At 41.7% G+C, this 1,009,650-nt stretch overlaps 5 protein-coding genes and 3 long non-coding RNA genes across 10 annotated transcripts; 5 read left to right on the top strand and 3 right to left on the bottom strand.

The window, feature by feature from the left end:
* The first annotated feature begins 34,239 nt into the window (after positions 1 to 34,239).
* On the top strand, positions 34,240 to 35,327 carry LOC127536172 (uncharacterized). The gene is made up of 3 exons (XR_007945162.1): positions 34,240 to 34,310; positions 34,392 to 34,464; positions 35,149 to 35,327. It is a non-coding gene; the product is annotated as an uncharacterized LOC127536172 (long non-coding RNA).
* Positions 35,328 to 160,164: 124,837 nt separating this feature from the next.
* Positions 160,165 to 161,439, top strand: LOC110969140 (uncharacterized). The gene is made up of 2 exons (XR_007945160.1): positions 160,165 to 160,238; positions 160,983 to 161,439. It is a non-coding gene; the product is annotated as an uncharacterized LOC110969140 (long non-coding RNA).
* A 192-nt stretch (positions 161,440 to 161,631) lies between these two features.
* On the bottom strand, positions 161,632 to 509,816 carry phkb (phosphorylase kinase, beta). 3 transcript variants are annotated; one of them, XM_051955811.1, is made up of 32 exons: positions 509,693 to 509,807; positions 504,415 to 504,508; positions 497,056 to 497,142; positions 441,366 to 441,504; positions 436,050 to 436,149; positions 421,881 to 421,988; positions 420,978 to 421,058; positions 411,367 to 411,482; positions 369,958 to 370,021; positions 351,417 to 351,512; positions 331,258 to 331,455; positions 326,913 to 326,970; positions 321,439 to 321,516; positions 313,160 to 313,318; positions 311,557 to 311,651; positions 227,180 to 227,235; positions 219,665 to 219,758; positions 202,257 to 202,340; positions 201,233 to 201,337; positions 196,454 to 196,536; positions 195,681 to 195,771; positions 190,479 to 190,537; positions 190,020 to 190,182; positions 184,950 to 185,031; positions 184,705 to 184,762; positions 171,189 to 171,279; positions 169,776 to 169,981; positions 166,702 to 166,836; positions 166,223 to 166,352; positions 164,825 to 164,932; positions 164,505 to 164,645; positions 161,632 to 163,595 (listed from the first exon to the last, which is right to left on the bottom strand). In XM_051955811.1, the coding sequence occupies exons 2-32, from the start codon at positions 504,455 to 504,457 to the stop codon at positions 163,458 to 163,460; spliced, it is 3,246 nt and encodes a 1,081-aa protein (XP_051811771.1). In that variant the 5' UTR covers positions 504,458 to 504,508; positions 509,693 to 509,807; the 3' UTR covers positions 161,632 to 163,457. The 3 variants fall into 3 exon arrangements, with proteins under 3 accessions (XP_051811771.1, XP_051811770.1, XP_051811772.1); XM_051955810.1 differs by lacking the exon at positions 504,415 to 504,508 and having other exon boundaries at positions 509,693 to 509,816; XM_051955812.1 differs by lacking the exons at positions 351,417 to 351,512; positions 369,958 to 370,021; positions 411,367 to 411,482; ... (5 more) ...; positions 504,415 to 504,508; positions 509,693 to 509,807 and adding an exon at positions 349,488 to 349,735.
* A 444-nt stretch (positions 509,817 to 510,260) lies between these two features.
* Positions 510,261 to 862,397, top strand: itfg1 (integrin alpha FG-GAP repeat containing 1). Its single transcript, XM_051955816.1, has 18 exons — positions 510,261 to 510,494; positions 512,365 to 512,449; positions 512,666 to 512,796; positions 514,081 to 514,138; positions 514,591 to 514,668; positions 514,804 to 514,904; positions 581,922 to 581,971; positions 608,065 to 608,143; positions 617,865 to 617,959; positions 656,748 to 656,899; positions 719,706 to 719,862; positions 720,883 to 720,991; positions 776,552 to 776,595; positions 794,912 to 794,990; positions 837,989 to 838,113; positions 847,161 to 847,243; positions 848,066 to 848,183; positions 861,364 to 862,397. Exons 1-18 carry the CDS (start codon positions 510,317 to 510,319, stop codon positions 861,421 to 861,423), a joined length of 1,782 nt encoding a protein of 593 aa, XP_051811776.1. The 5' UTR covers positions 510,261 to 510,316; the 3' UTR covers positions 861,424 to 862,397.
* LOC127536171 (uncharacterized) lies at positions 659,726 to 661,967 on the bottom strand. The gene is made up of 2 exons (XR_007945161.1): positions 661,115 to 661,967; positions 659,726 to 660,211 (listed from the first exon to the last, which is right to left on the bottom strand). It is a non-coding gene; the product is annotated as an uncharacterized LOC127536171 (long non-coding RNA).
* Positions 862,398 to 893,288: 30,891 nt separating the features above from the next.
* On the top strand, positions 893,289 to 927,627 carry LOC110970949 (neuropilin and tolloid-like protein 2). Its single transcript, XM_022221268.2, has 10 exons — positions 893,289 to 893,733; positions 899,931 to 899,987; positions 900,266 to 900,409; positions 914,686 to 914,934; positions 915,472 to 915,519; positions 916,044 to 916,171; positions 920,676 to 920,904; positions 923,574 to 923,687; positions 924,715 to 924,845; positions 925,723 to 927,627. Exons 1-10 carry the CDS (start codon positions 893,724 to 893,726, stop codon positions 926,488 to 926,490), a joined length of 1,878 nt encoding a protein of 625 aa, XP_022076960.1. The 5' UTR covers positions 893,289 to 893,723; the 3' UTR covers positions 926,491 to 927,627.
* A 31,948-nt stretch (positions 927,628 to 959,575) lies between these two features.
* Positions 959,576 to 999,828, bottom strand: fadd (Fas (tnfrsf6)-associated via death domain). Its single transcript, XM_051955823.1, has 2 exons — positions 999,411 to 999,828; positions 959,576 to 968,246 (listed from the first exon to the last, which is right to left on the bottom strand). Exons 1-2 carry the CDS (start codon positions 999,706 to 999,708, stop codon positions 967,969 to 967,971), a joined length of 576 nt encoding a protein of 191 aa, XP_051811783.1. The 5' UTR covers positions 999,709 to 999,828; the 3' UTR covers positions 959,576 to 967,968.
* A 155-nt stretch (positions 999,829 to 999,983) lies between these two features.
* LOC127536170 (putative nuclease HARBI1) lies at positions 999,984 to 1,006,261 on the top strand. Its single transcript, XM_051955822.1, has 3 exons — positions 999,984 to 1,004,024; positions 1,005,004 to 1,005,157; positions 1,006,088 to 1,006,261. Exon 1 carries the CDS (start codon positions 1,000,848 to 1,000,850, stop codon positions 1,001,910 to 1,001,912), a length of 1,065 nt encoding a protein of 354 aa, XP_051811782.1. The 5' UTR covers positions 999,984 to 1,000,847; the 3' UTR covers positions 1,001,913 to 1,004,024; positions 1,005,004 to 1,005,157; positions 1,006,088 to 1,006,261.
* Positions 1,006,262 to 1,009,650: the final 3,389 nt, after the last annotated feature.

Genomic DNA, 1,009,650 nt, shown 5'->3' with positions numbered 1-1,009,650 from the left:
TTACTGAGTGATGTCATAGCTGCAGAGACCCCATGCTGTTATCTCGCAATGATACAGAAATCTTTAAGAAATCCTTGAATCCAGAATAAGCTGCATCACTGCCATCATCTAATCAGTTGGTCTTTGTGTCATTTCTGACCTTTCCTGAAAATTTCATTGAAATCCATTAGTCTGTTTTTGATTGATATTGCTAACAGACAGACAGACAGACAGACAGACAGACAATCAGACTGACAAATGTACACCGATCATCACATAACGCTATCATGTTCCTTGGTGAGGTAATGATATTTTTGTACTGCAGCATTCAGCTATTATGCTCCTCACCTATGGAACAAGCTTATTATTTCAATGTAAGTTCCGGTTTTCAGGGTTCTTACAAGCTGTTATGCTCTGAAAATCAGTGAGCTGCTGCTGTTCCTGCCTACTTGAGGAAAAATGCACTGTCTATCTCTGTGACTGACAGATGTTAAAAAAGATGAATTATCCTGACCGTGATTCTTCAGAAAATGTTCACAAAAATTTCAAATAAAATCAATATTCTATTCAATGAAATTAAATATGTATTCCAAAATGTTTTAATCTCAAAGTTCTAGCAAACATAAAATACACTTCAACACTCATTAAATTTCAAAGTCATTGCTTTTGAAATTCTATTAGTAAAATTAAGTGAGAAATGACTAATGGAGAAGTTGATAAAGAACAGGTTGGCAGATCAGGCACTCGTCATGATAATCACTTATTAGATGCGAAAATACAGTCGATCCATATGAGTACATTTCCTGTATTGAATCGCAGCCTAAAGCCAACGTGTTTCCACTTTAAAGTCTTCATCAGGGTGTGTCACACCCGCATATTTGGTCACAGTCGATGCACAATGGAAACCTTTTTTTTATTGGTTTCACAACTCTCTCTCAGTCTCCACAAAATTTCTCACACATCTTCCTTGGGTTGTGGGATTGTTTCTTGTTGTGGCTGGGCTGCACGTAAACAACCGACAGCTAAGATGCAGTGAGAAGAAAAGATGCAAGATTCCCTGAATGCAAGGTTTTACCATTCTGTTAATCCACAATAATAACCAATGGTCCCTGAAGTACATCAGACCAAATTCAGCACTGCTTCATTTGCCAATGTACAACTGTCAGCAAAATGTTCTATCCTACTGCTGCAAATAACTTTCTGCTTGTACCAACATACCACAAACACAGTACAACAATGAATAAAGCCTGTGCCAAAACAAGAACAAGACAAGTGAGGACAAGGTATTTAACTAATATAGGGCTTAGCTTAATAAAAGGAAGAATTACACTACTTACAATAAGTTAGGGATATGGTAAGGTCCTCAGTGGATGTCATACATAAAGTGTTTGTTTCATTTCAGTTATTTTGGGGCTAGGGAGGCAATTGTATTAGGTTGCTAGACATACCTCATTTTGTGTTTTCCATGTAATGGTCTCACTGTGTACAGTGCGCCTTACATATTGGGGCCAATACCAAAAAACACAAAGACAATCCTTTTCAATGTGGCATCAATTTCAACATTTTGGGGTATAAAACGCTGGTATTGTCAGTAAGTCATTCCCAGTTCATCATTCAAGCAGCCATGAACACACAACATCACTTAATGGATGAGCAGCACCACCTGGCCATAGTGTGCCTTCAGGTCAGTAACAGGCAATCAGATGTTGCTCGTGAACTTGCTGTGTCTTAAAATGTCATCAGCAGACTTGCAGCAAGACATAGAACAACTGGCAGTGTTTTTGACAGACCCAGGAGTAGAGCCCCATGAGTGATGGACCGCAATGATGACCAATACCTAAGGACCTATGCACTCAGACACCATTATGCAACTGCCACACAGCTGTAGCCCTGTTTACGAGAAATGAGGGGTATCAGGGTTTTTAGACAAACCATTCACAACCGACTTCACCACTTTGGCTTGAATGCCAGACAACCGTTGCAGGTGACTCCACTGACACCAAGACACCGCCATGACTGTTTGCGGTGGGCACAAGACCATGTGACCTGGATGATGCAGCAGTGGTCTACCGTCCTGTTCACTGATGAGTGTTGGTTCACCTTGCACAGAAATGATGGTTGTCAGCATTGCTGGAGAAGGAAAGGTGAGCGATATGCCGAAGTCAACATGGTGGAGGAGGTGCAACAGTCTAGGCAGGCATCACCAGTCAGCACAAAACAGATCTGGTGATTGTAGAGGGCTCAGTCACTGCACATTTGTTCCTCAGAGACATCATAGAACCCATCATCATCCCCCAATTCGAACATCACGCCCCCATCTTTCTGTTCATGGACGATAAGTAGAATGCATTGCCTGAAAACAATATCATGAGGCTAGTTAGGAGCATGAGACATCGCTGTCAAGCTGTCATTGTGGCAAATGGTGGAAACACCTGTTACTGACTTTGTCAATTCTGGTTATTTGGGGCTATCTTTGTTTTCCCAGTCGTCACATTATCTAAATTGTTGGGGTAATAAATATTGCACTAATGAAAATGGTGCTTCTTCTCATTTATTAATAGCAATATCAAAGGGAACTGTTACTTATTTCATTAAAATTCGGACTAAAGAGGAAAAGCACTCATGTAAATAACAATATCCCTAATTTATTGTGAGTAGTGTATGTTTTTATGCCAATTGCTTGTAGTAAATGTGATTTTCTAAAAATTTCCATCCCATTAGAATGTGCTCTTTCCTATTTGCAGAAAAAATATTCAAGTGGACAGAATGTAAACACACTGTTTAAGCACTTAAAAGTAATACAATTAAATGTGACTTGGTAAAGCGACAAGTTGAACACACTTCTCTTGCCCATATTGTTAAAGCATGTGTGTAATCCTAGTTGTTGTGAATAGGTGGTACTGCAGTAGCCATTTCCCATTCCACGTCCCGGCAAACACCTGGATAGATGGTTGGAATACACCGACAGACACACTGCTGAAGTGTGCTGTCTGCTCCCTGCACACATATTCACACTCCACCGAGCATAATAAGGCCTCTCACCACTCTTGCCAGCTTTTCTGGCAGGACACAAAGGGCGGCTCGAATAAAGCATCACAATATTCTCATATTCTCTTATTCACAATATTCACTACACTGACCAAGTCATCTTAGATAGCATTTTCTTAAATTCAACAGTGATCAGAGCTGAAGTGTTAGAACAGGGACCATTTTGTAGGGATGCTTTGTCACGATGACTTTATAGAATCTTGCTTCAAGTCTCTGAATAGGACACAAACTCCTCCGTCAGTTTTCTTGTTCTCTCATAAAACACAAGGGGGTCCAGACAGTAAAATGAGTTGTACATTGCTTTATTTATGGGATCTCAACTTCAGTGCATTCATTTTGAAATATATAATGTACACTATATTAAAATGTCAAGTCAGGTTGAATTTAAGAAGTTTTTGTTAGCATTGTACAAACTATGCATGAGATATAGTTCTTTTCACACAAACAGCCCATGTAACTGAACAGAGATATTAGTTCTTGGGCAGCAGTATAATATATAAGCTTGCCTAAGTCTTGGATTTGAGTGTCTCAAATCTCTCTAAGAGATGTAATTGTTTGTCTTCATCTGTATCTATCCAATTACACTTTAACACTACATGCTAAATATGGACTCAAATCTTCCTGCACCTTGGAACACCAACTGTGACAGGAAAAGGACTGATCAAACCAGATTACCAATTCAGTATTTGTACCTGGATGATCCAGAACTGCCAGCCTGTAGCAAATGAGCCACTCACTGATTTGAAGGGACTGGCTCTTTGCATCCTATCATGGTATCAAGCATCATGTACATTTTGGGCAGGAGTACTGGGAGGCTGCTAATCAGTGATTACTTTTTTCCAAAGGACATACAGTACATAGCTGTCTTCCAACATCTACAGTCCCACCATCCCAATCCATATGCTGCTGAGGTCCTGGCAAAAGGGAGAGGCAGCGTTAAAAGCAGCCTTTTATGCTGGCAGTCAGGAACTAGAAGGTGCCAACTTCCAGTGCTGTGAAGGAGAGAACTGAAATGCAGAGGCCTCAAGAAAAGCCGCATGTGTGCATTTGTTTGAGTTTTGGGGTGGTATTGTTGGTTAATATGTATAGGTATTTGTATTATGTCTTAAAGTGGCAATTGGGTTTATTTTGGGGTTTTTATGGTGAGAAGAATAAGTCCTCCACCCCACCCTCCCACCCCCCACCCACTTTTGTGTGTTTGTAATCTAGCATATGTGTATATATACCCCTCCTTTTGTGTCATTCACTAGGTCAGGTTTGTTCAGTTCACACTTATGTTGATATTATTGTTTTGTTGACCTCAGTTTATGTAAAGGGAAGAATTAGAATTTTTGTTGATGCTTTTTCTTTGATGTATTTTAATCTTTTGCAGGCTTGCATACTCTATGCACAGCTACCTTTGGCAAAATAAAGCCTCAGAAAGTTTGAAAATTCCTCATGTTCCTGCTTAGCTGCTTGGTCCCTAACACTTGTCATCACTCAGATTAAAATGTTCCCACCCAGTTGATGTCTCCTGCATTTTTTTAATTCTCTTTAACTGACACTTTGTTCTGCTTGAAAACCATAAGTTCTGACATTCATGTGGATGTTTGACATGTATCACCCACCTAAACATTGCAGGTCAAGCAATCCCCCATGGCAACAGCAGTCCGTGATGCCAGTTACCACCCTCAGCAGGACAAGGCAGCCTGACACACCGTAAAAACTGTTCAGGAGCAGCCTGGGGAACATGAGAGAGTGAAGGTGTTCACCAGGGTTCCACGCTCCCCAGATCTAAATCTTATTTAGTATCTGTAAGATGTGTCTGGATAAGCCTGATCTAGGTAGGTCCCACCCTACAACCCACAGGACCTACAGAATTGCCTGCCACCATCCTGGTGCCACAGGACATCCCCAGAGGTCCTTTGTCCATGCCCCACTGGGTCAGAGGAGTTGTAGGAACATAATTAGGACCAACACAATATTAGGCGGGTGGTCATAATGTTTTGCTTAATCAGTGTATATCTCCACATTGAAGAAGTCTAATTAAAAGCTATAAATATAGCATAAGAATGTGCTGACAAGATGTAGTTTGCAATTTGCCTTAACCTTCATGCGGTATTCGTTTTGACTACCCTATAAAGGCCTTCCGGGTCATATATGGCCTGGTTTTGTATGACTCATATATGCCATGTAGATCCAAATTATCCACAAATTCAGCGTTTCACCTTTTATGTCAACATCCCTAGAACTGACTGAAACAAATTTTAACACTTTTTTAAAATTATATGACATCATTTACCTAATTTGCATAAAACTATACATATTTTGAGTGAAAAAATGACAATAATTACAAATTATGATTTCGGAGGTCCAATACAATATTATGTATTTTTAGTGAGGCCCATATGTTTTTTGTTTTTTTTTTCTTTCTTTTCTTTTTTTTGTCTGCATATCCGCTCACAAATGACACCAACCACCCATGGTGTCATTACTTAAGCTTCATGCAATTTTTTTCTTATTTGTGAGTGTGACCATCACCTGCCCTCATGGCAAATTAACCTATCATGTTTATTTCAAACTGTTTCCTACATTATGCCATTGAGGGCTGTGCACACCCAAGTGAAACATAAAATAAACAGGACAGACAGAAAAGTGAGGCATAGACAGTGTTCTGAGAGAAAAGGTGCATTCTATTTATTTGTGCTCTTTAATTCACACCTTGAAACCAGTTACAAATAAATCTAAGACCCTTCACAAACACCAGATACAACAGAATCCCAACAGGCTCAATCATGAAGATGTCAGGAGGCCACAGGAAGGATAGATGAAGCAGGGTGAGATCCACAGACACTAACCCAGCAGCCTCCACTGACTCAGTGACCGGAGGAACAAACTCTATTGAGTTTTGGTAGATGCCGGTGTGGTGGGTCTGGCATGCATGAAAACCTCCACCAAAAGGAGGGAACTGTCTCCTCCAGCCCAAGGAGGCCCACACCGCCCCCTGCAGGAGCTACCGAGCGGAGAGCCAGCCCAGGAACCCGAAGCGACCCCCCCACCCCCACCCCCACCCCCCACCCCGACACAGCCAGAGCCCCGAAGGCCCGCGCAGCAGAACGGGCCATAGCAGACCCCCACGGCGCCCCACCGGCCCACAGTCCCACCTCCCCCACGACCACCCGCCTCCGACCCCCCACCAGCCCCCAGTACGCCATTGTCTAGTTGCTGTTTCAAAACGACAATAAAAAGCAAAGCAAAAAGTGTGCTTATTAGTTGTTCCTCCATGTTGCTGGGAAAAAGAAATGCCACGGCAAATGAAGTTTGCTTTCTTCTGGTAAACAGGGATGCGTCACGTCCACTCCCTGTCTAATCAAAATCCTTTCCAATGCCCAAGCGTTAAAGTGGAATTAAGGAAGGGGAATAAACGTGCGGTCCATGTAAACCTTAATTCAGAATTAATATTTCCATGTAAACGCGAAGCACAAAACTTTAATTCTGAATGGGTTAATCCCGAATAAATAATTCCAAATTTAAAAACTTCATGTAAATGTGGCCAATATTAAGATTTACAGGCTGAGAGGCATTTTCTAATGTAACCGGTGTGGTTCCTGTCCTTGGTTTCCAGCGTTTTCTTCTCCATGGTTAATATGTTTCTCTCAGCATGACTCTCCATTCCAAAGGTCGTTTGCATTGTTAGTGGTGGCTACAGATGTTTTTAAATGTAAATTCTGAATAGTGTTACACCCCGGCACACCACAGCTTGTTGCACCATGCCACTGTGTTGACAGATGATGTGCTTATTTATGGCATGCTAAACCAATTGTCTAAAGCCCTTAGCAGGCTCTTCCTTTTTCAAAATGTCTCTGTCCCAGTTTGGTTGTAGAGTTGTCAGGGCTTGTCAGACCAGTCTGTTGTTTGTTTCCCAAAAGTAATACAACATATCTAGTTGCAGCTGGAAGTATAAGCGGTTGGGTTTTCTGGCGAGAGATGGAAATAGATTGTAAGATTTAGAGACCACACAAAGATGAAATCAATCCCCTGAGTCTTCTGTACTGGGAACAAGACTTGAGAGGAACAAGAGCAAATAGACCCCATTTAACAAGTTGACAGTATCTCAGAATTTGCAGACTGCATTGCAATGTACCCACACAGGATAACACAATAAAAATACTTTTTTTGATGGCTTTCAAAGCTCTTTGTCATTACAGTGAACATGGCTGAATCTGTGTGACCTACTGTGGTTTTACAGTAAACACAGAACCTCAGATTTATGTGCCAAACATTTTCAGTCTTTATCCACTAAGCATGGGCTGCACTGTAGCTCGATTGTGGAGTGGAGTTTCTATGTTCTTCCTGTGGGTTTTCACTGGATTGTCCAGTCCAAAAACATGCTGAGGTTAATTGGTCAATCTAAATTGACCGTAGGTGTGAATGTGAGTGTGCCTGTTTATCTCTGTGTGTAGCCTGTGATAGATTGGTGTCTATCCTAAGTCAGCTGCGAAAGAGTCCAGCCCCTTCGTGACACTACAGAGGAATAAGAAGTGTATAGATAATGGATGGATGGATTTGCTAAGAATGTGTTTATTTAATAGTCAATAACTATAAAATGCAGAGCCCAGATAGTTACTTCTATCTCATTTTCATCAAGCATGGTAAAGTTTTTACCTACCCCTTATTTAAGTAAGAGATAGGTAAAAACTTGTTGGTTTCTTCAACATCTACTTGTTGGTTTACATTAGATAGAATTCATCATTGTTTCCTTGTGGCAGCACCATGAAGTAATCAGTTTTGACTATTATTGGCACGTTGAAATTAAAATTTTTCCAAACACTATACATGCCATGAGCTTCTACCACCCTTGGGATTAGAATATAATCTGCATAGTAAAGATGGATGTTTTTCAGCCTATGGAAAAAAAGTAATCATCAAGCAATTGAAAATTTTAAATTGAAAGACAGATGACATGTGAGCTTCCCAGAAATAAAGCCAAACTATCTTGATTGGCCCCTGGAGGCTTGTATAGGTCATAAACACCACCCCACACATATAAGCAGATGGGGCATGAGCATGTCTGTATATAAAGATGGTTGAACTCTCCATGATTTCATCAATAGTTTTCCAAAAAGCAGTTTTGGTTTTTTGCCTGTATTTAATAGGTAAAGTGGAGACAGACAGGAAAGGAGGGAGAAGGCATGCAGCAAAGGCCCACGAGTAGGAATCAAACCCCGGCCGCTGCGTCGGGGAAGTCCCTCTACATGGGTCGCCCGCTAAACCCATGGAGCTATCCAGGTTTTAATGTGCAGTGTGGTGGCAATTGTTGTCACTGTCTTTGTAGCACCCAGTGACATTTGTCATAAAACTGTTTTTTTTTTAAAATCAGGCTGTAAACATGTTTATTTCTGATGTAAAGTTGGACTTTTTAACACAAGGGCCAATAAGGAATGACAAACTTTGCCTCAAATGGCCATTCATTGAACAGCAGTTTTTGGCACTTTCACGTTGGATTTATTTTTCAGCCCTGGAGGTTGTGATAAACTGGACTAAAGTTTGAAAATACATCTCAAGTATAATTTTCCAAAATATGGTTTATTTCCTATTAAATGATTCTAACCATATTGGCACTTACTCAATTTTTCGTTTTTCTAATCAATTTGTTTGACAACCTTTAAAAACTGGTTACCTTTAAATTTAAATGCAGCCTGATCAAGGTGCAGGGATCTCCAACACGGACAGTGTCAAATATTAATACTTTTATCCTGGTGTCATGTTTACGATATTTAAAAGATTTTATTTATTTGGCATTGTGCTTGCATCTCAGTCTACCACGTCATTCTAACCTGGTAAAACACAATATAAATGTGGTACAAAAATGGCTGTCTGATTTTTAATTTCTCATTTATTTGAAGTGATTACATTGATGTCACAGAAATGTATGTTGCATTGATTAAAAATAGCTTAATTGCAGGTTATATCCACACCCCACATTATGCTTTGGTGGCTGCACTGGCATCACTCATCACCACTTCTCAATACACTGTTCCACATGCTAACCCACAGTAAAGACTCCTTCCCTTCAAAGTTTGGGTGTAGTACTGCCCAAGAAAGTGTATGCATTCTGTTTCTAATCAGATATAGGGCCTATTTACTGAAAAGTCAAACACTTGAGTGAAGCCTTAAGAGGCCCATACTGCAACCTGGGGAATATGTCAACTTTTCACTTTGGCTTTGTTTGTCTATTTTGCCTGTCATGCCACACTGTTTTTTTCCAGCATGCACTCGAGAATGTACAACTTCAGCACCAGATGCTCCTCTTCTCTCCTCTCCTGTCCTGTCCTCACGGCCTGTATCTGGTCCTCATTTCAGACCTTGTAATTTTCCTGCTGCTTATATCTGCGGGACTTTTTGAGGTGAATTTCTGCCTGTTTATTTTTCCAGGACTATTTTTAGCCGTGTCAGCGGTTTCCACAGTGGCCGACTTGAATGTCACTCACATCTTGTCCTTTGTGGTTCTGTGTGATCTTCTTCCATATGGATAGAAATAGAGTATGGGTCAACCACATGGAGGATGTGTGTGTTTGTATAAGTGTAATAACCTTGAAATTACAATATAAAATAAGATCGAAATAGATGGAGGGACTTAGAAGAAGTGTAAAGGTCTCTATATGAAAGGATAGAATGCAAGTTTATTATTGCAATCAATCAATGCTTTATAAGCAGTTTAAAAGCAGAAGCCGTCTAGTGAGAATGCAGTCCATGCACTCCACAGCCACAACAAGAAAGAAGAACCTTATTATTTCCAAATATTGTGCAGCTCCTTATTTTGCCTCCAGAACAACTCTGACTCTTCAGCACATGGACATAGAACCTCTGGGATGTCCAGTCTTATCTGACATCACAATGTTGGCAGAAGATTCTTTAGGTCACTGTGGTTTACAGAGCATTGGCCTCATGGAACAAGCTTGTTCCAGAATAGGGATGCAGAGAGTTTCGAGGCTGGCTCAGTGTTTTGTGGTCTTTGTCGTGCTCCTCAATCCAGTCCTGATTAGTTTTGTTGGTGTGGAAGGACACATTATCCTGCTTGGAGGGTGTTTGATTCGCAATATATTTAGGTGGGTGGTACGTGTCGCATAAATACAAGGACCTAAGTTTTCTAAGCTGATCGTTACGTTATAAAAAAAATCATCTATGTTACTTATATGGCCAGTTAACAGCTTTAATGTCTTGGCTGATCAGTGTGTGTTTCCAGTGTTTGTCAGTGACACTGATAGCCTCAGGAGTGAGCATCTCTACTCCACTCCAGCCTTCTGGGGTCCCTCTCTCTACCCCTGCATCAATGCAATAACTTGAAATGATATAGCTTAGCTTGCTGATTATCTAGAATTCAGAAACAGCATCTGTGATTTCAGTCATCTAGCAGAGAATAGTTCAGCTTAGGTTATATAGCTCTACAGTGATTTCAACCAACAGCCTTTTGTAAAAGGATCATTGACATATTTGTCTCTTGTCAAATGGAAGATGACAATACTACAGAATCTTTTTTGTGTAAACTGAGAATCATAAAGTTGACTGTTCATTAAACTAACAGATATTCTTCATTTATAGCTTAACAACTGTAACTAGGCACAGCAGGCCTGAAAATGTTTAGATATCTCAGTGTCCATGGCTATAGTATGACTGTTTGGATCACCATATCTTTTTCACAACCTTTCCAAAGCTAAAATCACAATGACAGAAGAGTAAGGAATAGCTTAAAGTGTGTTTACCTGCTGTAATTTATTACATGAGCTGAGAAGCTGCCATGCAAGAAGGAATCCCTTTCTCTAGAAATTATATTTCTAATCAAAACTTAATAAGACAATAAGCCCAAACATATATCAAAAATGGCTAAATCAAGCTACATTTTAGACTGGTCTACCCAAAGTCCTATCTTAAACCCAGTCAGAAATTCTAAATTGTCAAGGGAGTGTCAAAGATAAATGAGAAGCTTGCTATAAGCTTTTGTATGCTCCTGATTTGTCATATTTCAAGATGGCCTATAAAAAAATCCATGAAAGAACCAAAATGCATGATTATTTTGTTGTAACAAAGACATATGGGGTTCATGTTCCCATCAATAACAAAAAAAAATCACAGTTTTATAAATAATTGGAAATTTAAGACACCATGATATATACTAATCAGGCATAACATTATGACCACCTGCCTAATATGTCACGGGAAATGATTAACCCAAGCAGAGAACACACAGACACGGCAGGATCAGGTGGAACAAACAAGTTCTATTTAAACCAAAAATGTATCAAATGACAGGAGGAACTAAAACAGGAATGGAAGAACTAACTAAGGGGGCTAGATAACTAAGTGGCTCAGGCCAGGGATAAACTAAGTGAGGGTAGAGAGAATAAACTAACTAAAACTCACTAATGGGCTAGGCGGGGGGCAGACAGGCTCCTGGAGACCAGTGGTGGAACTGGAGAATGATGGAGAGCGGCTGTGGCAGTCTGAAGCATGTCCAGGGGAGCTGGTCCACAGAGTGAGACTTGGGGCGGGGATCCAGAGAGGAGGGCCAGCGGGTAACTACAACAGAGCAAAGTACTGTAAGTGCACGAGAAACAACAGGAGCAAAGTGCAGAAGCCAAACTAACTGTTGGAAGCTGAAGCTACAATCTGGCAGGGTGTGGAGTGTGGAATCGGCTTTTGTTACAGAGGAAGAAATGACAGGTGTGCTGCACCACAGCTGCCTGGAGTTCTGCTGATGAGCCGACGACTGATTTGTTGCAGCCGCTGCAGAGAGCGGCACAGTGGACCAAGACAGAGAGACAGAACAGGGGACAGAGAGAGTGGCACAGAGAGAGGGAGAATGACGAGGTGGAATAGGAGAGAAACAGAAAAATGACAGGGAGAATAAGGGCAGGTCAGGTGGGGGCAGATGCAGGGATCAGGGAGGGGGCTCTGACATAATATTGCATTGCTTACAATGCTTAGGTAGGTGGTACATGTTTAAGTAACATCCACATGGATGGCAGGACCCAAGGTCTGCCTCCGCTGGCAGTGTGATGCCAGTGGAGGCAGTGTGATGGCACCACATCATACACGGCACCACGATAGAGCATCCTGTCAGCCTGGCCCTGCCTTGCCTTGATAGCTGTTCTGGGCTTCGGGGTCCTTCACACTTGCATGTGCATGTTTGTTCAGGTCCCACCAGCTCCTGTCGAGTTCCACTGTTGAGAAGTGATGGGACCTGCCAGAATGTGCTGAGACTCTCTCCAGAGTCTAAACTCACACTAAACCCTAGACATGTTTTAATACAACTGTAAGAAAAAGTCACGGTTATATGGTACATAGTGCTCACTTTAATGATCTGAAAAAGCAGCAATGTCACACATTCCATGTTAGTTAGAATGTATTTTTGCTTTATTATTTGAATGGATGCTTTTAACCGGCTTTTTTTTTATATATCACTGAACTCTCTCATTCATTTGCACCCTGGTTCTCAGGTTATGCATAATGTGATCATAATGACACAAAACATGCATTAGTTTAACATCAAAAGAATATTTAGAAAAAGGAAATGACAGCTTTAATCATCTCACTGCTTGCCACTGAGAAAAAAGATAAATGCATGTCCACATGCACTGTGTGTGTGTGTGTGTGTGTGTGTGTGTGTGTGTGTGTGTGTGTGTGTGTGTGTGTGTGTGTGTGTGTGTGTGTGTGTGTGTGTGTGTGTGTGTGTGTGTGGACGGGTAATTATAGGGGTTGTGGGGACCTAATGTTGTTACTGAAAAAAGTAAAAGTGCAAAAACGTTTCTTTAGGGTTAGGCATTGTTTTGGTCTGGGTTAAGGTTAGGGTAAGGGTTAGGGGTTGTGTGTGTGTGTGTGTGTGTGTGTGTGTGTTTGTGTGTGTGTGTGTGTGTGTGTGTGTGTGAGACTACCTGATTTGGGATTCCCCTACTTTCACTTTGAAGTCAAGGGGATAATTACATGAAAAGGGAGATGCCAGCAGTTGTCAGCCAGGTGCCATGAGTCGGGGGGAGAGCCAGAGAGACTGTTTCCTATCCCATCAGCACCTGGAATTTCTCTCTTTGATGACGTCAAGTGGGCCTGTGCCAGTGCAACCCGGTCTCACAAGGATTCGTGAAACTGTCACGTAAATTAATCTATGGTTACGTGCGCACCAACACGATTTCTCATGTTTTACGTGTTGCTCACAACGAAATTCAAGCCAATGTATTTCAAGCGGAGGACTTTTCATGCCACTCAGAACGTATTTCAAACGAATATTTTTAATGTAAAAGCGTTGTGAATCCAACGCTATATTTTGCATTACATCGTCCCATATATATAATGTGATGCCTTTATTTTTGCTGCAGGATTTGGGTATTTGAGATTTAAAAACGTTAGTGTTTGTTTGTTTGCAAACGGGTTTGATTTTGTTTTCATATCTGAATCTTAATCACACCTGAATAGAACGTTTAATTAATCAAATATTCCTTGTGTGTCATGTTTCTCCTCGGTCAGATTTAAGCGAGTTACGTAGGGCATTTAGAATCGGTATATTATATTTTTAATGTAAAAGCATTGCGAATCCAACACTATATTTTGCATTCGCAGGAGCCGGCAATTAGATGTGGCTTCGGGCCAAAATTTGTGTAAACTTTATTCGGCCGTTTGACTGACGGTGCGCTGGTATTTATTAAATAATTTTGATGAGTGGGTATGCGATGCCTATATAGCTCAGCATATTAAGCAGGTGATTCATGTACAAGAGCTGGTCTCGGACGCGGGTTCGATTCTGGTCTGCTTTATTATAATATTTGGGAAGTTTTTCATACACAAATGCAGATTTCTAAACGGACTGCTGTAAAACTTTTTAACATGATTGAAGATATCAAACTCATGGACAACTCCTAACCCATTGGACATTCATGCGGACAGACTCCTGTTTCAATTTAAAAAAACAAAACAAAACAAAACAAAACGTGCAACACTTCGGCACCTTTCTTCTTCGGTGGTGTCTGTGTAAAACAATGTCCAACATGCAAACAGCACACCTAGCGCCATGAAGCACAAAATGCAGGTGTAAATCAATGGGGTGCTGAACATAGTAATATTCATAGCGGAAATAATAGATAATAATAATAATAGGTAATAGAATATTCTGAAATTAAGCTCGACTGTAGACAGGTATTTTGCAAACACTGTAAACACACACACACACTAATATATGTTAGAGAAGCAGATAATGGCAGTAAAGTCAATTATTTTAATAATTTGAAGAGACAATATATGATTACGCTATATATACATATATAAACAAAATACTGACTAATGAACACATATTTCTATATAAAACTATATATATATATATATATATATATATATATATATAATATCATTTTCTGACATATCTTTTTTAATATATATGTATGAATTATATTGATTATTAGTGATTTATTACAGTGATTTATATAATAATTTTCTCTGATATATAACTTATCTATTACATATATATATATATATATATATATATATATATATATATATATATATGTGAATGATGTTGATACTCCATCTATGATTTATATGTATTCATTTTCTCTGATATATAACTTCTATCTATTGTTTTATATAAAAATATGTGTTCATTAGTCAGTATTTTGTTTATATATGTGTATATAGCGTAATCATATATTGTCTCTTCAAATTATTAAAATAATTGACTTTGCTGCCATTATCTGCTTCTCTAACATATATTAGTGTGTGTGTGTGTTTACAGTGTTTGCAAAATACCTGTCTACAGTCGAGCTTAATATCAGAATATTCTATTACTGTTAATCCCACTATGAATATTAAAATACATCGAACCATTTCTCCTGTATCATAGCTACATGTATGACGTTTGCAGCAAAAAAATAAAAAAACGCGTGAAAATCAGTTTAATATTCAGAGTTAAGATGGATTAAATGCGCTGTCAAACAGCGCTGAGTGGAGTGGGTGACCGGACCAAGATGGCGGCCCCACCGCTCGTCAGCTCCAATAGGCAGTAGCGCTCGATGCGGCGTCTACTCTTTATTATGTCTATGGTGCTGAATGCTCTGGGAGCAAGTCTGCCGTGAAAACACTCTTGAAGGGGTCAAGGGTCACTAAATCAAGGTTCAAAGGTTCAAAGGTTCACTTTATTGTCGTATCATTCCACATTTGCACATGAAACAATATGAAATTTGACCCTGGTCCCAGTTTCAGCCATCAAAAAAATATAAAAACACTCTCATAAAGACAATATAAGTATAAAGAGACACACTAATATATACAAATCTGCAACATAGATATATGTGCAGTGAACCAACAGTTTGTGCAATATTTAGTAGGTAAATGAATAAAGAGCCTAGTCCAGTAGTGCAGTGTGTGTATGAATGTGTGTATGCTTGTGTGTGTATGTGGGGATGTGTGCATGCATGTGTATTTGCGGGGGAGAGGTGGTGATGATATGAAAATAGAGTCTACAGAGACCTGTTCAGTAGCCCGACAGCTTCGGGGAAGAAGACTTCAAATGAAGGAGACATTTTGTGCAACAAGTATCATAAAAGTCATTCCCAGTGGAATTCAAGTCTGATATTGTGTGGGACTATTCAGAGCAGTCACATGAAGCACTGTATCTGTTTTCAAGGGTCTAGCCCCACGGGAACCCGCGTTTTTCAGCAGTGAGGCCTGCTAGCAGTGATGAAGCCTGAGGCCTTCAGACATGTAAAAAAAATTCATGCTCGGTCATTTTTGGGTCTAGTGACACCAAATCGTACACGCTCCTAGTAGACCACCTCCTGACCTTGCATTTTTTTTTTTAGAGAGTTTACTCAAAAGGGGCTCGATCATGGCCGGGTTTTCACTCGACCATTAACCCTTTAATGTCCAAATGCTTCAAAATGGGCTAAAAAGGTCAAAATCTCACACAATCCTAAACCAATTTGGACCAAACGGCACAGGTTCTATATACAGAGGCTAATGTGAATGCTCATGCACGTTTCAGACCTCCAGGGGCCCTGAAGAAGGAATGAGGGCCAAAAAAAACACGTTTTTTCATAAATGTCCCTCTTTTGCTCTCATTTCACTTCTGTTACACTCAGAGAGCTGAAACCTGGGATCTGGTACCTCTGAAACATCTAAAATCTAAATCCACTGGAACTGTTTTGCTAGCCCCTCCCAAACCGGAAGTAGCTCCAGGAACGACCTAGAGACTTGTGCTTCAAATCAATTGTTCACCAAGGTCACCTGAATCACCCCTAAAAGGTTCAGCTCATTTGATGCAAAAATGACTGATTTGTGGGGCTTCATAGTCCAAAAATGTGACATTTTGACCCTGCGCCAGGGGTCACAGGAAGGTCACAGAGACACCAAACCAGCACAGTTCAGCTCCAAATATAGCCTAGTATAACATACTAAAAGATCAGCCCCAGTGTCCCAGTAGAAAAATCTGACCAAGTGTTCATGTTGGAAAATCAGGTCTTGTCAGACTTTTAAACCCCGAGAGCCTTCTGCCAGTGGAATTAGACCCTCACCCTCATTTTTTACCCAAACGGGACGAAATCTTAACCACAAGTACTAGGGCCTCCGGTGAGTCGGTATGTACAATTTCAGCCTCCTAGGTCAACAGGGGGCCAGATGGTACCTAATATTTGACTGAGTAGGTGTGTTGTCCATTCTCCAAACTTCAACAATAAAACAATAGATAGAAGTTATATATCAGAGAAAATGAATACATATAAATCATAGATGGAGTATCAACATCATTCACATATATATATATATATATATATATATATATATATGTAATAGATAAGTTATATATCAGAGAAAATTATTACCGTATATAAATCACATATAGACTATCAATATAATTCATACATATATATTAAAAAAGATATGTCAGATAATGATATTATATATATATATATATATATATATATATATATATATATATATATATATATAGTTTTATATAGAAATATGTGTTCATTAGTCAGTATTTTGTTTATATATGTATATATAGCGTAATCATATATTGTCTCTTCAAATTATTAAAATAATTGACTTTACTGCCATTATCTGCTTCTCTAACATACACACGTGGACAAAATTGTTGGTACCCCTCAGTTAAAGAAGGAAAAACCCACAATTCTCACTGAAATCACTTGAAACTCACAAAAGTAACAATAAATAAAAATTTATTGAAAATTAAATAATCAAAAACAGCCATTACTTTTGAATTGTTGATTAACATAATTATTTAAAAAAACAAACTAATGAAACAGGCCTGGACAAAAATGATGGTACCTCTATAAAAGATTGAAAACTATTTGACCAGAGTGACATGATTAACTCAGGTGTGTCATTTAATTGACATCACAGGTGTTTCCAAACTCATAATCAGTCAGTCTGCCTATTTAAAGGGAGACAAGTAGTCACCCTGCTGTTTGGTGAAAAGGTGTGTACCACACTGAACATGGACAACAGAAAGCGAAGGAGAGAATTGTCCCAGGACATCCGAAAAAAAATGATAGACAAACATCTTAAAGGTAAAGGCTATAAGACCATCTCTAAACAGCTTGAAGTTCCTGTGACAACAGTGGCTCATATTATTCAGAAGTTCAAGACCCACGGGACAGTAGCCAACCTCCCTGGACGTGGCCGCAAGAGGAAAATTGATGACAAATTGAAGAGACGGATCGTTGGAATTGTATCCAAAGAGCCCAGAGCAACCTCCAAAGAAATTAAAGGTGAACTCCAAGGCCAAGGTACATCAGTGTCAGATCGCACCATTCGTCGTTGTTTGAGCCAAAGTGGACTTCATGGGAGACGACCAAGGAGGACACCACTGCTGAAAAAAAGTCATAAAAAAGCCAGACTGGAATTTGCAAAAATGCATGTTGACAAGCCACAAAGCTTCTGGGAGAATGTCCTTTGGACAGATGAGACCAAACTGGAGCTTTTTGGTAAGGCACATCAACTCTATGTTCATAGACTCAAAAACCAAGCATACGAAGAAAAGAACACTGTCCCTACGGTGAAACATGGAGGAGGCTCAGTAATGTTTTGGGGCTGCTTTGCTGCATCTGGCACAGGGTGTCTTGAAAGTGTGCAAGGTACGATGAAATCTGAAGACTATCAAGGCATTCTGGAGAGAAATGTGCTGCCTAGTGTCAGAAAGCTTGGTCTCAGTTGCAGGTCATGGGTCTTCCAACAGGACAACGATCCAAAACACACAGCCAAAAACACCCAAGAATGGCTGAGAGAAAAGTGTTGGACTATTCTAAAGTGGCCTTCTATGAGCCCAGATCTGAATCCCATTGAACATATGTGGAAGGAGCTGAAACATGCCATTTGGAGAAGACACCCATCAAACCTGAGACAACTGGAGCTGTTTGCTCATGAGGAGTGGGCCAAAATACCTGTTGACAGCTGCAGAACGCTCATTGACAAATACAGAAATCGTTTAATTGCAGTGATTGCCTCAAAAGGTTGTGCAACAAAATATTAAGTTATGGGTACCATCATTTTTGTCCAGCCCTATTTCATTAGTTTGTTTTTTAAAATAATTATGTTAATCAACAATTCAAAAGTGATGGCTGATTTTGATTATTTAATTTTCAATAAATTTTTATTTATTGTTACTTTTGTGAGTTTCAAGTGATTTCAGTGAGAATTGTGGGTTTTTCCTTCTTTAACTGAGGGGTACCAACAATTTTGTCCACGTGTGTATATTAGTGTGTGTGTGTGTGTTTACAGTGTTTGCAAAATACCTGTCTACAGTCGAGCTTAATTTCAGAATATTCTATTACCTATTATTATTATTATCTATTATTTCCGCTATGAATATTACTATGTTCAGCACCCCATTGATTTACACCTGCATTTTGTGCTTCATGGCGCTAGGTGTGCTGTTTGCATGTTGGACATTGTTTTACACAGACACCACCGAAGAAGAAAGGTGCCGAAGTGTTGCACGTTTTGTTTTGGTTTGTTTTTTTTAAATTGAAACAGGAGTCTGTCCGCATGAATGTCCAATGGGTTAGGAGTTGTCCATGAGTTTGATATCTTCAATCATGTTAAAAAGTTTTACAGCAGTCCGTTTAGAAATCTGCATTTGTGTATGAAAAACTTCCCAAATATTATAATAAAGCAGACCGGAATTGAACCCATGTCCAAGACCAGCTCTTGTACTTGAGTCACCTGCTTAACATGCTGATCTATATAGGCATCGCATACCAACTCATCAAAATTATTTAATAAATACCAGCGCACCGGCCCGTCGGTCAAACGGCCGAATAAAGTTTACACAAATTTTGGCCCGAAGCCACATCTAATTGCTGGCCCCTGCGAATGCAAAATATAGCGTTGGATTCGCAATGCTTTTACATTAAAAATATAATATACCGATTCAAAATGCCCTACGTAACTCGCTTAAATCTGACCGAGGAGAAACATGACACACGAGGAATATTTGATTAATTAAATGTTCTATTCAGGTGTGATTAAGATTCAGATATGAAAACAAAATCAAACCCGTTTGCAAACAAACAAACACTAATGTTTTTAAATCTCAAATACCCAAATCCTGCAGCAAAAATAAAGGCATCACATTATATATCTGGGACGATGTAATGCAAAATATAGCGTTGGATTCACAACGCTTTTACATTAAAAATATTCGTTTGAAATACGTTCTGAGTGGCATGAAAAGTCCTTCGCTTGAAATACATTGGTTTGAATTTCGTTGTGAGCAACACGTAAAACATGAGAAATCGTGTTGGTGCGCACGTAACCATAGATTAATTTACGTGACAGTTTCACGAATCCTTGTGAGACCGGGTTGGCCAGTGAAGGTGCTAGCTGCCCAGTATGTGTGTGTGTGTGTTTAATGATCCTCAGTGTTTGCTGCCAGGCAAAAATAAAAATAAAATCTGCTGCTCCTGTGGCATAAGGCCAGACTATTTTCATATTAAGCACATTGCTTTGAATTAACCCCTTAAGCTTCAGTGTACCGCCGGCGGTACACCTACTAATTTGCATAGGAATTTCAAGAATGTCCGACGGCTGCAAACACGATTATACAAACACTATACGCCGATGGAAAGCTTAGATTCTCATGAATCTCATAAACCACTTTCAGATGCGATAACTACAGCGGGTGAGAAAAACACATTTGTCCGACAAAAACGAATATTCATCCATCTGTTCTCTATACACGGCTTCAACGCACACAGCGCGACTCACATTTCCGGGTTCATTATTACACACAAAAAAAAGATTCCACAAAAAACGGCCATAATCCAACCTTTTACATCCAGATGACACAAGCCAGTAAACTATTTTGTCCAAAACATGTCCTGAAGTCGGTATAAAATCCCTGAATCGGTCATTTTCAAGGAAATGCACCTCGCAATGCCCGTCCAATATTCCCTGTATTTTTTGTAATTTTTTTTTATTTAAAAATAGAATATTAGCGATTTTTTGTACTGAAAACGGCTGGAATTGACTGAAGCTTAAAGGGTTAATTTTGAAATGTGTGTGAATTATCTGTCATACACTCTCAGACACGCACCCACATACATGTACCTTTCTTCAGCACTTTTTCTGAAGCAGTAGCCTTCGATGAAAATGACTTCTTCACACTACGTTTACATCAAAGACCATAAACTGATAGAAGACAGTAGTGATTTAACCATTTGCCCAGTTGCTCTTTTGTGTCTTCGAGGTCTTCACAGAGGAGAATGAATCTACGCTCAGCAATGCATTTCATGTTTGTGGTTTGAAATGAAATATGAAATATGGTAGGTGCAAAAAAGTATCAAAGAGAAAAACAGAATCAACACCTACAGAAAACAAAACTTCATCACAGCAGAAAATCCATGAATATGCCTCTTTTTGATTTATACCATATAAAAATGTTCATTGGTACTAATGATCCTATCATTAAAAAGGCCCCATGGGATTAAAACTAATAAGAATATATACCTGTCCTCTAAGTTTTTAAAGGCTCTGCTGCTCTTGTATTGATTCACCCAATTTCTATTACCCAGCTAATAAGGAATGTCAGTGAAGCTTATATTTCTCACACTCCCATCTGGCTGTACTGACTTATTGTCCCATCAAGCAATTTGTAACATTGTTTTGACAAGTGCCCAATAAATAAAGTTAATTAATGAAGGCATGAAGAGATGACAAGGTGGTTGGTGTGCAAACCTCATTTCAGAGTCAGGGAGGTCTCTTTTTGTTTTTAGCTGACAAAGTGTCTGTGTTGAACATGAAAAACCACAGAGGAAAGGGAATAGTTTGTTGTTTTATTGACAGAAAACAAATTTAATAAAACGTCATAAGTGTGTGCCGTCCATCCATGAAAAATGAACAACCAAAGCATAAACGGAGCACCTACAATCACAGGGAAACTAGTAAAACGTGAACGGAGCCCTCGCCCTTGTGACATTTATGTGCTTGTGTGTGTGTTTGATAAAGTACGCTTTATACTAGCTTAACTTCAGTACACCGCAGAGGGAGGAGCAATTCCAAAAAATAGTTTTAATCACTCCTGACAGACTGTTAAAATCCCATCCAATGAAAACCAAGTCTCTAACCTTCTTAAATTGTCAGTATGATATGTTTTTATGCAGATATTTTCTCCCTGGAAGCTGCAAGGTCCTGATAATAGTCTCCAAAATGCAGATTCAGGCTTCCAATGTGTCATATAAATAAGCCTAAGGAACCAATTCTGTCAACTTACAGAGTACTTTCTGTATCATTGTTTTTCATTAGAATTGGTTGCCGATTCAAACTCGTTTGGCTTTACACAACTTGCAATTGTGTAGCACAGAGTAGTGTTCGAGCACAGCTGGTGTTCTCAAGCTGCAGCAAGCAGGATGGAGGGTGATGAAAGAGATCTGCACATTACCAAGAAGCTGACAGTGCAGAGTAACATTTAAACTATTCTCAGCAAAAAGAGATTGTTTTCATGAGAAAAAAGCTTTAGATGTTATAACTTTTATACACAAAAGTGACTTTTTAGGTGTTTAATCGGTGTCAAGTGAGAGATTTTGAGATATTTCAGCATTAATTTCAAACATGTTTGAAATTAAGTTTGAAAAACGAAAAGTAGAGAAAGAAAAAAAGTTGCGTTTTTACCAATTTTAAGGTTGAAACAAAAAATGCCCTCTCTCTTCGGTGCGCCATTTAGAAGCTACCGTGGAACTAGAAATCATCTTCCATTAGCACCTAGTTGACTTGACTCGGCTCGACTCAGTTTAGGTTGTTTTCCATTACAATTGAGTACCACCTCATCACGGGTGGAGTCGACATAGCACAGCGGCCCAGAAGTCCTTTAATGTCATTTGTGTGTGACACAAACGCAACACAACAATGGAGGACATCAAGACAATGCTATAGCTGCTGCTCAGTCTATGGCTTTTTGTCAGATTCAAAGTAAAAGAAGAGAGTCATAGAAAGCTAAGAGCAGTGAATCGAAACACTGAGGAGACACACAGGAGCGTTTGGGAGGCAATACCGCAGTATCAAGCCAAGACAAGAGGATACAAACTAGACGACGTGCAAGGGTAAGCTAATGCTACTTCATTACAGTTATCGTATATCAGTCCCATGTGGCTGCAATTTATCACTATTAGGTATTAAAATATGTATGCTATGTACGTGTTTCAGATGGTTCTCTTGTTGCAAAATTATCGCTGCAATCCGTTGGTGTGGGTGTGACTGGAATGACTTTGATACACAACTGCTGAAGTCATGGTCTCGAATAATGCCGCGGCAGAGTCAAGGCCACTCTCCTTCGCGGTGCTCGCTATTCGGTGCCCATAAATGGTGCCCATTTGGCTTAACCACTTCCAGCAACTCCGGTTTTACCCACTCCGGCTGTTGTGGTCCTTGATGAACCGATTGAGCTTTTTCAGCTTCTCCTGACATTGATCATTGTCCTACTGTAATCCATGTGTGGCCATCTGCTCAGAGACCTCCTGATAAACTTTCTCATTGACAGTCGCGCCGTCTACCTCCCTCTGTATTCTTTGGTCCGCCACAAAATACAGAAAAGTCTTGACTTCTTCATTGGCCCACGGTACAGGTCTGGTTGCCATACTAAAATTTGAAGAGTAGAGACTTCTGTGAAGAGCAATGCGCACCATCGCTGTTGACAGTTTTTTTTTTTAAATGCCAGATTTGGTTTTTGTGAAGGAGTCGTTCTCGTGTGTCATCACGCCCTGTCCAATCAGTGACCTGCAGTCTGCAGACGTCACATTATCGGCTCGACTCAGCTTGCTTGGAACCCTGGCCCAGTAGGTACTAACGTAGTACCTGGTACCAGGTACTACATCCTAATGGAAAACCTCACAAACTGAGTAGAGTTGAGCCGAGGAGGTGTTAATGGAAAAGCGATATTAAACGGTGTTCGAGTACAGCCATTCTTCTTTTGTGTTCACCATCCAGACCAGCTCAAAACTGTTCTTCCTCAGTGACTTTCGGCACTTCCGGTGTTGCAACAAATTAAAACAACAGCTGTATTTTATATTTTAGGTTTACAAAGCTTGAGCAAAATCCAACACTGTAGTTTTTTTCATAAGTTAAATAATACATTTCTACATTTAGGTTTAAAAATTGAAAAAAAAAAAAAAACAATGCAGTTTATTGTTCTTTTTAGATTTTATTTTGAAACAGAGAAACCAAATAATGAACCATATATGGATTTTGCAGACTTGTCTAAAAAACAGGTTTTGAAAAGCACTGTACTTAACCATTAAATGGAATCGCCATTGAAGAACAATAGCATGATAACTCAGTGACATAGTGAGGTTGTATTTTACCTTACTAGTACCTTGTTTTACAGAATTATCCATGTTAACTTGAAAAAGAAGATTTGCATTCCTCTGGTTCTACATTGCTCAAACTTTATACTCCTCACTCCCCGCATGAGAGCTACCTCTTGAGCTTGTTCAGCAGTCATGGATAGGAAGCTCCAACTGTTGTGATGGACCGAGCCGAGAGATGACTGGGCGATGTTTTAATACGCTGTTTAATTCCGATTAGATACGGTCTAGTGGTGCCCTGGGGTCTCAGTGTGTATGTGGCAGGCTTCCCACTCACACACACACACACACACACACACACACACACACACACACACACACACACACACACACAAACACACACAGTTGCTGTACATCAGCTTCTTTTACAGACCCGATGCTCTGTTTATTGCAAGAAAATCTTTCTTCTTTCTTCTTGCAGAGATACTGTGATGAGGCAGTCAGTTAGCCATCAGCAAACAAGCCACTGCTGTCACAGGGCCCAAGTGTAAGTATGGTCAACAACAGCAACTGAGTTTTTACTGTAGGGACATTTTGGTCTTTGGAATTCCAGAGGAGATGACAAACTCAGATAAGAACAAACTCTCTTAGGATGGCGGTCTAGAACCCACATTAAACTGTCATTCTGGGCATTGGACAGGCCCAAAGCTCTCTCCTCCTTCCACAGAAAAACACCATAAATGCCATAATTGAATTATGGTGAGACATTTGACTCTGGCAAAACAACCCCCTTCCTGGAGACATGGGGAGACATGTATTTCTTTGTTCCTAACCTTTGCAGCAAAAAGGGACACCCAGACCTCCTGCAGAGAAATGGAGTTCTCTGCAAAACTTTGACACCTTGGAAGAACCATTTGAAAGACAATGACTCTCACTTTATGCTGTGAATGTGTTGTTTTAATCAACTCTCATCCAAACCTTCCTTCCCTCCCTCAGAATGCCATCTTAGCAGGATCTGATAAGACAGGTCGTAAAATTTTATGACTCTCCTTAAGAACTAGTGGGAGACTGGTACCAACGTTTAAACTGAAACAAAACATACTCAAAATTCATATTTCTGAGATGTATTTTGTGTTTTCAGGTTACCAAAGTTTCAGAAAGGACTTCATCTATAACATATTCAAAAATTGTGCTTTTATATAGAGTAGAACCATACGTATTAAATTTTGATGTTTAATCCAATTTCTTCCACAGTTCCACAGTGCCCCCTACTGACGGAGGATACGATGATTTCGGAATGAATTCCATTATTAACCTCTGAATTTATTTTCTATGTCACGGATTTTAGAGACAGGACCCGAGCAGAGAACCACACTACCAAGGCAGGGATAGATGAAAAGGAGTTTATTGTAGGGACAAGGGGTGGTGGTGAGGATGAGAGGTGCCTGGGTGCGTGTGGGAGGGGAAACACGGAATGAGTCCGGATCTGGGGCTCCGGAGCCAGGGATCGCTGTAGGTTCCGGAGGGGGACCAGAGTGCGGTGGCGGATGGGTGAATGGATCCCTGGCAGCCGGAGGCAGGCGGAGGATGAGGAGCCGGTGGAGGGGAGGACGTCGGAGCCGTAGGGACGCCAGACGCTGACGATCCGGGGAAGCAGAGGTGGTCGACGGGCCGGGAAGCGGCCGAGGGATCCGGAGCTTCGGGAGAAACGCAGAGGAGAGAAGCCGGAGGCAGGCGTGGAGCTGGTGGGGTCCAAGAGGGGAGTCGGGGCCGGAGGGTGGCAGGCGAATCCGGGAACGCAGGAGGGGAAGCCAAGGAGGGGATCCAGAAGGGAGGCTAGGTGCCGGATGGGTCCAAGAGTGGGAGTTGGGGTGAACACGGCAGGAGGAGATCCGGGGACACAGGAGAGGAAGCCGAATAGGAGATCCGGAGGGGGGAGACTCCGTGCCGGAAGGGTCACGGAGGGAAGTCGGAGAGAACACGGCAGGAGGGAATCCGGACAGCCGGTTCTAGGTAAGGCAGAAGAGAAAGGCACGTTAAATGCATTTCAAACACAGAGAGAATCAGGAAGGCTAGAGAGAAACTGACTGCAAAGTCGAGTTTGACAATCTGGCAGGGTGTGGAGGGAAGAGCCGGTCTTTATTGCAGCGGAGTAATCAGTGATACAAGGCACAGCTGTCCGGACGCCCGGGAGATGACTAATCGCTGAGTGGAGGCAGCCGTGTGGCTGCCCTCCACCCGGTGCAGTGCTGAGGAGAGAAGGAGAGAGAGAGAGAAGCAACGGAGGGAGAGGAGAGAGGGAGAGCAGAGCGAAAAGAGGGTGAGAAAGGGGGAGAGAAAGAGGGAGAGAAAGAGGGGAGACGGATGGGAAAAGGGGATTCGGGATGTCAGGTGGGACGGGGGGGGCTGACATTCTATTAAGAATGTAAAAGGTGAAGCTGTGTTATTCATTACCATATGTATGACATGTTCATATCTTCACTGTGGCATATAGTTTTAGTATATAGAGCACATTCACATATAGTTTTATTGAATTAAATAACTCACGTATAATCAGGAATATGGGTTCATTTTTGGTTGATGGGAGTATGGTGAGGAATAAACAGATCGCTTTTGCGCGTTTAATATCACATATTTTAATCCATTCTTGACCACTTCAATTTTTTCCCTCTCTGAAGACAAAGGAGTGATCAGGTTACTAGGGAAAATCACGCCAAAGTGTTCTATCCTCTCCTCCAGGCCTCACAAACTTTTAAAGGCCGGACAACGCCTCTCTCGCCCTCTTCCTTTTGTCACTCTCTGAGGTGCTCCGCGGCGGAGCATCTAAAATTTCTTCTCTAAGACACGTTCTTTTCTTTATCTTCTGAAGTTCCTTTGTTCCACAGTTTGGTCTCTGGTAACTAGTTATCCTTTCATTTTTGTAATTGAAGATAGACATTTTTGGTCACTTTCAACACAAGCCGAATTTATTCTTTCTATCCGTGATTTTTGACAAGAACTGATTAAGAACCAGTTTCCATTTTTCCTAATTTTTGTGGCTCCCATCAACATCCGCTCTTTTTACTCGGCTAACGCCTGTTAAATTAGAACCAGAGCCACCATTTTAATCAAGTGACTTTTTCCTCAACCCCGGACACTGGCTTCCTCAGCTGACACCAGAGATCTGCTGGCCCTGATCCATTTGGGCCAAACCGAGCTCCCATGGCAGGACGTCAATGCATTGCCATAAAGACGATACGACGCTCTGGAACCAGCAAGTCCAGGCTTGTTGTAAAGGCGTCACCGGTCCGCACATCCCAGCCAGGAGGAGACTCTGATTGACATTTCTACTGACAGTAAGAGACCAGCTGAGCCTTCTCTGATTCTGATTTGGGGTTGATGTCACTAAGCACTTGATTACCTAAATTCAGCCACTCCGTTTATTCTTTTACCAATCAGTCGTAGTCCAAATTATTGTTTCACTGAGTCAGGGCATCCGCTATCTGGCTTCTGTCACCATAATCCTCATCTCTTAATGTGCTGATTTGAATCTGATCTACACACCCACACCCACACACACAGTCCCACATACACACGCACACACAAACTCGTATTCACGTACGTACACACACGTCACATTTCTCACTGTACATAGCTCACTGTATTTTGGTAGAATAGTTAATAAATGTTTCCACTTAAAGGGACAGTTCGGGATTTTTGACATGAATCTGTATGGCATTCCCGTCAGCAGTGTTGTGCATTCACACAGACTTACCCCCGACAGCGTCCAGTGAGCAGAGATCCTGTCCGGTTTTGGTCCAGACGAAGATAGTCCGGCAAGTTTGCTGGGGTCACGAAAATAAAGCGTTTTTCTTCTCAAACCAATATGTGTTCGAAAGAGTGATATATTTGCATCACAAAACCGTTGTCCACGAAAAAGTCAGACCTCGTAAACGCTTGGCACGATTTTCTCTCCCTTCATATCACTTCGCGCTGCCCCCAGCTGGCAGCCGCGCAGGTTTCACTTTGTTTGCTCGTAAAGTTAACATCAACATGTCTGACTACGACAGCGACAATGAATATATTGACTTCAGCATTCAGCCAAGGGGATATCTTTATGAACCCGAATATACTGAAGCCGAAATTCACCAGATGGAGTTAGAATGGGCAGAGAGAGAGAGGGTGGACAGAGAAGTGGAACAAGTTGAAGTTGGAGCCACAGCTGGAGCCGTGAGACACCGGGTGACTGATAAATGGTGGTGTACTTGTTTCAAGTGCGAAATAATGCTGACAGAGGTGGAGTCCTATTGCTGCCACGAAAGGGATCTCATCATGCCACAGATGCAAGACCTTTCAATTGATGAGGAGGCCAGCTTGCCAGCTTCTGTCTGCATCACACATCATAATGACTTCCCTGCACTCCTGGATGAGGGTGTGTTGCAGACCTTTTTCCACATTCCTAAAATAAACTGCAAGAAGCGTCCCAGGCCAGCTGGACCCGACGGTCAGTTGTCTTCAGAGTAAGTGTTGCCTCCTCAGTTTTTTGGTTGAATTTTATAACTTTATACTGTACAAGTGATCAACTATGCAATAACTTATTTAATACTGTATGTAGTGTTATGAGTCCAGGTAAAGGCCTACTTGGTTCTCATAACTATATATATATATAAATAATTGTTACCTTACCAAGTATGCACTACAGTGCCTTGTGAAAGTATTCGGCCCCCTTGAACTTTTCAACCTTTCGCCACATTTCAGGCTTAAAACATAAAGATATAAAATTTTAATTTTTTGTCAAGAATCAACAACAAGTGGGACACAATCGTGAAGTGGAACGAAATTTATTGGATATTTGAAACTTTTTTAACAAATAAAAACCTGAAAAGTGGGGTGTGCAATATTATTCGGCCCCCTTTCATTAATACTTTGTAGCGCCATCTTTTGCTGCAATTATAGCTGCAAGTCGCTTGGGGTATGTCTCTATCAGTTTTGCACATCGAAAGACTGAAATTCTTGCCCATTCTTCCTTGCAAAACAGCTCGAGCTCAGTGAGGTTGGATGGAGAGCGTTTGTGGACAGCAGTCTTCAGCTCTGCCCACATATTCTCGATTGGATTCAGGTCTGGACTTTGACTTGGCCATTCTAACACCTGGATACGTTTATTTGTGAACCATTCCATTGTAGATTTGGCTTCATGTTTTGGATCATTGTCCTGTTGGAAGATAAATCTCCGTCCCAGTCTCAGGTCTTTTGCAGACTCCAACAGGTTTTCTTCCAGAATGCTCCTGTATTTGGCTCCATTCATCTTCCCATCAATTTGAACCATCTTCCCTGTCCCTGCTGAAGAAAAGCAGGCCCAAACCATGAGGCTGCCACCACCATGTTTGACAGTGGGGATGGTGTATTCAGGGTGATGAGCTGTGTTGCTTTTACGCCAAACATATAATTTTGCATTGTGGCCAAAAAGTTGGATTTTGGTTTCATCTGACCAGAGCACCTTCTTCCACATGTTTGGTGTGTCTCCCAGGTGGCTTGTGGCAAACTTCAAAACAGATTTTTTATGGATATCTTTGAGAAATGGCTTTCTTCTTGCCACTCTTCCATAAAGGCCAGATTTGTGCAGTGTACGACTGATTGTTGTCCTATGGACAGACTCTCCCACCTCAGCTGTAGATCTCTGCAATTCATCCAGAGTGATCATGGGCCTCTTGGCTGCATCTCTGATCAGTCTTCTCCTTGTTGGAGGTGAAAGTTTAGAGGGACGGCCGGGTCTTGGTAGATTTGCAGTGGTCTCATACTCCTTCCATTTCAATATGATTGCTTGCACAGTGCTCCTTGAGATGTTTAAAGCTTGGGAAATCTTTTTGTATCCAAATCCGGCTTTAAACTTCTCCACAACAGTATCTCGGATGTGCCTGGTGTATTCCTTGGTCTTCATGATGCTCTCTGCACTTTAAACAGAACCCTGAGACTATCACAGAGCAGGTGCATTTATACGGAGACTTGATTACACACAGGTGGATTCTATTTATCATCATCAGTCATTTAGGATAACATTGGATCATTCAGAGATCTTCACTGAACTTCTGGAGTGAATTTGCTGCACTGAAAGTAAAGGGGCCGAATAATATTGCACGCCCCACTTTTCAGGTTTTTATTTGTTAAAAAAGTATAAAATATCCAATAAATTTCGTTCCACTTCATGATTGTGTCCCACTTGTTGTTAATTCTTGACAAAAAATTACAATTTTATATCTTTATGTTTGAAGCCTGAAATGTGGCGAAAGGTTGAAAAGTTCAAGGGGCCGAATACTTTCACAAGGCACTGTAACTTGTGTTGTGTTGTTTGCCATTTCAGACAGTATAGGCTGGTTGCCTATCGCGTCGTAATAGAATGGGCCCTGAAAGGAGAGATGCTCGGTCCAGGCAATAGGAGAGTTCTTCCCTCTTGTGTGGTGGAGGCAATAAGAAAAACATATCCATCACCAAAATGGACAATATGCAGGATTCAAAGAGTCCAGAGGATGCACTGCAATTGTTTTAGATGTTCAAAACAGAAATGTTTTACTTTACACATTTTGTTACATTGACCACTTTTTATGGAAAATCATTTAAAATAATAACTTGTTTACTAAACTGAAAGAGAATTCTGTCCTGTTCAATAAAACTATGTTCACTAAGACATCAGATGAGACGGTTATTTTACACTTACACATAGTTGTACAAAAAGAAAATGATGGCGGATGGTGCAGAGTGCAGAGAAACTGCTCCAACATTTAACCGGCCTAGATCTAAACTGGAGATTTATAAGACCATTGACGGCAAGCTTATTGTGGAGGATGAGTTTCTTAACTTCCTCGTGGTTAAAATAAGAACTATGAGTCAGGATGAGCTTGTTTAACTTGCGTCTAATCACTTTGACTCGCAGTGGATAGACTCTTCAAGAAAGGCTTTGTTTCAATTGTGCCCAAACACAAAACAACGCTTCGTGACTCATAAAGGCAATCAGAAGGATGTGAATAATATCAAAGTTGCCTAAAAGTCCTAAACGAGTGTGGGGAAGACATACCACATTTTGTGTCCCATTTCCTGGATGAGTTGCCTCCAGTCGCGTTCAGCAGCCTGGACGTGTCAAATCTCCTTTCCAATATGGAGCGCCTACACAGTGAGGTCTGTGCACTCCAAGCTGATGTCAGCGAGGATTTGCGCTCTGTTACCTCCACCATAGAGCACAGAGTGGCTGCAGTGGAACGTCAAATGGTGGCCTGTAATTGAATTCATCTTGGTGTGGATTCTATGGAGGGGACCGCCATAGCTGGAGTGCGACCTGTGGTCGGTGAAGTTGGAGACAACAGCCCGCCGGAATCGACGTCGGGTGCGCTGGGAGCTACAGCACTTGCGAGGATACCGCTCCTGATAAGAGCTCAGAAGGTACTGTTCCAAACTCTCCCAAATGGAGCTTGGTTGTGAGACAAAACAGACGTGCTAGGGCTGACAGCAGTTCTTCCCAGAAAAAGCGGCGTAAAAAACAGCCTGAGCGAAAAAGGCCAAAGCCGATTTATGACACTGGTGTGCAAAGTAACATTAAAGCAGTGCGAACAAAGCTTGTCAATGTCTTTGCTACAAAGTTTCTTCCTGATCTTAATGCTGAGACTCTTGGTGAATATCTGAGAGAAAAACTTCACCGCGCTGTTCAGTGCGAGCGCATTATGACTGGAAATATGAGGTGTAGCTCTTTTAAAGTCAGCATTGAGTGCGAGGATGTCTCAGAGGTGTATAATCTGAGCTGTGGCCAGAGGGATGTCTAGTCCGGCGATACTATGAGCCAAGGAAGTTGGTCCATAAAGGGCCAGAAACGTCCACTCTGACGAGCGTTGCTTCAGGGCTTGCTGGAGCTGGATCCTTGTCATCTCATTAAACATGCACGTATTATCCTATAACTGTCAGGGACTGTGCGTTGGAAATACTGTAGCTGACAAAGCACGGCGGCACTCTGTAGATGAGTTGCTAAACAAATGTGATATTCTTTGCCTCCAGGAAACATTTCTGACCAAACAGGACTTGAGTAACTTAAACTGTATTAATGACAATTTCCATGGAGTTGGAGAATCACGGCAGACTTACAATGCAGAGGACACATAAGTGGGGGCGTGGGCTATCCTATGGCATAAGAAGTTGGATTCAGTGATAAACGTTGTTAGAACAGGAGCCGACTGGTGAAATTGCTGTGCAGTTAAGATGTGAAAATAAGAATTTTATCATACTTAATGTCTATATGCCTTATGAGAGTCTTTGAACGAAGAGGAATTTATGTTAAGGCTTGGTTTTATAAATTCCTTTATACTTGAGCATCAGTCTACATGCATCTTTGTGATGGGTGACTTCAACGCAGATATATCTGATGGACAGTCTTTATTTGCCAACATATGTTACAGTTTTGTGATGAAAATAAATTTCGTGCTATCAAGCCAGCTGTTGTTGCCATCAGATAGCTACACTTATATTAGTGAAGCGTGGCATACAACATCATGGTTAGATCATTGTATCTGCACTGCTGATGCACATGCTGTTGCAAAATCCATTGATATATTGTACCTGCACTCAGTCTTTGATCACATACCATTATCAATGATACTAGATGTCAAAAATCTTCCTGGATTAACACATATTAGTTAATCAAAATCCTAAAACTAAGGTGGAGTGGAGGAAACTCTCAAAGGTTGATGTTAAGATGTATTGTATGAGAACTGAGGCTGCACTGAGTAAAATATTTTTTCCTAAACATGCTGTTCAATGTACAAATATTAATTGCAGTGACAAATCACAACCGTAAGGATTTGTGTGCATTATATGAGGAGATTGTTGATGCTGTCTTTAGAGTAGTTGTCCATTCCTTACACCTAAGGGCTAAAACCATTAAGCCAGGTTGGAATATGTATGTAGCGGAACATCATGCAGAAGCTAAGCAAGCTCATAGAGCATGGGTGTTTGCTGGTAAACCCAGAGCTGGGCCTGTGTTAGAATATAAAAAGTTTACCAATGCAAGGTATAAATATGCCATTCGGTACATCACAAAGTGTGAACAAAATATGAGAGCGAACGTAATGGCTCAAAAATTGCAATCTAACAATGTATTTGGCTTCTGGAATGATGTCTGCTCACAGAGTAGAGTAAATATATTACTTCCCAGTTCCATAGAGGGCATCTCTGGGTCAGAGAATATGCTGAACTCTGGAGGCGGCACTACTCTGATATATTTAACTGTGTTCCAGGTGTAACCCGGTACAGAAAATGACCAATTTTCCTATTTTATTTGTTTAAATGTATTTGTCATTTTATTTTGAAAACATTATTTTGGAAAGAGGAAGTGTTGTCTGCTTGCTGTAGCTTCACTCTTCCTGTGTTTTGGTCACATTGGGTGATCTTGACCTTCTCATTTGTCAAGAATGATGTTAGTCCCGCCTCCCCTTGCTGTGGACCTCTGCATGCATAGATATATACAAACGCTAGATGTCTCGAGACGGAGTCGGCGGCGTCGTCACTTGGCGGCCATCTTAGGACAGGGGACTGCTCTGGCGCACTGTTACTGTAGTCAATGTAAGGTGGATGATTTCCTCACTTTAACACTCATAACTCGCTCAATTCTTGATTGATTTACAAACGGTTTAGTTTATTACAAACCTTATTAACGTGGCTATGATTCAGGCTCAATTCCGAAATCGCAGCTTTTCGTTTTGAAAAATGCGGCATAGTTGTGTGTCTTTTCTGCCTGGCTACTCACATTGAAGATGGTGTTACTCACAATCTGATTTTCAATTATTAGGTTTTCCTGAGACCAACGTTTTTGAGAAATATCTTTAGTGAATTACATTCTTTGTGGTTGTGGATGTATTTATTTGCTGGTTAAGAGACTCCGATTGAGACCTTAGACTTATTGTTTGTGTACATCTATGCCTGATTAGTTAGCCTGCAGCCGAAATGCATGTGGTAATGTAGGCACCAGGTTCATGAAAGAAAAGACAACATCTCTGGTTTGTTGTGCATTTATTTGTTTGAGCTTTGTTTTTATCTGTGCAATTAGAAAAGCTAATGTATAAAGAAGTGCAATGCTAAATAATAAAATTACATTTACATCCATTTATGCTGAAAAAGATGATATCTGTGTTCATTATTATATGAATTCAATGGTTTAATTATTCTTATGTAAGCAGTAAAACAAGTACATCTCTGACGTTTATAACAAACCAAGCTGTTCTAAAATCGGTTGAAATTGAGCAATCTACAGTGATTTTAAAATCCATGCTCCATTGACTTTAATGTTATGAGTGATCGAGCAGCCTGTCCCAAGATGGCCGCATGTGGCGACGTCGCTCCCCATAGGCTGACAGCGCTCATGAGCCATCTAGTGTTTGTATATATCTATGTCTGCATGCATTAGTTTAGTGGTGTTTTCCATGGTGTTTTCCACTCAGACAATGAGAGAGAGGAGCTGTCAGACGGTCCGAGCGCAAATCACGGGTCGTCTTGGTGAGTTTCCATCCTAGCAAGCGTTGTAAACAACTAATTTGTGCTGTTCAAATGATAACATAAAACATGTATTTTTGCTAGTGGATGGGAGCACAAACTGTGAGGCTGCGAGGCTGTTTCCCTGATCGTGTGCTTGCAGTAAAACCCCATCTTGGTGAGTTCTGAAACATGCTGCTGCAGCCGCCATGTTAGCTTCATTAGCAACACGCTAAAGCTAATCGCTGGGTAGACTTTTTATGTTTTAAGGCAACAAAAATGCAACTTTAGTTTAACTTTCGGTTCTGCCAATGGAGATTTAAGTTTATAGTAGTACTGCAATGTATTTTATTTTCATTTTGCACTATTTTCTGGTAAATGTGTTGGTTATTTTGATGTTGAATGTACTTTTTCTGTTCCAAATTGTGAAATGCTGATTGTGATGTTAAAGTGGTAGCTCAGAAAGGCTTTTTCTGCCATAAGGGATAAGTTCTAGCAATGTATCCCTAAAGAAAGATAAAAAAAATAATTGTATTTCATTTGTTGATTTACGCATAGATTAAAAATAGTTTAAAAATCAATAATTTCATTGGTTAAAAATATACACTAGTAATCATAAATTCATGGTTAAATACTTAACAGTGAAAGGATAAATTTGTTTATTTTTTAACATGAGTTAAAAAGTCAATTCATGTACAACAGAGATATTTTGAGTTAAAACATGCTGTATATTATATTGCTGAATGTTAGTCCATTAGTAATATAATTTGATTGAAGAAAACAAAAAGCATAGCTATGTAAAGAGATAGGATAATGGACACTATTAAGTTGTATACAATAATACTACCATTATTGTGTGCAGGCTAGGTATTATAGCTTGATTAAGAAAACTCCGGATTGGACGTTGGAACGCTGGATACCTGGATTCTTCTCTGGACAGAGATGGCGAGCCAAGCCCGAACTGAACCAACCTTTTGACCGAAGAACATCAGTCTTCTTTCACAACCTCCAGCCAAGTGGTAACAACACAGACTACCACAACACAGGAAAAGGAACTGAAACTGACATAATCACGACTACACGACTAAACAGGACGAAACAATACACTGAGCTCAGTAAAGACTTGTGGGTTTTATTTTATTTTTGAGATGCCGGCTTATTGTAAATTTTGTTAATTGTATATTTTTTCTGTTCTTATTTTCCTAAACATGATACTCATTCTTGCTCATTTCCTGCCTCCAGCCATTTCATTTCACTCAAACTTTAGTTTTCCCTGTACTCCTGCCCGAACCTAGCAATCGGTCTATAAACTTTTACTTTATTAACATCAGTCAGGGGTTACACAAGTGAGCCCTATAAATGGGTAAAGGTTGAGAACAATGAGACAGTGATTATCACCCCTTGTGAAGTACACAATGCTGTAGCTCACTTGTCTAACAATAAAGCTACTGGCTCTGATATATTACAGCAGAGCATCTAAAGTATGCTCGCCCAAAAGCTGCTGTACTCTTAGCACTATGTTTTACTGGATTTGTTTTACATGGCTTGCTACCATGACTCGCTACTGGCTGTCACTTTGGTGCCTGTCATTAAGGATAAGTTTGGCAAAGTTGGTAGCCTGGATAACTACAGGCCAATAGCTTTAGCAAGTGTTTTATCTAAAGTGCTTGAAAAGATACTGCTAGATAGAATGAGCAACTTCATAGATACAACAGACAATCAGTTTGGATTTAAATCCAAGCTGGGAACTGATCTCTATATTTATGGTCTAAAGGAAACTGCACATGCTTATCTAAGACAAAACTCATCTATTTTATTGGGGTTTATTGACGCGTCTAAGGCTTTTGATCGAGTAAACCATTGCAAACTTTTTAGTAAGTTACAACAAAGAAATGTGCCTGACAGCATCATTCGTATCTTAGTTTACTGGTACTCTAACCAGAAGATGAAGGTTAAATGGGGCAATACCATCTCGTCCTCCTTTGGTGTCAGTAATGGGGTCCGCCAGGGTGGAATATTATCTCCTGCCTTATTTAACCTGTATATGGATGAGCTGTCTTGTCAACTTAATCACTGTAATACAGGCTGTGTGATTGGTGGGACTCTGATCAATCATTTTATGTACGCCGATGACCTTGCTATTTTGTCTCCAAGCAGTGCTGGCTTCCAACAGCTCCTAAATGTCTGCTCTGAATATGGAGTCAAGCATGATATAAAGTATAATGCTGCTAAGAGTGCAGTTTTAATCTGCCGCTCTGAAGGGGACAAAGATTTGCTCTTTCCAGACTTTTATTTGTCTGACCAAAGGCTCAGTGTCTGCAGTAAAATTAAGTACCTGTGACACTTCATCACAGACCGGCTTTGTGATGATGATATCAATCGACAGTGTCGGCTATTATATGCTCAAGCCAATATCTTGGTTAGAAAATTTCACATGTGCACAGAGAATGTTAAAATACAGTTATTTAAGACCTACTGTTCACCTTTGTATACTGCCCCATTGTGGTGTAAATATAAGAAAGGCACAATTCAGAAATTAAAAGTTGCCTACAATGATGCTTTTCGAATCCTGCTGAAAAAGCCCAGGTCGAGCCGTGCCGGCCTGCTGTTTTGTCAGGCTCATGTAAACTCTTTCTTTGCTCTGATGAGAACACTGATGTACAGATTTTTAAGCAGACTGGATTACTGTAGGAACGCTCTTGTACAGAGTCTGGTCGATCCATGTCGTAGCGCTGTCCGTTATAATTCACTTCTGTGGAAGCATTGGTATCAGTGCCTTTTATAACTGTGTGTTTCTTTTTATTTGTTCTTTTGTATGGACCTTGAGTTTGATAGATAAATAAATAAATAACGTAAAAGTAAGAGACCACAAATAAGGCTTTTTCAGTCACAGACATCAACATCTTTATTACCAGTATGTTTTTTTTGGAAAACATGATGCATGTTCTGTCACCAAGTCATCCTTAGTGGAGTGGGAGCAATGTTGGCCAGTATGCTGACTGGAGAATGGATGTGGAACGCTATATCTCCAAGCCTGACATTCTTGTCAAGTCTCCGTTGAATGACCTGTTCCACCAATTCTTTCTGGAAATCCTGAGTTGTCGATTCATACAGCTTCCTTACAACCCACTGGTTTGATTGCTTGGAGTGAATAACGTACTTTTCTTTTCCTGGGAATGAGGAGAATGAGAATAATGAGGATAGTACATGTGCATTACTTTGGTATGAACTTGAATAATCTGTGATTTGTGTGGTTTGTGACTTGAGGAATGACGAGATAAATAAAGGAGTAACTCTAAAATACAAAGGTAAAATACTAAGATGAAAGTCATCAATTGGAAAAGGTCATAATTCTGAGGAATTACTGTATTCAGAATGTTTTATCACATTCACTGTATGTTAGTTGGACAGGGTAAGTACTCAACTAAAGTTGGCAAAGTACTTATTTGTCCAGTGAACATATGGCATGATAAAAGGTATAATATATATATATATATATATATATATATATATATATATACACACACACACACACAAAAGGTATAATACACCTTTTGTCATGCCATACGTTCACTGGATGAATCATATCTTTGTATCAGACTGAGTAGTCGTGCTGACGGCCAACATTGTGGTTGTGGTCAATTACACTCAGTTGGAGCCTTGCCTGCATGGAGACATATGTGAAGTGGTGCCTCTTCTCTGCGTACTTCAGCATAGAGCTGTGGAACACTTCAAGGTTCCCTAAAAGAAAACAAAGATTTTATTCACACATTTTGAACTTTATACGTCTACAAAACAGCCTCAAATTATTACTATTACTGTGATAACTCTTTTATTTTTAACAGTTTGCGGAAAAATGTACACTTTTACTAGTACATTTGCAAAATTACTTTTTGTTTTCTCAAAGGACAGGCAAAGCATAACATTGCTCATGTTGCTCTAAGACATGTTCAGATTTGCTTAGGAACAAATGTGATCAACCTACTGCTTATAAGTTTACCAAACTTACCTGTATGCTTGAATAAAGTCATTTGACTTAGGTCTCTCAAAAGATTTTTATCTAGTACAACACCCTTGAGAGCAATTCAGGCAGCACACCCCTTCTTCAGCCATTTCTTGCTTTTTTGTTGCTCATCGCTGAGGTCGTCGTGGTAACATCTGTATTCCTGCCCATCTTCTTCCCAGCGATGGATACTACACACATGATACAGGATAGAGGTCCACTGGCGTCTCAACTCCTATTTGAGGACATTTAGACACTGCTCACTATGAAAAAGCTTGGCAGCTTGTGTTAACTAGTTGTGTAACTAGTTGTGAATTGAAGATCTAAAAGACAGTGTGCTTTGGATGTGTTACCCAAAGGAAAAGAAAGTTCAAAAAGAGAACTCAAAAATGTTTCATTTACTTCTCCTAGACAACTTTGAGATCTGTGTGACACCAAACTGAGACTAAGGTTTATTTCTCCCGTGTCTCATTTTTTTCTCCTGAGCAATAAGATGCACTAAATCTCAGTTTAGTCTCCTTTACAGTTTCAGAAGAGATCCCAACAAGCTCTAATATAATTCTCAGAGTTTCTCAACTTTTGTGTCTCTCTGTGATCTCAGGCAGAGAAATCAGAGAGCTCTCTCTAAGAACTCCATCTATTCTCATCCCAGCTTCAGTTCATGCATCCCATACTAAGCTCAGAGAGAACAAATGAAGAGATCTCCACAAGCGCTCATTGAATTCTCAGACTCAGATCAACGTTTTGGTTGTTTTTAATCATCTATCATGTTGACTTTATTGTAATCCACATGATATTTTTTAAAATTAATTAATAAAGAGTCAGATTACTTTATTCATCCCAAAAGGGAAATTCATTTGTCTGTCAGCTCATCTGCTATTTGCTATAGAATTATAAAGCCTGATCGCTGTGGGTACAAAGATCTTCTATATCTTTCCGTCCTGCAGTCAAGAGAGAGGCCCATCATGATATTATGAGTGGATGATCCGTGTTGTTTAGAATGATAAATCCAGTCAAGTGGGAGGATAGGGTGACATGATTGAAGTCACCATATATTATTATAAGTGCCTCAAGATGTTTCGGGTGTATCCTGGCAACTTCTTATTTGTTGCAGCTTTTGTAAGGTGTGTGTGTGCATGATGGTGTATGCATAGGGTGGCATAGCTCAGTGGGTAGAGTGGCCATCTTGCACCCGGAAGGTTGGGGTTCGATCCCAGGTCTGTCATGCTCATGTTGAGGTGTGAGTGAGTCTCACATAGGAGCTCCAGCATTGCAATGCTCCATGGTAGCTATCATTGAGACATAAAACAGATTCTCTAATGTGCCTCAAATAGGTCTCACAGTCTGGTCTCATCTTGTTGCTCCTAAAGCATTTTAGGAGCAACAAGGGGAGACATAGGAACTATTTCTCATTGATGTCTCACTTATGTCTCAACTGTAATCTCACTCAGGTCTCAAGTATGTCTCTCTTATGTGTCAAACTGATCTCACCTTGTTGTCTCTTTAAGACATGATTGAGCAGTAAAATTTTCCTCTGGGTATGCATAGCCAAAAAATTCCATGAGCATCACCTTCTCATCGCCACCACATGAGCTGCACGACCACAGAAGTGATTGCCCAGAGACTGATCCAAGGCTGCAGGTCCCGGTTTTCTTTCTTCCTGGCTGCTGCAGTTGCCTTCTTCTTTACACCTATATAATGCATAAAGATAAAAATGAAAAAGCAAACCCTGATGATTAATTTTGCCAAACATCATTAACATGACTGTAAACTCTGAATTCTACAACAGCTTCACTGATTTCAGTTTCTATATGCAAAAGTTCAACCATGAAGATTACAAATAATGGAGCACAATGTATAATGGACAAGTAATGCTACCTTTAGCAACATGCCATGGGTCAAATTGATGCCTGAGCTCAAGATAGGACTCCCTCATGATCTTCTGTATTGATGGAGCCCGGTCAGTAGTAACAACATCAACACTAACTCCAGAGTCCAGCAGACGATCCAGGCCCCTGCGGAAACCTACAGACTCCATTGCAGGGGAACTGGTAGCCTCCGATACCTGCATTGTTCATTGTAGCAGAAAAGACATGTGTAGGGGTACTACGTTATGATTTATAGCTCTCGTTATCAATAATTGGGGCACCACCTTGCTTCAATTGCAAGAAAAAATTAATTAGTTACATTAAAACATCTTTTAATGTTAATAAAAATGTTTGATCAATCTCATATCAAAAAGTCTTGAATTCTCGGTTAAATTGACCACATTCTACACAAAGAAACTCTTAAGACTGTAGTTTGATCTAAAATGAGGTATTTATTAACTATTCTATGAAAATAATGACAAGTGAACTATACACAATGTAGATATGATGTGTGTGTGTGTGTGTGTGTGTGTGTGTGTGTGTGTGTGTGTGTGTGTGTGTGTGTGTGTGCGTGTGTGTGCGTGTGTGCAGGACTACATGTGTGTGTGCGCGTACATGTGTGGAATGTGGGAGTGTGAGTGTGGTGTGTGCGTGTGTGAGAGATGTGGAAGTGTGTGTGCGAGAGACGGAAATATGGTGAGGATTAGCCAGAGCTAACCTGACGAGGTAACCGGTAATTTGGATTAAGAATTAATCATTTGTAAACGAATAAACTGATTAAATGAATTAATTGACCAAGCTGTTAGTACATCACCCATAGAATGGAATCAGAGCAAACTCAGCTGGAGTTATTGAAGTGGAACCGTCTTGAGCTGGGACGATACGAGCCTGTAACGTTGTACCACGCCTCTGGATGTCTTTGGTTCCCGAAGGTGGTATGGTCTTCTGGCACCATTTTGTTGTCCTGCTGTTGGTTGATCGGTTCCGCCCAAATGGACCTGTTCCAACAGGTTTCCGGAGATCACAGCTGAATGCCGCTTGATTTAAAAATGATGGTTCTCAGGCTTTAGCCAAGAAAAACGGGTGTTGATGAAAAACTGCTAAGATTCAGAAAAATAAATGCTGGTTCTGAATCTGTTCTTCAGATTAAAACGAATAAAACTTGCTTAAAATTGCGCAAAATGTCTTCTTAAGTTACAAAAATATTAAGAGATAAATAGTTAAACTTTGGAACTTAGAACTTTAAAAGATAGGAAAAAACGCGCTTTTAGAAGAAAAATAAGGAGAGACCCAGACATGGGTCCCAGAGATAGCAGGAGATTTAACAAATATATTTATTAATATCTATCATATCTATCTATCCGCCAGTATCCCGAGAGCCCTCACTGAAGACACGAAGACCCTCATTGTTTCTCCCATTGTCAATAAAACATACTATTTCATTCATCAAAGCATAATGAGTTGTTATTCTTGAATATATATTTTGTGCATGTCTTAAAATGGTTATAGTGAGTCAACTCCTGCCTCATCAGAAGTGGCTGGACACTATCTGCTGAATGGACTGTTGTTACTCTGCTTTTCAATAACTCCCAGACTACGGGTAAGTGAATCAGAGAAATATAGACATTGTCTGGAAATACAATAATCCAGCTGGGCAAAAATTAACATCTTCAATCATCTTACATTTCTGTGTAAAAGTCGATTTTCCATGCTAACACGAATGTTGAAACATTCCCTCCAAAACCCCTAAAGTGTCTTTAATTGTCACCTTACGGCTCAAAATGTAAAACTGACATTTACATACATACTCCAATGAATTCATAATCAAACAAAGTACTGGAGGTGTGATTTTATTCCTTTTTTTACCGTGAAATCGCCGCTCTCAAGTCCCATAGAAGGAAATGACAGCGCTGCCTGTTTGGAAACTATTCAGGCTTACGATGAACCACTGTGACCGCCCCGCTGCCGAGAGCATGAGTGTCGCAACTCTTACTATCTCTCGGGCTCTGGGCGTGCTGCTTGTCTGTGCAACTCAAGGTGCGGATGGTGCGTCGGAATTTTCTATACTGCTGAAAATAACTGGGGTTACAACGGCTTACATGTGAAGAATTTGAATGTGGTGGAGACAAAATGACCCCTGACAAAAAGTGGGGGGGGCATGTCCCCACCGTCCCCCCCTAAACTGACGCCTATGCCCTTATCGTAAAAAGTATTATAAAATATTGTAATCTATTCTTTTAATCTATGTATTACAAGGTGATTTTTATGGGGGAAAAAAAACATAAAATCCCTCTTTGCTTTTGTATTTCCTATGTCACGCCCCCTCCTGATCCCGGGCTCTGGCTCGTCTAACTAATGACGAGCGGCTGTGCTTCCTGCACAGCCGGCGCTGATAAACAATCAGTGCTGCATAAAAGCCTGGCTCTCTCCACTACGCCTTGCTGGGCCATTGACTGTGATTCCCCGTCAGGATTACACCGCTGTCTGGACTTGTCAACCCCTGGATATTCCTCGCCTGCTCCGTCTTTCCCCCTCTCGCCCCGGAACCCTCATCTGCTTGTCTCCCTTTCTCCACTCCGGCGTCTGCCCGCTTCTCAGTCTCCGCCATATCCTCACCACCAGCTTCCTCAGCTCAGCTCAGCTCCCCACCTCGTCTTCCAACTCTCCCCGGACTTTGTGAGTCACCTTAGTTTTAGTTCAGTCACGCTGTGGCCGTGAGCCATCATCGTTAGTTTCAGTTCCCTGTTCTGTTTATTTTCTGTGGCCTCCTTCTGGAGTGCTTTTTTGTTTTATTTTCTGTAAATAAATTTATTAATTAATTCACCCCACCTGTCTGTCCGCCTGCTGCTTGGGTTCAAACTGCCCGTTTCTTAACACCCTAGGCCTTGACTTCATCAAAAGTCATCTGAAAGGAGCAAACGCCATGGTGCATTCAAGTGACATTTCTCATTCTTCAGAGGGAGGAAGACTTCTTTTCCACCATCAAGCAGGGCAATGCTCAAGAAAACTCCAAGCAGCTAGAGTCCTACCTGGCCTGCCCATCTGATACCATGAAATCTTTGATGATTTCATGAAATCCTGAAATCTTTCCCAGCAGTGTGCAATTTGTCACTAAAGCTCAACACCACCCCTGCCTGGCCTCAGCTGCTGGCGAGAGGCTTTTTGGGTTTAGCAGGACTGAATTTCAGACCCAAAAGGACTCGGCTTGATTCAAAGAACTTTGAGAACCAGCTTCTGCTGAGGCTTAATAAAAGATTTTTGGTAGTCTTTGGAGAGATAAGTGAATTTCTAACCAAAGAAAAAAGACTTTCACCTGAAGTTTCCATGTAAGGTTGTCATGACTTTGCTAGTTCTTTGATTATAAAGTGTTCAGTTTAGTCTTTATTATTGTCTGGAATTTGGCTTGCAGCAAAAACTAGACTGTGTCCTTTGATTTTTGTGTTTTTTCTCTGTGGCAGGTTGTTACCAAAGCAGGGAAAAACAATCCTATTGTGTGTGCCTAAAACCTGTTTCATTATGCAAAGTTATCAAAAAGGCATTGTGTATCACTAAAGTTAAAAATTAATTTTTACTTTTGTACTTAAGCACATTTTGAAACCTACACTTTTTTTACTTTTACTTGAGTAAAAGGAGTTGAATCAGTACTTCTACTTTTACCAGAGTCTTTTTTTTTTTTTTTTTTTTTTTACACAAGTACCTGTACTTCTTAAGTAAAAAATAGGAGTACTTTTTTGCCATCTCTGGTCACGCGATTCAGTATGTACGCATGCAGAACACACACCTACATTCAGCATGAGGTCGGGTAATGAACAGTCTTGGTGGAGGACTGTGCTCTCTGTGGCTGTTCTTATTGACGTGACAAGCCGGTGAGTGTGTGTGTGTGAACACCTGTGTGCCAGGAAATGAAATTAACGTTTTAAAGCCACTGACAGATATGTACAAAATGATTCATTCAATAGTAAAATTATCATTTTGTGCCGCAAATCTACCAACCACTTCATGTTAAACCAATATCTGGCTGCTGCTAATTTCCCCACCGTGGTGTGCCAGCTTGTGAAATGGGTTGGAAAATTAAATAATTACTTTCTAAATAAATATTGTCAATTACAGTGTTGAAACATGTTCTACAAGCTGGAAAAAATCAGTCTGTCGCAGGGCTACATATACAGACGAACAATCACACACACATTCACACCTACGGGCAATTTAGAGTTATCAATTAACCTCAGCATATTTTGGACTGTGGGAGGAAGCCGGAGTGCCCGGAGAAAACCCACGCATGCGCAGGGAGAACATACAAACTCCATGCAGACAGATCCCAGGCCCACCCCAGGATTTCCAACCGGAGATCTTCTTGCTGCAAGGCGAAAGTGCTAACCACTTCCCCAAAGTGCAGCGAGAGCACATCCTCCAAGGTGGAATAGAAAGTAGTATAGTACAATCACTATTCCTCTTCTGCAAGTTTTCCAAGTGGCCACTAGTGATATTGCAATTGGGGGGGGAAGAAACTGCAGCAAATAAACCATTTGTAGGCTTGGTTTACAGTCTTCTGCTCCCACTACACAACAACTTACAGAGTAACATTATGATTAAGGCCCCTTGTATTAAATATTTAAAACAAATATGAGATTTGACTGTTGTTTTGTGATGTATCAAATGCATGGATGTTGGACTGAGTAATTAAAATAAAGTAACAAATGTAAGTTGTTGTTTTTTTTAAGTGACTTGCCTAACATTCTTAGGACAATAAAAAATTAGAATTTAACATGTAAGAATGACTCACATTTTTATTGACTCAAGCAAAATTAGAACACCTTTTTAATTTTCCATCTATTTATTAATACTTATTCTTGCATGTGGGTAGAATAGAATGATTCAAGCAGGCTTGAAAGAAGCAGTAGGGAAAAGACAGAATCAGCTGAATGAGAAGTGAGGCCAGTGGCAGTAACCAGTGAAAGTCTGCCTCAGTGAGTCACTTCAGAGTTGATGGGATAATGAGGGATGGCCAAGACCAACAGACTTTCAGTTCAGTTTTTCCACTGTGCTACGAACACAACGTGACAACTAGCAGTGCTCATCTCTCCATCTGATGCACTGCCTGCAAGCGTCCCTCCTGTCTCCCCTCCCACTCCACATCCTTCTCCACCCCAAACGAATCACAGTCAACACATGACCCAGTGTCTATTGGCTCACCATCAGTGCAGGACCACTGGCTTGGCTGCGTGTACTGGGATTTCCCATAGTCAGCCCTGGTGTCCCCCTTACTCTGTACCTTACCCTCTTCCTGCAGGCCAATCAGGCCCGTTCAGTTCCTAGGATGACGTGTCAGAGCTCAGGTCTGTAGCAGTACTATCAGGGCAGAGCAAACTAGGTTTGCTGCTGACCATGATGTGTGTTTTTTTTTAACTTTTTTTTTTTTTTTTTACACACAAATTGATATGATTAACTGCAGAGGTCTGGCATCAACAAACTAACAGTAGACCTGACTTTCTACTTTTTATAATGTTCATCCTGTACACATTCTGCATGTATCTTATACTGTTCACACTGGGTATACTGTTCATGATACTTATATAATTAGCATGCTCATGCCATTCTGTTAATACCATTTATTCTGTTCATAGTGCAACATGCTTTGCATATGATACTGAACATAATGCACTGCACCTCTGCTTTGACATTTCTGATTAGCTGCTAAACTGCATTTTGTACTTATTTTGATAATTAAGTTGAGTCTAATTTAACACTCCTATTATCCTCATACTATCCTCATTACTAACACATTTTACCCTCAGGATCAATCTAATCCCAGAAAAGGGTTTACATAAAATTGTTGACCAAGTTTTTGTGCCAGGTACTTTGTTTATTTGTTGAATACATGAATAACCCCTTGATTATGAAACCTATCAGTGAGTTGAAATGTCCTCTAGTGCCAACAACAGGCCAAACTTTTAAATTAGGATTAATGTATCTTGAAAAGTTTTCACACATATCTTCTCAAATTTGCCTACAACATTAATAACTACAAGAGTATGGACCCTGCTGGTTTTGATGATGATATGACCTTTCCTGTAGCGCCACCATCAGGTCAAACTTTCAGTTTTAGAGTTAATATATCTTGTGTCACAGTCACAGCCAGACGCTGTGATTAGGTGGCAGTGCTCTCTCCTCCTCCGGCCCTGGATCTCTTTCTCTCCCTAGGTGTATGGCAGTGGCGGGTGGCAGGTATTGATGATTCCAATCACCTGATAGTGTGCAGGTGAGAATCGGTCCAATCAAGCTTGCTGGTGTTCCTTTAAAGAGTGATTTGACTCGTCATTTGGTGCTGGACTGTCTCCTAACTAATAGTGTTGTGCCCAGACCTGTTTGAGCCATCTCGTGTTCTAGACTTTGCTCTAATCCTGTTTTCTTTGTTCAGTGCTGACTCCTGCCTGCTTTCGTTGCTGTCTTCTTGGAGGTTGAAAAATCCACCTGGCCAAGGCTTCCTGGCTTCTGGTGGACTCTGGGATTCTCTGAGGAAGAAGAGGACTCTGGTGGCTGCCACACCACGAGGACACCATTTCACTGGGGCTGGTAACCACCGTCGCCGTCAACTTACCTGGACGCCTAGGATTCCATCTGCGGGTGTTCAAAACACCTGGGACCGGTGGTCAAGGGTTTCCAGAACCATATTTACAAGAGAGGCTGTAAGCTAAGTTTCCTGCTCTTGCTGCACCAGATAATAGAGTACTTTATTGATTGTCGGTTGTAGTTATTTGCTAAGGTTATCTGAAATTCTGGGAACAATGTTTGGGATTCTAGTAGTCAAAGACGTTAGTTTATGTGGTGCTTGGTTGTTTTCCTACCTTGGTGGTACCAGACGTGGGTTAACCGTTTACTCTGTTGTACTTAGTCTGCCTTTCCCGTTGGGGAGGTCTGGTTCAGTTACGCCTTTAGCGTATACCTGTTATTTCCAGTTTGAGTATTCCGTTTCCTGTTGTTTTGCTGAGTCCTTGTGCAATAAATCTTGTTAAATCAGTCACTTGTCTGCTTTCTCATTTCCCTGCTCCTGAGCCTCTGTTTCTGCCGTAACATCTTGAAAATCTTTCGTTCAAATCTTTTCTAATTTGAGGTGCACATTCATGACTCTCACAGAATAAATCATGTTGGTGGCCCCCTCTTACTGTCAAAAAACAAGCCTCTGTAGGCTTCCCAGTCAGCTATATCCAAGTCTTTCCAACTGTCCCCTGTGTATGTGTAAATTTGTAATCCCAAGTACAATATTTTCTGTATATGATGTGGTCTGAAGAGAAACTGCCTGTTAAGGTTTGACTTTTCTTTAAGGTCTGGGTCTGTGATGCACACCTCTCCTGAGCTCTTGGCCAATCCCACCCAAAGCAGGGCAAAATTGTTTTTTTTTTGTTTTTTTTTTAAGCATCTTACAACCTATGGCTTAGAGATGCTAAAAGAGCTCTAATAATGACTTGATGTCTTCTACATGGCTGATTGCATATCTAGTGGGGACTGAAACGATTTTGATAAAATTAAAAATCTACATTGCAGCTGAAATGGGAAAAGGGACCATATTATCTTTCCATTTTTGGAAGGAATTGTCTGCTGGTGGTTGAGGGTCAACACTCGCATTCTCATTAGATGAGAACGCCTCAAAATTGGGTCCTCCTCAACACAATCCTCTGTCTCAGACACATTGTCCTATATGTCACTTTCACTGTCAAAGAGCAGTTCCAGAACATTGACAGTAAACCTTTTCCCAGAGGACATTTTCTAGTGAGAAAGTGTGCAGACTGCAGTAAACGCAGAGCACAATGAGGAATGATTTGGATAGAGGACTTTCACAGGTGTGCTCTTCCCTTATTTTGCATGAACTACTAATATCCTTGTGGAAATACCCTGTCCTCCACAGCGTGGAAAATATCAGTTGTACTTCGGGACATCTGAGTGCAGTTGGTCACACATACCTTCATGTCCATAGTGTGGAAAAGTTTTCATAAGAATATTGTTTCCTCCTCCCCAATTTCTGGTTAGCACAAAAAAATATAAAATCACAGTCTGTCTACTCACTTCAACAAGAAGGTTGCTAAGAGTGTGTCCCACCAGACACACAGCCATGTTGAATACATAGTCATTATTCAAGGTCTTCATCTAGAACAATAGATCAATTGAAAATATTGCACTTGAGATGATAATTTTAGAGGGTAGGCATGTGTAGTTGGAAAGACTTGAATGTGATCAACTCGCAAGTCTACATTGGCCTCCTCATTTTGGCAGGAGTCAAGTTCTTTCCCACGTGCCCACACCACAAGAAGTATCAAAATTTCTAGTGGGAACAGTTGTTTTCCTTACCCCCGTTATAGATCAACTCAAAAGCATCAACTTTGCAGCAGCTTTTATTTTTTGAATGATAATTATTTAATGGGGTCACATTCACTCCAAGGACTGCAACAGAACATTTGGAAGTCTGTTTTTACACATTTCCACTGTAATCTGTTGCAGAGTGTCCAATGAGCAGCTGTCAGTGTTTAAAAATGCATCTAAAACCTAGCCTAGCCGCGCTAGACAACCCACGGCAACGAATTTAATTCTCTGCCAGGGTGGGTCTAGTTATGCCCTCCATAAGGCTCGAGGCTGGATTCTCCTAAAACTGGCCGGACCAATCACCGTGAAGTGTAGAGTCAGAAGGCGGGCGTAACGAAGTGACGACAGAGGCGTGACAATTCTGACAGAAACAACCAGCGCACAATAAACAGTTATCTTTTGACTCGGCTTTGGCCACAGCCCTTAAAGATTTGAAGCTAAAATTCAACTTGAAAGATAAACAAAGGACGGCACTTAAGTGTTTCATTGAGAAGAAAGACGTATTTGGACTTATGCCGACTGGATATGGCAAATCCTTAATATACCAGTTGGCTCCGCGGCTCCGCTGGTTGGGAAGCTAATGAGACTTAGCCACAATCCGCCAGTGCTCTCGGAACTATGCCAGCCTATTTGTTGTGTTGATTGGTTGTATACCTACCCAATTGCTGCAGAGGGATTTGATAGACAACCTTTTAGCCCGCCTCCCTCCCTGTCGAGCTTTCCTAGACCCTTGTGCCGTCAGAAACATGGGTATAGCATGGCTAGGCTATCTAAAACCTAGTTGCATTATACATGAAAATGTTTCTTATTGTTCAGAATGTTGACCCTTTTTTTTAACTGTGGGAGGGGAATTCAAGCACCCAGATGGGATGTATGCAGATTTGTGGAGTCTACACAGAAGTACCTATACCAATTTCCACCAGTGGGCCCCTGTGCCATCCAAACTTTGCATTTAGATTAACTGCAACTTTTCATATGCAAATGTTTTTATCTGTCTTTGTTGGGACGTGGTCTGATGTCCCACAGCTGCACTGAACTCAAATTGGATGTTGGCAATGCGGGTCAGTGCAACCACCTGCACAAAAACAAAAAAAAACAAAAAAAAAACATGACACTCAAACTATGGGAGAAAGCCAGAGTAGCCAGCGAAAACCCACGCATCACCGGGAGAACGTGCAAACTCCATGCAGAAAGACCCCAGGCCCAAGCCAGGAGGCAAACCAGGGATCTCCTAGCTGCAAGGCAACAGTACTAGTCACCAAGCTACTGTGCAGCCCATTAAACACACAAATTAAAGGAAATTGCAGAGAACCCATTCTCCACAATTCATATTGAAGTAGTTAACTTTGGACTAAAATGTATACTTTCACAATGGCCCTCTTCAAAGCATAACGTCAAATAAAAAAGTTAAAGCCAACAGTTGTTCTATTCTAAGTCCTCAGTGACCTGAAGTTGTGTCCAGACCACGTCAGAGGTGGTTACTGTATCATCCAGAGGAGAAGCTGTGTGAGCAGCTCAGGCTAGTGATCAGCAGCCATGACCTCTCTCCTCCCCTGGAGAGCAACAGACAGACATGGAGACAGATGGACGACCCAAAATTACAGCTCAGCAAACATTTTGAGGATAAACATCTCTTGTAAAAATACACAGAGCGACCAGGAGCAGAAAAAACAGCAGGTTCACCAACCAGGGCACGACACGGGAAAGGCAAGTCGACCCGCTGCATTTAGAGCTTGTCTTTCTAAGGATAATCTCATCCCCTGACATCTGTACATGGATCTCAATTTGTGGTTTCTCTGACAGACCGAGACTGGAAGGGCCACCCTTTGATGTATTTATAAATATGTATTGCTTGTTTGTAAAATGTGCCACAAAATACAAGGGAAGCAGGGAGCATAGAAGTTTGAACCACAGGGAGGTCATTTATTTCATGTTAAATAGTGTCTCATTGGCAAGACAAGCATAACTTAAGTCTGCAAGCTAAAGTGCTGCATTAGGCAAAAACCCAGAATGATTTGGGACCAGTTTGTCTGTGAAGCCTCTATGCTTCACCTGAGACAACTTCAGACTGAATTCCATTAAAAGTGAATACTTTACCAAAACTCAGAATAATACATTGAGGTGAATTAAGTCAAATGACCCCTCTGACTGTTCTATCTCAACCAGGGACCTTGTTGTACTTTGTCGGCACTGGCCCCCTCCAAGGGCCCCATTGTCTGGGGGCAGAAGCTGGAAACCCTCCCCTGTTTCTGGCCTCCATGGCCTGACAATGGGCAAAGACAAATCCCTGACACCCCGTCCTCCAAAGGGACAGCACTGTTGACTTTTCTATCTCCTCTCTTCTCATTGATGTGTGTGTATGTGTGTTTGTTGGCGGGTAAGCCAATTTGCTTTTTCAATCAAAAGAAAAACACAGAAGGAAATACAGCGAGTGTGAGAGGAAAGGACAAAAGATAGAGGGCCTCAATGATGAAGTGACCTGAAGAAAGGTGAGATCATTTCAAATGGGATTACAGCCCCAGCTCTATACACCAGCTTCATTGTCCCCAACCCTACAATATAGAGCAGGATATTGCTGCACTATGCAGTCTTTTCACCATGTGGTCTTAAGCCTGCTGAGCTTAGGTCTTTTTATGGTTGGACAGCACAGTGAGTTCTCTTTAAGTCAGTGATGAAGCAAAGTGAATTTTGCTGGTAGCAGAAAACACAGACTATTTTTTATAATAAATTGGCGTAAATCCCTGAAAAATAAATTGCAGTGCAACCATTTTTCATCACATGTAGCTCAGGGGATGGCAAAATTACTCAAGCAAATCATCAGAAGAGACAGAACACACCAGTCAACAAGTGTTCCTCATTTTTACCTCCTCGATGCAGGGAAACCCCCCTCCTCCTGTCTCTTCTTGCTTTTAATTAGTGGGCTGAGTCAATCCTGCAGGCTATAAATGTGAGCAGCTTGTTTTCATGTCGATGAGACAATGAGATGCAGTGTTTCAGTGTGTATGAATAAAACAGCACTAAAATGTCAGTCATCAGATGCTACATGATTGCTTTGTGTCACAGTGAAACTTTTCATTAGATTTCTTTTTCATATTTCATAGTCTATACTTTTGATTATAGGCAATACATTTTCTAAGCAATCTGAGTAATGTGTGATAGTCACAGATGCTTCATTTACAATGTGTAGCATCAGGTGGCATGTATGCCATCACACATTTGACAGGTGCAGTGACATCTGAAGTTTCCATGAAAAGCAAGTATGCTGATCAAGCTTGGCTTCAAAGGCTTCAAAACATGAGCCATAAATTGCTGACTTATGCAGGTTGGACGTTCACAAATTACCAACCTGAATCAAAGGCTTGTATTGCAAGAAAACAAAGCACCAACTGTTAGTTCACAAACCACATTGTTAACAATGAATACCTATATTTTCCATTCGGCTCTGTGTGGCTGAATCCAAATGGAGAGATCACTGTGCTGACTTTGTCATTTGGAGTTGCAAAGTAATTAAACTTTAGGTCTCACTGTTGGTTACGTGTCATGTAATGCAATGATTTTGCATTTTACATACTCCCAAAGTTTGTGTGCAGCAGGCAGTGTTCCCACATTTCAGCCACATTCACTGCAACTCTTTGATCATCAACTGAAAAATTCACTATTCAACAGCTTGCTGATACACAATATGCCAGTCAGACCAAATGGAGCCCAGCCAGAGAAAACACCTAGCAGTGCTCTCTGTAATAAACTACTGTCAGAACAAGCCTTTACCCAATTGCCAGAGATAAAGCCTTTGTGTAACATGATGGGGTTCAAAGGATGGCAGCAGATTCTGACAGCGCATGACTTCCTAAGGATATTAATGATGACAGAATTAAAAGGTTTAGGATAAATAACAGGTTGTGTGCTTGCCAAAAGGACTGTTTTCAAGAGAGAACAAAGACAGTTTATTGTCTGGTGATTTCTTTGTCAAAAGAAGTAAATGTTGAAACAAGGAACTCAAATCACACTAATGCTTCTCTTTATATCTAATCTGCCTGAGCAGTAATGCAACGTCAAGCAGGAATAAATGCTAAATAAACTCTTGCTGGGCCTCTGTTCATGTGGATAAAAGCTTCACATTTGTTGATGGTTTATATTAAATGCCAAATCTAGCAAATACAGTCTTAAAAGATCCAAGATATCCAAGATGCCGCCACGGACGGCCGCCACGGTGCTTTGGTGCGCTCTGTTTTGTCTTGTTTTGTGCGATAGTTTTATTTTTTGCCATGCAAACAGGAGGTCTTTCACCAGAGATGAACTCCTAAACATCAGGGCTACAACCCCAACAGATTTAATTCCCACATTCATGCCATCATCTGTGGATTTACGGGACATTCTGGTCAGAGGTGCGCTCACCCTTACCAACACTATTTGCTGGAGACGCCGGAGGAGGGGGAAACGAGCCAGGGTGCTAGTGCGTTCTTGCCGACGCGGACATCATACTCCACTGCCGGGAATTTTTCTCTCCAAGGTGCGCTCTGTGGGCAATAAAATGGACGAACTTCAATTACGTTTGGGTAAAAATAGAGACCTTTCATCCTCATCTGCCCTCTGCTTCATGGAGACCTGGCTGTGTGGGAATACACCGGACTCTGCGCTACAGCTGGAGGGGTTCCAACTTATCAGAGCGGACCGGCAAGCGGATCTCTCTGGCAAGAGAAAAGGCGTAGGTATTTGCTTTTACCACTAGCCTTACCTACATTGACCCTAACTCTGTTCTCTGCTTCTCTCGCTAGTTTCCGGTTCAGCCGGTCCAGTCCGCGCCTCGTCCAGGATCGCCATTGTCACTCCGTCTGTCATTAACTGTCGTTAACTCGTGGATACTCAGCTGAGAAGTTCCAGCCATCTGGTGTCCTCTCCACACACCTATGGTTGCCTTCCACCCTCAGCCACCCGGATCGCCGGCTGACTGCTAAACACCCCTCTGCACTGGAACCCAGTCCGAGCATCCTAGTTCATCTGTTGTTAAGTAACTGAGAAAAACCGATTGTTTGCCTGAGCCGAAAACTAGTACAGAGCAGCATGTAATGCCTGTTGATTTCTGTTAAAGTTAAAACCTATTTCCTATTCAAATTCTAACAGCCGGGAATCATAGAAAGAAACGAGCATTTTGTGTATTAGCACATTCTAAACCTTCTATGGTATTAGGTTACCCTTGGCTCACTACACACAACCCGCAAATAGATTGGCAACATGGGGAAGTCACCTCTTGGAGTCCGGTTTGTCACCAAAGTTGTCTTCTCTCAGCCCTCCCACCACCTAGCTCCACTACTTCGTCATCCCCAGAACCAATTAATTTGGAATCCATCCCTTCACAGTACCATGATTTAGCAACAGTTTTTAGCAAAGTCAAGGCCTCAGCTCTTCCACCACATCATCCTTATGATTGCGCAATTGAACTGGTAAAAGATGCAATATTACCTACCAGCCGATTGTATAGTTTGTCTAAACCTGAGTAAACAGCCATGGAAAACTATATTCGTGATTCTTTAGCAGCAGGGTTTATCAGACCATCTTCTTCCCCGGTGGGCGCTGGATTTTTCTTTGTCGAGAAGAGAGATGGGACTCCTCGACCATGTATTGACTTTCGGGGGCAAAACAACATCACGGTAAAGAACTCCTACCCACTGCCCCTCATGGACTCGGCTTTTACTCTGCTCCAAGGAACAACTGTTTTTACAAAGCTGGACCAAAGAAATGCATATCATCTGATTCGCATAAGAGAAGGTGACGAGTGGAAGACTGCTTTGTGACATTTCGAGTATCGAGTCATGCCATTTGGACTTACCAATGCTCCTGCAGCGTTTCAAAATGTCATAAATGATGTTCTCTGGGATATGATTAACCGCTTTGTCTTTGTATATTTAGACAACATCCTGATTTACTCTCGAAACCTGGAGGAACACGTCACTCACGTACGCAAGGCTCTAGAAAGACTCCTCCAGAACAAACTTTATGTTAAAGCTGAGAAATGTGAATTCCATGCCACTTCTGTCACTTTTCTTGGTTATGTCATTTCCCCAGGTCAGATTAAAATGGAACCAGGGAAGTTGTCAGCAGTCCAAGAATGGCCTGTTCCAGAGAACCGAAAACAGCTTCAGCGATTCCTCGGCTTTGCTAATTTCTACCGCAGGCTCATCCGAAATTACAGTAAAATTGCTGCCCCCCTTACTGCACTAACCTCCACCCTCCGGAAATTCCAGTGGACTCCTGAAGCCAACTGGCTTTTCAAGACCTAAAGCACCGGTTCACCACGGCACCGGTCCTCACCCAACCAGATTCCTCCCTCCAGTTTATCGTTGAAGTGGACGCATCAGATACGGGGGTGGGGGCAGTCCTATTGCAGCGTTCACCTGTTGATCAGAAACTTCATCCATGTGCTTTCTTTTCCAGACGTCTCTCAGTTGCAGAGAGAAACTATGACATTGGCAATAGAGAACTGCTCACCGTTAAATTGGCTCTTGAGGAATGGAGGCATTGGCTGGAACGCACTGAACAGCCTTTTATTGTGTGGACTGACCATAAAAACTTAGAATACGTGAGGTCAGCTAAGAGGCTGAACTCCCGCCAAGCACGCTGGAACTTGTTTTTTGAACGTTTTAATTTCTCCCTGTCTTATCGCCCTGGGTCTAGAAATGTAAAACCAGACGCCCTGTCACGTCAGTTCTCTGCGGCCGATGAAACTGGAGAGCCGGAGGCCATCCTGCCCAAGTCCTGTCTTCTGGTGGCACTAACATGGCCCATAGAGGCAACGGTCCATCAGGCTCAAGAGCAAGAACTGGATCCAGGTAACGGCCTTCCAGTTTGTTCCTCTTACTGTACGTTCCCAGGTTCTGCAATGGGGACATGCCTTGCGCATCGCCTGTCACCCAGGGACTCGCCCGACTATGGAGATCCTCCGCTCTAAATTTTGGTGGCCAACTATGGAGGCCGATACCAAGGAATTCGTCGCTGCATGCACCACTTGTGCAAGAAGCAAGACCTCAAATCAGGCGAGCCCGGGTCTGTTACAGCCCCTACCAATTCCCAGACACCCTTGGTCCCACATTGCAGTGGACTTTGTTACAGGTCTACCAATGTCGCAAGGTAACACTGTAATTCTAACTATAGTTGACCGTTTCTCGAAAGCCGCTCACTTTGTCCCTTTACCTAAACTTCCCACAGCCAAAGAAACAGCCGAAACACTAGTACAGAACGTTTTCCGCCTCCATGGGATCCCAAGTGACATAGTCTCCGATCGGGGTCCACAATTCACATCCGAGGTATGGAAAACATTCTGCAACGCCCTGGAAGCCCAGGTTAGTCTTTCATCGGGATTTCATCCTCAATCTAAAGGACAAACTGAGCGCACTAATCAGTCAGTGGAAGTTTATCTTTGTTGTGTGGTTGCTGATAACCCGACTTCCTGGTTTGAGAGACTTCCATTAATTAAATATGCTCACAACTCTATATCTAACGCCTCCTCTGGGTTGTCCCCATTTCAATATTCTGTAGGCTACCAACCACCCCTGTTTCCCTCTCAGGAGATGGACATAAACATTCCGTAGACATGTCCAGGCTCTGATTCGAAGGATGCAAGGCACCTGGAGGAAAGCATGACGGGCTCTGCTGAGAGCAGGCCAACGGATGGCAATACAGGCCAATCGCCATCGTAGGCCGAGTCCCATCTACCATCCAGGGCAGAAGGTCTGGCTCTGGGCAAAGGACATTCCCCTTCGTGTGGAGTCTAATAAACTAGTCCCTCATTTTATAGGACCTTTCGAAGTGGATCGGGTAATCAACCCGAGCTCTGTACGCCTCCACTTACCCTCTTCTCTCAGGATTCATCCTGCATTCCACGTCTCCCAGCTAAAACCTGTGGTTAGCAGTGCTCTGGCCCTCCCTGTCCGTCCCCCTCCTCCACCCAGGGTCTTCGATGGGTCACTGGCCTATACTGTTCATCGACTATTGGATGCCTATCGATGCAGTAGGGGCCTCCAATTCCTGGTTGATTGGGAGGGTTATGGCCCAGAGGAACGGAGCTGGGTTCCTCGGGGCAGAATTTTAGCTAGGACTCTGATTGCCGATTTCTTTCGGCGCCATCCGGGTCATCCGGTTCGGGCACCTGGGGTTGCCCGTAGGGGGAGAGGGTACTGTCAGGCCAGTGGCAGCTGGGCCTAGTTAGTGCCACTTTTTGCTCCATCTCTTCTCTACCTCTCTCCCTTCTCTAGGCTTGGCTCAGCAGGCAGGAGTGGCAACAGGTGCTCCTTATTGGTGATCATGATCAGTGGGTGAGGGAGCAGCTGGGAACAGCCCATCAGATCTTCGTCACTTCCTTCATAAGCAGACGCCACTCGCTACTCTGTGCTGGATCATAGCAACGCCTGTAATCATTCATCCGATTACTTTTACCACTAGCCTTACCTATGTTGATCCTAACTCTGTTCTCTGCTTCTCTCTCTAGTTTCCGGTTCAGCCGGTCCAGTCCGCGCCTCATCCAGGATCGCCATTGTCACTCCATCTGTCATTAACTCGTGGATACTCAGCTGAGAAGTTCCAGCCATCCGGCGTCCTCTCCACACACGTATGGTTGCCTTCCACCCTCAGCCACCCGGATCACCGGCCGACTGCTAAACGCCGATCCGCACTGGAACCCAGTCCGAGCATCCTAGTTCATCTGTTGTTAAGTAACTGAGAAAAACCGATTGTTTGCCTGAGCCGAAAACTAGTACAGAGCAGCATGTAATGCCTGTTGAGTTCTGTTAAAGTTAAAACCTCACCTTGATGAATTCTTCAATATTATGAAACAACCATTGTGCTTCGCATTTTGCTTTGTTAGTAATTCGTGGGTTTCATATGTAAGGGTAATCCTTTTGATGTAGAGATTTTGTGCTAATGAATTCGTTCTCCAAGCCGCTAGTCTGCGCTCCCTCCGTTTTGTTACCTTGTTAAGTTCTTTCTCGCCAAACTTCCGGTTTCGGTCCCCTGCTTGGGATTTGTAGTCCATTTGTGAAGAAATTAAATTTCATTTACATCTAACCTTTTGTCTGTTGTTTCCTGCGCCTGAGCTCCTCCAAAAACCCTGACACTACAAGCCATTGTCCCCCAACTCTACCAACGACCTGCGCCAAGCAAACCAGTTGAACATTGAACAAGTTCAACACAGTCCACCACTCCAGACGTGACCCCCCCCCCCCCCCCCCCCCCCCGAGACCCAGCTCACTATTCAGGAGGGAGACGTTAACAGGCTATTCAAGAGGCAGAACCCCCGCAAAGCAGCAGGACCTGACTCTGTCTCCCCCTCCACCCTGAAACACTGTGCTAAAACCCCTCGCCCCAAGAACAGCTTCTTCCCCTCTTCTGCATCGCTGATAAACAAGGCCCATGCCACTGCAAATCAGCTCTGCAGCTCTGTTGACTATATTAATTACTACTGCGCAGTAACTGTATATACCTGTAACTGTATATACCTTGTCTATTTTATCCATATTTCCTACATCTCTTTACTTACTATTTTATTTTATTTTATCTGTACTTGCACCAAGAGCACCAGAGAAAATTCCTTGTAAGTGTAAAAATCTACTTGGCAATAAAACCAATTCTGATTCTGATTCTGAAAAGACGACAAGACAGAGGTGCTAGAATCTGAAGCAGGAAACACTGTAACATTGGCAGATGAAAGGGAAGGATATGTGTGATATTTACTTTCAGTCTCCAGTAATCCAGGTTGATGTCCAGATTAAACTGAGCACATATTTTCCTCTTTGTTTTTGTCTTTCATCCCCACTAAGGACATTTTAAATGTATGTCTTTAGTACAGCCTGGAACACAAATACCCATACAAATGACAAGTCATTTAGGTTAACAGACAGGCATGTAAACACAGTCATATTAGCGTGCATGCACATACAGTCATGGGAAAAATTATTAGACCACCCTTGTTTTATTCAATTTCTTGTACCACTAAAGGTATATTGCCTAAAGAATATAATGAACATGGCAAAAATGCAGCTGATTACATTATATTTTATGTCCTATTTGACATGCTTATTCTTAATTGTATTTCCCAGGGTATATAAGACGCCATTTCATGTCATACGCTGCACTGCACATGCAAAGGCCTAGAGTGGTTGCCTGCTTACATTCAAGACATCGCACAACACAGAAGTTCTCAGCTCTTACATAATGTCTAAAACAAAAGAATTATGTGAAGCCACGAAGGCAGCCAGCTTGCCGCTGGAAATTGGCAAGAGTGAGAGACAGATAGCAAAAAAAAAAAAAAGATCTCCAAGACAGCCTTTCAATACACCAAGAGAAAACAAGCTGAACATGGTACTATTAAATTGCTAGCTGGTTGTAACAGGAAACATCTTTCTACCCCACGAGATGAATGTGCACTCATTCCTGTGTCAGGAATTGTTGTCAGACTTCCAGGCACCTGAAAAATGAGTGGACACTGTTGAGAAATATGACTTGTTAGACAAGTACAGTTGGAAACCGACTTCTTGAAGCTGGTCTGAAGTCACACAGGGCACAGAAGAAGCACTTCATCAAAAAAAGGCAGAGGAATGCAGACTTACTCTTTTCTGGAGATCGCAAGGATTTGACTATTAATGATTGGGCGAAGGTTCTCTTCAGTGATGAATCCAATTTTCAGTTGATGCCCACTCCAGCCAACTTACTGTTTGGGAGAAAGCCTGGAGAAGCATACAAACTAGACTGTCTTGCCCCTACAATGAAACATGGGGGTGGATCAGTGACGATCTGGGGTTGTTTCAGTATGGGTGGAACAGGGCAAATGCAATTTTGTGAAGGACAAATCAACCGGGTCATGTACAGGGTTACTCTTGAAAACAGTCTTCTTCCATCAGCTTGAAAACTCTTTCCTCCTTCAAGTGAATGGACTTTCCAATGAAACAATGCAACTTGCCACACATCAAGGTCAGTTAAAGCCAGAACATTGGAACCATGCCTTGGCCTGCTTAATCACCAGATCTAAATCGAACTGAAAATCTGTCGAAAATTATCAAACGCAAAATGAAGAACCACAAGTCCAAAACAAAAGGAGGGACCCAAGGCTGTGGGCCCCAAACAGGTCCTGCAGAGGCCCATGGCGACGGGAACCCTCGGGAGGCCAGCGGCTGACACGACAGGGACCTCTCTGGAGGCTGGGCTGGAGGCCGGACTGGGGACCGGCGACAGGACGCCTCTGGAGACTGGGCTGGACTTGATAGCTGGGTTGGGAGCTAGCTGGCTGTGAGCAAGCTAGCTCAGGACCAAGAAGAGCGTTACCAGACAGGGTTGGCAGATGGGTCAGGGAAGGATCCAACAGCTCAAAGACAAACTCAGGCAGAAGGTGAGTGAGCCGAGTATTCTGGGCAACCTCACGGCGTGCCAGCAACACATACACCTCTGCTAGCTCAAGGTCTGGCGCCTCTCTCCACAATCCATAAAAGTGGGCAAGTTTATAGAGTAGCTCATTGTACTCCTTATCCAGGACGGGGTCAAATGAGGATTCGGAAGGCTGAGGCCGACCGCTGTGGTATGTTGAATCCTTCAGCGCAAACCATTTTTGCCACTTTTGTCTAGCTGACAAAGAGACCTCACAGACAGTTTTCAGTTATGATGATCCACGAAAAACACTGTGCAATAAAGCACTGCATGGACCACATGGCAGATCCTACACTGCAGTCAACATTTGGAGTTAAGAAAACATGTTTACTCAATGATTTGCAGTACTTTCACGTTTCTGACAACTATGCGGTCGACATTATGCATGACATACAGTATCTATTAATCTCATGTTATTTTTTCATTTTATGTGATTGAAAGACAGGTATACAGATTTTTGCATTAGTTTCTTTCATTAATCAAGGCAGTTGTGTCTCTCCAAGCTGACAACAATAGGAGCCTCTTACTTGCAAAGGATGAGATGAAGCTGACAGGAATGACTGACAGCAACAGATACATTGGTGGCTTTGCAGACATTTCCTGCTTTCTGATCTGCACTCCTGTCCCCAAAGAACCTGCGTGTCAGCACAACCAAACACCAGTAACAGTAAATAATGACAAATGCAACCGCCTTGCACATGACCTCATACTTTGACAAGCCCCACCCATCCTGCAGTGGAGTGGTGGAGAGCATCAGAGTGGTGACACAGCTCTTGTAGTCATCTGTTACAATAGAGGCCTCTGATCCCACTGACCGCTTTCAACTGCTGCCAGGGCCACAGGAAGCCAGTCATCGTCTGTGTGTGTGTGTGTGTGTGTGTGTGTGTGTGTGTGTGTGGTTGTTTGTGTGTGTGTGTGTGTGTGTGTGTGTGTGTGTGTGTGTGTGTGTGTGTGTGTGTGTGTGTGTGTGTGTGTGGGTGGGTGGGTAATTATAGGGGTTGTGGGGACCTAATGTCCCCACAACCATAGGAAAAAGAAAATAAATGTCATTTGTGGGGACCTCATTTGGGTCCCCATGAGGGGAAACAGTGTTTTCTTGACCATGTTGTTGTTACTGAAAAAAGTAAAAGTGCAAAAACATTTCTTTAGGGTTAGGCATTGTTTTGGTCTGAGTTAAGGTTCGGGTTAGGGTAAGGGTTAGGGGTTAGATATGAATGGGAGTCAATGGTAGGTCCCCACAAGGATAGGAATACACAGTGTGTGTGTGTGTGTGTGTGTGTGTGTGTGTGTGTGTGTGTGTGTGTGTGTGGTGTGCGTGTGTGTGTGTGTACGTGCTTATACATACCGGTGGGGACTTTGACCTGACTATTTGCTATCTCGGTGGGGATCTAAAATGAGGTCCCCACGGGTGGAAACAGTGTTTTCTTGGCCATGTTGTTGTTACTAAAAAATGTAAAAGTGCAAAAACGTTTCTTTAGAGTGATACATTGTTTTGCTCTGGGTTAAGGTTAGGGTTAGGGTAAGGGTTAGATATGAATAGGAGTCAATGGTAAGTCCCCACGGGAATGGCAGACCAGACAGGTGTGTGTGTGTGTGTGTGTGTGTGTGTGTGTGTGTGTGTGTGTGTGTGTGTGTGTCCAGCAGGGAAGGGGTCTCTTGTCTCTCGATTTTCCGCCCTGATTGGACTGAATGAGTGGCCATTCTATTACTCAGCTGAATCTCTCCACCTCTCTTTTTCTTTGAATTCACAGTGTGGAGGCAAAATGACACAGTCTTACAGCTCGAGAGGTGAATAACATTAACAATGGAAGCTCTAATTTAACTTCTTAATACCTAAAGAAACCGGAAAATTTTGGAGGAGGTTAACGATTTTTAAACACAGCTGAAACAAGAAAAGCACTCAGAGAACACAGTACTCTGCCAAGGCTGCTCAGTCTTTCTATGATTTTGAAGGATAAGTCCCAATTAGTCTATAGCGGTCAATTTGTAGCAGGATCGCAATCCTGTCATCGTCAGCAGGCAGCTGACGTAATGACACAGAAATCTTTAACAAATCCGTGGATCCAGACTATAAGCCATTTCACTGCCAAAATTTGATCACTTGGTCCTTGTGTTCTTTCTGATCTTCTCTGAAAATTTCATCCAACTCCATTAGTCTGTTTTTGAGTAATGTTGTGAACAGACAAAGAAACAGACAAACAGACAAACAGATGGACAGACAAACCAATGCCAATAGTCACATAACTCTGCTGCGTTCCTTGGTGGAGTAAATATTCCTTCTTCACTTCAAAATTCATGAATTGCCCAACTTCAGAATATACAGTGCCTTGTGAAAGTATTCGGCCCCCTTGAACTTTTCAACCTTTCGCCACATTTCAGGCTTCAAACATAAAGATATAAAATTTTAATTTTTTGTCAAGAATCAACAACAAGTGGGACACAATCGTGAAGTGGAACGAAATTTATTGGATATTTGAAACTTTTTTAACAAATAAAAACCTGAAAAGTGGGGTGTGCAATATTATTCGGCCCCTTTACTTTCAGTGCAGCAAACTCACTCCAGAAGTTCAGTGAGGATCTCTGAATAATCCAATGTTGTCCTGAATGACTGATGATGATAAATAGAATCCACCTGTGTGTAATCAAGTCTCCGTATAAATGCACCTGCTCTGCGATAGTCTCAGGGTTCTGTTTAAAGTGCAGAGAGCATCATGAAGACCAAGGAACACACCAGGCAGGTCTGAGATACTGTTGTGGAGAAGTTTAAAGCCGGATTTGGATACAAAAAGATTTCCCAAGCTTTAAACATCTCAAGGAGCACTGTGCAAGCAATCATATTGAAATGGAAGGAGTATCAGACCACTGCAAATCTACCAAGACCCGGCCGTCCCTCTAAACTTTCACCTCGAACAAGGAGAAGACTAATCAGAGATGCAACCAAGAGGCCCATGATCACTCTGGATGAACTGCAGAGATCTACAGCTGAGGTGGGAGAGTCTGTCCATTAGGGATGGGGACCGAAATTCGGTTCCGAGTAGGAACCGAATTAAAAAATGGTGGGCACCGAGCATCGAAAAAAATATTTATTTTCGGTTCTGCTTTTCGGTTCTTGGGCGCATAATATTTCTTAGATCATCATCCGCTGTATTCCCTTACGTCGTGTCTGACCAGACCGCGTGAGGAGACCACGTCTATTACGTAATTACGTCACGCCGTCTAGAGGGAGACGCTTTGGCTATGCTAACCGGCTAGCCACTAACTATGGATCGTGGGTTTGGAAAACGCTCCAAAGTATGGCTGCACTTTGTAAAACAAAGCGACGAAAAAGGAAAGTGCAATATATGCAATGCGCTAATTAGCTGCAAGACAGGTTGCACGTCAAATTTGACAAAACATTTAAGACTGCATGGCATCGAGCTGAAAGACTGCACAGTGTTCGATAAACTGCGGGCATCACCCGACACAAGTGCTAGTGATACAAGCTTCGGAGCCACTAGCGCCTCTCAATCAACCCCAAAAGAGACACCGTTTACACTGGCGAAAAAGAGTCTGGCAAGAGAAAAAACAGAGGAGTGTCACCGTGCGGTTACAAAGTTTGTGGTGAAAGGACTACACCCCTTTTCAGTCGTCGAGTCTCCATCATTCAGGTAAGTTAAATAATATAAAGTCACCTGTCTATCTTAAACCTAAAACCTGCGACAACATACTTTATTTCATTTGGTGCTTTTATTTGGGTTTATTTGGGCTAATGTTTTGGTGCTGTGAGAACTGGGTGGTAGCTTTTGAAATGACTGCTCTCCCCGCGACCCAGCAATGGAAAACGCGGAGGAAGATGGGGAAAAAAAGAATAAGTGTAACGTCAACTATTAAACAAATGACTATTAAGAATTAAATCAAAACAAATCTACATCGTAGATAAGCACAAGAATGGAGTTTATATTAATTTAAATAATTCATTTATTACCGATTTTATCAAGAAACAATGTGTTTTAAGTTGTAAATGGAATAATGAAAGAAAGGTAAAATATTTATGATGGAAAACATATAGTAACAGTTATGTTTTTTAAATCTTTTTTTACAGGGAGATGACCAGGGCCCTGAATGCACAGTACACACCTCCCTCTAGAGATATTTTGGCAAATCATTTAATTCCAGCCTGGTACAAGGTGGAGAAGTCAAATATTATATCTGAGCTCATTGATCTAAAAAATATAGCCATAACAAGTGATGGCTGGACAAGCATTACCCAAGACCATTATCTTACAGTGACCGCACACTATGTCATCAGGGGAGAGATGAAACACAAAGTTCTCAAAACTAAAGCAGTCTATACATCACAAACAGGACCAGCGGTAGCTGAAGAAATTAGTGACATTTTGCAAGAATTCGGCATATTGAACAAAATCACAGCTGTTACCGTTGATAATGCAACGAACATGAATGTGGCAATAAAAAGGCTACAATTAATCAAGCTGGCCTGTTTTGCACATACACTTAATTTGGGAGCACAAAGTGTGTATTCTGTTGCATCCGTGGCCAAATGGACAGCCAAGATCCGGAGTGCTGTGGTCTGGATGAAGAGGTCTTCAATGGCCAAGATAGTGCTCAAAGAGAAACAGAAAATCCTCAGTAAGTAATTACCCCTCAGTTTGTTTTACAGAACAGAATAATATTTGATAAGTGTAAGACAATAATAAATGCATCTTGATTAAATATGACCATTACTAGTCATCACCGTTCAAAAATATGCATATTATACTTAGTATAATATGCAAATTTTAGGATGCAGATAACTAGTAAAGGCTATATTTAATTGTGTCATCTGGTGTGATTGTGATAGTAAATCGATTATTTGTTTGTAGATCTGCCTCAGCATGCCCTGATCCTTGATGTAAGGACCCGCTGGAACTCTCTCTACATGATGATGGTCAGATTCCTTGAGCAATTTCCTGCAATTCAAGCAGCCTGCCATGATCACCGTTTGAAGAAGCCAATGGAGAGGGACCGACTTGTTCGACTGACAGATGAAGACTTCCAAAAGGCCGAGCAATTCATAAATCTGATGAAAGTCTTGTATACATCCACACTCTGTGTTTCATCTGAATCAAGCCCTACATGCGGTCAAATCCTGCCAATTTTGAAGAAACTTGAAACACATTACACTGTGCAAGAGGAAGACACTGTCTTTACATCCACCCTCAAGCAGGCTGTCTGGGGAAACATGTCAAAGCGGTACCAAGATGATGACATCAGAGGTTTTCTTGAAGAGGCCACTGCTGTAGACCCACGTTTCAAACACACAGTGGAGGACATCGCTGTATGGGAGCGGATCAAGGAGAAGATGATGGCAGGAAAGTCAACTGAGGATGAACAGCCAACAGAGCAGCACTGTGGAGACGATGGTGTGGCACTGTCAGACTCAGGGCAGGGGGATGAAAGAGAGTGTGAGGAAGATGGAGAGCAATGTGAGGAAGAGGAGAACATGCCACCTCCTTGCAAGAAGGCTACAAAGTCTCCACTGGAGGAGCTTTTTGCTCATGAAGACAACCTGATAATTGAAATCCAGTCAATCAGAACCACATCCATCCAGCACCAAATTGAGACAGAGTTGAAGGTGTATCAGGAAATGCCACCACTGCTGATGTCTGATGACCCTGCTGCCTGGTGGTGGAGTAACAGAACCACGTACCCTTCTCTTTCAGAGGTGGCCTTTTCGTATTTGTGTGTTCAGGCATCTTCAACCCCCAGTGAGAGGGTTTTCTCCACCGCTGGAGATACCATCTGCGCAGAGAGATCACGTATACTACCAGAAAAGGCTGATATGCTGATTTTTCTTAATAAGAACTGTTGATTTTGATAAATTAACCACACACACACTTTTGTGTGTTTTTTGATTGTTTTTTGTTTTTGTTGTTGCAAACAGCAGTTATGCTCTGATTACATTTAGTATTTTACTCTCAGTGGCACCACGGGATGCACTTTATTTTTTATTTCTCAGGGACACTTTACTTTGATTATAAGCAGCTGTTATGCACTGATTCCTAATGCATTTACATGCATTTGACCCTCATTGCTGCTCAGACAGGTATTGACTTGTGTGCACTGTGCAGGATGTACAGTGCACATGGATGCACTTTACTTTTTTATTTCCCAGATTTCTGAGGGATCTTTTATTTTGAATTTAAGGCAGCTGCAATGTTCTGAATGCACTTGACTTTATATCTACTTGAATACTGATAAAATAATTTTCTAATAAGGTAAAGAAATAAAGTTACTTTGGTTAAATAAACATTTGGCCATTTATTTTTACTATTTTAGAATCGAAAAAAGGAATCGTTAGGAACCGGAATCGATAAGCAGAACCGAAATCAGAATCGGAATCGTAAAAATCCTAACGATACCCATCCCTACTGTCCATAGGACAAAAATCAGTCGTACACTGCACAAATCTGGCCTTTATGGAAGAGTGGCAAGAAGAAAGCCATTTCTCAAAGATATCCATAAAAGTCTCGTTTAAAGTTTGCCACAAGCCACCTGGGAGACACACCAAACATGTGGAAGAAGGTGCTCTGGTCAGATGAAACCAAAATTGAACTTTTTGGCCACAATGCAAAACGATATGTTTGGCGTAAAAGCAACACAGCTCATCACCCTGAACACACCATCCCCACTGTCAAACATGGTGGTGGCAGCCTCGTGGCCTGCTTTTCTTCAGCAGGGACAGGGAAGATGGTTCAAATTGATGGGAAGATGAATGGAGCCAAATACAGGAGCATTCTGGAAGAAAACCTGTTGGAGTCTGCAAAAGACCTGAGACTGGGACGGAGATTTATCTTCCAACAAGACAATGATCCAAAACATAAAGCCAAATCTACAATGGAATGGTTCACAAATAAACGTATCCAGGTGTTAGAATGGCCAAGTCAAAGTCCAGACCTGAATCCAATCCAGAATCTGTGGGCAGAGCTGAAGACTGCTGTTCACAAACGCTCTCCATCCAACCTCACTGAGCTCGAGCTGTTTTGCAAGGAAGAATGGGCAAGAATTTCAGTCTCTCGATGTGCAAAACTGATAGAGACATACCCCAAGCGACTTGCAGCTGTAATTGCAGCAAAATGTGGCGCTACAAAGTATTAATGTAAGGGGGCCGAATAATATTGCACGCCCCACTTTTCAGGTTTTTATTTGTTAAAAAGTTTCAAATATCCAATAAATTTCGTTCCACTTCACGATTGTGTCCCACTTGTTGTTGATTCTTGACAAAAAATTAAAATTTTATATCTTTATGTTTGAAGCCTGAAATGTGGCGAAAGGTTGAAAAGTTCAAGGGGGCCGAATACTTTCACAAGGCACTGTAAACACAGTAAGAGGAAAGTATAAACTTGAAATAACTGCTCGCCTCTTTACATGGAAAGAAAAAAAAAACAATAAAAACGGGATTTCAAATATTGAAGGCAAATATAGTACACTACATAAAGTTATTAGCCCAACATTGAGTCCTTATTTATGTATAAAAATATCTGTGAAGTATTTTAACATGTTGTTAGCAGACAGACTCACAGAGATGAACAAATCAGCACAGATGTGCAGATAACATGTACTAAATGTAAAAAACTGCAGTTTCTCAGATGTCTACTTGAGGCTGGCTTCAAAAATGAGTCAATCCCAATGCTGAAGTAGTCAGCTTCACTGCAGATAAACATGTTTACAACCTGTGTCTCTCTAGTTAATTCCTTTGTTCTTGACATTCATTCCATTTTCATTCATTCTCTATACACCGCTTTATCCGCACTCGGGTCGCGGGGGATACTAGAGCCTATCTCAGCTGACTCGGGCGAAGGCAGGGGACACCCTGGACAGGTCGTCAGTCCGTCGCAGGGCTACATATACAGACAGTCACTCTTGCATTCACACCTACAGGCAATTTAGAATAGTCAGTTAACCTCAGCTTGCTTTTGGACTGTGGGAGGAAGCCAGAGTGCCCAGAGAAAACCCAGGCATGCACAGGGAGAACATGCAAACTCCATGCAGAAAGATCCCAGGCCCAGGACCAGGCCGGGATTTGAACCAGGGATCTTCTTGTTGCAAGGTGTAAGTGCTAACCAGTAAACCACTGAGCAGTTGTTCTTGACAACTTTCTTAAATGTTTTATTTGGGGATTTGTATGGAGTCATAGGAGTGCCACAATAAAAGTATAAATCTGTGAAAAAATATGGAAATAAATGTGTAAATATAAAGAGAACTAAATAAATAAATAAATGTGTAAATGTGTAAATATAAAGAGAAGTAAAAAAATTAATCTGTTAAAAAGTAAGGAAATAAATGTGTAAATATAGAGGAATAAATAAAATAATAAATAAAGAAATATATAAATAAATAAAAGGAAAAATTTGTCTTTGCTTTTCCCTATTCTCTTTTCCTTTTTTTCCTCCATTTTGTCATTGTCTTTTCCGTTTTCCATTTGCTTTTTTCGTTTTGCATTTGCTTTTTCATTTTGTCATAGCTTCTTGTGTTTTGCATTTGCTTTTACTTTATGGACTGAGCTGTCAATCAAATGGCTCTGGGCGGGGCTTTCTGTCCAGAGTGGGTAGTCTTACCTGATCACAGGATTCCTGTCTGACACCAGCTCCAAGCATGGCTAAAGTCAAGTGATGTCCCCTGATGGCACCGCTCTAGTGGCAGCTAGTTACAGCAGCTCTCGCTTGTTGAGTAATCTTTTTCTGTTTACTTTCTTTCCTCTTGCTTTCTCTTGCTTTTTTCTTTTTCGGAAGTTGTAATCAGTGTCAGTTTGCTTAGATTTTTCTTGTGTTTTTGAATCTACTGTCCGCATCGGTGATAGCAGACCCAGCACGCAGCGGTGACCCCGTTGTTTACTCTCGAGACCAGCTGTTAGCCTTCCGTAGCATTGCGAGGCTAACTGGTGAGAGGCCTGATGTCCCCCATGAACTTAAGAGGGGGAGAAGGGGAAGCCGTGCAAGGACAGAATGTCGCAACAGGAGGAGACGGTACAAAACCGTCCTCCCCTCAGTCATCACCGGGAACGTAAGATCCATCAGCAACAAGATGGATGAACTTACGACGCTAACACGACACCAGCGTGAATAACGGCAGTGCAGCATCATGCTATTCACGGAGACCTGGCTAACGGAGGTAACAGTGGATTCTAACGCTGTGTTGAATGGCTTTCAGTTGCTGCGGGCAGACCGGACAAAGGAGAGCAGTAAGAGGAAAGGAGGGGGACTGGCTATGTTTGTTAATGATAGATGGTGTAACCCTGGGCACATCACTATCAAGGAAAAACTTTGCAGCAAGGACATTGAACTGTTAGCTCTTAGCATGAGACCATACTACCTGCCGAGGGAATTCTCGAATGTTATCACGATAGCTGCGTACGTTACTCCCTCTGCTAACGCAAATTCTGCTTGTGATGTCCTACACTACAAGTAAGCTGCAGGGAAGGCTACGGGTCCAGATGGCATCAGCTCCAGGCTCCTCAAGTCCTGCGCAGATCAGCTGAGCAGGATTTTGGAGCATATTTTCAACTTGAGCCTGAAGGTGGGGAGAGTACCACAGCTGTAGAAGACATCCTGCGTGGTACCGGTGCCAAAGATATCGCACCCCAAGGACCTCAACCACTTCAGGCCGGTGGCACTAACATCCCACCTGATGAAGACCCTGGAGAGGTTGGTCCTTTGTCATCTGCGACCCCTGGTGAGCTCATCATTGGACCCGCTGCAGTTCGCCTACCAACCCGGAATTGGGGTTGATGATGCAGTGACCTACCTCCTGCACAGATGCCTCTCTCACCTGGAGAAGACGAAGAGCACTGTGAGAATCATGTTTTATGATTTCTCCAGTGCCTTCAACACCATCAAGCCTGCACTTCTGGGGGACAAGCTGGAGCAGACAGGAGTGGACTCTCACCTCACAGTGTGGCTGCTGGATTACCTCACCAACCAGCCACAGCTTGTGAGGGCAGGGGACTGTGTCTCCGACACTGTGGTCTGCAGTACAGGGGCCCCACAGGGGACTGTCCTTGCCCCCTTTCTTTTCATCCTCTACACTGTAGACTTCTTCCATCACACCACAAACTCCCATCTTCAGAAGTTCTCTGATGACTCTGCCATTATCGGCCTCATCACGGACGGAGATGAGGAGGAGTACAGAGAACTTAACTGGGACTTTGTGGACTGGTGCCTGCTGAACTGCCTCCAGATCAATGCGGTGAAAACCAAGGAACTGGTGGTGGACTTTAGCAGGAACAGACACACTTCTCCTACACCAGTGAACATCCAGGGAACAGACATTGAGATTGTGGACTCTTACAGATACCTGGGTGTTCACTTAAACAAGAAACTGGACTGGACTGGACTACTAACACCAGCGCACTTTACAGGAAGGGTCAGAGCAGACTCCACCTGCTCAGAAAACTGAGGTCCTTCGGGGTGCAGGGAGCACTTTTGAAGACCTTTTATGATTCTGTGGTGGCATCAGCCATCATGTATGGAGTGGTCTGTTGGAGCAGCAGCATCACGGCTGCAGAGAGGAAGAGACTAAACAAACTGGTAAAGAAAGCCAGTTCTGTCCTGGGCTGCCCCCTTGACCCTGTGGAGGTGGTGGGAGACAGGAGGCTGATGACAAAGCTGTTGTCTATTATGGAGGACACCTCCCACCCCCTGCAGGAAACAGTAAGTTCACTGGGCAGCTCCTTCAGTGACAGACTGCTTCACCCGCGGTGTCTAAAGGAGAGGTACCGCAGGTCTTTCCTTCCTGCTGCAGTCAGACTTTACAATCAAGCCTGCTCCCAGGAGTTTCAGTTCACCCACTTACAAACTGTGCAATAAAAAATGTAAAATAATGATGCTGTGCAATTTCATAAAAATTTTGCTGTAAATACTGCTTTCTTTTCTTCTTCTGAAGAAAATATTTTTATTTATATATATGCACTGTGTGCATTGTGTGCTGCACTCTTTCTTTGATTCAAATGTTCTATTTGCTGCTGTACACTGTAAATTTCCCTGCTGTGGGATTAATAAAGGTTTAATCTATCTATCTATCTATCTATCTATCTATCTATCTATCTATCTATCTATCTATCTATCTATCCCAGGCCTTTCTGTCTTTCAGTGCTTGGAAAACTATATGATAGAGGAAACCTTTCCAAGGTCACTTTCAAATGAAGCTTTGCTGTTGATGCTGATATTGCCATGTCTGTCTTCATCTTATGTGTCTCATGTTCACTGTGAGGATCTTCTGAGGGAAGCCAACAGAAGGAAAACCTCATCTGGTTGTGAAGAAGGAGACTGAATGGATGATATCCTCAGTGAACAGCTTCCTGTTTAGCTTTCACTTACAGAAGGACAGACCCACTCTTCCAGCTGTTTATTTTCTGTTCTTAGAATTCACAAGTTTCATTTATCACCTTCAACTTCATCTCTGCTGTTGTAGCAGAAATACAATATAAAAAGTTCATGTTATTTATAGCAGATATGCAGCATTAAAACATCAACATATTCAGGTCAAGAGCTTCATTATTACCTTTATTGCACATTTAAAAACTACATTCTTTAGCAATTCTGAACTGTAAAGATGTGTAAACACATGAAATAAATGGATGAAATTAACAATGTCTTACTGACAGTGAAGTGTAAATCCTGAACAAGACAAGTTGTATTATGAAGAGGGGAGCTGAATCTGCAGCATTATTGTTATTACTGGAAGGATGAGGAGGATATCAGTGCTGCTCTTCCTCACATTGCTGAAGGAGAGAAGACTCTTCAGACAACCACAGCTGGATGTTCATGCTTTCTGTAGCTCTCAGTCCATTAGACTAGATCTTCCCAATGATGCAAACCAAGGCTGGAAGGAAAAGACACTAACAGTGAGGAAATGATCTACAAGGTTCTTTCATTTCAACTGCTGGAGCATTAAATGCAATTGTAACTGTAAATGTAACTGTAGTGTTCATCATTACTTTGATCATATTCTGGGAGTTTATTTTTCCAGTCTACACTGCAAGAATACGTACTACAATATGTGAATCAATCATTAATCAACATTAATGATCAGAGAGTAGATTTACTGGTTTATTCAGGTAAACTTCAGAGACTCAGCAGATATTCAGGACTGACAACATGGAACCTTAACCTTACTGTTTTAATCACATTTGGGTTTTCTAAATGTTACATTATTGTGAACCAGTGTCTCCACTGATACACTTAACTAAATTTACCACATTACACTAACACAACACACTTCAGCTGTTTACATGAAACTCAATTCAAACATCATTAGCTTAATGCTACGTTAGCTTTAATCAGGCTTCGACTGAGCAGCTAGCTCAGTTAGCATTGCTAACATTAAAGCTAATAGTACTGGATGCTAACTTTCTTCTCTGGTCAGCACACACACAAATAAACTCCATCGACATCTGGAGTGCACAGCACACATAGTTCGGTAAAGTTGGAAAGATACATATTCAGACTTTCGGCATCAATAACTCATGAGATATATATTGTAAAACATAAATAATGCGTCTTTCAAATCGTTGTAAGCAAGACAATGTGCTACAAGGTCAGTCTTATAAAAAGTCACTGAGACACTACACAAATATTCAATAACCTCACTCTTAGACACTGTAGTGTCACCAAGTTTACTCCATCCATCCATCTATCCATCCATCCGTCCATCCATCCATCCATCCATCCATCCATCCATCCATTTTCTTCCGCTTATCTGGGGCCGGGTCGCGGAGGCAGCAGGCGAAGCAGGTCGTTCCAGATGTCTCTCCCCCCAGCGACGCTTTCCAGCTCTTTCTGGGAGATCCCGAGGCATTCCCAGGCCAGACGAGATATATAATCCCTCCAGCGATTTTTGGGTCTACCCCGGGGTCTCCTCCCAGACGGACGTGCTCGGAAAACCTCCAAAGGAAGTATCCCTGGAGGCATCCGAATCAGTTGGCAAAACCACCTCAACTGGCTCCTTTCAATGCGAAGGAGCAGCAGCTCTACTCTGAGCTCCCTCCAGATGTCTGAACTCCTCACCCTATCTCTGAGGCTGAGTCCAGCCACCCTACGGAGGAAGCTCATTTCGGCCACTTGTATCCGCGATCTTGTTCTTTCGGTCACTACCCAAAGCTCATGACCATAGGTGAGGGTTGGAACATAGATGGACTGGTAAATTGAGAGCTTCGCTTTACGACTCAGCTCCCTCTTCACCACGACGGTTTGGTACAACGCCCGCATTACTGCTGATGCCGCACCAATCCGCCTGTCCATCGCTCGCTCCATTTTCCTATCACTCGTGAACAAGATCCCAAGATACTTAAACTCCTTTGCTTGGGGAAGAAACTCCCCCTCAACCCAGAGGGAGCAATCCACTGGTTTCCGGCAGAGAACCATGGCCTTGGACTTGGAGTTGCTGATCCGCATCCCTGCCGCTTCACACTCGGCGGCAAACCGCTCCAGTGCGTGCTGGAGGTCACTGTCTGAGGACTTCAACAAAACCACATCATCTGCAAAAAGCAGAGATGCGATCCTGAGGCCTCCAAACCGGAAATCCTCCGCACCATGACTGCGCCTTGAAATCCTGTCCATGAAGACCACAAACAGGATTGGAGACACAGGGCAGCCCTGGCGGAGTCCAACACCCACTGGAAACGTGTCTGACTTCGTGCCGAGTATGCGGACACAGCTCTCACTTTGGGACAACAGTCAGAGTTTTTCCCCCTGCAACATGTGAGTGGCATGTGAGTGAAAAAATACTAAAAAAAATAAAAGAATCAAAACACTATACACAAAGTAAAGCGGTCCATGGTGTTAAAGTGGTCAAGTGTTGCAGGAATAGAGTTCTTATTGCACAGATGAGCTGGGAGGGGGGAATGTCTGGATGGTGGGGCAATGGGTGGGGGGTGTAATGGCAGCAATAGCTCTGGGGAAGAAGCTGTTACAAAACGTAATTCTTAGCTATGCATTGGTACTTTTGCAGTATGTTACATTTCTTGATATGACATTCCTATGTGTTTGACTGCATCTTTATATATTGGACCACTCACTGTGTCTTGATAAAAAGTTCTAGCTTTACTTGTGTTACTTTCACAGGGTTAGATGGAATTTTAAGACAATGGGAAGAGTTAAGAAAGGAAGCACAGCTCATAGGAAAGACCTATGGGCAATGCCAGGTGGAATGGAAGCACTGGCCAGAACAATGAAGAGTACTAACATTGCAAACAAATATACAGGCTTTTCCTCAAAAATATGGTCTGAACTGTCTACAGCAGGATAATCAAAAAAAATTGTCACTGGCTGTGGATCATATGGACCAAAAATCGTAATGGAGTGAAGGATTTAGTTAAACAGGAATTGAATGAAGCTCAAGTAATGGAACAAAACAAAACAAAAAAAACAGTTTGTGAGTCTAAGGAACCATTAATGAGGCATACTCAAATTTCCCTTGGGATTAATAAAGTATCTGTCACGAACTGAGCTGGTGGACCCGAGCAGAAAGCCACACTACCAGGGCTGGCTGAATGCAAGTGGTTTATTGTTTGGGGCTGAAAATGGTGGCTAGGTGGGGGAAAACCAGGGTGTAGGAGCGGAGGGTTCCGGGCAGGAGTGGGGGTCCAGGCAGGAGTGGGGGTCCAGGCAGGAGTGGGGGGTCCAGGCAGGAGTGGGGGGTCCAGGCAGGAGTGGGGGGGTCCAGGCAGGGGAAACCGGTGAGGACTTGTCGGGAGAGCCGGAGGGGAAGGAGGATGGCGGGGGATCCCGGGCAGCTGAACTGAAGGAGGCAGGAGAAAACAAGGTCAGAAATTATGGCAGGAACTCAAAAACAGATCGTGTAGAGGGCTAGAGAGCAAACCGAACTGCGTGGTTCTTGTTTAATACTCTGGCAGGGAGTGGAAGGCTGAGCCGGTACTTATTGTGGAGGTGAGTCGTTAGCATGATGATTGTCAGCTGCCCGGGAGCCATGGAGATAGTTGATTGCCTGAGTGGAGTCAGTTGGAGAAGCTAGACTCCACTCAGGCACCGAGCTGTAGGGGAAAGACAGGGCAGAGGAGCAGATGGGAGATAGGCAGGCCAGGCAGGGCAGAGGAACAGATGAGAGACAGGCAGGGCAGAGGAGTGGATGGGAGACAGAGCAGGGCAGAGGAACAGGAGAGGGGGAGAGAAGCATGAGCGGGAGAAGGGGTATTTGGGGATGTCAGGTGGGAAGGACGGGGGTGAGGAGGGAGCCCTTACATCTATCAATCTACGTAAGGACAGTGGGACAAGGAACCTGTCACTCAGCATGATTCAAGTTGTCCAACAGAAATCAGACCAGAACATAGTTTTGTTCGGTCATTTGGACTTCTCTTTGCCACAGAAGAGCATGTACAGGAAGAAGAATCAGATATGATTCAAGATGTCCAACAGAAATCAGTTGAGGACACAGAAGAGCACGTACAGGAAGAAGAATCACATGGAAACATGGAAAAGACTGATGAAGAAGAAAAAGAACAGGTGCCATTACAGAGAGAAGGCCAACTTGAGCATAGAAAGACAGGGACAAACATCAGTGTAGAAAACTGCCAGTGGTGTCCAAAATGTTCAAGATTACAGTGAATAAAAATAATTGTCAAAAAACTGTTCCACTGACTCATTCACAAAAGTTGAGGCAACCCAGGACCATCCATCCATCCATTCTCTATACACCGCTTTATCCTCACTAGGATCGTGGGGCGTGCTGGAGCCTATCTCAGCTGACTCGGGCAAGGCAGGGGACACCCTGGACAGGTCGCTAGTCTGTGGCAGGGCTACATATATAGACAAACAATCACTCTCACATTCACACCAGCGGACAATTTAGAGTAGCCTCAGCAATTAATTAATTAAGCTCAGCATATTTTTGGACTGTGGGAGGAAGCCGGAGTGCCCGGAGAAAACCCACGGATGCACAGGGAGAACATGCAAATTCCATGCAGAAAGATCCCAGGCCCAGGCCAGGATTTGAACTGGGGATCTTCTTGCTGCAAGGCAAAAGTGCTAACCACTACTCCACTGTGCAGCCCTACCCAGGACCAATGTATAACAGTTTCCACAAGAAAAATCCCTGTTGTACACTTACCTTCAAGAGCCAGCACATGAAATGTCCTCAGTCAGAAAATTAATGGCCTATATTTAAACATCAGTGTACATTCCCTTCTTGCAGTGCAAAACACTTCTTTAGAAAAAATAGTAAGCCAGTGGGAGATACCCTGGTTAAGATATCCATGCTACAAAAATTAAAAAATGTCCCACAAAACAAGTGAAAGAAAATTCAGACCAGCAGCAAACCCAAGAAGAGGGAGAATTGTAAGAGCGTTGCGTGCCGGAGTGAGCAAACTATTCTACAGTAAACTTAAGAAAACACCTGTTGTGGAACTCATTTCAGGAAACATAACTGGAAGTCTGAACAAAAATGTATTAAAAGTTATCAGTTCAGAGGTTAGAAAAGGGAAAAGGATTCATGATGTTTTCATGGAGGTTTACCTCACTCAGAATATCATGAAGGAATGCAATAGTACATTTCACAAGATGTCAGGGTACATACACTACTTTCAAGTTGACCCTTTTGGTGTGCATATGTATACTGAAACAGGAATAGGGCAGGCAGGAGATTCAAGGATTTCAGAGAGCAAGGCTAGGTCGGGGAAACTGGGCAGCTGTGTTAGCAAACTAGGCAGAGGAGAAAACAGCAATCTCTTCAATAGAGAAGCTGAAGGATGGCTCAAGCAAACTGACTGTGAGAACAGCGTTTACAATCTGGCAGGGAGTAGACTGTGTGACCGGCTTTTATTGAGGTAATGAAGAACAGGTGTGCCTCACTGCAGCTGTCCGGAGATCTGTGGAAGAAACTGATTGTGAATGAGCGGCAGCTGTGGAGGACAGTTCCACCAAGTAACAGAGAGAGAGAGAGAAGAAGGAGGTCAGGTGAGGGCTGAGGCGGGGACAGAGGAGGGGGCCCTGACACTAAAGGCCCTGAAGGACTTGAAAAAGAAGAAAAGAACCTCACCGTGGAAAATACTGAAAAACTAAAGGACACACCTTTAGCTCAGGAGGAAGATGATGAAGACAGAAGAAATGCCCACACAATTGTTGATGGATCTCTATTCACATCTGAATTCAAGCAGGTCTTTGAGGACAGGCAGGCAGAACTTGAATAAGAGACCCCAAATTGTGAGAAAAACCCATTCCTCTGTCTGGCTACTGTGGATGTCCTTTTTGAAAAATACTTTGGCATTTTCCCTCTTGGGTCAGCTGTTGGGAAATTGGAAAAGGTACACATCTGACATGGAAGATGAAAACTTTGGCCCTAGCAAAACCCCCTCTCAGCACCATTTCCCCCCTTTCTCCTGGCGCCCCCCAGTTCGGCCTGTGAAGACCAGGAACGAATATCGAGCCATCCGGGTTCTGATCACTCCAGTCTGCCCTGCCTGCGCCCTTGCTCTCCAGCTCTTTGTCCCCGCTTCCCCTCCAGCCGCCAGGGATCCCAAGACCACCCGGCACCGCACTCTGCTTCCCCTCCTGGAAACACAACGGCCGCCGATCCCCAGCTGGAACGCTGCCCACCCGGCATCACTCCTCGCTTCCCCCCGACAAGACCCCGGCTCTCCACCCGCCAGATCCACTTCCCCCTCCCTACAATAAACCACTTCTTAACTGCATCTTTGCCTTGACCATGTGCTCTCTGCTCGGGTTCTTTTCCCGTTGTGTGACAAAGCCTGCCAACAGAGGTAATTTTAATTTTTTTTTAATTTTTTTGCAAATCGCTACTTAAAAAAACACATTAAAAAATTTAAATTGTTAGCCATTATCGTTCAAGCATCATTCAAAATGAACTTGCCACTTACCTGAGCTGTTGTGGGAAGCATTAATAAGCATTGGGGGAAGATGTATTCACACCCAATGTGTGTTCGACCCAGGACACAGGTGAGTCCATGTTAAAATACTAAAATTGCAATAATGCAAGAATTATTAATGAATTCAAAATTCAAAAATTCAAAATGAGGTGGCTTTGTTCAATGACAGTTTTCTGTATTAGGACAATATCGCCGGTGTCAGGATTCTGTATTTGTTGTCATTTTTTCCTTCTGTGTTCTGGTCTCTTTGTCTCCCTCTGTCTGTTGCTTTCTGCTTTTTCTGTTCTCGGTCACTGATTGCTGTCACCTGACACAATCAGTTCAGATTCATTTCACCTGTGTTCACCCTCTGTATTTAAGCCCGGCCATTGTGCTCAGTGGTTGCTGGCTTATTTGTCTTGGACTCACCTTGTTCCCGTCTCTGCTCCCTCCTTTCCCCTGGATTATCTGCTCACAGGATACTCTGTTTTTCCCCGGTTATAGAGTGCATTCTGGACTCAATGATTCTCATTTGGCCTTCAGTTAGTTTGTTTCTGCTTGTGAGTATTTTCCTCTGGTTTGTAGTTTGCTGTTGTTTAGTTAGAAGCCATCTCAGTCTTGTTTTCAGTTAGTTGTTTTATTTTAATAAACCTTTTTTCATAAAGTAAGGCCGACTGTCAATTGTGTCTGCATTTGGGTTCTCCATACTCCACAGCCCTGACAGCCGGAGGATTAAAATGCTATACTACGTGATGAGAATTTATTGTTCATATTCTTGTAAATTGATGTCCTTTGGACATGTACTAACAGAGGTTGTTGTGGCTCTTATCAGACATGCAGAAGCAAAGTAAAATTTCACCGTGCAGCACATTGAATTTCAGAGTTTGAGGCCTGATGATGAAATATTACATTCATGTGTTCAGCATTTGCTACAGTAAATAAAAATGCATTTCTTACTTACCTATTTACATCTTTTTTTCAGTTTCAAAGGATGATTTCTGTTCTTCCTGTGGAAGTGAGGACCTGCCCAAAACTACAGTTGATGCTGTTTGTGTGAGGCTACTTTAACATTTTCAAAACTGTATAGATTCACTATACTGTTATGCTAACTTACATACTGTTTGAATTTTACTGCTAGCTATATATGGAGTATGTTTAATGTCAGAGCCGTACATCATAGAGTAAATTATGAGTCAGTTTTCAATGTTAGCTTATACTTTGTCTGTGTCACATATCCTGTCATGCATGTATCCAAATGTGTGTTGTTTTCCTTGCTTTCCCACCCCTCCCACTTCTCCCATCCCTCCCCTTGCCCTCTTCTGTCCCTCTCAACCCGCCCGGCCAGCAGGCAGATGGGTCCCCCCTATATAGAGCCGGGTTCTGCTCGAGGTTTCTTCCCTGTTAAAAGGGTGTTTTCCTTGCCACTGTCGCCTTTGGGCTTGCTCTGGGGGTCAGGCATTTGGGTTCTGTAAAGCGTCTTGAGACGATTTGACTGTAATTGACGCTATATAAATAAAATTGAATTGAAAACAATTAGTGTGAATCATAGAATAACACTAAATAAATTAAATATTGTACTCTTTGCATTCCAGGTTTCAAAATGTTGACAATTTTCAATATGTTTAACGCATTTATCCCCATCTAGATTCAGTGTGGAATGTGTACAAGATGGTTTCACACTCTTTACCTTGGAATGACAACAGCCCAAATACCAAACAAAACTACCCCTTGGTATTGTGTGTTGTGCAAAAGCCACAGTTAAAGAGGCTGCACTCGAGTTAGGCTCTTTTCAGATATAAGAGGGTTTTGGTCTGGGATAAGGATCCAAACTGTTTCAGAAATGGTTCCAGAAAAAACTGTCCATAGTTTTGAATTTGTTTGTTGTGACATATCTCAAATATTCTTTTTTTTATTGTAACAGAGAAATGATCACCCACAATTTTAGGGACTTTTATTTTATTTGGGTTGTTTATTGCCATGTGAGGTTGTGTACAATATATAGTGTATGTGCTTGTGTGTGAAGTTTAAGGATATGAGTAAACTGCTTTGATGACACTTGTTGTATGTGGTAGTGATTTTCAACCACTGTGCTGCAGCACACTCGTGTGCCGTGAGAGATCGTCAGGTGTGCAATTATCCAATATCACTAAATTAACATTTTTTTATTATTATCTGCAAATATGTCATGTTGAGTGTCTGAGATGGAATATATAATCTCTCTGATAACACAATTGCCAGGTGTATTGATGACAGATTTTAAATCAAACCAAGAGTTTAAATATGACCAGTAGGAGCCAATTAATGGCTGCAGTAAACTTGGTGACACTATAGTGTCTAAGAGTGAAGTTATTGAATATTTGTGTAAGTGTCTCTCTTTGTTGTTGAAGCGGTTTTGCAATTTGCAGATGGTCCCTGTTCACTCGTTGCACAGCCGGCTGCACGTAGACAGCAATGTTATTTCTGCAAATTGAAAGACAGCAACTTTTGATAAACTGGTCTTGTAGCACATAGTCCACCTCACAACGATTTGAAAGAGGCATCGTTTATGTTTTGACAATGTATATCTCATGAGTTATTGATGCTGGAAGTCTGAATCTGTGAATATCTTTCCAACTTTACTGAACTGGCACATATATCTGATACTACAGGTGTTTATAAAGTGCATTAAAACCGTCACCATTAAGAAAATAAACATTAATTTATTAAGTAGTGGTTAGCACTTTTGCCTGGCAGCAAGAAGATCCCCGATTCAAATTCCGGCCTGGGATCTTTCTGCATGGAGTTTGCATGTTCTCCCTGTGCATGCGTGGGTTCTCTCTGGGCACTCCGGCTTTCTCCCACAGTCCAAAAATAAGCTGAGGTGAATTGATGATTCTAAATTGCCCCTAGGTGTGAATGTGAGTGTGATTGTATGTAGCCCTGCGACAGACTGGCGACCTGTCCTGGGTCTCCCCTGCCTTCGCCAGAGTCAGCTGGGATAGGCTCCAGCTCCCCCGCGACTCTAGTGAGGATAAAGTGGTGTATAGAGAATGGATGGATGCATATCAGAGTCTTTTCAGTGTCTGCTGGTAGAATCAGCCAAAGCACCACAGTGACATCAATTCACTTTAGCCGTGCTAGGAGCTGGCGTCAGGCAGGAATCCTGTGATCAGGTATGACTACCCACCCTGGACAGAAAGCCCCACCCAGAGCCATTTGATTGACAGCTCAGTCCATCAACTAAAAGCAAATGCAAAACAGAAAAGGCAATGACAAAATGAAAAAACAAAGACAAAACAGAAAAGGCAATGACAAAATGGAAAATGCAAATGCAAAACAGAAGACATTGACAAAATGGAAAAATAAATGGAAAAAAGAGAAGGGAAAGCAAAGACAAAATGTTCCTTTTTATTTATTTATTTATTCTTTTTATTCCTGTTTATATTTACGCACTTATTTCCATATTTTTAACAGATGTATTTATCTATTTCTCTTTATATTTATTCATTTCTTTATTTAATTATTTGTATTTGTATTTAGACATTTATTTCCTTATTTTTAACAGATTTATATTTTATTGTGGCACTCCTATGACTCCAAACATTGAGATTGGGAATGAGGAGGTGTCAGGCACTACAGGCAATGGCTGGAGTCACCATACTGACCTTTAAAACCACTGTTTTTTCAAAATGCGGAACATTTAATGTCAACGCTGCTTAGTAGTACTATGATTAAAATGGATGTGGCTTCTTAGCTCTTACATCAAATTTGGTAGAGATAAAGATGTTACTTAGACTTTAAATTACAGTTTTGATCAAGAGGAAGCTTTCTAAATGTCATTGTGGTTCAGTGATGGGTATAGATGACTTATTTAGACTTAGGGGCCGTTTACACAAGGACGCTTGCAGGTGAAAACGGCAAAATATTTCAACAAAACACCCTATCGTTTGAGGACGGCGTTTTGGGGGCTTGAAAACGCAAAAATTTGAAACCGGCCTCCAGAGTGGAAAAGTAGAAAACGCTCCGCCGTTACAGCAAAACGCAAAACTTTGCCGAGATCTGACCACGTCGCGCACGCGATTACGTCACATATGTGCTTTCGTTTGCCGGACAAGAACGTAAACAAAGATGTGTGATTATTTCCATCCTTCCTACCTTCAAGCAACTCTGGCAGCTCTATATACACTACAGGAGTCGTACCAACAAACGTACAGAATCTGTACAGATTCCATTCATGAACATTTACCGCGGCGGAGATCCGAAAAGGGAGATAGTAAGCATGCGCATAGACATGGCAGAGTTTTATCACAGCGCCACCCAGCTGCCTGGCATGCATATCCAATCGAATTCCACACACTCTAGAGTCACCGTATATACGCAGATTTCCTTCAAAACCGCTCGTCTAAACGTGAAATGACAAGACGCCACTTTTGCGTTTTCTGTTAGGATGGTCCTTGTGTAAACGGCCCCTTAGACTCTTAGACTTAGACACTTTCGGGTGTCTTTTCTCAGGTGGAAATAAAAAAAAACTTACAAATAAAATAGGGTCACACTTAGGAGTGCTACAACAAATTGAAATTCTGCTTTTTTGTATTATAGTATTTTTCAATTGCTAACACGCATTGGTCCAAACTGAAGTCACATGTTCAAAACTCTTAACAGCCTGTATTTCCATCATGTATCTCAGCTAACAGTAAATCTTGTCCCCAAAACTGTTTCTCACCAACAAAACACTTCATACATATCTCAAAATAAGCTCATTCAACCACAACACGAGCAAATAGTCTCACTTTGGAAACAAATGCTGTCAGTCTTAGGACACTGAACTGCAAAATACTAACAACAGAGAGCATGACATGAAATAAATTGTAATCTTTCAAGTTTGAATGATTTCTTTTTAGATAAATCAGTGTTTTTTATAAAATAAGATCTTTGCACTTTGAGTTTTCGAAATTATTGTAATATATTGCAACAAGAATGAATCAGGAATTACTTCAACAACATTGCTATTTTCTCTGTGCCTTTGCATCGGTACTTTGGGACTTTACAAAAAATAGAAAGTTTACTGTAAACAAAAAAATGCAGAATCTCAGAATTCAGGGGGCAGAATAGAAATCAAGAGATAAAAGTCAAAAACCAACAACATATTCATGTATACTGTATCATTCACAACCTGTTGTCTGCATTTGGCCACGTTTCCATCCACGACACATCTGATGTCTTCTCTTCTCTTGCACTGTGGGTAGAACCTTTTTGAGTGTCTCCTTCTATATGGTTTCTGATGAGGCCAAACACAGACCACCTGAATCGGTTTTCAGCTGACAACTACACTCAGCTGTGTTTAGAATTACATATTTTTTTAAATTTAGTTTTATTGTCAATATTTTGATATGATTTTCCATAGATTTCAATGTGGCTGCAGCAGAAATTCCTTAATGTATTTTCCCCAATGATTCTGTTTTTATTGTAGTTTTAACTGTTTTGAACACAGTGTGTTAGCATTTGAAAAATGTGCTGTAAAAGTCTAGTGTTTTGCAGGTGGTGAACTAGAAACTGAGAAAAGAGTTCATGAATTTTCAAGACAGTCTGGCTGCAGACCTCCACTCTCAGGACCCTTCCTTGCAGACCTACACTGTGAGGTCTCCTCCACTCTCAGGACCGGAAGTTTATTCGAAGCCTTTCAAAAATACAAGCGAGTATGCCGGAAGCACGTATTTAGCGTTTCCCGTGTGAAGTACGGAGACAACAAAGTGAGTAAAAGTCAAGTGACAACTTTTTGTTATACGAAGAAACAGAAACAGCCTTTATTCACTAGAACATTACGTTGCACACTATACATCGCCCTGTTAAGTTATATTAATTTGAAAGAATCGAGTTTTGGACTTTACGGTGTAGCGTTGTTATCATAGTTCGGCTAGCGCTAACCAGGTTGATTCACTCGGTTGATTAGCCTCTAAAGGCACTCTGTATTATTTAGATATATATGAGATTAGCTTGACATTAGAAGGCTTTCACTGTCATTTGCAAACAGCATTTGCACAAAAATTATTTTGTCCTGGGCATTTTGATCCATATAAGCAGTTGATAAGTAACGTTATCCATGATCACTCCAACGGTAACTGGTTTCCACTGTATAATAACTTGCTGAAGTCATCTTGTGCATGCGATAGTGCTCACTAAAATGTGCCATTGTCCTGCTAGAAGACCAAAACAACTGAGTCACCATATATATTTTTGTATAATTTTGTTTGACTTATTACGACATAATTTTTCTCTTGCAGATGCATATTTCAGTCCTAACAGCGGGCAGCATGCCCAAAATTAAATGCTGCAAGACATGCTGCAAACAATTCCACTGTCCACTGTGCCTAAACTTTAAACCTGCCAAACTGTCCAAGCTGCAGAGCCACTTGGAGACACACAAAAACGGTGGCATTTTATTTAAAGGTAAGCATAATGTACTTGTCTGTGTCTTTGTATTCTTAAGTATGAGACAATGCTACTGAAGGTTTTGGTTTGGCTGATAAAAGGGGAATGATCTACCCTAAACTGTTATAGAGAGTCATTTTCATAAAAGATAAAGTTAAGAATCAGATTCTCTGCCCTGCAAGTCAAAATTTACGTGAGTTATGTGAGCCAAATGATTATCAGAAAATGAAAAGTTAAGTGAAAAGTTGAAAACTTTAGAATGTTGCTGAAATGGGTGTGAGTGTACACCCGCACCCAAAAAGAGAGTATAAACAGTACTTATAGAGTGTACTTGTACATTGGTCCTTAACTAAGATGTTTTTTTTGCACGATTTTATTCTAGATAAAATTATATGCAGATGTGGACTGAACTGCAGGGATCAGGGACACTACCATTGTCCTGTGTGCAGTAAAACTGTTTTGAGAAGGACAGACATGACCAAACACTTGGAGGTTTGCCAGCGTGCCATGACTGCTGCCTCTCCAGAAAAGACCTCTCCTCCCACCCACAAAAATACAGCTGCAGAGTCCACCTCGGTCTTGATGCTGGATCTCTCCTCTTCCAGTTCACCTTCAGCCAGAGCAAACAAACCTCAACTGCCACACCTCTGGTCCACGCTCCTGCAAGCCAGCAGTCTCAACTCTCAAGATTGCAAGATACAGCTGCAGTGCCCTCCTTGGTTTTACTGCTGCCACAGAGAAAAGACGTTCAAGATTATCCCTGAAAAAGGATAAATGCCCTCATTGCAACCAGACAATCTACAAAAAAAACATGGTCAAACATATCCAGAGAAAACACAGTGGGAAAATCAAAGGACATAAACGTTAAGAATCACTTCATGAGTGTCTGTGTCGATGCCACCAATGGCATTTCTGCAGTGCAGAAAACAAGGCATGGGTTTTAGACTGAAGCAAAAACTGGATGACTGAGGTCAGTTTGCAGTCCTTTTTTCTCAGTCTTTATTAGTTGTTTTCAGTCAATCTTATGTCAAGTTTCCCATCCCAGGACATGGTTTCTAAACTGACTTTGTGACCTTTGCTTGTATTTAATGCAAAATAATACTTTTTAGGCTGAGGAGAGGAAGAAAATGTGCCACCAGGTGGAGACAACGGAACCAGCTCACCAGGTGGAGACAACTGAAGAAGAGGTAGGCCTCTCCAGTTCCATGTTGTTAAATTTTGTGAGATGATCTTTCATGCCTTGACAAAAAGCTGACACTTTTTTTTTCTTTAGACCAGTATGGTGGGCCAAGTTGTGGCCCACTGCAAACAAGCAGCGGAATGGGTGCAGGGGAACCCACAACTGTTTACAGCCAGGGTGGAGATGCCAGAAATTTTAAACATGGACAGCAGATCTATTGAGGAGGCTCAACAGCAACTGGCAAACTTGTTCGATGCCACCCAGGACATTGATGATGATGAGAAAGAATTCATTCTGGAGCCCTTCAAGTTTTTTTTTACAACATTGAGGATATGTTTGTCTTCTGTGAAGAGGTTATGGATAACAGCTACATGGCATACTGTGAATTCAAGACAAATAAAACGTTTGAAAGTTTGTTTTGTGTCTACTGTTTTCTCCTGTAACAGAGGTTATTGGCTCTCTGGGTCATGTAACTAGGTATTCAGTAATTCAGTGAATTGAATACACAAAACTTAATCAAAAAATTAATCAACCCTTACATCCTCCATTGGCAAATCCATGTGGTCTGACAGCACAAGGTAAGAACATAGCACAAACAATATTAAGTAATTATTAAATGAATTATGATGAGAAGAAGATGAATAATTGTAAACACATACTATATACCTATATAAAAGAATGGAGTAAATCAATGTGTAAATGGGTCAACAGTGCAGGAGGCTACATTTTCAATGATAAATAATAGTATGGTAACAAAGAACAGTCAGCAATAGGTTGGAGTGTAGAAGCATTATACCATCACACATTAGGGTGCATTCACACAGATGTATTGTTTCAAAACGAATATGTGGTGCAAACTAAACTAACAGCTGTCCTTTTAGCCAATTAAATCAAAATACTGTGGCGTAAAATAATGCAGTAATGAGAAATAATGTTTTAAGGGGATCATAACAATAGCTGTACTTCTAGTTTGCATTAATTATCAGCAGAAAAACTCGTTGGTCGTGCCGTTTTTGATTTTCTTGCATTTTATCCAGTTTAACTGGAAACATAGTATTTTTAAAATCTTAATCGAACATGAATACACATAAATAATATTTACATATTTAGACATAAAATAATGCCCACGGAAAACTAGAAAACATGTAGGCTTCTGGTATACTCGCTTTTAAATCATATTTACATTATATACATATAGTATATTCACGTGGGAAACGCTAAATACGTGCTTCCGGTACTCGCTTGTATTTTGAAAGGCTTCGAATAAACTTCCGGTCCTGAGAGTGGAGGAGACCTCACAGTGCAGGTCTGCAAGGAAGGGTCCTGAGAGTGGAGGTCTGCAGCCAGACCCCTCTCTGAATTTGGTGACTGTGGTCACTGAATGCATTTTGTGTGAAAGCAATGGAAATGATTCACAGTTTAGTCCACATGGACTGCTGTTTTGCAGACTGTGTTAAGAGTTTTGAACATGTGACTTCAGTTTCGACCAATGCGTGTTAGCAATCGAAAAAAACTGTAAAACTCATTGACAGTAAATTTTGCCTCTAGTGTTTAAAGATTCTAGGTGAAAAAGTTTTCAGTCAAAAGTGTATGTATGTGAAATTTTATGACATTACATTTGAGGCTTAATCTTTAATTTCACTCCTAAATGTAAGAAAGTGAAGAAGCTGAGCCCTCCCACTACTCTCTCATGAAGCAGCTTGTGTGATTTACAAGCTCAAGCTTCAAGTTTAGCACATATCTGCCAGCACAGTACATTTAACAGGACAAGCACTCTTTCTTTCAACTAAACTGTTGCCTGCAGCAGCCCTAATTAAATTACTGTATACATCAAGACATGCTGGGTCTTGATCGTGAACGTTTGGTTTTGTGTGTGTGTGTGTGTGTGTGTGTGTGTGTGTGTGTGTGTGTGTGTGTGTGGTGTGTATGTCTTTATACATACCGGTGGGGACTTTGGACCTGACTATTTGCTATATCGGTGGGGACTCGTCTCATGGTGGGGACCTAAAAATGAGGTCCCCACGGGTGGAAACAGTGTTTTCTTGGCCATGTTGTTGTTACTAAAAAATGTAAAAGTGTAAAAATGTTTCTTTAGGGTTACGCAGTGTGTGTGTGTGTGTGTGTGTGTGTGTGTGTTGTGTGTGTGTGTGTGTGTGTGTGTGTGTGTGGGCGGGTAATTATAGGGGTTAGGGGACCTAATGTCTCACAACCATGGGGAAAACCAAAAGAAATGTCATTTGTGGGGACCTCATTTGGGTCCCCATGAGGGAGCAGTGTTTTCTTGGCCATGGTTGTTGTTACTGAAAAAGTAAAAGTGCAAAAAAGCATTGTTTTGGTGTTGGTTAAGGTTAGGGTTAGGGTAAGGGTTAGGGGTTAGATATGAATGGGAGTCAATGGTAAGTCCCAACGGGGATATAAGAACAGACATGTGTGTGTGTGTGTGTGTGTGTGTGTGTGTGTGTGTGTGTGTGTGGTGTGTGTGTGTGTGTGTGTGTGTGTGTGTGTGTGTGTGTGTGTGTGCGTGCAGCACAGAGTTTAGACATTTTTTCAAATTAGTTTTTTCTGTAACCACGGATTAAATTAAAATATGCCAGATTTCCACCTAATGTCTCTTCAAATCCCTGTGACAATTATGACTCAATCATCACTTGGGTAATGACTGTTTACACTCTTTACGGCATGGTGTTTTAGCGATCAGTCTGTTCAGTATGAGTGTCAACACCCACACTCATATCCCTCAGCCCCAGGTCTTTGTCAGATTTTTGCTTTGGAGTGAAAGAAGTCCAGGTTTGCAAAGTTATTGGTCTGCAAGTAGGAATGGATATTTTATGTAAAACTGCTAAAGGTGGAGGGCCATTGGTGAGAGGTCACACGGATTGAGGGTGCTCTGGCAAGCGTATCCACACACACTCCCACACACACAGTCTGGTGCCAAATATTAAACTGTGCAATTTTCATTATCTCAGACACAGAAACACCACACATATATGCACTGACTCATGCTGTCACGGCCCCCTGCGCAGTCCCTGCATCTGCGCCCACTGGACCTCTTGTGAGCTCCTCTTTCCTTCCTCTGTCCCTCCTTTGTTGCTGTCTCTCTTTATTTCTGCCTGTCCCCGTTCTTCCTCTCCCTCCACTCTGCTCTCCTGTCCTGTCTTTCTCTCTCTCACCCCGCTGTGCCGCTCTCTGCAGTGGCTGCAACTAACCAGTCTTCAGCTCATCAGCTCATCAGCAGAACTCCAGGCAGCTGCAGTGCAGAACACCTGTAACATCTCCTCCATAAAAGCCAGTTCCACCACTCAACACCTTGCCAGGTACTTGCTTCAGCTTCTGCTTTTCCACTGCCCGGAGTTGCCCGGAGTTGCTCTGTCCTGCCTTGTCCTGCCGTCTATGCCATTCCTGCCTACCTGCAAGCCCTTTAGCACTCACCTCTGGAAGAGGCTATTCTGGTCCCGCCTACCTCAGCCCTGTCTTCACTGCCAGCCCGATCTCACGAGGATTTGTGAAACTGTCACGTAAGTTTTAGTTTCGGTTTCGTGCGCACCAACACGATTTCGTCATGTTTTTCGTGCCGCTCACCACGAAATGCGCACCAATGTATTTTAAACGGCGGACTTTTCGTGCCACTCAGAACGTATTTCAAAAGAATGTGTATATTATATTTTTAATGTAAAACCGTGGCGAATCCAACGCTATATTTTGCATGACATCGTTCCTAAACATAACCCTAACCATAATCCTAACCATAACCATAACCATAACCTACCATAAGCCGGTGGTACACTTACCAATTTGCATAGGAATTTCAAGAATGTCCGGCGGCCGGCGGCCACAAACGCGATCACACAAGCAGTATACGCCGATGGACAGCTTAGATCGTCATGAATCCGCCGGTATAAACCACTTTCAGATGTGATTAACCACAGCGAAAAACATTTCGTGGTGAGCGGCACGAAAAACGTGACGAAATCGTGTTGGTGCGCACGAAACCGAAACTAAAACTTACGTGACAGTTTCACGAATCCCCGTGAGACCGGGTTGTCACTGCGCAGGCTCCTGGACCGCCACTCTGCTCTCTATTGCTCACCTCCCCAGCAGTGAGCACCTCTGGACCACCAGTCTCCAGGAGCGTGTCCATAGCCTGTTAGTGAGTTTTAGTTAGTTCTCTTATCACACCTTAGTTTCCTGACTTAGTTTATTTAGAATAGTTAGTGTTTAGTCAGAATTCCCTCCTAGTTTCAATCTTTTACTTTGGTTACACTAATCTGTTAATAAAGCCTTTATTAAAACTTCACTGGTCTCTGCTGTGCCCGTACACTCTCAGCTTGGGTTCAAACTCTGCCTTTGACACGCGCACGTACAAAACCAGTTACTTGCTGTCAAACTGGACAACAGTCAATCAACAAAAATCAACTCAAACGAAAATCTAACCATTCTTATCTTGGATTACAAGTCAGAGTAGGTGCCAGAACTATGCAACAAAATGCAATATCACACTGTCAACACATTGAATGTATAGAATCACAATTTGATCAGTATATACACACATCAGAATGATAATGACTTACTTATTAAGTGGAAGATGTCGTGTGTGAAGCCTCTGTGGATCAAGCTTGCTCAGCAGATCTCAGGGATGCTTGATCGGATAAGGACCTGGGAAGTTTGAAGGTCAGGTCATTCATAGTGAGAGCTTAAACCCAAAAAGTCAGAAGGATCGTGAGGCCCCGCTTTCACGGTCTGTAGTCATACTGAAAATCAAGATCAAACAAGCTTTTGCCCTTCTGCTCCACGGGAGGTTTCTGTCCTCCCTGAGCTCGCCTTAGGACACCTGCATTACCGTCTGACAGGTGTACCGCCCCAGGCAAACTCCTCACCTGCCACTGTCCCTGGAGCGGGACATCCAGCCAATTTTATTATTGTGGACATTTGAGCCGCAATAATAAAACCACCTGCCTCATGTTTTAACATTCCCCTCATTATCACCAAACCAGAAGACCTCAGACTTGTTCTGATTCATCCCACAGATAAAGGATTGGATCAGAATTGTACAGAAAGCTTAAAACTCTGAGTTGTTGTGGCTGATTGGTTTAAATTACTGCTTAGCAAGTGTGGTTTTCGATCCCCTCCTTGATCTCTTGGTCAAGTTCCTGAAGTCATTTATGGGGTGTGGTGGGGCATGTCGTACTGCTGGTGAAGGCCACTACTTTTAAGGAGAATAATAGAATTGGACAAGTGTACTTGGTATGCAACAATGTTTAGGCAGATGGTTTGTTGGAATGTGTCATCCACATAAATGCCAGGACCAAAGTTTTACCAGCAAAACACTGCATAATTATATGATGAATGCCACCCATGTTAGAGGTTTCAATGTGTAGCTGTTTAATGTACACTTGAGTGAAATTTTCATTATACAGTATGTGGCGCACTGTATGGATGTATTGGTTGACTTTTATTGTTATTATTTGCAAATGCATTTTCATTATGGGTTTCTACAGTAATAACGTTTTGCACTCACTGGCCATTTTATTTGGTACACCTTACTAGTAAAAAGTTGGACCTCCTTTTGCCTTCAGAATTCCTGAAACTCTTTGTGGCATTCTTTCAACAAGGTGTTGGACACATTCCTCAGATTTTGGCCCATATTCATATGATAGCATCATGCCGTTGCTGCAAATTTATCAGATGCACATCCATGATGCAATTCTCCCATTCCACCACATCCCAAAGGTGCTCTATTGGATGGAGATCTGGTGACTGTGGACACCACTGGACTACAGTGAACTCACTATCATGTTCAAGAAACCACTTTGAGATGATTTGAGCTTTGTGACATGGTGCATTATCCTGCTGGAAGTAGCTATGAGAAGATGATTACACTGTGGTCATAAAGGGATGGACATGGATAGCAACAATACTCAGGTAGGTTGTGACATTTAAACAATGCTCATTTGGTACGATGGGGTCCAAAGTGTGCCAAGAAAATTATCTCCCACACTATTACACCACCACGACCAGCCTGAACTGTTGATACAAGGCAAGATGGATCCATGCTTTCATGTTGATGCCAAATTCTGACCATCTGAACATCACAGCTAAAATCGAGAATCAGACCAGGCAACGTTTGGTGTACCTAATAAAGTGCTTGGTGAGCGTATATGTATGCTGATCATCCAAACCGGTCTCACAAGGATTCGTGAAACTGTCACGTAAATTAATCTATGGTTTTGTGTGCACCAACACGATTTTCTCATGTTTTTCATGCTGTATACAACAAAATTCAAACCGATGTATTTCAAGCGAAGGATATTTCGTGCCACTCAGAACGTATTTCAACGGATGTGCTACAACCGGAAAAACTACTGCAACAACGGGTTTGATTTTATTTTCATATCTGAATTTTAATCACACCCAGTGGTGTAGTCTACGTGATACGCAGGTATACGCCATATACCCACTAGAAAAGGTCCTAAATTTCCATTTAACCACTTAAAAATGCGCAAACATATGTATCAGTATGTTTTTTGACATAACGTTCATTTTCCCGTTCATAACTTCGTCTTCTCTGTGTTAGGAAGCGGTGAAGCTGGATGGTTCAGGGGAAGGTGTCTGGCTGAGAACAGGACTCACTAAAGGCCGACTGCGGTCCGGATCCGGACCCAGACACCGTCTATACGGGTGTAAATTTGACAGGTCGCTTCTATTTTACCGGTGCAGCTTTCCAGTGTTTATCATTGGAAATGCACAGACCACGCTCAGAAACGCACAGACCAATTATGTATGAGTTCAGGCATCCCACGTGACGCTACTCAGCCAATGACGTCGCTGAATGGCATCGCCGCTCTGCTTCAAAAACCAGTTGAGAGATGAGCGACAAAGAGGACAGTAGTGATTGAAGTTCGGCACTTTTCAGAGAGCTTATGGCATGGCTTCCAAAGAAAAGCCGGCTCTTTCGGCTCCCAATTTATTATTGTTTGTAGCCTCATATTTAGCCTAACCAGGCAAATATGAATCATTTGTGTTTTGACAAACACTTTTTCATTCAGTGTTTTTATGAGAAGCCTTATAATTGACTCATTTTGTGCATTTGTTTTGTTACAAAACAGGCATTCTTACTTTTGTTTAATATTTCAATGAAAATTTTTTGAACAAAAACAAATGAACAAAACTCTGCACATGAACCCACAGAACCAGAACAGAAACAGAACCAAACTCAGTATTCAAAAAGTATAAATGTCCTCAGTATAGGTTGACATTCAGAAAATCAGAAGCCCGACTTGGATGGGCTGATACCATTTCTTCTTTCAGTAAATATCTGCCGTGTTTTTGAGAAGATTCTCTCAGATGGAAGAAGTTGTCTCTCCTCCATCACCTTCACCAGGTGGGGCAGACTGAGGCCTAGTCCTGCCTCCAGCTCAGTGGGTCGTCTGCTGGTTGGATGAGGGGTTCCTCTAGATATGATCCTCCATTACCACATCAGCTGTAGGATTTCTCCTTGCAGCATCTCCTGTAGCTCTTCCATCAAAGAGTCTCCACACAGCAGAAGTTTGAGGTTCCTCCTCCACTTTGTCCTCTAATGGTGGAGGTATCAGGCTGCTGCTGCTGCAGCTACTGCTGCTCTTATTCTCTGAAGTTTCTCATCAACAGCTCTGTTGTCACTGAAGGCAAGCTTCTTTAATCTAGGATCCAGCAACATGTTTTCTGCGAGGACAGTGTTAACTCCATACTCCACTAACCGTTAAGTACGGCGGCCCGCGGGCGGGCCGTTTTTTTTATCGGTATACGCTTTTTTAAAATAGAAGGACACTGCAACACGATTATACAAACACTATACACACATAGAAAGCTGAGATTCTCATGAATCCGCCGGTATAAACCACTTTCAGATGTGATTACCACAGCGGGTAATATAAACACATTTATCCAACAAACAACAAGTCAAGTAAACGTGCACAGCTCACCTGTCGACGCAGTTTGGACGCTCGTTTCTGTCATAAAAGAAGATAATCCACAAAAACCGGCCAAACCCAAGCTTAGCCATCCAGAGGAAACAATCCCAGTATAATACTTTGGCAAAACATGTCTCGAAATAGGTAAAAAATCCAGAAAACGATCGGCTCCGTGCGCGTGCACGCGGCGCGTGGTGGCGCTGTGCGTTTCATATTCACTGCATCTTTCTATTATAACTTTATCATACACGGTCCTATTTTCTTGTTCGCGATTCAAAATGGATACTGGAGGCTTCTCGACCGCTTCAAACCGAACTTCAACCAATCAGGTGACTCGTTTCCGCCTACTTCGGCGATTTAGCCAACCATGGCGAGTCTGACAGATATCGATTACATCACTTGATTGACTTGTTTTCTCAGCAAATCACGCCGGAGGAAACGTTAGATTGACAGGCTGGTAGCCAATGAGCTTGCTTGAATGGCTTGCCTATAAATCCCGCCTCTGCCAGCGGCTTTATATGATATTTCATTCGTGAGCTCCGGGCTCCACCTGCTGTTTCTCTGTATTCCTCTCAATCTGTGTGTGTGATCGACACTGAAGCCTATCTGAAGTGATTTTTTGAGTTCTTTATGAGTTTTTGGAATGAAAATGAAGTGGAAAATGAAGTGAAAAAGGAATTTATACCATTCTGTAGAGAGTGGTGCACAGTGTATAAAGAGTGTATCCAACATTGACAGGGGCGGAGCATATCAGTACAAATACATGTGTGAAACACTCATTTCTTGTAGTATTGCTCTGAAATTTTGCCTGAACTATGTAAGACCCCAGGCTTTTGCATATTGTGTTTTCAAGCTGTTGCAGTGCTGCACACTGATTTTCGGTGTTTTATTAGGGAAAAATGTAGGCGAGAAAAAAATTCATTACCTAATTCAGTGTGTTCCAACATACATAACTCTGTGGCCAGTAGCACCTAGAGTAATTCTGACTGCACTGGTGAAAATTCAGGTTGTCAGCTTTCAAATGAGACCCCAACCATGCATGTACTCCAAACAGTTCAAGAACAGCATTCAATTTACTTTCTGTAAATCTCAGTAGAAATTTCGGGCGGAAATTGACCAACCTATACGTTAGGAGTCAGCTCTTCAGATTCACTATAAAGCATTCGACTCTTAGAGTTGTATCTTTTGCACATTATATATCAGTGGAGGACAGACTGTGGTCACATGCTGAACATGTTGGCTCAACATACAGCTGTAAGGCAGCTTTCTCAACTATGAACATAATCAAAAACTAATTTTAATTCAGGCCATGATTCAAACACTGGCAGGACAAGCAGCAGCTCAGTTCTCTCCATTAAGCAGCAGAGATATAAGGGGATTGATAGAAGACAAGAAAACAATGTGAAAGTGTTCAATGTTTACATTTATGAGATTTAGGTATTGTTAAAGATGTATATAAGTTAATTCAGGTTGTTCACAGCCACTTTTTAAAAAATGTTCTACACTTTATTTAAGATATACAGTTACATAAAAAGTTAATTTATTAATAAATGTCAAAATGTTTTTGAACCGTACTGAATTCATTTGACGGTCAGTTTTTGATTACAGGCAGACTCTAGTGTAACTGCCAGGTTACATCAACATATATCACACTATTCAAGTTAGACAATATGAGCTCTGGACCTTTGCTTTAATACATTTTTCTTTGACAACCCAGTCAATGTGAAATACCTACATTTGTCCACAGAACAAAACGTAACAGTCTCACAATAAAGGTCTGAAAATTTGTAAAATGTTTACGTTTTTTTCTCCCTGTTATTTTTCTATTGGCCTGATGACGGGTCACGTGACTGCTTGCTGCGTGCCTTGCAGTGTTGAGAACATCAATCAAAGTGCACCAAAGTGCATAAAGTCAATAGAACAGGGTGTGCTGAATGCTCTGGGAGCAAGTCTGCAGTGAAAACACCTTTGAAGGGGTCAAGGGTCACTAAATCTGAAGACTTCAAATGAAGGAAGCATTTTGTGCAACATATCAAGTGTTCATAAAATTCATTCCCAGTGGAATTTCAAGTCTGATATTGTGTGGAGACTATTCAGAGCAGTCACATGAAGCACTGTATCTGTTTTCAAGGGTCTAGCCCCATGGGAACCCGCTTTTTTCAGCAGTGAGGCCTACTAGTAGTGATGAAGCCTGAGGCCTTCAAACAGGTAAAAAAAAAAAAACACTTAACCACTGTTTATGCTGTTTCATTCCTACAAGGGATGCTTCCACCCACTTTGTGAAACGATCAACCATAACTAACATATACCTGTACCCCTTTACCAGGATCTCAGCCCCATGTCTGTGAAGTCAATGGTAATGTCATGGAAAGGAGCAGGTGGGACAGGATATCCACCCATTGGACATCTGTATGGAGTCTTGGAATTATGGGCGTTGCAGGTCTCGCAGTCTGACACGTAGTCCTCCACCAGTGCAGTCATGTGTGGGTGCCACCAGCGCTTTTCAGTGTTCATTTGTGTGGTTTTTTTCTCGTCCTTCATGTGCAGGTCCATACGCTTGTTTCAGCAGTAGGTGGCAGAGCATTGCTGGAAGCTACCATGTCTCCCCATCATGGGACCTCCAAAGTCCATCTTTTTGACGTTGCTCCCTCCTTCTTCAGTAGGAATCTGAACATCCACCCACCTTCTTTCACTGCCACCAGTGGTGCCTGCACTGCAGCACTGTGACACCAGATATCGCTGTTCCTCATAAGATGGAGGTTGTTCTTGTAGGAGCAGGGAGTGGGTAGAATCTGACCAAACTGCACAGGTCTATATAGAGAGGCTAATGTGAACGCTCATGCACGTTTTCAGACCTCCAAGGAGCCCTGAAGAAGGAATGAGGGCCAAAAAAAACATGTTTTTTCATAAATGTCCCTCTTTTGCTCTCATTTCTCTCTGTAACACTCAGAGAGCTGAAACCTGGGATCTGGTACTCGGAACCGTCTAAAATCGAAATTCTTTCTTTCAGGCCCCTGCAGGTCTGAAAACGTGCAGAGCGAGCGATGTTAATTCAGCGACGTCATTGGCTGAGTAGCGTCACGTGAGATGCCTGAACTCGTACATAATTGGTCTGTGCGTTTCTGACCGTGACAGACCAATGATAAACACTGGAAAGCTGCACAGTAAAATAGAAACGACCTGTCAAATTTTACACCGTATAGATGGCGTCTGGGTCCGGATCCGGACCGCAGTCGGCCTTTAGTGAGTCCTGTTCTCAGCCAGGACACCTTCCCCCGCACCATCCAGCTTCACCGGCTTCCTAACACAGAGAAGACGATTTTTATGAACGGGAAAGTGAACGTTATGTCAAAAAACATACTGATACATATGTTTGGCATTTTAAGTTGGTTAAATGGAAATTTAGGACCTTTTCTAGTGGGTATATGGCGTATACCTGCGTATCACGTAGACTACACCACTGGGTGTGATTAAGATTCAGATTATGAAAATAAAATCAAACCCATTGTTGCAGTAGTTTTTCCGGTTGTAGCACATCCGTTTGAAAATACGTTCTGAGTGGCACGAATATCCTTCGCTGAAATACATCGGTTTGAATTTTGTTGTATACAGCACGAAAAACATGAGAAAATCGTGTTGGTGCGCACAAAACCATAGATTAATTTACGTGACACTTTCACAAATCCTTGTGAGACCAGGTTGGATCACCACACAAAGTACAGGTTTCTGACTCACCAAGAACCAGTTATTCTATTTTTACTAATCCTATTTGGGTACATAATTCAAACTAGTGTTGCATTTGTTGGTTCTGTCTTTTTTATTACTTTCTCCTGCTTTTTACTGTGCAGTCATAGGACTATCACTCAAACAGGTATTGGTTTATTCACACATAAAATTAGCTTTTATGTTATTGTTCTTTAAGTGTTTAAGTAATGGTTTAACTTTTGATTCAATGTGTTCATTCACTATGTACATAGAAATCCACGGGTATTGTCTTTCTGCTCTTTTGATGGTTTCTTGCTAATTGTGGGTCAAATTGTTATGTAACACACTTGCTGTTTTTAAAAACTGGACCAACATTGAAATGTATTTAAGAGCATGCTTATGTTTTAGAGGACTGTTCACCTGAACCAAAATAAACAGTCTTCTCACAATGGGTGAATTAGGTTAAATGATTCAAACTGACATTTAAAAAGTAGCTGTTTCACTGGGAGTTTGATCATTTTTGTACTTTTGTTCCATTGAGAAGCAGCGCAGTGGTGGTATGTGCACCGGCAGCTGTACAGCCTGAGTGTAAACATGGTTCTTTAATCAGTTATTCATAGCATTCCTGCCACCTCAAGGCAGCCTTTGTTAGCAACTGCTTTTGTAAACCAACTAAAGTGCCCATGGCAAAGAAACCGAGTCTATAATGAAGCTGTTATTAGAGCATGCACACAGCAGCTGCATTTTAATACACACTACAGAACCAATGGAGCAGCAGGCAATTCTCAGGGTGCACAGGACCAGGAAATGAAAGCACTTGAAACTTTCAGGAGTTTGAGATCCAAATGTGACTTGTTTTCTCACTCTTAGTAATTGCTACAGAGGGAACAAGCACTTGTCATTTATCACATTTTACTTCAGAGACCATCAATGTAGTTTCTTTGTGGAGGTCATATCAGCTTTAAATGTAGTGCACACACGCTCTCCCCAGAACTATATGTATTGAACATCCTAAGTTGACAAAATGATACCTAGATCCATTTTTTTAAAGATACTAAAAGAAGTAGATACTAAAGATTGCATTTGTCTGTGTGTACAATTGTGAAAATACACAATCTGCTCTTGCTTGCCCCTGTTAGTGACAGCACTCACACCTTAAGTTCTCACATGCCAAAGAAATGCACCTTAAAGGGATAGTATACATTTTACTTATTTAAAGTCTATGTTAGATCTCAGACATGAGTAGATTTCTAGCCAAAGACTCACAATTCTGTCAGCTGAAATAACAGTTCACACCAGCTATGGATAATTTGATAATTTGGTTAAAAATGGAAGTAAAGGTATATATTCCCTGAGAGACAGTCAGCTTTTTGCACCAGCTAAGTCTTCATGCTGAAACATTTGAGATAAAGATGCCACACAGTTCCCAGTGTTTTGCTTGTTTGTCCTTAGCATACATTAGGACTGGTAGTCAAGAACGCTTGGAATATTAACACAAGTCAAGTTTGAGCAGCTGAACATTTTTTAGAGTCAATTCACAACATAAGTAATCTCAGGGCACTTACAATATCCCAATGTAGAGAGAAACAAATCTAGTGAAAGCATTGAAGCAGGTGCTTCAGTTTTTAACAGCATGAAAGCTCTGGCCGAACAAGGCTCAGGAGGGTATTTATCTGCCTTGACCAGCTGGGTGCCTGTAGCGCAGAGTGATAGTACAATACAGTATGAAGAGCATTTAAATCACAAACCTGGAAAAATTGTCATGTTTTTGTCAGTAGTTAGCTACTAATATAGTACTGTTAAGCATTGTATAAGGCTACTTTACCATCAGAACCATGGATGTGTTAAGACAGCTGGTATAGCCACTCAGGGTTACTGCAAAGTTTTCCCATTTGTGAAACATTCCCTGTGGTCCAAGGGGACTAGTCTGTCTCTGTCCACAAAGCTGATGCAATCATCAATCCATCCATCCATTCTCTATACACCGTTTATCCTCACTAGGGTCGCGGGGGGGCTGGAGCCTATCCCAGCTGACTCGGGCGAAGGCAGGGGAGACCCTGGACAGGTCTTTCTGTCACAGGGCTACACCACCAGACAAACAATCACTCTCACATTCACACCTACTGGCAATTTAGAAAAATCGATTAACCTCAGCATATTTACCTCCGCCAAGGAGGTTATGTGACACCCAGCATTGTGTGTCTGTCTGTCTGTCTGTTTGTTAGCAAGATAAACTCAAAAACTCCTGCTCACATTTCAGATGAAATTGTTGAGGGAATGTAGACTATGGTAAGAGGAAGAGCTGATTTAATTTTGGTGGCAATCCGGAAAGGATCCTGGATTCTGGATCACTTTGAATTTTTTTAGTATGCTTTACTGTGGTCAAAATATGACAAAAACATCATAGGTTAGTATGTCGTCCAACAAATTGGAACAAGGTGTCCAGATAGCTTAACTGGTTAAGAAGGTGATTCGTAAACAGAACTGTGTCTGAGATGCAGGTTCAATTCCAGCTCATGATCCTTTACTCCATGGGTTTCCTGTTTTCCTCTCTGTGGGAATGTCAATATCCTTGGCGGAGGTCTGCGCTTTCTGAGTGCTTTTCTAAAGAGTAACTGAAGGCAAATTAAAAAGCAGTGATCCTCTGAGTCTGTTGACACCTTTTATCTGACGGTAGTAATAGTGAGCAGCTTTCAAGTGTATTATTGTTTCAAAGGAAGCAAGAAGACCGGTTTGATTTTTGAAAGTACATGGTCACTTTACTCAGTCAACCTCCAAGCAGAGAGATTCACTAATTGTGGCGCATTTACAGTTTCCTTTAGGAAACAAGGACAGGACTGCATCTGATACTACCAGTATTTAACCCTTTAAGCTTCAGTCAATTCCAGCCGTTTTCAGTACAAAAAATCACTAATATTCTATTTTTAAATTTAAAAAAATGACGAAAATACAGGGAATATTGGATGCACATCGCGAGGTGCATTTCCTTGAAAACGACCGATTCATGGATTTTATACCGACTTCAGGACATGTTTGGACAAAATAGTTTACTGGCTTGTGTTGTCTGGATGTAAAAGGTTGGATTATGGCCGTTTTTTGTGGAATCTTTTTTCTGTGTGTAATAATGAACCCGGAAATGTGAGTTGCGCTGTGTGCGTTGAAGCCGTGTATAGAGAACGGATGGTTTTTGTCGGACAAATGTGTTTTCTCACCCGCTGTGGTAATCACATCTGAAAGTGGTTTATACCGGCGGATTCATGAGAATCTAAGCTTTCCATCGGCGTATAGTGTTTGTATAATCGGGTTTGCAGCCGTCGGACATTCTTGAAATTCCTATGCAAATTAGTAGGTGTACGCCGGCGGTACACCTACTATGCACTGAAGCGTAAAGGGTTAAGAGCCAGAAGACGCAATTTCTCCTTTAAAAATGTAAAACTTTATTATAACAAAACATGTATTTTCCTGAAACCTTGTGTGTTATGGGTTACAGAGGGAGCTGGAGAACCCAGGTACAGAAAATGGCAGGTGTTTAATAGAAAAGGGGTTTATTGCAAATCAGAACTAAGGCAGGAAAACTGAACCAGGAATATCACAATTATCACCACCAGAGAAGGAAAAATAGGAGGTCAAACAATAATCACTACCAGGGCAGGAAAGCTAAACTCGAGGTAACAGACTAATCACAACTTGTGCAAGAATGCTAAACAAAACACTACACTGGGTTTGGGGATTTAGTAAAGAACTTAACTGTTTGAGGAATAGTGGCAGTAGGAAGAGGAGATGTGGAGGGCGGAGGTGGTGTGCAGCCAAAAGGCCGAGATTAGAGATAGGGCAGACGGAGGAGTCAAAAGCCAGATTTGCAGAAAGGAAAAAAACTGAGTCCAGTAGGGCCATTGCAGTCTGGAGCTCTCTAAGTCCATGGATCAGCAGTCTGTGGTCAAAACATGGGATGAATGAGGAGGAAGAAAGAGATAGGTTTGAAGAGAACAGGGGCTGGAGCAGGGATCATAACAATGTGTAATGGCAAAGAATAAATGCAGGAACTTATTTGGAATACATGCCCTGACACTGGTGTTATGGTTTACAATAATATTTTGTACGGTATAATGTCTTTATATTCTTGAGAGAACTGTTTCAGATCAATTATGTGAACATTACAAAGGAATAGCTTGTTTAAAGAGTTTCAGTCAGGCTTCAGAGTGCATCATAGCATAGAAACAGCTCTGGTGAAAGTCACTAATGACCTTCTCATAGCTTCAGACAATGGACATGCTGTTTTGTTGAATTAAGGTCCAACAAAACCAACTTGTTTTGTTGGACCTTAGTGTGGCATTTGACACTATCGACCACAAACTTTTATTACAGCAACTAGAACAATCTATTGGCATTAAAGGGACAGCATTGGACTAATTTAAATCCTACTTATCAGACTTATCTATGAAGCCAGATGAAACTAATCAGCTAGCCAGACTGCAAGATTGTCTTAAGCACATAAAGACCTGGATGACCTGTAATTTCCTATTGCTGAATTCAGACAAGACTGATGTCATTGTATTTGGCCCCAAATGTCTTAGAAACTAGCTTTCAAATCATATAGTTACTCTGGATGGCATTACACTGCCCTCCAGTACAACTGTGAGAAACCTCAGAGTTATTTTTGACCAGGACATGTCTTTTAACTCGCACATATAACAGGTCTGTAGGACATCTTTTTTTCATATTGTAAAAATCAGGAACATCCTGTCTCAGAATGATGCAGAAAAACTAGTCCATGCATTTATTAATTCCAGACTTGACTATTATAGTTCCTTAGGATGTCCCAATAGCTCTCTGAAAATCCTACAGTTGATACAAATGCTGCAGCAAGAGTACTGACAGGAGTTAGCAAGAGAGATCATCCATCCATTTTCTTCCGCTTATCCAGGGCCGGGTCGCAGAGGCAGCAGGCGAAGCAGGTCTTTCCAGACGTCCCTCAACCCCAGCAATGCTTTCCAGCTCTTCCTGGGGGATCCCGAGGCATTCCCAGGCCAGACGAGATATATAATCCCTCCAGCGAGTTCTGGGTCTCCTCCCAGACGGACGTGCTCGGAAAACCTCCAAAGGAAGTCTCCCTGGAGGCATCCGAATCAGATGGCCAAACCACCTCAATTGGCTCCTTTCAATGCAAAGGAGCAGCGTCTCTACTCCAAGCTCCCTCCGGATGTCTGAGCTCCTCACCCTATCTCTGAGGCTGAGTCCAGCCACCCTACGGAGGAAGCTCATTTCGGCCGCTTGTGTCTGCGATCTTGTTCTTTCGGTCACTACCCAAAGCTCATGACCATAGGTGAGGGTTGGGACGTAGATAGATTGGTAAATCGAGAGCTTCGCTTTACGGCTCAGCTCCCTCTTCACCACGGCGGTTCGGTACAACACCCGCATTACTGCTGATGCCGCACCAATCCGCCTGTCCATCTCTCGCTCCATTTTCCCATCACTCATGAACAAGATCCCGAGATACTCCTTCGCTTGGGGAAGAAACCCCCCAAACGCAGAGGGAGCAATCCACCAGTTACCGGCAGAGAACCATGGCCTCGGACTTGGAGGTGCTCATCCGCATCCCTGCCGCTTCACACTCGGCTGCAAACCGCTCCAGTGCGTGCTGGAGGTCACAGTCTGAGGACGCCAACAAAACCGCATCATTTGCAAAAAGCAGAGATGCGAAACCCTCCCCACCACGACTGCGCCTTGAGATCCTGTCCATGAAGACCACAAACAGGATTGGAGGCAAGGGGCAACCTTGGCGGAGTCCATCACCCACTGGAAACGTGTCTGATTTAGTGCCGAGTATGCAGACACAGCTCTCACTTTGGTCGTACAAGGACCGAACGGCTCGTAGCAACGAGCCCAGTACCCCATACTCCCGTAGTACCTCCCACAGTGCCCCTCGGGGGACACGTTCATAGGCCTTCTCCAGAGCCACAATACACATGTAGACTGGCAGGTCAAACTCCCATGACCCCGTCAACAGCTCCACAAGGGTAAAGAGCTGGTCCGCTGTTCCATGACTGGGACGGAATCCGCATTGCTCCTCCTGAGTCCAAGCGCTCCCCGGCTCCTGCACTAGAGGAAATCTGCACCCCTGCAACTCCTGAGCAAACTGTCGTCCCTCCGGCTTGAGGAGCGGCCCCGTGCCGCCTCACTCCCTCCGGCTTGAGGAGAGGCCCCGTGCCGCCTCACTCCCTCCGGCTTGAGGCGAGGCCCCATGCCGCCTCACTTCCGTCTTGGGTTCCTGTGGGGCCCGTTGCCCCGTCTTGGGTTCCTGTGGGGCCCAAAGCCCCCTCTGCGGTCTTAGAGGAGCTCAATGCTTCTCTCGCTGCAGCGCGAGAAAAGCTAAAGGCTGTTGATGCAGCGCTTAAGGAGCCAGAAGCTCCCCCTGCAGCACTTAAGGAGCCAGAAGCTCCCCCTGCAGTGTTAAAGAAGCTAAGAGCTTCTCCTGCAGCCTTGATGAGGCGAAACGCCTCCCCCAAGTCCTTGATGAGGCGAAACGCCTCCCCCGGCAGCCTTGAAGGGGCTTAACGCCCCCTCGGCAGTCTTGAGGAGACAGGACGCCTCCTCCGTGTCCTTGCAGAGGCGCTCCGCCTCCTCCGTGTCCTTGCAGAGGTGCTCCACCTCCTCCGTGTCCTTGCAGAGGCGCGCCGCCTCCCCGGCGTCCTCAGAGGAGCTTAACGCTCCCCTCATGGCCTTAGAGAAGCCACGAGCTTCCTTCGCAACGCCTCTGGAGTCAAAAGCTCCGTCTGCAGCCTTTCGGAGGCATTCCGCCTCCTCTGCTGCTCTAGGGAGGCGGCCCGCCTTCCTGGCAGCCTCAATTGGGCATTCCTCTTCCTCTGCATCTTTGCCAAGACATTCCGCCTCCCCCACGGCCTTGGTGAGGCGAAACACCTTTCCTGCAACCTTGAGTCAAACCGTCTCCCCCGAGCCCTTGAAGAGATGTAGCACCTCCTCGGCAGCTTCGAGGTGTCATAGCTCCTCCTCAGCTACCTTGAGGAGACATAGCGTCTCCCCCCTAGCCTTGAAGAGGCAAACTGCCTCCCTTGAACCTTTGAATAGACATGGTTCCTCCTCGGCAGCCTTGAGGGGACGTAGTGCCTCCCCCCAACACTTGTTGAGACTTTGTGCCACCTTAACATCGAGTGGTCCTCCTGCAGTGGCCACTTTAACACCCTGTGGTTCCCCTGCAGGAGTGGTCTCCCCTGTCCTGTCCCTTCAGTCCTTTTTTGTACCTCCAGCTCGGTCTGTCCCTGCAGTTCAGTCAGTTCTTCCCGCCCCTTCAGTCCCTCCAGTTCTGTCAGTCCCTCCACTTCTGTCAGTCCCTCCTGTCCTTCCAGTCCGGCTCCACCCCAGGAGGGGGTTCCGGCTCCACCCCAGGAGGGGCCGCCGGCTCCAGTTCCAGCTCCACCCCCGGAGGGGCCGCCGGCTCTGACTCAGCCCCTGGTGGGGTCTCCAGTTCTGACTCAGCCCCTGTTGGGGTCTCCAGCCCTGGTTCCAGTTCAGACCCTGAAGGGGTCCCGCTGTAGCTGGTTTCCAGTCCAGCTACCGGCCTGACCCCCAGAGAGGTTCCATCATGGCCGGTTCCCAGCCCGACCTCCGGAGGGGTCCCGTCGGGCCTGCTGTCGGTTCCCAGCCCGACTTCCGGAGGGGTCCCGTCGGGCCTGCTGTCGGTTCCCAGCCCGACCTCCTGAAGACCCCAACCAATTGAGCTTCTGCTCATTCAGCCCCTGGACGATCCCCTGATATTTTCCGGCCCGCCCGCCCGTCCCTCGGGCCGCCCTCCGGAGCAGTTCCGCCTGCCAAGTCCCTGCCGGTCCTGGAGTCACCAGCCGACACCCTGACCAGTCCTGTGTGCGCCAGGAGGTGCACCTTATGAAGGGGGTACTGTCACACCCCTCTGGTTCCAAGGAACTGGCTCATCAGGGTAATGACGAGCGGCTGTGTGGAGAGCACAGGTGGCAGAAATGACAATCAGTGCAGAATTTAAGCCTGACTCCCAGCTCAGTTCTCTGCTGGTTCATTGGATCATCTACCCTGCCCATGACGCACTCCTCCATATTCCGCAATCCATTCACCTTCGCCTGCACGCTGCTTCTCGGACTTCGTTTCCCCTGTTTGGACTTCTGGCTGGTTTTCCTGCCATCATCTCATTCCCTCACTGGACTCAGACACTGGACTCCATAAGCCACCCTTTCCGTTAGTTTATCTTTTGTTAGTTTTCACCTTGGTCATCTGGCTCGTCTTTGTTAATTTAGTTCTATTTTATTTATAGTTTTTACCCAGGCCGTATGATCCACCCTTTGTTAGTTAATTTAGTTAAGTTTCCTGAAGTCCTCCTTTTGAGTATTGTTGTTTCATTTTAATTTCATTAAATCCTTTTCCTTATTTACCCCTCTGCCTGTTGCCTCCTGCTTGGGTTCACACTCCCATTTCATGACAGCTAAGTATAAAACTATAGAAGTCTTAATGTATGTTTTTCAGACTGTCATGGTACACTGTAACTTCAAAGGTAAAATGCTTGGCCATGGCTTTTAGCGTTTATTTAGATGTCTTCTAGTATATGAAAAAGCAAACACAGACCAGTTAACCAGCTTAAACTTGATTTTCATTAGAGGGGGTGTTTACAGCTAATGGAAGTGGAGTTAATGGCAGAAATTTTGGACATTTACACACACCTATGAAGAAATTCATCCCTAATGAAATGCTGCAGGTTTGCTCAAGTCAGTTTGCTGGTGGAATGGGTTTTCAGTAAGATTTTTTTTTAAAAAAACAACATTTCATCAGCCAAAACAAACACCTAAAACACACAATTTCCTTTGAAATGTTGAAACATATTTGTTCTGAGTTATTTGTTTTATTCATGTATATATCTATGCTGTTAAATATAAACATCTACTTTATTATGCCACTGTAAGAGCATGCAGTGCAGCAGACTGAGGTGGTCCTGGTAGTGAGTCCATATTTGTTGCTGTCTATCCCCATCTTGTGTCCTTCTCTGGTATTGCAAAGATGAGAAAGCACAGTACATTTATCTGATACTTTATTGATCTATCAGATGTTTTGTTGACCTCAGGTCAAGCCATTTGGCACAACAGCATGTCCAACCCATAAGAGAATCATCTACATCTTGCATCCCAGCCATTTTGATGATGCTCTCATGTAGGATGAAGTACTGGATTGTGACAACAGAATACATTTCAAATCCAGTATCAAGAATATTAGATCTTGGATTTGACATCTTTCTTTTCTGCTGTTAAATTTGAAACAGCTTGACTGAGGTTCCCTACAGCGATCAGTAAAATGGTATCATACACAGCAATTTAAAATTTTGGAGTCACTTAGAAATGTCCTTATTTTTGAAGGAAGCGCTTTTTTTTTCTTTTTTTTTTTTTTTTTACCAATGAAGATAGCATTAAATTAATCAGAAATACAGTCTCGACATGGTTATTGTTGTAAGTGACTATTGAGGAATGATTTTCAATGAAATATCTATATGGGGCACAGAGGCCCATTTCCAGCAACCATCACTCCTGTGTTCTTATGGTGCATTGTGTTAGCTAATCATGTTGAAAGGCTAATTGATGATTAGACTTATGTTGGCACATGAAAAAATGTGAATTTCCATGGCAAATGTGAAATTGCCTGCATGACCCCAAACTTTTGAACGGTAGTGTATCCCATTTTAAGAATACAGTACAAAAGGAGTTATGCAGCAGGTTAAAAAAAAATGGATGAACTGACAGACAGAGATAAAGAAGATGTCCAAGAGGAGGAAAAGCAAAAGAGCTATGATCAGCTGATGGTGCTGGTCAAGCACCAACATGACACCATCAGATGTGAAGGTGTTTGCAGGATCCTGTCACTGTCCTGGTGGGTGCTGTAGAAAGCTGTCCTGCACCAATGCAAGACTGATTTATGGCATAGACTCTAAGGTCAGGGCAGGGTCCATTGTTTCAGCCTAACTCAAACTGTGTGCACACTGAAAAGGACTGTGCTTGCAGGGGACATCAGACTGGAAAATCTTGTAAAGTAACTTCATAACATGGAAATAGCTTGTTGTGTACTTGTTACTATTGAACTTTAACATAAGTGATCATGGTTTTAAATAGTTTCATTGCATTTTAAAATTCTGTCAAACAAGTCTGCATACATAAAACTGGAATCAATATTTGCTCCTGTTCTTGTGATGCACAAAGACTTTGACTTTATGTTGCCACATCTGACCCACTGTTTTCTCATTCTAAGCTCCTGAAGGCCTACTGTATGCCTGACCTGAGTGCACAACCCAGGAAAGTTAAGCTGCCTCTCTTAAAGCACCATAAACAGCAAACCCACAGAACAAAGCAAAGGTTAAGATATGTGTTTGCATTGTATGTGTCTGTTTATTGTTATAAAGTGAGAAGAAGAGGGAAAAGATCTTTAGTGTGTAAAACAGTGTGTGCTGTCAAACACGTCTGTTTTTTAAAATTGTGAGATTTACATGCATTATTCAGTTTTTGAGTTCGTGAGGAGCAGATAGGAGCAGCAGCCGCAGAAAACAATGGACAAGCAGATTAACACAGTCCTGGGATGGTCCCTACAAGGTGCAGAGAGACGTGGGCCAGAGCGATCTCCATCACAGCAGTGTCACCAGCCCAGAAGGCCTTTTCCACCGGAATATTGAAAAGTTGTTGCAGCTCGATGTTTTGCCCTTCCGAAATGAGAGAATGGCCTTCTGCTCTTGGGAGGACCAGGATGCCATCAGCCTCCTGGGAACCAAATCCCAGCGACTCAAAGTCATTATAATGCATCTTTTTAAATTACTGTTACTTTTTGCATTTGGGGGTAACTTTAAGGGATGCAACATGAACCCTGCCATGTGAACCCTGCACACTAGTAGGCGTGGCATGAATTTATTTTTTTTGGCATGAATATTAACAGAGTTAAGTAGTTGAATGTAGTGGCAAGTGCGTTTTAGTATTTAATTAAAGTTCGTTCAGGATGGACCCTCAATTGTACAGCGACATTCTACCTTACAAAACTCACGGCAAATACAAGGATGGACTGACAAAACCGCTAAAGACCGAAATTCCCAGAAAAGCGTTTAAGTATCTGGTTGAAGGTAAGTAGGCTATCATTAAGGACGAATGGCTAGCTTGTGAACTTGTGTAAGGACTTATGAGATCCTTTGTTAAAATGCTACGGTTTTAGTAAATAAATACATTAACATATGGAATTTTGTGTGAACACACCATATTTTTTTAACTAAGTAGGCTGTTGGTGGAGCCGTTTTTATTCAGAGAATGGGGGCAGGAAGGCAGGTGGTGAGCAAGACAGATGGACGAACGGAATATTTGTTTCGGTCCGTAACGTAGGGCAGTAAGTCCTTAGTGTCTGTTTCAGTAAAATTAATTATTACATTATAAGAAATCAGGAGTGTGCTGTGTATCAAGGCCAAAGCTCTAACTTTGTTAGTATGTGTGTGTGTGTGTGTGTGTGTTACATTTGAGGCTTAATCTTTAATTTCACTCCTAAATGTAAGAAAGTGAAGAAGCTGAGCCCTCCCACTACTCTCTCATGAAGCAGCTTGTGTGATTTACAAGCTCAAGCTTCAAGTTTAGCACATATCTGCCAGCACAGTACATTTAACAGGACAAGCACTCTTTCTTTCAACTAAACTGTTGCCTGCAGCAGCCCTAATTAAATTACTGTATACATCAAGACATGCTGGGTCTTGATCGTGAACATTTGGTTTTGTGTGTGTGTGTGTGTGTGTGTGTGTGTGTGTGTGTGTGTGTGTGTGTGTGTGTGTGTGCGCGCGTGTGTGTGCATGTGTAAAAGGAGAATCATTTTCCGTAAGCGGCTAAAACTTTCCAGCCCTACCTGTCTGTATTCACCAGAGCTTGGAGTTAGCACTTAGCTCTATCCACACCTCTGAACACAGCAGCACCCACTCCCCCACAAGCCACCACCAACACAGATGAGGACACCACCCCTCCCCCCATAACACCTCCCATGACAATCACAGCAGCTCAGGTCTGCGGAGAGCTGAAGAGGCTGCACCCCAACAAAGCAGCAGGACCTGATGGAGTATCCCCGAGACTACTGAAGGGGCTGGGACACCTCCACCAACGCATATATAAATCTGAGCTTAGGACAGGGGCGGGTTCCCCAGCTGTGGAAGACATCCTGCATCATTCCAGTCCCAAAGAAACCACATCCTGGTGAGCTGAACGACTTCAGACCGGTCGCCCTGACGTCCCACGTGATGAAGACCGTGGAACGGTTGCTGCTACACCACCTGAGGCCACAGACCCACCACGCCCTGGACCCTCTGCAGTTTGCTTACCGGGAGAAGACCGGAGTGGAGGACGCTATCACCTTTCTGCTCCACCGATCTCTCTCTCACCTGGATAGAGGCAATGGTGCTGTGAGGATTACATTTTTGGACTTCTCCAGTGCCTTTAATACAATCCAGCCACTGCTCCTCAGGGACAAACTGACAGATATGGGAGTGAGAACATATCTGGTGGCGTGGATTACTGACTACCTGACCAACAGACCTCAGTACGTGAGGCTGGGAGACAGCAGGTCCGACACTGTGGCCAGCAGCACAGGAGCACCGCAGGGAACTGTACTCTCTCCGGTCCTGTTCACCCTGTACACGTCCGACTTTCAGTCCAACACGGAGCTCTGCCATGTGCAGAAGTTCGCAGATGACACAGCCATCGTAGGGTGTATCAGGAGTGGACAGAAGGATGAGTACAGGAAACTGATCCAGGACTTCGTCAAATGGTGTGACTCCAACCACCTGCTACTCAACACCACCAAGACCAGGGAGATGGTGGTGGACTTTAGGAGACCCAGGCCGCATCTTGAACCGGTCATGATCAAAGGGGACTGTGTGGAAGTGGTCCACACCTACAAATACCTGGGAGTGCAGCTGGATGACAAACTGGACTGGTCTGCCAACACGGATGCTTTGTGTTGGAAGCAGAGATGGGGACTTGAGACTTGATGACTTGGACTAGAGTCAACTTGAGTCGCTGTTTTAATGACTTGTGACTTGACTTGAAAAAAAAAATACTTGCGACTTGACTTGGACTTGGAAGTTAAAGACTCGGGACTTGACTTGAGACATGATGACTTGAATGACTTGAGTGTTATTAATATTATTCACATCGTGTTTTCAGTTTGAATGACGTTGTTGATATGTAAAATGCTGGATAGTCGAACATAGGCTTTTAATTTGAAATCAGCTTGCCGTATCAATCAGCCCCTCGGGGGGGCCTCCATGGCAGCGCCCACTGCCGGATATCAACATGTCAGCCGTACCCAAGGTAATCACCTTCAGGTATCAGGATTTCTATCAAGACGGTAAACGACGAACAGCAATTTGCAAGACGTGCAACGTGAAAATCACAGACAGTCAGACGACAACGTCAGATTTCGTCCGACATTTGAAGACCCATTCGGCCCAGTAAGTGCTTGTCAATTTGTTATCAAGAGCCCGTTTACATTGTCTGGTTAGTTGGCATTTTAGCTAATGTTAGCTTAATATGACAGTAAGGAGTGGGGGGATTAGCCGCTGCCTTGGGTAAAGTGCACCATCACACAATCAATAATACTAAAAAAAAATGTTATTCTCTTCATAAGTGCTTGTCAATTTGTTATTAATATCAGAGCCCGTTGTGTGTGTGTGTGTGTGTGTGTGTGTGTGTGTGTGTGTGTGTGTGTGTGTGTGTGTGTGTGTGTGTGTGAGGGAGCGAGAGTGTGTGTGTGGGTATGTGTGAGTGAGTGAGTGAGTGAGTGTGTGGGTGTGTGTGAGTGAGTGGGTGTGTGTGAGTGAGTGAGTGAGTGAGTGAGAGAGAGAGTGAGAGACAGTGTGTGTGTGAGGGTGAGTATATGTGTGCATATGAAAGTGTGTGTGTGAGAGAGAGTGTGTGGTAGGGAGTGTGTGTGTGTGTGTGTGTGTGTGTGTGTGTGTGTGTGAGAGAGAGAGAGAGAGAGAGAGAGAGAGAGAGAGAGAGAGAGAGAGAGACAGTAGGACTTTAATGAAGTTTGATATTAGCTGTTATTTGTTTTCATTGTTTGTTTCAACGCAGTGTTCAAAAATAATTTCATTTTGCGGGTGTGTGTTATCACTAATTTACAATAAATAATTTTATGATGTTATTACTGTTGAGTTTGATTCTATGCGGTATTTTACTGAACATGAGTATTTACAAAGCAAATCCAAATTATCTTTTTAACATGTTGGGCACATTAGCCAGTGATGTTTACTGATAGTTACTTATATCTTGTCTTTTCACTTTATTAAGATCATATTCTGCAGGGGGCTGCACAGTGGAGTAGTGGTTAGGACTTTAGCCTTGCAACAAGAAGATCCCTAGTTCAAATCCCGGCCTGGGATCTTTCTGCATGGAGTTTGCATGTTCTCCCTGTGCATGCGTGGGTTTTCTCCGGGCACTCCGGCGTCCTCCCACAGTCCAAAAATATGCTGAGGTTAATTGCCCGTAGGTGTGAATGTAAGTGTGATTGTTTGTCTGTATATGTAGCCCTGTGACAGACTGGCGACCTGTCCAGGGTGTCCCCTGCCTTCGCCCGAGTCAGCTGGGATAGGCTCTAGCACCCCTGCGACCCTAGTGAGGATAAAGCTGTGTATAGAGGATGGATGGATATTCTGCAGGTAAAATTACAATAATGTGACTTGACCTATTACAGGACTTGACTTGACTTGACTTGCCCAAGAAAAAATACTTGGGACTTACTTGAGACTTGAAGGTTAAGACTTGAGACTTACTTGAGACTTGCACATGTGTGACTTGGTCCCATCTCTGGTAGGAAGGGACAGAGCCGCATGTACTTCTTCAGAAGGCTGGCATCCTTCAACATCTGCAAGAGGCTGCTACAGATCTTTTATCAGTCTGTAGTAGCGAGCGCCCTCATGTACGCAGTCAACCCGGTCTCACAAGGATTCGTGAAACTATCACGTAAATTAATCTATGGTTACGTGCGCACCAACACGATTTTCTCATGTTTTTCGTGTTGCTCACAACGAAATTCAAGCCAATGTATTTCAAGCGGAGGACTTTTCATGCCACTCAGAACGTATTTCAAACGAATATTTTTAATGTAAACGCGTTGCGAATCAAAGCGGAGGACTTTTCATACCACTCAGAACGTATTTCAAACGAATATTTTCAATGTAAAAGCGTTGCGAATCCAACGCTATATTTTGCATTACATCGTCCCATACATATAATGTGATGCCTTTATTTTTGCTGCAGGATTTGGGTATTTGAGATTAAAAAACGTTAGTGTTTGTTTGTTTGCAAACGGGTTGGATTTTGTTTTCATATCTGAGTCTTAATCACACCTGAATAGAACGTTTAATTAATCAAATATTCCTCGTGTGTCATGTTTCTCCTCGGTCTGATTTAAGCGAGTTACGTAGGGCATTTTGAATCGGTATATTATATTTTTAATGTAAAAGCATTGCGAATCCAACGCTATATTTTGCATTCGCAGGGGCCGGCAATTAGATGTGGCTTCGGGCCAAAATTTGTGTAAACATTATTCGGCGGTTTGACCGACGGGCCGGTGCGCTGGTATTTATTAAATAATTTTGATGAGTGGGTATCCGATGCCCGTATAGCTCAGCACGTTAAGCAGGTGACTCATGTACAAGAGCTGGTCTTGGACGCGGGTTCGATTCCGGTTTGCTTTATTATAATATTTTGGAAGTTTTTCATACACAAATGCAGATTTCTAAACGGACTGCTGTAAAACTTTTTAACATGATTGAAGATATCAAACTCATGGACAACTCCTAACCCATTGGACATTCATGCGGACAGACTCCTGTTTCAATTAAAAAAAAAAACAAAAAACAAAACGTGCAGCACTTCGGCACCTTTCTTCTTCGGTGGTGTTTGTGTAAAACAATGTCCAACATGCAAACAGCACACCTAGCGCCATGAAGCACAAAATGCAGGTGTAAATCAATGGGGTGCTGAACATAGTAATATTCATAGCGGAAATAATAGATAATAATAATAATGATAGGTAATAGAATATTCTGAAATTAAGCTCGACTGTAGACAGGTATTTTGCAAACACTGTGAACACACACACACACTAATATATGTTAGAGAAGCAGATAATGGCAGTAAAGTCAATTATTTTAATAATTTGAAGAGACAATATATGATTACGCTATATATACATATATAAACAAAATACTGACTAATGAACACATATTTCTATATAAAACTATATATATATATATATATATATATATATATATATATATATATAAATATCATTTTCTGACATATCTTTTTAATATATATGTATGAATTATATTGATAGTCTATATGTGATTTATATAATAATTTTCTCTGATATATAACTTCTGTCTATTGTTTTATATAAAAATATGTGTTCATTAGTCAGTATTTTGTTTATATATGTGTATATAGCGTAATCATATATTGTCTCTTCAAATTATTAAAATAATTGACTTTGCTGCCATTATCCGCTTCTCTAACATATATTAGTGTGTGTGTGTTTACAGTGTTTGCAAAATACCTGTCTACAGTCGAGCTTAATATCAGAATATTCTATTACTGTTAATCCCACTATGAACATTAAAATACGCCGAACCATTTGTCCTGTATCATAGCTACATGTATGACGTTTGCAGCAAAAAAATTAAAAAACGCGTGAAAATCAGTTTAATAGAGCAGGGGGCCAGATGGTACCTAATATTTGACTGAGTAGGTGTGCTCTCCATTCTCCAAACTTCAACATGGTACCATCTGGCCCCCTGTTGACCTAGGAGGCTGAAATTGTACATACCGACTCACCGAGGGCCCAAGTACTTGTGGTTAAGATTTCGTCCCGTTTGGGTAAAAAATTAGGGTGAGGGTCTAATTCCACTGGCAAGAAGGCTCTCAGGGTTTAAAAGTCTGACAAGACCTGATTTTCAAACATGAACACTTGGTCAGATTTTTCTACTGGGACCCTGGGGCTGATCTTTTAGTATGTTATACTAGGCTATATTTGGAGCTGAACTGTGCTGGTTTGGTGTCTCTGTGACCTTCCTGTGATCCCTGGCGCAGGCTCAAAGTTTGACATTTTTGGACTATGAAGCCCCACAAATCGGTAATTTTTGCATCAAATGAGCTGAAACTTTTAGGGGTGATTCAGGTGACCTTGGTAAACAATTGATTTGAAGCACAAGTCTCTAGGTCGTTCCTGGAGCTACTTCCGGTTTGGGAGGGGCTAGCAAAACAGTTCCAGTGGATTTAGATTTTAGATGTTTCAGAGGTACCAGATCCCAGGTTTCAGCTCTCTGAGTGTTACAGAAGAGAAATGAGAGCAAAAGAGGGACATTTATGAAAAAACGTGTTTTTTTTTTGCCCTCATTCCTTCTTCAGGGCTCCTGGAGGTCTGAAACGTGCATGAGCATTCACATTACTCTCTATATATAGAACCTGTGCAGTTTGGTCCAAATTGGTTTAGGATTGTGCGAGATTTTGACCTTTTTAGCCCATTTTGAAGCATTTGGACATTAAAGGGTTAACCGTAGAGTAAGAAACAGGGCCATGATCGAGCCCCTTTTGAGTAAACTCTCTGAAAAAAAATATGCCAGGTCAGGAGGTGGTCTACTAGGAGCGTGTACGATTTGGTGTCACTAGACCCAAAAATGACCGAGCAGGATTTTTTTTTTACATGTCTGAAGGCCTCAGGCTGCATCACTGCTAGCAGGCCTCACTGCTGAAAAACGCGGGTTCCCGTGGGGCTAGACCCTTGAAAACAGATACAGTGCTTCATGTGACTGCTCTGAATAGTCCCACACAATATCAGACTTGAATTCCACTGGGAATGACTTTTATGATACTTGTTGCACAAAATGTCTCCTTCATTTGAAGTCTTCTTCCGCGAAGCTGTCGGGCTACTGAACAGGTCTGTGTAGACTCTGTTTTCATATCATCACCACCTCTCCCCCGCAAATACACATGCATGCACGCATCCCCACATACACACACAAGCATACACACATTCATACACACACTGCACTACTGGACTAGGCTCTTTATTCATTTACCTACTAAATATTGCACAAACTGTTGGTTCACTGCACATATATCTATGTTGCAGATTTGTATATATTAGTGTGTCTCTTTATACTTATATTGTCTTTATGAGAGTGTTTTTATATTTTTTTGATGGCTGAAACTGGGACCAGGGTCAAATTTCATATTGTTTCATGTGCAAATGTGGAATGATACGACAATAAAGTGAACCCTTGAACCTTTGAACCTTGATTTAGTGACCCTTGACCCCTTCAAAAGTGTTTTCACTGCAGACTTGCTCCCAGAGCATTCAGCATCATAGACATAATAAAGAGTAGACGCCGCATCGAGCGCTACTGCCTATTGGGGCTGACGAGCGGTGGGGCCGCCATCTTGGTCCGGTCATCCGCTCCACTCAGCGCCGTTTGACAGCGCATTTAATCCATCTTAACTCTGAATATTAAACTGATTTTCACGCGTTTTTTAATTTTTTTGCTGCAAACGTCATACATGTAGCTATGATACAGGACAAATGGTTCGGCGTATTTTAATGTTCATAGTGGGATTAACAGTAATAGAATATTCTGATATTAAGCTCGACTGTAGACAGGTATTTTGCAAACACTGTAAACACACACACACTAATATATGTTAGAGAAGCGGATAATGGCAGCAAAGTCAATTATTTTAATAATTTGAAGAGACAATATATGATTACGCTATATACACATATATAAACAAAATACTGACTAATGAACACATATTTTTATATAAAACAATAGACAGAAGTTATATATCAGAGAAAATTATTATATAAATCACATATAGACTATCAATGTAATTCATACATATATATTAAAAAAGATATGTCAGAAAATGATATTTATATATATATATATATATAGTTTTATATAGAAATATGTGTTCATTAGTCAGTATTTTGTTTATATATGTATATATAGCGTAATCATATATTGTCTCTTCAAATTATTAAAATAATTGACTTTACTGCCATTATCTGCTTCTCTAACATATATTAGTGTGTGTGTGTGTGTTCACAGTGTTTGCAAAATACCTGTCTACAGTCGAGCTTAATTTCAGAATATTCTATTACCTATCATTATTATTATTATCTATTATTTCCGCTATGAATATTACTATGTTCAGCACCCCATTGATTTACACCTGCATTTTGTGCTTCATGGCGCTAGGTGTGCTGTTTGCATGTTGGACATTGTTTTACACAGACACCACCGAAGAAGAAAGGTGCCGAAGTGCTGCACGTTTTGTTTTTTGTTTTTTTTTTAAATTGAAACAGGAGTCTGTCCGCATGAATGTCCAATGGGTTAGGAGTTGTCCATGAGTTTGATATCTTCAATCATGTTAAAAAGTTTTACAGCAGTCCGTTTAGAAATCTGCATTTGTGTATGAAAAACTTCCAAAATATTATAATAAAGCAAACCGGAATCGAACCCGCGTCCAAGACCAGCTCTTGTACAGGAGTCACCTGCTTAACGTGCTGAGCTATACGGGCATCGGATACCCACGCATCAAAATTATTTAATAAATACCAGCGCACCGGCCCGTCGGTCAAACCGCCGAATAATGTTTACACAAATTTTGGCCCGAAGCCACATCTAATTGCCGGCCCCTGCGAATGCAAAATATAGCGTTGGATTCGCAATGCTTTTACATTAAAAATATAATATACCGATTCAAAATGCCCTACGTAACTCGCTTAAATCAGACCGAGGAGAAACATGACACACGAGGAATATTTGATTAATTAAACGTTCTATTCAGGTGTGATTAAGACTCAGATATGAAAACAAAATCCAACCCGTTTGCAAACAAACAAACACTAACGTTTTTTAATCTCAAATACCCAAATCCTGCAGCAAAAATAAAGGCATCACATTATATGTATGGGACGATGTAATGCAAAATATAGCGTTGGATTCGCAACGCTTTTACATTGAAAATATTCGTTTGAAATACGTTCTGAGTGGTATGAAAAGTCCTCCGCTTTGATTCGCAACGCGTTTACATTAAAAATATTCGTTTGAAATACGTTCTGAGTGGCATGAAAAGTCCTCCGCTTGAAATACATTGGTTTGAATTTCGTTGTGAGCAACACGAAAAACATGAGAAAATCGTGTTGGTGCGCACGTAACCATAGATTAATTTACGTGATAGTTTCACGAATCCTTGTGAGACCGGGTTGACGCAGTAGTGTGCTGGGGAAGCAGCTTGAAAAAGAAGGATGCTGCACGCCTGGACAAACTGGTGAGGAAGGCTGGCTCTGTTGTTGGCACAGAGCTGGACAGTCTAACATCAGTGGCAGAGCAACGGACATTGAACAGGCTCCTGTCCATCATAGACATTTCAAGGCATCCTCTGCACAGCAACATCTCCAGACAGAGGAGCAGCTTCAGTGACAGACTGCTGTCATTGTCCTGCTCCACAGACAGACTGAAGAGATCGTTCCTCCCCCACGCCACTCACTGGCAACACCAACCGGGGAGGGCGATAAAATGGACAAAATAACACAACAAAAACTCCGGACTCACTACACACTAACACCACGCACACACACGCACTTTAACACACACAAACACACACACACATCTACTTGCTGGACTAAAGTGTGAAAAACAGACTGCTGCAGACTGTAACACAGTCATTTTGCACAACTGCACTACTGCACTGTTGAACTGCCAGATGTTTATATTCTTATTATAGTCTTATATGTAATTTGCATGCTCTCATGTTTTTTTTTACCTTTCATGCTGCTGGAGCTGTGAATTTCTCTTTGGAGATTAATAAAGTATCTATCTATCTATCTATCTATCTATCTATCTATCTATCTATCTATCTATCTGTCTTTTTCCTTTTTAACGTCAAGCATAACTCATGGATTAATTGCACATTAAATGGTTATTATTGTCAATATTAGAAAACTCATATATATTATAGGGCTGGACCTGAATATCCGAATCTTTGGTCGGGACGATGGTATCCAGATATTAATTTTGAGTTCCGAACACCCCCCCCCCCCCGCTCCCCTCCCCTCCCCCGTCTGACGTTAAGGACCGAGGCGAATATTCGTTTGCTCTGTCATCCGTTTGGCATGTTATAAGATGAATCATTTTATCATTTATCCTGTAGGTGGTGCACTATATTATATCAAGGGACCTGGCAAAGAAATCAAAACAAAAGTGGTTTGTGGTGCAGAAGAAGCAAACACCATTTTTGTTGATTTTCACACCAGCCCAACAGGAGCCCACTGTGGCCAGAAATTAACAAGGGATGCTATTTGCAAATGCTTATTCTGGCCTGGCATGACCAGAGACATCGATAAATGGGTAAGAACAAGCAAGTTTATATTTGTATTTTGTAGTGTTTGGCCTAACAACCATATTCAGTTTGGCTTTGTGTTGGACATAGTGTTGGAAAAATTAATTCAACTTGTGTAGTTAATAGCTGTCTTGTGTTCTTTGCACAGGTGTCAGAATGTGCTGTGTGCCAATCGGCTCAGCAGATGCTTAAACAGGAGGTCCAGTATTCTCCCATAAAGGTATTATTTCATTTATTCGTTTTCTCATCTTTCAAGGCTTCTTTTTTTAGTGTGTTGTGACAGGTTACTCTCAACTGTGGGGGCATGGTTATTATTATTTATATTAGAGACTTAGAGATATTTTAGAGAGTTTTTGTTATGATCCCTGCTTCAGCCCCTGCCCTTCTTCCTCCTTCTCCTTTTTTCTCCCATGGTTCATCATCTGCTTATCTGTTTTGACCTGTTTGTCTCTTTGGCTCCCTCTGTCTGTCATTCCAAGCCTGCCTCCCCATTTTTGCGAGTACCCCTTCTGGTTAGTTTAGTTGTGTTAATTTGTATAGATTTCCTCCCTTTTGTGTATTGCGAACTTTTGTAGAGACCCCCATGTAACACTTTTACACCATATGGCTGAACTGTTTGGTGTCAAATTTAATTTCATCAATATTTTTTTTTCTTTAGGTTTCTCAACCCTTTGATCTAGTGGGTATGTACCTCATTGGGAAACTGACAACAACAAACAGCGGCAATGCATATGTGTGTATCATTATTTACTACTTTACAAAGTGGCCACAAGCCTATCCTCTAAAAACAAAAAGGGCGGAGGATGTCACAGACCAAATCCTCAAATTTGTTCATCAGTTTGAGGCACCCAAATGCATACTCACTGACCAGGGGGGTGAGTTTGTCAATGCGGTTTGCGCTGAACTTAATTGCTATATTGTTATTGTAATCTATTATAATAATCTGTCTTTAAAATAAAGTGCTTAACATGCAGTGTACTTATCTGACATTGTATATGCATCCAACGGATCAACAAGAATGTCTGTGCAAAACTGGGGATCAAGAGAAGTTTATGCGCTCCATACCACCCTCAGACCAATGGTCTGGTGAAACGTATGAACGGAACCATTCAGAAGTTAGGAAAGAACAGCAGTTGTCATTCACAAATTATATTGTTGTTAAAGAGATTTGAAGTATCTCAATTCTTTTTTTTCAGGACTCTTTGTAAACTTGTTGGGTCGAAACCTCAAATGTGGGATGAATATTTGGACGCAGTAATGTTTGGGCTGCGAACAAAGAAACAAACAACAACAAAATTCTCCCCATACTTTTTAATGTTTGGTCGTGAAGCCTGCTACCCAACAGAAATTCCAGAGGACTTTCAGGTTTGTGAAAATGCAGTATTATGTTTAATTCCATTATGAAGACTAATTTTACTTGTCTTTACGAAGTCTAAGAATTAATGTGTTTCCAGTCAATGTTTTCTTTTGTATTCTATTTGGACTGAAAGTGTGTAGCTTGAGGAATTCTGTCTAATTTACAGGTGGACAGCAGTGTGGAGGAAATTGCCGGAGAGGAGACCATATCGGAAGACATTAGGCGGCTTGACGAGGTCAGGGCCATCGTAATGGAGAATGTCTCCAAATCCCAAAATAGGACACAGCAGAAACTGCATTTGAAAGGCAGCAAAGTCAGCTTGGCAGTTGGTGACAAAGTTTGGCGGCAAAATATAAGGAACCAGCAATGTCAGGGTGGGACGCTTGAATCAAATTTTCTTGGCCCCTTCACCATCACATCAGTGGAAGGTAAAAGTGCTGATCTGCTTGGGGACAATGGGACAGTTGTTAAAAAAATAAACACTAACTACCGAAAGCATTTCAGGCAGCAAAGTGTGCGGATTCCACACAAGATTGTCGCCTCTGTCCCTGCCGCCTCCGTCTCTGCTGCCACTTCACCAGTCGGAATGTCACCGGCCGCCGTGCCACCGGCCGCCACACCACCGGCCGGCACACCTGTTGCCTCAGGAGGAACTGCTACATACACAGATGCAGAAATCCAAAAATGTATGTTTTATTTCATTTTTGCCTTTACAAACATAAAATAAACACATATAATGATGATAGTGGTCTTAATGTGTATTTGGATAGAGGTATGAATAGATATTTTATTGAGCGTTAAAATGTATTTCAATCAGTGTTCAGTCTTGTAACAGATTGATTAACTCGTACTTCTCAATTTTTCAGGTCGAGATGCAATGTGGACAGGGAAGCATTCCAGTGACCATGTGATTCTGAGCAAAATTGCAAATTACAAACTGTTTTGCTGGGACTTTGCAAGGATTGCTCCTGACCAAGAGCTTGAGTGAGGTAAAAAATCTTGACTTTTGCATTACTGACTCCAGCTGTATTAGAGCTTATTTGAATTGAAAGTACTGATCTAAGAATGTTTGTATATTTTGTGTATTTGGTGTTTCACTAGTTGCTCCAGCTCGGCACAACAGGGCAGTATTTTAATCAGTGCAATATATAAATCAGTGTTTTAAATGTAGTGTTTGGAAATGCACAAAATCTTAGATCTTTTTCTTCTTTGAAGGTGATCAATGACTACCTCACCTTAGTTGTACAACAGTACAACAACAAAAAAAAAACATGGATCAAGCTGATGTCATTGACAGCTACGAAATGACACGCATCTGGACAAAGACCACCTCAAAACTGAGAGTTTGTAGAGAACAGATTTTTCTATTTGCATAATGGTTTGATTACCATTGTTTAATTTTACTTTTGTATTATCCTGAAGTGTTTTTGTTTTGTATTGATTTTCAGATAGATCCAATGGATTTCAAAATTATTCTGGGAATTTTTAATGAACACCACCATTGGATGTTAACAGTAAAGCTTTGACTGTCACTTTGAAAAGCTATAAAATAGTCCCCACATTGTGACTGATATGAAAAGTTTATCGTCATGCTTTAGGAAATATTTTAAACAAATATTTATCCCTGTATGTATTGTCTCACTTGGTAGTAGTGGTAAAGTTGTAAAATTAATATTACCTTCCAAAATGCAAAGGTTATTGAACCATCCATCCATCCGTCCGTCCATTTTCTTCCGCTTATCTGGGGCCGGGTCGCGGAGGCAGCAGGCGAAGCAGGTCGTTCCAGACGTCTCTCCCCCCAGCGACGCTTTCCAGCTCTTTCTGGGAGATCCCGAGGCATTCCCAGGCCAGACGAGATATATAATCCCTCCAGCGATTTTTGGGTCTACCCCGGGGTCTCCTCCCAGACGGACGTGCTCGGAAAACCTCCAAAGGAAGTCTCCCTGGAGGCATCCGAATCAGATGGCCAAACCACCTCAACTGGCTCCTTTCAATGCGAAGGAGCAGCAGCTCTACTCTGAGCTCCCTCCAGATGTCTGAACTCCTCACCCTATCTCTGAGGCTGAGTCCAGCCACCCTACGGAGGAAGCTCATTTCGGCCGCTTGTATCCGCGATCTTGTTCTTTCGGCCACTACCCAAAGCTCATGACCATAGGTGAGGGTTGGAACGTAGATGGACTGGTACATCGAGAGCTTCGCTTTACGGCTCAGCTCCCTCTTCATCACGATGGTTCGGTACAGAGCCCGCATTACTGCTGACGCCGCACCAATCCGCCTGTCCATCTCTTGCTCCATTTTCCCATCACTCATGAACAAGATCCTGAGATACTTAAACTCCTTCGCTTGGGGAAGCAACTCCCACTTAACCCAGAGGGAGCAATCCACTGGTTTCCCGCAGAGAACCATGGCCTCGGACTTGAAGGTGCTGATCCGCATCCCTGCCCCTTCACACTCGGCGGCAAATCGCTCCAGTGCGTGCTGGAGGTCAAGGTCTGAGGACGCCAACAAAACCACAACATCTGCAAAAAGCAGAGATGCAATCCTGAGGCCCCCAAACCGGAAACCCTCCCCACCATGACTGCGCCTTGAAATCCTGTCCATGAAGACCACAAACAGGACTGGAGACAAGGGACAGCCCTGGTGGAGTCCAACACCCACTGGAAACGTGCCTGACGTCTTGTAGCAACAAGCCCGGTACCCCATACTCCCGCAGTGCCTCCCACAGAGCCCCTCAGGGGACACGGTCATAGGCATTCTCCAGATCCACAAAACACATGTAGACTGGCAGGTCAAACTCCCATGGCCCCCTCAGCAGCTCCACAAGGGTAAAGAGCTGGTCCGCTGTTCCACGACCGGGACGGAATCCGCATTGCTCCTCCTGAATCCGAGGTTCAACTGTCAGTCGGAACCTCCCTTCCAGCACCCTAGAGTAAACTTTCCCGGGGAGGCCGAGAAGTGTGATACACACACTCTCCGATCCCCCTTTTTGAAAATAGGGACCACCACCCCGGTCTGCCACTCCACAGGTACTGTACCCCATGCCCACACGACATTGTATAGACATGCCAACCAAGACAGTCCAACAATGTCCAGAGCCTTCAGCATCTCAGGGCGAATCTCGTCCACACCTGGTGCCTTGCCACCGAGGAGCTTCTTAACTACCTCGGCGACCTCTGCCATGGATATGGACGCAGATCCCCCCAAGTCTTCAGGCTCTGCCTCCTCCATAGAGGATGTGTTTACCGGGTTCAAGAGTTCGTCGAAGTGCTCTTTCCACTGCTCGAAGATATCCCCAGTGCAGGTCAACAGTTCTCCACCCCGACTGTACACAGCCTGAGCGAAGCCTTGCCTCCCCTTCCTGAGGCGTCGAATGGTTTGCCAGAACTTCCTCGAGGCCGACCAAAAGTCCTTCTCCATGGCCTCGCCGAACTCCTCCCACACCCGAGTTTTAGCTTCCACAACTGCCACAGCTGCCGCCCTTTTGGCCAGCCGGTACCTGTCAGCTGCTTCGGGAGACCCCCTAGCCAACCAGGCTCGAAAAGCCTCCTTTTTCAGCCTGACGGCCTCCCTCACCGCTGGTGTCCACCAGCGGGTCCTTGGATTGCCGCCACGACAGGCACCAGTGACCTTCAGACCACAGCTCCTAGCAACTGCTTCTGCAATGGAGGCTTTGAACATGGACCACTCAGAATCCATGTCCCCAACCTCCCCCAGGATGCAGGAGAAACTCTTCCGGAGGTGGGAGTTGAAAACCCTCGGGACAGGGTGAGACGTTCCCAGTTCACCCGCACTCCACGTTTGGGTTTACCAGGTCTATCCAGCAGTCTTCCCCGCCATCGGATCCAACTCACCATCAGGTGGTGATCAGTTGACAGCTCTGCACCTCTCTTCACCCGAGTGTCCAAAACATATGGCCGCAGGTCTGATGATACGACTATAAAGTCGATCATCGACCTTTGACCTAAGGTGCTCTGGTACCAAGTACACTTATGAGCAACCTTATGCTCGAACATGGTGTTTGTTATGGACAATCTATGACTAGCACAGAAGTCCAATAACAAAACACCACTCGGGTTCAGATCGGGGACCGTTCCTCCCAATCACTGCCCTCCAGGTTTCTCCATCGTTGCCCTCGTAAGCGTTGAAGTCTCCCAGGAGAACTATAGAATCCCTGTGTGGTACCCCTTCCAGGACACCATCCAGAGACTCCAAGAAAGCCGAATACTCTGAACTGCTGTTCAGCGCATAAGCACAGACAACAGTCAGAGTTTTCCCCCCTGCAACACAAAGTCGCAGAGAGGCGACCCTCTCGTTCTCCGGGTAGAACTCCAACAAAGCGGCGCTCAGCTTGTGAGTATCCCCGCACCCGCCCGGGGCCTCTCACTTTGGGCAACTCCGGAGTAGGAGAGAGTCCAACCCCTCTCCAGGATTCCAGAACCCTTGCTGTGCGTGGAGGTGAGCCCAACTATATCTAGCCGGTATCGCTCCACCTCCCGCACCAGCTCAGGTTCCTTCCCCACCAGTGAGGTAACGTTTCACGTCCCCAGAGCTAGTCTACGCCACCAGGGGGTGGCACGCCCAAGCGCCCGCTCCTGCCTACTGCCCGGTGGGCATAGCACCCGTTAGACTTTCCAGATCTGATACAAGGGTGCAAGGTACCAAATCAGCAGGAGAGCAGGAGACCGGGCGATACAGGATTTCTCCAAACAGACCTCCACTCCAGGATGAAAATAAAGCCGGTCTGAACCCCCACTCATTATCAGGACCAAATGGCTCCCAATACGTATTCTGACTGATTCCTGAACCATTGAAGGGGGAGCTCAGAACCTACCTGACAACTTCAAAGACATTCCACTTACTGACAAGGAACTCTGAACTCCAATCAGAACCAACAAAGACAATCATCTCACAATTCTGAATTAAACTCATTCTAAATATACCCATTTCATAGAACAAATGAACTTTCCAATAACTTCATGATCAATCTATATCTTGCCTTGTCTTTAATCCTGAGTTTTATTTGTATTAATATCAATGTCATAATTTTAACATGTCTGCCAGTCACATAAGATCATGTTTGGTATCATTTTAATCAGCTATCTATCAGTAATGCTCCTACATAAACCATGTTCCCCAAATTTCAATATTTTGGAAAGTTACAGAAACTCCCTGAAAATGTAACTCTGTGAGGGACCTCTGGACCCCAGCCCTCCCTGACGGAGGATGTACCAGACCCCTGCTGAGTTAATGATATGCAAAGGCCCACTTTAAAAGACCACATCTGAAAGCACCATTTTGAGTTCTCCTGAATTTTGAAGTCGACTTGCTATCTATCACTCTGAGGCTCCACTCTGTCCACCGTTGTTCCGACCCACATCAACCAAGGCCAACCGGACCATCCACCGAGGCATCATCATCATCATCATCATCATCATCACGGTACGCAAGTACCTTTCAGTCACTGGAACTTGGTGCAACTTTCTCAAATTATCTTTTCAAAGATAATATTTACAGGAAAACAAATTAGCCTACTATCAAACTGACGGCTGCTTTCAGGTGTGGTCTATTTATCCCTTTTCCCTCAGAACTTCATATTTCAAGTGTAATATTAATCCCAGTGTTATGCTGAAATATTGTGTTCTCTTCCTTCCCTTTTCCCATCATTCACATCTCACCATCTTATTCGTTTTGTGTTGTTGTTGTTCGTCTTAATGTGTTATTGTTGTTGTTATTGTTTAGCTTAGTTTAATAAATGTACATAAATATAAGTTCAGTGCCTCAATTGTTTTGTTGTTCACATTTTGGTGCCTAACTTGTATAGATTCCAGCTACCTCAATTTTATACCTAACCTATCAAGCTTAATAATTCCCCTTATTATCCCTGAAGCTCTTCTTGACAGCGCAACAAGAAGTGTTTCATAGGCTAATTATTATATTTGTCTAATCAAAATACTTCGCTGGTCGAATATCAGGTAGACTATATAATAATTCTGTGTAAAACCCTTAATCCCATTTGAGCAAACATTAACCCTACATTAATATTGGTGGACACAACACACTTCAGCTGTTTACATGAAACTCAACACAAACATCGTTAGCTTAATGCTATGTTAGCTTTAATCAGGCTATGACTGAGCAGCAAGCTCGGTTAGCATCACTAATTTACATTAAAGCTAATATTTACTGGATGCTAACTCAATTCTCTGGTCAATACACACATAAATGTGTTTTTCCTTGCCACTGTCGCCTTTGGGCTTGCTCTGGGGGTCAGGCATTTGGGTTCTGTAAAGCGTCTTGAGACGAGTTGACTGTAATTGACGCTATATAAATAAAATTGAATTGAATTGAATAAATAAACTCCACCAACATCTGGACTGCATGGCACACATTATATTTAACACTAAAGTTGCATATGAAGTGCATTAAAAGCGGTACCGATAAGAAAGTAAACATTTACTTACCGAACATTCAGTGTCTGCTGGTAGAATCAGCCGATGGTAGAAAACTGGTTAAAACAAGCCAACGGGCAGGAAAACTGTCTGTGGTGTCATAAACCAGGTGGTGTGAACCCATGAAGCAGGCACAGACAGCAGGTGAATTAATAAAGAATTGTTTAGTCAGAAAATAAAACAGGAGGGCACTCCATAAGGGAGGCACAGGGAATAAGCTGAATGGGGAAAACTAACCTGAACTGACCTAAGGGCGGACCAGACGGCCGAGGTGAAACGCTAAACATAAAAGCTAACCTAACTGGGAAGGTGACTCACAGAATGTCCAGGGAAGCTGGAGATGAGGTGGGGGGCAGAGTTGAGGGAGCCGGTGGAGGGGATGTAGGGAGGACTGAGGAAGCAGGCAAGGTAATCCAGAGTGACGGCTGAGTCCAGGTAGCGGCGTGTGTGTGGCGTTGAGCAGCGTGTGTCCAGCATGAAGCGTGTAGCAGGGGTGACGAGCAGACGAGGTAATCCAAAGATCCAGAGAGCGGTGTGCTCGCGGCGGAGTCCGGCGTGTAGGTTCCAGGGTGAAGGGAGGTGGATGGAGCAGGCGAGGAAGTCCAGGGGCTGACGGAGTCCAAAGGCGATGTGTGCATGACGGGGAGCTGTATGCAATGACCCAGCGTCGAGCTGAAGGAAGAGCCAGGCTTTTATGCTGCGCTGATTGTTCATTACGCTCAGCTGCGCTCTCCCACAGCCACTCCTGATGAGCTTGATGAGCCAAGCATGAGAGGGAAGGGCCATGACATGTGGAAAAGATTCCTAACCCTAACCCTCCGTAGGCCGGGCTGGAAACCGGCAGTGGCGGTGGGTCCCTCCGAGGGCCGAACTGGATCCAGAGCCGGAGGCCCCTCCGGGGGCAGGACTGGATCCGAAGGCCCCTCCGGGGGCGGAGCTGGAGCCAGGGGATCCTCCAGGGGCGGAGCTGGAGCCGGGGGGATCCTCCGGGGGCAGAGCTGGAGCCAGGGGATCCTCCGGGGGCAGAGCTGGAGCCGGGGGCAGGACTGGAACTAGGGGCCGAGCTGGAACCGGAGCCGGGGGCCCCTCCAGGGGCAGAACTGGAGCCGAAGGCCCCTCCGGGGGCAGAGCTGGAGCCAGGGGATCCCCCAGGGGCGGAGCTGGAGCCGGGGGGATCCTCCGGGCGCAGAGCTGGAGCCAGGGGATCCTCCGGGGGCAGAGCTGGAGCCGGGGGATCCTCCGGGGGCAGAGCTGAGGACAGGAATGAATTCAGGACTGGGGACCCCTTGGGGGGCAGGACAGAGGACAGGACTGGACACATGACAAGGGCCCTCTCAGGGAGCTGGACTGGGGACTGAACTAGACCCAGGACTGGGGACTGAACTGGACTTGGGATTGGGGACCCCTCAGGGGACAGGACAGGGGACTGAACAGGACATAAGACAGGGAACCCCTTGGGGAACAGGACTAGATTCGGGACAGGGGACCCTTTGGAGGTCCGGACTAGACCTGGGAATTCTACAGGGGAAGATACTGGGGACTGAACTAAACCTAGGACTGCAGACAGGACTGGACTTGGAATTGGGGATCCCTTGGGGAACAGGATAGGGGACTGGATTGGATAGGGGACTGGGAACAGGACTAGAGTTGGGTTTGGGGACAGGATTGGGCTCAAGACTGTGTTCTGGATTGGGGACGGAACTGGAGAGACCACCACTGCAGAGGGACCCATTGGGGTGGCCACTGCAGGGGTGCCACTTGGTGTAGGAGTGGCGTTAGTCCTTTTCAGGGCTGGAAGGGAGGAGCTTCGCTTTCTCAAGGCTGCCGAAGAGGAGCTATGCCCCCTCAAGGCTGCCGTGGAGGTGCTATACCTCTTCAAGGGTTCAGGGGAGGCGTTATGCCTCTTCAAGGCTCGGGCGGAGGCGCTACACCTCTTCAAGGCTGCCGAGGGGGAGTTATACCCCCTCAAGGCTGCCGAGAAGGTGCTACACCTCTTCAAGGGTTCAGGGGGGACATGACCACACCACACCACTTCCAGGGCTCAAGGGAGGCATTTCGCCTCAAAGCTGCAGAGGAGGCATTCCGCCTCATCAAGGCTGCAGTGGAGGCGTTTAGCGTCATCAAAGTTGGAGAGGAGGCGGGAAGTCTCTTTAAAGCTGCAAAGGAGGCGGGAAGCCTCATTAAAGCTGCAGAGGGGGCGTTTCGCCTCCTTAAGGCTGCAGAGGAGACATCTCGTCTCTTTAAGAACTCGGGGGAGGCATTATGCCTCAATAAGGACTCGGGGGAGGCGTTATGCCTCGTCAAGGACTCAGGGGAGGCGTTTTGCTTCTTTGAAGCTGCAGGAGAGGCGGGACGCCTCTTCAAAGCTGCAGGAGAGGCGGGAAACCTCTTCAAAGCTGCAGGAGAGGTGGGAAACCCCTTAAAAGCTGTAGGGGAAGCTCTTCGCTTCTTCAAGGCTGAAGGGGAAGCTCTTCGCTTCTTCAAGGCTGCAGGGGAAGCCTTTAGCTTCCTCAAGGTTGCAGGGGAAGCCTTTAGCTTCCTCAAGGCTGCAGGAGGAGCTTTTAGCTCCTTCAAAGCTGCAGGAGGAGCCCATAGCTCCTTCAACGCTGCGGGGGAAGCCTTCAGCTCCTTTAGAGCTGCAGGGGGAGCCTTCAGCTCCTTTAGAGCTGCAGGGGGAGCCTTTTGCTCCTTAAGCGCTACAGGGGGAGCCTTTTGCTCCTTAGGCACTGCAGGGGGAGCCTTTAGCTCCTCTGAGGCTGCAGGGGGGGCTGGAACCCAGCGTTGAAGTCCTCCTCTTCAATGCTGCAGGCCCCATAGGAACAGAAGACAGGGCGATGGGCCCCACAGGAACCGAAGACGGGTGATGGGCCCCACAGGATCCGAAGATGGGGCGGTGGGCCCCACAGGAACCGAAGACGGGGCAGTGGGCTCCCTCTAGGTCAAATAGGCCGTCTTGAGCCTCTCCAACCCCGAGATGGTGACGATAAGCGTTTCATGGGCGGAGGCGACAGCCTCGCATCCCCAAGTCGGGGTATAGCGGCGACCAGTCTCTCTGCGACTGCCGAGGCCGCTCTCAGAGCTTCAGGAACCGAGGGGGTGACACTAGGTCCTCCTATCACGAGAGCAGTAGTGGCGTCGCCCTGATCAGGGGTGGCCAAGCTGCAGGGCAGGTTTAAGGAGACCCCAGAAACACACACAGACTGAGCTTTTACCAGGCTTGAGGGGTGCTGTGAGGTTCGGCGCCCTCTGGAACCACGCCCCCGACGACCGGACTTTCTCACTGGGGGCTTCATGGTAGACAGGAGAGCGGGGTCAGGCTGATTGCCGTGTGGGGGACCAACTGGTTGAATGACAGTCATGGAGCAGGTCGGAGGCGGGGACTCGTAGTCCAGCCCGAGGGCTCTATCCAATAAAAATGAGCAAAGCTCGCTCGAGGTTATGCTGTCTCGAAAAATAGGGGGCATGCTCTGGGACGGGAGTCTCTGCATTTTTTAGATGGGGTCTTAACTGCCAATCGAGTTCCCCTAAAGGGAGACTCAAAAGCATAATCTGCCATGGTATGGTGAGTGAAGTTGAAAGTCGGCTAAAGGATCAGGGCGGGGTCTGAATGCCTGCTGGGTTCAATCTGCTGGCTGGGTCATTCTGTCGTGAACCAGGTGGTGCGAACCCATGAAGCAGGCACAGACAGCAGGTGAATTAATAAAGAATAATTTAATCAGAAAATAAAACAGGAGGGCACTCCATAAGGGAGGCACGGGGAATAAACTGAATGGGGAAAACTAATCTAAACTAAACTAAGGGCGGACCAGACGGCCGAGGTGAAACGCTAAACATAAAAGCTAACCTAACTGGGAAGGTGACTCACAAAATGTCCCGGGAAGCTGGAGATGAGGTGGGGGGCAGAGTTGAGGGAGCCGGTGGAGGGGATGTAGCGAGGACTGAGGAAGCAGGCAAGGTAATCCAGAGTGACGGCTGAGTCCAGGTAGCGGCGTGTGTGTGGCGATGAGCAGTGTGTGTCCAGCATGGTGTCTGTGTGTCCTCAAGGCTGTGTGTGTCCAGTACTGTGTCTTTGAAAATAAATCTATCAAATCCGCTATTTCCTCGCTCTTCCTGACCGACAGTCCAGAGGCCGTGAAGCCGCCGGCCACGGAGGGGGAGGCGGCCATCATGCGTGTAGCAGGGACGAGCAGACGAGGTAACCCAAAGATCCAGAGAGCGGTGTGCTCGCGGCGGAGTGTGGCATGTAGGTTCCAGGGTGAAGGGAGGTGGACGGAGCAGGCGAGGAAGTCCAGGGGCTGACGGAGTCCAAAGGCAATGTGTGCATGACGGGGAGCTGTATGCAATGACCCAGCGTCGAGCCGAAGGAAGAGCCAGGCTTTTATGCTGCGCTGATTGTTCATTACGCTCAGCTGTGCTCTCCCACAGCCGCTCCTGATGAGCTTGATGAGCCAAGCGTGAGAGGGAAGGGCCATGACATGTGTATAAATAAACCACCAGTGACCATATCAGAATTCATCCAATCCAGGAGAGCAGAGTCTAGGCTACATTCTCCAGACTAACTGTCAGTCATTCCAGACAAACTGTCAATCAAGTAACCACGCCCCCTTGCGTCACAAAACTTAATCAATAAAAAATCAATATTGATTTATTTTAAGATCGACCACTTGATCTCTCATTTTGACAATGAAAATTATCGATAAAAAAAGATTTATATATAGTCCATTCATCGTACTCTGTTTGGCCCAGATTCAGAAATAGTCAAATGTATGGTTTTCATCTAAAAATCATCTTTTACAAAAAAATAAACCCATGTAATTTGAGTTCATGGTCGTGGCATTAAAATTTTTACAGTATAGCATTAAAATGGCATTAAAAAGCATTAAATTTGACTGGTTGATATCTGCAGAAACCCTGTACAATGTTATTTATAGCAGATATGCAGCATTAAAAGACAAACACAAGAGCTTCATTATTTCCTTGCACATTTAAAAACTGCATTATTTAACAATTCTGAACTGTAAAGATGTGTAAACACATGTAATAAATGGATGGAATAAATAATGTGTTGCTGACAGTGAAGTGTAAAAACTGAACAGTCACAAGACAAGTTGTATTATGAAGAGAGGAGCTGAATCTGCAGCATTATTGTTGTTACTGGAAGCATGAGGAGAACATCAGTGCTGCTCTTCCTCACAGTGATGAAGGAGAGAAGACTCCAGACAACCACAGCTGGATGTTCATGTTCTCTGCAGGTCTCAGTCCATCAGACCAGATGTTCCCAACGATCCAGACCAAGGCTGGAAGGGAAAAGACACTAACAGTGAGGAAAAGCTCTACAAGGTTCTTTCAGTCCAACTGATGGAACTTTAAATATCAGAGTGAACACATCAGGATATGAATGGAATGCAATAGTGTTGTGTTTTGTCCTATTTTTTAATCTCATAGAAATGTTTGTTTTCCTGGTTGAGGCTAAAGAACATTTTACTGCCTTAGATGGACAATAAGTTTATTCTAATGTATCATTAGCATTAACATGAGCTTCACACAGTTATCTGACGGTACACTGTTGTATGAACAGAAGCTGTTAAAATAGACTCTGAAGCAAAGAACAAAGACATTAACTCAGAACTGAACTGTTCTTCATTCATTGAACTGAGAGATAAACATTCATCAGTAACAGAGTTATGTGGAGGAACGTTAACGTAGATTAATTTCTATCTGCTGATCATTAATGAACTGCACCTCGAGACAGCAGTTACTGATCCGTTATGATTGATCTATTATGATTGATCAGCTGTGACCTGCAGGACACTTAGCTACACCTAATAGATAACTAGTTTATAACACTGACTAACCTGGATTAGCCTCAGTGTGAACACAAAGTTAGGAAACATAAATTGAGATTTACAGAACAACTTTAAAACACGAAGTCAGAACATGTTTATATCAGAGGTTACAGTCTGATGTTAACTTACAGTAACTTCACTGCTTTACATGTGATATTGTCCAGATGTAGAGAAGAGTGCAACTAGTTACAAAGATGACTTTAACGCTTACCTGTAGTGTTTAGCTCCACTTTTGGAAGCTAACGTTGTTAGCAGCAGTGGCAGCAGCGTCCATAAACAACAGAAGCCGGTAAATGTGGGCGGGACAGAGAGTCCTCGGCTCTGATTCAGTCTGACCCAATGACGTATATATAGAGCTAGACCCATAGATATACAACAACAACAACAATATACAACAGCGGCGCCATGGCAAATCAGCGCTGACTTCCGGTAGTAGCAAGAAGCTGTGGCACGCTATTTGAATACACCAACTTCAAGGCCTGCTTGTCATGACTGATGGGACAATATGTGTTATGTTATGGCTTTTACGGTTAGCAGACAATAAAATCTCTGTCCTAGGCACGTTTTCACGGCAATCACAGCGTTGTTTAGCCCTCACAGACAAGAAAAAACAAAGCACAAGGCATGTTTCTATGGCAATCACACTCGTATAATAGCAAAACACAGAGCCTCCATTCCAATATCCTTCATATTTAGCCTCTTCACACGTTCTGCCATGGGCGTAACCACCATCTCAGAAGTGAGGGGGACAAATTTTCAGAGCGAATTATCATTCTCTTACATTTAATTGCACCGTGCTTAGTGGCTAAAGAACCACATAATCCCAAACAGCCACAGTACAATACCAGGGGACCAACTAGGCTAGTTCTTTAAACTATAAATTATAAAACTTTAAACTATAAAAAATAAAGTTTTAGTTGCCAAACTCTAGTTGAGTTGACAACAATGTCCCTTGAACGAGGACACCCTTCTACCCTGCACCCTTCTACTGGACGAGTAGCCAAAGGTGCCAAACACTGAACATGAAATGATCAGTACCACCTGGTTTCTCCAGGCAATAGATATCTTATTTTCAGGAAGTTATAATCTCTCCTTACCTGTAAAGACCCTACATCATTGTCCCTGCTGCTGGCCTCTGATCTATCTCCTCCCTGACTCTGCTCTTTCTGTTATGGCAATAAACATTTTTTTAAAATGTGGTAAGAAAAATTCTGAAATAGCATTAGGAAGAGTAAAAATTGCAGTAGAATTTAACCTCAAAATCACTTTAACCCATAGATACATATATTTTCTCAGCCACTTATATATTTTTTTCACCTCTGCAGACCCTGCATGGTCAACATTACTGCTGGCTGCCGCCTCTGGTCCATCTCCTGCCTGACTCTGCTCTTTGTTATGGAAATAATCATTAAAAAATCTGAAAATCAAAATTCTGAGATAGAATTAGAAAGAGAAGGAGTAAAAAAATAGTTGTAAATTTATACCATAGATAGCCTATTCTTTTTTCTCCTCCCTGACTCTCCTCTTTTGGGACCAAAAGACTTAAATACATGGAGAGCAATTGTGAGCACATCTTCTGCCCAGAAATGAAAGAGGACTGGGTTTATTCCAAGAATAAACTAATTTGCAGTAATGTAACAGAGGCAACAACATTTAAATTATTGTTAACTAACTTAACATATTGATATATTGCCACGTTTTACCTTGTCATCATTTAGCTAACAAGTCTAACATTGTTTGCATCCAACAAGGTAACACAACTTACACGGTTTGTTTGGAAAAAACTGTGTAAAGTTTTTTGCTTCTTGCTGGCTCTGGCTGGTTTGCTAAACATTACTCCAGACGCACGTTCAGCACTGCTCAGCACAGCAGCACGTCTCCTGTGGAACACCTCCGTTAGCATGCGCTGATGGTGCATTCAAAGACGGCTCGGGAAAACACGTTACTGGATGCTAATAACGGGTTTAGCTGTTGTAACGGCTGAAAAAAGTGCAGGGGACAGAGGGGACAGATGTGGAAAGTGCGGGGGACATGTCCCACGCGTACCCCGCGTCCGTTACGCCCATGCGTTCTGCCTCCATGAGGCTACAACAAACAGAGACCATCACACAATGATAATGATTGCTGAATGCTGATGCAGTGATTGTGTCAATAAAAAAATTTCATACTTTCTGCAGCATTAGTGTTTCAATTACATGGGCTCTAGAAAATATTTGAACCAATGCCAAATAAGAAAATTAGTGTTTTAAACAAATTTTCTCCAATTCAAATTATTCTGTTGGACTTTGAAAAGCAACACATGCAGTAGTAAAAAATTCCAAATTAAGTTTTAGTGTAAAGAGGGATGGAAAATTCACAGGCATGACAGCCTTGTACAGCCAGTACTGCAAATAGAGGTTGAAGTTGCAGTCAATCTGGAGATTTTTGAGTAGTTTGAGCCCAGCCATGACTTTCTAGATCAAATACTTCCAGAGATACAGCAAAAAAAAAGTGTTACAAACAGGCACTATATAACAAAGGAAACCATTAAAAGTATTTATTTATTTTTACAATGGAATACTGCTCCAACTTGTGACCAAAAAATATAAAATACACCACCTAGACAAAAGTTTGTTGCTAAATTGCATTACAATAGCTACACACGTGGACAAAATTGTTGGTACCCCTCAGTTAAAGAAGGAAAAACCCACAATTCTCACTGAAATCACTTGAAACTCACAAAAGTAACAATAAATAAAAATTTATTGAAAATTAAATAATCAAAAACAGCCATTACTTTTGAATTGTTGATTAACATAATTATTTAAAAAAACAAACTAATGAAACAGGCCTGGACAAAAATGATGGTACCTCTATAAAAGATTGAAAACTATTTGACCAGAGTGACATGATTAACTCAGGTGTGTCATTTAATTGACATCACAGGTGTTTCCAAACTCATAATCAGTCAGTCTGCCTATTTAAAGGGAGACAAGTAGTCACCCTGCTGTTTGGTGAAAAGGTGTGTACCACACTGAACATGGACAACAGAAAGCGAAGGAGGGAATTGTCCCAGGACATCCGAAAAAAAATTATAGACAAACATCTTAAAGGTAAAGGCTATAAGACCATCTCTAAACAGCTTGAAGTTCCTGTGACAACAGTGGCTCATATTATTCAGAAGTTCAAGACCCACGGGACAGTAGCCAACCTCCCTGGACGTGGCCGCAAGAGGAAAATTGATGACAAATTGAAGAGACGGATCGTTGGAATTGTATCCAAAGAGCCCAGAGCAACCTCCAAAGAAATTAAAGGTGAACTCCAAGGCCAAGGTACATCAGTGTCAGATTGCACCATTCGTCGTTGTTTGAGCCAAAGTGGACTTCATGGGAGACGACCAAGGAGGACACCACTGCTGAAAAAAACTCATAAAAAAGCCAGACTGGAATTTGCAAAAATGCATGTTGACAAGCCACAAAGCTTCTGGGAGAATGTCCTTTGGACAGATGAGACCAAACTGGAGCTTTTTGGTAAGGCACATCAACTCTATGTTCATAGACTCAAAAACCAAGCATACGAAGAAAAGAACACTGTCCCTACGGTGAAACATGGAGGAGGCTCAGTAATGTTTTGGGGCTGCTTTGCTGCATCTGGCACAGGGTGTCTTGAAAGTGTGCAAGGTACGATGAAATCTGAAGACTATCAAGGCATTCTGGAGAGAAATGTGCTGCCTAGTGTCAGAAAGCTTGGTCTCAGTCGCAGGTCATGGGTCTTCCAACAGGACAACGATCCAAAACACACAGCCAAAAACACCCAAGAATGGCTGAGAGAAAAGCGTTGGACTATTCTAAAGTGGCCTTCTATGAGCCCAGATCTGAATCCCATTGAACATATGTGGAAGGAGCTGAAACATGCCATTTGGAGAAGACACCCATCAAACCTGAGACAACTGGAGCTGTTTGCTCATGAGGAGTGGGCCAAAATACCTGTTGACAGCTGCAGAACGCTCATTGACAAATACAGAAATCGTTTAATTGCAGTGATTGCCTCAAAAGGTTGTGGAACAAAATATTAAGTTATGGGTACCATCATTTTTGTCCAGCCCTATTTCATTAGTTTGTTTTTTTAAATAATTATGTTAATCAACAATTCAAAAGTGATGGCTGATTTTGATTATTTAATTTTCAATAAATTTTTATTTATTGTTACTTTTGTGAGTTTCAAGTGATTTCAGTGAGAATTGTGGGTTTTTCCTTCTTTAACTGAGGGGTACCAACAATTTTGTCCACGTGTGTACACCACTTGTAGGTTCAGTTGCAAATATCCATGTTCCAATAAAATATTTACAGGGTATCAAGTGCACTTGACAGATAGAAATATGACAATATAAAAGTCTTCTCTGAGAAAATGTAGGAGTATTGTAGGAAATATATATTTCACAATAAAATTCCATGAACAATTTGCTATAAAATGCCAGCTTTGGGCAAAAACAAAATATTTCAGTTTGAAACTTATGAAGTAGCCTATTTTCCCAGAAATAGCGTGCCAAAATTGTTTCTAGAAAAGCAATTTGACGATATGAAATGCATGGCTTTTTAAAAATCTCACCAAAAGTGTACTTTTCTACATAATTTTCACAAAGTGAACAAATTACTAATTTTCAGTGCGTCAAAAGGCTTCAAAATATACATAAGTTTTTGCACAAAATACAGGAATTTATAGGCATTGCTGGAAATACTAAGGATATTGGGAAGTCACTGATTTCTAAATAGAACTGTTTTAGTAAAGGACTCCATGTCGATGTGCTGGTCGAATGCCACTGCTGCCTCGCTGGTTTGGGTTGTCCTCACAGCGATCTAAAACATTTGATGAAAGAATTAACATGGAAAAAGAAAAAAAAAAAAGGTAAATTCCCAAAAGATTTGTTTCTGTTTCACCAATACCTGAAAGAAAACATTATCACAATGAATGGCTGCAAATCACTATGAAAGTCAAAAACCGATCCTGAATCATTTTCATAGCCACACAAATTGACAAGAAAAGAAAAGTACTAAATTGAAATAATGAGCAACCATTAACAATTAAAGAACATAACCTTTTTCTCTGGTTTCCATAAATTGAGGGATGGTACAGCCCCTGGCCTGAGAAGCTTGTTTTGAGCATGTTTTGAGAGGATGAAGTCCTCCTCCCTGAAATGGTTGCTGCATACATAATTATGATCCATCTCCTCTTGGTCCCCACCGTTTCTCTACTGATTGCCTGTATCCATTGCTCTCTCAGTGTGCTGTCCTTGGACTGCTTGGGAAACCTGAAATGTGTGGCATATTATAATATATCCATAGACAATGATGCACTGTGACTGTCATTGAATACTGATAGTCACACCAGCTTACGCTGTACAGTTAGTGATTCAGCTAAACTGGGGCACTCAAGCCAAGGTCAGAAGGAGTTTCTGTTTGCAAACAAAGAAGCAGAGCAAATTTGAGGCAGAATGTCCCAAATAAAAGAGCCACTTACTTATGAAAGGATATATTACAGCCACGCACAAATCGATTGGTGCAGGAGATGGCAGCACACGATTTTACCATTGTCTGATATTATCCACATCCACCTGAAACCATAACAACAGAGACACTTAAATTAACAGGTTCATGATGATGATGATTGCAAGGTGAGTGTCAGCACGTTTCCTTTCACTTACCTTCCAGAGAAGGAATCACAAAACTGATGGCATTGAAGGAGCTAGCAGAAGTGGTAACTGGTAAGTGCTATGCAGTGATGTATGCACTTGTCAGTGTCAGATATGCCGTGCTGTTCACCTTCTCAAACAGATTTCTAGTTCATTAACACATATTTTCTGATGACAAAAATAGCCTTGTCACCCGTCACAGGTCAGAGTGAGACCACAGGCACAGGGGGAATGGCGAGCCATGAGCATGACAGCGAACTGGGCGCTGTCCTGAGGAGAGTCTGCTCAGCTGCAGTCACTGAAAAACCCTGCCAGTGCTGGTCTAGGGCCTCCTGGCCTGGTGTTCTCAACGTATTTCAAGCATTGTGCCTTGATTCCAACACAAAAGTTTACTGTACCTTGGTAAATCACGAAACACAAAGTCACATACCGTGCTGACGTTCCATTCTGAAACCACGTCTTGCCACTACCGGAAGTCGGCTCCTATTTGCCGTCTCTCAGCGGCCAGTGAGCGGTCTAGCTCTATATATACGTCATTGGTCTGACCACCCTTGCTGATGACAACTTCCGGTCTCAGAAAATGAAAAAAACGGACCTTTTTTCGTTTCCGTCTCTTACTGCTTTTATTTTTTTTATTGTAAATATAAAATGAAAATCAAAGCATTTTAAAAATTTTGTATATCCCTTTTTGATCATGAAAAGGAAAAACGCCTCGTATTTCTATTTTAGTTTTTGTATTTTAAAACGAAAATCAAATAACCACTCGTTTTTTGTTTTTCAATACCTGCTTTAGAATGGAAAATCCAATTACCAAAAGATACACGGACTTTATATCTCCTTATTTAAAATCGGACTCCCCTAAGAATGCAAGATATGGCATCAAAATATGCCTGGTATTTATGTATAAAGTGTTTAACATAAGTATAGTTCATAATCACAAGTTTTAAAAAATTTGTAATTTACAGTCTGTTAGAACAGAATAATAAGGGGCTAAATGTGTCAGGATTCTGCCCCTGTTACTGCCTTTTTGTTCCTTTTCCATTTTTTTCCCTCCTGTGTTGTCTGGTCTTTCTGTCTCCCTCTGTCTGCTGCTCCCTGCCTACTCTGCACCTGGCCTCTGATTGTTGTCAGCTGATGCAATCAAGCCAACTCATTTCACCTGGTCCCCTCCTCTGCATTTAAGCCCTGCCGTTTCTCTGAGTTGTTGCTGGCTCATTGTCTTGGACTCACTCTGTTTCAGTCTCTGTTTCTGCCTTACCCCTGGACTACACCTGCTTACTAGACAACTCTGCTTTCCCCCTGTTTATGGATTACACCTTTTGGATGTTGTAGTTTTTGGATTTGGACTTCAGTTTGTTTCCACCTTCAGTCATAGTTCCTGTGTGTGAGTATCTTTTCCTCAGCCCTGTTGTTTATCACTGTTTAGTTTGTTGTAGCCACGTCAGTCTCATTTTCAGTTAGTAGTTGTTTTGTTAAAATAGACTTTCCGGCTATCTGTTAATCATGTCTGCACCTGGGTTTACCACACCCCACAACCCTGACAAAATGATCAGTTATGGCAGATTAAGAACAGAGACTATTTCAAAACTAGGACTTTAACAGAAATATGCAGGTTGAGTTAACTGTGCAGATTGTATGATATGAAATAAAATCTGGAGTCAGATTTTGTAGGGTCACTTAAAATCTGACTCCCCTACTATTTTGGGAATGCAAGAAGTGACAACCTCCAAACTTTCTCAGCTACATCTGCACCTCTGCTGCTGTGTGAAGTATCAAGTATGCAGTCACAACAGGAGAGATGTTGTAGGGGGAGTCAGATTTTGTTGGGCCGCTTAACAAAATCTGACTCCCCCTGCAACTTCTCTCCTTTTGACTCTATAATAAATGTAATATAATATTGTGGGGGGTTGCTGTGGTGAGTGACTGTGTTTCGGCCTGTGAGCCGGTACGGGGTGGGTGAGATCCAGAGTGGTTGGTGGTTGTGACACTAAAGCCTGGGTGTGTTGAATTCAAAAGCTCTTATCATTTCCGCCTGAAGTTGCGGCTCCAGTGCTACAATATAATTTTGAGCAATGTGGACCTCCATGATTTCTGCGTGGTTTTGTCACTCTCAAAGACAATGAAATTGGAAAAGCACTCCAGTACAGCCGTTTTAGATGTGTTCATGAGCCAGACCAGCTTTAAACTGTTAATCAGCGACTTCCGGTGTTGCAACAAATTAAAACGGCCATATTTTGTATTTCGGGTTAAAAAGCAAGAGCAAAAATCCAACACTGTAGTTTTTCCATTAGTTAAGTTTCTAAATTTAGGTTTTAAGAACAAAACATGGTTTATTGGGGTTTTTTAGGTTTTTTTTTCTTTTCTTTTTTTTTTTTTGAAACTGAGAAACAAATGCGCGAACCATACACTGATTGGAAAACCACAAAGATGAGTAAAAGTTGTTTCAGGTTCAGGCACATTTTTCTGACCGTCCTGCATACAGTTGTCTTACTGAAGTGCTCTGCATGACATTATATAAAAAAACTTCCATTTGCAAAGAACCGCAGTGAAACGCACTATCTGCTGGGATGTGAGAGTAACTGGTTGGTAATGTAAGTGTAAGGACAGATTAGGTTGTTTATGTAGACTATGGACTTGAAACGGTACCGCTCAAAAAGATAATTGTCCAGAAATGCAAGAACATTTATCCGTGGTTGTCAGGCTGGCTGCTGACAGGCCTAGATGGTGCCTCTCTCTCCCTTCCAGGGCAGTGCAGCAGTGACAGGTGTATCTCATTAGCAGTCCTCAGCCAGAACTAGGAACAGGTGGAGACCGCCTAATCAAGCACTCACTGCCACAATATAACCAGACGCCTCACAACCCTCATGTGCCAGATTGTGACACATCGTGTAGGAGGCTAGGAGCCTGAGTCGTCATTAAGCCAGTCTGTCTGAACCAACATTCTGTACTAATCTTCGCTGTTCTCGTCTCTTCTAGTTTTGGTTCCACCTGCTCCTAGTGGAGTCCTCCACCTGCCATCTACACCGGATTCTGGTCTCCACTTCAGTGAGAAGGGAAATCTCTCCAAGCCATCTCAAACCCTTGGGTGTCTTCTCCACTCACCTGCCGTCTCTGCTAACCCTCCACCACCTGGCCCTGCACTCTGGCTTCCTCCACTGTGAACTGTCCTGAGCATCACTAATAGAATTTGAGTTAGTTTGTTGGCCGTAGATTCCAGTCTCGTGTAGAGAATCGTTCAGAGTATTTATTTGTAGTATTCCCTCGAACCTTGTAGTTGTAGTTAATTGGTTTGCTTTATAGTGCCAAAGTGTTACCTACCATGAGTAGGAGTAATTTGATGTTTTTGAGTATATTGCTGAGTTGATATGCTGTTGTAGTCACAATTTAATTTTTTTTATCATGATAAAGCTAACATGCTGAGACATGTTTGTCATCTTAGCTTTGTATGGTGGCAGGTTAACATTTCCAGATTACTGCAAAACCCAAATGGCATTGCTGGTATTTGGTCATTATTAAACTAAGACACTGCACAAATGGAAAAAGGGATTTTGACCTGAAGATGTCATTTGATGAAATTTTTATCCTGAGATGGTTTGAATATGTGTCTTCACTTTCACAGAAACAGTTTTGCTTAGCAAAGTTTATTTTATTTGATAAGGCAGTTTAATGTAGTTCTAATACGGAGGATGAAACTGAAGTACTCGTACATCAGAACAAGAGTGTTGGACCAGCTGACAAACTGTTCATGCATTTACCATATCCTGACTTTTAAACTCTGTGATGCTACACCTGCCCACAAGAAGCACCCACCTGAACTAAGTATCAAGTTTTTTTTTTTTTTTTTCCCCCCAGAAAGACCACCCACTACCATAACCAATGACTGCTGTACATTTGATAGTTTTATTATTGAAATTCAAGTAGTTCAAGTGCCATGAATAGCTTGAAATGGTACAAAGGTAAGTGGTGAACTACCAGAGGTTAAAGGTATGGTTTCCAAAACTGAAAAATAATGTACAACAGAATTATACCAAAAGGCCTTTTTTTTTAGGAACTGTCAGGGCTCCCTCTCCTCCCTGCTCTCTCCCTCTCCCTCAGCAGTTGCTGAGTGAAGCACTGCTCCACAGCTGTCACTGCTCAGCAATCAGCTCCCCACAAGATCTGGGCAGCTGCAAGTCATCTCCTGTGATTACACCTCGGCAATAAGAACCGGTCTCACCTTCCACACCCTGCCAGATCATAAACTGCTCTCGCAGTCAGTTCGCTTTCTCGCCTGCATTATTCCTGTGTTTACTACAGAGTATACTAATCCTGTTTTCCCGCTCCTAGTTCCTACCGATCCAGCTGCCCGGACTCCCTCTCTCCCATTCCGCCTGTCCTCCCTTGCTCTGTCCTGGATTCCCTCCCTGGTCCACCAGCAAGTGGACACCCAGCCAAGCCATCCTGACACCTCAGTTTACTCTGTGCTTCACCCCCTCTCCTGGAACCCAAGCCTCCTGTCAGCTCTCCGCCGCCAAGCTCCCCTCCTCCTGGAAATCCAACCAGCTGCTGATCCCCGGCACCGCCGCTCCCTCCCCGTTCTGTTAAACACCCATCCCTGGTTCTCCCGTCACCCCTTCACCTCCCTCACTCCTTGCCCCATCTGTCCTGCATATTAAACCCGTTTGAGTTCAGTTCCTGCCTCTGCTGTGTGCTCTCTGCCCGGGTTCTCCCGCGATCCTTAACAGGAACAAGAAATGGGTTAACAACTTAAAGCTGTTCTGCAGCAATTGAGGTTAATGAAGCCTTGAAAGCTGGTGCAACCAAATCCTACAGGTGCCCCAACTTATATTGGTTACTTAAAACCTGCTGACAGGAAGTGGTCTGGAAGACCCAGAGTCAGAAGACAAGTTTCTGAGAGTCAACAGCTTGTGATTGTTGGCTCACAGGACAACAGCTTAATAGTGGTTGTAGTAAGCACTTCTCAGTTTCAGCTGTGAAGAGAAGACTTGGAGTTGCAGGTATGACAGGGTGAGTTGCAGCAAGAAAGTCATCAAGACATCAGAATAAGAAGAGGCTTGCCTGGGCCACGAAACACCGCCAAAGGACTACTGAAGACTCGAAGGTATTATGGACTGATGAATCAAAATTTGAAATCTTTGGTTCATCACACAAGATTTTTGTCATAAGTGAAGGGATGGTTCTTCAGTGTGTGACAACTGTCAAACATGGAGGAGGAAGCGTATTGGTCTCGGGCTGTTTTGCTGGATCCAGGGTCGGTGACTTGTACGGTGATGCATCTAGTTGACCAACTAGATCTCCTACAGCAAGAGATCAAAAGAGATTTGTCATTTTCATTATGCAATTTCATACACAAGAACAAAATTTCATTTCTTGAGCAGTGGCTGCAGTGCAATAAATACTGCACATCATGAATAGACTCAAACTAATAGCCATTGATTAAGAAAAAACAAGTCACTGAAACAATCCAGTCTAAAGTGTGTGTGTGTGGGGATGGGGGACAGTCCATTTATAAGCCTCACAGCCTGAGGAAAGAAGCTCTTTAGCTTCCTGCTAGCTTTGCAGCTAATACTGCTGTATCTCCTCCCTACTGGCAAAAGGGAGAAGATGCGGTGTGGGTCCATGATGATGGAGGTAGCGCTGCTGGTATAGCTCCATCAGGCAGGGGAGTGGGGTGCCAATGATTTTCCTGACTATCAAAGACACATCTCGTGGATGCACTGGGACACATCCTCAGTGATGTATCCTGGGGTCAATGGGTGTTTCGGGTCTCGCAACATCATACATCCTCACCCAGGCAACCCAGCCGGGGTTGATCAAGTCCCGACTTGCGTCCCAGTAGCAAACCACGGATCAGCCCTCTTAAACCAAAGCCACCTTGTGGCCTTCTCTGCAGCTTTGTTTGTGGATTGGATTGCTCTCTTCTTGGCTGCCCCTGTAATGCCCAACCGACTGAGGACTTTGCAAAGGGAACACCCTGCAAAACCCCTACAGCCGACTTCTTTGGGCTCAAAGAAAGCTCTCCAGCCTCTCTCCCTGCACTCCTCAACCAGTTCCTGGTACTTAGAGCGTTTCCTCTCATTGGCTTCCTCAATACGCTCTTCCCAGGGCACTGTAAGTTCCAGTATGATCAGGTGTCTTGAAGCCTCGGAGGTAATGACCATATCTGGACGGAGACTTGTTGCTACAATGTGCTGGGGGAACTTCAGCTGCTTTCCCAGGTTGACTTGCAACTACCAGTCAGCGGCTGTGTGAAGGTGGCCTGTGGTCAAGTTGGCGCGCCTGGCGGGGTTTCTCTCCAGGTTTAATGAAACACACTGCCTTCTTTGGAGCATGATGGTGTTTGCATGCGCTGATGGCTGAGAGCTTACTCTCAGCCATCTGTGAGCCTTAAGCACCTGGTCATGGCACCAACGGTAGCGACCATCCGCCAGAGCCTTTGGGCAGCAACTGAGAAGATGTTCTAATGAGCCTCTTCCAGAGCAAAGAAGGCAGGAAGGTGTCTCGCTCTTCCCCCAGGTGTGAAGATTTGCTGGACTTGGCAGGGCGTCGTAGACAGCCTACACCAAGAAGCGGACCTGATGGACATCTGCCTGCAAGATATTTGACAAGGTAATCCTGCGCTGTAGTGCACTCTCCCATCTTGTCCACGCTCCCTGCTGCCGGAGTCCTGCCGCCCTGCTCAGCCGCTCTTCCTCCACGCCTGCTCGGACCTCTTCCTGGAGTAGTAGTAGTCTTCCCTTGCCACGAGCCTGACTGACCAGAGGCTTCAGGAAGTAGCCCAAGCCCGCTCTGCCTGTTGCCACGGTGCCCACCAGAGCCTTTTGTCTCAGGCGTAACTCTGCCAACTCCACTGCTTTCTCAGCCTTCCATTTCCGACCCATCCTCACCTCAATGCCCTCTGATGACACTTTTCTGTCCCTGGAGTCCCTTCACTGTAGGGCTTCCCTGGTGCGCACTACCTTGAATTCTTCTGTGAGGCCACTGAAGGGCAGCTGCAGGGTGTTACTCGTCCCATACAGTGCAGTGCTGGTGAGACTGCGTGGGAGGCCCAGCCACTTCCGAAGAAAGCCACTGATCTTCTTTTCTAGGGACTCAACTGTTGTCATTGGGACTGCATAGACCAACAGGGGCCACAGGACTCGGGGCAGGATGGCATGCTGGTAAATCCAAGCTTTAAATCTTCCAGGCAGACCGGACTTGTCAACTTTGGTGAGCCAAGCTCCAAGTTCTTTGTTGGATTTCAAGATTGCAGCAGAGTCTTTCAGGCTGGAGTCAAAGAACTTCCCCAAACTCTTGACAGGTTGTTGGGTGATGGTTGGAATGACCGCTCCTGAGATGGAAAAACGGAACTTGTCAATCACTTTGCCCCCTTTCAGCACCATTGACCTTGACTTGGAAGGCTTAAAACTCATCCTTGCCCAGGTGATGAGTCTCTTAAGTCCTTGTAGAATCCACCTGCTCCCTGGGACCGATGTTGTGATGGCAAGGTCATCCTTATAGGCCCTTATAGGGGGCTGTCGTACACCTGACTTAGTAAGGGACCCTCTGCACTCCACTTCGGCTGACTTGACCACCATGTTCATGGCAAGAGTGAAAAGAATAACAGAGATAGTACATCCTGTTATTATTCCTTTCCCAATGCGATGCCAGTCTGATATTTCTGACCCAGAAGTGACCCTCATCCTGAAATTATTGTAATAATCCCGGATCAGGTCCTTGATCTTACTGGGAACGTGATGGAGGTGTAGAGCAAGCTCGACCAGTTTGTGCGGTATGGACCCGTAGGCGTTGGCCAGGTCCAACCACAAGACAACTAGGTCACCTCTGTTTTCATGGGCCTCTCTGATGAGCTGTGTAACTACACCAGTGTGTTCCAAACAACCGGGAGCTCCAGGGATCCCTTCCTTCTGCACTGCAGGGTCAATGTAGTTGTTCTTCAGGAGAAACTGTCAGTCTTCGTGAGATGATGCTGAAGAACACCTTCCCTTTAACACACAGTAGTGAGATGGTCCGAAACTGATTGATGTTTTTTAAGTTCTCCTCTTTGGGGATCCACACTCCCTCAGCACACCTCCACTGGTCGGCAACTCTTCCCCTTCTCCAGATGACCAGTCTGTTGAGCCGCTTTTTGTCCTTCATGCTGCAGCACCCGAACCAGGTGGTAAAGCCATAGGTCAGGATGCTTTCAACAGTGCTCCTGTAGAAGTTGGTGAGGTGTGTGGTGGGGAGACCTGTTTTTCTGACTCTGCGGAGGGAGTGAAGCCACTGCTGAGCTTTTTTGAGGACTGCTGAGGTGTTAGTGGTTGTAGTTAGGTCATCATCAATGTGAACCCCCAAGTACTTCGCACTGCTGACCTTTTCAGTACAGTCCCGTTGATGAATAGTGGTGCATGTTCTTGTTTGCCAGCCCTCCTGAAATCGACAACAACCTCCCTGGTCTTGTCCACATTGAGAGAGTGGAGCAATAGGATGTGGTAGTTAGAATCAGTGGTGTGTGAGGGTGTGTAGTGGTAGTGGAGAATGCATAGTGCGTGTTGTCAGTGTAAAACAAAACCGAGTTCTACCAAGGACCGCATGGCTGGCTGGAGATGTGGAGTGGATAGGAGAGGCAGCAAACAGTGGCAAAGCAGAGCAGAGCCAGAGAGTGTCAGAGCAGCAGAGCGAGCTCTGGCTCAGTCAGCTGGCTTATATAGCCTGATGCACTCCCCAGCTAACCCACCCGTCACCTAAAAAAAGAATGAGCACTTCCTCGAAATCACTGCTTTCTTTCATCACTCCACGTATAGCCTCACCTTAGTGTCCTAACAAAATATATATCCAAAATATAAGAAAAATCTCACCACTGGTGTCCAAAACAGCCCCCTTTTCACCCTCATCCATCCTCAGCAACTGGATCCTTGAAGCTATTTAAGAGGAAAGATGAAGACAGACGGAGGTGGAACACAGCAGAGAGTCAAAAAACAACAACATACAAACCTAACTAATGCGACGGAGACAACGCGTCTGCCACCACATTGTCTCGCCCTTTGATGTGTCGGATATCCAACACAAGACCCAACACACCAGCCTCTGGTTGGGAGACTGGAAGGAACTAAGAAATGGCAGTGGGTTGTGATCTGTATAGACCATGACAGGCCCTGTGCTCACATAAACATTGAAGTGTTGCAAAGCCATAATCAGAGCTAGAGTTTCCTTTTCAATTACTGAATAGTTCAGCTGATGCTTGTTAAATTTCCTTGAAAAGAAACAAACTGGCTTGTCCACTCCCAAGTCATCAGACTGTAACAGTGCAGCACCTGCTCCGACATGACTTGCATCTACCTCTAGTTTAAAAGGTCTATCCCACTGTGGCGCAGTGAAAACAAGGGCATCAAAAATAAAGGCCTTCACAGCCTCAAAAGCCTTCTGACACTCGGGTGACCAGACATACTTAACTTTTGCCTTCAGCAGGTTTGTGAGAGGTGTAACAATAGTAGAAAAAATTCTACAGAAACACTGGTAATATCCAACCAGTGCCAAAAAATGCATCAGTGCTTTTTCAGGTGGAGGCGGAACATAGTTCACGATAGCTTGCACCTTTGCACGCACGAGACACACTCTGCCTTGTCCCACGATATGACCCAAGTACGTCACTGTGGCCTTTGCAAACTCACTCATGGCCAAATTGATAGTCAACTCTACATTAGCCAAGCGGTCAAACAACTGTTTAATGCGGACCAAATGTCCACCCTAGTCATCAGAATAGATGACAACATCATCCAAATACACCGAACAACCTTTCAAATCTCCAACCACCATGTTCATTAGGCGTTGAAAGGTAGCTGGTGCATTTCTCAAACCAAATGGCATCACAGTATACGAATACAAGCCAGTGGAAGTAACAAATGCAGCTATCTCTTGTGCTCTCTTTGCCAGTATCCCTTCAACAGGTCTAACTTACTCACAAACTTAGCTGACCCTACTTGGTCAATACAGTCCTCTGTGCGTGGAAGTGGAAAAGAGTCCGGCTTGGTCACATTGTTCACCTTCCGAAAGTCAGAACAAAACCTGGAGGTGTTATCACACTTTGGAACAAGAAGACAAAGCGATGCCCAACGAGAAGATGACGGTTTAGAAATACCATTCTTCTTCTTTTCCTTTCGGCTTTTCCCTTCAGGGGTCACCACAGCGAATCAATTTCCTTCATCTAACCCTGTCTTCTGCATTCTTTTCTTCTAGGCCTCCTGCCTGGCAGTGGGAAACTCAGCATCCTTCTACCTATTTCTAGCTTTAGACTAATCACTTTATCTGACACTCTTTTTACCTCCAGGACATTCCTAACAAACTCCTCCTTCAAGATAACTCCTACTCCATTTCTCTTCCTATCTACACCATGATAGAACAACTTGAACCCTGCTCCTTCTAGCTTTACTACCTTTTCACCTGGTCTCCTAGACACATAGTATGTCCACCTTCCTCCTCTGCATCATGTCAACCAGCTCTCTACCTTTTCGTGTCATAGTTCCAACATTCAAAGTCCCTACTCTCAGTCCTAGACTCTTGGTGTTCCTCTTCTGTCTCTTCCTATGAACACACCTTCCTCCGCTCCTTCTTCGACCAACAGTCATCCATTTTCCACCGGCACCCTGTAGGTTGACAGCACCGATGGTGATCGTTGTTAACCCGGGCCTCGACCGATCTGGTATGGAAGTCATACATTTGATTCGCATGTTTGATTTGGCCAAAGTTTTACGTTGGATGCCCTTCCTGCCACAACCCTCTGTATTTATCCGGGCTTGGGACCGGCACAATAAGACACTGGCTTGTGTCCCCTTGTGGCTACATTTGTCCCCTTGCGGCTTCATTGGTTTAGCAATACCATTACTGAGCATATACTTAACCTCAGCATCAAGGTATTTGTGCTTTTCTGGGTGAACACGATAAAACCTCTGCTTGATAGGTTTACTCTCCCCAACATCTATATCATGTTCCACCAAATGCGTGCGAGTAGTTACATCACCAAACAGATACGGATACTGTTTAATCAGGTCAACCAGCTGATTTTATTGGGACACATCTAAAAGACCCAATAAACTCTCCATATTCAGAAGACTCTCTGAGTTTTTCAGACTACCTGAAAATAAAGCTTCATCTGAGCCTGCAATGTCCTCCACACATTGCTCTGCCACAGCTTGAGGGGACACAGGTACTGATAAACAGCTGGATGTGTAGCAGATAACTGAATGTTCTGACCAGTTGCCAGACCTGCCCGAGAATAATATGGTTTCAACAGGTTCACCTGGCAAAGCTGAGCAGGTAACCTACGATCAGGAGTAACTATCACATAAATTTGCTCGGACACCTTCTTCACAACTGAATAGGGACCAGCAAACTTAGCTTGAAATGGCGAGGTAACAATAGGCAATAGTCCAAGTACCTGATCTCCTGGGAGAAACACACGATTCTCAACCTGACGATCAAAATGTTTTTTCATTTTAACCTGTGCAGCGCCAATTTGTTCCTGGCCACTTCCTGGGCCTTGTACAGTTTGTACTTAAATCCATTTACATAATCAATCAGGTTTTGTGGTGGTTCTTCCTCCTTCCAGTTATTCTGCAAAAGTGCCAAGGGATCCCGTACAGTATGACCGAACACAAGATCTTTAGGACTAAACTCTGTGCTCTCCTGGACAACCTTGCGTGAAGCTAACAACAACCAGGGTAGACCCTCTTTCCAGTCTCTGTTCATCTGAGTCCAGTATGCACGTAACATGGACTTAAGGGTTTGGTGAAAACTCTCCAAGGCACCTTTGCTCAGGGGCCATAACACCTGTATGTAGACTTGCTGTTGTCCTTAATGAGGCCCACCACCGTCATGTCATCTGCGAATTTCACGATGTGGTTGCTGCAGAATCTTAGCCTAGCCACGCTAGACAACCCACGGCAACAAATTTAATTCACTGCCAGGGTGGGTCTAGTTACCCTCGGTAAGCCTCGAGATTGGATGCTCCTAAAACTGGCCGACGAATCACCATGAAGTGTAGAGTCAGAAGGCGGGCGTAATTAAGTGATGACAGAGGCGCGATGATTCTGACAGAAACAACTGGAAACAACTAGCCTAGCCGTGCTAGACAACCCACGGCAATGAATTTAATTCTCTGCCAGGGTCAACAACAAAAATGACAGTCGTTGAGCTCCATTAGCACCGACTCTGAATAATCTTTCTGTTAGCATGTCTGTAATATACTTGAGCTTCACCCATTGACTGTGTAAATAAGGCTTTACCGAACTCCCGCATCCTCTGATTTCCGGCGTTCTAGGAACTATGTCACCCTATTCGTTGCGCTGATTGGTTCTATACCTACCCAATTGCTGCAGAGTGATTTGAAAGACAACCTTTTAGCCCGCCTCCCTCCCTGTCGAGAGTTCCTAGACCCTTGTGTCTTTAGACCTGGGTCTAGCGCAGCTAGGCTAGCAGAATCTGGCAGTGCAGTCGAAGGCGAGCAGGCTGAAGAGCAAAGGGCTCAGGACACAGCCCTGTGGAGAGCCTGTGCTCACTGTGATGGTCTTTAATGTGTGGCTGCCCACCCTGACTGTCTGCTGTCGCTGAGTCAAAAAGTTGTAGATCCAGTTACAGATGCCGTTGTCCACCTTTGCAACTGAAGCTTTTCCACTAGCTACTGTGGGATGATGGTGTTGAAGGCACTGCTGAAGTCTATGAACAGGAGCTTGGCGTAGGTGTTCTTCTGCTCAAGATGAGACAGTGTGAGGTGGAACATGGTAGAAATTGCATCTTCTGTGGATCTGTTTGTTCTGTAAGTGAATTGCAGTGGGTCCAAGTCAGCAGAGAGGCAATTTTTAATGTGCTGCATGACCAGGCGTTCAAAACATTTCATCACTATAGGCGTGAGGGCAACAGGTTGGAAATCAGAGAGGCCAACAGGGTTTGTTTTTTCGGGACAGGAATGATGGTGGCTCTTCTGAGGCAGATGGGCACCACAGCCTGTAGGAGCAAGATGTTGAATATGCCTGTGAAAACATCCTTAGGCTCCTCAGCGCAGTTTTTCAGAACACGTCCAAGGGATGCTGTCTGGCCCAGCAGCCTTGCGTGGGTTGACGCTAGCCAGGGCCCTCTGTACTCCAGCTGTGCTGAGTTGTAGTGTCTGCTCATACAGTGCTGGCAGCAGTGTCTGTGCCTGCGTGGTGTTTTTGGCCTCAAAACGCGCATAGAAGGTGTTCAGTGGATCTGGAAACGAGAGGACAGAATGACACATCTGCAGGGGGCAGGGTTTATAGTCAGTGATGGAGTGGAATCCCTGCCACAAGCGATATGAATCCTTTCGCTTCCATGAAATGTGTGTTCAGTGCTTGTGCATACTGCCTTTTTGCTGCTTTAATTGCCCAGGCCAGATTGCTTCTTGCGAGTGCATATGCTGTAGAGTCTCCAGCTCTGAATGCCTCGTCCCCTGCTCTGAGCAATAAGCGCACTTCCCTTGTCAGCCATGGCTTCTGATTAGCGTGCCTCTTGATGGTTCTGACCTCTGTTACATGTAGCTTATGACAGAATCTGTGTATTCCTGTAAATCTGTCTTCTCATTGCTTGTTGCTGCCAGCACCACACACCCAGTGTGTGGTGTTGAAAGATAATAACCCAAAACATAAGTCCAAGCTATGCTAGAATTACCTTAGGAAAAAAAAACAAGATTGTAAGCTTGAAAACATGGAGTGGCCAGCACAGTCTCCAGGCTTAAATGCCATGGAGCTGGTTTGGGATGAATTGGACAGAAGAGTGAAAGCAAAGCCACCTATCAGTGCCTCACATTTAAAGAACTTCTGCAACAGAGTTGGGAGGAACTTTCTGAAAAATATTTGATTTCCATTGTGGAGAGAATGCCACGAGTGTGTTCAACTGTTAGATCTGCCGAAGGTGGGTACTTTGATGAGTCAAAAATTTAGAATACAGTTTGGTTTCTAAATGTATTTCTTAAAACTTCATTTGTTTATTTTGTTCTATACTTTCATTTCAGAGTGCTATGAGACATTAACATACATAATTTCAAACTAAAAAATGGCCAAATTGGGGTGTTCTAAAACTTTTGACCAGTAGTGCAGATGACTACCACCTGTGGCACAGCTGTATAAATCCCCCTGTGTTCGGCTGCTTGCAGACTAAACATATTATTGTACCATTTTATCTACAGACATCTCAAAGCCAGATGAGACAAGGGAGACTATGGTGGATGTCCTGCTGTGTTATTGCAGGAAATGTGACAGAGATACAGAAATTTGAATGATGTGCTGGCTGATCAGAATTTAACACTGATCACTGATAGGCTACTGGTTCCCTTGGCAACGTACACAGAGAGCGCTACCATAACTGCACGGCTTCATCCGGTAGCATCATTAAACGCTGCGGTTCATATAGCCTATCTATTCCCTCAGCTGAGAGTCTGACACACATGATGCTACTTTCAGAGGAGATGATCAGTGATAAAGGCACTTTTGAAGACGATTTCAAGCTGAAACTATGAACAGAATGTGGTCCGGACCAGGTTTGGTCTGCAGCACAAGTTAGCATGGTGACCTACCCACTGAGCATTTTTCAGTCTAAAAGACATCTAAATGACGTCTAAATGTTCCTTAGACGTCTAGTCTAAAATCGGTCTATCAGAGGTCTAAAAGTGAAAGTTTTTTAGACGTCGAAATTTTAGACGTTTATCCGACGTTCATGCTTATACCGAATATAAACCCAGGTATACACTGACCCCTAAATTCCACATAACGCGAAACCGCCGCGCCACGCAGCGCCACTCAGCGCCGCGCAGCGCCGCACTCTTGAATTGTACTGCGCAGCACTTAGAACCCATTCTCTTCTATCAGACAATTTCCACTGCACACACTGCGGAGCGCCAGCGCCGCGTCTCTGAAGCGTGCGCCACGGCGCTGGAGATTCACTTCACGTCTATTTTCTGTGCCGCCGCTTCAAAACCTCATAAATTCACTGTCGTTGAGAAAGCACCAGACAGGAAGTTAAACTGGAACTTTCAAAATAAAACACAATGCACGACCTCAGAAACCGACTTGTTAAAATTACACGTATTGCATCTAAAATCATACATCAACCCACACCTAACATATCTGAACTTAATGATAAGGCAATAGCCCGTCTCGCCAGATCAATAATTTCGGACACTGAACACCCTCTTCATCACATGTTCCAGCTCCTCCCCTCTGGATGCAGATTTCGAGCACTAAGATGGCATTATGTCCGTTACAACAGAAGTTTTGTTCCATCAGCTATCGTCATCCTCAATAAGCCACCGCGCTGAACTTGAACTTTATTTTTGTGTGTCATATTGTGAATATTGTGAATTTTGTCTTTGTATGTATGTTATGATGTTGTGACATGACAGCTTGTGAAAACAAATTTCCTTCGGGACAATAAAGAGCTCTATCTATCTATCTATCTATCTATCTATTACACCTCCGGAGGCACGAGCATCTGGTCAACAGGGTCCCAGATACAACACGACGCCATGGGCGAAGAGAAATTACCATTTTTTATATAGAATAAACCATACAAAATTAACTATTGGATAAAGAAAAGCACTCATTTGAGATCAAAACATAAATCATGTACTCAACCATGCTAGAAGTACTATAAATCACAGAGCAATGTGGCTGGGTCAAGCAGAGCGACCTTGTAGAAGCGAAATGAGGTGTGGTTTATTTATTTTCTGTTTATATCATGTGTTTTATCACGTGATATCGCTATTCACACGAGAGCCTCTCTGAGGAGCAGCCCTCCCTATCCGGATTGCACGGCACTGCGCGGCGCTTGCAGTGTGCTTTGACTTTCGGAGCAAGACGGCGGCGCTTCGTTCCGTTGCGCGGCACGATCGCGTTATGTGGAAATTCGAGGTTAGACGTCTATTACACATCTAATCAACGTATATTTATAGACATTCAGACATTTAAATCCCGTACAGTAGACGTCTAAATTTAGATGTCTAAATTTTAGACGTTTATCTCATGTTCATGCTTATACCGAATATAAACCCAGGTATACACTTAAACGTCTATTAGCGGTCTAAATTTAGATGTCTAAAAAAACTTTAATTTTTAGACCTCTGGTATACCTATTTTAGACTTGACGTCTAATAGACGTGTATTAGACGTCTGTCAGACCAAAAAAAAAAGGTCAGTGGTTTCCTATCAATACTGTAATAAACTGACAATCATTAATGCATATTTTCTCAAAATTCTAACAAATGAATAAGAATTTGTCAATTTATAAAAAAAATCACAATAAAATTTAACTACCAAAAATGTACAGTAGACCAAAATCTCTCTCACAAAAAAAAGCCTAAATGAGAAATTACCTGCAATTCTTACCTTGATGTACTCTAAGGATGTCCCGACTATTTCGCCAATGTGTCTCTTTCTGGACCTTTCACAATACATTTTTAATCTAATGTTGTGCTTTTTCATAATTTAACACTAATCTACATTTGTCATCAGTAGACTGGAATTGCAATTACAGTACATTCATTCAGAATACAACCATTACAATCATGGACTTGGCATTATTTTTCTTTAATGTTACACAAATAGAACATAAATTTAAACACGGAACTTGAAAAAATTAGAACTATTCAAATAAAATGAAAATATTACACAGCATAAAAGTGGAAAAAATGTTTTAAAAAAAACTATAAATATAAACACTTTTAACAACCTTCTAACTGGTTTTATGAAATTTGCCTCGCAATGCAAAAACAAAAAAAATTCAAATTAAATTAATGTTTTTGCTTTATTGCTTCATGCGATACATAAGACCAGTGATGTTTCCGGTTGTTCAAACAAATCTGGAGAGTTGGGTTGCTCTTGGCCTACAAAAATAAAATTGCTTTACAAATCTGGCCTGTAGGTGATCCTCTTAATCATCAGGATTTTGTACAAAGCAAGGATAGCACATGCTAACATAAATAATGAACATTTGTAGAGAAAAGTTGAAGAAAAAGGAAAAACAAAAAGCTAAACGACTATGCAGAAACCATGAAAAAAGAATGAACAGCTCATTAATCTTTACCTCAAAGCTATACACACAATGGCTTCCATTTATGATAGGATGCAAAGTCAAACATTCCCTGACATCAGTCTACATAAAAACAGCAGCTTAACTTCACACATGCACAAAATTAAGCTCAACTCCATCCTTTATTCTCCTCTTTAATAATTTCCTGGTATTTGTAGTCATCGTCAGTTGGAGTTTGAGTTAAGTCTTCAGACCACTGTCATAAGCCAAAGATTCAGTCCGCTGTTCAAAGTGCAACAGGAGTTTATTTGATATTTTCATGTGCCAGGAGATTCAAGAGCTAAACATGCTAAAAATGGCTTCGCCATCCTGAGGAAGGCTTCGCCTATGGCGAAGTGGCGAATGGCTAGGACAAGGACAGTAGAGAAAGCAGGCCCTTTCTTACTTTCACGACAATACCATTGAAAGAAAAACAAACTACTGAACGCCAACTAAACAGTCGGTGCTGTTCGGCCCACACTGGCTAAGCTAGCAACTCGCTAGCCCTCATGCTAGCAACCGACCCTCGTCTCCATGCATGCAAATGCTAAACTGAAGCATGATTGTAAAAGGACCAAACATTGCAAAATTAAACATTTTTCTATAATATCTGCTTCAGCACCCACCTCCTAAGCGCTGAATGACGTCAAATTGACTTCTTCGACACTTTTTCCTTCCTCTCTGAAAACTTGTTGTCGTGGTTCCGCATGGACTGTTTTTATGTGTTTGGTACTTCCTGGTTCCGGTTTTCACGGTGTTGTGACAGTTACTTCATTAATGTCAGTAAATAAGTTAGCTCCCGTGTTCCACACTCCGCCTCTGACTCCGTTCTTCAGCACCACAAAATGATGGATAAAATTCTGTTGTTTATATTCGGTCTATGTCTAAACGTTGAAATGCAGTAGAGATTTAGACGTCTAAATCTCGGATATATTTAGACTATACTGTATATCGCTCAACAGCTATCATAATTCTATCAGTTCAGTATTTGAAGATCAGTTCAGCAACATACAGTTATTATTTTAAATAAAAACTTTAAAATAATGGATTAAATTCAGTTGTCTAGATTCGGTCTATATCTAGACGTTGAAATGCAGTAGAGATTTCAACGTCTAAATCTCGGCTAAATTTATACTATACTGAATATCACTCAACGGTTATCAGAATTATTTTAGTTCAGTATTTGGACATCAGTTATGCAACATGCAGTTATTGTTTTAAAGTAACAACTTTTGAATGATGGATTAAATTCAGTTGTCTAGATTCGGTCTATATCTAGACGTTGAAATGCGGTAGAGATTTAAACGTCTAAATCTCGGCTAAATTTACACTATACTGAATATCGCTCAACGGCTATCATAATTATATTAATTCAGTATTTGGAGATTAGCTATGCACCTTACAGTTGTTTTTTTTAAATACATAGTTGTAGAATAATTGATTAAACTGCAACGTCTAAATTCCATCTAAAAACAGACGGCATCTAGACGGTTGAAATTAGGTCTAAAAAAAATCTAGACATCTAATAGACGTCTATTGCTCAGTGAGTAGTCAGGTTAAAACAGAGACACCTTCGTGACACAGAAAATTCTGATTTTATACTCAACATACCTGGCTTAGTAGTATGCCTACACCTCTCAGCTGTTCTTGAAAAGTGCCCTGATATGTGTGCAGGGCTGCAGCTCTGACAGACACAAATGAGTTTACGGCTACATAGCACAACAAAACAACGTGTAGTAACAGGATGAGGATAAAAAGTTTGTAAATCGGGTGACACGTCAGCAGATAGGCTACCCGTTGCAACAAAGCATCAAACACAGGCCTAAATAAATAACTTCCTAAATGCGGGATAACAAGATATGGACGAGAACAGCTCAGAAATGACACTCATTTTAGGAACATCACGTAGGTACAGCCCGTACACATATTATTGCAGGTTGTAGAGAGGGTGCGCTCGATTTGCTTACCCAGCTGTCCAGGAATGATATTAATAGTATTAGAATTTATGGCCACATTATACCTATTTTGTGGCCACAAATTAGTATTTGGAGTGCACGTTGTACCTACTTCGTGCGAACGAAGTAGCATTTCGTGGGAATGAAGTAGCATTTCGTGGGAACGAAGTCGTATTTCGTGGGCACGTTATAGCTATATCGTGGCCACAATTTATTTATTTACCATGTCATGAGAGGGGCTCCGTACATTTCTGACCTTTCCTGAAAATTTCAACCAAATCTGTTAGTCCACTTTTGAGTAATGTTGAGCAGAGACAGAAAAGCAGACGGATAGACAAATGTACGCTGATCGTCACATAATTACGCCATGTTGCTTAGCAGAGTAATGACAGTTTTACCACTTACTTCAATCATTCATGTCATCTTGTTGTTTTTATTCACAAACATCTATATAATCTAATGAATCAGTTCAATCACTTGTAGGAGATCTACGTATTTAATTTGATTAATTGCACTCGTTTATCAGGGCACCACCCTAGATTCCTAGGGAAATAATTAACTTTAATAATAAAAAAATATATATTAATTCAAATTTTGATCAATCTCATATCTTAAAATCTTGAATTCTCGGTTAAATTGACCAAATTCTTGCACAATGAAACACTCAAAACTGTAATTTGGTCTAAAATGAAGCATTTATTGACTATCCTATTAAAATAATGACAAGTTAACTATATACAATGCAGATATGATGTGTGTGTGTGCGTGCGTGTATGTGTACATGTGTGTGTGCGTGCGTGCGGGTGTGTGTGTCTGTGGAGTGTGGTGTGTGTGGTGTGTGCACGTGTGTGAGAGATGTGGGAATGTGTGGCGAGTGGAGTGAGGTTTGTGTGTGTGTGTGTGTGTGTGTTCAAAGCATAGTATGGTGAGGAGAAGCCAGATCGCTACCCTGACGAGATAACGGTAATTTGGATTAAAATTAATGATTTGTAAAAGAATAAACGGTGGATTTAATTAATCTAGCAGTTAGTACATCAAACCCCTGATCAGGCAGAGAAGTCAGCTGGGTCTTACTGTAACAGAACCATCTGTCGGAGTTGACTCCTGGCTGGGACCTTGCTAGCCTTCAGCGGACGCTTCAAACGCACTGGACTTGCTGTTCTGTGCGTAAAATGAGGGCTCTCAGGCTTTAGCCAAGAAAAACGGATGTTTGATGAAGAACTGCCAAAATTGAGAAAAATAAATGCTGGTGTTTAATCAGTTCTCTGTCAAAAATCACGAATAAAAGAATAAATTCGGCATTGAACGTGAGCAAATATGTCTACTTAAGTTACAAAAATATTAGCAGATAAATAGTTAACAAACTTTGATGATGAGGGAATTTCAAAGATAGGAAAAAGCGCACTTTAGGTAAGAAAATAATGGGAATCTCCGTCATGGATTCCCCAGGGAGGAAAAAGGGAAGAGAGCGAGGGACCGGGCGTTGTCTGGCTTATATTAGGCCAAGGGGGTCATGGGAGGACCTCAAGGTGGAGGGAAGCTTTGGCGCGAACCTCTAGCAATTTGACTCTCTTGTTCTCACAGAGAGGCAGAGAAGAACAAATGTTCCAGAATGAATTAAAATATGATATTAAACGAACAAAAACGCCATCTGTCTATTCCTCCACCATACTTCAGTTGTGTGATAGAGCAACGTGTAGATTAATACATATGTTCATATTATGTGAATTATTTCATTCATACCTATACATTTATGTTTAGGACATTAAACTTATATATCACAGTGAAAATATGACAAGTCATGCATGTGGTAACAAGTAAATACAAATTTCACCTTTCAGCCTAAATAGAGAGTAAATTCAGAGGTTAATAATGGAATTCATTCCAAATCATAGTATCCTGTTGAAGAAATTATTAAACATCACATTTTAATAAATCCACTTCTGTGAACGATAGAAGTGAGATTTCGGATATGTTCAGAGGTGAACCACAGTCAGTAACTTTGGTAAACCTGAAAAAAACAAAATACGTATCAGAAATATTAATTTGGGCAAGTGTTCTTTTGTTCCAGCTCAGAAGGTGTCTCTCTCTGTGCTCCTCCAAGTCGTAAAGTTTTATGGCTTGTTATCTGATCCTATGGAATGTAGAGAGGTCTCCGGCTGAGGGTCTCCTAAAGCTGAAAAGGGATTTTAGCATAAAAGTTCATTAACAAGACATCCATAGCATATAATTGAGAATCCTTGTCCATCAGAAAGGTTCTTCCAGGTGTAGAAATGATTACAGGAGCTCCATCCTCAAGTGAAAGATCTGAATGTCCTTTTCCTGTGAATAAAACACATAGAAATACACTGTCCCCGGCTTTCCTCCAGGAATGGGGGAACGAAGTTCAGCATTGGAGAGAGAGTGCTTGTCTGAGTTTGATCGTAGGCCTTTAGAAAATTCTTACACACTTGATAAGCCATAGTTCATAATAAGTTAAAAGCCACAATTGATATAGTGTACAGCAGTAGTTTGCTCCCTGAGTTGAACTCTATCTTTAAGAGAGGAGTTCTCTGAAGGATTGCCTGCGTTTGAAAGGAGGTATCTTTTCTTGCATAAAAACATGACCCTTTATCTTACATTCCAAAGGGTATAACTAATTGGCAACAATATAAACCCTTTTGGAGATCCCTAAAGTTAACATCGAGAAACAAATTTCTTCTGGATTTGTCTTGGTGTAGAGGAGATTAGGAGGAGATTGTTGAAACAAGACAGGCAAGAGCTCCTCTCACCAGCAAGCAAGCTGATTTGAATATTCTGAATGTGAGGCAGAGCTCATTTATCTTCTCCTCTGGCTCTCGCCCACCACTCCACCTCTCACTGCCAGTCAGTTACTCAGTGGTGCAAGACAGCCTTAGTGGCGAGATGCAGATTGACAAGGGGTTATGGGCAACATGACTGGGCGTAACTGGTAGGTTCCGATACAATACACACACCACTCGGGGTGTAGCCATCACGCTCCATTTCTGCTGCAGTTTTAACCAGGAAACAAAAGATTTTCACTTCATGTTCAGCAATTAAATGTCTATTGTAATCCACCTAAAAACGGGTTAACTAATAGTCTTTATTGATTTTCAATCATAATTTGTTCATATTTCACATTTTTGGTAATAAACATTTTATTTTGAAAACCAGAAGTTTATTTTGTAAAGAAACCGGAAGTAGTGCTCCGTAACTCTCACTCTCACTTAACATCGCTAATGCGGACTGAGCATATGCTTCTGCTTTCTCCCGTGTGGGTGTAAAACGAGGGAAAAGGTATGCAAACCTAATTCTTTTTCACTGACACTTTAAAATGTATTTAGTTCATGCTGTAAACATATGCAAATGTCATTTTAGAATGTCCGAGAACCATCAAGGAAGCATGTAACTTGTCCTGGCTTCTGTGGTGGAAAAAACTCCGACCTTGGTAAGCTAGTTTTGGAAAGTTCCCCAGTGATTGTGTGTGTGGAAAACACCACGAGGTGTTTGAGGCTAAGCTAGCTGCCTTTACAGATATCTTTGCACATTTTATGTTAAATCTGAAGTGTGTAATTTCATATAAAAGCATGTATTTTATTATTTGCGAAGAGAATACATGAACATTTGGCATATTCAACTAAATAAGCATTTTGTATGACTTTAACATGGTGAAGTGCATGGTCGTTTTCTCTATGAGTTAAAGGTACAAATGTTAAAAAATAGAAAAGTTCATTTTAAGTAATCTAAAGTGGTTAAAAGCAGCAATGCTGTAATTTAAGTTAAGGTTTTTCATTTAAAACACTGTAATTCATGTATTTTCATTTCAAATGTAAATGCAATGTTAAAAAGAGATAGAAAATCTATATTTTTCACATGGAAAATGTGAGTCATACATATTACCTTAAAAAGCAATGTATCATTCCTAAGTTTGTGAGTACATACGAAAATGTTACATGATTGCACATTATTTTACATGATTTGCAGTTCATTGTAATTGCTAATAGTTAAAATGCTGTATTTTAACTGTGTGAAATTATTTTTGGGAAAATTATAATTGTTCTCATTCTGTCAACAATGGTAATTTATTTTCCTATTTGAAAAGAGAGTTTTCAAGGTTGTACAACGTCCATTGAAGTGTAGTTAACTTTTATTTCATATAGTATCCTAGACTATAAACCTGTTCTTTATACAGGTCAGGTCTTTTTGCGATGTCCGAAAGACTTTTGAAGATCCGATCCTCCAACAAGGTGGGCCAGAGATCCATTTGATGGTGAGCCTCCCATGACAAACTGTGAAGTCCACCACCACAGCTCTCGGCAATCGGATCCCGTGGTAGGATAGTGCCAATTTTGCTGAAGGCACCAACAAGATCTCAATCTGGATATTTACCCAATATCCATGACTTTTGACTATTCTCCCTGACTTTATGACTGAACTGATCTTGGATCAATAAAGAACATTTTCCGCAAGGAACTAATTGAAAAAGAAAAGGACTGTTTGAAAGAGACAATTTATTTATTTTTATTTTATTTTTGGGCCCAGGTTATGTGCACACCATTTCATGTTGTAAACTGTTGCCATATTTGTAAACCAAATATTTTCTAAAACAAAAGAAAAAAACTAAAGTTTACAATTTTCACAAATTTAAACCTGTGTCGCTCTGTTATTGCCTAGCTCACAGCTCACCGATTCTACGGACCTAGGCGTGTACATACTCTGAAGAGGGTTACATCTATATTTCATAGTCATGTATTTGTAGAATATAAGGAACAGGGGTGACTCTTATTTAGTCATTCGTGAATACAGTTTATAAAGCTGACAGAAAATTACACACAAGGAAATTTTACAGTTTCCACAACTTTATTCTCTGAAATTACAGTTTTGAGTTAAAAATACTTCTTTTGAAAGACAGAGGCAAACAACACACACACACGTTCAAACACGTTGTGACAAGGTCGGGCAGATTCATCACAGTGATGATATTCAGAGAGGCCCACTTAAAAATAAGTCAGACTGAGTCTTTTATCATTTCTACCTACCTTTGTAAGGATGGCAGCAATCTTTTCTGTTGCCCACATTCAGCAAAACACTACTTGGACGTCTGATGAACTGTAGTCATTGTCATGCAGCGGCCTGTTGTGCAAAACAGACCTCTCAAAAACTCTATTTTGTTGCCCGTACCATTCAGACAAACCTTTGCAATGGTTTACAGTGAACAGAACCTATTGTCATGCGGCACACTCTGCATGCATAGGGTGATAGAACACAGTGTTCTTTAAAGAGAAACTCAACACAGTACAACAAACATCTAATAGACATGTATACACGTCTATTAGATGTTTGAGTTTGAGCAGAACAATATACTGTACTGTGTAACCCCACCAAAAAACACATTGAATAACTGAATACTAAGTGCAGCAGTTGTCAACTCCTCTAATGCCAAAGACCCACGAACATGTATTCTGAAGAAGATTCCGACACTTTTTTCATGAAATAATTTCAGAAATAACTGCTTTCAATTTCAGGTGAAAAGGCTGTACATGTTTTAGGTCCTGGGGAGCTAAATATATCAATATGAAAAATTCTCGTGATACAATATGATCTTGTACTTTAAATTGCTATGTAACTGCTGGTGAGATACAAGATACAGCTTGAATGGTCACAGCTGAGCCTGGTTCATTTAGTAGTTCATAATAGCTCTGTACCTGAGACAGAACAGAGAACATTTATAACAGTATTCTAAACAACACCAAAAATAAGAGGAAGTAATTTGCTTTATTACAGAGAATTCCATAATACCTGTGTGTTAAGATATTCCTTTAGCTCTGGACTGGAGTCAGGCTAGAAGTTTCTCTCATGTTATGCTTATATGCTAAGCTAAGCTGAGGTAAGCCAACTCCAACCTATTACCAGATGTGTGATTTTTCCCTTATTTTCTTATTTTTTTTTATGAATAAACACTGATTAGTCACAATATTAAAATCACTGAGAGTTGATCACCTCATCACAATGCCATGTTCCTCTGGGAAACCTCAGGTTCTGGTGTTCATGTGGATGCTACTTGCCTCTAGATTATTTGCATCCCATTCCACAGGATGCACCAGAACAAGCCAATCAGGACCAATATGAAGTGGTTTTAATGTTACGGCTGATTGATTTACTTGCTAGCTGTTCCTAGCTGTCGCTCAGTATCATTTTGACTGGGAGACTTTGAACAAATGATGTACAGTATATTAATTTTTGAAATATAGTACAGATATACTAATAAACAACACTTAGATACAGTGTAAAAACAGCTAACTGGATATGTGGTGACATTAGCAAGTTATGAGACATTAAGGCAGGATAAATAACGTTAAAACTTAAGTTGATTTACCAGTAGGGTTGGGATTCTGGGCAGCAACAAAACACAGATACGTGAAGGACCTTGTGGAACTGAGAGTATCATTCCCAATGATTTTGTTTTTACATTGGTGTTTTAAGCTCCAGAGCAAACTGCAGACCTGCTAATCTATGTCGACTGGAGTGGGCAAAGTCCTGCTAAAGAAGGACCGGAGACATTAGCAGTTATCTTTAGAATACATGTGATAAATTCGCAGTAGTCTTCTGGGACCATTTGAAGACTACACTGCAGCTGGCTGGGATTAGGGGTCAAAGTGCTGTAAATCTAACTAACAGAGCACGGGTCATCCTTGCAGGGCTTGACGTCGCCCTGCAGCAGCAGGATCATTACAGCCTTGGTCAGGTAGCTGGAGGTGCCTCTCTTTCCCACCGGTGGTGTGTTGTAGAATGCCTCCATGTTGTCCTGGCACAGACACAGAGAGGGACAAATGATAACTCACTCAATAAGTAACCAATGAGTGTGCAAGGATGAACAAGCTGTTTGAGAATGATATGCCACATGCAGACCTGCCAACCTTGGCAAAATATTTTGAGTACCACTTTATCTCACACATGCACACGCACGCACACACACACATCTCATGTCGATAGGAATAAAAACTCTCGGTGCTTATTTCCCCGATATGACATCGTATTTTCAATGTGAAAGTAACGTTATTAACAGTACATATTTGCCAAAAGACACACACGTACACACACACAAACACATAGAGACACACCATTTTACCGTTTTAACCGCCAGCTGCTGCGGGTGGGGGCACGGGGAACGGGGAGAGAGGCAGAGGACAGGAGAGAGCGGGCCAACAAGGGTTCGGCAGACTCATTATTCTCTGCTACTCTATGATGATTGGTTGAAATTGCACCACTACACTGCTGCATCGTGTTGTCAGGCATGAGTATTGCACGTCCACATTTCTAACAGCACTCACAGATGTCTGCAGCTTTTTGAGTAGTTTAATGAGGCGGAGCGTACCAGCATATTTTGATGTCAAATTGCGTACCTGCAACGCAAAATGCGTACAGGTTGGCAGGTCTGCATATGCAAAAGCATTCCAACAGGATTAAATCTCATAAACCCAATAAGGCTCTAATGAACTGCACAATGGCAGTCCTAGCCTTATAACTACCACTTAATTAAAACAGCCCTTTAGTTAGATTATCTGAGTATAGCTGGAACAAAAGATCAAAGTTTTTCAGAACATCATTTTGACAAGGTGATGTTATAGTTTTGTGTCAGACAGTCAGGATCATGTTCAAAGGAGAAAATCATGTAATATCATTTAACCTAAAAGGTTGACCGGAGCCAATCTACCTGTTTCTCCATTCCTTCAAAGCGGCTGCGGTCTCTCTGGAAATCATTAAAGGCTTCCTTCACCAGTCCGTCCAGATCCACCTTGTCACTGAACTCAAGCTCTGGGTTTCTCTCTAGCACTATAGACACCACCATCAACAGCTGCTCACAAGGTGGAGAGAGGATGAGAAAAAAAAGTTAAGACCAACAAGGGAAGGATTGTAATCAGTGTAAAACAATGTCATTTTCATTAAAAAGAAAAAAATTGTCTGATTTAGATAAGATTCACTCAGTTTGATTCGATTCTGCTTGGTGCCTTCTGGTGGTGGTGTTCTGTTTACCTCTACTATGATTTGTCTGTACTCAGGCAGGACGATATTCTTCAGCGTGTCCTCTACCAGCAGGGAGAAGTTCATCTCATACATGGTCATGTCAGAGAGTGATGGTTGCTGCACAGAGATGGGAAGATTTAAAAAAACAAAACAAGTTTTAAGGGGGGCTGCACAATGGTTCAGTGGTTAGCACCGATCTTCTAAAGCTTGTTTTATGCTTGCCGCGTCCACGAGGTCCATGTGGCTCCGTGTGGATAAAATGCGTCATTTTAGCAGCCACACCCCCTCAAGCGGCCGTTCTCACGCTGAAAATTTTTTAGTTATGCACCTCCACATTTTTCTAACTATATGGACGGAGCTACATGGAAAAACATGGCAGAGGACCAGGACCTACTCGAAGCTGAAGTCTAGAAATACAATCACTTATACAATTTACTACACAGAGATCACCATGGTAACCGGGTTACAAACAATTCATGGTGTGAAATTAAAACTAACTGCTGAAATGCAACTATTCGGTAAAATGCCATGTTGTAAGTGGTGTAAATAATGGCAGACCTCTTCTACTTAGTTTAGTGCTAGAGTAGACTTGGTAGAAATGTGTTTGTGATACACTGCCACCTGCAGTTTGGGAGCAGACGCCGCACAGAGTATAAAGTCACACACTGTCTCACACCCGGCTCGGTCAGGCAGAAAGCATAACCCAGCCTTTGCTGTGAGGCTAGAATATCGGTTTGCATCCCCGCCTGAGCCTGGGATCTTTCTGTGTAGAGTTTGCATGTTCTTCCTGTGCATGCGTGGATTTTCTCCGAGTACTCCAGCCTCCTCCCACGGTCCAAATACACACTGAGGTTAATTAATGATTCTAAATTGTCCGTAGGTGTGAATGCAAGTGTGACTGTTTGTCTCTATGTGTAGCTCTGTAATTGACTGGTGACTTGTGCAGGGTGTCCCCTACCTTCACCCTAAGTCAGCTGGGATAGACTACATCAGCCCTGCGACCCTAATGAGGACTAAGTAGTGTGTAGAGAATGGATGGATGGGTGGTTGGAAGGTTTAAGGGACAGTTGAGAAACGTTATCTGTTTGTGCTTAATTTTTTTATTAGGCACTGTAGCACTGTTATATCTACTGTGCACAATTAAGTTAGGAAAAGTAAAATTAGATGATTAGTCAGTGTGATCGAAAAGAATAATGAAGTCATGTAAAAACACTGTGTGTGAAGAGATGTCACAGTCTGTACATGAAATCAAATACAAAATAAACAACTCTCCTCATATCATCTGTCTCACTTGGCCTTATTGTTTTCTACAGACCCTGGTAACATTTACCATTAACTAAAGACTCAGTACACCTTTAACTATGTGCCAGGGTATTTATCCTGCAGCAGTGTCAAATGGGTGAGTACCTGTGGGAGGTGATTCTCAGCCACCACGATACCATTGGGGGTCCTCTCCAGGATCTGCCACACACGATCATAAAAGCCCAGCGGGGTCCTGTTCAGAGAGCCGTCGACCTGACGCCTGTTCAGCCAAGACCTGAGGCAAAATGAGCAAGAAACCGCTGAAGCAATACTTAGTAACAAGCAAAATATAATGATGATAGCTGTTATACGAAAGGAAATTGTCTGTGAGTCAGTGTGTATTAGATTAGATGAGATAAGATAAAACTTCAATAATTACTGAGGGAAATTAGGTTGTGGCAGTGACCGATAATAAGATGTGGACATCGACAAGATAGAAGATAAAATAATTAAAACTGAAAAGATTGTACAAGAAGTAAATGCATCAAGATAAAGACATAGTGCCTTCAAAGGCAGATTTTATGAGTTGAACGGAGGGAGAAAGCATGAATTATGTTCTTGATAGTGTGTGTTTGACAGCATACCTGCCGGTGTGTTGTGGCTGCAGGACATCCAGCAGGAGCTGCTTGATGTCGCTGGGGGACAGTTGGTAGATGTCCTGTGGTGGCATGTCTCCTGCACGGATCTTTAGCTCATGTTTCATGGCCTGAACGATCCACCTGGAAATTCACATAACGTGTTAAAAAAACCACAGCGCTGTACCCTGCACTGCTCACACCATCATGAACAATTAGAGATCTACTTAAAATCAAATCATTTCAAAAATAACATTTTGAACCATAGTAGTTTACTGCAGTGGTCCTGTCCACAGTTTTACAGACATCTCTTTCATAATGGCAGTCTAAGGGGAAAATGCTTAATGGCCTGCAGAGGATTTTTTTGTTTGCAGTTCCACAGGGATGAACTGCCATCGGCAGACTGGTGGCATCATGTCCTCCTCTATAAGGATATCTATGAGGGATTGGCCTTTAAGCTCTTTGATTACTGTGAACAGCACAAGACGAGTGTTCTCTACACTTGCTCGCTAATAGCTTTTCAAAGACTAAGCGTATTCATGAACAATATACAAGCGAGACGAAAGCTTCATTCTTCTTCATCTCGCTTGTTTCCTACACCAATACAGATCATAAATGACTGAAAAAACACAAGGATAAAGTAAATGACCACAGCAAAGTGTTTTTTGGCCTGTCACATTAATGAAATAGAGAATAATGGTTAAAGGGGAACTTCGGTTTTTTTCAACCTGGGGTCTGTTTTCATATGTCATTTCATACATGTGAGTGATGGAGAAATGAATTTTCGACATAGCTCCAGTATTTAGCCAGGCAGGCAGCTTCGCAGCTCAGCTAGCAAAAAATATGGGGTAACTTGCCCCCCTGCGTCAAAGTCTGCCCTAATGTGCTTTTTTCCCCACACTGACTGGCTTGGATAGTCTCAATGAGTGTCCCACAACATACTAGAGATTAGAAGTGAACGAAAACCTCCACATTATTTGGCAATCGCTATTTGTTGTGGTCTGTATCCAAATCTCGGGACGCTAGAAAGCAATTCTCATTCCGAAATCGCGCGATAGCTGTTTCCCCCACCGGTGTTTTGGCACGAGCTATCGCGCGATTCTTGAACGAGATATGCTTTCTAGCGTCCCAAGATTTGGATACAGACCACAACAAATAGCGATCGCCAAGTAATGTGGAGGTTTTCGTTCACTTCTCATCTCTAGTATGTTGGTGTGAAATTAAAACTAAAACTAACTGCTGAAATGCAGCTATTCGGTAAAATGCCATGTTGTAAGTGGTGTAAACAATGGCAAACTTCTTCTACTCTAGTTTAGTGCTAGAGTAGACGAGGTAGAAATGTGTTGGCGATACACTGCCACCTGCAGTTTGGGAGCAGACACCGCAAAAAAGATTTTGAGCTGCAAAAAAAGTTGTAGAACAAAATGTGGAACTATTGCCTTACTTTACACAGAACTTCCTGCGATGTGACTATTTTGCATACACACATAACAGTGTTAATGCTAAAACAATATATAGTGTGCAAAAGTAATTCCAGCATGGTGTTTCAATTTTTCCAATGCCATTTTTAGACCAAACATGTATCTTTGATAAATACCATGCAGAGAACACCTATATCTCTAAAATCAGACTAAGTCTGTCATTTCAGGATGCTGAGGTGCTAATTCATGCTTTGTTTCCTCACGGTTGGACTATTGCAATGTCCTTTTATCAGGTCTGCCGATGAAGAGCCTTCATGGTCTGCAGATGGTCCAGAACGCAGCAGCTCGCGTTCTGACCAGAACAAGTAAATACGAGCATATTACTCCAGTGCTGGGCTCTCTGCATTGGCTACCGGTTCATGTTAGAGCAGACTTTAAGGTGCTGCTTCTAACGTATAAAATTGTTAATGGAATCGCCTCGTCTTATTTATTCAGCCTGCTGCATCTGTCCCCACTCGGGCTCTCCGTTCCCAGGGGACTGGACTTCTGAATATCCCGAAGGTCTGTAAAAAGACAGTGGGGGAACGGGCTTTTTCTTTCCGGGCACCTACATTGTGGAACAGTCTACTTGCTGAAATCAGGCAGACATCGTCCATTAATGTATTTAAAACTAAGCTGAAGACCCACCTCTTTTCTTTTATATATGAATCTTAAATTGTTTGTTTTACTGATGTGTTTTTTATTGTTGTGTTTTTATTTTTTATCTGTTTTTATTGCTTTTATCTGTTTTTATTATTTTTATTTCTGTGTACAGCACTTTGACAGAAAGCGCTTTATAAATAAAGTTGTTATCATTATTATTATTATTATTATTATTATTATTATTATCCATCCATCCATTCTCTATACACCGCTTCATCCTCACTAGGGTTGCAGGGGGGTGCTGGAGCCTATCCCAGCTGACTCAAGCGAAGGCAGGGGACACCCTGGACAGGTCGCCAGTCTGTCGCAGGGCTACATATACAGACGAACAATCACACTCACATTCACACCTACAGGCAATTTAGAATAATCAATTAACTTCAGCTGGAAGCCGGAGTGCCCGGAGAAAACCCAGGCATGCACAGGGAGAACATGCAAACTCCATGCAGAAAGATCCCAGGCCCACCCCAGGATTTGAACCAGGGATCTTCTTGCTGCAAGGCGAAAGTGCTAACCACTACTCCACTGTACAGTTCATTATTATTATTATTGTTGTTGTTGTTGTTGTTGTTGTTATTATTATTTTTATTATTATTGTTATTATTTTTTTTTTTATTATTATTATTAACTGTCTCAATCCAAGTAAAAGTGAATTACGGTGTGCTTCATTTAGAGCAAAAAACTATCCATCCATTCATCCATTATCTATACACCCCTTTATCCTCACTAGAGTCGCGGGGGGGCTGGAGCCTAAACCAAAAACTACTGAAAACATAAATATAATGACTATGTTTACTGCCATTATTTCCTGATATTTTATATTTTTGATGGACTCACATGCTTGTATTGACTAAAAATCACAGCATAGTAGACATATCACATGAGTCCATCTTGCTTGACTAAATACACAAGAACTGTCAACGGACCACTGCAACAATACTGAATCCAATTTTGTCTTACCCGACTCTGATCTTGAGCATGCCACTGAACAGCTCAGGGTTGTTGGAGATAATCCATCCGATGTGGATGACCAGTTCCTGCTGTAAAACAGCCTCCCTCTCCCCACCGTGAGGGGAGCACTTGCTGTAGATGATGCCCTGGATCACTCCTGGGGACAGTGGGTTAGAGATCACCTCCTCCTCATGGCCGAATAGGCCGAGGGTTACCTGGCAATCACAGGCGATAGTGCGTGTGTACACACCCACACACCCACATACACGCACACGCACACGCACACACACACACACACACACACACACACACACACACACACACACACACACACAGAGGAAAAGCAGCAGACATCACACCCACACACAGTTAGAAAGTTCTTTGCAGTACGACACGTGAGAGTGGCATGTGTTCTTCCTCTAAGGTGCAATTCTCACAAGTATCTTTGATCCATCAGTCTAAAATTGGCCTACTCTCTCAGTCACATGAAAGTGAGCAGGAAAAAACTACAGCTCTCAAGATTGCACTTTTGTATTTGTTTCTTCTGAAGTCTCATGAAAACTACACCGCAGAAATCTTACTGATGAGAGGACACACTTTTACCCTTGCCTTCAGCTGATGAAATTCAGCACTTAGATGTATCATTCATCTTTATATCTAAATGGATTCTGACTGAGAAAAGAGAAGCCTGGAGCTGCAAGTAAAGTTTGGGCACGACCAACTTTGAATTCAAGGAGAGTGTTGGATTTCAATAACAATGAGAAATACAATCAAAACTTGAGTCAGAATTGTCTTAAATGGGGTGGTGCCTCTTTTTTTCCCCCCAACTGAGCTGTTATTGTAAGCAGAAGAACACAGTTGTCTCAAATTTTAAATCAGCTTTTCCAATCATGTTGAGAAAAGCATTCCCTCTGGTAGACAAATCTATATGCAGATTCAGACCTTGAGCTACTTCAGCATAATGAAATGCCTAAAACTGTTCAGAAGGGTAAAAATGATAACTGACACTCTTGAGAGAAGGCGAATCTCTGAATAACACTTGACAGAAAATGATGCGCCAAAACTAATCCAGCACATCTGAATGGCATCAGACAAATTCTTGGGTCACAATATATCAGTTGGCTCAAAGAGTGTGTCTAGACACATGGACATGGTGCATATTAGCATTCTAAGGTGGTTACACCAGCAGTCTTGCTACACCTACGGCTTAGATACACACACAATGGACGTGAGCTGTGATGAGGGACATGAGCATGCAACTGGTCTACATAGCTCTCATAGGATAACAGCGTGAGGAGCTTATAATCATGTTCTTTCAAATTAATTTTCTATCTCATCAGTGAACATTAAAATCATTATTCTAACATGCCACAACAAAAGGACTATTCACTATCAGGAGCTGTTGTCTCTGTGTCCACTTACCTGCTTGCCATGTACTAAAACACTAGTAATACTGGGGGCAAGGCTGTCCACTAGCTTAGTTAAGAGACTGGCAGCAAGACGGACAACAGACCTAGTGGACGAAAAGACACAAAAACAATCTTGACTTCATGACAGTGACAACTAACAGCTAGGATTTTAACAAACAGCATTTTTATAATAGAAACTGAGGAGCTGATTCCTCAGCTTTACTGCAGCCTTAGTGGAGCATGACTTATTCAGTCTATGTGTGGCATTGATATCATGATAAGAAAGCAGGAAATCAACTGATAATTATTGCAATTCTTCCAGTATTTGAAGTTACAATATAAAAAATACACAAAAAGTCGCTAGCATGGCTGCAGAAAGGCAAGAAATTATCCTCAAGGGACATAGCAAACCTCTTATCACACTAGAATAGAAAATGTGTTAATATATATCTTGTGATTTACATATTTCAAGTCCAGATACAATAGTAATATCTCCTAAAATATTTTAATGTTCACTAATTTATAAATTCAGTGTTCATGAGATTCAGTGCAGCCTTCAAATTGCCTCCTCTTGCCTGCAGGAATCCTATGAGAAAAAAATTAGCATATAGAGTTTATCTTCACATGGTAGCCCACAGCCAGGATTGCAATAGACAGACATGTAGATTAGAAGCCATCCTCAAAGAAGCAGTGAACAAATGTCATTTCATTATATCAGGATGTGGAGGTGTGGGGTGGGGTGGGGTTGGGGTGGGGGGTGGGGGGGCAGACGGAGGCAGATCAACCTTAAACACCTTAAACTACGCTGAGGGAGGGGGGAAGGCAGGCTCCCAGGGACCAGCAGTTCCCACCACCCGCACCCCCACCCCCTTTCCCTTTAGTTTATTGTTTTAATGGTTACTGGTAATAAAGACCGGTTTAAGTTTGATTTACCTCCATCTGCTGCTCTGTGTGCTCTCACTTTGGGTTCAGACCCCCCCCCGTACTGCGACACATTAATGGAGTTATGAATATTATCAGCTGAAACTCTACCTCTCCCTATTAAATCAGGGATGTGATTTTTCCGTGAATTCGCGGAATTCCGCTTTTTTTCAGGGATGGGAATTTACCGCGGATCCGTGGATTTCATTTGTTTGAACACTTTATTGTCGCTGATACTCCCGCGCGATAGTAACGACGTTAACGATAGCTTGTTAACGACGATTGTAAACGGCCCAGCAATTGGAAGTCGCTGCGCCGCCGCCGCAGAATCAGAACTTGCTGATCCCATCCCTGATTAAATGCTAAGACGGTGTGTGTGTGTGTGTGTGTGTGTGTAGTTATTCAGTGCTTAAACCTGCAGAAATACAGAAGTGTATCTTGAGCACAATGAGTAAAAAGGCAACAAAGCTTTAATGTTTAGAAGGCATGATGTGGTGTCAAATCACTGGTGCTTTGTTGGCAAAACTATTTCAAGCTTAACTTCCTGACCCATGGTAGGTAAATGAGAAAGTAAATTGAACTGAGTATTGATGGTATTACCTAGCTACTTGAAAACCAGCCCCAGGGCTTTTTTTTAATTTTTTTTATTTTTTATTTTTTACTTGAGCTAAAAATCCTATTAATTAACAAAACATATTTGGGGAGGACTTCCGGTTGGGCAACCATGTGAGTGGCAGCAGTCTCCGTGCCCTGCAACTCGATCTTCCGTAAACCCTAAAAAAACCCTTCTTTTTTTCACACTCAAACCTAGCAAAGGGTGGTTAAAGACCGTCTTCCTTGTAAGACGTGCAGGCTACCCAGAATAATGTCTAAAACTTCGAAGCAACAGAAGAAAAACGAACCTGACCCTCCGGGAGCCTGCGCTAACACCTGTGCGGCTAGCATCGCTAGCCTACTGGAGGAGCACAGGGCTAACATAGCTACGGACTTTAAAAACTCGTTTGCTACCCTGGAATCCCGACTGGAATCAATTCAAGCTACTATAACAGAGCACGGACAACGAATTACTTCACTGGAGACCTGTGCTGAATCAGATGACCAACGTTTGAGTGCTCTGGAAACAAAGTGTGCTACGTTAGCCGATAGCAACATGAAGCTGCTACAGAAGATGACGGATCTTGAGAGCCGGAGCCGCAGGAATAACATCCGAATCGTCGGCCTCCCTGAGTCGATAGAAGGACCTAAGCCCACAACCTTTTTCTCTGAGCTCCTGGTGGAGCTTCTCGGCAAGGAGACCTTAGAATCCCCTCCTGAATTGGACCGGGCGCATAGGTCTCTAGCTACTAAGCCCCCTCCGGGCTCACGACCGCGGCCGGTGATTATCCGCCTGCACCGCTATCAAACAAAAGACCTCATAATACGAGAAGCTCGCAAAAGAAGAGGAAAACTGCAATATCGTGGAACCTCGGTCCAAATTTTTGAAGATTATGCCCCAGAAGTGGTGGAGGAGCGCTCCAAGTACCGTAAGGTGATGGCTGATCTGTACAACCTTTCCCTGAGGCCTGCTCTACTCTTCCCGGCCCGCCTCCAGGTAATCCTCGGCGACGGGACAAGGAAGAGGTTTTCATCCCCGGAGGAGGCTTCGGTGTTCGCATCTAACTATCAACAAAGCCCGAGGCCCAGTTAACCTAGTTTGGTTTAGCTGGCTGGGCTAAGACAGTGGACCGTGGAGACCCCGGTAACGTACTGAGACACTTTAATGGCCAATTCTCACCGCACATGCCAGCATTGTCACAGATGTATAACTTTTATAAGCTTTCGGACTGTTTTCGTGGCGGTTCTGTGAGGATTGGATCTTTAGTTACCTATGTTTGCTCATTTGTTTTGAGCTATTGAAGGGGACAACACGGCGCTAGCCGAAGCTAACTCAACTCAACAAGTGGGCTTTAGCCTTCTGCACCGAAGAACTACATTAGTTCACCTAACGAGACTTTCCTGCAGCAAGCTGAGTTATTTCTATACTCGGACGTTCTACTTTGCATCTTTGTTCTGACCATTTGAATCTTACTCATTCTATTCTGCACTGAGATTAACAAGTCAACATTTGATTATGAAAGGTGTCAGCCCATTTTATAAGACAGGTTAATGGTTCTGATAATTACCCTCATTTGTTAGTCTGTTTGTTTTCTCTATCCCTTTTATCATTTATATATTATTATTTTTTGATGGGGATAAAAGGTTATTTACTTTAGTTCACCTATCTCAAGCTGCAGCACAACTGAAGGCTTAGCAATATGTAGCAGGGATAAATATTGAAACTTTTGCACAAGGTCATGGGAACCAAAGCAGTTTAAATTAGTTAAAATAAGTTTTGAGCGTGATCATCTGAGCACATCACGCTCCCAAAGTTGGAAGTTTACATGTTATAAGAAAGTAAAATGTCAGTGTTCTTCAATGATTATTATTTATATTTTCACTCTGTTGTCAGAAGAGTGTGTTTAATCATTCATCCACTCTCTGAGGTTAAAGGGTTAACAAATTTGTTTTTTCTTTGACAAGATTGAGTTGGGGCTCAGGGACAGTCATAAGGTAAGATGTTTCAGAAAGGGAAGCACAAATTGATTAGTTTAGTTAAGTTGAATTTCTTTTGTGGGGGTGGGGATTTTGAAAGGGAGGAACAGGGGTTAGGGATTATGTTTAAACCTAGATGGGGAGGGCAGTTAAAGGGGTTTGAAGGTAAGGGGACCTTTATGTCTACAAGCTACCTCATTTTGATGTGTGTCAGGTGTATGTTATTCTGTGCTATGCTATATATGTTAATACTCACTGCTTGCCTCTTGCTTCTAAGAACCAGCCTACTTTTTCGTGTAACATGACTGCATTATCTGAAGGGGGGGCTAACTGTGGACAGAAGGTAAGGTTCATCTCTTTAAACACTGGTGGTATGAATGCAGCCTCAAAACGAACCAAGATTATGACCTACATTAAAAACCTACAGGCCGATGTGATGCTTCTTCAGGAGACACATCTTCAAAGGACTGATCATAAAAAGTTGACTCGGCCGTGGATAGGACAAATATTTCACTCCGAATTTGGCTGCAAAACAAGGGGAGTTGCTATTTTAATGAGGAAACATGTTCAGTTTACTCCTAGTAATATTCTTGCAGACACAGGAGGGTGCTACATCATTATTACAGGCACTTTATATCAGAAACCTGTTGTAATAGCATCAATCTACGCTCCTAATTGGGATGACCCTAATTTCTTTAACACCGTCTTTTCTATAATTCCCAATTTAAACTCTCACATGCTCATACTAGGTGGAGATATGAATTGTGTAATTGACCCAGCTTTAGATAGATCAAGCTCTCGTATTACTCCCCCTTCAAAAATGTCACAGAGTCTATCTACTTTTATGAATCAGTTTGGTTACATAGATCCCTGGAGATTCACATATCCCTCATCTAAACAGTATTCCTTTTTCTCACACGCTCACCGCTCCTTTTCCCGCATTGACTATTTCTTAATTGATAACAACCTGACTTCCTCGATTTCCTCCATTCAATATTTACCTATTGTAGTCTCGGATCATTCGACCATCGTTCTAGACTTGTTTTTCAATTTAAAGCCTAAACGATTTAATTTTTGGCGTCTGGACACATTACTTCTGGCAGATGAAGAGTTCTGTAAATATGTCTCAGATTCAATTACCTTCTTCTATGACACAAATAAAAATAAAGAGACTTCCCCTTCACTGTTATGGGACACTATGAAAGCCTTTCTTAGAGGCAAAATAATTTCATATACATGTCATAAGAATAAATCCCGCAATGCCCGCAAGGAAGAATTAGTAAAATCAATTGCTGACCTGGACACATCATTATCAGTAACAAATACTGCGGATCTGTTTAAGGAGAGACTCAAACTTAAAACAGAACTCGATTTACTTCTTACAACAGAAGCTGAACGCCTTATTCTTAACTCGCGTGGATTTCTGTATGAACATGGCGATAAAGCGGGTCGTATTCTTGCTAATCAACTAAGGGCCAAACAAGTATCCAATCAAATAATTCAAATTAAAGACCAGTCAGACACAATTATATCAGACCCAGCCAAGATCAATGCTTCATTTAGGTCATACTACTGTAATCTGTACAAATCTGAATCCCCCATCGACGAAACCCAAATGAACAAATTCTTCCAGAAACTTGACCTGCCCAGAGTCTCCACCAACGATAACGGAGTATTGGAGGCCCCACTAACCCTGTCAGAGATCAAAGAAGCAATAAATTCAATGAACAGTGGCAAATCCCCAGGCCCCGACGGATATCCTGTCGAATTTTATAAAAAATTCTCTAGTCAGCTAGCCCCTCTACTTTTAGAAATGTTTGATTATTCTAATCAAAATGGCTCCCTGCCGAACTCTCTTATGCAAGCCTCCATCTCTCTCATCCACAAAAAAGGCAAAGACCCCCTAAATTGCGCATCTTATCGACCCATTTCTCTTTTACCTGTTGATGTAAAAATATTAGCAAAAATTCTAGCCCGCCGCTTAGAACCTATTATGCCACTTGTTGTCTCAGAAGATCAAACTGGGTTTATTAAAGGGAGGCACTCCTTTTCCAATGTCAGAAGGCTTCTCGGCGTCATTCACACCCCATCTTCTCCCACTGACCCTGAGGTAGTGATTTCGCTTGACGCGGAGAAGGCCTTCGACAGAGTGGAATGGCCCTATCTTTTCTCCTCCTTGCTACATTTTGGGTTCAGCAACAAATTCATTTCTTGGATTAAGTTACTATATCTTTCTCCCCAAGCTTCAGTCTGTACAAACACTCAACGCTCTGACTCTTTCCCTCTTTTCCGGGGCACACGGCAGGGATGCCCTCTCTCGCCACTTTTGTTTGCCCTCTCCATTGAACCGCTGTCCATAGCGTTAAAAGCTGAAAAAAACTTCCAAGGAATAAGTCGATATGGTACTGAACACAAGGTTTCGTTGTATGCCGACGATCTTCTTCTTTATGTTAGCGACCCTGTATCAAGCATTCCACACATTCTTTCTACTTTAAATTCTTTCAGCATCTTTGCTGGGTATAAGCTGAATGTTTCTAAAAGTGAATACTTACCAATTAACCAACATGCTGTAGAAATCCCAACTTCGCTTATACCATTTCGGGCTGCTGACTTGGGCATAAAATATCTAGGTATAACAGTCACTCGATCTCTGCGCTCTTTAAAAGATCTAAATTTCACAGCATTAACAACAACAGTTAAGTCAGACTTCCAGAAATGGAATCGGATACCACTATCTCTAGCAAGTAGAGTGCAAACTGTAAAGATGAATACTCTGCCAAGATACCTTTACCTCTTCCAGTGCTTACCTATCTACCTTACTCGTTCATTTTTCAATACAATCGATAGTTTGATACTCACTTTCATCTGGGCTGGTAAACATGCGAGGGCAAACAAAACCTTACTTCAGCGGGAAAGATCTTTGGGCGGCCTAGGACTACCTAATCTTCTGGGCTACTATTGGGCAGCCAATGCGCAGAAGATTTTGATGTGGTTCACCTCACCTCAGCTCAGCTGGTGCCAGATGGAGGCGGATTCCTGCTCAACATCTCTCCAAGCGTTGGCGTGCAGTACTCTACCCCTTACGCCTACTACCTATACATCCAACCACGTCGTTATAAACACACTTAAAATCTGGACCCAAATTAGGAAACAATATGGCTGGTTCACTATCCCTCAGTCAACACCTCTCTGCAACAACCATTTATTTATACCTGGCCAAACTGACTCACGCTTCAGTACATTAGGACAGAAAGGAATAAGTACACTTGGGGATATATAGATGGGGTGTTTGCCAATTTCAATCAGTTATGCTCAGCTTTCAACCTAAGTAGCACAGACTTCTTCCGCTTCTTTCAACTTCGAGACTTTGCTAGGACACACTCCTCTCAATTCCCCCAAGCTCCACCACTTACGGGTGTGGATGTAGTGCTCCGGGCCAAAGCTCTATCCAAGGGCCACATTTCTCACTTTTACAACCTCCTGGCACCAATTAACAGATCAGTGATAGACAAATGTAGGGCAGCGTGGGAAACCGAATTGCAAATAAATATCCCAGATGTTCTTTGGCAAAAAGCACTTGTCGCGATTAACTCTTCTTCCAGCTGCGCCCGACTTTCTGTGATACAATTTAAGGTCCTATTTAGACTGCACTACAGCAAGGATAAACTCTTTAGATTCTACCCCGACAAAACAACTGAATCCTGCGATAAATGTTCACAGATACCATGCAACCTATCACACATGTTCTGGTCATGCCCAAGACTATCCAACTTCTGGCAGTCTTTTTTCAATTTCATTTCGAACATTCTAGGCCTAGAAATTGGTCCGTCCCCACAGATTGCAATCTTTGGTGTGCCTCCTGATGAATTAAAAACTACTCCTAGGCAAAATAGGATCATAGCTTTCACATCTTTAATAGCCCGTAGGAAAATCCTCCTTTTATGGAAATCTCCACAGCCATTGTCTTTTAAACTCTGGTTATATGATCTATTACATTTACTGAAGCTTGAAAAAATCAAATTTCGACTTCGAGGTTGTTCCCATAAGTTTCACTCCCACTGGGGCCCTCTACTGAATTATGTGGATAGACTACCGGCCACTGAAGTGGCTCCATAATTCTCTAACACCAAATTTCCAATGAGGTTATATTATGTCCACACCACCCCCTCCTTTCTTTCCCTGTCTTTAAGTATCTTTTTCTTAAACCTTATATTCAGGTGAGCTGGTTTACTCTACATTAAGTGTAAGAAGTGACAAGAAGCAGGCAGTGGTAACTAATTGCACTTGATCAAGAAGCACGTATAAATGTGAGATCTATGTAAGTAAATGTGTATCTGTACATCTGTGTGAATGATTACTTTGATATATGGCTTGACAGGACACGTGAGGTCCCCGGGATGGGTGGGAAGGGTGTTTGAAATGTTCTGTTTGCTGTTTTTTTTTTTTTTTTTTTTTTTTTTTTTTTTTGTTGTTTGTTTTTGTTTGTTTGTTTGTTTTGTTTTCCTTTTGAAAATGTGAAAACGTGACTCGTATGCATACTGTACATTTCTTATATTTTGTTCAATAAAATATATCATTAAAAAAAAAAAAATTAACAAAACATATTTAATAAAAGTCATGCCTGTCAGTCCGACAAATTCAAATTGGAGACCATCTTGTGATGGGATTACACCAGTTGCCATATCCACAAATACAGTGACAGTCTGATCCATTAGTACTCAGTGAGTACCAGGATCATAACCATCTTCACACTTTATTTTGATCAGAATTACACATCTATAAAGCTTCATAATTGCATCTTACAAGGTTGCTGTGCTGTCATGGTGATAAAAGCTGTCCACCAACAGATACAAACACCTGTCAAAGTCCTCAAAGCCACGTTTGTGGTGGTGCCTGCTACTGTAGATGTCTCCAGGACTACATTTTATCATGATCGACAGAGACAGACCGACGTAGAGACAAGGTGAAAACAATACTAGCTGAATCAAACTATGGGGACAGAAAATTGTATGCTGTTTTTTTTTTTTTATTGAATGGGTCTCCAATTCTTGGATTTATGCATACCCTTGCTTTGGAAAATCCACATCAAGCACAGAGAGCAAAAGGAACTGAAACACCTACTCCAGGTTTCATATCACTATGTAATGTGTGAAGACACAGCGGTGGGTGACAAATTAAAGTAAAAACCTGAATCACTGTCCCCTACAGTGGGGGCATGTGGTAGCTCTGTAATGCTGTGGGGGTTATTTTGCTGCCATGGTTCGGATCTTCTGGTACTATTGCAGGTGAGGGATCACTAAAATGATGACAAAGTTGTTTTGAATGATCACCTTTACGCTTTTGTGAAACATGTCGATCCTGATGGGACCAGTGTCTTACAGGTGACAATGTCCCAATCCACAGGATATAAGAGATCACTGAGTGGTTTGATGGAAATGAGATGAATGTATCATGGTTTTTGAAGTCATCAAATCTCAATCTAATTGAAAACCTACAGATTTTGGTTTGAAGTGTTACACAGCATGCTCTACTACCATCATTATACTGAATTTCCCTTCGGGGATGAATAAAGTGATTCTATTCTATTCTATCAAAACATCAAATGAGGGAATTTCTTTTAGAAGAATGGTGTTCATCCCTCCAGTAGAGTTCGAGAGACTTGGAAAAACAATGGCAAGGTACAATGAAGATGTTCTGGCAGCACATGCTTTAATAAGACATTTGATGCTGGCTTTTACAATTAAATTTGTTACCAGCCTATGTACATGATCTGCATTTTGTTGAAGCCCACAAAAGTCAAAGTGACAGACAATGAGCTTGGTTGCATTGTTAAGAAGCAACTATCATCTGAATAGGTTATGTAAGTTGTTTAAGCCAACTGTTCAGTTTACTTCCATAGTCTTACACTTGTGCTATTGCTTTCATCTTCACTTGCTGTCTGGGTGAATATGAGGGGTGTCTGCTCATGCAGCAGGTATAGGGTGACCATACGTCCTCTTTTGCCCGGACATGTCCTCTTTTGAGAGGCTGTCCAGCCTGTCCGGCCGGCGTTTATAAAGTCCTTCAAATGTCCGGGTTTTTGATCTTGTCTAGCTTGAGCGCGTCACAGACCAGTGTATTTATCATTCACGTTGAATGGTTTCTTTGGAAACACGCTCTGAGAGGTGGAGTTTGAGCCGAACCCCGGAACGACGTATCATTCACATAGCAGTACAGAGGCGCTCCACACTCACTCACTCCTCGCAGGCTGACAGGCAGGTAGGCACACTGCGAGAGAACACTCGTACCGAAAGAAAATACCAAAACGCAAATGTCATTTCACTGATGAAATGCGAATAAAGTACCCCTGTTTTCGTCCGGGTCGTGTCAAATGGGAGGCAGAATGTACAGTCTGCAAAGCTGGGACTTATGTCTCTGTAGCTAATAAGAAAAGGAAAAAGAAGGAAAAAAGGACTGTTGACTTGAGGCATTATTTCTATATTTTTTTCATTTGCCATTAGACACAGTATTTTGAAGAATGGGCTAACTGAACATTGAAGAATAGGCTACCTCTCTTTTTTCTTTTTGTTTAATATTTTGAGGCATTATTTCTATTTTTACATAATTGATAATTGGGAGGTTATTTTGAAGAATGGTACTCTACCTCACTTTTCCTAACTAAGGTGTAAGTGTCAGACTTAAGAGAGATGATTATTTCTTATTTTGTTAAACATCTGAATACATGTGTTCCTACACAACTTGAGTAAATAACTATTAAAGACTAGAGCATGCCATATTTGTATGTGACTGATTATATTGTTTAGGAGAATTGCTTTAAATTAAAGTATATATAATTTATAAAGCAACTGTTTGTGAGTGTTTTGGGCTATTTTTCTGTATATCCAGGTAAAGTGTTCTTTTCTGGGGAATTCAGAATATCTGTTTAACTGAGTTTGATGCACAGAAAGCCCCCTGACCCACGGAAAACCCCTAAAAATGGGGGGGTGGGGGGGGCACTGAAAATTTTTCGCACACGAGTTGGAAGTGTGTCCTCTTTTCAGAGAAACAGAATATGGTCACCCTAAGCAGGTATATAAGCCCCTTCAACTAGTATGGATGCTGGTACAGTCAAATTCTATTTCATTTGCTGTATACAGCCTGCTTTAGAGCAGCAGGTGATGCTGGGCAATAACAAAGCAGCAGAAACGAAGGTACAGCCTCTGTGATAGTTAATGAGGGAGAAAGGCAACACTGACCACAAGCTACTGTACACATCTGACTCAAATTAATGGCTAGCTTGGCTTAGCTGGCTTTGCCAAACTCCTGACTGTGTGAGAGTTAGCCATTTTTCATGTTATTTTAATTAGAAACAAGTTTCATTTCAGTAAGATGTTAAGATGCTAGCAGGCTACTGCTAGCATCTTAACACACCAAGTAATACTGTTATATTACAACAGCTATAACCATAGTCACCGCTGGTCAGTTAAATGTCACAGTGAGGAGAAAAATCTTCCTTTATAAAATTTATTTCAAAGCAAAAATTGGAACTAGTATTAGTTTTACATAAATGTGAGCATAAATTATGTTTAGTATAGTCCATATCAACTTCACATCATTAAGCAGCAACTTAACATGAAGGTACACATATGTATTTATGCATTGTATGTATTATAACACATTTCATTTTTTTCAAATACGTGTTTTTTTAAAGCTACAGTATAAAACAGAAGTGAGTGCATGCCTGTCCAATATCACTTAAATGTCAAATAATTACAAATTATATAATCTATCAATGATTGCATTATTCCTAAGTTAAGCAGTAGAGTATTTCATGTAATGGACAATCAAAAATCAATACTTCAGAAAGACTACATTGAAAATATAGGCCCTAAAGTGTAAACCCAATGCAACAGAAGTGAAAATACCTGTGATGATTGAAAAAAAATCGAGCGATTTCCAATTAACCTAACTAAATGATTGTGCCTTTAAAATTTACCCATGGACACCAGAGTTTTTTGGTTTTGAACAAATGGTTGTCTATTTGCACATCTGCACTGCTAAAAATGGAAAAAAGGTCACAGAAACTAAAAAATCTGAAACACAGTTGCAGCAGTACCGAAGAGGTATAGAACAAAACATATAACTCTAACTAACGCCAGAGTGGTCACCCTCCTAAAATGACACTGTTCACAGTGCTCTACTTGGACAGTCTTGCTGTGAAAAACAGGTGTTAAACTGCTACATGTAGGTTACAGTGGAAATCAGAGTTTCTGTGATAGGTCAGACAATGTACTGGACACTGGATAACAAAAACCTCTACAGACGTTGTCCATTAAAAAATGCTTCTTTGGTCAAATAAGACCAAGAAAAATTTGATTAGGTCAAGCGTGTTTGATATGAGCCTGATCATTACTGTCACAGTGAATGCATAATCCTGACAGTGAAGCACAGATGAAGGAGTGTGATAATGTGCAGCTGCATGAGAACAAATGAAGAGTTCATTTGCAAAAACAGGTAACTCCATTTTATAAATTTTCAGAAAACTCATTTTTTTATTATTTACTTTAGATAATAATAATAATAACACTAATAATTTATTTATTCTCTATTTTGTCATGTATTTTTCTACTGAGTCAAATCTTCAGTTTGATTGATATTATCTCAAGTAAACAATAAAATAAGGTTTTCTGACAATTTATCAAAACTGAGTTATCTGTTTTTGCAAATGAACTCTTCAAATGGTGTTCGAGAGATGGCATTTACAGATGGCATCAGGAATGTCTGTGGATGTACAAAGACACTGACCAGCTACTTGACTCCCTGTCTGCACAAGCTTGGCAGAAGAGGAATATTCCAGAAAAATGATCTAAAATCACATCAGAATTTACAATTTGGGGGTATTTTAAAGAGAATGGTAGAGTAACACAGCACCTCCAGCAATAAGCAGCTGAAAAAGACTATTTCTGAAGAATGGCAGAACATCTGTCTAGAAATTTGTGCAACACTGATGTCTTTTATACTGAATAGGATTAAGTCTGTGATCAAGATTGAGCAATGCTGACTGTAATTACACTGACTTTCTACAGTACGGTTTGTGCTTTACCATAGAAAATCTAAAGTTTAATTTGATAGCAAATACTCTACTGTTTTGCTTAGAAGTAATGCAATTACTCCAAGGTGATGTAATTTTGCAAATTTTTCATTCAAGTGCACTTTAGCTAAAGTCTCAGTTCTAATCTACTCAATTGCATAAACTAATTCATCATAGTTTTTTGAAAAGTTGTAAATTTAAACCTCTAATTTAGCAAATATTTTTCTTTTCTTTATAGATTCATTTTCATTTTAATAAAGCGTCATGAACACTCTGGAATCCTAAAGTAGGATCGACTGAACCTCACACAGCTCTGAAACTAGACAGCTAGCTAGCCAGCTAACTGGGACTACACATGCAGGGTCTTAACTCTGTCTCTGCCTGAACATTACCTGTTTCCCATGCACCAGAATTGTAGTGATGTGAGGAGCTATAGAGCTGGCAACCTTCTTGATAATGGAAGCAGCTTGGCGCACTGCCAGCCTACAGTTCACCCAGATTGGATAAAAGTTATTTTGTAATGTCAAAATAAGAGAAGAGTTTGTGTTGATGACAAAAGAGGACATGACAGGTATGAACACAAGGTGTTGGATTCAGGGAGGCCTGACACAGACTTCCCACACTATTCTTATTTCATTTTTTTTTTTAACATTCATTCTCACTTACACACAAATAGTCTGTACACCAACAACTAATACTGATTGGCACCAATAAATAAATAAATTTGAACATGTACTAAATAGGAACATCTCATATGGTCACATCACTACTCCTCAATGCATATTTTATTGTTTTAAGATGTGAAACTTCGTAGTTAATTTTATATTTAGACAAACGGTGATAAGTAGCAAAATTAAATCTGGACAAATGGCACTGCAATCTCAACAAATGCAGTAACAGAAGACTGGAAGACTACAAAACAGCATATGAACTGTATGTTTTTTGTGTACGTGTGAGAATATCAGACCAAAGCTTTCTGCTGCCGGCTCTTCTGTAAATTCTCTCCAGTTCATCCATCAGGTTCTCTGGAATCACACACGTTTGTGATCAGACATTAAAAACTTTAAAAAAAACAGATAAAGTCATATCTACATTTATCATCCATTCAGGAATGTGATATAACGGATAGATGCACCAAAAGGTTTATTTTTCCATAAAAAAAAATAGACTACTTCTTTCAGTTTTTGACTAACTCTCAGTGTGTGTGCTTACCATCTTTGGAAAGGAAGTCTGGTCCTTCTCTCCTAAGCAGGATGCTGGCAAGCTGAGCCTGACTGGCCAAGCAGTCGCAGTCCTGAGTGACGACACACATATAGAATAATGGAAACATGAGCCTTGTCTTACACCCTAACAGAGACAGTCAATACATTATCTACTCATAATAGGAACTAACAAACTGTCAATAAATGCCAATACACAAAAGTCAGTGGGTGATATAGGAAGAGCCAGGATATGTAAAGCTTATTGACAAGTAAAATGATTTTAAAACACTTACTAAAGATACAGCTAGCCTGCGCAATTACACAGTGGCTGCACTGTTTTGAATTAACTGCAGTTTAATTAAAGGCTTTCAATGAAGACAAGCAAAAAAAGAAGGAATGTGCAATTTGGCTGATTGGTTGGACTCTAAGATCATCCCAGATCTAAAAAGTCACACCCCAGATAACTTCTTTCACTATTTAAGATGGCGCTGTGCGAGCAGCAGCTGGTTACAGGAGCTCTCAACCCTTTTTTCTTACTTTTCGTTTTTTCTATTGTAAATAGGCACTTTTTCCTATTTTTCCTTAAAGTGGGTGAAGCTTTGTGCAATCGTGCATATAGGAAACCCACTTTTATCACAGTTTTATTCGGAGTTGTGCTGTTTTTTGCACTTTTTGGACTTGCTTCAGGTGAGCCCTCTGGGCACAGCGGCGGCCGCTCTGAGGAACAAAGACGCTACACACGAGAGACCCTTCTCGGCCTCCGCAGCTCATCCTTTCTCTACACGGAGAGGCCCCATGTCCCCGCGGAGATACGGAGGAAAAGAAGAGGCTGCAGAGGAGGACGGCGAAAGCGCAGGACTTACTTTCCCTCTATCATCATGGGGAACGTCCTCTCCATCACCAACAAGGTAGAGGAGCTGGCCACGCTGACGCGGCTGAAGGAGCATCGTGAGTGTAGCCTCATGTGTTTCACGGAGACGTGGCTGAATGGACATACACCGGACTCTGTGGTTTCCCTGAACGGTTTTACACTCGCGCGCGCGGACCGGAACGCGGTGGGAAGCGGCAAAAAGTCTGGGGGAGGATTGGCTGTGTACGTGAATGAGCGGTGGTGTAACCCAGCAAACGTGCACGTGAAGGAACAGCTGTGCACGCGGGACTTGGAGATGCTTACGGTGGCGCTGCGGCCGTATTATCTACCGAGGGAGTTCTCGCACGTGATTGTGTTTTGCGTGTACATCCCACCATCAGCTCATGCAGGGACAGCGTGTGAAAGACTCCACAGTGCCGTAAGCGAAGCCCAGAGCCGCCATCTCCGGGCGCTCGTCCTGATCAGTGGAGACTTCAACCACGCCTCCCTCTCTGCCTTTCTCCCTACTTTCACACAGTATGTCACGTGTCACACGCGGGGCGACAAGACACTGGACTTACTGTATGTGAATGTGAAAGGCGCCTACACCGCTGCCCCCCTCCCCCCACTGGGCCGCTCGGACCACAACCTGGTTCATCTGCTCCCCCACTACACACCCAAGGTGAGAAGAGGACCTGTGCAGAAGAGAACTGTGAAGGCATGGACAGATGAGGCCAGTGAGAGACTCAGAGACTGTTTCCAGACCACTGACTGGAGCGTGCTCTACAGTCCTCATGGAGATGACATCGATGGCCTCACGCATTGCGTCACAGATTACATCAACTTCTGCGTGGACAGCACTGTGCCAACTCGGACGGTACGGTGCTTCTCCAACAACCACCCCTGGGTCACCCCTGAGCTCAAAGCCCTCCTGAACCAGAAGAAACGGGCTTTCATCTCAGAGGACAGAGAGGAGCAGAAGAGAGTGCAGCGTGAGCTCCAGTGGCGGATCAGAAGGGCCAAGAAGGACTATGGGAAGAGGCTGGAGGAGAAGCTGGTTCAGAACAACGCGCGGGACGTGTGGAGAGGACTTAAGAACATTTCTGGACATGGACAGAGTGCCAGAGGGACAGCTGATGGAGACCAGCGCAGGGCGGACGAGCTGAACTGTTACTTTAACAGATTTGACTCTCCCCCCACCCCTCTGCCCCCTTTCCTGCTCCCCCCTCTTCACACATCCCCAGCCCAGCAGACCCTCCCCTTCCTGCGACACCTTCACCGGCCCCCAACTCACCCACACGGACTACTCCCACCCCCTGCAGCCCACCTCACTCCCCCCCTCACTCCCCCCTCTCCTTCACACCGGACCAGGTGAGGAGAGAGCTGAGGCGACTGAAGCAGAGGAAATCTGCTGGACCAGACGGCATCAGCCCCAGGCTGCTGAGGACCTGCGCGGACCAGCTCTGTGAGGTCCTCTGCCACCTCTACAACCTGAGCCTCAGCCTGGAGCGGGTCCCCGTCCTGTGGAAAACCTCCTGTGTGGTCCCAGTCCCTAAAACAGCTCACGCCAAGGAACTGGCCCACTACAGACCTGTCGCCCTCACCTCCCACCTCATGAAGACCATGGAGAGGCTCCTTCTCCACTACCTCCGCTCAGTGGTGAGCTCCGACCTGGACCCGCTGCAGTTTGCCTACAGGCCCAACATGGGGGTAGAAGACGCCGTCATCTACCTGCTGCAGCGAGCGCTCACTCACCTGGAGAGCGCCGGCAGCGCTGTGAGAGTCATGTTCTTTGACTTCTCCAGCGCCTTCAGCACCATCAGGCCGGCGCTGCTGCGGGGGAAGCTGGTGGACGCGGGAGTGGATGGACATCTCGCTGCCTGGACCACTGACTACCTCACTGACCGTCCACAGTACGTGCGGCTGCGCGGCTGTGAGTCAGAGGTGGTAGTCTGCAGCACGGGGGCGCCCCAGGGCACCGTCCTCTCGCCCTTCCTCTTCACCATCTACACCTCGGACTTCACCTACAACACGGACAGCTGCCATCTCCAGAAGTTCTCTGATGACTCCGCCATTGTGGGCCGTGTGTCTGAGGGGAACGAGCTGGAGTATCGGTCGGTCATCATGGACTTTGTGGACTGGTGTGAGCGCAACCATCTGTGCCTCAACACCAGTAAGACAAAGGAGATGGTGGTCGACTTCAGGAGAAGGACACTCCCACATCCACCAGTGAACATCCAGGGGCAGGACATTGAAACAGTGGACAGTTTCAAGTACCTGGGTGTTCACCTCAACAATAAACTGGACTGGTCCCACAACACCGATGCTCTGTACAAGAAGGGCCAGAGTCGCCTCCACCTTCTGAGGAGGCTGAGGTCCTTCGGAGTGTGCAGACCTCTACTAAGGACTTTCTATGACACTGTGGTAGCCTCTGCTTTCCTCTACGCTGTCGTCTGCTGGGCCCCGGGCAGCACAGAGCGGGACATGAAGAGACTGAACAAGCTGACCAAGAGGGCCAGCTCTATCCTGGGCTGCCCACTGGACTCTGTGATGGATGTGGGTGAGAGGAGGATGTTGACCAAGCTCTCATCCATCATGGACAACAGCTCCCACCCACTGCACCGGACTGTAGTGGAGCTGAGCAGCTCCTTTAGCACGAGACTCAGACACCCTCAGTGCAAGAAGGAGCGCTACCGCAGGTCCTTCATCCCCACTGCCATCAGACTATATAACACTACTGTGTAGTTGTTATTATGTGCAATATTTATTATCTTGTTCTTGCACTTTCGTGACTTTTGCACTCCTGTTTTTTGTTTTTGTTTCTAAGAGCCCTGTAATGTTAAATTTCTCCTTTGTGAGATTAATAAAGTCTATCTTATCTTATCTTATAAGGACAGATCAGCAAAAACTGAAGGCATTTTTTCTGCTTTTGATCCTACGTATAATCTCAGTTTACTGTCCATTTTGTCAGACATTTTGAAATATATTTATATTATTATTATTACATATACATATCAAGTTAGAGAAAAAGAAACATCTATTTCAACAGCCCGATCTCACGAGGATTCGTGAAACTGTCACGTAAGTTTTAGTTTCGGTTTCGTGCGCACCAACACGATTTCGTCATGTTTTTCGTGCCGCTCACCACGAAATGCGCACCAATGTATTTTAAACGGCGGACTTTTCGTGCCACTCAGAACGTATTTCAAAAGAATGTGTATATTATATTTTTAATGTAAAACCGTGGCGAATCCAACGCTATATTTTGCATGACATCGTTCCTAAACATAACCCTAACCATAACCATAACCTAACCATAAGCCGGTGGTACACTTACCAATTTGCATAGGAATTTCAAGAATGTCCGGCGGCCGGCGGCCGCAAACGCGATCACACAAGCAGTATACGCCGATGGACAGCTTAGATCGTCATGAATCCGCCGGTATAAACCACTTTCAGATGTGATTACCACAGCGAAAAACATTTCGTGGTGAGCGGCACGAAAAACATGACGAAATCGTGTTGGTGCGCACGAAACCGAAACTAAAACTTACGTGACAGTTTCACGAATCCCCGTGAGACCGGGTTGATTTCAAATATGGTTTCTTATCCAAGTATCGATGTGGATGAGACAGGTAAAAATAGCAGTCCAAAAGCGATATATAGTTATTTACCATCTGCATAGCAGTGATATTTGACAGTGGTGATTATTAGCTTGCTGAAATTTTCAGGTCATTCACTAGTCTAAAATCCAGACTGTCAGTATTTAAATGGTTATGTACCTGGTCAAGTGCAATCTGTTCAAGAAGTTTGTTTCGAAAAACCTCTTGATATTACCATGTTTTGGACTCTGTTGTCCTGTCTGTCGAGACACTGGTTTAAGCATTTTTTGACTGACACAGATTCCTACACAACTACCACTCCATGTATTTATTGTAATTTATTCCTGAGAATATATTAAAAGTACACTGCCAAGACGCAGGGATGACTGCTCAACACTTAACCCAAGTCTATATTGTGGGAGTGCTACTGCCTGTCTCAGGTAAGCAAGTAATTTGGATAAAATACAACCATTTGATTAGCAGTTTTACACAATAGCTACAGAACAGTGTGAATGACATTTTATGTATTCAATTAACTAATCCCCTAATTTATGTATAAGTTTCTAATTTGTTAAAAGAATAGATAATATATGTGTGGGCCCTTTTCCGATGAAGCTCATCAACTCACATGGAACTTCTGGATGATTTCCTGGGTGGACTTGTGCTGCCACTCCTCCACACTGATCTCTGGCTGCTGTTCCAGGTCTGAGGCGTTGGGTGTGCTTGTCTGTCTCTTCACCTTAGAGTGCTTTGGCATCTCAAGCTCCTCAAAGCTCTTGAATTCTGGGATCCTATGCATAGACACGCACACACACAAAGACAAGTAAAACTTTGTGTGCTATTTAGAAGTAGACACCAGATCTAATATACAGTGTTTGACAAATTATTTACGTCATTTTCAACATTTAACATTTCAATCAACAAACCAAAATAATCCTTGTGTCATTCCTTTGACCTTTTATGTTGTTTCTTTCTGAATCTTAAAAACATTTCAAACCATGCCTCTATCTCTTACACAACACTGTAGCAATATAACAGAGGCAAAAGCACTGGCAATGCTAGCATAAAGATTGGATGAAGCTCTTACTCTGCCTCATTGACTCGCAAGAAGTCCAACTGCTCCACAACTGCTCCAGATATCAGGGTCTGAAAGGATAAGAAAAAAAAAGACACATTTAATGATTTGGAGAGTGATTATTCTATTCATTTAGTCTGCACTATAGATAGGGTTCTACAGTACTGTGCTGAAAAAAATATTTTTAAAGGCTCAGGGAAATACAGGAGATGAGGAAATGGAGCTCTATGAATCCCAGTGGGGAGGTTTGTCAGGTGACTCAGTATACAAAACAACTGTTTGAATAATGCACTTCCTACCAAATAACAAATGGAGTCGTAAGGTGCAAGGTAAGTTCACTGAAATTTTACAAATGCATATGACTGCAGTTGCAAGTGAGATCTTTACACTGTAATGTGGTGATAAAAGTTTGAGTATTTTAAAAGCATAGCTGTGTAGGAGTAAAGAGCGCAGTTCAGTGTGCTTTTCTCCTGTGGTCTAAATTTGATATTAGCCATTCCAACTGAAGTCAACTCCAAAACAAAAATAAGAGGCGCAGGAGAGGAGCCATCCTCCTTCCCATAACAATGAGATGATGAAGAGCAGAAGTGTTTCAAAGCTGTAGGAGTTAGCTGTGAAGTGAATGGCAAATAGGGAAAGGGGGGGAAAACTTTAAAGCAAAAAGAAGGATCATATGAGGTAGTCTCTCCTGAACACCACAAACACACTGGGAAAGAAGTTCAAGTTAGAAAACCTGTCATGAGTTTGACAAAGCAGTTGGTTAAAGTTACCCATGTGAAAATAATTCTAGTTCTACCTTGGCCTCATTTTCTTGCTTTTTGCTGTCATGAGGATAGGTTGTTTTTGAAATCCTGAAACTTAAACCGATTCAAGCCATGAAAACTGAGAATCATCTAAAGTTAACTGCAAGTGTGGGAACTTATCCTGAGTATATATATATATATATATATATATATGTGTGTGTGTGTGTGTGTGTGTGTGTGTGTGTGTGTGTGTGTGTGTATGTGAGAACATACATGTATCTGTGAACCTCACACGAGGCAAAACAGCAAACATCACATTCTACAGTCTAAGGTGAGAGGGTGATTATGACTACCACTGAGAAGAAAAACTGTGGTTATTATAGTGGGAAACCTGATATTGTACATAACTGGAGAAGATGATTCAGGCCAAGGCATCAGGAACATGTGTTGTTCTTCAACATTCATTTGACCGTACACTGGGAAGTAGTCCCACAGAGTTGACCAATGAAGACACAGTTCTACGGAAATGGCCTGCTAGGTCCGAGGAAAAAAATTTGGTGCAAATGACCCAATCCATGGTGTGATAGTATTTGAGTTCTCCAACTGTGCTGTGTGCCTTGTCACAGATTTGGTTCCCTGTGACTGCCTGCTCTTACCCAAGATAAGCTTGAAGTTGAAGGATCACTGTGTTGACACAGTTTACTAAAATCACAGGATGCTTGACATACATAACGGGACTTAAAGAGAGCATTTGACACATTGCAGGAGGAAATGAAAAGCATTTGAATGGAACATGTTTGTGAAGCATTTAGCAAAGTTTTTACACATTGTTTGATACAAAAACAATTACCTGAGTTTAATTATCTGAGTTTATCATCAAGTCCAAGCTTTCCACATGCCAACTGGATCCCCTCCCCACAGCCCTGGCCAAATCGTGCCTCCCCCCTCTCCTCCCCCTCATTTCAGCCATCATCCATTCCTCACTGTGCTCTGGTATTGTTCCCACTCCCTTTAAATCTGCAGCTGTCAGCCCAATCCTTAAGAAGCCTGGTTCAGATCCTAATAATTTTAATAACCTCCGCCCCATTTCTCACCTTCCCTTTATCTCCAAAATCCTATAAAAAATTGTTCCCTCTCAGCTCCTCACCCATCTCACACAAAACTGCCTCTATGAACAATTCCAGTCCGGTTTCCGTCCCCGCCATAGCACTGAAACAGCCCTGATTAAGATCACAGATGACCTCCTTATGCCATCTGACTCTGGTTTACTCTCCATACTCATCCTCCTTGATCTGAGTGTGGCGTTTGACACTGTTTCTCATCCCATCCTCCTCAGTAGACTTTCCTCCATCGGCATCACTCACACCCCCTTCACTGGTTTCACTCCTACCTCACTGGCCGCACTCAGTTCATTCAGCTCAAGTCCTTCACCTCACAGCCCTCCCCTATCACTTCTGGTGTGCCCCAGGGCTCTGTCCTGGGGCCCCTCCTCTTCATCATATACCTCCTCCTCCTGAGCAATATCTTCCGTAAATATGGTATCCACTTTCACTGCAATGACGCCCAGCTCTATCTTTCCAGTAAACCTAACTCCACCCTCCCTCCTTCCTCCCTCACCCACTGACTTTCTGAGATCAAATCCTGGCTCACTGCAAACTTCCTCAAATTAAACAGTGACAAAACTGAACTACTCCTTGTTGGCACTTAATCCACCCTATCCAAAGCTGACAGTTTCTTCCTCACCATAGACAGCTCCACAGTGTCCCCCTCCCCTCAGGTAAAGAGTCTGGGTGTCATCCTCGACAGCTCACTTTCTTTTCACTCCCACATTAATAACATCACTCGGTCTGCTTATTTCCATTTACGCAATATTAATCATCTCCGCCCCTCCCTCACCCCTCATACCACGGCCATTCTATTTCACAGCCTCGTCACCTCCTGTATTGATTACTGTAATTCCCTCCTCTTTGGTGTCCCCCACAAATCCCTCCATAAACTCCAACAGGTCCAAAACTCTGCAGCCCGTATCATCACCCGTACTCCCTCCTTTCACCACATCAGCCCCGTCCTCCAGCACCTTCACTGGCTCCCAGTCCAATTCCGTATCATGTTCAAAATCCTTTTGTATACATTTAAAGCCATCCACAACCTCGCCCCCCTCTATCTGTCTGATCTCCTCCACATTGCCACTCCGTCTCGTTCCCTGAGGTCCTCCTCCTCCCTTCATCTCTCTGTACCTTCTGCCCGCCTCAGCACCATGGGAAGCACAGCTTTCAGCCGCTCTGCTCCCCAACTCTGGAATTCTCTCCCACCAGACATCTGCAACATTGTTTCTTTACCCCAGTTCAAGTCAAGACCCAAAACTCATCTGTTTAAATCCGCATATTCATTGTAATTTCATTGTTTCTTTTAACTGTTGTGTTACTTGTCTGATTGTTTTGTTTTATTTATTTTACTTTGTTTTTATCCTCTGTAAAGTGACCTTGGGTGTTGTGAAAGGCACTGCCAAATAAAATGTATTATTATTATTATTACCCTGCAATTCTGGCCACATGAAAGACATTAGCAAACAGATGCCTAATACATCTGTCCCCTACAGAATATAAGTCTAACATTTATTTTTCTTGTAGCTTTTTCTTGACCGATGGATTTGTCTCTTTAGTGGTTGAACCTCCTGGATGCAAGGTTAAGAGACTGCTGACACTGAAACAAACACTAAAGTTGCAGATTGTAAACCAAAAAAAAAAAAGGTTAAAAGTTGCTAAAGTTTTCTATAGAGCTGAAGGGAGCTGCAGATTCAGGTGATAATAATGTGTGACTTTGTTACTATGACTGATCCCTTCTACATTACACGAAGCCATGTCAGCAATTGTTAATGTCAAAAGCCTAATAATGAGAGCAATTAAGAAAACCTGGATGTTTTCATTATATTTTATATGTTCAAAGTGTTTCATATGCTTTTCTTCCTCCAGCTTGGACAGCAATGTCCCTGATGTAGTTAATCAAAGCTACACGAAACTGAGCTTGATTTACAATCATAAGTGAAACATCTAGCAAGTAAGATTCATTTAGAACATGAATTTTCCTTTATTACTCCACCAACATGGTGACAATCAACGTTGGTTTGTCTGCTTGCAACATTACTCAAAAATGAACTAACGGATTTGGATGAAATTTTCAGGGAAGGTCAGAAATGACATAAGGACCAAGTGAATAGATTTTGGCAATGATGTGGCTAATAGTCTGGATCCATGGATTTGTTCAAGATTTCTGTGTCACTGCCAGACAGCAGCACGGTGTCACTGTAACTAGTCCTGAGTCCCATCAATTCCCACCGCCTGCAACATATTTAGGTTACATAATTCATATCCGTTCATAATGTACACATGCATAACACATGCCTGTGCTCAGCGCAAGGTCATTTTGTTTGTGGGTACATCTATTTTCCATGACCACATTCTATGTTGTCGTGATTTTTGATCATCAATAAGGTAGTGTCTACAGATACGGACCCGTACCCGTAGCCTGTGGGCTACGGATACGGCACTTTCCATTTGCCAGACAGATACGGACCCATACGCGAGTCTCGCGAGTCAAGAAGCTGCTAACCACTGCAAACTGTTGAACGGTAAGCAAAGGTTAAGGTTAGGGGTAGTGTTAGGGTCAGGTTTAGGGTCCGTACCTGTAGTACCGATGCTATGGGTCCTTACCTCCAGTGTCTACCGGGAGTCACGTGACCAGATCTCGCGTATCTGATTGGCAAATGGAAAGTACGGGTCCGTACCTCTAGCAACTACCCATCAATAACTATTGAACAAATGCTGCATATCTAAAAAAAAATAATAATCCACTGCATTTCTGACAATGCCATATGGGGGAATGAACAGTCTTGGCAGAGTACTGTGCTCTCTGAGTGCTTTTCTTGCTTGTAGATGTGATTCATCATGCTTTCACAGTTACCTTCTCTAATTTAGATAGCAATCTTTCGGGAGGCAGTGCAAATTCTACTGACACAAAATTGTCTACAGGCCTCTGAAGTGTGTCAAAAGATCCCCTGGAGGAAAAGATGTGCCAACCTTTAGCTTCCCAATTAATTGGGAATTTAGAATGAAATTCTAAGTCAATTAAACTGTAAATGGCTGCATTTATATGAGAATTGAAGTGACTTGTGGACGCACAGATGGCTAACTGACATGTGAATGTGTTGAGATGTGGACAGGAGGAGCTGGGGTCAGACCACCAATGTGTCAGATGTTGAGAGACCCACTCAGTCACCCAATTTTATTTTGTTATTAGAATTTATATATATATATATATATACATATATATATATATATATATATTTATTTATATATTTATAGATAGATAGATAGATAGATAGATAGATAGATATGTATATATGTAGTCTTTTTGAACAGTTATGAGTGTTACCATGAAGGATTAATTGATGTCATTCATTGGATTCACAAACCTGGAGTCTGTCAACGTGAACTTTGACTCCGCCGATGTTGCCTTTCTTGAACGCGGCCAGCATGTCCAGGACTGGGTTGAAGCGGCTCCCTCTGGTGAGACAGGAGTGAAAATGCTTGCTATAGTTTTTTATCTAATTTTCCTTCCATTATTAGTGCAACTGATCACATTCCAAACACAATATCTATATTAAACCCAGTATTCCAATTAAATAAGCACAACTAAAACTCCTGAATAAATTGGTACGTCATTGCTTTATTCGGTCATCTGTGACCCTCTGTACAGGTCATCATTCTGATCAATAGCAAACTAATGACTATTGAGTTGCTTCTGTGAGAGTTCATTGACTCATTTCAGCTGCTGCAATGTGGCTGTTAAAGCGTTTGTAGCACATTTAACATATGGCTCCTAGGATAATGGTCAATACTTCTGTAATCAGCCCACCAGCCAGACTATAGTGATACAAATGAGAAACATGATCACCAATTGGCAAGCAAGCACAGTAGCACCTTCATAGCTAAGACAAATTGAGCACATAAAAGGCAAGAGAGGTGGACAGACAAAGACAGAAATGGCAAGTTAAAAAATTAATAAACTGATTGCCAAGACATTTTGTTGCAAGACCAAAGCAGAATCAGACAGAAAAAGACAGAGAATGAGTTATGTAAGAACAGATAGGAGAAGGGAGAATGTTTTGAGAGAGCTATCAGATGAGAGAAAGACAAAAAAAAAAAAAAAACAGATAAAAGAGCTATTATGGAGTGTGTATACTACTTGATGTTATCCTCGCGGATGAGAACCAGGAACAGAGGACGCCCCTGCATCTTCCAGCACTGTTTGATGAACTGCAAGGCATTCTGCTCACAAAGATACATATAGACAGTAGTTCAGATCGGCACAGACATGATGTTGATTGAGAGATTTCAGTTTCTATTTTTTCATGTACAGTAACTGAATCAGTGGCACTTATGAAGTTTAGCCTCCTTAATTGTCAAACTGATGAAAGTTGAAGTTGGAAAGTTCTGTGATGTGGAGTTACACAGTGCATAAAGTGAAACTTGAAGGCATAAAACACACAGTCATCACAGTCAGTGATTCACCAACATTTAGAAATGTTTTTTCAGTTTAAAAAAATATTCCATATACAGTACAGTTAGAGCTTGTTTGTCAAATATCGTTTGAATGTTTTTAAATTGAATTGTAATTCTGTCTATTTCATTCACTACAGAAAACATTTGTTCTGTACAGTGATCTATATGGAGATTTGAACCAAAATAGTGCAAATACAAGGTATGACTTATTGTCTATATCATATAGCTTACAATAAATAAGTCAACTTGTGATAAATTTGTTGCAATTCTTTTTCTAGTTTAATTGCAGCATCTTAAAAAAAACTATTGCTACCTGAGCAGATCTCTGAGTGGGTGCTTTGCCTGTATTTGACAGAGAATTGTGGGAAGAGATGGGGAATGGTATACCAACAAGGTCCCTTGCAGCAAGTGAGCAGCGGACGTCACAATGTTGTGGTATTCAACTTAGATATTGCTGCTCTTGGATGGTGTCATTTTTATTATTCCGGCAAAAACTACTTCCCAGTGCTAGGCCACATTTCAAACTGGTACATAGGCTTTGCCTGTCTCAGGGTAGTACTGTATAAAGCCCTATTCGCACGGGATTAGTATTACCTGGGGACCTCTGGTGATTTGTAATAATTGCGGAGGAGGTCAGTGATCTTAATCCCGTGCAAATGCGCCATGTTGGTAATTGGTAAAGTAATAATTCCCCCGCAAATAACCTACTATATTTTGCCAAACACTGACGTCCTGGGATAATACTAGTCCCATGCGAATCTGCATCTCGATGATTGGGGGGTAGGCTATTTTATTTGTTTTCTTTTTTTATTGCGCGTATTTTTTTTTTTTTACATCTTTCTTGGTTGAATTATGGAGGCTGCGGTGGAAATTATTTACAGCATTTTAGGTGCCAATGCAAGAGTAGACTGATACACAACAGGCCTATGGAGTATTCACAGAAACGGCAAAATTAAATCAACAAGAAGAGGGAATTTGGGTGGATATTGAGATGGATGACATGCGTAGCAGCATGCGTTAAGCATATTTTTCAACAGGCTTAATACAAACACCCTGACGGCCCGTTATCCCGGCAACGCTGCCCGCTGTTCAAAAGTCACGTTGCTGCTTTGACATGTTTACTGTTGCTATGACAACTACATACCACGTTAAAAGTGGTCATTTTAACCCGAACCACAAGCTTTCCATGAACCTAACCAAGTGGTTTTTCTGTCCAAACCTAACGTGACCCTATAACAATAGCATTGTTACAACATAGTCTTTTAAGGTTTGTAATGTTTATTCGCACAACCAGTGTCTGTATTTTTTTTTTGCGAGTAGTGGCTGTAGCAGCTGGTCACTTTGCACATGGACATCATAAGTCGATGATGGACGTGACAACAGCGGATGTTGCAATCTGCCCAGATTTGATATCATATCCAGGCTGTAATGTCAGTAAATTCAAGTAAAATACAGACTTCGCTTATCCCGTGCGAATGCACCGCCAGAAACACAGAAGTCCTGGAGTAATTCACAAATTACCAGAGGTCCTCAGGTAGTACTAATTCCATGCGAATAGTACATTAGAGGGTATTTCAGGTTAGGTTTGGTTTCCCTCACTAATACAGTTGCTACACTTTCTATTAAACTGATACAATGATGCTATATGAAGGTAATGAAGGTACAACCAACACCACCAGAGGTCAGTATGTACTGGTGAAACCAGCAGCTGAGCTGAGAAAGATGGTGACTACAATGGTGGAGCAAAACACTGTAGGAGTGATAATCAAAATTCCTCTGACACTGTTTGAGGATGACATCAAGTATTATAGCACGTGTCAATAACAGAATATACTAGCTAACAAAAATCCACAATGTAGAACCTCTTTCAGGGTCATTTTCAGGGGAGAATAAAGACCTACTCAAAGCTAGGTAAATCTGAGCATCCCTAAAAAATTGCAGTGCATGACTCAGCACTGGCTAGTTAAATTTGGAGAAGGCAATGCTGATCAGTAGGATTCAGGAGTGCCACCTTTTTTGACCTCTCGATGTCCATGACGAGTAGTAGTCTTCCCCTGTCTATCATTGCCTTCAACAATCTATAATCTGCCATATGGGCCAACATACATAGCTCTCCATTGTTGTGACTTTCATCCATCCATCCATTCTCTATACACCGCTTTATCCTCACTAGGGTCGCGGGGGGAGCTGGAACCTATCTCAGCTGACTCGGGCGAAGGCATGGGACACCCTGGACAGGTTGCCAGTCTGTCGCAGGGCTACATATACAGACAAACAATCACATTACATTCACAACCTACAGGCAATTTAGAGTAATCAATTAGCCTCAGCATATTTTTGGACTGTAGAATGAAGCCGGAGTGCCCGGAGAAAACCCACGCATGCACAGGGAGAACATGCAAACTCCATGTAGAAAGATCCCAGGGATCTTCTTGCTGCAAGGCGAAAGTGCTAACCACTACTCCACTGTGCAGCTCTTGTTACTTTCAGTGAGTGCTATTTGTCATTGTTTTTGGTGACTTTGAATTAAAATTGCAGTCAAAACTATCAGATGACACTGCAATGAAATCAGAAAGGCTGAAAGGGAAAATTCCAGGGCTGTTCCTGTACATTTATGCTAACTCAGGCCTGACCTGAGCTTGTTTATCAAAATTAATCTGTAACTACTGATGACCTGTTATAATTATAGCTGTGCCTCAAGTTTCCAGATGAATATTTACTAACTAAACAGTAATATTTATACCTTTACACTACCAGTCAAAAGTTTGGACACACCTTCTCATTCAATGCTTTTTATGTATTTGTATTAGTGGTGGGACACGATTAAAAATTAATCTAATTAATCACAGGCTTTGTAATAAATTAATTGTGACTAATTGCATTTTTGTCAAATAGCAATATTTGACACAATAAGTAAAGTTTTTGATGTGACAGTTGAATCAATGAGTAGACATACATGTGTTGTATGTCTACTAAATTTACAAAATTAATACAAATGACACAGCTATAAAAAATTGATTTTGATAATTTAAAGCCTGGATTTAGTTAGGTTTTCCCACTGGACGGCACAAAGCACAAGCATAAGTACTTCAAGGACCTTCAAAAAATTGAAAATCAATAGGTTCATTCTGTTTTCATAGTTTCCAGGTCTGATAAATGGTGTAATTTTGATGGTTCTTTTTATAGGAATATACATTTATATTTATAAACAAAAATGTGTTTTTTTCAGAAACTAAAACTTTAGAATTAAGTTATTAAAATACAGACATTTTTGTTGTTTAAGTTATTACTCCACCGAGGCTCCTCCTTCTTGGTGGAGTAATAATTTCAACCACAAAAAATTTTCATATGTATACTACAGTCACAGATTACTGCAAACTCAAAGTGCAATTATAGCAATTATATTCAGCATTTTAAGACTTTTGGTAAACTTCAGCACTTTCATAGTCTTCCAAAGTGGTCTATTATGGGATGGCTACACCGATAGCCAGGACTAGGACTGTCGTAGCTAATGTTAGCTCTGGTGCTAACAGCAACATGTTGTGTATTGAGGTCATACTGTCGGCTTGAAGTGCTGTGGTGATAAGAACACTCTTTGTTGCACAATTTTCACACAACCACACTTTTATCCAAGCTGCCATCGGGAAGATTTTTTAAAGAAAATCTTCTTAAAAGAAATTGTTGGAAAACAGACTTTAGGTTAATTCCACCTACTGGGCTGTACTGTTTGTCAGTGTTACCGGTGTGCCAGAAATTAGAGAACTCAGAAAGGTGCGATTAAATGCGTTATTTGTTTAAATGCGCCCTGCGACAGACTGGCGACCTGTCCAGGATGTCCCCTGCCTTCCTCAAAGTCAGCTGAGATAGGCTCCAGCACCCCCCGCGACCCTAGTGAGGATAAAGCGGTATATAGAGAATGGATGGATGTTTAAATGCGTGATTCTGATTATTTAATTACAAAAAATAATGCGTTAAAAATAATGTATTTCATCGCACCTTTTCAAGTCTTAGCCCTTATTTTCCACATTGTAGATTAATACTGAAATTAACATTTTTTTTGTTTCCAACATGAATCCATATGTATTCTTTTATAGTTTTGATGTCTCTGGTATCAGTCTACAATGTATACAATAATTAAATAAACACCATTGAATGAGAAGGTGTGTCCAAACTTTTGACTTGTAGTGTATATGAATAATATTTGCTTATTATCCTGAATGCTGCAAATGTATGCATTACAGTGTACTGGTTTAGAGCACTGATATCAAAAGCTGAGTCATAAGTCATTAACAATAAATCAGTATTGGTCTTTGTATTAAGCTCTATATTGTGCCCTCTCTGTGGGGCCAGGTAAAATGATTATGCACTCATACCAAATAAGTAGATTTCCTGCAAGGACATAAAAAGTAGCTAGCTGTGAAGCTATGGTATTAGTAAGCTCCATAATGTGACCCTGACTTACCTTAATGTCATCAATCAGCAGCATAACATCTTGGGACAAGTAAAAGTCACTTAGATCAAACACTATTGGGTAGCACACCACCGTCTTGCCCAGAATGCGATAAATCTAGGAGGAGACACAGACACACAGACACAGACAGACACAGACAGACACACACACACACACACAGACACAGACACAGACACACACACACACACACACACACACACACACACGCACACACACACAATTGCATTAGAAGATAGATGGCTCACAAGTAGCCACGTATACATTATTCTGGGCAGTGTATAAAACAAGCCATCAATCCTAGGATAGAGAGGGCACACAGAAGTTACACTTTGAATATCGCACACACACATACAGTATATACACACCACGGGTGGAAATCTCTCTTTCACACATTTAGATTGTCACAGGGACACACACACCCATACAGACAGACTGATGATGAAAATGTCCTCTGGCAGTCTGCCATCTTTCCCATAAATGTTCATTATAATATTGTCTTAGCAATGTGTTGGGAGCCATGATTCATTTGTTCTGCTATGCCTTTGTTCGAGAAATCTGCTATAGCTCAACTTATTTGGTTGTGCTATGACCTTCATTTGGGAGAAATTGCAAACAACATTAGCATGTGCACACACACAAACACAAATTGTACAGATACTCATTTCCATGGCCACATAATGTGCACATATGCGTAGACAAACAGACTGCCTGACAGCAGCTTAGCATATTAGAATGCAATGAGTCCTGAGACTAAGCAAAATCTATTCAGCACTCACGGATGCATACTGTGTATCTTGAAGAAGAAGACGACTCTTGGATCTGAATATGCTGACTTTCTGAGATGCTGTCATATCCTTGGAGCTCTGAGAAATTTATGCAGATCAATGGATCTATGTGGGAGGTGTGTCACGATGTTCCATGACCTTTGCATTGGAGCTACATGGAGGACACATATGTATGTGCATGTACTGGTATGTAGGTATGTGAGTGGGTGTGCATGCACAGATTCAAATACCTTGCAGGTCCCAATACACCCCACTGGCCTATCTGGACGCCCACTCAACCCCAGCTTCTTATTGATGGCAAGGAAACGATATGCCTGCAGAAAGAAAAAAACACATGTTCATGTACAGACATAAACAAATATCTTATCAGTAAACAAAATATTCACATCATCTTCCTGCTAACCTTCTAATTTCAGAGAAAATTTTTTCTGCGGTCACAGTGGCACTGCTATGAGATTAAAAAACATTATATGTGATTTGAAATTTCATGCAGCACAGGTCCATTCGAGCTGTGTTAAACAAAGACTAACAGGATGTGAACTGGATTTGGAAGTATTTGGTACAACAGTAGGTACTAAGCTAGTAATGCTAAGATGCTAATCTTTTCAGCTCCTGGTTGAATTGATAACCAGTATTGAAGCAATTTCTCTTGTGCCTTCAGAAAAGCTAAAACAAGACACCACCCAAAATTAAATAAATGTTTAGGAACAGACCAACTTGTGGTATTTATTTTTGATAGTAAGTTTTGCCAATTTTTCTGTAAGGGAAACGTCTAAAATTTTACATATAACAGTATTAATCATAGAGAATATTAAGTCTTAAATATACTTCTGTGTGGAAGTGCACATGGCCAGTTGTGGACAACATGGAAGTGTAGCAGTTGCTAGCATGCTGCTTTTCTAGTCCATGGGAGTTCACTTGGAGAATTATGCTCCTTACATACATGGTAAGTGCCCCCCTAATGAGTTTATGTTCTTATTCCCTATAGTCTCAAGTCTCCTTCATTACACCATGATGTTTATTTTGTAAATGATGGGGTCCCATTTAGAGTTTTAAAGCAGGGTAAGTGTTAGAGCAAAGCTATCTTGTGAATGTCTGATCAGTGCCACACCGACATGGTGATGTTTTTGTGTTGTCGGCATGACTGTATGGTTGTCGGTCAGATCCATCCCCCACTCGCAGACCAAATGCCTTTCAAAGCAGTGGTCCACACTGACATTACAATGGCTACACCTGACTTTTATATAAATATATATATATATATATATATATATATATATATATATATATATATATATAGTTATAACTGAGATTGATATAGATTGAAGGAGAGGAGGGATCCGTTAATGCCTGCTAACATATGTTTTCTGTTTGGTCAATGTAAAATCATTTTACACTATAATATCATCCCCTCCTGTTCTCAGACTGAAGTACTATAGTTTAATGAAGTCCAAAGTCATGTCTGTCGGCTCGGCTTGGTCCCCCAGACTCAAGATGAAAAATCTCAAGTATAAAGTAAGTTTATGAGGTGAAAAATGCAAACATCAGCAAGGCAGGATGTCCAGCGTACAGTGTAGGACTGAGCTCAATATTAATGCTCAACTCCAACAGTGTTTGGCAGAAAAAGATGGATTCAGGGTAGAGTCAAGGTTAAGTTTCACACCTAATTGGTAGGCTCAAATTCTATTGTGCAAGTCAAACTAGGTGCACAAAATGCTCTAATCAAAGCTTTTTGCACTAATTGTAAATTTAGTAACCCAGATGCAGAAGAGCAAAATGGATACTAGAAATTCTTGACTGATTTTGTAGGTACGGCAGCAATTATGTGAAATTAATCACTACTTATTACTACATCTTGTCAAAACCGATGAGATGAAAAGGTCATGGCCTTCTCCTTTAGCTGTCTCTGTATTTAGAGATGCCAAGAAGGAGAATGCAGTGCTACAGCCTATCAGTTTCACTGAGCATTTCTTTGGTGTTTCAGATAAAAGCTTCTTACCACTGTGTGTTGCCCGCTATCAAAATGCACTGAGTCAAAGATGCAAAGAGAAAGAAGGTGGACATTGATTTCTCACCATGGCTGGATCGAAGCCCAGTGGTGTGACACATTCACCACAACTCATCCTTTGTGTGTGTGTGTGTGAGCTACATGTTTGGACTGTTATGAACATATGGTCTTCGTACAACACTCTGTTTTTGATGTGTCGAGAGTGTAAAACCATCAGGGTACTTATTCCCTTTGTGACAACCTATAAAATCTAAATTTAAATACTTTACAATGTGTTCTATCAGGACACGACATCAGTACACCCACACACTCAAGTGGTGCTGTGGGAAATCAGTCCATCAAGCCCTCCCTGCTGTATTCTTCCATTTCAGACCAGCTGCAGTACATGACATCAACCAAAAGGTGGTGCTATGCTACTCCTGTGTACTTCCTCAATCGCCCAATACCACAGGAGAAAGCAAGGAATGATCTGATTAAAAGAAATTACTCTAAAAGCGAGAAAAAAAATATTTATTCATAAAGTAGAGAAATGTAGTATTGATTTGTATTGCAAACCACTGTCCTAACAGGTAAGGAGGAGACCTGGAGGAGAAAAGCTAGTGGAAGGTTGGAAGAATCTTTACACTCAATACTTTCTGTGTGCAGAATACCAATGAAGAATGATAGCATTGAGGCAGCCTATCAAAGCATCCTTTCAGAGACATTTCCACTGACCAAAGTACAAACAAGAAACTTAATAGAAAGTTGTACAAAAAAGGCTGTATTTTACACTTCTGCAGCAGATATATAGTCTGAGAAAGTGCAACTATTTATTGACAAACTTTTAATTCACTACAGGAGTATTCATCGGTTTGATAGCAGCTCAGATAGAAGTTCTCCTGCACATTTTTATCATTGCTGGGTTGGTGCCCTAAATAGTGTGAATGTAACTGTTGGAGTCACAAAATGTGATTTGCTCTTACAGCAGATGCCGACATCGAGAGGTACTTACAGTAAGCATGCAGGTTAGGGTTTAGCATTTTGCATAACAGCTCAAAATCATACTGTAGGTGCCTCCTGAGCTTAGGATTAAACCTTGTGGTTCTGAGACTTTACCCCATACCACAGAAATGCCTTTAAAGGGTAGCTTTACATTTATTAGGGTCCGAGCACTGAGGGTGCCGAGGACAGGCAGTGCAAGGGCACCGCCTGTCCATGGCACCAACGGTGCCGAGGACTCTATTGGAACCTTAGGGTTTTTTATTTTTCTTTATTATTATTAGGGTCCGAGCACCGAGGGTGCCGAGGACAGGCGGTGCAAGGGCACCGACTGTCCAAGGCACCAGCGGTGCCTAGGACCCTATTGAAACCTTAGGGGTTTTTTTTGTTTTTCTTTATTATTATTCTGCCAAAACAACTGCATTTTTCAGGGCCTGAACATGCTCAAAAAGTCATGAAAATTTGCACACACATCAGAACTGGTGAAAATTTCATATTTTTTAGGGCATGTGGAGGTGTGCGGCAAAATGGCTCCATAGCGCCCCCTACAAAATTTTAAAAAGTGGTATTAGGCCAACTCACAGGACATTTGGTCTAGAGCTACAAAATTTGAGAGGCATATGCAGCACATAAGGAAACACAAAAAAGTCAATCACAGCCATGCTCTAAACCCAACAGGAAGTGCGCCATCATGCGTTAACTGTACAAAATCTATGATGAACTCCTCCTAGGGGGTATGTCTAACAGACCTGAAATTTGGCCAGTACATAGAGGAGGCCTTCCTGAGAAAAAGTTATTAAAATCTTCCTCCATAGTCAAAGGGTGTGGTCGTGGCAGTCTATAGAAATTTGATCCTTCGCCATAAAACAGGAAATAGTGTCTAACTCTCAGAAACATACTCCAATCTGAATGAAACTTTACATGTATGATCAGAGACCTGCCCTGATGACATCCATATAGCAACATTCATTCACAGTCACAGCGCCAGCTTGTGGTATCAGGAATTTGACATTTTTTACACTTTCATGTACTATTCTTAGCCTGTTGCTCAGATTCACCTCAGATGTGGTGACATAAGCCTGAACACATTGATGATGAATCACAGAAAAAATGGTCACATGTCATAAAAAGGCGTGTCTGTGGCGGCGCGGCAAAGTTTGATGTTTCGCCATGAAAATTGAAGTGTTCATATCTCAGCTGCAAAAGATCTTATCTGCCCCAAACTTCATGTGCTGGACACCAGGACCAGTCTGAAGACATCCACACTCATAAATTTGGAAATAGTCATAGCGCCACCTATTGGTAACAGGACATTTAGGCATTACATTTACATATCCCATTGCCCAAAACTTTGTCATATCATTGTGAAAATTGGTCCACTGAGTCGTAATGCCATGACCATGCCACAATGTGAAAATTTTGATGTTTCATACAACATTGTTGCCGTGGCAACGCATTGTTGATTTGATAAACAAAGTGCTTTTTGACAGATTTACAATACTTATAACCTCACCAAAATTACCACACACATCACTGTCAACACAAGGAAAGACACTGTATGCTTCTCGGCACTGCATGTGCTATAGCGCCCCCTACAGTATGTTTAAATTCAGAGGAAGCGTATGTGGCTTGGAAAAATAGTCTAGTAATCTATAAAAAAGCTCTTCGTAATGCCAGGACAACTTATTATTCATCTTTAATAGAGGAGAACAAGAACAACCTTAGGTTTCTCTTTAGCACTGTAGCCAGGCTGACAAATAGTCAGAGCTCTGTTGAACCTTGTATTCCTTTAGCTCTAAGCTGTAACGACTTCATGAGCTTCTTTATACATAAAATAGTTATGATTAGAGATACAATTAATCTGGCCCTTCCTACAAATGTCACAGATGCTTTTGAATTGGCTGTTAGACCTGATGGATATTTAGAATTCTTCACTCCTATATGTCTCTCTGAACTAATTTCAACAGTTTCTACATCCAAACCATCAACATGTCTTTTAGATCCTATCCCAACTAGACTCTTCAAGGAGATTTTACCTTTAATTAATTCTTCAATGTTAGATCTGATTAATCTCTCTCGAGTAACAGGCTATGTAACACAGGATTTTAAGGTTGCTGTCATCAAACCCTTGCTTAAAAAGCCCACTTTAGATCCAGATGTGTTAGCTAACTAGAGACCGATATCCAACCTACCATTTCTCTCTAAAATTCTGGAAAGAGCAGTTGCAAATCAATTACGTGAACACTTACAAAGGAATAATTTGTTTGAAGTGTTTCAGTCAGGCTTCAGAGTGCATCACAGCACAGAGACAGCTCTGGTGAAAGTTACTAATGACCTTCTCATAGCATCAGATAATGGACTAGTCTCTATACTTGTTTTGTTAGATCTTAGTGCAGCGTTTGACACAATCGACCACAAAATTTTATTACAGCGTCGAAAACATTCAATTGGCATTAAAGGGACAGCACTGGACTGGTTTAAATCCTACTTATCAGATAGGTTCCAGTTTGTGCATGTCAACAATAATTCTTCTGAGCATGCTAAAGTTAATCATGGAGTTCCTCAGGGTTCTGTCTTAGGACCGATACTTTTCACATTATACATGCTTCCTTTAGGCAATATTATTAGGAAGCATTGTATTAACTTCCATTGTTATGCAGATGACACACAATTGTATTTATCTATGAAACCAGATGAAACTGAGCAGTTAGCTAGACTGCAAGATTGTCTTAAGGACATTAAAACCTGGATGACTTTTAACTTCCTACTGCTAAATTCAGACAAAACTGAAGTCATTGTATTTGGCCCCAAACATCTTAGAAACTTGCTTTCAAAGCAAATAGTTACTCTGGATGGCATTACGTTGGCCTCCAGTACTACTGTGAGGAATCTTGGAGTTATTTTTGACCAGGACATGTCCTTTAACTCACACATAAAGCAAGTCTGTAGGACTTCCTTTTTCACCTGCGTAATATTGTAAAAATCAGGAACATTCTGTCTCAGAGTGATGCAGAAAAATTAGTTCATGCTTTTGTTACTTCCAGGCTTGACTATTGCAATTCCTTATTATCGGGCTGTCCAAATAGCTCTCTCAAACATCTACAGTTGATCCAAAATGCTGCTGCGAGAGTACTGGCAGGAGTTAGCAAAATAAATCATATTTCCCCTATACTTGCTTCTCTTCACTGGCTTCCTGTTAAATCCAGAATAGAATTTAAAATCCTTCTTCTGACATATAAAGCTCTTACTAACCAATCTCCATCATATCTTAAAGATCTGTTAGTACCATATTATCCTAGTAGAACTCTTTGCTCTCAAACTGCAGGCTTAGTTTTTGTTCCTAGAATTTCTAAAAGTAGAATGGGAGGCAGAGCCTTCAGTTATCAGGCGCCTCTCCTGTGGAATCTGCTCCCAATTTGGGTTCGGGAGGCAGATGCCCTCTCTATTTTTAAGACCAGGCTTAAAACATTCCTTTTTGACAAATCTTATAGTTAGGGCTGACTGGGTGACCCACAGGGGTTCGGCTTGTGTCTTCATTTGCACAGCTGACTCCCTCTTGGACGTCCCTTAGTTCTGCCCCTAGTCATGCTGCTATAGGCCTAGGCTGCTGGGGGACTTTTCTTGACACACTGAGCCCTTCTCTATCTACCTTTACGCTTAATATGTATACCGTTATTGCAGTACATTCACTCTGTTTCCCCCTGTGCTATTTCTCCGAGTGTCCCTGGTCCCAGAGCTGGATGCTTCAGATCTGCGGTTGATGTTCCACCAGCTGGTCCAGTCTCCACCATGTCCACTGTGAGACGCTGCTGCTGACCTTCCTCCAGCCCTCTGCTTCCAACTCCCCTTTTTCCACCAGTCAACTCTGCATCGCCCTCACTATACTTGTTATGCTAACTTACATACTGTTTGAATTTTACTGCTAGCTATATATGGAGTATGTTTAATGTCAGAGCCATACATCATAGGAGTAAACTATGAGTCAGTTTTCAATGTTAGCTTATACTTTGTTTTGTTCACATATCCTGTCATACATGTATCCAAATGTGTGTTGTGTTTTCCTTGCTTTCCCACCCCTCCCTCTTCTCCCATCCCTCCCCCTTGCCCTCCTCTGTCCCTCTCAACCCACCCGGCCAGCAGGCAGATGGGTCCCCCCTATATAGAGCCGGGTTCTGCTCGAGGTTTCTTCCCTGTTAAAAGGGTGTTTTCCTTGCCACTGTCGCCTTTGGGCTTGCTCTGGGGGTCAGGCATATGGGTTCTGTAAAGCGTCTTGAGACGATTTGACTGTAATTGACGCTATATAAATAAAATTGAATTTAATTGAATTAATAAACAGCCCCCGCAGCACGTTTCACCTACATTCACAAAATTTGGGAGGCATATAGAGCACATCAGAACGCACAAAAAAGCCTCTTGGAGCTATCCCTAAACCCAACAGGAAGTCCGTCATTTTGAATTACGTGGAAAAGTTTTCTATATTTTCTTCATTTTTGAGAGCGAACTCCTCCTAGGGATTAACTCCTAGAGACTTGAAATTTTGCCAGGATATATAACACGATATTATGATCAAAAGTTATTAAAAGATTCTTCCAGAGTCAAAGGGTGTGGACATGGCGGCCTCCAGAATTTTGATGGTTCGCCATGAAACATCAAGTGTTATCTAACTATCCTCTGCATGCTCCAATCTACCTCAGAACTCACACATTTAATCAAAGTCCTGCCCTGATCACATTAATAGGCCAAAATACATTCACAGCATGTGCCATAGCGCCCCCTACAGCATTTTAAAAAATAGGCTCCACAGAGACTTTCACCTATGACTATGAAATTTGGCATGCATATGTAGCACGTCAGTGCAAACAAAAAAGTCTCTTGGAGTCATTCTCTAAACCAAACAGGAAGTCCGCTATTTTGAATTAAATGTCAGATTTTTGGTGCTTTTGGTTATTTTCGAACAATTCATTTCTCACAGGCAATACCTCCAAAACACCTGAATTTGGGACAATATATAAAACACGCCTTCGGGTTGAGTATTTGTGAAAATTGTTCACAAAACTCAAAGGGCGTGGCCATGGCAGCCAACTGAACTTTAATGTTACGCCATGAAGCAGGACATCTTGTGTAAATCCCCTGTACATGCTGCAATCTGCCTCAAACTTTACATGTTTGATCAGAGACCGGTCCTGATGAGTTTCATAGACCAATATACAGTCACACAGATAGCGCCACCTGCTGGATGGACAGAAAGTGCTGCATAAATAGCCTGTACATGCTCCAATCTGCCTGAAATTTGACCTGTGTGCTCAGAATCCAGCCCTTGCAGCATTGCCTGGTGTAAATGCTTGGGGTCGCCGACCAGCAAGGATGCGAGGATCTGTTCAACGCTGCTTGCAGCTTTAATTTATGTTTATATCCCTCCCTGATCAAGTGGGTAACTCATAAGGCCAGTCTTTTTAGTATAAAAGTCCAGTGGATGGATTTTTGTTTTGTTTTTTTTACAAATTTTAGACGTGGTATAGTCACACAAAAATGGAATTTTGTCTTAAAAATACAGTAATTTTAGCAAATTCCCATTGGATTTGACTAAAACCACCTAATAAAGAGCTATTATAGATTGTTTTGAAATGTAGAAAAAGAGTGCATATTTTGACAGTCATCTCTGGAATCACATTAGAATGGATCACTTCATGAGCAGCATGCAGAGGAGGAATGATTGCAGTGAAAAACCACTTCTTCACTGTAATGGAAAAATTAAACACTTGGGTGTTTTTCTCTGCAGGAACTTGCAGATTATTTTGGGGCAGCCCTACATTTGTGCATGTTCTGACTGTGAGAACCGTCCTTGTCGGACCATTTTCAGGTTCCATTGCTGAGGGAGAAAAAAGTACTGACTGCAGGGTGAATACCTGTAAGCGAACACTGAGAAACTGCTGTGCAGGTCTCGATGCTGATTGGATTAAACTCAGAGACGGCAGAAAGCACCATTTTGTCTGCCCTCGTCATGCCCTTGTGGAGCTTTCTATTGAACATCAGCATCAAAACATACCAAATCCTCCAGTGTTCCATTTCCTACATGCCCATAAAACTAGAGCTGTATCCAAAAACTGCTATTTGATGACATCACAGTCAAAGCTGTTGGACCCTGCACCACAATGGAAACAAAGTCTGAAATGTCCGACAAGCCTGTTCCTCCACACACTAACCTCCCCTTTCACCTGCCTCGAGTTCTTGTAAAGGAAAGTTGTCTACTGGAATTTATCAAACCGTTTGTTTTTATGTCTTCATCCACTAGCCTTTAAAACATCTTAGTCACCACATTTTACAGAGGGACTTGGTAATACAAGAACAAAACTTTTAGTGGTGACATGTTGATTTCTCAAGAAAACTATACTTTTGTAGAAAGTTTCACGAAACAACATCCAACAAGAATGCTGCAGAAGCAGTAGTACAGGGGTCACTAACTGGCGGACCACGGCCTGAATCCGGACCCAGATGCCGTCTTATATGGACCTGGACCTGTAATCAGTAAATTGTAATGGAATTTTAAATTTTATGGATAGCTTCTATTTTACTGTCGCAGCTTTTCCAGTGTTTACGGAATTGGTAATCAGCTCAGGAAACACGCAGACCAATAAAGTCTCTGCAGCCGCTAAACATTGCAGCTCTGCATTCAGAGAACAGTTGAGAGGCGAAGGACAGATGAGAGGAAGACAGTCAAAAAAGAAAAATAAATAAAACGACACCGAGAAGAAGAAGCTTTTTCAACTATGAACGTAATAAAAACTAAATCCAGAGGTGGGTAGCCAAAAAATGTACTCAAGTAAGAGTAACGTTACTTCAAAATAATATCACTCAAGTAGAAGTAAGAAGTAGTAATCCAAACAATCACTCAAATAAGAGTAAAAATGTGTATGGTGAAAAGACGACACAAGTACTGAGTAACTGTTTGATTGTAATGTCCAATTTATTTTTTTAGAAATGATGTGATCAGACAGTCAAAAATGTAAAATAATGTGCAAATTCTGGTATTTCCAAATAATAAAATAAAAAACAGCAAAAATAAATAACATCTTTACAAAATGACAAGTTAAAGCACAAGAAACACAAATTTTCAAATCTCAGTTTTTCACAACATAATGCTTTTGAAACAAACACCTGTAGTAGGGTAACGTTTTTATGTCTGAACAATGCAAACTACTTCCAGTGAAAAGATATACTGTATACTGTATTTCACTTCCCTCCAAGTAACACAGGCTCAGTAGATAGAAAAAAAATCATTACAATAGGGCAGCTTATGCACATACAAGAAGGCTCTCTTTGCTGTAAACTGTGTGGGTATGTGTGTCTGTGCATGTTGGATCAAAACCTGCTTCTTCTTCAGTCAGTGAAGTCACAGTTAAGCTTCAGCATTAGTTGGCTCTAAAGGTTCTTACGGTGAAGCTATGACTGTTTGACAGTGTACAGTAGTCCTGCATGACTAAAAAGTCCCCATGGATCCAAAAAAGTCATCTTCATCAGAGATTCTGCTGCTGCTGGTGCTGACACCATCCACATCTGTGTCCAAGTGATGTGTGATGAAGACAAAGATAAATGGTTTTCAAAAGAATTAGGTCTGTGGATTGTAATTGTAACTATTCATCCAGCAGAACCAATTTCAGAAATTTATATCCTTTAGCCTCTACCTTATGCTAACATTACTACATTGAATAAAACAACTAAATGTTGAAATGATAATGTTTTCTAACCAGGCACTGGTGGTTGATTGTTGGTCAGTTACCAAATTCATCTTGAACATTCATAATTTGCAATAGTTGGTAGCTAATATGGCGTCAAATTTGGGTCAAAAGTCGCGCGCGCGTGACACTCTCTCGTACGCGCGAAACACGTACCCCGCGCGAGTGGAGAGAAGTCTCCACGGGTGCAAAAAACACTCTGCGCACGCATGGCAATGTCTCCACGCGCGAGGAGCCTCTTACGCGCGTGGAGACATTGCTACTCGTCTGTGTATGGTGCCATAATTATCCGTGGAGCTCTGATTTATGCGCGCGGGGAGAAGACTTTTGACCCTTTGTGGGCACATACCAGTGCTCGCCACAACCTCCCTATGATTGGCTGTCCACGCCCGTTGAGACTTTTTTCCGCTCGCACGGGGTACGTGTTTCGCGCACGAGAGAGAGTGTTGCACGCGACTTTTGACCCAAATTTGACGCCATAGCTAACGCTAACTCACTCAAATAGAAAATGTTTGGTATGCTTAGCTTACTACATTGTTTAATTAAATGTTTACATTGAAAAGGTCTATCTGAAAAACTCCTTTTTAAGACTGGTATTTTGAAACTTTATAAGACTTACGTCCACCTAACCACAGCAAAAAAGGAATTTAGGTAAAACTTACCGTGATATGTTTCCTCAGGTTAAAGTTTGAGTTTTTGTATGCTGAAATGTTGGTTTGTTTTGGCAGACACAGAAGACATGGCATTATGTAGCTGTATTTTGCACTGGGTGTACCTGAAACATGCTTTGTATATGAGGCCATGGGTGTTCATCCTCTTCAGGTTTAGCATTGGAGACAGTTGCCTCTGTCATTTTTCTTGTGTTTTTTTCATTCCCTGTGTGTCTGCTACGTGTGAAGAGTTTGTGCCGCTATGCGGGCCACAGTTTGTATGTGGTCATGTGACTGCAGGGCTACATCTGATGAAATGAAGTCATGTGATTATTGTTGCTTCATCTGATTGGTGAAACACAGTCATGTTGTGGCTTCACTGGGGGCATCTGTCTGATAAAATAAAGCACAGCTTATTAAATTTAAAAATTAAATTAAATGTGGTAAATAAAAAAGTAACAAGTCGAGTGTAGCCCAGTGTGACGGAGAAAGAATAGCAGGTTCTTCTTCACAAACCTACTCAAGTAAAAGTAAAAAGAATAAAACTACTCTCAGAAGTGCATTTTTTATCTCGAAAAGTTACTCAAGTAAATGTAACGAAGTAAATGTAACTCGTTACTACCCACCTCTGACTAAATCTTGTTCAAGACTCAACGATGAGCTCCAAATGTGTTTGAGAATGTCCCTGACACCATTCAGGCCACGATTCAAAATATGGGGAGGGGAAGCTGCAACTCAGTTCTCCCATTAAGCAGCGGGGTATATAAGGGGAGTGGTATAGGACAGGGAAAAATGTAAAAGTGTTCAATTGTTGAATTTTTTTGAGATGTAGGTATTATTAAAGATGTATAAAAGTTGGTTCAGGTTTTTCAGTCATTATTTTTTTTCAAATTTTGGACTGTATTTTGAGATGATGTCATGTTGTGTGGGTGTGTGAGTCTGTGTATGTATGTGTGTGTGTGTTTGCGTGGGTGTGTGCATGTGAATGGCTGTCTATATGTAGAGAGGGTGGAGAGTTGGGTTTTTTTTAATTGTATTTATTTATTGCCTTCTTTGTTTTTAATTCTTGTGAAGCACTTTGTATTGTTCTGCATGAAAAGTGCTATACAAATAAATAAAATTTGAAGTTTGATATACAGTTATATCAAAAGTTATAATAAAAACCAATAAAAACTACTAGGTTATGTCAACATATATCACACTAATTCAAGTTTGATTTTATGATGTTCTGGGCTTTTGCTTAAATAAATTGTCTCTGACTGAACCTCTTTGAATTTTAGTTGAATACCCCTTTAGTAGTAAACATGAAGAGGTAGTCTACTGTCTGTGATTTTTAAAAGCTGAATAATGTACACATTGTAGTTTCCCGGAAATGCAACACCATAAGGGAGACACGAGTGGCTATCAGCATTTCGAGGGGAATACTCTTTGTTTACTTTTAAGTTTTCTAGATTGTGTCTGTTCAATGTTTTTTTTTTTTTTTTTTGCGCAGGATCATGCTGCCTCATTCTGCATTCTACATATTTCCATAATCACTGCAACAGAAGTGGTGGGTAAAAAAAAAAAAAAAGACAGGGAGGACAAGAAACCCGAGTTTTCCTTAGAAGACTTTCACTTTTTGTCCCAAGTGTCTCTTTGAGATGGGTCAAGGCATAGCTTGTAATTTGCAACATGGGAAGAAAATCAGCAACAAAGTGTTGTCCAAAGTGACACCCACATTGACTATCAGATATGAAACAGCTCAAAGAAATGTTGTTTTGGACAAAGCAGTGTTTGGCAAGGGGGATAAGCTTTAGGGTGTCGGAGTGGAAATAACACATTGGAAATGTAATTGCCACTTGCCCATCGTCAGGCAGCTGTTGTCAGCACAATCAAACGGCCGCGAGACACAAGAAGAGGCGAGGAAAAGCAGCCTGCAGCACCGGAGACGGTGGTGACTCCGAGATAAACAGATTCTGTCGAGGAAAAAGCATCTGTCTGGGTTCAGATTTAATATTCAGCACAACATCCGCTCTGACTCACAATTGCATATCCATCTGAGAGGCGGAGCACCACACGGCAGAAAGAGGCAGAGGGGAGAGAAGCAAAAAGCAACAGGTGTGACAGTTCAAAGGCTAATGATTGACCTGGAGGCGAGAGTTGCTTGGTGAAACGGACTAAATGGGGGCGTGGCAGGATGTCTTCCTAGACGGGAGAATGGGGTTAGAGTTGCGAATGAGACGGATATAGTCATGGAGGCACAGAAGGCAGAAAGGCCTCAAAAAAAGAGAACAGACCCTGGAGAGATGACATGATAGGAGAAAATGGTTGTTTATAGAACATGGCGTAGCGAATAGATGCTACCCAAAAGACATGACAGATGAGGAACAGAGGCTTGGGAGGAGGCTGGGGCTGGAGTGATGGATATGACAGAGGAAAGACAGACTACGATGAGATGGTAAACTTCAAACAACAGACATGCAGATGAGGGACAGTATCTCGAGGAGAGACACAGATTTGAGTGACGGATATGATGGGAGTATAGCAGAAGCTGGTGTCATGGATATGATAATACAAATGTGTAATCTCCAAAAGATGAAAGAAGCCAAGTGGACAGGATGAAAATGACAGCTAGTGCTGGACTTGTTACTTGTAGATTTTCCAATAGCTTCATTTCCGCCCCATGGCACCAACACAGTAGAGCTGCAGTTACAGATGCAATGAGCTACTGTCACCTTATTTGAATAATTGTACTGACAACTCTGTTGTTATTTCTAGTGTCAAATACCGGCAGTGCTTCCATCCAGGTAAATTCTAGTTTTCTTTGCCTTGATTATTCTCTCTGGATGCACACACGAAAAGCTGTGGACACCATGGATACGTAGATCTTGCTATTACACAATTTTTCTAGTCTGTGGGAGTGCTTAGAGTACTCCATGCCACACAAATGCACTAGCTGGTTTCTATGTTTTCTGCACATGTGTACTAATTTTGGCCTACAAGTGGATGTCTGAGGAGGTTTACACTTCCTCTCATGAGCATTACATCCCACATGTGAACCCTTGTGGATGTGAATAGTATAACGTGGGCCTTACCCATCCTATTTTCTTATTTGTGTGCTGACTGGGGCTGGTTTTAAGAGGTGGCAGCTCAGAGTCTGACAAATTTATTACATACCCTGTTCTATTTCGTAAGTAAAAGGTAGTGCACATAACACAGTTATTGTGGGTGGTAAGATAAGCATGTATTGATCAATCTTAAGTTTTGCTCTTAAATAATGAATTACTTGTGACTTTTGCTGGTCAAAAATAAATCTGAATAGATCCAATAGGGGATATGAAAGGAATTACATTCATTGAAAAGACTCGCTAGTGGATTCAGATTTGATGAAATGCCACTGAACCTTTTTTTGTAGATAATGCAGCTGTAGAATGAGAACCACATCAGGGATTTTTATGGCTCATAACTTCCATGCTTAGCATGTAAGAGTAGAATTACTGCGGAAATGAAAGAAACTGTTTGTCACATTCCTCATAAAAAGAAAAACTCACGATCATTTTATTTCAATAGAATATGGTGTAGCATTTGTGACGGCCTTGACAATGTAATTTATACATATCAAACATATCATAATGCTGATGTTGATGCATGTCAGGCTCCGCATCATCATGTATTTCCTAGATTTGAAAGAAGATGTTTCTCTGAATTTTTAACATTTTGACGTTATGCAAGTTCACAGCTCTTTCAAATGTTCTTCAGAAGCTTGTTCATCCCAGCAACTGATCTGCTTGTGTTTACCTCACGATATTCAAAAACAAGAATTAAACTGTTATGGTGATAACAAGAATGATTCCAAATTTTCTGAATACCTCAGCATTTGGGATATCCTTCATCTCTTGAATGAACTTCTGACATAGCCTTCTGAGAATGAATTTGGAAACCAGTCAGTATCATGCATGTCCAATTTGCCACAGTGATAGCTCCACCATTACACTGATCAATCAACACGAACAGTTACTGTTTAAGTAATCAGTCACTTCAACCACTCTGCAGCCCTGCTGTGACTGATGGGACAATCAAGGGGAAAATCTTCAGAGCAGGAACTCTGGGATTGACAAGCAGATGGACTGACTGAACCAAGATCTACTGGAATATTGATAGCTGCTGAACTGTAATCTGGCGGACTGCAAGTTTTTTTTGTGCAGTTTGGGTGGTAATGTGACAGTATCAATAATCTGTTAGTTTCCTTACCTTCCAATCATTCACAGCAAACTGCAATGACTGGTAACCTCTTTCTTGAGGATAAGGATAGGGCCCTTAAATAAAGCAACAAGTCATTGTAATTAATCATGCACTGCAAAATGTCTGCAAACTCCCATTGTTTAACAGTAATTGTCCAGTCACAGCTTTATAGCTGTAATTGAGCACATCAGGTCTGGAAAGTCTTGGGTTGAATGTGGTAGTATGTATGGCGACAAAGAGACAGATATTCTGCATTTAAATAGTTATCTGGAGGTATTTTTTTATATTTTCCAAAATCAACTTCATGGATTAAATTGTAGATTTGCTCTGATGCCAATGTTAATGTGCCTACCAAAGAAGTTATCCACAGTAGTAATACAAGAAAAGCACCCAGAGAGTGCAGTACTCTGCCAAGGCTGCTCAGTTGTATTATTTCCGATGCCTGAAAAGATATGTATGGATACCGAATCGCATGATTTAAATATGTAGAGGTGGCTGAAATTGATGGAACTCGGAAACACCCCCACAATTTAATTAGTTGTTTCTTTTATGATTTCCAACGAATAAGTCCCGATAAGTCTGCAGCGGCGGATTTGTAGTAGAATCGCAATCATGTGATCGTCAGCAGGCAGCTGACGTAGTGTTCACTTGTAATCATAGTTACATTGACACCATTCCGCTATCTCGCATTGATACGGAAATCTTTAACAAATCTGAGGATCCAGACTATAAGTCGCATTTCTGACATATGCCGATTGTCACATAACTCTGGTGTGTTCCTTGGCAGAGTAATAACCATATCTTCAAAGCAAGCAATGATCTTACTCTTAGCTCGCTGTATTATCACAGTGTGTGTGTGTGCGTGTGGGATTACACATTACATTGCAAAAAGCCAAATTAAACTGTGAAAGTGCTGATTTAAAACCAGTCCGAGATACCATTATTGCCAACATAAAAGTTTAGTGTCCTTGTTCTGCTTTGTATTGGAAAGGAGAAATCAACCTGAAGTTACTTTGCCAATGCCACAAGTTAATCTTCATTCCACTTTTTTCATTTAAGTGGAATATACTGCTTAAAAAGTTTCCAAAGCCTAGCGTCTATGGTATGTAAGGCTCAGTACTGTTCTATAGTTTACATTGAAGAGTGTTTTATAGAACATAACACCATCATATTTCATCACCATCTTTTTTCTTACAGTGATAATATCACAAAAATATGTTACATTTTTCCCAATATTGTATTATCATATAACAAACTAGCTCTACCCTGTCTTTCACTTGATTGGTTACTTCAGTAAATATCTTAATTAGTAGTTTATGTTCTAGTTTATGGTCTCAATCACTTGTTTCAAGAATATTTCAACACATCATGTTTGTTTAGTAAAGAACATGATGCTTATGATCCCATTTAAATTAGAATAAACAATAAAGTAGGACATGTTTATGGGTGGTGCTATGTTGTGATTGATCAACTTACACCGTAAGGGTCTGTGTGTCTTCAGATCTCAGTCATATCCACTCACTGCTCTCACTCACTATCCACTCAGAGCAAAAGTTGCAGTAAATATAACGTGAACTCTTCTTTTTTAAAATAAAACAACTATAATATATGGTATTTTATTTCAGTTAAGAAATTGAAAAGCACTCATCAATCAACATATTAAAACATTTGCGCCGCCTGTGCAAACTCGCATGACGACTCCTTTAAAATAAATACTTTTAAGAGGAAATAATCCAGAGTTTGCATGAATCTCCCCCGTATGGAAGCTTTCTCTGTCCTCCGGACGAACACGGACGAGAAATACTGCCCGGGTGTCGGGTTTTCAAAAGTCCAAAATGGCAACGGACAAAATTCAAACTTGCAGCCTCAAACGGTAGTCCATAAACCAATGTGTAATTTTACTGTCACGGTTGAAAATAAGGTGCTTACTTCTGACTAGTGATGTCTGAGATTGAGCAGCCATTGTTTCAAAACTGAGTTCGAATTAAATCATTTTAAATTGCACATGTGCCACAACATGTGACTAATCCACGTTTGACCAATATTACCTTGACCAGTTCCTTCTGAGGCCAGATCTGGATGGGTTCCACCTGCTGGGGTGTCTGGGTCTGAATGCCATAGGTGTTCAAAAATACTTGCAATCTGCAGACACAGAGAGATACAAAATTACAATATAAAATTCTCGTTAAAGCTTGCTCTGGATATCAGTTTGAAATATTTTCAGCACAAGATTTCCTTAACTATGTACACCAGCATAACATGTTCTACTCAAGATCCAGAGCCAGTGTTTTATTATTTTTTACTCTTTATAAAAGCAAGATTTGAAATATATTATTATTACCTGTCTTTTCAAAGGTAATAGGAATGAAACTGCAGCCAGTAAATTATTAAATAATTAAAGAGCAAGACCTTCACACTGTGGCACATGCAATTTCTGGTAAAAATGTACAGATTAATAAAAGTAATACAGTTGAAGCCTTTTAGACTAATTTCATATACCAATGTAACATATTGTATAAAGTATCCACTCAGCCCCACCTCGCCCTCGCTTCATACATAACTACATATTTTACCTATGCCTGTCATATACTCAAAGGTACTGATAAACATAAAAGAATCCCCTGACAAGGAAAACTTTGAGCTATGGATCCTATGCCTCAATGCCTCTTTTTTTTTTAATCTACCTTTACTTCAGTTAAAAAATCCTCTTAACTTAAAAGATAGTACAGGTGATTATTTGCATAAAGCTAATAACTTAACAACCATTGAGGAATGTTCAAGCTGTGTCTGTCAATAGTCTTAGAATCACTAGTCAGCTCACAGTTGCATGCCCCCCATGGAGGTTAATACTGTCCTTTAGCAACAGCCATCAGACCTAAATATGGTCAAAGGATAGTCACTACAGTTGCTGTTGTGGATGACACTATTAATTAACTTGATTAGAAAGAAATACTGTGCTTTATAGATCTATCTAAAGGCTTCAAATATAGTTTCTGTGGGTTTTAATATTTCTGCATACAACTGGCTAAAATCATATCTCTATAACAGAGTTTAAACTACTGGTTCTCAAGTCAAGAGAAACAAATCCCTAACAAAGATTAATGTTAAGCCTACTGTACATGAATACATTTTTTTCCCCAAAATAAATACCGTTGTGCCCATTTTTCTGATGATTATACCACCTTACATGCCATTAGCTCAACTGCAGGTCAGGCTCATTCAAGATTACAGACTGTTTTTGATGACATGCAAACCTTTTCTCCAAAAATTCTAAATGTAGGTATTTTGCAAGAGGGGCTGTCTGACGTTTCCCACCCTACCAATGATATAAATGGATGTCTAATTGATACAGTACATAATTGCACATTTTATAACCCACGATTAGTCCTACACTAGACTAAGGGGATATTGCTGCCGCCCATACTCTTATGATACCGGACAATATTTACCACAGAGCAATTCAATTCAAGTATGAAAGGCTGAGTAATCATGTCTGGCATCAAGAAGGCATCAGACAGGAGATCACACAACAGTCTGGCTTTGAAAGTTCAGATGAGCAAGAAAATAGAGAGACTGATTTCCAGTACTGTGCATTCATACTACATGACTGAGCTGTGCTACACTTTGACATTAGAGCGACTAATTTCTGAAAGCGGTTTACTAGCTTATTTCTAATGTTCTGACAGTTTCAACTTGTGTAGTCATAAGTGATGGTTGTTCTGAATGAATTAGTTTTATTGTAATCTTGTATAGATGATTTGTTGCCAGGTGACCTTTGTAAAATACATCCATTCATCTATCCATTATCTATATACCACTTAATCCTCATTAGGGTCGCAGGGGGCTGGAGACCTATCCTAGCTGACTTAAAGGCTGGGTTATGCTTTCTGCACGAAGGAGCCGCACGGCAATGAGACACTTGGAAATCCGCTCAAGAGACCGTGTGTCACCTTATACTCCATGCGGCATCTGCTCCCAAACTGCAGGGGCAGTGTATTGCAAACACACATCTACCTAGTCTACTCTAGTACTAAGCTAGAGTAGAGGAAGTTTGCCATTATTTACACTACTTACAACGTGGCATTTTACCAAATAGTTGCATTTCAGCAGTTAGTTTTAATTCTTAAGCATCCTGAATTCTACAAAACCCGGTTGTTGCGGTGATCTCTGTGTGATGAATCATATAAATGCCCGTATTTCTGAACTTATGCTGCTAGGAGATCAAGTTCTTCCGCCAGCTTTCCATGTGTCTCCGTAAGTGTAGTTAGAAAAATTTGGAGGTGCGTGACGCAGACATTTTCCGCTTGAGAAGGGCTGTGTGAGGGAGCGTGGGTTCTAAAATGATGAAAATGGAGCCGCACGGACCTTGTGGATGTGGCAAGCTTAAAACAAGCTTTAAGGTGAAGCCAGGGGACACCCTGGGCAGGTCACCAGTCTATCACAGGGCTACACATAGAGACAAACAATCATATTCACACCTACGCACAATTTAGAGTTACTAATTAACCTGAGCATCTTTTTGGACTGTGGGAGGAAGCCACAGAGTACCTGGAGAAAATCCAGGCACAGGGAGAACATGCAAACTCCATGCAGAAAGATCCCGGGAAGGCTGGGACATGAACTGGGGATCTTCTAGCTGCAAGGCTAAAGTGCTAACCACCAAGCTACTGTACCCTTGTAAAATACAGCTCTGTGACAAAATTCATACATAACATACAAATTCTTGGCTTTTTTGTGGCATATTTTGGAACAAGCAAACATCCTCTCTGAATCTATGCCTACAGATAAATGAAATAAACACAACTGCAAGAATATGTGATAGATGAATTTAAGATTCTTATGTAGAAAAAATGATTTCAAAACCTTGTTTAAACTTGTAGATATTCTGCCTAACTCTCAATCAGTTTCTGACATTGGCTTGCTAAAAGATCCATCCATCCATTCTCTATACACCGCTTTATCGTCACTAGGGTCGCGGGGGGTGCTGGAGCCCATCTCAGCTAACTCGGGCGAAGGCAGGGGACATCCTGGACAGGTCACCAGTCTATCGCAGGGCTACATATATAGACAAACAATCACACTCACATTCATACCTACGGGCAATTTAGAGTAACCAATTAACCTCAGCATATTTTTGGACTGTGGGAGGAAGCCGAAGTACCCGGAGAAAACCCACACATGCAGAGGGAGAACATGCAAATTCCATGCAGAAAGATCCCAGCTTTGAACCGGGGATCTTCTTGCTGCAAGGCAAAAGCGCTAACCACTACTGTGCAGCCTTACTAAAAGATTTGACCACTATTCCATGCAAAATTTCTTCAGTTAAATGCAACAATGCATACAAAACAGCAGTTGTTTGAAATCTACATGGCTTGTAGATATTGGGAGTGGAATGATTTATTTCAAATAATTTATAGATCGCTTTAAATTCTTTTTGTTTTATGAAGGCCTAAGGGAACCCTTCAGATCTTGAGCATGATGACACCACACACTTCAAGAGCAGAGAGAAAAGCAGCAGACCCTAAATGTCAGAGAGTTACATAAGAAAGGTTCACTGGAACCTCATCTGGATCCCCTGACTGCAATCTTATGTATTTGAAGGTATGGTGAATACTTTACACTTTTTTTTCTCATCTAAATTACGAAAATGACTGGTCAAATGTTTCCATATCCAAATACATTAAAAAGCCTGACTGCAGATCATGTTCTCAGTAAGATTTCTTGAATAAATAAAGCAGAACCTAACATGCAATTTTGCATGTAGCCGTTGTCAATTTAAAGCTGATAAACGACTCAATCCATTGTTTGTTGCATAAATTTGCAAACTGATATGACACTGACATAAGTCCCACAATCACACACAGAAATACCTTAATGCTGAAATGACTTCAACAGCTGCAGATTCCTCTAGCAAATTTACAGGGTACTCTGTTGAACTGTAAATCTTTCAATGCAGATTTATCTTTTTGAGATCTATAGCTTTATGAGTCGGTAGGTGATAAAGCCATGGCTGGGTGAATAAAATGTTCATAAATCTATTGGTCTTGTGCTCCTGTAAATATAAAACTCATAACTCAGTTCTATTACAAATCTTTGTCTGTTGCAAAGCTACTATGAAACTGTTATTGGAACACAGTGCACATAGGAGAATATAGTATGCACCAATCAGCCACAACAATAAACCACTGACAGGTAGCATGATTAACATTGATATTTGGTCACAACGGTACCTGTCTAGGGGTGAAAAATATTAGGCAGCTAGTGGACAGTCAGTTCTTGAGGTTCATGTGTGGGAGGCAGGAAAAAGGGAGAATACAGATCAGACAGACTTTAACAAGAGTCAAATTGATTCCAGCAGGCATCACAGTATCAAATAAACACGCTCCGCTTAAAACATCCCCTGCCTTATATATAGTGCCTCTAAGTGCAAGAAATAATAATATATACTGGACAATAGACCTACAAAATGATACATCTTTACTACAATAAAAGAAACAGTCAGGTCAAGGTCATGCACCCCAAAAGGCACATCTACATTACCAACAGGCTTAGTGTGCGCAATATGAATGAAGTCCCTCAAGTAGTTTGTGAGATATGATCCGGAAACCAAAAAATATTTGAAGTGCCTCAGTATGACCTTGAAAATCAGGTCAAGGTCATACACCCAAAAGGCACATCTATACTATATAGAGATGGCCTGGGTGCAATATGAATGAAATCCCTCAAGTGGTTTGTGAGATATGCTCCGGAAACCAAAAAATATTTGGAGTGCCTCAGTATGACCTTGAAAATCAGGTCAAGGTCATACACCCCAAAAGGCGCATCTATACTATATAGAGATGGACTGGGTGCAATATGAATGAAATTCCTCAAGTAGTTTCTGAGATATGCTCCGGACACGAAATGTGGACATACGTACGTACGGACGTGCCCACGCCAATATCCCCCTTTGTGCCTACGGCCGGCGGGGATAAAAAGGAAAGCTAACAGAGGGAGTGTGATGCTCTTCTCAGTATCCTGCTGGAAAAGTTTGGGTCCTAATATTCATGTAGATGTGATTTTGGCACACATCACCTACACTACCGTTCAAAAGTTTGGGGTCACTTAGAAATGTCAATATTTTTGAAAGAAAAGTAGTTAAGCAGATAAGACAGAAATTTGGGGTTGATAGTTCACTTTTTCAGGAAAGCACCAAATTTGGTACAGACATAGTATATGACCATACAATTGATTTAAGAGGAGTACCCCAAAAATCTAAGCCCCCTGGTGGCCGCCATCTTGAATTCAAATACGGCAGATACAAAGTTACTTTCAAGATCTACCCTCATTGTTTAATGGTCTGCGGATTCAATAAAGCCATTCATAACAGTGTTCTAAATGACACTGTTAATGTTTTTATAACAGTGTTATAAATAGCGGCCACCAGGGGGCTTAGATTTTTGGGGTACTCCTCTTAAACCAATGGGGTATATGCCCGAGCTGGACTGACGTACGTCCGCTAGATTCTCAGACAGCCTAACCACTTCCGATCACTCGCGTAGCTGCAGAGTAGCTATGGCGTTCTTCACACGCTCGCTCCAGGATCTGCCCATAATAACGATTAACGACGCAAGTCGTTTTATTCAAGGATCAACAAGAGCCACATCGAGTAATAAAAGCAAGGGATTTCAACTTTACGTTACAAGCACACGTACGTTACATGTACCTTGGTACATTCACAAGTACCAAGGTAAGACCCGAAACTGTGTTGTTTTTAGCTTTAGCTAGCATACATCGGAGATTTATCACAATAATCAGGGTTACATATTCATAATAATGACATTCCAAGTAACGTTACAAGGATCATCACTACTTTAATGTTGTAGCTACTGCAGGCTTAACATATTGAGACTAGCTGGAGGATATATTTAAAAAAAAATCAAACTGCAGCAAGTGGTAAATAGTACTTCAGCGGAGCATTGTTCTGTTCCGCTGTGTCAGGCATCCAGTCGATATAATTCTGTTCTCAGTTTTCACTCTGTGCCTGCTGATCCCGAGATGAGAAGAAAGTGGAAAGTTGCTATTCGCCGGGACAACTTCACGATCACCGACCGTGCCCGGGTTTGCAGCCGGCATTTTACTCCGGATGATTTCTGTGACACAGCAGGCTCTTGAATAAATGAGTCGTGCCCTCGCTGTTTGAATGGAACTCTTTTTCTTACCCCCACAAAGACCGGGGGTTTGGCAGAGAACAGAGCGACCGGCGGTAGTGGCGGTGGACTCGGAGCCCGAGGATGCACCGGAGGAGGCAGCAGCAGCGAGCGTAAACTCTGCCGGTCACCATGACTACGCCTCTCCCAGATCCTGCAGTGGTTGATCTTGCTCTGGAGGAAAATAGATCACTCCTGCAGTAGCTACAACATTAAAGTAGTGATGATCCTTGTAACGTTACTTGGAATGTCATTATTATGAATATGTAACCCTGATTATTGTAATAAATCTCCGACGTATGCTAGCTAATGCTAAAAACAACACAGTTTCGGGTCTTAGTACTTGTGAATGTAGCTTGTAACGTAAAGTTGGAATCCCTTGCTTTTTTTACCCGATGCAGCTCTTGTTGATCCTTGAATAAAACGACTTACGTCGTTAATCGTTATTAAGGGCAGATCCTGGAGCAAGCATGTGAAGAACGCCGTAGCTACTCTGCAGCTACACGAGTGACCGGAAGTGGTTACGCTGTCTGAGAATCTAGCGGAAGTACGTCAGTCTAGCTCGGGCATATACCCTATTGTATGGTCATATACTATGTATGTACCAAATTTGGTGCTTTCCTGAAAAAGTGAACTATCATTTGACTTATCCCCTAACTAAAGCAGTTATTTTCACAGAAGACAACCTTAAAGTTATCATAAAGACAGTGTAGCCATTGTTAATGTGGTAAATGACTATCCTAGCTGGAAACAGCTGATCTTTAATGGAATATCTACATAGGGGTACATTGGCCCATTTCCAGCAACCATCACTCCAGTTTTCTAACGGTACATTGTGTTAACTAATCGTGTTGAATCGTACCTAAACATTTTTGTAGACCAAGCAACAAATGATGCCACATGCCACCCTCAGAGGCCTGTGAAGTCCAGGCCTCGATGGGTCAGAACAGTTCCAAAGGCATGAGGAGGAACTACAAGATATTATGCATGTGGTTTTAATATTTTGGTTTGATGATTGGTGGTTAAAGTCTACTGCAGTGACAAAGAGGATGCAGGAGTCCTGAAAGGAACTTGCAAGTCGCAGTAATTGAAGCTACAGGTTAACAAGCTACACAGTCGTCTGACCCTGTTTAACACACATGCACCCCCCACTCCCACACATGTACTCCAGTGTACATACACATACACCCCAGCGTACATACACATGCATACATGTTCTCACACAAACTGACAATGAGAAGAGTGACAGACGATGGCAGAGGTCAGGCTGAACTCCAGCTTTGTGAGCTCACCACAATTACAGCACTGACAAGAATAGAAGGGCAGAAAATAACTCCCCCTTTTTGGCATGCAACACATTAAGACAAACACTACCTCTGGCTTTCAGCTATCAGAGCCGCGTGAATCACAACGTCATTCTCTATGGGACCCTGTGAAGGAGAGAGAACAGAGAGATTAACAGAGGAAGCATCTTTCTGCAACATGTTGCATCAGTTATGGTATTACATTGGTTTATATGTTTTCCTGATTTGGTAAAGGTATGCTAAAACTAATATAAACCTACTGAATCTATACAGACAGATTACAAATGTTGCTTATTCTCATAATTTTCAGTCCTGTCTGCAGTTATCACTAAGTTTTGTTTACGAGCACTCTTATTTTACATGTTGCTTATTATGTAGCAGTGCATTTCCTTCACTTTCCAAATCTGTATTTAATTGTACATTTTTGCATTGGTGATGCTGCTGATCTAACATCCATATTGAAAAGAAAACTGAAAAAGAACTGAATTGATTTGAATTTATTTTGATGATGTGTGTATGAGAGAGAGAAAGAGGGAAAGGGGATAAGACAGACTAAAATCAAAATGCAGCTCACTCCCTGAAGAAATGACAATCGAGTGTGTTACTGCTACCTCCAGTCCCATACAAATAAAAGTGAAACTCTGAATAACTAACAAAGCGTAATGAGTGATTCAGTGGTGCTTGGCTGAGAAATAGTGAAGACATGAGAGATGTAAAAGGGAAGAACATGGAAAGATGGAGAAAAAAAACAAGTTACACTGATGATATCTTTAGCTTATAGCCAGCAGACTGAGATGAATTGAAATTACTTCAACTGGAGAAGTTGAATATGGACATCAGATTTTTATGTTACCCTAGCGCTGTGCTGGTTCAAATTTTTGTTTTGTTGATCTCAGGAAATGTCACATTTCTCGATGACTGAACCACATACCCTGTAGTCCTGCTGTATAAAACTCATCAACATACCACATGTGTATCCATGGATGAATATACACTACCGTTCAAAACTTTGGAGTCACCCAGGGAATTTCATGTTGTGTGTGAAAACTCACACTTTTATTCATGTGCTAACATAATTGCACAAGGGTTTTCTAATCATCAATTAGCCTTTCAACATGATAAGCTAACACAATGTACCATTAGAACACAGGCATGATGGTTGCTGGAAATGGGCCTCTGTACTCCTATGTAGATATTCCATTAAAAAATCAGCTGTTTCCAGCGAGAATAGTCATTTCCCACATTAACAATGCCTAGACTGTATTTCTGATTAATTTAACGTTATCTTCAATGAAAAAAACTGCTTTTCTTTCTTTCAAAAATAAGGACATTTCTAAGTGACCCCAAACTTTTGAACGGTAGTGTAGTCCCTAACAAATGACCTATTTATTTATTTAATTAATTAAACTATTGATTTGCTGGTGATAAGATGTACATAAAATGAAAAGTTCAAATCAGCAGAAAACTAGACAGCAATCTTTGCATTGTAGTAGGCTTCATCTCCATCCTACATTGTACAGGTGACACAAACAAACGTGAACTTTTTAACAATCCAATAAAACCAAGAGTGATGGAATAAAAATATTTTATTCATAGTAATTGAAACCTTAAAACATGCCATTTAAGAAACAATGATGGAATTTTATTTTTTTTTTAAAAATTACTTCCTGTAGATGGCATCCTCCAGTACAAATGCATTCTTGAAATCTACCTGGGGCTATCTCAAGAGTAAAGCGTACACGACTCGACCAAGAACTCTGGATGAGCTAAAACAGAGAATTCAGGATGAAATTCATAGTATCCCAGCTGAGATGTTGCAGTGGTCAATGAGGAATCTCAACAGCTGATTTAAAGAATGCATTCGTACAGAAGAACACCATCTACAGGAAGTAACTTCTTCTTCAATGTCCCTTAGTTATGCTGCTATATGTCTCGGCTGCTGGGGACTTCTCTCGATGCACTGAGCCTTTCTCTCATTTACTTATGTATTTACTATATATACACCGCTATTGCATTACATTCACTCTGTTTCCTCCTGTGTCATTTCTCTGAGTGTCCCTAGCCCCAGAGCTGGATGTTTCTGATCTGTAGTTGCTGTCCCATCGACTGGCTTAGTCTCCATCATGTCCACTGTGGGATACTGTTGCTGACTTTCCTCCAGGACACTGCTTCCAGCTGCCCATTTCCACCAGTCTACTCTGCATTGTCGTTATTATACTTGATATGTTCATCTACACACTGTTTGCATCTTACTACCAGCAATATATGCAGTATATTTAATGCATCTGAACAGTAAACTTATTAATCAGTTTCAATGTTGGCTTGTATTTGTACGTATTATTGATGCTACTCTCATCATGCATGTATCCCAATGTGTGTTATGTGTTTCTTTCTCCCCCACCCCCGTCTTCTCCCATCCCTACCCACACTTTAACACAGGCACTTTAACTGGTGTGCTTTTTGCAACCCTTATTCTTTGTATTTGCCTGTAAATGTAAAATATACATGATGTATCTCAGTCAATTACCATGTTTACAAGTCTGTATGACAGTATTTCTTTCTTACAAAGCTGGCTAAAATTCGGATTTACATGCATTTTTCATTCGGAATAGGTTTATGTGTGTTACCATTGTGCATTTCTTTCATTCTCTCTGACTTTTTACACCTAGACCTGAGTATATTATTATATTCATGCACATGTAACTGTCTCTCTGTGTCCTTCAGTGCCATTCATCTTGTCGTTCTTTATTTGCAGAACTGATGTGTGTGAAAACAGAGCAGATCATCTTCATTATATTAAGCAACTATTCAGGGCCATTTAGGAAGCAGGCAGCGGCTTGTGACTCACAGGAGCAGTGGCCTTTCATCTCGTTCTCATTGTGGAGATGTGTGCTCACACACTCACTGACACACAAACAAAAATATACAATCACACACATGGCAGCACAGGCACTGAAGTTGGTACGGGCAGATGCCCAGACTCATAGTAATGGATGCATGCATGCACGCACGCACGCACGCACGCACGCACGCACGCACGCACGCACGCACGCACGCACGCACGCACGCACGCACGCACGCACGCAAACAAAGATAAAGCCAGGAGCCATTTTGTTTAGTCATTAGAAGCTGGTTTTAGCCAACAACCTCGTTATCATCAATCAGAAAGCTGAGAGAGAACAGAGAGAAGGCAGTGGCTGAGTGGGAGAAAAAAAACAGACAGATGAACACAAATCTCTCCTGATTAATAGGGGAGCAACGGCTTCTAAAATGCTGCAATGCAACTCTCTCATTAGCTCTGGTCTCCAAGCAAAGGACTCATTTGGTGGAGGAGAAGATATGGAAATACATAATGGAGGCACAGGAGATATGCACTCACTCTCTCTTCTCTGTAGTTGGCGAACAACTGTGCAACTACAGAGAGGAAAATGAGATGAGCCTTTGGATGTTTCTTTAAACGACCTTTTCAGAGGCACTCTAGAAACCCTAAAAACATCAGTGTCATGTGACTGAAATGGTGTTCAGTCTGAGGGAGTAGCGGGAAAGAAAAGATGCTGTTTCTCTATGAGGGCTCTAAAAGGTAGTTAATCAATCACCCTGGATGAACGTGAATGTGTGACCAACACAGCTCAGACGAAATCTAGCAGTTTAAATACCCATGTAAAGCTCCATTTAATTGGATTTCAGACTAATTCATGAAAAAAAAAAGCTGAAAGAACAAAAAATTTGTAGTTGAACACTGACAATTTAAATCTTGAACCCTGAACTAAGTCAGTGGTTCCCAAAATTTTTCTACAGGGGTAAAATGTTTCCCCCTTTCCAAAGAATAAAAAAATTCCTGGCCCCTCCTACCTGCATGTAGCCACATAAAAACACTCTAAGACATATTTTGCAGTATATATCTCAGTAGGGAGGTTAAGTGACTTTTGATTTCAAGTCATGATGCAAAGGTCCCCTTTGGTATGCAAGTACCTTAGGGTCATACATATAAATTATCCAAAGACACAAGTGAGATCATGCTTTGGCTGCCATTTTAAAAATGGCCGCCAACCATACTTGAGAGGCCCATGTCTTTGCTTCTGTTATAGCTATAATGGCAAATTTGGTGTCAACGTGTACATTTTTTGGGGTCAAGGAATCCAATAAAGTAGGTTCCAATACTAAAAAAAACAATGATATTCTCCTCACCATGACAACTAAAGGTAAAATATGCAATTTCTTTTTAAAAAAAACATATCAAAAACACAGTTGATTCACAATGCAATAATTTAATAAATAACAACTTAAAGTGTTGAATATGTGTATTATGGATGCAAAGAAACTGAGTCGTGAGACAGCAAGTTCATAACTACAGTCAAGGAAAAAATTATTAGACCCTTGTTTTCTTCAATTTCTTGTTCATTTTAATGCATGGTACCACTGAAGGTGCAGTACCTGAAGAATAAAATGATCACGACAAAAAATGCAGCTGATTCCATAATACTTTATGTCCAATCTGACATACTTCAGCTTCACTGTATTCCCAGAGTATATAAGAGGACATTTCATGTCATCAACAGCGCTGCACATGTAAAGGCCTAGAGTGGCTTCCTGCTGACATTCAAGCTTTAGCACAATTCAGAAGTTGTCAGCTCTCACATAAAGCCTAAAACTAAAGAAGCCACAAAGGCAGCCATCTTGGAACTGCTGGAAATTGGCATGAGTGAGAGACAAGTAGCAAAAAAACTGAAGATCTCCAAGACAGCTGTTCATTACGCCAAGAAAAAACAAGCCCAACATGATACTACCAAACTGCTAGCTGGTTGTGGCAGGAATTTGTCTTTCTACCCACCAGATGACCATGTATTCATTTGTTCCTGTGTCAGGAACCATCCTCAGTCCTCCAGGGTTGTATTGCAGTCAGTGGCACAGGGAACATTTCATGAGTAGAAGGAAAAATGAATTTAATAAAATTTCAGCAAATTTTAGACCCTAACTTGATGCCATCTGCGAAAAAGCTGAAGTTAAAGAGAGGATGACTTCTACAAATGGATAATGATCCTAAACACACCTCAAAATCCACAGTGGATTACATCAAGAGGCATAAACTGAAGGTTTTGCCATGGCCTTCACGATCTCTTGACCTCAGCATAATTGAAAAACTATGGATAGACCTTAAAAGAGCAGTGTGTGACAGACAGCCCAGAAAGCTCAAAGAACTGGAAGACTTTTGTAAGGAAGAATGGGCAAAGATACCTTAAACAGGAATTGAAAGACTTAGCCGGCTACAAAAAGCATTTACAAGCTGTGATACTTGCCAAAAGGGGCAATACAAGGTATTAACTCTGCAAGGTGCCCAAACTTTTGCAGACTTCATTATGTTTTCTGTTATTTTGAAATTGTAAATGATGGAAATAAAATCTAACTTTTTTTTTGACATATTACAAGAATGTCTCATCTGTAACTTGATGCCTTTTGGAGATTTTTCCATCTTTCCTTGGCTTCTTTATGCACATTAATACATTTTTTTTTTACCTGGGATGCCCAAACTTTCGATCCCCACTATACATGTCCGCTCTAAAGAGAAATGTGATCAATGATACAAAGGCCCTCCATTATTCTCTGGTGGTGGCATGGATCAGTGGGTAGAGTGGCCGTCTTGTAACTGGAGGGTTGCTGGTTTGATCCTCGGCCCGTCAAGTTCATGTCAAGGTGTCCCTGAGCAAAACACCTAACCCCAAATTGCTCCTGGTGGGTCGTGGTTAGCACCTTGCATGGCAGCTTCCGCCATCAGTGTGTGAATGTGATGTATCATGTATAGTGCTTTGGATAAAAGCGCTATATAAATACAACCATTAATTAATATTTATATTATGTCCCTTTACAAATTTGTCTAACCTGAAAAGCCTCTTGATGGAGTGCATGTAACGTCTTCAGATACACCACAGAGCATCAGGACAAATCTCTGGAGCATGGGTGTCTGACCTGGACTAAGGTAACTGATTGTTTGTCTGAGGACTTTCATGGCGTGCCAAGCCGTAGTGGGGCTGGTGGGCGACTCTGTGAACAGTGGCAACACGTATGATTTGGATGGGTGAAGTAGTCTCTGTGATGCGATAGCATTTCTGCAGCTTTTACGCCACATGACAGGATTTTTACCCATCAGCTGTACTACATCCTGACTTGCACCACTAGTGTCTACTATAAACTCAGGCAGATTCCCAAATACCTTCAGCTCCTGGATGTTATCTACACCATTGTCTTTTTTGTTTGTTTGTTTGTTTGTTTTAAATTTTGCAATCACTGTCATCTTCTTGGGCTGCACAGTGCGTAGTGGTTAGGACTTTCGTCTTGCAGCAAGAAGATCTCTTATTCAAATCCCGGGGTGGGCCTGGGATCTTTTTGCATGGAGTTTGCATGTTCTCCTTGTGCATGTGTGGGTTTTCTCCGGGTACTCCGGCTTCCTTCCACAGTCCAAAAATATGCTGAGGTGAATTGATTATTTTAAATTGCCCGTAGGTGTGAATGTGAGTGTGACTGTTTGTCTGTATATGTAGCCCTGCGACAGACTGGCAACCTGTCCAGGGTGTCCCCTGCCTTCGCCAGAGTCAGCTGAGATAGGCTCCAGCACCCACCGTGACCCTAGTGAGGATCAAGCGGTGCATAGAGAATGGATGGATGGATGTCATCTTCCTCCTGGACAGAGCTCTGTCCCACTTAGAGAAGCCTGCAGGCACTCTGAGAATCACGTTCTTTGATTTCTTCAGTGCTTTTAACATGATTCAGCCACTTCTCCTGAGGGGAGGGCTGGAGGTTATGGGGGTGCATCACCACCTCTCGAGCTGGATAATGGACTACCTCACAGACAGACCACAGTTTGTGAGGACACAGGACTGTGAGTCTGACATGGTGGTCTGCAGCACAGGGGCCCCGCAGGGAATGGTCCTGGCTCCATTTCTTTTCACTGCAGACTTCATGGACCACTCAGCAAGCTGTCATCTGCAGAAGTTCTCTGATGATTCTGTGATTGTCAGTCTCATCTCAGATGATGATGATCGGGAGTACAGAGAACTGAACCAGGACTTTGTGGACTGGTGCTAGTGGAACTGCCTCCAGATCAACTCAGGAAAGACCAGAGAACTGGTGGTGGACTTCCAAAGGTGCAGTCACACACCCCCACAATCCATCGGTGAACATCCCGGGCATGGGCATGGAGAGAGTGGACTCATACAAGTACATGGGTCTTCACCTGGACTGGTCAGACCACACTCGAAGGGTCAAGAAGAGTCAAAGCAGACTGTCTACTGAGGAGACTGCTGGTTTTTGGGGTGCAGAGGGTACTTCTGAAGACTTTTTATGACTCTGTGATGGCATCAGCCATCTTTTATGGCGTGGTCTGCTGGGGCAGCAGCATATGCTGAAAAAAGGAAATTTGATCGTCTGATCAAGATGGTCTGCTCTGTCCTGGAGAGCCCCCTGGATTCAGTGTAGGTGGTGGGAGAAAAGAGGATGCTAGCCAAGTTAACATCCCTGCTGCACAGCATCTCCCACCCCATGCATGACACTCTGAGAGCTCTGGACAGCTCCTTTAGTGACAGACTGATCACCCAGGTGTGTGAAGGAGTGTTACCGCAGGTCCTTCCTTCATGCTGGTATCAGACTTTATAAACAGCTCCCAACAGACCATACACACTCACTTAATGACAGTTAGGAAACTGTCGTGTGCAATAAGCTAAAGTGCAATTCATTTGTGTATATATTTATAATAATGAAGCTAACTAGCTAGCAAAATTAAGGCTATGTGCTTGCTTTGATAATAATGACGCTAACTATTTACTAGCTAGTTAGTTATTAATAATCTAACCTTAAAACATTTTTCCATTAAATGAGAAAATCACACGAACATCAGTGTCAACCTGTCGCCTTTGACCTTCAACAGCTGTTGCAGCTGTTACAATCCCTGGTGCATCTAGGCCAGGGGTCGGCAACCCGTGGCTCCGGAGCTCTTTCAGCCCTCTGTTGTGGCTCCCTGTAACTTCGGAAAATAAATTGTTCTGCCTTTCAGGCGCGTTTCAATGCATTTCAATATAGAGAGTTTTATTGTGAAATTACCGCTCTTATTTTGATGTGTCATACCACTGGATGTGCTGCTGGGGGTTTCCCCTGGGACATGAGAGTGCAAAGTTGATGCAAAGAGACAACATGGAGCTTCCGATTCCCACACATTTCATGCCTTTTTTTTGTTTTACTCCTGGAGAAGCAACACCTGTAGTTTCACATTGTTTTGTACTCAAGAGTGGCAAGCCTGTATATTAAAGCTCCACTCCAAGAAAGACACATCTTGTCTTTTAGTCAAAAGTACTCGTGAGTACTAAGGTAAACTACGGATAATTGTCTTGCTCAGTATCTACTCTTTGATCGGGTAATATCTTAGGTATACCTAAGTTATACCATTACACTTTTTGAAGGTAGTCACCTTTAACAACTAACATTTCAAAAATAACAAAACATACATAATACTACCATTGGAATGACTACTAATACTTGTATCCCAATTTAAAGTACTGAAAAGCAAAAAACGATTTTGACATTATCCATGCCATTTCAAGTAAGAATATCTCAGTAACTACAAATACAACCCTGCTGCTTTTTTGTACAGTGATAGAAGACAGATGGAACTGTCTTGTAGAAAAATTTGGGGTCTCTGGTACCTGTCCCACACTGAAATTTTTGCCACCAAAAATAGCCAATTAAAAATCTCGTCGAACTTTGGGAGCTCATATTTTCCAAACTGAGGTACCGAGAAAGCTCCAGTTTGCTAAGTTATCACACAAGTTTGTGTAGAATGGAACCCAGGGGTGTTAGAACACTTCTGTGCAGTATTTCTAGTACTTTTAAGGTCCCAAACCCCACTCGTGAGTAGGTATCGCTTAATTTTTAGCATTTTTAGCAAGCCCCCATGGCCTGCAGAGTGTAGGAAAACACCTAAGTATGTTTGTGGGGCACTAGCTACATGCAGAGGCCTTGTTTACCAACTCACAGCTCTCTGGTATGTCTACTGGCTGAGAAATAACCACTTAAAGATGCAAAAAAAAAAATGCTGGCGAGGCTTTTTATAGCCCAAATTCTGAAAATTTCAGACCCCCACAACTCAGAAACTATTTGAGCTACAGGCCTACAATTTCGCATAGAAAGTACTTTTGTAACTATCTAACGGCATACAAATTTAGGACTAATTTGAAAATGGTGTGGCAACCACCATCTGGTGAAACCACACGGAATGACCCTCCTACATAAAGATTCTGATTTCATTACGCAATTCAAACACCCTGGATAAACCTTTCCCATGTGTCGACCATCGGGACTCACTGTGAAACAAAACAGCTGCGTGGTCGGATCCCATTTCCTTGCAGAGAGCTGCAAACATCCAGGCTTTGACAGGTCGCGTTTTGATGTAGTTCATTGTGGCAATGATGCCTGTCATTATGTTGTTTACTCAGCTGCTTAGACGCCAGTGCCTCTCAATGTATCATATAGTGTGTGATACACCCTCAGTGCCTAGACCAGGGGTCGGCAACTTTTAACACTCAAAGAGCCATTTCGACCCGTTTCCCACAGAAAAGAAAACACCGGGAGCCGCAAAATCCTTTTGGCATTTAAAATGAAGACAACACTGCATATATCGCATTTTTACCTCTATGCCCTTGTTAATCAGTCGTGATTAATTAATTACAAAGCCTCTAATTAGATAGATTCATTTTTTTAATTGTGTCCTACCACTGATATTTATCTTACTTGGTTAATGTCATTTTTGCTCCTGGACCTCATATGTTACGTAATGTTAGCTGGAAATCAATATTTTGCGAATGTCTATTAAACTTGTAAAATCTATTTATCTTAAGCTAATAACTTTTCTCCGGTAAGTCGCTGCCCTATTTTCCAAGATGACACTCCTCTGACTCTCTGACCTGCTGCCTGGATGCTGGACGTGACATCGAGCCGTGTTCTTGCGAGTAACGTAGCATTACTCTATCAGAGTAGATACTGAGCAAGACAATTATCCGTAGTTTACCTTAGTACTCACGAGTACTTTTGACTAAAAGACAAGACGTGTCTTTCTTGGAGTGGAGCTTTAATATACAGGCTTGCCACTCTTGAGTACAAAACGATATGAAACTACAGGCGTTGCTTCTCCAGGAGTAAAACAAAACAAAAAAGGCATGAAACGTGTGGGAATCGGAAGCTCCATGTTGTCTCTCTGCATCAACTTTGCGCTCTCAGCAGCACATCCGGTGGAGTGACACGTCAAAATAAGAGCGGTAATTTCACAATAAAACTCTCTATATTAAAATGCATTGAAACGTGCCCGAAAGGCAGAACAATTTATTTTCCAAAGTTACAGGGAGCCACAACAGAGGGCTGAAAGAGCCGCTGGTTGCCGACCCCTGGCCTAGACCATGGTAGTGGTAGGATTTCCCCCTCTCCTTTCTTTTCTCCTTAGGTGGCCACCTGGCAGGCAGGTGGTACATATCTAATCAGTATATCGAGAGCACGAGCAGGTGGAAGCAATCAGACCAACTACTTCCTTCCTCCTTTAAGACTAACACCATTCACTACTCGAAGCCAGACTGCTGTACAGCAATACTTAGTTGACTTTTTGCGCTGTGCCATTTTTCACCAGTCTAATCCAGTTGTTTTTCATTCTAGTCGGGACTCCTGCCTGCTCAAATTCCACCTGGATTCCCTTGTCCAAGTACCACCGACTGAAGTCACATCAGCTGTCTGGAATTCATCAGCCATCGCCCCATTCATCACTGCATCATTCCTCAAACCTGGTCTCCTCCACCTTTACTGCTGCCCCCACCTGTCACCACTGACACATGCCTCCGAGCCTCCACTGCCTCGGGACGCCGGCTGCCCCCTCCTCTCCCTGTGTACCTATTCAGCAAAGTTCCCTGTTACCTTCTGAGCCAGATCAATTATAGTTCAGATTGTGTCATCTGTTTAGCCTATTAGATTCAAAATCTGGGTCTCAGCTTTTGATAGTCTGGTATCTGTTTAGTTTGTATTCTCCGCTCTCCTACCTAGGTATTACCTATCATGAGTTAGTTTGCATTTTTGTTCTCCGTTCTACTGTATTAATTCAGCCGCCTGCTTGTGGTCTCCAGCTTTCATAGTGTCACGCTTCGCCTGCTCCAGTGATCCGGCTAATCAAGCAAACCACGAGCGGCTGTGCTGATGCACAGCTGACTCAAGTTTCTAATCAGCACAGCCGCCGTGAGTTCCAATTAGTGTGACACATAAGCCCGACTCCCCTCAGAACTCACTGCCAGTTCATTGCATCCAGTTCATGCCAGTCCACGCACTCACCCATGCCACGACGCATTCCGCTATACCCTGCACTCCGTTCACCATCTCCTGCACGCCGTTTTCTGGACTCGAGCCCCCCTTTGGACTATTACCTGCTCCCCTGCCCTTGCCACGTTCTTCCCATCTGCTCCCTCCGTTCTGCCCGCTTCCGTCTTCTACAGTCTGGACAGTCAGTGAGTCTCCCTTCCCCGTAATTTAGTTTTGTTTTATATTTGGTTAAACTCGGCCTTCGGATCCGCCTTTAGTTTAGTTTTGTTTAGTTTTATTTTCCTCCCCGTTATTCCCCTCTGGCTTTCTTTATTCAGTGTTTTCTGTTCTGTCAAATTCTCATTTGTTTTCATTAAATCGTTATTAATTTCATCACCCTGTCTATGCCTGCTGCTTGGGTTCACATGTCAGTCCGTGACACATAGTTATTTATCACTTAACCGGAAGTGGCTTTGTGTACTTCCAGTTGTAGCTTTTGACCCCGAGTTGTAGTTCTAATTGTAGTTCTTGAGTCCTAGCAGTGGGTTTTGATTCAAGTTTACTTTATTGTCTCCCGTGGGAAAAATTAGCTGCACTGAAACACAACAAAACACATGCTGTTAAAAATACATAATAAATACATTACATACAATAAATAAGATAAGTTAAAATAATATAAGAAACTAAAATACACACACTCCTCCACACATACATGTCGCACATCCCCAATTACCTCCCTTTGCTAGCTACACCTAGCCGCTCATTAATGAGCTTGACCGAGACGGGGTTAAGAGTTTTTAAAATGGTAGAGTGTTCACAGCGGGACTCTGTACCTCCTGCCTGAATTCAACAGCTCGTACTCTGTAAACTGGACATAGGATGGATCAGCAAAAATGTTGTTTGCTTGACTGATGGTGGCCTGTATAGATAAGTCTTGCGGCATTAGTGGAACGGGGTACCCATGATTTTACTCGCCATCTTCACCAGGTTATGAATCTGTGTTTTCAACTTGACTGTGAGAGCCCCAAACCAGCAGGTGATCCCAGACCTAAGTATAGATTCAATGGCTGCACAGTAAAAGATCAACTTGATTTCTCAGCAGACACCAAAATACCTGAGTTGTCTGATGAAATGGAGGAGCTGATGGATTCTGGCACAAACACTTGTCACCTGTGTGTGCCAGCTGAGGTCGCTGTCAATGTGCACACCAAGGTATTTAAAAGAGGTAACCTATTTAATATTGTCACCCTATATGGACAACGGACTATGGCCACCTACTGATCTGGGGTCCATCAGCATCTCAACAGTTTTTTCCGTGTTAATTTGTTGTTGTTACACCAGTGGACAAATTTATTCACAACAGTTTTATGACTGTCTGGATTATGAGTAAGCAAACTGAAAATAACAGTATCATCCAAGAACTTGACGAATTGATTTGGCTTAGTGCTGACACAGTCATTGGTGTACAGAGTGAAGAGGAAAGGTGAACTGATGCACCCCTGGGGGACCTCTGTGCTACTTACAGCTGTACTGGAGAGGACAGAGTTAAATTTTACCTGCTGTGAACAGTTTAAAAGAAAGGAATGATATCACCTTAAAAGAAATGGGTTGACCTCTAGCTCAACCATTTTTTGAGAAGAATGTGTGACTGAATAGAGTTAAAAGCAGAACTAAAATCAATTAACTCATTGGCTGCCAGCCGTTTTCAGAGCAAAGAGCCCCCTACTGCCAGAGTTTTTAAGAATTTTGACAGATTTTTCAAGATCTACAGAATATCAAGTTTTAAGACTACATAAACATTGAAACTATCGAAAGAAAGTGTAGATTCTCTTCTTTCATCAGGAAAAAAAATTTGTTTCTAGCATTTTCGGTTCTAAAGTTATCGGCAGCAGAACATAGGGTAGTTTCAGCAAAAACGCCTGTTTTTGACCAAAAAACAGAGATAACGAGCTTTTTCTGCAGAGAGGCACATCAGTCACTTTGATGCCAATATTTTTTGGTTTAGTGACATCCCACAAAACTGAACAGTTGTTTACTTATATGAAACAACAAAAACAACTCGGAAAAAGCATTTTGAGGTCAACTTTTTAACCTTTTGTTAGCTAAATCATTTATTTACAAACAAACAACACAAGTCAACATTTTGGTTCAGAACAATATATCTTACAAAATATAAACAAAATATTTTTAGGTGTGTGTGTGTGTGTGTGTGTGTGTGTGTTCGCTCTAAACTCATCTGACTCAGCTTCGTCAGATGAGCTCAAGAGAGCGGTGGTGGCGAAACAGAAACCGAAACCTAGCGCGGCTTTGATCGCCAGCGGCTGTTGGCAACGGCACTTTTTGCTGTCGCCCCACCATGGTCACTGTCTTTGTCATTCTTTTGGCCCACCGCAACACTCTCACGTTCCAAAACTCCAGGATTTTCACCGACAAGCTCCGACAGACTGTCCTGCAGCCCCCCCAGTCAAAAAACATGATTGATGTCTATAGACGTCACTGGCAGCGAACGTTCGGATTTCAATTGACGTCTATAGACGTCAATGGCAGCGAATGAGTTTTTAAAAAAAAAAAAAAAAAAACAGCCTGACATATGCTGCAGGGGTTTCTAGGTGCTTTTAAGCCTGGTTGTAGTTTTGACCTCTGGTGATGATTTTTGTTTCCTCATCTTAGAGTTTTGGTTGTAGCTTTAAATACTAGTTGTAGCTCTTCACCCTTGGTAGTTTTCAGTTTCCCTATTGAGTTTTTCTTTGTGTTCTGATCCTGTTATTGTAAAAATAAAATTTTTAATTCTGAATTTTGTCGTGTCGCTTACTCAGCACTCGAACCTTTGAAATCGGTAAGTGTGTCCACTGCATATCGGGAGAAACACGCCTGATGAGTGCTTGCAAACCTCCTCGTTTCCTAGACATAACGTGAGCCCCAACAGTATATTCCATATTGAAACCGGAAATACATTTTTCACAGAATTTCTAAAAGTATTTCGTGAGATAGAAACATTTTTCTTGTTTAAAGAAACATGCTTTCCTTCTTTTACTACACTGTTTCCGCCTACACATTAAAATCTATACATTCTAACCTATGGACACCTCAATTTCATTGAGGGTCTCTTGGGTAAGTCTGCTGGATATCTGGAAAGTAGACAAAACAGGCTTGAGTAAAACTGAGTAAGCCACAAGCACAAATTGCATCACTTCAGCATGAAATAACTGCTGGAATGCACTGAAGGTCCCAGATTGATATCTATCAGTGTACAGGTTGCATGAGTGCACTTTGTTAAGCAGAAAGGGCAGTGATTCCCTGATGTTCATTCCCCCATATAGCATATTCAGAAATACAGTATTTTTTTTAATTCTGCATTTTTTTATTAGCTATTGATGATCAGAAATCACAGCAACATAAAATGTGGCCATTTAATGTAGATGTACCCACAAACAAAATGACCTTGCAGTGTGTACAGGCATGTGTTATGCATGTGTATGTTATGCACTGATACCAAATCGCATGACTTAAATATGCAGCGGGTCGCAGGAACTGATGGGACTTGGAAACACATTTGAATCAATTGTTCCTTATATCATTTCCAATGGATAAGTCTCGATAAGTCCACAGCAGTCGATTTTTAGTAGGATTTTTAGTAGGATTCTTCTATAGTAGGATTCTTTAAGTAATGTTGCTAACAGACAGACAAACAGACAAACCAACGCCAATAGTCACATAACTCTGCTGCGTTCCTTGGCGGAGTAATCATACCAATGCAATTTTTTTTTTTAAAAACCACAAAGTTTAAGACTTTGGTAAAAATGCTTACTCACACTCTCTTACCCAGAGATAGAAAATAAGCACTGTATTTTTTTGTGAGAAATGAGGCTACAAATAGCAGCTCTTAAGCTTAGTATTAAGACTGAAAACAGAAACAGTATGGAAGGTAACCAACGGAGACTGTAATCAGCGCTCCATTCTAAGAAATAGTCTGGTCCGCCTCAGGTTACCCCTAATGTTGGGTTACAACATTGTCAGGAAATATTCTTTATATGAGCACAGCTTATCTACAATGCTCCATTTTCCTTAATTTAAAAAAAGATCTTTGATGAGACAGTATCTCACTTTCTCTCTAAAATGGTGAGACCCCTGCAGAAACAAATCACAAATCATTGTTTCACATTTCATTCAGCCTTTGATGCACAACATGGGTCAAAAGTGACCCAAATCCAGTGGAAAATGGGTATCTCCTGGCCCACACTGCACATCAAAGGATTAATAATGAGTTGTTGATCATGGAGGTGGAGGTGACCTGAGAAACTAATGGACACCATGGGTGAAGGCTGTTGCCAACCTGAGAAAGGATCTCTTTGTGGCTTGGCTGGTCCAAGGGTTTCTTTAAGCAGCACATAGATAAGGACAGAAAGGCTGTGCTAAGTCAGTATGACATTCGAGCTGTGTTGGCTGATGCACTTCTTCAATGTTGTGTTAAGTTCAAGGACAGTGCCTGTGGACTGGCAGATCGGGGTGGTGGTTCACATTTTTCACGAATGAACCTGCTCTTTATCTGTTCAAGGGAATTAGAGGGGTCATGGGAGTTTGTTTAGCAAATCTGCATGCATTATGTGGAATTAAGGAATGTTTACAACTGTGTATACCCTGACAAGACGGATAGTCTTGTGCTGCAGGAGTAAAGAATGCCGAGCTTTTGGTACATGCCACAAGGTTCTGTTGGCTTCACAGCCTAATATATCAAAGAAGGAACTGGAAAATGCTACTGGATAGAGGTTCATCTGAACTACTTTACTCTGTGACCCACCCATTAATAAGCTGGTTGGATTTTATGTCCACTATGAACCAACAAGATGTAACATGTTCATCAGTGATCTGTAGACATGAAGGTACAAAAGGTTAACTAGCTGTTTGTCATTCCTTCCATTCTTAATTCTAAGCTAACTAGTCCACAGAAACACTACTGTCCAGAAGTTTGGAGCCGCTTGTTTTTCTTATTTTGAAAGAAAAACATTTTTTTTCAATGAAAATAACATGAAATTATTTAGAAATACAGTTTAGACATTGTTAGTGTGGTAAATGAGTATTCTACCTGGAAATGGTTGATTTTTAATGGAATATCTACACGGGGTACAGAGGCCCATTTCCAGCAACAATCACTCCTGTGTTTTAATGATACATTGTGTTAGCTAATCCTGTTGAAAGCCGAATTGATGATTAGAAAACCTTTGTGAATTATGATAGCACAAAAGTGTAAGTTTTAATGGAAAACATGAAATTCCCTGGGTGTCTCCAAACTTTTGATAGGTAGTGTATATTGGAGCAATATTTAAAGAAAATTCACTATATAGCATCTGTCAGCACCAAACAACAAAAGGACAATGTCAGCAATTAACTAGCGAATGTAGTGGAGTCCTTAGCAACTGAAGAGCTGTAGGGCTTAGTGGAAAAATTAATGAATATCACATTCAAATTCATAGTGTGGAAATAAACACGACCATAAATGATTTCGAAAGTTTCTCTGTGTTTTCTGGATGCATTAATAAGGTACTTTTTGCTAAGATTGCGAAAATCAACTTGTGTAGTGAAAATGGTTTCGTGTTTTTGTTTATGCTGACCTCAAATTGCCACTCCAATTTGTTAATGGAGGCACAAGCATAGAAATTTCCACATTTAAAGATTGTAATATTTTGAGGTTTTGAATTTCCATAACTTTGTATTGACTCTTTACAGAGAGTGGGACCTGCATACACTCTCTAGGTCACAGTACACTGTGTTTTGGCTGACAGTTTCAAGTGCTTTTCTTATACTATTGAACTAGTCTTGCAAAGACACAATGCAGAGTGTCAAAGATATGTGTGCCTGAAGGAATACCAACTCACCAGGCCAGAACGCTGAATAATTCCCAGGCGTGAACTAAACGTGACGTCACCCATTGGTTTCAACGCTGAGAAAATGAAGCCCAGATTTTGCTACTTCCTGGTCGCCATTTTGGATTTTTTGGAGCCAGTGACGTAAAAAAGGCGTCATCAAAAAGCCTGGACCGGAGAGCAACTTGGGGCAGGACCAATCTATGGGACTGACAATCAAGTATAGCCACACCCCCTGGCTCTGCCAACTTTAACGATTTATTTAAAATTCAGTATTGCTTATTTTAAGATCGGCCACCTGATCTCTCATTTTGACCATGAAAACTAACGGGAAAAAAATCCTGAGCTGTAGAAAATCAGTGTATCAAATTTTATTTTTTCCAAAAATGAATTGGGGTCTATGGAGCAAAAGCTTTTTGGAGCCAACCCTAGCGGACGGCGTGATATTGCAAGTTTTTGACACTTCCGGGTGGGCTTCAATTTCGGAGGCAGATGCTACGTCCACTTTATATACAGTCTATGATAATTCCACATTATTCAAACATTCAAACAAGAGTATATTGCCTGAGATTTAGTGGTGAAGTACAAAAGAGTATATCATCAGAGATATTCATATCCTGATACCAATACTACTGTACCAATCATTCATTTGAATACAACAGAGTTTGTCTCAAAGTTTATTCACTAAAGTGATATGGATAAACACTTTAATTGTGAATTAAGTAAGACAAAGTAATGAAGTATTCAACATTATACTGTGTACTGTTTCATTAACAGAGGCAATTTAGGCCATCAATTTAAATATATGGATATGACAGGAACTGGCATGTGGTGAGAGCTGTGTGGCTGGATGACAACTACACACACCTAAGCCTGACCAAGGGCTTTAATTATGGAAATGGAAAGCGGAATCCACACTAGAGAACGCGTGTGACTTTTATACTTCATGCGGCGTCTGCTCCCAAACTGTAGGTGGCAGTGTATCACAAACACATGTCTACCACAGTACTAAACCAGAGAAGAAGAAGTTTGTCATTGTTTACACCACTTACAACATCACGTTTTACTGAATAGTTGCATTTCAGCAGTTAGTTTTATTTTCACACCATGAATTTTTCATAACCAGGTTATCACAGTGATCTCTGTGTGATGCATCATATCTGAACTTCTGCTGCTAGGAGCTGCTGTTCTTCTGCCATGGTTTTTGCGCATCTCCATCTGCATTCTTAGAAAAATTTGGAAGTGTGCAAATTTTCTGCTTGATGAAGACTGTGCGAGGAGGTATGGGTACTACTTCATCCACATGGACCTTGTGAATGCGTTAAGCATAAAACAAGCTTTAAAGGATTAAGTTCTAAAGCTTTACTTTTTGCAATACAGTAATGGTAATGTCTTACAGCTCACATGACCGATGTAGGCTTTGAAAGCGGACAGGGGATGTGCATGAACTTCTCTCATGGTACGATACTTAGCTTACATGTCCGTCTGCAACACAGATAATTGTGTTGGCCCTTATACTGAAATAAAAAAAAAATACAAGGCTCCCAAGGATATTTCTCAGAGGCTAAGACTTCACACTTTTTACAGGATATAGCTGCTTGGAGAATTTGGAACTTCTCATTGTGGGGGCACTGTCAATGGAAAGAATGTACAAATCAAAGCACCTCCAAAATTCAACTGGAACTACTTTCAATACAAGTACTGTTGATGAATTACAAAGGTGTGGATGATGGAGAATCTCCTCCCACAGCCTCTCCTGAAAGCAAACATTTGTTTAAAGCCCCATTTTTTTTTCCAGCTGTGCTTGCAGAGTGCACGATTCACACAGCCACAAATTTTGGGCTGTACTTTCACTAAAATAGGGTGACCATACGTCCTCTTTTGCCCGGACATGTCCTCTTTTGAGAGGCTGTCCGGCCTGTCCAGCCGGCGTTTATAAAGTCCTTCAAATGTCCGAGTTTTTGATCTTGCCTAGCTTGAGCGCGTCACAGACCAGTGTATTTATCATTCACGTTGAATGGTTCCTTTGGAAACACGCTCTGAGAGGCGGAGTTTGAGCCGAACCCCGGAACGTGTATTAATCATTCACAAAGCAGTACAGAGACGCTCCACACTCACTCACTCCTCGCAGTCTGACAGGCAGGTAGGCACACTGCGAGAGAACACTCGAACCGAAAGAAAATGCCGAAATGCAAATGTCATTTCACTGATGAAATGCGAATAAAGTACCCGTTTTCGTCCGGGTCGTGTCAAATGGGAGGCAGAATGTACAGTCTGCAAAGCTGGGACTTATGTCTCTGTGGCTAATAAGAAAAGGAAAAAGAAGGAAAAAAAAGGACTGTTGACTTGAGGCATTATTTCTATATTTTTTTCATTTGCCATTAGACACAGTATTTTGAAGAATGGGCTAACTGAACATTGAAGAATAGGCTACCTCTCTTTTTTCTTTTTGTTTAATATTTTGAGGCATTATTTCTATTTTTACATAATTGATAATTGGGAGGTTATTTTGAAGAATGGTACTCTACCTCACTTTTCCTAACTAAGGTGTAAGTGTCAGACTTAAGAGAGATGATTATTTCTTATTTTGTTAAACATCTGAATACATGTGTTCCTACACAACTTGAGTAAATAACTATTAAAGACTAGAGCATGCCATATTTGTATGTGACTAATTATATTGTTTAGGAGAATTGCTTTAAATTAATAAATATATTATTTATAAAGCAACTGTTTGTGAGTGTTTTGGGCTATTTTTCTGTATATCCAGGTAAAGTGTTCTTTTCTGGGGAATTCAGAATATCTGTTTAACTGAGTTTGAAGCACAGAAAGCCCCCTGACCCATGAAAAACCCCTGAAAATGAGGGGGGGGACTAAAAATTTTTCACGCGCGAGCTGGAAGTGTGTCCTCTTTTCAGAGAAACAGAATATGGTCACCCTAACTAAAAGATAAAATTATGTGCTTGAAAAAAAAAATGCATTCCCAATCAAATTTAACTTGTGACAAAGACAGACTGATTAGCTAGCCAGAAGCTGGATATAACTGTTTCTGTGCAGGAAGCAAGAAAATAGAGTTAAGAAAACTAAAGTGAGACAAATGGGAGACAGAAATACAAAACAGGTAACTCACAGAGGGGAGGGACGGAATCCGAACCGCTTTCATATTTGTTTTGTCTTGGTCTAATAATGCTGTCTGTTTCAACTGTGTGCGTTTGCATGTGTGCTTAAGAACCTCAGGCCCTTCTGCATGACAGGAAGAACAAACACTTTGTTTACCTATGTGTGCACCAACACACACAATGACGAAAGAGGCACATTAATAAATAGAGATGGCACACATCTGTCATGAAAACCAAACAAATGAGAATAAATAACTCCACGACTCCATGAGAGAGGAGACACTGAATCCTGGAAAGAAAGTGACATACTGTATGTCAGCCTTGTTCTTGTAGTAAAGCCCCAGAAAATATATAATCCAGAACATAGATTATATCATATCTGAAGATCTGAATAGGCTAAATTGCTGTTTGGTGCTTGAGATTCCACAGTGATACAGGACAGAGTTGCAGATTATGATATTGAAATAGATTACAGTAAAATGCACAATCTGGCTTCTGACTAACAAAAAAGAGCAGGAAACTACAATCCTCACAGACAAGAACATTGAACAGGGGTGTCAAACATGCGGACGACTAAAGTGCAGAAATTACAGGGAAGATATTTACTGCAAAATGTAAATTTGTAAAACTATAAACTTAAAAAAATTCGAGACCAGGACAAGTTCTTTTGATCGTAAATTAAAATACTATATTGCTCATTGTTCTCTTGTCATTTTGTGTCTTATTTTTGTAATATTTTGTCTGTCTTTTGATGTCTGTCTCACTTTTTTGTCTTTTTTTGTATGACTTTTGACATTTGTCTAATGTTTTTGTCATTTTGTTTCTCATTTTGTCTTCCTCATGTTTTTTGTCTTATTTTTGTCATTTTGTGTTTTGCTTCATTCATTGTTTTGTGGTTTTTGTCTCACTTGTGTTTTTTGTCATTTTGTTTCTCGCCTTTGTCATGTTTTGTCTCATTTTTATTGTTCATTTTTTTGTTGCTTTGTAACTTTTTTGTCTAATTTTCTGTCTCTTTTTTGTCTTGTTTCATGTCATTTGTCATTTTTTGTCCTTTTGTTTCTTGCTCATAAAGTAAAATGCATATTGTTCAGTTCCAGATACCTGAGACTAAATGTTTTGTGCCTTTGTAGACACAATGTGATTTGTAAGTTGTAATGTGTAAATGATAAACTAAGGTACAATGTTGTTGAAATTTTTATTTTTCTTAAGAAATTTTAGGTTGTTCGTAATGTTTTGCAAAAAGATAATACCGTAAATGTGATTTTTTTTTTTATAATCTGCGCACATACATAACTCTCCATTGTTGTGACTTTCATCCATCCATCCATTCTCTATACACCGCTTTTATCCTCACTTGGGTCGCGGGGGGAGCTGGAGCCTATCTCAGCTGACTCGGGCGAAGGCAGGGGACACCTTGGACAGGTCGCCACTCTGTCGCAGGGCTACATATACAGACGAACAATCACACTCACATTCACACCTATGGGCAATTTAGATTAACCAATTAACCTCAGCATATTTTTGGACTGTGGGAGGAAGCCGGAGTACCCGGAGAAAACCCATGCATGCACAGGGCGAACATGCAAACTCCATGCAAAAAGATCCCAGGCTCAGGCCGGGATGTGAACCGGGGATCTTCTTGCTGTAAGACGAAAGTGCTAACCATAACACCACTGTGCAGCCCCCCTGTGAGATACAGCAGTGCTAAATTTAAAAAAGTGAAAAGCCATTTGCCAAAGAACACAGCTGTGAGTCCCCACAGAACAGAAATTAATTTCAGCTCTGCCTGATTTGACTTTTCCCCCAAAATTAAAAGCACTGAGACATGACACTAGATGAAAAGTGAATCTGAGATCTTTCTTCCATCCCTGCCTTCTTCTGTTCATACTTCTTTTTTGCCTTTTGTAATAACTCAATGTGGAGCGTCTTTATGAACAGATGAACTTTATTTTGCTTCAGCCATTCATTGAAATACAGCTCAGTACAGCCCGTTCTTAGCAACGCAGGATAGTCACAGTTCTTGCTATGCAACTTCCTACTGACTACTGGCGAAACCCGAGGTAACATTGCCACCTAGTGAATACAACACCAATATTTCCCAGTTACAACATCCCTCCCCTCTTAAGCAGATTTAATAAACCACACAGGAACATTGTAACACCATGTTTGTTTGTTTGTTTTTTCTTTAACACTGTAAATGTCTGTCTCTCTTAGTTCAGCTGGAAGTCTTTAAGATAACTCAGCATCTTAGTTTCCCTTTTTGACCTCCTCACTGGACTTGTCTGTGTCTCAGTCAGTTTATCTGTCTCTGAGATTCTCGCAGCATCTGAGGTTACTGGCTTCTCTGATCTATCACCACTGACCAACACCTCGCCAGCATCCAGACACCTCTCCTCCTCTGCGACAGCCTGACTGATCTGAGGTAGGACAGCTTGATGTTCCTCGTCGCTATTCACTGATCCAGGTGGTGAGCATGGATCTGGTCCACATGTCGTCTAACAACTCTCTCATCACCCAACATCACTGTGTATGACACTGGTCCAGTCACAGACTCTATGATTCCCGGTATCCACTTCAGTCCCAGACAGAAGTTCTGAGTCACTACTGAGTCTCCAGGTTTGACCCAGCGTCCTTTTGCCTTTTTGTCATGATCTCTTATTTGTCTTTCTTGTTTTTTCTGCACTTTCCTGTTCAGGTCTGGATGGATTGAGTCCAGGATGCAACGTAGTTTCTGTCCAAGAAGTAGCTCCGCCGGTGAAAGACCTGTTGTGATGCGCGGAGTTAAAACTCTGGCTACCTTGGTTGTCAGTGTTCCTTCTGGACATTTTTTCATCATCCTCTTGAATGTCTGTACCCCTCTCTCTGCTAACCCATTACTGGAGACTCCTGGGTGACATTGGTGGAGCTGTCTCATGACATTTTCTTGACCTGGTTTTGGTATAATCACTCGTGACCCCCACAATACACACCCATCCTGGATGGTAAGTTCATGTTTTGTTACTTCCAGGCTTGACTATTGCAATTCCTTATTATCGGGTTGTCCAAATAGCTCTCTCAAACATCTACAGTTGATCCAAAACGCTGCTGCGAGAGTACTGACAGGAGTTAGCAAAAGAGATCATATTTCCCCTATACTTGCTTCTCTTCACTGGCTTCCTGTTAAATCCAGAATAGAATTTAAAATCCTTCTTCTGACATATAAAACTCTTAATAACCAATCTCCATCATATCTTAAAGATCTGATAGTACCTTATTATCCTAGTAGAACTCTTCGCTCTCAAGCTGCAGGCTTACTTGTTGTTCCTAGAATTTCTAAAAGTAGAATGGGAGGCAGAGCCTTCAGTTATCAGGCGCCTCTCCTGTGGAACCTGCTCCCAGTTTGGGTTCGGGAGGCAGACACCCTCTCTATTTTTAAGACCAGGCTTAAAATGTTCCTTTTTGACAAATCTTATAGTTGGGGCTGACTGGGTGACCCACAGGGGTTCGGCTTGTGTCTTCATTTGCACAGCTGACTCCTTCTTGGACGTCCCTTCGTTCTGCCTCTAGTCATGCTGCTATAGGCCTAGGCTGCTGGGGGACTTTTCTTGACGCACTGAGCCCTTCTCTATCTACCTTTACATTTAATATGTATACCGTTATTGCAGTACATTCACTCTGTTTCCCCCTGTGCTATTTCTCCGAGTGTCCCTGGTCCCAGAGCTGGATGCTTCAGATCTGCGGTTGATGTTCCACCAGCTGGTCCAGTCTCCACCATGTCCACTGTGGGATGCTGCTGCTGACCTTCCTCCAGCCCTCTGCTTCCAACTCCCTTTTTCCACCAGTCAACTCTGCATTGCCTTCACTATACTGTTATGCTAACTTACATACTGTTTGAATTTTACTACTAGCTATATATGGAGTATGTTTAATGTCAGAGTCGTACATCATAAGAGTAAATTATGAGTCAGTTTTCAATGTTAGCTTATACTTTGTCTGTGTCACATATCCTGTCATGCATGTATCCAAATGTGTGTTGTGTTTTCCTTGCTTTCCCACCCCTCCCTCTTCTCCCATCCCTCCCCCTTGCCCTCTTCTGTCCTTCTCAACCCGCCCGGCCAGCAGGCAGATGGGTCCCCCCTATATAGAGCCGGGTTCTGCTCGAGGTTTCTTCCCTGTTAAAAGGGTGTTTTTCCTTGCCACTGTCGCCTTGGGCTTGCTCTGGGGGTCAGGCATTTGGGTTCTGTAAAGCGTCTTGAGACGAGTTGACTGTAATTGACGCTATATAAATAAAATTGAATTGAACTGAAATGTTTTCTCACCTCATAGGGACCAAATTCCATCCCTTTTTTCTCTGGTCACCAGCATCTGCGCACCATCTGCCGCACTTGTGACAGGACTGGGTCTTTGTCAGTCCATGCTTTTACTTGGTTGACTGTGACCATTGTGATGTCCGAGCTCTCCAACATGAGAACCCTCTCCTCTGGTTTCTCTACTTCAGGTTTCTCCGGCAAGGGTAGGCGGCTGAGGGCGTCTGCATTACTGTGATATTTTCCTTCTTTGTACACTATTGTGTATTCATAGGCTCTCAGGGTTCCCGTCCACCTTTGAATCCTGGGTGAAGCCATTTGTGGCACTGCTCGGATCTCACTGAACAGTGACAACAAGGGCTTGTGATCTGCCACTATGGTGAATTTCCGACCACACAGGTACTTGTGGAAGCGCTTTATTCCAAACATCACCGCTAGTCCTTCTTTGTCTAATTGTGAGTAGTTCTTTTCTGCCGCATTCAATGTTCAGGAAGTGAATCCAATTGGTCACTCTGTTCCATCTGGCATGAGATGTGACAACACAGTGCCAATGCCATATGGTGATGCATCACATGACAACACAATATCCTTCTCTGGGTCATAATGCACCAGCACTTCAGCTGACTGCATCATTTCTTTGACTTTTCAAAGGCAGCTTTGTCTCTTTTTTTGTAGCAGCTTGTGGACTGGAGCCAGGACTGTGGACAGATTTGGCAGGAACCTGTTATAGTAGTTTAACAGTCCCAGGTACGCTTTCAGCTCTGTCACATTTGAAGGTGCAGGTGCCTCTTTGATTGCTTTCACCTTCTCAGTGATTGGGTGTAGCCCTGTTGCATCCACTTTGTGACCCAGAAACATCACTTCTTCACTCATGAATTCACACTTAGTTCTTTTAAGCCTAAGACCGGCATCCTGTGGCCACTTCAACACGACAGCCAGGGTTTGCAGGTGTTCTTGATCATCTTTACCTGTCAGCAAGATGTCATCCAGAAAAACTGCCACACAAGGGATGCATTGCAACAGTCCCTCCATGGTACGCTGGAAAATAGCTGGGCTAGATGACACTCCAAAAGATAGCACTTTGTATGTGAATAAACCTTTGTGGGTATTTATGGTCACATACTTTTTTGCATCATCGTTCAAAGGAATCTGGTGATATGAATGACTCAGATCCAGTTTTGTGAACTTCTCTCCCCCTGACAGGCTGGCAAAGAGGTCCTCAATCCTGGGAATCTTGGATAATGCACCAGTTTTGACACCTGATTTACTGTTAATTTGTAGTCTCCACACAGTCTTGCTGAGTCATCTGGCTTTAACACAGAAACCACTGGTGCTGCCCACTCAGCAAGCTTTACTGGTTCTATTATCTCCTGGGCTAGAAGATGGTCCAGGTCAGCCTCCACTCTTCCTCTCATGGTGTATGACGCAGGCCTGGCTTTAAAGAACCGGGGGGTTGCTCCCTGGTCCACATAAATCTTAGCTGGGGGTCCTTAAGTCTCCCTAGCTTGTCTTTGAAAACCTCCCCAAACTCCCCAAGCATTTCAGACAACTTGTCTCCATAGTTGCAGACCTGCGTCAGTTTTCTCAAAATCGCCACATATTCCATCACTGTTTCCCCATGCTTCCTGATTCTCGAGTTAAACTTGAAACGCTGCACAATTTCACTGGGTTTGGGGTTGAAATGGTCCTTTAATAGCTTAACCAGCTCATCAAAAGTCTTGTCACCTGGCTTTGCGGGGCTGACAAGGCGGCATGGCTCAGTGGGTAGAGTGGCTGTCTTGTAACTGGAAGGTTGCTGGTTCAATCCTCGGCCTATCGAGCTCATGTCGAGGTGTCCCTGAGCAAGACACCAAACCCCTAATTGCTCCTGGTGGGTTGTGGTTAGCGCCTTGCATGGCAGCTTCCACCATCAGTGTGTGAATGGGTGAATGTGACGTATCATGTAAAGCGCTTTGGATAAAAGTGCTATATAAATACAACCATTTACCATTCATAAGACTGTAGGTCTGACTGCTGACTGAACTGAGCAAAATAGCCTTCCGGTGACCTGCGTCTGCTATCTCATTAGCTTCAAAAAAGTGGTGGAGAACCTCACAATATTCCTCCCACATCTGAGTTTGGCTATCAAAGTGAGCAAGACTCCTGACCAAGACCGCTGCCATCTTAGCTCACGTCTGTCTTTACCGTTTGTTTTCTTTCATACAACAATTCAGTGGGGCATCTTACTTGTCCTGCGATCCCACTGGGCCTCCGGCTTACTTTATCCTAGTCGCCAATTATGTAGTAACTCAATGTGGAGCTTCTTTATGAACAGATGAACTTTATTTTGCTTCGGCCATTCATTGGAATACAGCTCAGGCCTGTCCTTAGCAGTGCACGATACTCACAGTTCTTGCTCTGCAACTTCCTACTGACTACTGCCGACATCTGAGATAACACTGCCACCGAGTGGACACTCATGCAACACCAATATTTCCCAGTTACAACACCTTTGTTTTTCCTACTACCTTTCGATCACTCCATCCTACCTTGTTTTTCTTGTTTCTATCATTCAGTCCTAGCTTCTTTTCTTCCGGTCTTCCTTTCTTTCCTCTTTTTGTCTTTCTTCTGTATTTCTGTCCTATATTTTTCTTCTCTCTGTCCTTTCTCACATCCTTTTGTCCGTCTTTTCCGCTTTCTATCCATCCTTCATTTTCTTGTTTCTGTTTTTGTCCTTCCATTATTCTTCCATTTTTACTCCCTCCCGTTCTACACATTTTTGTTTTGCTCTTTCCTCCCTTTCCTTCCACCATTATTCTGTCTTGCCAACCCTTACTACTTTATCTTTCTCTTCTACTTTCTGCCCATTTTTCAATCTATTGTTTCTTCTTATTCTTCCTTCCATACACCTTTTTGCCTTGCGTCCTGCCTTCATTTCACTGTTTACTTCTTTCTGTCCTTTTGTTCTTTCTTCTTCACTGCTTCTTTCGTATTTCTCTTTTCCATTACCTTTCTTCCCTATCCTCTTCCTTCAATTTCTTTGTACATCTGCTTGATCTCTCCTCTTTCAATTCTACCTTCTCTTCTTCTATCTTTCAGTCTTGTTCTTTCCTCTTTGTTTAATTTTTTCTCTCTTTCCTTGTTCTTTTTTCCTCCCTTCTTTCGTTAAATTTCTCCTTTTATCTAGACTTTTCTCTCTCCCATCTTTCTGTCCTTCTGTGTACTTCTTCCTGCCATTCCGTTTCCCCATCTTTGTATATCTTTCTCTCTCTCTGTTGCTACTACTATCTGTATATCTTTCAACACTCACACTGTCGACCCTTATTCCTCTGTCTCTCAGCCTCACTGAGATACGGTTAAATGGAGATTTTTCATTCGAAATTAAATCATTCGGAATTAACTCATTCGGAATTAAAGGTTTGTGCTGCGCGTGTACATGGAAATATTAATTCCGAATTACAGTTTACATGGACCGCACGTTTTTTCCCCTTCCTTAATTCCGCTTTAAGGCTTGGACATTAGAAAGGATTCTGATTGGACAGGGAGTGGACGTGACGTGTCCGTGTGTTACCGACCCAGATTCTGCCGGCCACTGAACCGTGGTTGGGCAGCCCAGGGTAGCGCTAGCCCATTTAGCTTAGCGCGGCTCGTTGGTGGTAACAGCCAACATGCAGTTCAACTTTGCAGGTGGAAGAACGAGGCACTTTATTTAAACGGCAGCAACTGTCCACACTTACTGCTCAGAGCACACACTGGCTTCACACACTTTTCCTCTATAACTTTTGTATCGTTATGTGCAGCTCGATATACCTCCGTTGCTACTCTCGTCTCTGCCACAGACACACCATTGCGGCGCTCCTCCTACGTCACACTAGCACACACACACACACACACACGCACACGCACACGCACACGCACACGCACACACACACACACATACACATACACACACAACCTGCCTCGGTTAAGGGAGAGCAGGCTTGGTCTGCAGCACCTGTTTATGGTTCAGTGGGTAGAGTGGCCATCTTACAACCGGAGGGTTGCCAGTTCGATTCCTGGCCTGGAGAGCTCATGTTGAGGTGTCCCTGAGCAAGACATTGAACCATTGAACCCCTAATTGCTCCTGATGAGTCGTGGTTAGTGCCTTGCATTACAGCTTCCGCCATCAGTGTGAGAATGTGTGTGTGACTGGGTGAATGTGACGTATAATTTAAAGCGCTTTGAGTATCTTTCAGGTACAGTAAAGCGCTATATAAATACAGACCATTCACCAACTCAAATACATTCAAGCACTTGATGCAAATGACTCAAAGCAGATTTATGATGACAACTGTAGGTCTGCAAATCAGGTAGCTGACAAAGCATCACCTCATGTATTTAATGTTGTGTACTGAATAGAGACAGCATGATTTTCTCCTTACTTTCAAGACAATTTCAAGACTTACTAGCTTCAAATTTCTGGCTAATTTTTACTATTGTTATTTTTGAGCTCTTATGCTGGTTATTATAAGCCATACATTCTAAATTTTGTTACTTTTCAGTGCAGCCAACGCAATCCACATCATCCATCAATTTGTAACACCCAAAAATTGCACTTCACAGGAACTGCCAGCATTTACAGGGTTAACTTAGTGAAGTTTCCCAGTTGTGCCAGCAGAGTGCCCCATAGTGCTGCAGATTTCTTTCTTTTATTTTTATTTTTTATGCTAGAGACTAGAGCAAGGCATCTTTTCGCCAGAATGCATTGAGCTTGCAACTTCTCCAATGGTTGAGTTCCAAGTATTTTACACTCGAGTTTTTACACTGTAGAGACTTTTACCTCTGAGAAAGCAGAGGTGGACCGTCAAGCGACATCTTCGTTGTTTTTTTTGTCGAATAAAACTCCGGTGAGTCCATATTTATCATGCATTACCTTAGCATGCTAGCTAACTTTCACCATGAGGTGATGTTACGTTGTGTCTGTATGCAGCGTTATGCATCCTGTCATTAATGTTAACGCTATCTAAAAAACAATCGGAGACAGAGGCAAAGAATGCATGTATCTTGTGATGTTTAATTTGGTGACTTAGTCTGAAAATATGGTGAATGCTGTGATGCGTTTACTGAAAGCTAATGTGACTGAGTTAATTCATTTACACAGCTTTATGTGTTGTGTTGTATGTTGTCACTGAATTCATGCAGAGACAGAGAAATATTATACTGTACAGTGAATGGAGGGATATAGATTGATTTTGGAAAACAACTGCTGTATGCAGGCTGTTTTGGGTTTTTTTGACGTCAAAGTAGATGCTGAACGGCGACCCAGATTCCAGTGAGCCTCATAGAGTGAGGACTGGACCAGCACGCGTGGAGAGTGTGATATCTTCTCAACTCTTGCTCTATTGTGCGGCAAGCAAAAGAGCAGACTCATCTCTTCTGAACTTCAGCTAAGATCTTGTGAACAAAACCATACTACCTGGGTAGATGTACTGAACTGAACTGAAGACACACACACAAAATATTCTCTCCATTGTACATTTTTTATATTTTTGGTATATCATTTTTTTAGTGCAATTGATAACAAATTGTTTATACTTACTAAAACTGTTTCTGTTGGAAAAATACAGCATTAAATTGTCAATTATCAGATTCCTTAATGGTTTAGGATCAGTTTCATTTAAGGCATTGTGTTTGAATGATAAATGTCATTGGACAATTTGTCCAACTGTCCTTCTCGAGTGAACCTAATGCTACCATTGCCTGAGATAAAGCCAGGCATTAACTAACCGTGACATCACCTGTTGGTTTCCACGCTGAGAAAATGAAGCCCGGATTTTGCTACTTCCTGGTCGCCATTTTGGATTTTTTGGAGCCAGTGACGTAAAAACCATCATCAAACAGGCTGGACCGGAGAGCAACTCGGGGCAGGACCAGTCAATGGGACTGTCAATCAAGTATAGCCACGCCCCCTGGCTCCGCCAACTTTAACGATTTATTTAAAATTCAGTATTGATTTATTTTAAGATCGGCCACCTGATCTCTCATTTTGACCATGAAAACTAACAGGAAAAAAAATCCTGAGCTGTAGAAAATCAGTCTATCAAAATTTTTTTTTTCAAAAAATGAATTGGGGTCTATGGAGCAAAAGCTTTTTGGAGCCAACCCGAGTGGACGGCGTGATATTGCAAGTTTTTGACACTTCCGGGTGGGCTTCAATTTTGGAGCCAGATGCTACGTCCATCTTTACATACAGTCTATCGATAAAGCCCATATACACCCTCTGTCAAAAGTTTTGAAACACTTTTTCATTAAAATAAATTAGAACCTGTCTCCAAAACCTTTGACAGGGGGTATACATTAAACTGTTGTTTTGGTGATAAAGTTTCCTATTGTAGTAAAAGTTCAGATTCGGGACTTCCGGTCATGGCGGACGTGGAGTAGACTCTCCCACACTCTTTTTCAAACCCTCTCTCGTCTAATTACTACCCAAAGCAGCATCCCAGAGTGTCTACAATGCCACGGCATGCCTGTAAATGGCAAGTAAGCACGCTAAACAAAGTAAAAAAAAGACTCCGCGCCTCCCAGTGATGCACATGCTAACGAGCTTAGTATGGCCGCACTAACGAGTCTCTTAGAAACCCATAAGACTGAGCTAGCTACGGAGTTTAAGATATCCTTCTCAGCGCTGGAGGCCAAAATAGACCTTGTCCAGACGACTGTGTCCAGCCATGGCCAACGTAGCGCCTCTCTTGAGACTAATGCGGACTCGGTGGATGGTCGTCTGGCTAGCATTGAATCAGTCTGTGCTGAGCTAACCGCAGTTAGCGAGAAGCTAAAATCCAAGACGGCTGACTTGGAGGCTCGTAGCCGCCGTAATAATGTCCGCATCATAGGGCTCCCTGAGTCGATTGAAAGCCCTCGACCAACTGAATTCTTTTCTGTGTTGCTGCCCCAACTTCTGGGCGAGGAAATGCTGCCAACACCACCCGTGCTGGATCGAGCACACAGGTCCCTGGCTCCGAAACCTAAACAAGGCAAAAGACCACGGCCCATCATCGTCCGGTTCCATGACTACCAAACCAAGGAAAGGGTTCTCCGTGAAGCCCGCAAGAGGAGGTCAGAGCTACAATACCAAGGGAAACATATGGCCATCTTCGAGGACTTTTCCCCCGAGGTGATGGCGCACTGCACAGCGTACCGAGAATCCTGTTTGTACGCTGTACAAACAGGGGTTGAAGCCCAGTCTTCGCTATCCGGTGAAGCTGTATATCACCGCAAGCAACGGGGAAAAAGTGCTACTTTCGTCAGTCGAAAAGGCTAGAGAATACCTTGCCAAGGAAAGCATTCCTGAATAACCCCTGGTCTTACGGTAACTGTACCGACTCACTGGCATCTACCTAAGATTGAATGTTTACGTATTGTTGGACTCCTTTCAGCTAACCAGCTTTGCACTATGTAGAATGCACCAGTTGTATGTCCAAATGTTCCCGGCTGATCTCTGCATGGAAGCTAATGATGTGGTGTTGCTTTGAAATAAGATGTGGGTTCTGTTGGCATATGGTCTGGAGATTTAGGCCTAATTGTTGACCAAATGTTTCTGGCTCAAACGCTGCTTTGGTTTTCTTATTCTAAAAATTTGAGAGAGGTTGAGAAATGTTACTTCTAAATGGGAATAGAGTTGGTTGAACGCGAGGTTTGTACTGTATCTGGGAGATACACAGGGTTTCTATTCCTATGAGGATTGCATTTGTGTATACAGGCATGTGTGTGTGCGTGAGTGGTATCTACGTGTGTGGATTTTTTTTTCCTGTTTCTTCTTTCTTCTCTTTCCCTATTTTATCCCCTCCCCATCCCCATGTCCCCACCCCCAGGGCTCAGCAGTTGCTTGCAAGACTGAGGTTTGCCGATGAGTGGTAGGAACATCCGTCTCATCTCCTGGAACGTCAAGCGGATGAATAGCAATATTAAAGTCAATAAGGTAATGTCACACTTACAGGAACTTAAAGGAGACCTCTTCTTCCTGCAAGAGACACACTTGCGCAAATCGGAATTCTCCCGCATTAAAAAACCTTGGATGAGTCACCTTTTTCATTCAAGATTTTCAGAGAGGGCTAGAGGTGCAACCATTATTGTACATAAAGATGTTAATTTTGAACCTTCTTCTGTTACTTCTGACTCAAATGGACGTTTTGTCATGGTACGGGGCAGGTTGCAAAACACTCCTGTGGTCCTATATGCTCCAAATTGGGATGATGATAAATTTCTGTCCAAAATTTTTTTCTAACATCCTAAACACAGCAGATCATCACATAATAATTGGAGGAGATTTTAACCAGGTCCAGGACCCTGATCTTGATAGATCTTCTGCCAGACAATATAATCCGTCTAAAGCTGCCAGTATGCTAAAATTTCACGCAAACCAATTAGGGCTATCTGACCCTGAACTATGCATCCTTGTACAAAAGCCTTCTCCTTTTTCTCACATGTCTACAGGTCCTATTCTCAGATCGACTTCAATCTACTCGATAACAGATTGTTAGATAACATACAGTCGTGTGAGTACCACAGCATAGTAATTTCTGATCATTCCCCTGTCTCTTTAAATATTAATTTTTCTCAGAGCAAACTGATCATCAAACCTTGGAGATTTAATTCTCACTTATTAACTGAACAAAATTTCCAAGTTTTTTTTAACTAATCATATTCAGTTCTTCCTTGACACAAATGACACTCCGGATATTAGTAGTGACATACTTTGGGAGTCCCTCAAGGCTTACTCGTGTGGACAAATCATATCTTTCATCTCTAACTTTAAGAAATCACAGCGCTCTAAATTGAAACAAATGTCGGACGAAATAAACAGTTAGACACCCAATACCCAACTCTGATGCACTGTATAAGAAACGCATGCAGCTTCAATCACAGTATAACTTGTTAACTACTAGCCAGATTGAGAGGCAGTTTTTCCACACCAAGCAACGTTTTTTTGAGCAGGGTGATAAAGCTGGCAAACTTCTAGCATACCAAGCACGAGCTGAGGTGACATCCAGACTTATACCTAGGATTAGGGTGTCCCCAGATGACACCACATCTAACCCCACCGCTATTAATAATGCTTTTGTGGACTACTACTCAGAGCTGTATGCCTCCGAATCCACTCCAGGTGATTGGGATGGTCCAAACCCCCTTGACCTGCTTACTTATCCTCAAGCCGACCCAGCGGTTGCTACAGACCTAGGTGCCCCTATCACGGTCTCTGAGGTTAAAAACGCAATAAGTTCTTTACAGAGTAATAAATCACCAGGACCTGATGGTTTTAACACAGAATTTTATAAGGCCTATTCCACAATCCTTGCCCCGATTCTAGTTAAAGTTTTCAATGATGCTCGAACTAAGGGTCTGTTACCACCTACAATGTCAGAGGCTTCAATTACGTTGTTATTAAAACAGGACAAAGATCCGATCCTTTGCAGTAGTTCCAGACCAATTTCTCTTTTAAATGTAGATCTTAAAATATCAACAAAAGTTTTAGCTGACCGCCTCCAAAGAGTTGTACCATCCTTAGTCAATCCTGACCAGACTGGCTTCATTCTGGGTAGACACTCATGCTCAAACACATGCAGGTTACTTACTATTGTCTACTCTCCCTCTACTGACTCCCCTGAACTCGTTTTGTCCTTAGACACTGAAAAGGCGACCAAGTAGAGTTGAGATACCTTTTTTACGTTCTTAATAAATTTGGCCTCAGCCCTGATTTTGTGAAACTTCTCTATGCTTCCCCTGTAGCCTCTGTCAGCACTAATGGTATGAAATCGCGCCCATTCTCTTTACACAGAGGCACTCAACAAGGCTGCCCCCTCTCCATTCTACTGTTTGCCTTAGCAGTTGAGCCCCTGGCCATCTGGTTGCGAAGTGAGGACAGATTTGAAGGTGTCACTCATCATGGACAGACTCATAAGGTTTCGTTTTATGCTGACAATCTTTTATTATACATTTCCAACCCTGCTTCCAGTCTCCCTATAGTTTTAGATATTTTTGAAAAATTTGGGAAGTACTCTGGCTACAAGCTTAATTTGGGAAAAAGTGACTACATACCGATTAGTTCAGCTGCTGACTCCCTCCCGCATGGTCTCCCCCCCTTCAGGAAAGCTACAGATAGGCTTAAGTATCTTGGAATCTGGGTGACAAGATCATTTTCTGAAATGTTCGCTAAAAATTTCAACCCCCTACTCAAGCGCTGCAAATTAGATCTTATGAGGGGCCGTACAAGACTTAATTCATTCTCGTCCTCTCACACACATATATTTTCTCTCATACTCACATACATTCTCCTGTGACACACATACATTCTCCTTTCACACACATATATTTTCACTCTCTTACACGCATACATTCTCCTCTCACACACATACATTCTCCTTTCACACACATATATTTTCCTTGCACACACATACATTCTTCTTTCACATACACATATTTTAATATTCACGCACACACACATTCTGCTTTCACATACATACATTTTCACTCATGCACACGCATACATTCTCCTCTCACATGCATATATTGTCACACTTGCACGTACATACATTCTCCTTTCACATTCATACATTCTCCTAAATAAATAGACATATATGTATATGTACAAAGAAAATATATGCATGAAAGAGAAGAATGTATGTATGTAAGAGGAGACTGTAGGTGTGTGAGAGGAGAATGTATGTATGTGCGAGAGAGAATAGTGGAAAAGGAAGTCCATCGTTTTTTGCGTTGTGATTGGCTGAAAAGCTCAAGTGGGCGGTGATGTTCAGGTAACGGTTACCATGGCAGGTGGAGAGGAGTCCCGAGAGTATTGCGTCATTTCCTGTTTCGTGTCGTGTTGTTAGCATGGCTTCTGCCTCTTCCTCTCCCTCTCCTGCTCAGTGTGCCACATCTTTAGTTATTCCTGTGCCTTCTTTAGTGATAACGATATGTGTAATAAGTGCAGCCTTTTTGTAGTTCTGGAGGCGAGGCTCTCCGAATTGGAATCGCGGCTCCGCACCATGGAAAATAACCCGCTAGCAGCTAGCCAGGCCCCCTTAGCCGGTGCGGACCGCAATAGCTTAGCTGCTAGTGTAGCATCTGTTAGCCATCCCTTAGCAGCTCCCGAGCAGACAGGTGGATGGGTGACAGTTCGTAGGAAAAACAGTCCTAAGCTCAAGCCTGCTGTCCCGGCCCACCACAAACCGCTTCATGTTTCTAATCGTTTTTTCCCGCTCAGCGACACACACGCTGAGAAACCAACTCTGATCATTGGCAGCTCCATAGTCAGAAACGTGAAGCTAGCGACACCAGCGACCATAGTTAAATGCCTCCCAGGGGCCAGAGCGGGCGACATAGAAGCAAATTTGAAACTGCTGGCTAAAGATAATCGTAAATATAGCAAGATTGTTATACACGTCGGCGGTAACGACACCCGGTTACGCCAATCGGAGGTCACAAAATTAGCATGGCATCGGTGTGTACTTTCGCCAAAACCATATCGGACTCCGTAGTTTTCTCTGGACCCCTGCTTGATCTGACCAACGATGACATGTTTAGCTGCATGTCGTCGTTTCGCCGCTGGTTGTCTATGTGGTGTCCATCAAACGACGTGGGCTTTATAGATAACACTGGTCAACAACAAAAAAATTGTCTGAGGTTTTAAAGCTGTTTTAAGATAATTTTGGGGTGCAGAATTCAAATATAACATTAGTTTTGCTCTATCAGGTCAACTTTTTTAACTATGATCATTTGTTGTTTTTCACCTTTTCTTTATATATATGCGTATGATTGCTTTATTGTTTACGCATCTACAACTTACAATCACTATATTTTTGGTGTATATCTCTATCGTATATTGTTTTGGATGATACCCAGTTTTTGTTTCTTGAAATATCTTCAGTAAATTACTTATTTTTATTCTTTGCACATAGGTGAATACCATGGCTTCTCGCAGAAGAGCTTGCAAAAATCAACCTGATGTATTCTGCTACATCTGTGGTGAATACACATTGGCACCTAACAGGAACTCTTCATAAAGCTTCATAAAGCGTGCCTATAATGCCTATTTTGGTATAAAGCTTGGTGACCAGGATAAAGCCTGGGCCCCACATATGGTGCGCAAAGCATGTACTGAGTATCTGCATCAATGGACAAAGGGCAAGAAGAGTTGTCTAAAGTTTGGAGTTCCCATGGTTTGGAGAGAACCAGCAAACCATGTCACTGACTGCTTCTTCTGTGCTGTAGATGTAACTGGGATTAACAGAAAGAACAGGGGCAGCCTTACATATCCTGATCTTCAATCAGCACGTCATCCTGTAGCTCACTGTGATGAAATCCCAGTACCTGTCTTTGGAGAGCTTCCAGATATTAGTGAGGGAGATTCCTCTAGTGACCATGAAGATCAAGAGGATCAGGTGTTTCTTGATGATGATGCTCCACATCCTTTCACACAAATAGAGCTAACTGATCTAGTTCGTGATCTAAGCTTTTGGCTTCCCGACTGAAGGAAAAGAACCTTCTTGCAGACAGTACTCGCATAACATTTTACAGAAACAGACACCAGGAATACCTCTGTTTTTTCTCTGAGGAGAATGATTTGGTGCATTGTTCAAACATTGCGGGTCTCCTGCACAAGCTAGGGGTGCCAAAGTACGACCCCACAGATTGGAGACTGTTCATTGATAGCAGTAAGTGATCCCTCAAATGTCCGTCCATCCATCCATCCATCCTCTATACACCGCTTTATCCTCATTAGGGTCGCGGGGGGTGCTGGAGTCTATCCCAGCTGACTTGAGCGCAGACAGGGGACAACCTGGACAGGTCGCCAGTCTGTCACAGGGCTACATATACAGACAAACAATCACACTCACACCTACGGACAATTTAGAGCAGGGGTGTCAAGATCCGTTCCTGGAGGGCCACTATCCTGCATGTTTTAGATGTTTCCCTCCTCCAACACAGCTGATTCAAATGATCAGGCTCGTTGTCAGGCTTCTGCTGAGCTTGATGATAAGCTGATCATTTGAATCAGGTGTGTTGGAAGAGGGAAACATCTAAAACATGCAGGATAGTGGCCCTCCAGGAACTGAGTTTGACACCCCTGATTTAGAGTGATCAATTAACCTCAGCATATTTTTGGACTGCAGGAGGAAGACGGAGTACCCGGAGAAAACCCACGCATGCTCAGGGAGAACATGCAAACTCCATGCAGAAAGATCCCAGGCCCACCCCGGGATTCAAACCAGGGATCTTCTCGCTGCAAGGCGAAAGTGCTAACCACTACGCCGCTGTGCAGCCCTCACTCAAATGTGTATTTTGTAATAATAAAGCATTCTTAGATAAGAAGTATTGGCATAACTCAGCCGTTAATTCCATTTGAGGTGTATTTGATTTGGGCAAAAAATTAGATTTTCAACCAATCTGTATAGCTTCAAAACCTGACCTGATAGAGTAAAACGGATGTCATTTTCGGATTAAGCGCTACTTAATCCTCCGAAATCAGTTAAAAAACTCTAGACAATTTTTCTAAAAATTTTTTTTGTTACCCAGTGTAATTGGAGCTCTTTTTGGGGAAAACCTGGTCTGATTAGGAGAGACGGCATCCATCCCACTTTGGCTGGTGCAGCTCTCATTTCTAGGAATATGGCTGATTTTATTAGTACTCCTAAAGCATGACAACCAGGATGCAGAGCTGTAGTCTTACACACCTCTCTGCAGTTTCCTCACAGCTGTCACCCTCCAGTAATTCAGTTAGCTTTATTGAGACTGTGTCCCCCCGACCACCAAAATTCAATAAATTAAACAAATCAAAAATATACAAAAGAAATAGTAACCACAAAAATTTAATAAAAATTAATACCTCTATTTCAACAGAGCAAAGAAACAGGACAATTAAATGTGGTCTGTTAAATATTAGATCTCTCGTCTAAATCTCTGCTAGTAAATGAGTTGATAACTGATCACCAGACTGATTTGTTCTGTTTGACTGAAACCTGGTTGCAGCAGGAAGAATTTGTTAGCCTAAACGAATCAACTCCCCCTAGTCATATTAACTGTCATATTCCTCGAATCACAGGCCGAGGAGGAGTAGCAGCAATCTACCATTCTAGTTTAAAATTGAACCAGAGGCCTAAACCTGATTACAGCTCATTTGAAAATCTCACTCTTAGTCTCTCTCATCCAAATTTGAAAGCTCAGAAACCAGTTTTATTTGTTGTTATATATCGTCCTCCTGCTCCTTATTCTGAGTTTTTATCTCAATTCTCAGACTTTTTATCTGAATTAGCGCTCAGTTCAGACAAAGTTATTATTGCGGGTGACTTTAACATTCATGTTGACATAGACAGCGACAGCCTTACAACAGCTTTTAATTCATTATTAGACTCAATTGGGTTTTCTCAACATGTAAATAAACCAACTCATAGTTTTAATCACACTCTTGACCTTGTCCTGACTTATGGCATAGAAATTGAAGAGTTAACAGTATTTCCCCAGAACCCTCTTCTTTCTGACCATTTTATGATAACATTTCAATTTAAAGTATTGTTTAGCAGCTGAGAACAAATATCATTACAGTAGGTGTTTGTCTGACAATTCAGTATCTAAATTTAAGGAAATAATACCATCACTGTTTACTTCAGCAACATTTACTGATAAATCAGAAGGCAAATATTATAATTTTACCCCCACAGAACTGGATTATTATTTTAATAATGCTTCAGCCTCACTGCGTACAACTCTTGATAGTGTTGCACCTGTAAAAAAGAAAGTTATATCTCAGAGAAGACTTGCTCCTTGGTATAATTCCCAGCTGCGGACTTTAAAGCAGGCATCCCGAAAGATGGAAAGAAAATGGTATTCCACTAATTCAGAGGAAGTGTATGTGGCTTGGAAAAATAGTCTTGTAATCTATAAAAAAGCTCTTCATAATGCCAGGACAACTTATTATTCACCTTTAATAGAGGAGAACAAGAACAACCTTAGGTTTCTCTTTAGCATTGTAGCCAGGCTGACAAAGAGTCAGAGCTCCATTGAACCTTGTATTCCTTTAGCTTTAACCAGTAACGACTTCATGAGCTTCTTTACACATAAAATAGTTATGATTAGAGATAAAATTAATCTGGCCCTTCCTACAAATGTCACAGATGCTTTTGAATTGGCTGTTAGACCTGATGGATATTTAGAATTCTTCACTCCTATATGTCTCTCTGAACTAATTTCAACAGTTTCTACATCCAAACCATCAACGTGTCTTTTAGATCCTATCCCAACTAGACTCTTCAAGGAGATTTTACCTTTAATTCATTCTTCAATGTTAGATCTGATTCATCTCTCTCTAGTAACAGGCTATGTACCACAGGATTTTAAGGTTGCTGTCATCAAACCCTTGCTTAAAAAGCCCACTTTAGATCCAGATGTGTTAGCTAACTAGAGACCAATATCCAACCTACCATTTCTCTCTAAAATTCTGGAAAGAGCAGTTGCAAATCAATTATGTGAACACTTACAAAGGAATAATTTGCTTGAAATGTTTCAGTCAGGCTTCAGAGTGCATCATAGCACAGAAACAGCTCTGGTGAAAGTTACTAATGACCTTCTCATAGCATCAGATAATGGACTAGTCTCTATACTTGTTTTGTTAGATCTTAGTGCAGCGTTTGACACAATCGACCACAAAATTTTATTACAGTGTCTCGAACATTCAATTGGCATTAAAGGGACAGCACTGGACTGGTTTAAATCCTACTTATCAGATAGGTTCCAGTTTGTGCATGTCAACAATAACTTTTCTGAGCATACTAAAGTTAATCATGGAGTTCCTCAGGGTTCTGTCTTAGGATCGATACTTTTCACACATTATACATGCTTCCTTTAGGCAATATTATTAGGAAGCATTGTATTAACTTCCATTGTTATGCAGATGACACACAGTTGTATTTATCTATGAAGCCAGATGAAACTGATCAGTTAGCTAGACTGCAAGATTGTCTTAAGGACATTAAAACCTGGATGACTTTTAACTTCCTACTGCTAAATTCAGACAAAACTGAAGTCATTGTATTTGGCCCCAAACATCTTAGAAACTCGCTTTCAACGCAAATAGTTACTCTGGATGGCATCACGTTGGCCTCCAGTACTACTGTGAGGAATCTTGGAGTTATTTTTGACCAGGACATGTCCTTTAACTCACACATAAAGCAAGTCTGTAGGACTTCCTTTTTTCACCTGCGTAATATTGTAAAAATCAGGAACATTCTGTCTCAGAGTGATGCAGAAAAATTAGTTCATGCTTTTGTTACTTCCAGGCTTGACTATTGCAATTCCTTATGATCGGGCTGTCCAAATAGTTCTCTCAAACATCTACAGTTGATCCAAAACGCTGCTGCGAGAGTACTGACAGGAGTTAGCAAAAGAGATCATATTTCCCCTATACTTGCTTCTCTTCACTGGCTTCCTGTTAAATCCAGAATAGAATTTAAAATCCTTCTTCTGACATATAAAGCTCTTAATAACCAATCTCCATCATATCTTAAAGATCTGATAGTACCATATTATCCTAGTAGAACTCTTCGCTCTCAAACTGCAGGCTTACTTGTTGTTCCTAGAATTTATAAAAGTAGAATGGGAGGCAGAGCCTTCAGTTATCAGGCGCCTCTCCTGAGGAACCTGCTCCCAGTTTGGGTTCGAGAGGTAGATACCCTCTCTATTTTTAAGACCAGGCTTAAAACGTTCCTTTTTGACAAATCTTATAGTTGGGGCTGACTGGGTGACCCACAGGGGTTCGGCTTGTGTCTTCATTTGCACAGCTGACTCCCTCTTGGACGTCCCTTAGTTCTGCCCCTAGTCATGCTGCTATAGGCCTGGGCTGCTGGGGGACTTCTCTTGACGCACTGAGCCCTTCTCTATCTATCTTTACATTTAATATGTACACCGTTATTGCAGTACATTCACTCTGTTTCCCCCTGTGCTATTTCTCCGAGTGTCCCTGGTCCCAGAGCTGGATGCTTCAGATCTGCGGTCGATGTTCCACCAACTGGTCTAGTCCCCACCATGTCCACTGTGGGATGCTGCTGCTGACCTTCCTCCAGCCCTCCGCTTCCAGCTCCCCTTTTTCCACCAGTCAACTCTGCATTGCCTTCACTATAATTGTTTTGCTAACTTACATACTGTTTGAATTTTACTGCTAGCTATATATGGAGTATGTTTAATGTCAGAGCCGTATATCATAAGAGTAAACTATGAGTCAGTTTTCAATGCTAGCTTATACTTTTTTGTGTCACATATCTTGTCATACATGTATCCAAATGTGTGTTGTGTTTTCCTTGCTTTCCCACCCCTCCCTCTTCTCCCATCCCTCCCCCTTGCCCTCCTCTGTCCCTCTCAACCCACCTGGCCAGCAGGCAGATGGGTCCCCCCTATATAGAGCCGGGTTCTGCTCGAGGTTTTTTCCCTGTTAAAAGGGTGTTTTCCTTGCCACTGTCGCCTTTGGGCTTGCTCTGGGGGTCAGGCATATGGGTTCTGTAAAGCGCCTTGAGACGATTTGACTGTAATTGACGCTATAGAAATAAAATTGAATTGAATTGAACTGAAATTAGTTCCTGTCTTTGGGGTAATAAACGGGCACGGATTGGTCGAGCAATTCTTCGGCTTCCTAAGTCACTAGACTCCCAGACTTTCATTATTATTATTGGGCCTGTAATATCAATAAGCTTCTCCTCTGGAACACTGGTAAAGCAGTGCCCTCTTGTCCTCAATGGGCTCTGCTTGAAGTTTCTTCATCACGCTTCTGCCTTTGGTCTGTGGTGTGCTCTCAACTACCATTGTTAATTAAACAGGTTAGCACAAATCCAGTTGTAACAAGCACACTAATGATTTGGAATCAGTTTAGGAAAGCTTTTGGCCTCCACAGACAATCATGTCTCTCTCCAATTTTTCGTAATCACCTGTTTCCTCCCTCATGCTCTGATCCAGCTTTTCGTGCCTGGTCTGAGAGGGGCCAAGACATACTAAATGACCTTTTTACTGATGGTATTTTCTCATTATTTGCTGACCTGGCAGCAAAATTTAACCTACCAAACACTCACCTTTCTCATTTTTTTTCAAGTAAGACATTGTGAAATCTTGTTTCCCCCAGTTTCCTAACCGTCCTTCGGACTCTCTTATTGACCAGTTCTTAACGCTCAATCCCAGAAAGAAGGGACTCATATGGATCATATACAAACAAATTTACACACTATCCCCAAATCAGCTGGTTTCATTAAAAGATACTTGGGGCCAAGACCTTGGAGCTCCCTTATCCGATGAGCAATGGGAAGAGATATTGAATAATGTTCATTCATCCTCTATTTGTGCGAGGCATGGTGTTCTTCAATGTAGGATACTGCATAGAGTCTATCTCACTAATGCCAAGCTGGCTAAAATCTATCTGACAGAGCTGACACATGTAACAGATGTGGACAGGCTCCTGCTGACTTCCTTCACGTTTTTGGCTTGCCCTAAATTATCTGATTTTTGGAGAGCAATATTTGAAACACTTAGTAAAGCATCAGGTGAAGTTGTGCAATTTGACCCTCTCACTGCCTTCTTTGGAACATGCTCCTCACACAGTGTGTCTAAGCCCACACGAAAAATTATTGCATTCACCACACTACTTGCTCGAAGACTCATTCTTTTAAAGTGGTCTCACGCCTCTCCTCCAACTCATAACAAATGGATTCAGGAGGTGCTGCAGTGTGTTTTTGAGCAAAATGATGGCAAAGACACCTTGCCAGTGCTGTGGAGGTTTCTGCATAGGGAGGCAGAGGTCCAAATGGTGAAATACCTTCCTGACATCCTCACACTCCAGAGGGATCTGGTCAAAAAGTTTCAAAACATCGCTGAGCTTACTTATGGCACCATTGCAGAATTTCTTCTCTTAGGTTTTCCCTAATGGGTTCCTCAAATGGTTTTTATAAGTTGTAGCAGCCTTTCCTCACATTTGCTGACTCTCTGGCTATAGTACCAGAACCTAAATGAGCCCTACCCTACCCCTTGTTTCCCATTTTATTTTATTTTATTTTTTGTTGTTAGTGTGAGTGGTGTATCATTTTTCTCTTTCTTTTAATATTATCATTATTAGTAGTATTTTTTGTGTCTTGTATATATCTCTTTAAATATTTTATTGATCTATTGTTGATACTATTATTGCTTGTTTGTTTTATTTATGGTCAATATTTTCTTTGTTGCAAATAAGTTGTCCGTCATCGAATTATGTACTTTTTTCTCCCTTTTTCCCCACCTCTTTTCATTGGTTTATTGTACTTCGTGCTTGGCTGTCCTGTGTGGAATGAATGGATTGAATGTGTGTAGCTTAGGCGGGGGGAGTGGGTGGGTGGTTGAGATATATTAAGTTGGGATCTTTTGAATTGGTTTTGGAATTTCCTTGAAACATGAATACTAAGATCCTGTTGTTCTGAAAAACCAATAAACAAAGTTTGGATAAAAAAAAGTTCAGATTCACCTTTTTGCTACACTGACCTTATTATGCGTTACAAATTGATATGACAAGACGTAGATTTATCATATTAGACTTTATATCAAGTGTATTTAAGATTACAGATGTTCTGCATGAATCTCACAATAAACTGCTAGCAATAGAGATATCTTTTCATTATAGTGTAGGGAAGATTGTCTGGATTCTGGCATGTAGTGTCTAACAGAAATAAAAATCCTTGTTTTATTCACTGAAGTGTTCACATAAACCACAATATTTAAAGTGATGGCAAACCAAGCAAAGCTGCTCACGGAAACCAAACAAATGGGGCCTCCAATGGCCACTTTAACTTGTGACCACAACTTTTGAATTCTTTTAGTGAAAAGCAAATATTTGTTTTTTTTTTTAAAGTGGAATGGTAGTGGATGTAATGCGACTCAAGTGCGAGAGACAGTGCAGACATTTGCTATGATTTCAAAATCAGAATACTAGAGAAACAACTCAGAAGTTCTGCTCTTTATTACTCTGCCAAGGAACGTTGCGGAGTTATGTGACAATCAACGTTCGTTTGTCTGTCTGTTTGTGTGTCCACAACATTACTCAAAAATAGATCAATGGATTTGGATCAAAATTTCAGGGAAGGTCAGAAATGACACAAGGACCAAGTGATTAATTTTGGCAGTGATGCGGCTTATAGTCTGGATCCATGGATTTGATAAAGATTTCTGTATTATTGTGAAATAGCGGCAAGGCATCACTATAACTATGACAACAAGTGAACACTACATCAGCTACCTGCTGCCGATCACGATTGCGATCCTACTACAAATCGAATGGAAGTGATTGGAACACCTGATTCTGATTATGTGGATGGGTGAGCGAATACTTTTGGCAATATAGTGTATTTAGGTCACATAATTCGGTATCCATACATAACGTACACATGCATAACACACACCTGTGCTCAGCCAACCCGGTCTCACAGGGATTCGTGAAACTGTCACGTAAGTTTTAGTTTCGGTTTCGTGTGCACCAACACGATTTCGTCATGTTTTTCGTGCCGCTCACCACGAAATGCGCACCAATGTATTTTAAACGGCGGACTTTTCGTGCCACTCAGAACGTATTTCAAAAGACTGTGTATATTATATTTTTAATGTAAAACCGTGGCGAATCCAACGCTATATTTTGCATGACATCGTCCCTAAACATAACCCTAACCATAACCTAACCATAACCTAACCATAAGCCGGTGGTACACTTACCAATTTGCATAGGAATTTCAAGAATGTCCGGCGGCCGCAAACGCGATCACACAAGCAGTATACGCCGATGGACAGCTTAGATCGTCATGAATCCGCCGGTATAAACCACTTTCAGATGTGATTACCACAGCGAAAAACATTTCGTGGTGAGCGGCACGAAAAACATGACGAAATCGTGTTGGTGCGCACGAAACTGAAACTGAAACTTACGTGACAGTTTCATGAATCCCCGTGAGATCGGGCTCGCTCAGCGCAAGGTCATTTTGTTTGTGGGTACATCTATATTTAATGGCCATTCTATGTTGCCATGATTTCTGATCATCAATAACTAGTAAATAGATAAATGCTGCATTTCTTTTTAAAAAAAAAAAAAAAGGCTGCATTTCTGATAATGCCATATGGGAGAATGAACAGCTTTGGCAGAGTGCTGTGCTCTCTGAGTGCTTTTCTTGTTTTGATATGTGGCAGGTCAACCTTATGATACAATATAAGTAAAGATATGACTATAGAGGTTGAACTTGTTCTCATAATGACATCATTTTGGTATGCACAAATATGTAGGCTAACATGTATAAATATAAAGTTGATGAAATTAGCATATCATTCCAAAGATCCACAGGTTAATATCACTGAAATGTAAAGATTTGTTAACCCCTTGGTGCCTGAATATATTTACAATTAGATTAAAAAAACATTTTTGGGGATGTTTTGGCTTTCTAGGTGATGCTAAAAAAAGTGGAGATTGTTGATTTTTCTATAATACATAGAACAGATATATATAATAATAACAGATATATAATAATTAGGTCCCACTCCGACCGGTGCTATGAGAAACCAGTGCTTGCAGAAGGTTCTGAAGTATACATTGAATATGCACAAACCGGCATTGGGAGAACGGACACTCTATCTCGGCTGCAGTCTGAATGAAAGTGGCTTGTTGCGAATTCGCAACAATAGGCATCAAGGGGTAAATATCTATGCAGTGATTACATTGCACTGATATTACTATCTTAGGATATAAACCATGCAATAAGTTCATGAGTAATTCCAACCAGAATAAAGACTGAAATATACATATATTCTGCAGGATGTAACAATGATTATAATTTATTTAATTAAATTCAGATTTTTTTTTCCTGCCAACATTTTGCTGCACAGATAGAAGACTAGAATTGTTGGAAAGGTCAAGTTCATTCATTTGATATGTACTAGAGCTCACTGCAATAAACAGTTTGAGGGAAACTGAACTAAATTCGGAGGCAAAGTGCATTTGTCGGGCTTGAAGAGTTGATTGCCCACTGTGCATGCTTTAAAGTAGGGAGCTCTGGTAAGTAGATTGAAAAGATTCATGTCATGCAGAACCCAGATGGATTCATAGGTGTGTCTGAAGACACCTATACACACACACGCACACACACACACGCACGCACGCACGCACGCACGCACGCACGCACGCACACACATTAGCACCAACTGTTTTATTCTCTTCTTCAAGACAAATGTTTCCAACACACAAAATGATTTATTCGCCGTCTGAAAGACTGACACCATTTTCAGGACTGTTTTCCATTACTGCTTGATATTTAATAATTGAAATAAAACTTAAAGCAAAAATAAGAAAAAAAAAACTTCTGCTCAAGTGAACAAGACTTGGCGACATGATTTCAAGGTTAGATCCCTCCCAGAGTGCTGGCTGGCAAACCGCAGCACAAGAGAACCAGCCTCAAGAGAGCATCACATCACAAAGGAATAAAACATTTAGAGACTTTCATAAAGTTAAAAAGCAAGCAAAGGAATTTATCCGCCATCCCAAAAAAATTATTTGAATGAAAAATAATCCCTTCTTTTCATGCCCCTGCACAGACGAATGACTCCAGGCTCTATATCGTCCTCGGAAGTCGGTCTCTATGCAGCTCAGACGAGATATTTTGATGAGGGTATTTCAAAGTGTCAGGGGTTTTAGCAGAAATATGTTGGGAGGGGAAAAACATGAAAGAAATGCTAAATCATTTTCAATCCAGGCTGTGGGAGAGGAAAATGTCTCCTGTGTATGTTTTTCAGGTTGGATCTTTTCAAAAGGTCATCTGGTAGTAATAATAACAAGACCATGGCGAGAATTTGTCACAGTTATTAAGTGAACACAATAGAATGAAGAGGAACTGATGAGAAGAGGAGTGGATTTAGGGAAATGGTTCCAGTCTGACAATGCAGCTGAAAAAGAAAAAGGCAAATCTGGGGATGGAGAGACAGTTGAAATCAGAGAGGGAGGGAGGGAGATGAAGTGAAGGAGGGTGGAATCACTGCCACAGCGAAGAACCAAGTGAAGAATTGGATTGCATGCTGCGGGTTGGTGTAATTGCAAAGGCGCCCTGACTGAGAAAGTGATACATTGTTCCTCAGTCTCAGCTCAGAAATATTATCCTCAGCCGGCAGATTCCTTCTGAGTGAAGAGAAAAAAATCAATTGATATTAAAGGCAAGTCACAGTGTGAGCTACCGGAGCCTCAGCTTGTCAGAGCGGCCCTGTTTGATATCATGCCTGGAGAGCCGTTGAGGCTGGGGAAGATAAGTGGCCTGATTACTACTGTGTCTGTGTGTGTGCAGAGGAATGTAATGATATGAGTTGCGCAGTGAAAAATATACACACATGCAGCCACATATGAAAATGCCTGATGCTCACAGGTCAGAGAGTTGTGAAGGTGTTGTTTTCCTTTAGTGTGTGTGTGTGAATGTAATTAGAGGTAAAGCCTTAACTTTCCATGTCCTTTGCAAGTCATTTAAAGATGTGCAAACACAAGCCAACAAACCACACTCTCTAATCTACCAGTAAGTGCTATTCACAATGAGTTCTAATGCATACACGCAGCCTGACAATCACACTGGAACAAAAATATGTTCAGACGCTGTGCCAGGCTGTACTCAGATGTCCACACACAAAGATGCACAACGGCGGACACACGTAATTACAAAGTTTGGGAACAGATGGGCATTATAGTTTCTAATGTGTTATCTCTCTAATGTGCTCTCTCATTCACACACACATACACACACTCACTAGAGTTCTAAAATGCTTGACAAATAAACAGATGAGCAGTTAAAAACCAGTCTGGATGCATTTCTTTAGACATATGTGAGAGCCAAGGTGAAATTAAAAGTATTTGTATTTGTTAAAAGTCTCAAAGCGAGCTCAGCTGTTATTGGACGGGGGACATGTAGCCACGTGTCAACAAAAGTGTCAAGGCTGCCCCAAGGCTGCAATCAAGGGTTCATATACCTCCATACATTTGCACAGAATGCCCCTGAAAAAGATGAAATAAACACTCATCACTGTACACCTTCTAATACTTCATGATAGTGGTACAACTCCTATAAGCCTTGATAAAGTATTGAAGCTGCATTTCCTGGGTGATGACATCAGTCTCCTCTTGGGAGATGCTTTTGAAGTAGGTAGAGATAAAAGAAAATTTGATGATGTACCAGATACATTTCTCCACCACAAAATGATTATGTGACAGTGATTTTAAGTACACTGAGCTTGGTGTATATATTATATTTGGCATTTCTTCAGCAGTCATGCTTCTGCTTTAGTTTCAGCTTGTTTTGCAGATATTTTTTTGGTGGTACAGGAAGAGTTTTGCGGTTCATTAGGATATGGAAACAGATTCTGTGTGGTTGTACTTCACTCAACTTCACACAATCTCATTATCTGTATTTCCTGAAAACAGTACCAACCCTCTGAGCCTCTCTTTTCCCTTCTCTTTGTACTTCCTCAGAAAACAGAAAAACATATGTAGTTACTGGGGAATGTGCAGCCTGTGCAGCACAGTGCTCTCAAAGGTGCTGTCCCTGTTGCTGGGCAGCAGTGAGGAAGCTATCTTGGGTGCACATAAAATCCCTGCCCACAGCAGTGCGAAGGCTGTCACCAGTGGGAATTTCCAGCTGAAGAAGTCACTGATTTACTATCGTTAATCAGTGACTTCTTCTATTTAATAACATATACTTACAAGCCCCCTGTTGTTGTTTCCTTGTTGGCGAGTCTATTTCTGTTCACAGAATCATACACTGATAGACTAACAGATTTGAGCAGATAGATAGACTTGTCGGAATTAGTACTTTTTTGCAAGCATAATTTCCAAAGCGCATCCTCAGTCTCTTGCCCGCACATTGTTCCTCTCTCCATTCTTATACATGACGTGTTTTGGCAAAATTATTCTTGCAAAGTTCAAAAAAAAAAGAAAAAAGACCTGCAATAGAGCCGCTTTACTCACATACCAACTGAAATTGGAATACTACTTAGAATGGCACTATATTATCACCAGCAACCACAACAAGACAACAATATTCAGTGAACAACTGAACACCAAGATGAGCTTTGCAAGATCCAAAAACAGTCCTTACACACTTCAAAGCCCCCAAAAAACTGTTCAGATATTATCAGCCCCATTGAGTGGACCAGTTTAATCGCATATTTAACCATCCATTTTTTTTTCAAATTTAACGTTTATTAAACTGTACTAGACAATAAAACAATATAATATAACATTGAGTTACAGACAGACAGGTTCATGACAAAACACAACATAGACATCAGACTGGATGTGCAACAGCACCAAGCAATAAAGTTAAAATGTAAAAACACTAAGGACAAGAACAAGTCGTAAAAGATGATATTTCCATAGTATTTAAGAGACATTTGAAGTCAACTAGGGGAATCAAGTTGGACAGCTTCAGACTCTGCTGTGCTGGACAGTAGCAGAATTGCGACTCCAGAGATTACATACACTTCTTCACATGACCCCAAGACATTGCTTATGTAATATGGCTGACTTTGTTTATTGGTGCTCAAGGGTAGAGGAGGTTCCTACTGGCCCATATGTCTCATTGGGCAGAATAATTACATTTGGTAAAGTATTCAGAACACACCGTAAGTAAAAAATGTGAAATACAATTACCACAGATAGAATAAATCATGGTCGTTAGTTTAGTCTTAGGAATGAGTACACCGACTGGGTGAACAATTCTATAATACCATCCCGACAGTTCTATAAGGAATGCCTAAAATTAAAAAGCAACATTACCTAACTCAAGGACAATAAGTTAGGTATTCTGAATTTTATTGGACTTTATTGACACCGAGATCATACAATCCAAATCTATCTCAGGTATGAACTCAGCTAATGCAGACACGATCCTCTGGGACCCAAAAGTACATTGATGGCCCTTCTCATTGCAAGATGGGAAGATTCAGAGCTGCCTCACTTCTGTCCATCAACCTGTCAAACCACTTCGTAGTGTTACCGTAGCGTTACTAACCCTAACCCTAACCACAGCCCATCTGGCTGATGGCCCTGTGGGAGATGCTGTTCCTTCCTGGGTGGAAACAGACCCTGCAGCACCTGGGATGACTCTTGAAATGTGGGCTGTTGCTGCTGCTGTGTGTCACGATAGAGTGGCTTAGTGAGGAGCTTTATGACACTGTTTGGAGAGGATCCAGTGGCCTGGGATGGACAGGTGCTGCCTGCCTGAACAACGAAACATCAGTGGACGGCTCCTATCCCTGCGCTGCAAGACCGAAAGATTTAGGAAATCTTTCTTGCCATCAGCAGTCAAGCTATTCAATTCAAAATTAAACAGATAAGAACCCTGACAACTGAAGTTCCCTTCGGGGATGAATAAAGTGATTATGATTCTGATTCTGATTCTGCTAAGCTGGTGAAGCCACCTATCTCCACAGAGGGAGCTGGTGCACCAGAAACTACTGCACGCTGCCCTCTCCTGCTCTCCAACAGGCTGATCTGTCCTGAAGTCCAGGACCAGTGTCATCAAGCCCACCCAGAAAGCCTCTGGTGTCGCTGTTTGCTAGTCTCCCACAACTCAGCAGCAGGACTTCTTACAGCAGGGACCACATAACCCCGGTCCTGGCAGAATTAAACTGGCTCCCCATTCATTACAGAATTCAGCTTAGGATTCTGCAGGTCACTTTTGCATCTCTACACAGTGCCTTCACTGTTTCAGCCCCAACCCTGTGTAACAAGCTCCCCCTGATTGTCAGAAAAGCAGTCAGTGCTTCAGTATCAAAAGTTTTGAAAACGCCATCTGTGCAGACAAGCACTTGTATAACTTTTACTTTCTTCTTGGTCATTTTAAAGTTGCACTGTTCATGTTTAACGCTTTGTGTAATTCAGTGTTTTGTAAAGCACTCTGTAACTCCAGTTTTGAAAGGCGCTATATAAATAAAGTTTATTATTATTACTCCCTCTCAGAACACCTGGCTCCAAGGACAAGTCTCACATTTAGCCAACACTATGAACCCAGCAGTGGGAGGCATTGATATACCTTAATGTACGATCAAAGTGACAGCCTTTTGTTCAAGTGAGGGTTTGAATAAATTGAACACAGCAAGTTCAAATATTGGGCTGCACAGTGGAGTAGTGGTTAGCACTTTCGCCTTGCAGCAAGAAGATCCCCAGTTCAAATCCTGGCCTGGGCCTGGGATCTTTCTGCATGGAGTTTGCATGTTCTCCCTGTGCATGCGTGGGTTTTCTCCAGGCACTCCGGCTTCCTCCCACAGTCCAAAAATATACTGAGGTTAATTGCCTGTAGGTGTGAATGTGAGTGTTATTGTTTGTCTGTGTGTGTAGCCCTGCGACAGACTGGCGACCTGTCCAGGGTGTCTCCTGCCTTCGCCCGAGTCAGCTGAGATAGGCTCCAGCACCCCCACGACCCGAGTGAGGATAAAAGCGGTGCATAGAGAATGGATGGATGAAGTTCAAATGTTTGATCCCTACTCAGGTGCTCTTTGCATTTATCCTTGAGGTTGGGTATCCTGGCAGCTTGCTTTTCCTTTTGTTTTACAGAGATACATCAAGCTTAAACAGGAAGACACCAGTGCACCAGAGATAACCAATAACACTGACAGTGAGACAAAGAAACAAGACAGGCTAAACCAATCAGACACTGCTAATGGGGCTCGTGGCACAGAGAACAGCTTCTAATGAGAAGCACATGTGTGTCTGAGACGGACACACAGAGAAAACTTGTGAGAGTACAAAAAAGCACATGCGTGTATTGGTATGAATGCGAGCAGAGGATGCATTGGAGCACAAGTGGTGGGTCAAGTGCAGTGCATGCAACCCAGTGTGTGTGAGTGATGTCCATTTCCCTGTAGGTTAAGATCAGTAGCCATCTCTCTAGGGCTTTTACTGTCACAGACCACTGGGCTCAACATTTCCTGCCTGCTACCAGGCCATTTGGCAAACAGCAGGGTTTAGCACACTCTCAATCTGTGTGTGTCAGTGTGTGTCTGTGTGTGGGTGCATATCTGTGGGGGTGTGTGAGGCAAAGGATGAAGAAGGAAAATGGCAAAACATGTGCATGTTGGCACAAATATGCATGATTCAGTTTATGGGGTTATGTCAGGTGGAGGATGCGCATGTTAGTGTGTGTGTGTGTGTGTGTGTGTGTGTGTGTGATGTGTGGTCAGGTGCTGGCTATACTTGTGGGGACCAAATGTCCCCAAAACTGTAGGAAAACCGAAAACAATGTCACTTGTGGGGACCTCATTTCGGTCCCCACAAGTTTAAACAGTGTTTTCTTGGCCATGTTGTTGTTACTGAAAAAAGTAAAAGTGCAAAAACGTTTCTTTAGGGTTAGGCATTGTTGTACGCCGGCCCGCGGGCGGGCCGTTTTTACGCTTTTTTTTAAATAGAAGGACACTGCAAACACGATTATACAAACACTATACACACATAGAAAGCTGAGATTCTCATGAATCCGCCGGTATAAACCACTTTCAGATGTGATTACCACAGCGGGTAATATAAACACATTTATCCAACAAACAACAAGTCATGTAAACGTGCACAGCTCACCTGTCGACGCAGTTTGGACGCTCGTTTCTGGTCATAAAAGAATATAATCCACAAAAACCGGCCAGAACCCAAGCTTAGCCATCCAGAGGAAACAATCCAGCATAATACTTTGGCCAAAACATGTCTCGAAATAAGTAAAAAATCCAGAAAACGATCGGCTCCGTGCGCGTGCACGCGGCGCGTGGTGGCGCTGTGCGTTTCATATTCACTGCATCTTTCTATTATAACTTTATCATACACGGTCGAATTCCCTTTGTTCGCGATTCAAAATGGATACTGGAGACTTCTCCTCCGTTTCAAACCGAACTTCAACCAATCAGGTGACTCGTTTCCGCCTACTTCGGCGATATAGCCAACCATGGCCGAGTCTGACAGATATCGATTACATCACTTGATTGACTTGTTTCTCAGCAAATCACGCCGGAGGAAACGTTAGATTGACAGGCCTGGTAGCCAATGAGCTTGCTGAATTGCTTGAATATAAATCCCGCCTCTGCCAGCGGCTTTATATGATATTTCATTCGTGAGCTCCGGGCTCCACCTGCTGTTTCTCTGTATTCCTCTCAATCTGTGTGTGTGATCGACACTGAAGCCTATCTGAAGTGATTTTTTGAGTTCTTTATGAGTTTTTGGAATGAAAATAATGTGAAAATGAAGTGAAAATGAATTTATACCATTCTGTAGAGAGTGTGCACAGTGTATAAAGATTGTATCCAACATTGACAGGGGCGGAGCATATCAGTACAAATACATGTGTGAAACACTCATTTCTTGTAGTATTGCTCTGAAATTTTGACCTGAACTATGTAAGACCCCAGGCTTTTGCAATATTGTGTTTTCAAGCTCTTTCAGTGCTGCCACACTGATTTTCAGGTGTTTTATTAGGGAAAAAATGTAGGCGAGAAAAAAATTCATCCTAATTCAGTGTGTGCCAACATGAAATACTCTGTGCCAGTAGCACCTAGAGTAATTCTGACTGCACTGGGTGAAAATTCAGGTTGTCAGCTTTCAAATGAGACCCCAACCATGCATGTACTCCAAACAGTTCAAGAACAGCATTCAATTTACTTTCTGTAAATCTCAGTAGAAATTTCGGGCGGAAATTGCCTGGACTTTAAAGGGTTAAAGTTAGGGTTAAGGTAAGGGTTAGAGGTTAGATATGAATGGGAGTCAATGGTATGTCCCCACAATGATAGAAAAACATAGTATTTGTGTGATAGAAAAACATAGTATTTGTGTGTGTGTGTGTGTGTGTGTGTGTGTGTGTGTGTGTGTGTGTGTGTGTGTGTGTGTGTGTGTACATCCTTGGGACAGAAGACTCCTAATGTCCATCTGTTTCATGCTGCTCAAGGTGTCATTTTGCTTCTCACAAAGGGACAGTCTGTAGATAATTCAACAGCATCCTCCCATGACCTTTAATCTGTGTTATGCTGTTTGAATCACGTCATATACTTATTTCAGTCATTTAATAAGTGTCTGTCCCTTATGATCTTGCTGCATAGCCACTAAAATGGCTCCTACAATAAAACAGCTCAGTGAGATGCAGTCAGATGGTGACACTGTCACTTAGTCAGTCTATTTACTGACATAGAAAAACACATTTTCACAGTCTAAACAGTCTTCACACTTTAAACGTACACATGTCTGTATAGATACTCTACCATTCAAAAAAAATATGAACACCTCGAAGCAAACGGACTAGAAAGCATTGTACACAGCAGGTGTAGGCTGGACCACCTCTCTACTCCAAGCTGTGCTCAGAGGGATAATCATCATGGACGAGAACCGAGTCAATTTTTCCATGCAGCTTTTAGTATTACTATACTCATAACCAGCTGCTCTCGTGTAATTTAGCCCATTGTCAGTATCAATCATGAAATGATAGTATGGAAAAAATAGAACAGGGTTGTGAGCAAGTAATGACAAACAGAGCGACTTATGGAAAGCGAAATTCAATTTTTGTGCCAGAAGTTCTTGGACTGCCATGATATCAATGACAGAAGAGCATGCTCACTGTAGTGGGAGCTTGTCATCGAGAATGGTAACATAAATTTTTAAGAAAATGTGTTAAACTCCATGAAAGGTTTGCAGCAAAGCATATCAAAATGTAATCAGATCACGTATTCTTTATGGGGTACCAGTGGTCAACAGAAGTGAGTATCTTCTGCAATATCATGATATCATGCCAATGAATCAAAATTTTACCACCTAAATGCAGCAAATCATCAGTTAAACAGAGTCTTTGCTCTTATGTGCAATTGGAACAAATATCCAACAGTTTAGAGCTGTACATTGGAGTAGTGGTTAGCACTTTTGCCTTGCAGCAAGAAGATCCCTGGTTCAAATCCCAGCCTGGGCCTGGGATCTTTCTGCATGGAGTTTGCATGTTCTCCCTGTGCATGCGTGGGTTTTCTCCGGGCACTCCGGCTTCCTCCCACAGTCCAAAAATATGCTGAGGTTAATTGATGACTCTAAATTGCCCGTAGGTGTGAATGTGAGAGGGATTGCTTGTCTGTATATGTAGCCCTGTGACAGACTGGTGACCTGTCCAGGGTATCCCCTGTCTTCGCCCGAGTCAGCTGAGATAGGCTCCAGCACCCCCCGCAACCCTAGTGAGGATAAAGCGGTGTATAGAGAATGGATGGATGGATCCAACAGTTTATCATGGGTTTACAATATTAAAAACGCAGGCCCCGCACTTGGGACTCAACACAACAAATGTCAGTACACCTCTCAACACTGAGACTCAATTTTTTTGAGCATTCTGCAAGTTCACCTTGTTTTTGATGACAGACCTAATCCTTTTTAGCGTGGAGGCTACTAGAGGTAACACTTTTTACTTTCATGCAGCCCCATATCGTCACACATCCACCGCTGTGCTTCTCTGTTGGGACTATACATTCACTATGGTAATCCTGGCCAGGTTAATTTCATACCAAACAACCTGGAATCCATCTGAACCAAACAAATTCACCCTGTACTCATCTGATCAAAGACTGTGCTCACACTATTCATCAGGCTTCTTTTCATGTTCTTTAGAAATGCCCACATTACAATTTTAAAATTTCTACAACACTGCTACACAGCAAGCAAGGCATCTTTTATACTGTCTGACATCCACTGCAGCTCTGATTGGTACTATGGTTTGTTTTGTCTTTTTGTACTTCCAAATTACTGCTAAAATTAGTTTTGATAGCTTTTTCTGTGTTTTTTTTTTAGGTCAAAACTAAGAATATTCTAATATTTACAGATCATTTTTTAACCACGCAATCTGGTAATTCGAAATCACAGGTATTCTCACTTTAGTTTCAGTGATTACATGTTTTCTATTTTGTGTGTCAGTGATCACAGGTGTATTGAGTTTTGGTACAATGCATTTCTACTTAAGTAGCTGTATTTTCACTTCCTAAAGTAATTGTCTTTAATTGTTCATGTATTAAAATAATTTACTGTTCAACTTCAAAATAATGCAATTATTCGGAGTTCATGCAATTTAAAATAATGTGCCAACTATGTGATTTTGCATGGGGGTGTACTCACTTCTGTTGTATACTGTATCTATTGTGCTCAAGTAATCAAAAAGTCTAGTTAAGTTGATAAACTCATTTTCTGAAGATTTTCATACCAGCACATTTGCCTTTGTATACTACATATCTGATATCAATCAAAATTTGCAACAGCCTTCAACAGAAACATCTCTACAGAGTCACAGGTCAGCATCCATCCATCCATTATCTATACACCTAAATCCTCATTAGAATGGGCCGTAATCTATCCCAGCTGAGTTAGGGTGAAGGCAGGCAAACAAGCACACTCACATTCACACTTGTGGACAATTTACATGCTTTTTGGATTGTGGGAGGAAGCCGGAGTACACAAACCCCACAAAGAAAGATCCCAGGATCCCAGGACACAAACTGAGGACCTTCTAGCTGCAAGGCAATGTTGCAAGGCCACTGTATAGCCCACAGATGCCAACATGACAATGTAAAATCCACAATATTATTTGGCATGGTGGCAAGACAGGAAAAACTATTTTGGCTACTTGTCTGCATAACTTTTTGTGATGTTTCATGTATAATTGTAAGATTTAAGAAGGTGGGGGTGGGGGCGGGGGTGGGGTGGGGGCGGGGATTGCAGTGTCTGCAGTTTGTTGATGAGTCTGCTGGGCTGCAGTGAACAGTTAAAGATGTTAGTAAATATTGATGAGCATATTGATGGCACGCATTGATGTGCCATCCTGGATGAGTTGGACTGTCTGTGGAACCTCTGTAGGGTCCAGGTATCGCCTCATGCTACCAGAAGTGACACTTACCCTAGCCAAATGCAAAACTAGTGAAAAACAGTCAGACAATATTAGGAAGGAAAAAAATGTCAGTGGCCTTCACCTGTAAACTCATTCCTGTTTTGGGGGTTGTCTCATTGTTACCCCTCTAGTGCATCTGTTAATTTTATGAACACCAAAGCAGCTGAAACTGACTAAAAAGCCCCTCAGTTACTTACTTGACCAGATCAGTATTCCACGTTTGACTGACTTGATGCAGTACTTAGACTAAAAAGTGTTCCTTTAATTTTTTTGAGCAGTGTATATATACACACATACATTATATATTATACATATATATATATATATATATATATATGTATGTTAGGGGTGTAACGAAATTTCGTGCCACCAAATTTCGCGAAGTAAAAAATGACGAAATAAAATTCAAAGACGCACAAAATAAAAGCAAGAAATAAAAAAACATGAAGGGGCACCGCGCACCACTGAGACTGATGACTTTTGACCCTCCTCACCTACCGTAGCAAAACACTCGTTTCAAAACGGAGGAAGACGAGGTGGAGGAATTAGCTGACGCTCATTCGTCAAATAGATCAGTTGTGTGGACCTATTTTGGCTTCCTATGTAAACAACGAGAGAACGGTGAGAAGATTGCGGATAAAACAAAAACCGTGTGCAAAATATGTCGCTACAGTTCGCCGTATACTACGGCGAGTACAACTAGTTCACAGCTCAGAAATTTATAGACATAGACTGCAGCTCCGAGGACTATTTGTTTTCCTTTTCATTCAAGAATGTTGTTATCCTGATTGCTACAACAACAAAGCACTTTTTTATTGAAATTTTATGTTTGTATTTGTACTGTAGTCTAAATAAGGGGGAACAAACTACAATTTTGTTTTTTTCAAAGAGCATATATTTTGTACTGATGCAGCATTATTTTTGGAAGAAAGGAAGAAAATAAAGAAAATGAGATTTTTGCATAACATCCTACTGTTGGGGATTTTCTTTAATCTTCATGTCATATCGTGGGTATTTCGTATCGTGAGCCCTGTTTCGTATTTCGTATTGTTTCCTGAGTTGACCATTTTGTTACACCCCTAATATATATATATATATATATATATATATATATATAGAGAGAGAGAGAGAGAGAGAGAGAGAGACAGAGATCAGACAAAACATTATGGCCCCCTGCCTAATATTGTGTTGGTCACTTTTATAGTGCTAAAACTCTCTCTCTGACCCAGTGGGGCATGGGCACAGGACCTCTAGGGATGTCCTGTGGCATCAGGATGGCGGCAGTGAATTCTGTGGGTCCTGTGGGTTCCAGGGTGGGACCTACCAAGATCAGGCTTATTCTAGCACATCCCATGCGCATCAATCAGCCTCAGTCCTGTCACTGGTTCACCACTGTTCCTTCCTTGTACTATTTTTAATAGATACTGTGCCCACTGCAGACCAGGAACACCCAACAAGAGCTGCAGTTCTGGAGATGCTCTGACCCTGTCGTCTAGCCACTAAAATTTGGCTCTTGTCAAACTCACTCAAATCCTTATGCTTACCCATTTTTTTCTGCTAACCCTAACCCTAACACATTAATTTTGAGGACAAAATGCTCACTTGTTGCCGAATATATTCAACCCATGAACCGGCGCCATGATGAAGAGACATATGCCAACATGTTGTATGTGTTACAGAAGTGTATGTGATATAGCAAAACGTTGCAGAAATTTGTCTCGCACGGGAGCTCCAAAATAATATGTAGACAAATGTGTGGGCTGCGACATGCAACACACCTAATTTTTAGGAACTGCACTTTCTGATTAAAATTGCACTCGTTAATTTTGGGGCACCATTCTCTGCTTGCCTGAGAAAATGATCAATTTACACTAAGTCTCAGAGAGACTGGTGAAAAAGAAATTCATCCGTCTCATTATGACAGTCGTAAACTCTGATTTCATTGACCTCTAGTTCCCAAAAGAAAGAAATACATGGTAGAACCGATGATAATTAATTGTCGGTTGAACTAAATTAAGAAAGACAGATGGAGCAAACAGATAAATGGAGAGCAAAAAAGAAAGACCCAGAAAATGTGACACTGCAAGCAAGTCTGAATAGTTGAGCACATTAAGGGCACAGCATTAAAAGCAAGTGTGTGGCATAAGCAACATCAGCAACTAATTCACTTTCACAGCCATTCATGACTTCTCAGATCCCCAAATATTGCTATGTCCGCTGTACATTATAGCATGTTTATCAGTGGGATGCTATGCAACACAACCAGGGTGTGTTTGGTCTGACTCACACTTGCAACCCTGGGAGTGCCTTGTATCTCATCCAGAAAAACCCAACAGCAGACTGCTGCACTTTGGCAAGATGGAAAATATCAAGGAAAGATCCACTTACCCACAGTGTCAAGCTGAAAAAGAGTAATAACAAGCCATTTGCAACTATTATTAGTTGCAAATGGTCGCAAAAGGTGCCAGCAGCACTGCAAAATTCACTTGCTGATGCACATTTTTCACTATTTGCCACATGACTTATGTACATATTTATTTCATAGCTTCATACTCTATTAAACAGGCTTGTCGTTCATTAAAGTAGTAGAAGCTTTCTGTACATCAGCAACACATTAATGTTGCATTAACACAAACTAAATTACAGCTTCCCACTTTCCAAAATGCTACGTTTGAGGCAAAACCAATGTTCTGTTCTTGCTGAGACACACACACACGATGCAAATTTAATGCATTGTGCCTTACCTATGTACAATATAGGAATATGTGCAGGATATTCATTTTACATTGAAACTGGAAACTTGAAAATGATGCTGTGCTGTGCACATTATATACTATGCAGACATATATGCAATACAGTGCTGTCATGTCAGCTCCAGCAAATCAGAGTTGCCTCTATTGCACGGCACTGCAAGTAAGAAAATGAAGGTGGTGATTTGCATGAGAAAGGGTGAAGATTACAAATATACACAAACTCTATAAACCTACTCCTAATGCTAAATATAGGCTATAACATCATGCTAATAAAAATAGGTTTTAAATGGCTAAATGTAGAATTCAGGCTATTTTGGTTAAAATGATTCAAATTATTGCACTAAACAGGTATTTATAGGATATACGAAGGAGTACAGCCTCACCAACTCCTTTGCAACACATTTCTTTTTCAAACATTTGCTGAATACTGGAGATGATGTCAAATAACCCTGAGGTAATCTTATATAAGCTTGTATGTGGAACCAAACACTACAACATTGCAGGCTATTCATGGGTGCAAGCATCTGATTCTCCCCAGTGAATGCACTGATGCAGGGACTATAAGTGGTAGGGTAATTATTGGGAGGAATGGAACGATAAATAATTCACACGCACACAAATATTTAAGGCAGCCTGCATACAGCTGCACACGTGCGCAAACACACACACACACACACACACACACACACACACACACACACACACACACACACACACACACACACACACACACACACACCTTTATCATAGACCAAGATGGTGATATACAAAGATAGAGATATGCATGTATAATGCATACAATATTTGTCTGCATACACAAATGGGAAGCAAATTATGCTGCACACTGAGAAGGAAAGACAGAATGTACAAATCAGGCCATAACACATAACAGGATGTGAAAGCTCAGCACGCCAATGTGCCTTTTCTGCCTGCAGACCAAACACTGGACATCAGTGATGCAAAGGCAACTTGACAGCTTTTGTACACACACATACACAGTATGCACAATATTTCTTGCTTAGAACACAAAACAATAAACTAAAAAGTGCAAACACCTCCTACTTTGTGCTTTTTCTTTTTGCCTCTATTCGCTCATTTATTCTCTTCCCATCCCGTGCTTCAAAGCAAACAAAACATGAAAGCTAGACAGAAAAGGTGTGAAGTGAGAGAGATTCAGATAGAAAAGATAATGCATATAAAGAGCAAGAAGAATAAAAGACTTAGTGCAAGGCGGAGATAGTGAAAAGCAATGTGAAAGAAAAAAATGGACAGAGGTGAGGAAGGCACTGGAGGATAGACAGGAAAAGAAGATGAAACCTTCAATTTGTGTGGCCATTTGACCCTGCAAGTGCTCAGCTTAGAACCAGCTGCATGAATAAACAAGCACATCTAATTTCCCTTGGCTGAGGGCAAGGATACAGGTATGTTCTGAAACCAAAAGTCTGTTGATTTGCTGCGATCATGTCTTCTGGTATAATAAAACACTTCACATCAACTTTCAGGTGCTACTGCCTGAAAATGTTTGGGAAAGGATGATTTCTCAGGTTTACTGAAATTCTAAAGACCTATGAGAGAAAACTTTTGCAACACCTCATAGCATACATGACTGCACATGTACTGCTGAAGTTTTCTGTGTGTGCTCGTGGAAATAAGCAGCCATCTGCTATCAAGTTCACAAATCCAGCTTACAAAATATTAATGTGCACCTGGGCTCTAAAAATGGTCTGTGGAGATGTAAACAGAAAATATAGTAACATCATGTAGATATAATATGAACATGCCATGAACATGCTAACATGCTAACATGCTAACCACATGTCTTTAATTGCACATGCTCATTCAGCTCTGTCTCCCAAATCTTTATGTCCTTCTACAACTATACTGTATTCTCAGCCATGTTTTGATTGATTTTCTGCCAGATTATGGTTGTCTGTGATGTACTGCAAACACATTTCTTGTCAACAAATCTTTGCCACCTTTTCAGCCAACCTGTCATATATGAGATAGGGCACAACTGGAAAATGGAGAAGCTTCTAAAAAGGTAAAATCATCCTATTTTATCCCAAACTGGGATATTTTCCTAAACCCAGCCAAGTAGCTTTGATGCCTAAACCAAACCAAGCCTCTAGCATGTTGTTAATGTTGTCAAGGGGTTCATTTAAACTCAAAGCACTAGATTTTCCTAAACCTAACCAAAACATAAGGACACAGTGAGTGAAACTTAAATTTTCCAAATATAATAGCCTTACATAGGATGTGATCCCCAGTCTCCAAGATGAAAGTTTTGTTATTGATTAATGTCTCTTGACTTGAACTTTGCAGCTCTGTCAAACAGGAAGCATTTCCAGCTACATGACAATCTTACCTTTCGGTAAGGAAGGTTTCTTTCAAAGAATTACAGTGTGCATTGGACATTATGCCAGCAGGCAAGACACGTGGGCCTGATGGTTTCCCTGCTGAATTTTCTTAAACATTTTTGGTCAACGTTAGCACCCCTTTTCTTCAGGATACTTGACAGAGATTAAAAATAATGGTTATATAAGTCTGCACATGAATATAGCTGCAATTAAATTATTATTGAAACCAGACAAAGACCCTACACTTCCCTCTAGCTATCAACCTCTGTCATTAATCAACACCAACATCAAAATTATCTCAACATTTGGTTGGAGAAAATCATCCCATGATTAATTCACAACGATCAAACAGGATTCATAAATGACCGACACTCCACCAACAATATCAGAAGACTCCTAAATCTAATCTCTTTGACGCGGCGCCACAACAAAGAAGCTATCATGATGTCACTGGATGCAGAAAAAGCTTTTGACAAAGTGAATTGGTCCTTTCTCTTCGCTGTGCTCCACAAATTTGGCTTCGGAGAATCATTTATCCAGTGGATATCAGCTCTGTACAACTCACCCAAGGCTACAGTCACCACTGGGATCACTTCACAGTTTCAGTCTGCAAAGTGGAACAAGACAGGGATGCCCACTCTCTCCCTTATTGTTTGCGATCTTTATCAAACCATTAACAACAGCTGTACTCACAACACCGATATCAAAGGTATGTGCACTCCGGAGTCTGAACACAAAGTTAACCTTTACGCAGATGACATTTTACTTTATCTACAAGCACCCAAAACTTCAGTAAAAGAAGTATTTAACCTCATTATAACCTTCTCCCGTCTTTTAGACTACTCTGTCAACTGGTCAAAATCAATTATACTACTTTTAACTGAAAACTTGTGGAATCCCGCAGTCCACAACTCGCATTATTCTATTTCTACTGGCAACATCAGATATCTGGGCATAAATATTTCTTCCAAACTCTCAGAGCTAGTTCACCTGAACTTCACCCTACTTTTGGACAAAGTTTGTGATGATCTGAGGTGTTGGAACAACTCCCATCTCCCTTTTGGGACGAATAGCTGCAGTCAAAATGAAAATATTATTTATATTAATATCTCTTCACCATGATTCCATTTGAACCCACGTGGTTTCAATCATTAGACTCTGCCATCGTTAAATTCTACTCAAAGAAGAAAATGGCTAAAATCAATCTGACCACCCTCCAGAAGAATAAACCCGAAGGGGGACTGGAGGCTCCCAACTTCATGTATTATTATTTAGCCAACCAACTACAATATCTCACAAAATGGATATTTCCACATGAACAATGTAACTCCTGGCTGGAACTTGAGCAGTTAGATTGTAACCAGATCAAAATCTCTGACCTTCCCTTTATCACTTCTGCCCTTAAACATCACTTCTGCCTCAAGAAAATTATGATCGCTTCCACCTTGTCTGCTTGGTGGAAAATGCTGGAAATTACAGGCTCCCAGTTAAACCCCAGGATACTCTCCCCAATCTGGCACAACCTTGATTTTGCAAACAATAAAATTGCTCTTTATTTCAGCCCTTTGGCAGAGAGAGGAGTCACCCACCTCCATCACCTTTTTGATGATATATTTAGGACATAAATAAACGTATTCCAAACAGCTGAAATTAGAAATGGAAATTTCCTTCAGTACTTGCAGGTAAAGAAGATGATTACAAGTAGAATTCCATCGCTTCAGACTATTTTACAGCCAACTGATTTACAGCCACCTGAATGTATCAAATACACTGCAAAACTGTCTCCAAGAAATAAGTAGAATCTCTCAAAAAATTATAGTTTACTTTCAAAGACAGCCTCTATAAACCTACCAACTCAAAAATGGGAAAAAGACTTATCCAAATCTTTTGACTCTGATTTTTGGACCCAGATCTGTGAAAACACATTTAATATGACAAAAACACCAACTTACAATTGATCCAATTTAAGGTTCTTCACAGAACGCATATAACGCAATATTAAATTGTATAAAATGGGCTTCTCACACTCAGAGACATGTACTCAATGTACCCAAAACATGGCTGACACTTACTTTCACACTCTTTGGCTATATACACCTGTCTATCAATTGTGGGCAACAATCACAGAGAAACTCTCCAATATTTTGTACTGTGGGATTCCCCATTCCCCGAACATTTGCGTAATTGGTGATCTAACGCGAACAGTCTTACCAAACATTCATATCCAACCCACACTTGCAGCTATCGCCATTGCCAAAAAAAAACTATTTGGAGGGCCTCTGCAGGGCCTGTGTGGCTCGGGCCCCTCTCCCTGGGGTGGGTGTCTCCGATGTCTCTCTCTTTGAGCCCTGAGTCTGCTCTCCTGGGGCCATGGGGGTGGTGGCAGCAGCTGGTCTCTTCTGGGGCGCCCTGGCTGGCCCTGGGGTTTCGGGGTGGGGCGGCCCTTCCATTGCTCCCCTTTCCCTTCTCACTCCGCTTCCCTTCTCCTCTGCCTGCCCGCTCCCCCTTGCCCCTCTCCCTCCTCTGGGTGCACCTGGGGCCCTCCGCTGCCTGAGGGTCTGGCGTGGGGGCCGGGTGGTCTCTCTGGGGTGGGTGGTTCTGGCTCATCTGGGCACAGGGCTTGTTCCTGGCCTGTGTGCTGCCACTGGAGTTCAGTTTCTGTTGACTGGAGGCTTCCGTCCGGGGATGGTGCCGTCCTGGGGTGTGGTGGGGTGGATGGGGTCTCAGTGGCGCTGCGGGGTAGACGTCCTGCATCCTTGACATGCCAGCTCCGGGGTGGGCATGGTGCTCCCGGCCCTTGTTTCCTTGTGGCGCTGCCTGGTGCCCCCTCCGGGGCGGGGTGCTGCATGCGGCTGTCCCGTGTTGCAACTATTGCGTCTGCCCGGGAGCTGTTCCGGCACTGTGGGTTGGGGGTTGGGTGGGGGTGTTGGTGGGGGTGGGCAGGTGGGGTTAGGGCTTGGATGGGGGTGGGTCCTCGTGCCCCGGGCTGCCTGGCTTGGTCTTGGCGTGCTGGGGGTGTCGGTAGCTGCTCCCTCTTGTTTTCGTGGTCCGCATGGTTCACAGTGGCCCCGGTGGCTCTCTGGGGGTGCCACCCTGTGGCTCCTGTGGCCCGGAGGGGCAGGGGTCACCCTGTTGGCTTGGCCCTGCCTTGCCATGATAGCTGTTCTGGGCTTCGGGGTCCTTCACACTTGCATTTTTGACCAGGTCTCGCCAGCTCCTGTCGAGCCCCATGGTAGACAAATGATGGGACCCGCCAGAATGTGCTGAGACTCTCTTCAGAGTCTCTACACTAAACTCATTCTCTCTTTCACTAGTATCCTCTTCTTACCTATTCTATTCTATACTGTCAAGACATCCACATCTATGGTGTTTAATACTGTTTGTTTATTTATTTATTTATTTTGGTTTTGTTTGTTTTATTGATAGGTAATTAGTAGTCGGGAATAACACAACACCTGACACTCTTCAACTGTAATAGCGCCGCTTGTTAGATCCTATCCCTGTTCATTCTGTTTTGTCCTGTCCTGCCTTTGTTTCCCCTGCACATCACTGAGGTGTAGCACTGCCCTCCCTGGCTCATAATAGGGAATTCTAATAAAGAATATCAGCTTAGCTTTCAGGGAGGGCTGGTGATGGTCACACGCATGCACTGAATCTTAAAATATTTGGCTGCAAGACCAAAATATGCATTAATCTCATGAAATGTTGACACCCCTTCTGTGGAGTTAAACAATGAGAATAAATGCAGACAAAAAAATAATAAACTGGAAACAAGGTGACAATGAAAAACATCTGGTCACTTAAGGAATGTTGCTTTTCTATAACTTCCTCTAGACATTCATCTGTCAAAAACACCAGAGAAATGGTCATGTTAGGATGGTGTAAGTTGCACTGACTGCCCTAGATGATGTCTGTATTTTCATAGATGTCTTGGTTATGACTCTGTAAAGGTGAGAATGAAATTATGTGTGTGTCACATTGTCTTTCCCCCGTCCTCTGTCTCCCATGTGCCGAGGAACCAGTGAAACACTTAAGATTTAAAGATGTCTGCAAATGAAAATCTAGTTTTGTTTTTTTTTTATCTTGTGAACATGTCTATATAATGTTTTCTTTCACATGCTGGAAGACATATCACGAGGGAAGTAAGCCTGGATGAGCATTTCCACTTTAAAACTGCAATATACTGATGACATTCTTATTAATATACACCACCGTTCAGAAGTGTCACTTAAAAATGTCCTTATTTTTGAAAATAAGCAGTTATTTTCAAAGAAGATAATATTAAATTCATCAGAAATACAGTCTAAACATTGTTAATGTGGTAAATGACTATTCTAGGTGGAAATGGCTGATTTTTAATGAAATATCTACATGGGATATCCATTTCTGGCAACGATCACTCCTGTGTTCTAATGGTACATTTTGTTAGCTAGCCATGTTGAAAGGCTAATTGAAAACCCTTGTGAAATGATGTTAGCACATGAATAAAAGTGAGAATTTTTATGGAAAACATGAAATTGTCTTGGTGATCCCAAACTTTTGAGCGGTAGTGTAGATTCAAACTTCCAGAGTTTCAAATGTACAAAAATCTCAGGGATCAATGACGTCAACTTGGGTCTTCTGTAGCATTAGTCTTATTTAGAATTGGCTTCTGGCTCAAATATGTATGCTTAAAGTACTTCAGCATCATGAATTGTTATTGTGCAGCATAGACTAGTTCTACACAGAGTAGTATTTTTGTAGCTAGGCAAGTATGCTTGAGCTGCAGCAAGTGAGGTGGGCTATGTAGAGAGAGGCAATGACTTTACAGATCCGCACATTCTGGAGGAAGCAGCGATGCAGTGAAGTCTATGTCATTTTAATGTAGGAGATTTCTAAATATGCACATTTAATATAAAGTGAGGATTTTAAGACGACAAATCAATGATCAGAGATGGGATTTAACATTATTTCCATTGCCAAGTGAGCAGACAGGATTTATCATGTGTTTCCGACCTACACACTGTGTCCACTGGTGAAAAACAGCACACCCAATTAGCCTTTGCAGCTAGCATTAATTTGAGTTAATAAGTTAAGACAGCAAGTTGTCAGCTCTTTAATAACCTCATTAACAACTTGTACTGATCTTAAATTCGATTTCAAAGAACCATTAAAAGATAGTGTCTCATTGCTATTACAAACTCACAGGCATTTGAATGTTTTCACAGATGAAGAAGAAATAAAGCCATTCACACATTTATTTGGATCGCACATGGCTGAAAAAATCAAACTAAATGTGACTGGCTTTTGTTGATGGCTTGCATGCTGAGTGGTGCCTGCTACTATCAGAGGCCACATTCACAGTGAACTGTCACGCTGCCTACAAATCCAGTTTCAGCACTGTGTTGCTGTGATAAAATTTCAGATAATCTTGACAAAATATTCAGCCTACCTGAGGGGGAGTCAGGCTTTTCTCACATGGCATCATAGTTTAGATGCTGAATTCATCCTGCCAGCACAATGAAGCTGCATGTGTTCCTCCTGCTTTCCAACTGAGAAAATATCACCGCATACAAGTAAGCTGATATACTGATATTGTATACACAAAGACAAGATTCAGAACCCTTTGTATTAATCAATATTGAAATCAAAAAATGTACAGATAAAACAGATAAGCAACCAGAATGATTTAGATAAATGATTCGCAACCAAGTATTTATCCTGCAGAGGTATTACTGCAGTTGCTAAGGCAGAAAAGGTGGTGTTTAGCACAATGAGTCAAAAAATAGTCAAACAACTCTTGTAACTTAGTGAGAGGGCCTTCCTTGTACTGAAGAATATTGCTATTGCCAAGAGAGTTAAATAATCACATTAATACCTCTTAGAGGCAATAGTTTGTCTACTCTATTCTATCATTCCAAAAAGTTTTTCTATTCGCTCTCTGCCTTTGTTGATCCTTCTTCCTATAATGTATTAGCTCCATTCTAGCATTCATCATACCTCTGAGGATATATCCTCTCTTGTGTTCCTTGTTCTAGCATTGTTTAATCAGCTGAGCTACAAAAACAAAGTCCAACATACAGGATCAATCCACCAAAGAGAATGAATATCGGGCAGATGTATATGTATCTATATCTGTCATCTCTGGGATGCTTAGAGCAGCTGGACATCTCAGATATGGATTTAACTTCAGACATGATCACCATTCACAGAGACAGCTGGGAGAGGAAAAGGCTTTAATCCCTGTCTGAAAGCCAGGCACTTGGAAAGGCAAGACAGGATCGCTGCTGCTGTTTAGGTGTTGATGGATGAATTGTAATTAAAGTTTCAGGACACTTAAATAGCAAAACAAAGTGGTAAACATAGTTTAATAGTGGAGTTTGTAGGCAAAAAATGGAGTAGCAAGAAAACACTGAGGAAGCAGAGGTATCACCTTGTTCAATAATCTTCTCCTTTTCAGTAACATGCATGCATTTACAGTCATGTCCTATGCACTCATGACCACTGTTCCCTCTAAGCTGCGCGCGTGCGCAATTGTGCACTCCTGACACAGTCTCAGCGCACAGAAAATCTGCGCTGCACACAAAAAAAATCCAACCTAAATTGAAAATAAAATAAATTCATAACAATTCATTCTATGCTATTTTTCAATGTGAGTCAGTGAGCGACCCGTGACTGGCTGCTCTAGCCAATGATGTGATTCATGTAGGTATTTACGCAGCTAATCAACATCATTTACAGACGTCCTTATGTGCAGCCACCTTAGCCGGCTGCTACAACGCGTTAGTGTATCTAGTCTTCTATATATATCTATGCTTCTCTGTGTATCCGGTACACGGTATTCAGTTGTTTATGTTTTTGCAGAATCCAGTATTGCACACTGGTTGGTCATTACATTTTATTTCATTAGTATGGTTTCACTGTTTAAAATGATACCACTTCTTTTCAGACATAACCTGTTATCATAAAAGAATGCAAAATTCTTAGTTCCACGTTAATAAAGCACTTAAAGCTTTAAGTATGGCTAAATGCTTTTTTCAAAATTAAATATGCCACTCCTTGGGTGGTAGTGGCCCCAAGTTCAGTAAAGTTGGAAAGATATTCACAGATTCAGAGTTCCAGCATCTATAACTCGTTAGATATAGGTTGTCAAAAACATAAACAATGCCTCTTTCCCATCGCTGTAAGGCACACAATGTGCTACAAGCCCAGTCTTATCAAAAGTAGCTGTCTTTCAACCTGCAGAAAGAGCACGGGTGTCTATGGAGTGAACAGGGACCGTCTGCAACAGCAAAGAGAGACAAAAATATTCAATAACTTCACTCTTATACAGTGTAGTGTCACCAAAATCACTGCAGCCTTCAACTGGCTCCTGCTGGCAATGTCACGGACTGAGCTGGTGGACCCGAGCAGAAAGCCACACTACCAGGGCTGGCTGAATGCAAGTGGTTTTATTGTTTGGGGGCGAAAATGGTGGCTAGGTGGGGGAAAACCAGGGTGTAGGAGCGTGGGGGTCCAGGCAGGAGGTGGGGGTTCCAGGCAGGAGTGGGGGTTCCCGGACAGCTGGCTGCGTGGAGGCAGGAGAAAAACAAAATCAGAACAAGGCAGGAACTCAAACAGGAAATGTTAAGGGCTAGAGAGCGAACTGAACTGCAAGGTTTCTGGTTCAATACTCTGGCAGGGAGTGGAAGGCTGAGCCGGTACTTATTGTAGAGGTGAGTCGTTAGCATGATGATTGTCAGCTGTCCGGGAGCTGTGGAGGTGGTTGATTGCCTGAGTGGAGTCAGCTGAGAAGCTAGACTCCACTCAGGCACCGAGCTGCAAGGGAAGAGACAGGGCAGAGGAGCAGATGGGAGACAGGCAGGACAGAGGAGTGGATGGGAGACAGGCAGGGCAGAGGAACAGGAGAGGGGGAGAGAAGCATGAACGGGAGGTAACAGATGGGAAAAGGGGTATTTGGGGATGTCAGGTGGGAAGGACGGGGGTGAGGAGGGAACCCTGACAGTACCCCCCCCTCAATGGGCGCCTCCTGGCGCCCTACGGAGCCAGCCGGGGCGAGAACCCACGGCTACCAAGGGCAGCCAGGAGCCCCCACAGGGGAAAGTGGAAGGGCCCACAGGGGAAAGTGGAAGGGCCCACAGGGGAAAGTGGAAGGGCCCACAGGGGAAAGTGGAAGGGCCCACAGGGGAAAGTGGAAGGGCCCACAGGGGGAAGTGGAAGGGCCCACAGGGGGAAGTGGAAGGGCCCACAGGGGGAAGTGGAAGGGCCCACAGGGGGAAGTGGAAGGGCCCACAGGGGGAAGTGGAAGGGCCCACAGGGGGAAGTGGAAGGGCCCACAGGGGGAAGTGGAAGGGCCCACAGGGGGAAGTGGACTGGGGCAGGATTGGGGCTGGACTGGACTGGACTGAGGGCAGGGCTGGGCTGGGCTGGGCTGGGCTGGACTGGACTGAGGGCAGGGCTGGGCTGGGCTGGGCTGAGGGCAGGGCTGGGCTGGGCTGGGCTGAGGGCAGGGCTGGGCTGGGCTGGGCTGGGCTGGGGCAGGGCTGGGCTGGGCTGAGGGCAGGGCTGGGCTGGGCAGGGCTGAGGGCAGGGCTGGACTGGACTGAGGGCAGGGCTGGGCTGGACTGGACTGAGGGCAGGGCTGGGCAGGACTGGGCTGGACTGGACTGAGTGAAGGGAAGGGCTGGACTGAACTGAGTGAAGGGAAGGGCTGGACTGAACTAGCAGGGCAGTAGCTCTGGGGGGGTCGGCCCGAAGGCTCAACTGGCCGAGGATGGATAGGGCGGAGGGTCCGCTCCGGAGGACGGACCGTGGGCCAGACTGGCTGGGGATGAGTGGGCCGGAGGATCCGCTCCGGAGGACGGACCGTGGGCCGGACTGGCCGGGGATGGACAGGACGGAGAGTCCGTTCCGGTGGGCGGCCTGGGGGGTTGGACTGGCCGTGGATGGGCAGGACGGAGAGTCCGTTCCGGTGGGTGGCCTGGGGGTCGGGCTGGCCGTGGATGGGCAGGACGGAGAGTCCGTTCCGGTGGGCGGCCCGGTCGAGGCTGGGCAAGCTGGAGGGTCCGTTCTGGGGGGCGGCCCGGAGGCGGTAGAGGCCAAGGCCGGACGGGCCAGAGGGTCCGCTTCGGGGGACGGCCCGAAGGCGGGACAGGTCGAGGCCGGACCGGCCTAAGGATCCACTTCGTGGACCGGACTGGTCGAGGCAGGACAAGCCGGAGGACCCGTTCTGGGGGACGGCCTGAAGGCGGGACGGGTTGAGATTGGACAGGGCGGAGGGCACGCTTCAGAGGGAGGCCTGGAGGCGGGGCCGGCCGAAGCTGGACTCGCCGGAGGGTCCTCCTCCGAGGACGGCCTGGGGTCCAGACAGATTGGCGGGGCTGCTCCGGCGGACGGCCCAGGGGCTGGGCAGGAAGGGACCGGACAGACAGGCGGGGCCGCTCCGGCGGACAGCTCCGGGGCCGGACAGATTGGCGGGGCCGCTCCGGCGGACGGCTCCGGGGCCGGACAGATTGGCGGGGCCGCTCCGGCGGACGGCCCGGGGGCCGGACAGGGCAGAGGGGCCGCTCCGGCGGACGGCCCGGGGGCCGGACAGGGCAGAGGGGCCGCTCCGGCGGACGGCCCGGGGGCCGGACAGGGCAGAGGGGATTAATGGTCCGTTTGTTGGCCAGAGTATTCTGTCACGGACTGAGCTGGTGGACCCGAGCAGAAAGCCACACTACCAGGGCTGGCTGAATGCAAGTGGTTTTATTGTTTGGGGGTGAAAATGGTGGCTAGGTGGGGGAAAACCAGGGTGTAGGAGCGGGGGGTTCCGGGCAGGAGTGGGGGTCCAGGCAAGAGTGGGGGTCCAGGCAGGAGTGGGGGTCCAGGCAGGAGTGGGGGTCCAGGCAGGAGTGGGGGTTCCAGGCAGGAGTGGGGGTTCCAGGCAGGAGTGGGGGTTCCCGGACAGCTGGCTGCATGGAGGCAGGAGAAAAACAAAATCAGAACAAGGCAGGAACTCAAACAGGAAATGTTAAGGGCTAGAGAGCGAACTGAACTGCAAGGTTTCTGGTTCAATACTCTGGCAGGGAGTGGAAGGCTGAGCCGGTACTTATTGTAGAGGTGAGTCGTTAGCATGATGATTGTCAGCTGTCCGGGAGCTGTGGAGGTGGTTGATTGCCTGAGTGGAGTCAGCTGAGAAGCTAGACTCCACTCAGGCACCGAGCTGCAAGGGAAGAGACAGGGCAGAGGAGCAGATGGGAGACAGGCAGGACAGGCAGGGCAGAGGAGTGGATGGGAGACAGGCAGGGCAGAGGAACAGGAGAGGGGGAGAGAAGCATGAACGGGAGGAAACAGATGGGAAAAGGGGTATTTGGGGATGTCAGGTGGGAAGGACGGGGGTGAGGAGGGAGCCCTGACAGACAAAGTGTTTTAACAGAAATGTAAATGCTGTAATTTGGTTCTTTTAACAAACCATGTAACTTGGATGGATGCAATGCTGGCATGACCACAGTGCACACGTTTGATGTTGCTCACAGTGGTCCAAGGGTCTGCTCAGTGAGTTTGTGTGTTTGCTCAGACTCATGTAAAATTAGAGGGAACATTGCTCATGACTAACCAGGAACATCCAGAGCTAAAGAATGAAGTAAAGTGTAAGTATCAATAGCTCCAAAGAGAGTCAATGCGCATAGACATCATGTGAAAATATCAACTTTACAGAAAAAACAAACAGCCCAGTACCATGAACAGTTTTGGTCTTTATAGTTAATTTTCCCATTTATGACAACTGTATGGCAGTAAAAAGGTGTCCACAAACCAAGAGGGACCATCGCGGTGGCTACATCCAACTGTTAAATACAGTCTCTCAATATATCTCTAATGCAAGCATATCTGCAGCCCACTTTCAATCTGTCAAAAAGAAAGTAAACAAAGTCGCACTGGGGATTTACACAAAAGTACAACATGCCTTAATCATGTAAGATACATCCATTATGCCGCTAGTTTTCAACATGGTGACTCCTGTTACCTGTCTAAATCAAGTATAAATCCAGCTTGACTGAATATGTGGACATGTTACAAGACTGATGTTTTATTTGAACATATATTGGAGCTTACTTTGTATTTAAGTGAGCATCAATCACGTTTTATACCACCTCAACCTACTATCTTAGTTTATGCACCTGTTTGTAGCTGTTGTTCTTAATTAATCTATCAGGATTAACTCTAGAGAGGCCGAATTAAAGTACACACGTGGACAAAACTGTTGGTACCCCTCAGTTAAAGAAGGAAAAACCCACAATTCTCACTGAAATCACTTGAAACTCACAAAAGTAACAATAAATAAAAATTTATTGAAAATTAAATAATCAAAATCAGCCATCACTTTTGAATTGTTGATTAACATAATTATTTAAAAAAACAAACTAATGAAATAGGGCTGGACAAAAATGATGGTACCCATAACTTAATATTTTGTTGCACAACCTTTTGAGGCAATCACTGCAATTAAACGATTTCTGTATTTGTCAATGAGCGTTCTGCAGCTGTCAACAGGTATTTTGGCCCACTCCTCATGAGCAAACAGCTCCAGTTGTCTCAGGTTTGATGGGTGTCTTCTCCAAATGGCATGTTTCAGCTCCTTCCACATATGTTCAATGGGATTCAGATCTGGGCTCATAGAAGGCCACTTTAGAATAGTCCAACGCTTTTCTCTCAGCCATTCTTGGGTGTTTTTGGCTGTGTGTTTTGGATCGTTGTCCTGTTGGAAGACCCATGACCTGCGACTGAGACCAAGCTTTCTGACACTAGGCAGCACATTTCTCTCCAGAATGCCTTGATAGTCTTCAGATTTCATCGTACCTTGCACACTTTCAAGACACCCTGTGCCAGATGCAGCAAAGCAGCCCCAAAATATTACTGAGCCTCCTCCATGTTTCACCGAAGGGACAGTGTTCTTTTCTTCGTATGCTTGGTTTTTGAGTCTATGAACATAGAGTTGATGTGCCTTACCAAAAAGCTCCAGTTTGGTCTCATCTGTCCAAAGGACATTCTCCCAGAAGCTTTGTGGCTTGTCAACATGCATTTTTGCAAATTCCACTCTCGCTTTTTTATGAGTTTTTTTCAGCAGTGGTGTCCTCCTTGGTCGTCTCCCATGAAGTCCACTTTGGCTCAAACAACGACGAATGGTGCGATCTGACACTGATGTACCTTGGCCTTGGAGTTCACCTTTAATTTCTTTGGAGGTTGCTCTGGGCTCTTTGGATACAATTCCAACGATCCGTCTCTTCAATTTGTCATCAATTTTCCTCTTGCGGCCACGTCCAGGGAGGTTGGCTACTGTCCCGTGGGTCTTGAACTTCTGAATAATATGAGCCACTGTTGTCACAGGAACTTCAAGCTGTTTAGAGATGGTCTTATAGCCTTTACCTTTAAGATGTTTGTCTATAATTTTTTTTCGGATGTCCTGGGACAATTCTCTCCTTCGCTTTCTGTTGTCCATGTTCAGTGTGGTACACACCTTTTCACCAAACAGCAGGGTGACTACTTGTCTCCCTTTAAATAGGCAGACTGACTGATTATGAGTTTGGAAACACCTGTGATGTCAATTAAATGACACACCTGAGTTAATCATGTCACTCTGGTCAAATAGTTTTCAATCTTTTATAGAGGTACCATCATTTTTGTCCAGGCCTGTTTCATTAGTTTGTTTTTTTAAATAATTATGTTAATCAACAATTCAAAAGTAATGGCTGTTTTTGATTATTTAATTTTCAATAAATTTTTATTTATTGTTACTTTTGTGAGTTTCAAGTGATTTCAGTGAGAATTGTGGGTTTTTCCTTCTTTAACTGAGGGGTACCAACAGTTTTGTCCATGTGTGTATGTGGAAAAAAAGCCTGATCAGAATAATCTAACAGTCTAACTTCAAACCTGCTTGATTCATTAAAGACTGTGAATTTTTGGGGGTCACGTGGGACCACCGAAGGAGATGGCTGCCTAGAATTTTCTTCCCCAAAGATTCTCCTATTTTCATGTACATTCTTTAAGGCCTACAATTTACATTACAACGACATGTAAAGTGCAGTATAACAACTGTGTGTGATTAGGCATGTTTATTTCAAGTCGTTTCTCCTCCCTTCCTGGCTTCTACTTCGAAGAGCAGAGCAGCTAAGCAAGGAATAAACAATGCTAGTATGGCTAATGGTGTTAGCGCAACATCGAAGGCAGGATCCAACTCAGCCGGTGTTCATAGCCTTGCAACCGATGCCCTTGAAGCAACACTGGAGAAAACAGTACAAGAAATGGCTCAAGTTTGCAATATACTTAAAGAGCTACAAGAGGATGTTTCCCATGTCAAGCGAGCACAAGCTAAAACTAGCATGAACACACGCGGCCATATATGACAGACTAGATGAGGCAGACAATCCTATTATGGACTTGGAAATTGCCAGATTGACCACTGAATTACAGAAAAGAGCTAAGTGTTATGATGAGTTGGAAAGAGTCCTGCAAAATGCAGAAAATAGGGACAGACAACTGAATTTGCAACTGACCGGACTAAAAGAAAGTAACGGCAAAAATCTGAGAGAGATAGCCCATCAGCTCATTGACGACATTCTGGGAGTTAAGCTAGCTGACAACAAGGTGCAGTGGGTGTATCGAGTGGGAACACCATTGACAGATGAAGATTCCCCCCCGGCCGTTCGTTATGAGATTCCCCAGTCCACCAGCAGCTCCATGGCTGAGAGTGGAGACCTCAAGCCTCCCACCCCGGCCTCCACTCCTCACACCCAAATGCCCCCCATGCCACCAGGTTCCAGGAGCAGTGTTAACCCCCAAGACCCTTCCTCTGACGAAGAGGGATCGAGTGATGACCGCTGCTAAGGGGAAATACAAGAGCAGGGCTGCACTGGAATGGAAAGGGTCCAAATGGTCATTTTTTCCTGATGTGACAAAAGCGGTTGCTGAGAAGAAGAGGAGATTCACTGACGTCCGGAAAAGACATCATGGGCTGGAGATTCGATTCGCATTCGCCTATCCAGCAAAAAAAAAAAAAAAAAATTAACTTGGAAGGGAAAGAAAATGACTTTTGAAGAACACAAGATGGCGCTGCTGTTCCTCAATAAGTAGAGTCCCTATATTACCAGAGTAGCAACAACTGGGGATCTGACACCATTTTGTTTCCATTCACTGTGCCATGCACTAATGCACCCATGACTGTGTGTGTATTCGCTTAGCTATTTGTGGATTGCTTACTGATTTGAAGACATGTTTTGGACAAAATATTTTACTGGCTTGTTTTGTCTGGATGTCCAAGGTTGGATTATGGCCATTTTTTGTGGAATATTTTCATCTGTGACTAGTTATGAGCCTTCAAAGGTGAGTTGTGCTGTTTACATTATTTGTTGTTTGTTGGACAAATGCGTTTATATTACCCGCTGTGGTAATCACATCTGAAAGTGGTTTATACCGGCAGATTCATGAGAATCTAAGCTTTCCATGGGTGTATAATGTTTCAACCCGGTCTCACGGGGATTCGTGAAACTGTGACGTTTGCGGCCGCTGCCGCAAACGCCGATGGACAGCTTAGATCGTCATGAATCCGCCGGTATAAACCACTTTCAGATGTGATTACCACAGCCGGTTTCGTTCGTGGTGAGCTGCACGAAAAACATGACGACATCGTGTTGGTGCGCACGAAACCGAAACAAAAACTTACGTCACAGTTTCACGAATCCCCGTGAGACCGGGTTGAATGTTTCTATCATCGAGTTTGCAGCTTCGGTCAATTTAGCAAAGTACGTTTGCACATCTCAAGACGCCCCAAATACGGGCCGCTGAAGTTTAACTGGGTAACCCGTTAAACTTCAGCGGCCCGTATTTCATGCATCTCCATGCATGAAAATGGTCAAAGTCAAAATAACCACAACTGCCTAAAATCACATCAAACTTTTCTGTCATTCACCCATACATCATAACATGAAAGTACATACATGGGACTAACCTGGCACAAAAACGATGATGAAGTCGGTTTCCATCCCACTCTCCGGACTTTATTTTCCCCCAGTTTCCTTCTTTCACTATTACTGGGAAATCTAAATATGTTGAATCCTTTCTCCGATCGATTTGTGCACCCAAAGGCACTGTTGTGCCCATCATTTTTCAGGTATTTAGGAAGCGAAAAAAGACCTAGAATTACTCTCTGCGGTGTAAACAACGTTAACAGGAAAACCCAGCGTTCATGAAACAAAATAGCGCCCATTGATCACGTGACCAAAATCTTTTGGACCCATCATGTCGCTACTCTGGTAATATAGGGACTCTATCAATAAGGAGACAGAAGGCTCTAAATGACTGTGGGTAGGCTTCTTGTCTTAATGCAGATGCATATTCTACAGGTAACAGATCTTTCAATAGCCATAACCCAATAGGTTATGTGCTATTTATTGCTGGGGGTTGTTATTGGGTGTTATTTCTTTCTCTGTTGATATCTGATGCCAGGCATTTTCAATTATTTTCAGACTTGCCACTATTATCTTTTGCAATTACTTATCAAAATAACAAGAATGTGACATGCACTGAGCAGGCCTAGGCTATAGTTTAGAGGTGTGTTTTTTAAAATTTTATTTTATTTCATCTTATTTTATTTTGATACTTTGCTTTACATGTAGGGACTATTTCTGTTAATCCTGGGCTTAAATATTGGGGTTGGGAGAATGGTGTGGTAGCCACTGAATCAGCGCCTCATGGACCAGATCAATGGAGGGGTTTCCTTTTGTTTCATTTCATTTTGTTTGTCCCCTTTGTCCCTACTGGTGGGTGGCAGAAGTACAACATGATGGAGCATCATGTCTATGGCTATACAGAGTAATAACAGTCATATTAGATATCCTGGAACATAAATGGGACACCAGAATCCTACTAAGTTGAAGAAATGTCTACTTTATCTTAAATCAAGGCAGGCAGATGTGGTGCTCTTACAGGAGATGCATATGAAAAACTCAGAGGCAATGAAACTCTGAAAGGGCTGGGTGGGTTATGTTTTTCATAGCTCATTTGATAGTAAGAAACAAGGCGTCGCAATATTTGTGCATATGAAATTGAAATGTGTACTACTTAAGGAGCACAAAGATGAAGAAGGGAGGGTTGTCTGTACTGAACCTGTAATAAATTGAAAGAAAATTAAAACCTATGGAATGTCTATGCCCCTAATGTGGATTACCCTGTTTTTTCCCCACAAAGTCAGAGGACTTCTTGGGACACTTGACGATGTTTGCACAATACTTGGAGGGGATTTTAATCAGACGGCAGACCCTGTATTGGATAGATCTAAGTACTCTACACCATCCAGGCGCCAAGTAGCAATTTACCAACTCCAGTAGGACTTTGGCTTAGTTCTCTATTGGAGATTGATGAATCCCACTGAGAATATACTTGTTACTCACATAATCATAAGTCACACAGTAGAATAGATTATTTTCCAATTTCTAAAGACCTGAGTGAATCAGTTATTGATAGTACGATAGGTGTCATAGCACTAACTGACCATGCAACGGTAGAGCTCTGTGTGTCCATTTGCTTAGAAAAAATCAAAAGTAACAGGTGGCGACTCAACACATCTCTTCTACAAAATACTGTGTTTAAACAAACAAAAAAAGAGAGAGAAATGTAAAAAAAACACTAGTGAAGATTTATTGAAACAAGTGTGTGAGCTGAAGTATACCATAAATTCTATATATTGTAAGAAAGCTGAGTATACCATGTTTAGACTTAGGGTCAACTTCTAGTGGAGAGAAGGCTGGTAAACTGTTGGCTGGACAACTGAAAAGGCAGGAGACTGCTACCTGGGATTAGAGGAAATAATGGCAAGATAGTTACTTCGCCCAATGAAATTAACCAGGTGTTCATGGATTTTTACAAAACTCTCTATACATCAGACACAGTTTTCAGCCTTGATAAATTGAAAACGTGGTTTTCAAAGATCCAGTTCCAAAGTCTGTCCCCAGAACAAGTACAGAGTTTGGAAGCACCGATTAGAGAGGAGGAAGTTAAGAAAGCTATTCACTCAATGCAGTCAGGTAGACGATTTCCCTGTAGAGTATTACAAGCTGTATATTGTTATCTTCACACCTGTCTTAACAGAAATGTCATTATCAGCTGGTCAGTTGCCTAAAACTCTCAATGAATCAATAATGTCGGTCATCCATAAGAAAGGTAGAGATTCCCTAGATCCATCTAAGTACCGGCCCATTAGCCTGGCTAATGTAGACGATAAAATTCTCACAAAGGTTCTGGCTATGCGGCTGGAAAAGATTATTCCTGATATTATAGACTCAGATCAGGTGGGCTTTGTAAAGGGTCAGTCATCTTCTGACAATATGAGACGTTTACTCCACCTTATGTTTCAAAACAGAGAGTCTAATGTACCTGTTGCAGCTTTCTCTTTAGATGCAGAGAAGGCTTTTGACAGGGTGAAGTGACAGTATCTGAATAATGTTTTGGACTCTTTTGGGTTTGGACAGGGATTTATCCAATGGATTCTGTTGATCTATGCAGAGCCAAAGGCATTAGTGTTGACCAATGGGGTAGTATCATCAGTGTTCAAGATATCTAAAGGCGCAAAACAAGGCGACCCCCGAACTCCACTATTATTTGTTTTATTTCTTGGGCCACTTGCCATGGCAATTAGATCAGACACAAGTATACAGGGGATAAGAGCAGGAGCAAGGGAGCATAAACTTTTCCTTTATCCAGACAATACCCTATGGCTGTCAGTAGATCCTGTCTCTTCAGCTCCTAGGTTCTTGGAGATAATGGAAAGCTTTTCAGAAATATCAGGCTCAAGATAAATTAGCATAAATCTGAGGTGATGCCAATCTCTAGAACCTGTCTACCAACAATAAACAGTCCACTTCAAATCTATGGACTCCAGTATGCAGTATCTTGGGATTCGTCTTGCTCCAGCTATTAATGACATGGTACAGGCTAATTTTTTCTCATTGCTTCAGCCTATAAAGGCTGCACTGGTGAAGTGGAAAATGATCAATCTTAGCTTATGGGGAAAAGTTGACATCATTAAAATAATAATTGCTCCACAGGTGAATTACATATCCACGATGGTGCCATTAGGTGTCCCAGACTCTTTCTTAAAACAGTACAATCAAATTATCAGGGACTTCCTGTGGAATGACAAGAAGGCCCGTATAAAGCTCGAAAAGCTGTTCAACCTTGTGTTTTCCTTATAGTTGTGCACATCTACTAATTCCTAATTACACTTCTAAGTTATACTCATTGTACAGACTTTAGAAATTACAAATATAGAACTTCCTTTTTTTCATGGTGAGGGGCAGTCCACTTTCAGCCAATACAGAAAGTCCTCCCTCCTCGGGAGCACGGCAGAGGTCCATATCCACTATCTGGCGGACAGCTGGGGAGAGACGCGGGCTGCTCTTACGGCTCAGAAAAGTCGAAGTTGTTTGGTCGTAGAGGGGAACTAAGTCGGGAACATATTTGTCAAGTGTTGTTAGTACTGTTTGTCTTAAACAGTAGAGCCTTGTTCAGCTAGAAAAACCAAGAAAAAGTGTTCTATCTATCTATCTATCTATCTATCTATACATACATACATACATACATACATACATACATACATACATACATACATACACATTAGGGCTGAGACTTTGTGTTTATTACAATAATTACAGAAAAGATAACATGTTGAAAAAATGAATCAAAATTAATCACACCTTTCTCAGTTCCCCAATTTCTGGCACGCTGATACACACTCCAGCCCAGTAGATGGCGGTAATGAATGTAAAGTCGGTTTTCCAGCTGTGAAGAAGATGCGCAGTACGAACTGAGTGATGTCAAGAAAGTTTGGTAAATGGTGAAGGAAGACGAGACCGCATCTAGCTTGTTGAGAGGAAAGTTTTCTTTCAAAAATCTTACCGATGGCAGCTTGGATAAAAGCGTGGTTGTGTGCAAATTGCGCAACGAAGAGTTTTCTGATCACCGCAGCACTTCAAGCTGACAGTATCACTTCACTGCAAAACATGTTGCTGATAGCACAACAGGTAATGTTAGCTATGACAGTTCTGGTACCGGCAAATGGTGTAGCCATCCCATAATGGACCACTTTCAAGACAATGAAAGTGCTTAAGTGTACAAAAGTCTTAAAATGTTGAATACAATCACTGCAATTGCACTTTAAGTTGGCAGTAATCTGCAAATTGACATATTAAAAATGCACATAAATATCAATTAAGCTGACTGTCTTGTAATAATTTAATTATGAACTATTAGTTTAAAAAATGCATTCATTTTTTATAGATAAAAATCTATATTCCTAAAAAAAAGAAACATCAAAATTACAGCATTTATTACCAGGGGTGAAAGTAAGCCGGTACGGTCCGGCAAAAGATCTGGTGGCGGTACGCAGTATTGTTAAAAGATCCGGTGGTGGTACGCCGCTCTTCCACCGGTACGCCGCCCGGCTGTCTACTATGACCGTAACACAGCGACTGCTATGGCCAATAGCAGCCAATAGCAAATTGGTGCGTTTGATTTATTGCACTGGGACATTTTCCACAACTAGTCAATAGACATCAACAAGCGCCGCTTGCGCCAGGACGGGGCGAGCAATAAATTACAATTGAAATTCCACACGTTCTTGTGATTGGCTGAAAAACTTTCAACAGGATTTACAACGTTATCATCAACAGACAGATATTTTAAATAAAAATGCAGAGAAGCACTACAAAACAGTCAAGATTTTTTTTTTTTGTCAAAGTAATGATGCAGAGGAAAATAAGTTCTATGATTAAAAGAAAAGACAGGGACACTGAAAAAGGGTTACCACAGAAAATCAGAAACTAACTACTACTACTATAACTACTTTAGGCCTCTGTGGAAAATCTTTTAGGCGATGTGTTTTGATGTTTAGTTCCATTTTGAGTGTTTGCTCTTGACCTCATGTCTGTTCTTAGAGCCTTGTATTCTGGATGTTTATCAGTGTTTCAATTAAAGCAAAAAGTTCACCATATTTCCATGTGTTTTTAATTCCTACCTATTCCATTGGCCTACAGTAAAATATTAATATGTTTTTATTTGTTTGCATTTTAACTTTGCTATTTTGAAATGCATGAAGTTAGAGCGAGATGAGGGTTTTGGTAATAGTACTGGCAAGAATTTAAAACTACTTTCACCCGTTTATTACACCCAGAAACTATGAAAACAGAATGAATCTATGGATTTTCAACTTTCTGAAGATCCTTGAACAACTCATGCTTATGTTATGTGCCAGACAGTGGAAATCCTAACTAAATCCAGGCTTTAAATCATCAAAATCGCTTTTCTCTATTTGTCCCATTTTAAAATTTTATAAATTCAAAATTATAAACACGTATATGTCACGCCCCCAGCTGCAGGCCACTATCTAGTGGCAGTAATCTCCCCCTCCCTTTCTGAGGGGGAGAGTACTGCATCAGTATTCTGCATCAGTAATCAGCTGACCTGGAGCTAGCAGGTTTGAGTGGTTAAATCATCTACTCCCTGGGTCATAAAAGCAGACCTCACTCACCACTCAATGCTGGACCGTGAACAAGCAAGTTCACGTTCAGCTCCTTGGGGATTTTGCCTTCAGCGAATCTTCATTTTGCACTCCTTTCCAGCCTGGACTCTCACCTGCTCGAGTCATTTTCCATCCATCTACCTCAAGTCTCAGCTGTCTGTTGCCACTTCGTCTCCTGTATCCTTCCCCGTCTCGGACCATTCACGCCTCCCCTGGTTCTGGTCACCACGTGCCACCTCATGCCGTCTCCTGTTTCACTCCATGCCATACCACCGTCTACCTCTGCACCTGCCAACGACCTCCCCAGTTCCCCACATGGTTCCCTGTCAGCTAAGTCCCCGATCCTGAGCCAGGCTGGTAGTTTATTTGAGTATCATTAGATTCGGGTTCATGTATTTGCTTCTGTAAACTTGGTATTGTTGTGTAATATTACACCATTTTGTTCGGCTTCTGTTTCGTATACCCTGCTTAGTACTATCATTGGTTGTGTCTCTCTATTAGGACATTCCGAGGGTTGTTTAGCCACCCCATTATGTAGCGGAGCATTTCAAGTCCTGGTTAATTCTACGTAGCATAGATTTTCTGCCATAATATTCCCTTGTAGCATTTCTTGTGTACCTTAGCTCTCCTGCCTAGGTTTTACCTTCTGTGGGTTAGCCACTATGTTCCTATTAAATAAGAATTAGTGTAAGATTTCCGCCTGTCCGTTAGAGGGTTTTGTTCTCCTGTCCACCCTAGCTTGTATTCTGTGTAACAACTCGTCACTTATGGAAATTTGTATTAGTGTAATTCTTCAGCCCGCCTATTAGAGAGTTCTGTTCTCCTGTTTTGCTTAGTTGGTATTCAGTGTTATAATCCGTCACTTCCGTTTGTAGCCCTTAGTTTAGATTTGTAGTCTGTTTTGCTATTTCTTCATATATTGTAAATAAAAACCTTAAACTGTTCCTTGAGCATCTTTTCTCATTCCCTGGGATAGATGGATGTATGGTTTACAAAAACTAACAAAACTAAATTCTAACAAAGTGATTCAATACTCAAAATTGTCTTATTTTCATGGAACCAATTAATTTTAAGCTCTTTTTAGAATTTGTTTAGTAGTATAGCTGTGATTGTACGAAAAGAAACTGCACTTGAAGAGTGCACCTTAGACTGATTCTTAATGCAATGCATATGCAAATGTATAGGGTGTCCAACAACTTTTTTCCACCACTGTATATATAATTCTATTATACAAGTACACTTTAAGTATTCAAAATGGCAAGTTGTGAAATTAATGTTTAGAATTCAGATGAGAGTGAAGTGATATAGTCAGTCAGATTTACATTAAAGCATACCTGATTGGAGTAGCGCATGCTGACATTGCGCTGCTCCTGACGGGGCACGTAGCGGTGGATGGGATCAATATCCTTCGGGCTGATCAGCTCATCCACTGGAGAGTGAGCACATACACAAAGGTAGATATGATAACGATTAACATGCATATACACGCCTCCACCAACAAAGGAAAAAAGGGTACAAGGGAAAAGATCCATTTCCCAAACAAATACACACACTGGATGGGTCAAACTGTGTCTTAGGATTCATGTCAGTAAAGTGTATTTAAAATTATTAACTGGTTATAAACAGAAGTGGGTAGTAGCTACCCACCTCTGTTACATTTACAGAGTTACATTTACTCTGTTACATTTACTTAGTAACTTTAAAAAAAAAGTACTTCTGAAAGTAGTTTTACTCTGCCACACTTTTTACTCTTACTTGAGCAGATTTGTGAAGAAGAAACATTACTCTTACGCCGTTACACTGGGCCACACTTGACTCATTAATTTTTTATTTACCACATTAGATATGCTTTATTTTGCCAGAGAGATGAACCCAGTGGATCTCTCACATGACTGTGTTTCACCAATCAAACGAAGCAACAATAATCACGTGACTCCGTTTCAACAGACGTCGCCGTGCAGGCACATGACCACATACGAATTGTAGCAGCATAGCGACACAAACTTTACACACATAATAGACAGGGAATGAAAAAAACGGGGGAATTTTCAAGATGTTTGATCTTGCTTCAGAGTCCGACAACATTACCATAGCATTAGCATGGATATCTCTAGCTTTTGTCTTCTGTTTACTAACATGGGCGAAGTGAAGCGTGATGTCAGGCATGGTAGGTCCACGTGATACAGCAGAGGTGGGGGTTCCGAATATTCGGATCTCAAAATTAATATTCAGATACCACCACAACGACTGAATATTCAGATATTCGGGTCCAGCCCGAGTTGTAATGTTATTTTCTATCTACTGAGCCGGTGCCATTTGGAGGGAAGTGAAATACAGTTTATCTTGCCACTGGAAGTAGTTTGTACTGTTCAAACATAAAAACGTTACCTTACTACAGGTATTTGTTTCTTAAGTTTTATGTTGTAAAAAACTCAGATTTGGAAATTTGTGTTTCTTGTGCCTTAATTTGTCTTTTTTGTAAAGATGTTATCTATTTTTGCAATTTTTAAAATTTTATTATTTGGAAATACCAGAATTTGCACATTATTTTACATTTTTGTCTGTCTGAATACGTCATTTCTAAAACATAAATCGTACATTACAATCAAACAGTTACTCAGTACTTGACTAGTCTTTTCACCAAATACTTTTTTAATCTTACTTGAGTAATTTTTTGGATGACTACTTTTTACTTCTACTTGAGTGATATTATTTTGAAGTAATGTTACTCTTACTTAAGTACAATTTTTGGCTACTCTGCCCACCTCTGGTTATAAATAAAAACAAAAAACTACTGACTGACATAAATCATGTGGTGTAATCATAACAATTCTGACCATAAAGGTGGAGTCTGTGATTTTGGAGAAGGATTGTTGATGTGTAGATAGTTAATATATAAATATTACAGTCAGCATATCAAAGCACACACAGACGTACCCAACAGTTTGGCAATGTTGTACAGGGCCTGACCCCACAGGAAGACCATCCCATCACGGCCAGAGTTGCTGGGAAACCGCTTCTGGCTGCCATGCTTGTTCTGTTCTGCCTCCACAAAATCAGCCGGTACATAGTAGTATTTGGGGATCACAGCATGGCCTGATGTGAGAGACAAGAACTGTGAGCTCTGTGTACTAGCACTTTCTCACCAGGTTGAAAGAACCCAGAAGACCAGGATTCGTGTTCCGTGAAAGACAAGCAATCATAAGCCTCAGGTTGCACTTCTGCACAATTTGTCACTTCAAGGTTCCCTATTTACTGTCTATGTAAACAATGATGCAAGGGATTCTGGTAGCATCATAATGCGTTTCAAGAAATGGGGCATTCCTTGCAAAAAAAATGAGGTCTCAGCTACTCTGGTGCATCTGGCTGCCACTCAAATCCTCCAAAAATTTTACCGAAATATCACAAAAAAGGTTTCCAAACAAGCCACCATGTTGATCTTGTTATAAATCCAGGAGCAGGCAGCCCATGAGTGAAGTATTCGTCCAATCAGGTGCAGTCTGTATTTGTGGGGCTGCATCAGGGTGCAGTTTGTGTTGCATTAATGCTGAAGAAAACCTGTCAGCTGTTTGTTGAGACACTACATAGTTAATCTCAGTATTTTATTATATGCTGATGATATTCTTTTGATTGCAGACGAAGAAAATAAGTTACAAAATATGTTGAATATTATGAATGACTGGTGTATAAAAATGAGACTTGTCATTAATCAAGAAAAAACTCAAATAGTTCATTTCAGGAAACCTTTGGTGCCTCAAAGTGACTATGAATTTTATTTTGGGCAAACATTGTTGTTATATTCCATAACTTATAAGTATCTTGGTTTTGTGTTTCATGAAAATATGAGTTACTGTATGGGCAAAAGAGCTCTAGCAGACTCTGCTGGGAGGGCCCTCGGTGCTGTAATTAATAAGATGAAAGCTTGCCCGGATCTGACTTCTGTTACGTTCACTCAGCTGTTTGACTCCATGGTTGCACCTATACTGTTTTATGCAGCAGGAGTATGGGGATCGGGGGAGGACACCGAGTGTAACACTGTTCAGCAAAGGGCTATAAGATACTTTCTGGGAGTTCATAAATTTACCCCTCGGGCAGCCATAGAGGGAGACATGGGCTGGGAGCCTTGTGTTGTGAAGCAGAGGATTGAAGTCTTAAGACTTTGGAACCGCCATGTATGCTTACCTGAGGACAGGCTCACCAAGAGGGTATTCAATTGGGATAGAATTCATAAATATCCCTGGACTAAGGGTGTCCTTGAAATCTTTGTTAGTATGAATTTGCAGTCCTTGTTTCAAAACAATTTGCAGTATAAATCACGAGACCAGAGAAAGATATTGTTTGAGATCTATAAAGAAAAGTGGTACTTCGATTTGTTTCGTAAACCAAAATTATGAACGTACATTCAGTTGAAGGACTGTTTTTCTGTAGAGCCTTATGTAAATTGTTATTTAAAAAGAGGACAGAGCTCTCTGTGTGCTCAACTCCGAGCTGGAGTGCTGCCTCTACAGATTGAGGTTGGTCGTTACAAAGGGATCCCAGAGGATAAAAGACTATGTATTGTGTGTGATATGTCTTTGGTTGAAGATGAATTTCATTTTATGTTTTACTGTCCTTTGTATATGAATTTGAGAACGGTTTTGTTTGCAAAAATCCAGAATGTTAATCCTGATCTGTTTTGGATGTCCGAGGGAGAAATGTTAAAATGGTTATTTGAAAACGAAATATTTTCCGTTGCAAGCTATATAGAGAAGGCATGGATTTTGAGACTGAAAACCATGTGTTAGGATTCTGCATTTGTTGTTATTTTTCCCTGTTTTTTCCTTCTGTGTTCTGGTCTCTCTGTCTCCCTCTGTCTGCCTTCTCTGCATCTGGTCACTGATTGCTGTCACCTGACACAATCAGCTCAGAGTCATTTCACCTGTTTCCCCTCTGTATTTAAGCCCGGCCATTGTTCTCAGTAGTCGCTGGCTCATTCGTCCTGGACTCACCTCGTTCCCGTCTCTGTTCCCTCCTTTCCCCTGGATTTTCTGCTCACAGGATTACACCGTTTTCCCCCATTTGGATTGCTTTTTGGACTCAATGATTTTCATTTGGCCTTCAGTAGTTTATTCTTGTTTTGTGAGTATTTTCCTCTGTTTTGTAGTTTGCTGCGGTTTAGTTTTAGAAAGCCATCTCAGTCTTGTTTTCAGTTAGCCGTTGTTTTATTTAAATAAACCTTTTTTCATAAAATAAGGCTGACTGTCTAGTGTGTCTGCATTTGGGTTCTCCACACGCCACAGCCCTGACACCATGTATACAACCTGATGTTTATAGTGATTCATTTAACTGTATGCCATCTTCTCTGTTTGATGACCAGTGTCATATAAGCCCATACGGGCTGGGCACTTATATGGGTGCATGACACTTAAATAAAATATATTCATTCATTCATTCATTCATTCATTCATTGTACACCCATCAAGGGTCTAATGTTGGGAAGTGGTGAAAACCCTTATGTCGAAAAACGCCATTGTGGACACGGTCCATTTGACCTAAGTTTCATTTGCTGTTGTTTATTTTTGGGTTTTCATTCGCTTTCTAGGTAGGATTAAGCCAAAAGCTATATGGTGAGGTTTATGAAAATATAATGCTTTTTGTAGACACTTTCACATGTTCAAAGCTTGGTTAAATTTAGATACCAGACCGGCTAGGAAAATTAGAATTGACTAGGTTTTCTTGTTTGAAGTTTCTCCTACTTTTTCTAAGTTACCAGGCTGACAAATCCCATCTAATAAATGACTGGTTTGCTAAAAAGGAGCAAAAGTAAACCAGTAAAATAAATGGGAAAGATACATTAATGAAAAAAATACATATTTCCCCTCACAAACATATGTAATCTGGCAGAATGCGTTTCTCTGAAAACACAACTGAGAATGCAGTTTAGTCGCTTAGAAACATAATTTTGTGGAGACTCGGTTAAGACAGCACCTCCTGTGTGTTTGACTGAATCACCGATTACAGAAATGACAGAAGATTGACTTCAATAACAGTGAAGTAGTGACATGCAAAGAATGTAGCAACAATTTCACATAGTAGTACAGTTCAAACATATAATTTTTCAACCAATTTTGCACTTTGGAAGAACATCCTAACATCTAGGCATTTACAAAAACATGTGAGTTGACCAGTAATATGTGTTCTTTCCCAAGATGCTCTCATGTCATCTATCAAGACTGTAGGAGCTATTGAAGAAATACTCAAGTGTATTTTCACAAACCATTCCTAAAATGTGCATAATGTGCCTCAGCAGCTGATTTGTCTCAGAGGAAAAGTGATCAGGACACAAATTTGTGTCAGATGTGTCGAAATTTGTACTTTAAGCTGACCAACTTAGGCTGGGAGACACAGGAGAAATTTCCCCATGCTGAATCTTCTGACAACCTGCTCCTCTGTACAGCCTTTTTGAGCCATGCTGCATATATTTTAGTGATCCAGTATGTTTTATTTTCCTCGCAGTCTGTCTTGTTGTCTCCTCTCTGTTCTGTTTTAGTATCATATGCAGTTCACCTGAAAACTGTCAGAATTTTTTATTGTGACTGTTAGTCTGCTGAGTAAAGCATGGCTTCTCATTTTTTTGTTGCTGTTGTTGTTTTTACAGGACCTAATGCAAAGGGTTTATTTTGGTGAACTTTTGATTGAGGCATGACATGTGATTTTGATGAATTATCACAATTTTAAGCATATTTTTGGTTACTTGTTCTGATGGAATCTTAGTTACTCAAGGACCATCAGAAATATAAAAAATTAAATGATTCTTCCTGTCTTCACAGTTTGTTTGGGGGGGGGGGGGGGGGGGGGTGCAGAGGCTTAACATACATCCATCCACCCATTATCTATATGTTGCTTAATCCTCACTAGGGTCGCGGGGGGCAGGGGACACCCTGGACAGGTCACCAGTCTATAACAGGGATAAATATACAGACAAACAATCACATTCACATTCACACCTACGGACAATTTAGAGTTAACATGCAAACATGTTTTTGGACTGTGGAAGGAAGTCGAAGTACCCAGAGAAAACCCAAGCATGCACAGAGAGAACATGCAAACTCCATACAGAATGATCCCGAGAAGGCGGGAACGCGAGCCAGTATCTTCTAGCTACAAGGCAAAACTGCTAACCACCAAGCTTCTGCGCAGCCCTGCTTAACATACAGGTTGTTGTAATTCTATTTACATAGCTACAATAGCATATATCTTTTACAGTCAACAAAATTGTCAGGCTGGCTGCTGCTGGCTCTGGCTGGTGCCGCCTTCCCCTTTTTTTCTCCTCCCCTCTCTCCTTTTTAGGGTTCCTGAGATTATAGCAGCAGCAGGTGTCTTCCATCTCAATCAGGAACAGGTGGAAATGCAGTCAATCAGCCTCACTCCCCTGCAATAAAGCCTGACGCCACACTCCTCTCAGCGCTGGATCGTGATGCCTCAAGTGTCAGTTGTTGTTTGCTGGCTGTCTTAGTTTGGAGTAATCCTGCCTTAAATAATTCTGGTTGTGTTCTTTTGCTGCAGTTGATGATCCACCTGCTCCTGCCTGCTGCTGGAACCTGCCCTGAATTCCTCCACATGTGCTGAAGTCCAGCCCGAGCATCTTAGTTAGAGCATTCGTTTGTATAGACTTTGTTTTTGAGCCTTGCTTAAGTTCCCTTTTCTTATAGTCAAAACAAGCCCTCTAGCTTCGTCTTTAGTTGTGTTCTACAGAGTTTGAGTAGTCATGTTAAAGATTTTGTGTTCAGTTCTTATCTGGGTGTGACCCCCTGTAGTTATAGCCTCAGTTCATTCCGCCCACCACCAGTAGCAGCATGCTCACTGCCTTAGTACCCTGCTCGTAGTTTTCTGACTGCAATTGTCACTTCAGCTTCTAGTATTAAAGCCTTTATGAATCAAGTCAGCTTTGTCTGTTCATTCCCTGCACCTCAGCTCACCTCACGAATCCGAACAAAAATATGGTAAAGCAGATACATCACTACATAACTATCAACTATAAAAAACACAACTAAATATGACATCAAATGAAATGAAATTGAAAATAAGTACGAATTCAGTCTATTTTTTAGGCTACATTTTGGCCTCTTTGAGCAGGTAATTGTATCTTTGATAGAACAAATATCAGGGATACAAAATGGTACCTGTATACAGTAGGTGGTTCACTGTGACTCTAACCTGAGTGTCTGGAAAATACTGACTTTAAGAATAGCATGATTATAGTTGCTGCTGCCCATTTGCAACTGTATAGCAGCATCCTGCATGTATCATGACAACAATAAGAGCCTATGCCTACTGGTATGTCGGGCAAACCTGCAGCAGAAGGTACAATCGCAGCTTCTGACTGCAGCAAATACATTTATGGGTTTAGACTTTTCATGAGCATTAATGGAAAACAAGAGAAAAAGTGCTATCCTTTTAAACCCAGCCAATTAACTTAAGGAGTTTTGTTAATTCATACAAAGCCAGTATAAAGGCTCTGTAGAGACATCTGGGTCAAATGAAGTCAGGTCTGTCTCACATCATTATCCTCTTTGCACTCCAGTCATTCCTGTTCTATTATGAACAGACCAAAAGAAATTCAAAGCTCTTGACACTCCTATCATATAACTGTCTCTCCTCACAGCAGTGGCTGCAGGTAAATATACAAGAGAAGCCAGGCTTTTTGCATATGAGGAAAGGCTAAGTTCACTTGTGACACCCTCTGAGCCTCAGTTGCAGTATATGGAATATGAATATGTATGAAGGGATTTAGTAAGTGAAACTTTTTCACTGGTAGAGGGAGAGAGGAAGAATCTAAAGCTCTAAACTGAACCAAATTGATGTGCCAAATGAGATAACGTTATATGTACACTCAACAAAAATATAAACGCAACACTTTTGTTTTTGCTCCCATTTTTTATGAGATGAACTCAAACATCTAAAACTTTTTCCACATACACAATATCACCATTTCTCTCTAATATTGCTCACAAATCTGTCTAAATACGTGATAGTGAGCACTTCTCCTTTGCTGAGATAATCCATCCCACCTCACAGGTGTGCCATATCAAGATGCTGATTAGACACCATGATTAGTGCACAGGTGTGCCTTAGACTGCCCACAATAAAAGGCCACTCTGAAAGGTGCAGTTTTATCACACAGCACAATGCCACAGATGTGGCAAGATTTGAGGGAGCGTGCAATTGGCATGCTGACAGCAGGAATGTCAACCAGAGCTGTTGCTCATGTATTCAATGTTCATTTCTCTACCATAAGCCGTCTCCAAAGGCGTTTCAGAGAATTTGGCAGTACATCCAACCAGCCTCATAACCGCAGACCACGTGTAACCACACCAGTCCAGGACCTCCACATCCAGCATGTTCACCTCCAAGATCGTCTGAGACCAGCCACTCGGACAGCTGCTGAAACAATGGGGTTGCATAACCAAATAATTTCTGCACAAACTGTCAGAAACCGTCTCAGGGAAGCTCATCTGCATGCTCGTCGTGTCAGGGCTCTCCCCTCACCCCCACTCCCACCTGGCATCCCAAATACCCCAGCAGTGCACCAAGTGGAGTGTGGGCACACGGCTGCCTTCACTCAGGCAATCAGCCACTTCTCCGGAGTCTGGGCAGCTGGAGATCATTCTACTAATTACACCAACCACAATAAAGACCGGTTCATCCCTCCACACCCTGCCAGATTGTTTTACTCGACGTATGCAGTTAGTAGCTCTCTAGCCTTCATGTCTCTGTGTCAGTGTGATTCAGCACTAATCCTGTTTCTCCTCTCTGCCTCGCCAGAACCAGATGCCCGGACCTCCGTCTGTCGTGCCCCATTGGAACCCTTCCTGGACCGAATCCCCTCCGGAATCCCTCCTGGCTCCTTTCCCCTCCCCCTGGTGCCTCTGAATCCACCTAACACCTCCCAGACCGGTTCTGGATCCATGCCTTCCCGGATCGCCTACGTTTGGCTCGTCTCAGCCCCAACGTCCTCCTCCTCATTGGTTCTCACCCCCCGCCTTCCTCCCAGCTGCCAGGGATCCCTATTCCATCCAGTGCAACACTCTGTTCCCCCTCATGGAACCACGAAGGTTGCCGATCCCCGGCTCAAGCACTGCCCACCTGGACTCACTCCCATCCCCTCTGAAGCATTCTCTGGCTCATGATCCACCACCTCCACTCCCCTTCCCTACAATAAAATATCCTTAAACTCCACCTTTGCCACGATAGCGTGGTTCTCTGTTCGAGTCCTGCCTAAATCTGTGACACGTCGTCCTCATCGGGGTCTCGACATGACTCTAGTTCGTCATCGTAACCGATTTCAGTGGGCAAATGCTCACATTCGATGGCGTCTGGCACGTTGGAGAGGGGTTCTCTTCACGGATGAATTACGGTTTACACTGTTCAGGGCAAATGGCAGACAGCATGTGTGGCGTCGTGTGGGTGAGCGGTTTTCTGATGTTAATGTTGTGGATGGAGTGGCCCATGTTGGCAGTGGGGTTATGGTATGGGCAGGCATCTGTTATGGATAAAGAACACAGGTGCATTTTATTGATGGCATTTTGAATGCACAGAGATACCGTGACGAGATCCTGAGGCCCATTGTTGTGCCATACATCCAAGAACATCACCTCATGTTGCAGCAGGATAATGTATGGCCCCATGTTGCAAGGATCTGTACACAATTCTTGGAAGCTGAAAACGTCCCAGTTCTTGCATGGCCAGAATATTCACCGGACATGTCACCCATTGAGCATGTTTGGGATGCTCTGGATCGGCGTATTCCCGCCAATATCCAGCAACTTCGCACAGCCATTGAAGAGGAGTGGACCCCCTCCCCCAATAGAAGAAAACTGCACCTTTCAGAGTGGCCTTTTATTGTGGGCAATCTGAGGCACACCTGTGCACTAATCATGGTGTCTAATCAGCATCTTGATATGGCACACCTGTGAGGTGGGATGGATTATCTCATCAAAGGAGAAGTGCTCACTATCACAGATTTAGACAGATTTGTGAACAATATTAGAGAGAAATGTTGATATTTTGTATATGAAAAAAGTTTTAGATCTTTGAGTTCATCTCATAAAAAATGGGAGCAAAAACAAAAGTGTTGCGTTTATATTTTTGTTGAGTGTATGTGTTTGTAATTTTTCACATTCATGGTTCACTGCACATGTATCTGTGTACGTGTTTGTATTGATGTGATTACTCACCCTCATAAGAATGGAAGATGATGGGTTCAAGGAGGTCCTGATACTCTTTGACCTGAGACTTGTTTCCTCTGAACACTCCTATAACACACACACACACACACACACACACACACACACACACACACACACACACACACACACACACACACACACAATAGTGTGCTCAACAGGGACTGTATATTGTGTACATATGTGTGGGAGAGTAGGAGTCATGTGTACATGTCTCCATGAACATACAGGTGGCTTGCAAATGACGTCACATCCGCCTCATTACCTATGCATATCATGAAGTGGTGGTCAGCGGAGCTGATTGTTGACTGCAGCAAGCGTGGCTAACGTTCACTCATCGGTCAAAAATGCCTTTTGCGTGTGTTGTTTCAGGTTGTTGTAATCGATCAAATCGCAAAATTGATAAAGGATACTTCAGGGTTCCTCGTGAAGAGATTAAAAAAGGGCCTCGCACTGAGGATTTTACGAAAAGACGCAGAGAAAAATGTCTCGCTAACATTTCCTTATGTTCGAAGGGAGCGGAGTTAAAGAATGCCAGAGTCTGTGGCGATCACTTCGTTAAAGGTTAGTGAATTATTATGATATACATGCTTAGAGCCTGTCTGTGTTGGTTTTAAGACCCATTCTTTAAAGATTGGTAATACTAACTACCCACTTAACAAGCTAACGTTCGCTGTTTTTAGCTTGTTTATTGTCACAAAACTGTCACATTGAAGGATTATTTACCCTGCCATGCAGTCGCAGTGTGCGGTTATTATTTCTCCATCTTCTTTTATCAACAACCAGGTATGAGTTGGTGTTTTTGATAAACATTGCGAATGTTTCACCTGAAAACAACAGCAGAAAAACGTTTTAGCATCCACCGAGCTAGCACACCTAGCAAGTACAAGTTTACATAAATCGTTACTTACACGGCTTTTTATGATGCAGGATTTGTCTTTCAGAATCTTAACTCCGACTTCTTTAACCCATCCACAGACAAAGAAATTGTATGAATCCATGCTTTTCCAAGCCTTCATTTGTTTAGCAGTGCAAAAGCTTGTTTGTAGCACCAGATAGTTTGAGATATCAGGGAACTGAACTGGCGGATATTTTTCCAACTCGTAGGTCAAATCCTTCGCGGATAACGCATACGGACCTATGCCATCACAAAATTTGAGTTTTTCGATGTATTGAGTTTGAGAATTAGAATCTAAAGCACGAAAATACTCCGAAAAAGAGTCGCATTTTCCTTGCTCTGCGGCAGTCATTTTGGTTGGCCTGACCACCACTTCATTAACCGGAAGTTAATGCCACCGCGAAAGTCACGTGTTTGCAAGCCATCTATATCAACCCGGTCTCACGGGGATTCGTGAAACTGTCACGTAAGTTTTAGTTTCGGTTTCGTGCGCACCAACACGATTTCGTCATGTTTTTCGTGCCGCTCACCACGAAATGTTTTTCGCTGTGGTAATCACATCTGAAAGTGGTTTATACCGGTGGATTCATGACGATCTAAGCTGTCCATCGGCGTATACTGCTTGTGTGATTGCGTTTGCGGCCGCCGGACATTCTTGAAATTCCTATGCAAATTGGTAAGTGTACCACCGGCTTATGGTTAGGTTATGGTTAGGTTATGGTTAGGGTTATGGTTAGGGTTATGTTTAGGGACGATGTCATGCAAAATATAGCGTTGGATTCGCCACGGTTTTACATTAAAAATATAATATACACATTCTTTTGAAATACGTTCTGAGTGGCACGAAAAGTCCGCCGTTTAAAATACATTGGTGCGCATTTCGTGGTGAGCGGCACGAAAAACATGACGAAATCGTGTTGATGCACACGAAACCGAAACTAAAACTTACGTGACAGTTTCACGAATCCCCGTGAGATCGGGCTGTCTATATACATGATAATGTTTTTCCACCTTTGTGTGAGTGTGTATTTGTACAGTTGTGTTCAAAACAATAGCAGTCCATCATGACTAACCAGATTAATCACGGTTTTTGGCAGAAATTTTATTATTAGATGGCAAATAATTTACTCGTAGGTGTTGTTGAGTCACAGACACCAGCAGACCTAAAATTCATGACATGCATGCTCCTGAGTTTGTGTAATTGAATAAATAATTGAAAGAGGCGTGTTCAAAATAATAGCAGTCTAGAGTCCAATCAGTGAGCTCATTTGTTATGTGACGAAACAGGTGTGATCAGTGGTGGCTGGTGAATTTTTCTCTTGCGGGGGCGCACTTAATTTACCAAACCAAATAGCAGAGTCGGCAACACCAGAATACAAGAATTGATGTAAATTATGTTCACAGCCATTTGATGTGCTACGAGGGTACACCTAAGCACTACTGCTGAGTCAAATAGACAATTAAATGCACGTAAATGTTATCAGCTAGTGAATTTGAATTTATCTCCCCAGTGTTTGATATGATTTGCTCCAAATAAGGTGTAATTGGTACACACAAACCCTTAAAATCTCCTTTTCTATAATTAAACAAATTAAGAATGTATAAATATGCAAATCTATTTTTTACTTCAAAAGTAAAAAAAAAAAAAAGAAGAAACAATTCATTTTTCCAGCTTCAAAGAGTGCCAAATGCTTCTTCTGTCCAGCAAAATCTTTGGAACAACATATTTATATTTACATACTCAAATAAACAAAAAAAATCCATACCAGTGAAACCAACAAACATTGGACATTTTGTAAAAAAAAAAAAAAAACTGACTATAAGGCTTAAAGCAGACAGTGCTTCTGTGAGCTAACTTTTACATTAACAACCTTACATGACAATGAGAAAACAGCAAATCTGCATATTTAAGATCAAAGCAATAAAAATTTGTCACTTTGCCTGAAAACAAAATACTGAAACCATTAGGCATTATACTCTGTATAACTGTGCATGTTACAAATAAAACCTATCTTATCTTAGGCTTTGAGCCCAAAGTGCTTCTGTCAACTAACATGAAATATTTACAATGAAAATAAAGAAAAACAGTAATTCCTCAGATTTCAGAACATATGAAAATCAACAGGCTTTCAGTCTAAAGTGCCACTTGTGTCAACTAACATTTCTATTTACATTATTAAATGACAAAAAAGTAAATCCTCACATTTTAGAGATTAAAGCCAGCACCTCTACATCTGTGTTATTTTTTGTACGCAAGTTTTAATTAAAGGCAAGCAGATGAACAAACCACTCGCTTCTGCTGCCACCCCATGGCCGGTGGTGTGTAAAGCGATCAGAGGGAGACAGGCTGTCTCCCTCTGATCGCTCCGATCACTCAGCGGGGCGCAGTCAGCCTGCGCCCCGTGGTATCCTGTCTCTTGTATTTAAGAGGAACGAACTGCGCATGCGAACTGCGACTTTTATTATAAACTAAACATCTTAGTAACTCTCTACAGGCTCTATTATCCATTTTGCTTGTTAAAAACATAGGATATATATGTAAATTTAAATTTAAAAACGTTTTATTAAAGGAAGGGCTGTGACTCTCTGCATGATGTGAGACAGAGGGGGCGGCGCCCTAGCGCCCTCTATTGACCAGTTACCCCTGGGTGTGATACAGATGGCCTTATTTAAGGATGAAGCCAGCACATGTTGACCATGCAATTCTCTGTGAAAACCAAAGATGGGTCGTTCCAGACATTGTACAGAAGAGCAGCGTACTCTAATTAAAAAGTTGATTAAAGAGGGGAAAACATACAGTGCAGAAAATCATAGGCTGCTCAGGTAAAATGATCTCCAATGCTTTGAAATGGAAAGCAAAACCAGAGAGACGTGGAAGAAAACGGAAGACTACAGTTCGGATGGATCGATCAATAGCCAGAATGGCAAAGACTCAGCCAATGATCAGCTCTAGGGAGATCAAAGAGAGTCTGGAGTTACCTGTGAGTACTGTGATAATTAGAAGACGCTTGTGTGAGGCCAGTCTATGGGCAAGAAGCCCCCGCAAAGTCCCACTGTTAAAAAAAAAGACGTGCTGAAGAGGATACAATTTGCCAAAGAGTATATGACCTGGCCTAAAGAGAAATGGAGAAATATTTTGTGGACTGATGAGAATAAAATTGTTCTCTTTGGGTCCAAGGGCCGCAGAGTCTTTGTCAGGCGACCCCCAAACACAGAATTCAAGCCACAGTACACCCTGAAGACCGTGAAGCATGGTGGTGCAAGCCTCATGATATGGGGCTATTTCTCTTACTATGGTGTTGGGCCCATTTATCGCATACCAGGAATCATGGATCAGTTTGCTTATATCACAATACTTGAAGAGGTCATGCTGCCTTATGCTGAAGAGGAAATGCACTTAAAATGGGTGTTTCAACAAGACAACGACCCCAAACACACCAGCAAGCGTGCAACATCTTGGTTCCAGACCAATAAAGTTAGGGTTATGGAGTGGCCAGCCCAATCCCTGGACCTTAATCCAATCGAAAACTTGTGGGGTGACATCAAAAGTGCTGTTTCTGAGGCAAAACCTAGAAATGCAGAGGAACTGTTGGAGGCTGTTGAGTCATCCTGGGCCGGAATACGAGTTGACAGATGCCAGAAGTTGGTTGATTCCATGCCTCACAGATGTGAAGAAGTTCTCAAAAACCGTGGCTATACAACAAAATATTAGTTTATTTATTCACAGGAATGCCAAATCAAACTGTTTTTTTAAGTTTGAAATGAACAGTGCAGATACTGCTATTTTTTTGAACGGGCAAAAATATTTGTTCCTGTAATTTTCTGCAAATGATTTAAAATATTGAGAAATTTCTCACCATGTTTCAATGTAAAGTGCATTGTTCTCAGTTAATAAAATAAAAAACTTTGCATTTTCCAAGCAGGATTTTGAGCTCTACTCACATTTTGAAGAACACTGCTATTGTTTTGAACACAACTGAAAATAACTCGTGCTATGGGAGCATGAATCAATTCACACAGTCACAGGGAGGAAATTTAACCTTCTTGTGGAGACAAAGACCAAGTTCCTATAAGATAAATTGGCGCATGGACTTGGTTTAAAGCAAGGATAAGATTAGATTCAGAGCTAGGCAAGTTATGACTGTTTAAGTCTCCAGAGAAATAATCTAAATCAATGTAACATGCACTGAAGTGACGAACAGCTGAGTGTATATGAGCATATGATTTAATTTTCTGTATAAAGTCAGTTCGTGGTTGCCTCACACCACATAGTGGACTTCATTACAGGGTTAACTTTGTCTTTCTTTTTTCCTGTTTTACACTGGGTGTGTAATTTTAAAAAAGTTGCTTTTAAATTTATTTTAATTCATCTTTCAGTACAACAGAAATAGCCTTAAACAAGGAGGAAAAATTACAAATTACATCTTTTCAAAAGTGTCTTTAAGTCCTCTAAATCTAGCAAACATTAAAATGCAATTCCTTGTCAAATGCTGCAAGTCTGGTTTTTATCTTGCCAATGACCCACTTGAGGCATCATAATAGCAGCTGCGAATAGAACAAGGCTTACCGTCAATCATCATGTAGATGAAAAACATGGGAAACTCGCACTCGATTCCATCAAAAAGCTGGAAGAAGACGAGAAGAATGGAATTATTGCCTTTCCATTTCACAGAGGAGAGTTGCACAAGGACTTTAAAGCAGGGATTGCAGAAATTTAGAAGCACTGAATATGTAACAGTATGGCATAGAGAAAGCCATAGAAGATGTGATATTGTGGTGAAGACTAACACATCAGAGAAGAATAATAATGGTACCGCTCAAGGTCATTTTTTTAAAATAATAAGCTGTGTTTGTTTGTGGAGGACATTTGAATGTCTAAAGTGTCAGAAAGTTTATGGTACAGAAAAACAAGACGATGCTGACTCTACAAAGAGTTTGGCAGTCATGTGGATATCGCAGACCAGTTACACCCCCTATAACAGCAACACTCCCAATGACAGCAGCATCCCCTGGCAGGACAATGCACCATTCCACACAGCAAAGACTGGTCAGGTGCAGCACAAGGAACACGGCAAACAGTCCAAAAGGGGTGATTGAGCCATCAGGTTTACTAGATCCCTATTTGATTGAGCATCCATGGGATGCACCAGAACAGACCCAGCAACCCACATGACTCAAAGTGTCAGCTAACAATGTGCCGGTGCCAGACACCACTGGACATTCCCAGATGTCTCTGTTCATGGCCCTGTGGACCTGAGCCATTTTGGTGGCATAACAGGGATTGAAACAATATCAACCCAGTGGTTTTAATATTGTGGTTAATCAGTGTATGCCATATATTTCTCATTTAGAATGGAAGGACCTGTTCACACTCAAGAGATGGATTTAATGATAATTCAGCTTTTGAATTCATGCTGCAGATGTTCCTTTAAAATCCTGTGACTGGCACACTTTCATGTCACAAACATATCACAGATTGAAAAGTTTTGGTTCAGCTGTTTAGTTGTTAGTTTGATGGAAAGTTTTCACACTGGCTGGAACAGACAGGCCCATGCTGTTTGAATTACACGAAATATGTTAGGTTAAAAAGCTAAGCTAAGATGTCGGGCCAACTTTAGCCTCCAAAACAGCTTCAAAGCTCTTGGTCACAGATTCCCCTAGTCTATGGGTCTGTGACTGAACAGTATTTATCCAAAATATATTCCCTCACTTGGTGTTTTGAAACATCCAACACAAAAATCACCCTTTGAAGTTCAGTTGGACTGGGAAGCAATGACTACGAGAACCATCGCATATGATTTAATACTTTGTTATACATACCAAACCACTCACTGAGCCCTTTCACTCTGTATGGAGGCATATGCATTCAGTTTATTCAGGTTTTAAATTTGATTAAAATTCTTCCACATAAACATCTAATAAGCAATTTGACTGACTAATCAACTGACCGTCAACTGAATGCAAAGAAGTCAAAGACAGCGTGTGGCAGCAGCTGCAGAGAATTTTTCCACAACAAACACTTGAACCAGCACAATTGCTTGCTGGATTATTCTCTCAATCTCACTCAACCAGAAATCTTATTATAAAGCGCACACCACATATGTGTGTGCTGTAACACACACATAAACCTAAAGTCATTTGATTACAACATGCAGAAAACACAGTCAAGTGAATCAGAGACTTATTCATTCCAATAATGCAATCCCTTCATGTTTATTCTCACCTAAAGAGGATCAGCTCAAAAACACTGTGCCTGCACAACATTCTTTTCATCACCAAATTTGTATAAGCTCTACAAATCATCAAGGTCAGCTTGTAAAAGCATCAAGCAAGCTGCAGGTGTTTATTAGCCACTTTTAAATCCATCAATACAAACTATGTGTGCCTATGCCTGTGCATTTGAGTCCATCCCTCCATAAATATCATTAGTCCCGACTATCTCTGTCCCTCATCTTTTGCAGTAATCTCCTCACTGATGGAAAACAACAGAGATTACATCCTAATGGAATAACACATGCTTTGTGGAGTTAAGACAAGCATGCACTCGCACTCAAAAGCTGCTTTCACAATCACTGATCAGATATAACTGTCTGTATGAATGTGCTTCTTTTAATGGATCATTTCTGCATCCTGTGATTGTACAGATATGCATGGCCTTAAACTGTGTATTTCCACGGAGATGACAGGAATATATAGCTATCAGGTGGTGAGAGAGGGATGAGGGAGAGAAAAATGAAAGTCAGGAGAGTGCAAAAAAAGAAACAAAAGAGGGGAGGGTGTATTTAGTGGCACATGGAGTGAGAGAAAGGGAGAGCTGAGGCAGTCACCCAATGAGGCCTGTGCTTTTGGCCCGTTGAGGCTGTAAACAGGCAGGGATCCCTGGTGTTTTGTGCTTGAGCAGCTCGACTGATTGGTAAAACTGTCTATCACACAGGCTGCTGCTGCTGCACTCTGTCAATGGTAAACAGACAGGGAGCACAAACGTCTGCCCTGCTGTGAATTCTCTCTTAAATGCCAACAACAACTTCAGTCAATGTCTTCTGCAGGGAGACCTGGTCTACCTGTGTCTCCTCTTCTCCAGACAGAACTCATACTGTGTTAGACACACTCGTGGAATTTCACTACTCTGTGTGACAGCTTATCACTCGAAACACAGAACATTTACTTATCACTTTTCTGCATGCTGTGTTTATAATGCTATTAATCTGTTACACCTCCAAAACTGCCAAATGCTTCTTTTCTCACATCAAAACAATCAGCAGCTTGTTTAAATATTCATCAAAGGATAATGGTATTGTGGTAATATTTGCTGCATTGTGTAATAGATAATGTAACCACTTGAACCAGAATTATTTTCATTTGAACTCTTTGCTGATTTAGTGGCAAAAATATCACCACTAGTAGATGGAAGAGAAATGGCAGCAGAAATGCATCATGGATTTACATAATGACACTTAACTGAGATCAGGGTCTTACACAATAATTTGAGAACTGAGAGCAGGATGGAGCTTGAAGAAACTGAAGCATTAAATACTCTTTGAAAATCCTATTGTTGTTTCTTATTAGCTGTGGGATTAAATAAAGCTAATTTCAAAGTGACTCAGAGTTAGGGCCCACAAGTGCCCTCTGTGACATATCAAGCGATGACTTCCATCCTCAGTGTCTCATTATTTGGTTTGTTTGATTTCATTAGCACCTTTTAGCCACAAGCAATCTACATGTTTAAAAAGTGAACTAGAACTGACAACTTCAGTAACCTCTCGAATGAAGCGTCCAACAGTCCATACTCAAAGAGTACTTCAAATCGCCTGCAATCTCGTGGCTGCCGGGTGAGCTCAAGGACTCCTTAAATAGACATGACTCTCTAGCAGTCAGCAGAACTGAGAGACAGAAACTCCATTTGTGTCTCACTTTGTACTTGCAGATCCTAGTTGTTTTCTTCATCTGCCTCTCCAAGCTCTCTCTAGGAGGTTAGTTCCACAGCTAACACACTGATTTCTTTAGCATCAGTCCAGTCTGTGGTTCACTTTTGGTGCGTTCACTGAGCTGATTCTTAAGTGAATGCACTGTCATTTCGTCAGGATCACAGGGGATTCACAAAAGGACAGCGGAAGCATGGTTATTCACATACATATATGTGCACAACCTCACACACTGATATATACTCATTCACTAACATACACACACAAAGATTTGGGGAGAAAAATTTTGGGGATTTAAAGACTTGAAATGGGAGAGGCTAAGTAAGTGGGAGATCTCTTAGCATTATCATACAAAGATAATACCTTTGCAGGATTAAACATTTCAAAAACTTTTCAAATGTCAAGCACTTTCTAGCTGAACTTTTTCAGGGATTGCCAACCATGTCCCTTAAGTTTAGCAAATGGTTACATGAAATGAATACAAGATACATTTGTGAACAATATTATATTCTTGAAGTCTGAATTGTATGATACAATCTTCTGAATTTTAACGAGATACTTTAATAACAGTTGAGTGCTCTCCCAAACAGCTGCTGCTTTGCTGATAGTGCAGCATTATATTTGTTTATTTGTGTCAGTCTCCTAATGTTGAGTGTCTGACTTGACACAATGTTTGAATCAGTAGTCTGTAAAACTTCTAACGCATTTCTAAAATGTTAGAGATCACACCTCTCTGACTGGCTACGTCTTCATCTGTAGTGGAGTTCTCCAGGGGTCTATTCTGAATCCTTTATAGTTTTGTTATTTTCTATCTACTTTCTCCATTTGAGGCACATTATTCAAATATATTAAATACACTTCAACTCTTAAAATGATAACACTCAGCTGAACATCTTATTAAACTTAAAAGAGTGAATAACAGTAGAAAAGAAAACAACAAAAAGAAAGACAGAATAATATACAATAAAATGCATCTTTTTGGTGTATTACCTTCATTTCTGCAGGTTTGTAGTAGCAGCGATGCTTGTCTTCATTGGCGGTACGGTATCCATCACGAAGGAAGCGTTTGAAGCCATATTTGCCCCGTAGCTTGCGAACAATCTTGTCAAGGGTTTGACTATAGAGGGCGTCATCATCAACCGCGAAGGCAGGATAGCTGATGGTTGGAAGCAAGGCTGCATCTGTGTTCTGCCAGGAGAAAGAGTTTACTTTTACAACTCACAGACCCCGTCCAAGGAATGAAACACTGTTCCACTATTTTTTTTATTATGGTGAGTGAATTAATAACAAAACTGTCGATGTGACAAATTTATAAAATAAAAAAACTGAAATCCTAACCACAGGTACTATACAAATTAAATAGCTTTTAGTGGCATAAGACTGAAAGCACTGGGTTATGAACAGCACACCACAGATTCTTATTGAAATCGAGGCATCATCTGACTAAGTTCCAATTTGAACAATCATTAAGAATAAATATTGTTATCACGCTTGACAAACTACTATGACTGGGAATCTAATAATCTCATTTTATTTTTGTTTGGTTTACTCTATTAAGCAATGGAAATGAGAGTTTTTAGGTCTCAGCTTCACTGCAAACAGCTATGAATATTTAAACCTTGCTAATAGATGGCAGCTTCCAAAAATAAGACTTGTTTTCCATATTCTGTGCGGACTCTGCTGAGGTCCCGAATAACTGCAGTGACGTGTTCCGACATGCACTTGTCGGTCGAGCAGCGAACGGACTAGATTTATGTTTAAGGTATCGTTGACTGTGTGATGCAGCTCTTCTGCTTTGGAGCGTATTCCTTTGCATTTTGCACAGATCTGTGCAGTTCACAGAGGAGCCAGGAGCAGGTCTGAGTGGTCGAATCCCCTTTTATGCTCTGACTTCATGTTACAACTCCAGTCTACATGTTAACATCCTCAGCATTTGCAGCTAAAATGGGATATCAGTTTGCAGTTTGTACAGCAAGATTTTCAGAGTATATACTAACCTTTATTGTTAATGTTACTAACCTCCCTTTTTGTTATTTTATTTTGTTGGATGTAAGCTGCTGAACACTTGAATTTCCTTCGGGATTAATCAAGTATCTATCTATCTATCTATCTATCTATCTATCAAAACACACTTGGTGCAGGAATATTGAAATACAATCTTCTGACATGTAAGAAGAGGTACTGACACTATATTGATATTTTGGTTATCTTGATATGATCCTGCACTATGCTAGTGTCTCACTTCTTACTGCACTCCTTCCTTCCAGCTCCTTAATGTCAATCTCACATGGCTATAAAGCCACCCTGATCATCTTATTATACTCATTTCCCTGCAACTTTATGGCGGCCATTCTGCTTGACACTTTCTGCACACAGAGAAAGTGATGTGATCATTCGAGTGTCTGCAAGTGGTGGAGTGGAGAGAAGGAATGATGTTGCTCCTGCTTCCTCCTGTTCATATTACACTTCGTCTTTTCAGCTGTACCTCCCTGCAGCTCTGCAGTCAATTCTCATTTTTGTCTTTTGTTGTCAGTGCCGATTCATCAATAGCACAGGTATAGGCAGTGTAATGACTGTATGATGAGGGAAACACATTGCTGAATTGATATCCAGAGGCGTATTGACGTAAGCGTGTGGTTTGATTGACACATGTAATTAATCTTTGAGGTTTTTGACATATGCAAGGCAGGTTACCATTTGCTCACGATGATGCACACAGCGGCTTTCTGAGCCACAAAAAAGGTGCACGTTGTGTCAAATGTGACACTGTGGGGATTTGTCTAAACATTACATGAGCAAACTAGAAAAGCACTCAGAGAGTGCAGACCTCTGCCAAGGATAGAGAGGAAAACAGGAAACCCATGTAGTAAAGCAGTGGTCGGCAACTGGCGGCCCGCGGGCCAAAACTGGCCCGTCAGGAATAAGATCTGGCCCACCAGATGATTTTGAAAATTTGATTTGGCACGGAGCCAAGCCAGTCCGTCACCGCAACACGAAACTTGCGTGGTCGGCTGCTGCCGGGCATTTCCGCGTTTGCGCTACTGGTCAGACACGGTTGTACCAGCCAGATTTCACTGAGCAACAGTGTGTGCAAAACGTGTGTGTCTCGGGAGTCATTTTTAATACATCTGTGATCAGAATTGAGACATGTGTCCCAAGCAGCGGCAATCAGCTGTAGAAGCTAGGCTGCTCACGCCCAGCTCCTGAAAAACAGCCCCACATCATAATCCCCCCTCCACCAAATTTTACACTTGGCACAATGCAGTGCGACAAGCATTGTTCTCCTGACAACCGCCAAACCCAGATTTGTCCACTTCTCTTAGAGTCCAGTGGCAGTGTGCTTTACACCACTGAATCTGATGCTTTGCATTGCACTTGGTCATGTGAGGCTTGGATGCAGCTGCTCGGCCATGGAACCCATTCCACGAAACTCTCTGCGCACTGTTCTTGAGCTAATCTGAAGGCCACATGAAGTTTGAAGATCTGTAGCGACTGACTCTGTAGAAAGTTGGCCACCTCTTGGCACTATGTGCCTTAGCATCCGCTGACCTTGCTCCATCAGTTTACGTGGCCTACTACTTCGTGGTTGAGTTGCTGTCGTTCCCACACACTTCCACTTTCTTATAATACAGCTGACAGTTGACTGTGGAATATTTAGGAGCGAGCAAATGTCACGACTGGATTTGTTGCATAGGTGGCATCCTATCACAGTTCCACGCTGGAATTCACTGAGCTCCTGAGAGCGACCCATTCTTTCACAAATGTTTGTAAAAGCAGTCTTCATGCCTAGGTGCTTGATTTGATACATCTGTGGCCATGGAAGTGATTGGAACACCTGATTCTGATCATCTGGATGGGTGAGCGAATACATTTGACAATGTAGTTTAACATTAAATGAATCAGAAATACAGTCTAGGCATTGTGAATGTTGTAAATGACTATTCTAGCTGGAAACGGCTGATTTTTAATGGAATATCTATATAGGGGTACAGAGGCCGATTTCCAGCAACCATCACCTGTGTTCTTGCAACTGTCAAATTGCTTACTGGTTGCAGCAGGAAACATCTTTCTACCCCACAAGATGACCGAGCACTTATCCGCTGCAGTACCAGGAATTGTCGTCAGACCTCCAGAGACCTTAAAAATGACTGGGCACTGTTGAGAAATGTGACTTGTTCGGACAGTTCGAAACCAATTTCTTGAAGCTGGTCTGAAGTCACACAGGGCACGGAAGAAGCCTTTCATCAACGAAAAGCAGAGTAAAGCCCGGACTCGTTTGTATCTCAGAGAGGGCCTGCTCCTTGGTATAATTCATAGCTGAGAACTTTACAGCAGTCATCCCGAAAGCTGGAAAGGAAGAGGTATTCCACTAGTTTAGAGGAAGTTTATGTAGCTAGGAAAAGTAGTCTCGTAATTTATTTTTAAAAATGCTCTTCATAATGCCAGGGCAGCATATTTTTTTTTTTTTTTTTTGCAAATTCTGTTTATTATAGCATTTTTTGTTTTACAACACAAAACAAATGTACAAACAAAACACAGTAAACAGATATCAACATAGAAACAGTGCTGCGAAGCTGGTCACTATGATAGAGGAGTTTGTGGCATTAGGAGCACAGAGAGTGGAAGCCTACAGGGTGACCCAAAAGTTTGGAAACAAAGTTTAACTGCAGTGTCTATTTGAGTTGGGGGTGCATGAATTCACTGTTATTTTACCCATTTTTGTTATAGCATAATAAAATAACTTAAAAGTATAGTATTTGCCGAGTGGAATAACTCGGAAGAAAATTAATAGAACCATAAGGTACAGGTATGCTGGAGCATAACTTCAAAATGCAGGCCATCAGTGTCAGATTTCAAAACTCTTGATGGCAAAGTATCTGACAGTTTTAATTTTTTTAAACATCCAAAAGTACTATGAGGCAACATTTACTGACCAGTTTGAGGAACCTTCATAAGCATGAATGAAGATACATTCCAGAAGATACCAGTGTAACCAGTTGGTGGAAACGTTCACAACTTTGTATAAGAAACAAACATGAACATGTCGAAATAGGTTTGTTTTACACTAATCTGTTACTCTTCTGAATATATCTGTGGTACTGATTTATTGAAATAACATTATATTATTTGGATTATAGACTTTTCATTTGTTTCCAAACTTTTGGGTCACCCTGTATATTATGTGGTAACAGTAAATCAAACCTGTGCCTTCTGTTCCCCATTCAAAAATATGGCAATTGACCATCATATTACAAATTTAAATCCAGGTTGTAATGAACTTCCAAGAGTCTCAGTGGCTTCCTCCATTTCTGCAGAAAAAGATGAGTCCTTCCATTAATATAATGTCCAAGTTTTTCCAGAGTCACAACCTCTGAAATCAGAGATTTCCACACCGAGATAGAAGAGGGGTCTTCTCCAACCCACTTTACCATTATAGCTTTTCTTGCTAACATTAAAAGCAACTGGATTACATTTTCATTTGCTTTAAGAGAAGCAGGAACTTTCCCAAGCAGACACAACAGTGGGTCTACAGACACCTGCTGACCCACTGCTTTGCTAACACTTACACATACTACCTTCCAGAACGTGTGGATTTTTTTTTGCATTCCCACAAACAATGCAGCCTGGTGCCTTTACAAGATTTACATTTGGGAAAATTGGAGAGGTTCCCGTTTTACATTTACTATTGATATGTGGAGATATGTAAACACGTTGCAAAATATTATATTGTAACTCCTTATACCTGTTGCAAATCGAAATTCTGGAAGGCAGCCGTAATATCTCATCCCACCCATCATCATCAATGACACATTTGAGTCATGTATTCCATGATGTTCTTAACCATAACAGTTTACTCTGGTTCAAGCTTGATATCTCAGCCCTCCTTGGGCTGGAGGAGACAGCTCCCCCCTTTGGTGGAGGTTTTCTTGCATGCCAGACCCACCACACTGGCATCTACCAAAACTCAATAGAGTTTGTTCCCCCGGTCGCTGAGTCAGTGGGGATTGCTGGATTAGTGTCTGTGGATCTCACTCTGCTTCATCTATCCTTTCTGTGGGTCTTCTGACAACTTTCTGATTGATCCTGTTGGGATTCTGTTGTATCTGGTGTTTGTGAAGGGTCTTGGACATATAACTGGTTTCAAGGTGTGAATTAAAGAGCACAAATAAATACAATGCACTTTCTCTCTAAGAACACTGTCTATGCCTCTTTTTTTGTCTGTCCTTTCTCTGTCCTGTGTTTGCTTTATGTTTCACTTGGGTGTGCACAGCCCTCAATGGCATAATGTAGGAAGCAGCTTGAAATAAACATGATAGGTTAATTTGCCATGAGGGCAGGTGATGGTCACAGTCACAAATAAGAAAAAAATTTGCATGCAGCTTAAGTAATGACACCATGGCTGGTTGGTGTCATAAAAAAATAGAGGGAAAAAAAGGAACGAGATTTGCTTTCTAGCGTCCTGAGATTTGGATACAGACCACAACAAACAGCGATCGCCAAGTAATGTGGAGGTTTTCGTTCACTTCTCATCTCTAGTATGTTGTGGGACACTCGTTGAGACTATCCGAGCCGGTCAGTGTGGGGGGAAAAAGCACGTTAGGGCGAACTTTGACGCGGGGGGGCAAGTTGTCCCATACTTTTCGCTAGCTGAGCTGCTAGCTGAGCTGCGAAGCTGCCTGCCTGTCTAAATACTGGAGCTATGTCGAAAATTCATTTCTCCGTCACTCACATGTATGAAAAGACATATGAAAACAGACCCCAGGTTGAAAAAAACGAAGTTCCCCTTTAAGATACAGTGCCCTGGGTTCTTTAGCTTAAACCTAATGGTTAATTTGTTCCTGGAATACTCCTTAAAGTAATATGCCTGATGGTTTAGCCTAATGTTAGTATGCTTTTCTATTCAAAACCATTAAATTCAGATATCAAAGTGTAGCAGTGTTTTAACCTTTTGACAATGAAAAATCCTGTGACATTAACTCAGAAATCAATCCCAGGAAAGTATGAATTTTAGGGTATTTATTGACAACGTAAATAATTTTATAGGCTTGTTAGAGAAAATGAAATAAGAATTAAATAATAAAATGAACTTAAATTCAACACCTTTGAGGGTATTAGGGAACCTTGTTTTCCAAAAGGAAATGGACGAGCCTCCCTTTAAAGTCCAAAACTCAACACACTTAAGTACAAGCTCTTAATTCTTAACCCTTTCTGAGGGTAAAATTAGGGTCCTGTAACCCTTTTACTGTCCTTACAAATCTTTACAAAAATAACAAAATCAACTAGACGGATCAGTCCAAGCACATTCCAATCTCAAACACAGCAAACGTCCTCTATTAACACAATGTGTGGGGCCACAAAAAATGCAATAAATGTAACCCCAAAACCCTCGTTGCAGGCCTGCATGACGCTTGAGTGCGATGCAATGAAGGCTCGTTGGCGTCACTGAGCATTGTATAAAAATGGCGATTCACTGTCTCCTTACTGTGACTGTCGATGATGATGAACGAAGAAACCATGGTCCAGAACCTGGCACAACAACACTGAAGAAACATCCACTTTCCTTCTCGGCGGTTAGCGACGATGTCCGTTCCTCGGCTCAGCAGCTGGCGGCTGCGTTCTCGGCTCAGCGGCGATGTCCATCCCGCGGCTCGGCGGCTGGCCGTGACGTTTGCCACTCGGCTCGACGGCGATGTGCACCCCTCGACTGGGCGGCTGGCAGCGGTATCCACCCCTCAGCTGGGCGGCGTAGTCCGTGGCTAAGTTCGGCGGCTCGCGCCAATGTTCCCCCCTCGGCTCGGCAGCCGTGTCCGTGGCTAGGTTCGGCTGTGACGGGCAATAAAGCCCGTACATCGGCAGGGCTCAGCGGTGGCGGCAAGAAAGTCCACACCTCACCTTGGCAGTGACGGCAATAAAGTCCCAACGCGGCAAGGCAGGAAAACAACAGGTTTCCCTCCTAGGTGTACAGCTAATGGCGAATTACCACGCTAATAAAAGATGAGAAAACTTTACATGCAGCAGAGAGCATAGAGCGTGCTGCACCATCTCTCCATCACTCCCTTCTCTCTCTGTCTTCCTCCCACTCCCCAATCATAATTAAGGAAAACAAAGGTCTCCCTAATACTGACCAATTAAAAGCAGGCAAATGACAAATGACGCCCTAAAACTAACATGATAGTGTGTCATACCTCGTGTTGGGGAATGTGTGTTTCAAACAAACTATAGACTGTCTTAAAGTGATAGGCTGTGTCCGAAATCGCATACTAACGTACTACATACTACATTCTCGGTCCGTGTACGTTGCCGTCATTCTATTTTCGATTTGGGGTCAAAACACCAAAAACGGATAACGGCCGTTTCCCGTTTTTCGTTTTCAAAACAAAAATCGGAAAACGGAAAACCAATCCGTTTTCCGATTTTCTTTTTTCAATAAAAACGGATATCAAAAAACAAATTAGAAGTTAAATTTCATTTTTTTGATATCCGTTTTCTAACTACACTTTTGCAAGACAAACATCAGAAATGACGACGTACACGGACCCACTCTCCTAGAACCAAATCAAAACATAAATGTTGTTAACCCTTTAAGCTACAGTCAATTCCAGCCATTTTCAGTACAAAAAAATCGCTAATATTCTATTTTTAAATAAAAAATATGACGAGACATACAGGGAATATTGGACGGGCATCGCCAGGTGCATTTCCTTGAAAACGACCTATTCTTGGTAAATATACCGACTTCAAGACATGTTTTGGACGAAATATTTTACTGACGTGTTTTGTCTGGATGTCCAAGGTTGGATTATGGCCGTTTTTTGTGGAATATTTTCATCTGTGTGTAATAATGAACCCGGAAATGTGAGTCGCGCTGTGTACGTTGAAGCCGTGTATAGAGAACGGATGGATGAATATTCGTTTTTGTCGGACAAATGTGTTTATATTACCCGCTGTGGTAATCACATCTGAAAGTGGTTTATACCGGCGGATTCATGAGAATCTAAGCTTTCCATCGGCGTATAGTGTTTGTATAATCGCGTTTGCAGCCGTCGGACATTCTTGAAATTCCTATGCAAATTAGTAAGTGTACCGCCGGCGGTACACTGAAGTTTTTAAACTGCACAAACACATAGTGCTTCTCTTACATGTTAACGTGCTTGGTGGTAGGGTCCATGCAGGGATCTTACCCTTAACCCTGCCCTCACAAGCCTTGACATTTCTTGATGACAGGTAGCCGGTCATCATTTTGCGGCCAAATGATGATCCAGTCTGGAAGAACATTTAATGTTGAAAATTGTGTATTCTGAGGTAGAGCACCCAGAAGGTGGCGATGTTCACATTATTACTATGACATTCAGATATAGTGAATGAGATTGTTCACAAAGTATATAAAAACTAGGCATGCAATTATGACAGACTGCTTCGGCAGTGCTGTTCTGACTATTACATTTATTTCTTTAGTCACCCTGCTAGTCCTGTGAATAAATAAGACAGCAGTGAAATCCATTGTACCCGATTTGCTTGCCCTTTGGGGTAACTCTTGTAATATTGGGCTATAAAAATAATAAATAAATAAAAAACGGATATCAAAAAAATGAAATTTAACTTCTAATTTGTTTTTTGATATCCGTTTTTATTGAAAAAAGAAAATCGGAAAACGGATTGGTTTTCCGTTTTCCGATTTTTGTTTTGAAAATGAAAAACGGGAAACGGCCGTTATCCGTTTTTGGTGTTTTGACCCCAAATCGAAAATAGAATGACGGCAACGTACACGGACCATTCTCAATGAGTATATACTGTATACTACGTACTATAAGTATGATTAGAATGCCGACCGTTCACACTGTAGTATACTACTCCGTTTCCCATAATGGATTTCAAACCTCCGACGACAAAAACCGGAAGTACGGCTATTAAATATCTCGGCTGAATGCCGGCTTCAGGTTGATTTTACGCTAACAAACAGTCGCATAATTAATGTGGCAATTTCAAGCCGGCACTCCTCATGCAGTTATTAGCCAGATTATGCGAATCGTTTCAGTTGTAGCTGCAGGCTACTCGAGGTAGCTGCTACTTGTTCTGTATGCAAAGCGAGCTGCTGCAACTGGCTGCTATCATTCAGTAGCACGTTGTGAGGCGTCTGACAAATTTAAAACGTTGGTCAGAAAACACCTATTTCTCAAATCTGTGGGGTGATTAGGATGACTACTTAACCACATAAAATAAAATAAAAATCGCCGCGGTCCGGCCACATATCCCGCAGAGGCTTGCATTTCGGTGGATAGCTCGCAAAGCATTATGGGGCGGTTGAGTATGACTGGTGTGGTCACCGCGCATACTTAAAATTTTTCCGGAAATAGTATACATCCGGGTATTTCTCGCGTACTCAATCTATTCATACTATCCAATGTGAACGCACTACATACTTATTTTGACGTCACATTTAGTATGAGTAGTACGTTAGTATGCGATTTCGGACACAGCCATAGACTCTAAGATCTACTTCATATTAAATGTGGGATTTATCCTGGGGTTACATTTTGTTTTAAAAGTGGGTTATAATGCCTCCATATGTCTACCAGATCAAATTCTTTGTTTATATTTAGAACAGCCCTCACATTTTTAGATGTATTTGTTTGAGGAGGAAGTCTATCCATCAATGGACAAACCACAATTAAATTCACCCCCAATTATCATGTTGGGACAGTCCATATCAGCTCCGTGACTAAGTAAGGATGTGTAAAAGGTTTCATCCTGAATATCCTGAATTCCTAGTATAATATTTTCACTGTGTAACATTCCTTTAACCAAAACAAACCTGCCTTTGGTGTCTTTAAAAGAGGTTATAACAGTAAACAGAAGATTTTTGTGTAACAGAATCACCACACCACACCACTCTTATTTGTTGAGTATGATGAGAAGAAAACTTGACCAACCCATTCCCTACGATATTTTTTATGTTCTTCATCATTCAAATGTGTCTCTTGGAGAAAGGCTATTTGAATCTTATCTCTTTTAAGAGAATTTAGGACAGCCTTTCTCTTGACGACATTATTAGATCCACGGATGTTCCATGTACTTATCTTAATAGCCATTAACACCCAGTTATGAGTTGCATGTCACGATCAAGTTTAACCATTTTATATGTAAGGGACCAATCTGCAGCCTTAAATGTAGAACTAACTTTGACAAACACAGAGATGTGTTCTGAGCAAAAACTGAACAGGCCCAGAGACACAACAAACGTTAGCACATGAAGAGAGTGCACTTTGAACATGCCCTCTCTCCCAAAAAATTAAACCTATAAGAAAAGTAAAAGATAAATTTGCCTAGTTGCACTACTAAATCCTCAAAAAGAGAGAGAGAGAGAGAGAGAGAGAGAGAGAGAGAGCAACTATGGGGATTGGAAGCAGCAAGACAATACAGTTTCCCCACGCCGGATTGCCACTATGAAATAACCAGCATACTATTTTGAAAGAGAGAACAGGAAAAATCACAACCAGAGCATTTGTTTCACAAGAGGCCCTTCGTTTTACATTATGCTGCCCTAACAGTCATACCTGAAGCTGTCCAGTATGGTTACCCAGATAACCTCAAGTTATTTAGGTGCAGTCATATTACTAATGTAATCATTGATTTCCTTAGTGGTGGAGAATGAAGAGCTGGTGCCATCGGAGTGGTAGATTTTGATTACGGCAGGGTACAGAAAGGAACATCTTATCCCAGCCTCTCTCAGTTGTTTACGTGCATTGGCGGACTCCTTCCTCCTTCTCACGACCTCCACAGAAAAGTCCTGGTAGAATGACACATTTCTGCCCTCAGTGTTTAGTGTACCTCTGTTTCTGTCTGTGTGGAGGATTTTCTGCTTGTCGGCGTATTCGTGCAGCCTCACCAGGACGACTCTCGGTCCCTGTTTACCAGACAGTCTTGTCGGTGGACCGGTTTGGTTTGCTCGGTCCAGCTTAATGCGGTCGGTCTGCAAATCCCGCACATCTGGTATCCATTTTTCAAAGAATTCGACCGGTGTGTTGCCCTCCATACCTTCTTTAAGTCTGATGATTCTCAGATTTTGATGTCAACTTTGATTCTCAAAGCTTTCCAACCGATCTAAGGCCTTCTGTAGTTGACCTTCCAGATATATTATTCATTTTTAATAGAGGAAAACAAAAACAACTCCAGGTTTCTCTTCAGCACTGTAGGCAGGCTGACAAAGAGTCAGAGCTCTGTTGAGCCATGTATTCCTTTAGCTCTGAGCAGTAATGACTTCATGAGCTTCTTCACAGATAAAATTTTTATGATTAAAGAAAAAATTAATCTGGCCCTTCCTACAACTGTCACAGATATATCATCGAGTACAGTTGCTTTAGAATTGGTTGTAAGACCTGATAGACATTTAGAATTCCTCAATCCTATATATCTCTCTGAACTAATTTCAACATTTTCTACATCCAAACTATCAACATGTCTTTTAGATCCTATCCCAACTAGACTGTTCAAGGAGGCTTTACCTTACATTAATTCTTCAATGTTAGATCTGATTAATCTCTCTCGAGTAACAGGCGATATACCACAGGCTTATAAGGTTGCTGTAATCAAACCTTGACTTAAAAAGCCCGCTCTACATCCAGATGTTTTAGCTAAGCATAGACCAATATCCAACCTCCCATTTCTCTCAAATTCTGGAGAAGACAGTTGCAAATCAATTTTGTGAACATTTACAAAGATATAGCTTGTTTGACGAGTTTTAGTCAGGCTTCAGAGTGCATCATAGCACAGAAACAGCTCTGGTGAAAACTCCTAATGACCTTTTCATAGCGTCGGTTAATGGACTGGTCTCTATTCTTGTTTTGTTGGATGTTAGTGCAGCATTTGACACACACAATTGACCACAAATTTTTATTACAGTGACTAGAATATTCTATTGGCATCAAAGGGACAGCAATGGACAGGTTTAAATCCTACTTATCAGACAGGTTCCAGTTCTTGCATGTCAACAATGACTCTTCTGAGCATATTAAGGTTAATCATGGGGTTCCTCAGGGTTCTGTCTTAGGGCCAATACTGTTCACATTCAACCCGGTCTCACAAGGATTCGTGAAACTGTCACGTAAATTAATCTATGGTTACGTGCGCACCAACACGATTTCTCATATTTTACGTGTTGCTCACAACGAAATTCAAACCAATGTATTTCAAGCGGAGGACTTTTCATGCCACTCAGAACGTATTTCAAACAAATATTTTTAATGTAAAAGCGTTGTGAATCCAAGTGGAGGACTTTTCATGCCACTCAGAACGTATTTCAAACAAATATTTTTAATGTAAAAGCGTTGTCCCATATATATAATGTGATGCCTTTATTTTTGCTGCAGGATTTGGGTATTTGAGATTAAAAAAACGTTAGTGTTTGTTTGTTTGCAAACGGGTTTGATTTTGTTTTCATATCTGAATCTTAATCACACCTGAATAGAACATTTAATTAATCAAATATTCCTCGTGTGTCATGTTTCTCCTCGGTCAGATTTAAGCGAGTTACGTAGGGCATTTCGAATCGGTATATTATATTTTTAATGTAAAAGCATTGCAAATCCAACGCTATATTTTGCATTCGCAGGGGCCAGCAATTAGATGTGACTTTGGGCCAAAATTTGTGGAAACATTATTCGGCCGTTTGACTGACAGGCCGGTGCGCTGATATTTATTAAGTAATTTTGATGAGTGGGTATCCACTGCCTGTATAGCTCAGCACGTTAAGCAGGTGACTCATGTACAAGAGCTGGTCTCGGACGCGGGTTTGATTCTGGTCTGCTTTATTATAATATTTTGGAAGTTTTTCATACACAAATGCAGATTTCTAAACGGACTGCTGTAAAACTTTTAAACATGATTGAAGATATCAAACTCATGGACAACTCCTAACCCATTGGACATTCATGCAGACAGACTCCTGTTTCAATTTAAAAAAAACAAAAAAACAAAACAAAACAAAACGTGCAGCACTTCGGCACCTTTCTTCTTCGGTGGTGTTTGTGTAAAACAATGTCCAACATGCAAACAGCACACCTAGCGCCATGAAGCACAAAATGCAGGTGTAAATCAATGGGGTGCTGAACATAGTCATATTCATAGCGGAAATAATAGATAATAATAATAATGATAGGTAATAGAATATTCTGAAATTAAGCTCGACTGTAGACAGGTATTTTGCAAACACTGTAAACACACACACACTAATATGTTAGAGAAGCAGATAATGGCAGCAAAGTCAATTATTTTAATAATTTGAAGAGACAATATATGATTACGCTATATACACATATATAAACAAAATACTGACTAATGAACACATATTTTTATATACAAATGTACCTTTAGTTGAACCAGGCATTGAAATGAACAAGAAATTGAAGAAAACAATGGTGGTCTAATAATATTTCCATGACTGTCTATTAGCTGTTATTTTTCATTTTTATTCTATGTATTGCTATGTCCTATGTAATTGTCTGAGTGGCTTTAAATAATGCAAGAAATTCTATAAAAGGGGGTGGGTAGGATTTCTAAAATACTATTTCTATGGTAACATGGTTTAAAAGATAAAGTAAAAGATTAAAGTTTAGAACAAGACAAAAGTCACAGCCACTAGCACATCTGCTGCTGATACTTCACTTAAAGATACATATTTGTCTGCCTTGAACTGCAGCCAACTGTTTCCTGACTTCATCGCCTGTCCAAGACTGTCACTAGACTGTGTATATAGAAAGATCTATATACACAATATGAGACTTGAAAAAAATATTTTTTATTGATCAAAATGTTGCATGGCAGTTATCAATAACACACTGTGGAAGCACAGTAGTGTGCAGACCTTGCCCTTTTCTTGCACTGACTATAAATATCTATGCAAGAGGTCATAGTGGTTCATCTTCAAGTTGTTGAAGTCTCTCTTTGATCACTGATTTAACAATGAAAAACTCATATCTGTGCATCAGTTACATAATTAGGAAGTTTTCCCATGAAAATAATCCCTTACTGTCTTAAAAAGGCATAGGGGTCATTCCATCTCAAGTCAACAAATGGTTCCAGCAGCACCATTTCTGATTTGCATTATATTCAGTTTCAGTGTGCCATTGGCTCCCAAAAGAAGATAGCAAACAGGTTTTTGGTCATATGTGTACACATTTTGCTTTTACACCCAATTAAAAGGGGGTAGGTTTCGGCCTAAATCTGATAGCCGTCATTCAGGTACACACTTCAGAGGTCCATAATTCTTGAAATGTGCAAGCTAGAAGCATGAAATTCACAGGAACATTTCATTTTTCACTGCTAGTTGCAAAACAATCATGTTTTTAGCCCTAGTCTGAGTGTGAAAAATTTTATGGAGGGTGGAATTCCTGAAAAACCCCCGAAAATCTTAATTTCGCCCATGTTTGAAAGGCCTCTATATGCCATTTTAATCTAAAAAAATATTAAAACAGCATTTCTTTCTTTAGTATGGGTCTTTACTGACATGATAAAACCACTGTTGAAGTACTCAGCTGTTTAGTGTGGCTGCAGGACCTACTTTAATTAGGGGCGAATCTGAAATTTCATGAAATACAACCACATTTTTCACCATGTGTGATAAATAGCACCACTCTGAAACTTTTTGCAAAGAATCTTTGTGTACTAGTTGTCAAAACTTCAAAATATTGAATTGGTGTTCTGTCACCTTCATATTGAAAATCTAGGCCAAAAGGAGGCCTAAAATGCCCTCGGCCATCATTTTTGCCAGATTTAGGGCAAAGAAAGTGTCATAGGCCCTTAGAGGATACAGGTTTCTTTGTTGTTTATATATGATAAGATGGTTGCAACACTCCATCTAAGCCTATATGGAGATAGTTTGAAATACTGCACTCACTGACTCTTTCAAGAAGTATTTGCTGATGGTGATAACAGATTGTTTGACCTTCAATATTTGTGCCTGCATTGATCCCAGCTCGCAAAAACAGGAGTTCAACCAACTCCTTGTCTAAAGAATTTATTGGGATCAGTCCACATTTGCGGGTGTATGCTGTTTAATGGCAATCACTGGATTTCATGTGCTGCCCCACCGAGCAGGGTTGCATGGCTGTAGCCATCTTGCTGCCCTTCCTTTAGATCACAAAGGTATAATTCACAAATACTGGTTTGAAGTACAGTTCAAGGTACCAAAGTAATTTAAATTCCAATTGCCCACAGAAGAGCAGAGAGTTATTAGACTGAGGTAGAGCTTTTCAGAACTCGTACCAAACCCTCCCCTTAAAGTACAACATCAGTATAAATAGCTGTGGTGTCCCTAGACTGGGTGTGTTGGCCTCAACAGGTAATAAGTGTGGTTTAATAACATCTGCTGATATACCTGAGGTGCAATATTAAACATTTGATACCTCAAAATAATATATGTTATATGGCAAAAATGCTGCTCGAGGGCACTTTCAGGCCCCTATTTGACATAGATTTTCTATATGAAGGAGCCAGAACACCAATTCAATATTTTGAAATTTTTATTACTGGAATATGAAGAGCCACTGCTAAAAGTTTCAGAATGGTGCTATTTATCACACATGGTGAAAAATATGGTTGAATTTCACAAAATTCCAGATTCGTCCCGAATTAAAATAGGTCCTGCAGACAAACTAAACAGCTGAGTATTTCAACAGTGGTTCTAAAATGTCAGTCAAGACCCATACTCAATGATTAAATACTGAGTCATAATTTATTGATTTAAATGGCATACAGAGAGTTATAAAGACATGGGCGAAATCAAGATTTTCAGTTTTTTTCAAGAAATCAACCCTCCAAAAAAATTTTTCACACTCAGGCTAGGGCTAAAAGTCTGATTGTTTTGTAATCAGTAGTGAAAATGAGATGATCCTGTGAATTTCAGGCCTTTAGCTGTTATATTTCAAGAATTATGGCAATGTGAAGTACGTACCAGAATGACGGCTATTAATTGTAGGCCTAAACCTACCCCCATATAATGGGGTGTAAAAGCAAAATGCATACACATATTACAGAGAACCTGTTTCCTACCTTCCTTTGGGACCTAATGGCACACACAGACTGAATATGGTGTAAATCAAAGGTGGTGCTGCTGGAACTTTTTTGGATATTGGTTGATTTGACATGGAATGACCCATAGATGTAACTATACAGTGTTGACTCTTCTAGAATGTTTTGATGCATGAAGTCACTGCTTCTCTGCCCACTCACTGAGAACAACAGCTCATCTGGAACTCTGCTCAAACACTGTTGTAAAACTACTCTAAGCTTCACAAAAGCAAATTGTATTATAGAAGTAATTTGGCCATTTGGTTCAAACCAGAAAGCAACTTTGAAGAAGAATAAAGAATTGGGGGCTGCACAGAGACACACTGATTAGCGCAGCTAGCCCGTTAAAGTACGCCGGTGTTCCAGATTAACTGGTGATCCGATCAACTGGTGATATTCAGTGAGCAAGACAGCTGTTACAACGGCAATACATAGCATAGGTGACTGTGTTGATGCCTGTTCAAAACACACAAATGTCAAAAAAATGTTCCAAAATGTTCTTGTTGCAGCTTTAACATTGTTGTTATTGCTCTGTTTGGACTCACGGGTGTTCAGTCTACCAGTAAAATACTCGGTTTAATGAGGACTTCCACCTAACGGAGAGGAAATATCGCTTCGCTGCGGTAGAGCGTGACAATCTCCACCAGATTAACTGGTGACAGTCTGTGGCCTCAGTCCGACGGTCAGACAGAAACAGCAAGAGAAGTTCTAATACCGTTTTCAAAGCTTACTACGATAAACCAGTCGGACCTGAGTTGTTCTACTTTTAAACAGATTTTAAGTAAAACAATGACATCATATAAACCATCTGACCGCATTCTAACCAGAGATTTCACATTCCAACCTTCAGAACGTCGATATGCTTCATCTATTTCCCCCCGTTATTCAGGATTTATTTATTTTACTGGGGCATTGCAAGTTATAATCAACATTGTATTCTATAGAATCAATGCATTGTGACTTTATGGAACACAAAATTAAAGGTATATTTACTTCTAAAGACCTAGAACAATAATATAGACGAGGATATTTATTCCATCTGCAGATTCCCTCTCAGACTAAAAACTGCCTCTTCACTGAACACCTTTACACTTATATATACTTATGACTACCAATAGCTGTGAATACCCCCATTTTATTAGCTTTATTTGACAGGTAAATAGAGAGACGGACGGAAAAGTAGGGAGAAAACCTACAGCAGGAAGCCGTGAGCTGGAGTTGAACCCGAGCCACTGCATTGGGTTTATAGATCTCCTGTTGAGTCAGCTGAGCTAACGTCCCAGTGTATGTGACATAATGAAAGGAATCGGTGTCTTTTCTCAATGACATGTCAGTTTAGAGTAGTATGACACAACAAAGTTCTGCTGCTGGTTTGAACATGAATGTCCTGTGAATTTTGCTAAACTGCTGCATTTCAAATCCAATACGTTAAATACTGCTGGGCTGTTTTAGTAAAATTGTGACGTTTGTGTTATTTAAATAAGACAGTGCTACGGTGTAGCTACAATGTGATCTAAACCTGCCAATACTGTATCAATATATTAATGTTATACTGCAACACTTCGGCATTCTGTTATCACACAGCTTGGTGAACTTCTTGTTAAATAACGTGTACATCGTGTCTTGGTCTCCTGTCTGCTGCTTTAACAGGTTTTGACAGTGATCACAGCTCCACTAGTTCCAACCGCGGTTACGTAGTTTTCTTTCTTGTTGCCTGACAGCGCATGACTCTTACGATGAGAATGCGACTTATTTCCAGATATTTTTGTCAGGACCAAAATGAATAAAACAGCAGAAATCTCATTTTTAGGAGCGAAGTTGTTCCATTGTTTATTTCCTGGTTAGTCGGTAAGGGGTCCTGAAAAGCCACGCCTACGAAACATCTGTCTCAGAAACGCTGAAATCACCAGTTGATCGGATCACCAGTTAATCTGGAACACCGGCCCGTGGGCGGGCCGTTTTGATATCGGTATACGCTTTTTTTTTTAAATAGAAGGACACTGCAAACACGATTATACAAACACTATACACACATAGAAAGCTGAGATTCTCATGAATCCGCCGGTATAAACCACTTTCAGATGTGATTACCACAGCGGGTAATATAAACACATTTGTCCAACAAACAACAAGTCACGTAAACGTGCACAGCTCACCTGTCGACGCAGTTTGGACGCTCGTTTCTGGTCATAAAAGAAGATAATCCACAAAAACCGGCCAGAACCCAAGCTTAGCCATCCAGAGGAAACAATCCAGTATAATACTTTGGCCAAAACATGTCTCCAAATAAGTAAAAAAATCCAGAAAACGATCGGCTCCGTGCGCGTGCACGCGGCGCGTGGTGGCGCTGTGCGTTTCATATTCAGTGCATCTTTCTATTATAAGTGTATCAAACATGCTCGTATTCCCTTTGTTCGCGATTCAAAATGGATACTGGAGGCTTCTCTTCAGCTTCAAACCGAACTTCAACCAATCAGGTGACTCGTTTCCGCCTACTACGGCGAAACAGCCAACCGTGGCCGAGTCTGACAGATATGGATTACATCACTTGATTGACTTATTTCTCAGCAAATCACGTCGGAGGAAACGTTAGATTGACAGGCCTGGTAGCCAATGAGCTTGCTGAATGGCTTGCATATAAATCCCGCCTCTGCCAGCGGGTTTATATGATATTTCATCCGTGAGCTCCGGGCTCCACCTGCTGTTTCTCTGTATTCCTCTCAATCTGTGTGTGTGATCGACACTGAAGCCTATCTGAAGTGATTTTTTGAGTTCTTTATGAGTTTTTGGAGTGAAAATAATGTAAAAATTATGTGAAAATTAAGTTATACCATTCTGTAGAGAGTGTGTACAGGGTATAAAGATTGTGTCCAACATTGACAGGGGCGGGGCATATCAGTACAAATACATGTGTGAAACAGTCATTTCTTGTAGTATTGCTCTGAAATTTTGACCTGAACTATGTAAGACCCCAGGCCTTTGCAATATTGTGTTTTCAAGCTCTTACAGTGCTGCCACACTGATTTTCAGGTGTTTTATTAGGGAAAAAATGTAGGCGAGAAAAAAATTCATCCTAATTCAGTGTGTGCCAACATGAAATACTCTGTGCCAGTAGCACCTAGAGTAATTCTGACTGCACTGGGTGAAAATTCAGGTTGTCAGCTTTCAAATGAGACCCCAACCATGCATGTACTCCAAACAGTTCAAGAACAGCATTCAATTTACTTTCTGTACATCTCAGTAGAAATTTCGGGCGGAAATTGCCTGGACTTTAAAGGGCTAGAAGATCCCCGGTTTGCGTACCGGCATGGGCCTGGGATTTTTCTGCATAGAGTTTGCATGTTCTCCCTGTGCATGCGTGGGTTTTCTCCAGGTACTCTGGCTTTCTCCCACAGTCCAAAAACATGCTCAGGTAAATTGGTAATTCTAAATTGTCCATAGTTGTGAATGTGAGAGTGCCTGGCTGTTTGTCTCTACATGTCGCACTGTAATAGACTGGTGGCCTGTCCAGAGTGTCCCCTGCCTTTGCCCCAACTCGGCTGGGATAGACTCCAGCCCCCTGCAACCCTAATGAGGATTAGGCGGTGTATAGATAATGAATTAATGAACGGAAAAAGATGTGGAAAACCCCATTCTGCTTGTTTTTAAACTGTGATCGATAAGGTGGAAATTCAGTCCAAGCCAATATTTCACACATGATGTCTTCTAGTATACATAAAAAAAAAACACCTTCAGAAAATGTTAACAAGGTTGAAAAAAAAACTCTGAAAAAGAAAACTTGCTTGTGGTGCTATGTGCAACGTCATGTAACAACTAAAGTCAGTTTGGTCGATTCTCTGGAAAACCACGATCGGTAAACTGACTGACATTACCATCCCTAGATCACTAGCTACAAACCATTTCAAGAACATATTGTCTCATATTTCATTAGTTGATATATTGTAGATTTCCACATTATTTCTTTTGTTCTTTTTTATTTCATTTTAGTTGCAGTTTTGTATACAATCTCTGCCAGTCATTGTCTACGATAAAAATTTTGGTATCTGTAGTGTTTTGTAACTGGTTTGGGAGGTGGACGGACTCACATGGGAGCGAGACTCTCGAGGCAGGAGGGAGCAAAGGGTTTGCCTGTTCCTGTTGTGGGCGTCCAGATCCACAAATATCACAGACCAGGAGCAGCCCTGAAGCACAAAACACACACAGAAAGACAGACAGCATCCCAGTTACAGCTGAACTATACTTATAGTTCACAGGTACAGCAGCAAAATATAGTCTCCTGTTCTGTATGTGAACACCCACAAATATGAACAAGTGCACAAGCTCTCCATTATATAGCCGAAGAAAAACAACAAACAAGCAAAGCAATTAAATTGGCTTTCAAACCTGTACCATCACACCTGACACTTCTGCATATTAAAACTGTTTTTGGACCAACACCAGGTTGATATATTTGGCTTGCACATGTGTTTGAAATACAGTGTGGGAGTGTTGGAACAACAAAGTTGATAGTCATCCTATCACTTCAAATGTCTCCATGTACAGAAATGAAGTGCTACTACCATGAAGTAGTTAATTCATTCAGTGCACTTAAACACGTTTAGGAGGGGGAGCAGTTTATGCTTTTTACGTACAAAGGGAAGTAATCAAACCTTTTCTGGTTCCAAAAAGCTGGTCCAGTCCTCTTCATTCATCCATTAACAGTGCTTACATAAAACCAACTGAGTCGTACCCACAACCTGATAAGCAATTTCTAATGTAAGTCAGATGCATTATGTATGAATATTGCCAGAGTCAATTTTTTCTTCCAAAAAACAGGTCTGGTCCAGGCTTTTTAGTCAAATCAGCAAGCTTTCCGTCAGCAATTTGCAAAGTGCAGAGAATTGCTCGCCACTAGTGTAGGCAGCTGTGTGACATGAAATGGCATACTCATGGACATATTTTATGCTGTTATAGTATATAGTAACATTGTAGTACACACACACACACGCACACACGCACATATATATATTACAGTATTTCCTCTACATTCATTTAGGAATGGCGAATATATGGAATGAAAGTCTGAATATATATAATGAAAGTCTGAATATATAGCAAAAGTCTGACTATATGGAATGAAAGTCTGAATATATGGAATGAAAGTCTGATATATATAATGTTCAGACTTTCATTCCATATATTCAGAATTATACATGTATATATATATATATATATATATATATATACATATATCATGGTAGAGACTGCGATTTGGTAGAACTGGAGTCTCTTCCAGTAGAGATTGCGATCACAATCTCTACCAGTAGAAACTCCAATCCTACCAGTAGAGATTTGTCAGGGTTAAGGTTAGACTTTTAAGGTTAGGGCCAGGGGTCAGGGCAGGGGTTAGATTAAAAGGTCAGGGTCAGTTAAGGTTAGGGTCAGGGGTCAGATTTAAAGTTCCATCTCTACTGGTAGAGATTACAATCGCAAACTCCACTGGTAGAAACTCCAATTCTACCAAATCGCAGTCTCTACCGTGACACACATATATATATTTATATTTTAATCATATTACTGTACTATGTAGTCATCATTGAAATTCCCCTTAAGGAACCAGTGAACTCGTTGTGAACACATTCTAATTTATGTGGTGATTATATTTTGTATTAGTAGTACACATCTAAAAAAAATGATTCAAATGATCAAATTAGCACAATGAATTAAAGAGTACTGGTAATCTGCAGCTAATTTCATAATTTCAAGGTAAAATACAGATCGTTGCGTGACTTTTCAGCTTTGCAGATGTGAAAATTCAATGCACTGATTTCTTATACACAGATGTTTTGGGTTTTTTTAGTTGTTATCAAATAAAACAAGGCATTTAGCACTGTTGGAAATTATTACAGATATTTTTTGTAACACTTTCTAACATTGTATGGACAAAGCAATAATTAACCAGTTTATGGAGAAAATGATTTGCATTACAGATGCTATCAGCAGCATGTCTTGCAGGGGCGGCTGGTCAATAGAGGGCGCTAGGGCACCGCCCCCTCTGTCTCACATCATGTAGAGAGTCACAGCCCTTCCTTTAATGAAACGTTTTTAAAATTACATTTACATATATATCCTATGTTTTTAAAAAGCAAAATGGATAATATAGCCTGTAGAGAGTTACTAAGATGTATAATTTATAATAAAAAGTCAGATTAGAAACGTCAAATCCGGCCTGGGGCACACTCATCTTTCCCCATTGACTCTCGTTATAACTTTGACATGCGCAGTTCGTTCCTCTTCAATACAAGAGACAGGAGACGGCTTGGTGCAGGCTGACTGCGCCCCGCTGAGCGATCAGAGCGATCAGAGGGAGACAGCCTGTCTCCCTCTGATCGCTTTACACACCACCGGCCATGGGGTGGCAGCAGAAGCGAGCAGTTTGTTCATCCGCTTGCCTTTAATTAAAACTTGCATACAAAAAATAACACAGATGTAGAGGTGCTGGCTTTAATCTCTAAAATGTGAGGATTTACTTTTTGTCATTTAATAACGTAAATAGAAATGTTAGTTGACACAAGTGTCACTTTAGACTGAAAGCCTGTTGATTTTCATATGTTCTGAAATCTGAGGAATTACTGTTTTTCTTTATTTTCATTGTAAATATTTCATGTTAGTTGACAGAAGCACTTTGGGCTCAAAGCCTAAGATAAGATAGGTTTTATTTGTCACATGCACAGTTATACAGAGTATAATGCCTAATGGTTTCAGTATTTTGTTTTTTCAGGCAAAGTGACAATTTTTTTTTATTGCTTTGATCTTTAATATGCAGATTTGCTGTTTTCTCATTGTCATGTAAGGTTGTTAATGTAAAAGTTAGCTCACAGAAGCACTGTCTGCTTTAAGCCTTATAGTTAGGTTTTTTTTTTAACAAAATGTCCAATGTTTGTTGGTTTCACTGGTATGGAATTGTTTTTGTTTATTTGAGTATGTAAATATAAATATGTTGTTCCAAAGATTTTGCTGTACAGAAGAAGCATTTGGCACTCTTTGAAGCTGGAATAATGAATTGTTTCTTCTTTTTTTTTTTACTTTTGAAGTAAAAAAATAGATTTGCATATTTATACATTCTTAATTTGTTTAATTATAGAAAAGGAGATTTTAAGGGTTTGTGTGTACCAATTACACCTTATCTGGAGCAAATCATATCAAACACTGGGGAGATAAATTCAAATTCACTAGCTGGTAACATTTACGTGCATTTAATTGTCTATTTGACTCAGCAGTAGTGCTTAGGTGTACCGTTGTAGTGGTGCATAGTAATAGCACATCAAATGGCTGTGAACATAATTTACATCAATTCTTGTATTCCGGTGTTGCCGACTCTGCTTAACCTTGCCAGCAAGTTGATTTCTCGCGATATTTGTGAGTTCACAAATCTCTCAAGAAACCATCTTGCTCCGCTCCCGCCTTCACTTTTCGTACAGCACCAAGTTGGTTCGGGCCAATCACGCAGCAGTATTCGTGTGTGGGGCGGGATAATGGGCAGGATATCCGGGTGTGACGACAACAACAAGCGTGAGTAGATCAAAACAAACATGGCAACGGAGGACAACGATCGTGTAGATGCTGCTATTAAGTCAGTTTTAGCTGAATCTCCTATCACTTCTTTGAAGGAAGAACAACGAGAGGCGCTTTGCACATTTCTGGATGGTAAAGATGTTTGTGCTTTTTTACCTACGGGTTTTGGTAAGAGTTTAATGTGCCAATTGGCTCTGCTCGTTGTGAAGATCCCGCGATTGGCTAAAAACAAACCTGTCAGAGGCGGGACATACTGTTGCATTGTCCAATCCGTGCCTCTTTCCTCCGGAAAGATTTACATGGAGCGGTCCCAGATTGATATTGTGGAGTACTATCAAGTACTACACAATTATTAATCTGGCTATTGCCAGGTTAGACTCTGCTATTTGGTTTGGAAAATTAAGTGCGCCCCCCCATGAGAAAAATTCACCAGCCGCCACTGATGTCTTGTTCATTTTATTTAGTTGTCAGCCTTGGACAATGAGGTCCAGTTGCCAGGAGCACTCGTCTGCAGCTCACCGGTCTGTCCTGCAGCTCCTCCACACCGTTCTCCTCAACAGACCAAATCAGGTAAGATCTGTTTAGACTATGCAGATATCAACATGATCAATATGATATCTTTTGGCTAATCCTAAAATCACAAAATACAACATTTACTTAAGGTTAACTGTTTTTATGAAAATAGAAAATAATTACTGACAACTAGTACTTTTTTGGGTGCTTTTATGCAGGAAAAAGGAAGCAGGATGCTCCTGTGGATCTGCTGCAGTATCTGGAGAGGTCAGAGGAACGGTTATTGGCACAGATCAGAAGAGAGCAAGACCTGACCTCCGCTATGCTCCAGAACATCCAGAGGATGGATGAAAACCTTTTGTTGGACTGATAGGGAGCATGGCGTCGGTGCTGGACAACTGTCCCAGAAATAAACTGCATTGTCCACTACTTTTGCCCTTTTCTAGAAAAAAAAAATCTTCTTTTTGTAAATAATTTTACTTTTACTTATTGTACTTCACCTGTTTTGTATTTTTACGCATGCACTTTGGGTGAATAAACAGAAATTTGTGATGAGAGATGCAAGTTTTGTCTATAATCTTAGAGACTTTATTCAGTGTTCAGTGCACACTTCTGTTACACACATTTTGACAGATAATCAGTTGTGCTGTTCAAGCAGATTTTAGTCTGGAACATATCAGCAACATATGTTGTTTTTTGACTGTGACACCAAGTCAGATGGATAAATTGCACTACTGCAGCAGATATATTATGGAAGTGTGCTTACATGACGTGTCTACATACACTACTAACAAAGAGTTATTTTACTTTTGGGTGAAATTTATGAAATATGTAAAATGTTCATTCTGTCGTAATATTATATCATGAAAGTAGGGCATTTAAGTAGAAACATGCAATAGTGATTTCCTCTTCTCAAAAATTTATTGAAACAAAAGCTAACAGTGGCGGGCATATCACAATAAAAATGTCTCATGACAGTTTGGACAGAACAGAAGCCTTCTGTTGAAATCTGGTACAACTCTGTCCCACCAGTGGCGTGATCACGGATGTCCCCAGACAACAGCTAACCTTTGTCTCGTAATTAAGACCATCTATAAAGATGAACATAGATATCATCATCAACTTATAGCATTTGTTTACCAGCTACATTGTCGAAGCTAAGTAGTTAAGCTAACGCTAACACATTCAGTGTTGAGAATCAAAGCATCTCTGACAATTACCTGTCTTCTCAAACGCAGTTGCCGTTGCCTGTGACTACAATGAAGACAGATAGCTAATCACAGCAGAGCCAATCTGAAGAGCAAACGTCCAATAAGATTCCTTAATTTTTTCTCCAAGTTTCTTCCGGGGTTCCGTAGGGGAAAAAAAAGTCCAAATATATAGAATGATATATATATATATATATATATATATATATATTGTAGGTGAGGTTCAGGAGAGGACTATATCTTGTCTCTGGATCAGGATTTTCACCGAGTTCACTCCTAAGTGTCGGCCAGAACACCTCTTAGGCCGGATATCCAGAATAATGAGGGAGAGATGACTGCTGCTTAAGGGTGCCTTTACTTTCAGATGCTCACACATGCAGGTTACAGGGCAGCAATATGGTGCAGACGAAGGTTGGTTCACTACATCTGTCCCTAGTTAACTGTGGTTTTTCTATGAACAAAGATAACAGAAATAGAGTAAACAATAATCCTAATAATCATTACCACAGTTGTTATAAGCACGATGGCAATGTACAAAACAGTCCAAATAGGAAACATCAGTCACTACACTGCACATAAACTGCAATGAAATAACATGCAATATAAACCACACAAGAGATACCTCTCATTACATTATCTAAACAATCTTAGCTCTTATTTTGTAAACCGGAAGTAGTAATTTTTACACGAAGCGAAATAAACACGGTCTCAGGGACAGCTGGTATAAATGGGCTAACAGGGCTAAGCCCTCCCAGGCCAACACAAAAAAAAAAAAAAAGATGAGAAAATTATTTTTTAAATAACTTACAACAGATTGTTTTAAGTTTAGGTGAAAACAAAAGTAGCAACAGCACCAATCAGTCAAAAGAAAAACATAGAATATCTCTAAATGGGCTTATTTTTTTACAGCCCCAGCAGATACAGCCCACTTTCAATCATTTCGTTCTTGTAAGTGATTGACAGGTGTCATGTCCCGCCCCCGTGATTTACTGATCATTTGGGCTAACTTCAGTCAGCCCACAGGCCTTGACTTTGACCAATAGCAGCGAGTTGACACAGCGGTACTGCCAGAGCTCTAGAGATAGTAAGAGTTGCGACACTCATGCTCTCGCAGCGGGACGGTCACGTGGTTCATGTAAGCCTGAATAGTTCCAAACAAGCAGCGCTGTCATTTCCTTCTATGGGACTGAGAGCGGCGATTTCACGGTAAAAAAAGAATAAAATCACACCTCCAAGTACTTGTTTGATTATTAATTCATTGAAGTATGTATGTAAATGTCAGTTTTACATTTTGAGCCGTAAGGTGACATATTAAAGACACTTTTGGGGTTTTGGAGGGAATGTTTCACATTCGTGTTAGCATGGAAAATCGACTTTTACACAGAAATGTAAGATGATTGAAGATGTAAATTTTTGCCCAGTTGGATTATTGTATTTCCAGACAATGTCTATATTTCTCTGATTCACTTACCCGTAGTCTGGGAGTTATTGAAAAGCAGAGTAACAACAGTCCATTCAGCAGATAGTGTCCAGCCACTTCTGATGAGGCAGGAGTTGACTCACTATAACCATTTTAAGACATACACAAAATATATATTCACGAATAACAACTCACTATGCTTTGATGAATGAAATAGTATGTTTTATTGACAATGGGAGAAACAATGAGGATCTTCGTGTCTTCAGTGAGGGCTCTCGGGATACTGGCAGATAGATAGATACGATAGATATTAATAAATATATTTGTTAAATACTTACAAGTATAAGTTTATGCATTATAAAGGGTCTCATATAAAGGACGTAGTCTTGACAATTAAAAAGAGGTAGCAATGTAGCTAGGTAGCTTTCAAAGAAGAGCTAACAAGCACATGGCAATGCCTGAAAGTCGGTCATCTGCCAATATTCACAAATACAGATAAATGTATGCACCACAAAGGGCTTCTGATATAATATAAAGATGTTAAAATTAAAAAGAGGTTGCGACTCATCAACAATTAATCCGTCAATATATCCCTGGAGATAACTTCACAGCTAACAGCAGAGTCGAGCTAAAAAAAAGTAGCAGAAATTCAGTCGTCTACCAAGAAAAAAAATATATATAATTACGCTGCGCAAATACAAATAAAGCTCAGCATATGCATCATAAAGAGCCTCTGATAAAATATAGGCAGTTGACAATTCAAAAGAGGTAGGCATTTCATCAACTTACCTCCACATATACTCAACGACGTGCAGTGCAAATGAATGGTGGCTATCACTGTCGAAGCGGTGCTAGGAACTAAACAAGCCTCCACAACCCGGAAGTAGACTGGAAGAAAGCGTACAACGGCACCCTATGGGAGTGTCGCAACTCTTACTATCTCTAGAGCTCTGGGTACTGCTATTTGTGCCAGAGTTGGGAAGGAGGGAGAAAAGGTTAAGCTATGGCGGGCGTTAGCATGAATGAGGTGGATTATTTGCTTTCATGTCCATTTTCCTCAGTGTCTTTGGAGGAAAAGCTGGAAGTTAAGAGACTGGGATCACATCAGCCGTCGATGTGAACTTCTTTTCAAATAAGGTAGGCCCATGTTGACCTGTTAAAGGACTGTGACACCTTGTTTTTGCTGAGGTCATCTGTTGTACTGAAGGCGTGTTTTGCACTACATGTCGCCAAACAGTTGTAATAAGACAGTTGCAGCAGGCTGTCTGTGAGCAGTCGTTGCAGTTGGAACACGTTTTGTAGTGGTGTGTGTGTGTGTGTGTGTGTGAGTGAGAGAGTGAGTGAGTGAGACAGAGTGTTGATGTAGAGCACTAAAAAAGCATAGTGTACCTGTAATTGATGTAACTGTGTGTATCATAGGTGATGTTGCTTTTGCAGCTGTGTTAACCATTTAATCGGTATTATGCATTTGTTAGCCCACCCAACAAATTTCACCACCAGCCGCCACTGCACAGTCTATATCGATAAATACTGCAAATGGCATTGACGTCAACACAATTAAGGACATGAGGAGCAGGTTAGGCCGCTAGCTAGAGATGATCTTGGAGCAGTTCATCTTAAACAGCTCTACAGAGACGAAGCCACTTACTAGCACATGCGTGCTATGAGCCAGTTAGCTTCATGTGCCGGCAACCTGCAGTTCAATTCCCGTCCACAATCAAATCAATAACGTTGACATAAGATGTAAGACACACGTCTTAACCAAACAATAAAGGCAAATATTCACTCTCCATGAATGCACAGTCAAATCTCAGACAAGTGTAGCTTCACGAAACCTCAACTTGAACCATGTGCACTCGGCAGAACTCTCCTGTAGCTTACAGCAACAGCCAGCAGGTGGAGCACTCCCTTCAACTACTCACCAGTATTAAAGAAACAGAACAGGCATACATGTACTTCCAACACATATGAATTATCCAAATTATCCAACTTTGGGGCCTTTTCCACACACACACACACACACACACACACACACACACACACACACACACACACACACACACACACACACACACACATATATATACACACACATATATATATACACACATGGACAAAATTGTTGGTACCCCTCAGTTAAAGAAGGAAAAACCCACAATTCTCACTGAAATCACTTGAAACTCACAAAAGTAACAATAAATAAAAATTTATTGAAAATCAAATAATCAAAATCAGCCATCACTTTTGAATTGTTGATTAACATAATTATTTAAAAAAACAAACTAATGAAACAGGCCTGGACAAAAATGATGGTACCTCTATAAAAGATTTAAAACTATTTGACCAGAGTGACATGATTAACTCAGGTGTGTCATTTAATTGACATCACAGGTGTTTCCAAACTCATAATCAGTCAGTCTGCCTATTTAAAGGGAGACAAGTAGTCACCCTGCTGTTTGGTGAAAAGGTGTGTACCACACTGAACATGGACAACAGAAAGCGAAGGAGAGAATTGTCCCAGGACATCCAAAAAAAATGATAGACAAACATCTTAAAGGTAAAGGCTATAAGACCATCTCTAAACAGCTTGAAGTTCCTGTGACAACAGTGGCTCATATTATTCAGAAGTTCAAGACCCACGGGACAGTAGCCAACCTCCCTGGACGTGGCCGCAAGAGGAAAATTGATGACAAATTGAAGAGACGGATCGTTCGAATTGTATCCAAAGAGCCCAGAGCAACCTCCAAAGAAATTAAAGGTGAACTCCAAGGCCAAGGTACATCAGTGTCAGATCGCACCATTCGTCGTTGTTTGAACCAAAGTGGACTTCATGGGAGACGACCAAGGAGGACACCACTGCTGAAAAAAACTCATAAAAAAGCGAGACTGGAATTTGCAAAAATGCATGTTGACAAGCCACAAAGCTTCTGGGAGAATGTCCTTTGGACAGATGAGACCAAACTGGAGCTTTTTGGTAAGGCACATCAACTCTATGTTCATAGACTCAAAAACCAAGCATACGAAGAAAAGAACACTGTCCCTTCGGTGAAACATGGAGGAGGCTCAGTAATGTTTTGGGGCTGCTTTGCTGCATCTGGCACAGGGTGTCTTGAAAGTGTGCAAGGTACGATGAAATCTGAAGACTATCAAGGCATTCTGGAGAGAAATGTGCTGCCTAGTGTCAGAAAGCTTGGTCTCAGTCGCAGGTCATGGGTCTTCCAACAGGACAACGATCCAAAACACACAGCCAAAAACACCCAAGAATGGCTGAGAGAAAAGCGTTGGACTATTCTAAAGTGGCCTTCTATGAGCCCAGATCTGAATCCCATTGAACATATGTGGAAGGAGCTGAAACATGCCATTTGGAGAAGACACCCATCAAACCTGAGACAACTGGAGCTGTTTGCTGATGAGGAGTGGGCCAAAATACCTGTTGACAGCTGCAGAACGCTCATTGACAAATACAGAAATCGTTTAATTGCAGTGATTGCCTCAAAAGGTTGTGCAACAAAATATTAAGTTATGGGTACCATCATTTTTGTCCAGCCCTATTTCATTAGTTTGTTTTTTTAAATAATTATGTTAATCAAAAATTCAAAAGTGATGGCTGATTTTGATTATTTAATTTTCAATAAATTTTTATTTATTGTTACTTTTGTGAGTTTCAAGTGATTTCAGTGAGAATTGTGGGTTTTTCCTTCTTTAACTGAGGGGTACCGACAATTTTGTCCACGTGTGTATATAATGTATAATGAAAGTCTGAATATACACTTTATTGCCAAAAGTATTCACTCACCTGCCTTGACTTACATTTTTTTTAATTCATTCATTTCAGGCGATTTCAATAACAATGCAAATAACAAACATTCCAATATGGTGACATATACATAGAATGCCTGAAAAGGGAGTAGGAGGAAGAAAACTTATTAAATCCTACCCCCAAGCTCATCTACGGAAACACTATGAGCTGTGACTCATCATAACAACCTTATGTTACAATGACAATTACAATATAATACACAAAAAACAATAAACAATTGGACAAATACCAGCAATGGTAATTGACAAATACCAGCAATGGTAATGGACTAATAGCAGAAATGGACAGATACTAGAAATGGACAAAATACTGGAAATTGACAAAATACCAGCGATGGTAATGGACAAACACCACAATAGGGACAATAGGGACACATTGATCAGTAACTGTAAATGACAAGGTAAATTACAGCATGTAGTGCCTATAATTAGACCAGATCTGATATTTATAATACAGTTTGAATCTGTTAATATTTTGGCATTGCTTGTGTTGTAAGTCCAAACTGTTCCAGAGTTTCACCCCACACACAGACACACAAAAACTTTTACGAGTAGTTCGAACTTTGGGTCATGTAAAATTAGCATAACCTCTCAAGTCATATGTTTGCTCTCGAATTATAAAGAAGCGCTGAAGATTGGTGGGTAATCATTTATTGAAAGCTTTAAAAAGAATGATTGATGTGTTGTATTTTACAAGATCATTGAATTTAAACAACTTTGATTGAGTAAACAAATTATGTGTGTGTTCTAAAAAACCCGCCTTGTGAATGATCCGCACAGCTCGTTTTTGTAACAAAACTAGAGGATTTATTGTGCTCTGGTAGGTGTTTCCCCACACTTCAACACAGTATGTCAGGTAAGGGAGGATTAAAGAGCAGTAAAGTGTGCGAAGTGCATTCACATCCAGGTAAGGTTTTGCTTTGTTTATAATTGAGAGACTTTTGGAAATTTTGGTTTTAATGTGTTTGATGTGTGGCTTCCATGACAACTTGTTGTCAATTACAACGCCCAAAAATTTAATTTCACGAATAAATTCAACAGGCACACGATCGACAGAAGGTTGCATTTCTGATTTCATTTGTAGGTTCCCAAACATCATTGCCTTGGTTTTTTCAATATTTAAAGATAACTTATTTATATCCATCCATTTCTTTATCACTTTGAGTTCTTTATTTACTACAGTTATTAATTCATTATAATTGTCATAACTATAGAAAATGTTTGTATCATCGGCAAAAAGGATAAGTTTCAAGGTCTGAGATACATTAAAGATATCATTTATGTAAATGTTGAACAATTTAGGTCCCAAGACAGACCCCTGGGGCACACCACAAGCAATCCCAAGCACATCTGATCTAGACTGTCCCATTTGGACATACTGTACTCTTCCAGTCAAGTAACTTTTAATCCAGTCTCCCGCCACACCTCTAATTCCATATTTATATAATTTATCGAGTAATATAGTATGATCAATGGTGTCAAATGCTTTTTTTAGATCAATAAAAATACCAATTGCATGCAGTTTCTGGTCAAGTGCAGATGTGATTCCTTCGAGTGCTTCAATTATTGCCATTGATGTTGTCCTTTTAGTTCTGAATCCATACTGCCCTTCATTTATTATTTGATGTTTTCCAAGAAATGTTTCTAAGCGAGAATTAAAAAAGTTTTTCCAGGATTTTTGAAAACTGTGGCAACAGTGAGATTGGTCTGTAATTTGTAAAATGGTGTTTATTTCCCTGTATATATAGTGGGATTACTTTTGCGATTTTCATTTTTTCTGGAAAACAACCAGTTTGAAATGACAAGTTAAAGATATAGGTCAAGGGTTTGACAATGTTCAAACTAATCTGTTTTATTAATATCATACTAATGTTGTGAGAATCAACAGATGACTTACTTTTACACATTTGAACAGTTTTCATAACTTCTTGCTCATTCATAGCAGACAGAAAAAAGGACATGGAATTATGTTTAATATATGCACAATAGTTATCACTTCCTTGATCAGGAATTTGTGCCGCCAATTCAGGGCCAACATTTACAAAGAATTGAATAAAATTTCTATTAAGTTTATTCTTTTTCTTACATGCCTTAATTATACCTTTCGTGAGCCAAGGACTTTTCAACTGATTTTTTTTTCACGGAATAACTTATCAGTGGGCAGTGTTTATCATACAAGGGGGTAAATAAATCCAGAAATGTATTATATGCACTGTCCACATTTGGTTCACTGAGGACTGTGGTCCAATCCTGACATGCAAGACTATAATTCAAGGAGTGTATAGATTCTTCAGTTATAAGTCTTTTGAAGAAAGTTGTATCAAGGATTTCTGTTCTTTTTAAATGGTAGTCATATACAGTGAACACAGGTAGATGGTCAGTGATATCACAGACAAGCAGGCCACTAGTGATTTTGTTTTCTATAATGTTAGTAAAGATATTGTCAATAATTGTCGCACTGTGTGAGGTTATTCTACTCGGTTTTGTAATAGTTGGATAAAGGCTTAAAGTGTACATAGTATCAGTGAAGTCATCAATAATTTTTAGTTTTGAGGGATTCAACAAATCAATGTTAAAATCCCCACAAACAAACAATGGTTTAAGGCTGACAGTGGAAAACAATTTATTTATGTAGTCATTAAATGTAACTATACATGATCCAGGCATCCGGTATATACAACTGATAATCATGTTTTTCCTTTTATCATTAAGTATTTCCACTGTTAGACATTCCATTATACCATCTATAGCGAGTGTCATGCTTGGTACAACTTTAAATTTAATAGATTTATGAATGAGCATGGCAACCCCCCCTCCAGCTTTATTTGCTCTATCCATGTGTGTAAATTCGTATCCATCAAGACTAAAAAGTGCACCTTTTTCACTATTAATCCAAGTTTCAGATAGAGCAATAACTTTAAAAGGTTCAGAAAAGGTTTCTAGGTACTGTTTGATCGGTACAAAGTTTGCGTACAAACTTCTGGAATTGAAGTGTATGATAGACAGTTTGGTATCTGATTTTATGTTGTTCTCAAATTGTTCATGTGTAAAATAATTGCAGTTATTGGTAACAGAAACAAGAAAATTATTGTCCGGGTCTCTTTCTGCATCGTATATAGCGTTTTCATGATATTCGTCGGTATCCAATTCCATTTGTTCATCAACGTTAATAGTGTGCACCATGTCCATGTCTCTTATAGGCCGTACTATAGCAGTAGTGTTGAGTATTATGGATAGTTGAGTTCAGTTACCTCAATATTTGTCCAGGTCCTCGATGTTTTTGACCACCAAAACTTTGGCATCCTCTGGCGTCCCGTTCAGTTTGATGAAGATTTTACAGTTGTTAACCCATATATGCTGAATCTTGCCTTGTTTCTTTAGTTGTCGAGCTTTCCGTGCAATGTCCGAATTCCGTCGTGTCAAGTGTTCATTGATGAAAACGTCTGTTCCTTTCAATGTGCGTCCTTGTTTGAGAAGAGCTGTTTTTTTCTTTTGATTTGTGAATCTCATTATTATGGCGGGCGGTCTCCCGGTCCTCGTGGGCAGGGGATGACAAGCCTCAATGTGCTCCAGGTCCAGCTCTATCCCCTTACTTTGGAGATAGGCAGCCACCTGTTGCTCCACCGAGCTCGCCTCCAGGTCACTCGGCTCCCCGCTCTGCTCGGCCACAGCCCGAGCGTACGAGCGTGGCCGGATCTTAATGCCAGTGACGACCACATCGTTAACACGGGAATACTGCTCCAGTTCATCCACGCGCCGCTCCAGAGCCACAATCCTCCGCTCCTTCTCGGCGTTTTGGAGGCGTAGTTGTTTTACCTCCTCCAACAGCTCCAGGAGCTGTTCCTGTTGCGCTCTGACCACACTCACGCTGCCGCTAAGAGAGTCGAGGGAGTTTTTAATTTCCTCAAACTCCTCCGGTGCCGGGCCCTTTTTAGGTGGCATTGTCTGTACATCCAGGCCAGGGGCAGTTTGCAGTGTTCTCGAGAAAGCTCGCTGTGAGTAAGATTAATCCATACAGCAAAAAAGTCCATCAGCCGCACAGCAGCACAGCTCAACAGTGTTCCCTCCGGTGACACAGGAACAGGAAGTAAGAAAACTGAAAAATGAAAATATGAACGCAAGTGACATCCCATTCCTAATCCATAGGGTTCAATATGACATCGGTCCACCTTTTGCAGCTATATACTATATTACAGCTATATTACAGCTTCAACTCTTCTGGGAAGGCTGTCCACAAGGTTTAGGAGTGTGTTTATGGGGATTTTTGACCATTCTTCCACAAGCGCAATTGTGAGGTCACACACTGATGCTGGACGAGAAGGCCTGGCCCTCAGTCTCCACTCTAATGGATCCCAAAGGTGTTCTATCGGGTTGAGGTCAGGACTCTGTGCAGGCCAGTCAAGTTCATCCACACCAGACTCTGTCATCCATGTCTTTATGGACCTTGCTTTGTGCACTGGTACACAGTCATGTTGGAAGAGGAAGGGGCCATCTCCAAACTGTTCCCACAAAGTTGGGAGCATGGAATTGTCCAAAATGTCGTGGTATGCTGAAGCATTCAGAGTTCCTTTCACTGGAACTAAGGGGCCAAGCCCAGCTCCTGAAAAACAACCCCACACCATAATCCTCCCTCCACCAAACTTTACACATGGCACAATGCAGTCCGACAGGTATCGTACTCCTGGCAACCCCAAACCCAGACTCGTCCATCAGATTGCCACATGGAGATGTGCGATTGGTCAATCCAGAGAATGCATCTCCACTTCTCTAGAGTCCAGTGGCGGTGTGCTTTACACCACTGCATCTGACGCTTTGCATTGCACTTGGTCATGTATGACTTGGACGCAGCTGCTCGGCCATGGAAACCCATTCCGTCAAGCTCTGTGCACACCGTTCTTGAGCTAATCTGAAGGCCACATGAAGTTTGAAGGTCTGTAGCGATTGACTCTGTAAAAAGTTGGCCACCTCTTGGCACTATGCGCCTCAGCATCCGCTAACCCCGTTCCATCAGTTTACGTGGCCTATCATTTGGTGGCTGAGTTGCTGTCGTTCCCACGCATTCCCACTTTCTTATAATACAGCTGACAGTTGACTGTGGACTATTTAGGAGCAAGGAAATGTTACAACTGGATTTGTTGCACAGGTGGCATCCTATTACAGTTCCACGTTGGAATTCACTGAGCTCCTGAGAGCGACCCATTCTTTCACAAATGTTTGTAAAAGCAGTCTGCATGCCTAAGTGCTTCATTTGATCCACCTGTGGCCATGGAAGTGATTGGAACACCTGATTCAGATGGGTGAGCAAATATTTTTGGCAATATAGTGTATTTAGTAGATATTTTGGTTGCCCCAAGTTTCATTCCATATATTCAGACTTTCATTATATGTATTCAGACTTTCATTCCATATTTTCAAAGGTTCGTTCCATATATAATTAGTGTTTCATTACATGTATTCAGCATTTCATTATCTATATTCAGCATTTCATTATCTATATTCAGCATTTCATTATCTATATTCAGACTTTCATTATCTATATTCAGAATTAGATAGATAGATAGATAGATAGATAGATAGATAGATAGATAGATAGATAGATAGATAGATAGATAGATAGATAGATAGATAGATAGATAGATAGATAGATAGATAGATAGATAGATAGATAGATAGAAGAAAGGGATTTAAATGACTTTGAATGTGGCACAGTAATTGGTCTCAAACAGGCTGGTCTGAGCATTTCAGAAACTGCTGATATACTGGGATTTTTACACACAATCATTTCTAGGGTTCATCTTTAGGCAGTTGTGTGGATGAAAATGCCTTATTGATGTTGGAGGTCAAAGGAGATTTGGCAGACTGGTTGGAGATGATAGAAAGGCAACAGTAACTCAAACAACCACTGGTTGCAACCAAAGAATACAGAATACTATCTCTGAACGCACAACACATCCAGCCCTGAAGAAGATGGGCCACAGCAGCTGAAGACTATACCGGATATCACTCCTGTCAGCAAAGAACAGGAAACTGAGGCTACAATTGGCACAGGCTCTCCGAAACTAGACAATAGAAGATTGGAAACACGTGCCCTGGTCTGGATTTCAGCTGTGACATTCAGAAGGTCAGAATTTGGCATAAACAACATGAAAGCATAGATCCATCCTGCCTTATAATCAATGGTTCAGCTTGCTGGTGGTGTAATGGTGTGGGGGACATTCTCTTGGCACACTTTGGGCCCTTAGTACCAAATGAATTCAATTCAATTCAATTTTATTTATATAGTGCCAAATACAGTCAAAATGTCTCAAGATGCTTTACAGAACTCATATACCTGACCCCCAGAGCATGCCCAAAGGCGACAGTGGCAAGGAAAACACCCTTTTAACAGGGGAAAAAACCTGCTCTTTATGTGGGGGGACCCATCTGCCTGAGTAACACTGCATTGGAAAAGTAAAAGTCCAGGTCAGAATTCAGCCGGTGCCCTAAAAATCTAAAGAATTTTAAAACAAAGTATTTTCTTAAAATAGTTTGTATCTATAAACTATCAATGTATACTGAAAGTAAATTATATATTACTAAAACAGTACCAGCATATAGACTACATAGTGCCCTCTCAAAAACCCTTTATTCTTACATAATACATTGCCTTGGCACTGTTTTCTGTGCAACAATGTAATGATATAAATAAATTAATTGAAAATGAAAATCGGTGGACTGAGTAAGTTGTGTGTCTACTGTGCTATATCCATGTATCTGAGTGGTATGAATTAGGTGACAGGCCCGAGACAGAAAAAGGAACCTGTTAGGAGTTGATTGTCTAGTTGTGTGTACACAGTTGTATGAATTTAATGACTGACTTTAAAGCTGAAGGATCCTCTTCCTATCAAGATCAATTTTTATTTGTCCAATTCAATTGGAAGCACCTATCTTTGCATCTGCTGTGTGGCTTCGGGGTGGGTGTGAAAATCAAAAACTTCAGAAACTGAAGGCTGCGTGTACATTCCTCTGGTACAAAGGCTAAATTTGATTCACAACCACAAGAGCCTGCAGTCAGTGGACAGTGCGATAGCAGAGTCCAGAATGTAGCAAACATTCCGGTTTAAGGCGCTGGAGGGAGTTACATTTGGTGTTGGAGGGATGAGAGTCAGTTGGGAAATCAAGATTGATAGGGATCATTAATAAGCAACTGGAAGGCTTGCAGCGTTTTCATTCCCACAGAGGGATAAGAGACTGGATGTGAGACACACACACACGCACACGCACGCACGCACACACACACACACACACACCAAAGCCCCACACAGCATGGATCATAAAGCAGCCACTTCTATAAATTGATTCTTTCAACAAGCTGAGCTCAATGACAAAATCCATTTTCAGTCACACTTAAACCCCTCATTTTGCAGGTGTTCAGAAGAGAAGAAGAGAAACACAAACAGCAACTTTACAGTAATACCTAAAACCCACATTCAGTGGTAATATAACATTTCAGATGCATTAAATGGTCACAGAATCCAATATCTGGCAAATGCCCAAGTGGAGAAAAACAGAAAAGATGATGACAGGAAGTTTGCTAAGTGGAGGGCTTCATTTTCCAATCCATTAGCAGGTGTAATGAATGTCCCTATTTTTCCTCTCCTGCACAGGAGCAAGAAAAAAAAGCAAAAAACATATCCACTAATGGACCAGGCAAAAAAGCAGGTGGCGAGATTCGGAGAGAAACCAGGATCAACTGTAGCCATTGATCAAAGTCAATTTGCTGAGACAAACACAAACAAGCTAAACAAATCCCCTGATGGTCAAATGTCCATTCAGAGAAACAGTCTTTCGTTGATGAGCGCAGCAATAATTAATGCTAATGATATCTCCTCATTCAAACAGCCACGACTTTCTATAAATTCAGGTCAGTCACTCTTTGCGCAGTGTGGTGGCACTGCTCAAGCTGATGTATGGAGCTGTAATTGGCCGCTGCAGATCTGAATTAGAAACTAGGCCACTGATCTATAAAGCAATCTTGCATTATGTGACATGATTAGACGGGGAAAAAACACCTGTGTCTTGGGATTTGTATGAGGAGGAAATGTGCATGGAGCATGTAAATTATTCAAATACCTGGTTTCCAAATAGGTTGAATCCATTGATGGCCTCAAGAGCAGCTTTAGCAAGGCCTACGGAGCTGCAAGATAAGAAACACTTAGCATTACACAAAACATGCAATAAACAGATATCCCTGCCACTATGGGGTAAAGAATATCTTATATTTTGTCAGCATGACAACAAATGTGTGGCTCTGATAGAGGCAGTGATACACACCAGGACTGTTTTGAAACACATTTGAATCTCAAATGACTATCTGTCAGGATTTAATAAAGCTGAAGGCTCCTGAAACTCTTGGTCTACAGTAAATAATGGATCTCTTAAAGTAAAAGAAAAAAATTAGACTGAATTTCACAGTGGCTGGCTACTGTGATTGCAATGCAGACAAAATGTGAATCAATTTCACTGTCATTTTGTTTCCTCTTCCAGCCTGCTAAAATTTCTCTTGAAAAGAAAAGGAGAGGAGGGAAGAAATTGCAGGAAACTTGGCGATGAGTGGTGGTAGAACTGCTGACATATCAAAATGCATTCAATACCATTAGTGAGGCTTGAGTCGATGCTTAAAATACACAGAATGGCTGGCTATTTCAGCCTGCAAAAGAAAGCTCCTGAAAGTGGTTCTGCGTAACACAAAGAAAAAATGGACAGTACTGGTCAGCACCTCACATTTGAATGGATGAGAATTGATAGTTGGCAGAGAAACAGGAGGTTAAAAAGTGATACCGGGAAACAGGACCAAAGCAGAATGATGATGCAACAGTTTCAGTTGAGGTGGAGATAAGGATTCACATGATGAAAATGTCGCTGTAGACTGTGAGCTCATTCAATAGACTGCAGACAGCATTCTGCTACTCTTACAATAAGGTTGGTTCCATACAGCAGTTCAGATCCCATTTGGGGTCATACTGGCTTATTTTATGCTTCTTCATATTTATTTACTTAACCCGGGCCCCTGTTGAGAATCCCCACAGCCTACCTTGTCTTTAGTGCACAGATTATGTACTCACTTCCCACGAGTTTATTGTGTCATTTGAGAAAAATAGAAGCATAGATGATCACAGTTCTGAGAGGAAAAGAATCAGTGTTATGGTCACTCACATCTAAATACAACCACCTTGTGAGCAAATTTCTTTGCTTAGGTCATGTAACAAATCTGCACCATCATTATGGCAACTGAGCAAACTCCGTCCAAAAACAGGCACGATGAACTATGAAATGCAGTATTTTATATTTCCTTTTTTTTTTTCATTTCTATACTGAAGCTCATTTTCAGCCAACCTATCACACTTTAGATAGGGCAGGACTCATCACCCTGGTAACCCAGAAAATGAAGGAGAAGAGCCATATTTTAACCCAAAAACTTTATATGTCCAAAACCTAAACACTAAGGCCCGGTTTCCCATACAGGGATTAAGCCTTAGTTCTAGACTAAATCACACTGTAAATCAGGATTGACTGAAATGGCTTTCTCCGACAAGGATTAAAACAGTCTCAGACTTGTCCTAGTCACTGTTTCCAGGATTTCGCAGGCGTTTTTCGAGATTGTTGCGGCTGAAAATGCCTGAATTCGCGGCAGCTTTTATAAAAAATTGTGATGCAAGTTGTGCTGTTTTAAGCTTTTTTGTTGCTGTGAAATTGCAGGAGACAGTAACAACTGCTAAAAAAGCTGCATTTTTTTCAGCTTTTAAAACATGTTTCAGCATTGTAATTGACAATATTTATTTCGAAATTAATTATTTAACGCTCCAACCCATTTATACAAAAGCTGGGAAATTAGCAGCAGCCACAAACTGGTTTAACATGAAGTGGTTTGTAGATTTAAGGCACAAAATGATAGTGTACTATTGAATGAATCACATTTGGACATATTTTTCAGTGGCTTAAAAAGTTAATTTCACTTCCTGGCACACACGCACTCACCGCTTGTCACGTCAATTAACAAGAAAAGCACTCAGAGAGCGCAGTACTTCACCAAGACTGTTCATTACCTGACCTTGCACTGAACACAGGCGTGTGTTATGCATGTGTACATACCAAACTGCGTGACCTAAATATGTAGCGGACGGCGGGAATTGATGGGATGCAGAAACACCCCACAATTTAATCAACTGTTCCTTGTATCATTTCCGATACATTCACAGTGGTGGATTTGTAGTAGGATCGCAATGATGTGATCGTCACCAGGCCGCTGAGATAGTGTTCACTTGTTGCCATGGTTACTGTGTTGCTATCAGATGCCGTGTCACTATCTCAATTGGAAATCCTTAACAAATCTGTGGTCCAGACTTTGTCGCATCACTACCAAAATCGAATCAGTTGGTCCTTGTGTCATATCTGACCTTCCCTGAAAAGTAGACCCAAATTCCCTTAGTCCGTTTTTGAGTACGCTGATGTTGTTAACAGAGGAATGATTCCCATTCGCTGATCGTCACATGACTCAGCCATGTTCCTTGGCGGAAAAATTAATCTAATTTACCTTCATTCTTTCAGTGCTCCAACAGATCTGGATGCAACAGTTTCCATATCTGTGATCTGTCTGGTCTGCGGTCCGCTCGTTTCAGCCATTCTCCTAATATGTTTCGTGGTAGAAAAGTGTTTATCAATCCATTGTTTTTGTATTTCACCACAATATTGCATGGTTGTAAAACAATTTACATTGTTTTACCAAGAACAGAAAGAAGATAGCTCAGAGACATCGGTAACCTGCTGATACTGATGAAACAGATTTCCGTGACCGTTTTCATATGTACAAACACAACGCAGCTGAAATCTTTTGTGAAATTCAGACAACACTTTCATGTGACTCAGTGATGAGATCTCCTGTACCTCATGCAAAATCCATCATATTTTTTAAAACTTTTCATTTACAACATTTTTTAAAGGAATATTTACAGAACAGGGAACAGGGGAACCACATTTCCAACATCAACAAGAATAATAATGACAAAACAGAATTAAAATAAATTAAATATTAACACACATACAAACACACACATACACTTAAAAATAAATATATAGATTAAACAATAATAACAATAATAATAATAAAGGATATGAGAAAAGTAAAGACAGAGGTGAGGGTCTAGAATGAGTTGCAAATCTGTGCATCACAATAACAGGGCATCACAATGGCAATAGTAGTTAATGTTCTATCTATTCCAGCGGCTAAATACACATATCATTTTCTCCATCGTTTTTCTCCCTGTATTTTTTGAAGCCTTATAGAGTAAGTCATTTGCTCTAGAACAGTGGTTCCCCACCTGTTTGGCTTGGAGCTCCCCTAAAAGATGTATCCTAGGTTTGGAACCACTGCTCTGGAGTATGCAGTTGCTTAACAATGTTGACAAAGAGGGCTGTGGTAGGGAAAAGTTTTTTAACTCGCTGCTAGCAAAATCTTAAGGAGGTAAGCATCATTTGCATTCATACCATCAGGGATGATCCCAAAATAAAGAGTTATAAATGTCATACTAAAATTAAAACCTCGGACTTTTGACATAATTCCTGACACTTTACTCCAACAGACCTGGATAACAGGGCAGGACCAAAATATATGAGTGTGATCAGCCATGGCCTCTCCGCATTCCCTCCAGCAGTTGTATTGGATGTCCAGTTGTTTTGATTTTTGTTTTGGGGTGATAAAGAATGGGATTAGGTTCTTCCAACAAAAGTCCCTCCAAGTCTTTGAGATGGTGGAGGATAACAGTGCTTTCCAGGCACTCAGCCACATGTCCTGTGTTCTTTCTATGTTCATCTCTCTTTTCCGTCTTTGTTTCACATAGTCCGTGGTGTTCATCTTCAGAGAGGTGAGGCCATGGTACAGCTTGCTTACAAATCCATTATTGTTGCCAGAGTTATAAGCATCGATGAATGTTTGAGTAACTGTCCAATGGCTGCATCCTTTTATTGTTTTACAAAAATAATCCTGTAGCTGCAGATACCTACAGAGATCCCGTTTGCCCAAGCCATACATCTCACATAAGTTACTCAAGCAAGGAAATTTTCCTTTTCAAACAATTTTGCACATGGATGTAGTTCCACAATGAGCTCATTGCCAAAATCTCTGATCCAGAGTTGTTGGGTTGAACTTCGGGTCGTATGCTGGCCAACTAAGTATTTTCACCTCATTTAAGAGCTGGAACCATTTTATCACTTCCCCCCATACATTCAAAGAAAGGCTTATAAATTGACTTATTGTCTGTGGTGTCTCATTACATTTTAACCTATGACCCAGTAGTTATTGTATTGGTATGTCTGTTACTGATAACTCTACAGTCTTCCATTTGGCTACATAAGAGAGGTTACACCAGCACACTAAGGGTCTTAATTGTGCTGATATATTATAATCCTTCAGCGATGGTAGGGCCATGGCCCCCTCCAGCAGCAGCAGTGTGGTCAGTTTGACTATAGATCTCTTTTTATTCCAAATGAATTGTGAGATGTGTTTGTTTCATTCCCTAAATTGTCTTTGGGGAATTTCTATTGGTGGTGATAAGAAATTACATAATAGCCTAGGAAGGATATTAATTTTAACAGCTCTTATTCTACCACCAAAGTCCAGAGGTATATATGTTATAGGTATAATTAATTTTAAATTATTGTGAGAGGTCCTTAGATAGACTGATTCCAAGGTATTTAATGTGGGATGAAGTCCAGTTCAACTTGGATTTTGTAGCAACCTTCTGTGTTGGTGTATAGTTGAATAGCATCATCTGGGTTTCATGTATGTTGAGGGCATATCTTGAATATTCCCCATATCTTTCCAAGATTTTCACTAATAATGGCAGACTTGAATCTGGGTCTCCCATCGTCACCAATATATCGTCTGCTTACAAGCTAATTTTGTATTCCGTTCCCTTGTATATCTTTTTCCTGGCGTATTGCTTGGGCTAAGGGTTCAAAAAATAAGTTGAAGAGGCTAGGGCTGAGGGGGCAGCCTTGTCTATAATCATGATGTGGAGTTATTGAATTAGAATGATGACCATTAATTTTAATTCTTACATTGGTTGGAGAAAAGTCTCAGGTGTGATGTGTGATAGAAGCGTTTCAGCTAAAATGAAGGAAAGGTTTACAAAATTGTGGTGAGACCAGCCATGTTGTTTGGTCTGGAGACAGTGTCCCTGAGGAAAAGACAGGAGGCAGAGCTGGAGGTAGCAGAACTGAAGATGCTGAGGTTCTCTCTGGGAGTGACCAGGATGGATAGAATCAGGAATGAGTACATCAGAGGGACAGCACATGTTAGAGGCTTTGGAGATAAAGTCAGAGAGGCCAGACTAAGATGATTCGGACATGTCCTGAGGAGAGAGAGTGAATATATTGGTAGAAGGATGCTGAGTTTCCCAATCCCAGGCAGGAGGCCTAGAGGAAGACCAAAGAGGAGGTTTATGGATGTGGTTAAAGAGGACATGAAGGTAGTTGGTGTGAGAGAAGAGGACGCAGCAGACAGAGTTAGATGGAGGCAATTGATTCGCTGTGGCGACCCCTGAAGGGAAAAGCCGAAAGGAAAAGAAGAAGAATATTAATTCTTACATTAGGAGAAGAATAAAGGGCTTGGATGCAGCGTATGAAATCATCACTGAAGCCAAATCTATTCATCAGTTAATAAAGGAACTCCCAGCCAACTGAATCAAAGGCTTTTTCAGTGTACAGACTAAGGATTATAGCACTAGCTTTATTCTTGTTAATCTGTTCAATAAAATGTAAGGTCTGCTTTAGCTGCATCCCAAAATATATTGGGATTAACCTCACCATTGTCATCGTCATGTAAATACAAATCTAAATCTGATTCCATTACATTTATAAAAGTTGGGTCATTCAACATCCCTGCATTTAGGCGCCACTGCGTTTCTCGTTGTTTACCATCTAGGTGTAGGTTTAGGTAGACCCCAGCATGGTCTGAGAGGTCCCTTTGACCTATTTTACAATATTCTAACCTGTGTAAATCTTTGCTGTACATGAGGGAATAATCAATTCCTCAATGGGCTGCATGGCGTGCTGAGTAAAAAGCATCGCCATGTGTCCATAAGGCCTAATTCTTTAAGTGCTCTATTTACACATGAAACTGTTGGGTTTATTTCTCTTTTTATTGGTTGTGTCTATTGATGGGTTCAGAACTATACTAAAGTCCCCTGTACATATAAGAATTACTGTACGTATGTTTCTGAGGGAATTAAATCAAACATCTTCTTGAAAAAGGCTGTACTACTCCCAGGAAAGGGTGGTGGTGGTGGTGGTGGTGTGTGTGTGTGTGTGTGTGTGTGTGTGTGTGTGTGTGTGTGTGTGTGTGTGTGTGTGTGTGTGTGTGTGTGTGTGTTAGATATTAAATACGTTACCTCTTTTCCATCTATTTTTCCTTTAACTAAAATGAATCTACCCTCCTTATCACTGATTTCAGATATCAGTTCAAACTGAACTGCGTATGATAATAATATTGCCACTCCCCTCTTTTTCCCATTTGTGTATGAAGTGGAAAAAGCGTTTTTTAATCCAATCTTTTTTAGTTTTTCATTTTCAGATCCTGTAAGATGGGTTTCCTGCCAGAATGCAATGTCTATCTTCTCTCTTTTTATTTTAGCAATTATTTTGCTTCTTTTGATAGGGTTATTTAGCCCGTTCACATTCAGGGAGAGTATATTACAGGGTTTCGTCTACATGTAATTGATTGTGGCGCACCGCCACGGCAAAATAAAAGCCACCACACCTTCAGAATATTTTTTTTTACCTTGTTTTTATGTTGCTTTATGTCTATATTAATGACGATTATTGTATTAAACATGCATGGCAATTTTCCGCGGATCCGCGGGTTTCTGCCGATTTAATTTCAAATTTGAACATTTCTGTGACTCGTCTAAATCCGTTGAGAATAGTTGCGAAATATGCAAAAATATGCGCGATTCATCTGCCGTCTGGCCACGGAGGGATGTGTCCTCTAATCAGACACTGGGACTGCTGCGGGGTTACTGGACTGACAGCCTGTGCTCTGGGAGGGGGAGAAGCTCACAGCAGCACCTGCTGCTTGTTGAGGACAGTGACAGTAACTGCAGAATGATCCGAGTTTTGCTGTCAGTCTCCAAAACGGCAGGAAAAGTCACTAGATTTGTGGCTAGTCGCTTTTGACAAAAAAAAGTCACTAGGACGCTTTGGAAAGTTGCTAGATTTAGTGAGAAAGTCGCTAAGTTGGCAACACTGGCGCCGCGCTCCGCATCAGCTCGTGCTTTTAGTGTGTGTGTGTGTGTGAATGCGCGAACTGATTACATCAGGCCGGGCGTCACATAAAAACTCACTCGCAACTCCATTTATATTGGTTATAGTTTTCTCATTTTATGCGGAAATTGTGAAATCAAGAGGGACCCGCATATTTCTCTTTTTTACGTGGAAATGTGAAATTCTTGCGGGAATTATGTGCTGTTTTACGGGGATTATGTGGCCTTTTGGGAAATAATTGACCCCCGCCTAATCAGCGGCATTTTGGTGATTCATGCGGGAATTCGTGTGATCGCATAATCGCGTTTTTCTGGAGGGTCTAAGAAACATTGAAAGAGAAGGAAATGGCTGCAAGAAAAGCCCACCAGCAGGAGTTGGAAAGGAAGGCTGTCCAGAGACTTACACAGCTTGCTGCAAAGAGAAGAAAATTGGCAAAATAGGAGTGTTACAGTGAACTGACTTGTATATAGTGTACATAGTAGTATAGAACTCTTATAGATTTGTGAAATATTTTGAACTGAAGATAGTGAGAAAAGATTGAAGAACATTTAAGTTAACTTTTCATTATATTTGCTGACTTAAACAAGTGTAGTATTATTATGTTTTTGATCATTTTTATCAGTCTAAATGACTTCTATTTTACTATAAATCGCTCAGCTTCAGCGCCCCCCCCCCCCCCCCCCCCCCAAATAATTTTCAACTGAAATCAGAATTTCCTGTTGCCATGCATGATTAAAGGGGAACTTCGTTTTTTTTCAACCTGGGGTCTGTTTTCATATGTCATTTCATACATGTGAGTGATGGAGAAATTAATTTTTGACATAGCTCCAGTATTTAGCCAGGCAGGCAGCTTAGCAGCTCAGCTAGCAGTTCAGCTAGCGAAAAGTATGGGGCAATTACCCCCCACGTCAAAGTCCATCCTAACGTGCTTTTTTCCCCTCACTGACCGGCTTGGATAGTCTCAACGAGTGTCCCACAACATACTAGAGATGAGAAGTGAACGAAAACCTCCACATTACCTGGCGATCGCTCTTTGTTGTGGTCTGTATCCAAATCTCAGGACGCTGTAAAGCAAATCTCGTTGCGAAATCCCACGAGAGCTCGCGCCAAAACACCGGTTTTGATGTGAAGGTCCTTTTTCCAGGCGGCGTGGAGAATCTTCTCCTTGACCGAGAATCGGAGAAAACATATGCCTACTACCATTGAATGCCGTGGGTAATCTGTCGGTGGTTTCGGTGCCAGGGCCCGGTGTGCAAGTTCTATCCCCAGGTCGGATCCAACTCTGACTTGATGAAGTTTTCAATGAATGCCGCCGCTGAAGTGCCCTCTGCACCCTCCGGGATGCCATAAATCTTGATGTTATCATGCCATGCCTGGGCCCTCCATGTCAGTCACCTTCTCCTGCTGGTTACGGAGCAGCTGGGTGAGGGCCTCATTCATCCTGATGTCCCATCTCTCCATGTCGGCCATGTGCCCCTCCATCTCTCCTATACGCTCCACTGCTCCTTCAATCTGGCCCTTGTATCCTGTATTTTGCGGTTCATGTCTGTCGTTAGCTCGTCAAGTTTTTTATCAATGTCCTCCAGGAAACAAGTACGGAATTCTGAGAGGTCTTTCTTTAATTCGGCCTGGAGTGTTGCCATTCCTACAGTCAAAACTTCACTCATTGTCTTTCTAATTAAGTCTAAAGTTTCTTTTTCTTTGTGGTCGCCATTTCCTTGGCTGGGTCCTCACCTGCCATAGCTTCTTTCACAGTTTCTCGTTCATTACTGTTTTGCTGTCCATATGCTCCTTTCTTAACTTTGTCCCCACTCATTGTTAAATTGTTTTTTGTTTGTTTCGGGACCTATTGTTAACTGAATTAAGGGGGATTAAAAGCTGGTGCCCCGAGCCTCAGGTTTTAAGCTGCTATGCTGTTCACCTCGCCACTGGAAGTCCAGAAAATCAATGTATCATGTTTCGAAAATGCTGAAGATGAAGAGAAGAGATAGAAATAGACAACTCAACATGAAGGATCTTTATAGTATAATATTTTATACACTAAAGCAAATGAGTATGAGTATTAATGCTAAAACTTATATTGGAATATTTCACCACAGGTTTTCAGAACACCCTCACCTTTGCACCATGAGTACATTGTTAATCTGATTTGGCTTCAAAAACACGATCTTAGTTGTCCTTGATTACCTTTCGTCTGAGACTCTGTAGTCTGGAACTAGTTATTCTGAAGTAAAATAACATCTCAGAAAGCAACTGGACGAGTGTGGATTAATTGAAACTAGTTTAATCTTGGTTTTATTCAAGCCTTGAACGCAAAATTGGGCATAAATGCAACAATTGTTTAAGTGAAAACTCCACAGGGCACCTTTACATTGAAAAAAAAAAATCTTGTTTAACTAAAATAATTACTTAATTTCTTTGAGCACCTGATTCTGTATAACAAGCTGTTATTACCACTCACTGTACAAAGATGGTCAAACCCTCTGTGGTGGCTCCATCTTGGCAGTCCAGAAATGAGCAAAGAAGTGGAGCAGGAGTGGAGCTGAGGCAGCAATGCAAAAATCTCATATGACAACACCAGCATGTCCCTCAGAGCAGCTACATCATTAATTATGTATCCTGTTAAGCCTTAATAGGTGAGTTATAGATAAAAATTAATTTCTGTACAGGGCTGCACAGTGGATTAGCACTGTCGTCTTGCAGCTAGAAGATCCCTAATTTGCGTCCCGGCCTTCCTGGATCTTTCTGCATGGAGTTTGATGTTCTCCCTTTGCATGTGTGGGTTTTCTCTGGGTACTCCATCTTCCTCCCGCAGTCCAAAAACATGCTGAGGTTAATTGGTTATTTTAAATCATCCATAGGTGTGACTGTGAGTGTGATTGTTTGTCTATATATGTATAGCCCTGTGATAGACTGCTGGTGGCCTGTCCAGGGTGTCCCCTGCCTTCACCCTAAGTCAGCTGGGATAGACTCCAGCCCTCGGCGACCCTAATGAGAATTAAGCGGTATATAGATATAGGATGGATGGACCTGTGTACAGTTGGTATGGCAGGGAAGTTAGGTTTGTAGATCCAAATCCTTTTGTGTCTGGAATTTTTTTTTTTTGTTGTTGCTGTTTTTGTCCACTATGATCACGAACTGGTCACTATCTGTCTATCTAATGTTTGGTGCAGGGCAGGTACAGCGGGTGTGTCAGTTGTTGCTGCTGTTAGGAGATTCAATAGGAGCAGCACAGTTAAACAAAATCATATAATTTAGGTCATAAAAACACAGACACCAGGTGATGCTAGAGCATCTGCCCTTTGCCCTCAGCATCAAGCAGGTGCCCTCCACGTCTCAACTTTTTTTTTTTAATTTAGAGATTAAGCACACACACAGAGGCACACACAGAGGCACATACACGCACAACCCATGCCGTGCCACGACTCAACCCGCCCCATCTTGTCATGTGAACATGAGGAACGGACACACACATGGCAACAGCTGCTCAGTCCACAGGCATCTCCACCCTGACTGTAGCCACCAACCAGGTAACACTTAAATAAATCAATTGTATTGTTCATAAGCCTCAGTTGCCACATGGTGCATTTATTTGTCTCTGTTGTGAAGTAGCCTGTCTCATGCAGCGCTAAAAAAATGTACCTAAATTAGCCAACTGCACATGTTAGAAAGCACTAAAATTTCGATTAGAATATTGTCTGGGTTGTGTTTTTTATGTGCATTTCCTCCTGTGCTGAGTTAATTGAATGTCAATATTTTTTCCCTAATGTCCCTGAACGCACCTCAAGGGCTGTGTTTTTCTCTTTAGCAGCGTTTTTTTTGACTAGTTTCTCCTGCGCACAGGTTTGGACTGAATGCATGTTGCATTTTTCCTTCACTTGCTGTTTGCAAATGACCAGAGGTGAGTGTTCTTGTGTTCCCCCAGTGTAGACCGGGATCATACACTGTTCATTGTTACCTGTTGATCGTTATTGATCCTTTATGTGATGGACATTAGCTTAGCTATTAGCATATCACGTTGTCGATTGTCAGCGTGTGTCTGGTTGCATTGCTAATGTTATGTGTGTTAATGTGATTGAAATGCTAAGCCATACACAATATTTTGCAGTTTATGCTATTGTGTTTATGTGCATTTTATGATATTTCTCAGTATAATTCTTGTTTTTGTGGCTGTACTTATAGCAAATGTGTCACTGATTTATTATTCCTGTAATATTTCAGAACCACAGCTATCACAGCACAGCTATCTGCCACAGTTGTCTATAGCACAACAGCCTTTTGAATTATTCAGCAGTGAATACCAATAACCTGGAAAGTCTGGTTGCCTGTTCTCTAAGTAGTGATGGTGAAATCGAAGCTTCATGAAGCAATGAACCACTTTGACACATCTGCTTCAAGAATGACACATTGCTTCGAAGCATTTGACACAATCAGAAGAGTGACATCTGCTGGTCGTGTGTCAGAATTGCACCTAAGTGGAAAAAAATGAAAAAGCCTCAGGACTGCTTGTCTCACACCGCTTTGTACTTGCAATAAATATTTTAAAACGTTATATATGTATGTTTGTGTGCATATATGTGTAGTGTGTTTCTATGAATGAATGTGTGTTGTGTATGAGTGAATCTATGCGTATGTATCTGTGTGTTATTTAATGTATGAAATGCAACTAGATATATCTAAGCTAAATTCTAACTAAATGTATACTCTCCCTAACTTCTCTCAAAATGACAAATGGCAAATGCACTAGCGTGATCTCCTCCTCTCAAAAACCCACAATTTGAGGAGTGAATCAGACCCCTATGCCTTTTAAGACCTGGACAGATTGAAATGTCCGACCCCTTCAAAGTTCGCTCGAAGCACCGCGACACGCGATGTGACGTAACGAGGCCTCGTTCTCGATAGTCACGTGATTGTGGGCATGCTGAAGCAGGGATCGAAACACCGTCTCGGAACACTTTGGCTTCAAAAGCTCGGCACTGTGTCGAGCAAACTGGCTCGAGCATAACATCACTATCTCTAAGTGGAACACCTCATACCTTGTGCCACTCTGAAACCACACACTTGGAGACCCTTTCTCCTTTTTAGCTCGCCTCTTTAACAAGCTGGATGCTACCCATAATAATAATAATTACTTAATCGACATAAAGTGATGAAGATGACCACACAAACAATGCTATTTGGTGAATTGGCACAGCATATGATCAATATACACAGCTCAAAAAATTAAAGGAACACTTTTTAATTTAAGTATTGCATCAAATGGGGGGTGCTGTGGAGCCATGAAACAAGATGGCAGCTTAGTGTGAAGGCTCCTCGCAATTCTGCTAAAAGTTTACAAAGTCCAAGTCATTAACGCTTTTAATTAGCTCTAAAAGATGTCTAAACAAACGACGCTTAAAGACTGCGAGAGCAACTCCAAAACCCGTGGCTCTCAGAGACCCAAAACTACAACTACTGTGGCAGTCGATGATGCTAACGATGCGGCCACGGCTAGCCCACGGGCCAACTTAGCTGCGGTGCTAAATGAGTTACAGTCTCTCCGTACAGCTGTCGTCGCGATTAACAGTAAGATAAGTACTCTTGATGATTTCGGGGCAAAACTCGACAATGTGGAGAGACGCATAGTTGAGATGAATGGCTCTGTCGATGCAGTGCAAAGGAGTTTTGCGGACCTTCAACAAGATATTGCCGCTAACGCTAGGTGGCTCACGGAGGCTGAGGGGCGCACAGGAGACACTGAAGACAGCATGCAGAGTATGAAAACGGAACTGACTGATGCCGCAAAACCATTGCATACTTGGAGTCTAAAACGGAAGACCTAGAAAATCGTGCTCGGAGAAAGAACCTGAGATTGGTAGGGCTCCCTGAAAATGCTGAAAAGACCCAGCCCATGACTGACAACATCCAGCGCATGCTGCCAGTCTGGTTGGGGCCCTGGAACGAGCGCACCGTACGCTGGCAAGACCAAGACCGGATTCTAGCAGAGCAGTAATCATCTGTTTCCTGAAATTTCAAGACCATGAGTTTGTCTTCAACACATCCAAACAACGCCCGCTCACTCACGACGGTCACAAAATCTTCTTTGCACAAGATTTTTCAGTGGAAACCAAGAGGGCACGGAGCTCATTCAGTTCGGTGAGGAAAAAGTTTATTGAAGCTGGAACTTTTTGGGGATTCACCCTGCGCCCCTGCAAATTGAGGGCTCTATACAATGGGAAGATGTTGCTTTTCTCCACACCAGAAGAAGCTGAGGACTTCCTCTCAAACTCCTAAACTTCCAGATGCCGAGGAGTATAGGTAACTACAAGTAGGACTGATATGGACAATACAGGTGCAGTTTTGTTCAATACAAGTTTTGTTAAGTCAGATTTGTATATATTTTGTACGTTTCAATTTATCCTAATCATATGCAGAACTGCTACTACTATATTTGGATCACACCTTAATTTCAGCACCTACTATGTATATATATATATATATATATATTTTTTTTTTTTTTTTTCCTGATACAGGCTACTGAGGCAGTTAAATTAAGAAGCGTTAATAATACTAAGCTGCATATCTATCATTTCAGGACGATAAGTGTTTGAATGTTCAGTTCAGGAGGCTGGGTTGTGGGGGGCCACATGGGCTGCCTGAGAGACATGCCTACAGTTGAACCACTCCTCACTAGTGTGGAGTGGTACTTGCCCCTACAGCTTTAGTTTAAGTAAGGGAATGGGGGGGGGGGTCAAAGGTTAAGTCTTTTTATATGTCTGGTTCAGTTCCTACTATTTTCATTTATTGTATTTTTTACTTTTTTTCACACTCAACATGGTCATCTATTTCATTACATTGAAACAACATGGAAACCTCAAAATTGTCTGATTTAACATTTACAAGCTGGAATGTCAGGGGACTCAATAAGCCAACCAAATTGAAACAGGTAATGAATAGACTTAAAAACCTACATTGCAAAATAATTTTTCTTCAGGAAATCACGCTCGGGGGGTACTGATTGTTATTCACCAAACAATTCCTTTTCAACTCACTAATACTATAAGGGACCCCCAAGGAAGAATTGTCATCGCTCAGGGCAGGATCCTGTCTCTCGCATTGAATTTGGTCAGCGTATATGGCCCTAATGAGGACAATCCGAAATTTTTTGAAAATTTCTTCTTAACCTTGTCCTCAATGTATGGCCTAAATATTATCGGTGGAGATTTGAATTGCACACTGAACCCAGTGGTAGATCGATCTACAAAATGTGATCCCCATAAAAAAAACTATGGAGAAAAATAATTTTACAATACATCACAGACTTAAATTTATCTGAAATCTGGAGAAAACTTAATCCAGATAAACTGGAATACTCATTCTACTCAGGAATACATAAATCCAGGTCTCTCACTGATTATTTTTTAATATCACAAGAACTGGTATCTAAAGTCAAGAATTGTTGGTATGACTGTATAGTCATTAGTGATCACTCTCCCATTTCTATTTCTGTACAAATGGAGACGCTTCAACAGTCCCCCCCAATTGGCGTCTGCAAGTGAGATGGCTTAAAAATCCAGAATTTGTTAAATACGTAGAAGATAGGATTGACTTCTACTTTCAGACCAACACGAACCAAACTAACGCATGCATTAGATGGGAAGCCTTCAAGGCGTATATTAGGGGCCAAATTATTAGTTTTACAAGTGCTAAAAACAAGAAACAAAAAGAAGAAATAAATAAATTAGAGAAGCAAATATAATCTTTGGAAATAGATTTATATAATAAAGATGACACTGAAAAACAAAAACGGTTATTAATTTTAAGAACAGAGTATAATAAATTAACATCCGATAAAGCAGAAAAAAGTTTACTGTGGTTGAATCAGGCCTTTTATGATCAGGGAGAAAAGGCTGGCAAATTGTTAGCTTGGACATTTAAAAAATTAAGATCTGAAAGAGCCATTAATGGCATAATTACTCAATCAGGGGAGATATCCAACGATCCTCAAGATATTAATAATACATTTAAGGAATTTTATCAATCACTGTATAGGTCAGAATGCCTTTCTACACCCACTTATAGAGATGCCTTTCTTGATCATCTTCAGTTTAAAACACTTACAGAAGAGGTGAAAGAGGACCTGGATAAAGACATAACGATAGAAGATTTATTGCAGGCCATTAAAAGTATCAATTCAGGTAAAGCTCCAGGGCCTGATGGCCTGCCAGTAAAGTTTTATAAAACCTTCCAGAAGCAGTTGTTGACCCCACTTTTAAACATGTTTAATGAATCATTTAATTGTGGCATATTGCAAGACCCGCTACAATAATCCTTATTCTGAAACCTGGGAAAACACCGACTAGCTGCTCCTCATATAGCCCCATTAGTCTTATGGAAGTAGACACCAAAATACTGTGTAAAGTTCCTGCTAAAAGGCTAGATCCATATATCCCTTCCTTGGTACATAGTGATCAGAACGGGTTTGTACAGAGTCGTCAGGGGTTTCATAACATTAGAAGGGTCCTCAATATAATTCACTCTAAAAATAATACCAGAGATACAGCGCTGCTATCTCTAGATGCTAGACAAGCGTTTGATAGAATTGAGTGGCCTTATTTTTTTAATTTGTTACCAAGATATGGATTTGGGGGGAAACTTATGAAGTGGATAAAACTACTGTATACCAACCCTACAGCATGTGTAATGACTAGTAATAATCTATCAAGTCCGCTAAGGTTAGAGAGGTCAACCCGTCAGGGCTGTCCCCTCTCCCCACTATTGCTCATTTTGGCCATTGAGCCTTTAGCCATGTCCATTAGAGCTGAAGTCAATTTGTCAGGTATAACAATCGGAAAGCATGAACATAAGATATCGTTATATGCGGACGACGTGATTCTTTTTTTGTCAAACTTATCAAACAGCGTCCAGACATTATTACATTTAATTGATAATTAATTGATTTTGTCAGTTTTCTGGATACAGTATTAACAATGCAAAATCTTCTATACTTTACTTAACCCTTTAAGCTTCAGTGTATCGCCGGCGGTACACCTACTAATTTGCATAGGAATTTCAAGAATGTCCGACGGGTGCAAACGCGATTATACAAACACTATACACCGATGGAAAGCTTAGATTCTCATGAATCCGCCGGTATAAACCACTTTCAGATGCGATTACCACAGCGGGTGAGAAAAACACATTTGTCCGACAAAAACAAATATTCATCCATCCGTTCTCTATACACGGCTTCAACGCACACAGCGCGACTCACATTTCCGGGTTTATTATTACACACAAAAAAAAGATTCCACAAAAAACGGCCATAATCCAACCTTTTACATCCAGATGACACAAGCCAGTAAACCATTTTGTCAAAACATGTCCTGAAGTTGGTATAAAATCCCCGAATCGGTCGTTTTCAAGGAAATGCACCTCCCGATGCACGTCCAATATTCCCCGTATTTTTCGTAATTTTTTTTATTTAAAAATAGAATATTAGCGATTTTTTGTACTGAAAACGGCTGGAAATGACTGAAGCTTAAAGGGTTAAATGAGGACGAAATAACTAATCCAGTTATAAACACACCTTTTTCTAATGCGAGGGAAGGATTCACCTACCTTGGAATTAAGATTACCCCCCAAATTAATACAGTTGTTAAAGCAAACTATGACCCGTTGATGAAAGAGGTACAAGATTTATTTGAAAAATGGACAACAGTGCCAATATCTATGATTGGTCGGATCAACATAATTAAGATGTCTATTTTGCCGAAATTCTTATACTTTTTTCAGTCACTCCCAATACCGCAGCCAAAATCCTTTTTTAAAGACATTAATAGTGCATTTTGTAGGTTTATCTGGAATAACAGAAACCTAGACTAAGACTCAGACCACTATATTTGCCATATGATAGGGGTGGTTTACAGATGCCCAATTTACAGTGATATTACTGGGCTGCTCAGCTGCGCAGTGCTATGTTCTATTTTGTCACACACTCTCCTCCAGCTTGGGTTTATATTGAACAAGCATCAGTACCTAAACTGCCATTTTATATATTCTCTATATTCTGCAGATTTTAAAACTTTAAAGAAAAAAACAACCAATCCATTCCTTAAAAATTCTATTGATATATGGTTTAAAGCCCATAGACTTATTGGTGATACACCCCCCATCTCTCAATTTTCACCTATTTGGGGTAATGCACAGTTCACGCCTGGCAGAGCTGATGGTGGTTTTCAGGTTTGGGCCGGCAGAGGGATACAAAAAATAGGAGAGTTATATGTTCAGGGCACTTTACAAACATTTAACGACCTTTGTTTGAAATATTCAATTCCAAAAAAACATTTTTTAAAATACTTACAGTTGAAGCACTTCATCTTATCAAAGTGTCACCAGGCTATGCATGAGCCGTCGCTGTCATGACTTGAGGGAATTGTATTAAAACATATGAATGAGAAACGGCAAATTTCTATACTCTATGCAGCACTTGTTTCACATGATGAGGAATCTAGTAATGATAGAAGAAGGGCATGGAGTTCAGATATTAAGGAAGATATTGAAGAAGCTGAGTGGGCAACAGCTTGTTTAATAGCTCAATCACAAACCATTAATACTCAAATGAAAATTTTACAACATAAGTGGTTAATGAGGACATACATAACCCCTGAGAAACTCAATAAATGGTCCCCTGGCATTCCAGATACGTGTGAAATGTTCAACTGAGAAAGGTACTTTAATTCATTGTGTATGGGAATGTCCTAAGATGGTAGCTTTCTGGAAAATGGTTGTCTTCACTCTAGGTAAAATTACAGGTGCTCAAGTACCTTGTGCAGCAAAACTTTGTATTCTAGGAATATACCCAGCTAGCTTTTCGGTCAACTCTAAGTGCAAGACTCTGATCAACTTTGGCCTCCTGCAGGCCAGGAGGACGGTTGCTCTATCTTGGAGAGAGACTGAAATACCCTCTAGACAATCTTGGGTTAGAGAGATGGCAATGTGTATTACACTAGAAAAGTTAACCTATGTAATTAGGGGTTAAGCGCAGGAATTTGAAGAGGTGTGGGCACCTTTAATGGACTTTCTCAAACAACAATAGATCCCACATATTTGTACAGCTGTTGAGTGTGACAATTTTATTTACTTATTTTTTTATTTATTTATGTATTCATTATTATTATTTTTTTATTACTATTTTTTGTTTGTGAGTATATGCAGCGAGGGCTGCTTGCATTTTATTTTGCAACATGTGTGGTATGTGGTGATGCGTTTTATATGTTCTAATTGAAAAACCAATAAAAATATTGTTAAAAAAAAAGTATTGCATCAAATCAGTGAAACATGTGCGATACTGATCTGGTCAAGTAAGTAACTGAGGGGCTTTTTAGTCAGTTTCAGCTGCTTTGGTGTTCATAAAATTAACAACAGATGCACTAGAGGGGTAACAATGAGACAACCCCCAAAACAGGAATGAGTTTACAGGTGAAGGCCGCTGACATTTTTTTCCTTCCTAATATTGTCTGACTGTTTTTCACTAGTTTTGCATTTGGCTAGAGTAAGTGTCACTTCTGGAACCATGAGGCAATACCTGGACCCTACAGAGGTTCCACAGACAGTCCAACTCCTCCAGGATGGCACATCAATGCGTGCCATTGCCAGAAGGTTTGCTGTGTCTCCCAGCACATTCTCAAGCGCATGGAGGAGATTCCAGGAGACAGGCAGTTAGTCTGGGAGAGCTTGACAGGGCTGTCGAAGGTCCTCAACCCATCAGCAGGACAGGTATCTGCTCCTTTGTACATGGAGGAACAGGATGAGCACTGCCAGAGCCCTACAAAATGACCTCCAGCAGACCACTGGTGTGAATGTCTCTGATCAAACTTGCTGACTGGCACCGTGGCACCGTGCTCGGCTGGCATTTGCCATAACACAGGAATTTGCAAGTCCACCACTGGTGCCCTGTGCTTTTCACAGATGAGAGCAGGTTCACCCTGAGCGCATGTGACAGGCATGAAAGGGTCTGGACAAGCCGTGGAGAACGTTATTCTTCCATGTAACATTGTTCAGTATGACCGGTTTGGTGGTTGGTCAGTGATGGTGTGGGGAGGCATATCCACGGAGGGACGCACAGACCTCTACAGGCTGGACAATGGCATTCTGACTGCCTTTAGGTATCAGGATGAAATCCTTTGACCCATTGTCAGACCCTTCATTGGTGCAGTGGTCCTGGATTCCTTCTGGTGAAGGACAATGTGGTAAGAGAACTCATGCAGTTCCTAGAGGATGAAGGAACTGATACCATTAGCTGGCCCCCATGCTCACCTAACCTGAATCCAATAGAACACCTTTGGAACATTATGTTTTGTTCCATCCGACACCATCAGGTTGCTCCTCAGACTGTCCAGGAGCTCAGCGATGCCCTGGTCCAGTTCTGGGAGGAGATACCCAAGGACACCATCTGTCGTCTCATTCAGAGCTTGTCCCGGCATCATCAGTCATGCATACAAGCACATGGAGGCCATACAAACTACTGAATACCATTCTGAGTTGCTGCCAAGGAATTTCAGCAAGAAGGACCAGCCTGCCACATCAGTTTTTCACTTTGATTTTGGGGTGTCTTGAATCTAGCCCTCCTGGGGGGTTGATAATTTTCATTCCCATCGAACAATGTGGCACTTTTCATTCCTAACACATTATCCAGTCCATATCAATGCTAATATCCAGTTTGTTTTTTTCCCCGTATTGAAATATGATGTATTTTCAAAGTGTTCCTTTAATTTTTTTGGGCAGTGTACTATAACTGAATATTTAGTTTGTGTAGGTTTATTATTAGCCTACATTAGGTGGAGTTAACATTTGCAGTGACTTATTTGATAAATGACAAAAAGAAAAAGTAGCTTTCTAACTAGTTGTAGCCTAATGTCAGGAATCAGTCTTGATGTTGTCGATCTGTTTTGATTTACCAATTGTAGTATGCCCAGAAGGGAAAGGATCAAGAGAGACAAAGTGAATTATTAAGATGTTAAAATCAATGCCGTTACAGAAAAAGTGTTCCTGATTTTTTCAATTTTTTTTTTCAAATCTCACACTTATATTAAGGCAGCCAGTGGTTCTACACGCTGCACAAGGTGCCCTTTTTTCCACTGAGCACCTGTCCCCCAAAATGTCTGTGCCCACCACTGCACTATTTTAAACAAAACAGCTCTATCTTATCCAATTCACTGTGTGTGATGATAAGCACAAGGCAGATGCAAATAAAATGAATCATTTAATTTGATATGGTTAAATGAATACTCTGTCAAAACGAACACATCCTTTCCTGTTCTTTTCCACAGAGTCTCTTTCTGCCCATCAGCACTCTGGGAGAGGAGATGAATTCTCGATTTGATCATTTACACAAATGTTGTTTACATGGAATCATTCTGAATCAGTCACTGCCACAGTTCACTGTTTGCATGCAGCATGTTAATTGGTATTATGCAACTACATGTATAAACTAGCTCATTAATTGTGGTAATCCAAAGCATGGCCACGAGGGGAGGAAATACAAGAAGAAGCATTGCCTCTTCACTACATTGGATATGTTATCTTTTCTTGAGGATATCTTGGCAAGCTGCTGCCAATATCCTTGAATTGTTTGAGAAAGAAAAAAAAAACATGCCTCTCAGAGATAAACAATGGCAGAAATTGAGGATCTTTATCAAGACTCTGAGGGAGGAGAAGGAGGCTAGTTCGACCTTGGATGATAAATCAGTTCAGGAGCATAACAAACACTCATCACACGGGCTCATAACAGTGCTGGTGTTTAAACATGTGGTTCAAAAATCCTTATCTTCAAAGGAGTTAACTGCTGATCCATTACATTTTCCCTTATTTACTTACTGGTGGATGGTGTGTGTTTGCCAGGTTGTGCTAATTTGACAATTTTATCAGTGAATATAGCTCAGTAATCAGTGACTCACCCTTCACATTATAATCATACAACAGTTGCAATATCTGTCGAAGTAACTGTAATACAATTTATTTTTTCATGTTGTCATGAAAAAATCATGTCATGTTGTATCATTTTATTTGGAAAAAAGACATTTACATTATTTCCTAAACAAAAAAACTAAACATTTAAACAAATTCACTTTTGATATTCGACCCCACTGCTTAAGGTTGTAAACCAATGATTGATCTGGACCATTAACTTCACAATATTTTGAAATTAACTTCAAATAATAAATGAGACAAAGTAGAAAAATTCTTATTTCAGTACAAGTAAAGACGCTGTTCCATAAAAGCCTATAAGTAAATCTAGAAAAGTGTCTGACAGAATAAAGTGTACTTAAAGCTGCAATGATCATTATTTCTATACACTACTGTTCAAAAGTCACCCAGACAATTTCATGTTTTCCATGAAAACTCACACTTTTATTCATGTGCTAACATAATTGCACAAGGGTTTTCTAACCATCAGTTAGCCCTTCAACATGATTAGCTAACACAATGTACCATTAGAACACAGCTAGAATAGTCATTCATCACATTACCTATTTCTGGACTGTATTTCTGATTCATTTAATGTTATCTTCATTGAAAAAACAGCTTTTCTTCAAAAAATGGCATTTCGAAGTGACCCCAAACCTTTGAACAGTAGTGTATGAAAATCTGTTTTTTTTAACCTTACTAACATGTCCATATGAAGTTTTTAAAATGCTAGAAGTCAAATCGTCATAGTGTTAGCAGTCAACACTATGGCTAAACTGAAACTGCAGTGTACCTACAACAGCAGGGCTGTCAACTCTCATGCTTTGGCCATGAGACACACACAAATCAGTCCCTTCACACACTCTCACACCACACTCTCAATATCACACAGGCAAGAAAAAAAAAGAAAAGTTTTACTTTGCTGTTATGGGAATATGTAACCTTTGGGGAAATCCAGTTTGCATTTTTACTCCAGAGAACACCGGGTTTGTGAAAATCCAGTCCGCATTTTCCATCCTACACTCCCCAGGTATTGTGCAGCTGTAGCAGGTGTTGAGCACCTGTGTTTGAAAGCCTGTGTGCCTGGGAGCTTTAAATGATCGTGGAGGAGTGACAGATCATCATACCAACATTAACCTCTTTTCAGGTACAGTATGTCTTCGGGGTTTAGAACAAGTATATCGCTCAGTTGCATTGTCAGTGGGCTTGTAGTTTCAAACTGAGCAGGAGAACCATAAGGTTCCTAGCAAGTCGCATACTTAAACGTTTTGGTGTCACACGGCTGCTTAGAATGTTGTCACAAGCGACAAGGAGTGACATGTCTTATTAGGCAATTCTTTTTAGCTGTTAATGAGATCATATTGAATTGCGTCAAAGATACTCTCCCATTTTTTGACCTGGTTTGTTCAACATTTTTCTTGGTTGTGAATGCCTTGTTTGATCCTACCCAGTATTTGTTCTATCTGTACTTTTTAAAATCATTACTAATACAACAATTCATTCAACAAAAAATAAATGCATATTTCCAGTATGTTCTAGTGTGGATCTCAGCAGTAAAAGTTTGCAAACCACTGCTGTCACTAAGTTGGAGGACAGGTGTTTTCCCCAATATTAATCAGATCATTACCTCTGGCTGAATGCACAAACCAGCATTTCATATCTTTTCCTGAAAGTCCTTTTAACAAACATCACACAAATTTAAATAAGGCCACATTATTATACACCATTATGGGATAATACTAAAACCTTAATTAATTTATGCTGATACAGAATACATTGGACTTCATGACAGTTATCTTTGCTGCCCATCACCATCAAAATAAACTAGAGAGGGTATGCATATGATGTAAAAACATGTCTGTTAGCAGTGTGCCATTCCATCAGCAGCAAAACCAGTGGGTTCTTTTCTAACTCGGTGTTTCACTATGGGATTCGCTTCAGGCAAGACCATTACGGAAGCTCCAATGACACAACGTCTGTCTCTAACAGACAGGTCAACGTGTGAGGAGGGCCCCACCCCCTCTATATACCACGCTCGACTGCCCCGTCCAGGCCATTCTCCCTTTCTTCCTCAGAGGAATTACGAAAGCTCCCTCAGTACAGCCGGTTGTCAAGTTGGTTGCTAGCTTAACTGCTACCAGACGTCCCGTCAAGGGAAACGTTGCCTAGCACGGCACCGACAGATGCTGAACTGTGCTGACAATAATTCGGTGGGATTGCAACCACGTTGTGGCGAGCTTCCTGGCAGGTCACCAGGTGCTCACCTACCCGGTGTCCTGTGCCAGCTACGGGCTACGTTCATTCGAGCTCGGCTAAGTGCTAACATTAGCTTGTTAGCAACCTTCTTAAAGAGCACAGCTAACGCGTAGCAGCAAGTTGTTCTCCACATGACGGGTTATATAGTGAGGCTCACACCGACTATATATCCCAATAAAACGATCTACCCCAGTGGACATGTCTGTACCGTCATAGGAGCTGGGCAGAAAGAGGGAAAGGGCTCTCCCCACCGTTGTCCCACGTCATGTGGGGCGACGATTTCGGGCAGAGACCCCCACCTTATGTGCATTGTGTGCATGGGAGCTAAGCACGCTCAGGCGTTGCTAGCAGACCCACAGGTCTGTGCTGATTGCTCCAACATGCCAACAAAGATTCTGGAGAGGAGATTGAGAGTGGTGGTGGCCAGTCCCAATGGCAAGGATCCATGCCTTGCCCTGCCAGGGACCGCTCAGACCCCCGTTTCCCATCAGCCGCTAGCTTCGGCTAGCTGGGCGGATGTGATGGAGCAGGTTGAGCCCATATCCCCGCTGTTCAAAGATAATATCTTCGGGCAGGAAGGAGGCGAGGATGCAGACGGTGACACCGGTTCTGACATCCTTGATTTGGATGACATGGAAGAGGGAGAGGAGGATGCCACCTTCCCCACTCTTTCCAGACCCCCCAGCTCAACCGAGGCTGCCACTCCGGTGGATAACAACCTTTACGAGGTTTGCAAACGAGCAGCGGCTAAACTGAACGTCCCCTGGCCGGGGTCTCAGGACACGGAGGGGGATTCGAGGGACCTTTACTATGGGAAAAGGCTTCCTCCCACCCACCCTCCAGCCAAACAGCTACTCCCGGCGATGCCGGCTTGTATGGCAGAAATGAGACGGTTCTGGTCGAGCCTGTTCAAGACCAAGGTAACCACACAGGGCTACTCCAAACTGGAGGTACACGGTATGGCGGGGCTGGGGCTAGCCGAACCCCTGGTGGTGGAGCCTTCAGTGGCCTACCACCTTCACCCGAACCACCGATCCGTCTCGGCGGCGTCACACATCTCCTGGCCCGGTAAAACGGAGCGTACAGCAGCGGATGTGTATCAGCGTATGTACAAATACGCTGCACAGTCGGTCTGCTCGCTGAACGCTGTCACACTGCTGTCAGCTTATCGGGCGGAGTTTTTGGAGGATATGGGCCGCCAATTGGATTCAGGAGCCCCAAACCCACAGCTGTGGGACGAAATCTGTGTGGTAAATGGCCTCATCCCGCGGAGCAGTGCAGGGCCATGGGTCTGGCAGTTGCGGGAGAGAGGGCTCTGTGGCTTTTACTGTCTGGGCTGAGTGACACTCAAAAAACGGAGGTTATGGACGCCACATAGACCAAGGGTCTTTTCGGTCTAGCGCTGGAGAAAATGAGGGAAACCAGCACACAGAGAAAGCAGGAGGGTGAGGCACTTGACCTATGTTTGCCTCGAAAGCAGACCCCGTGGGCACAGCCTCGCACCAGTTTCGCTGCCGCGGCTGCAGCAGCGAAAGGGAGACAAGGAGATGTGAGACTCGCTCATAGACCAGGTGCCGGCTACGGCGACCAGCAGCCGAGAGCGGGGAATAGCAAACCCTGGGGCAAGCACTCTTACGCCGCGGTGGCGGCGAAACTCCGCTCTCCCCAACCCCCGGGGGGGGGGGTGAAGAAGCGGTCTGCCTGATGAGCTATGCCCCTCATCACCTGTTCCTTCTCCAGTAAAGAGGAGAAGAGAGGAGTTCATTGCAGCGGTTCCAGTTCGGTTTCAGGAGCCAGCAGCCACGGTCCTCTGCCCCCCACCAGTTCAGCTAGATGGAGATGAAAGACTGTCATGTTCGCTCCGCGGTGCGCAGTTCAACAGCCAAGAGCTGTCCCCACGGGTGTCACCAAGCACTCATTTCATGTTCCCATGTTGACACAAATAAAGTTGACAGCCGTGCAACCAGGCCAAGAGCCGAGGGCGGGTTGCCCCACACAAAAAGTATCAACTCAAACACCTGGCAGCCCAGAGAGCGAGAGAGGAGGGCGCCCTCGCCTTTTTGGAGAGAGAGCCTCTTGCTGCTCAGGCGAAGAAATGGCGTGCATGCGCAGTGAATACATGGGTAATGCAGTCTGTTTCGCGAGGATACAGGTTTCAGTTTGCTATGAAACCACCGAGATTCAATGGTGTTGTGATGTCAGTGACAGAGGGGGAAGCTGCACAGGTGTTACAGGATGAAATTGATCCTCTTTTATTCAAAAGAGCGATCAGAAAGGTCCCGATCGAGGAGAGTCAACAGGGATTTTACTCCAGTTACTTCCTCATCCCAAAGAAACGGGGATCACTGCGTCCCATTCTGGATCTGCGTGTGTTAAACATCTGAGGAAATACACGTTCAGGATGTTAACAATCAAAGTGTTATGCCAGTCTACTCACCCCAGAGACTGGTTTGTCACGATCGATCTAGCTGATGCTTATTTTCACATAGAGATATTCCCTGCACACAGGAAATTTCTCAGGTTTGCTTACCGAGGCATAGGCCACGAGTACCGGGTGCTCCCGTTTGGTCTCTCGCTGGCTCGATGAGTTTTCAGCAAGTGTATGGAGGAAGCATTGTCTCCGTTAAGGAGCAGAGGTATCAGAATTTTTTCGTACATAGACGATTATCTGATATGCTCTCATTCATGGGAGCAGGCGCTGAGGGATATGGAGACAGTGACGTCTCACCTCAGTGGTCTGGGTTTCAGAATAAACTGGACCAAAAGCCGAGTGATACCCGCTCAATGCATATCCTATCTGGGCCTCAGTATAGACTCCCTCACATATCGTGCTACGCTGTCAGAGGAGAGGCTCCAGTCATTCAATCAGTGCCTGGCCGACCGGGGGCAGCGGTGCAGTTCAGACTGTGTCTACGGCTGCTCGGGCTCATAGCATCGGTCATCTCAGTAGTGAGGCTGGGCCTCCTGATGATGAGGGACGTGCAGAGATGGGTAGCATCATTAAAACTGTGTCCCCGCCGTCACATCTCTCGCTCAGTGATTGTCTCTCCGGAGTGCACGGCAGCTCTCAACCAGTGGAGAAATCCAACGATTTTTTCACAGGACACGGAGGGGATTCCATTCATTGTAATTCCAGGGGGAAACCAATACATGACATTTTCTTAGTAGGCATAAACAAATGTGGTATGAACAAGCTGAAATAGATTTAGGGACGCTTAGGGACAGTAGCATCTCAGGTTGTCATAGCAACGGACGCGTCCATGACAGGCTGGGGAGCGACTTGGTCAGCGGAGCTGGCTCAGGCTCACATAAACTACCTCGAGTTGATGGCAGTGTTTCTGGCCTTAAAACATTTTCTCCCTTATCTGAGAGGGCAGCATGTGCTGATGAAATCCGACAACTCCACGGTTGTGACATACGTGAATCGTCAAGGAGGGACACGCTCTCTTCAGCTTCACAAGCTGGCTCGGAGATTAATTCTGTGGAGCGCTTCTCGGCTCGGGTCGCTGCGTGCGACGCACATAGCGGGAGTGCTGAACAGGGGTGCAGATCTGATGTCAAGAGGAAACCCTCTGTTCGGGGAATGGAAGCTCCATCCCCGAGTAGTGAGCCAGCTGTGGCAGAGATACGGACAGGCTGCCGTAGATCTGTTCGCCTCGCGAGAAAACGTGCAATGTCAGCTGTATTTCTCACTGACAGAAGAGGATGCACGGTTAGGTGTGGATGCACAGGCACACCCATGGCCAAACGTCCTGCTGTATGCATTACCCCCTCTCAGTCTGATCTCCCCCACTCTGGCCAGAGAGAGAGAACAGAGCCTGTCGCTGATTTTGATAGCCCCGCAGTGGACGTCCAAACACTGGGTAGCAGAGCTAGTGCAGTTACTATCAGGTCAACCCTGGCCTCTGCCGCTGCACAGTGCTCCCTTGTCCCAGGCCAGGGGGGACATTTACCACCCCCATCCAGAGCAGGTGGCTCTCTGGGCCTGGACCGTGAGAGGTTAAATTTGGGGGCAGCTGGAGTGCCTCCCAATGTGATCGACACTATTCAGTGTGCTAGAGCTTCATCCACTCGCTCATTGTACAGTTCTAAGTGGCGAGTGTTTGAGGAGTGTTGTGAGGCCAGAGGTATTGTTTCTTTTCAGTGCTCAGTGAGAAACATTCTCTGTTTTCTCCAAGATCTGTTGGAGAAAGGTAGAGCTTTTTCCACAGTCAAGGTTTATCTGGCTACTATTTCAGCATGCCATATAGGCTTGGGAGATAATGGTTGGTATGTCGCTTTATGAACGGAGTACGTCGTAAACTGCCAGTTTCCCGGCCTATGGCGCCTTTATGGGACTTGACAGTTGTATTAGACGCTCTCTCACAGCACCCATTTGAACCTTTGGAGGCGGTGGGTCTAAAATTTGTATCACTCAAAACCGTTCTCCTCCTTGGTTTGACTACTGCAAAGCGAGTGAGTGATTTACAGGCGTTGTCAACCTGCCCGGCTTGCTTGCAGTTTGTACCAGGCTTGTCTAAAGTCTGTTTAAGGCCTAACCCGGTGTTTATACCCAAGGTGGTGGAATCTGCTTATAGATGCCCCACAGTAGAATTGAGGGCTTTTCATCCTCCGCCTTTTGGGTCAGCGGAGGAGCACAGATTGAACACTTTATGCCCTGTGCGTGCATTACATGTGTATGTGGACAGAACAGCCAGTTTTCGGAGATCCGATCAACTGTTCGTGTCTTGGGCCACGCCCCACAAGGGGAAGCCGCTGTCCTGGCAGAGGCTGTCCCATGGATTGTGGATGCTATAGTGCTCCATTACAATTGCAGAGGACTGGAACCTCCTGCAGGCTTGAAAGCACACTCCACCAGGAGCATGGCTACGTCATGGGCTCTGTTAAAGGGTATTAGGGTGGAGGATATTTGTGCGGCCACGAGTTGGGCTTCACCGCACACTTTTGTGAGATTTTATAGGTTGGATGTCTCAGGTCCATCCCTAGCTCACACAGTGCTGGAGACTGGTGATTCAGAAACTGGTTGATATCATCCCAGACTGAGCCAGATTAACTTCAGGAGATTATGCAATCTCGGAGTGGTCTATATCTCCCATAGTGAAACACCGAGCGAAGTTAGAAAAAGAACGTTGGGTTACTTAACGTAATCCCTGGTTCTTTGATAACAGAGTGAGGTGTTTCACCAACAATTCCCTCCTTACATGTATGAGGGAAGAAACCGATAAGAATGGCCTGGACGGGGCGGTTGAGCGTGGTATATAGAGGGGGCGGGGCCCTCCCCACACGTCGACCTGTCTGTCAGAGACAGACGTTGTGTCATTGGAGCTTCCGTAATGGTCTCGCCTGAAGCGAATCCCATAGTGAAACACCTCACTCTGTTATCAAAGAACCAGGGATTACGTTAAGTAACCCAACAATTTCTGAAGTTTTTATAACAGATTCAATTTCAATTGTGCACAGTTTAAATGTAAACAGAAAATGAAACCTTCAGATTGCACATTACGTGGCAAATTAATGGGAAAAAAAAACCCCATTGGTTTTCTGGTTTTGCTGCTGTTCCCATGATGGAACACAAACTGGCATCTTTTGCTAGTTTTGGACCTAATATGACTACCTTCTATAATGCTCTGTTTTCACTGGTTGGATTGAACAAGTCTAAGACCAGGAACAGTCTGTCTCTTGAGAGAATACACTCCTCTATTGTGACTATTAAAATGGCTGGTTTGGAACCATGCCGTAAGTTAGAACCCACCACAAAGATAAACAAGGCTTCAAAAAAGGCCACCAGGGTGTACAACATGGCTCACAAGAATTCATTTTTCCATGTTGTTTTCCTGTTCTGGTTAACAGTTATGCCATTTATTCTGAGTTTATAGTCTGTATTATTTATCTTTGGGCCTAGTTGGTAAGTTATTCACCCTTCTCCTGTGAGGTCCAGTCAGACCTGGTTTAGTCCTGGTTTTAGTCCACGTCACCCTGCTCCTGTGGGGCGTTTAGTGTCTGATTGTAATTCTGTTCAGTGAAAGGATAATTTAAGCTGTGAAGATATGTTTTGTTTTTGCTTGAGCACTTTTTATTATTTAGTTGGCTGATGTGGTCAACTTGAAGCTGTTGAGTGTGTGCATTGGAATCCTCCAAGACAAATGCTACAAAGTGGTTGCTGGAGTTATTTCAGTTATGCAGATATTTATGGAAAATGCTGAAATGTGTTGTGCGCATCCAGCCACAGAACGTTCATCCTTATTTTACATGAAGAACCACTTTCAATACTGCCTGCCCTTGCTTTGTTTTTTTAAAGCTCAATGTTTTTTTGTTTTTTTCTATTATCCCTTAATGTTATATCTATAATAAGATTTTAACAGGCAAAATGCTCTTAAAATACACCAGAATGAAGGAAATGGGATCAATCATTTTCAAAATTTTCTGGGGGAGAACCCCCAGTATGGAGGTATTTCAGGTGCAAAATGTTTGAGCACCTGTAACATCGAATTTGTAGTTGTGTACATTGAATTTGTATGTGTATCAGCAAATCTGAATTCCCACACTCTATGACTTGTGTACTTGTAAAATAATTTCTTGTGTGTGTCGATTTTTTCTTCCCACAAATACAACACAAAAATACACATTCACAAAATCGGAATTACAGGTGCATAAATCACATTTACAGGTGCACAAATCATATTTACAGGTTCACAAATCCTTCTCTACAAGTCACATATTTCAACACTGACACGCTCACATTTTGCACCTATTGTTGCAGCAAACTAAGTGCAAAACATATTTGTGCACCTGTATTGTACGAAGTGAAGTTGAAGTGAGAATTTGAATATGTGCAAATCTGAATGTGAACTTGTGCAATAAGTATGTGAAATAATTTACCACGAAAATAGCTGTGTCTTCTAACACACGAACACAAATTGCTACTTACAACCACTCGAATCCTCCCCACGAGTCACACATTCTCTGTTTTCTACAGGTGCAAATCAGAAATCTACAGGTGCAATTCAGAAATCGTACTTCCGGTCCCGCTGAGATATTTGGTGCAAAACTACAAAACGATCCGATCTGTGTATAAATTCTATGCTCTGAGATTGACAGGCTTTTCGGCCAGTCGGAAAGACGCTTTGCCCGCCCAGCCAATCAGAGGTTTTTATTCTGTCCGAGGTCGCTTTACCGACTTCCGGGTGTGGAATTTCACGATGGAGAGAGTGTAGGCCAGTGGTCGGCAACTGGCGGCCCGTGGGCCAAAACTTGCCCGTGAGGAATAATATCCGGCCCGCCAGATGATTTTGAAAATTTGATTTGGCACAGAGCCAAGCCAGTCCGTCACCGCAACACGAAACTTGCGTGGTCGGCTGCTGGCGGTCATTTCCGTGTTTGTGCTACTGGTCGGACACGGTTGTAGCTAGATTTCACTGAGCAACAGTGTGTGCAAAACGTGTGTGTCTCGGGAGTCATTTTTAATACATCTGTGATCAGAATTGAGACGTGTGTCCCAAGCAGCGGCGATCAGCTGTAGAAGCTCCGCTGCTTGCGGTACCTCACCCCACCCCCACCCGCTCGCGGAATCGGAGCGCAACCCCACCGCAGGTTGGCCCGCTGTTCGATTGTTTACAAACATTTTGATCAAAGTCTTTTTTTAATTTTTCCAACATGATAACAAAGGAACAAGACTAAACAACAATACAACTTAGGACAGTCATAAACAAAAAGAACAATGTCCCGTCCTATTCCCCAGTCCCCAAATACTTGGTCTTCAGCACAGAATCAACCAGACAGACAAATATCCATACAGTTATGAAAGATAAATAAGCAATAATAAATAAATAAATTTAAAAAAAAACATAAAATACATAAATAATAAGAAAATTATATAATTGAATAATAATTACAACATTAAATTAAATACAAACATATGAATATATATAAATAAGCATGTACACAGATAATACAAGTACAAAATTTTAACATAGCATCAAAAAAAAATAAAAAAATAAAAATTGGGGTCACAAAGTCATATTGGTAGCTGCCATATCTTCAACATAGGATATAAACGGTTGCCAAGTTTAAAAAAATTTCTTCGTGCAACCTCTAATGGTATACCTTATTTTCTCTAGGTGGATAAAGTACATGACCTCCTTTATCCACTGGCCATATACTGGCGGTAATGAATCCTTCCATTTACATAGAATCAGCCTTCTGGCCAAAAGAGAACAAAAAGCCATCATATTAGCTTGATACCCATTACAAAAGGCATTCTCTGGGGTAACTCCAAACAGTGAGACTAGTGGAGAGGGATCAATTGTTGTGCCACATATTCTAGAAAAAGTCTCAAAGATGGAACACCAGAAACTATGAAGTTTAGGGCAAGTCCAGAACATATGTAATAATGTAGCAGGAGCCTGCTTACAACGGTCACATGTTGGGTCGAAATCAGTCTTAATCTTAGCCAATTTGTCTTTTGACCAGTGCAGGCGATGCACAACTTTAAACTGGATTACCAAATGTCGAAGACAAATGGAAGAGGAATAAATCCTATGAATAATCTTGTTCCAGATTTCATCTGTAAAGGTTTCCTCCAGGTCTTTTTCCCATTTATCCCTTAAGCCATCCAAGTTAGAGTTATTATGTGAAATGAGTAAATTATAAATTCTGCTTATTGTTTGTGTCATATCCATTTTGCATTTAAAAATAAAATCTAGTAAAGAGGTTGGAGGAAAGCAAGGAAAACAGTCTGAGTTAGATGACAAAGTTTCTGAGCTGTAGATACTGGTAAAAATTAGAACTGCTTAGGCTGAATTTTTTTGACAGTTGTTCAAAAGACGCAAATAGATTATCAATATAAAGGTCCGACAATCTGTACATACCCATATTTGACCAGGCAACAAAAACTTTGTCCATTAATGACGGGATGAACATGTGGTTATTTGCCAGGGGAGCAGCAAGTGAGAGGTCAGTAAGTTTAAAAGATTTGGCCCGAAGCCACATCTACTTGCCGACCCCTGGTGTAGGCTTTGATTTCAATATACTAAGAGGAATGGATAAGTTATTTGAGTCATTGGGAAATGCGCATTATAGAGATTAGAGCAGACCAGCCAATATACTAAGAGGAATGGATAAGTTATTTGAGTCCTTGGGAAATGCGCATTATAGAGATTAGAGCAGACCAGCCGTCCAAAACAAGAACTGCCTATACTCTCTCCATCGTGAAATTCCACACCCGGAAGTCGGTAAAGCGACCTCGGACAGAATAAAAACCTCTGATTGGCTGGGCGGGCAAAGCGTCTTTCCGACTGGCCGAAAAGCCTGTCAATCTCAGAGCATAGAATTTATACACAGATCGGATCGTTTTGTAGTTTTGCACCAAATATCTCAGCGGGACCGGAAGTACGATTTCTGAATTGCACCTGTAGATTTCTGATTTGCACCTGTAGAAAACAGAGAATGTGTGACTCGTGGGGAGGATTCGAGTGGTTGTAAGTAGCAATTTGTGTTCGTGTGTTAGAAGACACAGCTATTTTCGTGGTAAATTATTTCACATACTTATTGCACAAGTTCACATTCAGATTTGCACATATTCAAATTCTCACTTCAACTTCACTTCGTACAATACCAGCCCGATCTCACGAGGATTCGTGAAACTGTCACGTAAATTTTTGTTTCGGCTTCGTGCGCACCAACACGATTTCGTCATGTTTTTCGTGCCGCTCACCACGAAATGCACACCAATGTATTTTAAACGGCGGACTTTTCGTGCCACTCAGAACGTATTTCAAAAGAATGTGTATATTATATTTTTAATGTAAAACCGCGGCGAATCCAACGCTATATTTTGCATGACATCGTCCCTAAACATAACCCTAACCATAATCCTAACCATAACCTAACCATAACCTAACCATAAGCCGGTGGTACACTTACCAATTTGCATAGGAATTTCAAGAATGTCCGGCTGCCGGCGGCCGCAAACGCAATCACACAAGCAGTATACGCCGATGGACAGCTTAGATCGTCATGAATCCGCCGGTATAAACCACTTTCAGATGTGATTACCACAGCGAAAAACATTTCGTGGTGAGCGGCACGAAAAACATGACGAAATCGTGTTGGTGCGCACGAAACCGAAACTAAAACTTACGTGACAGTTTCACGAATCCCCGTGAGACCAGGTTGACAATACAGGTGCACAAATATGTTTTGCACTTAGTTTGCTACAACAATAGGTGCAAAATGTGAGCGTGTCAGTGTTGAAATATGTGACTTGTAGAGAAGGATTTGTGAACCTGTAAATATGATTTGTGCACCTGTAAATGTGATTTGTGCACCTGTAATTACAATTTTGTGAATGTGTATTTTTGTGTTGTATTTGTGGGAAGAAAAAAATCGACACACACAAGAAATTATTTTACAAGTACACAAGTCATAGAGTGTGGGAATTCAGATTTGCTGATACACATACAAATTCAATGTACACAACTACAAATTCGATGTTACAGGTGCTCAAACATTTTGCACCTGAAATACCTCCATACCCCAGACCCCCCATCAGCATCCCACACAAACCAAATCTCACTCTAAGGTCTGCTCAAAAGTTGACAGCCCTGCAACAGTCTTAAAACCATGGACTCAGAGTTTCATACATAACAAAGTGAAATAACAGTCCTGATAACCTGCAGGGTTTGCTTTCTGTGTCATTACTATTGATTAGAACCAGATTCCAGGTCTAACATTTAAGGCTAAAATACTCCAACGTTGCAACTAGCCTGTAGAGTGTTTCACTATCATTGTGATTGTTTTGTAACACTGATTCTCTGTCAATGCTCTCGTCAGGTTCTTTTCTGGGAAGGGCAGGCAGTTTCTTCAAGAGGAAAAGCTCTGGTAGTCAACACAGTAAAGAATTAAGCAGCTAAAGATGATTCCCTCAAGAGCTGATGGTACAAAATGCATGCTAATGTTGCTGTGTATTTGGCGGATGTGTAAATTGGCAGCTCTTTGCTAACACATGCCATATTAACGCCACAAGGTGATAATGTGTCGTAACAGTGTTATGATAGAAGGAATTAATGCTGGTTTAGATATCTAAAATGTAAATAAGTGAAACAAAGTATGGGATTGGTCTACATTAGGGTTAAACATTTAATCAAATTTAAATTGAAGTCATGATTTGAAACAACTTTGTTAGTAAATTGCAAAGGCTGCAATTTTAGATACAGGTTTTGCAAGGTGTCTGTGCCAGGGTTTAAACTGTTGTGCCAGTGGTCTCATAAATTTATGTCATCCTGGAAGAGTCAGTCACATTTCCATTCAGTGTTGTTCATCACCCAAAGATGCACTTTATGGTTTTTTCTATAGATCAACATCTGCTAAAAATCAAGTAAACAAGCTTAGTAATGACGATTGATTCAATATGATTTCTTTTTCTTTTCTTTTTTTTTTTTTAGCTTAGATAGATTTGGAATATGACTTAAATTTGATTAATATTTATTCTCAGTTTTGGTTTACATTGTAAAAAAATAAATAAATAAAATAAAAAAGAAGAGCTAAAGGAAATGTTGAACAAAGACATAAAAATGAAACACCAAAGTTTGGTTTACACTTTTGTATAACCACATCATTTGGAAGTGGTTTCATCATTTCAGTTGTTGAAATGATGAAAGCACCTTCATCATTTCAACTCATTTTTTGGTATCCATGTTTTTGATGGTCTCATGTGGTAATGCTTCACCATATATTTCAGATCTATTGCATAGTAACATCCTGAAGCAGGATGTTAATAAATTATATTATAAATCAAATCATCAAATCGCCATATGTCAGAAAATTGCAGTTGGATGCTTTCCCCAAACTAATCTACATCCACATAAATATGACTTTATTTTAGAGTTTATTTGAAAAGAAAGCAGCTTTCATGAAAAAATATGATATACACTATTAGCAATTTGGAGACATCCCCCAGAATGAGGACTAAAAAATAAATAAATAAAAAGCTGATAAGTATAGTATTAACACATATTCATAATCCTCGTTTAAACGCACATACTCAAAATTAGACATGTTACTTCACAGTAGATTTGTTTTCTGCTGAGATTGCAAATATTTAGAAAAGGATAAAATACTAATGGCAGGTCTTTGTTCTGGTCCTACACTTGCACTTGTATGAGGTGTAGCAATACTGCAAAGGCCCTGGAATTCCTGAGCTGATCAAAACTCAGATAAGCTGTCCCTCTCCAGCACTGACCAAGACCCAGCTCTATAGGAGGATTGAGACATTTGTATTTCTGTAGGTTTTCATTCACAGAAGGATGGAGCTCCTGTGAACATTTAAACCCCTGGAATAACTTCTTCTTTTTAAAAGACAATGACTTTCAATTATATGCTATGGATGTTTGTTTAATGAATTTTCATGCTAAAATCCCTTTTCAGCTTTAGGAGACCCTCAGCCGGAGACGTCTCTGCCTTCCACAGATCAGATAACAAGTCGTAAAACTTTATGGCTGAAGGCTGGAGTCACCCTCTCACTCTCTTTGACTGAAACAAAGAGACTGGAACTGAACTGACAAAACCTTGCCAAATTAATATTTCTGGAATGTATTTTGTGTTTACAGAATTACCAATGTCAATGTAAATCATTCATCATTAACATATCCGAAAATCACGATTCTATCTTTCACAGAAGCTGATTTATTAATTTGTGATGTTTAATCTGATTCCTTCTTTATCTCTCTATTTAGGTTGAATGATGACCATTGTATTTACCCGTTACCAAATCTCTGATTTGTTGTTATATTTTCACTGTGATACATATTTTTAATGTCATAAACATAAACATATAGTTATGAATGAAATGATTCACATCATATGAACATATGTATTAATCTACACATTTAGGAACATGCCTGTCTCTTTCACACAACTGAAATATGGTGGAGAAATAGACAGATCGCGTTTAATCGTTTAATATCCCAATGTTTTAATTCCCTCTGGAGTAGTTTTCCATCTCTCCTCTTTGAGACAAAGGAAGGGGGTCATGTTACCACCCAGAGATTCACGCCGAAGCTTCCCTCCGCCTTGGGGTCCTCCCATGGTCCCTTTGGCCTGATATAAGTCTAAGCAGCCCCCACCTTCGCTCTCTTCTCTCTTGCCTCTTACCCCTCTCTTACTTTATTACCTGAGGAATCCATAACAGAGATTCCCACTATTTTCTTACCTAAAGCGCGTTTTTCCTATCTTTGAAATTCCCTCACCATCTAAGTTTGTTAACTATTTATCTCTTAATATTTTTGTAACTTAAGGAGACATTTTGCTCACGTTAAGCCGAATTTTATTCGTTTAATCTGAAGAACAGTTTCAGAACCAGCATTTATTTTTCTTAATTGGACAGTTTTTCATCACCCGTTTTTCTTGGCTAAAACCTGAGAACCATCATTTTTAAGCCAAGCAACACTCAGCTGAGAACTCCGGAGACCTGTTGGACCAGGTCCATTTGCACAGAATCGATCAACCCGACCCAGGACATCCAGGCGCGGCCACAACGACGATGCACCGCTCCGATCCTGCCAGTCCAGACCGTGTGCATAATCTGAAGGCCCCGCACGTCCCAGCCCATGACGGTTCACTTCAATAACTCCAGCTGAGTTTGCTCTGATTCCATTCTATGGGTGATGTACTAACTGCTTGGTCAATTAATTCATTTAATCAATTTATTCTTTTACAAATCATTAGAATTCTTAATCCAAATTACCGGTTACCTCGTCAGGTTAGCTCTGGCTAATCCTCACCATATTTCCTTCTCTCTCACACATACTTCCACATCTCTCACACACTCCCACATTCCACACATGCACGCACACACACACACACACACACACACACACACATACACACACACACACACACACACACACACACACCATATCTACATAGTATATAGTTCACTTGTCATTATTTTCATAGAATAGTTAAATACCTCATTTTAGATCAAACTACAGTCTTAAGTGTTTCTTTGTGTAGAATGTGGTCAATTTAGACCGAGGATTCAAGACTTTTTGATATGAGATTGATCAAAATTTTTATGAATATTAATTTTTTTATTAATATTAATTTTTTCCCCTAGAGATCTAGGGTGGTGCCCCAATTATTAATAACGAGAGCTACACACGTGGACAAAATTGTTGGTACCCCTCAGTTAAAGAAGGAAAAACCCACAATTCTCACTGAAATCACTTGAAACTCACAAAAGTAACAATAAATAAAAATTCATTGAAAATTAAATAATCAAAAACAGCCATTACTTTTGAATTGTTGATTAACATAATTATTTAAAAAAACAAACTAATGAAACAGGCCTGGACAAAAATGATGGTACCTCTATAAAAGATTGAAAACTATTTGACCAGAGTGACATGATTAACTCAGGTGTGTCATTTAATTGACATCACAGGTGTTTCCAAACTCATAATCAGTCAGTCTGCCTATTTAAAGGGAGACAAGTAGTCACCCTGCTGTTTGGTGAAAAGGTGTGTACCACACTGAACATGGACAACAGAAAGCGAAGGAGAGAATTGTCCCAGGACATCCGAAAAAAAATTATAGACAAACATCTTAAAGGTAAAGGCTATAAGACCATCTCTAAACAGCTTGAAGTTCCTGTGACAACAGTGGCTCATATTATTCAGAAGTTCAAGACCCACGGGACAGTAGCCAACCTCCCTGGACGTGGCCGCAAGAGGAAAATTGATGACAAATTGAAGAGACGGATCGTTCGAATTGTATCCAAAGAGCCCAGAGCAACCTCCAAAGAAATTAAAAGTGAACTCCAAGGCCAAGGTACATCAGTGTCAGATCGCACCATTCGTCGTTGTTTGAGCCAAAGTGGACTTCATGGGAGACGACCAAGGAGGACACCACTGCTGAAAAAAACTCATAAAAAAGCGAGACTGGAATTTGCAAAAATGCATGTTGACAAGCCACAAAGCTTCTGGGAGAATGTCCTTTGGACAGATGAGACCAAACTGGAGCTTTTTGGTAAGGCACATCAACTCTATGTTCATAGACTCAAAAACCAAGCATACGAAGAAAAGAACACTGTCCCTACGGTGAAACATGGAGGAGGCTCAGTAATGTTTTGGGGCTGCTTTGCTGCATCTGGCACAGGGTGTCTTGAAAGTGTGCAAGGTACGATGAAATCTGAAGACTATCAAGGCATTCTGGAGAGAAATGTGCTGCCTCGTGTCAGAAAGCTTGGTCTCAGTCACAGGTCATGGGTCTTCCAACAGGACAACGATCCAAAACACACAGCCAAAAACACCCAAGAATGGCTGAGAGAAAAGCGTTGGACTATTCTAAAGTGGCCTTCTATGAGCCCAGATCTGAATCCCATTGAACATATGTGGAAGGAGCTGAAACATGCCATTTGGAGAAGACACCCATCAAACCTGAGACAACTGGAGCTGTTTGCTCATGAGGAGTGGGCCAAAATACCTGTTGACAGCTGCAGAACGCTCATTGACAAATACAGAAATCGTTTAATTGCAGTGATTGCCTCAAAAGGTTGTGCAACAAAATATTAAGTTATGGGTACCATCATTTTTGTCCAGCCCTATTTCATTAGTTTGTTTTTTTAAATAATTATGTTAATCAACAATTCAAAAGTGATGGCTGATTTTGATTATTTAATTTTCAATAAATTTTTATTTATTGTTACTTTTGTGAGTTTCAAGTGATTTCAGTGAGAATTGTGGGTTTTTCCTTCTTTAACTGAGGGGTACCAACAATTTTGTCCACGTGTGTATAAATCATAACGTAGTACCGCTACAGAGGTGAATACAATTTATGATATTTTGTCTTTGTCTGCACATCCATTGTCCAATTCTGTGGTGTCCTGTTAGCACAAGCCTAATGGAAACATGATGGAGCAAAACCAGAGAGGAGGGCACAGCAAGTCCTCACTCATTTAGGCCAGAAGACAACAATATTATGATCTGTTGCTCTTTCTTGCCTTTTGTAACTTCTCCTTTTTCTTCCTGATTCTTTTCCTTCCTTCACATTTATTTTGCATCTCTCATTAATTCATTGACAACTTTCTTTGTGTTAACCCTTCCTTCTTCCATCCATCTCTCCCTTCATCCAATAATAGTTAAATGTAGTACTGTACATCACTGCCCTTACGGACATTAAGTAGACACTGGTCTCTTGTAAACCTCATTTTATTGACATTAGGTGGATAGTAAAATGCAGTGACTGAGCAGGCAGCAGTAATACAGAGAACATTTACAAAGTGTTGAGGATCCTATCGACATGCCACCTGTAAGGCCAGTAGTGAGAGAATAAGCTCCCCTTTAAAGAAAATGAATATCAGCAATGGACAAGATTTTATTGTTTGTTTTAAAAGTTTGTAATGGGTTGGTGACATTTTCTTTAGCAGAACTCTTACAACTTCATACCCTGGTTGCAGTACTGAGATCGACCAACCAGATGCTCTTTGGTGTTCTGAGATCTTGAAACAAAAATAGAGGTGTAAGAGTCTTTAAAACAGCTGCTCCGAATCTCCAAAAGTCTTTGGTCCAAGTAGAATCCCTTATTATGTTGTATCTCTTATTTTTACTTTGCCAAGAAATGCGGTGGAGTTATGTGACGATCGGCATTGGTTTGTAAGTTTGTTGGTCTGTTTTTTGTCTGTCTGTCTGTATGCAACATTGCTCAAAAACAGAAAAACGGATTTGGATGAAATTTTCAGGGAAGGTCAGAAATGACAGTGATGTGGCATATAGCCTGGATCCAAGGATTTGCAAAGGATTTCTGCATCACTGCGAGATAGCCGCACGGTGCCATTGTAACTATGACAAGTGAACACTACGTCAGCTGCCTGCTAACGACCACATGATTGCAATCGCACTACAAATCAGCCACTGAAGACTTATCAGGACTTACCTATCAGAAATGATACAAGGAACAATTGATTAAATTGTGGGGGTGTTTCTGAGTCCCATCAATTCCCACCACCTGCTACAAAATTAGGTCACGCGACTTGATATGCATATATAACATACACATGCATAACACGCCTGTGCTCAGCGCAAGGTCATTTTGTTTGTGGGTACATCTATATTAAATGGCCACATTCCATATTGCTGTGATTTCTCCCGCAATTTTTTTCAAGATTTCAGCTAACGGAAATAATACAATTACTGAGCAGCCATGGCAGAGTACTACACCCTCTGAGTAGCCTAGCCGCGCTAGACCCAGCTCTGAAGATGCAAGGGTCTAGTTACCCTCGGTAAGCCTCGAGGCTGGATGCTCCTAAAACTGGCCGACGAATCACCATGAAGTGTAGAGTCAGAAGGCGGGCGTACCTAAGTGACGACAGAGGCGCGACGATTCTGACAGAAACAACCGGAAACAACTAGCCTAGCCGCGCTAGACAACCCACGGCAACAAATTTAATTCTCTGCCAGGGTTGACAACAAAAACGGCAACAGTCGTTGAGCTCCATTAGCACCGACTCTGAATAATCTTTCTGTTAACATGTCTGTAATATACTTGAGCTTCACCCATTGACTGTATAAATAAGGCTTCACCGAACTACCGCATCCTCTGATTTCCGGCGCTCTAGGAATACGTCAGCTTATTCGTTGCGCTGATTGGTTGTATACCTACCCAACTGCTGCAGAGTGAAAGACAACCTTTTAGCCCACCTTCCTCCCTGCCGAGGGTAACTCGACCCTCGCGTCTTCAGAGCTGGGTCTAGCGCGGCTAGGGTACCCTCTGAGTGCTTCTCTTGTTCATTATTTTATTGTGTTTTTATGCAGATTTGTCTTTTAGTCATTGTGTTTTGCTGTGCCTTATCTTTTGCTATTCATAATTCTACAGCATTTTGGCTTAACTCCTGCTGTTTTCAGATGTTCTCTGCAAGTTAACTTGACAATTTTACTATGTCTCCCTGTAAATACTTGTAGCATTTGAACATTCATATGTGCATTTATTTTTCTGCATATTTTATGTGCTGTTCATCGTTTGGCTTACCTGGAATGTAACTCAGTGCTGCCGTTATTGTATTTGCTGCCTCGCTCCCACATGCCATAGTCAGGCACCCTGTAGGCTCTCTCCACACAGAACACCAGGTTCTGGATGAAGGAAACCTGCACACAGAAAACAAACATCAAACACGAGAAGGCATGGGACACTGGGAATGAATGCAACACAGACAACTACACACAGAATCCTAACACATACAGATACACACAACTCACCACACACTCAGTCAGGGCTGCAAGTAGTAAACATGTTTACTACAAGAAAATGCAGTCCGTGCACAATTTAAGCTGCAGCGGTGCGTGTGCGCTCACACACACACACACAATAGATGACCTGTGATATTGGTCTGGGCTGGACCGTGTAACTCTCTCATATTGTAAAGGTTACTAAAGTGGGGAAGAATAGTGATTTTTCATCAATGCTCAAGGTGAAACTGACCCTGCAGCAACACACAAAGTGAATTAAATAGTTACGTGTGTCAGCAACTGCAGCTTTAACTGCATTGCCTTGTCAACTAGCAGTAAGCAAGAAGGAACTGAATTGACACAAATCACAGCATCTGCTTCTAGCAAAATTTGAATTGTCAATGCATCACTCTTTTATTAGGTGCAGCAGCATCCTTGATTTCAGCACCATATGTGAAGGTGGTCTCATATTCTCATATCTATCATCTGTTCCATATCATATTTGCCAATACTTTGTCTAAAGGTGATATGTCAAAATCAATAGCCACATCTAGGGGAAAAAAATGAAAAAGGAGAGTCATAAAACGTGTTATTACTTAAAGGCCTTGAATCATTAAGGAGACCTGAAAGTAGCAGTGCACTGGTGTGTGTGCTTGAGTGATGGGAGATTTAATCTAAAATGACAAAGCGTGGGAGAAAAAAAATGAGAAAGTGGGAAAAAAAAGATAGAGAGAAGCAGATAGAACCTGTCTCGGACTTAAATAGGCCAGTCTGCAAAGGAGGGCAGGGGAAGGGGGGGCAAAGCAGATGAGGCTGGGAAAGACAGAAAGGTGTTTGCTAGGCCTGTTATTTGGGGTTTTATAAGTGGAGTGATTAATGAGGGGACGTTTTTAGTATCTTAATGGTATCTTAATGAATTTTACTGCCCACTGGCCAAACAAGCGTCTCTGTCTCCCTGCCACTACACAACCATCCTGCCAGTTCTGCATTTTTTGGAGGCAGTTTGTGAACATAGGCACATTTGCAAAAGCATACAACATGTACTTCTGCTTTAACCCATGTGCCAGCAGTACTCACACTGCAAAAAAAGACCTGTATAATGTCAGAAAAAAAAAAAAAAAACTGAGACTCAGATACATGCAAGCTAATGAGTCGCTCCATTTCATGCTGCATGAAACTGAAAATGGCATCTGGAATGAGGTCGATAATGCATCCTCTCTGAGGACACGCAGCAGTACCACTTGAAGAAAAAAAATACTGCAATGCAGCTTCCAGCTCAGTCAAGTGAATGCCAATGGGCTTCACAAGCAGTGACAGCTAACAATAAACTAATAAATACCGTACTGATGTGATTAGTCCAAATAAGACACACTACAAACAGCACTCAGTAAAAACACCAATCACAAATCCTTATGCTCAGTGGATCTGATGTTTGTTAAATAAGGATGAGGGGTGCAGACTGCTTCATTCTGAATTATGCAACCTAGTAAGCACTGTTTAACCATGCAAATTAGGGCTGTTGCACAAACAGAGCTGCCCTCATGGAAGTTATGTTGTCAATTTGTTTCATTAGGAGTGAGAAAGGAGAAAAAATGAGCGGTTATTGAGGTTGGGGTGGGTCAGGAGGTTCTGTAAACAAAATCCAGACTGCACACAGTAATTGGGTGGTTGTATAATGTTTTACTCTGTCCATACTTTCTTGAGATAAGCCCAATTTAGTAAACAAATGGAATCCTTTACTAGGGGCACCAATTTCACTGCTCTGTGGCAGTAAGTGAAGCTGTGAACGAGCAGGCTGTAAAACTAACACAATTAATTATGTTACAACTGCTCCTGGGGGCCACACAAAAAATAGCACCATATGTAAACTTAACAGCCAAGTTGCCTCGTTGCTTTATTAAGACCCACACATAAAGAAGACAAAAAATGACGGCAGACAGATACATCAAATTCAGAACAAATCCAATGACAGCAGCTTTTCGATAGTGAGCTGCTGTGCTGCCAAATAAGACGTTACCGGTTTGATTCCCAGGAGGACATTTAAGTTTCCACAATGAAATCATCTTAACATTTCCCCGCTGAAAGTCAATTGAGTGGTTCAGCTAAAATATAAATGTGAGCTAAGCTACCCTGATCCTACATTTGTGCCAGCTCTAGGATATTTGTGGCTGATTTACTACATCTAACTGGCTTTCAGAGACCTTTCAGTCTTAGTTTAGAAGGCTGTGTCGGATAAGGCAGAAAGTTGTCTATCTCCTTAGTTGCCCCAATTTGCCTAACAATAAACAGAGATTTACAATAAATTTTCAGAATAACAATTTTCTTGTCTATAAGAGCAGACTCATGAGGAGGATAAACTTCCTCATACTCAGTGTAGCTCTAAGATGCTTCAAAGCATGGTATTGTTATGCTATAAGAATGGTTTATATTTTGTAGCCTGCAGTCTGCAGCCTTGTTAACATTTAATAAGTAGCACTAAAATTAAATAGATTTAATGTAATTCATGTGAATGGCACTAGTGTTGAAATCTGTGTTGACATGTTTCAGTATGGAGGGAGTGGAGGACAGACCAACAGACTGGTCTGTAATCAATAGCATCACATTTGAGGTTATAAAAATGTCGTCAAATTATTATCAGTGCTCATATAACATGGACTTCAACGGGTTTCCACCATTTAAAACATCTTTATTTTGACATATATGCAGTCACTTTAACTGTAACAGTAGAGGAGAAGCACCCTGCTAAACAGTGGACACATTCAGCAAGAGGAAATGCATTTTTGTTGAGTGCATATGTAGCGTTATGAGAAAACTTGTTCAGAACCATTTGGGACATAAGATTGTTCCTGTTTGCTTCTACTACACTTGTCTGTGCACAGCAGAAGAGAGTACACTCAAGTTCAATGTCACTTAAATGTCAAATAACTGTAAATTGTATCACCCTACAGTAATTGGATCCTCTAAGTTGAACAGTCGAGTATTTGTTCATATGTAAAATGAATACTAACAGTTTAGATTTATTAAAAATGCAGGCTCCACAGTAGGACCTCAGTACGACATACTATACACCTTTTCATTGCTAATTTAAATGATAGATTTTTAAACTTGTCAGTTATGTCTGCCTTTGTTTTGATGACAGACTCAGTTCTCCTCAGCATGAAGGATACCAGTATTTCACACATTTCTGCAGATATATTCTCATTCTTCAGAATATTTCTTTACTGCAGGGGCATTGCTCTACTTTTGTCTTTAAAATACCCCAAAGATATTCTATTGGATTCATGTACAGTGACATACTTGGCCAGATCATAATTTTCTTTTTCTTTTTTAGAAACTCTTGTATGATTTTGGCAGTGTGCTTCGAATCATGATCATGCTGAACTATTCCTCATCTGTCAAGCATCTTGGAGACTGGGAGTCATCTTACAAACCAGGATTTTGGCAAATCCACAGGTATTTGATCATTTGGATCTCCTCCTACCGGCGACGTCTGACGTTACGGTGAGCGTATTGCGTCATTTCCTGTTTCAGCACTGTGTCGTGTTGTTAGCATGGCTTCTGCTTCTGCCTCTTCCTCTCCCTCTCTCTCCCTCTCCTGCTCAGTGTGCCACATGTTTAGTTATTCCTCTGCCTCCTTTAGTGATAACGATATGTGTAATAAGTGCAGCCTTTTTGTAGTTCTGGAGGCGAGGCTCTCCGAATTGGAATCGCGGCTCCGCACCATGGAAAATAACCCGCTAGCAGCTAGCCAGGCCCCCTTAGCCGGTGCGGACCGCAATAGCTTAGCTAGTGTAGCATCTGTTAGCCGTCCCTTAGCAGCGCCCGAACAGCCGGGTGGATGGGTGACAGTTCGTAGGAAAAACAGTCCTAAACTCAAGCCTGCTGTCCCAGCTCACCACAAACCGCTTCATGTTTCTAATCGTTTTTCCCCGCTCAGCGACACACCCGCTGAGAAACCAACTCTGATCATTGGCAGCTCCATAGTCAGAAACGTGAAGCTAGCGACACCAGCGACCATAGTTAAATGCCTCCCAGGGGCCAGAGCGGGCGACATAGAAGCAAATTTGAAACTGCTGGCTAAAGATAATCGTAAATATAGTAAGATTGTTATTCACGTCGGCGGTAACGACACCCGGTTACGCCAATCGGAGGTCACCAAAATTAGCGTGGTATCGGTGTGTACTTTCGCCAAAACCATGTCGGACTCTGTAGTTTTCTCTGGACCCTTGCCTGATCTGACCAGCGATGACATGTTTAGCCGCATGTCGTCGTTTCGCCGCTGGTTGTCTATGTGGTGTCCATCAAACGACGTGGGCTTTATTGATAATTGGAGCTCTTTTTGGGGAAAACCTGGTCTGATTAGGAGAGACGGCATCCATCCCACTTTGGCTGGTGCAGCTCTCATTTCTAGGAATATGGCTGATTTTATTAGTACTCCTAAAGCATGACAACCCAGAGTTAAGACCAGGATGCAGAGTTGTAGTCTTACACACCTCTCTGCAGTTTCCTCACAGCTGTCACCCTCCAGTAATTCAGTTAACTTTATTGAGACTGTGTCTGTCCCCCGACCACCAAAATTCAATAAATTACACAAATCAAAAATATACAAAAGAAATAGTAACCACAAAAATTTAATAAAAATTAATACCACTATTTCAACAGAACACAGAGACAGGAAAATTAAATGTGGTCTGTTAAATATTAGATCTCTCTCGTCTAAATCTCTGCTAGTAAATGAGTTGATAACTGATCACCAGATTGATTTGTTCTGTTTGACTGAAACCTGGTTGCAGCAGGAAGAATTTGTTAGCCTAAACGAATCAACTCCCCCTAGTCATATTAACTGTCATATTCCTCGAATCACAGGCCGAGGAGGAGGAGTAGCAGCAATCTACCATTCTAGTTTAAAATGGAACCAGATGCCTAAACCTGATTACAGCTCATTTGAAAATCTCACTCTTAGTCTCTCTCATCCAAATTTGAAAGCTCAGAAACCAGTTTTATTTGTTGTTATATATCGTCCTCCTGCTCCTTATTCTGAGTTTTTATCTCAATTCTCAGACTTTTTATCTGAATTAGTGCTCAGTTCAGACAAAGTTATTATTGCGGGTGACTTTAACATTCATGTTGACGTAGACAGCGACAGCCTTACAACAGCTTTTAATTCATTATTAGACTCAATTGGGTTTTCTCAACATGTAAATAAACCAACTCATAGTTTTAATCACACTCTTGACCTTGTCCTGACTTATGGCATAGAAATTGAAGAGTTAACAGTATTTCCCCAGAACCCTCTTCTTTCTGACCATTTTATGATAACATTTCAATTTAAAGTAAAGGATTGTTTAGCAGCTGAGAACAAATATCATTACAGTAGGTGTTTGTCTGACAATTCAGTATCTAAATTTAAGGAAATAATACCCTCACTGTTTACTTCAGCAACATTTACTGATAAATCAGAAGGCAATTATTATTATTTTACCCCCACAGAAGTGGATTATTATGTTAATAATGCTTCAGCCTCACTGCGTACAACTCTTGATAGTGTTGCACCTGTAAAAAAGAAAGTTCTATCTCAGAGAAGACTTGCTCCTTGGTATAATTCCCAGCTGCGGACTTTAAAGCAGGCATCCCGAAAACTGGAAAGAAAGTGGTATTCCACTAATTCAGAGGAAGTGTATGTGGCTTGGAAAAATAGTCTAGTAATCTATAAAAAAGCTCTTCGTAATGCCAGGACAACTTATTATTCATCTTTAATAGATGAGAACAAGAACAACCCTAGGTTTCTCTTTAGCACTGTAGCCAGGCTGACAAAGAGTCAGAGCTCTGTTGAACCTTGTATTCCTTTAGCTTTAACCAGTAACAACTTCATGAGCTTCTTTACACATAAAATAGTTATGATTAGAGATAAAATTAATCTGGCCCTTCCTACAAATGTCACAGATGCTTTTGAATTGGCTGTTAGACCTGATGAATCTTTAGAATTCTTCACTCCTATATGTCTCTCTGAACTAATTTCAACAGTTTCTACATCCAAACCATCAACATGTCTTTTAGATCCTATCCCAACTAGACTCTTCAAGGAGATTTTACCTTTAATTAATTCTTCAATGTTAGATCTGATTAATCTCTCTCTAGTAACAGGCTATGTACCACAGGCTTTTAAGGTTGCTGTCATCAAACCTTTGCTTAAAAAGCCCACTTTAGATCCAGATGTGTTAGCTAACTATAGACCGATATCCAACCTACCATTTCTCTCTAAAATTCTGGAAAGAACAGTTGCAAATCAATTATGTGAACACTTACAAAGGAATAATTTGTTTGAAATGTTTCAGTCAGGCTTCAGAGTGCATCATAGCACAGAAACAGCTCTAGTGAAAGTTACTAATGACCTTCTCATAGCATCAGATAATGGACTAGTCTCTATACTTGTTTTGTTAGATCTTAGTGCAGCGTTTGACACAATCGACCACAACATTTTATTACAGCATCTAGAACATTCAATTGGCATTAAAGGGACAGCACTGGACTGGTTTAAATCCTACTTATCAGATAGGTTCCAGTTTGTGCATGTCAACAATAACTCTTCTGAGCATACTAAAGTTAATCATGGAGTTCCTCAGGGTTCTGTCTTAGGACCGATACTTTTCACATTATACATGCTTCCTTTAGGCAATATTATTAGGAAGCATTGTATTAACTTCCATTGTTATGCAGATGACACACAATTGTATTTATCTATGAAGCCAGATGAAACTGATCAGTTAGCTAGACTGCAAGATTGTCTTAAGGACATTAAAACCTGGATGACTTTTAACTTCCTACTGCTAAATTCAGACAAAACTGAAGTCATTGTATTTGGCCCCAAACATCTTAGAAACTCGCTTTCAAAGCAAATAGTTACTCTGGATGGCATCACATTGGCCTCCAGTACTACTGTGAGGAATCTTGGAGTTATTTTTGACCAGGACATGTCCTTTAACTCACACATAAAGCAAGTCTGTAGGACTTCCTTTTTTCACCTGTGTAATATTGTAAAAATCAGGAACATTCTGTCTCAGAGTGATGCAGAAAAATTAGTTCATGCTTTTGTTACTTCCAGGCTTGACTATTGCAATTCCTTATTATCGGGTTGTCCAAATAGTTCTCTCAAACATCTACAGTTGATCCAAAACGCTGCTGCGAGAGTACTGACAGGAGTTAGCAAAAGAGATCATATTTCCCCTATACTTGCTTCTCTTCACTGGCTTCCTGTTAAATCCAGAATAGAATTTAAAATCCTTCTTCTGACATATAAAGCTCTTAATAACCAATCTCCATCATATCTTAAAGATCTGATAGTACCTTATTATCCTAGTAGAACTCTTCGCTCTCAAGCTGCAGGCTTACTTGTTGTTCCTAGAATTTCTAAAAGTAGAATGGGAGGCAGAGCCTTCAGTTATCAGGCGCCTCTCCTGTGGAACCTGCTCCCAGTTTGGGTTCGGGAGGCAGACACCCTCTCTATTTTTAAGACCAGGCTTAAAACGTTCCTTTTTGACAAATCTTATAGTTGGGGCTGACTGGGTGACCCACAGGGGTTCGGCTTGTGTCTTCATTTGCACAGCTGACTCCTTCTTGGACGTCCCTTCGTTCTGCCTCTAGTCATGCTGCTATAGGCCTAGGCTGCTGGGGGACTTTTCTTGACGCACTGAGCCCTTCTCTATCTACCTTTACATTTAATATGTATACCGTTATTGCAGTACATTCACTCTGTTTCCCCCTGTGCTATTTCTCCGAGTGTCCTTGGTCCCAGAGCTGGATGCGTCAGATCTGCGGTTGATGTTCCACCAGCTGGTCCAGTCTCCATCATGTCCACTGTGGGATGCTGCTGCTGACCTTCCTCCAGCCCTCTGCTTCCAACTCCCTTTTTCCACCAGTCAACTCTGCATTGCCTTCACTATACTGTTATGCTAACTTACATACTGTTTGAATTTTACTGCTAGCTATATATGGAGTATGTTTAATGTCAGAGCCGTACATCATAAGAGTAAATTATGAGTCAGTTTTCAATGTTAGCTTATACTTTGTCTGTGTCACATATCCTGTCATGCATGTATCCAAATGTGTGTTGTGTTTTCCTTGCTTTCCCACCCCTCCCTCTTCTCCCATCCCTCCCCCTTGCCCTCTTCTGTCCTTCTCAACCCGCCCGGCCAGCAGGCAGATGGGTCCCCCCTATATAGAGCCGGGTTCTGCTCGAGGTTTCTTCCCTGTTAAAAGGGTGTTTTTCCTTGCCACTGTCGCCTTTGGGCTTGCTCTGGGGGTCAGGCATATGGGTTCTGTAAAGCGTCTTGAGACGAGTTGACTGTAATTGACGCTATATAAATAAAATTAAATTGAATTGAATTGAATTATTTATTTTGACATTTATAAATGTCATCCCTCAGCACCTTTGACAGTCATGCAGCCCCATATGATTACACGCCCACCTCCATGTTTCAGTGTCAGGACTATGCATTTATTGTGGTATCCTGCTTGGATTCATGCCAAGCTTGCAGGACCCCATCTGAGCCAAACCAATTCATCTTGGTTTCATCTGAGGTTAATGTTATGAACCAACCTTCGCAGCGTCTGAGCTTTCACAGAAGCACTGATTTCCACTGACTTTGCAAAGACTGAAGCACCTGTCTATCTGTTTTTCCACAGCTCGATTGTGCAAGTAGCAACCGATGTGTATTATTGTTGTAACAGAAGCCCTGATTACAGATTTTGTGGTTCATCCTATACATATATGATTGCTATCATTACTGCTGTAACTATGTACTACTGATTTTTAGTTATTCACTGCACATGAAGATCAACACATCCAAAGATCCAAAACTGAGAAAGTTCTGTGCCTGTGCCTTTTCAGTAGAGTCTGTCTGATGTATTCGTTTGTGATTGTTCAAAAGAGGAAATGTTGTGTTCTATTCTGTTCAACTTAGAAATAAAGTAGTTATAGAGAGGTGTGATCATTTTGAATTATTTAAGTGTTAAGTAGTATTTTACGTACATCTTAATAGATTTTACACCATATGGCAACCATTCTTGGATCGTCTTGCCCGGCCTGGTGGACACTCCAACATACCCCCAGTGGCCCACTCACTTCGACCTTGAAAAGTTGTTGATTTGTGATGCTTTAGAGATGCAATATTGTATTTTGCTGCCCTCTGTACGCTCAGTTCTGCTTTTGTTTTTGTTAGTCTTTGTCCAGTTTTGTTTTGTTTTTTTAAATAAAAAACCTTAATAAAAATACTGTTTAAAAAAAATTGTATTTTACGTGATACTACACAGGAGTCTACTCGCCCATTGCTCAGCTGTATGTTGAAATCAGAAATTATAGGATGTAAAATGTTCAAAATTGAGCTCCTTGGCAGTAATTTTAGTTTCTGTTTTTACCTCATCAGTGTTGTAAATGATCTGCAGACCAGAGCAGATCATCTCCACCAGGTACAGCAGAAACAGTGAAACAGCATCGATCTGTGGCAATGGCAGAGAGAAGGGGAAAGTGGATGAGATGTCATTAAAAAAAAACATATACACTGTGTGATATTCTCAAATTTGTCAATACAGCTGTCTTGACTGAGACATGAGCTTTATATTATATTAGCTATTAGGCTTTTGGCATTGGACTGTTCCCATCAATAGTGGTAGAGTTGCTGCCACAGAATAGATTAATACACACTACATGCTTAACAGCTTGACAGCTTTGATTATTTTTGAGTGTTTCTTTAGCCTTGTAGGTTCACTTAGATTTGTTTTTATCTCTAGTTCTCTTTGTGTATTGGCCACCCTTCACTAGAAATGCAGCCTCCATCAAAACGTTATGCACCACACTGATCTCCGTCAATAACATTGACAGAAGAATAAGCCATTTTAACAATACTGAGAAACAAAATCTGTCACAGAGAGACTGATTGGCTAATATATTCATAATGTTGCTCATTCATCTCTAGAAATGTTTGCTTCTCATAGAATTTCTTCCCCAAGCACAGCCAGAAAAATATTTTTTATTATTGGTATATCAAATATGTGACCAGTGGTATAATGCCAATGTAGCGTGGCAAGATTTTACCCTACAGCCTTTATATCATGAAGTAAAACCATCCTCCTTAGCCATATTGAGCTCCTAACCCTTGCAAAGACGATCATTCTATGTGGACATTTCATTGAAGTGAACAGCTGGTAATGCATACATATCCCAAACGAAGCACAGAAACATTCACAATTTGTATCTAATAAGTAATTCAAATGTCATTCTCTTTTTTTGAGGTTGCCCCACTTGTGTGCTTGCTGGCTGACCTGCAAGTGGTGGTAGTCACTGTTGGAGTAGACCTCATCACCAGTGTCAACATGGAACACAGAGTGCAGACACTTAGAGGGGCTGGGATCCTTTTTAAACTGCTCCACCTAGTATAGAGAGAGAGGGGGAAAGGATGACAGAGAAATCAAAGGTAAATTTGAGATGACATTCATTCCCTCATCAAAGGTACAGTATGCTACAAAAACAGCCTTGAACAATTCAAGAACACATGATTGAGAACCTTGTAAATGAGGTAAATGCATAGCAATGAACTTTCTTAATCTCTGTCATTTCTGTCACTCTGCAACTGCACTGTTTGCTAACTGAGGCTACCTTCTCTTCAACCTTTTCATATCCAAAATGTTTACATCTCAACTGACACTCAAATTCATTTTAATGTACACATACACACTACTGGCTTAAGCTCTGCCGGGACATACAACTCTCTGCAGATCTCAGAAAGGTGTGCAAAATGTACGAAGGCATGAAGAAGGCATTTGGTCCCAGTGCCATCAAGACCGCCCCACTCAAATCAGCTGCAGGCGATGTCATCAAGGATCACAGTAAACAGATGGAGAGATGGGCTGAGCACTAACAAGAGCTCTACTCAAGAGCAACCACTGTCTCGAACACGGCCCTTGAGAACACCCCTCTACTGTCCGTCATGGATGAGCTTGTCGCTCCACCCACCATCGAGGAGCTCAGCAAGGCGATAGACTCCATCTCAAACGGCAAGGCTCCAGGCAGTGACAACATCCTCTCTGAAATCGTCAAAACTGCAAAGGACAGCTCGCTCTTGAAACACCTCCACAAGCTCCTGCTGCAGTGCTGGGAGGAAGAGGCTGTGCCCCAAGACATGCGTGATGCCAAAATCATCACCCTCTACAAGAACAAGGGGGAGCGGAGCGATTGCAACAACTATCGTGGCATCTCACTCCTAAGCATAGTTGGCAAAGCCTTTGCCCATGTCGTCCTCAACAGACTACAACTACTTGCCGAACGTGTGCATCCAGAGGCGCAGTGTGGATTCAGAGAAACCAGGTCAACCATAGATACGGTCTTCTCTGTGAGGCAGCTGCAAGAGAAGTGCCGGGAGCAGAGACAACCCCTCTATTTGACCTCAAGAACGGTGTGAAGCAGGGTTGTGTCCTCGCTCCAACCCTTTATGGCATCTTTTTCTCCCTTCTCCTGTGCTACGCCTTCCGGAACTCTGAAGATGGCATCTTCCTCCACATCAGGAGCGACGGAGGCCCCTTTAACCTGGCACCCCTCAGAGCAAAGATCAAGGTGCGGAGCGTTCTCATCAGGGAGCTGCTCTTTGCTGATGATGATGCTGGTCTTGCTGCCCACACTGAGGAAGCGCTCCAGCATCTCATAAACTGCTTTGCTGGTGCCTGCTCTAAGTTTGGGTTCACCATCAGCCTTAAAAAACCGAGGTCATGGGCAAGGATGTCAGCAGTGCTCCAAGTATCAACATCAGCGACCACACCCTTGAGGTGGTGGTAAAAGTTCACCTACCTTGGGTCGATCATCTCCAGCAATCTCTCCCTAGATGCTGAACTGAATGCCCGTATCGGCAAGGCATCGACAGTGATGGCCCGTCTGGCGAAGTGAGTTTGGGACAACTCCATGCTTACCACTGTAGGCGACATCCAGCTTCAAGAGGCCCAAACATTCCACAGGAATATCACCTCACAGAGGAAAAACAAACTCTCTCCTCTCAGAAAGCTTAAACAAACAGACTAAGAGCCCAAAGTGGATTTTTATGGCTTCAGAGACATCTGCACCTTCCACCAAAAGCCTCGTAAAATTAATTTACGGGGACCTGTGACCTGGCAAGAAAACCCCTTTATGCAGACTCTCACATGTATTGTTGTATTTGTATGTTTTCTTGTATTCCTATCTTCACAGAAGACACTGAGACCCCTTGCAGGGAACTGGAGGGGACACAAACGTTTCACACCTTCCTAAATTTGCATCTAAAGGACTGTTTATTCCCTTTTGGTTCCTATCCTTTGATTAACTGAACTCATCTTCACAGGCGCCATGCTGTCCCCATCACTCTCGATCAGATACCGAGAGTCATAAATACCTAATGACCTTTCCGTCACCCCGGGAGGGCTGCAGAGAGACGCTCAGTTTGTCTGCTGCCCATAAGGACTCTCTTTCTAAAATCATGTTTCTAAAATGTATCTTGTGATTTTGAGGTTATCAAAGTTGAAGTAATAATTTGTTATACATGTTGGTCCAACTCTGACGTCTCTAGCATATTCCTGTCCTAAGATATTAATTCTGAAAGTTTATTGTCTTCCTGACCCATTTCTTCCACAGCTCAACATTGCCCCCTATTGACGTCGGAATGCCATGACATTATCAAGTAATTCACTGAAATTAATCTTCAAATTGTGTTTTATACAGGTCGAAAAGAGTTGAAAATTGTTTATTTACCACCTTATGTACACCATGTTGTCATATGTACACTGTGACCCACATAATCACTAGATCGAGTACACAAACCTATAATTAAACAAATAACTCACATATTTTTGAATAGCTAGCCTGTTTTATCGTGTTGTCAACCTTGATTGTGTTAAAAGTAGTTTCCTGGATTATGACAGAGTAAACAGATCGCTTTTTGCGCACTTTAGTATTTTTAATTCCCTATCTGATCAGCTCTCATCTCCTATCCGGAGCCCACAGGGAGGAGGGTCCCCAGGGTCCCAAACTCGCGCTTAAACTTCTAGTTCTCCGCCTCCTTTAGCCAAAAAGTATAAGCAGCTGCGGCAGGACCTGCAGATCCCATATCAGCCTCTACAGCCACGCCCGATGCTGAAGCTCCCTGACCGAAGACCCACGGCACAACCCCAATGATTTTTCGAGATCGATGGAGCCAACAACAACACATACACACATACAATACTCACAATAAGTTAGTGATATTATTATTTACATTAATGCTTTTCCTATTTGGTCTGAATTTTAATGAAATAAGTAATAGTTCCCTTTGATATTACTATTAATGAATGAGAAGAAGCACCATTTTCATTAGTGCAATATTTATTACTCCAACAATTTAGACAATAACAAAGATAGCCCGAAATAACCAATACTGACAAAATCAGTAGTGGGTGTTTCCACCATTTGCAGCAATGACAGCTTGACAGCGACGTCTCATGCTCCTAACTGGTCTCATGATGTTGTTCTGAGGCAATGCATTCCACTCCTCCACAAGTGCTACATGCAGTTCTGCCAGGTCACATGGGGGTGGGGTATGAGTATCCAGTTGCTGCTTCAGCTGGTTCCAGATGTGCTCTATGGGGTTCAGGTCAGGGGACATTGCTGGCCATACCATATGAGGCACTTCAACTTCCTGAAGTCAAGCTGTGACAAGTCTGGGATGATGTGGTGGAGCATTATCATCCATGAACAGAAAGTTGGGGGTGTGCTGGTGGAATTGAGGGATGTTGATGAGTTCTATGATGTCTCTGAGGTAAGAATGTCCAATGATTGAGCCACCTACAATCACCAAATCTGTTTTGCGCTTACTGGTTATGCCTGCCCAGATTGGACCTCCTCCACCAAAGCGAACCCTGGGGACCATGTTGACCTCGGCGTATCGCTCACTTTGTCTTCTCCAGCAATGCTAATGACCATCATTTCTGTGCAAAGTGACCCGACGCTCATCAGCAAACAGGACAGTAGACCACTGCTGAATCGTCCAGGTCACATGGTCTTGTGCCCACTGCAAATGGTCATGGCGGTGTCTTGGCATCAGTGGAGTCACCTGCAATGGTCGTGTGGCATTCAAGCCAAAGTGGTGGAGTCGGTTGCAAATGGTTTGTCTGGAAACCTTAGTACTCCTCACTTCTTGTAAACAGGCCTGCAGCCGTGTGGCAGTTGCATCACGGTGTCTGAGTGCATAGGTCCTTAATTACTGGTCATCATTGCAGTCCATCACTCTTGGGGTCTGTCACAAACACTGCCAGTAGTTCTGTGTCATGCTGCAAGTCTGCTGATGACACTTTGAGACACACCAAGTTCAGGAGCAACATCTGACTGCCTGCTACCGACTTAAAGGCGCACTATGGCCAGGTGGCGCTGCTCGTCCATTAAGTGATATTGTGTGTTCATGGCTGCTTGAATGATGAACTGGGAATGACTTACTGACAATACCAGCATTTTATACCCCAGAATGTTAAAATTGATGCCATATTGAAAATGGTTGTCTTTTTGTATTTTTTGGTATTGGCCCCAATATGTAAGGTGCACTGTACACAGTGAGACCATTATGTGGAAAACACAAAATGAGGTGTGTCTAGCACCCTAATCAAATTGCCTTTCTATCCCTAAAATCACTGAAGTGAAACAAACACTTTATGTATGAAATCCACTGAGGACCTCACAATATCCCTAACTTATTGTGAGTAGTGTATATGCATCTGTAGGACATGTTTTCTGAAGAAAATTTCCCAAATTCTGTCACCTATCAGAGCCAGTCAGTGTAGAAACAGAAGCAATCACATTTATGACATTTATGATGCCCCTTGAACTAGGTGTGCTTCTGTCAGGAAAATTAGTGAAATATTAACTTAAAATCATGATTATCCATCAAAATCACTTCATTCGACATCTATCCATCATCTATACACCACTTAATCCTAGTTAGGGTCACAGGGGGCTGGAGTCTAGGGACACACTGGACAGGTCACCAGTCTATCACAGGTCTACATATAGAGACAAACAAGCAGCCACGCCTATGGACAATTTAGAATCAACAATTAACCTCAGCATGTTTTTAGACTGCGGGAGGAAGCCAGAGAACCCAGAGAAAACCCACACATGCACAGGGAGAACATGTAAACTCCATGCAGAAACATCCCAGGCCAGGACACAAGTCATGGATCGTATAGCTGCAAGGCGACAGTGCTAACCACTGACCACTGTGCAGCCCCTTTACTCTACATCAGTACATCCAAAATCTATACACCGCTTAATCCTCAGTAGGGTCATGGGGGTGTTGTAGTCCATTCCACCTGACACTGACATTCACACCTACAGATAATTTAGAAGCATGAGTTAACTTCAGCATGCTTTTGGACTGTGGGAGGAAGCCGGAGTACCCGGAGAAAAACCACGCATGCACAGGGAGAACACGCAAACTCCATGCAGACAGATCTGAGAAAGCAGTGACGCAAACTGGGGATCTTCAGGCTACATGGTGAAAGTGCTAATGTGGGGAATATTCATTTCAACCTATCAATCAAACAATCATGTTTTAATTCTATCTTTAGTTATAATCCATTTAATCATACATCATCATTTGATCACATCATGTAACCAATCATATATCAGTGTGCTTGCAACTTGTATTAATCCTATAATCAAATATATTAAAGTGCTTATGAATGCATGTTTGAGGTCTAGCTCATAACCTGGAAAAAGTGTTGATCTAAGCAGGTTGTGCAGGTTTCAACGTCTAACTTAAAGGAAAGTGTGTTGTTGCACTTGACTAAAGGCTTGCGGTTACAACTGACCTTTCAAAGAGCTGAGGGGAAAACTCTTCCCCCTCGCTTCAAACTGACAAACTGAAATAAGAATAGCTTCGAGGATGGCAGTTTAGCGTGGACAGGTGACAGTTTTAAAATAAAAGTGAAGAACATCCGTTAAAACTATGCAATACCTGGAAGAAAGAGGGGGTCTGCGGTTACAGAGATGTGCAACTTGTCACGTACTCACAGAGGACAGAGACAGGGCAAAAGGTTCAAACAACAGCTAGATGTTTAAACAAGAATAAAAGTTAAAGTATTAAACCATAAAACAATATTGGGGAATTAAGATTAGAATATAATGTTCATAAGAAAAATACTTAAAAGAAAATGTAATCAACAATGTCTTAAATTAACAGTAAATTGGGGACAGGCATAGAAATCTTATATTAACCTATGAGGAACCTAGATTAAAATAGGGATAAAATCAGATTAGTCTGCCTTATACAAATAATTAAATTATTGATATTGTTGTACTATTATTAAATATAAAATTTAATAAGCTGAATTAATAAAACTCAAAGCTCAGCATAAATTGAGCAAGAAGCTCAGACCTGTTGTCTGCAGAGAGCTGAGTTGTAGTCTGTGCAAAGGTCACAGGAAGTCACACCTCAGGCAGACACATACACACACATGCAAAGTACTCTCAATACAGGGTGAAGACGGCTGTGGTTGGATGAAGACTGAAGACATCCGGCAGTGTGAACCAATCAGAAGACAACAGCTTCTTAGTTAAAAACTCATGTAATAGTTTAGAATTCGCTCTTTGTTGCGAACAGCTGCACGCAGAGGAATATTGTCTTAGTTTTAGTCAGTCTGATGTCAGCTAGAACAACAGAGTCTGCATGCATGCATTTCTGTACTATCCAATGCGTTTTTTACTAAATATTCTTAAATGAATATTTTGACTCTGAGTCATCCTTGTCTCCGAGTGTTTTTTCCTCATTAACAGTACCAAAGAATCCGCTCTGACACTAATCACCAAGCAACTGTGCAGCCCCCTTTATTCTACATGTCTCATTTAAATATTTGCCAAAAATGAACTATTTGCACTGAATTGTTCACAACCAAGAAGCCATGAATGGTTCAGGTGTGACCAACAATTCAAAGTTTTTTTCAGCTGAACTGCAGAAAACTTCAGTAAACTCAGAAGTTGTCATTTATTTAAATGCAAATCATCTTTTCATAATAAAATACTATTACAATAAAGTTGTCACTCCTGTGCTTCTCTTCAAGAAAGGTTCGGGACAAATTCTGCCTTTCACGTATTGCAATACACACATTTCCTTGAGAACTTGTTAGTAGCTGTGTTTCTGTCAGCTAAATTTGGAACTTCTTTTTAAAAATGTTTCAAAACATTAAAAAAAGCGACTTTTTCTTGTTTTCATTAAGTGTTTTGGATGACCAACTAGGCTGTGAAGTGCAGACAGAAGGTTTCATTTAGTAAATCTTAAGTTACACATGACTGAAATAGAGAGAGTAGAAAAACATAGAAACAAAACTGTGTGTTTGATGAAACATCAGATACCCTTAAAAAGAAGAAGAAAGAAACAAAACTTTGTCCACCTACAAGAGGAAAATGGGAAAGTTGTGATTGCTCTTGATATTATACGTGTTCAATGCTGTCTGGACACAAAGACAACAAAAGAAACAGCTGATCAGTCATTTAAGTTAAATGTTCACTACATTAGAACTTATTCTAAAAAGGAGTTTCCATGTCCCACAAAGCATATTAATTGATTTTCAAACATGTCAAACGACACTTGAAGTAAGCATAAATGTTTTTTTGCGAAATTTAGGAAGATTTTTTACTTTTATTTAGTTATGTGATGATCGGCGTACGTTTGTCTGTTGTCTGTTTGTTTGTGTGTTTGTCTGTTAGCAACATTACTCAAAAAAGGAAAACAGATTTGGATGAAATTTTGTGGGAAGGTCAGAAATGACAAGGACCAAGTGATTAGTTTTTGGCAGTGATGTGGCTTAAAGTCTGGATCTACGGATTTGTTCAAGACTTCTGTATCATTGCGAAATAGCGGCACGGTGTCACTGTAACTATGACAAGAAGTGAATGCTACATGATTGCGATCCTACTATAAATCGACCGCTGTGGACCTACTGGTACTTACCCATTGGACATGATACAAGGCACAATTGATTAAATTGTGGGGGTGTTTCTGAGTCCCATCAATTTCCGCTGCCTGCTACATATTTAGGTCATGCAATTCTGTATCCGTATATAACGTACACATGCATAACACACGCTCGTGCTCAGCACAAGGTCATTTTGTTTTTGGGCACATCTATATTAAATTGCCACATCCCCATTCTATGTTGCCGTGATTTCTGTCACAATTTTTTTCAAGATTTCAGCCATTGGAAATTATTTGACTAAGCAGGCTTGATGGAGTACTGCGCTCTCTGAGTGTTTTTCTTGTTGAATTTTGCCATTTTGCGTTGACCTTTTCTGATGTGTTGAAAATGCGCCTGGAAATACATTACAGAAACACTGTTGGATTTTTCATGGTCATAAGAATCATACTAATTTTTTAGTGATACCTCATCTGCCACTTACATTTCTTTTCACAGTTTTGTTTCAGCTACATCCCTCAAATCCTATTAAAGGCTGCTACTCAAATGGCGCTGCAATTCCTCTCATCAGCTTCACTTCAACCGTTGTTAAAAAATTTAATCTATCACATAAGTCTTTGCTTTTTTCAATTGTCTGCCTGCACCTTGACAAAATGTCACAACTGCTTAAGTTCTTTGCATATCACAACCATACAATTACAGTTCAGAAGCAGACTCCACATTTCTAGATATTTAAGCAATTTCAGTTTAAATCCATGTTCAATACAAGATTGCAAGAACCCGCAAGATTGCAAGAACCCACAACTGCTGCAAGAGATGTACATTATCTGTTGTTTCTCAGATAAAATTAAGTGAACAGTCAACCTGTCTGTCTGATGAACAATACCCCAAGCAGATTTTCAACAGCATATTCTGCTCTGAGGCAGATAAGGGTCAGATTTTGGGCAACCAAACAATGAGATGGTTTATAACAAACCCTGTTCAACATTTTAATAGTGTTTTCTGCTCAGTTTGTTGGTGGCTTTGTGTGTGTTTGTTCCATCAACTCTACACACCAAATCACAGCTAGAACGCCAGCCCTGTCACACAGTTATAAATAATTGGCCCTATGTCCCATTTTTACCTCGTTTGTTTCTCTTTTCTCCACTTCTCTCCTGGCCCTTCCCATCATCAAGCCCCCTCTTGCTGTCTCCAGTTTTTCTTTCTACCTCCTATCTTCCCTCTCTCCCCACATCTAACCCTACCCTTCCAGTACATTCTATTATCTACTTTGTTTTTTCTTTATTCTCCCTCTTGCTCTTTGTGTCTTTATCTCATTTCTCAGACTCTCCCGTTCTCCTTTTGTTCTTTGGTTTGGTACACTACCTCTTCCCACCTTTTTCTCTATGTCTCTTTCCCTACATATGCAGATCAAAGTGGAGACCTTATGTCCTATTTTAACTGAAATTGTCCCACTTCCTGCCATCCCATTGTGGCCAATATATGCATCCATGCAGAGAGAGAGCGAAAAAGAGCTACCACTATCAGTGGCTAAAAATAGGTACTTCTGTTTATGTTTCCATAAAACCTACTCTTCTGTAAATGTCTTTCTGATTCATGCTCAACCAGAGCCACAGTGTCAAGTTGCTCTACTCTGGTGACATTTGGAGAGACCCCAGATCTTGGTTATTGTTTCAAGTGCTGCAGTGCAACAATATGAACTTAAAATTAGCAAACTACTTCAATGTCTCCTGTTTCAAAAGTCGACTTCCATGCATTTATTTTACATATGTAGTGGCACAAAAGTCTTGCATCTCATCAAGCCAGTTACCAGATCATTCTTTCTATTTTTTTTCATGCGCAGCAGGAATATTTAATTTTCCTCATGATAAAGGGATACAAACAGTCTCCAGCCAGTTCAGCAATAGTTCAGCTAGTAGGTAGTCCAAAATAAGATAATAACACACACATTTATGCTTAAATCTGCAATCTGTCACTTTAAACCTGCATTAACTCATATTTTTGTTTTCTTCAAGGCAATCTGACAAGCAGTAAACACAACACTGATGCATTAGTGGCTCATTAAGACTTCAAGCAGCTATAGACCATAATTAGCTGAATGTAGATAAAATGTACTAGTATAGTAAAATTACAGACCACAAAACTGAAAAAAAAATCTTTAAATGTGCTGTTGAAAGGAGGGATTAGGGCTTATTTAGGGATTAGTTACTACAAGGGACACCTTTAACATTACACGTCTGTGCAGTAATCTGGTCCATTGCTAATGAAAAAAAACTGATTAAAGAAGCTTTAAGACACAGGTTTCGAGTCTAAGATTTAAATTACACTGAAATAATAAAGATGGACAGTGCACAGCCAGTGCAAAATAGTTAGAATAACTGTCAACAGGGGTATACTGGAAGAATTACCATATTGAAGAAGGGCGGGCAAGCATTGAGTATCATATTTGAGGTCTAGGTGTTTGTGCATTCAGAACACACCTGTCAAAGACAAAAACCAGGTCTTGTGTGATATAATTGAGCTAACAACTTTAAGTGAACCATATGGAGCCTTGATGTTTCTTTCTGCTTTATATGGCAACTCCAACAAGCCCTCAAACTCGTACAACCACACCGGTCGTATGTAACGTGCCCCTGAATACGACCCATGAGAGCGTATTTAGGTTAGCGCCCCTACGGGAGACAGGAAGGCATTACGGGATTTAATTTGCTTTTCCCTCACTTTCGCAAGACGGGTTTAGGGTTATGGTTATGGTTAGGGTTAGTGTTAGGTCAAAGTTTGTTCATGGTGACGTTTCAGCTGAGACACCAGAGTGTCGATATTTACTCAACCGCTAGAGGTCGCTTAACGTCAAAATGTAACACTCTGTCGTAATAAGGGCGTGTACAGATGACCTATATGGTCGTTTTTTCAATGAGGACAGTCTCTGCAACTCTGTTGTCAAAAAGTTATTACTCCGCCAGTTATGTAACGACTGTCATATGTTTGTCTGTATGTTAACAGCATTACTCAAAAACTGAAAAATGAATTTGGATAAAATTTTCTGGGAAGGTCAGAAATGACACAAGGACCTACTGATTAGACTCTGACAGTGATGTGGCTTATAGTCTGATTCCATGGATTTGTTGAAGATTTCCGTAACATTGCGGGATAAAGGCATGGCGTCACTGTAACTATGACAACAGGTGAACACTACATCAGCTGTCTGCCGACCATCACATGATTACGATCCTACTACAAATCGACCGCAAACTCATTGGGATGTATTTGTCAGAAATCATACAAGGAATGATTGATTAAATTGCAAGGGTGTTTCTGAGTCCCATCAGTTCCTGCCGACTGCTACATATTTAGGTCATGATTTGGTATCCATGTACACATGTATAACACATGCCTGTGTTCAGCGTAAGGTCATTTTGTTTGTAAGTAGATTCATATTAAATGGCCACATTCTATGTTGCCGTGATTTCTGCCACAATTTTTTTCAAGATTTCAGTTGAAATCTCTTATTTTTATTTTTCTTCTTATTTTTATTTTTATTTTAATGTAAAGCACTTTGTGTTTTTTATATCTGTGAAAAGTGCTATATAAATAAACTTTACTTACTTACTTACTTGTCGGAAATGACACAACGACTGAGCAGCCTTGGTGGAATACTGCACTCTCGAGAGCTTTTCTTATGTTCATATGTAACTTATTTGCATTTGAAAACACGTGTTTTATTGTTGTTGTTGTTGTTTTTATATCATAATGCAGCATGGATAGCACTTTAATTAGCAAAACAGAAACATTTGTACAGAATGCTTAACAAATATTCTACTAAAGTTATCTGCAAAATGTTCTTTGACAATGTACAGTGTATTTTTTGGAAAGCATGTTTTTTCTGATTATGTCTAAGCAGTGCAGAGCTCTTGGAAAGCTCACATGACTTAAAGGATGAGACAAGACCTAAGGGGCAAAGTCACAATCATTTGACCCAAGTCTTTTAGTAGTCTACCTATGATAAGTGGGGTGCAAGATGCTACATGACTTCACAATTTACAGAGTCAAAGACTTACATAACTTTGCACTCTGTATACACACGTGGACTAAATTGTTGGTACCCCTCAGTTAAAGAAGGAAAAACCCACAATTCTCACTGAAATCACTTGAAACTCACAAAAGTAACAATAAATAAAAAATTATTGAAAATTAAATAATCAAAATCAGCCATCACTTTTGAATTGTTGATTAACATAATTATTTAAAAAAACAAACTAATGAAATAGGGCTGGACAAAAATGATGGTACCCATAACTTAATATTTTGTTGCACAACCTTTTGAGGCAATCACTGCAATTAAACGATTTCTGTATTTGTCAATGAGCGTTCTGCAGCTGTCAACAGGTATTTTGGCCCACTCCTCATGAGCAAACAGCTCCAGTTGTCTCAGGTTTGATGGGTGTCTTCTCCAAATGGCATGTTTCAGCTCCTTCCACATATGTTCAATGGGATTCAGATCTGGGCTCATAGAAGGCCACTTTAGAATAGTCCAACGCTTTTCTCTCAGCCATTCTTGGGTGTTTTTGGCTGTGTGTTTTGGATCGTTGTCCTGTTGGAAGACCCATGACCTGCGACTGAGATCAAGCTTTCTGACACGAGGCAGCACATTTCTCTCCAGAATGCCTTGATAGTCTTCAGATTTCATCGTACCTTGCACACTTTCAAGACACCCTGTGCCAGATGCAGCAAAGCAGCCCCAAAACATTACTGAGCCTCCTCCATGTTTCACCGTAGGGACAGTGTTCTTTTCTTCGTATGCTTGGTTTTTGAGTCTATGAACATAGAGTTGATGTGCCTTACCAAAAAGCTCCAGTTTGGTCTCATCTATCCAAAGGACATTCTCCCAGAAGCTTTGTGGCTTGTCAACATGCATTTTTGCAAATTCCAGTCTGGCTTTTTTATGAGTTTTTTTCAGCAGTGGTGTCCTCCTTGGTCGTCTCCCATGAAGTCCACTTTGGCTCAAACAACGACGAATGGTGCGATCTGACACTGATGTACCTTGGCCTTGGAGTTCACCTTTAATTTCTTTGGAGGTTGCTCTGGGCTCTTTGGATACAATTCGAACGATCCGTCTCTTCAATTTGTCATCAATTTTCCTCTTGCGGCCACGTCCAGGGAGGTTGGCTACTGTCCCGTGGGTCTTGAACTTCTGAATAATATGAGCCACTGTTGTCACAGGAACTTCAAGCTGTTTAGAGATGGTCTTATAGCCTTTACCTTTAAGATGTTTGTCTATAATTTTTTTTCGGATGTCCTGGGACAATTCTCTCCTTCGCTTTCTGTTGTCCATGTTCAGTGTGGTACACACCTTTTCACCAAACAGCAGGGTGACTACTTGTCTCCCTTTAAATAGGCAGACTGACTGATTATGAGTTTGGAAACACCTGTGATGTCAATTAAATGACACACCTGAGTTAATCATGTCACTCTGGTCAAATAGTTTTCAATCTTTTATAGAGGTACCATCATTTTTGTCCAGGCCTGTTTCATTAGTTTGTTTTTTTAAATAATTATGTTAATCAACAATTCAAAAGTAATGGCTGTTTTTGGTTATTTAATTTTCAATAATTTTTTATTTATTGTTACTTTTGTGAGTTTCAAGTGATTTCAGTGAGAATTGTGGGTTTTTCCTTCTTTAACTGAGGGGTACCAACAATTTTGTCCACGTGTGTATATGTAGTTGAGTTTTCCAGATGCAAATTAACTATAACTCACTAATTAAGTTAATTCCCTATCATGGCTAAAAGTCAAAACTTTGCACTTGAGAAACCTGTAATTCTGAGGGAAAATACTTTGGTTTCTTGTACACAGTACTACAAGCAGAAAATGGGGCCCAGTTGCTGTATCTGCTTCATGATATTTGCCCAGCAGTGGCCCCGTGTCACATCTTCAATAAAAATGCCGTGTACTCTGTAAGTGTTGGAGACAGGGCCGCAACGAATACTGCTGCTGTGTGTAATTAGCTGTGTTAGGGCAGCTTTGTAATTAAGACACAGAAAAGCTCTCCCGTTAATTAGGTCGTCAATGTCAAGACGAGCTGAAACAGAGTGGCGTTTCAAAGGTACACACTGCATACATGCAAAGTGACACAACAGACTGCTCTTTTAAAAGACTTTGCACATTAGGAATAAAATCCAGATCCCGGTTCTGCTTTGGGTGCATAAACCAGTGTGTTGCTGTTCTTCATTTACAGCCTACACATTCATCAGGTTTCCTGTAGATGTGGTATGAAATTTTCACCCCTTAGAGAAAAAGCCTTTGGCAATTAACATATTGCAGGACATTAAGGCAGTAGGACTAAAGCCACCAGCTCCTATTGCCATTTGTTGTGACATGAAAGAGGAACCAGATGTGTCCAGTGCTCCAGCTCTGAGAGGCTTTGATGAGTAAAATACACCTTTGATCTGTAATACAGTGTGCAATTGCAAGGTGCTTTTATGCAAGCATGCAACATTACAGCAGAAGCTGAATCACTGCAGATTAAAAACTCACTTTATCAGCCTGTCTCATGTAGCAGTAGAGGATCCCTCTCATGCACTTGATGGCAGAATGCTCCAATTCATGGGTCCGCCCCATATCATCATCAATACGTCTGGAGAGCAGAGAGAGGAGGAAGAACACATGAGGACAGACAGTGAAGAGATGTGCAACTCTTTAAAAAGATGACTATTACTATTAGTTTTGGTGATTATTTCTACTGATTACACACTGTTGTTCAAAGGTTTGGGGTCACTTAGAAATGTCCTTATTTTTGAAAGAAAAGATAACATGAAATTAATCAGAAATTCAATCCAGACACTGTTAATGTGGTAAATGAATACTTTAGCTGGAAACGGCTGATTTTTCATGGAATATTTACATAGGGGTACAGAGGCCCATTTCCAGCAACCACAACTCTTGTGTTCTGATGGTACATTGAGTTGGCAAATCATGTTGGCAGGCTAATTGATGAGTAGAAAACCCTTGTGCAGTTATTTTAGCATATGAAAAAATGTGTGAGTTTTCATGGAAAACATGAAATAGTCTGGGTGACGTCAAATTTTTGAACAGTGCTGTATGTTCGAAACAAATTATGTTCCCAGTCCCATCTGAAGTCTTTACTGATATTTCTGTGTTGCCATAGTGTTGTATTTGGTTTTAGCAAACACCCTGCTGAAGTCCTTGTTTTACAGTATTATTTATAAGAATGATGGCCAAAAAATTAACCACAAATATTTTGGTTTAGGTTTAAACAAACCATAACCACCTTTTAACCTTCTGAGCCCCAAAACTGCATAAAGAACTTGCCCAAATTACATAATTTATCTGACCCATATTCTGAAAATTTTAATTGTAAAATTTATCATTATACATGAACCTTTCATGTGTTTTTCTGTTTGCAAATGTATCCAAATATAAGCTTAAAATCATCATATTTAATCAAAATTCCTTTATTCTCTATGTCTTGTTTAAAACATTTGCAAAAAGTTTGCTCTAAACAGATTCTGTAAATAAAACAAAGATTCTACACTTGTCTGTGCAACTAAGATGCTATCAGTGACTTAGACGTGACCAACAGTCACATGACAAAAATTCAGGGAGTTTTTGGCTGTAGGGTGTATAAAACCATATGTAGTATTATACATATAGTATCTATAGCCACCAGTTTATCCAGTGTTAGTAACATCTATGTGCACTTGGAAAATTGCTGTATGTGTTAATTTTTGATGTATATTAATTTTTACAAACTAAATAACCTCCAAAAATGTTTGTGATTGAAGACATTATAACATTGTTGTATAGGCACCACTGAACTGAAGGGATTCTTCACCGGTTTGATTAATTCATACCCCTCAGTGTTGTTACCTGCATTGTTGGTGATCTAAATTAAAAGCAAAAATCCTTCATAATAAAATTACTTATGGAACAACAACTGTGCTTTAACCATGATTTAATGTATAGTTTTAAGGCATTATTGTTAGTAAAATACCACTCAAAAGTCAATCATTTATGGTTTCAATGACCACATTAGGAGTCAGCATATTTTTTGTGAGGCTGGCGGATCTCATTTGGAAATGACAAAGGTCATGCTAATAATGACTTTGGCTATTGACAGAACAAAGCCAAGCCACTGAGGTCAAACTTGTTTAAATTTCCATGGTACTGTCTTTTAGATGTGACACTGAACATCAAAACTGATTGCAGGCAGAAGATACAGCAGGGAATTTTCCATCAACCAACATCAGATTTCAAAGCAGCTTTAATGGGCATTCATTAACATACTAAAAGTATCTAATGCTGTAATATGCATGAGGTGATCCAACACTGACCAGGGGCTACAGAGACATACTCAGCTCTTAATCAGAATAACACAGAGGGAGCCAAAAAAGGCTAAACAACCACGAGAAAACAAAGGAGTACTGTTGCAGTGGATGCTCTTCTCTGACTTGCAACCCACTGATATAAAAAGAAATAAATGTAACAAATTAAATTAAATTAAATAATGACATGTGACCTGGCAAGGCAGGAGATAAAAGTTATCATGTCTACTTAGACAAGGAGTTTGTGGCAAATTTAACTGCCAGTTGAGCCACACACTCTGTCACACACACCCTAACACACATACAGCAGCTGGGCATGAAGTAAATAATGGCGCTAGCCAAGCCTGTCAGATGAGAATCATCTTAATTAAATCCTAGTGACAATTGTAATAGGAGGCAGCCATGACTGATGACTGGGATCTGCCGCTGGTCACATCACCGCAGTACACTCTATTTTTACCCTTCTCTCTCCCTCTGTCTTCCCCCTCCATCTAATTTCCTCACTTAGTCTTTTCCTCCATCTTATTTCTTCATCTCTCTCTCTCTTTTCATTCACTTCACTTATCTTCTCTTTCACTTTCTTTCTTTCTCTATCCTCCCTTCACAATTCTGTCCTTCCTCTCTCTCTCTTTGCATCTTTCTCTTCAGCCTTCTCCCTCTATCCATCCTATTACAGGCTCATTTCGTGGAAGTGCTCTTTTGCCTGGAGACTAATCAGTGAGGAATGCAGGCATCAACAGTGGGGGCAGTTGATAAAGGAGTATGGGAGCCAAGGCAGATTAAAAGGCAAAGCCTTTAAATGACAAAGGCAGACTAAAGATCGGGGTAAGTAAGCATGAAACAGAAAAGAGTGGAAGAAAACCAAAAGTCAAAGAGGTAGGATACAAAGCACAGAAAGCTATGAAACTTAACTGCAAACCAATGTGTCTGGGTATTTTGGTCTGTTCTGCACAAAATGCTATAAACACATTATAAGTTACCTGTCGTTCCATTTTAGGGTTTCTTTTAAATCATTTTTGCTTTGATGATGGAAGAAACCTAAAACATTGTAGTTTTACTGCACACCTGCGTTTTCAAACAGTCCCTCTGAAAATGTATGTGACAAAAATACAATTTGTACCAGCAGCTGGTGCATGCATCATCAAAAGAAACTGTCTTTTATAGCTCAGTCACATATTATACAGGTATGTTTATGATTAACTCTTAATTAATTGTTGTTAACAATTTACCTATTACATTACACGATAAGGAAAAAGGCAAGGGTGATGCATGTAAGAAACTATATTGTACATTTGTTGTAGTACTTGGTTGCACCACCAGGAGGGACCTCTTACTATATAATAACATGTAGGGCTGCTGCTTATTTGTTGTGTTGAATATCAGCCTGAGGAGGCAGTTACTCAGACTACAGACAGTTTCATGTGAGCAAGCAAAGAACATTATGTGGGTTCAGCTAGCAACAAGCCCCATGACAAAGACATCTGTGGTGGCTAGCGGATTACAGCTAAAGACTACAAATTGAAGATAAGCTGTAGTTTACCAGGACATCAGTAAAATAATTGAGTAGATACACATGCATGTGATTAAAAATGGCTTAATCACCATGTAGAAAAATGTACTCTGTCCTTGATTTGTTTCAGTGATTATTCAGTTGGTTGCTTGGTAATGCTACTGACAATTGGTCACGAAAACTGTCACATAAATAGAAAATCATATAACTACTCTTCAGACCATTAGGGTTAAATCTTTATTTTTACTCTACTTTAACTGCTAACCAAGAATTTAGAATGTAAGTTAGAGGTTTCATAAAACAATACCACAAGCAATCTATATGAACAATAACTGCACTTGTTTCGTGTTAAAGTGCTGATGTTTTAGATGAGTTATTTGTCATCATAAATTGAGAGCATGACATCATAATTGAGAGCTGTTCTAAATAAAGTAGCAGCTTCTGTTTTGAACTGAACATAAGAAAGCAGAGGGGCTGTTCCTTTCTTAAACAATGTGATTTATTGTCTTCTTCCAAACCACTAAATGAGGTATTCGGCAGTAAATTGTACAAACTGACGAACCTTTTGCAGTTTTTTCGTAACACAGCCTACAGGCTAAGAGCACAACTAATCTATGAGGGAAAAAGAGGTTGATATGTAGCTCACAGTCACAGCCAAAACAATGAGCAGTAAATATTCCATTAAAAAAAAAAATAGAACATCATAAGTGTACAATAAGTGTGCATGATAGTTCAAGACAGTCAAGACTACTGCAGCTGAGCCATGTGAGTTTCACAGTGGAAATGCCAAAAGTGTATGTTCCTTGAATGGCCACTTCAGGCTGGTAACAGCAGTTATTTCACGACCAACTCGAGGCTAATTTGTATTACTCATATTGCCATGGTATCATTCCTGCTCCTTGTTCCTGGCGTTTGCTTTCCCTGTTTTGCCCCCTCCTGGTTGTCTGTTTGTTTGTCCCTGTTTGCCCTCTCTCTTTGTTTGTATTCAGGCCTGGACACCTGTTCCTCTTTTCAGGAAATCCTTCCACTAATAGTGATTAGTGGAAGGATTTCTTTTGATGATGCATGCGCCAGCTGCTGGTACAAATTGTATTTTTGTCACATACATTTTCAGAGGGGCTGCTGTAGTTCTTAAACCCTGGCTCATCACTCCACTCTTCGCCAGATTATTCTAGCCACTCCCATGCTACTATCATTAGCCCAAATTCTCCTAGTAGTGTAATGTCTTTGTGCCAGGTCTCGGCGGTCTCGGCCATCTCCAGTCATCTCCTAACCAGCTCACCCCACTTGCCATGCTTCAGTGTCCAATGCCAGTCCCACGGCCACTATTCACCTGCAATAGCTCTCCATCGCCGCATTCCCTCCCCTGGTTTCCTTCTTCTTTACAAAGACTGTTCCACAATAAAGCTTTTAAGCTGTGCAGCTGACTCTGCATTGTGGTCCAGACAGGCCATACACACAACACAAGTTAGAAGCCCTTTTGCTCTTCATTGAATTTGGGGAAGCAACGGAAATTCCACCTTATCCAAGACAGTGTTGTGTTCTCACACCCATCAGTCTTCATCTTAGTAGCTTAATAGACTAGCATAGTATAATACTATATAAGTATAATCAGCTTCCAAGCTTTTGAAATTCAGTTTTTGCTATTTTTTATGGTGTTCAAATTGATAAAATTGATTTCTGCTCATCAATCTACACTCACTAATCCATAACGGTAAAGTGAAAACTCATTTTTAAAAATTTTTGCTAAGATGGACTAACAGCATCTCTGGAGAATTATCCTCAAAATGGATTGGATTTAATGGATAATGGATGGATTCATATCAAGGTATAAAATAGAAACTAGGCAGTGAAAAAGTCTCCATTCACTTGAAATAATCTCCCCTCAGGATGAACACATCACTGGTAAAGTTTGGTTCAGTTTTGTGTACATGAAACAAATATGTCATGGTTTATTGTGTGTTGTGTATGTGTGTGCATGTACAGTAGTATACTGACCGGTATGCCAGTGCCAGAGCCCAGGCACCAGCAGCACAGTACAAGGAGTCCCGGACCTTGGCCTCCTTACAGGTGGAGCATATTTTGACAGGGAAAAGGCCAGTGGTGGGACTCTGGTAGTTTAGAATAGTCATCTTAACTAGAGAGAGAAGGAGACAGAAAGTCAGAGAAAGTGGAAGTGGTGACTCAACAGTTCTTGCTAAAATGGCAATGTTGTTACTATCTCTTCACAGCCGCTATGGTTGAAACACCAGCAATGAAACATGCAGAGAAGCCAGCCAGTGCTGTTCCATCAGCCTATTCCAAAACTGAACAAAGGCTCTGAAATAACAGTTTTTTCAGCTACCGGAGCTTAATGCACATGTTCTTACAACAATCCCTAACAAGTTCAAGAGGCTGACACTGAAGTCGGCATTCTCTATCAAATGTAGAGCATACATGTTTTTATGTGTCCTTACTGATTGAAGAATTATACTGGGCTTTCCAGGGTAGGGGCTTCAAATATGGCATTTTGTTAAAGTTCATGGCTCAACTGAAAGCAGTGACAGGAGGTGCACTCCTGCAGCCAACACTGCACGAACCAGTCATTGAAAATATCTGATCTGAGACAAAAATCCAAACACAATAAAATCACGCAAGAAAACAAAGCAAAACATGAAAACATCCCATATCAAACCATACCAGATCAATCACACAATCAGAAGAAAAAGTGAGACGCACCGACCAGGCAAGTGGAACGCACCCAAAAGACAGGACAATTGATTTGTAGAAGATGATATAGATTTCTTATATTATTCACTGCTAGATAGACAGACGGACAGAAAGACATAAATGTGGAATACAACAGATGTGATGCATAATGTAAAAGCAAATCTGTCAGTGTTTGATGGTCTCATATTCTAAAAGGGAAGTTGAGGTCTCTCAGGGTGAGCTAACCCCAAATTGCTTGACACAGACATATTGCATGACCTTATTTTGTCTGTTGCAACTTCTACACAGAGGAAATGCACTTTCTAAAACAGTAACACTCCCACAACACTGACATTAGTCTCTACCCGATGCATTTTTGATCCTGTTGTTAGATGTTGTCGAGCTGTTTAATCCTGTTTTGCTGTGTCAGCTGGACACAGACGTTCTGCTAGAGTGACACATTCAGTGATGGACTACCATCTTGTACTTTCTCTACTTAAGTTGAAACTATTGAAACCCTAGGGTTTATTATTATTCTCTGTTTGGCGGCTTTTAGAATTGTACTTTTGAGATGTGCTGGAAAAAGCATGAAACTTTTCACACATATCAGGCCCGGCGAAAAATTTGATATTTTAGATGACTTTGCCACATGTGTGCCAAAATGGCTCCACAACGCCCCCTGCAAAGTTGCAAAATGTGGACATTAACCCAATTGGCAGGACATTTCATCTACAACTATAAAATTTGCATGTATATGCATCACATAAGGACACACAAAAAAGTCAATCACAGCCATACGCTAAACCCAACAGGAAGTCAGCCATCTTGAAATAACCATGAAATCTGTTTAAGATAAATTCTTTATCTGGGTAAGTTCGAGAGGCCTCAAATTTTGGCAGTATATACAACAAGCCTTCATGATGAAAAGTTGTCAAAATGTTCTGCAAAAGTCAAAGGGCATGGCCGTGGCAGCCCTCAAAAATACTGATCCTTCACCATGAAACAGGAAGTGCTGCTTAACTCTCCTGTACATGTTCCAATCTGCCTGAAATTTTATGTGTATAAACATCGTCCTACCCTGACAACATCCACATGGTAATATACATTCACAGTCATATCGCCACCTTGTGGTATCAGGAAATACCCATTATTTACACATCTTTCTGGAGATTGGTCAGCTCATTCTTCATACCTTGATGATGCCACAGTCTGAAGATTTTGATTACTCATAAAACGCTGTTGTTGTGGCAATGCATCGTTGCCATGACAAACAAAGTACTTTTTGACAGGTTAAAAATGCTCAAAAGGTCGCCAAAATAACCACACATATCTGGACTGGTGAAACATTTGATGTTTTAGGGGAATTGCACTTGTGTGTGGCAAAAATGGCTCTATAGTGCCACCTGGAAATTTTCAGGTATTACAGAAATTATGGCCAGTACGTGTCACCTACAGCTATGAAATTTGGTGATGTAACTCATCAAGATGCAAAAAAATGCAATTGACATCCATGCACAAAACACAACAGGATGTTGTATAACTAGCCTGTACATGCTCCAATCTGCCCGAAATGATCAGAGTCCGGCCCTGATGACATTCACAGACAAGATGTGCAAAGATTTACCTGACAACCATACCCAAGGAACAACAGAAAATTTGCCATTTTGAATTATGTGTCATATTTTGGATGATTTTGGAGCAATTTTTGCACTTTTTAAAAAGCTATGAGCTCACATAGGGTAATCCCATCAAACCTGAAATGTGGCCAGGATGTCCGCCAGGCAAGGGTTATCAAAAGTTATCAAAATGCCCGGCAAAAGTCTGAAGGCATGGAAATGGCACCTGGCAGAGGTTCAACAATTTGCCATGACACAGGAAATGCAGCCTTACTGGCCTGTCCATGCTCCAATCAGCTTCAAACTTTACATGTTTGATCACAGTCCAGCCCTCATCACATCCATGTGCTGAAATACAGTCACAATCATAGCGCCATCTGGTGGATGGGCAGAAAGTGCTCTATAACTAGCCTGTAAGTGCTCCAATCTCCAAGCTTCTCCTCAGCTGAGCTTAATTAGCAGGATCAGGGGCTGGCACATGAGGAGTGTGACAGTACCCCCCTCTCAAGGTGCGCCTCCTGGCGCACCCAGGACCGATCGGGGTACCTGCGGGAACCGGCAGGAGGCACGACGGGACCCGTCTAGAGGCCGGGCTGGAAACCGGCAGGAGGCACGACGGGACCCGTCTGGAGGCCGGGCTGGGAACCGGCAGGAGGCACGACGGGACCCGTCTGGAGGCCGGGCTGGGAACCGGCAGGAGGCACGACGGGGACCTTCCTCCGGGGGTCGGGCCGGTGGCCGGGCTGTAAACCGGCGACGAGGGAACCCCTCCGGGGGTCGGGCCGGTGGCCGGGCTGGAAACCGGCAGCAGAATCGGTGGGACCCCTCCGGGGGCCGGGCTGGGAACCGGCAGCAGAATCGGCAGGACCCCTCCGGGGGCCGGGCTGGGAACCGGCCGCAGAATTGGTGGGACCCCTCCGGGGGCGGAACTGGAACCGGGGACTGGACTAGGCATGAACTGGACTGGACAGTTAGCTGAACTGGACTGGACTGGACTGAATAACCAACAGGACAGGACAGGACGGGAACAACTAACTGTACTGGACTGGACTGGACTGAAACTGAACTAAACTTGAGTCTAACAGGAAGGACTGGAGGGTCAGGAGGGACAGGAAGGACTGACTGGACAGGAGGGACAGACTGGACAGGAGGGACAGGAGGGACAGACTGGACAGGAGGGACAGACTGGACAGGAGGGACTGACTGAACCAGAGGGACAGGAGGGACTGACTGAACCAGAGGGACATGAGAGACTGACTGAACCAGAGGGACATGAGAGACTGACTGAACCAGAGGGACATGAGAGACTGACTGAACCAGAGGGACAAGAGAGACTGACTGAACCAGAGGGACTGACTGAACCGGAGGGACTGACTGAACCGGAGGGACAGGCTGGACTGGAGGGCCGATGGCCGCCACAGAGACAGAAGGCGGGCCGATGGCCGCCACAGAGACAGAAGGCGGGCCGATGGCCGCCACAGAGACAGAAGGCGGGCCGATGGCCGCCACAGAGACAGAAGGCGGGCCGATGGCCGCCACAGAGGCAGAAGGCGGGGCTATGACACAGGGCCTCTCCTCAACCAGGAGAGAAACGACTCGGGGCCTCTCCTCAGCAGAGAGTAAGGCAGCATGGGGCTTCTTCTTGGCCGGGAGTGAGGCGGTGTCGACCTGCCTGGGAATCTTGGCAGCGTCGACCAGCTCAAAAGGAGAGGTAGCATCTGGCTCCTCCAGCTCAGTGGGCGAGGTGCAAAACTCCTCCAGCTCCGCTGGAGAGGTGGCGCAGAGCTCCTCAGGGACGGGAGCCTGGGGGCTTCGTCTCTTTCTATGGCCGCGCCTACGGCGACCAATTTTCAAGGCGGCAGGCTCCACGGTTAGCGGGGACCCAGGAACGGGGAAACTATCGAGGGAAGGGAGGCCCCTAAGGTAAGACAGAATCTCTCTAGTTTCAAAAAAAATTTTCGGGGGGACTATGGCGACAGAAACGCCTGCTGGGTTCAGATATGGCCGGTTCATTCTGTCACACAACGGGAGTATGAACCCAAGCAGCAGGCATACGCAGGCAGGTGAGATTAGATAGGATTTAATGAAGACACAAAACAACTACTTAAATAAGGAAGCAGGTGGCAAACAACAAGGAAATTTAACTAACTAAACTAATAATCAACAGAAAGCGGACCTGTCGGCTGGAGATAAATACAATAGAAAACAAGGTTAAATAAAAGGGGAAGGAGGCTTACTGAGTCCAGTCCAGAGTCAAACAGTGATACAGAGTCCAAGGGGAAAACAGAGTCCGGGGAGTGACGTGCAGCAAAGGAGATCAGAGTGAAGCGGCTGGCAGGACGCGAGTGTAGCATGGAGGGTGAGACAATGAACCGGCAGCGTGTTGTGCCGAGAAGCCAGCTTAAATGCTGCAGTGATTGTCTATAGAGTTCAGCTGTGGCTCCTCAGCTGAGCTTCTCCTCAGCTGAGCTTAATTAGCAGGATCAGGGGCTGGCACATGAGGAGTGTGACATAATCTGCCTCAAATTTTACATGTGTGATCAGAGTCCAGCCCTGACAAATTCCATAGTTCAATAAACAGTCTCAGTAATAGATTTAAATAAGTCTAAAGGTGGCCTCTGGAAGTTTGATTCTTTGTCATGAAACATCAAGTGCTGTGTAAATGCTCTGAACACGCTCCAATCTGCCTGAAACTTTACATGTATGATCAATGTCCTGCCCTGATCATATCCATATACTGAAAAACATTCACAGTCATAGAGCCATCTGGTGGCAAAAGGAAATGTAATTTTTTTTACACTTTCATGTACTATTCTTAGCCCATTGACCAGAGCCATCTCAAATATGGTGACATAAGCTATAAGATATTGATGATTCACAGAGAAAATGGTGATGTCATCAAAAGGCGTGTCTGTGGTGTCGCAGCGAATTTCAAGGTCATGACTACTGAAGCTTTTCTATCTCAGCTGCGCATGATCCAATCTGCCCCAAATTTCATGTGATGGACACCAGGCCCAGTCTGAAGACATCCACACTCAAAAATTTAGCCATAGTAATAGCGACACCTATTGCTAAAAGAAAGTTTGAGGCACTTGCCATGGCCTAAAACTTTATCATATAATTCTGAAAATTGGACGGCTCAGTCTTCAGCCCTTGACAATGCCACAATGTGAAGATTTTGACATTTCATACAATGCTGTTGCCATGGCAACATATTGACAAATAAAACATTTTTTGACAGGTTTAGAATGCTCAAAACCTTACCAAAATTACCACACACATCACAGTCACCCCAAGGAAGGAAATTGTATGCATCTCAACACTGCATGTGGCACAGCACCACCAGCAGCTTTTTTTTTTTAACAAATTACCCCCACAGCAAGTTTCACCTCCATCCACGAAATTTGTGAGGCATATAGAGCACATCAGGATGCACAAAAAACCCTTTTGGAGTCACACTCTAAACCTAACAGGAAGTCCACCATTTTAAATTAAGTGTGAGATTTTGTGTAATTTTTTTTGTCATTTTCAAGAGGTTGAAACTCTTCCAGGGTAACCCCAACAGACTTCTAATCTGGCCAGTATATACAGGTCCTTCTCAAAAATTAGCATATTGTGATAAAGTTCAGTATTTTCTGTAATGTACTGATAAACATTAGACTTTCATATATGTTAGATTCATTACACACAACTGAAGTAGTTCAAGCCTTTTATTGTTTTAATATTGATGATATTGGCCAAAAAGTAAAGAAAAACCAAAAATCCCTATCTAAAAAAATTAGCATATTCCATCCGACCAATAAAAGAAAAGTGTTTTTAATACAAAAAAAGTCAACCTTCAAATAATTATGTTCACTTATGCACTCAATACTTGGTCGGGAATCCTTTTGCAGAAATGACTGCTTCAATGCGGCGTGGCATGGAGGCAATCAGCCTGTGGCACTGCTGAGGTGTTATGGAGGCCCAGGATGCTTCGATAGCGGCCTTAAGCTCGTCCACAGTGGTGGGTCTGGTGACTCTCAACTTCCTCTTCACAATATCCCACAGATTCTCTATGGGGTTCAGGTCAGGAGAGTTGGCAGGCCAATTGAGCACAGCAATACCATGGTCAGTAAACCATTTACCAGTGGTTTTGGCACTGTGAGCAGGTGCCAGGTCGTGCTGAAAAATGAAATCTTCATCTCCATAAAGCTTTTCAGCATATGCAAGCATGAAGTGCTCCAAAATCTCCTGATAGCCAGCTGCATTGACCCTGCCTTTGATAAAACACAGTGGACCACCACCAGCAACTGACATGGCACCCCAGACCATCACTGATTGTGGGTACTTGACACTGGACTTCAGGCATTTTGGCATTTCCTTCTCCCCAGTCTTCCTCCAGACTCTGGCACCTTGATTTCCGAATGACATGCAAAATTTGCTTTCATCCGAAAAAAGTACTTTGGACCACTGAGCAACAGTCCAGTGCTGCTTCTCTGTAGCCCAGGTCAGGCGCTTCTGCCGCTGTTTCTGGTTCAAAAGTGGCTTGACCTGGGGAATGCGGCACCTGTAGCCCATTTCCTGCACACGCCTGTGCACAGTGGCTCTGAATGTTTCTACTCCAGACTCAGTCCACTGCTTCCGCAGGTCCCCCAAGGTCTGGAATCGGCCCTTCTTCACAATCTTCCTCAGGGTCCGGTCACCTCTTGTAGTTGTGCAGTGTTTTCTGCCACACTTTTTCCTTCCCACAGACTTCCCACTGAGGTCCCTTGATACAGCACTCTGGGAACAGCCTATTCGCTCAGAAATTTCTTTCTGTGTCTTACCCTCTTGCTTGAGGGTGTCAATGATGGCCTTCTGGACAGCAGTCAGGTCGGCAGTCTTACCCATGATTGCGGTTTTAAGTAATGAACCAGGCTGGGAGTTTTTAAAGGCCTCAGGAATCTTTTGCAGGTGTTTAGAGTTAACTCGTTGATTCAGATGATTAGGTTAATAGCTCGTTTAGAGTACCTTTTCATAATACGCTAATTTTTTGAGATAGGGATTTTTGGTTTTTCTTTACTTTTTGGCCAATATCATCAATATTAAAACAATAAAAGGCTTGAACTACTTCAGTTGTGTGTAATGAATCTAACATATATGAAAGTCTAATGTTTATCAGTACATTACAGAAAGTACTGAACTTTATCACAACATGCTAATTTTTTGAGAAGGACCTGTACACCAGGTATGAGTAATCAAAAGCTATCAAAATCTTCCACAAAAATCTGAGGGCATGACCACGGTCGCCCCCTGAATTTTGATGCTTTACCATGAAACATACTGTTGAACTACCTTCTGCATGCTCCAATCTGCTTCAGGCATTACATGTCTGATCAGAGTCCTGCCCTGACCACATCCATATGTCAAAATACATTCACAGCATGTGCCCTAGTGCCCCCTGCAGCATTTTAATAAATAGCCCCCGTAGCAAGATTTGGCAAACTAATGTAGCATGAGAGAAGAAAAAAGTCTCTTGGACCCATACTGTAAATCCAACAGGAAGTCCGCCATTTTGAATGAAATGTCAGATTTTTGGTGTTTTTGGTCATTTTCAGCTATGAATTTCTCACAGGTGGTATGGGGTCCGAGGCTCGTTGTTACGGGCCGTTCGGTCCCTGTACAACCAAAGTGAGAGCTGTGTCCGCATACTCGGCATTAAGTCAGACACGTTTCCGGTGGGTGTTGTACTCCGCCAGGGCTGCCCCTTGTCTCCAATCCTGTTTGTGGTTTTCATGGACAGGATTTCAAGGCACAGTCGTGGTGGGGAGGGTTTTTGGTTTGGGAGCCTCAGGATCGCTTCTCTGCTTTTTGCGGATGATGTGGTTTTGTTGGCATCCTCAGACCGTGACCTCCGGCACGCACTGGAGCGGTTTGCAGCCGAGTGTGAAGCGGCAGGGATGTGGATCAGCACCTCCAAGTCCGAGGCCATGGTTCTCTGCCGGAAACCGGTGGAGTGCTTCCTCCGGGTTGGGGGGGAGTTGCTTCCCCAAGCGAAGGAGTTTAAGTATCTCGGGATCTTGTTCACGAGTGATGGGAAAATGGAGCGAGAGATGGACAGGTGGATTGGTGCAGCGTCAGCAGTAATGCGGGCGTTGTACCGAACCGTCGTGGTGAAGAGGGAGCTGAGCCATAAGGCGAAGCTCTCGATTTACCAGTCCATCTACGTTCCAACCCTCACCTATGGTCATGAGCTTTGGGTAGTGACCGAAAGAACAAGATCGCGGATACAAGCGGCCGAAATGAGCTTCCTCCGTAGGGTGGCTGGGCTCAGCCTTAGAGATAGGGTGAGGAGCTCAGACATCCGGAGGGAGCTCGGAGTAGAGCCGCTGCTCCTTCGCATCGAAAGGAGCCAGTTGAGATGGTTTGGCCACCTGATTCGGATGCCTCCAAGGAGACTTCCTCTGGAGGTTTTCTGAGCACGTCCGTCTGGGAGGAGACCCCGGGGCAGACCCAGAACTCGCTGGAGAGATTATATATCTCATCTGGCCTGGGAACGCCTCGGGATCCCCCAGGAAGAGCTGGAAAGCGTCGCCGGGGGGAGGGACGTCTGGAACGACCTGCTTCGCCTGCTGCCCCCGCGACCCGGCCCCGGATAAGCGGAGGAAAATGGATGGATGGATGGATATACAACATGCTTTAAGTTTGACAATTTGTAAAAATCGTTTACCAAACTCAAAAGGTGTGGCCATGGCGACCAACTGAACTTTGATGCTTCGCTATGAAGCAGGAAGTGTTGTGTAAATCCCCTGTACATGCTGCAATCTGCCTGAAACTTTACATGTATGATCACAGTCCTCCCCTGATGACATTCACAGGCCAAAAATACAGTCACAGTAACTGTGCTACCTGATGGGTGGACAGGAAGTGCTGTCTAAATAGCCCGTACATGCTCCAGTCTGCCTGAAACTTCACATGTGTGATCACAGTCTGGTCTTCACCAGATAAATGCACTCTCAGTCACAGCATCGCCTGATGGACATGCTTGGATTCACCGACCAGCAAAGTGTGAGGGCCCGTTCAACGGTGCTTGCAGCTTTATTTATTATTATTTTTTATTTATTTTTTTTTGCAGGCAAGTCTGCATTTGCAAAGTGTGGAAACTGCAGCTCTCTTCTTCAGACCATGTCCACCCTTTCATGGAAACAGTATTCCCTGACGACTGTGTCCTCTTTCAGCAGGACAATGAGATGTGACACAAAGCAAAAATGGTTCAGGAATGGTTTGAGGAGCACAACCAGTTTGAGGTGTTGACTTAGCATCCTCCTTGGCCTTCCCCAGATCTCATTCCAACTGAGCATCTGTGGGATGTGCTGAACAAGCAAGTCCGATCCATGGAGGCCCCACTTCACAACTTCCAGGACCTAAAGGATCTGCTGCTAACATCTTGGTCTCAGATACCACAGCACACCATCAGGAGTCTAATCGAGTCCATGCTTTGATGGGTCAGGGCTGTTTTGGCAGCAAAAGGTGGACCAACAAATATATTAGTCAGGTAGTCATAATGTTATGGTGAACATCACTAACTAGTTACAAACTTAACTTTAACACATGAATGTGAAGAGATACATGTATCCTGCCTTGGATCCCAATCATCTCTGGTCATTTCATTGCTGCCCTTGCCCTTTGCACTGAAGCCGCGCTCATCTCCTCTGTCTCCAGAATGCTCAGTCAACAACCTATCAAGCCAAGCACCACAGACTCAGTGACCTTCAGATACAAAGCTCTTCACACGCAGGTCATTTGGGAAAGTAACTGAAGCTTCTCATTATCTAAGATGGTGCTGGTGTCATACGCTATCTTATTCAACAGTTTTTCAACACTGCATAAGACAGTTGATATTATCAGCCGGCTAGCTGCAGTCAATCAGATCTGCAAACTGCAATTGTCCAACACAACTGAGTCAGTGGCTACAAATGTAAAAGCTGCTTTTAAAATTTTCTTTGTGAAATGAAGCTGCACGTTTTCTACAATTCATTAAACCACAGAAGGTTTAGCAGAACCAGAAAGTATTCAGACTCCTTCATTTTTTTGAACACTTTATGGTGTTGCTGAAACTGAGAAAACAACATTTTTAAACATCATTCTACACTCACTAAATCATAAAGAAAAAAATTGTGTTCATTAGAAATTTTTGTTACAATGGACCAAGGATATATATATATATTTTAAATCCTTAAAAGTCTATTATTGGATGTGTCAATCTGTATCTTCTGTAACTTTTACTCACATTGTGGTGAAGAGACACAGGCATCACTGCCAACTGGGTATGAACTATTCGTAAAACAGTCCAGTTCATTAAGGTGATATTAGGTATTTAGAAATTGATGTACACTTCTTCCATGATGAAATAACTTCGAGCAAAATACAAACCACATGTCTTCAGTGGTGCTCAGAAGCTGACCTCAACCTCTGTTCTCCCTGTAAAACTTAACGATTCTCACATGCTCTAAAGGCTGTTAGAAAATTGTATGAGCTGCAGTGCTTTCCATTTTTGTACTGATAGAGTGGAAATGAAGAAACTTTATCATGTGTTGCATGTTTGGGTCTCAAACACAAACTTTAATCCGAATTCTTGCCTTTGTTTGCCTGAGGAAAAACTAAACATACCATTGCCTTGTCAATAAGAAATAAAATTAAAACATCCCTGAAACTTGCAAATATATTGCACATTCACGACTGTTCAAAAGTCTGGAGTCACCCAGGCAATTTCATGTTTTCCATGAAAATTCATACTGTTATTTATGTGTTAACATAACTGCACAAGGGTTTTCTAATAACCAAATAGCCTTTCAACACAATTAGCAAACACAATGTGCCATTAGAACACAGAAGAGATGGTTGCTGGAAAAGGGCCTCTGTATCCCTATGTAGATATTCCATGAAAAATCAGGTGCTTCCAGCTACAATAGTCATTTACCACATTAACAATGTCTCGACTGTATTTCTGATTAATTTAATTTCATCTTCACTGAAAAAAATGCTTTTCTTTCAACAATAAGGACATTTCTAAGTGACCATAAACTTTTGAATGGTAGTGTACATTTACTTCTGAAAAGCTTGTTAGACATAAATTCTGCACATTCATTCTACAGGATGAAACTTCTGTCATGTGTTTACATGCACTGAAGTAACTGAACTATTGTGTACATGCAACAGGTCAGTAATCTGATTTCTGTCCTGCCCAATATTATTGGCAATCATGGATGCTTATGGTAACTGTAGTAGTGACAAAACAATCATGGTTCTGACTTCTGTTTGGATTTGTGCCTAAGCAGACTGGCAGGGCAGTAAGGGACATAAAGTGTACAGCTTCTCCTCATAGCTTTGCAGAATAAATGTCTGAATTCACAAAAAACACATAGTAAATACACCTGCCTTAGTACCAATATACTGAGCTGTTTGTAATCCTGTAGAGTTTGTCTCATCAATAATTTAGATGTTGCGGCTCTTCTGATCTGTTTTTTAAATTATGTACATACATCTTACAAATCACAAAACATAGAATTAAATGTCAAACACGTGCTACTTCTTTTGAATTTATAATAGATTTTTCTTTTTTTTAAAAAAAACAAAAAAACAAAAACTGTACGGGACCAAAAAAAAAAGGGTAAAAGGGTTACACAAATTATTATATGCAATACAAAGCAGTGGGTGTAATGTTGTAACAGTTAAAGATGCATGATTATGGCCAAAGTGATAATCCTGATAATTTTGATCAATATTGGGAACAAACGAAGGACAAATCATATTTGATCACAGTTTTTGATTATAATTATCCATTGACAAAATATTTTGGTTCGGGAAGTCAGTCAAGAAATTTTTTGCTGCACTGTCTCAGATCGTGTTCAGAATTTAGCTATATGTTATAAAAGACCAAAAACTAAGTTCTGTAGATTAATTTGTCAAAATTTGGGAATTTCATGTTTAATTTTTGTACTTTCACCATCAAAAAATGTCTTACCTGGCTAGTCATTTTAAGGGGATTTAATATCTCCAGAAATATAACTGTTTCTAGCAGATCCATTGCTGGATTTCATCAGGGGAGGCCAAATTTTTTAATTACTGGTCCTCGAAAATGGGGAAAAAAAAAAAAAATGCAAACCACGTGGTACTAAAAATGTGGCTTCTGCAATCATTCTCAGACAAAATATTGCTAGCTGAAATGACAAAGGCTAACCAAAGGTCTGGCTTGTATGTAATTTTTAGTGCTGATAATATACCGCTGATCAACAATCATGGAGACCGATAATAAAAGCTGTCGTATACACTGATCCAGAGCATCCCAAACATGCTCAATGGGTGACATGTCTGGTGATCATGCTGGCCATGAAAGAACTGGGACATTTTCAGCTTCCAAGAATTGTGTACAGATCCTTGCAACATGGGGCCGTGCATTATCCTGCTGCAACATGAGGTGATGTTCTTGGATGTATGGCACAACAATGGGCCTCAGGATCTCGTCACGGTATCTCTGTGCATTCAAAATGCCATCAATAAAATGCACCTGTGTTCTTCGTATATAACAGATGCCTGCCCATACCTTAACCCCACCGCCACCATGGGCCACTCCATCCACAACATTGACATCAGAAAACCACTCACCCACATGACGCCACACACGCTGTCTGCCATTTGCCCTGAACAGTGTAAACCAGGATTCGTCCTTGAAGAGAACACCTCTCCAACGTGCCAGACGCCATCGAATGTGAGCATTTGCCCACTCAAGTCGGTTACGATGACGAACTGGAGTCAGGTCGAGACCCCGATAGGGACGACGAGCATGCAGATGAGCTTCCCTGAGACGGTTTCTGACAGTTTGTGCAGAAAATCTTTGGTTATGTAAACCCATTGCTTCAGCAGCTGTCCAAGTGGCTGGTCTCAGACCATCTTGGAGGTGAACATGCTGGATGTGGAGGTCCTGGGCTGGTGTGGTTAAGGTGAAACAGAGAAATATATTTCACTCCCTACTCCACTGTGGCAGCATGAGGTAGGGTGAAGGGAAAGTAAAACTTCTATTAATTCTTTTGGTGTCACCAGAGTGACTGGTAAGCTCTACAGCAGGTAATGACCAAGATCATTTGTTCGGTAAAAAGCAGACTTGTCAGCTGGGTCCATGACTGTGAAAGTCTGACTGTGCTAAATGGATGAGCGAAGATAAACTAAGATGGCTGAAGTTCACTGAAGTTCATGTTCAGCATCAGGTAGTGAGGATAGAACAACGGTTCAAAGCTCTTAATACAAAAACAGATCATAGTCTTCCAATAATATACGCTGAAATATTACAAACTCAAACAGAAAGCCTCTGGGAAAGTAATTTATCTGTTTCACACACACATGCACACACACTTCTCCTGCAGAGGTCCCCTCACTGATGAGTCATCTGTCTGGAGGGATCACTTCATTTTTCATCAGAACATTATGTCGGTGCAAATGAAGGAGACATCCATTCTGCACATTGTTTGCCACAGAGTAAAAGAGAGACAGAGAGGAAGGAGAGTGATAGCAAGAGAGATGGAAGAAGATGGAGATGACAGAAAGAGACATGAACAAGACGTGTGAATAAGGGTGGGGCAAGGATGCATGTATGTCTGTGAATAAAAAAGGATGAATGCAATGGGTACTGAAAGAGAGGCAAGCAGGCAAGAAAGTCAGTCTATATGTGTGTGTGCGTGTTAGTGTTTGTGTACTTATCAGTCAATTTAAGGCAGCAGTCACATTAGCAGAAAGATAAAGAGGTGGATGGGCTGAATTAAGCAGATTATTAATAAACCTTTCAGAAAGTCCAATTCTGAGCAGTAAATGAACAGCTAATGAAGAGCATACTCACATATGCAGACACACGGCTTTGTGATATGACTCATCTCAGGACATTTTATTGACTGTATGTAATTCTAAACTTAAAATAGTAACTATCATAGTATCTATAAAGATAAACCCTGAATATGAAGAAGGTTGTGTGCAAAGACAAATATCCTGACTGACGTGTTCATATTGGTAAAGTCTATGATAGAAAACATGGTTTTGGCAAAGTGTAAAGTAACACAAACATGCACATGCTAATTTTGACTGTCTACAACAGAGGTACATTAGCTAGAGATTGAGAAAGGCTGTATTGGTGCCATCTCCAATGTTAACCACATACACATAAAGAAAATGGGGCCAAACAGTTCATCATCTGCTTCAGAAAGCCAAAACTTTCAAGGTACTTAATGCCGCTAAGATTTTCAGATTGCATGTTGCTTTCAAGGCTGCACAGTGGCTTGGTGGTTAGCACTGTAGGATTTCTGGATATGTTTGTAAGGGTTTAAATTGTTTTCTCCACCAAATAATGAAATGTTACGGTAAATGGGGTTAAGATTACTTTGTGCAAAATTATTAAGTAGTCTAACTAGTTTTCGGCCAGCAAAATATTTGAGTTAGCCTAACAATAATAATGCAGCATCTGAAACATTTCTTGCTGCAGACAAGAAAAACCTCATAAAGTAATCAAGGGAATTATTTTAGCTCAATAATGATTGTGAGTAGAATTTCGGTAGCTAGAATCAAATACAAGTTAGGGACCAAAATGTAAAAAATAAACAATTGAGTCAACTGGATTTAGTTACTAAAACATTTATTTACTAACAACAACAACAACAACAACTAACTATGATTAATGATGTCTATCAACTAAGAGCACAGCAAACACAACAAGCAGAAAACACTAACACAAAACAAACAATAAGCAGAATGTGAATGACGGGGAAGGAAAGGAATAGAGTACAATATTACGACACGATATTAGGAGAATATTACGTTATAATATGGCGCTCTGGGAGGAAGGAATTAGAAGACCACACCTGAAAGCAGCCGTAAATTTTAGGAAATGCCAATGTGAAAATTTGCCAAATGAATGGATTTAGGGAATCTAGGAATTTAGAGGAATGCACCAAGTATTCAGTGATTGAAAGGTACTTGCGGGCCCGTGATGATGATGATGAAGGTGACGATGATGCGTGCGGTCCGGTCGGCCTGTGAAAGCGGGTCGGAACAACAGTGGACAGAGTGGAGCCTCAGAGTGATAGATGGCAAGTCGACTTCAAAATTCAGGAGAACTCACAATGGTGGTTTCAGATGTGGTCTTTTAAAGCGTGCCTTTGCATATCATTAACTCAGCAGGGGTCTGGTACATCCCCTGTCAGGGGGGCTGAGGTTCAGATGTCCCTCACAGAGTTACATTTTCAGCTAATTTCTATAACTTTCCAAAATATTAAAATTTTTGAACATGGTTTAGCTAGGAGCATTACTGATAGATAGCTGATTAAAATAGTACCAAACATGCTCATATGTGATCGGCAGACATGTTAAAATTATGACATTGATACTAATCAGGAGGAATAAAATATTAAAAGTAAGGCAAGAGGTAGATTAATCACAAAGTCATTGAAAAGTTCATTTGTTTGGTGAAATGGATGTACATAAAAGGAGTTTTTTTTTTTTTCCAGAATTGGGAGATGATTGTCTTTGTTAGTTTTGGTGTGAGTTCAGAGTTCCTTCGTCTGTGAATGGAATGTCTTTGAAGTGGTCTTCCAGGTTTCTGAGCTTCTTCCCTTCTGTGGTTCAGGAATCAGTCAGAATTTTTATTGCCATCAATTTGGTTCCTTTGAGGCTTGATGGTGCTTGGGGGATTTGAGCCAGTCTCTTGCTAAGACAGCTCCAATACACATCCTGGAGGTCTGTATTGGGGGGAATCCTTTAAAGTCAGCTTTTGGCCTCGCTTCCTGCTGACTTGGTGCTTCGCACATCCATGTCAGACATGTCCCACATCTGGCATGATATCCTGGTGTCACTCTTGCTTTGCTGATCAAAAGGGGAGCCCGTCTCCATCCTGTGGCTGCTGAGGTGCTAGGACTACAGAGCTTTTAGGTGGGGGAATAAACAAAACTCTGTCCTGGTTCTGTTTCATTGTTGATAATGGCTGGTTGATCCTACAACACTTTTGCCTTGTAGCTAGAAGATCCCTGGTTCGCATGCCGGTTTTCCCAGGATCTTTCTGCATGTAATCCCTGTGCATGCGTGAGTTTTCTTTGGGCACTCTGGTTTCCTCCCACAGTTGAAAAACATGCAAGAGACAGGTGACCTGTCCAGTGTGTCCCCTCCCTTAACCCTAAATTATCTGGGATAGACTCCCAACCTCCCAGGACCCTAATGAGGATTAAGCGGTGTATAGATAATGGATAGATGTTATGTTCAACAAATGTTTCCAAGTGCATCACTCTGTGTGTTAAAATGAGGGACATAAGGCCTCAAATAAAATTAAAAAAACAAAAACAAAAAAAAACCACACACACATTTAACAGGTGCAATTTTTCGCAGTATATTTGGCATATCATTATGAGGTTAGAGTGGAAAACAGCAGGAAATAAAACATAACGCTGCATCACAAAGACAGAGTCGAGACCAATAGAAAGTCAACAGTACTCATCAAGAAACATAAAACAACACCTAACGCAGAAGTTACTGTCGTCCATGTGCATCACATCCACAGGTACAACACCATACTAATCAAGCATCACGTCAATCTCCATTGTTGTCAGTGACAATAATATTCAGCATCACTACATCAAAAAATGACAAAATAGAAAGGATTAACAATGTAAACTAGATTAGCATTTCTTTTTTTGCCAACAAAGTTAGTAAGGGTGAGTTCAGATTTAATTTTTTCTAGGATGCCATCAACGTACGCTTTCCAAAGTGTTGGTCTGCAGTGTGTGGGAGCTGTGTGGATGGGTTTGGTTTGCAGATAATCCATGTAAAAAAATAATTATTGCCAACAGTGAGTCTCCCATTGCAAAACCTTATTTCTGACTGTATATTTTTCCATTGAACTGAAAGTAGACAGATTTGGCACTGAACCATAGTAATGTGGTGATGTCTTCAACTGTTCAGTTTGTGTGTTTTTTCACTGTCCTGTCCTTCTTGAGTCGTTCCTGTACAATGCTGAGCAATGTGACGTCAACGAGGGCTTTATGTGAAAAATGATATGTCGTGTGACATGAGGAATTCGTCTTTTTCTACTGTGATATTGTTGCGTTCTTGAGCCAGTTGTACCAAGGAGGGGTTTGATGATATCTACCAGAGCTTTTGAATGGTTGTAAGTTACTGATGCAATGCTGTCTACTATGGGGCACAGTCTTTTACGTGTTTTTTTGGTGTTCCGTATATCTGGGGGGTAACTTTGGCTGTGTGTATCATGTGGTCACATATTTCTTGCATTATCTAATTTCTTTCTAGTAGGAGTTTTAATAGTGGTTTTAATGTCCTTTTTTTGTTCTGTAGGGTCTTTTTTCAGTAATTTGTAATTTCTATCTTCTAACATAGTTAACTGTTTTTCATATGTAATCATGTCCATGATTACTGTGGTCCTTCCTTTGACAGTCGATAGGATAATGATTGTCTCGTCATGTCTGAGTGAGTTCATTGCTTTTTCTTCTTTCTTTGGGGTGTTGCTTGGGGGAAGCTTTGCCGATTTTAGTATACCTGCTACAGCATTGCGGAGTTCTGCCCTGTGGCCGTGGTCCTGGAGTTTTTGACATGCAATTTCTGTTGCCAAAATGAATTCTTCATGTGGTATTTTTGTTGGTGTGAATTTAGATTTCTGATTAAAATATTTTTTTCTGTTTCCGTGAGGGTGTGTTGTGTGACAGATCGCGTACCCATTTTTCATTGAATGCCATGTGTGTTTGTTTGTTTCTGCTTTTTTTTCCATTAGTGAAAAAATTCACCCTTACTAAATTGTCGAAAAAAATAAATGCTAATCTAATACTAGAAAAAAACACTCACAGAACGCAACACTCCACCAAGGCTGCTCAGGTGACGTATCATTTTCGATGGATGAAATATTTAAGAAAAAATGATCTTGTGCTGAGCACAGGCATGTGTTATGCATGTGCATATAATGTATGGGGGTTGCACAGTGGCGTAGTGGTTAGCACTTTCGCCTTGCAGCAAGAAGGTCCCTGGTTCGCATCCTGCTTTCCCGGGATCTTTCTGCATGGAGTTTACATGTTCTCCCTGTGCATGCGTGGGTTTTCTCCAGGTACTCCGGCTTTCTCCCACAGTACAAAAATATGCTGAGGTTAACTGATTACTGTAAATTGCCTGTAGGTGTGAATGTGAGTGTGATTGCTTGTCTGTATATGTAGCCCTGCAACAGACTGGCGACCTGTCCAGGGTGTCCCCTACCTTCACCCGAGTCAGCTGGGACAGGCTCCAGCACACCCATGACCCCAGTGAGGATAAAGTGGTGTATGGAGAATGGATGGATATTATGTACGGATACCGAATTGAATGTAAATTACTCTTATGAAGGTCTGTTAATCAGTTCATCACTTTTGGCAAGCCTTTGTTTTGCTAGTGTTAGAATAACAGTTCCCTCCATGCTTTTATTTTGAAACCGTATTTGTAATGTTGTGGGCTTCTATTTTGTCACCATTCCAGCAGCACAGGAAGTGTTTATCTAAGAAAAGGTTTCTTGACATGACAAAGGTGCTGCCGAGAAGCCCAAAAATTCACAGAAAGATGAAAGGAAACGGTTCCACACTGTTGCTGTCTAGCAAAGGATGTGTCTAAACTTATAAGCACCTAGCTGCAATGGGGACAAGCTCTTATGGTGAAGAAATGAGTGAAGGACAGAAAGCTGAATTTGTGTTCAAAATAGGGCTGACGGCTGAACTTAATGTGTGCAGCTGGCGTTTGATACATTGCGTGACCTAAATATGTAGCAGGCGGCAGGAATTGATGGGACTTAGAAACACCCCACAATTTAATCAGTTGTTTCTTGTATGATTTCCAACTGATAAATCAGTCATTTTGTAGTAGGATCGCAGTCATGTGATCGTCAGCGGGTAACTGACAGTGTTCACATCATGGTTACAGCGACGCCGTGCCGGCAGCTATATCTAGCAATGGGAAATCCTTAACAAAGCCGTGGATCCAGATTATAAGCCGCATCACTGACAAAATCTAATCACTTGGTACTTGTGTCATGTCTGACTTTCCCTGAAAATTTCATACAAATCCGTTAGTCCGTTGTTTAGTAATGTTTCACAGATAGCTAGATAGACAGACAGACAGATGCCGATCGTCACATACAGTATCTCACAAAAGTGAGTACACCCCTCACATTTCTGCAAATATTTTATTCTATCTTTTCATGGGACAACAACAAAGAAATGACACTTTGATACAATGTAGTCAGTGTACAGCTTGTGTGACAGTTTACATTTACTGTCCCCTCAAAATAACTCAACACACAGCCATTAATGTATAAACCGCTGGCAACACAAGTGAGTACACTCCGAGGGGAGCATGACCAAATTGGGCCCCAAGTGTTAATATTTTGCGTGGCCACCATTATTTTCCAGCACTGCCTTAACCCTCTTGGGTATGGAGTTCACCACAGCTTCACAAGTGACCACTGGAATCCTCTTTCATTCCACCATGACAGCATCATGGAGCTGGTAGATGTCAGAGACCTGATGCACCTTCACCTTCCATTTGAGGATGCCCCACAGATGCTCAATAGGGTTTAGATCTGGAGACATGCTTGGCCACTCAGTCACCTTTACCCTCAGTTTCTTTAGCAAGGCAGTGGTCATCTTGAAAGTGTGTAGGCTCATTACCATGTTGGAATACTGCCCTGCGGCAAAGTTTCCGAAGGGAGGGGATCATGCTCTGCTTCAGTACGTCACAGTATATGTTGGCTTTCAGGGTTCCTTCAGTGAACTGTAGCTCCCCAGTGCTGGCAGCAATCATGCAGCCCCAGACCATGACACTCCCACCACCACGCTTGACTGTAGGCAAGAGACATTTGTCTTTGTATTCCTCACCTGGTTGCCACCACACACACTTGACACCATCTGAACCAACTAAGTTTATCTTGGTCTCATCAGACCACAGGACATGGTTCCAGTAATCCATGTCCTTAGTGTGCTTGTCTTTAGCAAACTGTTTGCGGGCTTTCTTGTACATCATCTTTAGAAGAGGCTTCCTTCTGGGACGATGGCCATGCAGACCAATTTGATGCAGTGTATGGTCTGAGCACTGATAAGCTGACCCCCAACCCTTCAACCTCTGCAGCAATGCTGGCAGCTCTCATACGTATATTTTCCAAAGAAAACCTCTGGATTTGATGCTGAGCACATACGTAACTTCTTTGGTCGTCCATGATGAGGCCTGTTCTGAGTGGAACCTGTCACGTTAAACTGCTGTATAGTGTTGGCCACCATGCTGCAGCTCAGTTTCAGGATATTGGCATTCTTCTTATAGCCCAGACCATATTTATGTAGAGCAACAATTCTTTTTTTCAGATCCTCAGAGAGTTCTTTGCCATGAGGTGCCATGTTGAATCTGCAGAGTCCACTTTGAGAGAGTGTGAGTGATAACACCAAATTTAATACAACTGCTCCCCATTTACACCTGAGACCTTGCAACACTAACACATTGCATGACACCTGGGAGAGAAAATGACTAATTGGTCCCAATATGGACATTTTCACTTAGGGTTGTACTCACTTTTGTTGCCAACCGTTTAGACATTAATGGCTGTGTGCTGAGCAATGTTGAGGGGAAAGCAAGTTTACACTGTTATCCAACCTGTACACCTATTACTTTACATTGCATCAAAGTGTAATTTCTTTATTGGTGTCCCATGAAAAGATAGAATTAAATATTTCCAGAAACGTGAGGGGTGTACTCACTTTTGTGAAATACTGTAACTCTGGTATTCCTTGGCAGAGTAATAAAAAAAAGACAAAATGAACAGAATCAACCAACCACTTAAGCTAAGCCTCAGATAATAAATCAACCTTATCTTTGGATTGTAAGATACATATTGTTTTATTGTTACACAATCTTTTGGCGTTAATTCATGTCAAATTTAATCAATAATGAGTTATTCTAAGCATAAAGTATAAACATTAACTTGAGAGAACGTTGTTTCTTTTTTCTTGAAAGCCCCAGACGACACATCGAGGTCCAGCTGATCCCTGTGTTCCATCCACAATTTCGGGACATGTAAGCAATGCACACTTGCTTTTTTTATGTACATGGCATTACAGGCTTTCTTGTTGTTCAAATAAACCTTTCTCAAAACATCCTCATTTGTTAGATACCATTTCTTGGACCAAGCTGTGTTCCAGATATATATATGCTTTCATATTGGGGAAATATCGACAACAATGGCCATTTAAAGGGGAACTTCGTTTTTTTTCAACCTGGGGTCTGTTTTCATATGTCATTTCATACATGTGAGTGATGGAGAAATGAATTTTCGACATAGCTCCAGTATTTAGCCAGGCAGGCAGCTTAGCAGCTCAGCTAGCAGCTCAGCTAGCGAAAAGTATGGGGCAAGAGGCCCCCCCGTGTCAAAGCCTGCCCTAACGTGCTTTTTTTCCCCCACACTGTTCCGAAATCGTGCGATAACTTGCGCCAAAACCGGTGTTTTGGCGCGAGCTATCGCGCGATTTCGGAATGAGATTTGCTTTCTAGCGTCCTGAACTTTGGATATAGACCACAACAAAGCGTGATCGCCAGGTCATGTGGAGGTTTTCGTTCACTTCTCATCTCTAGTATGTTGTGGGACACTCGTTGAGACTATCCGAGCCGGTCAGTGTGGGAAAAAAAGCACGTTAGGGTGGACTTTGACGCGGGGGGGCCTCTTGCCCCATACTTTTCGCTAGCTGAGCTGCTAGCTGAGCTGCTAAGCTGCCTGCCTGGCTAAATACTGGAGCTATGTTGAAAATTCATTTCTCCATCACTCACATGTATGAAATGACATATGAAAACAGACCCCAGGTTGAAAAAAAAACAAAGTTCCCCTTTAACAAAGTGAGTGTCCATGAATGTAAACAACCAATGACATTGACACAGTCAGTTCCCGGAAGAGGAACACATTTTCTAAGCTTAAAAAAAGACAATCATGCATCTGTCTGTCAACAGAAGAAACCGTAATGACATAAAAAATAAATATGAAAAGTGTGCACACTCTAAGTCTTACACAACAGTTAACATTGGATTTGTTACTGATCCACAAGGAAGCCTAAAATCCACAAATTGTACAATCAATTTACCATGTTTTGTCCTTGACTTCAATTGTTGTTGACTATAAAGGAAATGCAGTGTTTGGAATTACAGAAGTTAGTTTTAGAGTTACATCAACACTCCTCTGCAATACAAGCAATGGAAATGAAGTGCAGTCTGAGGAAAGAAGATGATATTACCCAGTGTTTAATTTTCCCCGACAAGCTCCATTTTCTATTGATGGCAGCTGATGTTAGTGTGATGTAGTCATTTATTTCTCTAGAGCTCAAAAGATACAAAAAAAAAAAAAGAAAGAAAAAAAAGAAGTAAGTCTTCATAATATACTGCGACAAAAGTAGCAATTACTGTATGTCAACTATCTTGTCAAAGGTTCAAATAAGTTAAGGTGCTTTGATATTGCACAGTTTGGAACTGTGAAGGTCTCAAGGTTTCATCTTCAGTGAAACAGAGCAGTGGAAGTCGTTATTAGACGGAGAACATAAATGATGAGCAAGCTAAATGTTGTTCGTTCTAAGGCAGCAAGTTTCTCTAGATGCAAATCAACAGTTGTTGGGAGTTCTCTGCTGGACCATCCATCAAGCTAATGTCCCACTAAATCAGCAGCTAATGTCGCAGACACACACAGTCTGCTCTTTTACAATGGGCCATTTCACTGCAGCGACAGGGTGGAGAAAATGAGAGAAGATGTACAAAGTACAAAGAGACTGAAAAGTGAAAAATTATCGGAATAGAGTAAGATGATCTCTGTATAGTCTCACAGCAGATGCTACAGAAAAATATGGAAATACACAAACTGCAAAATTCATCATTCAGTCATAACAACTTCTCTATTCCTGCTGACACTGTGATAATGTCTGCAGCAGTGGAACATCTGTGGCATGAGTTACTGGTGAATGAAAAACAAATTCAGTGGTTACAAAAACCAAATCTCCTCAAAATGTTGACAAGAGCAGGGAGGAGCATTTCCACTGCAGTTGTACTGATGACAGTCTAAGACACACAAACTCAGACTTTCAATGATTCAAATGTAACAAACCCAAGGCTTTCCATGTCCTCATTTTTCTTCAGAATCATTTTGTGGTTCATACATCACCTCTGTAAAGAACCTAAACATAATGTGTAATGCTTTGTAGCTCGAATCTCAAAAAACAGAAATTACCCTAATTTTCGCACACAATTTGCAGGGAAACTTAGGGTATTTGGGACCATATTGGAGCAGCATTAACACTACAATGAAGTCAACCAGAGGGGAACTGGAGCAGTTGAAGAGGGCATCACACTAAACAGAGGAAAGTCCAGCAACACAACTCAACCAGGGGCAGTTAAGTTTGGCTAATAATTTGGAGGGCAGTATGTTATCTTAAGGAGGGCAGTTGCTGAAGAAAACCATCCATCAATTATCTATACACTGCTTAATCATCATTAGGGTTGCGGGGGGGGGGGGGGGGGGGGGGGGGGGGGCTGGAGTCCATCCCAGCAGACTTAGGATGAAGGCAAGAGACAACCTGCCAGTCTATCACAGGGCTACAAAGAGAGACAAACAATCACATTGACATTCACACCTCCAGACAATTCAGAATCACCAATTAACCTGAGCGTGTTTTTGGACGGTGGAAGGAAGCTGGAAAACTCGGAAATAAATAGGGACTGCATAGATTTGTGCATTCTAGCACAGGCAATGGTGTAGAGTTACACCTGAGCCGTTTTAAGGAATGAAGGGATCATTTTCAGGGGAAAAAATATTCTGAATATGTTACTGTGATACACAGATGATTTTTTTTGGATTAAATGAACACTGGGAGAGGGACTTTGAAAGGTTTTTCGGGGATATGCTTTCTTGGAAAGTGTGAGATGAGTAAAGAAGATCAATACCAATCTTATGATAGAGAGATGCTAAAATCTGGAGGTATGTTGTTTAGATTGGCTTAGCAAAAAGATAGCCGGCCATGTCACAGTATGGGGGGAATCTGAACCCAAGAGTGAGAACACACAGAGCAGCGGCAGGCAGATCAATTCATAAAAGGTTTTTTGTACAACTAAAAACTTATAGGAAGGCAGGTTCCCGGGGACTGGCAGTCAGGGGAGGTACATGCTGGCGCTTACAGCAATTGGCAAAGTGTGGTTTTTAAGTCCCCCTGGTAGGCCGACTTCCAGTGTAAAATTACTTGGGATGTACATGATTCAAAAGTGATCTTCAATTGCCAAAAAGTGATTATTGCCCAGTTTATCCATGTATGGCTAATCTGGTTGAAACAATCATAAGAACATAATTTACCGTATTTTCTGGACTATAAGCCGCTACTTTTTTCATAGGTTTTGAATCATGAGGCTTATCCCTTTAAGCTTCAGTCAATTCCAGCCGTTTTCAGTACAAAAAAATCGCTAATATTCTATTTTTAAATTAAAAAAATTACGAAAAATACAGGGAATATTGGACGGGCATCACGAGGTGCATTTCCTTGAAAATGACCGATTCGGGGATTTTATACGACTTCAGGACATGTTTTGGACAAAACAGTTTACTGGCTTGTGTCGTCTGGATGTAAAAGGTTGGATTATGGCCGTTTTTTGTGGAATCTTTTTTTTTGTGTGTAGTAATGAACCCGGAAATGTGAGTCGCGCTGTGTGCGTTGAAGCCGTGTATAGAGAACGGATGGATGAATATTCGTTTTTGTCGGACAAATGTGTTTTTCTCACCCGCTGTAGTAATCGCATCTGAAAGTGGTTTATACCGGCAGATTCATGAGAATCTAAGCTTTCCATCGGCGTATAGTGTTTGTATAATCGTGTTTGCAGCCGTCGGACATTCTTGAAATTCCTATGCTAATATAACCCTTTACGCACTGAAGCGTAAAGGGTTATACAAAGGTGCGGCTATTCTGTCGATTTTTCTTCCACCGCTAGGGGTGCTCTAACCGGAATTAGAATCAAAACTAAGAAAAATCAATGCAAAGAAGAAAACGCTACTTTTCCTTTAGCAGATAGAACACTGACGACAAATTACCAACTGTTAATTATTTTCGAATCCTCGCCCCTTCATCACGGAACCCACATGAAGAAGTTCGTATGATGCAAGTTTTAAGTTGAAGGCCATCGATCTTGCTATCCAGGAAGGAAACAGCGCTGCTGCACGCAAGCTTAGCGTCAATGAATCTATGGTGAGACGTTGCAGGTGGCAGCAGGAAGAGTTCATGCAATGCCAAAAGTCGAGAAAAGCATTCAGAGGACATAAAAGCAGGTGGCCTGAACTTGAAAATGTCATGGAGGACTGGGTGAACATACAGAGAGCAGGTGGCCGAGGTGTATCCACTGTACAGATCCGACATAAAGCCAAAACAATCGCCCGTGAAATGAATATTGAAGATTTCAAAGCGGGGCCGTCATGGTGTTTCAGATTTATGAAATGTAAAACCTGTCCATCAGGACACGGACCACTCTCTGTCAGCAACTCCCCCCTGACTATCAGGAAAAAATTAAAAACTTCCACAAATTGGTTGAAACAAAGATACAAGAAGACTCCATCGGACCAGACGACATCATAAATATGGACGAAGTACCTTTGACGTTTGATCTGCCTCTGACCAGGACTGTTAACAAGACAGGCACATCATCTGTGTTGTTGAAAACAACAGGCCACGAGAGGACGCACTTCACCTGCATTCTGGCATGCACGGCATCCGGACAAAAACTTCCACCACTGGTGATTTTTAAGTGCATAACTATGCCTAAAGAACATCTCCCGAAAGGCATAGTGGTCAAAGTTAACACCAAAGGGTGGATGATGGAAGGCCTAATGAAGGAATGGTTAACGGAGTGCTACAGCAAGCGCCCGGGAGGATTTTTTCAAAGGAAAAAAGCACTGCTTGTTTTGGATAGCATGAGGGCCCACATCACAGATTCTGTGAAAGCAGCGATCAAGAAAACTAACTCTATTCCAGCTGTGATTCCTGGAGGTACAACAAAGTATTTGCAGCCACTTGACATCTGTGTGAATCGGGCATTTAAAGCTGCACTCCGGGTTGAGTGGGAGACTTGGATGACAAGTGAGAAGTCATTCACAAAAACCGTCCGCATGCGAAAAGCATCCTTTTCTGATGTTTATCAGTGGATCCTAACAGCGTGGAGTGCCGTGAAAGAATCCACCATCACCAACAGGTTCCGAAAGGCTGGACTGCTACGGGAAGAGAGTGGCGCACCTTCAGAGCCAACTTCACCGGACGATGATAGTGACACGGAGAGCGAGACTGATGGAGACAGATGTGACGAAGCGCTTCTGAGGTTGTTCAACTCCGACACTGAAGAAGACGACTTCATGAGTTTCAGCAAAGATGATTCAAACACAGGAGAAGTGAAGATAAATAAAAACTGGTTATTTTCTCTTGGTTCTGTTACATTTTAATCAACAAAGTTGCTGCCGTGTTAAAAGGCACTGTTAGGAAAGAGTCTGTTCAGGTACATACATGTACATTTACAGTTCAAAATCGTTCTGTACATGGAGTAAATATCTAATTTTGCAACATAGATATCTGTAGCTTATAACCCGGTGCGGCTTGTATATCTTTTTTTTTTAAATTTAATTTAATTTTTTAAAATAGAACGGATGTGGCTTATATAAAGGTTCGGCTTATAATCCAGAAAATATGGTATTAGAAATAGCAAAAGTATACCACTGTTAAACATTAATGCAACATCAGCATTGGACTCTGACCAAAAATTTCTACACACCAAACAAAAATATGGCATTCCTTTTTTTAAAACCATAAGATATAAAACTAACACCTTACCCAACTGTACAAATGGATTTAGTTTTTTGTAGCTACACCTACACAGGCTCCTCTTTACCTAGGCGGCCTGGCATTTGTTAGAGTTGTGGGTCAAATGGGTGCGAGCGAGTCCAGTGGAAGTGAGATGGTGGTTGTAGGCGCTAAACTTGAGACAATCTGGCAAACCTTAGCTGGAGCCTTTTTAAAATCTTGTCTCTGGTAATGTTACTGTTTCCATAATCTGTCTGTGTGTCTCCAGCTTCCCCTTCATGCTGATGAATACTGGTACATTGACATCAGAACCTTTCAGCCCTCTGGGCTGTGAGGTTGTGCCTCGCGGCATCAAGTTAACCAGGACACAAGGTGATCGATCAGAACGTTACAATGTAATAAGATAATCAGTGGTATTCACTTCACTGCCGGTGAGTTTAATGTTGAGGCTGAACTGTGTATACTGCATTTATTCTTCGTGCACAGAGGCTCATATTTTTGGGCAACAGTGTTTCACATTTCCAAGGAGCTTTTAATTGCTAAGAGTAATTCACAGGGTATTAATATTTCTTGAGGTTCCTTAAAGACAAAAAGGAAGTGAAACAGCATTAGTATTGCAGTCCACTTGTCTGAGCCTTGTTAAATGTATTTTTTAATGATTATGCAAATGTACACTTTAACAACACTATTTACAGCTGATTAATCCAGTTCAAGTCAGTTTTATTTATGTAGTGCCAATTCACAACATCAGTCAAGTCAGGGCACTTCACAGTGTAATGTCAAGATCTTACAATAACATGTTATGGAGAGAAGTGCAAGAAATCCAACAATTCCCTTCCTAATTTATTCATTCACTGAAAATGTTCAAACAGGCTGTCTTAATGTTTGTGATTTTTTTCTTTTAAAATTAAGCCTCAGTAATCTTCAAATAGAGAATTTAGAAACATCTACACACGTGGACAAAATTGTTGGTACCCCTCAGTTAAGAAGGAAAAACCCACAATTCTCACTGAAATCACTTGAAACTCACAAAAGTAACAATAAATAAAAATTTATTCAAAATTAAATAATCAAAAACAGCCATTACTTTTGAATTGTTGATTAACATAATTATTTAAAAAAACAAACTAATGAAACAGGCCTGGACAAAAATGATGGTACCTCTATAAAAGATTGAAAACTATTTGACCAGAGTGACATGATTAACTCAGGTGTGTCATTTAATTGACATCACAGGTGTTTCCAAACTCATAATCAGTCAGTCTGCCTATTTAAAGGGAGACAAGTAGTCACCCTGCTGTTTGGTGAAAAGGTGTGTACCACACTGAACATGGACAACAGAAAGCGAAGGAGAGAATTGTCCCAGGACATCCGAAAAAAAATGATAGACAAACATCTTAAAGGTAAAGGCTATAAGACCATCTCTAAACAGCTTGAAGTTCCTGTGACAACAGTGGCTCATATTATTCAGAAGTTCAAGACCCACGGGACAGTAGCCAACCTCCCTGGACGTGGCCGCAAGAGGAAAATTGATGACAAATTGAAGAGACGGATCGTTGGAATTGTATCCAAAGAGCCCAGAGCAACCTCCAAAGAAATTAAAGGTGAACTCCAAGGCCAAGGTACATCAGTGTCAGATCGCACCATTCGTCGTTGTTTGAGCCAAAGTGGACTTCATGGGAGACGACCAAGGAGGACACCACTGCTGAAAAAAACTCATAAAAAAGCCAGACTGGAATTTGCAAAAATGCATGTTGACAAGCCACAAAGCTTCTGGGAGAATGTCCTTTGGACAGATGAGACCAAACTGGAGCTTTTTGGTAAGGCACATCAACTCTATGTTCATAGACTCAAAAACCAAGCATACGAAGAAAAGAACACTGTCCCTACGGTGAAACATGGAGGAGGCTCAGTAATGTTTTGGGGCTGCTTTGCTGCATCTGGCACAGGGTGTCTTGAAAGTGTGCAAGGTACGATGAAATCTGAAGACTATCAAGGCATTCTGGAGAGAAATGTGCTGCCTAGTGTCAGAAAGCTTGGTCTCAGTCACAGGTCATGGGTCTTCCAACAGGACAACGATCCAAAACACACAGCCAAAAACACCCAAGAATGGCTGAGAGAAAAGCGTTGGACTATTCTAAAGTGGCCTTCTATGAGCCCAGATCTGAATCCCATTGAACATATGTGGAAGGAGCTGAAACATGCCATTTGGAGAAGACACCCATCAAACCTGAGACAACTGGAGCTGTTTGCTCATGAGGAGTGGGCCAAAATACCTGTTGACAGCTGCAGAACGCTCATTGACAAATACAGAAATCGTTTAATTGCAGTGATTGCCTCAAAAGGTTGTGCAACAAAATATTAAGTTATGGGTACCATCATTTTTGTCCAGCCCTATTTCATTAGTTTGTTTTTTTAAATAATTATGTTAATCAAAAATTCAAAAGTGATGGCTGATTTTGATTATTTAATTTTCAATAAATTTTTATTTATTGTTACTTTTGTGAGTTTCAAGTGATTTCAGTGAGAATTGTGGGTTTTTCCTTCTTTAACTGAGGGGTACCAACAATTTTGTCCATGTGTGTAAATGTCCATCTCCCTTCAGAGAGGAGGTTCTGCAGCATCACAGCGAGAACAGCCAGGTTCTGTAACAGTTTCATCCCCCAAGCCATCAGACTCTTGAACTCAAATAATCCTTCTGGGCACCCGTAGATACTATGAGGATAAAACTGCTGCTCCATTTCAATGTTACATGCAATACTGATGATACATTCATCCATCCATCCTCTATACATCGCTTTATCCTCACTAGGGTCGCGGAGGGTGCTGGAGCCTATCCCAGCTGTCTCGGGCGAAGGCAGGGGACACCCTGGACAGGTCGCCAGTCTGTCGCAGGGCTACATATATAGACACACAATCACACTCACATTCACACCTATGAGCAATTTAGAGTACTCAATTAACCTCAGCATATTTTTGGACTGTGGGAGGAAGCCGGAGTGCGCAAAGAAAACCCATGCATGCTCAGGGAGAACATGCAAACTCCATGCAGAAAGATCCCAGGCTCACCCCGGGATTCGAACTAGGGATCTTCTTGCTGCAAGGTGAAAGTGCTAACCACTACACCATTGAGCAGCCCCTGATGATACATCTGCTCTGTAACAAAAAAAATAAAAATAAAATAAATATATATATATATATATATATATATATATATATATATATATATATAAAACATGTACATAGTAAAATTGCTTTTATTCAGAATAATTTTTGTTTTGTTTTCTTTATCAATCCGATGGTGAGCTTTTTGCAACAAAATTTCAGTCATAATGTGCACCAACTAGTGTATGTTTCGGTTGACAATAAAGTGGCTAGTCTATTCTATTCTACTCTCAAATTGGCTCATCAGTCCAAGCACATGATCAAACCTAATCTAAATAATGTAGGACCTACATTGGTGATGTTCAGCTCCAGTTTCACCAGGAGGATCATGGACTTCATTCATACCTTGAAGTGTAGTCTATTGACTAATCTAGCCTATTTCTGTATAAATACAATTACATACACTAAAAAAAATGAATCATTGTAGTAGTTCTTGTTAAGTATTTGCATCTATTAGGTTTTATGTAAATTATATTTTAAAAATGCATTTAATTAAATTACTTAAAATCTGCATAAATATGTTCAATTTAAAAACAAATGAATTTAATCAGTTAAAATTTAAGAATACAATTTAAATAAGACTATCTGTGGAACAACCTCAATTCAAATAGTTAAAATGTATGAGATTGGTAGTAGAAGTAAAAGTTTCAGGACATGTCAGATAGTGATGAGAGATTCTTTTGGCACGGTTCCTGAAGACAAATCAGCTCTTTCGGTTCCCAAATGGCTCCTAATTTAGTGTTGTTTGTAACCTCATATTTAATCCTAACCTGGCAAATGTGAATGATTTGTGTTGTGACAAAGCCTTTCACATTCAGTGTTTTTATGAGAAGCCTCATAATTACCTCATTTTGCTCATTTGTTCTGTTACAACAGCAGGCATTCTTACTTTTAATATTTAAACTTTTTTTTTTTGCACAAAAAAACAATAACAAATAAACACTGCGCACAAACCCACAGAACAGAACCCAGAACAGAAGCAGAACCAAACTCAGTATTCAAACAGTATAAATGTCCTCAGTGCAGGTTGGCATTCAGAAAAATCAGCTCCCTGAGCCTGGATGGGCTGATATGATTTCTTCTTTCAGTTAGTATCTGCTGTTTTTGAGAATATTCTCTCAGATAGAACAGAAGCTGCCATGATGCATAGTCTCCCCTCCATCACCTTCACCAGGTGGGGGAAGACTGAGGCCTCAGCCTGCCACCCGCTCAGTGGGTCATCTGCCTGTTGGACGAGGGGCTCCTGATAATATGATCTCGCCTCTATTACAGCATCAGCTGTACAATTTCTCCTTGCAGCATCTCCTGTAGCTCTTCTATCAAAGAGCCTCTACACAGCAGAAGTTTGTGGCTCAAGAGCACAAAGAAGTTCATTTTGCAAGTACGAGTTTAACTAGTTGGATAGCTGCAGCATTTACGTTGCAGTGAAGACAGCACACATGGAAATGGCTTTCCTGTTTTTTTAAAGCATCAGAAGAGTCTGATTTCAGCTTGGGAGCCATAATGAAGGGCAAAAAGTTAGTAAATGTAGCACAATCCAAGGTGGCGTATCACTGGAGAATGTAAACAAAGACATGTTATAGTGCCACGTGAGTCCGACGTATTTATCCGCTCCACTTGCCAACTAGCTCCAAATAAACAGTTCCGACTTAAGTACGAAACGTACTGCATCATCGAGGATATGACCCGAGGACCCCCTGTAGTTGCATTTCCACAGTTAGTTTTAATTTCACGCCATGAGTTCTTCATAACCCGTTATCATGGTGATCTCTGTGTGATGAATCATTTCTGAACTCCTGCTGCTAGGCCCTCCTGTTCTTCCGCCAGTGCCAAAGAACAATTTGGAGGTGCACAACGTGGAATTTTTTCGTTTGAGTAGGGCCGTGCGAGGGTGTAGCTAATAAATGACGTGATTCGTCCGCACAGATCTCACAGACACTCTTGGCCCAAAGACACTTGATATTGTGGGTGTAAACAGTACATTAAGATCAAGATGATGTACTTCCACACCAAGCTCTGCCAAGCTGGCCACCCAGAAGTCACTGTCAACTCACTTATGAACAAACGGAAAGGTCAGTGAAAACCAGCTGCAAATATAAAGAAACCCCGAAAGGCAGAGATGAAATTCTGTCCAAGTCATTGGAGAGATGAAACAACAGAAAGCCTTGAGGTGGAACTGGTTGTTCTGTTGATGTTAAAAGGAAGAACAATGAGGCAGTGGTCAAAGAAAAGATGCAGCAAACCTTCTCGTACAGATGACAAGAAGATCTCCAGGAGCCCATGATTGCACAGGTCCAAAACAGATGGCCAGCACTGTTTGAAGTCAGCAAAGTAAGTGTGGTAGTACATTAATTTGTAAAGGAGATGCAGATATTGATGCTAATTGCGTTCAGTGTTAAATATTCAGCTGAAAGTCAAGTATGTTCTGTTTTTTTTATTTTTTCTTTCAGATCAATTTGGACTTGTTGCATATTACAACTGTTCCTGCGATTTCAAAATTCTTTGCCTAACTGGACAAATACACTGATGACCTGATGAAGGCTTTCAGTTCCAAAAGAGGTTCTGTGGGAAAGAAGATCCGCATCATGGCACTGACACGTCAAGTAAGTTTGCTTTGAGGAATGTTTTGGTTTTTTGAGCTATAAAGCAACAAAGTGCTGGATATACAAGAGAACTCTGTTTCTCAGCTTTGTGTTTAATCAGCTAAACACATCAGTTCTCTGATCCAGTATTTCACAAGTGTTTAATGTACCATAACAAAAGCTATATTCAATTTTAGATGTTGACTGACCAAATCTAAGTCCTAAGGATAATATTGTGGTATCTGATCACATCCACTTGACATTTTCTTTTAGAATGAAAACATCAATATGAAGCATGAATGTACACTCAACAAAAATATAAACACAACATTTTTGTTTTTGCTCCCATTTTTTATGAGATGAACTCAAAGATCTAAAACTTTTTCCACATACACAATGTCACCATTTCTCTCAAATATTGTTCACAAATCTGTCTAAATCTGTGATAGTGAGCACTTCTCCTTTGCTGAGATAATCCATCCCACCTCACAGGTGTGTCATATCATGATGCTGATTAGACACCATGATTAGTGCACAGGTGTGCCTTAGACTGCCCACAATAAAAGGCCACTCTGAAATGTGCAGTTTTATCACACAGCACAATGCCACAGATGTGGCAAGATTTGAGGGAGCGTGCAATTGGCATGCTGACAGCAGGAATGTCAACCAGAGCTGTTGCTCGTGTATTGAATGTTCATTTCTCTACCATAAGCCGTCTCCGAAGGCGTTTCAGAGAATTTGGCAGTACATCCAACCAGCCTCACAACCGCAGACCACGCATAACCACACCAGCCCAGGACCTCCACATCCAGCATGTTCACCTCCAAGATGGTCTGAGACCAGCCACTCGGACAGCTGCTGAAACAATGGGTTTGCATAACCAAAGAATTTCTGCACAAACTGTCAGAAACCGTCTCAGGGAAGCTCATCTGCATGGTCGTCGTCCTCATCGTTGTCTCGACCTGACTCCAGTTCGTCGTCATAACCGACTTGAGTGGGCAAATGCTCACGTTCGATGGCATCTGGCACGTTGGAGAGGTGTTCTCTTCATGGATGAATCCCAGTTTACACTGTTCAGGGCAGATGGCAGACAGCGTGTGTGGCGTCGTGTGGGTGAGCGGTGTTCTGATGTCAATGTTGTGGATGGAGTGGCCCATGGTGGTGGTGGGGTTATGGTATGGGCAGGCGTCTGTTATGGACGAAGAACACAGGTGCATTTTATTGATGGCATTTTGAATGCACAGAGATAACAAGATGACAAGATCCTGAGGCCCATTGTTGTGTCATACATCCAAGAACATCACCTCATGTTGCAGCAGGATAATGCACGGCCCCATGTTGCAAGGATCTGTACGCAATTCTTGAAAGCTGAAAATGTCCCAGTTCTTGCATGGCCAGCATACTCACCCATTGAGCATGTTTGGGATGCTCTAGATCAGCATATACGACAGCACGTACCAGTTCCCGCCAATATCCAGCAACTTCGCATAACCATGCGAACTGCACCTTTCAGAGTGGCCTTTTATTGTGGTCAGTCTAAGGCACACCTGTGCACTAATCATGGTGTCTAATCAGCATCTTGATATGGCACACCTGTGAGATGGGATGGATTATCTCAGCAAAGGAGAAGTGCTCACTATCACAGATTTAGACAGATTTGTAAACAATATTTGAGAGAAATGGTGATATTGTGTATGTGGAAAAAGTTTTAGATCTTTGAGTTCATCATAAACAATGGGAGCAAAATCAAAAGTATGATGTTTATACTTTTCTTGAATGTATAAGGAGTTTAAGTGTCTATCTAAATGAAGACCTGGGGTCACTTGTCATAGAATACTTGGTAAGTGTATGCCAGCCTATTCCCTTCATATAATAAATGTCCAATGGATATACGGTACTTACAATAAGAGTTATTGTAATTGTTTGATAGGAATAACTATTGAGTTGTGTTGATGGGCAAATATTTAAATTATTCTAACTTTTCTCATCAGTTGCTAACAGTCTGCTTTATATATAGTAGAGTCATTTTTGGGGGTTTCGTGACCAACCTCTCCGAACCTTTTTTTCTTTATGGATTTGGCCTTCTAGACCATTTTGAAGGAAAATTAGCTCCTATATACCTGCCAAAAATGACGGCTAACTTTTTTACAGCCCAAAATTCAAAATGACCGCCAAAGTCGCTGCCACTGCCTATATCTCAGTAACTAATTGAGCTAGGAGGTTGATTTTGGTGTGTAGAAGGTTTTTGGGGTCAAGCATTCCAATACTGCCATTGCTTTACTTGTAAAACATGTCCATTACAGCGAAATCCAACATGCCCACCAATATGGCCACCGATAAACATTTGTTTTGTTTCTCGACTACCATGTGACCTAGAAAGCTGTTGTTGGAGTCAAAACAGAGGTTTTGGGGCTCAAGCTATCTTTTCATGTCAATTGTAGTCTGTTAAACTGATTACATAATCAAGAAATCCAAGATGGCCGCCGGCTGCTATTTTCAAATGCAATGAAATTCATCATATCTGGCTCCAAATGAGCTAAAATGACCTGTGAGGTGTCATTTCTTGCTATTCTCACCCTGATATGAATCCTTAGTGACCATTACTGTCCAGATCAACATCAATTTTGAAATGGCCACCGGCCGCCATCTTGGATTACACTAAAAATTTGATACCGCCAACAAGTTTTTTTTTTCCACATCTTGACTGGTACAGTTTACTTAAAAGTCCAACCTTACTTCACTTCATCACCACACCATTTTTTTTTTTTTTTTTTTTTACTTAAGTCCAACTTCAATAGTCTGCGACATCACTATCACTACTGGAGTCACTAACACTGCATGAGTCACTCTCAATGTAGTCACTGCATGAACTCACACTAGCAGAGTCACTCTGTGCTTCATCGCCGCTCTCATCACTGTTGACGTTTGTGTTCGGCTTGGGCGGTTTTGGCATGGACAATGGAAGTGGGGGTTCTGTCGATCGTACAGGTAGACAAAACCTGTTGACCAGATGCCATCCATGTCCTATCGGTGAAGGGTGTCTTTGCAGCTGGTAATGCTTCTGCAAATATGCTAGATAGTTTGCCCGAAGCAGGTGCTGATACAGAATGTCAGAATCTGGCATCAATCGCATAGTGCTCTTCTTCTTCTGGGCCCTCCACTTTGCAGCCCTTGCTTCTCCAGGTGTCTTGCTTTGTCACTTTGCATGTAAAACTTAAAATTTATTAATAGAATTACAAAAATCTCATTTAAATTCTTTCAGTTTATGTATATGCGTCACTTTAGGTTTATTGCCTGGTTTGCATTAAAACTATGTAATTCAAATGCATGAAATTTTATATGTCATTGAAATACACTAATCTTATAAATTAGGCCTAAACATTTTTTTGAGTGTACAATTACATAAATTTAAAATTAAACTTTTTCAGTTTATGTATACGCTGTACATTGAGTTTATTGCCTGGTTTTGCATTAAAACTATTTAATTCACATATATAACATTGGATTTATGTAGGATTATTTTCATTTACATTTACTTTATTTTGTTTATTATTTTTGGCATTTATTTATATTGTGTCTTGACTTTAATTTCATAGATTATTTTAATCATTTGATAGTGTAATGTTTTGTGTTTCCTTATTGCTATACTGAGTGTCCGGTTTATTGTTGTTCCTGGTACGACCTTTTTGAGCGTGACTCCAAGAGTGAGAGCACGGGCCAGAGTTACTGTGCCAGGAGAAATAAAGGCTGACTGATAGCTTTCCTGTCGTTGTGGTAATATATTAGCACAGAAGACAGCAAAAGAAAAGAACAGCAAACTATAAGAACTTTACAGAATTGTAACCTGCCTGACTCACAGCCCTGGAGAGGTGAGCCAACAACTTTTAAGGGTTACAGACTGGTAGCAGCGGTGTTTTTGCTCGTCTTCATCGATGCTAACTAGTCATGGCAGTCAACTAGCTGCATCGGTGGAAAACTTGCCCGGGCGATACAAGAACGTTGTCTACAGATATTTTTTGTGCAGACCCAGAGTTTCTACCAGGCTGTTTTCATTGGACAGTATTTTCTACATGTCGCAGCGGTGGCAGCAGGCACCAGCTGGAGGAGTTGAGGACAACTTCAGCACTAATGGCGACGCTCCTGCAGGTGCGGTTGCCCCGCAGTACACGTCAAAGACGGTATTTCACTACAGGGTGGAATTGCCACCATGTTTCCACGGTGACAGTAAGGACAAATAAAATTTTGCTCTATGGAAAACCAGATTGGAGCTGGCAGTTAAAGCCTGCACAGATGGACAGCAGCCAGATACTGCTACAATATTTCCCACTCGCCTTAGAGAAAATGCGTTAGCATACTGGTTTTCTCTTTCGCTACAAGTCCAACAAGACTATGAACAATGTGTGGCAAAACTCAATGATGTTTTTGGCAGGAAGGAATTTTTGCTTCATTTTCAAACTTTTGTTAATGCAAGACAATGTCTGCCCAAAGAACCATTAGAAGTTTATGCTGCTGAAATCACAAGGCTTGTACTGGAGGCTTTTCCCAACTATGGAGAGGCAGCTATTGCCATGGAAGGTTTCAGAAGATTTTTTCCCGGACTGTGTGAAGCAAATACATTTCTATTTTTACAGTTCCTGGCTCTGATAAATGGTGCAATTATGCAGATTTAAGAAAAAAAAACAAAAAAACAAAAAAACAGCATGCCTTTCACATTCACAAGTTTTGAGGTTCAGGTGGTTCAGTGGAGACGTGGTACAGTACTGAAAGAAAATTGCTTTCTCAGGTATTTTTGATCCTGGTAACAGAGGTCAGCTTTTGAGAAATGAAGTTCATAAAACATGACAAGCTGGCTTGAACTGACCTGAACTTGCAACACAGTAAAAATAGGCAAATTAGAATTTATGAGAAAACATAAGCAAATCAAGACATAGATGGATAGGAAAAGTATTGAAAATTGAAAACAAAAGGAAGAAAAAAGCAGTTTAGCCCATTTCTACAGTAAGCTCATCATGAATATGAAAACAAACAAATACCTGGTTTTCTCTATTCCTTAATCAGCATGAGTCAGACAACAGGACGATATAGCCCACCTCGTGCCTCCGGTATTATCAGGAAGCAGGCTAAGTCAGTGGAGTGTGGCCACATTGCCACATAAATAAGGAACCATAGAGCGGTTAGAAACTCAAAGAAAAGAGGAGCAGAAGAGAGACCAAGAAAGAGAGAGAGAGATGATGGAGTGGTGAACTACGAAAGATGGAAGCAAATGGAGGTATTCTTTTCTACTGTATACAAAACGAGTCCCCAATTACAGCAGCAGCAAAAGCTTAATACCACTGCCCTTGACTGAGCTGGGGGCGGCTTTGCAACAAAGCAACAAAGAAAGAGAAAAGGAGGAAAAATGTAACTGTTTTGATTTGTCATTGTCACCCCAACCTCACCCCTCTCCACCCCTCTCCCTCCCTGAAACTAAAAGAAAGCAGGTATATTAGCAGGATGGTCTGGGTGCCTGCGATAACAATGTTGGCTTTGTTTCCTGATAGAATTGGACAGGCGCTTCCAGCTGCCACCCAACACAACAATTAAACAAGCTCAATGTTCAATGCTGCGTTTTCGACATACTGCAATCTGGCACAGGCCTTTCTCTGTAAATCTATGAGGCTTCAACAAACCTGATGCTGGAGGCAACACTGCGTTCACTGATAGCAGCAAATTGGTTCCAACTGAGAGCGACACCTGTTGCACACCAAGATCTGTTTATTGTCTTCTGTTGCTTTCCAAACACACATACACATGCAGCCTAATGAAAACCCACCAACCATACCTCGACTGCACATTAACCCACACACACACAAGCTGCCCTGACTTCATTAGGGTAGACCAATGGGCTGTGTCATATATGCCAGAATTGTGTTCAGCTGAGAAAACGGTATATCCAGCTCCAAACAGATGCTTTCACATGGGTCACATTAGCAATCCCCATTCCACACATGGTTTAGAAGTCCTTAGAATTCCTATTTCCGTTTAAATTGTAGATTGAAAGAACAAGATACACAAAACATATATCAGCTTACTTCTGGCAAAACCTGTAGTTTACAAAGTCTTAAGTAAATCAACTGGCTGAGACAAATCCTTCCCCAAAGCTGTACGTAATTTGTCTGTCTTGGTAGGGTAGCAAAATGTTGTAGGAATTAGCCTCATATGGCTACACCAATCAACGTAGATAAAAGTGTAGGCTGCAACACCCCTAATGGTAGAAACTACACATTATGATTAAAATCACACTCGTTAGTTCAGGGGCACCATTCTTTGCTCTTTGCTTGTCTTAGAAAATTAGCAATTTAGACTAAGTCTCAAAGAGACTTTAATGTAAAATAAATTGATCAGTCTCATTTTGAAGGTCATGAACTCTGTTTTCGTTGACCTCCAGTTCCCAAAACAAAGATATACTTGGTAGAACCGTTGATGATTATACACAAACATTTATTAACTAATACTATGAACAAACAATAAACAACAACTGACAGTGAATAAAAGAATGAATAAATGCAGATAACTGAATGAACTGTAATCATCACTGGAAGCAGTTGGCAGAAAGGTGATGAATTTAGAATTACTTTGAAAATCGGAAAACCAGATGTAATTTCTAAATTCACCCGTTTAGCAGAAGGAAAGTGATACTTGCATAGCATTTGTAGTAGTGACAGCAAAGCCACTGCAGGATGTGAAGCAGTGATGATCTGCTTGATGAGTTCATTCAGGAACACAGAGACAAGGAGGCACTTCAGCAGGTTTGCATTGCAAAAGAGTGCCAAAGCAAAAACACAAGTCAAAGCTCATAGATATACAGAAAATAGTTGCACCATTGTAGTTCTCATGTAATTCTTAAGACCAATTACATTCTTCAAAGTGCCCATTTTTCTAAAAGCCCCATGTTCAACAAACCCAAGATGAATATTTCTAAAACCCCTCATTCTACAAGCCCAAGCTGAAATTTTCTAAATGGTTCATATGGTTCCTGAAATAATAATAAAAAGTGATGTTACATTCCTTGGTGTGTTTGTGTGCAGGTGGGGTCAGTTGTGTTTTTGTTCCTGTTTTCTCCCTTCTTTTTTCTCAGGTTATGCCTGGTGGGAGTGGCCAGGTACGCTTGCAGCTACAGTACCTCACAATCAGAGGCGGTTAAAAGCCAAGCCTACCTGATCTCATCTTTGCGAGTGGGCTAGATCAGTGGCTATGTGGGTGTCTCGTGTTCTGCTCGAATCACAAGTGAGGTGCTTTGATTTTGGAGCGGCTTTGTGTCAATGAGCTCACCTTGTGTTGAATCTTGATTTTGTTTTCTTTTTGTGAAATAAATAATTTGTCTGCTACACAACCAGTTTTTCAGCCTCCTTACCCGTTTTTCTGTATATTTGCTACTCACCTCATTCCCTAGTTCTCGGGGACGTAACAGGTGCAAACATAAGAATAAACATACAGATTTTAGGCTATGTAAAAGTAAATTTATAACACAGCTAAAACACAAGCATATATAGTCAGCAACAAGAAAAAAAATAAGACATAGGGAGTACACCCCTCACGTTTCTGCAAATATTTTATTCCATCTTTTCATGGGACAACAATGAAAAAAATGGCACTTTGATACAATGTAAAGTAGTCAATGTACAGCTTGTGTGACAGTTTACATTGACTGTCCCCTCAAAATAACTCAACACCCAGCCATTAATGTATAAACCGCTGGCAACACAAGTGAGTACACTCCGAGGTGAAAATGACCAAATTGGGCCCCAGGCGTCAATATTTTGCGTGGCCACCATTAAGCACTGCTTTAACCCTCTTGGGTATGGAGTTCACCACAGCTGCACAGGTGACCACTGGAATCCTCTTTCATTCAACCATGACAACATCATGGAGCTGGTAGATGTCAGAGACCTGATGCACCTTCACCTTCCATTTGAGGATGTCCCACAGATGCTCAATAGTGTTTAGATCTGGAGACATGCTTGGTCACTCAGTCACCTTTACCCTCAGTTTCTTTAGCAAGGCAGCGGTCATCTTGAAAGTGTGTGGGCTCATTACCATGTTGGAATACTGCCCTGTGGCAAAGTTTCCGAAGGGAGGGGATCATGCTCTGCTTCAGTATGTCACAGTATATGTTGGCTTTCATAGTTCCCTCAATAAACTGTAGCTCCCCAGTGCTGGCAGCAATCATGCAGCCCCACACCATGACACTTCCACCACCACGCTTGACTGTAGGCAAGAGACACTTGTCTTTGTATTCCTCATCCGGTTGCCACCACACACACTTGACACCATCTGAACCAACTAAGTTTATCTTGGTCTCATCAGACCACAGGACATGGTTCCAGTAATCCATGTCCTTAGTCTGCTTGTCTTTAGCAAACGGCTTTCTTGTACATCATCTTTGGAAGAGGCTTCCTTCTGGGACGATGGCCATGCAGACCAATTTGATGCAGTGTATGGTCTGAGCACTGATAAGCTGACCCCCAACCCTTCAACCTCTGCAGCAATGCTGGCAGCTCTCATACGTATATTTTCCAAAGAAAACCTCTGGATTTGATGCTGAGCACATACGTAACTTCTTTGGTCGACCATGATGAGGCCTGTTCTGAGTGGAACCTGTCACGTTAAACTGCTGTATAGTGTTGGCCACCATGCTGCAGCTCAGTTTCAGGAAATTGGCATTCTTCTTATAGCCCAGACCATGTTTATGTAGAGCAACAATTATTTTTTTCAGATCCTCAGAGAGTTCTTTGCCATGAGGTGCCATGTTGAATCTGCAGAGTCCACTTTGAGAGAGTGTGAGTGATAACACCAAATTTAATACACCTGCTTCCCATTTACACCTGAGACCTTGCAACACTAACACATTGCATGACACCAGGGAGAGAAAATGGCTAATTGGTCCCAATATGGACATTTTCACTTAGGGGTGTACTCACTTTTGTTGCCAGCCATTTATACATTATTGGCTGTGTGCTGAGTTATGTTGAGGGGAAAGTAAGTTTACACTGTTATACAAGCTGTACACCTATTACTTTACATTGCATCAAAGTCGAATTTCTTCATTGCTGTCCCATGAAAAGATAGAATTAAATATTTCCAGAAACGTGAGGAGTGTACTCACTTTTGTGAGACAGTGTATATGCTTAAAGCAAAAAGTCTCTCTGTGTCTTATGGCTGTGGTCTGCTTCAGAGAGAAAGGGGGTGTTGGTATCTTGATTTTCTCCACAAACACTTCAGATTTGATACGTTCTTCCATACTGGTCCTGATCAACCTGGTATCAGAGACTGAGTCCAGATCATCACTCCGGTGATGCTGCATTTCTTTAATGTTCCGATTTATAAACTGTTCGGTTTGTTCCTGCATGCCAAGTTCTGTGTCTTAGGTAGGTGATCAGAAGGTTATAACGTCAAACTGCTTCTTCAGAGGTGTGGTTTTCCTCACAGTTGACATTTTATGACTCTTATCAGATTCTGGTGGAGGTAGGAGGCATCCTATTGTCTCCAAGAGAGCTGATAGTGGTTGTTTGTTAGGAAACAGCCGATCAGCAGATGTTCCATTTGGAAGTGAATTTTGGGTTAGCTGTCCTCTGAAATGGTGTCTCACCAAATGTACAGCTTTGGGAAAGGGTCTTTGGATCTTTGTATGTTGCTCTGGAAGGTTCTGCTTCTTAGTACGCTGCAGTAGTTTCACTAAATGTTACTTTTTCTGATGCTGTTATTCACAGGCCTTTTCAGTTTAGCCAAACGTTTATGAATGTGTAATATGTGATACTGTAGTTTAACCATAATAAAAAACAGTCAACATCTAAAGGTTTTCTGCAGTAAAACAATGACTATACTATCTAGTATTAAAAAACACCATAGCTGTCCAAATACAGAAGTGTTTGTTATAATACCTGTAAACTTAATGCTTTCAGTAAGCACCAGTAATCAAATTTGGATGTACACTATCTGTCCAAAAAAAAAAAAAAAAGTTGCATAGTCTAATATTTTATTGGACCACCTTTAGCTCTTAGAATGACACATTTGCTGTGGCATCGTTTCAATAAGCTTCTGCAAAGTCACAGCATTAATTTCTGTCCAGAGTTGGATTCATTTTCTGCCAAGATCTTATATTGATGATAGCAGAGTGTGACCACTGCACAAAGTCTTCTCCAGATCATCCCAAAGATTCTGAGTGGGCCTGAGGTCTGGACTCTGTGGAGGCCAATCTATGTGTGAAAATGATGTCTCATGCTCCCTAAACCACTCATTCATAATGTGAGCCCCATGAATCTTGGAATTGTCATCTCAGAATGTGCTCGTGCCATCAGGGAAGGAAAAACTCCATTGATGGAAAGACCTGGTAAATTTTAGTATACTTAAGTAGTCGGCAGACTTCATTCTTTGGACACATAACGTTGCTGAATCTGGACCTGACCAATTACAGCAACCCCAGATCATAACACTGCCTCCAAAGACTTGTACGGTAGGCACTAGGCATTACTTCATTTGTCTCTCTTCTTACTGCGATGCGCCCATCACTTTGGAATAGGGCAAATCTGGACTCATCAGACCACATGACCCACCACATTTCTTACTCGAAGATGATGGTTCACCACTATCCTTCCAGGTTTTAATGATGCGTTGGATGGCTCTTAACCCAATTTTAGTAGTTTCAGAAATCTCCTTTGTTGTTTTCTTTGCTTGATGCAGGCCAATAATTTGACCCTTCTGAAACAGAATAATATCCTTCCCATGACCACAGGATATGTCTTCCAACACAGTTGTTTCAGAAATGAGAAGCTACTCACTGCATCAGCTAGGATGAAATACATTGTTGCCAGTTGAAACAGGGTCATTTCATGTGAAAACACACAACTTCCAGAAAAGTGGTTGCTGCACCATTGACAATTTTCTCAGGGTTTTATGTGCTGAAAGATAGTTACAATAGAACGTTCAATGCAAAATTATAGGTCTCTATCTCTACTAGTTCCAAAGTTATGACCTCTTCAAATTTCTGGAATTTGGACCTAAACCCACCCCCTAAATCCTCGCCTGGGATTTTGCACTATTTAACTGCTTATTTCTCAACCTCCTGACATTGTTGATGGCTGAAATTTGGCAGACAAGCTCACAGCAACCATCTGACATCTCATGTAGCCTCACAGCCTCCTAGCTACTACTCTCTACAGACTACAGGAGCCTTCTAAAAATGCTAAAAAATCAAGAAAAACACACTCGCGAGTAGGTTTTAGGGGTCTAAAATTACTAGAAATGTCATAAATGTTGACCCATGGACCACTCTGTCCTATTCTAAACAAAATTGTATGATAACTTAGAAAGTTGGAGACTTCTGGGGGTATCATATAGAAAGATATGAGCTGCTAAAGTATGTACCCCACAAAAAGTGACCAATTTTGGTGAGGCCGGAAGGCGATGTGGCACAGGTGCTACAGATCTATAAATTTGTATAAAATATCTTCCATCATGGTACTATAAGCCTACAAAATTACGGTTTGGCTTATTTCCTCCTTCATAGTCAACCATACACTTGAAGTGTATGGGCCGGTGATGGTCACAGTCACAAAGAAGAAAAAAAAAAAATTGCACATGAAGCTTAAGCAATGGCACCATGAGTGGTTGGTGTCATTTTTGAGCGGACTTGCAGACAAAAAAAAAATAAAAATAAACAAGTTGAAGGTGAGAAATGCTCAGACAAGCTGCTGAATCTTTGCTCATCTACAAGGCCTGATTTAAAAGTTCCCATTTTACACAGCAAGGGCACCACTGCACCTCTGGTTGCTGCTGCATTCTTGGCCGTGCTACAACTTTGTTTCAAACACTGAGAAGAAACAACAAAGCCCCAAAGAAACGCATATGTACTGTATATAGCATTAGTCCAATGGTACTTTATTTATAAGACTAATGTTATTTACCACGCTAGAATTTATGGGGGTTTTTTTGTCGGATATGTTCCATGTAAGCGTTAGGAGTGACAATGATCAGTCTAATTTAAAGAGCAACAGGACTCGCGTTCAAAGAATCACTGACATATACTATATTAATGATATGTGGACATTTAAACTTAATGATTTCAATCAATAATATCAATGTATTTTAGTACTTTAGACACATGGTACACTACTAATCTTCCAACCAGCAGGTGGTGACAGTAGCTGTGTGAAAGGGGCCAGAGGCAGGAGGTCTGAGGTGCTGCAGTTGGACCCTCATCGTAGAAATGTGCTGTATTGAAACCAAATGACATCCTCTGGGGTTGCAAAAATTAAGTTAATGTAGAAGTGCCAAAAACAGTTGCTTGAATGTTCACTTGGGGCTCCAAAATTGAGCAAATCCCCATCGGCATTTTGTTAAATTGCCCGAACTTACAGCAGAAAAAAACATGTTTCTGGTCTCATACAAAACAACTGTTTTAGTGTTATTAGCTTATTTCCCATTCATGACAACTGTACAAGAGGTAATGATTTATATAACTCAGCCATTTAAATTCTATCACAATTTAAACATATGTAAAATTAAGGGAGTGGTCACGTTTAGTGTTAGATAGATGCCTTCGCAGTCTATGGCCCAGAGACGTTTGCATGCATGAAAAAGTCACTCTTTCATAACTAATGTCTAATAATCTCATATTTCTACCAACTCTTAACTTATCTTTTTTCCCAATGACCTAGAAAATTACCACAAAGGGAACATATAATGCAATCAATCAATATTATCTGCTGAGTTCACCCAAATCCTGATGCATTTTGTCTCGTGCTCAACTTACTATAGTCGATAGTGGAGAGAGTTTCCCTGAAGTCTTACATATTTCATAAAAGGGTAATTACGTGCTCTGACATAAGTAGAGGCTTCCAGTATAAAATGCTGCTGAAAATCATGTAGCCTATTTGAATTTACTTTTTCCTTGCATCCCAGCTAAAAAAAATAAATAAATCACCTGTAAATAGTTCAAGGTGAGTGCTGGGAGAAGGCCATGCTATTTGTATGTTCCATAATTCCTTAAATGCCATATAGAGACAAGCACTGACATGGGTTTCTTTTATAGTTGGTACAAGACATTGGGAAAAACTAAGCATAGCTTGTCAAATATGTGTGATATTCCTTTTAAGACAATATCAAGATTTGTCTGTTGTGCTGTAGAGCAAATTTTTATTGTTAAATCAACAAGTGCCACTGAGAAAAGCCCAGCTTATGTTCACAATGGCAACCTCAGCACTGATCCTCAGGGACAGCATCCTGAGCTGCATTACCCGAATCTAATAGCCACACACAGTCAGAGGCAACACATGACCCTGCCGTCCACACACTAAACTCTACTCTGCAACAGTTTCCTCACATCCTTTCACTCCAAAATTCAGTCCATTCACAACTCACTTGCATCCACTATTTCGACGACAATCTCCCCCTCAGAACCTCCTATTTCTCCACTCACATCTCTCAGTTTTTCATCCTTCTCTCCCTTGTCTCCATCTGACTTAGTCAAACTCCTTTCTCCAATGAAATTTTCCAGCTGCCTCCTTGACCCAATTCCATCTCCTCTCCTAAGACCCTGTATTCCAATCCTGATCCCTCTCGTCACCAACATCATTGACTACGTTTATATGCCATCAATATTCGGGTTAAGGTCAATATTCCGGTTTCTAAAACATTTGGAATAACCCGTTTACATGTCTAAACAGACAGAGCTACTCCTGTTGTGTGACGCTGTGCTGACGCTGTGTGGCGCTGTGTGGCGCTGTGGTGCCGCGTGTCAGTTTCGCCATGTCTGTTTACCCCTCCTTGTGTATTTCTGGTGGGTTGCGTGCCAGACGCGGCATACAAGTAGTTGCCATACTCAAAAGATCAAGATTCCTTTTGGATGAAAGATGCGCAAAACGCAAATTAATGTTTCTTTCTATGTGGATATTCCGATGCGCGTTTATATGACTGCGCACATTGCAGGCACACATTGCAGGCTTGGTCAGCAAACTCAGGGTCAAGCTAGGTTTCTTCTACAGAAACAAATGTTGTTTCTCACTCAGAGCCCGGAAACTGCTTGTGTCAGCAACATTTCTGCCCCTGATTGATTATGGAGATGTGCTCTATCTCGGTGCTCCTACAAAATGTCTCCAGTCCTTAAACACTGTTTATCACAGTGCACTGAGGTTTGTCACGGGTGATGGTCGCCTTACACATCATTGTGACCTGTACATTCGTTCTGGGCTGCCCTCTTTAAGTGCGCGAAGGTATGCGCACTGGCTGACACTTGTATACAAAGCAATTCTTGGCTTGGTTCCTCCTTATTTATGCTCTCTTGTTTGGAGAACTACAAGCCACTATGCTTTATGGTCCTGTGATGTTTTTCATCTTTCTGTTCCTCGTGTAAGAACTGAACTGGGGAAGAAAGCGTTCAGTTTTGCTGCTCCAACAGCGTGGAACTCTATACAGACTGAACTGAAGCTCTCAAAGCTTATCTCACTTGGAGTTTTCCGGTCTTTGCTAATGGACAAACAGCATGAAACCATTAAGCAGTGCCTGTGTTTCTGAACAGTTATCTATATTTGATCATCTTTTGTCCTTTACTGCGATTTTCTCACTCACAAAAATGCATTTTAAATTGTAATGTTTTATACCGTTTTTTTGCAATATGTATTTACCATGATGTGTGTTGCTGACCTCTTGGCCAGGTCACCCTTGTGAAAGAGATCCTGATCTCAATGGGGTTTTTTTTTACCTGGTTAAATAAAGGTTAAATATATGACGAGATATTCGGGTTAGAAAAGGAGTAACCCAGGGGTCTTATTCGGGTTTTTAAAAACCGGAATATGGGCATATTCGGGTTTTTGTGGGTGTTTACATGGCCGTACGCAACCGGGTTATTGCTAATATTCCGGTTAAGAAAGGGTTTTTGACTGCATATACAGGTAAAAGCCAGAAAATTAGAATATTTTCATAAACTTGATTTATTTCCGTAATTGCGAACAAAAGGTATAACTTTTACATTATATGTAATCATTGCACGCAGACTGATGCACTTCAAATGTTTATTTATTTAATTTTGATGATCATAGGTGGCAACAAATGAAAATCCGACATTCCGTGGGTCAGAAAATTAGAATATTACCTGAGGCCAATACAAAAACAGGATTTGTAGAAATGTTGGCCAACTGAAAAGTATGAACGTGAAAAATATGAGCATGTACAGTACTCAATACTTGGTTGGAGCTCCTTTTGCCTCAATGACTGCATTAATGCGGCGTGGCATGGAGTCGATCAGTTTCTGGCACTGCTCAGGTGTTATGAGAGCCCAGGTTGCTTTGATAGTGGCCTTCAGCTCTTCTGCATTTTTGGGTCTGGCATTCTGCATCTTCCTCTTAACAATACCCCACAGATTTTCGATGGGGCTAAGGTCGGGCGAGTTGGCTGGCCAATTGAGTACAGAAATATCATGGTCCTTAAACCAGGCACTGGTAGATTTGGCACTGTGTGCAGGCGCCAAGTCCTGTTGGAACATAAAATCCCCACCTCCATAAAGCAGGTCAGCAGCAGGAAGCATGAAGTGCTCTAAAACTTGCTGGTAGACGGCTGCGTTGACCTTGGATCTCAGGAAACAGAGTGGACCGACACCAGCAGATGACATGGCACCCCAAACCATCACTGATGGTGGAAACTTCACACTAGACTTCAGGCAACGTGGATCCTGTGCCTCTCCTGTCCTCCTCCAGACTCTGGGACCTCGATTTCCAAAGGCAATGCAAAATTTGCTTTCATCAGAAAACATAACTTTGGACCACTCAGCTGCAGTCCAGCTCTTTTTTTCCTTAGCCCAGGTGAGACGCTTTGCGCGCTGTTTCTTGTTCAAAAGAGGCTTGACACGAGGTATGCGGCAGTTGAAACCCATGTCTTTCATGCGTCTCTTGGTGGTGGATTTTGAAGCACTGACTCCTGCAGCAGTCCAGTCCTTGTGAATCTCCCCCACATTTTTGAATGGGTTTTTTTTCACAATCTTCACCAGGGCGCGGTGATCCCTGTCGCTTGTACACTTTTTCCTACCACAGTTTTTCCTACCCTTTGCCTCTCCATTAATGTGTTTGGACACAGAGCTTTGAGAACAGCCAACCTTTTCAGCAATAACCTTTTGAGTCTTGCCCTCCTTGTGCAATGTGTCAATGGTTGCCTTTTGGACAGCTGTCAAATCTGAAGTCTTCCCCATGTTTGTGTAAGCTTCAGAACTGGACTGAGAGACCATTTAAAGCCCTTTGCAGGTGTTTTGAGTTAATCAGCTGGTTAGTGGGTGGCACCAGGTGTCTTCAAACTTGACCCATTTCACAATATTCTAATTTTCTGACCCACGGAATGTCGGATTTTCATTTGTTGCCACCTATGATCATCAAAATTAAATAAATAAACATTTGAAGTGCATCAGTCTGCGTGCAATGATTACATATAATGTAAAAGTTATACCTTTTGTTCGCAATTACGGAAATAAATCAAGTTTATGAAAATATTCTAATTTTCTGGCTTTTACCTGTAAACGTAGCCATTAACACTTCCCTTACCTCTGGCTCTGTTCCATCCCCGCTCAAACTTGCCACTATCACACCTCTTCTGAAAAAACCTGGCCTTGACCCGGACAACCTCGACAATTTCAGACCCATCTCCAACCTTCCGTTGCTTTCAAAAATGCTGGAACGCACCGTCATCACCCAACTCCTACAGCATCTCCACTCTTCCCAGTTGTTTGAACTATTTCAGTCCGGATTCCGTACACACCACAGCACCGAAACAGCCCTCCTCAAAGTATCCAATGATCTTCTCCTTGCCGCTGATTCTGGTTCTTTATCTCTCCTCCTTCTCCTCGACCTTTCTGCCGCTTTTGACACCATTGATCACACCATCCACAGTCAATTGGCATCACTGGCACAGCGCTCCAATGGTTCGCCTCCTACCTCTCCGACCACCATCACTTTGTCTTTGCAAACAACTCAAGATCCTTCACCTCCTCTGTCAGTCACGGAGTTCCTCAAGGCTCGGTGCTTGGACCCCTCCTCTTCACAATTTACATGCTCCCCCTCGGTCAAATCATTCGCCACCATGGACTTAACTTTCACTGATATGCTGACGATACCCAACTTTACGTTTCCTCTAAATCCATCACCCCATCATCCTTTCTACCATAACCACCTGCCTATCTGACATGAAAACCTGGATGGACAACAACTTTCTAAAACTTCTCAAACAGCTTCATTGGCTCCCGGTTCAATACCGTATCATTTCAGACTCCTCCTCCTCAAGTACAAGTCCCTCCATAACCTGGCCCCTTCTTACCTCTCTGACCTCCTCCATCAACACCGACCCTCCCGTCACTTTCGTTCTGCACACTGAAACCTCCTGACGCCCATCCGTACCAAGCACCGGACTTTGGGGGACCGAGCTTTCGCAGCCGCTGGCCCCCAACTCTGGAATTCACTTCCACCACCCATCAGGAACTCTGACTCAATTGTGACCTTCAAAACTCTTCTAAAAACCCACTTGTTTAATCTGGCTTTTGCTTATTTTTTTTCCTTTCTGTCTAATTTGTAAAGCGTCTTTGAGTGACCAAAAAAGTGCTATATAAATTTGATGTATTATTATTATTATCTACTTAAATGAAGTGGTGTGTTTGGTCTATCCCCTCTGTTGCTCTTTGGCTGTACTTGTATTGATTTTACTGTAAAATAGAAAGAAGAGTGAATCAAGTTTGTTCTCTTCAGGGAAAACAAACATATTAGAAGCACTTTGCTATAGCTTCACATTTGGATTTGGTAAGTATAGTGTACCTGGGTAAGGAAAAATTAAATAAGGTCACTTTATTAGTTATTTTTGTTACACTGTGTCTGCTCTTTCATTATGGTTTCCAAACTGCCTAATTTGGTGTGAACAGGGACCACTCTCCCAGCAGACATTTCAACTTGTCAAACACAAGTGTAACGAATCAGATTAATAGCAGCTGCATTGAGGTTAGGTGTGGCAGTGCCAGGGACCTGCTGGCTTTACTTACCGGTACACCTAAGTGGAATGGGACCATCATTAATGCTATTAGTTACGCCTATGCATTTCATGAAATAACAAGTCTGTCTGGGAAAGGGTTTTAAACAAACAGATTTCCATTTGGCTGTGCAGCACCAGATTTGCAAATATTTCTACAACTGGTCTTAAACCTTCTGGCAGGCTAATGGTCCTGTCACACAAGCATCGATGACAGCAATATCTCACAGCAAATACAAACTTTTGTAATGAATCTTCACATTTAAGGAACAGATCAGATTTATTTACATCTCAATGACCAATCTGAGTGGATTCTGAAATTATGGATGCTGTATGTATAACTCTGGCAGCATGATGAGGTTGCTGTATGTGTACTGGCAGGTACTGTTGGCTGCCACAATGCTGCACTCACAGCTGCAGGTAATTCAGTAATCACCACTAATGTGTATTTATGTCTCCTGCAGTGAGGCTGAGCCTCCTTCACTGATTACACAGCTGAGAATTATCACTCGGACTGGGCTGCAACAGCTGTGCATCACCATGTTTGTGTCCTTCCTAAGGTCTTAGTAACAACTAGCTAGTGTCAGTTCAAAGCAGCCCAGTCAACATGTAGGTAAGACTTTATTTTATTCATTCACTCATGAACAGTAGTAATATTTGTTAAGTTATTTGTTACTAATGTTCATTTGATTGTGAAACTGTGTTTCACTGTTACATTTTCTTCATGTACTTTTTGTAATGTGTTTTAATTGTGACTTATTGTCCTATGTTTCGCTGTTACGTTTTTTTTTTTTTTACCTGCCTAGGGACTTTGGATGTAAACTAGCATTGTTGCTATAATCCGGCATACTAATGCCTATTGCTGTCTAAATAATGTTCATTAATGTGCAGTATTGTCCCTATCAAATAAATAAATAAATGTATTAGTTATTGGCAGATTTGGATTAGGCCTGAACAACTTGAGGTAAATATCGAATTGTGATTTTTCTGATAGAAATTTTAATTTGATTTGCAATCTAATTTTTAAAGTCAGTGAAGTATAGTATTCAGTATTCATTGTTTCATAGAACTACAACATGTCAGGGAGCATTGAAATACTAGATACCGCTCAAAGTATGATTGTCACTGGAACGTTTTTCACCATTGCAAGTCAGGGCAAACTTGGTAAATATTTTTGCACGTCAGACACAAGGGAAGTCCCATGGCACATTTTTATCTTGCCAGCCGAGAACAATGTCATTTTAAACAACATTGTATGTCTGCAAGATGCAATCACTATACTCAAAGCAATTTGAGAAAACAACTGCAGTCTTACAGCATGTATTTTTGCTCTACAGTGAGCCCATGCTTTGAATGAGCCATGTGTCAGGAGTGGAAAAAACAGCTATTCCTTCAACATAGTATTAGGTTTTTTTTATCCAACTTAACACTGTTCAGAGACATTTACTACATCTGCTGGTGTTTCATACCACCAACCAGTCATGAATTTCAACAAAACAAGGCCTGCGGTAGTAGATAGTTATCTATACCCTGTATAAAAGTCCCAAATTGATTCAAAAGATTGAGATCAGGACCCAGTCTGCATTTTGATTATTAGTTATCAACTTTAAATCCAAATGTGTGCTCATGGAAAGATAGCAGTCAAAACACTGCATTGTTCTGAGTAATGACTCTTTCTACACAGTACTATGAGTGAGTGGCCCCCTGAGTCACAAAGTACATAAAAGATGCAGTCAGTGAGTTAATTATACAACAGTGAGCAGCAACGAGCATTTGTTTCTGTGACATTTAGCAGGTGAACCTCGTTTCAAAAGTGCTGCTTTTTGTTAGCAGATCACTGAGGGTAATGTCTCTGTCTAAATCCCCTCCTAACCCCACAAAGATGCACACTCTGACACACTGAGACTACAAGACATGATATGAAATAATATAGAAACCAATATTTTTAATGAAATACTATTCCATTGTAAAATTTAAAAACGTCTCATTAATCCTAGTGCAGGCTCAGCATTTTTCCTATAATTACTCCGCCAAGGAAGGCGGCGTTGTTACCTGATGATTAGCGCACGTTTGTCTGTCTGTCAATCTGTCTGTTAGCAACATCACTCAAAAACTAACAAAAAGGATTTGGATGAAATTTTCAGGGAAGGTCAGAAATGACACAAGGACCAAGTGATTAGATTTTGGCAGTGATGTGGCTTATAGTCTGGATCCATGGATTTGTTAAAGATGTCTTTACAATTGAGAGATAGTGGCACCGTGTCACTGTAACAATGACTACAAGTGAACACTGCGTTAGCTGCCTGCTGACAACCGCATGATTGCGATCTAGGGCTGCAACTAACGATTATTATCCGATGAATCGATGAATCGGATAAAAAACATTTTTAATTTCTGCCACTTTATTCAGAAATAGAAGATTTGAAATGACAGAGCAAATAAGATCATTGTAACGAAGCCTTTGTCTTCAACCATCTACAGAGGCCTCATGTCAGTGACGGTCACGTTGAGGATGCTCTCAGACAGCTGCTTGCTGTGGTGTACAGGATATCTTTCTCATCATGAAGCCTGTATATGCAATTCATCCTGCCTCACTCCAACACAGACCAGTGTCTTCACTCAGATGTTGTCAGAAAATTAAAACTTGAGGCTTAATCTTCAAATTATTACCACCACTGTGTGCAAGTTACGTTTATTTATAATGCATATCCAAACCATGCTTAAGCTGATTAAAGTGAAATAAAACCTATCTCTCACAGTCAAACACACCCTATCACTTATCAGTTAACAAGCAAATGCTAGCATCAGGCGAGCTACCAGAGGGTTTCCTCACTTTAAAACGGAACAAAGGTAGGATAATGTAGTGACTTAAGGTGTGTGTCCACTAGATGCGACACATCACATGTGGCACGCTGGTCCGGTTGCAGTGCGTTTCCAGCTGCTATCCGGTGTGTTTACCTGCAGCTCATTTGCATAAAGTAGACTCGACTTCTTCTGTCCTAAAACATCTAAACTAGCCTTCAGTGAAGTAAAATGAGGACAGATTCAGCTGCTGCAGCTTATTTCTTGCCTCAAATGCTTTTAGAAATACTTTTCCCTGAAGTGTTTTCAAAATAATAGAGAAGGTTTGCCGCCGAGCCGCTGTGTTTATCCGACTCGTCTGCTGGACTGTCAAGCTGAAAGTGTGGTCACGTGACCACGTCATCTGTCATCTATTGGATTTTCAGATGCGTGCGCAGTCCGTGCAGGACAATCGCATGTAGTGGACATGCAGCATGTTTTTTTCTTTTGTGAAGCTGAAAAGCTCCCACACTTTTGAGAACTTCGGTCAAACAGTTTTCTCTGTGACAGTCATGTTTCATTTGTTGAATTTACTCTTCTTTTGAAAATACCATCTCTGCAGGTGAAGTAGGCGGCTTCGGGACATGGCGAGTGACGCATCAATCGTGCGACACAATAAATCGATAATGTAATTTGTTGCCGACGCTTTTAATCATCGATTATTATCGATTTTATCGATTCATTGTTGCAGCCCTATTGCGATGCTACTGCAAATCGACCGCTGCAGACCTATTGGGACTTATCCATCGGAAATGATACAAGGAACACTTAATTTAATTGTGGCAGTGTTTCTGAGTCCCATCAATTTCTGCCGCCCGCCACATATTTAACATAGCCTGTGCTCACCACGAGGTCATTTTGTTTGAGGGTACATCTATATTAAATGGTCACATTCTATGTTGCCGTGATTTCTGATCATCAGTAACTGATCTGATCATCAGTAAGACAAAAGTTGCATTTCTAAAAAAAATGTTGCACTTACACTGACAATGCCGTATGTGGGAATGACCAGCCTTGGCAGAGCACTGCACTCCCTGAGTGCTTCTGTAGTTTATGAAGTGAAGAAAAAATAGTGACAAATACAGCCTAAATAAGTACTGGATCATAAAATATAATCAGATTCCAGAAGGTAAAATCTTACAATTACCTGAGTACAGACAGGAGAGAGACTGTCTGAGATCTAGAGGCATCGAACCCCCCCCAAAATGTTAGAATTACATGATGACATTCTAAATCAATATGGTTAAAATCAGAATACATCAAAACAGGGACTACGCCTCAACATTTTTTCAGAAAATATGTAATTGCAATTTATCTGACAGATACCACTACTTGATTTGAAATTTCATTTGTGAAAGTCAAGCTTCAGTTCAATATTCACTGTATAACAGAAAAGGAGGCTGGCATAAATTTGGAAAACCAGTAACATGACAGTTTAAACCCTGTTACAAAATGTATGAGGTGTGACTATTAAATGAGACAGTCCAACCACAGTGTGCAGCCTGAACCACGCAGCATAAACAACACCTGAAAGTTTCAATCTACTTGAAATAAATCAAACTGAATGCCAGTATTAGTCTCATTATTCAATAGACACACTTTATATATGCTAAATGGCAACCATTGTGATCTTCAGGATACAAATTGTGATTTTAAAATCAATATATATTGCTCAGCCCTAACAGGGACTGGTTTTCATGATATTGATGACGTGGCACAGATCTCAATTTGAATGGAGTTGAATAAAATTAAATATGAAAACTAAAATAGCATCAAAGTCTCAGGGGTTGACGCAAAACATCTCATCTTGGGTACCAAAATGTCCAGAAACAGTTCCTTAGTGCGATATGTTCCACCTAGTTTTAGATTATACACCTACAGCTTGTCAATAGCGAATAAATGTACTCACCAGCATTGTAGTAACGGTCCAGCTTCTCCCAAAGGGGCTCATCCTCCCGCTGGAGAATGGACAGTTTGAGAGGTTCATAGATGGAACCTGAAGAAGACGCATCTGTTACACATAAGCTCCAAACACTGTCCTACAACATATTTCTCCAAACGGATACCTTATTAGTCAATGGATGTTTAAAAAAATCCCAAATGTGTCTCAGTTGAGTCTTACACTGTCCATCCAAAAAAAAGTTGCCCACTCTAATATGTAATTGGACCACCTTTAACATTGCGTATGACACACATTCACTGTGGCATCACTTGGCTAAACTTCTGCAGTGTCACAGCATTTATTTCTGTCCATAGTTGCATAAATATTCTGCCAAGATCTTATATTGATGATGGGAGAGTCGGACCGCGGCACAAAGTCTTCTCCAGCACATCCCACAGAATCTCAGTGGGGCTAAGGTCTGGACTCTGTGGAGGTCAATCCACATATGAAAATGATGTCTCATGGTCCCTAAACTACTTCCTTTGCATTGCACATGTGGAAATGCTCTTACGTTCACTATTAAACATACCCATGAATTCTACTGTTGATTTCTTATGATATGATTTCACCAAACGTTTAAGTGATCTCTGATCACTATCATCAAGAGTTTGTTCGACAACATTTCTTCCTCAAAGATGATGGTTCACCAATATCCGTCCCAGTTTTAATAATGAACAGTTCTTGACCTGATTTTAGTAGTTTCCCAAATCTCCTTAGTTGTTTTCTTTGCTTGATGGAAGCCCCCTAATTTAACCTTTCTGAGACAGATCAACATCCTTTCCATGACCACAGGACAATGTTCCCTCTAATTTTTCATGAGTCTGAGCAAACACACAAACTCACTGAGCAGACTCTTGGACCACTGTGAGCAACATCAGACGTGTGCACTGTGGTCACGCCAGCATCGCATCCATCCAAGTTACATGGTTTGTTAAAAGAACCAAATTACAGCATTTACATTTCTGTTGAAACACTTTGTCAGCAGGAGCCAGTTAAAGGCTGCAGTGCTTTTGGTGACACTACACTGTATAAGAGTGAAGTTATTGAATATTTTTGTCTCTTTTTGCTGTTGCAGACAGTCCCTGTTCACTCCATAGACATCCGTGTTATTTCTACAGCTTGAAAGACAGCTACTTTTGATAAAACTGGGCTTGTAGCACATTGTGTGCCTTACAGCGATGGAAAAGAGGCATTGTTTATGTTTTTGACAACCTATATCTAACGAGTTATAGATGCTGGAACTCTGAATCTGTGAATATCTTTCCAACTTTACTGAACTTGGGGCCACTATCACCCAAGGAGTGGCATATTTAATTGTGAAAAAAGGCATTTAGCCATACTTAAAGCTTTAAGTGCTTTATTAACATGGAACTAAGAATTTTGCATTCTTTTATGATAACAGGTTATGTCTGAAAATAAGTGGTTCCATTTTAAACAGTGAACCCATACTAACAAAATAAAATGTAATGACCAACCAGTGTGCAATACTGGATCTGCAAAAACATAACCAACTAAATGCAGAATACTGTACAAAGAAATTGTCTACAGATATGTTTTTAATCTATATCTAAATCTTATTTTAACACAGTTAATGTATTAACTCATTTATGTGTGTATGCACATATTTATTTATCTATTTATTTAGTACTGTTAACATATCAGAGTTTTGAGCGAGTTTTTCTTTAGATAGGCAAAGGCCATTTATTGATCACATATAGGCTATTAAATAAATGCTTATTGAAAACTAAAAAGCATTTAAATAAAACTTAGGAATTTATTGAGTCACTAAAATACTGTAGTCTACGGCCACATCAGCATGATTATAAACATAATCTGGTAAATTCACAAACATATACTGTAGGGAATCCAGTTTATCTCATCATGATGTCCCTTACCATATGGACTTCAAGAGATGATTGGGTATGATTAACTGTGACCTGCTGGTTGGGTCCTCCTCTCTATTCTCATATTCTTACATGTTTGTCTCCTGATGCTGCCTTACTTCAGCCAGTCCATGAGCAACAGAAAACACAGTTTTTCTTGTACCCATTGCCAGGGGTTCGAGTCTTCCCACTCAAACGTTTTTGCTTCTTTGGACGTGGTGGAGTCACGGGTGTAGACATTTTTAAACGCGCAGAGTAGTGCGCAGCAGCGTCTGTAACCAGGCAACCCGCGACAGTACCATAGTACCGGACACACAGAGAAGCATAGATATATATAGAAGCTAACGCGCTGTAGCAGCCAGCTAAGGTGGCTGCACATAAGGACATCTGTAAATGACGTTGATTAGCTGCGTAAATACCGACGTAAATCACATCGTTGGCTGGAGCAGCCATTCACGGGTCACTCACTGACTCACATTGAAAAACAGCACAGAATGAATTGTTATGAATTTATTTTATTATTCTATATTTATCAATTTAGGTTGGATTTTACGGAGCCCCTAAAGGGACATGAAAAAAATTTAATTAAAAAAAACAAAACATTTCAGGTGCCCACCAGAAACTTTGAGGTGCTCACCTTAAACTTTCGCGTGCGCACCAGAAACTTTCAGGTGAGCACCTGAAATGTTTCAGGTGTGCACGTGAAAGTTTTAGGTGCGCACCTGAAACTTTCTGGTGAACACGTGAAACCTTTTCTGGCGCGCACCTAAAACTTTCACGTGCGCACCTAAAACTTCCTTCCCTTCCTGATGCTCCATACAGGCTAAGCTCTCTGAGGCACATAGAGGTGCTTCAGCCTCCCGGCTAACCACTCTCTAACCTTAAAAATGGCAGAGGAAGACTTGTTATCTTTCTGAGAGGCCGAAATATACCAGTGTTGTAGAATTTTCACACTCCCCAGAAAAATCTGACTCCCCCTTCACGTCACCGCGCGCGACTTACGTTTCACTCTGTGGCCACTGGACAGGTTTTCTGTTGTACGTTTACTGTTTTTGCTGTTGTTTTCTACAGGTTTTCGGGTTAAATGTGATTAAGTACCGATCTGCAGACATGTTTTCCTGTTAAATATGACTAGGTGACATGTTTCTCCTGCTCTTCTCATCCGTATGTGCGCACCCTAAATGGCATCGGGGGGAGATCCTACGCTACTCTCAGCTTCACTCCTATGAGGACATCGGGACAGGACAGGGTGTAATCGCCAAATATCATTCATATTCTGTCAGTGTTCTACACGTGTCAATAAAATAATTGTTCACCGAGAAAACTCTTTTTATTTAAAATCGGACTCCCCTAAGAATGCAAGATATGGCATCAAAATATGTCTGGTTTTCATGTATAAAGTCTTTAATATAAGTATATTTCTTAAGTATAAAGTCATTTGTTATTGTTGTTATTTTTATTGGGCCAGTTAACAATATAATAGAATTTAAATTCTTTATTTATCCCACACCTGGGAAATTATTTGCTACAACAGCTAAACCAAATCACAACAAGTTTTTTTTTTTTTTTAAAAAAAACCTAGTAAATTACAGTCTGTAAGAACAGAATAATAAAATAAGGGGCTAAATGATCACAGCATGGCAGATTAAGAACAGAGAGACTTTCAAAACTAGTACTTTAACAGAAATATGCAGGTTGAGTTAACTGTGCAGATTGTATGATATGAAATAAAATCTGGAGTCAGATTTTGTTGGGTCACTTAAAAAATCTTTAGCAAAGTAGTTGCGGCGATGGAACCGTCTCCTCCTTCTGAGTTCGACACTCCTCGGATCTCGTTTTTTCAGAATTAAGCGCACCTCTTCTTTCTTGACACGCAATCCTGCCTCTTTCCATTTTGTGTACATCCATCTACAGCTGCAGAGCTGGCCAGATGTTTGAAGTTGTTCCTCTATGAAATCAAATACACGATCCAAAGCGGTGTATCCTTTACGCCGAAACAGATCACAGGACTTCAGAATCCTCTTCAGGTTTCTCTCGGACACTACATGACCATGACAACTTGCAAGCAAAGCAGCAATTTCTTTATAATGAAGTCCCAAGTCAAAATACACACACACCAACTCCTGTACTGTCATTTTGTGGAGAAGAAAACTTTCAGGTGCGCACCAGAAACTTTCACGTGCGCACGTTGAACATTTCAGGTGCGCACCAGAAACTTTCAGGTGCTCACCTAAAACATTTCAGGAGCGCATGTGAAAGTTTTAGGTGCGCAGCTGAAAGTTTCTGGTGAGCATGCGGAAGTTTCAGGTGAGCACCTGAAATGTTTTTTTTAATTTAATTTTTTGCATGTCCCTTTAGTGGCTCCGTAGATTTTTTTTGTGCGCAGCGCAGATTTTCTGTGCGCTGAGACTGTGTCAGGAGTGCGCAATTGCGCACGCGCGCAGCTTAGAGGGAACATTGCCTCAGGATATATCTTCCGACACGGTTGTTGAAGAAATGAGAAATGACTCACTGCATCAGCTAGAGTTAAACAAGTTGTTGCCAGCTGAAACATATTCATCACTGCAGTAATTATCCAATAGAAGGCTCTTACCAGTTTGCTTAGTTCAATCCAGGTGGCAACTTTTTTTGGACAGGCAGTGTATAATTAACAGGACTTAATGATTAAACTGGTCTAAAGTGAACTCAGTAAAGGATCTTATCTTAGAATTGAGACAGTAGTGTGGTTTCATATACTCCAGTATGTACAAAAAATGCTTTTCATAATAACTAAATTACCTAAAACGAAATCAAAACTTGTTTCATCAAATGCTCTTATTCAAATTTATTACAATAGAAAACAGGCAGCAGAGACAACAAAAAACAACAGATACATGCCATCCGTAAATGTTGTCTTTCACTGCAACACACTGCATCACAAAAGGCTCAGCACACTAAATAATATTCAGGCCTAAAGCAAAAATTTCAAATTGTAATGCGAGTCGCGACCAGACGTTTTCATCTGAGCTGAGAGAGAGAGCAGGAGTTTGAGGGAACCCCCCAGTCTGTTCGACTTTCTCTATTTTCAAACACTTTTCACTTTGCTGAGATTTGCATTTTAATGGGTTCGACCTTGGGTCAATACCACAGGTACTAAAAAAATCACATTCTTACTGAAATTAGCATAATTTCCATCAGCTTAAAAGTTCCAGGGGCCAAAGTCAATCCATCTCTTTTTAAAGATAAAACCTTAAAAGAGCACAGAGGAAGTCAAATATTACAATTTCAATTTCTAACATGGGATCAGACAAATGTGAGCTGTGCATGTTTGACTGGTTTTAAACAATCCCATGACTAACTTCAGAGATGCTGTAGTAATAGTTTTAGTGTCACTTGACATCTTTCATGCTTACTGTGGAAGCACAATATGATTCTGCTCACATGTTAACTCACATAAGCCATAGTGTATCTGCAGATTATGGGTCATATCAACAGCCTAAGAGAGCTCAGGCATAGAACTATTTTGTTTTCTCATCAAGACAAAGGAATGGTACTGTGATCTCAAGATAACTGCCTTCCTCAAAGTTGGAAAGTGAAGTAGTTAGTATGAAATTATAGAATGTTTTTTTGATTTCCAGTTCACAACACTTTCCTCTGATCATTGTACAATCATCTATATTATTTTTGTGCTTCTCATATCATATCCAGATGTCTTTCCCAATGTCCTCTCTTGCCTTGTGTACAGTACCTGACAAAAGTCTTGTTACATAAGGATATAGTAACTTCAAATGACATATAACTTTATTTCTATTCAATCAGTTGTCACAAAAAATGGTTCATTTTAATGTCAAGGGTTTTCACATTAATAACTGGGTGCAAAATGAAACTGTCAAAAAGTGTCCTGATGTTCACATCTTGGTAAAGCCCATAACATCTGTTTTTGCAAGGACAAAAGTCTTGTCCTGTCTTTAAATGATTCAACCAATCACAGATTAGAGCTTCACATGTGACAAATACTGTAATTAATACATTTCAGCTGTGTATAAAAAGAACTTCAGCACACCAGACCCTCATGTAAAGTGCAAACCTGACCTCTGACAACATGCCAAAGATTCAACCACAGACCAAAGTGCTGATCATCAAGACCCTGAAGACCAAGTCTGCTGCTGAGGTGGCAGACAGCTTTAATGTATTCAAACATAAAGTGGAGATGATAAGAGCAAGATCTGAAGAAATTGTTGACGTTCATGACAAGCTCAGGTCAGGCAGACCCCATAAGACAACTGTTAGAGAAGACGGTTTGTTGCTTCGACAGTCCAGGGCCAGCCCCTTTTCAACTGCAACAGAGCTACATGTGAACTGGTCAACAGAAACCCCTCTATCTACAAGAACAGTTTGTTGAATTCTTTCATGCAGTGGTCTCCATGGCCAAATTACTGCTCAGAAACCAGCATTAAACAGAAGACAACAAAATTTTTTGCTGAATTTGCCAAGGCCCACAGCCTGCAGGAAGGATGGAAAATGGAAAAGTGACAGAAGGGTGATTTTTCTGATGAACCATCCATTGAACTGCATCCCAATTGATGCAAATGCTGCGGAAGACCTGTTGGAACCCACATGGACCCAAGATTCACCAAGAAAGCAGTCAAGTTTGGTGGAAGAAAAATCATGGTTTTGGGTTACATCCAGTATGAGTGTGTACAAGAGATCTGCAGAGTGGATGGCAACATCAACAGCCCGAAGTATCAAGAAATTCTTGCTGCCCATTCCAAACTACAAGAAAGGGCAAATTCTGCAGCAGAATGGTGCTCCTTCTCATACTTCAGCCTCCACATCAAAGTTCCTGAATGCAAAGAAGGTCAAGGTGCTCCAGGATTGGTCATCCAAGTCATCAGACATAAACATTATTGAGCATGTCTGGGGTAAGATGAAGGAGGAGGCTTAGAAGATGAAACTGAAGAATCTTGATGAACTCTGGGAGTCCTGCAAGGCTGCTTTCTTTGCCATTCAAGATGACTTTATAAATAACTTATTTGAGTCATTGGTGAGACGTATGGATGCAGTCCTCCAAGCTCATGGGAGTCATACATGACATTAATTCTTTTTTGCAAGGCACCATGACTTTATGTTCTCATGTTTTTATAGCATATTTGTGTATTCAAAATAAAGTATAATTTCTACATTATTTTTGTATGTGACAAGACTTTTGTCCAAGCAAAATCTGACATTTCTGTCCAAATTAAATGATCAAACTCAATGAATGATACAAAAGTTTATTTTAGTATAATAAATATAATCTAGAGGGCTTTGCCATTCATATGAAACATTTCTGATTCCAGTCGATCAATTACAAGTCAAGTTGGTATTTGTTGTTCCTACAGCTTAAGATAAGTGACAAGACTTTTGTCAGGGACTGTATGAGGTTGGCTACACTGGTTTCCTTGGATCTGCTGACACTACTTACCGAGTCGGTGAACTTTCCGACGGGGCTGGGCAGCCACAGCCATTCTCAAATGGTGAAAATAAGGTCAATCGTCTCTCTCAGCTAAATCACAAATCTACAGCAATCCACAGGAAGAAGTTAGTAGTACAGAGTTAGATTGTAGACGTGCATGAATCAACAATGAATTACAAAGTAGGGTGACGATGATCATGAACAACATGCAAGAAATTAAGATGCATTGCATTTGCTTTACAATGAATGTTATTCTAATCCTTGAGAGAATGTAGATGATGAATTACATTACCATAGAAATGTACAGCATACAACTGAAGTGAGCAAGCCCATGTGCAATGTCACTTTTATGTAAATTTATTCAAAACTGTATCACCTTACAGTAAATGTATTACCTTTAAATTGATAAATAGGGTTTTTACTAGTGTAAAATTAACAGTTTACACTGACCATATTAAAAATAAAGACTCTTAGATCGGAACTCAATGCAGCAAAAGTTAGTACACCCGGCATTACTGAGATTTAAATTTAGGATTTTTTTTTGTCCACTTTTGTGTTTGATGACATAATCAAAACACCTTGGCATGTAGGACACTTCTTAAGAGGCTATTTGTTGTATTTGCTCCTTGCTGGAGGGATTCTGCCTTTCTCTTTAAAATATACCCACAGCACTCCAAATGTAACAGCAGTCTAAGAAGAACAGCAAGCCTCTTTGTGATAGCCTTAGCCTTGCACTGTTAGCAAGATAAGTTCCAACTTCACCCCTTATAAACCTAGATGACTGAAAATCGACCAAGACACTTGCAAACACATACAAGTGAATTATTAGGGTCGTTTCAGTGTAACAGGGACACTCGGCATGCTAGCAGAAGATCGTGATGTTTTATAAACCTTCAAGCAGTGTCTGCTACATCACCAGGGCTGCTCTTCAAATGTATGATCTGGCTCTCTGTGTAAACAATAGCTTTCAGTCATTGACTGTTACCACATGCAACCAAATGGATAGAGCTGTTGATAAAGACTACTTGAGACCCCACAGTGAGTGCTGAGAGAGAGCAGGCAGAATTGGAGCTCAAGTAGTGCATATAATTGTCTTTTAAGTAGGGCTGTCAAAATTAGCACGTTGATGCGGATTAATCCATCATCATGATTAATCTGATTAAAAACTTTAATACAATTAACATATCTGAATTGCAGAATGATTCAAAATCCCTGAAAACATCTCTGGCAAAGCATTTCGGGCAGTTTGTCTAATAAGGCTTGCCGTCGCGCATGCGCAAATGTTGCCTGGGGACCAGACAGTCTTTATATTGTGTATTACAAATACACATAAAGTCAGTCTGGAACTGCTCCATTGAATCAAATCTAGCCCAGAGGTGGGACTACCGATCACAGCTTGAATTGGAGAGAGCCAATCAGCGTAACACATGTGTGACGCAATCACTAAGCGACCTAACAATTGCCTTTCCGCCATGATGTTTTGTAGTTTTAACAGCTTCCTTCGCCGTACAGGGGTCCTGAGGAAAATCTAAGCTCTCCCTTTCAACAGTGGAGGACAGCATTACGCATTCTATCGTACAGCCTGCCGGAATTAAAAATACAGCCTTTTTAAAAAGAAAAGCTTTAAGAGCTGCTTCTTGTTGAGGTTTTAAGGACAAATTCAGCCCGTGCAAAACAGAGGAAAGCGCACGAGAGAAACCTCGCTCTGTTGCAGTCGCATCGTTAACTCCTGGGTCTGATCTGCTCGGAGCTTGAAAACCTGTCAAAATGTGTCAATGGAGGAGGGCTAGACTGTATTCCCGTATATCCCTTATAACGGGAATACAGTCTAGCTAAGCTAGGCCAGCGCAAATGGGCAGTTGATCTGGTAGTGGCAGAACCAAGCAATTCCAAATGGAAGAAAGTGAACAGTAGGGCCCCGCTGATTTATCAGCCAGTCGATAAAATTGGCCGATTATGGCCCTTTTCAAAATAATCGGCAAGAGTTTTGCTGATTAAACACTTATATATTCTAATTTATCATAAAACAGTAAATGCTGTTAAAGGGGAATTTTGTTTTTTTTCAACCTGGGGTCTGTTTTCACATGTCACTTCATACATGTGAGTGATGGAGAAATGAATTTTCGACATAGCTCCAGTATTTAGCCAGGCAGGCAGCTTCGCAGCTCAGCTAGCGAAAAGTATGTGGCAACTTGCCCCCCCGCGTCAAAGTCCGCCCTAACGTGCTTTTTTCCCACACTGACCAGCTCGGATAGTCTCAACGAGTGTCCCACAACATACGGGAGATGAGAAGTGATAGAAAACCTCCACATTACCTGGCGATCGCTCTTTGTTGTGGTCTGTATCCAAATCTCAGGACGCTAAATAGCTCGCGCCAAAACACCAGTTTTGGGGTGAGCTATCGCGCAATTTCGGAACGAGATTTGCTTTCTACCTTGTGTAAAGGTAATTTGCACCAATAAGAAGTACAAGATGTATTTCATAACTCATTAATAGATTGACTCTTTTTTTGAGGCTGTATAATTTCCCAGAGGTTTAATGCTTTGTTGCAAGTTTTTGTACTTGAAAATTCCTCTGTTCGAAAGTTAAACAAATACTAAAGGAAAAAGTATTATAAAACAGTATAATGTTCTGTCTGTAATTCATATCTTTGATGTTGTAAGTGTTAAGGGACCAAAAAAGAAAATTTTTATTCATTATATATTTTTTAAACTAATCAGTCGATTAATCAGTTGCCAGAATTTTTTTCTGCCAAATATTGGAATCAGCATTGGCCTCAAAAAATCCATATCGGTTGGGCCCTACTAAACAGCACATTGGCCCTCTCGGTGGGAAATTTGAATACAAAAAAAAGAAAAAACCCAAGTTGGAACAGCCGACAAACATACAGTAATATGGACACTCTGCAGGAAGGAGTTTTCTTTTCACCGAAACACTTCCAGTTCAAAGTACCACATGTGAAGCGTGCGTTAATCAGGCATTTGAACATGAATCTTTAAAAGTGTTAAGTATATTCTCTACTTTCCTGAGTGTTTGCGCATGCAAAATGAAATGTGAATAATTAAATTAAAATAAATTACATTTAATCATGATTAATCGAAATTAATCCACAGTAAGCCTGTAATTAATCTGATTAAACATTTTAAATTTTTGACAGCACTACTTTTTAACAGTGGTTTGGTGGTTAGCACTGTCGTCTTGCGGCTAGAAGATCCCTGGTTTGCATCTCAGCCTGGGCCTGGGATCTTTCTGCATGGAATCTGCATGTTCTCCTTGTGCTGTGTGGGTTTTCTCCAGGTTCTCCGTCTTCCTCCCATAGTCCAAAAACATGCTCAGGTTAATTGGTGATTCTAAACTGTCCGTAGGTGTGAATGTAATTGTGACTGTTTGTCTCCATATTCAGCCCTGTGATAAGGGCTAAGTCAGATGCGACCCTAATGAGGATTAAGCGATGCATTGATAATGTAAGGGTCCATAATTGGTGGATCCCTGTTATAAACTGACTTTCGCAAAGTGAGCTGTCACAGAAACTTGAATTTCCACTGGAAAGTACAAGACTGAAGCACATGCCCATCTGTTTTTCTGAGCAAAATTATACAGGTAGCAGAGTGTCTGTGATGTCATTTTAAGAAAATTACTGTTACGACAATATTTTGACAGATTTTTTTGTTGGTCAATGATCTTCCTCTTCTATCTTTGTGAAGTCTTCCAATCAAATTTTTAGTTTCTCTGGCATTTCTTTTTCATGTGAAGCCATGGTGCAGGAATGGAGATAGACACACTGGATAGATCCAAAACTGAGAACGTTCTGGTGTTTACAGGTAATTTTTATAACCATGTCCATGCAGTTAGGCTGACTGGAAGTCACAGCTGTACTAAAATTTGTTAAAGTTATCACATGATTTCTAAAGAGATGAACAGACTGCTAACGAGGGCCAGTTCTCTCCTGGACTACTCCCTGAACTCCATAGAGGAGGTGAGTGAGAGCAGGATGTTAGTCAAGCTCACATCCATCATGGACAATCCTTCTCACCCACTGCATATGACTGTGGGGGCTTTAAGCAGCTGCTTTAGCAAAAGACTGAGACATCCACTCTGCAAGAAGAAGCACTATCGCAAGTCATTCATTCCATCTGCTATTAGACTGTACAACATCAGCAACACTGGCTGATGTTTACATAAACCAGACCTATATCATATCATCAGCATCATCATAAAATAATAATAAAATTTACACAGCAAATGTTTGCACTTTTACATTTACATTTTTACATTTACATTGCTTTTGTCTACAGTATGTCAGTACTGTTTTTATTAATTTTCAACCTTGTACATATTATACATATTACTATTAGTATTATAGACATATGTTTATTGCTGCTGTAAAAATGTTGTTGCTGTAACAATGTGAATTTTGCCTGGCGTGAGGAGCAATAAAGGGTTATTTTATATTAACTTGTGTGTCATTGATTAGAGGTGCATTCCCTTTGTTGTTTAAAGTTCCTATTTTGGGGTTCTGTACTCTGTTTTTCAACTTTGAAATAATACAGTTATTATGAGGCAAAACAATTTTAAACTACTTCATATTTAAGCAACATTGCACAAGGATGTACTCACCTCTACTGCATGTTGTAATTAGAAAAAAGATTTCAGCAGAATAACTAGTTCAGTACTTGACTGATGATTGCACTTAACATAACATTCAGCTTTGAATGATATGATTTCAGAATGCTGGACTGCTGTGTTAAGACTGCTGCACAATCAAAATGAATGCACTTTCAGAGATTTTTAATTCACAGAAAATCCCATAATGATATCCTTAAATTATATTTAAATTCAGAATAAGCCTTAATTTCGGCTTTTTTGCAAGGTGACAATAACACACAGCAGCTTTGGAACAGTTTCTGTGATGTTTTTATCCTGGGAGTGTTCAACATCCTTCAAAGTGCAGGGTTTACTTTCTCTTCTCAGTGAAAGTCTACCAACTTTCACTGGCCCACAGAGGCCATGTGGAAAACACTACATCCGAATAATACAGCACAGTGCGCTTAACTGTGGGTGAGATGCAGTAGAGACCTAGTCAGAAGCTCCTAAAATAGCCCGAGAACTGCACGTTTGCACCTCTGACCTTTCAAGCTTGTACCTTCAGTGAAGTGAACAGAGGAAACGGGAAGCTCAAGGTACATGGAAGTCCGTGATCACAGGCTTCACAAACACAAGCCCCTGATCAACAGAAACAATCGGGCGTGTCACACTGAATGAGATCATGCAAAGCAAGAAGTCAGACCTGATCTCTTTGACCGGGCTTTGAATTCCAGGAGTTTCCAGCCGACATCTGCCAGGCTCGCCATGTTACACACCGTCAAAATAACAAGAAATGTAAAGGGTTTCCAGCGTCTTACTTCAAAATAAAACAGCAAAGCGCCCCTAAGTCATCGTCATGAAGAACGTTAAAAAATGCTGGGGTGGTCTTTTACTAAATAAATTACTCCAATTTGAGCAGCGCTTGATTTTAACCCGATAATCATTGAGATACTAATTTTTTTCATGATTTATTCACTCATTTTTTCTCAGTTTAAAGCATTTATTCTGAAGGAGTGCTTCCGTTTGTACGAGTTGATTGCAAGCTATCTTCTTTACTTGAACTGAACAGTCAACTGTCAAACTACCCGGTATCACGACACTGGCGTAAAATAGGGAACTTAAATATTGCATCGTTTATTCTTATTTCAAAACGTTAGTTTCACTTGTTTCAAATAGTATATAAAATATCAGAGCAGGTGTCTTAAATAAATATCGGCAATTAATCAATAAGCTGTTGTTTGTTGGAAAGAAGCTGCCGTTTCTTCCTGCCGTAAAGCAGTGTGCCGTATTGCGGTTGGTTGTTGTGAGGAGCTGACCTGGCAGAAGGATGTGGATATTTAACTTTTATTCTCTGGCGTTTTTGTCAGTCTTTTTGGGACAGTATAACACATTTGCCCTTCAGGATGTAACGACCGACCTTTTCGGTTCTGCAAACTATGGGATGGTGGCAGCGTTTGGGGATTTTAACTCGGATAAACAGACCGACATCTTCGTTATCAGAGAACGTATGTTACGCCTTCAGTACTTGCAATTGTGTCGTGTTAGCTAGTTACCTGACGATACAAATTATATGGAATGTCTTAAAAATGTGTGATATTAAGAATGAGTTTACCAATGAAATTAAATTACTGCGTCGCTTTGCTTATACAACGTGTCTAAGGTATGGTTCCATGTTTATAAATGCTCTCGTTGGTTTCTTGGATTTTTACGTATAATGTATGAATTTAATGCAAGTACACTGAGCACATTACAGTATTACTGAGATTCGAATCTTGTATTTTTTTCAGTTCTGCATATGTTGCATATATTGCTATTCATCAGAGAGAATTTTTCATGTACTCTTTACTGGAGGAGTTGTGTTGCTCTATTTTTCTCTTTAAAATATCACAAAGGTACTCTATTGGATTCAGACTGAGAGTATAGTTTTTACTTTGGTAAAAACGCTGATGTGATTTTGGCAGTGTGCTTTGGATTGTTGTCATGCTGGAATGTTGCTCTTCTTCAAAGCTTATGCAAACTGGCAGTCATCTTTTCAGCCAGCATTTTGGGAATTTTCATGGTTTTCAATGGTGCCATCCATAATGTCAACCCCCCTTGCACTTTTTGCTCTCGTGCAGCTTCATATCACCACATCCCCGCCTCTGTGTTTCACTGTTGGAACTATGCAATCACTGTGATAGTCCTGATCTAGTTCTCACCAACTTACAGTTAGTTACTCAATTTTGTTTTAGTGATTGATTTTGTTTCATTTTTTTGTAATTTGTGGCACAGTAATCACAGATGCATTCATTTTGCTGCATTGACTTTCTACTTTGGAACCTTTATTTTCAGTGTTGTATTTCCTAAGTAGCTGTTTTGGATCATCCATCCATCAACCTCATTAGGGTCGGGGGGTTGCTGGAGCTTTATCCCACTTATACTTTACTTGTGGTAAAGACAGGGGAGACCCTGGACAGGTCACCAGCCTGTCGCAGGGCTACATATACAGAAAAACAATCACACTCGCACTCACACCTACAGGCAGTTTAGAATAATCAAATAACCTCAGCACGTTTTTGGACCGTGGAAAGAAGCTGGAGTACCCGGAGAAAACCCATGCACGCACAGGGAGAACATGCAATCTCCATGCAGAAAGATCCCGGGAAGGCCGGGATGTGAACCAGGAATCTTCTAGCTGCAAGGCAAAAGTGCTATACACCACTCCACTGTGCAGCCTCTGTTTTTGATCATACACAAATTAAAATATCCTGTTTGTAAACTCAGAAATTAAGCAATTATTAAGAGGTGATACAATTTTGAGTCATTTGGCATTTAAGTGATATGGTACAAGGGTGTACTCACCTCTGTTTTATACTGTTTAATATTGTATGGTCTGAACCTTAATATTTAAATTAGCTAAGTGAATTTGTATTATAAATACTATTGTAGGGCTTTAACCTTAATATTTAAATTTTATCGTAAATTTGTAATATTAATATTGTTACTCTAGTGGAACGTGACATCTCCTGTTTTAAATGTTTAAATAAATAACAATGGCTTGATCTAATTTAACTTTGCTTTATCGCTTTGAAAACTACAGGAAGATGGACTTTTCGTAGAGTAGATATTCTGACTTGTGATAGCACCCAGGCAAAATAGAGGTGTAACTGAAAACATTAAATTCCATTGAATGTTCTCGTTAGTTGTTCCAGTGAGCTGCTATGCATCAAACCAGAACTTTCTGTCAGTAAAATACAGTCATCATTGATTTCATTGAATACACTGGTGCCTTTCTGCTATGACAACTCAAAATGTCTGCCCCGAATTAGATTTGCTGTGGAAAGTAAATTCAGTTTAATTAATATGGACATCGATGTGGTCTACTTACTGTTTCAGAGTCTGAAGTGGTGATATTCTTGGCTGATTCAAAATCCCCTTACTTCAAGCCGAAAGTAAACATCAGTAAGCACATTTTTCCAAGGTAAATATGTGACTTTCAGTGCTGTATTTATTTGTTTTCATATTTCAGTTCATATGTTATATGTGATGTGTCCTGATTTTCTTTCTTAAGCACATCAGAACTGAGCAGGTGACTCATGTTTCAGGGTTATGTTTACTCTGTGGGAGGGAATATTAAATACATTTTAACACAGAGTAAAAATTCAAAGCACCATCGCTCTCTTTTCTCCTGTTTCAGCAACACCGTCGTCACCAGTGTGGTTCCTGGAGATTATGATGGAGACTCTCAGATGGACGTCCTTATTACAGCTCAGATCAACTCCAAGAGCGAAACTATTTTTGTCTTCTGGGGGAACAACCAGACATTAGGTACAGCTCTAACATTGAATAGCTGCAAAATGTGTGGAGGCAAATAAGCACTTGAAGAGTGATTGGGTAGGGCTGCAACAACGAATTGATAATAATCGATTATTAAAAGCATTGGCAACGAATTTCATTATGGATTCATGCGTCACTTGCCATGTCGCGGAGCCGTCTATTTCACCTGCAGAGCTTTGTCAATGCTGGTTGACTGAAACTTAAAAAAAAAAAAAAAACTCCACCTGCAGAACGAGTTGAACAGAGTGAGGTGGAGGCAGAGCGGAGGTGGTATTATCAAAGGAAGAGTAAATTTAACAAATGCAACATGACTGACAATCTGAAGTCCTCATAAATGTGGGAGCATTTCACGCTTCACAAAACAAAAACATGCCGCTTGTCCAGTACATGCGATTTTCCCGCATGGGAACGCTCGGTTGCACGCATCTGAAAATCGCACGGATGGCGGAAGGTCACTAGCGGACTACTACGTGGTTACATGACAGCGTTTTCAGCTTGACAGTTCGACAGCCAAGTCGAATAAACACAGTGGCTCGGCCGCAAACTTTCTCTTTCATTTCAAGAACACTTAAGCGAAAAGTATTTCTGAAAGCATTTGAGGCGAAAAATAATCTGTGCAGCAGCTGAATCTCTCCTTGTTTTAGTTCACCGACGGCTAGTTTAGATGTTTGCAGACAGTAGAAGTCGAGTCTACTTTATGCCTGCTTCGGGTAAACACACCGGATCGCAGCTGGAAGCATGCCACTTTCACCATTTCACCGCTTGTCCTTTAAAGACTTTTAGGAGTTAATAATTGCTGCTAAACAACCTGCCACTTTGGAGATGCTCTGACCCAGTCATCTAGCCATGACAGTTTGGCCCTTGTCACAGTCATTGAAACCCTCGAGCACTAACTGTTCATTTATTGCTGAATCTGTCCCAGCCCTTGACAGTTGCCATTGTAACAGGATAATCAATGTTTATTCACTTTGCCTGTCAGTGGTTTACATGTTGTGGCAAATAATCTAAAACAACTAAGTAGAAACTCATCAGTCAGGGTTGTAAAATTTGTTATGTAGCCATTTTTAAAAGGACAGTTATAAAAAACATAACCTTTGCTTGATTTTTTTTTTTGCTTTATCTGAATATTTCAACTTTTTTTAAATTGCTGTTGACAATTGCTGTTGATTTTGACAGTGCAGTCAAATGAATTCTACTTAGCCTGATTTGACAGTTCTGCTAATTCTTTGTACTCATGATTTCTCAGAGCCTTTTGACTCTGTTCATTTTGTGCAGATATGGATGGGTGGCTCAAGCTGAACAAGACTTTCTCAGATCAGCCTCTTGTTATGGAGTAAGTATCAATTTAAATGGCGTTTGTGTGACTTCTGCTTTGGATATTTTGCATATGAAACTGAGCTTTGAATAAACAATGTGCCATATATTTAGCTTTGCTACATTTGTAACACTTAAAATGTATTATTTATTTCATATCAAAGCGTGTGTATGAATTAGATTTTTACTTTTGTATATGCCTTCTTTAATAATATTCTAGTGTAATCTCGTGTATACTGATATTGCCAGTTTACTCGGTAAACTTATGCAGTAGAATGATATTTTATTTCACATTCTCAGCACTTTATTTGTGAAAAATGATATGGAGAACATCAGAATCTTTTTTGTTACAATGTGGCCAATGCATTTATATTTGCTTTTGCATGACATTGTTAAGAATGCAAATAACACACTCAGCCCAGCAGTCAATTATACAAGTATTTGATATCAATGAAAAATATATCTCAACAGTTTCAATGGAGACATGATTCCAGATGTTTTCGGAGTTACCAACCCACCCTTCACTGAAGTCTGTTATCTCACGAACAGGTAATGGAACCATCTCCAAACTTACGAGCAGTTTCTCATGTTTTTTTTTTTTTGTTTGTTTGTTTTAAAGCTAAACTTTTTCAAACATGGACCTTTTAAATCCTCCTGGAGCCTGACAGGTTTTCTTCCCTTTAGGATTGTAGTGTGGAAGAATGCACTGAGTTCAGCTCAGCACATCCGCATGCGCATCCCTCACTCTAATGCTTTCATTGACCTCAACAAGGACTTCACTGCTGGTGAGTCAGTCATGTTTAAGCAATGCCTAACCATGAGAAACAAATGTAAAATGGCTTGTATTTTCTTTTTTTTTTTATGAGCACAAAAAATACTTTTCTGGGAAGCTGTGCTCAACACCACATATACTCATACACAGCACCGTCAGATCTTTCAGCGATGCATATTAGAAAACTGTTTCAAAGCCTTGGGACAGGTTTGACTTTGACCTAACATTTCACTTTTTTAACATAGGCTAAGAGGTCATGTCAAATACTAAAGACCAAAGAGGATGTTTATGTTGTCAGTAAGAAGAGGATGCAGAGGATAGGGATAGATGGAAGCAGGTGATTCACTGTGACAACACCTGAACCCCTTCAGGTGTTGTCACAGTGAAAGGATAAGAAGAAGTTAGAAGAAAAGTTCATTGAAGTTAATTATAAGTTCAGTGCTGGAGAGAATTCAAAGTTCTATCATAATGCGATATTTGTGTAGTGACAATCTGATATTGTGGTGGTATAATGCAATGAAAAATGTTGAGTGTAATGGTACACACACAAAATTTATGTTACATTCCAATGAACCCCAGGATGTGACAGATCGTTTGTTCTCCTGCCAGTGTTGTGCCAAGTTGTGCCTGCCTGCCGAGGTCTGGATGCAGGTCACCAGAGCGGTGCCCGCAGGCACAACTTGGCACAACTCCTGTTGTGCGCGCTTCATGGCTAATGCTAGCAACAACGAGAAGAAGCTTGAGCTGGAAGATGCTCCGGCGTTATTAAAATCACCCGTTTGGGATCACTATGGTTTCCCAGAGAAGTACGAAAAAGTAGAAAAACAAGTGGACAAGACGAAAGCTGTATGCCAACACTGTGAAGCAGTCCTCAACTATGCATCCAGCAACACGTTAAACTTAGACACACATTTGAAAAAGCACCATCTTAGCGTAACTATCCCCACTGCCAAGAAAAAACAGCAAACTGTACAAACGATGCTTTCAACATCATTTCATCAAATCCTGCCTAGCAATTCAGAACGGGCTAAAGCAATAACCAAGTCCATTGGGGTTTTCATAGCAGCAGATCTACGGCCGTACTCCGTTACTGGGAACTGAGGTTTTAAACTTATGATGAAGGTCAGCTTACATTAACTTTACGTTATTGCTGTGCTCTTTGCTATAGATAAGTGACTACATTGTGTATTTTTTTAGCCTACTAGTATATCTATGCTAGTAAACAAGAGCCTAACTCCTTGGTATTGTTTTTTAAAAAAGCAATTACATTACAATATATTTCCTATTTTAGGCGATAGAGCCCCGTTAATGAAGTTCCTTCTCATCCGCACTTCAGCCAGAAAGTCACACCAGCTCTTTATATCAGCATTTTTTTTTTCCATTTTCCCCCCTAACTGAGAACTGAATCGAACCGAACCAAACCATGACTTCCAGACTGAAGTACGTACCGAACTGTGATATGAATAAAGTGATTCTATTCTATTCTATTTATATATACACACACACATACTGTTGGAATTAAGGCACTGGAATGTTGCTTATATGCTGTCACTAAGAAAAGTCTCTGAGGTGTCTACTACCATACTACCAGGTATGAAATAAATAAAATAACAATTGTTCATTTAAACAGGAAAATTTGTGAATAAACATTAAAGCCAACAGTGCAATTTAAGCTTTAAAAAATTGCACTGCCTTTAGTTTTTCTTTGTGAACACTAGGGGTGGGAATCACAGGGTACCTCACGATACAATGCGCGATACATGGCTCACGATACCGATATATCACGAAACTGCGATATATCGATATATTGCGGGACAATCACATAACGATACATCACAATATCTGTAAGTGAAAATACAAAATGCATGTAGAAAGATTAAGTTGAGTACTTTTTTATTTACTGCAAAAAAAAATGCATTTAGAATAGAATAGAATAGAATCACTTTATTCATCCCCGAAGGGAAATTCAGTTGTCAGGGTTCTTATCTGGGCCATTCCAGGTGAAATGACCAGATATTCCTTGGGGGTGTTGCTGCACCATTTTCAAATTAGTCCTAAATTGGCATGCCATTAGATAGTCACAAAAGTACTTTCTATGCAAAATTGTAGGGCTGTAGCTCCAATAGTTTCTGAGTTGTGGGGGTCTGAAATTTTCAGAATTTGGGCTATAAAAAGCCTCGCCAGCGTTTTTTGCATCTTTAAGTGGTTATTTCTCAGCCTCTAGACATACCAGAGACCTGTAAGTTGGTAAACAAGGCCTCTGCATGTAGCTAGTGCCCCACAAACATCCCCAGGTGTTTCCCTACACTCTGCAGGCCGTGGGGGCTTGCTAAAAATGCTAAAAATTAAGAGACACCTACTCGCGAGTGGAGTTTGGGACCTTAAAAGTACTAGAAATACTGCACAGAAGTGTTCTAACACCCCTGGGTTCCATTCTACACAAACTTGTGTGATAACTTACCAAACTGGAGCTTTCTCGGTACCTCAGTTTGGAAAATATGAGCTCCCAAAGTTAGACGAGATTTTAAATTGGCTATTTTGGGGGGCAAAAATCTCAGTGTGGGACAGGTACCAGAGACCCCAAATTTTTCTACAAGACAGTTCTATCTGTTATCTCTCACTGTACAAAAAAGCAGCAAGGTTATATTTGTAGTTACTGAGATATTCTTACTCAAAATGGCATGGGTGATGTCAAAATCGTTTTTTGCTTTTCAGTACTTTAAATAGGAATACAAGTATGAGCAGTCATTCCAATGGTAGTATTATGTATGTTTTGTTATTTTTGAAATATTAGTTGTTAAAGGTGACTACCTTTAAAAAGTGTAATGGTATAACTTAGGTATACCTAAGTTATAACTTAGGTATAGGTTCTTTTGCTTGTAACATGACATTGTAAAATTAAATTTAACATGTTTAATCCCGGGCTGCTCAATGGCGTAGTGGTTAGCACTTTCGCCTTGCAGCAAGAAGATCCCTGGTTCGAATCCCGGGGTGGGCCTGGGATCTTTCTGCATGGAGTTTGCATGTTCTCCCTGAGCATGTGTGGGTTTTCTCCGGGTACTCCGGCTTCCTCCCACAGTCCAAAAATATGCTGAGGTTAATTGAGTACTCTAAATTGCCCGTAGGTGTGAATGCGAGTGTGATTGTTCGTCTGTGTATGTAGCCCTGCGACAGACTGGCGACCTGTCCTGGGTGTCCCCTGCCTTCGCCCAAGTCAGCTGGGATGGGCTCCAGCACCCCCCGCGACCCTGGTGAGGATAGAGTGGTGTATAGAGGATGGATGGATGTTTAATCCCACTGCACTGATACTGTAAAATTCAACATTATTGTTGTATTTTTAAATTAATCAACCATAAACTACTACAGAGCTCCCTGAATTCAAGTAAGTACATGTAATTTGTATGTGTAAGTTATAATTACATGTATGCATTGCAAATGGGTGTCAACATGTCATGATATCTACAGGTATGGCTCTAAACTAGACCTTGTGACACAAAAAGGGCGTTGTACTTTTTTGCTTTTCAGTACTTTAAATTGGGATACAAGTATTAGTAATCATTCCAATAGTAGTATTATGTATGTTTTGTTCTTTTTGAAATGTTAGTTGTTAAAGGTGACTACTTTCAAAAAGTGTAATGACATGTTGACACCCATTTGCAATGCATACATGTAATTATAACTTACACATACAAATTACATGTACTTACTTGAATTCAGGGAGCTCTGTACTAGTTTATGGTTGATTAATTTAAAAAAATACAACAATAATGTTGAATTTTTACAGTATCAGTGCAGTGGGATTAAACATGTTAAATTTAATTGTACAATGCCATGTTACAAGCAAAAGAACCTATACCTAAGTTATAACTTAGGTATACCTAAGTTATACCATTACACTTTTTGAAGGTATTCACCTTTAACAACTAATATTTCAAAAATAACAAAACATACATAATAATACCATTGGAATGACTACTAATACTGGTATCCCAATTTAAAGTACTGAAAAGCAAAAATGATTTTGGCATTACCCATGCCATTTTGAGTAAGAATATCTCAGTAACTACAAATATAACCTTACTGCTTTTTTGTACAGTGATAGACGACAGATGGAACTGTCTTGTAGAAAAATTTGGGGTCTCTGGTACCTGTCCCACACTGAGATTTTTGCCCCCCAAAATAGCCAATTAAAAATCTCGTCGAACTTTGGGAGCTCATATTTTCCAAACTGAGGTACCGAGAAAGCTCCAGTTTGGTAAGTTATCACACAAGTTTGTGTAGAATGGAACCCAGGGGTGTTAGAACACTTCTGTGCAGTATTTCTAGTACTTTAAAGGTCCCAAACTCCACTCGCGAGTAGGTGTCTCTTAATTTTTTAGCATTTTTAGCAACCCCCACGGCCTGCAGAGTGTAGGGAAAAACCTGGGGATGTTTGTGGGGCACTAGCTACATGCAGATGCTATGTTAACCAACTTACAGCTTTCTGGTATGTCTAGAGGCTGAGAAATAACCACTTAAAGATGCAAAAAACGCTGGCGAGGCTTTTTATAGCCCAAATTCTGAAAATTTCAGACCCCCACAACTCAGAAACTATTTGAGCTACAGGCCTACAATTTTACATAGAAAGTACTTTTGTGACTATCTAATGGCATACAAATTTAGGACTAATTTGAAAATGGTGCGGCAACCACCATCTGGTGAAACCACACGGAATGACCCATCTGTTTAATTTTGAAGTGAATAGCCTGACTGCTGATGGTATGAAAGATTTTCTAAGTCTTTCTGTCCTGCAGCGCTGGGATAGGAGCCGTCCACTGATGTTACGTTGTTCATTGAGGCAGATGTGAAGTGGATGATCCATGTTTGTAAGAATGGCCTCCATCTTGCTCAGTGCCCGTCTCTCCACCTCATCCTCCAATGTGTTCATTGTGATTCCAACCACAGAGCCAGCTTTTTTAATCAGTTTGTTCAGACGCCTTGCATCCTTGTTTTTTATACTGCCTCCCCAGCAGACTGCAGCATAAAACAGGACACCTGCTACCACAGACTGATAAAACATCTGCAGCATCTTACTGCAGATGTCTAGTGATCGAAGTATTCTGAGGCAATAAAGTCGGCTCTGGCCCTTTTTGTAGATGAAGTCTACGTTTGTAGACCAGTCCAACTTCTTATCAAGGTGGACACCTAAATATTTATATGATGTCACCATCTCGATGTCCACGCCACAAGTGTTCACTGGCTGAAGAGGGGGTTTGGATCTGCCGAAATCGATGATCATTTCCTTTGTCTTTGAGGCGTTGAGTAGCAGGCAGTTTTTTGACTCCAGTCACTGAAGGCACTTATCAGATCTCTGTATTCAGCTTCATGTCCATTTCTGATACATGTCACGATAGCAGTGTCATCAGAGTATTTCTGAATGTGGCAGGACTCAGTGCTGTATTTAAAGTCAGATGTATACAGAGTGAACAGGAATGGAGCCAGGACTGTTACTTGTGGAGCCCCAGTACTACTCATAAATGTCCCAGAAACACAGTTCCCCAGCCTGACAAACTGTGGCCTTCCTGTCAGGTAATCTGTGATTCATGAAACACAGGAAGGATCCACTCCCATCTCTGTGAGCTTGTCTTTGAGGATGGTGGGTTGGATGGAGTTGAATGCATTTGAAAAATCAAAGAACATGATTCTCACATAAACTCAGGGGTTCCTCCAGATGTGACAGGGCACAGTGAAGCATGAAGAGGATGGGATCATCCACTCCAATGAGTTCTTTGTAAGCAAACTGCAGATAATCTAGTTTGTCTTTAACCTCAAGCCTCAGTAGACGTAAAACCAGCCGCTCCAGAGTTTTCATGATGTGTGAGGTCAGGGCAATAGGTCTGTAGTCATTTAGTTCAGCCGGACATTTGATTTTTGGTACCGGTACAATACAGGATGTTTTCCATAGAGCAGGGACCTGCCCCAGCTGTAGACTCAGGTTGAAGATCCTGTGAAGAGGTTGACACAGTTCTGCAGCACAGTCTTTAAACAATCTTGGACAGACACCATCTGGGCCAACTGCCTTCCAAGAGCACGTCCCTGAAGCTTCAACATCACCCCTGTCTCTGTGACAGAGACGGATACAGGTGCTGGAACGGAAGTGGCTGCAGCTGTGGAGACGTTTAGGAGACGGAGGAGAAGAAGGAAGAGCTATAGTGGGGATCTCCATATGTTGAGGAGAAGAAGGAGGAGTAGCAGTGGAAGTAGGTGTGTCCACAGTGTCAAATCTGTTGAAGAACAAGTTGAGTTCATCAGCTCTTTCTACATCACCCACTATTGGCTCCCTCCTCTTTTTATTGTTGTGTCCAGAGATGGTATTGATTCCTCTCCACACATCACAGATGTTACTGTGTTGAAAATTATTCTCTATCTTTTTGTGTTCTAGCTTTGCCACTTTCAGTCTCCTCTTCAACTCATGTTGCACTTCTTTGAGCTGTTCTCTGTCACCATCTCTAAAAGCTTGTTTTTTTCTGGTTGAGGTCTGCCTTTATGTCACTTGTGATCCATGGTTTGTTATTGGGGAAACAGCTAACAGTCTTTGCAGGTATGACTGTGTCTCTACTGAAGCTGATGTATTCAGTAAAACAATCAACCTATTTGTCAATGTTCATACTGTCCTCATCTGTTTCCCGAAGCACATTCCAGTCTGTTGATTCAAAGCAATCCCTTAGAGCTTCACTAGCTTGAGGAGTCCATCTTCTGATTTGGACTTTAGTTGCAGGCTGTCTCAGGACGCAGGGTTTGTAACAGGTCTGCAAATAAACCAAGTTATGATCTGACCTGCCCAGTGGTGGTAAGGCAGTAGCTCTGTAAGCTTCTTTGACATTGGCATACAGCAGGTCTAGGGTTTTATTCTCTCTGGTAGGGCAGTTAACAAACTGTAAATCCAGTCAGATGAGAGGAGAGGCTGATATGATTGAAATCTCCTGATGTTATTACAAGTGCCTCAGGATGTTGAGTCTGTATCCTAGCAACAGTATCATGCAAAACATCACATGGAACCAAGTCAGTTGCTTTGGGTGGAATGTATACAAGTATTGTTATGATGTGACTGAACTCCCTTGGGACATAATATGGCCGAAGTCCAACTGCCAACAGTTCAATATCTGGACAACACAACTTCTCCTTAACTGTTATGTGTGAGGAGTTACACCATCTCTGGTAACAAATAAGGCCAGACCTCCTCCTTTCTTCTTGCCATTAGCTTTAACATCTCTGTCTGACATTATGAGGGTGAAGCCAGGTAGATCCACAGTTGAGTCTGAGATGTTTTGATTCAGCCAGCTTTCAGTAAAACACAGGAGAATGCATTCACGGTATGTTTAGTCCATCTTCACCAATGTCTCCAGCTTGTCACTTTTGTTTGGCAAAGAGTTGACGTTTCCCATGATGATTGATGGAAGAAAGGGCTTGTATCTCCATTTCCTAGCCTTCACCTTTGCACCAGCACGGCAACCACGAAAACACCTCAAGATGTCCACCGGAACTGGATGTCGCTGTCCAGATCCGCCCCGTCTCAATGAAAAAAAGCTCCTCTCTTGAATAAATTCTCCTCCCAGCAGAAACCTCCATCAGCAGTCACTAAAACACGACAAAATATTTAAAAAATATAGCAAAAATACAGCAAAAACTGAAAACAGTTAAGAGACACCAAACTTTTCAGCCACTTTCACAGGCGCAGGTTCCGGAAAAAATTTAGTTGTCACTTTCATTAGATTTGACACAAATTTGGATAAATCACTTAACAGAAACTGCCTATAGTCTTGCCATAGGCTTCTTTTATAAATACACTGACTGCAACTCATGACTAATGTTCATATTTCTTTATACAATGTAAACAAAAATGTGGCTTAGTGCAAAACCAATATGTGTATGTAAACCTATGGGTCATTTCATGTGGTTTCAATAATGGCTGCACCATCTGGAAATTGGCTACATTTTCCCATGATGGCTACATTTTCTTGTGATGGAAGATAGACACAAAACAACTTTCCATGCAAAAAATTAGAGCTCTAGCTCTATCAGTTCCAAACTTATGGGATCTTGAATTTTTTTAGAATTTGGGCTTAAACCCACCCCCTAAATCCTCGCCTAGGATTTTGCAATATTTAACCTCTTAAGCCCAGTCGGCCCACAAGTGGGCCGAAGAAATCCTGGCGTTTTTTTCTGAAAATATGGCCAGGGCTTAAGAGGTTAACTACTTATTTCTCAGCTTCTAGACATAATTGATGGCTAAAATTTGGCAGACAAGCTCACAGCAACCATCTGACATCACAGGTAGCCTCACAGCCTCCTAGCTACTCTCTACAGACTACAGGAGCCTTCTAAAAATGCTAAAAATTAAGAAAAACACACTCATGAGTAGGTTTTAGGGGTTTAAAATTACTAGATATCTTATAAATGTTGACCCAAGGACCACTCTGTCCTATTCTAAACAAAATTGTATGATAACCTACAAAGTTGGAGACTTCTGGGGGTATCATATAGAAAGATATGAGCTGCTAAAGTATGTACCCCACAAAAAGTGACCAATTTTGGTGAGTCCGGAAGGCGATGTGGCACAGGTGCTACAGATCTATAAATTTGTATAAAATATCTTCCATCATGGTACTACAAACCTACAAAATTCCGGTTTGGCTTATTTCCTCCTTCATGGTCAACCATACACTTGAAGTGAACCCCTATAACCTGCTTGCGAACCTGTTTTCCCTGAACTGAATGATGGTGGAATGGTGTAGTGTAACTGTAGTGTAGTGCTACACTACAGTTATTCTTGTCAGGCACCAACACCATCATATGGACAGGACTTTTACTCTGTCTTCAGCTCAGTTTTCTGCAAAAGAAAAAAAAAAGATATATCAACAAAATTCAATTCATATAATGCAAAACATAGATTCGCCAGCTCTTTATATGGGTCTACTTAATTGTATGGTTAACCATGAAGGAGGAGAGAAACTGGAATTTTGCAGGCTTCTAGCAGCATGATAGAAGATAATTTATTCAGGGGTACAGATCTCTACCACCTGTGCCACACCATTCCACCATCATTCAGTTCATATAAGGGATATTTAATATACTTTATCAGCACATTGTATGATAGCGTTAGCCTAATAGCATAGTTGCCTAAGTCATGAAGGCCAAAAAATGACTTAGGCAATTATGCTATTAGGCTAACAATAGATAACTTACCTCAGGAGATAAGAGGGCAGCACAGATGGCAGGCTGCTGCTCGAGAAACCTGGTGAGCATCTCATAGGCGCTGTTCCATCTTACAGCAACACCAGTTACGAGCTTGTGTTGTGGAAGCTCCAGCATCCTCTGGTGTCTCTTCAGTACATGGTGCTTCTGTGGAAAAATACGCAAATTCTCCGAACTTTCGCTAGCAGTCGAGCAACAGCTGTCAGTTTCAAAGCACGCTCTGATGCGAGGTTGAGAATATGTGCAAAACACCGAATGTGTTGATATCCAGTCAGCTCAACAGCTACAGTCATATTCGATGCGTTGTCAGTAACAGCAGCCGGCTCTTTTTCAGTCAGCTTCCATTCTTCCATGGCCTTCTGTAAAACCTCAGCCATATGAGCGCCGGTATGAGTCTCCTACATTGCCCGTGTTTGCAGAACGTAGGAGTGCATTTCCCACTCATTATCAATAAAATGGGCCGTGATCGTAACATAAGACTCCGTGGCCCGTGAAGTCCAGGCATCACAGGTGACAGCAACTCTCTCTGCAGACTTGAGTGCTTTCTCCACTTTTCCTCTCGTCCCATCATAAAGAGCTGGAATTGCTCTTTCGGTGAAATATTTTCTGCTTGGTATTTCATACCTTGGTTCCAGTGTGTATCGCATTTTTTGAAACCCTTCATTTTCGATCACACTGTAAGGTTGGAGGCCTATGCAAATGAAGCCAGTGATAGACGTAATGCTGACAGCTCTCGGGGACGAGAAAGGAAGCTTGGCTTTAAACATTGTACTCACAGCTGACTGGAAACGTTAGCAGCGTTAGCCACTTTCGCTACTAGGAGTTCAGACTGGTGGCGTTGCAGGTTCGTGGTGTTGCCTGTGTACTTTACTTTTGCGAGGCAGTTCTCGCAAATTGCATAGTCTTTGTCGAGCTTGCTTGCTCCCTCAATGTTGCGAAAGCCGAAATGGACCCACACTTTGGACTTAAACGTGGATGGGGCGTCGCTTATGTTGACATTGTTTTCAGCCATTATACCTGTATAAACTCTTCTTCTCGCTCAAGTCTCCCCCATTCATGTGATTAATGCCACCCTGTGGAGACATTAAGTAATAACGCTGGGGAAATGGCAGCTCGCAGGGGAATCTGGCAAGGTTTGGATCGCCTTATTAGGGGCTCGGGCATGGAACATGCCAGAGCCACTATTGTTCTTTCGCGGAGTTTATTTCTTCCGCCTAAAACTTTGGCTCGCTATTTCTCATAGGGCTTTGAGAAATCACACACAAATTATATATCAGCTCGTGCGGTTTTATCGGGAATCGATGGCTATGACTTTTCTAAGACATTCATTCATATTTGCTAGAGTTATGAGCAAAAAACTACACAAAAAGTGCCATAGGAAATGAATGGGCAATGAAAAAAAATATCCACTGTTTTGTAAACGCTGCTGCTTCGCCATACATTCACCTACAGACTTCATTTTAGTCTTAAAAAAAGCCCCAACTCTCCTCTTTTCAGGCATGTACATATTGTGACGGTGGGATTTATGGTTTTCCATACAGGAGCCTCCAAATACCCCTAGGTTCAGCAAAAAATCCCATGTTGCAGCATGTGCTCCTCTGCTGCTTGAGTGTGCAGAGGGACAAAATTTGTCCGTTTTTTTTCCCTTAAATCGCCATCCTGGCCAAATGGTACATACTACAAGGACAATCCTTTCACAGACTATAGTAAAGACTCTCTACATTCATATGACTCCGACATTGTTCACCTGGCACATTGTTACGTCACGCGCCAGCCCTTAATTGACCTGGGAACCTGAATCGCCCTCCATAAGGCTCAATGCAAATGTATGCCTTCTGCTGCTTCACACACAGCGATTTGAAAACTGCCATTTCTCGGTCATTTGTCACTCTACAGAAACATTAAACATACCGAACTGTTCAGTGACTCATCCTGCAACTTCACAACCACTTACTTTTGAGCTAGCATTAACGGTTAGCCCGTAACTACCGGCAGAACGCGACGTCGGGCTGAGAACCACTACCTGCTGCAGAGGTGTAACTAACACTTAACACGGCGCCAGATACACTTGCCAGTATCAGTCACTGATAGCTGAATGGATTGGGTGCTTGGTTTTGGTGCGGCCGTCGTGGGTTCGAACCCAGGTTGTGGCATTTTCCTGCCGATCTCCCATGTTTTCTCAAAGTGATGTTTTATGATGTGCTGAGTCATACTGTTACCTACAGACTTTCATTTTAGTCTTACAAAAAGCTCCAAGTCTCTTCTATTCACGTATGTATATATTGTGACGGTGGGATTTATGCCTTTCAATAGAGAAGCCTCCAAAAACCCATGGGTTGAGCAAAAAACAAAACCCCTCTCACACAATGTGCTACAGTGCCACAGAGGCCTCACTAGGTTTTAAGGACAGGGGGGCCTAGCCCCCAGGAGATGCACAGGATGTCAGCAAACATTTCATTTCACAGCTAACAAAAACCTTTCAGCTTCACACATCCTTTACAGTAACTCCAATCCAAATTGTGACCAGGTGAGATCTTCCTGTCTCCGCCTTTCAAAATAAAAGCACAGCACAATTTCAAAATAAAAGCCTGCGACGGACCAGAAAATGCCGAAATACGCCTCTCCCACCAGGTCGCGCGAGGGACCGACGGCCGCCCGGCCCGAGCCCCTCCCACGATTTCCGCTTGCGGGAATTGTCTAGTTAAATTTAAGTATCAATATTTGGCGCCAGCGTATCGATAATCGTCTTGCACGAAGAAGGACGATGATATATCGCTGGATCGATATTTTGTCCTACCCATAGTCAACACTAAGGACTCTGTCTTATCTGTATGTTTTTCTTTTATGTAGACTACCAGTCAAAAGTTTGGACACACTTTCACATTCAATGTTTTTTTATTTATTTATTTATTTGTATTATTTTCTACATTGCAGATTAATACTGAAGATTAACACTTTTTTGTTTACTACATAATTCTATGTGTATTCTGATACAGTTTTGATGTCTTCAGTATTAAGTACAAAATAGTGACACGAAAGCCATTGGATGAGAAGGTGTGTCCAGACTTTTGACTGGTTTTATTAGTTACTAGTCCTGAACATGAATGTGAGCATAGCTGAAAAAAAAAGACATGCTTACCTCATTCTCAAACCCCACTGTTGCCTTTCATCTTACTTTTTTGAATGCACATTGCTCGTTGTGCCTTTGACTCATTACTACTGAGACCTAAATCCCTACAACATTATATTGTTTTGTGGCCTACATGGATCAATAATTGTTATTAATGTGTTAGGAGAAAGATTTGCGTTAAACAAGTGTTGGGTTCTGGATTGAGATTTTAATAATTAAAATGGAACAAAGAGCAATCAATGTTGAAATTAAAAAAAATATAAGACTTTAGTCCTAGCTCTGGCTTGTGTTTCTGTCATGTTTTAACAAACCGCAGCATTTGCAATATACCTTTTCATCACTATCAAAAGTGATATTGCTTTGGACACAAGAACAAAATCATCATTCTGATAACTTTATTTGGAGGCAAATATCATTTTAGCTGTGAAATTGACAATAATGAGAAAATGTGGGGGGAAAAAAATCTTTTTTTATGTTTACACAGTGTCTTGAAATTAGTAGATGAGCAGATGCAGGGAGTGCAGAACAAGACACTAGAGCAGCTCCCATCCTACTGACCAGTGCAGGACAGTTCCAGAGCCTGTCCTGCTATCCTCGCCCTGCTTGGTTCTCTTTTGAATCATAGAAGGGAGAGATGCATTTGAATTATTTCTGAGCTCTTTTTTCTCTGTTATTTAAATATAACAATGAAGTGGTTGGTCACGATTTCCCACAACTTCACTGTAATAAAGCTGAAATAATGTACAGACACAGTAAAACCAAAGCACAACTCATGACTGTTGCTTCATATTAAGAATATGGGTTGTTATGTTCTTGTAGTGACAAAGACCTAATGACATATATCCTGTTTATATCCTACATTCTGATGAACTGTAGCAGATACTTGGGACTCAATATTTACTGATTGTCTATTCAAATAGAAAAAGGGGCTCTAAATAAATCAATAAATAAACTTCATAGCTCTTTTAATTTATTGCTTGTTAATCTGTACTTATTTATCAAGGCTATGATTACAATCCCAGTTTTCCCTCTATTTTCTATTACTTCAAGTATCTTGTGACCTGCAATGTCACAAGAAGACCCAGTTTACTGTAAATTTCAGTGATCAGAGTATTTTTGCATCTCAAAACATGACTTTTGAATGTTTGAAGACATAAAATCCATATAATCTGCTTATTAAATAGATGCCTATCCAGACCAATGCTGACCTCTGTTCTTGTAAGAAAAAAGTCTTATAAAATTTGACGGTGGTGCAATTGAGTTGCTTCTGGAAATGCAGTCTACTAAATTTCTCAAAGTTCACAAACCAGACAAGATATCAAAATACATATTTAATACTACTAGTTTTCAACTTGACTAGGAGGGGATAGAATAGTCATTTTCTTAACCAGGGAATGGAGAAATCGTCTCATTCTGGTTTTTCTGCATCTCACTCTTGTCCTTCTGCCCACTACGTGTAGCACTGTCACTTAGACTTATAGGAGTTTTTTTATTTTATCCCCCTCTGGAAACTAATCCTCATGTTTAAGATTATCAGAAAAAAATTTAGTCATGTCATACTCACTGCAGGTATCTTTTTGTGCTGTGCGTTTTTATTCCCAGGGCTGTCACAGTTTAACCAGAGCATATTTTAATTCATAGTTAATATGTTTAGGGATTAGCAGAAAGTCAGTAAATTTCCACTTTTTATTGGGGGGGGCACCGAGCGATTTAGCTGGGCCGGAAAGTTTTTGGAAAAAAAAGGAATGGCAGAGGAAGAGTGGGAGGGGAATAGGCAAGGCAGTGGATGAGTCTTCAGAATGGCTCAGCTCACTGTCTGCTGTGACCACCTGCTCCTGGTACTGACTAGAGCATCACAGTGCGACTTAAGCAGGGAGAGAATGAGTTTCGAAGACAGTCTGGGTCCTGCTAGTTTGAGTTTAGTCAGCTGCCAGTGATGCTTTCAAATATTTGTATTGTCTTTTATATTTGTAAAATTTTCTGATATTTTCACCAAAAAAATGTCGGTACAATAAAATTTGAAATGTCTTGTAATTTAATACAAAGCATTGCTTTGCAGAGCAGTATCAGCTTTCGTCTGTGACTACACAGAATGCATTCCAGGACAGTATTGAGTCTAGGTTATTAGTTTTTCAGTAGGACTCAATCATTGTAGTCGTGGTTGTATTGAAGTGCATATAGCTCAAGTAAAACATCAGCCATCATGCCTGTTCAAAGTCTGTTTTCTTTTTTACCTTTTTAAAATGCATATGGTGTTTTTTTTTTCAGCATTTTTTGAGTGGGTACTGTCGAGACGTGACTTGTTCGGCAGTGACACAGGGCATGGAAGAAGCCCTTCATCAATGAAAGGCAGAGGCAAGATCTCCCAGTTAATCTTTGCTGGGGATCACAAGGATTGGCCTGTTGATGATTGGTTCTCTTCATTGCTAAATCCAATTTTCAGTTGATGCCCACTCCAGACAACTTACTGGTTAAGAGGAAGCCTAGAGAAGCCTGCAAACCTGACTGTCTACAGTCAGTGATGATCTGGAGTTGTTTCAGTATGGGTCGAACAAGGCAAATGCAATTGTGTGAAGGGTGAATGAACCAGGTCATGTACAGGGCTACTCTTGAAAACAATCTTCTTCCATCACCTGACAAACTCTTTCATGCCTCGACTGACTGAATTTTCCAACAAGACACTGTCCCTTTCCACACGGCAAGGCCAGTTAAAGCCTGGATGGAGAACCACAACATTTGAACCATGACTTGTCCTGCTCAATCACCAGATCTAAATCCATTTGAAAACCTGTGGAAAATCATCAAACACAAAATAGAGAACTACAAACCCTAAAACAAAGCAAATTTGTTTGAATTTGTGCAACAGGAATGGGCTGCTGTGACAGTAGAACAATGTCAGAAGTTGGTGGAGAGCATGTGAAGACATATGCTGCTGTCATCAAAAACAATGGTTATGCAGTCAAGTACTAACTCCTGTGTGTATCGTGTGGCTAAAACAGACAGAAAAGAAAACATGGAATGCATGAAAGCGCTGTTTTTGACAGTGCAATGCCATAGTTATTGACGTAAGAACTTAAGTGATTTGATTATTTTTAAGAAAACCACGGAAAATGACAAGATATCAGCTCTTAAATTAAACTCTTATGATCTATTTTTGTTGTTATCATTATGTTTTCCAAACAAATGTACCTCTAGTTTTACCATGCGTAAAAATGAACAAGATATTGAAGAAAACAAGGGTGGTCTAATGATTTTTTTCCACAACTGTAAATATTGTTACTGGTTTATAATTCATAATGCTTTATAATAACTCTGATTCACAAAGAAGGGTTTTTAGGGTTTTAATTAAGAACCAGAGTGGGACTTTGAAATAAAAGGGTATCTTTTCAAAGTGAGAAAGAACTAAGAAACACAGTTTCTAGACATCATAGTCTTCTTTAAGCTTACACACATTGTTAAGCTGTTTTGTTGTGTTGGTTGCATTTGGTCTGCCAATATGTTGTACCCTTTGTATCTTTTTATATCAGATGACAACCAGCATCCAAGTTGCTGTTTCAGGTTTACCTTCATCATCACGTGTATTCATCATTAACCCCCTTAGTGTTTAGTAGTCCAGTGTGTGTATAGGTTTTGGCGGAAGTAGACTTGCAGCCACTTCAGGCACATAATTCTGTGGCCCATAGCTGTTAAAGCTGTCTTAAAACACAAAGAGTTGAGTTACTTTAAGGAATAAGAGTTAAACACTTAAAAATGTAAATTACATGAATAGGGAAAATAAAAAAAGTACAAAATGAAAAGCTGATTATACAAAATCATCATTAAGGATTGAGAAGAAACGTGAGGTACAAAGTTTCTCTGTGATAAAATTCCAGCTTATCTTTTTGGTCTGTTGGCGACTGGGAAATTGCAAACCCAAGTAGAGCACATTTTAATAACCGGGCCTATCTTGATCTTATCAGCAAGCAGTCACAATTGAAAGTGTCACATGGCAATAAAAGACAAATGCTAGTAATACTGCTTATAATAGAAATACCCTTCAATAGAGGCAGTCTAAGTGGGACACCTTTTTTTTTCTTCATTTTGAGCAAGTTCTTTATGTCTTTCACCTGCCTGCTCAGTCATACAGTGAGGCATTTTGTTAGTGTGCTTCCAGAGGATGAGGACTGTTTCAGTGTCATGACTCCAATCTTAGTCCAGTGTCATTGCTGTAAACAATCTCATGGTAGTGTATTGGCTGACCTCACTACATCAGCATTGCCAGTGGGGAAAAAAAAAAGTCTGGAATTGTTTCCTGGCCAGTGTCAAGGCCTCGTTTAGCCTGCTTATTGGACACTCCAGCCAACCAACCTGGTGGCGACATATTGCATATGGCTTGTAATCTCTTTTGTTACTGTCATCCTCCACCAACCAGTGACTCCAACAGCAACTCATTTGTAACAGCTTTGTGTTCATTCTCCTTTGTTTCCCAGTTATTTATTGTCTCTCCTCACACATTGCAGGATTGCAGGTCTCGTCAGTGCACTTTTTTTTTTAAACTTATTGTATGACTGTACTTCTGTCAATGATACATACACAGTGTAAAGAACCAAGAACATAAAGAAAGACATGACAAAGCAGTGGGTGAAAGTTTGCATACATTTAAGTTTACACACCCACTCGTGTAAGCTACGTTGTCAACATTTTGGCCTTCAAGCTAATAGTTGTTAGCACTGAGGAGTGTTTCCACAAAACAACAGTAATACAGTATAATCCCTTTTTTTCTTTGCACCACAGAAGCAAAGCACTAAACTGACTTTGTAGCTGTACTGGTTCTGCTGTAGTTACTTGTCACCACAGTGACTTCTAGCAGGAAAACACCTTTTATGAGACAACCAAGAGCTTCAGCTTTACACAATAGGCAGCTAATGTGAGCAGGTGCTTCAGTAGCCCTCAAAGCTTCTGTGATCATCAAAGCCAAATGACCACAGGAAATATCCTTACATACATTCCTAGGCATACTGGGAGTACTCTCTCTATAAGAGCTGTCTCTGGTGTGTTATCATGGTAACCCCAAGAGCCACATCACGTCACATCAGTTTGGATAGTGCACCACTAGGCAGGAAGCTTTCAGCTGCACGATAAGAACTTGTTTGAAGAAAAAGGTAGTAATTTGAAAGTCATTATAGATTCCATTTTGAAGGGGAAAAAAAAAAAAAACTTGCACAAAGGCCTCAATCCTGGCATAAGAATCCATTGCTAGGCAACAGACATGGCAATGCTCCGTGCAGCATCCAATTAAACTACCTCTGTGTTGAAGTGGCTTGTTGATTGTCTGACTAATAATGTGGTGGTGGTGGAGTGAGAGAACAGATTTGCCATCTAACAAGGGTGCCCAAGAAGAAGAATTGATTATACAGGGATTAAGTTTACATTTGGAGAGCCGTTTTTAAAAACCATTTTGGTATCAGTTCCCTATCACACACAGAGTGAGAAAAGATATTGCATGAATTTCAAACAACACCAGCAATTAACACAGCATTTTACTGCTTACATGCTGTTGTCTTTCTGTCTTGTATTTGCAATATATTTTTCTGTTTTGTTTTTTTTTTAAACCGAATAATTTGGACAAAGCTCTGGTGTATAAGCCTAGTTAATGATATGTTGCCATCAAAATGACTAATGCAGCAAACAAGCTGAAAAATAAAGCTGTCTTCAGCAGGAAAGCATGATTGCTACCCCAAAACATTCTCTTAATTTACTTAAGATCCCCTCCAGACATGTTCCCAGAAGATACACAAAAAGTGCTTGGCACTGAATTATATTTTTTGATATGTAATAGGGATGTCCCTGATAATGATATTGTACTAGCTGATGCCAAAATTTAGAAAAAGTGACAAAAGTATTTCTGTCTTGCAACATAGATGCTATGGATACTGGAAATAATTGACGACAAGAATAACATGTGGAACAGCATTGGCAGCAGGTGCAGCAACAGGCCTATTGCAACTTGTGGAATAGCAAACAAAGTCATATAGAAATCATAATGTAATTGGGCTACTGCCATTACTGTCCTGTCTGCCAAAATACAACATACTAAATAAATGCAACATATGTGGGTGCCACAGATTTGCGAATCAAGAGTTTCTGTTGAAATACATTCACCTGAAGAACGTTTTTCAGTGGTATTCATTTGGTGTCACAAAATATGGAATTTCAATCATTTCTGGCATTGTGGTAGCCTAGACAACCCACGACAACGAATTTAATTCTCTGCCAGGGTGGGTCTAGTTACCCTCCATAAGGCTCGAGGTTGGATGCTCCTAAAACTGGCCGGACGAATCACCATAAAGTGTAGAGTCAGAAGGCGGGCGTAACTATATGACAACAGAGGCGCGACGATTCTGACAGAAACAACCGGTGCACAATAAACAGCTGTCTTTCGACTTGGCTTTGGCCACAGCCCTTAAAGATTTGAAGCTAAAATTCAACTTGAAAGATAAACAAAGGACAGCACTGAAGTGTTTCATTGAGAAGAAAGACGTATTTGAACTTATGCCGACAGGATATGGCAAATCCTTAATATACCAGTTGGCTCTGCTGGTTGGGAAGCTAATGGGACTTAGCCACAATCCGGCGCTCTTGGAACTCCGTCAGCCTCTCCGTTGCGCTGACTGGTTGTATACCTACCCAATTGTTGCAGAGTGATTTGAAAGACAACCTTTTAGCCCGCCTCCCTGTCAAGCGTTCCTAGACCCTTGTGTCTTAAGAGCTGGGCCTAGCGTGGCTAGGCTAGCATTGTGGCATTCCTACTAGGAATAACTTGTTATTAAAAAAGAAGTTAAAAAGTCCAATTACGTAGATAGGATTGTTAAAATGGCATTTACTCCTCCTCCAGATTATATAAATATGCAAATTTGTTTTAGTTCAGTACTTTTATTCCAAACTGAGACGTTGCTTAAATAGCATTCTCAGTGCTGAATTTGTGTCATGAAGATTTCAGGTTTCCATGTCACATCTGTGTAAGTTTCCCAAACTTGTTATTTCACAAAGTTTGCTTGCAGGTATTTAACCTCAGATTTTAGTTGAGCTTAGAGAACTTTTTCAGCATATAAAAAAAGAAAAGCCAAACTCTGCATGTCATTCTGTACAGGGCATGGCGACCGTTCAAGTGGATAACCTTTTGCTCCAAGCACATTTCTAAGTTAATGGAGAATTTGCTAACTTTTCAGAGCTGCCTTACAAATGATAAATTGTGACTTATCAAAAATACTAGATTGAAGAGAAAATCTACGTTTGGTAGTTTTTGGCACATGCATTTTCTGACGTCTGTTTGCGAAAACTTGACAAACTATTAATAATGGACTGGGTATTTTTGAAAATATAGTTTCCCTATCAACACAAATTTCATCATGCGGCCAGATATTTGAAAAGCTCACTTTTTGGCACAAGAAAAAGCTGTAATTCTATGAATAGAAGACCAAAGCTAAACCAAAATGATTGGAACTTTTTTTCCGAATATTGAAAAAATGGTTTATAGTCTGGATTCACGGATTTGTTCAAGATTTCTGTATCATTGCAAGATAGCGGCATGGTGTCACTGTAACTTGGACAATAAGTGAAAGCTATGTCAGCTGCCTGCTGACAATCACATGATTATGATCCTACTACAAATCAACCATTGCGGACTTATCGGGACTTATCAGGACTTATCCAATGGGCATTATACAGGTAAAAGCCAGAAAATTAGAATATTTTCATAAACTTGATTTATTTCCGTAATTGCGAACAAAAGGTATAACTTTTACATTATATGTAATCATTGCACGCAGACTGATGCACTTCAAATGTTTATTTATTTAATTTTGATGATCATAGGTGGCAACAAATGAAAATCCGACATTCCGTGGGTCAGAAAATTAGAATATTACCTGAGGCCAATACAAAAACAGGATTTGTAGAAATGTTGGCCAACTGAAAAGTATGAACGTGAAAAATATGAGCATGTACAGTACTCAATACTTGGTTGGAGCTCCTTTTGCCTCAATGACTGCATTAATGCGGCGTGGCATGGAGTCGATCAGTTTCTGGCACTGCTCAGGTGTTATGAGAGCCCAGGTTGCTTTGATAGTGGCCTTCAGCTCTTCTGCATTTTTGGGTCTGGCATTCTGCATCTTCCTCTTAACAATACCCCACAGATTTTTGATGGGGCTAAGGTCGGGCGAGTTGGCTGGCCAATTGAGTACAGAAATATCATGGTCCTTAAACCAGGCACTGGTAGATTTGGCACTGTGTGCAGGCGCCAAGTCCTGTTGGAACATAAAATCCCCACCTCCATAAAGCAGGTCAGCAGCAGGAAGCATGAAGTGCTCTAAAACTTGCTGGTAGACGGCTGCGTTGACCTTGGATCTCAGGAAACAGAGTGGACCGACACCAGCAGATGACATGGCACCCCAAACCATCACTGATGGTGGAAACTTCACACTAGACTTCAGGCAACGTGGATCCTGTGCCTCTCCTGTCCTCCTCCAGACTCTGGGACCTCGATTTCCAAAGGCAATGCAAAATTTGCTTTCATCAGAAAACATAACTTTGGACCACTCAGCTGCAGTCCAGCTCTTTTTTTCCTTAGCCCAGGTGAGACGCTTTGCGCGCTGTTTCTTGTTCAAAAGAGGCTTGACACGAGGTATGCGGCAGTTGAAACCCATGTCTTTCATGCGTCTCTTGGTGGTGGATTTTGAAGCACTGACTCCTGCAGCAGTCCAGTCCTTGTGAATCTCCCCCACATTTTTGAATGGGTTTTTTTTCACAATCTTCACCAGGGCGCGGTGATCCCTGTCGCTTGTACACTTTTTCCTACCACAGTTTTTCCTACCCTTTGCCTCTCCATTAATGTGTTTGGACACAGAGCTTTGAGAACAGCCAACCTTTTCAGCAATAACCTTTTGAGTCTTGCCCTCCTTGTGCAATGTGTCAATGGTTGCCTTTTGGACAGCTGTCAAATCTGAAGTCTTCCCCATGTTTGTGTAAGCTTCAGAACTGGACTGAGAGACCATTTAAAGCCCTTTGCAGGTGTTTTGAGTTAATCAGCTGGTTAGTGGGTGGCACCAGGTGTCTTCAAACTTGACCCATTTCACAATATTCTAATTTTCTGACCCACGGAATGTCGGATTTTCATTTGTTGCCACCTATGATCATCAAAATTAAATAAATAAACATTTGAAGTGCATCAGTCTGCGTGCAATGATTACATATAATGTAAAAGTTATACCTTTTGTTCGCAATTACGGAAATAAATCAAGTTTATGAAAATATTCTAATTTTCTGGCTTTTACCTGTATACTGACAGTCAATAGAAACTTTGAGGTAGAAATGTAGGCAGAATTCTACTTGTAGAGGGGTTGTAATTATTCATTGTGGATTTACTCATGATCTAGTGCCCTGGTAGTTGAGATAATGATGAGTTGTCATTTTGTCATGATTCATTGCACATGGGTTGGTCACTTTGCTAAAGTGAACCAAATACACACCAAGCAATACTCAGTGAGTATCTGCACAATTTGAGAATGGGTTTTGAAGGCCTATATAAAGGCCCAAAAAAGGCCACCATTGTTAGTCCAGTGAACAGCATCATGCCGCGTCTATCACATGAACAACGTCTCTGGGCACTGGGTATGGTGGAGGCCGGTTTGAGCTACAGTGATGTAGCCAGGTGTATGGGCTGTTCCCAACCCACAATCAGAAGCCTGGTCCAAAGCATGCGCCGACGGATTGCTGCCTGCAGCAAATGGAGGCCATACTCGGTATTGACTGTTGTGACTTTGTGTTTGGCAGGTGCCATTTTCTTTTGTGAAATTCTTTATTTTGAAATCATTCTTGAAACTTTAGATTTTTGTTTCTGTATTCCAATATGCTAAACAAATGATTCATATGAAAAAAATCCAGTTTTGGGCTTCAAAATAAAAATTATGTTGAAAAATATGGTCTCAAAGTTTTTGACTGTCAGTGTACAAGGAACAGTTGATTAAACCGTGGAGTGTTTCCGAGTCCCATCAATTCCCGCCGCACAATACGTATTTAGATCACGCGATTCTGTCACACATTTAGGTCATGCCATTCGGTATCCATAACACACACATGCATAACACATGCCTGTGCTCAGTGTAAGGTCATTTTGTTTGTACATCTTCATTGTAGTGCTATGATTTCTGATCATCAATAACTAATAAATAAATGCTGCATTTCTAAAAAAAAATAATAATAATACAAAATAATAATAAATAATAAGATGCATTTGTGCCAATGTCATATGGGGAAATGAACAGCCTTTCTTGTTCCACTTTTCATGTGACCTGTTGAGGATGTACCCTGCCTTTCACTCTGAGCTGGACTCCAGCCCCCCATTTCCCTCTATAGGATAAATCAGTGTATAGATAAGAGATGGATGGATATTGCTGTTAAAGGAGGGCAACAAGGTAGTGCAGCTGTTAGCACTGTGGCCGCACAACAACAAGGTTCAAACCTGCTGGTTATCTAAGGCCTTTCTATGTGGAGTTTGCATGCTCTCCTGTGCGAACAACCTTGTATAGAAGAGAGTTGAAGAAGAATGCCTTTATTGTCATTATACAGAGCACAACGAAATTGCTATCACATACTGATGGGGGAAGGTGCCATGCAAGGCGCTAACCACGTAACCACGGCTCATCAGGAGCAGTTACAGGTTCGGCATCTTGCTCAGGGACACCTTGACATGAGCTGTCCAGGCTAGGAATCGAACTGGCGACCCTCCGGTTGCAAGACGGCCACTCTACCAATTGAGCCATGCCGCCTTAAACGATGTTTCTGTCAGAAGTGGGATGCCTTAGATAAAAAAAATAAATGGCACTAAGGGCACAATCTTGATGTGCTTAACCAGCGTTACCAATCTTGTTTGTCGTATTTAAGATCTCTATCTACTTCTTGTTTTGTTGTTGGTTTTTTAACAATCATATGTAATTTTCCCTCTGCACATGTATCCATGTATCCATTGCTAATACAAAGTATCGTACTTTTGATGTTGGTACACTAATACATTGGCTTTGTTCTTGTCTGTGATATGAGTGTTTCTTGTTACAGTAGTTCCCATGAGCAGTTTGTATTTACACACATATGTTCAACAAAAAGAAAGTGTTGTGAGCGAAATAGGATTTTGTGTGTGTGTGTGTGTGTGTGTGTGTGTGTGTGTGTGTGTGTGTGTGTGTGTTGTGTGTGTGTGTGTGTGTGTGTGTGTGTGTGTGTGTGTGTGTGTGTGTGTGTGTGTGTGTGTGTGTGTGTGTGTGTGTGTGTGTGTGTGTGTGTGTGTGTGTGTTCTTGTACTTGCTACATTGTGAGAACCATTTTCTGCATTTAACTATCAAAGTGAAGACATTTTTACAAAGTGAGGACATTTTGGCCGGTCCTCACTTTGAAACAGCCATGTTTGAGGGTGAAGACTTGTTTTTAGAGAACAGGTATGAATTGAGGTTTGGTTAGGGTAAGGATTAGGGTTAGGCAATCAGTTGTGATGGTTAAGGTTAGGATAAGGCTCTAGGAAATGCATTACGCCTATGGATGTCCTCACTAAGATAGAAGTACAAACGTGTGTGTGTGTGTGTGTGTGTGTGTGTGTGTGTGTGTGTGTGTGTGTGTGTGTGTGTGTGTGTGTGAGAGAGAGAGAGAGAGTTGAGAGTGTTTGGCCATAATCCTCCCCATAGCTACAGCACCTACGTTGTTCCCTATAATGGTTTTAGGAGATTATTTCTTCCGGGAATAGCATTGCTCCATTCTACGCTTGTGTATTTTGCCATGTTTGTGAATGAGGCTTTTTGATGGATCGGGGTGAAAGTCACACTGTGGAGTACAGCTACATATTGGCTTAGGAACGGATTTATTCTGCAGAGCTTTATACTTTGTTCTTGACTTGGAATTTGCACTTTGTCTTGAGCATGTGTGTGTGTTTGAGTCTTGTGTGAGGGTTATGTGAGATGGGGTGGTGTATTTACACCATGTCTGTATCTGAACTAGCATCGGGGTGTGAGGTACAGTTTATTGATGACCCTGTACATGTTAGTGTAAGAATTACTTGTGGATATAAACACTGCTGCACATTTGTGTGTGTGGTTGTGGTTTTGCGTGTGTATATTCAGATGAATGCGGTTGCAATGACACTGATAGACAGCATTCATTCTTTAATGAAAGGCTTGTGAGAAAGTAACCAACCGTGTTGAAGCTTCTGGGAAAACTCCCTGAAAGAGAAAAGCCATCTTTAAAGAATAGTATATCCACCCTGTTAAGACATTTTATGGGATTGGGAAGAATTGGCTGTCATGTTTGACTGCATTAACAAGTGAAGTATATGTGATATAGTAGCTGAGCGAATGTATTTTTTGAAGTCTTTCTTCTACTCCGTCTTTCGACACTATGGTAAATTGTATTTGTGGGCTTTGGGCAAGTTTGAAAAAGCTCATTTCACAGTCCATTGGTTCCTTGCTAGCACAGAGACAGGGTCACATATCAATGGAGATGGCCAGAGAAGATTTGCCTCCAACCCCACACGGTCCATGCTGTCCCGAACCTCTGAAGAGGACACTCTGACATTGTGCATTTCATGATCAATTTGGAGGAACTTACTGAAAAACTTGTCTAGTCATGTGAATTAACATCACTTTGAATACATCTATACAGCATTTTACAAATAGAGATTAGAATTGTGTTCATTTATTGTTGGGGCCGGGGGGGGGCGGTATTCGGATACCGCTGTAGCGAACGGATATTCAGGATATTTGGGTCCAGCCCTATCCGTTAGTCAGTTTGAACAGATGAACAAATGTACACTGATCGTCACATAGCTTCACCGCGTTCCTTGGCGGAGTAACTATACATTCTGTGTGTCTGTTTCCTGTCTTTTGTATATATACAGTGGTACAAAAGTTTGGGCACCCTTAAACAGATTTTTGACATTCATTTTGTTTCATCATTTCTTTTAGTGTGAAGTTGCACATTTTTTGTATCAGATGTTGTGGTGACTGGAAATGTTTTAAAGATTTGGGTTTGTTTGTTTGGAAGAACAGAAGATGTTGGACAAATCTTCTAACTATGTGTCAAGCAGGCTTTGGGCTGCACAAACTCTGTAACTTGCTTTTTTTCCTACCATGGTATCAGGCAAAGTTAACAATAGATTTGACTTGCATATTTTTAGACTAATTGATTAAGGTAATTCCCTCAATGTGTGTTGGAGGCAGAGTATCTGTTTCATTAGTGACGGCTGTGACATTTCTGTCTGAATGCCAGGGGCCCTCCCTCTGCTCTACTGAGATATGGATCATTCCAAGGGTTAAAGACAGAGGGAACAAATCGATGGCAGAAAGGGCTTGACTGATAGGCTGCAGGATGGGTTATAGCAGGACTATGAACAACATAATCGCAAAGATGTGCAAGAGCATAAAGTTTTTGCTTTCATCCTCATTTTGCTTCATTACTGTCAGCCTCTATTAAAATGTCACTGACACACACAACCACATGCAAAGTGGGCATGTTTCTTCCAGCTTCCATTAACAGAGCTATGTGATCAGTTGGCATATGATGGTCTTTCTGGAGCCCACTTTCACAATAACCCTGAGGGATTGATCACACAACTATGTGTGCCTCCACATATGTGTCTGTGCTCATGCATGTATGTGTCCTTTTGACAGCCTATGGGGTATAAGAGTCACAGCTTGTTTGCTGAGTAACAGGCTAACAAATGACCTGCTCAGGGGCAGTGTACACACAAAGAAAATATGAGATTGGCTTTGTCTCTATCTCCTATCACTTTTGTGATAAATCTCATTAATTCCTTCTATTTTCTTACCTGTTGAATCTTTTTCCCTCTGCTTTGTTCTCATCCTCCGATACTACATTGTTTGATATTTTTTTCCAGAAATGTTACTTTTTGTTACCCCATTACTGCACATATCAGATCCACTGCTGCTGCAGGGCCTTTCACAGAGGGGTTGGTAGACTATATATTGTGAAAGAGGAATTAGATATGCAAGTGGAAGGTTAAAAAGGACCTTAGGATCAGTGTCACTCAGCTATTTTTTAATCCTCCATTTAAGTAGTGTGTCATATCGTGGTATTCCCAAAATTATCAAACGTGCTCCTACAGACATGCACTGTTTTCTGCTAATCTGACCACTCCTGAATGTGTCAACTTCCTGTCTCAATGAGCACCTTGGTTTATTCTTTTCCATAAAAGTTGCAGTGGCAATCTTACAAGGCAGGGCAGAAGTCTGAACTGCTTCCCATCACTATACCGGATAGGCATGTACAAGCAACACTTAATTATTAAGCATTTTGAGAATTTTTTTAACACATTTCAGCACCAATATCGGTCCATGAACACTGCAAAGCATTTCTTATTTACTTTGCCTCGTAATTTCACATCTGTTACAAACTATAATGTCCACACACACAAAAAAATATATATATATACTGTGGTGAAGATGGAGTCTGCAGGTCAGATTAGTAATACTCACCAATGTGGAATATGGGTTTGAACAGAAAGTTAACAGGAGCCGACACTGAGTTTGTTACTTCAAGTTGTTTCTAGGAGTTTTTCTTATGAGTTTATTAAATAAGTAGAGACTTCAATCATTACTTTGAAAATATTTTAAGTGTTCTTTGTCTCATGTCTGGAAGGGGTTAGTTTGTAGTCCTGGCTGTTTGTATTTTTTTTAAAATTTGCAGGATTTAGGAGTTTCACAGAACTAAATAGTAACTCAGCTTTACTGTTCAGAATTCTGTTATTCTCTTTCTGGATAAGAGACTGCATCCTAAATAGAAAAGGACAAAAGACAGACAGAATTGGTTATACGTTGTCTCATGCAGTCATCTCATTTCAGTTTATAAACTTTCAAAGAGTGCATCAACATTTTTACAAAAAAGGAATGTTCTAGTGACTTCAACAATACTCAAAGGCCCAGAAAACAACAGAAGACAACTAAAGCAGATGATTGCAAAATTTCTTGCAGAACAACCCTTTCACAACATCGAGTCATGTCAGGAGGACCCTCGAAGAATTAGGCATACTGTTCTACAATCAACAGATGCCTTCATCTAAATAAAGTAGGTTTTCCTCATGATGTAAAGCAGTCAAGGCCATAAAAGTCAGATTAGGCTTCACTTTAACATGTAAGATTGTTTCCGCGGGTGAAACCAAGATGAGTTTGTACCAGAATGAAGAAAATAATCTGGTGAAGGAAAGGAAGGTCTCATGATCCAAAGCACATTATCATCAAACATGTTGCAGAGCGTGCTCTATGGCATTGGGAAGCATGGCTACCAATAATGATAATTTGGGTGCTGATAGAGGTAGCAGAATGAATTGTGAACTCTACAAAGCTTTACATTCTGCTCAGATCGCACTGCACAGTGCAGATGGATGACTTACAACATGCTGCATCCTGAGAGCGTCATGCGACAAATTATCCATCCATTCTCTCTATACACCACTTTATCCTCACTAGGGGGTGCTGGAGCCTATCTCAGCTGACTCGGGCGAAGGCAGTGGACACCCTGGACAGGTCGCCAGTCTGTCGCAGGGCTACAATCACACTCACATTCACACCTACAGGCAATTTAGAGTAATCAATTAACCCTTAAAAAGCCGGGACCGAGTATTCTCGATTCCCGCTTACTTGTACACACAGCTGAAACCGAACATTCTCGGCTCAACACGTGTGATTGTTTATGATTGCTAATCAACATAAAATATGCACACACCTGTATGTTTAAGTCGACCAATGGTAAGATAAAGCCATATGAGCCGTTATAACGAAGCCGCAGTTACGAAGCTTTTATCGGGGCTGTGTATTGTAATAACACACCCGTGCCGGCCGAAATTCACAATGGCGAACGTCTATGACAATGCGACCTCACAAGACTTGATCGAGTGCCGGAGTGCCTGGAGAAAACCCACGCATGCACAGGGAGAACATGCAAACTCCATGCAGAAAGATCTCAGGCCCAGGCCAGGATTTGAACCGGGGATCTTCTTGCTGCAAGGCGAAAGTGCTAACCACTACGTCACTGTGCAACGGCAAATGAATTAGATAATCTTTAATGGCTGAATCAGTCACCCAACGTCAACCCAACTGAGCAGCTTTTCAATTACTGACGAGAAAACTGACAGGAGAAAAGACCTGCAAACAAGCAAAGCGTCTCAAGGGAGGCAACTCAGCTTTTTGTGTTGCCAATGGTTTCCAGGCAGTTATTGACTGCAAAGGATTTGCATTTGTTGTTTTGCTAACAATGGCAATTAAATATTTAATTGAATTCAAGTATTAAAAATTTATCTTTATATTCCTAATTAGGTTACTTTGTCCAATCACTTTTGAGCTCATGAAAATAAAGAGACTACTAAAGAATGACTGTAATATCTAAATGGCTAATCTAATATTGTTGTCAAACTCCTTAAATTAAAGTCCACACTTCATAACAAATCAAAACATGCTGGTATCAAATCAATGTTTTGCACTCTTTGCCTTTAAGCTAGCATTAAGTCCCATTGCTACACTTTTTAACACCTTGTCAGGGTACTTTGCAGGCAGGCTGTTTCAGTCATCTTGGAGAATATGTCCCTTCATGTCCCAGACTGACTCTATTGAGATCAGAATTCTAACCTCAAGATTATTCTTTATGACTCTGGCTGTATGTTGGGTGTCACTAACATACACTACAGAATGAATTTGGAACCAATAAAATGACGGACTTGATAGTTGTTGCATGATGCGTCGAAACATCAGGTTCCTTAAACCTTTGCACAATAAAGTTTATTGTTTTGCATATGACGCAAGTGGAGGCGGGTTATGTACCATTTGCTTTGTGATAGGATGTGACAGTATACACTGTAAAGGCCTTGGATACAATGACTGGACTTGTGAATTAGTGTTGAGACCTAACCATGCTCTAACATTTCCATAAAAGTGCACCAATGGTTTTAACAAGTTGGAAGCTTCCAAGCTCAGGCCAGCACTGAAATTGGTGAACGTTGATGAAGCTTGTGGTTGCCACAATGCTGAAAGCAAAACACACATAGAAAGAATAGTGTGGGTGGGTTAGTGTATGCATGTGTTTGTGTCTCTGCTCATGTCTGTGACATAGTGGCAGGCTTCGGAATAACAGGGGGCTGGTGCCAAATTAACTAGCTACAACTCTTACATTTCCTTCTTTGCTGTCCTTGTCTTTTAGCCAGTATTTTTGCAACAATAGCACATAGCACAACACTGTGGAGGCTCTTTTACTTAGTTAATTGAACTAACTTTAACATATTGAAAGTTAAAAGAAAGAAACTCTGGCCAAGGAGAGTTTTCATTCAGGTCTGAATAGATTGAATTCATAGATGCTTTGGTAATTTCAATTTAAGGTGTTATGCTGAATTCAGATCTGTTCATTGAAGTCCACTGCAATCCAAATCATGTTCCTTAAACTAGTTTGAGAAGACTTAATTCTAGACATGCTGCATTATTATCCATCCTTAGCAATTTAAAGTCTGGACATTGTGCATATAGGTAACAACAATGCTTGGCTACGCTGTCGTATTTAAAGCATTCAGGGTACCAAAAAATCAAAAACCCCGCGCCTTTATGTTACAGTAGCAGCATATACCAGCCACAGCCTCAACAGCAATTCTGATTTATCAGACTAGGTTGCCTTTTCCCAATCCTCCACTGTCAGGTTTTGGTGAGCATTTCCCCATTGTCACCTCAAATTTTTGTTCTTGGCTTTTCTGTCAATTCAAACAAGTGTTGTCACTGTCCTCTGAACCCGCTCATCAACTAGATCTTTCCATTGTCAAAATGACATCCCGTAAATGTTTTATGTTCCTCATATGGCTCAGGTACTAGGTGGCTGTAGCTTAAGTGGCTGATTTGGTTGTCCACTAATTGTAAGGTTGGCGGTTCGATCACTGGCCCTCCATGTACTGAAAATTAACAGTTTCAAAAGTAATCAAATTGTCAACAGTGTTGCTGACAATCATGTCACAGTCAAAGTAATTGAGATCAAATTTCTTTTTCGTTCTGATGTTTGTTGAGAACAGTAATGACACTCCAGATCTGTATCTGCAGAAATTTAAATACTACTGGTGACACATAATTGCCTGATTGGATTTGCATTGATATGCATACCGGGCTTTGCAAAAGTTCTGTTACACGGTTTCATGATCTTTAGAGACGTTTACATGTCAGAGTGAAAAATTCCATTAAATAAACTGAAAGCTATACCTTATAGACAGGTGTCCTTAATACAATTTTTTTTCTCCGGTGAAGTTGTATCAAGATGGAAGTCAAAAGAGTTGAGATATCTGCTCTCCTTCATGAATGGTGAAGATCTTTCAGTGATCTTTCAAGAATGGTGAAGACCTGAAAGATCTTCACCATTCTTTAGCCTCTCCACAACTCTGTGGGCGGTCATCCGGCTGATGTTCAGCACAAAGGAGAGCAGATATCTCAACTCTTTTGACTTTCATCTTGATACAACTTCACCGGAGGAAAAAATTTGTATTAAGGACACCTGCCTATAAGGTAGAACGAAGGTTACGCATGTAACCACGGTTTTATGAACCCTGGATGACTGCCAGAGGCAGTTCTCCTCACTGGATATCTCCATCTCGCGCAAGCGCAGGTCGAGTATTAATATCAACAAAGTCACGTGTGACCCCGGACGACCCGTGGCAGGTATAACTACTGGTGTCATCCGGGCACTCATTCCCACAGAGTCTTCTCGCGACATGGGGGTTCCGAGTGACCGAGAACTCTGGCAGTCATCCAGGGTTCATAAAACCGTGGTTACATGCGTAACCTTCGTTTTATTTCACCCTTCCTGACTGCCAGAGGCAGTTCTCCTCACTGGATGACTCATACCAACAGCGTCGCGAGAAATCCAGGGCACCTCCCCTTAAGACGAGGCAGAGGAACCCGGCCGAAGGACCACCCTGAGTGGATGGGGAGTGGCCATGTTGACCCTGTAGTACTTCGTGAAGGTGCTCGACACTGCCCACGAGGCCGCTACACATATATCCTCCACAGGCACCCCTCTAAACAATGCTCATGAAGCAGATACACCTCTAGTGGAATGGCACTTCACTCCAGATGGCAAGGTCTCGCCTGCCAACTCGTACGCACGTGAAATGGCCTCGACGATCCAGTGGGATAGGCGCTGCTTGGAGAGAGCGCTACCCCTCTTGGCACCCCTATGACACACGAAGAGATGCTCCGACTTCTGTATGTGGGCAGTGGCATCCAGATAGGCCCTTAAGGCCCGTACTGGACAAAGCTGTTCCCGCCGTACGTCTCCATCTTCCAGCTGGGGGTCAAACTTAGCCAGATGAATGCGTCTATTGAGGTGCGAGTGTGCCAGCACCTTCGGCAGAAATGCCGTATTCGGCCAGAGAGTAACACCCGAGCCATCCGAGTTCCACCGCAGACAGGAGTTGCTCACTGACAAAGCATGTAGCTCTCCTACCCGCTTCGCCGTTGTCATGGCAAGGACAAAAGCCGTCTTCACCGACAGCTATTTAAGTTCCGCCCGGTCAAGCGGCTCAAAGGGAGGCCCGCATAGGGCAGCCAACACTATGGGCAGATCCCAGGCTGGAGTCCTCCGCGGCTGCGGTGGCCGCAGCCGCCAGGGTCCCCTCAAGAAGAGGGACACGAGCCCGTGACGCCCAATTGTGTGGCTGTACACTGCCACATGCCTGGAGGAAATAGCCGCAGTATACACCTTCAGGGTCGAGGGAGAGCGACCCTTGTCCAACAGGGACTGAAGAAACTCCAGAACCGCTGGACAGAGCAGCTAACTGGGTCAAGACCACGACTCCAACACCAGTCAGAGAACAACTTCCACCTGTTGGCATACTGCAGCCGCGTTGACGGGGCTCTGGCCTGCAGGATCGTAGCCCTGACAGGCTCTATGCAGCAGCTCAGCACAGGGTCTGCCCCCCCAGCGGCCATACCCACAGCTGAAGGCGGCTGGGGCAGGGATGCCAGATCCGACCGTCCAGTTGGGACAGAAGATCCTTCCTGTCGGGGAGGCGCCAGGGTGTCCCGCGACAGAGTCTGCGCAGCATCGGAAACCAAGGTCTGGCAGGCCAGAATGGGGCCACTGAGAGGAGTTGGTGCTCCCGATGGAGCACCCTGAGTAGAGTCGGCCATATCAGGGGAAAGGGCGGAAAGGCATAGAGAAGTCCCCCCGGCCACTCGTGAGCCAGAGCGTCCTGTCCCAAAGGACTGCTGTCCTCCCCCAGGGAGAACCAGAGGGGGCATTGGGCTGTCTTGCATGAGGCAAAGAGGTCCACCACCGCCTCTCCGAATATGCCCCATATGGATTGAACCACCTCTGGATGAAGCCGCCATTCTCCCGGAAGGGGCCTCTGACGGAAGAGGAAATCCGCGACCTGGTTCTGCTCCCCCGGCAGATACATGGCACGGAGGCTGGCCAGGCGGGGGGCTGCCCATCGCAGCAGATCCTGCGACACCCGCAGCATACGGGCTGACCTGGTACCCCCCTGGTGGTTTATGTGAAACACAGCAGAGACGTTGTCCGACCGTATCAGCACGTGCTTCCCGCTGAGGTATGGCATGAAAGTCCTGAGCGCTAGGTGCACGGCTCGCAGCTCCAGCACATTGACATGCTCCTGGCATTCCCGGGCTGACCACCGTCCCTGAGCCATCCTGCCCTGCCAGACAGCCCCCCAACCTGAAAGGCAGGCATTGGTAGCCACCGTCTCCCGACGAAATGGGATGGCACCCAGGGAGACACCCTGTACCAGATAGGCCCTGCTCCTCCACGGTGACAGGGCCCTCAGGCAGCCCCGTGAAACCCTGAGCTTCCTGCTCCTGTGCCGCCTGGCATCTAGGTGAAAGCTGTTCAGCCACCTTTGCAGGGGGCGTCCCGACAGTAGGCCCAGAGGCACGACAGCAGATGCGGCCGTCAGTTTGCCCAGAAGACGGAGGTAAAGGCCGTAAGGCAGCGCTGCCCCTCCTCGAAACTGAAGCAGGAGGCCCAGGATGTCGTCCACCCGTTGCTGTGACGGGCGGGCCCTCATAATGACAGAATCCAGAGCCAGCCCTATGAAGGTTGGAAGGAGACAGAGAGCTCTTCTCTCTGTTCACCCTGAGTCCCAACTGTGCCACGTGCGAGAGGAGGACGGTTGTGTCCTGGACTGCCCGAGAACGGGATGGTGCGCAGATCAGCCAGTCGTCCAGATATGCCATGATCTTCATGCCCCGGGTCTGCAGGGGTGAAACGGCCGCAGCGATGCAGCGCGTGAACACCTGTGGGGACAAAGAGAGCCCAAACAGAAGTACTGTGAACTGGAAGTGGTGGCCCCTGAATGCGAAACGCAGGAACCGCCTGTGGCAAGGTGCGATCGGAATGTGGAAATAAGCATCCTTCAGGTCCACCGAAGTGAACCACTCCCCTTTGGCAACAGCACGAAGAACATCCCTTGTGCACAACATGTGGAATGGCAGCGTCTTTAAAAACCGGTTCAGTCCCCTGAGATCTAGGACAGGGCGAAATCCACCACCTTTCTTGCTTACCAGAAAATAGGTTGAGTAGAACCCCTTGGGCCTGGAGAGGGGGTCCACTGGCTCAATGGCACCCTTGGACAGGAGGGCGGACAGCTCCTCGACCAGGGCTTGAGTCTTCACCGGGTCCGTGACGACAGTCATCCTGACCCGGCTGGAGGTTGGGGGCCGGCGTCGGAATTGAAGCCTGTAACCCTGGGTCAGTGTGGACAACACCCAGGGGTCTGAAGTACAGGCTACCCTGCAGCGGAGCTGCTGCTGGGAGAAAATACCGACCGCCGGCCCCGAGGCCTCAGTTCCTGCGCCCCCGGCCTCCTGGGGCCTTGGGGGGGGCGCCGTGAGGGCTCTGAGGCACGATGATCATGGGGTAAATCAGTGGGGCCATGTCGAAAGCGGGCTCGTCCCCCAGTGGGGCGTTGAGGCCCTCTATAATGGAAAGGCCGAGATGGTGGTTGGGGGTGCTCCCGGGAAACACCCGCGTGACCTCCAGTCCTGCCGGAAGGCGGCATGTCTCTGCGAAGCCCTGAGAACTGCTGCCTGGTCTGGTCGGCCTGCACCGTCTGCTCCAGAAGCTGGACCGCCGCCGAGCCAAACAGCTCCCCAGGTTCCACTGGGACTGCACGGAGGGTCCTCCGGCATGTCTCTGACAGGGGTGACTGAGCCAGCCATACCTGGCGGCGGGTCTGGACTAAGGTGGACATAAGGCGCCCCAGTTCCCGGGACATAAGGGCAAAAGCCTGCAACGAGGCGTCGCTCAGGCTGGTAGTGGATGCGTCGGCAGTCGACTGTTGCAGGGAAGCCGACAGGGCCAGCATGAGGTGGGAGAGGGAATTACCAATACGGCCCATGCGTGCTGCTGTGTCATATGCCCTGCACAGCAGGTCATCAGTGACCCTGCACTGTTGACGGGGGCACCTGGCCTCAGGTCTCAGAGCCTCGTCCAGGGGGACTATAAGAGAGGCAATAGCAGGTTCAACAGATGGCATACGGCTCAGACCAAATTTAGCCGCATCCTGCATGGCTGCCAGAGTGCGTCCATCAGACGTCAGCCGTGAGAGAGCCTTTGAGTCCCTCCAGCAGGCCTGCAGCTCCCTCAGGTATTCCCCGGAGGGAGGAACCGAAAAGCTAGCTGGAGCTGAGGCGTGTCTGAAAAAGGCGCTTGCAGGAGGCTGGTCAGGCTGCTGCGAGTCCAGGTGCAATCTAGCCAGGGCCATACGAAGTATCGACCCCATTGAGTCATCCTCGGACCCCCTCACCGAACTGCGGGCCGACGAACGGGACCCCGAGCCAGAGGCATGGGAGGGCCCCTCCCCACCGTCCTCATCGTTGAAAAGCGCAGCCGAAGCCACCACAGAAATAATGTCCTCTTCTGGAGCCAGTTCCGGCATTGGGGGAGACCCGATGCATCCCCCCTCCCTAACAGGAGGGCGCAGAGACAGTAGGAGTGACTTCATCTGGGCCAACTCGCTAGACAGCTGATCCACCTTAGTAGACAGCGTGTCCGCCCTAGCCTTCTTCCTACGCGGGGGGGCCGCCCAGAGCCTCCGACGCCTTCCACCGAGACTGGCCTGGCTGAGAAAGAGATGGGACCACTGACTGAGGGGGGCTTGTTTCCCCCACTAAGCATTCCACCTCTGACAGTCTAACAGCCCTCAACGGGCGTGGCATGAAGCTACAATTCATACACGGGTCCTCCGATAAACCTTCCCTCAGATGTTCGATACCCAGACACGAGGGGCACAGATCGTGGCCGTCCTCAGGGTGAAGAGGGGCCATACAGGTAGCACAGAAATGGGAGTTTAGCATGGCGCAGCCACAGGAAGTCATAAACAGCCAGCACCAGCGAGAGTCACTACGTTAGCTGCGTAATAATCATGCGCTTCAGTGAGAGGGAAGCCAGAGCGCGTCCGTCACCGGCACCACGGCCGAGGGAGCCGACAGCGAGCGTGCACGCGCCTGTCGGAGCACTAACTGTCAGAACAAGGGAGAGCACTACGTTACTGCGCAACACACACGACACGAATCAGTACAATCGAGAGCACTGTGTCAGCTGCTTAATACACACAAGCTTCAGTGAGAGGGCAGCGAGAGCACGGCCGTCACTGGCATCAGCACTAGCGAAAGCAGTATGACAACCGTATATTACAAGCACCAGTGAGGGGGCAGCGGAGCGCGGCCGTCACTGGCCTCGGTTAGGGGCAGCGAGCTAACTCGAGTCGCTACACGCCAAGAGTTAGCTTCGACAGAGGCGGCTACACGGAGCGAACGTGCTCTTGGCAGCGCCGAGCCCCTGCTAACCAAGTAGAAGCTGTACTTACATGGTCTCGTAGAACAGGCAGCAAGAACGCTACCGTCGCTGACCTCCGAAGACAGGCGATGCCGAGCTCTGCACGCTCTTACCGGTCGTCCACGCCAGGCAAACGCCGCTCCTTCCAAAAACGGGAAACTTGTCGCAGCCTCTGGAGGGCGAACAGCTCGCGACTCCGACTTGCAGTCTCGAGGCTACCGGCGACAACCCTTTGCTCAAAAATGCTATTATTAGCCCCTGCTATCAGCAGGTGACCTGCGCAAGCGAGAAGAGTCAAGGGAATGAGTGCCCGGATGACACCGGTAGTTATACCTGCCACGGGTCGTCCGGGGTCACACGTGACTTTGTTGATATTAATACTCGACCTGCGCTTGCGCGAGATGGAGATCTCCAGTGAGGGGAACTGCCTCTGGCAGTCAGGAAGGGTGAAATAAAATTTTCAGTTTATTTAATGGAATTTTTCATTCCGACATGTAAACGTCTCTAAAGATCATGAAACCGAGTGTAACAGAACTTTTGCAAAGCCCGGTATATCCGCAAGTTCGTAATACAGCGAGCTTAAATTGAAGCGTATGAATTGCAAATATCCTGTGTGTCTGTCAAAAGATGTCTGAAGATACAGCCCTGTTGAATGTGGCATAGAGGGAGTCTGTGCAAAGACTATGCATAAAATAAACAGATGGTGATTAGATACCATGGGCATTTTGTGGTGTGGAGGTTACCACAAATATGGATGGATTGATAGACAAGATAGACATCGTGGCCCAATTTTGTTCAGAGTTTAAATAAAACCAGGACTAAACTATTCTGGTTTAAATTAATCCATTTGCTTTCTGAGATGTTATTTGACTTCAGATTAACTACTTCCAGACTACATAGTCTCAGTAAAAAATGTAATACATAAGGGAAAATACACATTACAGCCAATGACATGGCTTATAAAGTGAAAGCAAGAATAGAAACTGATACTCCAGTATATTATGATGGCAGTACAACTTATCATTGATCCATTATCAGTCATATTGACTTGTAATGGCCCTTGTGATAACTTAGCACGGTTTCGCATTTCATATCATTGGCTGTAATGTGTATTTAATACCTTTTTGTTTCGGGGGGACTTTTTTTTTAAAAGAGTGTTGAAAATGGAGTTTGGTTTCTTCAATTATACCAAAAAGTTCATCCAATCATGATGCAGGACTTTGATTTTGGAAAAAAAAAAAAAAAGTTCAAAAAGTTATAACCCTAATGGTGAACCATTCCAATATGCAACAATGTTAGAAAACTGCATAGTGGGAGTACAGACACCTTCTACATTTATTGAAAACCAATTTTTACAATTCCTCTACAGCTCAGCATGTTCTGTTGAAGAACGCTTAATAGAAATATGACATCCAGCAATATAGCCAGTTACTCCAGGGAAGTTCCCATATTCACAGAAATGCTCCCTGATGCTGTCTGATCAACAGCATCAGGGAGCTTGAAGTAATCCTTTATCGGTTCACATATTGCTTTGTAAACTTTGTGCACTATTTTGCAGACATTGATTCACTCACACCACACAAATCCACTGTTTCATGATGGAAGGTTCCACATGCCAAAAACCTCAAGGTGATAAGTACTTGTAAGGAAGAAAGTATAGGGATTCCCCTCACTTAGTCACATCACAGCTGAGTCACAGCTTTGTCTAAAGCAAACAAAAGATTTCAGCTGAATTGTGTTCCTACATACGAAAATGGTCACGCAAATTTCAATCATTAAATTCATTCAGCGGATTAATTCTGTCTCTGAGCAATCTTCTTTCTGGTCTTGGTCGTGGTCTTTCAGCTTCATTGATGTAGTCAAGGTAATCCATTTTCTCCATGTACCGTGAGGTATACGGCCTTTTCTCTGTAGCTAAACCTGCCTCTGTCCAGGTTTAATTTAAGTCTTGATTTAGACCTGGATTAGCTCTAGTCTCCCTTCAAGAAAGAAGTTTTTTTTTTTTTTAACTCAAGACTAGTACAAGTCTGAAACTATTTTAATCCATGTCTAAGAAAGCCAATTCAGCAAGTCCTGGTTTACAGTGTGATTTAGTCTAGAACTAGGGCTTAATCCCTGAATGGGAAACCAGGCCAGTGTGTACGTGGACCAGCCTTTATATGGAAAACGAACTACATCTCACAAAAAGCACAGTTGAAACTAATTTTGTTCATGATGGCTTAGTTCCATGAAGTGCCCCAGTAAGCCATGCCAGTGAGCCGCCTTGCTCAGTACCATGACCCTAGAACAAATTGATTCATTTATAATGCTATCAATCACACATATATGCTTCCTGCCATGACATGCCAAAATTTCTAAGAAAAAAGGTCTATTGCCTGGTGCGACTCCAAGATACTGAGGGTGGAGGGGATAAAAGTGAGGTTGTCGCATTGTATTCTTGGTAATACCTAAATGTCTCGTGATAGTCTCTCTGGCACATAGTCAAACTGGGATCTCTGCTGCCAAAAGTGTTTTAGCCTATCTAAGGCCCAGGTTTGTGCCTTACATATTTAGCCGCTGCATTGGTCCTTAGGTCACAAATGTAGCCTTTCAATGTGTTTAGATCCATTGTGTTATGGACCAGTGAATGTGTTTCAGCTTGCTGTTCTGGGGAGTCATAAGACTTTTTGATTTACAGTGGTGGTACTACTGTCCTGGGCTACAGAGTATGGCAAATAAAGAGGTATGTGTGTGTGCTGTTCACCAGTCTAGCCTTTTTTAACCCTTACCTCAGGTTAAATTTGGTCCAGCTCTCCGTTTAAAGGGTTAGATTCTATCTGCCTATTAGTATTCCACCTAACAGGTTTCAGCAGAATAAATTAAGCTGGAGTCGAGAGACACTCGCCCAGGTTCTGACTGCCTTGCTTCCGAATGTCTCACCCCTCTTATCTGATAAATGCTATCCCACCAAGCAGCCTTTCTAAGTAGTAGAATTGATCTATCATTCACATTCGTTATCGGTCAGCTTCTCTCTAAGGACTTGCATGCACTTGGTGCTATTCCTGGGTTCGTTTTAGAGGTTTGGAAAGAACTAACCTCAGGGGTAATGTTTAAACACTCTCACTTTGGACTAAGTAACCTTTAAGAACCATTGGATTGAATGCACACAATCAACTTAACTTTTTACCACTATGCAGATTTTTAGTGGTTTATAATAATTTCATTAGGCTTCTCTTTAAATGCAATAAAGCGTTTTATTAAGCAAGTTTAGCAAGGGCACAGCTTCAATTCATGATTAAAACAATTAATTATTTCTGATTAAAAATGATACTAAAGTAACTAAATTGAGCGTACCTGACAATCTTCTCTAATTAGTAAATTTAGGAGAGAGAGCGAACAGCGTGGCCACTACCGTATCACTCGGTCTTGACTTGCGTCTGGGAGAAGTCCTCAGTTGTCCAGAGGACTCGTTACGATGTCTTCTTTGTGGACAAAAGGATCTTATCCCTCGGCAGGGGGAGCGGAGGAATCCTGTAAGCCAATCGTGGTCTGACAGTTATCTCTGGAATCGGCTGGAACGTCAGTGCTTACGCCCCAGCTGTCTTCTCTGTGGTATGGTGGTGATGGAAAACCCTCGTCTGTTCAGGCTGTAGTGGGTCACTGGGTCTCCCAGTCCCGGGGAGGGGAACAGCCCAGTGCTGTTGCCTCCTTTTGCCTCTTCGGGTGTAGTCGGTTCTCCCCTCTATTGGTTTCTTCTGGATAACTGCAGAACCTTTTAGGACTCTCCGTTTGGCAGAGTGTGGTCTTCGCTTGTTGAACAAAGTCAGAAAAAGACTTTGCTTCCAACGATGTCCTCAGCGATCTCTGGAGCCTAAGTCCCGCGTAGTCTTCCCGTCTCAAGGGCAATAGAGGAAGGTGAAGATTCTTCAGAACTCTGGCCAAGTTCCCTTTGCAGCTCTTCTTGCAGCTCCGGCGAACATCTCCCCCCTAACCCTTCTATGCTGCCGCTCTTATACGCTCTCCTCTACACACATCTGTGGCTAGGTACTAGGGCTGAACGATTTAGGAAAATAATCTAATTGCGATTTTTTCCCCCAAATATTGCGATTGCGATTTAAAATGCGATTTTATTATTTTATCTTTTTTTTTTCCCCAAAAAGCCATAAATGTTTGTTTTAAATATGACCAACACAACATGAAATCCATTTAGTGTAAAATGTTCTTTCCATTTGTTTGAATAAAATTCTAAGATGTACGACTTTAAATAAATGGGATTTTTATTTAAATGCTCAAAGAAACATAAGAACAAGCACTTTGTAAAAACTGTGCAAAATTTACCAGCTTAACAAAAAATATATAAAATAATAGGGCATCTTACTGTTCCCAAATCAGTAACATTTCACACAACTGAAGCATAGAATTTGACTCTATTTGAAAATATTTTGTAGAATCAGAATAAAGTTATAAATAAAAAAACAAATGCACTTTTACATTAGGCAAAAAAAAAACAATTTGAATATTATTATCAATATCAACCTTACTTTTCAAAAGAACATTACAATACCAAACAACACAGACTAAACTTCACATTGAGCATGGCACTGCCAGCCACAATGATTCAACAGTGTTCTTCTCGTGGCTCACAGGTTTTTTGCTAAGAAGATCAGCATATTTACTTTGGCTGACTTCAAAGATGAGCGAGTGCAAGTAACAATATTCCCTCCTGTACTAAAGAGACGCTCTGAGGGAGCGCCAGTGGCAGGTATGCAGAGATACTTGCGTGCCATGGTGCACAGTTGTGGGAAACTGATCTTGTGTACCCTCCACCAAGCCAGGGGATCATCCTCTCCATCAATGGTAGGAGTCATCAAATAGCTGCTGATCTCTGCCTCTGCGATGTCCTCAAGTTTTGCAGGCAAAGGGGAGGGTGCACTGCTTTTAAAAAAGCTGCCTAGAGACCTCTTCACCTTCCCCCCGACAGGCTGGGCACTTTCAGGCACCTGAGCTGGTTCAGTACGAGACCTTTTCTCCTAATAGATGATAAAAACAGCTACACACGTGGACAAAATTGTTGGTACCCCTCAGTTAAAGAAGGAAAAACCCACAATTCTCACTGAAATCACTTGAAACTCACAAAAGTAACAATAAATAAAAATGTATTGAAAATTAAATAATCAAAATCAGCCATCACTTTTGAATTGTTGATTTAACATAATTATTTAAAAAAACAAACTAATGAAATAGGGCTGGACAAAAATGATGGTACCCATAACTTAATATTTTGTTGCACAACCTTTTGAGGCAATCACTGCAATTAAACGATTTCTGTATTTGTCAATGAGCGTTCTGCAGCTGTCAACAGGTATTTTGGCCCACTCCTCATGAGCAAACAGCTCCAGTTGTCTCAGGTTTGATGGGTGTCTTCTCCAAATGGCATGTTTCAGCTCCTTCCACATATGTTCAATGGGATTCAGATCTAGGCTCATAGAAGGCCACTTTAGAATAGTCCAACGCTTTTCTCTCAGCCATTCTTGGGTGTTTTTGGCTGTGTGTTTTGGATCGTTGTCCTGTTGGAAGACCCATGACCTGCGACTGAGACCAAGCTTTCTGACACTAGGCAGCACATTTCTCTCCAGAATGCCTTGATAGTCTTCAGATTTCATCGTACCTTGCACACTTTCAAGACACCCTGTGCCAGATGCAGCAAAGCAGCCCCAAAACATTACTAAGCCTCCTCCATGTTTCACCGTAGGGACAGTGTTCTTTTCTTCGTATGCTTGGTTTTTGAGTCTATGAACATAGAGTTGATGTGCTTTACCAAAAAGCTCCAGTTTGGTCTCATCTGTCCAAAGGACATTCTCCCAGAAGCTTTGTGGCTTGTCAACATGCATTTTTGCAAATTCCAGTCTCGCTTTTTTATGAGTTTTTTCATCAGTGGTGTCCTCCTTGGTCGTCTCCCATGAAGTCCACTTTGGCTCAAACAACGACGAATGGTGCGATCTGACACTGATGTACCTTGGCCTTGGAGTTCACCTTTAATTTCTTTGGCGGTTGCTCTGGGCTCTTTGGATACAATTCGAACGATCCGTCTCTTCAATTTGTCATCAATTTTCCTCTTGCGGCCACGTCCAGGGAGGTTGGCTACTGTCCCGTGGGTCTTGAACTTCTGAATAATATGAGCCACTGTTGTCACAGGAACTTCAAGCTGTTTAGAGATGGTCTTATAGCCTTTACCTTTAAGATGTTTGTCTATCATTTTTTTTCGGATGTCCTGGGACAATTCTCTCCTTCGCTTTCTGTTGTCCATGTTCAGTGTGGTACACACCTTTTCACCAAACAGCAGGGTGACTACTTGTCTCCCTTTAAATAGGCAGACTGACTGATTATGAGTTTGGAAACACCTGTGATGTCAATTAAATGACACACCTGAGTTAATCATGTCACTCTGGTCAAATAGTTTTCAATCTTTTATAGAGGTACCATCATTTTTGTCTAGGCCTGTTTCATTAGTTTGTTTTTTTAAATAATTACGTTAATCAACAATTCAAAAGTAATGGCTGTTTTTGATTATTTAATTTTCAATCAGTTTTTATTTATTGTTACTTTTGTGAGTTTCAAGTGATTTCAGTGAGAATTGTGGGTTTTTCCTTCTTTAACTGAGGGGTACCAACAATTTTGTCCACGTGTGTATTAGTTTTCCAGTTAGATTTTACAGAAACTTTTTTGTGAAATATATAATTATAATTTACCTGATGATATGTATGTTTAGCCCCGTCTACCATCTCATTCTTCAGTCTGGTCTTGATGACAGGGATGTTGTCAGAGCTGATGTATTTTGTTTTGAACCTTGGGTCCAGGAAACAGGCAACATCCATGAGCTCCTGGATGTCTGGTTCTCCATATTTGCTGTTGAGGTATGCCAGGACTTTGTTTTTGATTGACTTTGTGAGATCAGTGTCCTCATCATCTTCAGCCAGGACTGAAGTGGCAAAAAGGTGGAGCACTGGCTTGAGGTAGGAGATACTCACATACTCCTCTCCAGAAAGGGCATCAGTGAATTCAAGTAGAGGATGCAGTGCCCTGTGGATTGACTCCAACACATCTATGTCTTGCCAGGTTGGGATGAGGGAGCGTGCGTATCGATCACCAGACAATACCTGGGAGATGGCTTTGGCCTGTTCAAGTACTCTGGCAATCATCAGTTCTTTAGATCCCCATCTTGTTGGACACTCAGTGATGAGGTTGTGCTCAGGAAGCTTGAGGCTCCTCTGTGCCTCTGTCAGGGCAGCCTTTTTTTTCCAACTGTGGGAAAAGTGCCCCACCAGCTTCCTGCACTGTGCTGTTGCCCTTGACACTCTGTCATCTTTGAGTGCATTTTCTGAAAGAAATTTTTAAAAAAAAGCTGTATAATTTGAGTTTTGTGATACAAGGCTATGAGTCATCATTGCACTCTGATATAATTCTCTGTCATTCTGAAATACATCCACACTACTGTCCTCTTTCAAAACAAATAAAAGGAGAAATGCAGGTGGGCACCACATACAGACATATGAGCACATAAAATCAATACACATTTCAGTTAACATAAGGAGTGGGAGAAAGTATGAATTTAATCACTTTTCAGAAAAGTGCATTATGAATAAAAATGTGTATTATTATTATTAGGCTGTCTGAATACTAATCAACACATTCGATTTTTTATACTTAGGCATACATTAATTACTGTCAATTACTGCATTCCTCTCCCTTTTACACACACACACACACACACACACACACACACACACACACACACACACACACACACACACACACACTCGAATGACAACTTACCGATGGCCAGATGTAATCTGTGCCCAAAACACTGGAGCCTCATCCACTCATTCAGCCGTCCAGCCAGCACCATATTTGATGCGTTGTCCGTAGTGATGCAGACTTGTCTCTCCTCCGGGAGATCCCAGCTAGCAAGCCGCTCTCTCAGGCCGGCTGCAATATTTTCCCCGGTGTGGTCGTCTGGGAAGTAGGTGGCTTGTAGGCAGCGAGCTTTGAGGGTGAAATCATCTTCGATAAAATGTACTTTAAGACTCTGGTAAGGCTCAGCTGTGCGGCTTGACCACAAATCGGTTGTTGCAGCAAAAAAGTCCACAGTTTTAAGCTCCGCAGCGACTTTATCTTTGCACTGTTTGTAAAGCTCCGGTATGGCAGTCTGACTAAAGTATGTACGGGAGGGTATCCTGTACCGTTTATCGAGGGTGTTTATCAATGCAGTAAACCCAGGCTTGGTCACCGCGCTGAGAGGCGCCATGTCTTTAGCCATGAAGTGAGTGACTGCCCCTGTGATTTCCCCGTGTCGCTTTGAAGTGCGCTCATACGGAGTAACGCTCTCAAACATCTGGGGAAGTGATTCCTGTCTGGTGCCTGGCGTAACGGTACTTGAGCTCGGCATTTTCGCTTTGCAGGCGTCATAAGAGGCACAGTGATATTTTTTCAAGTGTTGGAACAAATTTGTTGTGTTACCTCTAGTTGTGGCAATGGTGGCACGACACGCTCTGCACAACACTCGACTTTGCGCTGCATCATCTTTTTTAAATCCGAAATAATCCCACACAACTGATGTGCTGTGCCTCTTCGGGACTAATGTCTCAGTAGTTTCTGAGGAGCCAGAGGCCATTGCGCGGGAGGTTACGGGCAGTGGATGTTGGTGAATCCGTCACAGCTCCTCTCACATTCGTTTGTGTCACGTGACCACATTTTAATCGCGCACGCTGCGATTAGCAAATCGCGTTTTATCATATCGCAATATTATTGCAAATGCAATTAATCGTTCAGCCCTACTAGGTACGCCCTCTGACACCGTCTAACTTATGCAATCAACTTGTTGTCACATACAGCAGTAATACAGAAGTCATGTTGTTACAGCAAATACACAGTGTCCACATTCTGTTTAACACACACACATTTCAGCCCAACCTTTTGGGTTTTTCCCAAACTTCCCTTTTTTCCGAGGAGGCTGCAATGTCATTGTGGCTGCCGAGTCATGGTGATTGTTGTTTTCCGCACTTCTGCTTTTTTAAGGCCTGGACACACAAAGCCTATGAGGCCTTAGGGCCATAATGAGCCTAAACAAGGATTACTTCACACAGAATCACTTCTTAAATCATTCTTCTCATAATAAATCATCTGAATCATTACTTTAATCAAATCAACACTTCAAAAATGTATATATATTTCAGCAAGCATAATCATATGGTTAACTTATAATGTTTCTTCTTAAGATCTTTATTTGTCTGCTTCAAAACCTTTGTTACCTTAGGGCCATAATGAGCCTGAGTCCTCTCTGAGACCTCAACATCTTCATCTTACTTGACAGTGCACAGAAAAATAGACCGAGGGAAAGTGAAAGTGAGACAAAGCAAGTAGATAGTATGGCCTTGGCTTGTCACGAGAGCCGATACTTCGGTACCAAGTCGGTACTAAGATTCAGAAAATGTGACGGTACTGACTTTTCTAGACTACCCAAATAGGTACCGAGGAACCAGATCTGGCCGCTTCTTTAGCGTTGTTTTTTTGGTTGCAAATGAGCGATTATCTGGCAACCCTCACACAGTGCTGATCACATGACTGACTACGCTGCAAAGAGATCAATTACATGCAGTATGGCGGAGGCACACGCACCTGGCTCGACGACAGCAGCTGCCCCTCAATTAGTTGAAAAAAAAAAAAAAAACGCCAGAAGTCGCGTCTGGAAGTATTTTGGATTCGAGGCTGACGAGGACGGATTGGTTATTGATCCTGAAAAACCCGTATGCAAAAAATGCCGTCACCGCAGCACAGCGAAAGGGAGCAACACGTCCAACTAGGCCTATAAGGTACAGTCAATTCCAGCCATTTTCAGTACAAAAAAAAACGCTAATATTTTATTTGTAAATAAAAATATGACGAGAAATACAGGGAATATTGGACGCACATCACGAGGTGCATTTCCTCGAAAACGACCTATTCGTGGATTATATACCGACTTCAAGACATGTTTTGGACAAAATATTTTACTGGCTTGTTTCGTCTGGATGTGCAAGGTTGGATTATGGCCGTTTTTTGTGGAATATTTTCATCTGTGTGTAATAACATTGTAATAACATGTGTGTACGTTAAAGCCGTGTATAGAGAACGGATGGATGGATATTCGTTGTTTGTCGGACAAATGTGTTTATATTACCCGCTGTGGTAATCACATCTGAAAGTGGTTTATACCGGTGGATTCATGACAATCTAAGCTTTCCATCGGTGTATAATGTTTCTATCATCGAGTTGGCAGTGTCGTTCTATTTCGAAAAATGCTTATGCAGATATCAAAACGGCCCGCCCGCGGGCCGCTGAACCATAACATGTTCAGCGGCCCACGTTGTACCAGAGTTGTACACAGTTGTACACAGGATTCAAGGTGAGTGCATTTGAATTCACATGTTATCATTGTTGCTCATACGTTACAATGATTAGATGAGCCCAGCCCCATAGTAAATGAGCTGCATTTCAAAATAACAAGCGTGTCCAGCCTTGTTTGTCCCGCATAATAGTTTTGTGACGTTTAGGGCTGAAAAGATTCCTCGGATAATCCGAATAATTCAATTACAAAATATCCTCGGGGCAAATTGTGTGCCTCGAAGCCTCGTTTAATATATAAATATATCTAAAATATATATCTGGACTACTATACAGCTCACGGTGTTTGACACGGACGGTCATTTCTGTGGCACAACGCGCCTGCTACCTCCGCTACCGTGGTATCGAGTGGTATCGAGTATCGTAGAAAAAGTGGTATTGGTATCGACTACTAAATTTCTGGTATCGTGACAAGCCTAGTATGGCCTCCCGCCTCCTGCTTTCTGTTCTCCTCAATGTCAGAGTTCTCCTTCTCTGCTGAGGCTTAGCACCCGCCTAGCATCACCCTGTTTATATAGAGACTAAGAAGAAGCCTGGTCTTTATTCTCACGCTGCAGCTCAACATAATAGAATAGAGAGACATAATGCTGCTCGAGTCAAACAGTCAGCGGAGGTCTTTAAAATTGCTTCCAATCCCCTTAACAAATCTGATGGCGATGCTATGAATAACTCAAGGACTGCTCATCTCCCCTCACTGTGCTTGTGCTTCTGCTTTTGCCTCTTCTCTTCTCTTCTCTTCTCTTCTCTTCTCTTCTCTTCTCTTCTCTTCTCTTCTCTTCTCTTCTCTTCTCTTCTCTTCTCTACCCAAAGCAGTCTAAATCTGAGTATCAATGTGGATTAAGTTAGTTTATTTCACCTTTATTAATTAGGAAGTGCTCATTTGTATTTGCTAGACTGATCCATTGCACAACCAGCTTACATCCCAATTTTAAGGATCCTAAGCAGAAATCACATGCACAGGTATTTTGATTGAAAAGTGGAGAAAAAGTGATGCTGCAAAAATTGTAATGTTGTTCTTGAATAGATATTGAGAACATAGAATTGACTTAAGTCTCATAATGTGAGAACTTGTTGAAATTACTTGGAGTATGATGGAAAACACTCTTCAAGTTTATGTCTTTTTAATGTTGTGTCCGTCTTCCATGTTCCCCACACTATTGCAAAGTGTAACTTATCACCTAATAGGCCATTGAAAAATGGTAAAGTTGATGTAAAGTGGAAAAAGCAGAATGCTCTATTCAGCTTAGTTTCAGCTTGGAGTAAAAACAGAACATATGCCTTTGCTAGCAGATGGAACAAAACATAACAAAACATATATGATGTTCTTATTTAAAGTAAAACAACAAATGAAATTGTTCCAGGATTCTTGCTTTCCATCATTTGTCAGTAGTGGTGACACTGGTTTAGCTTCAGTTTCCATGACAATGTTTTATTATGAAACATAGCTCGTCAGAATGAAAAGTGTGGACTTAATACACAATGGTATAATCACACTTACATTGGAGGGTGTAGATCTTGAAGGTAAAATGAAAAAATGATTTTAAGAGAAAGAATTTTTGTTTTTGTATTTCAGTTTCAAGCTCTCCTACAGACCACCTACACAGCATACACTGACCTATAATGATAGGTGGAAGTATTACATTGTTTTTAGAATAGAATAGAATCACCTTATTCATCCCCGAAGGGAAATTCAATAATTTTAATTTTAATTTAAATTCAAAAATTTTACTTGAAGAAAGCATGTTTTTAACCTTGTTAACATGTTCACATGGTGAGAAGACATATCTTAAATCAATGTGTGAAGACATATCATAAGGGAAATCTCCATTTATCACCATGGCTGACCATTTTCAGCTTAAAACTGCCATGTACCGATGACAGTAAACACCTGCCCTTACCAAATCCAATGTGTCCTCAAAACAATAGCACAGTGCCAACCAAAGCTTTGTGCAGCAAGCTGATCCCAACCGAGAGCTTACAGTACCTTCCTCCAAATGCAGTTTGCTGCTATTTACCTTGTAGTGCTGTTAACAAACAGCACTGCAACATATATTGAAACCTCAAAGGATTTTAAAAGCAACAACCACCACAGCTTGAGTATCTTAAAACATTAAGATACTCGAGCTGTGGTGGTTGTTGCTTTTAGAACCCTGTTATTAACAACAGGCACACTTGCAATTATTCTGTTAGTGTGAACGGACAATCTGATTATAGATGATTGGCTGGATCACAACCCGATGACTAAAAAATCCCATGCAGATGCATACACAGATTTTTAATAATGTGCTGATGTGGTGTGGGGGTGGGTATACATGTGTTTATGCAGGCAGCTCATCATGTACCCATTCATGTGGGTGTGACATTGTGCTTTTTGAAGTGTCGTTTGTAGGGAAGAGACAAATTAACAAAACAGAAAAGTCTGTTAGAGCAGAGAGCAGAGGAATGTGGAAGAAATAATCAAATGATTATAGATTGCCTCTCTTGCAATTAAATTATCATGCTTGTGCTTTATAGTGATTTGTTTTGTAAGACTGCTTTTTTGTATTCAGATACACCTTGAAAATAGAATGACCTCAGCATCCAGTGTCAGCCTCACTCTTTTTCTCAATCTCCCAATGCCTTGCTTTTTTTTTTTTTTTGAACCTGGTGCAGCGGCAGCTCTAGCCGTCACAGTTAGAATGTCTTTAATTATCCGTCAACATAACTTACCACTTAGAGGACTGAATCCCTGTTGCTGTTGCACAACCCCACCCACACACAAACACATTTATATACCTCAATTATGTATGCATCTTTCCCAAGTGGTGGAGGATGACAGCTCCATTAGCTTGTGCTCTGCATGCCTGTCTGTGTTCATACTGCAAAGGGGCACGCGCGCGCATGCGCAATAGACGGGAACAGGTCAATCGACAGGAAAGTACGTCTGAGGTGGGGAGACATAAATTAACCTAGATAGGCACCCAGTCGATAAAAACAAACGCGCATGGCGTTATCTGTCAAAATAACAGCGTAGCGGCCCTAATCACAGTCTTAACCCTTCCTGTTCGGCCCCCGACCGTGGTCAGGAAGCCCGGGGTTAACCCCCTTCACTTCCTCAGCAGCCGTAGAGGCAAAGACACAGGAGCCCAGCCGTATCGAAGAACACTGCAGCCTTTATTGTCTATCAACAGTGGCTGAACCGCACAGTACCGCCAACCCAGCAACTACACACCTTCTCTCCTCCTCTACCGAACCAACTGCCATCTCTTTCACTCGCGCTGCATTCACGGTTGCTCAGACATCTTGCTCTCCCCCTCTCTCACACACACACACACGCTGCTCTCTCTCCCTCTCTCATGGCCGAGCCACACACTCTCATAACAACAGCGTAATCTTTGAAATGCGCTGGTGAGAACCCTGATCTGTCAAAATAACAGTGTAGCGGCCCTAATCACACCGTAATCTTTTAAACTGACAGTGTAACGGGCCGTTACGACAGCGTAACGAGACGTTACAATAGCGTAACGGCCTGTTAGACAGCGTAACGGGCCATTATGACAGCGTAATGGGCCGTTACGCTGAAATGCGCTGGCGAGAACCCTGATGTCCACCAGGTGGTGCTGTGATAGAGTGCATTTCAGCCTATGTATCTGGTGAAGGCCGGACTCTGATCACACATGTAAAATTTCAGGCAGATTGGTGCATGCACGTGCTATTTAGGCAACACTTCATGTCCATCCATGAGGTCACACTGTCACTGTGACTGTATTTTGGAGTGTGAATGTCATCAAAGCTGATCACACATGTAAAGTTAGAGGCAGATTGAATCATGTGCAGACCAGTTACACAGTATTTCCTGTTTCATGTTAAAATGCCGAAATTCTGGGGTTCGCCATTTCCATGCCCTCAGAGTTTTGTGCAGCATTTTGCTCACTGTTTTAACTGGTGAACATCCTGGTCAAATTTGAGCTCTCTTGGAGTTACCCTGTTTGTGTTTATAGCTCTTGAAAATGTCCAAAAATGACCCAAAATTGTCAAAAACATGACACATAATTCAAAATGGCCAGCTTCCTGTTGTGTTTTGGGCATTGTTGTCACTTACATTTTTGTGTGTTTTGACAAGTTGCATATGCCTACCAAATTTCATAGGTGTAGGTGACACGTACTGGCCGTAGTTCCTGTTTCAACTTTTCTAGGTGGCACTATGGAGCTATTTTGCCGTACGTGTAGAGTTAACCTAAAATATCAAATTTTTTGCCGGTCCTGATGTGTGTGGCAATTTTTGGCGAGCCTTTTAGCATTTCTAACCTGTCAAAAGTACTTTGATTGTCACAGCAATGATGTGTTGCCATGGCAACAGCATTTTATGAAGAGTCAAAATCTTCACACTGTGACATCGTCAAGGTGTGAAGACTGAGTTGACCGATTTCCAGAATATGAGAATGTTTCGGGCAATGGTACGTGCATATGTAATGACAATAACTTCCTGTTGCTAATAGGTTGCACTATGAGTATTTCTAAATTTACAAGTGTGGAGGGATTCAGACCCGGACTGTTGTCCATTATATGCAGTTTGGACCAGATTGGATCATGTGCAGCTGAGATATAAGTAGGTAAATTTTCACGGCGAAACATTGAAATTCGCCGTGCTACCACAGACACGCCCTTTGATATGAGTCACTATTTTCTCTGTGAATCGTATCAATGTGTTCAGGCTTATGTCACCTTATTTGAGGTGAATATGACCAACTAGCCAAGAATAGTACATCAAAATGTAAGTAATGACTATTTCTTGATACCACAAGGTGGCACTATGACTGTGAATGAATATGTACAGTTGTGTTCAAAATAATAGCAGTCCATCATGACGAACCAGATTAATCACGGTTTTTGGCAAAAATTTTATTATTAGATGGCAAATAATTTTCTCATAGCAGTGTGGGACCTTCGTCAAAATCCTTGGTCGTCCGTACAGCAAATTACGGACGACCAACTCCTGCCAAATCCAATTTTTTGGTAGTCCGTACAAATTTCTGGTTGTCCGTAATTCGCGGCGTTTTTTTTTAGTTGAAGCAAAAAATAAAATTGATTAAAAAGTCACTTTTTTAAAAATCTTTAATTATATCTTGTGTAACTTTAATACTACACTCCAGTAAGACTTAGATCATCATCCTGAGATCATTATGATCACTTTTAATATGGCAACTCTACAGAAATAACATTGAAAATTTAAATGTAGCATCAAGTCCTGCAGTAGCACTGAGATCATCATCCTGAGATAATTTTTAACATAACAACTATGTACATTATTACTAGTATCATCTATCTAACATTGAAATAAACTTATCTCTGATAAGCAAATATGAGATATTATAATATCATCATCATCATACCAAGTCTATATATCTTCATATCCAATACTAATATCTTCATATTATCATTAAATAGTCTCTCTGACCAACAAGAACAAATATGACTTAGACAAGTTAGCACAAAGTCTCTTAGTTAGCACAAAAATATCACAAAAATGTCATACCAAAAAAGTCCTAAGACCACATCATCCCTGAGAATATTCCTTGATAACAAAACCCAAGCGTCTGCCCTAATAACCTGTGTGATCCAAACTGAGACCTGTGTGGAGATGTGGGAATCGAACCTCCAAACATCGAATAATAAGAAAAATCAGAAATGAAACTCTTCATTATCCATTATAGCCCCCTCTGTACTGTCATTCAGTGATTGAAGTGAGACCCCTGAGGAAAGTTGGGAACCGAAGCAATAAATATAAATAAATGGTTAGAGTTGGAATCGACATCGCTCAACATCCACACGAACCCCAACCGGAAACTGAAACCTGCGCGAAAGCCATGCGCAATGACACAAGATGGCGGCCTCCTGCAGGTTGAGAACTGAGAAGTTATTCGTTGTTTTAAATTGGTAAGAAATCATTACCTCCACCAGGAGGTTATGTAATCACCGGAGTTTGTTTGTCTGTCTGTCTGTCTGTGTGTGTGTGTGTGTGTGTGTGTGTGTGTGTGTGTGTGTGTGTGTGTGTGTGTGTGTCTGTTTGTCTGTTAACAGCATAACTCAGTCATGAACGGATTTTCACCAAATTTTTACAGGATGTCCGGAAGAGCAAAAGTAACAATCGATTAGATTTTGGAGGTGATCCGGATCACCGTCTGGATCCAGGATTTTTTTTGAAGGTCGAAGGACAATTGCGAGGGATGGCCGCCAGGCCATCTCTCAATTGTACAGACAGAGGTCGCCGGATCGATCCCAGGCGACGGCCGAATTCCGCGCGGCCGGTTCGGCCTGCTCGAGCGAGTCGGGACCGACGGAACGAAGCGGCGACGACGCGTACGGTACCGTCACGTGCGCGCACAATGCTACCGTTACGTGCGTGTGTCAAAACACTGAGCTGTTACACTGTACATGCATGTTATGCTTTGTGCACAAACTGTTAAAACTAAATTAAATCCGTCCATTACGTTTTGGGTTATGCTGTTAACAGACAAACAGACAGACAAACAAACTCCGATTGGTCATCTGTACAATTGAGCGATGGCCTGGCGGAGGTCTGCACTCTCTGAGTGCTTTTCTAGTTTAATATGTCTTTCTGAGCGGCGGTTGTCCGGGCGGACGAGCAAGAATGTAGATATCGTAATGACGAGTTGTCCGGCCGAGTTTCAGGTCACTACGGAGGAGCGGACGAGCACGAAGGTCCCACACTGATGTGGCAATTTTGGTGAATTTCCAACCATTCTAATGTGTCAAAATGTATTTACTGTTTTATGGCTAAGGATCAAAGTTCCAGGGGCCACGACGGTCATGCCCTCAGACTTTTGCAGAACATTTTGATAAGTTTTCATCACTACGTCTTGTTGTACTGTATATACTGGCCAAATTTGAGGTCTCTTGGAGTTACCTTGTATGAGTTTATAGCTCTTGAAAATTACAAAAATCCCACACTTAATTCAAAATGGCAGACTTCCTGTTGGGTTTAGGCGATGGCTCCAAGAGGCTTTGTTGTGCATCCTGATGTGCTCTATTTGCCTGTCAGATTTCATGGATGTAGGTGAAACATGCTGTGGGGCCTATTTGTTCAAAATGCTGTAGAGCAGGAGCAAAGAGAACTGAGAAAGAGTATGTCTTCTGTAGTCTTTGAGTTATGAAAAATGAATTTACAGATGATAGGGTAATTGTAATGTAATTGATGAATTTTATTAATATGGGGGTAGCGTGTATTTTCTTTGGTGTCATTGCACAAAAATGGGGCTCGAACCTTTCAATGTGTCATAACTGATGTAGTTGAAGAGGAAACTAGATTCTGCACCTCTTCTTGGCTCTGTTTTAAAACTTTCCCCAATCTATCTAGATCTTTACAGAAAAAGGGTGGTACTTCCACTTGCTGTTGCACATGCATGTCCATTCAAAACCCTGATTCAATGGCAAAAATCTTACAGTAGTAACAAAAAAGAATTATGAAGAAGAAAGTCTGAAAATAAACACGACGGCGTGTTAGTATCGGCTGCACACTCATAGAAGTGGAGTTCCATCCAGTAACCACTGTCTGAGTTTGCTCTTCTCCTCCTGCACCAGTAAGCTGCTGACTTGATTTTCCTGTAATATGTAATGAAAATGAAATGAAATATGGTGTCAGGTTGTGTAGACAGATTTATCATGAAAGCTGGAGATGCCTGGCTGTGTTAAATGCTGCTCATAGTTCCACCCTCTGTTAGCCATAGCCAAAGCTGAGTCTGTGGCTAATTCATTTTCATATTAATGTTCATCTTTGCGATCAAGCTTGTGTTACATCCGCATATGAAGCTCGCGAATATACACATGTTCATCTGGTCGCAAGGGCTTAAAACCAAAAGCTTCAGGAAGCAAGCTGTATTTTCAGACACATAGTCATCCTGTAGATGTCACCTTCACTTTTGGTGTTGTCCTTTACTGCTGACTGTTCTTTCATTGTCTTTCATTGTTTTGTTTATGTTTATGTTTATTACGGATCCCCATTAGTCCTCACTGCAGTGAAGACTATTCTTCCTGGGGTCCAAAAATTTACATTTTTACAGTTTTTTAGTATGATAAACTTTAGAAAGGTTCAGCCATTGTTTTCCGCAGTAGAGTATGATTGTGGATTAAAGAGGAGTGGAATCTCTTCTTGGGGACTTGGTGACCTGTGTCTGACATTTAGGTGGAGCACACTTTCAATATACTAAAGTGTAAAGAATAGAATAAAAAATACTTCAAACTAGAATGGGCAGTTTGAAAACAAGTTGGATTAAAGTGTTGCAGCAGAACCACAGATAAATTAAAAACCTGACATCTGTGTTACCCACATTACAGCTTAACTGCAGATCCTTATTTTACGTATTTATTTATTTTCATTTTCAGACTTGTAATTTTCATACCCAACCAGTGTAGTTTATCAAACTTTGCTGTTACCTGTGCAGCCACAAAAGACTGTATACAACTTTATGCATCTTAGTCACATATATAGTAGTACTTTTCCAAAATGATAAGCAGAATTTGCTGTGGTAAATTTATGGACTTAACTCTATGGAATTAGAATAGACAGATAGATAGATAGATAGATAGATAGATAGATAGATAGATAGATACTTTATTAATCTCCAAAGAGAAATTCACAGTTCCAGCAGCATGAAAGGTAAAGAACATGAGAGCATGCAAGTTACATATAAAACTATAATAAGATATGAACATCTGGCAGTTCAACAGTGCAGTAGTGCAGTTGTGCAAAATGACAGTGTGTTACTGTCTGCAGCAGTCTGTTTATCACACTTTAGTCCAGCAAGTAGATGTGTGTGTGTGTGTGTGTGTGTGTGTGTGTGTGTGTGTGTGTGTGTGTGTGTGTGTGTGTGTGTGTGTGTGTGTGCGCGCCCATCCCCATGTTTTTGCTATATTGTGGGGACCAAATGTCCCCACAACGGTAGGAAAACCGAAAACTTTGTCACTTGTGGGGACCTCATTTCGGTCCCCACAACTTTGTGTTTGAAACGTGTTTTCTTGGCCATGTTGTTGTTACTGAAAAAAGTAAAAGTGCAAAAACGTTTCTTTAGGGTTAGCCATTGTTTTGGTTAGGGTTAGGGTTAGAGGTTAGATATGAACGGTAGTCAATGGTATGTCCCCACAATGATAGCAATCCCTCACCAGTTTGTCCAGGCGTGCAGCATCCTTCTTTTTCAAGCTGCTTCCCCAGCACACTACTGCGTACATGAGGGCGCTCGCTACTACAGACTGATAAAAGATCTGTAGCAGCTTCTTGCAGATGTTGAGGGATGCCAGCCTTCTGAAGAAGTACATGCGGCTCTGTCCCTTCCTACAAAGAGCATCAGTGTTGGCAGACCAGTCCAGTTTGTCATCCAACTGCACTCCCAGGTATTTGTAGGTGTGGACCACCTCCACACGGTCCCCTTTGATCATTGTGGATGTGGCCTGGGTCTCCTAAAGTCCACCACCATCTCCCTGGTCTTGGTGGTGTTGAGTAGCAGGTGGTTGGAGTCACACCATTTGACGAAGTCCTGGATCAGTTTCCTGTACTTATCCTCCTGTCCACTCCTGGTACACCCTACGATGGCTGTGTCATCTGCGAACTTCTACACATGGCAGAGCTCCGTGTTGGACTGAAAGTTAGACGTGTACAGGGTGAACAGGACCAGAGAGAGTACAGTTCCCTGCGGTGCTCCTGTGCTGCTGGCCACAGTGTCGGACCTGCTGTCCCCCAGCCTCACGTACTGAGGTCTGTTGGTCAGGTAGTCAGTAATCCACGCCACCAGGTGTGTTTCCACACCCATATCTGTCAGTTTGTCCCTGAGGAGCAGTGGCTGGATTGTATTAAAGGCACTGGAGAAGTCCAAAAATGTAATCCTCACAGCACCATTGCCTTTATCCAGGTGAGAGAGATCGGTGGAGCAGAAAGGTGATAGCGTCCTCCACTCCGGTCTTCTCCCGATAAGCAAACTGCAGAGGGTCCAGGGCGTGGTGGGTCTGTGGCCTCAGGTGGTATAGCAGCAACCGTTCCATGGTCTTCATCACGTGGGATGTCAGGGCGACCGGTCTGAAGTCGTTCAGCTCACCAGGATGTGGTTTCTTTGGGACTGGAATGATGCAGGATGTCTTCCACAGCTGGGGAACCCGCCCCTGTCCTAAGCTCAGGTTGAAAATGCATTGGAGGGGGTGTCCCAGCTCCTTCGTGCAGGCCTTCAGAAGTCTCAGGGATACTCCATCAGGTCCTGCTGCTTTGTTGGGGCACAGCCTCTTCAGCTCTCCGCAGACCTGAGCTGCTGTGATTGTCATGGGAGGTGTTCTGGGGGGAGGGGTGGTGTCCTTATCTATGTTGGTGTTGGCTTGTGGGGGAGTGGGGGCTGCTGTGTTCAGAGGTGTGGATGGGTTGGGGTGGTCAAACCTGTTGAAGAAGTGGTTAAATTGGTTTGCCCTTCCCACACCCCCCTCAGTGGAAGCACTTCTCTTATAGCTGCAGCCAGTGATGGTCTTCATCCCCTCCCACACCTCCCTCATGTTGTTGGTCAGCATCCTTTCTTCTATTTTCCTTCTGTGCTCCTTCGCCTCCCTGAGCTGGACTCTAAGTTCCCTCTGTATCCGCTTGAGCTCTATCATGTTGCCATCTTTAAAGGCCTTATTCTTCTGGTTCAGAAGGCCCTTTATGTCTCTTGTTATAGATAGATAGATAGATAGATAGATAGATATAACTTTATTGATCCCTTTGGAGAGTTCCTCAGGGAAATTGCAGTTCCAGTGACAACATAGCACTAACAGTACAGGATAAAATACAAAAGAAAAGAACACCCAAAATAAAATTAAAATTTTGTGCAAGATAAAAACAGTCAAAGTCAATATATAAAAATAGGAACGAAGTTAAAAAGTACGAATTAAAAAATTAGTGGAATGTGTTAATTGCACTCTCCCTTGCCATTCCTGCTGTCCTGCTGGGCATTATAATGCACTAAACCAACAGTGTCAGCATCTCCCATCCCCTCTTCTCCCTGTACCCCTCACCCTCCCACTGAGTGCAGAGTTGTACAGTTTAATGGCTTGGGGGATAAAAGAGTCCTTAAAACGGTTGGTCCTGCAACTGGGGAGGAGCAGCCTGTCACTGATCAGGCTTCTCTGTGCCCTGATGACCGTATGCAGAGGGTGGCAGGCATCATCCATGATGGCAAGTAGTTTGTTCAAAGTTCTCCTCTCTGCCACTGTCACCAGGGAATCCAACTTCATGCCAACAACAGAGCCAGCTCGCCTGATCAGCTTCTCCAACCTATTTATGTTCTTCTTTGATGTACTGCCCCCCCAGACCACCATCCAGGGCTTGTTGTTAGCAAAGCAGCGCACAGATCTAACTGGAACCACAGTGTCCATAAAGAAGTTAATATAGCTCGTGGTGCAGTCAACCATCTCCTTCATGTCCTTGCTGTGAGACCCCTGCAGTGTTTCCCAGTCTGTGGTCTTGAAGCAGTCTTTCAGGGCCTGCTCGGCTTCAGGAGACCGCTTCCTGAATGAGCGTGTGGTTGTAGGTAGTTTCCTCACTCTTGGTGTGTAGTGAGGTTTAAGCAGGACCAGATTGTGGTCTGCTTTCCCCAGTGCAGGCAAGGGGGTGACTCTGTATGCATTCTTCACTTTGCATACATCAGGTCTAAAGTCCTCTTCCCCCTGGTGTTACATTCCACATACTGGTGAAAAGCAGCCAGTGTATTGTCTAAGGTGACATGGTTAAAGTCTCCAGAGATTAGCACAAGGGCCTCAGGATGCTGTGTTTGGAGTTTGGCCACAGCGCTGTGGATGACATCACACGCAGCCTCCGCTTCGGCTCACGGGGGAATGTAAACAATGAGTACAATGGCGTGGCTGAACTCCCTGGGCAGGTAGTAGGGATGTAAGCTCACAGCCATGAGTTCAATATCCCTGCAGCAGATGGAGATTTTAATGTTCACATGCCGAGGATTGCACCACCATTTGTTCACATACAGTGCGAGTCCTCCTCCTTTGCGCTTCCCACAGGCTCTTGTGTCTCTGTCCGCTCTGACTGTGCTGAAGTCCGGTAACTCCACGTTAGCATCTGGTATGCTATCTGTAAGCCACGTCACAGTGAAACATAGTAAACTGCACTCCCTCAAGGTCTTTCGGTTCTTTGTCAGCGCCGCCAGTTCGTCGATCTTATTTGGTAGTGAGTTGACGTTTCCCATGATCATTGAAGGCACCGGAGGCTTGAATCTCCACTTCTTTGCTAGCCGCTTAGCTTTTAGCATTGCGCCGGCTCTGCAGCCCCGGTACGGCTTCCTTACGTCCACAGGTAAGCAGGGAACCACACCGATGCGAGACTTTGTTCTCAGAGCGAGTAAAAAGTTCCTCGAATAAACGAGTCTTGGCATAGAATTGACTATATCCATAAGTAGAATAATACGTTCCAGGAGAACCAGAAAGAGAAAATACAAATAAAGTATAAGAGCACACTGAGCTGCTGCTGGAGAGGCTGCCACTTGCGTTGGCGCCATCACTGTCAGGACAGATATCTTTATGTTTTGTATAGAGTCTATTAACTGGATGAATTCAGTGATGTAGTACTTTTGTTGACAGTGATGAGGGTTTCTAACTTTGCTAACAATTTAACTCACATTTTACATTTTTACTCCTAACAAACGCTGCTCCAATTCATAGATGTAAATATTAGCCGACTGAGCACAAATGACTTGTTTAAAGTGACACAGTCTGAAAGATAAGATACATACAGATGACTTCAAGAGTGAGTCTGTGACATCAGCTTCACACTTACCCTCTCTGGTACAAAAATATTTTAAATACATCAAATATGTATATATACTTTGTATATATTAAAGACTATGGTCTTTAAGTTTTTCACTTAAACTTAAATCTAAGTAACAATACCTGAATAGAGACAAGCACAACAATGTATAACAAAAATGCAATTGCAAATATGAAATTGTGCTAAAGTGCAGGAATGGCAAAACAAATGAACAGCTCAGTTACACAAAGCATATCTTTTAGTACCCCTTTCCTGTGATATTCCCCTCTTTAATGTCTCTTTTAACTTGAACAAGTCCCTAAAAAACAGTCCAGTAAAAGTCCCTGAAACAGTGAAACTGTGTTAAAGTGAGTGATGGTGTCAGCACGAGGTGACCACTAGATAATTATCTAACAAGTCCTGGGTGGTGGTGGCTCCCAGTCTGAGAACCACTATCAGCACAGCAACTTCACGTGGCTCCATCTCCTGCTCGTGGGGTTAAGTCCATCCCAGCTTCTTCTGAGCTGGCTATCAGCACAAACGGGTTAATTTTTTTAGGCACAGAACATTTCACCTCTGTCAACTCCTCTCATCTTCATCAGTGGTTTCAATACATTCACTGTCCAAGTGCATACTTACTAATTAATAATTAATAATTGTTAGCTAGCAGCTCTTTATGAGACTGTGAGAATACTCCCTGGCAAGCAGCATGAGTTAGGTAAAGAAAAGCGGAAAAGGACAATGTATTGAAAAGTATATTGTTAGTAGAATTACTTTAAGATTACCATATTGCTTATTTTACCTTGTGGTATAAGCTTTTCTGTTTCCTGTTCCCCCTTGACAGACTTCAAAAATGCATTCCCTCTCAGGACAGATCTGTAAGCAGATCCACTCATGTTGCAATGACCAAGGGGAAGAAAGGTTAAAATGTGGTGAGTGCTCAAGGTCACTTCCTACTTTAAAGTTGTCAGTTTAAACTCTCAATACACTACTCAACGGTGGTGAGGATCAAAATAACAAAGGGGAGGGAAGAGTGGTGACTTTTGAAGTTGGAGTAAATGTGGTAACACACTAAAGAACGAGAAAATTGTCGAGAAGAAAGCTTGGCGGTGGTGAACTTGTCCTAAAATAATATAATTTTTTAAAAAATGGGAGTTTAAAAGATGAGGCAAAACGGTGAGATGAGCAAAAAGGGGGAGTTCCCCCACAGTGAGAATGCATTTATGAAATGAACATCTTTTGTGCATCTCTTGGCTGCTCTGTGCCTCTCTCTTTGACACACCGCCATCACACCTAATCAACCAATCACGGCTGGATTCTGTCTAAGAGGCTTGATTTGCTGATTAACCAAGCTCAGCAACACACCACCTGGTGTGACAAGCACGCACAGTAACATGGAAAAGCACAGACACAGTGTGTGTATTACTGTGTATTCTCTAGTGTATTCTCTAGTGTTTGTGTGCACATACGCATAATCTGTGCATGCATTTGTTATCTTTATTTGCATTTGTAAAAAGATCTGAGTCTATGTAGGCAACATGTCTGAAATCCATAAAGTTTAAAAAAAAATAAAAGTTAAAGCTAAGTTTTACCACCTTAGACACCTTTTTAAGTGACAAAACTGTGCAACAGCTGGTTTTACCATTGAATAAACAACAGAGCTTTGAAAAAAAAACCTGATAATTAACACTGTCCTGCAAAGGTGGCCCTGACCGAAAATAGAGAACCACTGGTTTAGAGTATGGGTCCAAGAGACTGTTTTGTGTGCCTTCACATGCTACATATGCACACCAAATTTTGTAGACATAGGTTAAACTTGGTGCGGGAGATATTTATTAAAAATGCTGCAGGGGGCACTATGGTACATGCAATGACAAGATGCATGCAGTGTTCTTCCTTTAGCCCAAAGGTGTCCAAACTTTTTTCAAAGAGGGCCAGATTTGATGAGGTCAACATGCGTGAGGGCCAACCATTCTGCCCGACATTGTTTGAACCATTAAAATCAAATGCAACTTGACTGTTTTATGGAATGTCATTGTGAATGACACATTTTTCATTTTGTACACATTCAAAATGAAATGTTTCAATAAACTTTAAGAGGAGGGATCAGAGAGTACAGTGGACAGATTAGCACTTATCTCTGTATAAATAGACATCCCATCATTAAAGGTGGCCAAAGCGAATATAACCAAATAATCAAAATGACCAAAAGTGATTCAGTTCAAAATATCCAACTTGCTGTTGGATTTAGGGTATGGGTCTCAGAGACTTTTTGTTCGCCCTCTGTGCTACATATGCATACCACATTTTGTAGATGTCGGTTAAACTTGGTGTGGGGGATATTTATTAATATGCTGCAGGGGTCGCTATAGCACATGCTGTAAATGTATTTGGCGTCTGGTTGCAACCAGGGCAAGACTGTGGTTAAACATGTAAAGTTTGAGCCAGATTGAAGAATGCAGAGGGTAGTTAGACAGCAGTTGATGTTTCATGGCGAAGCATCAAAATTCTGGATGGTGCCATGGCCACGCCCTTTGACTGATGCAGATGATTTTGAGATGATGTTATCATTAAGGCCTGTTTTATCTACTGTCCAAATATGAGGTGTATTGGAGTTATACCCTATGAATAATTAACCACAGAAAAAATTACCAAAGTTGCCAAAAATCTTACAATTATTCCAAGATAGTGGATTTCCTGTTGGGTTTAGGTTTTGGGCCCCACAGACTTTTTTTGCTTCTCCTGTGTTACATGTGGCTACCATACAGTGTGAATGTAGGTGAAAAATGTTGCAGGGGGCGCTGTGACACATGTAGTGCTGAGATGCATACAGTGTGTGTGACAATTCTGATGAATTTCCAACCATTCTGATGTGTCAAAAAGTATTTACTGTTTGTTTTATGGCTAAGGATCAAATTTCCAGGGGTCGCCATGGCCATGGCCACGCCCTCAGACTTTTGCGTGGCTTTTGATAAGTTTTCATCACAGTTGTATAGACTGGCCAAATTTGAGGTCTCTTGGAGTTGCCCTGTATGAGTTTAAAGCACATGAAAAATGACAAAAAATCACCAAATATCCCACACTTAATTCAGAATGATGGACTTCCCGTCAGGTTCAGGGGATGGCTCCAGAGGCTTTTTTGTGTGTCCTGATGTGCTCAATATGCCGACCAAATTTCATGGACGTAGGTGAAATGTGCTGCGGGGCTATTTGTTAAAATTGCTGCATGGGATGCTGTGCCGTATGCAGTGCCGAGATGCATAGAGTGTCCTTCCTTTAGCTAACTGTGATGTGTGTGGTAATTTTGGTGCAATTTTGAGCATTTTTAACCTATCAAAAAGTACTTTGTTTTTCATTTCAATGATGCGTTGCCACGGCAACAGTGTTATATCAATACTCAAATTCTTCAAACTGTGGCATTGTCAAATGCTGAAGACTGAGCTTACCAATTTCCAGAATTGTACAGTCCCTCCAGGATTTTGCAGGCATTTTTCAAGATTGTTGCGGCCTGAAATGCCTGAATTCGAAGCAACTTTTCTAAAAAATTGTGATGTAAGTTGCGATGTTTGAAGAGTATTTGTTGCGATAAAACTGCGGTAGACAGTGACAATTGCTAAAAATATGTATTTTTTCAGGTTTTACAACATGTTTCAACATTGTAATTGACAATATTTATTCCTAAACTAATTCTTTAATACACTCCAACCCATTTACACAAGCTCGCACACCATGGTGAAAAATGAGCAGAATCTGGTTTACCAGATAAGGAACAGAATGATCATTTACTGTTGAACACTACATGCTACACAATTTTAAATATTTATAGACCGCCAAATTTGAGTTTCAAGAATTGTCACGATGACCTATCTCAATGGGAGGTACCTATGCTTGCAAAAGCACAAAAGACTTTAAAAAGCAAGTAGGAAGCATTCATTCATTCATTCATTCATTCATTCACTGCTTGATCCTCTATAAAGTCACAAGGGGGCTAGAGTCTATCTTGGCTGACTTAAGGTGAAGGTAGGGGACATACTGGACAGGTCACCAGTCTATCATAGGGTCACACAGAAAGACAGACAATCACACTGACATTCACATCTAATGACAATTTAGAATCACCAATTAACCTGAGCGTGTTTTTAGACTGTGGGAGGAAGCTGGAAAACCTCATGAAAACCCATGCAAGCACTGGGAGAATATTCAAACTCTACACAGATAGACGAGGCCCAGATTTCGAGCTCGATTGACTTTGAGCTGTTAAGTGACAATACTAACCACTGCGCAACTGTGCCACCCAATAGAAAACATCCACCTATTATCGATACACCACTTAATCCTCATTAGGGTTGTGGAGGGGCTGGACGCTATCCCAGCTGACTTAGAGTAAAGACAGAGGACACACTAGACAGGTCACCAGTTTATCACAGTGCTACATATACAGACAATCACACTCACATTTACACCTACAGACAATTTAGAGTTTCCCAATTAACCTCAGCATGTTTTTATACTGTGGGAGGAAATTGGAGTACCTGGAGAACACCCACAGCGACAACATGCAAACTCCATGCAGAAAGATCCCGGGGATCCCAGTAGGAAACATGAAACACATATTTTCAAAAAAACGGAGATATTGAAAATGATGAGTTACATGAGCTGGTTATTGGTTCTGGGGATGACTGCAGTAGAAGTGTCAGAGCATGTCAGAAATACAAGGCTGGTTAAATTGATATTCACAAAGAGGAACACTTTCTCAGTCAGTACATTGTTTGGCATGCAGCCAGTTAAAGAGATGGTGATCTTTTTGTTTGTTTGTTTATTTATTTTTTTTACGCAATTTTAGTCACACTGCATCAATTTCAACATACCATTGGCTGCAGTGGCCACTGCTTTACAGAGAGGTGTTTATATGGAACAGGATTTCCAGCTTGTCATTAAGCACACCCTTCATTCTTCCTGTCATTATTGCTCCACCACTACCTCCCTTCACTTTTCCCGCTTTCCATTATCTTTTATTTTCTCCCATGCAGAACACACCAAGATGTGGAGTATCACAGGGCCCTAAGGCAGATCAATGCTAATATTTATTTCACGTCCAATTACTGGAGTAAAACTGCAGTCCACAGAATGCAGCGATGAAAGTAAATGTTCTCTCATTCAAAAACACACAGAAACAGCATTACAAGTGCAGCCTGCAGTCTAAGCTTCAAGAGCAAGCAATGAGTACAAGTGCAGGTTATAGGATTCCAACAGAGCAAGCTATAGGCATTTCCAGGGGGCGAAGACTCTAGAAAGCTGAGTGAAATCAAGTTGCTTTGAGCAGGAAATCCCTCCACTATCCTTTTCCTTCATTCCACTTGTTTTTCTTTCTACCGCTTTGAGATGCCAGTTCATCTTCAATCCTGTAGCAAATCTACCTAGACTGCATACTGAAAAAGCACTGCCTTTAAGTTCCAGAGTTAAAGAGAATGGTCAAAATATATGAAGCATCTATTCTGTTTATTAATAATCAAACTTTGAAATGTTTACATTCCTCTCTTATGTTTTCTTAACCTGTTTAATTGTTAACATGATACCCTTGTGTTTTATATATATATACATCATATATCATATATCATACATCATATATATATATACATCAGTATATATTGAAAAATCCGATGACCTTATAATGCTCAAATCATTACAAATAACCAAACGTTCTGGTTCATTTTTAGTAATGTAGGATGAGACTATGAACATGTTTGTTTCTACTGTAAATTATGGGGATTAGCTAACTTTTGGAGCCAGCTCATGTGTGGAGGTTGCAACTCTGCATCACAGCAAAAGCTTGTTTGGTAGTATATTAATTTTCAAAATCTATATAGAACCTTTAAGTATAAGTGTATAGATTAAGCATTATTAGTAGTCCAAATACTGACTCTTCATCAATATCTTCTTCTTCTTTTTCCTAATCAATTAGCCGGGTCTTTAAAGGTACACCAGTTTATGCACTCAACAAAAAATATAAACGCAACATTTTTGTTTTTGCTCCCATTTTTTCTGAGATGAACTCAAAGATCTAAAACTTTTTCCACATACACAATATCACCATTTCTCTCAAATATTGTCCACAAATGTGTCTAAATCTGTGATAGTGAGCACTTCTCCTTTGCTGAGATAATCCATCCTACCTCACAAGTGTGCCATATCAAGATGCTGATTAGACACCATGATTAGTGCACAGATGTGCCTTAGACTGCCCACAATAAAAGGCCACTCTGAAAGGTGCAGTTCGCATGGTTGTGCGAAGTTGCTGGATATTGGCGGGAACTGGTACGTGCTGTCGTATATGCTGATCCAGAGCATCCCAAACATGCTCAATGGGTGAGTATGCTGGCCATGCAAGAACTGGGACGTTTTCAGCTTTCAAGAATTGCGTACAGATCCTTGCAACATGGGGCCGTGCATTATCCTGCTGCAACATGAGGTGATGTTCTTGGATGTATGGCACAACAACGGGCCTCAGGATCTCGTCACGGTATCTCTGTGCATTCAAAATGCCATCAATAAAATGCACCTGTGTTCTTCGTCCATAACAGATGCCTGCCCATACCATAACCCCACCGCCACCATAGGCCATTCCATCCACAATATTGACATTAGAAAACCACTCACCCACACGACGCCACACACGCTGTCTGCCATCTGCCCTGAACAGTGTAAACTGGGATTCATCTGTGAAGAGAACCCCTCTCCAACGTGCCAGATGCCAGATGAGCATTTGCCCACTCAAGTCGGTTACGACGACGAAATGGAGTCAGGTCGAGACAACGATGAGGACGACGACCATGCAGATGAGCTTCCCTGAGACGGTTTCTGACAGTTTGTGCAGAAATTCTTTGGTTATGCAAACCCATTGTTTCAGCAGCTGTCCGAGTGGCTGGTCTCAGACCATCTTGGAGGTGAACATGCTGGATGTGGAGGTCCTGGGCTGGTGTGGTCACACGTGGTCTGCAGTTGTGAGGCTGGTTGGATGTACTGCCAAATTCTCTGAAACGCCTTCGGAGACGGCTTATGGTAGAGAAATGAACATTCAATACACAAGCAACAGCTCTGGTTGACATTCCTGCTGTCAGCATGCCAATTAAACGCTCCCTCAAATCTTGCCATATCTGTGGCATTGTGCTGTGAGATAAAACTGCACATTTCAGAGTGGCCTTTTATTGTGGGCAGTCTAAGGCACACCTGTGCACTAATCATGGTGTCTAATCAGCATCTTGATATGGCACACTTGTGAGGTAGGATGGATTATCTCAGCAAAGGAGAAGTGCTCACTATCACAGATTTAGACACATTTGTGAACAATATTCAAGAGAAATGGTGACATTGTGTATGTGGAAAGAGTTTTAGATCTTTGAGTTCATCTCATAAAAAATGGGAGCAAAAACAAAAATGTTGCATTTATATTTTTGTTGAGTGTAGCTAGAGTACAGTGCATATCTTCAGTGATGTTATTCCCACTGATCTACAGCATTGTATTTATTGTAGATCAGTATTTCCTTGTTTGATTATACTTACCAAATAACTCACTGTATTACTTAATTGATTTGACTTGAATCCTTGCTTCTATCTGCCTGTTGTGCCCTGTTCAGATTTGTTCCTGACAACTGAAGACTTCATGTTTGAGACCTGGATCAACAAGGTAATATGCCTTATGGCTCACTTTTTCCCTGTGCTTCCCTGTCCTAGATTTCCTTTCTGCAACTTTTCAAAAGTCCAACTTGCATCCCCCCCCAAAAAAAATCAAGTCATTCTGAGTATTTGCGTTCATATACTCTCTTTTATTAAATCATATCACATTGCTGCATCAACATTGTAGTATTCCTATGTAAAATATATAATATTGCGGATTATTGCAGTTGCTTTTCATGTATTCGTTAATTTGTAGTCTAGAAGTAGAAATGAAACCCATAACTTTACTTTTGCAACTGTTCTTTACAAGTTACCATAGCCACAACTAAATTAAAAATATGTGCCACTGTTGGTCACTAATTCAGGATCTACAGTATGGCCACCATTAGGAAGCTGTTATGCACACGTGGACAAAATTGTTGGTACCCCTCAGTTAATGAAAGAAAAACCCACAATGGTCACAGAAATAATTTGAATCTGACAAAAGTAATAAATAAAAATTCTATGAAAATTAACCAATGAAAATCAGACATTAATTTTTAACCGTGGTTCAACAGAATTATTTTAAAAAATAAACTTATGAAACAGGCCTGGACAAAAATGATGGTACTCCTAGAAAAGACTGAAAATAATGTGACCATAGGGACGTGTTCAATCAAGGTGTGTCCTCTAATTAGCAACACAGGTGTCTACAAACTTGTAATTAGTCAGTTGGCCTATTTATAGGGTTACAAGCAGTCACTGTGCTGTTTGGTGACATGGTGTGTACCACAGTAAACATGGACCAGAGGAAGCGAAGGAGAGAGTTGTCTCAGGAGATTTAAAAGAAAATTGTAGACAATTATGTTAAAGGTAAAGTCACAGGAACATCAAGCTGATTAGAATTTAGAACACCTTGACATATTATCCTAAACTGTAACAAAACTCAGCTTTGTTTTGATAAACAGAAAAATATGACCCTGGGGCCCAAGCAAATGTAGAAGCAGACTAAACTAGGCCAACTAACCCAAAGCTACTTGAGGCTTGTTTCCAGGGCGAAGAAAGTAACGTGAGGTGTGAGAGTGAGACACCGAGTCAGAAGGCCCAAAAGGGGTAACTATTGAATCCACAGAGGGAGCACTAGGAGGGTCACCAAAAAGGAAGTCAAATCCGTACTCCTCCAATTCCTCAGTCTCCTCTGTCTCAGACGTTGCAGGGTCAACATCCGTCATGCAGTGAGCGATAGTGTGTGGAGCCACAGTGCCATCGCCCCACGTTTTGAATGGCAGTAAGTTGCTGACATGGTGTACTCCTATGTCCTCATCTGAAAAGATGTCCACCAGCCTGTAGTCCAGATCCGACATCACCTGAATCACTCTGTATGAACCTTTGAACACAGGTGCCAACTTAGGAGCAAATCCAGCAGCTGCATTAGATCTTGGATGAGACCTCAGGCGTACAAGGTCTCCAACATTGAACGTGGCATGGCAACGTTTTTTGTTGTAGTGCTTTTTCTGTGTGTCATGACTAGAGGCCATGGCCTCCCTCACATGGTCATAGGCATCTTGAAGGGAAGATGTCAACTCTGATTTGTAGCTCTCCATAGACTCAGGTGCACAAAGCGTATCCGGTTGCATCCACAAATCCAATGGAGTGTTGAGGTCTCTGCCATAAAGAAGGAAAGCAGGAGTCTCACCAGTGCTCTGATGTGGGGCTGTTCGAAGAGCAAAAGAGATGTGTGGTAGGTGGAGGTCCCATTCTTTTTGTCTGGACTCTACGTAAGCCCAGATGGCAGTTTTGATCATGCGATTGACCCTTTCATTCTGGTTCGATTGGGGGTGATAACCAGTGGTCAGACGATGGACAGAACCCAGCGATGCAAGCACTGATTAAAAAAAAAAGAAAAAACACTGGCAAACTGTACCCCCCTGTCAGAAACCAGATACTTGGGAGCACCATGTCTTGCAAAGACTTCAGAGATGAACTTGTGTGCAGCCACCCCAGCCGTAGCTTCTCTTACAGGGCAGATTTCTACCCACCTAGTAAAATAGTCAATGAAAACAAGGATGTACTCATTCCCATGTGTTGATCTTGGCAGCGGGCCAACAAAGTCCACACCCACAAATTCCCAGGGGTAGGAGGCGACAACTGGCTGCATGTAACTAGCAGGCTTGCGATTTGTAGGTTTTGTGAGCTGACAGGCTACACAAGAGAGAACATACTTTTTCTCCAGGCCAATAAACTCGCTTCTGTCGACGCCCAAGCGTCTTGGCAACCCCCAAGTGCCCTGCTGTCGGGTGGTCATGAAAGTACTGCAGGAGAGTGTTGCGAAGTGAGGAAGGGACATAAAACCACAGATCTTTGTAAAGGTGAAGGTGACAAGAAGATTTTTTTATCTCTGAAGTAGACCAGGTCGTCGTGTAGACAAAAGCCAGATAAGTCCATGCATGTATCACTTTCCAGCTGTGTCCGCAGGGCACATATTACTTCATCCCCATTCTGCAGAGAGCGTAACTGTTCCTTGTCGTCCAAGATCAACAGGGGCTGGCGACGAACATTCAGAGACCCTACAGTAGCATAAGGGGGAAGCAGGTCGACAGCTTTGTCGGAAGAAGATGGGTTTCGAGACAGTGCATCAGGGACAGAGTTAGCAGTACCTGGTTTGTGTATGATCTCAAAATCAAAGTCTTGGAGCCTGAGACACCAACGAGCCAGCTGGCCTAAAGGGGATGGATGTGACATCAGCCACTTCAAGCTATTGTGGTCTGTGACAACTGTGACATGAGAGCCTTCAAAATATTGACGAAAGTGTTCAAGCGCCCAAATCACTCCCAAACACTCCTTTTCAGATGTAGAGTAGTTTCACTCTGATTTGTGCAGAGTGCGGCTTGCATATGCCACAGCTCTATCTCTGCTCTCACTGTCACACTGAACCAACACCGCCCCCAGTCCAACATCACAAGCATCAGTGTGAATAGCAAATTCTCTCTCAAAATCTAGAAGAACCAAGATCGGCGCAGAGCACATTTTTGACTTTAAGTTTTTAATGGCATCAAGCTTGCTCTCATCTGGGCCCAGGCCCTCAGGTGTTATCACGTACCCCAGGTAGCACTGAGAGGCTTTACAGAAGTGGCATTTTTCAAGCTTGAGGGAGAGGCCTGCATCCGACAAGCGAGCCAGCACCTTTCTGAGGTCTTTCAAATGCTGCTCCAAGGTAGGCGAGGCCACAACAATGTCGTCAAAGTAAACAACACAACAGTCATATATCAGGCCTGCCAGCACCGTATTCATGAGTCTTTGAAAGGTGGCCAGTGCATTTGAAAGGCCAAAAGGCATCACCTTAAACTGGTACAGGCCTTTGTGTGTAGTAAATGCTGTCTCTGGGCGGGACCCAGGAGCCATGGATACTTGCCAGTACCCTCGTGCCAAATCCAGGGTTGAAATGTACTTGCCATGAGCCAAAAAGTCCAGTGAGTCATCAACTCTTGGGAGGGGGTAGGAATCTTTGGTAGTGACCTTGTTGACTTTGCGGAAGTCAATGCAGAACCGTGAATCTTTTGACAGTGCCTCTATGATAACCACTGGTGATGCCCAAGGTCCCGAGGCTGGCTCAATAATATCACGCTTCAACATCTCCTCGATTTGTTCCTCGATGATCTGTCTTTTCTTTGGAGAAGCACGATATGGGGGTAGACAAACTGGCTTAGCATTGCCAGTGTCAACTTTGTGCTCCACAAGAGATGTCTGACCCAGTTTTCCATCAAACAGGTGAGAAAAGCCCCCCAACACCTGCACCAGTTCTTTTCATTGTCCAACAGGGCACCGTCATCAACCTTTCCTCTAAAGTCAACCATAGAGTCTTTTATCCACATGGATGCAATGTGACCCTCTAGTTCCTCCAAGTCATCATAGCAATGACCAGGGGTAACTGAAAAAATGTCCTCCTAACCACCCACTATTCGAGGCTGGGTGAATGTGAACATCAGCAGGGATCATGAAGTCAGTGGCAAGCAGAAGTGGGCAAGAAAGGTTAGGGATTACAGCAAAGGGGTGAATTAAGGTCTGCCCAAGCAGCTGAAATGACAGCGAGACGATACCTTTTGGGGTACAGCTTGTGAGTCTGCAAGCTCAAGGTCACTGAAGTCATATGGCATAACATCCACACTTCCAATGCCGCAGTCAACAAGAGTGGAAGAGCGGACAGCTGACAAGGAGGCTCCTGTGTCCACAACTGCCACCACAGAAACATCATTGATGCTCACGTCACAGGTAACTGGTTTCCTCTGAATGCGCTGCATTAGCTTGACTGTGGGGGGAATGTCAGGGGAATTTCTGTCAGCTGTGCTTGCCTGGTTGTTGTGGTTACGACTGTTTCTTTAGTTATTGCGGGGATGGGACCCTGAATGTTGTCTGCTGTCCCTTCCATCGACTTCTGCAGCCCTCATTGTGAAACCAGTTTCAAGTCCATCCTGAGCCTTGTCCCTGTAATGCTGCCTTTCTACACAATTCCGAAAATTTCTGGTTGTGACACCAGGGTCTGAACAGTTAAAGCAATGGAGGTTTTGGCGTGATGATGCTGGTGGACCACAAAACTGCCTCGCAGGGAATATTGGACCCAAAACTGAGTGAAGCTCATGAGATTTTATAAAGAGGTCTGCAATGGACATTGTGGCACATCCACAAAGTGCGAGTTTGTGCTTCCGCAAAAAAGTCCAGGGGCCTCATTTATAAAACATTGCGTAGGATCCATACTAAAAGTTTGCGAACACTGAAAATCTGAAATGGGCGTACGCCCTTCAACCCTGATTTATAAAACTGTGCGTATGCACAGCTGCACGCAATTTCTTTATAAATCACACACCAGCTGGAAGATTGCGCAGGTGGCTCCACCTCACATCCCGCCCACAACACACCCACATTTTACCATGAATAGGCAATGCAAAGTAACTCATGAATGTAGCTGTATATAAATAAGCTGCTGATCCACGGCATTTTACGCAGTGCCGGCCTGCAGTCTTTTCCCTAAACTGCTGTGCGTCAGGATGAATGAGTCATGTGTTGACCCAGGCCACCCTGCCACTAAATTTGTTATGATCATGTCCGATGTACAAATTATTTGTACATTGATTGAATGTACATTTTTTTGGTTCACATAGACAAATTCCTCTTCACTCAGAGCCCTTACAGCAACATGAGTGCAGTCAGTTACACCGATGCCATTTGGGAAACCGGACATCGCTGCAAATTGCCGTTTAATGTTGGGCTGTTCACCCACAGTGTAAGGAAGCCTGATGTATTGACTGGTCATGTTTATAATGTCATCCAAAACAGCTGGCATTATTGCGTTGAGGGATGGTTGTGATATCCCAGACCTAAACGACATCATGTAACTGTATATCAGACCCAGATAGGATTTAGACAACAAATGTAACCTCATATATTCTTCATATAAAACACATACCTGTCGTCCAATTCCCGCTGGAAGGACCCGGTCACCAGAAACCCCCGAGTCGTCAGCTCCTGTGTCTGTACCGGGATGGCGTGGTTTCGGCGGGTGGGTCGGTCTAAGACAGGGTCCAGTTCAGCACATAGATACAAGAGCACTGCTCTAGGGAATCTAAATCGGCTTGTTAGCCAGTCATCATGGGCCAGGAAATCTCCGTGATCCCTAAAAACTCTCTCCATTCTGAGCCTACCATTAATAGACCCTCCAGAAAACCACGATCATGCAATCGCATGAATTCCTGCATTAATCACCAAAATGCCGCTGATTATGCGGGGGTCAATTATTTCATAATTCCCGCAAGAATCTCACATTTCCACGAAAAAAAGCGAAATATGCGGATCCCACTTGATTTCACAATTTCCGCATAAAATGAGAAAACTATAACCAATATAAATGGAGTTGTGAGTGAGTTTTTATGTGACGCCCGGCCTGACGTAATCAGTTCGCGCATTCACACAGACACTAGAAGCATGAGCTGATGCCGAGCGCAGCGCCAGTGTTGCCAACTTAGCTAAATCTAGCGACTTTCCAAAGCATCCTAGCGACTTTTTTTGTCAAAAACGACTAGCCACAAATCTAGCGACTTTTTCTGCCGTTTTGGAGACTGACAGGAAAACTCAAATCATTCTGCAGTTACTGTCCTCAACAAGCATCAGGTGCTGCTGTGAGCTTCTCCCCCTCCCAAAACACAGGCTGTCAGTCCAGTAACCCCGCAGCAGTCCCAGTGTCTGATTAGAGGACACATCCCTCAGCGGCCAGACGGCAGGTGAATCGCACATATTTTTGCATATTTTACAACTATTCGCATACTTTGCAACTTTCTGCAATTTCTCCGCATAAAATGGCATAAAAACCCAGCTTATTTATTTGCATAATCAAGGATTTTAGCCCACATAATCAAGGATTTTTGCCTGCGTTTTTCTGGAGGGTTTACATTAACGTGATCTTCCAGCAATGCCAGCGCATCCATTGTGCCACATTACGCATGGCTGTCACCCGCTCTTTATCCGCTTAATCAGCGATTGGACTGATTGTCACATGCCTTTTTCAAATTAGTAATCAATCAGTGCCACTCACCACTCTATATCATTTAAAGATGGAAGTTTGATATATGAACGTAGTTCTGCAAATACAGTCGTGGGGCGAATGGCGCACTATAGGAACATCTACGACAATGAGGGTTTATGATTATCCGGCTCTACAAGTCTAATATGTGATGACAATAAAGGTTTGAGATCAATCCGGCTTCAATTCACCACTTCACCCTCCGGCACTGCCGTTCCCTCTGTCTCCAAAATGTGCGAAAGCAAGCATCAAAGTTGGCGCACCGGTGCGCATATTCTCACGCCGTTTGTTTTTATAAATCACAACCTTTGCATAGAAAGTGGCATACGCAACTTTCTAGCCTTGTTTTGTGCGTACGCAAGCTTTATAAATGAAGCCCCAGGTTACGTCCTTATGCCGTCTGTCTGCGTCACCATAGTAACCAAAAGCACTTAAAAATACAGTACTCAGAGAGGTGATCATTACAGTATGTATGTATGTGTGTATATATATATATATATATATATATATATATATTAATCTCAGAAACATGTCAGTTTTTTTCTGCAGTTTTGAATGTATATATTGTCTGCTGTTGTCCCTCTCCAGTTTGAAAATGGCACCATGCAGAAAATTAAAATGAAACGACACATTGAATTCATCATCTACAGATCTTAAATGGACTGATGAAAACCAGTGCACCCAGGGAAGTACACACCCACAAAACAATGCAGCACAACCATGATTAACTGAGAATGCTACATAAAAAATAAGACAAAAATGAGGGGGGAAAAAAAAAAACTAAAACATGAGGTCAATATAGAACAGACAGAACTAATAATTTTAAGCAGATGATAATCTTAGGTTCACAGGTTTGATTTATAATATGCCTCAACCAGCCAGTAGAAAAAATAGTGATTATCGATTCTCTGTTGTGTACTGGCAGTAAATTACATTCTTTTAGATGTTGTTACAGAACATACTAATTCTCTGATAGCACTTTTTCAGATTGGAATGATGCAGTCTGGTTTTGTAGTCCCTCTGGTAACCAGAATGTTCTTTGTCTGATAAATGTCTTGAGTGGAGGGGTGAGATGGTTGCGGTCAGTATTCTATAATACCTCGAAAATGAGGCAAAGATATATATTTAAGAAGGTGCATTCTAAATTACCACTACTCCTTAAAAGTCATTGTAATCTTAAGTTATGCATGCTGGGGTGCTATAAAAGCATCCCTAACTCAGAAGTCTGTGTACTTAAAATTGACAGTCATGGAAGCTGTTGGGTTTTCTGATCTACAAGTGATTTTTGATTTGTTAGTGTGTACCCTGTTTGTCAGACAAACTGAAATATGCAATGATCATAGCATTCATTTCATAGCTGTTTCTAAGTTCATTGACTTAAATATCTAAAATTACTTACACTTATCTCATTGGCATATTTTCTGACTTCTAAAGGACAGACTGGAACAATCTAGACATCCAAATATTCAAATGCAGTTTCAGTATTATAGTGGTATGCATACCTGGCTCTGTAGTGTTTCATGTTCCATTTTTAAAAGATCATAATTACCAGTATGATCTTGCATTTGATTGCATTTAGATTGAGACATGATTGATTAAGACATGTGGCACATTTAACTTGGAAGTTTGGAGACAGCTTGCTGCTTTGTGCAGCCAGTCATATAAATCACTGTGTTATCAGTACATAGCTGGCTTTGGTACATCAGGCCAGGGAACAAATCGTTAATATATAAACAAAATAATAGTGGACTGAGCCTAGATTCTTGTGGGAAAAGTGTTGATGTTAAAAACGGTGGATTTAAAATGAGCATACACATAATGCAACATTCCTTTTATATAAAATTCTATTCATGTAACAGAATCGCGTGAAAAATTATTTGGAGATTGCTTGCTCATAAATATGCAATGATTTCTTGTGTCAAAAATTTTTCCAAGATCAAGATTAGCTTCTTTAATACCATCCTCATCCATCAATGATATAATCTTTTCCCAAAAGAAATAGGTATCAGTCTCTGTGGATTGATAAGCTAAACTTAAATTATGACTGTGGCTATCAACTTTGACACCCACTTCTCTACCACCTTGGATACAACAGGCAGAGTTCTTATAGGTTACAGTTGCTGACAAGCCTGAGGTCACCTGCCATAAATTTTGGTGATACAATACCAGTTTTGTCTGTCTCTAGATAAATCCCTTTGGAGACCAAGCTGCTGATGATATTTCTGATGGATAAAGCCAAGGACTGCTTTAAACCCCAAATCATTGCAGAGTTCCTACCATAGCAGTTTTCCGATTCCAAGGTCTCACACAAGTTAATTATTCATATCTCACTGTAAAAACAAACTTATACAATCTAATCAGTGAAAGTGAGGTAACAATTGCACTCAGTTTTTTGGATGGTGACATTTTACATCCCGTTTTACGTAAAGACTATAGAATGTTCATTGCTCTACCATAAGCCATCTCCAAAGGCGTTTCAGAGAATTTGGCAGTACATCCAACCAGCCTCACAACCGCAGACTGCGTGTAACCACACCAGCCCAGGACCTCCACATCCAGCATGTTCACCTCCAAGATGGTCTGAGACCAGCCACTCGGACAGCTGCTGAAACAATGGGTTTGCATAACCAAAGAATTTCTGCACAAACTGTCAGAAATTGTCTCAGGGAAGCTCATCTGCATGCTCATCGTCCTCATCAGGGTCTCGACCTGACTCCAGTTCATCGTCGTCACCGACTTGAGTGGACAAATGCTCACATTTGATGGCGTCTGGCACGTTGGAGCGGTGTTCTCTTCGCGGATGAATCCCAGTTTACACTGTGCAGGGCAGATGGCAGACAGCGTGTGTGGCGTCGTGTGGGTAAGCTGTTTTCTGATGTCAATGTTGTGGATGGAGTGGCCCATGGTGGAGGTGGGGTTATGGTATGGGCAGGCATCTGTAATGGACCTCAAGTTGCAGCAGGATAATGCACGGCCCCATGTTGCAAGGATCTGTACACAATTCTTGGAAGCTGAAAACGTCCCAGTTCTTGCATGGCCAGCATACTCACCGGACATGTCACCCATTGAGCATGTTTGGGATGCTCTGGATCGGCGTATACGACAGCGTGTACCAGTTCCCGCCAATATCCAGCAACTTCGCACAGCCATTGAAGAGGAATGCCCCCACAATAAAAGAAAACTGCACCTTTCAGAGTGGCTTTTTATTGTGGGCAAACTAAGGCACACCTGTGCTCTAATCACGGTGTCTAATCAGCATCTTGATATGGCACACCTGTGAGGTGGGATGGATTATCTCAGCAAAGGAGACGTGCTCACTATCACAGATTTAGACACATTTGTGAACATTATTTAAGAGAAATGGTGATATTGTGTATGTGGAAAAAGTTTTAGATCTTTGAGTTCATCTCATAAAAAATGGGAACAAAAGTGTTGCATTTGTATTGTAAATGCCAGTTGGTGAAGGCTCAGTAAAAATGGAAAGTAATTTGACACCAAAGGGCTGTTTAAGCTGTGCAAGAAAATAATAGTTGGTGAATTTGGAGCATTGTGAATCACTTCTTTGTGTCACCACTTCTTTATTCTCATCATTTCTAATCTAAGTCTAATCTTTCCATCTTTTTTAGTCTGCTTCTCTGTCGGTAAGGCCATGTAACCTTGTGTGCTGCTCCACCTGCCAATTGATTGATAAAGCTTAATTAGTCTTTGAAATGGATCGCTCAAATATCACGAAGTGCTGCGCAAAGCATTTAGGAGCAATACAAAATGAGCCCACGCACTCAGTGACAGATAGATTGAGTTAGCATTGTCAACAAATATCACAGTCTTTCAATTTGCTTATCACACTATATATTTCTTCAGTCCATAAAAATAGTCAAATGCTTCCCTTTCAGCTCACCGCCGTTTCTGTGCTTATTCTAGTCTTGTTTTCTTTCAAAACACCATCTTCTCAGCAATGCAGAAAATTTTCACACAAACAAGTAAGTCCTTACATCCATACACACTTCAGTAAATTAAAAAATGCTGTTCTTCCAACTACATGACATTGATGCACAGACACACACTTGCACATACAGTCATAGAAAAAAAATACTCGACCACGCTTGTTTTCTTTAATTTCTTGTTCGTTTTAATGCCTGGTACAACTAAAAGTACATTTGTTTGGACAAATGTAATGATAACAACAAAAATATCCTATAGGAGTTTAATTTAAGAGCTGATATCTAGCCATTTCCCATGGTTTTCTTGCTAATTACCAAAATCACTTAAATTCTTGCTCAAGTAATGCTATGGCATTGTACATCCACCTGAATGTTTTACTGTAGGGGCAAGACAGTCTGGTTGGTTGACTTCTCCGGGCTTCCTCCTAACCAGTAAGTTGGCTGGAGTGGACATCAACTGAAAATTGGGCTCACCACTGAAGAGAACCTTAGCCCAATCATCAACAGTCCAATCCTTGTGATCCCCAGCAAAGAGTACCCGGGATTTCTTCTGCCTTTGGTTCATGAAGGGCTTCTTCTGTGCCCTGTGTGACTTCAGACCAGCTTCAAGAAGTTGGTTTTGAACTGTCATCACTGAACAAGTCACATTTCTTGACAGTGTCCACTCATTTTTAAGGTCCCTGGAGGTCTGACGACGATTCCTGACAGAGCAACGGATGAGTGCATGGTCATCTCATGGGGTAGAAAGACGTTTCTTGCTGTGACCACCTAGCAATTTAGTAGTACCATGTTTGCGTATTTATTGGTTTAATGAAATTAATGAAATGAAATGGCCTCTTATATACCCTGGGAATACAATTAAGCTTAAGCGTGTCAAATAGGACATACAGGATTATTTAATTGGCTGAATGTTTTTCTTGTTCACTGTATTGTACAGGTAATATACCTTTAGTGGTACTAGGCATTGAAATGAACAATATATTGAAGAAAACAAAGGTGATCTAATAATTTTTCCATGACTATACATGCATGGAAAGGAATTAAATCTCATGTATGATTCATCTTTTTGTATAAATTATATAACAAGTCATTTCAAAGCATAACTGCCTGTATTTACACTACTGTTCAAAAGTTTGAGGTCACTCAGACTATTTCATGTTTTACATGAAAGCTCACTCTTTCATTCATGTTCTAACATAATTGCACAAGGGTTTTCTAATCATCACTTAAACTTTCAACACGATTAGCTAATGTACCATTAGAACACAGGAGTGATGGTTGCTGGAAATGGACCTCTGTACTCTTGTGTAGATATTCCATTAAAAATTAACAGTGTTTACACCTTATTTCTGATTAATGTAATGTTACCTTCATTTAAAAAAAAAGCTTTCAAATATAGGACATTTCTAAGTGACTCCAAACATTTTGAATGGTAGTGTACGTTTCAGTGCGTGCCTTTGTGTTGCAGTTCCTTCCTGGAATTTTTTTAAATTTTATTTTTTACATTCAGTAAACAGAATCAGTAATTCTTTACAAATTAAAATGAATAGGAATAGGAAAACTAATTACTTTATCAAATTTTTGCTATGTATGTTACAAATTAAGTGACTGTATGTCTGTAGCTTATCAGTATTCATAGCATCAAACATGATGCAAATAATTAACTGCAAAAAGAATAATTTGAGTGACAGGAATAATCGCCGTTTAGCCAAATTTTGGCCTTTTACTGATCCTCTGTGCCTGCAGAATGCCCGGAATAGCATAAAACAAATCACCTGCAATTCTTCAGTGTACATTTTCAGACAATGCTGTGTGAGTAAGCGTTCAATTTGAATGCATTGTAGCTCACCACCTTCTGGGGAAAAAAAAAGCCTATACAGGTGTCGATGATTGGTCTCATTGGACAGTAGCAGTTGATATTTGGTCGGACTTCGTGCAACAAACAACCACAGCAGGCAAGTGCACAGACACACCAGTGAATATAACACCTGCCCCCCAAAGAAGGACCTCTAATTTAAAATTCCGTTCTCCAGCGGCAAAGTTCAATTTAAAAGTAGAAAAAAGTAGTAGAATTTCTGTGACCCTTGAGAGGGCATCTGCCCACAAATCATCGCTACATTTATCATGGATGATTTCAGTGTTGTGTTTCCACAGACACTACCACTGGACAAGGATTTCACACTAATGTCTCCAAAACAAGTAAATGGACAAACAACAGACTACCACTGATCTCTTGATAGACAGCCTTAAAGCAGCATGCAGGATTGAAATAGTCTCTCATGTTGCCAGTGCCATTACCAACCAAGCCATGAACCCATTCAGACCCAACCCATTGGAATGGACATGACAGATTTTTTGGTCTAGAACACTAAAATTCTATGGTTTTCTCATTTGAATAATGCTTTGTTACTAATTGGTTGCTGATTATCTAGTCACAATGAAGTTATGACTGGTAACTTGATCTGAGAGAGCTGCAGACATCAGAGAAGTCAAGCATGGCTCTGACGCTTGACAGGAGGAGGAGTAAGAACCCTTTTTCCTCATAAATATTAATTTATGGTGATTATAGCCCAATCAGTTTTCACTCAGCATAATTCTAGCAATTCAAAATGATATTTTAAGTTATTCTGATTATTTCATAACTGTAAATTACAGGATATTTTAAAGTTCATTGTTCATTCCAGTGGACATCCGATCATATGGGGTACCTGTGAGCAATACATAGATGAACTTTGACAGTTCATGTATGTATGTAATGTATGTATGTATGTATGTACGTACCTCACAGTCACATCTGAAACTTTGCAGAAATTTCAAGGGGGTACAGTTTGTCTCAGATCAGACCCTTCTTACTAACATAGCGAAAACACTGAGATGACTCTTTACCAGTGCTTCAATAATGCTAATGCGCACCACGAACACTGTGAACATGGTGTAACTACACACAAATGTCAAACACAATGCTCTCTCAGTGCCAGAATTTTAGCTATGAAAAGACAACAAACTGAATTGAGAGCAAAAGGGAAATAATGCTGAAAAACATGACTGGTAAATCCCTGTCCCCCACATTTGTCTTGAAAACTATTTGATGCTTTATCGTCTTTTGTAACAAATTCCCTGCTTGAGACAAAAATGCTGCACAGTATCCAGACTAGGCCAACAATACTGTAGAGCATACCCCCAGCAGGGACTAGTGTCCCCACCAAGGATTACCTCAAAGCAAAAAAAGGTAAAATAATGTGAGTCGATTGAAGAACCAGAGGGCCAGTTCAGCTGATTCACTAGGTGCCCATCTTACCTGGTTTTACCTCTAAACTCAACGATGGCTAAGTCTACAATACAAAAGAAAAAAACTGGTGGGGACCTGTTTTTTATCATCACACCACATTATGTAAGCAAACCTTGCAGAAACGTACCAAAAATTGAAAGAAAGTATGATCCCAAACAAGTTGAGAAGATGGGCATCTTAAATTTTTGTCAGGTGCCAATGATTGATTAGGAGCAGTTGATTGTATGTTAGACTTCCAGAAATAAACACCTAAAGCAGAAAGGTACACATACACACTGCTGAATGTAACAGAGACGGAAGACAACACAAATGAATCCCTCATGACTTTCTTGTTCATTTTCAGTACCCATTTGAATGGATGTCTAGCAAAAACGTATAAACCGATGCAAAACTATTAAAATCTTGAAATGGTAATTCTACGGTCGGTCAGCTTCTAAAACCCACACCAAGTGTGTGCTGATGTGCTGTATGTTAAATATCTTTATTCTTGTTGGCTACAGCTAATGCTAACTGCTCATCGCATATATCCATCCATCCATTTTCTATACACCGCTTTATCCTCACTGGGGTCGCGGGGGCTGCTGGAGCCTATCCCAGCTGACTCGGGCGAAGGCAGGGGAGACCCTGGACAGGTCGCCAGTCTGTCGCAGGGCTAGATATATAGACAGACAATCACACTCACATTCACACCTATGGGCAATTTAGAGTCATCAATTAACCTCAGCTTATTTTTGGACCATGGGAGGAAGCCAGGTGCCCGGAGAAAACCCATGCATGCACAGGGAGAACATGCAAACTCCATGCAGAAAGATCCCGGACTTGAACCAGGGATCTTCTTGCTGCAAGGTGAAAGTGCTAACCACAACGTCACTGTGCAGCCCTCATCTCATATATTCTCTAAGCTAAATGCTTTGCTGATCCTAGAAACATAAAGCACATCATTTGCAAAAGAGAATTTTTGTCAAGGGAGGACATTCTGGGTCCAGATACCAATATTATGTTCAGTCCTTTCAGACACAGTCAAGGATGAGCAGTCATGCAAAAGCCTCTTTCAGATGTCAAAATATTGAAATACAAACCTGAAGAGAACTTCAGCCTATGCCATCATAAAACATACAGGCCTATGACATTGGCAGCACTATTCATTAGTCTACTAATCCTAATGCCTCAGGGTGGAGTGAGAGACGATGCCTTCATAGCCTCATGGCTGTCATTAGGACGATCAAGTGGGCACTTTCTATCATAGTTCTCTAGATGAATGATATCACAACATATCTAGAAGGCTAAACAACACATTTTTGCGTTTGTCAGAGTGGATTCTTTGGTACTGTTAATGAGGAAAAAACACTCGGAGACAAGGATGACTCAGAGTCAAAATATTCATTTAAGAATATTTAGTAAAAACGCATTGGATAGTACAGAAATGCACGCATGCAGACTCCATGTTGATCTAGCTGGCATCAGACTGACTTAAACTAAGACAATATTCCTCTGCATGCAGCTGTTCACAACAAAGAGCGAATTCTAAACTATTACATGAGTTTTTAACTAAGAAGCTGTTGTCTTCTGATTGGTTCACACTGCCGGATGTCTTCAGTCTTCGTCCAACCACAGCCGTCTTCACCCTGTATTGAGAGTACTTTGCATGTGTGTGTATGTGCCTGCCTGAGGTGTGACTTCCTGTGAGCTTTACACAGACTACAACTCAGCTTTCTGCAGACAACAGGTCTGAGCTTCTTGCTCAATTTATGCTGAGCTTTGAGTTTTATTAATTCAGCTTATTAAATTTATATTTCATAATAGTACAACAATATCAATAATTTAATTATTTGTATAAGGCAGATTAATCTGATTTTATCCCTATTTTAATCTAGGATCCTCATAGGTTAATATACACACGTGGACAAAATTGTTGGTACCCCTCAGTTAAAGAAGGAAAAACCCACAATTCTCACTGAAATCACTTGAAACTCACAAAAGTAACAATAAATAAAAAATGATTGAAAATTAAATAATCAAAAACAGCCATTACTTTTGAATTGTTGATTAACATAATTATTTAAAAAAACAAACTAATGAAACAGGCCTGGACAAAAATGATGGTACCTCTATAAAAGATTGAAAACTATTTGACCAGAGTGACATGATTAACTCAGGTGTGTCATTTAATTGACATCACAGGTGTTTCCAAACTCATAATCAGTCAGTCTGCCTATTTAAAGGGAGACAAGTAGTCACCCTGCTGTTTGGTGAAAAGGTGTGTACCACACTGAACATGGACAACAGAAAGCGAAGGAGAGAATTGTCCCAGGACATCCGAAAAAAAATGATAGACAAACATCTTAAAGGTAAAGGCTATAAGACCATCTCTAAACAGCTTGAAGTTCCTGTGACAACAGTGGCTCATATTATTCAGAAGTTCAAGACCCACGGGACAGTAGCCAACCTCCCTGGACGTGGCCGCAAGAGGAAAATTGATGACAAATTGAAGAGACGGATCGTTGGAATTGTATCCAAAGAGCCCAGAGCAACCTCCAAAGAAATTAAAGGTGAACTCCAAGGCCAAGGTACATCAGTGTCAGATCGCACCATTCGTCGTTGTTTGAGCCAAAGTGGACTTCATGGGAGACGACCAAGGAGGACACCACTGCTGAAAAAAACTCATAAAAAAGCCAGACTGGAATTTGCAAAAATGCATGTTGACAAGCCACAAAGCTTCTGGGAGAATGTCCTTTGGACAGATGAGACCAAACTGGAGCTTTTTGGTAAGGCACATCAACTCTATGTTCATAGACTCAAAAACCAAGCATACGAAGAAAAGAACACTGTCCCTACGGTGAAACATGGAGGAGGCTCAGTAATGTTTTGGGGCTGCTTTGCTGCATCTGGCACAGGGTGTCTTGAAAGTGTGCAAGGTACGATGAAATCTGAAGACTATCAAGGCATTCTGGAGAGAAATGTGCTGCCTCGTGTCAGAAAGCTTGGTCTCAGTCGCAGGTCATGGGTCTTCCAACAGGACAACGATCCAAAACACACAGCCAAAAACACCCAAGAATGGCTGAGAGAAAAGCGTTGGACTATTCTAAAGTGGCCTTCTATGAGCCCAGATCTGAATCCCATTGAACATATGTGGAAGGAGCTGAAACATGCCATTTGGAGAAGACACCCATCAAACCTGAGACAACTGGAGCTGTTTGCTCATGAGGAGTGGGCCAAAATACCTGTTGACAGCTGCAGAACGCTCATTGACAAATACAGAAATCGTTTAATTGCAGTGATTGCCTCAAAAGGTTGTGCAACAAAATATTAAGTTATGGGTACCATCATTTTTGTCCAGCCCTATTTCATTAGTTTGTTTTTTTAAATAATTATGTTAATCAACAATTCAAAAGTGATGGCTGATTTTGATTATTTAATTTTCAATACATTTTTATTTATTGTTACTTTTGTGAGTTTCAAGTGATTTCAGTGAGAATTGTGGGTTTTTCCTTCTTTAACTGAGGGGTACCAACAATTTTGTCCACGTGTGTACTTGTTTTTCTACATACTGGAATGTCTGCAACTCAGACGGGTGTGTTAGCAAAAATGAGGAGTTTGAAAATAGTTAAACGAGGCATCTAAATGAGACTCACAGCGCTCGATTTAAGGCCGAGAGGTCCGGTCGCCCAAATGACATTTTTTGGGCCACCAACATACATCAATTTAGACATTTTTAGGAGCCAAAATCAACTTTTAGTGGCCAAAAAAATTAATCCGCTGGCCAAAGTGTGCCTTAAAACCCCCCACGGTCGTGAAAGTCACCCACGAATGAGCAGCGCATTGTCCGGAGCTCCTAGCGGGCGACTGGGACGTTGACAGCCGGAACAGGTGCGGTTTGTCCCGGGCAGAAGAGCGACGAGGAGCGGCAGGTGTTAGCCGAGCAGCTAGCGGGGGAGATCTAGCCAGCTGGGGAGTCTGAGCAGTCTGTAACCGAGGAGAGCAGCCGGCGGACCTGCCGAGTTAAAAATGACAGCTCCGGTGGCTTGGTACTTTCCGTTCGCGGTGCTCAGGCTCAGTTGGTGCTGTCCTCCGGATGCCGCCACCACATTCTGGGCTGGTTCTGGATCCGACGGAGTCCGCGAGATGTTAACGACGTTAACATCAGCGACAATAAAGTGTTCAAATTTGAAATTAAATCGGCGGAAATCCGTGGATCCGCGAAAAATTGCCATCCCTAAAACTTGGATTTGGAGGTCAGTCGCCCAAATCAAAATATTTGGGCCCCCAGCCAGCGTGTTTTTTGTCATTTTTGGTCGCCAAAATCTTTTTTTATATCATCTTTTAATATCATTCCACAGATTTTGGGTTGCATTCTGGAACCTTGTTTTTTGTTTTGTTTTTGTTTTTGTTTTTTTGGTTATATATTTTTTTCCATAAAGGACTGTTTTTTTGTGGACGTTTTCCCTCTATTTTAACAAATTTTGTTTTTTACTTCATGATTGTTTGAAAGGATACCCATTATTCTTATTCTGACTGTTTTTGTTAGACAGATACATTGTTTATCATCATTAGTATATTTAAACAATAAGTGACTTTCACAAAACCAGTAACAGTCCTTCACCGCACATGTGGCCCCAAACACACTACTACATAATATATATGTTGCTCTCCTGACTCACTCATTGTGTTTCTCTCCTCCTCTAAGTTTCTCGTCCTCATAAATCACTAATGTTGATATCAACAGGTAACAGTTTTTCATTGCACAGAATCACATATGCTATTACTCGCACGCACATACATACCATACACCTCTCTTTTCCCCTGCTAGTATACTTATACTCTCACCTTTCTCTCTTGGCCTATATAAAGGGCATCCCACACCAGAAGCATTCAATAAATGTCAAAACTCTCACAGGACATTGTTCTCTCTGTACACCCACATGCCAGGAGCATCAAAATGCACAATAAACCCATGGTTTGTCAGGACATGTCTGTGCACTGTTTGCTTCCAGAAAAGTAGCAAATCCCTAGACTACTTCCTCTGTCACGACAGCACATTCACTGTTCACCATATGACCATCAAATGACGTAAAATAGACAGTGAATCCAAAATGTTAACAGTTTAACACACAGTTAAAGGAATAAGCCAGGGACTAGTAGATTCCCCTGTTGATAAGATGATTGACAACAAATGAAAGTGTTCACATTTATTGAAACAAAAGTAACAAAAGTCATACACTACCGTTCAAGAGTTTGGGGTCAGCCAGACTGTCATGTTTTCCATGAAAAGTCAAACTTTTATTCATGTGCTAATACAATTGCACAAGGGTTTTCTAATCATCAATTAGCCTTTCAACATGATTAGCTAACGCAATGCACCATTGGGTACACAGGAGTGATGGCTGCTGGAAATGGGCCACTGTACCCCTATGTAGATATTCCATTAAAAATCAGCCATTTATTTGCAGATGACATATTGATGTATCTCAACGATATTAACATAGGTTTACCCAAATTAGTGGAGATTTTAGATGAATACAATATACATGCAGGATACAAACTGAATATTTCTAAAACTCAAATTTTGCTTTTCAACCATACACCCTCTACTGAAATTTCACATAAATATGACCTAAAATGGAGCGTCAACAAAATTAAATACCTAGGAGTATTCTTGTCTAAAGACCCATCTTTATTATACGACTTCAATTATAACCCAATTAATCAAACAATCAGAACGGATATCCAGAGATGGTCCACATACCCCCTTGATCTTAGTGATAGAATAAATGTGGTGAAAATGAACATCTTACCAAGGCTGTTATATTTGTTTCAATCTTTACCTGTCGACGTACCACACAAACAATTCACAGAATGGGACAAATTGCTATCAAAATTCATTTGGGACGGCAAGAAGGCCAGGGTCAGATATTCAACACTACAGCTGCCAAAAGAGAAGGGGGGTATGGCCCTTCCCAATTTAAAAATGTATTTTTATGCTGCTCAATTGCGATTTCTGTGTTGCTGGTGTGACCCTGGATACTACGCTAAATGGAAAGAGATGGAGACATGCATCCCTGGGCTTAACATACAGACAATCATAGGAGAAGACTGTGTACCAACTGATCTAAAGAATGAAATTAATTCAATAACTAAATTTTCACTTGACATTTGGTTTATTGTTGCAAGACAACAGACACTAAATAAAGAAAGAAAATTATTGAGATGGATTGCTTACGACAAAGAATTTAGACCAGGAGTGCATGACTCCACATTTAAATATTGGATCACAAAGGGTGTCACAGCATTCTGTACTTTAATCAACAATGGTGAAATGAGGAGTTTTCAATATCTAAAGGAGAAATTTGACCTTAAAAATCAGGACTTTTTTAGATACTTACAGTTGAGAGAATATTATAACAAAGAAATAAGAGAAAGAGGAAGTGAACCCAACGCCGTTTTAGATGCACTATGTGGGCATACCAACAGAAAACACGCAAAATTATATCAAAGCTGTATATTAGCCTAATGTCGAGCCAGAAACATTCAACTATATATGTCAAAGAAAAGTGGGAAAAGGAAACATTAACAACCATCTCTAATGAAGAGTGGTATCAAATCTGCCGACTATCTCAGACTTCTACAAATTCACAAAAATGGAGAGAATTTAATTGGAAAAACTTAATAAGATTTTTTATTACACCATTGATAAAAAGTAAACAATTGTCCTCCCAACAAATATGTTGGAGGCAATGTGGTTGTATCAATGCAAACCACACTCATATCTTCTGGGATTGCCCGCAGATAAAAACCTTTTGGGCTTCAATTCACCTTTCCATATGTAAGATATTAAAATACAATGTATCAATGTCTTTCACAACATTATACCTTGGCCTCCTCACTGAAATTGTTCAGAAAGACGACCAATATTTAATTAAAATATTATTGACAGCCGGAAGGAAGGCAATAACAAGACGATGGCTTCAACCCGATTCACCCAGCCATTCTCAATGGATAAAGGTTGTGCAAGAGATTTTTACAATGGAGAAAATTACCTTCGCTCTAAGGCTGAAAGCTGTTGAATTCAATGACAAATGGGAGAAATGGTCAATATATTATAAGTCAATAGATCAGGAAAACTGATGTTTTATTTTAAGTTAGCTAACAAGGGGAAATGGTTGCAGTCCTTTTTCTTTATGTTTTGTTTTATTTGTTTATTGTTGATAACCCTGTAAACAATCATTGAAAAAACATGTTTAACTGTAAATGTGAAAACTGAAAAACCAATAAAAATCTAAGTTGAAAAAAAAATCAGCCATTTCCAGCTAGAATAGTTATTTACTTTTGAATGGTAGTGTATGTGTCTAAGCTCTCAAATGTGACCATTTGCTGCCTTACCTTATCTTACCCAGTCATTCTGAAATATTTGGGCTTTGAACTGTTGGTCATATGTTGGTCTTACACGGAAAGCAATATGAAGACATCACCTAAGCAAACTGAGATTAACACATATTTTCCTGATGAAACTAAATACATTACTTGGTTGACCACAGAAAATTAACAATTGAACCATCAACATGTTTCAGCAAACAAAAAATGAAAATTCAGTTTTTAAAGTGGAAAATGTTGGGATAGAGTTGGTTGAATATATAATCAATTTGAAAATGTCACCTTTGACTGGAAGATGTCGTGTAGTTACTATTGAAAAGTAAACAGTTTACAGAAAGAATATTTAATGACCAATAAGAAGTTCTAAGTTGCAACCTCAAAACAAATACATTACACTGATCAAGAAGCTTTTGCTATCAAACAGTGTCACGGACTAGGGACAGAACCCGAGCAGAGAACCATGCTACCGAGGCAGAAACAGGGTTAGAGGGAGTTTTATTGAATGGAGGGGTTGTGGAGGTGAAACGGGGGTCCAGGAGTGAGTCCGGAAGGGAGTGGAGGAGTGAGTCTGGGGTGGAAGCTCCGGGGCCGGGGACCAGTGGTCGTCGGTGGTGCCGGGGGGAGCAGAGTGCAGCGGACGGTGAGCGGGCAGACACCTGGCGGACGGAGGATGACGGATGACGAGGAAGCCGGAGGTGGAGAGCCACCAGAGGAGGGAGGAACCTGCGCGCTGGTGGTCCGGGGGCCCAGAAGCGGCAGGTGGAGCCAGGAGGCGGCAGATGGATCCGGAGGTGCAGGAGCGGAACCAAGGAGGGGAACCAGGGAGGAACACGTGGCCGGTGGGTTCCAGAGAGGGGATCGGAGAGGGGTTCCAGGGAAACAGACAGGGCAGGAGGGGATCCGGGCAGCTGGGTCTTCTAGCGAAGAGAGAGGAGACACACGGCATGTGACGGTTTGCGGCCGAGCTGCTGTGTTTATCCGACTCATCTGCCTGACCATCAAGCTTAAAGCGCTGTCACGTGACCACGTAGCGATCTGCTAGTGACCGTCCGTCAGACACTCGTTTGGAGACCAGAGAGAAATGATTTTGTGTTTGATCAAAAGGGACTAATGCACATTTTAAAGAACAAGGAAAACACAAATAGAAGCGTACTACAGACATCAGCCCGCGTATTTGACCCCATTGGGTTTCTCACTCCCTTTCCTGTCAGAGTAAAGTGCCTTTTCCAAGAAATGTGGGAGAGACTGCTCAGTTGGGATGAACCATTACTCACTGATTTGACTAGGAAATGGGAACAGTGGTGTTCAGAGCTACCACTGCTCCACCTGGTGGCCATTCTCAGGTGGTACCACATCGAGGTAGAGCAAAGGTCACACACTGTAAAGTTACAGGTCTACTGTGATGCAAGTGAAAAGGCTTACAGTGCTGTGGCATATCTGCAAGGACAAAATAAGCAAGGAGAGACTGTTACCAGTTTTGTGGCCTCTAAGTCGAGAGTTGCACCACTGAAGAAAATGACATTACCCCGCTTGGAGGTTATGGGTGCACTTATTGGAGCAAGATTAGGACACAGTCTTCTCAAACCACTGAACATGAAGAAGAACCAGCTCCACGTGTGGACGAACTTGATGATCACTCTTCACTGGATCCGCAGCTCATCCCAGTGGTGGAAGCCATTCGTGGCCAACAGAGTGACTGAAATACAAGGGCTCACGAACCCAGACTTGTGGTCCCACTGTGCTGGCAAAATGAACCCTGCTGACTTACCCACACGAGGTCAACATGCCCAGAGCCTCATCGAGAGTCAGCTGTGGTGGGGTGGACCCACTTTACTGTCCACATCTGAAAGGGAACTGGACATTGATCATGACTATGTGGTGAATGAGGTAAACACTGAACTGAAATGTAAATATCAGACTGTTGTACAACTCACTAGCATAGCACTGAACAAACTGAACCTCTGTTAATGTTAGAGAAGCACAGGAGGCTTAAGACTGTGTTAAGAATCACTGCATGGGTAAAACGGTCTGTGACTAACACAAGGTCCAGTCAGAAGGTTCAGGGAGAGTTAACTGCAGAAGAGCTTATTGCAGCTGAAATGTACTGGGTAAAGGTTACACAAGAGAGTTGTTTTACCTCTGAAATATCCCAGTTAAGGTCAAAACAAAATATGAAAGGAGACTCTAAAATCAAAGACTTGAAACCATTCTTAGATGAAAATGGTCTGCGAAGTGTTGGGGGAAGACTACAGAACTCTGATTTCACTTTCAGAGAACAGCACCCCTGGGTACTACCAACAAATCACAAGTATTCTGAGCTGTTGCTTCAGTCATGCCATGAAAAGGTGATGCATTCTGGTGTAAGAGACACATTGATTCAAGTCAGAGAACATTGCTGGATTTTGAGAGGGAGACCGCTTGTAAAACGCATTGTCTCAGGTTGTTACATTTGCAGAAAACTAAAGGTTAAAGCAGCGTAGCAGATTACTGCTCCTTTACCACGTGACAGAGTAACTCAGTCACCTCCATTTGAAGTTACTGATGTAGATTTTGCGGGACCCTTGTATGTCAAAACTAAGGGGCAGCTAGTAAAAGCATTGCGCTGTTTACATGTGCAGTAACAAGAGCAGTACATTTGGAGTTGGTTTCAGATCAGACAACAGAGAACTTCCTACTGGCAATAAAGAGATTCATTTCAAGATGAGGGCTATGTAGGATCATTTACTCTGATAATGCTAGAACATTTAAAAGAGCAGAAAAGGATTTAAGTTAAGTTAAGATTTTAGTTATGGCAAACTATAAAGGGGTCAGAGCTCACAGAGTTTTTCACTGAAAAAGGGATCACCTGGAAGTTCATTGCTGAGCGGGCAGCTTGGTGGGGAGGCTTCTGGGAAAGGCTTGTGAGATCTGTAAAAACATGCTTAAAGAGGGTACTGGGGAAAGTGTCATTGAACTTTGAGGAACTCACAACTGTACTTACTGAGGTTAAAGCAGTGCTGAATTCTAGACCTCTGTCTTATGTACATAGTGATGCATGAGAGCCCCAGCCACTTACCCCTTCCCACTTCCTGGTTGGTAAACGCCTGACTTCCTTGCCACCAAAGACTGTTCCTTCACCAGCTCAGGTACCCACAGCAAACCATCAGGAGCCGGGCAGAAGGTGGAAATACCGACAGAGACTTTTGACCAGCTTTTGGAACAGCTGGCGTAGAGACTATTTAATGGACTTGAAATCAGCCCACAAGGTGGAGACCCCTACTCCAACTGCACTTAAAGTAGGACATGTTGTTCTCATTGGGGAGGACAACACACCCAGACAGACTTGGAAGATGGGTAGAATTGTAGAGGTCTTTCCTGGCAGGGATGGTTTCATACGTTCATGCAACGTTCATACTTCTACAGGTAGTTTGTTAAGAAGGCCTTTTCAGTTATTATATCCCCTAGAGGTATGCTAAATAGAAGGTTGATCCAATACTGATGAACAGTTGTTCATCGGGCGGGAGGATGTTGGGTAACCCAGAGTCCTACAAGTCCCAGCCTCCTCCGCGGTTCTGGAGAGCGAGACCGCGCGGTTTTTTTTTATTTTTCTCAAATGCGGAAGTCGGAGAGAGAACCATATCACGCTGGAGAGATGGCAGCTGATCGTAGAGGCAAACAGGTTGCAGAAATTATCTAGTGTTATCTTGCAATATTTGAAAACGGTGTATTTGTTTTACTGTAAAGCACTTTGTACACTTCAAGGGCACACACACACTAGAAGTAGGTGTGAATCAGGCAGCCACTTACCTCTGGTGTGTGTGTGCCCTAAAGAGATAGTTCACCAGTTTACTTGAAATGTTAAGGATTGCAAAGTGTGTATTTAAAAGAGCTTGTATTTTATTTTTCTATTTTATACGATCACAGACTGTTGTTTTTTTGAAGATGTTTGTCAAGTTTACTTGAAATTTTATAGATTGTATTTGTTTAAAGTGTGTATTTAAAAGAGCTTGTATTGTTTGGGACCAATAAAACTGACACTTTGTATATCTTGCTTTTGTGTCATTTATAAATGCTTTATAAAGCATAGATAGTCCTCACTTTAGATGGGCTCACGGAATATACTTAACTAATGAGTAGTAACCGCATTAATAAGTTATTCATTGAGTATGAATATGTGTTTGTAAATCATATACTAACACAGTTGCTAACCCTTTATAAAGTATTAACAACTGAGATTATCAATGAGCAACAAAACATTTTTAACCGGATTTATTAAGTACTTAGTAATGCATAATAAATGCCATACAGATCATGAATTCATGATTAATTAAGCACATATAACTAATTAGTTACAAATGATGAGTTAACGATGAATTAAGCACTTTACCAATGTTTAACTAATGCTTAATAATGTGTTAGTTGAACATTTAAAACTGTCTTTACTAATGCTTTGTAATGCATTACTAATGGTGAATTCATGATGAGTTCATGAGGATTTAAGGATTAACTAATGCTTAAATTATGCTGAACCAATGCTTAACTAATGCTTAATAGTGTATAGTTATTATAAAGTGTTACCGGATGTTGTGACTTATTTACATTTTATTGCTCTAAGTGTAACAGTTTATGTGATTATTAATTGAATTGAACATGATTGTATATTATTCCAAAGGTTTGATGAGATATACTGTGAAAGGCGCCACTAATGTTTTATTTTGAAAAACCGGAAGTTGTGAAGGCGGCTACCCGGAACTGTGCTACGTTGTGTCGCTGTATGGACTGTTACAAATGAAACCGCAAGTTCAGGTCGCTCTGTTCAATAACATTTGAACAGTAATGTTCAACAAAGACATCCGAGCCTCTGTCATGAGTCAAGAAGCTTTCACTACGTAACATGGGCATTTATGAAACTTCATAATCCAGTCCTCTCCCCTCTTTTCTCTCTCTGTTTGCTCACTGAACTGTCATTCTCTTAGGATGGAAACTTCACCAGAGCTGAGGTCTTGTCAAAGCCAGGAGCCAAGGCTGTCGGACATTCCTCCTTTGTCGATTTTGGTGAGAATGATGATGATTTGTCATTTGCTATGTTTACATGCGAGTGTGACGGATAACACAGGGATCAGTTTTAGCATTGGCATTTACAGTGGGTGCACCCTGTCCACAGTGTACCCTTCCTTTCACGCTATTTCGGCTGGGACAGGCTCCAATCCCTCTGCTACCCCCGCAGAATAAAGTGGATATAGAAAATGGGTAGATGTGGGTATTTGGACTGTCAAAACTATATATAACACAGAAAACCCCTAGAAATAGTCATGAGTGTACTAGGTCAGATTGTGCTCAAAAATGTCTTGTCCCATACAGCTGTATGTGTGTGGCAGATCCTTTCCTCTCCTAAGTCCTTTAAGCTCCCCCTGAATTTGAAGCTGTGTAGCTTCAAAGGCTCCCAAATAGGACTGTCTGGTCTTTGTGGCTTTGGTGGTTTCACTACTGCTCTCTCACTGCATAACTTTCTTTCCCTACACACACAAACCACAAATGTTCACCCCTTACCCAGCAGGCAATAATTTCACGTGTGCACAGAGTCCCAGACACACAGTCAAACAAAATACACTTTGATACACACTTACAATCCCACACAGAGCCAGATTTTTGTGAACATCTCATCCCCTTAAACAATCACGGCCAGTAGTATTCATTGTTCAGCTAAGCTTTACATTTATCCTCAGCAAATCTCTACTGGCTCTCTTATCTGTAGTCTACAGCCTGTGTACCAAAAAGTGGCCCCTGGTCATTTTGTCAGAGCTGCCACCTCAGCTGGGGGGGGGAATTGAATTGAAATACTTTTTCAATCAATAACAAAACATTTAGGTTAATGTTCCTCGTAGCTTTACTCAGCCATACTCATGCTAGTAAAGCAGAGCAGCGCAGTCATGCATGAAGTTGTGTCACAAACTATATGTACCGGTACGCCAGTACATCATAATCTTGTGTGTGTGTCCATCAGTTAATGCAGATAAATGCAGTTCAGACTTGTGCCGTGTTGAACATGATATGTGAATTTACCAGGTGCGACCTGGTAAGAATGTTGTCGTAACATATACGGAAAAATGACCTGGGTACTCATTCAGACATGAAGCCAGCATGCAGATGCTGTCAGATTAATGGAAAGGAGTGCATGTATTTTGGGCATTACCGGGCAAAAGTTCCATACTAACCTTTCAGAATATTGCAATTCAAGTAGTCCAAGAGATAGCTTGACTGCTTCACCTGCTGCTGTTTCCATTTTCAGGCTTTAGAAAGTCTGGCCCTTGAAGGAGGACTTTAGCCAATCACAAGCGGTTTTATGTCCAACTCTAATTGCATGTAATGTGTCAAATCACCAATGAATGTTTACTTTCAGCTTGAGGCACATGCTTGTATAGCGGGAGTAGAAAGGTGACAGGAAAGAGTTACAAAAGGAAGGATGTACATCTTAAAATTTTGGTATTTTATTTATTCAGTTACATTATTTTATTGCCTTTTCCAGATTTGTGCATTCCTGTCTTCATCAATATAACCTATCCAAATACCAACTGACTGAGAATATTGCAGCAAGCCTTCTCTGTAAATCAGTGACTCCCCATAACAACCAATTTAGCATATTTATACTGGTTATAATTGTACCCACTACCTCTAAGGCACACTTGGGACTGACCTCTGCTGACCTCTAATCTCCAACACACTAATCTGTTATGAGCTTCAATGCAGAATGAGATCCACTTGCAGAGCTATGTTTGTATTCCTAGATGGAGAATAAAAGGTAGCGGAGACGCAGCCGTTTGCATCAGGGCCTCAGCTCTGAAATGACCTTGTGGAGGAGATCAGACTCTGTTTCCTCTCCTTTGCACTCCTTCAAACTATCGTATTGTTTTATGTCACTTACTATTTGTGTATTGTGCCTGCTTTTATTTTACAGTATGCAATTTTTTTTATGATGGAATTGCTTGTCTTTTGCTCTTTCTTTTGCTCATGTCTTTGTAGAGCACTTTATAACAATGTGCTTTTGAGTGTGTTTTAAGTCCTGTACTTACTGCTCCTCTTTTGTCGAAAATTTCACATTAAATGTGGCTGTTAAAGCTGAGTGTACTGAATTCAGCACAGGTTATTTTAATTTACAAAAGAGACACAAATATTATCTCTGACAGTTCTGATTTAATTCACAAATGCCAACAATCTATTGATGCAACACCATTAGTTCAGAATTTTATATTAATTGAATAAAAAATGGACGCGCACCTCAGCACCCAGACGGTGGAGAGACCAACTTTGTGGTAGCTCATTTCCATTCGGGAAAGGTGAATTATTTGGTCAAACCTTCACGCTGCATCACCTACAATTTAATGCACTATATGTTGCAGGTAGGGGAAAACACTGTGTTTCATTTCAAAAGACTGGCTTGTACACCGTTTTGGATAATGATAGAGTTCCGATTAGTATCTTCGGTTAGATAGTCTTGCATCATACTGATAGTCTACAAGATTTTTATTTGTTTCATTTTCTCTCACAGTTTCACATTGTTGTACTGTTTTACACTTCCAAGAAGTCACTATATTTCCATTTTATACTTACTTGTTGCTACTGTATTTATTATGCACATATTATCATATTCTTTCTTGCGTCAGTGGTCTTTGAGAGGAGAAAAAAGCTGCACATTTTCTAACAGTGTTCCCTGTAATTCAACAGCAACAACACGGAGCCGCTTAAATATCTGCAGGGCAAACAAAGCTACATGTCCACTCATGTCATGTTTCTTTTTTCTTAGACTTTATGCCTGCGCCTTCATGCTGACTGCACATTTCTTTTGCTGTATTTATTCTGAACAACCAAACCAAAATAGGAAATGCGCAATTTTATGTTAATGAGCAGATATTTTCCCACTAGGCAATGCATATCCAATCAATTCACGATTTTATATTAGAAATTAGAACTATAGAAATTTGTCTGCATGAAAATGGTATTACTTTTATTACATCTGAAAAATGTTCTGCATTGTGGATTTTTTGTTTCATCATCGTTATTGTTTTCTTATGGCATTAAGATAAATTTCTTCCATTTTGCTTGTCTGACCTTATCATTCAGTTTTAGCTATGTGCTGTCATAGGCTGTGTAATGTTTAATGCATTTTTAATTAACTTTTGGGCTCATAAGGTGCTAATGCACATTCACACACACACACAAGTACCAGCATGCACACACAGCTTCAAACTGATAAACACATCCTTATTGGCAAGGCTAATCTGTAAATCTCATTGCAGATAGGGGTGTCCATTAAATATTTAGTGAACAAACTTACCTTTCCCAAATTATATGAGCAGGAACGGAAGTGAGAGAGAGAGAGATCTGGAGGCAGCCACATCTTTTCTTTTTGTTTAAATCTTAAGCTCATCTTGACAAAAACTTTTTCCATTTATTTAATATTTTCATCATATTTTTTCTTCCTCCTTCATCTTATAAAAGTCACTTCAAGACGTCACCCTCGTTAGCTGGGAAGTGAAGCCTTTGAGGGTCATACTTCTAGTAATCTGCCAGATTCCAGGAGAGGAGAGAAATGCCTTGCAGGATGTAATGCCTTTTTTTCAGTCTGTTTTTTGCGCTCAGCCCCTCCTCGGCTGTCGGTGTCTATCTTTATTTCTCTTGATCTACAATGCATCTCCTATCTGTGTGTTACTCACTCTCCGCGCTTGTTTTCCTTCTCCTCCTTCTATTCTTCATCTAAACGGCTTTAGGTGTCACTGGATCTTCAGATTACACTTTAAAGTGATACACTGTTGGAAGAAGACCAGTTATCTCTCCTTCTCTCTTTGGTGCTTCTCTTTTACTTGAGTGTTAAGTATTCAAAAAAGCTGTATTTTTCACTGCTCACTTTTCCTAATTGGTCTGTGTTTTACACTATATTAAACAATATTATATAGCACAGTATAAATACAAACACGTGGGATAAACGTAAGGCATGTGAACTGATGTATTTGCACGTGTATGTGGCTGTTCATGGATGCATGTCAAAATCTGTCCACATATTCATGTTTGTGTGCTGGCAGCCCTGTTTCCAGCAGAAGACTCTTAATAGATGCGCAGCATATGCCAGACAAAACAGGCCCATCTGCCTTATCAGTGAGGTAATTGCATTTTTCAAAGTGACAGCAACCAATGCATAATTCATCATTAGGTAAAGCACAACGAAGTCCCACAACCGAGTGTGTCAGCGAGCTTCACTGCAGGTAGAATGCAGGGAGGCAGCTCTGCGACCAGCTCACTAAGGTAGGGAGATTTTTCAGACAGCGAGACAGAAATGTGTTTGGAGGTGATATTTAAAAATGGGAAAGACTGTCATCATCGTGCGTGCGTGCGTGCGTGTCTGTGTGTGTGTGTGTGTGTGTGTGTGTGTGCCCGCATGGATGTGTAGGTAATTTAGCATGTTAACAGCCTATTTCTCTTGGCTCTGCCCTCAGGCATTCTTTCTCCACTCATTACATTGTGTTACATCCAACCTCTTATCCTTTCCCTCTTTTCTGTGTAATTCTCTCCTCAGCCACTGCATACCCTTCACACTTTTTCCTGCATTTTTTTTCCCTTTACAGGCTGACTTGTCATGTTTTTAACCAGTCTACTCTGCTTTCCGACTCACTTTGCTTTTTCAGTCTCACATTCTCCATCACTTCCCCTCTGTCTCAGACTCTTCAGAAATGCATATATCTTGTAAACGGTGGTAGTGGAGGACTGTTGGCTAGTTCAGATTAGAGTGGGTTGTGTAAGCAGTATCGCATAATACATTTCTGTGAAAGGTCCCTCCAGACCATATTAATGAAAATGCAGCAATGGGGAAAATAAAATGTCCTAATCAAGCACCATTCCTTGATATTCTTCGCATTTACAAGAATCCTAATCCTAATGCAAATGACTGAGTCTCCTGGGTTTTCCGTTACCAAGTTCAGATATTAATTTGCACACGTTAATATGCAATTTGATGCAAATTGCAAAATACATCTGACGCACAAGTGTCCTTCATTAAAGGTAAAATCCCAGAGTCCTATCTTATTTCAATATCTGCTGCACAGTAAATATGAGTACTACTCTAAATTATAAGTACCCACCCACAACATTCTGCACACTAATAAGAGCTTTTTTTATTGTATTTTACATTTTTATTGTGTTGCTTATGTTTAAAGTGTTGTGTGTGGAAAGAGAAATCCAAACTTTCCATTTTGTGTTCACATCCACCATTATAAGATAAAAGAGTTTTCAAACTGTGAGGCCCACCTCCCCTGGGGAAGCAGAGGAAAGATGAAGGTGGGGAGCGTGGAGGGAGAGATGTGAGACAAAGCTACCTGCATGAGGTCAAAGGTATGGGTAGCATGCTGATTAAAACAACGGGGAGTGAGTTATTCTATTTTGGCCTGTTCTCCACCACAGGCAACAACTAGAACTGTAGCAGTGCCAGTGACACAAATGGAAGCAGTTAATGGGTTGTGAGCCATTTACATTCAATTTCACTAATTTTACATCCGTTATCACTCAGTAAAATCTGAACACACACACACACACACACACACACACACACACACACACACACACACACACACACACACACACACACACACACACACTACACGTATTTTTAGAATTAGTAAGACTTACAGGCTTGGTTAGCAACTTTGTCTTGCAGCTAGAAGATCCCTGGTCCGCGTTCCCTGGATCTTTCTGCATGGCGTTTGCATGTTCTCCCTGAGCAGGTGTGGGATTTCTCCATGTATTCTGGCTTCTTCCCACAGTCCAAAAACATGCTAATCACCAATTAGGTAATTGTAAACTGTCCGTAGGTGTGAATGTAAGGGAAATTATGTGTCTCTATATGTAGCTCTGTGATAGACTAGTGACCCGTCCAGGTTGTCCCCTTCCTGTCCAACTAAGTCGGCTGGTATAGACTCCAGCCTTCTGAGATCCTAATGAAGATAAGGCATTGTATAGATAATGGATGGATGAGACTTACACTTCTGAGGATATCTCAGACATCAAACATTGATAAAATGTGTCTGTTTTCAAACAAAAGCATGTTTCTTTCAAATTGTAAACGAGAATTCAGTTTAGTTGTAAATTTCCTGAAACAGAGTTGGCCTCAAATTTTTTGTCAGTATCAAAGGAGCCTAAGAATGGTTGGCCGTAGGTAAACTGAAAACAGGAACTGCTAGAGACGGTAACAAATTGAAGAAATAACCTAAACCCTTGACCGTGACACTGAGCATATTCGGTGACTCTGTTATGTCAAGGGGGTTATTTTGTTGGTCTGATTTCCCTTTAGAGGGAGGGCTAACTGCAAATCAGTAGAAAGTTGCCCGGTGTCATAACCTTTATCCAGTGATGAAAAATTTCAATTTTGATGTCTTTTCCAGAATGGCAGTGCCACCATGAGGTGTCACTAAATAGTTTGATGGAAATAATGTAGATGCCCTCACAGTCACCAGATCTCAAGCCATTTGGGCACCTAAGAGAGATTTTAGACAGCATTGGGCAGCACTCTGCTCCTCCATGAACATTCAACCCGACAGTAAATTTCCAGAGACTTGGAGTGTCATTGTCAAGAAACACCGAAGTTGTCTGGCTTCACACGGTGGTCAAGCACTATCAAATGAAATCCAAATCAGTGTGGACACACAAGTGACATTCTGATTACATATTATGCATGCTGAGTCCAATGGTTTTCCAGACCACCTGATGAACGCTGTGTAGAAGTATACCAAAAGTAGAAATTTTTTTTGTAAGCATTTGTCTATTTCTTTTTAACCTTGTGACTTTGTTCTTGTATCACATCCATCATATCTCACGTCTTCAACACACACACTCGGCAGACATATTGCACACATATGGACGCTGACACACAAAGAAATCAAATTACTGGGTTTGTAATGACACACATGTTTCTGGTGGCGTCCTAGCATGTTTATTTGTGCAGATAGATCGTATGATTTGCATTGTATGTGCTATGTCTTATGAATGCGAGTCTTTCACAATACATCTCAACACATTCTTGGTATATCCCTTCCCAGTCTCTCTTATTCATGTTGTTGTCTTTGGTTGTTTTCTTCTCTGTTTTCTCTTCTTTTCTCTGACCTGTCCTTTCCAGATCTCTCATTTCCTCATCGTTTTCTCTGTTTCAACCCATATCTGCAGTTTCCTCCCTCTGCGACTCTCTCAGCCAATCTCTATCACACCACGCATCATCAGCGGGAGGCAGACATAAAAAGCAGGAGGGAGGGAGAGGAGGATGAATAAAGAGGAAGAAAGACAGACTGAGAAAGAGAATTTTTAAGATTGAGAGGGAAGTAATAGAAGGAGAGATAGAATGGCAGAGAGAAGAGCTAGAAGAGGAGGGCAAGAAACTGAAGGTAGGAGGGTGAAAGGAGACAAGTGAAGGAGAGTATAACAAAAGAGAGACAGATACATAGACAGATAAAAGAATGTATTCACGGAGGAAAGGGCAGGTAGGACAGAGGGAGGGAACGTGTGTGTGTGTGCTGGCAGGAAGCATTAGAGAGACAATGGCGAGTACAGCGTCTGTAGGAGTCTAAATTAGCACTCATTCTGTCTCATAATCTGTACCTGTGCCTTCATTGCTCTCAACAGCATCTCAGCACTTACATGTCTCTACCTCCACTTACACTGTAATACATGTCTACATACACTTATACTCTGCAGTTCAGCTTGTTTCAATTTTATCTACAGTATGCAGCTAATTACGAAGCACTGTCCAGATCTAAATGTTGTGCCATGGGACAAATTAATCACTTTTTAAAATACACTGCCAGCTCCAAAAAAAAAAAAAAAAAAGTCTGGCACTACTGTTTTGTTGGACCGCCCTTAGCTTTAATTATGGCACGCATTTATTATGGCATTGTTTGAATAAACTTTTGCATTGTCACAGCATTTATTTCTGTCCAGAGATGCCATAATTTTTCACCGAGATCTTATATTATGGGAGAGTCAGACCACTGTGCAAAGTCTTCTCCAGCACATCCCAAAGATTCTCAATGGGGCTAATGTTTGCACTCTGCGGAGGCCAATCCATGTGATGTCCCATGCTCACTGAAGCAGTCATTCATAATTTGAGTTGAGCTCAATGAATCCTGGCATTGTCGTCTTGGAATATGCCCATGCCATCTGGGAAGAACAAATCCTCTGATGGAATAACCTTGTCATTCAGTCTATTCAGGTAGTCAGTTGACCTCATTCTTTGGGCACATAACATTGCTGAACCTAGACCTGACTAATTGCAGCAACCCCAGTTCAGAGCACTGCCCCCACAGGCTTGTAGGGACTAGGCATGATGATTGCATCACTTCATCTGCCTCTCTTCTTATCCCGATGTGCCCATCACTTTGGAACAGGGTAAATCTGGACTCATCAGACCACATGACCTTCTTCCATTGCTCCAGAATCCAATCTTTATTCTATCTAGCAAATTGAAGCCTTTTTTTTCTGATTGCTCTTGCTGGTCAGTGGTTTTCTCACAGGTAAACAGCTATTTGGTTCCAGTCCCTTGAGTTCCATTTGCATTGTGTGTGTGGAAAATTGCTCTTACTTTCATGATTGAACATTGTTGTACTGTTGTCTTTTTTTTACGATTTGATTTCACCAAATGTTTTAAGTGCTTGTGAATCACAATCATTCAGGATTTATTTCCCACCACATTTCTTCTTTGAAGATGATAGTTCACCACTATCCTTCTAGTTATTACTCCGCCAAGGAACAGCGGAGTTATGTGACGATGGGCGTACGTTTGTCTGTGAATATGTGACTGTCTGTCCGTGTTCAACATTACTGAAAAATGGACAAACGGATTTGGATGAAATTTTTTCGGGAAGGTCAGAAATGACACAAGGACCAAGTGATTAGATTTTGGCAGTGATGCAGCTTATAGTCTGGATCCACGGCTTTGTAAAGGATTTCCCATTGCGAGATATAGCTGCCGGCACGGCGTCGCAGTAACCTTGACATGAACACTGTGTCAGTTACACGCTGACGATCACATTATTGCGATCCTACTACAAATTGACTGTGATTTATCAGTTGGAAATCTTACAAGGAACAAACGATTGAACTGGAGGGTGTTTCTGAGTCCCATCAATTCCTGCCGTCCGCTATGTATATAGGTCATGCATTGTAGCAAGCCCCCAGCTAGACAATGGTGAAGCTACTGATGTTTCACAAAGCCTATATTTACGTTCAGCCGTCAGCCATATTTTGAACACAAATTCACCTTTCTGTCCTTCACTCCTTTCTTCAGGAAACACCGTAAGAGCTTGGAAGGTGCTTATAAGTTTATGCGCATCCTTTGCTAGACAGCAACAGCGTGGAATCCTTTTCTTTCATTTTTATGTGAATTTTCGGACTTTTCGGCAGCGTCTTCGTCATGTCAAGAAATCTCTTTTTAGAAAAACACTTCCTTTGCCACTAGAATGGTGACAAAATAAAAGCCTGTAACATTAAAAATATGCCTTCAAAATAAAGCATGGAGGGAACGATAATTTTAACACTAGCAAAATAAAGACTTGCCAAAAATGATGAACTGATCAACAGACCTTTATAAGAGTAATTTACACACAATTTTATATCCATACATAACATGCACATGAAAATATTATAATAGAAAAGAAAGAGCTAGAAAACAAAGCAGCACATTTTCTCTTGGGTCAATCCTACATTGTTGCTTCTTCGTCTGATGTTGTGCTTCTGTTTCTGTCAGATGGTGATGGCTACCAGGACCACCTCCTCCCTGCATGTTTGGATGAAAGCTGTCAACACAGTGCCATCTACCTAGCCAAGTCAGGCTCAAAAGAGGTACACACGCAACCTCGCTAACAGCTGTGTTTGAAGTTATTGTAATGCATTATCTTGATGTGTTACTCAATAAACCAATCTTCTTTGAGCTGCCATTTACAACACTGTGCTCCACTCTGCTCCTTGGCCTTACCTTCTTCTCAAAACTGCAATACTTTTGAATGCTTAATACTTTGTGACATTTCTTTTTTTTTTTCTTCTGATTTGTACAACCTTTCTCTGCTTTGTTGTTTTGGGTTTTTTTGCACTTTCACAGAAGGCATTAAACAGACTTTATTGACCTAGCTGTATATTGTATATGCCGTATGAAGTTCCAATACAGCATCTCACTAAAAGCATAAACTGAAAATGTACATGGGGCTCTCGTATTCTTTCTTAACAAGGTTGTTTTAACTCTCTAAACACCAGACAGGTTCTGTGAGTTTTTTGCTCCTGTCCCATTTTTTTTCTCATTGTGACCTCATTTTGGACCTCTATGGCAACAGTATAAGCCTGGTCAGACACAGAGAGAGCTCAGACGTGAGTTATGTGCTGTGCAACAAAGTCATACCAGTAATCTTTGATTATTTTTATTTACAAAAATGGGAAAGCTTGGAATTGCAGGTGTGACCAATGCAGATAAAATGATGTCTCTACAGAAGAGAGATATTTACTATTCAGCTATGTTGGCTTTATTTTATTGATCAGGTGTGTTTTATTTTTCACTCAATCTCTCATGCTGTTTTATGTATTTATCTTTTCTTTGTATTTATGCCTTTTTGCCTTTCCTTTTCCAGAATTCTACCTTTGTGTCTGCTGCTGCAAATTTAAATATAAGGGACATTTAAATTTACTTCATTTGTTCAACTGAAGACTGTAAGCAGTACCCAATTGCAGAAGGCATGACAATTTTTATTTACTTTAAAGTTATTATTTATTTTAAAGAACAGTGGAGAGAGACAGGAAACGTGAGTAGAAGAGTGGGGGAATGATATGTGTATTAGGGACTGTATCAGGGACTATAGCCTTGTTTATGGGTCGCCAGCTCAACCAGTTGAGCTACCGGGGCCCAAGCGTAACAATTTTTGATAGTAAATTGGAAACAAGTAAACATTTGAAGGTCCAAGGAAACGATCAGTCCAGGAGCCGTTTGTCAATGGATTAGTAAGTGGAACAGAAAATTTATCTGAAACTATTTTAAGAATTAACTAATCGCCACCTTGAGCAAAGAAAACCAAAAATCAATGCTGATAAAAGAAGAGACAATGAACTGTGGTCTTCTTTGTCACATGTAATTGACCCAGCCATTGTCACGAAATTCTTCCCTTAAAGTTTTTGGTGCATTTTGAAACACATTTTACCAGTGCTTTAAAGGAAGATAGTGACCAAGAGAGATTATAAGCAGACTATTTCAAACATTTTGACATATGAATAATTCAGTCTGAACCTCACCTCACCAATCACTCTACTGCATAGCAGAGCACAGCACTGTTTCCCCAAACAATGGCTGTCTATTCCAGGAAAGTATTAGCCTTGTGGCTCACTGCAGGAGGCTCTCGCTCAGAAAGACATCAGAGCTGATGGGGCGAATGTCACTTTGTCTGCTGAGCAATGCACGACTGAAGTAACGGATATGCACACAGACACATGCAATCCCATCCAATGCAAAAACGAATATGTGGTCATGGACATGTTCACACAGAGTTGTTCTTACACTCGTGAACACGTACCATCCTCACCACCACCACCTACGTACCTTCTTGTGTGATTCTTTTCAGTTGCACCCTACCCGTTGGCAGGAGGCCTCACTCCTTTTTCTTCCTTCCTGTGCCACCAGAGGACTAGCTTCCATTTTTTCCAGTCCAAAATAGAAATATTACAAGCTTATCTGCATGTCCACCCCCACACACACGTGTGCACACAAAAGGCACACATGCGTAGACGCACAGATGTGCACTCCCTGTGGACATGCCTTCTTTTGTCTGCCTGTCAGCAACAAAAAAAAACATTGTTGAAGTGAGAAGTGGAAGGAACAGTGCTAAAGGAAGGGGAGGGAAGACATAGAAGAGGACTTATCTGCACCGATGGGTGAAGTGAACACATGTTGTGTTCTATGTTCCTATGTCTTCTTCTATGTCATTCAGAGGCAGTCATCACTGTCAAATAAAGAGACAGCTGAGATAGAGGGCTGGTTGGAGTGAAAATGAGTCTTGTTAAGCTTCCACAGTTCTTAGCAAAAGTCTGGGCACCTCCAGGAAATTGCATATTCGTCTGTTTTCTGAAGTTTAAGCCAGTAAGTTAAATACCTACAGCAGTCATACATTATAATGAGCCTTTCTGTGAATTCCACTGCACTGTTACTTCCTATTTCATAAGTTTTAAAATAGAAAAAGTTACAAGTAATTGTGGCATGTGTGGAAGCATGAGCACTCTTCTACTTCTGGTATTTCTTAACCATGTTAGATATGATTTGACTCTTTACAGCTTGCCAAGCAGGTGTAGATTTGTCATCAAGAATAGGCTGATAAATTCTCTGACTCCTCAAACGTTGTAGTATTACCCAAAGACAGTATGCTCCTCTAAGAAATCGACTGAGGATCTGAAAATACAGGAACTGATGCCAACAAAGCAGCGAATGGCTATAAAAAGATATCAAAATGCCTCTAGCTTCCGTCAGTTTCCACTGTCTGAAATTTCATGAAGAAATGGCAGTTATGGAAAGCTTTGGAAGTGAAGCCAAGATTTGAAAGAACAAGAAACTTGCATGTCTATTACACAAAAAGGCACCACAAAACTCCTATATGACTACACTGTTTGACTAGGCAGCATTGATGCAAACAGCATCTACATAAAAGAGTTATCTGAAGGAAAACTTGCAATCTCTTTACTGAAGTCAACATCTGAACTATACAAAATAGTAATATGAATCTGGATAGCCCTAACTCTGACAATGATGACTATAATTCTATTGATGAATCTATCAACTATTTTACTATTTTTTTCAATCATCTAAGTAATTAAAAAATTTTCTCCACAAATAAAGAAAATGCCCTTTTTTCAGTTTAAATTTGAAATTCCAACATCCAACCTTTATCTATACACCACCTAATCCTCCTTAGGGTCATTCACACCTACAGACAATTTAGAATCATCAATTAACCTCAGCATGTTTTCGGACTGTGGAAGGAAGCCGGAGTACCCAGAGAAAACCCCTGCATGCACAGGGAGAACATGCAAACTCCATGCAGAAAGATCCCGGGAAGGTGGGGACGGGAACTGGGGAATCCTCTAGCTGCAAGGCGAAAATGGAAACCAACAAGCCACTGTGCATCCTCAAAAAAGGAGTGCCTATTTAAGTCAGTCGTGGAAGTTTATATCAGATGATCTAACAAAGTAAAAAAAAAAAAAAGTTAGATTTTGTAATAAAGTGGTATGTATTTTACAAGCACAGACTAAGTAATGAAACTAATTTTCTCCTTGTTATTTATTTGTCTGACTTTGATTGTTGATTTAACCTTTTCAAAAAATATTGCCAAATTCACAGCCCAGCTCCTGTGTGTGGTGAGTTGTTTGGTGCAAAATTGCAAATAGAAAATCTGATTTTAGCAGCTTGGTCAACTACTGGTCAAGCTGTAGTCATCATGAAGTACATTCCAGTCACTGTTTCATACTTGCCCTGTTGTCTGACAACAGAAACTGGAAAATATGTACATGAGAACAGCTTTATTGGGAATTCAACTGTATAAAATTATTGTTGTCATAAAACCAAAATCTGACTTGGAATATGATGCCTGCCTGCCATGATTGGAGAGGCTTCTCGTCAGTCAAAGCAGGCAGGTATCATAGATGAAGATCTTCTGCACTTTGGTCAGTCAACTAATTTGGTTAAGCTGTGTTTTGCTCGTAGCTAATTAGATAGTCAGATTTCAACAGTCACATAGATTTGCTTGTTTCAAGATGAATCAGTCTCTTGAATTTTCTATTTTCAGTCCTGTTCGTGAACCGTTCAGTCTTTGAATTCCTTGTACAAGTCGGCTGTTGAAATGTATACATATTTTCCAGACAGAATTTTTTTCTGTATTTGTGTGGGCTTTCCCTGTTGCTTACTTTAGTGTAGGGCTGAGTGTAGCTGTCCCCTGGCCCGAACACAAAGCAGACGAATTCCGAGGGGTGCAAATGTTCCTTTTTTTTTTAATTTCGGCACCGTGAAACTAAAACAAGCAAAAGATACATTACATTACGATGCGTATTTAAAAACATACAGTTTACATACCTCACTCTGTCGACCAAGGGTGCTGAACTAAGCTCAGCGGCAACGTTTAAAATCTATCAAAGCGTAAGCTAACAACACAACAAAGAAAGAAACTTGATCCAGGGGCGGCATGGCTCAGTGGGTAGAGTGGTCGGTTCTGGAAGGTTGCCGGTTCGATCCTCGGCCCGTCGAGGTGTCCCTGAGCAAGACACCTAACCCCTAATTGCTCCTGATGGGTTGTGGTTAGTGCCTTGCATGGCAGCTTCCGCCATCAGTGTGTGAATGTGTGTGAATGGGTGAATGTGACGTATCATGCAAAGCGCTTTGGATAAAAGCGCTATATAAATACAACCATTTACCATTTTACCATTTAGCAACACCGTGCCAACTTATAACTGAAAGAATGAAACAGAAAAAATGCCGGAGCTCAAACATACCATGCTGATCCATGAATTGAAGCAAATGACAGCACAACGGTGCGCCGCTTAAATCAGTCCCCAATCAACACGGCTTCGGGGGCGGAACCAAACAAAAATACCCAGCACAGGTAACAACAACGACAGTCTAAAGGGGGGCCAGTTACACTCCCACCAAACATGTCATGATGAATGAAAAACTGCAGCGAATCATACATGTTTCTTAGCCACAAATAATTCTACAATTCTACAATTTCCTTTAGCAGACGCATTTGTCCAAAGCGACACATCGGTAACCTTTGACCTTTCAAATTTTCTCCATTTATCAACAATGAAACCAGTATGTCTGATGCAAGCGTATCCCCTGAAAGCAATAATTAGTCGCTCTCAAGGAGAAGGCTTGAGCTAAGAAGGCTACCTCCTTGGGGAAGGCTTGCTGCTAGACAAGCCTAAAGACTGCCTCAGCAGCCCTCCTCCGCTTCTCCACAGTGACCAAGTCACCTCGTTCCCTTGTCTTTAACCTCCAAATTCTTGCTACAGTCTTAACGAGCCGTGTCCAGGTAGAAAACCGATTCACCCGACTTAAAACGTCCTGCTGTTCATTAATTTGAGTTGTAAATGCTTGAACTGACCGTACCTCAGGATCACCGACGAGCAACTCACTGGAGGGGTTAGGTGCTGGAATGACCTCTCGCTCCCATAGAAAATGGGGCTCTGAGAACCAGTTGGTTGAGGACAGGTCTGAGATGGAAAGACCTCTAGAGGTGTGATCAGCAGGGTTTTGTGCTGTGTCGACGTAGTGCCACTGACTTAGGTCTGTGCTCTCCCTTATCAGTTGAACACGATTAGTTACAAACACATGAAACCTGCGTGCTTCATTGTTGATGTAACCTAACACTACCTGTGAGTCCGTCGAAAAGAATTCCTCATCGATCTTCATCTCCAGTTCTGACCTTAACATGACACTCACTCTGGCAGCGATGACAGCGGCTGAAAGCTTCAACCTTGGAATACTCGTGATCTTTGTGGGTGCCACCCTTGCTTTAGCCATTACCAAACTGCAGTGGACTTCCTCCTTGTCATTCACATATCTGATGTAGGAACATGCGCCATAACCGGTATTACTGGCATCCGAGAAATGGTGTAGTTCCACTCTAATGATGGTGCCAAATTGCAGGGATGGTAACATCTGGGAATGGTAATTTCCTTCAACCTCTGGAGGCCATTCTTCCACTCCTCCCACCATGCATGCAGGCACTTGGGAACTGGATCATCCCATCCAGTGCTCCTACGAGACATCTCCTGCAAAATACATTTCCCAATTAAGATGAACGGAACCACGAAACCAAGGGGGTCATAGAGGGAGGCAACGACTGAGAGGAGACCACGACGAGTTGGAGGGTGCTCCTTTGCACTGATGTTAAAACCAAAAGTATCGTTCGCCACTGACCACTGGATATCAAGAATGTGCCCCTCTGGTGTTAGATTGGGGTTAAGGCCAAAAGCATCAGTTGTGACTGCTCTTTCAGTGGGGGCTATGCTGGAGACGACTTCCTTCTGGTTTGAGTTGAATTTATGCAACCGGAACCTTCCCTCTTGCAGAGCTCCTGAGCTTCAACAATTAGCTCCTTTGCCTCTTTAACTGTTGGGACGCTAATCAGCCCATCATCCGCATAGAAGCTCCTTTCAATGAAGGCTGGGGCTGCCGGGAAGTTAGTCTTTTGTTGTTGAGCCAGATACTTCAGACCGAAGTTGGCGCACCCAGGGGAAGAGCTAGCCCCAAAGAGCTGGACAGTCATCCTGTACTCCCTTGGTTCTGTTTCCAGCTGTCCACCCTCCCACCAGAGAAACCGTAGGTAGTTGCGAGCTTCCGGTGTAACATGGAATTGGTGGAACATTTTCTCGAGGTCACAAACCACAGCCACTGACTCCTTTCTAAAAAGAAAAAGGACTCCCACCAATGAATTAATCACTTTGCCGAAACTTTGCCGAACAATCGAAAACCACTCGCAATTTGCTTGGCTTCCTGGGATGATAAACGCCATGATGCGGGATGTACCACACAGTCTCTGCATCAGTTGCTGGGGGGGCTGGCTCAGCATCACCTCTCTGAAATATCTCCTCCATGAAGGCCAGGTAATGTTCATGATACTGCCTATTTGCCTTTAACGTCCCTTTCAAATTGCAGGCGTACAGTGACCAGCCTCTTGTTATTCGGCAAAGGCGGTGGTTTGTTGCCTTTAAAGGGGAGGGCCATTTCATAATGTCCATCTGTCTTCTGCCTGATGGTGTTACTCATCAGGTGTATAAAATGAACATCGTCTTGGGACACCAGCTTGTCTCCATAGCTCTTTTTATTAAAGTCCAATTCTAGGACCTTCAACACATCAGCAGCTGGTGGTAACGGCACTTCGTTCACTGACACTCGATGTACATGGCTCTGGCTTCCTTGTCTGTCAAGATGGGGGTTTGCTGAGCCAATGATGCTCCAGCCCAGCACCGTTCTTTGAGCAAAAGGTTCACTTTCACAACCTGTTATGACCTCCAAAGGAACAAGAGCTGATGGGCAATCATAACCAATCAACAGGCCCACCTCGCAGTCCTGAAGCGGTGGTGAGTCATGTGTCAGATGTCTCAAATGTGACCATTGAAGTGCTGTACTCCTCGTGGGAATGTGAGATTTATCAATCAGGATGAAATCTTGTGTGTAGGCCTGCTGTATTTGGACTTTATGGTCAGAATGGAAACCCCTTACTTGTAAATCTCTGGCTGTTTTGCTTGTTATCAGAGTGTTAACAGCTGTCATTGTGCTGAGTTTGAGCTGCACTGACTGGGTGTTGATGTCTAACTCAGCAGCTAACTCTTCCAAAATAAAAGTTGAGTCGCTCTGCATATCCAGTAAGGCGTAGGTGAGGATCTCTCATCGAGGTTCTGCCTTTGATGACACAAACACTGGAACGATGCTTGAAGTAGAATAAGTATGTTGTGTCAATGTATGGGTCAACACCTTGTGGATTTCTGTTGATATTGCAGGATTGTTGCTTGTTTCCCCAGGGCCTTTGTTTTTTGCTAAGTGTAAGCAGGTTGGATGGCGTCGACTACATATATTGCAGGTGTGCCACCACTTGCAGTCCTTGGTAATGTGCCCCTTTCTTAGACATCCAAAACAAAGATGATTCTCATAAATGAAGGTTCTCTTCTCGTCCATGGTCTTCTCATTAAAAACTGCGCATTTTACGACACTGTGTGTTTCATTTTTACATACCAGACAAGGTGGCTTTGGCCTCGTGATCTCTGCTGTTATGGTAGATTGTCTTGTTCGAACATTGGTCTTAAATGACTTGGCCTTCCTTGGAACCCTCCCTTCCATAGCCTTAAAGTTCATCAGAAGAGGTGAGGCGATGGGATTACAAGCTATCCGGGCCTCCTTTTGCATAAACTCTGTAGAGCAGGTGAAACTCGGATAATCTCCCGACTTATCCAGTTCTTCCACCACATTCTGATTCCATCTACGCACCAACCACTCAGGCAGTTTTTTAAGGAGCTTCTGATTTTCTTCACAGTCATCCAAAATTGATAAACCTTTAACATGAGGCATAGCCTCCATGCATCCAGGGAAGCAGAAAGGAGGGATAGAGAGTGAAGAGGGGAGTGATGTATGTGTATATGTATATGTGTGTATATGTGTATATGTATATATGTATACAGGCAAAGACATGATGGATGTCTTTGGGTGTACATGGAAATCCCGCTTAGAAGAAACTTGACTATCTTTAATTCATCTCCAAACAGCAGTTCATTCTTTCCTTCTTGCTATCTCAACCACATCTCTATTTCTCCAAAGGCTACAGGTGTTTAGTTCACCATATTGGAAGAAACCACAGGGAGTTCCAACAGTCTCTTTGCTTCATTCTCTGTCCTTACAGACACACATTGACCACATTCATCACACTTTGGATGTTCCATTCCAACACAATGAGATATAACTGCACTGAACAATCTAATTGTGTGACACCATTGTCAAACAAATTATAGCAAAGATAATGTAATGAAGAATCGGATTAATATTGGATGTACAGAAAAACATACTGAACATCAAAGCAAACTTGATCATGTCCACTTGACTACAGCAAAATTATTGTTGTAATAAAGCTGAACTGTATTGTTAACTAACCAGAGGTGGGTAGAGTAGCCAAAAAATTGTACTCAAGTAAGAGTAAGGTTACTTTAAAATAATATCACTCAAGTAGAAGTAAAAAGTAGTCATACAAAAAATTAGTCAAGCAAGAGTAAAAACAATATTTGGTGAAAAGACTACTCAAGTACTGAGTAACTGTTTGATTGTAATGCCTGATTTATTTTTTAGAAATGATGTGATCAGACAGACATAAATCTAAAATAGTATGCAAATTCTGGTATTTCCAAACAATAAAATAAAAAAATCGCAAAAAAAACAATATCTTTACAAAATGACAAATTAAGTCACAAGAAACACGGTTAAGCCCAACGGTGAAGTTATTGTACTGCTCATCCAAAGGTCAGAGGTTTAAACCCCCGATGCGGCCACTGTTGGGCCCTTGAGCAAGGCCCTTAATCCCTCGTGCTCCAAGGGCACTATACCATGGCTGGAAGTAAAAGTAAAAAGTATGGCAGAGGAAAACTACTCTCAGAAGTACATTTTTTTTCAAAAAGTTACTCAAGTAAATGTAACAGAGTAAATGTAGCTTGTACCCACCTCTGTAACTGACATGTCATCGTCCTTGATGTAATGGCTTTATAAATGGATTTTCTAATCATAACAATAACTTAGTCACACTTGCAGAAATTACATAAAATTCACAGACCAAAATGAACATTGTATTTCTGGAAAATTTTTAGATTTGAATTGCATTACAAACAGACCGAATTATCAGATATTCATGTTTGTTTTGTTGTAAGAGTCGAGTATAGGATTTATCTGGCATAATTTTACAAGAGAAGATATCTGTAGTTCCTGTGATGTAATGATCCAACAGAGGTGAACGGAGGAACAAGCTGAACCACTGTACCATACAAATAGTAGAAGGGGGCAGAATGGTGACTGAGATTATTAGCCAATGGCAAACTTAACCCTCGCTACCCTAAAAACGCTCTGGAGCGTTATCTTGTTGCGCCGCTGTAATAAAAACAAAGCAGGAAAATGAAGTGTCGAGGAGGCTCCATTTGTGCTGAAAGTACAGATTTTGAACTTTCTACCAGTTTTTGAATCATTTTGATTGTCCAAGTAAAACCAGAGATATGATCAATAACTAACGCCACATTTTTTACCGAACTTCACCGGAGCGTATTTCCAGTGTCTTTTATGCACGGCGAAACTTTGAACTTTGGACTTAGCGGAGAGTTCTCTCTGCTGAAAGCCTGGCTAGAAACACAGGCCCTTGGAGTGATGCTTGGTGTAGGAAGGAAAATGTGGACCAGATTTTCACAAACCTGGCGTTCTCTGGAGTAAATACGCGAACTGGATTTCCCCAAAGGTGACTGAGAAACTTGGAGCTGGGTGACAGAGACGCTCTGACGGGGAGTGGCCGCACAGACATGCCCCCAGTCTCTGTGTTCATAGTAAGAGAGTGGAATATTCTAGAAATACACAGAGGAGAGATGGCCAAAGTGTGTATTTGGAACTTTCTATCATTTTTTTTGTTTGTTTGTTTTTTTAGTCAGGGGATAGTTGTAACGCTTTGGGAGAGGAGCACGTCCTTCACTGGCTTTGGCCACTGATCACTCTCTCTGCTAGACACCAAAGATGCACAGAAAATGAAGATTTTGTTTCAGATGTAATATATTACTACTAGTACTACTACTAATAATAATAATAATAAAAAAATAATTATAATGAAAATAAAATAATAATAATAAAACAACAACACCAGTAATGATATTCATAATGAACATTCTAGCAATGGAGAACACCAGGACTCTGGATTCTGCCTATGGTCCTAAAGACTGTTTCTATTGTTTTTGTCATTGTAGAGATTGTGGTGCACAGAAAAAGCTTTTTGAAATGGTACAAATTCATTTATGTAAAATTTTATTGTGACTCCTCATGATTTTGTAAATAGTTGTGCAAAAACGCCTAAAACAATTCCTGCATTTTAGTGCAAATAGTGGTATATAACTGTGTTAACTTTTAAATTTGTACATTATTTGATGACAAACAATTTATATTTAAAAGGATTCATTACACATGTTTATGGTGTCCACAGCAAAAAAAAATCTAACTTTTTTCTACTCGGACTTTGTATTTTTTCTGCAGTTTTAGGTCAAGTGTGTTCATACATTATATCAAAATGTATAAATAATTATAGAATCACACAGGTGAGGTTGTGCTGAAAAAAAGATACCAAGCAAAGCAAGATCAACAGCTTTTAAGGTGAAATATAGAGGTAAAATCTGAATTAGTCAAAAACGGACCTCTTCCTCCCTAACCCTCAGGTTTTAAGTGGTGATTGCCAACAGTAGTCCGAGGATCGACAAAAACCATGGGCCAAGTGACAGGATATTGGTACATGTGCTGGAACAAGTTTTATCCACAGTGCCTCTAAAGTGTAACTTACTGGATGTAAAAGATATTGCAGGTTTTCTTACATATGTGTTTGTAAAGTTTACATTGTTTTCTCCACCAAATAATGAAATGTTACAGTAAATGGGGTTAAGATTACTTTGTGCAGAATTATTAAGTAGTCTAAATATTTTTTGGTCAGCGAAATATTTGAGTTAGCATAAAAATAATAATGCAGCATCTGAAACATCTCTTGCTGCAGACAAGAAAAACCTCAAAGTAATCAAAGGAATTATTTTAGCTTAATAAGGTTATGAGTAGAATTTCAGTAGGTGGAATCAAATACAAGTTAGGGACCAAAATGTGAACAATAAACAACTGAGTCAACTGGACTTAGTTACTAAACATTTATTTACTAACAGCAACAAGACAACAACACCTAACTATGATTAATGACGTCTATCAACTAAGAGCACAACAATACACATACAGACCTGATCAAAATCTTAAGACCAGTTGAAAAATTGCAATAATATGCATTTTGCACATTTGGATCTTAATGAGGTTTTAAGTAGAGCTACAATATGCAAAAGCAAGAAGGGGGAGTGAGACAAAAAACATTTGGAACTTGTAATTAAAAAAATAAATAATTAATTTTATTGCCATCAATTTGGTTCCTTGGAGGCTTGGTGGCACTTGGGGGTTTTGAGCCAGTATGTTGCTAAGACAGGTCCAATACACAGCTTGGAGGTCTGTATTGGGGAAATCCTTTAAAGTCAACTGTCGACCTCGCTTCCTGCTGACTCAGTGATATTGCGCCCTCATGCCAGACTGTCCCACATGTGGCGTGGTGTCCTGGTGTCCCTCTTGCTCCACTGATCAAAAGGGAAGCCCGTCTCCATCCTGTGGCTGCAGAGGTGCTAGGACTCCAGGGCTATAGGTGGGGGAATAAACAAAACCCTGTCCTAGTTCTGTTTCACTGTCGATAGTGGCTGGTGGATCCTACAATATGTTGCTAATGTCTTGTTGTCATATTACAAAGAGGGTATGTTTAAGGTGCTGTAGAGTCATTACCATAGCAGGGTTCTCGCCAGGATTTTTTTTCAGCGTAACGGCAGGTTCTCCTGCATGCGCGCGCGCGCAATAGACGGGAACACGCATGCGCGTATGCGCAGTAGAGGGGAACGGGTCAATTGACAGGAAAGTACGGCTGAGGTGGGGAGACATAAATTAACCTAGATAGGCACCCAATTCATAAAAACAAACACACACGGCGTTATCTGTCAAAATAACAGCGCAGCGGCCCTAATCACAGTCTTAACCCTTCCTGTTCGGTCCCCGACCGTGGTCAGGAAGCCCGGGGTTAACCCCCTTCACTTCCTCAGCAGCCGTAGAGGCAAAGACACAGGAGCCCAGCCGTATCGAAGAACACTGCAGCCTTTATTGTCTATCAACAATGGCTGAACCGCACAGTACGACCAACCCAGCAACTACACACTTTCTCTCCTCCTCCAACTGCACCGACTGCCCGTCTGTCTCACTCGCTCTCCCCCTCCCTCCCCCTCCCCCTCCCTCCCACACACACACGCTGCTCTCTCTCCCACTCTCATGACGGAGCCACACACTCTCCTAACAACAGCGTAATCTTTGAAATGCGCTGGCGTAGCGGCCCTAGTCACAGCGTAATCTTTTAAACTGAGCGTAACGGGCTATTAAGACTGCGTAACAGCCCGTTAGACAGCGTAACGGCCCGTTACGCTGAAATGCGCTGGCGAGAACCCTGCATAGTGAGTTGGAGCTTTTTAGGGGAGGAACAAACAGCTTAGGCATACACTGAGCAGAGTTCTTAAGAATGTTGATGCTTATCAGTATTTCTGTTTTGATGAAAGCAAACACTAAGACAGTGTAAGGGCGGTCGGCATGAGCCAGACAGGTTCCTTCCAGTCCTCCCAGTCAGCCAGTCAGTCAGTAAGTAGTCAAAGAGGTGACACTGGCAGCAGGAAGCAGGGTCCCCTCCTTGCCCAGCTGACACAAAGACATATGGTCTCACTCCATCTGCGGCTCTGACTCTGACAGCCTTTTCCACAGACAAATTGTAACCTTTGATTCCATACACACACACACACACACACACATATATATATATACCGTATTTTCACGACTATAAGGCGCACATAAAAGTCTTAGATTTTCTTCAAATTGTGCGGCGCGCCCTATGGTGCAGTGCGTCCTGTGTGTGTTGTTGTAAGGCGGACGTAGACCAGGTGGTTTTTTCCACGCATCACCATCGCTGTTGATCTGTGACTCTATGCGTGCCCATCTCACAGCCGATGTGAAAAAACAAGTGAAGCAAATGAACTCTGAGCTTGCTGTCATTCCGGGAGGCCTGACAAAGGAACTCCAACTGCTGGACATCGGTGTGAACCGGCCGCTCAAAGTAAGGCTGCGAGCGGCGTGGGAGCGATGGATGACCGATGGAGACCACAGTTTCACTAAGAGTGGAAGGCAGCGCGGGCGAGTTACGCCACAATTTGCCAATGGATTGTAGATGCTTGGGCTAACGTGTCTGCTGGCACTGTTGTTCGAGCTTTCGCAAAAGCCGGCATCATTTCCGAGGCGCCGCACGGCACGGAAAGTGACTCTGACAGTGAAGAAAGTGAACCTGGCATGTTTGATGGAGGTTTAGCGCAGCTGTTCAATTCAGAAACAGAGGATGAGGACTTCCATGGGTTTGATTGATGACGATTACCGGTAAAAAAAAATGTGAATACCAAACTCCGTTTTGCTACCGCTCTATTTTTAAATACGCACACTTGTGTGCTTGTTTTATCTGTGTTTTACCATGCCCGCGCCTATTGATGATTAAAAAAATGTTAGTACTTTGTAATCAATACTTAAATAAAGCACAACCAAACTCAGTTTTGCTCCCGCTCTATTTTTAAATACGCACATACGCACATACGCACATATGCTTGTGTGTGTGTTGTTGTTGTAAGGTCGACGTAGTAGAGGACACCATGAGAACGTTAAAGGGGGAGGTGTGGGCGTGGATTGTATATAAAACCCTTGCCATATAATCAGGTGCGCCTTATGTGTGTGTTAAATACAGTAATGGCACACATAACTGAGACTGCGCCTTTTGGTACAGTGCGCCTTTTGGTCGTGAAAATACGGTATATATATACACACACACACACACACACACACACACACACACACACACACACACACACACACACACAATATATTCCCAAAAGTATTCACTCACCTGCCTTGACTCGCATATGAACGTAAGTGACATCCCATTCCTAATCCATAGGCTTCAATATGACGTCAGTCCACCCTTTGCAGCTATAACAGCTTCAACTCTTCTGGGAAGGCTGTCCACAAGGTTTAGGAGTGTGTTTATGGGAATTTTTGACCGTTCTTCCACAAGCGCATTTGCGAGGTCACATACTGATGTTGGACGAGAAGGCCTGGCTCTCAGTCTCCGCTCTGATTCGTCCCAAAGGTGTTCTATTGGGTTGAGGTCAAGACTCTGCGCGGGCCAGTCAAGTTCATCCACACCACACTCTGTCATCCATGTCTTTATGGACCTTGCCGTGTGCTCTGGTGCACAGTCATGTTGGAAGAGGAAAGGGCCAACTCCAAACTGTTCCCACAAATTTGGGAGCATGGAATTGTCCAAAATGTCTTGGTATGCTGAAGCATTCAGTGTTCCTTTCACTGGAATTAAGGGGCCAAGCCCAGCTCCCAAAAAGCAACCCCACACCATAAGTGGGATCAGGTTTTTATTTGTTAAAAAAGTTTAAAATATCCAATAAATTTCGTTCCACTTCACGATTGTGTCCCACTTGTTGTTGATTCTTGACAAAAAATTAAAATTTTATATCTTTATGTTTGAAGCCTGAAATCTGGCAAAAGGTTGAAAAGTTCAAGGGGGCCGAATACTTTCACAAGGCACTGTGTCTTGAGTTATTGATGCCAGAAGTCCGAATCTATGAATGTCTTTCCATCTTTACCGAACAGTTTCATTCCATATATTCAGACTTTCATTCTATATATTCATTTCACACATTCATGAGATTTGGGGAAGTATATCTAAATGACTACTTCTAGTGGATTAAAAGGAATTATAAATTATCTATATTTAGACTCACACAAACAAAAGTGGTACAGTGAAATTAAGGCAGTGATGTCCTTCAACATTTGAAATATTGGATTTATGAAAGCATTTCTGTATATTTTCAGCTCACTTTTGGTGGTCTACCTCTGGCCCAGTTATGATTACAAGTTTTGGGTAGGTGTTGGGTGTGGGCATTTGGGCCAGTTTTCACTGAGAATTGGCACATTTTGCTAATCTATAAAAACACACATTTAACATTATTCAAATACTCTGCTATATTTAATGATTAAGTGTGGACCATATGTGATGACCTGACCTTAAGCAAGTTCAGACCTGGTTTCAGTACCTGAACTTCGGGACAGAATACTTGGTCTGTCTCATACTGCATCACTGATAGCATACCTGGGTTGAGTTTTTTCTTCTGGCCTGCTGGATTTGGACCATTGTGGGGTGAAATTATTTTGTCTATCTGGGTGGGCCTAGACATTTTAGGATGTGTTCTAATACTTTTACTTACCTCTGACTGACAATACTTTAAATGCATCTTCTGTGCTTGGAAATTAAGGCAGAGAATATTTAAGACGTCTCCTAGAACACTATTATATGCAAACCCATAGTCAAAACCCTGGTTACATGCTTTTAACAAGACTAGCCTATGTGTGCTGTGTTGTAGTCATGTGATATTCACTTCCATCCCTCTCTGTTCAGTCCCATGCTTGTCTTTCAGCACCACTTCCAGTGTGATGAGAATGACAGTCATTATATTGCTGAGCACTTCAAAGTCATTGCTTCATTACATGCCAGTCTTTTTGTTGTTGTTGTTTTTTATTTCCTTGGACAGCCATGTTGTCTGTCGATGTTACACCACCTCCACACATCACCACATAACCTCCCCCCATCACCACCTCCCACTTCCACCGCAGGCTGCCCACATTTTAATTTCTTGGCCTAATGAACCGGGAGCCCTCTTGGCCAAGTTGAATCAATGGGAGTCTGCGAGAATGCCATGGCTTTTTCACTTTAGTCATCAGCAAACCCACGAGAGAGTTTTTACATTGTGCTCTGTGTTTGTGCCCCTCTGGTTTTAATATGTGTTTCTATATGCGTGCTTCCATGTTGTGCATGTGAGCAGAGCACCAAAATGAATTGTCTGTACACTGTGTTTTCCCGCTGTTTGATAAAAAGCCATATGTATATATGATCCTTCCCCTCACCACCATTAAAGGTATCAGATTACCACACATGCAAATCCCATCATCGTCTTCATCTCCATTAACCAGGTCATTTGGATCTCTGTGCTAACACATTTGTACTCACACACAAGTTTGCATTCAGTTTTGAGTCAATATGTTGACATTTGAACCTGCAAATGTCAGCATAGAGTTATTTAAACTTAGGAGCTCTCTGACTGGGAGGATATTGGACCACTGATTAATCTATAAAAACACACATTTAACATTATTCAAATACTCTGCTATATTTAATGATTAAATTTCAAAATGTCTGCAGCCACAAGGAAGGAGTAACTGCTTCATGATTTATTTAAGAAGCTCCTCTGTCAGGTCGGCTATTCATTGTGGCTTCTCAAATAAAAATTATTTGACTAGACTAGAAAACTTTTCCTATCCTCGTGGAGCCTCATATGATTTGTTCCAAACTCCCCACACAACACTGCTCAGGAAGAAAAACAAAAGGGAAAGATGTATCATCTTGCTGAGGGAAAATGCCTTTAACTCTTTTCTCCTCTGTTCAAATTAAAACAACTTATCTTGACTTCCACTTTAGTGTTGCGCTTTGTGATCTCATTTGCAAATTTACCACAACTAAGCCTTTCATCATCTGCCTTTGTTCCGCCATACACACGTGGACAAAATTGTTGGTACCCCTCAGTTAAAGAAGGAAAAACCCACAATTCTCACTGAAATCACTTGAAACTCACAAAAGTAACAATAAATAAAAATTGATTGAAAATTAAATAATCAAAAACAGCCATTACTTTTGAATTGTTGATTAACATAATTATTTAAAAAAACAAACTAATGAAACAGGCCTGGACAAAAATGATGGTACCTCTATAAAAGATTGAAAACTATTTGACCAGAGTGACATGATTAACTCAGGTGTGTCATTTAATTGACATCACAGGTGTTTCCAAACTCATAATCAGTCAGTCTGCCTATTTAAAGGGAGACAAGTAGTCACCCTGCTGTTTGGTGAAAAGGTGTGTACCACACTGAACATGGACAACAGAAAGCGAAGGAGAGAATTGTCCCAGGACCTCCGAAAAAAAATTATAGACAAACATCTTAAAGGTAAAGGCTATAAGACCATCTCTAAACAGCTTGAAGTTCCTGTGACAACAGTGGCTCATATTATTCAGAAGTTCAAGACCCACGGGACAGTAGCCAACCTCCCTGGACGTGGCCGCAAGAGGAAAATTGATGACAAATTGAAGAGACGGATCGTTGGAATTGTATCCAAAGAGCCCAGAGCAACCTCCAAAGAAATTAAAGGTGAACTCCAAGGCCAAGGTACATCAGTGTCAGATCGCACCATTCGTCGTTGTTTGAGCCAAAGTGGACTTCATGGGAGACGACCAAGGAGGACACCACTGCTGAAAAAAACTCATAAAAAAGCGAGACTGGAATTTGCAAAAATGCATGTTGACAAGCCACAAAGCTTCTGGGAGAATGTCCTTTGGACAGATGAGACCAAACTGGAGCTTTTTGGTAAGGCACATCAACTCTATGTTCATAGACTCAAAAACCAAGCATACGAAGAAAAGAACACTGTCCCTACGGTGAAACATGGAGGAGGCTCAGTAATGTTTTGGGGCTGCTTTGCTGCATCTGGCACAGGGTGTCTTGAAAGTGTGCAAGGTACGATGAAATCTGAAGACTATCAAGGCATTCTGGAGAGAAATGTGCTGCCTAGTGTCAGAAAGCTTGGTCTCAGTCGCAGGTCATGGGTCTTCCAACAGGACAACGATCCAAAACACACAGCCAAAAACACCCAAGAATGGCTGAGAGAAAAGCGTTGGACTATTCTAAAGTGGCCTTCTATGAGCCCAGATCTGAATCCCATTGAACATATGTGGAAGGAGCTGAAACATGCCATTTGGAGAAGACACCCATCAAACCTGAGACAACTGGAGCTGTTTGCTCATGAGGAGTGGGCCAAAATACCTGTTGACAGCTGCAGAACGCTCATTGACAAATACAGAAATCGTTTAATTGCAGTGATTGCCTCAAAAGGTTGTGCAACAAAATATTAAGTTATGGGTACCATCATTTTTGTCCAGCCCTATTTCATTAGTTTGTTTTTTTAAATAATTATGTTAAATCAACAATTCAAAAGTGATGGCTGATTTTGATTATTTAATTTTCAATACATTTTTATTTATTGTTACTTTTGTGAGTTTCAAGTGATTTCAGTGAGAATTGTGGGTTTTTCCTTCTTTAACTGAGGGGTACCAACAATTTTGTCCACGTGTGTATGTTCACACAGTGTGATCATCACATATATGTGTCAATAGGTAATGTTTCAGAAATACAAATAAGCTTTTTATTCAGGAAACACAATAATGCTTAAATTACAATGAGACAACATTGACAATGCTTTACTTAAATTTTCTTTGACAGAGTTTAATCATATGACAGGGTTAACTTTGCCCTTCATTTCATTATTTTTTTTTAATTATTATTTCATGTAGTGCATACATGTTTGCAAGCATATGCATTTTGATTATTCAAATGGGATCTGTTGTTTCTGAGGCTTTCTTTATTTAACCATTTTTTTCTTTAAACCTCTGCTTTTCTCTGAAGCTACTTGTAGGTTACTTGTAGATTAAACATTCTATCTTCACCTTAATCAATAGCTATCCTGCCATCATTGCACCTACAGATGAATCTATGATGCGCAATAAACACTCAGCATGTAAGTACATGTCTACATTTTTTGCACTGCTGGAAGGATGCTGTTGGTATTCTCCATCTTCTTCTTCTCTCTTCATCTAATCAATGCGAGAAAAGAAGCAACAGACAGCACACTGATTGCTTTAGGACCAATACCAGCACAGTGGTCTGCTGATAAGGGAGGTTACAATACTGCAACTATTTAAAATCATGGCCATATCTTCAGTCAGAATAAGTGCTCACATAGAATGCAATTCTTTTCAGATCCCATTCGAAAGCAATGCATCCTAAATGAGAAGCATATTTGTATGTATAGCTTTTTGAATTCCAAAGAAAAGGACTTTGGAATATACTAAACTGCTATTTGTATTATAAAGCAGTGCTTATTCATTGGATAATGTGACATTATCTAAAGAGTTTTCTATTATTTTAGATCAAGACCTTCAACTGTGTACACATAACAATTCAAACTATATGCACATCTGTTATTTTTACTTCCTTTTTTTATCTCCTGCTCTGATTTTTTTTCCTCCACCCACTGTGTTTATGGTCAGTTTCGTCAGTAGACCTCCTCAGATGGAACTGCAGCAGAAACTGTGAATAACTGACAGGTTTTTAACAGGGGAATAATTGATCCACCTCTGTGCATGTCCAAATGAGAATGATTGTGTCTGGGACAGTGTACAGTTCTGCCCATTTGCCCATCCTTGTGTAGCACTGTGTTTTCTGGACACAAATGGGCTTGCAGCTGCCTTCTCAGTCTCTCTCTTCACTTCTCTCTGCCAGCCCCTGCACAGCAGCCATCTCCGGCACTTCCATCCACTCTGGATGACAGCAATCATAGTCAAGCTCTACGCCGATATGGCAGGCATTCAGCCTTTTATACTGCATTGCAACATCACTCAGCGGCTATTTAATGAGAGCTTGACTAGGCAGCATTGCATTTAAGCTCCAAGTTATTCTCGGACACATATTCAACCTGTGTCTGGGTTTTTTCACTCCCCTGTTTTTAGCCCTGCATTTATAAAATTACCATATTTTCTGGATTGTAAGTCACACTTTTTTTCATAGTTTGCCTGGTCCTATGACTTATAGTCAGGTGCACCTTGTATATATTAAAATATATAATTTGACATGCTTTTAAATGTTTTTTTCACACTGACCAACATCCCCAAGGAATAAACATTACCTACAGCCGCAAGAGACCACCCTAGGCTTGTGACAACTACTGGTATCTGCTACTCCTGTACCACTGAAAATTAATTTAAACATTAACTTAAAGACAACTGAGAAAAACTAAACACAAATGCCCTCAAAAAGAAAATCATATTTTGCAGATTAGAAGCTGCGAGTGGTGAAATATGCAGCTAAAAACAGTAGTCGAGCAGCAGAAAGAAACTTGTGAGGGACTGGCGAAAAGTATAGGGTTACTCTTACTGCAATGAAGAAAACAAAGAAAGCTAATCGCGGGCTAAAAGCAAGATGGCTACTAGGGTCGAAACAATTCCTCGAGTTATTTGAGTTATTCCATTACTAAAATTCCTCAAGGCAAAATTCTCTGAATTGAGGCTTTGTTTAATCAACTACATGTTAGACCTTAGGCCACGAAATGGCGGACAGCGGTCCGAGGCCGAACCCAGATTTCATTTGATACAAACCGGGTCCTTAAATTGGACGCTTCTATTTTAACCCGCGCAGCTTTTCTATTGTTTACGGCAAGCCAATCCGCGGTCTAAATGGTCGTCTAAACTATCCGTCAGTGAATTAAAACAAGGACAGATTCAGCTACTCTATCCATTCTCTATACACCGCTTTATCCTCACCAGGGTCACGGGGGGTGCTGGAGCCTATCCCAGCTGACTCGGGTGAAGGCAGGGGACACCCTGGACAGGACGCCAGTCTGTTGCAGGGCTACATATACAGACAAACAATCACACTCGCATTCACTCCTACGGGCAATTTAGAGTTATCAGCATATTTTTGGACTGTGGGAGGAAGCCGGAGTACCCGGAGAAAACCCACGCATGCACAGGGAGAACATGCAAACTCCATGCAGAAAGATCCCAGGCCCAGACCGGCATTTGAACCCGGATCTTCTTGCTGCAAGGTGAAAGTGCTAACCACTACGGCACTGTGCAAGATTCAGCTACTGTCAAGCTGACAACTCAGTCACGTAAGCCTGTAGTGGCTGCTGAAGCTTGAATGCTGTCAAGTGACAATGTTGTGGTCCGCTAGTGACAGACCATCATGCATACGGTTTTCAGATGCGGCGCATTTACATGCGGGCAAAATGCATCTATTGGACACGTATCTTCACTTTATGTTTTCTGTAAGTATTCAGGCACCGTGCCGGAATTCCGGCATGCGGTGCCGCCATTTGGCTTGGAAAAAGATCAAGTTCATTTACCAATGGAATGAGGCAAACGCAGCTTTTGCTCTCAATCAAACTAATATCACTAGCCAATGGGAAGTACACTGGGGAGGGTCCTAGAAAGACGTTGAGATCTAGCTGCATTTGATACCATACTGGCACGTAGAGAGTGCAGAATTCAGCCAAGGCTTTTCGGTCATTGTATAATTATATATATATATAATATTGCCTAGTGCAGAATCAGATTACTTGATTAATCGCCAGAATAATAGATAGAATACTCGAATACTAAAACAATCGATAGCTGCAGCCCTAATGGCCACAGCTGGAGGAACAAGTTCACAGATGAGTGCTTTAACAACATGCTGCCGGGAGAGGCTTGTCAACGGTGCAGTTACATCTCCATATCCTGGTAGTTGCCAAGGCAATGAATATAAATGACCTTTCGGGAGGACCTTCTTGGCATTTCGGCTTCATGCAACGAATCGCCTCTCTATCAAAGCACGGACAACGGTGTGCCAAAAACAGCCAGCAGACTTCCAAGCCAAGGTCTGTCACGCAACCAGGCTGAACTCGGGCAGAGAACCACACTACCGAGACCAAAACACACTTAAGAAGGTGATTTATTGGAGAGGAGGGAGGGGGACCGGGTGGTCCGAGTTCCAGCCGGGGATCGGCGGCGAAGGCTCTGGGAGGGAAGCAGAGTGTGACGCAGGGGGAAGAGAGATCCCTGGCGGCTGGGGAGGGAACGTAGCGTGGGTAAGGGGGCTGAACGTGGGCACGACAGGCTGGAGTTGGTTGGGGTGGCGTGGGTGGTCCGGAGGGGAGTGATGTGGTCCAAGGGGAGCCGGAGAGGAACGGTAGGCAAGAGTCCAAGCAGCAGGATTCTGGAGACAACAGAAAAACAAGGTTAGGCTTGGTTTCAAAAGACAACAGATGAGTAGCTAGAAGGAGACTGACAGTTTGAGTCGAGTCTAACGATCTGGCAGGGTGTTGCAGGAGAGACCGGTCCTTTATTGTCAGAGAGGTGATTAGCCAGATAATCGTCAGCTGCTTGGATTCTGGTGGAGGCGACTGATTGGAGACCAGTTTCAGCTGCCAGTTGTTCAGCTCTGCAGTCAGGGAGAAAAAGCGGAGTGATTACTAAGGATTGTCAGGCGAGGATCAGTGTGAGGGGAGGGCCCTGACAGTACCCCCCCCTCAATGGGCACCTCCCGGTGCCCCAAGAAGCCGACCAGGGTGCTCCCGGTGGAACTGCCGGATGAGAGCCGGGTCCAGGATGTGGCGGCTGGGGATCCAAATCCGTTCCTCCGGGCCATAACCCTCCCAGTCCACCAGATATTGCAGACCCCTACCCCGGCGGCGGACATCCAAAAGCCGGGAAACAGCATAAATCGGGTCACCGTCCAAGAGCCGGGGAGGCGGAGGGGGCGGAACGGGAGGGGCCAGCGGGCTTTCCTGAACCGGCTTAACTTGGGAGACATGAAAAGTGGGATGGACCTTCAGGGATCGGGGTAACCGGAGGCGGACTGCGGAGGGATTGAGCACTTTTGAGATGGTAAACGGGCCAATGAATCGGGGAGATAGCTTCTTAGGAGAAGCACGGAGGGGAAGATCTTTGGTGCGGAGCCAGACCTGTTGTCCAGGAGCGTAGACCGGCGCCTCGGACCGCCGCCGGTTGGCTTGGTCTTGGGTGCGGCGAGACGTCCGGAGGAGGGCAGCGCGGGTCTGACGCCAGATGCGGGCGCACCGACGGAGATGGGCCCTCACTGAAGGAACTGCGATTTCCATCTCTCGGTCAGGGAAGAGCGGGGGCTGATAACCATAGAGGCATTGGAAAGGGGAGAGGCCAGTGGCGGCGCTGGGGAGGGTGTTGTGTGCGTACTCCACCCAGGGGAGCTGAGAGCACCAGGAGCTGGGGTTCTTAGATGTTACGCACCGAAGGGTGGCCTCCATCTCTTGATTCAGCCGCTCCGTCTGGCCATTGGTTTGCGGATGGAACCCAGAAGAGAGACTGGCCTTGGCCCCTAGGGCCTTACAAAAAGCCCGCCACACTCGGGAAGTAAATTGAGGTCCTCTATCTGAAACTATGTCTAGGGGAATGCCATGGGCCCGAAAAACATGGGTGATCAACAATTCGGCAGATTCATGGGCAGAGGGGAGCTTGGACAAGGGAATGAGGTGGGCAAATTTAGAAAAGCGATCTATGACCGAGAGAATGACTGACATTCCCCGAGAGGAGGGCAACCCAGTCACGAAGTCCAAGGCGATGTGTGACCAAGGTCGTCTGGGAATGGGAAGGGGATGAAGAAGACCTGAGGGGGGCTGACAGGAGGTTTTGTTCTGGGCGCAGATGGAGCAGGCCGTAATGTAACTGCGACAATCTCGAGTCATGGAAGGCCACCAAAACCTCCGGCGAAGAACCGCCAGCGTCCTGGTCTCCCCCGGGTGGCAGGACAGCTGGCTGGAGTGGGCCCATCGGAGGACATCAGACCTGACGGTCTCCGGAACAAAGAGCGTTCCTGGGGGACCGGCTTCAGGAAACACTTGTGTCTGTTGGGCCTGGCGAACGGTGCTCTCAATATCCCAGGTTAGACTGGCCAGGTGGCAACGGGAAAGAATGGGTTCTGGGGTTTCTAGCGAATCCTTCTTGGAATGAATTCGGGACAGGGTGTCAGGCTTTCCGTTTCGGGTCCCGGGGCGATATGAAAGGGTGAAGTTGAATCGGTCAAAGAATAAGGACCACCTGGCTTGCCTGGGGTTTAGTCGTTTCGCTGATTGCAGATACTGCAGGTTCTTATGGTCGGTCCACACCAGGAACGGCTGCTCGACCCCCTCCAGCCAGTGTCTCCACTCCTCCAGCGCCAACTTAACCGCCAGGAGCTCTCGGTTACCCACGTCATAGTTTCGCTCAGCTGGGGAAAGTTTACGAGAAAGGAAGGCGCAGGGATGTAGCTTGCCATCTCCGTCGGAACGCTGAGACAGCACTGCCCCCACTCCGGTGTCCGAGGCGTCGACCTCCACTATAAACTGACGACAAGGGTCTGGCTGGATCAGAATGGGGGCGGAGGTGAACCGAGACTTGAGGGTGAGGAAGGCGGAGCGTGCGGCTGGAGTCCAGGAGAATCTGTGGGCAGTAGAAGTGAGAGCAGTTAGTGGGGCAGCGATAATACTGTAGTTTTGAATGAAGCGGCGGTAGAAGTTGGCAAAGCCCAGGAACCGCTGAAGTTGTTTGCGGTCCCCGGGCTCCGGCCAATCCACCACCGCCGCAATCTTAGCAGGGTCCATCCTGATCTTCCCCGCAGCGATGATGTAACCGAGAAAGGGCACCGCAGACACGTGGAAGGCACACTTCTCAGCCTTAACAAAAAGGCGATTTTCCAGAAGGCGCTCTAACACTCTTCTCACGTGTCCACGGTGCTCCTCCAGGCTGCGGGAGAAGACCAGGATGTCATCAAGGTAGACAAAAACAAACCGGCCCAGGAAATCCCGCAGGACGTCATTGACGAGATGTTGGAAGACGGCCGGGGCATTAGTTAGACCAAAAGGCATTACCAAGTACTCGAAATGCCCCAAGGGGGTGTTAAAGGCCGTCTTCCATTCATCCCCCTCCCGAATCCGAACCAGGTGATAGGCATTGCGGAGGTCCAGTTTGGAGAAGATGACTGCGCCATGTAGGGGGGTAAAAGCCGAGTCCATGAGGGGAAGAGGATACTTGTTACGCACGGTAATCTTGTTCAGGCCCCGGTAGTCCACACAGGGTCTTAGCGACCCATCCTTCTTCCCCACGAAGAAAAACCCCGCCCCAGCCGGAGACGTAGAGGGGCGAATCAATCCTGCCGCCAGAGACTCTCGAATGTATTCTTCCATTGCTGTCTGCTCTGGTTTGGACAGGTTGTACAGTCCACCTCGGGGTAGAGGGGCGTCCTTCAGGAGTTCAATTGCACAGTCATAGGGTCGGTGTGGGGGTAAGGACCGAGCCCGATCCTTGTCGAAGGCCAGGGCGAGATCATGATATTCTGAGGGGACATTAGTCAAATCAGGGGGCAGGGGTCTAGCAGGAGGTGCAGGACTACCGGGGGTTGGGGCAGAGACAAGACAGGAAGCGTGACAGGCCGAACTCCAGGTTAAAATCTTGCCAGTTGCCCAGTCGATATGGGGATTGTGTTGCTTCAACCAGGGGAAGCCAAGAACTAGAGGGGTGTGCAGGTTGGGCATGGAACTGAACGAGATGGTCTCGGTATGATTACCTGAGATACGGATGTTGATGGGAGTGGTCTGAATCCTGACATGGCCAAGGCGACGGTTGTTTAAGGAGTAGGCGCAGAGAGGGGGCTGTATTGGTTCAGTGGGAATCTGAAGCTGTTTTACCAGGGTCTCGTCAATAAAGTTGCCCTCCGCACCGGAGTCCACCAGTGCCGGGACTGAACACTGGTGTTCACCCCACCGAAGTGAGGTCATCACCCGGAGGTGAGTCGTAAGGGAGGAGACCGAGGTACGGCTCACCAGGACCCCCCCGGTCACTGGTGAGCCACCTCTTTTCCCAGCTTGGCCGGGCAGGTGTAAGAATAATGGCCGACCTCACCACAGTATAGGCAGGCGTCTCGACGACGGCGGGCTGCCTTCTCCTCCTCGGTGAGGCGGGCCCGACCAAGCTGCATGGGCTCCTCCCCCGACACTGGACGGGCCGGAGTCGGAGGCGAGGGACGGTCTGGATGTGTTGGCCGAGGGGTGGAGCTGGTGCTGGGGGCGCCGGGGTAGGAGCGGGGCTGGACTGGGGGTTAGGTCGAGATGGTGGAGGAGCCTGGTTCTTCCTCTCCCGTCTTCGCTCCCTGAGCCGGTTATCCAGGCGAATCGAGAGATCGATGAGGGATTTAAAATCCGAAGTTTCCTCCTTGGAAACAAGCAGGTCCTTTAATTCATCGTTTAGTCCACGGTGAAAAGCATATCGGAGGGCGGAGTCATTCCAGTCGCAGCTCGCCGCCAGGGTCCGGAATTCAACAGCGTACTCCGCCACACTCTGTCCTCCTTGGGTGAGTGCTCCCAATCTCTTCTCCGCTTCAGCTCCCTGAACAGGGTGATCAAAAACTTGCCTCATCTCCTCGGTGAAGGCGGCGTAGGAACGGCAAGCCGGCCCATTCTTCTGCCACACCGCCGATCCCCAGCGAAGAGCAGCTCCAGACAATAAACTAAGAGTGTAGGAGATTCGCTGTTCGTCAGTGCGGTAGGTCAGGGGTTGTAGACCAAAAACCAGTGAGCATTGCATCAGGAAGTCTCCACAGGCCCCCTGGTCACCGGCGTAGCGGGCTGGATCTGGAACGTGGGGCTCCCGGGGAACTGGGGGAAGTGGCACGGGGTCTGGAGCTGACGGCGGAACAGGAGGTGGAGGGGCTGGATCTGACTGGGAGGCGGTAAGAAGAGCCATGGCGGAGGTGAGTTGATTTAGCTGGGCATGAATGCTCTCCATCTGGTCGTGCAGATTTTTGGCTGTAGTTGCCAATTCCTGTAGTGCTCGGCCGTGTTGATCCAAGATTTCCGGAGCCGACGATACATGCGTGACCTGAACCGCCATGGTTTCTAGTTGGGCATGTAGCTGGCGTCCGGCTTCGACAAGCTCTCGGAGAGTTCTGCTGTGTTGGCCCAGCAGCTGTCCGTGTATTGCCACAGCATTTAGAAGGTTGGGACCAGAAAGGGGATCTGGTCCCGGCAGCGGGTTCTCCGAGTCCATATCTTTGGCCAGATCGTTCTGTCACGCAACCAGGCTGAACTCGGGCAGAGAACCACACTACCGAGACCAAAACACACTTAAGAAGGTGATTTATTGGAGAGGAGGGAGGGGGACCGGGTGGTCCGAGTTCCAGCCGGGGATCGGCGGCGAAGGCTCTGGGAGGGAAGCAGAGTGTGACGCAGGGGGAAGAGAGATCCCTGGCGGCTGGGGAGGGAACGTAGCGTGGGTAAGGGGGCTGAACGTGGGCACGACAGGCTGGAGTTGGTTGGGGTGGCGTGGGTGGTCCGGAGGGGAGTGATGTGGTCCAAGGGGAGCCGGAGAGGAACGGTAGGCAAGAGTCCAAGCAGCAGGATTCTGGAGACAACAGAAAAACAAGGTTAGGCTTGGTTTCAAAAGACAACAGATGAGTAGCTAGAAGGAGACTGACAGTTTGAGTCGAGTCTAACGATCTGGCAGGGTGTTGCAGGAGAGACCGGTCCTTTATTGTCAGAGAGGTGATTAGCCAGATAATCGTCAGCTGCTTGGATTCTGGTGGAGGCGACTGATTGGAGACCAGTTTCAGCTGCCAGTTGTTCAGCTCTGCAGTCAGGGAGAAAAAGCGGAGTGATTACTAAGGATTGTCAGGCGAGGATCAGTGTGAGGGGAGGGCCCTGACAAGGTCGACAGTTTCCGTGAGTTTGTTGAAAAGTAAGTAATTGGGCACAACGTGACACCGGATCAAGTTATCAACATGGACGAGGTCCCCCTCATGTTTGACTTCCCCATGGGCCGAAGTGTCGCAGAGAAAGGGCAAAAAAGTGTGAATATAGTGACAATTGGTAATGAGAAATCACACTCCACAGTGGTACTGGCATGTTGTGGAGATGGATCAAAATTGCCACCAATGGTCATTTTCAAACGGAAAACCATGCCAAAAATCCAATTATGCCCGTGGACGTGAATGAGAAAAGGTGGATGGATTAAGAAACGATAAACTTTTGGCTTAGAAAATGCTACACTAAGTGTCTTGATGGCTTCTTTAAAACTTGCAAAGCCCTGTGATGGACGATATGTGAGCGCACATCCCACCACAGTTCGAAGATAAATTAAAAGTTTTCAACTCCATACCTGTCATCATCCCTGGAGGCTTAACCAAAGTACTCCAGCCACTTGACATCTCAGTGAACCGGAGCTTTAAGGCAGTCTTGCTTTACATGTGGGAGGGAGTGGATGATGGATGGAGAGCACAGCTTCACGGCAACCTGGAGGATGCGCCATGCAACTTTCCTGCAAGTCACTGGTTTTTCTTCTTCATGATGCATTTTTTGACTGGTAACACTTATACTTCAGAGTGACTTATAGTCCAAAAATATGGTACTAATTCTCATCTTGCCTCTACCCACATTGAGTCATAATAAGTTACTGCATTTTAAAACCTACTGTCAGACATTGAGCGGGTTGGACCCGAGCAGAGAGCCACGCATCCAAGACCAGAGGAGATGTAGAATGATTTATTGGAGGGGATGAATAATGGCGGATGGGGAAAGCCAGGGTGCAGGAGCGGGGGGGGGGTTCCAGGCAGGAGTGGGGGTCCAGGCAGGAGTGGGGGGTCCAGGCAGGAGTGGGGGGTCCAGGCAGGGGAAACCGGTGACGACTGTCGGGGGAAGCCGGAGGGGAATGAGGATGGTGGGGGATCCCGGACAGCAGAACTGAGGACGAGGAGCAGGAAAAAACAACGTTAGAAAAAACAGGCAGAAACTCAAACAGATTTGTTAAAAGGGCTCGAGAGCAAACTGAACTGCATGGTTCTTGTTTAACGCTCTGGCAGGGAGTGGAAGGCTGAGCCGGTCTTTATTGCAGAGGTGAGTCGTTAGTGAATGATCGTCAGCTGTCCGGGAGCCGTGCAGGTAGTTGATTACCTGAGTGGAGTCAGCTGAGAAGCTAGACTCCACTCAGGCACCGAGCTGTAGGGGGAGAGACAGGGCAGAGGAGCGGATGGGAGACAACCAGACAGAGACAGGGCAGAGGAGAGGATGGGAGACAACCAGACAGACAGACAGGACAGAGGAGCGGAACTGTGACAGTACCCCCCCCTCAACGGGCGCCTCCCGGCGCCCCATGGACCCAACCAAACCTACCGGGGCAACCAAGGAGCAGACAGAGACACGCATACAGACACAGGGACCAGACGGAACAGAAGGGACCAAAAGGACAGGAAGGGCAGAAAACAAGGGGAACAGACAGGAGGGAAGGACGGGAGGGACCGAAACGACAGGAGGGACGGAAGGACGTGAGGGACGGGAGGGACCGAAACGACAGGAGGGACGGGAGGAACAGGAAGGACGGGAGGGAGAGAAATGGGAGAGGGACTGAACTAAGACTGGGCTGAACTGAACGGAACTGAGGACAGGGCTGGACTGAGAGAAGGAAAGGACAGGACTGGAGTGAAGGACAGGGCTGGACTGAGAGAAGGAAAGGACAGGACTGGAAGGAAAGGGCAGGGCTGGACTGAGAGAAGGAAAGGGCAGGGCTGGACTGAGAGAAGGAAAGGACAGGGCTGGACTGAGAGAAGGAAAGGACAGGGCTGGACTGAGAGAAGGAAAGGACAGGGCTGGACTGAGAGAAGGAAAGGACAGGGCTGGACTGAGAGAAGGAAAGGACAGGGCTGGACTGAGAGAAGGAAAGGACAGGGCTGGACTGAGGGACAGGACTGAGGGACAGGACTGGACTGAGGGACAGGACTGGGCCGAGCTAGGGACAGGACTGGGCCGAGCTAGGGGCTGGACTGAGCGGAGCTAGGGACAGGACTGGGTCGGGCTGGACTGAGCGGAGCTAGGGACAGGACTGGGTCGGGCTGGACTGAGCGGAGCTAGGGACAGGACTGGGTCGGGCTGGACTGAGCGGAGCTAGGGACAGGACTGGGCCGGGCTGGACTGAGCGGAGCTAGGGACAGGACAGGACTGAACTGAACTGAGAGCAGGACTGGACGGGACTGAACTGAACTGAGAGCAGGACTGGACGGGACAGGACTGAACTGAACTGAGAGCAGGACTGGACGGGACAGGACTGAACTGAACTGAGAGCAGGGCAGGACAGGACAGGACTGAACTGAACTGAGAGCAGGGCAGGACGGGACAGGACTGAACTGAACTGAGAGCAGGGCAGGACAGGACGGGGACTGGAGCGAACTGAGGGAAGGGCAGGACGGGGACTGGAGCGAACTGAGGGAAGGGCAGGACGGGGACTGGAGCGAACTGAGGGAAGGGCAGGACGGGGACTGGAGCGAACTGAGGGAAGGGCAGGACGGGGACTGGAGCGAACTGAGGGAAGGGCAGGACGGGGACTGGAGCGAACTGAGGGAAGGGAAGGACTGGAGCGAACTGAGGGAAGGGAAGGACTGGACTGAACTGAGGGAAGGACTGGACTGAACTGAGGGAAGGACTGGACTGAACTGAGGGAAGGACTGGACTGAACTGAGGGAAGGACTGGACTGAACTGAGGGAAGGACTGGACTGGACAGGGCCGAACTGAGGGCAGGGAAGGACTGGACTGGACAGGGCGGAGGGTCCGCTCCGGAGGACGGACCGTAGGCTGGACAGGGCGGGGATGGACAGGGCGGAGGGTCCGTTCCGGCGGGCGGACCGTGGGTCGGACTGGCTGAGGATGAGTGGGCCGGTGAGTCCGTTCCGGTAGGCGGAAGGTCCGTTCCGGCGGGCGGACCGTAGGTCGGACTGGCTGGGGATGAGTGGGCCGGTGAGTCCGTTCCGGTAGGCGGAGGGTCCGTTCCGGCGGGCGGACCGTAGGTCGGACTGGCTGGGGATGAGTGGGCCGGTGAGTCCGTTCCGGTAGGCGGAGGGTCCGTTCCGGCGGGCGGACCGTAGGTCGGACTGGCTGGGGATGAGTGGGCCGGTGAGTCCGTTCCGGTAGGCGGAGGGTCCGTTCCGGCGGGCGGACCGTAGGTCGGACTGGCTGGGGATGAGTGGGCCGGTGAGTCCGTTCCGGTAGGCGGAGGGTCCGTTCCAGCGGGCGGACCGTAGGTCGGACTGGCTGGGGATGAGTGGGCCGGAGGGACCGCTCCGGGGGACGGCCCGAAGGCGGGACAGGCCGAGACCGGACCGGGCGGAGGGCCCACTTCAGAGGGTGGCCTGGAGGCCAGATGGGCCAGGACTTGACAGACAGGGTGGATCGTTCAGGGGGACGGCCCGGGGGCGGTAAAGCCAGTATAGACTGCTCCAGAGGACGGTCCTGGGGATTGACAGAGAGGCGGGGCCGCTCCGGCGGACGGCCCGGGGGCCGGACAGGGCAGAGGGGCCGCTCCGGCGGACGGCCCGGGGGCCGGACAGGGCAGAGGGGCCGCTCCGGCGGACGGCCCGGGGGCCGGACAGGGCAGAGGGGCCGCTCCGGCGGACGGCCCGGGGGCCGGACAGGGCAGAGGGGCCGCTCCGGGGGCGGAGCCGGGTCCGGTGGGTCCTCCGGGGGCGGAGCCGGGTTCGGTGGGTCCTCCGGGGGCGGAGCCGGGTCCGGTGGGTCCTCCGGGGGCGGAGCCGGGTCCGGTGGGTCCTCCGGGGGCGGAGCCGGGTCCGGTGGGTCCTCCGGGGGCCCCTCCGGGGGCGGCACAGGATCCAGGGGCCCCTCCGGGGGCGGCACAGGATCCAGGGGCCCCTCCGGGGGCGGAGCTGGAGGGAAGGCGCAGAGCCTCTTAAGGGGCTCGGAGAAGGCCTTATGCCTTTCTAAGGCCACTGAGGTCGTGGGGACTGGAGGCGGGGCGTCGTCGACCTCCGCGGGGACTGGAGGCGGGGCGTCGTCGACCTCCGCAGGGACTGGAGGCGGGGGGCCACGGTGCCTCCTGGCCTTGCGTCTTCGACGGCCAGGCCGCTTGGCAGGTGGTTCTATGGGCGGCAGGGAGACAGGGCCCGGTTGGCTGCCAGGGGAGCCAGTAGGCGGGTCGCTCAGAGGAGCACTCAAGAAGTCACGGATGTAAGCAGGTAAGTGGTGGGCTAATCCGGGTCGCTGGCCTGCTAGCTTGCGGCCCAGGGTTATGATTGAGTCTTGGGGATCCTCCCTCCACTTTTCCCACAACTCGTATAGCGCGTTGAAATAAACGCTGTGCTCATCACAGGAGGAGAAGATGTCCCAGGGCGTGTCTTGGGTTAGGGTCAGGATGACGGCTGGGTCCGGGACTGATGGCACTGGTGGAAGGGAAAATGGTTCGGGCTGGGCTGGAGACGAGCAAACTTGGTTGAGCAGGGCGACGAAGTGGTTTAATTGTGCCTTTGTGGCGGCAACATCTTGTAGGGCTTGGCTGTATTGAATAATCCGGGTCGGGTCGGGGGCTTCCTGGGAGATCTGGCTGGCTAAGACGGCGAGTTGGGAGTACATCTTCTGATAATTGGTTGTAAGCAGACGGAAGGTTTGGTGAAATTGCCTGATGTCGAATGGCGTGGGCAGGTCCGGCCTTGGCGGTGAGTTCTCCGGGTCCATGTTTGGGCCAGAGCGTTCTGTCAGACATTGAGCGGGTTGGACCCGAGCAGAGAGCCACGCATCCAAGACCAGAGGAGATGTAGAATGATTTATTGGAGGGGATGAATAATGGCGGATGGGGAAAGCCAGGGTGCAGGAGCGGGGGGGTTCCAGGCAGGAGTGGGGGTCCAGGCAGGAGTGGGGGGTCCAGGCAGGAGTGGGGGGTCCAGGCAGGAGTGGGGGTCCAGGCAGGGGAAACCGGTGACGACTGTCGGGGGGAAGCCGGAGGGGAATGAGGATGGTGGGGGATCCCGGACAGCAGAACTGAGGACGAGGAGCAGGAAAAAACAACGTTAGAAAAAACAGGCAGAAACTCAAACAGATTTGTTAAAAGGGCTCGAGAGCAAACTGAACTGCATGGTTCTTGTTTAACGCTCTGGCAGGGAGTGGAAGGCTGAGCCGGTCTTTATTGCAGAGGTGAGTCGTTAGTGAATGATCGTCAGCTGTCCGGGAGCCGTGCAGGTAGTTGATTACCTGAGTGGAGTCAGCTGAGAAGCTAGACTCCACTCAGGCACCGAGCTGTAGGGGGAGAGACAGGGCAGAGGAGCGGATGGGAGACAACCAGACAAACAGGGCAGAGGAGCGGACGAGAGACAACCAGACAGAGACAGGGCAGAGGAGAGGATGGGAGACAACCAGACAGACAGACAGACAGGACAGAGGAGCGGAACTGTGACACCTACAGACCTGCTACATGCTTTTCATGCCTCAAAATAAAGTTAAAGTTTGAGCTGTGGTGCAAATTTGAAACATCATGTCTTCAAAAGAAAACGGCAAATAAAAACGTGTTCCAAACAAAAGGCTGTTGATGTTAAATTTCTGGAATCAGCATGGGCTCTGGTGCATCTTACTTCTATCAGTGATTCACAAGATTCTCCCACAGTGTGGTTGGAGTCCATCTATGTCGAATTACATTTGTTAGACATAATTAGGAAAGGTATGTGCTTGACATAAGGCCTCATAGTGTTTGTTTACCCATTATATGGTGTATGTCATTAGAGTGGCAACCAAGCCATGAGGACAGACTTGTCCGTAGACAAGACAGGATTGTGTCAAGGCACAGATCTTGAGAAAGATACAAAAACATTTCTAGATCACTGAAAGTACCCATCACCTGATAGCCTCCATCATTCTTCAATGGAATAAATTTTGAACTACCAATAGTTTTTCCATATCCTACTTCCCATCTAAATTGGCGAACTGTGGGAGCCTCGGTTAGGCAGACATCCAAGAACCCATGGTCTTTGGGAGAATCTAACAAAGGAGGACAACTATCAGTGCACCACTCCACCAATCAGGGCTTTATGATAGAATGGCCAGATGCAAGCCTGCTGGCATTTAAACAATTCTTAGAGCAACTTAAGTAATTATATGATTAATGTACTTTTTTTTGCGCTAGTATAAACACCTTCCTTACATTTATGAATTGAATCAAATCAAATGTGATGAGACAAACAGAATCAGACAAATTATCTCAGTTGTGCTGTTTTCCCAAAAAATGAATGTAAATAGGAGCAGCAGTAATTATATTACTTTGGCCCACATGTATCATTTTGTATCCTATTATGTTGCATTAAACTATCATATTACATTAAAGAAGTTAAAATCAGAAATGAACAAGAAAAACTCTCAGAGCACAGTACTCCGCCAAGGCTGAACAGTCGTATCATTTCTGACGGCTTGAAAAAATTTGTGGCAGTCATCATGGCACCATAGAATGTGGTCATTTAATATAGATGTACCCACAAACAAAATGACCTTGCGCTGAGCACAAGTGTGTGTTAATCATGTGTATGTTATGTACGGATACTGAATTATGTCACCTAAATATGTAGCGGGTGGCAGGAATTGATGGGACTCAAACACCCCTACAACTTAATCTATTGCTCCTTGTGTCTTTTCTGACGGATAAGTCCTGATAAATCCGCAGCAGTCCATTTGCAGTAGAATCACAATCATGTGATGGTCAGCTGGCAGCTGACATAGTGTTCACTTGTAGTTATAGTTACAGTGATGCAGTGCTGCTATCTCACAATGATACAGAAATCTTCAACAAATCCGTGGATCCAGACTATAAGCTGCATCCCTGCCAAAATCTAATGAGGTGGTTCTTGTGCCATTTCTGACCTTCACTGAAAATTTCATCCATATCTGTTAGTCCGTTTTTGAGCAATATAATATTATATAATATTTGTAACAGATGGATAGACAAACAGACGGACAGACAAACAGACGGACAAACAGATGCCGATTGTCACATAACTCAGCTGTTTCTTGGCGTAGTAAAATTCAGCTATGGTGATGTTCCTTAATATCTTGTGGTTTAAATTGTCTTTCTCTTCATTTGTAATTTGTGTGTGTGTCTAAGTGTGTGTGTGTATGTGTGTGTATGCGCGCACCTGTATGGGTTGAAAAAGCTGAGGCTGAGAAAAGCAAAACATTGTCAAAAACTTTTGAATTGTGTTGTTAATAAAGATTCGTAGAGAAAATATCGTCTTCCAACCTGCTTGCTACTAAAAAAATGTCCATGACCAAGTTCCCAATGAGGCATTACTGAAGTCACCTACAATCACAACTATGCCTGCCACCCCTGCTAACAGGCCACAGTGTGCTGCCTCCACCTCAGTACCTGTGCTTGTTCAAAACCAGAAAGAAAAAAAACTTACATCAGTGACATCGTGGCTTGTGTGACAGAATAGATGGTTGTGTTAAGAGCTATTAGTGGCAGGTCTGGTAAGTGTCTCTCTGATTATTCACCGCTGCACCTGCTCTTTCTGTTTCACATTCATGAATAGTTAAAACCTCCAGCATCTGGTCCTTTGTGTCTCTAGGATCCACTTATAATTGATGTTAGCTGGCCATTTAGCGTTTTTTTGGAGATGTTTATTTTATGTATATCTCTAAAGCTGGGGCAATTAAAATGTATATTGTAGTGCTGTCTAAGGGTTTATATATAATAATATATAATAGTATATAATATAATAGTGTGAGATGAATTGTTTCCAGTTTTCCACACGCAGTGTCACTCTCTCAATAGAAAATAAACATTTGAAGACACTGACACTAATAATGCAACCATTCTTATATTTTTCCAGGACATACAACCCAGCCAAAAACACTTTCTGGCTTTTAATCCTTTTTAAGAATACAAAATGTCAGAGTAATAGGGGAGACAATGATTTTATGGCATTCTTAGTGGGTTAGAAGTTTGCATAGACTTTGTTAGAATTAGGTATCTGTGTCTAAATACTCCACCAAGAAATACAGTGGAGTTAAGTAACAATCGGCTTACGTTTTTCTGTCCATCTGTTATTCCATGTGTGCGCAACATTACTCAAATTCAAAATGGAATAACAGATTTGGATAAAAATTTTCAGGGAAGATGACACAAGGACCACCTCAGTAGAATTTGACATCCCTGTCAAATTCTACTGATTCATGGATTTCTTAAGGATTTCCATATTATTGCGAGATAGTGGCACAGTGTCATTGTAACTATGACAACAAGTGAACACTATGCCAACTGCCTGCTGATGATCACATGATTGCAATCCTGCTACAAATTGACCGTTGCAGACTTATCAGGACTTATCCGTCAGAAATTATACAATGACTGAGCCTTGGTGGAGTACTGCGCAGTGCTTTTCTGTTTGTTTGTGTGGATCATATGATTCGGATAATTCGACACAAACTTCTTACTAACATTGCGAACTACATTAATAATCATAACCCTAACCCATTCCTCCTGACATGTTCACAGAATTCAGGTTAAGGCTTTGCAATGTCCACTCCAGTAGCTCGACTATGTTGTCCTTAAGCCATTTTGATATAACTTTGAATATACTTGTTATAAATCTTCATAATTTTCTAGGGCTGGACCCGAACATCCGAATATTTGATCGTGACATTGGTATCCAAATATTAATTTTGAGATCCGAATATCCCCCACCCCCCCATTGTTGAACGATGTTGCACGAACAGAATTCATCTCGTGACTTCGCCCGATGTGTCCTCCCTTTGGACGTGACTATATGAACCGATCCAAATATTCGTCTGCCCCCCTCCCGCCATACGTTATGAAGTGGACCGAATATTCCGATATTCGTCATTAATCAGGGCGACTATTTGGAGCCCAGAAATTGCTATTCGGGCCAGCCCTGTAATTTTCTTTCTGCATGACATCACCATGACTTGTTTCACTGTAGTTATGGATACTTTAGTACCTGCTTCCTCCAAAATCTTTACATGGTTTTTGCTGTGAACTTTAGTGGGTGCACCAGTCAAATACAGATATTGCGTATGGTGATACTGTGCAGGCTACTTATGATCTGTCATTAGTGAAAGAAAGAAGTCGGGTTGATAATTGTCTCTCCCTTTATCCTTAAAAACACTTGCCTGTCTTGTATTATATGTAATTCACAGGGTTCCACTGGCTTACAACTCATTGTAATGGCACTAATGAAAGCAGTGAGACCAGCATGCCCATCACTGGTTAAAATTTTGTTAAAATTAATTCATGGTGAATTTTGGGGCAGTTACAGTAAATCTTTCATCTGCAAAAAAAAAAAAGACAGTGGCTCATTTGTGTTTGTTTTCAGGCAGCATTCGGTATTGTAACAAGAAAGGAGGAGAAAGATGTTATGACGTAAATGGAGAGTTAAGGCTCAAACCACTGTGTGTCTGTTAGAGAAATGAGGCGCTACTAAGTGAAATAGCATTCATATTGAGTGAAAGGTAACAATGGTCTCTGCATAGCCTTTTAAGCACTGAGGCTTTCTGGTTGTCTCCTACATGTACATTGTTGGATGGACCATTTTGCTCTATAAATATCAGTAGCAGCACAATATGAAAGACCCTTTCAGGGCTTTGATGTTTCTGTTGTCAAAATGGGAAAGCATTGTTTGTGTTTGGTTAAATGGGTGGGATGTCTACTTTAGTCACTGTGTCTGATGAGTATAGAAAAAGGCTTTAAAGACAAGACTGCAGGCTACAAGTACACATGGCACCTGATTCTAAAAACCAGCTGTGTTTAGGTCATTACTGGGACAAATGAGGATTTGTTTTATTAGTATGAGTCAGTGTATCAATTTGTTTCTCTTGGCATTATGATGCATTATGATGTTTGGGGACAATACACCAAAAAGAGTTGCTTAACTGAATATTCACAAGTACTATTCCAGCAAATTATTTAGCTTTTTTTTTAACCTCCTAGGTAAATGTCTTTCATATTATTATGAAATAGAAATAAGTTGTTGGGGCCTCAGTTTGCACTAAGTTCAGTGTAAAAGTTTCAAAGAAACTCATTTTGGAATTTATTTTGGAATTGAAGTGCTCATGAAACTAGGCATAGTCAGACCATCTTATTAAAGACCTTTGACGTGTTTCAAACTCTTCTCGACATGGAAGACAATTTCTCATCAAACTACATAAAATACCTCAAAATAATTAATCAAAAAATAGATATTCAGAGTGTTTTGTTTTGTTTTTGTTTGTAAAAGACTGAAATAACCCTGCTATGTAAGAATGTTATGCTGACAGCAGTTGTGTTCTTGTGTATCCTACTGCTAAGTCATCCTTAAAATTCTATGATTTGATTGAAGTCTACCTGTTCCTGTCAGAATTAGGAAAAGCACATACTTGTCTATATAACATCATGATGTATGTCAGAGTAAAACCCAAGTCATGAAATCATGAATATTGTCTGTAGAAGGACACAATAAACATTCTGCAGCATACCTATAATGTAGTCTAGTGTACCAGTGGCTTAGTTTACCTAAGCTATTGATAAAACTAAACAATGTCGTGTCCTCTTGATGTTTCGTATTTTATATGAAATACCACTGACTAGTGGTCTTTTTTTCAACTTCTATCTTTACAGTTCTTGCTTTCTATAATTTAATGCATCCAGTGTTGTTTTACTGAATTATAAATTGATGTCTAATTTTTGATGGGTCTGTATTTACAGTGGGTAGAAATCCTGTCAGATTTCCAGCAGAGGGAAACTGTTTGGAGCTTTGTGCCAGGAAAACCCAGCCAACCACTGGCCCTGCACCTCGGGGACTATAACCTGGATGGCTTCCCTGATGCCCTAGTGGTCCTTCGCAACACCAGTGGCAGGTAAGAGAGAAAATACATCCAAGCTGAATTTATTAATACTTTATCTCTGAGGTCTTAAATTGTGGGCTTGGTTGCTGGTAGGATATGGTGTTGTAAAAAACTACTGAGGTGAGATATGTTTTTGTCATGTTTCTCCAAGATCCTTTATTCAAAATTTCAGATGATGTCTAGCAATTGAATGAGATTTTGCTGAAATTAAACTAATCCTTACTTGGCAAGGGATCCCTTGGAATCCTGTCAAGTCCCTGACCCCTTCTACAGCTCATACATGTTTTGGTGTTATACCTTACTTCATGGTCAGTGGTACACGTTGTCGGTATGGGTTATATACAGGGGCTACATACAGTATCTAGCACACATTTACATCCAAACCTTGTTTGCATAATTATTAATCTAATTTTCAGAAATTAATGCCTCAAGAACCATAGATTTAATACATATCCATATCCTCTTGATTCTCATGAACTCTTGCTTCAGTTGTGAATCAGACTTGAATTTGTCATGAAACATTCCACTTTTTGAAGAGATTATACTAACTATAGTATTCCAGCGACACATAAAATAGAATTGATTGAAACCTAGTAACTCAAGATGCATACTTAAAGAGCTTATGCAAATCTGTTTAGCTTTCAAAACTATTTTTTTCCCTTTCATTTTTTGAAAGATGCCACATAAATCATGAATTTACCCCTTTAATTACTGTGAAATTACTATACTTGCAATGGCAGTTTATCTTGCTGGTGAAAAAAAAAAAGTCTCACAGTACCCTCATTAATTATAGTATGTTTTTTGCTGATTGGTTCATGTTATTGCAAAGTAAAAACAGTTCACTCTGACAGACTGTTCACTCATGAAATGCAAGAGTGGATGGCAAGAGTAGGGGTAATTAAATATTGTTATTAAAAGAAAAATAACTAAATTGGGATGTGTATTTTAATAATGATGGGCACTTGTAAAAAATTATTGGATTTATACAGAGGATTAGAAATCTTTATCTGTTTAAAATTACAACAGATCAAAGAACATGTAATTCCCCTATACACACATTAGTACTATATTAAAAATATAGTCTCACTTCAGTAGATTCATTACATTTTCTTATTAAGAAATCATGAGACATTAGCTAAATTGTAAATTTAATTTAATGCATATTAAATTATTGATATGAAATGCTGATGTCTTGATGTTTATAACACAAAGCACAACTGCCCTTTGCTGTAGGGTACACAATAAAAATGATTAGCACAGAGCAACAGGAATATGTGACATTGTAGCATAATGAACAAGTGATTACTATTGAATCTAATGGAGAACAGACTGTGAAAGAAGACAGCTAAGGTGAGTGTGTTCTTCAGCTCATGGACCTGGCAACTGATAAGCCACCCCTTAAAAAAAATCACGACAGCAGGTGCCAGAGCGCAGCATCCATGAGCACTAGGAATGGGACGTATGTGTCTGTTGAAGGACCTATGTGGATTATCTGGCCACAGAGATGAAGATAAGACAGCTGAAGGGGCTGTGATTGCCTGTGCATACTGATTGCACAGTGTGTGTGTGTGTGTGTGTGTGTGTGTGTGTGTGTGTGTGTGTGTGTGTGTGTGTGTGTGTGTGTGTGTGTGTGTGTGTGTGTTGTGTTAGAAACTGTAAGATGTTGGGCAAGCTTCAAAAGACTTATACACACATATTCATCTTAACCCTACTTTCTCATCCTGGCTCTATATAATCACCAGTAAGTCCTGTCAGGCTTAACCCTTTACAGTCACCCTCATCTAGAAAAGACTTTTGTGTCACTAGCTCTAATCACAAGCTACAGCTTTCCTCTTCTCCCCTTTCTTTTTCAATTTCCTTCTCATTTTTAAGCCTGATCATTGCAACCCTGTACTGCACCATGGACATAATTGCAGAACTGCTTCCCAATACAGTGTTACCCCAGCAGTAACATTTAAAATCACACCATCAGCATATGGAAAAAAGAGGAGGGGGTGAAGAGAGGGAATGAAGAGATGAACCAAAAGCGATGAGCACCTCATCCCTCCCTCATACCTCAGCCTCCTGTCAAAAAAATAATTGGATTGTTGCATCAATAGCACTGTTGCCTCACAGTTAGAAGAATCCCAGTTCGGGTCCCAGCCTGGGCCTGGGATCTTTCATGGAGTTCCCGGAGGAAAATTTCCTTGCTCAAGATAGTCTTTTCTTGAACTCTCAAGACAACAAGGAGATCTCAATTGAGATCTTTTTGAGATCACCTCAGTCTGATTTATTGCTCCTAAAACCCCCTTAGGAGCAAAATTGAGATAGTGTGAGACTGAGTTTTTGCGACTTGTAGGAGAAATGTAAGTCATAGATGAGATCTTATCATTGTATTTTTATGATCTCATTCATGTCTTGCTTATTGCTCCTAAAACGCCAGGAGGAGCACTAAGGAGTTTTAAGAGAGATCTCAATTGCCTTTCATCTTAAGATCATCTCAATCTGAATTATGGCTCCTAAAACCCCCTGAGGAGCAAAACTGAGATCATATGAGATCCCATCGTTATATCTTTACGATCTCATTCATGTCTTGCTTATTGCTCCTACAAAGCCAGGAGAAGCACTATGGAGTTGTAAGAGAGATCTCAATTGCCTTTCTTCTTAAGATCATTTGAATTTCAACTGTTGCTCCTAAACCCCCCTTAGGAGCAAAAATGAGATAATGTGAGACGGAGCTTTTGAGACCTCATCATCACATCTTTAGAAAAACTGAGATAATGTGATCATGACTTTGGGACAAAGGTAAAACAAAATTGAGATTAAAATGGAAGAAATAAGAACCAACTTAAAGCAAACTGTAGCCCCATTTATTTAATACAACACAATGAATAGTGAACTGTAATAATGATAGCAATCACAAAAGTCACAATTTTTGGAGGAAAAAAGCCACAAAAGTCACAATTTTTGGAGAAAAAAGTCACAATTTTTGAAAAGACAGTTATAAAAACAAGTTTCAACTTTGAAAAAAGGTACAAAATTTACAAGATTATTGAATTTACAACCCATTGAAAGTGCCCCTGCAACACACATTTGGGTCTTGACTTACCAGTTCAGAACCACTGGTTTAAAAACATGTCACACAATGGTAAAAAAAAAAAAAAAAAAAAAACTGGACTAGTAAACAAGGAGCATACTGGTGAACAAGGGGCAGTTGTAAACATTATGTCTGAGTAACCAGTCACTTTACTGGCCTCTGACAGCATTTATTTATGTGTGCCTTTTTAAGCTTGGCCTCTTCTACTGGATTCCAGTTCTCCATCGTCGTGCACCGCCTCATGAAGGCTGCAAACAAAACAAGGAAAGGAGCTTAAATTAATTTAGATTTTTTTCTAGCATATTCTGTCCATTTGGCTGTCTGTAAAATGACTGTACTATACACAAATGGTTCCATCTACGTGTATAAAGAAAGTGCCAAAGAAAACTCCCACTCCATATTCACTGTGATACAGGACTTTTCTGTTATACTCGTCAGAAGCATACTTAACTCATTTGCAAGGAGGGACATGCTATGATGCTGCTTTAAAGTCAAAATTCTGTAGGCAGTAATACAAATGGGATACCCTGGTATGGATACCCTGGATGTCCCTGGAATATGGATCACAGATAAAATAACTCCCTTTTTTTCCACCATGTGGAGCAGGGAAGCAGGGAACAAAATACTGGATATACATTTTTTGCTGACCAAAAAAAAAACAAACAACAAATACACACACATACTGTATATATAAAGAGTACACACACGCGCGCGCACACACACACACACACACACACACACACACACACACACACACACACACACACACACACACACACACACACACACACACACACACGTACGTTTGTTTTCTATACCGGTGGGGACTTACCATTGACTCCCATTCATATCTAACTCCTAATCCTTACCCTAACCCTAACCTTAACCATCACCAAATCAATGCCTAACCCTAAACAAACGTTTTTGCACTTTTACATTTTTTTATTAACAACAATATGGCCAAGAAAACGGTGTTGCCACCCGTGGGGACCTCATTTTAGGTCCCCACCGTAAGACAAGTCCCCACCTTTATAGCAAATAGTCAGGTCAAAGTCCCCACCGGTATAGCAGAAACAAGTACACACACACACACACACACACACCATCACGACTAAAACAGTCTTCAGCTGGCTGTAGTATTCAGTTGTTACCTGGCCATTGTTCCGCCTGATGCCAAATATTTTGAAGCCTCCATAAGGCACCTCCACAGGAGTGATGTTGTAGCTGATGAAACAAGTGCCAGCCTTGAAGTGTTCAACCACACGAGGGGCTCGTCTCATATCCATGGTGACAACACCTGCAGCCGGACCCAATGTGGTGATGTTGGCTCTCTGCAGCACCTCCTCCTGCAGCACAAAAGTAGTGTTAATCTTCAGTACTAATCTACAATGAAGCAAATAACACAAATAAATAAAAAGCATTAAATGAAAGGGTGTGTCCAAACTTGTATAAAATGGTCATTAAATGAGGTAGGCAATGCTGAAAGAGGAAGTTTGGACCCTAAAATGACTGAACTTGTAACTTGTTTTCCTTTGTCTTCATCTTTAGTATTTTTAAAAAATATACACAATATGCTAAATCAAATTTCAAGTGATGGAGCACAAACGATGAGTGCATTGGTTAAATGTATGTGATCTGTGAGTTTATTCTTTCTCTGTGCACTGGAGAAAAAAAAATCTCTAAATGTGTTGTTGAGGATTGAGAGTTTTGACGCTGATTTATAGCCTAAATGTCCACTGCAGGGCTCTGGTCAGAAAGCACGCGAGACATCAGTTGAGTTTAACTGTTTACTGTAGAACTATGTGACTGCAGTGATGTATTCTTGGTACAGAGCAGTTTCTGGAAATGTCAAACAGGAAATAAAGGACTGAATTAGCATTGTATACTACTGTGAATTAAATGGAGTGAATAAACACTTACAGTAAGTAGAAATTGCATTCATGTCAATACCAACCATCAAATATAAGCACTGCTTTAACCTGACATGACTTAGCATATACATGTGAACTGGAAACAATCTGAGGTTAACAGTCATACAAACCAACTCAGTTAGCTTAAATGATGCTAAATCGCGATCATGCTAACAAGTAAAATAGATTAGATTGATAGATTAGATAGATTAAACCTTTATTAATCCCACAGTACATTTTAAGGAGTGCAAATACACACCAAGAGCTTAACAACACTACCAGAAGATGTAAGTAACATGTACAGTGGTGGCTGGTGGTGAAATTTGTTGGGTGGGCTAACAAATGCATAATACTGATTAAATAGTTAACACAGCTGCAAAAGCAGCATCACCTATGATACACACAGTTACATCAATTACAGGTACTCTATACTTTTTTAGTGCTCTACATCAACTCTCTCTCTCTCTCTCTCTCACTCTCTCACACACACACATATACAGATTACAGATACACATGCCACATCGGTTGTCTCATCAGCTTGCACAGCCACAAATGCCATTTGCGATATTTCATCAGTCACTTTTTGTTCATAAACAGCTAACATACAGTCAAACAACTCGTTTTGGCTAGTCTTGGACGTGTACTTTGCATCTTGTGTGTTTGACAGGTGATCTGCTAACTGGCTGTCTAAAAAAGAAAACTGGTCAACCAGGTCCAGAAATACGCCGCGTTGGGTTGAAATGGGGGATTTGTCAGACCCCCGTAAAGCTAGCTTGTGTGCTCCACAAAATTTAATACAGTCCACAATCCTTTATAGTGAATGCCTATTTTTTTTCACCAGCTCGTTGTGCCTCTGTACAGCGATGCGGTGGCCCTCATCCAGCTGACAGGTGATGTTAGCTTTTCTTAACATGGACAGCTTGACGCTGTTTCCGATGTGACTTGTGCTGCATTCATGTTTTCTAATTTTGTCCGACAAATGTTTCAAATCCACGATTCCTTGTTGAGTCCATGCGGTATCTCCTCCAAAAAGTAACCATGGGAAACAGAAAAGTGAATTCTTAGCTACACTTGCCGTTAGCTAGTCCTTTCTGTCAAACCAAGAAACGCAGAACTTACGATTTTGTCATTTGTTCCTTTGAGTTATTTGAACATCGTTTGGCCAATGTGATCCCAGTCTCTTAACTTCCAGCTTTTCCTCAAAGACATTGAGGAAAATGTACAAGAAAGCAAATAATCCACCTCGTTCATGCTAACGCCCGCCATAGCTTAACTTTTTCTCCCTCCTTCCCAACTCTGGCACAAATAGCAGCACCGCTGCGTCAACTCGCTGCTATTGGTCAAAAGTCAGTGGCCTGTGTGCTGACTGAAGTTAGCCCAAATGATCAGTAAATCACGGGGGCGTGACGTGACACCTGTCAATCACTTACAAGAATGAAATGAATGAAACCGGATTGTATCTGCTGGAGCTGTAAAAAAATAAGCCCATTTAGAGATATTCTATGTTTTTCTTTTGAGTGATTGGTGCTGTTGCTACCTTTGGTTTCACCTAAACTTAAAACAATCTGTTGTAAGTTATTTTAAAAAATAATTTTCTCATCTTTTTTTGTTAGCTTGGGAGGGCTTAGCCTTGTTAGCCCTTTTATACCAGCCATCCCTGAACATTTACATATTCATTTCACATCACTATGAACGTTACTTACATCATCAGTGACACCACTGTAAGCATATCAACAATTGAACCTTGGAGAAGGAAGGAGCTACATAGATGTCGTTAAAGAATAAGAGCGCCCATTTCACAATCAAAGCATTAATACACAGTAGTCTAGAATTTGAAGAATTCTTAATGTGTGTATTAGAGAGACTGTTTTATGGGGTTTTTTTTGAGTTAAGGCAATAAACCAAAGCTTAACAGGAGCCAACATTATCCAAGTGTATTTGCTATGGAATTTGATCGGAACATGTATTTGGAAATGTTTGCACTTAATATTTACTTTTGACATTTATTCACTTTATATGCAATTCACCACTGTGCAGTCGACCAGTAAATGAGTGACAGCCTACCTGACCAATAGGAAACTATGCACCAATTATGGGCCTATCATGACCCAGCCTGCTCTCTGTGCCAGCTTCAAACTTGCTACTGCAGTTTTTTGCCCCAATGAGGATTTTATGTTCAATATCACTGCGTCATTTGCTATCTCTAGTGTCATTTTACTTCTGAAGGTACAGATCATGGGGAAGTGGTTGATAATCTAGGTATGCTGGGTGTTAATATTTTGTTAATTTAAAAAATGGAATTTAAAAGTGAATTATTTTCTGTCGCGTTTTCTTCTTAGTTGCAGGGTTCATTGTTATAATAAGTACAATACAGTAAAGTAAAATTTGATTTATGAGATTTTATGGAGCTTCTGATCCATGTTCTGGAGACTTAAATTAGATTTATTTAATATCATGTAGAGATCTCTCCTTTTGATCAGAATAATACACAGATGAGCTCTTTCTCCTGAGGTCACAATGAGAAAACTGAGATATATGTGAGAAGAATAATGAGATCTTGGGAGCCATAGCTGAGTTTTCTTTGAGCTATTTCTATGATCTCACGGTCTCACGTTCAAGAGGCTGAAATTAGACTTATTTGAGATCATATAGAGATCTCGTGTTTTGATCAGAGTGAGACATAGATGAGCCATTTTCTCCTGAGATCACTATGAGAAAACTGAGACAAATTTGAGAAGAATAATGAGATCTTGGGAGCCATAGCTGAGTTTTCTTTGAGCTATTTCTATGATTTCATGGTCTCGCCTTCAGGAGGCTGAAATTAGACTTATTTGAGATCATATCGAGATCTTGTGTTTTGATCAGAGTGAGACACAGATGAGCTATTTTCTCCTGAGATCACTATGAGAAAACTGAGACAAATTTTAGAAGCATAATGAGATCTTGGGAGCCATAGCTGAGTTTCCTTTGAGCTCTTTCTTTGATCTCATGGTCTCACCTTCAGGAGGCTGAAATTAGACTTATTTGAGATCATGTAGAGATCTTGTGTTTTGATCAGAGTGAGACATAGATGAGCCATTTTCTCCTGAGATCACTATGAGAAAACTGAGACAAATTTGAGAAGAATAATGAAATCTTGGGAGCCATAGCTGAGCTTTTTCTATGCTCTCACGGTCTCACGTTCAAGAGGCTAAAATTAGACTTATTTGAGATCATATAGAGATCTTGTGTTTTGATCCAACATGAGATTATATGTGACTGTTTCTCCCAAATCAAATTTGAGAAGCAGGAGAAAAAGCCTTTGGTCTCACCTTAGTATCAATAATATCTCATTTGTGTCTAGGAGAAATAAAAGAGACAACAACGAGATCTGTTCTTGGATTTTGCTTTCCTCTGGGTTTACATGTTCTCATTGTGCATGCATGGGTTTTCAACGAGTTCTGCGGATTCCTCCCACAGTCCAAAAACATGCTGCAGTTAATTGGTGATTCTAAATTGCCCGTAGGTGTGAATGTGAGTGTGATTGTTTGTCTGTATATGTAGCCTGACGACAGACTGGCGACCTGTCCAGGGTGTCTCCTGCCTTCGTCCGAGTCAGCTGAGATAGGCTCCAGGACCCCCCGCGACCCTAGTGAGGATAAAGCGGTGTATAGAGAATGGATGGATGGATGAAATTGTCTGTAGGTGTGAATGTGAGTTGGATTGTTTGTCTCTATATGTAGCCCTGTGATAGACTGGTGACCTGTCCAGGTTGTCCCCTGCCTTCTCCCTAAGTCAGCTGGAATGGATTCCAGCCCCCAATCCCACCCCCTCCCACCCCCAAGACCCTAATGATGATTAACGGGTGTATAGATAATGGATGGATGGATGTTGCACCAATGATCAGTTTGACATTCATAATATTTACTTAGTTTTTACCAGTCTTGTCTGTCTCTTTACCTGTGGATTTGCTATTGGAGGTGCACATCATACCCTGTTGCATACATGTTTCAGCGTCCCACCTGAATCAGTCCCAGCTGCCAGGCCTCACAACTTAGAAAGAGTAGAATCCCTTACTCCACTTATTAGCTAACATTTTGTCAACTATTAAAGAACATCCTGAGAAAGAGAAATGGTTTACAGGTTAGAGAAGTCTTTGGATGTCTTGTAGTCCCCACAGCAGTAGCACCTCTCAACTTTCACAGTCATAAATGATGCATGTTCTGAAGGGGTGTATTTCGACTAGGGCTGCAACTAACGATTATTTTAATAATCGATTAATCGGCCGATTATTTTTCGATTAATCGATAAATCGGATAAAAAAACATTTTTAATTTCCGCCTCTTTATTCAGAAATAGAAGATTTGGAATGACAGAACAAATAAGATCATTGTCTTGAAGCCTTCGTCTTCAACCATCAGAGGCCTCATGTCAGTGACGATCATGTTGAGGATGCTCTCAGTCAGACAGCTGCTTGCTGTGGTGGGCATGATGTATTTCTCATCATAAAGCCTATCAATGCAATTCATCCTGCCTCACTCCAACACAGACCAGTGTCTTCACTCAGATGTTGTCACAAAATAAAAACTTGAGGCTTAATCTTCAAATTAAGCGTAACTTGCACAAGTTACATTTATTTGTAATGCATATTCAAACCATGCTTTAGCTGATAAAAGTGAAATAAAACCTATCTCTGACAGTTGCACACGCCCCATCTCTGTCATTAATCAGTTAATAAGCAAACCCGAGCATCAGACAAGCTACCAGAGAGACTGATATTACGTTTACTCACTATAAAACGGAACAAATGTAGGATAATGCAGTGACTTAAGGTGCGTGTCCACTAAATGCGACACATCGCATGTGGCTGGTTGGTGCTTTTCCAGCTGCGATCCGGTGTGTTTACCTGCAGCTCATTTTTATAAAGTAGACTCGACTTCTACTGTCCTTAACCCTTTACGCTTCAGTGCGTAGTAGGTGTACCGCCGGCGGTACTATGTACTATACGCCGATGGAAAGCTTAGATTCTCATGAATCCGCCGGTATAAACCACTTTCAGATGTGATTACCACAGCGGGTGAGAAAAACACATTTGTCCGACAAAAGCAAATATTCATCCATCCGTTCTCTATACACGGCTTCAACGCACACAGCGCGACTCACATTTCCGGGTTCATTATTACACACAGAAAACAAGATTCCACAAAAAACGGCCATAATCCAACCTTTTACATCCAGACAACACAAGCCAGTAAACTATTTTGTCCAAAACATGTCCTGAAGTCGGTATAAAATCCACGAATTGGTCGTTTTCAAGGAAATGCACCTTGCGATGTGCGTCCAATATTCCCTGTATTTTTCGTCATTTTTTTTATTTAAAAATAGAATATTAGCGATTTTTTGTACTGAAAACGGCTGGAATTGACTGAAGCTTAAAGGGTTAAACATCTAAACTAGCTGTCGGTGAACTAAAACCAGGACAGGTTCAGCTGCTGCACAGATTATTTCTCGCCTCAAATGCTTTAGAAATACTTTTCCCTGAAGTGTTTTCGAAATAATAGAGAAAGTTTGCGGCCCAGCCGCTTTGTTTATCAGACTCATCTACCGGACTGTCAAGCTGAAAGCACGGTCACGTGACCACGTAGTGGCCCACTCGTGACCGTCCGGCGTCAGTACGATTTTCAGATGCGTGCATTCACATGTAGTGGACATGCAGCATGTCTTTGTTTTCTGAAGCGTGAAATGCTCCCATACTTTTGAGGACTTGGGCCAAACTGTTTTCTCCATGCTGGTCATGTTTCATTTGTTGAATTTACTTCCCTTTGAAAATACCTCCTCTGTTCTGCCTCCACCTCGCTCTGTTCAACTCACTCTGCAGTTGACGTAATGGCTCCGTGACCGCGACATGACGAGCATGAATTGCACGACACAACTAATCGATAATGCAATTCATTGCCAACGCTTTTAATAATCGATTTTTATCAATTTTATCGATTTGTTGTTGCAGCCCTAATTTCGACACGAAAGTTCACACCTCCCAACACTCAACACCTGGTAATCTTGGGACTAAGTAGTGTTACCACAGATCAGGGGTTCGCAAAGTGGGGGTCGCGACTCCCCCGGGGGGGTGCGAGATGCCGAGGAGGGGTCGCAAAATGATTTTCAAGTCTGGATGTAACCAGCATTGTTATCAGCACAGGAATAAGGCAGACCAATTACGTACGAGTTCAGACATCCCACGTGATGCTACTCAACCAATGAAGTCTGAGCATTGTAGCCGCTAAGCAAGCTCTGTTTTCGGAAAACTGTTGAGAGGCAAAAGGGACAGACAGGAGGACACCAAGACGAAAGTAACCCTGCACATGCATGTTTGGCTAAACATACAGCTGTGAGGCAGCTTTCTGAGCATAATAAAAACTAAGTATCGTTCCAGACTGACCAAAGAGCTCCAGATGTGTTTGAGAAGGACCCTGACATGGTTCAGACCATATTCAAAACACCATCAGGACGAGCTGCAGTTCAGTTCTCCCATTAAGCAGCAGGGATATAAGGGGAGTGATATAAAACAGGAAGAAATGTAAACGTGCGCCGTGGCAGTTATGTCTTTCAGCTTTTTGCCCTGCTCCCCCGATCGCTTTGCAAACACTCTCAGCAGACTTTCAGAGAGGAGGTCAAACTGTGACAGAAACCTTGACTGCAGAGGCATGGTTGTGATGCGCTTGAACTCTGCGTTTATCTGAAACGACATGAAATTATTTTTAAATGACAGCACAGCTCACAGATTTTGGAAGGCATTTCTAAAATCACACCCGCCCATCATATCATGACATGCTTTGTACATGGTTAGTCATCTGGGCTCTGCTATGCACATTTGGAAACACATCCTAATAAAGTCAAGCTTTACTTTTATACAAGGGTATCATTTTTTTAATTACCTCAGCCGCATCAAAAAGAGCAGGCCATCTCATTGCTGATCATGGGAGCATCAGATGACTTCTTGTCTTCTTAATGCAAATGTTTTGTCCATCTTAGCCCTAACTGTCTCTCTGTTGTTGCACTTTTTGACATCTGAAAGGAGTTCGACCCTCATCTTCTCAAGGGACCGTTCACTTTCTCCAAGTGGAAAAGAGGGGTAGTAATCCACCTCACCCCTTTTAGAGAGCAGGGGAGAGGGGAGGGAGGGGGAGAGGGGGTGGTGAACTTAACGGCACTCATGACATTAGCAGAGGCTGTTCGACGGCCACATCTTCCTAACACTGCGGTGCAGTTAACTCACTACATAACTAAACCGTCAGTCAGCAAATCAATTCAGACAGAAGACCAAAGAATGTTCGGAGCACCGCAGAGTTCAGTTTAATGTGACATTAACGGGTCCCGCTCAAGAAAAAACAATTCAAGTGACACACAGAGATAAAATAGCGCGAGCAAGTAACCTCTCGGCAATAAATGGTAATGTTACATGGTGACTCTCAAGATGTTCACCTACATTTGGCTGAGATTTCAACAATATTTAACCTGAAAATAAAGACTTACCAACCGAAATAGTGGCGCATCGTCCAACGTGCTGTTGGATTCAACTGAGATGGTTGCTCCTTCTACCAAAACTGCAAAGCGCGCAAAACAAAGTCGCGTGCGGTACCGCGATAATTAACATCGCTACATTATAGACTCACTCCAATGTGATCTGAACAAGTTCTTGTACTCTCTCTCCATATCAAGTACTTCCTACACTATGCAGTTACATTTAACTTTAGAACATGAGGTGATTGTGTTAAACACACGCAATATTCTTACATAAATCCAAGAGATTGCCTGTCTCCTTTTTTCAGTGCAGGAGGATCTACCAGAACATGTTATGAGGGGAATACACATTATCTCAGCTTCATTGTCTGCACCTGCCAGAAAATGTATCCCCCATCTATATTACTCAGGTGATGTCCTAACACCATTTGGTTTATTCTGCAGACATTTGTGATCTTGCTCAGCAAAACCTGTGAATTAGGACTAGTTTCATTAATCACAGCTAAAGTTATAGGGGGATACAAATTATTTCAGTCTCATTGTCTGTACCTGCCAGAAAATGTATCCCCCATCTATATTACTCAGGTGATGTCCTAACATCATGCGGTTTATTCTGCAGACATTTGTGATCATGCTCAGCAAAACCTGTGAATTAGGACTAGTTTCATTCATCACAGCTAAAGTTATAGGGGGATACAGATTATATCAGCTTCATTCACTGCACCTGCCAGAAAATGTATCCCCCATCTATATTACTCAGGTGATGTCCTAACATCACATGGTTTATTCTGCAGATATTTGTGATCATGCACAACCACACTTGTGTATTACAACTAGTTTCATTAATCACAGCTAAAGTTATAGGGGGATACAAATTATTTCAGGCTGATTGTCTGTGTCTGCCAGAAAATGTATCCCCCCTCTATATTACTCAGGTGATATACAAACATTTCACGCTGATTTTTTCTTATTGCAAAATTTGTTTTACAAAATGCTCGATTTATAAAACAATTTTTAGAAAGTAGGTCAATCAATCAATCAGGCCTCCGTTGGTCAGGGTCGACCATGGGTATAGCATCCTAGTTGAGTACTTGACTGGGCCCGCCTCTCTGTGTCAGATTGTGTCAGCTTCTCTTCTCCTTAAGGTCCAGGCAATTTCCGCCCGAAATTTCTACTGAGATTTACAGAAAGTAAATTGAATGCTGTTCTTGAACTGTTTGGAGTACATGCATGGTTGGGGTCTCATTTGAAAGCTGACAACCTGAATTTTCACCCAGTGCAGTCAGAATTACTCTAGGTGCTACTGGCACAGAGTATTTCATGTTGGCACACACTGAATTAGGATGAATTTTTTTCTCGCCTACATTTTTTCCCTAATAAAACACCTGAAAATCAGTGTGGCAGCACTGAAAGAGCTTGAAAACACAATATTGCAAAAGCCTGGGGTCTTACATAGTTCAGGTCAAAATTTCAGAGCAATACTACAAGAAATGAGTGTTTCACACATGTATTTGTACTGATATGCTCCGCCCCTGTCAATGTTGGATACAATCTTTATACACTGTGCACACTCTCTACAGAATGGTATAAATTCATTTTCACTTCATTTTCACATTATTTTCATTCCAAAAACTCATAAAGAACTCAAAAAATCACTTCAGATAGGCTTCAGTGTCGATCACACACACAGATTGAGAGGAATACAGAGAAACAGCAGGTGGAGCCCGGAGCTCACGAATGAAATATCATATAAAGCCGCTGGCAGAGGCGGGATTTATATTCAAGCCATTCAGCAAGCTCATTGGCTACCAGGCCTGTCAATCTAACGTTTCCTCCGGCGTGATTTGCTGAGAAACAAGTCAATCAAGTGATGTAATCGATATCTGTCAGACTCGGCCATGGTTGGCTATATCGCCGAAGTAGGCGGAAACGAGTCACCTGATTGGTTGAAGTTCGGTTTGAAGCGGTAGAGAAGCGTTCAGTATCCATTTTGAATCGCGAACAAAGGGAATACGACCGTGTATGATAAAGTTATAATAGAAAGATGCAGTGAATATGAAACGCACAGCGCCACCACGCGCCGCGTGCACGCGCACGGAGCCGATCGTTTTCTGGATTTTTTACTTATTTCGAGACATGTTTTGGCCAAAGTATTATACTGGATTGTTTCCTCTGGATGACTAAGCTTGGGTTCTGGCCGGTTTTTGTGGATTATCTTCTTTTATGACCAGAAACGAGCGTCCAAACTGCGTCGACAGGTGAGCTGTGCACGTTTACATGACTTGTTGTTTGTTGGATAAATGTGTTTATATTACCCGCTGTGGTAATCACATCTGAAAGTGGTTTATACCGGCGGATTCATGAGAATCTCAGCTTTCTATGTGTGTATAGTGTTTGTATAATCGTGTTTGCAGTGTCCTTCTATTTAAAAAAAAGCGTATACCGATAAAAAAACGGCCCGCCCGCGGGCCGGCGTACTTTAACGGGTTTGGTGCTTAGTCACGGCTCCTCTCCATTGTGACCGATCAGCTGCGAGATTTTCCCAGGTCTCTGTGTCAATACCCACAGCCTTCATGTCAATATCCATGCTTCACAACGTCATGGTATCGCAGCTGTGGGCATCCAGTGCGTCTACTTCCAGTGGCCAGCTCACCATACAGTAAGTCTTTGGGTATGCGGCCGTCTGGCATGCGGTGAACATGGCCGAGCCAGCGGAGTCTGCGTTGCCTGAGTAAGGTGAACATGCTAGGCAGACCCGCACGAGACAAGACATCTGTGTTTGGGACTTTGCCACGAAATTCCCAGGATGCGGCGGAGGCTTCTCATGTGGAAGGTGTTCAGGCGTTTTTCTTGTGTGGCGTATGTCGTCCATGTCTCGCTACCGTATAGCAGTGTGCTGATGACACAGGCATTGTACACTGCCATCTTGGTCTTCACTGTGAGCATGAGGTTGGACCACACACGTGTAGTGAGGCATGCAAGTGTGGTAGCCGCCTTTCCAATTCTCTTGTCAAGCTCCACGTCCAAGGATAGGTTGTCGGTGACAGTGGAACCTAGGTACGTGAAGTGATGGACCACATCAAGCTCATAGTCATTGATGGTAATGGTTGGTGGTGTTTCTGTTCCTTGTCCCAGGACGTTAGTCTTTTTCAGGCTGATGGTAAGCCCAAAGTCTTTACAGGCCTGGGAGAAATGGTCCATCAGTGACTGAAGTTCTTGCTGAGTGTGGGATCCTACTGCTGCATCATCAGCGAAGAGCATGTCTCTTATCAGGACTTCACGCACTTTGGTCTTGGCTCGGAGGCGAGCAAGATTGAAAAGCCTGCTATCTGATCTTGTATGCAGGTAAATCCCTTCTTTTGATGTGCCAAATGCATGTTTTAGAAGCAAGGCAAAGAAGATTCCAAAAAGGGTTGGGGCAAGTACACAGCCCAGTTTGACGCCGCTGCTGATGTTGAATGGCTCAGAGGTGCTGCCGTTGAACTGCACAGTCCCCTGCATGTTGTTGTGGAAGGACTCAATCAGGCTGTGTAGTTTAGGAGGGCAGCCAATTTTTGATAGGATTCTGAAGAGACCCTCTCTGCTGACGAGATCGAACGCCTTAGTCAGATCGATGAAGGCAATGTAAAGGGGCATCTGCTGCTCTCTGCACTTCTCCTGAAGCTGGCGGAGGGAGAAGACCATGTCTATTGATCTTTCAGCTCGAAAGCCGCTCTGCGACTCTGGATAGACACGCTCAGCTAATTTCTGTAGTTAGACCAGAATGACCCGAGCAAAGACTTTGCCCACAGTGCTGAGTAAGGAGATGCCCCTGTAGTTGTTGCAGTCACTGCGTTCTCCTTTGTTTTTGCAGAGGGTGACGATCTTAGCATCCCTCATGTCTTGTGGTACGGCCCCTTCTTTCCAGCACTCACAGAGGACTTCATGTAGAGGCTGTAATAGTGTAGTCTTGCAGTGTTTGATCAGGTCAGGGGGATCCCGTCACTGCCTGGAGCTTTCCTTGAGGCCAAGCTGTTGATAGCCTTGCTGAGTTCGTCAATAGTGGGTTCGTTGTCAAGCTCTCCCATAACAGGTAGGCATTGTATGGCGTGAAGGGCTGAAGTTGTTACTACATTCTTTCAGGAATAGAGTTCAGAGTAGTGTTCCACCCATCTCTCCATCTGTTGGCTCTTGTCTGTGATGACTTCCCCTGTGGTGGATTTCATGGGAGCTGTCTTGTTCTGAGTTGGGCCCATTGCTGTTTTGATGCCTTCATACATCCCTCTTATGTTCCCAGTAATTGCTGCGGTCTGGATGGTTTCACTGAGCTCTGCCCAGTATTCGTTGGCACAGCGTCTTGCAGTGTGTTTGACTTTGTTCCTTGCAGCTCGAAGAATCTGTAGATTTTTCTCGCTGGGTGACTGCTTGTATTCTGTTAGAGCGGCACGCTTTGGTTCTATGATGGGGGTCATCTCAGTGGATTTGGCCTTAAACCAGTCGTGCGATTTCGAGGTGGTTTTTTCCAAAGGTGGCCAAGGCAGTGCGGTGCATGGTTTCCCGCAAGGTGGTCCACTTCCCAGTAGCGGAGTCCCCTGGCTGTGAGGTTTCCAGTTCATTCTCAAACCTCTCAGCAAATTGCTCTACGAGGTCAGGCTGGCTCATCTTGCTGACATCAATGCGAGGGTTCCCTTGCTTCTTGCTGTGGTGGAACCTTTTTGGATGGAGCCTGACCTTGCAACACACCAGGGAGTGGTCTGTGTCACAGTCTGCGCTATGGTAAGAGCGTGCGTTCTTGATAGCGGTTCGTCTGACCAGGATAAGATCCAGCTGATGCCAGTGCTTTGAGCGCGGGTGTCTCCAGGAGACCTTGTGCTGGGGTTTGGTTTGAAGAAGGAGTTGGCTATGCAGAAGTTGTGATAAGTGCATAGCTCAAGCAGTCTCTGGCCGTTGTCGTTCATCTTGCCAATGCCAAACTTTCCAAGGCAAGAAGGCCACGATCCTTGATCAGCTCCTACTCTGGCGTGGAAGTCACTCAGAAGTATGAGTTGTTCCTTGTTTGGGATGTTGCTGATCGTGGCTGCGAGTTGATCATAAAACTTGTCTTTAATGTCAGGTGTAGCGGAGAGTGTTGGAGCATACACGCTGACGAGAGTGACAGGGCCTGCCGTGGTGTTCAAGCGTAGAGTGAGGAGTTGTTCTGAGCCATTGTTGCCTGGCTCTACCATATTCAGCAGGCTATTCCTCACTGCAAAGCCCACTCCATGCTGGTGTGGTTCGTTGGAGCTCTTCCCCTGCCAGAAGAAGGTGTAGTCTTTCTCCTTCAGGGTTCCAGAGTTGTGGTGTAATCGGATGTTAGCCTGGGCAGTGTTTTATGGAGAACAGGCTGTTGCCCATCATGTCCCCCCTCTCCACGTCACTGATGGGGCCAAAGGAACAACAGGGTCATTACAGTTTGGGACCAGTGCCGTTGCAGGAGCTGCCAGAACAAGTTGAATACAACTTCGAGCTGCCTTAGGGACTCTGAGGTTTCCTCGAGGTTTACTCCTGAAGCCTTTTCCATGAGTAGATATAGCCACAAGGCAGCGGAGGTTTGGGATAAGGGTTTTCCTTCCCCTAGGTAGACTGCGTTCCCAGGCTGACAAGCTCCATCTGCCCTTGGTGCCACCACTAGATAGAACCCTGTGCTGTAACCCTAGCAGGGGTGGCTGCGGAGCTGCGAACACTTGCTAAAGGTGTCACCCCAGACTCTGGTGGGCGGGGTCATCCATGTCCCCATGGTAGGCTGAAGTCCAACCTGTCCTAACCCAGTGCCCGAAAGTAGGTATTGTTACATAAAAAATGCATCTTGCAAAAATAGGTTTAATACTTAAATGCTATACAGTTATAACAACAATGCCTCTTAAAAGTACTAAACTTACCAATAACTTATATAAATAACAATACAGTCATTTACCATTTGTTTTTAGGAAAAAAGTACATACAGCTGAAGATAAATAACAAAAATCACAAAGAGAACTAACATATTGGTCCAACTATTTAACAATTACAACTCCAGACACTATACGTCCAGCTCAGGACTTTAACAAGCAATACAAACAAAGTCCTCTTCTGCTGGTGGGCCTTGAACACACATTCGGTGGAACCACCGCAAACAAACATCCCACTGTATCGGAAAGACATAGAATCCAGGTTTTAAAAAATGTCTTTCAAGAAGCTGTACATTGTTATCTTTTTTTTGTCTGCATTTATTCTCATTGTTTAACTCCACAGACTTTATGAGAATAATGCATATTTTAGTCTTGCAGCCAAATATTTTATTGTTTAGTGCATGCGTGTGACCATCACCAGCCCTCCCTGAAAGCTAAGCTGACACTCTTTATTACAATTCCCTGTTAAGAGCCAGGGAGGGCAGTGCTACACCTCAGTGGTGACGTGCAGGGAAACAAAGGGTGGACAGGACGAGACAGGACGGACAGGGACTAGCAAGCGGTGCTATTACATCTGAAGAATAAGAGGTGCTGTGTTATTCCCGACTATTAATTACCCATCAATAAGACAAACAAACAAACACACAAAAAAAACAGAAAAACCAAACAAACAAAAAAGATGAATGAATAAATAACCAAACGGTACTGAACACCATAGTTGTGGGTGTCGTGTCAGTATAGAGTGGAATAGGCCAGAAGAAGATACTAGAGAAAAGGAGAGTGGGTTTAGTGTGAGTTTAGAGTCTGGAGAGAGTCTCAGTACATTCTGGCGGGTCCCATCACTGCTCACCAGTGGAACTCGACAGGAGCTGGTGGGACCTGAACAAACATGCACATGCAAGTGTGAAGGACCCCGAAGCCCAGAACAGCTATCAAGGCAAGGCAGGGCCAGGCTGACAGGGTGCACTCCCCCCCAGGCCGCAGGAGCCACGGGGCAGCACCCCCAGAGAGCAACTGGGGCCACCGTGTACCACACGGACACCGAAGACAAGAGGGAGCAGCTACCGACACCCCTAGCACGCCAGAACCATCCCAGTCATCCCAGGGCAGGAGGACCCACCCACTACCCATGCCCCAACCCCGCCCGCCCCAGCCCCCACCAGGACCCCGCACATTGTTATCAATGTACAGGTGTACATCATTGGTCTTACATTCAATATCATAAAGATGAGACTTCTGTCGAAGTAACAGTTTTCCCCTCTTTGTGAACTTTGGAGGATACTCATTTTTAACTTTATATTCGACAATCGCTAACTTGTTTTTGAACAAAATCAAGGCTGCTGATACCGTGACGCCGACACTCAACCTGTTCCAAAATGCTGAAGTCTGACCTTTGTCTCCTTCTTTGTTTTTCTCTTCTTTTTTTTTTTTTTGCGACGGCTGACCTTGTGTAATTTGCATAATTTATTGAAGGAATCACGTGCTTACGTGTACCTGTGTGTTCACCTGTGCATTAGCCTATCGGGGGGAGGGGGGGGGGGGGGTACATTTTCTGGCAGACACAGACAATCAGCCTGAAATAATTTGTATCCCCCTATAACTTTAGCTGTTATTAATGAAACTAGTTGTAATTCACAAATGTGGTTGTGCATGATGAGAAATGTCTGCAGAATGCACCACATGATGTTAGGACATCACCTGAGTAATATAGATGGGGGATACATTTTCTGGCAGGTGCAGACAATGAGGCTGAAATAATTTGTATCTCCCTATAACTTTAGCTGTGATTAATGGAACTAGTCCTAATTCACAGGTTTTGCTGAGCATGATCACAAATGTCTGCAGAATAAACCACATGATGTTAGGACATCACCTGAGTAATATACTGTAGATAGGGGATACATTTTCTGGCAGGTGCAGACAATGAGACTGAAATAATTTGTATCCCCCTATAACTTTAGCTGTGATTAATGAAACTAGTCCTAATTCACAGGTTTTGCTGAGCAAGATCACAAATGTCTGCAGAATAAACCAAATGGTGTTAGGACAATGAGACTGAAATAATGTGTATTTCCCTCATAACATGTTCTGGTAGATCCTCCTGTATCGTCATTTGTCTGTGTTGAGAATTTCTGAATAAATGTTATGAAGTTCTGATGATGAACAGAGAGGGAATTTAACAAAAACAAAATAAAACAAAACAAAAATGCCAATATCTGAAGATAAGATACCCTGGTGGAATTGAGTCTGGCAGTGTGATAAAATGCTCACAGTGGTGTTGATTTTACTGTATCAGAAGTTGGACAGATTGCTCTAAAGATTGAATTACAGCACATTTTAATCTAGTTCCCACCCAGAGGGCATTGAGCCTACGTTTAGTTAGCAGGGTGATCGAGTAGCAACATCACACTTTATTACAAAAAGGAGAAGAAAAAGACATTGTTAGGCAACGTGATGAATACTATTAACTGAGCAACACGCCATGTATAGCAAAAGCATTTATTCAGACAGAAATGTCACATGCTACATTACCAAACATGTTTGACACTCAAAGCATGATCGTAACAATCCACGTTTTGTTTTATTAACCCCTTAACCCTTTAAGCTTCAGTCAATTCCAGCCGTTTTCAGTACAAAAAATCGCTAATATTCTATTTTTAAATAAAAAAAATTACGAAAAATACAGGGAATATTGGACGGGCATCGCGAGGTGCATTTCCTTGAAAATGACCGATTCGGGGATTTTATCCCGACTTCAGGACATGTTTTGGAAGTATGCTTCGCAGTTAGATGAATCCTTGGATGTGTCAAACTCTGCCAATCTGCTTGTTTTCGTCAGATACAGTTTTGATGGAAAACTTAAAGGGGAACTTCGTTTTTTTTCAACCTGGGGTCTGTTTTCATTTGTCATTTCATACATGTGAGTGATGGAGAAATGAATTTTCGACATAGCTCCAGTATTTAGCCAGGCAAGCAGCTTAGCAGCTCAGCTAGCAGCTCAGCTAGCGAAAAGTATGGGGCAACTTGCGCCCCCGTGTCAAAGTCCGCCCTAACGTGCTTTTTTTCCCCATACTGACCGGCTCGGATAGTCTCAATGAGTGTCCCACAACATACTAGAGATGAGAAGTGAACGAAAACCTCCACATTACCTGGCGATCGCTCTTTGTTGTGGTCACCCCCTTTTTAATTTAATGGTCTAATTCAATAGAGGTCCATCAAATTGTTGCCAATAGTCTCACAATTAGTGAAATGAAGATCACCTGAGTGGTGTGGGTGTGTTTCAAGTGACTGAGTTGTCAAACACCTGTGTCTGAAGGGTCCAGAGAGTGGTTGATCAGTATTCCTGGCTACCATTACACCATGAAGACAGAAGAACACTCAGGGAAAGGGTTATTGAGAAGTACAATTTAGGGGATGGTTACAAAAAAATTTCCAAGGCACTGAACATCCCCCGGAGTTCAGTGAAATCAATTATCAAGAAATGGAAGGAATATGACACTTGTGTGAATCTGCCTAGATCAGGCCACCCTCGTAAACTGAGTAACCATGCAAGTAGGAGACTAGTGAGAGAAGCCACCAAGACCCCTACAACTACTCTGAAGGAGTTACAAGCTTCAGCTGCTGAGATGGGAGAGACTGTGCATGTAGTAACTGCTGCCCGGGTTCTTCACCGGTCAAAGCTTTATGGGAGAGTGGCAATTAGAAAGCCACTGTTGAAGAAAAGTCATATTAGATCTCGACTAGAGTTTGCCAAAAAGCACGTGGAAGACTCCATGGTCAAGTGGAAGAAGATTCTTTGGTCTGATGAGACCAAAATTGAGCTTTTTGGCCATCAGACAAGACATCATGTTTGGCGGAAACCAAACACTGCACATCACCAAAAACACACCATCTCCTCTGTGAAGCATGGTGGTGGCAGCATCATGCTGTGGGGATGTTTCTCAGCTACTGGACCTGGAAGGCTTGTAAAGATAGAGGGCAGAATGAATGCTGCAAAATACACTGAAATCCTGGGGGACAATCTTTTTCAGTCTGCAAGAGAACTACGTCTTGGGAGAAGATTTATTTTCCAGCAAGACAATGATCCAAAACATACTGCAAAAGCTACACAGGAATGCTTAAAAAAGAACCAGGTAAATGTTCTGGAGTGGCCGAGTCAAATCCCAGACCTCAATCCTATAGAGAATTTGTGGCTGGACTTGAAAAGGGCTGTTCATATCTGATACCCGCGCAACCTGACAGAGCTTGAGCAGTTTTGCAAAGAAGAATGGAGCAAAATTGCAGTGGGCAGATGTGCAAGACTGATTGAGACCTATCCACACAGACTCACTGCTGTGATTGCAGCCAAAGGTGCATCTACTAAATACTGACTTGAAGGGGGTGAATAATTATGCAAACAATTATTTGCATTTATATAACTGTCTTTCATTAACATTACTTTATAGAAATCTGTTTTCACTTTGACATTAAAGAGTTTTTTCCAATATTTTTTTTTTGTTAAAGCTAAATTTTATTGACCATGATTGATTTATGAAAGCAATAAAAGAGTAAAACATCAAAGGGGGTGAATACTTATGATAGGCACTGTATTCCTCCCACATGACAGTGTGTATGTTCTAATCAGCATTTATGTATTTTATTTCATTTATTATTTCATTCATTGTTGAAAAATAAAACAAGCAGCCAAAACATAGCAACAGAAGAAAATAGTACAGATAAGATTAAACAAAACCCCTAGAGTCTTATAAAAGTGACCTCACCTCAGTATGCACGATAGGCAAATGCAAAATCCTGAATCCACGCAAATAAGCTAACATCTGCAGTGCTTTTTTTCATGTCAGAGGACATCTTTGAGTGATCAGATGTACTTATTTTTGTTTTTGTTCGCACATTTTATAAAATGCCTCCTGTCTCCTTGCCTGCTTTGGATTCAGCAGCACTCTGCACTCCATCCTGCATTAGGCATTGCTTTGTCTTTGATTTCCTTCTACCCAAATGCTCTCAGCTAACCAAATGTTTGTACAGCCCACAACTGGTCTATTTTAACTCTCACTCTCTCTCTCTTTTCCTCTCTTTCTTTCTCTCCCATCCCTCTCCATCTCTTCTCTTTTGTCCTTACAACTGATTATTAATAGCTGCTTTTCAGATAAATGTCCTGCGAATATGTGTCACTCCTCCTCCCAGCAAAATGAACGCTGATTTACGTGTTCAAATTACGAAGATGAAAGAAGAGAGGGTGTGAGATGAGAGTAATCGAGTGGAATCAATGGAACATTGAGCAGATGGAGGCAGCAGAAGGAATAAATAGAGAGCTGGAAGGTCTTCTAAGAATGTGTGAGGTTGTGTTGTATTACTGCTCAAGTTTGTTTGGCTAAGACAAAACCAGCTATTTGTTTATATGAGCCCTAAACAGAAAAATTGTCTTAGTATTGCTTTTTGCGGTTTGCCCCACTTACTTTACTATGCCCATATAAGGATCTTTGCGCTTACTTAAAGGTGTGACGTTGTAATTGTCCCAATCATCCAATCTCCATACCTTAGTCTGTGGATGGTGGCAACAAGCTTCTATAAGGTAACCCAAGATAAGCTACCGCTGAAGCTTATTTCGACTCTGTAATCGCAGTCACTCCATCGAGCTCACACACACTTGTATGGTTGGTTCAGCTGATGAATGGCTGGTTCAGCTGTTCATTCCACCAAAGATAACAGTTAAAGTTATGAAGTCTGGCCTTGCCCAGCAGATGGGTAAGGCCACTGACCCTAAATTAACAGTCACCTTCACCTCACTTTAATTTCTTGTCATCTTTCAGTGCTCTCCACCTTAGAAAGCTGATGTATATGCCAGTTTTTTCTCACAGGTTGTCAGATTTTTTTTTTTTGTAGATTTGGTCCTTAAGTTGAATTTTATGAATAGGAATTTTTAATTGTATGTATTGTGTAGCAGTTGCGTACTCTCTTTCTTGGGTTGTGTGAAGAATCAAGCTCCGAGCATTCACTCTTTGGCACCAAATCCGCAGTTTTTTTGCAGAGAAATACCGTCTAGACACTATTAATATGGTAAATGACTATTCTAGCTGGAAGCGGCTGATTTTTTAATGGAATATCTACATAGGGGTACAGAGGCCTATTTCCAGCAACCATCACTCCTGTGTTTTATGGTACATTGTTTTAGCTAATGATGTTGAAAGGCTAGTTGATGATTAGAAAACCCCTGTGTAATTATGCTAGCACATGGATAAAGGTATGAATTTTCAAGGAAACCATGAAATTGTCTGGGTGACCCCAAACTTTATTGTATATTTGTACAATGCCAGCAAAATGTTTGGGAGAATAACAACTGAGCAAGTAGCAGCATAACCAAATTTTAATGGTCGTCAACAAGGTGTTTATTTTGAAAATGTGGTAATAATATAGAGCGTTGGTTTCATTTCGAATTATTGTATCTAATATCTGCTAACATCACCAAGTGCTGGATACAAATGTTGATCGATAGCTGTGAAAATGTGTTCAGACACACAAACTGACTTCAGAAAGTACAGATTTACAGTTGATAAGAATATTCCTCCAAGCTGAAATGTCCCATACAAATGAAACACACCCTAATCTCCTTGGGTTGTGCCTAGATAGTAAACAAGTGGTTTATGTACATTACATAGCAATTCATTTTGCTTTTGGCTAACCTGTAGCATCCACAAATCAATAAATGTTGTCGAGCAAAGTGTCTCATGGGCAAACTAAGTAAAACAGCATGGACAACTGTGCTTCTATTATTCTTTTTCTGTGCTTAAAAGCACAGCTTCCACAATGTTTTATTTCTATGGTACTATTATCAGCTTCTATAGTATCAGGAAAAAAGCTTTCACAGGTGGCATATGATATACGTTTCTAGATAGAAAATTCGCCACCTGCTGCCACAGTGTTCTCTAGATTCACTAGTAAACATAATTACTTTCTAGAAATAACATCAGTATTGGTCACACTGAAATGCTTGTGCGTTTGTGTGTGGGGTACAGGACTGTATGTGTCAGGCTTCATAAAATGGAATTATCCTCAGCTGTAGTCATGTTCCTTCCCCCCTACTTCACTCTATCACATCCATGCACTGATTGAAAGGCACATAGATCAGCTCTAAAGTGCGATCAGTCTCAAGCGACTTAGATATAATTATATGTGTGTGCACACCAGCATATGTTTCCCAAGCAAGTGAAAACAAAAGCCAGATCACTGTTTAGACAGTCTGTCATTCAGCCAGATCAGCATTTCTCCAGACCAAGGGTTGACTTCATTCACCATGACTTTTAACCTCAGCAGATGATGGCGAGTTAGATGAGACCAACAGCTTACAATAGGTCACTGCCTACTCAGGCACATGAACACAAAGATAAAAGTGTAATACCATTCAACTATGAGTTCACACAATGAACCCATTAAGACCACAATTTTCTCTTTCACATTGAGAAAGATCATGGTCGGGAAACTGAGACCTGATGATTGATGATGATTGGTCTTTATATCTTATGTTTAACAACAAATAAGAACTAGACTGTATACACTACTGTTCAAGTCCATGAAAACTCACACCTTTATCCATGCGCTAGGATAATCACACAAGGGTTTTCTAATTATCAATTAGCCTTTCAGCACCATTAGCTAACACAATGTACCATTAGAACACAGGAATGATGGTTGCTGGAAATGGGCCTCTGTACCCTATTTATTCCATTAAAAATCAGCTGTTTCCAGCTAGAATAGTCATTTACCACATTAGCAATGTCTAGAATGTATTTCTAATTCTTTTAATGTTATCTTTACTGAAAAAAATGCTTTTCTTTCAGCAATAAAGGACATTTCTCAGTGACCCCAAACCTTTGAACTGTAATGAACACGTATATATATCTTTCTGTATTTATTTTGTTTTTTAAATTATTTTCCCTACTTGCAAAAGATTTGCCTTGGGTTCTACCAGCATGTGGCAGTCAGCTTCTGAGCTGTATTAGCAGCCACCCCACCACCCCTGTTGCTCCCATCATATGAAACCCTCAAAATAACCCTTTTTTGTAGGAGTTGGGGAGTACTAACATGGCACGGCAAAGACAAGGTCCTGTCCTTCTTCAAAGACTTCACAGTCACATCCAAGCAACTGAGAAGAATCTCACAATTAGTATGCATTGTTTCTGATTGACCATAAACGAAGCTGTTCCATCTGTATCTGGGCATTTTTGTTTATTCAATAAGAGATTGCCCCTGCATCTTCAGTATATATTTATCATCAAGATGTTTCATCGTGGACAAAATAATCCATGAATTTAATGCTTGTCTTACTATTATTTTCATGACCGCCTTGTTGTCTCATAAGAGCTGAATAATTAAGAGTAATTAATAATGTATCACTTACTGTAGTAGAGGATATTTTTCTCAACTTTTTGCAGCCAGAATATTTTCAGAAAAATCTCATTGATTGCCAAGTTGGAAAATATAATTCTTTGCAGACCTTAAACAAAATGGGGTATTTGGGATACTTTTAGAAGCTTCTTTACTGTATTATCTTAATTGCTTGTGATTAAACCTGAATCTAACAAAAACAGATATTCCTCCCACTGTGCCAAGAGCTTAGAATATGATGGATAAATGCACATCACAAAACAAGAGCAATCCGAGATTTCTGACCTCCGCCAAGGGAAGATCCTTATCCAGATCAACACAAAATTTGAATGGAGTCTTCCCTGGGCCAAGATCCACCTCTGGTGAAAATTTCATGAAGATCCAACAAGTAGTTTCCGAGAAATCCTGTCCACAGACACGCACACAGACAGACAAATAAACGGACCCGATCGCATGACCTCCTTGGCGGAGGTAATGATTATGTAACAATATAGAAGCTGCCAATGTATCATTTTAATGGATAGAATGTAAACATAATTTTCACATGCACAGGGTCAGAATTCCTACTGGACAGCATTCATTATGTGACAGGAGCCAATATTAAGTAAACAGCAGAGTAAATTTCCTACATGTTGCTGTTTTTAAAATAAATTCAAGGTGAGATCTGACAGTAATGTTAACATTTACAACATTTAATTCAGCATATTTGTTAATGATAATATTTAGTCACTCATTTCATTTGTTAATTATGATTTATATAGACTGAGCCCTAAATATATTATTAAGCAGTTTTACCAACCATTACAATCTCCTGTAGCAAAAATTGTTTCAGAAATTGTCTTGCACAGAAGCTCCAAAATAATAATATGTAGCAGAAATGTTGGAGAGTTTAGCCTCATACGGTTGCACCGAACAATATGGATAAAAGTGTAGGATACAACACACCTAATGGTAAAAACTACACTTTATAATTGAAATTGCACTCCTTAATTTAGGAGCACCATTCTCAGCTTGCCTGAGAAAATCATCCATTTAGACTAAGTTTCAAAGAGACTTTGATGAAAAAGAAATTGATCAGTCTCATTATGAAAATCGTGAACTCTAATTTCATTGACCTCCAGTTCCCAAAACAAAGAAATACATGGTAGAATGATAATTATATTCAAATATTTATGAACTAATACTATGAAAAAACAATAAACAACAATGAAATGACAAGAAATAAATGAATACATGCAGATAAAGTAATGAACTGTGATAGCCACTGGAAACAGTTGTTAGAAAGGTGATGATTTTAGAATTGCTTTGTTATTGGACAACCAATTGTAATTTCTAAATTCACCATTGGACATGAAGTAATATGTAATCATCTGCATTTTTTGTTGTGTTCATTGTATTCTTCAGGCAATATTCTTCAAGTGGTACCAGGCATTAAAATGTACGAGAAATTGAAGAAACCAAAGGTGGTCTAATAATTTTTTCCATGACTGTAGATATGCAATTACCTGCCATAATGTCTTAATGTACCATAAGCTAACATTGACACTAAACCGCCTTTACAAAAATACCTTTTGTGTGGTTTGTGTACTTAAAATACATGTAACTTCTCCATTATATAATTTTGCTTTGCATTGACACATGATGTGAGGGGCCGAGCACATCAGTACCCAAACCTTAGGTGATGAGCTCCACATGTATCAACATCTTTTGTTTGCTTGTGTCAGTGTACAAAGCACATTTGTATGTGTGCTAGTGTGGACATGTCTATGGCAGTCAATCCTCCCACAGTGCTGTTATAAAATGGCTAAACTGTCCTCTGATAACGAAGTATGTGGAGTGTTTTTGTTTGGTGTTTCTATCAGAGAGAAGAGTGTGGCGTGGGCAACAGTTAGCAGGACTAACTGTTTCCCTTTGCTCTTTTAGCTCTGACCAGATGATGTTAGAGTAAAAGTACTGATCAGACCTTCACAATCAACTCTAAGCTTTTAGAGTTAGATGGTACTTTTTGCAAAAGCACACACATGGCGGAAGATAAATTTTGACTGTTGCAGGAGAAGGCAGTTGCAACAAGAAAATAGTTTCTGATTTGAGCAAACGTGATGCCTGTGAAGTCTGCGAGGCCACTGTTGGTCAAAAAATTTGAATATTTGTTTGCTATGGACCTCTCCATTCACCATCTTTCATAACTCTAGAACCACATTTCTTCACCTGGGGATACTGGGGGCCAAATTACACCAGTTTTAAATAAAGTAACTAATATCACCTAAAACCCTTTCTTAGATTCTTGCTTCTCTCTGTCCAGCGAGGTGAGCTGAGCTGCTTTTACACACAAATGCACACTTGCATACAGAGAATGAAACAGACTTGGTTGTATTTTAATCATGCTAAAGACGACAGCGCAACAAAATATTCTATGGTAATGGAGGCAGTACAAGCAGTTTGTCAAACATTTGTTGAGCAAGCAAAACAAGACAAAATTCCATAATTTGACACTGTAAGCTGCTCTGCTTGCAATCATTTTGAATGCCCCCTTTCTCACCACACACCACTTTAATTGACCTATGTGCTCCTTTAATATTAGTATTCATTTTCGCAAGTTGTTCTGAACAAGGTAAAGGTCAAATGCTAATTGTATGCAGTGGTTGAATCTAACTTTCTGTATGTATGAAAATTTTCTGAAAAATATCAAAATGACCAAGCAGTACAGTGTGTCCAAAAATGCAGTGTCTTATTCCAGTTCAGTTCAAACTGTTTGCATCATGGACACCTCACAACATCCTGACAATAAATAAATAAATACAATTTTCTTGTGTCACAGAAAAGATGGGTAAAAGATGTACAACCCATAGTGTCCTCTTTGTGATACCCACACATAGATCTATGACTGTTTTCTTGTTGGTTAGGCTGTTCAGAACACAAGAAAGCCACTACACACACCTCTTTAGATGTCACTGTTCAGATCTTGTTTTTTTTTTACTGTTGGTCAGTGGCACCTCTTTTCCAATGACACCAGACCAGTTGCCGGTTGTCTCACTCCCAGCTCATCATATATGGCCTCTTTGTCAGGACCCCTTGACATCACATTAAACAGCATCCAAACTACATGGTTTAATTTTTTAAAAATTATATCCGATGCTATATTTAAATCTGCCACCCACACTAAGCTGGAGTTCTGAAAACTTTAAAACAGATAATTTTGGAGACACCGCTAACCATGTTTCAGTATGAAGACTTGAGGGTTACACAATAGTTTAGATGGGCAGAAGCACAACTTTGGAAATGATGACACGGTCACCCATTTTGCCTTTCTGGTGTTAACTGTCGCTACGTTTGTCCCCTGATTCATCAAGCCTCTAGTATATGACCCTTTTCTAGAGCAAAGGCAAGCTATCAGCCTCAAATATCAGCAGTTAAGTCAAGAACTCAACCTGTTCTTCAACAGATTTGACACTGTGGACACACCTACTTCCACTGCTGCTCCTCCTTCTTCTCCTTAACATATGGAAATCCCCACTATAACTCCTCCTTCTCCTCCATCTCCTACACATGTCTCCACACCTACAGCCACTTCCCTTCAAGAACCTGTACCTTTCTCTGTCACAGAGACAGGGGTGATGTTGGACCCTCAGGGACTTTGCTCTTGGAAGGCAGCTGGCCCAGATGGTGTGTGTCCAAGGCTGCTTAAAGACTGTGCTGCACAACTGTGTCAACCTCTCCACAAGATCTTCAACCTGAGTCTACATCTAGGGCGGGTGCCTGCTCTATGGAAAACATCTTGTATTGTACTGGTACCAAAAATCAAATGTTCGGCTCACCTAAATGACTACAGACCTATTGCCCTGACCTCACACATTGTGAAAACTCTGGAGCGGCTGATTCTATGCCTGCTGAGGGTTGAGGTCAAAGACAAACTCGATTCCCTGCAGTTTGCTTACAAAGAACACATTGGAGTGAATGATATCATCCTCTTCATGCTTCACCGTGCTCTGTCACATCTGGAGGAACCTGCAGTTTATGTGAGAATCATGTTCTTCGATTTTTCAAATGCATTCAACTCCATCCAACCCACCATCCTCAAAGACATGCTCACAGAGATGGGAGTGGATCCTTCCTGTGTTTCATGGATCACAGATTACCTGACAGGAAGACCACAGTTTGTCAGGCTGGGGAACTGTTTTTCTGGGACATTAATGAGTAGTACTGGGGCTCCACAAGGAACAGTCATGGCTCCATTCCTGTTCACACTGTATAAATCTGACTTCAAATACAGCACTGAGTCCTGCCACATTCAGAAATACTCTGATGAAATACTCTCAGTATTTTTAATTATTGCTAGTCTGTACTACTTGTCATTATGGTGGACCTTAGCAACACTCACGTGACGCGTGGATGTTCTGGTTGAAGTTTAATTCCTAATAAAAAAACATTTTCATTGTGTTTTTTGTAACTTAGAGATGACAGTCAGCATCAAGGATGCAGAGGAGAAGGATGACCACATTCACATGCCTCCACGTTGTGATGTGGAAACTCAGTGGGAGGATCTGTCAGTCTCTGAACACAGCTATGCTGCAAGATCATCAGTCCATCTGAAGCCCCTGACATCTGACATCTTTACAATATAATTGTATTATATTATAAATTAATTGTATTATTATAATACAATGAATCATATTCAGTGTTTCTTTAGTCACTCAGTTGTTGTGCACCACAACAGCAAGAAAACTACCACTTCTACTTCTGCTATATCCATAAAACTCTGTAATATAGCCTTAAATGCAGTCCAAATACAATGTAAGAAATAAATAGTTCATAGTTTCAAATATTTTGACGTTATAACCACAACTTTAAGCATATATTACATGCAAAAAGCAACAAATATTACTGTCTCAAGCGCCACCGTTTTTTTTAATCTCTCGCTTGATCTGTGCTGCCACTACTTATAATCTATATATCTTTATACTACCTTACCAACTGAGATGTTACACTACCCTGCACTTTGAAAAATGAAAAGGGTACCGAGTGCATTAAAAAATTATGCCAAAGGCATCCTGGCTAATGGCTGCACAGTGGATTGGTGGTTAGCACTTTCGCCTTGCAACTAGAAGATCCCTGGTTCGCTTCCCGCTTTCCCGGGATCTTTCTGCATGGCGTTTGTATGTTCTCCCTGTGCCACATGGGTTTTTCGCCAGGTTAATTGGTGATTTTAAATTGCTTATGGGTGTGAATGCGAGTGTGACTTGTCCAGGGTGTCCCCTGCCTTCACCCTAAGTCAGCTGAGATAGACTCCAGCCCCCTATAACCCTCGTAAGGATTAAACAGATTTCAGCTCAGCAAAAAATGAGCAAAAAGGTTGGGCAGGAGTTGAGCAATGGACTGTACCCTGATGATACCTGTCACTCAAAACAGTCATGCCCCTAATTTTGCATACATTTAAGCTTCAGTACAATATAGCCAGGTCAGTTTTATGAAAAAAAAATCATCCCTGATCTGTTGTCATGAATCGAAAAGCTAAAAACTATTGAGACCAAAACTGTTTTTGGTACCAGGCTGTAAAGATGTTTTTGTTCTGCTGTAAGGTTGGAAATTCACAAAGGCACTTTGTTCAAGGGCTTCTGTAATGAATTCCCAACATATTTGCACACAATGACACATTTGATATTATTGCTACTGTAAGAGTTGTGCTTTGTATAGCGACGAAAATTTTGAAGTCCAAAGAAAAGTACTGACCATTTGCTTGATCTCTCATTTAAATGTAGGCAAACACAAGGGAACAGTCAGGTTTCTTCCATCCCCTTGGTCATTTATTTCCTCTTCCTCATTTTGTACATCCAAGCCTTAGTATTTCACTGAATGCCACCAGAGATGCTCTCTCCATGGGAACACTCTGCCGTTCAGCATAAAGATAATAGCCCTGTCTTGCTCACCCATTTACTTTGAAAATTAATTAAATCTTTCTTGTTAAGGCTTTAGGGCCCGCTCAAGGATTGCGGATGAGAAGGACTGTGTATTTTCAGTGCATGTGTGCCAGACAGAGACAGAGATGGGGAGAATGTGTGCTTGTTTTGCGAGAAAGGCGGTAAATTCTATGGAAGATGCTGCATAAAGATGAGGGGAGACAGGGAGGGGGTAAAGGAAAATGTCACTTCTGAGGTTTGACAGTTAATCTGCCTAAAGTAATGTTTGGAGGAATTAGCCTACCTATTTATCCTTACTGTACACACTGTAAAGGTGAACATTTAAAATCAAAACTCAGTTACTCTAATAGGTCTCTGTTGCCTGTTTCTACCCTAATTGCTTTCTGTCTACTGATCTTTCCACCTAGTTGGTGGTAATCTGCTACATGATAAAGTAGTTTATGGTGCGAGTTAGTACTTCATATTTGCAAGTTAGTTTAGAACTTACTCCCATACTTACACCGACTTCCATCTCTGCTATTGTTCAAAGCCTTTTAGAAATGAAAGACTAGCCCCTTTGTAAAGCTCTCTGGTGCATTGCTAGATCTCCGTACATTTTTTAAGATTTTAATGGAGCTAAGGTCCCAGTGTGTGAAATCCTGGTTACAAAAAATACCAACAACATACTGTCCAGTGACTCCAAAAATATAAATATGTGAGTAAAATTACAGTGGACTGGAATCAGCTAATGCATTTGATAACGTAACAGAGAGTGCAAACAAAGGCACATCAGCCAGCTGGATCTTCTGTGGCCACACTAAAATTCTGCTGTGCCTGTCACGACCAGGAGGGTGAACCTGAGCAGCAGGCAAAATAGACAGGCGGTTGACTTAATGAGTTTAATAACATTTCATTTTTTGGGTATTCTCATAAAGATACATTTCTGGCTGGTGACAAAGTTCGGACAAATATTCTGAGTAGAACTTTTAACCCAGAGTCTAGAAGGGTATTATCTATGAAAAAATACACTGAACACGTAGATCCAGCATAGTGGAGCGAAATTCACTTTCTAGGCACTTTTTCCATGATCCCAATACAGCCTAGATGCATATATCATCGTTTCGATCCATTTTTAGTAACTTTTGAAGGCAGTTTCCTTGTCTTTCTTTTCTTTTTGTCATCTTCGCTGTATCTGTGCGAGATACAGTCGACGCCATGTTGGGTGTTTATCTGATTCCACGGCAACAGGACTCGACTCCTATTGGTCCACGTGACCAAAAACCGCTGCACGCACTGCAAATCCTAGTCCGCCCGTGTAAATATCACTACGCCACAGTAAAAAAAGACCGACACAAAAACGCTAATTATTAAAAAATGACTGGAAACAGTGAGTAGAAACTTTTTTTGGGTACTAATTAGCAATAGATATATCTTATAAAGCAGAGTTCATGTAGATCCATGTGAGTGGAACGAAATTCACTTTCTAGGCACTTTTTCCATGGTCCCAATACAGCCTAGTAGTTCATACAGTTGCTAAGGTCTCCCTTCTTTGGCAGTTTGACCAGGTATCCCTCTTTCCACTCTGCTGGTACTTGTTCTTCTTGCCAGATTTTCTTGAAGAGAGGGTGCAGTATCTCAACCGTTGTTCCAGCGTCTGCCTTCAGCACCTCTGCCGGTATACTGTCGGGTCCAGCTGCCTTGCCTGACTTGAGTTGCTTGATGGCCTTCCGGATATCCTCCTATGTGAGCTCGTCACAGTCTATTGGCAAGTCGCTCTCGGCTGCCTGAATATCTGGTGGGTCCAGTGGAGCTGGTCTGTTGAAGAGCTCTTCGAAGTGCTCCCTCCATCTGTTCTTCTGTCCCTCGTCTCCCTGGATGGCCCTTCCCTGTTTGTCCTTCACAGGTCTCTCTGGCTTGGCAAACTTTCCTGAAAGCTTCTTTGTGGTGTTATAGAGATCTTTCATGTTTCCATACAGGGCTGCCTCCTCTGCTTCTGCTGCAAGTGCTTCAACAAAGTTTCTCTTGTCGGCTTTGATGCTGTTCTTAACACTTCTATTCGCTGTTGTATAAGCCTCCTGAGCACAAGCCTTCTCCACTCTTGTGCGGCTATTACTGAGTTTTGCTTTCTTCGTCTTCCTATCTGCCACCTTCTCCAGTGTCTCTGGTGATAGCCATTCTTTTTGGCTGTGCTTCTTGAAGCCCAGTACTTCTTTGCATGTTGTTTTCACTGCGTTTCTCACCTCCTTCCACTGCTCATCGATGGTCTCTTCTTCCAGAAGCTCCTGGAGAACCTGGAACCTGTTGGTGAGGACGAGCCTGTATTCTTCCAGCTTGCCTGCATCCTTCAACAGTGTGGTGTTGAACCGCTGGCGTTGACAGGTCTCTCCAGTCCAGTTTCTTTTCAGCTTCAGCTTCAAGCTGGCAGCAAGGAGGTGGTGGTCTGAAGCAACGTCAGCTCCTCTCTTAACTCTGATGTCCTGGAGTGATCTTCGGAACTTTCTTGAGATGCACACATGATCTATCTGGTTCTCAGTAATTTGGTCAGGTGATATCCAGGTCGCCTTGTGGATTCTCTTGTGGGAGAAGACTGTGCCGCCGATGACAAGGTTCCTTCTGGCGCATAGGTCTGCAAACCTTTCTCCGTTGTCATTCGTCACTCCCAGACCCTGCTGCCCCATGACCTCCTCGAATCCCCTGTTGTCTCTGCCAACCTTGGCGTTGAGGTCTCCCATGACGATGTCAAGGTCTCTTTCTGAGAGAGTCCCGATGACAGTCTGCAGTCTGTCGTAGAACTGGTCTTTGATCTCGTCATTACTGTCATTGGTTGGGGCGTAGCACTGTACAATGTTCATGTTAAACCTCTTCTGTTTAGTTTTGAATGAGGCTGTGATGGTGCGTGGGCCCTGGGCTGCCCACCCAATGAGTGCTCTCTGTGCTGACTTGGAGACCATAAGAGCCACTCCCTCTGTATGTGGTGCATCTTCTTCCTCATGTCCGGAAAATAGCAGCCTCTCTCCTGTGGTTAGTCTCTTCTGTCCACTGCTTGTCCATCTTGACTCGCTAATTCCAAGGATGTCAAGGCGATGTGTCCTCATTTCTGCTGTGATTTGGGTTGTTTTTCCTGCTTCATACATGGTTCTTACGTTCCATGTCCCGATGTTGATGGTTGCCCTGGTTGAAAGGATGGTAATCGGCTGAGTGGCTTCCTTTCGGCTTTCAGCACCTCTCGTCATAATTCCTCCAGCTGAAGGTCCATCTTTTCCCAAGGCTGAGTTGGTTGTTAGTTTCCTTGTTGGCGTTTCTGTAGCATAAGAGTTTTGTTACGGGGAGGGGCTGCTGACCCCATCCCCAACCCCCAACCTGGAGGGCCAGGGACTGTGCTTTGTCTGGCTTCTACCCTTCAACCATGCCGGCATGGTTGAACCTGTCGGGGGACCGTGGCCCCCCACCGGCATAGCTCTAGTGGTGATCAAAGCGTGCAAGCCTCCCCACCACGTCAAGGTGACAGTCCCCGGGGAGAGCAGCTGAGATGGAGTGAGAATGTAATTTAGGGCCAAAGTTGAACACATTTGTTGCATGGCATGCATTTCTTTTGTGACCTTATCAATAGGAGTGTCAGTGTTTCTCATCAGTCGCACAGCTCTTTATAAATGACAATTCTTGGTTCAAAATAATTTTTCATTCATTTCTATAAAGAAAGAGGTAGACTAATTTCTGGCTCTTACCCAGTGAAGTAGTTTGAGTCACCAGATGTCGAGCTCAGGTGTAGCTGCCATTTCTTTATCACATTTTACTTGGCTTCTCCTCTTCTTCCACTGTCTGTGATTTACTGTTTTCAAAGTCACATCACTATGACAAACAGCAACAATGACCTCCGACTAGCAACCTACACACATACTGGTCTTTTATCTTCTCTTTGTAAGCACTGCCTGCTGTTCAGCCAAAAAGTCCTTGACTTTTGTCACATGACTATCAGTCACAGCAGACTAGAGTCAGTCATGGTTATTTCTTACAGAAACTACTTATAACAAATGGTTTTCCAATCTTTTTAATGAGACATGTAGAATAAAGTAACTTTGTTGTAATATCCATAGTTTAAGCTTAGATTTGTTTGTTTTTTCTAAATGGATTGTTAGAAAGTTGAAAATGTGACAGTTGTTCCTGTTTGCACAGTTTCTTGCTACTATAAATGTTATTCAAACCTTTTTGATGGGTTTTGAGGTGTACAAATGCCCCTGCCTGTATTCTGCAGGGGCCACAACCATTCATTAAGTAAACAAAGCACACATCAAGCAACTTGACTTTCATATCAGCAGAAATTGAACACAATATGTGTGTTTCCTGTTTCCCATGCTTATTTCATCCACTGCCCTCAGGGAAACAGTGTCCTGCTGGCTTTGAATGTTTGATTTCGAAATGGTCCACCCCGGCGTCATAGGAGTCCCCTCTTGTAGGAAGGATGGGCTGCTCCGCGTAGGTGTGTGTGTATGCAAAAGTGTACTTGTCCCATGTAGCCATGCGTGTAGCAGTGTGAGGTGAGTGGAAGCTATTTCTGGAATCTAAAATGAGGTCACAGATGGAAGCAGCTGAACTTAAGTGATTTCTGTTGTATCTTTCACCATTACATGACAGCACACCACAACATCCTGTACACTTCTTACTCTTGATTAATAGTGATTTCAGATGCCAGTGAATGGAACTATTATTGTCCATCAAGATGCACTTTCAAAGGTCACAACTGTTTTTGTAAAGGTATGCATATCACAAAGACAGTGCAAGCCTTAAGGAAATGTGGCACATCTGCACGACACACGCTCACTAGCCACATACACACATTTATGTGTAGAACTCTTCAGACTGTTGGTCAGCGAGTGTATGACAGTAACAGAATAACGTTGTTAACCTCTACTTGAGGTTGTTACCATGTGCAGTCACAAAATGCATCTTATCTCCTCCATCTCCCTACATGCAATAAAAGCACTGTTATTTTCGTTCTGTGACCACTCAAATGTGGCAGAGCAACAATTAATGTTATTGGTTATATAAAGTGTAGTACTCTTCACCTTGTTGATGCCTTGATGAGTTCCATCACATTAAGTTTGAGTGTTGCTGTGAGTGTGCATGCATGTGTGTGTCTGTGTGTGTCTTCATCTATCAGTATGCACCTCGACCAGTCAGCTGCCAAGAGCTGTGCAGGCTGTTGCTAGGCAATGCCATTTAAAATCCATCCCTCGCTGTGTGTTGGAAGCAGGGTAGCTGTGTTTGTCTCTCAGTTTTGTTGCTAATACCAGGGTGGAAACTGGAGTAGAGATGTTTGCCTTGCTAGTCCTGCACAATATTTTTCTTTCCAGTGTACGGCTTTGTTGGCAAGAAGCTGGTGTGAACTCAGATGACTAACTAAACAAAGAAAATTAAGCAGCTTTCTTGGATACTGTTCACTGATAGCATAATAAGAGAGAATGTTTCCCATTTAATTGTTAAAAAAAATCAATGTCATTGTGCCACATTTTAGCTCGGAGCACTGCAGTGTTATCACAGCAAAATCTGCAGAAGTGTGTTTGTGTGTTTCATTTAACAGAAAGCAGACCTGTTTTTTTTTTTTTTTTTTTTAATAAAATCCTAAATCTGTATACATAAAGAAATAGCTATCCTCTGTCATGGGTTGACAGTATTGCATATTTAAATCTACACATGTCAACGTCATGTCATTGTGGAAATGTCGGGGGATCCACAAATTCAGAAGTCATCCTTTGGGGATCATGAATATCCATCCATTCTTTGTCTATAAAATACTTAATCCTCATTAGGGTCACAAGAGACTGGAGTCTATCCCAAGTGATTTAGGGTGAAGGCAGGGGACACCCTGGACAGGTCACCACAGAGAGACGAAAAATCCAACTCACATTCATGCCTACAGACAATTTAGAATCACCAAGTAACCGCGGTGGTCATGTGACCCAAAGAAGATGGCAGCATAAGTGAAGAGCTCTCGCCTCTCGCGCACGATTATTGTCTTATTTCCCGGACTAAAAGTCATTGCTTGAGGTTTGCATCCCATCCTGATAATGTCAAAAACTCGGCCGACGAAGGAGTGTGACATTTTTACATGTGCCCACAAAACGACCACGACTGAGACCAGCCCATCGCCTGTTGAAGCTAGCACAGGAAGCATGGCCGACATAGCCACAGTGCTAGCTGAGCTTAAGTCGCTCCGCTCAGAGTTTGGACTGAAGTTGGATGGTATAAATAACACCCTTGGAGATGTGACAACCGCTATAGCAGCACTGGAAGGAAGACTAATGGAGGTCTCACATGATGTATCGACACACACTAAGCGTTTAGACGAAGCAGAGGGCCGGGTGTCTGAAGCAGAGGACGTGCTCGCTAAAACTCAGGATGAACTCACTTCAGCAATGAAACGACTGACATATTTGGAGACCAAAGTTGACGATCTTGAAAATCGAGGTAGGAGGAAGAACCTACGGTTGTTTGGTCTCCGAGAGGACGCCGAGGGTACACATCCACTGCTGGATTTTGTTCGAGAAATGTTGCCAAAGTGGCTGGGGCTCAGCCCCGACCCAACTCTGGAATTGGAGAGAGTGCATCACACCCTGGCACCAGTGAGACCTAACCAACACAGAGCAGTTCTCCTTCGCGTCCTAAAATTCCAGGACAGGGAAAAGGTCTATCGACTGACATTCCGGAGGGATATCCAGCACGACGGAGCCAAGCTGACGTTTGTACAGGACCTGTCAGCTGAAACCATGCGGAAACGCCGTGAGTTCACTACAGCTAGAAACCTGTTCATGGAGATGGGGATCTTCAGAGGATTCCAAGTTAATCCCTGCAAGTTACGAGTGGTCCACAACAGGAAGGTGTTCCTTTTGTCATCACCTCGGGAGGCTGAAGAATTCTATCGGGATATTCAGTCCAAGGGATAAACTTTATTCCATGCATAAGAACAGTCAGGTTTGATTACACAAATGTTGTCAGTGACCAGGTGAATTATTAGTAAGTCTGCACTACCGTTTCTGTTCACAGTAAGATTGTTGAACTCCAAATTATTAGCTTTGACTATGTAAAAGGAGTTGGAAACAGGTCTGGCTTAACTGTATATGTTATGATTGGGAAATGATTTTTTTTTGCCTTCAGATTCTTAATTTTCCCAGAATTTCTGTTAAACGAATATTTTGAAGAGAAAAAAAAACATATATATATATATATATATATATATATATATATATATATATATATATATATATTTATTAGACTTTATTATTATTTAAAATATATATACTTATTTTATTTTAATTTTTCTTCATTTAGATAGATTTTTGTGTAATCCCAGACCTAATGCATCTTTTGGCTATTTTATACAAATTATAAACCGGAATTTTTGTTGTACAGAATGTTCGTGGAGAATAAGTTGTGATTTGATTGATGTGCGTGGCTGATGATGAGCTTGAAATCTCACACTAAGTTGTTTCACGTAGACAAGCTCCTGCTCATCTAAGTGTGGATCAGCGTACCCCAGCCACATTTTTGCACTTTGGGAAATATGGGCAAGAAAGTTCATGTTCATAACACTTCAGTTGGGGAAGTGCTTAGGGTGGGGTGGGGGGTGTTTTTTTGTTTGTTTGTTTGTTTGTTTTTCCCCCTTCTTATGTTTTCTCTTTCTTTTCTTTATACATCATGTTTGCGGGGCATTTAAAAGCAATGTCTTTATTTACTTATAGAGATATTACTGTAATGTTGAACAGGACCACTTCCAATCTGGATCTTAATATGAAACATGTCTCAGGTAAAATTTACTAGCTGGAATGTAAGGGGGTTGAGAGAAATAGCAAACATTAGGCAAGTTTTAGATCGAACAAAACTACTGAAGTCCCATATTTTTTTTTTTTACAAGAAACACATTTGAGGGATTTTGAAATTGACAGAGTACAGAAAAGGTGGCCAGGTCAGGTTGTATGTGCTTCATCCAATACCCATGCAAGAGGAGTGCTTATACTTATTCACAAATCCATAATGTTTCATATTATCAAGGTGATCCATGATCAATTTGGGAGATATGTGGTTGTGCAGGGTAATAAAGATTCATTTAAGGTTAATTTGGTTTGCATTTATGGGCCAAATAACGATAATCCAATATTTTTTCAGGAACTTTTCCTCACTCTGTCCACTCTCCCTGGTGCATTTATTATTGGGGGTGATTTTAATTGTACTTTAGTACCAGAAAAAGACCGCTCCTCCAAGGCTGACTCCACTCATGCACAGACAAGGAAAATCTTGCTTCAGTTGTGTAAAGATTTGAATTTAGTTGAAATTTGGAGGGAATTACACCCAGATAAAATTGAGTATTCATGTTATTCAAGTACATATGGCTCTCATTCTCGTATTGATTATTGTTTGGTTTCCTCTGAACTTTTACCTAAAATTTAAAAATGCTGGTACGACAGCATTGTCATCAGTGACCATGCGGCTATATCTTTGGATTTGCATATAGATGTAGTTATTAGTAACACAAGGAGATGGAGTTTCCCTGTTGAGCTTTTACAGGACTCAGAATTTACAAAACATGCTGAGGAACATATTGATTTATATTTTGAAATGAATTCGGATCATACTGATAGTTGTGTGAGGTGGGAGGCATTTAAGGCATATATTAGGGGAGTAATTATTAGTTTTAAAAATGATAAAAAGAAACAACGGTACCTAGAATTAGAAACACTGGGAAATGAAATTAGGCTGCTAGAACAAGAACTATACAATGACTATAATAAATTGAAAGTAAAGAATCTTCATATAAAGAGAGCTCAGTATAATAAATTATCAATGGATAAAGTTGCAAAGAGTTTAATGTGGCTTAAACAGTCATATTATGATCAAGGTGAAAAATGTGGTAAACTCTTGGCCTGGCAGATTAAGAAAAGACAGTCTGACAGAGCAATTAATAGTATTCTAACACCTGCGGAAGGCCTGACCTCAGATCCAGTAAAGATCAATAACTGCTTCAGAGATTTTTATGAGGCTCTGTATGTGTCAGAATGTACAGATGATGTAAAAAGTCAAAACTCTTTTTTAGATCAGTTAAAATTTCAGACTCTTTCAGAAAGTGAGCAGCGGGAATTGGATTGTTGTCCAACGTTAGAGGAACTAGCAGAAGCCATTCGAAATATGCAGAGTGGAAAAGCACCAGGCACTGACGGTTTTCCTATAGAATTTTACAAATCATTCTCTGGAAATGTTTCTAAGCCATTTATTCTTCAACGGTCAACTAGGCAGGGGTGTCCACTTTCACCCTTACTATTTGTTTTAGCTATGGAACCCTTAGCTATGGCCATAAGGGCTATTACAGGGGTGACTATCGGTGGTGAAGAACATTGTTTATCATTGTATGCAGATGATGTAATAATATTTTTGACAAATTTAAAAGAAAGTTTTCCTCAGCTGGAAAATGTAATTAAGATCTTTGGAAATGTTTCTGAATACAAAATATACAGTACAAAGTCAGCTTTAATGTTCTTAAATGAAAATGAAAGATTGCAGCCCACCATTGATACACCATTTTCACTCTCTAAAGAAGGCTTTATGTATTTGGGAGTCAGAATCAGCCCTGATGTAAAACTTATGATTTCTTTAAACTATGACCCCCTGATGGACAGAGTGAGGGAGATGCTAAATAAATGGACATTAATGCCTATTTCTATGATAGGTCATATAAACATAATTAAAATGCTTATCTTGCCAAAATTTTTATATCTTTTTCAGTCTCTTCCTCTTCCTTTACCAGAAACCTTCTTTCATAATGTTAATGAGTTATTAAACAAATTCATTTGGCATAATAAAAAGGCTAGACTTCGTCTGAGACTTCTGCATTTACCATATGAGAGAGGTGGGCTTCAGCTTCCAAATTTTAAATGGTATTATTGGGCCGCTCAATTACGATCAACAATGTACTATTTTTCTGAGACTACTTCTCCCGCTTGGGTGAATATAGAGCAAGCATCAGTATCTGGATTTCCTCTTAATCTTTATTTGTACTCTAAAACTTAAAAAAAAAATTAATTAAGCAAACAAATAATCCCTTTCTTAGGAACTCAATTAGAGTGTGGCATTCAGCTCACTGGTATGTTGGTGATATGCCTGGGCTATCGCGATTTTCCCCGATATGGGGTAACAGTCTGTTCATACCTGGGAGAGCTGATGGTGGATTCAAAATTTGGTTTAATAAAGGTATAAAAAAATCTCAGATTTATATGAAGAGGACAAATTATTGACTTATCCTCAACTGTGTAATAAATTTGATCTTCCAAAGAAACACTTCTTTAAGTATTTAAAGCTTAAACACTTTATAGCTACGCATAAACACTTGTACTCTATACCTTCACTCTCTGGAATAGAAGAGTTGACGCTGTCCCATATGCATGGTAGGGACCAACTGTCACTGTTCTATAGTTACCTCCGCCAGGAGGTTATGTAATCACCGGAGTTTGTCTGTTTGTCTGTTAACAGCATAACTCAAAAAGTTATGGATGGATTTTCACCAAAATTTTACAGAATGTCCAGAAGAGAAAAAGTAACAATCAATTAGATTTTGGAGGTGATCTGGATCACCGTCTGGATCCAGGATTTTTTTGAAGGACTCTGTACAATTGAGAGATGGCCTGGCGGAGGTCTGTGCTCTCTGAGTGTTTTTCTAGTTTATTATTGATTTCATCTAAATATTCAACTATTACAAAATTGGAGGCCTGGAAGCATGATTTACACAAAAACATTCAGAAAGCAGAGTGGGAAATCGCTTGTTATAAAGCCCAGACCCAATCTGTTAACACAAAATATAGACTGTTACAGTACAAGTGGCTTATGCAGACTTATCTTACACAGAGTAGGCTTAGTCAGATGTTCCCCAATATCCCAGATCTTTGTGTGAAATGCAGGGTGGAAAAGGATACTTTGATTAACTGTTTTTGGGAGTGTGAAAAACTACGATGATTCTGGAAATCGGTGGTTGATTGTGTAAGACGTAATTGGGAAAGAAGTTCCTTTCTGTACCAGACTTTGTGTACTGGGCATGTACCCTGAGGACTTTATTGTAACCTTGCAGCAGTCACTGCTCATTGACTTTGGACTTTTACAAGCCAGACGAATAATTTCCCTTTTGTGGAAAAGTGTGGACTCACCCTCTGTTGGATTGTGGATAAAAGAGCTAGCTGCTAATCTTGCCGTGGAACGTCTCACATATATTATTAGAAAGAAGGACAATAAATTTACCTATTTATGGGGTCCCTATATGGTCTTCTTGGAAAATCACTGCCCTGCATGATAAAAATGTAATTTATTTTTTTACTTAAATATTTTATTTCATTTTTAACTTTCACTTAGTCTTTTTTTCCCCTCTGTTTTTGTGCTATGGCTGAACACCGTTAAGGTCTGTTTGTAATTTAAAATTGTATTGTCATCTCAGTTTGTTTTATTCAATAATTTGTTTATGTATTTCTTCTTTAGTATTTAACTTATATTTATTATCATGTATGTGATTTTTGGTATTCTTTCTTTCTTTATGTCTGCCAGGGGAAGGGGGATGTTTTGTTGTTGTTGTTTATTTGTTTGTTAAAAGATAAAATAAAAAAATGTTCAAAAAATAAAAAGTAACCACAGCATGTTTTGGACTGTGGGAGGAACCCAGAGTACCCAGAGAAAACCCACGCATGCACAGGAAGAATATGGAAACTCCATGCAGAAAGACCCCAGGCACAGGCTGAGGCACGAACCAGGGATCCTCAAGCTGCAAGGCGGCAGTACTAACCACCGAGGCACTGCAGCCCGAATCATGAATATGTGTACAAAATTCTATAATAATCCATCAATATGTGGCCTGTCTCAGAGGAAGTCAGAATCCAAGAAGAGATCTCATTGTTTCTTTTATTTTACCTAGACACAAATGAGATGTTATTGATACTAAGGTGTGTCCAAAGGCTTTTTTTCCTGCTTCTCAAATTCGTCTCAGGAGAAAGAGTCACATATAATCTCGTGTTTGATCAAAACAAGAGATCTCTATATGATCTCAAAGAAGTCTAATTTTAGTCTCTTGACTCATGACTCATTCTTCTCAAATATGTCTCCGTTTTCTCATAGTGATCTCAGGAGAAAATAGCTCATCTGTGTCTTACTCTGATCAAAACACAAGATCTCTATATGATCTAAAATAAGTCTAATTTCAGCCTCTTGAACGTGAAACCATAAGATCATAGAAAGAGCTCAATGAAAACTCAGCTATGGCTCGCAAGATCTCATTATTCTTCTCAGATATATCTCGCTTTTCTCATAGTGGCCTCAGGAGAAAGAGCTCATCTGTGTCTTATTCTGATCAAAAGGAGAGATATCTAAATGATATCAAATACGTGTAATTTAAGTCTCCAGAACATGGATCAGAAACTACATAAAATCTCATAAATCAAATTTTGAGTTACTTGTAGTAGATTATTTTTGCTTTAGAGGGCTAGTTTTATACCACAATGTTTCGAATTCTATTTTGTTCTTATTGTATTACTGCACCCTGTAACTGAGAAGAAAACAAGACAGAAAATAATTCACTTTTAAATTCCATTTTTTCCAAATTATAATATAATAACACTCAGCATAACTCCATTATCAACCACTTCCCCATGATCTGTACCATCAGAAGTAAAATGAAACTAGAGATAGCAAATAGCATAGTGATACTGAACATAAAATCCTTATTGGACCAAACAAAACTGCAAATTTGAAGCTGGCACAGAGAGCGCGCTGGGTCATGACAGCCTACCTGACCTATTTGTCAGGTAGGCTGTCACTCATTTACTGGTCGACTGCAGAGCGGAATGATAAGAAGAAGTCGTCAGTGTGGGACACGTCCCTTGTTGGTCGGATCGTTAGCGCTGCAGTTTTGCAAGTGGCTGCTGTTAACCAGTCCCTCCAGGATTTCGTGGGCATTTTTCCAGATTGTTGCAGCCTAAAATGCCTGAATTTGCAGTAGCTTTACTAAAAAATTCTGATGTAAGTTGCGATGTTTTAAACTTATTTTTTTGCGATGAAATTGCAGGCGACAGTAACAATTGCTAAAAAAAAGTAGCTTTTTTCAGCTTGTAGAACATGTTTCAACATTGTATTTTACAATATTTATTCTGAAATTAATTCTTTAGCGCTCCAACCCATTAACACAAAAATTGGCATAACATGGTTGGAAATTAGCAGTAGCGAGATACTGGTTTAACATGAAGTGGTTGGCATATTTAAGGCACAAAATGTAAATTTACTATTGAATAAAACACATTTGGACATATCTGTCAGCGGCTTAAAAAGTTAATTTCACTTCATGGCACACGTATTCACTCACACGCACTCACGGCTTGTCGTGTCAATTAACAAAAAAAAACCACACACACATTATCTTAGTTTTGCTCCTAAAGGGGGTTTAGGAGCAATAATCAGATTGAGGTGATTTCAAAAAGATACACAATTGAGATTGAAGAAATCTCATAAAGATCTTCAAATGAGATCCCCTTACTGTCTTGAGAGTTCAAGAAAAGACTATCTTGAGCAAAAAAGTTTTCCTCTGGGATACGCTCGCATCCCTAAACCAATGCCAGAACATTCAGCAAAAGATAGGATTATCCATTATGATCTCACTGAAGTGAGACCAAATTTGTTGCTTTTTTGTTTGTAGTTTGTTGTAAATTCCCATGAATTGCTCAGTGTAGTGTTTAGAAAGTGTGTGTTACAGTATGAGAAGCTCAGTCAGTCATTTTGGGACATTTATTGGGACAGTCAGCAAACTCTGTGTGTAGGTTGTCAGAGTTGAATTACCTCTATGACAGTTGGGGACTTGAAGCTCAATGGCCAAACTGAAGCTCAGGGTTTCGCTCTGATATTTCTCTCACTTCTTCTATTCAGCAAGTCTTAATTGTTCAACAGCTGTGTGCATTGACAAGCTAGTAACACAATTTTACCCGCAATATAAAATGCAATATGTGTAGATTCTTGATTCTTTTTCATCACTTAGCCAAGAAAAGTTAGACAATGCTTCAGTTTTCATGCTCTTTGTCTCTTGATTTTCTTTTTAAGTCAAAAATATTATTTTACATAGCTGCAAAACAAGCTAATTTCCAGGTACTTTTTTTGTGAACTCTTAAACAAAAGATCAGATTCAAAAGAAAGCTGACTTTGTTATGCAACAGAGTGAAGAGCAAAGAAGCATCCAGGGAGCCTGAGTGACAGCAGGCGGACCGTGTAGAGGAGTGGCAATACCAAAGGATGTACTTTGATTGTGACGTCATGAGTCACCGCCTGTGTTTATCACCACAGTGGCTAGCAGAATAAGAAACCACAGCACCTCAGGGCCGTGACAACATCTATGTGGACCTGCCCACTGCTTCTCTTCCCCAACTACTTGTCCACATCTCCCTTTCTCTTGCTGTCAGTCCCTCTCTGTCTTACCCTCAACCTGTCAATAGTTTGGTGACTGATACATCTGAGCCACTGCAGCTGGAGGTTATCATAGTGATGAAGCAATCAGGCCTTTTTTTAAGCTGTAGAGAGCTCCCTTAGAAGTGCAGAAAATCTTGTGAAACAGTTTGTACAAGCTGAGTACTGCAATAGTATCAGTATTAGTGCTCCTCATGGCTGTCGTGCTAAATTGGCTGACTTGTCCATTAAAATTTGAAATTTTGCTTTTATAGGCCTTGGTTTTTCATCAAGTAATGCTTGTTTGCACTGAATGTTTGCTAACAGTTTTCTTTGTCATTTATCATATTTAATGTATCTGTTTTATATAAGATACATTTTTGGGAAACAAGATGAGATGAGGCGAAAAACAATAGTTTATCATACCAGTGACAGAGTACTTTGACAAAGAAAAGAAAAAACACTCCATGATGACATTAGCATTTCTACTGCATCGCCCCACTGCCTGATATATGGAAGAAAAAAAATTTAATCCGGGTGCTTGTAGTTTGACTTACAGTATATCCTAGATTATTGTGACCAATACCCGTTTATGAAGTCCCACTATCCATTGCGGAGAGAATTGAAAGGCTAGTTCGTTCTTATGTTATGAAATGTTGGGGTGTTTTTAGGTGCATAAGTAGCGTAGCTTTGTATGGGAAAGGGATACTTCAGCTGCCAGTATCTAGCCTAGCAGAGGAGCTTAAATGCACAAAGGTTAGGACAGAGCTCTTATTATCTGGAAGTAAGGACATCTCAGTTAGCAATGTGATTCTGAATCCTACCAGGGAGAGGAAATGGAACCCAAGATTAGCAGTGCAAGAGACAGAGGCAGCTCTTAGACATGCAGAAATAGTAGGTAATGTTCAATTTGGCCGGGGAGGCTTGGGTCTTGGCCCAGGCAAACAAGTGTGGAACAAAGCAGGTCCAAATTAGAAAGCTCAAAGTGGACAAGATGAGACTGCTCGATCTAGTCAGTGGATATGGATTAAGAGAAATAATAATAGGTGCGGGGTGAAATAGACACGGTGAGGGAGTAGAGGGAAGTAGAGGACAAGCCCTCACCTTCATTTTGCTTTCCCCATCTTCTTTTCCCTCTCCCAATGGGCAGAGATCCAGGAAGATTAAGTGTAGATAAGGTGGGGGAGTGGCCTGTTAGAGCTTCTCTGGGACCATGACCATCTTAAGTAAGTCTGTGGTGTAAGGTAAGTGGCTGTGTCTTCATCTTTTATTTGTTGTTGTTGTTTCTTGTTAGATAGCATTAACAATTAGCAGTTAGCAATTGGTACTTGCATCTTAGATGAAGTCTGTATAGTTTCTGTCTGCGGTGAGCTTGGCTGAAGTAGTGAAGTATTTAATAATAAGCAGTTAGCATTAGTATGTAGCACTAGCAAGTTTGGTGAGCTGGTTTGTATAGTTTCTTTGTCAGTGGTAAGTTTGCTTTGGACATGGTAGTAGTCTTGCAGCTAGCATTAGCATTTAGAGGGGTTTGGAGAGTTTAGAAATATAGTTTCTTGATCACTATTTAGCAGTTGGCCCTAGGCAATCAGCTTCTTGCACTAGCTAACTGGGAGCATCAGCACTGGTCACGACATGGAGCATCTCCTAAATGATCATGGGTCAGTTGAACATGGCAGTGCTGTTTGGATTGTGTAGGAGCAGTGTGAACTGGCACTAGGGGAGTGAACTCTGGCAGATTCACTGCCTAGCCTGTGTGGGACCCCGGTGTTGTGGGACTAAACAGGTGAAACACCGTTGAAGGGAGGTTTCCACCTGATGACCCCACTGTTGCCAACTCCTCAGCAAGGAAAGTCGTTGTTGGCTGTCCTAAAAGTCGCTAGAAGTCACTAAATGACGTCATCGCCTAATTTGCATATTTCACAGTTTGCATGTAATTGTAATCAACGTTGTAGGAGAGAGGAATAACGTTGTGGAAGAGACCAAAAAGTGAGTATAAAACACCCACAATATGTTTTTTACTAGAGGCTAAATGCTGTGGTTTATTTTAGCATGACAGTGAAGAAACATTTTTGTTTATATGGCTCCGTAAGTCTGGATGGGATCTGTAGTGACTGTGCATGTGCGATTTATCTGCCGTCTGGCCGCGGTGTAATGTGTCCTCTAATCAGACACTTGGACTGTTGCGAGGTTACTGGACTGACAGCCTGTGCTTTGAGACGGGGAGGAGCTCACAGCAGCACCTGCTGCTCATTGAAAACAGTAACTGCAGAATGATCCGAGTTTTCCTGTCAGAGTCTCCAAAACGGCACAAAAAATTGCTAGATTTGTCGCTAGTCGCTTTTGACAAAAAAGTTGCTAGGAGCTTTGAAAAGTCGCTAGATTTAGCGAGAAAGTCGCTAAGTTGGTGTATCACTATACACACCAGTCAGGAATCCTAGGTCCTATATTGAATGTGCATCTTTTTGTTTAGAGCGCAAGTGTCTTGTGTTTGAACTAACTTTGCAGTGTTTAAATATGCGTGAAGTCTTTCCTCCATTCCAAAACAGAGAGATTTTGGTCATCTATAAATATTCTCTGCTTTTGCTACATACAATTTTGACCAATGCCGGTCTGGACAAATCACAGTCTGACAGCTATAGCAGTTTCAGTAACAATATCATAGAAGTAGCAAATACTGTCACATTTTCAGAATTATGGTATCTGTGTGATACTAAAGTATTAGTTTTGTGATATCCACGCATCAACAACAACAAAAATGTAGCGGTGCAAAGTTCTATTTCTTTTTCGCTGTGTACTAAAGTGTTAATTGTACTTCCTAAAACATCTGCAAATGTTGACAGTAAACAGTCTGTGAGGGTAAAATCACTCTTTATATGAACTGTTCAGAACTCACAGATATGCACTCTGTAACACAGAGTCATGAAAAAATACAATGGCTCTGTCAAATTTTATTTTCTCTACAGTCTTGCTACAGTTGTGTACATAATAATAACAGAGGGACAGATAAGAAGAAATGACAAAGAAACGGAAAGGAAGGGCATCAAGAAAGAGCAGGCCAAGTTAGTATAGCTATTTGGCTTGAGGGGGTTGAGCAGAAAAATAGAGGGATGGATAGATGGTGGGCAGGTAGCAGTCTAATCTCTGAGTATTTGAGGTAGAGGGAGAGAAGGTCGTGGGCATGATCAGCTGGTCAGCCTCCTGCCAGCCAACTGCCCCTCTGGAGACCAATTAGAGGGGAGGTGATTAGGGCAAGAGACAGTGGAAGACTCCCGTCAGGCACGCATAAAACATAACGCACATCAGAGCTGACGCTGAGTTCATACAATAATCGAAGCCTCCAGGCACACAGCTGCAGACACACACACATACTGTGCAGACACATGCTGAAAGTGCACATAGCATAGTTTTATCTTTACATTTTCTTACTTTTAGAGTCACATTTTGATTAAATGTGAGTTTACCATTTTCTTTTCAATGATATTCCAGTAGCCTCAAGTGTACTTTGTTTTTAGTGCTACATGGAATTATATATTAACATCCCAAAATAATATGGGAAACATTCTAAACATTTTGCATGCTAAAGTTAACATTGTCATTTTGAAGTATGTTAGCATATTGACGTTAGTATTTAGCACAAAGCGCCACTGTTCTGAAGTACAGCCTCACAAAGCTGCTAGAATAGCTGTGGTCTCATTTACATCACATTTATATTGCATGTGAAAATTCAACGATTCAACTGACTGTTACTTAATCATTGGCAAGGAATCGCCATAATATTAGTGTTAATGCCATGCAGCTAATTTACCTTCACCTACACCTACCTTAACTAAAGCATTTATCAACATTGTCTCATATAAAATGCTCTTGGTAAAGATGTACAGTTTCTGTGTGCTTTCAATATTTTATTAGTTTTCTCTTAAAATAGATTCTAAGTCATCGTAGTGTCATACACGTCAAATCATAGTGCTGCAAACCTAATCAACAAACTTGATTGGGTTTTTCATAGACAAAATGAACAACGTGTCATTTCCCAAATTGTTAAAGTTTCCCGTTTCATAGGATAATGATGCTTTGTTTTAGTTGTGTCTGTGTGCATGCATGTGTAAGCATTCAGAACTTATCAGTAGGTCTGCATACCAATCTGCTGCTCTCAATACAGCACAGAGTGAGAAACAAAGTGGGTGGGTTGGTAGGTATTACTGACATGATGTGGACCTAAGTAGGTTTACACAGTCATGTTACGGGGACTTGTCTTTTTTATGTGGACATAAAGCAAGTCCCCATAATATAAACTATTCAGTTTTAGAGTGAGGACATATCTTACGATAAGGATAAGGTTTGGGTTTGGTCTCGGAAAGTAGAGATTAGGGTTGTGGTTGGAGTGTGTCTCCAGGAAATTTATGTAAGTCAGTGTAATGTCATCTGAAACCATGGAAACACAGTGTGTGTGTTACGTGTGTGTGTGTGATCCACATAATGACCTTGAGTTCATCTCCACCATCACCACCCCTGCAGTGCTCGAAACAGGTTCTTTTGAAGTACAGAAATCTCTGAAAGGACTCACATAAATATTAGTGAATCACAATCAAATACATTCTAAAGTTCCACCTCAAACTTTGAAATAGTTACATTTTGTTTGCGGGGCTGCACAGTGAAGTAGTGGTTAGCACTTTCGCCTTGCAGCAAGAAGATCCCCGGTTCAAATCCCGGGGTGGGCCTGGGATCTTTCTGCATGGAGTTTGCATGTTCTCCCTGTGCATGCGTGGGTTTTCTCTGGATACTCTGGCTTCCTCCCACAGTCCAAAAATATGCTGAGGTTAATTGATAACTCTAAATTGCCCGTAGGTGTGAATGTGAGAGTGATTGTTTGTCTGTATATGTAGCCCTGCGACAAACAATCGACCTGTCCAGGGTGTCCCCTGCCTTTGCCCGAGTCAGCTGAGATAGGCTCCAGCCCTCCCCCGCGACCGTAGTGAGAATAAAGCGGTGTATAGAGAATGGATGGATGGATGGACATTTTGTTTGCACATGCACACAAACACACATGCTTTCCCTGAAAACTGCAACAAACCCATGCAGGTTGAGGCCTGATTATATCCCAATGAGCCAAAAAGTGCTCACCATTAACAATGTGTCTTGACCAATAGGTGCTTCAGTGGCAGGTCCTTAGTGACAACTCATCATATTCAGTGTAGACTGTGCTCTTAACTTGAAAACTATTGAGGAGGGAGAAGAAACTATTACAGACCCAGTATTCATGGATTACACAGGACGACCTTTAATTAAACCCCCAGCTAGTATATGTATAATCACAGCCAAAGTCAGTTAATCCGAGACAAAACTTCTCCAACCCCACTCATCACCTCTACCCACTACTCACAAAGGTACATCCATCCTGAAACACCAGCACGTCATTTCAACTGACACTATTTTAATGCCTGCGGTCAAAGCATTATGTGTCCGCCAAAGGAATTAATTAAATTCCTGCACTTTCCTGTACTTTGCAGTGTTTTAAATACAAATGCTTGTCCTTATTTGCAACTGCATCCTGGCTTTACCGACTAAATGAGCATTTGTTGCCCTTAGCTGCCTGTAAGGACTCAGAATAGTGCATTTACAAGGCAGTGCCATCTGTTAATTCTCGCTGATGTAAGACATAATGTAACTGAGCATTTGAGCTGTCAAAAAAATTAAAAGGGGATTTGTTTCCTTCTCTTTGGTGCAGGAAGTAAATCGCTTTAGAAAAGTTGACCGTGTTTAATAGTCATTTGTTTTGCTGCATACTATCACATGCACTCACACACACACACACACACACACACACACACACACACACACACACACACACACACACACACACGCGCACACACACACACGCGCACACACGCACACACACGCACACACACACACACTAATGACAAATACCTATATTCTTTGATCTATGTAAGTTTTGATCAGGCCAGTGCAGTAAGGTCAAGCATACTGATTATAATTATTTACATTTCTATTGCGGTTTATCCTGTGTTTAATAAAACAAACACTATTTTGTCCCAAACAATGCATGTTATATTTCAATTCCGTGTCACTGAACTTTGTCCTTACCATGCAACACTTCTAATGCCATGTATCATAATTTGCATAAAATGTCTTTGATGAAAGTCCAGCGTTTGTGCTCAAAGGTTGACGCACTGAAGCATGAGGTCTTACATCAAACCATCCAGTGCTGCCAAAATTCTGCAAAAATGATGAACTATGCCTGATGCTGATTATCAGAGCTTGTGTACTTAAAAATAAACAGCAGTCAAAGTTACCATTAGATACTTTATGGAAAATTACAATGATACAACACAATAATAACAAGTTCACTGGCTTTCTGTGCTTTTTCACTTACACTCCATTTTCCCTAACATCAGACTAAAAACGCTGGAGAGGCTTACAAGTACATTTCAAGTACCAATTTAACCACTTGGGTTGCTTGGTTGAAGCTAGCTGTTTTGTGGCATCAGCATTTATTGACCTGATAACTGTCATATGCAGTATGTTACTCACACAAAGCCCATGCTTTAAATAGAACGTGGTGCTCACTTTTATGTGAATGGCTTTTCGTCCTTGGCCTCTCTCATCTCACATTGTTCTCATTATTTTTTTTCTCTTTTTTTGTTTGTTTCTTTCTCTTCTTTCTTTTCTGAAAGACAGGATAATAATGTGTACTGTCACATTTTATGGTATATGTATAGAATACAAAGCACATTTGTCCTATGTATCTGTATGTGTATCATGCATCACTTGAGTTTCAATTCTCTACAAGCGTGCATTTTGTCTAACCAAAAGTAAACATTTTCAAGGTGGATAACATTGTCATACTAATGACCATTAGCATCAAAAACTCTCTATACTGCAATGGTTTTATTACGTATGCCCCTCCTGTTCTGAAACTGTGACAGGTGTATATTTCAATGCAACCAATACACAGTCTTTCAAGTTTTTTAAATGTCCTACATGACAAATATCACAGCTTGTGGTCTGCATTCACCTTCATTCCCCAAATACTTGCATTGGCATACAGTCTGGGGGAAAAAAAAATAATTTAAAATCCTTTAAAATCTTTAAAAAAATAAATACCAGCAGCTTTTTTTCCCATCTTGCCACTCCCACAGAAATCTAAGAACAAGTACAGAAAGCTGTCTCCAAAGAAACAAAGACACAGATAGAGAATAAAGGAAATTCAGTCTCTACAATGGGTCACAGGGAGATGGTGACAACGACTGAGCACACAAAGTATAGATAAAAAGGCAGGGAGGAAAAAAGGGTGTTTATTTCAGTGGAAGTAAATGAAACGCCATTTGTGTGCATCTGCAAAAAATGACCTAATACAGGGTGTGGTCACAGCAGCAGATGTATGTACACATAATACAGAGCAGTGGACAGTTTTCTGTGTATTCAGTCAAGCAGAAAATGATAAAGCGTTTTTTTTTTCAAGTGTGTTGCAAGTTTGTTTTTTTTCTACATAGGAGTAGACATATCATATGACACAGCAGTACAGGCTGTACTATCGCTGGTGCTTGGGACGCCAGCCTGAGGCATTCTTTTCAACATTGTTGCTCTTATTTTGAAATGTGAAACCCCAAAACACAAAATGTTGCAGAATTCAAATTCGTGATCAGAAACAAATGTCTGTTAAATACCACTCACCATGTGTAGATTTGAGAGAATAAAGTCACCTCGTATCTATTATTTCAGTGAATGCACTGCTTTTGTTGGAACGACTTTAATGACTACATTAAAGGTGCATTAAGTAGGAGTTATAAAGGTGTTTGTAAGGACAATGGTTTATTTTGTAGATCAGTGTTGTTTGCAGTAGGGGTGTAACGGTACACAAAAATCACGGTTCGGTACGGAAGTCACGGTTTGGTTTGGTTCTGTTCTCAGTTAAGGGGAAAAATGGAGGAAAAAAAACCCTTCTGATATAAGAGCTGGTATGACTTTCTGGCTGAAGTGTAGATGAGAAGGAACTTCATAACAGGGCTCTATCACCTAAAATAATAAAACATATTTTAATGTAATTGCTTTTTTAAGTAAACAATATCATTTAGTTAGGCTCTTGTTTACCAGCATAAATATACTAGTAGGCTAAAAAAACACACACACAATATAGTCATTTATCTATAGCAAAGATCACAGCAATAATGTAAAGTTAATGTAAGCTGACCTTCATCATAAATTTAAAACCTCGGTTCAAAACAGCGGATTATGGCTGTAGAGCTGCTGGTATGAAAACACCAATGGACTTTGTTATTATTTTAGCCCGTTCTGAATTGCTAGGCAGGGTTTGATGAAACGATGTTGGGAGCATCGTTTGTACAGTTTGCTGTTTTTTCCTAGCAGCAGGGATACTTACGCTTGGATGGTGCTTTTTCAAATGTGTGTCTAAGTTTGACATGTTGCTGAATGCATAGTTGAGGACCGCTTCACAGTGTCAGCATACGGTTTTCGTCTTTAAGTCTTAAAATTTTCGTACCGCGGTACACCTCTGTACCGAATCGAATGGGCCTGTACCAAACGTTTTGGTACAAATACATGTACCGTTACACCCCTAGTTTGCAGTGAAAATAATAACAGCCATTCTGTTATGACTTCCACAAGTGATACTAGCTGAAAAAATTGTCACAATGAAGTGTTCCATTCAGGGAATGTCAACAATTGATCACTTTTAATAGCCTATTTTTAAAAAAAGACTAGGAGAAGATCAGGTTAGCCTATTTGTCAAGGTGCACAGGTAATGGTTTATGTTAAACATACAAATAAAAATAAAGAAATGATCTCACCTTGAAACATCTTAAATAAGGAACTAGAAAAGCACTCAGAGAGCGCAGTACTCTGCCAAGGCTGCTCATTCCTTGTATCTTTTCCAGCGGCTGACCGAAATACGTAGCAGGCCACTGAAGTAGTGTTCACTTGCAGTCATGTTTACAGTGACCACGTGCCGTTACCTCTCAATGATACAGAAATCTATAAGAAATCAATGGATCCAGACTATAATCCGCATCACTGCCAAAATTGTATGAATTGGTCTTTGTGTCATTTCTGACCCTCCGGAAAAATTTCATCCAAATCCTTTTGTCAGTTTTTGAGTAATGTTGCTAACAGATAAACAAACAGATGAACAGACAAACCAACACCAATTGTCACATAACTCCACCCAGGCTCAGCCTCCTTGGCGGAGTAAAAGTTAAAGCTCGTGTCCGGAGTTTGAATCGCAGCGTCTTCCAAAACACTGTTGGTTCCACCCTCACTCTGATTTTGCCCCTTTATTTGTGCACGTGCGCAGTACCTGAGTGCTGCAGCATCTTGCCTGTTTTGCTGTTTTCCACTCTTCTACATTTAGTACATTTAGTAAATAATAAAGGAATTACGTTAGAATTCTGTATTGAGTCTAACTTGTCCTAATACCAAAATAACATGAATCTGCTAGGACGAACGAGTAAAGTTTCAATATGTGATTACACTCGTGTATCCCTCTCGATGACGTTGTTTATCAAACTTAGTGCATTTACGCGTGTATATGTGTTACATTGTTTATTTATTTCTATCTAGATTTCAGAATTGCATGACTCCTCTGACGAAGAGTATGTCCCAGACACCCCAACATCTTCCTCCAGAGGTCGGGCATCTAAACGAAGCCGTCAGGCGGACTATGGAGGCCGTGGTCGGGGAGCGACGCGAGCACCCCGAGCCAAAAAACGTCCTGCAGTCTCTTGGCCTGACAAGCCGTGGGATTGGTAACTTTTCTGGAAGTTGCTGATCCCTGATGCTCTCCTCCACAAGCAAAACAAATGTGCGCGCGGTTGCGTAGTGCGTAGCTCGCCCACCTCTGCATGGGCTTGCTTGCTGTGCGCGTAACCGTTGATTGACAGCATGACAAAGCGGAGGCTCGAACTTGATTGGTCGGCAGCGACCGGCGCTTTATGGAATAACATGGGGGTCTATGAGAGGAAGGCGGAGCTCATGAATAAATTTTCATATCACGTCATACTAACATTATATTATAGTATCGAACTAGACTAACACATTTAAGCTTTGTTAAACAATGATACATAAATTGAAAACAAACGGAAACTCCGGACACGAGTTTTAAGGTATACCCGGATGGGCACCCTGCACTGACTTCCTTTCACACCATAACGTCTTGTCCGTCAGCCCTTGGAGCAGGGTGCTGGGAGTGTGTCACATAGGTGGGGTTGTAGGGGACACAGGGTTGTACAGTCGAGGTCAAAAGTTTACATACACTTGTAAAGAACATAATGTCATGGCTCTCTTGAGTTTCCAGTTATTTCTACAACTCTGATTTTTCTCTGATAGAGTGATTGGAACAGATACTTCTTTGTCACAAAAAACATTCATGAAGTTTGGTTCTTTTATGACTTTATTATGGGTTAACAGAAAAAGTGACCAAATCTGCTGGGTCAAAAATATACATACAGCAAGGATAATATTTGGTTACACATCCCTTGGCCATTTTCACTTTAATTAGACGCTTTTGGTAGCTATCCACAAGCTTCTGGCAAGCTTCTGGTTGAATCTTTGACCACTCCTCTTGACAGAATTGGTGCAGTTCAGTTAAATTTGTTGGCTTTCTGACATGGACTTGTTTCTTCAGCATTGTCCACATGTTTTCAATGGGGTTTAAGTCAGGACTTTGGTAAGGCCATTCTGAACCTTAATTCTAGCCTGAGTTAGCCATTCCATTACCACTTTTGATGTGTGTTTGGGGTCGTTGTCCTGTTGGAACACCCAACTGTGACCAAGACCCAACCTTCCGACTGATCATTTTAGGTTATCTTCAAGAATTTGAAGGTAATCCTCCTTCTTCATTATCCCATTTACTCTCTGTAAAGCACCAGTTCCATGGGCAGCAAAACAACTCCACAGCATAATACTACCAACACCGTGCTTGACGATAGGCATGGTGTTCTTGGGGTCAAAGGCCTCACCTTTTCTCCTCCAAACATATTCCTCGGCACTGTGGCCAAACAGCCTGATTTTTGTTTCGTCTGACCACAGACCTTTCCTCCAGAAGGTCTTATTTTTGTCCATGTGATCAGCAGCAAACTTCAGTTGAGCCTTAAGGTGTCGCTTTTGTAGCAAGGACTTCCTTCTTGCACGGCAGCCTCTCAATCCATGGCAATGCAAAACACACTTGACCATGGACACTGACACCTGTGTTCCAGCAGCTTCTAATTCTTGGCAGATCTGCTTTTTGGTGGTTCTCGGTTGACTCTTAACCCTCCTGACCAATTTTCTCTCAGCAGCAGGTGATAGCTTGCATTTTCTTCCTGATCGTGGCAGTGACAAAACAGTGCCATGCACTTTATACTTACAAACAATTGTTTGCACTGTTGCTCTTGGGACCTGCAACTGCTTTGAAATGGCTCGAAGTGACTTTCCTGACTTGTTCAAGTCAATGATTCCCTTTTTCAGATCTGTGCTGAGCTCCTTTGACTTTCCCGTTGTAGCGTTTGTGGGCATTTGTATCCACTAAGCCCTATTTAAATGGCCTCAGAGAAGTAACCAGCTGTAGTCACTCATAATCACTCACAAGAAGTTAAGAGGCAATGCTATGAAGCTCATTTCATTGACACAACTTTCTAAGTCACCAAAATTGCTAATTCATGTTGCTGTATGTACGTTTTTGACCGAGCAGATTTGGTCACTTTTTGTGTTAACACATAATAAAGTCATAAAAGAACCAAACTTCATGAATGTTTTTTGTGACAAAGAAGTATCTGTTCCAATCACTCTATCAGAGAAAAATCAGAGTTGTAGAAATAACTGGAAACTCAAGAGAGCCATGACATTATGTTCTTTACAAGTGTATGTAAACTTTTGACCTTGACTGTAAGTGTTCAGACCATGATGCCAGAAGGGTAGCTACTAGTCCCTGCCGGCCATACCTCCATAAGGGGAGGTCTAGTGCGCTTCAGAGGGCCTCCACAAAGGCCACAGAGAGAGCAACAGGGGACACCGGGGCTCTATTGTCAAGGGATATAACAAGTAGTTTCAACCAGGAATGAAGCATATTTGGAGTTTGTTAGTGCAACTGAACTCTATCGAACAATTTTTCTTATTGCTATTGATGAAGTGTTTATTACTGCTCCAAATTGCTGTAATTTTATCATGCAGGCCTAATTTCAAATGACTCTAAGCAGCTAACATCCAGTTTAGACTTAGGTCATACCAGGGAGATGGTGGTGTCATTTGCAGAGACCAGGATCCACTTCAGAAATGGAGAGGGAGGCAGCAAGTTGGTAGATTGTAAATACCACTGTGCTAATTTCCACAAGACTCCACAGGTATGATTCAGCTGATCTGAGCTGTCAGTGTGATCAGCTGGTGACATAAACATATTTTCTGCGTTAGATAGCATCAGCCTCGCTGTCAGCATCCTAGATGCAAACAATAACATCAGGGATGTGATTTTTCCGCGAATTTGCGGAATTCTGCTTTTATTACGTTTCAAAAAAAAAACCTAAAATTTCTGATTTTTTTCACCCCAAAAAATCCGATTTCGTTTCCCCCAAGGTACGACTTTTAGATATTCCGAGACCGTATCAGGCATGTTATTTGGTGTATCAATTTTGAGACCCAACGTGAATCGCCCAAATTCGATGAGAAAAAAATATGAGGTGTAATGTGTATAGGATTGGATCACACGTAGTTGTCAACAGTGCGCTGGCAAAAGCACGAGTTGGAAACAACGATTGGAGAGCATTATCGAAAGTTAGATGTAGCTGGGAAAGCGAGGTGCATGGTGTGCGACGATGAGACAAAATACAGCGACAGAGGATGCCAAGCGCTGATAGACCACATGAAAATGAAAAATCATGCCAGGAAATTGTACGAAAAGCGCTCTAACCACCAAATGCCCAGCAATTTTTTCACCCGGCGGAGGGAAGAGACGCGACAACAGGACCAAACATACGGGATCAGTAGTGTGTACTTGCAACCATAGACATAATAAAGAGTAGACGCGAGAAATACGGCCGCCCTCTTGGTCCGATCACCCGCTCCACTCAGTGCTGTTTGACAGCGCATTTAATCCATCTTAACTCTGAATATTAAACTGATTTTCACGCGTTTTTATTTTTATTTTTAGCTGCAAATGTCATACATGTAGCTATGATACAGGACAAATGGTTCGGCGTATTTTAATAGTCATAGCGGGATTAACAGTAATAGAATATTCTCATATTAAGCTCGACTGTAGACAAGTATTTTGCAAACACTGTAAACACACACACACACTAATATATGTTAGACAAGCAGATAATGGCAGTAAAGTCAATTAGCCTATTTTAATAATTTGAAGAGACAGTATATGATTACGCTATATATACATATATAAACAAAATACTGACTAATGAACACATATTTCTATATAAAACAATAAATAGAAGTTATATATCAGAGAAAATGAATATATATAAATCATAGATGGAGTATTAATATAATCAATATACACACGTGGACAAAATTGTTGGTACCCCTCAGTTAAAGAAGGAAAAACCCACAATTCTCATTGAAATCACTTGAAACTCACAAAAGTAACAATAAATAAAAATTTATTGAAAATTAAATAATCAAAATCAGCCATCACTTTTGAATTGTTGATTAACATAATTATTTAAAAAAACAAACTCATGAAATAGGGCTGGACAAAAATGATGGTACCCATAACTTAATATTTTGTTGCACAACCTTTTGAGGCAATCACTGCAATTAAACGATTTCTGTATTTGTCAATGAGCGTTCTGCAGCTGTCAACAGGTATTTTGGCCCACTCCTCATGAGCAAACAGCTCCAGTTGTCTCAGGTTTGATGGGTGTCTTCTCCAAATGGCATGTTTCAGCTCCTTCCACATATGTTCAATGGGATTCAGATCTGGGCTCATAGAAGGCCACTTTAGAATAGTCCAACGCTTTTCTCTCAGCCATTCTTGGGTGTTTTTGGCTGTGTGTTTTGGATCGTTGTCCTGTTGGAAGACCCATGACCTGCGACTGAGACCAAGCTTTCTGACACTAGGCAGCACATTTCTCTCCAGAATGCCTTGATAGTCTTCAGATTTCATCGTACCTTGCACACTTTCAAGACACCCTGTGCCAGATGCAGCAAAGCAGCCCCAAAACATTACTGAGCCTCCTCCATGTTTCACCGTAGGGACAGTGTTCTTTTCTACGTATGCTTGGTTTTTGAGTCTATGAACATAGAGTTGATGTGCCTTACCAAAAAGCTCCAGTTTGGTCTCATCTGTCCAAAGGACATTCTCCCAGAAGCTTTGTGGCTTGTCAACATGCATTTTTGCAAATTCCAGTCTGGCTTTTTTATGAGTTTTTTTCAGCAGTGGTGTCCTCCTTGGTCGTCTCCCATGAAGTCCACTTTGGCTCAAACAACGACGAATGGTGCGATCTGACACTGATGTACCTTGGCCTTGGAGTTCACCTTTAATTTCTTTGGAGGTTGCTCTGGGCTCTTTGGATACAATTCCAACGATCCGTCTCTTCAATTTGTCATCAATTTTCCTCTTGCGGCCACGTCCAGGGAGGTTGGCTACTGTCCCGTGGGTCTTGAACTTCTGAATAATATGAGCCACTGTTGTCACAGGAACTTCAAGCTGTTTAGAGATGGTCTTATAGCCTTTACCTTTAAGATGTTAGTCTATAATTTTTTTTCGGATGTCCTGGGACAATTCTCTCCTTCGCTTTCTGTTGTCCATGTTCAGTGTGGTACACACCTTTTCACCAAACAGCAGGGTGACTACTTGTCTCCCTATAAATAGGCAGACTGACTGATTATGAGTTTGGAAACACCTGTGATGTCAATTAAATGACACACCTGAGTTAATCATGTCACTCTGGTCAAATAGTTTTCAATCTTTTATAGAGGTACCATCATTTTTGTCCAGGCCTGTTTCATTAGTTTTTTGTTTTTTTTTTAATAATTATGTTAATCAACAATTCAAAAGTAATGGCTGTTTATTATTTAATTTTCAATAAATTTTTATTTATTGTTACTTTTGTGAGTTTCAAGTGATTTCAGTGAGAATTGTGGGTTTTTCCTTCTTTAACTGAGGGGTACCAACAATTTTGTCCACCTGTGTATCAGAGAAAATTATTATATAAATCATATATAGACTATCAATATAATTCATACATGTATATTAAAAAAGATATATCAGAAAATGATAATATAGATATAGATATAGATATTGTTTTATATAGAAATGTGTTCATTAGTCAGTATTTTGTTTATATATGTATATATGGCTAGAGCCAACAATGTACTCAGTAAGTTCTGAAATCTTTTTTTTTTGAGTCATGATGAATGGTATCTTCTTCATAGATTTTGAATTTCTGCTCCTTGTTAGTTTATCATATTACATATTGACTTGAATACATGTGTATATGATGAATATAATGACTTGTTTCTTTTATGTTTACTTGCTATTTTAGTCCACTTTTGACACTTAAATAACACTAAAACCCAGGAGCTTCGGGGGGCTTCGCCCCCCTTGTCCCCCCACCGGGCGCTGCCCTGGACCCGCTGACCCCCAGACCCCTGGCTGAATTTTTCAGATAATTTCACTTTCCTCAAATCACATCCCTGTAACATACGTTTTCTGTCTTTTTTTTTTCTCTGTGTACTTCCCAGCAATCAGCAGGCCTTCTTATTGGAGAATGTACCATGTAAAAACCCAAGCTCAAGCTGCCACAAGGTAGGACGAATGTTCCACATCCACTGGGACCAATCAGATTTGGGAGCTATCCAAAATGCCACCATGGCCACATTCTTTGACATCTATGAGGATGTGAGTAGTTGATGTTTTGATTTTTGGTTTTCTCAATCGCTGTAACATAACCGCCATCTATTCCTCCCACCATGTTTATTTTTCCTTTGATTTCATCCCACCTCATACATCATGCACCTCTCCTCTACATATGTCACCTTTGTCCCAGTCTGTCAGATGTTCCAAAAAGCTAACATTGCTTTATGATAATTTATACAGTGTCAAAGAGCTTTTTATTAGTACACTGATAACAAAATTATTTAACGTTTATGGTTTTCCTTTTATACTCAAAACTAATATTCTGGATTTGGATGGAGGAGAGGATGTTTTCAGTTCAGACTTTGTTTGATATCAGTAATACTGTTAAAATCACATAGAGTAATTTTTGTGCAGACCTACTTTACTCCTTCTTTGCCAGCTATTGTATTCACAAGAAAAGGCATTTTATTTCCTTAGTACCCTGTGCTGCTGTTGTGTTACACTCTCTTACTTACTTTCATTATTACATGCTGCAAATCTTTTCTTCTTGTGTTTCTACCTGAAGTTCTTTACAGTGTAAGATTTGTCCTGCTAAAAAGATCCATGCAGCAAAACCTCATAATAGACACTTGCAGAGGCACAGACCATGCTACAAAACATGTACACACTGTCTTACACACTAATTCTTAAATCTGTTTGTGTGTCATAGACTCTGATTCCTGCACATTCCCACTCATATCCTGTGACTGACTGCATGTAGTACAATAGCTATACTGCAGTCTATGTGCTTGTCTTATCAGAATTAATTTCTACAGTTCATGTGGCCTGTCTATTGAATTCCACTCTCCCTATTGTTGTCCCTGACTTGCTCACCCACCCCTGAGAGAGAATTTATTTATGAGAGTGAGATGTAGGGTGTAGAAAAGAAAGAAGATGTACTAGAGATGATATGATAAAGCTGGATCAGAAATCCAGTGTGTTAGAAGGATAAAAATGTACATTAGAAAACACACATATCGTGCTCTCATTGTTCCTTATCTATATGCCCATCTTCATTTGCAGGGTATATTAGACATGCTGGTTCTGAGCCAGGCAGAGGGCAAAAAAGACTTGATCATCCATGCCTTGAAAAACAATTTTGAAGCCGATGCCTACTTTGTTAAAGTGATGGGTAAGTGACTCATTTGCTCTGTTCTCTCCTTCACTCCACATGCCTAAACTAGTTTGTTTAAGAGACAACATGAAAGAAGAAGAGGTGTTCTCCTCATACACACGACAAACGCAACAGATTTTTGTTTGTTTGGTATTTTTTTAACGGTTCTGGGGGGGGTTTTGGACCTCTGAAATCATCTCAAACAACCTAGAAAGCAGATGGCCATGACTAATAACTGTCAGTCAATCAAAGTTTAATTGTATAACCCTTTACAACATTGATGACAAGAATGGAAGGAGAATTGGCACAGTTTTAATTTCCTTTGTGAACTAGATATTTCTTTAGATAGATAGATAGATAGATAGATAGATAGATAGATAGATAGATAGATAGATAGATAGATATGCTTTTCAGATCCACTGGCAGGTTTTGGGTATCGAAGCATTAAGCAAGAGCATAATTTATGGTGATAAACCCAAAGTAAATGTTATTACTAAGGATTTACTGTATGTCACAAAGCACACCATGTAGCCATGATATCCTGGCCTTTAAAGCCATCCTGACACTGTTATCACATGTCTGTTTCCTTCCTTTCTCCCCATGTAACCTGTCACTTATGGCTTTTGACTGCCTTACAGAGGTGTCAGAAATGCCAGAAACTAACATTTATTCGGTCGATGCAACAAAGATGACTAAATGTTCACAAAATCCAAAGATTTAGTACATATCTTTTTGGAGGCAGTATAAAAAACAAGGATGCAAGGCATCTGAACAGACTGATTAAAAAAGCTAGCTCTGTAGTTGGAATCTAATTGAACACATTGGAGGATGAGGTGGAGAGACGTGCACTGAGCAAGATGGAGGCCATTTTGACAAACATGGATCATCCACTTCATATCTGCCTCAGTGAACAACAAAACATTGGTGGTGGACGGCTCCTATCCCTGTGCTGCAAAACTGAAAGATTCAGAAAATCTTTCATACCATCAGCAATTACACTATTTAATTCAAAAGTAAACAGATGAGACCCCAGACAATTAAATTTCCCCTCAGGGATTAATAAAGTGATTGTATTGTCTTGTATTGTATATCGCTTTTACAATGTGCTGTGTTTTAGTCACATTTTAAACCAGTTCTTCGCAAATGATGTCTGACTACGAGCAAATGCAGCTTCAGTATCTGGTGTCAACAGTCAGAAATAACGTCATATATTTTTGGCTCACTTCTTTTTTTCTCAGTTTATTTCTTTAATTATATCATAGTTGCATAACCAGTAAAAATCTGAATGTGTCATTTGAAGTCAAAATGTTGGTACAGTGTTATCTGGTGACTTTTGAGAAAGGCAAAAATAGTTCTACTTGAGGGTGGGCTTTTGCAAAATTTAATTTGTCACTCCACTCTGCTCATTAGCTAAAAACTGAGAACTGTTCAGCCCTTTCTGTTTCAACACAGCTGGCGAACAGTTGTTGTTTTGTCTTTTGGGAAAAGAGGCACTGCGGTTGCTGCTCTGCTTGCAGAATCTCTCTCTCTCTCACACACACACACACACACACACACACCCCTACACACACACACACACACACACAAGAAACACACACACCCATAGCCACACCTAATACACTTATCTTATGTATCAGAATCAATATTCTTTGCCTGCTATTACATATTCAGCAATTTAACCTCTCTTGCTGCTTAGATACACTGTATAGCACTGAGGCTCTTCATTTATAGACTCACGGATGTAGTGCAGACACGATGCAATTGACGTAGGAGACCAAAGATAAAGCGATTCAAACCTCAACTTACTCAAGCATATTATTTGTTGCTTTAGAAAATACTCACAATACTGCAGGCTCACAGTAAAGAGCAGTTTGAACAGAACTGATGAGAATCTGAGAATATTGCAAAGTCACATTTGGTATTCAGCAAAATGTTAACTGCCACAGAAGATGTTTGAAACAGTTGGTAGCATAGCAAGTACACACGTGGACAAAATTGTTGGTACCCCTCAGTTAAAGAAGGAAAAACCCACAATTCTCACTGAAATCACTTGAAACTCACAAAAGTAACAATAAATAAAAATTTATTGAAAATTAAATAATCAAAATCAGCCATCACTTTTGAATTGTTGATTAACATAATTATTTAAAAAAACAAACTCATGAAATAGGGCTGGACAAAAATGATGGTACCCATAACTTAATATTTTGTTGCACAACCTTTTGAGGCAATCACTGCAATTAAACGATTTCTGTATTTGTCAATGAGCGTTCTGCAGCTGTCAACAGGTATTTTGGCCCACTCCTCATGAGCAAACAGCTCCAGTTGTCTCAGGTTTGATGGGTGTCTTCTCCAAATGGCATGTTTCAGCTCCTTCCACATATGTTCAATGGGATTCAGATCTGGGCTCATAGAAGGCCACTTTAGAATAGTCCAACGCTTTTCTCTCAGCCATTCTTGGGTGTTTTTGGCTGTGTGTTTTGGATCGTTGTCCTGTTGGAAGACCCATGACCTGCGACTGAGACCAAGCTTTCTGACACTAGGCAGCACATTTCTCTCCAGAATGCCTTGATAGTCTTCAGATTTCATCGTACCTTGCACACTTTCAAGACACCCTGTGCCAGATGCAGCAAAGCAGCCCCAAAACATTACTGAGCCTCCTCCATGTTTCACCGTAGGGACAGTGTTCTTTTCTACGTATGCTTGGTTTTTGAGTCTATGAACATAGAGTTGATGTGCCTTACCAAAAAGCTCCCGTTTGGTCTCATCTGTCCAAAGGACATTCTCCCAGAAGCTTTGTGGCTTGTCAACATGCATTTTTGCAAATTCCAGTCTGGCTTTTTTATGAGTTTTTTTCAGCAGTGGTGTCCTCCTTGGTCGTCTCCCATGAAGTCCACTTTGGCTCAAACAACGACGAATGGTGCGATCTGACACTGATGTACCTTGGCCTTGGAGTTCACCTTTAATTTCTTTGGAGGTTGCTCTGGGCTCTTTGGATACAATTCCAACGATCCGTCTCTTCAATTTGTCATCAATTTTCCTCTTGCGGCCACGTCCAGGGAGGTTGGCTACTGTCCCGTGGGTCTTGAACTTCTGAATAATATGAGCCACTGTTGTCACAGGAACTTCAAGCTGTTTAGAGATGGTCTTATAGCCTTTACCTTTAAGATGTTTGTCTATCATTTTTTTTTCGGATGTCCTGGGACAATTCTCTCCTTCGCTTTCTGTTGTCCATGTTCAGTGTGGTACACACCTTTTCACCAAACAGCAGGGTGACTACTTGTCTCCCTTTAAATAGGCAGACTGACTGATTATGAGTTTGGAAACACCTGTGATGTCAATTAAATGACACACCTGAGTTAATCATGTCACTCTGGTCAAATAGTTTTCAATCTTTTATAGAGGTACCATCATTTTTGTCCAGGCCTGTTTCATTAGTTTGTTTTTTTAAATAATTATGTTAATCAACAATTCAAAAGTGATGGCTGTTTTTGATTATTTAATTTTCAATAAATTTTTATTTATTGTTACTTTTGTGAGTTTCAAGTGATTTCAGTGAGAATTGTGGGTTTTTCCTTCTTTAACTGAGGGGTACCAACAATTTTGTCCACGTGTGTATATATTCCATGTGGATTTTAATTGTCCAGGATTTTGTTTGTGTGCGTCTTTGCCTAAGTTTGTTAGTGCCTACCATACTAGTACAGTGCAAATATAATTTACAGGGTAGTATGTCAGACAGTGAAATATCTTAGTAGGTGGTCTCTTTGATGTGAGGCAGCAAACAGTGAATGGTTCTTTCTGCCACTTGAATGACACACAACAGACCTGGAAATGGGAGTAACAGAGCCATGGCCAAGTTTGATGGATGCTGAGGGTTACTTACATCACAGTGACCTGTTGAAACTAATACAGTGCAGTCCTCCATGTGGTCTGATTGAAAACAGCACTTTTGTAGCCACCTCAAGGTTGTTTCAAGAAATCTCCCACTCTGTAATGTTCCAGTTAGTTCTGTGAGGAGCACTGTAGTTTCATAACGAGGGAGATGAAGTAGTGAAACAAAGTCTTGTGTTTTAGCATCCATTTTAGCATTTGTGAGCTATTTCTTTGGGGTTAAAGTCAAGTTCTACTGTAGGTGTAAATGGTTCCCAGGTGCCAAGCAGAAATCTGTGTGGACTGCACCATTTAATTATTTTGGTCATACAGTATACAGTTTTACTTGCCATCATTGGTGAATAATTATTTTGAATTGAAAAACTCATTTTCAATTTGCAAGAATTGCTGTTTTAATTAGACTATACCACACATTATTATAAATTTTATTAGGAATATTAGGAACATAATCATGGAGCCACAATTCATTTTGATGGCTGCCATCTTCAAATTTATCTAGCTGTAGCTAATTAATGTTAATTTTTGAAATTGACCTCAGTGCTAAATGGACGTCTTGGCTGACAAACTCTATCATGTGTCTTTAGTAATCAAAGTTCAACTTATTTTTTCTGCTAAGAAAGAAACAACATTTGGTTTTACATGTTTGAAAATATATGAATAGAGGAAATATATGGGATCCCGTCTTTTGGGTGTTCAAAAGCACAGCAGAGAGGTGACTCATTTTCTAGGTGAGTGATCTCACACACATCAGCTGAGCTCATACTCAACCTTTAAGGAGCGAACTTGTTAGTACACATGACTGACAGTTGGTAGGTAATTGCCAGTAATCAGAAAGGTCCAGGTTAAAAATAAATCACATTATGGTATTGTTTAAGGCTTATCATCTTTAACTCTTTAACCTCAGGTCTTTAGAACTACTTCTTCTCAAATTCATCCATTACCTTCAGTTTAGCACTGAGGCCCTTGGTGTTCATCAAACTGTTTGTCTTTTCCAGTGCTTTAGTTTAAAATGATGAAAATGCTAAAAGGTATTGTTTTTTCTGAAAGATCACAAGGGAGCCAGGCTATCTAAGAGTGTTTGATGTGATAGCAGGTGATGTTGTGTTTTCTTATTTGCATTCATAATGGTCCTGTTGCCTGGCTGTTACAATGAATAAATACAGATACAAAGATGAAGAAGTATTTTAATATTAGCTCACACGAACAGTAAAATTACAGAGCCAGATGAGGTACCTTGTATAGAGAAGACCAGCTTTTTTTAAGACAGTATCTCTGGAAATGAAGATGCATATGAGGCTGCTATTAAGGGACAATTAGCATTTGTGTCACTTATGAATCAGACAATTCCTAAACAGCAGAACTGTAGCTCAGGAGACAGATTTTGGTCTTTCAGAACAAGTTCTTGAAATGTGCTGTTTGATTCTCTCATTCGCGCCACCTTTCTCTGTGAACAGCCACACTGGACGGCATCCATCTTAAAGACAGGAATGAATTTTTACACAGTCTCTCCAGGGAAACCAGTAGTGTTGCATTGGGTTGTACACAGAAAAAACTCTCTCACTCCTTCACAACTGGCCAATCAAGGCATGCAGAAGGTGTAAATGTCAGACTATGTGTTGTGCAAAGTTACAGTAACAAGTGACGCAGACACCCTTATGTAACGTCGGAAAAGTGTGGAGGAAGAGGAATTCTGTCACTTTCTGGCATGCAGTTTAGACAAAATATAAATCCAATTTAAAATGATGAAGGTACACTGTCTGTCCAAAAAAAGTTGCCATTTTGATAGGTAAGAGCCTTCCACTGAATAATTACTAGAGTTATTAATATGTTCCAGCAGGCAACAACTTATTTAACCCTGGCTGATGCAGTGAAGAGCTTCTCATTTGTTAAACAACCATGTCAAAAGACATCCTGTGGTTGTAGAAAGGCTGTTCGTCTGTTTCAGGAGGGTGAAATTATTAGCCTGCTTCAAGCAAAGAAAACAACTAAGGAGATTTCTGAAACTACTAAAATCAGGTTAAGAACCATCCAACGAATCATTCAGACCTGTAAGGATAGTTGTGAACCATCTTTTTTTTTAATACTTTATTGTTTTCATTTTTTAAAGAACAGAGCAGAACAATTGAGGACAGAGGACCGTTTCTACACACACAGCATATAGGGACAGCAGATACATTTTGGTATCAGATGATTAGGAGTCTTTTCCTTTTTTCAGGAGTGAGTGAGTCCCACTTTTTCCAGTATTCCTCTCCTTTATGATTTTGGAGTCGTAAAGAAAAAGTCATTTTCTCCATATTGTGAATGGAGTTTATTATGTTTATAAGGAGTTTCATGGAGGGAGGGTTCTTCTGAAGCCAGCATTTAGTGATTGTTTTTTTGCTTGCAGCCAAAAATATCTTCAGAAGATATTTGTCACCTCTGCTGAGACCCTCAGGCACATTTCCAAGATATAAGGATGAAAATGAGAAGTCAATAGACCAATCCAGGGTCTCTGTTATAAGCTGCTCCACTCCTTTCCAGAGTGTTTTTAGGTACAGACATGATCAAAAAACATGTATGTAGTCTGCAGGGTCTGCTCCACACTCCCTGCAGCAAACAGATTCGGTGCCACTTAGTTTTGATTTTTGATTTGGGGTAAGAAAAAGTCTAATTATATTCTTCCAGCAAAAATCTCTCCAGGAGAAAGAGTTTGTGGAAGTGGACTGTATTTCCCAGATTTGAAACGAGGCGTCCTATGAAATGTTGATATTAGCTTCTTTTTCCCAGCGTTGTCTAATATAGTCTGTTGAATTCTTGCTAATCACAATAAGGCTTTTGTAAAGTTTGCCAATGATACCTTTAGAGGTTTTTGAATTATAACTATCAACAAGTATCTGTATGATTCTGGGGGGTTCAAGTAAATCAGGGGTCTGTATACTGTTTTTAAAAACGTGGCGGGTCTGTAAATAGCGGTAGAAGTCCTCTTTGTCTAACCCATAGGATTGACGTAGGTCTTCAAAACTTAAAAGGTTTCTGTTTTTTTATAATCTTACAGAAGGAAGTAATTCCCGCCTTAGCCCAATGTTTGAACCTATAGTCCTGTGATGCTGGAGTGAAGTGTGGATGGAAAGCAGGCCAACTCAGAATTCTGACCTCTCTGTGCAATTGAAACCTCTTAACCATTTCTGACCACATTTTTAAAACAAAACTTATACAATGATTTTGTAATTGGTTTACTTCAATATGACTGCCAGGGCAACCCAAAACTGACTGAATGGGGATGTCCATTAAAGATAACTCAATGTCTTTCCATTTAGTTTCATAGGCCGGATTACACCAATATACCAGAGGCCTCAACTGGGCGGACCGGTAATAGTCTTTAAGACAGGGCAGGGCCATGCCCCCCCTCTCCCCCGGCAGCTGTAATGTTGAGTATCTCACTCTTGGATGCTTATTGTTCCAAATGAATCTTGAAAAGTGTTTATCCCACTCCCTAAATTGTTTAGCAGGCATTTCTACTCTAAGTAAATATAGCAATCTTGGGAGAATGTTCATCTTAATTATTCGAATTCTGCTGCCGAGGTCTAGGGGAAGCAGGCTCCATCCATCTAGATCATCATAAATTTTCTTATTTATGTGTTCATAGTTCACCTTAAACAGCTGTGACAAGTTTTTTGTTAAAGCTCGTGTCCGGAGTTTCCGTTTGTTTTCAATTTATGTATCATTGTTTAACAAAGCTTAAATGTGTTAGTCTAGTTCGATACTATAATATAATGTTAGTATGACGCGATATGAAAATTTATTCATGAGCTCCGCCTTCCTCTCACAGACCCCCATGTTATTCCAAAAAGCGCCGGTCGCTGCCGACCAATCAAGTTCGAGCCTCCGCTTTGTCATGCTGTCAATCAACGGTTACGCGCACAGCAAGCAAGCCCATGCAGAGGTGGGCGAGCTACGCACTACGCAACCGCGCGCACATTTGTTTTGCTTGTGGAGGAGAGCATCAGGGATCAGCAAATTAGGACATGTTAGACTCAATACAGAATTCTAACGTAATTCCTTTATTATTTACTAAATGTACTAAATGTAGAAGAGTGGAAAACAGCAAAACAGGCAAGATGCTGCAGCACTCCGGGCACTCCTCTCAGGTACTGCGCGCGTGCACAAATAAAGGGGCGAAATCAGAGGGAGGGTGGGACCAACAGTGTTTTGGGAGACGCTGCGATTCAAACTCCGGACACGAGCTTTAATAAGATACCCAAATGTTTAATTTGCTGTTGCTGCCAGTTAAATTGGTGTCTATCCATCAATTGTTTTGAAGGAGCAAAATTAAAGAACTTGGGTTTTTTGAATGTTTAGGGTATACCCTGAGTATTTTCCATACTTTTCCAGGATGTTCATTAGCAATGAAATACCAGAGTCAGGGTTTTTAATTGTTACAAGAACATCATTTGCGTATAGGAAATTTTATTTTCAACACCTCCTATTGTAATGCCCTCCAGGGCAGTTTCTTCTCTGATAGTTTGGGCAAGCGGTTCAATAAAATGATTAAGAAGCAATGGGCTTAATCGGCAACCTTGCCTACATCCTATCTGAAGCTTTATTTGATTTGAGAGGCATCCATTAATTTTTATCCTTGCTGTTGGAGATGAATAGAGCGCTTTTATACATTGTATGAATATGTTGCTAAAACCGAATCTTTCCATGACTTGAAATAAGAAGTCCCATCCCACTGAATCAAACGCCTTCTCAGCATCAAGGCTGAGGAGGACTGCACTCAAGGTTTCTTTAGAGATATGATTTATAATATGAAGGGTTCTTCTTATGCTGTCATGTGTTTGTCTATCACTTATGAAACCTGTCTGGTCTTCGTCTATCAGGGAGGGCATTACAGTGTTTAGTCTTTTAGCTAATATGGCTGTGTATAATTTATAATCAGTATTTAAAACACTAATTGGTCTATACCCTTTACAATCCATTTTGTCCTTACCCTCCTTTGGTATGACTGAAATAAATGCTTCGCTCCATGAAGGTGGGATGATCCCCTCCCTTAAAGTGTAATTGAAAGAGGTCTTCAACAAAGGGAGCAATGATTCTCTCATACACTTAAACCACTCTGGAGGGAATCCATCGCAGCCTGGAGATTTATTGGTGCTAAGATTTGAGATTGCAGAATCAATTTCTTCGGTTGAAATTTCACAGGTAAGTTTATCATTTTGAATTTTGCCTATAGAGGGAAGATCTAATGATTTAAGAAATGCAAGGATTGTGGATCTGTCTGCTTTATCTGGCTGGGTGTACAGTAGCTTATAATATTTTTCAAAGATGTTTTGAATTTCGTCTGGTTTTGTGGTTGTCCTGTTTGTTGCTGGATCCCTAATTTTATGAAATGTATTTGCCACTTGTTGTTTTCTAAGTCTCCAAGCAAGTAGTCTGGAAGCTTTAGGTCCTGCTTCGTAATATTGCTGTTTCATCAACCTTAATTTTTTCTCAACTTCTTCACTAAGGATGTTATCTATCTCCTGCTTAACAGGTCTCATTTGTTCTAGTATTGAGGAATTATTAGTAGCAGAATGAAGTTTCTCCAGATGTTTTAGTTGTTCCTGCAATTCGAATAGTTTTTTAGCTCTCATTTCAGGCACATTTAGCAATAATTTTTCCCCTAAGAAATGCTTTTGCTGCATCCCATAAAATAACAGGACTAACCATTCCATTATCATTGTGCTCTAAATAAACTTTTAGTTCCTTTGTCATTTCAGTTTTAAATGCATTGCGATTTAATAATTCACTTGTTTATCCATGAGACTTTTTCTTCTCCCTTGACTGGTTGTATCTAATCTAGGGTTAAGAAGAATATTAAAGTCTCCTGCACGTATACAGGGACCATATGTTTGTGCTGCAATTAGGTTGAATATTTCCCTGAAAAATGTGATATTGCTACCAGGGGGAGCATATATGTTGCACAGAGTAATTTCTTTATGTTCAAGTTTTCCTTTAATAAGGATGAATCCCCCCTCTTTATCTTTAAGTTCTGAAATAAGCTCAAAGCACACAACATTTGATATAAGGATAGCTACTCCTCTTTTCTTTCCTGTTCTAAGAGAGGAAAAGAAAGTGTTTCTCAAACCCATTTTCTTTAATTTTTCATGTTCTATGTCAGACAGATGTGTTTCTTGTAAGAAGGAAATATTGATTTTTTTTCTCGTTTTAACTTTGCAATTATTTTGCTCCTTTTAATGGGGTTGTTTATACCATTCACATTTAAAGACTGTAAGTTATAGTACTGCATGTACATTAGTCATCCTAAGCATGCTTTCCTGTACCTGTGGGAATCTGGTTCTCATCCACAGAACATGCACAGAACAAAGTAGAACATTCACTAAACTTGTGATAACAATAAAGAACAGGTCTTCCAGTTCAGAGGGTCTAATGTTACCTCTTTTGTGGAGGGGAAGAAGCCACTAAGTGGGGCCCCTCCACAGTAAAGAAAAAAAAGAAGTGTGGTGGCTTGATGAGAGTCACCTGCATCGAACCTTTGCTGTAATTTAAATAAAAAGGGAGGTCACAGTGTAACATTCTTAACCATGGCTCTTAATGTCCATAAGTAATTAGGACATTTGAGTGTGTGAATTCAAGAGTCATTCATCTTACAACATAGAGAGAAATAACATGTCTCTGTTAGGGGAGAGTAAAAACCTTCACTTGTCCATTGTGGCATCCCCTCTGTCTGGCCTGGAACACCTTCAGCCTTTCCCGTGCGCTCTCCTGATAGTCGTGTGCTCTGTCTGCACGTCGAGGCCCCGCTGTGCTCCAGGGTAGAAGGTTGTTGATGGTCTCCACGGTGATGTCCTCGGGTTTTCGCGAAAATAACAGCCCCACTGGGAAGCCACGTCTCCTTAAATCCTCCACGGCGTCCTCGGCGTTGTTGTACGTGACCGGACCAGAGTCGAAGTGCACGCGCATCTTTGTAAGAGGGGTTTGAAAACGAATCCTCTTTTCCTTGAGTACTTTCTTAATGGGGTTGTACTCCTTCCTCCTTTGCTGTACCTTCTCGGCATAATCGTGGTAAAAAAAAAACACACGTTTTTCTTGGATGTAGATGGGTTTCTTCCATGCAGCTCAGAGGATTTTCTCCTTGATGTTAAACTGCAGGAAACAGACCACTGTTGAGCGTGGAGCCGCCCCCACAGGTAGCTGCCGTCCCAGCGCCCTGTGCGCGCTCTCGATTCCCAAACTTTGCTCTCTGCCCAGGTCCGCGGTGTCTCCCAGCTCCGTCAGCATCATATTTTCCACATATTTTAACATGGAGGTGCCCTCTGCATTTTCGGGGATGCCGTGAATCCTTATGTTATTTCGGCGAGAGCGCCCTTCTAAGTCCGTTACCTTCTCTTGAAGTAACTTTTGGTTATTAAGCAATTGAACCAGAGTATCTTTAACTCCAATGTCCCATTTCTCCTTCCCAGCCATGCTCCTCTCCATTTCTCCCAGTCGTGTAGCCACCTCCTCTAGCTTCCCGGTAGCAGCGCAAACTTGTTGGTTGATTTCGGTAGTTAGCTCGTCGAGCTGTATTTTCATATCTTCTTTAAAACTCGCTCGCATCTGTGACAGTTCTTTTTTTATCTCTGATTTAAGATCTTGCATGCCCTCCGCTACGACTTAGCTCACCACCTTTCTCAGTGAGCCAAGGGCAGCAGATGAGCTCTCCTCCATCCCGTTGCCATTTTCATCCGTTCGTGCTTTGCTAGCAGCTCCGTCACCCCGACTTCCCAGGTCGTTTTGGCTCCGAGATGTGACTCTCACCTTTTTGTTTTTGTCCCTGCTCATTGTTCTTCTGTTATAGAATACATATATAGGGTTAAGTACTCGAGTTACGGGGTATCATTTCCTTCGATGCGAGAGCTCCTTTCTATGCTGCCATCTTAGTTGCCTGGCCACCGGAAGTCCCTGAACCATCATTTTTGAAGAACAAATGTGGTTGGTTGATGGTCTGATGAGTCCAGATTTATTCTGTTTCTAAATGATGGGTGCATCAGGGTAAGAAGAGAGACGAATGAAGTGATGCACTCATCATGGCTAGCACCTCCTGTACAAGTTTGTGGAGGCGGTGTAACGATCTGGGGTTTGCCAGGTCCAGGTTTAGCAATGTCATGTGCCCAAAGAATAAGGTGAACTGACTACCTAAGAATACTACAAAAATAACAGGGCTTTCCATCAATGAAGTTTTTCTTCCCTGATGGCACAAGCCATGTTCCAAGATGGCAATGCCAGGATTCATGGGGCTCACAATTTGAATGAGTGGATCAGGGAGCATGAGACATCATTTTCACATATGGATTGTCTTTCACAGAGTCCAGGCCTCAGCCCCACTGAGAATCTCTGGGATGTGCTTTAGACTTTGCTTACCGATTCGACTCCCCCATCATCAATGCAAGATCTTGGCAGAAAGTTAATCCAACTCTGGACAAAAATAAATACTGTGACATTGCAGAAGCTTATCGTAACGATGCCATGGTGAATGTGTGTCGTTCTCAGAGCTAAAGGTAGTCCAGTGAAATATTAGAATGTGCAACTTTTTTTTGGATGGGCAGACAATATGAGCTCTGAATCTAACAAGAAACTGCTTGCAGTACCAAGGAAAATAAGAACTGATGAGAACCCTGTTTTGGAATTAGCTCAACAACCTGGACTTTGTTGCTATAAATACACAAGTAATTCTCCTGACCATATTTACAAATTGGTTAAGTGAGACGATCTTACAAGCAACTTAATTTCCTAGAAAACCTTGTTTTTTTTAAAAAAAATAAAAGGAATAAATGCCACAACCGCAAACAACAGATGGATTATTTTTGAAAGTTCCACTGAGGATCTCCAACAAAAACAGAAAATGCCTGCAAAACAGATGAATGGTGAACACAGTGAACACCACAGTCCAGTGACTGTGATTAATGGTTCCTGTGTTTACTAATTAGATAAATGTTCAAGTTCTAGGTATGCAGAGGTATTCTAGGATGTTTGTGAGGCCATTGGGTTCCTTGAAACTAATGTACATAAAATGTTGTTTGTCACTCCCTAATAAATTCAATAAGTGAGACGTCAGATTGTCAGTGTGTAAACACACCAACATGAGAACAAGTCTGATGAGCCAAGCCTTTGCTAAGTTACTTGTGTAGCAATAAGGTTGTTTTCCTCTGCAGGAACTTGCTGTCTATTTCAGGACAGAATCTGTGTGTATGTTCTGACTGCAAAAAAAAAATCCCTGTTTCAGAGCTGCTTTTAGAAGAGAAAAAAAACTACCTTAGGACAGATGCTTTTGTGACCTTGAAAAACTATTAGGCAGAATTCAGTACTGATTGGATACAGCTGGAGAAGACAGCCAGATTGGTGAAACACCAAGAGAACAATGATTTACCCTTTCTTTAGCCCTCTGGATGTCATTATTTCTTTAGCAGTCTACTCCTCTCTACCATCCCTATCAACAACAACAAATACATCAACCAACTGAAATTTCCAGCAACTATCACTCCTATGGTCTAATCGTATACATTACATTAGCTTAAAAAAATAAAAAAAGATGTATTTTTGCAACAGTGGGCCTCAACGGGTGAAGGAAACTCTTATAACCAGGAGGAAAGAAGCAGCTGATGTCTTCATGTGTATCAGCAAAGGCAAACTGTAATCTAGATTCTCTCCAGGCATAGCGGTCTCAACAGCAACAAACCTGATGGTACAGATAGGGTATCTGAAAGATAATTATGTTTGGGGGAAATGTTGTAAAATGCCTAAATGATTATATATATTTCCATTTGTCAAAAAAAAAAAAACGAAAAATGTAAAAATCAGTGTGATGTATTTTTAGATTTCTTGACATCCTCTCTGTGCATGTCTGTGACCTTGGCAAATCTCCACTTCTTATGCCCCACATGACTTCCTTTCATGCTGTCTCTCTAAACGGCACTGTTCTTTTCTGTTATCCATGTCTTGTCTCACTGCAGCGCTTCCAACGACACACACAGACATACACCCACTCCAAATTTCCTGCTTTCCCTCCCTCGCTGATGCAAAAACTGTCAGCTCACGTACTTCTTTATCCGACTTCAGTTATTGCATTTTCAGTTGTGAATGTTTTATACATGTTTAGTGTGTTGCATATTAACGTTAGCTAGCTAACTGCATACGAGCAAGCAACAAGCATCCAAAATAAAAATGTATCTGTCAAGTGTTACACCCTATCATCACTTCTTTCCTCTCCTTTGTGAATGTGAGCTCAAATGTAGCTTAGTAGCCTCGCAAATTCCGTGGAACGCCCTGCGGCTAAATATTTGTTTACCATTCTTTTCAGGCATCTGTGGTGGCATAGCTAATAGCGTCATACTGTAGTAAGTGAGACTGAGAGTGTGAACGTCATATCCAGTCTTGACACATTTTGTCAGCCAGTGGTGTGTCGTTGTAGACAGCATGATCCAGTTCTCTGATCGATAAGATGGAATCCCATTTTCTCAAGATGACATCTCTAAACCGTCCCCTACGCATTATTGAACAACACATGCTGGAGGATTGACTTTGTGTCATGCTTTGTGTGTGCATGTGTGCATATGGTGTGTTCAGTTTATGAGTGAAAGCTTAGATCCCATGATTCACATGGACTTTCTTGGATAAATCCATCACAAATTCCATCACACACCTCAGACAGTAGTCTTGCCTTCCTGTCTGCCAGAGTTCTGCACCCTTGCTGGGCTTTTCACACGGAGATGACCTGAACCTATACTGGTCTGACATCTTATCCTTCCAAGCAGCTGACATGCTACAGTTCCCTCTCTAGTGCATTCCATTAAAACTCTTACAATACAATACAGTAATAACTTTATTAATCCCTGAAGGGAAATTCAAACCTCTGTTGCTGTTGGAAGATTTGTTATTTAATTTTTAATTTAATTTCCCTTCGGGGATCAATAAAGTCATTCTATTTGTTATTGAAGACAAAGCTAAAGGTTTTTGAGTGGAGCCACAGACCAGTGGAGGCTTTGGCAGCGAGGATGCCTTTCTTTAATAAAAACAAAAGCAAATCTATCCTTGAAAGTTGAGATAAAAGCATATCAGTCCTGAATGTCATGATGTTTTGACACTACCACAAGAAAGGTTCTTCTCACAGTGCTTGGTTATTTGGGTCCTGCCAGAATTGGAGGCTGTTTGGGCTTCAAAGTTTTGAAAAATAAACTTTCATCTTTACAGTTTTCTGCTAAATTTTCTTGATCAATACTAGTGAGTTTACAAACTCTTTGCTAATCACTGATACTCACTAAATGATGCAGGTTAGATTCGACAACAATGACAGTGCACAACTGAAATGTGGTCTTTGATGTATTTAATTTAAACATATACATAGTGCCATGTATGTCAGTGTCATTTTTTTTGTCATGCAAGCAACATGGCACTAGTGTCAATTCATTTTTCATCACTTTGGCCCAAACTGAAATATCTCAACATGTCAATTTCATCTCAACATTTGTGGTCCTTAGATGATGGAGCTTACTGCTGCTGGTGATTTTCTGATTTTACTTATAGCACCAGAATGAAGTTGGTGTCTGTAGTTCAGAGTAAACTATTTCTACAGCTATTTCATGGCTTGCCATGAAGATGTTTTAAATCTAGAGACAGTGGATTCTAAAGACTTCAGTCATCTGCTGACTGTTCCTCTAGCACCACCATGACCCTGCTGCTTTTGCTTCGTATTATCTCCTCTGCTATTGAATGATGTACATATTCATGGAAAATGACTTGTAAAAACTTTCCTTACCTTTTATCTTGCTCCAAATTTCATTTTGTCAAACATAAATATCTTCTACAGTATGATATTTCCATCAACTGTGTTATTTATTTATTTTTTTGGTTAGTAATAGTTAGAGAATGCCAGTATGCTCGAACACTGAAGTGAAGAGTGAACATGGTAAACACTGTAATCAGCACTTGCAGCATAATCGTCACAGGCAAAACTAAGTAGGAATTTCTGTTCTTTTGGAATGTGGTTGCTAATTAATTTTTTATCTTTTCCTTTCTATCGGTTTTTGATGTTTATCAAAGATGCACGACAGAATGAATCAGCTGCAGTACAGTAAATGTGGAACAAGTTCTCTGACATACTGTGCAGCTCAAACACAGAATGTCTCATCGTAAAATATGATTTATGATTGCATCCCTGTTTTTAAATACATTAAGAATGTATGACACTGTTCTTAATTCAGAACTATTTCTGAAGATTGAAGATTTTGTCTGATCTTGTGATCACTAAAGAATTGCTCAATCAGTGGACTCCGTCACGGAAAGAGAGTTTCATGTATCGTAGTGTCTACAGATACGGACCCGTACCCGTAGCCTGTGGCCTACGGATACGGCACTTTACCTTATCATAAATATTAATGAGACGGATATGAATATTAATGAGTCGGCTGATGAACGCGCTTTGTGATTGGCTGGTAATCCGACGTACATAAATATTAATGAGCCGGCTTGGTAAGCCGAGTGATGAAGGCGCTTCCGTGATTCGAGGTGAATCTGCATGCCGAGCCTGTCATGTCAGTCATCTGCTGTTCTCTTTTCTATCATGCATAATGTCTTATAAATATCATTATCTGACTTTTTCACGGACAGCGATTTGGAGGTTGAAATCGGCACTACTATTAAAAATAGCAAAACTTTTTATTCACGTGACCCTGTTCTAATAAAGCACAAACAGCAAACAAAACAAATGGCAGAACTAACAGCCAGCAAACGAAAAGTATTTTTTTACCTTCAAAAGTAGCGACATTAACAACCTAAACAAAACCCTGATGTATTTTCTACGTCTGTCAACACAGACACTGCACGTCAGTCACTTTAATGTTAGCGGACTCTGTTGAATGGCTAATTTACATCACCACAAACAAATCTCACAATATCACAGTAAATCGAGTTTGTGGGTTTTTTTAATTCATGCCGAATTAAAGAGCTGCTCCTCACCATTCACGAGTGTTTGTTTCATATTCGACATCCTTAACTTTATCTTGTAAATTAGCGTCCGAAATTAAATGGGAACATTTGCAATGGAGTTCGTCAGCCGCTTCCACCACTGAACGCGGTAAACTAATTAATAGGAACTGGACTTAAAACAATTTAGACACGGCGTCTAAAAGCGTAAAAACTGCAATGTCTAAAGTGTGAGAGGAGACGGTGTATTTTTGGTTAAATTATACAATGTTCGCCGTCAAAGTCATTCATATAAACTGCCTGTAATGTGCAGCAAATAGTAGTTAACCGGCGCTAGCTCTTCAGTGACCTTAACGGGTCTGTACCTCTAGTACAGATGCTACGTGTACGGGTCCGTACCTCTAGTACAGATGCTACGTGTACGGGTCCGTACCTCTAGTACAGATGCTACAGGTACGGGTCCGTACCTGTAGCATCAACCTTCATGTATTATTTGCATCATTTTAGGAACTGCTGTACAGTAAATGATGCTGTAAGAAACAATGTATATGTCAGGGTAGAGACTGCGATTTGGTAGAATTGGAGTTTCTACCAGTAGAGATTGCGATTGGAGTTTCTACCAGTAGAGATTGCGATTGGAGTCTCTACCAGTAGAGTTTGCGATTGTAATCTCTACCAGTAGAGTTTGCGATTGTAATCTCTACCAGTAGAGATAGAACTTTAAATCTGACCCCTGCCCTGACCCCTGACCCTAACCTTAACTAACCCTGACCTTTAAATCTGACCCCTGCCCTGACCCCTGACCCTAACCTTAACTGACCCTGACCTTTTAATCTAACCCCTGCCCTGACCCCTGACCCTAACCTTAAAAGTCTAACCTTAGCCCTGACAAATCTCTACTGGTAGAATTGGAGTTTCTACTGGTAGAGACTGCGATCGCAATCTCTACTGGTAGAGACTCCAATCGCAATCTCTACTGGTAGAAACTCCAATTCTACCAAATTGCAGTCTCTACCATGATATATACATAAAGTGGTTGTTGGGTGGACAGATGGATGGATGATTGCCAAGGACTGCCAAGGAGAGAGGAGATGGGAGGAATTATAAACTCCAAAAGGGAGGAGAGAGGGAAGGGGTACCTTCACACATTGTGTGTGTGTGTGTGTGTGTGTGTGTGTGTGTGTGTGTGTGTGTGTGTGTGTGTGTGTGTGTGTGTGTGTGTGTGTGTGTAAGAAATGAAGAGAGAGACTGACAGGCAGAACTGTATTGAGTACTGTACTGAGTTGATTAGTTTCCTGCTCACTTATTAGGATGCAGATTAGCTGCATTGAGAAACATCTGGGAGCTTTTCCCAGGCACACATCCTCCCTTCTTCTCTCCTCACTCGTCACATCCCCTTTCATCATTGCTTCTCCTATATCAAACCTTGTCCTCCTCTCTCCACATTTTTTCCTCTCCTTTATTGTCTTCACATTTTTCCTCATTCTTTCCTCTTTCATTTCCACCCCTCTAACCTCTGTTCCTGCCCTCACCGCACAGCACTCTTCTCTCTTTCTCCTGTGCAAACATCTCATTTCCTGCCTTTCTGCCTCCTCTCCACGTCTCTCAGTCTGTCAGTTAGTGTTTTCTTTTATTTCCTTTTTTCATTTATTTAAACAACAACGAGAAGATTTACATGAAGTCTTTGAACGTGGCTTTGCTGTCCGGAGGAGGATTTCACTGGAGGCTGTATATTCAGATTGGTGTGAATACTTTTTTCTGCCCACTGCAGTGCACAAAGATGGCTGAGTGGGAGCTCCTGCATCCACATTTATCAAAACAGCATCGTGTGCCGGCCTATGTTGACACTTGAATTCATAATGGCTCTGCCTACAAATGGAGCAACTAACAAGTCCAACAGTACAGTATATTGCATGTTACATTTGTTTAATTCATCTCATACAGGAAGCAATAATTCATTCAGTGGCTGCAGCAAAGCATGTAAACCAATAGCAAACTGGCCATAATTGATGTAAGGATCTAATAATTAGCCTGGCCAATTACCTACTTTGTACTGTGTTACTTTAGTCATCTTCAGCAATCAGTGTGTAGCAATGTCTAGCCCACAGCAAAATCCAGCTGGTTGTAACCCTAATGTGAATTGCCTTATTTTCTGCATTCATTGGTCATAATTATTGGGTGGGATCATTATTTACCAAGTACAGACAGATGCAATGTGCTCAAGTTAATAATACATCGATAGCTGTAGTCCTGTATGTCTTTATTGAACAGAATCTTTACAACAATCACAGAGACATTCTTAGGACACCTTTCTTGACGTCACCTCACTGTATCTCTGTTGGGCTAAGGTCTTGGCTTAGATGTGGTCACCACATTTTTTTTTCTTTGTACTGTCTGAAACCAGCTTGTAGTGGTTTACTTTACTTCATTGTTTAGGGCCATTATGCTGCTGTATCCCCAAGCTGGTACTGAGGATAATGTGTGTGCAGCACAACCTCAAATCACGATGCTTCCTTCACTGTGTTTTGGAGAAGATGATGGTATGAAGTGACCTTTTTAGGAAATACATAATGTTCCTCCCAATCAATTCAGCCTTAGTTTCATAAGTCCACAAAACAGTGTCCAAAGGACGTTATGGAGTTTTAACATGCTCTTCGGCAATCTTTGAGTGCAAAAAAATGTTTTTTTTTGTGATGTGCAGTTTCTTCTTCTGTGGTGTCTTGTAAGGGACACATTGACTGTGCTATGATTCCTTTTAGCCTTTAGCAGTTATTTGGGCTTCAGCTTTTCTACCTAATTCAGCATTGCCTTTGAAAATACTGAAGAAAATAGTACACTTTTGGCATTAGCGTCACGTGTCACCCCCTGCATTCCATTTCCCACCGTTATCTGCAATTCTTTTGTCTTTGTTATTTTTTGCTGCCTATCAGCAACATCATCAGCTCAGACCTGCACAGACCACCTGTAGCTGATCCATCCTGCTCCTCTGATTCACATAACAAGGTAACTGTGATTTTTTTTAAAGTCAGCCTTACTTTTAATTCTGTCAGTCTATTTTATGTTTTATTCTTTGACAGTAACATAAACATAACCAAGTTATATACTGCTTGATGTTAGCCACGAGTCGGTAGCATGAATGCTAATGCTTCCCACCACTGTTAGCTAGCAGCTAGCATATTCCTCTTTGGCTGCAGAGTGGACAAGACTTTTGGTCTTTCTTTTAAACCAGACCAGGCAAAGGAATTTCTAAGCAGCCATGTCCAACCAGGTTAAGTTAGCTATCCCTGACTTTCGTGTAATTTTCAATCAAATGTACAGTGTAAGATATGATGTTCCACAGATCTGCTATCAAATCTCCACATGTACTTATCTGCATTCGACCATTTGGGTTATTTCAAGTTTTAAAAAAGTTTGTAGGATGTGTCATATTGCTTTTCTCTCCACTTAGGAAAGGTAAATTTGCTTGTTATGCAAACGGCTGCAAAAATTTGATTTAACTGTGTACTGAACTAAATAGCCGTTATAAGTGGAAGCCTCTGTTTTTGCTTAATAATTTGAGTTTCCTGTTTGTTTGTTTGTATGTTTGTTTGTTTTTTGATGAATGTGACAGAGTTCCTTATTGAGTTCCAGGAATCTTTGCCTACCAGAAATAATACATTATTTCTTTGTCATTTCATTGTAGGCGCTTTCTTAGTATCAACCCTGAGAAAGGAACAAAAGGCAGCTAGGAGAAGGTGATGTCAGGGACGCTGCTCCAGAAAAAGGCCTCTACTGTAAATCCCCATGTAGCCACCTTTATAAAAAAGACTCATGGACTCTGAATGGGATTTTATGTAAACCCACAGCACCTCTCCACAAAGGACCTCACTTTCACAAAGGAAAAGCCCAGTCTGCAACCAGATGTTCATGTTGTCATTTTAAGGTAACAAGTCTCAGTGTTGTCTTCTGTTCAGTTAAATATACTTCAGTCTGGGTGTCTCAGTTTTGAAGTTCCAGGTTGTTCCTTGACTCCGTGTGTATTGAACATGATCATGAGTTATGAAAGACTGATTGTGAAGGCAGGGTACCTGAAATGTGATGTCCAATTTTTATACAGATTGTTGACAACCTGTTAAACATCACTAATTGTTTTTATAGATTTTATTTTACAAGACTTGAATTACTTGAAATGTTTTAGGTGTTGAAAGTGTTCAATGCAGTAGTTAAAATTATACATTTAAATTATATATAGGTATCTTTTGTTGCAGTTCAGGAAAAATGGAAACCAAACTCAGGGTACCTGAACTAGGACATGCAGAATGAGAACCTGTTCAGTATGAGGAAATGATTGTATGTTACTTAAATTTAATGGGTTTAATAAGTCAGTTTTTGAGATATGTTTGATATGGATTTGGCTTTCGTAAAAGCTGTCAGGATTCGGAAGGAGATCTCAGATGCAGAGAATGAGCAGGCACGCAGAGGTTAAAGTTTTAAAGGCTTTATTGCCAAGGCACAATGTCAAATGGCTTAGCGCGCAGACGGAAGGCTAACCGGCAAACAACGAAGAAGGTAAGTTAGCACTTTACCGCTACTAGTGGCTGAGAGGACTAACTGAAGGCCAGAACTCACGGTGGGTAACACCCAGGCAAGAACTGGGACTAATACTATATACAAGAAAGCAAGGCAGGGAAAAATAACAAAAAGCGAAGCCTCAGGCTTGATACTACAAATACTCTCTCTCAGGAGTGATAAACGGGGGGGTAGGTGGGGTGGGGGTATAGGGACTGCAGCAGAAGAGAGACCAGAATTACTAGAAGCACACAGGTAACTGAAAAACAATGACTGTAAGCACGAAAACAGTTACAGGAGGTTTCACGATCCAGCACTGAGAGGCGAGTGGCGTCTGTTGTTAAGGCAGAGGAAGTGAAGCTGATTGGCTGTGACCCCACGTGCTCCAAATCCGGCAGATGATTACAAACGAGCAGCACCTGATGCTGCGGCCACAAGGTGTAGACACCTAAAAGGAAAAAGGGGAGAGGAGGAGGCACTAGCCAGAGTTGTCAGCAGCCAGCCTGACAAAAGCTTTATGTTGAAATACATCTCTTGTCTGAGCTATTTCTATGCTATGCTATTTCCTGGGGCTTTCATTTTGAGATGTGACATTTTTAGATCATTAGTTTTTAGCAATGGTATCACTTTATATTATCGCATTCTGTGATATCAGTTTTACAGTAATAAACTGTTTATGAAGATTACAATACAAACAGCAAGGTAACTGTATAATGGCACCAAACATACTGACAGTATTATACAGTAAGCATAAACTCTAAGCAGCACAATACGTTAATATTTTTTACAGTAATAAACTCTTGTTGTAGAATGCAGTAGGTTTATTGTAGAATTACAGTGTCCTGCTGGCAACTTTAGCTGCCAGCTCTTTCCTGTAAATTTACAGGGAAATTTCTTAGAGTGTACCTGTCTCTCACTCATGTCAATTTCCAGCAGTGCCAAGATGACTGCTTTTTATGGCTTCACACATTTCTTTTGTTTTAGGCATTATGTGAGAGCTGACAACTTCTGAGTTGTGCTATGGCTTAAAAGTAAGCAGGAAACCACTGTAGGCCTTTGCATGTGCAGTACTGATGACATGAAATGGCCTCTTATATATCCTGGAAACACAATTAAGCTTAAGCATGTTAAATAGGATTTAAAGTATTATGTAATCAGCTGCATTATTTGTTGTATTCATTATTTTCTTCAGGCAATATACCTTTAGTGGTACCAGGCATTAAAATCAACAAGAAATTGAAGAAAACAATGGTGGTCTAATCATTTTTCCATGACTGTGTATACACAGATACTTTTTTCCCCATTTATTATGTAAACTGTTGTAAGTCTTGATCAAAAATGAAAAAGACAAAGAATGGGTGGTAGATTCTGGATGTTTAGGCAGCCTTTATTTATATCTTCATTCATTTCAGTGCATCCCTTTATCCCCTATCTGACCAGCAGCAGGAAATGCACTGTGATATACCCTCAAAGAGACCAACATAAATCAATTTCAAGTTTTATCAGATTCAGTTTTATTAGTGCGGACTAAATCCACTGAGATTGAGGTAGCTGGAAGACAGACCAGTTAGCACATTATGGGTAGTGGTTTAGATGATGAAAACAGCCAGCAGCATCTAATTTTGATTTAGACCTAGGCACCTTGTTTGATTTATGATGCTGAAGGCTAATCAGATTGCCTGCAAATTTAATTTTGCTCTGCAGCCACTGACAACCCTCCAAACCCAACTTGGCTACAGCAAAAGGAAGGAAAGTTTGTGGGTTAGCTTTGTGAGGCTTACAGTTGTCTTCATGAATTTGTTGAACTGTCAATTACTTTTTCCTGCAGTGGCAATTTTTGCATGCTATCAAACTTCATCTGTGTTCAAACTGTCAAGTATATGTACAACTTTGATTTTGAGAATTAAAAGAGACACTGTGTTTATGAGTCTTGGACAGTTGAGATGTTGATTATGTTGTACCTGTGTGAGTTTATGTAAAGTACATTTGTATTTTTGGTTGCTTCTCAGTACAGAAACCTTGGACTCGTGTGCCCACTTATTCCACAGCATGTTCTGTATTTTTTTTTCCGATTTAAGACCAGCATGTTACATAAAGCTGCACTGGCTCTTTCAGTTTCAAGTGCCTTGGTGCCAAAAGTTTTGCTGAACCTGAAATACAAAGTTATATGTGAATTTTCAGTTTTGTCAGAATTTTGTTTGAAAGGAGAGAATATGAATTACCTCGACAGTTACCATTTCTTAGAATGTTAGACTTTATTCTAATTGATATGGCTAAGTACCATTGTGACTACATTGCATTTGTAGTTTAATTTAAACATGAGACACACTGGAAGCCACTACCAGCTGTTCAGGGACAGTGAGCACAAAACACTGTAAGGATGTTACCCAAAGTGAACACTGAGCCGGGAAGGCTCCCTCTGGGATTTGAATCACTACAAGCAGCACAGTGCAGCGCCTCACCTTCCTTATACTTCAACCAGACAAAAAAATAGCAGTTGATGTGAATGATGGGGGAAAGTAGGGATTTTTTTTTTTTTTCATTTTTAGTCAAGCACCCATTAAGGAATATCTATTGTAGGAGACTTTCTCAGTAACTGCTCGCTGTTAACCGTCCTTTTATTATTGGAACTTTTGTATTAAAATTCAGAAGTTCCAAGCTACATAGGTTTTATTTACCAAATGGATGAACAGAATTCCTGTCAGTGAGCCCACATAAACACAATAAAAGCTCAGTGCATGCTGTAAATACCTTATGTAACAATGCTGTGTATGTCATCCTTATAACATTGACTACAAAGCCATGAGCAGGTGGTCATTTCTGGACTTGCTATTGCTATTTAAGACCAGATGTCAGCTCACTGCCAGTCACAATGTGTGTCTCTCAGTGTGTGCGGGCGTGTTTTGTGCCCATGCATGTCTGTAAGCAGCCCTGCAGTCAGCAAAAGCAACCTGAGGACAATGGGAAGTGATAAGCATCTCAGAGCAAATGACGGTCAGGTGTCAGATTGTTGTGTTTGTGTGTCAGTGAGTTTGCATATACAGTGTGTGTCTGCTTGAGTCTCGTTTCCTTGCATTTGAAGCTACTAGGGCTGACATGTCATGTCATGTTTCTACATCAAGGTCTGCTCATCACATTTTGTTCTTTGTGTGTGCATGTATATGTGTGACATTAGCTGACCTGACAGTCATTGACTATGTTGTGCATTTATATGTGTTTAGCTTGGCTTCTTGTAATTTCTTTTTTATAGAATGCTAATAAGGATACCATTACAAGTGAGACTTCTTGCACCAGTCCCCTCTGCCACATACTAGACATATGTCAGATGCAGGGATCAGTACTAGAGGTATAGTGGTGTGATAAGACTGTAGGATGCACTTTACTAACATGTATGAGGATATAGCTATAATACAGTGCTGAAAATCTAATTTCAGCAAGTGAAAGACTTCTGTACATAAATATGTTTAAAAGTACCCTGGCCAAAATTTATTTGCTCTGAAATTGCCCCTCTGCACTGTGAGGCCGATATTGCTGTGCTTCAATTCTGGTATGTGAAAATACATTCAGAGTATATCTGTTGTAAATTATAAAATGACAATGGTGCCATGTAACAATTGAGACAAATGCATAAAGCTAATTGAGGTTTTATTTTCAGCAACATTTGAAACTTTTGCCTGATATTCATTTGAAAGTTAGATGAAATTATAACTTTCAAATGAATGTTTAAAGGTACAGCAGCTCATTAATGTTTATTGTCAACACTTCAGCCACCAACAACACTTTAGTTGTAATCTAACATGATTTCAAACCTGGTAAGCTCGTTAAAGTACGCCGGCCCGCGGGCGGGCCGTTTTTTTATCGGTATACGCTTTTTTTTAAATAGAAGGACACTGCAAACACAATTATACAAACACTATACACACATAGAAAGCTGAGATTCTCATGAATCCGCCGGTATAAACCACTTTCAGATGTGATTACCACAGCGGGTAATATAAACACATTTATCCAACAAACAACAAGTCATGTAAACGTGCACAGCTCACCTGTCGACGCAGTTTGGACGCTCGTTTCTGGTCATAAAAGAAGATAATCCACAAAAACCAGCCAGAACCCAAGCTTAGCCATCCAGAGGAAACAATCCAGTATAATACTTTGGCCAAAACATGTCTCGAAATAGGTAAAAAATCCAGAAAACGATCGGCTCCGTGCGCGTGCACGCGGCGCGTGGTGGCGCTGTGCGTTTCATATTCACTGCATCTTTCTATTATAACTTTATCATACACGGTCCTATTTTCTTTGTTCGCGATTCAAAATGGATACTGGAGGCTTCTCGACCGCTTCAAACCGGACTTCAACCAATCAGGTGACTCGTTTCCGCCTACTTCGGCAATATAGCCAACCATGGCCGAGTCTGACAGATATCGATTACATCACTTGATTGACTTGTTTCTCAGCAAATCACGCCGGAGGAAACGTTAGATTGACAGGCCTGGTAGCCAATGAGCTTGCTGAATGGCTTGAATATAAATCCCGCCTCTGCCAGCGGCTTTATATGATATTTCATTCGTGAGCTCCGGGCTCCACCTGCTGTTTCTCTGTATTCCTCTCAATCTGTGTGTGTGATCGACACTGAAGCCTATCTGAAGTGATTTTTTGAGTTCTTTATGAGTTTTTGGAATGAAAATGAAGTGGAAAATTAAGTGAAAATGAATTTATACCATTCTGTAGAGAGTGTGCACAGTGTATAAAGAGTGTATCCAACATTGACAGGGGCGGAGCATATCAGTACAAATACATGTGTGAAACACTCATTTCTTGTAGTATTGCTCTGAAATTTTGACCTGAACTATGTAAGACCCCAGGCTTTTGCAATATTGTGTTTTCAAGCTCTTACAGTGCTGCCACACTGATTTTCAGGTGTTTTATTAGGGAAAAAATGTAGGCGAGAAAAAAAATTCATCCTAATTCAGTGTGTGCCAACATGAAATACTCTGTGCCAGTAGCACCTAGAGTAATTCTGACTGCACTGGGTGAAAATTCAGGTTGTCAGCTTTCAAATGAGACCCCAACCATGCATGTACTCCAAACAGTTCAAGAACAGCATTCAATTTACTTTCTGTAAATCTCAGTAGAAATTTCGGGCGGAAATTGCCCAAACCCAACAAAGTTTAATTATGCACAATATATGAACTCACTAATCTCCAGTAATTTTCTTGACCTAATACATCATCTGTCTGTAATCTATCAAGTGTTGCAAATACTCTAGGACACACGGACATAGGTTTTTTTTTTTCTTCTCAGAGTTGCACTTTTCTACAGCTTTTTTTCAAGAGGCCAGGCATCTAGTAGCTGGAATAACACTATGTCAGAAAGCTAGTTCTTAGTGGAGAGAAGTGACCTGATTTTCTGGTTTCACAGACCACAAACTGGCAGCATGGATTAAAAACACAAAAGTCTCTCTTATCCACAATAATGGCAGATTACTGTGTATCACAGACTGATGCATTTTTATCCAGAGCCACTCTGTTTAATGTGAATTATGGCTAACTGGCAGCGGTCATCAAGCTGTCACTGAATTAGAATGGATAAATTAATTAGCAAAGCAACTCTGAACATAGAAATTGAATGTATTCATTATTGAACTACCCATAAATTCACACTGTGAGCTGTGATTCCTTAAACCAGGGAGCCTGGTCTTTCTTCTTCACTAGTTTCTGGGCAAAAAGCGTCCATGATAATATTCAAATCTAAAGCACTCACCATGTCTGATATAGCTGCTACAGAACAATATGTTGAGACATGAGAAAACAAGTGTTGTGCTCCTTAATTTCTGACTCTGAATGCATATTTAAACCGGCTCAATCAGAAAAAATAAGTAGTTAATTGGGATGCCCTGGCTAAGTGCATGTTGTGCCCAAGCCAGTTAAACCCTCCTTTGGGGATGTTAGTGTCTCAACATACGATCTGTGTATTCAAATCCTAGTGTGGATAATAAGTTTTCTGATCATTCAGAGTACTAGAAAACTTAATAATGTGTGTATATGATTTCCTATTCATGGAGACATAATCAAGCTGATCCTGATTAGGGCTGGAAAGTTCTAATTGCAAATTTTCTGATAGACATTGCATTAGCAGTATGACTTGCTATTTATTGTTTAAAGCAGTTCGATGTTAACTGTGTAATGGATTTAAAATGTGCTGAAATATTTCTTCATTAGATACTCTCAAATGATTAACTGCTCTTTGTTGTAATTGCAGTCAGCCAAAGCTGGCAGCAGAAATGATGGAAATGCTCAGCCACAGTGATGACCACTTATTTTGCTTATAATGTGTAGAACAAATACCATACAACAAATACCATAAAGATATGTTAACAAGATGAAATGTCATTTTTCCTGGAGGAGGTCTTTAACTTGAAACCTCACAAGATAGACCGTGAACATTTGTACACTGTGCATGAAACACTAGCTCAGTACAGTACAGAGCAATGCAGAGTACAACCAGTTCATCCTTCACTTGATTAGGTTAGTCCTGCAAAGGAGATGCCATCAGTCTTAATCTTCCACTAGAAATAGGCTAACTCAGTCCCGCAGAGGTATAGGCGGTAGTGTGTGTGTGTGAGAGAGAGAGAGAGAGAGAGAGAGAGAGAGAGAGAGAGAGAGAGAGAGAGAGAGAGAGAGAGAGAGAGAGAGAGAGAGAGAGAGAGAGAGAGAGAGAGAGAGAGAGAGAGAGAGAGAGAGAGAGAGAGAGAGAGAGAGAGAGAGAGAGAGAGACACTCTTGTGTTGGCAACAGGAAAAAATGTGTTCCCTGCAGGATGTGTAAAAGCTATTCCAGGAATCTTGTTTAGGCCATAGAGGAGCTGTTATGTACTTGTTGCATGTCATGCAAGGATTGAAGTCTGGAGAACAAAAGCAGCCTCACAGAAGAAACTCGAGGTCTGAGTTCTCTCTCTCTTGTAAATGTAGTGACAGCCAAGCCTGCATACACACACGAATATGCACCCTGACTCATCTACTTCCTGGAGCAATGACGTGCCCATTGAGTTGTGAAGGACTTCTACATTGACACCGTTTATGTCTCTCTTTTTCACGTTATGCATCACTGAATTCTTGTCATGAAATTCTTCCTCTCGCTGATTTTTTTTTTCAATTTACACTTTATTGGTTCCTTCAACAGAGCGAACATTTTCAAACTGTTACGAACAATAAGCCCCTTGTTTGGTCTGAAGAGCTAAACCGCGAAATGACACAGAATACAAAATACAGAATACAGAATATGTGAAAATATATGCAAGCTCTGCATTGTATATCCCACACCTGACCCCACATCCTGCTCAAAAAAAAAAAAGGTTACATAACGGCAATAGAGGTGTTGGCAATGAAACTATGACCAAAAAACAAGTGTGTCATAAAATATATATACATACATACATATATACATACCCATACATACATACATACATAGTACACATATGTACATATCAAAAGGATGTAAATATTTGTGCACATTAAAAAAAGGGGGGAATACAGTGAAGCAGAACCATAGTGTGTAGAGCGCCAAATACAGTGAAAGTCTTGAAGGAAACCATTTTTTTAAATTTTCCCCTTCCCCCTCCCCTAAGCCAGTCGAACCCTAGGCACTATCATGAACTAAATTCACTTAAATCTCTTGAATCTCTTTGGTCTGAGCCTACCCAGCCTTCGTGAAAAAGGGACTCCACACCTCCAGGTAGACATCTAATTTTCCATTTATTTTATAGATGAGCCTTTCATAGGAGGCTGTTTCTGACAAAGCTACGAACCACTCAGAATATGCTGGGATATTCTGACCCAACCAGTGTCTCAAAGTGACCCTTTTGGCTGTAGTGATGGCTACCTTCAGCCACTGGGCTCGGAGCCTGTCAATTCTGTCATTACATTCAAGACAGTTTAACAGACATAAAGCAGGTGTTAGTAAAACTTCTCTTCCTAGGCAATCCCCAATCTTTTCCATAACTCTTTTCCAATAGATGGTTAACCTTGGACACATTAAAAACATATGAATGATGTCACCTTGCTCTAAATTACATCACCAACAAAGGTTGGAAGAATTAATACCAGCTCTGTGCAACTTAGCAGGAGTCCAATAAAGTCTATTGAGTATTTTAAACTGAATAAGTTTAGATCTGGCATCTCTCATGGGTTTTAACATATCCCTCACAAGAGATGTCCATTTATCTATTTCAAAAGTTCTCTGCAGATCTCTTTCCCACACAGCTGAAGGCTTTTGTTAGAGTCTTTACGACCTTCTAATAGATATTTATAAGTAAGACCTACCTTGTGAGGTAATTCACTGATAACCTTGAATCTTGAATAAGCTGAAGAGTGGATAGGTAAGATAGTCTCACATGAAGTTGCTTTAGCTATTATTACAATACAGGTTTTCTGTATTTTCAATTCCTTTTGAATACCATTCTCTCCAAAAAAATGTTTTCCCTCCTATTTTTTAATTTTGGATTGTTCCACACTGAGGCTGATTCTTTAAGATAGGGGCATATGCCCTCTCACTTGTGTATTGAATGCCAAATATCCTTAGTACATGTAATTATTGGATTTTGAATTCCCATTTTAGAACACTGACTTAAATAATCAATAGCCTTAAAAGTATTCATTAAGTCATCCTCCATATGTACCCATACTGGGTTACTCCCCCTGCTGGAGAGAAGAGAGGTTATATGGGTTCCTATGAAAGCCTCCTGATAAAGTCTTAGATTAGGTAATCTCAATCCTCCACTTTCTTCTTCTGCCTGTAATCTTTTGAGACTCATCCTAGCCTTTTGTCCTGCCCAGAGAAATTGGCTAATCATTGTATCTAAAGTTTTAAAGGTAGTGTCTGGGACGTGGATAGGTAACATACTAAAAAGATAATTTAACTTTGGTGCTATTACCATCTTAATTACCTGAACTCGCCCCATAATGAAATTTGTAGTTTGTTCCATCTCTTCAATAGGATTTGTATTTTATTCAAGGCAGGGTCAAAATTATCTGCGATAATATTCCCCAGTCCTGCATTTAAAAGTATACCCAATTACTTAAGGCTTTTGGAAACCCACCTAAAGTTCCACTTTTGAAAAAGGGACCTAAAACAAGACTTAAAGGCATCACCTCACATTTGGTCCAGTTTATTTTATATCCCGATATGTCCGAGAATAAATCCACTAAGTCTAACAGAGGCGGGACAGATCTGTGTGGGTCTGACATCAGGACTAACATGTCATCGGCGAAAATCGATAATTTATGCACTTCCCCCCCAAATTCAATACCCTTTATTGCATTGTTTAGCCTTATAGCCTCTGCAAGAGGTTCCAGAGCAATTATGAAAAGAAGTGGCGAAAGAGGGTCACCTTGTTTTGTTCCACGTCCTACATGGAAGGCATCTGATCTTAACCCATTGATTGTTACAATAGATTTCGGATTGTTATAGATAATTTGGATAATATCTTGAAATAAGGTTCCAAACCCAAATTCTTTAAGAAAGAAAGTTAAGTAATCCCAGCTGATACGATCAAACGCCTTGTCTGCATCTAAGGAGAGAGCAGCAACAGGGATATTAAAGTCCTTGGTTTTCCAGATCAGATGCAGAAGGCGCCTAAGACTATCTGAGGAGCACCTACCTTTAACAAAACCAACCTGATCAGAGTGGATAACACTTGAAATTACTCTGTTAACTCTCGTTGCAAAAATTTTTGTAAACAATTTCACATCACAACATAAGAGGCTGATTGGACGATAGCTGCTGCATTCCAGTGGATCCTTTCCCTTATTTAATATGAGGGTAATTAAAGATTCTGACATTGATAGTGTCACGCCCCCTCCTGCTCCTGTGATCTGGCTCGTCAGTCTAATGAAGAGCGGCTGTGCTGGAGCAAATGAACAATCAGCACTGCATAAAGCCCAGCTCTCTCCAATCCTCAGTGCTGGATCATTGCAAACTGTACCCTGCACTCCGTGTTTCATGCCTCATACCACATGCTTCACGCCGGATACACGCCGCTCATCACCACACGCACGCCGCCACCTGGACTCAGCTCTCACTCTGGATTATTCTCGCCTGTTTCCCTTGCTCCCTGGCCTCTGTCCCTCTTCTGGTTTACCGTGCCTGCTTCCCCGCTCCCCGGACTCTGTCTCTCATCTGGATTACCTTGCCTGCCTCCTCAGTCCTCGCCATTTCTCCACCACCGGCTCCCTCAACTCAGTCCCCCCACCTCGTCGCCTGTTCCCTGGACACTCAGTAAGCCACCTTCTCTGTTAGTTCTGTTTTATGTATAGTTTTTACCTAGGCCATCTGGTTCGTCCTTGGTTAGTTCAGTTTTGTTTTATGTATAGTTTTTACCTCGGCTGTCTGGTCCACCCTTAGTTTAGTTTTCCCTGTTCTGTTTATTCCCCGGCCTCCCTTATGGAGTGCCTTCCCGTTTGATTTTCTGATTAATAAATTCTTTATTATTTCACCCTAAAATTCAGTCTGTGCCTGCTGCTTGGGTTCGCTCGACGGTTCATGACAGATGCTGGAAGCTGTCTAGCAACAATCGACTCATTAAAAGTCTTAACCATTTCTGGACCGAGCTCAACCATAAATTTCTTAAAGAATTAATTGGGTATTCCATCAATACCTGGAGTCTTCCCATTAGGTAAGGTTTTAATAGTTTTACTTAACTCCTCTAGCATTATTGGCCCTATCTGCTGACAATTTAGGAAGGTTAAGCTTTTTGAAAAAGACATTTGTTTTATTTAGATCCATTTGACCCTCCTGAATGTAAAGATCCTCATAAAATTCTTTGAAAACATGGTTAATTTTCCTGTGGCATGTTAGTATCCTACCTTCTCTGTCTCTTATGCCACTTATCTGACGAGATGCTTCATGTGCTTTGAATTGACTGACAAGAAGTTTACTAGCCTTGTCCCCTGATTCATACCATTTTTGTTTTAATCTGTACAAGGAATATTCTGCTTTTTTTTTTTTTTTTTTTTAGAAAAAATGGTATTGAGCTCATATTTAATCTTAACCAGCTTGGCCAAACAAGCTGCATTTGGATTTTCCCAGTACTCTTTCTTCAACTGTTTTATTTCTGCTTCATAGGTGAGTATCTTATTTTGTTCTTGTTTTTTAAGTATTGAACCTTGTTGTATACATATTCCCCTTAAATAAGCCTTAAATCTATCCCATACCAAGCCTTGTTTAGCAGTCCCATTATTAATTTCAAAATATTGAATGATTTTATTCTTTAATTTTATACAAAAGGCTTCATCCTGTAACAAACTAGTATTCATCCGCCAACCTTTTATCTTTTCGGGGGATGTTACTGCAGAGATAACAAGGTCCACAGGTGCATGATCTGTCAAGGCTATTGTTTCAATATTACATGCTCCTATTTTTTCAATTAGTGAGTGTGAAATTAAGAAATAATCTATACGGGAGTATACTGTATGTCTACTTGAAAAGAAGGTGTAATCACGAGAAGTAGAGTTTAAAAGTCTCCAAGCATCCTGTAATCCGAGATCTTCACACAGAACTTTAATGGAAGCTTGCGTCTTGGATGGTCTTGACATGCGATTCCCTGATCTGTCTAATCGCCCATCCAACACTTCATTTAAGTCCCCGCCCAGAATGACAGGAAAATCACCTAGGTTCAAAATTATCCTTTTAAGATGAAAAAAGAAGTCTAGATCCTCCGAGTTTGGAGCATATATATTGCCTAAAATTAATTTCAGTCCTGAGATGTTAACCAAAAGTATGAGAACACGTCCCTCATTGTCTTTATATGCCCTTTGGACCTCTACAGTTAGCTTTTTGGAGAATAAAATAGACACTCCGCGCATTTTTTGGCTGAATGTGTTGTGATAAGCTTTATCAATCCATCTATCATGTATTCTGCTTGTATCCTTCCCTAGGAGGTGTGTTTCCTGAAGCATCACTACATCTGCGTTCTTATGTTTCAGATACCCCAATACCTTGTGCCTCTTGACATAGGAACTCAGACCATTGACATTCCATGAAGAAATCTTAATAACACTTGTATTTGTCATATTTAATCTGCAACAAGTAATTTGTTGTGTGTTTTCCGATCGATTTAGGCTCAGACTCTTTTAGTCCTATCCAGTGCCTCCAACAAAACACAGAACATGACTGGCTATCAATCCCCTTACAAAAAACAAGAACAATTCCCCAACAAAAGAAACAACTGTCTATTCCTCTTCCCACCCCCCTAACCAACTACTTCGTCCGCATAGCGTGTACCGAAGCCTTCTGCTGCTTTTTGCTGCAACAGCCATAATATATACAGATCTTGATCCCCATTCTTAACGTAGAAAGTCGGGTACCAGAGACTACCACCTCATTGTAATCTGTTAATAGGAATGCCAAAAGGAAAGAAGAATGTTTACTTTTAGAGGCCTATTAGACTCTATTATGAGAACTAAGGAAGTAAGCTAAAAATTTAAGATTCATCAAAAGAAAGAAGCCCTCAGGTCCGTCAACTATTTGGATCTAACTAGGTTTCACTTAATGTACCATCGGCTTATTATAATAAATGAAATAAATAAAATTTAAGGACCTGCATACAATAAACACCATTAACTCATGAAAATTAAGCAAGATAAACACAAAGAAAATTTTCAGGTCCATAAACTGTATAAATCAAATGTATCCTAAGTGACCTTAAAATTAAAATAAGAACCCGTATGTAGTAAGCATATGGTTAGAAGTGCCTCCTTCACCCCATTCAGAGCCATTAAGTACCAAAACGCTACCATAACATAGTGTTGTGAAATGTTACCATATAAACCTCGTTGTTTATAGCAATATGCCTCAACTGCTTTACTCACTTATATCCTTTTGTATTTGTACAGCATAAGATTTTAGCTCAATGCCCAGTCTATTCAATTTCTTCAGCAGGGTGATAGTTTTCGACACCCCTCTTTGCAGCTGCAGCATCCTCAAAGCGCTGACGTTTTCCACCGAGTGTGACCCAGAATACTACTTGATACTGCATTGAATATTGTAGTCCCCTTTTCATGCAGATTCGTCCAACCTCCGTGAATGTGGACTCTTTCCCTGTACCTCTCTTGTGAAGTCCGGGAAGATGTCCACTTTAGAATCCTTCCACTTAAATGTTCTGAGTTCCCTTGCTCTGAGTCGAACTCTCTCTCTAGCAGTGAACCTTAAGAACCTTACCAGGATATTGCGGGAGGCCACAGGACATTCCGAACCATTTTGGTTGCGTTGGGGTATTGCAGGTACACGATGAACCCTCTCGATGGCTACGTCACCTGCAGCCGCCCCGCTGTATGTAAACAAACACCAGAGTAAATCATTAACACAGTCCATCACCCTATCTCCATATTCCGTGTCCTCTGGTACTTCTTTAAGCCTCAGATTGTTTCACCTGCTGTAGTTTTCATGATATTCAATGCAAGCCTCGAGTTGTTCCATTTTGATGTTCATCTTCTGCATGGTGTTAGCTAGACGGCCGCTGTCATCTTCCAGCTGGGAGACTCTTTCCTCCGCTTCGGTAATTCTCGAACCCAGGCCAACCACATCCGAACGCAGAGTCCAAATTGTCTTTAATTGTCGTCACATCGTTTCCCACCTTCTGTAGTTTCTCCTGCAAGTCGTGGTGGATATTTCTGATTTCTTTCAGAATATCAGCGTTGTCAATCATCTTGCTCACCAAAGTGACAGAGTCGGCTATGTCGGAAGTTTGGCCGCGAGCTTGAGTACTATTAGCCCCACTAGCTTGATCGTTGTTAGCCCTGCTAGCTTGAATGCTATTAGCTGTGTTAGCTCTCAGTGGCGGAGACAATAACTGGTTTATTTTCAGACCTTGATGTTTCATTGCTCTCGTGTTTTTGGGATTCATGAGCTCTGTCTATCTGTACCTACTTTATGAAGTCAATATGGATCGTTCAGCGATAATATAATGAAAGAATGGCTGTTGCACAGCTCCAGCTCCTCAGCACGTGTCTGGTCTTCGCCACATCGTCACCAGAACTCCCCTCTCGCTGATTAAAGTTACTAATTTTTCCATTGACACACATTTTCTACAGTTAAGAGTTTTAAATGGCTGTGTAGAGGCCTATGACTTAAAGTGCCTTGTTTTTGGTTCTGTTTTGCATTTTATTAAGCATTTTACAATAGCCAGGGGAACAAAACAGAGAAACTCTGACATAAGAGAAGAGCACTCCTTTACATGTATGATAGCTATGTAGGATTTATCTTTATTATATCGACACTGGAAATCAAACCGCCACAAAAGTCAGATGGATTACTTTGCATCACCAGATTGACATGCATAACTCAATGTGTCTATTTGTCTTCACAATAAACACTTCGTCTTTGCTTCCCTATGAAAGATTACCCTGACATGCCATATATTTGTATTTGAGCTGTGTGACATTGTTTGCTCCTGTTGGCCCTTTAATACACCGACATCTGTCTCTTTACAGTGGTGTTTTGTAAAATGACAATACATGTCACATTCATCTTACTCCAGATGTATTGCTATGTTGGTTTCCAGATTAACACCAACAATAAAAAAAAATTAAGAAAAGTGAAAATATCTGTTCTCTAATGTGTGAAAACATTTTCTGCGCCTCAGAATGAATTGGAAAAAAAATTAAAGTTGACAATACATGTGTACATACACCCACACACATATATATAGACATATGTATATATATACAATGTAGAATTCTGACTATATGGAATGAAACTCTGATTATATATAATGAAAGTCAGATTTTCATTCCGTAAATTCAGAGTTTCATTCCCTATATTCTGACTTTTTTCCTACTGAGCGTGGCGAGATGGCAAAATGACAATGGAGGACACCCACCCAGAGTTTTGAGTTTTATTTTGAAATCGGCCTAAAATACAAATACATTCAAGCAGTGCGATGCACAAGGAGTCTGCCATGTAGACCAACGATCCTGGTCCTGGTAAGTTTTTGCTGTTAGCCTACTATGAATACGCTAGCTACAATAGTCCCACATCAATATTATGAATGTTAAACCAGCTAACGTGGTCCGGGCACCGTATCAGTGATCAGAGGCTGGCGTTGAACTATTGTTTGCCAGCCAGTTAGCCGCTGGTCAGCTAACAAGCTGTGAAACAACTCCTTATAAAACCGGAGAAAAGCAGCAGCAATATTTCATGACAAGACCTGTATTCAAAACCTCCCATGCTGTTACACAATGGCACGTTTAATTGTATTACTGAACTATATGGTAATCATTGAAATTTCCCTTGAGGAACCAGTGAACTTGTTGCGAACACATTGTAATTTATGTGTTGATTATGGTTTGTATCAGTAATACAAGTCTAAAAAACTGATTCAAATGATCAAATTAACACAATAAAGTAAAGAGAAATGGTAATCTGCAGCTATTTTCATAATTTCAAAGTAAAATACTGATTATTGTGTGAGTTTCCAGCTTTGCAGATGTGGAAATTCAATGCACTGATTTTTTATACACACGTTTTTGGTGGTTTTTAGTTGTTATCAAATAAAACAAGGCATTTAGCTCTGTTGGAAATTATTACAGGTATTTTTTGTAACACTTTCTAACATTGTATGGACAAAGCAGTAATTAATCAGTTAATGCACCACTGTGCTAATCCTTCTCTTTTATTTATTTACAGCATCTGGGACAGTGGTGAAATACACTGACCCCTAACAGCATGATTTTCAAACAGGCAACGAATTATCTCATCTCTATGATTTATTGATCAACTATGCCCTTGATAGATGACTTTGGTATACAGTCTGTGATGTGTTGATGCAGTGTTTGCTCAAAGTTGATGAGTCGTAGAACTAAACACGTTGTAGTTTCTGACCACACAGTTGCATTCGACCACACTTCCACTGGCACTCCTAAATTCTTTGATCTTTTCAGAGCCAAACATCCGAATGTTTTTTTTGTTTGTTTGTTTTTTTGGTGTAATTCAGCTTTGTTCAACTTCATTCATTTTCTGGTTCAATAGAATAGCAAGAAACAGCCTTGAGCTTTGAGAGCTAATTGCATACATCTCAAACGTGTCAGATCTTTCACTTATTACTGCAGAGACTAGTTCTAAACACATTATTGTTATGTGTGATGAATTGGTGAATGTCCTGTGGTCACTACAGGCCTGGTTTAATGTCCTTGACTTCAACATATTTTGCAGTCCTTATTTTTCAAACAAACATTGATAGTTCCTGAGAATGCTTACGTGTGTACTAAATATGCTTTCAAAAGCCATGATTAATGACAACAAAGCAAGGGCCTTAATGAGAAACGAAAGCCTTTTTCCCCTGATAAAATGCAATTTTTCACAGAATCTTTTCCCCAAAATGTTATGTAGCATCTGATATGCAGTGTGGTCAGATAGGGTCAAGAAGTGCATGTTTGTCTTTGATGGAAACTCCAGCTAAATTCTGCTTTAGGCATATACTTGATAAGCCTGCGAACTTCAAAGCAGCAAATTTGGCTCTGCCACACGTACGGCATTTCTTCTTATATCAAAGCTCTAAAAGAAAAAACAATTCTCTTGTTTTTTTTGCACAAAGTGATGGAAGATGGGTTGCGCCGTAGGATTTATTCCCACTTAATATGGCTAAAATCACATACAGTTGTATCACATTAGGTGCACATGATTAGAACATCATTAGTTACCATTTGGAAATAGGCTTGCCCTGTTTAAGCCTCAGACATTTAGCTTGGAGTGCTCCTGACTGTTGAAGTCAGAATGAACACCATGGTGAGATAGAAAGAGCTGTCTGAAGCCATCAGAAAGAAGAGTGTAGCAGATTATGAGTCTGGTAAGGGATTAAAAAATATCTCAAAAGAATTTGAAATCAACCATTTCACTGTCCGGAAAATAGTCTACAAGTGGAGGACTTTCAAAACAACTGCCAGCCTGCCCAGGTCTGGCCGTCCATGTTCACCCTGAGAGCAGACCGCAAGATGCTGAAAGAAGTCTCCAAAAATCATAAAATGTCATCACGGGATTTACAGCAGGTGCTTGCTATCACTGATATGAAAGTGCATGCCTCTACAATCAGAAAGAGACTGCACAACTTTAACTTTCCTGGGAGGCATGCAAGAAGGAAACCGTTGCCGTCCAAGAGAAATATGAAGGCCAGACTAAAGTTTGCCAGAGAGAACATAGACAAAGACCCGGATTTCTAGAAAAATTTTCTTTGGATGAATGAATCTAAAATTGAATTATTTGGACCCCGGAAAAGAGGACATGTTTGGCATCAGCCAAATACAGCATTCCAGGAAACAAACCTCATACTAACTGTGAAGCATGGAGGTGGAGGTGTCAGGGTTTGGAGATGCTTTGCTGCGGCAGGACCTGGCCAGCTCACCATTGTCGAATCCACCATGAATTCTGCCATTTATTAGAGGGTGCTTGAGGATAATGTGAGACTACCTGTGGGAAAAAAAACCGTAAGAGGAACTGGACCTTGCAGCATGACAATGACCCAAAACATACCAGTAAATCCACCAAGGACTGGCTGAAAACTAAAAAATGGAGAGTCATGGAACATGCAAGTCATGGATCTTAATCTCATTGAGATGCTGTGGGGTGACTTGATACGGGCTGTACATGCAAAAAAAAAAAAAAAAAACCTCAAATATCTCACAGCTGAAAGAATTTTGTTTTGAGGAGCGGAACAAACTTTCCTCAGAACAATGTTAGAGACTGGTAGATGGCTACAAGAAGCGTCTCTCTGAAGTTACAGGGCAAAAATGTCCTATTGACAAATTTGAATGTCCTGCCCAAACGGTGAGGGTAAACAAAACAATGATTATAATCAAAGTTCCTTACCTTTAACCAATCTTTTTAGTATTTGTCAGATCTTGGTGCATTGTAAAGTGAGCAAGCAACAAGCAAAATGCAATAGAGTTTGTGATCTCCTGGATGCCCAAATCCCTCAGAAGGACATTGCCAAGATTGTTGGCATCAGTGAGAGGACCATTCGCCGCATCCAGCATGCCAGACAATCCCGTTTGGGCACCAAGAGATCTCCAGATGGTCCTGGGAGTCTTGGGCTCAGATGGCAATAAGATGCCCCCTACTTCTTCAAGCCAGATCAGAAAATTGGGGCTGATGTGTACTACAAAGTTCTGAGATACACCGTTTTGCCCTGGCTGAAGGCCACCTACCCTGACAACAACAATGTATGGCAGCAAGATGGGGCTCCTGCTCACACATCAACAGGGTTCCCACGTGTCCTGGAAATCCTGGAAAACCTGGAAAATTACTGACCAATTTTCCAGTCATGGAAAATGAGAAAAAAAGGTCAAATGTCCTGGAAACGGTTAACTTGTCCTGGAAAAATATTTATCCTCCCTCAATGCAAACGCGTTACAAGTTATGCACATGCATGTCTGTTGTCACTGTATTTTCTGGGCAACATTAAGGCATACAATACATATAAAATAGCGCTTCTCTGCTTCGAGTCGGCACAGCGCCCCATGTGACGCTACCAGCCAATCAAATTTGCTTTCCCCTGAGTTGTCTGTAACTTGCTAGATGAAACAGAACTCTGATATCAGCATAGCTGCGGCTTAACAGGTATGGGCCACATTTCACTCAGTAGTTCACAGTTGTTTTATTGTCTGATAAAAATAAGGGAATGAAAACAACATTAGGAATTCTGTTGTGTGGGTGGTGTGGGTGTTGCGACACCCGCACTTTTACTGAAACATCATTTCATCCCCCTCACTGCCGAGGTGTGTGGTGGCGTCTGCATAAACTACATCTTCCCAGAACAGTTGAGGGTGCAGCTGAGCGTTTCATGTCTGAAATCAAACTTTCAGTCGATGACGCCGGTCAACACCATAGAATACAGTCTATGGTCAACACAGATAAAGTCTCTGTCGCGAAAAGTCCACCTGCGTATGATGGTGACGTCACGGTGACATCGCTCACTTCACCTCCTACGTCTCAATCGGTGGTCAAGTTGCAGACACTGGAATGCGAATTTAGCGTGCACACACTAATAAGCAAGAATGTCCAATTACTACAGAGTAAACAATCAACATGTCAGTCTACAAATGCAACACAGAATATCAGAGGGCAGAGGTTCTCAATAAACGAAGTTATAAACGATGGAACTAGGAGAGACCAGGACCAGATGAGCAGATCCGGGTGAACCGTCCTGGCTACTATTTACATGTTATTGTGCACATTTTTTCCTCACTGAACCAAACTTTACCCTCTTAAACCCTGATCAGCAAATGAAGCTACATTTGGGCATATTCTGGATATGGCATATTTAGGGCTGTCTTTTGGAACACTAGGTGGCATATTTTTAGGTATTTGTTTTATAATCTGATCACATTTTTTCAGGTGTATACTGGCATACCAAGAGCACATTTTGGTATTTTTCAGGTTCGTATTAAGGTCACATTTTGGCTTTGTTCTGTCATTTATTTTCCGGGCACATTTTGTTACAGTTGAAGCACATTGTGGTATTTTTGTCCATATTTTTGCATTAAATTGTCCAGTAGGCCAGCAGAGCCATATTAGGCTCCATATGGGCTTAAGAGGGTGAAGAAAAACACATTATCTTCATGAGAAATGCAGGTGCCAGATGTGCAGAAAATCTGAGTTAAGCAATAAACTGATATGAAACAAAGGAAATTGGTCAGTGATTTATTGAAAATATCCTAATATTTTAAAACCAATTGCAACACAGAAAGTAGGAGAGAAGAGAAAGTAGAGTTGTGAATTACCCAGTTGAACACTGTAACTCCAGTTTGTCATGCTAGTGAACTGTTACGCTGTAATCTGTGGTTGTGTTTGCATTATTCTATGATACATCTGCCATAATTATTTCTCATAGATAAATTATAGCCATAGATGCACATCAAATGTCTGAGTAATGAATATAGAAACAATCTGGGTAAATGCAAGTTACAGCTGTAGTAAAGAATACTTCCAAAGAATGAGGGGGACTGGAACGTATTAGTGGATGATGTGATAACGTGTGTCTGTACCGACTGGAAATGTCCTGGAAAAATCCTGGAAAATCATTTCGGGGAAAGAGTGGGAACCCTGATCAATCAAGGTCCAAAAGTTCTGTGAGTAGAATATGGCGAACTTCTGGCCCAAAGGCATTTGGCCCCCGAGCTCACCTGATCTAAACCCCCTGCATTTTCTCTGATGGGGCGCCATTGAGTTGAGGACTAATGCCACCCCTCATGCCAATATGGATTTACTTAACTCTGCATTCTCCAGGGAATGGGAGGCCTACCTCAAGGAGGATATCAACACGCCTCTTTCAGAGGCTGCATCGAGGCATTCATCATGGCTGATGGAGGACATATTGAATAAACATGTTCTGAAAGCTTTAAATTTGTGTTCTTCAAGAAATCATTTCAAAATTCCAAAGAATAAAAAAGTTTATAGTTGTTTTTAACTGACAGGACATTTTTGCTTCCCCACGCTGTATTTCAGTTCGGAATGTGATGGGCAGCAAGAATTTCTTGATACTGTTGATGTTGCCATCCATTCTGCAGATCTCTCGTACACACTCATACTGGATGTAACCCAAAACCATGATTTTTCCTTCACCAAACTTGACTGTTTTCTTGGTGAATCTTGGGTCCATGTGGGTTCTAACAGGTCTTGTGCAGTATTTGCATCAATTGGGATGCAGTTCAATGGATGATTCATCAGAAAAATCACCCTTCTGCCACTTTTCCATTTTCCATTCTTCCTGCAGGCTGTGGGCCTTGGCAAATGCAACACGATTTTTTTTGTTGTCTTCTGTTTAATGCTGGTTTCTGAGCACTAATTTGGCCATGGAGACCACTGCATGAGAGAATTCAACAAACTGTTCTTGTAGATAGAGGGGTTTCTGTTGACCAGTTCATATGTAACTCTGTTGCACTTGAAAAGAAGCTGGCCCTGGACTGTCGAAGCAACAAACGGTCTTCTCTAACAGTTGCCTTATGGGGTCTGCCTGACCTGGGCTTGTCATGAACGTCAACAGTTTCTTCAAATCTTGCTCTTATCCTCTCCACTTGTTGTTTGGATACATTAAAGCTGTCTGCCACCTCAGCAGCAGGCTTGATCTTCAGGCTCTTGATAATCAGCACTTTGGTCTGTGGTTGAATCTTTGGCATGTTGTCAGAGGTCAGGTTTGCACTTCACATGAGTGTCTGGTGTGCTGGGGTTCTTTTTATACACAGCTGGGAATGTATTAATTACAGTATTTGTCACAGGTGAAGCTCTAATCTGTGATTGAATCATTTAAAGACAGAACAAGACTTTTGTCCTTGCAAAGACAGATGTTATGGGCTTTACCAAGATGTGAACATCAGGACACTTTTTGACGGTTTCATTTTGCACCCAGTTATTACTGTGAAAGCCCTTGACATTAAAATGAACCATTTTTTGTGACAACTGATTGATTAAAAATGAAGTTATATGTCATTTGAAGTTACTATATCCTTATGCGACAAGACTTTTGTCAGGTACTGTAGGTGAAGGTGATGCAATTGTAAATAGTGTGTGTACACTGAAAATCGGATGGAAGATCAGGTGAGAGTTGAAATAGGTTAGGAACATCTGAATTTATACATACATACATCCATTATTCATACATCACTTAATCCTCACTCAGGTCACAGAAGTCTGGAGCCTGTCGTAGCTGAATTAGGGTGAAGGCAGGGGACACCCTGGACAGGTCACCAGTCTATCACAGGGCTACATATAGAGACAGTCATACTTGCATTCACACCTACAGACAATTTAGAATTACCAATTAGCCTCAGCATGTTTTTGGACTGTGGGAGGAAGCCAGAGTACCTTGGGAAAAACCCAAGCATGCACAGGGACAACATGGAAACTCCACACCGAAAAATCCCAGGCCCAGGCCAGGACGCAAACTGAGGATTTTCTAGCTGTGAGGTGACAGTGCTAATCACCGAGCCACTGAATTTATGCATGTTAGTTATATAAAATCCAGAGCATTTTTATTATATTAAATGTAGATTTTTTTTTAAAAAATTCTGGGAATGCTTTTCAAATGTGCGTATGAGAAATGTGAAAGAAGAAAAAGTAGCTTTACTTTTAATAAGGTGTAATGCTGGTGATTTGAATGCCTATTTTCACTTGACGAAGTGTAAAAATGGAAACAGGTAAAGACACAAAAACTTTGTGTTAAGGCAACATTTAAAAAAAAGCTTATTTGTGCTTTTATTTTTATGTGGGGTTTACTACTGTAATGCTGTCGTGACTGTCCTCTAGATATCAGCAACTAATTTAAAATGCTGCTGATAGAATTCTCCGAAGAGAATGAACATGTTAGTCCACTTCCTAGGATCTCCTCTGTGTTTCAGTTCAATTCACAATTGAATTTAAGGTCATACTTATTGTGTATAAGTCTCTCAGTGGTCTGGGCCTAGCAGAGATATATACTCACACGCAAAAGAAACGCAAGTTTCTTTTACCCGATGAAAAATTAAATTTGATTTCCCAAAACAAAAATGCATTTGGTACTTTGTGGTGCATGGTGTGTTCTTAACATTTTCTGTTGCGTTTTGTAAGGTTGGTGTGAAAACCAAAAACGGAAAACGAATCGTCGCAATACACCAATGCATTGATGATGTGGACATGATTCACACTTTGCACGTGCAATTGAATATGCACGATTTATCGACACCTTCAGTGGGTATAAATTTCATTCAAGATCATAGGCATTTCACTTGCTGTTTAACTATGCCACGCTGAAACCAAATTGAGAGGAACCAAGCCATCGGACGTCTGCAAGCTGGAGAGTCTGTCCGCTTCGGGGAAGGTCATCGGTGCTCTGTGTGGTGTTGTATCGACGCTGGAGACGGTAAATGGTGGTGATGTTGACATTAAAGTGACGGGCAATGTCTCAGACAGACTCTCCAGCTTGCAGACGATTCGTTTTCCGTTTTCCGTTTTCACACCAACCTTACAAAACGCAACAGAAAATGTTAAGAACACACCATGCACCACAAAGTACCAAATGCATTTTTGTTTTGGGAAACCAAATTTAATTTTTCATCGGGTAAAAGAAACTTACGTTTCTTTTGCGTGTGAGTATATTTGCCAAGTACAGCCCTAGTAGGCCTCTGAGATCTGCAGGGACTGGTGGAGTCCAGAGTTCAAACCAAACATAGTGAAATGACTTTAAGCCATTATACTGCTCACTACTGGTTTCAGCTCCTTTTGGAACTTAGATTTGCCCCTACTGCAGCTGTTTTTAAAACTAAGCTTGTGACTGTTCTTTTTTTCCACTGCTATAATCATTTCTTATGCTACCTTTACCTGTTCTGTTGTTTCTTATTTTATCTGTCTGTATATTTAGGGTCCGAGCACCGAGGGTGCCGAGTACAGGCGGTGCAAGGGCACCAACTGTCCAAGGCACCAGCGGTGCCTAGGACCCTATTGAAACCCAAGGGTTTTTTCTTTATTATTATGATTATTAGGGTCCGAGCACCGAGGGTGCCGAGGACAGGCGGTGCAAGGGCACCGACTGTCCAAGGCACCAACGGTGCCAAGGACCCTATTGAAACCTTAGGGTTTTTTTTTTTGTTTGTTTTACTTTTTCTTTATTAGGGTCCGAGCTCCGAGGGTGCCGAGGACAGGCGGTGCAAGGGCACCGACTGTCCAAGGCACCAACGGTGCCTAGGACCCTATTGGAATGCTAGAGTTTTTTTTTCTTTTTCTTTTTCCTTATTATTAGGGTCCGAGCACTGAGGTGCCGAGGACAGGCGGTGCAAGGGCACCGACTGTCCTACGGCACCGTTGGTGCAACGGTGCCATAGGACCCTATTGTAACCTTAGGGTTTTTTATTATTATTATTATTATTATTATTATTATTATTATCATTATTATTATCCTGCCAAAAGAACTGCATTTTTCAGGGCCTGAACATACTCGAAAAGTCATGAAAATTTGCACACACATCAGAACTGGCGAAAAATTTCATATTTTTTAGGGCATGTGGAGGTGTGTGGCAAAATGGCTCCGTAGCGCCCCCTACAAAATTTTAAAAAAGTGGTATTAGGCCAACTAATAGCTACAAAATTTGGGAGGCATATGCAGCACATCAGGAAACACAAAAAAGTCAATCACAGCCATGCTCTAAACCCAACAGGAAGTGCGCCATCATGCGTTAACTGTAAAAAATCTGTGATGAATTCCTCCAAGTGGGTATGTCTAACAGACCTGAAATTTGGCCAGTACATACAGCAGGCCTTCCTGAGAAAAAGTTATTAAAATCTTCCTCCATAGTCAAAGGGTGTGGTCGTGGCGGCCTGTACAAATTCGATCCTTCGCCATGAAACAGGAAATGCTGTCTAACTCTCATGAACATTACATGTTCATGAGAGTTCCAATCTAATGAAACTTTACATGTATGATCAGAGACCTGCCCTGATCACAGCCATATAGCAACATTCATTCACAGTCACAGCGCCACCTTGTGGTATCAAGAATTTGACATTTTTTACACTTTTGTGTACTATTCTTAGCCTGTTGGCCAGATTCACCTCAGATGTGGTGACATAAGCCTGAACACATGGATGATTAATCCCAGAAAAATGGTGACGTGTCATAAAAAGGCATGTCTGTGGCGGCGCAGCGAAATTTGATGTTTCGGCATGAAAATTGAAGTGTTCATATCTCAGCTGCAAAAGATCTTATTTGCCCCAAACTTCATGTGCTGGACACCAGGCCCAGTCTGAAGACATCCACACTCATAAATGTTGAAATAGTCATAGCGCCATGAAATGGAACGTCTTGTGTAAATCCCCTGTGCATACTGCAATCTGCCTCAAACTTTAGATGTTTGATCAGAATCCAGTCCTGATGAGTTTTATAGACCATTAAAGCTGCAAGCAGCGATGGACGGGTCCTCGCATCCACGCTGGTCGGCGAATCCATGCACGTCCACCAGGTGGCACTGTGACTGAGAGTGTGTGCTGGCCTCTGAATCACATCTGGACCAGAGTTTAATCACACGTAAAATTTCAGCCAGATTGGAGCATGTTCAGACTCAGCCCGATCTCACGAGGATTCGTGAAACTGTCACGTAAGTTTTAGTTTCGGTTTCGTGCGCACCAACACGATTTCGTCATGTTTTTCGTGCCGCTCACCACGAAATGCGCACCAATGTATTTTAAACGGCGGACTTTTCGTGCCACTCAGAATGTATTTCAAAAGAATGTGTATATTATATTTTTAATGTAAAACCGTGGCGAATCCAACGCTATATTTTGCATGACATCGTTCCTAAACATAACCCTAACCATAACCATAACCATAACCTAACCATAAGCCAGTGGTACACTTACCAATTTGCATAGGAATTTCAAGAATGTCCGGCGGCCGCAAACGCGATCACACAAGCAGTATACGCCGATGGACAGCTTAGATCGTCATGAATCCGCCGGTATAAACCACTTTCAGATGTGATTACCACAGCGAAAAACATTTCGTGGTGAGCGGCACGAAAAACATGACGAAATCGTGTTGGTGCGCACGAAACCGAAACTAAAACTTACGTGACAGTTTCACGAATCCCCGTGAGACCGGGTTGTCAGACTAGTTATACAGCATTTCCTGCCCATCCACCACCAGGTGGCGCTGTAACTCAGAGTGTATTTCAAACAGTGGATGTGATGAGGGCTGGACTCTGATCACTCATGAAAAGTTTCAGGCTGATTTGATCATGTAGAGGCCAGTTATACAGCATTTATTGTCCCTTCAACAGGTGGCGCTGCAACTGAGAGTGTCTGTTGGCCTGTAGATGTGATCAGGATTGGATTGTGATCACACATGGAAAGTTTGAGGCAGATTGGAGCATGCAGAGGAGAGTTATACAGCAGTTGTTGTTTCATGGCGAAGCATCAAAACTCTAATGGTCGCCATGGCCACGCCATTTGGCTTCTGGTTAAACTTTTGATAACTTTTCATCACCAAGTCCTGCTGTGTGGACTGACAAAATTTCAGGTCTCCTGGAATTATCCCCTAGGAGGTATTAATTCTCAAAAATGAGAAAAATCATCAAAAATCTCACAATTAATCCAAGATGGCCGACTTCCTGTTGGGTTTAGGACATGGCTCCAAGAGGCTTTTTTGTGCGTCCTGATGTGCTCTATAAGCCTCCCAAATTTCATGGATGTAGGTGAAATGTGCTGGGGGGGCTGTTTGTTAAAAATACTGTAGGGGGCGCTATAGCATGTGCAGTGCCGAGATGCGTACGGTGTCGTTCCTTGGGTCGATGGTGATGTGTGTGGTAATTTTAGTGAGCATTGGAGTATTTCTAACCTGTCAGAAAGGGCTTTGTTTTTCATGGCGATATTTGGTTGCTACGGCAACAGCGTTGCATGAAATGTCACACCCTTCACAGTGTGTGATTGTCAAGAGGTGAAGACTCGACTGACCAATTTCCAGCATGATATCACCACGTTTGGGGCCATTGTACCTGAAAATATAAGGCCTTAAACTTACTATTACCAACAGGTGGCGCTATGACTTTTTCAAAATTTATGAGTGTGGATGTGTTCAGACTGGACCTGGTGTCCATCATGTGAAGTTTGGGGCAGATAGGATGTTGTTCAGCTGAGATATGAATCGTTAAATTTTCATGGCGAAACATCGAAATTGGTTTGGCCGCCACAGACACGCCCTTTGATGACAAGTCACCATTTTCACTGGGATGCATCATCAATGTGTTTAGGCTGTTGTCACTGCATTTGAAGTGAATATGATCAACCGGGTAACAATAGGGCATGAAAGTGTAAAAGATGTCTATTTCCTGAAACCACAAGGTGGCGCTATGACTGTCAATGAATATCCCTATGTGGATGACATCAGGACAGGACTGTCATCATACATGTAAAGTTTCAGGCAGATTGGAGCATGTTGAGAAGAATTAGACACCACTTCCTGTTTCATGGCGAAGGATCAGTTGTTTGAGGCTCTGCCATGGCCACACCTTTTGGCTTCTGGTTGAGTTTTTGATAACTTTTCATCAGAAAGGTCTGGTGCATGTACTGGCCAAATTTCAGTTCTCTCAGACTTATCCACTAGGAGCTATAAATTTTGACAAATGTACAGCAAATTCAAGATGGCCGACTTCCTGTTGGGTTTAGGGTGTGGCTGTGATTGACTTTTTGGTGTGTCCTGATGTGGTGCATATGCCCACCAAATATTGTAGCCGTAAATAAACATTGTGGAAGTTGGCCTAATGACCACTTTTTCAATTTTGCAGGTGGCGCTATAGAGCCATTTTTCCACACACATGTGCAACTCCCATAAAATATCAAATTTTTCACCAGTCCTGATGTGCACGCCAAATCCATGCACGTCCACCAGGTGGCATTGTGACTGAGAGTGTGTGCTGGCCTCTGAATCACATCTGGACCAGAGTTTAATCACACGTAAAATTTCAGCCAGATTGGAGCATGTTCAGACAAGTTATACAGCATTTCCTGCCCATCCACCACCAGGTGGCGTTGTAACTCAGAGTGTATTTCAAACAGTGGATGTGATGAGGGCTGGACTCTGATCACTCATGAAAAGTTTCAGGCTGATTTGATCATGTAGAGGCCAGTTATACAGCATTTATTGTCCCTCCAACAGGTGGCGCTGCAACTGAGAGTGTCTGTTGGCCTGTAGATGTGATCAGGATTGGATTGTGATCACACATGGAAAGTTTGAGGCAGATTGGAGCATGCAGAGGAGAGTTATACAGCAGTTGTTGTTTCATGGCGAAGCATCAAAACTCTAATGGTCGCCATGGCCACGCCATTTGGCTTCTGGTTAAACTTTTGATAACTTTTCATCACCAAGTCCTGCTGTGTGGACTGACAAAATTTCAGGTCTCCTGGAATTATCCCCTAGGAGGTATTAACTCTCAAAAATGAGAAAAATCATCAAAAATCTCACAATTAATCCAAGATGGCCGACTTCCTGTTGGGTTTAGGACATGGCTCCAAGAGGCTTTTTTGTGCGTCCTGATGTGCTCTATAAGCCTCCCAAATTTCATGGATGTAGGTGAAACGTGCTGGGGGGGCTGTTTGTTAAAAATACTGTAGGGGGCGCTATAGCATGTGCAGTGCCGAGATGCATACAGTGTTGTTCCTTGGGTCGATGGTGATGTGTGTGGTAATTTTTGTGAGCATTGAAGTATTCCTAACCTGTCAGAAAGGGCTTTGTTTTGCATGGCGATATTTGGTTGCTACGGCAACAGCGTTGCATGAAATGTCACACCTTTCACAGTGTGTGATTGTCAAGAGGTGAAGACTCGACTGACCAATTTCCAGCATGATATCACCAAGTTTGGGGCCATTGTACCTGAAAATATAAGGCCTTAAACTTACTATTACCAACAGGTGGCGCTATGACTTTTTCAGAATTTATGAGTGTGGATGTGTTCAGACTGGACCTGGTATCCAGCATGTGAAGTCTGAGGCAGATAGGATGTTGTTCAGCTGAGATATGAATCGTTAAATTTTCATGGCGAAACATCGAAATTGGTTTGGCCGCCACAGACACGCCCTTTGATGACAAGTCACCATTTTCACTGGGATGCATCATCAATGTGTTTAGGCTGTTGTCACTGCATTTGAAGTGAATATGATCAACCGGGTAACAATAGGGCATGAAAGTGTAAAAGATGTCTATTTCCTGAAACCACAAGGTGGCGCTATGACTGTCAATGAATATCCCTATGTGGATGACATCAGGACAGGACTGTCATCATACATGTAAAGTTTCAGGCAGATTGGAGCATGTTGAGAAGAATTAGACACCAATTCCTGTTTCATGGCGAAGGATCAGTTGTTTGAGGCTCCGCCATGGCCACACCTTTTGGCTTCTGGTTGAGTTTTTGATAACTTTTCATCAGAAAGGTCTGGTGCATGTACTGGCCAAATTTCAGTTCTCTCAGACTTATCCACTAGGAGCTATAAATTTTGACAAATGTACAGCAAATTCAAGATGGCCGACTTCCTGTTGGGTTTAGGGTGTGGCTGTGATTGACTTTTTGGTGTGTCCTGATGTGGTGCATATGCCCACCAAATATTGTAGCTGTAAATAAAACATTGTGGAAGTTGGCCTAATGACCACTTTTTCAATTTTGCAGGTGGCGCTATAGAGCCATTTTTTCACACATATGCGCAACTCCCATAAAATATCAAATTTTTCGCCAGTCCTGATGTGCACGCCAAATTTCACGCGTTTTGGTTCATGATAAGGCCGCCAAAAAGGCAATTCATTTCCCGAGGAGCGATTAAGTTTGAAAAATTTACAGCAAATTCAAAATGGCCAACTTCCTGTTGGGTTTAGGGCGTGGCTGTCATTGACTTTTTGGTGTGTCCTGATGTTCTGCATATGCCCACCAAATATTGTAGCTGTACATGAAACATTATGGCAGTTGGCCTAATGACTACTTTTTCAACTTTGCAGGTGGCGCTATAGAGCCATTTTGCCACGCACATGCGCAACTCCCATAAAATATCAAATTTTTCGCCAGTCCTGATGTGCATGCCAAATTTCACGCGTTTTGGAGTATGATAAGGCCGCCAACAAGGCAATTTACTTTACGGGAGAAAAATAAAAAATAAAAATAAAAATAATAATAATAATAATAATAATAAACCCTAGGGTTTCAATAGAGTCCTTGGCACCGCTGGTGCCTTGGACAGTCGGTGCCCTGGCACCGCCTGTCCTTCGCACCCTCGGTGCTCGGACCCTAATAAACCCTTGGGTTTCAATAGGGTCCTTGGCACCGCTGGTGCCTTGGACAGTCGGTGCCCTGGCACCGCCTGTCCTTCGCACCCTCGGTGCTCGGACCCTAAATATACAGTCACAGAGATAGCACCACCCGGTGGATTGACAGAAGGTGCTGCATACTGTAAATAGCCTGTACGTGCTCCAATCTGCCTGAAATTTGACCTGTGTGCTCAGAATCCAGCCCTCGTCACATTCAGGGGCCGACATACACTCTCAGTCGCAGCATTGCCTGGTGGAAATGCTTGGGGTCGCCGACCAGCAAGGATGCGAGGACCTGTTCAACGCTGCTTGCAGCTTTAATTGTTATTTGTAATTTATTTGATACCATGTATTACATCTCTCTCTTTTCTTATGTTTTGCTTGTAAACCACTATGGATAACGTCTGTGTATGATGTGGTGCTATATAGATAACCTAATGGTGCGCTATTCAGAACCATGGAGAGTAATGATTGAAGTAATGAGTTATATGTGGCCAAAAATGATTTGAAAATGGAGATCATGCAACTGTGAATATTCCACATTTCGACTGTTACCTGCCATATTTCCACACTTGTGTACAACCATTTTCAAGAATCTTTACGTTACAGAAGAATCTTCTGAGATGAAATTTGTACTGAATTTTTATTAGTGCTATGCATACAGCAAATGTTTGTGCAGATGTACTTATAAACAATCTACTGCTGATGCTTCATCCACCCACCCATACGACTGAGCCTGGTCACTGTGATGTTCCCTTAAAATAGGTGCATTTAGCAGCTAGTCCACCATAACAACAGAGAATTGGGTTTCAGCGTGACTTCAGCATGCAAATCAAAGTCACCTGGGGCCTGTTTCATGAAGCAGGTTCAAGAAACTCTGAGTTGATCTACTCTGCGATAGAAAACTCTGAGTTTTCGGTTTCACAACGGCTGGTTAGAGTTGGTTTAATGAACTCGGAGTAATTTGACCCGGAGTCAAGCGCGTGGACTGCAACTCTGAAAAGACAGCATCAATGAAACCCCGATTCAACGAGTCACCATGGAAACGGGGAAGCGAAAGGCTGCGTTTTTTAACTGGAAGTTTTTAACGCGCTCATATGGCGAGTTTGAACACGTTTTTAGAAAGAACTGCAACACCGCTGCAGCTGCAAAAGAGAGGGAGACGGCATGGAGAACACTGCTGCCCGGATCAGTGCGTAAGTTTAAATGTAGTCCTTTGTAATCGTAATAATATTACAGGGAAAAACTGTCTGAATGGTAGCCTAGTAAGTTATTTCATTTAGGTGAAATCTCGCGGGGGAGAAGCGCACGGGGCAGCAGCTTAAGATGAAATATAAAAACACTGTTCAAACAGGTAAGACCTCGGCATTATTTCATGGAGGTACTTCATGTTGATCATGTTTTACATTGTAAGGTAGCCTAAATATTAAGTGGCTGTTTGACTGTGCAGTTGTTTTATCCACACACAGCCTAAATGTCTGCATCCATATCATGTCCTGTTAAGTAATTAAGCCTATTTAAACTAACATAGACTTCTGCTCAGCCAACAGAAAGAAAGCAGATGCCTGTAAAATGGTGGTATAAAAGGTCATGGATGCATATATATATATATATATATATATATATATATATATGTATATATATACACATACGTACATATTATTATTTAGTTCTCTTTTGTCTTTTTTTGTCTTTTGGCCCCTTCACACCACAACAGACCTTGTAACTATAAGTAGGCAACATTCCAAAGATTTATCCAAATGGTAGTTTAAGTTTTATACAGAGGTATGTTACTGATAGTTGTCTTCCCATTCAGATTTTGGGTGGAATATAGAGTGTGACATTTAGCCTACACTGAAGTATTGCACATTCTCATCCTTTTTAACAGAGCATGGCTGGACAGCAGCAGGATGGTTCCTCAACGTCCACTGCACAGACTGACACAGTGAGATGGATGTTCAGGAAACACCAGAGGTTTATTCTGTGGAATTCATGTGCAACTGTATAATTTAATGTCCTCTATGTATTCCCAGTTATCAGTAAAACAGATTTACAAACTGCATTTGCTGAGAAAAATCCAAAAAACAGATTAGGAGGGCAGATCTGGACGTTGAAATACTAGAGCACAAGTTAGAGGTGGATGATGGTCACAGGTGAATTATGTTAACTATTGGAACATTAACTGAACTATATCTTTTATTTGTAGGAAATAAAGAAGACCAAATGAAATGTGTATCATGTCTTTATTTGCTGTGGTGGTGATGATGGTGACTTAAACTCTAAAGTGATTATTGCATACGGTGTCTCTGACTGCTCTGCTGTCCTGGATAGCTGCAGGTGGATGGGGTCATCATCTGGGCCTTCAGTTTGTAGGGCAGGGTGTTGCTCTCCTCTAATAGTGGTAATATTATGAAGAACAACACATGCCACAGTAATATCACAGGCCCTCTCAGGGGTCACCCTGAGGAGACGTAGGCTCTGGAAACGGGCTTTCAGCAGGCCTATCTCCACCTGGGCTCTGGTCCTGCAGTGAGTCCGGTTGAAGTTCTGTTGGGGGCCTGGTTCAGAGTCAGGGTATGAGGTCATCAGACTGGGTTGGCATGATAACCCCTGTCACCCAGCAGAAGGCCATCAAACTCTCCTGTAATGTATAGTGGATACATCAGAGTATATTAAAGGAGAGAGACAAGAGAATTCTATTGTGAAAATCTTTAGGCTGCTGACCACGCTGCAGTCTGTTGCTCAGGTTAGACTCTCCATAAATCCTGGAGTCATGAACAGACCCAGACCACTTGGCCTCCACATTAGAAATGATGTATGCAGCATCACATATGATTTGGACAGTGCAGAGAATGACAGATGTTGAACTATGATGCAGTCTTTAACATTTAGAAACAGTAGTCAGTCTACCTGTAGCCTACCTGCACATTTATGCTGTGAATGGACTTCCTATTCATGATGTGAGGGAGCTGTGATGGGGATGTGTGTGCATCTATGCAGCCAATCACACTGGAAAATCCTAAAAGAAATTCAAATGACTAATCCCAGTCTGAGGCTGCAGCACAATGTCATTAACAGAATATGATTTAAAATGAATTTAACAGATCTCTACATGATTCACCTGCAGTCCCGTGGAACTCCTCCTTGATGCTCTTACAGGTTTGTGTCCAGGAAAACCACAATGATGAGTTAAAGCCGTTTCAGGGCCAGGAACACTTTTCTGACTGTCCTCCATACAGTTGCCTTACTCTGCATCTCCGACATTATATAAAAACTTCCATTTACAAAGAACCGCAGCGCAACACACAATATCTGCTGGATGTGAGAGCATGACTGTGGTTGGTAATGTAAATGTAAGGACAGATTAGGTTGTTTACGTAGATTATGGACTTAAAACGATTATGAAACGGTACCGCTCAAACAGATAATTGTCCGGAAATGCGAGAACATTTATGCTCGGTCTGATAACAATCTACCGACGAATATTTAATTATCTGTGCAGTAATGCGGCTCCTTTATCCACTGAATCGTTAATAAAAGCTGTTCTATGCCAGAACTCGCTCGTTTACTGACTGAATGAATGAGGAAATGAAACAGCGTGTGTGGCTGAAAGAGGGCGGAGACAGAGAGAAACTCGAGGTTTTCTCAGATAAACCTGCTGGTGACCAGGTTCAAGTCATAGAGTCTGTTACTGCGGTAACTGACTGAGAGTTTAAGTTACCCCTCTTTGTGAAACAGGCTCGAGTTACCCCTCTGTCTCAGGGTTAAGTTACCTCGCTTCATGAAACGGAAAACTCTGAGTTTCCCTCATTTCAGGGTTAAGAAACTCAGAGTTTTCAGTGAACCTGCTTCGTGAAACAGGCCCCTGGACCTTGGACTCTATTAGTATGCTAATAGAGTCACTTCCCTAATGACTGATTAACAATTCAGTGGATTTTGTCCTCGCGCTGCTTGTACACACAAATAAGTGAAATGCTTTCTTAATACGACGTCCACACTCGCATGCAGTGTTAACAGTTTGCACATTTATTATTAATGTTTTTCAGTGTTGGTAATTTATGTATTTTGTCCCTGTCTTGTCCATGTCCACCTAGCACAATGGACTAATTGATTACTATAGTATAGTTGATTACTATAATGTAAATGTGTGGAATGCTTAAACACAGTTGATATGAGTTAGATCCTGTTGTCTCAATTGCTTTTGCAGCCCCTGTGGACATTATTTCAGTCATTGTGTAGGCAAAGTTCATATCTCTTAGTTTAACCCACTTGATACATATTGATGCAATGGTCTTTAGTTCACAGCTACAGCACCGTCACAGATTACACTTGTTTGACTGCAAGATGTGTTATTGTAAAGGGCATTTAACACGTGTCTAACGCTGGTGATTTCTGTCTTCTTCAGTGCTCAGCGGCCTCTGCTCTAATGACTGCCCAGAAGATGTCAAGGTAAGAAATCTGTCTTTGTCTACTTTCGTAATGACAACATGAAAAAAGGTATAAAATTCTGTTATCTGTATGGCCACTGACCAGTCTGAGGTTTTTCTGTTTATTGCTCTTATCTTTCTATGTATAGATCTTTATCACCCTCCAGAGTCTGTCCTCAGCAGTTTCTAACAGAGAGAGAGAGATAGTCTTAATACCACTGGTGTGAGCCAGATTTCACATCCATAGGAAGAATCAACTTTATTTTCAGAAAATTAGGAAAGGGGATTTGAATGGATGATGTGCATTTGAGCTCTTGGGTGGTATAAGCGCTTCTTTTTATTGTATGTAAAGTACCAATCTGTTAACGTGTGTTGGAAATGTGCCAAAGAAAGTGGAGCATATAAAAAAATTAAGTTTGTTTTTGTGTGACAAGGCAAGCTGATAAATACCCCTTCAACATTCTCTTTGTCAAGGCGTGGGGGTTTGAACCCTGAGTGCAGGCACACGAGAGGCAGACAGACTCTTAGACAAGGACTTTTAATAGAAGCAACACAAAGGACATTGAAGCAAACCAAACTCCACACAAATCAGCGAATTTAACTGAAACAAAACAGCCATCCATCCATCCATCCATCCATCCATCCATCCTCCATCCTCTATACACCGCTTTATCCTCACTAGGGTCGCGTGGGGGCTGGAGCCTATCTCAGCTGACTCGGGCAAAGGCAGGGGACACCCTGGACAGGTCGCCAGTCTGCCGCAGGGCTACATATACAGACAAACAATCACACTGGCATTCACACCTACGGGCAATTTAGAATAGCCAGTTAACCTCAGCATATTTTTGGACCATCCATCCACTATACACCACTTTATCATCACTTGGGTTGCTGGGGGGCTGGAGCCTATCCCAGCTGACTCGGGTGAAGGCAGGGGACACCCTGGACAGGTCGCTAGTCCTTCGCAGGGCTACATATATGTGCGAAAGTCAATGGTCATCTCTTTCATCTTACTGGCGTTGAGCAGCAGATAGTTCCGCTCACACCAGTCGACAAAGTCAGAGATGACTGTCCTATACTCCAGCTCGTCCCCATCAGACACACACCCAACAATGGCTGAATCATCCGAGAATTTCTGGAGGTGACAGCTCCCAGAGTTGTAGTGGAAGTCAGATATGTACAGGGTGAAGAGAAAGGGAGAGAGCACTGTTCCCTGTGGGGCCCCCATGCTGCTGAATACTACATCAGAAACACAGTCCTGAAGCCTCACGTACTGTGGTCTGTTGGTGAGGTAGTCGATGATCCAGGCAGCCAGGTGACAGTCTCTCCCGCTCCCTCAAGCTTCCCCCTGAGCAGAGAAGGCTGGATTGTGTTGAAAGCACTGGAAAAGTCAAAGAACATGACCCTCACAGTGCTGTCGGTGCCCTCCAGGTGAGTCAGCGATCTGTGCAGCAGGTAGACAACTGCATCATCTCCTCCAATGTTCGGTTGGTAAGCGAACTGGAGTGGGTCCACATTAGGGCTCACCAGGGGGCATAGATTCCTGAGAATGATCCTCTCATCGTCTTCATCAGATGAGAAGTGAGGGCCACAGGTCTGAAGTGGTTTGGTTCCCTGGGGTTCCTGGTCTTTGCGACAGGAACCAGGCGGGAAGTCTTCCACAACACAGGAACCCTCTCCAAACTCAGGCTCAGTTTGAAGATGCGGAGCAGCCTGACAGAGCTGGTCTGCACAGTCTCTGAGGAGTCTGGAGCCGATTCCATCAGGACCTGCGGCTTTCCTGGTCTTGATCTTTTTTAGCTCCCATCTCACCTGATCAGCTGTTATGGAGAGGCTGGGGGTGGATGAGGATGACAGGAGAGATGGTGATGGTGGTGGTGGTGGGGGGTGAGACAGGGGGAGGTGGTGGGGCTGTGTTTGAAGTCCAGAGGTGGTGTGGGGTGGGGGGAGGAGGAGTGGTGCTGTTGGTGGTGTAGAGCTGAGGTGTGAAGAAGAAGCTGGCTGGTCAGTGCTTTGATGAGAGGGGGAGGAGTGGGAGCGGAGTCAAACCTGTTAAAGAACCGGTTCAGCTCGTTGGCCCACTCCCGGTCTCCTGCTGCAGCACCCTTCTCGTGGCCTCCGCTGAAACCAGAGATGGATCTCAGGTCTTTCCAGACCTCCCTTGTGTTGTTATTCTTCAGGTGAGATTCCATCTTGGTCCTGTAGCTGGCCTTGTCCGCCTTGATGTTCTTTTTTATCTCCTTCTGCACCCTCCTCAGCTCCTCTTTGTCCCCAGATCCAAAAACCCTTCTCTTCTCCTTCAGCAGGGTCTTCAGTTCTGAGGTCACCCAGGGTTTGCTGTTAGAGAAGCACCATACTTTCCTGGTCGGTACGATATTCTCAGCACAGAAGTTAATACACACGTGGACAAAATTGTTGGTACCCCTCAGTTAAAGAAGGAAAAACCCACAATTCTCACTGAAATCACTTGAAACTCACAAAAGTAACAATAAATAAAAATTTATTGAAAATTAAATAATCAAAATCAGCCATCACTTTTGAATTGTTGATTAACATAATTATTTAAAAAAACAAACTAATGAAATAGGGCTGGACAAAAATGATGGTACCCATAACTTAATATTTTGTTGCACAACCTTTTGAGGCAATCACTGCAATTAAACGATTTCTGTATTTGTCAATGAGCGTTCTGCAGCTGTCAACAGGTATTTTGGCCCACTCCTCATGAGCAAACAGCTCCAGTTGTCTCAGGTTTGATGGGTGTCTTCTCCAAATGGCATGTTTCAGCTCCTTCCACATATGTTCAATGGGATTCAGATCTGGGCTCATAGAAGGCCACTTTAGAATAGTCCAACGCTTTTCTCTCAGCCATTCTTGGGTGTTTTTGGCTGTGTGTTTTGGATCGTTGTCCTGTTGGAAGACCCATGACCTGCGACTGAGACCAAGCTTTCTGACACTAGGCAGCACATTTCTCTCCAGAATGCCTTGATAGTCTTCAGATTTCATCGTACCTTGCACACTTTCAAGACACCCTGTGCCAGATGCAGCAAAGCAGCCCCAAAACATTACTGAGCCTCCTCCATGTTTCACCGTAGGGACAGTGTTCTTTTCTTCGTATGCTTGGTTTTTGAGTCTATGAACATAGAGTTGATGTGCCTTACCAAAAAGCTCCAGTTTGGTCTCATCTGTCCAAAGGACATTCTCCCAGAAGCTTTGTGGCTTGTCACCATGCATTTTTGCAAATTCCAGTCTGGCTTTTTTATGAGTTTTTTTCAGCAGTGGTGTCCTCCTTGGTCGTCTCCCATGAAGTCCACTTTGGCTCAAACAACGACGAATGGTGCGATCTGACACTGATGTACCTTGGCCTTGGAGTTCACCTTTAATTTCTTTGGAGGTTGCTCTGGGCTCTTTGGATACAATTCCAACGATCCGTCTCTTCAATTTGTCATCAATTTTCCTCTTGCGGCCACGTCCAGGGAGGTTGGCTACTGTCCCGTGGGTCTTGAACTTCTCAATAATATGAGCCACTGTTGTCACAGGAACTTCAAGCTGTTTAGAGATGGTCTTATAGCCTTTACCTTTAAGATGTTTGTCTATAAATTTTTTCGGATGTCCTGGGACAATTCTCTCCTTCGCTTTCTGTTGTCCATGTTCAGTGTGGTACACACCTTTTCACCAAACAGCAGGGTGACTACTTGTCTCCCTTTAAATAGGCAGACTGACTGATTATGAGTTTGGAAACACCTGTGATGTCAATTAAATGACACACCTGAGTTAATCATGTCACTCTGGTCAAATAGTTTTCAATCTTTTATAGAGGTACCATCATTTTTGTCCAGGCCTGTTTCATTAGTTTGTTTTTTAAAATAATTATGTTAATCAACAATTCAAAAGTAATGGCTGTTTTTGATTATTTAATTTTCAATAAATTTTTATTTATTGTTACTTTTGTGAGTTTCAAGTGATTTCAGTGAGAATTGTGGGTTTTTCCTTCTTTAACTGAGGGGTACCAACAATTTTGTCCACGTGTGTATATTCTGTAGTAGTGTCTGCCATTGTGTCAATGTCCTCCCCGTGTGAACCACACAGAACATCCCAGTCCGTGGTCTCAAAGCAGTCCTGCAGCACCTCAGAAGCCTCGTCAGACCACTTCTTCACATACCTTATGATGGGGGGTTGTTTCTTCACCCTTGGTATGTAAATGGATTGCAGTCTCACCAGGTTGTGATCTGAGCTGCCCAGCGGGGGGAGGGGGGAGGAGCTGTATGCATCTTTGATATTAGCATACAGTAGGTCCAAAGTTTTGCTGTTTCTCGTCTGACACGTCACGTACTGTGTGAACGTGGGAAGAGTAGCAGAGAGTGATGCATGATTGAAGTCTCCTGAGATGATAATAAGGGACTGAGGGTGAGATGTTTGCAGCTGGGATACTTCACTGTGGATGAGTTCACCGGCTGTAGCAGCATCAGCAGATGGTGGGATGTACACAGTAACAGCTATTATGTGTGAAAACTCCCGGGGCAGATAGAACGGACGCAGACTGACCGCCAGTAATTCAACATCCTTAGTGCACAGACACTGTTTAACGCTAATGTGTCCAGAATTACACCACCTCTCGTTCACATACATCGCCAGATCCCCTCCCTTTCTCTTACCGCTCTTATTTACGTCTCGGTCCGCTCTGACGAGATGAAAGCCATCCAGAGTTAGGATTGAGTCTGGAGTCCGTTCATTCAGCCATGTCTCGGTGAAAATCAATAGGCTGCTCTCCTTATATTCCCCCTGCTCCTTGGTCAGCCCCACCAACTCATTCATCGTATTCGGGAGAGACCGTACATTTCCCATAATAACGGATGGAACGGACGGCTTGTAGCGTCTCCTCTTCTCCCGCTTCTCCTGCTTTTTCGCTCCTGCCCTGCATCCCCTTCTTCTTCTTTGTAGCTCCGCTGGGATGTCTGGTCTCTCCCACTGCGGCTGTCTTGCCTGGCTCAGCGCCAACAGCTGGTCGCGACTCTAAACAATGACTCCGTGTTTGAATGGTTCGCCAGCTGAGAAACTTGAGAGTTCCAAAAAAAAGATTAGAAAAAGTAGGGGAAGCGCCATTTGTACATCCATTGCTGTGCTGTTCAAATGCAATCCACCCACTTGAAGAATAGAACAGAAAGAAAGTGAAAAACTACAAGAAATATCTAGAAACACCTAGAGTTAACCCTTTAAGCTGCAGTCAATTCCAGCCATTTTCAGTACAAAAAATCGCTAATATTCTATTTGTAAATAAAAATATGACAAGAAATACAGGGAATATTGGACGCGCATCGCAAGGTGCATTTCCTCGAAAACGACTGATTCGTGGATTATATACCGACTTCAAGACATGTTTTGGACAAAATATTTTACTGGCTTGTTTCGTCTGGATGTCCAAGGTTGGATTATGGCCGTTTTTTTGTGGAATATTTTCATCTGTGTGTAATAATGAACCCGGAAATGTGAGTCGCGCTGTGTACGTTGAAGCCGTGTATAGAGAACGGATGGATGGATATTCGTTGTTTGTCGAACAAATGTGTTTATATTACCCGCTGTGGTAATCACATCTGAAAGTGGTTTATACTGGTGGATTCATGAGAGTCTAAGCTTTCCATCGGCGTGTAGTGTTTGTATAATCGCGTTTGCAGTTTCAGACATTTAGCAAATTGCTTATGCAGATCTCAAAGTGTACCGCAGGCGGGACACTGAAGCGCAACTGAAGCGCAACGTGTTAACAGGAGCTGCTGTAGTGACGTAAACCAGAGATCAGACCATCACCCAGAAGACCAGGGTATGCATCCCCTGATAGTGTCTTGTCTGTCAGTCTCAGAGTTTCATTTTGTTTCGTTCCCGTTGTTTACTATTGGGGTTTCACTTGCTTTGTGGTTAGGTGTAGGAAGATATTACACTTCGTAAGACATCTTTTCATGTTAGAAGCTAGGTTAAGGACAGGAACCAAAATTACTTGGTTCAAGTTGGGAAAAATGTCATGGCTAGGTTAATAGGACCCTTTCACTACATATTTCAACCTTCTATAGGAAGATTTGATATTACACAATGTCTTACTAAAGAGATACACAAATGACCGTCTTTTGTTAGTACCTCCTTCTGAGTATATATTTTTGTATTTGATGGATCTGTTTTTATATTGGACTATCTGCACCATTTGAGTATGTACTAAAGCTGTTTTCTTGGTCAGACTTTTGTTAATGAGATTAATTGTAGAGCTAGAAATGGGGCATTAGCTAGGCTGAGATTGTTGGGAATTACTAATAGCCTGTATGTCTCAAACTGATAAGCCCTGTCCGCCTTGTAACAACAATGCACACATAAAGTCTTGGATACATCAGAAACTTCCACAATATTAGCAAGGGGCAAACTAGGAATCTGTAATAAAATCTTTACTACAGCCCAGTCTGAGAGGAGCTGTCACTGCCAAAGTGTTCCTGAACAACAAGCAAAAGCAGCAATCATATTTCCCAAGGACAAGAGTTGGAAAATGGACATCCTTGGCATTTATTTGCCCTTGTATTGAAAAATTCTTCCTCATCTGTACTTCACCTCAGACCAGCCAAACGATCCCAGTGACTGGACACAGCTGCAAAAGGAGCACAGCTGTGTCCGATCTCATGAGTGGCAGTTAAAGCCAGGCTCGCCCCACCAGTCGCTGCTGGTTCATTGTCTCTGCTGGCTCCCTGCCAGCCTGTCCGCTCAGGTCTACTTCGGCTCTGGACTCCCCCCTCTGTCCTTGCCTTGGCTCCCCGTCACTGCATTCCTGCAGCTGCCTATCTTCGCTGCACATCGACAGCTCCGGCGTGCGCCGCAATAAGACTGACTGCCGGCTTTAAGACCTGTCTGCGCCCTCCCTGTTTGGTCTTGCTCTGTGTGAGTCAAGCCGTTTGCTTTTGTGTTTAAGTTTTAGCCCATGTAGTGGCCAGCTTAGTAATAATTCTTGATTATTTTAGAGCTCTGTTTTGTTTAAGGGCTGCACAGTGCCGTAGTGGTTAGCACTTTCGCTTTACAGCAAGAAGATCTCCGGTTCAAATCCCGACATGGGCCTGGGATGTTTCAGAAAGATCCCAGGCCGGGATTTGAACCTGGGACCTTCTTGCTGCAGGTCGAAAGTGCTAACCACTACTCCACTGTGCAGCCCTAAGAGATGAACAGTAATTCATAATTCATCCAAAATTTCAACCTTTTTACTAAAAGTAGGCCGCAAAATTGTGCAACCTCCTATAAACAAAGTTAAGTAAATACAGATAATTGCAGTACAACTCAAATGCCATACACCTTTTGAGGTGAATTCAATCTGTCACATACTAAACACTGAGTAATACTCATGTCTACAAAATGGGTACACTTTGTGTCAATACTCCCCATACACCTCTTGCAAGCAACGTGGTTAAGACCAGAGATATGTCCCTGAAGTTTAGAGAGGAGATAGTTGCTTTGCACAAGAAAGGAAATGAGTACAAGAAAATGTTCCCAGAGACATTGTTGGAAGCATCATTCGTAAGTTCAAAGCCACCAATACTGTGGCGGCTACATGGTCATGGTCGAAAAAAGAAGCTGTCGGCAAGCACATGAAGATTCCTGCGGAGACAGATGGACAAGAACCCTGGGCTTACTGCCGGTGACCTCTTTTGGCTGAAAGAGAGACTGATATTTCTGTGGACACAGTATGCTACACACTCTATGCTGAAGAGCTTAATGTCTGATCCCGTAGACCAGGGGTCGGCGACCTTTAACACTCAAAGAGCCATTTCGATCCATTTCCCACAGAAAAGAAAACAGCAGGAGCCGCAAAATCCTTTTGGCATTTAAAATGAAGACAACACTGCATATATCGCTTTTTTTTTTACCTCTATGCCCTTGTTAATCAGTCGTGATTAATTAATTACAAAGCCTCTAATTAGATTCATTTTTTAAATTGTGTCCTTCCACTAATATTTATCTTACCTGGTTAATGTCATTTTTGCTCTTGGACCTCATATGTTATGTAATGTTAGCTGGAAATCAATATTTTGCGAATGTCTATTTAACTTGTAAAATCTATTTATCTTAAGCTAATAACTTTTCTCCGGTAAGTCGCTGCCCTATTTTCCAAGACGATACTCCTCTGACTCTCTGACCTACTGCCGTGTTCTTGCGAGTAACGTGTATTACCCTATCACGAGTACTTTTGACTCAAAGACAAGACGTGTCTTTCTTGGAGTGGAGCTTTAATATACAGGCTTGCCATTCTTGAGTACAAAACGATGTGAAACTACAGGTGTTGCTTCTCCATCTCCTCTGCATCAACCTTGCGCTCTCATGCATAGTCATGTCCCAGCCAGGGGAAAACCCCAGCAGCACATCTGGTGGAGTGATGCGTCAAAATAAGAGCGGTAATTTCACAATAAAACGCTCTATATTAAAATACATTGAAACGCGCCTGAAAGGCAGAGCAATTTATTTTCCAAAGTTACAGGGAGCCACAACAGAGGGCTGAAAGAGCCGCATGCAGCTCCGGAGCCGCGGGTTGCCGACCCCTGCCCTAGACTGACACCACTTCTGAAGCCACATCACAAGAAAAATTGTCTTCAGTATGCTAAAACCAACCTATCAAACCCACAGAAGTTCTGGGAGACTAATATGTGGACTTATGAGACAAAACTAGAGCTCTTTCGTCCTATGGTCAGAGGTATGTCTGGCACAGGAAGAACGAGGCATATGAGGAGAAGAACACCCTGCCAACTGTGAAGCATGGTGGTGGATCTGTGATGCTGTGAGGGTCTTTTGCTTCTAATGGAACCAGGAATCTCCAGTATATTGAAAGCACCATGGATTCAGGCAAGTACCAGGATATTCTTGCCAAAATGTCACTCAGTCCGTGAAAAAGTTGAAGCTTGGACATAATTGGACATTCCAGCAAGAAAAGGACCCAAACACATCAAAATCAGCAAAGGCTTAGTTAGAGAAAGAAGCCTGGAAGGTTTCTTGAGTGGCCATCACAATCTCCAGATGAAACCCAATCAGGAATCTGTGGTGGGATCTGAAGAAAGCTGTTGCAGTAGACCTCAGAACATTGATGAGGTGGAGACCAGAAGAAATGGGCTAAAATTCCCAATTATTGGTGCCAGAAGCTTGCTAGAAACTATTCCTCCTGTCTACAACAGGTCATTGCAGCAAAAGGGTGCTACATGAAGTATTAAAGATACAGCCTTATAGTGGGTTGAATAATTTTGCAACCTATTTTTGTGCAAAGTATTCCATGCAAAGTCTGAAAATCCTCCTTTTGTAAGCTACTGAGGACTACAACCTGTAAAACCGTGTCATCTGGTGGTGGTCTAATTTTGCGGAACAAGAGACCATCAACAACAGTGAGTTTAGGGAACTCTCTCCAGTACTGTCTCATTACAGGTGAGCCCACGTTAATGTGCACAAATGGTGGTCTACTGTCAGTGAACACCCGGTTCCTGATTATTTGCAGGTGAGGATCAGCTGTATGTGCTTGAATGACAGGCTGTCTGTCCATATTCAGAAATGACATGTCCCTAGCTGTTGCTGCATTATCTTATGAAGGTCACTGCCCTTGTGATTTGATGTCTACAGCAGATGAAACAGTGGATACAGACTCTGATCAGGGTGCTGGCTCTGTAGCTTGAGTGTACGTGAGTGACTCTGGTTCTGTTTGAGTGTGGGTGGAAACATATTTCACCTGGGTAGTTGCAACCACTTGGGCAGCACCCTCAGCTGGCAGAGGACGGCAAGACATCGAGTCAGCATTAGCATGCTTTTTGTCCTGTCTGTACTCTATAGTCCTGTCATATGGGTTAATCTCGAGCCCATCTGGCTCGGCAACCTGTAGGATCACAATCCAAAGACATCTTTCTCAGGGAGAGAAGGGGCTTGTGGTCTGTGATGATGCGAAAGGAATGTCCGATTATATACTGTGGAAAGTGGCGGATGGACCATATGATAGCCCACAGCTCCTTATCATACGTAGGCCATCGTCTCTATGTCAATGCACGACTTAGGCAGTCACATTTCCCATGCCTTCTGCATTAACTTTTGATAGTACACATCCAATGGCTGTGTTAGAAGAATCAGTGAAGAGTGAAAACTCACATGAGAAATCTGGATAGGAGAAGATGGGTGTGTGACACAGAGCATGGCAGTGTTTTTCAAATGCCATCTATTCAACCTCAGTCCAAACAAACATCCTTCCTTTTCTGAGTGAGTGCATACAAGGGCTCTTACATTTTTGCAAACTGGTGGATGAAGCGTTGGTAGTAAGACCATAGCCCTAAAAATGCTCTGACTTCAGTTGAGTTTTTAGGCACAGGCCAGTTTCTTACTTTTTCAATGTTTTTGGGGTCAAGTTTCCGTTCGTCAGATGAAACAACATGTCCCAAGAATGACATTTCCTGTTGAGCAAAGCTGCATTTTGAGGGTTTGAGTTTAAGATTGGCAGCTCTGAGGCAGTCGAATACCTCTTGCAAATGCTGAAGGTGGAGAGAGAAGCTGGGGCTGTACACAATAATGTCATCAAGATATACCAGACATGTTTTCCATGAAAGACCTTGCAACACCAGGTGCATGAGATGTTGAAAAGCGGGAGGTGTATTTACCAGGCCCATTGGCATCACACGGAACTGGTAGAATTCTCTGCCGGTGGTGAATGCTTTGTTTTGTCTTGTTCGTCGAGTTGCACTTGCCAGTGTCCTGATGAAAGATCCATCGTGCTGAACACGGCTGAGCCTCTGAGTGCATCCAAGGTGTCATCTGTTCTGGGTAAAGGGTGTGCGTCTTTAATAGCAATTGCAATTAAGCCTCTTTAATCGACACAAAAACGCCATGTGCCATCTTTTTTTCCTGACCATCACGACAGGTGCAGCCCAGGGGCTGTGACTGACTTCCACAAGTTCTCTTTCTAACATCTCATCTACATGTGACTGAATTAATGTTTGCATTTTTGGGGAAGTACAACATGTATGTTTTCTGACTGGGGATGCATTGTTTGTGTTGATTTTGTGTTTAACAATGTCTGTATTACCAAAGTCTGAATTGTGTTTGCTAAACACATCCTGGTAAGATGCAAGTAAGTCATGGAGGTCAGACTTCTCTGATGCTGTTAAATCTCCACACATCAGATCATATGGCAGTTTAACTGGCTGTGTGTTTTTAGTTGGCAAACTGGATGGAGTGGTGGACACATTACAAACAGGGGCTGAATCATTAATTATTTCAGTATCAGACACTGTGGTAAACTGTCTCAGCTGCATACCTGAATGAAGTACAACAGGTCCATGTGTAAGGTTGATGATGCGTGCAACAGTACGTCCATTTTCAGCAGTGGAAAGTGTGCGTGCAACTGCAATACCTTCCATCTCCAGTTGGCTGGGCTCAAGACAGCCACTGTAGCTGCCTGAGAGGCTTGCAACAACAGGAGGAATTAGGGCAACTTTTCAGATTATCTCAGAGTGGGGGGGAACTGTGATGCTCTCTGTTATCTGTGTGCTGTGCAGCTAGTGGGTGCCAGTTCACCTTTTCTGAGCAGGGGCAAAACGTCATCACCAATGTGACACAGTCCATTTCCCATGTCCAAAATCACACTATGAGGATTGTGAAAGTCACAGCCTAATTTGAAGCCTTGGTTGACATTTCTGGTAACTTGCACCTCATGCTGAAATGTTTGCGATCCGAGTTTAAAGGTGATGTCTATCATGCTTAAAGTGTCCAAACTATCGCCAGTAACAGCTACTGAGATGATGAATTTCTTCTTTAGAGGCCTTTTTGCTAAGGAGGAGACTGACATCTTTGTCTCTTCACTAATAAATGAAATAGTGGCACCTGGTCTAATTTGATGTGCATGTCACTGCCTTCAAGAATTCCATTTACAAGGGAGGTATTTATTCACAGCAGTTTCTGTGTTGTCAGTTGTTGTTTCACTGAGGCAGACACCTGGGGCCTCAGGAGAAATAGCTGATGGGTGCCCCACATCAATAGCTAATGGTCATTTCCCTGATGAAGTCTTCCAGGATCTTTGTAATTACTCTTGGTGGGGTACTTTGGCTCTTTTTCCTCATACTGCTGGAATGAGACATGTTTGGGATGAGGATTTGGGCATCGGCAGTGAGGGTCATAGTCGGGTCTGTGGGAAGAGGTATGCCTACCTCTCCTTTCCTCATAAAGGTTAAAGGCTTGATCTGAGTACGAATATTCCCTGTAAGGTGTTTTATACCTGTCAGGTTCTCTGTCAGTGTAGTCTCAATAGCGGTGAGTCACCTGAAGAGGATAGCGCTCTGGTGAAGAATATTGAGAATGTGGATTTCTGTTTGGGGACCGTCCATAACCAGACCTCCATGCATTTCTGTGTCTATCTGCGCTCCTCGTGTAAGCTGAGGGAGATCGTGGAGAATGTACATGCATGGTTCTCTCACGATGCTGCATACTGCGGCGCTCATCCATTTTCACTTTAAGGGCATCAAGGTTATTACTTAGGTCTTTGACCGTAGCAGTGAGAGCCTGGACTACTTTTCTAAATTCATTGTCATTTTCATGTACAGAATTAACAGTCTGTAGAGGGCTCCCTTGTTGAGCAACATTAATTGGGGATATAGGGATCACTAACCTGGCTGCATGGAGTGCTCACTCAGCTTGGGAGGCAATATCAAAAGCCTCCTTAAAGGTTTTCACTCCTTCATGGTACTTCACTTGTCCTGATCCAGACCAGCAATGAAGCGACGACATTTTCATATACTCTGTGGCGTTCTTTTCAAAGTCAGGGAATGCTTCTTTAAAAAGTCGACATATGTGTGTAGCGTAAACTTCCATTGCTTCATTAGGCAATCTATGATGAGCATTTGGGAATGTTACATCCTTTTGGCCAAAACCTGCCTGTAATTGTTTCTTTGTTTCAGCATATGAGCACTGAATTTCATGGGGCAGATTATTCCACACAATACACAGTTCAGGTGGTAGTCTTGTGGGTAACTCGGTTGCTAACACTGTAGGCAGATCCATACCACTTTCTTTGTAATGTGCTTCATGAATTATTTCATAGCAGCGAGCCCATAGCTGAAAAGACTCACGGCCATCATTGAGAAAAGCTGACAGCAACGGAAGCCTCGCGGGGTTCCCTGTGCGCAGCTGGACTGCTGCGCTCCAGAAGGGACTTCTTCATCTGACATGATGACGTTTCTTCCCCGTATATTACTTTCTTTACCTTTCAAGTGGAGATAGGTGACTGAAAAACGGTTTATAAACTCTCTGAAGCTATTAAAACAAAACAAAAAAACACGGGTGGTTATTGCGAGCTAACTCATTTTACTGAAGGCTAATCTAGCAGGTAGCATGGCTAACGTTAGCTTCTGGCGTCAGAGACTTACAAAGTTAAGCAGAATCCCGCTTGGCGATTTTTCACAGCAGAAACATCCCGCCGCTGCCACCAGTGTAAGCGTTGTGGGTGTTTGAGGTGCAGAGAAGAATCACTCTGGACACATTCTGGATCTGTTCATAACTTTTAGTAAGCTCTGCACGCACCATCTTTCTTACATTGACTTATTCATTTTGCATTTCACTCAAAGGTCCTTCATAAGGCTGAAATAGAAAATTCTGGTCTGCGACATTATCTGTTAGCTGTTGCTACTAGAGACATTGTGCAATAATACTCCTTTCATACAATAGCAACATGTATGCCTATTGAACCAATTATTTCTCCCAGAAATTACATTCATATACAACTAAACTGCAGTAGAAATGCACTTTCTCACAGATCACATTTATTTTTGATGTATGACAGCAGTATTTCCAATAACATCTCCTTGTCATTTATTACATTGCTTTTCGGTTTCTTCTTTCTAGCAAACCAGTCAGATGTGTTATAGGGCAGGATATTATCAGTTATCTTCAATGACTCAAAAAATGGAGGAAAAGCTTCAAATATGTTTGAAACAATCATAATTTGACCCAAATTATTCTGTTTGTCCAGAACTAAGTCAAACCAAGTCATTTTGATGCTTAAGCTTAATCAAGCTTCTAACAATTACCGCTGTTCAAAATAGAAGTCTTTACTATTACATCATAGTAGGGCTGGGCGATTTGGTCTAAATAAAAAAATCTCCGATTTTTTAAAGAAAAATTCGAGTTTCGATTCAATTTTCGATTTTTTCTTTCAATGCACTTAAAAATTACTGCAGACATCAGATATACTGTCAAAAGTAACTTTATTGCTGTAATTGTCCTCAGAATAAAAAAACACATGTAAACAATTTAATGAACAAGTTAATGACGCAAGTTAATGAGGCTCTGTAATTCAACAATTTCCCCAGGAACTGAGAGCATCTTTTAATCCGTGGGCAATTATTTCACCGGTGTGGTAATCGGGGAAATATGCTGTCTGGAGGCAGATGCTGTGCATGGTCCAGCTGTCGTTGCGCTGTGAGACTCATGTATGGCTGCATTGTCCGGCCACCTCCTCCAGCTCGTTGCGGATCTTTTGCCGAGTGGTATTGTACAGGTGAGGCAGCGCCACATCGGCAAAATACTTGCGACTGGGTACAATGTACCTTGCATCTAACACTTTCAACAGCTGCAGTCAATTCCAGTTATTTTCAGTACAAAAAAATCGCTAATATTCTATTTGTAAATAAAAAATATGACGAGAAATACAGGGAATATTGGACGCACATCGCGAGGTGCATTTCCTTGAAAACGACCAATTCGTGGATTATATACCGACTTCAGGACATGTTTTGGACAAAATAGTTTACTGGCTTGTGTCGTCTGGATGTAAAAGGTTGGATTATGGCCGTTTTTTGTGGAATATTTTCATCTGTGTGTAATAATGAACCCGGAAATGTGAGTCGCGCTGTGTGCGTTGAAGCCATGTATAGAGAACGGATGGATGGATATTTGTTGTTTGTCAGACAAATGTGTTTATATTACCCGCTGTGGTAATCACATCTGAAAGTGGTTTATACCGACGGATTCATGAGAATCTAAGCTTTCCATCGGCGTATAGTGTTTGTATAATCGCGTTTGGAGCCTTCGGACATTCTTGAAATTCCTATGCAAATTAGTAAGTGTACCGCCGGCAGTACACTGAAGTTTTAAAAATACTTTGCAGCGAGGCTTTGTCTGTTGTTCGTCTGAAGCATCAAAACCGAACCAGTTCCAAATGATTGAGTTAGCTGTGCCTTTCTTTTGAATGAGTTCTCTGTTACATGTTGCCGCTGCCACGGGGAAGGGGGCTGTGTCACACCGCGCTACGGAAGCCCACGAGGAATGGGTGGACGGAAAGCGAAAGATGCCGGAAAACTGCGGGGGAAAAACTCGAGTTTGCAAAATAAAAATCTTTTTTAGCAACAAATTCGATAAATTGATTAAATTGATTTTTTGCCCAGCCCTACATCATAGTCTATCAGACACAGGTGTCAGAATACATTTGCTTCATGATGACATTCTATTTCTTTCAAACTGTAAATTACAAGGCAGTTTAGTTATATAGGAACATAGTTTTTGAGAGATAGGTTTGACTGGAGGCTAACGTTTGAGCTTCTATGAATCCATTCATAAGACAAGAAAGGCACTCAAAAAGAGCAGTACTCTGCCAACATGGCTCAGTCGTTGTATGATTTCTGACAGTTAAGACCCGATTAGTCCGCTGATCGATTTGTAGTATGATCGCAATCATGTAATTGTCAGCAAGCAGCTGACGCAGTGTTCACTTGTTGCCATAGTTACAATGATGCCGTACAGCTATCTCATAATGATACAGAAATCTTTAATAAATCCATTTATCCAGATTATAAGTCGCATCACAGCCAAAATCTAATCTGGTGGTCCTTGTGTCATTTCTAACCTTCCCTGAAATTTCATCCAAATCCGTTATTCTGTTAATGAGTAATGTTGCGCACAGACAGATTCACAGATTACCTGAAGGACAAACGTACACTGATCGTCGCATAACTCCACTGCATTCCTTGGCGGAGTAATAAAGGTCTAGTCCTGCTTCCCACTGTTACTGTAGGAGAAGTTCCCACATTTCTACAATTCTACAATTCTACAATTCTACAATTTCATTTGGCAGACGCTTTTGTCCAAAGCGACGTACAACACAAGCAAGAATTCAGACATAAGGAAAAACCTGTAGTAAGTGCAAAAAGTGCTTCAAGTGCGATTGGTCGAAGGTGTTGCCATCAAGTTGCAGAAGAAATTGCCAACCCCCCCCTTTTTTTTAATACTTTGTCAGCGCTTGGGTTTTGGACCACCTGACTTATTCTACCCCTAAGGTGGAGTCAGATTAAGTGCCTCGGTGTTCTCTGAACAATTGAGTCTTCAGTTGTCTCTTAAAAGTAGAAAGGGACTCAGCAGAATGCACAGAGTTTGGTAGATTGTTCCACCATTTGGGAACAACAGAGGAAAAGAGTCTGGCTAGAGATATCGAGCCGTGCTGGGCTGGAAGCACCAGGCGTCTCTCACATGCAGAGCGAAGTGGACGTGAAGGGGAGTAGACCTGAATCAGGAAATCCAGGTAGGCTGGGGCCATTCTTGTAAATGTTTTGTAAGCCAGGAGAAGAGTTTTGAATTTGATTCTGGCTGCAACTGGAAGCCAGTGAAGGGAGATGAACAGGGGAGTGACATGAGCTCTTTTGGGCTGGTAAAAGACCAGACGTGCTGCTGCATTCTGGATCATCTGTAGAGGTTTGACTGTACATGCAGGGAGACCTGCCAGAAGAGAGTTGCAGTAGTCAATGCGTGACATCACAAGAGCCTGAACCAGACGTTCTGTGGCCTGTTGGGTCAGGAAGGGTCTGATCTTCCTGATGTTGTAGAGGGCATAACGACAAGCTCGAGAAACTGAGGCCACGTGAACCTTAAAGGTCAGCTGGTCATCAATCATGACACCCAGGTTTCTGGCTGAGTTTGTGGGCACAAGTAGGCTCGAGTGAAGTTGGACACTGATCTGAGGCTGAACAGATAGACAAGCTGGAAAGACCATCAGTTCAGTCTTAGACAGATTCAGCTGAAGGTGCCGTTCCTTCATCCATGTGGAGATATCAGCCAGACATGCTGATATCCGAGCTACATTTCACTGATAGACTTTAAAATTGCACTGAATATCATTTAATTATTACCAGATAAAGTTGCATTTTAGCTTGTCTGGCACTTTGTCTGCCCTTTCCCTGATTTTTCCACTTTTGCGGCAAGTAGGATAAATAATTTTTAAAAATCACTGTCTATAAATCTGTAAATCTGTCTATCATGCAGTGTTAGCTGCTGCACAGCGACTTACTAAACCTCCAAGCTGTGTTTGACCTGTATTGTTCTGAATGCAGTCCAAGGTCTTACATTGAAAACATGCCATGGATTTGGTTTTGAGGCACAAGCAGCTGAACTATTGAGGATGTAACTATAAGCACTCTTTATTTATCCAAAAATGCTAATGACTAGTCATCAAATGTAGGTGGACAGACCAAAAAAAAAAAACTGAAATAAAGCAGCCTGTAGATCCTCCTTACACAACTTCTCACTGGTGGAAAGCTCTTTTCAAAAACATTAGCTTTGACATCAACAAGAGGCTGCTGGTATTAGAGTTGTTTTGGTTTTTTGTCCGTCTGCCTTTCCCGCTGCTTGTTGTCTAACTGAAAGGGATGATGAATGCAGTAGACGAGTGGAGTTTGCGGCTGTTTCTTCTCCCCTCCGCTCCCATCCATCAACCTCCATCTTTTCATTTCATTCTCCCACTCCTCTTCTTCTTAGTTACACCTCTCTTCCTCTGTCTTTCTTCCAGCCCACAAGTCTGATCCTCTGTGGCTTTCTCATCTCACTCTTTTTCTTTTTTTGACCTCATTTCTATTCCTCTCTCACCCCAACCATTGAGTATCACAGCATCAAGGGCCAAGTCCCTCTTGCAGCATGCATGTGTGTGTAACAGGCTCGTGATTAGCTGATGTAAAGCGAAGGATGGCTCAATAGATCTCTTTATTAGCTGTCATCCCTTATAATGCAGAAATAAGACAAAAGCATCAAACCACACAGGCACACAAACGCACAAGCGTCACACTCATTTATGCTCCGTCAGATTCAAGGTCAGAGCTATTCCATGTCACCTTGTAAAAATAAAACTGAAAAGCTGCTCAAGGTCACTGAAGTGCCTGTCCATCTTTTTGCCCACTCTCTGTTTCACCCCTCCCTTCTTGTTTCCCTCTGTCCTCTTTCAATCTCATAACAGACAGCTCGTGTAAATATTTTGCAAAATGTCAAAATTAGTCAGCTTTTATTCATGTCCGTGTGTGTCTGTGTGTGTGTATGTGTGTGTTTTACAGCCTTTTGGTGTGAACCAGCCTGGTCCCTATGTCATGTACACCACATTGGATTCCAATGGCTACCTGAAAAACGCCTCAGGTAAATATTTGCTTTTATCTTTCTATCTTTTGCTGCTAATGCTTAAACAGCTCTGGTCAGAGATAGAAGTTAGCCACAGACACTTACTTCTATGAAAGTGGCATTGCCGGAGATTTTATAAAGACACTGTTAAGAGGTTAATAACTTAACCTCCCAACAGTGACATGACGCCTTCATCTGGCTGAACACCACAGGTCTGACTTTGGATGATTTTGAGAAAGTAGAAAATGAGACGAAAACAGACATACTGATTTTATTTTTTCACTTTCTCTTTCTATAAATGAAAACAGCCCCTGTGCCTCAAAGTCAAAGGCTGCAGTAGAAAAGGCAACTAAAGTATAGGCAACAATATACTTCTAGAGTGTGTGCACAGTTCACATTTAACTATTCTACAGATATTTAAGGCCTTGTTAAAAGCTTTAAGTCTTACATTTACGTCTTACATTTGGACCTGTAAAAGTTTTCTAACATAACTTTGGGCATAGAAAAAATATTATTCACTAATACGTAATTACATAATTTAGTTTTAAGTTGTGTATCCAAGATTAGCTAATCAATTGATCAATTACAGAGTCGGGAATTACTGCACTAGCACTGTCTGTCTGATGCAGGTTTTTCATAGTTTATGCAAGACTAATATAGATAAACACTGTAATATCTTGCAAAGCACTTGGGGCCTTTTTCCCCTCTGAAATTCTTCCCTCGCTGAAGCTACACTCAACAAACTGTAGCTTCTTGTTTTACTTTTATTTGCTTCAGATTTGATTACAGGGTGCATGTCTTTCTCAAAAATCAGTCACAAGACCTGTGAGTCTGCTTTTTGTTTCTTGTTTTAGTCATGCTGGATCACCTGTAGCTCTCTTTATATTTATGCCTTGTTTTGACACATAAAGGGTAGTAATTATACAGGGATGTAGTTACGAGTGCCGGAAGAGAAACCCTGCTTCATGAGTTCTCAAAAAATGGATCTTTCATTACTTTTGCCTCAATCTGTCAGCATCTGGTTTGTTTTTCAATTTTAGAACAAACACAGTAGAACACTTTAGGATTTGTTCACATTTCACCCTATTATAAATTACTCCACTGTTCAAATGTTTGAGGTCACTTCGAAATGTCCTTATTTTTGAAAGAAAAGCATTTTTTCATGAAATAACATTAAATGAATCAGCAATACAGTCTAGACATTGTTAATGTGATAAATTACTATTCTCGCCGGAAACGCCTGGCTTCTAGGGGAATATCTACATAAGAGTACAGAGGCTCATTTCCAGCAACCATCACTCCTGTGTTCTAATGGTACATTGTGTTAGCTAATGGTGTTGAAAGCCTAATTGATGGTTAGAAAACCCTTGTGCAATTATGTAAGCACATGAATAAAAGTGTGAGTTTTCATGGAAAACAAGAAATTGCCTGGGTGACTCCAAGCTTTTGAAGGGTTGTGTATGTTTAGAATTGTATCACTCTCAGTCAAAAACACTATGACTCCATCTTTGATTATTATGTTCTAAACAGTAGGGTCACTGGGTCACCATAAGATCAGAAATTTCATTAACCCAGGAGTGGATGAACGTTACCCTGGTGGTGCTGTTTAAGACTGCTAAGGATAGGCAGAGAAACATAGATGCATAGAGAGATAAGATGAGACATTGAGGACATCAGTGTTGTTTCATATTAGCTACAGTTAACCTTGTTGACGTTACACTGTGGGAAGGACAAAGAGCTGGATGAGGACAAGATGCACTGACAGCCTGGGGTCAGAGATATATATAGTCTGTGTGGATTCCACTGTGCAGCCTAGTCCCATTTTGTCAGATTTCATCGTTTCATTTGTCTGTTGGCACAGTTGGAGTATATACATATCTAAAAAAGTGAGTGGACCGATCACTGTCCAAAATCATTATTATGTCACCACCATTTAACAACTAAGAGCTCCTGACTGCAAAATAGCACTAAAAGTGATCGACCAAAGGCTGCAGATTTATCAGTTAGGTGCTGTCTGTGCAAACCAAAACACAGAGTTGACAAAGTATTAGCACTAGTTGTCCTGTATTTAATTGTTTCGAAGCAGGATGCTACCCACGGTTTCATTCCCTACCACACACTCCACTGGTTCATGGCAGTTAAATAGGCCCAGAGACTTTCCCAGAGTTCTTGCTACTTTCACCCATGCCCACTGCAAAGAGGATGGAGAGTGATATAGACTCCCACTGAATGTGGAGGGACTGGCCGCTTAAGAGTCCTACTAAAGTTAGATACTCCAAAGATCTTTGCACTTAAATAGTTTGCACTTGTTAATTTGTAAGTCCTCATCTTATTCCAGGACTGCACACAGACAGCTGACCTGAACACACTTCTGTACATACTACATATGTGGGCGAGGGGGACTTGCTTTAGAAAGCATGAGAGCTTCCTTGCTTATTGTGCTTGTCTGAACTGCAAAACAAAAGTCACAAAAGAGACCGCAGTTTATGCAACAGCTTCACAAGAATTGGACAGTACATGGAACCTTGCAGAAACAGTAAGTCAGAAACGTGAGTTGACTTTTTCTTATTGCTTCTAAATCTTTACTAATAAGTACATGGCATTAAAACATTACCCCTATCTCTTTTCTTGTTGCAAAGTGTATTAACACGCAGCCTTCACTCCTCTTGGAAAGCTTTCAACAAGGTTTTTAAACCAAGCTACAGGGATTTGCTGCCATTCAGCCCCAAGAGCATTACTGAGGTTAGCCGACTCACAGTCAACATTCCAGTTCATCCCCAAGGCGCTGGATGAGTTTCAGATAAGGGCTCTGTGTTTATACCAGTCAAGTTCTTCCACACTTATTTTTCTAGAGACCATGTTGTGTTCATCGTGGCTGTGTCATGCTTAAACAAACAAAGGTCTTTACAAAACTGTTGCCACAAAGCTGGAAGCACACTATTGCGTATAATGTCATTGTATGCTGTTGCTATCACTGTTTAGATTTCCCTTTAAGTGGTTATCATGAAAATTTTAGAACAATGGTGTATAAATGTGGCACTGTGAAACAAATGTGAGCTTTAGAAACGAGGTACTCACCATGACAGACGGTATAAAAAAAATCACAGAGCTTTATAGTAAGATTTACCTCATTGTTAAGCTGTCAGGCCAATGACTTTACTGTTTTGTTTCCCCCTTATCACTCTCATAGAGTCATTTTTTAATCACAGCAGAGAGCTTTTCACAAGGAAAGCCCGCTATATGCTTCTTGTCCAGCATCAAACAGCAGATAAACACAGTTAGAAACCAGATAAACATAGCAGAGCATTTAGCACTCAATGAGTCACATTTTTTTGTTAAGAATCGGTTGTGGCTAAAAATATCTAAGTGATTCAACTCTTCTGGGAAGGCTATCTACAAGGTTTAGGAGTGTGTTTATGGGAATTTTTGACCGTTCTTCCACAAGCGCATTTGTGAGGTCACACACTGACATTGGATGAGAAGGCCTGGCTCCCAGTCTCCACTCCAATTCATCCCAAAGGTGTTCCATCAGGTTGAGGTCAGGACTCTGCGCAGGCCAGTCAAGTTCATCCACATCAGACTCTGTGATGGACTTTGCTTTGTGCGCTGGTGCACAGTCATGTTGGAAGAGGAAGGAGCCAGCTCCAAACTGTTCCCACAAAGTTGGGAGCATGGAATTGTCCAAAATGCTGAAGCATTCAGAGTTGCTTTCACTGGAACTAAGGGGCCAAGCCCAGCTCCTGAAAAGCCACCCCACACCATAATCCCCCCTCCACCAAACTTTACACTTGGCACAATACATTCTGACAAGTATCGTTCTCCTGGCAACCGCCAAACCCAGAGTCGTCCATCAGATTGCCACATGGAGAAGCGCGATTGGTCACTCCAGAGAAGGCATCTCCATTGCTCTAGAGTCCAGTAGCGCCGTGCTTTACACCACTGCATCCGATGCTTTGCATTGCACTTGGTGATGTATGGCTTGGATGCAGCTGCTCGGCCATGGAAACCCATTCCATCAAGCTCTCTGTGCACTGTTCTTGAGCTAATCTGAAGACCACATGAAGTTTGAAGGTCTGTAGCGGCAGAAAGTTGGCCACCTTTTGGCACTATGCGCCTCAGTATCCACTGACCCCAGTCCGTCAGTTTACGTGGCGAATCACTTGGTGGCTGAGTTGCTGTCGTTCCCGCACACTTCCAGTTTCATATAATACAGCTGACAGTTGACTGTGGAATATTTAGGAGCGAGGAAATGTCACGACTGGATTTGTTGCACAGGTGACATCCTATCACAGTTCCACGCTGGAATTCACTGAGCTCCTGAGAGCGACCCATTCTTTCACAAATGTTTGTAAAAGCAGTCTGCATGCCTAGGTGCTTGATTTTATACACCTGTGACCATGGAGTGATTGGAACACCTGATTCTGATTATTTGGATGAGTGAGCGAATACTTTTGGCATTATAGTGTGTGTGTGTGTGTGTGTGTGTGTGTGTGTGTGTGTGTGTGTGTATATATATATATATATATATATATATACCGGGTTTTGCAAAAGTTCTGTTACACGGTTTCATGATCTTTAGAGACGTTTACATGTCGGAGTGAAAAATTCCATTAAAGAAAATGAAAGTTCTACCTTATAGGCAGGTGTCCTTAATACAATTTTTTCCTCCGGTGAAGTTGTATCAAGATGGAAGTCAAAAGAGTTGAGATATCTGCTCTCCTTCATGCTGGCCACAACAAGTCTGACAGAGCCAAGCAGCTGAACATCAGCCGGATGCCGTCCACAGAGTCGCGGAGAGGCTCAAGAATGGCGAAGATCTTTCAGTGATCTTTCAAAAATGGTGAAGACCTGAAAGATGTTCACCATTCTTTAGCCTCTCTGTGGACGGTCATCCGGCTGATGTTCAGCACAAAGGAGAGCAGATATCTCAACTCTTTTGACTTCCATCTTGATACAACTTCACCGGAGAAAAAAAATTGTATTAAGGACACCTGCCTATAAGGTAGAACTTTCAGTTTATTTAATGGAATTTTTCACTCCGACATGTAAACGTCTCTAAAGATCATGAAACCGAGTGTAACAGAACTTTTGCAAAGCCCGGTATATATGTGTGTGTGTGTGTGTGTGTGTGTGTGTGTGTGTGTGTGTGTGTGTGTGTGTGTGTTACAGGCCAAATTAGAATCCAGGCAGATTTTAAATCCGCCTAGGCAGAATTAGAATTTTGATTTCGCCAAGGCTAGATTGAAATTTGAAGGGTTTTGAATATGATATGCTCTGTTAATGTAATTATTTGTTTTCCCTAAAATTATGTACCTTGAAATTTGGTTTTAGATACAAGGTAAATAACTACAATCATAACAATCATATAGTTCCTATTAGAAGACCAAGTTTGAAAACATAGAACCCCCTAAGCTCTGTGTCTCCCAAATAGCTCCATCAATCAACAGGGACCCCGATCTAAACATTGGGTTCCTCAAAAAAACACATTCCATTATAATAATCATCACATGTCTCTGATTCCATTGTGATAAAGGCCGTCACACTCTCGCGTATCGAGCCAGCGTATGAGGAACGTATCGAATATTTATACGCACAACTTTTCAGCGTATGAGGTCGATTTTCGGTTAATGACCGTTAGAGTAACGTGAGCCTAGCGTACCGTCAGCGTATGAGTAGCATACGCACAGCGTATGTGAATGTTTGTGATGTGATGTGTATTTGAGTTGGACGTATACTGACGTATGAGTAACGTATATCAGCGTACCTCCGACGTATGAGAAGCGTATGCAGAACGTCAGCCTAACGTCTCATTCTACGTCTCTGTGTCTAGTATACTCAGCTGCCAACTGTAACAAATCTTGGTGATGCTGCAGCACAGCAACCTCCATCCCTGTCACACTCTAGCGTATAGAGCCAGCATATGAGGAACGTATGGACTTTTTGCGGATACGCTGACATACGCTGAAACACCCTAGGAGTACGCTGGAATATGTTTCGACTACGCCGGGGTACGTCGCTGTACGCTGATGTACGCTGACGGCCAAAAATTTTTTTGAACATGCACAAAAATTTTCAGCGTATGCCGACGTATGAATTGTACGCTCCTCATACCCTGAACACGCTAGAGGTACGCTGAAGGTACGTTACTCATACGTCGAATACGCTTCTCATGCGTTGAAATTGAGTGGGGCAGGAAACCTAGCGTTAGAAGAGCATATAATGAACGTGTGTCTGACGTGTGTCTAAGGAATGGATAACGTTATGATGGTAGTTCTAACGACAGTGTAACGTACTCAACTTATGCCTAACGTGTTCTGAGGATACAGCCAACTTATCCCATGCGTATTACATGCGTATTTCCAGCGTATGGGGGGTATATAAAGTCTCACATTTCCAAATCTGTATCAGTTTGTACCAGCAGTTCAGAGATGGAGGTTGCTGTGCTGCAACATCATCAAGATTTGTTACAGTTGGCAGTTCAGTATGCTAGACACAGAAGAAGAAGGCGTAGAATGAGACGTTAGGCTGACGTTCCACATACGCTTCTCATACGTCGGAGGTATGCTGATATACGTTATTCATATGTCAGTATACGTCCAACTCAAATACACATCACATCACATACACTCACATACGCTATGCGTACGCTACTCATACGCTGACAGCACGCTAGGCTCACGTTACTCTAACGGTCATTAACCGAAAATCGACCTCATACGCTGAAAATTTCTGCATATAAACAATTTTTCGAAATTTTCGATACATTCCTCATACGCTGGCTCTATACGCTAGAGTGTGACAGGGCCTTTAATGCTAGATTTTGTGACCCACTCAATTTCAACGTATGAGAAGCGTACTCGACGTATGAGTAACATACCTCTAGCGTGTTCATCATATGAGAAACGTATGAGGAGCGTACAATTCATACGTCGGCATACGCTGAAAATTTTTTGTGCATGTTCAAAAAATATTTTGGCCAACAGCGTACATCAGCGTACAACGACGTACCCCAGCGTAGTCAAAACGTATTCCAGCGTACCCCTAGCGTGTTTCAGCATATGTCAGCGTGTCCCCAAAAAGTCCATACGTTCCTCATACGCTTGCTCTATACGCTAGAGTGTGACAGGGCCTTAAGCAACACATCTCAGGTTAGATACTACATTGGTTACTGTACTTCTTTACTGTTTACTTCACTTATGTTTTCAACTGGGTTAGGTATGAGTGTTCTGCTGTGATATAAGTTTTCTGCTGTGATATATACCATATTGCCAAAAGTATTCGCTCACCCATCCAAATAATCAGAATCAGGTGTTCCAATCACTTCCATGGTCACAGGTGTATAAAATCAAGCACCTAGGCCAAATGATTGTAAAAGCAGTCTTGCTTTTCTAAACATTTGTGAAAGAATGGGTCGCTCTCAGGAGCTTAGTTTATTCCAGCGTGGAATTGTGATAGGAAGCCATCTGTGCAACAAATCCAGTCATGACATTTCCTCGCTCCTAAATATTCCACAGTCAACTGTCAGCTGTATTATAAGAAAGTGGGAGTGTGTGTGTCACGAGCTAGGCTGGGCGGACCAACACAGAGAGCACCACTACCAGAACCAGAATGACTGCAAGGATTTATTGTGGGAGGATGAATGTGGAATGAGAGCAGGAACCAGAGCGCAGGGACGGGGAATGCGGAGAGCAGAGGAATGTGGCCGGGTGGGTCTGGAGCCGGGGATCGGCGGTGGTCTGTGGTCCGGGCGGGAGCCGGAGCGTTTTGGATGACGGAGTGGATACCTGGCGGCCAGACTTCAGGGCTAGAAGTCAGCGAAGGAGGCAGAAGGCAGTTCTCTGATGATCCGGGGGGAATTGAGGAGTTACCAGTGTCAGGCGGGAACGGTGTCTTTTGCCGGTGAAGTTCTGGGAAGGGGCTCCGGGAGGCTGGGTGCTGATGGTGTCTGGCCGGTAATGTTCCGGGAGGAGAGCCGGAGGGCAGTGAGCAGGCGGCGTCTGCTGCGGCTTCAGCAGCCGGGAGGAAAAAAGGGGTTTCAAGAGGGGGTCCAGGCAGAACGGGGGAATCCGAAAGGGAAGGGGACTGGTGCCGAATGGGTTGGGGGTTCGGGTAAGGGTTCCAGGCAGGGAGGCTCCCGGGCAGCGGGTTCTGGAAGAGGGCAGGAGAAAGAACGTTAGTAAAACGTCAAATATACAATAGACTTCAGGAGGCTAGAAGGTGAACTGACTGAGCAGTATATTTCAACAATCTGGCAGGGTGTGGAGTGCTGAACCGGTATTTATTGCAAGGTGAGTGATTAGGGTGATTTCTTCCAGCTGCCCGGGGCTCGAGGAGGAGATTGATTACCCGAGTAGAGACAGCTGTGAAGCCGAGCTCTACTCGGGTGTCGTCCTGCAAGGGAAAACAGGGGAAGAGGGATGGATGGGAGACCAAAGAGCAGACAGGGAGAGAAAACAGGATAGAGGATAAGGGAGGGGGTTAGTTTGGGATGCCAGGTGGGGAGGGATGAGAAGAGGGCCCTGACAGTGTGGGAATGACAGCAAGTCAGCCACCAAGTGATTGGCCATGTCAACTGAGGGACCGGGGTCAGCAGATGCTGAGGCGCGTAGTGCCAAGAGGTGGCCAACTTTCTGCAGAGTCAATCACTACAGACCTTCAAACTTCATGTGGCCTTCAGATTAGCTCAAGAACACTGCGCAGAGAGCTTGATGGAATGGGTTTCCATGGCCGAGCAGCTGCATCCAAGCCATACATCACCAAGTGCAATGCAAAGCGTGGGATGCAGTGGTGTAAAGCACGCCGCCACTGGACTCGAGAGCAGTGGAGACGCCTTCTCTGGAGTGACCACCTACGTTCATATGCGAGTCAAGGCAGGTGAGCGAAGACTTTTGACAATATAGTGTAGGTTTCTACTGTGATTTAAAATGGTTGTACAGTTCTGTCATGCTTTTGGGCTACGGTTTGAATCTTAAAGATCTTGGTAATGAGCACCGATGTTCTCAGTTAACTGCAGATGTGATTAGACAGGGTGTTATTGTTTCTGTCCTGGTGTTTCTCTGAACAGAGTTGGAAATATGTTGTGTATTCAGCTGCTACATTGCCCTGCTAGAGGGCACTATGTATTGATACTGGAACAGCATTGAATGTAGTGAAGAAGAAGTAGTAGAAGAAGAGAATTAAACTGTTGAATGGACTTTAGCATGGCTGACGCTCTCATCCTTTTCTTTTAATGTTTAAAGTGAAGTTAGAATAACATTTTGTTCAGTCAGCGAGTACAACTTTGCCAGTAAAAAGTCTTGACATGCCCTGAAAATGGTCCTGGTGTCTAGGTTCGGTAAGTACAATCCCAATCTGTTTAGAATATCCTGTCTGTATTACAGTCTGTATGTCATAACTGCAGCTTATTTTTCCAGTCTGTGTTTAACTGGGGTGCACAGACAGAGGAGAAGAGCAACAGTAGCCAAAAGCTTTGCCGGCACAAATCCCCAGACCCCTCATTTAACAGCAGCAGGGAAGTGCTGCAAGGGAGCAGGCTGCCTGTGTGTATGTGTGGTGATTTAAAGTGTATTTATTCTGCAGCTTGTAGCTCGGGGAACAGCTAGCGAGCCTGCCAGAGATGAGCAATGATGGGACGCACACAAACACACACACACGCACACACTTATAACCACACACGCCCACAATGTCTGGTCCTTTCCACTGGGGCCCAACGATCTTCACTTACCCTTCACCCTCCTGAATGGGAAAGAGAGTGGGGTGAAAAGGAGAGATTATACAATGCTGAGAAATAGAGACACGGGCCAAGGAGGCACAATATCTGAATGGAGCTGAAAAGAGGAGAGAAAGGAAGGGAAGTTATTAAATATACCATAGATATAACAAAAGTTTAACTCGAGTAGTAGAATATTATTGAAGAAGACAGGAGAAGAAGTAGAATGATCTTAGATACTGTACCTGAGAGGCTCACTGCACACTCAGAAATGATACAGTGAAAATATCGTCCTTTTATCTGACAGGTAAAGGTCATCAGCAACACTGTGGTAATACTGCAACATGTACAGTGGTGGAAAAAGGTTTTCGGACACCTTTGAAATTTTACACAATCTTAAATATCATGAAATATTTGTGGAAAATTTTTCTCTGTGTTTCAAAAGGTGTGGTTGCATTAGACAGACACAAACAAATACAATGATTTTTTACTATTATTTGTTATATTTTTTATGAAAAACTATCAGAATTATATTCTACCAAAATTAACCAATACTCAAAATGTCTTATTTTTTATGGAACCAATCAATTATAAGTTTTAATGGCTTTTTGGGGATTTGTTTAGCATCGTGGCTGTGATTGTTCTCAAAGAAATTACACTTTAAGAGTGCACCAAAGAGTGATTTTTAATGCAATATACATGCATATGTATGGGGTGTCCAAAAATTTTTTTTCCACTACTGTATGTGTTCTCACAGTAGTTTAAACTTGCACATGTTCCTCAGTCTGTGTTGTGTATGTGTTGTGCATGGGGCAGCGTGTGTGTACCAGAGTGGTGTGCGATGCCCCTTACTGAGCAGGCTGAATGGATGAGCATGGGCTGTGATTCTGACAACACCTCACCTCATTATCAACTAACTCCTGCTGAGGCACAGAGAGAGGGAGGGGGAGGGGTGAGGTTGGATCAGAGGAGATGAATAGTTGAAGTTATTGTTTAACAACCTTTTTAATGCTGTCTCTATTCTACTGTAGACACTCATTGAGTAAATGTCGAGCCGGAAAACACTGCAGCACGTCCCAACTTGCATTCGGTCATCCAACTCTAATTATTCTCAGACAACCAGGGAATAGTGTTGGAAGTAATGCACCATGTTAACCAAAAATCAAAAAGACAAGAGAAACCATAGATTTTGTTATCACGACCTTAAATTTATATTTAACCTGTCTGAAAACAATGTGTACCGCTGTCTCTTTACATTATTCTCAGAGGCAGTTGTCATGTTTAACTAGGTGCATTTATTATCACCTTTAATATAGATTGCACACTAGTGATCAGTTGGAAAACAAATGGCCTTCTTTTCAAAGTAACAGAAAATTAAAGCTATTTCTGTCTGTAAGACACGACCAGGAGTGATGACAGCAACGAAATACCATAGAGTTTAAACTCTCCTCACCCTCCTTCTGCAAATGATGATCACATTCTCCGATGAATTATAATATTCAAAGAATAATATATTCTTTAATAAGCCCTTTAATAAAATACACTGCTCAAAAAATTAAAGGAATACTTTTTCATCTAAGTATTGCATCAAATCAGTGAAACGTGGGATGATGATCTGGTCAAGTAAGTAACTGAGGCGCTTTTTAGTCATTTTCAGCTGCTTTGGTGTTCATAAAATTAACAACAGATGCACTAGAGGGGTAACAATGAGACAACCCGCAAAACAGGAATGAGTTTACAGGTGAAGGCCACTGACATTTTTTCCTTCCTAATGTTTTCTGACTGTTTTTCACTAGTTTTGCATTTGGCTAGGGTAAGTGTCACTTCTGGTATCATGAGGCGATACCTGGACCCTACAGAGGTTCCACAGACAGCCCCAACTCCTCCAGGATGGCACATCAATGCGTGCCATTGCCAGAAGGTTTGCTGTGTCTCCCAGCACATTCTCAAGCGCATGGAGGAGATTCCAGGAGACAGGCAGTTAGTCTGGGAGAGCTTGACAGGGCTGTCGAAGGTCCTCAACCGATCAGCAGGACAGGTATCTGCTCCTTTGTGCAAGGAGGAACAGGATGAGCACTGCAATAGCTCTACAAAATGACCTCCAGCAGACCACTAGTGTGAATGTCTCTGATCAAACAATCAGAAAGAGATGTAATGAGAGTGGTCTGAGGGCCCAGCGTCCTCTCGTTCCCGCTGTGCTCGCTGACTGGCACCGTGGAGCTCGGCTTGCATTTGCCATAGAACACAGGAATTTGCAAGTCCACCATTGTTGCCCTGTGTTTTTCACAGATGAGAGCAGGTTCACCCTGAGCGCATGTGACAGGCATGAAAGGGTCTGGAGAAGCCGTGAAGAACGTTATGCTGCCTGTAACATTGTTCAGCATGACCGGTTTGGTGGTGGGTCAGTGATGGTGTGGGGAGGAATATCCATGGAGGGACGCACAGACCTCTACAGACTGGACAATGGTATTCTGACTGCCTTTAGGTATCAGGATGAAATCCTTTGACCCATTTTTAGACCCTACATTGGTGCAGTGGTCCTGGATTCCTTCTGGTGCACGACAATACCTAGTCTTATGTGGTAAGAGAACTCATGCAGTTCCTGGAGGATGAAGGAACTGATACCATTAGCTGGCCCCCATGCTCACCTGACCTGAATTCAATAGAACACCTTTGGAACATTATGTTTTGTTCCATCCGACACCATCAGGTTGCTCCTCAGACTGTCCAGGAGCTCAGCGATGCCCTGGTCCAGTTCTGGGAGGAGATACCCCAGGACACCATCTGTCGTCTCATTCAGAGCTTGTCCCGGCATCGTCAGTCATGCGTACAAGCACATGGAGGCCATACAAACTACTGAATACCATTTTGAGTTGTTGCCAAGGAATTTCAGCAAGATGGACTAGCCTGCCACATCAGTTTTTCACTTTGATTTTGGGGTGTCTTGAATTTTGCCCTCCTGGGGGGTTGATAATTTTCATTCCCATCAAACAATGTGGCACTTTTCATTCCTAACACATTATCCAGTCCATATCAATGCTAATATCCAGTTTGTTTTTTCCCCGTATTGAAATATGATGTATTTTCAAAGTGTTCCTTTAATTTTTTGAGCAGTGTACATTAAATCAGGCACAAATCAAAGTAGCATAAATCAAACAGACTGTGAGCCCTACATTTTTATGCAGGTAGGAACAAAAACCCAATAGGAAAAACTTTCCTACAACACTCTGTAAGTTCAGGAATGTATGGAACTAACCCAATTTGCGGAGAAGCAATCCTAAAGATCTGCAGAACAGCTCATTAGTTTGTTCACCCAAGAGTTTTACCTTACATAGGAGACAAGTTTGGGCAGAAAATCAAGTGATGTTTGATAATAGCCTAATGATATGCTAATGAACATAAGACTAAATCTAAACTAATAACAACCTTACGTTACCCACTAGCCTAGTTTATGTATGATTTCCTACACTGTGAAAATTAGTTTCCATGTGTGATAATGTCAGAGCTACTTTGCCAACATTCATTGTGTTGTGGGAGGCTGGAGTCTGTCCCAGCTGACTTAGGGTGAAGGTAGGGGACATCTGGACAGGTCACCAGTCTAGCAAAGGGCTGCATATACAGACATACAGTCACACTCACATTCACACCTATGGGCAATTTAGAATTATCACTTCACCCTAGCATATTTTTGGACTGTGGGAGGAAGCCGGAGAACCTTGAGAAAACCCATGCAGGGAGAACATGCAAACTCCACACAGAAATATCCCAGGCCGGCACGCAAACCAGGGATCTTCTAACTGCAAGGCGACAGTACTAACCACTGAGACACAACTTAACAGATGAATAAAATATCCTGTCAATCTGGTTTCCGAAAAATTTATTCAACTGAGACTGCACTTTTAAAAGTATCAAATGGCTGCTGATTCTAGTCAGCATACCGTCTTAGTGTTGCTGGATTTAACAGCCACATTTGATACAGCTGACCATTTATCCATCCATCCATCCATTACCTATACACCGCTCAATTCTCATTAGGGTCGCGGAGGGACTGGAGCCTATCCCAGCTGACTCGGGCGAAGGCAGGGGACACCCTGGACAGGTTGCCAATCTGTCCTAGGGCTCGCATTCACACCTACGGGCACTTTAGAATAATCAATTAACCTCAACATGTTTTTGGACTGTGGGAGGAAGCCAGAGTAACCGGAGAGAACCCACGCATGCACAGGGAGAACAGAAAGATCCTGGGAAAGCGGGGATGCGAACCAGGGATCCTTTTGCTGCAAGGCAAAAGTGCTAACCACTACGCCACCCTGCAGCCCCAGTTCACCATTCAGAAATGTTAAAATGCTTGCATCTTGATTATGGGTTGTCTGGACTGGTGTTAGATTGGTTTGCATCTTATTTTACTGACAGAACCTTTAGAGTTGCAGTGAATAATATATTGTCTGATTCTCATGTGTTGTCATGTGATGTAACTCAGGGTTCTATGCTGGGAACATTTCTGTTTATGTTATACGTGTCTCCGCTTGGAAAGCTCATAACTTCCTTTAAAAATGTGTCTTATCACTTTCACGCTGATGACATTCCGCTGCACTGTTCTTTTCGCGACACAGAGTTTAACAAGTTGAAGAATCTGTTTGATTGTTTTTCTGCTATTCGTGAGTGGTTAACAGATCATTACCTTCAGTTGAATGGTCAAAAAACTGAAATGTTGATCATTGCCCTTGATGACAAAATCTCTCACGTCAGGCTCCATCTTGGGGCTCTGAGCTCCAGAAACCTTGGGGTGTACTTTGATCAATCCATGTCTATGGAGACCCATTCAAGACAGCTGGTTAAAAATTGTTTCTTCCAGTTGCGAAATATTTCCAAAATTAAGAATATTTTATCAAGCTTGGACCTTGAGATGATCATCCATGCTTTTAGATAAGATAAGCGAAGATAAGATAATCTTTTATTACTCCCCGTGTCCGGGGAAATTTCCCATGTTACAGCAGCATACATCATACAGTAGAGCAACAATAGACAACAATATAATGATAAACATAACAATCACAATATGTTCAGGAGTGTAGGATGGAAAATGTGGCTTATGTAATGATGTGAAGTAAAGTAAAAGTAAAATAGCGCAAGAACTGTGCAGATTATGTGGTAAAAGATGATGTGATAGAGTCCAGTTTTATGTTAACATCAGCCAGTGATGCTGATGTTATAAAGTCTTATAGCAAATAGAATGAATGACTTGCAATAGTGCTCCTTCTTGCAGGTTCGGTGTCTCAGTCTACTGCTGAAAAAGCTACTTTGAGACTCCACAGTGTCATGCAGTGGGTGAGAGGGGTTGTCCCTGATGGATGTGAGCTTTGCCAACATCCTCCTCTCACCCACCTCCTCTATGGAGTCCAGGGAACAGTCCAGCACAGAACTGGCCCTCCTGACCAGTCTGTTCAGTCTCTTTCTGTCTCTTTCAGAGCTCTCTGCTCCTCAGCAGATCACTGCATAGAAAACAGCAGATGCTACCACAGAGTCAGAATGTCCGGAGCAGAGTCCTGCACACTCCAAAGGACCTCAGTCTCCTCAGCAGGTGGAGACGACTCTTGCCCTGCTTGTACAGGACCTCTGTGTTATGTGACCAGTCCAATTTGTTGTTGAGGTGAACACCCAGGTATTTGTATGAGTCCACTATCTCAATGTCCATACCCTGGATGTTCACCGGTGCAGTCTGAGGTGTCCTCCTCCTGCGGAAGTCGATGGTCATCTCTTTTGTCTTACTGGCATTGAGCTGCAGATGGTTTCACTCACACCAGTCGACAAAGTCAGAGATGACTGTCCTGTACTCCACCTCGTCCCCATTAGACACACACCCAACAATAGCTGTATCATCAGAGAATTTCTGGAGGTGACAGCTCCCAGAGTTGTAGTGGAAGTCAGATGTGTACAGGATTCTACTATTCTACAATTTCATTTAGCAGACGCTTTTGTCCAAAGCGACGTACAACACAAGCAAGAATTCAGACATAAGGAAAAACCTGTAGTAAGTGCAAAAAGTGCTTCAAGTGCGATTGGTCAAAGGTGTTGCCATCAAGTTGCAGAAGAATTGCCAACCACCACCTCTCCCCCCCCTTTTTTAATTATTTCTTTTATTTTTTTTATTTTTGTCAGCGCTAAATAAATGCTGGGTTTTGGACCACCTGACTTATTCTACCCCTAAGGTGGAGTCAGATTAAGTGCCAAGGTGTTCTCTAAACAATTGAGTCTTCAATTGTCTTTTAAAAGTAGAAAGGGACTCAGCAGAATGCACAGAGTTTGGTAATTTGTTCCACCATTTAGAAACAGCATAGGAGAAGAGTCTGACTAGAGATATCGAGGGTTTAGGACCACCTGACTTATTCTACCCCTAAGGTGGAGTCAGATTAAGTGCCTAGGTGTTCTCTGAACAATTGAGTCTTCAATTGTCTCTTAAAAGTAGAAAGGGACTCAGCAGAACGCACAGAGTTTGGTAGATTGTTCCACCATTTGGGAACAACAGAGGAAAAGAGTCTGGCTAGAGATATCGAGCCGTGCTGGGCTGGAAGCACCAGGCGTCTCTCACATGCAGAGCGAAGTGGGCGTGAAGGGGAGTAGACCTGGATCAGGGAATCCAGGTAGGCTGGGGCCGTTCTTGTAAATGTTTTGTAAGCCAGAAGGAGAGTTTTGAATTTGATTCTGGCTGCAACTGGAAGCCAGTGAAGGGAGATGAACAGGGGAGTGACATGAGCTCTTTTGGGCTGGTTGAAGACCAGACGTGCTGCTGCATTCTGGATCATCTGTAGAGGTTTGACTGTACATGCAGGGAGACCTGCCAGAAGAGAGTTGCTGTAGTCAATGCGTGACATCACAAGAGCCTGAACCAGACGTTGTGTGGCCTGTTGGGTCAGGAAGGGTCTGATCTTCCTGATGAGGATGAAGAGAAAGGGAGAGAGCACTGTCCCCTGTGGGGCCCCCATGCTGCTGACTACTACATCAGACACACAGTCCTGAAGCCTCACGTACTGTGGTCTGTTGGTGAGGTAGTCGATGATCCAAGCAGCCAGATGACAGTCTACTCCTGCTCCCTCAAGCTTCACCCTGAGCAGAGAGGGCTGGATTGTGTTGAAAGCACTGGAGAAGTCAAAGAACATGACCCTCACAGTGTTGCTGGTGTCCTCCAGGTGAGTCAGCGATCTGTGCAGCAGGTAGACAACTGTGTCATCCACTCCAATCTTCGGTTGGTAAGCGAATTGCAGTGGGTCCAGATTAGGGCTCACCAGGGGGCGTCGATTCCTGAGGATGATCCTCTCCATCGTCTTCATCAGATGAGAAGTGAGGGCCACAGGTCTGAAGTGGTTTGGCTCCCTGGGGTTCCTAGTCTTTGAGACAGGAACCAGGCAGGAGGTCTTCCACAATACAGGAACCCTCTCCAGACTCAGGCTCAGGTTAAATATGCACAGCAGCACCTGGCAGAGCTGGTCTGCACAGTCTCTGAGGAGTCTGGAGCCGATTCCATCAGGACCTGCGACTTTCCTGGTCTTGATCTTTTTTAACTCACTTCTCACCTGATCAACTGTTACGGAGAGGCTGGAGGTGGAGGAGGATGACAGGAGAGGGGGTGATGGTGGTGGTGGTGGGGGGTGAGAAGGAGACTGTACGTGGAGTCCAGAGGAGGTGGAGGGTGGGGGGAGGAGGAGAGGTGCTGTTGGTGGTATAGAGCTGAGGTGTGAAGAAGGAGCTGGCTGGTTAGTGCTTTGATGAGAGCGGGGAGGAGTGGGAGCAGAGTCAAACCTGTTAAAGAACAGATTCAGCTCATTGGCCCACTCCTGGTCTCCTGCTGCAGCTCCCCTCTCGTGGCCTCTGCTGTAGCCAGAGATGGATCTCAGGTCTTTCCAGCCCTCCCTTGTGTTATTATCCTGCAGGTGAGATTCCATCTTGTTCCTGTAGCTGGCCTTGTCTGCCCTGATCTTCTTCTTTATCTCCTTCTGCACCCTCCTCAGCTCCTCTTTGTCCCCAGATCCAAAAACCCTTCTCTTCTCCTTCAGCAGGGTCTTCAGTTCTGAGGTCACCCATGGTTTGCTGTTAGAGAAACACTGTACTTTCCTGGTCGATACAATGTTCTCTGCACAGAAGTTAATGTAGTCAGTGATATTGTCTATTAGTGCATCGATGTCATCCCCGTGTGGACCACACAGCCCATACCAGTCTGTGGTCTCAAAACAGTCCTGCAGCACCTGAGTGGCCTTGTCAAACCACTTCTTCACATACCTTATGGTGGGGCAGTAGCGTAATTTAGGTAGGGTTGGTGGGTTATGAAAACCCACGGGCCCTCTTGTGGTGAAATCCTGAAAACCACCACACTGCCGAGGATTTTTGTTTGCTGCTCTCAACTTTTTTAGACCTCAGCTGTAGCGATCCTCACCTTGATGGCATCCACTTTTGCAACTCAAATCAACAGTCACACCAAGCAAATTGTCCATCTTACGTTTGAGTTCGTCATTCCGGTCACCTGCTTAGGCCCCAGTACCAGGCTGCAAGTGTAGCTTATTTTGTGTATGTTTTCATTTGTATTAAATTAGTTTAATGACTTTAGTATCACAGCTGTAATCGATGGTATGCTCAACTTTTTTTGGGATGTTGTTGAGCAGTTATTTTTTAAATAACTTTTCAAGGTGTGAAAGCACAGTGAGAAGCTTAAGATATTATTTCTTTTGTCAAATAAAGTGTTGATTTCTGGATTGTACCATTTCATTTTGCGTTTTAGATTCAGTACCCTATCACTCACAATTATACTTGGATGGAAATTGAGCTATTGTCAGTGCCCATCATCTGTCTGGCTTCACTGGCTTCTTTGAACCCATCATTAGTTAGAGCCACCAAGCTGGAAACTGAATGTTGTCATGGGCAGGTAACAACTCCAGGAAGTTAGTTGTGTCCATTCAGTGTAAGTGTGTCTATGATGCCACAGATTGTTCAGGAAACATGGGAGAAAGGAATCAAGGGAGGACATTTGAAAGAGTGTAATGGGAGGAGGGAGGACAGAGAAAAAGAAAGGACTGAATGCTCATAGGAGGAGAATCATAACATGCCCAGTTCAATGTGGCGCTCTCTGCAGATTGTCCAATTAGGCTAATGAGTTCAGGGGATTGGCAGTGGCTCACTCTTTCTACCACACACACACACACACACTATGTTTTTCTATCATTGTGGGGACCTACCATTGACTCCCATTCATATCTAACCCCTAACCCTAACCCAACCCTAACCTTAACCCAGACCAAAAAAAATGCCTAACCCTAAAGAAATGTTTTTGCAAGAAAACACTGTTTCCCCTCATGGGGACCCAAATGAGGTCCCACAAATGACATTTCTTTTGGTTTTCCTATGGTTGTGAGGACATTAGGTCCCCACAACCACTATAATTACCCGCCCACACACACACACACACACACACACACACACACACACACACCCACACACACACACACACACACACACACACAGTGCATACACTTTTTGCACATGCAAGCATAAGCTTTAAAGCATGCATTTACCTGCAGCAATTAATCCACAAACATATTGATCATATCTTAACCTTTTAAACATTCAGAAATCCAAAACAACGGAAAATGATGGAATAGCATGTGAGTAATGAACTGTATTGCGCTCTACATTCACTTGAAGCCATTCACATTGTTTTTTGCTGCATCATGCTGATGCCCCAAGCAGCGTCTTAAAAGCCAGCCTATTGCGTTTAACGTCATACTGATCTATGGTCACAGTATACCCCTGTTTTCAGAGACTTCATCAGGTCAACTTAGAGTCTTACCCTATTCTCAAACCATTTTATTTCACAGTATATAGAAGATAGTCTTGAAACAGACAGGGAGAATTGGAAAGATGGGAGGAATATAGGCGAGTAGGTGGATGAGAGAAATGGAAAGGGTTGAAAGGGGAGAAAATGAGAGGGTCCAGAGGACAGACCTGAAAGCAGAGAGTAGAATTGCAAAGAGAAAACGATAAGAGTGAAAACGAGGGTGGAACAAAAGAAATACATAAGAGATGGGAGTGCAGAGAGATCAGAACCGAGGAGGGGAGAGGAGAAGGAAATCTCGGAGTGGATGGGAAAAAAATAGGATGAGGGGTAACCATACACAGAGACAAGGAAAATTACTATTGATCAAGTTTATCATGCAGTTTCTCTTTGCTTTTTCACTCATTCACGTCCCTCCTCTGTCCCTCTTCCCTTGTATTTTTTCTCTTCCAAATCCATCCTCCGGCCTTTTATCTTTTTTCTCTTTCACTTTTCACCATTTAATCTTACTGCGGCCAGTTTATAGATGCTATAAATTGTCGAGAGACCCTTAAACTTTCAATTTGCCACTAATGTCTGACTGTCTGTGGAACTGTTGACCTCCAAAAATCCCTGGGTTTCAATGAATGAAGTGCTTGTTTGTGTCTTAATGTATGGTTCTCTGTATGACAGATGTCCACAGATCTACCATTTCCTTCATCATCTATGTAAGCAACCACACAGTGCATTCTGGTAGCCCTGCACTATGATTTGAGAGACAGAGTATCACATTGGCCACTCCACTTTTGCATAACATTGGGATCATGGTCCGGAAGAGCACGAGTAAGAATCGATTAGATTTTGGAGGTGATCCGAATCACCGTCTGGATCCAGGAATTTTTTGAAGGTCGAAGGACAATTGAGATATGGCCGCCAGGCGGCCGAAGGGCCGTCAGGCGGCCACCAGGCAGCCATATCCCAGTCGATTCTTACTCGTGCTCTTCCGGACATCCTGTAAAAATTTGGTGAAAATCCGCCCATGACTTTTTGAGTTATGCTGTTAACAGACAAACAGACAGACACACACACACACAGACGGACAGACAAACGGCATGGCGGAGGTATGCGCTCTCCGAGTGCTTTTCTAGTTATATGCTCTAAATTTTCTCTAATGAAACTCAAGAGCACAAGCTTACAGTATGTTACATCAATTATTTTTTTTAAACTTTCAAAGCTGGCCAGGTTGGAGCACTTTAATGCTTATTTTCTTGTGTTGTCTTGTAGTTTCATTTATTGCAGAGCTTTCATCTCTGAAACAGATTGGAAAACTAAAGTGAGGTGTGTCCCTGAAGAGACGTGTTAGAGGTGCAGGACGAATAATTTGAAGGAGTTTCATTTGTAATGGACCTGCTGTTTCTCTGTTATTTTTAGTGAGGGCAAACTAGGGTGATGGCAGCTGTCTTTAGGGCCATTCATACACACATAGATACCACAGAGTCATTTCGATCATCATCTGGGCGCAGGTGTCAACATGCTTCAGTGCTATAGTATTTGAGAGGCAGTGCAATGCTGGACAGTGACAGTGATAAGGACAGAACAACTGTAAAGCCCTCTGGGGCACATGCATACCCCTTTACAGCCGCAGAGGGTATATATGTGCGTATCACCACACTAACATACACGCACGCATGTACTCACGTTTTCCCTCTCGAATCAACGTCCAGATCTTGACACCATTGTATTGGCACTGAAGGGGGCTCTTCAGGCAAGGTAGACTGTGTGTGCATATGTGTGCGCATCTCCTGTCCCTCATGGCTCCACCGTACATCTTGGCAATTTGCTTCTTTTATCGCCATCAGGGGAGCAAATGGTTTCTATAGCGACAGGCACTAGGAATTTGTCAGATTTTTTTTCTTTCAGTTTTCTGAAGCTCTGGAGATTTAGAGAGAGTGTGCATCTGTGTGGTTGCACTGCAAGCCAGCTACATTTATCACCATATTTCTTTCCTTGACAAATTTTCAGTGATCATGATTTATAGAATAGAATGCCTTTTATTGTCACTATACACAAGTACAATGAGATTTAGAGCATCTCCATCAGTGCAAGATACATGTAATAAAAATAACAATAAAGGATAAGTTAAAACAGTTAAAAAGAATAAAAAGTGCATGTTCAGTGTGATATTGCACATTAGAATAGTCCGTATTGCACAGTAGACGGTTTTGAGGTAGTCTTGGGAGGGGGGGGGATTTGGAATGTCAGTGCATGTTTGAATTCAGAGTGGTGATGGCTTTTGGAAATAAACTGTTTTTGAGTCTGTTTGTTTTGGTTCTGATGCACCTGTAGCGCCTTCCTGAGGGCAACAGGACAAACAGGTCGGAACCAGGGTGGAAGTTGTCCTTGATGATGTTTCCTGCCCTTTTAAGGCAGCGGGAGGTGTAAATGTCCATCAGGGAGGGGAGGGGGCAGCCGATGATTTTCTGTGCTGTCTTAACAATCCTCTGAAGCCCCTTCCTGTCTGCCATGGTGCAGCTGCCGTACCACACTGTGATGCAGTAAGTCAGCAGGCTCTCAATGGACGAGCGATAGAAGGTCGTCAGCAGGGTGGGGTCCAAGTTGTGTTTCTTGAGAACCCTCAGGAGGTGTAGCTGCTGCTGCGTCTTCTTAATGATCACCGTGGTATTGTCCGTCCAGGAGATGTCGGAGGAGATGAGGACGCCCAGGAACCGGAAGGTGTGGACCCTCTCCACACACTCACCGTTGATGTAGAGGGGAGCTAGGTCGGTGCCGAGCTTCCTAAAGTTGACAACGATCTCCTTTGTTTTCTTGGTGTTCAGAGCTAGGTTGTTTTCTGAACACCAAGCTGCCAACTACAGGACCTCCCCTCTGTAGGCTGTCTCGTCTTCTCCTGAGATGAGTCTGACAACTGTTGTATCGTCAGCAAACTTCACGATGAGGTTGCTGTTGTGGGCCGGACGACAGTCATGGGTGTAGAGGCAGTACAGGAGGGGGCTCAGCACACAGCCTTGTAGGGAGCCGGTGCTCAATGTCTGCGTGGAGGACAGGTGGGGGCCGAGTCTCACAGCCTGGGGCCGGTTGGTGAGGAAGTCCTTTATCAAGGCACATGTGAGAGGGGGGAGGCCTAGAGTGTCCAGTTTGGTGATGAGAATGTCCGGAATGGTCCGGAATATGATTTGGTCATATTTCTCATTTTACTATAGTCATATTTGCAAACAGTATGTTACTGCACTAGGCAGTTGTGTTAAAACATGTTTCAGTTCAAATTTCTCATTCAATTTTATTTTGTTATGTCTTTTGTGGTTCCCGTGTGCCCATACACACCCTTGACTCAGTTTCAGACTGATAGACATGGCATTGTTTCTCCTTCCTTGAATCTGATTCACACATTCACCGCTCACACACACACACACACACACACACACACACACACACACACACACACACACACACACACACACACACACACACACACACACACACACACACACACAAACTGTGATATCACACATTTGCAATGAAACCTGCACTTTTATTCATGTGCTTAGATACTTGCACAAGGGGTTTCTAATCATCAGTTAGCCTTTCAACACCATTAGTTAACACAATGCACTGTTAGAACACAGGACTGATAGTTGCTGGAAAAGTTCCTCTGTACCCCTGTGTAGATATTCCATTAAAAATCAGCCATTTCCAGGTAGAATAGTCATTTTACGGCATTAATAATGTCTAGATATCAAGATTCTGGCTGGAGAACAAAGGTAGAGAGCACAACACTACAATAATTCTACTTATTATTACTACAATAATTCTCCCCGACCGGTGGCCAGGCAAGGATGGTCCGGGGCTCCGAGGCGGCCGGTAAGCTTGGGTCTGGCGTGGCGGGTCCGAGAGTCCGAGGATCTGGGCAGACAGCAGGTTGGTCCGAATGTCCGAGGGTCCAGGAAAGACAACAGGCTGGTCCGAGTGTCTGAGGGTCCGGGAAGGCAGCAGGCTGGTCCGAACATCCGAGGGTCCGGGAAGACAGCAGGCTGGTCAGGATGTCCGAGGGCCCGGGAAGGCAGCCAGCTCGTCCGAACGTCCGAGGGTCTGGGAAGGCGGCCGGCTGGTCCGAGCGTCCGAGGGTCCGGGAGGACAACAGGTGGGCCCGAATGTCCGAGGGTCCGGGAAGGCACTGGGCTGATCCAAACATCTGAGGGTCCGGGAAGACAGCCGGCTGGTCCAAGTGTTCGAGGGTCCGGGAAGGCAGCAGGCTGGTCCGAGCGTCCAAGGGTCCTTGCAGGCAGCCGGCTGGTCCGAGCGTCCGAGGGTCTGGGAAGGCAGCTGTCTGGTCCAAGCGTCCGAGGTTCCAGGGAGACGGCAGGCTGATCCGAACGTCTGAGGGTCCGGGCAGGCAGCCAGCTAGTCCGAGCGTCCAGAAAGGCAGCCAGCTGGTCCAAGCGTCCGAGGGCCCAGGAAGACAGCTGGCTGGTCCGAACGTCTGAGGGTCCGGGCAGGCAGCCGGCTGGTCCGAGCGTCCAGTGATCCGGGCAAGCAGCCGGCTGGTCCGGGAGGGCGCACCAGAGGAGAAGCCGGGAGGAAGTGGGAGCCGGACAGCTGAATTCCTAGACTAGTCGAGTTTACAATCCACCGCCGGTTGGTAGTGGAGCCGGTCTTTTTATGGTGCGGGGTGTAATCACCGGAACGATCCACAGCTGCCCGGACTCTGTGGGGAAACTGATTGCCAGAGTGGAGCCTGCTGGGGGGCTGGCTTCATCTGGTGCAGCAGCGGAGAGAGAGAGGGAATGAGAGAGATAGGGGAAGGGGATTTGGATGCCAGGTGGGACAGGGGTGAGGAGGAGGCCCTGACACTAGACTGTATATCTGGTTAATTTCACTTTATCTTCATTGAAAAAAACTGCTTTTCTTTAAAAAAAAATAAGGACCCGTCTAAGTGACACAACTTTTGAACGGTAGTATACTTGTTTACCACGAACACCTATACAGATTATTTAAACCAACAGTGAACTCCATCACAGTGAGAGACATCAACCAGATTTTGTTAGTGCTAGTCCTGTGAAGTATATTCATCCAAGAATACGTAATGATAATTTTCAGCACGCAATGAAAATGTAGTATGCTATGCTGCACTGATGATGACAGACTTTGTTTTCTTTGACAAGTGGCTTTGTAAAGATGAACAAAATATAAATCTTTACATGTGCAGTGCTCAGAAAAGGAAAAAGAACATCCTCTGCTGGTTGCTAACATAAACATTGCACCTTTCATTGCAATTGAAGCAGCACAGCTGCTAAGACCTGCGTTGGTTCCAAGTTTGCTGCAGTCTCCTATAGCCAGACCTGTCTCCACAGCACCGTGTCAGTGCTGGAGGAGGGCTGAGCTGCACCTCATTGTCATTCTTCTGGTGAGAAGAAAGTGCTTCTGGCTTGTTGTTTATTATTTAAAGGTCTGGTGGTGAAAATCCATTTTTATTGTGTTTGGCATGTTTTTAAACTTGGTGGTGTGAAATATAAGCTGGTTCACAGTCTGCCAAGTGTATTTACTTTCTAGAGCTGCTTCTGCAAACACATCCTTTGCTAGACAGAAACAGCGTGTAAACGTTTTCTTTCATCTTTACGGTATGTGAATTTTCGGACTTTTCTGCAGCATCTTCATCATGTCAAGCAACTGCTTCTTACACTTCCTGTACCGCTGGAACGGTGACAAAATAAAAGACCCCTAGCATTAAATGTGTCTTCAAAATTAAAGCGTCGAGGGAATGGTTAGTGTAACAGTAGCAAAACAAAGGCTTGCCAAAAGTCATGAACTGATCAACAGACCTTTAACCCTTTAAGCGCCAAGGTCGCAATATTGCGACATGCAACATTGCTGAACATAACAAGCCACAGCTTCAAATATACTGCCTCATGTAGTTACTACTTTACACCAGGAGATGGCGGACATCTGTAACTTCAATCTGAGCATCATTTGTGGGCATATTCTCATTCAAAGTTTTGGAGTAAAACCGAGGAGACGAGACTCGTCGTCAGAGCGTAACAGAGTGCAAGATGGCGCATTTTGGAGAGAGAAAACTCACCATACCGAGAGGTCTGGTCAACGCTGACAAAATACTTTGGCAAGTAATGGCTTACTAAGATTCCGAAGAGGAATATTCACCCTCTGATGAAGTTGTTCAGTCGTCCAGTGAGACAGAAAGTGACGCTGCGTCTGTGCGTAACGGCAGTGGGTCGGTGCGCCATGACAGTCCACAAGCAGCACATACTGCAGCCGATGGTTTGCTTCACGGGGTCCGGGGTGGCAGAAGAGGAGGTGGTGGGTGTAGCAGGTTTGAGGGGGATAGTGGGGATGCAAAAAAACGTGGAAATAGCAGCAGACGCGGGAGAAAATGCACTGATAATAACGGTGGAGGCTGCAGTGGCGTTCACGGCCCCATCGTAAATGATGATGATGATGGCTGGGTTTGCTTGACAGATGAGGAAGAGTATCATAAGTGGATCAGACATTTTGATAAGCCTGTTGGGTATCGTTGAGACAGGGATCTGCCAAATTCTGAGCCAAACAATGCAAATTAGATGAGTGAATTTACTCCCATCATAAACTTTGGGTCATACTGATGATTTTTCTAATTTACAGTTTGCTTTTATCTCTAACCATTTTCAAGTTACAACCTTTTGAAAAAATGATATCAAAACTGAATATTTTATTGAAAAAACTCTGGTGCCTAAAGGGTTAAAACAGTAATTTACATGCAGTTTGGCAGGCCTGGATCAAGAGGACAGGGGCCCCTGGGCACAAATTCTTGACCCTCTGTATTTCATCCTGATATGACTGGCACACACCAGGAACACTCATGGCAGCCCTTTCAAAATGATCAAACTGGTCTCGTAGTGACCCAAACCATGATCTCAAAGACTCCAAGAGACAAACTGCTGTCATTAAATCCAGATCATCTTTTTGCAATCGTTCACTTGTTACTTTAAATCTGCTTAATACACTGTCCCAAAACACTGCCATAAATGACATATCAAGACTGCCAAATTTTGAGCACAGTGCTGCTGCCTCATTGCGTGTGTCATGTTTTTCTCCCACATCTGATGAAATGCTCTGAAGGACATCCCTTATTTGTGCATAATTCCTACAAAGTGCCCTAGATGCATCTGCACGGCAACTCCAACGTGTTGATGATAGGGATTTCAATGTCATGTCAACCTTGATGTCTGCATTATTAAAGAACCTGTTCCATCTTTGAGTAGAACCTGCACAAAAGGCATATAGGGACTGCGTGAGGTCAAAAAAATCAGTTGCATTTTGACAACTGCCTTCAATACTGTTGACACCCACCAAATTCAGAGAATGTGCTGCACAGGGTATATAATGGATTAAGGGATTCTTATTCTTTAAGTGAGCCTGCAGTCCATTATAATGCCCAGACATGTTACTTGCATTATCATATGTCTGGCCTCTGCAATTTGCAAGGTCTAAGCCTAAGCTGTCAACCATAGCCATTACAGTATTGGCCAAGCTCTCTCCTGTGTGATTCTGAATTGGCACAAAGCCAACAAATCGCTCTATTATTTTTCCTCCTTCATTCACAAATCGAAAAATGAAGGTCAGTTGGTCAGTATGTGACAGATCGGGAGTGAAGTCCACAATCACAGAAAAATACTTGGCGTGCTGTATCTCTGCAGCTATGGTAGCTTTCACTTTGTCGCCCATTTGCTTTATCAACTCCTCATATATAGTTGATGAAATATGAGTGGATGTGTTTCCTCTTCCTTTTTGACCATATTTATTCATGTGTTCAGCCAGGAAAGGACCAAACTGGGAAATTACCTCCAGAATGCCGAGAAAGTTGCCATTGTGTGGTGATCCAATAACTTCATCATCACCACGAAAAGGCAACCCCCTTTCACTTAAAAACTGAATGACAGCTATAACACGTTTCAACACCTCGCACCAGTAGCGCTTCTCACCCTCCAGTTGCTGCACTAGCTGAGCGTTCACAGTCCTGCTCCCGCTGACAGATGACCGCCGAAGCAATGCTAGCATACAGCTACAGTGCTCTGTGCTTTTCTCATGCTTCCGTACACGTTCAGGGTGCTTCCAGTCAGAGAAGCCACTAACAAACTGATGTTTCTTTGTTGAAAAGAGCATGCAGGCAAAACAGTAAATGTTACCTGTAGATGGTGAATATGTCATCCAGTCACGAGAAACCCTTTCCCCATTTGGTAGACGGCAGTAGATCAGATCATTAGTGAGGGAGCGCACTTTACCGCCCAATCCACCATCATGAGTTGAGGCCGGGTATTTGCTCCTTCTATTATGAAATGCAGCAGGTCCACGATCGATTAGCACAGCGCGAGCATTTTCGTTTATTTCACGAAACAATGCCGGATCCGAAACCTGGTACATCCACTCATCCGAGCTGCCGCCGCCGGTGTGACTACTTGATGTACTCGGGATGTCAGGCTGGCTATCACCGGTGCTGTGACTGCAGCTAGCAACAGGCTCATCTTCCTCGACCTCCGCGTTAGCTTGTAGACTAACCTCCTCCTCCACAGTGTCATCTTCCTCTTGATGATGTTCCTCGCTCCGTTTCAAGAAAGTTTGGATGGATGGTACACTTCTCAAAAGTGCTGCCTCCTTCTCCTCCCTTTCTCATTTACGTTTTCGCTTACTGCAACCGCTTCTTTCGCTCATCTTTTCCGCCGACTACTTTCCCACGGCCGGGTGACTTCAGCGGAGGCGGAGCTGGCTGCTGCCATTGGTTTCCACACTTGCACTTGACCAATTAAATCGTCTTGAGTAATTAAAAAAAACAACGGTGTTTGTTATTGGTTATATATGGTGTCAATGTCAGTGATGCAGACGGATAAGGACCAAATAAGTTCAGTAGAAGAGAAACACATTTCACTACCGCTGCGCTGACTGCAGTGACCGCTCGTTTCAAATATAGCGGGTATGACCAGTGCACCTGCTGTCTAGTTGGGCCCCAGATGCCTGTGGACCCCTGGGCCTGCGCCCATAAGGCCCATTGGCTAATCCGGCCTTGCAGTTTGGTATTCATATATAACTTGCACATGCATAACACATGCCTTCGGTCAGCACAAGGTCATTTTTTATTAAACATTTCATCCATCGGAAATGATATGTCAACTGAGCAGCCTTGGTGGAGTACTGCGCTCTCTGAGTGCTTTTCTAGTTCTTATTTTTGACCACAAATGCAGGAAAATCTTTAATGTTAGCAAGTTGTGCAGCTAATGTTGCCAACCATCCCATTAGCTTTGATCATTTGCCTTTCAGATCAGAGCTCTGTGGAAACTGTAAAGCTGAGGGACATTCAGATGTGGTGGGATCTTTAAAATAAATACTAGTAATTAGGAATTGAGTGGGGTATTGTGTTTTTATGCCGTCTGTTGTGTTTAGTGCAACCGAAACTCAGCCACTATGTATATCAGTTTGTCTCTCCTACTCACTGTGGTCACATTTACTGCTTTGTATAACAGCCCAATTCCCAACAGAGCTGTTCTGATTTACATATGTTTTCTGTCTCTGTTGTCAGATGACAGAGCGAGTATAACATAGAGACTGAAATGCAGCCATTACTGCATGAGTAATTTCAGAACCATTTTAAAGCTGCGCTGCATCAATAAACTACTGATTTTTTAAACTGCAACATCATCTGAAAAACTGTGCTGTCGCTTTAAAATGTTTTGCATGTGGTCCAGACCTAGTTCAACACAGAATTTTAAGGCCATGATTATATTATGGAATATTGATTACCAGAAATATTTTTACTTAATGATGCATTGAAGTGAAAGTCTGTTTACTATGTCGAACAGTTAGTGTAGTTAGTTGCATTTGAACTTTTTACTTAAGTTATACACAGTATTGGGGGGCGGCATGGATCAGTGGGTAGAGTGGCCGTCTTGTAACTGGAAGGTTGCCGGTTTGATCCTCGGCCCGTCAAGCTCATGTCGCGGTGTCCCTGAGCAAGACACCAAACCGCTAATTGCTCCTGGTGTGTCGTGGTTAGCGCCTTACATGGCAGCTTCCGCCATCAGTGTGTGAATGGGTGAATGTGATGTATCATGTAAAGCGCTTTGGAGAAAAGCGCTATATAAATACAACCATTTACCATTTATTAATAAGATGTGTTATCTGTTATGTATCCACTCATCCAAATTTTAACTTAAGTGGATGATGAAGTTCAGTCCAGTGCACTTGAGGCAGGATTTCTAAGATACACTTCAGTTTAGGGGGTTAGTAAAAAAAATAAAATAAATACTCAGATTGAGAAGAACAACTTCTTTTATGTCATTCAGTTTACATATGTTCTTTCTTTCTTTCTCTCAGCACACATTTGTCTGTAACCTTGACAAATCTGTGGTTTCAGATGTGTGTGTTTACGTGCCTGGTCTACAGTGTTTATATGTCTGTTTTCTTGTTTGTATTATTGGTTGAACCTTGGAACACTAACTTGTTGAATGCAATGCACATCAAGCTGCCTACTGTACATAACTGTGTGTGTTTAGAAGTTGGTGAAAATGAGAAGTGCACACAGCGTTAACACACACACACACACACACACACACACAGACACCAAGGCTGACTGCCTGCGCCACTTCAAATCGACTTTGTCTTCTAAGAGATGGATTGTAGGCTGTCAGTCATGCATGCAGGGTGGAATTCCCTGTCAAGTCATCCACTGGCTCTGCTATTGTGAGATATGACAGAAACACACCAACACACTCCTTCTTGCAAACATGCAAACACACACAGGCACTCCGATACAGTGCTCTGCATAATACCCTTCGCCAGGCTCCCCATGTTGCAAAATGGCTTTGCTCAAACACTGGCCATGTTTGTTAGCCAGTCTACTCAAACACACACTCGCACAACACTTAACAGATGCTAAGCTAGACTCCCTGCCTGCATCGTAACCCTTCTTGATCCCTCATCAGACACACAGACACATGCAGACATCCACTGCACCCTGATGAGTGGCCGTTTGCAAGCCATCCCCCTTTTACCTACTGACAGCCAGAGGCAGTCTGTAAAAACATCAAACCAAGTCTGGCTTGAAGGTCCAATCCCTTCAGAAATCCTGTTCTGTGCAGCCCGATGATCAGGGTTCAGTGTGGACCACTGAGTGGCAGTGAACTGATTTCAAACAGGGAGACCCGTGTTACTCTTTAATACTCCTGGCCTTTCTGTTATAGTACAGTTTTCCGCTCTCTTGTATGGCATTTGATTGATGGATATCGCCTACAAAAGATGGCATTACCATGAATAGTCCATGAGCCCGATAGGTTGGTCGGTATCACTCGGGGGCAAATTGCCACCTATACCATTTTATTGTGCTACCCATTCATATATCAATTTGGTATGATAGACCTCTCAAGGTGGCAGCTTAATGTATTTTATGCAAGTCGCAAGTTTTCTCAGACTGTGTCCCATTAAAACAAAAAGGCTAGCCATTTACCAGCCTATCCCTTGCTTTAGTTTGGGAAGAATGTCTTGAACATCTCGAGAAATGCTCCAGAGTACATTTTGGAATGGCCCTTTGTGTTCAAAACAGAACTTGATGCTATCTAAGCTTAAAAAATCTACATAATTCTAATATTTTTATTGGTTTCATATGCCTGTAATAAGCTGCTTGCCCTAATGCATTAACTGGCTGAGTGTATACTGTTGCTATGACCGTGGGCACGCTGTGTGCTTTCCTAGGTGTTAACATTACAAATAGACCAGACAGATACTGGTACCATCTCAGGTGACCAAACCTAAGTGCTACTAAATGTACATTGGGATAATATAAGTACATTAAGATGGGACAGCTTTTCCACACTGGCAGCTTTATCACTTATTTGAGATTTTTTGCCATGACCGTGGTTTTGCACAATTCCTTTAACCCTCTAAGGCCCACAGTTGGAAAACTGCAACATTTTTTTAAGGCTGTCTAGCTGTACCTATTTCTTCCTGAATGTAGACAAACACTACATATCCCAGCACCCCACACTGAACTGCAAAACCGCAACATTTTTGGCAGGAAAATATTTATACCGTAAGATGTACCACATTCCAAGTTCAAACATGTCTTCCACTGACCCCGAGCTCTCTCTTTAGGAACAATTTCAACAATTTTCCAAGTAAGTATTTGGACCTGTGGTATTTTTTTCTTTATCCTCAAGATGTTTACTGATGGACAACTCACATATTTAGGGTCCGAGCACCGAGGGTGCGAAGGACAGGCGGTGCACCGCCTGTCCAAGGCACCAGCGGTGCCGAGGACCCTATTGAAACCCTAGGGTTTATTAATGTCCGAGCACCGAGGGTGCGAAGGACAGGCGGTGCAAGGGCACCGACTGTCCAAGGCACCAGCGGTGCTAAGGACCCTATTGAAACCCTAGGGTTTATTTTTTTATTTTTATTTTTTTTCTCCCGGAAAGTAAATTGGCTTTTTGGCGGCCTTATCATACTCCAAAACGCATGAAATTTGGCATGCACATCAGGACTGGCGAAAAAATTTGATATTTCATGGGAGTTGCGCATGCGCGTGGCAAAATGGCTCTATAGCGCCACCTGCAAAGTTGAAAAAGTAGTCATTAGGCCAACTTCCACAATATTTCATGTACAGCTATAATATTTGGTGGGCATATGCAGAACATCAGGACACACCAAAAAGTCAATTACAGCCACGCCCTAAACCCAACAGGAAGTTGGCCATCTTGAATTTGCTGTAAATTTTTCAAACTTAATCGCTCCTCGGGAAATGAATTGCCTTTTTGGGGGCCTTATCATATCCCAAAACGCGTGAAATTTGGCATGCACATCAGGACTGGTAAAAAATTTGATATTTTATGGGAGTTGCGCATGTGCGTGGCAAAATGGCTCTATAGCGCCACCTGCAAAATTGAAAAGTGGTCATTAGGCCAACTTCCACAATGTTTCATTTACAGCTACAATATTTGGTGGGCATATGCACCACATCAGGACACATCAAAAAGTCAATCACAGCCACGCCCTAAACCCAACAGGAAGTCGGCCATCTTGAATTTGCTGTAAATTTGTCAAAATTAATTTCTCCCGGCAAATGAATTGCCTTTTTGGGGGCCTTATCATATCCCAAAACGCGTGAAATTTGGCGTGCACATCAGGACTGGCGAAAAGTTTGATATTTTATGGGAGTTGCGCATGTGTGTGGCAAAATGGCTCTATAGCGCCACCTGCAAAATTGAAAAGTGGTCATTAGGCCAACTTCCACAAAGTTTCATTTACAGCTACAATATTTGGTGGGCATATGCACCACATCAGGACACACCAAAAAGTCAACACAGCCACGCCCTAAACCCAACAGGAAGTCGGTCATCTTGAATTTGCTGTACATTTGTCAAAATTAATAGCTCCTAGGGGGTAAGTCTGAGAGAACTGAAATTTGGCCAGTACATGCACCAGACCTTTCTGATGAAAAGTTATCAAAAACTCAACCAGAATCCAAAAGGTGTGGCCATGGCGGAGCCTCAAAAAACTGATCCTTCGCCATGAAACAGGAAGTGGTGTCTAATTCTTCTCAACATGCTCCAATCTGCCTGAAACTTTACATGTATGATGACAGTCCTGTCCTGATGTCATCCACATAGGGATATTCATTGACAGTCATAGCGCCACCTTGTGGTTTCAGGAAATAGACATCTTTTACACTTTCATGCCCTATTGTTACCCAGTTGATCATATTCACTTCAAATGCGGTGACAACAGGCTGAACACATTGATGATCCATCCCAGTGAAAATGGTGACTTGTCATCAAAGGGCGTGTCTGTGGCGGCCAAACCAATTTCGATGTTTCGCCATGAAAATGTAACGATTCATATCTCGGCTGAACAAGATCCTATCTGCCCCAAACTTCACATGATGGACACCAGGTCCAGTCTGAACACATCTACACTCATAAATTCCGCAAAGGTCATAGCGCCACCTGTTGGTAATAGTAAGTTTAAGGCCTGATATTTTCAGGTACAATGGCCCCAAACTTGGTGATATCATGCTGGAAATTGGTCAGTCGAGTCTTCACCTCTTGACAATCCCACACTGTGAAGGGTGTGACATTTCATGCAACGCTGTTGCCGTAGCAACCAAATATCGCCATGCAAAACAAAGTGCTGTTTGACAGGTTAGAAATACTCCAATGCTCACTGAAATTACCACACACATCACCATCGACCCAAGGAACGACACCGTATGCATCTCGGCACTGCACATGCTATAGCGCCCCCTACAGTATTTTTACCAAACAGCCCCCCCAGCACGTTTCACCTACATCCATGAAATTTGGGAGGCTTATAGAGCACATCAGGACGTACAAAAAAGCCTCTTGGAGCCATATCCTAAACCCAACAGGAAGTCGGCCATCTTGGATTAATTGTGAGATTTTTGATGATTTTTCTCATTTTTGAGAGTTAATACCTCCTAGGGGATAATTCCAGGAGACCTGAAATTTTGTCAGTCCACACAGCAGGACTTGGTGATGAAAAGTTATCAAAAGTTTAACCAGAAGCCAAATGGCGTGGCCATGGCGACCATCAGAGTTTTGATGCTTTGCCATGAAACAACAACTGCTGTATAACTCTCTTCTGCATGCTCCAATCTGCCTCAAACTTTCCATGTGTGGTCACAATCCAATCCTGATCACATCTACAGGCCAACAGACACTCTCAGTTGCAGCGCCACCTGTTGGAGGGACAGTAAATGCTGTATAACTGGCCTCTACATGATCAAATCAGCCTGAAACTTTTCATGAGTGATCAGAGTCCAACCCTCATCACATCCACTGTTTGAAATACACTCTGAGTTACAGCGTCACCTGGTGGTGGATGGGCAGGAAATGCTGTATAACTAGTCTGAACATGCTCCAATCTGGCTGAAATTTTACGTGTGATTAAACCAGGCGTAAACTAATCGTGACGTCACCCGTTGGTTTCAATGGCGAGAAAATGAAGCCCGGATTTTGCTACTTCCTGGTCGCCGTTTTGGATTTTTTGGAGCCAGTGACGTAAAAAGCGTCATCAAACAGACTGGACCGGAGAGCAACTAGGGGCAGGATTGGCTGAGAACTCTCTTATCCCGCCCACGTTTTGCCGCAGAGGCTTCTGTTGCTGTCTATCAAGTATAGCCACGCCCCCTGGCTCCGCCAACTTTAATGATTTATTTAAAATTCAGTATTGATTTATTTTAAGATCGGCCACCTGATCTCTCATTTTGACCATGAAAACTAACGGGGAAAAAATCCTGAGCTGTAGAAAATCAGTCTATCACATTTTATTTTTTCCAAAAATGAATTGGGGTCTATGGAGAAAAAGCTTTTTGGAGCCAGCCCTAGCGGACGGTGTGATATTGCAAGTTTTTGACACTTCCGGGTTTGCTTCAATTCTGGAGCCAGATGCTACGTCCATTATATATACAGTCTATGGATTAAACTCTGGTCCAGATGTGATTCAGAGGCCGGCACACACTCTCAGTCACAGTGCCACCTGGTGGACGTGCATGGATTCGCCGACCAGCGTGGATGCGAGGACCCGCCCATCGCTGCTTGCAGCTTTAATTTTTTTAAAAATTACAATACATTTCTTTCAAAGGTGCAAAAATGCAACACTGGGTCTTAATGGGTGCTACTTACTGTATTTACACAGGAGGCCCCATCACAGGTCATGAGTAAATTCATCAATTGTGCCATATGTACAGTGTCTATACTGTATTTATACAGTAATGGAACAAATGATCAGACCACCCTTGTTTTCTTCAATTTCTTGTTCAGTTTAATGCCTGGTACCAATAAAGGTATATTACTTGAAGAATACAATGAATACGACAAAAAAATGCAGCTGATTCCATCATACTTTATGTCCTATCTGACATGCTTCAGCTTCATTGTATTCCAGGGTATATAAGGGGACATTTCATGTCATCAGCAGGACTGCACATGCAAAGGCCTAGAGTTGTTTCCTGCTGACATTCAGCACAACTCAAAAGTTTTCAGCTCTCATATAACGCCTAAAACAGAAGAATTATGTGAAGCCACAACGGCAGTGTTACGTCCCATGAACTAGGAGATGAGGGGAGTTACAAGTAGTAAAAATGAATATATACAGAGCCAGGGAAAACTGGGTGTAACAACAGAGAGGAATTTATTTGCCACAAAGGAAAAACAAGAGCTCAACACAAAACAGACTTCACAAATCCAACACTGGGCGCCCAACACGCAGCCCCTCAGTAAGTAGACTCTTGGTCTTAAACAGAGCGCGAGGAAACACCAGCTCCACACTCTGGCAGCTGATCTGGCCCACTGGCAACGATGATCAGGCTGTCCTCCCCATTTAACCATCCCGACTGATGGTAAGCAGCCACAGATGCACCTAACCACTCCTACCTGGTGTAACCTAGGAACAGGGAAAAATATAAGGGAAACACAATCCTACTTACACACACCACAGAACATAACAGTAATTACTAATTGATACTGCTTTGTGTTTGCAAAAACTGACTGAACACTTCAGCTAAAACTGTTCCATTGCCACCGAACATCCAGCTTCACGTTCCAACAACAGTGGCATGGGACAACATTGATCGCAATGAAGAGACACCATCTGGGCCTGGAACATCACACAGGGTAAATGAGATAATTGTGCAACCAAAGGTGTATGGCTCAGTGCCTGAGCCCAAACCCACAAATGTCATCCAAAAAGACTAGAGATGACTACTGAACCAGGAGAGGTGTTTACTCCAGTTTATAGTGGAGGAGAACACAATGGTCCTGCCCCAAGGCCACATGTTGCCTTAGAATGTGAGAAAGTACCGAGAGATGCTCAAGCAAAACAACCTGCTCTGGTTGGTAGCTCGCATGCATTGTTCCTCCAGAAAAACTGTAAATGGATGGACAGGAAGTTCTGACACAAAGTCTGAAGATGTGCTGATGAAGCTAGTAGTGACCCTACTATCCCTGTTGCAACAAAATCTCCTTCTTCTCAATCACCACCGAGTTGCCCACTCATGCTTCCCGGCTTGGTCTCTGTTTACAACTTTTGCCGCAAGGTGCGCATGCCCACTGTTTTTTCTTCTGTTTGCGCATGTTTCCGTCATATCGTAACAGCGCCCCTTGAGGTCTGGCATGTGTTTGGGGCAACTGGCCCCCCCCCGCATCAAAGTCCGCCCTAATGTGCTTTTTTTCCCACACTGACCAGCTCGGATAGTCTCAACGAGTGTCCCACAACATACTAGAGATGAGAAGTAAACGAAAACCTCCACATTACCTGGCGATCGCTTTTTGTTGTGGTCTGTATCCAAATCTCGGGACGCTAGAAAGCAAATCTCGTTCCGAAGATTTGATCCGGACATATACAGTGGTATGCAAAAGTTTGGGCACCCCTGATCATTTTGAAGATTTTCCTTTATAAATCACTGGTTGTTCGGATCAGCAATTCCAGTTAAATATATCATATAGCAGACGAGCACAGTGATATTTGAGAAGTGAAATTAAGTTTATAGGATTTACAGAAAGTGTGCAATAATTATTTTTAAAAAGTAGGCAGGTGCATAAATTTGGGCACCCCAACAGAAAAATTACATCAGCGTTTAGTAGATCCTCCTTTTGCAGAAATAACAGCCTCTAAATGCTTTCTGTAGCTTCCAATGAGGGTCTAGATTCTTCTTTACAAAACATCTCCAGTTCAATGAGGGTCTGGATTCTTCTTTACAAAACATTCCGTTCAGTCAGGTTTGATGGTTTCTGAGCATGGACAGCCCACTTTAAATCACACCACAGATTTTCAATAATATTCAGGTCTGAGGACTGAGATGGCCATTCCCCAACATTGTACTTGTTCCTCTGCATAAATGCCTGAGTAGAATTTGAGCAGTGTTTATGGTCGTTGTCTTGTTGAAGTATCAAACCCCACCGCAACTTCAATTTTGTCACTGATTCTTGAACATTGTTCGCAAGAATCTGCTGATACTGACTGGAATCCATGTGACCTTCAACTTTACCAAGATTGCCAGTACCTGCACTGGCCACACAGCCCCACAGCATGATGGAACCACCACCAAATTTTACTGTGGGTAGCAAGTGTTTGTTTTGGAATGCTGTGTTCTTCATCCGCCATGCATACCGCCCCTTGTTATGTCCAAATAACTCAATTTTAGTTTCATCAGTCCACAGCACCTTATTCCAAAATGAAGCTGGCTTGTCCAAATGTGCTTTAGCATACCTCAAGCGACTCTGTGGCATGTTTACAAAAAAGGCTTCTTCTGCATAACTCTCCTATACAGCATCCCGTTGTGCAAAGTGTGCTGAATAGTTGAACGATGCACAGTGACACCATCTGCAGCAAGATCATGTTGTAGGTCTTTGGAGCTGGTCTGTGGGTTGAGTTTGACTGTTCTCACCATCCTTCGCCTCTGCTTTTCTGAGATTTTTCTTGGCCTGCCACTCCGGGCCTTAACTAGAACTGTGCCTGTGGTCTTCCATTTCCTCACTATGTTCCTCACAGTGGAAACTGACAGCTGAAATCTCCGAGCCAGCTTTTTGTATCCTTCCTCCAAACCATTATGTTGAACAATCTTTGCTTTCAGGTCATTTGACAGTTGTTTTGAGACTCCAATGTTGCCACTCTTCAGAGAAGATGCAAAGAGGAGAACAACTTGCAATTGACCACCTTAAATACCCTTTCTCATGGTTGGCTTCACCTGTGTATGTAGGTCAAGGGTCAGTGAGCTTACCAAACAAATTTTGTGTTCCAATAATTAGTGCTAAAGGTATTCAAATCAATAAAACAACAAGGGTGCCCAAATTTATGCACGTGCCTACGTTTGTTTAAATAATTATTGCACACTTTCTGTAAATCCTATGAACTTCATTTCACTTCTCATATATCACTCTATTCGTCTGCTATATGACATATGACATAACTGAAATTGCCGATCCGAACAACCAGTAATTTATAAAGGAAAATCCTGAAAATTCATCAGGGGTGCTGAAACTTTTGCATACCACTGTAACTTGAAGTACTTGACTAAAGAACCAGAAAAATTTTTAAAGCTTTCTCGGATAGAGGTTTAGGTTATGGTATGACAGCACCCTCTTTCCCTTTGTTCCTTGGTAATAAAACAAATCTGTCCATACACCTGAAGAGCCAAGAGTTTTGTGACAGGGCTCCCAAGTGCAACCATTGTGGTGACATATGCAACCCAAAATCTGTCAAGTGCAAATAAACATTTTCATTGGTCAAACCGGTATGCCTGAAATTTAGCACGTTTGCCTGTGTCTTTGAGCAGTGCACGGAGGTAGACAAAATTACTTGGCTTTCAACTTGATAAATCTGACGTGAGAACACTGTATTTCGCTCTTTTTAATGTAACCACCTGTCAGAATGCACTGGAATACTGAGCAGGGACTCGAGAGCTCTGGGGAACATTAGTAAATGTTGCGTTTGCCACTAGTTTGCATGTGAGGTGTTTAGAGGGCATCTGGTAAATTTTAGTTTCACAGACCAACCTACGTGTCACCCTTCTGCTCTAAAGTTTATGAATCTCTAAATTCACATTAGTCACACTGCACCAAACACCACAACACATAAATGGTTACCCATGGCGACCCTGAATAGATAAAATGAAAGCATTATGCATTGCATTATTGACAACTAGTGTGGCCAAAGCATAACTGGAACAGTGCGTTTGCTGTCAGAGCAGCAATGTTCTGAACTTCAGTACCTTGTCTCCAAGAAACTTGTCCTGTTCTCTGCAGGTGCTTGCCCAGCAGAGCAGCCCCCCTCCACACAATGTTTCATTCTGATGAAAAAAGAACAATAAATATACAAAATATTTTCTGTACCTTTATTGCTGATTTACACTCATTTACATGAGGGTTTAGAAATTACCAACATGTATAGGAACTGACAAAAATGATTGCACTTACTATTACTCACCAAAGAATACAGCAGAGTTACACATATAATTGCCAAAAATATTTGCGCACCCCATCCAAATAATCAGAATCAGGTGTTCCAATCATTTCTGTTTCAATCACAGGTTATAAAATCAAGCACCAAGGCATGCAGACTGCTTATACAAATATTTGTGAAGACTGGGTCGCTCTCAGGAGCTCAGTGAATTCCAGTGTGGAACTGTGATAGGATGCCACCTGTGCAACAAATTCAGTCGTGACATTTCCTCGCTCCCAAATATTTCACAGTCAACTGTCAGCTGTTTATAAGAAAATGGAAGTGTGTGGGAACGACAGCAACTCAGCCACCAAGTGGTAGGCCACATAAACTGACGGAGGGGGGTCAGCGGATGCTGAGGTGCATCGTGCCACGAGTGTCCATTTGATCTTATATTGATCTTATATACTGACTGGAAGCCGGAAGCATGGACATTACAGCATCAAGGACAGGATTTCATCACACTAACACCATATAACTATTGGTTAGTTTACTCACTTTCAGCACTGGCCTCATCAGGCTCATCAATTTGTCCCCCTATGTGTGATGTCCCCAAGGTAAAATGGCAGCTATATTTGTGCAAAAAGGAAGAGCTTTTATACAAAGATGTATCTAGGTGACCAGACATGACCCTAGTCCAGGTTAAATGGTCAGAAATGAACCGGGAAATCTTTGAGGTGGACGCACAGATTAAAAAAGTAGAGAAAGAAGCATAGCTGTTGTGCTCCTCTCGGCCTGCAATACGCAGTCCATCACGTTAGTTCTGATTACTGACTGCCTTGAGGCTGTTCTTCCTCTCTCATCCGTCCTTCTCATTCTTTGTTTACCACATAGAGGTTGATTTATAGTCGACTGCACTTGGCAGATTTGGATGGGCGTGGGCGAGATACAGCAGCTGAAGGGGAGAGAGAGAGAGAAAGAGAGAAAGATGAGGAGGAAGGAGGAGAGAAGGGGAAGCGAAAGGCCAAATTGGAGCAATGTAATGAGGAAAGAGAAACAGAGAGATGAGCAGAAAGGAGGAACAAAATACTCAGGGCTGGATGCGAATAGCAGTAAGAAGGGCGAGATTTACAGGATAGAGGACGAGGAGGGAGTTTGGTGAGGAAAGAGGGAGAGGTGTTGCACTGGCCTCAGGTGTCTCACTCTGATTTGTATCTTTTATGGTGCGTCTTCATGTCAGAACACAAGGTCTCATGCTGCAGTCCCTCTGGCTCAGACTCTCTTGTGTGTTGCTTTCTCATCCCCTCATTATGTTTACTTGTACATTTAGTCCTATCAGTCTTTAAAAATAGCTCGGGTTAGAAATCATTATAAGACATTATGTAGAAGTTATTGGTCCCTTTGGCAAGCAGAACTGTTACAGGTTTACTGATCACTAAACCAGATAGGGGTTATGTTTATAGCTTAATAAGATATACTGAGCGGAAAATGATGAATGAAAATGTACAATAATATGGGATGCCTTTTTTACAGAATGTTCAAAAGAATCATGAGAAAAATGCTGTGTACAATAAGAATAGCTACTTTAAATGTTGAAAACTAAAAAAATATGATTGTAAACCAGGGTCAGAGATGAGCAGGGCTGTGAGCAAAAAAATATGTTGGTAAAGCATCCTTTATGTCATGTTTTAGGAATTATAAATTTCTGGTAGCTGAAGACATTTTGTGTTCAACTCTTCATTTATTTATTTTTTTGTTTGTTTTTAGGTCTGGACATGGTGGACTATCATAGATCACTATGAGGGGACTATAAGTTAGTCTACCAAAAAACATGAGCATGTGTTGGAATTACACAAACTAGTGTGTTGAATTTAAAATAATCCTTTGTGTGCCAAAATGCAGTTCAGATGTATCGATAATTCATTAACAAGACTAAGAGTCTGCAACAACATTGGCTGTCTTGCCGGTTTTTGGCCATAAAGCAAATTAAAGAATCCCTTCAGTGACAATCGGCATCTCCTTATGCTGGAAGACATATCATTAGCAAATAAGCAATCAGTGCAGTGAATCAGTCCACAAATATTCAGATCTTCAGGTTTCATGTGAAACAAAACTAACAAATTATTCCAATCAAATTGTGTGGTGGGACATTCTGTGTCATTCCTCTTCAGAATTGGTTTCCATTTCAAACACATATGGAGGTTTAAGCATAGATTAATACATACATACATTTTACAGTACATATACACGACCACTCAAAAGTTTGCGGTCACTAAGAAATGTCCTTATTTTTGAAAGAAAACCATTTTTCTCAATGAAGATAAGATTAAATGAATCATAAATCCAGCCTAGAAATTGTTAATGTGGTAAATAACTGTTCTAGCCTGAAATGAATGATTTTTAATGAAATAGCTACACAGGGGTACAGAGGAACATTTCCAGCAACTGTCACTCCTGTGTTCTAATGGTACATTGTGTTAGCTAATGGTGTTGAAAGGCTAATTGATGATTGGAAAACCATGTGCAGTTATGTTAGCACATGAATAAAAGTGTGTATTTTTATAGAAAACATGAAATTGCATGGGTTGCTCCAAACTTTGAACAGTAGTGTATACATGTAAAACAGTATACAAAGATCATTGAGCCCTCCATGACGACCCCCATCGATTTCCTGATGAGCAGCCGACCTCAGCTTTGGGAATGGCTGACTAACATTCGTCTGATCCAAAAATGAGTAAAGAGATGGACCATGAGTGGAGCTGTGGCAGCCATGCCAGCATCTCTTGGCCATAGACTGTCTTGTCGCAATACCCATCTATTAAAGCAGCCACACCTTTAAATATGGATGATTTAAAACATTAATGTGATGTAAAAAAATCACTTCTGTACAGCTGTCACAAGGGAGCAGGGGGAGGTTGTACCAGGCTGTAAACAGCCTTAAGTGGCCTGTTGAGGAATGCAGTGATTTACACTTCAGATTTGGCTCCATTTTTCAGCTCTGGAATTTGCTACTTACAGTGTCTGAACAGAGTGAGATTGAGGGATGAGTGGAGATAGAGACAGAGATTACATAGATCCCTGCTTTCTGAGGAAGCAATGGTGTAAAATTACATTCAGGTAATTTTAAAGCAAGGAAGAGATTATTTCATGGAGAAAGAACTTCTAAATAAGTAACATTAAATGCAAATATAAGATTCTAGGTGTGTAATCAGTTACTGGAAAAACACTTCAAATGTTTAACCTGATGATTGAGGACCACTAAATGTCTCCTGATAGGGATGTGAATCAGTGTACCAACTTCCATCCATCCAATAGTTGTTGAGACACACAAGCAAATATAGCCACCTCATGGTGGCCATAGAGGAAAGTTAGGAGACCATTAAAGTCGGTATTATCCATCTTGGAGACCAGAGATGTACATAAGCCCGATAGTACATAGCCCATATTTTGAGATTTCCTGATTTTACAGCGATGCTGATGTTACAGCATTTGTTGAGAAATTGTATCCGTTTTCGAGGTTTAACAACCTTTTTTTTCTCTCTGTCTCCCATCCCACAGCTGGCCAGTTGAGTCAGTCAGCCCATTTCTCCCTTCAGCTGCCCTACACTGTCCTGGGCCTTGGACGAAGCGCGAACTTCCTCGACCACCTTTTTGTTGGCATCCCCCGCCAGCCTGGAGAGACGGTGAGGAAATATGAGACAGTTATATGGTCTCAACACCCTGCAGCGTTATGTGTTGTGCATGTGCATGTTATGTATGGATACTGAATTGCGTGTAAATTACTCTTATAAAGATCTGTTGATCAGTTCATCACTTTGGGTAAGCCTTTGTTTTGCTAGCATTGAAATAACCGTTTCCTCCCATGCTTTTATTTTGAAGGCATATTTTTAATGTTATGGGCTTTTATTTTGTCACCATTCCAGTGGCAGAGTAAGTATTTATCTAAGAAGCGGTTTCTTGACATGACGAAGACACTGCCGAAAAGTCAGAAAATTCACGTAAAGATGAAAGAAAACGGTTACACGCTGTTGCTGTCCAACCCAACAGATATGTGTAAACTTATAAGCACCTACCCTGCAATGGGACAAGCTCTATGATGTTTCCTGAAGAAAGGAGTCAAGGACAGATAGTTGAATTTGGTTTTCAAAATAAAGGCTGACAGCTGACATAAATAAAGGATTTGTGAAACATCAGGAGCTTCACCATTGTCTGGCTGGGGTTTGCTACAGTACATGATCTAAATATGTAACGGGCGCAGGAATTGATGGTACTAAGAAACACCCACAGTTTATTCAGTTATTTCTTGTTTGATTTCCAACTGATAAATCACAGTCAGTTTGTAATAGGATCGCAATCATGTGATCGTCAGCAAGTAACTGACACAATGTTCACGTCACGGTTACAGCGACATTGTAACAGCAGCTATATTTTTGAAACTTTTCAACCTTTCGCCACATTTCAGGCTTCAAACATACAAGATATAAAATTTAAATTTTTTGGTCAAGAATCAACAACAAGTGGGACACAATCGTGAAGTGAACGAAATGTATTGGATTTTTAAAACTTTTTTAACAAATAAAAACCTGAAAAGTGAGGCGTGCAATCTTAATTCGGCCCCCTTGCATTAATACTTTGTAGCGCCACCTTTTGCTGCAATTACAGCTGCAAGTCGCTTGGGGTATGTCTCTATCAGTTTTGCACATCGAGAGACTGAAATTCTTGCCCATTCTTCCTTGCAAAACAGCTCGAGCTCAGTGAGGTTAGATGGAGAGCGTTTGAACAGCAGTCTTCAGCTCTGCCCACAGATTCTCGATTGGATTCAGGTCTGGACTTTGACTTGGCCATTCTAACACCTGGATACATTTATTTGTGAACCATTCCATTGTAGATTTGGCTTTATGTTTTGGATCATTGTCCTGTTGGAAGATAAAGCACCGTCCCAGTCTCAGCTCTTTTTGCAGACTCCAACAGGTTTTCTTCCAGAATGGTCCTGTATTTGGCTCCATTCATCTTCCCATCATTTGAACCATCTTCCCTGTCCCTGCTGAAGAAAAGCAGGCCCAAACCATGAGGCTGCCACCACCATGTTTGACAGTGGGGATGGTGTGTTCAGGGTGATGAGCTGTGTTGCTTTTACGCCAAACATATCGTTTTGCATTGTGGCCAAAAAGTTCGATTTTGGTTTCATCTGACCAAATGTTTGGTGTGTCTCCCAGGTGGCTTGTGGCAAACTTTAAACGAGATTTTTATGGATATCTTTGAGAAATGGGTTTCTTCTTGCCACTTCTTCCATAAAGGCCAGATTTGTGCAGTGTACGACTGATTGTTGTCCTATGGACAGACTCTCCCACCTCAGCTGAAGATCTCTGCAGTTCATCCAGAGTGATCATGGGCCTCTTGGCTGCATCTCTGATCAGTCATCTCCTTGTTCGAGGTGAAAGTTTAGAGGGACGGCCAGGGCTTGGTAGATTTGCAGTGGTCTGATACTCCTTCCATTTCAATATGATTGCTTGCACAGTGCTCCCTTGAGATGTTTAAAGCTTGGGAAATCTTTTTGTATCCAAATCCGGCTTTAAACTTCTCCACAACAGTATCTCGGATGTGCCTGGTGTATTCCTTGGTCTTCATGATGCTCTCTGCACTTTAAACAGAACTCTGAGACTATCACAGAGCAGGTGCATTTATACGGAGACTTGATTACACACAGGTGGATTCTATTTATCATCATCAGTCATTTAGGAAGACATTGGATCATTCAGAGATCCTCACTGAACTTCTGGAGTGAGTTTGCTGCACTGAAAGTAAAGGGGCTGAATAATATTTGCACACCCCACTTTTCAGTTTTTATTTGTTAAAAAAGTATAAGATATCCATTAAATTTCATTCCACTTCACGATTGTGTCCCAATTGTTGTTGATTCTTGACAAAAAATTTAAAATTTTATATCTTTATGCTTGAAGCCTGAAATGTGGTGAAAGGTTGAAAAGTTCAAGGGGGCCGAATACTTTCACAAGGCACTGTATTTCTTTCAAGGACTGTGAGACTGGTTTGATGGGTATTTTGTGAAAATGCTGAAGTGGGGTTTCCCACTATCTATTTTCTTATCAAGTTGAAATGCTGAACATGCTCATCAGTGTGTGCCTAATCTTGCAAAACACTTAATGCTTGGTTCAGATTCAGATTCAGATATATTTTATTTATGCACAGAGAAAGATAAATACATTCTACCAAGGCAGTTTACAGCAGATGTACATGAAAGGGAACCCCAGGGAAGCAAAAGTGCTCATAATTAGGGGGACCCAAGCAACCGAAAACATCATCACCCACATTCGCCCTCAATCCCACCCCCAGCGCCCCACCCCATCAACATACACCACACACCATACACAAGCACCCATGCAAGCATACACATGATCATGCATATACACATACAGACAGCATAATTTCCAAACAATACATGGTCTTGTCAGAGATTGTACAAAACAGTAGTTTTTTCTAACTGTTTTTGAAAGTTTTAAGTTTTTTGTTTTTTTTTACTCAAGCAGCAGTTGATGCAGGAAAGTATGGGATGCTTGCTGTTTTATATCAATTAGCTGTTCAAATTTGTGTTAAAATTTTTGCACATGAGCATAGCACATAAGAATATGCAAGAAACCTGTAATTTGCATAATTATTTTGTCTTTTTTTACATTGAAAACAGTTAAAACAGTTCAAAGCAAGAAAGCTCCAATCAGTTCTTCATTTTCACAAATTTTCTAATGGAAAACTTCAGTTTCCTTGTGGATCTCAGTATAGTTCTCTTAAATACAAGCAAGCAGTATTTTTGCAGGATTTTCAATTTCTTTTGCTTCTGCTTCTCCTGCCTAATGAGGACAGGTGAGGTATTTTTCCAGGTGTTGTAAAACAATGTTTTGATTGCAGCTACCTTTGAAGAAGCATATTTTGCAGTCCACGTCTCACTAAAGGCGAGATTGGGCAGTAGAATCGAGGAGTGAAAAATCTTATTTCCATGCTCATACACCAATTTTTCAAAAAAGAATGAAGACTGAGTGTTGACACAGATCAGAAGCAGATAGATTCTTTAATGCAGATAAATACACAGCTATCTTTTAATGTATGTCATCTATGATAAAGGTGCAGTAAAATCCTCACTGGAAACAGAACCACCAACTTGTTTTTTTTTTTTTTTTTTACTCTCTCACACACAGATTTGTTTAGCAACCCCGTGAGTAGACAATGTATGAATGACTTTTGGATACAGTCTATGTGTGCCTCTCCTTATACAACAAGATAGCATTTTACTAATATAGTCTATATTTGATTTTTTTATGGTTTTCATCTACTAAATCATTTACATTTTTACACTTCACTACCTCCAAATATCCGCTGTCTCAGTTGACTCTCTCATGATCTGCACATTCATTTCCAGCTCTGCTTTCTCCTCACATTGCACTTGTCCTCTGAATATTAGCCACGACAGGGCTTTTTCCCCCTCCCGTGTGGTGCCAAGGTTTTCGTCAAGCAGCTGATTAGAATTGCAGATAGCTTGGCCCTCGACTCAGAAGCTATAGTGCACCAAGAATACTCATCTCAAACAAGCTGCTTTATTGTCCCTTTTCCGCATGTTCCTTTTGCTATGGCAAAGGACTGTGATATTTTTTTTCTTTCATTTTTTCCTCCTCCTTACCCATTCCTTCTCCAAAGTGAATTAATGAATGCCTAAAGATGCGACCCATTATGCGGAGTAGATTTTTTCATCCAGGGGACTGAAGAGTCCCCTGTAATGAGCACGAGAAGCTTGTGAAAGCCCTTTGAAAACAGAAGGTTTAGCAATCTGACCACTACACCACTCTGCTTAGTCGACAAGTTTGGATCTTTCTGGTTTGTTACCTCTCTGATCCGTCTTTTTCTCATTTTGCTTCCTTCAGTCTTTATTTCCTTCCCGTTATCTTGCTATCGCCCTCTGTGCCCTTTACAATCTCTCCTTCACAATGAGACTTTCTGTCTGCTGTTTTACAGAAAGGAGAGTTTCTGTAAAATCTGCTTGGATATTTCCATCTTCTGTCCAATCATTCCTCTCTTTTATTCGCCTCTCCTAATCTTTCTCTGTAAATCTCACTCCTCCTGTTCATTTATCTCGACCCCGGGATTCCCTTTGCTGCTCATAGTGGTTTACTTCACTAATCATTCCCCTACCTGTCACTCTCACTCTCTCTCTGTCTCCCTCATCCTCATATCTGCATCCGTTTCCCTCTCTTTCTCATTGTGTGCCAGTTTCCCTGCCTTTGAACCAGAGTGTCTCTCTCTCTGAAGACTTGGGAAACACTTTCTCTTCCAAACAGCCAGATTGGATCTGCTCCCAGGCAGCGGTACTGGAGGCTGACTCGTCTCCAGCTCTGCTTCCCCGCCAGTTGCCCAACCGAAGGCATGCTTCCAAGCCCTAAGCGACAAGGCTGGCGGCGAGAATGTGCTTGTTTTGTAAAAGCAATGCTGTCACGCACACTTATTCAAAAATAGCTGCAAGATGTAGTTCCTTTCAGTTGACTGGCGCTTCCAGATTGTGCCAAATGTACAAAAAGAAATGTTAATTCTCCTAGCTAAAAGCACGATTACGGACATTAAATCATGGATATGATACCCCTCTATTATTAATATGTCTGAACTCCTAATCCCTAATGAGTCCATGTACAACCTTGGATGCCTTAACCGGGGTGAAATCAAGACGAACTCAGAAAAATGTGGATAGGAAAGCTTACGAAGACTGATGATGATGCTGGGCTTTTAGAAATCAAAGCACTGCTGTAGGCAAATGCTAAATAAAGTGTAGGTCTGTCTAATGTCAGATATCATCACTGGATGCTGAGCCCTAAGACAGCAAATAACTAAATGAAACTTGAACTTATGCAAAGACAAACTGCTGTCAAAATGAGAGCTGTAAGCAAGTGTTCTTAAACCGAGCAGTGTAAGTTTTAACAGTTAATTGTGTAGAAAATTTAATTTAAAATTTTGTGCCACTTTGAAGATACTATCTTTAATACTAACTTCAGCTTCATGATCCAAACTGTATTTAAAAGAGACTTTCATTCAACCAGATTCTGCAAGTCTGGCATCAACACACTCTTAAATTTTGCCTCAAAAGTATTGAGGCAAAATTTATGCTCAACTTCTTTAGTAGGAAGTTGAGCATTGAACACAGGAACACCAGTTTATGTGCTTCTGTTTTCTAACAGAATCTCCTAATGGTCTACCTTGTCCAATGCTCCACCTCGTCACCCTGAGACAGATAGTTGCACTTGCTGCCCAATCAAACTCCAGCTTATATGCTGCTCTTCCACTCTGGAAGACGGATCAACAACTTCCCTAATTTCTGTGTTTCTTTCAGTCAGGCTCCAAAACAAATGGTTTCGGAACGCAGCAGAAAGCTCATGCTAATGGCCCCAGTAAGCACTATTCTTAGCTGTTTTGTGCTATTCTTAGCTTTGTTTCCCTGAGCCTCTGCAATGGAGGTGCAAAATTAGCATCCACAGAGGCACAATAGCCTTATTAAAGGGTAATGTAGCAGGTTGAAATAAACCAGAGTTCTCCTGTAAAGGTACACCTTTGATTATTTTGGGTAGTTAGACCAACAACCTGCTGGAAGTTGGAAGGATTGTGTTTGGTTCAAGGGCGTCAGTTTGTTTTTAAAAGTGGGGGGGATGGAGACCACAGCACTTTGAGAAAATGTCGAAGAACGGCGGCAAAATGCCACAAGCTGGGCTCAAACTCACAACCACCGCACCAAAGGCGGAGGCTCAACCTGTTAAGCTATCGGTACATATAGGTAGAGGGGTCTGTGGGCCGCTAATTCTCCCAGGCCGAAATTTTGCCCCTGCATGCCTCTGGTCGGAGCTTCCACTTGGCACGGGCACAAATTTAGCATCTGCCCATTTTTTTTTAACCTCACGAAGGTGTGCTGCATGTCTGTGCAACTCTCGGCCGATGTGCGGATGGTGCGTTCAGGAGCGTCGGAATTTTCTATACTGCTGAAAATAACTGGGTTTACAATGGCTTACATGTGAAGAATTTGAATGTGTTGGAGACAAAATGACCCCTGACAAAAAGTGGGGGGACACGTCCCCCACCGTCCCCCCCTAAACTGACGCTATGGTTTGGTTATCCCACCCCAGGTCCAACAAAATTGTCTACACTCCCAAACTGTCACAGAAAAGTGAGAAGAACAATTTGCCCCCTAACCCTCATTATCACCACTGAGGTACCCTTCTGCAAGGCCCTTAACCCCACCAGCCCCAGTGGAGCTGCTTGGTGGCCAGCAGATCAGGCTGTGGTTGTACACTGCAGCTTCCAGGAGTGAAGGTGTGAAACTGTGTCGGCATGTTTGAATGTTCATGAAAAAAAACAGCTCGGAAACTTCACAGACTGGACTGGTAACCAAAAATGTATTTATGATCTACCTTATCCAAGATATATTGCCAAAAGTATTCGCTCACTCATCCAAATAATCAGAATCAGGTGTTCCAATCACTTCCATGGCCACAGGTGTAAAAAAAAAATCAAGCACCTAGGCATGCAAACTGCTTTTACAAACATTTGTGAAAGAATGGGTCGCTCTCAGGAGCTCAGTGAATTCCAGCGTGGAACTGTGGGATGCCACCTGTGCAACAAATCCAGTCGTGACATTTCCTCGCTCCCCAAATATTCCACAGTCAACTGTCAGCCTTATTATAAGAAAGTGGTAGTGTGTGGGAACGACATCAACTCAGCCACCAAGTGGTAGGCCACGTAAGTGACAGAGTGGGGTCAGCGGATGCTGAGGCGCATAGTGCCAAGATGTGGCCAACTTTCTGCAGAGTCAATTGCTACAGAACTTCAAACTTCATGTGGCCTTCAGATTAGCTCAAGAACACTGCGCAGAGAGCTTGATGGAATGGGTTTCCATGGCCGAGCAGCTGCATCCAAGCCATACATCACTAAGTGCAATACAAAGCGTGGGATGCAGTGGTGTAAAGCATGCCGCCACTGGACTCGAGAGCAGTGGAGACGCCTTCTCTGGAGTGACCAATTGCGCTTCTCCATCTGGCAATCTGATGGACCAGTCTGGGTTTGGCGGTTGCCAGGAGAACGATACTTGTTGGACTGCATTGTACCAAGTGAAAAGATGGTGGAGGGTGCTTTTCAGGAGCTGGGCTTTGCACGCATTTGTGTGACCTCACAAATGCGCTTCTGGAAGAATGGTCAAAAATTCCCATAAACACACTCCTAAGCCTTGTGGACAGCCTTCCCAGAAGAGTTGAAACTGTTATAGCTGCAAAGGGTGGACTGACGTCATATTGAACCCTATGGATTAGGAATGGGATGTCACGTTCTTATTGTAAGTCATGGCAGGTGAGCGATACTTATGGCAATATAGTGTGTCATTAATGTTCTTAACTCTGCAAGTTGCCTGAAAGACTTATCACTGTGCAGAGCCTATTAAGTGACCAGTCAATCCAAGAATCTGTTCAATGTCTTCAGTGCACTCCCACTTGTGACAAATCCATTTGTATGCTAACTGTAACTTTAACATGATAAATTAAACACAGAAAACAAGGAAACATGAGCTTGCTTTTAATTGACATTTCAGGAATTCAGCTGAATATTTGATGTGTTGTAAGTTTTTGGATTTCTCATATTCCTGTATCTTCCCAAACCAGATCATTTAAATAATTTTATTTATCTCACTGTGGTAACTGTGTTAGCATCTCTTTATTGTTTTTTCTTTCTTTCTTTCTTTTCTCTTTGCTTTTCTAATTTGACTCAGTGCCATTAAAAACGTTGTTGCCCTTCACTGGTCAGTCAAACATAAATGTAGGTTAAACATTCACTCTCTGTACCAGTTTCAAGTAAGATTGTATTATTCTATCGGATACTATTGGAATAGTGCTATATACTATTCCAAAAAGTCACAAGAAAGAATGTAATAGCAAAAAATGTTGCAAGAAGTATTGCATAAAATATATATATTTTATATATTATAAATATGCTGTAATACTCTACTAATATCCAACAATACATTGTAATCTTTACATTAATCTCCATCTTGTCCTACTTTATATGTTCGAGCTGCAGAATCTGTTTGTCTTTCGCTCACAACCTGTTTCTTCAGATGTGATGTTGTCAGTCTATTACTGGAATTACCTGACGTTACTGAGAGTTTGTGTGTACTTTCATGTGCATACTTGTGCACAGTTAGTGGTTGCATTTTTCTCCCGTGAATTCAGTGTTCAAAGCAGACCCCTGCTCTGCTGTGATGAGTTGCATTACAGGATGAGGAAAAAACTGTGTGTATTTTATCAAGTCAGAGACTGAGATTATTACTTCTGCAGAAGGCTGAACTATTTCGCAAACTGCCACAGAAATACTTAATCATACATGCAAATATACACACCCACGTGCACACAAACGTACACACACTAGGAAAAAGAACACTGTTGCTCACCATAGCCAGGGCAATTTATTTCATGTAGCAGGCTGACTGTGTCTTAAATGCACGGCTTAAAAATAGCCACTTCACAATAGCTAAAGGAAACCATGGGACCCTATTACTCTGCCTCAGAGGATTTAACATACATATTCAGAGTGTGTGGTCTATATGTGTATCTTATGGAATTCTGTATGTGATTGCATATGTGGTACTGTTGTGTATGGGCATTTTTGTGCATACTGAATCCATGTGTTATAATTCTCTTTTCAGGGAATAAGGAAGCAGGAGTGGACAGCCATCATTCCCAACTCTCAGCTCATTGTCATGCCCTTCCCACACAATAAGCCTCGCAGGTACTTACACTTATACCAGTAATTACAGTAATGTCATGTAATATTAATACATAGAGCCATCATAAGTAGCCAGTTACATCTTTCCTAGTGGTGTGAATTGCTGGAGGAACTTGTTGACGCTCGTTGCTATGGACAACCATTCAATACTTCAACCACCTCATCTGATCCCTCTTCATGGCAGGGTACTGTTAGCCCAGCTCAATACAGATGTGTCTTTGTGCCGTCTCTTCACACAATGATGCCCAGATGTAGCACACACAAACATGCACACTCAATATCACCTCACAGCATCTGCTCTCATGTTATCGTCCCACTGTTCGCATGTTGCCTCAAATCACAGGAGGAGCTCCAGATGGGCTATTCAGCTCAGACAAACACAGACACAGATGCACTTTTCTCCATATAGGCACAATCGCACTTGTGTACTTACCGAGGCTTGCCAGGTTTGCCAGCACAGACACACACTATTAATGAACAAATGTCTAAATTAAAAAAACAGGTGCCTTTGTATTCTTCTCACATATAGTCTGAGACAACAAATCGCGGACATGATAAGTCTAATATGTCAAAGTGGTTGGGTTTCTGGAAATACATAAAAATTCATGGAAACTGGAAACAGAAGAGCTCCTTTACTGCTCAACTGCAACAAGAAAGTGAAGAGATGTTCATGTATTTGTTTGAAACTTAATTAGTTTATTATATAGTTTATTACTTTATTACTCTCTGCCTAATGTTCATCATTTGGTAATTACAGTGTTTTTCTGTCAAATTAAACCAACCCCACCCCCCACCCCCCACCCCACCCCATTATATTCTCTTTAGTTGGAGTGCTAAGTTGTACCTTACTCCAAGCAACAGTGTGTTGCTGACGGCCATTGCACTGATCGGAGTCTGTGTCTTCATCCTCGTCATTATTGGCATCCTACACTGGCAAGAGAAGGTCAGGACCACACACACACACACACTTCCATGCACATCAATACAGTGGTGTGGGGAAGTTGGCTTCTTCCTGGTGTATATATTCTCTCTTTCCCTACTTTTTTACAAGTTTAAAAAGATCCAACTTTATCACAATAAAGTTGTCTCACTAAGACACACACACACTGTCTCCTCCTCTATCTATCGCTCTCTTTCTCCCTGGGCCACAACCTGGAAGGACGTTCAACTGTAATTGCCTTCTTCTGTCCTTTCAGCATGGTAGATCTGCTGTTCATTACTGCCCTAGATGCACCCTCCAGGGAGTCAGTGCCTGTTTTCATGTGTTTTGTGCTTCATCTTCTCCTGATCTTGTTGTTTTCAGCCACACACACTCGCACAGTTTGGTCACAGCAAAATGTATCTCGTCATAACTCAGTCGGGGACACATGGACACAAACATGGTTTGACAACTAATACTTGCAAATCTACATTTTGTGTTTTTTTTTGTTCTGGATTGCTTCGTTTTTCATCTCTACACACTGTGCTAATGCTGTCTGCTAGGCTGAGCTGTGCTGTAAGTTGCTGGCATCTTCGCCAAACCATCTGCTGTGAGAGTATGTGAGCTTAATATTTTCTTGTATGTGTTTGAGTGTGTCTAGCTCATGACGGCATGTGTGCATGGTTACACACACAGAAGAGCTCTAATTGCCCTCGTTTTGGGGAACGTGGGTGTGTGCTTCAGCGTCATCTGAACTGCTGCTGAATCTAAAAAACATGCCTAGTGCCTGATCCAATCGTACAAGATGCACCTAGCAGGCTCAGGTGGTTAGAAGGTGGAGATATGAAGGCTATGTGGAGCGTTTAAGGGAAAAGGAACAAAGAGGAAGGTCTGTGTAAAGAAAATTTAAAGAACACAATTATTTGAGGATTGGAGTCTGGCAGTATACTTCATTTGAAATGAAGGCAAAATAAGGGGTTTGCATTCACAAAGGGACAATGTATTTGACTTTGAACATTGTGATGACATTGTGACAGCTGACCAGTCAGAGTCATCTAAAAATTCTGCCTTGGCCACTGCTCCCCAAATATACTAATACTGGATGTAGTTGCCTTACAGACTAAAGTTTTCTTTTCCTCAGCATACAGTTCAACAATAGGCAAGCCATTTTAACATTTAATGGCTGAGTGAGACTTTTCAAAATTTAAAATACAGATGTCAATGACATTATTTTGACTTGTTATAGTTACACTATGACAAATCAGAATTTTATTCCAGATATATATAACATCATTCTGAGTTATTAAAATGACGCTATAGAGATCTTCAATTGAGATTAGTCCAAATAATAGTTATAGATTTCTCAAACATCATTATGACTAGTCTTAATTGTTTTAAATGACGCTGCTCATGCAAGCATTCCTGTTGGATATTGGCACAGCTAAGCATTTGAACAGTATCAGCAGACAGGTAGTTGCTGTGGTAAATAAGGTTCTTAGAAAATGTCATAAAATAGAAAAGGAATCTCTGTATACATGAACTGTTAAAGTCACCCAATTTTTTGAAGTAAACATTGATATCTGAATTGTTCTTTTTGACTTGGCATCATTGCTATCTGCAAACATATATCCAGTTATTAAATGTAGAAACAGAACATGTACTTTCTTAATACCGAGGTGCACCTGGAATTATCCATCAATCATCTATACACTGATTAATCCTCTTTAGGGTTTCGGGGGGATGGAATCTGTCCAAACTGATGTAGGGTGAAGGCAGGGGACATTGGATATGTCACCAGTCTATCACAGGGCTACATATAGAGACAAACAAGCACACTCACATTTACACCTACGAAAAGTTTAGAGTGACCAATTAACCTCAACATGTCTCTGGACTGCAGGAGGAAGCTGGAGAAGCCAAAGGAAACCCACGCATGCACAGGGAGAACATGCAAACTCCATACAGAAAGACGCGAACCAGGGATCTTGTAGCTGCAAGGCAAAAGTGCTAACCACCAAGTCACTATGCTGCCCCTGCATCTGAAATTTCATGATTAAATAGACATTGATTAGATCTTTTAAAAAAGAAGCATAGAGACCATCTAATGATGGTCTCTATTAAGAGTTTCGTTTTTAGCAACATATACAATATTTAATTTAAATCAAATATTGCACATTTTTTATTGGTGTATAACAGTTTGTAGTATCTCTTTTTTAACTGTGTTGCACCCAACTCAGAGCAAAAAGTTTGCTTTTCAAGTCTTAACAAAACAGCACAGAAGATGGTGACACATCCAGCACTCCCTTTGCATCCAAAAACTAATTTGATTCAAATTGCTAAGTGTATTGTCAGGTTTCTGTGAAGCATAGCCTCAAGCTTCCACTATGTATGCAGCGCTTTTAACAGAATTTTAGATTCAATGACAGGAATTCTCCCTGAAATACTCCATGGGACTCATAGTTGGCTTCTTTTTACTTTTACTTTTATGACTCAGGCTTTGCACTTGTCTTTCACAGTGATAATTAAAGCAGGGAGAGCTTCATGAATATCCCAACTTTAGACATGCTCCAACGTACAGTCTTTTACAGAGCTCTAATTATGTGAAATGTCACTTTCCAGTTAGTAACACAATAACCAGACTCTTTTTTTTTTTTATGTAGACCTAAAATAACCTTAAAGGAAAACAGCCATTTTTTTAATTTTACTAACCCAACAGTGTTCTAAAACTACAATGTTCTGCAGTGTTCCTCTGCCTCTGGAGCTCAGCAGCATTGTCTCCCTCCAGTACCTGACAGTGTACTGCAACACTGTGTTCACATTGATAAATGTCTAAAAAAAAGACTAATGTAGTTTCAGTTGGAGTAACTGAGAGACTCACGTCTGGACAGGCTAATGTGGTGTAACCTTCTGCACCATCAAGGGCATTAATATTGAGGGTAAACCATGTATCATGCATTGCTATGTATTGCTGTCATATCAACTCATATCACCTCTTCCTGCTTCTCTTTTACAGTGGGGCATGCACTAAGGTCAGGGCGAGCCTGCTGATTGACATTTGGCATTTCTGTGAGTTTGCGCTGTTGCACAGGGCAAAGACATGTTGTCCTACCTAGCAAGCTAACAGGGCTTTCACATAAATCATTTGAACTTTAGCTGGGAATATAAAGAAATCAGTATGATAATCATTCACAAAGGAGAAGAATGAGATTTTAAAATATATGATAAAATGTGCAATAAGCATAATGTAGTCAAGCCAAACTAAAATAGTTGACATTAAAGTCCAGTGAGACTTCAGCATACATCACTTTCCACCTGGTTTCATGCCCACCACTGTGTCAGTAAAACCTTTAGATGGACACAAATCAATGCTCTGCTGCTTTATGGCTCGAGCCTCAGGACGACAATTTGATGGTATCCTCTCGATAGTCAATTAGACCAGGTTTCGACAGCAGCACAGCCCAGTGGACTGGTTATCCAAAGGAAAGAACATCACATCAATCCATCTGTTCCCCAAAAACATGTTGCATTAAAAAAAGAAAAAAGCACAACATCAAATCAATACGAGACATGAGCTCCTCTGCTGCAACATTTAGACAACATGCTGGGAATCAAGAAAGAATGACTCCATTCAGATACTTTAAAATTGATGACCTTCCCAAGCCCATCCTCGGTTCATCATTAATCTAACAGATGTCAATGCATTATTGACTACACTGTCAGGAGGCCAGATGACATTGAATCTTTGTTACTCATTTGTGCTCAAATATTGTCAAATGACAAATTCTAAAGAAGTATGACAATACGCTCCATTCCTTAAATGCTAGGTCCCATCAAACCCACCGAGCTATGTTCTGTCATCTATGGTACCCCGACCCGATAATACTGTCATTGACAGTCTTAACTTAGCATGTGATCTGCTTTTCAGGGGAATTGTACAGGTCAATGTATTAAGGCGGCTATTGTGTTTCATTTTAAGAGTTCAGTTGCTGCTGACCAACTAGTGCAGGTACAGTGCTTAATATATTTACTAGACCACTTGTCATAAAAATGAGAAAATACAAATATTTTACAAATCTGTCAAAAACTTGTTTCAAACTGAAAATTATGTTGCTATTTTATTAGGCAAATAACAACTAAATAGTTGTTATTCACATATATTATCCAAAAATGTTAATATTTTGTCAGACCTTATTTGGCCCTGATAACAGCTTGCATTCTTGCTGCCATTGTTTGTATGTATGGTCAAGTTTGTCATTGAGTTCCAAATAGTTTCTAGCTGTTTGCAGAGACTTGCTTTGAATGACACTTTTGAATTCAATAAATCTCAGATCTGTTCAATAGGATTCAAGTCTGGACTTTGACGTGACCAGTCCATCAGTTTCAGTACTCCAAATTCCGTTTTTTTTTTTTTTTTAATCCAGTAGTCTCTACACAGCTTTGAAGTATGCTTGGGGTCATTGTCTTCTTGGTATATGAACCCACAATCAATCAAGTTCAATCCAGGAGGGATTCCATGATGAACCAAGATGTTGTGGTAGACCTTCTTGTTCATGATAACATCAATTTTAACTAATTTGTCCATGCTGTTTCCCCAAATGGAACCCCGTATCAGAATGGAATCTCCACCGTGTTTCACTGTGTGTGCAATGCATCTAGTATCTAGTGTCTTGGAATTATCCATCCAGAGTGCCTTTTTTCCAGTCATCTACAATCCAGTTGTTTGTGCTCCCGGGCAAATTTTAAACTGTGTTTTGGTGTTTGCAAGTCTCAATAATCTTCTTAGCAGCTGTTCTTCCCTGTTAGCCTTGTTCCTTCAGTCGTCTGCTTATGGTCATTCTAGAGACAATTTCAGATTCTGATCTAGAAGCATTAATCTCTGTCTGAAGACCAGCAGTGTTCTTTCTTCTGTCTGTAGTACTTTAAACCTTGAGGTGTCTGACATCTGCTTCAGTTAGCTTTCACTTTCGACCTCTTCCTTGGAAGGTTTTGTAAGTACCATTCTCTGCCATTGAGTCCAAGGCATACTTGCCCAGACTGTGAGAACGCTTTATATCTTACCATATTTGTCTGAAAGACCCTCCAGCATAATGAAGTGCTTAAATTTTGACTCTGTCTTTCTCAGTCTTTCTCATTAAATCTGTTTGTTTCTGTTCAGGAATGCAAGCAAATAACTGTAATTTGGCATCACAATCAAAAAATAATGATGTGCTTTACTAATTTTTTCTGCTTGTTTGTAAAAGAGTAAATTAAGAAGTCATGGAAAACAACAATAATTATATTTTTGCATTAAAGATATAATTAAAGAGCTTCCACATACTGGTGGATTAACCATAACAAAAACATAAAAAAATATTTTGGTAATCAGCGATACTGTTAATTTAGGGCAGCGGTGGCAAACACCTTACATTGGGTGGTGGTCTAATGAATTTAAGCACTGTACATTCCCATCTTGTGTTTCCACACCTGCACGTTGACCAGGTCGCTGCTGCGGCAGTCCTCAATGTCATTCAGCTACCTCTCCAGTGAGTCTCTTGTCCTGCGGATGGACTTTAACTCCATTGTCTTGGACTGCAGCTGGTGACTGTTGTCCTTGGTCTGCTCCCTAGAAGATCCACTGCAAGCTGGAAGGGCCACTCCTAGTAGAAACTGCTGCAGGTGGAGGACTGGTTCATGCGCCAATATGCCAGCTACTGCTGCCAACTGCAGTCCAAGGTGCAGCTGGTTGCAACTGAGTGAGATCAAGGACAGCCACATCACCAACCTGGCAGTTGTTTTTTTTTTTTTTTTTTTGCAAACGGAAGACAGCATGGTGAATGTGACCTTTAAAGTGGCCTTCAAATGTTCCTCCTAGTCATGAAAAGATCCCAGACTGTCAGAATTCCAGTATAAGTAATGGAATATTAATTCATAGTCTTCACTGTGTGCAACAATGCCAAGTTGAGCCTGAGTTAGTCAGATCAGTGAGGATGTTCCAAAGTTGTAATATTTTTAGCATTAAATTTCCTCACTATGTGTTGCTGACCCTCCGCTGCAGCTCAGGGAGGAAAACCCCTGGGGAAACAAGAGATTTTTTTTTTTTTTTTGAAAGACAGAAACTTAGGAAGATCCCCATTTGGTTTGATTAAATCTGACTGCAGAGGCCTCACATTAGCTTCAGGTGAATTTTTATGTGCATTTTTACACAGAATGAGGGCCTCATTGCTTCCACTGGATCTGTGTTGGGAGAGAAGGTTCCTTTTTTAACACAACATGGCCAGGAAGGATGGAAAAAATTATTACACTGAAAAATATTTACGACGTTCCACATATGACCTTGTGAGACAAATATTAGGAAAGACAAAATAAAAATGGGCTGCCTACACATTAATGCACCTAAAATAATCCCGTCAGTACTGAACCATTTATCTAGAAGGAGGACTGAAGCTGGCTTTTTACTCAGATTTGGACTTGTTATACCAAATTTAAGTTTACTTGTTTTTAATAGCATTTAACATTCAAGAAGTTTGAGAGTTTTTGTTGTATGAGAACAAAATATATTAAAGGTGCAGTCAATTCCAGCCATTTTCAGTACAAAAAAATCGCTAATATTTTATTTGTAAATAAAAATATGACGAGAAATACAGGGAATATTGGACGCGCATCGCGAGGTGCATTTCCTCGAAAACGACCTATTCGTGGATTATATACCGACTTCAAGACATGTTTTGGACAAAATATTTTACTGGCTTGTTTTGTGTGGATGTCCAAGGTTGGATTATGGCTGTTTTTTGTGGAATATTTTCATTTGTGTGTAATAATGAACCCGCAAATGTGAGTCGCGCTGTGTACGTTAAAGCCGTGTACAGAGACCGGATGGATGGATATTCGTTGTTTGTCGGACAAATGTGTTTATATTACCCGCTGTGGTAATCACATCTGAAAGTGGCTTATACCGGCGGATTCATGAGAATCTAAGCTTTCCATCGGTGTATAGTGTTTGTATAATCGCGTTTGCAGCTTCAGACATTTAAGGAAATGCTTATGCAGATCTCAAAGTGTTCCGCGGGCGGAACACTGAAGCTTAACGGGTTAATAACTGTACAAGTACAATATCAAGGTGCTTCATCAAAGCCTAGACTAAAACCAATACTGACACTGATACTGGGACAAAAACAAATAATACCTTGCCCTGCTCATAGCAGTTAAATCATATAAAATGTCAACTCAACCTTGCTCAGTTCTGTTCGTAGGCAGTGAAACATTTGGCAAAACTGTCAGCATAGAGTGGTTGTCTCCTGCTTACAACATCAGCAGTAAGAACAGACAGAAATTGTAATGTTGCTGTTTAGTTATGATAATAGACTGTTGACTACAAATGCACACATATTATTCCTTTGAGACCTTTGTACATTCACATGAGGACAGAAAGTCTGTGTGTATTTCTGCAGTGTTTGGTTTGTTATTATATTGTTCATTATGTTTTCTTATCTGTTCGGAGATAGTATGAGACAGTAGTTGTCAAGATGATTAATAATTAAAGTGTCCTTTTTTTCCACCAGTTGTGCTGTTTCTGATATTTAAAAAAGTACTTCCTACCAGAACTGTAATTGAGCTCAAACCAATTCATTGGTAGATGTTGTCACACAAGCAAAGTGGACCTAAATAGACGACCAATATACAAAGGGTTCCCTTGAATTAGGGAATGTGGCCATGTTTAATTACTGAATTTATGACAGTGGGCCTGGCTGCCCAGCTTAAGTGTTTCCAGTTGGAATTCATTGATTTGGTCCTGATTGCTGAAAGAAGTCACCAATTTTAAGAGAAATGAATGGCACATTTCAGCTTGTATATACGAATTTTAGCTGTTTTTTCAGCTTGACATTTAGAAATACTGCAGCGTGATCACATGTACACACAGTTCATTTTGGCAACTTCTTTTGATTTGGAAAACTGTTTATTACTACATACCAATGACCTGGTATTAATATACCAGGTCATTGGTTTAGTTAGCAAGTATTTTGGACTTACAAGCATTTTTATACTGCAGCTGTCACCACCTTTCATCTGTGGTTACACTTGTTCTCGTTTATTATGAATTTGGGGAAACAAGCACTGTTTACCTGTTTAAAGTGGAGTGACCATGTCAGTGTATTCTGCAGTAACAACAGGTGGACATAGTCCAAATCACTCTCCTTTGTGAACCCATTTGTCATGCCTAAACTCCAGTGGTTTTGGTAAAACTGCACATTATTACTGAGCAAGTCAGGTTTGTTTTTTTTTTATCATAAGGAAAAACTGTCAAAGTAGCTTAGAGCAAGAATACAGACCTAGCATGTTCACTAAATTACTGATCACTGTCTGGATTTCACTGGAGAAAAACAGCTAAAATATTAGACTCATTGAGGCAAAACAGCCTCTTCAGCAATCTGTGAAAATTTAGATTATCTGAGAGTTGGCATTAAAGCTGAAATAGGTAGTATTTTATTGGCATCATTGGGCAAAAATGCCATACTAATCTTTAGCATGTTATAATTCAAGTGGTCTGAAAGGAAGCTAGACTTGGACACCTCCTGTTGGATCTGTTGTCAGTCTTTAGAGAATGTAGCCTGTGACAGAAGATTTTACTAATCAGTGATCTTTTCACCCAGAGCAGATGAGATTATTAATTTAGCAGCGAAGTCCATAGTGAGAGTATGACATTTTAGGAGGTTGTAGGCTGGATGGAGGACTTTCATGTGAGAGTGACTTGTGACTTCCATACCGGATCGGTCAAGGCCCGGGTTAACAACGACCGCCATCGGTGCTGTCGACCTACAGGGTGCCGGTAGAAAATGGACGACTGTTGGTTGAAGAAGGAGGGGAGGAAGGTGTGTTCGTAGGAAGAGACAGAAGAGGAACACCAAGAGTCTCGGACTGAGAGTAGGGACTTTGAATGTTGGAACTATGACAGGAAAAGGTAGAGAGCTAGTTGACATGATGCAGAGGAGGAAGGTGGACATACTGTGTGTCCAGGAGGACACCAGATGGAAAGGTAGTAAAGCTAGAAGTTTAGGAGCAGGGTTCAAGTTGTTCTATCATGGTGTAGATAGGAAGAGAAATGGAGTAGGAGTTATCTTGAAGGAGGAGTTTGTTAGGAATGTCCTGGAGGTAAAAAGAGTGTCAGATCGAGTGATTAGCCTGAAGCTAGAAATCGAAGGTGTGATGTTCAATGTTGTTAGTGGGTATGCTCCACAGGTAGGATGTGAGCTGGAGGAGAAGGAGAAATTCTGGTTGGACCTTGATGAAGTGATGCAGAGCATCCCTAGACAACCCGGTCTCACGGGGATTCGTGAAACTGTCACGTAAGTTTTAGTTTCGGTTTCGTGCGCACCAACACGATTTCGTCATGTTTTTCGTGCCACTCACCACGAAATGTTTTTCGCTGTGGTAATCACATCTGAAAGTGGTTTATACCGGCGGATTCATGATGATCTAAGCTGTCCATCGGCGTATACTGCTTGTGTGATCGCGTTTGCGGCTGCCGGCCGCCGGACATTCTTGAAATTCCTATGCAAATTGGTAAGTGTACCACCGGCTTATGGTTAGGTTATGGTTATGGTTATGGTTAGGGTTATGTTTAGGAACGATGTCATGCAAAATATAGCGTTGGATTCGCCACGGTTTTACATTAAAAATATAATATACACATTCTTTTGAAATACGTTCTGAGTGGCACGAAAAGTCCGCCGTTTAAAATACATTGGTGCGCATTTCGTGGTGAGCGGCACGAAAAACATGACGAAATCGTGTTGGTGCGCACGAAACCGAAACTAAAACTTACGTGACAGTTTCACGAATCCTCGTGAGATCGGGCTGCCCTAGAAGTGAGAGAGTTGTCACTGGTGCAGACTTCAATGGACATGTTGGTGCAGGAAACAGAGATGATGAGGAGGTCATGGGCAGGTTTGGTATCCAGGAGAGGAATGCAAAAAGACAGATGGTGGTTGACTTTGCAAAAAGGATGGAAATGGCTGTAGTGAATACTTTCTTCCAGAAGAGGCAGGAACATAGGGTGACCTATAAGAGTGGAGGTAGGAGCACACAGGTAGATTATATCTTGTGTAGACGGTGTAATCTGAAGGAGATCAGTAAAGTAGCAAAGTAGTGGTAGGTGAGAGTGTAGCCAGACAGCATAGGATGGTGGTGTGTAGGATGACCTTGGTGGTGAAGAAGATGAAGAGGGCAAAGGCAGAGCAGAGGACCAAATGGTGGAAGCTGAAAAAGGAAGAGTGTTGTATGACTTTCAGGAAAGAGTTGAGACAGGCTTTGGATGGTCAGGAGGTGCTTCCAGATGACTGGATAACTACAGCAAATGTGATCAGGGAGACAGGTCGGAAAGTACTTGGTGTGTCATCTGGAAGGAAAGGAGATAAGGAGACTTGGTGGTGGAATGAGGAGGTGCAGGAGTGGATCCAGAGAAAGAGCTGAGCTAAGAAGAAGTGGGACACTGAGAGGACTGAAGAGAGTAGACAGGAGTAACAGGGAGATGCAGCGTAAGGTGAAAGTAGAGGTGGCAAAGGCCAAACAAGAGGCTTACGATGACTTGTATGCCAGGTTGGACAGTAAGGAGGGAGAGACTGATCTGTACAGGTTGGCAAGGCAGAGAGACAGAGATGGGAAGGATGTGCAGCAGGTTAGGGTGATAAAGGAAGTGTGTTGACAGGTGCCAATAGTGTGATGGGAAGATGGAAAGAGTACTTTGAAGAGTTGATGAATGAGGAAAATGAGAGAGAACGAAGAGTAGGAGAGGTGACTGTTGTGGACCAGGAAGTAGCAAAGATTAGTAAGGATGAAGTGAGGAGGGCATTGAAGAGGATGAAGAGTGGAAAGGCACTTGGTCCTGATGATATACCTGTGGAGGTATGGAAGTGTCTCGGAGAGGTAGCAGTAGAGTTTCTGACTGGGTTGTTCAACAGGATCTTAGATAGTGAGAAGATGCCCGAGGAATGGAGGAGACGTGTGCTGGTGCCCATCTTTAAGAACAAGGGAGATGTGCAGAGTTATGGCAACTACAGAGGAATAAAGCTGATGAGCCACACGATGAAGCTATGGGAAAGAGTAGTTGAAGCTAGGCTAAGGGCAGAGGTGAACATCTGTGAGCAGCAGTATGGTTTCATGCCAAGAAAGAGTACAATAGATGCAATATTTGCTCTGAGGATGTTGATAGAGAAGTACAGAGAAGGTCAGAAGGAGCTGCATTGTGTCTTTGTAGATCTGGAGAAAGCTTATGACAGGGTGCCCAGAGAGGAACTGTGGGTTTGTATGAGGAAGTCTGGAGTGGCAGAGAAGTATGTTAGAGGAGCCCGGTCTCACGGGGATTCGTGAAACTGTCACGTAAGTTTTAGTTTCGGTTTCGTGCACACCAACATGATTTCGTCATGTTTTTCGTGCCGCTCACCACGAAATGCGCACCAATGTATTTTAAACGGCGGACTTTTCGTGCCACTCAGAACGTATTTCAAAAGAATGTGTATATTATATTTTTAATGTAAAACCGTGGCGAATCCAACGCTATATTTTGCATGACATCGTCCCTAAACATAACCCTAACCATAACCCGGTGGTACACTTACCAATTTGCATAGGAATTTCAAGAATGTCCGGCGGCCGGCGGCCGCAAACACAATCACACAAGCAGTATACGCCGATGGACAGCTTCGATCGTCATGAATCCGCCGGTATAAACCACTTTCAGATGTGATTACCACAGCGAAAAACATTTCGTGGTGAGCGGCACGAAAAACATGACGAAATCGTGTTGGTGCGCACGAAACCGAAACTAAAACTTACGTGACAGTTTCACGAATCCCCGTGAGACCGGGTTGGTTAGAGTGATGCAGGACATGTATGAGGACTGTAAGACAGTGGTGAGGTGTGCTGTAGGTGTGACAGAGGAGTTCAAGGTGGAGGTGGGACTACATCAGGGATCAGCTCTGAGCCCCTTCTTGTTTGCTATGGTGATGGACAGGATGACAGACGAGGTCAGACAGGAGTCTCCATGGACTGTGATGTTTGCAGATGACATTGTGATCTGTAGTGAGAGCAAGGAACAGGTGGAGGAGAAGCTAGAGGCGTGGAGGTTTGCCCCGGAAAGGAGAGGAATGAAGGTTAGCCACAGCAAGACGGAGTATCTGTGTGTGAATGAGAGGGAACCAAGTGGAAGAGTGAGGTTACAGGGAGAAGAGATCAAGAAGGTGGAGGATTTTAAGTACTTAGGGTCACCAGTCCAGCAAGTGTCAGGTGTGATGTATGATAGAAGAGTTTCAGCTAAAATGAAAGGAAAGGTTTACAAAACTGTGGTGAGACCAGCCATGTTGTTTGGTCTGGAGACAGTGTCCCTGAGGAAAAGACAAGAGGCAGAGCTGGAGGTAGCAGAACTGAAGATGCTGAGGTTCTCTTTGTGAGTGACCAGGATGGATAGGATCAGGAATGAGTACATCAGAGGGACAGCACATGTTAGAGGCTTTGGAGATAAAGTCAGAGAGGCCAGACTGAGATGGTTTGGCCATGTCCTGAGGAGAGAGAGTGAATATATTGGTAGAAGGATGCTGAGTTTCCCACTGCCAGGCAGGAGGTCCTTCGGAAAACCAAAGAGGAGGTTTATGGATGTGGTTAAAGAGGACATGAAGGGAGCTGGTGTGAGAGAAGAGGATGCAGAAGACAGGGTTAGATGGAGGCAATTGATTCGGTGTGGCGACCCCTGAAGGGAAAAGCCGAAAGGAAAAGAAGAAGCTTGTCTGGTGGTAGGGGCAATACTTGATCATTAGCTTGCATTGTAATTTTAATGCATGATTTTGCTGGTCTTTTGCCTCTTCCTGTTGACTTGTCAGTGGGATTGTGGATGATCTTCGTCCGTTTATTACTTTTTCACTTCAGTAACTAGTAACCTTGATATTGGTTAAATTTGCTGCAAGTTAATACACTCTGGATACTTTCCTGTTTCACCATAGTTACAGATACTGTTCTGAAGTGTGAGGTTTTAGGTTCTGTTCAGACACACACACACACACACACACACACACACACACACACACACACACACACACACACACAGTGGTAGTCCCACATCCACCCCTTTAATGACATATCCAGTGCATTCATTACTCCAGTGCACATTAAATGACTATGTTACTGATCCATGAAGCAAGAAAATCTGACTCTGTATGTTTCACTATGTGTTCTTCAGAAAGCTGATGACCGAGAGAAGAGGCAAGAAGCCCACCGTTTCCATTTTGATGCCATGTGAAGGAAGAGAAGTGCATCAGAGGAGAACATCCTTTCCCGTCCTCCTCCACCTGCCCCTCAGCCAACCACCCTTTACCCTTCACACATTTTCTGTCAGCGTCATTTCAGGGGCCAATATGTGGATCCTTGCTTGCCCCAAAACACTTCTTTTTGATATTTGCTAGTCCTCAAGGCAGATGTGAAATATTTATGTTCCATTTCATTTATTCATTCCAGTGTAAAAAGTACAGATTTTTTTTTTTTTTTTTTTGACAAAGTGACACAGATTCCTGTTGAAATGTCCTACAAGTTACTCCTATATTTTAAGCAGTTTAGAGTTATTCTCTGGAAGGTACCTTTGTATGTACCTTTGACATCAAATGTTGATATGTGTAAAGTTACTTGAAATCCATGTGTGTGTCACTGTCCATTGTCATTGTACAATTTATCCACCCCTTGCTTTTTCAGTGAGATGAAACAGAATCTCATTGTTTGAAATTGATCTCACCCTTGAAGCTGCAGCAGCAACTGGTAGGAAGTGAACAATAACAGTCACATGCAATGTAACAATGCTGTGGAACATTTTTCTTCTTCAAGTATCACCAAGAAATGATGAATGGCCTTCAGGTCTGCTGATAGCAAATTCATCATTTTCTGAGCTGATTGTAAAAATATGTTGCATCCAGTAAATGTCTAATGCTACTGTATCAAGTCCTGGCAAATAGTCTAAAACCTGCTGAATAAAGCACAATTTGCTCCAACTTGTTTTAGTTGTCAGGCGCTTTGGTGCATCCAGATATTTATTTTGAAGAATGAGGTAATGCCTTACCATGCACTGTTTAAACTAATGATTAGACTAACTGCGAGTGTGTGTGATTTATTTTATTTTGTTGATTTGGCTTTCAAATGAATGTTCAAGCTGTAAATGTGTTTATTTACTGAAGTTGAAAATAAAGGTTTCCTTTGCTTAAGTCAACTCTAAGTTGATTTACGCCATGTCTTTGTCTTATTGTGCTCTCCTTAACCCTTAAATGTGCAGCGTGGGTCAAGAGATACCCATTTTCCATTGGATTTAGGTCACTTTTGACCTTTGATCATCGCTAAGGGTGTACCTCAAGGCTCTATCTTGGCCCTAACTTTGTTTTCTTCACGGATACACTTGTACACTGATGACACCATTATTTAATCCACTGGCCCATCACTACACTCTGCTGCATCTACCATTCAATTCAGCCTTACTTTAATCGAGGAGTCTTTTCAGGACCTTCACTTGTCCCTCAATTCTAAGAAAACAAAATGTATGCTATTCAACTGGACAAAGTGTCTCCAGCCCCCCAAAGATCACCTGTGCAGATGGCTCAGATCTGGAGTTCGTCAATTCCTACAAGTACCTTGGTCTCTGGCTAGACCAGGGGTCAGCAACCCGTGGCTTCAGAGCCGCATGCAGCTCTTTCATCCCTCTGTTGCGGCTCCCTGTAACTTTGGAAAATAAATAATCAGCAGACCATTTAATTAAAATTTATTTTATTTTAGATTGTTAATTTTTAAAAATTTAATTCTATATTTGAAGATTGTGGTGATCTTGTAACATCAAAATATAACGTCTTAAAGTTTTTCTGTCAAAATATACGTTCCAGCCGTCAATCTCCAATACTCGCCGGCCTGCAGGTATTCATTTGGAGTCCTGTTGATCTTCAGATCCCAGTGTTTGCTCTACATTCATTAACCAGCGGCGGGCCACCATTCCTAAATCCTAGCCGTCGCTCCTTCAAATTTCTTTCTTTTTTTATTGTCGCAAATACACCACTGCCGCACGTCTCCGCCTTCACAGCAGAGTCCTGCATTGTGTCAGGTACTCGTGAGTACTAAGGTAAACTACGGATAATTATCTTGCTCAGTATCTACTCTTTGATATGTCAGGTTAATACGACGTTACTCGCGAGAGCACGGCTCGATGTCACGTCTAGCATCCAGGCAGCAGGTCAGAGAGTCAGAGGAGTGTCGTCTTAGAAAATAGGGCAGCGACTTCCCTGCTGAAAAAACCAGCATGGACCAGCATGCTGGTCACCAGCATGAAGACCAACATTTGTTGTGTTTTGAAGCTGGTCACCAGCATGGTATGCTGGTATGCTGGTCACCAGCATGGCATGCTGGTATGCTGGTCACCAGCATGGCATGCTGGTATGCTGGTCACCAGCATGGCATGCTGGTATGCTGGTGACCAACATGGCATGCTGGCAAGCTGGTGACCAGCATACCAGCATGCCATGCTGGTGACCAGCATGGCATGCTGATCACCAGCTTCAAAACACAACAAATGTTGGTCTTCATGCTGGTGACCAGCTTCAAAACACAACAAATGTTGGTCTTCATGCTGGTCACCAGCATGGCATGCTGGTCACCAGCTTCAAAACACAACAAATGTTGGTCTTCATGCTGGTGACCACCGTGGCATGCTGGTATATACCAGCATATCAGCATACAATGCTGGTCTGTAGTGCTGTGTCACCTGTATGAGATGCTGTTGGCTTATTGCCCACACAGAATAATGGCAAGCTGGTAATGTGGTCCTATCATGGAATACTGATGTCAAGCATTCTATTCTATGGTCACCAATCTTTTATGCCGATTAGCAGAACCATACCTGTTGATATTAGTCTCTGTTGGGATGCTGGAATGTTGATTGCGACCAGAAGTTGTAAAAATATCACGTGCTTAATGTTTCTTAATGTCAAGTTGCTGTTCAATGAAGACAATTTGAGGTTTCATGACAAAGTAGTTTAATAACAATAAGGTAACAAACATTAGGAAATATATTACATAATATTATTTAATAAGATGAATGACTAAGATTACAAATAAACACAGAATACATCTATGGGCCTAAACAAGGAAAATCCAAAACATGAAAATGCAATATACTGTACAACTGGAAATGTTTTGGACTTAGACACTCACCACTTAAGTGGCCTTTTTGTTTTGTCTATTAATGTCCATGATTTTTTTGGAGATGCAACATCCAGCCTTTCCCACTCTGGCTTCCAATTCTGCTTGTTTCACATTCTGTTTTTTCAGCCACTCCCTGAAACACACTGAAAAGACATGCACAGATTTGTAAGTATCACAGTGTATTAGAAAAATACAATCAAGCATCATAACGCCAAAATGTTAGTAATCTAAGTCTCATGCAATTTGTACACAATTGACTGAAACATGCAAACCCCCCTAATATTGATCTTTATACATGAGTACTTTATCACACTTCCATTCACTGCAAGGGACAAAAATTTCTTTCTAGTTTGATGTTTCTGTAACACCAGGCCAAAGAAACTGTTGGCAGTGCATACTAAATAACCCTGTTACAATGTAAATCCAATTAGTTATCATTACTTAAAAAAAGCATGCAAATCGGTTGCACTTAAAAAAAACAGGTAAAGAGAACGAGTTAAATTTAGTTGTACTAACTAGCACTTCCTTTGTAGAGTACACTTACAAATGAGGTTCAGCAACTAAAACAATCAAGTAGACTGTACTTGATAACTCATTTTAGAACACGCTTGACTTAGTAAAGACTACTCAGAATTACTATTTCAATCTACTAAATTGCATGTTAAATTTACACTGTTCAGTTCATTTAACATACTTATCTAAGTTGAACTAACTTAGCATTTCTAAGTTATATATTTACTTGGACAGCAATCTGACTTATTTTCTAAAACCATGCAAACTGAACTTCAGCAATTCAAGTGGTTCAAAAATATCCATACAGGAATGAAAAACAGGCTCCAATTTCTTAAAATAATCCGAATTACAATTAAACATAATAAATCAAGGTAATAACTGCTGAAAGTTCAAATATAAATTGCCTTTTATTTTTCTTCCATTTACATCAACTTTTTCTTCTCTTTATAACACTGTATTTAACACAAAAACCTGAGAGGGTAATGACTGGCAATCTCACCTGTGTGAATGAATGTACGAACATCTACAGCCTCTAACTTGCTGATGAACCCGTGGGCTGACTTTAATACAGTGAACAATAAGAAACAACTGAATCCACTCGTGCATTTGCATTGTAACTCAACAAGAGATTTTTAAGACTTTGCAATTTTGATGGGAGTTCGCTCTCTCCCAGGCCAAGCATCACTCTTTGAATGAAGCCCAAAGTGTTTTTCATGGCCTTTGGGTAGTCTAAATGTAAAGCGTATGACAATCCAAACAAAAGGCTAAGTGCCTCAGGCAGGTTCTGGACATTGTCCATTACAATACCTCCCTCAACAATGATGGCAGTAGATATTGGGTGAAGGTGGAGCTGATTTGGAACGACTTGCTCATCTTCACTGACAACAATCAGCACCCCGACAGATACTTTTGCCCACGTCTCCATCAGTGTCACAATCCTGTGATGAAATCAAACAAAACATTCCATCAGCAAAATGTTGTAAATTGTCAATTAAAAATTGTCCCCATTTCAACTGTCCTGACGACACTGCTTTCTAGCCTTGTGCATTAAAGGAATACTCAGACAATTTGGGAGTTAACCCTTTTTCTGTCATTTTCATAGAGAGACATGATCAATATCATTTTTTGTGTCAATACGACCAGTAGCTGGCTTTAAGCTCTTAACAACATGGCTTAGCTCAGTGCAAGCAATGGCAGTGAAAAGTCAGTGGCTCGGTAAAAGTGAACAAAATATTCACTGTCATGATTTCTGCTAAGGTAAGTTGTGATGCTAAAAGCTGGAAGCCAGCCACTGGACTGTATCAATCTAGAAAACATTTAAGATTTTCACCTCCGCCATGAAGGTTATGTTTTGGGTGGGTTTGTTTGTCTGTTAGAAACATAACTCTGTGTGCTGATTTTGAGGGTGATCCAGATCACTGTCTGGATACAAGAAATATTCTGCGCTCTCTGAGTGCATTTCTAGTTTTTCAGGCATTTCTGCTTTATTTGATAGTGTCTGTGGAATCAGCTCTCTCCATGGGTCAGACAGGCAGACACTCTCTCTACATTTAAGTCTCGGCTTAAAACCTTCCTCAGGATGGCGAAGCCATTTTTAGCATGTTTAGCCACGGTGACGAAGCTAATTTTGCCTAATAAATGTGAAAAAAGGGTTAACTTACAACTTTTTCGTAATTTGCCGAGTGATAATCAAAGAAAATAACAAACCGCACCTCCTTTACAGCGCTCGATTTAAGGCCGAGAGGTCCGGTTGCCCAAATGACATTTTTTGGGCCACCTACGCATACGTCAATTTAGACATTTTTAGGAGCCAAAATCAACTTTTAGTGGCCAAAAAAATTAATCCTACTTTTTTTTTTGGAGGGGGGGAGAGAGAGATCCAGTTCCTCTTCCACGTCAACTTGTTAGCTGGAGCCGCCGAGCCATCACTGGTCGCTGGGCAAAGTGTGCCTTAAAACCCCCCACGGCCGTGAAAAGTCACCCACGAATGAGCAGCGCATTGTCCGGAGCTCCTAGCGGGTGACTGGGGACGTTGACAGTCGCAGGGATTAAAGCAAACAAAATTTTTTTGACTGAATTTTTTTTTTCAGACCAGTTCATATTCCCCTGCAATATGCTGCACTACACATTAAGAATGACACCTTTTTCGTGCAATAGTTTCCCAAAGATTTCAAGAAAAAAGGTTAAATGCTGTATTAGTCCCTCAGTTTCTCTAATACAGCATTTAAGTTGTTTTGAGCGGTTTATTTATTGTTGTCATTTGCTTTTAACTTAAATGTTTTGTTCTATTCAATTAAAACTGATGCTTTTTGCAGGGCTTGACTCAGTTTGTATTGGAGTCAAACAAGTAACCATCTACAAATCTTTTCTGTTCAGGTTTTATTCCTCAGGAACAGGACAGAACAATTATAAATAGAACATTTAACAAAAGTGCAATAGTGCCAGAACTAAACACAAGTTTGAATTATTTATTTTGTTTTTTGGAGGTAAAACCAAATAATTTAAGCACACTCGATGTTCGTTTCTGGGTTTTCTTTGGTGTTGCTGCGACTCCAGCTGGCTGACAGTTCAATTTGGTGCTGAACAGCAATGCCATGTGTGCAGAGATAGGAGGCATGTGCATTTGAAATGGACAATCTGAAGAGTGCTCTCAGATCTTGTGCAATGGACTTGACTAGGTCAACGAGTGGCTGAGACATGGTGAAAGACAGGTCATGCTCAGCGATGAATGCGCATATGCGAACTTTCAAGTTACACACACAGTCAGTCATAGTTGCACAGACCTCACTTGTTGTTGTAGCACCTGGCAAGGAGGTAGTGTGCTGCAGGGAACGAACAGCACTTCTGCCTGATGGCGCATAAGCACTTTTTTTTGCCATTACTGCCATACTGAATATTTTTGTGGCGCACAACACAAACACAAGTTCCTGGCAGTTTTAGCTTTTTGCACCAAGAGCAAACTGGCTTTCCGTCGTCGCCTGTCTCATTAAGCCATGCCCATCTCCATTTGTTTTTTAACATATTTATCAATTCTGAAACGTTCGAACCTTCTTTCAGAATCAGTGCGTCCACATTAGCATGTGGAAAATACGGCAAACTCGGTGCGGGACCTGACGTAAACAGGCACGGGCGGGGGTGAGCGCGCACGCGGGCCACGACTTGAGTGTCTCACCACTGTTGGAGCGAAGCAGCCGACGCGGGACAGACAACAGGCGTGGGTGGTGGTGGAAGCCACTGGTGGCACGCGCTGGGCTAGACCGGACCCCTGAGCCCCGAACGCCTACTGGACCTCCGCTACCGCGTCATGGACGTTTCATTTGTGCATTAGCGCGGCACCACAGCCCCGCTTGTCCGGCTGGCTGAGGAGGGGGTGCTTTTTTTATTTTTTATATTTTCTGGTTACATTGTCCCCTCATACCAGCGGACCCGTTCGTACTTTGTTTTTTCATCACTGGAGCGGAATGGCTGAGAGAAGCTCCAGATCCTTCTCTGGGGGGCAGTGGTGAAGCCGCCGTCCTGTGTTTCTGATTGGCTAATAGCAAGGCTCTGACTGGCTTTACTGGTTTACACCAGCATCATTAATTCCATAGTCAAAACTCAATCACAACAAATGCGCGTGCAACTTTTTTTCCCTCCCTCTTTTTCCAACTGACGGAAATCCGTCTACAGACGGAGAACTTTAATCCCTGCAGTCGGAACAGGTGCGGTTTGTCCCGGGCAGATGAGCGGCGAGGAGCGGCAGGTGTTAGCCGAGCAGCTAGCAGGGGATAGCTAGCCAGCCGGGGAGTCTGAGCAGTCTGTGACCGGGGAGAGCAGCCAGCGGACCTGCCGAGTTGAAAAAATGAGAGCTTCGGTGGCTTGGTGCTTTCCGTTCGTGGTGCTCAGGCTCAGTTGGTGCTGTCCTCCGGATGCCGCCACCACATTCTGGGCTGGTTCTGGATCTGACGGAGTCTCGCGGACTCCCGCGAGATGTTAACGACGTTAACATCAGCGACAATAAAGTGTTCAAATTTGAAATTAAATCGGCGGAAACTTGGATTTGGAGGTCAGTAGTCCAACTCAAAATATTTGGGCCCCTAACCAGCGTGTTTTTTGTCATTTTTGGTCGCCAAAATCGGTTTTTAGTCACAAATGGCGACCTGGCAACCGTCTAAATTGAGCGCTGCTTTACTGAAGAACGCTACCGAGTATAACCGGAACAACCCAAATGCTTCCGATCATTAATAGATGCACACTGTCACGTGTTTCGTCTCAGTCAATCAGAGAAAAGGATTCGGACTAACCCCGGGAAGGCATACAACAATGAGGACAAGGAGAGGGATCTGTCAGTGGCTGGAAAATGTTCAAAGTCATAAACAACTGCAATATCACATATTGCAGTTGTTTATGACTGCAATATGTCATAAACAGCCTTTGACTGTTTAATCAAACAGTCAAAGGCTGTTTGATTAAACAGCCTTTGACTGTTTAATCAAAGGCTTTTCTTGTCTGCATTATTTTGTAATACAAATGAGTAATTTCTAGTCTGAGGGATAATTTAATGACTGAGAGTACTTTCCCGTGATACTTTGTAGTTTTAGAAGAAAGCCATTCTATGGCAAAAATAATATTTTTGTTTAGATAAATCTCATTAGCTTTTATCATGAATCTCAATAGGAAAGTAAGATTCAGTACTTTCTAGTCTTAAAAAGTGTTGAATGAGTATGTATTTTATGTTACAGATTGATATATTGATTTTTTACAGGAATTGTTGTGCATATTTCTTATTACTTAGAAATAAAAATAGTCCAGATGCAAATTGTGTGTGAGTAACTTTAATCAAAATGTTGAAATAAATTGAAGCAATATTGAACATAATTTTTGGCCTCAAAATGCACCAGAATGCAGGAAAAGGACTCCATTTTGTCAAAATTTTTCCCTGGGGACGCCCCCCGGACACCCCTCCCACACCTAACCTGCTTCGCACGCAGCAGTACACATACTGAAAAAGTGTGGCTAAATGTGGCTAAACAAAATTCTAGCACTTTAGCCACAGCGGTTAGAGACAAATTTTCCCTAGTGCAAGCACCGAGATGGGAAGAGTATTAGAGCCACTGAACAAAAATATAACAAAACAGGGGTTTAAAAAATATCTGCTCTGGGAAAAAGTCAAAATTCTGAGGAAAAAAAATCAGAATTTCGCAGAACTGACTTTTTTCTCTGAAGTCTGAAACTTTCGGCTAGCTAGCGGATGCTAACACCCGCTAGCGGTATTAGCGGTTAGGCTAACGTCAGCTCGCTAACGCTAAAGGTCATAGCAGTAATTAAAACAAGTTGACAGGCAAAATTATGGATAATGTGCCTTACCTTTCTGCAAAAGAATGACGTTTGTCACAAACAAAACTCAACTCGGCAGCTTGCCCTCGCTGCTCCGGCCTGTGTGCTGTACTGGTACCTCGGTAGCTGAGCGGGAGAGTGAATGTCTTCTTCTTTGTGGAGTTAACGGCGGTTGGCCACCTTTACATTGGGCATTACCGCCACCTACTGACCCGGGTGTGGATCAGTCGTGAGAGAGACTGTGATTGCTACTTATTGTTGCCATTGTTGCGAGTGAGCTTAACTATAAATAAAGTAATCTTCACTCTAAACACTGTCTTTTGCATTTTTCACCATTCAAGTGACTGTTACTTCATAAATATCAGTAATAAATGCATTTTTTTTGGATAACCTAGTAAAGTTAACTCATGTTTGCATGTCAGGGCAGCTATTGGATTGTAGTGTATTAATAAATTAAATGAAACTGATTTTCCTCATTTGTATTTATTTCCATAAAGGCAATGCAATCCCTTATTAATGCCTTCATTAGTAATTCTCCCAAGATGTTAAATTTTATTTAAATTCTCTGTAATTCTATTTAATTTTGACATAGTTGACAGAATCTCAAACAAAATAATTTATTGTTTCACCAACAAATGAGACAGTGTGTTTAAAGGTATTGTCTGCTTAGCTACATACAAACTGATGAATTAGCATAGTTGAAATTTTATCAGCTACGACCATGATGGTTGACAGCTGATTCAGCAGAAGAAGAAAAAACACTGAGCATGAGCAAACGAGCATTAACCAGCATAGACTAGCACAGCATAATTTGGTGTTGGTTTAGCTGGTGGATCAGCACTGCAATGCTGGTCTACCAGCAAAACCAGCATAGACAAGCATAACCAGCACAGACCAGCATGATTTGGTGTTGGTTTAGCTGGTCCACCAGCTAAAACCAACACCAAACCAGCATAGACCAGCATAAACCAGCATAGACCAGCATAGACCAGCATAAACCAGCATAGACCAGCATGAAATGCATGCTGGTCTATGCTGGTTTTTTCAGCAGGGTTACCGGAGAAAAGTTATTAGCTTAAGATAAATAGATAAATAGATTTTACAAGTTAAATAGACATTCGCAAAATATTGATTTCCAGCTAACATTATGTAACATATGAGGTCCAGGAGCAAAAATGACATTAACCAAGTAAGATAAATATTATAGGTAGGACACAATTTTAAAAATGAATCTATCTAATTCGAGGCTTTATAATTAATTAATCATGACTGATTAACAAGGGTACAGAGGTAAAAAAAAAGTGATATATGCAGTGTTGTCTTCATTTTAAATGCCAAAAAGGATTTTGCAGCTCCCGGTGTTTTCTTTTCTGTGGGAAACGGGTCGAAATGGCTCTTTGAGTGTTAAAGGTTGCCAATCCCTGGGCTCGTAGAAGAGACCAGCAGAAAGACTTGCACTAAGGCGACGTCTGATGTTACGGTGAGCGTATTGCATCATGTCCTGTTTCAGCACTGTGTCGTGTTGTTAGCATGGCTTCTGCCTCTTCCTCTCCCTCTCCCTCTCTCTCCCTCTCCTGCTCAGTGTGCCACATGTTTAGTTATTCCTCTGCCTCCTTTAGTGATAACAATATGTGTAATAAGTGCAGCCTTTTTGTAGTTCTGGAGGCGAGGTTCTCTGAATTGGAATCGCGGCTCCGCACCATGGAAAATAACCCGCTAGCAGCTAGCCAGGCCCCCTTAGCCGGTGCGGACCGCAATAGCTTAGCTAGTGTAGCATCTGTTAGCCGTCCCTTAGCAGCTCCCGAACAGCCGGGTGGATGGGTGACAGTTCGTAGGAAAAACAGTCCTAAACTCAAGCCTGCTGTCCCGGCTCACCACAGACCGCTTCATGTTTCTAATCGTTTTTCCCCGCTCAGCGACACACCCGCTGAGAAACCAACAATCATTGGCAGCTCCATAGTCAGAAACGTGAAGCTAGCGACACCAGCGACCATAGTTAAATGCCTCCCAGGGGCCAGAGCGGGCGACATAGAAGCAAATTTGAAACTGCTGGCTAAAGATAATCGTAAATATAGTAAGATTGTTATTCACGTTGGCGGTAACGACACCCGGTTACGCCAATAGGAGGTCACCAAAATTAGCGTGGCATCGGTGTGTACTTTCGCCAAAACCATGTCGGACTCCGTAGTTTTCTCTGGACCCTTGCCTGATCTGACCAGCGATGACATGTTTAGCCGCATGTCGTCATTTCGCCGCTGGTTGTCTATGTGGTGTCCATCAAACGACGTGGGCTTTATAGATAATTGGAGCTCTTTTTGGGGAAAACCTGGTCTGATTAGGAGAGACGGCATCCATCCCACTTTGGCTGGTGCAGCTCTCATTTCTAGGAATATGGCTGATTTTATTAGTACTCCTAAAGCATGACAACCCAGAGTTAAGACCAGGATGCAGAGCTGTAGTCTTACACACCTCTCTGCAATTTCCTCACAGCTGTCACCCTCCAGTAATTCAGTTAACTTTATTGAGACTGTGTCTGTCCCCCGACCACCAAAATTCAATAAATTAAACAAATCAAAAGTATACAAAAGAAATAGTAACCATAAAAATTTAATAAAAATTAATACCTCTATTTCAACAGAGCAAAGAAACAGGAAAATTAAATGTGGTCTGTTAAATATGAGATCTCTCTCGTCTAAATCTCTGCTAGTAAATGAGTTGATAACTGATCACCAGATTGATTTGTTCTGTTTGACTGAAACTGGGTTGCAGCAGGAAGAATTTGTTAGCCTAAACGAATCAACTCCCCCTAGTCATATTAACTGTCATATTCCTCGAATCACAGGCCGAGGAGGAGGAGTAGCAGCAATCTACCATTCTAGTTTAAAATTGAACCAGAGGCCTAAACCTGATTACAGCTCATTTGAAAATCTCACTCTTAGTCTCTCTCATCCAAATTTGAAAGCTCAGAAACCAGTTTTATTTGTTGTTATATATCATCGTCCTGCTCCTTATTCTGAGTTTTTATCTCAATTCTCAGACTTTTTATCTGAATTAGTGCTCAGTTCAGACAAAGTTATTATTGTGGGTGACTTTAACATTCATGTTGACATAGACAGCGACAGCCTTACAAGAGCTTTTAATTCATTATTAGACTCAATTGGGTTTTCTCAACATGTAAATAAACCAACTCATAGTTTTAATCACACTCTTGACCTTGTCCTGACTTATGGCATAGAAATTGAAGCGTTAACAGTATTTCCCCAGAACCCTCTTCTTTCTGACCATTTTATGATAACATTTCAATTTAAAGTAAAGGATTGTTTAGCAGCTGAGAACAAATATCATTACAGTAGGTGTTTGTCTGACAATTCAGTATCTAAATTTAAGGAAATAATACCCTCACTGTTTACTTCAGCAACATTTACTGATGAATCAGAAGGCAAATATTATAATTTTACCCCCACAGAAGTGGATTATTATGTTAATAATGCTTCAGCCTCACTGTGTACAACTCTTGATAGTGTTGCACCTGTAAAAAAGAAAGTTATATCTCAGAGAAGACTTGCTCCTTGGTATAATTCCCAGCTGCGGATTTTAAAGCAGGCATCCCGAAAGCTGGAAAGAAAGTGGTATTCCACTAATTCAGAGGAAGTGTATGTGGCTTGGAAAAATAGTCTAGTAATCTATAAAAAAGCTCTCCATAATGCCAGGACAACTTATTATTCATCTTTAATAGAGGAGAACAAGAAATTATATCTCAGAGAAGACTTGCTCCTTGGTATAATTCCCAGCTGCGGATTTTAAAGCAGGCATCCCGAAAGCTGGAAAGAAAGTGGTATTCCACTAATTCAGAGGAAGTGTATGTGGCTTGGAAAAATAGTCTAGTAATCTATAAAAAAGCTCTCCATAATGCCAGGACAACTTATTATTCATCTTTAATAGAGGAGAACAAGAATAACCTTAGTAATAATCTTAGTAATAATCTTTAGCACTGTAGCCAGGCTGACAAAGAGTCAGAGCTCTGTTGAACCTTGTATTCCTTTAGCTTTAACCAGTAACGACTTCATGAGTTTCTTTACACATAAAATAGTTATGATTAGAGATAAAATTAATCTGGCCCTTCCTACAAATGTCACAGATGCTTTTGAATTGGCTGTTAAACCTGATGAATCTTTAGAATTCTTCACTCCTATATGTCTCTCTGAACTAATTTCAACAGTTTCTACATCCAAACCATCAACATGTCTTTTAGATCCTATTCCAACTAGACTCTTCAAGGAGATTTTATCTTTAATTAATTCTTCAATGTTAGATCTGATTAATCTCTCTCTAGTAACAGGCTATGTACCACAGGCTTTTAAGGTTGCTGTCATCAAACATTTGCTTAAAAAGCCCACTTTAGATCCAGATGTGTTAGCTAACTAGAGACCAATATCCAACCTACCATTTCTCTCTAAAATTCTGGAAAGAGCAGTTGCAAATCAATTATGTGAACACTTACAAAGGAATAATTTGCTTGAAATGTTTCAGTCAGGCTTCAGAGTGCATCATAGCACAGAAACAGCTCTAGTGAAAGTTACTAATGACCTTCTCATAGCATCAGATAATGGACTAGTCTCTATACTTGTTTTGTTAGATCTTAGTGCAGCATTTGACACAATCGACCACAAAATTTTATTACAGCATCTAGAACATTCAATTGGCATTAAAGGGACAGCACTGGACTGGTTTAAATCCTACTTATCAGATAGGTTCCAGTTTGTGCATGTCAACAATAACTCTTCTGAGCATACTAAAGTTAATCATGGAGTTCCTCAGGGTTCTGTCTTAGGACCGATACTTTTCACATTATACATGCTTCCTTTGGGCAATATTATTAGGAAGCATGGTATTAACTTCCATTGTTATGCAGATGACACACAATTGTATTTATCTATGAAGCCAGATGAAACTGATCAGTTAGCTAGACTGCAAGATTGTCTTAAGGACATTAAAACCTGGATGACTTTTAACTTCCTACTGCTAAATTCAGACAAAACTGAAGTCATTGTATTTGGCCCCAAACATCTTAGAAACTCGCTTTCAAAGCAAATAGTTACTCTGGATGGCATCACATTGGCCTCCAGTACTACTGTGAGGAATCTTGGAGTTATTTTTGACCAGGACATGTCCTTTAACTCACACATAAAGCAAGTCTGTAGGACTTCCTTTTTTCACCTGCGTAATATTGTAAAAATCAGGAACATTCTGTCTCAGAGTGATGCAGAAAAATTAGTTCATGCTTTTGTTACTTCCAGGCTTGACTATTGCAATTCCTTATTATCGGGTTGTCCAAATAGCTCTCTTAAACATCTACAGTTGATCCAAAACGCTGCTGCGAGAGTACTGACAGGAGTTAGCAAAAGAGATCATATTTCCCCTATACTTGCTTCTCTTCACTGGCTTCCTGTTAAATCCAGAATAGAATTTAAAATCCTTCTTCTGACATATAAAGCTCTTAATAACCAATCTCCATCATATCTTAAAGATCTGATATTACCATATTATCCTAGTAGAACTCTTCGCTCTCAAACTGCAGGCTTACTTGCTGTTCCTAGAATTTCTAAAAGTAGAATGGGAGGCAGAGCCTTCAGTTATCAGGCACCTCTCCTGTGGAACCTGCTCCCAGTTTGGGTTCGGGAGGCAGATACCCTCTCTATTTTTAAGACCAGGCTTAAAATGTTCCTTTTTGACAAATCTTATAGTTGGGGCTGACTGGGTGACCCACAGGGGTTCGGCTTGTGTCTTCATTTGCACAGCTGACTCCCTCTTGGACATCCCTTCGTTCTGCCCCTAGTCATGCTGCTATAGGCCTGGGCTGCTGGGGGACTTCTCTTGACGCACTGAGCCCTTCTCTATCTACCTTTACATTTAATATGTACACCGTTACTGCAGTGCATTCACTCTGTTTCCCCCTGTGCTATTTCTCCGAGTGTCCCTGGTCCCAGAGCTGGATGCTTCAGATCTGCGGTCGATGTTCCACCAGCTGGTCCAGTCTCCATCATGTCCACTGTGGGATGCTGCTGCTGACCTTCCTCCAGCCCTCTGCTTCCAACTCCCCTTTTCCACCAGTCAACTCTGCATCGCCTTCACTATACTTGTTTTGCTAACTTACATACTGTTTGAATTTTACTGCTAGCTATATATGGAGTATGTTTAATGTCAGAGCCGTACATCATAAGAGTAAACTATGAGTCAGTTTTAAATGTTAGCTTATACTTTGTTTGGTTCACATATCCTGTCATGCATGTATCCAAATGTGTGTTGTGTTTTCCTTGCTTTCCCACCCCTCCCTCTTCTCCCATCCCTCCCCCTTGCCCTCCTCTGTCCCTCTCAACCCGCCCGGCCAGCAGGCAGATGGGTCCCCCCTATATACACACGTGGACAAAATTGTTGGTACCCCTCAGTTAAAGAAGGAAAAACCCACAATTCTCACTGAAATCACTTGAAACTCACAAAAGTAACAATAAATAAAAATTTATTGAAAATTAAATGATCAAAAACAGCCATCACTTTTGAATTGTTGATTAACATAATTATTTAAAAAAACAAACTAATGAAACAGGCCTGGACAAAAATGATGGTACCTCTATAAAAGATTGAAAACTATTTGACCAGAGTGACATGATTAACTCAGGTGTGTCATTTAATTGACATCACAGGTGTTTCCAAACTCATAATCAGTCAGTCTGCCTATTTAAAGGGAGACAAGTAGTCACCCTGCTGTTTGGTGAAAAGGTGTGTACCACACTGAACATGGACAACAGAAAGCGAAGGAGAGAATTGTCCCAGGACATCCGAAAAAAAATTATAGAGAAACATCTTAAAGGTAAAGGCTATAAGACCATCTCTAAACAGCTTGAAGTTCCTGTGACAACAGTGGCTCATATTATTCAGAAGTTCAAGACCCACGGGACAGTAGCCAACCTCCCTGGACGTGGCCGCAAGAGGAAAATTGATGACAAATTGTAGAGACGGATCGTTCGAATTGTATCCAAAGAGCCCAGAGCAACCTCCAAAGAAATTAAAGGTGAACTCCAAGGCCAAGGTACATCAGTGTCAGATCGCACCATTCGTCATCGTTTGAGCCAAAGTGGACTTCATGGGAGACGACCAAGGAGGACACCACTGCTGAAAAAAACTCATAAAAAGCGAGACTGGAATTTGCAAAAATGCATGTTGACAAGCCACAAAGCTTCTGGGAGAATGTCCTTTGGACAGATAAGACCAAACTGGAGCTTTTTGGTAAGGCACATCAACTCTATGTTCATAGACTCAAAAACCAAGCATACGAAGAAAAGAACACTGTCCCTCCGGTGAAACATGGAGGAGGCTCAGTAATGTTTTGGGGCTGCTTTGCTGCATCTGGCACAGGGTGTCTTGAAAGTGTGCAAGGTACGATGAAATCTGAAGACTATCAAGGCATTCTGGAGAGAAATGTGCTGCCTAGTGTCAGAAAGCTTGGTCTCAGTCGCAGGTCATGGGTCTTCCAACAGGACAACGATCCAAAACACACAGCCAAAAACACCCAAGAATGGCTGAGAGAAAAGCGTTGGACTATTCTAAAGTGGCCTTCTATGAGCCCAGATCTGAATCCCATTGAACATATGTGGAAGGAGCTGAAACATGCCATTTGGAGAAGACACCCATCAAACCTGAGACAACTGGAGCTGTTTGCTCATGAGGAGTGGGCCAAAATACCTGTTGAGAGCTGGAGAACGCTCATTGACAAATACAGAAATCGTTTAATTGCAGTGATTGCCTCAAAAGGTTGTGCAACAAAATATTAAGTTATGGGTACCATCATTTTTGTCCAGCCCTATTTCATTAGTTTGTTTTTTTAAATAATTATGTTAATCAACAATTCAAAAGTGATGGCTGATTTTGATTATTTAATTTTCAATAAATTTTTATTTATTGTTACTTTTGTGAGTTTCAAGTGATTTCAGTGAGAATTGTGGGTTTTTCCTTCTTTAACTGAGGGGTACCAACAATTTTGTCCACGTGTGTAGAGCCGGGTTCTGCTCGAGGTTTCTTCCCTGTTAAAAGGGTGTTTTTCCTTGCCACTGTCGCCTTTAGGCTTGCTCTGGGGGTCAGGCATATGGGTTCTGTAAAGTGTCTTGAGACGATTTGACTGTATTTGACGCTATATAAATAAAATTTAATTGCATTGAATAGTAAGCTGCAGTCAATTTTCACCTGAAATTTCAACTGAAGATGTACCCAAAGTAAATTGAATGCTGTTCTTGAACTGTTTGGAGTACATGCATGGTTCTGATCTCATTTGAAAGCTGACAACCTGAATTTTCACCCAGTGCAGTCAGAATTACTCTAGGTTCTACTGGCACAGAGTATTTTATGTTGGAACACACTGAATTAGGATGATTTTTTTTCACCTAAATTATTTCCCGAATAAAACACCTGAAAATACGTGTGGCAGCACTGTGAGAGCTTGAAAACACAAAAGGGCAACAGCCTGGGGTATTACCTCGTTCAGGTCAAAATTTCATAGCAATACTACAAGAAATGAGTATTTCACACATGTATTTGTAGAGCTATGCACAGACATTGTACATTTTTGTACACCCTCTGCACACCCTCTGCACAATGGTATATTTGTGTTTTTCAGTCCTTTTGACATTATTTTCACTCCAAAAACTCATAAAGAACTCAAAAAATCACTCCAGAACAGCCCCAGTGTGGACACATAGACAGAGAGGCACAGAGACTCTCTGTCTGTGTGCCTCTCACGCTGCTGCAGCCTGGAGCAGAGGTGTGAACTTCACAGTACCTTGCTAAGAGAGGCTGTCTTTTATAGCCTGCTATTCAGCAGGCTCATTGGCTACAAGACCTGTCAGTCAAAAGTTTCCTCCGACGTGATTTGCTCAGCAGTTACTAGGGAAACAAGTCCCGTCCACTTTTGTCACCATCGGCAACGGTTGGCTGTTTGGCCGTAGAAGGCCCACCAAAGTCACTTGATTGGTTGGAATGAGGTGTCAATCAAAAGGTTAAGAGTTCAGCAGCCATTTTGAGAGATGTAGTTCGCTAAAAAAAATGTTGTACATAAACTTACATAAAGATATGAAGAGATATACAGAGGGTATGGAACGCGCATTGCGACATGCGCGTGCACGAAGCCGAGCTATTTGTGGATTATTTACTGATTTTTTTTTGTGGAATATTTTCATCTGTGACCAGTTATAAGCCTTCAAAGGTGAGTTGTGCATGTTTACGTGATTTGTTGTTTGTTGGACAAATGTGTTTATATTATCCACTGTGGAAATCACATCTGAAAGTGGTTTATACCGGCGGATTCTTCAGAATCTAAGCTTTCCATGGGTGTATAGTGTTTCTATCATCGAGTTTGCAGCTTTGGTCTTTTGAAAAATGTTTATGCAGATCTCAAAACGTCCCGAATACTGTGATCGGGCTAGACTCTTTACTCTCTTTCATTTCTTACATCAACATTCTACAGGCTAAAATCGAATCCAGACTGGGTTTCCTTTACCGTAATAAGGCCTCCTTTACATACTCTGCCAAAAACACTTTGAAGGTGACCATCGTCACCATGGCTGTGTCCGAAATGGCATACTAACGTACTACTCATACTAAGTGTGACGTCAAAATAAGTATGTCGTGCGTTCACATTAGATAGTATGAAAAGATGGAGTACGCAAGGAATTTCTTATACCACCTAACAATGCAACTAATGCTTATAATGTTGGACACGACTTATTTTTCTCAGGGACAGATGAGGACTCAGATCGCCTCATTAAGTGGCGCGCTGAAAACGAAGAAATGTTTACAGGGCGTCGTAACGCAGCCCAAAAAGGTTTCAAGTAAGTACTAAACTCTTGTCATACATTGTGTGCATGTGTTTTTTTTCCCCACTCTGTTGTAAAATAATTCACAGATCATTGAGATAAGGCTTTTTGACAGTGTAAGGTCACAATCTTCTCTTCAGAGATAGTTGACTTTACTCATTAATAAATGCAAAGAATTTATTGTAACGAAGTCTGTTTCCTATTTCAGTCCTGTCATGTGTAGAATGTTCATCAAGGACCACAACCTTGAGGGAAAGGTGGAGGCAGGGTGGGTAAAAAAAAAGGGAAAACTTAAAACAAAAATACAAGGTTAGTTAAAAACACTTGGCCATAGTCATTCAGTTATCCACAGTATATCCTCTATGATCATTAACAAATAACCTCTGTGCTGTGTGGTAGGAACTGAAGGCACCGAGGACAGGGGTCAGCACAGAAGGAGGAGAGACAACTGCTGCCTCGTGGAAATGGTATCAGGCCATGGATGAGGTGATGGGGCAAAGGCCCAATATAGCCCCACCAGTCCTCATCACCTCAGCCATGGCAGAACCTGTGGCAGCAGCTGTCTCTCCTCCGGAAGGCGAAAGAAGGAAGAGACGGAGAGAGGCTGACATGCTGGAGATTTTGAGGGACATGGAGGAGAGAGAGGAGGAAAGAAAAAGGAGAGCAGAGGAGAGGGAGGAGGAACAAGAGAGGAGAGCAGAGCAGAGAGAGAACAGAAGATGAGCAGAAGAGAGAAGAGAAAGAGAGAGAGAGTGGAGAGAATGGATGGAGAGTCGGGCCAGGGAGGAGAGGAGAGAGAGAGAGGAGAGAGAGATGGAAAGCAGAGCAAGGGAGGAACGTTTGTTGGGGATTTTAGAATCGTTTTTAAAGAAATAATGTGTTGTTCATTTATAGTTCATTTTATAGTTCATGTTCTTTTGGTTCTGTTTATTAAAAAAATGTTTATCAAATCTTCTGTTTGGTTCTAACCTGGCAATAGCCAGATTAATAATTGTGTAGTACTTGACAGTACTCCACAATATCAATCTGGGACTGCTCCATGTAAATCCGTTCGGAGGAAAGAGGCACGGATTGGACAATGCAACAGTATGTCCCGCCTCTGACAGGTTTGTTTTTAGCCAATCGCGGGATCTTCACAACGAGCGGCGCCAATTGGTAGATTAAACTCTTACCAAAACCCGTAGGTAAAAAAGCACAAACATCTTTACCATCCAGAAATGCGCAAAGCGCCTCTCGTTGTGCTTCCTTCAAAGAAGCGATAGGAGATTCAGCGAAAACTGACTTAATAGCAGCATCTACACGATCGTTGTCCTCCGTTGCCGTGTTTGTTTTGATCTACTGGCGCTTGGTGTCGTCTTCACACCCGAATATCCCGCCCCACACACGAATACTGCTGCGTGATTGGCCCATGCCAACTTGGCTCTGTACGAACAGTGAATGCGGGAGCGGTGCAAGATGGTTTCTTGAGAGGTTTGTGAACTCACAAATATCGCGAGAAATCAACTTGCTGGCAAGGTTAGTTTGGTTCATTTTTTTAATATTATATACAGCATCTCAATGTAGGTATAGTTTCCAATTATGAGTTTACAGTTACGATTACACATGAGCCGAAAAAAAATGTAGAAATAAGCAAACTACAAAGAATGTGAGAAATTTAGAATGTGAGAAAACTATTTACATGTGTTGAACAGAGTTGCGTTTAACTATATTAACAATAATCATCTTCTTGCAGTTCATGGGAGGGTGTTGTGGGGCAGACACTGCAGCGGCAAGACGGTTTCTGAGACCATCACCAGATTGCTGGACTGGCACAGGAATCTCAAAGTCCACTCCATCATCATTATCTTCCTCTACAACCTCTGGCTCTAAAATGTCTCCATTTCTGATGCAGAGGTTGTGGAGGAAAACGCAGGCAATGATGACCTCCAGCACGAAGTCCACCTTCACCTCCAGGGCCTTCAGAAAGATGGATCGCCACCTGGTCTTCAGGACACCAAAAGCCCTCTCCACCACACATCTGGCCCTGGACAGCCTGGCATTAAACCTTCCCTCCACAGCATTCTGGACAGACTCACGGAATGGTGTGAGCAGCTCTATTGGCTGAGCCAGGCATGGGTACCCACCGTCACCAATAAGATGCCAGCCTGGGGGTGGGTACAGCTGGTAAAGATAAAAGGGGCTGCTTCTCAGGACCCGGGCATCATGGACACTGCTGGGAAAGCCCACAACAATGTCCAAAAAGCTGCCTTTGTGGTCACAAATGGCCTGGAACTGAACAGAGTGGAAGAGTTTCCGATTAAAGTAATCGCCAGGAAACCTTCCAGGTGGCACAATGTGGACGTGGCACCCATCAATACTTCCTGCCACCCTCCTGAATGCTGGGAAACCTGCCAGCTGGGAAAAGCCAGCCCCAATTTCTTCCAGCTTATCATTGTTGGGGAAGCACACGGCCCGACGAAAAATTCCCTGGATGGACTTGCTGGTCTTGTGAACCATGTCGTGGCATGTGCTCCGGGGAAAGCCAAAGGCCTCTGACACAACCCGGTAGGATGTGGCGCTCGCCAACCAATAGACAAAAACAAGAACTTCGAGCGCCCTCCCCCATCCATGGTCAGTGTTACCCAGGATTTTTATCAGGTTGTCCAGGGTTGGTCTGGACAACCTGAAGTCCTTCCTGAGGTCACCTCCCTCAAAGTAAAGAGACAGCAGCGGAACATGGGGGTTTACTCTGCTGTATGGACCTCTCACACCAACCTGTAATATAGAAAACATGCCATCAAAAATGAGTTGTTTTTAATTATTTATTGGTATTTGTGTATTTTTAAAAACTATTTATTGGTATTTGTGTATGTTTTTAACTACTTGTTTTGAATGATAATATTTAAAGTATTTATTACATCTATATGAAATTATTCTTAAATGATTAAACTTTGCTATAAAATTAAAAAGTGGTTATGTGGCATAGCTATGGCATCATAGAAAATATGAATTGTGAATGAGTAAACTTAACAAAAATGGATTTATCTCAACAGGGAAACCAAACTGTAAGTACAAATTAATCAAACGCCGGAGGCGACGGATGGCTTATCTTCTGTGTCTGTGGGCAGTCAACATTGTTTTGTTATGGAAATTATTTTGTTGAAACTATTTAATATTTGGCCGGTAAAATCGACCTGAAGCCGGCATTCAGGTAAGAGTCAAGCCAAGATGGTTAGCCTGGTGTACTTCCGGTTTTTGTCGTTGGAGGTTTGAAATGCATTATGGGAAATGTAGTAGTATACTACAGTGTGAACAGTTGGCATTCTAATCATACTTACAGTACATAGTATGCAGTATATACTCATTGAGTATGTAGTATGTAGTACGTTAGTATGCCATTTCGGACACAGCCCATGTTTTACTACAGTGATGTCATCTATAAAATGGCCTCTAAGTGTGCCCTTAACCCTTAAAAAGCCGGTTCCCGCTTACTTGTACACACAGCCGAAACCGAACATTCTCGGCTCAACACGTGTGACTTGTTTATGATTGAAAATTAACATAAAATATACACACACCCGTATGTTTAAGTCGACCAATGGTAAGATATAAACATTGGCCCCAAATTTGCTTATTTCAAACAATAAAGCCGTATGAGCCATTATAACGAAGCCGCAATTACAAAGCTTTTATCGGGGCCGTGTACCATAATAACACGGCCGAAATTCAGAATGGCGAATGTCTACGGCAATGCGACCTCGCAAGACTTGATCGATATTTTTATGGATTAGGTTGTTTTAGTACCGTATTTTCACGACCAAAAGGCGCACTGTACCAAAAGGAGCAGTCTCAGTTATGTGTGCCATTACTGTATTTAACACACACATAAGGCGCACCTGATTATATGGCGAGGGTTTTATATACAATCCACGCCCACACTTCCCCCTTTAACGTTCTCATGGTGTCCTCTACTACGTCGGCCTTACAACAACAACACACACACAAGCATACAAGTGTGCGTATTTAAAAATAGAGCGGGAGCAAAACTGAGTTTGGTTGTGCTTTATTTAAGTATTGATTACAAAGTACTAACATTTTTTAATCATCAATAGTCGCGGGCATGGTAAAACACACGGATTAAACAAGCACACAAGTGTGCGTATTTAAAAATAGATTACATTTTTTTTTTACCGGTAATCGTCATCAATCAAACCCATGGAAGTCCTCATCCTCTGTTTCTGAATTGAACAGCTGCGCTAAACCTCCATCAAACATGCCAGGCTCACTTTCTTCACTGTCAGAGTCACTTTCCGTGCCGTGCGGCGCCTCGGAAATGATGCCGGCTTTTGCGAAAGCTCGAACAACAGTGCCAGCAGACACGTTAGCCCAAGCATCTACAATCCATTGGCAAATTGTGGCGTAACTCGCCCGGCGCTGCCTTCCACTCTTAGTGAAACTGTGGTCCCCATCGGTCATCCATCGCTCCCACGCCGCTCGCAGCCTTACTTTGAACGGCCGGTTCACACCGATGTCCAGCAGTTGGAGTTCCTTTGTCAGGCCTCCCGGAATCACAGCAAGCTCAGAGTTCATTTGCTTCACTTGTTTTTTCACATCGGCTGTGAGATGGGCACGCATAGAGTCACAGATCAACAGCGATGGTGATGCGTGGAAAAAAACACCTGGTCTACGTCCGCCTTACAACAACACACACAGGACGCACTGCACCATAGGGCGCGCCGCACAATTTGAAGAAAATCTAAGACTTTTATGTGCGCCTTATAGTCGTGAAAATACGGTATATGTTTTAGTATATGTACTTCTCCAGAAATATGGCTGTACATGCAAATATATATAAAATAACATGGCCTTGTAAGGGTTAACGTGCTTGTGTAACGCCTTGTGTTTCGCTCCTTCGTGAGATGATGGTGGGACTGTCCTCTCTAATTTGTAGTGTAGGAAAGGAAACTCTGGTACGCGAAGCTCGCTCTCACACTGCACAGTTTAATCAGGTCCAATCTGGTGTAGAAAACAAACAGTCATTGGCTTCATTGGCTTCATCAACTGCACATTCAGGTCTCTCCAGCTCAGGAATACACCCATCTGACGGAGCACCATATCGTGATCGTATCGTAATAACCAAATATGAACGTACATAAGCATACTGTAAACATCTGCAGATGAAAGCATATTTCTTAACAAATCTTAATTTCATAGAAAACAACATGCAAAACAAACAACAATACCAACAAATCACATTCTGCATGAGCCTACCTGGTGTAGAAAACAAACAGTCATTGGCTTCATTGGCTTCATCAACTGCACATTCAGGTCTCTGTGTATCAAATATTGGCAGTCACTATCTACAACACGGTAACAAAATACAGCGCACGGAACAAACTAGTGCAGCATAGCTTGCTAGCTAACGCTAGCTCTGTACACGAGCAAAAACAACTTCTCAATAAAGTTGTTATTTCTGCAAATCAGTGACTGAAACTTCCAGACTACGTTTTAGTAGTGGTTATAGTTGGAATACAACGAACGATAGTTACAACTACTTTTAGATAAACACAGAAACAGCAGCGCGACTCACAAGCACCTACCTCCAGCTCAGGAATACACCCATCTGACGGAGCACAGACGGTGCAGACGGAGAAGCTCTGCATGTGTAGTTGTGCCATGAATCCACCAGGAGGCTCCAAAGTAAAACAATCATGACCAGCACATCGATTTTGATGAAATTCAAAATAACTTTACTTTTAACTCGGTTACACCCACCCCCACTGAATTTCGCCCAAAATCAAGGATGTGCAAAACACACAAGCACCATGGCACAAAGAAGCTAGTATCACACAGTTACATTGACAGCCCAACTCAGAAGAGTATCCCCACCAGGATGAAGTGAGAGAAGAGTGGCGCTAACACCCCTCCTCAACCTCTGGAAGCAGGATGCAGCCTACGTCCCACACGAGCCAACACAAAAAATGAGACCCTACCTCTGGGCAGAGTCAGCCATGGTGTGCAAAACAAAACACATTCTTGCAAAAAAAAACAAAAACAAGTATATACATTCAGATCAATCAACACTCAATCAAAGGCCACAAATTCACCGGAACACACTGAACACTGACTAGGAAACCTTGTCAATAAGCTGACTGGTGTCACCAACGACACCCTGGTTGGACATCACGTGCAGCAACGGTTAACCGGTCGTACTATGCGGCCAACTCTTGTCCTAACAGTACGCAAGGAAGTGGAAACAGAGGCAACAGTGGGTGCCTCTCTGCACGCATCTTGAACATCAACAGAATGCACAGAGCCCATGCAAGCATCTCGTGTATCAACTGAAGAGACATGTGGACAGTCAGTTTCGGAGACAATCTCTGAATGGGGAGGCACACCAACCGTCGGCTCTGACACACTGAACGCACTACCATGACCCCCAGACAAGCTATCCCCTGCACAGGTGTCCACAGAAGCACCACACAAACTTCCCACCCACTCCAGAGTCCTGCTCCTAGCTGCCTCTCCCGTGACAACTGACGACCGACCATCCAAGTCAGAAATATCATCGGACCACCCACAGGAAGATACAGAAGCGAAACCAGACCGACTCTCCACATTCACAGGTAAGAAGTTAACGAGCATAAGTAAGTTGCGGTGCACAACCCGCTCCTGTCCGGTCACAGGATGTAGTATCCGGTATGTGTGTGTGGTTTCATTTACACTCACGACAGTGTACACTGTCGATTCCCACCGATCAGCTGTCTTTCTTTTGCCCCTCTCGCGTTTATTCGAGACCAAGACCCTGTCACCAACAGCGATGGATTTACCTTTCGCATGTCGGTTATAGAGCTCGGCCTGACGACTCTGCCAGACACCACATAGCTGTCATAACTGCTGATCTGTGGGTCTCTGAGAACATTTTTGAAGAGAACATCAACTGGGAGTCGAGGGACTCTACCATACATAAGGTAAAAAGGGGCATAGCCCGTTGTCTCATGTACAGTACAATTGTACATGAATGTCAGAGTTTGAAGGTGCCTGGGCCAGTCACGCTTAACATCAGGTGGCAGGGCACGAATCATGTTACCCAGCGTCCTGTTAAAACGTTCCACGCTACCATTCCCCATCGGGTGGTAGGGCGTTGTGCGGGACTTCCTCACACCAGCGACCGTCAACAGCTCACTGATAAGCTGACTTTCAAATGACGCTCCCTGATCGGAGTGAATCCTCTCCGGGAAGCCATAAACGCCAAAATACCTGTCCCAAAGTTGCCTGGCGACCTGCTTAGCAGACTGATCTTTACAAGGGAAGGCCTGCGCCATTCTTGTGAAATGGTCAGTGATGACTAATACAACAGTCTTGTTGTGTGAGTCCTCAGCAGACCAGAAATCAATGCAAACGACCTCCAAAGGTGCGGAAGTCTTAATACTCTCCAAAGGTGCCCTTCCCTCTGGATCAGCAGCCTTGCCAATGACACACCACGGACACTGGCGGACATAGTCCCTGACATCTCGGTCAATGTGAGCCCAAAAAAACCTCTGGCGAGCCAGGCTCAAGCTCCTAAACTGTCCCTGATGACCAGCGCTATCGTGAATCCCTTGAAGCACCTCCGATTTCAAGGACTCAGGGACTACGAACTGGTAACGTTTTTTTTTGGCAACCTGGTCCTTGGACATCCTATAAAGGATCCCATCCAACGTTCTCAATTTGTCCCAGTGTTTAAGGTACCGCAGGACCATTGCAGACTCGCTTGCTTTCTCTCTCCTGGAAGGCCGTCGGCCACGTTCCACATAGTGCAACACCCTCGAGAGGACGGGGTCACGCAGCTGACTGTCACGCAACTCCGCTCCAGAAAAGACAGGTAAGTTGTTATCGGCAGAGGATATCAACTGTGGGAGCTGTTGAAGAGCATCAATAGCCCGCAACCTGGCACCACATTCCCACATGCTGTGCATCGCAAGGATGGCAGAGACCTCGTCCACCGTAAGAGACTGGTTCACAGCACAGTTGGATGTGCAAGGCAACTCGCTTCTCCCGTCTCCACAACTATCTGCATTGGTATTTGACAGCCTAAAGACGTCCTGAACCGAGTCAGAAGAAACATGAAGGGCCTCATGATGGAGGTCACCATATGGACACTGAAGCAACTTTGCACTGATGGGAGACTGAACAAACGGTTTGCGACTCAATGCGTCTGCAACAACGTTTTTGGAGCCGGGGATGTACTTAATGTCAAACACATAAGATGCCAATTTCGCCACCCATCTAGTCTCACAGGCATCCAAATGTGGTTTTGTCAGGATGTGTGTGAGGGGATTATTATCTGTCCATACAGTAAAATCATGGCCCTTAAGCCAATGACTAAACTTGTCACACACTGACCACTTTAATGCCAAGAATTCAAGGCGGTGGGCGGGGTACTTTTTCTGAGCCCTTGAAAGGGACTTGCTGGCGAAAGCCACAGGACGTGCCACATTGTCTGCCGCCTGAACCTGGGAGAGGACTGCTCCCAGGCCCTCCAAAGAAGCGTCAGTGGACAACACAAATGGGCGCGTGAAGTCAGGATGGGCCAAAACTACAGAGTTCACCAAGGCTGCCTTGAGATCCTCAAAAGCCCGTTGATGGTCTGACGTCCAATCCGCAGGCGTCAGCCTACGAAACTGCACAGTGCGCTTGGTGCGCTGTTTAGCTTTGTGCTTTCGCTTCTGGCCAGCTAAAAGATCAAAAAGTGGCCTAGCTAAAGAGGAGTAGTTCGGCACAAAGTGTTGGTAAAAGTTGATCATACCAAGAAACGACCTGACACGCGACTGAGATGGGGTGACACCGTCAGATTCCATCAGATCATCAGCAGACACATTGTTGATAGCCTCAACCTTAGTAGGGTCCGTAGACACACCAGACTCATCAATGATATGTCCCAGGAATCTCACAGACCGCCTCAGCAGCCAACACTTCTTGGGGGCCAGTCCACTGGGACCAGTGCGCTTGGTATGGCCAGGCCGGAAGCAGGCGAAGCAAAGTCGATCAGAACGACAGTGGGCTTCTGTTGTGTGTTTGTCATCTTTACAGACCTGACAGCCCTTCCCACGGACAGAGTTGGCTTGGCCCTCTGCTCGCCTGCTGTTCTGCCGCGGCGAAGACACCCTATCCTCCACCTGAACCTTGTTCAAAAGCTCTCTTAGCATTGACATCATCTCCCCAAGCATAGCATGACCATCACGCTGCTGTCCAAATGGTAACTGGCTCTGTGGTTGAGGACTCTGCTGCTGTCTGGGTAACGAAGAAGACAAGTAAGGCTGCTGATTATGATGGATCGGAGAAAAAGACTGCTGTTGGTTTTGAGACAACGCAGGAGTAGGAGAGGGAGATGCCACAACTGCAACAGAGTGGACAGCAGGAGAAGGACAGACATCACTGGGCAACTCCACGGTGCACGCGTCATGAAACTCCACATGTGCGTCATTACAGAAAAGTGCAGCTTTTTGAACCTTTGGCACATTAACTCTAAAGGAAGACACCCGCTCTTGCTGATGTTCATCTATCCTCTCCTGAATCTCTCTTGATGCCCACTCATGTATCTGCTTGCATTTGAACACAGAAGCCAGCTCCAGATCGGGGCAGTGCTTCACAAACATCTTAGCAATCTCACCCCCCATATCATCCATGCGTCTGCCCTGTCGCTCTAAGCCCTCCTCTGCCATGTCTGCAGCCTTGTTGAGGCGTATCCAATAGTCAATAGGATTCTCTCCTAGATGTGGTAAGGTAGAGTAAAAGTCCTGTAGGGGCAAGCATGAGGATGTGTTACTGAAATAACGTATCAGGATGTTGTATACCACATCAGGGGAGCAATTGTCATTAAGTGAGGGGTTGCTTCTCAAGCCTATCTTAACCACATCTCTGGCTTTCCCCATCAGCCTCCCCATCACTTCTCCTGCCTGCAGAGTAGCATCATAGTTTTGTTTTCTAAGGTATGACTTCATCAGTTCAACCCATTCAGTCACTGTATATTTGTCCGAATTATCCCCTCTGAAAATAACTGGTTCCTTGTCTGACTTTACGATGACATTAAACTGTTTACCATCAGAGAGCGTAGTGACATTGGCACTAGGCTGAGTGACCTGGTTGCCTGAGGGAGCACTGCTCTGACTGACATTACCAAGAACACCACTAGACACAAGTTTAGTTGCAATAGACTCCCCTATCTGTGAGCCTATTTGGCAGATCATATCACTGAACTGGCGCATAGTGTCACATTCAGTAATGGGTGTTGAGTAGTGCGGCCCATCCTGTGACATCTGCCCCATAGGAAACCCAGAGCGGTCTGGACTCAATCCCAGTTTCCTATCCCTCGCAGGCAACACAGGCGAAGCACCCACATCCCTCCCAACAGGCCCACTGGACCTCAAATGAGCGCCCATCACACCCCTTCCCCTTCCAAAGGGGGAATAACCATAAACAGAATCATCACCTGACTGAAACCCTTCTGCCATCTCGAAACACGCACAAAAAAAATAATATATATATATATTTTTTTTACTTTAAAAAAAAAAGCAATAAAGAAAACTTATCTCCCGATTCAAAAGTTTAAACACCAATAGTCCAGAGTCTCTTAAGCCAGAAAGGCTTTACACTTGATGTCCTCCATCACAGTCAGCCGGTAGCAAGACATCCGTCTTGCTACCGGTGCTCCTTTCTCCACCCACCATTGCGACCTTTACAAACTGGTGGGCTGGCCCTCCCTTTACACCAGGCAATCCCAACATTGACTTTTTCTCATTTGCAAGACCTTATCAGGGAAGACACCTCAATACATCTCCAACCTCCTACACCCCTCCCATAACAACTACCACCTGAGGTTCAGTGATTTCATAACACTATGTATCCCCAAAGTTTGCACTGTCTTTGGCTGGAATTCCTTTCGCTTTGCTGCACGATTGATTCAAATTCCCTCCTTAAATCTCTGACCACTTCCATCTCCTTACATTTTTAAGCACAAGCTGCAGCAGACCCTTGTTGACCACTGCACATGCTGTATGTTTTCACTGAATTTCGACCATTAATTTAGGGTGTTTTTAATTTCTGCTTAAACACATGTAATTTTTTGTATATCTACTTGTTTATTTGTTATCTTTCTTCCTGCTGGAGCCTCTTGTCAGGTCATCATTGTAAATGAGAAATTGTTCTCAACTGATTTACCTGGTCAAGAATAAAAAAAAAATGTTGTGCATCAAAGGGTTAAAGCGGCACAGCAGCTCCCCGAAACTATAGTACAACACTTTTAAGAAATTTTCATATTTTATAAACATATTTTGTTTATTTTGTCACTGGGAAGCTGGAGGGGAATTTACAGTCAAAATAATCATCTTCATACACTGTCATTATTGAAACTGGTAGCGAGTGAAGCAGCAGTGGAATTAAACAGCCTTTAATTTTCCAGAGGACCCCTGAAGGCCCCTCAGAGCATACCTCTGGCCCCTGCACACTACTTCAGGAACCACCCTGCTAAATAATGCATGGAGAAAGTAAACCTTCACTGCATGGCAGATGGAAAGAAGACTGTCTGAGGCTTGTCAGCCTTTAAGCAGACAAACCTCTGTAAATCATGGGGACCTTACACTAATGTACAGTATTGATAGTCAGTTGCAGATCTGTGTGTGTGTGCAAGAGAGTGAGTGCATGAGACAGAAAGAGAGAGAGGCAAGAAGTAGGTGGTGCATGGCAAGCTGTATCAAGCTGCACAGAGAAGACGATAACAGAACCAGGAACTCGACAGTTTAGCCTTAAAAATAAAAGCATATTAACAAATGTAATATGCAAAAACAAAAGGAAAAAACTGCAGTTACAACGTCAAAAACATTTAAGGAGCATAATAGTCTATCCATCCACTGCTTAATCCTCACTAGGGTCGCGGAGGGGGGGCTGGAGCTAGTCTGTTGCAGAGGTTCATATACAGACAAACAACTATACTCGCATTCACACCTACAGAAATTTTAGAATAATCAATTAGCCTCTGCATATTTTTGAACTGTAGGAGGAAGCCGGAGTACCCGGAGAAAGCCCACACATGCACAGGGAGAACATGCAAAGTCCATGCAGAAAGATCCGGGGGAAGCCAAGACACGAACCAGAGATCTTCTCGCCGAAATACCACTACCCCGCCGTGCAGCCAGATTAATAGTCAATTTTTAGAAATTTTTGACTTGTTTGACCATGATGAATTAGCTGGCTTCAAGGGTTCTTCAGATATGAAATTGCGATTTTAATATCAATGAGTCTTTCATTTGACAGTGTTGACAGTGGTGTCAACATGTATAGTATTATTTTTATATTGCACAACAGTGCTTTTGCTATTAGGGATAATTAATGGTTTGGTCCAAGTTTTTCTTGTATGGATTTTTAGAAAAATTCATTACAAGGAAAGAATTTTCTGTTGATTTGAAACGTATCATGGTTGAGCTTCAGGAACTATTAGACATCCATCCATCCATCTATTTTCTATACTTGCTTTATCCTGTGGAGTGTTAAAGGGGGCTGGAGCCTGATAGAGGAATGAAAGGCAGGATACACCTTGGACAGGTCACCAGTCCATTGCAATACCAACACATAGAGACAAGCAGCTATGCACACTCACATTCTCACTCACAGCCAATTAAGAATAATAAATTAACCTCAGCATGTTTTTGGACTGAAGGAAGACGGTGGAGCCTGGAGAAAACCCAGTTAGGCGGAGGGAGAATATGTAAACTTCACTCAGAAAGACCCCAGCTAACCAGAAGATTTGAACCCAGGGCCACCTTGCTTTGAGGCCACGGTGCTAGACAATATAGCAGAATTAAGAAACAAAATCTGGAGCCTCTATTTATCAGAGAAACGGGCTCATTTCATGGCCAATATGTGTGTTGTTTAATGTGAGTGAAAATAGAGATTTCTAGCTTTTCCCTTCTTACATTATGCCCACGTCTTTATTTATATTTACAGCTAATGCATAGTTAGAAAATGAATGCACTCACTCATCAATTCATCAGTAACAAAACATCGTAAATCAATAGACATCTTTTCGCGGGTGCGATTAGTTTCCGTTCGAATATTGTCTTTACTCGTGATTGTCTAATTTGTTTTTGTTTTGTTTTTTAAGTTGAAACGAGGGCTGTAGTAAAATATTAATCTGAAAGAACAAAAAGTGCTCTCTTGCTTGTCCATCCTCATGACAAACAACTCATCGATGCAAGCAACGCCCACGGTGCGCCCATAGCTTAAATGAGCCTCGCTCATGAACATTTCTTAGTTCAGACATGGACGAACACACAGAGGCACACTCTTCTCCTCTCCTCCTTCCTCTCTGTCTCTTCATCCGTCATCCATTCGCCTGCGTCTTTTGGATACCTTCCTCTCCTGTAGCGCTGCTAGGTTAGTCCTCCCTCCACATGTCATCTCCCACGTGGTCCATGTGAAGGCTGGAATGATGCCTGGCTGAAAGGCTCGCAGCAGCGGTCATCTTGCAGCCAAACGCAGCGGAATCGCAGTCTTGGGGAGAGCTTGGTGCCGCAGGTTTCTTGGAGCGCGGCTCCGCGTAATGGATTTGCTGTTGCCGGAGAAAAGTTGGATTTTGTGAAGAGCCTCGCGTAGCCCTACGATGGACATAATCGGAGAGCGTTTTTAGAAAGGTGCTTTTGGATTTGGAGTCACACCGGGAGAGGAGATGCACAGAGGTGAGTTGTATGTACGAGCAGCTGCGGTGCACGTCAAGCTCCGGTGCCTTTTGGTCATCAGACAGATTATTTAAGGCTTGAATTCGATGTTTGTTTGTTTTTTTTGTTTTCCCTTTAAACCTCACTCATTTTAACACAGCTGACGTTTTATTTGCAGGTGGTGTGGGTTTCGTCACACAGTCACTGAGCAATGAGGGTGTCAGGAAAAGAAAACCTTTGCTATGGATGAGCTTGTGAACATTCAAATATTCCTAGGAGATCATGTCGATGTCGTTCTTAACACTGAGACAACTAATGCATTTTACAGATAGTGCAAAGTGACTTAGTTCTTCTTCTAGATTGTTTCTACCATATTTGTCATTCTGTCTCGTTGATTTGTTGTAGTATCCTTTCGTTGCAAATCTCCATGCTTTAATGGTCACATCTTCATCCCCGCTGGTATTTAATCCTACACAGTTTGTGCTTGCCGAAGCACACAGCTTTCCCTGGGTTTAGTTTAGGCTGGTTTGAACCGAACAGAGCCCAGTCACTGTTAAAGAAAATAACTACTAGAGCCTAAAAGCAAGCGGTCATTAATCTTTTTAATGATTTAAACATTTAATCATTTCAAATTAATTTACTGACATTTTACATGTTACTGTCTAGAGCGATTTCAGTGTACTGTGAGAAAAATGGAACTAAAGGGTTTTTATGCAGTTTAAACTGCCAGCTTGCAAGAAAATAAATCTGATTCATGATAATTAAGGACAGAAGCGGTGAAATACTATTTGAAATCTATACAGGGGCAATAAAACCAATTAGGGAGCATTAAGTGATTCCGATAAACGGCCTTAAAAACATCAGGTCTGTCACAAGCCTGTTGTCTGCATGAATCAACCAAGACAATGAAAGCTTTAGGGGCAAATGTGCCTTTATTTTTAAGACGGCCCAGTGGAGACACTTTTTTTTTTTTTTTTTTTTTTTTTTTTAAAGTAGGACTCGGAAGCTCCTGTGACTTCACAGTGCTCACAGCCGGGGCACCACTCTAGACATTTCTGTGTCCGTGACGGAGAAGCTCTAAGTATCACTCCTACTCGTGTCCTGATCCAACACCGTGCACGTGCTGCTGTTGGCCGTACGGCTGCGTTCCAACCGCCGTCTCGCGCCATCAACACCTGGAGGCACGCACGGCTGCAGCGACTTAGCGAAGCGGAGGTGGGGGCGGCTCACCGCGGAGCGCTGCCGGCGTGTAGACAAGTACATATCTGGAGGCTACACTGGGTTCGTACAGGCAGTTAGATACCATTTAAAATTTGTTTCTCTTTAGCCTAATTAATATAGAGACTATTTTAATAAGCTGTCTTCATCAAGACACATACCACAGTGTAAATCTTCTTTTTAACAGTATCCACCTTACCGGGGCACCGATATTCAATATCCTTATATGGACTCATATTATTGATTTTATGTGGAACATATATATATTTTAGCTTTCTTAGTGACTTTACTGCGGTGAACCTGTGTGTGCGTCACTTCACTAGACATAAATAAAGTTTACTAACTTGCTGTTGTCTTGAAGCCTTGGCCTATTTGTAGCTGCATAGCTAAATTAGACATTTAGCCTACGTTAAACCTACCTGATTAAGGCCATCCAGTCAAACAGCAACGTTCAGAAAACGTTCCCCGGAGGTGCCAGGTCGTGCTTACTACAAACTGTGACTTTCTTATAAGATTCTTTAAAAATAAACCTTCAAGGATTGTTCCCTGAATGTTTCTGTTTGCGGTGGACAGTTACGAGACTGACCAGTTCAGCTGATTCTGTTCCACTCACCTGTTACAGAAGCCTGTGGTGACTGCTGTTTTTATTTTTTAATTTTCTTCTTTTTTCCCTTCCTTTGGTTTGTAAGCCAGCGTGAGAAATGATGTAAAAATTAAGTGACATGTTGTAGAACAGAGCTGCACAGTGATGAAGTGGTTAGCACTTTAGCCTTACAGCAAGAAGATCCCCGTTTCAAATCCCGGGGTGGGCCTGGGATCTTTCTGCATGGAGTTTGCATGTTCTCCCTGTGCATGCGTGGGTTTCCTCCGGGTACTCCGGCTTCCTCCCACAGTTCAAAAATATGCTGAGGTGAACTGATTACTCTAAATTGCCCGTAGGTGTGATTGTTCGTCTGTATATGTAGCTCTGCGACAGACTGGCGACCTGTCCAGGGTGTCTCCTGCCTTCGCCCGAGTCAGCTGGGATAGGGCTCCAGCACCCCCCGCGACCCTCGTGAGGATAAAGCGGTGTATAGAGAATCGATGGATGTTCTAGAACAGGGGCGTTAAACTGAGGTCAGATAAGATTTCTTTCAGAAGGGATGACAATGCTTTTCAGGAATTTTTTTCTGTGTCATTCACTCATTTTTATACACATTCACAAGTTGTATTTTTCATGTTAAAGTGACAGTGGGTGCAACTCTGTGTATCTTGTGTTTCATTTAGCCTATACATAATTTTTTTTAAAATTACAAATGTCGACAAATTATGCATATTTTGCCTAATAGGTTAAATGTCTAGGCACGTTTCTGACACTTCACTTAAAAGTAGTCCATATTGTTTTTACAGGTGGAAATCATCCCATCCCATGTTGGGATGTAGCTTTGTTGAGGGTAGCAGCAGCAGTTTACCATGCAGAGCTATCTACTAAACATAGAAGCTATCTTGTAATGTGCAGTGAGAGCTTACAGCATCTGTCTGTCACTGACTCTGGAATTTGGGTGGTCTGTTCTCAAAAAATGTCAGTGGTAAGTTTGTACTCCCACCTATGACACTTTGTTGAAAGGTAATGGTGATAGATGTAATAAGGACCCTGGAGCTTAAGGGCCGTGCTTATGTGTGCATTACAAAAATGATTCCAATCAAACATTCATGCCCACTGATGCAATTGTGTTCATTGGCTGTATTAACCATGCATTCATCTTCATTAGACCTCTCCCTTTCTCTCCCTCTTCTATCCTTTCTTCCTGAGTGCCAGTATGCAATGCGCCAGGCTCTCGCTCGCTCTCTAATTCGATATGAGTGGGCCAACCTATCATGAACTCAGTGGGGATCAGGTCTGCAGCGGCTTATCAGAGTAAGACAGTGTCAGACATGCTTGCCCTCAGTGCAGATATCATCGTAGTACAGCATATTTCATTTATTGTCTGTAGCCGTGCCCTGCCAGGCATCTGCCTGTCTTCTCATCAGAGCTGTAAGACTTAGAGCCTATAATCCTGTTTTTTGTACAGTATTAACTGTATGTTTCTGGTACCTAGAGGCTGCAGATTAGTAGGTTAGAGCTTCATGGTTTGAATAAGAGTTGATTGTTTGAAATTATGGACTGCTACTATACCTGCTGCTGCTGCTGCTATTACCATTGTTAATGCGAGTCAATTTCCAATGTATTTCTTTTTTTAACACTATAACTAGCTCTAATAATTATGTCAACCATATATACTAATCTTAGTAGGGCTATTTCTGCATGTGTTGCACATTACACTTTAGCTCCACTCGGGTATCGACAAGCTTCTACAGTCAAAACTAGTATTAGTTGTGCCTGCTGCTGCTATTATTGGGGTGCTTCTCCTTCTGGTGTCACTTTTTTGCAAGTATCAGTGGAATTCAAAATCTATTTTAATCAAGTGTTTAGTACAAAACTAAAACAGTTAATTGAAAGGTAACTACAATAATCAAATAATTGTGTATTTTTTCTAGCAAACCTTTGTTGGTTTTAGCTTCTGTGAAGCTTCACAGATCTTGTAGGGTTCAGCTGCTTGTTTGTAGGTCAAAAAAGCAGGGCTTGACTGATATGTTTTTGAAAGCCAGCATTGATTATTGATAATCAAAGAGACTGATAAGCCAGTATTTAGGGAAAAAGGTGCATTTGCAGTGAAAACAAAATGTAAATCTTGTATCAAAATTTAAAATAACACAAAACTGTTGAAAAGCTGATTTATGTTTAATTAAAAGTGTGTGTGTGTGTGTGTGTGTGTGTGTGTGTGTGTGTGTGTGTGTGTGTGTGTGTGTGTGTGTGTGTGTGTGTGTGTGTGTGTGTGTGTGTGTGTGTGTGTGTGTGTGTGTGTCCAAAATTTTATATCCCAATATAGTTTATTTTATATCCCGATACGATATAGCATATTTTTGGTAAATTCAATGAATGAATGGGACCGGGCAGCGGCATACCTTACAAAGTACGGTAGTCTGATCCTTGTCGGTCTTTTCAAATCCAAACCACTGCCATATGACAGAAGTTCCTCCTCTTTTAGGTACAAGCTCGTCGGTTTGAGCTGGTTGTTCGTGTGCATGTTTCCCAGTTTGCATGTAATTATAATCAACGTTGTAGGAGAGAGGAATCACGTTGTGGAAGAGACCAACAAGTGAGTATAAAACACCCAAAATATGTTTTTGAACTAGAGGCTAAATGCTGTGGTTTATTTTAGTATGACAGTGAAGAAACATTTTCATTTATGTCCCGCTCCGTAAGTCTGGATGGGATCTGTAGTGACTTTGTGCATGCGCGATTCATCTGCTGTCTGGCTGCGGAGTGATGTGGGTCTCCCCCTCCCCTCACTGGGACTGCTGCGGGGTTACTGGACTGACAGCCTGTGCTTTGGGAGGGGGAGAAGCTCACAGCAGCACCTGCTGCTTGTTGAGGATAGTAACTGCAGAATGATCCGAGTTTTCCTGTCAGAGTCTTCAAAACGGCACAAAAAGTCGCTAGATTTGTTGCTAGTCGCTTTTGACAAAAAAAAGTCGCTAGGACGCTTTGGAAAGTCGCTAGATTTAGCGAGAAAGTCGCTAAATTGGCAACACTGCCGCGTGCCTGGGCTTGCCGTAAGGCACGTCGGTGACGTAAAGTACTGCCGTAAAGCGTGTTTTGCGACACTGCGATATAAACGATAGGATCTTCACATAAAATGATAGACATTTTCTGTCGTCCAGACGATATCTATGATCATATCGCCCAGCCCTATGTGTGTGTGATCAGGTGGTGGCTATTGTTGTGGGGACCTAATGTCCCCAGGAAAACCCAAAGAAATGTCATTTGTGGGGACCTCATTTGGGTCCCCATGAGGGGAAACAGTGTTTTCTTGGCCATGTTGTTGTTACTGAAAAAAGTAAAAGTGCAAAGCGTTTCTTTTGGGTTAGGCATTGTCTTGGTCTGGATTAAGGTAAGGGTTAGGGGTTAGATATGAATGGGAGTCAATGCTAGGTCCTCACAAGGTGTGTGTGTGTGTGTGTGTGTGTGTGTGTGTGTGTGTGTGTGTGTGTGTGTGTGTGTGTGTGTGTGTGTGTGTGTGTGTGTGTGTGTGTGTGTGTGTGTGTGTGTGTGTGTGTGTGTGTGTGTGTGTGTGTGTGTGTGTGTGTGTGTGTGTGTGTGTGTGTGTGTGTGTGTGTGTACTTGCTACATTGTGAGAACCATTTTCTGCATTTAACTATCAAAGTGAGGACATTTTGGTCGGTCCTCACTTTGAAACAGCCATGTTTGAGGGTGAAGACTTGTTTTTAGAGAACAGGTATGAATTGAGGTTTGGTTAGGGTAAGGATTAGGGTTAGGCGATCAGTTGTGATGGTTAAGGTTAGGGTAAGGCTCTAGGAAATGCATTACACCTATGGATGTCCTCACTAAGATAGAAGTACAAGTGTGTGTGTGTACTTGTTTGTGTTATTCCGGTGGGGACTTTGACCTGACTATTTGCTATAAAGGTGGGGACTTGTCTTACGGTGAGGACCTAAAATGAGGTCCCCACGGGTGGCAACACCGTTTTCTTGGCCATATTGTTGTTAATAAAAAATGTAAAAGTGCAAAAACGTTTGTTTAGGGTTAGGCATTGATTTGGTGATGGTTTGGGTTAGGGTAAGGGTTAGGAGTTAGATATGAATGGGAGTCAATGGTAAGTCCCCACCGGTATAGAAAAACAAACGTGTGTGTGTCATTTATTTATTTATTTTTCTTGCAGCTATCCTTCTCCTTTCTCGGCAATTCATTTTAAAATCTTACCAATTCTGTCACAGATTTACTTGCATTGATCAATGTTTTACTTGCTATTCATCCAGTGCAGGTAAAATCGATACCACAGCCCATCACACGTACTTGTTCTGTGGCTGTTTAGAGATTTCATTTTATTGTTATTGAACACAAGATGTAAATACAAGATTATGTCACTTGTGACTAATGCATAATGTTTGTTTTACAGCGTGGATAATCTTCTTTTTAATAAAAGAGGGTTTGGCTCTGGCACAGAGAACTAAAGGTAAGCTACAGCTCAAGTGCTCTTCTTTTCTGTTAGTGTTTTTTCATCCATATTGAACCAGTATGAAATGAAGAGGTGTTATCTCTACTTGTATCATAGAACAAAAGGTTTATTTTCTTTATTCTGTGCTGCCATTCCTCTCTCTTTATACTCTCCCTGTTTTTTCCCTTTTTTGCACCAACCCTCTCTCAACTCTCCTTGCCTTCCAATCTTTCCCTCATTGATCCCCTGACTCAATAACTTATCTGTCCCTCTCTTCTCTGCCTTTCTGCTTTCAGATTCCCTGAGTGATCATGGCAGCCAGAGCCCTAACCAGAATGACTGTGGCACATGGGTCCGCAACATCAATGGTGGCGTTTTCACGTCACCAAACTACCCCAACACCTACCCTCCCAACAAAGAGTGTGTTTACATCCTGGAAGGTAAAGTCAGGTCCTTTTACATCCAAATGTTTCATCTCCCACCTGATAGCACAAGAACAACTGCCTTTTAGCATATTGCATCCTTCAGTGAATGTCATTAGTTTGACTGACATTGTTTTATTTATTGTACTTTATTTTCTATTCCTTCACTATCGGGCAATCAGCTTGACATTTTCCGAATGAGCCATCCTGAGTTTGTTCTACCGCACAGATTGAACACAGCCCATTGTGGGTAGCCCCTGACTCCTGGCCTAATCAGAGAAATGCTATGTTCACCTCTATTGGCAGGGTGTGCCAATAGCTATTGAAAGAAACATAAAAGAGGTGAACATCTGCTTTACAACTGAGCTTTGGTGGCATATCACTGAATCATAGGCATCCTTGTCAGCTTTACTTCCATCAGTTATTTGGTGGCCTGCCCTATGGGAAACATAATGGAAAGCATCATTAGCAACTACAGGAGATGAGGTCAGGGATACTGGCTGATGTGATTTCTAAACTGATGAACTGTTTGTACATGAAGTTAAAATACAGCCTCTCATGCAGATGCCATGGTGGGGAACAGATTTTATACATGGCTCAAGTGCTCCCCCTGTGGGCAAAGCAAGCCCAAACCTGCTGTTGATAATACACTATGACTCCATCACAGGCAGCCGGTTGGTGTATGCAGTACATCGCAGTGGGTCTGGGATGCCACAGATGGAACCTATCATTTCCTATTATTTGGTCTTGAATGGCCCTAGTCATATTCATATGCAAGCTCCACTGCTGAGCCTTTTATTCTGCCTCTCATCGAGACAGAGAGATACTAGCGTTTGGCATAAGAGCTAATCAGATAGCTTTGTAATCATAATTTGTGGTTAGTGGGGCTCATTGATAGTGTCATGTCCCCAAGTTCATCAGCTCAATAGAATGAGTGATTATACATGCTGCTCTTTCTATATCAAGCTGTGTGTGTGTGTGCGCGTGTGTGTGCGTTTGGGTTATAGAGAGAGGAGGTAGAGAGTTATAGAGGAAATGCAACTCACACTCATGAGAATGAGCACACAGATATAGCAGAAAGTGCAGCCGTACAAGCTGCTCATTCAAGCAGAAACAGAGAACACTGAGTCTCAAATTCAAAGGCAAGAAGAGAGACTCAGTTTTGTCCTGTAAAAAGAAAAACATTTTGTTAGTTCAGTTACACACTATGTGGTATGCATGTACTAGGGGTGTAACGGTACACAAAAATCACGGTTCGGTACGGAAGTCACGGTTCGGTTCAGTTCTCAGTTAAGGGGAAAAATGAAAAAAAAAATGCTGATATAAGAGCTGATATGACTTTCTGGCTGAAGTGTGGACGAGAAGGAACTTCATAACAGGGCTCTATCACCTAAAATAGGAAATATATTTTAATGTAATTGCTTTTTTAAAAACAATACCATGGAGTTAGGCTCTTGTTTACCAGCATAAATATATTAGTAGGCTAAGTAAAATACACAGTGTAGTCATTTATCCATAGCAAAGAGCACAGCAATAACACTGGTCTACAATTTTTTAAAAGTTACCAGCTTCTGAAATAAATTGTATCACTTCTTATATATTTTTGCCGTGCTGAATTTAAATATGAAGACCATTTTTTATGATTGGCTACCATTGTTGAGATATCTGACACGTTTTTAAAACTTTTTTTAATGTGCGAACAGCACAATTTCCTAACAAAATTGTTACTTTAGGCTTTTTAACATGCTTAAAGTTACTTAGTATTCTTAAGTTACTGTTTTACCATGATAAAGATGGTAAGATGATATAAATGTTGTATATTTATCAAACAGTTAAGCAATACAGTTTTATGAATCAGCATCCCTGCAGCGCTTCTTCGCTTTTCTCTTGTAGATATCAGTGGACGCATCTCTGATGACTGTCCAACAATAATCAGCCAACATTGATGGACTCCACTTTCCTTAGTACCTTTTCTCCATGGCTGCAATATCTTGGTGAAAGCGTTCACCATGGTCATCACTCACTGCTCCACAGTTCAGTGGGAAAAAAATCAAGATGAGAGTGCAGGAAATGGATCTTCAATGACATGTTGCAGCCAAGCCTCCTGTGTGCTCTGAATATATTTTCCACTAACTCCATGTAGTTTTCTACTTTATTGTTGCCAAGAAAATTGGTTGCCACTGCTTTGAAGGCTTCCCATGCAGTTCTTTCTTTTCCGCGTAGCACCCGGTGGAATTGATCATCTTGGTGAAGCTCACTAATTTGAGGCCAAAGATAGACTCCTTCATTTATTTTGGCTTCAATTAGCCTCAGGAGTTTTTAAAGAAGATATTTGAAAGCTGCTTTTGGTTTGTCCATGGCCTTCATAAAGTTTTTCATTAGACCAAGCTTGATGTATGCTATATGGAGATCTCTTCCCTGGACGTCTGACGTTACGGTGAGCGTATTGCGTCATTTCCTGTTCCTGTTTCAGCACTGTGTTGTGGTGTTAGCATGGCTTCTGCTTCTTCCTCTCCCTCTCCCTCTCTCTCTTTCTCCTGCTCAGTGTGCCACATGTTTAGTTATTCCTCTGCCTCCTTTAGTGATAACGATATATGTAATAAGTGCAGCCTTTTTGTAGTTCTGGAGGCGAGGCTCTCCGAATTGGAATCGCGGCTCCGCACCATGGAAAATAACCCGCTAGCAGCTAGCCAGGCCCCCTTAGCCGGTGCGGACCGCAATAGCTTAGCTTGTGTAGCATCTGTTAGCCGTCCCTTAGCAGCGCCCGAACAGCCGGGTGGATGGGTGACAGTTCGTAGGAAAAACAGTCCTAAACTCAAGCCTGCTGTCCCGGCTCACCACAAACCGCTTCATGTTTCTAATCGTTTTTCCCCGCTCAGCGACACACCCGCTGAGAAACCAACTCTGATCATTGGCAGCTCCATAGTCAGAAACGTGAAGCTAGCGACACCAGCGACCATAGTTAAATGCCTCCCAGGGGCCAGAGCGGGCGACATAGAAGCAAATTTGAAACTGCTGGCTAAAGATAATCGTAAATATAGTAAGATTGTTATTCACGTCGGCGGTAACGACACCCGGTTACGCCAATCGGAGGTCACCAAAATTAGCGTGGCATCGGTGTGTACTTTCGCCAAAACCATGTCGGACTCCGTAGTTTTCTCTGGACCCTTGCCTGATCTGACCAGCGATGACATGTTTAGCCGCATGTCGTCGTTTCGCCGCTGGTTGTCTATGTGGTGTCCATCAAACGACGTGGGCTTTATTGATAATTGGAGCTCTTTTTGGGGAAAACCTGGTCTGATTAGGAGAGACGGCATCCATCCCACTTTGGCTGGTGCAGCTCTCATTTCTAGGAATATGGCTGATTTTATTAGTACTCCTAAAGCATGACAACCCAGAGTTAAGACCAGGATGCAGAGCTGTAGTCTTACACACCTCTCTGCAGTTTCCTCACAGCTGTCACCCTCCAGTAATTCAGTTAATTCAGTTAATTTTATTGAGACTGTGTCTGTCCCCCGACCACCAAAATTCAATAAATTAATCAAATCAAAAATATACAAAAGAAATAGTAACCACAAAAATTTAATAAAAATTAATACCTCTATTTCAACAGAGCAAAGAGACAGGAAAATTAAATGTGGTCTGTTAAATATTAGATCTCTCTTGTCTAAATCTCTGCTAGTAAATGAGTTGATAACTGATCACCAGATTGATTTGTTCTGTTTGACTGAAACCTGGTTGCAGCAGGAAGAATTTGTTAGCCTAAACGAATCAACTCCCCCTAGTCATATTAACTGTCATATTCCTCGAATCACAGGCCGAGGAGGAGGAGTAGCAGCAATCTACCATTCTAGTTTAAAATTGAACCAGAGGCCTAAACCTGATTACAGCTCATTTGAAAATCTCACTCTTAGTCTCTCTCATCCAAATTTGAAAGCTCAGAAACCAGTTTTATTTGTTGTTATATATCGTCCTCCTGCTCCTTATTCTGAGTTTTTATCTCAATTCTCAGACTTTTTATCTGAATTAGTGCTCAGTTCAGACAAAGTTATTATTGTGGGTGACTTTAACATTCATGTTGACGTAGACAGCGACAGCCTTACAACAGCTTTTAATTCATTATTAGACTCAATTGGGTTTTCTCAACATGTAAATAAACCAACTCATAGTTTTAATCACACTCTTGACCTTGTCCTGACTTATGGCTTAGAAATTGAAGAGTTAACAGTATTTCCCCAGAACCCTCTTCTTTCTGACCATTTTATGATAACATTTCAATTTAAAGTAAAGGATTGTTTAGCAGCTGAGAACAAATATCATTACAGTAGGTGTTTGTCTGACAATTCAGTATCTAAATTTAAGGAAATAATACCCTCACTGTTTACTTCAGCAACATTTACTGATAAATCAGAAGGCAAATATTATTATTTTACCCCCACAGAAGTGGATTATTATGTTAATAATGCTTAGCCTCACTGCGTACAACTCTTGATAGTGTTGCACCTGTAAAAAAGAAAGTTATATCTCAGAGAAGACTTGCTCCTTGGTATAATTCCCAGCTGCGGACTTTAAAGCAGGCATCCCGAAAGCTGGAAAGAAAGTGGTATTCCACTAATTCAGAGGTAGTGTATGTGGCTTGGAAAAATAGTCTAGTAATCTATAAAAAAGCTCTTCATAATGCCAGGACAACTTATTATTCATCTTTAATAGATGAGAACAAGAACAACCCTAGGTTTCTCTTTAGCACTGTAGCCAGGCTGACAAAGAGTCAGAGCTCTGTTGAACCTTGTATTCCTTTAGCTTTAACCAGTAACGACTTCATGAGCTTCTTTACACAGAAAATAGTTATGATTAGAGATAAAATTAATCTGGCCCTTCCTACAAATGTCACAGATGCTTTTGAATTGGCTGTTAGACCTGATGAATCTTTAGAATTCTTCACTCCTATATGTCTCTCTGAACTAATTTCATCAGTTTCTACATCCAAACCATCAACATGTCTTTTAGATCCTATCCCAACTAGACTCTTCAAGGAGATTTTATCTTTAATTAATTCTTCAATGTTAGATCTGATTAATCTCTCTCTAGTAACAGGCTATGTACCACAGGCTTTTAAGGTTGCTGTCATCAAACCTTTGCTTAAAAAGCCCACTTTAGATCCAGATGTGTTAGCTAACTATAGACCGATATCCAACCTACCATTTCTCTCTAAAATTCTGGAAAGAACAGTTGCAAATCAATTGTGTGAACACCTACAAAGGAATAATTTGTTTGAAATGTTTCAGTCAGGCTTCAGAGTGCATCATAGCACAGAAACAGCTCTAGTGAAAGTTACTAATGACCTTCTCATAGCATCAGATAATGGACTAGTCTCTATACTTGTTTTGTTAGATCTTAGTGCAGCGTTTGACACAATCGACCACAAAATTTTATTACAGCGTCTAGAATATTCAATTGGCATTAAAGGGACAGCACTGGATTGGTTTAAATCCTACTTATCAGATAGGTTCCAGTTTGTGCATGTCAACAATAACTCTTCTGAGCAGACTAAAGTTAATCACGGAGTTCCTCAGGGTTCTGTCTTAGGACCGATACTTTTCACATTATACATGCTTCCTTTAGGCAATATTATTAGGAAGCATTGTATTAACTTCCATTGTTATGCAGATGACACACAATTGTATTTATCTATGAAGCCAGATGAAACTGATCAGTTAGCTAGACTGCAAGATTGTCTTAAGGACATTAAAACCTGGATGACTTTTAACTTCCTACTGCTAAATTCAGACAAAACTGAAGTCATTGTATTTGGCCCCAAACATCTTAGAAACTCGCTTTCAAAGCAAATAGTTACTCTGGATGGCATCACATTGGCCTCCAGTACTACTGTGAGGAATCTTGGAGTTATTTTTGACCAGGACATGTCCTTTAACTCACACATAAAGCAAGTCTGTAGGACTTCCTTTTTTCACCTGCGTAATATTGTAAAAATCAGGAACATTCTGTCTCAGAGTGATGCAGAAAAATTAGTTCATGCTTTTGTTACTTCCAGGCTTGACTATTGCAATTCCTTATTATCGGGTTGTCCAAATAGCTCTCTCAAACATCTACAGTTGATCCAAAACGCTGCTGCGAGAGTACTGACAGGAGTTAGCAAAAGAGATCATATTTCCCCTATACTTGCTTCTCTTCACTGGCTTCCTGTTAAATCCAGAATAGAATTTAAAATCCTTCTTCTGACATATAAAGCTCTTAATAACCAATCTCCATCATATCTTAAAGATCTGATAGTACCTTATTATCCTAGTAGAACTCTTCGCTCTCAAACTGCAGGCTTACTTGTTGTTCCTAGAATTTCTAAAAGTAGAATGGGAGGCAGAGCCTTCAGTTATCAGGCGCCTCTCCTGTGGAACCTGCTCCCAGTTTGGGTTCGGGAGGCAGACACCCTCTCTATTTTTAAGACCAGGCTTAAAGCGTTCCTTTTTGACAAATCTTATAGTTGGGGCTGACTGGGTGACCCACAGAGGTTCGGCTTGTGTCTTCATTGTACAGCTGACTCCTTCTTGGACGTCCCTTCGTTCTGCCCCTAGTCATGCTGCTATAGGCCTAGGCTGCTGGGGGACTTTTCTTGACGCACTGAGCCCTTCTCTATCTACCTTTACATTTAATATGTATACCGTTATTGCAGTACATTCACTCTGTTTCCCCCTGTGCTATTTCTCCGAGTGTCCCTGGTCCCAGAGCTGGATGCTTCAGATCTGCGGTCGATGTTCCACCAGCTGGTCCAGTCTCCACCATGTCCACTGTGGGATGCTGCTACTGACCTTCCACCAGCCCTCTGCTTCCGATTCCCTTTTTCCACGAGTCAACTCTGCATCGCCTTCAATATACTGTTATGCTAACTTACATACTGTTTGAATTTTACTGCTAGCTATATAAGGAGTATGTTTAATGTCAGAGCCGTACATCATAAGAGTAAACTATGAGTCAGTTTTCAATGTTAGCTTATACTTTGTCTGTGTCACATATCCTGTCATGCATGTATTCAAATGTGTGTTGTGTTTTCCTTGCTTTCTCACCCCTCCCTCTTCTCCCATCCCTCCCCCTTGCCCTCTTCTGTCCTTCTCAACCCGCCCGGCCAGCAGGCAGATGGGTCCCCCCTATTTAGAGCCGGGTTCTGCTCGAGGTTTCTTCCCTGTTAAAAGGGTGTTTTTCCTTGCCACTGTCGCCTTTGGGCTTGCTCTGGGGGTCAGGCATATGGGTTCTGTAAAGCGTCTTGAGACGATTTGACTGTAATTGACGCTATATAAATAAAATTGAATTGAATTGAATTGATGTGTAATGGTGGCAACAAGATCTTTGTGGAGTCAACAAGAGGTGGATGCTGTACATTTTTCTTCCCAGGTTCAAGTGACTGTCAGAGTGGCCAGTCTCTCTTTATGTAGTGGGAGTCTCTGGCACGACTATTCCATTCACACAGAAAGCAATAGTACTTGGTGCAACCACCTTGCAGGTACTAACGAGGGCAACAACTTTCAGATCACCACAAATCTGCCACTCATGTTGGTGTACTCTATGCATCTCAAAAATTGCTTCATATTGTCATAAGTTTCCTTCATATGGACTGCGTGGCCAATTGGAATTGAATTTAACGCATTGCCATTGTGAAGCAATACACCTTCGAGACTTGTCTTCGAAGAGTCAATGAATAGTCTCCATTCATTTGGGTCATAAGTAGTTTTGAGTGCTGCCATCAAACCTTCAATATCATGACAGCATACCTGGTCACCTTCCACGTCGAAGAATGAAATCAAGTCCTTTTGACGATAACGAAATGAAGAAATCCTAACGTCATCAGCCAGAAGATTCCACTGCTGTAATCTGGAGCCCAGTAGTTCTGCCTTACTCTTGGGCAGATCCAGATCCCTGACCAGGTCATTCAGTTCAAACTGGGTTATGAGGTGAAGGTGAGGTGACGCTGGCTGAAAAAAATCTGGATCACGTGATGTTGATGGTTGTGGATTATGTGTTTCCATCCTCTTCCTACTCATCAGACTCTAGTGAATACAATTCAGGAGGTTTAGGAATTGGCAGTCCTTCTCCATGAGGCACTAGACACAAAGCAGATGCAATATTGGGATATTGCACAGTCCATGTTTTCTTTCTGGACAAGCCTTTCCCAACTGGAGGGACCATGCAGAAGTAGCAATCATTGGTGTGGTCAACTGGCTCATGCGGCATGGCTCAGTGGGTATAGTGGCCGTCTTGTAACCGAAGGGTTGCCAGTTTGATCCTCAGCCCGTCGACCTGTTGTGCTCATGTCAAGGTGTCCTGAGCAAGACACCTAACCTCTAATTCAGGGATGGGGAATGTCCGGCCTCCGGGCCGTATACGGCCCGCGAGACCATTTCAAATGGCCCGCAATACAATTTTTATATTTTATAGCTTCATTTATGCATATATGAATAAATAAAAAATTATGGGCGGAAAAATTGCCAGGCATTAGTTTTCTGAGAAAAAACAGACGTGTCCGAGTCAACGTCAGGGTCAGTGAATACAACATGCGATGTACGTGTCATTGCATTGGGCCAGCGTGATTGACACAAGACAAGTGATGCATCATGGCGACTGTCAAGAAAAGGAAGGTGGATGCAGAGTGCCGCGTATTCCAGGAAAAATGGACAAATGATTTTTTCTTTGTTGAAGTGAAAGGCAAGCCAGTGTGCCTTGTGTGTGGCGAGGCGCTGGCAGTGATGCAAAAGGCAAATGTCGAGCAGCTCGAAACATGCTAAACTCCAGGAGTTGAGAGGACAAATGCGTTTGGATAAAATTAACATTCTTCGTCGGAGTTTGGATGCACAACAAGCAGCTTTCACACAACCACAGACTGACAGAGAGAATATTACTTGTGCAAGTTTTGTGGTGAGTGAATTAATAACCAAGAAGCTGAAACCTCATGCTGAAGGAGAGTTCATGAAGGAGTGCCTGGTAGCCACCGCGGAACTTCTCGCACCGGACAAAGTGAAATTGTTTAAAAGCGTCAGTTTGTCTCGAAGAACTGTTTCAGACAGGATTACTGATATGGCACAAGATATTGAAAAAAACATTGAAGAACACTACAAGAGACTTTGAGTATTTTTCTCTGGCTTGTGATGAGACAGCAGACATCACAAACACAGCGCAGCTTGCCATTTTTGTGCGTGGGATTACGACCGAGTTTGAAACGAAGGAGGAGTTGCTGTCTTTGCAAGCTATGCATGGCACTACTGAAGGTGAGGATTTGTTCAATCAAGTTATTGTGGCCATGAACAATTTTGAACTGCCATTTGAGAAGTTGAGCGGCATCACCACTGACGGAGCTCCCGCAATGGTTGGCGCGCAAAAAGGATTGACTGCATTAGTCAAAAAAGAAATGAGCCGTCTGAGTCTGGATCCAAGTGATTTAGTTGTATGCCACTGTATCATACATCAAGAGAGTTTATGTGCACATTCCCTGAAGCTTACCCATGTGATGAAAACAGTTGTCCACCGTAAACTTCATTAAAAGCAGAGGGCTGAACAACCGCCAGTTCATGGAGCTACTCAGCGAGCTTGAGTCAGAGTATGGTGATCTGGTGTATCATTGTGAAGTGCGATGGCTGAGTCGTGCAGATATGCAGACGCTTCATGGAGATGAAGGGGAAATCTGTGGTGGAGCTCAGTGATGGCAAGTTCCTCTGTGATCTGGCCTTCATGGTAGACCTCAGCAAGCACCTGTCAGAGCTAAACATGAAGCTGCAAGGTCCCAGTCAGCTCATCAGCTCTCTGCTTTCAAATGTGAAATCATTTGAAGTGAAGTTAAGGCTGTGGCAAGGACAACTGGAAGGGGGAAACACTGTGCACTTTCCCACCCTACAAGAACAAAAGCCTGATGTTACAACTGAATATGCTGGTGAGTGTGCAAAACTCATCCAGGCATTTGATGAGAGGTTTCATGATGTGAAAAATATACAAAAGGAACTTGACATGTTTGAGACGCCATTTAATGTGCAACCATCTGATGTGCCAGACAACCTCCAAATGGAAATAATTGAGCTGCAAAACAACAACGAGCTCAAAGCCAAGTACAGCAACCTCTCTCTGCTGGACTTTGACAAACTGTATGTCCGTGCTGAGGATTTTCCTATCCTGAGGAGACATGCCCTGAAGTTTGCATCTCTGTTTGGGACAACGTACCGCTGTGAACAGTTCTTTTCAAAACTGACTCTTGCAAAGACTCGCCTCCGCTCAAGACTGACTGACTCAAACTTGGAAAACCAGCTTCGAGTAGCATCATCATCACTGCCAGCTGACATCAGACGCCTCGCTAAAGAAAAACAGTTCCAGCCATCGCATTAGGTGAGTCTACAAAAGCAGCAATCATGAGGCTTAGTAACACAGCAGTTATAGACTTTCTTCGTCTTTTTTTCATCACTTGTTATGTGTTCATAATAGTATGGCCCTTGGAGGACTTTATAAAAATTGAAATGGCCCTTGATATGAAAAAGGTTCCCCACCCCTGCTCTAATTGCTCCTGATGGGTCGTGGTTAGCGCCTTGCATGGCAGCTTCCACCATCAGTGTGTGAATGGGTGAATGTGATGTATCATGTAAAGCGCTTTGGGTACCTTGCAGGTATAGTAAAAGCGTTATATAAATACAGACCATTTACCATTTACGCCATACCATGGGAACAGCAAATGGCATTGATTTCTTCTTCTTACTTCTTACTTCTTCTTACAGATTTGTTGCACAAGTGTTGCAACATATATGTAGAGCCCAGTTTTTATCTTGATCATGAATTTTACAGCCAAAATAAAGATGGTAGGCATTCTTAACCATAGGAGTTATGCTGCACTTTTGGGATGCAAAATTCTGTACATTCTTAATAGTCTTAAAATTTTCGGACCGCGGTACACCTCTGTACCGAACTGAACGGGCCTGTACCGAACGGTTCGGTATGAATACGTGTACCGTTACACCCCGAGCATGTACCACTCTTGACTCTTTCTTTCTCTTTTTTAGGACCTGTTGAACTTCTCCAAGCTTGACATGATTCACAGCTCTACCCACTTACCTGTAACATCTTTATTTATGATGATTCATCTCCAAAGGCAGGGATGATTTGCTCTTGCAAAATACGTCCTTTGTGTGTGAAGGGTATTAAACCACTGTTTCCATTCAATATGTAAACATTCATCTGGATTTGCATAAAAGATGAATTTGTGATCTACAAGAATTGCCACAAATGCAGTGTATTATATTGACATAATCAAGGACACCAATGCTGATGTGTCAGACTGTTTGTTTATGTATGCTTATTTTCGTGCATGTGCATAAACATGCAATTGACAGTTAATGTAACACTTGAATCCTTAACCCCTGCAGTACAGTACAGTGGTTTTGTTCTGCTTTTGGGGACATTTTGCTGATGTACTGTCGTTTGGCCCCCTTAGAGCGAAGGGCCACTGCAAATCTCTCTCTCCACCACCATCATCAAAACGCCAAATGAGAAAACATTTTTTGAATGAAAGAATGGCGTTGACAAGAAGCATTAGGCTTTTCCTTAGATTTGTCCCACATCTTCTATATATTTAAAAGGAAATTATAGTGAATGCTGAGCCTGCTCTACTGTCTGTTCAGTATAATGCATGCATATTTCATAGTTGGAGAAATTGCATATAGTGTTGTTTATTCTAATTATATTAAATATCTATATTTTAATTCAAGTCAATTAAATTTTATTTTTTTAGCATCAATTACAGTTCAGATTGTCTCAAGACACTTTACAGAATTCATATGCCTGAACCCCCAGAGCAAGCCGTAAGGCGACAGTGGCAAGAAAAAACTGCCTTGAGCAGGACCCGCCTCTTTATATGGGGGGACCCACCTGTCTGCTGGCCGGCAGGTTGAGACAGACAGGAGAGGTAGAGGGGGAGGGAGAGAGAGAGGGGCAGGTAGAGGGAGAGGGGAAGCAAGGAACATATAACACACAATTGAACACCTGCATGATAAGCTAGATGATACATAAAAGGTGCAAACTAACACTGGAATTGATTCATAAGTTTACTGTTATGGTGCAAGGCTCTGGCATTAAATATACTACATATATAGCTGGTAGTAAAATTCAAAACAGTGTGTCAATGAGCATATTAAGTATAGTGTAAGGGCAATGCAAAGTATCTACTTTGCATTGGTGGAATTGGGCAGCTGGAAGAAGTGGGCTGGAGGAAGGTCAGCAGCAACATCCCACAGTGGACATGATGGAGACTCAGCCAGTTGGTGGGACCGCAACCGCATATCAGAAGCATCCAGCTCTTTCCCTTAGAGAGCATGTAGGCAGGATCCCACTTGGAACTTAAGAGAAAGGAGGTATCCCATAGGATTTAGAACTGGTTTGGACAAAAAAAAACTACCTCCTCATCTGGAGTAAACACCACCTGTCAAAGCAATTTCAGTTAACCTCTTTGACTACTACTGATGGCTAAGTTGGATTTAGTCTTGACACATGCAGATGAAAGATGAGGAGTAGAAGTGGATCCAGTTGGTCCCAATAACCATTTATTACATTGTTTATTGAATTATTGTTGTCAAATATATACATATATGTTAAAATCCAGTAAAAACTGTTTTAAGTGAAAGAGTCTTTAAGAAGGCCTAGTTCTTTGATACTACTAAAAAACTATTGGGCTTCCTCAGCCACACCTATCTAAGTGTGGAAAGTAGCTGGGGCAGCTACTTCTTAAGCCTTCTCTCTTGGGGTCCACCTTCAGTTTCCTCAGCCAGGTAGGGTTAGACTTTTTGGTCTCCTCTTGGGGGGGTAAACACACCCATGGGCATTCATTCTACCATAGGCGCGCGCACACACACACACACCCACACCCACACCCCCACACACATTTCACCTCCTGACGTCTGCATTTGGCCACATGTTTCCATTCACGCCACATCTTATCACATCTTAGATCTTCTCTGATGCACTGTGGGTAGAACCTTTTTGAGTGTCTGATCCACCCCTGGCAGGCCTCAGGAGAAATATCTCCACACCCAGCAGTCATTGCATCCAGCAAGGAGAGCTGGTTGTATGGAGAGTGATCATAAACTTTCCACCTCCATGCTTACAATTCTTCTGTGGGGTTCAAGAAGGGTGAGTATGGAGGTAAAAACAGCACAGACATGCCAAGATGTGCAGTGAACCACACAGTCACTGCAGCAGAGTGGTGGAATGCCACATTGTCCCACACAACAATAAATGTAATATTTCTTGCCCTTTGACCAATCTCCACTGCTGGCATAAGTTGAATATGGAGGTCATCGAAAAAAGAAATGAGTCTCTCTGTCTTGTATGGGCCAATGAGACATTTATGTAAAAGCAAACCATCATCAATTTCAGCTGACAACTACACTCTGCTGTGTTTGGAATTACATAATATTTTTATATATTTTTATTGTCAATATTTTTGAAATGATTTTCAAAAGATTTCAATGTGGCTGCAGCAGAAATTCCCCATGTTTTTCCCCATCATTCTGTTCTGATTGTGTTTTTAACCGTTTTGAACACAGTGTGTTAGCATTTGAAAAATATGCTGTAAAAGTCTAGTGTTTTGCAGCTGGTGAACTAGTAACTGAGAAAAGAGTTCATGAATTTTGGTGACTGTGGTCACTGAATGCATTTTGTGTAAAAGCAATGGAAAATGATTCACAGTTCGGTCCACATGGACTTCTGTTTTGCAGACCGTGTTAAGTGTTTTGAACATGTGACTTCAGTTTCGACCAATGCGTGTTAGCAATCGAAAAAAAACTGTAATACTTTCAACTCAGTCCTGTGCTACAGCTGTGACACCACTATCTGTCATGCCCCAGAGGTAAAATATAGCTTAATCAGTGTTTCTTTCTATAAATGTCCTGTCATATCTGAATAAAACTTTAAGGAACATTTACATACAGTACAGCAAAAATGACAAAAAGCCATCACATTGACAGACAGATAAAACTAACCATATCACATGTATGAGAAGGGATTTAGTTACCTTATATGCAAGGATCATCCAGTTTCTTAAAAAAAAATTGGTTTTGGCACTGTCAGTTGAGTGGTCAGAAGTAACAGCCTAAGTGCTCCACTTCCAAATTCTGATTAACTGATTAACACATTAAATGTATGCATTTAATGTGTCATGCAGATTTTTTTGTTCTGTAAAAGCAAAATATATTTTTTTTATTTTTTCTGGATTTTCTTCTTTTCTTTCCTATTTCTCCCTTCTCACTTGTTTGCCACAGCTCTCCCTAGACAAAGGATTCAGCTGACTTTTGATAAGAATTATTACATTGAGCCGTCGTTTGAATGCCGCTTCGATCATATCGAAATACGCGATGGACCATTTGGGTTCTCACCACTCATCGATCGCTTCTGTGGGGGAAAGAATCCAGGTCTTGTCACATCTACGGGACGTTTCATGTGGATCAAGTTCACCAGTGATGAGGAGCTAGAAGGCCTCGGCTTCCGCATCAAGTACACCTTCATTGCAGGTACCGACACACAAACTATATTTGCAGCAGGCATAACTCCACAGTGCAAATTCAGACTGCACATATCAAAGGTTTTGAGTAAGATATGTGGGGAAATGGATCCGATTGGTTTGCTTTTACAATGAACCAAAAAAACAAAACAAAGGAGAATCTAATCACACCATGACAAAAGGAACACCAGCTTTTCATTGTGCGTCTTGTTTGTGTTCATTACCAGTAACGGAAGACTGAAAGAGGCTGGCAGGACACCCACCAGTCAACCATGGGGTTTTCAATTTATTTTCCAAGCATCATAAACTCCTTTCCACTGTTTTACTTGCTCTTCAATAGACACAAGTTTGACATCAGAGCCTCCAATCTAAATTCAATATGCCTAGAAATCAGTGTCTCCCATCAGGTGACAGATATTACCTTCAAACAAACCCCTTTCGACTTTATTTAGCCTTCCTTAATGGGATCTTATCTTGTGTTCTCTGCTTGCCTGTTTATGCTGTGTGGATCCAAAGGTAATGTGCCTCCCAAATCTTTTCATTTTAGACCCTGATTTCCATCTGCACGTGGGTGGACTGCTAAACCCCATCCCAGGTAAGCTCTTCGGTGTTTCACAGGTTTCAGTTCGATCCTTTTTGAGGAGCTCCCCTGTGCTCAGAAGCTTACCGGAGGCTATATCTGGCTCTGATATGAATGCTGAATGCACAAATGTAGCTTGACAAGCAGACAATTGTATATGAAGTTAAAAGATGCGCATGAACACACATGCAGAAATTTAAGCACATGAAGGAACACACACCTTTTATCTTGCTCTTCTATCCCTTTGTTCCTCTGTCTTCCTATTGTCCTTTGGCCTAATCCACTATGCTGACTTCAATTCAACCTTTCACTTCTCAATAAAATCCATCATCTGTCCCTCTGTCTGTCATACTGCCCTTCTCATAACTGTTTTGTCCTTTTTATTCTCTCTATCTCTCTCTGTTTTCTGTACTGTTCATTTTTGCTCGTGCACATGCTTTTGTGCCCTTTCTAAACTCCTTTTTTTAACCATTCTCTTTCTTCCTTTTTCTTTTATATCCTTCTTACCTCTCCACCACATTTCCTCTGTCTCTCTACAGATTGTCAGTTTGAAATTGGTGGATGGGATGGAATTATTCGCTCCAGTCAAGTAGAAGAGGAAGAGCGAGTGAAGCCTGGTGATGCTCTGGACTGTATCTGGACCATCAGGGCTCCTCCTCAGTCCAAGGTCAGTACAAGGGACCAGTGTAGTCAGACCTCAGGGATGATATCATGCATAGTTTTTAACATTCTCCGTATCAAAAGAAAAGCTACCACCCAGGGTTTGGTCTATGCTTTTGTTCGGATAGGTCATGCTCAAAGCAATTTTATAATGCCAGACAAATGCACATCTTGACTTAAGAAAATGTACTGATGCCATAAAGTCTTTAAATGTCCTCTAGTTCCACTGCTTCTTAAAGTGGTTTAATGTATTCAATGTTGTTTTTTTTTTTTTAATTCATCAGGCATAGTTGTTAGACTGAAAATACACTGACACTGCTACACTGACAATACTTTAATAGGAAAGGAAATTTTGCACCTCAACCAATGTGCTCTCAATTATATTCTGCCATTTTGCTTTTGTCTGTGACACTATTAAATGTGTAAATTGCAAAAACTTGCTTGCAATTTTAGCTGGACATTCAGCTAAAAATCTCATTTTAGTAAGCCCCTGAAGAGACATACATAGCCATCCACTGAAGGAAACTCAAGAATCATTCTGTTCAGTCTGTTCTCTTTTCTGTCAGTAAAGTAGCTCCAGCACTTCACCTTTATAAATTTCACTAGCTTTACATCAGAATTATTTTTTGGTGCTTACTATAGAGCACATGTGATGTAAGTACATATGCCAGTTGAGATTTGTAGTATAATTTTTTTATGGATTTGTTCCCCACTCAAAAACAAAAATAGCCTTAGATTCAATTCAAAACATATTTTTCTATCAGCCTTTATGTCACTGGGAGACTTGTTGACATAATGTGTAGCAAGGACAATAATTAGGTAAACACACAGTCAAGCAGATGTACACACGTGGACAAAATTGTTGGTACCCCTCAGTTAAAGAAGGAAAAACCCACAATTCTCACTGAAATCACTTGAAACTCACAAAAGTAACAATAAATAAAAATGTATTGAAAATTAAATAATCAAAAACAGCCATTACTTTTGAATTGTTGATTAACATAATTATTTAAAAAAACAAACTAATGAAACAGGCCTGGACAAAAATGATGGTACCTCTATAAAAGATTGAAAACTATTTGACCAGAGTGACATGATTAACTCAGGTGTGTCATTTAATTGACATCACAGGTGTTTCCAAACTCATAATCAGTCAGTCTGCCTATTTAAAGGGAGACAAGTAGTCACCCTGCTGTTTGGTGAAAAGGTGTGTACCACACTGAACATGGACAACAGAAAGCGAAGGAGAGAATTGTCCCAGGACATCCGAAAAAAAATGATAGACAAACATCTTAAAGGTAAAGGCTATAAGACCATCTCTAAACAGCTTGAAGTTCCTGTGACAACAGTGGCTCATATTATTCAGAAGTTCAAGACCCACGGGACAGTAGCCAACCTCCCTGGACGTGTCCGCAAGAGGAAAATTGATGACAAATTGAAGAGACGGATCGTTGGAATTGTATCCAAAGAGCCCAGAGCAACCTCCAAAGAAATTAAAGGTGAACTCCAAGGCCAAGGTACATCAGTGTCAGATCGCACCATTCGTCGTTGTTTGAGCCAAAGTGGACTTCATGGGAGACGACCAAGGAGGACACCACTGCTGAAAAAAACTCATAAAAAAGCCAGACTGGAATTTGCAAAAATGCATGTTGACAAGCCACAAAGCTTCTGGGAGATTGTCCTTTGGACAGATGAGACCAAACTGGAGCTTTTTGGTAAGGCACATCAACTCTATGTTCATAGACTGAAAAACCAAGCATACGAAGAAAAGAACACTGTCCCTACGGTGAAACATGGAGGAGGCTCAGTAATGTTTTGGGGCTGCTTTGCTGCATCTGGCACAGGGTGTCTTGAAAGTGTGCAAGGTACGATGAAATCTGAAGACTATCAAGGCATTCTGGAGAGAAATGTGCTGCCTAGTGTCAGAAAGCTTGGTCTCAGTCGCAGGTCATGGGTCTTCCAACAGGACAACCATCCAAAACACACAGCCAAAAACACCCAAGAATGGCTGAGAGAAAAGCGTTGGACTATTCTAAAGTAGCCTTCTATGAGCCCAGATCTGAATCCCATTGAACATATGTGGAAGGAGCTGAAACATGCCATTTGGAGAAGACACCCATCAAACCTGAGACAACTGGAGCTGTTTGCTCATGAGGAGTGGGCCAAAATACCTGTTGACAGCTGCAGAACGCTCATTGACAAATACAGAAATCGTTTAATTGCAGTGATTGCCTCAAAAGGTTGTGCAACAAAATATTAAGTTATGGGTACCATCATTTTTGTCCAGCCCTATTTCATTAGTTTGTTTTTTTAAATAATTATGTTAATCAACAATTCAAAAGTGATGGCTGATTTTGATTATTTAATTTTCAAAATTTTTTATTTATTGTTACTTTTGTGAGTTTCAAGTGATTTCAGTGAGAATTGTGGGTTTTTCCTTCTTTAACTGAGGGGTACCAACAATTTTGTCCACGTGTGTATATTGTACAATGTACAGATGTCATATCTGTGAGAGGTTTCTCTTATTTTAAAGCTTTGTATGAATGCATATAGTAGCATTTTGTGCTCCCTCCATTAATACCAGGTCCAACAGTGAATGTGTCTGTCTTGTGTACAGACAAGTAACTGTAGGAAGTTATGATGCAAATATATGAATAGGCAGCATAGGAAAAGCAGTGCAAATTTTATTTATAAAGTACATCCCTGGAGATTCACAAGTATATTCTAAAGCCAAGAAAAAAGACCAGTGGTACATTCTGATATGCATATCTGGACATCAAAAATCTAATTAAAATTGCAATCATAACCTGACTAGCATTGATTCATTGTGCTTCTACCTCATGACTAAATGAGTCATCCATATACTCCTGTGCTGCTCACTGGCCACAACAGACTAATGCATGCAAATTCATACACATCTAATTATTAATCAAACAGCAGAGGCACATAGTCACTAATTACATAATATACAGTCAATTACTATAAGCAGTCACCCATGCACATTATAAAATCATATGTTCATCCAAAGTAATGTTTTGCACATATGTAAACATTCATGCATGGCTCACACATTCACCACCTTACTTCCAGAAATTAGTCAAATTAGAACAATGGTTTCACTGGTCCAACATCTGAAGTAGGGAAGATTATTTGAATTTAGCAGAAGCACAAAGTTTCCTAGTCAGATATTCGCTCAATGAGGCAGAAGGAACAGAGCAGCAACACAGGAGCAGCTACCTAAATGCTGCCTGACCACCTGTCTGTGTCTTAAATGTGCTGAATTTTCAATTGTTTTTATATTTCAGTTAAAATTTGCACAGGTACAAATAATAAAGCGAATATGACTGAACTCAGTGTAGCTCCTTTAGTTCCGAGGTCATGACATTGTTTACACTGTCTCGTTTTAATGATTTATTGGGACATCAGTAATGATATTAGAAACACTTTTGCTTTTTCACCATGGCAAGTTAAAATGTCTGCTGTGAAAAAGGCTTATTTCAAAAGAGGAAACAGGCTTAAAACCAAAATTGTATCTCAGGCCCCATCTACTAATAGGATAGTATTTAAAACAGCTTTTTCTATGAATTTTGGCCTTCATCAAGCACAGTTAAAGAACACTAAAAACAGATTTCAATTTTTAAAAAAAATTAGAATCGAAGTATTTAGAAACTCCTGTTTGCAGTGTTAATGTGTGGACAGATAGAACAAAGGTTTAGGTTGTTTTTGTGAAAATGTGATTTATAGACAGGCTGAGAACTGAGGCCTTTTTTGCTTGAAATACAGTTCTGTCAAGTAATCCTCATTAGACAGTGAGGTAGTAAAGTATGATATGCGTGACACTTGAAAATTTCTGACGTTATAAGCCGGCAAAGATGAGTCTAACATACCACTGTTTTTTCCTTGTGAGGCCAGGCTCTCATTTGGTGAGGAGATGCAGGTTTGGCTCAGTGTCCTATCCTCACAGCTTTCTCTGAAGAGAGACAGCTCTGAGAAAAACTGAGTTTGAGGGAGACAGAGCAGGCTGTACTGATATTTTCAGACTAACTTTTAGAAGTAGGCAGATGTCTCTATATGTTGTGAAAGGTTGCCCATGAAGTGACAGAAACTGCCATGCAGAAACAGTTTTGGGTTAGCATACTGTAATATTTTCATTAAATGCCTGAATAGACTAAGATATTAATTGCCATATTCTCCTGCAGTTAACTCAAAATTAGATTTACTTTGCCAATGTCAATACATATTCTGTCCATTTTTTAACTGTGTATCATTTCCCTATGTCAACATGGTGTAAAAAAATGACGCTGTCAATCATCTGCTAATTTTGTTCCAAGTGGTATCATTGTCTGAACATTTTTTCGACATATTTGCTTTACTGATGTAATACATATTTTGCTTGCTTTTATTCACATTACAAGTACAGTTGCTGATAATGGTTTGAAAGCTGTGAAGTGATGGATTACTGTGAATTTCCTTTTCCTTCGGATATATTTTCATCCCTTGTCTATCTACAGATCTACCTGCGCTTCATAGACTATCAGATGGAACATTCTAATGAGTGCAAGAAGAATTTTGTGGCCGTATACGATGGCAGCAGCGCCATAGAGAATCTCAAAGCGAAGTTCTGTAGCACCGTGGCCAACGATGTAATGCTGGATAATGGTGTAGGAGTAGTGCGAATGTGGGCTGATGAGAAGAGTCGACTCAGTCGGTTCCGCATGCTTTTTACATCGTTCATTGACCGTGAGTGCAAGTCTTTTTTCTGTTTTCTGCTAAATTATGTTATCCGTACATTTGCCATGACAATGTTTTCAAGTCACTGTACCACGGGTTTGACACTCTGCTTTTGGTAAGCACTTCAACAATTAAAGCGATCAATGTTCTTATCTTTTGGTCTGTATTACAATGCAATTTATCATAGAAAACATGACCCAGGTCAAACATATTACCGTCCTGCTTTATTATTTCTTATGAGTGGATCAACGCCAGGTGTAGAGCCACTTCCATGTCTGTGTTGCAGTTTGGTAAGAGTATACTTTGATGTATTACAATCATTTATCGACAACTTATTACTGTGTAACTTGCTATTAGGGACTAGGCAAGACAACATGTGGCATTACTTTACTGTAACATCCAGAATCTACCAGTCTCTCATTATCCACTCACACAGAAAACAGACAAAAAAAAATCTGGATTTATGAGGTCATGCTTTCTATTTGCATCAGTAGTCACTAACAGAGACTGAAGCGCCCTTTCAGCAAGAAAAGCTAATTATAAAATGCCATGTTTAGATTACAGACTTCAAAATGTTTTAAGTGACAGAAAGTGTCAAATCATTTTTTGCATGCGTGTCACATATTCTTGTGAAAGGAAAAGCTGAGTAGGGTTAATGGATCTACTGGGACTAATTATGCATCAAGCTTCATCATTTTTGAAGGACAAGGAAGTATGAAACAAATATTATTAAAGGTTGCCCATGAAGTGATAGAAACTGCCATGCAGAAACAGTTTTGGGTTAGCATACTGTAATATTTTCAGTAAATGATTGAATAGACTGAGCTATTAATTGCCATATTCTCCTGCACATTTCCAAAACCGTGGGTGAATGCTAATGTTGTTTTTCTCAGCAAACCCATAACCACTTAATAGCTTTTAAATTCAACAGGGATGTTTGGGGGTTTTTTTTGTTCTGAGAGTCCTTAAGACCATTTGGATCCTTATTAATTCTGATCACACAGTCCATCTCAGGGAAGTCTGAAGACTCTTGAATAACTCCCAGACTTCATTTGGTCAGAGCCATTGACTGGCTCAGTTTACTGGGAGGTCAGAGGGAACCATTAATCTTTGTTACTCACAGGACAAGATGAGTTTTGCCTTTCACTCTCCATCATCCTTAATGTGCTCTAATCTTTCAACAGAAGTCCCCCTGACATGTAAACCAGACACATTACGTCTTTATTAAATACACTCACACCCACAGAAACGCTCAGGGCATACATTCAGATTTCAGTGTGTGAAGGTAGGAGACATCGGTTTGGAATGTCAGGGAAGTGACCCTGTGGCTCATTGAGAGATAGATGGGGAGGTCACTCCAATGTACACATCGTCTTTCATACACAACCTCACATGCATGTCCCTTTGTCAAAGTTATTTAACCCAGAGGCAGAGGGATCAAGCAAGGAGACAGAAGTCAAGGTTCAGAGCCCTCATCACAGTGGACCTTGAAGCAGGGGTGAAGCTAGTGGAGCCAAAACACAGTCTGTTTCAGCTGAGATAAAGACTCTTATAGAGTGTGTGTGGGAAAGGACAACTTAGAAGAGTTAACATACCATATATATATATATAGACTCTGGTGGAGGGTAAGCTTTATGTGAGTGTGGGCACCATTTTGGAAGCAACTGTGTGGGAGAGCATAGTGTATTGTAATCAGCCTTTTTGAGAGGTATTCTCTACCTGTTTTTATTTTATCATGGACCTTTTTTGTGTAGTAGGCCGAACAAGGGATTGGACTTTGAATCGAATCTTGCCAAGTGCACTAACCTGTCTGTCTTCTCCAGTATATCAAAGCAGAAAAGATATCCCTGTGCTAGTGTTACAGAATAAATAGTGCCTTTTGTTCCTGCTTGACAATTCTTCAGGCCTGATGACAAAATATACAACATATGTGATAAAAGAAATGTGATGGCACTGCTTTTCAACCAGCTTCAATGTCACCCATCAGTAGTGCTATATCCTTGGCAGATAAGAAGCAACTTTTGCTGTAGCCCCAAACTGTCCTTTCCAATACTCAGACATCTGCATCTTCCTTCAGCCTTGCAGCTCTTCCTCCTGACTGGCAATGCATCGATCTCTTGAACCTAGCGGCCAGCATCAATTACCAGTCATCTCTCAGAGACAGAGTCACATTAAACCGTGACTTTAATGTGATGTGCCTTACAGCCCATACCACCTGCAGCCTATGATTTCCGGAAGCCATTTCTACCACCCCCACTCTAGCCTTTCTTTTCCTCTCTGATTTTTGAACTAATCTTTTAACTCGTCTCCCCTCCGTCTCCTGCCTCCTCCTGCCTCTTATAGTCCCAGAAGGCTGCAGTTCAGTAAAGCTGCCATCTCCTCCCCTCACCACCCTCTGATGTTGTGTCTGCAGGAAATGATGATATATGGCCTTGTGTGCACTGTCTCCATTGGACCGCTGGTGTTTCCAGAAATAATAGAACATTTTATGTTTCATTACATGCCTCTACCAATTTCTACAGACAAATTATTGTTCTTTTATAAATTTATTGTTTTATCATCAAGATAGCTTCTGGTCCTTTTCACAGTGTAGTCATATGTTATGACTGATAAGACAAATGTTTTGCTGTTGTTTTTTCTAAAGTCCATTATCCCTGTGTTTTGTCTTTTGCATGCAGCTCCCTGTACAACCAATACGTTCTTCTGCCACAGCAACATGTGCATTAACAACTCTCTGGTGTGCAATGGGGTTCAGAACTGTGTCTACCCATGGGATGAAAACCACTGCAAAGGTGATCATCTTCTTTCTGACAACAGTTTCGAGCTATGCCTATTATGTTTGATTAGCATTTACTTAGGAATTAGAATTTTGATTTCGCCTAGGCGAAATCAAACCCTACCTTGGTTGTTGTATGGATTTCAATCTTGATATATCAGTAGCCTGTATATTAGAAAGAATAACCCGAACCCTAACCCTCTAACAGGATTTTGGAATACAGTATATGAAAAAAAACCCAGAAACTACTTTGACAACATAATTTTTTCCCTGTTTATTTTGCCAAGTGTTGAGGACAAAAGTTGACATTACTTCTATAGTAATTATTTACCTTGTATCTTAAACCAAATTTCAAGGCACATAATTTTAGGGAAGACAAATAATTACATTAACATATTCAAAACCCTTCACATTTCAATCTAGCCTAGGCGAAATCAAAATTCTAATTCCGCCTAGGCGGATTTAAAATCTGCCTGGATTCTAATTTGGCCTGTAACATATATATATATATATATATATATATATATATATATATATATATATATATATATATATATATATATATATATTCTCTATACATCGCTTTATTCTCACGAGGGTCACAGGGGTGCTGGAGCCTATCTCAGCTGACTCGGGCCTTCGCCAGGGGACACCCTGGACAGGTCGCCAGTCTGTCGCAGGGCTACATATACAGACAATCACACTGTAAGGCACATCACATTAAATTATCAATTAACCTCAGCATATTTTTGGACTGTGGGAGGAACTGGAGAAAACCCACACATGCACAGGGGGAACATGCAAACTCCGTGCAGAAAGATCCCTGGCCCAGGCCGGGACTTGAACCTGGGCTGTTCTTGCTGCAAGGCGAAAGTTCTAACGTGTGTGTGTGTGTGTGTGTGTGTGTGTGTGTGTGTGTGTGTGTGTGTGTGTGTGTGTGTGTGTGTGTGTGTGTGTGTGTGTGTGTGTGTGTGTGTGTGTGTGTGTGTGTGTGTGTGTGTGTGTTTCTCACTCTCTCTTCCCCTTCTCTCTTGTTCGTCCAGAGAAACGATCTAAGGGGCTATTCCATCAGATCACGAAGACCCATGGCACCGTTATTGGTGTCTCATCGGGCATAGTTCTTGTTCTCCTCGTCATCTCCATCCTTGTTCAGATGAAGCAGCCAAGAAAAAAGGTAACTCACCCGTTGTCTGCCCTTTAGTTGTGGTAGACCTTTCATTCAGCAGGAAAGCACCTCAAGCCAGAATAGAAGAGACAAATATTTGAAAGCAATAGTGGGATCACAGATCAGTTGGTGGCAGGTGTCGCTCTGAAAACTGGGGGGAAAAAAATCTACAATTGGGTTTTACACAATCCGGTATCTCACAAGACGTCTGTAGTCTGTAGGTATTTTTTTGGTTTTAACTGTATTTCATTACCCTTCCTCATCTATTTTACTTGAATCTGTGATTTCTTGCAATTCCCAGAAAATACTCTTTCCTCAGTAAGGATTTTTTATGACTGTCCTGGGATGATTAAGGAAATTGATGTCTTTTTTTACTCCTCTCTAATGGATTTCTGCCTGAATGATTGCTGAGCATTTTGTGAAATGGTGACTTTCGAAAGGAGTGCTGTCTTTAGCCCATGTTTTATACGAGCAAAATAGTACAGCGTAGTTTGGTGATTATTCATTTACACAAAATACATGGCTCCAGACTCAAAAAAGCACGCAACATGTATGGGCAACATGCATGCCGATTCAAGTGCTTGTTTTAGAAGGGAAATAACCATTCCCTCTTTACATACTCCATCGTTTTACACTTTCAGTGGTAAATCCTCTAAAAACATGATCACATGTATTTTTGTGTAACTCTTGAATGGGCACCAATTCAAGTTTAGGAGGATTTGATTAATTGTCATATTTTTTTTCAGACTTTGCTTAACTGGTGACAAAGGGGTTATTCCATCTCTTGTCTTGATATATTCTCATATCACAGTGGAAAACTGTGATATGGCCACTGCCTGATAATCACTAAGATGTAATAGTCTGAATGAATCTTCCTGTTTTTAAGGTTGTAGCTCGGCGGCCTGGTGTTTTCAATAAGGCTGGATTCCAGGAGGTCTTTGACCCACCCCATTATGAGCTCTTTTCTCTGCGTGACAAGGAGATATCCTCAGATTTAGCTGACCTTTCTGAAGAGCTGGACAGCTTCCATAAGCTGCGGCGCTCCTCTACCATGTCCCGCTGTGTCCATGAGCACCACTGCGGTTCACAGGCCTCTGTGGCTACTGGTGGTGGCAGCATGAAGCACAGTCGCACCACCCTGAGCTCCATGGAGCTGTCCTACCACAATGACTTCTCCAAGCCGCCACCCATGAAGACTTTCAACTCCACAGCAAGCTACAAGAAGAGCTGCTATGGCTATAAGCAGCACTCACAGAATCATGACTGCGACCAGCAGGTCATTGAGGATCGTGTCACAGAGGAGATTCCATGTGAGATTTATGGGCGGGGTGCAGTAGGAGTGACAGTAGGAGCCACGGGTGGAGGAGCAATGGGAGGAGGTGCAATGGGAGGTGGTGGAATGGGAGGAGGAGGGCCGTCAGGAATTACAGGAGGAGGGACTGGAGGAGCGGTGGGGATAACAGGAGGAGTGGCAATGGGTGGTGGGATGGGTATGGCAGGAGGAGTGAGCATGGCAGGGCCTAGTGGCATCGCTGGAGGTATCGGTGGTGGGATGGCAGGAGTCTGTGGAACCCTCAGCGTCCGTGGCAACAGCGCTCGTAACAATACCACCATAGTTGACCCACAACAGCGCTCCATGTCCATGGACTTCTAGATGGAGAAGAATGGGGAAACAGTAAAAAGGGAATGCAGGGTGACCTAGCATTTCACACATAAAAGGAAGATACGACAGGAAGGCAACACTCCTAAACTGATAACTCCTGCTTCCTCTTCTGCCATTGGTCTTCAAGCACTATTAACAGTATTGCAGGTTAGCACTGAAAGACTTCTCTCATATTCATGTGGAGGTTTGAGAAGGATGGGAGACAAAAGTTGGAATACCATGAGGAAAAAAATCTAAGGAAACTGCTGGTTCTGCTCTTCAGAAGTGTGAAGGATTTAGAGTGAAGTGTGGAGACATCTTGTCTCTCTCCAGTCTTATACGTATTAAATCTTTCCTTCCATCACAAACTAACAGGAGAATGTTCTCGCATGCGGACCCTGACTTCTCTCTTTTTGGTGACAAGAAGTGAGAGAGAGATAGAGAGATGTTATTGACTATGTTTTTGCATTTATTCACTTGTCATGCACAGATATATGGCATATAATCTATAATGTGTCTTCTAATAATTTATTTGAGTCATTATTTTTGTCGGTGTACTGTTACAATCAGTATATAGTGGATTTTAACTCTTCAATCTTTTTCAACTGCTGTTCAGATGATTTTATGAAGGTGACATTTTGTATTGATGATGATTGGAGGTGAAGTTGCTCTGGTGATGATCAATGAGATGAGGATGATGATGATAAAGATGTGATATTACTACAATACTTATGTAGTTTTCATGGTTGTGTTATGTAAGGTATTACATAACACAAGGTGCGCTTCATTCGGTTTCTCCTCAGGAAGAGCACATGAAGAGACTGTCCTATTTTGGTAAGAAATACAGAAAAAAAGACTATTTCTGCTCTGTGATTTTGCATATGATGATTCAGGCTATGAGTGTTCATTGATGGGATATGAAATGTTTGGTTGGGAAACGGAGTGGATCAAAGATAGAAACCCACTCCCACATTCCACGTTTTGAAGTGAGAAAATGGAATTTTTCAATTTCCCAATGAATTCAGTGTGTAAAACAAGCACAACCTGATTTCCTGAAGTGACAGACATGAAACCTATGTAGGACTCACTCATGATTTTAACCACTGGTTGTATAATTTCATTCCGTTGAATTAAATAAGAACTTACTCACTTCCCTGTGTGAACCTTTTCATTCACTCTAACTCAGAGGTATAAAAACACAACATAGTCAATTTCAAATGTTTTGCTGTTATATGAAAGATATTTACATGTACGCGTCTTTTCGACACAGTGCATTTACTGTATTATGAGAACTTTAAATTATGGTTGAGTATAAAGGATTGAAGGCTGGTAAACTGTGATTGTTCCAATATGATCTGTTCTCCTTCAAAGTTTTTTTAATAAAGTGCATAAGAGCCTACTGATTGTCAAACATCAAATTTCACTCACTCTCTTGCACGCACAAATTCCCCCGCAACAAGGGGAATCTTGGTATTTTTTTCTTTGTTAAATTTTTTTTTCCTTTGGTGTCATGGTGCATTTGTACTGTTTAAAGCTCAGGGCATCCTCTTAAAATATGTGACCTTCAGATATTCAAAGTTACATGTATAAAGCTCTTCTGATTTGGTCCTCTTTGACAGATGTCAAAGGAATCTTAAGGTACTTCACATACCATATGTCTTGGTGACAGGTGAGTCATATATTAATGAACTGAAGTGGAAATCCTCCAAAAAACCCTTAGGCTTGGGTGTTGTGAAGTTATACGTTTAAAAACTTATTGTCTTTTCAAGAGGTGGAAGAGAAACTATATCGATGATTTAGTTGTAGGGAATCTACTAAAGTAGTTATTTTATTGCACTCGTTAAATAAAAGGGGCACCACCCTGGGGATCCAGGGAAATTATTTATTTATGCAGAATCTCAAGGAGATTCCTGTCGAAATACAGTTGATCAGTCTAATATCTGAAAGTCTAGAATTCTCGGTTGAAATTGACCTCAGTTCTCACACACACAAAACGCACAAGACGGTGGATTGGTCTTAAGTGAAAACATTTATTAACTATTCTACCAAAACAATACAGTGAGCTATGTACAGTGAGAAATGTGACATGTGAGTACGTGCATGAATACGTGTGTGTGTATGTGGGATTGTGTGTGTGTGTGTGTAGATCAGATTCAAATCACCATATTAAAATATGAGGATTATGGTGACAGAAGCCAGATAGCGGACGACCTGACTCAATGAAACGATCATTTGGACTACGACCGGTTCGTAAAAGAATATACGGAGTGGCTGAATTTAGGTAATCAAGTGGTTAGTGACATCAACCCAAATCATAAACAGAGAAGCTCAGCTGGACTCCTACTGTCAGTAGAAATGGCAATCAGAGTCTCCTCCTGGCTGGGACATGTGGGCCGGTGACGCCTTTACAATGCGCCTGGATTTCGCTGGTTCCGGAGCGTAGTATCGTCTTTATGGCCAAGCATTGATGTCCTGACGTGGGAGCTCGGTTCGGCACAAATGGATCTGGTCCAGCAGATCTCTGGTGTTGTCAGCTCAGGGAGCCAGTTCTGGGGTTGAGGAAAAACCTCGTCTAACAGGCGTTAGACGAGTAAAAAAAAAACGGATGTTGACTGGAGCCACAAAAATTAGGAAAAACGGAAACTGGTTCTTAATCAGTTCTTGTCAAAAATCACGGCTCAAGGAGAAGAAATAAGTTCAGGCTTGCGTTGAGAGTGGGCAAAATTGTCTATCTTCAATTACAAAATGAAAAAATAACTAGTTACCAGAGACCCAACTCTGGAACAAAGAAGCTTCAGAAGGTAAAGAAAAGTACGTGTCTTAGTGAAGGAAGTTTAGATGCTCCGCAGCGGGCACCTCAGAGAGAGACAAAAGCGGAAAAGGGGGAGAGGACAGGGCGCTGTCCGTTTTATCAGGTTGTGAGGCCTGGAGGCATGGATAGGATGCTTTTGGCGCGATTCTTAGACAAAGGTCTAAGGAGAGAGGAGAATTAAAATATGTGATATTAAATGCGCAAACACGATCTGTTTATTCCTCACCATAATCCCGTTAAGCAAAAGTGAACACATGCCCGATTATACAGGCTAACAAATACGTGAGTTATTTAATTCAACAACTATATGTGAATGTGCTCTATATACTTTTTTTCCCCTTGTCTGCATTATCTTTCCAGCTGGCCACTGTATCCGATGAATGTGCTCTATATACTAAAAATATATGTCACAGTGAAGATATGATAACATGTCATACATATGTATGGAATATCACAAGTTTCACCTTTTATAACCTGAATAACACAATGATTCACAATTAACAAATGGGATTCATTCTGACATTATTGTGTCGGTAGGGGGCACTATGGGACTGTGTAAGAAATTGGATTAAACATCAAAATTTAATAAGTATGGTTCTACTCTATATAAAAGCACAATTTTTGAATATGTTATAGATGAAGTCCTTTCTGTAACTTTGGTAAACCTGAAAACACAAAATACATCTCAGAAATATGAATTTTGAGGATGTTCTGTTTCAGTTAAAGAGTTGGTTTGTACCAGTCTCCATGAGGGTCGTATAATTTTACGACCTGTCATCAGATCCTGCTAAGAGGGAGAAAGCATTCCTAAGGGGGGAAGGAACATTAGGTCTGAATGAAAACAAAACATTCACAGCATAAAGTGAGAGTCATTGTCTTTCAAATGGTTCTTCCAAAGTGTTAACGTTCTGCAGGGAACTCCATCCCTCTGCAGGAGGTCTGAGAGTCCTTTACTGTCAATGAAAGCTGTTAGAAGAATTACACTTATATTAGAATGATTATACTTATGAGGTTATCATTGAGTGACTATAAAGAAATGAGGACTACCATCAGCATTCTAAGTTGTGACTCACGTGTACTCGGAAGTAACAACGTAAAGAACAAAGCTGACTTGTTCCTATAGTGAGCTGACTCGCTTTTATGATAAGATCGTGCAAGTAACACATGTTCTGTCTTTGTACTGTTCTGATATCTTGTGACTGACGTATGCTGACTCCTCTGTGTGAGAAGGAAATAAAGAGACAAGGAGAGAGGCAGGCTCTTCAGAGTTTTTGGGGCTGCAGTGATGCATACAACAGAGCTGTAGTCTCTCTCTCTCTCCTTGTGCAAGTAAAAGACCGGAGCTCGAGAGTGCTCTTTTCTTCCTGTGCTGTTTGTGTATTCTTCAGGTTTGAACCTAACAAAAGCACACAAAGAAATACATGTGTCCCAGTTTTCTTCCAGAAACTGGGTGTTATTCTGTTGGTAGAGGAGAGAGTTCTGGGCCTGTCCAATGTCCAAGATGACAGTCTGATGTGGGTTCTCGACCCCCATCCTAAGAGAGTGTGTTCTTATCTGAGTTTGTCATCTCCTCTGGAATTCCAAAGACCAAGATGTCCCTACATAGTTTTCCAGTCATTTTGTCAACACAAGAGCATGCCAACAATGCACTGCTGACACCAGAACAAACAATGAGCATTTGATTAAGATGATTGAATGAGTCCATTTTGGAGCTATCTCACTGATTTTTCTGCCTGAGACAATGGAATATTATAACGTGATCCGGTCGATTAATGGCCTGATGATTCTTTTAGTGTAAAGATAGACTGAACAGAACTCAGACTGAGGATATCTTAATTTATCATAAGATCATTAATTGTTTGAATTCATTAACAGAGTTCAAAATTTAAATTTTTTTGGACACTTCACAAACGTAATAGTATTTCAATGTATGATTTTAAAGAACTGTCAGAGCCAGTAGTAGATTTCAAAAAGTCTTACTGACGCAAGGGTGTTCTTGGCCGCTACAGTGAATGCTGATAGACCGGTCATAGCCGTCTAACGTGGACGCTCAAATCTCCGAAACTGATGGAACAAATTTTTAATCAGGCTTTATCTTCATAAACTGGCTCTGGAAGGATTTCCGATGTGAAGCACTGAAATGCAGAAAGGCCTGAACCCACGTTAACTTTAGGGGAGAGGATTTTACTCTTCTACCCAAAAGGAGCATTTTATTGGGTCTAAAAATAGTGATGGCTGCATTAACATGAACTTCATGTTGACACACAAAATTCTTCTTCAGAATCACGCTTAAGTTGATTTGTTTTAAAGGAACTGCAGGGACAACATATTTTACCAAAATGTGCATCTCAGCTGAGGAACAGTGTTTTTTCTCGCTGCTTCATATGCAGCGAGAAATCATGAAGGCTGAACTGATTTCAAACAAATTTCTTCCTCAGAATGACTTGAAATTAAATAAATATGATGGCAAATGATGTTTAAGTTGATTTGTTTGAAGGAATTGTTTGGACTACATATTGTACCAAAGTGTGCATTTCAGATCAGGAAAAAGTGTTTTAAACGTACAAAAATCATGAAGGCTGCACTATGTGAACTTCATGTTAACTGAGCCTGTAATGTGTCCCAGTCCTTGTCCTCTTCTCAGTGTGATGTTGTGGGGCAGCTTGGACAGGTTGTGCCAGGTGTAAATGATGAAACACAGTGATGGTGTAGTGACGCTGATGATATGAAAGACCAAGAAGCAAGGCTGTGAGATGGGTACAAATGCATCATAGCAGACGGTGGAACATTCTGGCTGCAAAGTGTTGCATACAAACATCTCTTGCTCATCAGTGTACACGTCTTCAGTAGCCACAGCCACAATCAACAGCCGGAAAATAACCATGACAGTGAGCCACAAGCGCCCGATCATGGTGGAGTGCTGGTGGACAGCATCGAGGAGACGACCAGTCCGTCATAGTGGCCTGTGGCTGCCAGTTGTCTCGTGTAGGGATGAAGTGCCTGAAATAGAACAGTCTGCTATGAACAGATCCAGCTCTCCTCCTCCTACCCTACTTGATTTGTTGAAACCATAAGCCATTCTGCACAAGACCTGATCTTAGCTACACTTGCCCACCTAGGCTTCTGCTCAGGAGCTTTAGTCTAAATTCTGAACGTTTTTATTTGTCATTTTCCTGAAATTTCCTTGAGTGTGTCCTCTCTCCCTAACAGAAGCCCACAGTCAGCCTCCACTGTGAGTGAATGTTCATCAGTCCTGCTTGGCTACCTTAAGAACTGTGGAGCTTTTGCAAGAGAGAGCCACCCATCTTTCAAAGATAAGGGTGCCCACTTGACATGAATCACTTGGCTCACTCGCCTCTCTTTCTTGTGCATAGGATCCATTTTAAAACCTGGAGACATCACTCCTCTGCTGAAGGACCTGCTGATAGTGCAGCATTTTCCATTTTCCAAGACATGAAGACTTGCCAAGCTACTTCTATGTGTTTAAAAAAACTTGAATGGACTGTTATCAAATATATATATATATATATATATATATATATATATATATATATGTATGCAGCCAGGGAACAGGAGGATACGTACAGCTGCTGAACAGATAACCACCACATTTGACTGTGCACAATGTTTGCTGTTGTTTGCGCCAAGTGTTCCATTGCAGCTGCCTGATCTGGTCATACAGGAGGCACTGGTCACTGTGAGTGAAGCAAGGTCTGCATACATACTAGTCTCAGTTGCTGACACCAGCAAGCTTGACATCACCATAATCCCTCGGGCACTTGGAAGTCGGTGTATCCTGTTCCAGTGGAGTCCTCTGAGGCACCAGGAACATCTCCAGTGCAAAGTTTGACTCCGTTGTCCTTCTTCGGCTCAAATCCTTGCGTCGGACAACAACTGCAAATATCTACAGACAATGCAAAGTTTTTGATGAGTTTAAGAAAACTACTGTCTAATGTGTGCACTGTTTTTGACTGTGTTGATTTTAACATTCATGTTGATAATCTTCAAGACGAGAATGACAAAGAACGTCTCACTTTGGGATTTCTCAGCATGTAACAGATCAAAATATATACACATTACATTATACCGAGAAGCACACACAGCTCTGCTGCAATCCCATGAGCCACTGAGAAGGCTGCAGAAGGTGACAAGTTGTATTATTGATTGTGCCCTGCTGACACATTTCCCTAAAGTACGGCATAAGCAAACAAACAAGATAAATGAATTGATTAGAGTGCTTCAGAGATGCTGATGGGGGTGTTTTTATGCGGACCAGCAATGTTCCTTATTCAAATCTTCATGATAACCCGATCACTTTTCTTTGCTGCTGAACTCATCTTGCTCTCAGAAAGAAAGAAATATGCACAGCCCCAAATTATCAATTTGTGGCTAAACATCATAATCCATGTAATACATATACATATTAATATATGTATATGTATTACGTTCATACGTGCATGTTTCCATTCGTAAGTTATCTCATGCAGGTCCATTTTTGTCCATCCACTTTAAGAAACACATCATTTGTGTTCATGCAAGTGTAGTATCTGATCAGATGTGCTGTTAGACATGTGATTCTTATGACTTGAGACAAGTGATGTTGGTGTTGCTAGGCATGTGCTATATGTCAGAATGGAGTGTATCTACTTGTTGAAAGAACTTAGTGTTGTATTAGTAGTTCCTGTGTCTCGGGAATTATCCTATGGATTTTGCCACAGGGTTTATCAATGAGGCGCTTGTTTTTTTGGTCTTCTGATACAAATCACATGTTGTGACAATGGTTCCACTTGTTTAAAACATATAAAAGTGACCTCCGTATACTGTTCGGAGAGATCCATTTGGCCGGATCCTCCCAGACAGACTCTCTGTCTGATCGATGCTGTTCTTCCTTATAATAAACTTATTATTAACCAAGTCAGTGTCACGGACTTTTCTCCTTCACCTGCACATCACGGACATCAGAGAGAAACCACGACACAAGAACAACGCAAGCCTCAGTACGTTAATGTGCTGGTATATTGGACTTGCTACCTGCAGATGAAATGAATGTTTCCCACTACAGACGTAGCATAATCATGGCACAAGGAGTGGGTGGGTTTGTATTAACAGCAGTATGTCAAAGGTCCCACACTGATAAGAGGAGTCATTTTTTGACAGAGGTGACACTTGTTTAAACTCAGACTCTGAAAGCTTTTCAATACGAAATTGATGTGTTCAGGAAATTATTTTCAGAAACGAGGAAATATTCGAGTGCACACAACATCAAACAAGTGCTTTTGCATTCAGACTCAATTATGCAAAGTTGTATCAGAAAACTGTCAGCAAACACATTTACAGCCATACAGTGGGGAAAATAAGTATTGAACGCGTCAACTTTTTCTCATCACATTTATTTCCAAAGATGCAATTCAAACAAAATTTCTACCAGACATTGATATTAACTCCACACATGAAAAGAAATCACAACGTTCAGGTCCATAAATAATGATTATGTGGAATTAAGTGCGATAACACAGGAAAAAAGTATTGAACACGCTAACATCTAATACTTGGTGGAGAAGCCTTTGTTTGCAATCACAGCTTCCAGATGCTTCTTGTATGTTTTAACTAATCGCCCACACTGCTCAGGTGTGATTTTAGCCCATTCCTCTGCACAGATTGTCTTTAAATCTTGAATATTCTTTGGTGTCCTCTGGTGAACCCTTTTCTTTAGTTCTTTCCACAAATGTTCAATTGGATTTAAGTCAGGTGATTGACTAGGCCATTCTAATGGATTGATTTTCTTTTTTGAAACCATTTGAGAGTCAACTTTGCCGTGTGCTTTGGATCGTTGTCCTGCTGGAAGGTCCAGCCACGTCTCATCTTCATCATCCTGGTGGATGGCAGCAGATTCATATCAAGAATTTCCCAATACATGGCTCCATTCATTGCTCCGTCAATTATATGAAGTTTGCCAATACCATGAGATGAGAAACAGCCCCATGCCATGATGCTTCCACCTCCAAACTTCACTGTTGGTACAGTGTTTTTTGGGTGATGTGCAGTGCCATTTCTCCTCCAAACATGGTATGTAGTATGACAGCCGAAAAGTTCAATTTTGGTCTCATCTGACCAGACACATTCTCCCAGTATTCTACAGGCTTGTCAAGATGCTGTTTAGCAAACTTTAAACGAGCTTCAACATGTCTTTTCTTGAGGAATGGAGTCTTGCGGGCTGAGCATCCATAGAGGCCATGGCGGTGGAGTGCATCGCCTATCGTTTTCTCTGTAACAATTGTACCTGCTGCCTCCAAGTCTTTCTGGAGCACTTTCAGGGTGATCCTTGGGTAGTTGAGTACTGAGTCTGACTATCTTTCTGACTCCCTGGTCAGAAATCTTGCAAGGACCTCCTGTGCGTGGCCTGTTGATGGTAAGGTGGTGCTTCTTCCACTTGCGAATAATGGCCCCAACAGTGCTGACTGGAATATTCAGGTGCTTTGATACAAGTCTGTAACCAGTTCCATTCTGATGCTGAGCAACAATCAGGTTGCGAATGTCTTCAGAGAACTGTTTGCCTTTACCCATCATGAGGTGTGTCGTATTTAACTGCTTGGTGAAAAAACGACCTTTTTTACAGGACCATCAATTTGCTCTAGCCCAGCTGATGTTGGTTTGCACTAATTGGAAGTTCAAGTAATAATTATTGACAGATTTCAGGTGGTATGGTCATTTCCTTGCCAAAGTATACAGCCTTTCCATGGTGTGTTCAATACTTTTTTCCTGTGTTATTGTACTTAATTCCACATAATCATTATTCATGGACTTGAATGTCATGATTTCTTTTCATGTGTGGATTATTTGAGTTAATATCAATGTCTGGTAGAAATTTTGTTTGAATTGCATCTTTGGAAATAAATGTGATGAGAAAAAAGTTGATGCGTTCAATACTTAGTTTCCCCACTGTACAATACCATAATGGAGGTCTCTAATCATCCCCAATTCATTCTACAGCACAAGTGTCTACAGTATAGTGTGGGAAATGGTGTGTTTTATAATTGCTCAGTGTGCATATTAAAGAGTTGTATTGGTTCTGAGGAATAGGAAGGTCAAGAGCATCATTACCATGGTGTGACTGTAATGAAACAAAGAAGATAAGTCCAGCTTTATTTTACTTATTACTCATGTGATTGAAACCAAGGATGATCAAGACATAAAGTGATTGATAATCAAAGTACAGACAGTTTTTGATAATAAAGGTACAGATAGTTTTTGACGTAAGCTGTAATCAGTAAAGAACATGAGCGAGTTGTATGTGCAGTTTCTAATCTTGCTTTGCAGAAGCGAAGTCATTCCTACGTGAGCGTAATGACAAAACATCAGCTGTGACAGAGGACAGCAACGCAGCATCGGAAGGGGCGGCCGGCCTTGACAGATAGCTATACACACTAAGAAGACTGGGTCAGGAACAGTTAGCAGTCTGATTCCATCCGAACTGACTGAACACTTATTGTCGGTTAGGGACAGAGGATTCAGGCCCAGAGCTCTGTATCGCACATTCAATTTTGCTGTAATAAATACTTTTGATTTTAAGAAGAAGTCTCCTGACTACTCCATCAAAAGAACTGGGCGGAAACAGCCTTACACATATTTTGTTGGTTTGTTTAATTGTAGGATAGGCTGATTTCCAACAATTTGGTGCCGTGACCCGGATGGAGAAGGAGAATTGACAATAGACGTACATTTGAACAAACAACGGACATACAAAGGACTTTTTGACAACTTGGGCGCCCTATAAAAGGTAAGCAGACGCCTGTTGACATCAAAGTCTGCTATTGGCTATTCCAAAACTGTTGTCAGAATTCCTCCTGTGTGTTCTAGTATACAAAATTGAATGTGCTTCTGGAAGAAATAAAAATGATGAAAATGATGAAGAAGTGCTAAGGTTAATGGAAATAAAAAGGATGAAAATGATGAAGAAGCGCTAAGGTTAATGGAAATGGAAAAAGTCACTGATCCACAGAGGATAGAATCTCTGGCTGGATACTCTGTTCTGGGTTAGAAAACCCGGGGGGTTTAGGAGTCCCTCCAAAAGGTGGATAGAGCAGAGGGCCTATTCTGCAACCCTAAGTGTAATGTAATCCCTGTTAGGCAACAGTTTCTTAGGCTGGCAAATAGCCTGGACGGTTTGGTATAAGCCTGGATCGCTGACGAGTGGTTGAAAATACTGGGTTTAGAAGCCCTGAGGACGTGGTTCCCCTCTAAAAGCTTGAAAATACTGGGTTTAGAAGCCCTGAGGACGTAGTTCACCTCTAAAAGCTTGAAAATAAAAATATAAAAAGACAAAAAACAGTGATGAAAGCCAGTGACTAAAAAAGTGAATGAAATGGACAACCGGTTTTTATGTGTTGTTGTGTCTTGTGGAATCTCACTGAGACAACGTGAACGGTACTGCCTAGTGTAACTGCGTCTCAGAGAGTGTGAATGAGGAGCTCATGTATAACTGGAATGAAAAGTAACTGAATCAGCGGACAGCCTGAAACTTAACGGTGTAAACATAAAGCTGTTGTCAGTTGAAGTAGGTTACTGAGTCATTCATTAGGTTCTAGGTGTGATTTGACAGTAACTCTAAAACGATTCTCAGTCCTGGGATTAGAACCCTCAGCAGAAATCCGGAATACAACAGTGTATTCTAGAAGCTTGATTTCTGAGGACTCTGAATTGGCTCAAGAAGCATTGATACTGGTCAAACACACCCTGTAGTACACATTCTGATCAAACATGGAGGAAGAAGAACAAAAAAGGGCATTTAGTCCTTAGAAAAACAGTGGGAAGTAGCTGTAACTCAATTATTCAGCGGAGAAATAAACAAAAGACAGAAAAAAGAAAAGATTGTGTGATGACACAAAATTCAAAGAACTAAAAGAATCAGGACTAATTTTAGATGACAAAGACCCACTGCTGTGGAAACAATTATCAAACTTAGAGAATGACATAATCAAAGATGGACAGCGAAAGATGTAAAAGACCGGTTGATGATGAAAAGAGAACGTTGTTGAAGGCTGAAGAGATTAATTGAGACCTGAGGGATAAAGTGTGTTTTGGCTCATAAATGGAAAGATGGTAAAAATCAAGTGAGTGTAACTGATGGTAAAAAGTACGTAGGGGAAGGGAGATGAGAAAGGTTTTCGTATGTGTGCACAAAATGTTGTTGTTGTTGAGATGGAAAGAAAAGAGAAAGGGGCAACTTGTTTGCCATGAACTTTATGTAATTAAAAGAACAATAAAGATCTGTGTAAGATTTGAAACTAAAAAAAAAAAAAAAAAAAAAAAAGACAGAAAAACAAGCATTGAACGACCGTATTACCCGGACCTTCGCTCAGAGCTGATTATAGTGAAATAGGACAGACTAAACAACAAGACGGAAAATCAACAAAGGACTTTAAAGTAAGACTGGAGGCTGTGTTTGCTAGACACAGTGGACTGACAGACGACAGACAAGGGAGCGAACTTTTCCAACAACACCTGAAGACTGTTTTTATAAATAACCTCCGGCCAGGGCTGAAAAACTGGTTGACTAAACATAATGTAGCCCTCCCCACTCAAACCCTCACACAGGCCATGAATTGGGTAAAACATGCTGAGACAGTAATCGTAAAAGGAACAGAAAAAGAAGGCAAGACAGCTAGCGTCTTCTATCAAAATGATAACAAACAAAACTGTGAGGTGCAAATGAGACCTGTGGCATGTTGCTCAAAAAAAAAAAAAAATTAGATCCAGTAGTAATTGTATACAGGCAGTTATAGTAGCAGCAGCAGCAGCAGTACACGCATCTGCTGATGTGGGATTATTTCTGCCTTTTCAGCTTCTTTAAAAAAAACAAACCAAAAAAAAACACAGAAGATACACAAACATTTATCATTTCTTCAGGGCCTGTGAAGAAATGCTCTTCTGTGTTGCAGAGATGAATTATCAGTAGAGGTTTAACCTCCAAGATCAATTGTAAAATTTATTACTGTTAGGAATGGTGGATGTGGAGAACCCAGACGCAGACATCACTGAGAGAACGCTAGGCATAATTAAAAGAATTTATTGAACTAAATCAAAGAAACCTTTACAAACTGAAAGCGAGACTGAGTGGACAAAAAACTAAACTAGACAAAGGCAAAATGGCAGACTAAGAAGGGTGGACAGAAACTAACACAGGAGGAACAAACAGGCTTAGACAAAAGCAACAAACAACAGAATCTAAAAGGATAAATTCAGACAAGAAGACTAAAGGTGGAAGAAGGGACAAAGAGGCAGCAAAAGGGCAGAATCCTGACAATTACAATTCATTTAGTACAACATTGTCTCCATTCAGTCAAATTAAACCAGCTTCTAAATTGAATACTAGCTGCAATAACTTGATAATGTAACTCCTATTATGTGTTGGTAACTTTAGATTTAAAACCGAGATATCAGTTTGTCGTTCGACACAGTTGCACTTAATATAGACTATGGTTTTAGACACTAAAAATGATGTTATTGTGTTTATAAAAAACTTTCTTACAAAAAGCAGAGAAACATGAATTGAATTCACAGTATCTGCACTACATGTGCCTTTCTTCCATTTAAACTTGTTTCTTACCTGTAATCTGAATTCAGGATGTGTATGATCACAGAAATCACTTTATGATCCAGTATGCTTTGTAAGAATGATCATAGAGACCTGCAATGGACTCAGTTAAATAGGAATCTAAATTGTTCATATGTTTAGAGATTTGGGATTTTTCAGTGACAAGCATTTATGAAGTGAAATGACGACTCAACAGATCTCAGCTCTTTGAAAGTTTATCTTTAACCTCAGAATTATGACATAATTACAGTTTCCTCCAAATTTAAAACAAATTTAGCAAAAAGAGCTTTGTCGTCTCACTGCTTTCATTCAAGTGTTTGCAAGAAAATTTAAGGTTATTTAATGAACAAATTTAATAGTCACCGCATTTAAAACTGCTATTTATTAATGAATAGAGAGATTGAATCCTTCATTCTATCTGTTCAACATGACAGCAGCTCATTGCTTCACATCATGTTCTTACAGCTCCCAGAGACTGAAGGAGTTTATCTGTTTGTTCTTAAACAACAGAAACAGTGGATAGAAAAAGCACAACATGGACTCTGTGTTCTTTTCTTCTGTTCTCTGAACATTCAGAATAAAAATCCACACAGTTCAGGTTATTCCACTTTGAGATCAATGGAGTCTTGTCAGTTTTTACATTGTGAAAATGGACACCCTGAAGAAGCTACAAGCTTATAAAGAGAGGAGGTTAAAACTGTGGCTCTGCAAAATAGAATGGCCCTGGTTCTGCTCTTAGCAGCACAAGGAGGTACTTGTAAGGTCATAGGGCCAAAGTGCTGTTCATATATCTCAGATGCCACATTTGATGTACAAGACATGGTGCACGACACAGCGCAGGGACTAAAATAGCTTCATGATGTACACACTTTTGATTTTGGGAATGTTTCTAGTTTGTTTGGAACATGGGGTTCAGGATTACTCAGATTCCTGACAATGATCAAAGTGATGGTAATTTCACTATTGCTTGTTCTCACTTGTTCTGTTACTTTAATCTAATGCATATTGAGATTAAGACATTCCAGTGTATGTTTTCTTTTCCCTACATTTTTTTCAAGTTTAAAAAGATCCCTTTTATCACAGTGCAAGCTCAGAGACGTGCCACAAACACAATTGTCACACACACATGTGCCTCAGGTAGTTATACATAATACACTATACTCTTATACTTTTACTTCACAGTTGTACAAGTTGTTCACATTTTTTTGACTTACTATTCCTTCATTTCAAAGGGGGGGATGGCTTTGAAAACAGGTAAAAGTTAGAATCAACCACAGAGAAAACATTTCATTAATTAACATACAACATATACTAATTGAGATGCTGATTTAACATTACAAGGGAATCGTTTTATAATCACATAATATAAAATCAATATACTCATTGATTTCAGAGAATTTTCTCATTAAGTTTTGTTTCCTAGATGTGCTGGTTTTACACTGATTCACACATTGCATTATTGTGCTCTTTTGAGTTGCGCTGATCTGAGAAATGGGAGGGTCTTGAACATCATTCACACTGGTTGAATTGAACGAATAAAAGATGATTTAGACCAGGTCAGTAAGAGGGATGCAACAGCTTACACACACAAATGCCACAACATACATACACTTCACACATACACTTAGTTACATCTTCACTGCACTACATTTACACGTGTGTGTACTTTTAATTTTGAGAATCATGAATAGCACAACAATAACTGTCTTGCTGGGTACCTGAATTTTCATGTAATAATGTCTCTATAGAAAACTTATCGTAGAATGATTTTGTGTATGACACACATTCAGTTAATTACATGATTGCAGTAGTCTTGAGTAGTTGAAGGTAAAAGAATTTGTAAGGATTGATTGTATCAGAGTTTCTTCTTTTTTTTCAGGGCATTTTTCTTACTCAAGTGTGTGAATTAATGTTAAACAAATCAAGAGTGTATAACTATTAACATATTACTAATAAATCAGTAAAATTAAATTTTGGGTTAGTTTAGATTACGGAAATTTCAGCTCATTGAACCATGTGTAATTACAGGTATAGCAGATGTGATTAATTACTCCAATTTCATTGCATTTAATTTTCTACATAATTTAAATTTACCACAGCAATCAAGCTCATTTTATTGTGCATTTGTGTATTTCATTGTAAATGACTATGACTTTTAAAACGATTTTTTTACATCTTGAATATTACAGAATCAATTTTGTGGAGCTCTCTGGCCACAGTTTCCACACACGCAAAATTTTTCCTTTCACTTGTAGTTTAGGTTTGATCTCATGATCAAAAAGGGGGATTTGTTAAGGAAAAATTGTACCAACATACAGAAGGTCACCCTTTGACCCCAACTGAAGCACACCAACTGCTCAGACAGACAACTATTTGCTGATACAGCAACAATAACAAGGTTAGATCCTGCCTCTTTTCTCCTTTCAGACAGTATAAACCCACCAAGGACAGAGAGACTCCTCAGAGTTGATACTGGCTTTGTCGGCATATGCGGTTCTTGCTGTATAATTTCTCCTGAATTCAGTAGTGCATTTTTTCTCTACATCAGTTATATGTGTCTCCTGAGTGTTCCTAAGTTCACCTCCTGGTTTCCTCACCTGAGATCACGGAAATTGATTTAAAAAAAAAAACAAAACAGAAAAAAAACAAAACTTGCATTTCATGTTTGTTAATGACGAATGAGATTGACAGGGAGAAAAGAAACCATGAACTATATGTTGGTGATCACCATGATAATGTTTGGTTCCAGATGGCAAACCTGACCTCAAAAAGTTCAAATATGTCTGACTGCTATGTGTGCTCATTCATACCTCATCATTCACGGACCAATGCATGCTTAACACCAAAACCAGTCAACACTAGATAACATTATATGTGTTGTAGCAATCTACACCTCTAATTACAACCCCAGTCACTACCTTTAAAAATTCACTTAGTATTTGCCAAGCTGCACTAATGCCAGTGACTATGACTTGACAAACTGGAGAATGCCTCAACATTTTAGGATAACTACTAATGAAACTAATCTACAGGGAATCACGACGGCACGCTAGCCAAACACACCATCACTGTGTTTCAGGAGAAGCTGTGCTGAGGGAGACGTAGACCTAGGCGTGGCAAACTGTATGACTGACTTTCCTATGGAAGGTGTTTCGAGCAATCCCCTGTGCAGCGGTTCTAGGTGTGAGGAAGGTTGGGCAAAACCAATCAACCTCACTGCCGTGGGAATCTGCGACGATGTGATGGGATGGGTGTCTGAACCTGTGGTTCCACACACGGGGGGGTTCTCCTACCCGGCTGACCACGTTTGGGGCCATGGCCATAGGGTCTATTTGTATCTCCCCCAGGGGTGGTGTGGGGCGTGCTATTTAGCTAAACTACAGCCTGCAGCTCTTGTGATTCTCAAGTCAGGTGTTACTATCATTCGTCTGCAACGGCAAAGATGAAGGAAACATTCTGACCCTTCCACTACTCGATCTCCACCACTAGTCTCAGATAGAAGAGTCTTCTTTAGGACACTTTTTCCCATGTACAGAACAGCAGATTTAGGAAACAGGATGAGGAGCTCACACAAACAGTTCTTGATTTAGCAAATCAACTTAAAAACGATCCAGAAAAGAAAGCTATGTGCACACACCTATTCTCATAATAATGCTGTTAATCTTCATATTCACTTGTTGCATCATTCCAATTTTCAGAACACTCATGAGTAAGACGATGAGCAGAACTGTGTCCGAGGTAATGTTGGGCGATGAATTCAGAGCACTCATGGCAGAAAATCCACTTAAAGAAGAAGAGGAGCTAGTGCCTGTATCCTCTATCGTGTAAAATATTTTGTGTTGGCCTAAGGTTAGCTTAGGCCAAAAGGGGGAATTGTGGGAAATGGTGTGTTTTATAATTGCTCAGTGTGCATATTAAAGAGTTGTATTGGTTCTGAGGAATAGGAAGGTCAAGAGCATCATTACCATGGTGTGACTGTAATGAAACAAAGAAGATAAGTCCAGCTTTATTTTACTTATTACTCATGTGATTGAAACCAAGGATGATCAAGACATAAAGTGATTGATAATCAAAGTACAGACAGTTTTTGATAATAAAGGTACAGATAGTTTTTGACGTAAGCTGTAATCAGTAAAGAACATGAGCGAGTTGTATGTGCAGTTTCTAATCTTGCTTTGCAGAAGCGAAGTCATTCCTACGTGAGCGTAATGACAAAACATCAGCTGTGGACAGCAACGCAGCATCGGAAGGGGTGGCCGGCCTTGATAGATAGCTATACACACTGCTAGAGTATAAGAAGACTGGGTCAGGAACAGTTAGCAGTCTGATTCCATCCGAACTGACTGAACACTTATTGTCGGTTAGGGACAGAGGATTCAGGCCCAGAGCTCTGTATCGCACATTCAATTTTGCTGTAATAAATACTTTTGATTTTAAGAAGAAGTCTCCTGACTACTCCATCAAAAGAACTGGGCGGAAACAGCCTTACACATATTTTGTTGGTTTGTTTAATTGTAGGATAGGCTGATTTCCAACAATAGTCAAACTGAATTTGATTCTGCTGAGATGAATCTACATTCTGTCTGAACAGCTAAAAAAAAAAAAAAAATGTCATTGCACAGCTGGGTTGGGCAACATCATACAGAGGTTTAAAACAAAGAACACCTCTGCATTGCTGCCAAACCTTCAGAGGACTTTGAAGGCATGCAAGAACGGAAACATGTACACGAACACGCAAGGACCTGAGGGTGGATCAGCCTGTAGAGGCACCTCATTGATGATGAAGCTGGAGACGCAGCTGTCTAACATGTCGGTCGATAATTTCCACTGGGTGTTAACCTGGATTGAGTTCTCGTGATTGTGAAGGCCACAGAGTATGACTGACTTAGTGTTCCCCACAAGCCCGTATGGAATGGAGCATATCCATCCTGGAAAAAAACACTGCCACCAGGATAGAAATGTTTCACTCTAGCATAAAAGTGATCACATAGAACACTTAAAACTGAGCAAACCAGAAAAATGCCCCCACAGTATAACAGAAGAAGCAAATGCTGTAGAGGTCAAGCATCAGCAATCAGCTTTGGGTATCTGCTTTTTCATTGTTTTCTTTTTGTTAAAGCTGTACAAAGAAGAACACAGCTGGACGACTGAGACAGGTGCAAAGTTTCATACGTTGGTAGACGTTTCCATTTACAATGATAAAGGTGTACTTCTGTGTTTGCAACTTTTGACATATCATATTGGTTGTTAGTCCATGACACCTGGAACGCTATAAAACCACTCATTGGGTGAGACAGACATCATTCTTCAGGCTTTAAGGTAAGAACCTCATCCTCGAGCACCGCTACATGTTCCACGACACATAGTGCCAGTGGTTTAGGCTACAAAAAATGTTAACCCAAATACAATGTAAAATAATATAATATAATAACAATATTTAATAATAATAATAATAATAATAATTAACTAAGAGCGAAAGCGTGGATCATCTAATTTTCTAACAAACTAACAAGATTTATTATCACATTTTTTCATGTTACCTACATTAGATGTGTAATTTAATTGATGGTTTTGTGTTTGAAAAATGTTGAAAATTTCCTCGAAATAATATATTTTTTAAAGCCTCTAAAATGACCGATTTCGTTTTTCTTTTCTTTCTTTCTTTTTTTTTTTTTTTTTTTACAGAATACAGCAGGGATTTGTAACAGTCACAGAAGTTCTCAGGAGTTTTTTTTGTTTGATTATTTTACAGTTCTGTTGCAGCCATATTGGTTATCTCTTGGTCAGTTGTTGCTCTGCTGCTGGTGTCCTGTTCTTAGGCCGAGGTAGAAATTTTGAAACTACCATATACGAGGGGTGATTGATAAGTTTTGAGCCTGACCAAGAAAAAAGTAAAATTAAATTTATTTATTTATCAACATAATCCCCATGGCAAGCCCACACATTTCTTCCGGCGTCTCTGTAGTGCCTTGATCCCGTTCTCATAGAAGGTCTTATCCTGCTCCTGTAGGAAGTCGTTTACCACAGCTATGACATCATGTTTGTGGCGTAGTGGGTCCCAGCAAGGTGCCGTTCATGTTTGGAAAGATGAAAGTCAGACAGAGCGAAATCTGGGGAATAAAGGTGGATGCTGCACGAGTTCAAAGCCACATTCGTGAATGGCAACCATGGCGACAACTGACTTGTGAACCGGAGCATTGTCCTGGTGCGCTTTTCTTTAATTTTCTCCCTCAGGGAAGATGGATCACAGCACAGTCACCAATTTGGTCCATTTTGCTTGAATGATCTACCTCACTCTACTCGGGTATCATACATGCATATGAATACACACACTGAGTTCCAATTTGAACTCTGACATGTTGCTCTCTCACAGAACAAAAAGTTTTCATAAGTGTCTTTTCTTTGGTCAGGCTCAGAACTTATCGATCACCTCACATACCACAGACATGGCATGGAGCCAACATGCAAGGACAAGACATACAGTAGGCTCAGGTTAAAACTAGGTTTAAAACTACAGCTAAAACACTATCTTGTCAAAACTATTCGCTCACTCATCCATATAATCAGAATCAGGTGTTTCAATCACTTCTATGAAAACAGGTGTAAAAAATTTAGCACATAGACATATGCAGACTGTATTTCCAAACTAGAAACACATGAAAGAATGGGTGGCACTCGGGAGCTCAGTGAATTCCAGCGTAGAATTGTTATAGGATGCCTGTTCAACAAATCTAGTCGTGACATTTCCTCGTTCCAAATATTCCACAATCTTCTGTCACCTGTATTATAAGAAAATGGAAGTGTGTGGGAACGACAGCAACTCGAGAAGAAGCAAGTGGGGATGCGACTTAAACTGACGAAGCGGGGTCAGTGAGGTTGCCAACCTTCTGCAGAGTCAGTCGCCTACATACCTTCAAACTTCTTGTGGCCTTCAGATTAGCTCAGAACAGTGTGCAAAGAGCTGCATCCAAGCCATACATCACCAAGTGCAAACACGCTGGATGCATTGTGTAAAGGACGCAGCCACTGGACTCTAGAGCAGTGGAAACGCCTCCTCTGGAGTGACCAATCGCGCTTCTCCATCTGGCAATCTAAAGCGAGTCTGGGTTTGGCGTTGCGGAAATGATACTTGTTGGACTGTATTGTGCCAAGTGTAAAGTTGGTGGATTATGGTGTGGGGTTGTTTTCAGAAGCTGGGCTTTGGCCTCTTAGTTAAAGCGAAAGGACTCTGAATACCGAGACATTTTGAACAATTCCATTCGCTCTTCAGGTGAGCTTTGTGGGAGTTCCTCTTCCAACATGACAGTGCACCAGTGCATTAAAGCAATGGATGACAGAGTGTGGTGTGGATGAACTTGACTGGCCTGCACAGAGTCCTGACCTCAAACCAGATAGAACACCTTTGGGATGAATTAGAGCGTAGATTGAGAGCCTGGCCTTCTCGTCCAACATCAGTATGTGACCTCACAAATGCGCTTTCTGGAAGAATGGTCAAAAATTCCCATAAACACACTTAAACACACTGTTATAATTGCAAAGGGTGTAACCTACTGATTAGAAATGGGAATCTCACTTATGTTCATATGGCGACTCAAGACAGGTGAGCGAAGACATTAGGCAATATAGTGTAGGTTATATATCGAGGACAAATTAGAGATATAAATAAACAAGCAATAAAAATAAGAAAACTTATATTGTTAATGTAAATAAAAAAAACAGAATGAAGATCTAAATAAATCTTTAAATGGACAACATACATTGTCAGATTACATTGCAAACTTTGAACATGAAAGCCATGAATTGACTTCAAAATGTTGAAGGTTGAAATTTAAATTGACAGAGGATTAAAGTCTGTATAGCTACAATAAACATTCTAAAAACATAGACATATATACTAATAACCTTTAATTGAATCTCACCACTGCCTTACACGACATGAAACAGAGCTCCAATGTTCAAAAATGAAATTCAAAGTCTTTTTTTGTTGTTGTCTTTCACACCCTCAGGACAGAGTTCTATTGGTTCATTTTTCAATATTGCAAAATATACATTGTACATGTACATTATGACATTTTGCAAAGGCCTCGTGTGCTCTTAATTGTCACCTTTTAGGGGCTGTGGACAATTCCACTGTCAAGGAAATAAAATTAATTTCAGAAGTGAGAAAGTTTATTGTAAAACGTGACATTTCGTCAAGCATCATTGTAAATCAATTAGTAAAATCAATTCCAGGTAAACTTACAAAACAAATGCCATAAAGAAATAAATGCCTCAAAAGCTAATTTTAATGATAAAATGATTATTTACTATAATTGTCAATGTTCAATAGAAGACACTAAAATTCAAAAGTTTAACCTTGCAAATTGATCTATACCTTTTAATATAACACACATGCAGAGATTCTATAACATTTTCTTTCTCCTCTTTTGATGGTGCTGTTCCTGAATGCAGGAAGTAGGAAAGGATTGGATACTGCTGAAATTGAAGCTGGCCAATAATACAGCAAAATGATTTTTAGTGTATTATTGTATATTTGATGATGATTGTATATTCACAGCTAAGTTGCCTGCATTTCATGCATTTGCAAGGACTATTAAAATTCCACTGAGCTCAAATTTTCAAAATGATGATGTGCACAGACTAGTTAATACAATAGTATGCATAATGTGCTAAACAGAGGTTGCTACTATTGAGGAGGACACATCCAGGGAGCTTTCTGTTGGTGAGCTGTTGGAGAGAGCAAACAGAGACCGTGGTAAGTTATCTGTTGTGGAGTACATAAATCGTCCACAGGTGATCATTGTCACCTCTGATTGGTAAAACAAGCTATTTGTAACCTGCTATGTATTTTGCAGTTCCTGATGGTTGATGAGCCCCCACTGATCAGAGGAGACATTGCCATCAGTTCAGACACTGACAGAAATGCTGACCTCTGCACCTCGTCATCGTGCTTGTGTCTAAAGAATGCTGATGGGAATGTATACATTCCCTACTACATCCAGAACGCATCAATTAACTGTTCATTCACTGCAGCACATATCGCATTTACCTATAAACTTGTTCTTAAATCATTCCTTTGAATACAACAGGAGTGCTTTGGAAAGATTTATACTATTGGCATAAATTTGTGTCCAGTGAACAACAGTTTGGCAAGACACAAATCACACACATCTCTTGCATCAATTGGGAAGGCCACCTCCATCATTTCAGCCACATGTCACTCGTTGCGGATTGTTAACCCTCCTCGCCCATTGCCTGATTGCTTTGACTCCTGCCAGTTGGATTTGGCTGAGAATTACCGAATTATCTGCCATACAGACGAACAGTCGTCGATGTAGCAAAGTGATCTGTTCATGTTCCCCAATCTTACCTGCCATTTATAAGTAGTCAAACTATTTAAAACTATAATGACATATTTCAAATAGATTCCTCCTTGACAAAATTGTACTTGCAAGTTACCTCATTTTCTCTCTTTCATTCTCTTCTCTCTCTTGTAAAAGGAGAGAGAACAGGAGAACAGACAGAAAACAAATACAATGTCAATATTTTACTATCAAACCACATTTGCATTATATTGTTGCAATGTTTAAAGGTTATACTGAATTTGACTATTGTTTCACAGGCATCAGATCTATAGCATCACCGTATCTATAAAATCCTATGACTGTGTCTGTAGACTGTGTCTGTAAACTCACTGACACTATAGTTTAGGAACACATGGTTGCAGTGGTGTTATAACAATGTTCAACCTTCTACATATATCTTTGCAGCTTCCAGGGAAAAAGCCATCATTGTTCGTGGACTGGAGTCTTTCTCTGCAGTTTCCTGCATCCATTTCAGACCCTACCAGAATGGATATCATGAATGGCTGAGCATCGAGTCCAGGAAGGGATAAGACTTTCATCTTTATGTTTGTATCTTAAAAATGTACACCTTCTACAAGTCCTTCGTGGGTTGAAAAACATGTCTGTCAATGTTAATTCACCCTGCCTGTCTGTTTGCCTGCTGCTTGGGTTCCAACCGCCACAGCCCTCAACAGAATGTCCTTGTTTATAAAAACAAATACTTTGTTTATTGGTGGGATGAAAAACATGACTTCAGATTGTAAGTCACCTGTTTCAGCTTTGGTGCATCACAATCCTCCACTTTATTCATTTGCAATTACGATCAACTGCTGATATAACAGAAACCATCTAATCCAATGTATTCTTAATTCGTTGTTGTGCTGGGATTGTGAAGCAATCCCATTATCCATAAACTGTTAACTTTACAAGTTAAGGAACATATTGCTATACGGTCCTGTGTTTGTAGCTGCTACTCTTACGTGGGTCGTCAGAATAATGGTGCTCAGACAGTGTCTCTCAACCGTCATTGCTGTCTGTACCACAGCACCGTCCAGCACCAGCTACTCCATGCCCTCGGCTTCAACCATGAACAGACCCGCTCCGACAGGGACAACTACATCTGGGTTTACTGGGAGAACATTATTGATGGTTAGACATTTTCACCAACTACTTAGTGACCTATTTTTTATTGAGCCTTGAAAGTGTGACATTGCTGTCAGTCTGGCTGTTACACTAAACAAAAGTCCAGTTTAAAAAAAAGAGTAAAAAGACATATATAAAATTTTGTGACATAGACTTCCCGAAGAGCAGTCACTGTTGCTGATGCAAAACTGAAAGGAATGGCAGTGACTTCAGCTCCACACTGACCACACTACTAACAAGTGGGCTGAAATGCCTAAGTTTAAAAGATTTATAGTCCAAGAAGCTTTCACGTGATCGAAATGAGAATTTTTCAGAATTATCTTTCTGTTTTTCTGCTGTAATTAAGACCAGACCAGACAGATTACACCATGGATTCATGGTGTAATCAAGTGATATTTTTATTAACTTCAAAAAGTGAATTTGATCACAATTCAAGTCTGTGCAACTCTGTGATTTCAAGTGCATTTTTTCTCTCACCTCTGCAGATATGAAGTACAATTATTATTGCTCTGAACCAGGGAACTCCTTATGACTACAACTCTGTCATGCAATATGAGAAGTAAGGTCTTTTATTTTATTTAATACATTTTCATTTATCTTCCTTGTCACTCATGTAGTAATCACACACTGGTGGCAAGTCTTTACATGCACTTTCCAGAGTTGCTTTTCAGGGTTCTGACTGCTTTCACATGAGCGCTGTATGCTTCACAGTTCATGAGCTACTACTGGTACAGTTACTTAGCAGGACTAGAGGCTCGGCACAGGTAGAACGTGTCAGTTGAGTTTATGAAATTTGCACATACATAGTGTATGTGCAAATTTACATTTGCACATTTACATTTACATATTTACATTTAAAAATTTACATTTACATTTGCATGACGTTCACACTGGATAAGATGTCGCTGTTAAACAGCGACATCTTATCCAATGTGAACGTCATTTTAAATGTAATCACATCGCACATAAAAAAATAAAGCATCAGCTACTAGTCAAGTCCAAGCTAATCTGTGATTGTGGTATTTGTGATTTTCCAAGTATGTCTTCTCCAAGAACAACCTTCCCTCGATGTTGCCCATCCCTAACAGCAATGTACCTTTTGGCCAGACCACCCAAATGAGACAGAATGACATTATTAGGCTGAACAGACTCTACAACTGCTGTAAGTAATGTTTGTCACCAAGTAGTCTTGGTGTAAATTAATTTCAGATACCATAAACTGTGTCTCAGAGATTTTAAGCAGTCTGGTTTTGCAAGTACCTTGCTCCTGGTCACTGCAAGAATTTGAAAACGGAGAGTTCATTCACAGTACAGTTGTCGTGAATGGGAAAATTAGCTACAGACACCAGAAACATTTTTGTAACAAGCTATAAACACGTTTATTTCTGCTGTACAGTGAGCTTAGTTTAAGAAGACACGTGAAAATGTGAACCTTTCCTTTAATGTGAAAATCAACATTACTTGAATATTCAATGTGAGCGTCCATCAATTTGCATCGTCATTGCAACGAGGTTCACTTACTGACATGCATTTCCTCTGCAGAAAGAGCACCTGTGACCTGCGATCTGTCCCCCTAATGGCTTCACAGCATGTCCAGGAAGGAAATGTAGATTCCCTTCAGGTGGCAAGTTAAGTTGGACCTTATTAAAGCATTCTTGTCTCATAAAATGGCAAACAATAAATACAGTTGCTTTCAAATATCATATCATTTTATTTTGAACATAAGATAGATTACCACAAAGTTGTTTTCTCATATTGTTACAGTTCATCCCTATGCATGTAATGCTACTGAGTTAGAAAACAAAAAAAACAAGAAACAAAATAATCTGCTTGTACATTTTGTCCGCCAGTCTAGCCTTCTTTAACCCTTGCCTCAGGTTAAGTCTGATCCAGCTCTCCATTTAAAGGGTTAGATTCTATCTGCCTATTAGTATTCCACCTAACAGGTTTCAGCAGAATAATTAAGCTGGAGTCGAGGGACACTCGCCTAGGTTCTGACTGCCTTGCATCCAAACGTCTCACCCCTCTTATCTAATAAATGCTATCTCACTAAGCAGCCCTTCTAAGTAGTAGAATTGATTTATCAATCACGTTTGTTATCGGCAGCTTCCCTCTAAGGACTGCATGCACTTGGTGCTATTCCTAGGTTGGTTTTAGAGGTTTGGAAGAAACTACCTCAGGGGTAATGTTTAAACACTCTCAAATTGGACTAAGTAACCTTTAAGACCCATTAGATTGAATGCACACAATCAGCTTAACTTTTACCACTATGCAGAATCAGTGGTTTATAATAATTTCATTAGGCTTCTCTTTAAATGCAATATAGCGTTTTATTAAGCGAAATTAGCAGGGGCAACAGCATCAATTCATGATTAAACAATTAATTATTCCTGATTATTAAAAATTAAACTAAAGTAACTAAATTGAGCGTACCTGACAATCTTCTCTAATTAGTAAATTTAGGAGAGAGAGTGGACAACGTGGCCACCGCTGTATCACCCAGTCTTGACTTGCATCTGGGAAAAGTCCTCAGTTGTCCAATAGACTCGGTACGATGTCTTCTTTGCGGAGAAAAGGATTTCTTCCCTCAGCAGGGGGAGCGGAGGAGTCCCATAGCCAATCGTGGTCTGGCAGTTATCTCTGGAATCGGCTAGAACGTTAGTGCTTACGCCCCAGCTGTCTTCTCTGTTAGATGGTGGTGATAGAGAACCCTCATCTGTTCAGGCTGTAGTGGGTCATTGGGTCTCCCAGCCCCGGGGAGGGGAACAGCCCAGTGCTGTTGCCTCCTTTGACTCTCTGGATGTAGTCGGTTCTTCCCTCTGTTGGTCTCTTCTGGATAGCTGCAGAACCTCTTAGGACTCTCTGTTTGGCAGAGTGTGGGCCTCGCTTGTTGAACAAAGTCAGAAAAAGACTTTGCTTCCAATGATGTTCTCAGCGATCTCTGGAGCCTAAGTCCTGCGTTGTCTTCCCGTCTCTAGGGCAATAGATGCGGTGAAGAATCTTCAGAACTCCGGCCAAGTTCCCCTTTGCAGCTCTTCTGGCAGCTCCGGCGAACATCTCCCATTCAGTGCTTGTGGCACTGCTCCTTTATACTCTCTCTCCTACACACATCTCTGGCTAGGTACGCCCCTGACACTGTCTAACTCATGCAATCAACTTGTTATCACATACATCAGTAATACCGAAGTCATGTTGGGTATTACACAGCATCCACATTCTGTTGTTAACACACACACATTTCAACAGGTCCTCCTGGGTTTTCCCAAACTTCCCTTTTTCTGAGGAGGTTGCGGTGTCACAGTGATTGCTGTGTCATGGTGACTGCTGCTTTCTGCACTTCTGCTTTCTTAAGGCCTGCACACTCACAGGGCTTAAACAAGGATTACTTTACACAGAATCACTTGTTAAATCATTCTTCTTAGTCTAAACATAGTAAATCATCTGAATCATCACTTCAATCAAATTAACACTCTTGAGTATATGTATTTCAGCAAGCATAATCATGTGGTTAACTTATAATGTTTCTTCTTTAGATCTTTATTTGTCTGCTTCAAAACCTTTATTACCTTAAGGCTTAAGTGGGCCTGAGTGCTCTCTGAGACCTCAACATCTGCATCTTACTTGACAATTTTAACCTAGAAAACTTGATGAGAAACTCTGTATCACATTCATATTTGTAAAGTATTAAACTACTCCCCAGAGACTGGAGAAGAAAGAATGTGTAACAGTTCTTCTGCTCAGGATTGACGACAGTAGAGTCAGTACAGTGATTTACTCCTGGTGTCCTGGGCCTAAACTCAGGACTCCTGGCGTTCCACTGGACAAAACTGCATCATATCAAACACTGAGTTACATAGGACAATAAAGATAGTAGCTCCATTTGGTCCACTATTCTATTAAATAATTTGAGATGTTCTGGTTTGTGCAGACCTCGGCTCTGCAACAGCACATTTACCATAGCACCAGAGATGCGGAAAAGGAGGAGAAAGCAGAACAGGCATACTGTTAGAAGAATGGTATGCGGAACAAGTGGAACTATAAGTGTGGTGTCGCTATGAACTAGTGTGTTGTTTCAAACAACCTAGACGTTGAGGAGACAGTTTGGGGAACTGCAACATGACCCAATCCAAACAACCCAGTAAGGCAAGGCAAATTTATCTATGTAGCACAATTCAAGATGTTTGATGATGGCAAGGAAATACATTCAGAAAATTAAGTTGAAAACTGCTATAAAATTTAAAATCATAGAAATAAATCATAATCATAATCATTCCGGAACCTGTATCTCTGAAAGCGACTGCAAAGTTTGGTGTCACTTAACTGTTTTAAACTTTTGCAGTATTTTTTTTCATATTTTCCCTTGTTTTGTCTGTTGCTGATAGAGTTTTCTGTTGGGAGAGTATATTCAAGACAGGAGCTTTTTTCACAGAGGCAAAGCAAATCTGGACAGGAATATCCAATTCCAGTGGCCATCTTTCTTGATGATGACTAATGATTCATCATAGGAATGCCAACTCTCTGCCAAACAAAAGTGACGAGCTGGAGACATTGTTCATATTGGATTTGAGCATTGCCAACATCCTCCTCTCACCCACCCTCCTCTATGGAGTCCAGAGTCCAGGACAGAACCAGCCATCCTGATAAGTCTGTTCAGTCTCTTTCAGTGCTCCCCGCTCTGGGGAGACCACAATAGCAGACGCTGCCACAGACTCATAAAATGTCCTAAGCAGAGTCCATCACACTCTGAAGGACCTCAGTCTCCTCAGCAGGTGGGGATGATTTTGCCCCTTCTTGTACAGGACCTCTGTGTTATGTGACCAGTCCAGTTTACTGTGGAGGTGAACACCCAGTAATGCTTTATGTTGTGAAAAACTGAGATTTGGAAATTTGTGTTTTTTTGTGCCTTATTTTTTTTTATTTTATTTGGAAATACAGGAATTTGCACATTATTTTACATATTTGTCTCTCTGATCAAATCATTTCTAAAAAAAATAAATAAATCGGACACTACAATCAAACAGTTACTCAGTACTTGAGTAGTCTTTTTACCAAATACTGTTTTACTCGAGTAATTTTTTGGATTCCGACTTTATACTTCAACTTGATATTATTTTGAATATTTGAATTATTATTTTACTTGAGGACAATTTTTGGTTACTCTACCCATCTCTGTACTGGTACCAAAAATCCAATGTCTGGCTGAAATAAATGAGTATAGACCTATTGCCCTTACCTCACACATCATGAAACTCTGGAACGACTGATTCTATGCCTACTGAGGCTTGAAGTCAAAGACAAATTTGATTCTTGCAGTTGCATACAAAGAACACATTGGAGTGGATGATGTCATCCTCTTCATGCCTTGTGCCCTTTTTCATCCAGAAACCTGGACTTTATGCGACAATCATGTTCTTTGATTTTTCAAATGCGTTTAAATCCAACCAACCTACCACACTCAAAGACAAGCTCACAGAGATGGGAGTGGATCTTTCATGCGTTTCTTGGATCATAGATTACTTGACAGGAGGGCCACCGTTTGTCAGACTGGGGAAGTGAGCAGTGCTGGGGCTCCACAAGGAACAGTCCTGGTTTAATTCCTGTTCACACTGTCTACATCTGACTTCAATTACAGCACTGTGTCCTGCTATCGTGCTATCGTGGCATGTATCAGAAAAACAAAAAACAAAACAAACAGAAAAAGCTGAACAAATCGAAAGAGAAACCCACCAATGTAGGAGCAGAATATTATAACAATTAGTACTACTACCAGGATTTACCAGTGAGAGTGAGGATATTCAACTGGGATAAATATTGAAATTTTGAAGTACACGGTTTGTTCTGACAGCTTTCTTATTTTTACAGTCTTTAATTGTAGCAGCGTATCGCTGCAATTCCAAAACAAAGAGATCAGCATTTGGTTTGGCATCTGTCCATTTTTCTTATGAATGTGAAACTTCCCAAGCATCAGGATTAGTTGTACAAAAAAGACTGTATCATTATCTAGGTTTTCTTCAGAATAAATAACAATGTCCCTTTCTTGCAGAAAAATTATTTGCCTTACTGGGTTTGCTTTGCCTTAGTGGGTTTATTTGGCTGACGTGGGTCTGCTTTGCCCGATGCCTTTGGTCGGTTTGTCCTTTTTCACGCGGTTATTTGTGTTGAGCTGCCTCAGATTGTCTCTGTGGCTGCTGATAAATGTTCTACCTGCTGCTTATTTTAAATGTTTGTGTGCATGTGTGACGGCAGGGTGTAATTTCTTTCGTTCTTTTCTGTTTCTTTGAGTATTTACTGCAGTCATGTGGTCATTTGTTTGTTAGGTATTTTCTTTGTCTGACTTATGTTTGTCTTGTGGCTGCATTTGATTATTTCGTATGATAAGTGGATTTGGTTTGAGTTGTAAATTGGAGTTTATCAATTCTTAAATTTAATGTTTCCATTTTCATAACTATTCTTTTGATTATTAAGTAGTTTTCCTCAGTGTCTGTGATTATTTTATTTTGTTAATTGAGTTTTTTTTTTTGTTTAATCCTGCTAATGAATATCCCCTTCCCTTTATTATTTGTAGGAGCGGTGGGATTACTGTGGTGGGAACTGGTGTCGCCGGGTGGTGGGAACCCTTTCCTGTGTGCTCATCCCCTGATTTTGTTTTGAGTTCTTCATTAAGGTGTGTGTGTGCGCATGTGTGCATGTTCACGTGTGAGTGGGGTAATTTTTCCTGGGCTCCTTTGTGGCTCTGATTAGTCCTTAGAAATCATCATTTAGCAGCTTGGTGTGAATGGTTGCTTTTAAACTGTATTTTTTTAAACATAATATTTTTGATATTGTTAAATAAAAATTTATATTGTTGCCTTCATTGGAATCACGTCTCCTGCCTCATTAGTAGAATGAACCTGAGTTGCCTTCTTGTTAGTGTTGCGTATAGTTCCCTGGGTGAAAGTCCTGAGGTGGCGTTGTCTGGCTGGTGTCTACATTTGGTAGTTGTAGCACCCTAATTTTTCTCATTGAAGCACCGCCCCCCTCCGCTCGCCACAATCATATAATTTAATTCTAAAGTAATCAGATTACACACCAGACAGTTGAATTTCCCTTTAGGGATTAATAAAGTTATTGCATTGTATTGTATTTTATTGTATTATATTGTATAAAACATAAAAGTAGACACTGAGGTCATAAAAGTGCATTAAAAGACTGCAAAATAGACTGAGCATCCAAGACAAAGCTGCAGTAAACAATATAGTTTTCAGGGCTGATTTAGACGAGCTGACGGCACTCGGACACCCTCGACAGTCATGCATTCAGTGATTTTTTTTTCAAAAATGTGAAAATGAAACAATTTTAGCCAAAAATGTTGCAGAATTTTTTAGTAAACTTTACTCCAGAGACCAATTGAATGAAGAATGTATGAACAACTTTTTTCAGAACAGAGAGCCAAATATAACTAAAATTGATGAGCGCTTGAAAATAGCTTGTGACGAAAAAATTACAGTGTTTGAAATTGAGAAATATACTGCTGCACTTAAAGACAGTAAATCCCCGGGAAATGACGGGCTAACAAGTGAGTTTTATAAACATTTTAAAAATGCTCTAACACCGTTTTTGAGATCTGTTTTCGAAGAAGCCATTATAAAAGGGGAGTTGCCTTCAACTGCTCAACAGGGGCTCATTAAATTGATTCCGAAACCAAAAAAAGACACATTAAATATTGAGAATTGGAGACCCATTAGTTTACTTAACAATGATGCTAAAAGTTTTGCCTCCTTATTTGCTAAAAGGTTAAAAGTGGGATTAAATGAAATTATAGATGAGGAACAATCCGGGTTTATACCAGGCAGGAGTATTATCAATAACATAAGACTAATTTTAGACATGATATAGATTATAATCAGTATATTCCTGACGACAGCCTGGTCTTATTCGTAGATTTCTATAAAGCATTTGACATGGTTAGTCATCAATTTATATTCAAAACACTTAATATCTTTGGCTTTGGAAATCGCTTCTTAAACGTTGTCCACTTTATAAAGGAGGAAACAGCTCAGTAAAATTGAGCTGTGGAACTTCACCCAGATTTTGCATAAATAGAGGGATAAGGCAGGGCTGTCCGTTAAGTCCTTTTCTTTTTTTGTTGGTAACACAAATAATGAATGTTCATATTAAGAAATTTAACTTTGAAGGTATACACGCGTTCCAGAGTTACTTTAAACTTTCCCAGTTAGCAGACGACACTGCCATTTTTGTTAAGAATCATAGAGAAATAGATAAAGTTGTTGAGTGTATTAGAGTTTTTTTCAAATGTTTCTGGCTTGAATATCAATGTGGGTAAATCCATGATATTGCCATTGAAGAATTGTGTAGAACAAAAGATACATGATATTCCTGTTAAATCTAGAGTGACTTACCTGGGGGTAATTGTTGACAAAAACCAGACTGATCGATGTACACTTAATTTTGAGCCAATTATTAGCCAAATAACAAATAGGTTTAAATTGTGGTTAATGAGAGAGTATTGGCTGTCAATACATGGTAGGACACTTCTTGCTAAAGCAGAAGGAATATCACGGTCTGTTTATCTTTCTTTGGCAATGGAGATGCCATCAAATGTACAAACAAAATTAGATCGTATTCTGTTTGATTTCATTTGAAAGAACAAAGTACATTACCTAAAGAAGGATACTGTGTGTCACAAGAAGGGAATTGGGGGGCTTGAAGTACTCCCTTTCCAATTACTGAATAATACATTTAAAATCAACTACTTATGCCGTTTGTTAAAAGAGAAGGTGAATATTTGGAACGCTATTCCAAATTATGTGTTTGACCAGGTAGGAGGAATTAACTTTTTACTAAAATGTAATTACAAGATTGAGAAAGTTCCGCTTGCTTTGTCAAACTTTCACAAAAAGGCATTACTCTCCTGGAGGCTGATTTACAAGCGGGGCTTCTCGCCGACCAGTTGCTTCCTTTGGAATAACGAAAGTATTCAACACAAAAACTAATCCCTATTCTTAAAAACATGGTTTGATCAGGAAATCATTTGGACGAATCAGCTAATTAATGACCAGGGGCAAATCTTTAACTACAATGACTTTATGACTGAATTTAATTTCCCGGTCTCGCTCAAAGAGTACACTATTTTTTCCAATGGTATCGCGGGGGGCCTAATTCCCCTCCTAAAAGGTGTTAAATTTAACCCTCAAATTAAAAAAATAGGAAAACAATTATTTATTGAACAAATAGATGTGATAAGGGGAAAATGCTCAAACAAATTTGTTAGAAATCTCATACAACCAAAAACAAGAGCTGCAGCTGTGTCTCACTAGACCTCCTTGTACGGGGAGATTGACGGGGACAGGGTGTGGCTGGTCCACGAGAAGTTCTGTATAAATAAAATTAAAGAAGTTACTTATAAAATACTCCACAATATTTATCCTGCTAAAAAAAAACATTACAATTCAATTATAACTGTAGTTTTTGTGATAGTGAGATAGAGACTATTCCTCATATGTTTTTTTTCTGTGTGTGCACAGTAAGATATTCTGGACTAAAATACAGCAATTTATATCAGATATATCTGGGCGAACAATCTGCCTCCGGGAGAAGGACATCTTATTTAATGTTAAAAAAGTAGTTAATAAAGATTTGGCAACTTTTATACAATTGATTGTCACTTTAGGGAAATATCATATTCATAAAGTTAAATGGGCTGAAGAGAAACCAAATTGGAATAAATTCTATAATGAAGTAAAACAATATGTGAATGTGATTAGACAGTTTCACCATAAAAAAGCTGCTAAAACTCATGAGCTCTTTGAAAGATACTGTCCTAATATGACTCTGTGATTTAATGTTTATGTTCAGCACTGTTACAAATGGTATTGAATTGTTATATGCTGTCTATAATGATATTGCAACCTAAATATTGTGCGTGGGGATGGGAGGGGAGTGATGTTGCGAATGAAGGGCTTGCAGGTGTTTTTGATTTTCTTTCTTTTTCCATTGTATTGTCTATTGTATTGTTTAGTGTATTGCTCTTATTTTCAATTAAAAAAAAAGAAGGAAAAAAAAAGAATCACCATGAAGTGTAGAGTCCGAAGGCGTGTGTAACTGACGACAGAGGCGCGACGATTCTGACAGAAACAACCGGAAACTAGCCTAGCCGTGCTAGACAACCCACGACAACGAATTTAATTCTCTGCCAGGGTCGACAACTAAAACGACAACAGTCGTTGAGCTCCATTAGCACCGACTCTGAATAATCTTTCTGTTAACATGTCTGTAATATACTTGAGCTTCACCCATTGGCTGTATAAATAAGGCTTCACCGAACTACCGCATCCTCTGATTTCCAGCGCTCTAGGAGCCTATTCGTTGCGCTGATTGGTTGTATACCTACCCAATTGCTGCAGAGTGATTTGATAGATAACCTTTTAGCCCGCCTCCCTCCCTGTCGAGTGTGCCTAGACCCTTGCGTCTTCAGAGCATGGGTCTAGCGCGGCTAGGCTACAACTGGCCTGCTGTTAAGGTTGAAAATGTTTCAGCACTCCAAGATTACGCTTTATTTCTGTGTGGCTGCAATAATGCAATGTCAGATTTGTTTGACATGAAAGAACTAGACATGTGTGCAAATATTAAAATCATTATATTTAAACTTTCAATTAAACTGAGAGAACACTTTAGAAGTGTTGCATATGAAATTAGAGAAAGTCAAAACCGCACACCAAACTTTAGTGATGTTGTGCAATTTGTGGAATGTCAGGTTAGACTCTTGCCTGATCCTATTTTTGGGTATATCCAAGTAACGGAATATGGAAGGCATATCAAAAAGGATGTGAATACAATCAAGCCATCAATCAAACCAAAATTGAAACAAGAAAACTTTGCAACAAATGTCTGTGCAACTAACAAATGCAAGGAAGCCAAAGAGCCCACACCAAAAAACACTAAGAACTGTTTGTTCTGTGTACAGGATCATGCTCTGGATGACTGTCAGCAATTTTACAGGATTACACATCGGGAAAAAATTAGCTTCCTGAAGGAAAAGGGAACTTGCTTTGGGTGTCTCAGTCCTGGACATTTGAGCAAAAATTGCAACCAGCGATTAATCTGCAAAATTTACAAACAGAGCCATCCAACAGCTTTACATATTAACATCAAGAAAAAGGTTGATAAGGCAGTGAACACCAATGGCATGCACTCTAGGGAACTGGAACCAGTTGTCAACAACACGCTTGTGTCAAGTCAAGCCATTGGAGGTCATACTGGGGCCGGTAGCAATGGATTCCTCCAGATCCTTCCAGTTCAAGTGAAAGCAAAAAAAGGCAATAAAGTGATTCAGACATGCATTTTTGGACAATGGATCAACATCCACATTTTACACTGAAGCTTTAATGCGAAAGCTGAACGTGACTGGAAAGAAAACAAAGATATGTTTGTTAACCATGAGTCCAAAGACAAAAGTGTCAAGATACATTGTAAATGAATTTTAAGTGTCTGGCCTCAACGGAAAATTAATTTATTATTATTTTTTAATATATATCTCTCTAGCCTGTTATATACATATAGCAGGGAACTAGACTAGAACAGGATAGAGTTTATTTACATTTACAATAAGCAACACAATTACAATAAACAACACAATTATTAATATTCAATATTATGTATTTGTCTCTCTCTCTCTAGGCTGTTATATAGTTGCATCAAACCCCTCTCTCCTCAGAGCTGCTTCCCACTTCTTCCTCAACCCATAATCTTTGGGAAACCTACATGGAATAAAGAAAAATGTAGACAGAAGTAAATAAGTATGTATACAACATATTTATAAAGAAATCGTGCTAATAAATTAAGTACAAAGAACTGAATTAGCCAATATACTGGAGACCAAAGCTATTTAATTTAATAAGTATAACCTTGTTTAGTAACAATTCAATTATGTGAGAGCAGTCCTAAAGAATTGCCTATAATCCCAATCATAAAATGGTTTTTGAGGACTAACATAGATTCTAATCTAGATATATATGAGTTTGGCTTTATAACTACTACAATTTCGACTACTAGTAGTAGTAGTGGTAATATACCAACTACTGCTGCTGATACTGTCACTGCTACTACAACTTGTAATACTAGTACACATGCTGATACTACTTCTACGACAACAGCTACTTATACTACTACTGCTGCTTGTACTTTTCGTATTAGTACTACTGCTTGTACAGCTATACTACAGCTACTATTAATCGTCTGGTATATGGTTTCCAGCTGTTAGCTCGTGTTAGTGTTTTGCTAATGGCTAACTAGTTAGCTCTCATAGATGCTCAACAAGATTTTATAATGAAAAACGAGCCAAAAACTATTCTTACCTGTGGAAAGTTATTCCAAGTTTCCTTGTCTTGATCGTCCGACGTAGTATGAAACTGTATGCAGCACAATGAGCCGACGTTCTTCTTGCTTTAGTTTCACTCTAATGCTACATTGTTAGCTAATTGTATTGAAAGGCTAATTGATGATAAGAAAACCCTTGTGCAATTATGCATGAATAAAAGTGTGAGATTTCATGGAAAACATGAAATTGTCTTGGTGACCCCAAATATGGAAGCAAATCAGACTCATCAGATTCTGAATTTTAAAACCTGCTGAATTTCTTACTTTGAATTTTTTTGCATCAAAATTATGCATGTGAATTTTTTATGCCTGAAATTAGCTCATCAAAATTCTAAAAACCTGTTAAAAATTCAATGTGTTCAAAATTCACCATCAAAAAAATTCAATGTGTACAAAATTCGCCGTCAAAAAATTCAATGTTCAAAATTTGCCGTCACAAAATTCAGTGTTCGAAATTCGCCATCAAAAAATTCGCTGTTCACATTCGGGGGACTTACACGTAAACAATTGATCCTGGCCAAAACTGAACCAACGTCCAGCCAAAGTGACGCTCCTCTGGTTATGTTATGCGGGTGGCTGACCTTAGACCGGGGTCAACCATGGCTACCAGCATGTATTAATCCTTTATTAGTCCTCTGTGTGGTTTGTTTTTGTGAGAGTCAGTAACCTGCAATGCATGCGTTTCCAAAGAACAAGACTGATAATATACGCAAGGAGCTTTTAATGGCATGCCGTTAGCCGCACTAGCCGCGTTATTACAGCGCTAGCCATGCTCGCCACACTAGCCGCACAAGTACAGCACATTTTACAGCTGGGGAGTTGAATAACAATTTTATAAACACACAAATGGGCCGGCGCTGGTGGTGCTGGTGACCTTATTACTGTACTAGCACAGTTAGCACTGTAGTCGTGCAGCTAGTTAGGCTAGCATGGCTAGCGCTGTACTAGCACAGCTAGCGCGGCTAGCGGCACATCGTAAAAAGCTCCTGGCGTATATTAGGGGCGATCTGTTAGCACTTCCGCCCTTGATTGGCTAGATGTTGGTTCGGTTTGGGCCAGGATCGATTGTTTACGTCTAAGTCCCCCAGATGTGAACTTTGAACGGTAGTGTAAATGCTAAAAAAATGCATCATCTGAGAGTCTGGATAATCTGTAAGTGTCACAGAATGTAAATGTCTTTTCAGTTGAACGTATTTTATTTGATAAATGCGAAGTTCATATATTGTCTTAAACAATGTAGCCGCAAGGGGACACAAGCCAGTGTCTTATTGTGCCGGTCCCAAACCCGGATAAATACAGAGGGTTGTGTCAGGAAGGGCGTCCGACGTAAAACTTTGGCCAAATCAAACATGCGAATCAAATGTATGACTTCCATACCGGATCGGTCAAGGCCCGGGTTAACAACTACTGCCATCGGTGCTGTCGACCTACAGGGTGCCGGTGGAAAATGGACGACTGTTGGTTGAAGAAGGAGGGGAGGAAGGTGTGTTCGTAGGAAGAGACAGAAGAGGAACACCAAGAGTCTAGGACTGAGAGTAGGGACTTTGAATGTTGGAACTATGACAGGAAAAGGTAGAGAGCTGGTTGACATGATGCAGAGGAGGAAGGTGGACATACTGTGTGTCCAGGAGACCAGGTGGAAAGGTAGTAAAGCTAGAAGTTTAAGAGGAGGGTTCAAGTTGTTCTACCATGGTGTAGATAGGAAGAGAAATGGAGTAGGAGTTATCTTGAAGGAGGAGTTTGTTAGCAATGTCCTGGAGGTAAAAAGAGTGTCAGATCGAGTGATTAGCCTGAAGCTAGAAATCGAAGGTGTGATGTTCAATGTTGTTAGTGGGTATGCTCCACAGGTAGGATGTGAGCTGGAGGAGAAGGAGAAATTCGGGATGGACCATGTTAAAGTGATTCAGAGCATCCCTAGAAGTGAGAGAGTTGTCATTGGTGCAGACTTCAATGGACATGTTGGTGCAGGAAACAGAGCAGGTTTGGTATCCAGGAGACGAACACAGAAGGACAGATGGTGGTTGACTTTGCAAAAAGGATGGAAATGGCTGTAGTGAATACTTTCTTCCAGAAGAGGCAGGAACATCGGGTGACCTATACGAGTGGAGGTAGGAGCACACAGGTAGACTACATCTTGTGTAAACAGTGTAACCTGAAGGAGATCAGTGACTGCAAAGTAGTGGTAGATGAGAGTGTAGCCAGACAGCATAGGATGGTGGTGTGTAGGATGACCCTGGTGGTGAAGAAGATGAAGAGGGCAAAGGCAGAGCAGAGGACCAAATGTTTGCAGATGACATTGTGATCTGTAGTGAGAGCAGGGAACAGGTGGAGGTGAAGCGAGAGGCGTGGAGGTTTGCCCTGGAAAGGAGAGGAATGAAGGTTAGCTGCGGCAAGACGGAGTATCTGTGTGTGAATGAGAGGGACCCAAGTGGAAGAGTGAGGTTACAGGGAGAAGAGATCAAGAAGGTGGAGGATTTTAAGTACTTAGGGTCAACAGTCCCGAGCAATGGAGAGTGTGGAAAAGAGGTGAAGAAGCATGTACAGGCAGGCTGGAACGGCTGGAGAAAAGTGTCAGGTGTGTGTGATAGAAGAGTTTCAGCTAAAATGAAAGGTTTACAAAACTGTGGTGAGACCAGCCATGTTGTTTGGTCTGGAGACAGTGTCCCTGAGGAAAAGACAGGAGGCAGAGCTGGAGGTAGCAGAACTGAAGATGCTGAGGTTCTCTTTGTGAGTGACCAGGATGGATAGTATCAGGAATGAGTACATCAGAGGGACGGCACATGTTAGAGGCTTTGGAGATAAAATCAGATAGGCCAGACTGAGATGGTTCGGACATGTCCAGAGGAGAGAGAGTGAATATATTGGTAGAAGGATGCTGTTTCCCACTGCCAGGCAGGAGGCCTAGAGGAAGACCAAAGAGGAGGTTTATGGATGTGGTTAAAGAGGACATGAAGGTAGCTGGTGTAAGAGAAGAGGATGCAGAAGACAGGGTGAGATGGAGGCAATTGATTCGCTGTGGCGACCCCTGAAGGGAAAAGCCGAAAGGAAAAGAAGAAGATATATTGTTTTAAATGTCATAATTTGTTAAATTCCAGCAGATCAACCAGAGCAGACTCTAGAGTTAACTGCGTAGTACCTTTTGGGAGAAGTGCTCTTGCAGTGAATTTTCCCTTTTTGTGCATCACAAACCTGGAATACTATACCAAGTGAAATGTGAACAATCACATTTCATCACATTTACTAAACATCTCAAAGCATGGGTATTGGAAAATCAGGTACATGATCATAACAATGTGTAAATTTGTTTGCCCATTGATGGGGCTTGTTCTTGAGGACTCTGTAATTTGTTTTAAATGTGCAGATGTGGGCTTTGTGCAATACAATAATGTGTAATAGTGATAAAGGATCATGAGCGACTGTGATAATGGATATGTGCAATAGTGATTAAGACAAATGTGCAATGTTATCATGTGCAATAGTGACAATGGGAAATGTGCAATATAATTACAGGGTGACCCAAAAAAAAAAGTTTACACTCTGTTGATTGCTTGTTTAAAAGCCATCTAAGCATCTCTAACTAGGTTTTCATGTTCCAATGATTCCTTAAAGTCTCTCAATGCAGCTGGTAATCTCTCTTCTCTCAAATTCATGTGCTTCTGTTGAAAATGAAGAAAACTTTAGCTGTACCTGAATTGCTGCGTGCCGGTCTGACACCGCGACAAAACACCGGTGTTTTGGTGCGAGCTATCGCGCGATTTCGGAACGAGATTTGCTTTCTAGCGTCCTGAGATTTGGATACAGACCACAACAAATAGCGATTGCCAAGTAATATGAAGGTTTTCGTTCACTTTTCATCTCGAGTATGTTATGGGACACTCGTTGAGACTATCCGAGCCAGTCAGTGTGGGGAAAAAAAGTGTTCTTACATGCATACATGTAATTATAACATACACATACAAATTACATGTACTAACTTGAATTCAGGGAGCTCTGAAGTAGTTCATGGTTGATTAATTTAAAAATACAACAATAATGTTGAATTTTACAGTATCAGTGCAGTGGGATTAAACATGTTAAATTTAATTGTACAATATCATGTTACAAGCAAAAGAACCTATACCTAAGTTATACCATTACACTTTTTGAAGGTAGTCACCTTTAACAACTAACATTTCATAAAGAACAAAACATACATAATACTACCATTGGAATGACTACTAATACTTGTATCCCAATTTAAAGTACTGAAAAGCAAAAAACGATTTTGACATTACCCATGCCATTTTGAGTAAGAATATCTCAGTAACTACAAATATAACCTTGCTGCTTTTTTGTACAGTGATAGAAGACAGAACTGTCTTGTAGAAAAATATGGGGTCTCTGGTACCTGTCCCACAGAGATCTTTGCCACCAAAAATAGCCAATTAAAAATCTCGTCCAACTTTGGGAGCTCATATTTTCCAAACTGAGGTACCTACAAAGCTCCAGTTTGCTAAGTTATCACACAAGTTTGTGTAGAATGGAACCCAGGGGTGTTAGAACACTTCTGTGCAGTATTTCTAGTACTTTTAAGGTCCGAAACCCCACTCATGAGTAGGCGTCTCTTAATTTTTAGCATTTTTAGCAAGCCCCCATGGCCTGCAGAGTGTAGGGAAACACCTGGGGATGTTTGTGGGGCACTAGCTACATGCAGAGGCCTTGTTTACCAACTTACAGCTCTCTGGTATGTCTTAGAGGCTGAGAAATAACCACTTAAAGATGCAAAAAACGCTGGCGAGGCTTTTTATAGCCCAAATTCTGAAAATTTCAGACCCCCACAACTCAGAAACTATTTGAGCTACAGGCTGACAATTTTACATAGAAAGTACTTTTGTAACTATCTAATGGCATGCAAATTTAGGACTAATTTGAAGCTGGTGCAGCAACACCCCCAAGGAATATCTGGTCATTTCACCTGGAATGACCCCCGTGATATTTACGAACTGTCCCATTTAAAAAAAAAAAAAAATACATATTAACCATGAATCATGGTGAAAAGGAGCTGACACTACAGAGAAAACAGACTTTTGCTTTGTGGTGCAGGTTTTATCACATTCAGGAGTCCATTTATTCATTTCAACACAGATGATTTATGTGTGTCATGATGGATATGTTGATGGCTGATTCCTTTAAGCCACTACAGGCATTATTTTACTTCCAGCATTAATGTCAGTCTAATCTGATCAGTTTTCGTGAGCTTCAAGTCTGTCCTCCACTTTGTCAGCAGTAAGATTTTGCTGGCAGGCTCTCAAAGCAGCAATCAGGTACTTTGTCTCGGCCTCAGCTCCTTTACTTTTCCTCCACTCTTTCAGCAGCTCGACTGCCGTCTCCTCTAGGTCTGTAGGATGCCTCTTGGAGATAGATTCAAGCTTGACATCAGTCAAGCCTAGTTTGCGGCCCAGTTTACGCCAATTCCTTCCCAGATTCTCTACAATCACCTCGGCGGCAATGTCCAGTTTGGCTGAGGGAGGAGAAGAAGTTTAGAGAAAATTATTTTACAGCCACAAATGGCATCTGTCAGCTGTTGTTTCCTAAACATTTCTATGTAAAAACTTTGAAAGTACAAAGCGCCCTGTTCATCTTTGGAGTAGCTCTATTCTTACCTATGTAATTAAATTTTGTCCTATTATGACAAAGAACATATACACATCAATGAGTGACCAGATATTATGATGCTCAAATGACAATCAAATAGTGTTAAGACTTTTCCTCTGACATCAGTTCAGTGCTGAAGCTGAAGCTCTTCCTTTCAGTTCAGCACAAACTATGCTCAAGTAACTAAGATTTATCATTCAACAACTACTCACCTACACCACATAATTATTTGTCTTTGGGTATGTTTTTAACCAGGAGGTAACATACTGCATTTCGAGCAGATAATGGTACTCGCAGTAAACAATGACCATATAATTGTTACTTAATTATTTAAGTAGAAATGAAACATTTCTCTGGCACCGGTCCTTAAAAACCAAGATTTCTTATTTTCGTCAAACAGCTTTCAATCACAACATGTTAGAATCCATGGTATCAGTCTTATTTGTTAGATAGTCATTGGTACTGGTCTGAAAATAGCTAACAACTACACTATCGTTCAAAAGTTTGGGGTCACCAAGACAATTTCCTTTTTTCGATGAAAACACATTTTTATTCATGTGCTAACATACTTGCACAAGGGTTTTCTAATCATCAGTTAGTCTTTCAACACAATTAGCTAACACAATGTAGCATTAGAACACAGGAGTGATGGCTGCTGGAAATGGGTCTCTGTACCCCATGTAGATCTTCCATTAAAAATCAGCCGTTTCCAGCTAAAATAGTCATTTGCCACATTACCAATGTCTAGACTGGATTTCTGATTCATTTAATGTTATCTTCATTGAAAAAAAAAAGACTTTCTTTCAAAAATAAGGACATTTAAGTGACCCCAAATTTTGCATGGTAGCGTAGATCCACAAGTTTTCAGCAGAAACGTACGTTACTCTGAAGGTACCCGTCAGTGAGGTGCACCCTGTCAGGACAAGGAGAAATATCAACCATATTACTTCCGGTGCAGTCACTACTTAGGCACCTCATAACTAGATGGTCCCAGTGTGTACATGCCAATACATGTTCAGACCATCTGGTTGCCCAGTGCAGCTTAACAGCTAATGATAATAACAGACTAGTCAGCTGCAGTCCAAAGTCTGGACAGCAGTTATTCCCACAGTGAATTCCAAATTAGATACCAATAAATAAATCACCGGGTCTGTTCACCATTACAGAGCAGCATCACATCTGTCAAAGTAAAGTGTTGGTACAAAGTACCAAGAAAGGGTTCTGTGGCTTGGAGGACCTTTTTCAAGTCTGAGAAAATGCCCCTGACGATGTCACCAGGATTATCTTGGCACAGGCTTGAAGATACAGTTTAAGAACAGAAAACCTGCATCATAAACTGAGCTCACGCAGTTTGAAAGACATGGTGATTTATCATGAAGGCAGGGTCTAAAGAGACACATTAACTCTGAATTATAAAACCTGCCAGCAAGTTGAAAATCACATGTTTTCTTAAACAAAATTATCAAAATGACAACTTTTACAAGAGCTGGAAACTGTAAAAACAGAAAGAATTGTTGGATTTTCAACTTTCCAATAGTCTTTGAATGTATCGTGTAAAACAGATGTTTCATCAAAAACACTATTTTACTAAAAAATGTATGAGCAGATCCAATAAAAAACAAAACAAAATGAAAAATCAATGAAGAAAATAAAACATAATGAACTAGAAAAGCACTGAGAGAGCGCAGTATTCCATCAAGGCTGCTCAGGTGACGTATCATTTCCGACAGATGAAATCTTTAATAAAAAATTACCTTGCGCTCAGCACAGGCATGTGTTATACATGTTCATGTTGTGTATGGATACTGAATTGTCTGTAAATTACTGTTATAAAAGTCTGTCGATCAGTTCATCGCTTTTGGCAAGCCCTTGTTTTACTAGTGTTAAAATAACCGTTCCCTCCATGCTTTTATTTTGAATGCGTATTTTTAATGTAACAGGCTTTTATTTTGTCACCATTCCAGCAGCACAGGAAGTGTTTCCTAAGAATCCATAGTTGTTTAAATGGATAACCATGACCTGGATGAACGAGAACCTACACAGACATGTTTCCTAAGAAGCGGTTTCTTGATATAACGAAGAAGCTTGATAAAATGGTTACACGCTGTTGCTGTCTAGCAAACGATGTGTATAAACTTCGAAGCACCTAGCGGCAATGGGGACAAGCTCTTACGGTGTTTCCTGAAGAGTGAGGGACAGAAAGGTAAATTTGTGTTCAAAATCAGGCTGACAGCTGAACATAAATAAAGGCTTTGTGAAACATCAGTAGCTTCACATTGCGTGACCTAAATATGTAGTGGATGGCAGGAATTGATGGGAATCAGAAACACCCCCTAGTTTAATAAATTGTTCCTTGTATGATTTACAACTGATAAATCCTGGTCATTTTGTAGTAAGACCACAATAATGTGATCATCAACAGGTAACTGACAGTGTTCACATGGTTACAGCAACGCCATGCGGGTGTTCAAGATTAACTGGTGTTCCGATTAAACTGGTGATATTCAGTGAGCGAGGCAGCTGTTACCATAGACATATACAAACATGAGATGTCTCAAGACGGAGTCGGCAGCGTCGTCACTTGGCGGCCATCTTAGGACTGGGGACTGCTCTGGCGCTGTACTGTAGTCAGTGGTAAGGTGGATGATTTCCTCACTTTAACACTCATAACTCGCTCAATTCTTGATTGATTTACAGACGGTTTAGTTTGTTACAAACCTTATTAACGTGGCTATGATTAAGGCTAAATTTCGAAATCGCAGCTTTTCATTTTGAAAAATGCAGCATAGTTGTGTGTCTTTTCTGCCTGGCTACTCAAGGCTGAGAACACAATCTGATTTTCAATTATTAGGTTTTCCTGAGACCAACGTTTTTTGAGAACCTAATCTTTAGGCGAAATTACATTCTTTGTGGTTGTGGTTGTATTTATTTGCTTGTTAAGATACTTTGATTGAGACCTTAGACTTATTGTTTGTATACATCTATGCCTGGACAACCCGGTCTCACAAGGATTCGTGAAACTGTCACGTAAATGAATCTATGGTTTCGTGCGCACCAACACGATTTTCTCATGTTTTTCGTGGTGCACACAACGAAATTCAAACCAATGTATTTCAAACGGAGGATATTTCGTGCCACTCAGAACGTATTTAAAGCTACTGCAACTACGGGTTTGATTTTATTTTCATATCTGAATCTTAATCACACCTGAATAGAACGTTTAATTAATCAAATATTCCTCGTGTGTCATATTTCTCCTGGGTCAGATTTAAGCGAGTAAACGCATTTTGAATGGGTAATTATATTTTTAATGTAAAAGCGTTGCGAATCCAACGCTATATTTTGCATTACATTGTCCCGTATTTATAATGTAATGCAGGGGTCAGCAATTAGATGTGGCTTCGGGCCAAAATTTGTGTAAACATCATTCGGCTGTTTGACCAAAGGGCCGGTGCGCTGGTATTTATTAAATAATTTTGTTTAGTGGGTATCTGATGCCCTTATAGCTCAGTGTGTTAAGCAGGCGACTCATGTGCAGGAGCTGGTCTCTGATGTGGGTTTGATTCCCGTCCACTTTATTATAATGTTAGGGAAATTTTTCATACACAAATGCAGATTTCTAAAATGTAAACCTATTTTTAATATGTTTCATAAAGAAATGTCTCTATTCTTCTCATCACTGAAACATATGAAAAAACGGACTGCTGTAAAACTTTTAAACATGATTGAAGATATCAAACTCATGGACAACCCCTAACCCATTGGACATTCATGCGGACAGACTCCTGTTTCAATTTTTAAAAAAAACACACAAAAAACAAAACGTGCAGCACTTCGGCACCTTTCTTCTTTGGTGGTGTCTGTGTAAAACAATGTCCAACATGCAAACAGCACACCTAGCGCCATGAAGCACAAAATGCAGGTGTAAATCAATGGGGTGCTGAAGATAGTAATATTCATAGCGGGAATAATAGATAATAATAATAATAATAATAATAATAATAGGTAATAGAATATTCTGAAATTAAGCTCGACTGTAGACAGGTATTTTGCAAACACTGTAAACACACACACACTAATATATGTTAGAGAAGCAGACAATAGCAGTAAAGTCAATTAATTTATTAATTTGAAGAGACAATATATTATTACGCTATATATACATATATAAACAAAATACTGACTAATGAACACATATTTCTATATAAAACTATATATATATATATATATATATATAATAATTTTCTGACATATCTTTTTTAATATATATGTATGAATTATATTGATAGTCTATATGTGATTTATATAATAATTTTCACTGATGTATAACTTTTATCTATTATATATATATGTATGTGAATGATGTTGATACTCCATCTATGATTTATGTCACTTCTATCTATTGTTTTATATAAAAATACGTGTTCATTAGTCAGTATTTTGTTTATATATGTATATATAGCGTAATCGTATATTGTCTCTTCAAATTATTAAAATAATTGACTTTACTGTGTGTTTACAATGTTTGCAAAATACGTGTCTACAGTCGAGCTTAATATCAGAATATTCTATTACCTATTATTATTATTCCCCCCGTCGAATCGCCACCTTATCGCGGTGGAGGGGTTTGAGTGTCTCGGTGATCCTGGGAGCTATGTTGTCCGGGGCATAAGCCCCTGGTAGGGTCTCCCAAGGCAAACTGGTCCTGGGTGAGAGACCAGACTAAGAGCGATTCAGAAGACCTTGATGACAACGACAAAAGGGAAAGCCGCTACCTTGCCCGGGATAGGGAAACCGGGGCCTTCCCCTGGAGCCAGACCTGGGGGGGGAGCTCGTACAGGAGCGTTTGGTGGCCGAGCCTTGGGGTCCCGTGGGGCTCGGTCGGGCATAGCCCGAAAAAGTAACACGGGGCCACCGCCCAGTGGGCCCACCACCTACAGGGCAGGAAGTTGGGGTCGGGTGCTATGCCCACCGGGCAGTAGGAAGGAGCGGGCGCCTGGGCGTGCCGCCCCCTGGTGGCGTAGACTAGCTCTGGGGACGTGGAACGTCACCTCACTGGCGGGGAAGGAACCTGAGCTGGTGCAGGAGGTGGAGCGATACCGGCTAGATATAGTTGGGCTCGCCTCCACGCACAGCAAGGGTTCTGGAACCAGAATTCTGGAGAGGGGTTGGACTCTCTCCTACTCTAGAGTTGCCCAGGGTGAGAGGCGCTGGGCGGGTGTGGGGATACTCACAAGCCCCTGGCTGAGCGCCGCTTTGTTGGAGTTCTCCCCGGAGAACGAGAGGGTCGCCTCTCTGCGGCTTCGTTTTGCAGGGGGGAAAGCTCTGACTATTGTCTGTGCTTATGCGCCGAACAGCAGTTCAGAGTATTCGGCCTTCTTGGAGTCTCTGGGTGGGGTCCTGGAAGGGGTACCGCCCGGGGATTCCATAGTTCTCCTGGGAGACTTCAACGCTCACATGGGCAACGATGGAGAAACCTGGAGGGGGGTGATTGGGAGGAACGGCCTGCCCGATCTGAACCCGAGTGGTGTTTTGTTATTGGACTTCTGTGCTAGTCAAGGTTTGGCCATAACAAACACCATGTTCGAGCATAAGGTTGCTCATAAGTGTACTTGATACCAGAGCACCTTAGGCCAAAGGTTGATGATCGACTTTATAGTCGTATCGTCAGACCTGCGGCCGTATGTCTTGGACACTCGGGTGAAGAGAGGTGCAGAGCTGTCAACTGATCACCACCTAGTGGTGAGTTGGATCCAATGGCGGGGAAGACTGCCGGACAGACCTGGTAAACCCAAACGTGTAGTGCGGGTGAACTGGGAAGGTCTGGCGGAGGACCCTGTCCGTAGGGTTTTCAACTCCCACCTCCGGAAGAGTTTCTCCTGCATCCCGGGGGGGTTGGGGACATGGATTCTGAGTGGTCCATGTTCAAAGTCTCCATTGCAGAAGCAGCTGTTAGGAGCTGTGGTCTGAAGGTCACTGGTGCCTGTCGCGGTGGCAATTCAAGGACCCGCTGTTGGACACCAGCGGTGAACTTTTCGAGCCTGGTTGGCTCGGGGGTCTCCCGAAGCAGCTGACAGGTACCGGCTGGCCAAAAGGGTGGCAGCTGCGGCAGTTGTGGAAGCTAAAACTCGGGTGTGGGAGGAGTTCGGGGAGGCCATGGAGAAGGACTTTCAGTCGGCCTCGGGGAAGTTCTGGCAAACCACTCGACGCCTCAGGAAGGGGAGGCAGGGCTTCGCTCAGGCTGTGTACGGTCGGGGTGGCGAATTGTTGACCCGTACTGGGGATATCGTCGAGCGGTGGAAAGAGCACTTCGAGGAACTCCTGAACCCGGTAAACACGTCCTCTATGGAGGAGGCAGAGCCTGAAGACTCGGGGGTATCTGCGTCCATATCCATGGCAGAGGTCGCCGAGGTAGTTAAAAAGCTCCTCGGTGGCAAGGCGCCAGGTGTGGATGAGATTCGCCCTGAGATGCTGAAGGCTCTGGACATTGTTGGACTGTCTTGGTTGACCCGTCTATACAATGTCGCGTGGACATCGGGTACAGCACCTGGGGAGTGGCAGACCGGGGTGGTGGTCCCTATTTTTAAAAAGGGGGATCGGAGAGGGTGTGCCAACTACCGTGGTATCACACTTCACAGCCTCCCCGGGAAAGTTTACTCTAGGCTGCTGGAAGGGAGGATCCGACCGATAGTCGAACCTTGGATTCAGGAGGAGCAATGCGGATTCCGTCCCGGTCGTGGAACAGCGGACCAGCTCTTTACCCTTGCGGAGCTGCTGAGGGGGTCATGGGAGTATGACCTGCCAGTCTACATGTGTTTTGTAGATCTGGAGAGAAGGCCTACGACCACAAATAAGAAAAAAAAATTGCATGAAGCCTAAGCAATGACACCACGGGTGGTTGGTGTCATTTGTGAGCGGATATGCAGACCAAAAAAAAAAAAAAAGTCAGACATGTTTCCGGTGGGTGTTGGACTCCGCCAGGGCTGCCCCTTGTCTCCAATCCTGTTTGTGGTTTTCATGGACAGGATTTCAAGGCGCAGTCGTGGTGGGGAGGGGTTTTCAGTTTGGGAGCCTCAGGATCGTATCTCTGCTTTTTGCGGATGATGTGGTTTTGTTGCCATCCTCAGACCATGACCTCCGGCACGCACTGGAGCGGTTTGCAGCCGAGTGTGAAGCGGCAGGGATGCGGATCAGCACCTCCAAGTCCGAGGCCATGGTTCTCTGCCGGAAACCGGTGGAGTGCTTCCTCTGGGTTGGGGGGGAGTTGCTTCCCCAAGCGAAGGAGTTTAAGTATCTCGGGATCTTGTTCACGAGTGATGGAAAAATGGACAGGCGGATTGGTACGGCGTCAGCAGTAATGCGGGCATTGTACCAAACCGTCGTGGTGAAGAGGGAGCTGAGCCGTAAGGTGAAGCTCTCGATTTACCAGTCCATCTACGTTCCAACCCTCACCTATGGTCATGAGCTTTGGGTAGTGACCGAAAGAACAAGATCGCAGATACAAGCGGACGAAATGAGCTTCCTCCGTAGGGTGGCTGGGCTCAGCCTTAGAGATAGGGTGAGGAGCTCAGACATCCGGAGGGAGCTCGGTAGCAAGGCGCCAGGTGTGGATGAGATTCGCCCTGAGATGCTGAAGGCTCTGGACATTGTTGGACTGTCTTGGTTGACCCGTCTATACAATGTCGCGTGGACATCGGGTACAGCACCTGGGGAGTGGCAGACCGGGGTGGTGGTCCCTCGGAGTACAGCCGCTGCTCCTTCACATCGAAAGGAGCCAGTTGAGGTGGTTTGGCCACCTGATTCGGATGCCTCTAGGGAGACTTCCTCTGGAGGTTTTCCAAGCACGTCCGTCTGGGAGGAGACCCCGGGGCAGACCCAGAACTCGCTGGAGAGATTATATATCTCGTCTGGCCTGGAAACGCCTCCTGATCCCCCAGGAAGAGCTGGAAAGCGTCGCTGGGGGAGGGACGTCTGGAACGACCTGCTTTGCCTGCTGCCCCCGCGACCCGGCCCCGGATAAGCGGAGGAAAATGGATGGATGGATATTATTATTATTATCTATTATTCCCACTATGAATATTAAAATACGCAGAACCATTTGTCCTGTATCATAGCTACATGTATGACGTTTGCAGCAAAGAAATAAAAAACGCGTGAAAATCAGTTTAATATTCAGAGTTAAGATGGATTAAATGCGCTGTCAAACAGCGCTGAGTGGAGCGGATGATCGGACCAAGATGGCGGCCCCACCACTTGTCAGCCCCAGTAGGCAGTAGCGGTCGATGCGGCGTCTGCTGTTTATTATGTCTATGGTGCTGAATGCTCTGGGAACAAGTCTGCAGTAAAAACACTTTTGAAGGGGTCAAGGGTCACTAAATCAAGGTTCAAAGGTTCAAAGGTTCACTTTATCGTCATATTCCACATTTGCACATGAAACAATACGAAATTTGACCCTGGTCCCGGTTTCAGTCATCAAAAAAATATAAAAACACTCTCATAAAGACAATATAAGTATAAAGAGACACACTAATATATACAAATCTGCAACATAGATATATGTGCAGTGAACCAACAGTTTGTGCAATATTTAGTAGGTAAATGAATAAAGAGCCTAGTGCAGTGTGTGTATGAATGTGTGTATGTGGGGATGTGTGCATGCATGTGTATTTGCGGGGGAGAGGTGGTGATGATATGAAAACAGAGTCTACAAAGACCTGGGGGGTATTCCACGAAGCTGGCTAAAACAGGCTGGGCTTACGCCGGTAAGCGTGGCTTGAATAAGCGGCAACTTTAATCTCAGCCGCAAGTAGTTCCACGAACGAGGCTCAGCTGTTTTTCAGAGACGCTTATTCAAGCCAGGCTGATCCAAGCTGCGGCTGAGCGCGCGTCCGGGGGAGATAAAAAGCCCCGACGTATCGATCGTCGAAATGATGACATTATGTCTATAAACAGAGCGGAGACTTTCTCTTCGGCGGAGCAGAAACTTCTCACGGAGTTGTACGAGGACTACAGGGAGATTATCACAAGAAAAGGCAACACGGTTGCGATAAATAAAGCTCGAGACACTGCCTGGCAAAGCATTGCCGACGGTTTAAATGCGTAAGTGTTTATTTTCTTTTTAATGAAGTACTTAGTCTGAGCGTACACATGCACACATGTCTGAAAATTTAATTTTCAGAGGGCAAGTTTTTGACACTGATTACGGATAACCCACAACTGCAGTGGTTGTTGACTTTTTTTCCTCACCCTGAAGTTTGTCACACTACGGTGGCCCAGAGGAGATCAATCTTGATGAAATAAAGCTTTTCAAAACCCATTGAAGACATTTTTTATGTGTGTATAAACATATATATATATATATACACATACATACATATATATATATATATAGATATAGATATATATATATATATATATATAGATATATACACACACATATTAGGGTGCATCATTTGCCCCATAAAATTTTTAAACTTGTCCGATTGTCCTGTACCATGTATCATTTTGTTCCTTTTGGAAAACCTATACATCTGAGTGAAATTTGGGTTAGATAGGACATTTACTATGTGGGCATTAGGAGGCTTGAAAATGTCAATATTTGTGTTAACGGAGGATTTAATGCACAAAAACTGCTGCGCATTAAGTGTATTAATTACAACTAAAGATATAACAACTGAGCGTTAACTTGAAGCCAGACATATTTATCTAATGAAAAAATACATTTAAAATGATAAAACCAAAACAACAACAAAGATTGGAGAAAAGATTTGTCCTGTTCATTTTTCATAATTGACAAAGCATCTGGACACCAAAGTGGCATTGTTTTTGCTAGGTCTTCCTGGGAATCCTTGGCACGTTTAGATCACATTGTAGCTACATTGTCTTATTTAAATAACACAAACATCAAAATTTTACCAAAACAGCCCAGCAGTATTTACCGTATTGAATTTGAAATGCAGCAATTCAGCAAAATTCATAGGACATTCATGTTCAAACCAGCAGCAGAATTTTGTTGTGTCATACAACTCTAAACTGACATGTCATTCAGAAAAGACAGCAATTCCTTTCGCTAAAACACATGTACTGGGGCTCTCAAACAGCTCAGCTGGCCGAGCAGGTGATCTATAAACACCAAGGTAAACCCAGCGCAGCGGCCTGGCTTCAACTCCAGCTCACGGCTTTTTGCTTTAGGTTTTCTCCCTACTTTTCTGTTTGTCTCTCTATCAACTTGTCAAAAAAGCCAATAAAAAGGCCAAAAAACTAAAAACAAAACAGAAACATTTATTCACGGCTATTGATAGTCTCCATCTGTGGGTGTATGCCCCACACACGACGTGCACATATGTGTATAGTAAGTTTAAAAAAAGTGAAATAAATAAGTCTTGAATGGGGTGCCTGTATAGCTCAATGGGTTAAGCAGGCGCGCCATGTATAGGGGCTGGTCTCCGACACAGAGGCCCGGGTTTGATTCCTGCCCGCATGTCTTCCCCCAACTCTTCTCCCCATTTCCTCTCTCTCTCTCTCTCTCTCTCTCTCTCTCTCCTATCAAAATAAAGCCTAGAAAAGGCCAAAAAAATAAATCTTGAATAACGGGAAAAAATTAGATGAGGCAAGAATGTGAAATTTCTGGTTAGAATGTGATCAGATGGCTCATATAATGTCATTGTTTTACTTAAAATGTGTTTAAAAGTACAGCAACTCAGATCCAACTGGTTAATCGCAGTAATCTTGTAAAACACTGCGGTCACGCCAGCTGTACTTTAAAATAGAGTGCGCGTTTACAACGCTTCATATGGTAAAGCGAGGACGCCGCTTCGTGGGGCATTCAGGCACATGTCTTAAACTAAGAAATCTATCTTCAAGTGTTTTGGGCAAATTCAACTAATAATTAAAAAGTCAAAAACAAAATGTTTTCTGCAAACTTCACCAGATTGTTGTTCTACACATCCTCAACTACCTCTGGTATAATTTTCAACCTGTTTCACTGTAACATTTTGGATTAATCTGCTGCTGAAGTTACAGACCGCATGCAGTGTAAAACTTGCTTTCATGGGCAAATTAAAATATTAATTAAAAATCAAAAACATTTTGTTTTCTATGACATGTCCTCAACTACCTCTGTGGTAAATTTCAACTCATTTCACTTTATCATTTTATAGTAATCGGTGCTTGAAATTATCCAAAGTATACAGTATAAGACCTGCTTTCATGGGCAAATTAAAATATTAATTAAAAAAATGAATGAAATTGTTTTCTGAAACCTCTGCCAGATTGTTGTTCTACATGTTCTCAACTACCTCTGTGGTGATTTTTAACTCATTTCACTGTAGCATTTTGAAGTAAACTGCGTTTGAAGTTATCCGCAGTATACAGTGTAAGACCTGCTTTCATGGGCAAATTAAAATATTAATTAAAAAACATAAACATTGTTTTCTGCAACCTCTGCCAGATTGTTGTTCTACATGTCCTCAACTACCTCTGTGGTGATTTTTAACTTGTTTCACTGTACCATTTTAGAGTAATTTGTTGCTGAAGTTATAGATCACATACAGTATAAAACCTGCTTTCATGGGCAATGTCAATTTTATTAAAAAAACATATTAAAATTGTTTTCTGCATACTCCACCAGATACTTGTTCTACGTGCTCTTAATTACGTCTGTGTTTATTTTCCAACTTGTTTCACTGTCACAATTTCTGATAATCTGATGCTCTGATACTGATACTACTGCCAAGCAGGTAAAAGACTGAACCAAACTGATTAGCACCAGAGCACTAGACAATGAGCATGCTGAAAAACACAAACACATAATTGTTTAGCAAGGGCACTAAAGGTTTCACCTTATTCTTCACTTCATTTACTGAATTAAATGACATTGTTGGAGCTTTTGCAACAGCAGAAGTGAGAAAGAAGTGCAACATATTGGCGACAGATCTCAAGATATTCTTATAATGGCTTTACGCTTTGCAAGTGTGACTTCCTAAACACTTGACATTTTTTGTTTTAAATCAATAATAGCAAACAGCAATACATGTTAGCCTTTGTATTAGTCCACCCCATTATGAGGCTGCTGCTCACCACTGGAGAATGGATCCCTCTCTGTTAAGTAGACCTGCGTTTATTGATTACATCACTGATCAGTGGAATATTTTTATTTCTGCCAATAAAACCCCTGATGTTAGTCCCTCTTTGCTTTGGGAAACTGCAAAAGCCTTCCTTAGAGGATGTATTATTTCTTACACTATAGCTCAAAGAAAGGCTGCCTTGAAAGAGCAACTTGATCTAGAGAGCACAATACGTTTATTGGAGATACAGTTCAAAAATTAAAAAAAAAATTCAAACATGGTTGGATCTCTGTTTCTACAGAGTTCCAGCCATGTTTCGATTCACGATGCCAGCGTTTTACAAGGTCATATGATGGGGCATCATCACCATAAGTTTCTTTCATTTCATCAAAAGTCTTCTGTGGTGTGCGTCCTTTCAAATACAAAAACCGGATAACTGCACGAAACCCGATAGGCTCAATTTCACACCTGACTCAGTTCAAAGATGTATAAATCAGAAATCACAATTAGTTCACAGCTGTAATTTGTCACATAACCCATAGAGATATAACTCATTGCACATGCAAAATTTCAGCTAGATCAGACAACTGGAAGTGGGTCAGGGGCATTACTTATTGAACGCCCTCGTCGCTCCTTTTCAGGATACAGAATTAACTTTAGTAAGTCAGAGATCATGCCATTAAGCCACCCGGCTAGTCTAAACCCACCCCTTAACTGCCCTTTTAAATGGTCCCCTACTGGTTTTACCTATCTTGGGATAAAAGTCTCTCCACACCTGTCAGAGCTTTGGAAACTTAACTTTTTAACAATTGTAAAATCAATTAAAAGAGATTTGGTGAGATGGCATGATCTCCCCCTATCCCTAATGGGCCATATAAGCCTAATTAAGATGAATATCCTCCCCCGTATTTTGTTTCCTTTGCAAATGTTACCTCTATGGATTTCTAAGAAAGTTGCCCTTGATATAGAAAGAGCATTCTTGAATTCATATGGCATGGAAAGAAATCTAGGCAGAAAATAAAGAATTTGCAGCTCCCTTCTAACAGAGGAGGTTTGGCTTTCCCGAACATTATATTTTATAATGGAGCCTGCCATGCTCGCTTTCTTTGGGAATGGTTACATGCCCATCTAGGTCCAAAGCCCTGTTTAGACTCATGGTTGGTTTTGCCTGGCTCGTTGTGAGTGACAAAAAGAGGGTCTATAAAGATATCAAAGATAACCCAATTATATATAACACAATCAGAGTGTGGTGGGGACTCTGTAATCAGATAAATCAGGGTAGCTGGGCCTCTTTTCTGACCCCTCTTACAAAGAATCAGGATTTCATTCCAGGTCTTCATACAAATTTATTTAATATATGGTATCATAAGGGGCTACGTGTAATTGGGGATTTATATGAGAGTAGCACACTGTTGACCTTTCAACAGTTGCAATCAAAGTTTAACATCCCTAAAGAACACTTCTATGGCTACCTTAGGGTCGACATTTTATTAGTTCAAAGGATTTCTCTCATTCACTTCCAGCTGCATACAATACTGTAGAGAAATTTCTTTTGGACAGAAAAAGTGTTTCACTTTTCATCTCCGCCTTTTATGCTCTGTTGCACTCTCTTAACTCAAATGATGGAATACATAATCACACAAAAATGGGAGAGAGATTTTGATACCGAATATACAGAGGATGAATGGCTGAAAGCAATCAAAGTTATTAGGTCAACCTTTACTAGTAATAGATTGAGAGAGAGAGACAGTATAAAATATTTAATCGTCTTTATCTCCTTACATACTTAAGATGAATCATCAGACTTCAGCTCTTTGTAAAAAGTGTCAGAGGGAGGTTGGTACCCATTATCATTGCCTCTGGCAATGTAAACTCATTAAAAGGTTTTGGGGTACAATTTCTCAAGAACTTTGTAGTATCTTTCAGGTGACAATAAAAAGGGACCCGGGCTTTTTTGTACTTGGCCTGCCCTCTAGACATCTAACCCTCACACACTTACAGCTTAAACTATGTGACAAGTTACTGTTGTTGGCAAGAAAATGTATTCTGATCAACTGGATGAAAGATTTACCACCAACTGCCACGCAATAGTATAAAGAGATTTTCAGGGTTCTCCCCCATGAAAGACTCTGTGCTGTACTGAAAGGCAACGAAAGGCATTTCACAGAACTGTGGTCTCCTCTGTTTAATTATTTGCCAAAGGATTTGTCAGGGATAGTGCTGAGAGGTCAAAAAACTATAGAATGGCCAAATAATGTTAGAATAACCTAGATGCTTCTCTTTATCCTTTTCCTTCTTACATATACATGTATTCGTTTTCTCATTGTCTCTTTTTTTTTTCTCTTAAAGCTGATACAAGAGATACAAATGTTACCGTTTGATCTGTAGGATGGCAGGTTTTTTTTGTATTTTATTTATGTTCATTTTGTTTATTTTTTAATCACTGTTCTCATTAATATTTTCCTGATTTTTCATATATACAGTTTTACTTTGTGATGGCATTTTGTGTTTGTTTGTAAATATTTAAAAAATGTTCAATAGGGAGAGACACGTGACCTGAAGACAAGATGGCTGCATAGCTCTTTCTCTCTTGCCCTTTCCCCCCAACATTGTTTAATTTAAAGTGATAAACAAGCTACTAAGGGGTTCACAACGCAGATTTTTGATTATGCAGTCTCAAAGAAGCAAACAACAGCGGTCAGTCAAACAGACCGAAGGAAACTCCAATGAAGTATCCAGCGAACTGACAGGCGGCATCGAGGATAAGCTAACTAGCACAATCAAGCTAGCAATGGGCGAACAGCGGGACTTTATGGAGGCAAAGTTTACAGAACTAAATGACATTTTGGACAAAATGCGCAATGACATCTCCACATGCATGAAGGATATGTCCAAACTTCGGTCGGATACGTCCCAACTACTCAAGCGCATGGACTCCACAGAAAAGATCACCGCCACCAACAAGACGAAGGTAGCCGAGTTGGAGTTAAAACTTGCCGACCTCGAAGACCGAAACCGTCGGAACAATATCCATATTAGAGGCATTCCTGAAGGCACCGAGGGCTCCAATACCTCCCAGTTCCTGGCTGCAGCCTTCCTGAAGTGGTTCCCTGCCCTGGGTGAAGACAACGTTGAAATCATGAGAGCTCACCGGATCGGTCAGCGGCGTGAGGGCTCTTCATCTTCCCCGAGGACGCTCATCTGTAACATGCTCCGACACTCCAACCGCGACCGGATTCTCCAAGCGGCCCGCCGCTCCCCTGTACGACTGGACGGCAGGGATATCCTCTTTTCGGCGGACTATAGCAACTTCACGATCATTCGCCGCCGGGAATTCTCCACATCTATCGAGGCAGCGAAGAAGCTGGGCTTCCAAACATTTTTGCTGTACCCTGCAAGGCTGAAGCTGATCCAAGGCTCCACACAGCACGTCTTCAACTGTCGCCGAGAGGTGGATGATTTCCTAAACAAGCAGAATGATGATGGGGACTAACGCTGGTAACTTTCATTATGTTATACGAAGCTCCGGGGTCTTTTTTTTCTCTCTCTCTCATTTATCTCTTACTTTAATTGACAGGTGAGCCCCGAAAATGTGTGCCTAAAATGTTACTTCAGCACTGACCTTTTAAGCCTTAGTCATTTAAACTAAGTGCAAAGCAAGGCTGTTATGTTCTCTGAATTCATGCCTAAAATACCTAAACACGGACTATAAATCTTTTGTTGTTATTATGTAAGACTACTTTCTTTACATTTTATATGGTGAACCTCAACAGCTTGCAGAGCTTGTTTGTTACAGCAGTTTAATAATATGATTCCTGATCTTATTGTTATGTAGATCATGGCATATATACCCTCAGGGGGTGGGCATCACTGACTGAGCTTAGCCAGCTTTCTCAGTGCCAGGTGTCTGATTAGTTAAGGTGTTTGATTTTTATTTTTATTTGTTGATTTTTTTCTTCTTTAGACATCGTTTCTCTGGTTTCAGCATGAGAGTTATTATGTTTTGTTTTTATTTTTTCCTACTTGTAGTTCAAGGGTAGTTATTGTTAATAAATGGGTTTTGCGGCAGAGAAATGTTAATACTTACCATATGGCCTCAACCATACTATGGGCAGATATTAATCCTAATGACGGTATTTATTTTCTTTCTGACTTGATGTCTGATGGTACTAACATACTATTAAGGGAACTTTGTTTGCTGCTGTCTGTTAGCGCCTTGGTACATAATGGGAAGAATGATCATTATTTGATCAATCTCTGGCAATGTTATGCTCATTTGCAACCAAAGCATTTCTTGTCATAATGACTACTCTACAGTTTGCAAGTTTTAATACAAATGGTTTAAATAGCCCAGTGAAACGTACTGCTTGTTTAGATTTTCTGCATCGGCACCAGGTGGATGTGGCATTTATTCAAGAATCACATCTGAAGGCTAGTGATGTCTCACGCTTTAGCAACAGAAATTATTATGTGGCTGCTTCTAGCTCTTTTACTTCCAAAACTAGAGGATCGTTAGTGGTTATTAAACGGTCATTGTCATTGACGAGCATAGAAAAATACGGAGGAGGAGATGGACGTGTCTCTTATATTAAAACAATGCTAGCAGGAAGGAAGATAGCATTTATTTCAATTTATGCTCCAAATGTCTTCGACCCTAATTTTTTCAGCTATTTAACTGACCTTTTATCCGGTTTGCAGGATTATGCCCTGGTTTTGGGAGCAGATATGAACACCATTATCAACCCTGTACTTGACAGGTCCAATTTTTTGGGCCAGCATTCACAGGTTTCCTCTTCCACATCCCTGAACAAATTAATAACAGACTTTAGTCTTAGAGACACATTTCGAGCCATAAATCCCTCTGTGACCCAATACAGCTTTTACTCAAATAGACACAAGACCTACTCACGTATTGACTACATACTTGTTTCTGCCTCCTTAATATCTGAAATTTGCAGTGCTGTAATTTTGCCCACCCCAATATCCGATCATTGTATAGTTTTGTCCAAGATTGAACTTAAAGAAACACCTAAAAAGGCCAGCAGGTGGCGTTTTAACACTGCACTATTGAGCAATAAGAAATTTTGTGACCTCTTTAAAGAGCAGTTACGTGAATTTATCTCAATAAATAAAGGCTCAGTGGATGATCCTTGCATCTTTTGGGGGGCATTAAAGGGGTTCATAAGAAACACTGCAATCTCGTTCTCTTCATATGAGAATAAGAGCAGACTTGCAAAAATAATTGAACTTGAGGGGAGATTATCAATGTTGGAGCAAAAACAACAAGCATAGAGCAGAATTCTTAATACAAAGAACTAGGAGAAATTATTACTTTAATGGACCAAGGCCAAGCCACCTTCTTGCTTTGAGGCTAAGACAAAATGAAAAATTTTCCAATATTACATCAATTAACTCTACTCATGGTCAATTAACAAGTCCTAAAGAAATTAACACAGAGTTTTGCCATTTCTTCTCAAATCTTTACACTTCAGAGATAGCATTTGACACGGACAAATATAAAGACTTTTTAAGAGATCCAAATCTCCCATCGTTATCTCTAGAAGAGGCAAACAACTTGGGATCCCATATCACATTAAAAGAACTGAGGGAGGCCATTCATAGTATGAAAAAGGGGAAATCGCCAGGTTGGGACGGCATACCCCCAGAATTTTATGCAAGGTTTTGGGAGGAACTGGGGCAATACATGCTAGAGATGATTCAGGCTGCTGTTGTAAAGGGCTCATTTCCTTATGACGTTAACATGGCTTTACTTACTGTTTTACCTAAACCAAATAAGGACCCCACCTCATGCAATAACTATAGACCTTTAAGTATCTTATGTGCCGAAGTAAAGGCTTATGCTAAGGTTTTGGCTACCAGGATGGAGACTTACATGACTAAACTAGTGCACTGCGATCAGACTGGTTTTATAAAATCTCGTCTTGCCAGTGACAACATTCGCAGATTACTCCATGTCTTACATTTTTCAAAGGATATTCAAACACCCTGTGCAGTGTTGTCCCTTGATGCTGAAAAAGCCTTCGATCGGCTTGAATGGCTATATCTATGGGAAGTTCTTAAAAGGCTTGGCTTTGGCAAAAATTTTATCCAGCTGATTATGGTTCTTTATGCCAACCCTTCCGCAGTGGTGACAGCGAATGGTATTTTGTCCTCCCCAATATCTATATCAAGGGGGTCCCGCCAGGGATGCCCCCTTTCCCCCTTTTATTTTCTCTCTCCTTGGAACCGCTAGCCCAAAAAATAAGAGCATCCACATATTGTCCCTGTTTCCTTTTGTAACACACATCATTCCCTCTCTTTATTCGCGGATGACATACTTCTTTATGTTAATAATGTTCCCTCATCTATACCTCATATCTTGGATGTTTTTACCCAATTCAGCCTTATTTGTAGATACAAAATTAATTGGTCTAAGTCACAGTTAATGTCCATCAACTCATCTCTCGACCCATCTATGCTTCCATCTCATATTCCTGTGGTTAAATCTTTTAAGTATCTTGGCATTGAAATTTACCCTTCCTTACAAGCTATCTCTATAAAAAAAATTCAAAACATTTTAAAACAAGTTGAAAATGATTTAGACAGATGGACAAAATTACCCAACTCTTTAGCAGCTCGTGTCTCCATAATTAAAATGGATATTCTTCCTAGAGTAAACTTTTTCTCCTGCATGATACCTCTCCCCCCTCCAAATGGCTACTGGGACAATTTAAATAAAGTAATTTCCAAGTTTGTGTGGGGTGGTAAAAAAAAAAACACGTATCAAATTAATCACACTACAAAGAAACAAAGATGATGGTGGCTTGGCTATTCCAAATTTTAAGTGGTACTTCTGGTCCTATGTGTTACGTCCAGTATCAACATGGCTTGATGCTGATGCCCAAGTCTCTTGGAGACCAATAGAGGAAAACATCGCACATCCCCACCGATTGCAGGATCTTGTTTATTCAGCTTTACCCTCGAAGCTCGCTAAACGCCAGCTGGGTCCAATCATATCCTTTTTATTATCCACATGGCGACAAGTTGAGGGTCTTACTCAGACATCACTGAAATGGCACAAGAATAGCCCCATATTTAATAATTACAATCTTATTACTGGTGGAGCTCCTTTTCAGTTTCCACAATGGTCAACAAAAGGCATTCATACCATTTCTGACATTTGGAACAATTTGGGAATGAGGGCATTTGATGACTTGGTCTCAGAGCATAATATTGCCAGAAGCTCATTCTTCTTCTACCTCCGACTCAGATTAGCAATGTGTACATATGGTGTCCCATGGGGAGTAGCCCTAAAAATCCACTCCCTTCACTCGCTGCTGGACACTAAAGGATGTACTAGGGGCTTAGTGTCGAAGTTATATGTTCTTTTAAACAACAGGAGCGAACTTCTGTCAGTTCAGGAAGCTTGGAGGAAGGATCTTGGCTCCCCTGAGGATGACATCTGTTGGGCCACAGTCTGGAGTAATTTGGATCTCACCTCCAAAAATCCTAACCACAAATTAATACATTTTAAATTTTTACACCGGCTATATCTGACTCCTAGGAAACTTTATTTGATGAAAGTAGCGCCCTCTCCTAAGTGTGAACTCTGCCCTTCTGGCGAGACAGGTTCTTTTATGCATATGTATTGGGAATGTCAGGGAGTTGTATATTTCTGGAGGATGATTTGTGCAACCTTATCTGATTTGTTTAATTTAAGGATACCATACAACTCAAAGTTGCTACTTTTGAATGATACCTCCTCTCTAACTCTCTCCTCTTCTCAAAAGCTACAACTATTTGTCTGCCTGACCGCCGCAAAAAAAATGTTGGCGCTTCGTTGGCAACCTCCCCACTCTTTATCCACTAGTCAATGGTTGAGATCTTTATTGGATATATTACATTTAGAACTATCAGTGGCAAGAATGCATAACGCCAAACAATCCACTATCTATGTTTGGACGTCCTTCATTGACAAAGTAAGACACCTTTGTACAGACTTTTAGTCACAGACCCAGGCATCCAGAACCTTATTTATTTTTGTATAATTATCCTGGTTTCTCTCACCTTAATATTATCTGTCTTCTTGCATTTCTTCCATATTATACATTGTTATTTTATGTCATTTGCACTCTTTTGTTCAATCTGTCTCTGATATAAATAGGCCAGAATAAGTTATGAAATGCCGCTGGGGGGAGGGGGGGGGGGGGGATTGTTCTTATTTTGTGCTTGTACTATGTCTTTTCTATTCCTAAAACTTCAATAAAAATTGGTAACAAAAAAAAAAGTTCAATAAATTCTCTAAAAAAAATAGCAAACAACATATCAGTCAGTTCCAACATACGTCTTATATTAAATTGATAATTTAATTTGCCCATCAAATCATGTTTTATACTGGTTAGACAAATTCATGCACAAATTACTCCAAAATGCTACAGGGTCATTCCAGGTGAAATGATCAGATATTCCTTGGGGGTGTTGCTGCACCAGCTTCAAATTAGTCCTAAATTTGCATGCTATTAGATAGTCACAAAAGTACTTCCTATGCAAAATTGTAGTCCTGTAGCTCAAACAGTTTCTGAGTTGTGGGGGTCTGAAATTTTCAGAATTTGGGCTATAAAAAGCCTCGCCAGCATTTTTTGCATCTTTAAGTGGTTATTTCTCAGCCTCTAGACATACCAGAGAGCTGTAAGTTGGTAAACAAGGCCTCTGCATGTAGCTAGTGCCCCACAAACATCCCCAGGTGTTTCCCTACACTCTGCAGGCCGTGGGGGCTTGCTAAATATGCTAATAAATTAAGAGACACCTACTCACGAGTGGAGTTTGGGACCTTAAAAGTACTAGAAATACTGCACAGAAGTGTTCTAACACCCCTGGGTTCCATTCTACACAAACTTGTGTGATAACTTAGCAAACTGGAGCTTTGTAGGTACCTCAGTTTGGAAAATATGAGCTCCCAAAATTGGACGAGATTTTAAATTGGTAATTTGGGGAGCAAAAATCTCAGTGTGGGACAGGTACCAGAGACCCCATATTTTTCTACAAGACAGTTCTGTCGTCTATCACTGTACAAAAAAGCAGCAAGGTTATATTTGTAGTAACTGAGATATTCTTACTCAAAATGACATGGTTAATGTCAAAATCGTTTTTTGCTTTTCAGTACTTTAAATTGGGATACAAGTATTAGTAGTCATTTCAATGGTAGTATTATGTATGTTTTGTTCTTTTTGAAATGTTAGTTGTTAAAGGTGACTACCTTCAAAAAATGTAATGGTATAACTTAGGTATAGCTAAGTTATAACTTAGGTATAGCTAAGTTATAACTTAGGTATAGCTAGGTTATAACTTAGCTATACCTAAGTTATGTTAGTCTGTTAGATAAGAAGCTCTGAAAGGACTTTTCAACTTCTTTTCTTGCTTTTGAGTCAAGCTTGTATTGTCTTGCTCTTCTGGTTGTGTGAGGTCTGGGTATAATACCAAGAACATGGCACAATGGAACCCAGCAAATGTCATCTTCTTGAGGCCATTTGAAGGATGCTGCAGGTCCATGGGGGTGCATGAACTTGACCTCCACATCCTCAAACTGGTCTGATCTTTGTATTGCAACTCCCAGCCACCAGTAGCCATCATATACACAGCTGATGTACTTTCTTGGTTGTACATCAATTTCTGGTGCATGTACAGCAGTGCTATTAATGAAATAGGAGGCATCATTAGACACCCTGCACACTTTGATATCTGTTGTAGACAGAGGAATGAGTGAGTGGTCGTCTCTTGTACCAGCAATGGTCTTTGCCACTTCGAAGCATTCCTGTAGCTTGGTCTTAGCAACTGCTACTTCTTAATTTGAAACATAGAAGAACTTGATGTGTGTGATGGTTTCTGTGGCCCATGTGTATAGCTGGTAAGGTGTCAGTATCTGCTCATCCACTGGTCGCTGCAAACTTGCTCGGACTGAAAGGCGTTTCACATGCATGGCAACAGGAAATTCTGATTTCAGCTGAAAATGATGGGGGGGGGGGGCGCTGAAGCTGAGAGATTTATAGTGAAATAGAAGTCATTTAGACTGATAAAAATGATCAAAAACATAATAATACTAGACTTGTTTAAGTCAGCAAATTTAATGAAAAGTTAACTTACATGTTCTTCAATCTTTTCTCACTATCTTCAGTTCAAAATATTTCACAAATCTATAAGAGTTCTATACTACTATGTACACTATATACAAGTCAGTTCACTGCAACACTCCTATTTTGCCAATTTTCTTCTCTTTGCAGCAAGCTGTGTAAGTCTCTGGACAGCCTTCCTTTTCAACTCCTGCTGGTGGGCTTTTCTTGCAGCCATTTCCTTCTCTTTCAATGTTTCTTAGACCCTCCAGAAAAACGCGATTATGCGATTGCATGAATTCCCGCATTAATCACCAAAATGCCGCTGATTATGCGGGGGTCAATTATTTCCCAAAAGGCCACATAATCCCCGCAAAACAGCGCATAATTCCCGCAAGAATTTCACATTTCCACGAAAAAAAAAAGAGAAATTTGCGGGTCCCGCTTGATTTCATGATTTCCGCATAAAATGAGAAAACTATAACCAATATAAATGGAGTTGTGAGTTTTTATGTGACGCCTGGCCTGACGTCATCAGTTTGCGTATTCACCACACACACACACACACACACTAGAAGCACGAGCTGATGTGGAGCGCGGCGCCAGTGTTGCCAACTTAGCGACTTTCTCGCTAAATCTAGCGACTTTCCAAAGCGTCCTAGCGACTTTTTTTTGTCAAAAGCAACTAGCCACAAATCTAGCGACTTTTTCTGCCGTTTTGGAGACTCTAACAGGAAAACTCGGATCATTCTGCAGTTACTGTCCTCAACAAGCAGCAGGTGCTGCTGTGAGAGCTTCTCCCCCTCCCAAAGCACAGGCTGTCAGTCCAGTAACCCCGCAGCAGTCCCAGTGTCTGATTAGAGGACACATCACTCCGCGGCCAGACGGCAGATGAATCGCGCATATTTTTGCATACTTCACAACTATTCTCAACGGATTTAGACGATTCACAGATATGTTCAAATTTGAAATTAAATCAGCGGAAATCCGTGGATCCGCAGGAAATTGCCATGCATGGTTTCACAGTGTACCCTATTCCATCACAGCTGCTCTTCCCATGTGAGGTGGCAAAGAAATGCCACTCAGCATCCAAGTTAAAGTCCTCCTTATGGTGCCTCAGGTTGGCAAAGTTGCTCTTGTTTTTGTATTGGGAAGCCGCACCATCACTCCAGTAGTGAATCTTGGTAACTGTTGGACAAATGTCCTTCAGATGCTCAAGGACAGGGCTCTGAAATGCCCACACTGTTGCCGTCTCATGTTTCATACAATCACTGATCACACAGATGCTCAGGTGTTTCACTGTGTTCTCACCTGGAGGGATAAAGTATACTGTGAATGGGTGTAGTGTAGCTTGCCAGATGTCCCAATAGAACCCCTGAGCTGAATCTTGTAAAATAAATAAATAGTTTTCAGCAAAATCTAATATGACGATAACTATTCTTGGTGTGAGTCCCTGTTTACGGGCACGCAGTGCAGCCGCTTGGTGCTTGGCAATGTATGAATGCCTTGTGAATGCATCAACTTTATCCACAAGCTGACTGATGAAGTCATCCATAGCCATCTGATGTGTGACAAAAGCAGTGCGATCTGTGTGGACCCACTGTTTGAAAGAAATCTCAGCATCTGGATCATAATCAGCCGTTTGCTCCTCCAGAAATTGTTGTAAAACATCCTTCCCAGGGCATTCATCACACTGATGCAACATGCAGTCCTTGGAGTCTATGTTGCATACCAACTTGGACACCAGCTGTTTGTAATCAAATTTTTGTTCCACGTGTACGGCAGCAATCATCAACTTCACATTCTGATGGATAGTGCAGACACAAACATTGTGTGAGCCACTGGATGTAACAGTCACACACCATGCTGGGCGTAATTCACAAAACTTGGAGAATCCAATTTTGTGTCCCTCATGCTTCTCTTTGAATGCCTCGCATAATTCTCTCAAATTGCCAAGCAGGAGTCGTTTCTGCTTGTGCACCCTTTGACCATCAATCTTGACAGATACATAGTCCTTGGCACCTGGACACATCCTGCTGATGTGTTCATCCAGATAGAATTGTTTCACCTCCTCTATAACATCATCAGAAAAGGTTCTGCCTTTTATTGGTGTTGGCTAGGCAAGTATGCCATCAGTTTGCCGAAGTTAGCCTTTTTCACCAGGTATTCAGTAACACCAAACTCAGAAGCTGTTTTGGTAGCTGACCATCTTCTGGGAGCCAGTGTCAAAATTTGCACCTTTTCTGACTTTGTGGCAACTGCACATTTTGCTTTTAGGTCATTGACCAAGTCATCCAAGTCCTTACATTTAGTGCACTCTTTCTGTTTTGGTGGTGTTACACTGAGAGTAGCAACAGGTGCTCCCACTGCACATGTCATGGTCTCTTGTAGTGACTGATGTACCTGCTCTAACTTGCGCTTTCCGTATGCTACTCTTTGCCCTTTATTTAACTTGCCAAATTTGACAGGACTGCACCCAACAACACTGAAACTGTGTTCCAAGGTTCCAAGAGAGGACTCTGGAGCATCTACATCCTCATTAGCCTCACTTTCCTCTGTACTTGTGTTTCCTCTTTCACTGCAACCTAACCTGGAACCTTCAGAGGACCTGGTATGTTCTGGACTGACCTTGACACTCCATATAACAATTAGGACACAGTTTGGTGCCAGGAATAAGACTCAGTCCTGCAACTGAGCCAGCTTCTCAAACTTTAAGGGTGATGGTTTTGAGGCCATTCTTGATTGGCGTCTTGTGTCTCTGCCAAGGACCACAAGAAGTTTTCTGCTGTGCCTCAAATCTGGTTATATACACCTGCTTGTGATGGAAACATATTGTTTCAGAGCTGGGAAAACTTTCCACTTTTGTCCTGTAGCACAACAGCTCTTTTTCATCTGATGGTAGCTGATGCACAAGAGTAATTCCTGTGTTACGACAGTACAGAGTTTTATGACAATCACTGTCTATGCCTAGCCTAATTCCAAGCGAACACGAGGGTAGACTGGCCATTGCAGCTACTAAGGAATAACTTGTTATCAAGTTGTCAAAACTACAGACTACTTCACACCAACGCCACAATGTTTGTTAATTACATGTAAGGCAGAAATTGGGCAACCCAGATCTGCATGGAACTGAACTCTGAACTGAACTGTTCAGAGAAAAGTTATTTTCTGAACTGAAAAGAGAAAAGCACAGGCTATACAACTAATTTTATACATACAATTATTACTAAACTGGAATATTTCCTTGAAAGTACATATAGTCACCTCCACCAGTTAGTTGCTGAAAAAAGAATAATAAATTTAGTAAAACAAATGCCTGAAACTATCACTGGAGTGGTCATTAATACATGTATCTCAACTTCTAACACTGAAATGGAAAAAACGATTTTGACATTACCCAATACCCATGCCATTTTGAGTAAGAATATCTCAGTAACTACAAACATAACCTTGCTGCTTTTTGTACAGTGATAGACGACAGATGGAACTGTCTTGCAGAAAAACTTGGGGTCTCTGGTACCTGTCCCACACTGAGATTTTTGCCACCAAAATAGCCAATTTAAAATCTCGTCCAACTTTGGGAGCTCATATTTTCCAAACTGAGGTACCTAGAAAGCTCCAGTTTGCTAAGTTATCGCACAAGTTTGTGTAGAATGGAACCCAGGGGTGTTAGAACACTTCTGTGCAGTATTTCTTGTACTTTTAAGGTCCCAAACTCCACTCATGAGTAGGTGTCTCTTAATTTATTAGCATATTTAGCAAGCCCCCACGGCCTGCAGAGTGTAGGGAAACACCTGGGGATGTTTGTGGGGCACTAGCTACATGCAGAGGCCTTGTTTACCAACTTACAGCTCTCTGGTATGTCTAGAGGCTGAGAAATAACCACTTAAAGATGCAAAAAAACGCTGGCGAGGCTTTTTATAGCCCAGATTCTGAAAATTTCAGACCCCCACAACTTAAACTATTTGAGCCACAGGCCTACAATTTTGCATAGAAAGTACTTTTGTGACTATCTAATGGCATGCAAATTTAGGATTAATTTGAAGATGGTGCGGCAACCACCATCTGGTGAAACCACACAGAATGACCCTACAGTGAAACAAGTTGAAAATCACCACAGAGGTAGTTGGGGACATGTAGAACAACAATCTGGTGGAAGTTACAGAAAACAATTTGTTTATGTTATTCAATTCATATTTTAATTTGCCTATGAAAGCAGGTATTGTATTGTATACTGTGGGTAAATTCAAGCAGATTACTCTAAAATGCTATGTAGCATTTTAGAGTAACTACCCCTGTGATAGTTTTCAGCTCATTTCACTGTACAGTGAAATGAGCTGAAAACTATCACAGGGGTAGTTGAGGACATGTTGAACAACAATCGGGTGGAAGTTACAGAAAAAATGTTTTTGATTTTTAATTAATATTTTAATTTGGCCATGAAAGCAGGTCTTATACTGTATACTTTGGATAATTTCAAGCACCGATTACTATAAAATGATACTGTGAAATGAGTTGAAATTTACCACAGACGTTGTTGAGGACATGTAGAACAAGAATCTGGTGGAAGTCACAGAAAACAAAAATGTTTTTGATTTTTAATTAATATTTTAATTTGCCCATGAAAGCAGGTCTTATACTGTATACTTTGGATAACTTCATGCACCGATTACTATAAAATGATACTGTGAAATGAGTTGAAATTTACCACAGACGTTGTTGAGGACATGTAGAACAAGAATCTGGTGGAAGTCACAGAAAACAAAAATGTTTTTGATTTTTAATTAACATTTTAATTTGCCCATGAAAGCAAGTTTTATACTGCATGCGGTCTGTAACTTCAGTGACAGATTAATCCAAAATGTTACAGTGAAACAAGTTGAAAATGACACCAGAGGTAGTTGAGGACGTGTAGAATAACAATCTGGTAGTTAGCAGAAAATATTTTGTTTTAGACTTTTTAATTATTAATTGTATTAGTTTAAGACGGGGCTGCACAGTGAAATAGTGTTTAGCACTTTCGCCTTGCAGCAAGAAGATCCCCGGTTCAAATCCCGGGGTGGGCCTGGGATGTTTCTGCATGGAGTTTGCATGTTCTCCCTGTGCATGCATGGGTTTTCTCCGGGCACTCCGGCTTCCTCCCACAGTCCAAAAACATGCTGAGGTCAATTGATTACTCTAAATTGCCCATAGGTGTGAATGTGAGTGTGATTGTTTGTCTGTATATGTAGCCCTGCGACAGACTGGCGACCTGTCCAGGGTGTCCCCTGCCTTCGCCCAAGTCAGCTGGGATAGGCTCCAGCACACCCGCGACCCTAGTGAGGATAAAGCGGTGTATAGAGGATGGATGGATAGTTTAAGACGTGCCTGAATGCCCCACGAAACGGCTTCCTCGCTTTACCGTATGAAACGTTGTAAACGCGCACTCTATTTTAAAGTGCAGCTGGCGTGACCGCAGTTTGAAAACGGTAGTAGCATTTCTCTTGCTGTTTCTGTCTGACCGTCGGACTGAAGCCACACACTGTCATAAGATAATCTGCTGTAGATCGTCACACTCTACCGTCGGGTTGCCACCTGTCCCTTAAAATATGGAATCGTCCTTTATTTGACAATTCATTGTAGCGTGCCATGTTGATTCAATACGGGATGCAAATTGTTCCGTATTTTCAGAAATATCCCATACACATCTGTCACACACGCATCAAAACTGCATAATAAACAAAATAAAACACAGGAAATATTAAGGGCAGCCAGTTTCATCTTCCTTAGACCTGTGTAGTGAGTAGGGATGGGCATAATTATTCGATGATTGATTAATTGATCATTAAGAATTTTGTTGATGACGTTCATTTCTTATCGATAATCAAACACAAGTTCTGTTGCATAGCGTGAATCTTGAGGAATGCAATGAACTTGGCTGCGTGGCCGCAATTAAAAAATTTACCACATGGGGGCACTAGGCTATTTGAAAAAAGACGGCACAAGCAATTTCCAGTGAGTTAAACTTTCCATGTTTTCTATGAGAAGTAGGCTAATCATGAAGCGGTCACGGCGAAGTGTGGTGTGGGAACATTTTGACTTAAATAATGACTTAGTTAACTGCCGGCACTGCGAAACTGTGTATAGGTACAAGTCGTCCATGACTCAAATGATGTACCACTTGAACACCGTGCTTCCAAGCCTGTTAGGTGGCAGTTCATCCTGCTCTCAACCTAGCATTAGCTCGGTGATAGCATGGACACGGAGGAACTGCGATGCACAACGAGCAGACGCGGACGAGGGGAGCGCAAACTCTGGAGTTGCGGACTCAAAGTCCCAGGTCTCCGCTATGGCACAACTCCTTGGGGAGCACTATTCCACTCCATACAAGTCTGGCATTGACGCAGAACTTAAGAACTTTCTGAGAGAGCCTTCCCCACCCCTGGATTGCACCCCTACAGACTGGTGAAAAGTGAACGAAACAAGGTTCCCCAGGCTTGCTAAATTAGCACGGAGGTACCTGTGCATTACGGCAACGTCGCTCCCCTCAGAGCGGGTGTTTTCAGCAGCTGGACTGACGGTCACCAGGCTGCGGTCACGTCTGACCCCAGAGCATGTTTTTTTCTCATTTCCTAAATACAGGTGGCGCGCTTACAGCGCAGCAGCCGGAGCTGCCATTGGCAGGGCAGCTCAAATGTAATTTCGTTGTATACTAAAGTGTGCAATGACAATAAATTCTCTGATTCTGATGTTAACATGCTAATCTTTCTCAACAAAAATCAGTAGACTGGTGCTGAAGTTATGTGTGAGTTACTGTTTTGTATTATTATTATCAAGCTTTGTTAATAAGCTTTATTCATTGTTGGGCAGCTATAAGCTCTCTCGCTCTGTTTCGCCACTCGGTCTTGTTCAGACGTGTAATAAATACAACTAATCGAAAACCGATCGTTAATTCTCCCGACGATCGATTAAGACAATTTTATCGAATGCCCATCCCTAGTAGCGAGGACCCAATGCGAGGTCCAGCGGATCCACTTCTCTGTTTGCCGGTTCTGTCACGGGTTTCCTGGTTACAGACGCTGCTGCTCCCGCGTGTTAAAAAATGTCTACACCCAAAACTCCACCACATCCAAAGAAGCAAAAACATTTTTAAAAGCACAGACTGGAAGACTGGAACCCTTGGCAATAGGTACAAGGCAAACTGTTTTCTGTTGCTCATAGACTAGCTGAAGTAAGACAGCATCAGGAGACCAACAAGAAACATGAGAACAGAGAGAACCCAACCAGCAGGTCAAAGTTTATCATCATTTAACCATCTCCTGAAGTCCCTTTGGTAAGGGACATCAGTACATGGTTGTGAATTTACCAGAGGATGATTATAGTCAGACTAATGTGGCCATAGACTCTACAGTATTTTAGGGACTCAATAAATGCCTAAGTTGTTTAATAGTATTTTAAATGCTGTTTATTTTTTTTAAAATATCATTTATTTAATAGCCTATATGTGATCAATAAATGGTCTTTGCCTATCTAAAGAAAAACTCACTCAGAACTCTATGTTAACAGTACTAAATAAATAAGTCAGTAAATGCATGCATACACACATAAATAAGTTAATACATTAACTTATATATTAAGATATGATTTAGATGGGAGTAATATCTGTAGAGAATTTCTTTGTACAGTATTCTGCATTCAGTTGTTTATGTTTTTGCAGAATTCAGTATTGCACACTGGTTGGCCATTTCATTTTATTAGTATGGTTTCACTGTTTAAAATGATGCCACATCTTTTTAGACAGAACCAGTGATCATAAAACAATACAAAACTCTTAGTGTTGTGTTAATAAAGCACTTCAAGCTTTAAGTATGACTAAATGTTTTTTCAAAATTAAATATACCACTCCTTGGGTGGTTGTGGCCCCTCGTTTGGTAAAGTTGGAAAGATATTCACAGATTCAAACTTCCAGCATCAGTAACTCATTAGATAGCTATAGGTTGTCAAAACATAAATGATGCCTCTTTTCCATCGTTGTAAGGCAGATGACGTGCTACAAGCCCAGTTTTATCAAAAGTAGCTGTCTTTCAAGTTGCAGAAATAACGTTGGTGTCTATGGAGGGAACAGGTACGGTCTGCAAATTGCAAAACTGCTGCAACAGCGAAGAGAGACACAGATATTCAATAACCTCACTCTGATACATTACTGTCACCAGAATCACTGCAGCCTTCAACTGGCTCCAGTTGACACCACTGTTATTCCTGCAGCTTGAAAGACAGCTACTTTTGATAAAACTGGGCTTGTAGCACATTGTCAGCCTTACAACGATGGGAAAGAGGCATTGTTTATGTTTTAACAATGTATGTCTAATGAGTTATTGATGCCGGAAGTCTAAATCTGTGAATGTCTGTTAAATTTTACTGAACTGTGGCCCCGAGGAGACGTGGTGGGCGTCCTTTATTTTCGTTTCTGAAAGGTGACAACCCTACTCTACCGCAGCGAAGCGATATTTCCACTCAGTTAGGTGAAAGTCCTCATTAAACCGAGTATATTACTGGTATTTTGCTGAACAGCCGTGAGTCCAAACAGAGCAATAACGACAATGTAGAAGCTGACAAGAACATTTCGGAACATTCTACTGACGTCTGTGTGTTTTGAATAGGCATCGGTACAGTCACCTATGCCATGTATTGCCGTTGTAACAGCTGCCTCGCTCACTGAATATCACCAGTTAATCTTGAACACCGGAGGTCTGTTGGATATGTTGATTTCAGCTTTTTCTCCATTTTAAAGCAAACAATCTACGACGTTAAACGTTTGCTTTCATACTCTCAGTGAAGCCAGTGTCCCTGAGCCGCCCTACTGTCTTGGTCCTACCGTACCTCTCTCCGCCGGCTCTGGCTCGCTGCTGGCGGATCCAGACTGACTGTCGAAGCACTTGAGTTTGTCAGCGAGATCAAGTCTCTGGATATCAGCGAGCAGCTTGGACAGATACTCCGTGTTCTCAGCGGACAATTCGCCTCTCTCCATGAGAATCTGAAACAGCTGCAGTCCGCTGGTGATCTTTTCCAGCTCCCGTTTACCGACATCCCGCACCAAGAACTTCAGGCTGACCAGCTGATCAGCTGACAGCCGGTTGGAAATGTCCAGCAGGACAGCGTTAAACTGGCGAGAGCTCATGTCGACCACAGACCCTCCGATCAGTCTGTCTGAACCAGGAAACAGTTCACTTTCAATTTCACTTCCTCCTCGGCCCCGCACACGTCCTCACTGATTTAGGTCATAAACTGTATAAAGATGGACGTAGCGTCTGGCTCCAAAAATGAAGCCTACCCGGAAGTGTCAAAAACTTGCAATATCACACCGTCCGCCAGGGGCTGGCTCCAAAAAGCTCTGGCTCATATAGGCGATGGGCCGAGTACGTCTATCTGCTTTCGTTTACAAAACAATTGATCCCCTGCCGGTAATTTTCAGATTTTTTTGTATTGTGTAGATAAATTATCATATAACATATAAGTTAATGTTTCCAACCTCAAAAGTTGCACATTTTCATAAATAACGTTGATATATTCGTCACATGAGCTAATGGATATCCTGTTAACTCCAGCAACCACAAACCAAAGAGAGCTCTTGTTACTACTTCGTGGACTTCAGTTGGCCAATCAGATTCCTCGTACTTCTGGGAAAGCCATAACACAACGGCTGTGTCCGAAATCGCATACTAACGTACTACATACTACATTCTCAATGAGCATATACTGCATACTACGTACTATAAGTATGATTAGAATGCCGACCGTTCACACTGTAGTATACTACTAAGTTTCCCATAATGCATTTCAAACCTCCGACGACAAAAACCGGAAGTATAGCAGGCTAATATCTCGGCTTGACACTTACCTGAATGCCGGCTTCAGGTCGATTTTTACGGTTGATAATATTAGTTTCAACAAAATAATTTCCATAACAAAAAAATGTTGACTGCCAGCAGACACAGAAGACAAGCCATCCGTCACCTCCGGCGTTTGATTAATTTGTACTTACTGTTTGGTTTCCCTATAAGTCCATTTTTGTTAAGTTTTCTCATTCACAATTCATATTTTCTATGATGCCATAGCTATGCCACATAACCACTTTTTAATTTTTATACCAAAGTTTAATAATTTAAGAATAATTTCATATAGTTGTAATAAATACTTTAAATATTATCATTCAAAACAAGTAGTTAAAAACATACACAAATACCAATAAATTGTTTTAAAAAACACACAAATACCAATAGTTTAATAAATAATTAAAAACAACTCATTTTTGATGGCATGTTTTCTATATTACAGGTTGGTGTGAGAGGTCCATACAGCAGAGTAAACCCCCATGTTCCCCTGCTGTCTCTTTACTTTGAGGGAGGTGACCTCAGGAAGGACTTTAGGTTATCCAGACCAACCCTGGACAACCTGATAAAAATTCTGGGTAACACTGACCATGGATGGGGGAGGGCGCTCGAAGTTCTTGTTTTTGTCTATTGGTTGGCGAGCGCTACATCCTACCGCGTTGTGTCAGAGGCCTTTGGCTTTCCCCGGAGCACATGCCACGACATGGTCCACAAGACCAGCAAGGCCATCCAGGGAATTTTTCGTCGGGCCGTGTGCTTCCCCAACAATGATGAGCTGGAAGAAATTGGGGCTGGCTTTGCCCAGCTGGCAGGTTCCCCAGCATTCAGGAGGGTGGCAGGAAGTATTGATGGGTGCCACGTCCGCATTGTGCCACCTGGAAGGTTTCCTGGCGATTACTTTAATCGGAAACTCTTCCACTCTGTTCAGTTCCAGGCCATTTGTGACCACAAAGGCAGCTTTTTGGACATTGTTGTGGGCTTTCCTGGCAGTGTCCATGATGCCCGGGTCCTGAGAAGCAGCCCCTTTTATCTTCACCAGCTGTACCCACCCCCAGGCTGGCATCTTATTGGTGACGGTGGGTACCCATGCCTGGCTCAGCCAATAGAGCTGCTCACACCATTCCGTGAGTCTGTCCGGAATGCTGTGGAGGGCAGGTTTAATGCCAGGCTGTCCAGGGCCAGATGTGTGGTGGAGAGGGCTTTTGGTGTCCTGAAGACCAGGTGGCGACCCATTTTTCTGAAGGCCCTGGAGGTGAAGGTGGACTTCGTGCCAGAGGTCATCGTTGCCTGCATTTTCCTCCACAACCTCTGCATCAGAAATGGAGACATTTTAGAGCCAGAGGTTGTGGAGGAAGATAATGATGATGGAGTGGACTTTGAGGTTCCTGTGCCAGTCCAGCAGTCTGGTGATGGTCTCAGAAACCGTCTTGCCGCTGCAGTGTCTGCCCCAGAACACCCCCCCCATGAACTGCAAGAAGATGATTATTGTTAATATATTTAAACGCAACTCTGTTCAACACATGTAAATAGTTTTCTCACATTTTAAATTTCTCACATTCTTTGTAAATAGTTTGCTTATTTCTACATTTTTTTGCTCATGTGTAATCATAACTGTAAACTCATAATTGGAAACTTTACCTACATTGAAATGCTGTATATAATATTAAAAAAATGAACCAAACAGAAGATTTGACAAACATTTTTTTTAATAAACAGAACCAAAAGAACATGAACTACAAAAATGAACTATAAATGAACAACACATTATTTCTTTAAAAACGATTGTAAAATCCCCAACAAACGTTCCTCCCTTGCTCTGCTTTCCGTCTCTCTCGCCTCTCTCTCTCTCCTCTCCTCCCTGGCCCGACTCTCCATCCATTCTCTCCACTCCCTCTCTCTTTCTCTTCTCTCTTCTCTCTCGTCTGCTCGTCTTCTGTTCTCTCTCTGCTCTGCTCTCCTCTCTCGTTCCTCCTCCCTCTCCTCTGCTCTCCTTTCTCGTTCCTCCTCTCTCTCCTCTCCTCTCCTTTCTCTTTCCTCCTCTCTCTCCTCCATGTCCCTCAAAAACTCCCACATGTCAGCCTCTCTCCGTCTCTGCCTTCTGTCGCCTTCCAGAGGAGAGACAGCTGCTGCCACAGGTTCTGCCATGGCTGAGGTGATGAGGACTGGTGGGGCTATGCTGGGCCTTTGCCCCATCACCTCATCCATGGCCTGATACCATTTCCACGAGGCAGCAGTTGTCTCTCCTCCTTCTGTGCTGACCCCTGTCCTCGGTGCCTTCAGTTCCTACCACACAGCACAGAGGTTATTTGTTAATGATCACAGAGGATATACTGTGGATAACTGAATGACTATGGCCAAGTGTTTTTAACTAACCTTGTATTTTTGTTTTAAATTTTCCCTTTTTTTTTTTACCCACCCTGCTTCCACCTTTCCCTCAAGATTGTGGTCCTTGATGAACATTCTACACATGACAGGATTGAAATAGGAAAACAGATTTTTTTACAATAAATTCTTTGCATTTATTAATGACTTTACAGTCAACTATCTCTGAAGAGAAGATTGTGACCTTACTCTGTCCAAAAGCCTGATCTCAATGATCTGTGAATTATTTTACAACAGAGTGGGAAAAAAACACATGCACACAATGTATGACACGAGTTTAGTACTTACTCGAAACCTTTTCGCGCTGCGTTACGACGCCCTGTAAACATCTCCTCATTTTTAGCGCGCCACTTAATGAGGCGATCTGTGTCCTCATCTGTCCCTGAGAAAAATAACAGTCGTGTCCAACATTATAAGCATTAGCTGCATTGTTAGGTGGTATAAGAAATTGCTTCTATTTGGTCATCATAACAGTCCGCTCGAGTTGTAAAGCCACCCACATAATAATATTTAAGAGTTCTTTGCAGATCCTGTCCGGGAAATATGCTCGGCGACTGACCATAATATAAACAGCTTTTACGAGGACAACAGTTGAGGGAACTTCGTGAGATCAGGACGAGCAAACAGTCGCATAATTAATGTGGCAATTTCAAGCCGGCATTCCTCATGCAGTTATTAGCCAGATTATGCGAATCGTTTCAATTGTAGCTGCAGGCTACTGGAGGTAGCTGCTACTTGTTCTGTATGCAAAGCGAGCTGCTGCAACTAGCTGCTAGCATTCAGTAGCATGTTGTGCGGCGTCTGACAAATTTAAAACGTTGGTCAGAAAACGCCTATTTCTCAAATCTGTGGGGTGATTAGGATGACTACTAACCACATAAAATAAAATAAAAACACACTTACATTTATATCGCCCCGGTCCGGCCAGAGATCCCGCAGAGGCTTCCATTTCGGTCAAGAGTACCTGGGTAGCTCGCAAAGCATTATGGGGCGGTTGAGTATGACTAGTGTGGTCGCAGCGCATACTTAAAAATTTTCCGGAAATAGTATACATCCGGGTATTTCTCGCGTACTCAATCTTTTCATACTATCCAATGTGAACGCACTACGTACTTATTTTGACGTCACATTTAGTATGAGTAGTACGTTAGTATGCGATTTCGGACACAGCCAACATCTTGTGGAGACTGGTTAAGACGGGATGACAGCAAACGAAGGAAAGGTAAGATATTATATTATTACTCGATTGTCATGTGAAAACTTGATTATTATGAGAAATTGATGCAATGGGTGCAAACAAAGCATATTGACGGCACATTGTAATGCCGAAATTAATGTTAATGTTTAATGAAACGTAACGTCGCTGCAGGTAGCATGTCACCAGTCACGAGGAACAACAGCTGCAGTTGTTTAAGATAACAAGCGGCAGTAACTAGATGTCCAACACGTTTAAACGAGAAAAAGGTCATATAATATTAATTACTCGATTATCATGTAATATTTTTTAATATGAAAAGTTTATGCAATGGGTGCAAACGAAGCTTATGTTTAATGAAAAGTAACGTTGCTGCAGGTAGCATGTCAAGATCCACCAGGAACAACAGCTGCAGATGTTTAAGATAACAAGTGACAGTAATTAGATGTCCAACACGTTAGATTTCCCGATCTGATCAGCTTTGCTATTGATACATATTTAATTAATTTATATTTTTTTGAGATGAAGTTTGTAGTTTTGTTAGAGCTTCAGTTGTTGTGCATCCGTGACAATATAGATTTAAGAAATGTCAAACCAACCTATGCTTGCAGGGTCATTCTTGTGTTGATGGCCTAAATGATTGGGTTCCATGCCATCCTCCTCTGAGTCACTGCTGTCTGATGAAGGCTGTGCTGGTTCATCCTGGATGACCTCTTCAGCAGTTAGGTCCTCTAACATAGACAAAATCATTTCTGGCTGCTTTAAGGAATTTAAGACATGGATGGGACTTACGAAGCCTTGATTTTAAGCTAAATGCTTTGTAAGTCGAAATGTCCAGTCCTTCCTTATCTCTAACAATTTTCTTAAAGAGGTCATTTAGCCATGAAAGCCTCAACATTTCACGGTTTGCCAGTAGGCGCTCTTCCACCACTGTCCGACAGAAGTGTCTGTAGCCTGCCTGATACGGATTTGCCTCTTCAGAAACCTCTCTCTTTGTTCCTCTCAGGTATCTTGTGTAATTTGCAAAGCAACTGTGGTGATACATGGCCTCTGACACAACAAGATCTCTTCCACGGATTTGAAGCAACAGGTGTTCATCCTTCTTCCCCTCAGCTGCACGAAGGAGTTGATCTGCTGTGGTAAACAAAGTTTATACTCAGGTAAATATATATATTTTTATTTACATTTTTAAATAAAACAACACAACACACATACACAAATGACAAGAAAAAAATTTAAATTAATTCACACAAATAAATCAGCCAAGCAACAGCAAAAACAACAAAAAAAGGGGAAAAAAAGGGGGTTGAAACAAAAATACACAAACAGATCAGTACAAATACTACGTACAACAAAAAATGACAAAGATAAAACAACAAAGATGTCAGGGAGCAGTAAATTAGCTGTCAAAGCACACATTCATGAGATAGTGTGCATTAAATCATAATTTCTTTCTTTTATCTATGTAAATAGGAGAAAAAAGATTTTTTAAAAAAGAAATTAAAAACAAAGCAAGAAGGTAAGAGATGCTAATTCTAATGTCTTTCTTTAATATATTCCTGAACATATGACCACAAATTTCCAAGTTTCCCATCCCTGCAGGACTCCTGCAGGGGGACAGCTGCTTGCTCCATCATTACCAGATCAGCAAAATCATTAAGCCATGAATCTAGACAAAAGCAACCTGGCTTTCTTACTTTCCAGTTCATCAATTTTTTTCTTTTAACAGCAAGAAATGCCAGTGACAAAAAGTGTTTATACTCAGGTAAATACTATTAGTAAATATTAGTACTTAGTCATTTGTCTTTCTCAATACTTTAGTATTTACCCGAGTATATAGTAAAGTATTCAGAAAGACAAATGGCTAATTCATAAGATTAAAAAAAAAAAGAAATTGTCATAAATAGGGGATATAGCTGATATTTTTATCAGGCATATTGCTTGACATAACAAAAGGTCACATAAAGATCTCACAAGGCAACTGTCCACCCCTGTTTACCTGCTGTAAATGTTAGACACTGAGAGAGTTTTTCCTTAACCCTCTTTCTGTTGTGCCAGATGTTGATATATCTGTTCTCCTTGCATAGCAGGCATGCAACAGGCAGGAGGTATGGAGCCCTTTTGGGTTGTTTTGGGCCACTTGAAGAGCACAGAACCCAAACCTTGGATGCAGCACCATCACTGGTATCTGGCAGCGGTTCTTCTGAACATTGTAATGGCACTAAAATGTAAGTTACAAGTGATCAATAAATGGAAATGATCTAAATTCACATTGTTTCTGACATTTGTAAATAAAAAATAAACATACTTCTGATGTTGTGGAGAGTTTTATTTTGCTGTGGTGGTGCACTACAATCAAGTACATGTAAAAGAAATGTGGTCATTGCATCACTGTGATCTTGTCTGATTAATTTTGAATTTTGGCTGTTTCATTCACTCAGATGGAGAAACATATCTTTTTTTAGTTCACAGAGTAAGTCATGTTGTCAAAACTGTATTGGCTTGCAATGAGTTAGTATGTCACATCTTTAACATATTTGGTCATCATACTTGCAGTATTGCAATAGAGATAATGGATTTGATACAAACCTTCATTTTCTTGGGCTGACTTGGCTTGCTTACAGTTTGCTCTTCGGATGTGGGGCCTGTTTCTCGAAGCAGGTTCAAGAAACTCTGAGTTTCTTCCGCAACTCTGAGTTGATCTACTCTGAGATAGAAAACTCTGAGTTTTTGGTTTCACAACGGCTGGTTTGAGTTGGTTTAATTAACCCCTTAAGCTTCAGTGTACCGCCGGCGGTACACCTACTAATTTGCATAGGAATTTCAAGAATGTCCGACGGCTGCAAACACGATTATACAAACACTATGCGCCGATGGAAAGCTTAGATTCTCATGAATCCACCGGTATAAACCCCTTTCAGATGCGATTACTACAGCGGGTGAGAAAAACACATTTGTCCGACAAAAACGAATATTCATCCATCCGTTCTCTATACACGGCTTCAACGCACACAGCGCGACTCACATTTCCGGGTTCATTATTACACACCAAAAAAAAAGAATCCACAAAAAACGGCCATAATCCAACCTTTTACATCCAGATGACACAAGCCAGTAAACTATTTTGTCCAAAACATGTCCTGAAGTCGGTATAAAATCCCCGAATCGGTCATTTTCAAGGAAATGCACCTTGCGATGCCCGTCCAATATTCCCCGTATTTTTCGTAATTTTTTTATTTAAAAATAGAATATTAGTGATTTTTTGTACTGAAAACGGCTGGAATTGACTGAAGCTTAAAGGAGTAATTTGACCCGGAGTCACCGCAACTCTGAAAAGACAGCATCAATGGAACCCCGATTCACCGAGTCACCATGGAAACGGGGAAGCGAAAGGCTGCGTTTTTGAACTGGAAGTTTTTAACGCGCTCATATGGCGAGTTTGAACACGTTTTTAGAAAGAACTGCAACACCACTGCAGCTGCAAAAGAGAGGGAGACGGCGTGGAGAACACTGCTGCCCGGATCAATGCGTAAGTTTAAATGTAGTCCTTTGTAATCGTAATAATATTACAGGGAAAAACTGTCTGAATGGTAGCCTTGTAAGTTATTTCATTTAGGTGAAATCTCGCGGGGGAGAAGCGCACGGGGCAGCAGCTTAAGATGAAATATAAAAACATTGTTCAAACAGGTCAGACCTCGGCATTATCTCATGGAGGTACTTCATGTTGATCATGTTTTCCATTGTAAAGTAGCCTAAATATTAAGTGGCTGTTTGACTGTGCAGTTGTTTTATCCACACATAGCCTAAATGTCTGCATCCATATCATGTCCAGTTAAATAATTAAGCCTATTTAAACTAACATAGACTTTTGCTCAGCCAAAAGAAAGAAAGCAGATGCCTGTAAAACGGTGGTATAAAAGGTCATGCATGCATATAATGTATATATATATATATATATATATATATATATGTATATATATATATATATATATATATATATATATATATATATATATATATATATATATGTACATATGATTATTTAGTTCTCTTTTGTGTCTTTTTTTGTCTTTTGGCCCCTTCACACCACAAAAGACCTTGTAACTGTAAGTAGGCAACACTCCAAAGATTTATCCAAATGGTAGTTTAAGTTTTATACAGAGGTATGTTGCTGATAGTTGTCTTCCCATTCAGATTTTGGGTGGAATATAGAGTGTGACATTTAGCCTACACTGAAGTATTGCACATTCTCATCCTTTTTAACAGAGCATGGCTGGACAGCAGCAGGATGGTTCCTCAACATCCACTGCACAGACTGACACAGTGAGATGGATGTTCAGGAAACACCAGAGGTTCATTCTGTGGAATTCATGTGCAACTGTATAATTTAATGTCCTCTATGTATTCCCAATGATCAGTAAAAAAGATTTACAAACTGCATTTCCTGAGAAAAATCCAAAAAACAGATTAGGAGGGCAGATCTGGAAATTTAAATACGAGAGCACAAGTTAGAGGTGGGTGATGGTCACAGGTGAATTATGTTAACTATTGGAACATGAACTGAACTATCTCTTTTATTTGTAGGAAATAAAGAAGGCCAAATGAAATGTATATCATGTCTTTATTTGCTGTGGTGGTGATGATGGTGACTTAAACTCTAAAGTGATTATTGCATATGGTGTCTCTGACTGCTCTGCTGTCCTGGATAGCTGCAGGTGGATGGGGTCATCATCTGGGCCTTCAGTTTGTAGGGCAGGGTGTTGCTCTCCTCTAATAGTGGTAATATGAAGAACAACACATGCCACAGTAATATCACAGGCCCTCTCAGGGGTCACCCTGAGGAGATGTAGGCTCTGGAACCGGGCTTTCAGCAGGCCTATCTCCACCCGGGCTCTGGTCCTGCAGTGAGTCCAGTTGAAGTTCTGTTGGGGGCCTAGTTCAGGGTCAGGGTATGAGGTCATCAGTCTGGGTTGGCATGGTAACCCCTGTCACCCAGCAGAAGGCCATCAAACTCTCCTGTAATGTATAGTGGATACATCAGAGCATATTAAAGGAGGGAGACAAGATAATTATATTGTGAAAATCTTTAGGCTGCTGACCACGCTGCAGTCTGTTGCTCAGGTTAGACTCTCCATAAATCCTGGAGTCATGAACAGACCCAGACCACTTGGCCTCCACATTAGAAATGATGTATGCAGCATCACATATGATTTGGACAGTGCAGAGGATGACAGATGTTGAACTATGATGCAGTCTTTAACATTTAGAAACAGTAGTCAGTCTACCTGTAGCCTACCTGCATATTTATGCTGTGAATGGACTTCCTATTCATGATGTGAGGGAGCTGTGATGGGGATGTGTGTGCATCTATGCAGCCAATCACACTGGGAAATCATAAAAGAAATTAAAATGACTAATCCCAATCTGAGGTTGCAGCACAATGTCATTAACAGAATATGATTTAAAATGAATGTAACAGATCTGTACATCATTCACCTGCAATCCCGTGGAACTCCTCCTTGATGCTCTGACAGGTTTATGTCCAGGAAAACCACAATGATGAGTTAAAGCCGTTTCAGGGCCAGGAACACTTTTCTGACTCTCCGCCATACAGTTGCTTTACTCTGCATCTCTGACATTATATAAAAACTTC

This window comes from Acanthochromis polyacanthus, chromosome 11 (assembly GCF_021347895.1).
Source record: "Acanthochromis polyacanthus isolate Apoly-LR-REF ecotype Palm Island chromosome 11, KAUST_Apoly_ChrSc, whole genome shotgun sequence".
Taxonomy (NCBI): domain Eukaryota; kingdom Metazoa; phylum Chordata; class Actinopteri; family Pomacentridae; genus Acanthochromis; species Acanthochromis polyacanthus.
The sequence above is the reverse complement of the archived record's forward strand: the minus strand, read 5'-3'. Positions and strand labels throughout refer to the sequence as shown.

Excerpts from the sequence above, each read along its gene's own strand:
- LOC110970949 (XM_022221268.2), top strand. Across the intron at positions 914,935-915,471 it reads CAAGTACACCTTCATTGCAG|ACCCTGATTTCCATCTGCAC; the intron begins GTACCGACACAC and ends TTTTCATTTTAG. Across the intron at positions 915,520-916,043 it reads ACTGCTAAACCCCATCCCAG|ATTGTCAGTTTGAAATTGGT; the intron begins GTAAGCTCTTCG and ends GTCTCTCTACAG.
- fadd (XM_051955823.1), bottom strand. The coding sequence starts at position 999,708 with ATGAGCTCTCGCCAGTTTAACGCTGTCCTGCTGGACATTTCCAACCGG. Across the intron at positions 968,247-999,410 it reads GCCAGAGCCGGCGGAGAGAG|CCAAACTGGACATTGCCGCC; the intron begins GTACGGTAGGAC and ends CTCCTCCCTCAG.
- phkb (XM_051955810.1), bottom strand. The coding sequence starts at position 509,756 with ATGGCGAGCCTGGCAGATGTCGGCTGGAAACTCCTGGAATTCAAAGCC. Across the intron at positions 436,150-441,365 it reads GCTCTGGCACTGGCATACCG|ACGTATTGATGATGATATGG; the intron begins GTCAGTATACTA and ends TCTGCTCTCCAG. Across the intron at positions 184,763-184,949 it reads AGACTTCCTTTCCAAAGATG|AGAACCTGATGGATGAACTG; the intron begins GTAAGCACACAC and ends GTGTGATTCCAG.
- LOC127536170 (XM_051955822.1), top strand. The coding sequence starts at position 1,000,848 with ATGTTTTCTATATTACAGGTTGGTGTGAGAGGTCCATACAGCAGAGTA.
- itfg1 (XM_051955816.1), top strand. The coding sequence starts at position 510,317 with ATGTGGATATTTAACTTTTATTCTCTGGCGTTTTTGTCAGTCTTTTTG. Across the intron at positions 794,991-837,988 it reads CTACCTGAAAAACGCCTCAG|CTGGCCAGTTGAGTCAGTCA; the intron begins GTAAATATTTGC and ends CCCATCCCACAG. Across the intron at positions 848,184-861,363 it reads TCCTACACTGGCAAGAGAAG|AAAGCTGATGACCGAGAGAA; the intron begins GTCAGGACCACA and ends TGTGTTCTTCAG.